The following is a 1,153,433-nucleotide window of genomic DNA, read 5'->3' as shown; positions in this document are numbered from 1 at the left end:
CACCTGTACTAGGCTAACTTGATTCTTGACATATCCAGTAAATTTTTAAAAAGATTTTATTTATTCATTTTGAGAGAGAGAGAGAGAGAGAGAGAGAGAGAGAGCTGGGTGAGGGGCAGGAGGAGAGGGAGAGAGGGAGAGAGAATCTCAAGCAGACTCCTGGAGCTTGACATGGGGCCCAATCCCATGGCCATGTGATCATGACCTGAGCCAAAAATCAAGAGTACACTTAACCAACTGAGCCAATCAGGGACTCCAATCCAGCAAAATTTTTATGTTACCTCAGTCTTAAGTTCTGTTTGATAATGTAACATTCATTGAATCTATTTTGAAACCATTATAATTGATGGAGCAATTTGGTGTGTATCACAAATACCAAGTCACTCTTCTTATCTAGGAAAGGGTGTGTTCCTTAGAAAAACCATCTGGCCTACACAACCAAATTGATAGACAAAAACTTACTCTGATTCATTATCCTGCAGGTTAGCACCATTGCAAAATTTATTAGTATTCTATAAAAATTCACTGAACTCCTATATGTCTATCACTTTGGAAACCTATTATCTAGATTCCCACTTCAAAGAAGGATTTGTTTGTTGACCTAGCTGCTAGAAGTACACCCAGTCTTCTCAGGAACTACCCAAGGTTAGGGAAAGCCCATATAATGACCTTTTTGAGGTGGTGTTATGAAAGTCTAGTAATTTTGGCCCAGTGAGGGCCATTCTAGTTATAGAGCTCCTCGTGGGGCTGGCTGAGGCTATGGGGCTCAGCCAATAGCCTCTGGCTTTTCCTCTGATCAGTTCAGATTTTGGAGGGGTTTGAAAGCTGAGCAATATTCTTTAGATTGGATAAAGTATACATTTCTATAACCTTTTACAATGTACCATTAGCAAGACATGTCTTTTTTTCCCTAAGTTGTTCAAGTTGGTTTTCTCTGAACCATCTACTCTTTTATTTCTGCCTTCTGCTTACCTTTGGGAGAGGTTCAAGAATATCTGATTTCCAAAGACAGGAAAGCTAGTCAATGCAATCTAGGTTCAAAATCATTATCCTGAGTATCATCAGATACTGAAAAGTTACCAAACCATATTGGTCTTCTTATCTAACTATCCAAGATACACACATGGACAGTGAAAAAGAGGACTGATATTTAGGGCTTAGAGTTTGAGGACCTTTGCTTTGTGTATCATCCATTTTGAGTCTGAAGAACTTTGATTAGAAGCATTCGTTAGATCTCTGGTTGTCAACCAGGAGTGACATTTCCCCAACATACTCACCCCCCTCCCCAGGGGACATTTAGCATATTCTGGGGGCATGATTTTACAAATGGAGGGATTCCTACTGACACCTAGTTGGTAGAGGCCAGGGACAATGCTAAACATCCTATAATGCACAAGACAGCCCCCCACAACAATTATCTGGCCAAAAATGTCAAAAGTGCCAAAATTGAGAAACTCTGCTTTAGTCCACTTCTCATCTTACATGAATGCTCATATCTAGAGGCATGGAATTGTACTTGCATTCATTTCAAAATGATAGCCATTCAGTATGTCCATGAATATACCTGGAACAGTTTTCAGTATAAGTTCCAGGCTTTTCTGCCCAATATAGCAGACATTGGTCATATATGATATACTTGAAATATGGCTGATCCAAAATGATATGTGCTGTAAGTGTAAAATAATACCAGATGTCAAAAATGTACTATTAAAAAGTGTAAGATATAGCATTCATAACTTTTAAATGATTATTACATATTAAAATTAAAAATATTTGAGCATCTTAGGTTAAACAAAATATCTTATTAAATCCATCTTATCAAGGTGCCTGGATAGCTCAGTTGTTTGAATGCCTCACTCTTGGTTTGGGCTCAGGTTGTGAATTTACGGATCATGAGATCAATCCCTGCATTGGGCTTCATGCTTAGCAGGGATTCTCTCCCTCTGCTCCCCCCCAAAATAAATAAATAAATCTTGAAAAAAAATCATATCTGTTTTCACTTTTTAAATGTGTCTACTCAAAAAATGTAAAATTACATATATAGCTTGTACTATATTTCTATTGGACAAAGTTGATCTATATGACTGCTCATCTTTATCAATTTCCATATAGTCTCCTAAGAAATCCAGATCCTCTTGCCAATCAATCAGTACACCTAGGTTCTACTGGGAATCCTATTCTGTTCAATCCCCTGCAGCAGCAGTTTAAAACACTCAGCATATTGATTACCTGAAGAATATGACACAGTCACATAACTTTTCTTTTCTATCCAGAATTGTCCACATCCTATGCTAGTCATCAGAACAGACTCCCAGTGTCTCAATGATGAACTGCTGTTTCCAAAGTATTCTTCTTACAAACACCATAAAAAATAGCCTGTAGGAGTTTCTCAGTGAAGAAAGCTATGATTCTACCTTGGCAAGAGAAGCATAAAACTTGGGATGTTGTTGATAGTGACAGAAGACCATGATTGAAGAGACATAAGGAAATACGAAGATTAATGAGGAAAAGAGCAAAAAATTAAAGTCTTTCTAAAGAAAGGGCTTCAAGATGACTTTCTCACTTTTCTCTGAGAAAAGAGATGCTTGGTTTGGTGAAATGGAAGCAATACTGTACTGAGAATTAGATGCTTGACTTCTAGTAATGTGGCTACTATGTACTGTGGGACCTTTTCTTTTGCTTTTTTTAAAAAAGATTTTATTTATTTATTTATTCATGAGAGACACAGATTGAGAGAGGCAGGGACACAGGCAGAGAGAGAAGCAGGCTCCATGTAGGGAGCCCGATGCAGGACTTGATTCCCGGGACTCCAGGATCACGTCCTGGGTGGAAGGCAGGTGCTCAACCGCTGAGCCACCTAGGCATCCCACTAACTGTGGGACTTTGAGTGAACTACTTCACTTCCCTGGGGATCAAATTAATGTATCTGTAAAATAAGGAGGAAAAGCCCCAAAGACTGTTGTTCAGATCATATGAGAAAGTGTATGTGAAATACTTTTGAAATGTACTTATACGTATATGAACAAGTAAGGGTTACTATTAGACTATCTCTTCTAAATGCCTTGAATAGGGACGTCTGAGTGGCTCAGCAGTTAAGCATCTGCTTTCGGCTCAGGGTGTGATCCTGGGGTCCTGGGATTGAGTCCTGCATTGGGCTCCCTACAAGGAGCCTACTTCTCCCTCTGCCTATGCCTCTGACTCTCTCTGTGTGTTTCTCATGAATAAATAAATGAAATCTTAAAAAAATAAATGCCGTGAATATACAGAGTATATTTTAAACATGTATGTCAAAGGTAATAAAATATAAAAGTAGTTCCAAAAATTTATGACTGACATCATTCTGAGGTTGTATATCCATAAATGAACTGACTTAAAAGCAGTTCTCTGTTTTAAACCAAACAATGGTTATAAACTTGTTTTCAAAATAGGTAGTTGTTTGCTTTTAATGGTATTTTAAAATGATGGAAAAACACCATTTGTGCTGAAATATTTGGCTCCCAACTGCCATCAGCTTTAACCATGTTGACAGTGTCACAATAGTAGCATTGTATTTGAAATAACTATGCTCCATGGTTGTGTTTAAAGGAGCCATGCTTTTACACTCAAAATATTTCAAGGCAAAAAGGAATCTTTGTTCAAGAGTCGAGTGTATTTATTTGTTAGAACATATCATTACATAGAAAACAAATTATAGCAGTTTAAAGACATTTAAGGATTTGTACATTTCAGTTACCCTTTGAGAAGAGTTAAAGATACATCGCCATTTAACCTATCCTCAGAGTTAAAAGTAAGCTCATTTTCAGTATTTAAACTCAATGTAAAATTTCTCTATTTATGAAACAGTGATGATAACTGGATATTAAGTCATCACATTGGACCTTTACATTTTTTTGGTGGTGGCTTACCTCTTTCATAAACAAAAGACTTATCTTTTTTGGTTATCTACTTAATTGAGACGACATAACCTTATCTGTAAGCTCTCTGCTATTGCCTCTTTAAAAAGGATTTATTTACTTATTTGAGAGAGAAAGAGAGAGGAAGCATGAGCAGCAAAAGGGGCAGAGAGAGAGGAAGAGAATCTTAAGCAGACTCCTTGATGAGCACAGAACCCTATGCAGAGCTTGATCTCCCGACCCAGATATCATGACTCAGAGATCATGACCTGAGCTGAAACCAAGAATCAGTCATTCACTATGCCTGAGCCATCCAGACACCCCTGCTATTACCTTTTTGACTCACTCAAGATTGCCTACAGTTTCCCTTGAAGGTAAAAGCAGACTTTACCAAGTAGAACTTATAAGTGAATGACAAGTATATGTGCAATGAATGAATGAATCTGCAACTACTTTGTTATTATTTCTCTCCCTTTGCTTTGCTTCTAAAATTTTTTTCATAGGTTTTGAGTTCTTTTTCTTGGGACTCTACTTTTTCCCATTCCTGTGTCTTGGTGGTATAAAGAAGAGATTGGTGGGGCACTTGGATGGCTCAGTTGGTGTAGTGTCTTGGACTCAGGTTATGATCTCAGGGTCCTGGGATTGAGTCCCAAATTACAGGGCTTCCTGATCAGTGAGGGTCTGCTTCTCCCTCTCTCCTTGCCCCTCCTCCCACTTGTGCTCTCTCTGTCTTTCTCTCTCAAATAAATAAGTAAAATCTTAAAGAAAAAGGAGATTGGTGATCATGGTCACCTGGTATATCTGCATATCAGAAGCATGAATACTTGAGAAAAATTTCTGCTCTGAAAGCAGTAATTTTCCTTGTTTGTCAGTATTCTTCTGATAGATGTTTATTGATTACATTGTATCTAATTGTTCTTAACATCTATCACTCAGAGAGCAAAGGTACTTGATACCTTGAAATCCACTGATAATTATTAAATAATTTGCAGCTACAAATTCACTCTGTATCAGAACATAATTTAAGAACACATTTAAAAAATAAGTGATTTCAAATAGCTACTTTTCAGTGATTGGTATTTTAAATTGCCTTGGACTGTCATAACAAAATATCGTAGCCTCGGTAGTTTAAACAACAGAAATCAATTTTCTTGCAGTTCTGGAGGCTGGAGGTCCAAGATCAGAGCACCAGTGTGGTTGTTTTCTAGTGAGGGATCACTTCCTGCACTGTAGACCAGTGTTTTCTCACTATGTCCTCACATGGCAGGAAGATAGTCCTGATGACTCTTTCCCCTTTTATAAGGGCACTAATCCCATCATGAGAGTCCCACCCTTAAACTTCATCCAAACCTAATCATGTCCTAAACACCTCCTCTCCAAATACTTTCAAATGGGTTGAGGGGGGAGGGTTAGGGTTTCAACATATGAACTGGGAAGGAGGAAGTCACAATTCAATCCATAGCAGTTGGTAGAAACTAAAGCTTCCCCTGATATTTTGATACTATCACAGAACATATACTGCAAACCTGTTGCTGTTTAGAAGACTAGTTACTTCAATGACTCCCTTTTGCTTAGAGTTTCAGTTTCTTATCCTCAACACACATATCTACAATCTGGTCTCCTTCATAAACTGTCAAAAAGGTATGGACTTCTCCCTGACCCCTAAATATACTTCATACCTAAACATACTTCATACACTTTGGGTAGTCCTAGTTCTATGCATTTGTTAATTCAATTCCTTTGCTTAAAATGGTCTCCCTAATCCTTCCTCCTTATGTAATCATTATCAAGAGTTCTGATACTAAATAACTGCATTGAGCAAATAGTAAGCACACAGTTGATTTTAGTTACTTAACATGGATTATCTCCTTTAACCCTTGCAACAACCCAGTGAGGCAGATACTATTATGATGCCTTTCACAGGTAAGAAACTCTAGACCAAAAAAGGTCACGTAACTTGTTCAAAGTCCTACCACTACATACTACATAATGGCAAAGCTTGAATTCACACCCAGTTTCATCCAGCTAAAAGAGCTGGGTTTTAATCCTTGTGTTACATTTCCTGGAATCAGCATTCTGAAAATTATTTTGTTTTTATAATGTAATTTATTATAGATAGTTGTGCTCGCTTCAGCAGCACATATATTATTATAGATAGTGAATAGTTTCAAACAACAATTTCCACTTATGATGACTCAGTGACCATTATTTCTTAAGAATTGGAAAATGTTAGTTATTAACTCCATGAAGAAACATATATAAAGGGAAACATCTACCAAATACAAAAATCATCCAAAAAACATTTCATGATCAAATAGGCTTCTTTTTTTAAAAAAATAGGATATCCTTGGAAATTAATGGAAGTGGTTTCTCAGACCTTCTTAAGGAAAACTGAAAGTAGTTAATATTAGCTGATTTGGAAAAAAAGAAAAGAAAAAAAAACTACATTTTCCATGATCAATTTGGTATCATTTATTCTTAGGCAATACCATATAGATGGAAGTAAAATGTCTGCATTGTCACTAACTGCTCAGGAGTCATATCTCTCATTCTCAATCAGGACCCTGAATGTACAGCAAGGAACCAAGTGCAGAGAGGATACAATGTGCATAGATTGTTTCAAGCATGATGCTATTTAAAGCCATAATACAACCCCAAATGGAATGTTTTGCACCACAATACTCATTTTTACATCGGACAGACAGACTCTTCACCAAATAATACACTTACTTAATGAATGAACATTGTGAATGCCTACCACATGCCAGTCACCACTGGGGACAAGGCAGTAAACAAGAGATGCTTATCTAGTTCAGTCTAGAGGGCTAGACAAAATGTTAAGTATATAATTAAAATTATATACATGCACCCAATTCTGTGGGTGTCTTGAATAAGAGGACCTGACAGTATGGAGGTTCATGGTTTCCTTCTCTAAGAAATGATACTTGAGGGGCACATGGAGGCATAGTCAGCTAAGTGTCCAACTCTTGGTTTTGGCTCAGATCATGATCTCATGGTGGTGAGATTGAGCCCCACATCAGCCTCCATGCTCAGCACATAGTCTGCTTGAGATTTTCTTCCTCTTCTCCCTCTGCTCTCCCTCCCAAAGTGCTCTCTCTCTCTCATAAATAATCAAATATTTAAAAAAAAAGAAGTGATACTTGAGCTGATACCTGAAGGATGAGGATTTGGTCAGATATAAGGATGAAGGGGACTCACAGAGGAAGGGAACAGTCCAAGCAGAGGAAAGAACTGGTGTTAAAGGCCCAGGAGAGGGATTTGCACATTTTAAGAACTGGCAGAAGCCCAGTATGGCTAGAGCATAAACAGCACACAGCTGAGTCAAACATGAGTGGAACTTGTTAAGTTCTATTAGTGACAGTTCCTTCAAGGATCTGTAGACCAGGTTTTGTATTTTATGCTAAGACAAAGGGGAAGCCACTGAATTATTTGTTAAGGCATGAGAGAAAACTATTATATCCATTCTTTCTTATATTTCATTCCATACATGTTCATTGAAAATTATTTAGGTCCTATATGCTTTATTGCAAATAAATATTTATGATGTGGTTGTTGTCCTCAAAATGCATGTAGTCCAGTTTTCAGGAAGAAAACAAGATCTTTGCCAAGTTTTTTTTTAAAAAACACTTTAAATCTCAGTTTATTCATCTGTAAAATAGAAATGATATGGCCTATTTCACAATAAACAGGAAAAGTGCAAGTGTTGTTATACACCAAAGATTAAGCAGTTTCTTAATAACTTGGTGTACACTATTCTTTTTGATATTGGAAGAATGAATTCACCAAGATGATATGGTAGGGGTGGGAGGGTGTGGGGTGGAATTCTAAAATGTAAGTTACCCTCTAAAGATCTTTTGACCTTTTTAAAGTTTATTTATTTATTTTAAAGAAAGAGACAATGCAAGAGCATGCATGTGGAGGGGGGCAGAGGGAGAGAGACAGTCCCCAAGCAGACTCCCCCACTGAGCGTGGAGCCCAACATGGGTCTCACTCTCACAACCCTGATATCATGTCCTGAGCTGAAATCAAGAGCCAGCTGCTCAACCAACTGAACCACCCAGGCACCCCCTGAAAGGTTTTTCTTAACACTCAGAACTGCCTTTCTGCCATCACTATACTTCTCTTATAACACAAATCACACTGCATCATTATTATATATCTGCATTTGCTACTACTGTGAAAAACTTAAGGGTAGAGTTATATCTTACTCATCTGTCTTCTAAGTCTCTCACGTGGTCTCGCATCTAGGAACAATTCAATATTAATTTATTCACTGAATGAAGATCCACGCACATGAATCCATTACTAAAGGATAGTGAATTAATACCTAAAGTGCTACACTGTATATTTTAGACTATAAGTAATAGAGGATTAGAAAAAGGAAAGTGATCATGATAAGCTACGGTAGCTAATGAAGGCCTTGTTGAGATGTTGGGATTTGAAATAATCGTTTAAATCATGTTGGGCTTTGGAGAAATTTTCATAGGCAGAGAAGGAGAAGCATGATACCTATATAAAGGCTTTTCAGAAGTTCATATAGATAAGCAACAAAAATTTGGAAAGGTCAGGTCAAGCTATATTAGGAAGAATGGGGGAATATCACTTTTAGGCATCCCATAGACTGTAACTGATATTTACATACATTTGTATCACATAATTTTGGCTGTATAACAATCTATATAAAAACCTGGAGATTTAAAAAAAAAACCTGGTGACTTAAAAATGAAAAGCATGTGTTTAGTTCATGATTTTGCAGGTTGGGAATTTGGGCCAGGCTCATCTGGACAGTTATTTTGATTATCTTGGCTAGGCTCATTCATACATCTGTAGTTAGCTTCTGGGAGTTGGCTGCTTGTCCAACCGCAGCAATATGGGTGGATTGGTTAGGTAGGCATTTCTCATCATCCAGAAGGCTAGCTCAGGCTTCTTTTACTTGGTGGCTAGGATCCAAAAGGGGAAGGAGAGGGCAAGATTCAATGTGCCAAGCACTTTACAAGCCTCCACTTGCAATATGTTTGCTAATGTTTAATTGACCAGTTTATCACATGGTTGATTTCAGATTTAAAAGTAGAGAAATTGGGTAATGGGCATTATGGAGGGTGCTTATTATAATGAGCACTGGGTATTATACGTAAGTGATGAATCACTAAATTCTACTCCTGAAACCATTATTACACTATATGTTAACTAACTAGAATTTAAATAAAAATTTAGAAGAAGAAAATAAAAAGTGGAAAAATAGACTCTACCTTTTGGTGAAAGGAGCTGCAAAGTCACATTGAAAAGTGACACACATGCAGAAATGGGAAGAACTGTTGAGGTTCTTTTAAGACAATCTACATCAAACTTATCTCTAATATTCAAAATAACCACGTAGATACTCATATTCTCACTTTAGAGAAGCAAAAAATGAAATTCAGAAAGTTTGAATGACTTGCAAATATCACACACTGACAGCATGGATTAGAACCCAGCTTTGCTCAAAAAAAAAAAAAAAGAAAAGAAAAGAAAAGAAAAAAGAACCCAGCTTTGTCTGCCTCCAAATCCTGTTATTTCTACTACATGAGGCATCTTCCTGGAGAATCCTTAGTTGCCAGTTGTTGGGAGCTATGAAGATCTTTGATTTTGATGAACACTTGGTGAAAGCTGTGTTCCACAAAGACGGCTTCATGTGGTGGAGGAGATGGAGTGAGACAAGACTACAGGGAGACTTCTCTGCATGGTAGAAACCAGAACTATGCATATGATTTCAGGCCAGACCACAAGCATCTTCTAGTAACGAGGGAATATAGCTAAATGTTCAGAACACTACATGCAGCTGTTTTCTACCTTCATAGCAGAAAAAGACTTAGTATATTTCCACAGCAAATAATTTTCTTTTGACAGCTGCTTGATGGGGTCAGGTTCAGGCAATTAAGTTCATATAATTATCAAATCCTTGTGTTGCCATAAAATAAAAACCACCATAAATAATAAAACTAGCTCTTCATTAAAAACAGTTTTTTTTTTAATTTTCAATCATCAAACCTACTCCAACATATGCTGAAGAAGAAATGTTTACTGAACCTCCTGTTTGAAATTGAACAAAATGCCAATTTCCTTCAGTGAAAAAAGGTGTCCTATCACAGAATACACTTTTATAGGAAGAATTAAGTTTATTATCTGATTGGCCCCTGATGACCCTTTTTCATTAATGAGCACACACTGCTTATTGCATCAGTACTTGGTTCTGAACAAATCATGAAGTGTAAATATCTCATAATTCCATAAAATGAATAGTAACTTCCCATGTGTATTGTTTTCAAAAAGATTTGTGGAAACTAGCCATCGATCTTCATTTCCTGCTTCTTCTGTGTAGCCAACATATTCTATTTCAGGAAATATTTTTGTTCCGAAGCATAGAACGTTTTGTTGTCAGTTTCTTTCCCACCCTGGTTCTTTGAGGTAATGGTTCAGCTCCTATCACTGTCTACCACACAGACTCTAATTATGAAACACATGCATAAGTCATAGAGGTTCCAGTTCATTTTATTTTCAGAAGAGCTAATCTCAGACTCCATCCAATGTATCTCAAAGAGTTATTCAGCCAAGGGTAGAAAATGCAAAGCACTGTAAGAGTTGGATCTGAAGTTTTGCTCCCTATTCCACAGTTTCTTAACTAGGTGGCCTTGAGGAAGATGTCACTTTTTAGGGCCCTATGTATCTATTTGTAAAGTGGGAATAATAATAAAAACAACAAGAATTAAAAATAATAATACCTGAAAAGGCTAGCCTGGATATCTCAGACACAGAGACAGAGAGATACTCTGAGTTCTTTGAATCCATTAAGACTATTAAAAAAACAAAACAAAACAAAACACCAGTGCAGTTTCCCAAGAAACAATATTGCCAGTAATATCAAACTTGGCTTTAGGAGGGAGTATTTCCGGAGTAGCAAGTAACTGAGACACATAATTTCAGAGGTGAATACACTGTAACCAGCAAATGCACCTTCAATTCTCCCTGGGATCAGGACAGCCCAGGACTTGGAACAAACACATTTTAAGGGGGGAGGTAATCGCCTTTTGGCACTTGATTTCATATTCCACTAACTGCAGAAACAGTGAATGATAGGAAGATGCTCATGTCTGGGATTCCTAAGACCTGGCTTCTAGTCCTATTTCTCTCCTTTCTGCCTAGATGATCTTGGGTGAATTTCTTCCTTCTCTGAGGCTCAGTTTTATTTATCATCTGTAAAGTTAGAAGGCAAAACTGTACGGTATAAGTGTAATATATTAAGCAGGACATTGCCTGCCATTGCAAAGCAATTGGTAGCCTAACTGCACCTGTTCAGGCTAAATTAGTTCCTAGCTTTCCTTTCTGGGGTGTTACATGATCCATATGCAGTTCAGGTTATTATAGTGTCAGCTCTCAGTGGAACTGTGAAATGGGGGTATGTCTAAGTATTGTCATTTTCACCCCCTCTTTAAGTGTCCTCCACAAACTACATAGCTCCACTCATGGTTTACTTCAGCTGTCATTTCCTCAGATGGCATTTCCTCAACATGCAGGAATAGATAAGTGAACTGGTGGTAGTGATGACTCTACCCTGGATGAAAAAAAATAACTGCAATAAGCCCATTCCCTAATCCCAAATGTGGATGACAAATTGTTGGGTAGAAAATAGATAAGAAAATGCTAACAAATGAGTAATTTAGCATGCATCTTTATTACGGTCTTGAGAGCAATAAACTATTATCACTTTTATAATCAATAATTAACCAAAATGACAAATAACTATGGTTATGAAGATGATGATGATGAGTATAATGAATTGTTATATTTAGAAAGCAAGTCCACTTAAAGTACTGGGTGTTTCAGATGTTCTGAAACTCAAATGATTTATTTCACTATAGAAAGGTTACTAAATCCATAAAATTTTGTTAAACAGATTTGACTGATAAAACTTGACACAGCAAGATGATGATGTGTGCCTTGGTTTAAAATGCTCATTTTTATTCTTCCTTTTTACTCGTCAGCAACCAAACTGAATCTCCTGCCTTCAGAGCATAAGACTTCTGGTAAGCTCTGAGTCTTCTAGAAAATTGATTTTCCTGGACACATTGCTGCTAGTGTCTCATGCTGATGAATGACCCTGCTAGTGAAACACAATTTCTACTAAATCAACAAATAGTTGTTATAAAGGCTCTAAGTCTTACTCTATTCCTATAACAAAAGCTTCTACCTCCTGCTCATTAATCCTTGTATGTGAACGTCAAACGATGGGGAAAATTCCAATAAACCCTCTTCTTTTCTTAATTCCTTTCCAGTTATTTCCTAAAATTCTGATGAGGAGACTTGATTCCAAGGAAAGAATGGTGAGAGTCAATGCTGGTAATCATATCCTGAAGGGGACAGGCTCATTCAAGTGTCAATGGAAATGTCCTTCTGTTAGGTTTATGTCATCCCTAAGCTTGTTCAATTTTATTTGATGAAGGAAGGGAAGGAAAAAATGCAGAAGGGAAGGAGCAAGGAAGAAAAGGGGGGAAGATTAATACTCAGGGAGCACACCTTGTCATTGTTGGATTTGGAGCTGTGTAATGATGAGTCATTCTTGTAGGATCCAGAGGAGAAAAGCGTTTCTTTGTAATGTATTTTTCTCTTGGTTGTGATCATACCAGTGTTTCACTGATTTGAGGTTATATTAAAGGAGAATTATCATGATCATCATCATAATTATTATATTATTATAATCAGTCCTAAGAATTAAGCTTAAGTGTGTCTACTCAACATTTACTCCCAGTACTTTTTCAGCAGTCAACCTGGTATTTCCCACTCCTGCAGTAATACTTTTGTGTAGGCAAGAAATTCTAAGTAATCTAAGGTGTCTGCTGACAGCCTTCTGTTAACAATGATGTAACACTATACTGGCAGGCTTCAGGTCTCAATTAGCAGTATATTTAGCATCTTTCTCCAAGGGGTGCTAGCTACAATAGCATTATTATCTCCATTCATTAGGATAATGAGCTTTTAAATTCTTTCTTTAAAGTAAGCTCTATGCCCAATGTGGGCCTGAAACTTATGATCCCAAGATTTAGAGTCACATGCTCTACCCAATGAGCCAGCCAGGCGCCCTCATTTTTTAATTATTATTTTTTTAGAACCATGAACTTTTAAATAGTAAAGGAGTATTGTTACCTGCCTAATGGTCTTTTTAATGAACCAATAAAACTATCTTTCTTCCTAAAATATCGGAAATTTGTTGATGGAGGCCCCACATTTACTGAACTATGATTTTTTACTTTTTTCCCAGAAGTTGTTTAACAAATAGGTAGACCCAATTTCTCTACACTTTTCTGTGCCCCCACAGTGTGTCAAAATTTAGAAGTGACTGGTGGCAGGATCCACTGCTTCTCTGTCTCCATCTTTCCCAAAGGAAAATCTTAGACCTCATTACAGAAAATCCCAAATCCCACAATATTGTTTCTTTTCTCTAGGATCTGGGATGCAAAGCTTTCATTCACGATGTACAACTCTGATATATCCAAACAAGAGATCCACCCAGGGATCTTCCCATTGGGCCCATCACCCAAGGAGAAGGATGCCTGAAGGCTCCTCAGGTGAGCAGTTGCTATTGGAATTATAATAATAAGAATAATATGCTGGAGGATAGGGAATAATCAAGAGGACACAGTGTCTACAGCTCTCCACTCTAATACTGCCTTCCTGCAGTCTTAGGACAGAAGAGGAAACAGAAGCCTAGTAAATCGTTAAGGTATGTGTTCTGTGGTGCTCCTGCTTTGGAGGGGATGCATTATCAGAAAATAGTCCAGAAACTAGTAACTCGAATCTCCCTTTCTAGAGATGGTTGATCAGAGTTAGTACTTTAGTCTGAGGTTCTATAACACAGAAAACTAATTATGTTTAGTGAATATGAATCTTGCTTCTCTTGTGCTCTTATCCACAAAAATAACCAGGCAAAGATTGGGGACAATGGATATCATTATCTGAAACAGGAACTTCTGAACAATCTTTCTCTGAAATGGCTACAGTACAATGAGAATGCCTCAGCATTTAATGACCAACATCAACCATCAGATGATGACTAAATTTCTTCTGAAACATCAAATATCAAGAAAAGAAATGCATACTCATCAAAAGTATACACACAGTATAATCTGTAGGAACACTTGGAATTTCATGCATAGTATGTTTTGCTCAAGGAACCTTTTTTTTTTTTTAAACTCATTTAAAAATCTACCTTTCACTTAGTACAGGGACAAATATTTTTTCTTCTGGCACTAAACTCACAAAATTATAGGTCCCAATGGAAATACGTGAAACAGATACACGCACACACACACACATATACACACAGACATACACGTACACACAAAGGTGGGGGGGAGACACACAAAGAGAAACACTGGAAAACAATAAAATATTTTATCAGTAGACTAGAACCCAAGGAATCATTGAAAACTGGAAAGTAGACATTAAGTCTCAGCGTGGAGACAGGATCTCAGAAGAAAGCTGTGGTCAAAATTAAGTTTGAGAAGTTTGTGCTACTAGTAGCGGAAGATGAGCACTAAAGGTGTTCCACATCTGGAAACAGAAGAACCCAGAAGCAGGCAGACACTTAAGCAAAACTAACAAAGTATTTAGATGGCTATCCCTGCACACTTTTCCAGATAGTCCAAGTCCTGTATTATAGGCATCTACTTCCCCTTTTTAGCTGAATGACAGTCGCAGTTAGAGAGAATGGGGAAATTATTGAAGTCAGAAACACAAAGAGCAAGTGTTTTAGTCTATTCAGTCTGTTGTAACAGAGTACTATAAGAGCAAGTGGCTTCTAAACAACAGAAACATATTTCCACGTAGTTCTGGAGGCCAGAAGTCTGAGATTCAGTGGCCAGCATAATCGATTTCTGGTGAGGGTGCTCTTCCACGTTGCAGACTGCTAAACCCTCACTGAATATTCACATGACTCAGAGCCAGCAGGGGGTGGGGGGGAGTGGGGTTGGTGAGTGGTGGTGGGGGTAGGCGGTCTGGTCTTCAACTCTTAAAAGAACAATAACCCCAGTCATAAAGGATCCACTCTTGTGGCCTCATCTAATGATAATTGCCTCACAAAGGCACTACCTCCTATTATCATCATAATGAGGGGTTAGGGTGATAAGGTCTCACCAGGTGAACCTTGGGGGTATAGAAACATTCAGTCCATAATAGCACACCACCATCATTTCCTGCTGGAGTTAACCTAATTGTCTCCTAATTAGGTTAGACCAATTAGACCAATTGGTCTCCTTGCTCCCATACTCTTCCCCCCAAAACTTAATCTTCACAGAGTACCATGAGAGATCCATTTATAATTCAAATCAGATTGTGCCTCTCCCCTGTTCAAAATATCCCACTGGCTGATTGTTACACATGAATAAAATCAAAAGTCCTCCTGATGACCTCAAGTACTCTATAATCTGTCCAAGTGCAAGTCCTGCACCTGCTTTTTCAGTCTCTTCTTCCTCAACAGGCTCCAGCCAACAGCGACTTCCTTATTGTTGCACATTTCTCCACAGTGCCTTTGCATCTAATCTTCCCTCAAGTACACTGTATCCACACTCTCACTTGATGGAAGCCTCTGTTTAGCTGTCACCTCCTCCAAGAGGCCTTTCTTATCTATCTAAAGTAGTACCTCCCTCACTTTCCATTCTGTAAGTATCCTTTTGTTTTTCTTTTAGCACTCATTAATAGATGATAGGCACATAGGACATAATCACATAACAATATGCATGCAATACATAGTTATTGAATATTGATCAAATGAATGGATAGTACAAAAATGAGTACAAAAAACAAAGCAGAAGAGTGAATTAGTGAAGTGGAGGGCCAACCTGCAATATCTGACCAGAATAGACTAAAAGAGTATAAATAGATAAACAGATACAATGTCAAAGACATATTAACATATAAAATAAATTTATAAGTTTCAACATCCTTAAAATCAAAGTTTCAAAGAGCATGAATAGAGGGAGTGAAGTGAGGTAATATTTTAGGGGAAATTATGAGGTAACTAGAATTCTCCACAAATGAAGAAAGACTTAAAATATGAAAATCATAAAAAAATAATAAACCCACATACAGATACATTGCCATGCTATTTCAGAAATGTTAAATACCTAGAAATAAATCTAAGCAGAAGAATGACAAACCTTTATAGAAAAAACTATAGAAATTTACTAAGTAATATCAATCTATACCTGCATAAATTGAGAGCTATACTAGTCTTGAAAAGGTATATTGGAAATTGAACTCCAATAAAAAAATAAATAAAAAAGAAAAAAAGAAAAGGTATATTCACATTTTATTTCTTTTCCTCTGCTTAATGTGGATTTGATTTTCTCTTCTTTTTCAGTTTCCTAAAGGTACAAGCTTAGATTATTGATTTTAGATTTTTCTTCCAATCTGATAGCATTCAATGGTATAAATTTCCCTCTCAGCACTGCTTTGCTGCACCCCACACATTTTGAAAAGTTATATCTTCAATCTTGTTTACTTCAAAATACTTGTTAATTTCTGGGGGCTTCTTCTTTGATCCAAGTACTATTTAGAAGCTTGTTGTTTTATTTGCAAGTGATTTGGGATTTCACATATTTCATTTTAATTTCTGGTTATTAGAGCATTTGTTATATGGTTTCTACACTTTTAACTTTGTTAAGGTGTGTTTTATGTCCCAGAATGTGTTATGTAAATGGTAATATGTTCCAGGAGAGCTGGAGAAGAATGTGTTTTCTGCTTTTGTTAGATGAAGTAGTCTATAGATATCATTTAGGTCCAATTGATTAATGGGGCTATTCAGTTTAACTATGTCCTATTTTTCTCCTTGTAGGATCTGTAAATTATTGATAGAGGGGTGTTGAAGTATCCAAATAGAATAGTGAATTCTCCTATTTCTCCATGTGGATCTCTTAGTTCTTGTCCAGCATAGTTTGCCACTATGTTGTTCGGTGTATATGCATTAAGGATTGTTATCTTCTTGAAGGAATGAGTCCTTTATCATTATCCAATGACCATCTTTATCCTTCATCATTTTCTTCCCAGCTTATTGGGGCATAATTGACACATAACATTATGTAGGTTTGAGGTATACAACTCATTGATTTCATACACTTATATATATATAATAGGATTACAACCTTAACACCTCAATCACATCACATAATTATCATTTCTTGTTTGTGGTGAGAACATTTATGATCTACTCTGTTGGCAACTTTCAACTATATAATAGAATATTGTTAACAAGAATCACAATGCTAGGCATTAGAGCCCTAGAACTTATTCATCTTCTGACTGTAAGATTGTATCCTTTGTCCAACATCTCACCCCTCAGCCCCTGACAACCATCATTCTCATCTCTGTTTCTACAAGTTTGGCTTTTATAAATTTCTCACATAAAGGATATCACACAGTATTTGTCTTTCTCTGACTTATTTCACCTAGTATATATATAGTATAGAGTATACCCTCAAGGTCCATCCATGTTGTCACAAATGGCAGGCTTTCTTTCTTTTTGTGGCTGAATAATATTCCACTCTGTATGTGCATGTGTGTACGTGTATGTGTGTGTATGACATCTTCTTTTATTTTTCTCTTTTTAAAAATTGTATTTAAATTCAAGTTTGTTAACATATAGTGTATTATTAGTTTCAGGAGTAGGATTTAGTGATTCATCAGTTGCATATAACACTCAGTACTCATTACATTAAGTGCCCTCCTTAATGTCCAACACCCACCACCCACCACCCCTCCAGCAACCGTCACTTTGTTCCCTATAGTTAAGAGTCTCTTATGCCTTACCTCCCTCTATGTTTTTATTTTATTTACCCATTCATCCACTAATAGGCAATTAGATTGTTTTCATAACTTACTTGGTTCTTGTGAATAAAGCTGTAATAAACATGAGAGTGCAGCTATTGCCTCGAAATCCTGATCTCATTTCCTTTGGATATATAACCAGAAGTGAGACTGATGGACAACATGCTAGTTCTATTTTTAATTTTTTGAGGAACTTTCATACTGTTAATAGTTGTAACAGTTTACATCACTACTAACGGTGCACAAAGTTTTCCTTTTCTCTATATCCTAACCAACACTTATTATCTCTTGTCTCTGATCATGGCCATTCTAACAAGTGTGAGATCATAGCTCATGGTAGTTTCAATTTGCATTTCCTTGATGACTAGTGAGGTGAAACATCTTTTCATGTACTTCTTGGCCATTTGTATGTATTTGGAAAAAAAAGATTATTCAGTTCTTCTGTCCATTTTTAATTGGATTTTTCTTTATTTGCTATCTTGTTATATGAGTTCTTTACATATTTTGGATTAATTTCTTATCATACGTATGCTTTGAAGTTATTTTCTCCCATCCCCTAGGTTGCTTCTCATTTTGTTAATTGTTTCTTTTGCTGTGCAGAGGCTTTTTAGTTTGATGTAGTCCCACTTATTTAGTTTTGCCTTTGTTGCTTGTGCTTTTGGTGTCCTATCCAAAAAATCATTTCCAAGACAAGGAGCATTTTCCTTATGTTTTCTTGTTGAAGTCTTACAGTTTTAGGTCTTAGGTTTGTGTTTTGATTCCATTTCAAATTAATTTTTGTGAGTGGTGTAAGATAGTTAAGGGTCTAATTTCATTTTTCTAAATGTGATTGTACAGTTTTCCAATAGCAATTATTGAAAAAACTATCCTTTCCTCATGGAGTGTTCTTAGCTCCTTGTCAAATATTAGTGGACTGTATATGCAGGGTTTATTTCTGGGCTCTTACTTTTGTTCTGTTGATCTATGTGTCTGTTTTTATGCCAGTACCATACTATTTTTATTATGATAGCTTTGTAGCATAGTTGAAAATCAGGAAGTATAATGCCTACAGGTTTGTTCTTTTTCAGGACTGCTTTGGTTATTCAGGGTCCTAGGTGGTTCCATGTAAATTTTAGGTTGCTTTTTCTTTCTGCGAAAAATGCCAGTGGAATTTTGATAGAGAGTGCATTGAATCTATAGATGGTAGAATGCGTGGATGGCTCAGTAGTTGAGTGTCTGCCTTCGGCAGGGCATGATCCCAGAGTCCTTTTCACATCGGGTTCCCTGCAAAAAGCCTGCCTCTCTCTACCTATGTCTCTTCCTCTTTCTCTCTGTGTCTCTCATGAATAATCAATTAATCAATCAATCAATCTATGGATGGCTTCGGGTAGTATGGACATGTTAACAATATTAATGCCTCTAATGGGATATTTTCCGGTGTGTGTGTGTTTTCTTCAATTTCTTTACCAGAGCCATTACGAGGTTACAGCCAAGTTGCAACTGGGCATGTAGCCGTGTGGGGAAGGAGAACCGGCTTCCAAATTCATTGACATAGTTGTTAGAAGCCCTCAGTTCCTCACTTTATAGATCTCTCCATAGGTTTCTCGGATGTTCTTATAACATGGCAACTGGCTTCCCTCAGAACATTCTTTAGTACAGATTACTTTTTAAGACTACATATTTTTTCTATAATAATATATGTGGCATGTATAAATTCCTTTGGGGAATGAATAATGGTAAAAATATATAAATAGTAAAAGAGTCGACCTCATTGAAATCAGTACAGCTCATCTCGCTAAGGCTAACATGACATATTGTGGGGGAAATATAGTTTGTTGCCTCCCCAATCCCTTTTTCCTGCTCTCCTAGCTGTGTAGCTACCATGCAGTTTGGGTAAAATTTACTTTAGGCAGGATCCATGTGTGAGCTGTAAGTGGCCAAAGCCAACCAGCATAGGCTTATTTTAGTCATAGAGATTGATTCAGAGGAAGGCACAGAATATCGTGGAAATTTGTTCAATTTTTGAGGAATAATTCTTCCACTCTCTGGAAATGGAGGAGAAAGTATATAGCCCTGGTTAATAATGGCAGTGATCTTGCAAGCATAAGGGGACCATCTAAAGAATTAATTGGATATCTCATAAGCAGAGTGTGAACTGCCTAAAAGAAATCAGGTGCTAGGTGACATCCTTCAGTTACTAGCTGAAACCAATTCTGGAGCCATCTTACCTCTGGCAATAAATTTCTTATTATTTAAGCAGGCTTGAATTGAATCTTCTTTTATTTGTCATATAAATTGTACTAAATGATAGATGTGGCAATAAGAAAAATCTCACTGGAGGATATTGGGGATTGAGAATGCACCTTCCTAAAGGACCTAGAGTTGCATATGTGGGATATAAGAAACTATTTGACTTAATGGGTTATAGTGAGAGATCCAAATCCAGGTTCTATTACTCTTTTACTCCTTTGTATATTACTCTATTCATTTAAAGGGGGTGCATTTTGAGGTGCCAAGTACATATGGGCTGTGATGAAAGAGGGGCACATGTCACACTGTGAAATTTCATCCATTCAGGCACATATTTAATTCCCTTTCTGGAGTTTTGTAGTGCAGTCTGGAGTCTGATATATACCAGTGTTTTTCAATCCTGTAAGACTGAATGTTCCTTTTTTTTCTTTACATTAAATATACAATATTTCCCTCCCTTACTATACTGAAATTAAATTCCCAGAAAATCTAAACCTCCCTACGTCTTTATTTTTTAAAATAAACATATTGCCTCAACTGTAATAAAAATAATAAATACAACATAAGTAATTTACAATGAGATAGTACATACATCAGTATACATATACTTGGACAAAAGTATGCCAGAAGCTAAGGCAAAGTTATCAGAGGCTTGTACTTAATATCTTGCATCACTATGAATATGACAGCTCTAAATACAGCCTGATTCAAGTGTGTTGTACTATCGACTCAAATAACACAAATGACATTATTATTGGTGATATCATTTTCCAGAGTGGTGATCAAGATTTGTAACTTTTTAAGCAAAACAAAGTGCACTCTTCCTTTCATTTACTTGGTAGTTTTGTTCCTCAAAAAATCAGTGTTTATTAAATGTGTGGAAAAAATGTTTTCTGTCTGTAAACAAAATAATTAAATTCCAGATTCAGATTATCTTTTTTTAAAGATTTTATTTTAAGTAATCTCTACACTCAACATGGGTCTCAAACTCAACCTTGAGACCAAGAGTCACACACTCCACTGACTGAGCCAGCCAGGTGCCCCAGATTCAGATTATTATTATTATTATTATTATTATTATTATTATGTTTTTTTCTTTTATGTTACATGAGTATGTAGGGGAAAATTGGAAAGTCATGGGACACAAGATTTATTGGTTGGGATTGTCCCACATTTTTTATAGAATATCCAGTATTCCTGATTTTTGTTCCTGAGTCACCACGAAAAAGCTGGTGATGAGACTCAGAGAAATTGAGAAGGTAACAGTTGTTTAGAAGAGACTAGAGGAACCACTCTTGAACTCTCCTACACCTAGAAACTCAGTATGAGTTGAATGATAAAAAACGTATAGAGTAAGGGGCAGTTTTCAGTTAATTTCCCCTGGACTCTGAGAGATAATAAGCATAATGTATTGTTCTCTTTCCACTCTTCAGGGTTTGGGAAAGTTTTACACATCTCCCCATTGGTTTTATATAATACATATTAATTGAGTTAATTAATTTTTCTGCTTGTACATTGTCTTGCTAAACTCCCTAAAATATGATCATAGAATACTAACTGTAACTGAACCAAGGAGGAGGAGGGCTCTATGATATGTATGAAATAAGCTTTTAAGGACTGATGTGGATAGATTTGTGATAGGAAGGTGAGGAGCCAATATTTGAATTTCATGTTTACATGAAACTTACTGGGAAAGTAACAACTTTCAGCTGTTTATTGGTGTCTTTGTACATCTACCCTGCTCATTCAGTATGAAATTAGGAAACTCATCCTCCAAAACCATAGAAAAGCAAATACTGATGGCCCTCACAGTAGGCTAAAGGAGGAAGCTAAAAATTGAGAGATCAGCCACCTACCCAAGTAATGCGTTCATATCACACTGGAGGCCTTTCTAATTTGGACATTCAGGAACATGTGCATCCTACTTCCAGATTGAAGTTACAATTTTTATAGTCAAATATTTTCCTGTTACTGTTGAGTAACTAAGAACTAACTGGCATCTAACCATCTGTTTGGCATTATTCTATCAGTATTATTCTTCTCATATCATGATTTATTAATATTTCTACTGAATTATGAAAGCATATTTGGCAAGTTATTACAGCAATAATTATGAACACTCTATCCCCTCCAAACAAAGACTCATAAGGATGAGGAAAATGTTGATTTCAAACAAACAAAAGCTTAATTTTCTAAGGATACAATGATGTTCTTTCCATTGACCAGATATAGCAATGACACCTGCCTTAAAATGATGGTTTCATAAGTACCTACACCAAGCTAGTAAGCTATCAAAAAGAGGTTGATACAAATTCCATGGGGGCAAAAGATATTTTACTGTGCTTAGTTTTGCTGTATTGAGATCTGAAGGATGTCATAGAAAACACCCCTGGACTATGATTAATTTGGTAATAGTGGAACAGTCACTGCACTGAACTACGCATTATTTTAGTATTGTTTCTTTCAACAATTCTGACTTTTAGACTCAATCTTAACCTAGGAAATACAGGTGTCTATGCCTAAATAGCATCATCTACTCTGATTTCTTACCTTACGTCATATAGAAATAGCTGCCATATAGTACAGCAGTGGGGAAGTACTAAGGATGACCATGTTACCATAAATACTTATAGAAACAGTTGGGTTACCCCCAAAGTATTCTATGAAGTAGTAAACATTTTTAAGAAGCTGTCTTAATAACTTCAGATAAACTTTTTCCACCCAGCTATTAATTACCCTAGGATGAATACCTAAAGTGATCTGCAGGGTTTAAAACCAAGAGTGAGCTGGAAACAAGAGCAAGATTTCAGCTTCAGGGTGAAAATCTGGTTAGTTCAGCTAATTAGCACTATGGTATGAACCATTTCTTTGTGTCATTCATTTCACAAACTGAACCATATAACTCTAGAGGGGTCAGTGCAACCTATTATCCCTATAAAAAAATTCCATTCGGTCATGAGAGAGACACACACTCAACAATGGTTTGTACTGGGAGAAAACTATCCAGACAGAAACACATGAAGTCTTTATTTTTCTTTCACTCCTTAACACAGAAGAATTTGTCTGATCAAAGAAAAAAATACATTGTGGTAATGGGAGAGAAAGCAGGTAAGTCTAGATAAAAGGAAAGTAGGAACATCATTTCAAATCAAGGAAGGGTATAAAACTATAATTTGTAGCATTTGCTGCTTTCCACCTTCAAGCAATGAACATGACATAACTGAGGGAGGAGTTGGGAAAAAATACACAGCAGCACACCATTATAGGTATTTCTACCACACAGATGCAAGAGATGTACATAACCTCAACAGCGTAGATAACAGTAAAATTTTTGTAGAATAATTAGGAATTTATGAGTTTTGAGTACTTGTTTTCTTTGTTTCTTTTTAAATTATTATTTTTGTTTTTTTTTTAGATAAGATCCACACCCAATGTGAGGCTTGAACTCACGACCCCGAGATCAAGAGTCGCATGCTCTATTGACTGAGCCAGCCAGGCACCCCTATTTTCTTTGCTTTTAATATAATTTATTTAGTTGTAAATTTACATAGCTTATATTTAAAAATAATGGCTATTTCATACTTGGCTTATAAAATTATTGACAGTTTAGTAGTAGCCTCTCCCAAACCTACACAAGAGAGTTCTAGCACACCACTGGTTACAGTAAATAGAGAAGTATTAAATTTGAGTATTGAAGAGATAGTAATCTTCCTTAGCAAGACCATTTCCTTCATTCACAATACTGCACAGCCCATTCACAATTACAGAAGGAAAGCTTCAGGGGAAAAAGTAAAATATAAGCTAGACTATCCAAATATGAAGTTTGTTTTGATATATCATTTGGGAATTAGTAACTCAATGTATTCTTAGAGATTAATATTTAAAATAGTGATCATGGGGTGCCTGAGTGGCTCAACCAGTTAAGCATACAACTCTTGATTTTAGTTCAGGTTGTGATTTCAGGGTTGTGAGATGGAGCCCATGGTTGGGCTCTGTGCTCAGTAGGCAGTCAGTTTCTCTTCCTCTCCCTTTGCCCCTCCCCCTGCTTGAACTCTTTCTCACATACTCTCTCTCAAATAAATAAATAAATGAATAAATAAATAAATAAATAAATAAATCTTTTTTAAAAAAGTATATTTAAACCACTGATTTAGACTCTAGTTTGTTTTCTGGTTATGTTTTGTGAATTATGCCCCAGAACCTTTCATGAGATTACTGTTTTATTTATTTATTTATGCGTTTGTTTTAAGTAAGATTTACACCCAACATGGGGCTTGAAATCCCAACCCTGAGATTGAGTCATATGCTCTACTGACTGAACCAGCCAGGCACTCCATTAGATCACTATTTTATTTTATTTTTTTTTTAAGATTTTATTTTAGAAAAAGAGAGAGTGAGTTGGGGAGGGACAAAGGGACAGGAAGAGGGAGAATCTCCAGCAGGCTCCCCACTGAGCAAGGGGCCCCATGCGGGGCTCAATCTCATAATCCTGAGATCATGACCTAAGCCAAAAATCAAGAATTGGACGCTTGACCAACTGAGCCACCCAGGTGTCTCTTGTTTTTAAACAAGTTCTGCTGCTAGAAGAACAATAATGCACTTAAAGGTTTTTCATTTAAGTTTCAAAGCACACATATTGGCATGGGTGAGGAGTTTGGAATCATACCTATTAGCCCCTGCAGTAGCCCTAGAGACACTTTCATAGAATCCCAGGGCTCCACAGAATTACTTGAATAGATGAGTAAGAAAGTTTGAAAAGTTCTATGTAAGGAGGCCTCTTGAACCTTGCTTAGCATAGCCTGTGGCTGATGTCCTGCATATCAAGTATTAATGACACAGTTATAGTTTATAATTTATTATCCACATGCACATGAACATATTGCTTTTGTAGCAAAACATTTACTTGCAGCAAGTCTAAAAGTTTAAGAGATAATGCTTAATCAGTAAGTTGATGTTGTTTTGGAAACATAAACTGCTCCCAAATTCTGACAAGTTTCACCCTTACATGTGATCCACTGCATATATCTTTCCCATATGAAGTACTTGCTATAACTAGAAGATTATAGATTTGGAATCATCAGGCTAGCGATCCCCCCACAATAGGCACTTTAATCAAGGCAGTCGTCCCCATTTACCTTGAGACACGCTAGGATCTTGCTTAACACACTTTCTCAGGCAGTTACAAACAATCAGAATAGGCACCCCAGTTAAAGTCATGTATCCTTTATGGGCCAGGAAGTCTTCAAGGTCACATTCAGCTATAATGTCTTGGGCACAGCACAACATCAATCTCATCTTCTCAATTCTTACTATTATTTTACTCTCTTTCTCTTAGCTTGCTTCACTTAAAGAAACAGGCAGATAGACACAAATATCTGAATCTTTGAATTCTTTCAGAGGAGAACTAAATTCACTAACTTCACGAACAGAACATAGAGACCACTTTACATGGTACAAAGATCTGCTCAAGATTAACAGTTGGAGGGGGCACCTGGGTGGCTCAGTGGTTGAGTGTCTGCTTTTGGCTGAAGTCGTGATCCTGGGGTCCTGGGATTGAGTCCCATATCAGGTTCCCTGCGGGAAGCCTGCTTCTCCCTCTGCTATGTCTTTGCCTCTCTCTCTGTGTCTCTCATGAATAAATAAACAAAATCTTAAAAAAAAAAAAAAGATTAATAGTTGGAGAAAAAAGTAAGAATTTCTTCCTTTACCTGCTTCCCCCAATCTGCCCAAAAGAGTACAGGACACTCAGTTCACTCATGGTGGTAGTTCCTAAACTGAATCATCATAGGACAGATGCCAAGGACGTACTGCATGCTTATAGCAAAAATTATTAGGAATGCCCTCTGCATGGGTGATTATAAATTGGCTATGGGGTTTAATTAAGGGGTTTTCATTTCATGATCTAAACAACTGGGCTTTGGGATTAGCAGTTGCTGTCTGTTCACATCAGTAACTGGCAATGATTCTTCTAATCATATGAGGACATATTAGCATATTGTGCATTGCAAGATGGTGCTCCCAATAAAAAGTGACAAAAGGTTTCTGAACTCAGCATCTGTCATGCAGAATGCATGGATATCCAGAATGCATATCCATTTTATTTATAAAATATCTTCATTCCCAAGAGATCTTATTTATTTTTGTTTGAGAAGCTACTAAAATCTAAAACAACCAACCAAACTTGATTTCTCAATATCCCAAAGGAACTTCGAAAAAAAATCATTCTTTAATTATTATATAGTATTTTTAAATACATAGCTTATGTCCAGTTAGCAACCAAAAAATGGTTTAGAAGCATAATAAAAATCACAGTCAGTATTCAGCTGAAGTAGTCTGTTAATGCAAGATTCTCATCTATTAACTTTTCTTTGAAAATTTCCCATCATCTCCAAGATTATATATAAATATATATATATATATATCTTGATACTTTGTCATTCTGTAGATGCTACAAATATGCATTTTACCAAAATGCTTTACAGATTGGATAAAAAGTATAAATATGATAGAATTAGCTAGCTGGCATTTCAATGAAAGATTTGCTTAATATATTTGATAAATGTTTTTCATGGAACATAAGCCTTTAAAATTGTTATTCATTCATTTTACAAATATTTGAAGTGTCTAATAGGTGCCAGATAAGGCACTGGATATGGGGATATAGCAATGAACAATAGATATAATCTCTGCTCTTACAGAAATTTCAAAGTCACATGGAAAACAAAAGATGTATAATATAGATCTCTTTTGTAGATCCATAATTCACATTAGCATAAGAAGCAGGCAAACTGAGGCACCCAGGTGGCTCAATCAGTTAAACTTCTGACTTTGGCTTAGGTCATGACCTCATGGTCCTGGGATGGAGTCCTGCTTCAGGCTCTACGCTCAGTGAGGAGTCGGCTTGTCCCTCTCCTTCTTCCTCTGCCCCTCCTCACACTCATGTTCTCTCTGTTTATCTCTCAAATAAATAAATAAAATCTTCCAAAAAAAAGAAGCAAGTGAATAACAACAATGACAACAACAACAAAGCCAGTTCCTTAACTGGGTATTTCCCAAGCCAATTTGAATGAAACAAATGTTCTGAAGAACTCACACTGGGGCAACTGAGTGAAAAAAAATGGAGCTAGGTAAATAGACCAAGAAATTTAATCTTGTTTTCGTGCCAAGTATAGCATTATTCTTTGAAACTTGTAATATGAGACACCTAATTCTCTAATAATCAGAATGTTTGAAATTATGGATCAGAGTTTATTCCATGTGTGTATGGACAGAAGCTAGAAAGGAAGTTACTATCAGCTATCAGCTGTGAGATCCAAGAATCCCTAGGGCCCAACTATATTATATAGCAATACAAATTCTGTGCAAAGGTCTTTAGTGGGACTGTCCTTGCTGGAGGCCTTGATAGATCCCCTCTCCCAACTGGTAGCCACACTCTTGGTATCCCTGTTTCTCAGGAGTTAATTTTATTTTTAATCCTCAAAAATAAATAGGAAGGGGTAGTAAGGGATATTTTTGTAACCCACAAATGCCCTAATGCTCTGGCTAGAAATCAACCTTATGTAAACTGGATGGCCCCAGGCCTCATGAGCATAATGGCACAAATGAAGTCACATTGACATTTATGCCCAAATTAGACTGAGTCATTGCTTCCACTTGGCTAGGTGGTAGAGCCTGTGGAGGATTTCATGAGGTTTCTAGGATGGCAGTGGGACTCTTTTTTTTTTTTTTTTTTGGCAAATCAGTCAGGGTCAATGTTCAGTCCACAACTGTTGACATTTCTGGCTCCCCTTGCTCACACACTACTTCAGCTCGCTCATGCCTCACTGCTGTCTGCAGCCACTGTTGTCTTTCTGTAGCCAAATTGAACTTCTTTCATTTCCGAGAATATGCCATGCTTCCATCAATCTTAGGCCATGTCAACTTGCTACACTTTCAATCTGAAACATATTTTGTTTAAATCTCATGTCAAGTATGACATTCTAGGAAGCATTACTTGACTATAAACTAGAGGCACCCCTCCAATGTGTCCATGTAGCACACCATAGTCATTTCCTACTGTAGTACTTATCACATTGTTTTATTTTTTATATGTTTTAAATAGATTTTATTTATTCATTCATGAGAGACAGAGAGAGAGAGAGAGAGAGAGAGAGAGAGAGAGGCAGAGACCCAGGCAGAGGGAGAAGCAGGCTCCATGAAGGGATCCCGATGTGGGACTTGATCCCGGGACTCTGGAGTCATGCCCTGGGCCGAAGGCAGGTGCTAAACCGCTAAGCCACCCAGGCATCCCCAACTTATCACATTGTTTTTATAGTCTGTCAGGAAAGAAAGAGGTAAACAGCAAAATCCTTATGGAAGGAGAGTATGTCTTTTATTAATCTGTGTGTCTTGGGCACTTCCCATGGGGCCCAGCACATAATAGAACATTTTTATAGGAGGGTTTGCAACTGTCCTTCTACAATTAAACTGATATTCTAGTTACAAGTAGGTTATAAACGAGCCAATCTTGATTAGCAGTTTTCAAACTGAAGTCACACATACCAACTATCTTTCCTTATTTCTCATATTTAAAACATCACTGTATAGCCTACCCCAGGCAATTTTGTGATAGAGAATTATCTATTGACTTATTCTGTTCCTTCAGGCACTCAGAGTCCTCATTCTCAGCTTTGACTGCCTGAAGCTTCCCAGAGTTTTACCAGGCCATCCTAGACATTGTATGCTCTGGATTCTCCTTCCTTATCAATTTTTTTTCCTGTCCTAGGTCTTATTTCCTTAGAGCTCTGCTCTCTGCTAAGTTGCTACCGACTCAATCAAAGTTCTAATAAAAGCACATTTTAATTAAATTGTGGGAGGAGGAAATTTTCAAGATTCATAATTAAGGGGGGTATCTGTTCAGCCACCCCCCCTCCCATTTTTTACAGCTAACGATAAGAAGTGAGCAGACTAGTATCATAGTCTGTAACGGGCCTTTGCTGGTCAACATATCACACCACACAGTAGCCAGCCAACTAAATAAATAGCATGTCATAGCACATGAGAAAGATCGAGCACCAGACAGGCAGAAAGTGAGGGAAGAAAGAGGAAGAGAGAGAGAGAGTGAGACAAAAAGAGAGAAAGACTGAAAACCTTGTAGTGATTAATTATATATATAGGAAACCTAAGGGCTAGCATTAAGTCAAGATCACTAACTCTGTTAAGAATTGGCAAGAAGGGGGATCCCTGGGTGGCGCAGCGGTTTGGCGCCTGCCTTTGGCCCAGGGCACGATCCTGGAGACCCGGGATCGAATCCCACGTCGGGCTCCCGGTGCATGGAGCCTGCTTCTCTGCCTCTCTCTCTCTCTCTCTCTCTCTCTAAAAAAAAAAAAAAAAGAATTGCCAAGAGGTCTTCAAATCAGAGCCTGTGAACCAAATCTGGCCACCTAAATGCTTTTTCAAATGACATTCTATTAGAACAGAGACACACTTACTTGTTTACGTATTGTTTATGGCTGATTTGGTGCTACGACAGTAAAGTTGAATAGTAGAGACAGTGGTCTTACAATCCATAGAGCTTAAAGTATTTACTGCTGCTTTAAGAAAAAGTTGGCTGAACTCAGAAATGGACAATTAGAAAGATAATATATTTTCTCCAGTGATGGGGATTGAGTCCCAGAGGCAGGCGCATGGTCTCCAGTTTGTGTATTTCACAACCTAGAAGTGAGGAATGTGGCTCCAAAAGTAGGGAAGGAGTCCCACAGCTTGAAGAAGTGCTGTGTATTAAGCCCTTGTATGCTACTTAGCAGTCTCACCTAAGTAACTATTCTGCAAATCTGTGCTAAAAAGTTTCTGGTGACAGCTCAGATACTAGTGAGTCCTCTGTTGATGAAGCCCCAGCGTGTATACTTTTTAGAAGGGAAACTCCAATTCAACCTTTCTAGAAAAGTTATGGCATATATTCTGAACTCTTCCCACTGACAAGGCCTCTTTCATTTCTGATTAACTTGAAGAGACAGACCATGGGTTGCTGAAAAAAAAGAGTTTATGGACATTTGAATTTATGTAGATGATAAAAATATCATTAACTATATCTGAGTTATACAAACGTCTGAATTCACATCATTTTAAGTATTTGCCTCCTAGTAGATACAATAGGGTTATTTGTATGTGTGTGTCCATAGACCCACAGCAGCATACTTTTATATAAAATGAAACATATAGAGTGCTGTTCTTATATGTGGCTGCTTCTATTAGACTTACTTAATAGTTAAGAGAACAAAATACGATCTAGATTTTGATAATCGAGACCAAATTAGGGAAACATTACAGTCAGGTTAGAAGAGCTAGTTGCTTGCTTCCTCTCTTTTCTTTCTTTCTTTCTTTCTTTCTTTCTTTCTTTCTTTCTTTCTTCTTTCTTTCTTTCTTCTTTCTTTCTTTCTTTCTTCTTTCTTTCTTTCTTTTTCTTTTTCTTTCTTCCTTTTTCTTCTTTTTCTTCTTCTTCTTTTTGTGGTCAGGGACGGGGTTGGTGGTTGAGATACGATTAGCTGATATACTCTGGAGAAATAGTGAACTCATTTATATCAGTTCTTTTTCAAAAAATTATTTGAGAGCTCATGGAGTGGAAGAATTAATATTGTGAAAATGTCAACGCTACCCAGAGCAATTTATACATTTAATGCAATCCCTATCAAAATACCATGGACTTACTTCAGAGAGTTGGAACAAATCATCTTAAGATTTGTGTGGAGTCAGAAAAGACCCTGAATAGACAGGGGAACATTAAAAAAGAACCAGAGCTGGGGGCATCACATTGCCAGATTTCAGGTTGTACTACAAAGCTGTGGTCATCAAGACAGTGTGGTACTGGCACAAAAACAGACATATAGATCAATGGAACAGAATAGAGAATCCAGAAGTGGACCCTCAACTTTATTGTCAACTAATATTCGATAAAGGAGGAAAGAGTGTCCTCTGGAAGAAAGACAGTCTCTTCAATAAATGGCGCTGGGCTGTTGGGGATGTACCCCAAAGATACAGATGCAATGAAATGCCGGGACACCTGCACCCCGATGTTTATAGCAGCAATGTCCACAATAGCCAAACTGTGGAAGGAGCCTCGGTGTCCACCGAAAGATGAATGGATAAAGAAGATGTGGTTTATGTATACAATGGAATATTACTCAGCCATTAGAAATTACAAATACCCACCATTTGCTTCAACATGGAAAATACTGGAGGGTATTATTCTGAGTGAAATAAGTCAATCAGAGAAGGACAAACATTATATGGTCTCATTCATTTGGGGAATATAAATAATAGTGAAAGGGAATAGAAGGGAAGGGAGAAGAAATGGGTAGGAAATATCAGAAAGGGAGACAGAACATAAAGACTCCTAACTCTGGGAAACAAACTAAGGGTGGAGGAAGGGGAGGAGGGCGGGGCATGGGGATGACTGGGTGATGGGCACTGAGGGGGGCACTTGACAGGATGAGCACTGGGTGTTATTCTGTATGTTGGCAAATTGAACACCAATAAAAAATAAATTTATTATAAAAAATAATAAAAATAAATGGTACTGGGAAAATTGGACAGCCACATTCGGAAGAATGAAACTAGATCATTCTCTTACACCATACACAAAGGTAAACTCAAAATGGATGAAAGATCTAAATGTGAGACAAGAATCCATCAAAGCCTAGAGGAGAACACAGGCAACACCTTTTTTGAACTTGGTCGCAACAACTTCTTGCAAGATACATCCATAAAGGCAAGGGAAACAAAAGCAAAAATGAACTATTGGGACTTAATCAAGATTAAAAGCTTCTGCACAGCAAAAGAAACAGTCAACAAAACTACAAGACAACCTACAGAATGGGAGAAGATATTTGCAAATGACCTATCAGATAAAGGGCTAGTATCCAAGATCTATAAAGAACTTATTCAACTCAACAGCAAAGAAACAAGAAATCCAATCATGAAATAGGAAAAAGACATGAACGGAAATCTCACAGAGGAAGACATAGGCATGGCCAACAAGCACATGAGAAAATGCTCCACATCACTGGCCATCAGGGAAATACAAATCAAAACCACAATGAGATACCACCTCACGCCTTGAGAATGGAGAAAATTAGCAAGACAGGAAACAACCAATGTTGGAGAGGATGTGGAGAAAGGGGAACCCTCTTGCACTGTTGGTGGGAATGTGAACTGGTGCAGCCCTTCTGGAAAACTGTGTGGAGGTTCCTCAAAGAGTTAAAAATAGACTTGCCCTACGACCCAGCAATTACACCACTGGGGATTTACCCCGAAGATACACATGTAATGAAACGCCAGAACACCTGCCCCTCAATGTTTATAGCAGCAATGTCCACAATAGCCAAACTGTGGAAGGAGCCTCGGTGTCCATTGAAAGATGAATGGATAAAGAAGATGTGGTTTATTTATACAATGGAATATTACTCTGCCATTAGAAATGACAAATACCCACCATTTGCTTCGACGTGGAGGGACATGGAGGGTATTATGCTGAGTGAAATAGGGTAATCGGAAAAGGACAAACATTATATGGTCTCATTCATTTGGGGACTATAAAAACTAGAGAAAGGGAATTAAGGGAAATGAGGGAAAATGAGTGAAAATATCAGTGAGGGTGACAAAACATGAGACACCTCACTGTGAGAAATGAACAAGGGGTAGTGTAGTGGAAGGGGAGGTGGATGGGGGGTTGGGGTGACTGGGTGATGGGCACTGAGGGGGGCACTTGATGTTTTGCGATATTTTGGCAAATTGAACTCCAATAAAAAATAAATTTAAAAAATTATTTGAGAGAGTGAGAGAGAGAGAGTGATAGGGAGAGAGAGCACAAGAAAGGGGAAGAGGGAGAAGCAGGCGGCGCCCCGCTGAGCAGAGAGCCCAACGTGGGGCTCAATCCCAGGACTCCTGTATCATGATCTGAGCTGAAGGGAGATGCTTAACCAGCTGAACCACCCAGGCACCCTCATTTGTATCAGTTCTAACCAACAGCTAAGAAAGAAATTGGGAGTTTATTCCCCATTTATACCTGTTTGGAGGTCACTGATGGGTTTGGATGTTTTCAGTACTTTTTGTCTTCCTTGCCAGTTTAGAATTTTTCCTCCTTGTCTATTCAGTCTTATTCTTTTAGCCAAAACTAAATTCAAGCATACTTAGAATTCAAAGATGCCACAAATGGGGGTGCCTGGCTGGCTCAGTCTGTAGAGTATCTGACTCTTGATCTTAAAGTTGTAACTTTTGAGTCCCACATTGTCTGTAGAGATCACTTAAAAAGAAAACCTTTAGGGGAAAAAAAGCCACAAATGTACAAATGAATGAAGAGAAATTTAGAAAATCAAGAAAAATCTTTACATTTAGATATCTTTTATTAGTCAACTTACCATAAAAAATTACTTTAATGATATAGCAACAACACTGTCAGTAGCCAGTCAGGGCAGGGCAGTCAGCCTTGTGCTCAGATATAAAAAGCAGAACTTCACAGAAAAACAGAAACTCAACAGAAAATTTAATTAGAATTAGCCATCTTCACAGGCTATTTGGAGCTATTCTCTCTCTCTCTCTCTCTCTCTCTCTCTCTCTTTACCATTTATGATAATTGGTAAGGATTGTGAAGTTCATGATAATAGACAGGAAACCGTTCACAGGTTTATGACCTTTCGTGAGTACCGGAGCCAAACTGCATTACCCCTGTTTTGGATCATTCCTCAATTGGGTAACCATAGCAATTCACTCTGATAGATACTTGAGAATTTTACAATGTGAGACAGTACATGCAGAATCCAAAGCTAGGTAACTTCACCAGGACTGAAAGTGGATTTAAATCCATTGAATTTTTACCTGACAAAATTAGGGAGTGGATATTCTGGTATTTTATTATCCACACCAGTGATGTTCATGCTTTTTGGTCATGGAACTATTTTGCAGAAGTTCAAAATATAAATCAGCAAAAGCAAGCCTGATCTTGTTACAACAATGGCAGATATACAACTTTTTGTCCTTATGATCCAACTTTCTCTAATCATCCCCTTGGGCTCGGGCAGAGGAAGAGGCTCCGTGCAGAGGGGGCTACACGGCTCTGGGAGCAACTTGGAGGGGCTCGGGCGGTGGCTCCGTGGAGGGGGCTGCGGGGACCTGAAGCGCGAATCCACCAGCGCAGGCATTGACATTTTCACAATATTAATTCTTCCAAAACATGAACATGAAATATTTTTCCATCACTTTGTGTCTTCCTCAATTTCTTTCAGAAGTGTTCTGTAGTTGTTAGGGTATAGATCCTTTACCTCTTTGGTTAGGTTTATTCCTAGGAATCTTATGCTTTTGGGTGCAATTGTAAATGGGATTGACTCCTTCATTTCTCTTTCTTCAGTCTCATTGTTAGTGTATAGGAATGCAACTGACTTCTGGGCATTGGTTTTGTATCCTGCCACACTGCCGAATTGCTGTATGAGTTCTAGCAATCTTGGGGTGGAGTCTTTTCGGTTTTTTACGTACAGTATCTGTCATCTGTGAAGAGGGAGAGTTTGGCTTCTTCTTTGCCAATTTGAATGCCTTTTATTTCTTTTTGTTGCCTGATTGCTGAGGCTAGGACTTCCAGTACTATGTTGAATAGCAGAGGTGAGAGTGGACATCCCTGTCTTGTTCCTGATCTTAGGGGAAAGGCTCCCAGTGCTTCCCCATTGAGAATGATATTTGCTGTGGGCTTTTGATAGATGGCTTTTAAGATGTTGAGGAATGTTCCCTCTATTCCTACACTCTGAGGAGTTTTGATCAGGAATGGATGCTGTAGTTTGTCAAATGCTTTCTCTGCATCTATTGAGAGGATCATGTGGTTGTTTTTTTTTCTCTTGCTGATATGATCAATCACATTGATTGCTTTGCGAGTGTTGAACCAGCCTTGTGTCCCGGGGATAAATCCCACTTGGTCATGGTGAATAATCTTCTTAATGTATTGTTTGATCCTATTGGCTAGTATCTTGTTGAGAATTTTTGCATCCATCTTCAGGGATATTGGTCTATAATTCTCCTTTTTGGTGGGGTCTTTGTCTGGTTTTCGAATTAAGGTGATGCTGGCCTCATAGAATGAGTTTGGAAGTACTCCATCACTTTCTATCTTTCTGAATGGCTTTAGTAGAATAGGTATGATTTCTTCTTTAAACGTTTGATAGAATTCCCCTGGGAAGCAATCTGGCCCTGAAATTTTGTGTCTTGGAGGTTTTTGATGACTGCTTCAATTTCCTCCCTGGTTATCAGCCTATTCAGGTTTTCTATTTCTTCCTGTTCCAGTTTTGGTAATTTGTGATTTTCCAGAAATGTGTCCATTTCTTCTAGATTGCCTAATTTATTGGTGTATAGCTGCTCATAATAAATTTTTAAAAACATTTGTATTTCCTTGGTATTGGTGGTGATTTCTCCTTTCTCATTCATGATTTTATTAATTTGAGTCTTTTCTTGCTTCTTTTTAATAAGGTTGGGTAATGGTTTATCTATCTTATTAATTCTTTCAAAGAACCAACTCCTGGTTTTGTTTATCTGTTCCTCAGTTCTTCTGGTCTCTATGTCATTGAGTTCTGCTCAAATCTTTATTAATTCTTTTCTTCTGCTGGGTGTAGGATCTATTTGCTGTTTTTTCTCCAGCTCCTTTAGGTGCAAGGTTAGCTTTTGTATTTTAGTTCTTTCCAGTTTTTGGATGGATGCTTGTATTGCGATGTATTTCCCCCTCAGGACTGCTTTTGCTGTATCCCAAAGATTCTGAATGGTTGTATCTTCATTCTCATTAGTTTCTATGACTCTTTTTAATTCTTATTTAATTTCCTGGTTGACCCTTTCATCTTTTAGCAGGATGGTCCTTTACCTCCACTTGTTTCAAATCCTTCCAAACTTATTCTTGTGATTTAGTTCTAGTTTCAAAGCGTTGTGGTCTGAAAATATGCAGGGGACAATCCCAATCTTTTGGTGTCAGTTAAGACCTGATTTGTGACCCAGTATGTGGTCTATTCTGGAGAAGGTTCCATGTGCACTTGAGAAGAATGTATGTTCAGTTGCGTAAAGTTCTGTAAATATCTGTGAAATCCATCTGGTCCAGTGTATCATTTAAAGCTCTTGTTTCTTTGGAGATGTTGTGCTTAGAAAATCTGTTGATTGTAGAAAGCTCTACATTGAAGTCACCAAGTATAAGTGTATTATTATCTATGTATGTCTTAACTTTGGTTATTAATTGATTGGTATACTTGGCAGCTCCCACATTCGGGGCATAAATATTCATGATTGTTAGGTCCTCTTGTTGGATCATCCTTTAAGTATGATTTAGTGTCCCTCTTCATCTCTTACTACAGTCTTTGGGATAAACTTTAATTTATCTGATATAAGGATGGCTACCCCAGCTTTCTTTTGAGGACCATTTGAATGGTAAATGGTTCTCCTACCTTTTATTTTCAGGCTGTAGGTTTCCTCACATCTAAAATGAGTCTCTTGTAGACAGCAATTAGATGGGTCTTGCTTTTTCATCCAGTCTGAAATCCTGCACCTTTTGATGGGGTCATTAAGCCCATTCACGTTCAGAGTTACTATTGAAAGATATGAATTTAGTGTCATCATAATACCTATTCAGTCCATTTTTGTGGATTGTTTCCTTGGACTTCATCTTTGTTTTACAGAGTTCCCCTTAATATTTCTTGCAGAGCTGGTTTGGTGGTCACATATTCTTTCAGTTTCTGCCTATCTTGGAAGCTCTTCACCTCTCCTTCTATTCTGAATGAGAGCCTTGATGGATAAAGTATTCTTGACTGCATGTTCTCATTTAGGACCCAGAGTATATCTTGCCAGCCCTTTCTGGCCTGCCAGGTCTCTGTGGAGAGGTCTGCTGTTAATCTAATAGTTCTCCCCATATAAGTTAGGGATTTCTTGTCTCTTGCAGCTTTAAGGATCTTCTCTTTATCTTTGGAATTTGCAAGTTTCATTATTAAATATCAAGGTGTTGAGCGTTTTTTATTGATTTTAGGGGCGGGGGGAATCTCTCTATCTCCTGGATCTGAATGCCTGTTTCCCTTCCCAAGTTAGGGAAGTTCTCAGCTATGATTTGTTCAAATATACTTTCTGGACCTCTGTCCCTTTCAGCGCCCTCTGGAACCCCAGTTAAATGTTGATTTTTCCTTTTGAGGCTGTCATTTATTTCCCTTAACCTATCCTCATGATCTTTTAATTGTTTTTCTCTTTTTTCCTCAGTTTCCTTCCTTGCCATCAACTTGTCTTCTATGTCACTCACTGGTTCTTTCATCTCATTAATCCTCATCATTAGGACCTCCAGTTTGGATTGCATCTCATTTAATTGATTTTTAATTTCGTCCTGATTAGATGTAAATTCTGCAGTCATAAAGTGTCTTGAATCCTTTATGCTTTTTTTGTAGAGCCACCAGTAGCTTTATAGTTGTGCTTCTGAATTGGCTTTCTGAGATTGAATTGTAATCCAAAGTTTGTAGCTCTGTGGGAGAGAGGACTGTTTCTGATTCTTTTGTCATGAGTTTTTCCTTCTAGTCATTTTGCTCAGTGCAGAGTGGCCAAAAACAAGTTGTACTGGTAAAAGGAGAAAAAGAAAGAATAGAAAAAAGAAAGAAAAAAAAGAAGAAGAAAAGAAAAAAAGGGGGGGGGGGAGAAGCAAACAGAAAACAAAAAACAGGGGGGAGTATCCTCTGATTCTATATATTGTAAATCTCTTGACTTCCCTGGAACTTTCCAGTGCTGCTTGGTCAATAACTTGTTCTTCCCCTGCCCTTCCAGCTGGTTTTCTGGGGGAGATGCTGCTGTGCTGATTCTCAGGTGTGTGCACCTGGGGGAGCTGCCCCGCCCCCTGCCAGGTGCACGGCTCAGTGGGAGCTGTTTTTCCTGTGAGGCCCCTGCTCCCTGGCTGAGGCACAGGGTGACACCAGGAGGGACAACCCCACTGGCGGCGGCCAGCTCTCCAGCGCTAGAGTCAGCTCCCGCAGTAACTCCCACAGCTCCCAGTATGCAGGGGCCTGGGTGCTCCGGGGGCGGGGGGCGCCGATCTGCACAGCTCGGGGGGTGCCCAGCGGCAGGAGCGTCCTCACTGTACTGGGCCCTCTTGGCTTCTGCCTGTTCCAGGGGGAGCGCAGGATCCTGGGCTATGTCCCCTGGCGCCCTGGGATCTGGAGCCTGCACCGCTGGAATCGCTCCGGGGGCCGCGCAGCCCCCTCCGGGCAGAGCCGCCCCCTGAACCTCCCCTTGAGCTCCTCCTGAGGCCCCGCGGGGCATGCGCTGCAGCCCTTTAGGGAGCTTGGCCGCAGGGTGTGGCAGCTCTTCCCCCTGGCACAGTTCCTCTGTTAGTGACCCTGGAAGCCTGAGGGCATCCCCATCCCTTCTGGGATCCTGCCCGAGCTCCCTTGGAGTGCCTTTCTGTCTGGGAAGATTGGTGAAGCTCCTGCTTCTCTGGGCCTGGGCTTTCCTGTCCTGGGGGCATTTGCGGGCAGCCCTAGTCTGCTCCTCTCGGGGCCCCTCCCCCTTGGATGCTTTTTTATCTCTTTCTTTTTTTTTCCCGTCTTCCTACCTTGATAGAAGCGCGAACTCTTCTCACTGTAGCATTCTAGCTGTTTTCTCTTTAAATCTCAGACCGAATTTGTAGGCTTTCAGGATGATTTGAAAGTTATCTAGGTAAGTTGGTGGGGACAGTTGACTTGGGGACCCTACTCTTCTGCCATCTTGCCCCGCCTCCTCTGTGATTGCTCTTCTCTGTAAACCAAAATTTATGGTGGGAAATGCAACCACTGAATTGGGAAACCTAAATACAATGGGAATAATTGGATCCTATTTGTCAGGGGTAAGGTGGTAGCACTCAATCACCACAGGCAAGGAGGGTATGATTACCATAATGAACAGCAGAGTCAAAACAGCAATCAGAATAGCCTGACTCTCTTGGACCTATGAAGTTGGCTAATTGATCCCAGTATTCCTAGAAGTGGAACAGATAGGAAGCTGAGTAATTTTTTACTTGAGCTATGTAAACAGAAAAGTTCTAGGCCCAGTGAAAGAAGTCTAAACTGAATCAGAAAAATGGAGAATTACAGATCTTCAATCAAGTCCTAGACTTGGACCATGTGATCCAGCCAATCTACTGATGCTTCAAGTATCAGTGGCAGATGAAGATGCTGTTTGGAGCTTTTAGAAGGCTCCTATAGTTGAAGTACAGGACCAGCCCTTAGGATTTTGAAGCAAAGCCCTGCCATCTTCTGCAGATAACTGCTCTCTTTTTATGAAATAGCTTTTGGCCTGCTACTGGGCCTTAGTAGAAACCAAATGCTTAATCATGGGTCATCAAGTTACCATGCAACCTGAGATATCCATTATGAACTTTGTGTGTTATCTGATCCACTAAGACACAAAGTTGGGTTTGCACAGCAGCACTCCACATTCAAGTAGAAGGGCTACATACATGTTTGAGCCCAAGTAGGCCATGGAGGCACAAGTAAGTTACATGAAGTATCCTGAATGCCCATTCCAGCTATATTGCCTTTTTTTCTCCCAGCCTGCACCAGTGGTCTCAAGGGAGTTCCCTATGATCTGTTGACAGAGGAAAATAAGTCTTTGGTTTACAGATAGTTCTATAGGATAGCAGGCACCATCCAAAAGTGGGAGCTATAGCACTACAGCTCCTTTCTGAGACATCCCTAAAGGACCACGGTAAAAGTAAATCCTCCCAAGTAGGCAGAACTTTAAACAATGTACCTTGCTTTACACTTTGCTTGTGAGGAGAAGTGGTCAAATATGGAGTTATATATCAACTCATGGGCTATGGTCAATGGTTTTGCTGGATATTCAGGAACTTAGAAGGAACATGATTGGAAAACTGATGACAAAGAAATCTGGGGAAGAGGTGTGTGGATAGACTTCTCTAAATGGGCAAAAAAAACCAAGATGATATTTGTGTCCATTGAGAATGCTCACCAAAGGGTGACCTCAGCACAGGAGAATTTTCAGCATCATGGATAGGATGACCTATTCTGTATATGCCAGTCAGTCTCTTTTCCCAATCACCCTTGTTATGTCCAATGGCCTCATGGACAAAGTCCCCATGGTGGCAGAGATGAGGGTTATACGGGGATGAAGGTTAAGATGATGAAGCTCATTAATATGCACTTTCATTCACCAAGACTAAGCTGGTTATGGTTACCACGGAGTGCCCAATCTGCCTGCAGAAGGGACTAACACTGAATTCCTGATATGGTATCATCTGCCAGAGAGATCAGCAGCTCTCTGGTGGCAGCTTGATTATATTGCACTGCTTCCATCCTGGAAGTGGCAGCCTTTTGTTCTTACTGGAATAGACACTCTAGATGTAGATTTGCCTTTCTTGCATGTCAAAACTACCATCCATGAACTTACAGAATGTCTTATGCATTATCATGGTATCCTGCGCAGCATTGCTTCTAATGAAAATATTTCATAGCAAAACTGGCAATGAGCCCATACTCACAAAATTCACTGGTCTTACCCTGTTTTCCACAATCAGCTGGCTTAACAGAATTGTAGAATAACCTTCTAAAGACTCAGTTACAGTGCCAGCCAGGTGGCAATACCTGGGAGGCCTAGGGCAAAGTTTTCCAGATGGCTGTATATGCTCTGAATGCAAGGCCGATATGTGGTACTGTTTCTCTGATAGGATTCATGAGTCCAGTAATAAAGGAGTAGAACTGGGAGTGGCACAAGTCACTATTACCCCTTGTGACCTACTGGCAACATTTTTGCTTCCTGTTTTTGCAACTATAAAGTCCAAGGGCAGGCCTCCCCAAAATGTGCCACTTTGGCATATTGATTATTTTAAATAAAAGTTCCTTATGAGACAACCTGTTTAAGAAGGAAACTTAGGCCCTCCTCTGTCCTCGTGAAAGGAAGAAATAAATCTCCCATGTGAAACTGTTGGTGGGAATGTGAACTGGTGCAGCCACTCGGGAAAACTATGTGGAGGTTCCTCAAAGAGTTAAAAATAGATCTGCCCTACGACCCAGCAATTGCACTGCGGGGGATTTACCCCAAAGATACAGATGCAATGAAACGCCGGGACACCTGCCCCCCGATGTTTATAGCAGCAATGTCCACAATAGCCAAACTGTGGAAGGAGCCTCGGTGCCATCGAAAGATGAATGGATAAAGAATATGTGGTCTATATACACAACGGAATATTACTCAGCCATTAGAAATGACAAATACCCACCATTTGCTTCAACGTGGATGGAACTGGAGGGTATTATGCTGAGTGAAATAAGTCAATCGGAGAAGGAGAAACATTATATGGTCTCATTCATTTGGGGACTATAAAAAATAGTGAAAGGGAATAAAGGGGAAAGGAGAAAAAATGAGTGGGAAATATCAGAAAGGGAGACAGAATATGAGAGACTCCTAACTCTGGGAAACGAACAAGGGGTGGTGGAAGGGGAGGTGGGTGGGGGGTGGGGGTGACTGGGTGATGGGCACTGAGGGGGGCACTTGATGGGATGAGCACTGGGTGTTATTCTATATGTTGGCAAATTGAACACCAATAAAAAATAAATTTATATAAAAAAAATCTCCCATATGAAAGATGTCTTACATGTACCGAGAAGTAGAGGCATCATCACTGGAGATAGGAAACTTAAAGCCAAGAAGGCCGTATAAGCAACCCTTGTGATTTTTATTAATTTACCACTTTAGCCCAAATTCTGTTTGAAATTCATTACTAACTGAAGCTCCCAAAGTTAAGTTTTCTTTGTCCTGTCAAGTCCTCACAGATATAGGGTCTCTTTGTCTAAAATTATAGAAACTGCCTGCCTCAGTCATTTCTTCATTTCTCAATTTCATTATTGGGACATTGTGTACACATAATAAAACCTGTTTTTTTTTTCTCCTGTTAATCTGTCTCCTGTAAATTTAATTCTTAGTTCAGCTGGAAAATCTTGAAGGGTAGAGGAAGAATTTTTCCTTACTGTCATGATCTTATATTCTGCTAGCCTAGAGGTCTTGGTTCCCAGGGAGAAATAGTTCCACCAGGAAACATAACAATGATTCTATTAAACCAGAAGTTAAGTCTACTGCCCAACTACTTGGGCTCCTCCTGCCTCTGAATCAACATGTGAGAAGAGAGTTACTGTGCTGGCTGGGGTAATTGATCCTGACTACCACGGGGAAATTAGATTACTACCACACAACGGAGGTAAGAAAGAGTGTGTCTGGAATACAGAAGATCCCTTAGACACCTTAGGGTGTCTCTTAATATCATCATGCCCAGTGGTTAAAATCAATGGAAAACTACAACAACTCAATCCAAGTAGGATCACTAATATCCTGGATCCCTCAGGAATGGTTTGGATTACACCACCAAGTAAAGAACCACAATGAGATGAGGAACTTCCTGAAGGCAAGGGAAACACAGAATGGGTAGTAGAAAAATGTTGTTACAAATACCAGCTATAACCATGTGACCAGTTATAGAAACAAGGACTACAGATGTAATGAGTATTTTGTCCTTGATTTTATTATAAATATATTTTTATGTTTAAAAATATTTTATGTGTGTATCAAATATCTTTGTTTTCTTTCCTCTTATTCCGTCTTCCTGTAACATAAGATGTATTATTGACTTTCTAGCACAATATTCAAGTATTGTTAATTTTACATCATAATATTTAAGTTATGGGACATAAAAGAGAAGAGTAATCATCTTTCAAGGACCTCACCTCATTTTAGAAGGGGTGAGTGTATTTTTGGTTGTATACCAGATAGTTGTATCACATTAGAATAATAACCTTGTTATTATCTTTCTTTGGAGATTAAGTATGGTGTAAGGAGGTGTGCATTAGTGTCAAGTTGACAGGGGAGCAATTGTGATGGTGAATTTATTGTGCCAATTTGACTAGGCCAAAAAATACTCACATAACTGATTAAAAATATTTTGGGTGTGCCTCTAGGGTGTTTTTGAAAGCAATGACTATATTTGAATTGGTAGACTGAGTAAAGCACATTGCCCCAATGTGGACGGGCATTATCTAATCCATTGAAGGAATGAATAGAACATAAAGGCAGAGGAAGGTTGAGTTATCTCTCTGCCTGACTGCAGAGCTGAGATGTAGGTCTTCTGCTCTTGTACTAGAATTTAAATATCATTGGTCCTTCTGGGCCTCAGGCCTTAGGACTCACACTGGAATCTACTTTCCTGGGTCCCTGGCTTTCAGACAGCAGATTTTGGGACTTTTTTCAGCCTCTACAATCTCATGAGCCAAATCTTTCTAATAAATCACATTGCACACACACATCACACAAATCTTTCTCAGTTTATGATAGAATTATGTCCTGATAATAATAATACACCTAACCTAGCAAACATCATAGCTTATCCTAGCCTACCTAAATGTGCTCAGAATACTTACATTAGACTACAGTTGGGCAAAATCATCTAACACAACACAAAGTATATTTTACAATAAAGTACTGAATATCTTATGTAATTTATTTAATATTGTACTGAAAGTGAAAAGCAATGGTTATATGGGTACAGAATGGTTATAAGTGTATCAGTTACATACTCAGTGCCATAAGAGAGTATCATACCATATACTGCTAACCCAAGAAAAGATTAAAAGTCAGAATTTGAAGTATGGTTTCTAATGAATTCATATTGCTTTCACACCATTGTAAAGTCACAAGATAATGAGTCGGGGACTGTCTGTATATATATATAGCAAATTATAACATATAAATATGTAATATATACAATCATATGTATATTTTACACATAGTATATAGTGTATGTAAATTATTATACTATTGTATATAAGTGTATATATAAATATCATTGATTCTATTTCTCTGGAGAACCATGACAAATATAATGTCTGCTTCTACATTTTTCTTGCATTTGAGCAAAAAGACGAGACATATACAGAATGAGAGGAGCTAAAACAATTTCAAGTTGGAAAATCATTTAAAGATTATTCAGATTACCTTCTACATTGGACAGATGAGAAAACTAAAGTCTATGTAGCTCAAAGAAGACAAGACTGGGTGTAGAACTTACATATTCTAACACAGTTCAATGGTCTTTTGCATTATATCATTTGACAAGAAAAATACTAATGCTAATGATAAGTTAGCATAAACCTGTAGTTTATTTCAAATAACATTTTTACTTGTTATCTTTTTTAAAGAAACAGAAGAAAATTGGATCCAAATTGTACATTTTGCCAATTATCTCTAAGGTGTCTAACTTTACAGAGGCTGAATATGTTATACAATTAGGGTGACTAATAGGACTTAAGAATGTATGATTCCAACACATGTTGAAGCCATGGGATCTGAATGAGTTTTAATTATAGTTGGATGGGTTTCTTATTTCCAAATCAATTGGTGAAAAATTGGATTTTAACTTCAGTCAATCTAATGTGTTGCTTTATACTACATGGCTACATGAATGACAGGAAAGAGCAGTGCCCTGGAGTCTCAGTAAATTGGACTAACTTGAGAAAAAAGCCTCTGGTTTAGTGAAAGTGTATGTTCTTCAAAATAAATGTAATTTAGGGTATATATAATACTTCAAACTACACTAATAAAGTAATGTCATGCCCCCAACTTCTAACCTAATTCTGTTTTAAAGAAGTATGTTTATATATTCAACTTTTTCTTGATAAGGTTATCTATCCATTTTTCTTTATTCCTTTTTAACTTAACTGGAACCAGGTACTCCTTCATGGACACTGATTCCCCTATAGCACCATCAATTGACATTTCCTTATCCTCCCACAGTGGACATATATTAGGTCCAGGGAAATGGGTTGGAATACCTCTGATTCTCCTTCACTATTTTTCAGATATGGTTTCATCACCTTTGTTCAATATCTCATACTCATTTGAAGCTTATAAAATTACATTCTTCCTAATCTGATTTCAATTTTAAGTCACTCTTCCACAGTCCTTGAAGATGTTGGCATCCGTTTTACAGCTAAAAAATAGATGGCACATCCATGATGACTTCCTTATGCTTCCTTGATCATCTTCCACATTCTATTTCTGACATGGGGAAACTGAAGGACTCCATAAAAATCCGCTTTTGCTCGTTTTCCTGTTTCTATTTTTGCTAGGACCTGTGCCCCCACTTTATGCATGCCTCATAATGCAGATAGTGTATGTCTTCCTTGTAAGGGACAAGGAGCTAATGATTGCCTTAGAATAAATAATATCTAAGGAAGTACCAAGTGAGAATGATCTGGCCAAGCTATCCTATGTGTATTCTAGACCACCTGCATTAGACATCTCAATGCCAAGATCCCTGGCTCCAACGAATAACACCTGGATCCTTGTCATTCTTCTATCTGCTCCCTAGATGCCTAAGAAGACACATACACCAGATCACAATCCTCAATAAAACCCCCAGGCTATGAGCAAAGATGAAGCCCTCTGTTTGTACCTGGCACTCTTTCTCTACTTTCAATAAACTCTGGTTTTACCTCCTGCCTGCTAGCATGTGATTTCTATCTTGCACACAGTAGGGTCCTATTGGCTGGTCCTGCAGGACACTCTCTGGGTTCCTGGACCTGGCTTGCTTGCATCAATTCTGCAATTCATTCACAATGAAATTACCATCATGCAGAACTATTCCATCGCTGTAATATTTAACTTTGAAATTTCTGCCATCACATTCTTCTATCCTTTAGCCTCTCCTACTCTTTCATCCTAAATAGCCTAGTTTTTTATTTCATCGAAACTTTTAAACCTCTGTTACCCCTTCTTCTCATAACTTCTTATATTATCTAAATACTCATGGATAGCTTATTAAAGTGTATTCTTACCAGCAACTCGAATTTATTTTTCTTCCTATAGTATCTGCCTAGTCAATTAATTCTAAAATCCTTGGTCTATATGTCTGGTTTCTTTTTGACTACTTCTGGGCTTCTAAACATTGCCAAAGAATGTCACAACACATGGTGATTGGCTCCAGTGAATATGTATCATTTCCAATATTTCAGCTAGAATCTCTATAGCATTAAACTATAATGTCATTCATTCTTGGTATCTCCTTTTCTAAAAAAGTTCTTTTGGTTTTAAGATAGCTCAAATTAAGTTGAAAAAAATGAGGGATACAGTTTTGAAAAAGTACAGAAACCTCATGAATATTAATATACCCAGACTCACAGTACTCACTGTCTCTTTTATTCTTTGTCTCTGGCTATCTCTAAGGCCACAAGACCTTTCTTTTTGTCATCTCTTTGTTCATTTACATTATTTTCCTCTCAGATTCCCATGACTACCTGTAATAATTTCCCAGTGTCCCAAATCTAAATTCCTAGAGAAAAGTCACCATATTTGATTAATTTGACTAAGTAGATGATCAGCAAATGATATTACAAATATGTCAATATAAGCCAACTGCTTCAACAGAAGATTTGGGTAGTTTGTTATGAGAAAAGAGCTACTTGTAGAAAAGCATCATAAAAACGTTTTCCCTGCGGTAGTTATTTCAACTTAATGGCTATCCTCAAGTCCTCCAGTCGCACTATTTTCAACTTTTTTAGCCTCTATTTTTAAAAAGTAGAAAACAAACATTTTCTGCAACTGATGTGAGCTTGATTTATGCTTTCCCTCTTTACCTCAACACTTACATCTCCATTCTTCCTTAACTTTTTTATGCCTGTTTCAGAAAATGAATACCCCAAATTGTTTCCTCTGCTAAGTTACAGAGAATTATTCATATGGAGTAATGGATCAAATTTGTAAAGAAGAAAATGGATGGAGTCAACAATAATTTCCTTTTTCCTTTTGTGTCTTCAATCTCTTTTTGGGGATTATTACTGTCATTTCCACTCACTGTGATTATCCTCCTCATTCTAAAAGAACAGAGCTGCCTTCAAAATACTGTTACATCTCTTTTTTCCTTGCATAAACATGGAGAAAGTATTCTAAAATGCATTCATTTACTTCTTTCCATTTCTCAACAAATTGCTCTTTCAAGACCACATTCTTGTCCACATGGCTTAGCTGTAAGCATTTTCTTTATTAAACAAATAATACCTAAACCCAGTTACAACTTGCCTTCGCATTGTAATAATATATTTTGGATCCAAAATTAAGAGGACATGCTTCTTCCTCATTCCTAATGTTTCCTTTTATGTGAAGAGACATCTATTAGCATAACACTCCTGGCCTCTTTCCATTTCTTTACTCATTTTGCCTTAGGGGATGAGGAATGATTTAATATGATTAGTAATTTTTGGAAAGAAAATTCTTAGGACTAGCATTTTTCTCCTTTTTGTCACTTGGGAATAAATTGTCTACAAGGAACTCATGTTCTTTTCTGCTCCTCTGGAGGCAGCCTATTACAACTGGCATATCAGTATTAGAACATCAGAAACTGATCCAGCTCTATAATCTTTTATGCTGAAATTCCCCTCCCAATCAGAATCATTTGCTCTTACATGCTAGTGAAATATAATATTTGGAACCCTACTCATAGATATAAGCCACATTCTCCAACATCAATTTTTATTTTAAAAGGTTGTATTTTAATCCATATCTTTATTTTCTGTCCTATTTCCCACTTAGTTCAGTCAGAAATATTGATAAAGAATCCTTTGGGGGACAAAATAACTTCTGCAGGCTAAGGCTTATTACATGGCCTTTATGGATTATATTAAATTTTTGTGGCATTATATTAAGTGGAGGATACATGGTTTTTGACCTTGAAGTTGACAGTGGCCTATATTGCACAAAATGGCTGGTTTTAACAGTTGTGAAGATAGCTTTTAACTGCTGTGCCCTTAGGCTATGTTGTGTTTTGAACTTGGCAGGTGAATATAGCATACACAGTCTTTATATAAACAAATGTTTCTTTAGAGGCACTGTGTATACAAGGCCTTGAGTAACATACAAACCTAGAATTTCAGATTTCATCAATGGTGTAAATGAAAATTTTTAGAACTTTGCACCTCAGCAAAGAAAAATATTATAGGGGCCATACCCATGGGCAGGCCTCAGAAAATAATGGCCACATGGGGTTTAGCAAACAAATGTTACATATACTGGCTTCAGCAAAGATATGGGTCTCAGAATCTCACACTTAGTGAACAGACTTAACCACATGGTGGGGAATTTAGGATATACACTACAACTTAAATTTAAACACCAAAGGCATTGTCCTTAGCACATGAGTATGGAGTTAAAGATGTCTCAGCAGACATACCTGGGGCACTGAAGCCTCTGTAAGGGGATACAATTGAGGCAAAAATTCAAACATGAGGAAAGGAGAATCTTTTCATAAATAGGCCTTTTAGCCACTGATAGAACATAATTTACTGCTTTTAAATGGAAAGACAGTTGAATTCCTCAGACATTACAAAGCTCTAGAGTTTTCATGTAAAAATTGTTACAACCTGGGGTGCCCAGTTAGCTCAGTCGGTTAAGCATCCCACTCTTGATTTCAGCTCAGGTCATGATCTCAGGATCGTGAGAAACCTTGATATGTTTACATCCAGGCTCTTGCCTGGCACAAAGCCTGCTTAAGATTCTTTCTCTCCCTCCTCTGCTCTTCCCCCACATACTCCCTATCTCTAAAAAAAAAAAAAAGTTACAATCTTATAAAGGCAGCACTATATACGCTTCATTCAGTGCCTAAAAAACAATGGTGAAAGAGACAATTTAGATTCATGTAGATTGTCCACAGGCTCAAAAGACCCTCAAACATGTGGTCTCAGCATGAATCTGAATTCATTAATTATAGGGGAGTAGTCTTTACAAGACGGGTTTCTGAGAACTAAGCTATTCCATAGCAAACAACAGTGAATGCTACCACTGGGACCTAGGATGGAAAATTCCTATTTATAAAATAATGCACACACTACTTTACAAAAAGGAGTTCAAATCAGTGAAAAAATAAAGGCTCAAAATGTAAATGTGAATGAAGATAAATTGAATAAGCAATAAAATGTCTCAAATAAGATCTGGTGAATAGGATTGCCAACTTTGCAGATTTATATACTTCTTAAAAAGATTATAATGTAAACATAAGTTTGAAGGAGCTACATTAATATCAGATAAATCTTCAAAACAAAGATATAAAAAGCAAGCCACTTCATAACAATAGAAGGATTAATTTGTCAGGAAGATATAAATATCATTAATGTGCATGCATCTGATAACACAGCTTCAAAATACATGAAGCAAAATTTGGCCAAAATACAGTAGAAAATAGTTAATTCCATAACAAAAGTTGGGGATTTAACACCTGTCTCTCAGCAAATAGTATAACTAGATAAAAATCAATAAAAAAACAGATAATCTGAATAACACTATTGATTGACATGACCTAATTTGATATTTATGGTACACTATAACCCAGTAGTGCAGAATATAATTATTTCCAAGTGGATATGGTACATTTACCAAGATGTGGTAGATCCTGTGCTCAGCCATAGAACTAATCTCAATAAATTTAAAGGGAGTGAAATACAGAGTGTATTCTTTTGAAGCAATTAAATTGAATTAAAAATAAATTACAATAAGATATCTAGAAAATATAAAATAATTTTAATTTTTTAAATTAAACACTCTTAGGTAATTCATGGTTCAAAGAAGAAATTATGAGAGAAATTAGAAAATATTTCTAAATGAATTATAATGAAACTGGAAAACATCAAAATTTATGAAATATAGCTAAAGCAGTGATTAGCAGAAAATCTATACCTTTATATGTTTACATGAGAAAAAAGTAGGTCTAAAATCTAAAGTTGATTCAAAATTCCACCTTCTAAAGTTAGGAAAAGAAGAGAAAGTGAAAGGAAAATGGTAATAATGGGCAATAAATAAATAAAATTTAAAATAGTCAAACAACATAAAAAGATTAACAAAGCCAAAACCTTGTCTTGGAAAACAGACACAAAACTGATAGATCCTTAGGTAAGATGACTAAGAAAATAAGAGTGAGAACTCAAATTACTAATTTCAGGACTGAAGCAATGTTTTTCTGTATAGACGCTAGAGACATTAAAATGGTTATAAAAGAATATTATATACCAGTTTATTGCAGAGAATTCAGCAACGTTGATATAAGATAAATTTCTAGAAAAATACAGTTTGCCAAGATTAATACACAATAAAACATACAGTCTACATAGCCCTACATCAATAAAATAAATAACTTACTATCAAAATTTCCTACAATGAAAAATGCAGGCACAGATGGATTCACTGACAAAGTTGTAGGGGCCAAGGATAGACTACACCAAGATGAGCCTCTTTGTCATGAAGAGTATTTTGAGTTAAAAAGCAATACAGGGATCCCTGGGTGGCGCAGCGGTTTGGCGTCTGCCTTTGGCCCAGGGCGCGATCCTGGAGACCCGGGATCGAATCCCACATCAGGCTCCCGGTGCATGGAGCCTGCTTCTCCCTCTGCCTGTGTCTCTGCCTCTCTCTCTCTCTGTGACTATCATAAATTAAAAAAAAATAAAAAATAAAAAATAAAAAATAAAAGCAATACAAATCCAGCAGATTCAGGAAAAGCTTCACCTCCTTCCTCAATTGCCTACAAAGAATTTATATGAGGATTTGCTCCAGGAAGAGAGCTATTATCGCAGATAACTACATTATGATATTAACTAGCCGTGGTAGAGAGAAAACCAGCAAGGCATGTTTGATCAAAGTCTTCTATGTCCCATTGTTTCTGAGTATCCCAACAAACATTTGTTTACTAATATTTACTCTTTTTCATCTTCCTATGAATTGCATTCCTTCTCTTTGAAGTTCAAGACCCTTACTTCCTTGGTTCAGGATGACAGATCTCATTTTGCCTGACTGTCTTAGGAATTTTTTTTTTTTTTTTTGTCTTAGGAATTTTATGTCTATGTAGAATCTTTACACATGCAAAATTAAATTTATTTTTTCCTGTTATTTGTCTCATGTCAATTTGACTCCTAGTCTCTCTAGTAGGACATTTAGCAGCAGAAGAAATTCCTCCTCCCTGACAAAGCCTATCACATATTTAAGGAAGAAATAATATCAAGAATACATAAATTCATTAGGTAAACAGAGTAGAAGAAAACACTTGTTACTCCATTTTACAATCTAGTATATTACTAACACCAAAATTTGACAGTAATACATTTAAAAATATAAATCCATATCTCTTAAAAACATATATAGAAAAATTCTTAAATTAAATATTAGGAAACAGAGTTAAACAATATATAAAAGGGAAAATATAACATGACCAAGTAGACCATTTTTATTCCAAAAATGAAAGATATGTTCAACATTCAAACATTAATTAATGCTTTTCACAGTATTAACAGAATAATAGAAAGAAACAGTATGATAACTTTAATAAAAGCAAAAAAAAGTTGACAATATTTAATATTCAATCATGATAAAAAGAAACTCTTACTATATTAGGGATAAGAAGGCAACATGTTTAATATAATAAAAAGGAGCTACAAAAAAAGTAACAACCATAGCAAATGGTGAAACACTAAATAGTTTTCCTATAAAGATGGAGAACAAAGTAAGGTTGCCTATTCTTATCATTTCCATTCAAAATTGTAGTGATTGTTCCAGCCATTGCAACAAGACAAGAAGAAATTAAAGGCATAAAAATCAGAAACACAAATCTATCTTTATTTGAAGATGACAAGATTTTTTTTAAGTAGAAAAATCTAAGGAGTCTATAAAGTACTAAAACTAATAAGTCAATTCAGCAGGGCCTCTACACTACAAGTAGAAGGTATTTCTTAAAGAAATGAAGGAAAACCAAATGAATAGAGAGATAAATTTTTGTGGATTAAAAGCATCCATTTCATTAAGAAGTCAGTTTACTCCCAAATATCAATAGATTCAATGCAGTCTCCAGAAAAATTCCAGCAGCCCCCTTTTTACCCAAATTTTACAAAGTTATGTTAAATTTATATGGAAAAATAAGGGCATAGATTATCCAATACAGTCTTGAAAAAGAACAAAGTTGGGGGAATAAAATTTTCTGATTTCAAAGATGAGTATAAATCTAGACAAATTAAGACAGTATTTTATTTTAATAATGTTTGAGAAATAGATGAATGAAACAGAGTAGAGACTGGACATATAGCAACACATGCTTGGTTATGTGACTTAGCAAAAGTGCCAAAGCAATCTAATGAAAAAGAAAAATGTTTTCTACAAAATGAGCTAAAGTAAATGTATACTGATGGAGAAAAACAAGCATAATAAAATCTACAACACAAAACACACATTAATTAATTCAAGATTAATGATAGACAAACAAAATAAAAAAATTATAAAGCTTTTAGGAAAGAGGGGAATATTGTCATGACTTCAGGATAGATAAAGATTTTCAAATGAGTTGGAGAAAAGCAATAACTATAAAGAAATGATAAATTATACTTAACCAAAATTTTAAAATTCTGCTTATCAAAAGACACAATTCAAATGAATAGGCAAACCACAGACAATGAAAGATATTATCAAAACATCTATATGTAAGAGAATTTTACCCAAGATATATGAGGAACTCTTGTATATCAAGACAAAACCTAATAAAAATGTGCAAGGGGCACCTGGGTGGCTTAGGTGGTTAAGTGTCCAATTCTTGATTTTGTCTCAGGTCATGATCTCAGGGTCATGAGACTGAGCCTCATGTCAGGATCCATGCTCAGTGGGGGTCTGCTCAAGATTCTCATTCTCCCTCTCCCTCTGCCCCACTTGATTTCTCTCTCTCAAATAAATAAACAAAATATTTTTTAAAAAAATGGGCAAAATATTTGAGCAGGTGCTTCTCAAAATAAGACCTATTACTGACCAATAAGCAAGTGAAAAGTCTTCAGTAACATTTGTCCTCAGGGAAATTCAATTTAAAATCACAATAAATTACCACGATACATATACAATCTAAAAATAAAATTGCTAAAAGCAACAAATGTAAAGCAACTTAAATGCTCATATATTGTGGATGGGAATAAAAAATGGTATAAGGATATTGACAGTTTCTTATAAAACTAACCTACCCTTACCTTATTACACAACAATTCCATCCTAGGTATTTTTCCAAGAGAAATAATTATAGATGAGGGGAGGCAAGATGGCAGAAGAGTAGGGGGTCCACGTTTCATCTAGTCCCCTAAACTTACCTAGATAACTTTCAAACCATCCTGAAACCTATGAATTCAACTTCAGAAGTAAATAGAGAACAGCTGGAAGGCTACAGGGAGAAAAGTGATTGCTTCTCCTTAGGTAGGAGGGTGGAGAAGAGGAACGGAGGGGATATATCAGAAGATAAACAGTGGGGTATGGAGCTTTGGAAACCCACTGCAGGAAAGCAGTGGAGTGGACAATCGGTAACTTTAGAGATCTGCTCCTGAGAGTGTTCCTTGACTGAAAAGTGCTCAGTGGGGAAATAGGGCAGAATCATGGGAGGGGCACTGAAGTTTCAATATTCCTGGAGACACAGTAAGAACACGGGCACCCAGGAGAAAGCGTGACTTCTGCCATAAACCACAAACTGAGGTCCGATTGGGGTAAAAGACTGGAACACAGCAACCCTCCATGGCATCTGGGAGAAGTGGGCTGGGTATGCAGTCCAGCAGCTGAGTTGTCTCTGGCCCAGAGTCCAGCAATGGACAGAAGTAGGCTATCTTCTCTTCTCTCCAGGAGAGTCAGACCCTGGCAGTGCAAGTCTAGTCGTGCAGAACTCTAGATCCCAGGGGCTGGTAACAGACAGAAGCAGGCTATCCTGTTTCCTCCAGGACAGGTGGAATTCGGGAGGGCACAAGATGGTGATAGCTCTCCTGCCACATGGCACCCTTCAATTTGTATGATCAATGCCCCCACGCGTGCCCCCAGGAGGATCTAAGCCAGTGTGGACTGAGAGATTGTACTTTTGTACAGACAGGGAGCTCTCCATGGCTGCAGATCTGGCCTTTGCCATTTTTATTCCCCTTTTATGGAGAGGTGCGACCTCTAGAGAACAAAAGTTTCACATGACAACCAACCAACCAGGAGCCTGGCCACCTGGAAAGTGGTGGGGGACAGACACCTGAGAATCAGCAAAGCAGGCCTCTCCCCCAGAACAGATGGAAGAACAAGGGAAGAGCAACTTTACTGACCAACCAGCCCTGGAAAGCTCCAGGACTGAGGGAAAATAGTATACAGATCTCGAGGTTTTTTCCTTATGAGTCATTTATTTGCCAGGTTAAAACTTTAAATACTTTTTCCTTTTATCAGCCTCAACTACAATATTTTATCAACTCTTCATTTTTAAGTTTTTTTCCTTCTTAACTTTCATATTTTTACAATTACTTGTCAAAGATATATTCTTCATTTTTGGATTCCTTTCAATGTATTCAATTTAATTTTTGTAGGTCTATGTTATGTGGGTTTCTTTGTTTCTTTGTTTGCTTGTTTGTTTCTTTTTCTTTTATTTTCTGGTCCCCGACCTCTTCAGAAATGTCTAAGGTGTATTTTACTCACCTCATGGTTGATATGTTTTACTCTACTCATTCATACAGCCATTCTGCACTGGAAAAAATGATTACAAAGAAGAATTCACCACAAAACAAAGAACCAGAATTAATACTCTCTGCCACAGATCTAATAGATATGGGTTTAAATATCATGTTAGAGTTACAACCAGAGATACAATTATAAAATTACTGGTGGTTCTGGAAAAAAAAGCATAAAGGACTCTAGAGATTCTCTTACACAGAGTTGAGATATAATCAGGCTAAAATTAAAAATACATTAACTGAAATGCAGGCTAAACTGGATGCTCTAACTGCTAGTGTTAACAACGTAGAAGAGAGAGTGAGTGACATAGAAGACAAGTTTATGAAAAGGAAGGAAGCTGAGGAAAAAAGAGATAAACAATTAAGAATCCACAAGGAGAGGCTTCGGGAAATAAATGATAGCTTGAGAAGGAATAATGTTCATCTTATTGGGATTCCAGAAGAGAGAGAGAGAGAGAACCACAAAGTATATTTGAACAAATCATAGCTGAGAACTTCCCTAATCTGGGGAAGGAAACAGGCATTCATATCCAAGAGATAAAGAGGGACCCCACCACAATATTAACAAAAAACAGTCAACACCCCAATATAAGAGTGAAGTTTGCAAATTTCAGAGATAAAGAGAAAATCATAAAGCAGCTCGAGACAAGAGATTTCTAGCATATATGGGGAAAAATATCAGATTAAGAGCAGACCTCCCCTCAGAGAACTGGCAGGCTAGAAAGGGCTGGCATGATATATTCGGGGTACTAAATGAGAAAAACATGCAGCCAAGAACATTTTATCCAGCAAAGCTGTCATTCAGAAGAGAAAGAGAAATAAAGAGCTTCCAGGATAGACAGAAACTGAAAGAATATGTGACCCACCAAACCGGCTCTGCAGGAAACATTAAGGGGGACCCTGTAAATGAAAGAGGGAGTCCAAAGAAATAATTCACAAAAACAGGGACTGTATAAGTAATACTATGACAATAAATTCATATTTTTCATGAATGGATAAAGAAGATGTGGTCTATGTATACAATGGAATATTATTCAGCCATTAGAAACGACAAATACCCACCATTTGCTTCGACGTGGATGGAACTGGAGGGTATTATGCTGAGTGAAATAAGTCAATCGGAGAAGGAGAAACATTATATGGTCTCATTCATTTGGGGACTATAAAAAATAGTGAAAGGGAATAAAGGGGAAAGGAGAAAAAATGAGTGGGAAATATCAGAAAGGGAGATAGAATATGAGAGACTCCTAACTCTGGGAAACGAACTAGGGGTGGTGGAAGGGGAGGAGGGCGGGGGGTGGGGGTGACTGGGTGATGGGCACTGAGGGGGGCACTTGATGGGATGAGCACTGGGTGTTATTCTATATGTTGGCAAATTGAACACCAACAAAAAATAAATTTATAAAAAAATTCATATCTCTCAATAGTTCCTCTGAACATAAATGGGCTAAATAATCAAATCAAAAGATACAGGGTATCAGACTGGAAAGAAAAGCAAGACCCATCTATATGCTGTCTACAAGAGACTCATTTTAGACCTAAGGATACTTCCAGACTAAAATGAGGGGATAGAAAACCATTTACCATGCAAATGGTCCTCAAAAGAAAGCTGGGGTTGCAATCCTCATTATCAGATAAATTAGAATTTAAATCAAAGACTATAGTAAGAGATGAAGAGGGACACTATATCATACTTAAAAGGTCTATCCAACAAGAAGACCTAACAATTATGAATATTTATGCCCCTAATGTGGGAGCAGCCCACATTAAGCTGGGATACATAGATGGTAATGCATTAATAGTAAGAGACTTCAACACAGTACTCTCAGGAGAGGACAGATTTTCTAAGCAGAACATCACCAAAGAAACAAAGGCCTTGAATGACACACTGGATCAAATTGATTTCACAGATATATACAGAACATTCCATCCTAATGCAGTTGAATACACATTCTTCTCAAGTGCACATGGAACCTTCTCCAGAATAGACCACATACTGGGTCACAAATCAGGTCTCAACTGATACCAAAATATTGGGATTGTCCCCTGCATATTTTCAGACCACAATGCTTTGAAATTAGAATTCAATCACAAGAAGAAATTTGGAATGAACTCAAACACATGGAGGTTAAACGGCATCCTACTAAAAGATGAATGGGACAACCAGGAAATTGGAGAAGAATTAAAAAGACTCCTGGAAACTAATGAAAATGAAAATACAACTGTTCAAAATCTTTGGGATACAGCAATAGCTGTCCTAAGAGGGAAATACATTTCAATACAAGCCTCCTTCAAAAAATTGGAAGAAACTTAAATACATGGCTAACCTTGGACCTAAAGGAATTGGAGAAATAATAGCAAATAAAGCCTAAACCTAAGTGGGAGAAGGTAAAGATTTGAGCAGAACTTAGTGAAATAGAGACCAGAAGAATGGTAGAACAGATCAATGAAACCAGGAGCTGATTCTTTGAAAGATTAATAAGATAGATAAACCCCTAGCCAGATGTATTATAAAGAAAAAAGACTCAAATTAATAAAATCATGAATGAAAGAGCAGAGATCTCAACCAATACCAAGGAAATACAAATGATTTTAAATACATATTATGAGCAACTATATGCCAACAAACTAGGCAATCGGGAAGAAATGGATGAATTCCTAGAAACCTAAAATTACCAAAAGTGAAACAAGAAGAAATAGAAAACCTGAACAGGCCAATAACCAGCAAGGAAATTGAAGTAGTCATCAAAAATCTCCCAAGACACAAAAGTCCAGGCCAGATGGTTTCCCAGTGGAATTCTACCAAACGTTTAAAGAAGAAATAATACCAATTCTACTAAAGTTGTTCCAAAGAATAGAAAGGGAAGGAATACTTCCAAATGTGTTCTATGAGACCAGCATTACCTTGATCCCAAAACCAGAAAAAGACCCCAACAAAAAGAAGATTTACAGACTTATATATCCCTGATGAACATGGATGTAAAAATTCTCACCAAGATACTAGCCAATAGGATCCAACAGTATATTAAAAGGATTATTCACCACGACTAAGTGTGATTTATCCCTGGGATGCAAGGGCAGTCCAACATTTGTAAAACAATCAATGTGATAGATCACATCAATAAAGAAAAAGACAAGAACCATATAATCTTCTTAATAGATGTAGAGAAAGCATTTGACAAAATACAGCATCCATTCGTGATTAAAGCTCTCCAACATGAAAAAAAAACTTCTCCAACATGCAAGGATAGAGGGAACATTTCTCAATATCATAAAAGCTATTTATGAAAAGCCCACAGTGCATATCATTTTCAATGGGGAAAATCTGAGAGCCTTTTCTCTAAGGTCAGAAACATGACAGGGATGTCCATTCTCACCACTGTTGTTCGACATAGTACTGGAAATCCTGGCCTCAGCCATCAGACAAGAAAAAGAAAAAAAGACATTCAAATTGACAAAGAGGTCAAATTCTCCCTCTCTGCAGATGTCATGATATTGTATATAGAAAATCCAAAAGACTCCACCCCAAGATTGCTTGAACTCATACAGCAATTCAGCAGTGTGGCAGGACACAAAATCAATGCCCAGAAATCAGTGGCATTTCTATACACTAACAATGAGACTGAAGAAAGAGAAATTAAGGAATCAATTCCATTTATCATGGCACCCCAAACCATAAGATATCTAGGAATATACCTAACCCAAAAGTTAAGAATCTATACTCTAAGAACTATAGAACATTTCTGAAAGGAATTGAGGAAGACACAAAGAGATGGAAACACATTCCATGCTCATGGATTGGAAGAATAAATATTGTGACAATGTCTATGCTACCCAGAGTAATTTACACATCCAATGCAATCCCTATCAGAATATCATGGACTTTCTTCACAGAGTTGGAACCAAAAATCTTAAGATTTGTGTAGAACCAGGGCAGTCCGGGTGGCTCAGCAGTTTAGCGCTGCATTTGGCCCAGGGCATGATCCTGGAGACCCGGGCATGAGTCCCACATTGGGCTCCCTGCATGGAGCCTGCTTCTCTCTCTGCCTGTGTCTCTGCCTCTCTCTCTCTCTCTCTCTCTCTCTCTCTCTCTGTCTCATGAATAAATAAAATTATTATAAAAAAAAAAAAAAGATTTGTGTAGAACCAGAAAAGACCCCGAATAGCCAAAGGATTGTTGAAAAATAAAACCAAAGCACGGGGCATCACAATGGCTGACTTCAAGCTGTATTACAAAGCTATGATCATCAAAACAGTATGGTATTAGAACAAATACAGACACATAGATCAATGGAACAGAATAGAGAACCCAGGAATGGACCCTCAGCTCTATGGTCAACTAATCTTCCACAAAGCAGGAAAGAATATCCACTGGAAAAAAAGTCTCTTCAATAAATGGTGCTGGGAAATTGGACAGCCACGTGCAGAAGAATAAAACTGGACCATTCTCTTACACCATACACAAAGATAAACTCAAAATGGATGAAAGATCTAAATGTGAGACAAGAAACCATCAAAATTCTAGAGGAGAACACAGGCAACATCCTTTTTGAACTTGGCCACAGCAAATTCTTGCTAGACACATCTATGAAGGCAAGAGAAACAAAAGCAAAAATGAACTATTGGGACTTCATCAAGATAAAAACCTTCTACACAGCAAAAGAAACAGTCAACAAAACTAAAAGACAACCTACAGAATGGGAAAAGGTATTTGCAAATTACCTATCAGATAAAGGGCTAGTATCCAATATCTATAAAGAATTTATCAAACTCAACACCCAAGAAACAACAATCCAGTCATGAAATGGTCAGAAAAAATGAACAGACATTTCTCCAAAGAACACTTACACATGGCCAACAGACACATGAAAAAATGCTCCACATCACTTGCCATCAGGGATGGCAAATACACAAATCAAAACCACAATGAGATACCACTTTACACTGGTGAGAATGGCTAAAATGAACAAGACAGTAAACAACAAATGTTGGAGAAAGGGGAACCCTCTTGCACTGTTGGTGGGAATGCAAACTGGTACAGCCACTCTGGAAAACAGTGTGGAGGTTCCTCAAGAAGTTAAAAATAGAGCTACCCTACAATCCAGCAATTGCACTACCTAGTATTTACCTCAAAGATACAGATGCAGTGAAATGACGGGACACCTGCACCCCAGTGTTCATAACAGCAAAGTGCATAATAGCCTTGTAAAAGGAGCCAAAATGTCCTTTGACAGATGGATGGATAAAGAAGATGTGGTCTATATACACAATGGAATATTAGCATCAGAAAAGACGAAAACTTATCATTTGCTTTGACTTGGCTGGAACTAGAGGGTTTTATGCTGAGTGAAATAAGTAATTAGCAAAAGACAGTCATCATATGATTTTATTCATATGTAGAATATAAAAATAGTGAAAGAAATATAAAGGAAAGGAAAGAAACTGAGTGAGGAAAAATTAGAGAGGAAGCCAAACCATGAGAGGCTCCTCACTCCGGAAACAGACAAAGGGTTGCAGAAGGGGAAGAGGATGGAGGGATGGGGTAACTGGGTGACAGGCACTAAGGAGGGCACTTAATGGGATAAGCACTGGGTGTTATATGTTGGGAAATTGAATTTAAGCAAAATGTTAAAAAATAATATCCAAAAAATCAGATTCTGTTAATAGTTACATTAGTGACTTGGTAAATGTTGATTTAAAAACAAAATGCAAGATGTAGAAGCTATTCCTATTCCAGTTAATAGTTTACATTAGTATATATTCATTTATCACTAAAATGTCTACAATTACTTGAAAGAGTAGTACATATCTGTGAGAATTTTATTCAATTCACAAATAAGTGTTAATGATTTTAGAAATGTATATGTGTTTAAAATAACTTCACACTCTCCACAGGTATTTTTGTTCATAGATTTGGGAAGTGTGGTGTGTGTGTGAAGCTGTGTAAAATGATGGCATAATAAGAATGACCGGTAATGAGTATATATGGATGATTTGATTTACTTCTTTACACTTGTTTGTATTCTGTAATTAAAAAAATGTCTTGCATTTATTGTTTTAAAAAATGAACACTCTACAAAAAAGAAATAATTATATATTTCACAAAAAGCTTGTCTGTGAATGTTCATAGCAGCTTTATTCATAATAGTCAAAACTGTAATCAGTTCATGTGTACATCAAAAGACGATAACAATTGTGTTATTCATATGAAGGAACTATACCCATACCACTGAGAGCCCAGGCTGAAGTTGCCAAAGGGTTAACAGGGCAGTAAAACGGAATGAATAATGGGTATACACATGCATTATCTTTAAAAACATTATGGTAAATAAAAAAGACAAGAAAGTACATATACTGTACAGTTTTATCTATACGATGTTCTAGAATAAGCAAAGCTATAGATGTTGGTTTCCTCTTAGGATGGTAGGGATGGAGATAAACTGGGAAAGGCATAAAAAAATCTTCTGGGCTGATACTAATATTCTGTACTTTCACAGAGATTTGGCTTATACCGGATGAATGCACTTGTCAAAACTTAGTGATTGTACTCAATATCTGTGTCTTTGAAAAAAAAAATCTGTGTCTTTGTATGCATATACATTTTACATCAAAAGAAAAATTACTATAAACAAATATTGATAATTCTTGTTAGTAATTGCATATGTATGTACTATAATAATGTCTGCAATTTACTTTGATATTCTATAAAAATAAAATTGATTGATGCATGGAGGAATAGAATAAATGGAAAGATATGCTATACCTCAAGTATACAAAGTATTAATGTTAGAATCTAGATGATGGCTATCTGGGTGTGCATTATAAAATTCTTTCAATTTTGCCGTATACAAATTTGTATAATAAAACCTAGGAATAAAGATGAGGATATCTCAAATGCTTCTAAGAGAGGTGTCAATTTGCATAAATAGATTCCTCTACCCCAAATAGAAGCTAAGTATTTTGGATAGTGCCAAAATTTGTTTCAAGGGAGATTTCTCCTGGTTAAGATCAAGTGTATAGGTTGTAGATTTGGGACAACTGGACTTCAGTTAATATGTTGGTGAAGCTAATATTAAGAATGCTTTTTTCCTATCCTTTTTTCTTCAGACACTACTACTGAGTCTTTGTTATGGTTTTACACAATTAAGTACGGCAGTCAAGGAAAATGATTTTGCTTGGCTTAACGGCTAATAGAATTACCTTTTAAAAAATTAAATTTGGCATGTTTGTGGCTGGCATTATGATAATTGTGTTTCCTGTGAACTCTTTGAAATATTTAAAAATCAAGGCTCATGAAAGATTTGGCAATGAAGGTACTGAGGATGTGAAGGAACTACACCCATTCCACTAAGAGCCCAGAGTGAAGTAGCCAAAATAATGATACCTCAAAATACCTCTTATCCAGTTATTTATGAGCTCTATGTCTGAGATTTAGGGGGTGAGAAACTGGAGAAAATTTTAATTTGGGCTTTTAAATAGCAAAAGTAAAATAATTTAATCTAGGGTCTTAAGTATTTTGAACTTTAATATCTTTGGACATTAACTTTCTAGGAGAACTAATTCCTGAACTTTTATTTCTCCCTGGGAATTTGATAATTGGGCAACATATTCAAATGTGGGTGATCTTATGGTTGGCATTTTATTGTTAGGATATTTTAATAATGCCCTTTATTCACACTGCGGAACCTCTGAGAGTATATGTTGAACATAATGGCCGGACATAACTTCAGCTGGAAAATAGAATAAGGAATAAATTTTGGCCTAGCTTATGATTTATTTCAGAGCTTTTTGCAGGTAAAATCTATACTGACCAACTGCAGTTCCAGAAAGATATCAAAGAATGAGTGGTTAGTATAGGAGAGTCAGCCTCAGAAAGGTGGGAACAGTACTATCTTGAAAGAATGCCAATCTCTTCCACGAGGTAAATAGCCAAACCACTGGGTAAACATGGATTTAATGGCTAAGGTTAATGGGCTGAAATTATAAAGGTCAAAAGACTAAAGAACATCTTTTTTCCAGCACTGATACTTTCTTCCATGTGGAGGGACAGGAATTCATATTACAGGTTTGTCTTTTCTCCACCTCCTTGTGGACTCGGAATAACTTATGTGTTTGGTAAATTTGGGGAGAATTAATTGGCCATATTTGGTGTGGTCCATTCAATTTCCCTTTCCCTTAAGGTTACACTGCATACAGCAAACACAAAATCTACTAGTGGAGAAAAGGGACAGTCATGTCTTAGACCAGGACTGTTAAGTCAGATAACTATTTAATTCTGCCTTACTCTTTTTACTTCTCAATTTACTCTTTTTATTTCTCAATATGTACAGAAATTATGGAGGATTGAAAACGGATATTTATTGGGTCTACTCTTAAATACTGAGAATGGGGTACTGTCAAACTTTACATGCATTTACCAATCTCAATATCATAATTTTGAATTGTAAGGGTGAACATCTCTTAATGTACTTATTGGCTATATTTATGTCTTTTGTTGTGCATTTTCATTCATATAGTTTGCTCATTTTTCTATTGCTAGTTTATATTTTTCATTTATTTATATGATCTTTCCATATTAGTGAAATGACTTGTTAATACATTGTAAATATTTTTATTCAATTTTTGTGTATCTTCTCACTTTATGGTATTTTCAGAGTTCTGATATATAAAAAAGTACTGAGCTTTTTTTCTAAATGGATTAACAGTTTCTGTGTTTTGTTTTAAAAAGTCCTATCCCGGGTAGCCTGGGTGGCTCAGCAGTCTAGCGCCGCCTTCAGCCCAGGGCGTGATCTTGGGGACCCAGAATCAAGTCCCACCTCAGGCTCCTTGCATGGAGCCTGCGTCTCCCTCTGCCTGTGTCTCTGCCTCTCTCTCTGGATCTCTCACGAATAAATAAATAAAATATATTTTTTAAAAAAGTCCTATCCCATCTGGGATTTAAAAACATATTTTTGGGGGAGATCCCTGGGTGGCTCAGCGGTTTAGTGCCTGCCTTTGGCCCAGGGCGCGATCCTGGAGTCCTGGGATTGAGTCCTACGTCGAGCTCCCAGCATGGAGCCTGCTTCTCCCTCCTCCTGTGTTTCTGCCTCTCTCTCTCTCTATGTCTATCATAAATAATAAATAAATAAATCTTTAAAAAAAACAAAACTTTTTTTTGGAATCATATAGAATCCTGATTTATATTATGGCTTCGTATTATTATTTATCAAAATGGAATTTATCTCTCCTAGAGTTTGAGATAAAAATGCAAGTTTCTAAATTTTTCTAAAAGACCTACTGAGCCAATTGTCCCAACAAAATTTATTTAATAATCCATTTTATTCCTACTTATTTAGAATATACTGAATCCCCACGAACTTGTTTCTGGATTCTCTATTCTTTTCTATTTTTTGATCTATTCTTGTAGTATTACCTAACCAAAATATAATAGACTTAGTCTTGTCTCATTATTCCACTTTTAATATCCTTTTTATTTTCACATATTTATTTTTAAGATAATTTTAGACTCATTTTGTCATGACAATAAAAATGGAAAAATCTTACTAATATAGCAATAGAATCAAATAATTTAATAAATTAAAGAGACTAAATATTTGGGGTAGAATATCTTTTCAGACAACAACAAAGTAGCTTTTCATGTAACAGAACAGAGGTTCTACATATTTTCTTATCAGTCATGGACATTCTGGATTAAATATACAGAGACATAGTTGATGCTGTGCTATTGTAAACAAAATGCTTCCTTCCATAATCTTTTGAAACTAGTTTTTATTTATTTATAAAAAGGTAATTGACTTTTGTGTATTAATTTTATAACAAGTTACTTTACTGACTTATTTTGTTTCTGAGAATTTTTAGTTGATTCACTTCCATTTTCAAAACATACAATCCTATCATTTATAAATTATAATTTTCTTCCACTGTTCATTTGCCAGTATGATTTACTTTAGTCTAATTACATTGGCTAATATTTCCCAAACCTATCAAATCGATATAATGCTAGAAAATAGACTTCATATTTCTGATTTTAATGGGAAAGCTTCTAGGACATCACTGCTGATGATAAATTTCTATTTGTTTTTAAAATCAGTGATGGATATTGAATTATATTGAATAATACTTTGTAATTCATTGGGATAACTATGTTTATCCTCCTTTGGCTTATTGATATGGTAAGTAATGATGATTTTCTAATACAGAACCATCCTTACATTTTTAAATTATTTCACTTGTTCATGGCTTAATATATACTTGGTTAACCACCTGATTCTATTTGTTAAAGTTATATTTAAGATATTTACATCAAAACTATACATAGAGAGTAGTTTGCAGGTTTTTTGAGGCCCCTTTTATAAGGGTTTGTTGTCAGCATTATGATGATTTTGTAAATTATATTTTAAATTTTTCTAGTGTTTGGTCTTAGAAAAGTTCATACAGTATTCACATTTTTCTCTTATTAAAGTTTCACAAGAATTCATCTATTTAATCATTTTGGCTATACACATTAAGGGGAAGGGCATGGCCTGGAATAGGTATGGAAAAATGCTAACATTATTAATCATCCAGGAAATGCAAATCAAAAGCACAGTATCACCTCACTCCTGTTAGAATAACTATCATCAAGAAGACAAGAAATAATAAGTGTTGATGAAGATGTGGAGAAAGGGGAAACTTTACTCACTGTTAGTGGGAATGTAAATTGGCACAGCCATTGTGGAAAACAAAAGGAGGTTACTAAAAAAGTAAAAATAGAACTATGATATGATATAGTAATTCTACTTCTGGGTATATATCCAAAAGAAATGGAAATAGGATATTGTAGAGATACTTGCATCCCCACATTTATTGCAGCATCGTTCACAATAGCCAAGATATGAAAACAAACTAAGTGCCCTTCAATGAATGAATGAATAAATGAAATGTGAATGTGATATATATACATTTACATACACATATATATGATATAGCTATATCTACACACACACACACACACACACACACTATGGAAATATTATTCAGACATGAGAAAAAAGGAAATTCTACCTTTGAGACAACATGGATGGTCCTGGAGGGCATTATGCTAAGTAAAGTAAGCTAGATGGAGAAAGACAAATATAGTATGATTTCTCTTATGTGTGAAATGTAGGAAAGCTGAACTTGTAGAAACAAAGAGGAGGATGGTGGTTACCAGAGGCTAGGGGTGGTAAATTGAATAGATGCTGGTCAGTTAGAAGATGAGTAAGTTCTGGAAATCTAACGCACAATATTGTGGTTTATAGATAAACCTGAAAGTTGCTAAGAGAGTAGATCTTAAATGTTCTTACCCCAAAAAAAGAAATGGTCATTATATGATGTGATGAAGATATTGGGGAACATTGTGATGGTAAATATATTGCAATCTATAAATGTGTCAAATCATGTCGTAAACCCTAAAGTTACACAATGTTATATGTCAATTATATCTTACTGAAGCAGAGGAAATTTAAAACAGGGATGGCCTGGAATGGAGAACAGTGAGCAGAAGGGGTAGTTTTATTTTGGATTGTTTCTTTATGTATTTTAATGCTAGGTTATTTTGTTGTATAAATATGCATGCTAGAACTCTATTGTGGAATATACCCTGCATCATAGAAAATGCTGTTAAAACTAGACTTTGCTAGTAATGTGATTTCTATACTTTCTTATACATAAGGTTTGTGTGTATTTGATTTTTTGCACTTCTGATAATTTGAAAGAATTATATCCTTGAAAATTTAAATACTTCTCAATCTCTATTGATTTGTCTACTTTAGATAATATTTATCGATACTCTGTTATTCATTCAATAAATAGTTATTGAGTACCTACTATACACCAGGCACTATTTTTTTTCCAGGCACTATTTTAAGTGCTGTTTAGGTGCTAGTGGAAAGAACAAAATACTTAACCTCTAGCTATAAAAAATGAGGTAAATTGCAATTTCAAAATTCTTCTATCTCTTCTTCAACCTCTTAATTTTTGTTAGATGCATTTCATATTTACATTGCCAATCACTGTAACTTTATGTCCTGTCCTTTTGTAATACCACAAATATTTGCCCTTAATTATATAATTGTTATCTTCAGTGATTCCTGCAGGTTCTTTCATACCCCAATCTCAACATTTTCAAGATCTGACTTTTTTTAATTTGATCCATTGACTAGTTCAAGAAAATATTTCAAAACATGCTTGTGATACTATGAATGCTCAGGTCTTTTTATGTTTATTATATCTTTTGTCAAACTTTTCATACTTGAATATTAACTTGGAGAGGTGTAAGTTTCTTGAGTCACATCTTGACACTCCATCTTCTTATTCCACTGTAGTTTTCCTTTGGTACCAGATGAAGTTCTGAAACCAGTCTGATTTTCTGTCCTTCTAGGTGACTTTTTTATTATGCCTAGATATAAATGAAGATAGTTGCCTTATACTTAAAATTTAGCAAATTAGGAAAAATATGTCTAAGTTTTAATCTTTGCATTATCAAATAGACTATTTTTTATGTCTTTTTTTTTTCATTAGAGAGAGTGTGTGTGTGTGAACGGGAGGGGTGGGAACAGAGGAAGATGGAGAGGGAGACAGAGAATCTTAACTAGACTTCATGTCCAACACAGGTCACCATGAGGGGGTTTGATCTCACAATCCTGAGATCATGACTGAGCCAAAATCAAGAGGCAGACACTTAACTGATTGAGCTACCCTGGCACCCCAAATAAACTTTATATTCAAAATAGTATTAGATTACAGAAAAATTGGGAAGACTATACAAAGAGTTTCTATGTACTCCACATAGTTTCCCCTATTACTAACAATTTGCCTTATTATGGTGTGTGTGTAAAATTAATGAGTTATATTACTTGTATTTACTTAATTACTTTTATATATAAATACATTATTATTAACTAAAGTTAATAATACTTTATTCGGATTTCCCTTTCATTTACCTAATGTTCTTTCTCTGTTTCAAAAACGTATTCAGGATGCCACATGATGTTTAGTATTCATGTATCCTTTGGCTCCTCCTGGCTGTGACAAGTTTTTGGAATTTGCTTGTTCTCGATGACCTTGAGTTTTGAGGAATATTGGTCAGGTATTTTGTGGAATGTCTCTCATTTGGAATTTGTCTGATGTTTTTCTCATGATCAGACTATGGTTGTATCCTTTTGCAAGGAGACCCACAGAGGTGCAGTGCTGATCCTCCAAAACCCTTCAGTGAGATTGTTTCAAACACTAACAATACATAGTCTGCAATCTCTCTTGGGGTCTCCCAACTTTCTAAATATATTTTTTCAATTTTCATACATTTGGGTTCATTATTCATGCTATATAGTTCTATAGGTTTTGACATATGTATAATGTCATGTATACATAATTTTAGTATCATACAGAACAGTTTTAGCATCATAAAAATCTCCTGTACTTTGCCTCTTTACTAACCCCTTCCTCCCATTCCCTCCTGGAAACCACTGATCTTTTGTACAGTCTGTTGTTTTGCTTTTTCCAGAATATCAGGTAATTGAAATCATACAATATATAGGCTGTTCAAAATGGCTTCTTTTACTTAGCAATATGCATTTGAAGTTCATTCATGCGTTTTCGTGGCTTGATACATTCTTTCTTTTTGTAGTTGAAATTTTTATTTGTTGTTGCCATAGTTGTTAATTAAATATCACTAAATATATTAGCCTTAAAAGACTTCTAAACATGGAAATGGGTTGATCTGTTTAAGTGAATGATGCACCATTAACTTTTTATCTTTAAAGTAGTAAGGTCAGGGGCGCCTGGGTGGCTCAGTCAGTTGAGTATCTGACTCTTGATTTTGGTTCAGGTCATGATCTCATGGTTTGTGGGGTAGAGCCCTTCACCTAGGGCCTTCCTCAGCAGGGAGTCTGCCTTAAGAATCTCTCCCTCTGCCTCTCCCCCCACTCATGCTCCTTTTGTCTCTCTTTCAAATAAATAAATTAATAAATACATCTTAAAAAATACCAATAAAGTAATAAGGTCAGTAAGCAGAAGTAGTCATCTAGAGTCAACAGAGGTGCTGATTGTTAATTACCAGTACAGTTGACCCTTGAACAATACAGTTTTGAACTGCACACGTTCACTTGCACATGGATTGTTTTTGATAAGCACAGTACCGTAAATATATTTTCTATTTCTTTAATCTTTATTTTTATTTATTTATTTATTTTTATTGGAGTTCAATTTGCCAATATATAGCATAACACCCAGTGCTCATCCCATCAAGTGCCCCCTCAGTGCCCGTTACCCTGTCACCCCCTCCTTCTTTACTAATCTTTAAACTGGGTTGTTTGACTTTGTTGTTTAAAGGGTTCATTCAACTTTCTGGAACTTGAATCTTAACAGATATTTGATTTGCAAGTATTTTCTCCCATTCTGTAAATTGACTTTTTACTTTTTAAATAATATCCTTTGATGCACAAAAACTTTTAATTTCAATGAAGTCTATTTCTTCTTTTGTTGCATGAGATTTTGGTGTCTCATTTAAGAATCCATTGCCAAGTAAAAGTTCATGAAAATTTGCTTACATAATATTTTTCTAAGAATTGAACTCTGCCTGTAAGGTTTCATATCTGACATTAACTTTGAAAAATTCTTAGCCATTATTACTTCAAAAATTTCTTCTGATCCATTACTTCAAAAATTTATTCTGATCCATTCTTTCTTCCTTCTTTCTCCTTCTTTTATTCAAATTATTCATGTGTAAAGCATTTTGAAATTGTGCCACTGTGATTCAATATTCTGTGATCTTTTTTTCATTATGTCTTCACTTTACATTTCATTTTGGGAAGTTTCTATTAACAAATCTTTAAGCTTACTAATTGGTTTCTCAGTTTTCTACTCATGAGCCTAACAAAAACATTTTTTATTTTTGTTACTGTGTTTTTAATTTCTAATATTCTTTTTCCATACTTTCTTACTTTTTCCCTATCTCTTCTTATCTTAACTCATCTGATCTTGCATATTGTTACCATTAGAGTCCCTAACATGTTGATTTTAACTATTTAAAATTACCTGTCTAATAATCTAAAAAAATCATTTCATGTGTGAGTCTGGTACTTAGACTTGTTCTTGTCTCTTCAAACTGTGTTTTTTTTCTTTGCATTTCACTTTTGTTGTATGGTTGTTGAAAGCAAGATGTGATGCATTAGGTAATTAGAACTGAGATAAAAGACCTTTAGTGTGAGGTTCTATATTAATCTATCTATGAGTTGGGCTGTGTTTAATGTTTTCTATAGCTATAAGTGCCAGAGGGCTCAAATTCCTCTAGAGTCCTTGTTTTTCTCTATCCTTAGTCTTCAGGTCTCCATAAGAACCTCTTCTTAAATAAAGTCTGTGTCTTTTACTCTTTTCATTATAATCCAATGTTATTATTATGAAACCCTGTAAATATGGTGGTAAGGTGTGAGTGTGGGGAATCATTCTATAATCTTATTATCAAATCTCAGTCATAGTGGGCCCAAGTCCTTGGAAGGTGACCTTTTGAAGTATTTCTTAGCTATTTCTCTCTGGCTTTATGTGAAACAGGAAGCCTCCAGAGGACTAGAGTTGGCTAACTGCCCTTTCCATGGGTTAGATAAAAATGTGGTAAAGATTTATTTCCCTCGGAGAATTGGCCTTTGTTATGGAGAACACAATTAATGTATTTCAAAATGGTTACTTTCCTCCTTCCCATGAGAGGGTATTTTTCTTGGACTTCCAGCATGAGAACTCAGTAGAACTCCTGAAGATAAAACTCATAAACTGTAGGGATATTCTTAAGACTGGGCCTCAAGAAATTTCTTAGTCTCAAACTAGATCATGGTCTTTATTTAGCTATTTCTCAAAATTACCACTTTAGTTTACCTACCAGATTATGACACCAGGTAGGCTGATCTCTGTATTTATTTGCTTATTTCTCCAGATTAGAGAATGGCAGTTTACCTTGTGACATCAATTCTGTGATGGGTCCAAGAAAAAGTTTATTGTAGGTTTGTTCAGCTTTTTTCTTGGTGTAAGGATTGCAGTAATGACTTCCAAGATCTTTACATGTCTAAGCTAAGATTGACCATTACTTTTTAACTGCGAAATATTACCTTTTGATCTAGAAATTGAAGTGTAAATTTTTTCTTCTATCACATACATAAATATGTTTTTATATTGTCTTCTTAGGAATATAACATGCATTTTGGACATTTCAAATTGCTTTGACCTTATTTTTCTCTCAAATCTGCTTGATTTTCTCAGGTCTTTTAATTCTATCAATGGTTCTGTTTGTAATAGAATATATTCTGCTTATTGATGTGTCTAATATAGATTTCATTTTTGATGGTTAATTTTTTCTTCATGTTTCCCATGAGAATTGGATAATCACTTTGTTTACATGTATTTCTGCTTCTTTACATGTCTACTGACCTTTATATATACATATATATAGTCTCACTATATATGCATAGTCTCGATGTTCTGTTTAATGACTTAAATGGATTTTTTGTCAAATATATTTTTCACATAGTCTTATTTACTGTGCTCCTTAATATCTCTCATTTCCTGCTCTTCTTTTTGCTTGAGATAAAATGAGGAAGACTAATTTTTTTAATGGGGATGAGCAAGAGGAGCAAACCACGTCAGCCACGACTTCAGTTCAAGTATGTTGTCTCAAAATGATAGATTTTCATAGTACCTATAGGTAATCATATTCTATTTGATTTTATCATTTAAGGAAAGACAATTCACATTAAAGCCACAGATATCAGAGATTCTCCATGACTACTCATCATAGACAAGAGCTTGAAGGAAATAAATATGGTACATCTATACAAATACTTGACTCCTTCAGTCATTTTAATCCCACCACCATTTGTGTAGACCTGAATTTTTATGGAGATAGACTCCATTTTCCTTGAAGAACATCCATTGCCATAGTTCTTGCCTAAAAAACTAAATAATCTTTAATTACTTGTTTTAGGATCTATAAATTAGAGAAAACATTACTTTTGTGACACCTACAAAAATATATATGTATCAAATATTAGGTTCTCAATTTGGTCTAAATTTTACTCTCTTACATTTTTTTCTTATCTCTGGTTTCAGGTTTTAGCTGTAACATAATTTTACTAAAGAGTTTTCTTCTCTACTTTGCATTATTTACTGGTTTGGGTGTGTTTTAGTGAGAATAATAGAACATGTATGTATGATATAATTTGCACAAACCATACAAATTCAATGAGTATACAGTTCATTTTTAATAAATTCATACATACATGCAAACACTACCACAATCAAGAGAGAAAATTTCCATCATCTCTAAAAGTTTTCATTGTGTCCTTCCCGGTGAATTCTATTCTCAGCCACCATCTTAAAATGATCTTCCTGTCACTATAGATTAGATATAGTCTACTTACAATTTTATATAAGTAGAACCATACAGTATGTATTCCTTTGTATCTGGCTTCTTTCATTTGTATTCTGTGCTTGAGATTTAGTTGTATCGTTACATTTATCAGCAGTATGTTCCTTTTTCCTGACCAGTATTCCATTTTAAAGATTTATCACAATTTGTTTATCAAATCTGTTGATCATTTATTTTGTTCCCAGTGTTTGACTATTATGAATAAATCTGCTATGAACATCTGTAGATAAGTCAGTGTGAATACACACTTTCATTTCTCTTAAGTAAATTACTAAGAATAGAATTCTGGGTCATATAGCAAGTATATGCCTAATTCTAACGGAAATGCCCAACTGTTTTCAAACATTGTTGTACCTTTCTACATATCTACCACTAGTGCATGAGAGCTCTAGTTGTTCCACATTCTTGCCAACACTTGGTATTTACAGTCTTTCAAATGTTTGCAGTTAGACTGGAAGTGCATTGGTATCGTATTGTGGAATTAATTTGGATTTCTTTCATTATGAATGATGGTGAGCTTCTTTTAATGGAATTATTTATCATTTATGTGACTACTTTGTGAAGTGTCTGTTCAAATTGCTTGCCAGTTTTTAATTGGGCTCTTTATCTCCTTATTGACTTATAAAAGTTCATATATTCTTGATCTGAGACTTCTGCCAAATATCTGATTTTCTGGAGTAACTCTTTTTCTGAAGTACATTTTTATATACTATTGTTCACTATGCTCTTTTTCTTACCTCATTCAATTTATATCCTGCCCTCATCTTTCCTCATGATAAAAATGGGAAGGATCAAGAACAGTAAACAAGGCTAGCAGTATTGCAGCTTAAGTATACTGTCATAGATTTTCATATGTTGTTGTATAGTTAGTTGTGTATCCATCTCCCTCACTAAATTGAGTTTCTTGAGAGTAAGTGTGATAAATAAAATATGTATCTGCAGGCAGATCCCCTGGCATCTATTTCTTGCCAGTTGGTGGAGTAAAGTAATTCAGTCAATAGGAGACATTAAACAATTAGGACTTGGACTTCACATCCCACCGTGTAAGATGATTCCTGCCATAAAAGTTCTACAGATGAGTTTATCATGGATGACAATTATGTCTGAAGAAATGTTGGGTAACAGAAATTGCCTTAAAAAGCTCTATTTTTCTGAAGATATTTGGACCACCTCTTAGGGGAAAGTTTTTAACGTAATTTGATTAGAAAATAATTATTCTAATATTCTGCATATCATTAAAGAAGATATTTAAACATTATATTGTATCCCAAGAATCTAGCAGACATTTCAATAAAAATAACAGTGATGATGGTGATAACCAGTAGTAACTGAATTGTTTATATTTATACTATCTGATTAGAAGCAAGTAATTCTAGAATTCAGTTGGATATGTTAAAGTCAATGGCAATGCTAACTATATTTACAGCATTTTTTTTACAACTCGCATGTAGTCAAGTTGCTTTTCTGAAATGTCAAAGACATTTTTTTCAATTAGCTATTAAATTTACATATACAGAAGAAAGAAATTTGCTTTTGAACTCACATCTTTGTAAAAAGTGTTGTGAAAATTGCTCTTCATTCCAATAATAACAATAATCCACTGCAAATTATGGACTCATATCACGCAAAACTGCAAAGTTAGAGAACATAATGCAACAGAAAGAGTGCTGAGATTTCTGTTTGCAACAAAAATAAATGCTTGAGCACTACAAAAGCAATTGGAACATTTCTTAAAGGCCAGTAAATATGACCAGGTTATTAATTTCTTACAATATGTCGACTAACAAAATAACATGATTTCCAGGAGAAATAGGCTGGTAGAATTGAATAGGCTCCTTGTAGGCCATTGTAACTCTGTTGCATTACAATGACTGATGCCATCTTGCCTTTCAATTATTGCTCATCTAAACAGTTACAAAGAACACAATAATCTCTCCACACCAATTTAAAGATGTACCAAGAGGGAAAATATTTAAGTTATTGCAGTTAGACTTTTTATACCCCTGTGATACTTTACCCATATCCTTCTTCCTTTCACAAAATGTTAAACATGATCAAAAACTAAATAAAATATTATTTTAGGGGCATCTGGCTGGCTCAGTTAGTGGAGCATGCCACTCTTGAGCTCAGGGTTGTGAGTTCAAGCCCTATGATTACTTAAAAAAATATTTTTAAAATAAAGAACATTATTTTAGTGTAATGGAGGCTGAATACAAGAAAGTTGATCAATTTGTTCCCCAAATCACATAATTACAAATAGTTATGTGAAACTTTGTAGACCAAACCAAGGAGAATGATTAGATTTTTAGCCCCTTCATTGAGCATATTGGCAATGTAATGACAAAGGATCAATGTAAGGATTCTCTTTGTTTTATCACACCAGAGTCTGGGATATAGTATGTAGTCAACAGATTATAGCTCTATTATTAATAAAGTAAAGTTTAAAAAGTTTATGGTTGGCATGCCTGGGTGGTACAGCCAGTAAGCCTCTGACTCTTGGTTTCATCTCAGATGGTAATCTCAGGGTTGTGGGATCTAGCCCTGCATCTGGTCCCACATCTGGCTCCATGCTCAGTGTGGAGTCTTGGGATTCTCTTTCCCTTCTCCCTCTGCCCCTTCCTACTCCCTGTCTCTCCAAAATAAGTAAATAAATCTTTTTTTCTTAAAGCTTATGGTCACTATGGGGGGGGTAGTTTATGGTCACTGTATTTATAAATCCCAAATTTTCATTTTTCCTGGGTCTCTAGCCCAGATATTAGAAAATTCTTTTAATCATTCAACAGAAATTGTCTTAATGCTTAGTATGTGCTAGAAAATGAACTGGGCACTGGGGATGAAATAGTGACATAATTTGTATACTCAAAAAAATCACAGGCTATTATCCCCCATTCACTTTTTAGTAGAATATTAGGGTTAAACATATTATGTTATGGGGATAGTAGATGAATAGTGAGAAAAAAAGGGGGATGTTTTCTAGAGGTGGCAATATAATGAGGAGTTTTAAGTAGAAGAAAATGACCATATTTATGTTTTAGAAAGGTCATTCCAGGGGACACATGGGTGGCTCAGTTGTTGAGCGTCTGTCTTCAGCTCAGGGCATGATCCCAGGATCCGGGATCGAGTCCCACATTGGGCTCCCTGCGAGGAGACTGCTTTTCCCTCTGCCTGTGTCTCTGCCTCTCTCTCTCTCTGTGTCTCTCATGAATAAATAAATAAATTGTTAAAAAAAAAAAAGGTCATTGCATTGACAATACGGGATACTAATTGGTGAGGGTTAGACTACAGGTAGAAATGGGTATTGCAAAGCTTCAATAAAGAAGGTATTGGCCTGGTGTAAAGAAGTAACTCAGGAAATGTATAAAAAAGGATAGAGATGAAAAAAGCATTAAGGAGGCAGAATTAAAAGATTTAATAGTTGACAGGATGCACAAAATTTGAGAGTGACTTCTTTGTTTCTGACAGGTGGACTTCAGAAATTTTACCCAGCTAGTCCTATACTGCAGCTAATCCAAGATTATTTCTTTAAGAGAGCACACTTGGGGGGCATGGTAAATATCAATGCTAATATGGGGAAAGCAACCAACTTCCTTTAATGACCATTTAAAGGACACTCATTCATAAATAGGTTCAAAATAAATTGAGATTATTTCCCTTCTGGATATCCTACAATATAAACTCTTCTATTTTGGTGTATTATATTGATCTCTGCTTCTTTGGACTGGTTTTTATTGGATAGAACTTACTATATTCTAACTGCTAGGAGGGTTCATTTTTCCAGTATTTTGAGATCTGATGAGCAAGTCTCTCCTCCCACCAACCACACACCTCCATATATAATTAAGAAACTTGAGGTCAGAAGGATGTGTTGATCATTTGTTAGAAAGGGGCTTTTTCACCTATTAATACCCACCTCATTTCATTTGTTTTATTTTTAGAATAATTCCAGCTCTAGTGAGGCATAATGGAGGGTAGTATGAAGAAGTACATATTGCAGAGGAGATAAATTATATTTAATAATATTAGTTACTTCCCTAGTAAAGATACGATTAATGGTACTGATGCAACTTTAGGAAAATTTTGCAAAAAATAGGATATTTTATAGTATTAAGTGTACACCAGATTCCAATCTTAATATGTGGCAAAATACATATGCACTCCTCACAACTCAATGAAAAATTATGAGGCCTATTTGTATCAGTAAAGGACAAGTCATGATTATAAGACTAAATTAGTGCTTGTTAATTAGTGGCATTTCTAAAATAAATAGTGAATGTGTTGTATGTAGGGAAAATTTGTACATAACAGCCTTGGGATGAGACTTAGTTCATGGGAGGATGGTTATATCAACCTGCTTCAATCTGGGAGAAGAATGGAATTTCCAGATGTGATAGAATGGTTATCCGGGTTCCCATTGGAATACCACAAAATATTTCTACCCCTCCAAAGGTTCATTTCATTCAGGACTTTGTGTCTCAAGTTCTAGAGAAGAGCAAGTTCTAGAAATAAAGGCATTTCAGGCCCTGTAACTATCCTATGAAATGGAAACTATCTCTATCCAAGGTCTTATACCTAATAACTATTATAATAAGGATTTAAACCTTGGTTGTTTGACTTCCAAGTCTGTGTTCTCAAATACTACATTATACTGAATAAAATGTCAGAGAGAAATTTGATATTTAGGTCAGCATTGAGGAGTGATTCTCTCATTTTTTAAACATGATATGAGGAAAAGGGGAAAGATGTGATTTCACTTTAAATTAGTTTTCAGTGGTCTAAACTGGGGCATTTGTGTATTCACTAAAACAATTGTTGGGATACCTACACTGTGCTAGTTGCATATGAAAATTGGAAAAGACAAATTTTCACAAAGCATCCCATTTATCAGGTAAGATAAGATAGGATTTTCTATCTTTTGCTACAGTTTTATGCTACCTTTCTGATGTACATAAATTAAGCACTGAGGAGGATCCGAACATGTGGAAAAGAGGTATGGTGTTCCAGCAAACACAGCCACACAAAGGTTTTTAAATGCCTGAAACAGTAAAAGTGTATAGGGTGCAATAATAAACATTTTGGTTTATAAAACCTATGGGATTTATAAATGGGATCATTAGGAGAGGGCTCAACATCAGAAAGGGCATTGAACTCTAGATTAAGGAAAATGCACTGTAATCTGGAACCAATGCAGAATGAAAATGAGTTCTGAGAAAAAGTAAAAGATTGAGAGCTTGGTGTTTAGTTGTTGTTGTTTTGTTTTATATATCATTTTGACTGTGTGTATAAGGCTGGAAGTAGGTGAGAAAAATAGGAAAACTATGAGACTATTGCAGGGGTGAAGTGATGTGAACCTGAAGCATATGGTAGCAAAAACAGAAAGATGAGATTAGATGTGAATGAATGGTAAAGATATTATAGGTCTTTTAAGATACTGCCTATTCTGATGTAGCCCATGTATTGGGAAACATGATGGATACTGCAATGTGGCAGATCCAGTTTCGTTCTCCTACCTACCAATTACCAATTACATAACCTTGTACAAGTTATCTAACTCTCATACGCCTAAAATTGAGAGGTAGGAAATTCTCAATTCATGTTAATTTCCTACTCTCTTCCCTTTGTCTTTTTCATTCCAAAGATAACAACATGAGACTGTTGAGTATTAGTATTATAGTCTATGTTTATAATGTTAGTGTGATAGGAATGTAGAGATAAGAGAGTTCCAGGGGATAGGGTAATCATTAAATGAAGCAATAGTCTATGCTGAGACATAAACAGTATTGAACCAGGGGAGGGACAAGGGAATGGGACACTAGAGCTAGAGTTTTCAAACATTTTAGTTAATATTCTGGTAAGTACAATGAAATCAGTGGGTTCTAACAAAATATCTTATACAGCTACAAGAGAAGGAAGAGTCAACATTGACAAGAAGTTTTCCAGGGATGCCTGGGTGGCTCGGTGGTTGAGCATCCATCTGTCTTTAGCTCAGGGCGTGATCCCAGATTTGGGCGATCCCAGAGTTGTGGAATCCTGCATCAGGATCCCTATGAGGAGCCTGCTTCTCCCTCTGCCTATGTCTCTGCCTCTCTCTCTGTCTCTCATGAATAAACAAATGCAATCTTTTCTTTTTTAAAAAATAAGTTTTCCAACTAGAATAATTGGATTTTCATTTGTTCTCCTGGTGAAACCAAGAAGGCTAAAAAAAGTCACCAGTTGAAAGGAAAATTGTTGAACTTGTTTTCATATACATTAAAAATGAGGTACTTGAGCATCCAAAGCAACTTGGTAACAAGTTCAACATTTTTAAAAAATATTTTATTTATTTATTCATGAGAAACACAGAAAGGCAGAGACATAGGCAGAGGGAGAAGCGGGCTCCCTACAGGGAGCCCGATGGGGGACTTGACCCCAGGACCCTGGGATCACGACCTGAGCCACCCAGGTACCCACATAAATTTATGGTAGACTTTTTACTAAGTTTTCATCAAGATAGTCAAAAAATACAAAAAGATATAAAAACTGATAACCAATAACTTTTACAAGCTAAATGTGGACCATATGGAGCAAAATAGTGGACTAGGAAGCTCTAAGGTCCCTTCTCCAACACTAACATTAAAACAAACAAGCAAATGCACAGACAAAAACAGAATCTTTCTGGAAAACAGAGATTCACTGTGTAGATCTGCTCTAAGCTATATGAGGGAATACCTGAAAGATTGATGCAAGGTGCTTGACTCTGTTTGGCCTACCTCAGAACTCAGGCAGGGAAAAGTAGTGGGCACTGACAATAAAAGCCACAAGGTGAACTATAGACCCTCCTCCCAATGCTTGGGTCAAGAGATTATTGATGAATACATAATATAGATCATTTAGGTCAGGGGGAAGATGCTGGCGTGAAACTCTGGGACATTAGATCAAAAGCAGCAATATATGGGAGAAAATTTAAAAAGTCACATACATGGTCTGATGATATACATGCCCAGAAAAGACCTCAGAAGGCCTTAAGCTTTCACCTTGGGCAGATCCGGGGCCCAGAGCAACTCTAGTTAAGTATTAAAAGAGTGTACCAGCACAGGGCTAATCTGCAAAGACTAGGAGAGGTTGTTTTTCTTCAGTTTGCTTGTCTGCTTCTTCCTTTTTTAAAAAAAAAATTTGGTGTGTTGTTTTATCTTCTGCTATTCAAAGATTCTCTGTCAAAAGGTTAGCTGAATATGAGGTAAAGGAAGAGAGACTTCAAGGATCAAATACAACAAGGAATAGTTTTGCAAAATAATTTGGAAAAATCACAAAACAAATGGGCTATTACTGATTTTAACAATCAAAAGAAAGAAAGGAAGGAAGAAAAAGAAAATAGCAAGCCCTGGGGAAGGGAGAGAATCTGATTTCCAGAGTTACCCATTAAAATAGTCAAATGTCCAATTTTTTCTCTTTTTTTTTTTTAAGATTTCTTTATTCATTTGAGAGAGAGAGAGAGAGTGGGGAAGAGGGGCAGGAGGAGAGGGAAAGAGAGTCTTAAGCAGACTCTGGGCAGAGCATGCAGCCTGAAGAGGGGCTTGATCTCACTACCTTGAGGTCAAGACCTGAGCCGAAACCAAGAGTCCATCACTTTACCAACTGTGCCACCAGGCACCCGACACAATTAAAAAAAAAAAATCTTAAGATATACTGAAAAAATAGAGACTGGTTCAATGAAAGGAACAGAATAAATTGACAGAAACCATTTCACTTCAATCAACCGTAAATGTATATTTTTTGAGTGAATAAATGACTAAAGAATGAATAAAGCAAGAAATTAAAATCCATGATAAATAATTAGCTATGATGAACATTATGCCATAAATAAGACAAATCGAAATTTTAAAACCAGAATAAAACAGATAGCTTTTATTGGAAAGTGTATCTTATCAAAACTTAACTGAAGAAGGTTTCTAAAACTTCTCAGTTGTATCTATACTAACATAATCTAAGATTTTCTGAAAGCTAACATGTCCACCACCCCATATTTTTAACTGCCAATTAATTTCATAAGTGAGTTCTATCAAACTTTCAAGGAGCAGAAAATCCCAATATAATTAAATTTTAAGAGAACAGAAAAAATAAAGTATCCAAATGATATTTTTACTTTTATCCATATCTGTAAAAAAAATAGAATACTTATGCAAAAATCATGAATAAAATTAAAATATAATTTAAAAATTGTAGTAAAATAATAATTCACCAAAACCAAGTCACTTTGTTTGCATTATAGAAACATAAAAATGGCTCAGTATTGTAAAACATATTAATATAAATCCCCATATTAAGCATAAAGCAGGAAAAAGCACTTATTTCAGTAAATTCTAAACAGCTATTCAATAACAGCTGAATGTCATGAATAGAATGAAAAAAATAAAGAAAAAAAGGAAGGAAGGAAGGAAGGAAGCATATAAGCAAGCAGATGAAAGGAAGGATATCTTTAGTAAACAATAAAATAGTAACAGATATGTTTTCATTTTATTTTTTTTAATTAATTTTTATTGGTGTTCAATTTACCGACATACAGAAAAACACCCAGTGCTCATCCCGTCAAGTGTCCACCTCCGTGCCCGTCACCCATTCCCCTCCAACACCCGCCCTCCTCCCCTTCCACCACCCCTAGTTCGTTTCCCCGAGTTAGGAGTCTTTATGTTCTGTCTCCCTTCCTGATATTTCCCAACATTTCTTTTCCCTTCCTTTATATTCCCTTTCACTATTATTTATATTCCCCAAATGAATGAGAACATACACTGTTTGTCCTTCTCCGATTGACTTATTTCACTCAGCATAATACCCTCCAGTTCCAACCACGTTGAAGCAAATGGTGGGTATTTGTCGTTTCTAATTGCTGAGTAATATTCCATTGTATACATAAACCACATCTTCTTTATCCATTCATCATACACGCACATACATATTGTGTATGTACACATAACACATGCTTACATACATATGTATATCATATCATGCTTAATGGCGAAGGACTAGAATTGCTTTGTATTAGGCAGGAGGACTATCATTATTATTATTTAAATGTTTCATGGAGCTTTAGCTAATATAATTATTCAAGAGAAGAAAAAAATGACACAAATATAATAAAAGAGGAGATCAGATATGACAGCATATACGTTTCTAATTGTGTTCTTGGACTACCCAAGTGTTAGGATCCTTGTCACCTCAAAATTCATATGTTTAAGCTGTAACTCCCAATGGGACTGTATTTGGAGATATGGCCTTTAAAGAGGTAATTACGATTAAATGAGGTCACAAGGGTGGAGCTATAACCCAATCTGACTGGTGTCTTTATAATAAAAGAAAAAGAAACCAAAGTTAGGATGTGTAAATTTATGTATTTTACCAAATTTATAGATTTACATATTTTATCAAATTTATCAAACTTTTAAAAGATTTGGCCCATTATTTCATCAAAAAATTCTTTCTGAAAAAAAAAATTCTTTCTGTCACTTGTTCTCTTTCCTGTCCTCATTGGACTCACATAATTTGAATACTGGTAGGTTTGATAATGTCCCACAGGTCTCACAGAATGGTATACTTTTTACGATTCATGAACCTACATTGAAACATGATAATCACCCAAAGTCCATAGTTTAACTTAGGGTTCTCTCTTGGTATTGTACTTTCTATAGGTTCAGACAAATACATAATTATATGTATCCACCCTTATAGCATCATCCAGAGTAGTTTCACTGCCCTAGGAATTTTGTGTGCTCCATTTATTCATCCCACACAACCCCTGAGCCTATGGTGACATTGGATCTTTTAATTGCTTCTATAGTTCCCTCTATCCCTACACTCTGAAGAGTTTTGATCAGGGATGGATGCTGTATTTTGTCAAATACTTTCTCTGCATCTATTGAGAGGATCATATGGTTCTTGTTCATGTGCTTTTTTAGATTCTGTAAGCCTCATTTGTCTTCAGGGCCTTTGGCCATTCATTCTAGCCTAAGCTACCACTGAATAGCCAACTCCAAATGTGAGCTATCTGAATATACCCTACCAAAGTTTGCGCTAGGATCCTCATTTTCTTTGCTAAGGCTTGTTGACACTGAAGCTTATATCAGCACATGCTCCATCATAGTGTTGGAATTAAAATCTCAAGGGTAAAACTTTCACCAATGAAAGATAAGAGCTGAAATATAAATTCTCATTTTCTCCCCAAGGTGGACTTCTCCAAGATACAATTATTTGGACACCTACAATAAGGTTCTATAGGATTGAGAAACTAGCTGAATTTAGGGGTGGCAGGGTAGGCATCTCACCCTAATCATGACTTCTTTTTCTCTGCCTCAGTTGTCCTCTTCTTTTTTCTTCTTCTGCTCCTGAGATATGACTCCATAATTAAAAAAAAAAAAAAAAAAAAGATAGCACTCTGCCTCACAATCTGTTTTCTTGAAAATCCAGGATAAGACATAGTCATTAAGCATGTAATTTGGCTATTCTAGGTCATGCTTTTCTGTGACTTTTTCTGCTTCTACCCACTAGTTCAATTATTAACCTTTATAAAATCTGTTCCTTAGGACAACTGTAACAGAATTTTTTCAGGTTCTTTTCATGGAGGGGTGAACACTACCTCAGGTCTTTCATTTTACTCATTGATCATTTCTCCATTTCTCTAGTCCTAGTAGCAATCCTTCCCCCCAACTCCACCACCCTGAGACAGAGGGAGAGAGAGAGAGAGCGCGCACGCGCAAGTGGTCAGAAGAGGCAGAGGGAAGGGGAGAGAAAGAATCTTCAGCAGGTTCCACTCTCAGTGTGGTGTTGATACAGGCCTTGATCTCACGACCCTGAGATCATGACCTAAGCTGAAATCAAGGGCCGGATGCTTAACTGACTGAGCCACTTGGGCTCCAGGCACCCCACTAGTAGCAATACTTTTGTCTTCCACAGTAATTGATCTCTGCAACAGTTCTACATGCTTCCAGTCTAAGTTCAGTGGGGGAATAACATTAGCCTTAGTTCATAGCTGTGTATTTCTTTTCAGTTTCTGATCCACAGGAATGGTTAGCTTGTTTATAAGCATCATTTTTGTTTAAGAAAGCACCTTTCACTGCTGAAATTACAGATCAGGAAGGGAGTCAAAGATCAACCTAAAAATGTCTATTGACTGAAAATTCCTAAACAGACATTTGTGTGAATAAAATATTGACAAAGCTTATAATTTGTTCATAATAGACAAGGTAAAGATCCTAACACATTCATCATTTTAAATGATTTTTAAGTTGCAAGTTATCTGAACAAATATTCTACAATATTTTTCTGGGTATCTACAGATAGCTGCCTATCTCTTCCTGAATTCTATACTATTTTTTCATTATGGACTTATCTTTAAGTCGAAAAGTCTTTGCTGAAGTAAATATCCCCCACTAATCACTTTATCTCCCTGAATAGTTGGCCTGAGTGATGACACAGTGTGGCTGGCTAAATGATGGCTCACAGAGGTGACTATATCCTAATCCCTAGAACCTGTGAATAAGTTATCTTATGTGGCAAAAGGAACATTACAGATGCAATTAAGTTAGATACCTTGATATTGGAAGGTTATCCTGGATTTTCTTGATGAGCTGAATATAATCATATGGATCTTTTGATAAAAGGGAGGTAGGAGAATCAAAGTCAGAGTAGAAGGTGTGACAAAACAAACGAGATTGGAGTAATGTGAGGACTATACCATGAGCCAAGGATCACCATGTAGAAGATGCAAAAGCCAAAGAGATGGATTCTTCCTTCTGAGTCTTAAAGACTCTAATCCTGGTTTGGAGAAAGAATTGGCCCTATCCACACCTCGTTAATTTCCTGGATGACCCTTTCATCTTTTACCAGGATGGTCCTTAACCTCCACGTGTTTGAAATCCTTCCAAACTTCTTGTGATTTAGTTCTAATTTCAAGGCATTATGGTCTGAGAATACGCAGGGGACGATCCCAATCTTTTGGTATCAGTTCAGACCTGATTTGTGACCCAGTATGTGGTCTATTCTGGAGAAAGTTCCATGTGCACTTGAGAAGAATGTGTATTCAGTTGCGTTTGGATGTAAAGTTCTATAGATACCTGTGAAATCCATCTGGCCCAGTGTATCATTTAAAGCTCTTGTTTCTTTGGAGATGTTGTGCTTAGAAGACCTATCGAGTGTAGAAAGTGCTAGATTGAAGTCACCAAGTATAAGTGTATTATTATCTAAGTATGTCTTAACTTTGGTTATTAATTGATATATTTGACAGCTCCCATATTCGGGGCATATATATTGATGATTGTTAAGTCCTCTTCTTGGATAGATCCTTTAAGTATGATATAGTGTCCCTCTTCATCTCTCACTACAGTCTTTGGGATAAATTTTAGTTTATCTGATATAAGGATGGCTACCCCTGCTTTCTTTTGAGGACCATTTGAAATGGTAAGTGGTTTTATTTTCAGGCTGTAGGTGTCCTTATCTCTAAAACCTATCCACACCTCGGTTTTTAATTCTAAGATTCATTTAAGATATCTGACATTTAGAGCTATAAGAGAATAAACGTGTATTGTTTTAAGATCATTAAGTTTGTACTAATGTATTTGTTACAGCAGCAAAAGGAAACTAATATATATGGCTATACCAATGCCCTATATTTTCTCTATCCAAAAATCCACAAATCTAGATATTTGTTTTTTTAAACCTAGACACACAATACCAAGGGTTGACACTCAAAAGTCATATTTAGTATGATAAATGGCAATTAACACTAAGCTTTATATTTGGAGAGACAACAGAATGTGATGAACATAGTGGAAGAATGTAAAGTACATGCCTTTCTAAAGCCCATTACTCAGTCCCATGTTGTAATATAGTAATGCAGGCTCAATGTACCAGATCCTATATATTCTTATTCAAAAGAAACAATTTATGTGGATTATTATAAGAAATTTCCTGATTTTAAATGTCTGTAACTAAATAAAAATTAAAACATTGCATAGGCCAACACAGCAGTGTGAAAACCAAGCAAAACACATTTGTAATCAGCGGTTTTGATTGCTTATGCTACAGCTACTGTGCAATCTATATATTAGACCTTGGGAACTCTGCATCATCAGAAAAATATGATACTTAACAAGGCCTGCTTTGGGGGAAGTAAACTACTCTTTATATAACTTCTTTTAAGCCAAATTTTTTTTCACTAGATTAAGGTGAATTTCAATTCTAATTATAAAAAATAATCTAATAATCAGATCAGTGACATACTTTTACTATTTTAACAAGTGACTTGTAAAATCCTCAGACTTCTTTAAAAACTACAACCATTTGGTTGCATAGATGGTATCACAGAAGACCACATAGTCTCTGTAACTAAGGAGCAACAGACATTTTAGAAAGACCATCTAATATTCTGATTCACATAATTCCCCACAGAAAACAATCATGTGAAGCTTGAGAACAGAAGTAACTGAAGAGCATGCCTCCTGTAGAGGGAGAGAGGGAGAAAGAGAAGAGCTAATTGGTGATGGCACCACAGCAGGTGTTCTCCCTCAAGGACAATGATGACACTGCTCATACATTCAGAGAGAGACTCATGTGCTCCTTGGCAAGCTTACACAGATTCCTTTGTAAACAAGTCAAGTGTCTACATCTGCGACAAACAAATCCATGCTTTAAAGAGTGCTCCACAGCCTACAGGCCCTAGTAACAAAGCCAGACTAAAAGTTTGTCAAGTTATTAACACTCATTTTGTGCCAAGTAGGCTTAAAAGCTCAGGTGTGGTCAGTTATCAAGAAAGATGGAAATAAGCCAGAGGCATTAAAATAGGAATCTTAACAGCCACTGAGTGTCATAAAAAGAAATAGAAATACCTTTGATGTTTGAATATTAATCATTGCATGGTTACTCTCTGGAAGGGTCAGAAAGTGTAAACTGCCAGTCTAGGGAATCACAGCATGTGCTCTAGCCATCTGCTGACAGTGTCTGAGAGTATGTATATACTTGGTATTTCCCTTCATCCTCAAAGAAAATTATTTCAGTTATCGATAGCTGAGGCATAGAAAAGACTAGTATTTAAAAGAGGAAGTACAAGTTTTATCTGTGTTTTGGTAAGGCCACATTCCTGCACAATTTCTTTTTTTCCTCACAAATGACTTGAGCACACAAAAGTAAATCATTTGAGTTCTCCTGGAACTACTTGCTGTGATACTGTTGGCAAGAGGCAAATCCTAGAAGTTAATGTTAAAGTCATGGAGTCCTTCATTTGCAACTTATTTCTGAACAAATGCTATGGTTGTATTTAAAATATCCTCAAAATATTATAGAAGCGCTCAACCAAAATTTACAGGGGAAGGACATTGATTAGGGGATTAATCCAGTCATTTGGCAAACTATAAGGAAACCCCATACTAGGCAATATGGGGTGAAAAAACCCAGATATGGTACTTAAGACTTTGGAGAAGACTTAGAGTCTTCCTAGACTCTTAGAGTCTAGGAAAAACAATAACAGGTATAACCATTATTATTTATAATGTAGTATTTATTAGGATTATTACAGACATAATCACATTTAGTCACTGAAGTGATCCTGTTAAGATATATATCATCATGTTTTTTATACAAATATTGAATTTGACACTCACAATGAATTAGTGATTTACCCCAGGTCATACAATATGCGAATGGCAAAACTAGATTCAAACCTACATTTATTTGCCCACAGATACCAATGGGTAGCTGTCCAGTTGTTTTATGTGGGGTAATGAGTGTGGGGAACCCCCACTCCACCTTCTTTCTGACATCACTGTGGAATTATTTTTTTAAAGCTATTCTTTCATAAGCTAAAATGGAACTATGTACTCAAGGAAAGAAACCTCTCCCATCCTTTGCGAAACCATTTACTAAAACATTACCAAGGCACATAGCTCTAAATCCAGAACATAGAGACCTTTTGATTTCTATCTTAGCCGGAAATCTTCTGCCTGATACAAAGAAGTAAACTGAAGATAATGTAGCTGGATGGGTGGTTCTGCCCTTTAGTATTCTGGCTGCAGACCCAATTCTTTGAGGAGTTAAAAGACAAGTGTCCTTTTCTTGCAGTCTTTAGAATAGAAATACAGCTCTAGAAACAATTCAAAGTCTACCTATCTTTCTTATGAATCCCCAACCCCCCCCACATGAATCGCAAAATGCTTGCAGATATTATAAAAGATCATATTAGAAACATAACCATTCTGCAAGTAAGAAAAAAATGGATAAACTTAATCACCCCAGATCTGTGATAATAGGCAAATAGGACCCCAGATTCCTTCTGGTAGAAAAGTTACCTCCTTTCTTGGCACAGTTCAGATGTGAATTTCCTTTCCTGTCTTCTCTGGGACCCAAGAGCCAACCTTTTGTAATATGAACTTCAGGGAGATGACTCACCAGAATGAGGGAAAAGAAGAGATAACTGGAAACAAACTGGGCAAATAAAAAATCTTAAAAGTCTTCTCCAAAAACATTAGTAACAAGTTTTAGCTACCTGAATGGATAAATTTAACTTATTCCATCTGTCAGAAACATAATTTGGATTCCAGCTATTCTTTTATAAACACTGAGGTTTGTTTTACTATACCTGTCATATAGCTAAAATTCTTAAATTTAAGCCATAAGACCTCTGTTTGTGTTTGTCTGTAGGGTTCATGTATGTATATGGAATATTTTTTCTACCTCCTGGTAGTATTGCCAAAATTAATTTGTAAAAGAGCTCTACTTAATTGGCATAAAGAAAAATAAACAAATTATTCTCTTAGAAAAGTGGGAACTAATCCAAATGCTTTTCAAGTTCACATGGCTTTGGTAATCTTTGGCGAATAAGAACACTAATAGTTTAATAAAACACAACATAACTCACACAAAAATGAGTATACCTTCATATTTGTCGGCATTAATCATATGCACACATATTTTAAAAAGAATTTCTGTCCCCTAAAAGGTCCATCTAGCTGGACATAGAATCAAATTGACATGAGACAGATTAACAGGAGAAAATCAGGGCCACCTGGATGGCTCAGTCAGTTAAGTGTCCAATTCTTGATTTTGGCTCAGGTAATGATCTCAGGGTCATGAGATAGAACCCTACATTGGGGATGGAGCCTCCTTAAGATTCTCTCTCTCTCCCTCTGCCCCTCTACCTCCTCAAAAAAACAAATAACAACAACAACAACAAACACAGGAGAAAATCAAATTTAATAAGCACATGTCTTGGGAATCCATGTAGATGTGAAATTACAAAAACAGTGAGACAACATGAAGTTCATGTGAGCTAAGGAGAGGGGAATGCACCTGGGGATTCAAAGGAGAGAAAGCAGTTTAGCAAGAAGCTCAAAGGTGTTTGGGAAAAACAAGGTTGCCCTATTAGGCAGAGGAGTTTCTTAGGTAAAGAGGAGTCTCTATTAATAGCACTATTCCTGCAATAGGCTCTCTTTTCCAGTGTAAATTTAGGAAGTTGAAGACCAAGAAGTGAGGCTTTTCTCCATCTGCTGGGTTTTGATTGCTTTCAACTGAAAATAATATTCATGCCCAAGAGGCCTATCTTGGGGCAGCCTGCCTTCAGCCCCTGCACATATAACATTTAATCTACCTAGGTTTACTAGAGAGATGTTATCTCTACATTTTACAAAATTTGTCAGCAAGGAAAACACCCTAAGATGATAGCTAGCTGTTTAATATTTCATGAAACTGTCATGACTAATACAAGCAAAATTGTTAAAAATGACTGAATTAAATAGACTTAAGTGTGATAAAAGTTATAAATGAACTCTTCAACAATCATGCTTTATAAGATGTTTACACCTACTTAAAATTAATTCCCAAATCTCTTTGATAACACACACCCTTAGAGTTCTGCCAAGTTTATTTAAATGATGATATATTCATTGATTATCTACATCATTTTCAAATAAGATAAAATAGTGAAGCATTAACTACTGAATATAAGTTTATGTTTATCTACTTTTTCAAATTTTTACAGAAAGACTAAAGATACTTAGGTCTATTTATTAGGTCTATTTATTAGTAGACATTTGGGTCTGTTAATAAACATGTCTGGTGCCACATTTAAAAATAGTGCTTTGAGGAAGCATACACTACAGAAATTAGTGCATCCATATATTTGCCAGCCTACAGAATGCTGGTGTAAAGAGCTCATGATCTCTTACTTCCTAATTTTCTCTAGAAATTAAGGATATTAAGGGTTAAGAATTCTATTTAATGTATGTAATTTAAATTACTAGAAATAATATTAATGAAGGACAGTTGGAATAAAGGCAGGCAGGGACAAGGGGACTCCACCCTAAGAGAAAACCACCCTTAGGAGGATTTTAGAACACCCTGGAAGGAGCTCTCCCCCCTTTCCCACTTGATAGGAAGATGACAAAAACTTGATTGGGTGACAGGTGAATGGAGGGTTAATCAGTTAAGCAGCCCACCAACAAGCCCATAGAAAAACCCAGACTTAGAAACTCTCTGGTGTCCCCTCCATCTTCAGGAGCTTTGTACTATTGTTCAATAAGCTTTACTTTGTTGCCCACCACTCTTCCTCTGGTCTACCTCTTCATTCTCCAAAGTGGCATAATGGAAACCACGGGCACCCAAGAAAAAGAAATCCAAAAACAATAAGGAACAAAACTCTATATGCAAAGTATGCAAGGAAAGGAAGAGGTGTTTGTGGTAAGGAAAACTATTAAGTAGGGAAGATTTTTTTTAAAGCCGTAAGGTATGAAAGATGTACTTTCATTGAGGGAAAAGAGTTAATTTTTGTTAGAATAGAATAACTGATTGTTTCAGAATGAAAGAAGAATAAAGAAGCACTAAATGTAAGTAGAAAGGGGGAGGGAGAGAGAGAGTGAAGGATAGAAGAGGGAAGAAGAGAGAAGTTTTCTTGTGTTATTATACAAGATTTTTTCTAGATTTATTTATTTATTTATGATAGACATAGAGAGAGATTGAAAGAGAGAGAGAGAGAGGCAGAGACACAGGAGGAGGGAGAAGCAGGCTCCATGCCGGGAGCCTGAGGTGGGACTCGATCCCGGGACTCCAGGATCGCACCCTGAGCCAAAGGCAGGCGCCAAATCGCTGAGCCACCCAGGGATCCCCTATACAAGATTTTTTTTTAACCGTTAAGTAATTCACTTAGAAAATAAAGATTTTGTGTCTTATTAAAATAATTTCCTGTGTTTCCTGTTGTCTTTACCAGGTCTTTGATTGCTTAAGAAAACTGAATCTTCCTATTAAAACAAGCTAAGGTTTCTTGGACTATGTAACTGTCCATTTGCCTTTGAAATCTTTTGTCACATTGGTTAAATGATAACTGTTTGTTCACAGTAACCTGTGATCCTATTTAATCAAATATTTTAAACTTTTTTGGCATGGCTTTAAAGATTTTTTGTATTTATTTGACAGGGAGAGAGCACAATCAAGGGGAGAGGGAGTGGGAAAGGGAGAGCAGGGAGCCTGATAAGGAGCTTGATCCCAGGACCTTGGGATCATGACCTGAGCTGAAGGCAGATACTTAAACGAATGAGCCACCCAAGTGCCCCAAACTTTTTGATATTTTAAAGAACTTCTCAAAATCAAATTCTAAATGATGTTTTTTAAGAATTTGGACTAACTAGAATTTTGAAGAGCTTCCGTGGGAAATCTCAAAGGAATCTATTCTCTCTCCTTTTAAAAAGAAGAGATGTTAATCAGGCTTATTTGTTATTCCAAATTGCATAGAAAGTATTTTCAAATAAGGAGTGATAGTTACCTTCTTTAGGTCATATTTGTATTAACATGTGTTCCAAAAATTATATAAAATTCCTAAAATATGTGTCAACATCCTTACTGTTGATATAGCTAGTCATAATTCCAAATATTATCTTAAAATGTTGTATGTCACAGAAAAAAAAAACAAGTTTCCTTGTTAGTTACAATATAAGTAACTTTCATCAGATCTTTTTTTTAATAATAAATTTATTTTTATTGGTGTTCAATTTGCCAACATACAGAATAACACCCAGTGCTCATCCCATCGAGTGCCCCCCTCAGTGCCCATCACCCATTCACTCCCACCCCCCACCCTTCTCCCCTTCCACCACCCCTAGTTCGTTTCCCGGAGTTAGGAGTCTATGTTCTGTCTCCCTTTCTGATATTTCCTACCCATTTCTTCTCCCTTCCCTTCTATTCCCTTTCACTATTATTTATATTCCCCAAATGAATGAGAACATATAATGTTTGTCCTTCTCCGATTGATTCATTTCACTCAGCATAATACCCTCCAGTGATGGAATATTACTCAGCCATTAGAAATGACAAATACCCACCATTTGCTTCAACGTGGATGGAACTTTCATCAGATCTTTACCCAAGACCATTTTAAAGTCTTTTGTCATTCACAGTTACTGTTTATTCTGATGCATTCCTGAAAGTTATTGCCAGTTGCAACTACAGACAAAAGTGCTCATCTTCAAAGAGAGATTGATGGAAAAGACTTTGACAGGTATAGGATTCCGATAACTTTAAGATGATATCATTGAACTGCGTCAGAATTTGCAATAATCTAATGGAAAAACTGACTCAAAACTGCTAGCCCAAGATCAAGAAAAACAAAATTTAGTTAAATTGGATTAAATTAATTGATAAGATGCTTACAATTTTATGAAATTTTGTTCGAAAAATTACTGGTTATTTAATAATTTGTTTTCCAAATTTGAAGAAATCCTTTTTCTCTTTCTTTAAAGTCTGCCTTGGCAAACAGAATTGAAACTTTTTCCTCACTACCTGTTCCCTCCACAATTCAGAAACTCTTATTGAGTATTCTTATTTTTATGGCAATGTTATGATTTGAACAATTTCAATAGAATCTGTTCACCTTGTAATAGGGACACAATTGGAGACATTCTTCTAGTTTCTTCAAATATCTGGCTACAAGTTGCCATACTGTAGAGGCCACTTTTTTACAATAAGTGTGAGCAATGGAAACCTGACTAAGGTAGAAGGGCTCATCTTGACCACCTGTCTGAATACAAATGGGCCCCTCAGGCAACCCACCTCAGAGTATCCATAGGTCCTAACTGACCTATGGGCTACTTACAACCAGGCACAGTTACCAAAAAAGGGGAAATTCCATACATCCCTAAACCTCCTCACTTTCCCCCTTTAAATACAGCTTCCACCCACTGTCACTTTGCAGAGTCTCTCTTTTGCTATCCTGCCCACCACTCCCTTGCAGTGTATTCAGTAAACTTCTATCATCTTGGTTCTGCCTCAGGTGAATTATTTTACCTCCTGCCCCACTGGCTTCCACCTGATCCGGTCATCCCACATTTGGGGGCCCCTATCCAGCAGAGACAGATACCACACAAACTAATGTCTAGATTTTCTTCCCCTCCTTTCAGTTGCAGTCACTAAAAACTAAAACTGCCTTTTCCCCAAAATTCTGCAAGCTGAAGCTGGATGACTTGACATAAACTTCAAGAAATCACAATAGCTCATGTGTGAACAACTTTCATGCCTGTTGCTGTATGAGCCATGCATAAAATTCACTGGAACACGATGTGGGAAATAAAGGCAGAAGAAAAATGATCAAATTTCCTTACTACTTACATCCCATAGACTAGTCCTTGAAAGAGACAGAGTGACATTCCTCTTAGGGACTCAACTGCCTGGATGTTGACTCTTTGCTAAGGGCAAAGAGCAATCTTAGCCCGACACCCAGAATCCTGTAAATCCACTCTAACATATAAAAATTCCTTTGGAAACTGCCTTTATCTCTATCCCCCAAGATACATGTTGGCAATCATCTTCCACATATATGACCTAACAATATACATCTGAGTGGTCTCATTGAGTAAGTGATGGATGGAGCTGGGTAGGGGGCTTCACACCTAGGCTCACATAGAGGGCTACATGATCAGGCTCACCAAAAATCCCAGAAATGCTGAGGCATAAGAAACCAGAGATAAAGGGATGCCTGGGTGCTCAGTGGTTGAGTGTCTGCCTTTGGCTAAGGGCATGATCCCAGAGTCCCAGGATCCAGTCCCGTATCAGGCTCTCTGCATGGAGCCTGCTTCTCCTCCCTCTTCCTATGTCTCTGCCTCTTTCTCTGTGTCTCTCATGAATAAATAAATAAAATCTTAAAAAAAAAAAAGAAAGAAAGAAATCAGAGATAAGGAAACAAACTACACCACCCAGCCCTGGGCATCAAAGGTGAGGTCTTTTTATGGCAGTTACATTGTGACCAAAAAGAATGACCAGACCCCAAAGAAAAAGTAAGTCTTAAATTAAAGATGTTATCACCAGTCCTTATTCAGACCAAGATGTCACGGAATATTAAGAACACAAGCTCCCTGGCTAGTTCTAAATAAAAGACTATTGGTAGAGGCCTATGTTGGACCCCTGTCACTCCTGAGAGCTTTTTCTGTACCCTTGCTTAATAAAATTCCATCACTTGACTCACTCTCCTTTGTCCTCGAGATTTATTCTTTGACTCCATGAGACAAGAACCTCTCTCTCTTGCTTCAACAAGATGACACCATCAAAGGCATTCAAAACACAAAAGATGTTTTGAGCTCAAATCTAGAAATCCCTACTGGCTGCTCTTCAGATTTGGAAACTAGCAGTCTACCAACTCACTTTCTGAACCATGAAACTTCTTAAGTAAGGTACAAAGCCAAGAAATAAAAAGTGGAAAAAATATGCCACTCCAGAACATGCAGCTTTAGCATAAAGATAATTTTGAGCTGAATGTTTTGGAAAACAGTGATACAGAAGAAGCTATGAAAACAGAGTAGAATTTACACTTTTTTAAAGGGGCATTTACAATTATAAAGGAAATTTCCATTTGTAAGAGTTCTAACTTTTCTGCCTGGAAGAGAACAAATAAATATCAAGATATTCTTGTCAATGGAGGAAGAATCAATTTAAATCTGTATAACAAACTTTATTTTGTTTAACATACTTTTTCTGCTTACTTTCATACCTCGAACCCTCCACATACCTTTTGTTCTTTGTTTTTTTAGCTTAAGTTGATATTCAAACCTGAATTCTAGGTATACAGATTATTACCGAATAAGAAAGTATTTGTGTACGCTTTCTATTACTTCCTTTGAAAGAACAGAAATCGCTGATTTTTTCACTTGTAGTTTCCCTTCTTAATTTGGGTATCTTAGATTAGGCTACATAGTAACATACCATATATTTTGTCCTTTATCTGCTTCTTGCCTTTTCCAAGGTCTTGCCGTAAGCAGAATCATTGCAGCAAAGGTAGCATCAAAAAGCCACTCATCTGAGAAAGTACGGACTGTACTTGTACTTGTATGTGCTGACCTAGTCAGCACAGATATAGCCAAAAATTCCCACCAAGATTCAAATAAACAGCACAAAGAGAAATGATACTAGTGTTCACATTTTTACCAACATCCTGAAGAATCTCTTTAGATCCTGATCTTTGAATGGCAAATTGCCCAGCTTTCCAGCTCCTATTTCTTATGGAAGTTATGTGGAAAACATTGTTTCTAAAAAACAAAATAGAATTTTCACCTTTATCAAGGACAGTTATCTTGATTTATTTAAATTACTTCATATACTTTAAAGAGAAGTAAACTCATTTGGGAATATAAGGCAGGAGTGGGATAGTCCCAGTAGGATCTGGGCAATCTTTTCAAGTAAACCTGCTATCTACATTCAAGAACTGACATTCATAAACTGAAAAAAAAAAAAAGGTCACATGCACCCATGGGTACAAGTATGTGTGTGCAAATACACACAACGTTAGAGAAATAAGATGTAGTACAGAGAGAAGGTGAAGGAGTTTGGTGGGTAAAATTGCAAATGTTTTCATGGAAGGGATGAATTCAATGCCAGGTTTAGGGAGACGTAAAAGATGTGAATTGTTAAGATGGCCCCTCCTGGATTCCCCTCCACTAGAGTGATACATGAAATACTTGAGACACTTCTGAAGAGATAATGAGACCCAAGTTATATCTCTGTTAGAGCATGAAGACAATGAATAGGAATGGAGATGGTCTCAATTGTAGGAGGCAGGATTAAAACTTGATATCACAAACCCAAGAAAGTATGGACCAAACTATTTAATTCAGGTAGCAATCAATATCTGAAAGGTCTGATATGAAAGAGATTGAGCTAGATTCATTAATTCAACAAATGTTTATTAAGTACTTACTATATACCAGGTAACCTTCTGGGTTCAGGGAATATGTCAGTGAAGCATACAGGCAAAAATCTCTACCCTTCCAAAGTTTATATTTCATAGTGTGGGGAGAGAGAAAATAAGCATAATGAGCATATTATAGTCTATGTTAGAAGTTAACAGAAGCTGTGGGGAAAAATAAACAGGAAGTCATCACAGAGAAAATAGCATTTTAGTAAAGCCTTGAAAGAACTGTGGGCTAGAAGCAACATTAAGTTTTTTGGCAGTGAGTGGTGCCTGGCTGGCTCAATCAGTAGAGCATGCAACTCCTGATCTCCAGGTGGTGAGTTCAAGCCCCATGTTGGGTGGAGAGATTTAAACAAAAAATTTTTTAAAATCTTTAAAAAGAAAGATTTCTGGCAGTGGATAGGCCTAGCATCTGGAGAAAAATAGGGTGCTATACAAGGGCATTTGATTTAAGAAATTGACAATGGAGAAAAGTTTCTGCAATCTCTAGGAGAGGTTTAGAGAATTGGGGATTCACTGGACAAGTAGTACCTGTTCACTTGAGGCAAAAATAAAATCAGGTGACAATATCCAAAGGCAAAAGTGAAAATAACAAACTAGCAGTTGGCATCTTCATCAAGATATTAGATTAAATAAATGACATTGTGCTTCCCAGGGCTCTGTTCACCTCAATGCCCTTGTCCAACATTTGACAGCCATCTGAGGACTATATACAGAGCCACTTGCTAAATTGGAGGAAACAGCTTGAAATGTTCTTAAATAATAGACAAATAGAGAAAAAGTTAGCTGGGTTTCTATACTCATGTCCTGGATTCTCAAGAGTTCTTTTGTAGTGATTTCTCACTTATTTGTCAAATTCAGATGGGTATATGTGAAGGAAAGAGTCTGTTCTCTTTTATGTTTTTCTTTTAAGAAGAGAACTGGACTAAGCACATGTATGTCTGAATACCAATAATCTGACAACACTTCCTCCTGTATCAAGGAAAACATTTCAAGCCTCTTCTTAGTTTTCTGAACTGTATTAATGTCACTTGTTGCATTAAAAATGTTATTTGAGATGAATTGCAAATGACATGATAATTCTTCCATTATCTTTTATTTTTTAATAATAAATTTATTTTTATTGGTGCTCAATTTGCCAACATACAGAATAACACCCAGTGCTCATCCCGTCACCCATTGACCTCCACCCCCTGCCCTCCTCGCCTTCCACCACCCCTATTTGTTTCCCAGAGTTAGGAGTCTCTCATGTTCTGTCTCCCTTTCTGATATTTCCTACCCATTTCTTCTCCCTTCCCTTCTATTCCCTTTCACTATTTTTTATATTGCCCAAATGAAGGAGACCGTATAATGTTTGTTCTTCTCCAATTGACTCATTTCACTCAGCATAATGCCCTCCAGCTCCATCCACGTTGAAGCAAATGGTGGGTATTTGTCGCTTCTAATGGCTGAGGAATATTCCATTGTATACATAAACCACATCTTCTTTATCCATTCATCTTTCGATGGACACTGAGGCTCCTTCCACAGTTTGGCTATTGTGGACATTGCTGCTAGAAACATCAGGGTGCAGGTGTCCCGGCATTTCACTGCATCTGCATCTTTGGGGTAAATCCACAACAGTGCAATTGGTGGGTCGTAGGACAGGTCTATTTTTAACTCTTTGAGGAACCTCCACACAGTTTTCCAGAGTGGCTGCACCAGCTCACATTCCCACCAACAGTGTAAGGGGGTTCCGTTTTCTCTGCATCCTCCCCAACATTTGTTGTTTCCTGCCTTGTTAATTTTCCCCATTCTCACTGGTGTGAGGGGGTATCTCATTGTGGTTTTGATTTGTATTTCCCTGATGGCCAGTGATGCAGAGCATTTTCTCATGTGCATGTTGGCCATGTCTATGTCTTCCTCTGTGAGATTTCTGTTCATGTCTTTAGCCCATTTCATGATTGGATTGTTTGTTTCTTTGGTGTTGAGTTTAATAAGTTCTTTATAGATCTTGGATACTAGTCCTTTATCTGATACGTCATTTGCAAAAATCTTCTCCCATTCTGTAGGTTGTCTTTTAGTTTTGTTGACTGTATCCTTTGCTGTGCAAAAGCTTCTTCTCTTGATGAAGTCCCAATAGTTCATTTTTGCTTTTGTTTCTTTTGCCTTCATGGATGTATCTTGCAAGAAGTTACTGTGGCTGAGTTCAAAGAGGGCGTTGCCTGTGTTCTCCTCGAGGATTTTGATGGATTCTTGTCTCACATTTAGATCTCTCATCCATTTTGAGTTTATCTTTGTGTATGGTGCAAGACAGTGGTTTAGTTTCATTCTTCTGCATGTGGATGTCCAATGTTCCCAGCACCATTTGTTGAAGAGACTGTCTTTCTTCCAATGGATAGTCTTTCCTCCTTTATCGAATATTAGATGACCATACAGTTCAGGGTCCACTTCTGGGTTCTCTATTCTGTTTCACTGATCTATGTGTCTGTTCTTGTGCCAGTACCACACTGTCTTGATGACCACAGCTTTGTAGTACAACCTGAAATCTGGCATTGTGATGCCCCCAGATATGGTTTTATTTTTTAAAATTCCCCTGGCTATTCGGGGTCTTTTCTGATTCCACACAAATCTTAAAATAATTTGTTCTAACTCTCTGAAGAAAGTCCATGGTATTTTGATAGGGATGGCATTAAATGTGTAAATTGTCCTGGGTAACATTGACATTTTCACAATATTAATTCTTCCAATCCATGAGCATGGACTATTTTTCCATCTCTTTGTGACTTCCTCAATTTCTTTCAGAAGTGTTCTATAGTTTTTAGGGTATAGATCCTTTACCTCTTTGGTTAGGTTTATTCCTACGTATCTTATGCTTTGGGGTGCAATTGTAAATGGGATTGATTCTGAATTTCTCTTTCTTCAGTCTCATTGTTAGTGTATAGAAATGCCACTGACTTCTGGGCATTGATTTTGTATCCTGCCATGCTGCCAAATTGCTGTATGAGTTCGAGCAATCTTGGGGTGGAGGCTTTTGGGTTTTCTATGTAGAATATCATGTCATCGGCGAAGAGGGAAATTTTGACTTCTTTGCCAATTTGAATGCCTTTAATGTCTTTTTGTTGTCTGATTGCTGAGGCTAGGACTTCCAGTACTATGTTGAATAGCAGTGGTGAGAGTGGACATCCCTGTCTTGCTCCTGATCTTCGGGGAAAGGCTCCCAGTGCTTTCCCACTGAGAATTATATTTGCTGTGGGCTTTTCTTTGATGACCTTTAAGATGTTGAGGAATGTTTCCTCTATCCCTACACTCTGAAGAGTTTTGATCAGGAATGGATGCTGTATTTTGTCAAATGCTTTCAGAGTTACTATGGAAAGATATGAGTTTAGTATCATCATGATATCTATTAAGTCCTAGTTTTTGTGGATTATTCCACTGAACTTCTTCTTAAAGGGGAGTTTTAAGAGTCCCCCTTAAAATTTCTTGCAGAGCTGGTTTGGAGGTCACATATTCTTTCAGTTCCTGCCTGTCTTGGAAGCTCTTTATCTCTCCTTCCATTCTGAATGAGAGCCTTGCTGGATAGAGTATTCTTGGTTGCATGTTCTTCTCATTTAGGACCTTGAATATATCCTGCCAGCCCTTTCTGGCCTGCCAGGTCTCTGTGGAGAGGTCTGCTGTTACCCTAATACTCCTCCCCATAAAAGTCAGGGATTTATTGTCTCTTACTGCTTTAAGGATCTTCTCTTTATCTTTGGAATTTGCAAGCTTCACTATTAAATGTCGAGGTGTTGAACGGTTTTTATTGATTTTAGGGGGGGATCTCTCTATTTCCTGGATCTGAATGCCTGTTTCCCTTCCCAGATTAGGAAAGTTTTCAGCTAGGATTTGTTCAAATACATATTCTGACCCTCTGTCCCTTTCGGCGCCCTCGGGAACCCCAATTAAACGTAGGTTTTTCTTCCTCAGGCTGTCGTTTATTTCCCTTAATCTATCCTCATGGTCTTTTAATTGTTTGTCTCTTTTTTCCTCAGTTTCCCTCTTTGCCATCAACTTGTCTTCTATGTCACTCACTCGTTCTTCCACGTCGTTAACCCTTGTCGTTAGGACTTCTAGTTTGGATTGCATCTCAGTCAATTGATTTTTAATTTCTGCATGATTAGATCTAAATTCTGCAGTCATGAAGTCTCTTGAGTCTTTTATGCTTTTTTCTAGAGCCACCAGTAGCTGTATAATAGTGCTTTTGAATTGGCTTTCTGACATTGAATTGTAATCCAAATTTTGTAACTCTGTGGGAGAGAGGACTGTTTCTGATTCTTTCTTTTGAGGTGAAGTTTTCCTTCTAGTCATTTTGCTCAGTGCAGAGTGGCCAAAAACAAGTTGTATTGGGAAAAGGAGAAAAAGAGAGGAGAGAAAGAAGGAAAGAAAAGAGAAAAAGAAAAAAGAAAAAAGGAAGAGAAACAAGAGAAGAAAGAGAAAGATAAAAAGGGTGGGGGAAGCAAACAGAAATCAAAAAGCAAAAAAAAAAAAAAAAAAACACGGGGGAGTATCTTCTGATTCTGTGTACTTAAATCCCTTGACTTCCCCTGGAACTTGTCTGCCTGTTGTGCTGATTTTCAGGTGTTAGCACTTGGGGGAGCTGCTCTGCCCCCTGCCTGGTGCAGGGCTCAGTGGGGGTTGTTTACCCCATGAGGCCCCAGGAGGAACAACCCCAGTGGCTGCGCCCACTCTGGAGTCCTGTAGTCAGCTCCCGCAGTAACTCCGGGGCTCTCCGTCTGCAGGGTCTGGAGGCTCCGGGGCGGGCCGCTGATCTGCTCAGCTCCAGGCAGGAGTGTCCTTGTGGTCCTGCGCCCTCCCGGCCTCTGCCTGTCCCGGGGGAAGGCCGGATCCTGGGCTGTGTCCTGGCGCCCTGTGCTCCAGGGCCTGCGCTGTTGGTTCCGCGCTCCCGGCCGTGCAGCCCCCTCCGAGGAGCCGCCGCCCGAGCCCCTACGAGCTGCTCCTGGGTCAAGCCGTGTGCAGGCTGCAGCTCTTTAGGGAGCTCGGCCGCGGGGTGTGGCACACTCTCCCGGGGCGCAGGTGCCTGTTAGTGTCCCAGCGAGCCCGAGGGCATCCCCGCCCTCCTGGGTCCTGCTCTAACTCCCTGCAAGCCCCTTTCCACCTGGGAAGGTTGGTGCAGCTCCTGCTTCTCCGGGACGGGGCTCTCCTGTCCTGGGGACACTCGCCCCAGCCTCAGCCGGGCTCCTCGCGGGGCTCCTCCCCCTTGGAGGCCTTTTGTTTCTTTGTTTTTCCCCATCTTCCTACCTTGATAGAAGCGCGAACTCTTCTCACTGTAGCGTTCCAGCTGTTCTCTCTTTAAATCTCAGGCCGAATTCATAGATTTTCAGGATGATTTGAAGGTTATCTAGGTAATTTGGTGGGGATAGGTGACTTGGGGACCCTAATCTTCTGCCATCTTGCCCCTCCCTCCTTTCATTATCTTTTAAAATATCAACAGCACACAAACATATTTTAAAGCCTTAATGTATACATGTGCTGCATTTAGCTTAATCAATAAGATTATAATAACTAATAATTTTGCATACATTTATTTTAAAAATTGAAGATATTAAATTAATTGTAAAATTAGTAAAGCATTACTTTAAGACTTGAGATGTTTCAAACTAGAGGAAAACTAAATCTTTGCCGGATATTATATTGCAAGTATTCAAATTAAACTAATCCACAAGCTTTGTAAAAGGTGTCCTATAGAATAGAATTAGGCAAAGGAAAACTAACTTGTACTCATTTCTGTTATCATATACATATCAAAGAACCATAAACTATTAAAAAGAAAAGGAGGGGGGCCTGGGTGGCTCAGTCAGTTAGGCAGTCAGTTCTTGATTTTGGCTCAGGTCATAATCTTGGGGTCCTAGGATTAGCCCTGAGCGATGGGTTCAGCTCTGAGCAGGGAGTCTGTTTCAGATTCTCCCTCTCCCTTGGCCCCTCCCCTCAATTTACACACATTTGTATGCAGGAGTGTGCATGTGCTTTCTCTCTAAAATAAACAAATCAATATTAAAACAAATAAATTGAGCATTAAAAGACATTATCCCCATATATAAATTATGTAACCTAGATCTAGGGAGGAAATAATTGGTCTAAGGTGACATAAGTGAGTTGCAGAAATAGGGCTAGAACCAAGGTTGCTTGATATCAGATTCACTTAGGTCTATCACACTACTTCTCATCAGCAGAATGGCTATTTTAAGGAGTTTGAGTGGGGTAAACATTCATCTTACTATGATATATTAGTATAGACTGGGGGAATGACTATTATTTAACAATGCTTGCATATTCAAAAACTTTGGGTAGAGTCATAAACAATCCAAAATAACAGCTAATACACCATTACATTGTTTTGGAGATGCATTATTTGATTATGTGGGTAGGTATTAGATTTAACTGTTAAATATTTTTAGATTATGTACATTTTCTGTACTGGAATGGGCATACCTGACTTTCTGATTCTTGCACTCAGCTTTTTTTTTTTAAAGATGAAACTAGTATTATATAGGACTTAAAAAAATGTAGCCAATGTGGGGTCATCATGAAATGAGACCTATTGAAATAGAATATGGATAACCATGAAAAAAAAGGACTAGCAAGGAAACATCTCTCATATGCATAACTGTGGAAAAGAGATTTAGATAACAGGATTCCCATGTGGAGACTATTAGTCTTTGTCTAGAATCTGTGATCTAGCATAATTCTTCCTTAGGAGTCATACCCTTCCCATGTTCTTTGGCCATTCTCATTCCAGAGGCATGGGAATGTAACAGAGCAGGGAACATTGTGGGAAAAGGAGACGTGTGTGTGTGTGTGTGTGTGTGTGTGTGTGTGTGTGTGTCTATGTGGTGGGAGCAAGGAGAGTGATTAAAGAAAGTGACTAGGCACCAGGCAGATTTTTCTGGTCTAGATTGACAGCAAAAATAGAGATTTGATATGAATATATTCTATTGTCTCCATTAATCCTTTCATTATAATCTTTAAAGACAGGCTATTTGTCATCAACATCAGTAAAAATATGACTGACCAAAAAGGTAAATAGCTGCTACACATCATAACCAAACCTGATGGTTTTATTCAATTTAATTTACAAGCTATTTCAACATATAGCAAAGGGGTACATTTCATGAAGAGAATGAATAAATCAAGAAAAGAATGACTCTCAGAGGCAGGGCAAGATGCCAGAGGAGAAGAGGTCCTCAACTCACCTTGTCCCACCAACTTACCTAGGTAACCTTCAAACCATCCTGAACACCTATGAACCTGAACTGAGATTTAAAGAGAGAACAGCCAGAACGCTACAGAGAGAAAGGTTTCACTTTTAAGAAGAATTATCTAGGGTGAAACTTACTTAGGTCATGGTTGGTATTCTTGACTTAGCCCACTCATACAACCACTCTGCACTGAACAAAATGACTAGAAAGAAGAACTCACCACAAAAGAATCAGAAACAGTATTCTCTGCCACAGAGTTACAGATTTTGGATTACAATTCAATGTCAGAAAGCCAATTCAGAAGCACAACTATAAAGCTACTGGTGGCTCTGGAAAAAGCATAAAGGATTCAAGAGAATTTCATGACTGCAAAATTTAGATCTAACCAGAACAAAATTAAAAATCAATTAAATGAGATGCAATCCAAACTGGAGGTCCTAATGATGAGGGTTAATGAAGTGGAAGAAAGAGTGAGCAACATAGAAGACAAGTTGATGGCAAGGAAGGAAGCTGAGGAAAAAAGAGAAAAACAAGAGACCATGAGGAAAGGTTAAGGGAAATAAATGATAGCTTCAGAGTAAAAATCTACATAAAATTGGGGTTTCAGAGAGCACTGAGATGGACAGAGGGCCAGAAAGCATATTTGAACAAAGCATATTTCTCATAGCTGAGAACTTCCATAATTTGGGGAAGGAATCAGGGATTCAGATCCAGGAGATAGAGAGGTCCCTCCCCAAAATCAATAAAAAACATTCAACACCTCGACATTTAAATGTGAAATTTGGAAATTCCAATGATAAAAAGAAATTCCTTAAAGCAGCGAGAGATAAGAAATCCCTAACTTATATGGGGAGAACTATTAGATTAACAGCAGACCTCTCCACAGACACCTGGCAGGCCAGAAAGGGTGGCAAGATATATTCCGGGTCCTAAATAAGAACATGCAGTCAAGAATACTTTATCCACCAGGCTCTCATTCAGAATAGAAGGAGGGATAAAGAGCTTCCAATATAGGCAGAAACTGAAAGAATATGTGACCACCAAACCAGCTCTGCAAGAAATATTAAGGGGAACCTGTAAAACAAAGATGAAGCCCAAATAAATAATCCACAAAAACAGGGACCGAATAGGTATTATGATGACACAAAATTCATATCTTTCAATAGTAACTCTGAACGTGAATGGGCTAAATTATCCCATCAAAAGATGCACGGTTTCAGACTGGATAAAAAAGCAACACCCATCCATTTGCTGTCTACAAAAACTCATTTTAGACCTAAGACCACCTACAGCCTGAAAATGAAAGGTTGGAGAACCATTTACTATTCAAATGGTCCTCAAAAGAAAGCAGGAGTAGCAACCTCAAATCAGATAAATTAAGGTTTATCCCAAAGACTGTAGTAAGAAATGAAGAGGGACACTGTATCATACTTAAAGGATCTATCCAACAAGAGGACCTAACAATCATGAATATTTATGCTCCAAATATGGGAGCTGCCAAGTATATCAATCAATTAATAACCATGTAAGGACATACTTAGATAATAATACACTAATACTGGGAGATTTCAAAATGGCACTTTCTGCAAATAACAGATCTTCTAAGCACAATATCACCAAAGAAACAAGGGCCTTAAATGATACACTGGACCAGAGGGATTTCATGGGTATATACAGAACTTTGCATCCGAATGCAACTGAATACACATTCTTCTCAATTGCATATGGAACTTTCTCCAGAACAGACCACCGACGGGGTCACAAATCAGGCCTCAACGGATACCAAAAGATTGGGATTGTCCCCTGCATATTGTCAGACCACAATGCTTTGAAACTAGAATTCAATCACACGAAGAAATTTGGAAGACACTCAACATGTGGAGGTTAAAGAATATCCTGCTAAAAGATGAATGGTTAATCAGGAAATTAGGGAAGAATTAAAAAGATTCATGGAAACTAATGAAAATGAAGATACCATCATTCAAAATCTTTGGGATACAGCAAAAGCAGTCCTGAGAGGGAAATACATCTCAATACAAGCATCCCTCAAAAAAAAAAAAAAAAAAGGAAAAAAACTCAAATACACAAGCTAACCTCACACCTAAAGGAACTGGAGAAAGAACAGCAAATAAAACCTACACCAAGCAGAAGAAGAGAGTTAATAAAGATTTGAGCAGAACTCAATGAAATCGAGACCAAAAGAACTGTGGAGCAGATTTACAAAACCAGGAGTTGGTTCTCTGAAAGAATTAATAAGATAGATAAACCATTACCCAGCCTTATTAAAAAGAAAGAGAAAAGACTCAAATTAATGAAATCATGAATGAAGAAGGAGAGATCACAACCAATACCTAGGAAATACAAACTGTCTTAAAAACGTATTATGAGTGGCTATACGCTAATTAATTAGGCAATCTAGAAGAAATGGATGCTTTTTGGAAAACCACAGATTGCTGAAATTGGAACAGGAAGAAATAGAAATCCTGAACAGGCTAATAACCAGGGAGAAAACTTGAAGCAGTCATCAAAAACCTCCCAAGACACAAAAGTCCAGGGCCAGATGGCTTCCCAGGGGAATTCTATCAAATGTTTAAAGAAGAAAAAAAAAAAAAAACTATTCTCTTAAAGCTGTTCCGAGAGAAAGGGATGAAATACTTCCAGACTCATTTTATGAGACAACCATCCCCTTGATTCCAAAGCAGACAAAGATCCCACCAAAAAGGATAATTATAGACCAATAACCCTAATGAACACAGCTGCAAAAATTCTCAAGATACCAGCCAATAGGACACAACAGTACATTAAGAAGATTATTCACCATGACCAAGTAGGATTTATCCCCAGGATACAAGGCAGGTTCAACACTCATAAAGCAATCAATGCGATAGATCATATCAACAAGAGAAAAAAACAAGGATCACATGATCCTCTCAATAGATGCAGGGAAAGCATTTAAGAAAACACAGCATCCATTCTTGATCAAAACTCTTCAGAGTGTAGGGATAGAGGGAACATTCCTCAGCATCTTAAAAGCCATCTATGAAAAGCCCACAGCAAATATCATTCTCAATGGGGAAGCACTGGGAGCCTTTCCCCTAAGATCAGGAACAAGACAGAGATGTCCACTCTCACCACTGCTATTCAACATAGTACTAGAAGTCCTAGCCTCAGCAATCAGGCAACAAAAAGAAAAAAAGGCATTCAAATTGGCAAAGAAGAAGTCAAACTCTCCCTCTTCACAGATGACATGATACTCTACATAGAAAACCCAAAAGCTTCCACCCCAAGATTGCTAGAACTCATACAGCAATTCAGCACTGTGGCAGGATACAAAATCAGTGTGAAGAATTCAGTGGCATTTCCATACACTAACAATGAGAGTGAAGAAAGAGAAATTAAGAATCAATTACATTTACAATTGTCCCCAAAACCATAATATATCTAGGAATAAACCTAACCAAGAGGTATGTGATCTATACCCTAAAAACTACAGAACACTTCTGAAAGAAATTAAAGAAGACACAAAGAGATGGAAAAATATTCCATGATCATGGATTGGAAGAATTAATATTGTGAAAATGCTACCCAGGGCAATTTACATGTTCAATGCAATCCTTATCAAAATACCATGGACTTTCTTCAGAGAGTTGGAACAAATAATCTTAAGATTTGTGTGGAATCAGAAAATAGCCAGGGGAATATTGAAAAAGAAAACCAGAGCCAGGGGAATCACAATGCCAAATTTCAGGTTGTACTACAAAGCTGTGGTCATCAAGACAGTGTGGTACTAGCACAAAAACAGACACCTAGATCAATGGAACAGAAGAGAGAATCCAGAAGTGGCCCCTGAACTTTATGGTGAACTAATATTTGATAAAGGATGAAAGAATATCCACTGGGAGAAAGACAGCCTCTTCAATAAATGGTGCTGGGAAAATTGGACATCCACATGCAGAAGAATGAAACTAGACCACTCTCTTTCACCATACACAAAGATAAACTCAAAATGGATGAAAGATCTAAATGTGAGACAAGATTCCATCAAAATCCTAGAGGAGAACACAGGCAACGCCCTTTTTGAACTTGGCCACAGCAACCTCTTGCAAGATACATCTATGAAGGCAAGGGAAACAAAAACAAAAATGAATAATTGGGACTTCATCAAGATTAAAAGCTTCTGCACAGCAAAAGAAACAGTCAACAAAACTAAAAGACAACCTAGAGAATGGGAGAAGATATTTGCAAATGACATATCAGATAAAGGGCTAGTATCAAGATCTATAAAGAACTTATTCAACTCAATAGCGAAGAAACAAACAACCCAATCCTGAAATGGGCAAAAGACATGAACAGACATTTCACAGAGGAAGACATAGACATGGCCAACAAGCACATGAGAAAATGCTCCGCATCACTTGTTATCAGGGAAATACAAGTCAAAACCACAATTATATACCCCCTCATACCAGTGAGAATGGGGAAAATTAACAAGACAGGAGACAACAAATGTTGGAGAGGATGTGGAGAAAGGGGAACCTTCTTGCACTGTTGGTGGGAATGTGAACTGGTGCAGCCACTGGAAAACTGTGTGGAGGTTCCTCAAAGAGTTAAAAATAGAGCTACCCTACTACCCAGCAATTGCACTCCTGGGTATTATCTCCAAATGTACTGGTGTAGTGAAATGGCAGGACATCTGCACCCCAATGTTTCTAGCAGCAATTTCCACAATCGCCAAACTGTGGAAGGAGCCTCGGTGTCCATGGAAAGATGAATGGATAAAGAAGATGTGGTCTATGTATACAATGGAATATTACTCAGCCATTAGAAAATACAAATACCCACCACTTGCTTCACCATGGATGGAACTGGAGGGTATTATGCTGAGTGAAGTAAGTCAATTTGAGAAGCACAAACAGTATATGGTCTCATTCATTTGGGGAATATAAAAAAATAGTGAAAGGGATTATAGCAGAAAGGAGAGAAAATGAGTGGGAAATATCAGTGAGGGTGAGAAAACATGAGAGACACCTAACTCTGGGAAACGAACAAAGGGTGGTGGAAGGGGGGGTGGGTGGGGGATTGGGGTGACTGAGTGATGGGCACTGAGGGGGGCACTTGATGTGATGAGCCTGGGTGTTATACTGTATGTTGGCAAATCAAACTCCAATAAAAATATACAAAAAAAAAATAGAGAAAAGAATGAATGCTTGAAAACATGGCAGGCAGGATTAATTGCTTCCCAACACGGAAGAAGATGTTCCTATAGAATAGTGGATGTTAAACATTAGAGGAGTAGCAATACTATGGTATACTCACAGTCAAAAAACAAGTTTGAAAAAATAAGTAGTTCTCTTTATGTCAACTCATTTTCTAGCTCAATGGATCTTTATATGATGGGAACTACCTGACACAGTTATCTATTAAACAATTATGTGTTGATCACGTGCTCCATTGTAAAGCACTAATGTAGGTGTTGTACATACAACAATAAGCATTATAAACACAATTCTACTTTCTAACAAGGGTGATACAAAAGAAACCAATTTTATACACACACATATACACACACGCATGCATTTTAAAAACCAGAGATGAATGAAGGATACTGATAATCATAGTGACTAGCATGTCTTGAATCCTGTATGCCAGACATTGTATGCTAAATGCTTAACATTCATCATCCCATTTGCTTAGTTCTCATAAATAACTCTCTGAGGATAGGGGTCAGATAAAGTCTTCCCTTCTTAGGCAATTTGTGTCTTTAGATACTGGGTTCTTCTACATGCCAAAAGATATTGTTGAGCAGCTTAGTTTACCTGGGCTCTAAGAAAATAGTGGTGACTTGTAGGTCAATGTTCACACAATTTTAAAAGAGCAGATGGTAGTAGTTGTGTGTTGCCATCAAAGTAAGGCTTCCTAGTCTTTAGCAAAAGGAAAACATCAATGCATGTGTAAGGTCTAATGAAAAGCCCTGGACTGGAATTCAGAGGTCTTGAGTTATAAACCTAACTTTGTAACTATATTATGGACATTATGCTCGAGGGTTTCTAAACATGCTCCATATCTCTAAAGAATTCACATTGCTTGAGATTCAGTTTCTAAACATGCTCCATATCTCTGAATTATTACTCTGAAAAATACAAAGAATAGACATCTTTTCCCCCCTTATAATCTTTTGTTTGTTAATTTTATGAGAAGTTAGATTATACCTTTGTCCCCTGCTGCAGTTAGGTTTCCTTTTAAGAAACAGCTGGTTCTTTCCCTACCTTTTTCCTTTCAGCTGATTCTGGGTATGTCACGGAAGGAAGTGGCAGTGAGGTAAGGCAATATTCAGCCATTTCTGCATGTTGATGAGGTGACAGATGGAATATACCTGGGCACGTCTTTCTTCAATTCTCATCCCAGGGAAATCCTTCTCTAGTTATACTTCTGGAAATGAGGATTTGGTGAATCTCAGGGCAGACCAAATATTGAGCCAATGGCACTTTCGTGGTGCCCCAGAACAAGGTGGGGATTTGAGGCCTGACCCATTACGCACATTTATTAGCAGACATCTGTTAAGTTGTCATTTCCTGATTGTTTCATTTTAATTCATTGACATTGTTGCTAGCCTCAACACAGGGACTCATTACAAATTAGGTAAATTCTCTGATGTAATGAATGGGAAAGCATTTAGAGCACAAATTCCAGGAATAAGGAGTAATTCTCATTATCTGTCATGTGTCTTATAAAAGAAAAACAAGCTGACATATGTCAAACAAAATGAGAGGCTGGGGAACAGAGAGGCCTCCACAGCTGACAATTAAGGAATGAGGTTGCTTAATAAAGAGGAATAACTACCTCCTGAAACAAACAAAGGGAGAAGTTATAATTTTACACCCCCAGCTCAAAGGATGGAAATCAATTTCTGTTTAGACATCAAGAGAAACAAGAGAATACTGTTTTTCCAAGAAAAGATTCTCATTACAAAAAAAAGCTACTCTACGTGGGGATTTTCACAAAGAACTTCCATATGGAATAGACAAGAGATCCATGGATCACAGAATTACAGACAGCATAAGCTATAGATAGTGCATCTAGTCAAAGCCACTGACTGCACTTCACATATAAGGAAATTATCCCTAAAAGGTGAAGGGACTTCTGAATTGCATATTCACTAAGTGGTAAAGTCAGGCCTAAAATCCAGAAAGTGATTTCTAGTTTAGTGTTCTTTCCACTCTACCACAATGCTTTGTTTTCCCCACAGAAAGGTATGAAAAAGGAAAGGGGGGGATTATGTTTTCCCATGTGGATACTTGTATGTCTGGTTTTACTCCTCTTAGAACAAATGACCTAATTCAAGTTCACCATGTTGCAAAGATGGTAAAGGAAGATGACAAAAGATCAATTGCTGAATGTGATTCATTTCATATGAAAGTATATACCTTATTCAGAGGACAGTGTTTCTTGGGGTCAGTAACTGTCATGCTTTGTTGACTTCACCTCCTTTCTTACTATGGTAATATTGAGTAGAGTAATAAACAAGTAAATTAATCAGTATCTATGTATTGTTTTAGAAATACACATTTTATAAATGTTAAATGTAAGATATATATGATTTTCAGATAAATCTTATTACAGTCTTAGTAATTCTCACATTCTTAAGGGTTAGAAATGTGTTAGAATTATAAGTACATTAATTTTTTGGCTAATATTTATTTAACATATATACTAATATGTATTCAAATAATTTATTACTATTTACCTTTATTATATTTTCCTTTTCAATTCTTATTATTTCATTAAATCCCCAAATAATGAAAGTGGATCAGAGGTGCAAAATTTGTATGTCAAAACATGAAAGTAATTGTTTAAATAGTGATATGAATACTGTAGCTTAGAACAGTCATAAATGCATAAATACACACGTAAAGTCAGATTCTGTATGTGAAAGTACTTATGGCTTTGCATGTTTAATGTTTTTTTTTAAGATTTTATTTATTTATGAGAGAGAAAGAGAGTGGAGGGAAGAGCAGAGGGAGACGGATAAGCAGACTCCATGCTGAGCACAGAGCCTGACGCAAGACTCCTTCTCACGGACACTGAGATCATGACCTGAACCAAAACCAAGAGTCGGACGTTTAACTGAGTGAACCACCCAGACACCCATACATGTATTATGATTTTAAGGAAACAAACAAAAATGATGGGGTGGGATGGAGATGAATTTCTATGATTTTAAACAACTGGCGTTCAACTGGCGTACCTCAGCAGTGATCCATTATCATGAATTTCCTATATATAACCTATCATTTCAGAGATAAGATAGCTTGCTTATTTAGATATTGAAAATAAAATAGCAGAATTGTATAAAAAGACTCAACTGTGATACAAAGAGCTTGATTACCAAGAGTTTGATTCCTTTGAATTACTTTGTAACATTCTTTACTCATGAGAGAAAGAAATCAATGACACTTCTTTGAGTATATTTTATATTTAAAAACCATATCCAAATGTTGCAAAAGATTAAGACACATTTTATAGAATTGAAAGAAATCAGAGAGTAGATTAGCAACCCATTTATATCTGTCAGGCAGTGTGAACATGTAATCATCCAGCCTTTACATATGATATGTTCATGAATTTAGCTACTGACAAAGCGCTGAAAGCATTCTTAAATTGAGAGATATCTTTTTAATAGTTTTGGGGTAGAAGCTTGATACAAATATCTACAAATATTTGATGGAGTCATGACACATAATTATATTTCATAAGACTGAAGGAAAGTTAAAATTTTTCAAACTTCACAGAAATAAAATCTAGGATGCCTCAATATAAAATCTAACCTACTGGTCAGTCTATAATTGAACAGGCTATAGATGCACCTGTGAAAGTCTGCAAACAATAAGTTAAATTGTTATTTTTTAAATTATAATTACTTTTTATACTTTCCTATAAGTAGCAGAGCCACATGTAGCAAAACCCCTCTAACTGTTGAATATGCCTAAATTTCAGCAAACATGGGGCTAGATGAACCTCTTAATTCAATCAAACTCTCTAAATTGATTCTCTTCTCTTAGTCTTTCTATCTCAGTAAGCTTTCTTTTGCCTCTATTTCTTCTATGTCAAAATCCTGCTTCTACTGAATTATTTTCCTGAATCCTTCCTTTTTTTCACTCTAAACTAGGACACCTTGAATCATCTAATGGTTTCTATTCCAGCCTCAAGCTTTCTTCAATTCATACTCATATATGCTCTATGCATATGGACACGAGGTATCTAACAGAACAGTACAAACCAAAGTATTCCATAATATAGCTACAGCTTCCATGCTTTTTTAAAAGCTCTCTACTCCTTTACCTTAGCTAATTTTGAAATCAACTTAGTGTGTGTTCAGATAATGGCGTTAGCTATCTTTTAACAAATACTGAGGGATTGCTATCACATTTAGGCAACCCTGGATTTAAAAAAAAAAAAAAAGACAAATTCAAGCTTCATGTGGGTTAATGACACAGAGGAAATCTGTTCCTCTGCTTAATATGAAGCTCTAAAGCTAGATCAGCTGTCTCAAAGGGCTCCAAACTTTACTCTGCCCTTAATCTTACTAGAGATATGAGTTTATATACCTATAAGAATAGCATCATATTAGGTAAAATGGAGTTTCACTTAACTTTCTATTCTCATACATTTTTCCTCTTACTACTCTATTTTCTCACTGTCCACTTGACTTTCAGGTCTTTTCACTGTAATCTCTAGGACAACTGTTAAGCACTAAACCAATCCTGCTATAGCTTTAACCTCTTACTGAACACTCCCTACAACTTCCTAAAGTAATTAGAATCAAGCTTTCCCCCTAAACACCTAAGGTGTATTCCAAGGATGATTTTACATCCTCATCTCTCTTTGATATTACATAGTGTTCACCAGTCCTCCTTTTTTTTTTTTTTTTGAAGATTTTTATTTATTTATTCACGAGAGACACAGAGAGGCAGAGAAACAGGCAGAGGGAGCAGAGGGAGAAACACACTCCCTGAGGGGAGCCCCATGCAGGACTCGATTCTGAGACCCTGAAATCATGCCCTGAGTGGAAGGCAGACACTTAACGACTGAGCCACCCAGGCATCTCTTCACCAGTCCTTCTTAATATTGTTGCTCTCTTGGCTTTTATAACACTTTTCTTCTAAGATTTTTAATTTATTTATTTGAGGCAGTGGGGAGATAGCACACTCAAGCAGGGGGGAGGAGCAGAGAGAAAGGGAGAAGCTGACTCCTCGCTGAGCAGAGAGACTGATGCAGGGTGATCCCAGGACCCTGGGATCATGATCCCAGCTGAAGGCAGATGCTTAGCTGAATGAGCTGCCCAGGTGCCCCTATAATAACACTTTTCTTGTAGGACACAGAGTATTTAACATAAAAGCATATACCAAGACAGTTCATGATCATAGCTATATCTTGTATTACTTTATTATTCCTCCTCCACCCTTATAATGCCTACTATTGTGTTAACATGTTGTTCGTTCATGAAAATGCCCATTGACTATGATACTTGCACTATAACCATTGCCCATCCCCAGAATTCTCTCCTTGGCTTCCCCTCTCCTTCTCACTCCTCACTCTCTTCTCTCAGCCATCTTATTCATTGCTAAGAATTCTATCATCACCTGTGCACCAATAACTCTAAGAGCTTCATTTCTAGTCCAGCCCAATTCCCAAAACTAGATTTTCACACCCTCCTATTTAACGACATTTTCACTATGTCCTATACATAATCTCAGTATGTTTAAAACTAAATTTATAATAATTTACCTCCATCCCCAGTCAGACTAAATCTGCTTCTCCTGTATTTGTGATCATGATAAATGTACCACCACACACTCAGGAATCCATATAAAAATCTAATGCTTGTCCTACACTCCTTTCTTTTATCACTGATAGTTGATCATTAACTTTAGTCATTTCAACATCATAACCTGAGTTATTGGCCCCACACATTCCACCCTCACAGCTCCCTATTTACCTCTTCTGGATTATTACAACAGCCTTCCTCTCAATTATATGGCTACAAGAATTTGCATTTTAAATCTGTATCTGTCACTGCCTTCAGAGACTGATCTTTTAGTACATATATCTGCCCCAGTGACTGCTTCACTTATAATTGTTCAATGGCTTTCTATTATCTACAGGCAATGTTCAAAGTCTTTAGCATGGCAAAGAAAGATGATATGCCACTTGCCTACATGTTCAGCTTCATCTACCACCACTCACCATACACATCCTATGCTCTATGTCTGCTTTCTTATGGCCAGAACTGTACACTTTAGAGTTGTACACTAAAACAATTAGTTTGGAACAAGCACTGATGTTGTCCTTGGGGAGAACTAGAGTGGTAGAAACTCATCATATTCTCTGACTTCTCATATCCTGGAAAATTCTATTACCACTGAGGAGTCACTTGAGACAGCTTTTCACTCCACAGCAACAATACCAAGAAAGGTGTTAATAAGTAAAAGATTTACTGAATTCACCTCTGTCTGAAGCTTTGCAAGTGGCTTGAAAGTAGGTTTATGTAGGCTCCTTAGTTTCATGGGAGCACTAGCTTATAGCTGAGCAAGATGACATTTTAGGGTCTAACCATTGGTCTGGAATCAGAAAAGGCTAGGTTACAACCTTTCTTCTGTCACCTAACTTCTTTGAGTATCCAGGTCACTAAAATGAGGATAACAACAGATAATTTGTGTGTTGTTTAGAGTACATGAGAAATGTACTGCCTGCAAAGGTGCATTTACTTAGGGCCATTATATAATAGTGTGGACAAATTGGAGATGTTACGGTTTTAGAGGACAAGATAGGCATGTAACTCCTTTTTCACATAAAAGGAAAATATATTTTTTAATAATACATGCTCTATGAATTTGCATTTATATGTGTCTCGCTCTAGACTGGGAAAGGTGGTTACAAAAATATTAAAACACAGGCATGGTGTGTTTTAGAGACCTAGGTTATGGTTTAGGGAGCAGAGACCAACACCTGAAGCAAAGCTCTCATGCATATGCATATAGGAAGGACCAATTTCAGGTTCCCAACTCAGCAATTCCTCTCCTCAGTTCTTTGCTATGCACCCAGTTCCAGGGTAGAGCCAATTGAAAGTAAAACCTTTTTCTCACTTTCTGGCTACTTGTCCCAACCAATAAGGAGTAGAAAGGCTCTGGGCAGATGACTAGGATGATTCAATACAGGCTGATAATAGATGATAACAGTCTTTTTAATTAATATCCTTCTGCTGAGAAACATGGGGATATAAAGCTGACAGAAAAAAGAAAGCACAGGGAGTTCACAAAAAATAAAGTATTTAATAAATTAAAAACACACAGAGGAATTAATTGTGAGAGTATTTCTCTTCTCTGGGACATCTTTGAAATTTCTGTAGACTCTTTCCAAACAGTGGAAGTGGTCATTGATGCTAAATGATCATAACGTGTTACTAATCATCTTGGAAGGGAATTGTCCTCACTTTTAAGCATAAAGCTTCCACATTTAGTAGAAAGGGGCCAAGCACTTTGGGAAACTAAAAAAGTATCAAAGAACAAAGCTCATGAGGTTGCTATTGCCCTCAGCCTTATAGAACATCCTCAGGAGTTGCATTTGACCATTTGTTCCCCTAACTAACCCAGCTGCTCTCACCAGGATATAGTTCTGTCCTAGGAAACTGCCTGGTGTGTATTCTATTTTGGAAGTACACTTATCATTGCTCCTGAAATGCCATTTTGCCTTCGGAAACATTCACAGGACCTAGCATTCAGAAGGTAGAAAGATTTTTGAAAGCTTGAAAATTCCCCAGTAGGAGCTCCAATTCTCAGAAAGCCATAAAATAGTGCAGGCTTGACCACAGCTAATATAACAACAACAACAAAGCTGAAAATATCACTCAAACCATAATACTGTGATAATATTATTATAGGATGAAAAAGAATAAGTATTGTCATTGTTAGCTATCCTGTATTACTTCCTACTTCCTGCTAGTACTTTACATTGATTACCTCAATTAATATTCACAGAAGCCTATATAAGTGTAGACACTGAGGCTCAGAGACGATAAGGTAATTTGTCCATGGCGACCCAATTAACGAGATGGCCAACATGGGATTTGAACTCAAAGTGTCTGCTCTTTCCATCATCCCAATGCATTTGAGTCCCATTCAGGAATGGAGTTTAACTCCTGAAACAGGTAGAAATGTGATAGATCCTTAAAGTAAGCTGAGCTCTGTATTTATATGGTGTGGAAAGCCGTTTTTTTCTGACATTTTGTATATGCTATATTTTATCTACAGACATCTTTTGCTTTCAGAGTTTCCAGAGAAAATGGTGCAAAGTTATAGAATTCTGAGAAGATATTAATAATTGATTTGCACCTGCTATATGTCAAGTACTTTATACATATTGCTTCTTATTTTTAGGACAGCCCTTCAAGTTATATAGCACCATTGCCATTTAATAGATGGGAAAACGGAAGCTCAGGAAGGTGGTTTTACAGCTAGAACCCAAGTCTCTGTATTCCAAAGAGTTTTAACGCCTACTTTGGTGGTTTAGACACTGGAGACATTTTGGTGCTGATGTTATTTTCCCCATTTCCTTTTCTGAAGCAGCTTTTGTCATAAATAATATTTATTTTGTAAAACCCTTTCCAGAATTACTAGAAAAAAGGCAGAATAATGAAATCCTGCCTTTGGTTAGGTCAAATTTAATTTTTGCCAAATGAGCTGATCAATCAATTATTGTAATAAAATCTGGCTCTCTGCTCCTCCCCGTTCGACAGACAGCCACATCTTCTGGTGCAGTGCCAGCCGCATCCCCGAGACATGATGGTGAAGATCGGAGTGAACGGATTTAGGCATATTGGGCGCCTGGTCACAAGGGCTGCTTTTAGCTCTGGCAAAGTGGATATTGTTGCCATCAATGACCGCTTCATTGACCTCAACTACATGGTGTACATGTTACAGTATGATTCTACCCATGGCAAATTCCACAGCATGGTCAAGGCTGAGAATGGGAAACTTGTCATCAATGGGAAGTCCATTTACATCTTCCAGGAGCAAGATCCCACCAATATCAAATGGGATGATGCTAATGCTGAGTATGTTGTGGAGTCCACTGGGGTCTTCACCACCATGGAGAAGGCTGGGGCTCACTTGAAGGGCAGTGCCAAGAGGGTCTTCATCTCTGCTCCTTCTGCTGATGCCCCCATGTTTGTGATGGGTGTGAACCACGAGAAGTATGACAACTCCCTCAAGATTGTCAGCAATGCCTCCTGCACCTCCAACTGCTTGACTCCTCTGGCTAAAGTCATCCATGACCACTTCAGCATTGTAGAATGCCTCATGACCACTATCCATGCCATCACTGCCACCCAGAAGACCGTGGACGACCCCTCTGGGAAGCTGTGGTGTGACGGCCGAGGAGCTGCCCAGAACATCATCCCTGCTTCCACTGGCACCACCAAGGCTGTGGGCAAGGTCATCCCTGAGCTGAATGGCATGAAGCTCACTGAATGGCATGAAGCTCACTGGCATGGCCTTCCGCGTCCCCACCCCCAAGATGTCAGTTGTGAATATGACCTGCCACCTGGAGAAAGCTGCCAAATATAACAACGTCAAGAAGGTGGTGAAGCATAGGAGGGCCCCTCAAGGGCATCCTGAGCTACACTGAGGACCAGGTTGTCTCCTGCAACTTTAACAGTGACACCCACTCTTCCACCTTCGACTCTGGGGCTGGCATTGGCCTCAATGACCACTCCGTCAAGCTCATTTTCTGGTATGACAATGAATTTGGCTACAGCAACTGGGTGGTAGACCTCATGGTCCACATGGCCTCCAAGGAGTAAGAGCCTCCTGGACCACCAGCCCCAGTGAGAACAAGAGGAAGAGAGAGGCCCTCAGCTGCTGGGGAGTCCCTGTCCCAACTTAATCCCCCAACACACTGAGAATCTCATAACCACCAATTTATATCCCAAACCCCCTGAGGAAGGGGAGGGGCTTGGGGAGCCCTACCTTGTCATGTACCATCAATAAAGTATACTGTACCCAGCCAAAAAAACATTATTGTAATAAAATCCAAGCCACAGTTTGTGTTATTTGCCAAAAGCTGAATTATTGAAATATACTGATAAAAGATATAGAAGCTCAGAAAAAAGGAGGCTTCTTCATTATCTATGGGCATCAAATGCCAAAAAATACAGATTTTTTTTTTGTTCCATCTTTCTCTTGATTATACAGTAACTGGTTTGTAACATTGCTATGATAATGCAGTGTAACAAACCACCCCCAAACTCAGGGACTTTAAGATAATAAGCCTTTATTTAAGTCAGGAGTCTGTGGTTTAGCAGTTTAAGCTGAACTCAGATAGAGGACTCCTCTGTTTTTAAAGGGGTCTATTCATATGTCTAGTGGTTGGTGGTTGATAGTTGGGTGATAGAAGCACCAAGATAACATGCAGCAGAAATCTATACTATGCATGTTCTCATGTTTAAGGGAGAGTAGCAAGAGAAGAGGAAGATTCAGGCAAGCACTTTTTAAAGCCTTTGCTTGCCTTCAGTTTCCTACTCTCCAACTAGCCTAGCCAAAGCAAGTCACAAGGCAAACCTCAAACTACAAAGAACAATGATATAGAGAAGCTTGATACATTATGGCCACTATTGCAATCCATATATCATATTCTACTCTTGTCACAATTATTCACATCCTTCCTGCACACAAAAGATGCTTTCCTCAAAAGATCTCAAAAGTCTCATTTAATCATGCCATCAGGTCCAGAATCCATTATCTTGTGATTTATAATCAGGTGCTGATATGGCTCCTCAGATGAGGATTCAAAACCCAATGAACTCAAATGACAATTTATTGGCCACTCAAATACCCAACATTCAATAATTACAGAGGAACTGGAAATTACAAAAACACTCTTTCAGAAAGGGAATCCTGAGGGAAGTCCCTAGCCCGGGTATATGTGTATAACAATTTTCACTGGACAAATGTGGCCAGGTCCTACAATGTAAGGGTAGGGAGTGATTCTTAACTATATTCCGTTATGCTTCCTAAGAATGGAACACCAGTCCATTGTTCTCCATGGTCTTAACTTTATTCAAAATATTCTTTTTCCATTATGCTTGGTCACTTTTGAAGAGGGTATTTAAAATATGTTTTCTGAGCAACTTTTTAGACAGGTTTTTGCTCATAAAATATTAAAGGCCCACTGCTTTTCTGAGTTTTATACAATTGCATTCTCCTTTAATCCAGGATGGTAGTATTTTTGCCTATACAATTCCCTTAAAACTTTCTGAGCTTCATAAAAATACAGTTTAAGTCCACTCCATTGGCAAAAGCCACAACCATAACTCCCTTTGAAGTAAGTCTCTATTTCTCTAGATTTTATCAGTGTTTCTTTGGGATTCTCAGGGTGCTATAAGACAATGCTCTTAAACTTTCTAGAAATACTTTTGTCTAGTTGAGAGGGTCTACTTAGTAACACCTTCATTCATTCAAAAGTTTTAACAGAGTCTTACAAACCTCTTTTGGTCTTTAGTACTAAGACCACATGTTTTTGGAAGTTCATTGGATTTGATATTTTACTAGCCCAAGAGGGTAAAGAGAAGAAAAAAAATATTTTCTAGTCCATTGAGTTCTGGTATTCTCTAAATTTTACTTACAAACCATCCAGTTCTTTAATGCGTCTTTTTCTACTTGCACCTTATCATATGCAGCTAGTAAAAGCCAGGTGACATTTTCAACATTCTGCCTGGAAATATCTTTACTAAAGTATAAATGTTAATTTGGTATATTTTCTATATTCTAAGCTACCATATACCATATTTTACAAAAATGCTTCACCACTAGATAACATAGTTTGCCACTTATCTAGGCTGCCATCACAGATTCCTCACTATTCTTCCAGCCTCTTCTCTTTCCCAGCCTCTCCCTATTGCCTTTCACAAAGCCAATGACACATATTTCAGATTTTTATTATAATACTTTGTTTCTAAGAACAAATTTCTGTATTTGTTATCTACCATGATAATAATGCCACATAACAAAACAACTCCAACTCAGGGATTTAATTGACTAAGCATTTATTTGATAAACAAGTCTGTGAGTTAATGATTTAGAATGGACTTATCTGGGTCATTCTTCTGGTCTTAGTTGAGCTTACTCACAGGTTTGAATGTTGGCTGGCTGTCAACCAGGGTAATAGCCATGACTGGGCCATGTGCCTCACCTTACCTGGTAGGCTGGCTGGGGAGTTTTATTATGATGAAGGCCAAGAAAAAAAGAGAAGTGGAAATATCATGTACTTTTTCAAACCACTGATTGCATCAAATTTTCTAACGTTTCATTGGCCAAAATAAGTTTCATGGTCATACAAAGAGTCAGTATGAGAAGGCACTGCCAGATGATATTGACACAGGAAGACATGAAAAATTGGGGCCAATAATTCAATTTAAAACACTTGTTATATAATTGCCTCAAATGTGTTAACATACTTTATCCCAGTAGGATGATAGACATCTCCAGGAAAAGAAATCGCTATGCCTTTTTTGATTTTGCTAAGAATGGCTAAAAACAACCCACATAGTTTTTGAAATGGAACATATGGAAAAAAGAGTAATATTCAAAGAAATGAGGGCTTAGCTGGATTTCCAGTATCCAATGCTTTTGGAAGTCAGGAAGGTGGTATAATTAATAAAGCCAGTGGGGATAGAAAACAATTGGCTGTGCTAGGGACTGTGATGAGTTGTAAAGTACCATATAAAAAAAGCAGCCACTCTTGAAATTCCAGAAGATCATTATCATAAGTAAGGTCAAAGTGTTGCCAGATTTGTTTTAAAGAACATGAAAATCCAGATTCTTATGTGAAATCTCCAGCTTTTTAATTATTGGAAACTAATTCAATTAAAAATAAAACAAAATGCTGAGAAGACCATTGCTATCTGGATTCACACACACACACAGACACACACAGACACACACACACACACACACACACACACACACACACCAATATCCATAAGTGCAAGCTGGATCTGACCCATAGGTTGCCAGTTTGTAATCTTTGCTTTAGACCTTGGTCTACAAAGGAGCTTAAGTTTTTCTACCTTTATTGGAGTATAACTGACAAATAAAACTGAGAGGTTTTGGTTTTTTTTTTTTTAAGATTTATTTATTTGAGAGAGAGAGAAAGAATCTGAACAATGGGAAGGGCAGAGGAAGAAGGAGAGAATCTCAAGCAGACTCCCTGCTGAGCATGAAGCCCAATGCAGGGCTTGATTTCACAACCATGGGATCATGACCTGAGCTGTAATCAAGAGTCAGATGCTCAACTGAGTCACCCAAGGCACCCCTAAAACTGAGATTTTTAAAGTGTGCAATGCAATTATTTGATCTATGTATACATTGTAAAAGGATTCTTGCCCATTGAGTTCGTTAACACATCGGCATCCATCACCTCACATATTTACCCATTTTTTTAAGATTTAGGAACATTTGAATTACTGTCTTAGCAAATTTTAATTATTATATAATACAATATTATAACTATACTCACCATCTTATACATTAGGTCCTCAGATCTTATTCATATTGTAACTGAAAGTCTATACCCTTTTACCAACCTCCCTATTTTCTACTATTTTTTTAAATGAGTTTGATTACTTTTTCTTCTTAAAAGAGATACTACATATAAGTGGTACAACGTAGTATTACTCTTTCTTTGTCTGGCTTATGTTGCTTACCATAATGTTCTCCAGGCTCAGTTTCTTTATAAATTGATGTGTCAAAGGACACGTAAGTTGTTTCCATAACTTAACTACTTGTGAATAATACTGCTATGAACATGGGAATACAGATGATAAATGGTTTTTAATTTCTAATTCAATATATCACAAATAACTAATATGGCAGTAAGTTGAAAATTAGTATTCAGGGTTTTCCCTAAATATGCTACCTACAATGCTGAAAAGAAATCATTAAAGAAAAGGCTAAGCTTGATCCAGAAGACAGAAATTAGGAAGTTCAGTCAAAGTAAACCCTAGCTAGCAGCAAGAACTATCAATCTAAAAATAGCCAGTATTTTGGTAAACACCTTAGTTTGATCTTTCCCAGTACTGTAGGATTTTTTAAAAGCGTGTGAAGGTATAGCAATATAAACTGGTACCAGCAGAATCCAGGGAGCCCTCCCTGGTATCTCCTGTACTACTATTCAGACTCAACTAAGCACCAAGGCTCCAGGGTTTCCAGCTGCTTCTCTGGATCCAAAGATACCTTGACCAATGCAAGAAGCTTAGTAAAAATGGCTTGAGGATGTACACCACAGCTTAGGGAATATAGTCAATAATATTGTAACAACTTTGTATGGTGACAAATGGTAACTTCTCTTATTGTGGTGACCATTTCATAATGCATATAAATATCAAATCACTATGTTGTACACCTGAAACTAATTCAATAGTATATGTGAATTGTTCGTCAATAAAAAAAATGGCTGGAATAAATATAAATTCTGTTGCCTAGATAGATTTTATTTTATTTCATTTTATTTGTTTTTTAGAGAGGGAGTGTGTCAGCAGGAGGAGCGGCATAGAGAGATGGAGAGAGAGAATCTTAAGCAAGACCTATGCCCAGCACAGAGCCCAATGAAGGGCTCAATCTCACAATATTGAGATCATGACCTGAGCCAAAAGCAAGAGTCAGACACTTTACTGACTGAGTCACTCAGGCATCCCACTTAGATAGATTTTAGTAGCTATCTTATACTGTGGTATACTTAAGAAAGATAATTTACAAATCAGCAAGTACTATTGGACTTGGACTAAAAAAAAAAAAATAAGGTTCTTTTGGGAATCCATTGTACAAATGTCGCAGATAATACTGAATTTTTTTCCATGGTGAGTTGTATTGTGTCTGCTTCTGGGTATTGCATTTGAAAAAAGTAGCACTACACTAAGAGTGTGTTCACAGCAGTGACCAAGACAGAAAACTAAAGTGACCTATGGCCCATTTGCTGGAGATTAAGGGAGTTCCCAGAATGCAGGATGTTTAGTACTAAAACCAAAATCAAACCAAAACAAGTTGGTCACCATGGGGAGAACTTGAAACCATGTTTTAGGAAGAAATGCTAAAGGGTTTTAGCACATTTATCCTAGAGAAGGTTTTGGAGAAGGCATGATAAATTCTTCTGAGTATACTTAAAGACTGCCATCATTTTCTTTTATGTAGCCCAAAGAAGTTACAAAGATCAATAAGTAACACTACAAATTTTGGTTTAAAATAGGAAAAAAACTATTTACAGTCATACCAGCTTAAAGATGAAATGGGATAGATCAAGAAGTAGACTTTGATGAAAACCCTCAAATAATGCAAAGAATTCAGTATAAAGATGTATCAGAATTGCTGCATAGAGGATTCAAATTTTTGAAGTAAAAGAAAGTGTTTGGATGTAGCCTTTAGGGTCCCTTCCAATTCTGTTTTTAAAGTCCGTGATTCTTTAGGATCATAAAATATTTTGATATAAGGAAAACAACCAATAGAAGTTTGAAAATGTTACATTCATTATCAAAAAAGTAATAGAAGAATTTTAAAATAGCAAAATAAGGGGAACCATATGGAAGAGGAGAAACCAATATTAATTTGAGGTTAGTGTAACAAGTGATGTAAGCTGTCAAGTCATTTTTGAAGCAGCCTTGGATAAGAGATCAGCCATGGATGAAGAAAGACCATTTTAGAAAAGAATGAGAAACAGTCACTGAGGATGGTAAAGTAATTCAAGCATTAAATTAATTCTTACATGTTTACCAAAAGGATGACGAAAAATATGCCTATTCTTCTGTGCCTCAAGAAAAGTGTTTAAGTCACCAGAGTGACTGAAATGCCAAGTATCCAGACAAGAACAGTGACAAGCATTAACCCTAAGTTTGCCTGCACCAAATTTCTGTATCATCCAAGAGAGAAACTTCAAGCTTGTCCTTGACTGATTGTATTTGGGTTAAGTAGCACCAGGAATGGGCAAAATGGGAATCAGAGTCATGCCCAAAATACTTCCATCTGTCTGGGATCAATCCATTTTAGTACCCACAGGGCAGAACAGCCCTTCACAAGATTGAATGAAAAAGAACTGGGTGAACTCCAGACCCTGAGGCACTAATACAAACCTAAATGTCATTCCCAAAACCTTGCTTTCTTAACAGTCTACTTATGTTTGCTAATTTATAAAATGTGCCCACTCCTATTTCCTTATCTATATTAACAATAAGTGTTATCTTTAAAATAATCAAGGCATAAGAGTACATTATAGTCTACTATGAATAAAGTTACAAAGACAGTACAGGTTACAGTTATTAATTATTAATTATTGTTAATTATTCTGGAGCTACAAGGAAAAAAATAGATGCCACTTCTGACTTCAATGAACTTGCAGTTCCTGGACCAAGGTGGTATAAAGCATTCCAATTTGTTGAGTACTCACTAAGGGATTTGGTACTTTGGCAAAGTGGAATTTCATTAATTAATTAAATCAAGCAATCAATCAATTAAGGTGGATGCTATCTACATTTTACAGGTGAAGCAATATGAATTGTCCATATGATAACAATATATATCTTTCTGCCATGGCCAGTCTGAACTTCCATTTTCTGTTTTGATATAATTTTAAACAGCATCCTTTTTCACTCCCCAAAGTTCTCCAATTTTGATTATAAATTATATGGTCACCTCAATTACCACAGTAGTTGATGACAGACCTAAGAGGAAAATTATGGTCTGTTCATTTCTTGTGCTTTTTTGAACATGATCTTAAATGAGATATTCTATAGTAAGAATATGATAGAAATTAATTGCTATCTTCTGAAAGTCCACTGCTAACATTGCCACTTCCAGACAATTACCCATTCACCTTCCTGTAAGCGCTCTTGTCCCTGTGTGGCCTAGTCTACCTGCTAGGATATCCTCCTCTGTTCTTTACTACCTGTGTAATAGCTACTGCCACACAATTCAGCTTAGGACTGTAGAACCTCAATATTTGCATTGTTCATGCATCCAAATCCATGGCTTCAGACTTTCTTGAGTCTTTAAAATCACAACCTATCCATATAAGACCTCATTCCTGTCATCATTTGTTGGATAGAAAAATGATTATCAGGATCTGTTCCACATCTTAAAAAACAAAGCTCCAATACCATCTACATACCAAAATTTCCTTCTATTGCTAATATCCTGTCATCCTTCCTACCTAATCAACTTCAATCTCATTCCTTACTTTCTGTTTCTTGACCTAAATGATTTCTGCCAGATAATCAAACTAATTTTGGCCTCACTTTCTTTTCTACTCCACCTAAACTCCATGAATCTGTTTCTATGGCTGATTATATATATATATATATATATATATATATATATATATATATATATATATATAAATTGTATATATATTTATATATACAAATACAATTTTCATGGCATTTAAATATATAAATACTTAAATATATGGTATTTAATACCGTGAATACTGAGTCATATGTTTGTAGCCAAAGCACCTCCATAAAAACCTGGGTTATAAGGGGTACTCGATACATATATGTTGAATAAAGGAATTATGACACAGGGATTACCTACTATATGTTAAATTTTCTCCTTCCAACTCCCATAATGGAATTATAAAGAGCATATATGAAAAGGGGTAGCTGGTACAGCACTGGTCTAATGAGGCTATAATAATCAGTCAAATCCTCAGGGAAACCATCTTGCTTAGAACTACTGCATGAAAATAAAATAATATCTTAATCTTTGATTAGTTATGACATATACTACTTTTATGATACATTTTATAATATTAGTAGTTGTAATCCTTGTAATATTAGTAGTTGTAATATTAGTAGTTGTAAATTCTTCCTAGGTAATTAGCAACTTATTTTAATTGTTGGCCTGTAGGTATACAGTGCCTCCAGGCTTTGGGCTAATGCTCTAAACAGCAGGATGTCCTATAGGAATAGTCAATTTATAGGACAGTTAGCATTACATGTTCCATATAAGAGGTGCTTTATAATTCACTGATGGGTAAGCATATTTTCTCACCTACACATGCACTGAAAAAAATGTGATTATGTAAAAAAGAGACAAATGGAAATATTTTTAAAAATTTGTTTTTAAAAAGTGTATAGCATTCATCAACCAGAAGTTTCAAAATATAAACACTTTCATATAATGAAATACTTATGACTAAAATGATGGTAATAAAGTAGGACTTGTGAAATTTATTTTTTACTCACCTTGAAATTTTCTTAAGGTCCAGGTTTGTTTGTAGTTCTAGAAACTCTATTCAGCTTTATGTCATTAGCCTTTGTAGACATGTTTCTGAAAATGGCAGATAAGTAACTTTCAGATCAATCCGTTCACTGAGGACACCAAGAAAATCTGGATAAAGCATAAAAATAACACTTTGATATAAGATAATATAATGAAGAATGCTTGGGTGGCTCAGTCAGTTAAGCATCTGACTCTTGATCTCAGTGACTTGAGATCTCAGTGACTTGAGATAGAGCCTTGCATTGGGTTTTGCACTGAGTGTGGAGCCTACTTAAGATTCTCTCTCTCAAAAAAAAAAAAAAAAGATTCTCTCTCTCTTCTTCCTCTGCATCTCCCCTGCTCATGCTCTTTCTCTAAAATAAATAAATAAATAAATAAATAAATAAATAAATAAATAAAGTAATAAAGTAATAAAGTAATATAATGTAATATAAGTTAAATACAGAATGCGTATTTAATCTTTGAATAAAAACTACAAATTTTATGGGCACCTGGGTGGCTCAGTTGGTTGAGCCTCTGACTCTTGATTTTGGCTCAGGTCATGATTTCAGGGTTGTGGGATCAAGCTCCACATAAGGCTCTGTGCTGAGTGAGGAGCCTTCTTGAGATTCTTTCTCTCCCTCTCCCTCTGCACCCTACCTCCACTCATGAACGTGCTCTCTCTATTTCTTGAAAAAAAATTAAAAACTGCAAATTTTAGTTCAAGATTAAGAAAAGAGATGATTCCTGATAAACATCTAAGGGTTTCAGTAGGGAATTTGATAGGCTACACTCTAGAGTAAGAATGAATGAGACTAGATAAGTCTTTACAAGGGGACTCAACCTTTCACAGATTAAGGAAATTTGGGATTGTTAGTGCCTTCCCTGAACTATTTTCCAGAATAAAAATTGAGTCATAATTGGAGGAAGATAACATCATGTAGTAGCTCAAAGTTATCTACAATTTTGTACACAATTCTCTAGCTCTAAGTAAAATATAATCAACTATGCACAAGTAGTTGGGAAATTAAAGAAAAAAATACACCCTGCTAATAGACAAACAGATTTATATATCGGAGTTATCAGAAAAGAAATATAGAATAATTATGACTACTATAGTTAATGAATTTAAAGAAATTTTTAAAAATTGGCAGAAAGCTACTTTTTTCATTTGTTTTTATTGAAGTTCAATTTGCCAACACATAGTATAACACCCAGTGCTCATCCCATCAAGTCCCCTTCTCAGTGCCCATCACCCAGGTACTTCATCCCCCCCGCCCACCTCCACTTCTGCAACCCTTTGTTCATTTCCCAGAGTTAAGAGTCTCTCATGGTTTGTCTTCCTCTCTAATTTTTCTCATTCAGTTCCTCCTCTTTCCCTTATAATCCCTTTCACTATTTCTTATATTCCCCGTATGAATGAAACCATATGATGATTGTCCTTCTCCGATTGACTTACTTCACTCAGCATAATACCCTCCAGTTCCATCCATGTCAAGGCAAATGGTGGCTATTCATCCTTTCTGATGGGTGAGTAATATTCCATTGTATATATAGACCACATCTTCTTTATCCATTCATATGTGGAAGGACATTGTGGATCCTTCCAGTTTGGCTATTGCAGACATTGCTGCTATTGAACATCGGGGTGCAGGTGTCCCAACATTGCACTACATCTGTATCTTTGGGGTAAATATCCAGTAGTGCAATTGCTGGGCCATAGAGTAGCTCTATTTTTTTTTTTTTTACTTTTTGAGGAACTTCCACACTCTTCCAGAGTGGTTGCACCAGTTCACATTCCCACCAACAGTACAAGAGGGTTCCCCCTTCTCAATATCCTCTCCAACATTTGTTGTTTCCTGTCTTAGAGAGCTACAAATTGAAAACTGAGAAACATGGAAATTCTGGAATTTAGAGATGTACTAATTCAAAGTAAGAACTCAAAAAATAGTTTTAATGATACTATACATACAAAGTCCTAAAGACGCCATCAAAAAGCTAATAGAAGTAATAAATAAATTCAGTAAAGTTCTAGCATGTAAAATTAATAGCCAGAAATCAGTAGCATTTCACTTTTTTAAAGATTTTGTTTATTTACTTGAGAAAGAGAGAGGAGAGAGAGAGAGAGAGAGAGAGAGAGAAAACGTGAATGGGGAGTAGGGCAGAGGAAGAGGGAGAAGCAGGCTCCCCTATAAGCAATGTGGGGCTCAATCCCAAGACCCTAGGATTATGACCTGAACCAAAAGCAGATGTTTAATCAACTGAGCCACCCAGGCACCCATTGGTGGCATTTCTATATACTAATAACAAAAGAGCAGAAAGAGAAATTAAGGAAACAACACCATTTACAAATGCACCAAAAAGAACGAAATACCTAGGAATAAACTTAACCAATGAGGTCAAAGACCTGTATTTTATAAAGTATAAAACACTAATGAAATAAAATTAAAGATGACACAAACAAATGGAAAGATATTACGTGTTGATGGACTGGAAGAAATAATAATTTTAAAATGCTGAGGTTACCCAAAGCAATCTATAAATTCAGTGCAATTCCTATTAAAATATCAACAGCATTTTTCACAAAACTAGAATAATACTATAATAATACTATAATGCTATAATAGTTTGTGTGGAAACCCAAAAGACCTCTTATAGATAAAGCAATCTTGAGAAAAAGAAAACAAAGCTGGAGATATCACAATTCCAGATTTCAAGATATACTACAAAGGTTCAGTAATTAAAACAATATTGTAGCGGCACAAAAGTAGACACATAGATCAATATAACAAATAGAGAGGCCAAAACAAAACCCACTATTATTTGGACATTTAAATCTGTGACAAAAAGGGCAAGAATATGCAATGGGGGAAAAGACAGTCTCTTGAATAAATGGTGCTTGGAAAACTGGACAGCTACATGTGAAATAATGAAACTTGACAACTCTTTAAAATCATACACAAAAACAAACTTAAAATGGAATAAAGACATAAATGTGAGACTTGAAAACATAAAAAAATCATACAAGAGCACAGGCAGTAATTTCTCTGACATTCGTTGTAGTGACATTTTCCTAGATGTGTCTCCTAAAGCAAGGGAAACAAAAGCAAAAATAAATTATTGGGACTACATCAAAATTAAAAGCTTTTAAAAATTAAATATATATAGGGACGCTTGGGTGGCTCAGCAGTTAAGCTCTGGCTTCAGCTCAGGGAGTGATCCTGGAGTCCTGGGATTGAGTCTCACATTGGGCTCCCTGCTTCTCCCTTTGCCTGTGTCTCTGCCAATCTCTCTGTGTGTGTCTCTCATGAATAAATAAAATATTTTTAAAAATCAAATATATAATATATATGTATATATTATATACGTATATATAATATACATGTATATATATATGTATGTATATATATATAATGAAAAGCTCTTACACAGCAAAGGAATCCATCAAGAAAAGAAAAAGACAACTTATTGAATGATCCAAGATATATGGAAACAATATATCTAATAAAAGGTTAATTCCAAAATATATAATGCACATAATTATATAACTCAACACCAAAAAAACAATACAACTAAAAAATGGGCAGAGGACTAGAATAGACATTTTTCCAAAGAAGACATACAGGTGACCAACATATGAAAAGATGTTCAACATCACTTGGCATCAGGGAAATGCAAATCAAATCAATGATGAGATATCACCTTATGTGTATTAGAATGGCTAAGATGAAAAAAGAAAAGAAATAAGTGTTTACAAGGATGTGGAAAAAAGATACCCTCATACACTGTTGGTGGGAATTCTAAATTGGTATAGCCACTGTGCAAAACAGTATGAAGGTTCCTCAAAAATTAATAATATAGGTTTAGAGGAGGCAAGATGGTGGAAGAGTAGGGGTCTTCAATTCATCTGGTCCCACAAAGTTACCTAGATAACTTTCAAAACATCCTGAACACCTACGAATTCAAACTGAAACGTAGAGGGAACAGCCAGAATGCTGCAGAGAGAAAAATGATGGCTTCTGACAAGGTAGGAAGGCAGAAAAGAAAAAGGTGGGGGAGGGGAGCTGCAGCAAGCTGGGCAAATGGGGCCTGAAAGCCAAGCCCTGGACAAGTGGAAACTTTAAAAATCAACACCTGAAAGAGTCTTCCCTGACTGAAAAGTGCTCAGGGGGAAATAGAGCAGAATTGCAGGAGGCACAGTGAAACCTCAATATTCCCAGAGACAAAATAAGAACAGGGGCACCGGGAGAAAGCTCACCACAAACCGTGGTTGGATCTCGGTAAAGGGCTGAAGAGGCATTTGGGAGAAGCCAGCCGGTTCCATGGACCAGCACCCAAGCTCCCTTTACCATAGAGCCCAGCAACGGATGGAGGAGGCTGTCCTCCATTCCCTTTGAGAGAGGCAGTCCTCAGGAGGGCACAGGCCAGTGAGAACTCTCTTACCTCTAGATGCCCTTCAATTTGTGCAGATCAATGCCCTGATGCCTTCCCCCAGAAGCATCTAGGCCAGTGTGGACTGGGAGACTGAGGATCAGTACTTTCAGGGAGATTGTGGCTCTGGAGCTGGAGATCTGGCTACTGCCATATTAAAATTTTTCTTCTTTTCGCCTCTCGCCTGGGAGAGGCATGGCATCTAGGGAACAAAGGCTTCACGGGATAAACAGCTCACACTGAGCCCCACCACCCAGCTAGAAGCAGGGCATCTCCACCCAGGCACAGACACCTGCATTCTCTGCACTGGACAAAATGACTAGAAGGAAGAATTCACCACAAAAGAAAGAAGCAGAAGTAATTTTTCTCTGCCACAGACTTGCTGGACATGGATTTAAATACCATGTCAGAGATACAGTTCAGAAGTACAATTATAAAATTACTGGTGGCTCTGGAAAAAAGCATAAAGGACTCTAGAGATTCTCTTATTGCAGAATTGGGATCTAATCAGGCTGAAATTAAAAATACTTTAACTGAGATGTAGTCTAAACTGGATGCTTTAACTGCTAAGGTTAATGAGGGGGAAGAGAGTGACAGGGAAGACAAGTTGATGGAAAGGAACGAAGCTGAGGAAAAAAAGAGATAAACAATTAAGAACCCACCAGGAAAGGCTTAGAGAAATAAAGGATAAATTTAGAATGAATAATATTTGCTTTATTGGGATTCCAGAATATGGAGAGAGAGAGAGAGAGAGAACCGGCAAGTATATTTGAACAAATCATAGATGAGAACTTCCTTAATCTGGGGAGGGAAACAGGTGTTCATATCAAAGAGATAGAGAGGACACACACACCCCCAAAAACAAAAACTATTCAACATGACATTTAATAGAGAAACTTGCAATTTTCAAAGATAAAGAGAAAATTTTTAAAGAACCTCAAGACAAGAGATTCTTAACATATATGGGGAAAACATCAGATTAACAGCAGACCTATCCTCAGAGACCTGGTAGGCCACAAAGAGCTGGCATGATATATACTGGGTACTAAATGAGAAAAACATAGAGCCAAGAATATTTTATGCAGCAAAGCTGTCATTTAGAAAAGAAGGAGAGATAAAGAGCTTTTAGGATAGACAGAAACTCAAAGAATATGTGACCTCCCAAACCGGCTCTGCAAGAAATATTAAGGGGGGCCCTGTAAAAGAAGGAGGGAGCCCAAAGAAATAATCCACAAAAACGGACTGAATAGGTAAAATGATGACACTAAATTCCTATCTTTCAATAGTTACTCTGAACATGAATGAGCTAAATGATCAAATCAAGACACAGGGTATCAGACTAGAAAGAAAAGCAAGACCCAACTATTTGCTGTCTACAAGAGACTCATTTTAGACCTAAGGACACCTCCAGCCTGAAAATGAAGGAGTGGAGAACCATTTGCCATTCAAATGGTCCTCAAAACAAAGCTGGGGTAGCAATCCTCATATAAGGTAAATTAGAATTTAAACCAAAGACTGTAGTAAGAGATGAAGAGGGACACTATATCATACTTAAAGGGTCTATCCAACAAGAAGACCTAACGATTATGAATATTGATGCCCCTAATGTGGGAGCTGCCAAGTATATCAATCAATTAGTAACCAAAGTAAAGAGATACATAGATAGTAATACATTAAAAATAGGAGACTTCAACACAGCACTCTCAGCAAAAGACAGATTTATAAGCAGAACACCACCAAAGAAACAAGGGCCTTGAATTACACATTGGACAAGATGGATTTCACAGACATATACAGAACATTCCATCCTACTGCAGTTGAATACACATTCTTCTCAAGTGCACATGGAACCTTCTCCAGAATAGACCACATACTGGGTCAAAAATCAGGTCTCAACTGATACCAAAATATTGGGATTGTCCCCTGCATATTTTCAAACCACAATGCTTTGAAATTAGAACTCAATCACAAGAAGAAATTTGGAATGAACTCAAACACATGGAGGTTAAATGGCATCCTACTAAAAGATGAATGGGAAAAACCAAGAAATTAGAGAAGAATTAAAAAGACTCATGGAAACTAATGAAAATGAAAAAAAAAAAAACAACTGTTCAAAATATTTGAGATACAGCAAAAGTGGTCCTAAGAGGGAAATACTTCACAATACAAGCCTCCCTAAAAAATTTGGAAAAAACTGAAATACACAAGCTAACCTCCCACCTAAAGGAATTTGAGAAAGAAGAGCAAATAAAGCCCAAATCAAGCAGAAGAGAGATAATAAAGATTAGAGCACAACTCAGTGAAATAGAGACAAGAAGAACTGCAGAACAGATCAACAAAACCAGGAGCTGGTTCTCTGAAAGAATTAATACGATAGATAAACCCCTAACCAGCCTTATTAAAAAGAAAAGAGAAAAAACTTAAATTAACTAAATTATGAATGGGGGTGCCTGGGTGGCTCAGTGGTTGAGGGTCTGCCTTTCACTCACATCATGATCCTGGAGTTCCAAGATCAAGTCGCACTTCAAGTTCCCCACAGGGAGCCTGCTTCTCCCTCTGCCTATGTCTCTGCCTCTCTCTCTGTGTCTCTCATGAATAAATAAACAAAATCTTCAACAACGACAACAACAAAATCATGAATGAAAGAGGAGAGATCACAACCAATACCAAGGAAATAGAAATGATTTTAAAAGTGTATTATGAGCAACTATATGACAACAAATTAGGCAATCTGAAGATATGGATGTATTTCTGGAAAGCTACAAAATACTGAAACTGGAACAGGAAGAAATAGAAAACCTGTACAGGCCAATAACCAGTGAGGAAATTGAAGGAGTCATCAAAAACCTCCCAAGACACAAAAGTCCAGGCCAGATGGCTTCCCAGTGGAATTATATCAAATGTTTAAAGAAGAAATAATACCTATTCTATGAAAGCTGTTTCAAAGGATTGAAAGGGAGGGAACACTTCCACACTTGTTATATGAGGCCAGCATTACCTTGATCTCAAAACCAGATGAAGACCCCACCAAAAAGGAGAATTATAGACCAATATTCCTGATGAACATGGATGCAAAAATTCTCATTAAGTTACTAGCCAATTCAATACAACAGTATATTAAGAGGATTATTCACCACGACCAAGTGGGATTTATCCCTGGGATGGAAGGGTGGTTCAACATTCACAGAACAATCAACATAATAGATCACATCAATAAGAGAAAGAATAAGAACCATATGATCCTCTTAATAGATGTAGAGAAAGCATTTGACAAAATACAGTATCCATTCCCGATCAAAACTCTTAACGTGCAGGAATAGAGGGAACATTTCTCAGTATCATAAAAGCATTTAGGAAAAACCCACAGTGAATATCATTCTCAATGGGGAAAATCTGAGAGCCTTTTACCAAAGGTCAGGAACGGGATAGGAATGTCCACTCTCACTGCTATTATTCAACATAATACTAGAAGTCCTAGCCTCAGCCACCAGACAACAAAAATAAATAAAAGGCATTTAAATTGGCAAAGAAGTAGTCAAACTCTCCCTCTTCACAGATGACATCATATTGTATATAGAAAATCCAAAAGACTCCACCCCAAGATTGTTAGAACTAATACAGCAATTCAGCCATGTGGCAGGATACAAAATCAATACACAGACGTCAGTGGCATTTCTGTACACTAACAATGACAACTAAGAAAGAGAAATTAAGTAATCAATTCCATTTATAATTTCACTCAAAAGCATAAGATACCTAGGAATAAACCTAACGAAAGAGGTAAAGGATCTATACTCTAAGAACTACAGAACACTTAAGAAAGAAATTGAGGAAGACACAAAGAGATGGAAAAACATTCCATGCTTATGGATTGGAAGAATAAATATTGTGAAAATGTCTACGTTACCCAGAGTAATTTACACATCAATGCAATCCCTATCAGAATACTGTGGACTTTCTTCACAGAGTTGGAACAAATAATCTTAAGATTTGTATGGAACCAGAAAAGACCCCAAATAGCCAAAGGAATGTTGAAAAAGAAAACCAAAGATGGGGGCATCACAATGGCTAACTTCAAGCTGTATTACAAAGCTATGATCATCAAAACAGTATGATATTAGAACAAAAACAGACACATTGATCAATGGAACAGAATGGAGAACCCAGGAATGGACCCTCAACTCTATGGTCAACTAATCTTCCACAAAGCAGGAAAGACTATCCACTGGAAAAAAATACAGTCTCTTCAGTAAATGGTGTTGGCAAAATTGGACAGCCACGTGCAGAAGAATGAAACTGGACCATTCTCTTACACCATACACAAAGATAAACTCAAAATGGATGAAAGATCTAAATGTGAGATAAGAATCCATCAAAGCCTAGGGGAGAACACAGGCAACACCCTTTTTGAACTTGGCCACAACAACTTCTTGCAAGATACATCCATGAAGGCAAGGGAGACAAAAGCAAAAATGAATTATTGGGACTTCATCAAGATAAAAAGCTTCTGTACAGCAAAAAAAAAAAAAAAAAAACAGTCAACAAAATTAAAAGACAACCTACAGAATGGGAGAAGATATTTGCAAATGACCTATCAGATAAAGGGCTAGTATCCAAGATCTATAAAGAACTTATCAAACTCAACACCCAAAAAACAAACAATCCAGTCATGAAATGGTCAGAAGACATGAACAGACATTATTCCAAAGAAAATTTACACATGGCCAACAAGCACATGAAAAAATGCTTCCACACCACTTGCCATCAGGGAAATACAAATTAAAACCACAATGAGATACCACTTTACATTGGTGAGAATGGCTAAAATGAACAAGACAGGAAACATCAAATGTTGGCAAGGATTTGGAGAAAGGGGAACCCTCTTGCACTGTTGGTGGGAATGCAAAATGGTACAGTCACTCTGGAAAACAGTGTGGAGGTTCCTCAAGAAGTTAAAAATAAAGCTACTCCATGACCCAGCAATTACACTACTGGGTATTTACCCCAAAGAAACAGATGCAGTGAAATGCTGGTACTCCTGCACCCCAATGTTCATTGCAGCAATATCCACAACAGTCAAACTGGAAAGATCCATGATGTACTTTGAGAGATGAATGGATAAAGAAGATGTGGTATACATATTCAAGTGAATACTACTCAGTCTTCAAAAGGATAAATACCCATCATTTGTTTTGACATGGATGGACCTGGAAGGTATTATGCTGAGTGAAATAAGTCAATTGGAGGAGGATAATCATCATATGGTTTCACACATATGGGGAATATAAGAAATAGTGAAAGGAATAAAAGGGAAAGGAGGGAAAGTGAGTAGGGAAAAGTTAGAGAGGGAGAAAAACCTAACTATGGGAAACAAACAGAGGGTTGCAGAATGCAGATGGGTGGGGGGGTGGGGTAACTGGTGACAGGGATTAAGGATGGCATTTGATGGGATGAGTACCAGATATTACACTATATGTTGGCAAATTAAATTTAAATTAAAAAAAAATTAATATTATAAATACCATGTGATCCAATAATTCCACTAGTGTGTACTTACCCAGAGAAAATGGAAACAGTAATTTTAAAAGATATTAATTACTAGCAAATATTCACTAAAAGGAAATTTTATGGGAGAGAAATGACCTATGGTAGAAAGAAGTATAGAGATGCAGGAAAGAAGGAAAATTCCAAAAAGGTAATTTTTAAAAAAGATTTTATTTATTTATTCATGAGACACAGAGAGAGAGGCAGACACATAAGCAGTCTTCTTGTAGGGAGCCTGATGCAGGACCCAATCCCTGGACCGGGGTCATGCCCTGAGCCAAAGGAGAGATGCTCAACCGCTGAGCCACCCAGGTGTCCCCTAAAAAGGTAAATTTAAATGTTTATTGACACTTTAAAGTATTAGTAATGCTGTATTATGTAGCTTTAAATATGCATAAAGTCAAAATTCTTGGCAACAGTGTCACAAAATATAAGAGGAAAATGAATAGAGGTAAAGTGAGGTAAAGTATTAAAAGGTACTTATATGTTTGGGAAGTAATAAAATAAAAACATTAATTCATATTACAGTCTAATAAAACAAGGATGCATGTTGTAATCTCTAGGGTGACCAGTAAATAATATGAAATGATTAATTACTAACAGAGTAATAAAGGAAATAATAATTTAAAAAAAAAACACTTAATTCAAAAGAATCCAAGGCAGGGGAAAGAGAGGAACATAGCCAGTATAGGCCCAAAAGAAAGTACATGGTAAACTGGTAGATATAAACCCCATACATCAGTAATGACATTAAATAAAAATGACTAGAGACTCCAAATAAAAGACAAATATTACCAGAGTAACAATGAAAATAAAACCCAAGCACATGTGCTTACCAAAGATACATCTTAAATATAAGGAAATATAAAACTTGAAAGTAAAGACTACAAAAGATACGTCATGGATACAGCTAACCCAAAGGAAGCTAATGTAGCTATATTAATATCAGAGACTTTAAGGGAAGAAGATGGAGAGGAGAGGAGGCAAACAGGCAAATTCTATAATGACAAAATGTGACTTCAACTGGAAAGAATCATTCTAAATCTGTATATAACCAATAATATAGTTTAATAATGTATAAAACATACATTGACAAAAGGGAAAAAATGTATAAACCCATAATCAGATCACTAAAGGACACACCAACCAGACAAAAATATTAGTGAGGATACAGAAGATAAAAACAAATTGTCTTAGTTTAGGGCTTTCCTGGAAGCAGATCTAGAGATAAGGATTGAAATGCTAGTAACAGATTTGGGAGGTCCAGGAAACACTGCTGGTAGACTGGGGAATTGTTGAAGGAAGGAAAAGCTGGCTACTGCCACATACTCTGGCGGACAATGGGGCTAGTTCTTATGAGTCATTTCTGAGACACAATTTAAAGAAAATTCCAGGGCACCTGGGTGGTTCAACTGGTTAAGTGTCCCACTCTTGATTTTGGTGCAGGCCATGATCTCAGGGTTGTGAGACTGAGCACTGCACCTGGCTTCACGTGCAGTGAGGACAGAGTCTGCTTGTCCCTCTCCCCCCATTTGTACTCTCTCAATTTCTAACACACACATATACAGTCCTTTAAAAAATTCCTCAGTATTATCGCAACCAAGGGGTAACAGAGCTGGAATATTTATACACCTACCACCAAGAATAATCAGTTAAGAGGTACTTTTGAGAGGTATAAATCTTTAGCACACTTGGCCTACAATGTGCACACGGGTAGCATGACCTTCCACCATTTTGGAAAAAGCCCTCAGTCACAGAGTTGCAAGTTGCTGGTCAGAACACATGATAGTGTCCCAAGAATATGTGTGAGGTACTGACAGCGTCTGCTACAATAATTAACAAAAAGTGACCGAATTGACATTTGTAGAACACTGAACTAAAAAAACTGAGTATACACATTATTTCCAAGTGCACATGAACATTTATCAAAACAGACCATATGCTGAGTCATAAAGCAAGTCTCAACAAATTTTAAATGATTAAAATCATACTGAATATATTTACTGACCACAATGAAATTAAACTAGAATTTAACAATAAAATGATAGCCAGAGAATCCACAAATGTCTGTAGGAATGGAAAACAAAAATAAAAACTGATGTTGTCCAGCATGGCAAAGAAGGCCTCCTAACGTAGAAAAATGCATGCCAAGACATGGGAATCAATCAGACAAGAAGGGTAGTAAAAAAAACCATGTTCCATACGGAGGTAATATGTGTGAAGGCTATAGACATCAGGGACGGCTTCCTGAAGGAGGTGTCTTGAAATGGGTTTTCAAAGATTGCTAAGATTTGGCTACACAGGGAAAATGAAATGAAAAGACACTGTAGGCAGAAAGAATAATGAGTAAAAATAGTAATAACCACTACATGTTGGTGCCAGTGAACCTTAAAGAAATCTAGATTCTTTGTTGGGTAGCCATGGTGAGTTAAATTGGAGAGGTGGAATGGAATGGATCAGATAATGTGTGGAGGGATCAGATTTTAGATATGATCCAACACACAACAGATGCCTGTGTATATACTCATGTAGCAAGCTTCCTTTATAAGGGAAGCTTCAGTAGAACATTATTTAAAAACCTTAATTTACCCACAGAGATATTAAAAGCCACTGAGTAAATATATCCTTTTAATAGCACATGTAAAAGAGGTCCACCTTCTGTTCCAGGGAAGGCATTCTTCTATTTAGTATATAGTGGAACAGCAGGTTGCTATCAAGTCCAATGTTATTTAGTAACAGATTGTTACAGTACAACAATCTAATTCAGCCTATTCTTGTCTTCCAGCAGTCCAGCAGTACTGGACTGTTTTGGTTAATTGAATATTCTGTATATTTGCCATGCAAACACGGAGGGTTTAGCAACATTTACAAAATACGAGCACAACTCAAGTCACTTAATACAAATGAAGAGCTCAAGACTCATGCCCTTAAATTCTTTCAGTACAATTCAGTTTATCTTTCTTTGTTGAAACGAAGAAAGCTTTTTAATGAAAGCTCTTTAGGATCTTACAGGTAAGGTCTGAGGAGCATCTAGAGAAACATTGATTCTTACTAGATTTTGTGTCCAGAAATGCAGAGCCTAGAAGTACCCAGGCAGGTGTTACCAAGGAAAATAATTCCTTATCAGGTGATACTCCAAACTAGTAAAAGAAAAAGTGTGATAGAGTATTGGGAAAATCTTGAAGAATATCATGCCACAGAATATCTCCTGTGCTGAGTCTTAGGGATATATGATACATTCCCCATTAGAACCTCTAAGGAAGATACAGCTTCAGTCTTGAGTCATAGTGGACATATTTTATAGCTCTGTTCATTTACAATGATTACCTTCTATGTCCATAGTCTACTATTTCATTCCAAGATGAGAATGTGTCAACAACCTTGGATTCTAACCCTTTAGATTCCAGGATCTCCAGAGTTTTAAAACCCAGAATACTGTAGGAGGAATTAAGGTAGGACACCATAGTAGGAATCCACAGTGACAAGAGGGCATTACAATATACTCAGGATAGTATGGAAAACTCAGAAGATGGAGACAAAATATATTTTACTGTTTAAACTATTTTGAGATAGGTGGTGGGGAAAGAACTAACATTTAATAAGGTTAAATCTTCATAGGGTGTCTAGGTGGCTCAGTCGATTGAGCATCTGCCTTCAGCTCAGGTCATGATCTCAGGGTCTTGGGATGGAGCCCCACATTGGGCTTCCTGCTTAGTGGGGAGTAGTTTTCACACTCTTACTCTGCCCTTCCCCCCCACTCATGCTCTCTCTCTCAAATAAGTAAAAAAAACTTTCACAACTATTATTATTAATATTAATATTGTATTTATGAAATTATCCCCATTTTAGAGAAGAAAACTTATGTTCAGTAAGATTAACTAAGCTAATGTGTGTAACCTATTTGGACTCCCACAGCTTCTAAGTTTTTGAATTGGTATTTAAACTGAGATTTTTCTGATTCCAAAATTGCTCCCTTTTCACTCTTCTGCACACTCTCAGTTTCATTTTGGAAACAGTTCAGAAAAGGAAAGAGGAAATAATAATCATTAAAATGTTGAGTGCTGTGTGTTAGGTAGTGAACAAAAACTTTTCAAAAATTATCTCATCTTAAAGTTATAGAAAATGAGGCCCAGGGAGCTTAGGTAACATGTCTAAGTCACACAGTAAATGGAGAGATCAGGCTCTGAATCTAGGCTCTGTGATTTCAGAGTCTACTTTCTTAAGGACTAGGCTATATTTGACTAGAGGCATACCACATATATTCCAACCTGATATTGGGCACTCAAAGTCAGAATGTCCAGCATTCTTCATCCAACTAGAATATAGATACCCATGTATTCATATTTTGAATATTTTGTATTGGTTTTGCTCTTAACACTCCATGAGAAGTTACTGCAGTACTTAGCAAAGAGAAGTAGACAGCATTTTGTTCCTGATAATGCCACTTGGCAAAGGGCTATCTCCTGCAGCTATCTCCTGCAGCACCAAGGGCCTGATTTGCAGGGGCATATGTGGCTCATAGCCCAAGGGAACACTGTGGACTCTACACCAACTTATGCCACATGGTCCCAGATAAACTCACCAGCTTCTTCTGAACTGGTGCATCTTCTGTAACCTTCCCTAGTGTGCTCTTTCATTCCTCATGGAGCTCCCTACTAAACTAACAATTCCTTATCTTTTCTTCTCCTCCTGGATTCTTCAGGAAAGAAATGCAGTAGTAAATTGCATATGTTTGTTCTCAAGCTTCTGATATGCCTGAAGGGTTTCAGCTACTGTTTGGTTCTCTAGAAATCCAATTCACAAAGGAAAAAAAAGAGAGAGAGAGAAAAGATCAAACCTCTTGCTGTATTAATGGAGTACCATGTTACCCATAATTACACTAGCTGTGGAAAGGTCAGGGTTTGAAATAGTGCAAATAGATTATCCACTCCTACTCACACACTGCTCATTTATAATACTGGTATCAAAAGGGAATAAAGGCCTGACAGCTGTGTTCTAACTGTTATATATTCCATCAGACCTTTTCTAACTGAGGAATTCTCCTCAGAGGATACCCTCTAATTTGAGGAGTATCCACATCAGGTACAAGGTGATGAGGAAAGGCACACTGCCTCTAGCTAATAGCTCCCTATACACAAGAGTGGGTAATCTATGGCCTGAGGACCAAATCCAGACTGCTATCTATTTTTGTAAATAAAGTTTTATTGTAACACAGCCACACCTATTTATTTAGATATTCTCTATGACTGCTTTGCCATTACAATAGCAGAATCTAGTAGCTGTACCAAAGAACACATAGCCCACAAGGCCAAAACTGTTTACTATGTGGTTCTTTACATCAAGTTTGTCAACACTTGGTCTATGGTATTAGTTGACTTGCAAAATGTCAATGAACACAAAATTTACCCATACAAACAAATGTCCCTCAGATGCATTCCATTCCCTTCTACTCTTTTGTTCTCCCTCCATCATCACTGGAGATCCCAGAAGGCAGATGCCCTATACAAACTAAAGTGAAGCTTTTAAGAAATGTATTTCAGTAAATGGAAAAAAGAATAAAATGGAAATTTTAAAATGCCCTCTAGAATATAAAACACATAAATGGTAAGGTTGAATTAAAAGCTAGAAAGATTTACATTAGCATGAAACCCTTAGGACCTTTGAAAAAAGGATTTTTTTGGAGCATGGCAGGTTCCCTAGTGCTTATTTATTTTGAAAGCCTTACTAGAAACTTCCTGACTCATACACAGCAAATAGGAAGTAAATAACTCTTCTCTATTACATTCATTCATTCATTCATCCATTTTGAGCCAGGTACTAGAGTGGATGTTGAGAATGCAATAGTGAATAATCAGAATTTGGTTTCTCTTCTCACAGGAACTACAGTTTAGTGGGGGAAAACAGAAATTAAAGATACACTCACAAAAAGTTATAATTCTGATAAGCACCATGAAAAAAAACTACAGGACACTATGTAAGTATATAACAAGAATTCCTAATCTAGATTGGAGGGATGGGGAGTAGTGGAATCAATACTGGCAACATAGGTAAAGGCATTTAAACTAAGACCTAAAGGGTGGATAGCAGTTTGTATGAATAGCTCTATCTCCAATTCCTATCCTTGCCTGGGGATAGGAGCTTGGCACCTTCAAAATACTGAAAGAAAAGAGATTCCTTAGCAAAAGAAATATAGAATCACTAGGCTGAATATATAGGTAGAGTCCAAATCATGCTAGACCTTGAATGCTCTAGAATTTTATTACAATAATAATTTATTTATAAGAAATTTATAAGCAATGGGGCATCATGATTTCACTTAAAGTGTTGTTCTATTGCTCCAGAAAGAAGGTAGAGAATAGATGAAAAGGGTGGGAGGCCATACTTTACATGGGCAAAGTCGTAGGGGGCTCTTGGAATAGCTTCTGTCTTCCCACTCTTTTATTCATCTTTTTTTCCTCTTCCATACTTTCTACTTTTCTGCTTGCTTTCTCTTTTTCCTTGCCTTTCTCTACTGTAAATGGTCTACTGCCCTTGAATTTCAGCCCTCAAGCTCATGCTATTAGTTTTACTACTTAGCAATCAAATTAAATTGGCTCTCGTGGACTGGCCTGGGAAGCCAGATACCACTTCAAGTGTCAGAACATAGGTTGGGTGTTAGGTTGAGGTTTATCTGTAAGGGCAGATACCTTTTGTTTGGAAGTTAGAAAACAGTTGCCTCAAGGTCAACAGATGAAGTGTGTGGTGGTGTGTTTGTACGTCTACATACTCTAGGACTCCCTTTTATTTTCAACTAAATTGTAATACTCGATCCCTTGTCCCTCAGTGAAAACCCACAGCCTGGGCCCTCTGACTTTCTCGTTTCATACTTCTTTTCTTCCTTCCTTGTTATTTCATTTCATAGAATTTCTCTCATTAAGGAACAAGATGTTCTATCACCAGCTAAAGATTATGTTATCAGCAAGCAGATGGAAAAAACATCTTTAGTTATAAGGGTCCTTCCGAGCACAGCTGCAAGCTCTTCATATTCTCAATTGACTACTTAGGCTACATGGAAGGCTGGCCTGTTGCGAACATGTACAACTACAGCCCAATGTGCTTCAATGGTAGTTGCCCATATACTCCATACATCACCATAAAGCATAGCCATTAGAGCTCTTATGTCACAGTAATCATAGCTTGAATAATATTGTGATGGAAATTTTTGTTTAACAAATATTTCTAAGCCTTAGTGATAATGGCCCACTTATTTCAAGCAATATATATTTATATGCATATAAATATATATAAATTCATTTCCTACTACCTAGAAAATAAGAGCCAGGTTAATCCTAATCTATTAGGATTGAACTCTCCATATTTCTGGGTTTCTTACTTTACCAGGCCTCCCTCCTCTTCTCTCCTCTGATGCTCCTCTGATGCTGACCATGGTGATATGTTCCATGGTCACAGTAAGAAGGAAATGAATATATAAACATAAAACAACCTCTGCCTTGTCCTAATGTTTCTGAGGGATATCCAGTTGAGGTAAGTCAGTTTCCAGCAGAGATATCTGGGTGACCCTCAAGATAACAGAGTATATATCTCAATCCTTAACCCACCTGTGTTCTGTACAGCAAGGACCTAGAGCTGCTATTGATTCTACATCCATGTTCATGGCAGAGTCATTGCCACGTTCAGAAATGAAGCCTAAACTACTTTCTTCTCCAGTGCTGCCTCAATTTCACTGTCATTTCAGCTTCTTTCTCCAACTACTAGAAGAAAGCTTCCTTCAGGTGTTGCATATTTTCACTAGCTTCTGGCACTTTTACTCTTCCACAGATTCATTTAATTCTACTGAAGACTGGTGTCTCCATTAAGGGTGAAGCAGTGTATGATAATTATTAAGAGGAGTGTTTCTCACACTTCAATATGCATAAGTATCACCGGGGGATCTTTTTTTTTCTGGGAGATCTTAAAATGAAGATTCTAATATAGAGAGCCAAGGTGGGGCCTGAGAGTCTTAATTTCTAATGTGTTCCTAGATAATGTTGATGATCCTGGTCCACGGGAAGATTAATATCTAATATACAGGTTTGTATATTAGATAAATCAATCAAGTGAAAATGCCTAGTTATAAAATGAAGAGAAACAATATATTTTTGTATCCTTACTTAGGAAACTGCTATGAGATTTTCATGTATGATCTAATATAAAGCTCACAAGGACATTATTAGGAAGCTAGTATTAGCCCCATTGTCATGATAAAGTTGCAGGGTTAATATAGTATAGGTACTTTGTCCAAGGTCCCAAAGCTATGAATGTGTCTGATACAATGTTTAATTAAGTTCTTTCTTATTTATTTATTTTTATTACCTTTTTAAAAAGTTTTCTTTTTTTAAAGATTTTATTTATTTATTCATGAGAGACACAGAGAGAGAGAGGCAGAGAGAGAAGCAAGCTCCCTGCAAGGAGCCCAGTGTGGGACTTGATCCCAGACCCTGGGTTCAGACCCTGAGCCAGACGCAGACGCTCAACCACTGAGCCACCCAAGCCTCCCTTAAAAGTTTTCATTTTAATTCCAGTATTGTTAATATACGGTGTTATGTTAGGTTTAAGTGTACAGTATACTGATTCAACAATTACATGTATTAGTGCTCATCATGATAAGTGTAGTCTTAATCCCCTTCACATATGTCAGGCATCCCCCCATTCACCTCCCCTCCTGTAACCGTCAGTTTGTTCTCTATAGGTAACAGTCTGGTTTTGGTTTGTCTCTTTTGTTCTTAACCCTTACATTACAGTATTTCTACACCTATTAAGAAAATAGGTCAAAGAAAGAAGTATTTGGCAATGTAAAACTAGTCATTTTGACCCATAGGTATATTATTGCAGGTATTCAAAAAAGGTTACTTCCTGGAGTTTGGTGCACAGGAACTTGATTATCAAAAAACTGGCTGGATGAGATTACTTTAAATGACTAAAAGTCTATAATGCTGTATTTGGTAATGGTAAAATTCCAAATAGATATTTATCACTCTTCTGAAATAAAAAATGTGCATAAGAAGTCAAATGGCATTCAAGTAATCAGCTTTATCGATAGTCTATCTAGATTTGAAAACTGGATTTGGTTCTAAAACTAAAATTAGGCTTCCTACACAGTCAATACTCCCAATCTTATGAAAATGGTCTCCACTAAAGGGCAGGCATGATTTATCAATACAGATGAATGAGTTAAAAAAAAAGAGAGCAGAAGAGTAGTGGGGAGCCATTAGAACTGATCTCTGTATCCCTTAAAGACTAGAAGCACTTAAAAAAAGGGCTAGAAGCACTAAATAAATTCACCTTGTTTGAGCATGGAGAGTCCAAGAGAGAAAACAGAAAAGAGAAAAAAGGGGAGGAAAAGAGAGTGACAGAGACAGAGGCAGAGAGAGATTGAGATAAACCTGCCTTGACTTTTCAATACATTTATTCTGTCTTCTGGTTAAAAGTCTTGGGGACTCCTTGAGGACAATGTTAAGTTTAAATGAAAAAGCAGAAATATTCTCTCCAAGATAACTCACTATATACTCCTTACCTCTCCAAAAAGAAGTAGAAGTCTCCTTATATAAAGTACTATGCAGGAATCATGGGATAAGTGAAAAAGTCTACTCTCCCCAGGTAATTAATGTACTTCCTTAACTTGGCAGCAAAATAGCACAGTATGGGCTCTACTTAAATTGCAAGGGCTTGAAATTTAGCTTTGCTAATTACTCTGTAACATTGAGAAAGTCACTTAATCTCTCTGTATGTCAACTTTCCCATATATAAAATGGTAATAACAAGAGAAGATTTTGGGGAGTGGTAGCAACAAAAACAAAGCTCTTCAATCTCCCTGAATCCTCCAATAAAAGCACACAGAAAACTAAATATCACTGTTAAAACTGGAGCAACAGGGGACCTGGCTGGCTTAGTCAGTAGAGCATACAACGCTTGATTTGGGGTCATGAATTTGAGCCCACCCTGGGGATAGAGATTACATTAAAAAAATTAAAATCTTTTAAAAACTCATGAGCAACATTTATAACAAAATAAAGTGACAAGATATCCTCACAGCCTCCAAATACCAGCAGATAAGCAGTACAAATATTAATACAGCAAGACCAGTATGATATCAGGAGGTGTGTAGAATAAAACAGAGGGAAGCAACAGATCAGATGGATCTTAGAACTTAACAATCTCAATCTAGCCTGAAAATATTTACTGGAAAATAGAGCAGACTAAATTGAGAATAGCACCTGAAACTATTCTCATGAAAGGACATAAAGGTCTTTCTCAAGAAAGGACATAAAGATGTATTATACAAAAGGTTAAGTAAAAACCCTGTAGCCCTGAATTAGAATTGGAAGTATACATATGAACTCAAGAAGTTCCTTCCTTCTTTCTTTTCTTTTTTTTTTTAATTTTATTTATTCATAGATATGCAGAGAGAGAGAGAGAGGCAGAGACACAGGCAGAGGGAGAAGCAGAGGGAGAAGCAGGCTCCATGCAGAGAGCCTGATGTGGGACTCGATCCAGGGTCCCCAGGATCACGCCCTGGGCTGCAGGCGGCGCTAAACCGCTGCGCCACCGGGGCTGCCCCCCTTCTTTCTTTTCTTCTTTCCTTCCTTCCTCACTCTCTCCTTTCTTTCCTTCCTCACCAGCTTTAAACATGGAAAAGGACTAGAAACATTAGATAAACAAGTAGTAATAAGTTGCCTAACACCCAGATTGTGGACCTAAAAATATTGTGTTCTATCAAAAGATATTTAGGCATCTAAGATTCTAGGTCAGCCTCATCTGATCATACAACAGAGTTAAAATGCTATCAAAAATTATTTGTATCATGTTAAAAGAGCTCATGTGTTAACTTGAAAAAGATCTTACTGACCAAACATGGGAAAGATTGAGATTCAAAAAGGATTTACAATATGGAAGTAATGTCAGCAAAATAGCACAGTGGGTAGCTACAAGCTGCCTCCATTAAAGAAACATCACAAAACAACCAGAAGTTGTCATAACCAACTTTGTTAGAACTGTGGAAAGCAAAGATTTAGAGCAACCAAGTAACACTGGATCAAAAAAAGGGGGGCAACTTTCACAAAATAGGAAAGCATTACGGAATTTTTTCTACCCCTTGATTCACTCCCTCCCTATAATTTTGGCAGTCTTCAAAATTCAAATCTGAATTCTTAGTGTAGGATTCTTAGTATAGTATTCTGCTCCCTTTGGGAGCAAATTATTGTGTATGTCTATTCTAACCTGTCTGGGAAAAACCTGAAAAACAAATGCAAGGCAATTATCTCAATTTCATCTAACTCAGAAGTCAGGCTAGGAAAGTGGTAGGCTTTACTCAAAAATGCTGCAAGCTAAAATAACAACCCACAGATGCCTGGAGACAAAATATACAACAGTCCACCTAAGGGCCAGTAGACAAAACTGGGGAGTTTCTTAGGAAAATTAGTAAATTTATTTTATTTTTTAAAGATTTAATTTATTTATTCATGAGAGACACAGAGGGGGGAGAGAGAGAGAGAGAGAGAGAGAGAGAGGCAGAGACACAGGCAGAGGGAGAAGCAGGCTCCATGCAGGGAGCCCAATGTGGGACTCGATCCCAGGACTCCAGGATCATGCCCTGGGCTGAAGGCAGGCTCTAAACTGCTGAGCCACCCAGGGATCCCCTGGAAAAATTAATAAATTTAAAAGTACCCATACATACATGGAAATTTAGAAAGCCACATGCATATTCAGTAGAGATCTAAGAAGACCAAACTCTCAACTAAGGCTGATCTCTTATTTCAATTCAACCCTGCTTAAGTGTAAAAGTAATGTCACTACACAGAATAAATATGCAAAGACTGGGAAAGTGTTTTGTGTTTGTGTGAGGAAGTATGTGATATGTTTTTTTGTTTATATATTTTTAGGTCCTGGAATTCAAAGAAATTTATATGAAAATATAAACTGATAAAATGGAAAAGTATTCAGCCATGAAAAAAGAATGAGACCTTGCTCTTTGAGAAAACATGGATGAACTTAGAGGATATTATGCTAAGTAAAATAAATCAGAAAGAGAAAGACAAATACCATGTGATTTCAAACACATTTAAAACAACAACAGTGAACAATTCAGAAACAGACTCATAAATAAAGAGGATAAATGTGATTGTCAGAAGACAGAGGGGTAGGGGGATGAGCAAAATGGTGAAGAGGAGTGAGGTATAGGCTTCCAGTTATGGAGTGAATAAGCTATGAAGATGAAAGATGTAGTATAGGGAATATGGTCAATGGTATTCTAATAGTGTTGTATGGTGACACTTGTGGTGAGGATAACATAGTATATAGAGAAGATAAATTACTATGCTGTACAACTGAAAATAACATAATATTGTATGTCAACTATACTTCAACAACAAAAAATTATCACCTGAACACATACTAAGGAAGAGAAACATAGTGACCACATACAGCAATGAATGTAGTTTCTACAAAAAAGAGTGTGGGAATGTCACTTAAAAAAAGAACTACTACAGCCCTCAACAACCACAACAAAAACAAAAATTTGGGAGACAGAAAAATCTTATTTCCAGAGTTACTACATTACAATACTTAAATTTCCCAATTTTAACAACAACAACAAAAATCAAAAGGCATAAAGACTCCTAACTCGGGGAAATGAACTAGGGGTGGTGGAAGGGGAGGAGGGCGGGTGTTGGAGGGGAATGGGTGATGGGCACTGAGGTGGACACTTGACGGGATGAGCACTGGGTGTTTTTCTGTATGTTGGTAAATTGAACACCAATAAAAATTAATTAAAAAAATAAATAAATAAATAAATAAATAAATCAAAAGGCATACAAACAGGGAAGTATGGCTGATTTAAACAAATAACAAAGTGACAGAAGCCATATCTGAGGAAGTCCAGATATTAGACTTATGAGAAAAAAGCCTTTAGAATTATTGCCTTAAATATGCTCAAAGAGCTAAATAAAGCATGAAAGAACTCAAGAAAAGGAGGAAGACAAAATATGAACAAAATGAGAACATCTATAAACGGATAGAAATTACAAAAATAAACCAAACAAAGATTCTGCAGTAGAAAAGTAACAACCAAAACAATAACTGAAATGAAAAATTTCATAGAAGGGCTCAACAGAATTGAGCAGACAGAAGAAAGAATCAAAGACGGGATGACAGGACAAATGAAATGATAGTATCTGAGAAGAGAATGACAAGAGAATAAAGAAAAGTGAACTAAACCTAAGGGACCTATAGAACACCATCAAACAGAACAACATATACATCAAGGGACTCCTAGGAAACTAGAGGAAAAAAAAAGGGAAAAAAGTATATGGCCAAAATGTTCCCAAATTTCATGAGAGATATAACATTACTAACTCAAGAATGTCAATGAACTTCAAGTAAAGATAAACTCAAGAGAACCATACCAATATCTTACAATCAAATTGTTGAAGGCCAAATTAAAAAAGAGAATCTTGAAAGCATCAAGAGGGAAGTGACTCATCACATATAAGGGATTCTCCATAAGAGAACAGCATATTTCTTGTGAAACCACAGAGGCTCGAAGACAGAGGCTGACATATTTAATATGTTGAGAGAAAAAAAATATCAACCAAGAATTATATATCTGGCAAAACTGTCCTTCAGAAATGAAGGAGAAATAGGGGCATATGGCTGGCTCAGTGAGTAGAGTATGTGACACTTGATCTCAGCACCATGAGTTTGAACCCCACATTGCAGGTAGAGAGATTAAATAAAAACAAAACTTAAAAAAACAAACAAACAAAAATGGAGAAAATAATAAGACATTCCAAGATAAACAAAAGCTGAAGGAATTTCCTACCAGTGTATGTGCTCTATAAGAAATGCTAAAGGGATTCTGTCAGCTTGAAAGGAAGGGACACTAGACAGTAAATCAGAAGAAATAGAACTATGGTAAATGTAAGTACAGGGGCAAATATAAAAGTCAGCATTATTGTATTTTGGGGTTGTAACTCTATTATATCTTAGGGGATTTAAAGACACAAGAATAAAAATAATATGAATCTATATATTGGGTACATAGCATATAAAGATGTCATTTGTGGGAGAAAATGGAGCTTTATAGGAGCAAAGTCTTTGCATTCTAGGTTATTTTCAATTCAAACTAGATTAAACTTGGGATGTTTGATACAATCCCATTGATAACTACAAATAAAGTATGTTAAAATATATATTCAAAAGAAAAATAGAATTACAAGGGTGAACAACAAAAATATCAACTGAATATGTGGAAAGGCAGTAAGGAAAGATATGAGTGACAAAAATGAATGAGACATACAGAAAACAAATAGTAAAATTGCAGAAGTATGTCTGTTCTTAACAGTAATAACTCAAAATGTAAATGATTTAAACTCAAAAGACAAAGAGTAGGAAATAAATAACATTATGTGCTGTCTACAAGAGATCTAAAGACATAAATATCTTGAAAGTGAAAAAATGAAAATAACTTTTCTTGCAAACAGTAGCCAAAAGAAAAAGTACAGGATGTGTATACTAACACCAGACAAATAGACATAAAGTCTAAAACTGTTACAAGAGACAAGAAGGACATCATATATTTATAAAAGGCTCAATTCATCAAGAATATATGACAATTATAAATATCTATGTACCAAGGAAGAGCACCAAAATATATGAAGCAAACATTGAGAGAATTGAGGTGAAAAATAGATATCTATACAATAATAGTGGGAGATTTTAATACATCATATACAATAATGGATAGAATTATTAGAAAGAGAAGAATAAGGAAATCAAGGACTTAAAGAACACTATAAAACAAGGACACAGGGGATCCCTGGACGACTCAGCAGTTTAGTACCTGCCTTCAGCCCAGGGCTGGTCCTGGAGTCCTGGGATTGAGTCCCACATCGCGGTCCCTGCATGGAGCCTGCTTCTCTCTCTGCCTGTGTCTCTGCCTCTCTCTCTGTGTGTCTCTCATGAATAAATAGATAAAATCTTTTAAAAAAATAAAACAAGGATACATATTAATCACATATAAAACTCACGCTATGACAGCAACAGTAGAATACACATTCTTCTTAAGTGCACATGGAACATTCTGTAAGATAGATCTTATGTTAAGCCACAAAAAAATATCTCAATAAATTTAAGATTGAAATCACAAAAAGTATCTTTTTTGACCACAATAGAATGAAGCTAAATTAGTAACAGGAGGAAAACTGGCAAATTCACAGATATGTGAAAAATAAACAATGCACTCTTAATGAGTCAAAGGAGAAATCACAAGTGGTATTAGATAATACTTAGGGACAAGTCAACATGTAAACACAATATATCAAAATTTATGGAATACAGCATAGGCAATGTTAAGAGGGAATTTTATAGCTGTAAATACAATAATTAAAATATAAGTATCTCAGATAGGTAAACTGAGGAACTAGATAAACTGAAGGAAGTAAAAAAATTAGAGCAATTTAAACTAACATTAGTAGAAGAAAAGAATAATAAATATTAAAGCAACAAAATACAGAATAGAAAAATATAGAGATTTTAAATACAAAAGTTAGTTCTTTGAAAGATCAACAAAAATGACAAACTTTTAGCTAGACTGACAAAAAAATCAAAAAAATTTAAAAAATTGACAAACTTTTAGCTAGATTGACAAACAAAAAAAGAGATGACACGCAAAATCAGAAAAGAATGTAGTCAAACTCTCCCTCTTTGCCGATGACATGATACTCTACATAGAAAACCCAAAAGCGAGACAGAACATAAAGAATCCTAACTCTGGGAAATGAACTAGGGGTGGTGGAAGGGGAGGAGGGCGGGGGGTGGGGGAAAATGGGTGATGGGCACTGAGGGGGGCACTTGACGGGATGAGCACTGGGTGTTATTCTGTATGTTGGCAAATTGAACACCAATAAAAAATAAATTTATAAAAAAAAAAGAAAACCCAAAAGCCTCCACCCCAAGATTTCTAGAACTCATACAGCAATTTGGCAGTGTGGCAGGATACAAAATCAGTGCCCAGAAATCAGTGGCATTTCTATACACTAACAATGAGACTGAAGAAAGAGAAATTAAAGAGTCAATCCCATTTACAATTGCACACAAAAGCATAAGATACCTAGGAATAAACCTAACCAAAGAGGTAAAGGATCTATACCCTAAAAACTACAGAACACTTCTGAAAGAAATTGAGGAGGACACAAAGAGATGGAAAAATATTCCATGCTCATGGATTGGCAGAATTAATATTGTGAAAATGTCACTGTTACCCAGGGCAATTTACACGTTTAATGCAATCCCTATCAAAATACCATGGACTTTCTTCAGAGAGTTAGAACAAATTATTTTAAGATTTGTGTGGAATCAGAAAAGACCCCGAAGAGCCAAGGGAATTTTAAAAAAGAAAACCATAGCTGGGGGCATCACAATGCCAGATTTCAGGTTGTACTACAAAGCTGTGGTCATCAAGACAGTGTGGTACTGGCACAAAAACAGACACATAGATCAATGGAACAGAATAGAGAATCCATAAGTGGACCCTCAACCTTATGGTCAACTAATATTCGACAAAGCAGGAAAGACTATCCACTGGAAGAAAGACAGTCTCTTCAACAAATGGTGCTGGGAAAATTGGACATCCACATGCAGAAGAATGAAACTAGACCACTCTCTTTCACCATACACAAAGATAAACTCAAAATGGATGAAAGATCTAAACGTGAGACAAGATTCCATCAAAATCCTAGAGGAGAACACAGGCAACACCCTTTTTGAACTCGGCCACAGTAACTTCTTGCAAGATACATCCACGAAGGCAAAAGAAACAAAAGCAAAAATGAACTATTGGGACTTCATCAAGATAAGAAGCTTTTGCACAGCAAAGGATACAGTCAACAAAACTAAAAGCCAACCTACAGAATGGGAGAAGATATTTGCAAATGACGTATCAGATAAAGGGCTAGTTTCCAAGATCTATAAAGAACTTATTAAACTCAACACCAAAGAAACAAACAATCCAATCATGAAATGGGCAAAAGACATGAAAAGAAATCTCACAGAGGAAGACATGGACATGGCCAACAAGCACATGCGAAAATGCTCTGCATCATTTGCCATCAGGGAAATACAAATCAAAACCACAATGAGATACCCCCTCACACCAGTGAGAATGGGGAAAATTAATAAGGCAGGAAACCACAAATGTTGGAGAGGATGCGGAGAAAAGGGAACCCTCTTCCACTGTTGGTGGGAATGTGAACTGGTGCAGCCACTCTGGAAAACTGTGTGGAGGTTCCTCAAAGAGTTAAAAATAGACCTGCCCTACGACCCAGCAATTGCACTGCTGGGGCTTTACCCCAAAGATGCAGATGCAATGAAACGCCGGGACACCTGCACCCCGATGTTTAAAGCAGCAATGTCCACAATAGCCAAACTGTGGAAGGAGCCTCGGTGTCCATCGAAAGATGAATGGATAAAGAAGATGTGGTCTATGTATACAATGGAATATTACTCAGCCATTAGAAATGACAAATACCCACCATTTGCTTCAACCTGGATGGAACTGGAGGGTATTATGCTGAGTGAAATAAGTCAATCGGAGAAGGAAAAACAGTGTATGTTCTCATTCATTTGGGGAATATGAATAATAGTGAAAGGGAATATAAAGGAAGGGAAAAGAAATGTTGGGAAATATCAGGAAGGGAGACAGAACATAAAGACTCCTAACTTTGGGAAACGAACTAGGGGTGGTGGAAGGAGAGGAGGGCAGGGGGTGGGAGTGAATGGGTCACGGGCACTGAGGGGGGCACTTGACAGGATGAGCCCTGGGTGTTATTCTGTATGTTGGCAAATTGAACACCAATAAAAAATAAATTTATTATAAAAAAAATTTAAAAACCACAAACACTTAGTGAGATAAAAAAAAGAATGTAGAAAAAATGTTATTTCCAACCCTACAAATTAAAGAGGATTATTAAGAGAATACTCTAAACAATTGTACACCAAAATTGGATACTCTGCATGAATGGCAGAGTGGCAGATGGCTTCATAAGTAATTTCCACCAAATATTTAAAGAAGAAATAACCTCATTCTCATCAAAATCTTCCAAAATATAAAAGAAATCACTTTGTAATTCATTTTATGATACTAAAGCCAGAAAAAAGGCATCACACACACACAGTATAGACCAACATTCCTGTGAATATACATGCTAAAATCCTCAACAAAATACCAGCAAACTGATTATAACAGACTACACATTACCAAATAGGATTTCTCACAGGAATTCAAGAGTGTTTCAACATAAGAAAAATCAATGTAATACACTACATTAAAGAACAAAGGGAAAAAAAACCCACGATTTTCTCAATGGATTAAAAAAAAAGCATTTGACACAATCCAACATTGTCATAATAAAACACACACACACACATAAAACTAGAAAGTAAACAATGATGATAGTTTCAGAAATTGGAATGCAATGCCACTGAACTGAATTATACACTTAAAAATGCTTAAAATTATCAATCTAATGTGATACATATAGCTGTTGGAAATCTCAAAAATTTCAAAAAGATTACACTGGTTTGAAATCTATTAAATATGTTAAATCCATGAGTACATAATGATATTAAATAATATGTAAATTGTTCACCTGTGGAAGTTCACCTTTATATTGAAATGGGTAAAGAAAAGGAAAGATATTTATCCTGCCCCTTCTATGTGAATTTTTCCCCTCACTAATCTATTGGAAGATGAGAGGTTGCATCCACTTATAAGTGAACTATGTATAAGTAAACTTAGAATCAAAACTTTTACCATGTCTAATCCCTAGTTAATTACTCAGTCTAGGCACTAAACAGGAACAGCTGCTAACATCACAAAAAAGATGTAGAAGCAAACACCTCGTGACTCACGACTAAAGAACACAGTATTATCTTGAGTTGTACTAAAGAGACCAAATGAACTTGATGCAGTCTTTAGGTCCAGCTGCCAACTCATACAAAATACTAAGGACAAAGGAACATACTTCATTAGACCAGGAGTATGCAACATGTTCTCTGATATTTTATCCAGTAAATTTTAATAAAAGGAAAGGGTAATAACGAAGGAAAATCCATAGGTTAAAAAAATTAAAAACATAGCAAGTTTCCTGAAACTAACGGAACATTGTATGTCAACTCTACTTCAATAAAAAAGTCATAAAAATGCACAAAACTGTGAATAAATACAAGGAAATGATTACTGTAAAACTAAGAAGGGAATGGAAGGAAACAAAAAGGGAATGGAAGAGGTTTTTGGGGGTGGCTGGTATCATTTTGTTTCTTGACCTGAGTTGGGTACATATCGCCTGATAGTAAGTAAATCATTATGCCATACATTTTTTCAGTGTGTTTTCATAATCTAGGCTTTATTTTATAATAAAAACATTAAAAAGTTGATTAGAGCATGAAATGCATTCATAATATTTGTTTTAAGGTTTTATTTATTTATGTGTGAGAGAGAGAGAGTGAAAGAGAGAGCATGAGAGGAGGGGAAGGCTCAGAGGGAGAGGGAGAGGGAGAAGGAAAAGCAAGCTCCTCACTGTGCAGAGAGCCCGATGCGGGGCTTGATCCCAGGATCCCGGGATCATGACCTCAGCCGAAGGCAGATACTCAACCAACTGAGCCACCCAGGCACCCCCACAATATTTTTTAAAGATTTTATTTTTATGTAATCTCTACCCCCAACATAGAACTTGAACCCACAACCCTGAGATCAAGAGTTAGCCAGGTGCCCTGCATGCACAATAGTTCTTAAACAGCAATAATAGTTATCTTACCTTAAGGGGGAGATTGTAAGGGTGAAAAGTATACATAAAGCACTTAGATATGCCTGGCATAACTAGAGTTCTATTGCTACTAGGGCACGTTTTATTTCTGATGCTAAGTCATTTCTAAGTCTACATAGTGATAATACCAACTTAAATACATTTGTTATCTCACCATTATCACAACCATAGAGGCAATATATTCATTCTTTATTTCAAGTATGTAACTAGCATTTGCCCTGAAATATAGGGGTTAAAGTATCTGTTTTGCAATAATAATGGTGAGTTGGAAAATTAATTCAATCATGAGGCAATTGATTTTTAGTAAGGTACTTTGCCATTTACAAGCTGTGCAAAATTTTGCGTGTAAAAATAAAATTCTGTTAAGTCCTGGGCTTTGGAGGAAACTTATTAATATTCTAGCTGCTGGAATTACCTTAACTAAGACATTTGGGCAAATTATTTGACATCGTTGTGCTCTTTTTTACTCCTCAGTGAAACGAGTAATAGTTATCTACCTCACAGGGTTATTGTGAAGATTAGAAGAGTTCATCTTCAGGTGCCTGACTGGCTTAGTAGGTAGAGCATGTGACTCCTGATCCCAGGGTCTTGAGTGCAAGCCCCATGTTGGGTATAGAGATATTAAAAAAAAAAAGAGTACACCTTTACAGGAGTTTTGAACAATTCCTGGCAATAAGGCTCTCACTACTATTTGTGATTTTCAGACAGCTTTTGTCAGAACTGCCTCAAAGACTGGGCACTGCTGATCCTGTTGTTGGTGGAAAATTCTCAGGACTGCAGCTGACAGGGCTTGGGGCAGGCAAAGACCAGTACACAAGGGATTTTGGTTATCTTTATTGCTTAATTTATCTGTGTGTTGACCACACATTCAAACTACCTCAAACCTTTTCCTTCCCTGCTCCACTCCTTAATCATGCGTGCTGCTTGGTAATTTATTGGCTTCTCTTTCCACCTAACCACAGGGGTCCTGTCATGTACAAAGTAGCTCCTCCTAAAGCAATTCAGAAGTTAATAATTCCAATAATATTAACCTGAGAGAATGCACTGTTTGAATGAGGCTGTGTGGCTATTCCCTTAAGTGTCACTTGCTCTTGCAATATGCTGGGAACGATGCCTTGTTATAATTTGGCCTGCTTTCTACTCTTTCTTTGTGGTCCCTCAGGTGAAATAGGTAATACTCTCAAAGTAATTAATTATGGCTAAAATGAAGAGCTGTATTTTCCTGGCCTGAACTCCTAGAGAACGGGAATATGAGGACATTGCCCTCTCTGGACAAATTTGCTTATGTTTATACATTTTTAAAACTGCTTATCCCTGAAGAAAAGAAATTAAGTCTCACAGCTATGCATTGGAGAGTCATGAGGCCTTTCCATTTTGAAAACAAACAAAGGTTACAATGGGTAGCCAGAAGTAGATGCCCAAAATTCTCTTACCATTGCAATTTTTAGAGGGTAGGACAAATATCATCATCTTAATAGCCATCTAGGGCTGAGCAGGCCCTTGCTCTATAGGGTAATGTTCCCTGGAGTTCAAAACATGACTTTTAGAATGGGTCCTGAAACTAAGTAGCTAGAAACCCCAAGTCACAGGCATAAAATGAGGGTGTTAATCCAGTCTTTTCCATTAGTAGCTGTGTATTCCTGGCCAAGTCACTCACAATTCTCCATAAATACCAGCTGTAGAAGGCATTATGCCAGGTGTTCAAGTGACAAACATAAGACATGATCCTTCTCTTTCTCTTATTACACAAGGAAATTGAAGCTTTTAGATTATGTGATCTCTAAGGCTCTTTTCAATCCGGAACGCTTTGATTCAACCAGGCCTTGTGTTCCACATATTTTAATTATTATATGTCCAAAAATTATTAATCCAGCAGTTTTGATGGGGTTCCCTATTATTCCCAATGATCTGTCACAACTGAAATATAATGAGAAAGGCAACAGCTAGCCCTTTCCCAAATTTGGGCTCTTAGACGCACCTCTCCTGACATGTACTGTTTCAGCGGAGATATAGTGAACACTGTATCTGAGTTCCAAATCTGAAAGGTCATCTTCTATCTTAAAAAGGGCACTGCCTTGATAGTACAGTTTACTACCTTCTTAAAACCTATGGGACTTCACTAGGCAAGGACTACTTGCTAAGATGACAGTTGGAGATGTGCCAGGGTAAAATAGCTTAACACGTGGTGAAATATCCCTTAACTTAGGGGCTTCGATGTGCAAAGATGTATACTATGCCAATCTGCACAGAAAAGAGAGCATTTTTCATATGCTTTGGACTATGAGAGGAGAAAAAGGAAATACAAAAATAGGCAGGTTCTACATCACTGGAGTAAGTGAACTTGACTTCTGCAAATACTTGACGGAAAGTCAAACAGTACTTGTGAAAGGAAAGAAGACACAAGGTTGGCTAATGGCTAGGTTCACTCCATCTCTCTTGACTGAGTAGGCCTCTCTCCCAGGCAAGGCCCCAAAGAGCATCCTAAACATCCGAGAGTTGATAATCACAATGAATGAACTATGAGAATGGCTGAATAACACCTCAGACATAAAAATGGAGGTAGACTGATGTCTATTAAAGAGATGACTTTAATGAATAACAATATTTACTTCATAGGATTTCTGTGAGAATGAAATGAGTTTATATATGAAAGTGTGTCTGGTAAACATGAGAGACACCTAACTCTGGGAAACGAACAAGGGGTAGTGGAAAGGGAGGTGGGCGGGGGGTGGGGGTGACTGGGTGATGGGCACTGAGGGGGGCACTTGGCGGGATGAACACTGGGTGTTATGCTATATGTTGGCAAATTTAACTCCAATAAAAAAATTAAAAAGAAAGAAAGTGTGTCTGGTATACAATAAGCACTATACTTTTGTGTGTGTCTTTGAAGCAACAACGACAAAAGAAAAAGAATCCCACTGGTTGAAGACTAAATTAGACCATTTTTTAATGGTTTTCTTCTCAGAAGTGATTTCAAACATATTTGGCACACACTTGCATAAGCATAGACACGTGTAGACTTTATGGTATGGTTGAGTTGATGAGAGTATACTATAAGTGTATGTGTGTATACATGGGCAGGGAGGGGCTAATGTCTACATACATTTATAGGAGGGCAGAGTATGTATACCTGATACAAAGTCATCTTGTACTTGGACACAATTAAGTATTACATGGTTTAGTTTAATATTCCTGCTTCAGTAAACGCCTTTTTTTTTTTTTGCAATGCCTTTACTGGTACATCCACCTGCCACCTATTCCACCTACTTGATTCCTCTTCCTAGTACCCTTCCCAGTATACTAACATCCTTATAGTACCATGTAACCCTAAAGCATTTGCTATAAGAGATACTGCCTGCTCTATTCACTACGTACTAAATTTTAAAATCTCTGAAAAGTGGCTGCTTCCTAGTTGATTTTTCTCCACTAGCACAATGTCCTGAAGATACCTCTTTCTACTGTGCTGGCTGACACATAGCAAATAGGGGCTTTTAATACCTTCTCGTGTTCTCCACAAGACTTAAAGATACTTCCTCTGTTTGTCAGGATGTCAAATGGGATCAAGATATAAATCTAATAAGCATTTCCATTGTTCTGAGATTTATACATGAAAACGTCAAAATGAAAAGTAAGGGAGCCATGATAATTATGTAAGAGTTACCTTCCTTACCCTTCCTTACCATAGCCCTCTCCATCTATACAAAGATATGGCAAAATTCCACCATTCAGGGAAGCATTCCCATAGTGCCTCAGATTATTTTTAGGAGACTAAAAATATGGTTCCAGTGTTTTTTGAGCTTGGACATTACTGAATGAATCTTCACACTTCCCTTTATAAATAATGTAGACACATTGTAACAGAGGGCATCGATGTGTTTGTTTGTTTTTTAACATCGAAGTAGTCTCTTCAAGATTTAGGACACACACAAAAAAAAGATTTAGGACACCATGATAAATTGTTGGGGTTTCTTACAACTCCCTCAGGTCATACCATTTAGGATTAGATGTGCTTAGGTGGAATGATGTTCTTACGATTCAGTGATAGAACCCCAAAGGTAAGTTTGAGGAATTTCAAGAGATTGTTTTAAAATGGAGATCTGAGTGAAATAAGTCAAATGGAGAAGGACAAACATTATATGTTCTCATTCATTTGGGGAATATAAATAATAGTGAAAGGGAATAGAGGGGAAGGGAGAAGGAATGGGTAGGAAATATCAGAAAGGGAGACAGAACATGGAAGACTCCTAACTCTGGGAAATGAACTAGGGGTGGTGGAAGGGGAGGAGGGCGGGGGTTAGAGGGTGACTGGGTGGTGGGCACTGAGGGGGGCACTTGACAGGATGAGCACTGGGTGTTATTCTGTATGTTGGCAAATTGAACACCAATAAAAAATAAATTTATTATTAAAAAAATAAAAATAAAAATAAAATGAAGATCTGTCATTCAAAGAAAAATATATCCTTGTGTACAAAAGATCGAGATAAGTTTATACTAGAAACCCTATATGAATATTTCCAGTGAGTTCATATTCACATTTATATAATTATATATGTATACTTTATAAATAAATTTGTATGAGTTTAAGTATTAAATGATTAAAATGAAATAAATTAAATATATAATATGGAAATACATATGATTATATATTAAATACATAGATTCAATTTAGATAAATATATTTTATTTAGAAATATATATTAAAAATATATTATATATTATATAAATAAATACAATGTATTTATATAAATATATTTACTTATATAATACATACATGCTGCATGTATTTATATATATTTATATAAATATAAGTAAATATATTTACTTGTCAACTATGTCAACCGTGTGTCAACACACTGCATTCAATGGTTCTGCTGTATTAAGGTCAGAATTGGCAGATATATGAATAATCTCCTTCTATATATTTCTTTCTTTTTTCTTCCTCCTTTCTTCCAGTAAATATTTCCTGAGCATTTGTTATTTGCCAGGCACTGTGCTAGCTGCTATCTATGGGGAAAACAATGAAGAGTAATTTATAATTTCTGCGCTCAAGGAGTTCATAGTCTACTGCCCACACACCTCTCACCATCTCTATTAACTGATTCTTAGGCAAGTTTATTATGGCAGTAAGGACTGGTTGGTTAAGAGGGGACAGAGAAGCAACTCATAACCCGAATTAAAAACACAACTGAAAAAGCAAAAAATATTGTAATATTTTTTCTCTATGTAAATGTCAATCCATCACTCATAGTTCAAGTAATGATTTCAGCTCAATATCGTCAAGAATTTTCTCCTGCTCAGTTTTCTGAAAATAGAATGGGCTAACTTGTATAGCTGTGATTCCATATCACTTTGAATAATCAAATATAGGTTTCTGTCTTCTTCCTTAGATCCTAAACAATGTGGAGATTCGGCTATATAATGTCTAATGCCCCATTCAGACCCTCATATAGTGACTGATGTTCAATAAAATAACACAGTCATTCTATCTCTTTCTCCCTCTTCCAGTTCAGGCAGCGCATATTGTTTTGGGTCAGAGCCCAGAGAACAAATAGCAGCATCAACCCCCCATATCAAGAAGTCTTTGATGCCGTCAGGCTATTTCTCCTCCAATGTGTTCAGTCCCAAAGCTTAAAGTATTATTAAAATCTGTCTACGATTTTTTTTTGGTGGGGGGATGGGTAATTGTTTATACACCCTGAATTTGTTATCTGCCAAGGAATCTGGAGATTTGAAATGGAATTAAACTATAATGAAAACAAGAGTTGCAGCGAAATCACTGTAAAATTTATTATTTTAGACCCGGATGTAAACCGTTTAGGGAAAATAATCTCCTTGATATGGTATTACTACTACTGCATTTGCTTCACTTGAAATGCAGGAAAAATTTCAGTAGAATCAAAACTACATTTTTCTGTTGATGCAAGCATATACTTCTGTACTCTTATCTGATGTGGTTTGTTGTTATTGTTTATTTGTTTTTGGCCGTCTCTTCTTAATGTAACCACCAGGGAAGGGAATGCTTTTACTGCAGATATTATGCCATTGCTTCCAGTAGGATAATAAAAAGGAAAAAAAGATTCTATATTCACTAAAACACACAAATATAAGCTTTCATGTCCAGACATCACAAGACTGTCACACACACACACACACACACAGAGGGAGAGAGAGAGAGGGAGAGTTAAAATCTGTCCTGAAACAGGCATTTAACATCTAGTTTTAAAATTTGGATACTGCTTCCAAGCTTTAGTCTTCATTATAACACTTTCTGCTTTATACACTTCTCTCTTTGTGATTCATCCACTTACCATTTCACCCATTACTCCCAGTAACTGACCCTGTCATTTTTAACTTCTATATCTGTCTTTTCTGCAAATCATCTCCACCTGACTTTAATACATCACCACCCATTGTTATGTCTCAGTAGCGTATGAAGCATAAATTCAAATGTATGGTTCCTCTTCTCCTCCCAGTCTCCCTTAGTTCTGTTACTCCAAAGCAAAATCATTTTCTTAACACTGAAGTTGTAAATATGTGATCTGACCCTTGCCCTTCATTGTGGCTGTACACATGTCGCCAATCATCATGTATGTTGACACTTCCTGCACAGTGGCTACCATCTTTCTTCTCTTGCCCATGACTTTTACTCTAGTTTGGAGATTTATCATCTTTAGTCTTAAGTGTGGCAATAATTTCCTAAATGGTCTCCGTCTAGTCTCTTCCTTTACAGTCTTCTTCACAGAACACTACCAGACAAAATACTCTGAAAATAACATTTGCACACATCATATTTTCTCAAAATTTTTAATGGCACTGCCAGTTATTTTAAGGACAATGTCTGAAATCTATAGCCCAGAATTCGAGTTCCCACATACTCAGGCTCAGCTATTAGCCTTTTGAATGATTCTTCCACATTAATCTGAGAGGCCTATTGGTTACTGCCCCTTACCACATTATGAGACTGAAATAGGTAGGAGAAATACATATAGGATAAATTAATAAACATAATAAAATCAAGAATACAGGATTTTCTGGCTGAGGCTATGCCTCTGTGCCTTTGCTTATATCATTATCTCCACCTGCAAAAACATCACTGATCCTTCCCTTGCCCAGCATAGGCCAACTCATCTCTTGTAGGTGCTCATGTCCAAGTGATCACTCTATTTGACCTTCTCTAGCTCTGTTGTCTGTGTGACTGACTTGCATGTAGCACCCTCTGCCTTGTGTTGAAATGATCTCTCTCTGGGTATCATTTCACTCAGATTGCCAACTAAGATCAGGACAAGGCCTGGTACTTCTTTTGTAGCCTTTGTGAACACTAGCCAAGTGCACAATACATGCTGGTGTTTGATTGTTGAATATTACTAAAATTTTGCCTTTGTCTGGTTTAGGGTAAAAATACTTGTTTGGATTCAATTCTTTATTTTATTGATGCCAATTTATGTGTCTGTTTGTAGACCTAGCCCAAATTTCCCTGCTATTCCTATAAATTATAACCTGCAGGGCCATATACCTAGATTCTCTCTGCAGACTGAGTTTCAAACTGTGACTGTTTCTTTTAGGCACATCAGTCAAAATCCTGGTTCAGAGTTATTTAAAGTGGTTTGTATTTTATGGTCCTATGAAGGCTTCGCATTGCAACTGCTGAGCTTTAAAAACACAGAAACTAGAAAGAGGGTACAAGGAACTGCCATCTGTCCCTATAAACAATTATCGGCCGGCCATCTGCCCATATACTGGGTAATGATTTTAATGCTGGTAATATCTGACTGAAATACTTTCTCTCCAAGGAACCAAAGAAAGGGAACCCATTAAAAAGTGCTGATCCTTCTAGTTGCTGTTTGTGAATGTTTTCTCCCATACAAGAGCCTATTATTTAATTTGTATCTCTATGCTTTTCACTGTGTATTGAAAAGTTATTATTCATGGTCTATCTGCAAACATCTTTATCTTTCTATCTACAAATTGCCAGAAGGAATTAAGTGCAACCATGGAATATCATTTAGACTCATTCAAAGTGGACCAAAGTGTCCAACTCATTATTAAAGAAAACTAATAGTCAACAGATTAACAATTAACCTTAGGCTCAAGCTAAGCAGAAATAGAAACTCACAGCCAAATGAAAACTAATCCTTATGGCTTTCAAAATCAACTCCGTAAGAAAGACAAACATCATATGGTTTCACTCATACAGGGAAAATATATTAAAAAAATAGTGAAAGGGATTATGGGAGAAAGGAGGGAAAATGAGTGGAAAATATCAGAGAGAGTGACAACATGAGAGACTCATAACTCTGGGAAAAGAACAAGGGGTGGTGAGAGGGGAGGTGGGCGGGGGTTTGGGGTGACTGGGTGACGGGCACCGAGGGGGTCACTTGATGGGATGAGCTCTGGGTGTTATACTCTATGTTGGCAAATCGAACTCCAATAAAAAAAAAAAAAAAGCAAAACAAAACAAAAACAAAATCAACTCCGTAAAGTTCACATCCAATATAATCCTTCTAATGGGTTCACTGCTTTATAAAAATCAAGTTTGTGATCAAACTTGAGACAAATTGGCATTAGAATAATAAATGAATTATCCTTTGGATTTAAGCAGAATCCATCCAGTCATTTAGAGCAGGGCACACCCACCTGACAATGTATAGACTTCTACAGATGTGACTTAATACATGAAATGAAGGTTTTGCTTGTGGTATTAAATTTGAGTCATGGTTTATTCAGCCCAGATTACTTTTTCACACACAGTTGTTCTAAAAGATATGATGTGGTAGTTCATAGCCTTTATCGATAAATCTCAAGGTTAGGAATATTACCAAAAATGGGCAAAGTGGATTTTCAATCAGTGCCATTTCTTGAGAGACATGCATTAACTGAGTTTCAACCCATACTGTCCTATACTTTCTTATTTGTTTTGAAATTACTTGTTATTCAAGGATAGACTCAATTTTTCATATAAGTTTCAATACCTTTGCTGTTTTATATACTTCATGTGAGATAGAGATCTTGCCAACATGTTTCACATCTAAACTAGTTTCAATAATTTATACTTAAAGAATTCAATTATGTTTATCAAATGTTCCCCATTTTTAGCTGTCTGTATTCTTTTTCTTCTTTTCTTTAAACAGCATGGCTTTTTAGAAATCTGGCGTAAGTAATGGCAATTAACTCCTGAGATATTGGCTAGCCCACTGAAACTATCTTGGAAATTTTCAGATAGCTGAGAGAAGGTACAAAAAAAGTAATCCTCAGACATTCTGCATAATAAGCTTTGGTTGTTCTAGGACGTGAGAACTTAAATTGCAAATTATGGATCTGGCTCTACAATAAGCACTGCCCACATAGAAACTTCAGGGGCCAGAGTTTTAATGGCTATTAAAACCCTAAGGAAAATGCATGCTTATCCATAAAATGGCCATCTTCCTTGGCTTGGCAAATGATGCAATACAATGTGTAAAATAAAACTGCAATTTGGAGATAAGAACTATTAACAAAGTGAAGTTTCATTAGTAATTTTAGTAAATGAAAAAAAAGGATCAACAGCAAAGCTTCTTACAGAAAAAAATTAAAATGAGAGACATTTTTGTTATTGTTGACTTAAAGTTTATATAAGAATTTATTTTTTCCCCTGCACCTGACAATTCAAAACACATGGGTAGTGCCACTTATATTGTAGTAATCATAACAATGTTGTTTAAGAATAAAAGGAGGGTAGCCCTGATGGCTCAGTGGTTTAGCACCACCTTCGGCCCAGGCCATGATCCTGGAGACCTGGGATAGAGTCCCACATGGGGCTCCCTGCATGAGCCTGCTTCTCCCTCTGCCTGTGTCTCTGCCTCTCTCTCGCTCTTGCTCTGTGTCTCTCATGAATGAATAAATTTTTTAAAATCTTTAAAAAAATAATAAAAGAAAAGTAAGGGTTCCTGGGTGACTCAGTTGGTTAGGTGTCTGACTCTTGATTTCGCTCAGGTTATGATCTCAGAGTCCTGGAATAGAGTCCCCAGCTGGGCTTTGCACTCAGTGGGGAGTCTGCTTGAGCATTTTCTCTCTCTTTCCCTCTGCCCCTCCCAGAGCTTGCACTTTTTCTTTCTCTAAAATAAATAAATAAATCGTTTTTTAAAAATCCTTAAAAAAAAAGAGTAAAAGAAAAGTATAAAATCTCCATGTCACTCAGACTTTCATTCAAGATTTTGCTTCCTATTTTTTCTAAATCTTTTCTGGGAATAACAGAAATTTATTTGTGATGAGCTTGACACTTCAGGTGTGAAAAAGACATTAATAAGGCAGATATTACTGTCACTACTGCTCTATGTATATGAAAAGATAATTAGTGAATCTGCTAAAAGAAAAAAAATGGGGAAAGAGAAAAGAAAATCTATCTGTGCAATTACTTTATTCACCAATGTCAATTGATGACTCATTCTGCAGCCTGCCAAGGAAGTTTGCTGGAGAAAGGACTCCTTCTGGGCTCAGTTACTGCAGTGCGTTTTTTGCTTGCTGGTGTTAGGTTCCTGCAGCTGCTGCTCTTTCATGCAGAGGGGCCACCTCTATAAAAGCTCTGATGCAGTAGCAATATGGATTGGATACTCAGGAAGTCCTTGATAAAACAGTGAAAAAAGTGATGGAAATGCCTGGTAATCAGGAAGACCTGAGTTTTTGTACCAGATCTTTTGCAAATGAGATGTGAGAGCCTTGTCAAGCCATTTGCCCCTTCTAAGTATCACCCTCATGCCATCTGTCAACTGAAAGACTTGGGTTCAACTACATCGTCCCTACTATTTCTCATACTTTATGATTTTAGGATCTTCTCTTTCCCTCTGGCTTGAATGCTTTCAATCTTCATCCTTTTTTAATTCACTTTTTCCTTATCTTCTGAGGGAACAAAATACAAGAGACCTCTGTATAAAGAATCCTCTACTTACAAAAAATTAAGACAAAAGGAGAACCCTAGTGTCATATAAGGCCTGTGTGGAAGAATATAAGGATTTTTAGAGGTCAAATATATATGAAGATGTTTACCATTTCTATGTAAGGCCATACTTGATAGAGCTTGTGTTGACATTTTCGAAAAAGGGAAATTTCACTTCTTCCTCCTGTAGCCTATATATTTAACATTAGAAAACAGTATTGAGTGGCTACAAAACTGTTACATAGGTAGTTTATTATTTTTTTAACGATCTGTTAGTGGTGAGAACAAGAAAAAAGAATACAGGAATAAACAGTGATACAGCACTTTTTGTCTTTTTCTGTATTTCTATTTCCAACTGCTCAAGCACAAATCATGCTCTTGACCTAATGCCAATTCTACTGCTCGCATTCAACAATTTTAACATCACACTGATTTTGTTTATACTAAAAACAAAATCAAGACAATTTTTAATCCTATTAATAAACTGCTCAATCAATCAAAAAAGGAACACAATTAAAAAAGTGCTCACTGGAACTTACTGACATTACTAAGGTTGAGTCTTATAAACCATTCCTTTTCATCATTCATCAATTTGAAATATCAGCATTTATATTCCTTAAAAAGGAGGATTCCTTTTAAGACATTTGCAGGGGTCTATTATTTTTTTCTTTGGCTTAGGTACTCTGCTTAATAACTGATGAACTAGGGCAGCCCCAGTGGCTCAACGGTTTAGTGCCGACTGCAGCCCAGGGCGTGATCCTGGAGACCCTGGATAGAGTCCCACGTTGGGCTCTCTGCATGGAGCCTGCTTCTCCCTCTGCCTGTGTCTCTGCCTCTGTGTGTGTGTGTGTGTGTGTGTGTGTGTGTGTATGAATAAATAAATAAAATCTTTAAAAAAAATAACTGACGAACTTGTGACTTAAAAGTTTTTCAGGAATGTACATGCAAATACAAATGCTATGCTGGCCCCCAGTCTTTCTTTAAAAACAGAACCAATAAGATATCCAAGTAGCTAACATAATGTGCAATTCCATGTACTACTAGTTATCCTCTGGTTCACTTATCCAACAAATATTTACTCCTTCTATCTTGTGACCCTTATCTCAATTTTGTTTGGCTATTATGGGGTCAGATATTTCAGGGATCTGCTGTCTCCAGTCTCAGGAGATAAATGGGGATGAGACTAAGCCAATCAAGGTAATCCCATTTCTCTTCCCAGAGAAATATGAGGTGGTGTCCAGGATAGATTTACTTGCTCCCCAAAAAAATTAAGAAGAAGAAAGAAGAAAGAGAAAAAGAAAGAAGAAAGAAGAAAGAAAGAAAGAAAGAAAGAAAGAAAGAAGAAGAAAGAAAGAAAGAAAGAAAGAAGAAGAAAGAAAAGAAAGAAAGAAAGAAAGAAAGAAGAAGAAAGAAAAGAAAGAAAGAAAGAAAGAAAGAAAGAAAGAAAGAAAGAAAGAAAGAAAGAAAGAAAAAGAAAGAAAGGATTTATGGAATAGAATACACGGGAATGTGATGGCTGAGTCACAAAATGCTGCAACCATTTTGCAAACATGAGTAGTCAGATTACTAAGGTTATCAGAAGAGAAGGAATGAACTTGGATCTTTAATGACATTATAGAGTCTCTTAACCAATACTTGGTATCTCACGGTTTTGCATGTTTTAAGTGAGAATAAAATGTCCATACTATTTTTGTACTTATTTTTATAATGCAGGAATAAGTATTCTGATAAACATATTTAAATAAAAGAAAAAAGACATCAGAGAAACAAATTGAATATATTGTAGAGTCTACATTCAAAATGATGTTTCTACTTGAAAGTTTGGGAATCTTGTTTCCTTTCCTATTATAACATGTAAAGGACACAAAAACTTTCTAATTTGCTTCTTTATAATGGTAGTTCCAAATAGAGACATCTGCATTATATTTGATGCTGAACCACCTGTTAATTTTTAACCAAAATTTAAGTAACAGCTTGAATGTTTTGTCTATACCATCCCACATATTCAGCATTACTGAATTTTATACACAGTTTACTCAAATGATCAGCTATTTTGGAGTTTTGTTTATTTTATCATAGAGACACAGCTCTAAAGTACTTTGTATTATCTTATATTGAATTCACAGAAACTAAAACAGTAAACATATTATGTCACCAGAGGAGAACATCATGAGTTATGAACAGAGAGTGCTAGGTTCCACAAATGACAGCTCAACCAATCTACCTAATTTCTGTCATGGGGGTTAGGTGTGGGTGTCACTCTCAATCAAGGGCTACAGATCATTATATATTCCCCACTAGGAGGCATCCTCAGAAATGATACCTAAAATGTCAACTGAATTAAAGTTATCCTGCCTCAGAACTCCAGAATCTCCCTTTGATCCTCTTTGCCATCTCTTCATTTGACAACTCTGAAATCTAATCAGTCCTCAAGTTGATATTTCTATAGATTATTTGCTAAATACCAAGTTGGATGCTGGGCTTTTGGTAGTGAACAAGATATACCAAATCTTGGTCTCCTGAAGTATCCTGTCCCTGGAATCATACTCTACCATCATTCTACTCTAGATGCTTCTTTGCCCTCCATGCAATCTCTCACTTATCCAATGTATTTGTGAGACACTATAGTTGTTCTCCCTCACTTACAGAAACAAAAACTGGAGAAGGTTTTCGACATACATCTACAGAGTAGAGTTAGGACTTTTTAAGAAGATGAATTTACCAGCAGATCTCTTACTCTCAGCTTTGAGACTTGCTAAAATTTCACCCAATTCTACGTGTCCAAATTTGTTTTTCCAACATTATCTTATGCAAGCCATGGCACCTGTCAGACTGGACTATTTGTTATTTTAAGGGTTGGCCACAGCATTTATGATATTCTAAATCGTAATTCACGTTGGCTTTAGCCATAGAAATAAATCACACTGGCAGTTAGGTATTATTGAAGTACTGCTATAAGTAGACATTTGAAGTATATTGTAGGATGAATCTTAAAAGCCTAAGCACCAAGCACTGAGAACATTAAAACTCAGAACTCATTTTGCCATAAAAATGAACCATTCTATTACAAATGAATTTTGGAGCACAAGTCATTTGTAATATAAGTATTAAATGCTTGCTTATGCAAAATGTCACCATTCTGATTTTTGGAAAGGAAGTTAAATGTCACTATTTCTAATTTGACTACATTTTTCCAAAAGCACATGTTACCGCTAAGCCTGGGCAAATGCTCAATAGTGTTCTGGTACAGTCTACTATGAGCTTGTTTTATTATGCTCTGCCTCCTTTCAAAGTTTAAAATCTCAAATTCACTTAACTAAAATTATCCTATTAATTGCAGTCTGGGTAATTAAAATTTTGCTATCTTTGCAAGACCAAGATTAAACTAATTTATTCAAAATGAAGACGGTGCTACTATCAATTAACATTACAGCCGTCTCCCACCCAGATATCTTGATGAAATGTTTCCATACTGGTTCCTTTCCTATGCTGTGTTTCTTTAGCACGGCTTAATTTCTGAACAGAGAATAATTTAGGGTATTTGAAAAAAAAGAGGAAGTATTCACCTTAGGAAACAAAATGGGGAAATGGTTTGTGTTGCAGGGAGGCCACCAGTGGCCTCTTTTTAAAAAATGAGCCTAAAAGCTCTTTCTGACCTTATTAAAGTTCAAAGACATGGAGAACTCCAAGGATATCAAACACAACTCTATTTGAACATTTAAATATAAAAGTTGTTAAATGGAAAGTGTGAATCTTCCTAGTCATCTCTATTCACTAATCCCTCAGAAAGACATAAAATCCCCAACCTGGTTTTTCTTGATAAAGGCAGCAGATTCATTCATACTGAGTAGTAGTCCCATCTGGAAACTACCTTTGCCTCCAGTCCCAATCCTTCTGCTAGCATCCTGCAGAAGTTTTTAGCTCTCATGCACTTGGAGTTTGTCCTGACATTCTTACCCCTCCCCCAAGAAAGACTCAAATAAGCACCAGGAAGCACTTATGTAAATAGCAACTCATCAGATTCCATCTTGAAACAGAATTCTTATGATTCCAAATCCATTCTCCTGCCCACCTTCTAACATATGTCTTTAAATTCACTTATCTGAGAGCACCATGAGTAAGCCTGCTGTTTCACAGATAAACTTGTGTAAGAGGATTAGGAAATCTCCACATTTTGTCTCAGACCAGTTAAAAGTCATAAGGAAGATTCACCTTAAATTTTCAAATAAATTCATTTTTTGCCCCTTTATCAACTCATTTCAACAATGGCTAAATAATATTTATTTTATTCATGCCATTTAATTTAACCCTTTTCATACGTGCAAGTTCCTTAACCGATAGCTCAGAATAAGGAAGTTTAGTAAATTCTGTCTCATTCATTAAGGGAGAGCCTGTTCATAAATTTCCAATATCTTCCTGAACCAAGAACTTTTACTGAACTCAGAGATGGATTGTTGGCTATTTTCATGTGACATTGCACTTCAGTTGGCCAAAAATAGAGAAAAAAAAAAACCAGTACATTCAATGATTACTTTATATATACAATGTCAACCAGTCAGTTGATAGAAAATAATGAGTGACATAAATCTCTGTGCTTTAGAAAACAGATACATGAAAAATGCAAGATGACTGGAAGCAGATGAGAGCTTAGAGGAATGGTTTGACACAAGCAAAAATAATACCTACATTTCCAACCAATCTGCTTAGTAACAGATTCTTTTTAAAACCTTCATTTTGGGGCACCTGGGTGGCTCAGTGTTTGAGCGTCTGCCTTTGGCTCAGGTTGTAATCCTGGGGTTCTGGGATGGAGTCGGGCACCAGGCTCCCCATAGGGAGCCTGCTTCTCCCTCTGCCTATTTCTCTGCCTCTCTCTGTGTGTCTCTCATGAAAAAATAAATTAAAACCTTAAAAAAAAAACCTTTATTTCATTGTGCTAAGAACACTTAAGATGAGGTCTAGTCTCTTAATAGATTTTTAATTGTACAATATAGGATTATTGTCTGAGATTCTTAATTGGAGAAACTTCCTACATTGAATGAGGGAAACTGTGAATATATTGTTCATCTATATTACAAGAATGGTGTGGGTATACGAATCTACGCAGAGAGTTTTATTTTTTTAAGGCTTTGTTTATTTATTCATAGAGACACAGAATGAGAGAGAGGCAGAGACATAGGCAGAGGAAGAAGCAGGCTCCACGCAGGGAGCCCCATGTGGGACTCGATCCTGCTTGGGACTCTGGGATCATGCCCTGGACTGAAGGCGGCGCTAAATCGCTGAGCCATCCAGGCTGCCCTATGCAGAGATTTTTAAATAGGTCTAGTGATTATGGTCAGGAGACATCTAAATGATGGAACTTTTTTTTTTATTTTTTATTGGGGTTCAATTTGCCAACATATAGAATAACACCCAGTGCTCATCCCGTCAAGTGCCCCCCTCAGTGCCTGTCACCCAGTCACCCCCACCCACTGCCCAACTTCCCCTCCACCACCCCTTGTTCGTTTCCCAGAGTTAGGAGTCTCTCATGTTCTGTCTCCCTTTCTGATATTTCCCATTCATTTTTTTTCTCCTTTCCCCTTTATTCCCTTTCACTATTTTTTATTTATTTTTATTTTTTTTATTTTTAATTAATTTTTATTGGTGTTCAATTTACCAACATACAGAAAAACACCCAGTGCTCATCCCGTCAAGTGTCCACCTCAGTGCCCGTCACCCATTCCCCTCCAACACCCGCCCTCTTCCCCCCTTCCACCACCCCTAGTTCGTTTCCCCGAGTTAGGAGTCTTTATGTTCTGTCTCCCTTCCTGATATTTCCCAACATTTCTTCTCCCTTCCTTTATATTCCCTTTCACTATTATTTATATTCCCCAAATGAATGAGAACATACACTGCTTGTCCTTCTCCGATTGACTTATTTCACTCAGCATAATACCCTCCAGGTCCATCCATGTCGAAGCAATTAATGGGTATTTGTCATTTCTAATGACTGAGTAATATTCCATTGTATACATAAACCACATCTTCTTTATCCATTCATCTTTCGATGGACATTGAGGCTCCTTCCACAGTTTGGCTATTGTGGACATTGCTGCTATAAACATCGAGGTGCAGGTGTCCCGGCGTTTCATTGCATCTGTATCTTTGGGGTAAGTCCCCAGCAGTGCAATTGCTGGGTCTTAGGGCAGATCTAAAATAATGAAACTTCTTAAGCTATATTCTAAGTTTCTAATTTGAATGAAAGTGATATTAGTTATGAATCTGCTACTTAAAGAAAAGGATGTTTTTCTTGTTAATGTATTAAGAAAATTATTTATTGGTAAATTGTATATTCATAATAAAAAGTGTTTGTGGAAGAACATTATATTAATCTAGCCAACAACACAGTTTCATTGTATGTTCACTGTAATTTTAATTCATCAATTCAATGTAAACCTATAATATAGTAAGTTCCTAGGGTGCCTGGGTAGCACAATTGGTTAAATGTCCAACTCTTGGTTTTGGCTCAGGTCATGATCTCAGGGTCATGAGACTGAGCCCTGCATTGGGCTCCATGCTCAGTGGAGTCTGTTTGAGATTCTCCCTCTCCCTGTACCCCTCCCACTGCACTCACATGCATGCATGCGTGCACTCTTTCTCTCTCAAATAAACAAATCTTTTAAAAAAATAATGTAGTAAGTTTCTATTATGTACAAACAAGTACCGAATACTGAAGGTAAGTGAAAGAAAACTCACATAGATTACAAGACATAGTTTTTGCCCTCTATGGACTCACAGTCTATTGAAGGAGATAGACATTTCACCATTACAGAAAAAAGTAGAATGAAAGAAGTGCTATAAAAAAAAAAGAAATGATATAAGGTAGTTATTTATGTATATCTTATTTACCCCATAAAGAAATACAGTCAGTTTACACCATTTGAGGACAGAAGATGGGTATTATACTTATTGGGATTTCCAATAGTGCCTTACATGTAGCTGGGTGTTCATACATATCCAGAGTTGTAAACTGAACTCTAATCATGGGATCTTAGGAGAAGCCCACAGAAAGATGTTTTCCTCTTTATAGTGATGCTAATATCTGTGGTGTAGTTTAATCTTCTGAATTGGTTTATTTGAGTATACAGAAAAATCAACAAGTAAACACATTGCCTTTTTAAATTTGCTTAAGAAATAAGTAGGAAGAAAAACAATAGTAAATAATAAAGTTGACTGCCACCATCCTACTTTGAGCTTGTCAAATTTTTCTAGCTACTTCCTCATTTCTCTGCTTCTCAGAAAATTTCCTCAAAACTGGATCAATACTCATTATTTTCTTAAAATAGTAGCTAATATTTCTCATCTCCCAGTCTTTTACCAATGCACGGAATCTACTCCTCCCAATATCAACAAGGACCTTCATTTAGTTAAATCCAATGGCTACCTCCCAGTCCTCATCTTCTTACCTCCCAGCAGCATTAAAGACTTTATTACTATCTCATTCTCGAAATTCAGTCTTCATTTGCTCTTCCTGACACCACAGTCTTCTGGCTTTCTTCCTAGTTGTCTGGCTTCTCCAAATACTTATTTCCTTGCCTTGCCTCTTCTAATTGAGTGCACCACAATGATTCCTGGGATGTCTACTCATTGTGTCTACAGTTTCATATTATGTGATTTCAACAAATCCAATGACTGTAAATACCACTATACACAAAAGACTCTTCCTCTCATATCTTCATTGCTGAACACCATACTTATACATAATAAAATAAAAATTCATGCTTGACATCTCTGGTCCAATGCTTACCTAGGTCACCTCAAGTAAAAACTAAAGATTAATTTAGAACAATTCTCTCAATCCTGCATTATATTTCTCCTCACTGTTCACCTCCAGAGTGTTGAAGGCCAAATTACTATTATGTTCTTCTACAAACACCAAAAGATTTGAGAATGGAATTTACCATAAAATAATTTCCTAAGCACATTGCCAAGAAACTCAAACTGTGGAATTTCCTTTTTTTTTTTCAGCTTATAATTCTCTGCTGACAACAACTATTCTCTCTCCATTCATTTTAAGAGTATTCACCTTTTTCTTATAAAGCATGGTTAAAGTGAAGGCTTTGTTTTATAATTCCATCATCTAGGTCACTTGAAGGTTAGAAACTGTTGATTTTCTTTTTCACTTGAGAACTGGCCACATTTTCCTGCCTTTTATATGACAAGAAATTTGGGACTGTATCTTGGATTTTGAATATTATGTTGTAAGAGTCTGAGTCCTGTTAAAATTCTCTTGAGAATGTTGATTTCGTTTTTTTTTTTGTTTTGTTTTGTTTTCATAGGTTATTAACCTGGTTATATGTAGATTGTAAGTTCTTCCTCATTTGATGCAGACAATAGTTCCAATGTCTGGTTTTCAAAGTCTTCACTATACTCTTCAGATTAATCCTACACACCAACAGAACATCCCAGCATTTCGTTTGAGACTTGGGTGGCATTATGTATTCCAGTTCCATTCTCAAAGCCTTTGTTTTCTTTGGGTCTGTTCCATGTATATATAGGCTGGGGATGAGACTGGGACTTAATTGATTCATACAAAGATTTTGGAGATCCCTTCTTTAAGTCTAACTTCTGACAAGATAACACCTCTCGCCTCTTCAGACCACAGGGGCTTCTTGTCCTGGTTCCTTTAGCTAATGAGAAGCAGGTTTTTTTCTCAGGACATTAGGTGCCCATATTGCCTCCTCTAATGTCACTGAAGCTGTGCAGCTTCTTCTCTGGAATTTGCCTCAGGGCAAGGCCAAGAGGAAAAGTAAGAGAGAGAGAGACAGGACAGAGAGAGAGAGAGAGGAAGGAAGGAAGGAAGGAAGGAAGGAAGGAAGGAAAAAGAAGAAATGTGGGATTTTTCACACACTCTTCTGACTTATGGGATCCCCTTTTCCTAGTCCTCTGGCTAAAAACAGATGGTTTCTCTCAAGGATTTTGCTTTGCGAACTCAAAGTGCAGTTCTGGAATTTGGTTTACCCTTGAGTTAAAACCAAGTGATAAAGAAGGGAAAAATGTAAAAGAACAAGAGCAGTGAAAAAACAACCTCTCTGCCATTATTTACTTTTTAGCATCTTTAGGCAGTTGCTTTTTGTATTCCATGCAGTAGTTTTAGTTGTAATTTACTGGGGAAATAGACTGGAGTGACTTATTCTATCTTAGCTAGCACCAGAAGTCTAACTTCTTTATTCATTCTGTTTTACTTATTATTTTGTCTCTTATTAAAATGGAACATCTAGGTGTTCTCATATTCACTGCTGAATTCACATTGCCAAGAACAGTGCTCAGCAAATAATGAGATCTCAATATGTATTTGTTGAATGCATTAATTAGCTAATTAATATATTTTTCCTTTTCTTTTTTAAATTTTTATTTATTTATGATAGTCACAGAGAGAGAGAGAGAGAGAGAGAGAGAGAGAGAGAGAGAGAGAGAGAGGCAGAGGGAGAAGCAGGCTCCATGCACCGGGAGCCCGACGTGGGATTTGATCCCGGGTCTCCAGGATCGCGCCCTGGGCCAAAGGCAGGCGCTAAACCGCTGTGCCACCCAGGGATGCCTTTTTTTCCTTTTCTTTCACTGATTTTCTTTTAGAAAGTTGCCAAGTATGGAAATATGAGTTTTAGAACCTAAAAGATCTTGGCTCATTTAATGATGCTGTTTCCCTTCTCATGACACTGAAAAGTGGTCCTTTTATGATATTCAGTTTAGGAGGATGGAGGTTAGAGTTACAGGTCTACTTGAGAATTTGTTATGGAAGGGTGCAAAGATAAAACTGAGCTGCTATCCTGTCTAGGCTTTAAATCAACCTCACCCTACTTCGATTACCGTTACCATATATTGCAAATATTTATGAAAGTAACTCAAGATTCCTAAAGAATTTCAGAGAACCTACAGAACATTAAAAAAAATTATTCTCAGAAGGCAGCATCTTAATAAAATACTCCTTAACAACTTACATATTATGTAAGTTGCTATTTACCAGTTCTGAACTTTCTTCCTTTTTGGAGATAAGGTATTAAAATGACGTGTAATTTAAAGGAAAGAACACTGTGCCTATCTTTGCCCTTGTTATGCACTGAGGCAATTGAATTGACTTTCCATAGGCACACACTGATCATTAGGCTAGCAGTAGAGCAAGAACAAAATGAACTAAATTTAATGAGTAGCTGGGCATTTGAGAAATGCAGCACTTCTAATAGCAAGTATCACAGAGACAGTATCAACAAATCTTTTCCAGTATCTGGTGGATGAACATGCCATCCAAGAAGTGCAAAAAATGCTTGAGAGTCCAGAGGCTTGTAGGATCCCAGAACACCTACCTGAAAACACAGTATAAGTTCCTTCTACCTCTACCTCTTCAGCTGTCTCTTTCAGGGTTTAATTCACATGAACTATTCTGGCATAAGAGAATTAATTATAAGATACAGAGCTAGAGCAGTGCTGCCCATAGTATAAAGTAACCATATAATTTAGAGTAAAAGTTTGGACATATTTAAGAAAGAAAAGAGGTGCTATTGATAATTATGATAGGAAAAGAGAATAAACTGGGATTTTCCTGGGCAAACCAGGATGTATAGTTTGTATGATGGAGAAGATTTGATTTGCCATCTATAATATCCAATTAGCTAAATTCACTTGAATTTACAGCAAGTATATACTAAAACTCATTAACAGTAAAAATTTTATTGGAGATATTAAAAACCATGATCTTAATGATACTCAAAAAAAAGCAAAAAGCAAAATCAGTTATTATCATAGATAGGGACCCAATGCTTTACTTTCAAGAAAGACAAAGTAAAAATAAGAATTATTCCTGACTTTTAACAGTACAAACTATCTTTCAGGTTAATCACATATAGTCCTCATTCATGACTAAAAGTTCTTCCTCTCAGTATATATCTTGCTCACATAGAAAAAATGCTAGACTTAGTAAATAATTATGTTGGAATCCTTAATGAATTAATTTATTTAAGCAGTAGTTGTCAATGAAGGAGACCATTAGATGAAAGATTCGGGGTGAATTCCATAATAGAGGTGTTATATCTGAATGCACTGAATACTTGATATTCATAAGTGTAGGAAAAAAGACATTACCTACCTCATGATGTGATGCAATATGAATTGTAAACTACAACCTATGATGTATTCTTAACAAAAAAAGTTGAATCTACAAGAAATCAAGTCTTAATAAATAACTTCTTATTACAGGAAATAAAAGTGTAGAGGAACAAGTTAAAAACATCACAGGCTAGCTAATTCAGCAGAGCATGCCACTCTTGGTCTCAGGGTCAGGAGTTTGAGCCTCATGTTGTAGGTAGAGTTTAATTACAAATTTTTTTTAAACTGTAAAAGACATTAAACTAAATACCATGTTTTGGATTCTTATTCAACAAAATAAATTCAAATAGATATTATGTTGGCCAATCGGGTACTTGAGTAATGACCAATATAAGGTAAATAAAATAGTGCTGGTATATTTTATTTATCTATCCTAATCCACTCTCTATTCATTTTTTGCACATGGAGGCAGACCTCTATGTGTGATAAAAGGGTACCATTGCTCTCAGTATCCGGTTTGTCTAGTGGGATGTGCTAGGAGACCAGAGGATTAACATGGTGGTTACATCCCTCTATCAAAGATAGTTCCTGTCTAGTGGACCTAAGGGGTCAAACCATCCCAATTTTCCTAGGACTGACTCAGTTTTAGTACCAAAAATTCCACATTTCAAGAAATTTCTCAATACTAGGAAAATAGGGATGGTTGGTCATCATGTGTAAACTCCCGCATTTAGCTAGATTCTCAAGATTCTGCCAATTGTTTCTCTCTTTGGTCTTTTGGGCCTAGTAGTAATGGGTCCCTCATGCTACCAGTACTAGAGTACCATTCTATCCCTTGTTGTTCTTCCTAACATTTCCCTTGACCTTGTAAAGCATCCCTCTATTAAAGTGTGTTTAATCCCTTTTGGAAAGTGTTATTTGTTTTCTGCCACTACCACTGGTGTAAAATAAGAAAAATTTTCAAATTTCAAACATGTGATAATGACATTTTGCTTATGTAAAGAAACATCTATGATTTTGAAGATGCACACTGAAGTACTTTGGAGTGGAATTACAAGATATCTGGGATTTTCTTTAAAATCTTTCACTAAAATAAGGGTATATGTAGATGAAGCAGGAGCATCAAAACTTGATAATTCTAGAATGTGGCTGTTTGGTATCTGAAGGCTCATTTTACTATAATCTGTATTCGTGGATGTTTGTTAGTTTATTTGTTTTTTAAGTAAATTCTACCCTTAATGGGGGTTCGAACTCACGACTCCAAGATCAAGAGTTGTATGCTCTACTGACTGTGCTAGTCAGGTGCCTCTGTGCATATTTGAATTAAAAAAAAATAAAAAGAAATAATTCATACAGTTTGGGATGCATGAAGAAAGTTATTAGATAATTTTATAGTCATACTTTAAGAAAAATATAAGCCTAAAATCATCATCAACATATGAAGTTATTTCTAGCCATCAAAAAAGATTATACTGGATTAATCCAAATTCCTCCAAGTCCTTCTTTTTTTGTTGTTGTTTAAGATTTTATTTATTTATTTATTTATTTATTTATTTATTTATTTATTTACTTGAGAGAGACAGAGCATGAGCAGGGAGCAGAGGGAGAGGGAGAAGCAGATTCCCCCCTGAGAGGGGAGCCCAACATGGGGCTCAATCCCAGGACCCTGGGGTCATGACCTGAACCAAAGGCAGACACTGAACTCACTGAGCCACCCAAGCACCCCAACTCCAAATCCTTCTTAAAAGCAGTGAAAAATATGTGCAGAAATGCTGGTGAGCAATAAAGATGTAGACCGGAGTAGAATGAAGGTCTATAGGCAATGTATCAATACCAGGTAGACAGTCTGATTGGACCTGCTTGAGTACTGTTCTCACTTCTTAAACCAATCCGTCTTCCTAAAGGAGATGAGTGTCTTTTATATTGTGGTCTCTGTTCTTAACTGCAGAAATAACTGATATTGAGTCATAGCTATTTTTTATATATATGATAAAAAGCACTTTAAAGGTAATAGATGTTCATTGTTGGAAATTTGGATATTCCAAAGTACTATAAAAAAATAAAATTCCCTTATAAGTATATTGCCATTAATATTAACTGTTAATTTGTCAGTGTAGTGCCATCTAATCTTTTTTAAAAGTCTTTTATGTGTGTACACACAACCTACTCATATGCTAAACTCACATAAGTTATCATAGTATAGTTATAGTTTTACTGTTTAAATCCAAATTTCCATGTAATATGAATAGACTTAAAATGATCAAATACAAATATGTTAAAACAGTATTTAATGGAGGCACGTGGGTGGCATAGTCAGTTGAGTATCCAACTCTTGGTTTCTGCTCAGGTCATGGGATAGAGCCCCATGTGGGACTCTGCACTCAGCAAGGAGTCTGCTTCGGATTCTTCCTCTCCCTTTTCCCCTCCCACATGTGCTTGTTCTTTCTCTCTAAAATAAATAAATAAATAAATAAATAAATAAATAAATAAATAAATAAAATCTTTAAAAAAGAATATCTGCATCTATGTTCATGAGGGAATAATGATATCTATAGTTATATTTTTAAATGTTTAATTATTATTTTTAAAGGAAGCTCTATGCAAATATAGATATAAATATTTATAAAAATGTTTTAGACCAGGAGTCATAGCTGGCTCAGTCAGAAGAGTGAGAGACTCTTCACCTCTAGGTTGTAAATCCAAGCCCTACATTGGGTGTATAGATTACTAAAAAACTAAATAAACTTAAAAAAATTTTTCCACCTATGCAACCCTACAGTATATAAAGTAAATAATCATAATCAATAGGGGGCCTTTCTGGGAATACAAGGATCATTCAACACTCAGAAATCAAACAATGTAATTTACCATATCAATAGACTAATAAAGAAAAAGCACCTGATCATCTTAATAAGTGGAGAAAAAACATTTGACAAAATGCAATATTCATTCATTGTAAAATCTCAGCAAATCAGAAATGGACATAAATTTCAACTTGATAAAGTTCATCCTCAATAAACACGTTATATCGCACTTAATAGTGACAGGCTGACAACCTGTCTTCTAAGATTGTAAAACAGGCACTATCTGCTCTCTCATATATATACTGGAGGCTCTAGTCACTGCCATAATGTAAGAAAAAGAAATAAAAGTCATATAGATTAGAAAGGAAGAAATAAAACAAAGTATTTTCACAGACTATTCTTTCTAATCCCAAAGAATCAACAAAAACAACAAAAAAACTACTAGAACTAGTATGGTCACAGAATACAAGTTAATACAGAAAATTATCTTATATCTATACAATCTTGTAATGAACAATTAGAAATCTATTTTTTAAGTACAGCTTTTAGCATCACAAAATACCCCAAAATACTCAGGTAATAATCTAACAAAATATGTGCAGGATCTGTATGCAAAAACATACAAAATAATAATTAATGAAATCCAGAAGACCTAAATAAAAAAAGAGATGTGGTCTATTTATGAATTTCAAGAATCAGTGTTCTTAAGATGCCCATTCTATCCAAATACACCTATATGTTCTATAAAATCTTAAAGAGAATTCTAAAACCTACTGCAGAAAATAGCAATATAATTGTAAAATGTTATGTGAAAATACAAAGGAAACAGAATTGCCAAAACAATTTTGAAAAAGAATAAAACGTTAGGATTTGCACTACCCAATTTCTAGACTCACCATAAAACATATTCTGCACACTGTTATAGCAAAAGGATAGGTATATATTTCAATGGGAAAAGTAGACAGTACTGAAATAGACCAACAGATACACAGTCAACTGATTTTCATTATTTTCAATTACACAATACATGAATTCATTCTTGTTGTAAAGATTCAAACAACACGGATAAATCAAAAGTTTTTCTCAAAATCTAGCCCCTAATAACCCTGACTATAGAAGATATTTCATCTGTGAGTCAGCAGTATACCAGGTTGAAAGAGCCAGACCCTACTTCTGGTTCTGGTATAAACTCAATGTTCTATTTTGAACCTTTCTGGGTCCAAAGAAAAGAGGCACACACAGATGACTATGATTCTAACTAAGAATACTGTAAGGAATACAAAAGGACAGGAAAGAATCTGAATATTACAATCAGTCTGACAAGGAACTGGAATTTTATCTGGAACACAGCTCAACAATAGTGACTCAGGCCTACATTGGGGTCCTTAACAGTAGAGATCCATTACACCCAACTCCCAGCTCTCCACTATAATGACCCAATGTTTTGTTCCTGCTTTCACTTTTTCCAAATACTTTCTTTATTCCTGACTCTTGTCTTATATATTCTGCCTACTTCCTTTTGCACCTCTTTACTCTCCTCTTCCTAATTTCCCCACAGTTCCTGCCCTTTCTATGAGAACTCTCATTTCCTTTAAAGAAAGTTTCTGATTGGCAAATATCTAGTATGAAGCCATTTTTATTTTTTATTTTTTTGGCAAAGCCCCCATGCCTGACAGTGTCATAGGCAGCTGGTCAGCCCAAAGGTAGCTATTGTGGTCAATTGAATTTTGACCAAGGCATAAAAGCAATTAAATAGATTGGATATTCTTTCCAACAAATTTTGCTAGAATAATTGGATGCTCAAACTCACAAAATAAAAGAAAAACAAATAGAAAAAAAATCCAGCAATCCCACTTCTAGTATATATCCGAAGGAAATGAAATCACTATCACAAACAGATTATCTATCTACAACCCTGTGTTTATTGCAGCATTATTCACAATACTCAAGATACGGGAACAACCTGTGTCCTTTGCTAGACGAATGGGTAAAGAAAATGTAGTATATGTACAATTCAATATTATTCAGCCACAGAAAATAAGGAAATCCTACTACTTGTTACAACATGGATGAATTTGGAGGGCATTATGCTAAGTGAAATAAGGCAGAGAGAGAAAGACAAATACTGTATGATAAAACTTAAACATGGAATCTAAAAAGATAAAATAAAAGTCAAATTCATAGAAGAAAAGCCCAGCCTCAATCCACTCATGACCCCATACATAAAAAATAACTCAAGATATATCATAGGCTTAAATGTAAAATCCAAAACAATAATAGTTGTAGAAGAAAACACAGTATAAAATTTTTGAACTTGAGTTAGGCAAATATTCCTTTAACATAGCATGAAATCATAAAATAAATTCTTATAAATCGCACTTCACCAAAATTAAGAATGGTTGCCTTTCAAAAGATGGAATGAAAAGAAAAGCAAAGATTGGGAGAATATATTTACAATTTACATATCATACAAAGGATTTATATTTTTAAAAAGGAATTAAGAACTCGGGGTGCCTGGGTGGCTCAGTTGGTTAAGTATCTGCCTTCAGCTCAGGTCATGATCCTGAAGTCTTAGGATCGAGCTCCATGTTGGGCTCTCTGCTCAGTGGAGAGCCTGATTCTCCCTCTGCCTCTGCCACTCCCTCTGCTTGTGCTCTCTCACTCTCAAATAAATTTTTAAAAAAATCTTAAAAAAAAATCAGAACTCAAAAATGAGAAAAAAAACAGCCTAATTTAAAAAAATGGCCACAAATATATCAGTGAAGAAAATATACAAATTTCAAATGGCACATGAAATGATGCTCAACATTATTAGTCATTAGGGAAATGAAAATAAACCTGTGAGATAGCACTAAACATCTATTAGATTTTTCTATTGGATTTCAATTCGCCAACATATAGCATAACACCCAGTGTTCAACCCGCCAAGTGCCCCTCTCAGTTTTTAAAATAAGCCTTTGTCAATCAATGCAATGGTTTGGTAGGGATGTAGAAGAACTAACTCTCTCACATTTCTGTCGGGAATGCAAAATGCTACAGTCACTTTGAAAAACTGTTTAATAGTTTCTTATAAAAGTGAACTTTCACTAACCATTTAACCCTGCCATATTATATATATAATATTATAATACATATAATGTATTATATATAGTATATATTATATGTACATATATTAATTAATATTTATTATATATTAATGTGTAATGTTAATTATATAATCTACTACATTGTATATATTAAATATTAATTATATTGATTAGTACTTCTAGGTATGTATATAAACAAAATAAAAACTTACATTCATACAAAATCAAGTAAGCAAATGTTTATGGCAACTTTTTCATCATCACCACAATTTGGAAACAATCGAAATAGCCTTCAATTGGTGAATGTATATCCATATAATGGGATAGTATTCAGTAATAAAAAGGAGTATACTACAAATACATATAAGAAGGATAAATCTCAAAGGCATTATGCTGAGTGAAAAGAGTAAGACTCAAAAGGATGCGCAGCTGTTTGATTTCTTTCATGTGACATTCTGGGAAAAGAACAAACTAAAGAGATCATAAGAAGATCTGTGATTGCCAAGACTAGAGCAGAGAACTGAGTAGAAAAAGAGGGGGGAAAAATAAGAAAAAGACGGGGGAACCCAAAGGGTGATGGAACTGTTCTATTGATTATGTTGTTGGTTTTTTTGACTATGTAGTTGCCAAAATCTCTAGAACTATATACTTTACAAACTGAAAATTTTACTGTTTTGAAGCACAAATTAACTAGAAATGGTAATAAACTGGTACTGCTTGCTTTGGCAATGTAGAGCAATGTAGTCTCTAAGTAAAATTTTATGAGGCTAAAAGTAAGCAAATTAAAATTATTTCCATAACCTTTCAAAATTTGAATTTAGTTTTGAGAGTATTATGATGCACTTTCTGTATTGTTACATGCATCCTTCCCTTTAGGAGATAACAAGCCACTGACTACGAGCATCTAAAATTTCCTCACATGTGGTGTCCTAGCAGTACAAGGGCATAATTCTCCTGGGCTCAGAATTTATTTAATTTTACATAATAATTGAACAATGAGCACTTTAAGACCTATCATGCATTGTAATTTGCTCAATTATTCAAAATTTGATATCTCAATTTCCATCCACCAGCAGCTTGTTCAGAAGTAGAATAAAGAGCACTGAACTATTTTCAATTCATACCTGAATCCCAATGTCAAATTTGCTCTCAACAGGGAAACTGGAGGACTCCTAAAAACCTGTTTTTTGGTTTCTTTTTCTGCTTCTATTCCTGCTAGGACCTGTACCCCCACTTTGCAATGCCTCAGAATGCAAATGATATATGTCCTCCTTGTAAGGGACAAGAAATTAAGAACTCCTTTAGAATAGATAACATCTAAGGAAGGATCAGATGAGAATAAGTGGATGAAGCTTTCATATATGTATTCCAAACCACTGGCACTAAACACCTCAACGCCAAACCCACCCACTCCACCCCTCTCCCCTCCAACCCCTGTTGCCCTGGCTCCAAGGAATAACACCTGGGTGCTTATCTTCTAACTGGTTCTTGGATGCCTGAGAGGACCTGAACACCAGGTCATGGTCCTCAATAAAAACCTTCAGATGCCAAACCAACACCAGACTCTCTCCTTTCATTTCTGAATCTCCTAGACACTCTATCTGTACCTGTACTCTCTCTATATCTTCAATAAGCTCTGCTTTCACCTCCTGTTGGCTTGTGCTTTATTTCTAGCCTGTGTACAGCCAGGGACTCTCTTGTTCCTGGGGGTCCCCCTCTGGGTCCTCAGACCTGCCTGTTGACATCAAACACAGTGGTAGGTCATAGACTAGTTTGTTTCTTAGTATTCCAATCTATAAGGATTTGTAAAATCACTATTCATGGAATTTTGAAAGCTCTGTAAAGCTTACAAATTAGGTTTATGTTAGGAAGGCAAACAGGCAGAAATCCAGACTCCTAACACTTGCTTTAAGTGTGGTAGCTGTACATTAATCTATATTCCATATTATTATTATTATTATATGAGAGAAACAGGCTACTGGTGAGATGTTTTTGAAAGCCAGCTGTGTAGATGTTCCTTTCCACCTTTATGATTCCTACTGCAAATGTTTTATAATTATATAAGTCTGCGGCTCCATTCACATACCTAATTTAGACATGAATGAAAACAAAGCAAAATGTTCCTGAAGTTGTCTTTCTCAAATAAAACAGTAAGAAATGGTTGTGTTGGAAAATCACAAACCATAATCTTGGATCTTCTCTTCTCAGGTAATATACTAAGATTATTGGGAGAGGAAAATCTGTATGGAATTACCAGGAACCTCTTCAACACAGAGAATACTATGCATTTCAGTACTGTCCTCACATAGGCTGAGCAGATAATCAGGAGAAACACTGTTGACAGAAACTTAAACTGAGTGAACCATGTTGCACAGATTTGCATTCCAGCAAAGGTGAATATACAAAGTGCATCTTGCTTCAGAATACTTAAAAGAGTTCCAATGTTTAATACTTTCTGGACTGGAACAAAGAAATTAGTGAAAGGTCAGCTGAGTCAGTATATATAAAAAATCTGGCAAAAATCTTATCTTCAGAATGGGGCAATTTGACCCATATCCTATGATCAATATTCAGATGGAACACATAGTTTGTAGAGATTTGTCACTTGCCATGTAACTATTTCAAAATAAAATCTAAAAAAAAAAAAAAAGAAAGAAAAAAAAAAAAACAAAATAAAATCTATTGGCCAATAAAGAAGGTGAGTAGAATGGTACAAAAAAACACTACTAAATCAGGTTCAATTCTTGGCTGTACTACCAAATAACTGTATGTCTCAGACAAATAATTTTCTGTGTCAGGCCACAGTTCCCTCATCTACAAAATGAAGGGGTATAAATAATTAATCTCCAAATACGTTCCCATATCTAATAACATTCTGCAATCTTAGAAAGGAGAAGGGCCCAAGTGTATGCTACTAATTCTCTCCATCTAGCTATCTCCAAACAAATACAGTGTTTGTCAAGAATCAAAGCCTGATTATAAATAATCTTTTTCATGTGTTACATTGTCTATTGCTCCCCACTGCTGCCTAAGGGAAACCACCTCACTGTGGGCACAACCACAAATCAAATTCTATGCTCTCATTACAACTCAGAGCCAATTATACAGAAGTGTTTGATGAGTAGCCAACCCTGATTCCTGCCATTTTCTCCCTGTCTTTGCTCAATATTTCCAAAACCTGCTCTACGAAAGAGAAAAGTATGCTAGTACTTCAAAAAGATCTGCACATAATACAAATCTTCGGGGATTTTGCTCAGATTTCTCTAAGCCCAGGCCCACCTCAGGATGATATTTAAGGTCAGAGAAACCTTCAGCCATCTTAAAGGTGCCAATCATCTTGGTCAATTTTTTTGCAAATGATGGTTTCATCTACATTCTATTTGCCTAAATTTTCCATTAAATTGAGAAATAGAAAAGATATAGCACTGTAACTTAGATTAACATATTATTTTGCTTTATGGAATAGCATTTTTTCCCTTACAAAACAAACCAAAAAAGTTACATTTAGGGGAAGGAGTGTTTCTGAATGCTAAATGTGTTGGAAATGATAAGGGTATTCAGAATATTGTTAGATTGACTTTCAGCTCAGTGCTAAGAAGAACAAAGGCCAGTAATTTGAATTTATTTACCAGGTCAAAAGGCACTTAAATGCATAAGAAAGGCTGGGAGACTATGCCTGCCTTAGTGAGACTACTTTCCACACTGAGGCAACATATCACCTATTCATGTGCTGCCAACAGCAGAGAAAATTAGTACAGAATCAAATTTGGGGAGATGGTGGTCACCTATATAGTTATTTCCAAGGGCGATGAAGCAAGCACACTAGTTTATAATTAATTCCTTTGATTTGAGAGCACTGGAGTATGATTTACTTATGATAACTATAAGATTGTGCACCATGGAAACTTGATAAAATCTGCTCACTGAATTTCTACAAGGGTACAGATACGGTTCATCACAGAATTATTAAGATATTTGAGGTTATAGAAAACTACTCATAAGACTCAAGGCACACTTCAAATTATAAGCTTTTGAGTTTCTGTTTGCTTTCAGTAAGGGGCTTTGAGTTGCTACTTGCTGGTCCTGTGCAGTGAGTATCAAATTACATTCCCAGGAATAATGATGGGGAGGATAGAGGGTGGAAATTGATAATCATTCTGAGAATGGGTCAAAAGGGAAGACATGTATGCCTAGCATCTATGATGATCAGGCCCCTATGTGTTTAGCTCTCAATTTTAACTGGATTCTTTTAGAGCACATGTGACTCTAAATCTCCTACAGCCCCAAGAACTTGCCAGATTGGAGCTATATATATTGGAGAGATACTAGTGTACTGGTTCAAAAAGTCCAAATTTATCCAAACTAACTTCAATCTTTCTTTTTCTCTCCCAGAAAGGAGTAGGAAGAGTGGCCCAGAGAAATTTGAACATAGATGACTTCAATTGGAATCAGCTGAGGAGAGGAAATAGGGCTTGGGAATAGATCTATCCATTGAGACATACAGGACAATGGAGAACAGGTCTGAAGATAGAATAGACACAGACACAGGGTATGAGAGCAAGCCTAATTTCACAAGCAGAACTCATTTAAATAGGAGTTAAAAATGCAGATGGTGTCCCAGGCAAGCAGTGAGCAGGAAGAGGGACAGGAATATAAGGTGACAGGAAATTCTGCCTAGGACAAGGCCAGCTACAGTTTAGGGGAAATCAAGGGAAGATGATATTTGTTCATTAAGGCAAGCAACTCAGCATACAGACAAACATATGGGAAATTTCTTTTTGGCCTGCAACATTCCAGCCACTGTGCTAGGTTTAGGATAAGACATAAGTACCAGAGAACATAAACTAGAAGAACAGAGTGTAAATACGGTTCTAGGGCAAGTGTCAGCAAATATTTTCCTCTAAAGGGCCAGACAGTAAACACTTTAGACTTTGAGGGCCATACAGTTTCCGTTGAAACTACTCAGCTCTGCTTTAGTGACACAAATGCAGCCATAGACAATACATAAATGAGTGGGGGCAGTCATGTGACAAGAATCTTTATTGACAAAAGTAGCCTAGGCCCTGTCCTAGAGGTCTTGGAAGTGCTTGATAGGTTAAACAAAAGGAACTTAAAATTAAGAAGATAAGGATCTGATAATCAAAACTGGAGAATGATGGGTATGGCCGAATGTTGGGAACAAGGCCCAGTTATCATAACTGTGGAACGAGACTAAGACTGGCACAGCAACAGGAGCAGCATGTTAGTCCCAGAATAGTAAGAGCCTGTAGCTATGAAAACCTCTTCTGTCCTGTTGTCAGATGGGTTCCAGAGATTGGGGCAATGCTGAACCTGCAGTTTTGCAAAGCCAGGAATCATAGCGGTTGGGAGGCAGGAAGCAAGCAATATGTACCAGAGACTGTTTGCTAGAAAGAGCTTCAGATAGCTCTCTGAATTCTTCAGTTTGCCTTTATCCAGAATTTGGATTTTGCCTAGTGCCAATATAGCCAAATATAGGTTTGTCCCTTACAAAAGCACAGTGTAAGGAATACTGGAACACTTAGGAATACTGATTGTAAATCCTGTGATTTACATTTTTATAATCATGCTGCACTGTAAAATGAGGATAATACTAATCCTTGAGACCAATCTTTCTCTAGTGCTCTTATGAGAATTCAACAAAATCATAGATGTGAACATTCTTTGTAAACCAAGAAGTGTTCTCCATAGCCTGGTTATGATGACCACATTTATGATAAGCAATGCTCTATTTTGGTCATGAATTGCTCTTATCTCTATATCCTTCTTAGATAACAGATGTCTAATATCTTACAAAGCTAAATTATGTAATGCAATTAGACAAGGACGTTTGATAAACTCATTTAAAGACTAAGCTGCCCTTCTTAACTAGTCCAATCTCTTGACAAATCCAAGGTAAGGGAGTAGAAGGGTCCTACTCAATATTATACCAACTACAGTTGGTTGGTCACATTCCTGGCATCTTTTTAAGTGTGTGGCAAAAGAGTATGTGTAGCAATAAATAATGTAACACAAGTAAAATTAATTGATAAAGGAAAATAAGACTGAGGAGAAAAAATTTAACCTAGACACAGGGCAGTAAAAAAATTTTGACGGAGATCTTTCTCTCTAGGAGCTATCCCATTCTGTGTATACAAATTAATCTTTGTCCTAAACATAAGCTTGGAGAAGAGTTGTTGATATTTCCTGTCTGATATCAATTCTCATGACATTTTATCCTAAGCTTGTAATGGTGGCAAAAGGGAGACTGTGGTCAGTTGTGTTGTGATGTCAAGACCTTCTCTCCTGCTCCACTAGCACCCAGCATTGCAGAAATCATGAGAAATATGTTTCTGTATCTCCTTCTTGGCATCAATTCCCATGCCCTCAGGCTTTTGAGGCAGGTGTGGAAACACAGAGGCAGTGATTTCTGCCTTGGGTGGCCAGCTCTCTCCAGGACCTGAGTAACAGTAAAGGCAGTATGGGATTAGTGAATTAAAGCCATCCATCAGGCTCCTTGCACCACGCTGATCAGCTGCTTCTGCTGACAACGGTGAGAAGTAAGCTCTCACAAGGGGAATGGAAATGCAAGAACTGGAAATTTAAAATTAGGAACCATTTCAGGAAACAGACTGTTAAGGAGGAGAACCATTATTCTATCAGATTTTGAAGCCACATTCAGGCCTTACCTGGAAACACTGCCTCATTTGTTGGGGAAGCTATTGCTTAGCCTATGAGGTTATAGGGGGACAAATACTGAGAGTTTTTCATATTTTAGGCAACCATGAAAGGACTAAACAGGCCATCTTTGTTACTTCCCAGTTCTAAGCAGGCCAGCTTTAATTACCAAAAACAGCTATCTTGTCTACATACTTGCTGTGCTGTTTAATCTACACTCCCAGGTGTCCCAGCCTCTCTATTTGTCAGCCAGCTCCACTTTTATGGAAAGGCAAAAGATGTCACTGGGAGCAAGCTTGTGATCTCTCTATTTCCCAATTCAGTCGGTCTCTGTACATTTATTATTTCATTACAAGGAGAATCAAAAATGATAATCTTGGGAAATTAATTAACACAGAGCAATGTGGATGCTTAGCCACAATGCATTGCCTTACAAGTCCTAGTTCTGCCTCAACTAGTAAATTGAATCTGATACATCTTCATACCCAGCAGGAAAAGAATGGATTATGCTTTTCCTCCTAGATGCTAAAGCAGTTGCACTTCTCCACTTCTCTACTTGTCTGTTAGACTTCCAGGAAAGCTTCATGTCTAGTATGCTTATGTCTGCAAACTCCTCCGTATGTAGGGACACTATACCTGCTCCACACTGCTGCTCCATTCCAACCCAATTCTGAAGATGCTTGTAGCAAACAAAACAGGTATAAGAAATTGTTGACAAAATATGCTGTTATTTGAGAAGCAGAAATAACAGGCTACCTTAATCAAAAATATCTCATGACATGCCCCTGCTAATGAATTCCTAGGATGCTTTGTTACCTTATTCACTCATTCACAAAAATTCACTGAGCAATTCCCCTGTAAGCTCCTTTGTGTCATCCATCCACTGTGTTAGGGATACAATATAGTAGAGTAGAAGGACAAGTAAATCAATGTTTCAACTGTGTCATAAGTGCCCCAATAGAGATAAGCACAGACTGCTGTGGGAATTCAGAAGACAGGGACATGTAGAATGAAAGCATGAGTGAGACAGCAAAGCACTAACTTGGCAGAAAATTGCAGGTTGGAGACACTAAATACCAGGTTTTCCTGCTTCAGAATTCAATGAAGGCCAGCACTGGCAGAAATTATGCTATACATAATCATTCATTTCAGGCTGCTGCATGTTTGCATAAGTTTTATAGCCTAGATGAGAGTTTTCCAATAGAACTATCTCCAAATATTGAAATAGTCTCTATCTGCACTGTCCAAGATAGTAGCCACTAGCCACATGTGACTATTTAAGCACTTGAAATATGGCTAGTACCAAGGAGGACCTGAATTTCTAATTTTTTTTGTAATTTTAATTAATTTAAAAGCAAACGTAAATTGTCACATGTGGCTATTGGTTACCATATTACATAACACAGGTCTAGATGGTGTGTCCTGTGTTAAGATGGAGTAAGTAAATGGTATATGGATCCTCACTAGGCAATTATACTGGACATTACAAAAGCTAAAGCTAAACAATTTTTTTCATGTCTTATTGCCACTACCAAATTTAGGGCCCTTGTCATGTTAAACCTCTGATTTTATGGAATAAATTGTTTTGTGATTACTGTCTCCTTCCTCCAGTCTATCATAATCACTATGAGATTACTTTCCATAATGGGAAATTATATGAAAAATGGAAGACCACTGAATGGTTATGAATGGGTAAACGGAATGATCAAAATCCAAAATCTTGATTATGTGATTCAAAATCTTAATTGGATTCCAATTTATTTTTCAACATTATCTCCCATTATACCACTCATGTATCCTGAGCTTCAAACTAATGCATCCTAGCCTTAAATCAAATGGGGGTCAAATATGTGTCAAATATGCCTAGCATTTTATTGTTCCTATACATTTGTTTAAGTTGTCTACTTTTGCTGGAATGTCCTTTATCATCTTTGACTTTTGAAATCCTCAAAACCAAACATAAATGACCCTTTCTCCAATTATGCCTTCCCAGGTTTTCCTTATTCAGCTTAAATTACTTTCTTACTAATATATATTAAATATCTGATAGAGTACAAGTACAATTAATCAATAGTTTAAGTTTCAGACCAAAAAAATATGGATACTAACATTGATCCCCTAAAGTCTATGTATGGACCCCAGGCTATAAACCTCCAAACGAGGCATTTTTAGTTCTGCTGTTAAATTTCATTGGGTTTTACAACATTTGGGGGGAAGTCTGTTCTTAAAATGCATCATGTAAATAAAATAGGATTCTGTAGTCAAATAAATTTCAGAAAACCCTTCATGGAAAACAAAACTCTCTCCTGGAAGTATCACAGTGCAGGACTACAGCATTTATCAAAACTTTAAACAAATTAATGAAATTTATTTAATCCAGACATTTTAAAACTTGAGTAGCCATGGAAATTTGTTTTTTACAGTCTACCTACTAACATTATATGGCACACTATGCCATTATGGAATACAGTTTAAGAAACACAGTCATTAAAAAATGGAGACTCCTTTGAAAATATTACTGAAGATAATATTTAGGCTTCAAGTTACTATTTTAAGCATTGCTGTTATTGTATTAAGTGATTGGAAACACTTGCAAGATGAATCAACTACTGTGTACTGTAGGAGCAGAAAAATCTTCCCTTCTTCCTTTCTAGGTGGTTTGGCTGGTCTAATAAATAAATTGGCATTAGACAGATTACAAGAAAAACAAATTTAATTTTGTACATACAAGAGCACCAAAGATATGAGACTCAAAGACAGTCAGGCAACTGATGCTTCTATACCATCCCTATGGAATAGGAGAGGGGCCTGGGGCTTCAAAGGGGAAGAATGTAATTCACTGGACAATAAGAGCAGATGTTTGATAATTAGATGTTTGCCCTGCCACATAAATAGGCCTTTCAGATAAAAAGTTTTCTCTGGTAATAGCTCTCTTTTCTGGAACAAGCCTCATATCTAAATTATTTTAGGTAGTTAAGGGAGAGGTAAAAGATTTTCTTGAGTCCTCTGGGTCTTGATTGCATTCAGCTCAAAATAATCCACATGCCTAAGTAGCACATTCTAGGGGAGCATATTTTGCTCCCCTTCAGTATTTAGCACATCCTCTGTGCTAAATGTTAGTTAGGGGAGGGATAAAACAGGATGAATTAGGAATACAGGAAAAAATGAGATATGAACAAAATATGCCAAAATTTGATCCCTCTAGATTCTGGATGTCTACAAATTTGCCATTATTTCCCCAAAACAATGAATTACTGGAAAATATCACACATACTGCAATTAAATGTTGAAAAAAAACCCCAGAAGGTTGGCTCAGTACAGTGTTGTATTGGTTTTTGTGGTGGTTGTTTTCTGACGCTGTTCTTAGTATAATTATATGGTTGAATGGACAGAATTGGGGGAAGGAAGTGAAGAATCTGTAACTTAGTACTGTGAAAAGAGAAGGGGATATTGATACAGCATGAAGAAGAGTATAGATGAGATAATCATACCCCTGAGGATTACAAAGCCTCTGTGTGTGTGTGTGTGTGTATGTGTGTGTGTGAAGCATCTAATGGCTCCAAAATGTGATTATCTTCTGGTACCCACACCACCTGGAATTGCCTAATTGCTATTCTCCACGTCTCGAAGAAAAAAAATGCGTATGCAAAGACAAACAAATTGGCAGGGCAGTTTGGAAAGCATGATGTCTCTGCTTGAACAGCAGTCAGAGCTGAGCCATGCAATTTGGAAAGGAAGCCTGTGTTGAATAAACACAATAAACACACAGTTTATTTATTGTTCCAATGTTTCATAAATATTATTTATTTTGGAAGGGGAGCATAATGGCAAAGTAATAGGGAGCAATTAGCACTGCTAGGGAAATAAAATGGAGCCTTCCAGAGAAGGGCTGGTAAGGAAGAGAGAAGCTGCATTCTTTTGTAGCATTTACATTGACATTTCAGTGCAAAAGGAGTGGGAAATCAGTCAGGTGAGAGCAACTCATCAGTAATGCCCAGCCATCTCTTGGACATTGACAGTTTAAAAAATAGGCTGAATTTATATTTCCAGAAAGTTTCCTTTGTTCCAAATTTCTCCTACTATAAAACATAAAGAAGTCTTCTTCTGTGTAGAAGTAGCAATCCAGGCAGAACTTCTATAGGCCTGAGTATGGATTAAAACTTTTCAGACAAAGCTAATGACTCAAAAATGTTTTATTGATGGCATCTTATTTTAGAAAAAAACAATCTTTGTAATTTTTTTCTCAGTAAATAAGTTAGCCAAGCAAATGAAGTAGCCTTGGGTACCATAAAACTAGAACTTCGCTTATGTCACTAAAAATGGAGCATGTAGTCTTTGAACAACTATGTATTATAATTTACCAGAGATAAATTGTCACTTAGTTATGAGTACAGCAACTTGTTTCATTTCAAAACATTTTGGGGCTTTCGATTTGGGCATTTGGGAGACTTGTGAGCAGACTGTGCTCCCTGGGACAGAGGGCAATCTGATGGGTGCTGAGACTTAAGAAATAACTTTCTAAGTGAAGATAAAAAGGATGGTGAGTGATGAACTAGATAAGGTACTCCATGGATTTGACATAAACTTAATAGATGACAATGCCTTCCTAAAATATGTACATTTTAAGGGAGAAGGAACTATTCTAATTACAATGCCCAGGTAGCTTTTTATATAATTTGTACTTATATCTCTCTAAGAATTAATAACTAATGGAACCCCAAAATATTATAAATTATAAATAAAGATTTGAGAGCCTTTAAGGTGAAATTAAGATATCATGCTTGTAGAATAACAAACTAAATGGAGTAAGTTTCAATAGTACCATTTAGATTACATCGTGAACTTCAAGAATGCTCTAAAGCCTGAGATTTTTGCAGACTTCCTTTCAGATCCCACCTTTGAAGAAAACTTTAGCAATGTCATAACTGTTCCCCAAAAGTACACTTAAAAACATGTAAGAATAAACCTGGGGGATCCCTGGGTGGCGCAGCTGTTTGGCGCCTGCCTTTGGCCCAAGGCGCGATCCTGGAGACCCGGGATCGAGTCCCACGTCGGGCTCCCGGTGCATGGAGCCTGCTTCTCTCTCTGCCTCTCTCTCTCTCTCTGTGTGTGACTATCATAAATAAATAAAAAAATTTAAAAAATTTAAAATCTGTATTACTTTTTTCCAGAAGGACTTTAGATTTCATCGTGCTATTTTATCACACTAACAAGGTATCATAATTGAATTGATCTTAAGTTTTGTACTGTTTGTTTTTTTTCTTAAGTAGGCTCCACACCCCATGTGGAGAACAACATGGGAATTGAACTCACCACCCTGAGATCAAGACCTGAGCTGATATCAAGAGTTGGATGCTTTGGGCCTCTTGAGTGGCTCAGTTGGTTAAGCCTACAACTCTTGGTTTTGGCTCAGGTCATGATCTCAAGGTCGTGAGGCTTGAGTCTGATTGAGGTTCTGTCTCTGCCTCTCCACCCTGCTTGCATTCTCTCTTTCTCTCTAATAAATAAATAATTAAACACATACATACATACATACATACATATATAAATACATAAATACATAAATAAAATCTTAAAAAAAAAAAGAGTAGAACACTTGACTGAGCTACCTAGGTGTCCCAGATTGATCTGAAGTTTTAAAACTGCTTTAAAATTGCTTATAATCACACAAGACTTCTGTAACTTCAGCCAGAAGAGACTACAGCAATAGAAGATGAGCTCCTAGTTTCCATGGAAATAACATCAAAGAAAACATATTTATCTATTTTTTTAATGGACTTCCTGATTTCAGCTCAAGTCATGATCTCAGGATCATGGAATGGAGTCCCATGATGGGCTCTACACTCATCAGGGAGTCTGCTTCAGATTCTCTTTTTCCCTTCCCCTCTGCCCCTCACCCCCATGCTTTCTCTCTCTCTCTCTCTCTCTCTCAAATCAATAAATTAATTTTAAAAAGAAAATTATAAAACTAAGATCATAAATTTAACAACTTAAAGAGAAAACAGGGCATTGTTTTCTCCAGAGCAACAGTTCTCAGGAGAGGTTATTTTACTCTCCTCCCACACAAGACTATCTGGGGACATTTTTGGTTGTCACAACTAGGAGTAGGTAAGGTTTGCCATTGGCATCTAATGGTTAGACCCAGGGAAACTGCTAAATATCTTACAGTGCACAGTATCGACCTCCCCTAATGATGCCTTTGCCACTAATTATCTAGCCCCAAATATAAAAAATGATCAGGTTGAGAAACTCTGGTTTAGAGGTTTCTGTGTTACTTTTACTTCATAACTAATGGTATATTTAAAATACTGGAATGTGGGTGGGATTGATTTTTATAATGAGGAGAATAATAGAAAAAAGTGGCAAAAATTCAGACTTAAACATCCAGATAATAGGTTCACATAATGGCTTTGCCTTTTACTAGATATGTGACCTTAATTAGGTTACAAAATCTCTCTATATCTTAGTTTCCTCTTTAAAACAGTATTTTGTGTGAATTAGGCAATGATGCATGTGAAAGGTTTTAGCATAGTACATGACAAATATAAAACATTCAGCTCATATTGCGAATGAATGAAATAAATATTAATTTATTTCTAAAACAAACACTATTTTATTTAAAGGTTATGTCAGACTAGCTGAAATAAAAAGCATGTTAGTCATTTTAATGCTAATTTCTTTGACACTGTAAAGGAGACCTTTGGAGATACATAATGGTGAAAATAGCAAAGGTCAACTGCTTTCTAAATAGTCATCAGTTGTATGAACTGTGGCATTTTTTTATTAACAATGAAGAAAATACCCCTTTTCAGAGTAAGAAGCTGCTTACACAGGCCACAATTCAAACAAAAGAGTTCAAATAGATTCTTGCCTCTATCTGTAATGCAATATGAAAGCTGAAGAACAAGACAACATTTGATAGATGGGCTCATTTGTGGCTTGAAAACTAGTTATTTAGGATCAAATCACAAGTGGAATATTCTCAGGCAGGGGTGCTTTTAGTTACATAGAGAGTGCTTGAGATTTGTCATCATATTCCACATAATTCATTGCCTTTAGAGTATAGTGGGAATTGATAACAGCTGTGGGCAAACTCATTATGATAGCACTCTCTAAACAGCATATCAAACTCTTTTTACCAGTTATATTGCTTACCCTTTTGTTCCTAGGCCTTTGTGTTATGAAATCTTCCATTTTCAGTGCAAATGTTTTGGGCTTCCTATCTATCATAAATTACAAATTCCATCAAAATTTCAATGCAAAGCATTTTAACACTAGCAAGCAGACAATACATTGGATAACTATGGACCATGTCATGTAGTTTGTTTTAAGAAATGTCCTAATATACCTGAACAAGTGGTGAAAAAAAATGATCAGCCAGGCAGTCTGTTCATTTTCATACAATACAATGATATTACTACTTAATTACTTGAGTCAAATGGTTATGTATGTTTTACTTTGAGCCTGGCTGAAAAGGAGATATGCTGTTCCAGCTTGGTTAGAGAATTATATAATGACACTAAAAAACTGTTCTAGAATGTATCTTCATGTAAAATTATTTTCTATCCCCATCTGCCCCTCGTTTCTTTGGAGATTTCTACATGATAACTCCAAAACTTAGCAGAATAAAAAGAAAAGCAATGGCAATGATTCCTTGGTCATTAAAATAGCACATGCTTTAATAAATTTTCATTCATACATGGTCAAATTCACTGTTTATACATTGGTCTCTTTGGTCTACACTCTCAAAACTATAATATAATTAGCCACTTAGTACCAAGAAATTGATGGTTTTGTTTAGTCTATGGTTAATTTTGTTTATCCTCTACAACTCCACAAGTGAAAAGAAGCATTACATTGACAACTTCACTCTTAAACAAATTTTGTTTAGGAGACTTCTGAATAGAAGCAGTTATGTGTGACTCAGGCATCTGAGCCAATGTTCAAGCTCCACTGACCCAAAATATTTTCTCTGTGTTTGTTTTTACAACCACCTGATAACATAAACTATTTATATTTTAAAAAAATTTTCAATGCATTTTGAGATGATCTTATAGACTTGGACATATTGGTCTATGGTAGCTTTGTGATCAGTCTTGTTTATTTCAAGCAATATGGAGAAGATTTTGGAAGGATTCCAGAATAAGTAATAGAAATAATACCTTCTAGCACTTTCTCTCCTTGGGCCATATGCTCTCTCATGTTTAAAAGCAAATTGCTTTACACTAAGCACGGCCTGCAATTACAGCTTGGAAAATGAAGGCATTGTATGCTCCTTTGACATGCTGCTAAAGTACCATGTATTATTATTTTCAAATCAGTGAATAAATGGAAAATTTCTATGCATCAATGATTTTTAGTTGAAAAAGAACAACATACCTAAAAATAAAGCTTGTGCCAATGGGTAAATTTGGCAAGTCTCTGAGCTAAAAGAATAGTGACAGCAATGATTGGAAAATGGAAGGGAATAATTAAAGTTATTTATAGGCATATACATATTATATAAATCTACTTATTTAGTATAAGTTTGAAATCATATGAGAATGTAAACTTGGTTCTATGATAAGTAGCTTTGCTCCTATGAAATCCTATTATTTTTTCTATTGTAATATCTAATTAACTGGGAAGCCAAAAGTAGTACATAATCAAGCTTTACATATTCAATGGATGATTGATTGCATCTGATTCAATCCCAGCTCAGGAATCATTTCTTCCTGTTATTTAACATACAGTACTAGAATGTGAGAAGTATAGGAAGGACAGATTTGCTTTTTTCCTGTAACTTGTAGAGGGAGTAATATAACAGATGGGAAGTACTTACTTTAAATCATCAAAGGACTTTATTTTTCAACCAACAATACATGTAATAAACCTATAAAAAATACCCCACTATGAGTAATTAGTATTTTGGCATGATCAGCCACCAATTTTTAAATATAGAGCAAACTTTATTAAACTTTCTTGTTGATCAAAAATTACAAAAAGTATATTTTCAGCCATTTCAGAATGGTTGATTTTAGAGGACAATATGAAAACAATGCTGTTGGATTCTAGTAAAAGTACAAAAAAATGGGAAAAAGGCCAGTCCTGTGCTCATAAGGATTGTGATTTGATTAGGGAATTAGTAATATCTAGCTAAGCTTTGCAAAAGCCATGGAATCATTTAAATTCTTATAAATGAGAGAAAAAGCCATGATTAGGAAGAGATGACAGAACCATTACACACATACACACACCACGAAGATGAGACCAGAGTCAGAATGCAATGATCAAGATAATATCGAGGATGATTTGTGACAATTTCAAAACAAAACCTAGTATCCCAGAGATTTCTCTGATTATATATATATATATACATATATACATATATATATATATGTATATATATATATATAGTGCCCTATGTTAGTAACTCTCATTAGAACAGAAATTCTCGGGGATCCCTGGGTGGCGCAACGGTTTGGTGCCTGCCTTTGGCCCAGGGCGCGATCCTGGAGACTCGGGATCGAGTCCCACGTCGGGCTCCTGGTGCATGGAGCCTGCTTCTCCCTCTGCCTCTCTCTTTCTCTCTGTGTGACTATCGTAAATAAATAAAAGAAAAAAAAAGAGTGTAGAACAGAAGTTCTCTTGAGGGGAGGGTCTTAACGGTGCTTAGCATAATGTAATTCAAAGTATAGATAATATGCCTTTAATGAGTTTAAACTCAGAGATGTGCTAGAGCTAGTTCAAATCAACTCATGATAATTGAATGGCAAATTTTCATGAAATTTGTGAACATGCTCCCATTATGAAAGATTAAAATATGTAGTAGTAATGTCAGCAAAATGGCAGGGTAGATTCCAAGCTCTCATCCCTCCAAGTAACACCAAAAAAACAAGTACTGTCCAAATCAATTTTATCATAACTCTGGAAAAGAGGGCAGCCCCTGTGGCGCAGCAGTTTACCGCCGCCTGCAGCCCAGGGCGTGATCCTGGAGACCCTGGATAGAGTCCCACGTTAGGCTCTCTGCATGGAGCCTGCTTCTCCCTCTGCCTATGTCTCTGCCTCTCATTCTCTCCCTGTGTCTCTATGAATAAATAAATAAAATCTTTAAAAAAAGACTCTGGAAAAGAAACAAAGGTTTATAGCAATGAAACAAACATTGAATCAAGAAAAAAAAAAAACTACTCATAAATGGTAGCAAATCTTTGTGGCATTTTACTTGTCCTTCCCCTATCCCCTCATCAGCCTGACAGCAGTCTTGAAGATGACAGCCTATATTCCCAGTGTGGGATCCTCTCTCAAGTTACAAAGGAAACAGAGAAGGCCTTGCAAATTATTGTGTTTGTTGGCTTTAACCAGTCCAGGGATTACCTGAAATATTGTCATAAAGCACTTGTCCCTGTTTCAACAAATTGAGAACTAACTCAGGCCAGAAAAGTGGCACTCATTTCTTAAAACTTTGCAAAGTGAACAAACAACCCTCAGAAACCTGGGTCTAAAGATTGAAGTTGAGATTTATAATAGACCACCTAATGTCTGGAAGGAAAGATAGGTGGAGTTTCTTTAAAAAAAAGTAATCAGTCATTCAAAAGCACCCACACTTATAGGAAATTTAGAAAGCTAAAAGGAAGAACAGAGTAAGATACATATATGCATTAGACCTGAAAAGATGACAGACTTATGCCTTGACCTGATCCCTAGGCTCTACAACCATGGATAATTGTTGGAAAACTCTAGTAGATTGATAATCTACAAAGAACGAGGGAGGTGTTTTCTTTAGCTCCTGACATTCAAGGAGATTGCTGTAAACACTAACTGAACATAATAAAAATGAACACAATTTGGTATTCATACACAAGGAATATAGGCTTCTCTAAAATAGTTTTGAAAAATCATTAGTCAAATAGACTACTACAATCTTCAACATTAAAGAACACAACAAACCGGAATGGAGAATTTGGTTTTCAGATTTACCATAATTTAATAAGCACATGTCCAGTTTTTAACAAAAAATAAGAAGGCAAACAAAGAATTTAGAATGCATAGATCATTGAAAGGAATAAAATTGGCAGAAACCATCCCTGAGGAGGGCCCACATGCTGGAATTACAAGGCAAAGATTGTTATAACAGATGTTTTAAGTATGCTCATACAGCCAAATCAAAATAAGGACAAAAAAAGTAAATGAAATCAAGAAAATGATGCAAAAACAAAATGAAAAAAATCAATGGAGATTCACATTATAAAAGTGACCAAATAGAAATTCTGGAGCTGAGAAGTAAAACGAATAAAATGAAAAAAAAATCAGAGACGTGTTTATAGATTTCATTAAGCAGAAAAAAAGAAACAGCAACCTCAAAGATTGGACAGTGTCTGAGGAGCAGAAAGAGAAAAAAAAATGAAGATAAGTGAAAAGGGCCTAAGGGAACTGTGGAACATCACCAAATGGAACATCATATACATTATACGTATCCCAGAACAAGAGAGAAAGAAACAGAAAGAATATTTGAATGTATAAGAGACAAAAACTTCCCAAGTTTGATGAAATACATAAATGTATATTTCTAAGAAGCTCAGAAAACTCTAAGATAAACTTAGGGATCCACAAAAGAAATATTCAATTGTCCAAAAACAGAAGCAAAATAAGCCATGTTGAAAAGACAATCTACAGAATGGGAGAAAATATTTTAAAAGCATAGCTCTTATAAAGGTTTAATATCAAGAATATATAAAGTACTATATAACTCAACAGAAAGACAAACAACAAAATTTAAAAATTGGCAAAGGATTTGAGGAGATATTTCTCCAAAGGAGATATAAAAATGGCCAGTAGAGGCGCCTGAGTTGCACAGTCAATTAAGCAGCTGACTCTTGGTTTCAGCTCAGGTCATGATCCCAGGGTCCTGGGATCCAGCACCATGTGGGGTTCCTTGCTCAGTCCAGAGTCTGCTTCAGGATTCCCTCTCTCCCTCTGCCCCTCCCTCCTCTTGCTATGCTCTCTCTCTCTCTAAAATAACTAAATCATTTAAAAAGTCAAAAATAGGGTTGCCTGGGTGGTTCAGTTGGATAAGTAAGTGTCTGCCTTTCACTCAGGTCATGATCCCAGGGTCCAAGGATTGAGCCCCACAGGAGTCTGCCTCTTTCTTTCCTTCTGTCTCCTCCCACTGCCCCCACTCTCTTTCTCCCCCCCTCAAATGAATAAGATCTTTAAAAAAATTAATTAATAATAAAAATTGTCAATAAGCATATGAAAAGATTCTTAACATCATCAGTGATTAGGTAAATACAAATCAAAATCACAAGAGGACACAACACTTAACACACACTAGGATGGCTATGTTAAAAAAACAAACACCATGAAATTGGTGTTGATAAGGATGCATAGCAATTGGAATCCTTATGTACTGAAGGTTGGAATGCAAAATGTTTCAACCACTTTGGAAAAAAATTAGGCAGTTCATCAGAAATATAAATATATATTGACCACATGACCTAACAATTCTACTTGTAGGTATATTGTACCCAAAATAATTAAAAATAAGGACTCAAATACCTGTACACCAATGCTAACTGCAGTATTATTTACAATAGCCAAAAGGTGGAAACAATCTAAGTGTTCATCAACAGATACCTGGATAAACACACACACACACACACATACACACACACACGAACATTATCCAGTCATAGAAAGGAATGAACTTTGGTATATACTATAGCATGGATGGATTTGAAAATATTAAGCTATATGAACTGAACCATATATAAAAGAAAAATATTTTATGATTCCATCTATTTGATATCTAGAACACGTAAATTCAAGAGACAGAAATTATAATAGAGATTATTAGGAGCTAGGGGAGGGGAAATGTGAAGTTACTGCTTGGTGGATACTAAAAGTTTCTCTTAGAGTTGATGGAAAAGTTTTAGAAACTCAGATAAGGGACAAATTACAGCAACATTGTAAATGAAATTAATGCCACAGAATTGGACATTTAAAGTGGTAAAGTTTATGGGACACCTGGGTCGCTCAGCAATTGAGCATCTGCCTTTGGCTCAAGGCGTGATTCCGCGGCTCCGGGATCGAGTCCGACATTTGGCTCCTGCGTGGAGCCTGCTTCTCTCTCTGCCTATGTCTCTGCCTCTCTCTGTGTGTCTCTCATGAATAAATGAATACAATCTTTAAAAAATAACGTGGTAAAGTTTATGTCATATATAATACAATAAAATGATTATAATAAAACTCATAGCAATAAAAACTATTAAATAATATAAACTTCCAATTTAATTTATAATAAAATTAAGGGTAAAACTTGATTTCAGCTCCAATATGTAAAGAGTGTGGAAGTTGCTATCCCATCCTTATATGAATAAGCTAAATATCTTAAAACCTACTTTTCTTGGACCTATCATTGAACTGAGGTGACAGGAAAAACCTCTATCCTGAAATCTGAAAGTCAGGCAAACGCAGAAAGTCACAAACAAGATATGCTTACTTGATGCAGAAGCTGCTGGAACTGTAACTGGTAGGAACACTTACATGGTAATTTTGATGAATTATTGGAGGCTGAGTATTGACTACTGTCAGAGTGAGAAACTGCTGGAAGCCACAGTCTGAGAAGGAACCCCACATTTTCCTTGTTTTTACTTCTAGTAATCCTACCATGTTGTCCTGGTGAAATTCCCCAAAGATCCACTAATGATTCTGGCAGGAATTGAGGAAGATGAATTGTTGTGAAATATATCCAGAGCCTTATTTGCAAGAAATAGTATTTTCACAAAAAAAGATTTTAACATAACCTTATGCCAGGTGAAGAAAGGACATTCCTCCTACCTCAGGCTTCTGTAGCTTTACTGTTACATAAAGGGAGAGAGCAACACCAGCAGAGAAACACTTGTGAAAGTCCTAGTCTAGAGACATGGGACAGAGGTGTACAGAACTTATCACCACATCAACAGGGCTCTGCAGTAATAGTGGACTGCAGATGAAAGAGTTGAAAGACACAGATTCTATTAGTATTAGTACTTGGGGAATTCCAAAGTAAATAAGGGAGACCAAAACAAGAGCACTAGAGAAATTTGAAGCCTTGGGCACATACACCTACAGAAAACAGTAAACATGAAACATTAAATAATCTAATAAAAAAGTCTAATAATAATGAGCCAGATGAACATGAATCTTCATTTTAAAAGACTACGTACCTCCATTCCTATTATTTGATACAAAACATCCAGTTTTAAGCAAAAAATTAAGAATTCTAAAAAGCAAGGAGAAAAACAGAATGAAAAGACAAAGCAAGCTTCAAACTACACTGAGATATGACACATATGATTAAATTATCAGATAGGAAACTTAATGATAAATATATTAAAAGCGCCAATGGAAAAAGTAGATAGCATGCAAGAGCATATGGGTAATATAGGCAAAAGATGGAAACTCTAGGAGAAAAAGAAAAGAAAATGCTAGAAATCAAATACCACATAAGCAATTAAGAATGTCTATTATGAGCTAATCGGTAGACTGGAAATGGTTGAGCATGAAATCAGTGAACTTACATATAGGTCAAAAGAAACTTCCCAAACTGAAAAAAGAGTTGACAAATAAATCCCCAGAATATCCAAGATCAGTGGGATGAATTTCAAAGTGTGTAAGATACAGGTACTTGAAAAACACAAGGAAAAGAAAGAAACAATTCAGAAGAAATACTCAAAGAACTAATAACCAATAATTTTTCTGAAATTGATGAGAAAAATCAAACCACAGATCTAGAAGATCAGAAAAGACCAAGCAGGATAAACACCCAAAAATTGAACACCTAGATATATTCAAATCATACAAAACCAAAGACAAAGACAAAAACAAAGAAATTGGAGCAGGGGTAGGAACATTACCTAAAGAGGAACAGAAAAAATTATAAGAAACTGCTCTTTAGAAACCATGTAAGTAAGAAGAAAGTGGTGTGAGAGGGGTAAAAAGAACGAAAGGAATCAGCCAAGAGTCCTGTAACCAGTGAAATTATCCTTCAAACATTAAGGAAAAATATTGTCTCAGACCAGCAGAAACCAAAAGACCTATGAAAAATAAACTTCTCTACATACATTTCTATTGCAAACTATTGTTGAACAATGGTTCATCATTTGGCATAATGTGCTGCACATAATAAATACTAATTTAATAAACTCATAGCATGCAGTTAAATTTTAAGTTCTGTATGACACTGTAATGGTAAGTATATGATGCCAATTATCACCAAAATTATAGAACTTTACATCCTAATGAATGAAACAATTAAAAAAATCATGCAATAGATTGGGAGACCTCAGTCAAAATGCAGAATGTGACAAAAGAATATAAATGTATAAAACCTCACTTAAAGAGATGGAGAATAAGGAAGTGTCCCACATAGATTTCAAAATTAATGGAATCTGAAACCAATCTACAACCCATCTAGGAGTTGAACAATAAAATTAATGAATGGTGAATGGTGGGTGTCAGGCTTTTCATTATTGGAGTGTGAGGTTACAGATAAATAATGAGAGGAGGCTAGAATCATTTATATGGTAATGGAGTAGAGTAGGAGACATTGGTATGAACTCGTGTAGTTTAATATAGAAATATAGATTTGTATATGTACACAGGTAACTAAACATACATATATTTCCTAGCTCTATTATCTGAGAGGACTTAGAATTTATAGTTGTAACAATCACACTTAGCATCCAGATTTTAATTTCTTTTTTTTTTTAATTTCATTTATTTATTTATGAGAGACACAGAGCGAGAGAGAGGTAGAAACACAGGCAGAGGGAGAATCATGCTCCCTGCAGGGTGCCTGCCGTGGGACTCGATCTCAGGTCTCCAGGACCACAACCTAGGCCGAAGGCGGTGCTAAACCGCTGAGCCACCCGGGCTGCCCCAGATTTTAATTCCTAATACCATTTCCAACAAAAGAAACCTGGACTCCTCAGAGAAATGACTGATGCTAGTACTAGGGCAGGAAATACATATGACAAATTTGGAACGTCTTGTGTGCTAGAAAGTTAGAAAGTGCTAAACAAACAAATGAACCACAGTAATGTGAAAAGGCCAGGAATCAACTGAAAAAAAACCCCGTTGATAAAGCTGGAAAAATTCAAGCAATAACAACAAAAAGAATTAGTATTGAATTACAACCAAAATGTAAGACAAATATAAATGAGTCCATACTTATGTAAACCAATAAGTGAATGAATGAATGGATAGATAGATGATAGATAGATAGATAGATAGATAGATAGATAGATAGATAGATAGGAGAGAAGAGACGAATCTAGCATGGAAAAGAATTCCGAATATTTTTTTTGTAGATACTCCATCCTTAAGGAAAAGAAGTATAATTTCTCATTCTTTTTAAGTGTGGGCAGCACACAGTGACTTGATTTCCAGAATACAGTATGGAAGAAAGGAAGAAAGCGTCACTTATGCTGAAGAAATCTGACAAACACTATTTCAGCCAGGTGATCAAGATGAACAGCAACGGTGATAAAGCATATCAATAGCATATTCCCTTGATATTATTATGTGATAAAATGGTATCTTAACCCTATGGTCCTAGCAGAAACACACACAGTCTAACCATGAGAAAAAAATGAAACAAATCCAAAATAAGGTAAATTCTTGATTGCCCTCATTTAGTAAAGTATCTTGTCATTCCCTTTGGATGTCTGTGGGATTTTTTTTATGCATGTAGCCCAACAAATTCATCAGGTTTTGACATCTAGGCATCATTCTTTGTTCATTTTTTTCCCTGGCACACAGTGAGAGAACTCAGTCTACACATTCATGTATTCTTTTATTTCAGAGGAGTTTCATTCCATCAAAAAGTTAAATATGCATATATTTTTTCTGTTTCATTTGTTCTGCTTTATTCAGAAAAACGAATCATCCAGTTTTAAGGGCTTCTGTTTTTGGCTTCCATATGAAACTTCTAATTAGTTGTTCTTGTGTGTAGGTTTTAAAGCATTGCCTATAACATTCATAGGTCTCATTCTTCATGTCTCTGACTTAGTACTCAACAATGATATCCATTGAGCTACACTTCATTGAACATAAACCGACATAGAAAAAGGAATTTTTTTTCTTTTGGTTTCATGATCCATTCAATACCACTGAAACACAATAAGCACTTTGATACTTTATGGTTCACCTGCCATTACTGACATTGCTTAACATCTGTAAAGCTGAAATTCAAGTATCTTCTTGTACCTTTTTGAATATGTTTAGCCCTGCTTCCAAGTCATTTCTCTTAGATAACAGACTGAACAGTTGAAAAATAACATACATTTAGGCATACTGATTTTTGTGCACTTAATGCATCTGTTGCCCACAAAGTGATGCTCTCTTCTTCTTGCTTTGATTTCTACACTCCCAAGTATGAGCTGTATAATTTAAGGGGCATTAACAATTAAAGGTGCTCCTTTCCAAAATTCTGCATGTCTGTATTTTACAGAAATGTGAGATTATGAAATTGTCCTTCAGTCGGTTCCTAAATTTTCAGGATCTGTGGTTTTGGCTTGTGGTCTTTCCTAATTATACTAGATATGTTGTTTCTTCTTTGCTTTTAGCTCTTTCCATGAGAATCATAATGAAATCTTTTCATGGAATCATAATGAAACTCCACTGTTTTCATGCATATTTACATGTGTGTGAAATATAAGTATACAGATGATGTATATCTGTTATTTTATATATTCATATACATATATACTTCATTAAAGATTTCTTCTTAACTCATTACTTTTTAAAGATATATTTTCTTTATTAATGACCTCAACCAAATTTCTTTAGATATAGGAGTTTCAAACTCAAATATTTAGGAGAAAACAAGTTAAGATTGCATTATCCTGCAACTCATTAGCAGTAACATATTGCCAAGGGAAACAGCTTGGAAAGGAGGGTAGAAGGGAAGGGGAGTGAGGGAAAGAAGGTAAAGAAAAGGAATAAAATTGATCAAGTGGAATTCTTTTTTTAATTCTTGAGAACAATGAAGTTCTTGCAAGCACAGTTTGTTTCTGCAAATTATTTTCCAAATGGGTAAAAAATGGAACCAAAACAGAGAATCCCTTAAGAACCTAAAGAGGTGCAACATGAAAAGCTAAGATTATCCAGCAGCTAGTATTGCAGCCTTCAGTTGCCAGCTGCCTCCTCTTACTGCTCCCAGGAGTTAGTGGGATGAAAATGTCTTCCCTGTGATTGTTTTCATTTCTTTTTTCTCAGCATCTGAGCATGCATGGTTCAGTACCTTGAGGGGGTCGGATGTTTTTGCCTCATATGTGTGTGAATATAGGCCTTAGAGTATTCGATGCGGTAAAGAAGATAATCCTGAAACATGCGGAGCAAGTTGGTGGTGTTATCCCCAGCACTGGTGTGGCAAGGGAACAGCATGAAGGTCATATAGAAAATGTTGCCCTCAGCAGCACTGATGTCTTTCAGCTCCAGATGAGATTCCTTGTGGCTAGAGGACCTGTGGGGCTGTGTGGCTGGCTCTGTGTCCTTTGAACTGCAGCATGAACACTTTTCCAATGACCACACCATCATCATCCTTAAAAATTGTGAAGACTACTGTGACTCCTTCCTGTTTACACTCACCATATATGGTCTTATCATCCCTCTTAATGGATAGTTGCCCTGTTCTCTCCTTCCTTGCCCTCTTCTTGAAATTTGAAGAATTTCTCCAAGACAGAGGAAAAAAAATTTTTTTAAAGATTTTATTTATTTATTTATTTATTTATTTACTTACTTACTTACTTACTTATTTATGAGAGACAGAGAGAGACACAGGCAGAGGGAGAAGCAGGCTCCATCCAGGGAGTCTGACGTGGGACTCCATCCTGGGTCTCCAGGATCAGGCCCTGGGCTGAAGGTGGCGCTAAACCACTGAGTCACCTGGGCTGCCTAAAAACAATTTTATTTCAACATGCCAGCCTGATACACAATGGAATCCTTGGGTGCTGGTAGATTTTCAAGGTCATATAGCAAAGAGACATGGTCTCCTCATTCAGGATTTACCAAGAAACTCCCATACACTCCCTTTAATAACTCATCAGCACCATGTGCCTGAGGTTTCTTGTAGAATTTCAAAGAAATACAGACCAACAGGATTAGGATTTGAAATATGATAGAGGACTCCATCGAAATCTGAAAATGTTACTTCTACTGCTTCTGGTTTGTTACTGGCCTCTGTGATCATGAACTTGAGTGCCAGTGGCTCCTTGATGATGCAGTTCTTCACCTCCAACAGGATCAGCACCTCAGCTACCCAGACCCCCGGAAGCCTGAAGCCACCTGCCAAACCGCTACCACTGCCTCACCAATTAGCTCGATCCCTGCCAAGCTCCCCGCTCTAGCTGGCTACTTCTGCTCTTACACCCACTTTTGCTAGCTGCCCAGTTGCGCGGCCCCATGGCGTCATTTCTGCCTCAATCTCTCGTGAACACACACACATTACATTTCTTATCATACATATGTTATCAAATGAAAGAAGCAGGCTACAAAATAGCATAGTTATATTTTGAAGTAGACTACAATAAGTTCCACTACCATTTTAATAGTTGCTTTTTCTTGGTGGTAAAACTGTTTGTGGTTACAACTTTATAATATTATCTAAAATTTCATGAAAATTTATCTACATATATATTTGTGTGTTTATAAATGTATTTTCCTTTACAGTAACTAAACAAATTCTTCTTCTTGTGGAGCTAATATAACAATGTTTTTGTAGACCAAATTGATAAACAACCAACTTTATAACATGTCATAATGCAAGTATACAAGAAAATTACAAAGATCTATCAAGGTTCAAAACAGGATTATTGCTGAAAAATTCTTTAACGAAATTTTGCAAATCTATATATAAATCAAACGAATCCTGTGGTAAATTTCGTAAAGAAAAGAGAAAACAAAATCCTCTGCATGATGATAACCACCATCATATAGAATGTTAGTAAAATTCATGATTTTGCATATTAATTGCCTTCTAATATGAAGATAGGAGCAATAACCATGACTCAAAGGTCTACATATAGCCTTAATCCCCTGCCACAGTCACCCCACGATTGCCTAGCCTCTGTTCCAGTTTGATGGACCTTAACTTTGCGTGTATCTAAGGATTGGCAAACATGTTCATAGGCATTCTTGCCTGATCCCTGAGTGAACTGAAACCGCGCCAACTGCTTCCTTATGCCCAGTTTCAACCATAGTTCTAACATAACTCTATACCTTCTGCCTAGGTACCAGCTATGGATCCTGATAGCAATCACGAATTATTCTAATCTAATTTCTGCTTAGTTGTAACCTCAATATGCTCTGACTGTTGCCACCCACATTCCACCCCAATTCTCTCCTCCACCTCATCTCTTTTACACACACATACACAAAAACCCTGTACATGTAATCACATCTAAATCTGTGCACATAACCAGTTATACTTTTTGAAAGCCATCCCAAGAATATATACGCAGAGCCTGATTCCTGATTGTGTTTTCCAGACACCTTGTCTCCTTTACTCTACCATCAAAACTTGCAGTAAGTAAACATAATTATTCTCCTGTCTCTTGAAAGCTCTAATGCTCTACCTTGGCTGATAGAGACTGGTCTTGGGATGATTTTAATCGTTTATCTCTTACTAGGTATGTATTCTCATTTAAGGATCTTTTGAACCTCAAAGTCAAGAGCCTTGTCTCTAATCCATTATTTACAATTGAATAGCCTTTCTGCAGTTTTATTTGAAGCAAGGAAATCTTAGATGATCTATATATTTGTTTGGCTTTTACTGAAAGTGTACTTTGGAAGGCAGACCTAAATGTCACTTATTTATTCTGTATTTCTACAAGTTTCTCTGCCTTTGTCGTCTGTTTTGGAAATATCTGATTTTCTCTGATTGTGTTTTATTTTCAATAAATAAGGTAATTGGAAAACAACGCTCTTGGAGAGCTATTCTTGTCATTTTATCCTTTAAGGAGATGAAGTTGTGGGTTACTTTATACGTCAAGTATATAATTATGTTATGACTTCAACTTGTCTTATTTTCTCCTCTAGTCTCTTTACATGTCTATGCAGATAAGCCAGGTTTGCTATTAAAATTTCGGATCTAAAATTCAAAGTATAGCAACTGGAGATTCAAAAGGTCAGAGCAAATTAAGATGTAGTTTTGTTTTGTAAATAAATATCATAAAAAATAACTACGCTTTGCTTTTTTTTACTAGGAGTAATTGGGATTAAAAGGCTTGCTCACCTGTTAGCAGATATTAAAATCATATATATTTTTAATGTTCTTAAATATTGTTCATTACTGGAATACTATGCCCCAGATAAAAAATTATATTGTACTTCATATAAAGTTAAACTAATGTATATAAAGCTCAACACATATTTTGTGCTCTTTCAAATTCTGCCCAAATGTGCATTTAATATAACATTGGGTCATAAATCTAATTTTTCAATCTCTTCAACAAGTCTAAGAATTAATATGAGTCCACTTCCTTGTGACAATAAGTAGCAAGGTCTGCCTGAAAATAATATATTCCTAGATTTAGGAAAATTTTTTCCTGTGTGGTTAGGGGGAAGATAAAGAAAATACATAGATTATAAGGTGAGGCATAAAATAGATGAAATTAGGTAATTCAAGAAAAAATTAACAGTGACTGACTTTACCCTTTTAAACTGCATACAAACACAACCTAGTCTCCAAATTTTCACACTTGTGTTCTATCCAACTTAGACCTTTCCTTCTAGGATTAGAAGTACTGACTACTCTCTGAGAAAGATCTTTCTTCTATTGATTTCCCCTTCATCCTATGCTTCCCTATGAATTATCCTTCCTATATATAGGTGGTTCAATTTCTTCCTCATCTTTCCTGACTGCAGTAGGACTATAGATATCGTAGCAATAAAGGGCAGGTATTATTATCCCCATTCCATGGATGAGGAAATTAAGCTCAAAGAGTTTATTACTCTAAATTAAAGAGCCATTAAAAAGAATATTCAAAATCCAACTGTGAGGCCTATTCTCATTCTCCAATAAGATATCTTTTCTAAAAAGTGAAGAATATTCTTAAAAAAGGAATTTTCTAGAAAGATATTGCTATAACAACTAAATTTGAACATTATATTATCTGTCACTTTGGCTATATTATCAAAAGTGTTCCTGGCCACACATTCTACATAGTACATTCCCTGATGCCTATTCATTCACTAATTCAAAAATTTGGAAAAATATATGTAAAAACAGTAATGAACAAGACAAGTTTGGTCCTGGCCTTCATAAAGCTTGAAGTCTTTTAGGGAAAAAGCAAAAACTGTAGTTACATGAGTGCACACCAAATGCTAATAAGCATTAAAGTAAACATTTGTCATGAGTTGCCAACACCAAAAGGAATGAGAATTACTGATTGGTATCACAGGTATTTGAATTGAGACAATAGGACATTACACAGGGGAAGTTGAATAAAATGCAAATTATCTCTTCACACTCTTATTTTTTAAAGATTTTATTTATTTATCAGAGACACAGAGAGAGAGAAAGAGAGAGAGAGAGAGAGAGAGAGGAAGAAGCAGGCTCCATGCAGGGAGCCCAACTTGGGACTCAATCACGGGTCTCCAGGATCACACCCTGGGCAGAAGATGGCGCTAAACTGCTAAGCCACCAGGGCTACCCTATTTTTCAGTTTCGATAAGGAGCCAAGAGATGGAATACAAGAGCACATGGAGAAGAAAGCATGGGGAGATATCTTCCTATATGCCATTGTTTACATCTTACAAATTGGGCTTTTGCCTTGTTTTTTTGGTTTGGTTTTTGCTTGTTATGATGCTCTTGCCCTGTAACCTATATCAAATAATCAGCATAATCATATCCTCCTGTATCAAGAACCCATCTTGGTATTCTGCACAGCATGTCAAAACAGCACCCAGCTTCAAAAGGATTAATTTTATGTGTCCTTCTAGAGACTGGAGTGTTCTTTACCCAGGAGTACAAATGCTTCCATAGTCCATTTATGAAAATAGATTGCTAATATCTTTGCCCATTACAACTTCAAGTAGAATTTGAGTTTCTTTCTCATTAACCTGAGTGGGCTAATTCTTTCTTCTTTCTTTTGAAAATCTTATTTCAAGTTTTCATTTAAATTCTAGTTAGTTAACATATATGGTAAAAACAGTTTCAGATGTAGAATTTATTGATACATCACTTACATGTAACACCCAGTGTTCATCACGTGACCTCCTTAATATCCATCACCCATTTAGCCCATCCCCCACCCACCTATCTCCATCAACCCTCAGTTGTTAAGAGTTAACAACTCTATTGTTAAGAGTCTCTTATGGTTGCTTCCCTCTCTCTCTCTCCCTTCCTCTGTTACAGTGGAATATTAGCCATCAAAAGAATGAAATCTTAACCATTTGCAGTGATGTGGATGGAGCTAGAGTGTATTCTGCTAAGCAAAAGAAATCAGTCAGAGAAAGACAAATACTGTATGATTTCACTCATATGTGGAATTTAAGAAACACGATTGAGAACATTATATTATCTGTCACTTTGGCTGTGAAAATTATTCTCCAAATTTTCACACTTGTGAAAATGCATTATCATATGCATATGCAGATCAACATAATTCTTTCTTGGTATTTCAGACAGGCTACTTCTTAGCTTGCCATACCTGGGCAGATATTTCTAGTCTCTATCTTTTAGCTCTTATGGATATAGCTTTATTGCTTAGATTATAGATATAACTTAGATTACTAAGCCTTAGGTCTAAAAACAGAGGGCACACCAGTTCCAAGGATCACAGAGATGTCAAAGATCAGGCAAAAACACAACAAAAGTTAAAAAAAAGGGGGGGAGGGGATGAGAATAAGACTTCTGCTACCAGGAGTATGGCAGATTAGATAACATGAAAGACCATCCTACTATAAAATAATTCTACTTTAGAAAGAAGATACTCAGTGAAATATCATAGAAAACATAAAAGGTAGGTTGATCTCTCAAAGCCAATAATTACCCACACTTTGAAAAAGGTAAAAATCACAAAATAAATCTGAAGTAGAAGTGATCAGATAGCAAGAAGGGAGAACCCTATTATGATGGAAAAAGGCAATGGAAGCACTGTTATTATGACACTAAGCCTTGATGTATTAAAAGGCAGAGAAGCTGAAATTAACATACATAGATTAATTCAGGAATCTCAAGAAAGAATAAAACAATTCTCTCTACCCAAAATGTGAAGTAGACACAAATCCTATTCAGAGAAAAACGTATAAAATTTAGCAACAGAAAAATTCCCCACACGTTTAGACCAAGTAAATAAAACTTCAAAATCAAAGATCCACAAGATCATAAGGAAGTCAACAACTATAACAGACAATCAGGAGCAACAACAAACAACATACTTAAATGAAGAATATGTTAGAAATGTTTTTTTTAAATAAAGATTAGGGTCACAGGGATAAGAAAGGAACAATTTATTATCAAGAATGACCAGACATATTTCACAAAGAAATAAATGGGTCTTCCAGAAACCTGGTTGAATTTATATAAAGATACATAGATATATGATATATATATATATGTACATTTGGATATTTATGAAAACATTTCAACATTTAATATTTTAAAATATTGTATATATATCTATTATATGCATATAGAATTAATTGTATGTGTATAGAATTTATTATATAATCCAATCTGTTTTAAGAGTATATTGCTTTGGGGATCCCTGGGTGGCTCAGTGGTTTGGCGCCTGCCTTTGGCCTGGGGCCCAATCCTGGAGTCCCGGGATCGAGTCCCACATGGACCTCCCTGCATGGAGCTTGCTTCTCCCTCTGCCTGTGTCTCTGCCTCTCTCTCTGTGTCTCTCATGAATAAATAAATAAAATCCTTAAAAAAAAACAGTATATTGCTTTGGGCCACCCGAGTAGCAAGTTGGTTAAGTATCTACCTTTGGTTCAGGTCCTGATCTCGGGGTCCTGGGATAAAACCCTGCGTCAGGCTCCCTCTTTTCCTTCTCCCTCTGCCCTCCCTGCCAGCACTCATACTTCCTCTCTTGTGCATTGCTGTCTCTCTCAAGTAAAAGAAATCTTTAAAAAAATAAAAAAGAATATTGATTAATTTAGGGGCGCCCAGGTGGTACAGTCGGTTAAGTGTCCTACTCTTGGTTTCAGCTTAGGTCATGTTCTTGAGTTTGTGAAATAGAGCCCTGCATTGGGCTCTGTGTCCATGATGGAATCTGCTTGAGATTCTCTCTCCTTCTCCCTCTGCCACCTCCCACTTGTGCTCTCTCTCTCTCACTCTCTCAAAATAAATATTTTTAAAAAAATAATATATTGCTTAATTTAAAAATATTTGGGGAATTTCAAAGTTTGTTTCTGATTTATTGATTTCATTTCATTCTGCTAAAATCAGGGAACTTAAGTGTCTGATTTCAATTTTTTGCAGGTTCTTCCAACTGTTGTTTCACAGAAAACTTTAATTTTGCCTTCATTTTACAAACTACACTGGGGTGTCTGGGTGGCTCAGTTGGTTAAGCATCTGATTTTTGGATTCGGCTCAGGTCATGATCTCAATGTCCTAGGATTGATCCCTGCATCAGTGAGGAATCTGTTCAAGGATTCTTTCTGCCCCTCCCTCTACTTGCTCTCTCTATTTCTATAAAATAAATAAATCTCTAAAAAATAAATAAAAATTAATAAATAAGTTTACTATTCATGGCTAACATTTTTCTTTCCATATTTTAAAGATTTCAAAGCATTGTCTTATACTTTCCAGAGTGTCTCATGATTAGTCCAGTGAATTTTTAATTTTGTTATTCTTGATTTAGTTCCTTCTCCACATCTGCCTTCTCCAAAATTTATTTTTATCTTTGTTACGGAGCAGTTTGACAATTTATGTGTTTTTTGTTTTTGTTGTTGGTGGTGGTGTTTGTGTGTTTTTGCATTTATCCCGTCTGCTCTTCTATGAGGTTTTTGGATTTGTGGTTGGTTGTCTTTCATTGCTTTTGGAATATTGTCAGCCATTATCATTTCAAATATTTATTCTCTCCTATTCTCATTCTATTTCTGGGTTTCCAATTATATTTTAAATTGTCCAATATTGTTCTACGGTTCTTTGATATTTTATTTCTTTTTTCCCTCTTTCATTCTCTTTTATCTTTATATTTAATTTTGGATAATTTCAAATGACCTATTCTCAAAGTCTATTATTTTTATCTCAGTTTTGTCCAATATGCTGTGAAGCCGAAAAAGAAAATCCTCACTGATATCATGTTTTTTCTTATTTGTAGCATCTTCATTGTTTCAATCTTCCTTTTGAAATTCCACATCTCTTCATGCATGTTGTCCATATTTACTACTAGATCTTTTTACATATAATAGCAGTTGTTTACTTTTTTAAGCTTTCTTGAGGTACAATTTACATATGGAATTATATAAAAGTAAGGTTTACAATACGATGTTTGATATATATTTACAATGTGAAAAGATGACCACATTCAAACTAATTAACATATCCATCACCTCACATAGTAGTTATTTTAAGTTCCTTGTCTGATAGTTCCAAATTCTGGTTCATCTGAGTCTGTTTCTAATTATTGCTATATTTCATAACAACGGAATGTTTTTTCCTCAATTTTCTATGTGTCCTTTAAATGAATACCAGAATTACTATCTAGAACAGCATAGACTGAGTTAAGTAGCTTTTATTGCCAGAAATTGTTACACTTCTTTTCTCCAGCCACAATTTGGGTGATTTAAGTAAGTGTAGCCAGTAGCAGAGTGGGGTTTGTTATATTACTACCCTCTTTGTAACGAGTCTTACATTTTATTTCCCATAGCGATCAGCTGTTAATCTATATTAAGTACAAGTCTGGGATACTAAAGAGTAAAATTTAGGATTCCTGCTCAGCTTCAGCAGTTCCTTCACACTTTTACCACAGAGAGGTCTTCCTTTGCTGATGCCCAGAGGCAGTCTACTTCTGCTTGTTACTTGGTGGTAGGCTTATAGAGTTGACAAAAGAGATTATTCAGTTTTCTCAAATCTTATATTTTAGGCAGGACCTGCACACTTTGCCCATGTGGATATGTCTTATCATTCCTATCTATTTCACCATATGTCAGCAAATTCTGTCTTGCATCTGGGATGTTCTTTTGTAAGAGAGGTTTTTAAGCACCTTCCCCATTGGCAAATGACTTTTGCTTGTTGCTCCTCCACCAGAAGCAGAAGGGAGTTTCCTGTACCCTTCCTCCAAAATGAGGAGTTTTGCTGAACACTGTGCCAGAATGGTTGTGCTTTAGGCCCTCATTCTGAAAGAAATGGATCTTTCTTTAAGTATTAGGGATGAGACACTTTACTCTTCCTTCCCCAGTGGCCAAAGGCAATTTCTTCATATAAGGGAAGGATTCAAGAGTATGGGATTTTATACTGGTCTGACAGTGGAGCCAGTTCCCCTGCAACAATAATCATTCTCAATCTTGTCTTCTGCCTTGCTCCCAATCTTTCTTGTATGTAACCAATGGAGACCCTGTAAAAAGACTAAGAAAATTAACATTACCCTGTGTAGGGGACTCTAATTTTTTCTAAACTGCTATGTTAGCCCACACTTTGGAATTTGTCAAAATTTTAGTTGTTTCACAATTTAGTACTTCTATGGCTGCTTCCTCTTCCTCCCATGAAATAGTTGATGTTTTTTGTCTTTCCTCAGAGAGCCCTGTCATTTTCTGAAAATAACATTTCTCATTTGCCTTGTGAGATTAGCTCTCTGGTGGTTTCAAGAAGACTTATGATTTTGCAGATTATTTGGCATTTTTTTATTATGAAAATAGTCAAAATTCTCTTCCAACAATCTATATACCAAGCAGAAACAGAAACAGCAGTTCACAATTATATAATGTAAAAATTATAACATTGTATGTTGTAGTTTAAAACAAATGAAATGTACTTATAATATTACAAGTCTTCTATGTTTTACCATGAACAGAAATAATATTAATTTTAAGTACACTATAATAAGTTAAGAATGTACATTTTAATTTTTTAAGCAGCAATTTAAAAATCAAGGCAAAGATGTATGTCTCAATGCCCACTAGAGAAATTAAAATGAAATACTGAAAAATATTTTAAAATAAAAAAAAAGATTGCAAAGAAAGACAAGAAAAACAAATTACATATAGGAAAGTCCTTTTTTTTAAAGTAGCAAAACAGTAACCTTAATGCAACCATATAGATTATTAGATCAAATGTCCAAAGTTTAAACATTCCACTTCAAAGGTAGATATTGCATGGTTGGATAACAAAGGACTAATATATATTGCATATAAGAAATTTACTTTAAATATAAAAAATGAGGAAAAAAGAAAAATTGAAAGCATTCCATTGATGTGAAAATCAAAGCTAAAGAAGTTTAAGTATTTATAATAATATCAGATAAAGAAGACTTAAAGAGAGGAGCAATACCTCAGAGTTATTTGCATTGATAAAAAGTGACACATCATGACCAAGCAAAAAATTAATCATAACTTTCAATGTAGCTAAAAACACATAAAGAAAAACTGACAAAAGTAAACCAACAATAGATAAAATCCATTACCATAACTTAAAATCATAGCACTCCTCTCTCAGTCATTGACAGTAACACTACGTATTCACTTAGCTTACATTACTTCAATACTAACCCCAAAATCAAATGATACAAATTTCTTCTCAAGTGAACACAACATGTTCACTATCACAGACCATGTAATGGGCCTTTTCTTTGTATGGATTTCATTTATTTATTCATGGGAGACACACAGAGAGAGAGGCAGAGACACAGGCAGAGGGAGAAGCAGGCTCCATGCAGGGAGCCTAATGTAGGACCCGATCCCGGGACTCCAGGATCAGGCCCTGGGCCGAAGGCAGGCGTTAAACCGCTGAGCCACCCCAGGATCCCATGTAATGGGCCTTAAAACATGTATCAATCAATTTCAAATTTTATAATCTTGCAGACTATGTTCTCTAACACAAGGAAATTAAACTGGAAACCAGTACCAAAAAGGATACCTAGAATTTCCATAATTATTTGGAAATGAAACAGCATACTTCTAAATAACCCATGAGTAAAGATAAGAGTGTTTAGATGGAAAACTTTGCTTTAAATGCTTATATATGAAAAGAACAATTACCACAAATCAATGATTTAAGCTTCTACCTTGTAAAACTATAAGAAGAACAAATTGAACTCAAAGTAGAGAAAAGAACATAAAAAATAATAATAAGAGCAGAAGTCAGAAACATAGAAAATGGGCAAACCAAAGGGACAATCAATTAAGGCAAAGTTGGTTCTTTTAAAAGATCAATAAAATTGATACACTTTTAGAAAGGCAGAGAATAGCATAATGAAGACACAAATGTATAGTATCAAGGAAAAAGGGAATTATTTCTGCAAGCCATGTAGATTTAAAAACTATGAATGAATATTAATAATTTTATGCTAATAAATCCAAACATTTAGATAAATTTGACAAAATCTAAAGACACCAATTACCAAACTTACTAAAGTGGAAAGAAAACCTGAATAACCCTTTACATGTTAAAATAATTAAATCAAATAAATAACTTCCAAAAGAGGAAACAGACCCAAATGGTTTCATGTGAATTGTACTAAACACATAATAATTCCAAAACTACAAAATTATTTTGGAAAATAGGGGAGAGAACAGTTCTCGAATTACTTTCTGCAGATGACATATTCCTGATGACAAAATCAGGAAAATACATTACAAGAATAGAAAACTACAGACAAATGCTCTTAGGAACTAAGACAAAAAATACTTAACAAAGCATTGATAAAATAAATATAGCAATATATCAAAAGGAATACACGTCATTTCTAAGTAAAGTTTATTTCAGGAATTCAAGGTTGGCTTCATATTTGAAAGTCTAATCCATGCAATTTATTACATTAACGGAATTAAGGATAAAAATGTATGATCATCTAAATATGTGTAGGAAAATTATTTAACAAAATTCAATAGTATCCATGATAGAAGCTCTTAGCAAACTAGGAATAAAATAGAAATTATTTAATCTGAAAGAAGTATCAGTGGAAAACCTATAACAAACATATTGGTAATGAAATATTGAATGTAGTACCTCAAAGATACAGAAAATGACTATGAAAAACCCACTCTAACCATGTCTAATGAGCACTGTACTGGATATCTTAGTCACAGCAATAAGAAAATAGAAATAAAACATCTAAATATTGGAAATTATAAAATAAAACTGTTCTTTAACAGCAGAGGACATGACTTTCTATGTAACAACTTCCAAAACAACTAAAAGTCACTGCTATAAGTTAATGTAGCAAGATTACAAAATGTAAGGTCAAAGCAACATCATAAATTCTATTCCTGCATAGTATCAGCAAATTAAATGAAAATATTATTTTAAATACTATTCATTAGTTAAGAGTAAAAATCAAGGTATGTCCAAAACATGTATACTAAAACCTGACTTTATATGTAGAAGTACAAAAGTCTTAAAACAACCAAAACATTCTTGAAAATAAGTACACACTTTGAGGCCTTGATCTATTTCAATTCAAGGTTACTCTCTAACTACACTAATCAAGACAATGTGATAGTAACATAAAGATAGATAAATGGATCAGTGAATCAGAATAGAGCAGATTGTTTCAAAACAATTCTTATCATAATTCCATCAGGATTATACTTTTTTTATACAGGATAAAAACTTACTAAAGAGACATGTAAAAATATCTCTCTAAAAAGAAATGTACAAGAATATTCATAAAGGCTTCATTCAAAATAGCTTAAAATGACATACAACCCAAATGTCTTCAAAGAGGAAAATGCAAAAACAAATTGTAACATATTCATACCATGAAATAGTACTGAGTAATACACTGGAAAAAATGTTGGTGCATAATTGGGGATAAATCTTACTGTTAATATGCTGAGAAAAATATACACAAAGAGTACATACTCCATACTTTTTTTATATAAAATTATAGATTGCCAAAAATTAATTCATAATTAAAAAATAAGAACACTGATTTCCTCTTGAGGATATTTACTCCAGAAGAAACTTTCTGGAGCATATGTCAATATCATCAAAATGTACTTTAAGGATTTGTGTATTTCACTGAATGTTACTTTTATCTATTAAATGTGTATAAAATACTGAATTCTAACTAAATGGATTCTATGCAGTATTACAAATTCACAAATCTGAAATTATCTGTATTCTTGCTTAAGTAAATGAATAAATAATGAAAGCCAATTTTCCAATTGTTAGGGAAATGAATTCAATATATGATTAGGAATAGACTAGAATATATTCTGCAGTATTGGAATTTCAGGTATCAATGTAAACTCAAATTTTAATTGGCTACAGAGAAAGCTAAGTGATAATGGAACAATTTCTATAGAACATAATTCAAGAATCCCATACCCAAACATTCATAGAAAGGGTAGGAAGATTTCACCTGCATCCTTCTATGCCCCATGACAGTAACAACTCAGTGCCAAAATAAGTCACCACTGCCATGATTTCCCCTGAGGAGGAAAAAAATAGAAGAAAAGAAGAGTGAAGATTCATAAAATATCAAAAGTGAAAAATGATACATTCCAATGGTTGCCTCAGAATCAAAACTTATCATAAGGAACTATTATAAACAATTATATATCAACAAATTTGATGACCTAGATAGGTGAATAAGATCTTAGAAACATACAACTTACCATAACTGAATAAAGAAGAAATAGAAAGCCTGAACAGACCAATAACACATAAGGAGACTGAATACATTAAAAAAAAAAAAAAACTAACCACAAAGAAAAACATAGCACCAGAGGACATCACAGGTGAATTCTACTAAAGACTAACCATTCTTTTTTTAAAAAACATCCTTTTTAAAGAGATTACTATTTTAAAGTAATCTCTACACTCAATGTGGGGCTCAAACTTACAACCCAAGATCACCAATCACATACTCTACTGACTGAGCGAGCCAGATGCCTCTAAATATTATTAAACTCTTTCAACAAACAGAAGAGGAAAGGTATTCAAACTAATTTACAGAGGCCACAATCTCGATGGGGAAAACCTGAAAGCTTTTCCTTTAAGATTTGGAACAATATAAAGATGCCTACTCTAACCACTTTTATACAACATAGTACTAGAAGCTCTAGCTAAGCAATCAGACAAGAAAATGAAATAAAAAGCATCTGATTCAGAAAAAAAAGACAAAAACTGTTATAACTAATAGATGAAATCAGTAAATTTTCAGGGTACATAATCAACATAGCAGTCAGTGGTGTTTATATACACAATGAACTATCCAAAAAGCAAATTAAAAAAACATTCCATTTACAAGAGTAACAGCAATCTAATACTTAGTGATAAACTTAATCAATAGGTGAAAGAATTGTATATTGAAAATTATTTTAAAAATTGATGTAGAATATTAAAGAAGGCACAGACAAATGAAAAGATATACTATATCCATGGATTGGAAGAGCTACTATTGTTAAAGTGCCCACATTACCCAAGTGATCAACATATTCAATGCAATTCCTATCAAAATCCCAATAACATTCTTTACAGAAATAGAAAAAAAATAGAAAAAAATCTTATAATCATATAATCATATGGAACCACAAAAGACCCCAAAAAACCAAAGCAAAACAATGGTGAAAAGGAAGAACAGAGCTAGACTTATCATACTTCCTGCTGTCAAACTATTTTACAAAGCTATAATAATCAAAACAGTATGGTACAGAGAGCTAAGATGGCAGAGAGCAGGGGGACCCTAAACACATCTAGGGGGCCAAACACATCTAGACAAATATCAAATCATTCTAAACACCCAAGAAATTGAACTGAGGGCTTAGTAGAAGAAAATTGCATAGCTACTAGTACAAACATGACCACCTCGTGGAAGGTAGGAACTGTGGAGAGTGGACTGGGGGAGATGAGAACTGCAGGTGCTATGGAGGGCAAGGAGTTCTGCTTATGGAGACTACTGTAAGTTATTATAAGCATCGGAATGCAAAATCTGAAGTCCTAGAAGTCCATGTCTGGCAGGTTTAGCACTGCTCCCATGAGGGAGGAAGGCAGAGTCCCAGGAGTGGGCATCTTGGTCTGAGGATAGCCTTGGGTCACATGGTGAAAAACAGTTCCCCTGCTTGGAGTGCAGTTGAGAGAGGGGACACAACAGAAGAACTAGAAGTATCAATGTGCTGCACTGTTCCCAGCACAGGAACAGGGAAGCTGACTGAAGACAGCAAGCCTCGGTGCCAGCTTTCTCCTTTGCTTTACCATAAACTCCCAACCACTGCATGGTTGTGCAGCTGCTGTTTGGGGCACAAACCAGCAAACGGGAAAAATGTGGTGAGATGCTCACCAGAGGATGAACATGGGTCCACACCACGAGTCCGTAACATTTGGAATTTTGAAACCCAGCCACAGGCCTGAGATAAAACACAGGAGCACTGGGCCTGTTGGCAGGCAGACAGTTCAGACATAGTCAGGGTGAAGACAGGGATCTGACAGAAGCTGGCAACACAAGAGGGATGATTGTTTGCTCTACTTTGAGGACTTCCTGAAGAGTGGTGGGTGGGGACTCTTACCTCATCGGGGAGAGAGCAGGGGCAAAGCAATTTGCTCGGTCCATTAGCATTGACCGACCACTGTGAGCTAAACAGTGCTACCAACTGTATTCTGGAGCCACTTATACCAAGCCCCAAACCACTGTGACATGCAAGTGCATCTCCACTAAGGCACGTCATCCTGAAAATCAGTACAACAGGCCCTGCCCCCAGAAGAGCAACACAAACCCCTTGCACTCATGAAGCCTTCTGACCCTTGAGTGCTGCAGTCTTGGTCCTAGGGGAAATTCAATCTATCTTGTTTTTTATTTTCATTTCTATTTATTTTATTTTATTTTATTTTAATTATTTATTGGATCTAGCTTCCTTTAACAAGCAGACCAAAATACACCCAGGATCTAGCTAGCTTTTCAAATTTTATTTTACTTTTTTATTTATATATATTTTTTGTTTTGTCTTATTATTTATTATTTTTATTTTCATATATTTTTAATTAGTTGGATCTAGTTTCTTTTAACAACTAGGATTTATTTTTGGGCTGCTGGGGTGGTACAATATTTCCAAATCAATCAATGTGATACACCACATTAATAAAAGAAAGAGTAAGAACCATATGGTCCTCTCAAAAGAAGGAGAAAAAGCACTTGACAAAATATAGCATCCTTTCTTGATAAAGACCCTCAACAATGTAGGGATAGATGGAATATAACTCAACAACATAAAGGCCATATACACAAGACCCACAGTAATATCCTCAATGGGGAAAAACTGAGAGCTCTTACTCTGTAGTAGGAGCACGATAGGGATGTCCGTTCCCACCACTATTATTGAACATAGTACTGGAAATCTTAGCCTCAGCAGTCAGACAACAAAAAGAAATAAAAGGCATCCAAATCAGCATGGAAGAAGTCAAACTTTCACTTTTTGCAGATGACATGATACTCTGTGTAGAAAATCCAAAAGCTCTACCAAAATCAAATACATGTACAAATACGTGAATTCAGCAATGTTGCAGGATAGAAAATCAACAAACAAAAATCTGTTACACTTATATACACCAATAATGAAGCAGCAGGAAAAAAAAAATCAAGGAATTGATCCCATTTACAATTATACCGAAAGCCATAAGATACCTAGGAATAAACCTAATCAAAGAGGTAAAAGATCTGTACTCTGAAAACTACAGAACACTTATGAAAGAAATTGAACATGACACAAAAAAATAAAAAACATTCCATGCTCATGGATTGGAAGGACAGACATGGTTAAAATGTCTAAACTACCCAAAGCAATCTACACATTTAATGCAATCCCTAACAAAATAACAATAGCACTTTTCATAGAGCTAGAATAAAAAATTCTGAAATTTGTGTGGAACTACAAAGAGCCCAAATAGCCAAAGCAATCCTGAAAAAGAAAAGCAAAGCTGTAGGCATCATGATTCCAGACTTCAAGCTTTATTACAAAGTTTTAGTAAAAAACACAGTATGGTATTAGCACAAAAACAGTCATAGATCAATAGAATAGAATAGAAAAACCCAAAATGAACCCACAACTATATGGTCAACTAACTTTTGACAAATCAGGAAAGAAAATCCAGTGGATTAAAGACAGTCTCTTTAGCCAATGGTGTTGGGAAAACTGGACAGCTACATGCAGAAGAATGAAACTGGGCCACTTTCTTACACCATACACAAAAACAAATTCCAAATGGATGAAAGACCTAAATGTGGCAGGCAACCATCAAAATTCTAGAGGAGAACATAGGCAGCAACCTCTTTGACTTCATCCATAGCCACTTATCATACATGTCACCAGAGGCAAGGGAAACAAAAGCAAAAATGAACTATTCAGACTTTCTCAAGATAAAAAGCTTCTGCATAGCAAAGGAAACAATCAATGAAACTAAAAGGCAGCCTATGAAATGGAAGAAGATATTTGCAAATTAAATGTCTGATAAAGGGTTTCAGTATCCAAAATCTATAAAGAATTTATCAAACTCAAAATCTGAAAGCAAAAAATTCAGTTAAAAAATGGGCAGAAGACACAAATAGACATTTTCCCAAAGAAAACATCCAGATGACTAATAGACACATGAAAAGATGCCCAACACCACTCATAGTCAGGGAAATACAAATCAAAACCATGATGAGATACCACCTCACAGCTGTCAGAATGGCTGAAATTAACAACACAAGAAACAATAGGTGTTGGTGAGACTGTGGAGAAAAGAGAACCCTCTTGCACTGTGGTGGAAATGCATCCTGATGCTGCCACACTCGAAAACAGTATGGAAGTTCCTCAAAAAGTTAAAAATAGAACTACCCTATGATCCAGGAATTGCACTACTAGATATTTACCCAATGTATACATAAATATATACTCAAAGAGGTACATGCACCCCCATGTCTATGAAGCATTATCAACTATAGCCAAAACATGGAAAGAGCCAAATATCCATCAACTGATGAATGGATAAAGAAGATGTTGTATATATACCCAATGGAATATTACTCAGCCATCAAAAAGAATGACTCTTACCATTTGCAATGACGTGGATAGAGCTAGAGTGTATTACACTAAGCAAAATAAATCAGTCAGAGAAAGACAAGTACCGTATGATTTCACTTATATGCGGAATTTAAAACAAAACATATACATATATGAAGGGGGAAAGAGAGAGAGAAGGAAACAAATTATAAGGGGGAAAGGATAGAGAGAGAAGGAAACAAATCATAAGAGATTCTTAACAACAGAGAACAAACCGAGGGTTAATGGAACGGGATGGGTGTGACAATGGCTAGATGGGTGATAGGTATTAAGGAGGGCACTTCTTATGATGAGCACTTGGTGTTGTGATAAATCACTGAATGCTACTCCTGAAACCAATATTGCACTCTCTGTTAACTACTTGGAATTTAAATAAAAATTTGAAGAAAAAAATAAAACTTTTTCTATTAAAAAATAGTATGGTACTGACCTAGAAATAGATACATAGAATAATAGAACAGCAATTAGTGACCAGAAATAATACACCTTTATTTGCTTCCTTTTTTCCCCTGAATCATGTCCTCCCTACCAGTGCTTCTTGGGGGCCTCTCTCAAAGGAAAAAAAAACTATGTTCCTTTCTTTGGATCATGATCTGCTTCTGAGAGAACACAACTTAAAACAATTCACTTTTTCTGCAACCCATTGAAATAAATCTCACCCCCCCCCAATGTGGTTTTGATAAGAAGAGTGTACAGATTGGTATTTGTTTCATTCAAGAAGGTAGATATGAATTAGAGCAGTGTGCTAGAAGTCCCAAAGAGCACACCCAGGTTTGAGGATTTGCTGGGAGGCTCCTCAGAACTTGGTATATAATATTACTTATGGCTTTGTTTCATTACAGTAAAAGGATATAAAGCAAAATCAGCAAAGGGAAAAAAATCACAGGGGGCAAATTCCAGAGCAAATCAGGCACAAGTCACACAGAACTTGCTTAATTCTCCTAGTAGTGAGTTGTGAAAACACAAATGAAATCTTGTCTACCAATAAGCTCATTAGAAACTTAGTGCCCGGGAATTTACTGGGGACTGATTACATTAGGCACTCTGCCTAGCACATACCAAAATTGTATACTCCCAGAAGTAAAGCAGGTGTTCACCATAATCCACATTTTCATACAAACAGTGTAGGCACAAAAAGCCACTTTTATCAGTTAGAATGATGGGAACCTTCTCCAAATTCAAGTTCTAAAATGAAAGCCCGGGGCCAACCATTTAAACAGACCTTTTAAAGGAAAACAGTCAAGCCTGCTATATTCACTTCTATACAAGCACAGAGTTTAAGATTTAATTTATGCATTTAAAAAATTATTCCACTTGTTACAATGAGTTCACATGGTTATTAAATTTAAAATATTAACATAAATAGGAAATTCAGTTTAATAATAACATAAAACATATTCATTTTAATACCCTCTGAAAATCCACTAAAATAATAGACTGTGCAACTCCAACATCATTCTAAAAAGGAAAGCATGTGTAGCAAACAGAGAAATTTAAAAGTTACAAAAAAGATTGAACAGAGTAATAGAAAAATTTAGAAATGTTAAAGAATCTTCAATCTCATAAAGAGAGAAGGCCCCCCACAAAGAATAATTGCTGCTTGCAGAATCTATATGTAAGAAAATCACAATAGGAACTGAAAGGAACACAAATACTTTTCCCATGTAATTAATGATGAAAAAATTTCATTCCCTTTTTCTTACAGTAGCTGTTATCAATACTTTGACTCCAGGATAAAAATAGAAGTAGAGCACTATAAATGTGACTATTTACAAAGGAAGAAGAATAATACTTTAATATCCTGTAAGCCAACACAAAGAACATGGATTTCTTAAATTCAGAAGACCAGGAAGCTAAACTCTAAGAAATTCTGATAACTAAAATATGCACCTCAAAAACTATCCAAACTAAGGATATCCTCTTAATTCAAGCCTGCGTTCAAGACAAAAAAAAAGGGGAATCATTTATATTTCAGTAAAGTTGCCAGTCAGATCAATCTTTTTTTTGTGAACTGTAACCCGAAAATGGGGCTCAAACTCATGATACCTTGAGATCAAGTGTTGCATGTTCAACAGACTGAGCCAGCCAGGAGTGAAGAGTCTAATCAATCTTAACCATTGTATATAAATATGAATATAAAATCAGTAATCTGGGCAGCCCCGGTGACTCAGCAGTGTAGTGCCACCTTCAGTCCAGGGCCTGATCCTGGAGACCTGGGATCCAGTCCCATGTCGGGCTCCCTGCGTGGAGCCTGCTTCTCTCTCTGCCTATGTCTCTGCCTCTCTCTCTCCGTGTGTGTCTCTCAAGAATAAATAAAAAAAAAAAAGGAAAAAAGTAATCATCAACAGTTGAAGACACACAATACCTCAAAATGAACAATGTAGGCAACTTTGTCTTTTCCTATGAATTAATACTAATATTGAAATTTAAACCTAATTGTTGACTCTGCATTGCATAATGCTGCATTTTCTCAAATCTCTGCAACAGCCATTTTTAATTTCTACAAATTTTATTGACATAAAAACTCAATATATTGGCTGAATAGCAGAATGACCCAAGCTGAAGATGAAATTAATAGCTATAAGATTAAATGTAGTATAAAAATATAAAAAGATTAGAAGAAACAAGTAAGATAAATAAAACGGATATAATTCCAATATCCTTTCAATAGAGATAAGAATAGACTAGACATTGAAGAGGAGAGAAATACATAGTGCAAAATACTCTGAATAACAAGACGAATAAGTGTCAAAATGAGAAGTCTGAGAAGAAAAATTTTTTAAAGATTTTATTTATTTTTTCATTAGAGACACAGAGCGAGAGAGAGGCAGAGACACAGGCAGAGGGAGAAGCAAGCTCTATGCAGGGAGCCCGATGCGGGATCGATCCTGTGACTCCAGGATCACACCCTGGGCTGAAGGCGGCGCTAAACCGCCTAGCCACCAGGGCTGCCCAGGAAATATTTGTTTAAGTTTCAAAATCTGAAATTTTTTTGTATATTTTTTATTGGAGTTCGATTTGCCAACATATAGCATAACACCCAGTGCTCATCCCGTCAAGTGCCCCCCTCAGCACCCATCACCCAGTCACCCCGTCCACCCTCCCACCTACTCTTCCACTTCCCCTTGTTTATCTCCCAGAGTTGGGAGTCTCTTGTTCTGTCACCCTCTCTGATATTTCACATTCATTTTCTCTCCTTTCTCCTTTAATCCCTTTCACTATTTTTTATATTCCTTGTATGAATGAAACCATATACTATTTGTCCATCTCTGATTTACTTACTTCACTCACTCAGCATAATACCCTCCAGTTCCATCCACATTGAAGCAAATGGTGGTTATTCATCAAAGCAGGAAAGACTATCCACTGGAAAAAGGACAGTCTCTTCAGTAAATGGTGCTGGGAAAATTGGACAGCCATGTGCAGAAAAATGAAACTAGACCATTCTCTTACACCATACACAAAGATAAACTCAAAATAGATGAAAGATCTAAATGTGAGACAAGATTCCATCAAAATCCTAGAGGAGAACACAGGCAACACCCTTTTTGAACTTGGCCACAGTAACTTCTTGCAAGATACATCTAGGAAGGCAAGGGAAACAAAAGCAAAAATGAACTATTGGGACTTCATCAAGATAAAAAGCTTCTGCACAGCAAAAGAAGCAGTCAACAAAACTAAAAGACAATCTACAGAATGGGAGAAGATATTTGCAAATGACCTATCAGATAAAGGGCTAGTAAGCAAGATCTATAAAGAACTTACTAAACTCAACAGCAAAAAAATATGAAACATTTGGATGAAACTTTCAAATAATTCAAAGAAGTTGTTTTTAATTCCAAAATGAACACATAAAAGCAATCCCTAAAATAAAACAAGAATCAGATTAGAAGTAGGGCAATATGTTTATAATTTTATGGGAAATTTATTTTGATTATATAAATGTCATACCCAGACATAATGAGAATTTTTTCAGTAAATGATAGAACACTATGGTCAACTAACATTTGATAAAGCGAGAAAGAATATTCAATGGAAAAAGAACAGTTCCTTCAACAAATGTATTAAGAAAATTGGACAGCAACATGTAGAATAGTGAAACTGGACAATTTCCAATTTATACCATAAACAAAGATAAACTCAAAATGCATAAAACACCTAAATGTGAGACAGGAATCCATCAAAATCGTAGAGGAGAATGCGGACAGAAACTTCGTCAACCTCGGCCACAGCAAACTCTTGCTAGACAGTCTCCAAAGGCAAGGGAAACAAAAGCAAAAATGAACTACTGGGACTTCATCAAGATAAAAAGCTTCTGCACATGAAAGGAAATAGTCAACAGAACTAAAAGGCAACCTACAGAATGGGAGAAGATATTTGCAAATGACATATCAGATAAAGGGCTAGTATCCAAGAATTTATATGCAAAGATATATTGATAAAGAATTTATCAAACTCAACATCCAAAACCAAATAATCTAGTCAAGAAATGGGCAGAAGACATAAACAGAGGCTTCTCCAGAGAAGACATACAAATAGCCAACAGAGGGACACCTGGGTGGCTCAGTGTTGAGTGTCTGCCTTTGGCTCAGGGTGTGATGCTGGGCCTGGGATCGAGTCCTGCATTGGGCTCCCTTCAAGGAGCCTGCTTCTCCCTCTGTCTATGTTTCTGCCTCTCTATGTGTGTTTCATGAATAGATAAATAAAATCTTAAAAAAACAACAACAGCAGCAATAACAAAAAAGAAATCCAAATAGCCAACAGAAACATTAAAAGAAGCTCAACATCACTTGGCATCAGGAAAATACAAATCAAAACCACAATGAGATGCCACCTCACAGCAGCAGAAGGTCTAAAATTAATAAGTCAGGAAACAACAAATGTTGGCAAGGTTGCGGAGAAAGGGGAACCCTTACACTGTTGGTGGGAATGCAAGCTGGTACAGCCATTCTGGAAAACAGTATGGAAGTTTCTCAAGAAGTTAAAAATAGACTTACCCTATGACCCAGCAACTGCACTACTAGGTATTTATCTAAAGGATACATAGGTTGTGATACAAAGGGGCACTTGTACCCCAATGTTTATGTCAGCATTGTCCACAATAGGCAAACTATGGAAAGAACCCAGATGTCCATCAACAGATAAAATGGTATATTACTCAGCCATCAGAAAGGATGAATACTTACCATTACATTGATGTGGATGGAACCAGAGGGTGTTATGCTGAGTGGAATAAGTCAATCAGATAAAGACACTTATCATATGGTTTTACTCATATGTGGAATATAAGAAACAGAGAAGAGGATCATAGGGGAAGGAAGGGAAAATTGAATGGAAAGAAATCAGAGAGGAAAACAAACCATGAGAGACTCTTCACTACAGGAAACAAACTGAGAATTGCTGGAGGGGTGATGGATGGGGAGATGTGGTAATTGGGTGATGGGCATTAAGGAGGACATGTGATGTGATGAGCACTGGGTGTTATGTTGATGAATTATTGAACTCTACATCTGAAACCAATGATGTTCTATGTGTTGGCTAATTAAATTTAAATTTTAAAAAGAGAAAAAAATGGGGACCCCTGAGTGGCTCAGTGGTTTAGCACTTGCCTTCGGCCCAGGGTGTGATCCTGGGTGTGATCCTCCCTTCATGGAGCCTGCTTCTCCCTCTGCCTGTGTCTCTGCCTCTGTGTGTGTGTGTGTGTGTGTGTGTGTGTGTGTGTGTCATGAATAAATAAATAAAATCTTTAAAAAAAAAAGAAAAACAACTGATAGAACAAGGAGAAAATAAGGATATAAAAGATTAAGGATATAAAAGACTTGAAAAAATTTAAAATCTTGAACTTATGTGCACACATAGACTATTGCGTTTAAAAGCAGAATATGCATTCTTTATAAGATTTTCATGACACATTTATAAAAATTTAGTATATACTAGATTATAAGACAAATTTCATCAAAATTTCATATGACAGACATTGCAGAACACGTTTCCTGACTGCAATGTTTTTAAGTTAAAAATCAACTTTTTTAAAGTAGGCTGCACATCCAGCATGAAGCCCAATGTGGGGCTTGAACTCAAGACCCTGAGATTAAGACCTGAGCCAAGATCAAGAGTTGGATGCTTAACTAACCAAGCTACCCAGGAGTCCCATTAAGTTAAAAGTTATTTTTTAGATGACTAGATAAGCATCACATTTAAAAATTAAGAAGCTCAGTAAATAACAGACATTAGGAAATATATTAAAATGACCAATAATGAAAACATAATATACTAAGAATGGTTGGATATATATAAAACATAAAAAGGAGGTTTTGTAATGTTGAGTGTTCATAATAGATAAAGGGAAAACTTGAAAATTAATTATGCAAATAGATTAATGTATATCAAGAAGTTTCAAAAAGAAAATTAAAATGACTTGTAGAAAGTGAAAATAAAAGTAAGAAGTATTGGAGTAAAAGTTAGTAAAAACAGAAAACAGATGCAATGTTGATATATTCAGAAAAAGTGGGTTCTTTGAAAAGATCAATAAAAATTTATCCTCTGGTAAGGTTGAGTGGGAAAATAAAAAAAGATGGAGGGCACAAATAACGAATGTCAGGAATTAAAATTAACAAAATCAAAGATGGTTCTAGACATTAATACTTTAAAAGATAATATTAACTTTATGCTAATATATTGGGAAAGTTAAATGAAATACATTCATAAGAGAACAAAAAATTGACTCACAAAAATTTGAAAATCTGAATATATTAGTACTTTGAACATGAAAAAAATGAAATTATATTAATAATAGATCTTCCAACTAAGAAAATGTGCCAAATAGTAACAAAAAACAATTATAATATTAGGGGAATTCTTCTAGAATGTAGAAGAGGGTACAAGCATCAACCCTTTTTACTAAAATAAATAATTTTAATCAAAAACCTATCAATGGTATTGTAATAAAGGACAATTTAAAGGTCAATGACTCTCCCAAGCTTAAAAATCCTAAACAAAATGCAAACCAAGTACAGTAACTCATAAAAAATATACTACATAAACTGAGTTTATCTGAGCAATATAATGTTGATTTAATATTAGATAATTAGGTACTACAATATTTACATTAGGCAATTAAAGGAGAAAATCACATGATAATTTTAAAATATGTAGAAAAACAACTGATAAAATCTAACATGAGTTCATGTTAAAACTTCATAAACTAGGAATAAAAGAAGCCACTCTTAATCTGACCAAAAATATGTATAATCCCCACAACAATAAAAACTACAACCAATGTCATACATAATAGTGAAAGTTTGAAGATTGATCTGTTACTCAACATTATAGCATAAGTAATAACAAGAATATTAAGGCAGAAAAGAAAAATAAAATGAGAACATCACAGAAAATAAGACCATTCGATGAAAGAAAGAATAGACTTTTCAAGAAATGGTGATGGGAAAATTGGATATCTGCATGCAAAAGAATGAAGTTGGACCCATCCTTTACATGATATACAAAAATTGACAAAAAAAATAGACCAAGGGCTATATACCTAAAATTATAAAACTCTTAGAAGAAAACATGGATAGATTCTCTGTTTAGGATCTCATATGGCTAAAATCAAAATACTGGCCACAGCTTCATTTCTCATCTGGGGCTCAGGCTCCTCTGTAAAGTTTACTTATCATTGAAAGAATTCACTTCCTTGTGGTTGTAGAAGTGAGGTGTTGTATGTGCTATATTTTGATGGCATGGGAATCCCTTCTTATTCAAGACAAATATGGTGTGTTGAATCTTAGGCTTTCCTTTTCCACTTTCAAGGGCTCTTGTGATTACATTTGGATCACCTGGATTCTTCAAAATAATATCATTATCCTGGGGGTCTGGTTATTAGGGTGTGGACATTTTTCAGGAAGGGAGCATATTTCTGCCTACCGCAATTGTATAGGTAAAAGAATAAAAAAGAATCAATTGATAGATATTTTATTATTAATAAGACAATTAGTTAAAAGATAAGGCAGTTAGGTAGGAGTGTTGGCTACAAAATTTACTTTAACAGCAATGTCCACAATAACCAAACTGTGGAAGGAGCCTCGGTGTCCATCGGAAGATGAATGGATAAAGAAGATGTGGTCTATGTATACAATGGAATATTCCTCAGCCATTAGAAACGACAAATACCCACCATTTGCTTCAACGTGGATGGACCTGGAGGGTATTATGCTGAGTGAAGTAAGTCAATCAGAGAAAGACAAACATTATATGGTCTCATTCATTTGGGGAATATAAAAAATAGTGACAGGGAATAAAAGGGAAAGGAGAAAAAATGAGTGGGAAATATCAGAAAGGGAGACAGAAGGTGAGAGACTCCTAACTCTGGGAAACGAACTAGGGGTGGAGGAAGGGGAGGTGGGCGGGGGGGTGGGGGTGACTGGGTGATGGGCACTGAGGGGGGCACTTGATGGGATGAGCACTGGGTGTTATTCTATATGTTAGCAAATTGAACACCAATAAAAAATAAATTTATAAAACAAAAACAAAATTTACTTTAAGTAATCAATGCCACTTCTCAAAAAAATTGAAATATGCCACTTATAATAATTTCAAAATATGAACTAAGAACAAATATATCTAAGCATTACAAGAAATCTTTGAGTACAATTGTGAAATTAAAACAAGCATTAAAGATTCCCCGAATGTACAGATGCACCATTTTTATGAATTGAAAGATTCACTATTTTAAATATGCCAACCAACACCACATCTATTTTATATTTAATATAATTCCAGTGAAAACCCAACAAATTATATTGTGGGACTTCACAACGGATTTTTTATCTTATATGGAAATAGAAAGGATCAAGAAGAGCCAAGTTACTCCAGAAAGAAAATAAAAGGGTTAAGTAAGTTGCTTTAATAGTTTGAAAAACCTATTTCTCCTAAAGTAAAATGATTTTTAAAAATCGTGACACTTGGACAGGGATGGGCCAATAAGCAATCTAGGCAGAATAAAAATACAAGAAACGGAGTAACCATATACATAAATAACTGATGTATGGAAGAGGTGGCCTTGCAGAAGAGTGGAAAAGGATGGACTTTACAAGAAATTCATATGGAGACAATTTATGAATCCTATGAAACAGGACTATCATTGCATACAATATGAAAAAGTCATCTCCAGGTCAATTTTTTAAAAAATGTCACAATAAGTAATTCAAAATTCTACCATCCACAAAATCAAGAAAAAAAAAAAAAACAGGACAAAACTATGAAATTTTTTGGAATCTGGAAATTTATCAAGATTCGTATCAACCTGGAAAATGCTTCTACTCCCCACAAAAAAAGACTTATTCTCTGTAAGAACTACCAATTTTGTGGTATTCTAACTTCCCATTCCTATCCCTGGCCCCCTTGCTGAATAGTAGCCATGAAAATAACCTTCTACTTTCCCAGTACCAAAAGAAACAGGACAAACCTCATTCAAAAATCATTGTAATTGATTATTGGATCTGACCTGTGTGGTGTATTCCTGGAAAATCGGCTTAAATGTTTGTCTTTATGTTAGCAACTATAACTGGTCTAGTGTTAAAGCTGCTTGCAGAGTAGGGAACAGAATTTGCTGAAACCATTTACAGGCTAAGACAGTCTTATGTTCCTGCCACCTGAGATAAGTGATAGACAACAGGTGAGATAAACAATAAACTAACCAAAAAGTGTGGGAAGTGTTAGAGAAGTAATTGTGCCCAATCCCGATCCCCAGATTCATTTGTGGAAGCCCTAGCAGTCAGTACCTTAGAATGTGACTGTATTTGAAGATAGGGAAACAGGGATACTGTACAGAGACAAAAGACCATCTGAAGATACAAGAAAAAACTCATCCATCTTCAAGCCAAGGAGAGATACCTTAGGAGAAATCAAACATTCCAACACCTTGATCTAGAACTCATAGCATCCAGAACTGTGAGAAAATACATTTCTCTTGTTTAAGTCAGACAGTCTATAGTATTTTATTATGGCAGACCTAGAAATTAATATGGAATGGGCTAGGGAATGAGATTTCCCTAAAGTCTTGAAAAGCTCCAAAATATTCCTGGTATCTGGAAACAAGTCTATGATATCTGTAATTTTCCAAGGTTATGTATTTTATGATAATATTTATATGAAAATTCTAGAATAGGCAAATTCAGAGAAACTGAAGTCAAATAGTAATTTTCAGGAGATGGAAGGAATGGGTTATTGGTACTAACTTCTAGTGAGTATTGGGTTCTTTATGAGGTAATGGAATTGTTCTGGAATTAGGTACTGATGAGGGTTACACAGCCTAGTGAATATAATAAAAACTGCTGAAGTACACACTTTTGAATGTTGAATCATGTTACATGAATTATATACCAAGTTTTACAAATGCTATAGAAGTAAAGTCCAGATAGAAAAATGGCCAACACATGAAATGGAAAATTATCTAGAAGATAAGTAAGATGATATATTTATGTTTTCAGGTTGACTCTTAATTAACTATAGAGAACAAACATGATTACCAGACAGGAGGTGGGTGGGAAATGGGTGAAATAAGTGATGGGATTACAAAGAACACTTGTAAGAGTAAGCAACAAGTAACATATTGAATTATTGAATCACTATATTGTACAATTATAACTAATATAACACTGGATGTTAACTATACTGGAAATAAATTCTTAAAAAATTTAGAAAAGACAGACCTAGAAATGAGCATGGGAGGATGCAGGAAGGAGATGATGATCTTTAAGCTACGGAGAGAAGTCACAGGGAAAAACAAACCTGCTGACACTTTGACCATGGACTTCTAGTTTCCAGAAATGTGACAAAATAAATTTGTATTGTTTAAGCCAAAGAATAAAAAAGAAAGTGGGGAGAGGATGTTTGCAACATACATAGTAACTAAGAGTATGTCTATTATATAAACAAACAAAAACTACAATGAATCATTAAGATAAATACCAAATATAAATTTTAAATATGACACACAAATTTTACCAGACTTCACAAAAGAGGAAATAACTATGACCAGGAAAAATATCTTTAACTTCATTAGTAACCAGACAAATTTCAATTAAAACATCAATGACACATGATTACATACACACCAGATTAGCAATTACTAAAACCTCTGATGATACCAGTGGTTGGTAAAATTGTAAAGCAATGGAGAATCTCATTCATGACAGGGCAACTATAAGTTGCTCAACTACTTTAGAAAATATCTAATCAGCATTACATATTACATTTAAAAAATACTTGGCATGGGGATCTTTGGGTGGCTCAGCGGTTTAGCGCCTGCCTTTGACCCAGGGTGTGATCCTGGAGTCCCGGGATCGAGTCCCGCGCCAGGCTCCCTGCATGGAGCCTGCTTCTCCCTCTGCCTGTGTCTCTCCCTCTCTCTCTCTATGTCTATCATGAATAAATAAAAAATCTTTTAAAAAAAAGGCCGTGAAAAATACTTGGCTTGCAATATACCAATGTCCTATCTAAGTGTATAGAGTGGAATGACTTCCATACATGTTCACCAGGCAATATATTCTACTTGTTATAGTTCCCATTTGGAAGAAAAATTTCAAAGATCTATTAATAGTGGAATGAACAAATTAGGAAACACTTATACAATGGAATAGTACACAGTAATGCAAATGAAATAACCATAGCTACACATAATGATTACTTCTCACAAACTTAATGTTAATTCTCACAAACATAATGTAATAAATAAGTAATAGAGTAGTATGGCTTGATTTGCATCAAGCCCAAAATTGAGAAAAAAAAACATATTTATAGACTTTTGTAAGTGGTAAAATTATAAAGAAAAGCAAGGTAATAATTACCATAAATGTCAAAATGAGTATATGTCACTGGTGATATTTAAAAAACCGTTGTGAGAAATAACAACTTAATGAAGCTTAAATTTGCATTCCTGTTATGCATGAAGTTGAAACTCTATTCACTTGCTTTAGGATCAACTCATTTCTATTACTGTGAAAAATCTCTTCATCCCTTTTTCTCATTTATATACTGAATTGTTGGTCTATTTTTTCATTTAATGTGGAAACGACACTTCATATGAGATCTATTCTTTTAATAATTTTGTAGTGTATACAATTGTTGATTATAAATACAAGTTTGTATAGCAGAGCTCTTGAGTTTATTTATCTTGCTTGGCTGTGCCTGATGGTTACTAACTTCCCATCTTTTCCTCTCTACAGCCTCTGGCAACCACCATTCTATACTCATTGATGCTATGAATATGACTAATTTAGAGACCTCACATAAATAGCACTTGTCTCTCTGTGACTGGTTATTTTACTGAGTATAATATTTTCAAAGTTGATTCATGTGGCAAATCTCAGAATTTCCTTTTTTTTAAAGTCTGACTAGTATTCAGTTGTATGTGCAAACCATATTTTCTCTATCCATTCATCCATACATGGACATTTATGATGCTTCTACATTTTTGGCTATTGGAAATAAAGGCATATCTCAAAAATATTGCAGTTCTGTCCCAGACTACCATGATACAGCAAATGTCACAATAAAAAAAGTCAAATTAAGTTTTTCATTTCCTCCTGCATATAAAAGTTATGTTTACACTATACTATAGTCTATTAAGTGTGTAATAACATTATGTCTAAAAAATGTACATATTACCATAATGTCAGAGACAGGAAGTGAACAAATACTACAGGAAAAATGGCACCAATAGACTTACTGTACACAGGGATGCCAGAAGCATTCAATTTGCAAAAACACAATATTTGCTAAATACAATGAAGTGAGGCACAATAAAATGAGACATGCCCATAGTGCTGCCAACCCTTATCAGATATATGACTGGGAAATATTTCTTCTATCTACACTTTGCCTTTTCATTCGATTGTTTGTTTCCATTGCTGTGTAGAAGATTTTAATTTTTAACTCAATCCCATTTATTTTTATTTATGTTGCTTTTGATTTTGGTGTCACATCCATGAAATCATTGCTAAATGCAATATCAAGCAGATTTGCCCCTCTGTTTTCTTCTAGGAGTTTTACAGTTTTGCATATTGTATTTAAGTCTTGAATCCAATTTGAGTTGATATTTGTGTATGGTGAAATGTAAGTGTCCAGTTTCATTCTTTTGCATGTGGATATCAAGTTTACACAACACCATTCATTGAAGAGACAAACCTTTCCCCATTGTGTATTCTTGGCACTCTTAAAACAATCAGCTAACTATAAATAAATAAATAAATAAATAAATAAATAAATAAATATAAATAAATAAATTATGTATATATATATATATACAATTCATATATATATATGAGTTCTCCATTCTATTCCATTGGTCTATTTGTCTGTCTTTATGCCAGCATCACATGATTTTGAGTACTGTACCTTTGTAATACAATTGGAATCAGAAAATGTGATAACTTGAGGTTTATTTTTTTTTCTCAAAATTGAGTTGGTAATTTGTGGTCTTTTGTGGTTAGAAATGAATTTTTGAATTAGTATTTCTATTTCTGTAGAGCCAAATGCCATTGGAATTTGATGGGGCTGCATTGAATCTGTGTATCACTTTGGATAATATGAACATTTGAACAATATTGTGTCCTCCCATTCATGAACATGAAATGTCTTTCCATTTGTGTCTTGTTAAATTTCTTTCATCAATGTTTTGTAGTTCTCAATGTACAAGTATCTCACCTCCTCAAGTTTATTCCTTGGTATTTTATTCTTTTTGGTGATATTGTAGATAAGATTGTTTTCTTAATTTCTTTTTCACTTTGTTGCTATATACTTAAAAACCTGATTTTTGTATGTTGAGTTTATACCTTACAACTTTATTGAATTCCTTTATTAGTTATTTTAAAAAAATACTTTGGAGTTTTCTATATAAAAGGAAATGTCACCTGCAAACAGGAACACTTGTACTTCTTCCTTTATATTTTGATGTTTTTATTTCTCTCTCTTGCCTAATTTCTCTGGCTAAGAATTCTAATACTATTTTAAATGAAGAGCAAGAGTAGGCAACCTTGCTTTGTTCCTGATCTTAGAATAAAAGCTTCTAATTTTTAACCTGAGTATGATGTTAGCTATGGGCTTTTCAATATATATGGCCTTTATTGAGTAATTTCCTTCTAATCCTAGTTTGTTGAGGGTTTTTATAATGAAAGGGTGTTGAATTTTGTCAAATAGTTTCTCTGCATCTATTGAGATGATAATGTGATTTTTATCCTTTATTCTCTTAGTGTTGTGTATCACATTAATTGAATTTCATATGTTGAACCATTTTGTGTCCCAGAAATCTCAATTGGTCATGATGTATAATTCTTTTAACGTTCCGTTGGGCTTAGTTTGCTAGTTTTTTTTTTTTTTTGAGGAGTTTTTCATTTATATGCATCAAGGATACTGGCCCTTAGTTTTCTTTTATTGTAGTGCCTTTGTCTTTAACATCAGGGTGGTACTGGATTCATAAAATGAGTTTGGAAGTATTCCATCTTTTCTTCAATATTTTTAGAAGATCTTGCAAAAGATTTGTATTAATTATTATTTAGATATTTGGTAAGAATTCAACAGTGAAGCCATTTGACCCTGTGCTTTTATCTGTTGGTAGGTGTTTGGATTCAGATTCAATCTCAACACTGGTTATAGGTCTGTTCAGACTTTACTCATGTATTATTTCTTCATAGTTTAGTCTCGGTAAGGTTGTATGCTTCCAGGATTTTTTTGTTTGTTTGTTTGTTTCCAGGAATTAATCCATTTCTTCTAAGCTATTCAGTTTGTTGGTGTATAATTATTCATAGTAGTCTTCCACAATCCTTTGTATTAATCTGGCATCAGTTGTAATGTATATTCTATTCTTTCATTTTGATTTTACTTGAGTCTTCTCTAGTTTTTTCTTAGTGTACCCAAAGGTTTTTTAATTGTTTACATTTTTTCAGAAATAAAAACAACAAAACTTCTCTGAGTTGCCTTGATTTTCATCTATTGTTTCTTTCCATTTTCTATTACGATTATTTCTGTTCTAATCTTTGTTATTTCATCACTTCTGCTAACTTTGGGCTTAGTTTTTCTTTTTCAAGGTCCTTGGTGAATAGTTAGGTTGTTTTTTGAGATTTTTCTTCTATTTTAATGTAGGTTTGAATAACCACTTCCCTCTTAGAACTGCTTTTTCTGTATCTCACATGTTTTGGTATGTAGTATTTTACTTTGATTTGTTTAGAGGTATTTTGTAATTATTTCTTTGATTCCTTTTTTGAACTGTTGTATTAAAACACAACAGTTGTTCAAGAATGTGATGTTTAATTGCCACATATTTGTAAATTTTTCAGTTTTCACTCTACCACTTGGTAGTTTTATTTCATAGTGTTTAAAAATGGTAGTTCATATGATTTCAGTCTTCTAAAAATTTTTTTAATTAAAAAAATAATCTCTATGATCAACTTGGACTTGAACTCTCAACCCTGAGATCAAGAGTGACATGTTCTATTAAATGAGCCAGCCAGGTGCCCTTTAAATGTCTAAGAACTGTTTTATGACCTAACATGTGATCTATCCTGGAGAAAGATCCATACATACTTGAGAAGAATGTGTATTGTGGTGAAGAATGGAAAGATAATATATCTATTTTTCCATTTGGTCTATAGTGTCACTAAAGTCATCTATTTCTTTATTGAACGTCTGTCTGGATGTTCTGTCAATTAATGAGGTATTGATGTCACTATTATCCTATAACTATTTCTCCCTTCAGTTCTGTGAATGTTTGCTCTGATACTGGAGTCAAATATATTTATAATTCTTATATCTTCCTAGTGGATTGACCCTTTATCATTTTGTAATGTCCATTTTGTTTCATGTGATAGTTTTGACTCTTTAGCTGACAAAATTACAGTGACTTCTACTCTCTTTTGGTTACCATTTGTCTGGAATATTATCTTTTCTCATCCCTACATTTTCAGCCTATTGTGTCTTTAAATCTAAGTGATTATCTTGTAAATAGTATATAGCTGGGTGTTGTATTTTAATCTTTTGAAATACTCAGCCATTTAAAAGAATTTTTAAAAAAAGAATTTTTACCCATTCTCTGTCTTCAAATTAGACAATTAACTCAATTTACATTTAAATGAATTATTCTTATGGAATTATTTACTACTGCCATTTTATTAGTTGTTTTCTATAGTTTTAAATTTTTTTTCTGTCCTTTCCTCCCTTGTTTTCTTGTTTTCTGGATTTTTTGTATTGATCATTCCTTTCTCTTTTTGTTTTGTGTAAATTTTTTGTTGTTTGTTTTGTGTAATTTCTATAGGTATTTTTGTGGTTACCTTGGGGCTTCTACATATATTCTTTAATGGTTACAACAATTTATTTTAAGCTGTTAACGAGTTCAATTTCATACAAATACTCTATACTTTAATTGCTTCTCTTTGTGCAGTCTATGTTATTGTTGTCATAATTTACACCTTTACATCTATTGATATTGTGTATCTTTAAACATAGTTTTAGTTTTAAGTGTTCTAAAAATGGTTTTGTCTTTTAATGTTTGTAGTAGGATCAAAAGTGATTTACCCACCACTGAAGTAAGTATATTTATGAGAGGTATTTATAATTCTGTGTCAGAAAAATAACATAATTCCACTTCATTAAGGTCAGTTTTCTGGAGATTTATCTTTTTCCCTTGTTTGGATCATCTTTATCTGATTCTTCATTTTCCTGTCCTGAATTGGTTATCTGCATATTAGACAAAGCAGGCACATCTCTCAATCTTCATGGACATATATAATATAGGAAAAGACACATGCCAATTGGCCTGACCAGGGTTTCTTGGGGCTCTACCAACTCCTTCCATTCCCAGGGAAAAACAGCTGGCTGTGGTTCTTGTTCATACCCTCTGTGCTAAGTTAAGGATGCATGATAGCTATGATAGCTACCAGCCCAAGCCACTATCTCATTTTTTCCCAGGTGGCTACACTGTGCTGAATGCATCAGCGTTTCAGGAACAACAGAGACAGATGCTGGCATCCCTGGAAAAATTGGGACACTGGATGTGCAGATGAACCCTTTGCCCTCCCAAAGGGGAGCTAAAAACTCAAATTTGGATTTCACTAACTCTGTGCTGATGAGGTGGAGAATCAATATCAACTCACAAGCTGCCACTGCCATTCTCCTCCTGAGTGGATAGACTGTGCTCACCCAATCAGAGATTAAAAATTGATGAGACAGATGCTAGTTCTTAGGGCAATCCTGGAGAAATTGAGTTGCTGGTCTTATGGATCAACTCTTTTCCTCCAAAGGACAAAGACCATAATCTAGTTCTTAGGACTAGAGTCCTGGAGAAGTTGGGTTGTTAGACTTATGGGTCAAATCTATCACTCCTAAGGACAAAGCTGAGAACTGGAATTTTTGTTTGTTTGCTCCCTTTATGCAAAGCAGGAGACAAAATCAATGGAATCTATCAGACCAATGTGTCACTTCTATTCTCACACTGGTGATTAAACTGTGCTATCCTTTTTAGAACTCCAAGACTGGCAAGATAAAAGCAATCATCTGAGAAACCCCTCAGGAAAGATGGAGCATGGGATGCATGAATCAACCCCTTCCCTCACATTTATGAAGCTTGGACAAGCATAAGAATGATGGTTGATTATGCATAAACCATAGGAGTCAGAATAAAATGGGCTGGCATATTTAAAGTGCTGAAAGGCAAGAAAAAATCATTTAAAAAATGTTCACCCAAACTAAAATTCCATAAAAAAACAGTGCAAAATAAAGGGAAAACAAAGACTTTTTTTGGAAAAAAAGCAAAGCTCAAAGAATTTATCTCAAAAAGAATTACACTGAAAGAAATGCTAAAGGAGAATAGAGAGAACAAAATATAAGTAAATACATTGTTGAATATTAAACAATTTTATTATCTTTATTATATTTACATATTTCTATTTCTTCAAAACTTTGGATTGTTAGAAACAATGTAGTGTGGGGTTTATAGCAAGAACACAAAGGGTAGGAAAATTAAGGTGTTGTACACAAGAGAGAATAAAATAATTTGTAGGCAAATGATGAGATGTTAAAGGCTCATATTGCAATCTTTAGAATAAGAATTGAAAAATACCATGTAAAGTAATAACTAAAATCTTAAGAGGTAAAAACTATGCATGTTTTAAGTGCTTGATTAATTAAAAATGATAGAAAAGGATGAAAGTAACAGAGAACATATGCTGAAAACATAAATTAACAATCAATGGGGTTAATTTTAACATGACCATCAATAACTTTATTAAATATAAACTGAGTAATTATTCTAATCTAGAGTCAGAAAATGGAAGATTGGTCAAAAAGCAAGAAATATACTTTCAGTATAAAAAATCAGTTGAATAGATCCAGAAAATACTTATAACAAGCAAGCTGGCAGGACTACACTAAAATCTGGTAAAGTAGAAGTGCCTGAGCAGCTCAGTCGGTTAAACACCTACCTTTGGCTCAAGTCACGATCTCAGGGTCCTGAGATCCAGCCCAGTGTCAGGCTCCCTGCTCAACAGAAAGTCTGCTTTTCCCTCTAACCTCTGCCCCTTTCCCTCCACTCATGCTCTCTCTCTCTCTTTTTCTCTTCTCTCTCTCTCTCTCTCTCTCTCTTTTTCAAATGAAGAAAAAAAACTGTAATAAAATCAGGTAGACTTTAAGGTAAGGTATATAGCCAAATATAAAGAAAACTTCATAGTGACAAAAGGGATAATTAATAAGAGAAAACAATCCTGAATCTATATAAAGGTAAAATAAAAAACAACGTCAAAATGTATAAAGCAAAAACTGACAGATCTAAAGGGAGAAACAACTAAATCCACATCAAAATTAGAAATTTTAAACTTCCTAACTTGTTAATTAATAGAACAAGTGGTCAAAAAAACATATATGCAAGATTAGAAAAGTTTTGAAATTTGACATTAACTATTAATAGGTATGAAGCATTATAATACAAGTGTACAATATGCCTATTTTCAGGTGCACATAGAAAGTTAAACAAGACAGACAAAATGCTAGGCCATAAAACAAATTTCAAAGCTACCAGAAAATTTAAATCCTATCACACAAATCAACCATAATTAAATTAAATTTGAAATCAATAAAAAATAAAACTAGAAAAAACCAAATATTTGGAAAGTAAGTGAGAAATTTATGAATACTACTTGGTTTATAATAATAAAGCAAAGAAAATCAGGAAAAAAATCAGACTGAATGATAATGAAATCGCAACATAGTAAGACTTACTGGATGCAGGCACAGTTAGTTATAAACAGGCACAGATAGTTGTACTGGTGGATACCATCAAATATTAAAGTAAGATATAACACTAATCTTGCACAAACAGTTTTAGAAAACAGAAGAGAACATGTCACAATTGACTGTATGAGAAATTACAATCTTAATAGAAAAGCCTAAGGAGAACATTAACAAGAAAATAGAATTGAAAATTACTTAGAAATATAAAATCAAATTTCCTTGCTAAAGCATTACAGAATTAAATCCATCAATACTGACAAAGGGGAACAGATTATAACGAAGTGTAGTTTATACCAGGAACATGAGGTTGGTTTAAAATTCTAAAATCTATTTAAATTACTGTAAACTCATTTTTTAAATAAACAAAAATAACAAGTCTCAATAAAAATAGAAAAGAATTTTTTAAAAATCAACACTGAATCCTAAGAACTATTTTCAGCATGCTATGAATAAAAGGGAACTCCCTCAGCCTGCTAAAAAGCTTCTGGCAAATACCTAAAGTTAACATGATACTATTGTAATATCAAACAGCCCCCAAAATAGGAAAAATATAAGGATATCTGCTCTCATTATTGTGAATCAACATTATAGTCAAGGTCCTAACCAGTGCAGTAAGATAAGAAAAATAAATAAAAGGAAAAATATTAGATAAGTAAAACTATTGTCACTTGCAGATAACATAATGATCTATAAGCATATTTTAAAAACATGATGTAAGTTAAAATACAAAAAAATGTTTTAGTATATACTAGAAACAAAATATTGGAATTTTTAAAGTTCAAATATGAAAATGGCTTGAAAATATTGAATAGGAATAAATTTTTAAAACATTTTTTTAAAGATTTTATTTATTTATTCATGACACAGAGAGAGAGCGTGAGAGAGGCAGAGACACAGGCAGAGGGAGAGGCAGGCTCCACGCAGGGAGCCCAAGGTGGGACTCCATCCTGGGTCTCCACAATCACGCCCTGGGCTGAAGGCGGCGCTAAACCCCTGAGCCACCCGGGCTGCCCAAAATAGGAATAAATTTTATGAACGATGCCGAAGATTTCACTACTAAAAACTGCATGACACAGATAAGGAATATTAAAGAATTATTAAATAAATAAAAACATAATTTTATATTCATGAATTCAAAGACTCAATATTGTTAAGATTGTGAAGAAACTGACAAGCTGATTCTACAATGTATACAATAGAACAGCCATCACTACTTTTCAGAAGGAGAGTGATGTTGTAAGACATTTACTACCAAATATCAAATCTCACACAAATATTTCATTACATAGGAATGGTATTAATCTAAGGACATATGAATCAATGAATGGAATTAAATTGGGAATTTAATGGATCTAATCTTATATAATCATTTGCTTTCCCACAAACATATTTCCATAATTTAATGGGGAATAGAAAGTCTTATCAATAAATGATACTGGGAGAACTCGTAGTAATATGGGGAAAAATATAAACCTAAATCGTATATCATGCCATACACAAAATTTCATTTCAGTTGTATCAGAAACACAAATTTAAAATCTGAATTTATATACCACCTACAAGAACACATAGAAGATATCTTTTAAGTTATGAATATGAAATAAAAACAAGCTATGAATTTCTCTAGGTACAAGCTGAGAGAATTTGTCCCAAGCAGATATATAGTATATTAAATTATGAAAGAAGTTCATCAAGCTGAAGAAGAATTATACATGACAGAAAACTGGACCTTTAAGAAAGACAAAGTAAATAACTACACTGGTCCAGTTAACAAATAGACTAACACTAGAATAGAAAGGCACAGATTGTCAGACTAGATATAAAATAAAGAGTAAACTCTTGGGACACTTGAGTGGCTCCAATGGTGAAGAATGTAACTCTTGATTTCGGCTGGGGTCATGATCTCATGGTCCTGGGATCAAACCCCGCATAATGCTCTGCCCTGGGCTTTGAGCATGCTTAAGATTCTCTCTCTCCATCTCCCTCTGCCCCTCCCCCCATGCATTCTCACTGTCTTTCTCTAAAATAAATAATAAATCTTTTAAAAAATGAACAAAATATGGTTTTCAGTTGAAACAACTTAATAAAAAAAGTCACAAAGTGACAGCAAAAAGGTAAGAAAAAGTATTAAAACTGAATATTAAGCATATTAAAACTGCTGTGGCTAGAATGCAAAAATTGACAGACTAAATTGAGAAATAGGAAAATCAGCATTCATAAATACAGAATTAACATCCCTCTCAGTGCTTGACAGAACATGCAGAAAATAAAATCAATGCAGTTACAAAAGATTTGATAACCACTAGCACCTTGATCTAATCAACAGTGAAAAAATGCTATAACCAACACTGCACCATTTATGTGCAAAGGCTCAGGGAATATACATGAAGATAGAAGTTAGGCTGGGCCATAAGACAAAATCCTCAACAAACTTAACATATTTGAAATCATACAAACGAGTGTATTAGTTTCCTAGGCCGGCTGTAACAAAGTACCACAAAACAGGTAACTTAAAACAACAGAAATGTATTGTCTCAGTTCTGAGGCCCTTAGTCTGAAACCAATGTGTTACCAGAGCCAGTTTGCCTCTGAAACCTGTAGGGGAACCATTCCTTGCCTTTTCTTACCTTCCTTCAATGTCCTTATAATCAATGTAAAGAAATGGTATCATGCTTCATGCATGCTACATCTTCAATTGCATATATGCACATTCAGGCATAAGACAAATTATTAAATGTTGCAAAATGGTCCTCAGCTGCATTGTGCAATGGGTAACAAAAAACATGTAGATTTGTGTATCCTTCCATAAACAAGATTTGGAACAAAAATACAGGAAAAGAATAGGATGTTTGAAACTACTAGGAAATAATACTTCCTTAAGCAAAAATCTATTGGATTCATATTGTCTTAGACAAAAGATAAAACTAGTTAATTAATTTGTGTTTTTTTTTCTTACATAGGTCATTCAAATGTTTCTCATACTCTGAAGCAGTATTTGTATCCAACACATGAAACTCCTTGGTATTTGTACACATTTCAACACACAACAAGCTGGGTTGGAAAATGGGTCTTTTCCCTGGGTCTAAATAATGTTAAGTCATAATAGATCTTATGGTTATGCTTACGGATGCAGGTCTGAGTGCAGATACTAAGTGAAAGATGTTGCAATATTATATATTCTTTAATAAATTTACCTTTTTGTGCATTTGTAATATGGGATCATCTAAAGCATGGAGCCCAGAGTCGGTACCTCTCTTGCTGCATTTTAAATGTGGTTTTGGCTACATGAATATAGTAACTAGAGTAGAGTATGTGTTGATCTTCATGGGGAAAACCCAAGAGAGGCTCTATTCTTGAAGTCAGTATGTAGAGGGAGATATATAGGTATTGTTTTGAATGACTATCAAAAAATCATGCCGGTCTCCACCATTATCAGATCCTGTGTAATTGCTCCAGAGAAATGGTAAAAAGTGAGGTTATAAGGATATTAATTTTAATGACTGTCTATTAAAAACTGACCAGTCTCTGTACTCATCCTATTCTGCCTAAATGCAAACATCCGATTAGGCTTCACAATCATGTGAACAGTTTATCAAGAAAAACATCTACCTATACAATAGCAGAGAAAACCAATTTCAACCTACCAACAATAATCAAACACTTCATTCTAAAGTATATGTACAGGTGACTAAGATTTGACATATATGAGAAAAATCAAGAGAGTAAAATAGTAAGTTTAAAAACAATGGCAGAATAAATATGTTCAGGAATGAGAAGAAACATTTAAAAATAATTTAGTTAGTATTCTCAAAGAAATATGAGAGCACCATAGACTGCTGGTGGGGATGTAAAATGGTACAATCACTTGGGAAAACAGTTTTACAGTTTTTTAAATAACTAAACGTGCAACTACCACACAAGCCATCAATTGCACTCCTGGGGATTGATATCAGAGAAATAAAAATTTATATTCACACAAATATGAATACATGAATGCTTATACTAGCTTTATTAGTAACATCCCAAACCTGGAAACAATTCAAATATCCTTTAATGGATGACTGGCCAAATACTGATACATCCATACCATGGAATATGACTACGCAATAAAAAGCAAGGAAATAATGATGGATGCAACAAACTGCATGAATCTCCAGAGAATTATGCTATAAGAACAAAGCCAAATGCATACTGTATAAACATTATATATACATAAGTCTTATATGGAATTCTTGAAATTATAAAATTATAAAAATGTAGAACAGATTAATGGTCACCAAGGGTTATGGAAGGGGTAGACTGGGAGGGAAGTAAGTATGACTATAAAAAGCTAACATGAGACATTCTTGTGATAGAAATGTTCTCTATTTTGACTGTATTAATTCCAATATCTTAGGATACTATATTATAGTTTCACAAGATATTCTCATTGGAAAAAATTGGGTAAGGAGTATATGGGATTTTTTTTTAAATATATGGGATTTTTATTACTTCTTACAACTGCATGTGAATCTATCATTTTCTCAAAAGGAAAAGCTTAATTAAAAATTAAACTGAATGCTGAAAAAAAGTATTAGAAAAAAACATGATTGTTATATGAAGGTAAACCATAGGTAGCTGGAAAAAAAACACTAAAGAAATACATGCATTAAGGTAGAGAGAAAGGAAAAAAGTAAAATAAATGGAAAGCAGTGATAACTGACAAAGAGGTTCAATCCCAGGCAATATTATATTATAAAGAATTACAAAACAGTAAAAAGAGGAAAGGGAGAGTATTAAAAAATATTAAAGAATTAATATAAAAACTTTCCAAAAGTTGGTCGAGTGGAGAGGAGGCTGGGAAGATGGCACAGTAATAGTCCCTAAGCTTACCTCATCCCATAGATACAACTACATAACATTCCCATCCTTGTAAATAACCCAGGATATGACCTGAAGATTAGCAGAAAAAACTCTACAACTAAAAGTAGAGAAGAGGCCACATCAAAGACAGTAAAAAAAGAGGGGGGCGAGTGAATAGCAGGAATCTATCTAATAAATACGCTTGCACAGGTGTGGGGGAATAAAAGCAGAAATAGGTTGGGGAGTGAAATGGACCAAGACCAGCTGAGGCAGGGAAGTAGACTCAGGAGTAGGGAGCAGAGAGAAACAGACTGTCACGCTGGGGAGCCCACAAAGAGAAAATGAATCCTTATAGTATTTGTCTTTGAAAATGAGACGGTCTACATTTCCTAAGTTCTTACAAACAGTGGGACTTAAAGTCTGAAATTTTAAAAATCAGCAGACTTGTTTCTGGGAAAGCATGGAGGGTCCCAGGAAGCTAAGTTCCCACCATTAAAGAGCCTGCACAACAGCCAGCCAGCAGAGAGACAGCATAGGAAGCAACAGTTTGAAAAAGTCCTGGGCATATGGAAGGGAGAATGATTTACTCATCTCAGAGCTTGTCAAGGAGAAACAGGGATCACAGGGAGACCCCTCCAGAAACAAAGGAGTTGGCAGGCACCATTTCCCTCCCCTGCTCCACTGAATAAATGTGCTACCATCTGCAGGAACCAGCACAGCACCGATACTATCTACCTAACTTGCTTTTACCAAGTTCTACCCTCTGAGGATTTTTTCAATCAGATAAGAAAATGAAAAGCCATCCAAATTAGTAAGGAAGAATTAAAACTTTCCTATTCTCAAATGACATGATACTATATATAGAAAACCCAAAAGAATCCACCAAAAAAAATTACTAGAAGTAATAAATGAATTCAGTAAGTTCACAGGATACAAAATCAATGTACAGGAATCCATTGCATTTCTATATACTAATAGTGAAGCAGCAGAAAGAGAAAATAAGAAATCAATTCAATTTACAATTGCACCAACTGTGGGAGGAGCCTCGGTGTACATAGAAAGATGAATGGATAAAGATGTGGTCTATGTATACAATGGAATATTACTCAGCCATTAGAAACGACAAATACCCACTATTTGCTTCGACGTGGAGGGACCTGGAGGGTATTATGCTGAGTGAAATAAGTCAATCGGAAAAGGACAAACTAATATTATATGGTCTCATTCATTTGGGGAATATAAAAATTAGTGAAAGGGAATAAAGGAAAAGGAGAGAAAGTGAGTGAAAATATCAGTGAGGGTGACAAAACATGAGAGACACCTAACTCTGGGAAATGAACAAGGGGTAGTGGAAGGGGAAGTGGGCAGGGGGTGGGGTGACTGGGTGATGGGCACTGAGGGGGGCACTTGGAGGGATGAGCACTGGGTGTTATGCTATATGTTGGCAAATTGAACTCCAATAAAAATTTTTTTTAAAAAAATTACAATTGCACCAAAAAAAAAAAACACCTACCAATAAACTTAACCAAAGAGATGAAAGACCTGTACTATGAAAATTATAAAATGTTGATAAAACAAATTGAAGACAACATACAAAAAAAAGGGACCCACTCTCATGGATCACAAAAACAAATATTGTTGAAATTTATATACTACCCAAAGCAATCCCTATCAATATACCAATAGTATTTTTCACAGAACTAGAACAAACAATTCTAAAATTTGTGTGGAACCACAAAAGACCCCAAATAGCCAGAGCAATGTTGAAAAGGAAAAATGAAACTGGAGGCATCAAACTTCCAGACTTCAAGTTATATTATAGAGCTGTAGCAATCATAATAGCATGGTACTGGCATAAAAATAGACACAGAGATCAATACAACAGAATAAAGAGGCCAGTAATAAACCCACAATTGTACAGTCAATTGATTTTGACAAAGGAGAGAAGAATATGTTACGGGCAAGACAATCGCTTCAAAAAATGGTGCTGGAAAACTGGACAGATACATGCAAAATAATGAAATTAGACCACTTTCTTACACCAGACAAAATGGTTAAAATAAAACTCAAGAAACAAGTGTTAGTGAGGATGTAGAGATAAAGGAACCCTTATGTGTTACTGGTAGGAATGAAAACGGGTGCAGCCGCCACTGTGGAAAGCAGTATGGAGGTTACACAAAAAATTAAAAATAAAACTACTCCATGATCCAGTAATTGAAATACTAGGTATTTACACAAATAATATGAAAACACTAATTCAAAGGGGTAGATGCACTCCTATGTTTACTGCAGCAATATTGACAATAGCTGAACTATGGAAGCAGCCCAACTGTCCATTGATAGATGAATGGATAAAGAAGATGTGGGGTGTGTGTGTGTTTGTATACATGAATCTCCACAATCGAATATTCAGCCATAAAAGAAAATGAAAACTTGCATTTGCAACAATATGGATGGATCTAGAGAGTATAATGTTAATTGAGATATGCCATAGAGGGACGCCTAGGTGGCTCGGTGGTTGGGCTCTGCCTTTGGCTCAGGGTGTGATCCCGGAGTCCCGGGATAGGGTCGCGCTTTGGGCTCCCTGCATGGAGCCTGCTTCTTCCTCTGCCTGTGTCTCTGCCTCTCTCTGTCTCTCTCTCTCTCTCTCTCTGTCTCTCATGAATGAATAAATAAAATCTAAAAAAAAAAAAGAAATGTGCCATAGAAAGACAAATACCATATGATTTCACATTTATATGAGACTTAAAACAAATGAACAAAGGAAAAAAAGAGAGAAACTGAAAAACAGACGGTTACCAGAGGGGAGGTTGGTAGGAAATGGGTGAAATAGGTAAAAAGGTTTAAGAGTACACAAATCTTGATGAGAACTGATTAACATATGAAACTGCTGAATCACTATATTGCACATCTGAAACTAATATTAAACACTATGTTAACTACACTAGAATTAAACATTCCAACAGTTGAAAAAATTAAGAAATCTTTAGAACTAAAGGATAATGTTTGGTCTTTCTATTTAGAACTTTATGTCTGTCAATAAGTTCTACTTTTTTTCTTCGTATAGAGGTTTCATTTATCTGGTTAAGTTTATAGCAAAATAAAATTTCTATTCTTGAACCTATTTTCATACACATCTTTATTTTCCTGGTTACAATACATTACTTGGATATTGCAGATGTACTGGAAAATTCATTCTAGTCTATTAGCAATTTTTTGACAGATCAAATCATTGGAAAGTATTCTCAGTTTTGTATCAATTTCCAATATTTATATCTCTTTATTTTTGTCTTAATGCAATGGTTAGGTATTCCACCAAAATAATAAATTATAAAAACAATTATGTTATTCTTGATTTCTAATAAATTAGTAAGTATGATTAAGTATGATTTTTGTTCTAAGTTTACAGTTTTGATACATTTATAAAATCAATGATATTCTTTCTTAATTAGTTATAAATATTTTTTAAGTTTATTTATATTTTTAGTAGTTTCCATGCCCAGCGTGGGGCTTGAACTCATGACCCCAAGATAAGAGATGTATGGTCTTCAGACTAAGCCAGTCAGGCAACTCTGCTATAAATTTTTAATAGATACCAGGATGCATATTAATTATGAATATTAAATAGCATGAAAAATTTAGATTGAAAGTTATAAAACTATTATTTTAAATTCAAAAATAAATATATAGTTAAATAAATTATAAATAAGTAAACTAAACTAAAATTAAAATAATAAAAAGGGATACTAGTACAGAAATATAAATAGATGCAAAATAACTAGACTAAACAGGATGTTCATATTAAGTCAGCCAAAATTGTTTCAGATCAGGGATGTTCCACTCCATTCCAAACCATTTTATTTGCCATTTAATAAAGTATAGGCTGCAATTAACTGACAGATGTGCAGTATTCCATCAAGGAAATTAAGAGTTTAAGAGTTCAGCATTTATTTTAAGTAATTGTGCAGAAGAAACTATGCTGTAGCCACACTGTTTTAGCACTTGGAATTCATGCAACCCATTGTTTCTCTGTTCTACAAAGATTTTTTTTCAGTATTCTTCCCCAGTATGCATGTCCCTTTTTCTTTAACTTTTAAATTAAAGTATAATTAACATACAGTGCTATATTAGTTTTAGTTGTACAATAAGATTCAACATTTCTTTTTTTTTTTACGATTTTATTTATTTATTCATGAGAGACACAGAGAGGCAGAGACATAGGCAGAGGGAAAAGCAGGCTCCCTTCAGGGAGCCTGATGCAGAACTCGATCCCAGGACCCCAGGATCACGACCTGAGCCAAAGGCAGATTCTCAACCACTAAGCCACCCAGGTGCCACAAGATTCAATATTTCTATATATTATTCAGTGCTCATCTAGGTAAGTATTCCTTAATACCTTTTATCTATTTCATTCATTGTCTCACCAACCTCTCCTCTGGCAACCACCAGTTTTTCTCTATATTATTTAAGTCTGTGGTTTCTTTTCAAAAATTTTTAAAGATTTTATTTATTTGAGAGAGAAAGCAGGAATGGGGTGAGCAAAGGGAGAGGGAGAAGGAAGACTCCCCACTGAGCAGGGAGCCCAACAAGGGGTCAATCCCAGGACCCTGAGATCAAGACCTAAACCTAAGGCAGAGGCTTAAATGACTGAACTACCCAGGCACTCCTGAGGTTTCTTTTTGTCCTTTTTTGCTCTTGGTTTGTTAATCTGTTTTATTTCTTAAATTTCACATGAGTGAAACCATTTGGTATTTGTCTTTCTATGTCTGGCTTATGAAACCGATATAAATCTCTTGATGTAATTAAAGTTGTTAACTGTCTCTGACTTCAGTCAAGTGATTTTTAAATGATAAAAAAAAAAAATAAGCTCTTCTATCTTTCCCTGGGAAGGGGAATTCAGAAACTTAAAGCAGGTGGGAAATCAGGATCAGTTCAGCTACCAGGGATTCTCATAATAGTTAAAAGCTATTTGTACTTTTAAACATTTTCACACATATGTTTTCCTTTATTTTATTAAAAAGCAAATGGTTGTTGACTATTCAGATTATGTAGAACTTCAGATAAATGGTACTTAATCAGGAGGAATGTGGATCAAGGAAGCATTCAAAATTATCAGAAATAATGATGTACACAGGCAATTCATATGAAAGTGTAGAAATTATGAGAGAAAATAAAAATTTGAGAGCATTCTGGACGAAACATTAGAATAACAATTCACTACATCAGTTTTCTCTTTTCGTGCTTTGTTATAAAGCCTAAATTTATATTTTTCTTCTGTTCCTTTCAGGAAGATGAATAAGTTATGCAAAATAAAGTACACCAATATTCAAATTATAAAGAAAAGCGTAACAATGAGATAAGCAAAAGGGTCCAGTTAAACAAACCCTTGGGCAAATTACTATTTCTTTTACCAATTCATTCATTTTCATAATTTATGTAAAAAAATCCTTGACCACCTAGGTATTTCTTAGTCTATTTTAATTAAAAAAGCAGTATTTATTAATAACACTCCATAGCTGACAATTTTAATGCTCCTATCAAACTCAGGCAAGAAATTATTAAATTCATAAATGTGCTTTTATTGCATTTTAATGGAAATGAAATTAGATCTGTCTTATCAGACATAGGACTAGTCAACATTAAAAGGAGCAGAAGTATTGCCAAATAGTCAATTTACATAAATAAATTTGCCTCCTCTACAAATCAGGAAGTCTTTTCATAAGAGCTTGAAAAGCAACATCACTCCCCAAGCTGACTCTGAATTGATGGGACTAGTGGTGACCCTGATAAGATTTAACCAAAACCTTTCCTCTTTTTTTCTCCATGCTAGGTACATTTTAAGCTTTGCTTTTCCCATGATACCTATCTAAATGTTAATACTGCACATCTTTTCCATACTATTACTGCATTTCTAGGAAGAAATGCATATCCTATGCACAGCAACTCTGTTCAATCTAGAATAATAGATATTCTGAAATATCTAGTTCTGAATTATTCATTTGTACAATCTACAAAACTATGATTGGAGAGCTTGCTTTAAAGGATTTTACTAACTTTCATTGAAAGATACTATATAAAATAACTAGATGATGTAGCAAATCTTATTGTTAAGTAATATACACAAAGGAGACTCTTTGTTTTTTTGTAAAAACCCTAACCCTCACTGAATCATATGCAAAATTGTTCAAGTTAGAATAAATTCTTAAAGGTTATCTAGGCTAAATTCCCACCAGATTAAAAACTAATTTCTTCTATAGCATATCTAACAAGAGGCTATTTATTATCCACTGGAATACCTACAGTAATAGAGTACCCTGGGTCGTGTTGGCTCCTGTCAGGTATTCACAATTGCCCATTTTTAATACTCTGCTTTGTCTTGAACAAACTTTGATAAGGTTTCTCTCTTTCCTAAAGGTCCCTGAACTATGCTAGTCCTCAAACCTGAGCAAGCACTAAAAAGCCAAAATTATCTCTTTATCAACTTACCCTGAGAATCAGCTGAGTACAGTGAAACACATTTATTTCCTGACAGACCTCTCTAATCATTTCCTCTCATTTGCCTGACTTCCCCATACTTACTGCTTGCACCTCTTTAAAACACAAAAGCCTCTTGGTTGCTTTTGAGACACTTGCAGATTGCTGAGGTCAGAAGCTCTAAACTACCGCAATAGTTTTTCTTCATAATAAAGTATCTATTTAAGTCTGGATTTCTTTGGGTATGAAATTCATTTCAAAATATGTGAAAGCCCAATACTTGGGATTTTAAATAATTTTTATACCTAGGAACCGGTTTTCTTACCCTGTGCTAATTGCTACCTTCATTCTACTTTTCCTCTTTCCTTTCCATTACACGAAGTTATGGGCTTAAATTCTAATATTCTAACATATAAAATTCTAAACCATTGGTACCTGGTCCAACCTCATGGTTATTTGTAACATTTCCACATGTAATATTGCTTTTCATATTTTACCCAACATATGCACTTCTAATGGAATCAACGCCTAGAGTATGTTTCATCAAGCAGCATTACTCTGCTGAGTAGCAACTAATATTTATTAATAGTCTATTAAAAGCCCATATTCCTTAAGTGAAATAAGTTCTTTCACAGTGAAACAGGAGCAGTCACTAATGTAACTTAAATGTGTTGATTTGGGGAACAAATCAGAAATAGTTTAGATGTGCATATATGCAAAAAATTTCCAAGACAAGACAACACAGATTGAATTACTTTGAATCTACTGATAACGCAATTTAAGGTAGATCTCCACCATATAGGTAAACTAGAACTTGTGGTTTTAGCTTATATTTAGTTAAATATCACCTAATAATTATTCATTGCTTTCCTACCACATATACAGCTCCATGCTAGTGTAGGAGCCACAAGCAGGCTGCCCCAAGAAGGGCCACATTGCCATGAAGATTATTTTAAGTTAAAAAGCAATCAAAACCCAGTAGATTCAAGAAAAGCCATCTATTTCTCCTACAACTGCCAAAAATGAACTTAGAGGACCTGTTCCAAAAAGAGGGATATCACCATAGATATACTAAGTATACTATGAACTAGGTATGGAAAATGGAAAGAACCGAGCAAGACCTGTGTGATCAAAGTCCACTATGTCCCATTATTTCTGAGCAGCAGAACAAACATTTGGCCCAGCAAACATCTGGTTACCAACATAGGAGCCCAGGACAAGACGCCTCAGGGTAGACCATTTTGGTAGAAAGATTATTTTCAGTTACAAGTAATCAAAATACAGCAGATACAGGAAAAGCATTATCAACAGAGACTCCCCTTTACCTAAGGAACTCATCTGCATAATAAGGCAAACTTATTCCAAACATTTCCTTCACTTTTTTGCTGAGGAGTTTTCTCCTCTTTGTATCCTTAGGCAACTACCCCTATCCTTAGCTCATGTAAGCTTCTTGTTGCCTCACTGATTCTGTAATTTCACTTCTATGTAGATATCCTGTGTGTATGCCTATAAAATTTATTTTCTCCTATTAATCGGTCTCATGTCAAGTTGATTCTAAGTCTAGCTAGAAGGACCACAGGTCAGAGGAAGGTCTTTCTCCCTAATACCAAACATTTACTCTTTTTCCATCTTACTATGAACTGGATTCTTTCCCTACAGAAGTCCTCGGCCAATATCTCCTTCTCCTTAGTTAAGAATGCTAAAAATACCTCCTTGGGACAGACTGACTTTGGAATTATCATTTCTGTGTAGATCCTCCTTAACTACAAAATTAAATTTGATTTGCTCCTATTAATCTATCTCATGTCAATTTGATTCTTAGTCCAGCTGGAAGGACCTTGAAAGAACAGGATATTTTTGCTCCCTGACACTATGCAATATGGGAAAAGAGAATTCTAGAGCTCACATCTTCAACTTTCACATAATATATATGATTTCAGAGTCAGAAAGATTCCTAATATAAATAAATATAAAAAATAAACATTATAAAGCTAATTTCAGGATACCTGATTTTGCCCCTGCTGAACTAGCTCAATTAGAACAACCTTACTTCCAAGTACCAACAGAAAAGCAGGATGAAATATTGTTTTAATATTTTTCTAAATTTTGGAATATTCTATATTGATTGCAAGGGTGGTTACATGGATCTACACATGCAATACAATGGCAGAGCACTATATATACATATGGTACTAATGTCAATATCCTTATTTTGATATTATACTATGGCTATGTAAAGGGTATACTGTACCTCTCTGTACCATTTTATGTAACTTCTCGTGAAACTACTATTTTAAAACAAAACCTTTTTCTTAAAAATTAAGAAAAATGATGTCCAAAGGTATCAGAAAGCTACAAATCAAAGGTAAAAGTTGAGAGGTCAAGATCCTAAAGAAAAGTGAAACACAGAGAAGTGAGCCTAACATTTGCTACTGCAAATATCTTCCATAGGTACTTACAAATTCATAACTGGTACCCCAAAAGTAAAGAATTTGAATACAATCTTCAGTATTTTCATGATTCTAAGGAGACAGAAATTGGAGTTGAGGACTAGTCAACATGGCGGGCTCTTGTAAAATAATCTAGTTTACAGATGGATCATCTTTACAACTACCAACGTAGATCTTTACAGGTCTAAAAGAAAAAACCAAAAATAGACCAGCCTACCCAAAGAGTGAAATTCAGCACAAATTGAGTTTTATTTGATTGACTTTAATCAGGCTAAACACTGATTGAATTAAAAAAGTGATCTCCACCTAGCTTACAGGTCAGATGTAAAAGCTTTAAACTAACTCTATATTTTTTCATATACAATATCTCACATTAAATTTTAAAAATTCACACACACACAAAGTCTCAAGATTAAATGATTCAAAAATAAGAAGAAAAATTAGGGGTGCCTGGGTGGCTCAGTGTTTGATGGCTCTGGTTGTGATCCCGGGATCGTGGAATTGAGTCCTGCATTGGGCTCTCCACAGAGAGCCTGCTTCTCCCTCTGCCTAGGTCTCTGCCTCTCTCTCTGTGTCTCTCATGAATAAATAAATGAAATCTTTAAAAAGTGAAGAAAAATTAAAAATATACAGTTAACCACAAGGGATCCAGATAATGGATTTGTCAGACATAGCTTTTACAATAATAAAAATCTATATAATACTTAGGGAAAATGTAATATGACATACACAAAATATACATAAGGAAACTTGCAAACATCTCCTAGAAGACAAAAATGGGATATATGCAAAACTGGAAAATATCACTTGTTTTTTATTATGATATGCCAAAATGATAAAGACTTGATGTCTTCCTGATTCCTTAGTTAATGTGTAAATTTGATGCAATCACGATAGCACGATAGTAATACCAGAAAGCCTTTTTTCTATAACTAAATAAGGAGGTTCTGAAGTTCATGTAAAAAATATTATAAACACACACATAAGACAACTAAGAGAAATATAAGCAATGAAGGGAGGGAATAGCCATATCAGATTTCAAAACACACTATGGGACAGAATAGAAATTCTGATAGACAAGAACACAGTAACATTTCTTACACAATAAAGGTAGCATCTCAAATATCCAGAACAAAAATGGGAATTTTTATGAAAGCATGTGGGATAACTAAATAGTAATGTAGATAATGATAAAACTGTATCCATATTTCACTCCTTACACAGGAATAACATCCAAATGAATCAGAATTCTAAAATAAAAAAATGTAATACAATTAGAAGAAGAAAATGTGGAAACATATGTAACCTGAGTATGAAAAAGAATGTGTAAAACAATGACTCTAATGGCAACAACTATAAAAATAAATATTGATAAATTCAACTTCAAAAAAATTATTGAAAAAAATCTGTCCATGGCAAAAACACTGTAAGCAGTATCAATAGTCAATACCTTTGGAGAATATATTTGTAACAACATAATCAAGGAGAATCATATATAAAAAGAAAGATAAATAAAAGAGAAAAAAATAGGGATCCCCGGGTGGCCCAGTGGTTTAGCGCCGCCTTCAGCGCAGGGCATGATCCTAGAGACCCAGGGTCGAGTCCTACGTCGGGCTTCCTGCACGGAGCCTGCTTCTCCCTCTGCCTGTCTGTGCCTCCCTTCCCCGGTCTATCATGAATAAATAAATAAAATCCTAAAAAAATAAAAATAAAATTAAAAAAAGAAAAAAATCAAAATTTAATAGAGAATGTGCAAAATTCATTAACAAAATATGGCAAAGTATTATAATATGATTTAAATATAAAAATGTTAAACTTTACCTGAGATAGATATGAATTAAGGGATATTCTTTCACAACTCTAAGATTGTTAAACTCCAAGATATAGACAACACAAGTTGTTGCAGTGGCTATAGGGAAACATGAACTCTCATATATTGCTGATAGGGATACAAAACATTACAAACAGGGCAGCCCTGGTGGCTCAGGGGTTTAGCGCCGCCTTCAGCCCAGGGTGCGATCCTGGAGACCTGGGATCGAGTCCCACGTGGGCTCCCTGCATGGAGCCTGCTATCCCTCTGCCTGTGTCTCTGCCTCTATCTTTCTCTGTGTCTCTTGTGAATAAATAAATAAAATCTAAAAAAAAAAATGTTACAAACCTTATGGAAAGGAACTTAGCAATACTGACTAAAACTTCACATGCATTTACATTTAGACCAAAGAATATCACTTTTAGACATTTAGCTCCAGGATATGCTACCAACAGCAAGGAAATACATGTGTATGCTGTTATAGTTTGGGATGTTATTTGTTCTAACAAATCATTGTTTTAACAATGCAATAGTCCATACATAGGCAATTGGTTGAAATATATATATATATATATATATATATATATATATATCCAGCCTTATCCACAGGGATATGTTCTTTTTTATTCTTTAAGATTTTTTAAATTTATTTATTCATGAGAGTGGCAGAGATGTAGGCAGAGGGAGAAGCAGGCTCCATGCAGGGGGCCCGACGACATGGGACTGGATCCTGGGACCATGGGATCACGCCCTGAGCCAAAGGCAGACACTCAGCCGCCGAGCCATCCATGCGTCCCTGCAGGGATATGTTCTAGGAACCCCCAGTAGATGCCTAAAACTGCAGGTAGTACCAAATCCTATATATAATACGCTTTCCTATACATACATAGCTATGATAAAGTTTAATTTATAAATTAGGCACAATGAGAGATTAAGAACTATAATTAATAAAAAAGAATAATTATAACAATATAGTTTAACAAAAGTTAGGTGAATGTGTTTCTTTCTCAAAATGTTGTACTGTACCCTTCTTGCATTTTCATGTGATGATATGAGATAATAAAAGGCCTCTCTGATGAGATGAAGTGAGGTGAATGACATAGGCATTGTGATATACCATCAGGCTACTATGGACCTTCTGATGGTATGTGAGAAGGAGTATAATCTACTTTGGGTCCTTGGTTGACTACAAATAAGTAAAACCACAGAGAGCAAGACAATAGATAAGGGGGCACAACTATATACACAATGGATTACTATGTAGCTATGAAGGAATAAGGATGATCTCTAAGGACTGATATGAAATGATTTCCAGGATAAATTTTAAGGGGAAAACAGTATACTACTTTAATATATAATCTGCTTAGTTTTGGAAAATGTCCATAGAAAGGATAACCAGGATCCAATGAAACTAGTTATCCACAGGCAAAGACTAGTTATCCAGAGGCAGGATAGAATGGAGAGGAGACTGAATGACACATATCTCACACATTTTGTATAAATTTGAAATTTATAAGGATATTGACTGATTAATAATCAAAAATAAATAAAAGCAACAAATATATAAAATCAAGTAAAACATAAAAATAATGAACTTAATGGTTATCAAATGTATAAAGACTTAAGGGGGAAAAAACCCCACACAACTAAAACTCAGACATATACCCTCAGGCTAAAGATAGAAAAGATTTAATGAAATCAACATCATTTAATAGGTATTCTTTTTGTAGTGGTAAGGGTAAAATAATTCTCTACATATTAGTTTTTGGTGTTTCATAGAAGAAAATATATTCCTTTGAAAGGGAGCAAGGTTCTCATTGTAAAGGAAGAAAGATACAAATATGCAACAAGAACACTGTTATCTTGAATACTTGAATAGAATTACAAATTTTTGCATATACTGGCTAAATCTGGTACAATAAAAGCAAAAATGAAAAATGCCTGTAATAGACAATTACAGAATTGAAAAAGAATTCAAGAACCCACATGTTGAAAATCTAAATAAAAGCAGACAAAAAGAGGAGGGGAACTAGACAGAGAGAAAGAAAAAGAAAGAGAGATATAGGGATAGTGATAAAGAGATCAGAGAAGAGAAGGGAAAAGGAAGAAAAAAAGGAGAGAAAAAAGGGAAACTAATTTACCAAAGGAAACAACTAATAAGTGTACAAGAAATGATATTATAAAAATCACCATTGTGTAAGCATTATGGAAATAAATGATCAAGGCAATAATCATCAATGGATAATAATAACATCGTTGGGTGAAAACTTGTTTGTTAACAAGATATTTACACAGGTCTTAAGTATCCCTGAACAAATTACTTATCGATTAAAAGTAGAGTAACATTTGAATAGAGAAATATGGAGGGCCCCACCTTAATCAAGTGATCCAAGTTAATATCACCAATTATAGAACAGCCTAATACCATGTGCCTCTTAATTTGAGGTACTGAGAACAAACTAAGCATCATTCGTCTAGTATTTCTTCTAAAATATAACCTGAAACTAGAAATGAGAATACAATCAGATAAACTGAGAGAGATATTCTACAAAACAATTTGACTACATTCTTACAAAAAAAAAAAAAAGTTTTGAAAAAAAGAAGAAGTAATATTTCAGATTCACGTAGCCTACAGAGATATAAAGGCAATGTGTGATTCTGGTTTGGATCTTGAAGAAAATTAAATTCGATGAATTATATTAGTGAAGCAAATGGAGAAATTAGATAATGATTATATACTAGATAATAAAGTAATAATAACGCTAAATGCTCTGATTTGATTACCGTATTGCATCTGCACAAGAATATCCTTGTTCGAGATGCCTGGGTTGCTCAGTGGTTGAGCATCTGCTTTTGGTTCAGAGTGTGATCCTGGAGTTCTGGGACCGAGTCCCAAATCGGGTTCTCCACAGAGAGCCTGCTTCTCCTCTGCCTATGTCTCTACCTCTCTTTCTGTGTCTCTCATGAATAAATACAAATCTTTTTTTTTTTTTAAAAGAATATCCTTGTTCTTTGGGATATATTTGGTGAAGTATTTAGGAGTTATATTAGTTTGATAGGGTGGCCACAACAAATCGCTACAAATTTGGTGGCCTAAAACAACACAAATTTATTCCCTTATAATTCTAGAGGCCAGAAGCCTGAAATTAGATTGTCAAGGGATCCATGTTCCCTTCCAAAGGGTTTATGACAGAAAATTTCCTTGGTTCGTCCACCTTCTGAGAGTTCCTGGTATCCCTTAGGTATTGTCATCTAAATTCCAATCTCTGCCTACATTTCCACCAGGCCTTTTCTACTGTGTCTCTTTTGTTTTCTCCTTTTCTATCTCATAAATACATCATTCATTGGATTTAGGGAGCATCCTAATCAACCATAATCTCCTCTGAAGGGTTTTGTTTATTTGCTTTTTATTTTGAGAGGGTAGGGAGGGATAGAGGAAGAGAGGTAATATTAAGCAGGCTCAAAACCTAGAGCAGAGCCCTACTCAAGGTTTGATCCCACAACCCTGAGATCATTACCTGGGCCAAAATCAAGAGCTGGATGCTTAGCTGACTGAGCCACCCAGGCACCCCTCAACTAAAAAGCTTTATTGTTTATTTTTTTGAAGAATTTTTTTTTGAAGAATTTATTTATTTATTTATTTATGAGACACAGAGAGAGAGAGACATAGGCAGAGAAGAAGGCTCCCTCCTGGGAGCCCGATGCGGAACTCCATCCCAGGACCCCAGGATCATGATCTGAGCTAAAGGGAAACCCTCAACCACTCAGCTACCTAGGAATCCCTGAAAAGCTTTATCTTAATTCCATCTGCAAAGAGCTTAATTAAAATAACATAATAATTCTGAGGCTCTCGTTTGGCATGTATTGTGGGGAGCCACTATTCAACCTAACTACAGGATTGGAGGGTCACATTTACAACACACTCCTAAAATGTTCAGAAAAATAATAAATAATAATGTACTGGCACACACATACACACATATGAATACGAGCACAGAAAGCAGTATAAAATGTGAGAGGCATTTGTGACAGGCAAATGTGACAAAGTACAAATATCTGATGAATTTATGTGAAGGATATAATAAAAGGATTCACTGTAATATTCTAATTTTTCTATATCATGGGTTTATTATAATCCATATCAACTAAATAACTGATGTAACATATTCAATAAAACAACAAAATATGAAGACTTTAAAAATAAAGTATGAATTCATAAAGAACAAAATTATAGAATTAACAAAGAAAACAACTGAAAATAGTAACTCCAAAGATGTGTAAAATAGTGGATTAAACACAGATGAAGCAAGGATTATGAAATTGGCATATAGGTTTATAAAACATACTGAGTAAGGGACAAAGAAGGAAAAAGGGTGTAAAATTTAAAGAGAATTAGGAGAAAGGTGACATAGGAAAAAGTAGAAATAATATACGAATACATCATATACAAGAGTGTATCTCAAAAATGGGGGAGATGGGAAGGCCACAGTTTCAGCAAGAACTGTAAATGAAAAGAAGAATAAGTACAAGCAAATTCACATCAAGGAAGATCATAGAAAACTTTCTGAAAACAAGAGTATTCAAAGACAAAAGGGCAGAACAAGAAAAACAACAATAAAAAACTGGCAATTGTAATTACACAGAAATTGGAAAAATGTCAAACGGATACAATGAGGAAAGGATAGCTTTTTTCAACAACTGGGTGGAAAAAGGGCTGGCTGCCTTTAGGTTTTTAGGAATGAACCCACTGACTAAACGAATATGGAATTAAGATAGATCATATTCAGGGGATCCCTGGGTGGCTCAGCAGTTTAGCACCTGCCTTTGGCCCAGGGCACAATCCTGGAGTCTCAGGATCAAGTCCCGCCTCGGGCTCCCGGCATGGAGCCTGCTTCTCCTTCCTCCTGTGTCTCTGCCTCTCTCTCTCTATCATAAATAAATAAATAAATCTTTTAAAAAAAAGGATCATATTCATTAATGTAAAAATTAAAATTATGAAACTGCTAGAAGGAAACAAAGTAGAATGGGTTCATGACTTGGGTGGTAGAAAAATGTTTATTAAATAGGACATAAAGAATAAATATCATTCAAATAAACTTTAAATTCTGTCTTATCAAAATTATTTTTTTTGCTGTTGGAAATACTTTATTATGGAAATAAAAAGAAGATAGATGTGGAGATTATATTAATCACACATAAATATGGGGATCCCTGGGTGGCTCAGCGGTTTAGCGCCGCCTTCAGCCCAGGACATGATCCTGGAGACCAGGAATCGAGTCCCGCATCGGGCTCCCTGCATGGAGCCTGTGTCTCTGCCTCTCTCTATCTCTGTCTCTCATGAATAAATTTTAAATTTTTTTAAAATCACACATAAATGTGTAAAAGAAGCTGTATTCAGAATATATAAAAAACACCTATAATCCAATATTTAAAAGATACGCATCTTGAATTTAAAAGTAAATAATACATCTTATTAGAAACTTGACAGAAGCCGCAATGGGGGCGGGCGGGGCAAGCTGGCAGAAGAGTAGGGTCCCCAAGTCACCCGGCCCCACCAACTCACCTAGATAACTTCCAGATCATCCTGGACACCTATGGATTCGACCTGAGATTTAAAGAGAGAACAGCTGGAACGCTACAGAGACAAGGGTTTTCGCTTCTAACGAGGTAGGAAGACAAGAGGTGCAGTGGAGCCCCCAGGTTCCCAGGGTCACTAACAGAGGACGGTTGCCTGGGGGAGAGCGCCCTGCACCCCGCGGGCCGAGATCCCTAAAGAGCTGGAGCCCCGGGCGGGGACCGGGAGCAGCTCAGGCAGAGGCTCCCCGCGGATCGGGCTGCACAACCCGGGAGCGCGATTCCAGCGGTGCAGGCGGTGGAGCCCAGGGCACCCCAGGGACACAGCCCAGGATCCGGCCTCCCCCTGGGACAGGCCGAGCGCAGAGGTCCCAGGACAGCGAGGACGATCCTGCCACCGGGTGCCCCAAGCTCTACAGGTCAGCGCCCCCTGCCCCCGGAGCACCCAGGCCCCTGCAGACGGGGAGCTGTGGGAGTTACTGCGGGAGCTGACTCCAGGGCTGGAGAGCTGGCCGCCGCCAGTGGGGTTGTCCCTCCTGGTGTCACCCTGTGCCTGGGACAGAGCAGGCTGCCAGGGAGCAGGGGTCTCACAGGATAAACAGCTCCCACTGAGCCTTACACCTGGCAGGGGATGGGGCAGCTCCCCTAGGTGTACACACCTGAGAATCAGCACAGCAGTGCCTCCCCCAGAAGACCAGCTGGAAGGGCAGGGGAAGAGCAAGTTCTTGACTGAGCAGTGCTGGAAAGCTCCAGGGCAAGTCGAGGGATTTACACTATGTAGAACCAGAGGGTACCCCCCTATTTTTTTCCTTCCTTTTTCCAGTACAACTTGTTTTTATGTCAGACTGGAAATTTCCGAATTTTTTTCTCTTTACCCACCTTAACTACAATATTTTACCACCTCTTCATTTTTAAGATTTTTCCTTTTTGACATTCATATTTCTACAATTATAGATCCTAGATATGTTTTCCACTTCTAGATTCCCTATAATATACTCAACTTAATTTTGTAAGATATACAAAATATTTTTTTTGTTTTGTGTTTTTTGTTTTCTCTACCTCATTTTGTTCTACAATGGCAGATGTTAATACCTTCTAAAACTTGACCAGCATGCACTCAGAACCAAGTGGTATACCCTGCTGGTTCACTCTGTGAGATTAATGTCTCTCTTCATTCCCATTCTGCCCCCCTCTTTTATCTCATTTATATTTTGCTGGTCAATGATGGCCTCTCTACAAGTATTGCTGCTTTACATAAATTTGGGACTGAGCATCTTCTAACATACAGAACTTAATACACTCACAACCAAGACCATCACCCTCTAGGACCCCTCAGACAGACTACATTCTCCCTCCACTACAACTTCTGCCAGTCATTCCCCCCCCCCCTTTTTTCTCTTTTTCTTTTTGTTCTCCTTACTTTTGCATTTTTCTCTGTTTTTTTTTTTTTTTCATTTTCTTTTTTTTCTCTTCTTCTCTGGGATTCTTGGCCTTTTGTTTTTTACTACTTTGTTTTAAAATTTATTTTTCACTTTGGTGGTCCTTTTGTTTTATTTCATTCTGATCTTTGTTTTCAATTTCTGGACTGACCTCGTCAGGATCATCTAGGGTGAAAATTACTTAGGTCATGCTTGATATTCTTGATGTGGCCTGCTCATACAGCCACTCTGCACTGAGCAAAATGACATTGAACATTCTCCAGAATAGGAGAATGGGTCACAAATCAGGTCTCAACCAATACCAAAAGATTGGGATTGTCCCTACATATTTTCAGACCACAAGGCTTTGAAATCAATAACACGAAGAAATTTAGAAGAAACTCAAACATGTGGAGGTTAAAGTGCATCCTGCTAAAAGATGAAAGGGTCAACCAGAAAATTAGAGAAGAATTAAAAAGATTCATAAAAACTAATGAAAATGAAGATACAACCATTCAAAATCTTTTAGATAGCAAAAGTGGTCCTAAAAGCAAATACATAACAATACAAGCATCCCTCAAAAAATTGGAAAAAAAGTTAAAACACAAAGTAACCTCACACCTAAAGGGACTAGAGAAAGAACAGCCAATAAAACCTACACCCAGCAGAAGAAGAGAGTTAAAAAAATTCGAGCAGAACTCAATGAAATAGAGACGAGAAAAACTATAGAACAGATTAACAAAAACAGGAGTTGGTTTTTTGAAACAATTAATAAGATAGATAAACCATTAGCCAGCCTTATTAAAAACAAAAGAGAAAAGACTCAGAGTAATAAAGTCATGAATGAAAAAGGAGAAATCACAACCAATACCAAGGAAATACAAATGATTTTAAAAACACATTATGAGCAACTATATGCTAATAAATTAGGCAATCTAGAAGAAATGGACGCATTTCTGAAAAACCACAAATTACCAAAACTGAAACAGGAAGAAATAGAACACTTGACAAGGCTAATAACCAGGGAGGAAATTGAAGCAATCATCAAAAACCTCCCAAAACTCAAAAGCCCAGGACCAGATGTTTTTCCAGGGGAATTCTATCAAACGTTTAAATAAGAAACAATACCTACTTTACTAAAGCTGTTCCGAAAGATAGAAAGGGACAAAATACATCCAAACTCGTTTTATGAGGCCAGAATCACCTTAATTCCAAAACCAAAGACCCCACCAAAAAGGAAAATTATAGACCAATATCCCTGATGAACACAGATGCAAAAATTCTCAACAAGATAGTAGCCAATAGGATCCAACAGTACATTAAGAAGATTATTCACCATGACCAAGTGGGATTTATCCCCGGGATGCAAGGCTGGTTCAACACTCGCAAAGCAATCAAGGTGATAGATCATATCAACAAGATAAAGCACAAGAAACACATGATCCTCTCAATAGATATAGAGAAAGCATTTGACAAAATACGGGATCCATTCCTGATCAAAACTCTTCAGAGTGTAGGGATACGGGGAACATTCCTCAGCATCTTAAAAGAAATGTACAAAAGCCCACAGCAAATATCATTTTCAATGGGGAATGCTGGGAGCCTTTCCCCTAAGATCAGGAACAAGACAGGGATGTCCACTCTCACCACTGCTATTCAACATAGTACTGGAAGTCCTAGCCTCAGCAATCAGGCAACAAAAAGAAATAAAAGGCAAAGAAGAAGTCAAATTCTCTGTCTTTGCAGATGACCTGATACTGTACATAGAGAACCCAAAAGACTTCACCCCAAGATTGCTAGAACTCATTCAGCAATTCAACAGTGTGGCAGGATACACAACCAATGCCCAGAAATCAGTGGCATTTCTATACACTGAGACTGAAGAAAGAGAAATGAAGGAGTCAATCCCATTTCCAATTGCACCCAAAAGCATAAGATACCTAGGAATAAATGTAACCAAAGAGGTAAAGGATCTATACCCTAAAAACTACAGAACACTTCTGAAAGAAATTGAGGAAGACACAAAGAGATGGAAAAATATTCCATGCTCATGGATTGGAAGAATTAATATTGTGAAAATATCAATGTTACCCAGGGAAATTTACACGTTTAATGAAATCCCTATCAAAATACCATGGACTTTATTCAGAGACTTGGAACAAATCATTTTAAGATTTGTGTGGAATCAGAAAAGACCCAAAATAGCCAGGGGAATATTGAAAAAGAAAACCAGAGTCAGGAGCATCAGAATGCCAGATTTCAGGTTGTACTACAAAGCTGTAATCATCAAGGCAGTGTGGTACAGTCACAAAAACAGACACCTAGATCAATGGAACAGAGAATCCAGAAATGGACCTGCAACTCTATATTCGACAAAGCAGAAAAGAATATCCACTGGAAAAAGGACAGTCTCTTCAATAAATGGTGCTGGGAAAACTGGACAGCCATGTGCAAGAATGAAACTAGACCACTCTCTTACACCATACACAAAGATAACGTCATAATGGATGAAAGATCTAAATGTGTAAGTCAATCGGAGAAGGAAAAACATTATATGTTCTCATTCATTTGGGGAATATAAATAATAGTGAAAGGGAATATAAGGGAAGGGAGAAGAAATATGTGGGAAATATCAGAAAGGGAGACAGAACATAAAGATTCCTAACTCTGGGAAACGAACTAGGGGTGGTGGAAGTGGAGGAGGGCAGGGGGTGGGGGTGAATAGGTGACGGGCACTGAGGGGGGCAGTTGACGGGATGAGCACTGGGTGTTATTCTGTATGTTGGTAAATTGAACAACAATAAAAAAAATTTATTATAAAAAAAACAAGATACATCCATGAAGGCAAAAGAAAGAAAAGCAAAAATGAATTACTGGGACTTCATCAAGATAAGAAGCTTTTGCACAGCAAAGGATACAGTCAACAAAACTAAAAGACAACCTACAGAATGGGAGAAGATATTTGCAAATGACCTATCAGATAAAGGGCTAATATTCAAGATCTATAAAGAACTTATTCACCTCAACAGCAAAGAAACAAACAATCCAATCATGAAATGGGCAAAAGACATGAACAGAAATTTCACAGAGGAAGACATAGACATGGCCAACAAGCACATGAGAAAATGCTCCGCATCACTTGCCATCAGGGAAATACAAATCAAAGCCACAATGAGATACCACCTCACACCAGTGAGAATGGGGAAAATTAACAAGGCAGGAAACAACCAATGTTGGAGAGGATGTGGAGAAAGGGGAACCCTCTTGCACTGTTGGTGGAAATGTGAACTGGTGCAGCCACTCTGGAAAACTGTGTGGAGGTTCCTCAAAGGGTTAAAAGTAGTCCTGCCCTATGACCCAGCAATTGCACTGCTGGGGATTTACCCCAAAGATTCAGATGCAATGAAACACCAAGACACCTGCACCCCGATGTTTCTAGCAGCAATGTCCACAATAGCCAAACTGTGGAAGGACCCTCAGTGTCCATCGAAAGATGAATGGATAAAGAAGATGTGGTCTATGTATACAATGGAATATTACTCAGCCATTAGAAACGACAAATATCCACCATTTGCTTCAACGTGGATGGAACTGGAGGGTATTATGCTGAGTGCAGTAAGTCAATCGGAGAAGGACAAACAGTGTATGTTCTCATTCATTTGGGGAATATAAGTAATAGTGAAAGGGAATAGAAGGGAAGGGAGAAGAAATGTGTGGGAAATATCAGAAAGGGAGACAGAACATAAAGACTCCTAACTCTGGGCAACAAACTAGGAGTGGTGGAAGGGGAGGAGGGCGGTGGGTGGGGGTGAATGGGTGATGGGCACTGAGGGGGACACTTGACGGGATGAGCACTGGGTTTTATTCTGTATGTTGGTAAATTGAACAACAATAAAAAATAAATTTATTTAAAAAAAAGAAAACACATAATATTAGGGATAAGAACATAAAAGTAACTCAAAATTCCACCAAAGATTGTTTCCCTTATAATTATCTCTATCAGTTTCAGCCTTATTCACTGTAAATATATAAAAGAAAATTTATGATAAACTGCTTACAGGTGGTACCTTATTTATTTTAAATAATGAACAGACTATTTAAAACAAAATTTAAGGATTTTATTTATTTATTTATTTGACAAAGAGAGAGAGTAATAGACCACAAGCAGAGGAGGTACAGAGGGAGAGGAAGAAGCAGGGTCCCCACTGAGCAGGGAGCGGGACATGGGGCTCAATACCAAAACCCCAATATTATGACCTGAGCAGAAGGCAGACTCTTAACTGACTGAGCCACCCAGGTGCCCCTAGACTATATTTTGAAGGTGGTTTTAGGTTTACTGAAAAATGGTTAAAAAACACACAATTCACAAAGGTTCCCCTCAACCTTTCCCTTTTAACTTTTGCCCTTATGTGGTACATTTGTTACAATTGATGAACCAATATTGATATATTATTCTGAACTAAGGTTCATAGTTTATCTTAGGGTTCACAGTGTGTTGTACATTTTATGGGTTTTGACAAATTTATAATGGCATGTATCTATCATTACATTATTACATTACAGAATGTCTTCACTGTCCTAAAAATCCCCTGTGCTCCAACTTACCATCTGTGGTTTGTTTTCAAAGTTATCATGAACTTCCTTAAACATAAGTAAGATAATTATAATAAATCACAATGTATCACCAACATTCAATAATTATTAAGAATATTCCTCAATTTCTGGGGTACCTAAGTGGCTCAGCCACTTTATCATATGCCCTCAGCTCAAGTCATGGTTGCAGGGTCCTGGGATGGAGTCCCACATCAGGCTCCCTGCTCAGTGGGGAGTCGGCTTCTCCTTTTCCCTCTCCCTTTACCCCCCTAAACCCTCCATGTGCTACTGCTCTCTTTCTCTCTAATAAATAAAATATTTTAAAAAAGAATATTCCTCAATAAAATCTTTTTTAAAAAGAATATTTTCAATTTATTTATCACCTTATTTTTTTTATTTTCTTTAGTTTAAGTATTTAAAAATAAATATTAGGTATCGTATGATTTTACCCACATATACTTTAGTATGTAGCCTCTTCTTTCCTTTACATTACGTTAATCACAAACATTTTCTTAAATCTAGTATTTTTAAGTTTGTATTTTAGCGGCTATATACTATTCCATGCAGGTATGTTGCGCCTTGCTTTGTTGAGTCATTCTTTTTTTTTTGCTTTTATTATTTTTTTAATAATAATTTTATTTTTTATTGGTGTTCAATTTGCCAACATACAGAATAACACCCAGTGCTCATCCCGTCAAGTGCCCCCCTCAGTGCCCATCACCCATTCACCCCCACCCCCCGCCCTCCTCCACTTCCACCACCCCTAGTTCGTTTCCCAGAGTTAGGAGTCTTTATGTTCTGTCTCCCTTTCTGATATTTCCTACCCATTTCTTCTCCCTTCCGTTCTATTCCCTTTGAGTCATTCTTTTATTGTGGGGCACTTGATGTGTTTCAAAGGTTTTAACTTTAATGAAAAAAATCTACAAAGGACAGTATCTAATATAAATATTTATTCCTAGGAGCCAGGGAGACATGTAGGTCAATTACTAAAGAGTACAGATGTTGTTAAGGTGTGACACATAATTGTAATTTGCTTTCCATAAAGGTGCCGATTTACATTCCTATGACAGTGTGTGAGAAAAAGTGCTTAAGTGCAGAAATTCAAACATATTTCAATCAACTCTTTAGTATATGATCCCCACTGCAACTTTGTATTAGGGCATTATCTCAGAGGAATGTACCTCATTTGATCAGAACAGCGTAATCAGAATCCTTATAAATGATGATATATCTCACTTTATATATCTGATAAACAGTCAAATACAGAGAAAGAAAAACTCAATTAATAAATGTGCTTAAAAAAATCAATATTCAGCAGTGATGACATCAGCAAGACGAAAGCATAGAAAGACCTGGAACCTTTTTCCTTGGAGGGACACACCCAGTCAACAATGATATATAGATCAATTCTTTGTCAGAAATCCAGAAACCAGTTGAGAGGCTCCTGCACCTGGGAGTTAGCAAGAAACTAGTCACACTGAAGTCCTTAGGAAAATCTAAGACATCCTCTTGCCACATTCCCACACTCTCCCTAACAGCACCATATGAGTGTAATCAGCAAGAAGACCTCATCTCTAAACTTCTCCCTGGGGACTGAAAGAAAGGAGTGGAATTTATGTGGAAAATTCTGGGGCCTGCTCCTTGGACTGGTTTCTGTCTTGCCTAAATCTGAGCACTGACAGGAAAAAAAAAAAACCTATATAGAGAGCCACTGACAACACAAATATCACTTTGGACCAGCACACAAGCACTTGCTGTAGCCCCTCCCTCAGGCTGACTACAGAGTGACCAGGTGATAAGGTATAAATCCTTGCCACTCGCTGGGGAAGAAAAGAGCTGAACCCCGTGTTCCAACTTTTAAAATATTGGGGATGCGGTGCGGGGCTGCCCAAGGGACTACCGTGGCTTGCCTATCTTGGTGAGGCTGACTGGACAGGCATACCGTAGATGCCCAAGGGCCAATGAGAGTCAAGGTTAACTTTTGGACTAGTGTATAATCACCATCCAGAGACCCTCCCCGCATCTCAGCCTGTCTCTCATCCACTGGCTAATCCCAGAGAAGAAAAGTAAGACTTATCTGGTGATCAACTCAAGGACTGGCTTTGGTCTCCCTAGTCTCAGAGCACAGATGGTACCTGGCATACTCTAGCTACCTGGGACCCAATGACAACAAACACAAGATCAAAGCCTACTGCTACACCAGAAGACCTGAGGTACAGCAGAGTGGATGTGGATGTGAAGTGGAATCTCATTTTGGTTTTGTTTTGTTTTTTTCATTTTAGTTTTGATTTGCAGCTCCCTGAGAGCCAACGTTATTCACATCTTTCAAGGTGTGTATTGTACATCTGTATGTCTTTGGAGAAATATCCATTCTGATCCTCTGCTCATTTTTTCTTTTTTTCTTTTATATATATTTTTTATTGGAGTTCGATATGCCCACATATAGTATAACAGCCAGTGCTCATCCAGTCAAGTGCCCCTCTCAGTGTCCATCATCCAGTCACCCCATCCCCCTGCCCACCTCCCCTTCCACCACCCCTTGTTCGTTTCCCGGAGTTAGGAGTCACTCATGTTCTGTCTCCCTTTCTGATATTTCCCATTCATTTTCTCTCTTTTCCCCTTTATTCCCTTTCACTACTTTTTATATTCCCCAAATGAATGAGACCATATAATGTTTGTCCTTCTACGATTGACTTATTTCACTCAGCATAATACCCTCCAGTTCCATCCACATCGAAGCAAATGGTGGGTATTTGTCCTTTCTAATGGCTGAGGAATATTCCATTGTATATATAGACCACAGCTTCTTTATCCATTCAACTTTCGATGGACACTGAGGCTCCTTCCACAGTTTGGCTATTGTGGACATGGCTGCTATAAACATTGGGGTCAGGTGTCCTGCCATTTCACTGCATTTGTACCCTTGGGGTAAATCCCCATGCTCGTTTTTTCTTTATTTAGTTGTCTCTGTACTAAGAGTTGTAGAGTTCTCTAGATACAAGACCCTTCTCAGACATATAATTTGTAAACATTTTCTCCCATTCTGTGAAACTGTCTTTGTGCTTTCTTGATTGTCTCCTTAAGCACAGGCACTTTTAAAAATGTTGATGCTAGGATGCCTGTGTGGCTCAGCAGTTAAGCATCTGCCTTCAGCTCAGGGTGTGATCCTGGAGTCCCAGGATCAAGTCCTACATCAGGCTCCCTGCATGGATCCTGCTTCTCCCTCTGCCTATGTCTCTGCCTCTCTTTGTGTGTCTCTCATGAATAAATAAAATCTTTAAAAAAATAAAAATGTTGATGCTGTGCAATATATCTATTTTTGTTGTTGTTGCTCGTGTTTGTGGTTTCTAAGAAATAGATGCCTAATTCAAGACCATGGTATCCTCTGCCTATGTTTACTTCTAAGAATTTTATACTGATTTCTCTAAAATTTATATGTGAAATAGCATAAACTGCAAATTCATTCATTTCCATGTGATATCTGGTTGTCATAGCACCATTTGTTTAAAAGATTATTCTTCCCATCATTGAATTATCTTAGCATTCTTAACAAATATAAATTGACTACAAACATGAGAGTAAATTTCCATAGGTTCGTCCTTCTTCCAGTACCACACTACCTTGTTTACTATAAATCTGTAGCAAATTTTCAAATCAGGCAGTATGAGTCCCACAACTTTGTTCTTTTCTCCCCAGGATTATTTGGCTATTCAGAGTCCTTTGAACTTCCAAATTAATTTTAGAGTCATTTTGTTAATTTCTACAAAGAAGCCAGTTGGGATTTTGATAGGGATTACATATAATCTGTAGATCACTTTTGAAGTTACCTTTATATTTTTTTATGAAAAGATTTTATTTATTAATGAGAGACACAGAGAGAAAGGCAGAGACATAGGCAGAGGGAGAGGCAGGCTCCCTGCAGGGAGCCTGATGTGAAAATCGATCCCAGGACCCTGCAATCATGATGTGAGCCAAAGGCAGACACTCAACCACTAAGTCACCCACATGCCCCAGTATTCTCATCTTAATGTTAATTCGCCTGACCTATGAACCTGGAATTTCATTCCACTTATATATGTTAAGATTTATTTCAGCAATGCTTTATAGTTTTCAGAGTATAAATTTTAATTTTTCCACTTATTCATAAGTCTCTATTTTGATGCCATTATAATTATAATTGTTAATAACAGCTTTGATTCAATTCATTGCAAATGGATTGAGAGAGGAAGCAGAAAAGTATGCAGAAGAAAATAAAAATGAAAACACGACATTCCAAAACCTATGGGATGCAGCAAAGGCAGTCCTGAGAGGGAAGGATACTGCCATATACAGGTCTACCTCAAGAAGCAAGAAAAGTCTTGCATATACAACCTAACCTTACCCCTAAAGGGCCTGGAAAAGGAACAACAAATAATGCTTAAAGCCATCAGATTAGAGCAGAAAAATTTAATAGAAACAAATAAAAAAAAAACCCACAAGAATAGATCAACGAAACTAAGAGCTGGTTCTTTAAAAGAGTTAATAAAATTGATAACCCCTAGCAACATTTATCAAAAAGAAAAAAGATCCAAATAAATAAAATCATGAATAAAAGAGGAGAGATCACAACCAACAGCACAGAAATACAAACAATAATAGGAAAATATTATGAAAAATTATATGCCAACAAACTGGGAAATCTCGAAGAAATGGACAAATTCCTAGAAACATACAAACCACCACAACTGAAATAGGAAGAAATAGAATAATTGAGCAGACCCACAACAAGCAAAGAAATTCAATCAATAATCAAAAATCTCCCAACAAACAAAAGTCCAAGGCCAGATGGAATTCTATCAGATATTTAAAGAAGAGTTAATACCTATTCTTCTCAAGTTGTTCCAAAAGATATAAATGGAAGGAAAACTTCCAGACTCCTTCTATGGGGCCAGCATTACCTTGATTCCCAAACCAGACAAAGTCCTCATTGAAAAAGAGAATTACAGGCCAATATCCCTGATGAACATGGATGTAAAAATTCTCAACAAGACACTAGCAAATTGAATCCAACAGTACATTAAAAGAATTATTCACCACAACTAAGTGGGATTTATTCCTGGGTGTCGGGGTGGTTCAATATCTTCAAGTCAATCAGTGTGATACAGCACATTAATAAAAAAAAAGGATAAGAACCATATGATCCTCTCAGTAGATGCAAAAAGAATTTGACAGAATACAGCATCCATTCCTGGTAAAAACCCTCAACAAAATAGGTATAGTGGGAACATACTTGAACATCATAAAAGCCATATATGAAATACCCACAGCTAATATCATCCTCAATGGAGAAAAACTAAGAGCTTCTCCTCTAAGATCAGGAACAAGACAGGATGTCTACTCTCACCACTATAATTGAACATACTACTGGAAGTTTTAGCCTTAGCAATCAGACAACAACAACAAAAATAAAAGGCATCTACCAAATTGGCAAGGAAGGACTCAATCTTTCACTATTTGCAGAAGACATGATACTCTGTAGAAAACCTGAAATACAAAACCAAAGAATTGCAGACCTAATACATGAATTCACTGCAAATGGATTAAAATGTTTCATTTTTATGCACTAGTCTTGTACCTTGTAATCTTGCTAAATTACTTTATTAGATCTAAATAAAAAGTTTTTTTTTCCTTTTCCAATCTGGGTAACATTAATTTCATTTTCTAATTGCCTTGCCTGATGCCTCAAATATGATGTTGAATAGAAGTGGTGACAGCAATAATCCTTGTGTATTTCTCAAAGGGAGAGCATCCATTCTTCCACTATTCAGTATGCTACCTATGAGTGTTTTTATAGATGCCCTTTATAAAGAAAATCTTCATTCCTGGTTGTTTTCAGTTTTTTATCATAAGGGCTATTGAATTTTTTCAAAAGCTTTTTCTACATTTATTATAATGATAATAAGGTTTCTATTCTTTATTATATTGACAGCATGTATTTTATTTATTATGGATTTAAACAATCTTGTATCTCTAGGATAAATGTCACTTTTTCATGATGTCACTTTTTATATATTACTGGATGCAGTTTACTAGTATTTTGTTGTTGTTTGCATCTATATTCATAAGGCATATTGGGCTATAGATTTCTCTCCTTGTGATTCTTGTTTTATTTGTTTATGTTATTAAGGTTTTTTTTTTAAGATTTTCTTTATTTATTCACAAGAGTCATGGAGAGAGGCAGAGAAACAGGCAGAGGGAGAAGCAGGCTCCATGCAATGAGCACCATGCAGGATTCAATCCCAGGACCCTGGGATCACACCCTGAGCCAAAGGCAGAAGCTCAACCACTGAGCCAACCAGGCGTCCCTCATGTTTTTAGGTTTTATTGTTTTTCTTATCTTCAAGTTTTAACTTAAATTCCAGTTAGTAAAAATACAATGTAATACTAGTTTCAGGTGTAGAAATTAGTGATTTATCATTTACATACAACAGTCAGTGCTCATCACAAGTGCCTTCTTTAATATCCATCATCCATTTAATCTGTCTCCCCTCTTCCCACATACCTCCCCTCCATCAACCTTCAGTTTGTTCTCTATAGTAGAATCTGTTTTTATGGTTTGCCTCTCTCCTTTTTTCTTATCCCCTAGGTAAATCTATTTTGTTTCTTGCATTCCACAAATGTGCAAAAATCATGATATTTATCTTTCTCTGACTGACTTATTTGGCTCAGGATGATACTCTCTAGCTCTATCCATGTGTTTTTAAACGGGAAGAATTCATTCTTTTTTATGGAATGGAACTTTATTATGTAATGGAAGAAGATACTTGCAAATGACATACCTGATAAAGGGTTAGCATCCAAAATTTATAAAGAACTTATCAAACTTAACAGAAAAAAATAATCCAGTTTAAAAACCGGCAAAAGACATGAATAAACATTTTCCAAAGAAGACATACAGATGGATAACACAAAAAGAAGAAAAGATGCTCACTATCACTCATCATCAGGAAAATACAAATCAAAACTACAATGAGATATCACCACACACCTGTCTGAATGGCTAAAATTACACAAGAAGCAACAGATGTTGGCAAGGATGTAAATAAAGGAGAACCCTCTTACACAACTGGTGGGAATGCAAATAAAATATTTTTCCCTTACATTTCTTTCTTTTTGTCATATCAGCAGTAATATCCCCATTCTTGTTACTGACTTTCATAATTTGAGTCCTCTCTTCATCCTTGGTCAGTTGAGCTAAGTGATTGTCCATTTTATTATTTTCCTGGTACCTTAGGATAGAAGGTTAGGCTGTTGATATGTGTTATTTCTTCTTTTTTAAAGCATTCTTTTTTACAGTTTAAAGCATTTACAACTGTAAGTTTCCTTCTTCTGTCTAATTTTTCTAGCCATAATTCGCTTTATATGCATGTCAAGTAACTTAATGAATACCAGAAATGGTGTATTAAAAAAAAAACCCGAGAGATTCCAAATGAATTTATCATATACTATTCATGCTCCACTCTACTAGGCAGTTAAATTTGGAGATAATGATTAATTTAATGCAGACAGGATCCATGGAAGTCAATGTTGAGTTGTAGGTTTGGTAAATCTGAGTTTACAACTGATTTATCATATGCTTATGTGGTAGTTCACTAGAAATTCCAAATTTAAGCCTGGGAGGTGTTCATGATAGTCCCTCTTGCTGATGAATAATAATCTTTTAATTTTTAACATTGCAAGATTTGGGAGCTTCTTCTTTTCACCTATCTTTTACCTTCCCTTTTAGCCCACTACCCTGCATTGGTTCAGAATATAACCAACGTTTTCAGAGGACTACAGTGTCTATCTATGGTCCTTAAAGTCTCTTGGCATTTCACTGCTTGAGATTCCCAAAATTCTTCTGGCTTCTCCGGCTTCCAATTTCTTCTCAACTTTCTATTTCTTAACATCTTCCCAAATTTAAAATTTGCAACTGCTCCTAGAGGGAAAAATGATTGAATGCAGATCTTCAGCTTACCTTTACATGTTTCCACCTTGTATAGAATCTTATCCCCTGTTCTCTGATGCATTAAGTAGATTATGGGAGAAAAAGAGTTACTGGGCATTTCCACTGGGCATTTCTCACAAGGACACAAATCACTTCATCCAATACATAAGTAGACATTAATTGGGAAGTGTTTTCATTAGGGATTCAAATTAATTACAACATCAAATTCATTAATGGATACAGAATTACTCATTTTCCATGTCCTCTTGTTTCAGTTTTTCACATGTATTTTTAAAGAGACTTTCTCCTTCCATCGGTTTAAAAAATTTATTCTTCTAAAGTTCTTCAAATTATCCTGTTAATATCTTTATAATAATCCATAGGATCTGAAGTGATGCCCCTTTTATATTCCACATATGGTTATTTCTGTCATGCCTTGTTTTTTGCTGGTTGTGATAGAGTAAAAAACAAACAAAAAAGCCCTGAAGCATACCATAAATAATGCGATGTTTGGCTTTATTTATAATCTATTTTATAGTTGCCTTATATTTTAGTATCTCTCTCTTTATTTTGATCATTTCTTTCTTTCTACTACCATTCAGCCAAAGTTGGTAATTGTGTTTTTCAATCTTGAATTATCTGATTTTATCATTTTATTGAAATTTAACCATGAAATATGTGTCAAGAATCTCCCTTTAGTTTGTTGGTGTTTCTGTATTTTGATATTTCATCAGATTTATACAAAGTTAGAATTTGCATATATTCCTGGTATTTTAGGAGTCTCCTTATGAAATAACTCTATTTCTAATGATGCTTCTATTTTTATGTTCAAATTTTGTCATATGAAGGTAGCTAGTTTTCTTTTTCCTGGTGTTTATATAGCAATCCTTTTTCATAACTTGTTCTTTAACATACTAATATCCTTTTATTTAAAAAATGTCTCTAGGGGAGCCTGGGTGGCACAGTTGGTTAGGCATCAGACTCTTGGTTTCAGCTCAGGTCATGATCTCAGGGTTGTGGGATGGAGCCCTGTGTTGGCCACCAAGCTCAGTGTGGAGTCTGCTTGGATCTTCTCTCCCTCTGCTCCTTTCCCCACATCTAAAATAAATAAATAAATAAATCTTAAATTAATAAATAAATCTTTAAAAAAATAAAATTTGTCTCTAGCAGTGTCTGGCTGGCTCATTTGATGGAGAACACTACTCTTGATCTTGGAGTTGTGGGTTCGAGCTCTATGTGGGTATAGAGATTGCTGTAAAATAAAATATTTTTAAAATTTTTTAAATTAAAAAAAATGGAGAGTATATAGTTTTTAACCAAGCTTTCTTCATCTTTAAGAAATTATGCTCACTTAGATTTAATGGAATAACGGATGTATTTGCCTTAAAATCTACCATTATCTACCATGCTTGCTTTTGGTCCCACCTTTCTTATATGTACCCTATTTTCTCTTGGGTTTTTCAATTTAATGATTTATTATACTTTTTATCACCTTATTAACTTCTTAGTAGCACATTCTCTTACTCCTATTTTAGTGTTTACCCTAAAGACTATAACATTTTCACTTTAAATACAATGCGAATTATTACTTTTACCAAATCCTAAAAGATTCAAAGACCTTAGGCTAATTTAAACTCAGCTATTTTTAAGAAGCAGGCTTACTGTGGGAAGGAAGCCTGATACAGAACTTGATCCCAAGACCTCAGGATCATAACCTAAGCCAAAGGCAGACACTCAACCACTGAGCCACCCAGGAAACCTAAGGTTTGACTTTTTCTATCTTCCATCTGTAAGCTATAATCAGGAATAAGTTTCTAGGGACACCTGGGTGGCTCAGCAGTTGAGCGTCTGCCTTCAGCTTAGGGTGTGATCCCAGGGTCCAGGATTGAGTCCCACGTTGGGCTCCTTGTGGGGACCCTGCTTCTCCCTCTGCCTCTCCCTCTGCCTATGTCTCTGCCTCTCTCTGTCTCTCATGAATGAATAAATTAAAAAATACTTTAAAAAAAGGAATAATTTTCCATCAGCCAAAATAATACTTTTTAAATGTAGTGCAGGTCTGCTGATGATAAATTCTTTCATTATGAATTCTTTTAAATGTATTCTATTCACCTTAACACATAAGAGATAAATTTGATATTCTATAGAATTTTAAATTTTCATTTACTTTATTTTTACATTAAAGATATTATTCACTGCATTCTTACTTCTTTTTTGGTGGGGTTGAGAAGTAAGATGCCAGTTATATTATTGTTCTTAATGATATTGTGTAACTCTTTTATTGAGTTTTAAAGATTTTCTCCTTGTTCACATTCAGTAGTTTTACTGAGTTTGATTTAAATTTCTTTGTATTTATCCTTTTTTCACTTTATACTGCTTTTTCTGTTTATGGATAGAGATCCGTTGAGTGTTTTGGAAAATACTCAATCATCAATCATTGTTCATTTATTCCTTCTGCTTCATTATCTTTATTGTCTTCTTATGAAACATTGATTAAACTGGCAAGAAAATACAGTGAAAGGAATATATTTCATTCGTAATAGAAATAATACCTTAGCTATTCCGAGTATGCAAAAACTCCTGATTTTTGTTTCTTTGTAAAAATATCTATCAGTTATAATAGTGAGCTTATGATTCCACAGAGTTCCAACATATACATGATCATATTACCTACATAGAATGAAAATACTTTTCTTCCAATTCATGTATTCCAGATTTATTTTTCTCATCATAATATTTGTGGCAAGATTACATGGATATGTTAAACAGTGATGGCAACCAAAAGCATTTTTGCCTTATACCTAATCTTAAAGAGAAAGTATATTAATTCTCCTCCATTAAACGATATTTGCCTTAAGCTTTCAGTAGATAACTTTATCAAATAATGTTCTCATCATTCATATTTTGATCCAGATGTTAATAATAAACATTTCTTGAACGTTTTGAAAAGTTTTATCTACTTATAAAGAGAAAATGTATAATTTTATTCTCTAGTAAAAATATGAATTATACTGTTAATTTTTATAATTAAATTACACTTACATTACTGGGACAAAACTTGTACCAAATAAAATTACCAGATATAAAAAAAACAAACTAAAATTGTCTGTATGTGTGTGTGTAATCAATCGAGAAAGAAAAAGAAAATAAAGACATAGATAATCCATATGCAACCTCATGCATTTTCTGAGAATGTAAAAATATAATTTAATTTTTGGATTCCCATTACATTCAGTCAACTAAATATATATTTGCTACTGTTTTATGGAGCATTCCAAAGAGTGCTATGTTAACTTTCAGAGAGCTACATGAATGCCATTTTCATAATTTTTCCACTGGAGATTGAATTGTCAGACAAATGTGCCCATTAGCTAGTTGTTAAGAAAAATAATGTTTCTATAGCACTCAGGAGTAGTATGGAGAGTTGGGAATATGTATATCCTAAAAGAGGGAAATTGATGTTAGTTCAACTCAGGTTTATACTTCAAAATGCTTGCCTTCTAAAAATAACACCAGTTAAGTATTTTCTTTGTATTAAGGAGGACATTTCTGATATTTATTTTTTCTATTCATATCTTTCAACTCTGTCAATGATGATACTCCATCATATCTTAGATTATTTTTAAGTAATAAAGATTGTGCAATAGAAAAAGATATAGAAATCAATGGAACAGAATAGAGAAGCCAGAAATGGGCACTCAACTCTATGGTCAACTAGTCACTGGAAAAAGGATAGTCTCTTCAATAAACAGTGCTGGGAAAACTGGACAGCCACGTGCAGAAGAATGAAACTGGACCATTCTCTTACACTATACACAAAGATAAACTCAAAATGGTTGAAAGATCTAAATGTGAGCAAGGATCTATCAAAATCCTAGAGGAGAACACAGACAACACCCTTTTTGAACTTGGCCACAGCAACTTCTTGCAAGGTACATCTATGAAGGAAAGGGAAACAAAAGCAAAAATGAACTATTGGGACCTAATCAGGATAAAAAGCTTCTGCACAGCAAAAGAAACAGTCCACAAAACTAAAAGACAACCTACAGAATGGGAGAAGATATTTGCAAATGACCTATCAGATAAAGGGCTAGTATTCAAGATCTATAAAGAACTTACTAAACTCAACTTCAAAGAAACAAACAATCCAATCCTGAAATGGGCAAAAGACATGAACAGAAATTTCACATAGGAAGACATAGACATGGCCAACAAGCACATGAGAAAATGCTCTGCATCACTGGCCATCAGGGAAATACAAATCAAAAGCACAACGAGATACTACCTCACACCAGTGAGAATGGTGAAAATTAACAAGACAGGAAACAACCAATTTTGGAGATGATGTGGAGAAAGAGGAACCCTCTTGCACTGTTGGTGGGAATGTGAACTGGTGCAGCCACTCTGGAAAACAATGTGGATATTCCTCAAAGAGTTAAAAATAGATCTGCCCTATGACCCAGCAATTACACTGCTGGGTATTTACCCCAAAGGTACAGATGTAGTGAAACACCAGGACACTTGCCCCCCAATGTTTATAGCAGCAATGTCCACAGTAGCCAAACTGTGGAAGGAGCCACAATGTCCTTAGACAGATGAATGGATAAAGAAGATGTGATATGTATATACAGTGGAATATTACTCAGCCATCAGAAAGGACGAATATCTACCATTTGCTTCACATGGATGGAACTGGAGGGTATTATGCTGAGTGAAGTAAGTCAATCGGAGGATAATCATCACATGGTTTCACTCATACGGGTAATATAAGAAATAGTGAAAGGGATTTTAAGGAAAAGGAGGGGAACTGAGTGGGAAAAATTAGAGAGGGAGACAAACCATGAGAGACTACTAACTCTGGGAAATGATCAAAGGGTTGCGGAAGGGGAGGTGGGCAAGGGGTTGGGGTAACTGGGTGATGGGCACTGAGGAGGGCATTTGATGGGAAGAGTACTGGGTGTTATACTATATGTTGGCAAATTTAACTTCAATAAAAACAAATTTCAAAAAAATAAAGATTGTGCAAAGTTACTATTGTGCCTTGTAGGTATTATAAACTACAAATTCCTAGGAGAAACAATTGTGAATATTCCCACAATCTGATGGTTGAAGCCTATGTAATATCAAACAAACTATATGTAACATCAAACTATAGCTAGCTCATTTCAAACAAAGACATTTCTAAGCCTTCTTATAACGGAGTTAAATAAGAATACTGCTTTAATCATGCAGAAGATTTAAAGACAATGCTAGGGGGAAAAAGTGAAAGCATAAAGAAAAATACCAGATATTTAATAAAATAACCATTAGAATAGATTAATTCTGATTTCCTGATATACATAAAGCACAAGAGGCAGCCACCTACCATAGAATAAATTAATAGTTCCAAAAACTTGTCTGCTTCCAAATTTTAGATAGAATGATCTGTTATTATGTTGCTTGGTTATTCCCTTCAGTTGACATTGACTTCTCAGAAAGACTCAGTTAAAAAAAAAATGTATTTTTACTTTGTGGAATGGATTAACCAGTTGGCAGTTGGTACAGGTTTGTTTCCCAGGTGGGCTATCTACTACTACTTGAGTGTTGAAGCACTATTCAGTAAAAATTGGAATTAAAATATAAAATATTATTTTATGTGCTGCATTAACCCTTCTTAGCTCTGCGATCACACCCATAAGGGCTGTCAACCTTTCTCGTAGTCAAGAAAGACTATACACCAATCAAAGATTATCTGTCATATGCTTATGCCTTCTGAACTTTACAGTGTGGGGGCCATTTTATTCCTCTACTACAATTTTTTTTTTACATTTTTTCATTTGAAGTAACTTCAGACTTGTGAGAATAGTATAAAATATCCCCATATATCCTTCACCCACATTCCTCTAATGTTAACATGGAATAAATATAATAAAAGGAGGGAGAGAAAGAAACATTTCTACCATATCATTCACTAAATCATAGATCTCATTACAATTTCATCAACTTTTCCACTAATATCCTTTTTCTGTTCTTGGAGCCTATGTAACATTTCACTTTTCATTTACTATTATTTCTCCTTAGTCTCTTCCAGTCTATAACACATCCTCAGTGTTTCTGAGTTTTAAGTGATCTGGAGATAAATGAAAAGCACTAATCACTTATTTTATAGAATGCCCTCAATTTGGGTTTCTTTGTTGCTTTCCCATGAGTAGAGTGAGGCAATGGATTTGGGGAGAAAAAAAGTAAATTTAGAGAAACAATGTCAATTTTCAGTGTGTTGTATCAAATACAGCAACCACAACTACATAATCTGCATGATTTGCTTCTTACATTTGCAATGTTCAATGCATTTAATCAAATTGAATAAAGAGATGAAACCTTTAAGCGTGAATCATTAAAAAGATACATATTTTGCTTTATTTAATTCTTTTTATTGTTTTGAAAAATTAATGTTTGAATTTCTAATAATTCTAATTCTATTCCTGTTTTGTTCTTTCACTGACCCATGTGAATGATTACATTTCTACCTCCCAGATTATCTAGAATAATCTCTTTATTTAAATGTCAACTGATTAGTAACTTTAATGATATGTCCAAATTCTTTTTGTCATGAAATGTAACATATTCACAGGAATAACACTAGGCAATACAGATCATGGGACTCACAATTCTGCCTAGAAGTGGAAGAGTCAATATTTAATAGTATCAATTTTTCCTAAATTGATCTGAGATCCAATACAACTCCAAATAAAACCCTTGTATGCTTTTCTGATTTTTTTTTTTTTAGAAATTGACAAGGTAATTCTAAACTTTACATGAAAATACAAAGGGCTCAAAATATCTATTACAATTTTGAAATAAAAGAAAAAAGTTGGAAAGCATACATGACATAACTTTAAAACTAATTATAAAGCTACAGTAAACACGATACAGTGGCACTGGCATAAACACAGACAGATATAGATTAATAGAAAAGAATGGTGAATTTAAAAATACATTTAGAGGGCAGGGTTATTGGCGGAAGAGTAGAGCCCCACAACCTGTCCCCACCAACTCACCTAGATAACTTTCAAATCATCCTGACAACCTACGAATTTGGCCTGAGATTTAAAGAGAGAAGAGCTGAGAAGAGTTTGCACTTCTATCAAGGTAGGAAGACCAAAATAAATAAAGAAATAAAAAAGCATCCAGTGGAGGAGGGGCCCCCGCGAGGAGCTAGTTAAGGTCCCATGGGGAGAGCCTCCAGGACAGGAAAGCCCAGTCCCAAAGAAGCAGGTGCTTTAACAATCTTCCCAGATGGAAAGGTGCTTGCAGGGAACTCGGGCAGAATGCCAGGAGGGGCAGTGGAGCCCCCAGGTTCCCGGGGTCACTAACAGAGGAGGGGGGCCCGGGGGAGAGCAGCCCGCGGGCCAAGCTCGGTAAAGGGCTGCAGTGAGCCAGGTGGGGCCCCGGAGCAGCTCAGGCGGGGGGGACACAGCACAGGATCCTGTGGGCCCCTCAGGAGATGTGGAGGCGGGGAGGGCCCAGGACAGCGAGGAAGATCCTGCCGGCGGGTGCCCCCGAGCTGTGCAGGTCAGCGCCCTCCGCCCCTGGAGCATCCAGGCCCCTGTGGACTGGGAGTTGCGGTAGGTACTGCGGGAGCTGACTCCAGGGCTGGAGAGCTGGCCGCCGCCACTGTTGTTGTTCCTTCTGGTGTCACCCTGTGCCTGGGACAGAGCGGACTGCCAGGGAACAGGGGCCTCACAGGATGAACAGCTCCAACTGAGCAGTGCACCTGGCAGGAGGCAGAGCAGCTCCCCCAGGTGCACACACCTGAGAATCAACACAGAAGCCCCTCCCCCAGAAGACCAGCTGGAAGGACAGGGCAAGAGCAAGTTCTTGACGGAGCAATGCTGGAAAGTTCCAGGGGAAATCTAAGGACTTACAGTATATAGAATCAGAGGATATTCCTCCTTGTTTTTTGTTTTCTGTTTTTTTCCCCCTTTTTTCTTTTCTCTCTTTTTCTCCTTCTTCCACTACAACTTGTTTTTAGCCACTCTGCACTGAGCAAAATGACTAGAAGGAAAAAATGACCACAAAAGAAAGAATCAGAAACAGTACTATCTCCCACAGAGTTAGAGATTTGGATTACAATTCGATGTCATAAAGCCAATTCAGAAGCACAATTATAAAGCGACTGGTGGCTCTGGAAAAAAGCATAAAGGATTTAAGAGACTTCATGACTGCAGAATTTAGATCGAATCAGGCCGAAAATAAAAATCAATTAAATGAGATGCAATCCAAACTGGAGGTCCTAATGAAGACGGCTAATGAGGTAGAAGAACGAGTGAGGGACAAAAGACAAGTTGATGGCAAGGAAGGAAACTGAGCAAAAAAGAGAAAAACAATTAAAAGATCATGAGGATAGGTTAAGGGAAATAAATGACAGCCTCAGAAGGAAAAATCTACGTTTGATTGGGGTTCCAGAGGACGCCGAAAGGGACAGAGGGACAGAAAGTGTATTTGAACAAATAATAGCTGAGAACTTCCCTAACTTGTGAAGGGAAACAGGCATTCAGATCCAGGAGATATAGAGATTCCCTCACCCCCTGCCAAAATCAATAAAAACTGTTCAACAACCCTGACATTTAATAGTGAAACGTGCAATTCCAAAGATAAAGAGAAGATCTTTAAAGCAGCAAGAGACAAGAGATCCCTAAACTTTATGGGGAGAAGTATTAGGTTAACAGGAGACCCCTCCACAGAGACCCAGCAGGCCAGAAAGGGCTGGCAGGCTATATTCGGGGTCCTAAATGAGAAGAACATGCAGCCAAAAATACTTTATCCAGCAAAGCTCTCATTCAGAATACAAGGAGAGATAAAGAGCTTCCAAGGTAGGCAGAAACTGAAAGAATATGTGACCACCAAACAAGCTCTGCAAGAAATATTGAGGGGGACTCTGCAAAAGAAAGAGGAAGTCCAAGGAAACAATCCACAAAAACAGGAACTGAATAGGTATCATGATGACACTAAATTCATATCTTTCAATAGTAACTCTAAACGTGAATGGCCTTAATGACCCCATCAAAAGGCGCACGGTTTCAGACTGGATAAAAAAGCAAGACCCATCTATTTGCTGTCTACAAGAGTCTCATTTTAGACCTAAGGACACCTACAGCCTGAAAATAAAAGTTTGGAGAACCATCTACCATTCAAATGGTCCTCAAAAGAAAGCAGGGGTAGCCATCCTTATATCAGATATTAAAGTTTATCCCAAAGACTGTAGTAAGAGATGAAGAGGGACACTGTATCATACTTAAAGGATCTATCCAACAGGAGGACCTAACAATCAGGAATATTTATGCCCCAAATGTGGGAGCCGCCAAATATATCAGTCAATTAATAACCAAAGTTAAGACATACTTAGATAATAATACACTTATAGTTGGAGACTTGAACACAGTGCTTTCTATAATCGATAGATCTTCTAAGCAAAACACCTCCAAAGGAACAAGAGCTTTAAATGATACACTGGACCAGATGAATTTCACGGATATCTACAGAACTTTACATCCAAACGCAACTGAATACACATTATTCTCAGGTGCACATGGAACTTTCTCCAGAATAGACCACATACTGGGTCACAAATCAGGGCTTAACCAACACCAAAAGATTGGGATCGTCCTCAGACCTAATGCTTTGAAATTAGAACTAAATCACAACAAGAAGTTTGGAAGGACTTCAAACACATGGAGGTTAAAGACCATCATGCTAAAAGATGAAAGGGTCAACCAGGAAATTAGGGAAGAATTAAAAAGATTCATGGAAACTAATGAGAATGAAGATACAACCGTTCAAAATCATTGGGATGCAGCAAAAGCAGTCCTGAGGGGGAAATACATCACAATACAAGCATCCATCCAAAAACTGGAAAGAACTCTAATACAAAATCTATCCTTGCATTTAAAGGGCTAGAGAAGGAACAACAAATGAAACCTTCACCCAGCAGAAGAAGACAATAAAGATTCGAGCAGAACTCAATGAAATAGAGACCAGAAGAAATGTGGAGCAGATTTACAAAACCAGGAGTTGGTTCTTTGAAAGAAATAATAAGATAGATAACCATTAGCCAGCCTTATTAAAAAGAAAAGAGAAAAGACTCAAATTAATAAAATCATGAATTAGAAAGGAGAGATCACCACCAAACCTAGGAAATACAAACGATTTTAAAAAATTAATATGAGCAGCTATACACCAATAAATCAGACAATCTAGAAGAAATGGACGCATTTCTAGAAAACCACAAACTACCAAAACTGGAACAGGAAGAAATAGAAAACCTAAACAGGCAGATAACCAGGGAGGAAATTGAAGCAGTCATCAAAAACCTCCCAAGACACAAAATTCCAGGGCCAGATGGCTTCCCAGGAGAATTTTATCAAACGTTTAAAGAAGAAACAATACCTATTCTACTAAAGATGTTTGGAAAGATAGAAAGAGATGGAATACTTCCAAACTCGTTCTATGAGGACAGCATCACTTTAATTCGAAAACGAAACAAAAACCCCACCAAAAAGGAGAATCATAGACCAATATCCCTGATGAACATGGATACAAAAATTCTCAACAAGATACTAGCAAAGGATAGTAACGGATAGCAAAGGATAGTAACGGATATCTACAGAATCCAACAATACATTAAGAAGATTATTCATCATGACCAAGTGGGATTTATCTCCGGGATGCAAGGCTGGTTCAACACTTGTAAAGCAATCAATGTGATTGACCATATCAACAAGATTAAAAAACAAGAACCATAAGATCCTCTCAAAGATGCATAGAAAGCATTTGACAAAATACACCATCCATTCCTGATCAAAACTCTTCAGAATGTAGGGATAGAGGGAACATTCCTCAGCATTTTAAAAGCCATCTACAAAAAGCCCACAGTAAATATCATTCTCAATGTAGAAACACTGAGAGCCTTTCCCCTAAGATCAGGAACACGACGGGGATATCTACTCTCACCATTGGTATTCAACATAGTACTAGAAGTCCTAGCCTCAGCAATCAGACAACAAAAAGAAATAAAAGGCATTCGAATTGGCAAAGAAGAAGTCAAACTCTCTTCGCATATGACATGATACTGTACATAGAGAACCCGAAAGACTCCACCCGAAGATTGCTAGAGCTCATACAGCAATTCAGCACTGTTGCAGGATACAAAATCAATGCACAGAAATCAGTGGCATTCCTATACACTAACAATGAGACTGAAGAAAGAGAAATTGAGGAGTCAATCCCATTTACAATTGCAACCAAAAGCATAAGATACCTAGGAATAAATCTACCAAAGAGGTAAAAACTACAGAACACTTCTGATAGAAATTGAGGAAGACACAAAGAGATGGAAAAACATTCCATGCTCATGGACTGAAAGAATTAATATTGTGAAAATGTCAATGTTACCGAGGGCAATTTACACGTTTAATGCAATCCCTATCAAAATATCATGGACTTTCTTCAGAGAGTTGGAACAAATCATCTTAAGATTTGTGTGGAATCAGAAGAGATCCCGAATAGCCAGGGGAATATTCAAAAAGAAAACCAGAGCTGGGGGGCACCACTATGACAGATTTCAGGTTGTACTACAAAGCTGTGGTCATCAAGACAGTGTGGTACTGGCACAAAAAGAGACACATAGATCAGTGGAATAGAAGAGAGAATCCAGAAGTGTACCCTCAACTTTATGGTCAACTAATATTTGACAAAGCAGGAAACACTATCCACTGGAAAAAAGACAGTTTCTTCAATAAATGGTGCTGGGAAAATTTGACATCCCCATGCAAAAGAATGAAACTATACCATTCTCTTACACCATATACAAAGATAAACTCAAAATGGATGAAAGATCCAAATGTGAGACAAGATTCCATCAAAATCCTAGAGGAGATCACAGGCAACACCCTTTTTGAACTTGGCCACAGCAAACTCTTGCAAGATACACCCATGAAGGCAAGAGAAACAAAAGCAAAAATGAATTATTGGGACTTTATCAAGATAAGAAGCTTCTGCACAGCAAAAGAAACAGTCAACAAAACTACAAGACAATCTACAGAATGGGAGAAGATATTTGCAAATGACATATCAGATAAAGGGCTAGTATCCAAGTCTATTAAGAACTTATTAAACTCAACAGCAAAGAAACAAAGAATCCAATCCTGAAATGGGCAAAAGACATGAACAAAAATCTCATAGGGGAAGACATAGACATGGCCAACAAGCACATGAGAAAATGCTCCGCATCACTTGCCATGAGGGAAATATAAATCAAAAGCACAATGAAATACCACGTCACACCAGTGAGAATGGTGAAAATTAACAAGACAGGAAACAACCAATGTTGGAGAGGATGTGGAGAAAGGGGAACCCTCTTGCACTGTTGGTAAGAATGTGAACTGGTGCAGCCACTCTGGAAAACAATGTGGAGCTTCCTCAAAGAGTTAAAAATAGATTTGCCCTATGACCTAGCAATTGCACTGCTGGGGATTTACCCCAAAGGTACAGTTGTAGTGGAACACCAGGACACCTGCTCCCCAATGTTTATAGCAGCAATGTCCACAATAGCCAAACTGTGGAAGGAGCCTCGGTGTCCATCGAAAGATGAATGGATAAAGAAGATGTGGTCTATGTATACAATGGAATATTACTCAGCCATTAGAAACGACGAATACCCACCTTTGGCTTTGACGTAGATGGACCTGGAGAGTATTATGCTGAGTGAAGTCAGTCAGAAAAGGACAAACATTATATGGTCTCATTCATTCAGGGAATATAAATATATAAATATATATATAAATATAAAAAATAGTGAAGGGGAATAAAGGGAAAGGAGAGAAAATGAGTGAAAATATCAGTGAGGGTGAGAAAACATGTGAGTCACCTAACTCTGGAAATAAACAAGGGGTAGTGGAAAGGGAGGTGGGCCGGGAGTTGGGGTGATTGGGTGATGGGCACTGAGGGGTCACTTGGTGGGATAAGCAGTGGGTGTTATGCTAAATGGTGGCAAATTGAACTCCAATTAAAAAAAATTAAAAAAAATAAAGATGGCAGAACATAAAGGCGCAATCCTTGAATATCTAAGCTTAAAATTAATAAATAAATAAATAATGAATAAATAAATAAAATACAATAAAAATACACACATTTATAGTTGCCTAGGTGGCTCAGGGGTTCTGCATCTGCCTTTGGCTCAGGACATAATCTCGGATTTCCGGGGTCGAGTCCCACATCAGGCTCCTGCATGGACCATGGTTCTCCTTCCCAGAGCGTGATCCTGGAGTCCCAGGATCGAGTCCCACATTGGGATCCCCGCAGGGAGCCTGCTTCTCCCTCTGCCTATGTCTCTGCCTCTCTCTCTGTGTCTCTCATGAATAAATAAAATCTTAAAAAAAATACACACATTTTTGATCACTCAAATTTTTTAAATGTTACTGAGATAACAGAAACAAAAGGACTTTTCCACAAATGGTGCTACAACAACTACTTATCCACATGCAAACACTAAAAATAAAATAAAACAGCCCTAATGTTCTTTGAAACTACCAAAAATTGATTTGAAATGTAATATAGACCCTAAGGTAAAGCTAGAATTATAAATGTTCTAAAAGTTAATAGAAGAGAAACTTTTTATGATCTTAGGCTAATAAAGAATGTAAAATGAAAAATATATAAACTGAAATACATCAAAATTAGAAAGTTCTGGCCTTTAAAAGACCTTAGAGAATAAAGAGAGAAAGAATAGATTAAAAAAAAGTTTCTGCGAAACCTTATATCTCATCAAGGTTTTGTTTATAGAATACATATAAAAAAGAACTCTTACAATCATTCAATATGAAACAGATTAATTCTTTAAAATGGGCGAGAAATTTTAGCAGAAACTTAGATAAAGAAGGTATGTTACTGATAAATAATCTCATACAAGGCATATTATTGAATTTCAAATTAAAAAATATGATACCACTGTATACACTGAAATGGCTAAGTGTAAGAATGACAAACTACAGTTAAATTTAGGTGAGGATGGGCAGCAATGGTAACTCATAGATTGGTGACGGAAACAGAATAGGACAGCTGTTTTGCCAAACAATTCAGGCATTTCTTATAAAGTCAAAATAATTATCATACAATATAGTAATCCTATTGCTAGGTATTTTTTAACACAAGCGAAATAAAAACATAAATCCATATGAAAATGTGTGCGTAACTATTGATGACAGCTATATTTATAAAAGCCAAATACTGAAACAACCCAAATGTCCATCAACTGATGAGTGTATAAACAGAATGCAACAGAACAATGCAATGGAATACTACTCAGAATGAAGGATTGTACTATTGATATACTTAATAGGATGCATGAATCTAAAAAGTATTATGCTGAATGAAAGACATCAGACACAGAAGTGTACATATTGTAAGCTTTCGTTTAAATGAAATTATGGGAAATGAAACACTATAGTGACAGATCAGTGATTGTCTAAGAGCTGTGGATGGGAAGGGATCCTGACCGAAACCATGAGGGAAATTTTTCTGGTGATATAAACACTTTATATCTTATTTTGGTGGTGGATACAGATCTGAATATTTGTCAAAGTTCACCAAGTTGTAAATGTAAAAGGCTGAATTTTTTATATGTAAACTATACTTCAACAAAGCTGATTTTAAAAATTACCGGTATAATTGAAGGAAAAAACAATAAATTTAATTGGGTTGAAAAATATCCAATCATCTACTTTGGTATTGCTATCTCTTCAACCTAAATTTACCTCTCTCTCTCTCTTTTTTTAAAGATTTTATTTATTTATTCATGAGAGACACAGAAAGAGAGGCAGAGACACAGGTAGAGAAGCAGGCTGCACACAGGGAGCCAGATGTGGGATTCAATCCCGGGACTCCAGGATCACGCCCTGGGCGGAAGGCAGATGTTCTACCGCTGAGCCACCCAGACGTCCTTAAGTTTGCCTCTCAAATAAGCACTTCGGTTTACTTGCCTTTCACTCTCTAAAGCACACATACACACTTTTGGTGTCCTTTGAGCTATGTCACTCAACTTTTCAGGAGATAAGTTTTTATTAACTAAAGTAGGAAGGTCCACTGGGACTACTACACCTTTGAGCCCACAGATGAATGTGATTTTGCATGAGTTATTGAGAAGGGAAGCTCAGATCTCAGATGAATATTCCTCTTAAAATTAAAGCATTCAAAATACAATAGTCATTTGGGTTTATTAGAATTTGGCAACTAGGCTTTTGCTTACTGGTTCTCTGCACATAGTCTTTTTTCTCTTCCAAAGGGTATAAAACCTAAAATTTGTCTACCCCACGCCACTTATTTAGGGGTATAAAAGCCCTGCAATCCTGGAAGATATGGATTTATAAACATCCAATACAAGGAGCATTTTGTCTTAAGTTTGACCAATCTCAAAAGATATGTAGTTTTAATCCAAGATGAGCCTGCTTAATCAAAAGAGAACATGAATTTTAATCCTCAATGAGGTATTTTTTACTAAGGCTAAAGTAGCCCTGTGGGAAGTATTTGAAACTTCATAATTGGACTCATTCATTATCAGGACAAATTCTGAGTTTACCATATACCCCCACCTAGAAGCTTGAGTTGTCTCTACATATGTCAATCTGAAAAGGTACATTAGAGATTGTATCTGCTGAGCCTACGTGCAAAATTCAGTGATCTGAGTTTCAGATGGTACATATAAGGCAAATAAAAATAAAAAAGTTATTCAAAAGAAGAGGAGATGTGGCTGCAAAATAATAGCAATCTCTAACATGTATACTGTAATTAAATGTGGAAACTAGTTTCCTTATTTTTTGTTGTTCCATAATTTGAACGACTCTATAAGTGAGGAAATTAGCGCTAAAAGAAGTGACTTTCGCAGATTTAAAAAACAAGCAAATGGGAGAGATAGATTTCATCACTTCAGCTGTTCAAATTAAATAGAATTTGGACTGTGGGAGTTGTTCCATAAATATGTTAACTGCTTGAGACTTAAATCTACCAACTCCCAACCCTCTATATGACCATGCCACCACTACTTCCTACTACTTCGGTATATTCGCATAAGAGCAAACTCAAAAGTTTTAGAGAAAACAAGACTGATGCGCATTAAATCAAAAAAGGAATGTAGAGAATAAACGTAATTTTAAACCAAATTGTGAATTACTAGTAAAACCTAGAAAATGTATGTCTTCTACATAAGTATGGAAAAATTTGTTACAATTCTTCTATTCATAGAGAATGTTCAGATACATGTTTACCTCTTGGTAGTTAACAATAAGAAGCATAACCAAGTCCTATTATACTATATCTGCTCAGACAATATCCAGTAGTAGATACAGTACAGCCATAATATAAAATGATGTATCACCTGTCTTGTCCTAATTTAAAGAAATGGATTGATTCTCCCAAACTATAACATGTCACATTTAGCAATGTATTTCAAATGAAAGAAAAACATTTTCATATTGGTCAGCCTCATGGTCCACTCAGTTTATGCAGAATCTCATTTCACAAAAATACCATCAGATATTTTTTAAAGATTTTATTTATTTATTTGAGAGAGAGAGAGAGAGAGCGTGCATGTGTGCATGCATGAGCAGGGGGAAAGGCAGAGGGAGAGGGACAAGCAAAGCCACCACTGAGCACAGAGCCTGAAGCGATGCAGGGATGAATCCCAGGGTCCTGAGGTCATGACTTGAGCCGAAGTCAGATGCTTAATTTACTGAGCCACCACCCAGGTGCCCCTCCACCAGGTATTTCGGGAGATATGTGACATTTGACTTCTATGACACTGTCAAAACATTTGGTAATTAATAGGTATAAAAAAATACTAGAGATGGTCCAACATATCTAATAATCAAAGAAATACAATTCCTAAGAAAAAGATGTCATGTTTTGCCTATTACATTGGCAATTTAAAAAGTTATTAAGGGGAAGCCTTAATAACTACCAAATGCTATTTTAAAATTTGGTCCAAACTGAACATTTGGAAATAGATTTATTGTAAGTGTTCAATTAGAGCGATTTCTTAAATCTGAACTAAATTGCTTTTAGAATCCTTTTTCTTTGTAAGCATTGTAAATGCTAATAAATCCTGTTAATTTTTTTTTTTTTTTTTTTTTTTACTGCATGTTATGTTGAAATAAAAACAAAGTATGGCTCAGCAATTGAGCATCTGACTTCAGCTCAGGGTGTGATCCTAGAGTCCCCCTCACATCAGGCTCTCTGCATGGAGCCCGCTTCTCCCTCTGCTTCTGTCTCTGCCCCTCTCTCTGTGTCTCTCGTGAATAAATAAATAAAAAGTCTTTTTTTAAAAAAAAAGACTTATTAATGTCAAGTATTACTAGATTGCTTATCTATCAATCTTCCTCTTTTCCCTATGGAAAGACTTCCATCAATTAATATTACTGGACAACTGCCTTACCCTTAACTTATGATGCTGAAGAATGAGGTACTTGGTTGAAGAGTAAAAGCCATTTATATGTATTTCTTGATTGTTTGGATTCAGTCTGTTAAAAAAAATAATAAGCATTTGGGGATTTATCCCATTTTTTCTTCCAAGTTTTCTCCAGACACAAGGTAGCAATGCTGTTCTGTAGACCTAAATCTTCATGTGGATAGGTTATCCCATGGTTGAGACCTGGGGAATATGTGCATAGGGAATATTAGAAAATCCATTTGGCCCTAAATACAAAATGGTGTAGATTGAGGTTTACAGCTCTGGTTGCTTGCTATTTCAAGATAAATGAATACAGCAGAAGGACCATTCTAAAAAAAATGGAAAAGAAATTCATGAAGGTGTTACTAAAGCTATACCAGCAGGTACAAAAACCTTATTCTTTTCACAAAATATTTTTTATCTCATATTGGCACACAGCTTTTATGTAGGTGCAGGATGATTAGAAGAAAGGCATACTTTTGACTCTAATATGACTCCAGAAAAAGAAAAGTCATTCTATGGCAACTTAAAGCAAAAGATGAAGGATCTAACACTGGAGAATTTTTTTTAATTTTATTTATTTAGTTTTAAGATTTTATTTATTAACTCATGAGAGACAGAGAGGGGGCAGAGACAGAAGCAGAGGGAGAAGCAGGCTCCATGCAGGGAGCCTGATGTGGGACTTGGTCCCAGGACACCAGGATCATGACCTGAGCCAAAGACAGATGCTCAACCACTGAGCCACCCAGGTGCCCATAACACTGGAGAATTTAATGCCAATAAAGTATGATTTAATAATTTTAGAAAGAAGTTTGACTTAAAAAATGTCAAAATATCAAGAGATAAGCTTCTGCCAACAAAGAGGCAATGAACAAATTTCTAGACAACGTTAAATAAAACACTGAGGACAAAAGATTACAACTTGAACAGGGTTTTAATGCAGATCAATGTGCAGTGTTCTGGGGGAAAAATGCCACAAAGGATATTTATTAGTAAGAGAGAGAACTGAGAACCAGGATTGAAGGCAGGAAAGGATAAGCAACCTCTACTGTTTCATGCAAATGTGGTCAGGCTTTTAGTTGGGATTGCTGTTTATCTACAAAGCTGCTAATACCCAAGTCCTGAAGGGGAGAAAGATGAGCATTAGCAGCCAGTCTTTGGTTGTACAAGAAATCCTGGACAATGAGAACCGTTTTTTTTTGTAGTGGTTCTATCAGTGTTTTGTCCCTGAAGTCAGGAAGTAGCTTGCCAATAAGGAATTGCCATTTGAAGTTCAAAACTACAATGCAATGTTAACCCCCTACCTGTCAGAATGACAAAAATCAACAACACAAGAAACAACAGGTGTTGATGAGGATGAAGAGAAAAAGGAACACTCCCTGCACTGTTGGAAGGAATGCAAATGGGTGCAGCCACTCTGGAAAACAGTACGGAGGTTCCTTAAAAAGTTAAAAAATAGAGTAATCTATGATCCAGCCATCACACTACTGGATATTTACCCAAAGCATACAAAAACACTAATTCAAAAGGATACATTCACCTGTATGTTATAGCAGCATAATTTATAATAGCCAAGATATGGAAGCAGCCCAAGTGTCCATCAACTAATGAATGGATAAAGATGATGTGTATACATATACAATATTATTCAGCCATAAAAAAGAATGAAATCTTGCCATTTGTAATGACATGATGGAGCTAGAGTGTATAATGCCAAGTGAAATAAGTCAGTCAGAGAAAGACAAATGCTGCTTGGTTTCACTCATATGCGGAATTTAAGAAATAAAACAAATGAGCAAGGGGAAAAAGAGAAAGAGAAAACAGTCAAGAATCAGACTCTTAGTTATTGAGAATAAACTGATGGTTACCAGAGGGGACAGAGGAGAGGGGATGGGGAAGGGTTAAAGAGGTGTTAGGAATTAAAGAGGAAACTTGTAATGAGCACTGGGTGGTGTATGGAAGTGCTGAATCACCTTATTATATGCCTGAAACTAATAAAGCACTGTATGTTAACTATACTGGTATTAAAATTAAATTATTTTTTACAAAAAATAATGTTCTTTTGATATTAGACAATGCCTCTGGTCACCCAGAACTCCATGGGTTCAACATCAAAGGTATCAATGTGGACTACTTGCTCCTTAACACAACATCTCTAATTCAGCCTCTATTTCAGGGAGTCATGAGGACCATTAAGGCTCATTAGACACGTTACTCTATTGAAAGGATTGTCAATGCTACAGAAGAGAACCATGATAGAACATCATGAAAGTCTATAAGGATTAGACCATTGAATATACCATCAGTGTTGAAAGCCACTTACCACAGAACAATAAATTCCTGGAGGAAAGTATATCTAAATGTTGTACATGACATCACAGAATTTATAAAAGAGGAAATCATGGAAAAATTTGTAAAAGAGATTGTGGATATGGCAAAAAAAAGTTGGAGAATGAAGGGGTTTAAAGATATGGATCATGGAGACATTCAATGACACAACCCAGAGGAATTAACAGACTACTTGACAGAAATGAGTAGTTTTAAAACAGTACAAATGATGAGGAAGAAGACATAGAAGAAGCAAACAGGGCATTGGTACCATGAAATATATTTATAGAGAATTGAAAAAAAAAGTCAGAAATTACAATGTATTTCAAGTTATACTAAGTGTGCCTTACCTCTCCTACCTCCCTTTCTACTTCCTCCACATTTGCCTCTTCTGCCAACAGAGCAGAAACCTCTTCTTTTTCTCCTCCTCTTTAGCTTACTTGATGTGCAGACAATGAGGATAAAGATCTCAATGATCATCCACTCCCACTAAAGAATTATAATCATTGTTCCATACACTTAATAAAATTATCTGCTGTATTTGTAAATGTGTTCATATGAAAATATAATAGCTGTTTGACAATAACTGTAAGACATTTTTGCATCAAAATCATCATCACCCAAGTATTCATTGTGTAGACATTGGAGAAACTGTGTATCAGACTATTACCACAAGTGAGTGTATTTTTTAAAGAAGTAACAATGTTTCCAACTATATTATGAATATGACTATAATAATGTATGCCATAAAAATTTTATAATGATCCATTCATCAGCATATGGGATAGGTTACTGTGAAGTAATAGTATTGACTACATGAGGCCATCATAAAGCAATTTACTGCAGGTGCTGTGTTATCAATGAATGAATCATTACATCCTAAATAAATATGAATTATGTTTTCACATCTTTTCGTTTTCAAAATATAGTGTTAGTAATATGTATAAAACCTACAGTGCTGTGCATTATATGAGACCATATTGAGGTGGTACTAACAGAGCTCATTGAGCCATTCTGTAAAGATCATACAAACTTAGGGCACCAATAAATACAGCAGTGTATTTTTATCTTCCTTATGATTTTCTTAACATTTTCTTTTCTCTACCTTACTTTATGGTAAGAATACAGTACATAATACACATAATACGTAAGATAAGTGTTCATTAACTGTTTATGTTATCAGTAACACTTCCCATTTACAGCAGGCTACTAGTATTTAAGTTTGGGCGGGACAGAAGTTATATGCAGATTTTTGACAGTGAGGGCAATTAATGCCTCACTAACATCCGTGTTGTTCAAGGGTCTACTAGAATAGAATTTGGGGAATATATTAACACATAAAGAAGTCTTTCACAGCCTCAGAGTATGGAGCAATAAAGCTAAATTGAGGATTTTATGTTTTGTTAATGTAGGTCTTTGATTTGGCTACCTTAGTTTCAATCAAAGGATACTTTTCCCTTTTTTAATATTTCATTTATTTGAGAGAGAGAGAGCATGAGCAGGGGGAGGGGCAAAGAGAGGGGGAGAAGTAGACTCCCCACTGAGCACAGAGCTCAATGTGGGGCTCTATCTCAGGACTCTGAGATTATGATCTGAGCCGAAGTCAGACATATAACCAACTGAGCAAAACAGGTGCCTCCAAAGGATACTCTTCTAAAAAGAGTGATACATATTCTTGACAGAATAGTTTCATTCCCTCTATTGTATTTCTTAGCCAGATATATAAAGCATTAGATTTTTGGTCTACAGAGTATAAATTCTGGTATTTATCAAGAGTCAAAGCTGGACTGATAATACATACTGCTTTACACCCAGAAATTTAGTGGATTTTACTAATCAACAATAAAAACACTGGTGGCCAATCTATTTATACATTGGAAAAACTCCATCTGAAATAAGAGATAAAAGCTGAAATAGAAATTATTAAAAATCCAACCATCAAATGATTATACAAGAAAGCCAGGGACAAAATATTTATGAATTGAGATTTTTCCCTTCCTATACAGACAAGGTGGCATAAATTTCTCATTGTTCATCTCCTATAAGTGTAACAATAACCTTTGTAAATAACAAGTGTCAACCAAAAGATAATATGACAGAAAGAGAAAGGCAAATTGTTTAGGGATCTCAGGACTGAAGGGAAAACACAGAAGCAGGTCAAGTTACGATACGCATCCTACAGAAGAAGGTGACTAAAGTCCAGTAACCTTCCAGCAAAAGAAGGCAAGCTAGGTAGCCTTATGCTTCCTTTATATAACAGGAATCCAGCTGACAATATATGCTCAAGGATAATAAACTCCTTCTCAAACAGGCTGGAGACTCCCCCTCATTTACTTAGAGATACTGGACAAATGGAGAATACTGGAATGAAGATCCTAACCAAGTGGCAAGATGGCACTGACAAGACGGATCTGCCACAACAAGGAACCTAAACCAGGAAGTGCTCTCTTTCCACTAAACCCTGAGTGAAACTCCCCTCCACACCAAGAAACAGCAGGCTGCAGTGTTGGCAGATAAATCAGCAAGGAGAACATTCCCAAAACAAAGTTGCCTGCCTCTTTGTTCCTGCATGCTTGCTACATCCCCCTCTACACCCCACCTTCTCAAGACATCAGGCAGCCAAGAAATATCATGGAAGGAGAATTTGATACAATAAACACATGACACTGAAAACCTCTTCATCCTCTTAAGCCAAAGAATCTCTTCTGTCACCTAGAATCACCAGGCTGTCCAGTCTAGAGAAACCCCTTCTGCCCATTCCTGTAGCACTAGCCAGGGCCAGTGGAAACCATAGCAACAACATATAAATCAAGCAGACCAAAATAGTACCACAAAGACTCTGAAAATTAAATTGTCATTGGAATCATAGCCCACAAAAATAGGCTAAGATCTGCAAGTTAAAACTAAACAGGGTGAATGCCTGATAAATAAAGAAATTTTAAATAAAATACAGAGTCTCCTAATAGCCAGAATTATGTGAGACAAAATAAAATATCAACTATCATACCAAGAACCAGAAAAATAGGACTGGTAATGAGAAAAGACAATCAACTGATACAAACACTAAGATGAATCAGATATTGAAATTATGCCACAAATATTTTAAAGCAGACATGATAAAATGCTTCAACAGGCAATGATAATTCTCTTAAAATAATCAAAAATAGAAAATCTCTGTAAAGAAATTGGTATTATAGGAAAGAAACAAATAAAATTATATTACTGAAAAATAAAGCAGCCTTACTTGAAATCACCAAACACTGGGATGCCTAGGTGGCTCAGTGGTTGAGCACCTGCCTTCAGCTCAGGGCATGATCCTGGGGTCCTGGGATCGAGTCCCACATCGGGCTCTTTGCGTGGAGCCTGCTTCTCCCTCTGCCTATGCCTCTGTCTCTCTCTCTGTGTCTCTCGTGAATAAATAAATAAAATCTTTAAAAATAAAAAAAAGAAGTCACCCAAAACTGGAAAAAACTAAAATGCCCTTCAAAAGGTGAATGGATAAACAAACTAGGATACATCCATACAATGGATTCTTATTCATCAATACAAAATCAAGTAATAAATCAACCAACCAAACAAACAAACAAAAACCCCAAAGACCATTAAGTCACGAAATGGCATGGATAAATGCAATATGCATATTGCTAAGGGAAAGAAGCAGTCTGACAAGTCTGTGTAGTGTATAAACCCAATCAAATGATATTCTGGAAAAGGCAAAAGTGTATGTGAGGAAAAAGATCAATGTTTGCCAAGAGTTCAGATAAAGGGGTGAGGATTGAGTAGGTACACCACAAGGGATTTTCTTAGTGTACTGAAACTGCTCTTCCTAATATCATAATGCTAGATATAAGATGTTAGGCATATGTCAAAGATCAATGAACATTACAGCACAAAGAGTAAACCATTGTGATTATCCAAGCAGGCGACTATATTTTTAGTGACTTTCAGTAGTTGGTGGTGAATCGAGACCTAGTTCTGTCCCAAAGAGGAGGATCTCAGTCAGGACCCAGATCCAGTCTGATTGGAAGCCAGACTTTTAGGAGCAACTTTTAAGGTATGCGAATATACATATACACAGTCCATTGGGACCACAAGTGTAAGTCCCACTAGCCTTTGTCAAACACTTTTAGTTGGATAGCTACCACAATAATAAAGATACAAAATATTTCTTTTATCTCAATTTCCCATACTACTTTCTTTTGGGGGGGGTAAATATTTATGTATTTATTTTATTTATTTTAGAGAGAAAGAGAGCAAGTGAGCACACAAGCTGGAGAAAGAGGGAGATGAAGACAGAATCTAAAGCAAACTGTGTGCTGAGCACAGAGCCCAGTGTAGGGCTTGATCCCACAACCCTGAGATTATGACCAAATTCTTCTAAATGAAAAGTCAGGAGAAGGCTGCTTAACTGACTGGACTTCAGTCACCCCTACCATACTACTTTCTAATTCAATTCCTCTGTTTTCCTCAGATTTTAGCAATCATTGATCTGTTTTCTATTCCTAAGGTTACCAAGTTTAGCAAAGAAAAATACATAATTGGGAAATACTTTCGCTATTTTTTCATTGTTTAGCTGAAAATTAAATATAACTTTACAATATAAATATTCATTTACTTGGGTCTTCAAAACTATTTCTCAATGTATCAGGTTTTCCTCTGACATTGTTGATAGTAGCACCAGGAATAGCAAGGACAATGAATTATAATATAGTTGAAGTGGTAGTCAAGCTAAAGAGAAAACTAGATGAAGAAAGTTTGTTTGTGAAATAAAATCTATAAAAAATGTTATTGGGATGCCTGGGTGGCTCAGTGGTTGAGCCTTTGGCTCAGGGCATGATCCTGGGGTCCTGGGATGGAGTCCCACATCAGGCTTTTTGCGTGGAGCCTGTTTCTCCCTCTGCCTATGTCTCTGCCTCTCTCTCTGTGTGTCTCTCATGAATAAATAAATAAAATCTTTTAAAAAGTTTTTATTATGGTACCAGGGCTCCTCTTACTGCATTGGTATCTTATCTCTACACTAGAGATATTGAAATATCAAAATGGTAAAATAAACTTAATTTAATCCTTTTTAAAATTATCAGTGTGAGTAAAGTTTCTATAAGTATCCTGGAAACTAATAGAGAAATCTAAGGAGAACCCACCCACACCACTCTTTAGGATATATATCAGGCCACATTTAAGTAAGAAAAGCAGCAAATTAACAACTGGGCCATTAAAAGATTTTTCAGAATTATTTAAAGGAACAAAAGAAATACTAAAGAGAAAATAATATTGTTTGTTAAAATGATTGCTAAAATAGAAGGAAATGTTAACTAGCATCTGCATTGTGCTCAGGGAAGGAAACAAACAGGAACTCCATAGAGGAGCTGAAAGCTGTGCTGATGAAATAAATGATTGCAATAAATGAGATACAGAGTATAATGGGAAAAGGGCAGAGGGAAATGAATATTATAACATATTGGAAAATAACACTACAAACAGATATAATTATTACTACATAAATGAGTCATCTGGAGAGTACCTAAAACAGCTTTCTCAGATTGCACAGAACAAAAAGGCAAACTATAAAGAGAATAAAATTATGAGAGGCTGATAGTTATAGAAGATGGATTATTAACAACAAATTCACAAATAACTATGTTCCAAAAGAAGAGACTTGAGATATATAAAAGAAATAATATTTAAAATTTAAAATGAAGAAAGATCTAAAATTGCAGATTGCAAGGGGGTAAGTGATACAAATAAACAGGAGCAGTGAAGAGGAGAGAGAGAAATGCAGAAAACTAATGTTATTTTGTAGATGTTTATTAAGAGATTGTTAATTTATATATTACCTCTAAAAGACTTAGAGTGATGGATTTTATGTCTAAACAAACAAAAGCAAAAAAATATAGATAAATTGATCATCCAACATAAATACAGAAAAGGGTAAAAGAATGAAAGTACAAAATAAGGTGGCAAAAATAAAGCCAACTATATCATTATTCACATAAATTTTAATTACTTAAAATGATCTAAGACAGCGATCCTCAAATTGGGTTTTTTAAAAGTCCAAGCATAACTGTTCATAAGACTGATACCTAAATAAAATCACAAAAAAGGTGGAAAATAAATGAATAAAATATTTACATCAGATGGTAAGTGTTAAAATAAACGCAGTTGTAGACAAAATAGATCTCACCTCGGAAAGCATTAAGTAGGACAAAGTAAGATATTATATGTTACTAAAAGAAAATCAACTAAAATATATAAATATATAAAATATTTAGTCAGGAACATTTATTCACATAGCCAACATATTTTTGTTAAAGAAAATATTATCAAAGAAAAATTTGAAAAATATGCAATAATAGCAAGAAATTTGAGCAGACCTTTCTCAAAAACCAGTAAATCAGATGAATTAAATAAGGTTTATAAAGGATTTCAATAACCAAATTTACCAGAAAACCAGAAAGAAAACAATCTATACAGAGAGGTAGGGTAAAGGCATATTTAGAATGTTTGCAAAAATTGACACAGGATTTCTTAACTAAAACAAAATAATTACATTGTATCAATTATGTTCACACAGCACAATTCAGCAAATTTAGAAATCATTTTTAAAAAGGTCATTCCTAGGGGTGCCTGGATAGCTCAGTTGGTTAAGTATCTGACTTCATCTTAAGTCTTGATCTCAGGGTCCTAGGATGATCCCTGCATCCAGCTTCCAGCTCAGCATGGAGTCTCCTTGTCCCTCTACCCTTACCCTAACTTGTGATTTCACACTTTCTCAAATAAATACAATCTTTTAAAAAAATTTTTAAAAATAAAATAAATAAAAAGACATTCCTAAGTTCCATAAACTAAGATACTTCAAATATATCTTTCCTTAAAGAAAAATTGAAGAAATTGTTAAAAAATATATTCAGAAATAAATGATCATAAAAACACTACTTCTGAAATGTAGCCAACATTATATTAAAAAGGTAACATATGTGACTATGGCAGATTAAAAATAAATGAATTACATTAATGAAATATAAAAGAAAGACAACTGTAAAATGAGAACAAATAAAGCTGAATGAAAGGATAAATGTAAAAGCTGAATATGAGAATATTTTCTAAAAAGCAGAAGAAAATATCCATAAAAGTAGTTATTTCAGAAAGTAATTAAAAAACATATCCATAGCAGGATTATGTATAATAGCTAAAACATAGAAATAATCTCAATGTCTGTCAAAGGATGAATGGAGGGCACCTGGGAGGCTCAGTCGGTTAAACATCTGCTTTCAGCTCAGGTCATGATCCCAGAGTCCTGGAATCAAGTCCCACCTCAGGCTCCCTGCTCAGTGGGGAGTCTGCTTCTCCCTCTAACCCTACACCCTGCTTGTGCTCTCTCTCTCTCTCTCAGTCTCTCAAATAAATTTAAATATCTTTTTTAAAAAAGGAGGAATGAATAAATAAGTTGTAAATATATGCAATGGAATATTATTGACTCTCAAAAAAGGGTAAATCCTACCATTTGCTACAACATGGATGGACCTTGGAGTCACTATGCTAAGTGGTCAGACTGAGAAAGACAAATTCTGCATGATCTCACTTATATGCAGAGTCTTTAAAAAAAGAAGTAAAAAAATAACCATGAACTCATACAAAAATTGATTAGACTTTTGGTTACCAGAGGTAGAAGGTAAGAGGAGAGGGAATTAGAGGAAGATGGTCAAAAGGTTCAAACTTGCAGTTAGAAGATGAGTAAGTACTAGGGATGTAATGTACAATATTGTGACTGCATCTAACACTGCTGTATTGTATATAGGAAAGCTGTTGTAAGACTAAATGCTAAAAGTACTTGTCATAAAGAATTTTTTCTATTACTCATTTCTTCTTTCTTTTCTTTTTACTGTATTTATATGAGAAGATAGATGTTAGCCAATCATATTATAGGTAATCATTTCACAATATATGTAAATCAAACCATCATGCTGTACACCTTAAACTCAGTGATGTATGTCAATTATTTCTCAATAAAAATGAAAAAATACAAATTTTGACACTTGAAAGAGAAGAGGTAAAATATAAAAATATCAGATGACTACTAGGACACAAGACTACTATGTAAAAATTTATGCCAATATATGTGCCCACACAGAGTAAACAATAATTTAGAAATATATATAATATATATAACATATATAATATAAAAGCATACAGAATTTTCCAAAATTATAAGTTAAAAATCTGAATAGACCAATACACTATAAAATGAATAAATCTTTGACAGTAGACCTTTTACTACCATTTCATGTGCTTCTATGAGGTATTCAAATACAAATCTCAAGGAACAAATAACTGTCTTCTTAAGCACAGTGTTCCAGAGCTTCAGAAAAATGAGTAGATCATAATTTCCATTTGGGTGGCTAGCACAAAGTTATACCAAATCTGGAAAAGGCTGTACTACATATAATAATTACTAAAACTCATGTATAGTTATAAAAGCAAAAATCCTAAGTAAAATATTAGTGAATTGAATTCAGGAAGATTCTAAAATAGTAATATAGTCAAAGCAAGTCAGATGTACCTTGGGATGTCACAAAGAATTGATAATCTATTGCTGTGGTTCACCTCTTTAGTAGATTGGGAGGAAAATATTAACATCTCAGTGATATGATAAAGTACTTAGGGAAATTCAATGTACCATCATTATAAAAATGTCTAGCAAACTAAAGATAAAGGAATACTTCCTTAAGTCGATGTAAGGTAACTACAAAAAAAGATCATATTTCTGATAAAATTTTGGAAAATACTTTTCTTAAGGTCATGAATATATTAAAGATACTATAACTGTTACTATTGAGCATTTTAATGATGGTCCTAGTCAATATAAGTAAAGACAAATAAATAGAAAGTATAATAAATGGAAAAGAATAGATAAAACTTTCCAAACTGAAAATTCTACTTGTATTTTTAGGTGACTGGGAATACATGTTATTACAAAGAGTGGTCAAATAACAGAAATAATAAAACACACTGTATAGACTCAATAATAGGATGGGGATGACAACTGATAAAATTAGTGAAACTAAAGGCAAATCCACAGAATTCACACAATCTAAATAATAGAAAATATGCTGAAAAAAGTAAACAGAAGAATCTGCGGAACAAAATTGTGTATCATTAGAACACCAGAAGGACGGGGCATGTGGATGTCTCATTTGGTTAAGTGTCTGACTCCATTTCAGCTCAGGTCAAAATCTCAGTGTTGTGAGGTTGAGCCCCAGATTGAGCTCCACACTGAGCATGGAACTTGCTTGATATTCCCTCTCTCCTTCTCCCTTTGCCCCTCCCACCTATCTAAAAAACACAAATTGATTAATTAATTAATTAATTAAATAGAATGCCAGAAGAGAAGAAATAGTGTGGGGCAAAAGGAACATTCAAATAAATAACAGCTGAAAACATCCCAAATTTTATGGAAAGCACAAACTTACAGATTCATAAAACTGAGTAAATAGCATATAGGTTATGTTCAATGACATCCAGCCTCAAACAGATCATAATATTCTGAAAACAAAAATCAAGGAAAATATTTCGAAAGCAGCAGAGAGAAACAACACATTATCTATTTTAAAGGCCACCAATTCAAATGACAGCGCATTTTTCATTTGAGACCATAGGGGCCATTTCAAGTACTAAATGAAAGGAACTGTCCAACAACTTTAGGAACACAGGGAATATAAAAACACTCCCACATGAAAGAAAACAAAAAGAATTTGTCACTATCATATCTATGCTTTTATTATCAGCTTTATTGAAGTATAATTGAAAAATAAAAATGTATATATTTAAAATAAACAAAACGATTTGATATACATATACTTGGTAAGATGATTAATTAATCAGGTTAATTAAGACACCTGTCACCTCACATAGTTATTTTGTGTGTGTGTGTGTGTGTGTGTGGTCAGAAAGCTTAATGACTGATATTTTTAGCAAATTTTAACTATACAACAGAGTATTATTAATTATAGTCACAATGTGGGCAGCCTGGGTGGCTCAGCAGTTTAGCGCCGCCTTCAGCCCAGGGTGTGACCCTGGAGACCCGGGATGGAGTCCCATGTCAGGCTCCCTGCATGGAGCCTGCCTCTCTCTCTACCTGTGTCTGTGCCTCTCTCTGTGTGTGTCTCTCATGAATAAATAAATAAAATCTTAAAAAAAATTATAGTCACAATGTTATACATTACATTCCCAGAGTTTATTCATCCTATAACTGAAAGCTTATACCTTTAACCAGCATCTCCCCATCCTCCCTACTCTCAAACCCTTGAGAGCCACCATTCTACTCTCTGTTTAGTAGATCTGTAGCTACACAGAAGGCTAAAGGAAGTTTTTTAAACAGAAAAGTAATAATGAGAAAAAACAAAAACAAAAAACTTTGGAGCATCAGGAAAAAAGAAAAAACAGAAAGTAGATATATGGATACACATAATATTTTGCTCATGAGCTTTATAAACTGTATTTAATGAATGAAACAAAAAATACAATATCATCTGACACTCAAAAAATTGTATTTTAATAAGGGGAAGGCTAAGTAATCTGAGAATGCAAGTGAATATTCCACTCTTATTTGAAGTGAGGTAAATTTTTATGTAGAAATATATAAATAAAATAGTAAGGCTGATTAAATAAAGCAATAAATGACAATGTCTGTCTCCCATGTCTGCAGTTGTATAAATTTATATGCAACAACACTGGTTTTAAATGTTAAAACCAAGCCCATTCACTTATCTCTGGAATGAGCCCTGGGAATTAAGATTTAGGGGAGTGAACAAAAGAGACTTGACCACTAGTTAAAATTTTCAACCTTGATGCCTTGAATCTGCTTATATACTAATTATATAATAAAAAGTAATCAGAGGAGACTTACAATTTCTGGTTAGCATGTAAGGAGCACAGAAGTCATGACTCCCATTCTAACAACAAGAAAAAAGTTAAATGCACTGAAAAAAAATCAACAAATCTTCTTAGATCCAACCAAGAACTGAATCACAGATCAAACAGCTGTCTGTAAAACTTGGGAAACATATAGGTGGACATAGAGAATCACAAATTAGTTGAGTAGAATACAAAGGCAGAACATGTCACGGGAACCAGAATGAAAGTAGGAAAACCTAACCTAAAAATGAAACATTACTAGAGGCATTGTACGGACAAGCTTAAGAGTTAAAAACACCAGGAGGACCCATTCTTGGGGAGGAGGTGGGATAATTCTGTGAATTTTATCTCCAGAAGCCCTACTACCAGGCTCTCATAGTGAATACCAAAGAAAAATCTCTTTGTACTTCCAGCAAGAGGATGCAAAAAGTAGCCATTTTGAAATGTGCCCAGGACATTCTGTTGTTCCTAACAATGCCCACTCTCAACAGAAACTATTTTACCAGAGTCTAACTGACCTAGGAAAAGGGAAATACCCATTACTAGGCTCTTCTAGCCTTCTTGTCCCACCTAATGGGGGCAAACATCTTGAGAAGCACTTATAAAGGTCACAACCAAATGGTACAGGCTTACTAAAAGACATAATTGCAGGACTATAGAATATTTCTTCCTTCCTAACATGTTACTACATCAGTAGGCACCTATGAAACAAGAGAGACAAAAACCAAGGACACTACAGAAAATTTACTCTGTGACACTAACAGCTAAAAAAAAAAAAAAGAAATAAAAAAACCAGTAAACTTAACTCTTACCAGATAAACATAAAACTGTAAAATACAGTTTATATTCCTGGAGCTGCTGCTAACAAAGGAAAAGGGTAGACATCTTCCTATAGCCCAGCAAAACTGCAAAATTAGGAGAAGCACAGAACTGGCATCTCATACTGGAGGGAAGAAGGAGTAGAGCATGTCTCTAACATCTCTAGATTTTTCAATGTTTCCCCAAGTAGTTGGTTCCTAGACACCTCACCCCACCCCTGCGCACTACACCAACACTGAAAAAAATCAGCCAGGCCCAGATGCTTCTAGTTTACAGGAACAGAGAAAAAGAAGCAGGAGGCTCAGTGCAGCCAGCAAGGTTCTGTAAGATGGAAAAATTACATAACTTAAGCTGCTTCTCCCTGAAGAGGGAGAGAGAGGAGTAAAGCTTGCCCCTAAAAATCCTTGGGATTTAATATGTTGCTCAAGGGCCAGCTTTATACAATACAATGATGGACACCATAAGGAGTAATAGATTAAGCCATACTCAGACAACAGAGGGAGCAAGAGATTATGGGCTGCTGATGAATTAAAAAATAAAATAAAATCTTTGAAAGAGAGTAGGTAGGAAAAAAAGTATACAATCTCTAAACAGGATGCCCAAAGTCTGAAACCAAGCTGATTGTTGAAGATCTTTCACAGTCATATTTAGCTCAGAAAGACTGGAAAAGGTGGCCATTTCTTCAAACATGTAATCACTGTGGAAAACTACAAGAAACATGAAAAAGAAAAACATGGCTGAAAAAAAAGAATGAAATAGATCTCCAGTAATTGTCCTAAAGAAAGGGAGATTTAGGAGTTGGCAGACAAAGAATTCAAAATTACCATCTTGAGGAATTTCAGAGTTGCAAGAGAACAAAGTCCAATATCCCTGATGAATTTAGATGCAAATATCCTCTACAAAACACTAGCAAAGCAAATTCAATAGTACCTTAAAAGGAAGAAACACCATGACTAAAAGGGATATATCCCTAGGATGTTACAACATACACAGATTTATGTGATACACCACTTTAACAGAATAAAGGGGGGGAGTGGGAATCAGATGATAATCTCAAATAATACCAAAAAAAAAGCATTTTGCTAATTCAAGACTCTACATGATAAAAAATTTCAACAAATTACATATAGACAGAATATAGAACATAATAAAGTGGGGATCCCTGGGTGGCTCAGCGGTTTAGCGCCTGCCTTTGGCCCAGGATCCACTTTGGAGTCCCGGGATCCAGTCTCACTCCGGCTCCCGGCATGGAGCCTACTTCTCCCTCTGCCTGTGTCTCTGCCTCTCTCTCTCTCTCTCTCTCTCTCTCTCTCTATGTCTATCATGAATAAATAAATAAAATCTTAAAAAAAAATCTTTAAAAAAAAGAACATAATAAAGACCACGTATGAGAAGTCAACATATAACATCATAATCAATGAAATAAAACTGAAAAATTCTCCTCTAAGATCAGGAACAAGGCAAGGATGCTTAATCTTGCCACTTCTATTCAACAAAATACTGTATGTTCTAGTCGGGGTAATTTAAAAAGGAAAAGAAATAAAATGTATCCACATAGGAAAGAAGAAATAAAATTATCTGTGTTCACTGATGACATACATGATCCTATATGTAGAAACTCTAAAGACTCCACAAAAAAGAACTTAAAACCAAATTCAGTATAATAGGATGAAAGAAACATCACCTATATTTCTATACACTAACAATGAACGATGTGAAAGAGAAATTAAGAAAATAATCCCATTTATAATAGTATCCAAAGGACTAAAATACTTGTGAATAAACTTACCAAGAAGATAGAAAAACTTGTATGTTGAAAAAAAAAACTTGTATGTTGAAAACTATAAATCATTAATGAAATTAAAGAAGACACAAATGTAAAGACATACTGTCTTCATGGATTGGAAGTTGTGATACTATTTAGATGACAACCAGAGTGGGATGCCTGGGTGGCTCAGAGGTTGAGCATATGACTTTAGTTCAGGATGTGATCCCGGGGTCCCAGGATTGAGTCCCACATCAGGCTTCCTGCATGGAGCCTGCTTCTCCCTCTGCCTGTGTCTCTGCTTCTCTCTCTGTGTGTCTCTCATGAATAAATAAATAAAATCTTTTTTAAAAATGATAGAGTGATCTACACATTAAATGCAATCGCTATCAAAATTCCCATGGCATTTTTTTCCCACGGCATTTTTTAAATAAATATAAAAAATAATTCTAAAATTCAGATGGAACCATGAAAGACCCCAAATATCCAAGGCAATCTTGAGAAAGAGAAATAATGCTGGAGGCATCATAATTCCTGATTTCAGAATATATTATGAAGCTATACTTATTAAAACAGAAAGATACTGGCATAAAGACATATAGACCAATGTAATGTAAAAAAGAGCCTAGAAATAAACTCATGCATATATGGACAATTGATATTTCACAAAGATACCAAGCATACAGAATGAGAAAAGGAATAGTTTTTCCAACAAATGGGGTTAGGGAAATGGCATATTCTTATGCAAAAAAATGAAATTGGACCCTTATACTATACATAAAAATCAACTAAAAATGAAATAAATTTTAAATGTTAAGATCTGAAACTATAAAATTCATAGAAGAAAACAGAGGAAAAGCTTCATTATTTGTCAATGATTTCTAAAGAACTGAAATCAAGAATTCAAAGATACATGCAATTCCATGGTCACTGTAGTATTATTCGCAGTGCCCAAGATATGTAAACAACTTAAATATCCAGCAACTTATCTATGGGTTTAAAAAGTGTGGTAAAAAAAAGAAAAATAAATAAAAAGACAAAAAGTGTGGTATACACATTTCATATATATGTGGAATATTATTTGTCCTTAAAAAGGAAGGAAATCCCACCATACGTAATGACATTGGTATACGTAAAGGACATCATGCTAAGTGAAATAAGCCAGGAACAGAAGGAAAAATAGTGCATGAATTCATTTATATAAGCTATCTACAATAGTGAAACTCATAGAAAACAAGAGTAAAATGTTTCTTAGTAGTAGTTGAGGGTAGGGGGAAATTGAGAGTTGATGTTCAGCAGGTATAAAGATTCAGTTCTACAAGACGTATAAATAAGTCTTAGAAATCTATAAAACATTATGCCTACAGGTGACTGTTCCATATTATACACTTAAAAATTTGTTAAGAGGGCATATCTCACATGAACTGCTTTGACAAAAAAAAAAAAACAAAAACACACAAACAAAAAAGGAAAAAAACCTATGTTGTGTGATAACGAATTGATGGATATGTGGCATCATATATTCATCAAAACTCATACATTGTACAACACAATGAAACTTTAGTTAATAATGATGTATCAATATTTACTCATTATTGTAACATACTTACCACACTAAAGCAAGATATTAAGAATAGGGAAAATTAGGGGTAGGGAGAGGGGAGGGATTTGCAGGGGGTACAAAAAGTAAAGTGCATTGATTTTATAAAGGAATCGATGCATACATCTAGAACAATGAAAAAACATGTTATAACAATGTATGATAAGCTGTTATGTTAGAGGAAATAAAATATACAAGGAATATATCCTAGTCTAAGAATGAGTTAAGAATTTCCCAGAGCAGTAATGTGGAAGCTATTGAGATAGTAGATTATGAATAATCCACAAGGAGAAGAATCAGCAACCTTGGCATATAAGTAAATAGATAGAAACACTATTTAGTTAAAAAGAGAGACATTTATTGTGTAATAAGTAAAATAATTCGAGAGAGATTGTAACAAGAAATGAAACTGGAGAATATTTGGACAGTAGAGGTATTTGTAAGCAATGTGTACTAGTAAATTTTCCAGAAAAATGAAACTAGCAGAATATAGAAACAGACAGACTTATTGTGAGGAATAAGCTCATAGGATTATGTAGGTTGAGAAGTACAAGCAGAAGATCTAAGAAAGCTAGTGCTATAATTCAGCCTGAATCTGGGCCTAAGAACCAAGAGATGAGATGAGATATCCCCCAGAAGCAGGCAAGCAGGAACTAAAAAAGGGCCAATTTTCCATTGTCTGCCTTTTGTTCTAGCCTGGCCCTAAATGGATTGAATGAGGCAAACCACCTTGAGGAGAACAATCTCTTTTACTAAATCCACTGATTCAGATGCTAGTCTGGAAATACTCTCACAGACATCTCCAGAACTAATGTTTCACCAGAGAAGACCTACACATGGCCAACAAGCACATGAGAAAATGCTCCCCATTACTTGCCATCAGGGAAATACAAATCAAAACCACATTGAGATACCACCTCACACCAGTGAGAATGGGGAAAATTAACAAGACAGGAAACAACAAATGTTGGAGAGGATGTGGAGAAAGGGGAACCCTCTTGCACTGTTGGTGGGAATGTGAACTGGTGCAGCCACTCTGGACAACTGTGTGGAGTTTCCTCAAAGAGTTAAAAATAGAGCTACCCTATGACCCAGCAATTGCACTGCTGGGGATTTTACCCCAAAGATACAGATGCAGTGAAAAGCTGAGACACCTGCACCCCAATGTTCATAGCAGCAATGTCCACAATAATCAAACTGTGGAAGGAGCCTCAGTGTCCAACAAAAGATGAACAGATAAAGAAGATGTGGTCTATGTATACAATGATATATTACTCAGCCATCAGAAGAGATGAATACCCACCATGTGCTTCAACGTGGATGGAACTAGTGGGTACTATGCTGAGTGAAGTAAGTCAATCAGAGGACAATCATCATATGGTTTCAGTCATACAAGGAATATAAAAAATAGTAAAAATAGTGAAAATAGATCATAGGGGAAAGGAGAGAAAAGGAGTGGGAAATATCAGAGAGGGTGAAAGAACATGAGACACCTAACCCTGGGAAACGAACAAGGGGTAGTGGAAAGGGAGGTGGGTGGGGGGTTGGGGTGACTGGGTGATGAGCACTGAGGGGGGCACTTGACGGGATGAGCACTGGGTGTTATATTCTATGTTGGCAAATCGAACTTCAGTATATATATATATTGAATATATATTTAAAAAGTTGGGCTAAAGACAAAAAAAAAGAAAGAAAGAAAGAAAGAACTAGTGTTTAATCCAGGCATCCCATGGCCAGTCAGTTTGACATGTAAAATTAACCATCACATAATGTTTAGAATTTCAGACCTCATCCTAAGGATAATGGAGAGGTAATCCAAACAAATACTCTCACAAGTAAAAATTATCTACCCTATTTTATTCAACTACAATGCAATACAATTCTGCAGGTAGGGGAATTCTTTTAAATTTTAAAGGTGAATTAAAAATATGCAAGAATAGATTATTATTATGTTAATTTATGTTTTATATTAACAGCTGTTAAAATAAGTGAAAGATGAATTGTGTGTTCTCTGGATATTTTGTTCTCCAATTTCAAAGAGCTAGTCAGACCTTAGCTCCCTTATCTCAGACACGTTTGAAGTATCACAAGTAAAAGTTACTTAAAAACAACTTAGAGAGATACAGAATAATGTTATAAATGTTCCTTATAAAAACACATGACAGAGAGAGATTGATAAAAACATATGGTAAGTGCTATGGAGGGTAAAGATTTTCCTAGACTCGGAAGAACTGAGAAGTTTGTGGTTTGTACAAATAATGGGCATGCATACATAAAGATGGCAAGATCTCTAGAATAATGTTTTTTAGCTTTGGAAAAGAATCCTTGTTTTTAAAAAGAGCACTAAATCAAGAAACCTACCAGACTGCATGGAATCATAGAGATTTAAACAATTAAGCAGTGTGGGCAAAACTCCAGAGTGCCCTCTACCAATTTCTTACTTCATATATCTCTGGCATATTTTTATAATTCTAGCTAGATTACAGAGTATTATCCCTAAGAATGACTCAAAATCTAATCTTTTCTAGACTAAACAAAATAGAGGTGATAATTTTATATTAGTTTCCTAAGACTGTCAAAACAAAGTACCACACACACACACACACAGAAAAAGTACTACAAAGGTGGGTGGCTTAAAACAACAGAAATTTATTTTTTCACATTCTAGAATCTAAAAATCTTGCAATCAAGATATCAACAGGGCAATGTTGATTATGGTACATCTTGGGACAAAATTCTGCTCTACATGTAGGCCTGTAAAATTAGAAAACAAGTTATGTTTCCAGAATATAATGGTGTGACAGGCATGAATAGACAACTCCATTTGAAAAAGGAGAAATTGGAAGGAATAAAGGGATCATAGAATTGAGGCAGGAAGGGAGACTAGGGAGACAAGTTGACCAAAGTAAAGTCATTTAGATTTTATATTGACCCTTAACAAAAGTCAGTAGGTCATAAAAAGGGTCACAAGATTGGGCTCGTGGTAGACCACAAGATCCCATTCACTCCGACAGTAAAAGCCACAAAGGCTGGACATTCGTTAACATTGGTCCCTGTGGGTAATTTCACAATACCAAGAAAATGGAAACACTAACATCCCAATGTAACTGATAAACCCAATGTTAAAAGAGTGAGCCTCTCCCTATATGGTTAGCTAATTTGAAAAAAGTTTATTAGATGTAAAGGGCAGTGTTCCCTTCCCCATCAGGGAGGAGAGACAGTTACTTGTTCATGAAGTATTTCCATTCTTACTTCTATACTTAATAAATCTAATGTCCCTTTCTCTAAATAGCTTTCTCTTGAATTATTTCTCCTAGAAGGCCAACAACCCTCTTGTCAAGCAGCCTGAGGCCCTCCCACTTGGCACATAGGCCAACCTAGAATCAAAACTTATGCAAGTTCAAAACTAGGGAGAACAAATTCGATTATGTGAATAAACCTGTGAATAAATCTCTTTAGCTTGATAGTTCACCTTCTAGGCCTGTAGATATCCCACTGGATTCTAAGAATTAGAACAATCAAGGAATCTTACTGCATTCTTACTCATTTTTCCACCTCTACTAGACAACCAATCATTGAAAATGATTTTTAATTTTTAATGTTTTAAGAAGTAATTTATTTGAGAGAAAGAGAGAGAGAACATGAGAGAGAGCACAAGCAGGGGGGCGAGGGGAGGATAGATAGAGAAGCAGACTCCTTGTGGAGCAGGGAGCCTGATGCAGGACTTGATCCCAGGAGACTGGAATCATGACCTGAGCCGAAGGCAGACACATAACCCACTGAGCCACTCAGGCTCCTTAAAATGATTTTTTATAAAGGAAAAGGAAAGATAAAGCAATCTTAATTTGACATTCAGTCCTTCTCATTCATCAATATGCCATAGGCAGAATATCTATAAAATGTGTACAGATCAAGTAGTGAAAAAAAATTGTTTTGCCAGTTTTCTGTAGCAATTTCATTACTGTCATAAGAATGAAATGCACACACATGTATGAGGTACAAAATATACATGGTGTAATTTCAGTTACGTCACATATGATTAAAATGCTGATATATTTGCATTTCAAACTGAAGTTGCACAATGTGAAGATGAACAGTAAGACTTAGGTCAGTAGCTTAAGATTTTAATTTTTTACAACAAATAGCATCAAATTACAAATTCAAATACAAGACACCCTGAAAAGTGAGAAAAAGACTTTTTTCTACATATGCACATAAGTAGGCACAAGAGGATGGAGTGAAAAGCAAAGTTACACATCTAATAATGAAATAAAATATCCGTACTGAATCTCAGGAATTCTAGGCTCCCTTTGTCACCATGCTTCAAGAATTTCAGCATCTAGTCTTAAACTTGCTAGGGAGGTAATTCAACAATTTATCTATGGAAATATATAAGGATATTACAGAAGACATTTGGAAATTCTCCTAATGAAAGAGCTGGATTACTGTACAATCACTGTAATTTAAAGTTTACTATTTGAAAGCCTTATTCACACACATAGAGCTTTTTTTTTTTCACACATAGAGCTTATAAACAATTCTTTTTTTGTCTAAGCGATTCTTTAATATTTCACTCCTCAATAAAAACTGACAGTGATCCATGAGCATAGAAGTCCAATGAACTCAAGATGTCTATGAAAGATAATAATATGTTCAGGAAATTCTTCTGAATGAGGAAAAACAACACCTCCACCCCCCCAAAAAAAAAGAAGAGAAAAGGAAGCAAGATAAAAAGCAAAAATTTTATTAAAAAAGATAAACATTCAAAAATGTCAATAATTCACATTTTCAGAAAAAAAATACTTTATCTTTGGAGTAATAATCGATTGTTACTAAAAGAGGAAGAACTAGTGAAATATAGAGTTCTTGGAATTTATTTTAAAGTTGAAACATCGGAAAGAGAAACCAAAATTTCCTAGAAACTTAAATAACACTGAAAACAACAACAAAAAATTGCAAAATAGGAGACAGAGCAATTTTTAATTTAAGGATTAATTCAAAAAGTACAGCAGTTTATTAGTAAGATAACCTAAGATTAAAAGCTAAGGAAACAGAGAAAATTATGAAAGAAATAAAATGGAAAAATTCCATTGACATAAAAAATAGGTGTTTCCTAATGGACCAAAAAAGTATCAACAAAATGCCTGGGAAAAAGCCTCCAACATAGGGCAGTACTGTGAAATTTCAGAACACTAAATATAGTAGAATTCAACCTAAAAGGATTAAGAAACAAAACAACAACAAAGTTCACAAGTGTAACCCTACATTTCCTTTCATAGAAAGGTACTGGTAAATTTGCTCCAACAAAACAGTTGAGTAAAGAGGATAATCACGAGATTCAGAATCCTTGGAGAACAACATAGGAGGTGAATGAAACTACTCCTAGGGTAAAACTTTGGTATACATAGAAAACAATCATTGTAGAATAGAGCAGAAGAATGTTAGGGTTAAAGGGAAATATCTCTAGGGAAAAAATACAAACACTAGATTAAACAATGCATTTCATTGCATAGAAAATGATTTTTTTTTAATTTTATTTATTTATGATAGTCATACAGAGAGAAAGAGAGAGAGGCAGAGACACAGGCAGAGGGAGAAGCAGGCTCCATGCACCGGGAGCCTGATGTGGGATTCGATCCCGGGTCTCCAGGATCGCGCCCTGGGCCAAAGGCAGGCGCCAAACCGCTGCGCCACCCAGGGATCCCAGAAAATGATAATTGATGGGTATTTCAGACACATGTTGGAACAATTGTTAAGAAGCAGCTAATAAAAAAACATTATTGTTATTAACTGAATGAAAATTCAAAACTATAAGACAAGAAACATTCACAGTACACTGGTTAGCTTAGAAGTTAATGATATTAACATAGTCATAATAATATAAACACTAAAATTATAACTGGAAAATGGAAGAAAAATAAGTCTGAATTATATCATAGTTAAATGTTCCTTTGCCAAAACTGGAAATCAATACATAATTTCTAATAACACTAAAGAAATAATGGCATGAGCATATAACCTTAAAACACAGAGGTGGGCAGCCCAGGTGGCTCAGCGGTTTAGCGCCGCCTTCAGCCCAGGGTGTGATCCTGGAAACCCAGGATCCAGTCCCATGTCAGGCTCCCTGCATGGAGCCGGCCTCTCCCTCTGCCTGTGTCTCTGCCTCTCTCTCTCTATGTCTCTCATGAATAAATAAATAAAATCTTAAAAAATAATAAAAATAAAATAAAACACAGAGGTAATGCCAGAAGGAAAATTTTATTTTAAAAAATGTTTTTTAGAAGAAAAGGTTTATATAGTTTAAAGTTGCTCTAACTGGGAAACAGTACCACGGAATGGGATGTTTATGTTACTAGTGTTTTCCATTATTAGCCCTTAGTACAATATGAACTTAAAAACTTATATGTATACATTACCCTAATAAAATAAATGTTGACTTATAAAATTAGAAAAGAACAATAAAAATTCTTAACTCTATTCTAATAAAAATTTAAAAACTGATATACTGGACTATTATGTATCAGAAAATGTATATAACTATATTAACTAAGAAAAAATATAAAAATATACCAGCAACCACTGGGGTGTCTGGATGGCTCAGTCAGTGAAGCATTGTACTCTTGATCTCAGAGTTGTGGGATCAAGCCCAGTGCTGGACATGGAGCATTGAGACACAGGCCGAGGGAGAAGCAGGCTGCATGCAAGGAGCCTGATGTGGGATTCGATCCCAGGACTCCAGGATCATGCCCTGAGCCAAAGGAAGATGCTCAACCGCTGAGCCATTCAGGCCTCAGATATATATTCATTCAGAGAAAATACTTTATCCATGGAGTAATACACATATGTATAATATATTTTTCTCATATATAATATATATATGAGAAAGATGGTAGAGGAATAGGGTGACTCTAAGCCTGTCTCCTCAAACACAGCTAGATAAATATCAAATAATTCTGAACACCCATGAAATTATCAGAAGTCTTAGAGAATGAAGCTGCACATCTACAAATCAGAATACAATCCCCAGGATATGGAAGAATTCAACCCAAAAGAAAGAACATGAAGAAATGACAGCCAGCAATGTCTAAACAAGAACGTAAAACAACAATTATAAGGATACTAGCTGGGCTTTAAAAAAGGATAGAAGACACCAGAAAATCCCATACTGAAGAGATAAAAGAACTAAAATCTAGCCATGCTGAAATTAAAAATGCTATAGCTGAGATGCAAACACAAATGCAATGCCATAAAAATGAGGATAGACAAATCAGAGGAATAAATCAGTGATATAGAAGATAATTATAGAGGTGCCTGGGTGGCTCAATTCGTTAAGTGTCCACCTTCAGCTCAGGTCATGATCTTAGAGTACAAGGATCAAGTACTGTATCAGGCTCCCTACTCAGTAGGGAGTCTGCTTCTCCCTCTCCCTTTGCCCCAGTTCCTGCTGTCTCTCTTGAACTCTCTCTCAAATAAATAAAATCTTAAAAAAAGAAGATAAAATTACAGAAAATAATGAAACTGAAAAGAAGAGGAAAGAAACGGTAATGGATCACCAAGGTACACTTAGGGAACTCAGCAACTTATTAAAATGTAATAATATTTGTATCATATGAGTCTTAAAAGATGAAGAGAGACAAAAGAGTGCAGGTTTATTTGAGGAAATTATAGCTGAAAACTTAGCTAATGTAGGAAAGGATACAGGTGTTAAAATCCAAGAAGCACAGAGAACTCCCATTAAAGTCAACAAAAAACAACCAATGCCAAGACATATCACAGTCAAATTCACAAAACACACATAAAAGGAAAAAGTCCTGAAAGCAGCAAGGGAAAAAAAGTCCTTAACCTACAAGGAAAGACAGATCAGATACACAGCAGATCCATCCACAGAAACTGGCAGACTAGAAGAAAGTTACATATTCAATGTGCTGAATGAGAAAAATATTCAACCAAGAATTATTTGTCCAGTAAGGATGTCATTCAGAATATGGGAGATAAAGAGTTTCCCAGACAAACAAAAACTAAAGGAGTTCATAACCATTAAACCTGCCCTGCAAGAAATATTAAGGGAGATTCTGTGATTGGGGAAAATAAACCTAAAGCAACAAGTCACAAGAAACACCAACTCTACAGATAATGACAATAAATTTCTATATTCAATAATCATGCTGAATACAAATGGACTAAATGCTCCAATCAAAAGACATATGTAGGTTCCTCAGAAAGTTAATAGAACTATCCTATGACCCAGCAATTAAACTACTAGGTATTTACCCAAAGGATACAAAAATATTGGATTTGGAAGGGATACATGCACCCCAATATTAATAACACCATTATCAATAATAGCTAAACTCTGGAGAGAGCCCAGATGTCCATCAACTGATGAATGGATAAAGAATAAGTGATATACATATATATATATTTATTATGCATGTGTATGTGTATATAATTGAATATATATAATTGAATATTACTCAGCCATGAAAAAGAGTGAAATTTTGCCATTTGCAATGATGTGGATGGAGCTAGAGTGAGTTATGCTAAGTGAAATAAGTCAGAAAAAGAAAAACATCATATGATCTCACTCATATGTAGAATTTAAGAAAGAACAACAGATGAACATTTGGGAAAGGAAGGAGAAAAGGGAAGGGAAAAGAGAGAAAAGGAAATTAACAATAGAAGATTCTTAAAGATAGAGAACAAACTGAGGGTTGATGAAGGAAGGTGGGCGGGGGGTTGGGATAGATGGATGAAGTATTAAGGAGGGCACTATATATCGATAACCATGAAAAAAGTTGAAAAGTCTCGCAATGAATTACTTCAAAGAGTGACACTATATGCCAGTGGTGTTATGCAGACAACTTTATTTATTTTTTTATAAATTTATTTTTTATTGGTGTTCAATTTGCCAACATATAGAATAACACCCAGTGCTCATCCCGTCAAGTGCCCACCTCAGTGCCCGGCACCCAGTCACCCCCACCACCCGCCCACCTCCCCTTCCACCACCCCTAGTTCGTTTCCCATAGTTAGGAGTTTTTATGTTCTGTCTCCCTTTCTGATATTTCACACTTATTTTTTCTCCTTTCCCCTTTATTCCCTTTCACTATTTTTTATATTCCCCAAATGAATGAGACCATATAATGTTTGTCCTTCTCTGAGTGACTTATTTCACTCAGCATAATACCCTCCAGTTCCATCCACATCAAAGCAAATGTGGGTATTTGTCGTTTCTAATGGCTGAGTGCAGACAACTTTAAACCTTAAAGTGAGAGAGGCCTATTTTATTCAAAAAGCTTCATAGTATAGGAAAAAAAAATAGAAAGTTTGGAATAATTTTTATCAACCTGTTATAACTGATATACATTGCCAGAGAAAGAATGAAAAGACTGATACATTTCACTAATAAATATAAGATGAGATCCCAAATACCTAACAAATCATGTCCAATCATGCATTATTAAAAAATATATATTATGACAAGTGAGATTTTATCACAAGAAATCATAGGTGAGTTTTAATTAGAAATTCTTTAACTTAGAGACACCTGGATGGCTCAGCAGTTGAACGTCTGCCTTTGGCTCAGAGTGTGATCCCAGAGTCCCCGGATGGAGTCCCACATCGGGCTCCCTGCATAGAGCCTGCTTCTCCCTCTGCCTATGTCTCTGCCTCTCTCCCTGTGTCTCATGAATAAATAAATAAAATATTTAAATATATAATAAAAGAAATTATTTAACTTATTCTGTATATTGTTTTATTAATAAAGAACTATAAAAATTTTAACAGTTGCTAAAAACCTTTTATTTGATAAATTTAAACACCAATTTCTGGGAAAAAACACATAGTAAAGTGAAAATAGAAGGAAACTTCTTCAACTTGTTAAGAATATATGTTATATAGCTATCTGTAATGTTTCGTGGTGAAAGAAAAGCAGATATGTAAAATTAGGATATTTACTACCATTCCCATTCCACATTCATAAATATAATGAATTCAACTATAAAAATCCCCTTTAGAGCTGAGTTACAAAAGACTAAAAACCTAAAAGTTAAGAGACACTTATTTTATTCAAAATGCTTCATAGCATAGGACAAAAAAAGAAAGCTTGGAATTATTTTTACCAATCTGTTATAACTGATATATACTGTCAGAGAAAGAATGAAAAGACTGATGAATTTCTCTAATACATATAAGATGAAAATCCCAAATATCTAACAAATCAAGTCTAATCATGTGCTAATAAAAACATATATATTATGACAAAATAGATTCTATCAAGAGAAATGACGAGTAACAAAAGACTAAAAACCTTCCTGTATCTAGTACCTCAGGTATCTGTGTGAACACTTGCCACAAAACATGACACCTATTTTATCTATCAGAGCACTAAAATTATTACTGTCATGGTTTGGGATAAAAAGTTGTGCCAACAACTGTTATTTAACATGGGATGAATTAACCTATACAAAATAATAAAACATAAAATTCTGGGAATTATTGAGAATAAATAAATTTCTTCAATTTGAATATGAAAAGAGATTATGGAAGGGGATGAAAATCAATTGGATAAACTAACATGCTTTTGGAAGGAAAATTTCCAAATTTGAAAAGATTACACATTACGTATTATTCAAATTTTCAAAGAGAAGGTGGAGAGTTGCAGAAGCTTTGATAAAACAATACTAATATCAATTTATAGAAAACCAGAACAATATAGCAAAAACACACTGTAAACACTAATGAAATGATGCATTGATTGACATTACTTCTAAAAGTGAAATAATGAGAACAGTATAGTACTCTTATTTCAACAGAGCTATTGGAAATGAAAAATAGTCTATGCCTCTGGCATACGACTATATTTGATAAAATAAAACTAGCACTTTAATTCAAGTATCAAAATATGAACATATGACGACAAAAGCTACAAAATTTAATACTTGGGAAGCTTCACTTTCAAAACTATATGGAAAACTGAAAACTCCAACATTACTTAAAAGCAAAATTATTATCTCTTCTACAAAAAATATTGCAAAGATTTATATTAACATAGGCGAGCTAACAAGGAAGCAAACTTACTTTCACATGGAAAAAAGAAATGATTATGAAAAGAAAAGTTAATGTAAAAAGATCTATTGAGTAAATTCTAGGTATTAAATACAGGAAAATAATAAAATTGAAAAATCAATATTTTGCAAACAATAATGAAAAATGAAATTTGGGCAACAATTATCAAGGGGAATTTTACAATGACTGACATCACCTAAACTCACTGGTAAATGTTAGCACCACCAAAAGTGAGAAATGCAGATATTATGTGCCTTTTGATATGATGCAATATATAAGATAAAGAATTGAACCAAATATAGGATATGGACTGTAATTGTATAGAATAATCTGGTTTTATGAACCAATAAATAACAAAATAAAATGCAAAGAGAATCTAATTTGGTCTAATTTGAAGGAGACCAATAAATAACAAAATAAAATGCAAAGAGAATCTAATTTGGTCTAATTTGAAGGAGACAAGACAAAATAAAAATTATCTTCAATGAATATGACTTACATGGATCCTGATGGAAAGAAATAACTATAAAACAACTAAAAAATGCATAATGAAGGAAATCTGCATATGGGCATGGACTTAGATACTATTAAGAAACCACTGTTAATTTTGCTGTCATTTTGGCATTGCTAAAGAAAAACAAAACAAAACAAAACAAAACATCCTGCGCTATTTTGTTTTATTTTGTTTGGCAATATATACTGTAGGATTGCCTGGGGGATAAATGACATCTGAGATTTGCTTAAAAATGCACTAGCAAAAAATCGCAGAGAGGAGATAGATAAAATAAATACAAAAAAATGTTCATTGTTTTGGAAGGTGTTTAATGTTACCTTGGAATTTGTTGGATATTCTGCATTTGTGTAAACGTGAAAAATCTACTAATAAAGTTATATTAAAACAAATATACAAAAGGAGAAAATGAAAGCACAAAATCCAACAACATATTTTATTTTTCAAATAGTAGATGGCTTTAAAATATAAATATTTCTGGAAAGAAAAAATATAATCAATATAGTCAGATATCAGATGATATGCAGATAAAGAGGAAAGTCATGAACTAGAAAATAAACAAGGGGAGTAAACCAAATGCAACACAGTGATAAAGTGGAATAGGATTGGGAGAGAGATGAGAAAGATTGATTGAGATGACTCAAAAGGCATTCTGAAACAGCAAAAGAAAATGAGGGAAAGAAAATAAGAAAAGTGGCATTGTGCAAACATTATGGAAAAGTAGTGAAAGTCTTACTCAGATATGTTTATTGAAATGATCCTAATTAATAATTTTTAAAAATCAAAAACTATCCTAAGCACACCAGACTAGACCTTAAGGACATAAAATTTAAAAAAAAACCATTTTTAAAACAAACAGGAATCAAAGACATATTGCCCACCAAAAAATAACAATGAAACTGACAGCAGTCTTCTCCACAGCCACAATATATCCAGTAGACAAAGACATACTATTCTTAACTTGCTGAAAAAACAGAATTGCAATCTTGAATTTTGTAACTTGTTTTTAATTTTAATTAGCCTCATGTGTACAGTAGAGATCATCACCACAACTCAAAATTTAACAAATAGCAAACAATGGGTGTCACTCAATGTTTTCTTACCAGAAATAAAATTATGTTAGCAATCAATAAAAAAAAAAGATAACTTGCAAAACCACTATATTTGAGAATGTGAAACATCTTAAAATATCAGTTGAAAGAGGAAGCAAAATGGAATTATAATCCATTTTAAAAATTAAAGATAAAAAATATATATAAAAGATTGATTTTTGACTCTTATCAAGACTGGGTGGAAAATTTATAGGTAAAGGATATTACCCCCCAAAACATAATATTTGATAATGATAAATATTAATGAGTTAAGACTGCAAGTCAATGATTTAGAAATGAGACAAGAGAGAACAATGAAAGGAAGTAGAAATAAACAGAGGTTATATGACAAATAAATGTAATAAATAAAAATGACAAAATACTGAGTATAAAAACCAATCTCTTTCTGTGTAAAAAGTAATAGACAAAACAATGTTAACAGTTATCAACAAAAAAGGAAATATGTAAATTATAATAGAAAGGAAAATAAGACATATCCATACACATCATAAAGTTTTAAAGACTTAATATATTAATCTTTTTTTATTTGAAACCTTTAACAAAATTCATAGAAAAATTGGCATATCAGATATATAATGAAGAAAAAGTAGAAAATCCAAACTTGATTATGACTATTAAAAATTGGACCCCATTGGCCATTTTGCCCACATACCCAGATAACCATTTGGCCCAACTGTATACCCCATACAGCAACTGAGCCACATGAGTCATAGATCCTGACAGCCGCTCATGTATACCACCACAAATGATCTTATAGTGAGAAAGAAAATACTAAAGACTCAGCCAACAGTTAGAATTAAACAGAGTAAAACTGTAGGATAGAAAGAGCACCATACAGAATTCAGTTATGTCTCTCTACACAAACAATAACATATCTGAAAAAGAAATACAGAAAACTATCAATTCACAATAACATGAATTAAAACACTTAGGAATACATTTAATAGGGAAGTAAAAGCTCTTGACACTGAAAATCATTTAAGACTTATGCTGGAAATCATAAGGCTATTCAATAAGCAGCAAATAAGTGGAAAGACATTCTACATTCATGGACTGAAACCATTAATATAGTTAAAATGTCTGTATTGGAACAAGAACCCTATAGATTCAATGCAAAACCTATAAAAATTCCAATGATATTTTTCACCGAATAAACAAAAAGGACTACAGTCAATGTCAAAGAGGCCTGTGTTCTCCTGGAGGATTTTAATGGTTTCCTGTCTCATGTTTAGGTCTTTCAATGATTTTGAAATTATTTTTTTTGTATGCTGTAAGAAAGTGATCCAGTTTAATTCTTTTGTACCTTGCTGTCCAATTTTCCTGACATTATTTGTTGTTTTTTTTAAAAAAAGATTTTATGTTTTTATTCATGAGAGACAAAGACAAAGAGAGAGAGGCAGAGACACAGGCAGAGGGAGAAGCAGGCTCCATGCAGGAAGCCCAACATGAGACTCAATCCCGGGACTCCAGGATCACATCTTGGGCCGAAGGCAGGTGCTAAACCACTCAGGCATCCCCTGACCTTATTTGTTGAAGAGATTGTCTCTTTGCCATTGGATATTCTTTCCTGTTTGCTGAAGATTAGTTGACCATAGAATTGAGGGTTTATTTCTGGATTTTCTGTTCTGCTCCATTGAACAATATCTGTTTCTGTATCAGTAGCATACTGTCTTGATGACAGTTTTGTAATATAGCTTAAGGTCTCAAATTGTGATGCCCCTAGCTTTGTGTTGCTTTGCATTTTCAGCATTGCTCTGGCTATATGGGGTCTTTTGTGGTACCGTACAAATGTTAGGATTGTTCCTTCTAGATCTGTGAAAAATGCTGGTGGTATTTTGACAGAGATTGCATTAAATGTGTAAATTGCTTTGGGTAGCATAGACATTTTAACGATGTTCTTTAATCCCTGAGCATGGAATGTTTTTCCATTTCTTTGTGTCCTCTTCAATATCTTTTGAAAGTGTTTTATAGTTTTCAGAGTATGAATCTTTTACTTCTTTGTTTAGATTAATTCCTAAGTATCTTGTAGTTTTTGGTGCAATTGTAATGTAATGATTCCTTCATTTCTTTCTGTTGCTTCCTTATTGCTACATAGAAATGTGACAAATTTCTATAAATCAATTTTATGTCCTGTGACTTTACTGAATTCATGGATCATTTCTAACAATTTTTTGCTAGATACTAAAAATTTGCATAGAATCATACAAAATCCTGAGAATAGCAATCCTGAAAAGGAACAAAGCTGGAAGCATCACACTTCTTCATTTCAAACTACACTAAAAAGCTGCAGTAATCAAACATCATGATATTGGCATAAGAACAGACAGATAGACCAAAGGAACAGACTCAAGAGTCAAGAAATAAACCCATTCATAGAATCAGCTAACATTTGACAAGGGAGCCAAGAATACTCAATGCAGAAAAAAATAATCTTTTCAATATACGATGCTGGGAAAACCGGATAATCACATGTAGAAAATTAAAATTGTATTCCTCTCTTACACTACTCACAAAAATTAACTCGGAATGGATTAAATATTTAAACATAATACCTGAAATGATAAAAGTCCTGGAAGAATACAAAGGGATACTTGACATTACTCTTGGTCATGATTTTTTTGGATACTACACAAAAAGCATGAGACACAAAAATCACCCAGAGAGACTACATGAACCTAAAACAAGTTTCTACACAGTAAAGGAAACAATCAAAAAATTAAAAGGCAATCAACATAATGGGAGAAAATATTTGCAAACTATATGTCTGATAAGGGGTTAATATATGAAATATATAAAGAAACCAATAACAAAATGTACTAGACAATCAGACTAAAAAATAGGCAGAAGAACCAAATGGACAATTTTTCAAGGAAGACATACAAAGGGCCAACAGTTGCATGAAAAGATTTTCAACATTACTAATCATCAGGAACATGTAAATCAAAATCACAATGAGATATAACCACATCTGTTGTTGTTGGTACAGACGTAAAAAGAAGGAAACACTTGTGCACTGTAAGTGGGAATGTAATTGCTATAGCCACTATGTATAACAGAATGCTGGATCCCACAACAATTAATAATAGAACTACCATATGATCCCAGAATTCTACTTCTGGGTATGTATCAAAAGGCAATGAAAACAGTACATGAGAATACGTACACTGTCATGTTTACATTATTCACAAGAGCCAAGATATAGAAACAAACTGTCAGGGAATGAATGGATAAAAAAGATGAGAAATATATTATTCAACCATGGGAAAAGAAATTTTACCATGTGCAACAACATTGATGGCCCTTTAGAGTATTATAATAAATGAAGTAAGTCAGAAAGAAAAAGAAAAATACTCTATGATATTACTTTTACGTGAAATCTAAACTAGCCCAATTCAAAGAAAGAAGGAACAGAAGAGTGCTTACTGGGGACTCCCGGGCAGAGGAACTGAAGAGATGTTTGTCAAAAGGTACAAACAAGCACTCAAAAAATTAGTGGTCCAGAAAAATTCTGGGGACCTAATGCACAGCATTTGATTGCAGTTTGAAACTATATATACATATAGTATATATTAGGTATGTATAAATATATATATTTATTTGATATATATAAATATATATACTATTTGAACGTTGCTGAAAACAGTAAATCTTAAATGTTCTGAACACGAGAAAAAAATAACTATGTGACACATTTGAGGTGAGAATTAACACTATAATAGTAATCATATGGCAACCCGAAGTATATCAAATCAGTATGTTGTACACCTTAAACTTACATAATGTTTTATGTCAATTATACCTTTACCTAAAAGTAGTGTATCAGTGATTGCTCAGCAGAAACCTGGCAGGCCAAAGAGAGTGGAGTGGTATATCAAAGTGCTGAAAGAAATGAACTTCAGACAAACAATACTGTAATTTGCAAAATTAACTGAAAAAGAAGGGGAGATAAAGAATTAACATCTCAAAAAAAATGAGGGAGTTCATCATTACTAGACACGGCATACAAGAAGTGCTAAAGGGAGTTCTTCAATTTGAAATAAAAGTGCTGTAAATTGCAACACAAGAACCCAGGAAAATATAAATCACACTAATAAAGGTAAATATATAGGCAGACATAGAATAATATAATATCATAATGTTGATGTATAAGTAACTTTTAACCCTGTTGTAAAAATTAAGATGAAAAAGTATTGAAGAATGACTCTAATTATAACAATCTATTAACAGATATACAAAATGAAAGGTGAAAATTGTGATATCAATAAATTGTTACAGTAGGGTCATAAACTTGTACACTTCATATAAGCAATTAAACTTAAGTTGTTATTAGCTCAAAGTAGGCTGTTATGACTATATGAGATCATTACGTTTTATATAACCTTCAAGGTAACTACAATGACAATACCTAAAGGAGATACACAAAGGTAAAGAGAAAAAAAATTAAAGTATATCAATGCACTAATACATGAAACCATAAAGGAAGATAAGAAGAAAGGAATACAAGAACTATAAAACAAAACCAAAGAAAACAACAAAATGGCAAACTCACAAACTTGCCCTTTATAATATATTTAAATGTAAATGAACTAAACTCCTCAAGCAAAAGACAAACTGGCTAAAAAGATAAAAGAACAGAATAAAACTATATGTTGTCTATAAGAAATGTATTTTAGATCTAAAAAAACATAGAATGAAAGTTAAGTGATGAGAAAGATATTCCATAGAAATGTAAACATAAAATAGCAGGGGACAGGGGAAGCTATATCAGACAAAATAGACTTTAATTGAAAATTTGTCATAAGAGACAGCAATGGTCATTATATAATGACATAAGTGTTGATTCAATTGGAAGATATAACGATTATAAATATATATACACACAATGCCAGACTACTTAAATGTTCAAACAAAATACTGACAGATTAGTAGTGGAAAATAAATAACAGTACATTGGAAGACTTCAATATTCCACTTTAAATAATGCGTAAATCATTCAGACAGAAATCAATAGGGAAATAGCACATTTGAATAACATTGAAGACCGGAGAGAAATAAGATATATAACTGAACATTACATGCAGCCAGAGAAAAATACTCTTCTCAAGCACACATCATAGAACTTTTTGCAGGATGTATCACATTTTACAACAACAACAACAACAAATAAAAAACCTTAGCAAATTTAGAAGATTGAAATCCTCACAATGCAATAAAACTAGATTCAAATAACATGGAAAATCAAAAAATTCAAAAATATATGGAAATTAAACAAGTTCTTAATAATCAGTGGATTTAAAATGACACCAAAAAGGAAACCAGAAACTATTTGGAGAAAAATGAAAACTACAATTTAACACACCAAAACTTATTAGATATAGCGAAAGTACTCCTAAAGTGGAAGCTGATGGTGATTAACTCCTACATTAAAGAAAAATCTCAAATAAATAATCAATTTTGTACCTCAAAGAAGTATAAAGATAAGAATAGAATAGGCCCAACATTGGCAGGAAAAAATTGACAAAACTAAGATTTGGATTTTTGAAGGTCATGAGAGACAGAGAGAGAGCAAGGCAGAGACAGACAGAGGAAAAGCAGGCTCCACGCAGGAAGCCTGATCCATGTGGACTCAATCCCGGGATCCCAGGATCATATCCTGAGCCAAAGGCAAACGCACAAACGCTGAGCCATCCAGGCATCCCTGACCATTGATTTTAGCTCATGTAATAATCTCAGGGTTGTGGGATGGAGGCCCGTATAGGATTCCTTGCTCGGGGGGAATCTACTAGAGACTCTCTCTCCCTCTCCCTCTGCTGCTTCCCCGGGCTCTCCGTTTCTCTTTGCCTCAACCTCAATCTCTTTCTCTCTCTCTCTCTTTCTTTCTCTCCCCCCGCCTTTCTTCCTCTCTCGATAAATTTAAAAATCTTTGAAAAAAATTTAAAAAATAAAAAGATTATAAGGGACTATTATGAACAATCTGGTGGCAAAAACTGGATGACCTAAAAGAAGTGAACAGGAGGAGGGGCAAGACGGCGGAAGAGCAGGGTCCCCAAGTCACCTGTCCCCACCAAATTACCTAGATAACCTTCCAACCATCCTGAAAATCTACGAATTCGGCCTGAGATTTAAAGAGAGACCAGCTGGAACGCTACAGTGAGAAGAGTTCGCGCTTCTATCAAGGTAGGAAGACGGGGAAAAAGAAATAAAGAAACAAAAGGCCTCCAAGGGGGAGGGGCCCCGCGAGGAGCCGGGCTGAGGCCGGGGCGAGTGTCCCCAGGACAGGAGAGCCCCGTCCTGGAGAAGCAGGAGCTGCACCAACCTTCCCGGGCGGAAAGGGGCTCGCAGGGAGAGCAGGACCCAGGAGGGCGGGGATGCCCTCGGGCTCCCTGGGACACTAACAGGCACCTGCGGCCGCGCAGGAGAGTGCGCCGAGCTCCCTAAGGGCTGCAGCGCTCGGCGGGACCCGGAGCAGCTCGGAGGGGCTCGGGCGGCGGCTCCGCGGAGGGGGCTGCGCGGCCGGAGCGCGAATCCAACAGCGCAGGCCCCGGAGCACAGGGCGCCGGGACACAGCCCGGGATGCGGCCTCCCCCGGGGCAGGCAGAGGCCGGGAGGGCCCAGGACAGCAAGGACGCTCCTGCCCCAAGCTGAGCAGATCAGCGGCCCCGCCCCGGAGCCTCCAGGCCCTGCAGATGGAGAGCCCCGGAGTTACTGCGGGAGCTGACTCCAGGGTCCCAGAGCTGCCCCCGCCACTGTGGCTGTTCCTCCTGGGGCCTCACGGGGTGAACAACCCCCACTGAGCCCTGCACCAGGCAGGGGCAGAGCAGCTCCCCCAAGTGCTAACACCTGAGAATCAGCACAACAGGCCCCTCCCCCAGAAGACCAGCGAGACGGACCAGTTCCAAGGGAAGTCAAGGGACTTAAAGCACACAGAATCGGAAGATACTCCCCCGTGTTTTTAGTTTTTTTTTCTTTTTGTTTTTGTTTTTTGTTTTTTTCTCTTTCTTTTTGATTTCTGATTGCTTCCCCACCCCTTTTGTTTTCACCTTTCTTTCTTTTTCTTTCACTTTTTCTTCTCTTTTTTCCATTTTTTTCTTCTTTCTCTTTTTTCTTTTTCTCTTTTCTTTCATTCTCTCTCTCTCTTTTTCTCCTTTTCCCAGTACAACTTGTTTTTGGCCACTCTGCACTGAGCAAAATGACTAGAAGGAAAACCTCACCTCAAAAGAAAGAATCAGAAACAGTCCTCTCTCCCACAGAGTTACAAAATCTGGATTACAATTCAATGTCAGAAAGCCAGTTCAGAAGCACTATTATACAGCTACTGGTGGCTCTAGAAAAAAGCATAAAGGACTCAAGAGACTTCATGACTGCAGAATTTAGATCCAATCAGGAAGAAATTAAAAATCAATTAAATGAGATGCAATCCAGACTAGAAGTCCTAACGACCAGGGTTAACAAGGTGGAAGAACGAGTGAGTGACATAGAAGACAAGTTGATGGCAAAGAGGGAAACTGAGGAAAAAAGAGACAGACAATTAAGAGACCATGAAGACAGATTAAGGGAAATAAACGACAGCCTGAGGAAGAAAAATCTACGTTTAATTGGGGTTCCCAAGGGCACCGAAAAGGACAGAGGGCCAGAATATGTATTTGAACAAATCCTAGCTGAAAACTTTCCTAATCTGGGAAGGGAAACAGGCATTCAGATCCAGGAAATAGAGAGATCCCCCCGCTAAAATCAATAAAAACTGTTCAACACCTCGACATCTAATAGTGAAGCTTGCAAATTCCAAAGATAAGGAGAAGATCCTTAAAGCAGCAAGAGAAAAAAAGTCCTGACTTTTCTGGGGAGGAGTATTAGGGTAACATCAGACATCTCCACAGAGACCTGGCAGGCCAGAAAGGGCTGGCAGGATATATTCAGGGTCCTAAATGAGAAGAACATGCAACCAAGAATACTTTATCCAGCAAGGCTCTCATTCAAAATGGAAGGAGAGATAAAGAGCTTCCAAGACATGCAGGAACTGAAAGAATATGTGACCTCCAAACCAGCTCTGCAAGAAATTTTAAGGGGGACTCTTAAAATTCCCCTTTAAGAAGAAGTTCAGTGGAACAATCCACAAAAACAAGGACTGAATAGATATCATGATGACACTAAACTCATATCTGTCAATAGTAACTCTGAATGTGAACGGGCCTAATGACCCCATCAAAAGGCGCAGGGTTTCAGACTGGATAAAAAAGCAGGACCCATCAATTTGCTGTCTACAAGAGACTCATTTTAGACAGAAGGACACCTACAACCTGAAAACAAAAGGTTGGAGAACCATTTACCATTCAAATGGTCCTCAAAAGAAAGCAGGGGTAGCCATCCTTATATCAGATAAACTAAAATTTACCCCGAAGACTATAGTGAGAGATGAAGAGGGACACTATCTCATACTCAAAGGATCTATCCAACCAGAGGACTTAGCAATCCTCAATATATATGCCCCGAATGTGGGAGCTGCCACATTGGACATGGCCAACATGCACATGAGAAAATTCTCTGCATCACTGGCCATCAGGGAAATACAAATCAAAGCCACAATGAGATACCACCTCACACCAGTGAGAATGAGGAAAATTAACAAGTCAGGAAACCACAAATGTTGGAGAGGATGTGGAGAAAGGGGAACCCTCTTACACTGTTGGTGGGAATGTGAACTGGTGCAGCCACTCTGGAAAACTGTGTGGAGGTTCCTCAAAGAGTTAAAAATAGACCTGCCCTACGACCCAGCAATTGCACTGTTAGGGATTTACCCCAAAGATTCAGATGCAATAAAATGCCGGGACACCTGCACCCCGATGTTTCTCGCAGCAATGTCAACAATAGCCAAACTTTGAAGGAGCCTCGGTATCCATCGAAAGATGAATGGATAAAGAAGATGTGGTCTATGTATACAATGGAATATTACTCCGCCATTAGAAATGACAAATACCCACCATTTGCTTCAACGTGGATGGAACTGGAGGGTATTATGCTGAGTGCAGTAAATCAATCGGAGAAGGACAAACTTTATATGTTCTCATTCATTTGGGGAATATAAATAATAGTGAAAGGGAGGGGAGAAGAAATGTGTGGGAAATATCAGGAAGGGAGACAGAACATAAAGACTCCTAACTCTGGGAACCGAACTAGGGGTGGTCGAAGGGGAGGAGGGCGGGGGGTGGGAGTGAATGGTGATGGGCACTGAGGGGGGCACTTGACGGGATGAGCACTGGGTGTTATTCTTTATGTTGGCAAATTGAACACCAATAAAAAATAAATTTATTATTAAAAAATATAAAAAGAATACCAAGAAAAATGATCCTAATGTAGAAATATTAAAAGTTTGACCTTTTTTTTACATTTTATTTATTTATTTTAAAGAGAAACAAAGAGAGAGAAAGAATAGAGCAAGAACATGAGTGGGAAGCCCAGAGAGAGAGGGAGAGAGAATTTCAAGCAGACTCCATGCTGAGGACAGAATCCAATGGGCAGCTCATATCTAGGACCCTGAGATTCTGAACTGAGCAAAAACCAAGAGTCAAATATCCAACCAACTGTGCCACCTAGGCATGCCAAAAATTTTACCTTTAAAATAAGGAACACACTAGGAGTGTCTGGGTGGCTCAGTAGGTTATGCATCTATCTTTGGCTTAGGCCATGATCCCAGGGACCCAGCATTGAGCCCCATATCAGCCTCCCTGCACAGTTGGGAGTCTGCTTTTCCCTCTCCCTCTGCCCCTACCTCCCTGCTAATGGTTTCTCTCTGTAAAGTGAATAAATAAATAAAATATATTTTAAGATTTTAGTTATTTATTCATGAGACACAGAGAGAGAGGCAGAGACACAGGCAGAGGGAGAAGCAGGCTCCATGCAGGGAGCCTGATGCAGGACTCGATCCAGCGACTCCAGGATCATGACCTGAGCCAAAGGCAGAAGCTCAACTGCTCAGCATACCAAATAAATAAAGTCTTAATGAAAAAATAAGCAACACGTTAGAGGATATACTTCAGTTTGCATTATATAAGAGGCTCTATTAGCATAATAATAAAAATAAATTAAATTTAAAAAAGGAAAGGAAAAACTATAATTTTCACTATACAAAGATAATATCAGTTTTTCTTTAAAAACCAGAAAGATTCTACTGGTAATTCATTTTGAATAATTGTATAATTTAATAAATGGCTGGATATAGGTCTACCTACCAAAACCAAAGGCTTGGTACACTACCACAAATAATTAGCAAAACCCACTTTAAGGTAAAATTCATATTAATAAAAAAAAACATGAAGTGCCTAAAAGTAAATTTAACAAAAGTATGCAACATCTGTGTGATTAACAAATTAAAAGTATTGCTGAGTGACATTAAAGAAGATCCAAATAAAATAAGACAGGAAATTTATCATAATAAAGATATCAATTATCTCAAATTAATTTATATGTTTACTCAAATTTCAATTATAATACAAACAGCATTGTTTGAAGAACTTGACAAGATGATTAGAAGAAATTTGTAGCATAAAAATCCAAGTCTAGTCAACTTCTTCTTATGAAGAAAAATATTCTAGAGAGAAATGTTCTACTTGATAGCAGGATATATTTTGAAGATGTAATAATAAAGCAGTGTGGGCATGGCATAAGCAAAGACAAAATAATCAGTAGAATGTAAGAGCAATCTCAGAAACAGACTCATCATGAATATTTTTGTTATATTAATAAGGAGTTATAGATCTGCTGGAACATAATTGCAATTCAATTAATGGAGGTGTGAATAGTTATCTTTAAATAAGAAATCAATTTCAATTGGATTAAACACATAAATGTCAGAAGAAAAATTATGGAAATCTTAATAGAACATGTAGGTGAAAATATTCCTGTGCTCAGAGTATAGAAGGATATCCTACACAAATTATAAAATGTATCAACTCTTGAAGAAATAATTGATGAAATTGATTATATTAAAATTAAGAATTTCTGGTCAGTAAAGAACTTAAAGAAATAAAAATGGTAAGCCTGAGGCTAGAAAGGGTATTTACAGCACATAACCAAAAGGATATTATCTTCAAGAAAATATATGATTAAGGGCAGCCTGGGTGGTTCAGCGGTTTAGTGCCTGCCTTTGGCCCAGGGCGTGATCCTAGAGACCTAATATCGAGTCCCACATCGGGCTCCCTGCATGGATCCTGCTTCTCCCTCTGCCTGTGTCTCTACCTCTCTCTCTCTCTCTCTCTGTTTCTCTCATGAATAAATAAATAAAACATTTTTTAAAAGTCATAATTTAAAAAAAAGAAAATATATGATTATTACAAACAATAAGCAAAAGACAACCAAAGATGTTTTTCTTAAAAAGCAAAAGATGTAAACAGGAATACCCTCGGTGAAACTCATACATCATTAAATATATGAAGAGATTAATGACCTTAACAATATTCATGACAATACAAATCAAAATCACAATAATAAAGAATTTTATATGCATTCAGTTTGTAAAAACCAAGATTTCTTGGTAAAACCAAGATTTGTAAAAACCAAGATTTCTTAGAATATCCACTATAGGAAAGACTACAAGATCAATCAAATCTCTTCTATGTTGCCAGTTTAGATGTAAAACTATACAATCACTTTATAAAAAAGTTTGGGGGAAAAAAGAAAGCCCAAGTAGATTATACACAACTTATCTGTATTATAATGGTCAAAAACTACTAAAACTGAACATTTTATTTAGGCACAGAAATATACAAAATCGTTTAAACAAAGGAGATTAATGAATATCATATTGAAGGCAATACTTACCATGGCAGGATGGCCAAAGGTAAGAATTGTGGAGGATCCCAAAGACAGTTGTAAGTTACTTTCAATTTTCTGATTTTCCATTTGGGTGAGTTTACAAGATTTAATTTAATTTTAAATGAATGAATAAATAATTGGATGAATAGGACCATGCATTAACACTGAAGATGGTGTTTCTTGAGATCTATTTTTAAAATGTATTGTGGGAATTGATACTGCAGTATCACAAAGTGTTTGAGTGTCAAGGCAGATCCACATGAATTATAGATATTATGCAACACCAAACTTTACTGACAGGCAAAGAACACAAACAAAGCAAGAATAAATTCAGCAATATCTGTCTCTGGAAGGGCTCCATTATGTCAAGCATAACTTCCCTGAAAATCCCTTTTTCAACAGTGAGATACATTTTTGTTTCAAGATAACAAATGTGTATGGTACAAGTTCATTCTTAATTTTTACACTCCGTTTGTTACAGAAACGGGCAACCTGTGTGACTATCTTCTATTCGTCAGTCAACAGCACCACATAAATCTATAAATTTTATATTTATTTCCAATATGCAATCTTGAAATACCATGTGTGTTCTGCTGAAAAGTTCTGAGATTAGTTTTTGTCATTATCTTTCTGCTAGTAAATTCCATAAGCTTGTTTAATATGGAGGTTTAGGAGGTCAACATTACCTTCCAGAGAAAGAAGGGCAGTGTTAGACATGCTGTTAACATTTTTCTTCCCTGATGGAAATATATCTGTAGGAGAGACTAGGATAATAATTGGGATGGGAATGAGAGACAGTGGAGAGAGGAATCAGAGAGGCATTACAGAAAACATGAGAAAATGGGGAGAAGTCACAGAGGTATGGAGGTTTATGACATGTAAATGGAATTATAATTCTTTACAACACCTTGAGAAAATAGTTGGAAATGAAAGTGAATGAGGTTTGCAATGGTTATGAATGGTCCCAAATTCTCCATGGCTCAACTCATTGTTGAGCAACATCACCAGTCAGCATGGAAACATGCCAATCTTTTGACAAATAAAAAAGCAAGCAAATTGGAGAAAACATGAAATAGGAAATGGAACTTTTGTGTGAAAGTTGTATAATGCTGCTTCCATTTATATCTCATTGGCTAAGTATGTCACATACTCCAACCTCACAATGGCGTATTACATCTGTCTCATAGGGTACCATTATACCACACAGCAATATGCCAGGATGCATAATCATTTTACAGTTGATAGGTGAACAAATGATTGGAAGCAATAATACAATCTACCACTGGGAAATGCTACAAAGAAAAGTTCGACAGAAATACAACAGCACAGTTTTTAGTGCTAGGCCATATACATGACATTATAGCATTTGAATATTATAAGTAGGCAAGTTAAAAGGACTGTATTTGATTTTTAGAAACACCCCTCTTGCAGTTGCGTAGAGGATGAATCAAAGGGGAGACGTTCTGAAGACATACTGGTTAAAAAACAATTGTATGAATATAGACTATAGTAGTGGAGATTGTTGGGCAAGCGTAGATATAAGATATATTAAGGAAGAATGGCTATAATCTGTGAGACCTAACAACCAATTAGTTCTAGGTAGGGAATGCACAATAAAATGATTTGACAGAAACTATAAGATTTCTGTGCCATACACCATGTTGGATACCAAAACCATTTGATAAGGTAAGAAATAGGTTTAGGTGGGAAAATATGACAGCAAGACAGAGAAGTTCCTGACCTTAGGAAAATGTTTGGATTGTAGATATATATTTTGAATTTAGGTATGTAGGTAGATAATTAATACTATGTGATTGAATAAGATAATCCTCTGATTTTCTCTCTTTATATACAAGCTGTACACAAAGGAGAGAACACAGAGTAACATCAATACTGAGAGATCATAAAGTAAAGAGAATCCCATAAAGGGAGCTGAGGAAAGAAAACTATTAATGAGTAGATAAACTGGGTACGGTGATATCATGGAAACCAGTGGAGGAAAATTTTCAAAGTATGCAGTGATAAGCCACATGAAATGCTGGTAAGAGGTTATACAAGATAAAAACTTACAAGTGTCCAGTAAATTGGTCATCTTTTCCTGTTTAAATGAAGTGAAAGCACAGAAAACAGGATGTGGTTGGTATGTTGAGGAATATGGGTTGGTGCTAAGGAAGTAAAAGCACCTCAGACAAAGGGCAAGAGTAAACTAGGGCAAAAGCTACAGAGAGAGCAGCATATTGTTGTTGTTAAGTTAGGAGAGACTGCAGTATATGTTATAGATTTGGTAAACTCATTATAGAAGAAAATGGTTGAAAATACAGGCAAGAGAGGATGACAAAATGGACAGAAACCAAAGAAAATGCAAGGGAATCAGATGAAGAATCCAGGTAGAAGAATTAACAGTCATTAAAAAATGAATTGACTTGGTTACTCCATGCTGTTAAAAGTATATTATTTCAGGGGTATTTAATCTTTTTTGAAAAGGGCCAGATGGTAAATACTTTCGGCTTTGGGGCCATACAGCCTCTGTTGCAACTACTCAGCTCTGCCATTGTAGCAAAAGGCAGTCATACACAAAACATAAATTAATGGGTGTGCTTTTATTTAGAGAAACAGATCTTTGGCCATAGTTTACTGGTCCCTATATTATATTACTAAATCTCTCCAAGGAATTAGAAGAAAGATTGCTCTATATTCTATAACACAGTAAATAGAGTCCAGAGATCCTGATTTCAAAAACAAATTCAAGGTAAACTTTTTTTAACATAAATTCATGGGTATGTTAAAATAACTGGTTAATTCAGGAAACTTTAATTTTATGGGTTATGTACAGGCCTATTTCTCACTGAGGCAGCTTTTTTCCGACTGACATAAGCTTGTTTGTTTCCTTTAGAATCAGTTTGTTTCCTTTAGAATCAGTAATTAAGAAGTTAAAATCCTCCCCAACAATTATTAAGCATGTCATCTTGACATAAATAAATAAAAAGGGTTTACTTGGTTATTTTTTTTTTAATCTGAACAACCCTGACTTCTAATTAAATCAGTATGCTTGCTAATTTTGAGTAGAGGACACTCACCTTAACTACAGAACTTTGGTAATGATCATTTCCCAAAAAGAGTCACAAGAAATATAAAGGACTTGCAAACATATGTGTCCATTGTCTTCCCCGAGTAGACCCTCCATACAAGTTTTTCCTTTGATATGAACCTGTCCTCCAATAGGGTATAAAAGACCAATTTTCTTCTCTTTCCACAGCTGCGACAAGGTTAATTGGAACACTCCCTATTGACACCATAAAGCCTTGAGCTTTGCTTCTGAGAGCTAGGGGACCTCTTGAGAATAGAGATACTTTTATACCTGTTGATAAAGATAAGAAACTATTTTGGGAAAAAAAAGAAACTATTTTGGACTCAGTCAAAAGGAAAAAATTATAATGTACCATGAAAGAGTATTCTCCCAAACATTAAAAAATCCAAAAAGAATTTTACTTTCCAGGTCCCACACATCAACATGTCAATGATTTCATTTACTGGGTGTGTATTAAGTGATTAAAAGTAAGTTTCTCTTTACTTAAGGAAGATTTCTGAATTCCTCTGCTCTGCTGAATAAATCCATCCCATATTGATGTTTTTACTTTGCATTTCTCTGTCAAGTCTGGACATCCTCTGGACCACACTACTGTGTGCCTCAAATTAAATAATCTCCAGCTTGTTTCCTACATCTGTTATCATGATTATGTTTTTGTATCACCAATTTTGTTTGTTTTTTTTGTACTGATAAGGAAAGTGATACTCAGAGACAGTCAACTAGTGCCATAGACTATGAACAAAATTAAGGAGTCCTTCAATCTTCGATTTATGTGGCAGAATTCGATGAGCTCAGATAATTGTTAGTTCACTGCATTTTTCTAGTCTATCACATATCCGGCACAGAATAGAGGCAAAATATAGGTATAAAATTCACTACCTGGTGTAAACAAACAAGAGTCGCAAAATCTCACAAAGACATCATACATGTTCTCTCTGACCATCAGAATAGAAATTCTGTGAAAGAAGTGACAGAAAATCAGAGATTCTATCTGAAATAGGCTTTATAAGTCATGTATAATTTATTCTCTTTATGTTACAGTTGAGATAACTGAGACCTAGGGAGGAGACATTACTTGCTAAAGGTCCTGAAGCTAAATGGTGTCAAATCCAGGATTGAGGCCCCTAACCCAGCACTCTGTTCACATGATCAGACTCCCTCTAACATGTAGGAGATACAGAAAACATAGGACATCATCTTTCCTTGCTGTTGGATTTTTGATGGCATCAAGTGTAGGGGACAGTTGTCTTCATAAAGATTGAAAATCAGTGGTTTAATTAAGGAAACAAGCAACTGATAAATGCAAACAAAAGGAATTTATGAATCACATCATAATTGGATTGCATCAATATTTTTCATTTGTAAATAGCAACCCATTAGAAACTTTCGCAATCACTTGTGTGGATAACAAGCAGATTTTTAAAAAAGATTTTATTTATTTATTCATGAGAGACACAGACAGAGAGAGAGGCAGAGACACAGGCAGAGGGAGAAGCAGGCTCCAAGCAGGAAGCCTGATGTGGGACTCGATCCCAAGTCTCCAGGATCACGCCCCGGGCTGAAGGCGGTGCTAAACCACTGAGCCACCTGGGCTGCCTGCAAGCAGATTTTTAATAAAATAGGAGAGAGACAAACCAAAAGAAACTCTTAAGGACAGAGAACAAACTGAAGGTTGATGGAGAGAGGTGACAGGAGAAGGGCTAAATGGGTGATGGGTGTTAAGGAGGGCACTTGTTATGATGAGCACTGGGTGTTGTATGCAAATGATGAATAGATAAATTTTACTCCTGAAACCAATATTATACAATATGTTAACTAACTAGAATTTACATAAAAACTTGAAACATAAAACAAACAGGAAAAAAAAGGATAGAACAAATATTATCAGAAAGATTCACATTTAGTACATTTTCATGAAATTCTTATTTCAATTATAGATAATGTTTATATATATGTATATGTTGTGATGCAAATTCTATCACTCACCTGGCATCTGAAGAAAACTATTTGAAAATCACTGGACTATACTACATCAATGGGACACAGGAATTCACCAGTACTACACAGCAACACAGTAGAAATTGCTATAAGAGCCAAGAAAGAAACTTTGATGCTGCAGTTGTCACCTCAGTAGAAGTTTTTGATCTGGATTCTACTGGGGGAAGGTTCCTTCTGGTCTTTGCCTGCCCTTCTTTGGCACAGATATAGGGATTCAAATATGGCTCAGCCATCCCCCACTTCATAAATCTAGACTCAGGGTCCTTGCAAGAATACAGAATGATATTACTACTGCTTTAATAGAAAGCTCAGCTCCACTTAACAAGTTTAGAGGAAAAAGATAACAAGAGCAAGATGCCCTCCGAACTGCAGAGAAGAAGCAGCACTCAAAAAACAGAGGCAAACATTGTGCCAAGCAATGGGGCGTAGCCTTCTGGTGATGGCAAAGAACATTAGAGGTGAGCCATTTAATCCAAGAGGAGCTGACATCCCTGGAGCACAAAAAAAACAAAAAACAAAAAAAACAAAAAACAAACAAACAAACAAAAAAACAAACAAAAAAAAACACGGAGGAAAAAAGGCAGAGATGCCATCTACTTATTTCAAATCTGCAGTGATTTATGGAAACATTTTCAGTTTTTCCCCACTGAATATATATGTGATTTTCATCTTAGTCCTCCCATTTTAAATGTATATTTTCTACACAGGACTAGATATATGGAAAAAAATAAAAGAAAGTAAGGCATACTGACTGGGAAGATACTTAAGACTATTTGTGGGGTCCCATCACAGGTATAAATCTGACAAACCAGGACACCTGAGCAGCTTAGTTGGTTAAGCATCCGACTCTTGGTTTTGGCTCAGGTCATAAACTCAGGGTTGTTGGATCCAGCCCTGCCTTAAGCTCCACACTCAAGCATGGAGTCTGCTCGTATCCTCTCACTCTGCTCCACTCACTGCTCACTCTCTCTCTCAAATAAATAAATAAATAAATTTTTCCAAAAAAAAAACCTGATAAACTAATTCTGAGTAATTTTTGGTGTAGGTGCTCACAAACTCTTCTCAATCATGCAGAGAGTTCTTCTCTGAGAGACTTTCAAAAAATTGCAGCTGACACTAGAGAAAACTGACCGCAAATTGCCGATCTTAATATTAAATTTTCATTTCTATATCATTGCTCATCAACAATTCCACAGGAGGGAAGAGGTGGGTATTGTGTCTACTAAAATTTTCCCTCCCAATCTCAACATGTAGCAAATGGAAAGGTGATTCCTTTCATGCAAAAAGCGAGAATGAGTGAGAGTCAACTGTAAATTCAGAAAGAAGCAAACACAGGAGTAAAGGATAATAATAAGCTAGACCCTTGGCCAGGACATAACCAGAATTTACCTTACTAAACTCTCACTTGGTACTGTTATGCAGGGAGAAAGGCAAAAGTTAGTATTAGGGAAAGCCCTTGATGGAGCAAACTAACACAGTCTCATTCATTTCTATATGTCATACGGCCCACCGTACTTGGCTTCCTACTGCTCTTAGTCAGCCTCTTTGCTCCCTCTCTATTTCATGGCTCTTACTCCTTCCTCTCAGGTTTCATTAACAAGTAACAGGAAACAGACTATTCCAGAGTCGTGAGATATCCATCTCTACAAAAAACTTTTGAGTTAAGGAATATTTCTACTACTGATTTAGGTGTCTTCCTTACCCACTTTGGAAAATCAGGATGTTAGAGGCATCAAAGGACATATATAAGTTTTCCCAACTCAAATGTACTTATTGTCTACTCCTGTAATACTTAGGAGGATATGTGTTAATTTTATGAATTAATTTCAGCTGAGGAAAAATAAATTGTAATACTGAAAATATGCATTCTAAAGGTTTCGTTTAAAAGTCAACTATCATACAAGTTTCTACATTATTTTAACTCAATATTGAATATTTACCACTATACCACAGTAAAAATTATACTATGTACCTTTCCTACCAAACTCTTAAAATTCATGTTCTTTGGATCCAGTGTTCCAGTACGTTGCTCTCACCATCTCTGGCAGAGCCTCTCCCTTCCCTCCTAAATCCTTTAAGGTGCCTGTTATTCCTGGCTTCCTGAAATTCAGGATGATAAAGTTCAATTCCAATAGCATAAATAGTTTGAACTTAACAGAAATTTGTCTCCACGTTCCAGAGAATTTTATTACTTCTAATAGGGATATATAATATAGCTTATGGTGGTTCAACTTGTGACGATTTTTGACAGTGATAAAAGCAAACAGTACTATGAGGTAGGTGGATAAAGAGTATCAAAATCTCAATCAGTGCATCCTCAAGCAATCTCGAAAAAATGTACAAGCTAAGTAAAATACATGTGTATCCTATGTAAATACAGTTGTAAGACAACTCCTTTACCTACCTTCCAACCAGATGGCTGAGTTTTCAGCCTCTTCTATAGAGTAAGACTGGAAAAACCATGTGTTTTGGCAGAAGTTTACTAGGTTCATAGTAGTATGAGTTTTATGGGGTAGAGAAGGACACCAGAGTAGATGGGCTAGAGGCTGGGTACATTATAAAAGAGGGATCCTCCCATCCATTCAGTCCATGATCAAGTGCTAAAGAGCTTAGCAGAAGCACATGTAATTGAGGCAAGTTTCATAACCAAATCCAGTTCAGGAGGCCAAGAGACTATGTAAATATCTGCATATATATATATATTATAAGCATCTTTCCCACACATATTTTTATTTCTGGAAGATGTCTGTAGGAAAAAGATCTCTGGAGGGGGGGCAATAATGGAACCTGATACACAAGTGATTAACTTACTTTAAAAAACTGTATTTTTTTTTAGGGACAGAGAGCACACATACAAGAGCAGGGGATTAGGGGCGAAGAAAGAGGGAGAGGCTCTTTCTTTTTTTTTAAGATTTTACTTATTTATTTTCAAAGACAGAGAGTGTGACAGCATATGTAAATGGGGGGAGGGGTAGAGGGAAAGAGAGAATATCAAGCAGACTCGAGCTCCATGTGGAGCTCGGTCCATAACCCTAAGAGATCATGACCTGAGCCAAAATCAAAAGTTGGACGCTTAACTGACTGAGCCACCCAGGTGTCCTGCAACATAATTATAATGTATTTTTAAAAATTCTATACTAAGAGAAACACCCAGGTGGCTCAGTGGTTGAGCATCTGCTTTTGGCTCAGAGCATGATCCCGAAGTCCCAGGATCGAGTGCCCTGTCGGGCTCCAAGCATGGAGCCTGTTTCTTCTCACTCTGCCTGTGTCTCTGCCTCTCTCTCTCTGTCTCATGAAAAAATAAATAAATAAATCCAAAAAAATTCTATAGTAAGCGAATTTTTTCATTTTATAGGTGCAAATTAATTAAATTCTTATACTATACTTTCTACTAAGGCAGAAACATGTTAATTTACATTAGGAGTTTGGGACCATATAATTAAATGGAAAGGTTTTCATTCCTGAAAAGAGATGTAGGAAATACTTTTTTGAGATCTCAGTGCAATACAGAATTTGAAGGCTACAGGACATATAGGACTGAAGAGGCTTTTATACTTCCCATACATTTAATGACTATATGCAAAGGGCATTCTATAAGCAAAGTATTGCACTAACAATAATAGAACCTTATGCTACCAAGTTAAGATTTCACATCAGTTGCAAAGTTAACTTTAGATGGGATAAAATTAGGATATTCTATTGTAAGAAATATGACCCCAAGTAAATGATATATTTTCTCCACATGTATCTATAGAAGTCACATTCACTCCAAACTATCCATATCATAAGTAATTTATGCACTATAATAGCACAACCACTACTCAAAAATACACTTCTAAAGCTTTCTTGATATTTTCAGGCATTTTAGCATCTATTTGAATACCCTCAATTGTAGCAAACCTTCACTCTTTGAAGATGGATTTCACTGATGGGAAAAAATATGCAGTCATATAAAACCATAATTTGATTAAAAAATGGATGATCAATCTAAATACTATGTTTTGCTCAAAATCATTTCAAATAAGACATTCTATGAGCCAGAAAATCATGATGTTGAAGAATTCAGTCACAAGATGTAAAATTGTTCCAAAATTCCTATACAAGATTGATAGGACACTTGACCTCATTAAACAAATATTGATGAAATGCCATTGACTTCAAACTAAAAGAAGTTCATATTAATCTGTTTTATATACTCATTGGTTCAGACACAAAAATCTCCTTGAATAATGTAAGACTTGGACACCATAGACACAGCGGCATTATTTTCATGTCATTCTAAAAACATGATGTTACAGAAGCTATATTCTCCCAAAATTAATTAACGTTGTCTAACTTCACTTAAAATGAGCAGAAATCACATCAAGTGTTGAATATCTATCTGTTATTTCTATGCATTCCTCTATATGTGTTCTTTGCTGCATTGAAATTTTAATAATAGTACTGACTTCTTTCATGGTGAGATTGAACTGCTTCTTTACCTGATAGTAACTCCTTGGCCATATTTTTCACAATTACATTCAAGAATAAGCTAAAACTTGATGTCTCACCAGGACTGTCTCTTCTGCTGCCTTTAAACATGGGACATTGAATCTCCATATTCAGCGACCTTAAAATATACATAAAATGTAATCTAGCAATTCTATCTTGACAATATATCCTAAGGAGTTAATCTCAAATGCAGATCATTTTTTATCCTCAAAGGTGTTCAATACAATATTTAAAACGAGTCTCATTTGTTCTAAATTTAAGAAACTCAACTAAACCTAACTTTAGGAATGAGGAGATTATTAATTCATTAATCCAAAGAAGGATTGAACAACCAAGCCTAAAAAGGACGTGGCAGCAACTTTGATCAGGAGCAAAAGCAGCAGGAATTAAAATGCTGTATCTTAAGTCTATTTTTTTATGAATATATGTTGGATTGTCTTTCTCCACAAATCAGCCCCTTCCATATGACCTTATTTGAAAATGCCAACAGCTGCCAAAATTTTTAACTTATACTTTCAGCCATAACAAAAAGAATGTTCTATTAGTTTATAAATTCAAAAGCTCAATGAAAGGAAATACTTAGCCAAGCTTGAGGTCAGGTGCTAACACCTTGATCTCTCAACTATGGCCTAGATGATAAGGCCATGCAGGAATTTAACAATGCCTTTGGTAACAAGAGAGCTAAAATAGGTAGGAGTAAATCTCAGAAAAAGGGGAAAGATACTGGACAAGACAGTAATAGGTACCTGGTAAAAGTATAAATATTACAAACACCTCTGATGGCCAAGAATTTTTGATTTGTTAAAGAAATTAGGATACAAATGTTTAATGGAATTTCTAAAACCATTAAATGTAATTTAAAAATTTTTAAACAAACTACATTAAATACTTCAAAAAACAAGTATTTTTTAATGTTTAACTAGATAGGATCAAGAAACACATATAAGGAATTATCTTAATTATACAAAACAGTTCACGGGAAAAAATGCAAAAACATTTAAAATACAAACAGATATTGACTATTGGTGACCTTTTTTTGTTTTATGCATGTTTTTACTTCATGATTTTCCAAAACTATCTAAGACTTGTTACTTTTAGAAAACAGAACAAAAACATACAATGCTGCTAAATAAACATTCTTACACCTGACATTATCCATCTCCATCTTGTAAACCAGTAAATTCACACTTTGAGATTTAACTTCACATGCAATTTGATAAAAATTGTTACTCAAAATAATGGTCATTCATTTTTTAAACTTGTCATGGAACAATATGCATTTCTAGTTTTTACAACTGACAGCACAGCATGGAGTGAATGACTTAAAAAACTGCTGTTGCATGATGGAATCTGTCAAAATAAGTACCTGCAATAAGTAAACACATTCTTCCTCTCTCCACAAGTCTTAAATTAAATTCCATAATAGTGGGTTATTCAACCTCTGTGTCTTACCACTTGCTTTTTAATTTTTTGTGAAGAACGACATGTTCTGATATATATTTCTAAGTTATTTATACTTAACATTTTTAATAAAGAGAATTACTTATAATAAAAAGCATAATCATGAAATGACACCTACATGTCAGTAGGAGAAAAGGAATAAATGAATGAGAGTGGTTTCATTATAAAATATGGTTCATAATAGGATTCCATTAAGTTATCACCATCAATATTTTTGAAAATGATGTTATTCAGGAAAAATGCACATTAAATAAGGGCATCAACTTTATAAAATGAGGTCCATCAATGAATAGGAAGTAAGATATCAAAAATTATAGTGTCACTGCCACGTAACTGAGAAGTTACAATATTCTTAGTACATTGTTATTTAGATCTCATCTATGGAAGCAAGAGTATGAGAGAGGAGAGAGATTGGAAACTTATGTTTAGTGCCAAAACTGTGCTATTGTTCATTTCATCCTCACAAGAGTTATATGAAATATATACTACTTTACTGGTTTTACAGATAAGAAAACAAACACTCATGAAAGTTGAGTAATTTTCCCAAGCTCAGGAATCTAAAATATGACAGATCTGGGATTCATACTTAGAAACTTCTAATTGACTACCCATAAGATTTTCACTGTATCAGCTCTTGATATGTGGAAACCAAATATCAGGTGTGTTTCAAACAACTTAAAATTAAGTACAGTAATAATACAATACTATTTTATAACATCCATTGATTTAGAGTTCACAAGGGCTTATGTCTATATCTCTCTACATTTCTTCCACTTGCTTGGATATGGTATACAACAGAAGCTTCATCACACCTTAAAACTAAGAAGTCCATATGAGACTTCTGATTTTCCTTCTGTTAAATCTGGCCCATGCAAAGCTACTCTATACTTAGTAATGGCACCACCAATGTACCAAGTTGCCCATGCCAGAAAGCTGTGTGTGATCTTGGATCATCACAAATATATCACCCATATCAATTCGTGAAAAGTTATACTGGATCCACCAACAAAAGAACTCTTGCATCTGTCCTTTTATTTCTATGTCCACTGCTATAACATTAGTGTAAGGTACTAATCATCATCACTTTCCAGGACTATTGCAACAGCCTACTTAGAGTGTATACCACTTCTACTTTTACCCCTTCCTGCCATAGAACAAAGAGAATCTTTTTAAAATATTAGTAATTTTGATCTATTTACTTTGAGAAAATTCCTTAAAAATATGAGAGATTTACCATGGCCATAACTGTGATAATATAGTAATATAAAAATGTTGATTTTCTTCATATTTATATATAAACAATACAATTGTAATAAAAGTTTACCAATAATGTATTAGAAAGCTGATCTTAAGATCTTAAATTTGTATAAAATGAGAAAAGTCTAAAAATAGGAAAAAATATTTTTAAAAAAATACCTAAAAGTGGGGTGGGATTATTGCCCTGATAGATACTAAGTTAAGAACCCAGGTGCCCAGTAATTGGGGCACCTGGGTGGCTCAGTGGGTTAAGCATCTGACTTATGGTTTCAACTCAGGTTGTGATTTCATGGGTCCTGGGATTGAGTCCCACATTAGGCTCCACACTCAGCAAGGAGTCTGCTTGGAGATTCTCTCCCTCTGGCCCTCCTCCCTCTCTGTCTCTCTAAAATAAATAAATCTTTATTTTAAATAGTCAATTTAGCAATATTCACCAATCAATCAATGTGATATACCACACCAACATAAGGATAAAAATCATATGATCAATGCTCTCAATAGATGAAGAAAAAGTATTTGACAAAGCACAGTATCCATTTGTGACAAAAACCCTCAATAGGCAGCCCTGGAGGCCCAGTGGTTTAGCACAACCTTCAGCCCAGGGTGTGGTCCTGGGGGCCCAAGGATCAAGTCCCACATTGGGCTCCCTGCATGGAGCCTGCTTCTCCCTCTGCCTGTGTCTCTGCCTCTCTCTCTTTCTCTCTCTCTCTCTCTCTCTTTCTCTATCTCTCCCTCACTCTCTCTGTGTCTCTCATGAATAAATAAGTAAAATCTTTAAAAAAAAAAACCTCAATAAAGTAAAGATAGAAGGAACATACCTCAACATCATAAAGGCCATATACAAAAGATTCACAGCTAATAGTGTTAATAGGAAAAAATGAGAGCTTTTCCTCTATGGACAAAAGCAAGACAGGTATTTCCCCTCTCATCACTGCTATTTAACATAGTAATGGAAGTCTAGCCTCAGCAATCAAACAACAAAAAGAAATAAAAGGCATCCAAATTGGCAAGAAAGAAGCCAAACTTTCACTATTCACAACACTCTAAGTAGAAAACCTGAAAAACTCCGGAATAAATTTCTAAATCTTATACACAAATTCAGTAACGTCAAAAAATCAATGTAAAGAAATTTGTAGCACTTCCATATACCAACAACGAAGCAGCAGAAAGAGGAAGCAAGGCAGGATCCCATTCACAGTTGCACCAAAAACCATAAGACACCTATGAGTAAACCTAACCAAAGAGATAAAAGATGTGTAGTCTGAAAACTATAGAAGACTTATGAAAGAAATTGAAGAGGACACAAAGAAATGGAAAAACATTACATGCTCATGGATTAGGAGAACAAACATTGGTAAATTGTCTATACTACCCAAGGCAATCTACACCCTTAATGCAATACATATCAAAATACCATGAACATTTTTCACAGAGCCAGATCAAATAATCCTAAAATTTGTATGGAACCACAAAAGACTCTGAATAGCCAAAGAAATCCTGAAAAATAAAAGCAAAATTGGAGGTATCATGATTCTAGACTTCAAGCTATGTTACAAAGCCAATATTGTACTGGTACAAAAACAGACATATAAATTAATGGAACAGAATTGAAAACCCAGAAATAGACCCACAGCTATATGGTCAAATAATCTTCGATGAAGCAGGAAAGAATATCCAGTGGAAAACAAAGAGTGTTGGGAAAACTGGACAACATGCAAAAGAATGAAACTGGATGACTATCTTACAATATTAACAAAAATTGATTCAAAATGGATGAAAGATCTAAATGTGAGACAGGAAACTATCAATATCCTAGAGGAGAATATAGACAACCTCTTCGACCTCAGCTGTAAAAACTTATTAGACATGTCACCAGAAGCAAGGGAAACAAAAGCAAAAATTAATTATTGGGGCCTTCATCAAGATAAAAAGCTTCTGCACAGCAAAAGAAACAATCAAGAAAACTAAAACTTAACCTTTGGAATGGGAGAAGATATTTGCAAATGACATTTCTGATGAACAGCATACAAAATCTATAAGGAAACAATCAAATTCAACGCACAAAACCCAAATAATCCAGTTAAAAAATGGGCAGAAGACATGAATAGACACAATTCCAAGGAAGGCATACAGATGTCTAACAGACCCATGAAAAGATACTCAACATCACTATTCATCAGGGAAATACAAATTAAAACTACAATGAGCTATCACTTCAAAATTGTCAAATTGGCTAAAATTAGTAATACAAAAACAACAGATGTTGGTAAGGATTCAGAGAAAGAGGAACCTTTTAACACTATTGGTGGGAGGGCAAAAAGGTGGAGCCATTCTGAAAAACAGAATGGAGTTTCATAAAAAGTTAAAAATAGAACTATCTTATGATCCAGCCATTGTACTAATATGTATTTACCCAATGGAAAGAAAAATGCTGGTTTGAAGGAACACATGCACCTCGATGTTTATAACAGCATCATAAATAATAGCCAAATTATGGAAAAAGTTCAAATGTTCATCGGCAAATAAACGGAAAAGAAATTGTATGTATACAATGGAATATTACTCAGCTATGAAAAAGAATTAAACCATGCCATTTGCAACAACATGGATGGAAATAGAGTATACTATGCTAAGCGAAATAAGTCATATAGAGAAGGAAAAATACTATGTAATTTCCACTCATATGTGGAATTTAAGAAAAAAAAACAAATGAACGTATGGGGAGAAACATGAGAGGCAAAGCATAAAACAGACTCTTAACTCTGTACAGAGAACAATGTGAGGGTTGCTGGAGGGGAGGTAGGTGGGGGGATGGGAAACATAGGTGATGCATATTACCGAGGGCACTTGTGATGAGCACTGGGTGTCATATGCAAGTGATGAATCACTAAATTCTACTGCTGAAAATAATATTACACTATATGTTAACTAACTGGAATTTAAATTAAAATTTTGAGAGAAAAAGCCAATGTAACAAAAGCAATTTATGTAAGGTACTGACAGACAAAAAGAACAGAGGTGGTCTAACAAATCTGTGAAAAAACAAATTATTTAGTAAATGTCTCGATAAAAGTTGTTTACTCTATGGAGAATAATAGAAGTTTATATCTATTTCACAAAATTTTTAAAAAGCTAAAAGTGGTTGAACTACAAAAGGATAAAATTATAATGATAATAAAATTATATGAGACTGTCTTTATGATCTTGATGGAAAAAAGAATTCTTAAACAAGATTTTTATTTCTTTTAAGATTTTATTTATTTACTTCAGAGAGAGAGCAAGCATGAGCAGGTAGGTGGAGGGGCCGAGGGAGAAGCAGACTCCCTGCTGAGCAGGGAACCTGATAGGGGCTCAATCCCAGGACACTGAGATCATGACTTGAGCTGGCGGCAGATGCTTAACTGGATAAGCCACCCAGGTGACCCCTTAAACAAGATTTTTTTTAAAAATGCAATGGAATAAAAGAGGAATGAAACTATCTCATACAAGATTTCAGTTCAAAGAAAGTGAAGTTAACATCATTCAAGGTAATAGGGAATGACACTGAAGAAAGAGAAATTAAGGAGTCAATCCCATTTACAATTGCACCCAAAAGGATAAGATACCTAGGAATAAACCTAACCAAAGAGGTAAAGGATCTATACCCTAAAAACTACAGAACACTTCTGAAAGAAATGGAGGAAGACACAAAGAGATGGAAAAATATCCCATGCTCATGGATTGCCAGAAATAATATTGTGAAAATGTCAATGTTACCCAGGGCAATTTACACGTTTAATGCAATCCCTATCAAAATACCATGGACTTTGTTCAGAGAGTTAGAACAAATTATTTTAAGATTCGTGTGGAATCAGAAAAGACCCCGAATAGCCAGGGGAATTTTAAAAAAGAAAACCATAGCTGGGGGCATCACAATGCCAGATTTCAGGTTGTACTACAAAGCTGTGGTCATCAAGACAGTGTGGTACTGGCACAAAAACAGACACATAGATCAATGGAACAGAAGAGAGAACCCAGAAGTGGACCCTGAAATGTATGGTCAACTAATATTCGATAAAGGAGGAAAGACTATCCATTGGAAGAAAGACAGTCTCTTCAATAAATGGTGCTGGGAAAATCGGACATCCACATGCAGAAGAATGAAACTAGATGAGTCTCTTGCACCATACACAAAGATAAACTCAAAATGGATGAAAGATCTAAATGTGAGACAAGATTCCATCAAAATCCTAGAGGAGAACACAGGCAACACCCTTTTTGAACTCGGCCACAGTAACTTCTTGCAAGATACAGCCACGATGGCAAGAGAAACAAAAGCAAAAATGAACTATTGGGACTTCATCAAGATCAGAAGCTTTTGCACAGCAAAGGATACAGTCAACAAAACTATAAGACAATCTAGAGAATGGGAGAAGATATTTGCAAATGACCTATCCGATAAAGGGCTAGTTTCCAAGATCTATAAAGAACTTTTTAAACTCAGCAGCAAAGAAACAAACAATCCAATCATGAAATGGGCAAAAGACATGAAGAGAAATCTCACAGAGGAAGACATAGACATGGCCAACACGCACACGGGAAAATGCTCTGCATCACTTGCCATCAGGGAAATACAAATCCAAACCACCATGAGATACCCCCTCACACCAGTGAGAATGGGGAAAATTAACAAGGCAGGAAACCACAAATGTTGGGGAGGATGCGGAGAAAAGGGAACCCTCTTACCCTGTTGGTGGGAATGTGAACTGGTGCAGCCACTCTGGAAAACTGTGTGGAGGTTCCTCAAAGAGTTAAAAATAGACCTGCCCTACGACCCAGCAATTGCACTGCTGGGGATTTACCCCAAAGATATAGATGCAGTGAAAAGCCGATACACTTGCACCCCAATGTTCATAAGCAGCAATGTCCACAATAACCAAACTGTGGAAGGAACCTCGGTGTCCATCGAAAGATGAATGGATAAAGAAGATGTGTTTTATGTATACAATGGAATATTCCTCAGCCATTAGAAACGACAAATACCCACCATTTGCAGGATCCCTGGGTGGCACAGCGGTTTGGCGCCTGCCTTTGGCTCAGGGCGCGATCCTGGAGACACGGGATCGAATCCCAGGTCGGGCTCTCGGTGCATGGAGCCTGCTTCTCCCTCTGCCTATGTCTCTGCCTCTCTCCCTCTCTCTGTATGACTAACATAAATAATAATAATAATAAAAATACCCACCATTTGCTTCAACGTGGATGGAACTGGAGGGTATTATGCTGAGTGAAATGAGTCAACTGGAGAAGGACAAACATTATATGGTCTCATTCATTTGGGGAATATAAATAATAGTGAAAGGGAATAGAAGGGAAGGGAGAGGAAATGTGTGGGAAATGTCAGAAAGGGAGACAGAACATAAAGACTCCTAACTCTGGGAAAGGAGAGTTCCAACGCGTAGTGTACCCCACCCCAGACAAGCACACAGAACATTTCTCTGGCACGAGCTGCCACCACCAGCTGTGCACACGGCACTCACGTGTGCACCACAAACGGGACCACAGGAGTCTTCCAGCCTCTGCTCTGCTGAAGGTCAAATACAAAGGCTTTGATGAGTGAATGTTCCCAGACCCCTGGTCGCTGGGACTACCCCTCAGGAGGGTCACAGGCACCTCCCCCATCCTAAGCCGTGGCAGTAGCCATCTCCCTTCAGACCAAGGCAGGCAGCTGCCGTGACCAGCAGAGCCCAGCCCTGCTTCCACTTCCTGTCTTGCCTCATCCAAAAATTGGCTAAACCGGGGGACTTCGGGACTGGATCACATTCCCCTCCTCTGATGACCCAGCAAAGCCCCGGGGACACCAAGCTCTGCTCCTGAGGCCCCCCTCATTGCCATTCCATGAGGGACGCATGTGCATCCCAGCTAAGATGAGCAGCGTAGCCTTGGTCACAATCGAGGGCAGGTTGAAATGTAATCCTGAATTTTTTTTAAGAAAAGTATTAAATGTCTCTTTCTACAAAAAAAAAAAAAAAGACCTATTGTAATAACCTGATTAGAATATGCCAGATGAGAATATTGCACAGAAAGTTGTAAAGAATTTTTTTACATAGAAAACTTTACATCTGTACCATATACATGTTATCCAACTGAAAAAATTTTCTACATCCACTTTTAATACGGAATACTTGACAATCTTTTTTTTTTTTAACCATCAGGGCACAATTCACAGTATGAATACATTTCCAGTAAATCTAACTCCCCCAACCATGCCAGGTTTGTTATTTTAACATATTCAACATTAAATTCTGTACATAGAGTAAAATCTACAACAAACCCCGACACCCAAAAGAAAAAAGTGACAGCAACCTCGATTTATTTTGCAGTGATTCAAGTTTCGGTCCATGAAGGATCAACTCTATTTTAATGGCTCATCTTTAGAAGCCCTAAGAGAAGTATATTACAGGTAGTTAGGTCAGTGGGAGGATTTTCTACCTTTGTTGTTGATCATGACAAGTGTCAGCCACAACAGCTTTCTGGGCATGTTAAACCCTCAAAATTCCACACACACACCCCCAAGGGCAAAACCAAAAACCCCACAAAATAAAAAAGACAAAAAGTTCAACCCAAATGTTTAGTGCATTTGACAAAATATTATAGGTATTTAGCAAATGAATAAGAAAATAAAGAAATTAAAATAAAACAGTGCAGGAAGAACTATATAATGTTTAAGATTTTTATATTACAGACCTGCATCTCTGTACATTTTTCACAGAAGGATGATTACCAGTATCTCAGATAGCCTGAGTGTGCAAAAATCTTCAGAATAAGAATACCATAGTTGCTAAATATCTTTTACCATGAACAATAATTTCTTCTTCTCCCCCCCACCCCCCAATTATAAACATTTTATCCTTCATAATACAGCTCTCCTGAGTTGTACTTCTTGCAGAAGTTCAAATCTTTACATCTGTAGTTCTTTGGGTAAAGTTTTACTTCCACACCTGCCAAAAATATGTGGGGCTCTCCCTACCGCCAAGGACAGGGAAGGACACATGAACACGAGCTGACACTGTGGAAACAGGCTTTCTGCTCAACATGAGCCCAACGTGACAAACAGAATCCACCAGATGACTAAACAGGGACTGGAGCGTTGCAAGTTTGAGTTACAGTTCTAAGCATCTTTACCAGTAACCCTCAAACACTGCAATTCAGAGAAACCATTTTTCAGGTAGGAAACCTCAGCTCCAGGGTCCTTTTGAAGAGCAGAGGGATGTAAACGCCAACAGAAAAATACCAAGTTGCCATCATTGTTTGTTTATTCCAAGTTCCTGTTCGGTTGTGATATCTGAAAAACTACTCCAATTCGCAGAAAAAATCTTCTAAGAACGGCACGAAGTTCAGGAATCAAGTCAAATTGCATAATTTCACATAAGAGAGGGTAGTAGAATGACGCGTGAGCTTTAAAACTATTGTCGCATAAAAAAAATAAAAAATAAAAAAAAAAATAAACCTATTGTCGCTTATCTTTAGGACTTTAGTGAGAAACAAGAGCACTAAGTTAGTCCAGGCTTCATGGTGACTTTCTGATGTTAGGGTGAGGAAGTAACTCAGGGCCTCGCTGCAGACATTTGAAAGCCTCTGCTGGACCTCCTCCCAGGCACTAACCCGGCTCTCATCCATGTACATCCGGAAGAGAATGCGCAGCCCACACGCCAGGCTGCTTGTCTCCTGCTTTAGAAGGTTAGGTTTGGATTTGCCTTTGAAGCCTGCTTTCCACAGAGCGGTCCTCTGCTCATTGTTGGAATTAAATGCTTTTGCAAATCTATGTGACTCTAATAAGCAGTCCAGTAGCTTAAAAAGTTGTTGTGATGTTAAAAAGCGGTGGTGGAAGGGGAGGAGGGCGGGGGGTGAGGGTGAATGGGTGACGGGCACTGAGGGGGGCACTTGACAGGATGAGCACTGGGTGTTATTCTGTATGCTGGTAAATTGAACACCAATAAAAAATAAATTAATTAAAAAAAAAAAAAAAACTAAAGTTAATAGGGAATCCTGGGTGGCACAGTTGGTTGAGAATCCCACTCTTGGTTTGGGCTGAGGTCATGATCTCAGGGTTGTGAGATCAAGCCCCATGTTGGGCTATGCACTCAAGACAGAGTCTGCTTTCGGGACAGAGTCTGCTTAAGTCTCCCTCTATTTCTTCCTCTGTCCCTCACTTCTGCCATCCTCTCCCCTCTAAAATAAATAAATAAACTGTAAATAAAAAATAAGAAAAAGAAAAAAGTTAAAAGGTAACAGATTATTAGAAGACATATATGAGATTTAAAACAAAAAGGGAGGGGCAGCAGGGTGGCCAGTCAGTTAAGTGTCTGACTATTGGTATCAGCTCAGGTCATGACCTCAGGGTCATGGGATCAAGCCCTGCATCAGGCTCTGCATTCAGGGCAGAGTCTGCTTGCCCCCCACGCTCTTCCCTTCTCCCCACTCTCTCAAATAAATACATAACATCTTTTTTAAAAATTAAAAAAATAAAACAAAAAAGGATTTATATATAGAATGCATAATTGCTACAAAATAACACCAAGGCACAATATTTAATTTAAAAGGGTCAAGCAATATGAATCATTTTAAGAATGAGAAAACACATACCTAATACATAAAGAAATACTTAACCCTTCTAATCAAAACAATGCATATAGAATTAGTGATACTTCTTTATTTTTTTAAGATATTTATTTATTTATTCATGAAAGACACAACGAGAGGCAGAGACATAGGCAGAAGGAGAAGCAGGCTCCATGCAGAGAGCCCAATGCAGGTCTCGATCCCGGGACTCTGGGATCCTGATCTGAGCTGAAGGCAGATGTTCAACCGCTGAGCCACCCAGGTGTCTGTGATACTTCTTTATATACAACAGATTCACTAAATCAGAAAGTGCTATAATATTAAAAGTTGATGAGGATATAGGAACTCTGATGTCCTGTTATGTTCATCTATGCTTATAAAAGCATTCTGGATTTATTTAATGAAATTAGCTATGTGTCTGTTCTATGCCACAGGAATCTGGAAGAAAATCAAATAAAGATCCAAAGGGCAACATATAAGGGAGGTAATTCACAGTGTTAATTGGAAGCAGGATCTTGGAATTAACTTAGGTAGCAAAACAAGGGAAAAGGCTATATAAAATGTAAAAGGAATATAATGAAATACTAAGAACCAATTAAAAGTGAAAAGGTTGGATTATAAAATCAAAGCATAATAGTATTTTCATAAAATTAAAACACACACATGAATCAGTACTATATGGGGTGCCTGGGTAGCATAGTTGGTTAAGCATCTGACTCTTGGTTTTAGCTCTGGTTATGATCTCAGGGTTAAGAGATTGAGCCTCTTATTGGGCTACATGCTGAGTGTGGAATCTGCTTAAAGTCTCCCTCTACCTCTCTCCCTCTCCTTCTGCCCCTCCCCATGAACATGTTCTCTCTCTCTCTCTCTAAAAAGAGAAAAGGAAAGGAAAAAGCCCCAATACTGTATAATTTGAAAAACACACACATATCCCCCCAAAATGATATGGCAGCTGGGCTGAAAGCACTTGATTTAAATACACTGCAATAGAATTAATGATGGAGGGAAGAGAAGGGGATTTTTATGTAGAACAAAGGGGAAAATAAAAAGTGATCTACAAGAAAACATCATTCTACCACAGATATGAATGTTGATGGTGGAGTAGGAAGTGAGCAATATGACAAACTGATTTTTATGTACCTGAAATCTAAATAATTTTTAAAAACCATGCTGCTATTAACTTGGATTAAAACGCCTCTTTAATGAATGCTTGTAGAAGGAATTAAAGGGCCAAAGCAAAAAGTAAAATTGTCAGGAAGAATGTAAATCAAAATGTTACCAATTATCTTGATAATAGAAATAAGTGAGGCTTATATCTCATATTAATTTATTCCTTATAAATATTCATGTTGATGGGGTTATCTGTTTAGTTAAAAACGAAAGTATGCATTTATAATAACTAAAAATAAAACTATTTCCATTTTTGCAAATAACAAACAAAAGATTCAATGACATATGGCACACACATGGAATCTTTTAGTTAAAATAAGGACTAAAGAAAATGACAAGAAAGAATATATTTTGGTTGTTTTTTTTATAAATAATTTTTATTGGTGTTCAATTTACCAATATACAGAATAACACCCAGTGCTCATCCCGTCAAGTGTCCCCCTCAGTGCCCGTCTCCCATTCACCCCCACCCCCCGCCATCCTCCCCTTCCACCACCCCTAGTTCATTTCCCAGAGTTAGTAGTCTTTATGTTCTGTCTCCCATCCTGATATTTCCCACACATTTCTTCTCCCTTCCTTTATATTCCCTTTCACTATTATTTATATTCCCCAAATGAATGAGAACATACACTGTTTGTCCTTCTCCGATTGACTTACTTCACTCAGCATAATACCCTCCAGTTCCATCCACGTTGAAGCAAATGCTGGGTATTTGTCATTTCTAATGGCTGAGGAATATTCCATTGTATACATAAACCACATCTTCTTTATCCATTCATCATTTGATGGACACCGAGGCTCCTTCCACAGTTTGGCTATTGTGGACATTGCTGCTAGAAACATCGGGGTGCAAGTGTCCCGGCGTTTTATTGCATCTGAATCTTTGGGGTAAATCCCCAACAGTGCAATTGCTGGGTCGTAGGGCAGGTCTATTTTTACCTCTTTGAGGAACCTCCACACAGTTTTCCAGAGTGGCTGCACCAGTTCACATTCCCACCAACAGTGTGAGAGGATTCCCTTTTCTCCACATCCTCTCCAACATTTGAGGTTTCCTGCCTTGTTAATTTTCCCCATTCTCACTGGTGTGAGGGGGTATCTCATGGTGGTTTGGATTTGTATTTCCCTGATGGCAAGTGATGCAGAGCATTTTCTCATGTGCTTGTTGGCCATGTCTATGTCTTCCTCTGTGAGATTTCTCTTCATATCTTTTGCCCATTTCATGATTGAATTGTTTGTTTCTTTGCTGTTGAGTTTAATAAGTTCTTTATAGATCTTGGAAACTAGCCCTTTATCGGATAGGTCATTTGCAAAAATCTTCTCCCATTCTGTAGGTTGTCTTTTAGTTTTGTTGACTGTATCCTTTGCTGTGCAAAAGCTTCTGATCTTGATGAAGTCCCAATAGTTCATTTTTGCCTCTATTTCTCTTGCCATCGTGGATGTATCCGGCAAGAAGTTACTGTGGCCAAGTTCAAAAAGGGTGTTGCCTGTGTTCTCTTCTATGATTTTGATGGACTCTTGTCTCACATTTAGATCTCTCATCCACCTTGAGTTTATCTTTGTGTATGGTGAAAGAGAGTGGTCTAGTTTCATTCTTCTGCATGTGGATGTCCAATTTTCCCAACACCATTTATTGAAGAGACTGTCTTTCTTCCAATGGATAGTCTTTCCTCCTTTATCCAATATTAGTTGACCATACAGTTGAGGGTCCACTTCTGGGTTCTCTCTTCTGTTCCACTGATCTATGTGTCTGTTTTTGTGCCAGTACCACACTGTCTTGATGACCACAGCTTTGTAGTACAACCTGAAATCTGGCATTGTGATGCCCCCAGCTATGGTTTTCTTTTTTAAAATTCCCCTGGCTATTCGGGGTCTTTTCTGATTCCACACAAATCTTAAAATAATTTGTTCTAACTCTCTGAACAAAGTCCATGGTATTTTGATAGGGATTGCATTAAACGTGTAAACTGCCCTGGGTAACATTGACATTTTCACAATATTATTTCTGGCAATCCATGAGCATGGAATATTTTTCCATCTCTTTGTGACTTCCTCAATTTCATTCAGAAGTGTTCTATAGGTTTTAGGTTATAGATCCTTTACCTCTTGGGTTAGGTTTATTCCTAGGTATCTTATGCTTTTGGGTGCAATTGTAAATGGGATTGACTCCTTAATTTCTCTTTCTTCAGTCTCATTGTTAGTGTATAGAAATGACACTGATTTCTGTGCATTGATTTTGTATCCTGCCATGCTACCAAATTGCTGTATGAGTTCTAGCAATCTTGGGGTGGAGGCTTTTGGGTTTTCTATGTAGAGTATCATGTCATCAGCGAAGAGGGAGAGTTTGACTTCTTTGCCAATTTGAATGCCTTTAATGTCCTTTTGTTGTCTGATGGCTGAGGCGAGGACTTCCAGTACTATGTTGAACAGCAGTGGTGAGAGTGGACATCCCTGTCTTGTTCCTCATCTTAGGGGAAAGGCTCCCAGTGCTTCCCCATTGAGAATGATATTTGCTGTGGGCTTTTCGTAGATGGCTTTTAAGATGTCAAGGAAAGTTCCCTCTATCCCTACACTCTGAAGAGTTTTGATCAGGAATGGATGCTGTATTTTGTCAAATGCTTTCTCTGCATCCAATGAGAGGATCATATGGTTCTTGGTTTTTCTCTTGCTGATATGATGAATCACATTGATGGTTTTACGAGTGTTGAACCAGCCTTGTGTCCCGGGGATAAATCCTACTTGGTCATGGTGAATAATTTTCTTAATGTGTTGTTGGATCCTATTGGCTAGTATCTTGTTGAGAATTTTTGCATCCATGTTCATCAGGGATATTGGTCTGTAATTCTCTTTTTTGGTGGGGTCTCTGTCTGGTTTCGGAATTAAGGTGATGCTCGCCTCATAGAACGAATTTGGAAGTACTCCATCTCCTTCTATCTTTCCAAACAGCTTTAGTAGAATCGGTATGATATCTTCTTTAAATGTTTGATAGAAATCCCCTGGGAAGCCATCTGGCCCTGGACTCTTGTGTCCTGGGAGGTTTTTGATGACTGCTTCAATTTCCTCCCTGGTTATTGGCCTGGTAAGGTTTTCTATTTCTTCCTGCTCCAGTTTTGGTAGTTTGTGGCTTTCCAGGAATGCGTCCATTTCTTCTAGATTGCCTAATTTATTGGGGTAGAGCTGTTCATAATATGATTTTAAAATCGTTTGTATTTCCTTGGTGTTGGTAGTGATCTCTCCTTTCTCATTCATGATTTTATTAATTTGAGTCTTCTCTCTCTTCTTTTTAATAAGGTTGGCTAATGGTTTATCTATCTTTTAATTCTTTCAAAGAACCAAATCCTGGTTCTGTTGATCTGTTCCACAGTTCTTTTGGTCTCGATTTCATTGAGTTCTGCTAGAATTTTAATTAACTCTCTTCTTCTGCTGGGGGTGGGGTCCATTTGTTGCTTTTTCTCTAGTTCCTTTATGTGTAAGGGGAGCTTTTGTATTTGAGTTCTTTCCAGTTTTTGAATGGATGCTTGTATTGTGATGTATTTCCCCCTCAGGACTGCTTTTGCTGCATCCCATAGATTTTGAACGGTTGTATCTTCATTCTCATTAGTTTCCATGAATCCTTTTAATTCTTCCTTGATTTCCTGGTTGACCCTTTCATCTTTTAGCAGGATGGTCCTTAACCTCCACGAGTTTGAGGTCCTTCCAAACTTCTTGTTGTGGTTTAGTTCTAATTTCAAGGCATTATGGTCTTAGAATATACAGGGGACTATCCTGATCTTTTGGTATCAGTTCAGACCCGATTTGTGACCCAGTATGTGGTCTATTCTAGAGAAAGTTCCATGTGCACTTGAGAAGAATGTGTATTCAGTTGAGTTTGGATGTAAAGTTCTGTAGATATCTGTGAAATCCATCTGGTCCAGTGTATCATTTAAGCCTCTCGTTTCTTTGGAGATGTTGTGCTTAGAAGACCTATCAAGGTTAGAAAGAGCTAGATTGAAGTCACCAAGTATGAGTGTATTATTATCTAAATATTTCTTCAGTTTGGTTATTAATTGGTTTAAATATTTGGCAGCTCCCACATTCGGGGCATATATATTGAGGATTGCTAAGTCCTCTGGTTGGATAGATCCTTTGAGTATGAGATAGTGTCCCTCTTCATCTCTCACTATAGTCTTCGGGGTAAATTTTAGTTTATCTGATATAAGGATGGCTACCCCTGCTTTCTTTTGAGGACCATTTGAATGGTAAATGGTTCTCCAACCTTTTATTTTCAGGTTGTAGGTGTCCTTCTGTCTAAAATGAGTCTCTTGTAGACAGCAAATAGATGGGTCCTGCTTTCTTATCCAGTCTGAAACCCTGCGCCTTTTGATGGGGTCATTAGGCCCGTTCACGTTCAGAGTTACTATTGACAGATATGAGTTTAGTGTCATCATGATATCTATTCAGTCCTTGTTTTTGTGGATTGTTCCACTGAACTTCTTCTTAAAGGGGAATTTTAAGAGTCCCCCTTAAAATTTCTTGCAGAGCTGGTTTGGAGGTCACATATTCTTTCAGTTCCTGCATGTCTTGGAAGCTCTTTATCTCTCCTTCCATTCTGAATGAGAGCCTTGCTGGATAAAGTATTCTTGGTTGCATGTTCTTCTCATTTAGGACCCTGAATATATCCTGCCAGCCCTTTCTGGCCTGCCAGGTCTCTGTGGAGAGGTCTGCTGTTACCCTAATACTCCTCCCCAGAAAAGTCAGGGACTTTTTTTCTCTTGCTGCTTTAAGGATCTTCTCCTTATCTTTGGAATTTGCAAGCTTCACTATTAGATGTCGAGGTGTTGAACAGTTTTTATTGATTTTAGCGGGGGGATCTCTCTATTTCCTGGATCTGAATGCCTGTTTCCCTTCCCAGATTAGGAAAGTTTTCAGCTAGGATTTGTTCAAATCCATATTCTGGCCCTCTGTCCCTTTCGGTGCCCTTGGGAACCCCAATTAAACATAAGTTTTTCTTCCTCAGGCTGTCGTTTATTTCCCTTAATCTGTCTTCATGGTCTCTTAATTGTCTGTCTCTTTTTTCCTCAGTTTCCCTCTTTGCCATCAACTTGTCTTCTATGTCACTCACTCGTTCTTCCACCTTGTTAACCCTGGTCGTTAGGACTTCTAGTCTGGATTGCATCTCATTTAATTGATTTTTAATTTCTTCCTGATTGGATCTAAATTCTGCAGTCATGAAGTCTCTTGAGTCCTTTATGCTTTTTTCTAGAGCCACCAGTAGCTGTATAATAGTGCTTCTGAACTGGCTTTCTGACATTGAATTGTAATCCAGATTTTGTAACTCTGTGGGAGAGAGGACTGTTTCTGATTCTTTCTTTTGAGGTGAGGTTTTCCTTCTAGTCATTTTGCTCAGTGCAGAGTGGCCAAAAACAAGTTGTACTGGGAAAAGGAGAAAAAGAGAGAGAGAGAATGAAAGAAAAGAGAAAAAGAAAAAAGAGAAAGAAGAAAAAAATGGAAAAAAGAGAAGAAAAAGTGAAAGAAAAAGAAAGAAAGGTGAAAACAAAAGGGGTGGGGAAGCAATCAGAAATCAAAAAGAAAGAGAAAAAAAACAAAAAAAAAAACAATAACAAAAAAAACCTAAAAACATGGGAGAGTATCTTCTGATCCTGTGTACTTTAAGTCCCTTGACTTCCCCTGAACTTGTCCTTCTAGCTGGTCTTCTGGGGGAGGGGCCCGTTGTGCTGATTTTCAGGTGTTAGCACTTGGGGGAGCTGCTCTGCCCCTGCCTGGTGCAGGGCTCAGTGGGGGTTGTTTACCCTGTGAGGCCCCAGGAGGAACAGCCACAGTGGCGGGGGCAGCTCTGGGACCCTGGATTCAGCCCCCGCAGTAACTCCGGGACTCTCCGACTGCAGGGCCTGGATGATCCAGGGCGGGGCCTCTGATCTGCTCAGCTTGGGGCAGGAGCGTCCTTGCTGTCCTGGGCCCTCCCGGTCTCTGCCTGCCCCGGGGGAGGCCGCATCCTGGGCTGTGTCCGGGCGCCCTGTGCTCCGGGGCCTGTGCTGTTGGATTCGCGCTCCGGCCGCGCAGCCCCCTCCGTGTAGCCGCCGCCCGAGCCCCTCCGAGCTGCTCCGGGTCCCGCCGTGTGCGCTGCAGCCCTTAGGGAGCTCGGCGCACTCTCCCCGGGCCCAGGTGCCTGTTAGTGTCCCAGGGAGACGGCGGGCATCCCCGCCCTCCTGGGGTCCTGCTCTATCTCCCTGCAAGCCCCTTTCCCCCGGGAAGGTTGGTGCAGCTCCTGCTCCTCCGGGACGGGGCTCTCCTGTCCTGGGGACACTCGCCCCGGCCTCAGCCCGGCTCCTCGCGGGGCCCCTCCCCCTTGGAGGCCTTTTGTTTCTTTATTTCTTTTTCCCCATCTTCCTACCTTGATAGAGGCGCGAACTCTTCTCACTGTAGCGTTCCAGCTGGTCTCTCTTTAAATGTCAGGCCGAATTCGTAGATTTTCAGGATGATTGGAAGGTTATCTAGGTAATTTGGTGGGTACAGGTGATTTGGGGACCCTACTCTTCCACCATCTTGCCCCTCCTCAAGGAAGAATATTAATTGATTTTTAAACATTGGTATCCTTGCTTTCAGGCTTCATATTAACAAAATTAAAAATAATTCTTGATCTATTTCACCATACACAAAGATAAACTAAAAATGGATGAAAGATCTAAATGTGACACAAGATTCCATCAAAATCCTAGAGGAGAACACAGGCAACACCCTTTTTGAACTCTGCCACAGTAACTTCTTCCAAGATAAATACACAAAAGCAAAAATGAAGTATTGGGACTTCATCAAGATAAGAAGCTTTTGCACAGCAAAGGATACAGTCAACAAAACTAAAAGACAACCTACAGAATGGGAGAAGATATTTGCATATGATGTATCAGATAAAAGGCTAGTTTCCAAGATCTATAAAGAACTTATTCAACTCAACACCAAAGAAACAAACAATCCAATCCTGAAATGGGCAAAATGGAAATGAACAGAAATCTCACAGAGGAAGGCATAGACATGGCCAACAAGCACATGAGAAAATGCTCTGCATCACTTGCCATCAGGGAAATACAAATCAAAACCACCATGAGATACCCCCTCACACCAGTGAGAATGGGGAAAATTAACAAGACAGGAAAACACAAATTTTGGAGAGCATGTGGAGAAAAGGGAACACTCTTACACTGTTGGTGGGAATGTGAACTGGTGCAGCCACTCTGGAAAACTGTGTGTATGTATACAATGGAATATTCCTCAGGCATTAGAAATGACAAATACCCAGCATTTGCTTCAACGTGGATGGAACTGGAGGGTATTATGCTGAGTGAAATGAGTCAGTCGGAGAAGGACAAACATTATATGGTCTCATTCATTTGGGGAATATAAATAATAGTGAAAGGGAATAGAAGGGAAGGGAGAAGAAATGGGTAGGAAATATCAGAAAGGGAGACAGAACATAAAGACTCCTAACTCTGGGAAACGAAGTAGGGGTGGTGGAAGGGGAGGAGGGTGGGGGGTGGGGGTGAATGGGTGGCGGGCACTGAGGGGGACACCTGACGGGATGAGCACTGGGGTGTTATTCTGTATGTTGGCAAATTGAGCACCAATAAAAAATAAATTTATTATAAAAAAGGAAATGTAAAAAAAAAGAAAGAAATAATTCTTGTTTTCTCAGTGCTATTAACCAAATAAGAATTATGCTTTTGAACCTGACCTACATTTTAAATATAAAGCCTTAAATATAAGTTGGTTCTGTCTCTGTCCTATTACTTTTTAAACAAATTCTTATTATAAGAAACAAATAGATCACAAACACACTGACCCAATATTTAATTTTATCCTGTGACACTTACAGTCTTGCATAAAATAAGCAAGGAGCATTGTCTGCATACAAAATTAGAAAAAAAAAAAAAGAGATCAATGACCTGTTGAGGCATTTAGGTCACACAGTGTAAATATTTTTAAGTAAGGGGAGTAAATAATATAAAAGATACCAATAAAATCCATGTCATGGGGAGAAAGAGGCAGAGACACAGGCAAAGGGAGAAACAGGCTCCCTGCAGGGAGCCTGATGTGGGACTCGATCCCAGTACCCTGGGATCACAACCTGAGCCAAGGCAGATGCTCACCCACTGAGCCACCCAGGTGCCCTACACTTTATTTTTTTTTTTAGGTTTTTATTTACTTATCTATTTTAGCAGGAGAGAGGCAGAGAAAGAGAATCCTCAGGCAGATTCATCACTGATAACAGAACCTGTTATGGGGCTTGACCCTCTGACCCATGGGATCATGACCTGAGCCAAAACCAAGAGCCTGAAGCTCAACCAACTGAGCCATATGCGTACCTCATGATGTACACTTTAAATTTGTTACCATTTTGTCAATTTTACCACCATAAAGAAGAAAAAATATAATATATGCCAAAGAAATAAGCCAAAGAGATTCAAGTTTATTCATAATCACTAGTAAGGATCTTCTAAATATGAGGATGTGGGCTGATGTGATACTTATCTGTTTTATATATCTATTTTAAAAGAATTACTTGTAGATAAGTAGTGTACTCAAAATTGTCAATGGGAATGTAGATTGGTAACATCATCATGGAAAGCAGTATGGAGGTTCGTCAAAAAATTAAAAATAGAATACTCTGATCTAAAGCTTCAACTATTTTGCCCAGGAAATTGAAAACATTAACATCAAAAGATATATGCAGCCTTACATTTATTGAAACATTATTTACAATAGTCAAGACATGGAAGCAAACTAAGTGTTCATCAACAGATGGAGGAAAATATAGTGGATAGATAGAATGTAATGTTATACAGCCATAACAAGGATGAGATCCTGCCACTTGAGACAACATGACTGGACCTAGTGAGTATTATGCTATGTGAAATAAGTTAGACTGAGAAAGACAAATATCATATTATTCTAATCATAAGTGGAATCTAAAACAATGAATAAATAAAAAGCTGAATCAGACCTACAAATCCAGAGAACAAACTCATAGTTGGAGATGGAAGGAAGTGGAGGGTTGGGCAAAATGGGTGAAGGGGAGTGGGAGATATAGGCTTCGGATTATGGAATGAGTAAGCCCGGGAATACAAAGTACAGTGTAAGGAGTACAGTTAATGATATTGTAATAGCAATGTAACAGGATAGATGGTAGGTACATTTGTGGTGAACACAACATAAAACATAAACTTGTCAAGTCACTAAATTGTACACCTGAAACTAATGTAACATTGTGTGTCAACTATACTCAAGGAAAATACTTAAAAAAAAAAAAAAGGAAAAAAATTCTTGGAAGACAAGAAAAGATATTCTTTTATTTTTTAAAAAATATTTTATTTATTTATTCCTGAGAGACACAGAGAGAGAGAGGCAGAGACACAGACAGAGGGAGAAGCAGGCTCCATTCAGGAAGCCTGATGTAGGACTTGATCCCGGGATGCAGGATCATGCCCTGTGCCAAAGGCAGGTGCTAAGCCACTGAGCCATTCAGGGATCCCGAAAAGATGTTTTTTAAAAAGCTACAGTATCCCATCCTACTACAGCAAAAATAAGGAAGATGTATTCTATATTTTAATTACTATAACTAGTTCCAGCAGCAGTTTTCCTGTACCAAATTTTCCAAATTGTGAGCAAAACAGAAAATTTTATGCTTTTCAGTAAACTGATAAAGAAAAACGAATGGAAACCATCCCTTTCTAAGGTGCAGTATATTATGTTCTGTGACAAGATTTAATAAAGGGCTAAATTAAAGAGAACTCTATTGAATACAGTTACCCACCACCCTTATATGTGGCGTATACATTCTAAGAACCCCAGGATGCCTGAAACCATGGATAATACTGAAACATACACATACTATGATTTTTTCTACACATGCATATCTCTAATAGTTTAATTTATATATTAGGCACAGTAAGTAATTAATAAAACTGATAAAGTAGAACAATTATAACAATATACTATAATAAAAGTGTTGTGAATTTTATGTCTGTCTAAATATCTTGTTGTACTGTAATTATCCTTCTTCTTGAGAAGGTATGAGATGATAAAATGCCCATGAGATGAGATGATGGGAGCTGAATGACTGTGAGGTAGAATTAGGTTAATATGGATAGTCTGAAGATTCATCAGAAAGAGGATCATCTGCTTCCTGACCAAGGTTGACCTGGGGCAACTGAAATGACACAAAGTGAAAACATAACTGCAGATAAGGAGGGACTACCATAACTTAAATCCTAAACTGCAATCATGATCAAGGTAATGACAAAATTCAAGGTGATGGCATTCTGCTAATTTCCAGAAACAACTGAAAATGTTCAGCAACTCCATATCCTGAAGAAGAAGGTGACATTTAGAATTTAGCATTTTTTTCAATACCCGCCCCCCAAAATTCAAATGTTATCTAAAATGTTCAGTATGCATAATTTGGTTCTTCCCTTCAAATCATTATTCTATGTTTGCATGCTTTGAGAGGATCAGAAAATCTGGTTCTTTCAGTTCATAATATAAGAAAAAAGGAAAAATTATGAGATAAAATGAGAAATGGAAAATATCCACTTAACTGTTTTGGAATGGGGCCTTAAGGCGAATGAAATAGAAGCAATCAAAATACATATTTAAATTCAAAGGCCAAAAGAGTTAAACCATATCTGTTGAACAAAAGAATCATTAAACAATACCTCCTCTCCTAGCAAGAAACCCTACAGCTTGAATACACTTCTTCAAAACTTAATTTTTAATATGGGCGAAATGAGTAGATAAATAAATGCATCTAACTATTAAGCCAGTTTATCTACTGGTACAAAACTAAGTTTGCTGGTCAGTGATCAAATTAGTTTATATGAAACCAAACAACTAATTTGAATGATTATTTACCTATCAGTCCAGAGAATATCCTGAACAACAAATTATTTTTCAATGTTTTGAGTAAAATATTTGATTCCTTTGATACTGTTTAGATGCACTCTTCTAGTAAATCTGTATCACTAAACTAGTGGTCTTCAAACTAAAGTATACATAAGCTTGGCATTACCTGGCTATTTTCCAAGAGATATACAAGAAGGGATTTTTTTAAAAGATTCACTCTCTAGATACTCAATTCCCATACACTCTCTTCCCTAAAATTGAAAACATACCTATAAGGTATCTTCTGCACACATTTTAAAAGCATGTTTCTCATTTACTCCTAATCTTACTATATTGTGTGGGATTTATAGAACTCTAGGCTAACAAAATAACAATTACAAATGTTACTTGTAAAGCCTCTTTTAATAAAGACACTGTTAAAACACAATTAAGTCTTACACACCTGTTTGGGATAAAAATTGAATATATTAAGGAGTGGGACACCATGAATAAATGATAACGTTTGCTTAATGAGTTCTCTTCAATTCACCAAGAATTTTCAAACAATATACTGCTTCTAAACTGGAGTTCCAGAAAAGCAAAGAAAACAGATACTTAATAAGAAATGTTAAAGGCTGCAGTTTCCTTTTTATGTCCAGGTGATACACATATGCAACAGTGTATTCACTATTTATTTTATCATTAAAATATTTAAGATCTGTAAAAGCATCATAAAAAATACCCATCTGCTATAAAGAATGCTCATCCAGCATTTTAACATTCCCAGTATTAAGAAAGAGTCTGGCAATTACTCTCATAAATCTGGTTTGAATTATGTCTCACTTGAAAATGTTGAAAGATTTCAAGGAGGGAAAAGTTTCACATTTACTCTTGAGAGAACAATGTAACATCTTTAGCAAAAGGACTATAACAGGAAAAAATGTATCATTTTACATTTTAAACACTTATTAAAACTGAGGAGAAATGAACTCAATTGGGGGAATAATTATTGAATTCTGCAATTCTGTATCTTTTTTTTGTTTGTTTGTTTGTTTTACAATGGGAACCAGTCTCATGCTTATGGCTATTCCTGAGTATTTTGCTTCTTTATTCATTCTTATCATGTACTTTAGTTATATTTAAATTAAGAAAATTTTATTGTGAATTCTCCATGAATTAAAAATACTGACAACAGGGCAGCCTGGGTGGCTCAGAGGTTTAGTGTTGCCTTCAGCCCAGGGTGTGATCCTGGAGTCCCAGGATCGAGTCCCACATTGGGCTCCCCACAGGGAGCCTGCTTCTCCCTCTGCCTATGTCTCTGCCTCTCTCTCTGTGTCTCTCATGAATAAATAAATAAAATCTTTTAAAAAAAATACTGACAATAATCAATATAATTTTTGTAAGCTCCACACTTAGTGGTTGCCCAATATCCTCTTCGTATTGTTATAAATTTCCATCGAATCCTTTCTTCCATCCAAAATATAATAAATCCATAGATATATGAGCTGATATGAGGGAATTCCCTATTATTTCATTAACAGATACATTTTTTTCTTTTTTTTAAAGATTTTATTCATTTATTCATAAGAGACAGAGAGAGAGAGAGAGAGAGAGAGAGAGGCAGAGACATAGGCAGAGGGAGAAGCAGGCTCCATGCAAGGAGCCCAATGTGGAACTCGATCCTGGGACTCAGGGATCATGCCCTGAGCCAGATGCTCAACCGCTGAGCCACCCAAGCATCGCTCTTTTCTTTTTTTAAAGATTTTATTTATTTATTTATTTGTTTGTTTGCTTATTTATTTATTTATTTATTTATTTATTTATTTATTTATGAGAGAGAGTTCACATGCAAGAGAGCACAAGCAATGGAGAGGGAGAAGCAGGCTGCCCATCTAGCAGGGAGCCTGATGCAGGGCTCAATCCCAGGACCCTGGAACCATGACTGGAGCTGAAGGTAGCCGCTTAACCAACTGAGCCACCCAGGAGCCCTAACAGATGCATTTTCAATAAAATATTACTGCATAATGCTTAATAATTACTAAGTTTTAATACATTTGATTGAGAACCAATAAAAATTATAACTGTGATAATACCTTACTCTAAACAATAGAGCACGTAGAATACAATTCTGATGGGAGTTTTAAAGATTTATTTATTTATTTTAGAAAGAGAGATCATGCATGAGATATAGAGAGTGCACACATGGGTATAGGTATAGGGTCAGAGAGAGAGGGAGTCTTAAGTAGACTCTGTACTCCGTGCAGAGCCCAACAGGGATCTCAATCTCATAAACCTGAGATCATGACCTAAGCCTAAACCAAAAGTCAGATGCTTAACTGATTGCACCACCCAGGCACCCCTACTCATGGGAGTTTTTAAAAATATTGTTTATATCCTCATTTTTTGCAGTGAACAATGAGGTGACCAATACTTTTAAAATTTAGACCTTATTTTTTTAGAGCAGTTTTAGATTCACAGCAAAAGTGACCTAAAGGTACAGAGACTTCCCATATACCCCAGTCACAACACTTAGTTCTCTCCATTATGAACATTCCCCATCACAGAGGCACATGCATTATGATGAAACTAAAATGACACATCATAATTATACAAAGTTCATAGTTCACATTATCGTTCACTCTTGGTACATTTACAGATTTGAACAAATACAGATGGCTCTCTGTAATTATGATATCCTATTTTTTCACTGCCCTAAAAATCCTCTATGCTCCACCCATTCATCATCCCTATCCACTGTGACTTCTGATCCTTGACAAAAACTGATCTTTTTTATTTTCTCTGTGTTTTGGCCTTTTCAGGAAAGTCTTATTAAAATCATACAGTATGTAGCTTTCTCAGATTGTCGTTCACTTGGTAATATGCATTTCAGTTTCTGCCATATCCTTTCATTGATTTGTAGCTCATTTCTTTTTGTGCTAAATACTATTCCATTGTCTGGATGTACCACTGATTACTGATTCATTCAACTACTGAAGAAGATCTTGGTTGGTTTTAAGTTTTGGAAATTATAAAGTATATTATTTTATGGGAACATAAGTTTTCTAATTCGTTCAGATACACAGCAAGGAGTATGAGTTCTAGATCACATTGTAAACAATATCTTGAGCTTTGTAAGAAAATTCCAAACTTTTTTTTTTTCCAAAGTGGCTGCAACATTTTACATCCTTACTATCAGTATATGAGAGTTCCTGTTGTTCCACATCGGCATCAGCATTTGGTCGTGTCAGAGTTCTTGATTTTAGTCATTCTAATAGATGCATGGTAATATCTCCCTGCTGTCTTCCCTGATGACATATAATGTGGACAATCATTTAACATGCTTATTTTCCCTTTGTGTATCTACTTTGGTGTGGTGTCTTAAAAGTCTTTGGCTCATTTTTTTGACTGGGCTGTTTTCTTAGTTCAGAATTTTAAGAATTATCTATATATTTTGGATGCTAGTCCTTTACAAATATTTATCAAGGTCTGTGGCTTCTCTTCCCATTCTTTTGATGCTGTCTTTCAAATAGCTTAAGTTTTCAATTTTAGTGAAATCCATATTGATTACTTCTTCCATGAATTGTGCATTTGGTGTTGTATCTAAAAAGTCATCACCATACTCATGGTCATCTAGGTTTTCTCGAAGGTTATCATCCAGGAGTTTTGTAATTTTGCACTTTACATTTATGTCTGTGATCCATCTTGAGTTAATTTTTATAAAGCATATAAGGTCTGTGTCTAGATTCTTCTATTTTCATTTTTTAAAAGATTTTATTTATTTACTTGAGAGAGAGCATGAGCAGGGGAGGAGCAGAGGGAGAAGTATACTCCACACTGAGCAGGGAGCCAGATGCAGAACTTGATCCCTGAATTCTGGGATCATGACCTGAGCTGAAAGTCAGACACTTAACTGACTGAACCACCCAGGAGCCCTCTTTATTTTTTTTTATGTGGGTGTTCACTTGTTCCATCACCATTTGTTGAAAACCAACAAAATAAAATTCATGCAAATATATTAGAGTAAAAACCTTTTGAATAGTTGAATGGAAATGAAGGTTTAAGGAAAAATACAGTACCCATAAGAAATTTTGGAGTAAAACTTTACTTCATTTTTAAAATGGATAATAGTAGTTATGAAATTTCTATGGTATTTAGATTTAATACATTTATTTATTTATTTATTTATTTATTTATTTATTTATTTATTTTAGAGACAGAGAGTGAGCAAGTTCAACCAGGTGGAGGGTCAGAGGGAGACAAATCCTCAAGTAGACTCCTTGCTGAGCACAGAGTCCTAGGCAGGGGTGGATCCCACAACCTTGATCATGACCTGAGCCAAAATCAAGAGTCCAATGCTTAAAAGATTGAGCCACCCAGGCACTCCTTGATTTACTTAAAAGAATGATAAAATATTCTACTTTAAAATATCAAAAATTCCAATAATTTTTTAATTGAAGCATAGCTGACAAACAAGCAATATGTCTCAAAATTATGGCTACTGCAAACTGTTTACACTACATTAAAATTTTAGCTTTTACAAGTATGTTTCCTATGGTATGGTAGTCGACATCCATTCTAGTGGGGGTTTTTTTTGTTTGTTTTTCATAATATTGGGGAAAAAGAATTCAAATATAGTTCTTCATGGTTAGGAAATTGGCATTCTGGTCTAATAAACATTCTGCAAATATCATGTGGTTGAAAAGACCTCTCTCACATTCAAATTTGTAGTTGCAATGAGAAAAACCTCTGTGTTTTCTAAATGACTAACAAATGAAGTCCATCAGATCTTATTCAATTGCCCTGAAATGACTGATATGCTACAATAAGCAAACTCCAAAAAAATCAGAAAGAGAGAGAAAGAGAAAGAGAGACTTGCTCAATCATAAAAGCCACCAAAATTTATCACTTTTCTATTATGTGTCAGGCATTATCATCGTGCAGTAGGCTTAAAAAAATCCCACCCAAAGATATATTCACTTGCTAATCTCTATAACGTGTATATATTAATTTATATGCAAAATAGAAAATATATCACAAAATATGTGATAATGTTAAGCATCTTGAGAGGAGGGGTTTATTCTGGATTTTTGTCATGTATGTATATAATGTTATGTGTCCTTATAGGAGAGAGGACGTTTTGAGGGATACATAGGAAGAGGTAACATAAAGAGGGAAGCAAAGATTAGAATTAAGACACCAGAAGCCAAGGGAAACCAAAGAATTGGTTAGACACAAGAAATAGAAAGAAGCAAGGAAAACTTCTATGTCAAGAAGTTTCAGAAAGTGTGGTCCTAGCCACATCTTGATTTCAGATTTCTGACCTCTAGACCTGTGAAAGAATAAATTTCTGTTGTTTTAAGCCACCTTGTTCCTGGTACTTTGTAATAATAGCCTCAGGAAACTAATAAAATGAAGCATAAAAGGATGGACAAGAGTCTTGACTTCACTAACTTTAGTCTCTCAATAGATAAGGTTATTAACACTAAAGTAATTTATGCTAATGTACTTGTTTACAACATAAAAACTTCTCAGAAATCAATTTTGCCACATTTTGTAGTTATATATAAGCCATTGTTAATTGTACATTCCTGTGTGTATGAGTTGAGAAGAATAATACATCAGAAATGTTCAACACTGTCACTGCCTACAACTTCAATGTTGATTGGACCTACAAAATGTTTTCTTGCCACCGTTACCACAGAATATATGGCCTGCAATTCATTTATATTTCATATGTAATTAGTAACTGGCAAGTAAACAAATTAGGTACTTGATAAACATGCACAATTATATTTTTGAAGCAGTTGTATTTATGTTCAAAAGAAGGGACAGTTTTATGAATGTGTAATCAAGGATATAAAATTGGAAAGACAACAGAATTGAGCAGAGTTAATTCGGTGGTGGCAACAAATTCACACATTACACCAAGGCCCCCACCCTCCATGTGATGCATGCACTGCCCTGATAAATGTTGTTCTTGGCAAAGCATCATACAAAAATGAGTCTGGAGATCTTTCTTCTCTTGCTGTCATCCATTATTACTCCTCTGAGGAATTAGTGGCTGTAAAATAAAGATCTGCTCCAGTACAGATAACAGACTCCCATTTCCTTCGTGCCTAAACTATTTTAAAACATATGTGGGAAGATGATTCTAAAAAGTATCCATTTCCTTTACAAATTGGCACATAGCTGTGGCATATAGCTGTGGTCACTACTATATTCATGAGCTTTTACAGAATGTATAGGCAATATGTTCATAGAAGTTATGCCATTAGTCATGGCTCCAAAAAGAACATGGCTTAGCTCCTGCAACACAATAGTATTTAACAAAATTAGGAAAGCAGGTAAAGTTTGTCATCATTATCAATCAATAAATATTTATCAAGCACCAATTATGTGGCCAGCACTGTGTTAGGTACTATGCATACAGCAGTGGCTACAAGAGACCATCTTAACTTCAGAGAAGCTTATCTTGTGTTGAATTGCAAGAGAAAATGATAAACTAAACAGGGAAAAATGATGGGAGTATCACAGGAGCAAATAACTTGCAATTTTAAATAAAGTAGTTGCATAGGCTTCATTGGGAAGGAGACTTTGAGAAAAAAAAACTGGAAAAATATGAGCAAGCAAATTCCTTAGATATTGGCAGACAGAGCCCACCATGCACTGAGAACAGAAAGTGCAGAGGTCCTGAGGTAGAAGCATGTCTGGTTAGTCTGAAGAGCAGAAAAACTGGGTGGTGTTGCTGGGGTTACACAAATGATAGGTGACTAGCTGGAGATATGGTTAGAGAAGAAATGGGATCCCCATTTGTATACAAGGGGCAACCACATAGGGTAGGGTCTTATAAAGACAATTAAAATGACTGCACTGTACTCTGAATGACACAAAAAGTCCTTGGAGCAACTGAGAGAAGCGCAACATGATTTAACCTGTATTTAAAACAATCATCCTGGCAGCTATGATTAGTGAATGCAAACAAGAACAGAAGAAGGGAGGTCTTTTAGAAAGCTACTGAATTAATTCAAATGGAAAATGATAGTATCCTAAACCAAAGTGTCCTCAGTGACCATGGTGAATCTAAGGTAAGCATGAGCGGTCTACAGCGGGTGAGTACAGGTATGTCGGGAAATTCAACTGGGACTAGCATAACAATGTACCCTAGTTATCCAGAGAGTCCCTATTAAGATCTGTTCTCAGGGGGTGCCTGGGTGGCTCAGTCAGTTAAGCATCTGCCTTCAGCTCAGGTCATGGTCTCAGAATCCTGGGATCCAATCCTGCATTGGGCTCCCTGCTCAGCAGGGAGTCTGCTTACCCCTCCCCTTCTCCCTCTGACTTACCCCCCATCTCTCCACCCCCGTTGTTAACTCTTTTGCTTTTGCTAACTCTCTCTCTCAAAAAAAAAAAAAGAAAAAAAAAGATCTATTTTCAGGGGTATAATTCTGAAGTGCCCTATTTCACTCTGAAATGTGCCTGGGATTAGATGATAAATTATATGGTCATCCAAATTATAGCTAAAGAAATGTGGAAATAAAATTGTCTGAAATCTAGGACTTGGCCTTAGATATGTTTGTATGGTGAATTGTGGGTGATTTATCTTTATTTGTTTCAATATCAAGCATATATTGCTTGTAGTAAGTTTTTGGTTTTCATCAGAATAATATGAATTCATTTTCTAAATTATGAAAAAAATAAATTAAACTGACATAATCCTATTCTCAAGGTAAAGCATTGTTAAATATTATATACATATAAACAGGATTTGCCTGCATACATACTTCTTTTAAAATATCATGTCTTAGTGAGATATACACATAAATCCTATCATTCTATAGTAACATCTAACATTTATTGTATGTTTACTCTAAAAGGGAATATTCAAAGCATTAAGCATATATTAATTCATGTAATTCCTATAAACATTTTATTCGGCAGGTATTCCTATTATCCTATTTTACTGATGAGAGAATTGAAGCACCAAGTGATTTACTCAACTTTCCAGAGATCACAAATATTATTAAAAATGGAGCTAGTATTCAAATTCATACATTTATAATACAGGCCCTGTGTTTTTGTTTTGTTTTTTAATTCATGAGAGACACAGAGAAAGAGGCAGAGACATAAGCAAAGGGAGAAGCGGGCTCCCTAGAGGACCCTGGGATCATGACCAGAGCTGAAGGCAGATGCTCAATCATTGAGCCAGGCCCTGTGTTCTTAACAGCTCTCATATGCTGGCTCTCTAGTTTGTGTCACAAGGTAAAGGAAACAATCACCCTCCTCCACTGGTATCCAGTTTGTTGTATATCCTCCCCACCTTCAATCCTCTGTCTATAAGCACACACGAAATCACATTTTCAACCTCTTTAAAAGGTGCTCACATTGTAACTGATTTATTTAACAAGCAAACAATCCCTCCGTGAGTGGTAACCACCTCCACTCTTAAGCCTTTCTCTGTAGTATTACAAACACCAAAAATTACTAACATTTAAGTTCTCTATTCTTTATGTAGACATGTAATCATCTTATATCCATTGTTCTCCAACATTTGTTTAACAGAACATATATCATGGAGACTTTCCGAGGGCAAAAAACATAGCCTTAAATTTTTATCTTTAAAATCTAGAATGACTATATTATAATTTAGTCCTCCATTCCCTAACAGAAGGGAAATAGTTACACTTCATTGTAATTAAATTAATGACACAGTATGCATCTCATATACATTTTATTTACATAGAATAGATTTCTAATGGTGGGAATTCTGGATCAAAACCTGCTTATTTTCCATTAATGTAAAAAAATTATTTAAGCAAAGCTATTATAGCAATTCACCAGCAACCTTCGTGACAAACCTGTTCCTCAGACCTTGTTAAAACTAGTTATCAGTCATTTATATTAAATTTTCTCCAACCTCAAGGGTGAAAGAGAGCCTGTAATCTTTATTTAATTTCCAATTATCTGCAGTTCAACTGTTTATGGGCTGGCTATAATGTTTCTAATATTTATTGTCTGGATGACTGCCATATCACGTTTGCTTATACCAGTCTGTAAATTCTGAATTCAAAAACCTTCACTCATTGGACAATTATTAGTGGATGGGGTGGGGGGGTTCTATAGGAGAAGGAGAAACTAGCTAGAAAGCCATTCCTATAATCCAGGACAAAAATGTTGGAGAAATGGAGTGGGAAGGGAGAAAAAGTAGAAAGCCATTCCTATAATCCAGGACAAAAATGTTGGAGAAATGGAGTGGGAAGGGAGAAAAAGTAATGTATTAAGGAGGAACCCAGGAGACAACATGTATAATAATCATGGAAGAACTATTGATCTGGTTATGGGTTGTATGATGGAAAATGATAAAAACCCAAATGACAGAATTTACAAGGGCAAAGGAAACTTGAGTAGGCTGTCCCTAAAGCTTACAAGAGAGTATACACCACTGTTGTATTTGAATGGTGAAATATCTCTTCAATTCCCTTTAATGGGAATAATTAAGAAGACAGAAACTAAATTGCAATCTCATGACTTAATATTTCAAAATCTTATCTTGCAAAAATGACGAAAAGGAACACTTCAGAAGTATTATTATTTGAATAGCACTTAATTTGTAGTTCACAAGACACAAGACTATCCAGAATGTTAACTCCAATTAACGAAACAACAAAATATTTTATCTAATGCAAGCTCATGCTTAAAATTCAGTCCAGTATATCACATGTTCTCAATAATTTCTCATACTTACAGGTGTTATTTTACTTTACCTTTCATTAAGACCTTTGTATTATTTTTAAGAACATCATGATGTTCTATGAAAAAATCATAATGTGGGCTGGGTAAATATAAAATGTTAAAATTACAGATGCCACATGAACTGAGAAGAAAACTCCCAGTTGGGTGGCTTTTCTCACAGATGTGTCTAACCTTATCTCTGCTCCTAGCAGGCAAACTGTCAGAGAAGTAAACGTTAGCTCAAAGGAAGATGCTATTTTGTGATTTTTAAAATTTATTTTTTAATTTACATCCAGTAGAATTCACTTTTCAGCTGTACAGTTCTGAAAGATTTAACAATATACATAGAGCACTTAAACATCTCCAGTACCAGGATACAAAACTTGTCCTGATCCCCAAAAGACTACTTTTTGTAATGTGTTAGTACTAAAAATAATATTTCATAAATTATTCTATTAGAAAGATGCTTTTTATTACTGTACTTAGAAGAATATCTCTGCATATCCTTAAAAATAACACAACTAATACAGGTGATAAAATGACTTCTCCTGACAGCTATCAAAATTTTTTACATACTGACACTATTTGAAACAAAATGGTATTGGGAGGAGAATAGATAGATCAATAAGAAAAGAATTGGACATTTAAATAAACCTGAAGATATATAGAACTCTATACATGCTAAATGTGTCATTTCAAATCAAAAATAAAAAAATCTATTTATTAAATACATCAAAATTTATTTAAAATTTATTCAATATATTAATACTTTATTTTATAAATGCTATTAAATCACAAAAAGAACTCCTGCACTAATAAAAAAAACACCAAACACTACTTTTATCATAATAATCAAAATGATCTCTGAGGGGTTTGATGTTTTAAACATAAATCATAAAAGCACTAGAAAAACTTTATATTATCATTTGTATAGACTTGCTTTGAGAGACTCATTTAAAAATATTAAACTCAGAAATAAAGCTGGCAGTGATTGACAAATTTAACTCAATGGAAAAGTTAAAATTATGAAATATGGAGGTAAAACAATTGATACACACACAATCACACATAAAATATAGCTAACAAATTGAGAAATCTTGCAATGTGTATGTCAAACAACAAGATTACTAATCTTTAAGATAAATATAAATATTATTTTATCAAACATGGCAATTTGCAAAAGAAGAAATGTAAATGGTGACCAAAGTAAAAAGTATGTGACACCATTTGTAATTAAAAACAAAAAAAATTTTCATATTGGAATTATAGAATTTAAAAAGTATGCCAAAACTCCTGTCAGGGAAGTATGTGTAAAAGGGGCACACTTACTGTTGGTAATTTTAAAATCTACATCCTTTTTGACCAACCTATTTTTTTTTAAGATTTCATTTATTTGTTCATGAGACACACACACACACACACACACACACACACACAGAGTTAGAGAGAGAGAGAGGCAGAGACACAGGCAGAGGAAGAAGCAGGCTCCATGCAGGGAGCCCAACGTGGGACTCGATCCAGGGACTCCAGGATCACGTCCTGGGCTCAAGGCAGGTGCTCAACCACTGAAACACCCAGGGATCCCCCTTGACGAACCTATTTTACTGACAAGGTTTCATTCTAAAGAGATAGGCCATTGTTCCACACATTACCCTAGCCATTATTTTTATCTTAGTAGAATATGGGGTACATTATGATTACTGTTCATAATAAAATTGAGCCAATGGCCCTTTCCTATTACATCAGCACTTCTGAAATTAGTGACAAGTAATGAAAAATCAAAATGCACTGGATTAGGCTCTTTCTTGAAAAATCTTGTCTCTATTAGCCACTTACATGAAATCCTGGTTTTTGAAATCAAATAAAGCAAAGGGAATTGACATGACAGAGACAAACATTATAAGTAAATATCACCATGGTCTCAACTGGGAAAAGTATATAAACAACCAAATACAGAATAAATGCCTCTCACCCCTTTCGGGAAGGACAGTCCATTTAAACCCGCGGAGATTGATCTGAGGAGAATAAAGAAGAATTAAAATCATTTGGGATCCCTGGGTGGTTCAGTGGTCTAGCGCCTGCCTTTGGCCCAGGGCCTGATCCTGGAGTCCCCGGATCGAGTCCCACATTGGGCTGCCTGCATGGAGCCTGCTTCTCCCTCTGCCTGTGTCTCTACCTTTCTCTGTGTGTGTCTTTCATGAATAAATAAATAAAATCTTAAAAAAAATAAAATCATTTGAAAATCCTGGGCGTTTTATGATCTAAAATCCTCACATGTAGCTAAAGGAATCTCTTAGCACAAAATTAGCATCATCCACCTATCCATCCATTTCCTAGTCCTCTATATTCTAATAGAATTTTGGCATGTCTTGGAAAATACTAAAAAATACGTCCTATTTTCTTAGGACAAATACCCGTAAATAAAAATGGTGATTTTAAAAAGGGCAAGGGCACCTGGTTGGCTCAGTTGGTAGAGCGTGCAACTCTTGATTTCGGGGTGTAAGGTTGAGCACCATGTTGCGTGAATTTAAAAAAATTTACAACTATTTTTCAAAATAAATATAAAGGGCATTAATTATTTGTATATTTTTAATTGGAGTTCAATTTGCCAACATATAGCATAACACCCAGTGCTCACCCCGTCAAGTGCGCCCCTCAGTGCCTGTCACTCAGTCACCCCAAACTCCGCCCACCTCCCCTTCCACTGACCCTTTGTTCGTTTCCCAGACGTGGGTGTCTCTCATGATCTGTCATCCTCTCTTATATGTTCCACTCATTTTCTCTCCTTTCCCATTTATTCCCTTTCACTATTTTTTTATATTCCCCAAATGAATGAGACCATATAATGTTTGTCCTTCTCCAACTGACTTACTTCATTCAGCATCATACCCTCCAGTCCCATCCACATTGAAGCAAATGGTGGGTATTTGTCATTTCTAATGGCTGAGTAATATTCCATTGTATACATAGACCACATCTTTATCCATTCATCTTTCGATGGACACCGAGGCTCCTTCCACAGTTTGGCTATTGTGGACATTGCTGCTAGAAACATTGGGGTGCAGCTGTCTTGCCATTTCACTGCATCTGTATCTTCGGGGTAAATCCCCAGAAGTGCAATTGCTGGGTCGTAGGGCAGGTCTATTTTTAACTCTTTGAGGAACCTCCACACAGTTTTCCAGAGTGGCTGCACCAGTTCACATTCCCACCAACAGTGCAAGAGGGTTCCCCTTTCTCCACATCCTCTCCAACATTTGTGGTTTCCTGTCTTGTTAATTTTCCCCATTATCACTGGTGTGAGGTGGTATCTCACTGTGGCTTTGATTTGTATTTCCCTGATGGCAAGTGATGCAGAGCATTTTCTCATGCGCATGTTGGCCATGTCTATGTCTTCCTCTCTGAGATCTCTGTTCATGTCTTTTCCCCATTTCATGATTGGATTGTTTGTTTCTTTGCTGTTTGGTTTAATAAGTTCTTTATAGATCTTGAATATTAGCCCTTTATCTGATAGGTCATTTGCAAATACCTTCTTCCATTCTGTAGGTTGTCTTTTAGTTTTGTTGACTGTTTCTTTTGCTGTGTAGAAGCTTTGTATCTTGATTAAGTCCCAGTAATTCATTTTTGCTTTTGTTTCCCTTGCCTTCATAGATGTATCTTGCAAGAAGTTGCTGTGGCCAAGTTCAAAAAGGGTGTTGCCTGTGTTCTCCTCTAGGACTTTGATGGATTCTTGTCTCACATTTAGATATTTCATCCATTTTGAGTTTATCTTTGTGTATAGTGTAAGAGAATGGTCCAGTTTCATTCTTCTGCATGTGGCTGTCCAATTCCCCAGCCCCATTTATTGAAGAAACTCTCAGTTTCCAGGGGATAGTCTTTTCTGCTTTGAGGAATATTAGTTGATCACAGAGTTGAGGTCCCATCCTGGGTTCTCTATTGTGTTCCACTGATCTATGTGTCTGTTTTTATGCCAGTACCACTGTCTTGACGATCACAGCTTTATAGTACAATCTGAAATCCGGCATGGTGATGCCCCGGCTATGGTTTTCTTTTCCAATATTCCCCTGGATACTCGGGGTATTTTCTGATTCCACACAAATCTTAAGATGATTTCTTCCAACTCTCTGAAGACAGTCCATGGTATTTTCATAGGAATTGCTTTGAACGTGTAAATTGCCCCGGGCAGCATAGACATTTCACAGTATTTATTCTCCCAATCCATTTATTCTGCCTGGAATGTTTTTCCATCTCTTTGTATTTTCCTCAATTTCTTTCAGAAGTGTTCTGCAGTTTTTAGGGTATAGATCCTTTACCTCTTTGGTTAGGTTTATTCCTAGGTCTCTTACACTTTTGGGTGCAATTGTAAATGGGATTGACTCCTTAATTTCTCTTTCTTTGGTTTCACTGTTAGTATATAGAAATGCCACTGATTTCTGGGCATTGAATTTGTATCCTTCCAGATTGCCGAATAGTTGTATGAGTTCTAGCAATCTTGGGGTGGAGGAGTCTTTTGGGTTTTCTATGTACAGTATCATGTCATCTGTGAAGAGGGAGAGTTTGACTTCTTCTCTGCCAGTTTGAATGTCTTTTATTTCTTTTTATTGCCTGATTGCTGAGGCTAGGACCTCTAGTACTATGTTGAATAGCAGTGGTGAGAGTGGACATCCCTGTCTTATTCCTGATCTTAGGGAAAAAGTTCTCAGTTTTTCCCCATTGTAAATTATATTTGCTGTGGGCTTTTCATAGATGGCTTTTAAGATGCTGAGGAATGTTCCCTCTATCCCTACACTCTGAAGTGTTTTGATCAGGAATGGATACTGTATTTTGTCAAATGCTTTCTCTGTATCTATTAAGAGGATCATATGGTTCTTGTTTTTTCTCTTGTTGATGTGATCTATCACATTGATTGCTTTACGAGTGTTGAACCAGCCTTGCATCCATTAAATAAATCCACTATATTTATTATCATGGTGAATAATCTTCTTAATGTACTGTTGGATCCTATTGGCTAGTATCTTGTTGAGAATTTTTGCATCTGTGTTCGTCAGGGATATTGGTCTATAATTCTCCTTTTTGGTGGGTCTTTGTCTGGTTTTGGAATTATAGTGATCCTGGCCTCATAAAACGAGTTCGGAGGTATTCCGTCCATTTATATCTTTTGGAACAGTAGAATAGGTATTGTTTCTTCTTTAAACGTTTGATAGAATTCTCCTGAGAAGGCATCTGGCCCTGGACTTTTGGGTTTTGGGAGGTTTTTGATGATTGCTTCAATTTCCTCCCTGGTTATTAGCCTGTTCAAGCTTTCTATTTCTTCCTGTTTCAATTTTGGTAATTTGTGGTTTTTGAGAAATGCATCCATTTCTTCTAGATTGCTTAATTTATTAGTGTATAGTTGCTCATAATACGTTTTTAAAATGATTTGTATTTCCTTGGTATTGGTTGTGATCTCTCCTTTATCATTCATGATTTTATTTATTTGAGTCTTTTCTCTTGTTTTTAATAAGGCTGGCTAATGGTTTATCTATTTATTAATTCTTTCAAAGAACCAACTCCTGATATTGTTGATCTGTTCTACAGTTTTTCTGGTCTCTATTTCATTGAGTTCTGCTCGAATCTTTTTTAACTCTCTTCTGCTTGGTGTAGGTTTTATTTGCTGTTCTTTCTTTAGTCCCTTTAGGTGCGAGGTTACTTTGTGTATTAATTTTTTCCAGGTTTTGGATGGATGCTTGTTCTGTTATGTATTTCCCTTTTAGGACCACTTTTGCTATTGCAAAGATTTTGAAAGGTTGTATCTTCATTTTCATTAGTTTTCATGAATATTTTTAATTCCTCTCTAATTGTATGGTTGACTCTTTCATCTTTTACCGGGATGCTCTTTAACCTCCACCTGTTTGAGTTTCTTCCAAATTTCTTCGTGTGATTGAGTTCTAGTTTCAAAGCATTGTGGTCTGAAAATATGTAGGGACAATCCCAATCTTTTGGTATTGGTTGAGACCTGATTTGTGACCCATTCTCCTATTCTGGAGAACGTTCCATGTCATTTTGCTCAGTGCAGAGTGGCTGTATGAGCAGGCTGCATCAAGAATATCAAGTATGACCTAAGTAATTTTCACCCTAGATGATCCTGATGAGGTCAGACCAGAAACTGAAAACAAAGTTCAGAATGAAATAAAACAAAAGGACCACCAAAGTGAAAAATAAATTTTAAAACAAAGTAGTAAAAAACAAAAGGCCAAGAATCCCAGAGAAGAAGAAAAAAAAGAAAATGAAAAAAAAAAAGAGAGAAAAAGGCAAAAGCAAAGAGGGAAAAAAAAGAAAAAGAGGAAAAAAAGGTGGGGGGGGAAACGACTGGCAGAAGTTGTAGTGGAGGGAGAATGTAGACTATCTGAGGGGTCCTAGATGTGATGGTCTTGGTTGTGAGTGTATTAAGTTCTGTATGTTAGAAGATGCTCAGTCCCAAATTTATGTAAAGCAGCAATACTTGTAGAGAGGCCATCATTGACCACCAAAACATAAATGAGATAAAAGAGGGGGGCAGAATGGGAATGAAGAGAGACTATAATCTCACAAAATGAACCAGCATGGTATGGCACTTGGTTCTGGGTGCATGCTGGTCAAGTTTTAGAAGGCATTAACTTCCACCATTGTAGAACAAAATGAGGTAGAGAAAACACAAAACAAAAAACAAAAAAACATACCTTGTATATCTCCCAAAATTGAGTATATTAAAGGGAATCTCGAAGTGGAAAATATATCTAAGACCTGCAATTGTAGAAATATGAAAGTCAAAGAGGAACAAACTTAAAAATGAAGAGGTGGTAAAATAATGTAGTTAAGGTGGGAAAAGAGAAAAAAATAGATATTTATAGCCTGATATAAAAATAAGTTGTAGTGAAAAAGGAAGAAAAAAACAAAACAAAACATGGAGGGTTACCCTCTGGTTCTGTATACTGTAAGTCCCTCGACTGCCCCTGGAGCTTTCCAGCACTGCTCGGTCAAGAACTTGCTCTTCCCTTGCCCTTCCAGCTGGTATCTGGGGGAGGGGCTGCTGTGCTGAATCTCAGGTGTGTGCACCTGGGGGAGCTGCCCCACGCCCTGCCAGGTGCACTGCTCAGTGGGAGCTGTTTATCCTGTGAGACCCCTGCTCCCTGGCAGCCTGCTCTGTCCCAGGCACAGGGTGACACCAGGAGGGACAACCCCACTGGTGGCAGCCAGCTCTCCAGCCCTGGAGTCAGCTCCCACAGTAACTCCTGCAGCTCCCGGTCCGCAGGGGCCTGGGTGCTCCAGCGGCGGCGGGTGCTGCCCTGCAGAGCTCCGGGCACAGATCTGCACAGCTCGGGGGCGCCTGTTGGCAGGATCGTCCTCGCTGTCCTGGGCCCTCCTGGCTTCTGCCTGTCCCGGGGGGAGCCCTGGATCCTGGGCTCTGTCCCCCAGCACCCTGTGCTCCGGGGCCTGTGCTGCTGGAATTGCGCTCCCGGGGCCGCACAGCCCCTTTCGTGCAGAGCCGCCGCCTGAGCTGCTCCCGGGACCCTGCGGGGCGCTCAAGCCCTTTACTGCGCTCGGCCCCTGGGGTGTGGGGTGCTCTCCCCCGGCACCCCTCCTCTGTTAGTGACCCCGGGAACCTGGCGGCTCCACTGCTCCTCCTGGGGTCCTGCCCAAGTTCCCCGCGAGCACCTTTCCATCCGGGAAGAAGTTAAAGTTCCCGCCTCTCCGGGGCTGGGCTCCCCTGTCCTGCAGACTCTCCCTGCCCGGCCTTAGCCCGGCTCATCGTGGGGCCCCTCCCCCACTGGATGCTTTTTATTTTATTTTATTTTATTTTATTTTATTTTATTTTATTTTATTTTATTTTTATATTTATTTATTTATTTATTTATTTATTTATTTATTTATTTATTTTCGGCTTCCTACCTTGTTAGAATCAAAAACCCTTCTTTCTGTACTGTTCCGGCTGTTCTCTCTTTAAATCTCAGGTCGAATTCATAGGTTTTCAGGATGATCTGAAAGTTCTCTAGGTGCGTTGGTGGGGCCGGGTGACTTGGGGACCCTGCTCCTCCACCAGCTTGCCCCCGAAGCTAAGGGCATTAATTTTTGAATGATACTGATGAACACATTGCCCACTATTTAAGTTTATAGAACATTTTAACTACAAAGGAATAAAAATCATGCTTTCCACAAACTCTTCTAACAATTTCATAGTAAAATAAAGGAATATCATTAGAGATGTTACTAGGAAAATTATTTTCCTAGAAACCTGTTGATCTTTATTTTCAGTTTTTTAAATAACAATTGCTATTGAAAGACTCCAACCTTAACTGAATAAAAACAGACCTTGTTTGTAGTGTTCATTATTGTACATCAAACACCCAGAATAGCATCTGGTGCATAGAAAGTGACTGGAAATATTTTTAATCTCAAAATGTTATACCAGAGTTTAATCATCTTTCATAAGTGATGACAAGTGAAAGACAAACTTAGATATCAAGATATGTGAAAACATACTCTTCATAAAATTTTTAAAAGGAAATGTTTGAAAGTACATTGCAACTGACAGAGATTAGCAAAATGGAGTCCACAATAGTATGGTCAAGATAAAATATGAAAAATGGTGAACAGTGAAATCACTTAAAATACAGACAACTCTAAATAAATTTATCAAATGTAATCATATTAATCATACTTTTAAAAATGAAGATATGTAATCATATATTTAGGTATGAGTGTATAGAGATAGGTATGATAGATGAATGGAATAGTAAATACTTAAATAGAAATGTTGATTATAGAAACAAGAGATTGAAGAAACAGAATAAAAAGTGTTCTAAATATTCTATTACAAATATGGGGCATTCACATTTTATACTGTTTTATTTTTGAATAGCATGAAGAACGCTAAGTTAAAAAATGCTTTTCAACAACATATAGGATGTCATTATGAGTATATTAAACATAATCCTCTAAGTAATTGGAAAACATAAAAATGAAGTCTTTCTACTGAAAATCAACAAACACGAAAAGCCTATTTTCTTAAACAAACAGCATATAAAACAAATTGGCAGAAGTAAATCAGTCATATAAGCTAACAAAGCACGTGAAAAATTTAAACTCCTGTACTGAGATGAGATAGATCAGCATATAGATAAATATGTATGTATGTATATATCCATGTTTATGTGTGTTATACTGAGTTGAAAAACAGTGTGTCAAAGAAAATCTTTAAAAAGGTAAACAAGGTGATATAAATGCAAATGAAAGGAAAAGGAAGGTTGCAAAATACTAAAAATAGTGAAATTCAAGACACAGAAATGGGACAGAAAGCTTATTCTATATTGATAAAGCATAAGATTCTTAGTGTATTAAATAATGCATTTGATTATTAAATTATTAAATTAAATAATTAATAATTAACCATAGAATTAATAATTTACTTATTTATCAAGTTAAGTATTCTACAATGGCTTAGAACTCTAAAACTAAAGTCTTTCCACAAACTACTGTTTATATTATATTTATATGTGTATGTTCTGGAAAAAGAAAGCAGAATATAAACATAGAGACATACAGTTACCCTAACTATTAAATAATTATCTAGTAAAATACAAGTAACTGATTTCTTCTAAACTCTGTGAGATATGAATAACAAATTTTTTTTTCCAGTCAATGCTTTCAGTGGTGCCCTGCTGAATCTGCCTTGCCAATCCATTTAATGATATTTCTAGTAGGTTACAGTTGGTCACTTTCAGTGATGATTAAACAGCACATATTATTCAAATTTAAAATTCTAAACACATTTTCCCCAGGAAAATACTCAGAAATAAATTCTATGTACTTAGTATAAGTTCCATAAATGAAAATAATGATTTGAAAGGAACTTTAATTGGGGCACTTGGCTGGCTCAGTAGGTAGAGTATGAGACTCTTGATCTCAGTTTTGAATTCAAGCCCCACCACACTAGGTATAGAGTTAACTTAAAGGGGGGGGGGATTAATTCATGAAGTATACTTATAAAGAAAAAATAGTCAAATGTCTAAGTTGATAAAAAACATTTTACCTATAAAAGAATAAAAATGAGACTGTCCTCACACTTTTCTATCACTTAATTTCATAATAAAGTGAAGAAATAGCTGTGTTTAGAAAAAAAAATTTTAACTCAAAGTTTTATACTCTAAACTCATTTCCTCCTTGCCCTCCAGATTTCCTTGACCTTTAAACCAAGGTAACAGCAGAAGAGAGGAAGTGTGGTTTTATGTCCTTTACCCCTCCATCCCTCTCTTCTGGTTCTAGCTCATCTGGGATGTAATACCTCAGAAAATGTAATAGGAAAACTAGCAGGGATTCTTATACATAATCCACTGCTTAGTTGATAATTTCTTTCCCCCCAGTGCATCACTAGTAAACATTGAAAATTAACATCTTATGTTAGACAGGTACTCAAATGCAGGCTCTCTTGCAAGATACCTTATCAGTTTTTCAGAGAGTCCCCACAGAGGATTCCTCCTAATATGAAAATGTTTAAATAGTGAACTTGGCCTCTTTCACTTTCAATCCAAAATCTAACTCCCTATATTGCTTAGACTTTACTTCTGGGGTCCTCGTATGTGGCAGCTACCACTTGATCCATAGAAATCCATTCTCTTGCCACACTAAACATGAACTTCTAAGTTTTCCATTGATACCCCCAATTCCTTAGCCAGATATTGCTTCCCTATTCACTTTTACTCTATGCTTATGAGTACAAAATCACTAAAAAAGCAAATGTCCAACTGTGAAAGAGTTACCAATATACTCTGCCTATATGTCAACGAATCTCCACAAATAATCTTTGGAAAGTCCCTTTCAGAGGCTTGGGGATGGGAGAAGCACTTCTACCTCTCTATGGAAAAGACAGGGAAAAATTATAGCATATCTCAACAGGCCAATGACTTAGATTCCCAAAAAAGTTTTCCTGAATGCAAAGGACTATTTATGTTATATTTATACATCTATATTCTGGAAAAGGAAAGCAGCAGAGTCCAGTGGTGATGACTATGGATAACAAGGTCAAATAAATTGCCTCTTAATAAGTCTTGAAGTGAATATTTGTTGCCTGACTTTTCCGGCTTTATTTAAGAATATGGAGTACTTCAGGGCACCTGGGTGGCTCGGTCCATTAAGCATCCAACTACTGATTTCAGCTCAGGTCATGATCTCAGGGTTGTGAGATTGAGTCCTATGTCAGGCTCTGCACTGATCATGGAGCCAGGTCAAGATTTCCACTGTCTCAAAAAAAAAAAAAAAAAAAAAAAAAAAAAGATTTCCACTGTCTCAAGGGGAGGTGGGTGGGGGGATGGGGTGACTGGGTGATGGGCACTGAGGGGGGCACTTGATGGGATGAGCACTTGTTGTTATACTATATGTTGATGAATCAAACCCCAATAAAAAAAATGCACACACACACACACAAAGATTTCCACTCTCCCTTTCTCTCCCTCTCCAAAAACAAGGAAAATAATGTGGAGTACTTGACAAACTTTTCTCCTCAGTTTTGGAATCTAACTCTCTACCCTCAAGAAAATATGAAATCTCATACAATATTGTGTTATATCTATAAAGGCAAAAACAATGCAGATGTAATGGTTATAAATGGAAGGAAAAATACCTAGAAAAGCAATCATGATATTTTTGGATTTTCTTAATTTTTCATTAACTGAATTGAGAAAAACTAATTTAAAATAATAAAGATTTTTTAAAAATAATAAAGATTTAATATCACAATAATGTTGATTTAAGAGTAATCTATGGACTACTGTAACAAAGACACTAAGATTGCACCTTCTTTCTGTGACCACAGATTATAAATTGATCTTATATGAAGACACAAAGAAGAGCTTAATAAATTCCACAATGCATTAATTATATGGTTCCAATAATATCTCTAGTGTAGTCAAATTAGAAATCAATAGCTAGGGAATAACGACAACAACAAAAACCAAACACATAAAACCACATGAAAATTGAAAAAAAATTACTCTAACATTTTGGTCAATATAAGAATCAAAACACCAGGCACAGAGTAGATAAAAATTAGTGATTCCAGTTTCGGTCCAAAGAGGTTACACTTCGATTAAATCTATATATATTGCTTTGTCTTTATTGCAAAACCAATAAGAATGGTGACAACTTCCTATCAGATACAATAAATGCCCAGAGAAAATGAAACAGCAAATTTAAAATGCTATAACTAAGAGAATAAAAAAAAACATCATCCCAGATATATAGATGCTGACAAAGTATTCATCAAAAATGATGGGGCAGCCACTTTGGAAAACAGGGTGGAAGTTTCTCAAAAAAAACTAAAGGTGTAGTTACCAGTGGATTCAGCAATTATGCTGTTACGTATATACTCCCCAAACTGGAAACATGTATCTACAGAAATATTAGTAAACCAATTTTCTTAGCAGAATTACACATAAAAACCAAAGGTAGGAAACAACCTAAATGTCCATTCATTGACAGCTAGATAAATAAAATGTAGGATATCCATATGCTAGAATATTTGACTATATAAAGGAGTGAAGTACTGATACATGGTACAAAAATGGATGAACCTTGAAAAGACTATGCTGAGAAAAAGAATTCAGACACAAAAAGGTCATGTATTTTATGACTCCATTTATATGAAACGTCATCCTAGAATACACAAATTTATAGAGACAGAAAATAGATGAGTGGTTGCCAGAGGGATGGGATTAGGGGGAAATGAGCAATGACTAATTATGGACATAGTGTTTCTTCTTGGGTGAGAGAAATATTCTGGGATGAGATACTGGAATGACTGCACAACTCTGAATATATAAAAAGCCACAGACTTGTACATTTTAGAAGAGTGAATTTTAGGTATGTTAGTTATATCTAAATAAAGGTTTTATCAAAAAAAATGAAGATGGATACTTCTGCTTTCATTTGGACCACAGAAAGCTAGAAAGATCTTTGCTTCCACACTAACAATTAAGAAAAGCCAAATAACCTTCAAAATCCTAAGTTTTCATGAGTGCAGAAAGATACTTGAATTTACATGGCAACCAGCCAGAAAAATAAGATTCCAAAGAATGACAAGACCCACCAAAGAGACCCACATTTGCTAGAACATGATAAAAAGAAGTAGCCAACATTCAGACAGGGTAGAAAAAAATCGGTTTTTAAAAGCCAATTAAGGACTACATTTCGGAATACTGGAATTCCTTGAAAACAAGTGTAGTTGTGGAACAGACTTCTATTAATTTTTCAAATTGTTTTTACATATTTTTACTTCGAATCTTTCATAATGAAGTTTTTTCTTTTGAATATAAAATACATACGATAAAGGTGATTAGTATGTTGTAGAGCGATATAGTGGGAATCTGCAAACGATATGAACAGGAAATTCACAGAAAAGGAACCTGAGGGCAGCCCAGGTGGCTCAGCGGTTTAGTGCCGCCTTCAGCACAAGGCCTGATTCTAGAGACCCGGGATGGAGTCCCACGTTGGGCTCCCTGCATGGAGCCTGCTTCTCCCCCTGCCTGTGTCTCTGTCTCTGTCTCTGTCTCTCTCTCATGAATAAATAAATAAAATCTTTAAAAAAAAGAAGCTGAATAGCCTGTAAAATAACTTCACTATCAGTGATGGGAATGTGAAATACAAAAAGAATGGAATACCATTTCATATCCGTATAATGACAAAATATTTTTATAGGTTCCCTGAAACTATCATTGGTAAGGATATGAGAAAATAAAGAATGGGAGGGGAAAACTTTTGAAGTTGAAATGGCAATAAACTTAGGAAGTTTCAATTTCACATCTAAAAGTATACCCTAGAGGGCAGCCCGGGTGGCTCAGCGGTTTAGCGCCGCCTTCAGCCCAGGGTGTGATCCCGGAGACCCAGGATTGAGTCCCACGTCGGTCTCCCTGCATGGAGCCTGCTTCTCCCTCTGCCTGTGTCTCTGCCTCTCTTTCTCTCTGTCTCTCATAAATAAATAAAATCTTTTAAAAAATAAAATAAAATAAAATATAAAATAATAAAATAAAAGTATACCCTAGAGAAATTCTTACACAAGTGTACACGGGGTATAAATAAGAATATACAATTCAGAAATAAGAACATCAATAAATTGAGGTATATTAATAAAAATATGCTCTATCTCCACTAAAATGAAAGAATGAGATTTACATGTATAAAAAAAGATAACTCTCAAAAACATGAGGTGCAATAAAAAAAAAAGCAAGTTGCTGAACCATATCTACAAACGATACTATTTATATAGGTATAAAAACCTACATAAGAATATTATGTATTGTAAATGGATATTTAAATATATAGCAATATATGAAAACATGCATGTGAAAGATGAACATGAAATTCATACTAAAGGAAGGCATGAAGGAAGAATAAGCTTTGAGGGAAGTAAACAGGTGGCTTTAGCTGATCTTTAAATGTTAATTATTAAAAAAAATCTATTTGAAGGAAATATAGAATGACAAGATTTTATAAAGTGTGTTTGCTACTGTACTCTCTCTGAAACTGTCCACATATTTGAAATACCTAATACAAAAATTTAAACAAAAATTATAACAAAAAATCATAACAAAAATTCTAAATTCAGAAGATTTGGTGCCAAACTGGTTACAAGTGGAAAATATATTTTTTCAATGCCTTTGTATTTATAAAATAACAAAGATGAAAATAAATTTTTCACTCAAGAAATTACAAAATAATAAAATCACCCTTTGGGGAATAGAAAAATTTATTGAAATTAATCTGAGAAATATTTAAATTATAGAATAGAAAAGTATGGCAACATTGATAAATGCAAGAATTTTTTTCTTTTCTTTTTTTTTTTTAAGAATTTTTTTCCTCTAAAAGACGCCAAAAAACCTTTAGCAAGCATAATAAAAATAGAGACAAAAAGATCACAGAAAACAACAGGAGGAGCTAGAGGAGATACAAAATATAGTAAAAGTAAAAAAGTAAATCAAAACAAAGTGCAGTAAAAAGAGATGTGCCTGCATATTCCAGGAATAGAAGACTAGGATGCTAATATACAAGTCCAGACAATAATGAGATCCTAAAATAAATCATTGGCAGATGAATCTGTTTAAAAAAATTTTTACCTCAAGTGATAAGATGGAAGTAAAAATGACAGGACTTGATAGGATTTTAAGATGGAATGAAAATGACTAGTTTGTAGAATTCCCAAGTTCGGTAAATGTTTGTACTGCCAACTGAGTGAAAGAATATAACGGAGACACAGAGCTGAGGATAAAGATGACTAAGTAGAGTCAGGATATAATTACTTTCATTGTGCCTATGAGACATCTTGGTACAGAGGTATGCTTTCTAAAGTCACATCGTTCCTTGAGAGCACATACTGTTCTGCTTTTTCCAAAACCTATTTCCATTATTTTGTTTTTCTTTGTATATAAGTCTTAACCACTGCCTTCAATTCCCCCCCCCTTTGACTTTTCCAGTTCAATCTTTCTTCAATTACAGAAGTCAGAATTTATTACCATATCTCCAGTGTGAAGGTCCCATGGCTCAGTGTAAGTAGAAACAAATCATCTGTTGTTTTCAACTATCTCTCAATTGCACCAAATTTCATTATTCTTCCTGGGATATAACACCTAGAAATACAAATATGTTCTAGGACAAAGTTTTAAAAATCCAGTAGAAAGTCCAGTAAAAAGTCAGTGAATCCAGAGATTGTAGATGTCAAAAACACAGGGTCATGTTGATCTCTGTATAAAACCATTTTTCTGAATTAAGCTATCTAATTGGTAAACTTTACTGAATAGGCTAGCTCCAGGTGATTCTGATAATGATTCAAACTCATAAGATTAATACAGCAAGGAGTTAATGAGTCACATTATTAGCTGTAGTTGCTAATCAATCCTTCATTTTTTGCCTTGCCCTGATCAAGATAAAATTTAATATCTAGCCAAACAAGTAACTTTGAAATTGTGGTCATAAATGTCTATCTTTGGAAAAGAACTGACATTTAACAAGGCATGTAAGAACAACTCCTGGTGGCTACATCTTGGTGACAAATATATAAAACCAACATACTAAACTTAGTTTCAACATAATAATTGCAACAACTCCAAACAAGAACATTCATGGAGATCAGTTATAGTATAGCTTACCATAAATGGAATTGGTTTGGTAGTCTGGTTCTTTATATCAATGTAATTGATTAGAACTTCAAGGAAATAAAAATGTGATTGCCTCCCTCATATAAAACGCACTCTACAGAACACACATACACAACCTCTAATACATAGTATCATTTGAAGCCCATTCTACTCACCTAATGACCAAAGGACTGTTCTTTCACAAAACACTGTAACTGGATTTACCCTTCTAACCATAAAATCTTTTACATAACACAAATCCTGTGGTCTTTATCATCTAGCTAATAATGATCACCACACTTCCATTTTATGAAAATCAATACTTATTGAACACTTATTTTATGCCAGGTTCCGTTCTTTGTGCTTACTACACTATTAACTCCTTTAATTTCAAAGTGATGTTATGAAGTATGTGACTACTATTTATGTCACGTTAGAGATTAGTAATGAGACAGGGAAAATGTTGAAAAAATTTTGAGAACCTTAAGCAAGTTGGTAATTATCAAAACTTGGATTCAAATACCAGGCCAATGTGATACCAAAGACAAAACCATTAGCCTCTTCGCTATTCTACTAGAAAACAGCCATGGTAGGAATCCATCCCAGCTGTCTTACTCTAGAACTATTTTTATCCCATACTCTGTATTGCCACACTGGTCTGGAATTTTGTCCCTAAAAGTGATACTAAACCATATGTTATGAAAACTTAGTAATTACCTCAAAGTTTACCATTCTATTTCAAGTGTCCCAATTTCTCTTAGATATTGAAATGAGATTTAAATTGCTTACCTCAGATCCTGCTTATGAAATAAAATAATCAATGAATAAATAAGACCTCAATGAATGTAACAAACTAAATATGTGCTTCCTGAATTTAATTTCATTATAATCAATGTAGATGCTGCTTATACCCAGAGTGTCAGCAGCTTAGGGGTTTTGACTATCCCAGGCCCTACTTGGCAACCTAAATACTCAGAGAATCAATGTTTCAGGCTCAGCTATAACTCTTTTATAAAACGTTGGTTGCCAAGCTATCATCTAAAACTTTCTGAAAGTCTTCTTATATTTTTGAGCTTTACTAACACTTAGGTAATATGCTTTTCTATTTTGATGTATACTTAAAATAGCTTTTAAAAAAAGGCATGGGGGTGGGAACTGTTGTATTGAAGATGGGGAAAATCAAGAGTGAACAAAGAGAGTATCCCCTTTCTACTTTATTATACAAAATGCTTTCCTCAATAGATATATGACAGTTCGCTCTCTATCCTGCAGGGTAAGAAACAAGGTTATAAATCTAAAACATTAATGGACTCACACTGTATTTCAAGAAGCATGTAGAGCAAAATTCCTTTCTGGGACTGACTTAGAAATGACAGAGTATGGCATGAAGGGTCATACCCACTATAGTGTTTTTCACATCCCACAAATAAAAATGCATAATGACTTGTCTTTCATGTTTGAAAAATGGTATTTTTAACTCACCATTAGGAAGGGCATGTCCCAAAAAGTTTTCTATGTAGTTTATAAATGGCAAAGTAATTTAAATATATTAGAGGAACTTACTTGAAGAAACTGTAATTTGAAACCAAGCAAATAAAACATTTCAATGCATAAAAATTAATTTACTAAATAAAAGTGAAAAAATACAAACTCATTAAAACACTAACCCTCAGGCTGACATCTGATTGAACTTCAAAAAGACAAATTGAAATAACTTTCAAAACTTTTAAACCATAATTCTCCAAATTGATAATGATCAATTGATAGCTAAATGGGCCTTTTAGAATATGCCATGTGGTTCTAGAATTAAGTATTAAATAAATATTATTTTGCAATTTTTTTGTTGATGATAAAATTCAAAGACATAAAATAGAGCGGAAACTAGTATTACAGTGTGATTATAACAATGTTAGATTAAGACAAATTAGGAAGAGAGAAGCCCAGTAATTCTGCTTACTTAGCTGTTATCTTGGAGTAGATTATTTATCTCCTTTAAATCTCTATTTCATCATTTATAAACTACATGTTAGAGACTTCCACTTTCAAGATAAAATTTCCTATTCCTACTGCTACATAAAATTAACATACTTAGACATTATAGATAGGTAGATAGATAGATAGATAGACAGAGAGATAGAACTAACAAACAAACAAAAAAAAACAAACAAACCCTGAAAGGTGGAGAGTAGAAGACCAGCTAGAAAACTCAAGACACAAGGAACAACACAATGGCAAGTTCTCTGGACTTTTTTTTTTTTTCATATATCATACACTTGGGAGATGAATAAGCCAGCAACGTGGAAATGCCAAGAATTGCAGACAAAAAAACAACACAATCTTATTCTCTCAAGCGAATAAAAACCATGAAAAATACAGCCTTGCAAAACAAGAAATGTTTAGGAAATAACAGTTCTACTATAGCTTAACACCATGGAATAAACAATGACGTAAACACTACCAATATCAGCAAAGATTAAGTCAAGAATCAATACTACTACCATTGCCAGGGTGTAATGAAACACCACAATATGCCCAGTAGATTATGTCAGAAAAGGTTGAGCAAAGATCCAGGACTTTCAACCCCTACCAGGACGTAAAAGCACTCTCCTACCTCAGTATCATCCCCTATCCATTCCAGTTGGAAAGGTGTCAGAGGAAGTCAACTAAAATACGAGATTTAAATAAAACCTTGAATATCAAAGTATACTACTCAAACTGTCAAGGACTCAATAAAAAGTTACTCATCATAGGAAGAAGGCAGTACTGATTCAAGAAATTGAGAGATTCCTAAACATGATAAAATAAAAGAAATTGACATCATAGCACATTGTAATAAAGCTTCTAAAAACTGAAGAAGAAAAAAACAAGTTTGAAAGTAAACAGATAAACAAAATGTTGTCTATAGGAGGAAGACAAAATGACAATGTATTCATGAACAAAAACCATGGAAGCCACATGGAATTTGCAATATTTTTCAAATGTTCAAATCAAAGAAATAAAAATGCAAAATTCTATATCTAGCAAAAAGTATCTTTCAGAAATGAAGAGAAGATCAAAACTTCCTCAGATAAAGGAAAATAACATTTGTCACCAGTAGACTTATCCTGGAACAACAGCTAAAGGCAGTTCACTAACAAAGGCAAAATGATAAAAGAAGTAATTTTAGAACATCGAAATGAAGTAATACAGTATGCAAAAATATTAGTAATGACAGTAAATTTGTATCCTCCTCTTAAGTTATCTAAATCACATTGGACGATTGAAACAAAAATTATAAGACTGTATAATGATTTTTAAATGTATATAGAGGAATTATTTAAGACGAATTGTCAATGGGGAGGAAGAAAGGGAGCTAAGGGTTCTAGATTTCATACCTGGTACATAAATATATTGTGAAAAGTTATGTGTATATGATATAAAATCTAGAGCAACACTAAAAAAGCTACCCAAAGAGGATTATAAAAGAGACTAGATAAATCAAAATGAAATTCTAAAAAAAGTCCAGTATACATCAAAAGAAAAAGATAAGGCTATATTAAGATCAAGTAAATATCAGAGAAAAGGAAATTATGAGAGAGAGATATAGTACACAGATATAAAATGCTCAATCCATAGGATGCCTGGGGGGTTCAGTTGGTTCAGTGGGTAACTCTTGATTTTGGTTCAGGTCATCATTTCGAGATCCTGGAATCAAGCCTGGCCTTGAGTTCCACGCTCAGAGGGGAGTCTGCTTGTCACTCTTCCTAGATCTATCCCCCTAACTCTGCTGGCACAATCTCCCTCTAAAATAAATAAAATAAAATATTTAATAAAAATCTTAAAAATTACCCATGAAACACAAAGTATACACTGTCTCTTGGTCCATAAAATAAGTCTCAACAAATTTAAAAGAATTGACATCATACATAGTGCATAAAGAATACTCTGACAACAATGGGTGTAAACTAGACAGCAAAAATGGAAACATAATAGGAAAATAATCAAAGAGTTTAAAATGAGCCAACACACTTCTGAATAATTCACAAACTAAAACGATATCTCAGGGCACCAGGTTGTCTCAGTTTGTAGAGTATGCAATTTTTGATGTCAGGGTTGTGAGTTTCTGCCCCAGAGTGGATGTAGAGATACATATAAATAAAATCTCTTTTAAAAAAAAAAACAAAGTTATCTCAAGGGGGATAAAAAATACACTGAAGAATGATAGTGAAAATGCAAAATATCAACATATGTAAGATACTTCTAAAGGAGTGCTGGGAGAAAATATTTTTATCACTAAATAATGCATCCATTAGAAAAGAGGAACCATAAGAGCAGCAATCAATGAAACTGAAAGCAGAAAAACAGATAAAACCAATGGAATAAAGAGTTGGTTCATTGAAAAGATCAATAAAATTGGTAAGTGTCTAAAAAGACTGATAAAGAAAAGAAGAAATACAAATCACCACTATCAAGAATGAAACAACAGTTACCACTACAAAATCTGCAGACATCAAAAATAATAAACACTACAAATAAATCTATGCACATAAATTCAGCCATTTGATAAAATAGATCAATTATTTGAAAAACACAAAGCTACCATAACTGACCCAATGTGTAGTAGAATGATTGATAGCCATTTAACGATTAAGTAAATTTAATTTCTAATGATATAACTCTAACAAAAAATGTGAAGTCTTAGATGGCTTCAGTAGAATATTTTACCAAGTCTTTAAGGACAAATAAACATAAATTATAGAAAATCTCTTCTAAAATGCTAGAGGAAGGTAGAATTCACAAGTCTTATGAAAAGGCCAGTATTTACCTGTTATCAAACAGGATAGAATGCTAAATAAATAAGTAAGTAAGTAAGTACAAAAACCTCCCATGAACATAGACACAAGAATCCTGACTCAAACATTAACAAATAGAATCCAACAATATATAAAAACAATTATACACACTGATAGTTGATTTGTATTCCAAGGATGCAAGATTCTCTTAATATTTGAAAATCAATCAAGGAAATCATCACCTTATTTACAGACTGAAGATGAAAAATGACATGATCATGTTAACTGCCACATACAAAAGCATGACAAAATTCAACACTGATTCATGATAAAAACAGCCATAAAAAATAACAGTAGAGTTTCCTCAATATGATAAACAATATATATACAAAATCGTCTAACATTACACTTGCTGGTTAAAGACAAATGGTTCACCAGAAGAATGGGAGCAACACAAGGATGCCTACTCTGACAATTTATTCTTAATCATCATTGTGCTAGAAATTCTAGTTGCTGATTAAGCAAGAAAAAATTAAAACCTATAGAAAAGAGAAAGAAAGAATTAAAATTATCAATATTTGCAGATGACATGCTACAAAATCCAAGTATTCTACCAAAAACCTGCCAGAAAAAGTATATTCAGCAAGATCACAGGATAGAAGATAAATATCACATATTAAATATATATAAACAGTGAATACACAGACAAATATGAAATTCTAATACAATTACAAGTGCTCAGAAAACTTCTTAAGTATAAATCTAACAACATATAATTCAGGACTTGTTTGAGGAAAAGTATAAAATGCAGATGAAAGAAATCAAAGAACATCAACATAAATTAAAAGACATACAGTGTTCACTCATAATATTGATACCGATTCCCCACAAATTGAACTATAAGCTTACCACAATTCCCATCAAAATACTGGCAAAATTTGTGTAGATACAGATAAGCTTACTATAAAACTGATACACAAATGCTCAAGCCCTAGAATAACTAAAATGACTTTGAAAAAGTAGAATCACATGTGAGATGCATCACTCTACTTGCTTTTAAGTGTTACAACACAATTACAGATATCATGGCAGGGGAACATTGGCAGAGGGATCGATGGAACAAAATTAAACAACCCGGAAATAGAAGTGCCTGGCTGGTTCAGGTGGTGGAACATGGAACTCTTGATCTTGGGGTTGTAAATTTGAGCCCCACAATGGATGTAGAGATTACTTAAAAAATAAAACCTTTAAAAAAAACAGAAATAAACCCACATGAATATGCCCATTTGATTTTTAGCAAAAATGTAAAAGCTGTTTAATGGCATTAAAATAGCCTTTTAAATAAATGGTGCTCAAGTATTTGTCCATGACAGGAAAACAAATGAACCTCAACCTAAGCTTCACAATTTATACAACAATTAACTCTAAAAGATCATGGAATTTAATGTGAAATTTAAAACTACAAAAGTCTGAAAAAATAGCAAAGGTGATATCTATGGGATGTAGGCCAAGGCAAAAAGCTCTTAGACTTCTCATCAAAAACATGATCAACGCAAGAGTGTCTGGGTGGCTCAGTTGGTTAAGCAACGGACTCTTGATTTCCACTAAGGTTCTGATTAAATCCTGCATTGGGCTCCACACTCAGTGTGGAATCTACTTAAGACTCCCTCTCCCTCTACCTCCCCACCTGCACCCCTCTTCACTCACGGGCAGGCTCATGGACACATACTGTCTCTCTAAAAGAAATAGTAAATCTGGGGATCCCTGGGTGGCTCAGTGGTTTAGCACCTGCCTTTGGCCCAGGGCGCGATCCTGGAGTCCTGGGATCAAGTCCCACATCAGGCTCCCTGCATGGAGCCTGCTTCTCCCTCCTCCTGTGTCTCTGCCTCTCTCTCTCTATGTCTATCATAAATAAATAAATCTTAAAAAAAAAAAAGAAATAGTAAATCTTTTTTAAAAACTGCATGTGAATGTATAATTTAATTACAATAAAACAGTTTAATCTAATGGAGAATTTCTCTATGACCACACCAGAAGGCTTATCGTTTAAATTTCCCAAAACAAGTATGATGGTGAAATGTAGGTCTTAAAATAAGATTCACTTTAGAAATAACAAATTCTACGTGATTTCAGTTTCACAGGCTGCCTATATTTTAAATATTATTTACCAAGTCATATGACATTCCCCACTGATGACACTGAAGCTCCCCACAAATGTAGACAACGTTGACAATCAAGAAACTTAGGGTTGGGATATATAGGGAATAACAGATAAGTCAAAGACACACTTTAAACCATTTTTGTTAAAACATGGAAAACAAATGTTTTATGTCATTTTCAGATCATAAAATTTTGACTTTAAAAATGTTTGATTTAAAAAAGGGATAATACTACCTATTTATGTATGATACAAGAAAGTTTTAAAATTTCATTTATTTATTCATGAGAGACAGAAAGAGAGGCAGAGACACGGGCAGAAGGAGAAGCAGTCTCCATGCAGGAAGCCTAATGCAGGATTTGATCCCAGGATTCCAGGATCATGCCCTGAGTCAAAGGTAGATGCCCAACAGCTGAGCCACCCAGGGATCCCTGGTACAAGACATTAAATGCAATAACACTCATTATAATTGCAAGAGTAGATCCAACTCACAGTTACAGTACTGCTTACCAGGCTAAAGGAAGAGAATTGAGGATAATGAGAATATGATTGTTCTAGGGAGAGGTGGTAAGACATAAGACACACAGGACAAAAAGGCTGTAATTCTATATAGAGAACTCTTTAAATTGTTAGTTAAAATATTACACATTATTTCAGGATTGAATTTGAAGGAATGAAATAGGCATATTAATTACACTTTCCAATTATGGGTCTATTCATTCCCTAATCTAACACAAACACACACACACAGACACACACACACACACACACACACACACACACACTTTTCCTTCTAAGCTCTAAAAGAACAGGTATTAAGTATTACATTTTTGTGCAATTATACCCTTGCATAGAATGTGGCACTTAGGAAACTCACACGTATTTGTTTGCTAAGCTACTCAAAGTGTGGTCCATCAGCATCTCTTCAGAACTTATTAGAGATGCAGAGTCTCAAGCTCTATTTTTTACCTAGTGAATTATAATCTGCATTCTGACAATATATTCAAGTGATTCATTTACATATTATAGCTGAAAAGCATTACACTAGACAATCAGCAAATGGATTGATTACTGTTGTGACAACATATTTCAAGATAGAAAATAAGAATGTAATACTTTCTCTATATAAGCATACCTTGTTTTATTGTGCTTTGCTTTATTGTTCTTTGCAGGTAATGCATTTTTCACAAATTGAAAGTTAGGGGAGTGACGCATTCAGCACGTCTACAGGTACAATTTTCCAATGGCATTTTGTTCTTCCCTTACTGCTATGTAATATTTTGGCAATTCTTGCAACGTTTAAAACTTTCTCATTATTACATTTCTTTTTTTTTTAATTTTTTTTTTAAATTTTATTTATTTATGATAGTCACAGAGAGAGAGAGAGAGGCAGAGACACAGGCAGAGGGAGAAGCAGGCTCCATGCACCGGGAGCCCGATGTGGGATTCGATCCCGGGTCTCCAGGATCGCGCCCTGGGCCAAAGGCAGGCGCCAAACCGCTGCGCCACCCAGGGATCCCTCATTATTACATTTCTTATACTGATCTGTCAACAACCAATCTTTGATGGTGCCACTGTTAATTGCCTTGGGATTCCACACACCACACGCATTTAAGATGGTGAACTTATTGGATAAATGATGTGTGTTCTGACTTCTCCATGGACTGGCATTTTCCTATCTCTCTCCCTCTCCTCTGTCCTCCCTATTCCATGAGAAAAACTAATAATGAAGAAATTAGGTCAATGAATGACTCTAAAATGGCCTTTGTGTTCAAATGAAAGGAAGAGTCACATATCTCTCGCTTTACATTAAAAGCTAGAAATGATGGGAGGCGGGGCAAGCTAGTGGAGGAGTGGGGTCCCCAAGTGACCCGGACTCACCAACTCACCTAGATAACTTCATCCTGGACACCTACGGATTCGACGTGAGATTTAAAGAGAGAACAGCTGGAACGCTACAGAGAGAAGGGTTTTCACTTCTAACGAGGTAGGAAGACAGAAAAAAAATTAAAAAGCATCCAGTGGCGGAGGGGCCCCGAGGAGCCGGGCTAAGGCCGGGGAGTGGGGGGCACAGCCGCAGGACAAGAGAGCCCAGCCCCGGAGAAGCAGGAACTCTAAAATTCCATGCCGGATTCTTCCAGATGGAAAAGCCCTTAGCAGGGAACTCAGGCAGAACTGCAGGAGGGGCAGTGGAGCCCCCAGGTTCCCGGGGTCATTAACAGAGGAGGGGTGCCTGGGGGAGAGCGCCCCGCACCCCGCGGGTGGAGCTCCCTAAAGGGCCGGAGCGCCGGGCGGGCCCGGGAGCAGCTCAGGCGGCGGCTCCGCGCAGAGGGGGCTGCGCGCCCCGGGAGCGCAATTCCAACGGCGCAGGCCCTGGAGCCCAGGGCACCCCAGGGACACAGCCCAGGATCTGGCACTCCCTCCGGGACAGGCGGAGGCAGAGAGGGCCCAGGACAGCGAGGACGATTCTGCCACCAGGCACCCCCGAGCTCTGCAGGTCAGCGACCCTGCCCCCGGAGCACCCAGGCCCCTGCGGACGGGGAGCTGCAGGAGTTACTGTGGGAGCTGACTCTAGGGCTGGAGAGCTGGCCGCGGCCAGTGGGGTTGTTCCTCCTGGTGTCACCCTGTGCCTGGGACAGAGCGGGCTGCCAGGGAGCAGGAGCCTCACAGGATAAACAGCTCCCACTGAACCCGGCAGCCGGCAGAGGGCGGGGCAGCTCCCCTAGGTGCGCACACCTGAGAATCAGCACAGCAGCCCCTCCCCCAGAGAACAGCTGGAAGGACAGGGGAAGAGCAAGCAAGAGCTTGACCGAGCAGTGCTGGAAAGCTCTAAAACTAAGGGAAGATAGCATAGACAACTAGATGGCCCTTTCTTTTCCTTTTCCTTTTTTTTTTTTCTTTTTCCATTATGACTGGTTTTTATATCTAAAAACTTCCAATATTTTTTCTCTTTTCCCACCTTAACTGCACTATTTTACCACCTCTTCATTTTTAAGTTTGTTCTTCTTTTACTTTCATATTTCTTAGATATATTTTTCACATCTGGATTCCCTTCAATGTATTCAATTTAATTTTGGTAGATATACGAGTTATGGGTATTTGTTTTTTTCTGCATCATTTTATTATTATTATTATTATTATTATTATTATTATTATTATCCACGAAAGACAGAGAGAAAGGCAGGGATGTAGGCAGAGGGAAAAGCAGGCTCCAGGCAAGAAGCCCGATGTGAGACTTGATCTTGAGACCGTGGAATCACGCCCTGAGCCAGGGGCAGGTGCTCAACCGCTGAGCCACTCAGGAGTCCCTTCGTTTTATTTTACATTGGTGGAAGTTAATACCTTCTAAAACACGGCCAACATGTCCACAATAGCCAAACTGTGAAAGGAGCCTCCGTGTCCATCGAAAGATGAATGGATAAAGAAGATGTGGTTTATGCATACAATGGAATATTATTACTCAGCCATTAGAAATGACAAATACCCACAATTTGCTTCAACGTGGATGGAACTGGAGGGTATTATGCTGAGTGAAGTAAGTCAATCAGAGAAGGACAAACAGCGCATGTTCTCATTCATTTGGGGAATATAAATAATAGTGAAAGGGAATATAAGGGAAGGGAGAAGAAATGTGTGGGAAATATCAGAAAGGGAGACAGAACATAAAGACTCCGAACTCTGAGAAACGAACTAGGGGTTATGGAAGGGGAGGAGGGCGGGGGGTGGGGGTGAATGGGTGACGGGCACTGAGGGGGGCACTTGACAGGATGAGCAATGGGTGTTATTCTGTATGTTGGTAAATTGAACACCAATAAAAAATAAATTTATTATTAAAATAAATAAATAAATAAATAAATAAATAAATAAATAAATAAAAATAAAACACGGCCAACATACACCCAGAACCAAGTAGAACACCGTGTTGGTTCATTCTATGAGATTAATTTCGCTCTTCCTTCCCAGTCTGCCCTCATCTTTTATCTTGCTTATGTTTTTTTTTTTTTTTTGGTCAATGTTGGGGCATTAAAATATTTTATTTATTTTTTCATGAGAGACACACAGAGAGAAAGGCAGACACAGGCAGAGGGAGAAGCAGGCTCCTTGCAGGGAGCCTGATGTGGGACTCAATCCCAGGACTCCAGGATCATGTACTAGGCCGAAGGCAGGTGATAAACTGCTGAGCCATCCAGGGATCCCCAATGTTGGGGCTTTCTACAATTATTGCTGGTTATATAAATTTGGGACTGAGCATCTTCTAACATACAGAGCAAAATACCCTCAGAACCAAGAGGATCACCTTCTAGAACTCCTCAGGTAGACTACATTCTCCCATGACTACAACTTCCTCACCATCACCATCCCCCTATTTTTTTTTTCTTTCTCCTCTTCTCTTCACTTTTTTTTCTTTTTCTTTTTCATCTTCTTTGTTTTTGGATTTTGGCTTTTTATTTTTACTACTTTGTTTTAAAATTCCTTTTTCACTTTAGTGGTTCTTTTGTTTTATTTTGTTCTGTTCTTCTTTTTATTTTATTTTATTTTCTGGTCTCTGACTTCATCAGAATCATCTAGGGTGAAATTTACTTAGGTCGTGGTTGATATTTTTGACTCAGCCCACTCATACAGCCACTCTACACTGAGCAAAATGACTAGAAGGAAGAATTCACCACAAAAGAAAGAACCATAAAGAGTACTCTTCAACAGAGTTACAGAATTTGGATTTTGATACGATGTCAGAATTTCAATTCAAAAGTACAATTATAAAGCTACTGGTGGCTCTGGAAAAAAGCATAAAATACTCTAGAGATTTCCTTACTGCAGAAATGAGATCTAATCAGTCCAAAATTAAAAATAGATTAAATGAGATGCAATCCAAACTGAATGCTCTAACTGCTAGGCTTAATGAGGTGGAAGAGTGAGTGACATAGAAGACAAGGTGATGGTAAGGAAGAAGCTGAGGATAAAAGAGAAAAAGATGAAGAGTAAAGGCTTAGGGAAATAAATGATAGCTTGAGAAGGAAGAATATATGTCTAACTGGGATTCCAGAAGAGGCTGAGAGAGAGAGAGAGGACCACAAAGTATATTTGAACAAGTCAGAGCTGAGAACTTCCCAAATCTGGAGAAGGAAACAGGCATTCAGATCTAGAAAATAGAGAAGACCCCCCCAAAAATCAATAAAAACCGTTCAACACCTCAACATTTAGTAGTGACTTGCAAATTTCAAACATAAAGAGAAAATTCTTAAAGCAGTGTGAATCAAGAGATTCTTAACTTCTATGGGGAGAAATATCAGATTAACAGCAGACCTCTCCACAGAGACCTGTCAGACCAGAAAGGGCTGGCATGATATATACATGGTACTAAATGAGAAGAACATGCAGCCAAGAATACTTATTCAGCAAGGCTGTCTTTCAGAAAAGAAGGAGAGATAAAGAACTTCCAAGATAGACAGAAACTAAAAGAATATGTGACCACCGAAACAGCTCTGCAAGAAATATTAAGGGCGACCCTGTAAAAGAAAGAGGGAGCCCAAAGAAACCATCCACAAAAAAGGGACTGAATAGGCGATACAATGACACTAAATTCCTATCTTTCAGTAGTTACCCTGAACATGAGTGGGCTTAAATATCCCATCAAAAGATTCAGGGTTTCAGACTGGATACAAAAGCAAGACCCATCTATTTGCTGTCTATAAGAGACTCATTTGAGACCTAAGGACACCTCCAGCCTGAAAATGAAAGGTTGGAGAACCATTTATCATTCAAATGGTCCCCAAAAGAAAGCTGGGGTAGCCATCCTTATATCAGATAAATTAAAGTTTATCCCAAAGACTGTAGTAAGAGATGAAGAGGGACACTATATCATACTTAAAGGGTCTATCCAACAAGATGACCTAACAATCATGAATATTTATGCCCCCTAATGTGGGAGCTGCCAAGTATATCAATCAATTAATAACCAAAGTAAAGACATACTTAGATAGTAATACACTAATGTTAGGAGATTTTGACATGGCACTTTCAGCAAATAATAGATCTTCTAAGCAGAGCATCACCAAGGAAACAAGGGCCTGAAATGATACACTGGACCAAATAGATTTCACAGATATATGCAGGACTTTCCTTCTGAACGCAACTGAATATACATTCTTTTCAAGTGCACATGATACTTTCTCCAGAATAGACCACATACTGGGTCACAAATCAGGTCTCAACTGATACCAAAAGATTGGGATTGTCCCCTGCATACTTTCAGACCACAATGCTTTGAAACTAGAACTCAATCACGAGAAGTTTGGAAGAAATTCAAACGCATGGAGGTTAAAGAGCATCCTACTAAAAGATGAATGGGTCAACGCAGAAATTAGAGAATTAAGAAGGCTCATGGAAATTAATGAAAATGAAGACACAATCGTTCAAAATATTTGGGATACAGCAAAAGTGGTCCTAAGAGGGAAATACTTCACAATACAAGCCTCCCTCAAAAAAGGAAAACACTAAAATACACAAGCTAACCTCACACGTAAAGGAACTGGAGAGAGAAGAGCAAGTAAAACCTACACCAAGCAGAAGAATAGAGATAATAAATATTCAAGCAGAACTCAATGAAATAGAGACTAGAAAAACTATAGAACACATCAACAAAACCAGGAGTTGGTTCCTTGAAAGAATTAATTAGAGAGACACCTAGCCAGCCTTATTAAAAAGAAAAAAGACTCCAATTAATAAAATCACAAATGAAAGAGGAGAGATCACAACCAATACCAAGTAAATACAAATGATTTTTAAAATGTATTATGAGCAACTATATGTCAACAAATGAGGCAGTCTAGAAGTAATAGATGCATTTCTGGAAAACCACAAATTACCAAAACTGGAACAGGAAGAATTAGAAAACCTGAACAAGCCAATAACCAGGGAGGAAATTGAAGCAGTCATCAAAAACCTCCCAAGACACAAAGGCCCAGGACAAGATGTCTTCCCAGTGGCATTCTGTCAAACATTTAAAGAAGAAATAATACCTATTCTACTAAAGCTGTTTCAAAGGATACAAAGGGATGGCATACTTCCAAATTCATTTTATGAGGCTGGCATCATAACCAGACAAAGACCCCACAAAAAGGAGACAAAGTTTTGAATTTAGCTCAGACTTAATAATATTAATGTGCTCATAGTCTATCTTATTTAGTAGGAAAAATCATAGATGCCATAATAATTAAATAAGTACCCTGGTGACAATTCCTCACTTGCTTTTGCCTCTAGTATGCCCTGCCCCTCTTCTCATAATTTCTCTTTCATTTCCTTTCATTTTTATTTATTTATTTTTAAAGATTTTATTTATTTATTCATGAGAGACACAGAGAGAAAGAGAGGCAGAGACACAGGCAGAGGGAGAAGCAGGCTCCATTCAAGGAGCCTGACATGGGACTTGATCCTGGGTCTCCAGGATTATGCCCTGGGCTGAAGGCGGCACTAAACTGCTGAGCCACCTGGGCTGCCCTCATTTTTATTTTAAATCTAGGTAGCTAAAAAAAGCAAGTTGTTTTTCACTGATGTACCTAAGAGTACTGAGACACAGACACCGATGAATCTCACAATCTTTTTGAAAATGAGAAAAGCATTCAATTAACTGAGCAGAGAGCATTTCCCACCAGATCAAAAATGTAATACCAATCAGCCTCCTAGATACTCCTAGATAAGCAACAAAATCAGAGTCTTAGCTAGGAAAGAAAAAGAACTTTCTGCATGCGAGATGAACACAAGGTTAGGGTTTGCTGTCGAGGTGTGAGAGCCCACATGGTGAAAAGGCAACATATATACATAATAAGTTCAGGTTGAGTAAATTGCACCAAATATCTCCCTGTTTACATTTATGTAGATCCATTTATAATGTATTATGTTACCTCCCAGATGAAATAAATAAAAAGCTCCAAGTGTGGCATTATAAGTTCTCTTCTATGCACTGCAAAGCTCTCTCAGCAGGGAACACTATTCCTCAGGAGCAGGTACTATGACACATTTTTAATCAGAGTTTTACTAATTAATCCCCCTGGAATTATATATAAGAGAGGAGCAAATGCACTCTTCCATTAAAATAGAAGTCCCTTCAATTTAAAAACAGGAGTTTTCATTTTAATTTACAAAATAAAAAAGGTTATAGTTCACAAAGTTGGTTCCTACATGATATTCAAGAGAAAAAATGTGAAGTTCATAGAACAATACAAAACTCAATCAGATGTTGAAGAGTTTGTAATTTATAAGGATAGAAACAGAGTTATTTCTTAAAAATTCCATTCAAATGAAGCAATTTAATTGAAATGAGATAAATCACTGGGTTAAGAGTTTAAATGCATCAGAATGAAGCTTAATATGTTTTATCAAAAATCAACAAATGAAAAATGTATAAAGATCAATTTTCACTACCATTGGTTAACTCATGCTATATCTTTATCCCATGATTGTAAAATCCAGGAAAAGTATGATTTATTGCTCATAGATTAGAGGTCTGATTTCAAAACAATTCAATTAATTTTATAAGCATCTAATTTATACAACAAAATGGTCACAAGAAATGCAATATGATGAAGTACAAAAGATACAGTGCAAACTATCTAAAGCAAGAAGAATCATCCTATAATAGAAAGTAAGGGAGAGACCTGGGTGGCTCAGTCAGTTGAGTATCCACTTATTGATTTTTGACTCAGGTCATGATCTCAGGGTCCTGAGATTGAGCCCCTTACGGGGTTCCTTGCTCAGCGGAGTGTCTGCTTGAGATTCTCTCTCCCTTTCCCTGTGCCCTTCCTATATTTTCTCCGTTTCTCTCTCTCTCATTCTCTCTCTCTCTCTCTCTCTCTCTCTCTCTCTTTCTCTAATTAATTAATTATTAATTAAAAAGGGAAGGAAAAGTGCCCCAATGCAAATTACATCCATTCCCATTTCCGTATTTCTCTAAAGTACTCCTCCAATGAGACCATTTTTTTTCTCAAAGTTACTTCAGGTAATGAAACAATTTACCTATATAGACTCCGCTTCTTTTTAATATTTTATTTATTTACTCATAAGAGAAACAGAAAGAGAGAGGCAGAGACATAGGCAGAGGGAGAAGCAGCACCATGCAGGGAGCCCAATGTGGGACTTGATCCCGGACTCCGGGATCACGCAGAGTCCAAGGCAGATGCTTAAACGCTGAGCCACCCAGGCATCCCTATATAGACTCAGCTTTAAGCTGATTTGAATTCAGTGAAAAGTCCACACTCATAAAGTTGTAGTATACAAACCCAACTAACTCATGCCCAAGTAAAATAATTTGTGCAACCTGAAACAAAATCAGTTAACTGAGAGAAAACTGTTAAACACATTGTCTGGCCTTTCATAGAAAAAGACTCCTACATTAATGCAAGATTGTTACTCAGCTATTAAAACTATTTATTTTATATAAAACATGATTAAGAGTTATATCACATTAAATGCAAAAGAAAAAAGCATAGAACAACATGTACAACAAATTGCAATTATGTGAAAACATGTGTGTAAGTGGATAAGGACAAGAAAGGGAATGCACAAGAATGAAAATAGCTGCGTTAGGATTATATAATTATAGAATTTTTCTCCTTTGAAAACTTCCTTAATACTGTTGATATATCAACCTCTTCCCAAAAATAAAATAAACAAAAAATTCAAACAAAAATCCAATGTAGCCAAAAAAAATCCTATCCCATGGCTTCGTAAAATTTTCATTTCTAGCAATAAAGTTTAAAATCACAAAAATGTATTACAGAATACATAGGTCAAATTCAATATTCTTATTAATAATGGGTCCTCTTGTTTCTCATCCAAGAGTTTCCTCAGAATATTTGAAAAAAGGCAGAATCAGTAGACAGTGTTTTCCATTAACAGGATTTGTATGTAGGAAAGATCTAGTTTAAAATTAGATCAATTGAAAATAATATTCAGTGTCTTATTAATCTTTATATTCCTATCTTGGGTTTGGCATATACTAGGTGCTCAAGAAATGTTTCTAAAATTAATGGATAAAGCATTATTAATTATATCTGATCATAAACTTTTCTGCTGTAATCTACAGTACAAGCTACAGATTTATCTGAAATTCCAGGATAATTATAGGTTTCATTATCAAAAACATAATATTCAGTGGTTTTTGTAAAATTTGTCTGCCAAATCAGAATGCCTAAACAATGCATTGTATGAAAATTTCCAGATATGTAAACAACAAAAAGGATTTTAAAAAATACATTATATAGATAACCAGACTTCTTAGGAATCTGAAATGAATGGAAGAGGACAATAATGTATCATGCAAACAATATACTCCAAAGATGTATGGTAATATAAAACATCATGAAAAGCAAAATAAGTTCTATTTTTACTACATTTAATTAATATTCTTTTATACACATAGGCAAAACACACATGTGAGAGTGCACAAACACACATACACACACCAGCTATAGTGTAACCATGCAGTTAATAAAGGCAATGTGCTATAAAAGCTACAGATGACAAGAGAGATCACTGGTATGAACTTTTTGTCCATGATAATTTCATAAGAAATCAACCAGGTATCCAACAAATGATGTACATCAGTCTGACCATTTTCCAATGAAACCAACTGAGCTGGAAGCACAGAAATTCTTGAACCTTTAGGAGAGAATTTATTCTAACTTGCTTGTCTAATGTTTATGTGAGAAAAACTTTTCTCACTATCTTAAATAAAATCTGTTGGTTAAAACTATGCATCATTGTTCTAACTAATTTATATATATATATATATATATAATTATAAGATTATAATTTTATAAAACTTCTAGAGCATAACATTTATTTCACATAACTCAAGATTAAAGTTTGGGAAATTTCCAGCCTGAACTACATTATGCGACACTTTACAGAGATAAAAGTAATTTACAGAATAGCCCTATTTGACTTTGTATATATGTAGAGAAACTGAAGGTGAGATAAAGTTGAGTTATTTAAAATATGGAGCCATATGTCACACATTGGCAGTGAGAGCAGAAATATGGCAGCACTTTCCATTTACCTTTCTTACTTGATAGTACCAGAGGTCAGCTGTGCCAACAAAGTGAGTGCCAATAAGGCTAGTGTTTTGAATCCTACCACTCACTAGCAGAGGAAGACTCAGGTCGAACATCTCCTAGGCAACCACCCAGCAACAAAAGGCAACCAAATTCTCATGTTGCCCTGCTCTAGATAAAGAGGAGAAGATGGTCCATACTGGTGTTTCCTATCTAACCACTCTACAGTTGAAAAAACAAAACAACAACAAAAACCCAGGCCTCATGTTTCCTTACCTCAAAGCTAGTGGCAGAGAGAAATTCAGAAACTACATTTATCAACCTCTCATGCAATGATATAAGTGGTCCAGATAGATACATTCCTCTTCCCTGCAGGAATGGCAGAGACTGACCAAGAAGCTCACTGCACGAAGCAACCTGTACAGCAGGCTAAGAGAAATGCTTTTTGTCCCAGAAACCCAGTGTTCCCCATGCCCCAAGTGAGACAACGAAGCCTAGGGAGTCACTTCTGCCCACATGGCTCTGACCAGCAGGCACAAAGACATCATAAAAATGCTTCATCAGGAAATTATAAATTATCTCTAAATAAATGAAAGAATATATAATCTGAGCAAAGATAAAGAAGCATGAAAAAAATAAATAGAAACTATACAACTGGAAAAGACAAAAAAAACTTCTGCATGATCTCAATACAGAAGTGAAAGAAGCTGAGAAAAGAATCGGCAGACTTCAGGACAGATCAGTAGAAGTCACACAATTTAAAAAGCAGAGAAAAAGAACAGGGCTTCAGAGACCTCTGGGACAAAAGCAAAAGGTCCAACATTTGTATCAAGGGAATTCCAGAAAAAGAAGGAAAAGAGTGGAATTGAAAAAAGCAAGTTAACATCTCAAAATGGCTAGAGAAAGTTCTCAAAAAGAAAAGAAATGAAGTGAAAAGTGAAGTCTTAGAACTTCAGAAAGGAAAAAAGAAAAATAAGGGTAAATACAATAAATTATTCTTATCATTTGTTTCTTTTTTGTTTTAGATTTACTTATTTGAGAAAGTGAGAGTAAGAGACTGGGGCGAGGGGCAGGGGGACAGGGGTGAGAGAGAATCCTAAGCAGGCTCCTGGCCCAGCAGAGCCCAATAACACAGTGCTCTGTCTCAGGACCACAAGATCATAACCAGAGCAGAAATCGAGTCGGATGCTTAACCAACTGAGACACTCGAGGTGCCCCTACCATTTGTTTCTTAAGTCATATCTGATGTGGTACTCAATGTTGTTATGTTTGTATTTTATTTAATACACCAACCATGAATAAAAAGTACACAAAAGTGAAAAATTTTTTAAATGATGACATTATTAACTACATGTAAATTATTCACTGAAAGAAGAGAGCAAAAAGGGGACCAGAAGCAAAGGAAAGAAACAGTAAACAAACAATAAAATGGTAGTTATGCATCACATATTAATAATTTACACATAAAAGGTATAAATACACCAAAGAAAAGGCAGAGATTAGCAGAATAGGTATAAAACAGTAACCAACTCTATTCTGCCTACACAAAATTCACTTCAAACAAGGAAAAAAGTTGAGTATAAAGAATGCAAAATAAATCTAATTCAAACATTATATTAAAAGTAAATACGAGTAGTTCTGTTAATATTAGATTATGTACACTTCAGAATAAAAAATTCAATTACATATATAGTTAAAGCTAAGAAGGAGATTTATAGCATTAAATGCACACATAAGAACATGCTTCGATAAAAACAAACTAGAACTATTATCATACTTAAAGATGAAATACTGAATGCCTTCCCAGTATAATCCAGAAAAAAGCCAAGGACAATTGCTTTCTTTAATTTTATTCATAATAATACTATAAAGCAAGGAAAAGAAACAAAAAAGATACATATTTGAGAAAAAGAAGTAAACTCTCTTTTCTGCAGATTTGATCATCCACATAGAGTCTTAAGAACTGTTTCAAAAAAAAAATAAACAAAAATAGTCCCAGAACCAGTAAGTTTTCTCATATTGGTCATAGAACAAAATATCAGTTATAACTGCTTTAAAGAAAATGAAATTCATAGGTATAAGCTCAGCAAAACATGTACAAGATATATAATTAGAAAGATTTATCATACTCAAGGACTGTAAAACTAAACATAGTAAAGATGTCAATTCTGCCTAAATTGGTATATAAATTTAACACCATTCCTATCAAACTTCCAGCAAATACTTTGGTAGATAAAGACAAAATTATTCGAAAACTTATATGGAAAGGCAAAGGACTTATAAAATCTAAAACACTTTTGATAAAAATAAGGTAGGAGGAGTCATTATTCCCAATGATAAGGATTATAGAGCAACATTAATGAAAGAGTGTGATATTTGTGAAAGCATGGATATACAGAAAAATGTAACAAAATAGAGAACCCAGAACTAGATCTACACAAATATTTTCAACTTTTGACAAAGGTGTAAAAGCAATTCAATAGAGAACGGATAGATTTTTTAAACAGTGACAGAGCAACTGGGCATCTATATCCCAAGGAAATCTACTTTTTTTTTTTTTTTTTTGGAAATCTACTTTTATATAAAACTTCACACCTGGGCAGCCCGGGGTGGCTCAGCGGTTTAGCACTGCCTTCAGCCCAGGGCCTGATCCTGGAGACCCAGGATCGAGTCCCATGTCAGGCTCCCTGCCTGGAGCATTGCTTCTCCCTCTGCCTGTGTCTCTGCCTCTCTCTCTGTGTCTGTCTTTCATGAATAAATGAAATCTTTAAAAAATATAAATAAATAAATAAATAAAACTTCGCACCTTATACAAAAAAATTCAAAATGAAAGTATTAAAACCCAGCATATATGGTCAACTAATATATGACAAGGGAGCCAAGAATACCTGTTGGGGAATGAATACTCACTTCAACAGTAATGGGAAAACTGGAAAAATACATACAAAACAATGAAACTGACACCTATCTCAAACCACTCACAAGAATTAACTTCAAATGGAACAGACTTAAACAGAAGATTTGATACCATAAAATTCCCAGGGAAAAAATAAGGAAAAAGCTTATCAATATTGTTCTTGGTAATAATATTTTGTTAATGATGCCAAAAGCACAAGCAACAAAAGCAAAAGTCAACATATTATATTAAAATCAAAAGTTTCTGCACAATGGAAAAAACAAAATGAAGATACAACCTATAGAAAAGGTAAAAATATTTGCAAACCATATACGGGATAAGGGGCTAACATCCAAAATATATAAAGAACTCCGTCAATTCAACAATAAAACCCCAAAGTATCTAATTAAAAAATGGACAGAACTAAAGAAGTATTTCTCCAAAAAGGACATTAAAATGGCCAACAGAAACATGAAAATATACTCAAAATCACCAGTCATTAGGGAAATACAAATCAAAACCACAGTGAGGTATGGCACACCTGTTAGTATGGCAATCATCAAGAAGACAAGAGAAAACAGGTGCTGGTGAGGATGTGGTGGAAGAAAACCTTATGTATTGTTGATTCAAATACAAATTGATCCAACCACTATTGAAAACAATACAGAAGTTCCTCAAAGAAATTAGTAAATCTCGTATAAGATCCAGTGATTGCACTTCTGAATATATACCCAAAGAAAATGAAAACAGAATTTCAACAACCTATCTGCATTTCCATTTTTAATGCAACACTATTTACAGTTGCCAAGATATGGAAACATACAATATGGCCAACAATGGACTGATGGGTAATAAAAAGGGATGTGCTACATATACACAATGTAATAGTATTGAACCATGAGAAAGGAAGATATCCTCTCATTTGCCACAACACAGATGGAACTTGAGCACATGAGACTAAACAAGATCAGTCAGAGAAAAAGAAGTACTGTATGACATCACTTATTTATGGAAACCAAAAAAGTTCAACCAGTAAAAAACATATAGTAAAATAACAGGGGATGGGGCAAGTAGACTAATAGTGTTTAAAGATGCAACTTATAACAAGTAGTAAATATGCCATAGAGATCTAACATAGAGTATAAATAATATAGACAATAATATTGTACTATAATTATGTAATGTGATAAATATCACTTCATAAGTAATTGGGTATCTGTATATATATATATATATATATATATATATATATATACACACACACACACCTACACGTCATCCTCATACATATAAGAAACCATCATTGTAATATGCTATATATCTTAATATTATGCAATGTTACCTGTCAGTTGTAAACATAATTTCAATGAAAATATGCTTATTGGATAATAATCACTTCAATTATCTTTGTTTCATTTTGTAGAGATAGAAAAACTAAATACCTCACCTTCGATGACTGACAACTTTAACTATATAAAAATGAAAAGAATGATACTTCAGTTTTATCTTACCAAACCAACTCATTTTTAGTAGTGTTTGGAATATTCTAAATTCCAGAGATAAGATTGCATTTTGATGAACTGCTAGAGTGTCTGCAGCAAGGTAAAGGATAAATGACACCAACATCAGAGTTCAAAATGCAGTTCTTAACTGCTTTGAAAGAATTGTAGAGCATTTTAAGTAGCCACAAACAAAAGAAAGAAATATCTTTAAACAGGAGTGTTATTTGGTTATCTAGGAGATACTTCTGTCTCTGGAGGAACACATTTCATTTTCTCTGTTTAGTTATGAGAATCTCTACTATGCATATATATGCTTTTGTTATGCCAAACACTATGGGGTGTTTTTAGTGCCCATTTCCTTCTCTCTACCTCTCTCTCTCTCTCTCGAAGTTAAAATTACATATCTAGGAAGAGTATATAATTTTGTGGCAAAATATATACCTATAGGCAAAGCAGGAGATAACATTTAAGCATTGTTGCTATGGATAGAAACTTGAGCCCAGCAATATTTTCTAATTAGAAGGTTGCTCTGAGTCATTCTTTTCAAATCCATTAAGCTTTTAATTTTTTTATTTATTTATGATAGTCAGAGAGAGAGAGAGAGAGAGACAGAAACACAGGCAGAGGGAGAAGCAGGCTCCATGCACCAGGAGCCCGACGTGGGATTAGATCCCGGGTCTCCAGGATCGCGCCCTGGGCCAAAGGCAGGTGCTAAACCGCTGCACCACCCAGGGATCCCCCATTAGGCTTTTAAATGTTAAACTGTAATTGGCTTTTCAAATATTGTTTGGATAATGGCAATGGGGAGAAAGTTTGAATCTGAAATAGCATATGAAACATAGTAATAGAAAGGAAGAAATGTCTTCTGGGCATTTCTACCTGTATTGTTGACGGACAATTCAAAACAGTAATATCTTCTATAGAACTCCATCATCTATACCACCAATAGTCCTATTTTCCCTATTCTGATAAATAGCCACAAATTTCTTGCAGATCTCAAATCAGACATCGTAGTTCATTAATTCTACACCATGTCAGCACATTAGAATAACCGAGACACTTTGTTTTCAATTAAGACTTTATTTTACAAGTTCTCCATAGATCCTCAGTCCTATGCCAAGTCTCATCTAATATTTTTTACATCTTGCATCAGTGGGGTACAATTGTTAAAACTGATAAATTAGGGCACCTGGATGTCTCAGTGGTTGAGCATCTGCCTTTTGGCTCAGGTCGAGATCCCTGAGTCCTGGGATGGAGTCCTAATCAGGGTCCCCACAGGGGAGCTTATGGCAACCACTGATCTTTCCAATGTTTCCATAGTATTGTCTTCTCCACAATGTCACATAATGGGAATCATAAAATATATAGCCTTTTCAGGATGGCATTTTTCACTTAGCAGTATGCTTTTAACCTTCCTCCATGTGTTTTCATGTCTTGATAGCTAATTTCTTTTTCTCTTGGAATAATATTCCATTGCCTAGATGTACCATATTTTGTTTTTCACCTATTGAAGAACATCTTGATTGCTTCTGTGTTTTGGTAATTACATTAAAGATGCTATAAACACATAAAACTTTATATATATATAAGTATATATATAACTTTTCAGCTTTTGGGGGTATATACCAAAGCAAAACTCCTAGATTATAAAATGAGTATGGTGAATTTATAAGAAACCACTAGACTAAAAAAAAAAAAAAAAAGAAACCACTAGACTGTCCTCCAATGGGGCTGTATCATTAAGCATTTCCATCAGCAATGAATGAGAGTTCCTGTTGACTCCCATTCTACTCACATTGTTTTCAGTGTTTTGAATTTTAGCCATTCAATAGGTGTGTACTGGTATCTTATTGTTGTTTTAATTTCCAATTAACAATGGCATGTGATGTTGAGCACTTTGTCACAGGATTATTTGCCATCTGCACATTTTTTTGATGATTTGCCTCTTCACATATGTGCCCATTATTTTTATGGATTTGTTTTCTTATTCTTTAATTTTATATGTTCTTCATATATTTTAGACATTGGTATTTTATCATATATGTAATTTGTAAAGATTTTTCTCCTACACCATGGATTAGGATTTAATTATTTTAAAAATGTTTTTCCCAGGACAGAAGTAATTAATTTCACTTAGGTCCAACTTAAAATTTTTTCTTTCATGGATCACGATTTGGTGTTGTATTTGAAAGATCATGCCAAACCCAAGGTCCATTTTCATTCTCTCCTCTCTTTTTTTAATGGTGATTCTCAAGCCACTCAAGAAAATCAATAGAAGTGGTATCTAGGCAATAATATTTTTTAAAAGATTTTTTAACTTATTTGACAGAGAGAGCAAGAGAGCACAGCAGGGGGAGCAGTAGAGGGAGAGGGAGAAGCAGGCTCCCTGCTTAGCAGGGAACCCAATGCAGAGCCCAATGCAGAGCCAGATGCCAGGCTCAATCCCAGGACCCTAAGATCATGACCTGAACAGAAGGCAGACACTTAACCAACTGAGCCACCCAGGTGTCCCAGGCAATAATATTTTTAAAGCTTGTAGGAGAAAAGGGCAGGTGTCCCCAAGATGGGCCACTTTCGCATAAAGATTATTTCAAGTTAAAAATAACCACAACCCAGCAGATGTAGAAAAAGCTCCATGCCTCCCCGTCTACTGCCTAAACTTACATTGGAAAGGAGATCCTGTACCAGGAAGAGAGCTATTAAAGAAGACTTCCCCTTATGGAAGAAACGGTGTAATAGTGTATATCCTTGTTTTTCAAAACATCTTTCCCATTCCTGTTAATGAGCCTTCTCCCTTTTGTATCCTGAGACCCCTCCCCTCTCCTTAGCTCACATAAGCTTCATGTTGCCTCATTGTCTTTGGAATTTCATGTCTATGTTTTCCCATATGTACATCTGTTAAATTGGGTTTTCTCCTGTTAATCTGTCTCATGTCAGTTTGATTCAAATTCTAGCTAGAAGGACCATAGGGCAAAGGAAGATCTTCCTTCCCAACAAGCTCATCACTGACCCTGTGGTTCTGATGTGCCCCTATGGTGAGAAACTACTACTAAGGCAGCAGCCTTGGAGTCCTCTTCAGTTAAAACACTTTCCAAAGCCTAAGATTTCCTGGTTATAAAGACCTGTCTCAATCTGTTGGTGAAGACTTCCTGTTACTCCTTTATTCTATGTGTGTGTCTGAGTTACATGAATCAATAACTCATAAAGTCTTTGATGAGACATCAATACAAGCCATTTCATATAATTGAGCATAACAACATTTCAACATAAGAATTTTGTAGTCAAATGTTAGATCTAAATCTTGATTCCATACTCATAAGAAGCTTAGTATTAAAAATTAATATATTGCCATATTCCATGGAAATATTTTGGGTCACAAATTGACTAAGAGCCATATTTCTTTCAAGAGTTTTTCTCATGGTGTCCTTTTTGCTTCATTAAAAAGCACCCTTCAAGACCATATCCTGGTACCACTATGGTCTACTTAGCATTTCTTTTAATGACTTCCACATGTTTCTCTCTCTCTCTCCAAAGCTTTTACTATCACTGCCATAATTCTGACCCTCATCATGTTTCACAAGATTTATCATCTCCTTTCATGAAATATTGCAATTGGATTCCAACTGTATAAAAATAAAGGCCAATTTATATAACAAAGCATGGAAGACTATGATTATAACACATCTAATTTACTCTAGGAGTAAAGAAAATATGTCTCAAGACACCATGTTTATTCCAGAGAAGTGATTGGAAGAATGAAAGCTAAGTTTAGCAGATCTGAGATTGCTGCACTATTCCTCAGGCTCCCTCTATTATTCCTTCCTAAAACAGGACAATCCTCTTCAATGCTCATCCTAGCCATCTTACAGAATGTTTCAACTTCAGCAGTCTTGTCCTTTTTCTCTGAAACAGAATTATACTAAGAGCCATTTTACCATACAGTTTACTGATTAGTTTCTAGTATTTTAGGAATATCAATGCATTCTCCTGAGCAAAATTGTATGCTGCTTGAGGGCAGGAATCAGTTTTTTATTGCTTGATATCCAATATAACCTGACATCAGTCTCGTTACATAGAAGGTGATCATAAATTTTACTGATTTATTTATTATTTAGAAAATTCTAGGACTCTTCACTATCCTTCAGTAGGTTTCTTTCTTTCTTTCTTTCTTTTTTTGCTTTTTATTTTTTAAGGTTTATTTATTTATTTTGGAAAGAGAGCAAGAAAGAGTGCGCATGTGCGGGCAGAGGGAGAGAACTAGACTGACCCTGAACATAGAGCACAATGCAGGGATTGATCTCATGACCCTGAGATCATGACCTGAGCTGAAATCAAAAGTGGAATAATTAACCAACTGAGCCACGCAAGAGCCCCCTGTAGGTTTTTATATATATGATTACCTTAATATTATGTATCGCTAAAATTGTCCTTGTGCCAGAAACTCTGATAGGTACTACAAATACAAAGACCAATGAGGCAGCTTCCCTGCCTCCAAATAACTTACAATCTATTGAGGAAATCATGCTTGTAAACACATTGCAATAAAGGCTGATAAGTCATCTCTTAAAGAGAATCATAGGATTTTATGGACCCAAAGAAGATGACCAATTAACGCAAATAGGGTTGGGGAGTGGAGAAGTCTTCTTAAAGGAAATGACATTGAAATTGGGTTGAGTCATAAGAATATAATTCACTCTTAAATATATAGCCAATAGAAATGAATATACATTCATCAAGAGACATATATGAGATGCTCATAACAGTTTGATTAGTAATAATATTAAACTGGAAACTACTGAAATGTCCATAAACAGTACAATGAATTTTAAAATGGTTGCAAATTGATATAGTGAAATACTAAATAGCAATGAAAATGTATGAAATACTGCTACAAGCAACAAATGGATAAATCTCACAATGTTGAGTAAAGAAGAAATATATAAAGTAATACACACATTTCATTTATATAGTTAGAAAAAACAATGAAAATAATCCATGGTGATAATGATTATATTTGGAGGAGAATGAAATACTTCGAGGGATCATGAAGAGATTTTATGTGGTCAGTATAAAGGGAATCTAATAAAGTTCTTGGTTTTTCATCTGGGAGGTAGTTACGTGATAAGAAACAAAAGCAGTTAAATTTTACTGAAACTGAGAGTTCCAAGCATGAAACTCCAAGGAGTAAAAGTGTGGGGATCATGGAGGGCCTTAAAATCATGAAACAGAGATTGAACTTTATTCAACAGACAATTCAGAAGTAATAAGCTAAATTAAACAAAACAGGGATACAGTACTTCTACTTTTTAAAGATTTGTCCAGATACTTTAGGGAAAACAGTTTGGAGAGGATGAATAACAGCAAGAAGGCAAAAGGGACAGCAATTAGAGCAGTTGAGGTGAGAAATAAAGTCAAACTGAGGTTGTAGTGAAGATGGAGAAAGAAGACATACCCTGGAAATGTTGAAGATAGTACCTCAAATGATTTACACATTATTTAAACTTAATACCTGAAGAAAAGAGAGAAATTAAGAATGATTTGAGGTTTCATAATTCATTTATGTAAATTTATTACATATAATAGATGGTGTTTTAGCCATAGGTGTTTGTTTTAGGCTTTAATTCTGAACAGTTAGACACAAGAGCTGTAAAATGCCAGCATCTGTCTTCATCAACACTGTATATTTAGGCTAATCACCTAATCACCTTCTATCCCCACACATATACCATAGTAAGTTATAAACACTTGAATATCTCATGTTTATCCACAGTACTCTCCTGCTGTTTGGTAGCTATTGCTTTTCTCCTGACTATTGACTGTCCCTCTTTCCAGCCAACAATGAGCTAAATATTTATTGGCTGACCTTTATCCCTTAACTCAAGTCTTCACATTCCTGTGGTACAGAATTTCTCCAACTACAATTTATAAGTAAGCAAAAAATAATTGTAAGAATAACTTGGTAATAATACATAATACAGATTCTGAGGCCATTTCCATTAGCGCTCCCTGAAACATAAATACAGGGTTCTGCTGGGTTTGAAATGATATTCCTATAAATGCAATTATATCCCCCGCAAATTCATAACTTGAAGCCATAGCCCACAACCTGATTGTATTTGGAAATGAGGTTTTGGAGAAAGAATTACACTTAGACAAGGTCATGGGAAGGGGCTGTCATAATGTGCTAGTACCCTCATAAGAAGAGGAAAAGACCCTGGAGACTTCTCACTTGCTCAGGCAGTAACACAGTAATAACATGGTTGTCTGCAGCCAGGAGGAGAGCTCTTACCAGAACAAGACTACACTGGCACCCTGATGTAGGAATTCTAGCATACACATTGAGAAAACCAATCTCTTGTTATTTAAGTCACCCAGTCTATTGCATTTTGTTATGGCAACCAAAGGTGACTAATAAAGGTATAGAGCTCAAAGGCAAGAAACACAGCTGCCCTACATGATGGGATGAAACCGCCAACTAGAAGGCTGGCAAGAGCTCTAATTATTTTCTTCCTATATCTACAGCTACATGAACTCTTGTTTCCATTACTCTCTGGGATATTGTTTTAGTATTATCTCTTTCTCTGAAGATTTTCTTAACATTTCCATAAACATGGTACAAACACATCTTTGCCAGAATGGCAACCTCAGTTCCTGAGTCTAGTTCATTTCAGTTCAAGGGACAAAGAGAGACTAAATAGAATTGTTATGTCCCAAAAAAAAAAAAAAAAAAAAAAAGAATTGTTGTGTCCCAATTCCAAATTCCTAACAGGAAGAATATGAATTGTTCTCCCTGGATCAAGTGTCTGTCTCTGGTTCAATGAACTGTACCCTGACGACTAAGTCAAATAACCCATTATTCAAAGAGGCTGTGCAAGGAGGCTAAGACAAAAATATAGCCCCTGGACCATATGTCATAGAAGTTGCAAGAGAAAGAAGTCCTCAGAGGTACTATAGACTCACTATTCCAGGCAGTGATCTGTATTTTTGTAGATCTGACTATTGTTATTAGTACATCTATGTGTTTGTTTCATTTGTTCCTCTTTTAAAATTTTTGCCCTTTATACTTCTATCCCCCTTTCTCTTATTATTCGTTCTTTCTCTCTCCCTCCCTGTTCCCCCATTCAGCCCTCCTTTCCTCATATTGTTTTTAGAAGCCAGTAGTGCATGGATCCTTGTAAAGTATACCTAAAACTATTATCAAGAACAGTAATTTAATGGAATATGATACTAAGAACAGACTGACATTGCCAAGGTTAATGGCCAAATCATCTGTAACAAGATGTATTTAAAGTCAAATGAACTGTGTTATTCATGCTATTTGAAAATTTAAATTACATTAAGTTCATTTTTCTAAAGTGTTCCACTGTTTCATCTTGGATAGATAATTGCCATAGAACCAAGTTCAAACTATGGCATCTTGGAGATCTTTGTCTTTGGGTTCATTCCTGGATATCTTTCCCTATGGAAGGAAAATGGGGCAGCCCGGATGGCTCAGCGGTTTAGCGCCGTCTTCAACCCAGGGCCTGATCCCGGGGATCGGGATCCGGGATCGAGTCCCACATCGGGCTCCCTGCATGGAGCCTGCTTCTCCCTCTGCCTGTCTCTCTCCTCTCTCTCTCTCTCTCTCTCTCTCTCTGTCTCTCATGAATAAATAAATAAAATCTTTTTTAAAAAAGGAGAATGCCAGGGACAATTGTAACATACAGAAAGGAAATGAACAACTATAGTGTGTAAATAATGAGTCACCTGGGATTTTCAGGGACCAGGTTACTCAAAGCCAAATGTATTCTCAGTCTGGTCACATATTAGTCTACTCTTTGGGAATGCACTCAAAGGCCAGTAGATTACCTCTATACTGCTACCCATGATGAGGTACCCTTTGACAACCGAATTTTACAAAAGACTGCACATTGGAGATTTCAAAACAGCCTTAACTCCAGTACCTTAATACCTTGGTAAGACTTCAGTTACTATGTAGTTGCCAAATAGGTAGGCATTTGGTTGCTTATAGTAATAATCACCTGTAAAGTGCTACTGTTTTCTCTTCTTTGATAAAAGTTCATTCAAATTAAAATAAAAGAAAAAAATAGTTCTGAGTAAATTTTTTAAAATATAGAATTATATTTCATCCTATCATATATCTATATATGTATATTATACTCCCCAAAATAATCCTCAAATAGGTATTTGTCAATCAAACAATTCCTGATATATTTTCCTCCATAGAAAAGAAAGGCCAGGGCAGCCTGGGTAGCTCAGCAGTTTAAGCGCAGCCTTCAGCCAGGGCATGATCTTGGAGACCCGGGATCGAGTCCCACGTCAGGCTCCCTGCATGGAGCCTCCTTCTCCCCCTGCCTGTCTCTCTCTCTCTCTACTCTCTGTGTCTCTCATGAAAAAATAAATAAAATCTTAAAAAAAAACATTAAGAAAAAAAAACAAAGGCCAATTTGCCCAAAGCAATGATCAATATTTTATTATTAAAATTTTCTGAGTTCAGCTCATTTAAATAAATATTTATAAATACCTATTCCATACAAACACTGAATTACTACACCCAAAGGGGTACAAAAGCATATATAGGGCAGCCCCGGTGGCCCAGCGGTTTAGCGCCGCCTTCGGCCTGGGGTGTGATCCTGGAGACCCAGGATTGAGTCCTACGTGGGGCTCCCTGCATGGAGCCTGCTTCTCCCTCTGCCTGTGTCTCTGCCTCTCTCCCTCTCTCTCTCTCTCTTTGTGTCTATCATGAATAAATAAATAAATAAATCTTTAAAAAGAAACTTATATAGCCTCTACATTTTAGAAGCTAAAATTTAACAAGAAAAAGCAGACAAGTAGATGAGCTTATATTGGAGAAACTTAGATGTACCAAGTGCACATGATGTAAAAGAATAGTACAGAGAAAACAGCCTTCTACCAGTAGAAGTTTGAGTGGGTCCTTGAGGGAAGCTTTAAGACATTAAAAACAATTTCAGGCATAGGTGGGAAATGAATAGATGACAATAAAATGAGAACCAAAATTGGAATGATATACTATGAAAAAGAAGATGGATGAAATATTGCAAAGAAAAATAGGTTAGACTTTGGAAATGATTGAGATGTTTGTGGAAGGGAAAAAATATGAGAAAATGGAATTAAGGAAGACTACATTTGTAATGTGTGATGACTAGACAGATGGTGAAGTCCTAACAGAAACAACATATGAGATTGAGAACACGAGTTAAGAGATGTAATGATGTATTTGATTTTATTCATGATGAGTTTGAATTCCGTAAGTTTATCCATAAAGCTTATATAAGTAGAAATCATAGTGAAATCATTGGCCAAAATTAAATATAAGGGTGATATTTAGACATCTGAGTCACTAAATAAGAAGAGTTGAATTCACCAGAATAGATACACCCTGAAGGTAGAAAGGATAGAGTACATGGGAGTTATGCAAAAAGATGTGGGGAACAAAAACCTTATGAAATATATAAAGAAAGAGTTGTCTATGAAGAACATTAATAGAAAAACCAGAGAGTTAAAAGAACCGACAGAGAATTATGCCAATCCAAAATAGATGAGCTCTTAAAAGAAGGTAGTAACAATGTCTGAAAGTGTTCTCATATTGACGGTTAACAGAACACTGACAATATCCTGACCTTGTATCTTATGAGAAGTTTGTTATCTAGCAGAGGAAATACCAATTCATCAAACTGTTAATTTCTTATCAAGTAAAAGAAATAGTCATTTACCTTACCTTTCCTTTTATTTTTAAAGATTGTATTTATTTATTCATGAGAAACACAGAGAGAGAGAGGCAGAGACACAAGCATAGGGAGAAGCAGACTCCATGCAGGAAGCTTGATGCGGAACTTGATCTCAGGACCCCAGGATCACGTGCTGAGCCAAAGGCAGACGCTCAACCGCTGAGCCACCCAGGTGTCCCATTTATCTTTCCAAATGATTGTTAAAATTTCATAATGTTGCTATACCAAAACAAAACAAAACAAAACAAAACTGTATTGTTCTTTCAAAAGATGTTACACTAGGGACACAAAAACAAGATCGATCTAAAATCCACATATATCTAAATCCAACTATATCTAGTTATAGATACATAACTAGTTAGAGGAGCTTCTACTGCCAAAGACATTTGAGAAGGTTATATTTTCCCCAATATCACAAGTTATACATTTTTTTCACCATATTGTAACATAGTATTTCTATAGTTCTGGTCACAAAGCAATATAAATTTTAGCCAAGATTTTAAAATATTCACAGAGCTTCATCTGCAAGACAGCTAGGAGATATGGGTGGGAAGAACTGTTGATAATACAACTCCATGATATGGTTCTCAATATTCATAGTGCAACAATCATTGCTATAGTCACTTGGTTATAAGTAAGGAACAGTTAAAAGACACCAATCTATTTTAGACTTCTCTCTTCCCTTGAGATAATCACTAGTAGTCTACCTTGGTCTTGGAATCAGAAAAGTGATACATTTCATAAAACAAAGAAAAAAATGCATACTATGAAGAATACATAAAAATCTTATGAGAAAGTATTGTGAAAATCCATTCATGTGCCTAAAGGATATTTCTGCTTCCAGGAAGTAAAAGCAAGTTAACAGCCTTATTGAACAAAATGAGCATTCTGGTGTTGCTTCAAAACACTCCTATTTATGGAACATATCTACCTTTCAAGGCCCAATAATTTAACTTATATGCAAACTAAATTGGCACTTTCTCAGGTTGATTTTACCATACTCAGATCACTCCTTTGCTTTGTGTGGACGCACATCTAATTTTTATAGTATATGCATTTGTACTCACTTATTTTTTAAAGATTTTTATTTATTTATTTGACAGAGAGAGCACAAGCAGAGGGAGTAGGAGAAACAGGCTTCCTGCTGAGCAGGGAGCCGGACATGGGGCTTGATCCCAAAACCCTGGGATCATGACCTGAGCTGAAGGAAGACACAACCAACTGAGCCACCCAGGTGCCCCTATACTCACTTATTAACTAAGGACTATGCCTTCTGTTTATTCACAGACAACTCACATATTTCATAATGCCTAGTTAAGTGTTCTGTATAACTTTCAGTGTGATCTGCACAGAATAGACATTCAATAAATGTTTATGCTTAATAACATATTTAACATAAATAAGGTGAGCAGTCAATAAATAATTGTTATTCTGAACATTTTTCTAAAAAAATCACTTAGAAGGGATCCCTGGGTGGCGCAGCAGTTTGGCGCCTGCCTTTGGCCCAGGGCGCAATCCTGGAGACCCGGGATCGAATCCCACGTCGGGCTCCCGGTGCATGGAGCCTGCTTCTCCCTCTGCCTGTGTCTCTGCCTCTCTCTCTCTCTCTCTCTCTCTCTCTCTCTCTCTCTCTCTGTGACTATCATAAATAAATAAAGCAAAAAAAAAAACATTAAAGAAAAAAATCACTTAGAAGAGTTATTATTCAAATAAAAGTCATTCATTTGGTACCATTCATCATGTTTATGTAATGTAGAGTAGAATGGCATACTAATTTATTTTGAAATAAGCCTCTCAGCTTATCATATTCAACAATCTCTCCCAAATGACGACTGCTGACCCTAGAAACAGGACCGTCATTTTAAGAGAACTCTGTATTGTCCAAATTCATTGAATACTCTCCTTTCAAGGCTCATGATCTTCTAAATTTTGCTTTGAGTTGAAATCGTTTAACTTCACTGCACATAAACAGTAGATATATAGGTACTGTGCAAAAAACTACTCCATGTCCTGCATGACAGGAGGTTTAATACAATAAATGAGTTTCTGTGAAAAAGAAAAGCTTTCTAGGTAAACAAAGCCAATTTTAATTTAGAAAGAATATGGCTTTAAATTAGTTAAATCAAAGAAGTGTAACCCTTTGTTATTGTTGCATACAACTATCACTGCTCTAGTGCAATATTCTGAATGAACAACTTAATAGAAAGCATGCCTAAACTGAGTAAGTCATGACTAATAGAACAAATTTCACAAAATTGTAATAAAATATCAACTATTTACTTTTACATAGTCTCTCCTTTGAAATTGGCATAATCAATTTCTCACACCGATCCTAGCTGTCATCATGCCGTCAGCATGGAGTAGCTTAAGTATTTGTAGTATACACACATGCCAAAAATTGGTTCTACAGGAAATGACCCTATTGATTAATTTTAAGATATAGTCTCTCTCGGGAAGCCTGGGTGGCTCAGCGGTTGTGCATCTGCCTTTGGCTCAGGGCATGACGCTGGGATCCGGGATCAAGTACTGTATCCGGCTCCTTGTAGGGAGCCTGCTTCTCCCTCTGCCTATGTCTCTGCTTTTCTCTGTGTGTCTCTCATGAATGAATAAATAAAATCTTTAGGGGCAGCTCTGGTGGCTCAGCAGTTTAGCGCCTACCTTTGGCCTGGGGTATGATCCTGGAGACCCAGGATCGAGTCCCACCTCAGGATCCCTGAATGGAGCCTGCTTCTCCCTCTGCCTGTGTGTCTGCCCGCCCCCCCGCCGCCCCCTGCCGCCTCTGTGTGTCTTTCATGAATGGACAAATAAAATATTTTTAAAAAATAAAATAAAATATTTTAAAAAATGGTATAGTCTCTCTAAATTAAGGTTAGCCTATCTTACCCAGGAATATTCTCTTTTCAGATATTGTCATTTCTTCCACAAAGCCATTGTCAATCTTCTAATTCTTTCCACAGCCTCCCTTAGACTGCCTCTTATAGGTCACAGAGTGAATAGGCATTCTAGAAGAGTAAGATTATCCTAGGACTTCACTGTTTTCACTTAAATGTAGTACAAAATAGTGTATTCCCCTAAAAAACACATTACAAATTTACAAGATATTGAACTTAAAAGCATCTTTTACTACCAAGACCTTTACATAATATAAATGCCATGATCCCCAAAATCCTTCTTTAAAATGAGACCAACCTTTTAAGCTAACCATGCTTCCAGTAATCCTATGTCCCAGAAAAAACCAAGATGGCATGTGATCTATCAATCATCTACACACTAAAAAGCACCTGGTAATCAGTCTACTCCAGGATAAGGTACAGCAAACATATGAGAATTTCTCCTTATGCATTTAAATTGCACTTCTAAAAGGCTTCTCCTTTTGTGACTACACATTTTCCTAATTATTTTAATTGCCTGAGCAATTATCATTTGTCAATTCAGAAATTAAAGGGAAACAATGATAAATACCAGACTTTGGGTATTTATTCTTGGCACTAATAACTTTTTGCTTATTACCTCAATTTAATTAGCAATATTTTACTTTGAGTGAGAGTTATTTTTAATTCAACAAGTTGTTAAAACCTTTTATGCTTTAACTAAAATGATGCCTCACAGATGAGGTGACCTACATGTAAGAAAGCATGCTGAAAATTTTCTTTTCATATAAAAGCATTCAGTCATAGGTGCACATCTATTTTCAGAGTTTGCATGAGATGAAAATGGTGTGGAGGGAAAATATGTCAACTAAAAAACCTCAAATACTACATGGGAGAATTCAACACTTGGTTATAATTTAGAAAGTCACAAGAGGATATCTTTCCCACTCTAAAAATGAGAATAAGTAGTAAAGGCCAGAATGATCACATTTTGAACACATTAAAAGAGCTGAGGAGGCAAGGTAAATGAAATAATCTGAATTACATAAACTCTTGTAAGAGACAAGAGACATAAAACTTCTTAATCTTCTGAGAAAAGCAGAAGGAGCTGCAGACTTGTCCCAAACTAAAGAATAAATAAACAAGCAAAAATATTTACTAACTTTTAACTACTGCATGTGGGCTGAAATGTTGGAGTAGATTCCTGTAAAGCCCTAGTCACAGGGCAATATGCATCAATGGCCTATCTTTGCGTATGGCCATTTCACAAAGTCCACAGTGGCAGTATACCTAAAGCTGGTGACAGGATAGGAGAGATAAACTTCAAAGGTGTACAAGACCATCACTGAGTTAATGACACAGACACATCAATGGTTGGGACATTAAACAAATATAAGACCTTGAGATATGGGCACCTGAGTGGCTCAGTGGATTGAGCAACTGACTCTTGTTTTGGCTCAGGTCATGATCTCAGGGTCCTGAGGTGGAGCCCCACTTCAGACTCTGCACTTAGGACAGAGTCTGGTTGAGATTCTTTCCCCCTCACTCTCCCTCTGCTCTTACTCCTGCTTGTGTGTGACCACTCTCTCTCCAAAATACATAAACAAACAAAAAAAACCCCAAATATATAAAATCTTAAAAAAAAATCTTGAGATATATCAGGCTTCAGAAGGCCTAAGAAATGCCCCACCAAAGGATAAGGGTACATTAGTAGGATGGAGAAACATAAATCTAGTCTTGCAGAAGTAGAGCTACAGAGGAAAAGAAAAGTCCTAAGACTTAAAATGCTGGTTATTTGAGATGTACAAGAAAAAAGCCTGTGTGATTTGGAAATTTGACCTCTGGGCTCAGGAATATAAAGATCACCAGAATTTCATCAGGATACTATACTAGTAAACTCTGAATAAGTAAAATATCTGGTCTACCTTCAAAACATTCAACACCAGTGATAAATTAATGAATTGACATTAACTATATGCAAAAATGTCCAGATATATAAAGTCTTCCCTGATATGAGAAAAATGAAATCAGAATTCAGGGAGGATGAGATATCCAAAAATTTGGAGGAATAATAACAAACAGAAAATAAAACCCAGGAAAAGAACTTGAGAAATCTGTATAGGAGTCCCCTTACATCTTTCAATAAATACTGAGCTGAATGAATATACTATGAAACTTTATAAGGACAGGCAAAGTACAAATATCAGGTAAAGGACAACTGCGAGAGGGAAACAGTAAGCAGCACAACTATCACTGTTCCTACAAGATTAGAGATGTTTGATTTTCCAGGAATCAGAGGACAGAGAAATTACTGAATTAACAAAGCATTCAGCATGAACACCAAGAAGGTCATAACATAGAGATAGAACTTAATGAGAACTAGGAAATACAATTCTAGAGCCACACTAAGAAAGTTTTAAAAATGCTCAAAAGGCTGCAACTTATTCACAAATATCTTCACGGCTTGCCAGAATAAAATTCATCAGTTTCAACAGAGAGACATAAATAGACACACAACAAAATAATATTCACAATATGCGTGACACAATAAAATTTAATAGACAATTGAAAAAGCAGTAAATTGGAACCAGGGACTAGAGGGAGAGGGATATGGGTAATTGTTGCTCAACATGTATAAAGATTAAGTTATACATCATGAATAATGTGCAGAGATCTACTGAACAACTTAGTACCTACAGTTAAAAATACAGTATTATAAACTTTAAAATGTTAAAAAATAAATCTCATGTCTGGTATCTGACAAAATCTAAATCTTTTCATAAATAAATAAATAAATAAATAAGTAAATAAATAAATAAATAAATAAATCAGAGCTACATAAGGAAGTTTCCTTAATCTCATAAGACATCTATGAAAAACCATAGGTAACATCATATTAAATTATGAAGCCTGTCTGTTTTCCTACTAAGACCAGGAATAAGACAAAGAAGTTTACTTTTGCCACTTATATTCAACATTGTACTGGAGGTTTTTACTAGGTCACCCTAGGCAAATAAATAAAATAAAATAAAATAAAATAAAATAAATAAAAAGGAGTGCATACTGGAAAGGAAGACTCTCTAACCATAAACGATATGATATTGTATTAGGAAAATCCTAACAAATCCACTAAAAGACTATTATAACTAAAACAAAAGTTCATCCAAGTAGCATCATATGAGATCAATACACAAAAATCAATTGTATACCTATACACTAGCAATGATAACTCTGGAAAGGAAATTAAGAAAATGACTGCATTGCCATATCATCAAAAAGAATAAAATACATACAAAAAAACAACAAAAACAAATTGAAAATGTATCTTTGAAAATTACAAGACATTGTTAGTAAATAGAGAAGACCTAAATAAATGGAAAGGCAAACTATGTTCATGGATCAGAGATTTAATATTGATAAGTACCCATAAAAATTCTACATTTCCAATTAAACACCTAGAAATAGACCTGACATTCATGCAGAAATGTACAAAATTATCATGAAATTTGTATGGAAATTTTTTAAAAAACAGAAAATACAAAACAATATTTAAAATAAAGAACAAGTTGGTAGACTCACATTTCCCCAATTTTAAAACTTATTACAAAGCTAATCAACATTGTACGAAACTGCTAAATGAATTAGATATATAGATCAAAGGAACAGAATTGAGAAAATAAAAATAAATTCATAAATGTATGGTCATGTGATTTAAATAAGGGTGCCAAGTCAATTCAACAGAGAAAAATAATTTCTATTAATAAATAGCACTGTGATAACTGGATATCATTATATGGAGAATGAAGCTGGACTTCCATCTTACACCATATGCAAAAATTAACTGAAATCTATTATATACCCACATTTAAGAGCTAAAATGAAAAAACCTCTCAGGAGAAAATGTAAGGGTAAATGTTCAGAATCTTATGTTAAGCAATACTTCGTTAAGATATGACACAAAAAGCACAAGTGATAAAAGACAGAATCGATGAATTACACTAAAAATTTTAAGCTTTTCTGCTTCATGATCTTCTTTAAGAAAATGAAAAGATAGAGATGCCTGGGTAGCTCAGTGGTTGAGTGTCTGCCTTTGGCTCAGGGCGTGATCTGGAGTCCTGGGATTCTGTCTCACATCAGGTTCCTTGTGGGGAGCCTGCTTCTCCCTCTGCCTATGTTCTCTGCTTCTCTCTCTGTGTCTCTCATAAATAAATAAATAAATAAATAAATAAATAAATAAATAAATAATTTTTTTTTTCAAAAAATAAGTTGAAAAGATAACTCAAAGAATGGGCCTAAGTTTTTTTCAAATTACGTCTCTTATAAGAAATTTGTACATACAACAGATAAAAATAATCCTATTCACTAGACAATAAAAAGTTTTTAGTGTGCAAAGGACTGGAATAGACATTACTCCAAAGATATTACAGAATGGCCAATATGCATAAGAAAAGATCTCAACAGCAGAGGTCATTAGGAAAATTCAAATGAAAATCACAATATGATATTACTTCATATCACTAGAAAGACTATAATAACAAGAAGGAGGAAGTGGAGGAAGAGGAGGAGGGAGAGGAAAGAAGGAAGGAGAAACAAGCATTGTAGGGGAGGTTGACAACTGAAAACCTCATATACTACTGGTTGAAATATCAAATGGTACACTGCCTGAGAAAAACTATTTGAATTTCAATATTGGTTTCAAAATATTGTACAATAAGATTATTTTTAAATACCTCAAGAAATCAGGGTGAAAAAATAAACAGGAGTTAAACAGTTAAGACAAACTCATGCTTATGCTTAATATACAGGTGTATGCATGAAATCTTTCATGCTTACTAGAAATCAAGCATTTAAGTGAGCTTTAGTTCTTTCTTTTCAACAGCAAATGCAAAAAGCAAAATATGATGTATTACTTAATCATAAGATACAACTTAACCTAAATAATCTTTTATGTGTTTCTATAATGGTAACATTACAATTTACCCAACAACATCCTTAAGTTGAATTTAAAAAACTACCTTCATAGAGCTCTTTTTCTTCCCCCGAGAGACAGAGAGAGGGAGAGGTAGGGAGAATCTTAAGCAGGCTTCTCACCCACCATAGAGCCCAACTCCAGGCTCCATCTCACAACCTTGAGATCATGACCTGAGCCAAAATCAAAAGTTCATACTTTCTGACTAAGCCTCCCAGGCACCTCTAGTAGAGCTGTTTCTTATGATGTATTGTTTCTAACAGCATGATAAAGTTTAATTCAGTAGAACTACATGTACCTGCAACCTACACAATGCAGCTTGGGTATGCAGCTTTCTGATGGCCTGGTTTGAGTTGAAGCCATTCTGTAGTATTTAGAAAATGGGATATATTTCAGGGATATGTTATCAAAAGTATTTTCTTTCAAACAAGTTTTAGATAATTTTAGATGATTATTAGAAGGATGGCAAACTCAAATCTCAACAAGGGCCAGGACAGTAAAATGAATGAAAGAAGTAGGATTTAAGAAAACAAATAAAAAACTACAAGTACAATGAAAAATGATGCTTAACATATGGATACCTCCATTTGAGTGGTTAAAGGCTATGGCAAACTAGAGCCTATTATTACTATGAACAAAATATGTGATATATGTTGCCAGATCTCTTACTTTTCCTTGTGTATCACTCAGAGGTGGGGTAAAAAACAAACAAAAGAACAAAACCAAAACAAAACCATAAAGCACTAACATTCTTTTATGAATAAAGTATAAAGGAATGAGAAATGAGATGAACACAAAGAAACAAAGAAATGAGATGATGGCTATTTGTTGAGGTTGGGTCTCCAAGAATGAATGAATCCCAGGAGAACAATGAAGAATTTGGGATGCCTGGGTGGCTCAGCAGTTGAGCGCCTGTCTTTGGCCCAGGGCATGATCCTGGAATCCTGGGATGGAGTCCCACGTCCGGCTCCCTGCATGGAGTCTGCTTCTCCCTCTGCCTGTGTCTCTGCCTCTCATGAATAAATAAATAAAATCTTAAAAAAAAAAAAGAATTTGACCTTAAGTAAACTGCCTACACTGAGAAATCCTGAAGCTTTTACTTAAGCTGTTGACAATATGAAAGAAGATTCCAAAGTGGAGTAAGTACTGCTAAAAGCCTCACTCAAAATAGTCAGAAATATATTGAGGAGGTAGTATCTATGCATGTCTCCTGTTTAAATTCTCTAAATAAAATGAAAATTTACTTTTCTTAGTTGCAAACTCAACCACTCAAAAAATATGCTTCTACACTAGAATGCAATAAATATAATGTAATGCCTTAGTCAAATGTTCATCATGCATTAGAGAGTCAATTTAAAGTTTACCACACAAATCATAATTCTTTCAAAATAACTTATGTAACTTTGTGATGTTTTTTACCTTTAAAAGCCTGTACTTCCTATTTTCAATTCAGAGCACACATTTGATTTCAGAACACTCTGTGTCTCCTGGATTGCAATCTCTAAGACCCCAAATGAACAATTTTGATTGTTTTACAGGCTAATCTTCTTGATTGACAAAACCAAGAACAAAAAAGTTAGGAAGCTACTGCCACTGTTATTGGTTATTTCCCGACACATGCCCATTAACATCAGGTCCACACTGGCAACAGAAATAACAACAATTAAAGAATTTTTCTTCATCCCCTGATTCTTGATTCCCACAAAGCTGGTAACAGGAATACTATTAGAGAGATACACCCAAACCTCCCTGATCACGTTTCCAATAAAAGCTGCTAAACAGGGCAGCCTGGGTGGCTGAGCAGTTTAGCGGTTTAGCGCCGCCTTCAGCCCAGGGTGTGATCCTGGACACCCGGGATTGAGTCCCACGTCAGGCTCCCTGCATGGAGCCTGCTTCTCCCTCTGCCTGTGTCTCTGACTCTCTCTCTCTTTCTGTGTCTCTCGTGAATAAATAAATAAAATCTTAAAAAAAAAAAAAGCTGCTGAACATCTGCATTTTATTTTTTTAATTTTTTAATTTATTTATTTACGATAGAGAGAGAGACAGAGACAGAGACATAGGCAGAGGGAGAAGCAGGCACCATGCACCGGGAGCCCGACGTGGGATTCGATCCTGGGTCTCCAGGATCGCGCCCTGAGCCCAAAGCAGGCGCTAAACCACTGCGCTACCCAGGGATCCCAACATCTGCATTTTAAATCTCATTTAAATTATATCCCTGATTGGTAAAAGGTAAAGCTAAATATCTGGAAGGACTCCTTAGAAATATAATATAAAAATATTTAGCTAAAAATGTATGTGAGAGAGATATGCAGAGTAACAATCCACAATATTCACATTATGTTTTTATGCAAAAATCAATAAAGTTTTAAAGTGCCAACAATTAATTCAATAAAAAAAAGTGGGCACTTTAACAGTCTGGGAGTTGATCAAGTACATATTTCAGCACATCTGGCTTTATGACAAATAATTGGATCGTGTTTTATGGCCCACTTCAGCATGGAGGAATAGAAGATCAAGCCCTGCCCACTATTCCATAAAGGGATATCAATTTGTAAATAGTTCTTTCCTTTACTGAAAGTACTTAAAATTATATTTAGATTACAAAAGAAGAAATGCTTGATAAAATAATAGTCCAACAATATACTAGCAAATATAATAAAAATGAAAATTTCTCCTTTCTCACCTCAATGCCACTCCCTCTATGTGACCACTAATAACACTGTAAAATAAATTATATATCACATAAAAGAAATAAAAAAGAGAAAAATGTGACCAGTAGTCAAGAGAAAGCAATTTCAAATAGAAGCTATCGGATAGCCCAAATGTCAGATACATATTACAAAGACTTCGTACCTTATAAAATAACAAAAAAGGAAGTACTTCTTACAGTTCTGTGGGGTGACTGGGTGATTCTTCTACTGTAATGCAGTGCTCATTTGGATCACTCATATAGTCATTCATTAAGGAGCTTAGCTGATGTGCCTTGGTTCTCCTCAATGTAGAATCTCTTTTCACATTATGTTTTTCCCTTCAGGACCTTCCACATCTGTACTTTGATTTGATTTTGATTCTCGGAAGTGCTCAGGATTTAACAAATTACATGAGGCCATTCTTTACCTTAAGAAGCATTTGCTACCTGGAAAGCTGGTGAATGAGAACAAAAGACGTATCAATTTTAACCAGTAAATCATATATTGGAAATATTGGAAATATTAATTGCATATTATTTCTAAACAGTGAATACTCCCTTTTATCTCACTTCCCAAACTTTCTTATACATAGATTGCTAAATGAACACAATTCACTGTTAAATCCTTGACAATCAGACTTCTCCAGCTCTAAAAGTTTGTCAGGTACTTTTTCTACCTTCAAAGTTATAAAAGTTAACAATCTAATCAATGTTATACTAATACATAACTCAAAACCCCCCTCTGCGGCCTCAGTTGCAGTTTACTCACTGCTCTATTAGCCTTCAACAACAACCTCCTCACCACTCTTCTAGTCACCCAGGCTCAAAGACAATAGTATACATATTGTGTTTTTGTTAAAGAAATACCCCACATCTACATGCCAATTGTATTTCAGTTATCTATCATGTTTAAAAAGTACTACAAACCCAGTAAAACAACAATGATTTATTATTTCTCCCAATTCTATAGGCTGACTCAGTAGTAATTCTCATGTAAATAATATTAGCTGGAGTCACTCAAATGATTGTGTTCACCTTGAAGTTAAGCTGGGTAACTAAGATTCCTTTATATTTTTTAATATTTTATTTATTTATTTATTTATTTATTTATTTATTTATTTGAGAGAGAGAGAGCATGAGAGGGGAGAAGGGTCAGAGGGAAATGGAGAAACAGATTCCCACTGAGCAGGAAGTCACACTCAGGGCTGGATCTCAGGACCATGATCAGTCATGACCTGAGCAGGAAGGCAGATGCTTAACCAACTGAGCCACTCTGGGTAGCTAAGATACCTACAGGGCACTTCCACACTATAGGCTGTCTCATCTTCCAGTTCTTCCCTAAATCTCCTCCAAAAATAGTATGGATTACCTTACAAAATGCCAAGTGGTTTCCAAGAAAGCAGAAAAAAAGTTCACAGGCCCAGAACAGTGGTTCCCAAAAGTGAGAAGGCATCACTTCCACTGCAATCTACTAGTCAAAAACTCACAAAGATGAGCAATTTTCAAAGAGTGAAAATAGACTCCTATTTATGGAAGAATACCAGACCATATTGGAAGGGAAAGAAATTGTTAACAACCAAATTGTCAAACTGAGTAAACTACAGAATGAAAAAACTTAGCAACCCTCAAGTTGGATACAAAGAAAACAGGATCCAGCTAGAACCATAGAATAAAACTACTGCAAACCAATTAAGAAGATAATCTTAAAATCTGCCTCAGAAAAACTAAATTCTATATAGAAAAGAACAATAGTAAGAGCTAACTTTTTTTTTAAAAAATTAAATGGAGAATAGACCATGAAATTACATATTTAAAGTGTTGGGAAGGACAACCCAGGTGGCCTAGCAGTTTATTAGCACTTCCTTCGGCCCAGGGTGTGGTCCTGGAGACCCGGGATCAAGTCCCACGTCAGGTTCCCTGCATGGAATGGAGCCTGCTTCTCCCTCTGCCTGTGTCTGTGCCTCTGTGTGTGTGTGTGTGTGTGTGTGTGTGTGTGTGTGTGTGTGTGTCTCATGAATAAATAAATAAAATCTCTTTTTTAAAAAAAAAGGTGTGTTAGAAAAAACTCAAGTTACAATGTTATGCACTATAAAATTATATTTCTTTTTTTAAAAAAGGTTTTATTTTTAAGTGATCTTCACAGACAATGTGGGGCTCAAAAGCACAATCCAAAATCAAAAGTCACATGCTCTGTTGACTTAGTCAGCCAGGCATGCCCTCAAAATTATATTTCAAAAACAGAATAAATGAATACATTTGTAGACCTACAAAAGCCAAAGAATTTGTCTCCAATAATCTTATACTACAAGAAATACTTTTAAAAAGTAGATGTTGGGATCCCTGGGTGGCGCATTGGTTTAGCGCCTGCCTTTGGCCCAGGGCACAATCCTGGAGACCCGGGATCGAATCCCACGTCAGGCTCCCGGTGCATGGAGCCTGCTTCTCCCTCTGCCTATGTCTCTGCCTCTCTCTCTCTCTCTCTGTGTGACTATCATAAATAAATAAAAATTTTAAAAAAATAATAAAATAAAATAAAAAGTAGATGTTCAGGCCAAGGGTATAAAACCCAATGAAAGCCCAGAATGTCAAGGAAAAAAGGAAGAGCACCAGAAAGGTTAACTATGTAGGTAACTATAACAACATGTATTAAAAAAAAAAAAATACCAAGACTGAAAATGGAAAATATAAACCAGCCTCTTTCTTTTAGAAAAAAAAATTGAATACAAAAATCAAAAGCATTCCCATTAAATAATCTTTAGGTCCAGGGGATTTCTCCAGTGAATTCTACCAAACATTTAAAGAAAAAATAGCAACAAATACACAAATTCCATTAAAACTTCTAGTAGGAGAGAAAGATTCCCACCTTATTTTATGAGGCCAGCATACCATTATAAGCAAAATGTGACAAAGAATGGCAAGAAAAGAAAATCAGATATGGATCTTACTAATGAATATAGAAGAAAATTATTGCATAAAATAGCAACAAATATCAGTATATCAGAAATGCATTAAAAAGATAATATAATCATGATTAAGTAGGATTTATCTTAGTAATACAAAGTTGACTTGTCATTTTATTTTAATTTTTATTTATTTATGATAGTCACACACAGAGAGAGAGAGAGAGAGAGAGGCAGAGACACAGGCAGAGGGAGAAGCAGGCTCCATGCACCAGGAGCCCGACGTGGGATTGGATCCCGGGTCTCCAGGATCGCGCCCTGGGCCAAAGGCAGGCGCCAAACCGCTGCGCCACCCAGGGATCCCTGATTTGTCATTTTAAAAGCAAATTATGAAATTCACAATGATGACAGACAAAAATTAAAACCACATTATCTATTTAATAGATGCAGAAAAAGCATTTGACATAGTTTAAAAACAATTCAGGATTAAAATTAAAACTTTCAGCATACCAGGAGTAGAAGGAAATTTCCTAAACCTGATAAAGGGAATCTATAAAAAAATATATAATCTCACTTGTCCCACATTGTTAAGTTAGAAATATTAGGGTATCCCTCACTGGAATTGAAAGTAAATGTACAGGTATGCCTGGGTGGCTCAGAGGTTGAGCATCCGCCTTCAGTTCAGGGTGTGATCCCAGGGTCCTGGGTTCAAGTGAGGCATCGGGTTCCCCACAGGGAGCCTGCTTGTCCCTCTGCCTATGTCTCTCTCTCTCTCTCTCTCTCGGTGTCTCTCATGAATAAATAAATAAAATCTTCAAAAAAAAAGTAAATGCACAAATAGAAAATGAATTAACACAAACTTAAAACATCTCCAAATTGGATTTAAGCTAAATCAGAATAAAGGGCAAGCATGCACACATACACAAACATTACTAGATACATATGTTCACAGATTTTTTTAATAAACATGATTATTGGTAATTTTTAATTATTCTTTTGAAAATATCATAACTCCAACAGAGAAATAGATAAGGTTACAATGTAAACCTAACCCAAGTGTACACTGCACAAACAATACAGCAACATTCACAAAGACAATTATGTAAAATTTAAAATATAGTGGTTCTTTATGTATCTCTCACCTCTGGCAAGGTTATATAAGGAGTTTGAATTAACCCTACAAAATTGATTCTTATCAAACTCATACTAAATACTATATTAAGAAACCAGCCAACTGCTTAACAATGAAGTAAATTCTCATATCTGCTTCCTAATTTTTTTCAGTGTTCTACAAAACTAGCTTTCGATACTCATCCACTTTACCAAAAGAAGCACCCAACTTTGCCCTTACTGAGAAGTTTTCTGATGCAATATACTTGTCTATCACATTTTCCTTTCTCAAAATAAAGCTCTTGAATTATATGTACCCAGAAGAAAATCTGCAGAATTATAGTTGAGGACCTAATAGTTGATCATTTATACTATTATCTAATATTTATTTATGCATTCCTTTTTATTGAGAGAGAGAATGGGGGGAGAGGGAAGGGGTATGCGAGAATCTTAAGTAGGCTCTACACCCAGTGTGGAGCCCAATGGGAGCTTGATCTCACAACACTCAACACACAACACTTGAGATCATGACCTGTGCCAAAATCAAGAGTCAGACACTTAACCGACTGAACCACACAGGCACCTCTATTATCTACTATTTATACTACTTAATATAGATAGCAATATCTTGCAGAGTATTTTTTCCCATAAAATACAAAAGGTTATTAAAACAGCTCTTTCTTATTAGACTACAAATGAAAGCCACAATCAAACCATTAAATAGTAATGTAAGTGAAGTATTTCCACTGGGAAAACAACTAATATTGTCCAGGTCTATTGCATTCTATGGATCAAACTTCATATGAGAATACAACTATAAGGATCTAGAAGAATTGATAGTTAATGTAGCACAGTAATTCCCTCTCATATATCAGCTGTCTCAATTGCATTTTTGTCAGGAGCTCGATAGCAGTCACTTCAAAATTGAATTCTCAGAAGTCTGTCTAGTATTCTGATAACCAAGCTTTTGATTAAAGAAAAACTTTAGATATCTGATAAGCTGGAGACCAAGTTGACATTATGTTATATGGTAATTCAGAGACCTAACTTGTATTCTTGCTGACATAAAGCTAACCCATCTATACATAGAACTGCCTGCAGGGTTGCCTTTAGGCATGTCCAAATGTTTCTTTAAAAAAAATTGAATATATTCTATTGCTTAAACAGGCATCCTCTTGCATTCTCAGAGTTCAAAATCAAAAGACACAGAAGAGATCATCTTGACCTAGAAAAAGTTAAGTAAAAACCTTACCATGAATTTAAATCATCCTAGCTTATAACTTTGTTGTAGACCATCCGATCTGAAGTAGTACTTCATTCAAATAGCAATACGAGATTCAGTATCTCCAAATAGTTGAACAAATTAACTAGCTGGGTAGAATTACTAGTATTAACTTGAAAATTTTAACATAGACCAATATGGAGTCCCTTTTTCCATGGCAGACTACATTTGATATTTTGATCACAATGAGCTGGAAATATCTAGTTAATACAATATATATACTTGTCAAAAGGCCTAAAGCTTCATTCTCAATACAATAAGATACTCACATAATATCCAAGTAAGATAAAAAAAATAGGCCATGGCACAAAAATTCAGTGGTAACATACATAAGCCTAGCACTGACACTAATCCATTAGTGATTTTGATGTAGACAAAAGTGATTTTACCTAAGGCCAGTGGCAGGGCCACTGCAGAGAATAGAGTGGATATTCCAAAAAAAGCACTGGATACTCTAACAGATTCATTCATTTCCATGGGTAGATACTATCAGCCAAAGTGAAATCAAATTACAACCTATGTCTTACCTGGGATTCAAACAGAAAACATAACTACATAAAATATTTATAGGGAAAAAAACCCTATAAAACACAAGATGCCAAGTTCAGAAGGTATTACTTTCTCTCACTGCATATCTCTGAATTCCATAGTTAATTTGGCATATCTTGATTAGGACCGATGGTCACAGTCTACTACTCTCATTTGTTCCCAAGATAAAGGACAATATACTCATCAAATCAGAATATCAATTAATGTAATATACTACATCAACAAAATAAAAGAGAAAACGCATATAATGATATCAATAAACAGAAAAACAATTTGACAAAACACAATCTCCCTTCATAATACAAACCAACAAACTACAATAAAGAAAAGTTGCAGTAGCTGATAAAGGGGATGTATAAAAATCACACAGCTAACATAATACCTAATGGTGAAAGATTGAATGATTTACTCCTTAAGAGTAACAAGAGGGGCACCTGGGTGGCACAGTCAGTTAAGCGTCCAACTCTTGGTTTTTGCTCAGGTATTGACCTCAACATCATGGGATCAAGCCCAATGCCAGGCTCCATGTTCAGGAAGGAGTCTGCTTAAGACTCTCTCTCCCTCTGCCCCTGCCCCCCACTCTCTCACATTCTCTCTCTAAAATAAACCTTAAGAAATAAAAAGACAAAAACATGGTAACAAGGATGCCTACTCTCACTAGACCTATTCAACACTCCACTGGAATTTCCACATACAGTGATTGTGCAAGAAAATGAAATATATATAAGCTTTCTATATAGGAAACAAATACAATGATCTATTTTGCAGATGACAGACCTTATATGTATTAAATTCTACAGAATTCACACACAAAACACTATTAGAACTAATGTAGCAGAATACAAAATAAATATAATCAAATTAATTTAATTTCTATACAACAGCAATGAACAATCCAAAAGCTGCAACTAAGAAAATAATTCAACTTATGATAGCATCAACAAGAATAAAATATCCAGAATAAGCTCTGAAAAGCATTAAAACTGCTGAAAGAAATGAAGATCAAAATACATGGAAAGACATCCCATGTTCATACAACAGAAGACTTACTATTGCTAAGATGACAAAACTCAAATTGAATAAAATGAATAAAAATGCAGCCTGGCCCTTTTCAGAAATTGACAAGCTAATTCTAAAATTTACATGGAAATTAAAAGGAACCAAAACAGCAAAAACAATCTTGAAAAATAAAAAAAGCTTGAAGACTTATTCTACAGATTTCAAACTTAGAGCTACAATTATCAAAAAAGAGAGACAATGGGGCACCTGGGTGGCTCAGTAGTTGAGCATCTGCCTTTGGCTCAGTTCCTGATGCCAGGATCCTGGGATCAAGTCCTGCATTAAGATCCCTGCAGGGAGCCTGCTTCTCCTTCTATCTATGTCTCTGCTTCTCTGTGTGCGTGTGTGTGTCTCTCATGAATAAATAAATAAATATCTTTTAAAAAAAAAAAGGAAGAGAGAGAATGGCTTAAAATCACACACATTAAGGAATGGAATATGGAGTCCAGAAGCAAACCCATTTGCTTATAGTCAACTAATTTTTGATTAAAGTGTCAGGACAACTCAACGGGGAAAGAATAGTTTTTAATTAACAATGGTTCTGGCAGTCATTAAAAACCTCCCAAGACACAAGAGTCCAGGGCCAGATGGCTTCCCAGGGGAATTCTATCAAATGTTTAAAGAAGAAACCATACCTATTCTACGAAAGCTGTTTGGAAAGATAGAAAGAGATGGAATACTTCCAAATTCCTTCTACGAGGCCAGCATCACCTTAATTCCGAAACCAGACAAAGACCCCACCAAAAGGGAGAATTACAGACCAATATCCCTGATGAACATGGATGCAAAAATTCTCAACAAGATACTAGGCAATAGGATCCAACAGTACATTAAGAAAATTATTCAGGAGGAGGGGCAAGACGGCGGAAGAGTAGGGTCCCCAAATCACCTGTCCCCACCAAATTACCTAGATAACCTTCCAATCATCCTGAAAATCTACGAATTCGGCCTGAGATTTAAAGAGAGACCAGCTGGAATGCTACAGTGAGAAGAGTTCGCGCTTCTATCAAGGTAGGAAGACGGGAAAAAAGAAATAAAGAAACAAAAGGCCTCCAAGGGGGAGGGGCCCCGCGAGGAGCCGGGCTGAGGCCGGGGCGAGTGTCCCCAGGACAGGAGAGCCCCGTCCCGGAGGAGCAGGAGCTGCACCAACCTTCCCGGGGGAAAGGCCTCCCGGGGAATTGGAGCAGGACCCAGAAAGGCGGGGATGCCCTCGGGCTCCCTGGGACAGTAACAGGCACCTGCGCCCCAGGAGAGTGCGCCGAGCTCCCTAAGGGCTGCAGCGCTCGGCGGGACCCGGAGCAGCTCGGAGGGGCTCGGACGGCGGCTCCGCGGAGGGGGCTGCGCGGCTCCGGGAGCAGCTCGGGGGCGGTGGCAACCGCAGAGGAAGAGGCTCCGCGGGGAGAGGGCGGCGCGGCTCCGGGAGCAGCTCAGAGGGGCTCGGCCGGGAGCACGATTCCAACAGCGCAGGCGCCAAAGCACAGGGCGCCGGGACACAGCCCAGGATCCGGCCTCCACCAGGACAGGCAGAGGCCGGGAGGGCCCAGGACAGCAAGGACGCTCCTGCCCCGAGCTGAGCAGATCAGCGGCCCCGCCCCAGAGCCCCCAGGCCCTGCAGACGGAGAACCTCGGAGTTACTGCGGGAGCTGAATCCAGGTTTCCAGAGCTGGCCTCCGCCACTCTGTTTGTTCCTCCTGGGGCCTCACGGGGTAAACAACCCCCAACTGAGCCCTGCACTAGGCAGGGGCAGAGCAGCTCCCCCAAGTGCTAACACCTGAGAATCAGCACAACAGGCCCCTCCCCCAGAAGACCAGCTAGAGGGACCAGTTCCAGGGGAAGTCAAGGGACTTAAAGTATACAGAATCGGAAGATACTCCCCCGTGTTTTTTTGGTTTTTTTTTTGTTTGTTTGTTTTGTTTTGTGTTTTTTTCTTTCTTTTTGATTTCTGATTGCTTCCCCCACCCCACCCCCCTTTTTTTCTCCTTTTTCTTTCTCTTTTTCTTCTTTTTCCCCCTTTTTTCTTCTTTCTTTTTTCTTTTTCTCTTTTCTTTCCTTCTCTCTCTTTTTCTCCTTTTCCCAATACAACTTGTTTTTGGCCACTCTGCCCTGAGCAAAATGACTAGTAGGAAAACCTCACCTCAAAAAAAAAAGAATCAGAAACAGTCCTCTCTCCCACAGAGTTACAAAATCTGGATTACAATTCAATGTCAGAAAGCCAATTCAGAAGCACTATTATACACCTACTGGTGGCTCTAGAAAAAACCATTAAGGACTCAAGAGACTTCATGACTGCAGAATTTAGATCCAATCAGGAAGAAGTTAAAAATCAATTAAATGAGATGCAATCCAAGCTAGAAGTCCTAACGACAAGGCTTAATGGGGTGGAAGAACTAGTGACTGACATGGAAGACAAGTTGATGGCAAAGAGGGAAACTGAGGAAAAAAGAGACAGGCAATTAAAAGACCATGAAGACAGACTAAGGGAAATAAACGACAGCCTGAGGAAGAAAAACCTACGTTTAATTGGGGTTCCCGAGGGCGCCGAAAGGGCCAGAGGGCCAGAATATGTATTTGAACAAATCCTAGCTGAAAACTTTCCTAATCTGGGAAGGGAAACAGGCATTCAGATCCAGGAAATAGAGAGATCCCCCCCTAAAATCAATAAAAACCGTTCAACACCTCGAGATTTAATAGTGAAGCTTGCAAATTCCAAAGATAAGGAGAAGATCCTTAAAGCAGCAAGAGAAAAAATGTCCCTGACTTTTATGGGGAGGAATATTAGAGTAACAGCAGACCTCTCCACAGAGACCTGGCAGGCCAGAAAGGGCTGGCAGGATATATTCAGGGTCCTAAATGAGAAGAACATGCAACCAAGAATACTCTATCCAGCAAGGCTCTAATTCAAAATGGAAGGAGAGATAAAGAGCTTCCAAGACAGGCAGGAACTGAAAGAATATGTGACCTCCAAACCAGCTCTGCAAGAAATTTTAAGGGGGACTCTTAAAATTCCCCTTTAAGAAGAAGTTCAGTGGAACAATCCACAAAAACAAGGACTGAATAGATATCATGATGACACTAAACTCATATCTGTCAATAGTAACTCTGAACGTGAACGGGCTTAATGACCCCATCAAAAGGCGCAGGGTTTCAGACTGGATAAAAAGCAGGACCCATCTATTTGCTGTCTACAAGGGACTCATTTTAGACAGAAGGACACCTACAACCTGAAAATAAAAGGTTGGAGAACCATTTACCATTCGAATGGTCCGCAAAAGAAAGCAGGGGTAGCCATCCTCATATCAGATAAATTAAAATTTACTCCGAAGACTATAGTGAGAGATGAAGAGGGACACTATCTCATACTCAAAGGATCTATCCAACAAGAGGATTAACAATCCTCAATATATATGACCCGAATGTGGGAGCTGCCAAATATTTAAACCAATTAATAATCAAACTGAATAAATACTTTGATAATAATACACTTATACTTGGTAACTTCAATCTAGCTCTTTCTACCCTCGATAGGTCTCCTAAGCACAACATCTCCAAAGAAACGAGAGCTTTAAATGATACACTGGACCAGATGGATTTCACAGATATCTACAGAACTTTACATCCAAACTCAACTGAATACACATTCTTCTCAAGTGCACATGGAACTTTCTCCAGAATAGACCACATATTGGGTCACAATTCGGGTCTGAACCGATACCAAAAGATAGGGATAGTCCCCTGTATATTCTCAGACCATAATACCTTGAAATTAGAACTTAATCACACCAAGAAGTTTGGAAGGACCTCAAACACGTGGAGGTTAAGGACCATCCTGCTAAAAGATGAAAAGGTCAACCAGGAAATTAAGGAAGAATTAAAAAGATTCATGGAAACTAATGAGAATGAAGATACAATTGTTCAAAATCTTTGGGATGCAGCAAAAGCAGTCCTCAGGTGGAAATACATCGCAATACAAGCATCCATTCAAAAACTGGAAAGAACTCAAATACAAAAGCTCACCTTACACATAAAGGAACTAGAGAAAAAGCAACAAATGGACCCCACCCCCAGCAGAAGAAGACAGTTAATTAAAATCGAGCAGAACTAAATGAAATTGAGACCAAAAGAACTGTGGAACAGATCAACAGAACCAGGAGTTGGTTCTTTGAAAGAATTAATAAGATAGATAAACCATTAGCCAGCCTTATTAAAAAGAAGAGAGAAAAGACTCAAATTAATAAAATCATGAATGAGAAAGGAGAGATCACTACCAACACCAAGGAAATACAAACGATTTTAAAAACATATTATGAACAGCTATACGCCAATAAATTAGGCAATCTAGAAGAAATGGACGCATTCCTGGAAAGCCACAAACTACCAAAACTGGAGCAGGAAGAAATAGAAAACCTGAACAGGCCAATAACCAGAGAGGAAATTGAAGCAGTCATCAAAAACCTCCCAAGACACAAGAGTCCAGGGCCAGATGGCTTCCCAGGGGAATTCTAACAAACGTTTAAAGAAGAAATCATACCTATTCTACTAAAGCTGTTTGGAAAGATAGAAAGAGATGGAGTACTTCCAAATTCGTTCTATGAGGCCAGCATCACCTTAATTCCAAAACCAGACAAAGACCCTACCGAAAAGGAGAATTACAGACCAATATCCCTGATGAACATGGATGCAAAAATTCTCAACAAGATACTAGCCAATAGGATCCAACAACACATTAAGAAAATTATTCACCATGACCAAGTAGGATTTATCCCCGGGACCCAAGCCTGGTTCAACACTCGTAAAACAATCAATGTGATTCATCATATCAGCAAGAGAAAAACCAAGAACCATATGATTCTCTCATCAGATGCAGAGAAAGCATTTGACAAAATACAGCATCCATTCCTGATCAAAACCCTTCAGAGTGTTGGGATAGAGGGAACTTTCCTCGACATCTTAAAAGCCATCTACGAAAAGCCCACAGCAAATATCATTCTCAATGGGGAAGCACTGGGAGCCTTTCCCCTAAGATCAGGAACAAGACAGGGATGTCCACTCTCACCACTGCTGTTCAACATAGTACTGGAAGTCCTAGCCTCAGCACAGACAACAAAAAGACATTAAAGGCATTCAAATTGGCAAAGAAGAAGTCAAACTCTCCCTCTTCGCCGATGACATGATACTCTACATAGAAAACCCAAAATCCTCCACCCCAAGATTGCTAGAACTCATACAGCAATTTGGTAGCATGGCAGGATACAAAATCAATGCCCAGAAGTCAGTGGCATTTCTATACACTAACAATGAGACTGAAGAAAGAGAAATGAAGGAGTCAATCCCATTTACAATTGCACCCAAAAGCATAAGATACCTAGGAATAAACCTAACCAAAGAGGTAAAGGATCTATACCCTAAAAACTATAGAACACTTCTGAAAGAAATTGAGGAAGACACAAAGAGATGGAAAAATATTCCATGCTCATGGATTGGCAGAATTAATATTGTGAAAATGTCAATGTTACCCAGGGCAATTTACACGTTTAATGCAATCCCTATCAAAATACCATGGACTTTCTTCAGAGAGTTAGAACAAATTATTTTAAGATTTGTGTGGAATCAGAAAAGACCCCGAAAAGCCAGGGGAATTTTAAAAAAAGAAAACCATAGCTGGGGGCATCACAATGCCAGATTTCAGGTTGTACTACAAAGCTGTGGTCATCAAGACAGTGTGGTACTGGCACAAAAACAGACACATAGATCAATGAAACAGAAGAGAGAACCCTGAAGTGGACCCTCAACTTTATGGTCAACTAATATTCGATAAAGGAGGAAGGACTATCCATTGGAAGAAAGACAGTCTCTTCAATAAATGGTGCTGGGAAAATTGGACATCCACATGCAGAAGAATGAAACTAGACCACTCTCTTTCACCATACACAAAGATAAACTCAAAATGGATGAGAGATCTAAATGTGAGACAAGATTCCATCAAAATCCTAGAGGAGAACACAGGCAACACCCTTTTTGAACTTGGCCACAGTAACTTCTTGCAAGATACATCCACGAAGGCAAAAGAAACAAAAGCAAAAATGAACTATTGGGACTTCATCAAGATCAGAAGCTTTTGCACAGCAAAGGATACAGTCAACAAAACTAAAAGACAACCTACAGAATGGGAGAAGATATTTGCAAATGACATATCAGATAAAGGGCTAGTTTCCCAAATCTATAAAGAACTTATTAAACTCAACACTAAAGAAACAAACAATCCAATCATGAAATGGGCAAAAGACATGAAGAGAAATCTCACAGAGGAAGACATAGACATGGCCAACATGCACATGAGAAAATGCTCTGCATCACTTGCCATCAGGGAAATACAAATCCAAACCACAATGAGATCCCACCTCACACCAGTGAGAATGGGGAAAATTAACAAGGCAGGAAACCACAAATGTTGGAGAGGATGCGGAGAAAAGGGAACCCTCTTATACTGTTGGTGGGAATGTGAAACGGTGCAGCCACTCTGGAAAACTGTGTGGAGGTTCCTCAAAGAGCTAAAAATAGACCTGCCCTACGACCCAGCAATTGCACTGTTGGGGATTTACCCCAATGATACAAATGCAATGAAACGCCGGGACACCTGCACCCCGATGTTTCTAGCAGCAATGGCCACAATAGCCAAACTGTGGAAGGAGCCTCGGTGTCCATCGAAAGATGAATGGATAAAGAAGATGTGGTCTATGTATACAATGGAATATTCCTCAGCCATTAGAAACGACAAATACCCACCATTTGCTTCGACGTGGATGGAACTGGAGGGTATTATGCTGAGTGAAGTAAGTCAATCGGAGAAGGACAGTGTATGTTCTCATTCATTTGGGGAATATAAATAATAGTGAAAGGGAATATAAGGGAAGGGAGAAGAAATGTGTGGGAAATATCAGAAAGGGAAACAGAACATAAAGACTCCTAACTCTGGGAAATGAACTAGGGGTGGTGGAAGGGGAGGAGGGCGGGGGGTGGGGGGGAATGGATGACGGGCACTGAGGGGGACACTTGATGGGATGAGCCCTGGGTGTTATTCTGTATGTTGCTAAATTGAACATCAATAAAAAATTAACTTATTAAAAAAATTAAAAACAATGGTTCTGGCACAAGCTCCAGCCCGAGGAGCTCCACCCGACAGCGTGGCGCCGGGCTTACCTAAGACGACACTGGATATTTATTTGTATACAGACCCTAGGGGACTGTCGCTTTGTTCCTAGATGGTCTCTGCTGTCCCCCACCCTTCCCACGTGTGTATTAGGCAATGCGGAGGAAGCTGGCCTTTGGGTTTTTTCATGAAAGGCTTGGCGCGTGCATCAGCCGGCGAACTGGGCATCTGACAGCCCGCAGGGTCCCCCCGTCACCTCCTGTCATCTGGAGCTGGCCGTACACCACGGAGGCAACCCGGGCCGAGGCACAGTCAGGATGGGGCGGGACGGTGCTCCGCAAACAATCTCTGTTACTAACCTTCTCAAAGGCTGCTGGCAGTTTTTCCTTTTTTTTTTGCCCCACCACCCTGCCCTTTTTAATAATTGTATATAATCAGTAGATTTGTTTTACTGGCTCATCTTCTAAACTGGTGGGCCCTGTAGTTCATTCCCGTTGTTAGACTTTTGCCCCTTAGAAGTGTACCCGACCTGCAATAAACCCTTCTTGAGAAAAAAAAACAAAAAAAAAAGGTTCTGGTACTAGTTGATATCCACATGCAAATGGAGGAAATTAAATGACTTCCTCATATTATTAAAAAAAAAAACTAATTGAAAAAGGTCTGTGGACCTAAATGTAAGAGCTCTAAAAAGTCTCTCTATGAATATAAGACTTTAAGATGAAAATGCAGAATTCCCACCAGGGATCCCTGGGTGGCGCAGAGGTTTGGCGCCTGCCTTTGGCCCAGGGCGCGATCCTGGAGACCTGGGATCGAATCCCACATCAGGCTCCCGGTGCATGGAGCCTGCTTCTTCCTCCACCTGTGTCTCTGCCTCTCTCTCTCTATGTGACTATCATAAATAAATAAAAAAATTTAAAAAAATAAAAAATAAAAAGGTAAAAAAAATGAAAAGATTAAAAAAAAAAAGAAAATGCAGAAGTAAATCTTACCTGTAACATCAAAAAGACAAGATCAAAAAATAAATGAGAATTAAAATTTTCATGATTTCAATGGACAACATCAAGAATTTAAAAGGCATCGTACTGGAACAGAATAAAAACCCCAGAAATTTACTCACAATTATATTGTCAATTAATCTTCAACAAAGGAGGAAAGGATATACAATGGGAAAAAGAAAATATCTTCAAAAAATAGCGTTGGGAAAATTGGACATCAACAAGCAAAAGAATGAAACTGGACCACTTTCTTTCACCATGCCCAAAAATAAACTCAAAATGGATTTATGACCTAAATGTGAGACCTGAAATGATAAAAATCTTAGAAGAAAACATAGGCACTAATTTCTTTGAAATCAGCAATAGCAACATTTTTCTAGATACATCTCTGTTGCATGGCAAATAAAAGGAAAAATGAATTATTATGACTACATCAAAATAAAAAGCTTCTGCACAGCAAAGAAAACAATTAATAAAACTAAAGGGCAACACCATGTGGGGCTGTTTAAGATTCTCTCACTCCCCTTACCCCTTCTGCCCACCCCCATTTGTGGGTACACTCTCTCTCTAGAAAGAAAAAAAAATTAGAAAAAAAAACCACAAAAACCCCTAAATGGCAATATACTGAATGGGAGAAGACAGCTGCAAATGATATATTAGATAAAGGGTTAGTACCCAAATAGAGAATCTATTGAACTCAACACCCAAAAATCAAATAAAACAGGCCTCACAAAATGAGTAGGAATAGTTCCGTGAATTGAGGGCTTGAATAGCACAAAAAGGCAGAAGGATGGAGAATTTCATCGTTCTAACTAAATGCACTGGGTCATTGGTCTTTTGACATTAGACTGGGACATATACATTTGGTTTTTGTTGTCCTCAGGCCTTCAAATGTATATTGGAAGTACACCACTGGCTTTTCTGAGTCTCCAGCAATACATACTAAATATAAATATATAAATGTAAAAATATATAAAACTGCATGAAAATAGACATATATAAATAAATATATAGATGTCTCCTAGTGATTGGACCAATTAATCTGGAAAAACTTCACTATTAAGGATTTTAGTACCAGGAGTGGTTCTAGAGGAACAGAATTTAAAGGATTTGTTTTCTAAATATTAAGTTGATCTGGGGTCTCTAGAGATCGCTCGCTAATATGATTAGATTTAAAAGCTCTAAGGACTCTACTTTCAGTAGTAAAGAAAACAAGAATACTCCAGAGCATGATTTGGCAATATGTATATGCAGGATTAGATACTCCAAATCAACTACTTTATAAAAAAGAACTGGGTGGCTGTATAGATGATACATTCAAACATTTTTAGAAAATGAACAAATATATTGAGGTTAGTTAGTTGGCTGGTTACTCTCTAATATCACTAGATAAAAGAAAAGGATGAGCTTAGGGATTTGAATTTCCGGCCCAAGTGCCACATAAATGCCGAAAAGCTTCTATGTGCGGCATGAAGGTCACATTTATTTTGTATAGCCACAGGGTTGAGAATACTAAAACTCAAATACAGAATTGCATCCTGACTGGATGAATTATAAAACAATTTGAACTGCCAGACTCAGAGGTTATCTATTGTTAAAGTGAGTAAACTGATTTGGAAAGAACAGGATACGATAAAATGGGATAGGAAAATGTGGAAAGAGTTTAATGAAGCTGGGGTCATTATGATCATAAATTCTGATGAACCATTTTTACTAATGGAAGAGGCCTCCTTCTCTGTCCCCATTGGAACAGTGATTAAACCTTCATCATGTGAAGAAATAATATTGGCCAGCCTTTAGGCGGCTGGATTGCAAGATAATACGAATTCTCCTCAGGACCCAACCACACCATCTCTGTTTGCCTTTAGACTAATAACTAAATATATGTCCCAGAAGGCCCCTAAATGTGAGATTCAAAATGTTACCTGTGGGGCACCTAGGTGGCTCAGTTGGTAAAGGGTCTGCCTTTAGGTCGTGATCCCAGAATTCTGGGATTGAGCCCAGCATAGGGCTCCTTGCTCAGCGGAGAGCCTGCTTCTCTCTCTTGTCCCTGCTCATAATCTCTGTCACTATCTCTGTCTCTATCTCTCTAAAATAAATAAATAAAGTCTTAAAAAAGCAAACAAGCAAAGTGTGACCTGCAATGAGATACACTACATTCCAAAATAATAGTTTGAGGTTTCAAATTAATACAGACAGCAATACAAGAAACACAAGTAAAAATGTGTATAGAAAAAGTGGAATAATATTGGAAGAAATATAAATTTGGACCAGGAGGAACTTATTGATATGAGTCACCTAAGCAGACTCTTCATTTGATACTGTAGCTCAGGCATTATAAAGGGTACTAACAGTTTCTTTGGTTGGTTAGTTGGAAATAGTGACTTTAAAAAGTGGCCCATAAGGACCTAAGTGGAAATGCTGGACTTTCTTTCTTTTAATGTAGAGAAAAGGATTCAAAAAGCCTTAGGGAGGTTGGAATGTTAGACTACTTTTTTTATTTAAGATTTGTACACTCACACTAGGAAAATGTGGACAATGTGTTTTTCACTAATTCTGTGAAAAATAAATTTGTGAAGGTGGTCCGGGCAACCTTAATGAACTCTGTAACCGGTTATCTAGGCAGGCCAGAACCTGGAAAGGAAATGGGAAACCTCTAAGCAATGGGAGTAAAAGGATCACAGGTTGGCACTGACCAACTGGCAGTAATCAACTGCCAATAGCAAAATGGTTATGGTTGCAGAAATGGACAGCAGAGCAAAAATCAACAGTCAGAACAGTCTGCCTGTTGGAGACTTATGGCATTAGCTACTTGATCATATTCCTAGAAGCGAAATAGATAAGAAAATTATTAAATTCTAACTTAAACTGTATAATCATAAAAGTGTTATGTCAGTTGAAGAAAAGACTAAGTACAATAATAAAAAACAGAAAGTCTAAATGTTCCTCAATCAATTCTTACATGAGCCAGATTTTGAATCCAGAATACAAAGAATGCAAATGACTGTGTGTCTCTTAAGGAAGGAACTTGGTACAATACCAAAAATTTATACTGTTAATCATTCTACCGGCCTTCTCCAAAAGAACTATGACTATGGACTGGGGTGGAAGGAAGAGGGAATAATCAGAATTTTGGGGAACTTTTGTTTAATCAGAGTCAATAGCTTTCTTACTTACCAACAGTGAACAATTGTAATTTCAATTTAAAAAATGCAATACACTTACCTTACAAGATGTAAAATGAAATACATAGGTATAAATGTAATAAAATATGTACAAGAACTGTGAGGAAAGATGCAAAAATCTTATAAAAAAAACAGAAAAACTAGAAGGAAATTCCATATTCGTGGAGAGAAAACACATTGACAAGATATTCTTCCCAAATTAATCTACAGATTTACCAAAATTTGAATCAAAATCCCATCAAATTATTTTGTGGATATCAACAAAGTGATAGCTAAGTTAATATGGACAGGCAAAACATCTAACAAAATACTAAAGAAGAAAAATGATAGAAAACTGATGTCACTCAACCTCAATAGTTAGGAGAAAACAATAATAATCAAGACAGTATGGTATTGTTTGAACAAAAACAAATTGGGGCATCTGGTTGGTTCAGTTGGTGGACTATATTACTCTTGATCTCAGGGTTGTGAATTTAAGCTGTACATTAGGTGAAAAAATCACTTAAAAATAAAATCTTAACAAAAAAGAATAAACAAAGAACAATGAAGCTAAGAAAGCCCAGAAAGAAAACCACATAAATATATTCAACTGATCTTTGACAGAAGTCCTCTGGTAAAACAGTGAAACAAATATAATCTTTTCAACAAATGGCTCAGGAAAGTTCACACATCCATCGGCAAAAAAAAAAAAAAAAAAAAAAAAATCTCTGAAAACAAAAACAAACTCATTACAAAAATCAAATTGAAGTGTATCATAGAATATGAAATACAAAGAATAAAACATAGCAGAAAACCCAGATGACCTTGGGGATAGTGATGACTTTTTAGATACAATAGCAAAAGGATAATCCATGAAAGAAATAATTGACACTTTACATCTAAAAAAAAAAAAAAAAAAACTTGTGTTCTATAAACGATACTATCAAAGGGCACCTGGGTGGCTAAATTGGTTAAGCATCTAACTTTGGCTCAAGTCATGATCCCAAGGGTCCTGGGATTGAGCCCCACAACAGGCTCCCTGCTCAGCAGGGAGTCTGCTTCTACCTCTCAATTTTAGCCCCACCCAGTGTTCTACCTCTATCTTAAAAAAAAAAAAAAAAAAAAGACAATGTAAAGAGAATGAGAAGACAAGCCACGGACAAGGATATCATTTTCAAAAGTCACTTCTGAAAGGGATCATTATTCAAAATATACAGGAACTCTGAAAATGGAACAAGAAACAATCCAATTAAAAAATGGGCCCAATAGTATCCAAGATCTATAAAGAACTTATTAAACTCAACACCAAAGAAACAAACAATCCAATCATGAAATGGGCAAAAGACGTGAATAGAAATATCACAGAGGAAGACATACACATGGCCAATAAGCACATGAGAAAATGCTCCGCATCACTGGCCATTAGGGAAATACAAATCAAAACCACAGTGAGATACCACCTCACACCAGTGAGAATGGCGAAAATTAACAAGACAGGAAACAACCAATGCTGGAGAGGATGTAGAGAAAGGGGAACCCTCCTGCACTGTTGGTGGGAATGTGAACTGGTGCAGCCACTCTGGAAACCTGTGTGGAGGTTCCTCAAAGAGCTAAAAATAGATCTACCCTATGACCCAGCAATTGCACTGCTGGGGATTTACCCCAAAGATACAGATGCAGTGAAACACCAGGACACCTGCACCCTGATGTTTCTAGCAGCAATGTCCACAATAGCCAAACTGTGGAAGGAGCCTCAGTGTCCATCGAAAGATGAACGGATAAAGAAGATGTGGTTTATGTATACAATGGAATATTCCTCAGCCATTAGAAACAACAAATACCCACCATTTGCTTCAACGTGGATGGAACTGGAGGGTATTATGCTGAGTGAAGTAAGTCAATCAGAGAAGGACAAACAGTGTATGTTCTCATTCATTTGGGGAATATAAAAAATAGTGAAAGGGAATAAAGGGGAAAGGTGAAAAAATGAGTGGGAAATATCAGAAAGGGAGACAGAACATGAGAGACTCCTAACTTTGGGAAACGAACTAGAGGTGGTGGAAGGGGAGGTGGGCGGGGGGTGGGGGTGACTGGGTGACGGGCACTGAGGGGGGCACTTGATGGAATGAGCACTGGGTATTATTTTATATGTTGGCAAATTGAACACCAATAAAAAATAAATTTATTTAAAAAATAAATAAAAAATAAATTTAAAAAAATGGGCCCAACACTTTAACAAACATCTCATTAAAAAAAAAAGAAAAAAAATCAAACCTGAAAAGATGCACCACATCATATATCATCAGAGAAATGCAAATTAAACAACCACTACAAACCTCTCAGAACCTCCAAACTCTGAAACTAATGACACCAAATGCTGATGAGGATGTACAGCTTCAGGAACTCTCATAAATTGCTGATCAGATGGGGATCCCTGGGTGGCTCAGTGGTTTAGCGCCGCCTTCAGCCCAGGGCGTGATCCTGGGGTCCCGGGATCGAGTCCCACTTCAGGCTCCCTGCATGGAGCCTGCTTCTCCCTCTGCCTGTGTCTCTGCCTCTCTCTCTCTCTCTCTCTCTCTCTCTCTCTCACGAATAAATAAATAAAATCAAAAAAAAAAGAGAAAGAAATGAATAGGCAGAGCATAGAGGATTAGGGCAATGAAAATAGTCTGGTTATTACTATAATGATCGAAATATGTCACTATACATTTGTCAAAATGCAGAGAATACGCAAAACTGAGAGTGAACTGTAATATAAACTATGGACGTTGGGGGATTATTATGTGTTGATTAAGGTTCATAAAATGTAACAAACATACTACTCTGGTGGAAAAAGCTGATAGTAGGGGAGGTTATACAAGTGTGGGGGAAAAGGATATATTAAACATCTATGTAACTTATGCTCACTTTTGCTCTGAGTTTAAAATTCCTATAAAAAAAAAGAAAGTGAAGTCAATTAAAAAGAAACAGGCTTAAGAAGAAATAGAAAACGTAGATTGGAAAGCATTTATAACAAGTAATGAGATTCAATCAGTAATCAAAAATTTCCCAACAATAAAATGTCCCAAAACCAGATAGATTGACCAGTGAATTCTATAAAATATGCTAAGAGAAATAATCCAAATAATCCAAATCTTTCAAAAACTGCCAAAAACTAGAAGCCAATTCTTCCTCCTACTTAATATAAGACCAGCATTACCCTAATACTAAAGCATCATAAAAAAACTATAGAGCAACATTCCTTATGAAAATAGATGTAAAAATCTTCAATAAAATATTAAATAGCAAATCCAGCAGATTATTAAACATATTGACATGGAACACCTGGGTGGCTCAGTGGTTGAGCACCTGCCTTCAGCCCAGGGTGTGATCCTGGAGTCCCAGGATCGAGTCCCACATTGGGCTCCCTGCATGGAGCCTGCTTCTCCCTCTGCCTGTGTCTCTGCCTCTCTCTGTGTGTCTCTCATGAAGAAATAAAAATCAAATCTGTAAAAAAATAAATAAAATTCAGATTAAAGTCAGGATTTGGAAGAACTACTTTCATTCTCATGTTCCTCACATTATTCATAAGACTCAAAAGGTAAAACCACCTAAATATCCATCAGTGGATAAATGGACAAAGAAAATGTAGTATACACATACAATGGGATGATATTTGGCCATAAAAAGGAAGAAATCCTGTCATACGCCACAACATGGATGAACTTTGAAAATATGCTAACTGAAATAAGATAGTCACAAAAGTCCAAATACTGCCTGATACCACTTGTATGAGATATCTAAAGAAGCCAAACTGATTAAAGCAGAAAGTAGAATGGTGGCTACCAAGAGCTGAGGGACAGGAGAAACTGAATTGCTGTTGAATTAAGTACAAAGTTCCAGTCATTCAAGAGGAAAAATTTCTAGATATTTGTTATATAACTTTGTGCTTACAGTTAACAAGACTGTACTGTAGAGTTAAAAATTGAAGACTGTAGAGCTCATGTTATATGCTTTTACTATAACAAAAAATTTAGAGATAATAAGCAAATTTAGGATGGCTAAAATAATAATTATTTAAAAACAAAAAATCAGAAGTGTTATAAGGATATAGAGAAATTAAAATGTGCATATATTCCTGGCATGGACAGTAAAATGGTGCTGTTGCTAAAGAAAACAGTTTTGACGTTTGTCAATAAGTTAAACATAGAATTACATATGAGATCTCTTGGTAAAGAGACAAAAATAAAAACAGGCTTTCAAGTGGGTTTCAAACAAAAACTCGCACACAAATGCTAACAGTATCACTCTTTAAAATTGCCCTAAAGTGGAAAAACCCAAATGTCCAACAAATGGTGAATGGACAAACAAAATGTGGTATATCCCCACATCAGAATATGATTTAGTCATAAAAACAAATGGAAAAATGATACTGGCAACACAGTGCATGAACCTTGCAAATAAGTGGGAAATATCAGAGAGGGTGACAGAGCATGAGAGACTCCTAAGTCTGGGAAACAAACAAGGGGTGGTGGAAAGGGAGGTCAGCGGGAGGTTGGGGTGACTGGGTGACGGGCACTGAAGGGGGCACTTGATGGGATGAGCACTGGGTGTTATGCTATATGATGGCAAATCGAACCCCAATAAAAAAAATACCAAAAAAAATTTATACTAAGTAGAAGAAGTCAGGTACTACAGTAAGTGACATATTTTATGACTCCATTTATAAGAAAAGCCCAGAATAAAAGAATTCCAGAGAGACAGAAAGTAGATTACTTACTAATTGCTGTGGGCTATGTGGAGATGAGATGGAGAATTAGCTTTTAATGGGTATAAGGTTTCCGTTGGAGTGATAAAAATGTTTTGGAACAGGATAGTGGTGATTGCTGCACAACATGATGAATTTATTAACTATATCTGCTTTGTACACTTTAAAATGTTTGAAATAGTAAATTTAACTTTTCTGAATTTTGCCACAATAGGCAAAATACCTGAAAAAAACGTTGCCCCAAAGAAGACATACAAATAGCCAATAAACACATGAATAAGAGACTCAACATCATTAGTAATTAGGGTAATGCAAATAAAAACTAAGAAATAACACTTTACACCTACTACAAAGCTTATAACCAAAAAAAGAGATCTTTTGAAGTCCTCATTTGTAGCTGGTACAATGTAAAATGGTACAGTTTGAAAAAAAAAATTGGCAGTTTCTCCAAAAGTTAAACACAGCACTACCATATGACCAAATAATTTCCACCTTAAAATCAACAGATTTTAAAAACATGTATTCAGGAGTGCCCGGGTGTCTCAGTCGCTAAAGCATCGGACTCTTGACTTTGATGCAGGTCATAATCTCAGGGTAGTGAAATCAAGCCCCACACTGGGCTCCTCAATGTGTGTGGAGCCTGCTAGGGACTCTCTCTCCCTCTGCCCCTCCCCCAATCACATTTCTGCCCACTCTGTCTTAAAAAAACAAATAAAAAATTTTAAATAACTAAATTTTAAATAACTAAATTTTAAATAACTTTATGTATATATATAAAAATTTGTACATAGATATTCAAAGCAGCATTATTCGTAATAGCAAAAAAAAATGTATTCGTCCAAATGTCCACCAACTGATGAATGAATAAACAAAATACCATGTAGCCATTCAATAAAATACGATTGAAGCAAAAAAAAGAGATAAGGAGGAATGAAGTACTGATACATACACTGTTGTGCATGAACCTCGAAAACATACTATGTTTTAATAGTTTTAAACACCAGGATGCAAAAGGAGACAAATTGTATGATTCTCTTTATATCACAAGTCCAGAATAATCAAATCTATACCGACAGAAAGTAGATTAGTGGCTGGTAGCATAGGTGGGGTTTTGTTGATTGAGTGGTAAAAATATTCTAATTTCAAGGCTAATGATGGTTGACAAACTTGTGAGTCCACTAAAATCGATTGAATTTGTACATTTTTCAAAAGTGACACTTCTGGTATATGGACTATATCTCAATAAAGCTATGGAAAATTGTGCCAAGCAGAATGGATTGTACAGATGGCAACATTTGTGGAGACTGCCCCCCAAGGATTCTGAAGATGGAGCATGTTGAGAGCCAAAGAACAGATAAGAATAAGTAAACCTAGGAAGTTCTTGAAAACAGAAGAATAATTTTTAAAATTTCCTCTGATTGTGGACCAATGGTTTCTGTGAGTTCATAGTATTTCAGTTAACTCCAAATTGTTCATATAAACTATGCCTATATATGGGGCGCCTGGGTGGCTCAGTTGGTTAAGCATCTGCCTTCGGCTCAGGTCATGATCTAAGGGTCCTTGGATGGAGCCCCTTATAGGACTCCCTGCTCTGCGAAGAGCCTGCATCTCCATCACCCTCTGCCCAACGCTCACCCTGTTTGTGTTCTCTGTCAAATAAATAAATAAAATCTTTTTTAAAAAAATTGGTTTCCAGGGTACCATACTATCTTGTTTTTCCTCCTACTTCGACAACCATTCCTAATCAATTTTTTCTAGTTCTTCTTCTTCTCTCCATCTTATTACCATTGCAGTGTAGGAGAGTTCAATCCCTGAACTTTGTCTTTCTCTACAATCACTTCTAGGAGATCACATCTATTTTCATGTTTTCAAATCCTAACTAAATGTTCTTGATTCTCAAATTCGTATCCCTTTTTGAGATTTCTCCTCTGAATCCCAGACTTAGATATGCAACACTTCTACCTCACTGTTTAACAGACATTTTAAAACCAAAACTTTCAAAATGCAATTCTTGATCTTCACTTCCACAAACCTACATCAATAGCAGACTTTCCTTTCTCATTGTATTAGTTATATACTGATCCATAAAAATGTACATAAACTTAGTAACTTAACATAACACACACTTATTAACTCACAGTGTCTTGGGGTCAGAACATAGCTTAACTGTGTCTTCTGATTTCCAGAGTCTTTAAGGTGGCTGCAAAAAAGGCATTAGGCATATCTAGGATGTCATTAAAAAGCTTGAGAGAGAAGGATGCACTCCCAAGCACTCGTGTTTGTTTAAAGGATTCAGATACTTCTTGACTATCTACTTGAAGCCATCCTTAGTTCTTTGCACATGGACATCTCTAAGATATCTGATTGTTTCATGAAAGGCAGCGACGAGTTTGCAAACAGTATGAAAATGACCATCTTAAATAGTGTAATCATGAGAGTGACATCCCATCATTTCTGACATATTCTCTTGGATAGAAGCAAGTTATTGGTGATTCACATGCTCAAGAAGTGACCACACAAAGGAGTGAATACCAGTAGTCCCCAAACTACATGCAGTTATCTTAGAATCTATCTGCCACAGTCAGTTTGTGGTAACTCCATTCAAGCCAAAAATCTCACCACTATTCCTGGTTCCTCTTTCTTTCATACCCCACCACCAATCAGTTTGCAAATCTTGCCAATTCTATGTCAAACCATAAGAATTTCACCAGGTCTCACCACTTCCACTTGTACCACTCTAGTATGAGCAACCACAATTTCTCTTAGATTACTTACTTACTAGCTCCTAACTGATTACATTACTTTCATCTTTATCATCCCTGACATGGTCTACTCTAAATACAGTAGCCATTGTGGTCCATTTAAATGATAAGTCAGCTCACGTCACTTCTTTGCTCCAATACCTTCAATGGTTTCTGATCTTTCTGACTAAAATGCAAATTTCTTACTGTGATGAATGAGGCCCTATGTTCTGCGTTCATGAACCTCTTTGACAGTGTCTCCTACATCAGTTTTCCTTGTTTATTCCACTTTAAGCACATTGAAAATTTTAGTATTTGTTTAACAAACCAGGTACACTATTGTCTCAGAGTTTTCCTGGATGTTCCCTCCATCAGAAACATACTTTCCTCGGATAGCCAGATGGACCCCTTCATCATCTTTTTTACAGTTTTGGACAAATGACACCTTTTCAAATAGACCTACTTGGATTTACTCATTACTATTATAATCTCTATTCCTCACCACATCCAACACTCCTGATCTCGTTTCATACTCATTATTTTCCATATGACTTATCACTTACTAACATATGGTAAGGTATGTATTTATTATATTTATAAGTCTGCAAGAGAAAGAGGCCACAAAAAAGGTAGTGATATTCTTCTGCCTAATGTGTTGGTATATCAATACTCCTAAGAATAGTGTCTCTTACTTAGTATATATTTAATAAATTTCTGAGAATACAATAAATGTCTATTTTGAAATTATAGGCTATTCATTTCTGGGGGTCAATTAAGTAATAAAAATGACCACCAGACTTGTAGCTAAGGCTTAACTACATTAGTTCATTTAAACCTTAAAAATTTATGTAGCAGGTCCTATCATAATGCCCATTTGATACTTAAGGAAACTTATATTGAGAGATTGTCACTAATTTGCCCAAAATTGCTAGGTAGGTGAATGATGGGACCACTTTTAACTACTTCTTCTGTGAGGAAAAACAAACAAGTTAGTCCTATGTGTTTAGCTTACTTAAAAGGATAGTAATAATAACAGCTATCTTTTGATGATACACAATATGTGCCAGGAAGCTGTGCCAAACACTATACATGCATTATTATATTTACCTCACAACAACTATGTGGAACAGTATGTCTATTAATATGTCTATTTCATAGATAAAGTACACACACATACCAAGGTCACATAGGTAATAAAGCAGAACAAGGCCTCACATTTAAGTCTGCCTTGCTTCAAAGCCTATTTACTTAATTATTAGGCTGAAGCATCTTAGCAGTATTTCTGATAGGTAAAACTGAATTAACAGTAAAGCGTTCTGGAGTTGTAGAAGTTTACTCTTATAACTGTTTATCTTCGCTCACAATACCTATTGTTCTTAATGTCCATTTGAGTTATTTTCTTGTGCATAGGTCATGGCTCTACTGGATTAATGCACACAATCCCCAAACTTTAGCCTTCCTGATTTATATATTTATAATCCATTTAGACGCATAACAAATCTTTTTCCCAATTGTTGTCCCTTCCCCTATTCTTTCAAATAACTCAGAAACAGTATAATACAATGAGCAGAAGTAGACACAAATAAGATAATTCTTCCTATCAATTATACCAGATAACCACAGAACACATAATTAGAAAAGCATCTGAAACCGATTCCCCTAGTGAGATAATCTCATTTCAAGGTGAGACTAGCAGTTTCAGGGAAAATTAATACTTGAGCCAACATTCTCTATATTATGATTTCACAAAAACCAAAAGAAAGAAACAACTCAAATCCCTCATTTGCCATTGACAGAATTTGTATAAGAGACCTCTAGGGGCTCTAGAGAAGCTGCTTAAGCAAGAACTAGCTGGAGCAATATATTTCACAGGAATCATGGAGGAACCTATTAGCTAAAAGATGGATCTGCAGCAAATTGGGCCTGTTTAATTTATGAAGGCTGCAAACTCCCGGAGGAAGAATAGTCTTGCTTTAATGACTGAACTCCTGGAGATATAGTATGGGGTATCTAGATACCCACAGACACCAATGTCTAGAAAAGCAGCAGCAGAAGAAAAAGCATCAAGGTAGTTGAATAGCATCGGAAGGCTGAAATTTGCTATAGTATGTGGGGGGTTGCTGAGTCAAACTTGAGCTTTCAGAATTGTAATTCAATATATATCCCCACTTTCTATGTAATTTCCACAGAGATAAGTGATGTCTCTCACTGTCCCTGGGTTTTAACAAGAGAGATATATCTGAAAAAGATGGGGAAATTTCTCCTGAATCAAGCCATACATTTAAAAAAAACCAAATGGAAGACATCAGACATCTTTTAGAAACTTGATAGACAATGAGAGAGAGGGTGAGCATGTGGAATTCATCAATTCACAAACCTAAGGTACAAAAAGTCTCAAGACAAATAAATTCAGTTGCTTCCTCAAAGGATATATAGTCACTATCTGTGTTCCTATTCTGAACAAATGCTCATTTAAACTGTCAATGTTTTGTTTTCAGAGTACTACAGATTCTATTAAACAACCTGAAAAAAAAAAAAGATGCACTGCTTAATTTCCCTGTTGCAGTTAGGATAACTAGTCATAACACTTACATTATTTCTAGAGAATTGCAAGTCCACAGGAAGGATGACCAATGCTTCAGTATTCACATCACACAACACCAGAAGTGGTAAATCAGACAGAGAAATCAGAATAATGTCATCCAACTTCCTACACTCAAAACCATTATCTTATTCTTCCTCCATCAGTGACACTGTTGAATCTGAGGAGAAAGGAAGACTTCTTGTGGAAGAAGAGATTTTCAAAAGGAGAGAGCAGAAGAGGCATGTTAATGGGCACACTGGTGTAGCCTGTAGCCATCACAGAGAAGTAGAAAATAGAAAATTAAATCTCTCTCCCCACTACCCCTCAGAAGCCCATTAAATGCTAGGACACTATCTAATAATGCATAATAGTCACAGAGAACAAAGCATCATGCTAATACAGATATTAATACAGATATTAAGTGTACATATAAATAACAATGATAATTACAGATTGTGATAAGCAATATAAAATCAATAAGCAAGACAATACCATAAAGGATATGATTTCAGTTCAGTGTTCAGAGAAATATTTTCTGGGAAAACGATATGAAGGAAGAAAAAGTACCATCCATGATAGAGGTAAGGTTTAGGTGGAGTACATGTGTGATATGGATAAAATTAAGGATGGACTAAAGGCATCTTTTCCTATAATATTTATCATTTTCTATGAACTTACTGCATATTTAAGTAGATCCTACTACTAGCCAGGGATGGTTTCCTGATAGGTAAAATTGAATTAATTAATTGAATTAATTAAAGTAACATCTCATGTTACTTTAACAGTGAGATGACTGCAACTCAGGGTAGTTGCTTACTCAGAGTGACATACCTAGTAATGGAAGGAGATAGCCCCTTAGCCTAGGATTATTCATGGATATTATTCTGTACCAATAAAATGGAAAATGATATAAAAGAAAGTAGTATCATTTTGTCCAGGCCAAACGATTCCTTATCACTCATTGAACTCGTAACAGAAGCTTTCTGTTTTCAGCATGATTTGGTAGATAATGTAGCTGGAAGCTGAAATTAGGTTGTTTGCATATTTCAACCCAATAATATAAGAGACTCTTAAACCAGAAATACCAAAAGAAGAAGAGCTGACCCCAGGATCTCAGGATGGAAGTGCTAAAGTATTCTTCCTTTGAAAAGGAACACTATTGGTCATAGGAAGTGCATACCTATGATATGCCAGACACTTTTTAAGTGCTTTACATGTTAGTAACTCATTGAATTCTTGTAACAACCATATGAGGTAGAATTATTATTAGTCCCGTTTCATAGATGGAACAGAAAGTTTATGTGAATTTTATTAAGTCACACAGCCAGTACACAGAAAAGTGCAAATTTGAGCCCAAAGGGACTGGCTGTTGCATTTCTATCATTAACAAGGATATTTTCTTCCTCTTATTATTAAATTCAGGATTGGCTCAAACACTGATTTAATGGCAGGGTGAAAATACAATTAGTGCTGATATTCACTGATATTCCATTGTAAAATACAAAAGTAATCCTTCAATAACTGCTGACATCAGCTGTAAGAATAGCTTTTTATCTTGTTGCCCCAGAGGAAAAATTATAATAGCTCCCACATATTGGAAGTTCTCTGGTGAAATCCTATGAGGAGCTGGCTTGGTATCTAGCTAGGGCTAAGATTCAGAGAGGACAACCAAATTCTGGGGGAAATGAGCTACAAGAATTCATCTTACTGATAACCTGAATCTCATGAGTGAAAACAGAATTATTGATATAATCTGACATGTTTTTCTTAAGTGCCAAACTGCTCTATTCACACATAAGAATACACTTGGAATTAAATAATTATCTGGCACAAATGTTGGAGATTTAATTCTTATTAGGCCAGACATGTATTAGCTTAACCCCACTCCCAGAACTCACAGCTAACATGTAACAGTTTTATCCTTCCTGTCTCTGTTTCAGTATGGAGTTGGTTTCAACTGTATGCCTATGATCACCTTATGAAAACAAACAATATTAGTGGAATTCAGAATAATTCAGAATACTGAAGCAGAATTAGGTCAGCAAGATGGCAGAACAGGAAGCTACAGGTGCTTTACCCAAGGAGACACCATGCCAACAACATAATACAAATCCGAATAACTCTGGGAAAATGCTAGAGACCAGCTGAGAAGATACAGCACTCAGAGAATTGTAAAAATGAAGAGGGAATTACAGAAAAAGAGGTAGCAAAATCCATGGTGTTTGGCACAACCATTACTGTCACACCCCTTGCATGGCATAGTGCAAAGCAACCAGGAAGAAATGGCCCATTCTGGACCCCTTACCTTGGGATGGACACAAGAGAAGACAGTGTGATAACATTCTGTCTTGTGTAGAGGATGCTAAAAGGATTGATTTATGTCTCATAGGACTTGGAGTACTAATGGGGTTAGAGACAGAATACAGAAACAGCTAAAACCAGATGAGTAACACATTAGAGCTGAAGATTTGCAGTCAGATACAAAGTGGAACAAGAGATCAGAAAAGGAATGAGAGGAACTGGAACCATCAGCGAGGCTGACTCATGGTCTCCTTGAACACAAAGCCAATACAAAAAGACTGGGAGAGGTGGTTATTTCTTCAAATGACCAAATCGTGAAAAAATTTAAAGGCATGAAAGAAACAGGGAAACATGGCCCAAACAAAGGAACAAAATAAAATGCCATAAACCAGCAGATCTAAAGCTAAACAGACCTATAACTAAATGACAAAAAATTTAAAGTAACAATGAACTAAAGGGGAACATAGATATACAACTACTGAAATCAGGAATATTATACATGAACAAAATGAAGATATCAACAGAAACAATAAAAAGAAAACCAAACAGAAATTATGAAGTTGAAAAATAAATGGACAAAAAATTCATTACAAGGATTCACCACAGAGAATTCATCAAGCAAAAAACAAAAAGAAAAATAAATAAATATACTGTCCATTTGAAGATAGATAAAATCATCAAGTCAAAACAAAAAAAGTCAACAAGTCAAAAAAAGGAAAAAAAAAATAATTAAGAAAAGTGCCGAGTGCTCTCAAGAAGACCAGTATGTGAAATATGGGCATTCCAGGAAAATGAGAAAGAAATGAAAAGTGAATGTATTTAAAGAAATTATAACCAAAACTTCCCCAATCTGTGGAAAGAAATGAATATACAGTTTCGAGAAGCACAGAGGAATCCAACTGGGATAAATGCAAAGGGAACCATAAGGAAACACATTATAATAAAAATGACTATAGTCAAAGACAGAGAATCTTGAAAGAAGCAAGGAAAAAGTAAATTGTCACATAAAAGAAAACTTCCAGAAGAATATCAGCAGGTTCCTGAGAAGAAATATTGTAGGCCAGAAGGGAGTGGGATAATATATTCAAAGTTCTGAACAACAACAAAAAAAATGTCAACCAAGAATATCATATAAGGCAAAATTTTACTTGAAAAATACAGGAGAAGGGGGATCCCTGGGTGGCTCAGCAGTTTGGCGCCTGCCTTCGGCCCAGGGCGTGATCCTGGAGTCCAGGGATCGAGTCCCACGTCGGGCTCCCTGCATGGAGCCTGCTTCTCCCTCTGCCTGTGTCTCTGCCTCTCTCTCCCTCTATGTATCTCATTAACAAATAAATTAAAAAAGAAAAAAGAAAAGAAAAATACAGGAGAGTGGTGCCTGGCTGGCTCAGTCAATAGAGCATGCAACTCTTGAACTCGGGGTTGTGAGTTCAATCCCCACATTGGACATAGAAATTAATGTTTTAAAAAAGTAGAAACTAAGACTATTTGCGATAAACAGTTTAGGGAATTCAGTACCACTAGACCTTCTCTACAAAACAAAACTACAAGGAGCCCTTCATGTTAAAGCAAAAAGAAAGGTATATAGAAAAAAAAAAAAAAAAAACAAGCTTCAGAGGGCTGGGTGGCTCAGCGGTTAAGAGCTTTCCACTCAGGGCCTGATCCTGGAGTGCCGGGATCGAGTCCCACATCGAGCTCCCTGCATTGAGCCTGCTTCTCCCTCTGCCTATATCTGTGCCTCTCTCTGTGTCTCTCATGAATAAATAAATAAAATCTTTATTAAAAAAAAATAAATTAAATTGAAAAAAAGAAAAAAGCTTTACAAAAACAAATATCTATCCAGTAAAGTAAAAGACATAGACAAATGAAACAACCTGTACTATACCAACTTTGGGTAATGATTTTTTTTTTTAGATTTTATTTATTCATGAGAGACACAGACAGAAAGGCAGAGACATAGGAGAGGGAGAAGCAAGCTACCTGTGGGGAGTCCACTGGGGGACTTGATCCCAGGACCCCGGGATCATAACCCGAGCCAAAGGCAGAGACACTCAACCACTGAGCTGCCCAGGTGCCCCTAGTTAATAAATTTAAATGATAAAAAAAGAAAAAAAAAGAACCCTATAAATCTATGTCAATGAGTAAGCAATATATAGATGTAATTTGTGAAATCAGTACCATATTATGGAAGAAGTTGAAATTTAAAGGACTACAGTTTTTGTATATTGATGGAATGTAAGTAATTATCAGTTTATAATAGTATGATACATTTTAAGATGTTTTATGTAATTGCAAGGGGAACCACAACTGAAATGAAATAAAATGAAAAGAAATATCTATAGAATATACTAAAAAGGAGATGAGCAGTGAATCATAGCATATCACAACATAGCCAATGAGTCACAAATGAAGTCAAGAAGACATGCAATAAGGACAAAAGAGATGTAAGATATACAAAAACACTTAACAAAATGGCAAAACTAATGTCTTCCCCTATCAAATTATTTTAAATATAGGTTGATTAAATTCCCAAATCAGTCCAAAGACACATTATGTAAATGATTAAGAAAGAAAATCCAGGATCCAACTAAATGCTGTTTATACAAGATATATTTTAGAACTTAGAACACACAAAGAATGAAAGGGAAAGGATGGAAAGTTATTCCATGTAAATGATAACACAAAGAAAGAAACAATCCCACTTCTGCATAATACCAAAAAGTAGAAGTATGATCTCTAATAGATGCTTGCATACTCATGTTCATAGCAATTCCAGTAGCAATTCTAATAACCAATAGGTGGAAGCAAATAAGATATGCATCAAAAATTAATTAATTAATTAATTAATTAATTTTGCATCAAAAGATGAATTAAAGAGACATCTGGGTGGCACAGTTGGTTGAGTGTCCAATTTTCAGTTTCAGCTCAGGTCCGATCTCAGGGTTGTGAAATTGAGCCCCGCATCAGTCTCTGTGTTCAGGTTCTCTCTCCCTCTGCCCCTTCTCACTGCACTATCTCTCTCTCTCACTGGAAAGAAGAAAGAAAAGAAAGAAAGAAAGAGAAAGAAGAAAGAAAGAAAGAAAGAAAGAAAGAAAGAAAGAAAGAAAGAAAGAAAGAAAGAAAGAAAGAAAGAAGAAATGAATTACACATGGAATGCCTGGGTGAATCAGTGGTTGAGCGCTGGGTTCACCTCAGGGAATGATCCGGGGGTCCTGGGATTGAGTCCCACATCGGGTTCCCTGCGAGAAGCCTGCTTCTCCCTCTGCCTACGTCTCTGCCTCTCTCTAGTATCTCTCATGAATAAATAAATAAAATCTTTTTAAAAAATGAATTAAAGAAAAAGTGATATAGGCATATAATGAAATCTTGTAATGGAAGTAAATCCTGCTACATGCTACAAGTTGTATGAGCATGACGACATTGTACTAAGTGAATCAAGCCAGTCACAAAACCACAAATACTGTATGATTCCACTTATATGAGCTACCTACAGTACTCAAATTCACAAAAACATATTGAATACTGGTTGCCAAACATTAGAGGTGACAAACTATAAATATACCTATTTAGGTATACTTAATATACCTAGAGTTTCAGATTTTCAACACAAAAATATCTGGAGATCTGTTTCATAACAATGTAAATATATTGAATATTATTTAACTAAACACCTAAAAATGATTTTGAGTATAAATTTTGATATGTAACTTTTTTGACAATAAAAAAAGACTACTCAAGCAACTCTAACCCAACAAAGACAATACAAATCCATAAATGACCAATCATCAATACTTACTTGTACTACATATGCTTCTTTGACCACCAGGACTGTGGAAATTCTCCAATGAGAGATGTAACATCTGACCAGTGGTCCAAATCAAGCCTCGTTTATTGTGGGCCACAAAATAGTTAAGATAGTAAATAGATGCAGTATGATATTGCAATTTTAGGAAGTTGAATAATATTCTCGGGCTGTTGTTTTCATCTTCACAAAGGATGGCTCTTGAAAAAAATTCACTAAAACCTGAAAAGAAAAGGAAATACTGTTTGTAAGCCTTTGAAAGCACTTTCTTTAATAACTCTTTATCTCTGTTGTTTTATGCCAGTATGAGCTCATTTAAAAATTAATGTCCTTAGAAGGATGTAAAAAAAATTACAACTAACCCGAAAACTGAAATAGCAACAAACTGACAGATAACACCCACCCCACAATTATAAATAGTTTAAAAACAAATTGTATGTCCACTTGGGTTGTTTTCTTTTTGCATGTAGTTTCCTAACAGGATCTACTAGGGAAAACTTAACCTGTTTGTTTTTGAGTTCTACTCTTCTTTCTAATTTATACCATTATTAATTGTCTTGTTTCATGAAACTGATGCCCACATTGCTCTTCTACCATGGAATACCCTTTTTTGTCACTAAAAATAGGCCCGAAGATAGATATTTGTATTTAACAAAACGTTTCTCCAAAGTATTATGAAAATTAGGAAAATGTCATGTAAATTCAGCGCTTCACATATTTCCCTTCTTATGATTTTTTTGGCACTGGTATGGAAGAGTGAAAGCCCCATGAGAGATAATAAATTTTCCTATCCACTTGATAATGAACTAAGTTGATATTCAGTCATTTGACTTTACTGTGTAAGGCTTCCCCATAATATGGGACATTTATAACACCTGCTCATTGTTAGCCTGACACGTGAAAATGTTTTTTCAAGTTTTATTCAATTGGCAAATTCATTCTCTAAGAAATATATCATTAGATTGATGTCAGATGGCATGATATTAATGTTCAGCTATTTTGGCATGTCACTCTCCTAGCAATATATTTTTTTAAAGCTGCCATAATTCAAATAACTTTAACTCCAACTCACTTTCTTTGGGGAAAGTAAAAAGTAAGGGGAATAACTATTCAAAGATAAAACTCTTCTGCTATCAACTCCTACAAATGCAGTACATTTCTCGCAAATTAGCCTAATACAGGTATGTGCATATCTCACATATCTCTAGCATTAAGAGAAAAACAAGTGGGTACCACTTTCTTATTATTCTAGAGCTAAAAATATCCATTATCATAAAGAGAGAAAGAAAATAAAATCAAACTCTTTTTTTGGAGCAGACATCAGGATATTGCTGATTTGGCTTCTCTCAAACAGACAAACGAACAAAATCGAGAGGATTATTAGCCTTGTACCCATACTAATTTGGATTACTGCCTTGGAAGAGGTAAATGACAAGAATCCTTGCTCCTTTGAAATGAAGAAGAAGGGATCCCTGGGTGGCGCAGCGGTTTGGCGCCTGCCTTTGGCCCGGGGCGCGATCCTGGAGACCCGGGATCGAATCCCACGTCAGGCTCCCGGTGCATAGAGCCTGCTTCTGTCTCTGCCTCTCTCTCTCTCTCTCTCTCTCTCTCTCTGTGACTATCATTAAAAAAAAAAAAATGAAGAAGAAGACTTTATAACTAGTTGAGAACAAGTGCAGTTATCCACAAAGCAAAGGTCTTAACTTCACCTTTTTTGGCCTCCATCCCAAATCTTAAGTAAGTTCAAAGGTATTTTCTGAATACTTAATCAATAAAGAAAAGAATTGACCTCATAACATTCTAGTAGAAGGGAAAACAGACTAGTAGAAGGGGAAAGAGTGGAGTGATGTAGTTATAAAAGTATTTTTCCCAGCCTTCCTTATCACCTAACGATCACACGATAGCCAGAATATAGGAGGGGGAAAGTGTTTTTATTTCTTTGCTCTCTAAAACTAAATTCCCAATTGAATGCTCTTTCTCCCATCTAACCCCAAACCACTTCTTTTCAGGGCAAATTGCTGCTATACTTACACAGATCATAAATTATTGATTAAAATTTAAATTCAAGGTTCCCATTCTTCAGTGATGCTGTCAGTGTCTCAACTGAGTCTTGTTTCCCTAGCAACACTCTAAGGATAATGTTTCTCGTTAATTTGCTTACAACTACTCTATACAATAAGATTTTGTAGGGCAGCCCCAGTGGTGCAGCAGTTTGGCGCCGCCTGCAGCCCGGGGTGTGATCCTGGAGACCTGGGATCGAGTCCTGCGTCGGGCTTTCTGCATGGAGCCTGCTTCTCCCTCTGCCTGTGTCTCAAGATTTTGTAAATAAAATGACATGTATCTTAATCTTCAATGTAACTTTCAATCCAGTACTCCTGTACCTTTATGTAAAAACACTGGTTCTTTCAAGACAAAAGGCATGTGACTGACCGTCTTTTCTTTCATTCTTAAAAGATTTGTTGCATCTGGATAAATAACCTCTTCTTTTAGCACAAGTACTCTTATCATTTTGGGCAACTCCAACAATTCTATGGATGACCAAACCGAATCGTTGTGCCATTGAACTCTTCATCTGAGGAATCCTCTTGTATGTTATCTCCACAACTCTGTCACATCCTGATACTTGTCATAACTAGAACTTAACAACCCTTTAAATCCAAAATTCATATATCGTATCTTCAGAGTATCATCTCCACACACTTGTTCTTTCTTCATTCTTGATGAGGAGACAATATAATATCACAGTTTACTGATTCAAATTCATTAATATCTATAGTACTCTTAAAATTGTCTACTTCTAAAATCAGTTTGGGTGATTTATACTTTCCTAGGAATTTGTGCATTTGGTCTATGTCTTTCAGTGTATAAGGTATATTGTTTCCCATAATGTTCCCATAATTTTTACATTCTTTCCTACATTTGGATTTATGATCTACTTATCATTCTTAATGACTGTCTTCTCTGGGCTTTTTAAATTAATTTTGATGAGTGTTTGCCCATGTTTTTATAATTTCTGTATGGATATTTTCATCTTATCTATTATATTTGTCTTTTTTTTTTTACTTTCTTCTCTTGCAATAGGTTTTTTTTAACATTACTTTTTAAAAAATTCTGGCTTTGAAAGGGAGACAGAACATGGGAGACTCCTAATCTGAGAAACGAACTAGAGGTGGTGGAAGGGGAGGTGGGCGGGGGGTTGGGGTGACTGGGTGATGGGCACTGAGGGGGGCACTTGATGGGATGAGCACTGGGTGTTATTCTGTATGTTGGCAAATTGAACGCCAATAAAAAATAAATTTATAAAAAATAAAAAAAAATTCTGGCTTTATATGCTTGACTCACTACTGTTCAGACCTTTTTATTTAGTAAAATAAACATTTCATACTATAACTACACTAAATACCAGTTTAGTTGCATTTCACAAATCTGATATATAGTAATTCATGGTCTTCAGTTAAAATATTTATAAATTCCATTGTACTTTCTTTGTTGACCATGAATTATTTATGTTTCCCTGTCACTTTCTAGATATATATTTTTACAAACTTATCAGTTATTGATTTCTAGTTTTTTTGTGTTTTGGTCAAAAATGTGGTCTTTATAATACTTTGAAATTTGAACTAACTTGCTTTATGATAAAATATGGTAAATTCTCAAATATGTTCCATGCAGCCTTAAAAATAATGAATTTTCCATAGTTAATATATACAGTCTATTTAATAATCACACACACAAAAATTGGTCAGTTAGATTAAGCTTCTTTATTTTGATATAAAATAAATGCAGGAATATAGAAAACCTATAATTTTACTATTTTTAAAATCTCTTTGAAATATGAAACACTGTCAGGATAATGTTAAAATCACCCCATATATGGTGAATTTTTCTACTTCCTTCCATTTAAAAAAATTTTATATCAAACTTATATTATTAGGTGAAACCAAGTTTGGAATGGCTCAATCTCCCTAAGGACCTTACCCTTTCTATCTACTCATTCCCCTTCTAAATATTTAGTAATTTCTTTTAACTAAAATTTATTATACCCAATATTAATATAGTCATGCTAGCATTATTTTGGCAAATATGCAATAAATGCCAGTCCTAAAAGTAGGATTTTACATATATTAAGTATTAAGTTCAATATTCATAAAAACTAAATGATTTAGGAAATATATTAGTATTCGTTCTTTTTACAGATAAGTAAATAGAGGCACTGAGTAGTTTGCCTATGGTCAAAAAAAAATGCAAAATGATATGGCTTGGACTTCAAATGCCAACTCCCTGAACCCTTAGTATATTTACTGTTTCTGCCAGTTATTTTGTCCATGAAGATGAAAGAGTTTATATAGCAAGGAAATCTCCAATGAATATGTAAAAATCATGGCCAAAATAACTACAATTACCTAATACAGAGCTAAGCACACAATAGATATTGAATAAATTATATCATTATGTTGCAGAGTGACTATATTATTCCCAATAAAAAAAACAAAGCTTAGATATAGATAAGGAAGCTAGGGTAGATAATGTAACTTTCAAAGAGAGACACACTAGATATAATTAGCAAAGGCATGGTGTGGAGCCCAGTCAGGCTGTTTCCATGCTCTTTCTAGTAGGATATACAAAATCTCTCTTCAGGTTGTTATTTCCACTTAAACAAGAAAGTTATTGATAGTAGCACTTAAACATCATCTGGGATTAAATAAAACTTGAATTTAAGTCTCAATTTCTCCAACATAAGAAGATAGATAATAATAGTACCTACTCTTGAGAGCTGTTGTGGAAATTAAATGAGGAATTAAAGGATATAAAGTGCCTAGTTCAATGTCTGATACATATCAATTAATTCAAAAGCTTTATATTTGTATATGTTTTCTAAATAAGTTGACTAAATACACTGGGCTTCTACAGCTTTAAATATCTACACTCAATCAAATGCTAAGTTTTGTAGTAAATGTTCTCATGAATTCGCAGGAATACTTTAGAGAAACAAAGGCTAGCAGTAGGAAAGCCTACGCCATCTGCTTCATATGTTAAAATTTAGCACTGCCTTATAGGTTAGTTTATCAAGAACTGTTTCATGAAATATAAACGTCCATTGTTTTATTAGTAGCCCACTGTTTATTGCTAGATACAAGCCCAGAATATTCACAATTAAAAAAAAAAAAAAAGACTCTCTAAATAATAGACTTACAACTGATTTTTTAAGGGATAACATCTTTTCAAAATAAAGAAAGTAAGAAAATGAATTCAATGAATCATTGAAATAGCCTACAACTTGAGAGTTGTTCTCTATATTGTAATTATGCATGTGTTACAATAAGCTCTTGAAGAGTTGACTTCAAGGTGAGAAAAAGACACAAGAAATGGGTGCTTCAGGGTGAGGGACTCTAATTGGAGTGACATTCTATGAAGTTTTACTAGTAGAAAATAAATAAAATCTATCAGTTTTTTCTTGGTATTGACATTATTGAGTAACTTCTGAAGTAGTCTTTTTGTTTTGAAAAAAAAATCCATTAAGATAATAGTACTTCAGTATAAAAGTGTTAAAAACAGAAAATATAAATGCAAACCATTTATAATTTCACCAACTGAAGATGGTCAAGATTGACATTTTGATGAATTCCCTGATATTCTACCTTTTTTTCCTTGATGCAATAATTGGTAACCTATGTGAATGCCTACCTCTGCGAGTTCTGACAATTCTAAGCAGAGACTCTTGTTTACACATGATAGAAAATGGGATGGCGGGGAGGCCAAAATTAAGGCCAAAGCTACGATCTAGATTTTATTAACACTGTACTCTAAGCCAGATTCTAAAAGTATGGTCTATGGTCCAGCAGCATCAACATCGTGGGAGAACTTCTTAGAAATACAAATTTTCCAACCTGCCTAAGCATTATTGAATCACTAAGCCTGAGTGTGGAGACCAATAATTTGTGCTTTAACATGATCTCAAAGGGATAGTGATACACACTAAAATTTTAGAACCAGTATTCTAAGAAATTTTGCTACCTGGAAATGCAAAGTTAGGTGAGAATGGTAATAGCTAACAATTAGGAGTACTCACTTTGATGCAAGTACTCTTTTTATTTTAATATGTACATATGGGGTAACTACTCTTATCTCAATTTTACAAATAAAGAAATTAAATTACCCAAGGTTACACAGATAATAAATGGTAAGATCATATTAAAAATCTAAGTAGCCTATCTCCAGGAACCCTGCCTCCAGCTAGCACAATATATTACTTTCTACAATAGAATACTAAGGCAAAATTAGCCTGAATATCCCTATTTACAATGCTACGTAGAATTAAAGAAACTTTTCTTAAAAATAGTTCTTACACCACTTGGTGTTCCCCATTAAGAACATTAATGGTGGAAGGAAATTTTTTTGTTCTTTAGTTCTCTTCTTGATCAAGGCATCTGAAAACTTACTAAATACCATGAAAATAAATTGCAATATACTAGTTAAAATTGGGGGCCAATAGTTATGCAGTTCCCAGTTCTCAGCTACCTCCTCAGAAAAAAATGTAATAACAATGGTATCTACTTAGAAATAAATATGTGAGGACTGATTTAAGCTCTGTGTGTATATGTGTGTACACTAGTACAAGCATATGTGTGCAAAAGAGAAAGAGGTAAAGTACATGCTGTAGCTTTGGTTACAGCATTTACATGTTATAGGGTAAAATCTAACATATATGACTGATATGAATTATATAAAGATGTGAAGAACTGTCAGATTGTCCATGTTCTGGAGATTTTGAGGGCCCTGGGGAGTAACAAAATTTTTTTAGGGACTCTCTTAAATTCAAAAACTAAAGGAGACCTTTGCCTGGGTATTAAAGTTACCAATACTGAAAGTTATTTTTTCCTGCATTTTGAAAAGGTTTCAGGGTTCTAGCTGTGGAAATTGTTTTGAAGGATTTTCAGATATGAACACTGCCTAAGGGAATTCAATCTCTAGCCATTCAAGTCTAGTACTCCATATTTAACTGACAGACAAGCTTGTTGCATTTTCTTGCTTAGGTTATTAGAAAATTACTTTTATTATTCTACTTGAAAAATTACAGAAGTCAGCTAATTGGAGCAGAATTTCATTACAAAATTACCTGGAAACTTTCAGTGTTGATAACTTTAATATTCAGTCAAAGGTCTCCCTTAGTTTCGAATTTAAGAGAATTCCTATAAAATTTTCGTCACTCCCCAGGGCCCTCAAAATCCCCAGAACACGGACAATTTGACAATTCTAAACGTCTTTATATAATTTTTATCAGTCATATATGTTAGATTTCACTCTCCCACCATATTAGAGATTCTTTGAGAGGATGTACATTCTCCTATATGGCATATTACTAAACATGAAAAGGCCTAATGTTCCTTTAATTCTCATACATATCCATCATTAAGCCAAGATTATACATACACAAATGAAAAAAGAGGCATATCACAGAATGTCCACCACACAACCCATTCAGAAGTTCTTTACCTCCCCCTCAATTGTCTGCTTATATTAAGAAAAATCTATTAACCCAGATTGCTCTTAACCTCACATTCTCACAAGTAGAACAAGCAACCTTTGTTTTCCAAACAACTCACATTACTGCACATAGTCTTTATCCTCCTGGTCTTTATGTTCTTTGTATCCTCTGGGCCTAACACTCATTTTAGCTCAAATAAGAGTCCTGTTGATTCACTGTCTTAACAATTTCCATGCTATGTAGATTCTTTGTATCTATGCTATTAACTTTCATTCTCTCCCATTAATCTGTGTCATCTCAAATGGATTCTCTTTCTAGTTAGAAGTACCTTGAAGGGTAGCAAAAATATTTCTATAACATAACATTTCTGAACATATTTCTATAACAAAAATATTTCTATAACATATAACGTAAATTACATGGTAAACAGTTTAAATTCAAACCAGTTGTCTTAAATATGAGCTGTTTCGGTAAATGATTTGAAGAGAAAAAATATTGAAACTAAGGATTTAAATGAAAAGGATTATATATGGATTCCAATTATCCTTATCTATTGGTTCTTCCATAATCCTTCCACATCATTTAAGTTAATTGGGCTTTTCTCTGTACACAAATTTACCCAGAATTAGGTGGTTATACTAATAAATGTGAAATCTTCAACAATATTATAAAATTCAGCTTTTCCCAAACATAGTAGTGAAAGAGTATCCAGTTATTGATTTAACTACCTCCATTTTTTTTATTTTTCTTTATTTTTTTTTTTAACTTTAAGAATTTCCTGACACTAATTTTTTTTTTATTTTTTAATTTTTTTTATGATAGTCACAGAGAGAGAGAGAGGCAGAGACATAGGCAGAGGGAGAAGCAGGCTCCATGCACCGAGAGCCTGATGTGGGATTCGATCCCGGGTCTCCAGGATCGCGCCCTGGGCCAAAGGCAAGCGCCAAACCACTGCGCCACCCAGGGATCCCCCCTCCATTTTGACCTTAGTCTATACTTTCTTTCTTTAGAATTTTTTTCAAGTAAACTCTATCCCTAATGCAGGGTTTGAAATCACAGCACCAAGAGCAGAAGTCACAAGCTCTACCAACTGAGCAAACCAGGCATCCCTGTATAATCTGACAAAGTTCTTCTTTCCAGTCTCATTTTCAACTTAAGCAAAAGACCTAGAGGCCAAAGAATACTGTGATGGTAATGGAAATTACCCATTCGAGCAATAAGAACTGCTCAGAAGCCAGCAAGAGTATGATTGATCCCATGACATTGATCAATCAACCTGACCTTTACCAGCTGCCTACATATACCCAAGGATTTTTGTTCGCCATTTTCCTTATATAAAGCTGTAAGTAGTTTCAGGACATTGGAGAAAGTCTTTGAGACATTAGTATCTTCCAAGTATTGGCCTCACCAAAATAAATTCCTTTTCTGTTTCACCAACACTAGTATTCCTGCCTTTGGATTATGTTAGCAGTGTAGCCAATCTGGGACTGTTTGGGACTGCCAAAGCCAGGTGTGCCTGCACCCTTGGACGCTTATTATAGTAGCACTTTAGGTAGGTAAATTAGAAGCCTTTCTTTATTCCAAATGATAATATATAGAATTATGCAGTGGAGTTGGAGTTAAAATTTTTCCTATAACTTTCATTTTATATTTACTGTGCTCTTTGTTATAGTAAAGAATGTAGAAAAGTGGCCTGCATGAAAAATCAAAAACTATGTATTTAAAGCCAACTTCCTTTTAAAATGGCTGAGGTATAGCTCCAAGTTAAGACTCACTGCACTTACCCATCCATAACAAGCCTTCTATTTTTTTTCTATGCCTCACACCCATTACAATGGGTTGTAATGGTTCTGCACATACAAATGCAAGTGTACCCTCTACTCCAATACATACTTATCATTCTGAAAGGTAAATTCATTACCAGTGCTATGGATTACAGTTCTATACTATACATTTACAAAAATCCTAATGAAAAGAATAAATTATATCAGAAGAAATTACCAGCTTCTAATATATTCCCCAATACCAGGGGCCCTGAAATTCTTTAACATGTGTCAAAACCACTTCCAGTGATTACAGCATCAGTGTGGAAAATGGGGAAAAAAGTGAACATGAATGGAAAATAAGCTTTCTTTTTGCTTTTGTTTATATAATAATGTGGTTATGCTGTCAATTAAGTGAATGAAGTAAATTGTTAGGTTGTAAAACACAGGTTACATACCACATACATACTGTTATCCTAAATAGGGTACATTTCACAGCTTTACTACTCAAGAGTAACAGCATAGCCACAATTACACGAAGCACTAAGATAATTCCTTTCAAGGCACTTCTCCCTTGAAAGAATTTCCTCTCCCCTTAAAGTGCCCAGAAACTACAAATAATATGTTGCTTCCCTATGATTTCATTAGTACCAAAGTCCTCCACTGCCCCAAATATTTCCCTTCAAAAGACCCAGAAATCATCACATTACTCACAAGTTTGAATAGAGATTAAATAGGCCCTGGTGATGACAATTTCTTCATCTGAATAATTGACAACTTAAATATAATGGCCTCTGAACTAGATTAGACCTGCACATGTGCTTGTTTTGAACACAAAGCAATTAAAAAATTAATCTACATTTAAAACAAAGAACTAGGGGATCCCCGGGTGGTGCAGCAGTTTGGCGCCGCCTTTGGCCGTGATCCTGGAGACCTGGGATCAAGTCCCAAGTAGGGCTCCCTGCATGGAGCCTGCTTCTCCCTCCGCCTGTGTCTCTGACTCTCTCTCTCTCTCTCTGTCTCTCATGAATGAATAAATAAAATCTTAAAAAAACAAAACAAAACAAAACAAAGAACTTTCACATACACATCTAGATTCTGCACTTCCTTTGAAGACTTGAAAACAGGTAAGATTAAGCTCACATTCCTAAACAGAAAACAATGACTTTGTATAAGTCACGACTAGGAAAATGAGAATTCCAATCCCCTTCAATGTCCTTCTAGCTGGACTGAAAATCGAATTAACATGACACAGATTTACAGAAGAAAAAAATTAATTTCATATGTATACAGAATCAACAGATACACAAAAATCAAAAAACAATCAGGCAAAATGAGGTATGCATGTCCTTGTGAACTAAGGAGAAGGAAGAATGGTTGGGGACTTCAAAAGAAAGAAATGTAATGCACAGGGCAATAAGGATAAGAACCAATGTCTAGTAATTAGATGTGGGCCCTGCCATACAGGTTAGACAAAATTTATCTATGGTAATAACCCCTATTTGAGGAAAAAACCCACCCCCCTTTTTAGATTCTCCTATATAGTTATAGGAGGGGCAAGAGTTTCTTTTGATCCCACATGTTCTTGATTGCCTTCAAATTCAAAATATTCTGTATGCCAAAGTGATCCATCTTGGAGTGGCCTGCCCTTAGCCCCTACATATTTCAACTGAGTATGAGTTTCTTCTTCTGCAAAATGAAGATAATGCTATCTGTGTAAAAGATTATGATTAAATTAGATCATAAACACTGAATATACTATGTATTAAGCACTTAATAAATGATAATAATTACAAATATCATTGATTAGTGTCTGCCCTCATTAGATAGGACATGTATCCTCCAATTTGGCATCAAAATTCTGCCCAAGATTTTTGTCCCAAAGTAGATGCTGAACAGTAGTTGTCATTTAGTCAGTATGCTTGTACTAATCATTTCCTTGTGTAGGGAAACAAATTTTGCCACCCATGATAACCCTCATAGGCATATTGAATATTTTAAGGTGGTTATTTCTGAGAGATTATAAACACAGGAGAAGCCCTGAAAATCTAGTAGAAATTACCCTCTTGCAGGAGACAGGACATATTTACATTTATTTTTTTAAAATGTTGGGTGTCTGGGTAGTTCAGTGTATTAAATCATCTGCCCTCAGCTCAGGTCATGATCCTGGGGTCCTGGTAATGAGCCCTGCATTGGGCTCACTACTTAGCAAAAGTTCTGCTTCTCCCTCTACCTCTATCTGCCACTCCCTCGGCTTGTGCTCTCTCTCTGTCAAATAAATAAATAAAATCTTAAAAAAAAAAGAAAAGAAAAGAAAATCTCATTTCTAATGGTATCAACTCAAAGTTCCAGGAAGAGGATGATGACTCAATCACTATAAACTATAATTTGAGGAGACAAGGACTTACATCTATAACACAACATAACTCTTGTTTACTGAGCTTTTATTGGTAACCTCCCATAACTGACTACCCACTCTCAATATCTTTTATCTTTATCTGAGGATGGTATCTCAGGTGACAACTTTGGCCATTTCAGGAGTTATCCAATTTTACTGGCTCTCTCCCATACATACATACTTACATTTGATTTTTTTCTTCTGTTAATAATAGTCATGTTGGGGGGCCTCAGTGGCTCAGTTGGTTAAACCTCTGCCTTGGGCTCAGGTCATGATCCCAGAGTCCATTGAATACCCTGCCCAATGGGAAGTTTGCTTCTCCCTCTCCTTCTGCCCCTCCCTCCTGCTTATGTGTTCTATCTCTCTCAAATGAATAAAGAAATCTTTTTTTAAAAAAAATGGTCATGTCAACTTGCTTCTTAGGTCAGCCAGAAGAACCTTAAAGAGTAAAGTAAATGGTTTCCTCCCCAATGCTTATAATAAGAAAACTTCAATTTTTCAAAATCTGTAATAAAAGGAAAGGACTTGTGTATTTCAAAAACAATAGGAAAGAACCCTAAAACATGCTAAATGATCATCAAATACTTTAAATATTTCCTGATTTCTAAGCAAGGAGGATCTTGCCCACAATGAAAAGTGCTAAATTAAAGTTTACCTTCATTTGGAATTATATTGTTCTCACTTTCCTTATTTCAAAATGGTCATTCTAAGTTTCAAAGTCTTAAGACATCAGAAAAGTCCCAAGATATCTGGGTAATGCATTAAAAACAAAGTTGTCATACTTTACTTTTAAAAATCTGTTTGAAGTCATGATGTGTTCAGGATAAAAAAGATGTTTCAACATCTGAAAATGTCACTTCTATTCTCTGTATGTTCCTATTCACCCTTCCCCTAAATCAATTTCTACCTTTTTCTGACTTGCTCAGTGCTCTTGGAAAACTATTTTCTTTTAATAGAATTACTGGAACTCGCTTAATGGTTATATTGATTTATTAAGTTAGTAGGCACCAGGAGAAGATTGGCAGGTGGAAAAGAAAAAGGGATAGAAGAGAGGTCATAGAGGAGAGATCCCTCTATTCATGAAATCTATCCACACTTAATGGCACTGTGTCTAACTGTGTTTCTTCTATGATCACAGTTCAGCTGGTATAGGACTTCTTACACAACTCCAAACTCTCTAAAGCCCAGCAATGCAATTCTCTTCCCGTGTCCTTTAAGGCCTAAATGTGGTTATGGCATCCCACTGTGATTGATTCCAGGGAAACTACACAATTCTTATCTAGCTCGCATATCTTGAGTATTCCCCTCTAACAGATACATTGAATCATTCAATTAGATTCTGTCTCCTGACAAGACCCTGATTGATGAAGAATCCACAACTAATTCTGCTATTTTGTTTAAAAGCTTTTATATGGCCTTAATTTTTGAAGTATGCTTCCTAAAGCAATAAAAATAAAACCCATGAAGAGTATAAAATGATGACTAAATGAAGTATATATTATTTGTAATTAAATAGTATGACTGTTTCTTTTTGCAAAGGCGAGTTTGCATAAATGTGTACCATTTTAAAATAATATATTTTACTATGGCAGAAAACACTGAATAATTACCAAATAAAGTAATCCTAGTGGCAATACTATCATTCATAATGAGAGAATGTCAATTCTCAAATTAAACTCCTGAATCAGTTGAGGAAGGTTGATGAGCACTACAATATTCTGAGTATTGGAGATACTGATAATTTAATAAAGTACTTTTTTAATGCTGGGATTGAATATGCCTTGTAAATCAAAATACCAAGAAATAATTACTTTTATTGAAACCAAATCTTTGGGATACTCAAATAAGTAATTTTGACACCTTGGCAACTACGAAAGACAAGTACCAACTATTCATGATGACAACAAGGATTCACTAAAAAACAAATGTTCCAGGCCCTATCTGAACCAAAGATAAAATTACTTCATACCATTTAACTTATAACTAAAATAGTGGACAATTATCATGGCTATGAACTATGATATGACATGTCCCTAAATTCCTAAAATATTCTAAAGAGCATATTGAATTATTAAAGGACCCAAGACATGCTGTCTAGTTTTGGTTTTCAGGACAATTAAGTGCACAATTTGATATTATTGATAATTCTTAATGTACACATATTTTAGGTTTATTTAAGGAATAGTGTTAGATAGGTATTTTATTCAAAATGTACTCAAAACTACGGATAAGGGATGCCTCAGTGGTTCAGTGGTTGAGCATCTGCCTTTGGCTCAGGGCATGATCCCGGGAACTGAGATCCAGTCCCGCATTGGGCTCCTTGCAGGGAGCCTGCTTCTCCTTCTGCCTGTATCTCTGTTTCTCTCTCTATGTGTCTCTCATGAATAAATAAATAAAATCCAAAAAAAAAACTATGGATAAAATGACAGAATAATAATGTTGTATAAATATTCTGGACAACCGAGAATAATTTTGAGTGTCAATAAATATTCTCTCTATCTCCCTATGACAGATATGATGAATTTGTTTCTTATACCCAAATATATTAAATAAAAATGTAAAATTGAGGTTAAAATATATATTAAGATTATAACATTCTTGCCAATTTATAAATTCTCTTACCTCAGTTGATACATTTATAACAATCAGCAAAATGCTAACTTATGAGTATTTTGGATAAATATTTGTATTCCTTATTTTTTTTATTTGATAATGTATTCTGTTTTAGGCTGTCTTTAGGCATCTGTGATGGTGACAAGGAAATTCCTCACTCTCAAAGATGATGCATTTAAATAATTTTGAGATTGAGTGGTTAAAGAGTAAAATGCTCAGGACACCTGGGTGGCTCAGCAGTTGAGTGTCTGCCTTTGGCTCATGGCATGATCCTGGAATCCCAGGATCAAGTCCCATATCAGGTTCCCTGCATGGGGCCTGCTTCTCTGCCTGTGTCTCTGCCTCTGTCTGTGTCTCTGCCTCTGGTGTGTGTGTGTGTGTGTGTGTGTGCGTCTCATGAATAAATAAATAAAATCTTAAAAAAAAAAAAAAAAGTAAAATGGGGATCCCTGGGTGGCTCAGCGGTTTGGCGCCTGCCTTTGGCCCAGGACGCAATCCTGGAGTCCCAGGATCGAGTCCCACGTCGGGCTCCCGGCATGGAGCCTGCTTCTCCCTCTGCCTATGTCTCTGCCTCTCTCTCTCTCTCTCTCTCTCTCTGTGTGTGTGTCTATCACGAATAAATAAATAAATAAATCTTTAAAAAAAAATTAAAAAGAGTAAAATGCTCAAAAATATAATACAAAGTAGAATGCATTTACTTATGGTCTCTCAGGTCAAATAGAATCTGCTAATGTTTCTCTAAAAAACGGGGTAGAAGTGAGAATGGTGAAAATTAACAAGGCAGGAAACCACAAATGTTGGAGAGGATGTGGAGAAAGAGGAACCCTCCTGCACTGTTGGTGGGAATGTGAACTGGTGCAGCCACTTTGGACAACTGTGTGGAGGTTCCTCAAAGAGTTAAAAATAGATTTACCCTACGACTCAGCAAATGCACTGCTGGGGATTTACCCCAAAGATACAGATGCAATGAAATGCCGGGACACCTGCACCCCGATGTTTCTAGCAGCAATGTCCACAATAGCCAAACTGTGGAAGGAGCCTCGGTGTCCATCCAAAGATGAATGGATAAAGATGTGGTCTATGTATACAATGGAATATTCCTCAGCCATTAGAAACGACAAATACCCACCATTTGCTTCAACGTGGATGGAACTGGAGGGTATTATGCTGAGTGAAGTAAGTCAATCAGAGGACAAACATTATATGGTCTCATTCATTTGGGAAATATAAAAAAATAGTGAAAGGGAATAAAGGGGAAAGGAGAAAAATGAGTGAGAAATATCAGAAAGGGAGACAGAACATGAGAGACTCCTAACTCTGGGAAACGAACGGGAGGGGGGTGGAAGGGGAGGAGGGCGGGGGTGGGGGTGACTGGGTGAAGAGCACTGAGGGGGGCACTTGATGGGATGAGCACTGGGTGTTAATCTATATGTTGGAAAATTGAGCACCAATAAAAAATAAATTTATTAAAAAAAACGGGGGGCAGCCCCGGTGGCTCAGCGGTTTAGCACTGCCTTCAGCCCGGGGCGTGATCCCGGGGACCTGGGATCGGGTCCCACATCAGGCTCCCTGCGGGGAGCCTGCTTCTCCCTCTGCCTGTGTCTCTGCCTCTCTCTCTCTGTGTCTCTCATGAATAAATAAATAAAATATTTTAAAATAAATAAATAAATAAATTTAAAAAACGGGGTGGAGGGGCAACCCAGGTGGCTCAGGGGTTTAGCGCTGCCTTCAGCCCAGGGAGTGATCCTGGAGACCCGGGATCGGGTCCGATGTCGGGCTCCCTGCATGGAGCCTGCTTCTCCCTCTGCCTGTGTCTCTGCTCTCTCTCTCTCCTCTCGGTGTTTCTCACGAATAAATAAAATCTTTTTAAAAATAAAAAATAATAAAAAATAAAAAACAGGGTGGACATCCCATTGCCAGGTATCATTTGTGTTTCTTATACAAGTGGGTAATACAGGGGACATGCCGAAATGAGTTCAATTTTTGAAAAGTAAAATTTTCAACAATGGGATTTGGGGAAGAATGTGCCAGTGGACACAATACTTCCTTCCTCTACCTCATCTTTTACCTCTAGGTCTAATCAAAACAAGTATTTTATCAATTGTGCCACTGTATCATACCAAGTCTTCCTGCGTACAATCTTTAAAGACTCAAAATTACTTTTCATGTTGCAGCATCACTGATCTTTCTAAATAAATCACATTTCTGAAGATGCCATCCAATGTATTGTCTTAGGTTTCTCAAAACTTGCAAAATTCAAATGCCTTAACAAGGTGTGTCAGGGGGGGATCCCTGGGTGGCTCAGTGGTTGAGCGCCTGCCTTCGGCCCAGGGCGTGATCCTGGAGTCCCAGGATCGAGTCCCATGTCAGGCTCCCTGCATGGAGCCTGCTTCTCCTTCTGCCTGTGTCTCTGCCTCTCTCTGTCTCTCATGAATAAATAAATAAAATCTTAAAAAAAAAAAAAAAGGTGTGTCAGTGCAAGTATCATTTCTTGTCATTAACAACCCCATCTTTATTTTAAGTATATTTCATGCTCTAATTATACTAAACTGTTTACAGCTCCACACATATTTATTTCCTCTCTCAGATTTGGAATGTTGCACATGCCTGGCACACCCTTTACCACTCCATAATCGTTTTTCATAAGGTTCACACTTATCAGCCAAAACAATCTTCCACCAGGAAAACTCCTGGGACTCTCAAAGACTATTAAATACTCATCCTTCATTTTACCAGAGCAGTCTGTAACTCCTTGTTCATAACACTTAATCTTACTATATTTTCATTGCCTGTTTGTCTACTTTTTTCACTACACAACAAACTCCAAGAAAAGTTCCATCTTGCTACTCATTAGATCCTCAACTTGTAAAATAATCATTCCAAATACTTTACTGTTTTTATTAAATGTTGTTTAAATTCAATTTGCCAACATATAATACCCAGTGCTCAGCCCATCAAGTGCCCTCCTTAGTTCCCGTCACCCAGTCACTCCATCCCCCCACTCTCCTCCCCTTCCACACTTTGTTTGTTTCCCAGAGTTAGGAGTCTCTCATGGTTTGTCTTCCTCTCTAATATTTCTCCACTAAGTTTCCCCTTTCCCTTACGGTCCCATTGACTATTTCTCACATTCCACATATGAGTGAAATCATATGATAATTGTCTTTCTCATACTGACTTATTTCCCTCAGATGAACACTCCAGTACATCCACATCAATGTAAATGGTAGGTATTCGTTCATTCTGATGGCTGAGTAATATTCCATTGGGTATACATACATTTTCTTTATTCATTCATCTGTAGAAGGCAATTGTGGCACATCCCATAGTTTGGCTATTGTGGATGTTGCTGCTATGAACATTGGGATATAGATGTGATCTGTCCTCTTTCATTCATGATTTTATAATTTTGACTCTTTTTTCTTTTGAATAAGTCTGGCTAGGGGTTTGTATATCTTATTAATCTCTCAAATAACCAGCTCTTGATTTTGATTATCTGCTCTACAGTTCTTCTGGTGTCTATTTCATTGAGTTCTGCTCTAATCTTTGTTATTTCTCTTCTCTTGCTTGTTTTAGACTTTATTGCTGTTCTTTCTCCAGTTCCTTTAGGTCTAAGGTTAACTTGTGTATTTGATATTTTTCCAAATTGGGGGGGGGGAATTGTATTGAAATCCATTTCCTCTTAGAACTGTCTTTGCTCTACCCGAAAGATTTTAAACAGTTGTGCTTTCATTTTCATTAGTTTGCACGAAACTTTTTAATTCTTATTTAATTTCCTGGTTGACCCATTCATTTTTTAGTAGGATGCTCTTTAATCTCCAAGTGTTTGAGTTCCTTCCAAATTTCTTTTTGTGATTGAGTTCTGGTTTCAAAGCACTGTGGTCTGAAAATATACAGGGAATAATCCCAATCTTTTGGTATCAAATGAGATCTGATTAGTGACCCACTATGTGGTCAATTCTGAAAAAAGTTCCATGTGCACTTGGGATAATGTGCATTCTGTTCAATTAGGATGGAATGTTCTGAATATATCCGTGAAATCCATTTGGTACTGTGTGCCATTCAAAGCCTTTCTTTCTTTGGTGATCTGTTGCTTGGAAGGTCTGTCTGTCCCTAAGAGTGCCATGTTGAAGTTTCCTACTAATAATGTATTATTATCTATGTGTGATTACTTTTATTTTTAATTGGTTGATATACTTGGCTGCTCCCACATTAGGGACATAAATATTCATAATTGTTAGGTCTTCTTGGATAGACTGTTTAAGTATGATACAGAGTCCCTCTTCATCTCTTAGTACAGTCTTTGATTTAAAATCTAATTGATCAGGATGCCTGGGTGGCCCAGCACTTAGGCATCTGCCTTTGGCTCAAGCGTGATCCCAGGTCAGGAGATCAAGTCTCTGCCTCTCTCTCTCTCTCTCTCTCTCATTAATAAATAAATAAAATCTTAAAAACAAACAAAATCTAATTTATCTGATATGAGGATTGCTAGCCCAGCTTTCTTTTGAGGTCCATTTGTATGGTAAAAGGATCTCCACCCTCTCATTTTCAGTCTGAAGGTGTCCTTAGGTTTAAATGACTCTCTTATAGATAGCATATAGATGTGCCTTGATTTTTTATCCAGCCTGATATGCTGTGTGTTTTGACTGGATCATTTAGCCCATTCATGTTCAAACTATTGAAAGATATAAGTTAAATGTCATGGTATTACCTATACAGTCCCTGTTCCTGCAGATTGTTTCTTTGGGCTCCCTCTTTGCTTACAGGGCCCCTCTTAATATTTCTTGTAGAGCTGGTTTGGAGGTCACATAATCTTTCATTTTCTGTCTATCCAGGAAACTTTTTAACTCTCTTCCTATCACAAATGACAGCCTTGCTGGATAAAGTATTCTTGGCTTCATGTTTTTGTCGTTTACTACCCTGAATGTATCATGCCAGCCTCTTCTAGCCTTCCATGGCTCTGTGGATAGGTCTACTGTTAATCTAGTATTTCTCCCCATATGAGTTAGGAATCTTGTCTCTAGCTGCTTTTAGGATTTTATCTTTATCTCTGAAAAATGCAAGCTTCACTATTCCATGTCAAGGTATTAATCAGTTTTTGTTAATTTGGGGGGGTGAAAGGTGCCCTCTATCTCTTGGATATAAATACCTGTTTCTGTCCCCAGATTAGGGAAGTTCTCAGCTATGATTTGTTCAAACATAGTTTCTGGTTCTCTGTCTCTGTCTCTCTCTCTGTCTCTCTCTCTCTCCACACCCTCTGGAATCCCAATAAGATGGATGTATCTCTTTCTCAACTATCATTTAATTCTCAGAATCTCTCCTCATGGGATCTTAGTTGTTTTTCTCTCTTTTCCTCAGTTAACTTCCTTTCCATCAACTTGTCTTCTATATCACTCACTCTCTCATCTGCCTCATTCACCGTACTTGTTAGAGCATCCACTTTAGACTGAATCTCAGTTAAAGTATTTTTAATTTTGGCCTGATTAGATCTCATTTCTGCAGTAAGAGAATCTCTAGAGTCTTTTATGCTTTTTGCAAGAGCCACCAGTAATTTTATAATTGTAATCCTGAATTACATCTCTGACATCTTACTAAATCTATATCCATTAGATATGTGGCAGAGAGTATTACTTCTGGTTCTTTCTTTTGCAGTGAATTCTTCCTGCTACTCATTTTGTCCAGTGCAGAATGGCTATATGAGTGAGCAGAGTCAAAAATGTCAAACACATCCCCCAGCAAAATACACCCTAGACAATTACAGAGATGTCAGGGAACAGGAAAATAAAATAAAAAAAGACAAGAAAGTCAAAAACTAATTTAAAAAATAGTAAAAGTTGGGACGCCTAGGTGGCTCAGCAGTTGAGTGTCTGTCTTCATCCCAGAGCATGATTCCGCGGTCCCAGGATCAAGTCCTGCATGGGGCTCCCTGCATGGACCTGCTTCTCCCTCTGCCTCTGTCTCTCTCTGTGTCTCTCATTAACAAATAAATTTTTTAAAAAAAACTTAAAAAAATAGTAAAAGTTTTCAACAGGGGAAATGGAAATAGTGCGGGAGATAGAATATAGTCTCACAGAGTGAAACAAGATGGTAATCCTCTTGGTTTTGAGAGCATTTTGGTCTATATGTTAAAAAGGTCCTAAATTCCAAATTTATATAAAAGAGCAAAACTAATATATAAAATCAACAGCAACAACAACAAAAACAAGAAGAAAAAAGAGGGGGGTGGAATAGGAAGGAAGAGAGAACATAATCTCACAGAGTGGACCAACACATTACAGTGCTCCACTTAGTTCTGAGTGTGTTTTGGTCTGTATGTTAGAATGTATTAAATTCCAAAATTATAAAACAAAACAAACCAAAGCAAACAAACAAAATCCCAAAACTTATATATATATACAAAAATTAAATTGAATAATTTATAGGAAGTCAAAAATGAAGATTATCTATGACATGTAATTGTAAAAATATGAAAGTCCAAAAGGAAAAAAGCTTAAAAATGAGGAGTTGAAAAAATATTGTAGTTAAGACAGGAAAAAAGAAAAAAAAATTTTTTTTAAGAAAAAATTTTTGAAAATTTTAACCTGAAAGATAAATCACAGGGAAATAACATCGAGTTCTATATACTATTTTCCCTCAGTCCTGGAGTTTTCCTGTGATGCTTGGTCAGTAAATTTGCTGTTCCGCTGTTCTTTCAGCTGTTCTTCTGGAGGATGGGCCTGCTGCACTTATTCTCAGGTGTCTGTGCCTGGGCAGAGATGCCCTGCCCCTTGCCAAGTGGCTAGGCTCAGTGTAAGCTGTTTGCCCTGTGAGGTCTTTGTTCCCTGGAAGCCACCTCTCTTGCAAGAAACAATCACATTTCTTTTTTTTTAAAGATTTTATTTATTCACTCATAAGAGAGAGAGAGGCAGAGACACAGGCAGAGGGAGAAGCAGGCTCCACGCAGGGAGCCTGATGTGGGACTCGATCCTGGGTCTCCAGGATCAGGCCCCGGACTGAAGGCAGCGCCAAACTGCTGAGCCACCAGGGCTGCCCAACAATCACATTTCTATTTGTAGCATTCCAGCTATTCGTTTTTTATATCTCAGGTTGAATGCATAGGTGTTCAGGGTGGTTTGAAATTTATCTAGCTAAATTTGGAAGACCAGATGAAGAGAAGACCCCTACTCTTCCACCATCTTGCCTCTGATCTCTAAATTATTATTGTTATGTGAACAGGCTTCCTAACCCATATCCACAGATTTTTCACTCTAGAGAATCAGTGGCCAAGAAGGGAATCTGCAATTGTGAGAGCATTAGAGTCTAGAGGTGGAGACGTGCCATTTTGAGTGTCTGTCATATTTGGAAATTCAATCTATATAGTGGTATGCTACATTAAGATGTCTCTCAGGATGCCTGGGTAGCTCAGCCATTGAACATCTGCCTTCGGAATCAGGGCATGAGGGATTGAGTCTCACACCTGGCTCCCACAGGGAGCCTGCTTCTCCCTCTGCCTGTGCCTCTGCCTCTCTCTGTGTGTCTCTCATGAATAAGTAAATAAAATATTTTCTTAAAAAGATATCTCTCTTGTAAGTTTTATTTATTTTTTTTAATTACAAGGTTTTTTCCCCTTTATTACCAATGATGGATGGGCACATTAAAAACATCATGTCAAGGTAGAGAACGCTCTCCATGATATATGTAATAGGAGAAAAACACTTTATTATTGAATAAGCACTAAAGCAGATTACAACGTGCATGATAGGCAATCTGCTGGGAGATCACAAGGACAGAAAAAAATTCCACCATATATATCACCAAGAAGTTATAATCCATTACATATATATTTTCATGAATAAACAAAATTCCTCTTCACAAAAGAGGACTTTACAACATGGCTTATTATACATTCTTTCTTAGTTCATCCTAAATTTACCTGTCATTGCAGAAGCCATTTGTTTTAGTTAACTGACTCTGTATTAAGGAAAAATAAAACTTCTATCACCAGAACGAGCATTTGGTTATAGGTCAGAGCAAGGCATCCCCACAGTGACAGGGAGATAGAGGCACTGTATTCCTTGATGTTTACATTTCAAAGAGATGGCTCCAGACCCTTAAGGAAAACACTCCTGAGTTGTAAAGCTCAAAAGAGGCTTACTTAGATTTTAAAAATATCAATAGAGATATCAAATGGAAAGAAGAAGGAGCCACAAACAATAGGTTTCTCACAAAAATGTACTGAAAAACGGAGGGGGATAGGTCAGTTTCCCGGTTGGCAGCAGGAAAGAAAACAGTTTTTTTAAAAAAAATTACCCTCAACACCAGGCAGCTCAAATAATTACAGCTTTAATATGCAGGCCTATCTAAAAGACAATACGTTCTTTATCACAATCCATACACTTTAAACAGTACAGAATAAATTTATTGAGAAACACATGTCCATGGCATTAAAAAACATGTATGTTTATGCGTGTGCTGATATGATACACAAATTATATCACTAATCGACATCTTTCACTTGAACTCAAGAATCATATACAGGAGGAGGAGGGGCAAGACGGCGGAAGAGTAGGGTCCCCAAATCACCTGTCCCCACCAAATTACCTAGATAACCTTCAAATCATCCTGAAAATCTACGAATTCGGCCTGAGATTTAAAGAGAGACCAGCTGGAATGCTACAGTGAGAAGAGTTCGCGCTTCTATCAAGGTAGGAAGACGGGGAAAAAGAAATAAAGAAACAAAAGGCCTCCAAGGGGGAGGGGCCCCTCGAGGAGCCGGGCTGAGGCAGGGGCGAGTGTCCCCAGGACAGGAGAGCCCCGTCCCGGAGGAGCAGGAGCTGCACCAACCTTCCCCACGGAAAGGGGCTCACAGGGAGTTGGAGCAGGACCCAGGAGGGCGGGGATGCCCTCGGGCTCCCTGGGACACTAACAGGCACCTGCGGCCGCGCAGGAGAGTGCGCCGAGCTCCCTAAGGGCTGCAGCACGCACGGCGGGACCCGGAGCAGCTCGGAGGGGCTCGGGCAGCGGCTCCGCGGAGGGGGCTGCAGGGCGGGAGCGCGAATCCAACAGAGCAGGCACCAAAGCACAGGGCGCCAGGACACAGCCCAGGATCCGGCCTCCCCTCGGGACAGGCAGAGGCCGGGAGGGCCCAGGACAGCAAGGACGCTCCTGCCCCGAGCTGAGCAGAGCAGCGGCCCCGCCCCGGAGCAGCCAGGCCCCAGACGGAGAGCCCCGGAGTTACTGCGGGGGCTGAATCCAGGGCTCCAGAGCTTCCCCCGCCACTGTGGTTGTTCCTCCTGGGGCCTCACGGGGTAAACAACCCCCACTGAGCCCTGCACCAGGCAGGGGGCAGAGTAGCTCCCCCACGTGCTAACACCTGAAAATCAGCACAGCAGGCCCCTCCCCCAGAAGACCAGCGAGACTGGCAAGTTCCCTGGAAGTCAAGGGACTTAAAGTATACAGAATCAGAAGATACTCCCCCGTGGTTTTTTTTTTTTCTTTTTGATTTCTGTTTGCTTCCCCCACCTTTTTTTTTTTCCTTTCTTTCTTTTTCTTTCTCTTTTTCTTCTTTTTTTTCTTTTTTCTTCCTTTTTTCTTTTTTCTTTTTCTCTTTTCTTTCCTTCTTTCTCTCTTCTCTTTTCTCCTTTTCCCAATACAACTTGTTTTTGGCCACTCTGCACTGAGCAAAATGACTAGAAGGAAAACCTCGCCTCAAAAGAAAGAATCAGAAACAGTCCTCTCTCCCACAGAGTTACAAAATCTGTATTACAATTCAATGTCAGAAAGCCAATTCAGAAGCACTATTATACAGCTACTGGTGGCTCTAGAAAAAAGCGTAAAGGACTCAAGAGACTTCATGACTGCAGAATTTAGATCTAATCAGGCAGAAATTAAAAATCAATTGAATGAGATGCAATCCAAACTAGAAGTCCTAATGACGAGGGTTAACGACGTGGAAGAACGAGTGAGTGACATAGAAGACAACTTGATGGCAAAGAGGGAAACTGAGTAAAAAAGAGACAAACAATTAAAAGACCATGAGGATAGATTAAGGGAAATAAACGACAGCTTGAGGAAGAAAAACCTACGTTTAATTGGGGTTCCCGAGGGCGCCAAGGGACAGAGGGCCAGAATATGTATTTGAACAAATCCTAGCTGAAAACTTTCCTAATCTGGGAAGGGAAACAGGCATTCAGATCCAGGAAATACAGAGATCCCCACCTAAAAACAATAAAAACCGTTTAACACCTCGATATTTAATAGTGAAGCTTGCAAATTCCAAAGATAAAGAGAAGATCCTTAAAGCAGCAAGAGACAAGAAATCCCTGATTTTTATGCAGAAGGTATTAGGGTAACAGCAGACCTCTCCATAGAGACCTGGCAGGCCAGAAAGGGCTGGCAGGATATATTCAGGGTCCTAAATGAGAAGAACATGCAACCAAGAATACTTTATCCAGCAAGGCTCTCATTCAAAATGGAAGGAGAGATAAAGAGCTTCCAAGACATGCAGGAACTGAAAGAATATGTGACCCCCAAACCAGCTCTGCAAGAAATTTTAAGGGGGACTCTTAAAGTTCCCATTTAAAAAGAAGTTCAGTGGAACAATCCACAAAAACAAGGACTGAATAGATATCATGATGACACTAAACTCATATCTGTCAATAGTAACTCTGAACGTGAACGGGCTTAATGACCCCATCAAAAGGCGCAGGGTTTCAGACTGGATAAAAAAGCAGGACCCATCGATTTGCTGTCTACAAGAGACTCATTTTAGACAGAAGGACACCTACAGCCTGAAAATAAAAGGTTGGAGAACCATTTACCATTCAAATGGTCCTCAAAAGAAAGCAGGGGTAGCTATCCTTATATCAGATAAACTAAAATTTACCCCGAAGACTATAGTGAGAGATGAAGAGGGACACTAAATCATACTTAAAGAATCTATCCAACAAGAGGACTTAACAATCCTCAATATATATGCCCCGAATGTGGGAGCTACCAAATATATAAATCAAATAATAATCAAAGTGAAGAAATACTAAGATAATAATACACTTATACTTGGTGACTTCAATCTAGTTCTTTCTACCCTTGATAGGTCTTCTAAGCACGACATCTCCAAAGAAACGAGAGCTTTAAATGATACACTGGACCAGATGGATTTCACAGATATCTACAGAACTTTACATCCAAGCTCAACTGAATACACATTCTTCTCAAGTGCACATGGAACTTTCTCCAGAATAGACCACATATTGGGTCACAATTCGGGTCTGAACTGATACCAAAAGATAGGGATAGTCCCCTGTATATTCTCAGACCATAATACCTTGAAATTAGAACTTAATCACACCAAGAAGTTTGGAAGGACCTCAAACACGTGGAGGTTAAGGACCATCCTGCTAAAAGATGAAAAGGTCAACCAGGAAATTAAGGAAGAATTAAAAAGATTCATGGAAACTAATGAGAATGAAGATACAATTGTTCAAAATCTTTGGGATGCAGCAAAAGCAGCCCTAAGGGGGAAATACATCGCAATACAAGCATCCATTCAAAAACTGGAAAGAACTCAAATACAAAAGCTCACCTTACACATAAAGGAACTAGAGAAAAAGCAACAAATGGACCCCACCCCCAGCAGAAGAAGACAGTTAATTAAAATCGAGCAGAACTAAATGAAATTGAGACCAAAAGAACTGTGGAACAGATCAACAGAACCAGGAGTTGGTTCTTTGAAAGAATTAATAAGATAGATAAACCATTAGCCAGCCTTATTAAAAAGAAGAGAGAGAAGACTCAAATTAATAAAATCATGAATGAGAAAGGAGAGATCACTACCAACACCAAGGAAATACAAACGATTTTAAAAACATATTATGAACAGCTGTACGCCAATAAATTAGGAAATCTAGAAGAAATGGACGCATTCCTGGAAAGCCACAAACTACCAAACCTGGAGCAGGAAGAAATAGAAAACCTGAACAGGCCAATAACCAGGGAGGAAATTGAAGCAGTCATCAAAAACCTCCCAAGACACAAGAGTCCAGGGCCAGATGGCTTCCCAGGGGAATTCTATCAAACGTTTAAAGAAGAAATCATACCCATTCTACTAAAGCTGTTTGGAAAGATAGAAAGAGATGGAGTACTTCCAAATTCGTTCTATGAGGCCAGTATCACCTTAATTCCAAAACCAGACAAAGACCCCACCAAAAAGGAGAATTACAGACCAATATCCCTGATGAACATGGATGCAAAATTTCTCAACAAGATACTAGCCAATAGGATCCAACAACACACTAAGAAAATTATTCACCATGACCAAGTAGGATTTATCCCCGGGACACAAGGCTGGTTCAACACTCGTAAAACAATCAATGTGATTCATCATATCAGCAAGAGAAAAACCAAGAACCATATGATTCTCTCATCAGATGCAGAGAAAGCATTTGACAAAATACAGCATCCATTCCTGATCAAAACCCTTCAGAGTGTTGGGATAGAGAGAACTTTCCTCGACATCTTAAAAGCCATCTATGAAAAGCCCACAGCAAATATCATTCTCAATGGGGAAGCACTGGGAGCCTTTCCCCTAAGATCAGGAACAAGACAGGGATGTCCACTCTCACCACTGCTATTCAACATAGTACTGGAAGTCCTAGCCTCCGCAATCAGACAACAAAAAGACATTAAAGGCATTCAAATTGGCAAAGAAGAAGTCAAACTCTCCCTCTTCGCTGATGACATGATACTCTACATAGAAAACCCAAAAGCCTCCACCCCAAGATTGCTAGAACTCATACAGCAATTTGGTAGCGTGGCAGGATACAAAATCAATGCCCAGAAATCAATGGCATTTCTATACCCTAACAATGAGACTGAAGAAAGAGATATTAAGGAGTCAATCCCATTTACAATTGCACCCAAAAGCATAAGATACCTTGGAATAAACCTAACCAAAGAGGTAAAGGATCTATACCCTAAAAACTATAGAACACTTCTGAAAGAAGTTGAGGAAGACACAAAGAGATGGAAAAATATTCCATGCTCATGGATTGGCAGAATTAATATTGTGAAAAAGTCAATGTTACCCAGGGCAATTTACACGTTTAATGCAATCCCTATCAAAATACCATGGACTTGGGATCCCTGAGTCGTGCAGCGGTTTGGCGCCTGCCTTTGGCCCAGAGCGTGATCCTGAAGACCCAGGATCGAATCCCACGTCAGGCTCCTGGTGCATGGAGCCTGCTTCTCCCTCTGCCTGTGTCTCTGCCTCTCTCTCTCTCTCCCTCTCTGTGACTATCATAAATAAATAAAATTTAAAAAAATACCATGGACTTTTTTCATAGAGTTAGAACAAATTATTTTAAGATTTGTGTGGAATCAGAAAAGACCCCGAATAGCCAGGGGAAATTTAAAAAAGAAAACCATAGCTGGGGGCATCACAATGCCAGATTTCAGGTTGTACTACAAAGCTGTGGTCATCAAGACAGTGTGGTACTGGCACACAAACAGACACCTAGATCAATGGAACAGAAGAGAGAACCCAGAAGTGGACCCTGAACTTTATGGTCAACTAATATTTGATAAAGGACGAAAGACTATCCACTGGAAGAAAGACAGTCTCCTCAATAAATGGTGCTGGGAAAATTGGACATCCACATGCAGAAGAATGAAACTAGACCACTCTCTTGCACCATACACAAAGATAAACTCAAAATGGATGAAAGATCTAAATGTGAGACAAGATTCCATCAAAATCCTAGAGGAGAACACAGGCAACACCCTTTTTGAACTCGGCCATAGTAACTTCTTGCAAGATACATCCACGAAGGCAAAAGAAACAAAAGCAAAAATGAACTATTGGGACTTCATCAAGATAAACAGCTTTTGCACAGCAAAGGACACAGTCAACAAAACTAAAAGCCAACCTACAGAATGGGAGAAGATATTTGCAAATGACCTATCAGATAAAGGGCTAGTTTCCAAGATCTGTAAAGAACTTATTCACCTCAACAGCAAAGAAACAAACAATCCAATCATGAAATGGGCAAAAGACATGAACAGAAATCTCACAGAGGAAGACATAGACATGGCCAACAAGCACATGAGAAAATGCTCCCCATCACTTGCCATCAGGGAAATACAAATCAAAACCACAATGAGATACCACCTCACACCAGTGAGAATGGGGGAAATTAACAAGGCAGGAAACAACAAATTTTGGAGAGGATGTGGAGAAAAGGGAAGCCTCTTACACTGTTGGTGGGAATGTGAACTGGTGCAGCCACTCTGGAAAACTGTGTGGAGGTTCCTCAAAGAGCTAAAAATAGACCTGCCCTACGACCCAGCAATTGCACTGTTGGGGATTTACCCCAAAGATACAGATGCAATGAAACGCCGGGACACCTGCACCCCAATGTTTATAGCAGCAATGTCCACAATAGCCAAACTGTGGAAGGAGCCTCGGTGTCCATTGAAAGATGAATGGATAAAGAAGATGTGGTTTATGTATACAATGGAATATTACTCAGCCATTAGAAACGACAAATACCCACCATTTGCTTCAACGTGGATGGAACTGGAGGGTATTATGCTGAGTGAAGTAAGTCAATCAGAGAAGGACAAACAGCGCACGTTCTCATTCATTTGGGTAATATAAGTAATAGTAAAAGGGAATAGAAGGGAAGAGAGAAGAAATGTGTGGGAAATATCACGAAGGGAGACAGAGCATAAAGACTCCTAACTCTGGGAAACGAACTAGGGGTGGTGAAAGGGGGAGGAGGGCTGGGGGTGGGGGTGACTGGGTGACGGGCACTGAGGGGGGCAGTTGACGGGATGAGCACTGGGTGTTATTCTGTATGTTGATAAATTGAACACCAATAAAAAATAAATTTATTATTAAAAAAATCATATACAGATGATATATTAAAATATATAAAGAGTGGTATTTCCAGGGTATTTAACTATCATAAGAGACACCAGTATGTATCCCATATAGGTTATGCTGTATATATGCAAATTTCCACTAAAATTTTGAAGAAACAATTGATGGATATGTTAAAGATAATGTGTTTGAACTTCTATCACTAAGCTGCTGGTATCACAGACTTCCTTATATTGTTAAAGTTGACTCCATTTTTCAGTTGCTTGGGCCAAAAAGGTAGGAGTCATCACTAACTTCCCTATTTCTTTTATATTCCCCACCCAGCATATCAGGAATTGTTTTCTCAAACAACAAAAATGTGTACCCAAATCTAAACATTTCTTACACCCTCCACTGTTAAGAGTAAACTACCATTTTTTAACTGGATTATTGTAAAAGCACCACTAATTACACTCCCTGCATTATATCATATGCTCCTATACTCTCTTCTCCATAGAAAAGATTCTTTAAAAACTCAAATGAGATCATATTTCTCTTCTATTTTTTTGAGGATTTTATTTATTTACTCACTTATTTGTGAGAGAGAGAGTGATAGAGAGCAGGGGGAGAAGAACAAGCCAACTCCATGCTGTACGCAGAGCTCTGCCTCATGACCCTAGCTAGAATCAAGAGTTGGATGCTTAACCCATTGAGCCACCCAGATGCCCAGATTATATTTCTCTTCTGTTAAATCTCCAATGATACTGAATTTTACTATAGCAGAAGTCAAAGTCTACAAAATGGTTTACAAGTCCCAAAGGCCCTGGTTAATTCTGACATCTTATCTCCTATACTACTACTGTCCTTATCTCCTATACTACTTGTTGATCACTTTACTACATTCATAGTAGCTCCTAAACATGCTAGGTGTGCTCTGCCTATGAAGCCTTTGAACTACCTATTTATTCTGTCTTGAATTCTGTTTCCTCACCTATTGGTATGGCTCTGCCCTTCACTTCCTTCACCATTTTTGGGATGTTCATTTTGTAAATATATTTTAGTTAAGACAAAAGTTATATGACATAATATTCACCTTGTTAAAGTGTAAAATTCAGTGTTTATTATTTTTACAGAGTTGCACAATAATCACCATTTTACAATTCCAGAAATTTTTCAACAGCTCCAAAGGATACTTCCTATTTGCCATACTTGAACTTCCCCATTGTCTCATCTTTTCAGCCCATAGCAACCACTTACTGACTTTCTGTCTCTCTGGATTTTTCTATTCTGGTCATTTCATACAAATGGAATCATATAATATGTGCCCATTTATGTCGTCTGACTTCTTTCACATAGCATGATATTTTTTGGATCATCCATATCATACCATGTAACAGTATTTCCCATTCATTGTTATACACGAAAATATTACACTGTATTGAGTAAAATTTCGTTTGTTCATCTGTTAATAGTTCAGTATTTTATAGTGTATAACTTAATACTTTTTAGCATCATCAAAAGGTGCAATCAGTACCACTGTCTACATTCAGAATATTTTCATCATTCCAGGGGTGCCTGGGTGGCTCATTCAATTAAGGCATTTGCCTTCACCTCAGGTCATGACCCCAGGGTCCTGGGATCAAGCACCACAGAGGGCTCCCTGCTCAGTAGGGAGTCTGTTTCTCCTTCTGCCTCAGCCCCTCACCTTCTCTCGTGCTCTCTCTCAAATAAATAAATACAATTTTTTTAAAAAAAAGACTATTTTCATCATTCCAAAAACTAAAACCCATTCACAAAAAACCATTCCCCACTCTCCCTCGCCAGACCCTGACAACCACTAATCTACTTTCCAACTCTTTGGATTTTCATATTCTCTACATTTCATATAAATGGAACATACAATCTGTGGCCTTTCGTGACTCCGTTCTTTAACTTAGCATGTCTTTGAAGTTCATTCATATTGTACCATATATCATAATGCATTCCTATTTATAATATACTATCATATAGATATAAACTTTTTATTTACCCATTTATCCATTGATGGGGATTTGTTTATAAACTATTTGAATTTTATGGATAATACTGCTAGATACATTGCAGTACACTGATGTACACGTAATCATATGCACATATTCCTCGCCTTTTTAAAAATTAAATATCTCCTTCACATCATAGCCTGCCATAACTATTCTATTAAAAATTATACCATCACCTCTCCCTGTGTGACATTCCCTATACCTGTTCCCTGGATACTTATCTCTATGATACTTGAAACAATTTGTTTATTGCTCATCTTTCTCCAATAGAATACAAATTGCATGATGGTAGAGGATCTTTTCTATTTTGTTCCATGCTCTATCTTCAATGTTAGAAAATTGCCTTATAGGGAGCAGATGCAAAATATGTATCTGTTGACACTTTCTGTCCCTTCTGTTCATAGCTATTACTGTCCACACTGCCCCCTGATACCCACAGTTTAAATAGTCCCAGGGGTGCCTGTGTGGCTCAGTTGTTTGAACATCTGCCTTCAGCTCAGGTGGTGATATCAGGGTCCTGGGATCAAAACCCAGGTTTGATCAGTGGGGAGTTGGCTTCACCTTCTCCCATCTCTGTTCATTCTCTCTCTCTCAAATAAATAATAAATATAATCTTTTAAGAAATAAAATAAAATAATAAAAAACAATCCTAGTAAGATCTCTACCATCCAGCTTCCTTATGAAAGGAAATGAAAGAATGTGTGCACAGCCTCCAGATACACTATTTTCTAGGCATCACCATGCTATTTACTAAGTAACACAGAGGACCTAGATAATATTGCAGGGGGAGATGGGAGGATAGTAAATATCTCCCAACTTCCTAAAGAAAATGATATGATGGAACTGTCTATGTTCTATGATAGAACTGTCAAGATTACATGAAGTAGATCTTATGGGGGGATTAAGCACAAACACTGTGGAGGCAAAAGCCTGCAATGTGAATCCCTATGCTGCTGTGCTTTAGTGGTATGATATAGAGCAAGTTACTATCTTTACTCTCCTTTTCTCATATGTAAAATGTGTGTTAATTGTACCTACCTCATGGGTTTGTCATGAGGATATATGTATTAAGATATGTAAAGCATTTAAGATAGTGTCTTGCACCTAATAATTAACTATCATCATTATTATCATCACCACCATCATATAAAATGTAAAACAACTCATAATGGCATGGAAATTATAAAATTATAAGATTTCTATCAGTGTAGAAAGCAAAGAAAAATCAGACATTTTGATATCACCCTATTGACAATGATATTTTAAGTAAAGAATATGCATAATAACATTTATATCAACTAGCATTTAATTAGAGGCAGTACAGTATAATAATTATGAACATAGTCTCTGGAACCATGTTACCTGAGCTTAGAACCTTACTATACAGCTTACTAGCTGGGTGACCTTGAACAATATACAGAATCTCTCTGTGCCTCATTGTCTATAAAATGAATATAATAGTATCTAGTTCTTTGGATTGTCATTGAGAATTAAGGGCATTTATACATATTAAGGGCTTAGTTGAGAGCCTAGAACCTCGTTAAGTGTTCACTGTATTTTAGCTAGTATTACTGGTACTGCACTATGCATGAAGACCTCTACCATGACTACCTCCATATAACCCAAAAGACTCCCAAACGCTTTAAGCTGTACCAAGAATAGAAAGATTAATGTCACAGTGAATTTCTTTTTTTTTAATTAATTAACTTATGATAGAGAGAGAGAGAGGCAGAGACACAGGCAGAGGGAGAAGCAGGCTCCATGCCGGGAGCCCGACGCGGGACTCGATCCCGCGACTCCAGGATCGCGCCCTGGGCCAAAGGCAGGCGCTAAACTGCTGCGCCACCCAGGGATCCCTCATTTCATACTTCTAACAGTGTATTAAAGGATGGCTGGATGGGCATATCTTCAGTGTGCAGTAAACTCATAAATAACTACATTAATCCTAACGTCCTACTGCACTAAGAAACAGGAGGATCTGTCTATGAAATTTTAAGATAAGTTTTTAAATTACCAGGAGATGGGATGCCTGGATGGCTCAGCAGTTGAGCGTCTGCCTTCAGCTCAGGTCCTGATCCCGGGATCTGGGATTGAGTCCCGCATCGGGCTCCTTGCAGGGAGCCTGCTTCTGTCTCTGCCTCTCTCTCTATCTCTCATGAATAAATAAATTAAATCTTTTAAAAAATAAGTAAATAAATTACCAGGAGATGGTGAATGTCTCTGAAAAAGAAGTAATGAAGTAAAACAGGTCATGTTTTAATAAACAAGGTCAACATCTGTCAAATTCATTGTAAGACAGCATGATAGGACAGGCTTAATTTTCACATGATGGACTAAAAAATATCAAATGGTGGAGATCCTAAATCCTTTATTTGTATTTATGATTTTACATTTGAAATGAGCTGTCAGTATCAATATTGGGGGGTTCTCAGTTCCACAGAAAATTGAACATCACAAGCCAGCCAAAGAAATTATTCATTATCTTCTGAAGTTTCTCTCTCAAATTTGATCCAGATTCTAATCAGCTGAAATGCCATTTCAGCTTATAGTTAATACTAAAATATATCATCCAATGAATTAAGTATCTTATTTTTCGTGAAAAAAATCATGGCTGTGACAAAATATTACTGATCAGAGAACTGTTTAAATTACAAGCTTCCAAAGAAAATTTTATTATTTTGAGGGGATGAAAAGAGCAAAATAAAGGTGATTCTCTAATGTTATCCCCATAAATGACATCCACTGGACCCCAAGCAATGCCAGGGCATCTACCTTATATATAACAAAACAAGCAAAATATAAAAACAAAAATAGGTATATTCCCATGTTTGATTATACGCCCATTAACCTTCAATGAAGTGTGAATGAAGAGTGGTCCAGTAGCTTCAGGGAAGCAAAGAATATAACTTCTGAGCTAGAGGTTACAAACTACAAATAGGAAATAATCTATATACTCACTGGATACCCTCATATATGCTGAGAACTTACTTTCTGGGCTCTCTTAAACTTCTGAATCTACCATTACTAGTATTGATTTGGGTATTCATCTACCACTCTCCTTGCCTGATTAACCCTTTTTACTGAACAAGGTCTAAATTGCTACCGATACTTGTAATTAAAAGTGGAAAGTTGTAATGCAAGGTAGAAAGTGATAAAGCTGTGAAATGGTACAAGAAAGGTATTGTGGAATTGTAAATTCTAAAAAGGACAGTTATGACAGTGTCTGCTGGGTCCCTCCACTGTAAATTTATATGCCAAAGACCCTCGGATCATCTTTCCACCCAAAGGAATATCTCTTGATAGCTCAGAGATAAGGGTTGGGCAGTGGCTAGTGGATAAAAAAAAACAAAAACTGCATCTCAACTAAAGCATGGACGCTACTCTTCTGGAGAGAGAGGTTTGGCTATTTTATGCAAACTCAAGCAAATGAAATTTCCTGATATACACAGCCATGGATATTCAGTTCAATTCCTTTCAACCCACCTATTAATCAAGTACTTAATAAGTGTTCAGCCAAGTGTCAGATGCTAATGTGGAGAAAAGTATACAATACTGCTGTGGCCTTGAGGAACTCAAAATCTCATACTGGAATTAAGTAATAACACCAGATAATAAGAGTGTAGATACCCAAGTGAGTGATACAGGTTATGTAGACCAGAACAGTTCAAAGAAGGGATGAATTGGGGTAAACCCTGATAAGCTGGACCAGTCATGAAAGACTCCAGAGAAGAGATATAATGTAAGCTGGGTCTCTATAATAAAGTTGAAATTGAATCAAGTACTACTTGAAAATATCACATTTGCGTATTAATTGGAAGTAGCAGAATGGTTAAAAATAGCCATGAACTAATATTTCTGATATCAGTTGTTTTAGAAGTTAACTATAAAAGACTTAGGCAAGTTGCTTGGATTCTTTGGACCTCAGATTTTTTATTCATTAAATAAGAGGATTTGGCAAGGTAATTTCTAAAGACCTGGAAACAATACCACATTCAAGCTGTGATTCAGTGATTGATTCCAGGCTCTGAAAAATTATGCGCTTGAAGAGAACAATTGCTTTTTTAAAAAAATATTACTGTAATTTCAATCATTCACTCAATTCAGGCTAGGTTTTATCCACAGGGCGATGTTTTTAGGACTCTTGAAAATAGTTGCTTAGAATGGCAAGAATGGTTAGATAAATACATGATGTGGACTGGGTGTTAAAAATGGAAACTGGTATCAGGAAGGGAGACAGAACATAAAGACTCCTAACTTGGGGAAACAAACTAGGGGTGGTGGAAGGGGGGAGGAGGGCGGGTGTTGGAGGGGAATGGGTGACGGGCACTGAGGTGGACACTTGACGGGATGAGCACTGGGTGTTTTTCTGTATGTTGGTAAATTGAACACCAATAAAAATTAATTCAAAAAAAAAAACAAAAAAAAAATGGAAACTGGTAGAAGTTGTAGCAATCTTTAGAGTTCCTGCCCTTCCTGATGAAGAAAAGGTACTTATTCTTAGTTCTAGTTTACTATTACCAACATGAGCAAGAAAGTACCGTGACAATATCCTCTATTAAAGGAAGTCATAAATCTGGATTTTTAAGTGAAATCTATTTCTATTCCTTTGAAGCAATATGGAAGTTGACATCCTTTTGCTCAAGCAATGTATGTGTATTTATATGCCAAAATAAACAAAAGATTCCCAGATTGAAACCTCCCTTATACTGCACCCTCTCTATTATCTATGATAAAAATACATAGTTGTATTGTCTGCAATGGTATTATCAATTCACATAGTTTAAGATAAAAACTTTCTTTCATACACAGATGACATATTCTACTGAGCAACAGAAAGGCCTTAGAAACATGGGCTTGAATTTAACCCAAGTCACAATGAGTACTTCCCTCATACTAACTCCCTTTTGAACCAATAACACATATTTGTAAAATAGTGGGCTAACATCAATATAGAAGAATACACCTCCCTTTCTCTGTGTAAATTATCCCATATTATGAGGCAGAAGTAAAAACAGCATAATGTCATTCTAAATTCTCAAGGAGATAAAATTCCATATTTCACCTCTGTTCATTTTAGACATCAGTTTCACCTTCCTGCTGTTTATAGTAGCTGTTGCTAACAAGCAGCTAATGAAGAAGGATCCATCCTGCCCAGTCTCTATTCTTTAATATTTCTCATCTCATTAATAGCTGCCTAAGTAAAACAAACTGATCATAATTTTAGGGAAGTTTGTTTATTTGTTTTTTAACCTTCAAAAGGTAATCTATGCTTAGAGGCACGTAAGCCAACACAGGTGCTAAAAACCATCATCACAGTTTCATTAACTGGATATAATCAACAGATCTCAAGGTTCCCTGAAGAAAATAGGTATACTAAAGCTAAATAAAGAACATCATATTTGAAATACTACTTCAAGTTCTAAGTTGTATTTATCTGATATGACTGAGAGACAAGAGGATCCACTTCTGTTCTTTCCTAGAAAAGAATCTGTCTCTCCATCTCACAATTTGTCTTGCATCATCCTGGGTCTCCAATTGCTGGGAGGTCAAAAAGACAGATTTCAGCTCTGGGGTTCTGGTTGCACTGGCATTTGTAAGGACTGTCACATGGAACATTCTTTAAGGGACATCCAAGGAACTTAGCTTCATGCTATCAGAGACTAGGTTATTTGGAATATAAATCTTCGTGACATTATTGTGCTTTCGCTAAAGCTAGCCCTAGCTATCTAAAATGTTGGTTTAGCTTTATTGCTCATTGCTTTTTTTTTTTTTTAGATTTTATTTATTTATTTATGAGAGACACAGAGAGAGAGAGGCAGAGACACGGGCAGAAGGAGAAGCAGGCCCTATGCAGCGAGCCTGACGTGGGACTTGATCCCGGGTCTCCAGGATCACACCCTGGGCTGAAGGCAGCACTAAACCACTGAGCCACCTGGGCTGCCCACTCATTGTTTATTAAAATTCATTTCACAAAGCACAAGGTACAACTAATAACGGAAAAGGACAATACTTGAGAGCTAATTGGAAAATAATTACAAAAAAAAAAAAAAGGAAGAACAAAAACAATGATCCAGAGGAAATGGAGATTTTCAGCTGATTCCTAGAGAGAGAGATTTACATCTGAGGTCTAATCCAGGCACCACTCTCTAAGAATTTGATAAATAAACAGCTCTTCTGTGTTAAAACCAAACGTCAGGGAAAGGTTGTACACTTTCTCCACATCAGTGAATGTGTTATCAAATTCATCTAGTATTATAGTACTTCAAGTTCTTTCGACTCTTCTCCATGCCAACTTAACACATATACAATACATGTATATTAACCTTTATACAATAAATGTTGTTCTACCCATGTGGGATGCTTTATTTGTTCGATTAAGTCATTGAGCATGGACTCCATACATTGCAATATGCTTGTCACTGAGAATTCTAGAATAAATAGGCTTTCCTGATAGAGACTCCAATCTCATATCCCTTGGTATATCTACCAAAACAGATGTGTCAATATATTTATTACTTGGTTTTTAGACTCTTGTCTGAATAAAAAGCTTTGCTCTTAACCCCAATGGCATTTTCAACACTAAGCAGTATGAATGTCATTAACTCTCTTTGTTTACCAGGTATTCTGCTGTCTGCCTCAAATACATGTAGCTCATGTAAAGCTACACTGGATGAGCTGGATGTTAAGCTCTTCAAACTTATTGATTAAAGTATATACATATAAAGGACTGAGTAAATAGCATCAAGTGGTTAAATCCATGACTACTATAGAATTACTAAGTCTCGTGCAATTATTTCTAAATTCAAATGCATACTTTGTACTGAGTAAAAAGATAATTTATATCCAAAAGAAGACAGACGGTTCAGAGGAAACAGAACTACTATGATGAAGAAAAATTCTTTTGGATACACTCTCTGGTTTACAGTGTGACTTGGGGCAAATAACTTCAAATTTGGGCACTCTAATTCCCATCTGTGTAAAATTCAATATTAATATTGGTCTTCTCTTTTTATTAGGAACTGTGAGACTAAAGTTAGCAATCATGAAGTGAATATAAATTATTATTTTTCATTAAATACTATTACTACCTTTCAAAAAAATATCGCATTTGATCAACAATTTTCCCTCAACATTTCTTCTCTGGTTTCTACTAAATAACTCATATTTTTAAAATATTTCTTCAGATGCCTTTACACTAGACACATGTCCAAAAAAACGCTAAATGAAAAATTGACAAGGGGCGCCTAGAAGGGTTCAGTGATTAAGCATCTGCCTTTGGCTCAGGTCATGATCCTTGGGTCCTAGGATCAAGTCCCATATCTGACTCTCCTGAAGGAGCCTGCTTCTCCCTCTGCCTATGTCTCTGCCTCTCTCTGTGTGTGTCTCTCATGAATAAATAAATAAAATCTTTTTAAAAAATTGATGAGATAGGCCTATAAATGTTTTTGTAATTAATCCATGATCTCACAGATTCTTTTCCAACATTTTTTTCAAAGATTTAATTTATTTATTCATGAGAGACAGAGAGAGGCAGAGACATAGGAGAGGGAGAGACATAGGAGAGGGAGAGCTCTCCTGCAGGGAGCCTAATATGGGACTTGATCCCAGGACCAGGGAATCATGACCTGAGCCAAAGGCAGACACCCAACCAGGGAGACATCCAGGCACCCCTTTTCCATTATTCTTTAATAAAATCTCCTCTCTTTAGGAAGAAAATCAAGCTAGGTATTCACATGTTCTGTCAACAAAACTATCATATGTGACACATTGAGGTGATAGTTTTTTCAAAAATATATAACATACTATATTATCTAAAAAATAATTTAATTGTTTATGATGCTGAAGGGCCTTTAGAATTCATAAAGTTATCTAAAATTCATATGGAAATGCAAGGGACTCAGAACAACCAAATCAATCTTGATGAAGACAACAGAAGTTGGAAGACATGCCAAGATTTCAATATCTGTTACACAGCTACAACAATCAAGAAAGTGTAGTACCACAAAAGGATAGACCAGTGTAGTAGAATTGGACCAAAGGAGTAAAATTGAGGTTCCCAAATTAAATCCTTGTTGATTTTCAGTAGGCATATCATGACAATTCAATGATGTTGGAATAGTTCCTTAAACAAACACTTCTGGGACAAATGGTTATCCCCATGCAGAACACTCTGGCTACAGACCAAAATGCCATATATGATTTCTCAGCCCATTCCATAAGCAATTATTAAAGGATTTAACTGGCAGGTATCATGAAGGAAAGCTGCATTCCACATACCAGACTTGTTGCACAGCCAATGCATTTCAAGCACTGAAGAGATTCAGTCAAATAGCACCAATGCCAATTTATATTCCTATCCAAAGTGCCTCAGTGGGGACTTCCTTATCAAGAGCTATAACTCAGGATGCCTGGGTGGCTCAGCAGTTGAGTGTCTGCCTTTGGTTCAGGGCGTGATCTCGGGTCTGGGGATGGAGTCCCACATCAGGCTCCCTGTGAGGTGCCTGCTTCTCCTTCTGCCTGTGTCTCTGCCTCTCTGTGTCTCTCATGAATAAATAAATAAAATCTTTAAAAAAGAGAGCTATACTTCCAGTATTTAGCACTTTTCTACTACAAGCACTTCATCCTATCATTCTCCCCAGCCCTCAGGTCCCTAAAACAGCAGAAGCCTTTTGACTGAAAGATGAGCCTCCCCACTAGCCAACAACCCACTGACAATGTTTGCTGAATGATTTGACCATGTCCTATGCCTCAGTGAGAGAAAATGGAACACTGTGAGGATGTGGCATCTCGTTTCTGGCCTCTTGCTTATTCTAACACAGTAAGTTGATAAAGTCTTCATTGTTATTTTCACTTTGCTTTGTTGTACTAATTTAACCAACTTGACACCTGCCAATTCCTGATACATGCAAAATAAATTTGAACTCCTACCACAAACCCTACACAACCATTGACTCAAAATGGATCATAGACTTAAATGTAGGAGCTAAAAACTTAAAATTCTTAGTATAAAAAAGTAGAGATCAATCACAAAGCCTTTTTAAACATGACATCAAAAGCAAAGCAACAAAGAAAAAAACAGATAAATTTGACTTTGTCAAATTAAACACCTTTGTGTTTCAAAATAAACCATATAGAAAGAGAAGACACCACATGGAATAACAGAAGACATTTTGTGATCATATATTTTATAAGGCATGTGCTTCTAGAATATATAAAAACCACAATTCAAAAATAAAAAGATAGACCAATTTGAAATGTGTAAAGGATGTGAATAGACATTTCTCCAAAGAAGATATAAAAATGGCCAAATTGCACATGAAACAATGTTCAACATCATAAGCTATGAGATAAATGAAATTGAAAAAAAGTAATAAAGGCCATAAGTTGTACAATTGTGTTTACATGAAATAACCAAAATAATTAAGTCCATAGAGATAGAAAGTAAATTAATCATTGCCAGGGGTTGGGTGGGAATGGGAAATGGGGAGTGACTATCAACTAGAAAAAAGTTACTTTTGTGGGATGATGAAAATGCTCTAAAATTAGGTAGAGTGATAATTGTATTACTCTTTGTACTGAAAACCACTGAGTTTTACAATTTAAAAGAGTGAATTTTATGGAATATGAATTATCTTGTAAAAAACTTTGATAACAATAGTAAGAAAGTCTATCATTATGACATTTAACCAAACAATAGAATGCGGGTTAAGAAAGCCTGACAAATGACAGAATTCTAGAAAATGCCTCTTATTGTTCCTATTTATTTTATAAATACACAAGCCTATTCTCCATAACCACAAATCACAAATACTTATTGCTCTGTTTCCAAAAGAGTATTGTCAAAGTAGCAAAAAAGTATAATAAATAATGAGCTTCAACTGAAAAGAACAGGATACAAGTTGCACTTCTGTTACACTGTGACTAATATATAACTAAAAAACCTTTCTCATTCCAATATAGATCAGAGAAACTGGAACTCATGCACATTGGAGGTGGGAATAAACAGCTACTGTTGAAAACAGGAATATCTGAGTAGCTCAGTGGGTTAAGCATCTCAGATCATGATCCCAGAGTCCTGGGATCAAGCTCTGCTTTGGCTCCCTGCTCAGCGGAGAGTCTCCTTCTCCCTCTGCCTCTACCCCTCCCCCTCGCTCATGCTCGCTCTCTCTCAAAATAAATAAATAAAATCTTAATTAATTAATTAATTTAAAAAGGGGGGTGCCTGGGTGCCTCAATCAGTTGAGCATCTGCCTTTGGCTTGGGTCATGATCCCAGTGTCCTGAGATCTAGCCCACTTTGGGCTTCCTACTTGGCAGAGTCTGCTCCTCCCTCTTCCTCTGCCACTGCTCCTGCTTATGCTCTCTTGCTCTCTATGTATGTACATACATTAACAGACAAATAAATAAACAAGTGGTTTTAAAGAGTTGAGCATACAATTACCATATAATACAAGAATTCCACTTCTAGGTATATAATCATAAAAATCGAAAGCAAAATAAATAAATAAATAAATAAATAAATAAATAAATAAATATCGAAAGCAGATACTAAAAAGATATAGAGTAACGTTTATAACAACATTATTCGTAATAGCTAAATGGTAAAACAACACGAATATCCATCAACAGACGAAAGGATAAACAAATTGTGGTAAACACATACAATGAAATATTATTCATCAATTATATGGATTTAAGTACTGATACATGCCAGAATGTGGATGACCTTAAAAACGTCTTGCTAAGTGAAAGAAGTCAGATACAATATGTAACATGTTATAGAATCTATTTATATGAAATATCTAGCATAGGTAAATTTCACATTCATAAAAACACCCCCACAAAAACACAGTGGGGAAATTAGTATCTAAAAGGATTATTTTGCCTTAAAGATTATCTTCAAGAACATCTTCTGTGAAGATTATCTTAAAACACATGAATCCTTAGACTAACATACCCTAGGAATGAAGCTGCATGTGCACTACTTGAAAAATTGGTATCCTAGAATAACTTCTAAAACTGCTTCTGTGAAAATTTCATCCAAAAAGAGATTGGATTTATTGATGAAGGATGTGCGAAATTGCAAATAGCCACCTCCTTTCATGTACCATCTAAATTAGTCTAAAACACCTGGAAGGTTGACTCATTCTTTCCTTTTACATCCAGACATATTTCCTTCTATAAATTCACCTTCCCTTCTTAACTCCAGTTCTATTATACCAAAGACATCTTTAGATAGTAGCTCTTATGGAAAAATTGAATTATTTTTTATTCAGTTCTTTCATGTGTACATTAATTCATTAATGCAATCTTTCCATCTCTGATCTTTCACATTTTAATATTCAACACAAAATCAGGGAAATAGAAACTCCCAGAATTTCTAGGAAATAGATGAACTCATCAGTTGGTCATAGTGAATATAAACTCATTAGAAAAATTCTTCAGTCTCATGAGAAGTATTCTCTAAGCAAACTTCCAGTTTTTCAAACAATGTAAACCCCAATTTTATCATTAAACTGGACTGGTAAACATACTGCACTACTCACATACCTATTTTTACACTGGTTGATGTAAATAATTTGCTGGTTCATATATGAAATTCAAGAATAAATATAAAAATAATCATTTTTATTATAATTATAAATAGCAATAATTGTCAGCATATTAGCCTTTGCCTTGCATACCCACCTTTCTTCTAACAGTCTCCCAAGAAGTGATAATGAGAATTCTTCAAAATCAATATGAAGCCCCAACTGTGCCATAATTATTAATATTACAGCATGTTGGACCCTATTCCCTAAATTGATTCCCTCTCCATTCACAGCAGGATGCTAACAACTTAGATCCAATGAGTCTACATAATTGAGAACAATTAATACTAATACTAGCCAGAATGCATAAATGTATATGCACATTTTCATTTATACCTATATCCACACAATCCCCGCATCCAATACCATTCAAGCTACCTACTCCTATCAAAAGATTCAGGTACTGTGAATGAAAATACACGAGACTAGTTTCAGCTCTGAGATTTGCTGGGCAAAAAGAACTGAATAAAATCTGCAGAATAACAAGCAATATGCCAAATAGTGGGTGTGAGCTCAGCTACATAGCACCTCTCTCTACAAAATCCAGTGGGAGAAAAGGCTTAAGGAAGCATTTTCCTGTCTCTACAAAGTATTTTAATGATTTAGATACAAAGGTGAAATGTTCCTTAAAAACACAGCAAGAGAGATGACATCAATCCTGAATACAAACATCCTAAGATTGCAACTATTCTAGTAGCCCATAGAAGAATTCCCATTCTAAATGGTCTCTTTTGTGAAAACATAAGGAAAGTCTTCCTATTTGGCATCACATTTTTATTTCACTTATCTTGGTACTACACTTAATGAAGAGAGATTTGGTTAAGTGTGAAATTATAGTTATCCAATTGAAGAAAAGCCTGCTGCTTGCACATATTTCTAATTCCTAAAAAATCTGACAAATGCCTAAAGAAATTCCCACTATCATTTAGATGGAAGAAATTATAAACTTCCAATAATAATTATATATGTGTGTGTATACACACATACACATACACAATACAACTTGATATATACAGTGGAAAATAAGAACTACAAAGGTTACAAATTGAAGTTTTGAGACAACTTTCTCTTTTTTAAGATTGTATTTTTTTCTATTTTATTAAGTAATCTCTACACCCAACATGGGGCTCAAATTCACAACCCAGAAATCAAGGATCACATGCTCTACCCACTGAGCCAGCCAAGTGCCCCCTTGAGATAACATTCTTTAGTTCTCACACTACCATCTTCTACTGGTCACAAGCCTACTCCTTTAGATTGTCCATTCTGGTTAATATTATGACTTCATAAAAAGAAATAGAAGGAAAGAGAAATTGTGATAATAATACACATCTGACACATATTTTTTATTGATACAATTCTATCATTTGTCAATGAATCTGAAAAGAATAATGAGGAATGAAAGAAGCCAATGCCCAAAAGGTTATATACTGTATTACTTCATTCATATAGTTATTCAAATGACAATATTATGCAAAGAGTAACAGATTCGTGGTTGCCAGGATATTACAAGGGGTGGGGTGGGAAGAACAGATGGGAATCAATGAGGCTATATAAGAGGACATCACATGTTGGATCCGTTTAAAGATGGAAATGTTGTAAACCTTGACCACAACAATGTCAAAATTGTGGTTTTGAAGTTCTAATATAATTTCTCAACACGTTACCACAAAGGAAAACTGGGTTAAGTATATATGGTATTTGTTTGTATAATTACTTATTTTTTCTAATAAATTTATTTTTTATTGGTGTTCAATTTGCCAACATACAGAATAACACCCAGTGTTCATCCCGTCAAATGACCCCCTTAGTGCCCGTCACCCATTCACCCCCACCTCCCGCCCTCCTCCCCTTCCACCACCCCTAGTTCGTTTCCCAGAGTTAGGAGTCTTTATGTTCTGTCTCCCTTTCTGATATTTCCCACACACTTCTCCCTTCCCTTATATCCCTTTCACTATTATTTATATTCCCCAAATGAATGAGAACATATAATGTTTGTCCTTCTCCGATTGACTTATTTCACTCAGCATAATACCCTCCAGTGTATAATTACTTAAAGCTCCACTTTAATATACAATGATCTCAAAATAAAAAGTTTAATAAAAATCAATTTTGTTTGTCCTGCAAATAAATGATAGAAAATTCAACTCAAATTAATACCCATTAAAAAATCATTTTAAAAAGCATGAAAAATATGAGGTACTTAGGGATAAATCTGATTTGGAAGACCTGTGCACTGAAGACAACAAAACAATGCTGAGATGAAATAAAGAAAAACTCACTAAATGAAGAGAGATCCTGTTCATGATTAAATTAAATCTTAAGATGTCAAATCTCCCCACATTCATATATACATTCAAAAAATTTCAAATAAAGATCTCTGTAGGCTTTTAGATAGAAATTAACAAGTTGAATCAAAAATACAAATGCAAAGTAACTACAATAGTCAAAACATCGATATTATAAAGCTACTACAATAATAAAAGCAGTGTATTTATTGACATAAAAATGGGCCAATTAATGGAATGCAACAGAATGTACTAAAACAGACTCACACGAAAATGGGGAACTGATTTTCAACAAAGTAAAGTAATTTCATGAAGAATAGCCTTTTCAAGAAATACTCCTGGAAAAACTGAATATGCATAAGCATAAAAATAAAAAAAATTTTGAAAACTCACACCATGAATAAAAAATGAATCAAAATGGATAATAGACTCAAGCATAAAATTAAAAAGATGAAACTTCTAGGGAAAAACACGTAAGAAAAAATTCATGGCTTTGATTTAAGCAAATACTTCCTTTAGGGTAGGAAGAATTCTGAAAGAAACCTACCACCTCCACCACCACCATTGGCCCCTGGTATACATACACCAGATATCCAATCAAACACATCCTAAAATCCCATTTACTTTCTAATCTACTCCAGTGTGGCTTCCATATTCTTCACTCTACTGAAACCACTCTTGCCCAAATCACATGCAACTTTGTTTTTGAATCTAATGGATTATTTTGTAATACTTAACCTAGAACTTTTTGGGACTCTTGAAAACCACTTCCTTTTCTAAATATTCTTCTCCCTTGCTTCCCATAAATCCACATTCTCCATACTTTTTTTCCATTCAGTCTCTTTTGATGGCTACTTTTACAAGGCCATGCCTTAAATAAGAGTGCTCACTCCTTGGGGTTCTGTGCTAAGCTCTTATACTTCATACATACATTCCATGTATGTTCTCAATTCCTATGGCTTCAATCACCACTCAAATGTTGATGACTCACAGATTTATATCTGTATCCCAAATTTTCTTTTAGATTCCACATACACAGACCCAATAGCCTCACAAATATTTCCAAATGGATGTCTCACTGGAAAAACTAAATTATAATGACTACAACTCCATAATCATTCTTCTACAGTGTTGCCTCTCAGAAAATGGTACCCACCATGTTGTCTAAGACAGAAAACAAGATTCAATATTAAATCACTGACTGAACATTTAACCCTCTGCCCTAACTGATGCATCAACAGATCTTGTGAACTGTAAAACTAACATGTCCTGAATCCATCTTCACTGCTACATCTTGAGTCATGGCTTCATTTACATGTTACAATGACTGTTTAAACACCTTTCTAAATGGATCATGTATGTTTTCTCTTGTCCTTCCACTCCATATAGCATGGCTATGTTACACACAGTAGTAATAGTGAACTTTTAAAACATGAACCTGAAAGAAATACATACATACATACATACATACATATATACATGTTTATACAATTAAAAAACAAGCATTTTTTTATTCTTCTCTTAAATCATTTTCCAGTGTATATTACTAAACATTTCATTATAATTGATTCCATAGACTTTCTTCAGATATTCAATCCAGATTATTTGTGACTTTGACTGTATTCATAGTAATGCATTCAATTCCAGAATATTCCATTTTCTTGGGAATGTGTTAAGATTACTTTTCAGAGTTCAAGCTACTGAACTGTGTCTGTATCAGACACATGAGCAACTCCAAAGGAGGCAAGGTAGTACTGAATCAACATAGTTCCCCAACAGACATCAGGAGACAGATATATTATTACTCCTTACTATATTATCACAAAATCCTACACAACCTGTATTAATTAACTGAGAGAAAAATGACAGAAGCAATACTTCCTACTTCAGGCTCTTAATATTGAAGCTGTGTATATAGGAAGTGAACTCCACATTCCTAAAATGGAGAAAAAGCCTATTAAATCACTACTTTGATGTATTAATTTATCCACAGGATGCAAATGATCAGTTTCACTGAACTCTGTAAGTGAATTGACCAACTTCTAACAGAAAGTGTAGGCAATACCACCACAGGATTTTAACCACTCTAATAAACATTTTCTGAGTAATGAAGCAATCTCCAGATAGTTGAGCTGTTTGAGCAGTCTAGACAATTCAACTCGATCCATTGTGAACACATTCTATTAGGCAGAAATGAGTAGATAGGATTTATATATCCTCTTATATCCCACCAGCTCATACAAATACACATTGGTGGTGTCTAGAGGACTTTCCACTCTTTAAGAAACAGAGTCATGGATGATTTTCCTTCTTCCCACACCCAAGCAATTATAATCACTGCTATTTTCTTGTTGTTGTTGTTGTTTTAAGATTTTATTTACTTATTCATGAGACACACAGAGAGAAAGAGAAGCAGAGACACAGGCAGAGGGAGAAGCAAGCTCCATGCAGGGAGCCCGACGTGGGACTCGATCCTGGGTCTCCAGGATCACACCCTGGGCTGAAGGCAGCGCTAAACCACTGAGATACCTGGGCTGCCCCTATTTTCTTGTTTTCAATTATATTTTTAAAATTTTCCTAAAGAGGATAATATATAAATTTAGCCATGTCAACATACTTCATTAAGAGTGCCCAAGTACGATTGGAAAATAGTAATTCTACCTATCTTATAAAATTGTAATAATTTATAAATAGGTAGCATGATGGCATAGAATTATCACAAGTGCTGGGAGTTGTACCTAACCTCAAATCTAAGATTGGTCAATTTGCAATTATAAAGTTTTGAGCAAGTTACTTAGTTTTATCAAAATTCATATTCTCCTGTTTGTCCTCATTTCTGTTTTTCTAAGTAGGCTCTACACCCAACGTGGGCTTGAACCCACATTCTCAAGATCAAGAGAAGCATGCACTACTGCCTGAATCAGTGAGGCAACCCCACATATTCCTCCTCTTTAAAATGAGAATAATAGGAGCACCAGAGTGGCTCAGTTGGTTAAGCCACTGCTGCCGGCTTGGGTCGTGATCCCAGGGTCTTGAGATCAACCCCTGCATCAGGTTCCCTGCTCAAAGGGGGTGCCTGCTTCTCCCTCTGCCCTTCCCCCTGCTTGTGCTCTCTGTCTCTCTCTCTCTTAAATAAATAAAATCTTTAAAATAAAAATAAATAAAAATAAAATGAGAATAATAATGATCTTACGGGATTGTGTTGAGAATTAAATACAAGCACATGGCATATAGAAAGTGATCAGTGACCCATGCTTCCTTCCCTGTCGGTTTTGTAAACTTCTTTAGATTTGAAGTTTTCCAAGCACTTTGGAAAGGAGCTTAAGTCTTTCACTACTCTCAAGACTATAAAGGAGGTTTCCTCACTGTATGCAACTGACATACCACCTGCATTTGATACTGAGTTGTAGCATATTGATGTATACATCCAATGTAGCTTTATTATTGGTGGAGATCCTACTATTAAAGCATTCCCCTTGCTCCTTATGGCTTCTACCGCTTCCTTTCACACTGAATGGTACTGGCAGCATTGATGTTCTCTTGCAGTCTGAATCCCCATGAATGAGCAATTTAGAAAGGCTCTGATAAATAAACATTCAGCCATGCTCCTTTAGTTTTCATTCCTCTAAATCCAGCCAGTATGGCAATGATCGAAATTTCCCAAATGCTAGAGGCAAGGGAAAAATATGAAAATATTTCTGTGGTGGCTTATACAATTCTACACTTGTCTATTTGTGAGTATAAATCTCTAATTCTCAGAGCAAACTCATCTATATATAAGGGTTTTGACTTAATTCAATGTTACAAATGCACTCAAGAAATTATAAATCCTACAGAAATCAAAAGGTATAGAACAGCCATGGGACTTGGCATCCAAGAGTAAAGATTATTGTTGGGAGATAATTCTAATTGCGTTTCCTACATGTCTATACATCTTCTAATGAGAAGCACTGAGAGCCTATTTCCAGCCTATCTTCTCAAGGGCTTTTAACAACTTTGGGAGGTGGAGATAGTGTCTTCCTCCAAGGCAGAGGGCAAATGTGTTTACTGTCCAGGATATTAAGATAACATCATCTTTTAGTGCAAATGGTTCTGGGTGGGTTAAAATTTGGGGGCTTACTAGACTTAGGTCTTCCGTGAAACACACTCACTAAATGTGCAGCAGACACTTAAGCTAACTTCACATTACTCCTATAGGAATCGAATAGCAACAAGAACAGATATGAATATAGTCATGGGGCAGCCCGGTGACGCAGCGGTTTAGCGCCGCCTGCAGCCCGAGGTGTGATCCTGGAGACCGGGAATCGAGTCCCACATCGGGTTCCCTGCATGGAACCTGCTTCTCCCTCTGCCTGTGTCTCTGACTCTCTCTCTCTCTCTCTCTCTCTCTCTCTCTCTCTCTGTGAATAAATAAAATCTTAAAAAATAAAATCTTAAAAAAAGAATATAGTCATGTTGTCTACTAAGCCATGAGTAATAATGTCCATTGTCTTTAACCCAAGAATTTCTTGGGTTTTTATCCAGCCTCCATGAAACTGTGTAAAACTGATTTGTTACGATACAAGTAGGTGAAATCTAAGACCTTTCACAATTCTTCACAGTATAAAATTGAACACTCATAGAACTTCTGCAAATTTCTATTTAACTATTTGTATAAGATAAATAATCATAATATAAACATCTAACTTATGAAGCTATTAAAAAAGTTTACATGTGACAATAGTTTTGCAAGTAATTTGTAAACTGTATGATACTGTACATATTAGATAATCATCATTGCCACCTCATTTTCACAATTATTAAGAACATTTCAGTTTCCTTGGTGATAGACTCATTCCCCAAGCTCTAATAGGCTTTGAGTAACTTAATTTGCTACTGGATGTCTCTTTTTCTTTACTCATTATTAAACTTTTTATAAGAATTCTATTTATTGATTTGACAGAAAAAGCACAGGCAGGGGGAGTGTCAGGCCAAAGTGGGCTCCCCAAGGAGCAGGGAGCCAAATGTGGGACTTGATCCCAGGACCCTGGGATCATGTACAGAGCTGAAGGCAGATGTTTAACCGACTGAGCCACCCAGGTACCCTCATTATTAAATTCTTAACTTAATTATTCCAATAACCACACTCCAAATAATCTTGCCACCTGGAGACCTGGGTGGCTCAGCGGTTGGGCACCTGCCTTTGGCTCAGAGCATGATCCCAGATTCCCAGGATCCAGTCCCGCATTGGGCTCCCCACAGGGAGCCTACTTCTCCCTCTGTGTCTCTGCCTCTCTGTGTCTTTCATGAATAAATAAATAATATCTTAAAAAATAAAAGAATCTTGCCACCTCCATTTTTAAGCCCTCAGATTGATTCTCTACAATACGGTCAGTCACATGAGCTCTAAAAATCATGGATCTAATCATGTCCCTTTATTGCTTAAACATTTAATGGTTACATATTACCTGTAGAATAAGCCTGAAAATCACACAGTGGGTCACAAGATCATATATGATTTGGTCCCTACTTCTCTCTCCAATCCCACATCTTTTATTCATGCCCGTGCATTATATGCTCCTGCTGTACTGAATTTCGTTCAGGTGTTAAAGGTGTCAAGTTCTGTTTCATCTCTGGGACACATGCACTGAACTGATTCCCATCTTCCCAGCCCTTATTCATTTATCTAACTTCTGCTATTTCTTTAGGCCTCAACGTAGGAGAAAACATGGCTAGAAAATCTACTCTTAAATAAATATCACACACACACACACACACACACACACACAATGAATTGCTCTAGATGTATGCTTGTTTTTTGCATCTTCTCTTTTGTGATGAAATTAAATACCATCACAAAAGTTTGGTTTTAAGATCATAGATATAAAGAATAGATTGGTGATTGCCATAGGCTGGGCATGGGATATGGGGATGAATGAAATGGGTGAGGTTTGTCAACTGCTATAAATGTCCAGTAAGAAAGTTAGTAATGAGGATGTATGCACAGTATGGTCACAATAGTTAATAATACTGTATTGTATATTAGAAAGTTCTAAGAGAGTAGATCTTAAAATTACTCATCACCAAAAGAATAAATTGGTAGCAATGCATAATAATGAATGGTAACAAGATTTGTTACCATTCATTTTATGATCATTTTATGACCATTTTATAATACAAACAAATATCAAATAATCATGTTAAACACCTGAAACTAATATAATGTTATGTGGCAATGATACTTTAAAAAAAGTTTGGTTTGCATCACAGCACTAGTAATCCTGCATCATTGTTACCTAATAATTTTACTATGATTCTACCGAACCAAAAGTGGTATCAGGGGTGTCTTATACGAAATCATGAATTATACCCCAACTCAGGAGCATTTGTTGCTCCTGGATAATTGAAGTAAGAAAAAGCTATTGCCCTTTTTTAAAAAAAATTTATTCATGAGAGACACAGAAAGAGAGGCAGAGACATAGGTAGAGGGAGAAGCAGGCTCCATGCAGGGAGCCTGATGTGGAACTCAATCCTGGAACTCCGGAATCATGCCCTGAGTTGAAGGCAGACACTCAGCCAGCCATTGAGCCACCCAGGCATCCCGCTATTGCCCTTTTTTAAAGCTATTTTTTAGAAGAGCAAATTCAAAAAACCTATTTAAGACAGTTTTCTACAACAATATTTGTTCTTTGCTGACTGGATACTTAGCACGTATATCAATACTGTCCTAAAGTACAACAACCATGACCTCAGCATTATCAGGATACCCAAATAAATACGATTATCTAGGAATCATGCCTAAGTCAATTCTTATGAAACTCCTGTCCCAACAGATAGGATTTAATTGCTTTCCCTCTGAGATTTACACTCAAAACTCAGTCGTTGAGAAAAGATAGAGAAACACTTCTCAAAATTTCTTCAGCTCCAGCAAACTCTCCTCCAGATAAATTCTCATTATGAGAGGTCCCATCAGTGAGTTTCATCACAAAGAATGACCAACATTTATTCAGACTGGACTTAGGGCTGAGATTACAAATTATTTAATGAAATTGAAAATTCAGAACACAACAAGGAGAAAACATTGGCTGGCAGTCACTAACATTTCCTACTGAGCAAAAGAAAAACACATCCTTCTTTCTTTTTCCAAAGAAGCACATTCTCAAATACTAAAACCACAATTGACTGCTGATGTAGTTAGAAGGAATATATATAACATGCATGACCACATGTTCTTCCAAAGTTGTTAAGGATCAAAATAATAAGGTAATGGAAAAGGAAGAATAGTATTGCACACCAAAGTATTGATTATTTCCCCAAAGAGTGGGAGGCACTGGTGCAAGAAATAAAAATATTCAGATACTCCAATAAATACATTGGCTACATCACATCTATGCTTTGCAAAAAAGTACATTAATATAAAACAACCACTCACACACTCATTTATCATCATGCAGGGTTTTGTTTTCCTTACCAAATGTTAACTAAGTACATGAATTAAATAAATTATAAGGTAAAAAACTGTGCCTGATTAATAATGGGAGAAACTAAAAATTCTGGAAAATCACAATGTAATGACCTTCATCTGTTCACTAGTCAATGTAAAAAATGCATCTCTGACTACATAGAGGTGACCTTGTTCACAGTTTGAAATTTTTGAGCATCATAGAATGCCTGTGTGGCTCACCGGTTGAGCATCTGCCTTTGGCTCAAGGCATGATCCCGATCCCAGGATCAAGTCCCACATTGGGCTCCCTGCATGGAGCCTGCTTCTCCCTCTGCCCGTGTCTTTGACTCTCTCTTTCTCTCTCTCTCTCTCTGTGTGTGTGTGTGTGTGTGTGTGTTTCTCATGAATACATAAAAAAAAAAGTAAGATATGCCTTCCTTAAACTTACAATGTTAAAGCTGAACTGTTTAGAATCCTTCCTGTGTCTCTAAATAAAAGGAAGTTCAGGCCCACATGTTAATGATTCACTTACACCAACTCATCAAAACCTATTTCTTCCTCTTGAAATACTTTATATACAAAGAATCCTTGGATAACTTTGGTGAGCCAAATTAGCATTTTCCCTTTGTATAAACAGGAAATCCCATTTCTAACAAATGAAAAATCACAGATGATATCATTGAAGGATTATCTCAGGTTTAAGGGATATAAGTAATTTCAAGAGAATGATTTGAGTGAGGTGATGCTCCCCACTGTATTCTATTACATACCTAACATCATCCAGTCTAACTCAAAGATTGCTTCACGAGTTAGACCACAATTGCAATTACTTCTGTTCCAAAAGACACTGTTTAAATGAATGACACATCTCACTATATAGAATTTGATCCTTTTTCTCTCTTAAAAGGTAAACAAATTCTAATGCATCCCTGAACTCTACAACTGAAACTAATAATACATTAAATGTTAATTAATTGAATTTAAATTAAAAATAAATAAATAAAAATTGTTCCTAAAAAGAAAAAAAAGGTAAAGTGCTACTCTTTGGCAAAAGCAAGAGAAGGGAAATTTTTTTTTCCCCTAAAATGAAATGTGAAGGTGAACATGAGTTTACAACTAAAAGGAAGTAGGAGGACTATGAAAAGTACGGCAATCTACTTGAACGAACAAAGCTTCACATAATAAGGTGGATAGATACGGTTCTAATTTTCAAATTTACTGATTATATATAGTTCGAACTATGGATTTCAAAAAAAATTGTATGTGTGCAATCATCAGGGGCTCAACTATTACTCTGATTATTCATACAGATAAATCTGAAGTTGCACCTATTATTATCTACAATTTCATAAATTTGAATATCTGTACATGGTGTTGATTTATTATAAAATAGTCAAATAGAAACTAATTTCCTTGTCTCTGAAAGAAATATCAGCAAAGCTGTCATAATTTGCATGATATTACGGTATTTAATGGGTTTGCCACTTTCGTAGTTCTACTTAGGTCACAGTTCACCTGACAAATATCTATTTAAAACTGTTTTCCTTTTTCTCAAATGACAAAGTAAAATACATACTTAAATAATAAAATTTTTTAAATGAGAATGAATAGAAATAGAAATTTCCTTGCAATTCCATCCTAGCCCAACATCAAAAGATAAATATTTCCTCCAATTTGATAAGGATAAACTTGAATGTTCATGGCCATTTACAAAATGGCAGGTTTCTACAAGTGCACTATGTCATATACATAATTTCCATAAAATCTTTCAAGCATATAATCTGCACTAGTGATAAATATTATGAGAAGTGAATATACAGCATTTTTCCATTGATTCAGTACACAATAAATATAGGTCTACATATAGCGATCATGTGAGCATATAAACAAACAGAAAATGTTTATATGTGTATACAAAGATAAACATATGCATCACTTTGATATTAATATTCTTTTAAATGAATCCAGACCCTCAGTTAATCAGACATTCTTGCAAACTGCTCCCTCGGGTGTATCATGTCTCTATATCACATAAATATTCCAACCAAAGGAAATGAGCAACTAGTCTAAATGTCATTTATATACAATATGTAAACACAATGGCTCAAAAAAATTCAACAACAATTCAAAATTAAATAAGTTTATCCCTACTTCCTGGGATCTAGAGCTCTCTTAAACAGAGCTGTGTATGTATGTGTGTGTATATAAGGTCCATGGTTACAATACAGACTGAAACATGGTACACTCTTCCAAAATATCTGTTATCAGATACATCACAATGCATATTTACTATAAATACTTAACACTGCTGGTATTTAATGGATGACAAAAAAAAATGTTTCCCCAATTCCTACAGCCACATCTATTTGGATACCCTGATTTATAAATATCCTTTGCATATACTTATTCCAAGCATTAAGGCCTCAAAATTCTGGACTTCCCTGGTCATTCTAGAATTGGTTAGATAAATGCTTCTAATCAAATTGTCATCTGCTTACTCTATATTAGTTAAATACCACAAATACAGAAATAAATAAGGCAAACTCCTTGCATTTAAAGAGTATATGGATTATTGGGAACATAAGTAGGTTCATTGACAATATAGCTTAAAATAGAAGGATAGAAAAAGTTCCTAGAAGATAACAAAGATAGTGAATAAATTCAGACTAGGAATATAAGGGCTCAACGAAGAATCATCAACAGAGGTGTAATGATGAACTAATTCTTGAATTCCAGAAGAGAATTATAGACCAAAGAATAGGCAAAAAGGTGTAGACCTAAAGAAAATACATCACATTATAACTGCACTTTGCTAGGACTGTGGTAATATCATGGCTTAGGCTACATCATGCAGGATCTTGTATATCATGCTCAAGTGGTTACACTTCATCTTGAAGACAGCTAACCTAGATGTTCACACATGATAGTACTAGGTTTTAAGAGAATGAGAGTAAAGCTGCAAGGTCTGAGGCCAAGGTTCAAAAATCACTCAATATGATTTCTACCAAAAAAATCATAAGGCCAGACCAGATTCAAAGGGTGTGGAAAATACTATGAGAAATGTGGAACTGGGGAAAAGGTAATATGTGGTATTATTATTATTATTATTATTATTATTATTATTCTCATGTTTAGCTTAAGAAGTCGAGAAAACACCCAAGTGGAAATATCCAGTAAGGAGTTAGGCATGTACATCTAGAGCTGGGAGGAGACTTCTAGAATGGAGATAAAGATTCAGCAATCATCAACATACAAGTGGTAGAGATGTAGTTGAAACAATGGGAATAAATGAACTGCACAGGCAGGGGAGATAGATTTAGAAGGGATTAAGTAGAACATGGGATTTTAGATAACACTACTGTGTTTGAAGGGTAGGTGGAAGAAGACAGATAAGAGAGAAAAGGAATACATAAAAAAGTAACAAAATCTGGAGTGTGAAAGATAGAAGCCAATTGAAAAGAACTTTTTAAGAAAGCAGGAAGAGTGAAAAGTTTCAAATCCTAGAGAGAAATCAAGGACTAAAATGTACTCATTACCATAATAACTAGGAAGAAGGAAACATGAAATTCCAGAACTCATTACTCACGATAACTCTAGGGATTTCCCAATGAGGCTATGGTCTGATTTACAGACACCAATTTCTATTATACAGAGAAGCCATGGAAATTTTAACATCATTCTGAATATGAACCAACCAGATGTTACTATAGTTGAGCACAATTCCTTACACTGTACACCATCATTTTAGCCCCATCCTTTGCATATTAAAAGCAGATATTAGAACAAAGTATTTTAATGAAGAATATTATGCACCAAGAAGATATTCCCAACACATTCTAATGGTAATATTGGTGACAAGGAAAATAGAATTCATATATACACAACTCTAACTCAGGAAAGTCTGCCTTTGTAACATTCTACAGGCTTCTATGATAAAACTATAGAGTTTAGGGGAGAGTGAAAAAACAAGGATTAAATATTTCATTTTGAGGGGATCCCTGGGTGGCTCAGCGGTTTAGCCTTTGGCCCAGGGCGTGATCCTGGAGCCCCTGGATCAAGTCCCACGTCGGGCTCCCGGCATGGAGCCTGCTTCTCTTTCCGCCTGTGTCTCTGCCCCTCTCTCTCTCTTTCTATGTCTATCATGAATAAATAAATAAAATCTTTAAAATAAATAAATAAATAAATAAATAAATAAATAAATAATTCATTTTGGATTTTATGAAAACCTAGAAAGGCCCAAAAAGTAAAAATCGTAGATAGTAAGGAGGAAGAATCATGGGGAATGGATGTCTTACTATTAAAATAAGGCAGGATAAAAGGTAAAAGAGGGAAGAAATAAAGTGTTGTGAGCACAAAATATAACATCAAGGAAAAGCTCTGATTCAAAACCTTAGCATCTGACATGGCACATCAGACAGTCCTTAGACTGTACTTGAAACAACCGTGAGGTAGGAATCGAAAGACAGAGGGGATGGGGGATAATCCGTGGATTAAAAAGTTCTGAATGGTGATTAAGAAGTTGGAAACCTGAGCAACATAAGAACATTTTAAAAGAATATTTATAATCTTAAACAAAATTATGCTACCTGACCTAAATGAGTTATATTCCAAAGAAATGAAAATAATATCAACAATAAACTATATTACATATTCCAAGAAATAACGCTAACAACAACAGAAATTTCAGTATGAACTAGGTATGTTACGTACAGCATTACTAACTTTCACAACTCTTCTTGCCAAATAGTGTTATTTACATTTCACAAAGGAAAATACTAAGGCTGACATTTTATAACTCATCTGCTAAACAACAAGTAATACTGGAGACAAAAGCTGAACACAAATCTGATTCCATGGTTACTCTCTGCTGTATGCCAGGCTGCCCTGTTTCAATATAACAATGGTGATATTTGAATAAACTTGGGAAGGATATGGGAAGACAAGAGATATATCAGTGCTTCCTAGTTTTTCATAAAGGAAAAAGATGATTGAGACATTAGTTAATCTTGATCATGTGAAAGAGGAGTTTATAAATACTTTTCTAGATTCCACATGTTTTCATAAATAATAACCTATACAAAAGTAGTATCATTTCCCTTTTCAAAAGGTAAGGTTTCTGTGGTTAGTAGATCAAGGGAAAAAAATTGTTATGCATACAACGACTTGCCACCAGCAGGGCACCTGACAAAGCCAGCCTCAATATTCTTAATGCAAAAAAGTAGCTAAACACAGATTAGGTGCTGGTAGAGTTCAATTGGTTTGTATCTGAGACATTTGTAAGAATTTGTTTATAGGCGAAGCTGTCTCAGCTTAGAACATCAGGGCATCCCGTAGTCTGACTCATTCAAAATAATTATTTGGAAGAAAGTTTTGGAGTTTGGCTTATCACCTTTGTCAATGATAAGGAACTCAACAGTGAATGAGCACTTGGATGAACAAGAGAGGGACCAACTCTATCAATGAGATGAATTATTCATATATTTATTATATAGAATGCTACTCATCAGTCTAAATAATAAAGTATTCAAATAAAAACTGGTGAAGTCATGAATCTAAAGCCACATATGTAAATAAAATCATGTTTGAGTGGACTTATTACACATTTACTATGAAGCAGGTGTATAACATATGTATTTGAACATGGGTGTGATGCTGGGACATAATCCAATAAACATAATAAAACAAAATAGATAGGCCTGTTCTACTCTATGAAAGAACAACAAACAAATGAGCTACTCGGGGCTAGGTCCTTTATGGATTCCACAGTGGCAAAGCACATATACAAAGGAGGATGAGCAGATACCACGGGAGGTAAAAATCAGAACATGTGAAGAACAGTTGAAAGAAGCAAGGAGATTGAGTCTAGACAACAAAAGGATTTTGAGTACCTTCAAATATATTGAACTGCTAATAGATAAGGAGACCAGATTTGTTCCAATTTGCCTATGATTAATAATGGAATTATGACATAGAGATTTTGAACCTACATATGGAAAATATTTTCCATTGAATAGGGAGGTCCACAATCGAAACCAGGTAATTGCCCAGATAATGAGTTTCTTCCCACCACAGGTCGACAAGTCGAGACTGATTAACAACTTAGAGTATCAAAGAGTCTAGTTTTAAGACTTAAAAGAAATCTTAGACATGATCTTCCAATACAACACTTTCACTTGACATGTACAGGGAATAGCAAAAGGGGAAGTGAACAATCTATGGTTTCACAGGTAGTACTTAAATCCAAGTTTTCTTTTTTTTTTAAGATTTTATTTATTTATTCATGAGAGACACAGAGAGAGGGAGAGAGAGAGAGAGAGGCAGAGACACAGGCAGAGGGAGAAGAAGCAGGCTCCACGCAGGGAGCCCGATGTGGGACTCGATCCTGGGACTCCAAATTCAAGTTTTCTGACTTTAAGTCAAGTGCCCGGGATCCCTGGGTGGCACAGCGGTTTGGTGCCTGCCTTTGGCCCAGGGCGCGATCCTGGAGACCCGGGATTGAATGCCACATCGGGCTTCCAGTGCATGGAGCCTGCTTCTCCCTCTGCCTATGTCTCTGCCTCTCTCTCTCTCTCTCTCTCTCTCTCTCTCTCTCTCTGTGTGTGTGACTATCATAAATAAGTTTTAAAAAATTAAAAAAAAAGTCAAGTGCTCTTTTTACTACATACATGGTAAAACATGGAGATGGCATTACCTGATGGGGGTTTATATGATAAGCTTACTCAAAATTCTTCTAGTGCAAAGACTCTTTTAGGCATAGGCAAAATATTTATTAGAGAGAGCTGGTAGGAAGAATGGTCTCCAAACAGGAGGAAACCCAGGAGAAGTCTGATTTTTATTGCCTGTGACATACTAAAAATATACTCTCTCTCCACCACTCAAATGTGCCCTATGTTGCACAAATTCCTTCAGAAATGCTCACAGAGATCATGTGTTACCTGTATCACTATCTATCACATTTATTATAACATGGTATACAGTGCAAATCACTTTTATTAAAGGGACGAAGATCTTCTTGTCCAAGTATTGCCATGAAATTTACTGAGACACTGGTAAAATCTTTTCTCTTTCTGGACTACAGTTACCTCATGTTTTAAGTGAGAAAACTGGACTAAATAATCTATAATGATTCTCCCCTCTGACACTTGATAATTCTAAATCAAATGGACTTCTTTTCTATTGAGAAAAATCAAGTCGCATAAAAACATACTGCAATTCAAAAATTACCTAATCATGTATGTGCGTGTGTATTTATCTATTTAAAAGTTCCTTAAGATTTCACTGATCTATTTATCATCAGTTGTCATTCTCTTCTCTGTAGTGTCATCCATCCCGAGGACAGATATATAATCAGTATGATAAATACCTTTTACAAAGATTGTATATAGAGGATAAAACTAATATTTATACTAATAAAGTTATAACTAGTTTAATGGATGGAGTTGTTATGATTCCTGAGACCTGATTTGACCAAAAACATATCCGGGTCTGTATGATCCTAAGCAAGATAACCCTAAGGCTCTACTGTATTTTAGATTTGATTGTGCAATAATAAATCTTTTAGAAGTAAGCATCTATGCCAAAATTAGTCATGAAATTATTCCTTTAGTGTTGTATTTGCTGAGTCTATATTCAATTTTCAGTTTTATTTCTTCCACTTTAATGTGGAAATTGTTAAAGTAAGTTATGGGTTTCAAGCAGAGCTCTCTCTCTCTACCTGTGTTAATGAAATACATGTTTGCATCATGAAATAAATCCAGTACTCTAGAACTCACCTTTTCCACACTCTAGTTTCACAGCATCAGGGTCTATGTCCCCAAAATAAGTTTTCTGACTCATTCATTTGTGTTTCCTACCAGAGCATGAAAGGCAGAGGTTTAGCATCTTCTAGTAACCAATTAATATCCACGATATCCTAAGTTAATATCCTTATTAATATGCACAATGGCTTTAGCTAGCCATCATCTCTAAACTTGCCATTGTAGCATGAAATCTGCCACAGGCAGTTAGGGAATATACAATGAAATGAGTATAGCTATCTTTCAACAAAACAGGTGATGGATCAGTTTTGGCTCATAGGCTATAGCTTTCCAAACCCTGGTATACTGGAATGATTCTGAGAGATGGAAGCACAAATAGGAGTTACATCACCCATTAGACCAGTGGCACTAGATCGTTTCCTTAGCATCTTTCAGATTTCATTTCCTCATGTATAAAATACAGTTAATATTTTGTAGGGCTAACATGAACATTAACTATGATGGCAAAGAACTGAATTGTGTCACCTCAAAATATGTCAGTTAAAGTCATAATTCTCAATATGATGTTTTTTTGTTTTGAGATACATTTTAGGAGGTAAATAATGTTAAGGGAAGTCATAAAAGAGGGACCTTTATCTGATACGGTTGTGGCCTTTTAGAAAATAAAGATCTCCCTCTCTCTCTAGTTGGTGTAAAAGCCATGTGAGAACAAAGCAAAAAGGCAGGTGTCTATAAGTCATGAAAACAGCAGCTGGCACTTCTAGCCCTCAGAAGTGCAAGAAAATAAGTTTCTGTTGTTTATACCATCCAGTTTATGTTATTTTGCTATGGCAGCTTAAGCAGACTAATACCCTGTGAATAAACAAAATGTTTAATCAGGTCTAGTCACATGGTATAGCATTTCATACATGCAAGCTCAATTTCCTTTACCGACTTTCATTTCCCCATAATCATAAAGCAAGCCTTAGATAGACAGAATGAAACTATAGAGATGATAAGTGATATCTAAATATACCTGTGCCATGAACATTTGAAGTTAATCGCCACTGAAATGCTGGCATAAATTCTATACTGAATCCATGGCCTGAGGGACATAAAGCAACCCAATGCTAAGAGAGTTCATTAAAGACAGTTCTATACTATAAAATTAAGCACTATCTTAAATCCTAATCAACCCTCAACTCTTTTTTTTTGCTAACTTCTCCAACACTTCTCAAACATATCCCAACACTTCTACCCCAAATACTTTATTCCAGGTCCTCATCCTGGTTGCCTAGAGGACCCCACCTTTACCTTCTCTTTTTTTAAGATTTTATTTATTTATTCATGAGAGACACAGAGAGAGAGGCAGAGACACAGACAGAGGGAGAAGTAGGCTCCATGCAGGGAGCCGGACCTGGGACTTGATCCCGGGACTCCAGGATCACACGGAGGGCTGAAGGGGGCGCTAAACCGCTGAGCCATGGGGGCTGCCCTACCTTCTTTTGTTTTAAAGATTTTATTTTAATTATTCGTGAGAGACACACAGAGAGGCAGAAACATAGGCAGAGTGAGATGCAGGCTCCCTGAGGGGAGCCAAGGCAGGATTCAATCCCAGGACCCCGGGATCTCGCACAGAACCAAAGGCAAACTCTCAACCACTGAACCACTGAGAGGTCCCACCACCTTTATGTTCTTTATTAGCTTTCCTGCCTCTCACCTTCCTCCCTTCTATATTAGGCCAAACTGATGTATGTAGTTTGCAAGTGTTAACTATGTTTAAATACTCCCCATTAGCCATGAGTTAGGTCTAATCTAAATACACATGCAACCATTTTAAAAGAATGAGACTGATTTGGATGTGTGCACATGATAAAATACTTGATCTATATTGTTGAAAAAGCAAGTTAAAAAAAATACAGCATATGCTCCTGTTTGTGAATGTGCGCTAGTGAGGTTATCTCTCAGATACAGCTAGACAAACAGAAAGATAGGTGGGTGCAATAAAAACATACGTATATTATATACATATATACCATCTATCTATCTATCTATCTTTGAATGAAGAACTATGATGAATGACAGATAAACTCATGGGTTAGCACATAAATTGATGCAGTCACATAATGGTGCTCTGAATGAAGCTACAGGAAATATTCAGTGGGGTATGAGAACTTTGGAAATAAATTGACTACAATATTGATTTTTCAAAAAAAAGAAAAATAAATCATCCAAACATATACATGCTCTCTTTCCAAAGAAAAGTCGTGTTGGGATTACCAATCCTGGCCAAGATAGTGACTTTATTTCTCCCATTCATTACACCTACAATCTTTGGACATAATACAAAAGTCTCCACCTAAGGGCTCTAGAAAGTAAACAATAGGAGGTAGATTGGAGATTATAGTCACAACTTAAGTAACAGTAAGCTTCACAGATTTTTTCCCTCCACTTTGTCTTGCATTTTGCTTGAAGGAATATATAAATACACTATAGTTAGCATTGTACACAAGAAATCCAGGAGTAACTCCTCATTTATAGTCAGAGGACATGTTTGGGGGGCCAGTGGAAAAGGTGAAGAATCTGGAATAACCACATCCTTTTCTAAAAAAAGTTTTAAATAAACTATCATAGGATTGTTTAGATAACAGGATTCCTCTAAAGGTAGTACAAAGAATACCCCTATACTGACACCAACTCAATTATCAACAACTTATACTACTATGTAACATTTGCCATAATAATTAACCAATATTGGTACATTATTATTAAATAAAGTCCATACTATTTAGATTTCCTCACTCTTCCCCCAATGACTTTTTCTGTTCAAGGATCTCATACATGATAGTACATTTCATTGAGATATCATGTCTCCTCAGGTACTTCTCTGTGAGTTTCTTAGACATTTCTCATTTCTGAATGCCTTGACAGACATAAGGAAGTAGTGGCAAGGTATTTTATAAAATTTCCTTCAATTGGGACTTATCTGATGTTGTAATTATGATTATTGTGATGTAACATGTTTTGAGGAAGAAGATCACAAGAGTAAGAAGCTATTCACACACCATCATATCAAGGAATCAGGCAATCAACACGTCTTACCACTGTTGATGTTAACCTTCATTACTTGGCTTGAGGTGTTCTTTTCAGGTTTCTCAATGGTGAACTAATTATTGTTTTCCTTCCCATAATGTACTCTTCAGAAAATAGTCACTAAATGCAGCCCAAACTTAATAAAAGAAGAATTATTCTCTACCTCCTTAAGGACAGACTATCACCTCTTTTGAGATAGAGTAAATAAACTATTTGGAATTTTTTTTCTCCATGAGAGATTATTCTGTTCTTGCTCATTTATTTCTTTCTTCAACCATTTGTATCATTTTTACTCATGGATATTTATTTTATACTTTAAGGTATAACGTAATGCTATTTTAGTTATTGTATTAATTTTTTTTTCAACTTTCACATTTAGAAGCTCTTCCACTTGGTTCCTGATATCCTTTGACATAACCCAACATTGCATATCAGATCTTTTAATTTTTGGAGAAGAGCACTTGTTTTTATTTTCAGGCATTACAAGATGGTCGAAGCTCATTTTTTTTTCAAGTTCATTTTATAAATTTTCTGCCCCACTACTACAGTCAATCAGTCTTTTCTCAAAGGACCACCGGTTTCTTTTATTTGAGAATGGCATTAGAAACCAAGATCTGGATGCTAGACAATGTCATTGATACTTAATTGTTCTTACTTCTTTGCTTTCTCCACTGAAAGAGGGGGAAAAAATACATGTGTGTATACTAATTCAGGTATGTAAGTCTCTCCAGAGATAGATAGATAGATAGATAGATAGATAGATAGATAGATAGATAGATAATAGATAGATAGATCCATTTATATCTATATTAAGTGAAATAGGAGTTCGAACTAATGTCTCCAACTCTAAACCATTAAAAGATGAACCAATCCCGGCTCCCTCCCTTACTTCTCTATAACCTTCCACTGCAACATTGAGAAAAATGGCTCCTACCATCTGCAACCAATTTACTTAGTTAACTGTTCCACTCCAGTATACATGTATAGTGGTTTCAAAATGGTCAACCTATCTACCATTGGAAACAATTTTATCAACTAAAGTACAATGCTTAGTCTTACAGTCGCCAACCATTTTCAAAATTACTAGGTAAACACCTTGTTCCTCCACTCTGTTCCCTTGTTTCACACATTTGTGATACATTCGAATTCTTTCGTTATACTCCAGTGCTTCCTGAGATCTCCCAGGCCTCTAAATCATTTTTAAATTTCCAACATAATGATTTTCTCTTTACTGCGAAGTTTTCTGGGTTTTGGTGAATACATACTGTCATTCAGCAATCATTACAGCATCATGTTGAATAGTTTCGTACTCTAAACAAATCTAGTATTTTGACCCTCAACCCTTCCCACGATCTTCTGCCAAACATTATCTCTCTTACCAATTCGATACTTTTGACTTTTCCAGAAAATATTATATAATTGGAATCAGTATGTATTCTTTTCAGATTGGATTCATTCACTTAACAACATGTATTTAACGTTCCTCCATACCTTTCAGACTTGATTGCTCATTTTTTCATCACTCAATTATATTATATTGTATAGTTTAGGATGACAGTTTATTTATTGACCCACCTACTGAAGGGCATTTTGGTTGCTTCCACATTTTGGTAATTATGAATAAGGCTGCTATAACATTTATGTGCAGTTTTCTATAGACATAAGTTTTCAACTCATTTGGGAAAATGCCAAGGACCATGATTGTTGGATTACATAGTAGGCTAAGTATAGTTTGAAAGAAACTGAAAAAAAAAAAAAAAAGAAATTGTCGACCTGTCTTCCACATTGTTATCATTTCGCACTCCCACTAGAAATAATGAGAGTTCTTGTTGCTCTGCATTCTCACCAGCAGTTGGTATTGTCAGTTTTTTGGATTATAGACATTCTAATAGGTGTATAGTGGTATTTCATTATTATTTCCATCCCCATCATTTTGCTACATTTTGTCTTCCTTTTCTGTCTTACCATTGATGAGGGAACAGAAGGCAAGCTGAGCACAAAGCACAAGCAGACATCCTGAAACCTCCCTCCCCCCACTCCCAGGTGGGACCTATGTGACATTCCTGAGGCACTCCTGGTTGCCCTGAAGCTAAGGGAAAGGAAAAGCAATTGGTAAACTGATAGAGATCACAGTCCAACAAGGCCTGAGTCTCCTTCAGTTACAAATGTCTTAGTGATGTTCATTTTTACAAGAAAAAAGCATTCTTATCAATAGCCTAACTTCCAGAGACCCATAAACTCAATTTCTTGGAGCCCTAACATCACCAACCCATCCATGACAATGTGAGAAACAAAAGTAGAAGTGAATGCAAATAAAATACAATTTCCTTATAACCTACAGCCCTTTGACAAGAAATTGCCATAGTAGATTGTAACATTCTTCCAGGATATTATTGTCTTAATGTTAATACTTTACTATAGGGGAAAACAACCTTACCTTGACAATGGCAAGGACTCTGATATCCTGTAGGTCCTTTACAGCATGCAAAAGTTCTTTTGAAAACCTTCCTTTTCCTTATGCCCCCAATCTCCCAAGTATATAGCAGCCACCTCTCACAACCCCAGGGCAGCAGCTCTTTTTTCTCCACAGGTCCTGTCCACGTGTTTTAATAGAACCATCATTTTGCACCAAAGACATCTCGAGAATTCTTTCTTGGCCACCAACTCCCAACCTCACCCAGCCAAACCTGACCTATATTCTAAAACTACATCACCATGACTTTGAGGATGTCCCTAAACCTTATATTGTACTGCTGTGGTAGAAGCAGTCCCACCATTTAAAATCTTATGAGACCCAGCAATTGCACTGCTGGGGATTTACCCCAAAGATACAGATGCAGTGAAAAACCGAGACACCTGCACCCCAATGTTTATAGCAGCAATGTCCACAATAGCCAAACTGTGGAAGGAGCCTCGGTGTCCATCGAAAGATGAATGGATAAAGAAGATGTGGTCTATGTGTACAATGAAGTATTACTCAGCCATCAGAAAGGACGAATACCCACCATTTGCTTCCACGTGGATGGATCTGAAGGGTATTATGCTGAGTGAAGTAAGTCAATTGGAGAAGGACAAACATTATATGGTCTCATTCATTTGGGGAATATAAAAAATAGTGAAAGGGAATAAAGGGGAAAGGAGAGAAAATGAGTGGGAATTATCAGTGAGGGTGACAGAACATGAGAGACACCTAACTCTGGGAAACGAACTAGGGGTGGTGGAAGGGGAGGTGGACGGGGGGTTGGAGTGACTGGGTGATGGGCACTGAGGGGGGCACTTGATGGGATGAGCACTGGGTGTTATGCTATATGTTGGCAAATTGAACTCCAATTTAAATAAATAAATAAATAAATAAATAAATAAATAAATAAATAAAATAAAATAAAATCTAATGAGAAGCTTTCCCCTGGCTGGCAGGGCGGAGGCCACAGGATGCCTGGAGTTACTGTAAAAGATGTGAGCCAGCAAGAGTTCATCAGAGCTCTGGCAGCCTTCCTCAAAAAGGCTAGGAAAGGACAGCCCGGGTGGTTCAGTGGGTTGGTGCCACCTTCGGCTCAGGGTGTAATCCTGGAGACCCGGGATCAAGTCCCACACCGAGCTCCCTGTGTGGAGCCTGCTTCTCCCTCTGCCTGTGTCTCTGCCTCTCTCTCTCCCTGTGTCTCTCGTGAATAAATAAATAAAATCTTTAAAAAATAAATTAATTAAATTAAAAAGTCTGGGAAGCTGAAAGTCCTTGAATGGGTGGATACAGTCAAGCTGGCCAAGCATAAAGAGCTTGCTCCCTGTGATGAGAAGTGGTTCTACACACGGCTCCTGTACCCCCAAGGCGGCGCTGGGGTCGGCTCCGAGACCAAGATCCACCGGGAGGTCAGAGGAACGGGGTCAGGCCCAGCCACGTCAGCAGAGGCTCCGAGCATGGCCTGCAGGGCCCTCCAAGCCCTAGAGGGGCTGAAAATGGTGCGAAAGGACCAAGACGTGGGCCGCAAACTGACACCTGAGGGACCGCGGAATCTGGACCAAATCGCCAGACAGGTGGCAGCTGCCAACAAGAAGCATCAGAACAAATGCTAGGTTAATAAATTGTCTCATTCATAAATAAAATAAAAAGATAAAATGAAAATAAAATAAAATCTTATGAGAAGGTCTAAAATATGAAAAGAAACCTGTCTCTCCGGCCAGGGGAATCAGGGATAAGGGTCCCCCGGGTGCTGGAGAACATGGTAAGAATCCTAAGGGAAGACAGAATAAAAAAAATCGCAACGTGGGGGCAAAGGGCAAGCTGCCTGGGAAGAGCTACTATATAATAAAGATTATTTTCAGTTCAAACTAATCAAAATCCAGCAGATGCAGGAAAAGCTCTCTGTCTTCCCCTCACCTGCCTAAATGTGCAAGGCAAAGGAGATCCTATACCAGGAAGACAGCTATTAGCAAAGACTCCCCTTTACCAAAGAGAATTATCTGGATACTAGGACAACCTTGTTTTTCAAAACATATTTCACCTTCCTGCTAATGGCCTTCTCCCCATTGCATCCTCAGACCTTACCCCTCTCCTTAGTTCATATGAGCTTCATGCTGCCTCACTATCTTTAGAATTCTAGGTCCCTGTTGATTTCCCGTAGGTAACCCTATTAGATTGGATTTTATTCTCTTAATTTGTCTTATAACAATTTGATTCTTAGTCAAGCTAGAAGAATGATAGGGCAGAAAAATTGTTCCACCCCAACAGTTGGCATAATCAGTAGCACACTTTAATTCACGAGACACCACAAGTTCTGAACAATGCTACAGCTAAGAGGTCTCTGGAATATCAAACAAGCAGTCAGCAAAAGATAAGATTTCTTACCGTGTCAACTGTACAGAGTCTCTATCTAGAGAGTCCAGTGGAGTAAGATGTCGGAAGTCCTTGTACTCTCTTTCTACACTTTGATTAGCATGAAAAATTATCTGTAGAACTACTCGCAGGAACCTAACAACACTTAGGTTAAATATGGTGAAGTACTCAGGTTACAGATCCATTTCATCTTAGATATGATCTTTGTATTATTTTCTCTGTATCTTTTCTTGTGCACATGAGGTAAAAAGGTGTTGCTAAGGGACATCTTAGAAGCCAAAGCTGCAAAATGTTAGGCAGAAGTGGAGAACTTAAATTATGTTGGAGCACTTGCCACATCAAAAAGACTACCACAATATGATCACTTGGACAAGGTAATGTTTAGATTGACACGAGGTCATCTGCCATCCTCATGAAAACTTCCATACATCAAGGGACACATAAAAAACATAATCTAGAACCCCACTGCACATTGCTCTTAGGTATCAGTGTGGCTCCAAGAGTCCCAAAACTTGGTCAGGACTATTAATGTGTACATATTTTTCCTATCCTCTTATTTTGTGTCATAAGAGCATGGCTTTATGATCAGTGAGAATATTCTTTTTGGTCTCTCCCATCAGAGGGTGCACTTCCTGGAATGTACTTTCATAGTCAAATAGACTGGGGCTCTGACTCTGACTCTCTATCTCTGTCTTTTTTTTTTAATAAATAAGTTTTATTGTTTTATTTTTTTAAGATTTTATTTATTTATTCATGACAGACTCACAGAGAGAGAGAGAGAGAGGCAGAAACACAGGCAGAGGAAGAAGCAGGCTGCATGCAGGGAGCATGATGTGGGACTCAATCCCGCGTCCCCAGGATCACGCCCTGGGCTGAAGGCGGCACTAAACCGCTGCGCCACCCGTGCTGCCCTCTATCTCTGTCTAATAATGTCAGCTCCCAAGGGTGTTTGTCATGAAAGTTTCCAGCCCGGAGAAACCCATGTCATGTCAACTTTTGTTGCTTGTTAGTGCTGTAAAATCCCATTCCAGTGTCCCCCACCCACTGTAAAAAGATGAGCGGTCTGTGCCTGGAGGCATCTATATCTTACGGATGGAGGTTTCTGTGATTTGTCCTGCATAACTGACCACTCCAATGTGCAGGGACACAGGCAAGCCAAAGAATGTTGTTTGTGAGACTTATGCTGCATAAGTGACCACAAGAGCCTAGTCAGTTGACATTAACTGGCGTGCAGGTCAGAAATGGCCCTTCCTGTCTAAAGGCCAAGAGCTGCAATTCTTGCTTACATATGCCCTCCTGCCCTAGGCTGGACTGACCACCTAAGATGGAATCCCAGAGGGGAGGCAAGCACATATAGCCCAGGCTCCTTAAAGATGTAAAGACATGATAATATAGAAATGTAGCTCGCTCCAAACATCACACAGGCAAACAAATGTTTAAGTTCAGATCCTTTCTTTTGTCCTATAAATATGGCCCTTAGGGGGATGGTCAGTTGAAAGTCTCGCCTGAGGGAAGGATGCTCCTCGCCCAGCATGGCTGTCTCCACAGGGTTTCCCCAGCTACTGAGGCTGGATATTCTAAGTACCCGATTTCATATAACCCTTTCTTATTCTCCTTTACCACTTACTATTACTCTCCTCTAGGTATACATTTCCCTTTTCATCTTTCTGTTTAATCAGATTTTTATGATGTCAATAAAGTGTTTTTCCCCTTTAAAACCAAAAACACAGCTATGGTTTATCTTTTCTTCAGAACAGCATCTCACAATTTTGTGGGACATTGAAAAACTGATTTCATGACACCATCCTTACTACTTGTGAAACGAAGGTCCATGCTTTCTTAGACTAATTTTGGGAGTAAATTTTTGGATCATAGAGAAGTATGTCACCTATGCACTCTTTGATTACACTTACATTTTGGAGTAACCCACTAGGGCTTAGTGGTTTGAGTTGATTAGATCCTACTGGTCAATGGCCAAGATGATGATCCTTCAATTTGGCTATAATGAAAAGAAAAATATTCTTTATAGAGAGCTCTCCACTATCTTTTTAGTATAATGGCTACCCTTAGAAACTACGTTGACAAGATAAAATCACAAAAATCAGACTTAAGACATATAAACAAATATTGACATGCAATGCAAATTTCCCTTAAAATCTGGCCTCATTTGCCTATTTTAATTTACCTTTTCCAATAAGATTTACAAAGAGCACTCAGGCCTAATCTCTAGGTTCAAAGTGTACATGTTGCTCATGTAGATGTTGAAAGGAATACATTTAACAAAGCACCTGAAGATGAAAATAAAGCTGGCTTTGCTCCTAACTTCTAGGGATTAGTAATCCAGCTATGCCGGTGTCCCCTACCAGTGTCCCGGTGTACCCCTTAGTAGGGTCTAGTAGTGACCCCCTACTAGAAAAGAATTCATGTCTCCCAGATAGCAGCAAAATCTTTAATAAAGCCCTTTTACCTTCACATTAAAAAGATCCTAGGAAGTTTAGAGAGAAATTCAAAAGGTTAATAACTCATTCACTACTTTCCCTATATAGAGGAAAGGGAGACCAAAATTTCTCCCAGTCCATCCTACTAATGGAACCCAAGATTGAATATGAAGATTTTAATTAAAATATTTTATACAGGTAAAAACCTTTTCAATCACAATTTCTGTTGAAGTTCACCATAATATAAAAAAGCTAATTTACTTTAAAAGGCAGGCTACGCACTTAATATTTACGCTGTAATCTAGTTCTTTGGGGAATTAAAAACATCTCTGTGTCTTAAAATCTTTACACAAGCAGAAATGCGACTCTAGAAACCAGTCAAAACCTACGACTGAAACTTTCTGGATATTGTAAGAGATCAAGATATTGGGATGTAATGTCCTGTACTTAGGAGAAAGGGAGGTGAATTTTAAATTACAACAACCTTGGGATCCCTGGGTGGTGCAGCGGTTTGGCGCCTGCCTTTGGCCCAGGGAGCGATCCGGGAGACCCTGGATCGAGTCCCACGTCGGGCTCCCGGTGCATGGAGCCTGCTTCCCCCTCTTCCTGTGTCTCTGCCTCTCTCTCTCTCTCTCTCTGTGACTATCATAAATAAATAAAAATTAAAAAAAAATTAAGTTACAATAACCTTGAAACATTCAAATAAATCGTTTTGTATTTTCTGTCCCTTGAAATTATCAATCTTATGCCTTTAAAATGAAAACATCCCACAACTGCCTGAAACCAAAAAAATAAAAAGGAAAAAGAGGTTTCTTTCTTTTAAAATTTAAACTGCTAAAATGGCTTTTGAGCCCAGACTCTAGCACCTTTCAGAACAAATAGGCGTCAAATATCCATGTTGGAGAGAAGTGCATATTTGTTCTGCCTTTGTAATGTAAATTTTCTGCCACTTCCATCTTCCCTAAGACCTAAGAACCACTCTTAAACGTATAAAGAATTAGGGAGAGGTGCCTAGTTGGCTCAGAGGGTTAACTGCCTTCTGCTCAGGTCCAGATCTCAGGTCCTGGGATCTCCCAGCATAGGGCTCTCCACTGAGCAGGGAGCCTGCTTCTCCTTCTCCCTTGGCCCTACCCACACCCCCTTGCTTGTGCTCTTTTGCTCTATCAAATAAATACATAAAATCTTAAAAAAAAAAAAAAAAAAAAAAAGGAAGCGGGCAGCCCGGGTAGCTCAGCGGTTTGGCGCCGCCTTCAGCCTGGGGTGTGATCCTGGGGACCCGGGATCAAGTCCCACGTCGGGCTCCCTGCATGGAGCCTGCTTCTCCCTCTGCCTGGGTCTCTGCCCTTCTCTCTGTGTTTCAAATGAATAAATAAAAAAAAAAAATTTAAAAATCTAAAAATAAAAAAATAATAATAAAAAATAAAAAAATAGGAAGCAAATATGTGATACTAAACCTTGATAGATTATATTTGTGTAGATTGTAATTAAGTGTTCTAAAATTGTTTAATAGGGCAGCCCAGGTGGCTCAGCGGTTTAGCGCCGCCTGCAGCCCAGGGTGTGATCCTGCAGACCTGGGATTGAGTCCCACGTCGTCGGGCTCCTTGCGTGGAGCCTGCTTCTCCCTCTGCCTGTGTCTCTGCCTGTGTCTCTCTCTGTGTGTCTCTCATGAATAAATAAATGAAATCTTTAAAAAAATAAAATAAAATAGTTTAATAGGGGGGCACCTGCGTAGCTCAGTGGTTGCGCATCTGCCTTTGGCTCTGGTCCTGATCCGGAGATCCCAGGATGGAGTCCCAATCAGGCTCCCTGCGGGGAGCCTACTTCTCCACTTCTCCATTTATTCTCATGAATAAATAAATAAAATCCTAAAAAATAGAAGGAAGAAAGAAAGAAAGAAGAAAAAGAAAGAAAGAAGAAAGAAAGAAAGAAAGAAGAAAGAAAGAAAGAAAGAAAGAAAGAAAGAAAGAAAGAAAGAAAGAAAGAAGAAAGATAGATTTGTTTAATAGCCCTAGAAATCTGACGTGGTGGTATATTTTATTATCTTGAGGTGTTATACGTCATAGAAATAACCAAATTTCCTTGCCAATTTCATCATAATGAACTCTAACCAAAATTTCAACAATGGTCATTTTTAATTCTTGTCATTTACAATTATGGTTTTACACTAATGCTATTGCAAATGTGTTTCCTCTTCAGTGAGACTCACAGAAAGAACTCTTGAGTACGGTTTCTGGTGACCACAGGATCATCAAACTGAATTAGGTAAAAATTTCAAAAACTAGCAGAAAAAAATGGATTAAGGCAAAATAAAAATTAATAACATGAAATTGAATGAACTGAGGAAGATAATAATTTTTATGACTTTCTTTAAAGATGCCTAGGTTTTTAAATGTTTTGTTTTTTCAGGTCTAAGGTAATCTTTTTTGTTAAGCTACCTAAGCAATTCCAATTTCGATAAATCATACAACCGTAAGCAGAATTAAAACATTCATCTGAACCCTCCAGAATTAAAAGGCTAAGCATTGTTATATTTTTATGGCTATATATTTACACGAGATCAATAAGAATTTGTTTTCCTTCTAACAGGATACAATTGGAATCACTGGTTATATTAATCAGGCTTTAACTGGAATGTCATATTTGAAATATGCATAGACTCAGATACGATCAGATTTAAGGAACTCAGGTAGACTTTATGGAGCCAGTAGAGCCCCTTATACATGTTGGCCTCAAACTTTCCTTACAAAGCTTCCAGTAGCCTTAGTTGGTGAGTAAAGGAGGATACATCCTAGCAGGTTCAAGAATATCAGGATATTTGGGAGACCTAGAAAAGAGAGGAAATCACCCAAATCTAGAACTATTCCAGGCAAAATCCAGTTAAGAATTTGGTACAAGTTTTGGTTTGGCTTATAGCCTAGAGAGGCTATTAAAAGTTCAATCTGGAAATTCCATATAAAAAGGTCAAGCAAAACAGATTTAAAAGAACCTTTGTGGCCAAAGACTATTCATGCTCTGTTTGTGTAAATAATTAGGAGAGACTGTTAAGACTAAATTTGTTTAATAGTGAAAGGGAATGTAAGGGAAGGGAGAAGAAATGTGTGGGAAATATCAGGAAGGGAGACAGAACATAAAGACTCCTAACTCTGGGAAATGAACTAGGGGTGGTGGAAAGGGAGGAGGGCGGGGGGTGGGGGTGAATGGGTGACGAGCACTGAGGGGGACACTTGACGGGATGAGCACTGGGTGTTATTCTGTATGTTGGTAAATTGAACACCAATAAAAATTAATTTATTTAAAAAATAAAAATTAAAATTAAAAAAGACTAAATTTGTTTTGTAAACAAATGTTAGTTTGGCTACCTTTGATAAAAAATGAGGGTGATTATACAGAACAAAAATGGTTTAAGCAACATACTTGAGTAAATGTTAGATTCTAATACTGTTTATGATAAACTAGACTAGATCCTCTAGTCCCTGACTACCACTCTGAAACATGTATTGATTTTTATCCTACCTTTCTGAGTTGGATTCATTTGAGAACAAAAACTGCCCTTTTTCCTCAAGCCCTGCAAAATAAATATGAACAACTTGAGGTAAACTTCAAAGAAATAACCACAATACCTCATATAGAGACAGTATTCATGCCTATTGCTGTGTGGGCCATTGAAAGTTCACCAGAGACATTTGAGCTACCAACTAGGAAAATCTATCATACTGCCACTGCCTGGTCTCCCTCTATCTGAAAATACTTCAATGTTGAAATCCAGACATCTTCTCCACAGGCATTCTTCAGAAATCAGAAACTGATTTATATTTTGAACCTAATCATTAACCATTGTTTGTTTCATTTGTTTCTAGAGAAATGTACCCGATATCTTGAACCACAGGCCTATCTCTGAAAATATATCTGCATAACCACTTCCTGAAATGATTTTAACTGAATTTACCCAACATGAGAACTAAGCCTGGTTCCATAAGATGGAACAGTTTGGGGCCCCTGGGGGGTTCAATTGGTTAAGCAACTTGCCTAGAGTCCTGGGATCAGCCCCATCCAGGACAGGCTCCCTGCTCTGCAGTAAAGTCAGCTTCTCCTTCTCCCTCTGCCCCTCCTCTCTGCTCATGCTCTCTCTCTCAGTCTCTCTCTCTCTCTCTCTCTCTCTCATAAATAAAATCTTTAAAAGAAAAAAAAAAGAAGAGGGACTCCTGGGTGGCTCAGTGGTTGAGTGCCTGCCTTTGGCTCAGGGCATGATCCCAGAATCCCGGGATCCAGTCCCGCATCCGACTCCCCACAGGGAAACTGCTTCTCTCTCTGCCTCTCTCTCTGTGTGTCTCTCATGAATAAATACATAAATAAATCTAAAAGAAGAAAGAAAGAAAAAGAAAGAAAGAAAAAGAAAGAAAGAAAGAAAGAAAGAAAGAAAGAAAGAAAGAAAGAAAGAAGAAAGAAAGAAAAAAAGAAAGAAAGAAAGGAAAGAAAGAAAGAAAGAAAGAAAGAAAGAAAGAAAGAAAGAAAGAAAGAACCATTTATTAGCTCCACTTTTAATGTGTGAAACTTGAAGGAAGTTTCAGAGGAAGAAAATGCAGGGGGTTCCCAGGACAGGTTTCCAGAATATTGGCCACTTTGGCATAAAGATAATTTTGAGCTAAAAGTAATAGAAACCCAACAGATGCAGGAAAAGCTCTCTGCCTTCCCCTCAACTGCCTAAGTTTAGACTGGAAAGGAGAGCCTGTACCAGGTAGGAAGAGAATTATTAACTGAGACTCCCCTCTACCTAAGAAACTTACCTACATAATAGAGCAACCTTGTTTTTCCAAACATCTCCTTTCACCTTCCTCCTAATGGCTCCCCTTTGTATCCTCAGACTCCTACCCCTCTCCTTAGTTCATATAAACTTCATGTTGTCTCGTGGTCTTTGGAATTATATGTCTGTGTAAATTCCCATACGTAGACATATGATTGATTTTCTCCTGTCAATCTGTCTCTTGACAATTTGATTCTAAGTCCACTAAGTCTACACCAATATCTTAAATATGAATAGAATAAAAACATAAAAGGCACACGCCAGTCTGTACATCCAGAACAGACAAAAAAAACATAGAGGGATGCCTGAGTGGCTCAGCAGTTGAGCGTCTGCCTTTGGCTGGGGGTGTGATCCTGGAGGCCCCTGGATCGAGTCCCACATCAGGCTTCCCTGCATGGAGCCTGCTTCTCCCTCTGCCTGTGTCTCTGCCTCTCTCTATGTGTGTTTCTCATGAATAAATAAATAAAATATTAAAAAAAGAAACATAGACAAGGGTGTGAGAACTGAAATATATAAACCACCACTCAAAAAAATTAAAAAATTGAAAATAAATAAATAAACCACCACTCAATTCCCAGAGTAACTGCTAAGTACTACATATGACATTCAAATTCAAACAGCATAGTTAAGGTTTGCACAAATAAACTGACATTGAAACTACTATGCATATGATGTGGGAAACAAAGGCAAAAAAAAAATTAAATGTCCTTACTGCCTACAGCCCATTGACAAGTCCTTGAAACAGTTAGAGTGACCTTCCACTGGGAGCTCAGCTGCCTGGATGTTGACACTTTCCTAAGGGCAAAAAGCAATCTTAGCTTGACAATACCCCTGCCAGACCGCTCCAGGATCCCATAAGTCTTCTTTAACATATAAAAATTCCTCTGAAAACTTCCTTTATCTCTACCCCCTAAGACACATGTTAGTAATCATCCTCCAAGCTAATAGCACACCAATATAGATCTGAAGTATCTCATGACTGAGTTTTTACTCAACAGTAATACATGACCTTTTTCTAACAGGAGCTAGCCCCCTCAGGATCCTGGAAATCTTGTTTCCTAAATACCTTGTAGGCTTGTACTGTCCCTAAACCCTCCCAACTTGAAGTATACAATCAGTCAAAGGACACAACCCAGTGCAGCTACTTTCTGCCCACAGGTCCTGTGCCCAGGCATTAATAAAATCAATTTTTTGCATGGGAGACATCTCAAGATTTCTTCCTTGGCCAACAGCTCCAAACCCCATCACTTCAAACCACATCACAAAAAAAGCAAGTTAGAACTTAGAGTCTGAACATAATTATGTTGATTAGATACTAAAATAACAATATCAATTATCTCAAATGGATTGTGATAAACCCACTCTCTCCTAACATAAAAATCATAACTCCCAGAATGCAATCCAAAATGACTTGACATCAAGAAATCACGGAAAATCTAACCAATTCTCAAGGGAAAGGACATTCAAAAAATGCTACATCAGAGATAAACCAGATACCTGAATTATCACAAAAATGCATTAAAACCCCTTTTCTATCTAATGACTCAACAAGAGGGAAAGGTGAAAACTCTTGAAGGAAAAAAAAAAGAACACTTCTGATTTTTTTTTTTACACTTCTGATTTTTTAAAAAAGATTTTATTTATTTATTCATGAGAGACACACAGAGAGAGGCAGAGACATAGGCAGAGGAAGAAGCAGATTCCCTGAGGGGAGGCCTATGTGGGACTCCAACCCAGGACCCCAGGATCACGACCTGAACCAAAGGCAGACGCTAAACCACTGAGCCACCAAGGTTTTGCAAAAACCAAAAGTTTTAAGCAAACAAAGGTATATATTACAATAAAGGTCCAAATAAAATTTTACAACTGAAAAACAGAGTCCAAAATAAAAATTTGGGGATGCCTGGTTGACTCAGTGGTTGAGCTTATGCCTTAGGCTCAGGACAAGGTCCCAGAGTCCCAAGATTGAGTCCCACATCCGGCTCCCCTCAAGGAGCCTGCTTCTCCCTCTGCCTGTTTCTCTGCCTCTCTCTGTGTGTCTCTCATGAATAAATAAGTAAAATCTTTAAAAAAATAAAAATTTCACTGGGTTGGGTTCAACAGCATAATGGAGATGACAGAGGAAATAATAGGTGAACATAAGCATAGATTCAGGTAAATTAAACAGAATAACAAAGAATAACAACAGAATAACAAAGAGAAACAAAAATTTTTTTTTTTTTTTTGAGAAACAAAATTTTAACAAAATGGACAGAGCCCAAAGAACATGTGGGACAATATCAAAAGGCCACAGTGTCAACGGACTCCAAGAATGACAAGAGATAAAGATTGGAACATAAAACACATTTGAATAAAATGGTAGTTATAATCTCAAATTTGATGAAAGAAATAAATTCACACAAAAAGAAATATAACATACTAAAAAAAAGATAAACCAAAAGAAAGCCATATCCAGATACATGATAATGAAATAGGTAAAAATCAAAAATAAATAAAAATACTGAAAGTATCTAGAGATGAGATATAAGAGAATCTGCAAGATTAGAGGATGGGTCATGAGAAACCATACAGGGCAAAGAAACATGAACATAAAGGAGGAAAGATAAAGAATTCTTTTTTGTTTTTTTTTAAGATTTTATTTATTCATGAGAGACACAGAGAGAGAGGCAGAGACATAGGCAGAGGGAGAAGCAGACTCCCTTTAGGGAACCCAAGGAGGGACTCAATCCTGGGACCCCAGGATCATGCCCTGGGCTGGAGGTGGCACTAAACCACTGAGCCACCGAGGCTGCCCCAAGGTAAAGAATTCTATATGTGTGTAAGGCTTCTACATTCTACTTGAAGTGGTAAAATATCAAATTTAAACAGGATGCAAAAATACAAATATATATGTGTGTGTGTATATATATGTGTAGTAATATGAGCAGTCACTATAAATTATGATTGCATATAGGAAAAAGAAAAGTAATTAAAATAGAATACTAAAAGCTATTCAAAGGTACTGGGATGGCTCAGGTGGTTGAGTGTCTGACTCTTAGTTTAGGTTCAAATCATGATTTCATGGGTAATGGGATGGAGCCCTGTTTGGGGCTCTGAGCTCAGTGTGGAGTCTGCTTGAAAGACACTCTCCCTCTGCCCTTCATCCCTCTCTCAAGTGAATGAATAAATCGTCTTTAAAAAATGAAAACATAAAAAAATGAAATGATTGCTATTCAAACAATCAAAATGAAAGCACGATACAAAGCACAGAGAAAAAAAAGAGACAAATGGAAAACAAAGAATAAAATTATAGACCCAATCAAAAAAAATATTAAAATGTAAGTGGAAGAAGATGTGGTCTATGTATACAATGGAATATTACTCAGCCATTAGAAACGACAAATACCCACCATTTGCTTCAACGTGGATGGAACTGGAGGGTATTATGCTGAGTGAAATAAGTCAATCGGAGAAGGACAAACAGTGTATGTTCTCATTCATTTGGGGAATATAAATAATAGTGAAAGGGAATATAAAGGAAGGGAAAAGAAATGTTGGGAAATATCAGGAAGGGAGACAGAACAAAAAGACTCCTAACTCGGGGAAACGAACTAGGGGTGGTGGAAGGGGAGGAGGGCGGATGTTGGAGGGGAATGGGTGACGGGCACTGAGGTGGACACTTGACGGGATGAGCACTGGGTGTTTTTCTGTATGTTGGTAAATTGAACACCAATAAAAATTAATAAAAAAATAAATAAAATAAAATAAAATGTAAGTGGTATAAAGCACAAATGAAAACACTGTCAGACTGCATTAAAAAAAAAAACAACCCTGAATGTCCTGTTTAAGACCCAACTGTATGTTCTCTCTAAGACACCTATGTTAAATAAGTAGATATACATGGATTAAAAATAAAAGCCTAGGGCAGCCTGGATGGCTCAGGGGTTTAGCGCCTGCCTTCAGCCCAGGGCATGATCCTGGAGACCCAGGATCGAGTCCCACGTAGGGCTCCCTGCATGGAGCCTGCTTCTCCCTCTGCCTGTGCCTCTGCCTCTTTCTCTCTCTCTCTGTGTCTCTCATGAATAAATAAAATCATTTAAAAAAGAATTCTATGTAGGCTGCTCAGAAAGATACCGTGAATCTAAGATTGACCACCACATGTATCATAGCCTGTACCTGAAAGTGAAGGGTAACGTGTTCAAGAACAAGCATATTCTCATGGAACACATCCACAAGCTGAAAGCAGAGAAGGCTCACAAGAAGCTTCTGGCTAACCAGGCTGAGGCCCGCATATCTAAGACCAAGGAGGCCGGCAAGCGCCGTGAAGAGCGGCTCCAGGCCAAGAAAGAGGAAATCATCAAGACTCTGTCCAAGCAGGAAGAGACCAAGAAATAAAACTCCCTCTCTCTTGTCTGTACATAGTGGACTCAGCATTAATCAGATCAGTTATTCAATAAAACAAACCTGTATCTGCCAAAAAAAAAAAAAAAGAAATAAGGAGCGACATTGATTACATAATGATTATAGGGTCACATCATCATGAAGAAACAATCGTACTCAACGTGCATGCACCTAACAACATATCTTGGTTCTGGAACAATTAAAACATTCATATGGAAAAAATAAAACCTCAACCTATTGCTTACATCTTATTCAAAAAATTAAATCAAAATGGATCATACACCCAAATGTAAGAGGAAGCATAAAACCAATAGAAGAAAACATACGAGCAAAATTATCCTGGGCTTAGACCTGGCAGAGTTCTGGATATGAAACCAAAATCACAACCAATTTAAAGTAATGATAATTTTGACTTCATCAGAATTTAAATTGTTTGCTCAAAAACAACTCCATTGGGGTTCCTGGGGGGCTCAGTGGTTGAGAGTTGGCCTTCAGCTCAGGGCGTGATCCTGGAGTCGTAGGATCGAGTCCCACATCAGGTTCCTTGCATGGAGCCTGCTTCTCCCTCTGCCTAAGTCTCTTCCTCTCTGTGTGTGTCTCTCATGAATAAATAGATAAAATCTAAAAACAAACAATCAAAAACAAAAACAAAAAAAACTCCACTACTAGGATAAAAGGACAAGCTGAGGTACATTCCTAAAGCATAAAATTTCAAGTCATGTATCTAACAAAGGATTATGTCTACAACATATAAATAACTGTCAAAAAGCAAGAATAAAGAAACAAAATTTAATTCTAAAAATGGGCTAACCACAAAGAGACATTTCATCAAAGGAAATACATGGAATGGCAAACATGCACGCAAAAAGTTGCTCAGAGGCACCTGGGTGGCTTGGTCTTTTAAGGGTCTGCCTTTGGCTGAGGTCCTGATCCCAGGGTCCAGACATCAAGCCCTGTGTCCAACTCCCTGCTCAGGGAGGAATCTGCTTCTCCATCTCCCTGGGGCCCTCTCCCCTGCCGATATGTGCTCTCTCTCTTAAATAAATAAATAAAACCTTTTTTCAAAAACGGTTGCTCAGTCTCATTACACGTCAGGGAAATAAAGACAAAATAAAGTCACAAAGTGATTCCACTACACACCTATTACAATGAGTGCCAAATCCTGGAGAGGATGCAGAGCAACTGGAAAACTCATGCATTGCAAATGAAAAGAGAAAATGGTACAGGTACTTTAGTTTCTGGTAATATTAAATATATACTTCTCACCCAGGTGCCCCTCTCAGAATGTTTTAATGCAAATCAGAACAAACAAGCCTACTCCCAGGTATTCATGGTAAGAAATATGAAATCTTATGTTCACCCAAAACGAGTATGAGAATGTTCAGAGCAGCTTTATTCATAACAACCAAAAATGGGAAACACCCCAAATGCTCATCCACAGGTGAATGTCTAAGCAAACTGTGGTAAATGCATACTATGGGATACTACCCAGCAATAAAAAGGCATAATTTGCTGACAAATGGAAAAAGCATACTAGAAAAGGCAGAACTAGAGAGAGAGAGAGGGTTTGAAAACAAAGGGGCAACATTAAGTTTTCTTAGGATGTAAGAAGTCTTCTGCATCTTGATCAATCGTGGCAACGTTTACAGAATTTCATGCACTTGTGAAAACTGGCCTAACTGTGCATCATAAAGCACATATAAAAATTTACTACAGAAAAATTTTCTTGAAAGCTGGGTGGGACGAAAGAAGACCAGAATCATGTTCAGATTTATAATGCAGAACACTTCTCAACAACTTTTAATCAAAGATAATAGGATGGGGATCCCTGGGTGGCGCAGCGGTTTGGCGCCTGCCTTTGGCCCAGGGCGCGATCCTGGAGACCCGGGATCGAATCCCACATCAGGCTCCCTGCATGGAGCCTGCTTCTCCCTCTGCCTGTGTCTCTGCCTCTCTCTCTCTCTCTCTCCTCTGTGTGTGTGACAATCATGAATAAATAAAAATTTATTTAAAAAAAAAAGATAATAGGATGTTTTGCTTTTTCTTTTTTGCTTTTATTTTCATTCTGGATATACGGCTAAACTTTCCATGCTGCAAAACCTTAGTTCTGTTGATCATTAACGGGGACATCAAAAACTAAGGCTCTGGCCTTTATATATCTGTCCTCTTGCGCTGAGTAGAGCATGCACTCCCGTGTCTGATACAGCGCAATGGGCTTCAGTTCAACCTATGAGACAAAACGTCTTCTTTAAGGTGGGTCCAAGCAGTCTAGAACAGCTTTGTAAACAGGTATTATAGTCAATACACAGCTGATTTATTAAGAATAAAAGAGTGAGTGTTAAACTCACCTGTCGATTGGCAATTCCATCTCCTACATAATAAAATGAATTTCACTCATTTCTGCTTTTATTATATGACTCTTAAAATACTTCTACCACTGCAATAACTTTCAGATGAGACTCTTAATAAGCTTTCAGGTTAAGTATGAAGGCAGACTTTTTCAGAGCCTAAGATGCTCTCAAATAAAAATTCCTTGTATTTGTATACTGCTGAGCAAATTCTAAAATACTCATACCATCTAAGATCACTGGAGTTACTAACACAACCCAAAATGTTAAGAAGAGCCAGATTTATCATACGTTTTCTATAGACAGAAACTGCAGGGCCAAGAAGTTACATGATCTGCACAAGATCAAACAATTCAGAAGTAATCCAGCTTGGATTGACATTCAGTTCATGGGACCCTAGTGGAGTTCTCAGAATGCTTTTTTTTTAAAGATTTTATTTATTCAGGGATCCCTGGGTGGCGCAGCGGTTTGGCGCCTGCCTTTGGCCCAGGGCGCGATCCTGGAGACCCGGGATCGAGTCCCACGTCGGGCTCCCGGTGCATGGAGCCTGCTTCTCCCTCCGCCTGTGTCTCTGCCTCTCTCTCTCTCTCTCTGTGACTATCATAAATAAATTTAAAAAAAAAAAGATTTTATTTATTCATGAGAGACACGGAGACATAGGCAGAGGGAGAAGAAGGCTCCCTGTGGGGAACCCAATATGGGACTCAATCCCAGGACCCCAGGATCAAGAACTGAACCAAAGGCAGAGGGTCAACCACAAAGACACCCAGGAGCCCCTCTCAGAATGTTTTAATGCAAATCAGAAATTACTTCTGGATTTATCTCATCTTGAGGGTGCTGCTTATCTGGATAGGGGAAGAATAACTTACTATAAACAATTTTAATCATTTTTGGATAATTAAAGACCTTAATGATTCAGGGTCTTCAATTCTCTAATAACTGTCATAATGATATCACTAGTTAGTTACTGTCTAGGGCAAGATCAGAGTTGGGAGTTAAAGCACAGGTCCTAGACACTGATTCGGTGGCTGGGAGACCTACTTGTCTCTCACCACAGGTGACCAAGGCTCCATAACTTTTGCCTCAAGCTACTAGGATAGAGGCCTTTTCCTTGATTCCAGGCACATCCAACTCCCTGAAGTCTACTTTACACACCATTTTCCCATTCCTTGCATAATATTCATAACTAAGGTGGAACAGCATCCACCACTCAATTATTTATTAAGGGGCTGGAACCCTTAATTGGTATCCTCTCAATCTAATACACAGCCCAATTCATAATAAGGTCAGTGTCACACAGATTAAATGTTATTGAGGTAAAATTGACATATAGAAGTATTTTAAAACCCATTATGTCTCAAGGGGTCTACTAGAATGCTGAGAATATCACACAAGTTATATATGGATTTGTTGAGTAAATAAGTGAATGAATCAATGAATAAATCAATGAAATATAAAAAGGTCTTTATCTCATAGGGCAGCAAGTTGGTACTTAAAGATGTTTTGATAATTACTGCTATTACGTAGACAGAAGAGGTGGCTATGGTATCAAGGACAGTGAGGAACATCCGTGGGTGGATCAGGTCATTGAAATCAAACAAAACTATAGCTATAATTGTGCTTTGATCCAGACTAGAAGAAAGGTCATCAATCTAGCATCACACGGTAGTAGACATTTTTTAATGAACGTAAGCCTTGAATTACTTTGTATTTTCCCTACTTTGTTTTTAAAAACTGACACGATCCGGAACACTTGGGTGGCTTAGTAGTTGAGTGTCTGCCTTCAGCTCAGGGCCTGATCCCAGAATCCGGGATCGAGTCCCACATCGGGCTCCCTGCAAGGAGCCTGTTTCTCCCTCTGCCTATGCCTCTGTCCCTCTCTCTGTGTCTCTCATGAATAAATAAATAAATCTTTAAAAAATAAAAATAAAAATAAATAAAAACTGACACAATCCAATTTTCTTTTTTAAATCCTCTTGGAAATGTAAGAAACTCACAAATGTCAACTAAACAAACATCCCTGATTGAAATTTTCCTTCCTGAACACTCATTGAGGATTATGTGTTTAAGGGTTTTTTATAACTTATTCTGCATAACCTTGAAGAGTCTCTTCATCCTTTAGCTGATTAAAAATATTTTTCACAGCCCGTAAAGCAAGATATGACTCTATGCTATGTGTGTTTAATAGAGGAAATATGCTTTATGTGCTCCATTAAGTCGTTTGTGAAATTGCATTAGTGCCATGCCATTAGTATACCTCTTCCAGATACATCTGTGGCCCTCTCTTGACAGGTAAATTAACAGTTTCATCAATCTACTCAGAGATTCATAATGACCTTATAATCCAAAGAAAAATACCCACCTTATCAGGAATTACAAAAGAAATCAAACATATTTTCCAATAGAACACGAGAGAAATGAATGTGACAATGTATCTGACTTCATGATAGATGATAATGATCTATTTCAGAAACATTATTAAGTTATATCCACTTATGAGGCTACAAAATCAAACTATAATAAGGAATAGACATAGATAATAAGAAGATTGATGTTTAAAATGTAGTGGTGTTTTTAAGATGCAAAAAAACTTATTATATGAAAATCATAACCTGTTCCATATTACTAAATATTGACGGTATGCACAAAGCAGTTGCTGTTTCTTAAAAAAATACAGCATTCTTAATTCTAATCTTTTGCTATGCTATGAAAAGATAGCATTGTAGCAAAATTGCATCATCTTTAACTCCCTTGTTCAATGTTTTTAATATGATTCATTATTTAATATTTTAGAGATAAATTTAAGATGTCACTTCCCACTTTCCTTTAGTTTTTGGTTCTTTGCTTTTTCAACATTTACTGTTAGTGTATACTTCTTTCATAACAACAACTTAAGGCAGAAGTAATATTTTCCAATTTGCCATTGCCTTAAATTCTCTGCCCTGTCTCCACTATTTTTACCAATCTCATCCTACTCCCATGTCACAATTTGTGTTTTGGTAATTCTGGATTGACTGCTGTAAAAATAAACATCATCGTCATTCCCTCTGTCCACCCTAGCCCTAAGTGCCCTCTCCTTTCTGTAAAATTGTAGCAACACTTAATGTTGATTCATTTCATAAATACCACTGGGCATTGTAAGAAATAATTTCATATATGCACCTCTTACTATCCCAACCAGAAGGTAAATTATTTGGGGACAGTAAATAAAATGGTTAATGGTTGGGCTCTAGTATCACACAGGCTTGAGGTCAAATCCTGGGTCTGTCATTTATTAGTTGTGTAACCATGAACTAGATACTTTACCTCTCCAGATCTCAGTGTCCTCATTTGTGAAATGAGGATGACATCAGTGCCTATACATGAAGGCTATGATATCTCCCGACCCATGGTATTTATCACTCCGTTGTGCATGTAGATCAAAAATTATAGAAATTTGTGGTTGGCAAAAGAAATTCTCTTCAGTGTATCCTTCAAAATATATTGATTGAAAATTTATATTCTAGGAAATAAGTTAATTCTTATTTTTAAATTGTATACAAAATTGAGTTTCCATCTCATGGGCCTTAAGACCACTAATGAATCAGGCCCCCCAGAAGACATGCTCAGAGTATTGTCTCAAGAGCCAGACTACCTGTGTTTAAATCTCACTTCTGCTGTTCACTATGTGTGAGACACAGAATAATTTGCCTAAATTCTTTCTGCCTTGGTTTTCTCATCTGTAAAACGAAGATGGTAATAATTATATGTACATCACAGGGTTATTGCAGGAAATAAATGAGTTAATGAATGGGAGTCATTGGAACAGCACCTAGCACAAATCAATTACTGCTAGATTTTTGGCACTCTTTCAAATATACTGAATTCTTAATTTTACATCATCATGAAATTTTTTAAAAGGCTAGTTTATACAGAAAAATTATTGTGGGAAATTTCATAGAAGTGGTGATACTCAAGGAATGCCATCCCCATCTGTAGCTCCAGGAAAATCACTGAGTGGCCAAACATTTAAAAGTCTATTCCTAAATTCTATTTTCAGTTAATTCCAATCTCTATACATTTTTCAGAGTGATACTAAGCAATATTTTTATCAGTTGCTGTACGAACATGAGAATTATCATACCAAATTATATTTATGGTCCATTCATTCTCTATGAGCCAAATAAAAAACCACCACTTACAAGAATCTCAATATGCCAGCTAGTGTCCTTTTAGAGATTAAAGAGAACTTTAATACCTATAACAGAGATAGGAAACCATAGTCTCTAGCTAAATCCAGCTATAGGCCTATTTTTGTACAGACTATGTGTTAAGAGTAGTTTTTATATTTTTTAAAAAGGATTTTAGGGATGCCTGGGTGGCTCAGTGGTTGGGCAACTGCCTTTGGCTCACGGTGTGATCCTAGACTCCAGAGATCGAGTCCCACATTGGGCTTCTTGCATGGAGCCTGCTTCTCCTCCCTCTGCCTGTGTCTCTGCCTCTCTCTGTGTGTCTATGAATAATAAATAACAAATAAATATTTATATATTTATTATTGAGTCACCCAGGTGCCCCAAGTAGTTTTTATATTTTTAAAGAGTTGTAAATAAGAATAATGAATTTCTGGGATACCTGAATGGCTCAGCAGTTGAGCATCTGCCCTTGGCTCAGGGCATGATACCAGAGTTCCTGGATTGAGTCCCACGTCCAGCTCCCTGAGAGGAGCATTCTTCTCCCTCTGCCTGTGTCTCTGCCTCTCTCTCTGTGTCTCTCATAAATAAATAAATAAATAAATAAATAAATAAATAAATAAAATCTTAAAAAAAAAAAAGAATAAAGAATTTGTGAAAGACATCATACATGGTCTACAAATCTAAAATATTTACTATGTATTCCTTTATAGAAAAAACTTTGCTAACCACTGATGGATCTATCATCTTGATTTGGTACTTAATCACACACTGTCTACAAACAGTAGACCAATCTGTGTTCACTATTACTGAAAACTAATAATTATATCATCATTATTACATGTTTTCAGTGTTTCAACCAATATGCTAAGTATTTAACCACATTACATTGTGTTTCATTATAGCCCTATGGGGTAGATAATATTAATTTCCTAATTTTATAGATGAGAAAACTAAGATTGATAGTAATATGTACCATGCCAAAATCAGATGGTTAGTCGGTATTTGAACTTAAATCTATCTTACTCAAAAGCTCATGCTTTTTCTTCTTTGGCCAACTGCTACTTTTTGTTCTCTTCGGTCAATTACGTTATGTGTATGTGCCTATAAGCCTAGATCATACACAATTTAAAGGCAATGACTAGGGGATCCCTGGGTGGCTCAGTGGTTTAGTGCCTGCCTTCGGCCCAGGGTGTGATTCTGGAGTCCCGGGATCAAGTCCCACATCGGGCTCCCTGCATGGAGCCTGCTTCTCCCTCAGCCTGTGTCTCTGCCTCTCTCTCTCTCTGCCTCTCATGAATAAATAAATAAATAAATAAATAAAATCTTAAAAAAAAATAAAAATAAAAATAAAGGCAATGACTATGTGTATCCCACAACAGAGAACTGTACATACACAATGACCATTGAATAAATATTCACCAAATGCAAAAATAAACGGATATAGCTTCATGTTTAACCTTTTACAGGACAACTGAGGGATGTTAAAAAATAAAATCATATATTCATAAATTAGGGATGTATCTTAAAACTTCATAGCCTCCCCCAAATATCCAAATAGATCTTTGTATTTAGACCTTTATTTTCTGTTGTTAAATGGAAGTACTTATTAGAAAGATTTTTTTTGTAAGATTTTATTTATTTATTCATGAGAGACACACAGAGAGAGGCAGAGACATAGGCAGAGGGAGAAGCAGGCTCCCCACTGAGCAGGGAGCCTGATACGGGACTTGATCCCGGGACCCCGGGTTGAGGACATGAGCCAAAGACAGACACTCAACCACTGAGCCACCCAGGCATCCCTTTTTAGAAGTTTGCTTCATTCCTTCCTTCCTTCCTTCTTTCCTTTTTTCCTTCTCCTTCCTCTGATTTTTTTTTTCTCTTTAAAAAGACACTTTATTATATCCACAGGCGGTAAAATCCCAGAGCTACTGTTAGGCACGTGAATACAGACCCTGCTAAATATTTAATGTTATCAAGCTTGTGTGACTCCAGCATGGTTTTGAGGCCAGCAACCTCAGTGTCTATCTTCCTGTCTGTCTGGGTGACAGCCCGATCTTGCTGAGCATGCAATGCCACCATTTCTGTCCTCATTTCCAGCAGCTTCCTTTCATTCAACGAGTACAATTCCTTCACTCTGCTCTTTTCTAGATTGAAGTCTAACTTGGTATCTGTTCGGATTTTGATCACTTCATCCATTATTTGTTGTTTTAATCGATGTAGTTCCACGTTTATCTTCTCATTTTCTGCTCTGAGGGCTGAAAATTCGCTCTTCTCCAAAATAATCATATCTTTTTTCACATTAGCAATCTGAGACATTATTTGCTGAACAGTGACCTCCTGCTGCATTTTGGTGACCATATCCTTGTAGACGATATCCATGTTGGCATCCGTGATCTTGACCAATGCAGAGACAGTGATTTCATCTTTACTTTTTCTTTTCTACCATATGAAAACATTTACCATGTCACTTAATATATTTAAATTATACTGGTGAACAATATATGACTCATTTTGTCATGTAAACTGTAGTCTAAGTTCTTTGGTTCCTTTTTATATTTATCTTAGATCACTTTCAAGTTTTAAAGCATATCACTTAGTTCTCATTAACATCTACATGTCAAGAACAAGTACCTCGCACTTATGGTCCAGGTAAACTTGGCTTAAAATTCCAGTTGCAACATAAGTCTAATATAATTCCCGAACAATGTCTGCATATCCTAGGAACTTTAGTTTTCACTACTCATCTCTGGCTCAGTCTTTTTAGAGAACAGATATATATATTGAAATATCATCTGTAAAATTACAAAATGGTTAAAATAAATTTCCATCATTTAAGGAACAGTTTACAAAATTGTGCTTCACCCATACAATGAAATACCCAAGCAGTTATTCAAAAAACTATGCGTATCTTGCACAGGTAGGTGAGTAGATGTGTATATATTATGAAAATAGTTTACGATACATTATTTCTGTATACCTAAAACAAAATTCTAAAAGTTATAAACTAAACTGTACTCAACAGGGGTTTCAGGAGAGTGGGATTGGGCAGAAGATAAGCAAAAAATAAGAGCCTTTCACTCTTCATAGCCACACCTATTTGTATTTAATTATTTATAATGAACAATATTTCATAATGAACACATAAATAAGAATGGACCAAAAGGCCATCTAGTTGATTTAACCTGATTGTAAAAGTATATTTCATTTATTAGATTTTCACATAGTGGTTCTTTTCTTGCACAAGGTAGTTTTATAGTTTGGGGATAGTTTTCACATATTAGAGAAATTTTAAACACTTCTACCAAATTTCATGTCAACCATTCAAAATTACAGATGTGCAACAACAAATGTTGGAGAGGATGTGGAGAAAGGGGAACCCTCTTGCACTGTTGGTGGGAATGTGAACTGGTGCAGCCACTCTGGAAAACTGTGTGGAGGTTCCTCAAAGAGTTAAAAATAGATCTGCCCTACGACCCAGCAATTGCACCGCTGGGGATTTACCCCAAAGATACTAATATAGTTAAACACCAGGACACTTGAACCCCAATGTTCATAGCAGCAATGTCCACAATAGCCAAACTGTGGAAGAAGCCACGATGTCCTTCAACAGATGAATAGATAAAGAAGATGTGATATAGTAACCACCATTTGCTTCGACGTGGATGGAACTAGAGGGTATTATGCTAAGTGAAGTAAGTCAATCAGAGGACAATAATCATATGGTTTCACTCATACAAGGAATATAAGAAATAGTGAAAGGGACTATCAAGGAAAGGAAGGAAACTGAGTGGGGAAAAATCAGAGAGGGAGACAAACCATGAGAGACTCCTAACTCTGGGAAATAAAGGGTTACAGAAGGGGAGGAGAATGGGGGGAAACGGTGGCTGGGTGATAGGCACTAAGGAGGGCACCTCACAGATGAGCCCTGGGTATTATATTGTATAATAATAATTGAATTATTATAATTGAATTAATTATATAATAATTAAATTTAAATAAAGGAATTTTTTAAAAATTAAAAAATAAATAAAAATAAAAACAAACTTTTCCGAGTCCTGAACTTGTAATGGTCAGGAACAAAACGAACTTCAAAAAAATTATTTTCAAAAAAAGAACTTCAAAAAGAACTAATAAAATGTTCAGAGCTTCTGAAGAAAACAAAACAGAAGAAAATTACAAATGTGGGAAGTTTTAGTAGCTATTTCTAGACAGCAAATTAATCCAGAAGTCAAATACTTAAAGTTAGGACAAATTCAGTTCTATGAAAGTTCTTCAAATTCCTGCATGTAAGAAACAAAGGACTATGAAAAGTAATGGTATTGACTTAAAAATGAGTTTCAATTGTTCTGTCAACAAAGGATAAGGGACTAATGGTCACTTACGTGTTCTGAAATAAGAATGCTAGTATGTAGCTCAGCTAATGTTTAGAAGAAATAGAACAAAAGGTTATAAATAGTTGAGGCCAATAAATCTTCATCACTAAAATTGTTTTTGAGTAAGGAAAGGTAATGCTGCTTTACAACACTAGGGATGATCCCTTGCTGTCCAAGAGAAGCTATTAAAATGAGTAATTGCAGAAATCAATGGAAAAGGACAGTTTGGGATCATTGCTTGAATTCTAAAAACCCAGCGAACAAACAAATAAGGGAAACATTTTGTATAATATTTTCAGCTCTCTTGTATGAAACGCCTGAAAAGTTAGAGAAAAGAAACCTCGAGAACTGGATAGTTTTAAGACTAAACTAACGCTGGATAGCAGTGTCACTTGGGGCAGCTGTCTTGTTTCATTTTCCATTTTTATTCTCTGTAAGAGCAAACAGAAATAAATTCTAACAAAACTCAGAAAATCAACACACATGCACAAAAACACACACACATGCACAAAGGTTATATTGGACAACTAAGCTGGGGCACCAAACAAACAGAAAACCCATCAAAAAATATATTTGAATACCTATTTCCTATATATCTAGAACTTTTGCTACACACGTTTGAGAATGCCTAAAAGTCAGAAATTCCTCCAAGGATTTCTTTGCCTGATGATACCATTCTTCATTTGAAGGCAGATGCCGAATATACACATCCTGACATAAGCAGCACGTGAAATTTATCATAACTTTTATCACCTGAACTACTATGATAACAGTAAAAATATAATCAGTAGTTTTAATCTTTATAAGAGATACAATTCTGGAAATATCAGGTACAGAGGAAGACAAATAGACACTTAGGAGTTTAGCTACATCTGGGAAATATAGACTATAGTACATATTATAACCCTCTTGACTGTTTTCTTTCTTTTAAACCTTCAATCATTGGTTCTCAACTAGGTGATTTCACCCCCACTCCTCAGAAAGACACGTGGCAATGCCTGGTGAAATTTTTTGTCCACAGGAACCCACACTGGAGGGCGGGGAGGAGGATGCTGCTCTAGTGGCTAGAGGCCAGAGATGCTGCTAAACATCAAACAGCTCACAGGACAGCTCACACAACAAAGAATTACCTGGTTCAAAATGACCATAGTGCTGAGGTTCACAAACATTGCTTTGAATTAAGCTCAACATGCCTGTGCCCATAGTCTTTAGAACAAAGGAAAGAATTCCTGTACTACTCTGGGCTTCATATCAGAAATCTTCAAGTGCATCTGCCTTTCACTGCTTTGCACACCTTCACTTTTCCACTCCACTTACTTCCTTTCTTATTTAACTTTACACTTCAAGTCTTCAGTTCTATAACAACATTCAGATTTGGGATCTAATTCCAAACTGCTTCTTCTGCCATGGAATATACTTACAAAGTTGTTAGTTGTTGTTGGGTTTGTTTGTTTTGTTTCCTGATACCCATCCTTGTGTTGTAGATTTCAATCTCAAGCGAGAGATATTCTACTTCCATATTCCAGGCCTCCAGATCAGTCTAGCCCTGCTCAAACTGCAAGAAACAGTAGAATATGGAATACCATCTGCAAGCCTGAAAAACATTACAAGCAACCAACATCTCCAAGGAACTCAAAAAGTTGGATTTCATTGGAGTGGACAGGAAGGATAGAACAAGAATTAAGCCATACACATTTACTCAGCATAATAAATCAATCAAACCAATAAAGCAGAAATCCGTTATGATGCTGAAATAGGGATACAGGAATAATATCTCTCTTGGCAAGGTAACCATATTATAACACGCTTTTACTACACAAAAGCATCTTATTTGGAAATAAGTCTTGGCCTATGACTTATCTATTGGTGTGTAATGCCAAACTTTTATTCTTTTACGATTTTCTTTATTTATTTGACAGAGAGAGAGAGAGAGAGAGAGAGAGAGAGAGAGCACAAGCAGCGGGAGCACCAGGCAGAGCTAGAGGGAAAGGGAGATGTAGATGCCCCACAGGGCAAAGAGCCCGATGCAGGCTAGATCCCAGGACCCTGGGATCATGACCTGGTCCAAAGCAGACACTTAACCAACTGAGCTACCCAGGCTCCCCTGTTATGACAAGCTTTTAAAATAGGTTTTCATTATGTTACTAGAACACAGGATGTACTACCACTGAGGCCCAAAAGACGATAGTCACGATTCATAAGCATGTCAGGAAAATCCCACACAAGAAAAGCAGAAAGTTGAGTCTTTTGGAAATAGGCAGAAAAAGACATTCAGTTGTCTATATTGAAGAATCTTTCATCTTTTCAGAAATGGCTTAAGTTCTGTGGGAAGATCATTGACAAAGCTGTTCTAAGGAAGATAATAGGTGTTTTAGTGGAAAAATGTGTCTCCCATTATCATGATTTTCCTAACCCCAAGTTCCTAATCAAAGTTTAATTGAGGGTTGCTATGGAGAATCCTTATAAGTAAATGTCAATTCACATTAGAACCAACAAAAATATTGATCATGCCAACGTTATAGAATGTATTACACTGTATGATGTAAACTTGACGTCAGCTTCCCAACACCTCTCAGGCTTTAAAGATTAAGTCTCTATTTCTAGCAGAAGGAAAGATTTTTGTAAAATGGCCACTCATTAATCTAACAAGTTAAAACTGTGGTTTTTGTTTTTGTTTTGAAGATTTTATTTATTCTTTCATGAGAGACACACAGAGAAAGGCAGAGATATAGGCAGAGGGAGAGGCAGGCTCTCCATGCGGAGCCTGATGCAGAACTCAATCCCTGGACTCCTGTATCAGGACTTGAACTAAAGGCAGAGGCTCAACCACTGAGCCATCCAGGCGCCCCTAAAACTGGGTTGTTTTCTATGCATTGCCCAGATTATACATCTTTACTCTGAACTCATTGTGGTCACTTGGAATTCCTTTTTTTTTTTTTTTTCACTTGGAATTCCTAAACCAATCTCCTGATTGCCCAAAAAAGCATCAGTGGAGTTGGTATAAGGTAAAAAAAAAAAAAAAAAAAAAAGCATTCCCCTCTAGATATGCATGAATTGGGACCTTTGCAACTTGAATGCACAAGATTGCACGGGTTTTTACAGAATTTACTAGAGGTTTGAGATGGGGAAATGATCAACTCAATCTTTGAGGGAGATGATGGACATTCATCTAGGACAGAAAAATACAACATTAGGGATGCCTGGATGGCTTAGTGAATGAGTGTCTGCCTTTAGTTTAGGGCGTGGTCCTGGTCTGGGAATGAAGTCCCATATCGGGTTCCCTGCGAGGAGCCTGCCTCTCCCTCTGTCTGTGTCTCTGCCTCTCTCCCTTTGTCTCTCATGAATAAGTAAATAAAATCATAAAAAAAAGAAAAATACAACATTAATTCTGACCCAGGAGTATAGATAGACTGGGAAAGTACACACTACCCTAGGGAACATAAGAGAATCTACTGGGGAAAAGCAATGTTACTTATATTAGAATGTCCCCCTATGTATGATAAAGCATAACCATCTCCCCACACATTGTAATACTGTCTTAGTCTATACTATTTTGAAAGCTTGTTTCAAGAATTTATAGAGATGCCTGAAATTGGTATTTAGGTCATATTCACTCATTCATTCATTCATTCAACAAATCTATACGGCAGACACCTTGCCAGATACTAGGCACAAGGAAATAAACAAATAGACTGGATTAAGACTTCATGGAGCTTAGAGTACACAGAGGGAGAGAGAAAATAACTCAACAGGTAAGTATTTTAGGTTAGACCATATGAAACTACCAATAATTCACTGTTTTTAGCCAACAGGAATAGCAATGTAATATGGGTCAACTTAATATAATGACATATTATGATAACCTACATTAAGAAAAATGGGGGGAGGGGCAAACAATTAGAGTCTGTACTAATGGAACCTCATCTATTATGGGTGACAGAGAAAGTTTCCTTGAGAAAATGAAGCTCAAACTAAGATCCAAATGTTAAGTGGGCTTAACTAGTTGAAGTGAGTGGGTTATGAGTGTTGAAGACCAAGTGAGGGGCAGCCCTGGTGGCACAGCGGTTTAGCACCCCCTGCAGCCCGGGGTGTGATCCTGGAGACCTGGGATCGAGTCCCACGTCGGGCTCCCTGCATGGAGCCTGCTTCTCCCTCTGCGTCTCTCTCTGTGTCTCTATGAATGGATAAATAAAATTTAAAAAAAATGAAGACCAAGTGAGGTCAGCATGATATAGGAAGAACTCTCATTCCCCAGCTCTATCTTTTCTGGTAGAAAAGAGCATGCCAGGGACACCTGGGTGGCTCAGCAGTTGAGCTTCTGCCTTTGGCTCAGGGTATGATCCTGGGGTCCTAGGATCCAGTCCCCCAACAGGCTCCCTGTAGGGAGCCTGCTTCTCCCTCTGCCTGTGTCTCTGCCTCTCTGTGTGTGTCTCTCATGAATAAATAAATAAAATCTTTAAAAAAGACAAGGAAAACAGCATGCCAGGTTGATAGGCTAAAGAACTCTGAGGACAGCATCTGGTAGCAAAGGATACCTAACAATGGCCCTAAAGAACAAGAGCAATGAGAACCTTGATTCGAAACAAGGTGTAATATCTACACACACTTACAAGCAGCAAGTAATGCCAGAACCAATAGGACTCAAAAAAAAAAAAAAAAAAGCCCCAGAATTGACAGGTCATTTCAATGGCTTTGAGAGAAGTTTCCTTCCTTTCAGTGACTATCAAAAAAATCTGATTAAACTCCAGCTAATCCAATTTACAACATGCTGTTCACATGAGAAGAGTCTGTAGATAGGTCTTGGGTTTGTGTGTGTGTGTGTGTGTGTGTGTGTGTGTGTGTTTTAAGCTCATATTACCTTCATTTGTCATCTTGACAGGATATTTTGTATTGAATATCTAACAGTAAGAGAGGGGACCAACATTTAATTGTCAAACATTCTCTGTCAAAAGATTGTTTGGGAAAGTATGCAGTGGTTCCATTTTCATGACAGAATAAACTCTTATTTTGGTGGGAGTCTTTTTTCCCTTTGATCTCCTTCTGCAGCAGAGGAATTTATTTTTCCCTGGTAAAGATAACCATTTTGTTTCTTACAAAGAAGAATTCAGTATCAGGTATGGTCAATATTGTAATTAGAGAAATCACCTAAAAGTTGAAGTACTAAAAAGATCTTGTTACAAACTAGTCTCTGCAACAGAAATACAGGGTGGTCCCAGTGCCAGTGGTGATTCCACATGAAATGGTCAAAAGAACATTCCTGAACATGCTCCCATTGACATAATTTATTACTAGCTAGTAATGACAGCCATCTAACCTCTTGACAGTTTAGAATTTCTAGTGGCACATATACTCAGATGCGAATTGTGGGATACCTGGGTGGCTCAGCAGTTGAGCATCTGCCTTTAGCTCAGGTCGTGATCCCAGGGTCCTGGGATCGAGTTCCCCATCAAGTTCCAAGTTCCTTGCATTGAGCCTGCTTGTCCCTCTGCCTGTGTCTCTGCCTCTCTCTTTCTCTCTCTCTCTCTCTCTCTCTCTCTCTCTCGCTGTATCTGTCATGAATAAGTAAATAAATCTTAAAAAAAAAAGCATTCAGATGTGAATTGTATACTACTTTGGACCACGTTTCTAGATATTTCCTTCAACCAGGAATATTTAACATCCACACACAATCAATAACAGAAACATTTTTTTTTTAATTTTTTTTTTTATTATTTATTTATGATAGTCATACAGAGAGAGAGAGAGAGAGAGGCAGAGACACAGGCAGAGGGAGAAGCAGGCTCCATGCACCAGGAGCCCGACGTGGGATTCGATCCCGGGTCTCCAGGATCGCGCCCTGGGCCAAAGGCAGGCGCCAAACCGCTGCGCAACCGCTGCGCCACCCAGGGATCCCAATAACAGAAACATTTATTATGAATGTCATACAATGGACTTTAAATTTATATTACATTTATTCCTCAAAATAACCTTATGAGGTAGATGTTTTATCCCGGTTTCACAAATGATAATGAAGGTTAGAGAAGTTCAGACAACTGACCAAGTTAAAACAAGCCAGTGTCTAACCCAGGATGTAAATCCAGATGCAGCTTTTTCTTTTTTTTTTTTTAAAGTATATATAATTACGGTATAACATTTTCATGTCTCTAGTTGGTAGTGTGTTTTGTTTGTTTTTTCTTTTTTTAAACTTTTTTTTTTTTATTATTTATTTATGATAGTCATACAGAGAGAGAGAGAGAGAGGCAGAGACACAGGCAGAGGGAGAAGCAGGCTCCATGCACCGGGAGCCCGACGTGGGATTCGATCCCGGGTCCCCAGGATCGCGCCCTGGGCCAAAGGCAGGCGCCAAACTGCTGCGCCACCCAGGGATCCTGATGCAGCTTTTTCTAATAAGCCATATAGCTCAAAGCACACTAGTCCAATATAGTGTAGTAGAGTAACTTCCATTGCTTAGACTTAGGCTTCAGAGAACAGAGATATATAAGTGATCAAAAGTCACCATCTTCTATGGCCATGAACTATCTTCAGTCAGCACATTCCTCCAGGTCTTCTTCTGGTTTATGATCAGAGACCTTAAAGGCACCACCAAACAATACAGTTATACAGAATACATATGCTAAAGCTCACTCTTGGGACACCTAGGTGGCTGAGTCATTGAGCATCTGCCTTCTGCTCAGGGCATGATCCCAGGGTCCTGGGATTGAGTCCCGCATCCGGCTCTGCACAGGGAGCCTGCTTCTCCCTCTGCCTGTGTCTCTGTCTCCCTCTGTGTGTCTCTCATGAATAAATAAATAAAATCATTAAGAACAAAAAAAGAAAGACACTGATCACATTAGTGTTTACTAACTCAAGCTCAATCTCCTCCCTAGTGAGAAGAATAATAATGCTACCACTGGAGAAATGCTATTGTTCAAAGTAGCAGAATTCAGGGATCCCTGGGTGGCTCAGCGGTTTAGCACCGCCTTCGGCCCAGAGTGTGATCCTGGAGTCCCCAGATCGAGTCCCGCGTTGGGCTTCTGCATGGAGCCTGTTTCTCCCTCTGCCTTTCTCTCTGTGTGTCTCTCATGAATAAATAAAATCTTTTTTTAAAAAAAGTAGCAGAATTCCTTCTTCAGCAAGGTGGGGGGTAAGAGGGAAGGATGGTGGGGGACAAGACCCACGTATTATTGAATGTGTGTTGAATTGATTTCTAAGAAAGTCAGATTAGGCGACTATCATGTCTTTATTTTGCTAATTAGAAAAGTACTTTTAGAAAGAACTAAATTACTCAGGCAAGAGGGAAGATTTAAGAGCCTCTGTGAGGGAAGAGGGCTAAAATGCAAAGTGAGGCAGGGGAATGCCAGGTAGAAACTTTAAAAAAAGAACTGAGAGATCTCATGGGTAACTGAATTAAATTTGGTGAGTGCTATGAGATATAGTTTTCATATTTATCAATTCAAGGAGCAGCAATAATATTCAGTAATAATAACAGCTGCTAATCTTTGAGGATTGCAAATATTGCATCTAGCTCGTAAGATGAATTATGCCATTTCATCGTTATTAGAATCCTACAAGATAAGCACTATTATTGGCCCCACGTGACTGTGAGGAAACTGAGGCCTACAGAGGTTACATAACTTCGTCCAGTCATAACTAGGAAGAAGCTGACTCAGGATGAATGCTTTAATCAGCGGGTTTTCAAAATCTATGCTACAAGGGAAAAAAAGCCAAGTAATGAAAAGCAGAAAGAGACAGGAAGGAATCAATCCCTTTCTACTTTCTCTTCTTTCCTGTAAAATCTAATTCTATCCAAGAAAATCTTGCAGTGCAGGTTATTAGAGATCAACTTGTCTTATATTTTACAAAATGCAAATAATCCCATTTCTTAAAAGTTTGCTTAGAAGCCCCTTCCCAATCATCACATCTTACGATAAATCTCCACAAATGACGCAAATTCCCTTTTAGGAAAATCATAAACACAAGGAAACAAAACTGAAATTCAAAAATAAATTCTCACTTCCATATATGGAGTTCATTGGCATATGATTTTTTTCCTCTGCACAAAAGTAACAACTAGCCTTGGAGGTCTTCTAGTTTCTGCAACACAGTTCACAAAACATGGACTCTGAAAAGGACAAGAAACAATCCTCAGCCTTTCAGAGTCTGTTAGTGTTTATATATGTCAAAGCAACAATACTTTCATTTAGCTAACAGAAAGGGAAAACTATGGAAGTCACCAGAACAAATGATCACAATTTAAGTGAAAATGGTATTGAAAATGATCATGGAAATTTATTTATTAACAAAGCTTCAAACTCTGTGGATTCTGAACTTTAAATTGAATTTTAATCTTTGATTTCAGGGTTTGTTGAAACTCTATAAATAGCTCAGTATTTTTCTGAAGCTTATAAAATTGGTGAGAGCAGACAGTTCTGATCTAAGAGAATTTAAATAATTAGTATACAAAAGAAATGCATACATACAATTTCTCCTCAAAATCGTTCTTAGTCTCAGGGTACAAAAAAGGCAAACTTAAATTTTGTTCTTCTAAGAATATAGCTTAAACTTGTATCTAGGAGCACTTATCAGGTATACATACATAAATCTAAATATATCCAAATGAAAGAGTTGACAAACAAAAAATAAGATTCACTGATTTTTCTTTTTCTTTTTTTTTTTTAAGATTTTATTTATTTACTCATGAGAGACACAGAGAGAGGCAGAGACACAGGCAGAGGGAGACGTAGGCTCCATGCAGGGAGCCCAACATGGGACTGGATCCCGGGCTCCCAGGTCAGCCCTGGGCCTAAGGGAGGCGCTCAAAGCCCTGAGCCATGGGGGGGGGGGGGGGGGGGGGTCCCAGATTCATAGATTTTTCTAAGGGTTGTGATGAAGTTTTGGAATATAGGCGAGGTTTAGTGGGGTGAGGTCTGGAGTCAATGACCAAGAAAGAATTCTTCAAATGTCTTTGCTGAAAAAATGGTGATTTTATTAAAAATGAGGACAGGATCCATCAGCAGGAAGAGCTGCTGCCCCAGGCTTCTGAGGAATGGCTGATTATAAACCTGGGAGATGGGCAGCCAGGGTGGCGCAGCGGTTTAGCGCCACCTTTGGCGCAGGGTGTGATCCTGAAGTCCTGGGATCAAGTCCTAGGTCGGGCTCCCTGCATGGAGCCTGCTTCTCCCTCTGCCTGTGTCTCTGCCTCTCTCTCTCTCTCTCTCTCTCTCTCTCTCTCTGTCTCTCTCTGTCTGTCTCTCTCTCTCTCTCTCTCTCTCTGTGTGTGTCTCTCATGAATAAATAAATAAAATCTTAAAAAAAAAAAAATAAATAAACCTGGGAGTTGTGAGGGGTTTGAGGATAGATTACTCTCTAATGAATTTTGGAAGCAAGATTTCCTGGACCTTGAAGGGGCTAACTATTGCTTGGGAAAAGGTCATTTATTACCATCTAATAAAACCTGAGTCAAGAGACCCTTCAGATGTACATCTGTAAGGCCATGTGCTTGGGGGATGATTGCCAACAGGTATCTTGGGAATTTAGAGATAAAGGACATTTCTAAAGGAATTTTTAAATGTTAAAGTAGACTTACAAGATCCTGGGGAGTCAGGCTAAGATTGCCTTTTGCCCTTAGCAAAGTATTAACATCCAGGCAGTTGAATCCTTAGAGGAATGCTCCTCTGTCTGTTTCAAGGACTTGTCAATATGCTGCCCTGGGCTCATGCTTTGTCCTCAACTAGCCCTGTTCTGAATCAGGTGAACAGGTACAAAGGGCTATTGTAATCTCCCCTCATCATTTTACACTTCAGGACACAGTGGTCAGTGAGTGGGATTCTAAAAAAGGACATACAGCCAGATAGTGTGAGATACAGGTAGGAAACTGGCAAGAGGTGTGTATGAAAAATCAGGAAAAAGTATGGGAGTGTCTGAAAAATCAGAAAAAGATTAGCTCATTTGCAGGGTTGTAGGCCACGTTAAAGACTGGATATTAACTTTACAATTTGGGGGAAATATTTTTATGGTTTTAATCCGGAAAGCAAAATTATTAGATTTATATTTTAGAAAAATTACGCTATAGGAAGTTGGAAAAGGTGCCTCAAAGGGCTTAACTCAGAGAAAGAAGATCAGTTAAAATACTATAACAATGTGCCACATGAAAAAAGAAAAAGAAAAAATATCTCATGAAGAAGTTACCAGGGATGAGTGAATGGAATGTCCATAGTGGATAGAAACCTCTAGAGGATAGAACATAGTTGCAATCTATTAATGAGGTAGAAGTTATGCTCAACAGTTTGTGACCAAGTTAAATGAAGCAGGAGGGGAGGCGTCAAAGAGGAAGAATAGTATATAACATGAAAGTATTAAGCACATAGGCAATGGGTCCAGATGACCTGTGTTCAGATGTTTAATTTCATGCTCATTGACTGTGGCACCATAAGCAAATAAATCAATCCTTCTATAATTGTTTCCTCATCTTTAAAATATGTACGTTAGTACTGGCCTCATAGGTTCTTATGAGGACTAATGAATTGAAGTATAAAAAATACTGGAAAAAAGTGTCTAGTATACTAACGTATAACATAACTATGTAAGTGTTCAATAAAATTTGAAAAGACCACGATTTCAGACATTAAGTACTGCCATCCACTGAGGTTCTTTAAAATTTAAATTCAATTAATTAACATAGAATGTATTAGGGCAGCCCTGGTGGCTCAGCGGTTTAGCGCCACCTTCAGCCCAGGGCTTGATCCTGGAGACCCAGCCCCATGACTAAAGCATGAGTAACCAGAGCTCTTACATAGAATCTGATACATGCACACTGCGATTGAGAGAAACTGTTTCCTTATGAGTTTTAAACTATAAAGATGTAGGCTTAGGTATGATGGTAGATCTCTTCCTTGCCACATGAGGAGCTTGGCCAAAAATGTTATTGATGCACAGAGAAAAATAGAGCACCAGTTACAATACTAACAGGTATCTGCCTTTAGGTTTCCCAATTATTTGACCTTATTAATTACATTTTTATTTAAACCAGCTTGAACCGCGTCATTCTTTAACCACAGAGATATGATAAGAACAATATACTGAATGTATATATCCAGGGGAAATTAAAAACAAATTATTGACTTTAATTAATTAGCAAAATTTTACAAATGACACAGATATCCATGTAATACAGAAGACAGGAAGAAACATCATAAAATAAGATGATCATTCAAAATGTTGTGGTAGCAGGAAAATTAGACAAATATCACTATATAAAAAAGCTATCCAAACATAGATATAAGAAAAAGGAAACAAACAAGAGGGGATCCAATTGAGAAAAAGGGACAGATGCATCCTAAGAGTAGAAAAGAAGTTACAGAAAGATATAATTTAACAAGTTTCTGTAAACGATCTTGTGTTAGGCATTGTTGTAACAAAAGAGAAATTTCTACATGGTTCTACAGTGCTAAGGGAATAGAGTTATCCAAGTCCTGAACGGTCCACTTAATGATGCACTAGAGTTATAATTAAAGTAGGGCTGAGAATAGTTGAGGCATCATCACAGTATGACACTGAATTACACACTATAGAAAAGAGCCAAAGAATATCTAAGATGGGCACACAGATGTGCTTTTCAGAACATAAGAAATGCCTCCTAGGATTACACGAAGTCTTATCTGCCTGTGATTCTGTAACAGAGGCTCCAAGGGGAAAGAGAGGAGCAGAAACGAGTACAGTTGACACTTCAATGACAAAGATTTAAAATGTATGGGTCCACTTATATGTAGATTTGGTTATCAAAAAAATATGTTGGAGGGACCCCTGGGTAGCTCAGCCATTGAGCAGCTGCCTTCCACTCAGGGCTTGATCCCAGGATCCAGGATCCAGTCCCACATTGGGTTCCCTGTGGGGAGCCTGTTTCTCCCTCTGCCTATGTCTCTGCCTCTCTCTCTCTCTCTCTCTCTCTCTCTCTCTTTCTCTCTCTCTCTCTCTCGTGAATAAATAAATAAATCTTTTTAAAAAATTTGTTGGAAAGTTTCTTGGACATTTGTAACAATTGGAGAAAACACAGAGACAAACCACAAGGCACAGAAATACCGAAAAAAATAAGGAAAAGTTAGATGAGTCATGAATAGATAAATATATGTAGAAACTAGCGTATCATTTACTATACCATAACATATACACAAGTCTATTATAAAAAGTTAAAATTTATCAAAACTTACAAACACAGACATGTATTATTTTTTTATTTATGATATCTACTTATAACATCCACATTGAGCTGTATCATGTAAGACAATAATGATGTTGGATAAGACAAACAGATGACTCATCCTGTAAATAGACAACACAAACTTACCGTATACATAAATACAGTACAATCCTGGAAATGCATTTTCTCTTCCTTGTTTTTCTTAATAACATTTTCTTTTCTATGGCTGACTTTATGGTCTGCACATGGCATTGTAGAGGCCCAGGGCAGGCTGCCCAAAGATAGGCCCCTTTTACAGGAAAAGCTCTCAGACTTCCCCACCACAGCCTAAATTTACATTGGAAAAGGGGAACCTAAAACAGGAAACCTACTATTAACAAATACTCACCTTTACCTAAGGAATTTATCTGCATAATAAGGCAACCTTGTTTTTCCAAACATCTCCTTTCACCTTCTTGTTAAGGACCTTCTTCCCCGCCCCCCCCCTCGCCACCTCTTTTTTGGTATTTTATTTATTTATTCATGAGAGACACAGAGAGAGAGGCAGAGACACGGGCTGAGAGAGAAGCAGGCTCCACGCAGGAAGCAGGATCATGTCCTTGGGCTAAAGACAGAAGCTTAACCGCTGAGCTACCTAGGCGTCCCAACCTTCTTCCCCTTGAAAGACTCTAGGGCAGATGAAGGAAGGACTTCCACCCCTTTACAGTATATAATAGAAATAAGAAATAAAACTTGTGATAATTAACTGTTTATGTTAACAGTAAGGATTCCAGGCAACAGTAAATTATTAATTGTAATGTTTTTATGATGCCAAAAATTATAAGCAGATTTTTCAACTGCATGTGTGGGGACAGGGAGATTGGTGTCCCTAACCCCAACAATGTTAAAGGATCAACTGCAGTAGTTGATAAAATGTCATATATAAAAAATTACAGAGCTGCAAATGCACTATGTCCTTTCACAGGCCTGTTATGGATCTAGTACTTAAAGATAATCTATTGAGGAACTGTTCACAGCATGAAGGCAGGGGGTGGAACGGGGGAGGGGGGGGTGAAGAACCCTTCAGAAAAGGTTTCTTTTTTTTTTTTAAGATTTTATTTATTTATTCATGAGAGACACAGAGAGGCAGAGACACAGGCAGAGGGAGAATCAGGTTCCATGCAGGGAGCCCGACATGGGACTTGATCCATGAGTCCCAGAGTCCCGGGATCAAGTCCCATATCAGGCTTCCTGCATGGAGCCTGCTTCTCTCTCTGCCTGTGTCTCTGTCTCTCATGAATAAATAAATAAAATCTTTTTTTTTTAAAGCAGACTTCCCTTTTCTTCTGCCTAAGACTAATGCCTTCATTTTTTTTGTATCCTATAATGTAACAGAAATCATATTAAATTGATTGTCCCCTTTTTTTCTCCCCCCCCCCTTTTTAAGATTTACTTATTCATGAGAGAGAGAGAGAGAGAGAGAGAGAGAGAGAGAGAGGCAGAGACATACACAGGTAGAGGGAAGAGAAGCAGGCTCCATGCAAGGAGCCTGTTGTGGGACTAGATACTGGGACGCCAGGATCATGCCCTGAGCCAAAGGCAAATGTTCAACTACTGAGCCACCCAGGTGTCCTCTCTTTCTCTCCTTTATAATCAACCTCCATGTACTAGGTCCTTTCCACCTGCATTTAAGTAAGTTCAATTTCTCCTCTTAAATACATAACTCCCTAAACCCGATACAGCTGCTTACTTATTTGCCTCCTCCAGGTCACAACCAAGCTTCTTAAAAGAAATATGTTCAGGGGTGCCTGGGTGACTGAGGTCATGATCCCAGGGTCCTGGGATCAAGCCCAGCATTGGGTTGCCTACTATTCTCCGTGCCCCTCCCTCCTGCTCTGCTTTCTCTTGCTCTCTCTCTCTAAAATAAATCAATAAATAACATCTATAAAAAGAAAAAAATAAATATGTTCAATTGCTAACTCCATTTCTAATCTATAATCAGTATCTATCTCAACATGATTAGGTTTCTATCTCCAGTGATACACCCAAGCATTTCTCACCATGGACCTCAAAGAGCTCCTTATATTAAACCCCAAAACAGTTCTCAGTCATTATCATATTTGAGGCACCAAAAACATTAGATATTGTTTAAAAAAATCCTTACTACTAAAAATACTCTCTTCCTTTGATATTCCTCCTACCTTTTACACCAGAGATTCCCTTCCTCTTTTACCTCCTGGTGTTCCTCAAGATTCTATACTGGTTCTTCTTTAATTTGTCCACTACATTTTTGGCTGGTGTAAAATTCTTTCCACTCTGATGGTTTCAATTGCCATGGATACACTAATGACTCCAAAATCTATATCCAAGTTCTTTCTTCTTAGTAATAAACATATTCAACTTCCTATTAGTAGGCAAGGCTATTTGAATAGGATAGGATAGGATGGGATGGGATGGGATGGGATGGGATGGGATGGGATAGGATAGGATAGGATAGGATAGGATAGGATAGGATAGGATAGGATAGGATAGGATAGGATAAGATTTAAAAAGAATGGAAAGGGCATCTCTTTCACCACGTACTAAAACCAAATGTTCTTTATCTTTATCTGCTCCCAAAAACTACTCCTTAAACTTACTTATATTTTTAACTGCTTACTCAGAACTTCCACAGATTAGAGTATCCAGCAGGCATCTCAAACACAACATATTCAAAACAGAACATGCGCTTGTTCTTCCCAAGCCTGTTACTCTCTGAGTCTTACATAGATTGGAAATTTGTTCAATATATTTAATAGCCCAACAGAAAAACATAGATTTCATCTTTAAGGCCTGGCATTCCCACATGCACTCACGGAAATCTATTTAATCTTAAGATTATTCTTTGGCACAGATTTTGTTTACAATCATACTTCTAGGGACACCTGGGTGGCTCAGCGGCTGGGCATCTGCCTTTGGCTCAGGGCAAAATCCTGGAATCCAGAGATCCAGTCCCACATCAGGCTCCCTGCATGGAGCCTGCTTCTCCCTTTGCCTCTGCCTCTGCCTCTCTCTCTCTCTCTGTGTCTCTGATGAATAAAATATTTATAAATAAATACATAAATGAATCATACTTCTATATACTTATAATTTTAAATAGCCATCTTAAACTTGCTAATCAACCGGATTACCCGAAAATCATAAACAATAACCCGACAACTTAGTGAAAAAGAAAAAGGCCTCCCAACTTCATTTAATCAAAGAAGTGGTCTTTGCAGCAAATTATCCATAATATTCTACTACTTTCTGGGATATGTGACATTGAGAGGGCTGCAATTGTTTGTAAAAAACAGTGGAGGGCACAGATGAAAGACGAACTAGCATCAGATTCATACCACTTACGCACACATATCATTGTTTATACTATTACCATACTAATAAAGAGTTTGCTTATAGACTCATGATCATGTAATTGCAACAGCTCTACTTCCAACATTGCCCAAATCTGTCCTGGCCTGTCCATACTCACAGCCAACACCTTAACCAAAAACATTAGTAATAGTAGTAGTAGTAGTAGTAGTAGTAGTAGTAGTAGTAGTATTTTGCTTGAACCACTATAAAAGTCTCTCGGTGGCGTTTTTCCCGCCTTTAATTGTTGCTCCTAACGTTTCCTCTTTATAAAATAGCGAGAGTAAATGTTACCAAAGAGGACAACAGATCACACTACTTCCCTCTTAGGAACCATATCTTATTATTTCATTTAGAAAAAATTTTAAATTCCCTGACATGGCCTAAATAGTCCCTACCTATCAAATCACATCTCTTATCATCACTGCCCTCCACCCTTTAAATATAAACTGTGAAAAAAATTAAAAATTTAAAATAATAAAATAAATAAATATAAACTGTGAAGGTAATCAAGAATTATTTAGAAATTATAACCATGGTGCTATAAGGATAACAAATGGCATGATCTCAATCTCCAAGTTTTGATACAGAAATAAAAATATATTGAATGTTACTCTAGGAGTTATAAAGTATTTCTATACATATCTTGACTTCTATGAACCTCACAGAGTATGAATTATGTGGAAGAAATTTCATTATCCCCATTATACACTTTATGAAACTGAGAAAATAGAAAAAGACTAAAATTAGTTTTCTTAACTTCCAACCAAGTCCTATATACCCCACTGCATTACAGGACCATGGAAATGTGAAAACCAGTATCCTTACAAAGCACTCTTACAGATGTCTTCTGTTAACAAATCACATGTTCTATCTTCATGCAATTTTCATTGTTTTGTAGAGTTTCAAGAATTAGAAGCATCATTAAAATTAATTAATTCATCCCTATAAGGACAATGGGTAACATGCAAACTTCTTTAGTAAAAATTGCATACCAACAGTAGAAATGTTTCCCCACCAAAAGATTTTTGCTTTATTTTACTATTTTCCTGTTATAAACAGAAAAAATGACTATAACTAAAATTCTGGGATTATCCCACAACATATATTCTCACTATACTATGACCTTCTCCAAGACACTAGCCATGTTTTATTCACCATGGCATCTACAATACATAGTATACTGCCTGATATAAAGTTCCTAATATTTAGTGTTTAATAAACATGCGCAAGTAATTCATTAAGAATAAGTAGCTATTGGGACACCTAGGTGGCAAGCAGTTGAGCATCTGTCTTTGGCTCAGGGAGTGATTAAGGGTCCCAGGATGGAGTCCCTCATCGGTCTCCCTGAATGGAGTCTGCTTCTCCTCCGCCTATGTCTCTGCCTCTTTCTATCTCTGTGTCTCTCATGAATAAATAAATACTTTTTAAAAAATCTTTAAAAAATAAGTGGCTATCAATATGAAAGAGAAGGATAAATCATACTGTCTTTCCTATTCAGTAAATATGTTTGTGCATATCTGTGTTACTCTGCTCAAAAAAATGACCAATTTTTTTCAATAGCCATTTATTGAATTGTCACTGAACTTCTTGCCTACTACATTGGACCATTGCCATAAATGCTTCCAAGGTATAAGAGAGATGGCTAAATGTCACCATAATACTCATTCTTTCCTTCTCAGAATCAGCTGGGAACACGGCAACCCAGGTAGAAACTACATTCCAAGTCTCCCTGCAGTTAGGCATATCCATGGTCCTAAGTTCTAAACAATGGAATACAGTCAGAAATGCAATGTGCAGGTCCAGGTCATCTGTTCTGTTTTTTGTTTTTTAGGATTTATTCATATATTTTAGAAAGAGAGAGCAAGCATGAGCAGGAGTGACTGAGGGAAAGAGACAGAGAACGGCAATTAGACTCCACAAATGGGGCTCAATCTCACTACCCTAAACACAACCTGGGCCAAAACACGAGCTAGAGGATTCACTGACTCTGCAACCCAGACACCCACCTAGGTCATCTTCTTAAAGACAAACCTACTTTCCCTTGACAGATTTGCACAGTTTTATGACAGAGAAGATTATTTGGCTTCTCTTAGAACCACTTTGGAGTTATTTGATTATAACAACTTAGCCGATTCCTTAACCAAGAGGCTGGATCATATTAACTGATGAGAAAAATTATAAAGTCTAACCTATTACCTTGCATAATGACTAACTTGAACTTGAAAGCCACTTTTTTTCAATTGGCTGTGAGGCAAGATTGACTGTGCAAATGTTTAATGTTTCACGACATGGATAGTCAGAGATAAAGAGCAATTATACAGCATCTAAGAGGAGTAAACTTTATTAAATTGACTGCTTGGTTTTTTATAATTCCTCTAAATAGGTTTCCCGAAGAAGAATATTTACTAAACTGCATCCCATAAAATAATTAAAATCCCACAAGAAACAAATACGTATTGTATGTTTGCCAAACACTCACACTTGGATGCACATGCATAAAGGAGGCAGGATAGTGATACTGAGAGAGGAGGGTCATGTTGTCACATTTGAGAAACTCTTGGATAAACAAGTTTATTGACTATAATAATTCTCAAAGGCTTTAATATGCTTTAATATCCCACTAGCTTGTTTTTTTCTTACCATCATGTAACAAGATGCCATGTGAGGATAGATATGATGTGAACTCCATTAAAACAGTCACACAAGCTCACTTGAATTTATCTAAAACTGGAATACAATCTCCAGTTTATAACTGACACTAACATTACTTAAAATGCCACATTTAGACTAATTACAAATTTATGTTACCTGCTTGGTTCCCAAAGGCATTTAAATGTGCAAGACATGATTTAAGCAATCTATTCTAGATTTAAATCTAGATTCCTAGACCTGACTATCTAGGAAAATTCCCATTAGAGCATATGACTTCAGCTTGCGTATGACCCTTTGAAGGTGATCTGATAAAATATAGATAACCCTAGCTCTGAGTACTAAATATTCCATTGTTTGGTCACTTCACTGACTAAAACGAAAAGGGTATACTCTGAATAAAGTTTCTTCTTATGGAAAAAGAGTAAATCTACCTTGTTCTGTTACCAAGGAATAAAGGAAAGAACTTCATGCTAAACTTTTCAACACTTCCAAATTTCCTTCAGATTGCTGTAGCTTAAAATCATAAACACCAATGAAGGAAGCTAAGTAGAATTTGCTAATACAATAAAGCTGTCTTTGGGGAATGACAGAAAGAGGCTGGAGAGAAAAAAATGCTCGGGTAGTCATCGAAGCAGCAAACATCTTAGATATTTGTGATTTCCATTGCACTTCATAAACTTTAAACAAAGATATGATGGTATTGGTTATCATTTATATTAAGCAGGCTAGAGAATTACATGTTCAAATTATATGCCTTGGAGCACAGTAATTGCTATGAATCTGTGCTCTTAGCCAATATTGATCATCAGTACTCTGCAAAAACACAAAACAAAAAACGCTCCATCAATGAGGCAGTTTCCATTGTGGAGGCCGAGAAAATTAAGGCCATTCCACCTCAAGTTCAGCATTAGCTCAAGTACAGCCATCTGAGGTCCCGGTGAATAAAAGCTGAACTTTACCTTACTTCAGTTACAGGAAAAAAACGCTTAACGCCCTTGAAAGCCCCATATCAGAATGAAAACAGAGCTTAAGAAATTCCTCCACCCCTTCCGGAAATCCCCTAGACCAGCCCATAAAAACCCAGCTGGAACCCAGCTCGGGGTCCAAGTCCCTGCTCCGCTGTGTCGGGTACACTTGGACCCAAGCTCGAGCTTGTAAATAAACCCTCGTGTACTTGCATCAGTGTCGGGTCCTTGGTGGTTTCTCGGATTCGCAATCTTGGGCACAACACCATGAGGTGGGAAAATGATACCACTTCTATCACTCTCTTTATTGTTATGGAGGCTGGTGCTACTTCCTTCGTGGATAATATCCACATTTCATGAAAGTGAAAATAAAAGGAGTTTTCACACAAATGGAGAGAAAAAAAGGCCTTTAGGTTTACAGCCCTTTAGGGCCTTTAGATTTTAAACCCTGAACTTAAAAAACAAAACAAAACAACAACAACAACAACAAAAAACCCTGAACTTATAGTTGATAATGAAATGAAAAGGCACTGTAATAAGTCCATGATCCACTGCTATGAATATCCTAGCATTCACAGAACCACAGCGTGACTATATCACCAAAGTTTCTCATTTGTTCTTTTCAAATAATCTCTATACATTGGAAATTTCATTTTGTGAAACTGAACAAAAGGTTACTTACTCCCTTTTAGGAAATGTCTAGACTTCTCCCAAGACAGTTAGTTGCAATAACAGAACAATAATTGCTTGACTTGTGTAATGCATAAATAATGTGTTTCATCATGGCAACTGTTAGTATTCCTCTTCGTGTTACGTTTAAAGAATTTATTTTATTTTATTTTATTTTTAGATTTTATTTATTTATTCATGAGAGACACAGAGAGAGGCAGAGACACAGGCAGAGGGAGAAGCAGGCTCCACGAAGGGAGCCCGACATGGGACTCAATCCCAGGTCTCCAGGATCACGCCCTGGGGCTGAAGGCAGTGCTAAACCGCTGAGCCACCTGGGCTGCCCTAAAAAAAATTGTTTTTTAATGACCACATATGAAAAACCTGCAAAAAGTTTTCATTGTCCAAACAGAACATAAACTATCCATTTGATCCACCCCTTTCAATCAAAAAGTATAAGGGAAATTGTACAAAGAATCTAGTTACTTCTCAGGTTATATTCTCAAACCTTCTGAAAAAATACTCCCAATATTGTATATGTATTTGATTTATGAAAGAATTAGTCTAGATTTGTTTCACTGGTATGATGGTATAAATGTAAAATACACTGCTGGGACGCCTGGGTGACTCAGCAGTTGAGCATCTGCATTCGTCTCAGGGTGTGATCCTGGGATCCGGGATCTAGTCCCACATTGGGCTCCTTGCAGGAAGCCTGCTTCTCCCTCTGCCTCTCTCTCCCTTTCTCTGTCTCTCATGAATAAATAAAATCTTTAAAATAAATAAATAAACAAACTGCTTACTGAAATTAATGCAATTAGAAAACTAAATGTTGTAAGCAACCAATGTTGCATATGTATATTTGTGTAAATATATATATATACATATATATGTATATACACTCAAATGAATAATCAGAACCATGAGAACTAGCTAATTCACATACCCTTGAGTTTTGTGATTTTATCATTCTACAACTTGACCTTTTTCTGTGTCATTTTGGTGTTTAAAAAAATTGCATTTGTAATCATTGGCAGTAGTTTTTAAACAGCAGGCATTAATAGGTGGTCCAAGAAGGCAGCAAATTGAGCTCAAGGCAGCCTGGTAAGAAATATTAGGCAAACATCCATGACATAGGGGGAGCAAGGTCTTACAAAAAGCAGTTACAAAACGAGGGAAGTCTATCAGCAAAAAATAGGTAAAGCTGCCTCATTGTACAGCTGCAGGGGAAACATTCACATCACAGACTTGACAATGGCATCCCCTGGAGTTGCATAGTGTTTAGCTGCATAACCTTATGTGGAAGCCAAGAGGTGGAGGCAGATAAACAGGAAATGTCAGAGAAATCAGGTAGCACTCTTCAGGGGTCAAGACAGGGGAAATTAAATTCTGAGTCTGGATTCTAGTCTCTGGAAATATATAATGAAAAAGAAAATTTAGGAACATAATTTCAAAGGAACACGAATACTGGTCAAAGGATCAAGCACAGGAGGAAAAAGCAACCTAGTTCTGGGTATTGGAGAAGGAGGCAGGGAACTACCTACCTGATCTTGGGAAGAATGAAAATGCTTAAAAGAATAAAGGCAAATAATATCAAAATGGTTGCACTAATACTTCAGTGAAGCTAGATCTAATTTTTTTTTAAAGATTCTATTTATTTATTTCAGATAGAGAGCAAGCAAGAGACAGCACGAGCAGGGGAGAGCAGCAGAGAGAGGGAGAAGCAGGTTCCCCCCTGAGCAGGGATCTATCCCAGGACCCCAGTTCATTACACCAGTGAAAGGCAGACGCTGAACTTACTGAGCCACCCAGGAACCCCTGAAGTAGATTTTAAAGTAATCTTTTTCCTCTCCCTCAAACTTTCCTTCCTCCATTGTTGGCCTTTTGTATCAGGAACCTTGCACCACCGAAAAGACAAGACAAAGGAGGCAAGTAGCACATACATGTTTCCTGTCAAATCCAGCTAGATCCTGATTTCCCTATAAAACCCCCCAACATCCTCAGCTGGGCTTGTAATTTGTGGAGGATATAGAATCCCAAAGCCTCCTTAGCCCAGAAAAGTGATAAATCAATTATCCCTTTTTATCTCAAACTCTGTCTTCATGGTATATTTTGGCTCTGAAGTATATGGTCGGTTTGACAAGAAGGCAATAAAAGGCTCAACTGTTGTACAGTCAGAAAGTCAGGATCAGCAAGTGTATGGTGTTGAGCTATTGGCAAAAATTACTTAAATTCCCTTTGCTAAAGAAAAGGACTACTGCCAGAATTTGGGGTGATTTTCAAACTACTGATATTCTTTAAGTTACCTCTATTTTGGAATTCAGATGTATTCAAGGGTAGAATTCAGTCAATCTTTTAATATAACAACCCTGGGTCCTCTGTGACTCAGTCTGTTAAGCATCTGCCTTTGGCTCAGGTCATGATCTCAGGGTCCTGGGATCAAGCCCCAAGTTGGGATCCTTGCTCAGTGCCCTGCTCAGAGCTCCCTCTCCCTCTGCCCATCCCCTCTGCTTGTGATCTCTCTTATGCGTGCTCTCATTCTCTCTAAAAAAGTAGGGTCATAGAAAATTAAATTAATATACCAATGCTGTACATCCCATTGTATGTCTTGCTACATAAGGAATATTAAAATATAAAGGTTGTCGAAGTCTACCTAATACCAAATAATCTGTACAAAAATGAAAAAGTCATATAACTACAGACATGGTTGGTCCACCCTATGCCAAAGATCCATGTGTTTCCAAGGATGGTGAGAAAAAAATATATGGGTGATTAAAATAATATTTCCCATATAAATTGCCAGTTTGTTTTCTTATCTGTATCTACTGCCCATCCTAATATTCAATCTGCTATCTAGTTCAGCCCAGAAATATTAAAACATGAAGCAGTATCCAATCATATAACATTTCATCTATAAAAAGAAGATGTTTGGGGACTTTTTCTTCATAAAAGTTACTAGAGCGTTTACATGTCTGATAAAGTTGGAAGGAGTTGCTGAAGAACAGCACAGGTAAAGACATTTTTGCCACATAATACACAGTCCAGCTAATATGTGAAATTCAAGATATTCTAGTTAACTTGCACCCATTAAAAAAAGCCCTCAGCCTTCTTTATTTTTTTTAAAGATTTTATTTATTTATTAATGAGAGACACAGACAGAGACACAGACAGAGGGAGAAGCAGGGTCCATGCAGGGAGCCTGATATGGGACTCGATCCTGGGACTCCAGGATCACTCCCTGAGCCAAAGTCAGGCACTAAACCGCTGAGCCACCCAGGGACCCCAGCCTTCTTTAAAAATTATGTGAGATTCACATTTATTTGCAGGAAAGCATTAAAATAAATGAGTACTATTTAAAAACATAAAACTATACTGTTTAAAAACCATGAAATACCTGTGTATGTTACCATATCAAACTATTCACACTCACCATAAAAAGTTCTGAAATATTTTTAAACATGGAATGTCTTTATTTTTTTATTTTTTATGTTTTTTAAAGATTTTACTTATTTATTCATGAGAGACTCGGGGGGGTGGGGGGCAGAGACACAGTCAGAGGGAGAAGCAGGCTCCATGCAGAGAGCCCAACGTGGAACTCGATCCCAGGTCTCTAGGATCACGCCCTGGGCTGAAGGTGGTGCTAAACCACTGAGCCACCTGGGCAGTCCCCCAAAATTCTGAAATTAAAAAAAAATCTCCATCACAATTTAACCCACCCCCACTCACCACCCCTCTGGTAACCATCAATTTGTTCTCTATAGATAAGAATCTGCTTCTTGGTTTCCCAATCTGTTTTTTTTTCCTCCCTTTGTTCTTTTGTTTGTTTCTTAAATTTCACATACGAGTGAAATCATGTGGTATTTGTCTTTCTCTGACTTGCTTCGCTTACATTAATACCCTGTAGCTCCATCCACATCTTTGCAGATGACAAGATTTCATCCTTTTTTATGGCTGAAAAATATTCCATTGTGTGTATACATACATACATACACACACACACACACACTTATATATGTAACTTCTTTATTTATTCATCAGTCAATAGATAACTTGTATTGTTTCCATAATTTGGCTACTGTAGATAATGCTGCTATAAACATTGGAGTACATGTATTCCTATAAATTAGTATTTTTGTGTTCTTTGGGTAAATACTTAGTAGTACAATTGCTGGATTGTGGGGTAGTGCTATTTTTAACTTTCTGTGGAACTTCGATATTGTTTTCTAGAGTGGTTGTACCAGTTTGCATTCCCATCAACAGAACAAGAGGGTTCCCCTTTCTCCACATCCTCATTTACACCTGTTGTATCAGGTGTACATCATGTTGTTGATTTTAGACATTCTGAGAGGTGTGAAGTGGTATTTCATTGTAGTTTTGATTTGCATGTCTTCTTTGGAAAAGTGTTCAAGGCTTCTGTCCATTTTTTAATTGGATTATTTGTTCTTTGGGTATTGAGTTTGGTAAGTTCTTCATATATTTTGTATACTAACCCTTTACCAGAAATGGTATTTACAAATATCTTCTCCTAGTCCATAGATTACCTTTTAGTTTTGTTGATTGTTTCCTTTGCTGTGCAGAAGCTCTTTATTTCTATGAAGTCCCAATATCTTTGTTTTTGTTTCCCTTGCCTCAGGAGACCTATCTAGAATACTGCTATGATGGGATCCCTGGGTGGTGCAGCGGTTTGGCGCCTGCCTTTGGCCCAGGGCGCGATCCTGGAGACCCAGGATCGAATCCCACATCAGGCTCCCAGTGCATGGAGCCTGCTTCTCCCTCCGCCTGTGTCTCTGCCTCTCTCTCTCTCTCTGTGACTATCATAAAAAAAAAAAAAATAGAATACTGCTATGACTAGTGTCAAAGAAACTACTGCTTATGCTCTGTTAAAGGAGCTTTATACTTTCAGGTCTTTCACTTAGGTCGTTAATCCATTTTGAATTTACTTTTGTGTTTGGAGTGAGAAAGTCATCCAGTTTCATTCTTTTGAATGTTGCTGTCCACTTTTCCCAACACTACTTTGTGAAGAGACTATTCTTCCCTGCTTTGTCAAGGATGAATTGACCATATAGTTGTGGGCAAAGTTGTAAAGTTTTTGTTTAAAATTTTCATAAACTAGTAAATCAAAATGCTGAAATCTCTTTATTTCCCATTACCACTGCTTAAAGATGATGATAAAAGGATTTGGGAAAATGGTGATTTCATTAAAGTGGAAAAGTGAAAGTTGTCACTTAACACATAGAAGTCAAAGTACCTAAGTTCAGCTCCAAGCTCTTCAGTTTCCTAGTCTGTGCGACCTTGGGGAAGTTATGAATCCTCTCCAGACTTCCTACTTTATCTTTGTAAAAAGGTTAATAGAAGTACCTACTTCATAGACTACAGAGAATCAAATGAGTTAGTACATGTAAAACATGTGAAACACGGCCTGGCAGTGCTCAATAAGTACTCTGTTATACATGATGCCTTCGCTGTTTTTGCTTTCATTATGCTATTATATTTAGGCAGAGAATCTATGAGATACTGAGAAAAACAAAAATCGACTGAGAAAGAATCTCGGACCTGAAATATAGGTTTGATGTGGCACTGATGAATGTTAGGATTATAGATTTACTACAATGGTGGGAAGAAATTACAGACTAAATGTATTTCAGTAAGGGGTCAAGGAAGGATGTATGGAGAGCAGAGAAAGTCAAATTATGAAAAGAACTTCAGTTATGAAAGGAAGGAAATAAATAAGGAGAAATCTAGAAAGGGCAGTTGGGTCAAGTGAAGATGATTTCCAGGAGAAGGGAAACCTGTGGAAGAAGCCATGACCTGTTAGGAGCTATTTCACCCAATTCCATTCACTCCCTTAACTCAGGTAACTTATTTTGTCTCTCCTTCTCTTTCCTCAGGTTATACAATCAGTCAAAATGACTCAGCAGTTTTCAAACTCAATTATTTTCCTAACTACTCCTCCTGATTTTGTGTTCCAATATCTCCCATACTTGTTTTAATGGGTTTCACTCCCCCTCAAATGTTGTAAGGAGGGGCTAGGTAATTTGAACAGAGGGCACAATTGTCCTCAAAGAGAGAACAAACAAAGGTTCTAATTTCCTCTGCATCTGGACTCAGCGTGCTCTGTTTGATGACCTACTCTCAAAAGTAAATTTTCCACTGTGGCCTCTAATTTTGTGCATAAGATTCTTCTCAAGGTTACAATCTGCTTGCAGGTGCAAAAAAAATTGCATTTGAGTGAAAATATTCTAAACCTAATCTATGGTTCATCAAGCTGTCTGCAACTTACATCCTTAAACACTGATTTTTTTTTTCTTTACAAACTAAAATACATAATAGGACAGGATTGCAGTTATAATCATGACAAGGACAAAGCAAGCTGATAGTTTCAGATGACTGGCTTGCATGGGATCAATATATTTAGTTGCATCTTTCTTGCTCCAGGGTATGACCCTAAACTCTACAGGTTATAAAACTATGATTCACCAAACTCGAGAATAATCACTTATGAATGAAGATGTGACTGTATAATGTAATAACAGAGTACATACTTCCAATGACATCCCAATCTCAGGATCAAGGGATTTTATTTTTTTATTTTTTTTAAATACAATTCTTTTTTTTTTAATTTATTTATTTATGATAGTCACAGAGAGACAGAGAGAGAGAGGCAGAGACAGGTAGAGGGAGAAGCAGGCTCCATGCACCGGGAGCCCAATGTGGGATTCGATCCCAGGTCTCCAGGATCGCGCTCTGGGCCAAAGGCAGGCGCTAAACCGCTGCGCCACCCAGGGATCCCGGATCAAGGGATTTTAATACCAAATTTGAAAATTCTAGTTAACATAGATCAAAGAAAACATAAGTCTTTTAATTTAGAGTAAGATATAAATGAATGAATTTCTCCTCTCCAGATTAGAAGGAAGCTAGTCGTAAGTGGGAAAATTTGTATATAATGATTCAGAGTCTTTACTGCACGATCTTTGGGGGTTCCATTCACATTGTAATTCATGTGAATGATGTCCCATGGAGTCGTGCAGTAACTAATCTGTGAGGCTGTAAGTACTAACTTCAGTGTTGCTATTCCTCTCTTTCTATGTGTACAGATGGTTGCCCCTGATAATCTGGGCCTTTATATTCTAAGTAAACAGAAAAGGCATTCCATATTAAGATACAGTTACTATTTTTTACATTACTATCCATTCATCACATTTTAGTACTGATAACATAAAACGGTGCCTTCCAAAAGTTACTACATAAGACAGAAAAAAAGCCCACCACTTTTTCTTTTGATTAAAAATTCAATTTGCCAACATATAAAAACATCATTAGTTTAAGACGTATTTTTCAACAATTCATCAGTTGCATATAACATCCAGTGCTCATCACATCATGTGCCCTCTTTAATGGCCATCACCCAGTTACCCCATCTGCCCACCCACTTTCCCTTCTGCCACCCTCAGTTTGTTTCCTAGAGTTCACAGAGTCTCTCATGCTTTGTCTTCCTCTCTGATTTTTCCCCATTGAATTTCCCCTTCTTCCCTTAGGCCCCTTGCACTATTTCTTATATTCCACATATGAGTGAAACGATATGATAATTGTCTTTCTCCAATTGACTTATTTCACTCAACATAATACCTTCCAGTTCCACTCATGTCAATGTAAATGGTTGGTATTCATCCTTTACGATGGCTGAGTAATATTCTGTGTGTGTGTGTGTGTGTGTGTGTATCACATCTTCTTTATCCATTCATCTGTCAAAAGGATATCTCAGCCCCTTCCACAGTTTAGCTACTGTGGTCATTGCTGCTGTGAACATTGAAAACCCAGAACTTTTAAAATGCATATTCCATATACTCATATCAAAGCACTCCATTTCATTAAGTCAAGAGTGGAGCCCAGAATTCTCCATTTCAAAAAGCATTTCTGATAGTTTTAAAACAAATGATACTTCAGGAACCCCACTAAAACACAAATTATTGTCTTCATTTGTCCTTTTCGAAAGTACTCTCCAAAAATGGAAGTACTGGTCAAGTTTTCCTTAATGAATAAATTTCATTCATGCTATATAAATTTTTCATCACTTCAGGAATAGATATGGAATACTGTCTCATCACTCAGATCTATGTCTACAATCTATGTCTACAATCTATGTGACCCTTTAACCATGGGCTACATCAACGCTTAGGAAAACAAAGTTTAAAAAAAAATTTTTCTATACAAATGTTGGAAATTCAGTGTGAATCTTTCCATTCCTTCCTTGAGAATTTCATTTAGCCTAATTCTATTCTGGTGAATGCCAAATGCTCACAGCATGGCTGATTTCCAGTCAGTACACGCCCTAGACTAAAATATCTTATTTTTGATCATTTTCCCTGCATGATTGTGTCTACATGATAGGTTAAATCTGGTGTTCTTATCTGCTTACATCCTTAACCTCTCCTGGAGAGGTTATTTGGATTCTCATAATGTTCACAAAATTTTCTCCTTTACTATCATTTCAAAATTAATTAACATATATTTAAATTCTTTTCAAAGTCATTAATAAAGACATTAGCCAAACACAGACATAACATACTTTCTCTGCAACTAAAAAATGTCATCCAGCAAACAAGATCCGTGTTTGAACTGTTTGAGCTCCATTTCAAGACTTCTAAAAGTACTGGGCCATTCACTGGTAATAAACACTTGCAGAAAAATATTTATTCAAACCAAGACTGTATATATGGAGTACATTCAACCAGTAATCAACAAGGTAAAAATTCAAAAGCCTAGCACAAAACCAAATAATTTATTTCTGTGGTGGTTTTGGAGACATGTGGTATAATTACCCAACTTACTCCTTTCCACTGCATCCTACAATTCCCATAATTACTGATGTTTGAATATAAAGGTTAAGTTTCCTCCAGGCTCTGACAAAATATTTGTTTTATGTCTTATTTCTTTAAGGAGCCCTAATTTTTTTCAATAGATTCAATATTATCTTTGTGAGACACACGCATAATTAGAGCACCATTCAACTACTCTTTTCCCTCCTGTGGTCATGCTTTATAATAACTGAAATCTGCATTGTTTCCACTTGTCCAAATCTGCAGATAACTCGATTTCAATAAGAACAGGACTCCGAATTCTTCATTCTCAATGGTCCTCAAAGGTCTTAATCATCAAACCAAATGGTCAAGCTATGATGGTAAATCTCATTGGATACTTAGTTTTTTTATATAGATAAAAATATATATGAAATTGTTCCATTTATAAGATAACACCACAATGTTTAAATTTTCTTTAGCTTTACAGAAAGTTTTAAAAATCTGGTAAGGCAATGCCCTTCATTGTATCCTCTTTTCTGAAGTTGTCTGAATATTACAATATATTTATTCATTCATACAAACATTTTCCATGATACAAAAAAGCACTGTTGAAATATAAATTCAGATTGCATTTATGTAGTAGCTGACTTACAGAGAATTGCTATATTTTTTTATTTTTTAATTTATTTATGATAGTCACACACACAGAGAGAGAGAGAGAGGCAGAGACATAGGCAGAGGGAGAAGCAGGGGCTCCATGCACCGGGAGCCCGACGTGGGATTCGATCCCCGGTCTCCAGGATCGCGTCCTGGGCCAAAGGCAGGTGCCAAACCACCACGCCACCCAGGGATCCCGAATTGCTATATTTTAAATCTGAGAAATGGACATACCCCTCCATTGTATCAAGTATTTTATTTGTCTTTCAGGTAAATGTTACAGATTATTCCTACAGGTTCTATCCATTTTTCCACATTTCACATACTATTAATGGTTTTGATGCTATTGTGAATTAGATCTCATTATGTGTGTGTGTACATGGGGAATTCTATCCTTTTAGATTTCAAGCGAACATAATACTTATATATTTAAAATTACAGATTATAACAATTTATAATCTGATTTTATCCAATAGTTTTATCAGTATTACTCCAATATACATTGGGTATTTAAGAAATATGTAATAAATTATTTCATAAATATAAAGTCATGTATGTAACATATATAAAGTATGAGGAAACAACACACAAACATTTACTTACAAGATGAGAATCCTACTAATTTTGTGTATTAAAATTGGTGGCTATATTAGCTCAGAATGTCATAACAAGTGGCAAAAACAACAGAAATTAATTACTCACAGTTCTGGACACTAGGAAGACCAAAATGAAGATGCTAGTAAAGTAGGGCTCATTCTAAGACTCCCACTCATGGCTTGCAGGATGCCATCATTCCACTGTGTAGTGACATGACTACTTATTTGTGCCCATGAGAGAAACTTAGAGTATATCAAAACTCTTTAGTGTCTCTACTAATAAATACATTTATCCTATCATATAAGAGCCCCACTGTTATAATGTTATATATAAGTCTAGTTACATCTTTTATCCTAAAATCAAAATATAGTCACATTGCAAGTTTAGGCCTTCAAAGTATACTTTTTTGAAGGTTACAACTCACACTCCAACCAGTAAACAAATATTTTAGTGAATTCTCATATTGTTCATATTAATTTTTTCAACTCCCCTTGGATGTTCTATCTACATACACAATCATCTGAAAATAATGGTAATCTTGTTGTGTTCAAAAAAATATCCCTATTGGGGCACCTAGGTGGATCAGTCAGTTAAGCATCTGACATTGGCTAGGTCATGATTCCATGATCCTGGGATTGAGCTCCACATCAGGCTCCCTGTTCAGTGGGGAGCTTGCATTTCCCTATGCCTCTCCACCAGCTCTAGTTCTCTCTGTCTCTAAAGTAAACAAGAAAAATCTTTTAAAAATATTCTTATTTTAGTAGTTTTGACAATATTAGGTCTTTCCAAGATCACTGTCTTATCCCTCATTATATTATAAACAGTTGCAGTGTTTGACTATTGAATATGATGCTCAATAATGGGCAGAGTATCTAAATAGGCCATTTTACCAAAAACAAATGAATGGTAAACAAACAAATGAAAAGATGCTCAACATCACTAAAAATCAGGGAAATTCAATTCAAAACCACAATGAGATATTACCTCATACCTGTCAGAATGGCTAGAATCTGAAAGACAAAAAACAACTAATTTTGGCAAGTTTGTGGAGAAAAAGGAAAACGCCTAAACTATTGGTGAGAATGTAAACTGGAACAGAGTGGGAAACAGGATGGGAATATAGGAAGACAGTGATGGACCAGTATGTTCTTAGGCTCACCATGTCCCATGAACACAATTGTAAAACTATCAAATCATCCTAAATACCCTAGAAATGGACCTGAAAAATGACAGAACAACTCCACAACTAAATGGAGACAAGAGGTCATATTAAAGAAGCACAAACACAGAGCCCCCTACAGTGAAGGAATGAAGCAAGTACAGTGGTTACCTAATTAGCTTACAGGAAGCCCCATCCCTACACTCTGGAAGGACTGCTCTTCCCTGTCAGGCTTGCCTGAATCTCAGCAGGGCAGGACCCTCCTCCAGTAGACCAGCAAAAAGCCCTTCCCACACTACATCACTAAAGCTTTGGATTTTAAAGGTCAGCATTCTTGGCTGAGATAGAGCCAGGAGCACACACAAGGGAGATTATACCCTATTCTAGGATCACTTCCTTGAATGCCCAGTTTCAGGAAGAAGCCTCTCCCAAAACAGCTGACTGGTGCCATTTCAGGGCCCTGCTCCTCAGCATAAATACAAATCTCCTTAGGGACTTAATCAACATGGACACTGGCTACCTAATTTGCTTACACCAAGCCCCAATCCATTGTGCTCCAGCAGGAATGCCCTTCTAAGTCAAGCTTCTTCAGTCCCAGTGAGGTGGACCCATTCCCCCAGAAACCTCTGACCACACCAGGATTCTGAAGGGCCTCAGTAATGCTGGAGTTCGTGTCAGGACTCATTTCACAAGTAGATCAAAATACATCTAGTGAAAACTCTGCACCTTCAGGTCAATGACTTAAGCACTACCCTCAGCAGGCAAGGATGGGAACTGCAGATGACTGGACTGAACATAAGAGATGCAACAACTCAATATAAGAGTGCACAAATCACACACCTGAGACACTGAGGTGCCCAGCCGTGGGCACTACGTGATAAGGAACAGGAGACATAACTGACTTTTCTAACACAACAAGAAGAAAGAAACTTAGACAAAATGCCAAAATGGAAGAATTTATCCCAAATGAAAGACCAAGATAAGGCCACAGCCAGAGATGGAAGTGAAATAGATAAAAGTAACATTCCTGATGGAGAATTTAAAGCAACAATCACAAGAATACTAATTATGCTTGAGAAAAGAAGAGAGAAAGGGAGAAACAGAGAAAAGGAGAAAGAAAAAAAAAGGAGAAAACAGAGAGTAAAAATGAATCAATCAGAAATGAAAAATGTGATAAATGAAAATGGAAACAGACTTATGTAATGAACAGCAGGCTGGAAGAAGCAGAGAAATGAATTAGTGACCTAGAAGGTAAAATAATGAAAAACAATGAAGCAGAACAAAAGAGAGAAAGAAACATGAAACAAGAGAAACGATTTAGGGCACACAATGATTCCATAAATAAAATAACATTTATATTATATGAGACCTAGAAGAACAAAAGAAAGAAAATGAGCAGAAAATTCACTTCAAGAAATAATAACAGAAAACTTCCCTAATCTGGGTAAGGAAACATACATCCAGATCTAGGAGGCACCAAAATCTCCCTCAAAATAAACAAAAGCAGTTAAATATCAAAACATTTATAAGTAAGTTTTCAAATCATACTGAGGGAAAAAGTCTTAAAAGCACCAAGACAAAACATGTACTTATCTTATTAAGAGACAAACCCATAGGGTTAAGTGGAGATTTCTCAAAAGAAACAAGGAAAGCCAGAAGAAAGTGGCATGATATATTCAAAGGGCTGAATAGAAAAAATCTGCAGCCAAGAATAATCAACAGAGTATGGGTATCATTCAGATTACAAGGTGAAATAAAGAGTTTCCCGCAGAACAAAAACTAAAAGATTCCATAACCACTAAACCAGCCTTGCAAGAAATGTTAAAGGGGACATCTTAACTGCAAAGGACAGATCAAAAGTGTCAAAGACAAGAAAGGAACAGAGAAAATCTCCAGAAAAAAAGGCCACAGAAATCATAAGATGACAAAAATACATATCAGTAACTTTGAATGTAAATGGATTAAACACTGTAATCAAAACAGATTATCAGAAAGGAAAATAAAAAAAACAAGCCATATGTATGTAAATGCTGCCTGCAAAAGACTAAGTTTAGTCCTAAACATACATTCTGATTGAAAGTGAGGGGTTGGAGAAATATTTATCAGGCAAATGGAGGTCAAAAGAAAATAGCATTACTAATATTGGACAAAATGGACTTTAAAATGAAAACTAAAAACAGAGAAAGAAGGGCATTATGTAGTCATATATAATATAATCCAACAACAAGGTATAGAAATTGTAAACAGGCATCCAACATCAGAGTACTCAAATAAATAAAATAACAAACATAAAGGCACTAATGGATAATAACACAATTATAGTAGGAGATTTAAAAACCCACTTATATAAATGAACAGATCATCTAAAAATATAAACAAGTAAACAAGGGCTTTGGATGACACATTGGAGCAAATGGACATACCCAATATATTTAGAACATTCCATCATAAAATAGCATCAGACATATTCCTTTTAAATGCACATGGGACATTATCCAGAAAATGTCACACATTAGGTCACAAAACAGGTTTGAACAAACAGAAAAAAGACTAAAATCATATGATGCATCTTTCTGAGCACAAACATTATAAAACTAGAAGTCAAACACAAGAAAAAATCTGGAAAGAAGACCACAAATACATAGAGGTTAAAAAACATACTACTATCAGGAAATTAAAGAAGAAATGAAAAGTATATGGAAACAAATAAAAATGAAAAAAATATCACTATGCCACCTTTGGGATTCAGGAAAATCTATCCTAAGAGGGAATGATATAGTAATACAGATCTACCTCAAGAAGCAAGAAAAATCACAAATAAGAAACCTAATGATATGCCTAAAAGAGCCAGAAAAAGAAGAAGAAACAAAGCTGAAAGGCAGTAGAAGAAAAGAAAGAATAAAGATTAGAACAAGAAAAAAATATAGAAATTTTTAAAATACTATATCAGATCAATGAAACCAGGAGCTGATTCTGTGAAAAAAGTAACACAATCGATAAACTTCTAGACAGACTTATCAAAAAGAAAAGAGAAAGGAAACAAATAAATAAAATCACAAGTGAGAGAGGAGAAATAACAACTGACACCACAGAAATGCAATCAATTATAAGAGAATACTAGAAAACATTATATGCCAACACTTTGGACCACCTGGAAGAAATAGTTAAGTTCATAGAAACATAGAAACTAGCAAAAATGAAGCAGGAAAAAATAAAAAACTTGAACAGACCAATAACCAGCAATAAAATTGAATCAGTTAAGAAAAAAAGTTGAATCAGTAATAAAAAAAAAAACTCCCAACATACAAGTCAAGGGCCAGATGGCTTCACAGGTATATTCTACCAAACATTTAAGGAAGAGTTAATACCTATTCTTCCCTAAACTATTCCAAACAATAGAAATAAAAGGAAAACTTTCAAATTCATTTTATGAGGCCAGCAATATGCTGATAACAAAACAGTTTAAGACTATACAAAACAAACAAACAAACAAACTGCAATGTCCCTGATGAACATGGATGCAAATACTCTCAATGAAGTACCAGCAAATCATATCCAACAGTATGTTAAAAGAATTATTCACCATGATCAAGTGGGATTTATTCTTGGGCTACAAGGCTGGTTCAATATTTGCAAATCAATCAACATGATACAGCACATTAATAAAAGAAAAGATAAGAACCATACAATCCTCTCAATAGATACAGAAAAAGCATTTCGCAAAATAAAACACCCAATAATTATAAAAACCCTCAGCAAAGTAGGGATGGAGGGAACATAACCTCAAAATCACAGAGGCCAAATATGAAAAACCCACAGCTAATATAATACTCAATGGGAAAAGACTGAGAGTTTTTCCTCCATGGTCAGGAGCAAGACAGGGATATTCACTCTTACCACTTTTATTTAACACAGCATTTGAAGTTGTAGCCTTAGCAACAACAAAAAGAAAAGACACCAAAATTATCACGAAAGAACCCTAACTTCCACTATTTAGAGATTGCATGGTACTCTATATAGAAAACCCAAAGGACTCGACCAAAAAATTGCTAGAACTGATAAATTCAGAAAAGTCACAGGATACAAAATCAATGTACAAAAATCTATTGCATTTCTATACATCACTAAAGAAGGAGTAGAAAGAGAAATTAAGAAAACAATCCCATTTAAAATTCCACCAAAAATTAACAAAGTACCTAGGAATAAACTTGAAGAGGTGAATAAAACTAAAGAGATGAAAGACCTTAAGGTATACTTTTATACTATGAAAAGTATAAAAAATTGATGGAAGAAATTTAAGCCAACACAAAGAAATGGAAAAAGACAGTCTCTTCAACAAATGGTGTTGGGAAAACTGGAAAGCCCGATACAGAAAAATGAAACTGGACCATTTTCTAACACCGTACACAAAAACAAATTCCAAATGGATGAAAGCACTAAATGTGAGACGGGAAACCATCAAATTCCTTAAGGAGAACGCAGGCCCTAACCTCCTTGATCTTGCCCAAAGCTACTTCTTACTACCTATGTCTCCTGAGGCAAGGAAAACAAAAGCTAAAAAAACAAAACAAAACACTGGGACTTTATCAAGATACAAAACCTTATTCATGACTAAGGAATCAATCAAAAAATGAAAATAAAAAGCAAACTTCAAAAAAATAAAAGCAAACTTCAGAATGAGGGAAGGTAATCGCAAATAACATATCTGATAAGGGGTTAGTATCTAAAATATATAAAGACCTCGTAAAACTAAACAAGCAAAAAAGGACACAATCCAACTAAAAATGAGGATAAGACATGAATAGACATTTTTCCAAAGAAGATATAAAGATGACTGACAGACATACAAAAATATGCTGAACATTACTCGTCTTCTGTGAAATACATATCAAAACCATTATGAGATACCATCTCACACCTATCAGAATGGCTAATTTCAACAATGCTAGGAAACTCAAGGATGTAGAGAAAGGGGAACACTTTTGCAATGCTGATGGGAATGCAAACTGGTGTAGCCACTCTGGGAAACAATATGGAGGTTCCTCAAAAAGTTAAAAATAGAACTAGCCTATAACCAAGCAACTGCACCACTAGGTGTTTACCAAAATGATACAAAATACAAATTTGAAGCGGTACATGCACACCGAGGTTAATAACACCATTATCGATAATAGCCAAACTATGGAAGTAGCCAAAATGGTCATTGACAGATGAGTGGATAAAGAAGATGTGGTATATGTATTCAGTGCATTATTACTCAGCCAGCAAAAAGAGTGAAATCTGACCATTTGCAACATGGATGGACCTAGAATACATTATGCTAAGTGAAATATGTCAGTCAGAGAAAGACAAATACCATATGATTTCATTCTTATGTGTAATCTAAAAATCACAATAGATGAATACATGGGAAGGGGAACAAACAAAAGAGAGGAAAACAAATCCTAAGGGATTGTTAACAATAGAGAACAAACAGTGGATGGAGGCATGTGGGTGGGGGAAGGACTAAGTGAGTGATGGGTATAAAGGAGGCACTTGTTAAAATGATCAATGGGTGTTACATGTAAGTGATAATCACTAAATTCTACTCCTGAAGCCAATATTACACTATATGTTAACTAACTAGAATTTAAATAAAAATTTTTAAAAAGAGGCCAGCCCGGGTGGCTCAGCGGTTTAGCGCCGCCTTCAGCCCAGGGCATGATCCTGGAGACCTGGGATTGAGTCCCATGTCGGGCTCCCTGCATGGAGCTTGCTTCTCCCTCTGCCTGCATCTCTGCCTCTCCTCAATGTGTATTCTCATGAATAAATAAATTAAAAATCTTTTAAAAAATTTTTAAAAAGAGAGAAAATACAACTATCCTATAATCCAGCAATTGCGTTGTGAGTTATTTATGCAAAAGCTATAAAAATACTGATTTGAAGGGGGTGCCCTGCATGGCACGTCCAACTCTTGGTTCCTGCTCAGGTCCTGAACTCAGGGTCATGAAATTAAGTCCCACATCAGGCTCTGCACTCAGCAAGTTGCCTGCTTAAGAGTCTCTTCCCCACTTCTTCTCCTCTTTCCTCCATGCTTACTCTCTCTAAAATAAATAAATAAATCTTTATAAAACCCCAGAAAAGTATACATGCACCCTGATATTTTTGATAGCATTACCTACAATGGCCAAATTATGGCAACGGTCCAGATGTCCATGAATGGTAAAGATGTGGTATATGTATAAAATGATATATTAGCCATCAAAAAGAATGGAATCTTGCCATTTGCAATGACATGGATGGAGCTAGAGAGTACTATGCTCAAAGAAAGACAAAAACCAGATAATTTCTCTCAAATGTAGAATTTAAGAAACAAAACAAATAAGCAAAGGAGGAAAAAAGAGGGAGGCAAACCAAGAAACAGACTAACTATAGGAAACAAAATGATGGTTACCATAGGGGAGGTGGGTGTGGGGATGGGAAAAATAGTTTATGGGTATTAAGGAGTGCAGATGGAATGATCAGCACTAGTTGTTGTATGGAGTGTTAAGTCACTATATTGTACATATGAAACTAATATTATTCTGTATGTTAACTAACAGAAATTTAAATAGAAATTTTTTTAAAAGATTTTATTTATTTATTCATGAGAGACACACAGAGAGAGAGACAGAGACACAGGCAGAGGGAGAAGCAGGCTCCATGCAGGGAGCCCGACGTGGGACTCGATCCTGGGTCTCCAGGATCAGGCCCTGGGTTGAGGGGGCACTAAACCACTGAGCCACCAGGGCTGCCCTAAATAGAAATTTAATGAAGACAAAAAGGAAGAAAACAAGATGGAGGTATCTCCAAAAAATAATTGAATCATGATATGATCCAGTAATGCCACTACTAGCAATCTATCCAATGAAAACGATAACACTAATTTGAAAAGGTATGCACACTCTTATTTATTAAACATTATTTAGAAAGGAAATGATGTGAAAGTAACCCAAGTGTCCACTCAAAAATGAATGGATAAATAAGTGATACACACACACACACACACACACACACAGAAAATGGAATAGTCCTGAGCCATAAAAGGGAATGAGATCTTGAGATAAAGACAAATACCATATGATATAACTCATATGTGGAATTTAAAAGAACAAAGTAAGTCAGAAAAAAAAGAACAGATAAAGAGGATTAAGAGTACACTCAATGAAATGAGCACTGGGCCATGAAACTAATAGAACACTGTATGTTAAATATACTTCAATTTTAAAAAATGATGCCAGCTACTACTTTAGTGAGAATTTTATTAGTATTTTGTTATATTTTTATGTATAATAGACATTGAATTTTATCATTTTTCACATCTGTCCACCAAATGATTGTATACTTTATTTTTCCTTTTGTATCTGTTATTACTATTGCAAATATCATCAAACCAAATAATATTGAACGGTCTTCAATTGCTAGAATAAAGTCTGCTTGTTCATGTTCTTTGATGAATCACTATACTCTTAAATTCTACTTATGATGAATCTACTTCAGATGTTCAAACCTGTATTCAAAATTGAAAATTGTCACTACTTTTCTACTTTTAACTATCATACTTTATTATTAAGCTAGTGCTGGCTTGAGAAAAACATTTTCCCTACTTTCTCTATTGTCTGATGCAATATAAATAACAATAACTATATTTTGTTTGAAAATGTGAAAGAATTTTCCAGGGAAACTTTATGTGGTCAATAAGTTGTACTGGCTTTCTCATTTCTACCCATAGGTAATGTTTTCCATAGTTTTCCAAGTTTTACTCTCTTATTGAGCTAATTTGGAGATTATTATTTGCATATATTTACCCTGCTTTTAAATTCAATGAGCAAAAAGATAAAGAATATACAATTTTAAAATTCTTACCTGTGGTTATTTCCTCTTATTCTATTCTTTTTTTTTTTTTTTAACAAGAAAGCCTTTCTTTTTCTTTTAAGATTTTATTTATTCATGAGAGACACAGAGAGAGAGGCAGAGACACAAGCAGAGGGAGAAGCAGGCTCCATGCAGAGAGCCCAATGTGGGTCCTGGGTCTTCAAAATCACCGCCTGAGCCAAAGGCAGACGCTCAAACTCTGAGCCACCCAGGCATCCCTGCTTCTATTCTTTTTTTTTTTTTAAGATTTTATTTATTTATTCATGAGAGACATACACACAGAGAGAGAGACTCAGAGGCACAGGCAGAGGGAGAAGCAGGCTCCATGCAGGGAGACTGAAGTGGGACTCGATCCTGGGTCTCCAGGATCAGGCCCTGAGCTGAAGGTAGCGCTAAACCACTGAGCCACCCGGGCTGCCCACCTGCTTCTATTCTTAATGTACACTTCTATTTTTTCAGTCTTACTAATTTATTGATTATAAAAAATTTAGAATTATCATTTGTATTGCTTATTTTTTAAAATGAACTTCATGTCTGTACATTTTTCTCCTTTCAAATTTATTTACTCACTTTTATTGATATTTAATCACTCTTTTATTGTCTTTCCACTTTCTTGAGTCATGATACTGATTCATTCTTTGATCCTCTCATAAAGATGATTAGGAATTTTAATATGTATTTCACTATAGATTTTTCCAATCCCAAATTTATTAGCCAGTAATATTCTCATTATCCAAAAACCTCCTTCTTCAATATTCTTAAACAAGGTTTAACTTTTCTCTTTCAATAACTTTATTTAAGGACAGTGTTTTGCATATCATTATGAACATTTTCAAGCCATTGGGTATTCTGTATCTTAATTTAAATTTATCTAAAAAATAAATAAATAAATAAATTTATCTCATGTTTTATCTTTATGTTATTTATGGTACAGAAGCTGATTTATGATGTTTTTACTCTAGAGAATTCATTGAGATTTACTTTGCGATCTATTCAATTTTGATAAAAAATATCAGGAGGCCATATTAGTCTTCTTTGAATGTGTAATAACAGATCACAAATTTAACAGCTTAAAACATCAATTCATTATCTCTCAGTTTCCATGGGTCTGGATCTAATCGAATAGGCATCAGTTAGTTGTACATTTAGGGTCACACAGTGCCAAATGAAAGCATTAAGCTTGGCTGCTACCAGGAGGACCCAGGAAAATTTTGCTTCCAACCTCATTTAGATTGTTGACTGGCAACATTTCAGTTCCTGGCATTTGTAAAACTGATGTCCTCAATTCCCTGCTGACTGTCAGCCTTGTCGAATGGAACCAACTATTGCAAAATCAGCAAAGACACTGTCAAGTCGATCTCATACATAAAATTTCCCTAAATTCTGCTATATGTCTCCAGCTCGTTAACCAAATCTTTCTTACATTACCCAGAGAATGTTGTCCTCTTTTAAGTCCTCACGTGATCAGATTACACAAACCTGGACAACCCATGATAATTTTCCTATCTTAAGGTCCATATCTTAATTACATCTGAAATCACTTTTACCATATAATGTATCATAAAGATTCCAAGAAATACAGTACAGTTATCTTTGGGAGTCAGTTCTGCATACCTCAGGTACTAACATTAAAATTAAATAAATAAAACAAGGTTTGTAAAATATAAAACTGAATACATGTGTACTATCAGAGTTATTGTGTTATTAAGAATATGCATCTACTTATTTATTATATACTTGTTCTCTCACAGACTGAGATTTATTGGGATGACTCTTTCTTGCTTTTACTTCACCTCATATTTCCATCAACATCAAACCATAGTCAGCATTGAGACCTTGTGATATTTCAGGTACCATTTACAATTCTTTACATGATAAAATTCACTTAATCCTTATAAAAACAAGATGAGGTAGGTATTTTGACTTTCCCCATTTTGAATCTGGGGAAATTCACCAATACAGATGTTAAGTAATTTCTTTAAGGTCATACAGATTACTTATCGTAAAACCAGGATTCAAATTGAAGATACTCTTTGCAAATATATGGTTTTGTCTTTGTTTTATATATTTCATATTTAACTAATAGATTATCATTAGATTATATTTTCCAGAACATCTTTTTTTAAAAGGTTTTTATTTATTTATTTTGAGAGAGAGACGGATGCCTGAGTTGCTCACCGGTTGGGCACCTGCCTTTCGCTCAGGGGATGATTCTGGATTCCTGGGTTCGAGTCCCACATTGGACTCTTTGCATGGAGTCTGCTTCTGTCTGCCTGTGTCTCTACCTCTCTCTGTGTGTCTCTTATGAATAAATAAAATCTTTTTAAAAAAAGAGAGAGAGAGAGAGAGAGAAAGTATGGACCGGAGAGGGTGGGAAAGGGAATCTCAACCAAACTACATGCTTAGCATAGAGACCAACACAGAGCTTGATCCCAAGACCCTGCAATTATGACCTGTGCTGAAAACAAGATTCAAACACTTAACCAACTCTACCACCTAGACACCCCTCCAGAACATCTTTAAAATGTTTATGAAATATACCTTTCTTAATTTCAAAGTGACTTTTCTAAACATGCTTATGTTCTTACCTTGAAAACAATTTGTCTTAAAGTAAGACCACAATCGGTACTTCCTTGCAATACGATAAACCCGTCAATAGTGGTTGAGCCTAGAAACTAGAAAGTATCTCCTTTTTACAACAGGTATACAAGATAATCATTTCTACATTAATGTTTTTTGTGAAAATACCAAATGAGAATGCACATGAATCTTTAGGTAGTAGCTGGCATGTAATAAGTATTCAACAAATATTAGTGATAATGAAGATAATAATGATATAACCATGTGGTTGGTAATAATAAAAACACAGTAAGAAAATCTGAGGCACACACACACAAAATATACAAGAATATTGAATAAAAATAAAGTTAAACACTGCAAAAGACTAAAAAATTTCCATATAAAGCATCAGATGTTCCTAATCAGGAAAGAGAATACTAAACCGATAATCTGTTGATCAAATTTAAAAAGTTGACATAGGGACGCCTGGGTGGCTCAGCGGTTGAGCATCTGCCTATAGCTCAGGGCGTGATCCCGGGATTTAGTTCCACATTGGGCTCCTTGCACGGAGCCTGCTTCTTCTTCTGCCTGTGTCTCTGTCTCTCTCTCTGTGTTTCTCATGAATAAGTAAATAAAATCTTTTAAAAATTTAAAATTGAAAAATTAAAAATTTGAAATATGTTAAAGTAAAAAAATCAGGTTACAAAAGACAAGATATCTTGTGATATAATTTCTGCAATTGAATATACATATAGAAATATAGGAAAATACATTTTTAACATTTTTAAAAAGATTTTATTTATTTATTTATTTATTTATTTATTTATTTATTTAGATTTTATTTATTTATTCATGAGAGACACACAGAGATAGAGAGGCAGAGACAAAGGCAGAGGAAGAAGCAGGCTCTTTGCAAGGAGCCCCAAGAGGGACTCAATTCCGGATCATGGGATCTTGCCCCGAGCCAAAGGCAGAAGCCCAACCACTGACCCAACCAGGAGTCTGACAGAAATACAGGAAAATATACCTGCAAATACACACCCCGATAAAATTGGAATTTAAAATAATTCAGCTTGTAGGCCAAATGAATGATGTGAGTTTTCCTGGAGGTGGAGTGGTTATTCAGTTAGTATCTTATAAGTTTCATGTAATACTTTTACAAGGCTTTTAGAATAAGAAAACATTATAAAAGATTCTTTATTTTTACAGTTATATATGAGAGGCAAACCATGTATGTCATAAGAGGTTAATATCGAAAATATATAAAGAACGCATAAAACAGAATAATAAAAAGAAACACTTAAAAATACAGAGAGGATTTACAATACATATTTTTTCCAAAACACATATACAAATGCCCAAGAGTTATGTGAAAAGGTGCTCAACAAGACTAACCAGGAGAGAAATCAAAATCAAAGTACCAGTAAGACTTCTCATCTGTTAAAATCACTATTATCCAAAAGACAAAAGATAATGAGTGTTGCTGAAGATTTCTAATAAAAGGAACCCTTGGAATATAAATTGGTACAGGAATATAGAAAACAGCATGCAATCCTCAAAAAATTAAAATTAGAACAATCATATGATCCACCAATTTTACTTTGGGCTATTTTTCAAAAAGAAATGAAATCACCATCTAGAAAACATACCTGCACCACTATGATCAATGTAACATTATAATAACAAATGAAAACAAACCAAGTATCGGAAGATGAATTAATAAATAAAGAAAATGTGGTATGCAGTATGTACAATAGTATATTAATCATAAAATGAATGAAATCCTGCAAATGGTGTCAAAGTGGATGGAACTTGAGGGCACTGACCAAAAGAAATAAGTCCGAAAAACAGAAATACCATATGACCTCACATATTTACAGTTAACAATAACAATAAAAAGCAAACTCATGGATACAGATAACAAATTGGTGGTCCCCATTGGTGTGATGGGCAAAATGGCTGAAGGTACTCAAAAGGTACAAACTTCCAGTCATAATATAGATAAGTCTGGAGCATGAAGAAAAGAAAAACAGGGCAGCCCCGGTGGCTGAGCGGTTTAGCGCCGCCTTCAGCCTAGGGTGTGATCCTGGAGACTCAGGATCGAGTCCCACATCAGGCTCCCTGCATGGTGTTGGCTTCTCTCTCTGCCTGTGTCTCTGCCTCTCTCTCTCTCTCTCATGAATGAATAAACAAGATCTTTAATAAAGAAAAGAAAAACAATTTACATCTGGGAGATCTCTGATAATAAAATCATAACATAAACAAGTATTTGATCAACAGGCCTCATACCTGTATGATACAATGTAAAATCGAACATAAAAACTATATGGGAATATCAATAATCTCACAGAAAAGAAAATTGTCATTTTATATATGGATAAATTATGCTTGGTATCTGCCTACAGAGACAGTTTCAATCTAAGTCAGTTGTTCTACAATAGGCACATTTGTTATTTTTGTTTTTAATAAAGAGACCCAGTTTGGAAAAGAAATCCATGTATCCTGTCAACAGTATCATTTCTATTGTTTATATTACATAATTCTGATTTCTTTTTTTTTAAGATTTTATTTATTTATTTATTCATGAGAGACACAGAGAGAGAGAGAGGCAGAGACACAAGCAGAGGGACAAGCAGACTCCATGCAGAGAACCCAATATGGGACTCGATCCCAGAACTCCAGGACCATGCCCTAAGCCACCCAGGTGTTCCCACATAATTCTGATTTCATGTCAGTGTTTGTCCAATAGTTTGTAAATTCAAACTTTTTCAGTACACTATTTTGCTCTGCCTAGAGCTGCTAATGTGGCCTACCTCCATGCAACGCTGGAATGAGCTTATAAGAATATGGACGTGATTTTCTTTTCCAAAAACATATGTCAATTTTATTACCAAATGTATTTTACTTAAGACATATGGATTTTTTAAATCAAAAGCAAAAATTCTGGATCTTCAAGTATTTATCTGAAAGTTTAATCAAGAACTAGGTGCATCCTTGTCTTTGCCTTAAGCTTATTGCAAAAAATTAGAAAAAAAAAGGGAAAGATATTAACTATATACTACATTCTAACTATATTCTTTTTCATACTACTGTTTAATATTAGAATACCAGAAATTAAGGTATAAGAACATACTTGAGATAAAATTTAATGTATTCCTATCATTAACATTAAATTAGTACCTATTATGAGTTCTGTGTTGAAAGATTGCAAAACTCTAGCTGATACATATCCAAACCTTAAGGAATTGAAAGGATCTCATTGACAGAAATGAGATCCTTCAGTTGTTTAGTTAAGGGACTATAAAGTAGAAAATAAGGAAATAAGGAAATGTCATGGCAATTAGAGAATGGAAAGATTGTGTTGTGAAAATCAAGAATAGCTACATAGAGTAGGTGGTATTTAACATGGATCTTGAAAAATAAGAATTTGGATACATTAAGATAGGAGATAAGAGCATTCCAAGTGGAAAGAAGACTACGTGTATGAAGGCAGGAACGAGGAATTTATGGAAAAATGTGAATAGCTCACTTTTGATGATTCTTGCAACTTATTAGGGTGATATTCGTGAGACTGAAAACCCAGATCCAAGCCTCCCTGAGATGATTGGAAGATATGATCAGAAATAGGGACATTACAAGCCACAGAGGCATTGTTGATTTCTAAGCAATAAAGAGGGAGGATCATATGAACAATCCAGCAGCAGAACATAGTACAGAGGGGACATAAGGAAATCACTATTTAGGTGTAAATTGCTATTTTATTTCTTTAGTTTTTGAAAGAGAAAGAGAGTGAGGGGGGGTGCAAAGGGAGAGGATTAGAGAGAATCTTAAGCAGTCTCCACCCTGAGTGCAGGGCCCTACAGGAGGCTCATTCCCAGCACTCTGAGATCATGACCTGAGCTGAAATCAAAAGTCAGATGCTTAACTGACTGAGCCACCCAGGCACCCCAGCTGTAATGTGCTATGAGAAAGAGGAAAGAGTGTCAGAACTAGATTAAAGGCAAAGGGATAGGAAAAAAATAAAGATATCTAAGAGATGTCACAGGGAAGCAACCAATGGGATTTGTCCACTGATAATACATTAGAAAACAGATACAGGGAAAAGTAATTATTGTGGAATTTTTTTAAATGATTTTATTTATTTATTCATGAGAGATACAGGGGAGGGGTAGAGACACAGGCAGAGGGAGAAGCAGGCTCCATGCAGGGAGCCCGACGTGGGACCCGATCCCCGGTCTCCAGGACCAGGCCCTGGGCTGAAGGTGGCGCTAAACTGCTGAGCCACCTAGGCTGCCCTGTGGAATCTTTAAATCTGATTCACAGAGAAGATACTAATGCCATTAAACAACAAGGCATTCAAAAAACAAAAAAGTTCTGGTAAAGAAAACAATGGGCCCCATTAATATCTGTCTTGTTCCTGTATTTTTTTAACTGTTGTTTGAACAATATTCATATTCATTGTTACTATTTATTGAGTGCCTATTATTGCCAAATTAAGCACTTCACAGATATCTAACATTATTTCATTTGGTCCTCATAACAAATCTGTAGAGGAAGGACATATTTCATATCAGCATAACAATGCTGAATTGAAACTTCCAGAAGAAATGTAGAAAATAAAATTGACCTCAGATACTAACGAAAAAAGAGAAATACCTAAAGGATGGGAGAGAATATACACAGTTTCCAAAAGAGGAGACTCCCAAGCCACGATGAATTTATAAACTATTGAGAAGAATGAATATACCTAGTAGATGTCTATCAATTAAAAGACAGCAAGTGGGAAGCATACAAAACAGTTTGTCATAGGAAATATTAACTTTCCAAGTCACTGAAAAATGAAAACTCCTATCCAAATGGCAAGGGGATTCCTACTATGAAATGAATACTTTAATCTATCCTTTCTTGACACGTTGAATGTTGCAGTTTAATTAAATTTCCTCATGATCATTCCGTACTGACCAAGCAATGTTTTGCCTATGACTTTATTGTAATTAACACATATAATTTTTATTTCTTGTGTTTGACATCTCAACGACTGATGAAGGACATTCTCCACCACACTTCACCCCATACTACCCCCCCATTCTAAATGCATGTAGTTTGGAGACAGTAATTCTAGACTCTTCTTCATGGATAGACCCTTGACTCATACCTGCCTAACTAAAAACATTCCATTAAGCAGGCTGCAGTGATTTATGCAGATATTGCAATATAATACAAATTTGCCCAACATCAAAATATTCAGGATATTGGCTGGACTCTAGGGATGAAGTCATCTATTCTGCTATCATTGACTATATAGTGAATGTGAGCCAATGGGAACTTTCCCAGGGAATGAAGCCAATTCAAAAGGGAAAAGAAAGGGTGATGGCTAAGGATATTATCGGAAACTCTGGATGCATTTCTAAACTTTTAATTCATGTATATCAATACATGCCCCCACCTTAAACAATAGTATTACTACCTATATATTGATCCTCATATCTTTGATTCCTAAATAATTATTCCCAATTTGCGGATGAGAAAACTTAAATGAGGAACATTATCTATATATTCTAAGAAATAATTTTGAATAAATTTCCATTGAGTAATATTACCAACAGCCCTTTGTAGAAGAATCCAAGCAATTTCTTGTGCAATTTTAATTTTAGGGTTAGAAAAGTTTCTTTTACAAGACAAAGTTTTGTATTTCATTTTATGTAACAATGAGATAAAATGTAACCCAATTTATTTTACTTTTCCCCTTGGCTTCCAGGATTCTCAGAACCCAATTTTATATTCAAATTGTGGTACTGGCTCACCAAAGAGTTCTGAAACATGTATCTCTCTCTCATCTAATGGTTTGTTTTCCTATTTAAAATTTTATTTCTCATAATTTAAAGATATCACATTTTACAAACATCTTTGAATATTTTTTAAAGATTTTATTTATTCATTCATGAGAGACACAGAGAAAGAGAGAGGCAGAGAAACAGGCAGAGGGAGAAGCAGCCTCCATGCAGGAAGCCCAGTGTGGGACTCGATCCTGGGACTCCAGGATCACACTCTGAGCCGAAAGTGGACGCTCAACCGATGAGCCACCCAGACTTCCCAAGAATATTTTTTAAAGTAAATAATACACTTCTTAAAGGTAAACTCCAGGGTACTTTCTAGCTCTGGAGTTCTCAATAATATATCACAAATACGTATAGACTTTCATTTTGACCCATAGGTATTTGATGAAAATAGAACTACAAAATGTACAGGAAAAAGGGACTTAGAAGCAATCTATGATAGATAAATCCCCTTATTTTGCATATAAAGATTAAACTATTTGCTTAAATTTATATACCTAGTTACAAACAAATCAGAGATTAGCAACCAGATAATCTGAATCCCCAGTTTTAACCCACTATTCTTTTTATTGACTCTATATATCCAAAATAATGTAGAAAAATTTAATAGAAAATCCTGGTCAGGAAACCTGCTTCCTCTCTTATTTTCGTATCAGTAAATACTACTGTCCATAGCAATCTGTATAAATAGAGTCAATAAAATTCAAATATTTAGGCCATTGTATTATTCCAGTCTCCACTTTAAATAACAAGGCTACTTCTTTTGTTTACGTAGATCCCTTCACATTTCAGGGATAAAATTAATTCTGTTTTTTTTCTCCCCTTATCTTTCTACTGCAAGCATGCAATGAATCAGAGAATCTTGTCAAGTGTATTAGTATGCCCTTACCTTAGAGAACGCTGACGACTGCTCAGCATAATGAGGAGTGGGGTGTCTGGTTCTTGAGAGTTAATTGGAGTTGGGCTGACCTAAATTTTGAAGCTTTTATGTCTGACCTTTTCTTAAATGAGCATGAATCTCCAAACTAAGGAGGAAAAGCAGAGGATGACAAAAGGGAGTACAACAACCTCCTACCAGGCTAATGGCTACTCTCCCTGCATATAAATCCATGAATTCGGTCATGCCTCTCTTTATACTGGACTTCTGAGGCTCAGCTGGGCACTGTATCCTCACTACATTCTATAAACCTACAACAAAATGATTGGCTCCATATATTGATGATAAACTGAGGCACGGAGGTCACAAAGAAAAAAGGTACAGGAAAAAATAATAATTAAAAAAATTTTTTAAAAAGGTACAGGGACAAAAAGGTGAAAGGCTTTTAAGTCCATGTGTTTGGTAAAGAGCTCTTATAGGCCATTACCAATAGCTGAAATGTGGGTGGGGCACTCAATAATACAACAATCTCTTATTTCTGGGCTAATTATGCTCTATCAGCGATGAGCACACTTCCCTCAGCCATCTTTTCATAGAATGAATGAAAAGAAATACTGGCTTTTATTGAGCACTTAGTATAGACTCCCACTTTCAGATACATCATTTAATCATGCTTTCATTTGCATCTCAAGGATAGAAAAACTGACACTTCTCAGAGTAAATATATAAATTGCCAAAAATTACACAATATGTGGCACTACTAGTGTAAAAAACCCAGGTAGTCTGAACTTCATTCACTTACTTTTTGCATTTGACCATGTTAACTCTCAAAAGGCATTGACATGTTAAGTCATATCAGGGACTCAAGTGTCACGATATGAAAGAAAAATGATGGGAAAAGAAAAAAAAGTACAAAATTGAATTTTCATGTACTACATTAATTTAGTAGAATAGATAACTCTGGAAAAGGGATTATTCTTCCCCTCTTCAAATCACAAAGCCTGATCTTCAACTCACACAAAAAATTAATCTGCTTATGCATAAAAACAGATATTCTTGCTGAGCCTTTGAAATAGCAACAAACAAGGGATCCCTGGATGGCTCAATGGTTTGGCACATGCCTTCGGCCCAGGATGTGATCCTGGAGTCCCGGGATCGATTCCCACATGGGGATTCTGCATGGAGCCTGCTTCTCCCTCTGCCTGTGTCTCTGCCTCTCTCTCTGTGTCTCTCGCGAATAAATAAAATCTTTTTAAAAAAAAAAGAAATAGCAACAAATAAACAAGGATACATGGCTAATATTTTTGTTCCTTATTGGACTTGGAATAATAAATTATATGAGAGTGACAGTTTGAGTATTTCAAGCACATCTGATTCAAGCCTGTCTTACATCCTTTAAAATGTAGACACATGAATGAATGTGCATGGGCACACACACACACACACAAACACACACACTATGATCATATATACTTTGAAGGTCTGTTAATGTCCAAAAATCAAACATGGGGTCTTACTTCTATAGCACAAGCTCTTCAGAGGTCTGGCTTTAATTGATATGTCAAGAGAGTTCAAGATTGTAGAAGATCAAAGCAAGAGTGTGCTGCATAAATAAGCTGCCAGGAAAGGAGCTATTGGCATGCTGGCAGGTTTTCCAAACCCCTAATCCTCCACCTACACTTTCTATTGCCTACTTAGCTAATTCTTAATATTTTGACATAAATTCCAGTAAATTCTACCTCTGAACGTAATTGATTTCATATCTGCCCTTTGGGAAAAAAAAAGAGATGCACAAACTTGAACACATAACACAAACAAACAAGGCCTGAATAATCATTTCCATTCCATTGTCCTGTAATAGTCAAATGAATCAGGTCCACCTGTTTGACAGATAATCACAGAAATGAACATTTTTTTTCTTTTAAGATTTCATTTATTTATTCATGAGAGACACAGAGAGAGTGGTAGAGACACAAGCAGAGGGAGAAGCAGGCTCCACGCAGGGAGCCCGACGTGGGACTCGATCCCAGGTCTCCAGGATCACACCCTGGGCCCAAGACAGTGCTAAACCGCTGAGCCACCCGGGCTGCCCAAATGAACATTTTTAAGAAAGCAAGACTTGTGCTTTTTAACTCTAGATCTCCATAATGCTGCAAAACACATAATAGGAGCACAGTTAACATTTATAAAGAGATAATTCATGTATTGGGAAGCATGGGATATTTCATGTATCAGATAACACATACAGTGAAATCTTTTCTTGAGAAACAGTTTGACCCAAATAGAATCATGGTTTAGAGCACTAGATTTAAAATTCTGCAACAAATGCCTCTGGTGCCCCATGTCACAGCTGCTTGGAACACCTCTGATTTCAACGACAGTTGTGATGAACAGTTCCAGGAGAGTTCAGACAAATCCCATCTGACAGCTCTGCCACCTTCACCCTGCGTAGTTTGAAGACTTTCTGCTTTCTAAACTAAGGCCTTTCTTATGACACTTAGGCCTGGAACAAATGCAACCCAGAGGTATACTTGAATTAACTCTTGCAGGGACAACCTTCAACCATTGGAGGATGGGAGTCAGTGAATAAACCATTCAGCTATCTTTTTAGAGAGATTATTCTGGGAAGTACTTTGTACAATTTTCAGGAGGTGTCAGTAAAAATGAGTCCCTACTACTGACATTAGTGACTTAAAAATACACTGTTTTAGTGACTTTGATTTCCTGTCTTATTCTCCACACACTCTCACTTTGCTTTCTGGGATCACATCCCAAAAATCTACCTTGATCCAAGTCTTTACCAAATGCTTTCCTTTCAGAAGAAACTAAATTAAGACAAGTATTTCAAGATTACAACTGAAATGTTTGTGCTGCCACTTATTAGCTGTGTGGTCTTCGACAACTTACTAAATGTCTCTGAGTATTGGTTTCTTAAATTGTCAGTCGACATAATAATAGCGTTTAACTCACATGGTTATTGAAAAATATTACAAACAATATTATATGTAAGATGCTTACCATGATGCCTAGCCTATGGTAAGTGATCAATAACATGATTATAAATATCATTATGCATTTAGATAGCATGCCCATTTACAGATTAAATCGGTGAGTCTCATAACACTCACATAACCACATAATTCACGTAACTAGACTGGATGATATTCACATTCCCCCACATTCCTCTAACACTTCCTCACAAAGGATGCCTAGATCAAAGGAAAGTTTGGTACATATTCAAGTGCTTCTTAAAACTCTGACAAGGATGCCTGACAGAGTCAACATCAAAGAATGACATATTGAACTCTGACTGACAAGATGCCACTGCAATGATTATGGTAGCATCCATGAGCGGAATCATATTAGCTTGGAAAACTGGACTATAGCAATTCCCTACATTCCACTAATTAGGAAGGCTCCTCAAGTGGTGAGATTAGTATTTCAGCAAAGGAGCAGTGAGTCACAAGCAAGTCTTTCATTCAGAGGCACTCACTGAACATACAAGTAACTGGCATCAGAGTCTCAAGAATGAGCACTTAGGAGAGACTTTTGTCAGTCTGCAATATGAGTTAAAAAAAATGGTTCTGTGTTATCCTCATGAGCTACTTATGCAGATTTTGATCCAAGATAATAGCAATAAAAGAAAAATAACAAGATATCCATTAAATGAACAAACTATGTCCAAGATGGTAATACAAAATGTAAAAATCAGAAAGAATGAGCAAAGCAAATGAGATAGCATTTGAACAATATCAAGAATACCACAGATCCTCAGAGGGCATAGTGGTTTTTCAGTCTGTGATGCATGGAACCATATGTGGATTAAGCCCGTACATCCCACCATCTTCGTATGATGCAACAAGGAAAATGTTAACATTTGTACAGAGTACTGGGGGTAGTGAATGAGATTGACCTTTACTTCATCTTACCCAGAAGATCCCCTATTAAAAAAACATCAAACGACAGCAAATCAGCAATTAAAATCTGCTAAATACTCAAACATGTTCCCCTATTCTAAATATACTTGCTTAAACGGGATCTTTTAGTTTTTTATTTATCAATACTTCATCAGAACACCAGAATACTAAACACACTCAGAAATTTTTTCCCATTGGAGTAGAGCTTTTACACCTTTCTCATATAAGCATAAACAGGGGTCAAATAGAGGTTTTTCTCCAATCTCTGAGAGAACAAGTCAACATCGATATATATGGTAGGCAGAATAATGTCCTTCCAATGATTTCTATGCTTTAATTGGCAGAACCTATGAATGTTAAATTTCATGGAAAAGAGAAATGAAGGGAGTAGTTAGAATTAAGGTCACTAATAAGGAGCTAACCTTAAAATAAAATGATTATACTGAAATATCTGGAAGGGCCCCATGTGATTACAAGACTTCTTAAAAGTTAAAGAAGAAGGAAGAAGAGTCAGTTTCAGGATGAAATGTCAAAAAGGCTTAAACAAAAATTGCTGAATGAGAAACAAAAGGGGGGGGGGGGAACCATATTGCTAAAGAATGTGGGAAGCCTTTAGAAACTGGAAAACACAAGAGAAGATGCTTCACTAAAAGCTCCGAGAAAAAACATAGGCCATTTTGACAGCTTCATTTTAGCTTAGTGAGAGCCAATTCAGACTTCTGACCATCAGAACTCTAAGATAACACATTTAAGTTGGGTTAAGCTCTAAGGTTGTGGTAAATTTGTTATAGCAGCTATAGATAATACACCTGACTAAAAAAGGTACAGTCACAAAATAATTCACTCCTTGAGACTGAAAGAAAGGACATATCTTACAGTTACTTTCTAGTTATTTCCAACAGAAAATATACATATTTTGAAGTGCAGGTCTTCCGAGGGCACTATAATGATACTTACTTACATAGTGCTATCACCATAATGATACTTATGTAGTGCTATCCCAGAAACATAAAAAGGCCCTCTTACAGAAAAATATTTTTTTAACACATTGACACATTTCTTAATGTTAACTGTACAAGGTTTTTAGATGAAGAAGTCCTGTACTCTAATAGAAACAAGTCGACTGAGGAAATGGGAACTAACTCCACACTTTTTGAAAGGGAATATACACATTCCAATAATTCCAAATGTTAAGAAAATCACAAACATAATGAAAGATCCTGAATATCAATTTTACTTCAAGAATACGGAACAAGTGAACACATGCTTTTTATACTAAACTGCTTAAAAATGTTTAAAAATTAAACAGATGTTTTATATTTTAAGACAAAACAAGAAATATCTCACATGTAAAGATATATACTTTTATGAAATCCCAGACTCCCTGATATATCAGATGACTTTTCCTTTCATTTAGACAACTTTCAGAAATACTGTATTAAAGGGGCGCCTGGGTGGTTCAGTTGATTAAGCATCTGCTTTTGGCTCAGATCATGATCCCAGGATCCTGGGATGGAGCACTGCATTGGTCTCTCTGCTCAGCAGGAGTCGGCTTCTCCCTCTCACTCTGCCTGTGTGCTTTCCCCCCCACCAAATAAATAAATAAAATCTTTAAGAAAAAAATACTATATTAAATCATTATTTCCTTTCAGTTTTTCTCGTGTATGCATACTTGAAGTGATCAAATAGATTGCAAACTCCTAAGGTCAAGGACTGTGTCTTCTATTTCTTTGGCACAATAGTCCTTATGGAAAAGCTTCAGGTCAAAGTTGCTTTGTAAAATTTTAATTCTTCTCCATAGATAGAGCTTTTAAAGGTGATACCTATTCCAAATGAATAAGTGATGAGACACAAACAGATTTAAAAATGTTTATATCATAAATAGTGAAAGGGACATACTGAAAGAATGCATGGATATTTATGCCTTGTCATTTCATTATGTAAAATCTGCTTAGAGCAGATCTTAGCTAGCCAATTGGGCTGACAAAAAAAATGAGACAGGAAAGCATACATCAAGACAAGATGTTCCACAAAGCTGTATGAGAATTTTCCAAAGAACAGGAAATGCTGTTCTTTGCTTCTCCTGTTGCCTCCGGTCTGTCCTCATTCAAGACTGATCTCAGAATTCAACGGTAAAAGCAAAAATAATCAGGAAGTGTTTGGAAGACTATTGAAACACACTAATTTGTTAGGAGTGGAAGATTTTCGACTTGTTAACACTGTAAATTTCAGATCCTGGACCTTTCCTTGTATTTTTACTGAATGTTTCTAACATGTCCTATTAGCAGAAGGAAATATAATTATTTTCTCAGATACCTAGTCAACAGCCCTTCCCTTTTCCAGGGTTTAAAACAAAACAACTGGTACAAGTAATAACAATCAAAAGGCTTTTCTGAAAACATGCAAGCACATATTTATGTGTTTATATAAATACACACTAAACTGTATATACGCATTATTTGGGGACAGTTTTTGCATCATGGGGACAAAGTGGTTCACTCTCAAAGCATGGAGTTTTTGCATCATGGGGACAAAGTGGTTCACTCTCAAAAAAGATATGAAATACTCAATTTATCCTCCTGTGTCACATCAATGTCTTAGTGCTTAAGTAACTATTTCTGCCCTCTATATCCACCTCCTTCCCCTCCCAGGGTCCTTCTTCACATTACCCATTCTATCTCATGCCATATCAAGTAGCAGCTCTGCTTTCAGTTGTAAATCAGGTACTCTGCCCAATAATCTCTAATATTAGCATGCTAGAAGTATATCAGAGGACACTCTTCCAATCAATATGTGTGAAAGGGAAGGGAATGAAGGAAGCAGAATTAGACAGATGGAGAAGTTGAGGTGCCATGCAGGGCCAACAAGGATCTCAGGGAAATCCTTGAATACTATTCTTGCCTGCCACTGAAATCAATTCATTGGCAGGCAAAACTAGTAGGGCAAGAGTCTTTATGCCCCCTTGTAGAACAATCTTTGATATGAACAGCCCCTTGGGTGAGGAACATTTCTTCCCTTCCCCGAGAAGCTAAGAGAATAAGTCCTTCATTCCTGAGGGGATTCTGATTAGCATAGCATAGTGTCTATGATCCTCTCCACACAGGGACCACATTATTGAAAAACTTTTCTTTCTTTTTTTTTTTTTTTTTGTGAAAAACTTGTTGAAAGAGACTCCTGCTAAATATACAACAGCATTACAAAAAAAGTTGAAAACACAAGAGTCCTTGACATGACTCATAGGCAATATTAGGACTTTTAAACTCCATGGCAAACTAGCAGAAGAGATAACTTGAAAGACTAATAGTGTTGAGTGGATCTTGGAACAAGAATGTCCACTGCGCCATATCTAGGGTTCTGGATCAAGGTCATATGGCATTCAATAGAGAAATAGACAATTTTAGAGAAACAGATCCTAGTGTATTATAGCACTTTGGTAGGGATAGAGTAACTGAAAGTAGAGTATCAAGTAACTATGCAACCAGAACTGCCTTTCTAGCATATCCATGTTTTCAAAAAGGTAGGATGAGACGGGGTGACTGTCTGGCTCACAAGGCAGAGCATGTGACTCTTGATCAGGAGATCATGAGTTTGAGACCCATATTGGGTGTATAGAAGAGAACAATTAATAGAAGAAACGACCTTGGGATAGGTTTACTGGCAGCAGCTCTATTTCCATCCAAATTATATGGATCTTATATGATTTCTTTAGGAAAAGAGGTCATTTGGAATGCAAGAGTTCGATGGTGCCATATGGTATAAGAGAGTGAACTGTAACTATATCCTGACTGACCCCACTGACCCGGGAAATTCTCTTACTGACTCCCAGGAAAGCTAAAATATTCATTATCCCAGCCACTCAGAGTGATCTCAGCTATGTACTTGTACAGAATTGCCCTTGACTGAAGACAGCCATCCCACTTGAGGTTGTATTCTGTTCCCATGGAAGCCTACATACAGTCACTGGTTGTTATGGTAAAGAGAACTCTTGCCCCTTGCCCAATGGAAGGTATCTGTGAAAGGGCATTTCCACCTCCAGAGACCACCATACAATCAGACGAAGCCTTTTTTTTTAAAACACATCACAACTCAACTTCACCAATGGTCTGATACTAAATCTTTCACTCTCAAACTGGTTTGGCAGTAACAGTACTACTCAATTAGTTTTCTGCAAGGAGCTCTCCATCTTACACGCTAATTTCTATGCAATACTACCTGTCATAGCCATAAGGTGATAGGAACGTAATGTAGTCAGATGAGTACAAGCAAGACTTTGACTCAGAAGCGAATGACGGGAGAACACCAACTTCTAGTGTGCTGTCCATTTTGTATGCATAGGTGATATCAGAGTTTGCAGGAGTTGCACCTATAAGCTCATTCAGTGAGGTCAGTGGTATAGTTCTACAAAGTAATTGTAAAAACTTAACCTCAAGAATCTATCAGTAACTAGCAGTTCCAATAATTTTTAAAACGGCCTAATAGACTTTTAAAAATTCCTTTTCTTCTTATACTAAGTAGGGTAGATTCTTTTGTTTGCAAGAGAAAACTCCTTATACACTACTTAGTACCATAAATGGTTATAGGCAACAGACTATTAGGGAAATGGGCTTTAGGGATAGGTTGTTTTTTTTATCTGTCTGCCTTTTAATAAAAAGATATTCTCTTGCGATTAGACAATGAGGCTTTATTAGTCCATTTCAAGATGCAAAATGGAAGTTAAATTACAATTTATATTAAGTGGTAGTTAAGTATCTACTGAAGGCAAGGTTTTTTTGTTTGTTTTTAAAAGATTTTATTTATTTATTCATGAGAGACACAGGAGAGAGAGGCAGAGACACAGGCAGAAGGAGAAGCAGGCTCCATGGAGGGGCACGATGAGGGACTCCATCCCACGACTCCGACTCCGGGATCACACACTGAGCTGAAGGCAGACCCTTAACTGCTGAGCCACCAGGCATCCCTGAAGGCAAGGTTTAGAAGGATTGAACAGCATCTTCCACAGAACAGGAGGATGGGCATAAATATCACGAGAATTCTGGGATAGCCTGTTTGAATATAACATCATGATATAAGATTTAAAAAGGAAGTAACATGGCCAAAATTGTATATTACCATTTCAGGTCATCATTGTATGAATTTCTATAATGAAATTTATAAAATCTGTTATCTTCTGCAGCCTTGGGATGATATAAACAAAAATTACGTTTACAGTATGATCCCTTGGCTCATTTATTTCAGCGTCCATTGAAACTTCTCATGTCTCTCATGAAAAAATTAACGTATTTGCTAGGAAACAATGTAACTCCCAAGAATTAGAATTGGGAATGTGGCAGAGACAATGCTTTATTCATCAAATCATTTCCTCTGCCTTCTACTCATACAGGAAGACTACATTCCAAACTCCCTTGGAATTATGCATGGCCATTTGATCCTTGTGGCCAATGGAATGAGGGTAAAATTATGCATTCCACTTCCACTTCTAGGCCTGACCTCTAAAACCTTCTGTGCAGTCTTTCCTTCCTTCTCCCTTTCCTTCCTTCCTATTTTCATTACTTCTTTCTCTAGCAATTTCATAACCACTTAGAAAGAAACAAACCTGAAGCCACTAGATGAATGGAGAAAAATATCCCTGAATTGCCACTTGGGTAAAATTAGGTCAAAGGGCTACCCATCAGAAATTAGACTACAAAAGGAATAAGAAAATATAAAACTTTAAAAATATTTTTTACTTCTTTATTTGAGAAAGAGAGGGCAAAATCATAAGCAGGGGGAGCAGCAGAGGAAGAGGGAGAATCCCTGCTGAGCAAGGAGCTCATCCCAGGATCTGGGATTATGACCTGAGCCAAAGGCAGACACTTAACCAACTGAGCCACCCCGGTGCCCCAATGTAAAATTTTTGACTTGGCTAAGCCATGGAAATATGGGGGTTACTTTATTTTTTTTAAGATTTTTTATTTATTTATTCATTAGAGACACAGAGAGAGGCAGAGACACAGGCAGAGGGAGAAACAGGCTCCATGCAGGGAACCCAATGTGGGTCCTGGGACTCCAGGATCACGCCCTGAGCCAAAGGCAGATGTTCAACCGCTGAGCCACCCAAGTGTCCCTGGGGTTGCTTTATAAAAAGGTTCAGAATAATGGCCCTAAATAATACAATATGAGCCTTCAACAGTCTGCATAGCAAGATTTAAGAGTACTTAAACTTGACTACTTTGTATCCTCTATTCTTCCCTTTTCCTAATAAAAGCATTTCCTGATGTTATTACATATATTCCCACAAAAAGATATAGCGTATGAAGGAGTGGGCAGATAATCTGCATTTTGTTCAGGGGACACTAAGAAAGTGACATCAGTACCTACTACAGAATAATGTTTATTATTCAGACATCTTGGATTTTGATTTAGATACATTGCATGAACTACATTTGCAAACACTAGATGAGGGGTATGGAAAAGCAGACTATGGCAAGACTATCATAAATTTTTATGAGTCTTATTTGGTCTGTTGGAGGCCCAGACTCATTTATATTATACTGAAATCACGTGACTAATCCTGGCTGATAGAATGTGGATTTAACTGGTATATATAAATTTAAGGATTAATCCCTAAACTCTCTGAAGATTCATCTCTCTGTCTTTCTCTCTTCTCTCTCTCTCTTCCATATGAGTGGATGTGAAGAACTTTCTAGATGGCAGAACTCAATTATGCAATGAGTCCAGACCCTTGTATCATCACTTAGAGAAGAATTACCCAGGAATATGATTTTTTTAAACTAAAACTTTTGTATTTTATTAAGCCACTGAGATTAAATAATTTACTTGTCCCAGGGCATAGTATAAATCATAATAAAAAATACAGGAACAAATGAGAGGATTCAGATGATTCATAAAACCCTATACCTCAAAAACTCACTAAAGAGCATGAACAAGGATTGAAATTACCTTTGGTATCCAAATACCAGTAAGACTCCCTTGCCAGAAGAAGAAACCCCTCTGCCAATCAACCTTGCTTAAAGAATCTTAAAAGAACATTTCCTGAGGCAGTCACATTGCACATGGATGACAATTATCCTTATATCCCACTGTGAAGAGCCTACATTTTCACTAAAATTTACCTAGAGTCAACTCCTAGGCTGTGCAATGTGATAAATTTTGAAGACAAATCTTGGATCAAAAACATTATCTATCAAAATAATCTCAGTAGTCTATTTTAACTAATTCCTGGGGCATAAGTGTGGAAATGTATTCTGAGATGAGGGATGAGAGAGGAATGCAATTTTCTTCAAGGTAAATTTATTGTAAAAAAAAAAAGATAAATTTAATTCTATGGATTAATTTATCAGAAATTTTAGATTAAATTACAAGGACTTATGCCATTATCAACAAACCTGAGCCTTGGAGAAAAGAAATTACTCATGTCTTTCAGGTTACATTGGACACTAGCTCTAAGATAAAATTAGTATCTGAGAACTAAGAACACCATTGTACTCTCTTGGTCAAAGAGGGGATCTGTAACACCAGTTAAAAAATAGAGCTTTGGAGAGCAGTAGATCTCTAAATGGTCTAGCTGTATCTATTTCACTTCCTTGTATGTAGATGGCACTGACATACTCAGAAATGAGCAGAATACTCATATGGGCACCTTCATTCACGGGGAGATGGCACACGGGAAAATTCTTGAGATTCAGACTCCTACCAAAATAAAAATGAAACTGCCTAGGGGAATCAAAGTGATTAATACAACCATCAAATTACTGAACTAACAACATCTTTTCCTATCTTTACTTAAATCACCTCTTTGAGCTGTGCATAAGACAAAGTCATCCTGATAAAGAATAAAATATTTTAAGCTTAATCAGTTGGTAACTCCAATTGCAGCTGCAAATTAGACAAGTCAATTTTCTAGAACAAATCATTATAATCTCTAGCACCCAGTTTACAGCTATAAGGCTGACAAAAACTATTTTTATCATATCAATAAAGAGAGAAGAAAAAATAAGTTACACATTTCACTTGGTAGGTATAGAACCAAACATTTACCATCTTGCCCAAGGGTATATTAACCCTACAGATTTCTGCTATAATTTAGTCCACAGGAACATGATCATTTTGCATGTTATATGATATCACACTTGTCTAAGCTATGATAACAGTATGATAACAGGACAAGGTGAACAGAAAGTATCAGTTACCTTAGGATGGACTTTCCAAAGAGAAGAAAAGTATCTCCACCTTACTCCACAATTCTTTTTTAAAAAGGTACAATATATAATGGCACTATTTACATATATCAAATATATCAAGTAACCTCTATGGCTTTCAATAGAGATTAAAGAAAAAAATATTGGAGGATCATCAGATGCTCCAGACTACAGTACTGTGCAAGCATATTTCCCTCTTGGCTACTACATCCAAGACCATCCAATTTTTAAAATTAATTTATCTATTTGATAAAGAGAACATGAGCAGGCGGAAAGGCAGAAAGAAAGGGAGAAGCACACTCCCTACTGAGAAGGGATCCTGACACGGGGCTGGATCCCAGGACCCTGAGATCATGACCTGAGCCAAAGGCAAACACTTAACCAAATGAGCCATTCAGGTGCCCCAAGACCATTCAATTTTTAAGTGTATTTCATTATATAAAACTTGCACAAAATCCATGCTGATCCCTAATAAGACCCACACAGCAGTGACTACTAGAGCTTTTAAAAAAAAAATTCTTCCTCTGGTAAATATCTATTTTTATTTATGGAAAGCACTTTTGACTTAATGGTAGGCCAGGCTAAAGAATACCACTCAATGAAATACCTTCTTTTTTTTTTTTTTTTGAAATACCTTCTTAATATAACAGTCATCACAAATCATATATGCCAAGGAGGATCATATTATAAAGTGGACAAGGTCTTAAGGGATTACACTTGGAAACCCACGTGAGTTGCTGAGCAGCAACAGGTATCTTAGAAGGCCTCTTTCCATAACACTGACATCAATTCTTATAACTGCACCTGTGGACTCAATTCAGAATCATTAGGAAAGAAGGGGGAAAAGATAAATACTCAAATAAACATGGGAATGCAAATAAACTGGCACCTTACTAATGTGTATTTCCTCAAAATGTCAGACCCACCCAGTTGTGGCCCAAAAGTACACTGGAGAAAGAATCTCCTCTCCATTGTCAAACTTGAACAATAATATCAATATCCACACTGTTTGTAAGAAGAGATGAACAGAAAGATGGAACTACACTAATTAATGGGTTGTAAATAATGCTTTGGTCATACTGGAACACCCTCCCCCCCCACCCCCCGTGAGTAGGACCAGCCCTAATTCAGAGGCAGCCCATCCAGGCGCCTTCCTGGAATTTAAGCAACAAAAAACATTCTGTTTGTCGGAGATAAGAAAACCATTCCCCCCCACGCCCTGACTGAAATGTCCCTGAACAGGTTCATGTTGACCTTCTGAGAAATCAATAACCTGGATGCTATGCTACTCCCGCGTTTTTTTTGCCTTTAAAAGATGCCTGTAATTGCTAATCGGGGCTCTCTGCCACCTCTGAGGCGGAGAGCCCGTTTGCGCAAACGTTCAATAAACCCTCTTGCTAATTGCATCTGCCTGTCTGGGGTCTGAGTCTCTGGGGCGTCCACCGGGACACGTTGGCACCCGTGAGCCAGGGTCCAACACTGTCTGCAAGTTCGCCATATTGTCAGGGATTAGAATATTAGTAAAAAAAATTCTCTAGCAAAAGTATCTAAGTTGGCATTTTATAATTTGCAAAACTGTGAATATATCTGTGTCCTTTATGATTACCGACCAAAAAATAGATCTTTAAATAAAAAGGTATCAATAAATCAGTGGACAAGATTATAATAGACACAGATGATGGTCTCTTTCCCTACTCACCTCAATGTTTTGTATAGGAGATAAAGAATAAAATGGTCAGGGGCACCTGGGTGGCTCAGTAGTTGAGTGTCTGCCTTTGGCTCAGGTCGTGATCCTCGGGTACTGGGATCGGGTCTTGTATCAGGCTCCCAGTAAGGAGCCGGCTTCTCCCTCTGGCTATGCCTCTGCCTTTCTCTCTGTACCTCTCATGAATAAATAAATAAAATATTTTTAAAAAACAAAAATAAAATGGTCATAACAGCAGATATGAAAAATCACCTAATCTCACCTTTGAGTTAAATACAGTTTTTATTTAGATTTTAATGAAATTATCTATAGCTGCATAAAAATTCACACTATAACATAGTGAATTAAATTAAAACTGATTCAGCTCACAAATTTGCAATTTGGGCATGGATTTGGTCAGAAGCTTCCTCTTTGTTTGAATCAGTATCAGCTAAGGAAACTCAAACAAGAATTGGTAGATTCAATTCCAATATGCCATATGCATGACTGGCAATTACAAATGACTGTTAACTAGAAGCTCAGCTGAGCTGAACTTTAATGGCTTTGATTCCATGGACTGCTTGGCTTCTTCATACCATGATTACTAGGTCACAAAAGTGAACATTCAGAGAAACCCCTCTTTATGAGATAGTCTTGGAATAGACATAGTACTATTTATACAATACTCTACTAATATAATCAATCAAGTAGTCACCCAAAATCAAGAAGAAGGAACACATACTCCATTTCTTGATGGAGGAGTAAGAAGTTCTAATAAAGAGCACATAGAATGAAAGATATTATTATGGAGATTGTTGAAGAAATACACTCCAGTGCAAAAACTGGCAATGGTAGAAAACAACTCTGAGTACCAAACACAGTGCTATTACACAAAATAAGCAGGAATGATTGTGCTGCAAAGTGGAGAAGAATATTATATATCTTCTGTCATAAAGACCATAGCAGTATATTCTCACTGGACTAGATAATCTGGATATGATTTTTTTTTTTTACATCCACACTATGCTTCTATCCAATGCCATCTATGAACTCAGTGAGAACCTTATGTAACATGAAGAAACATGATCTGTCTCATCAAAAGAAATAAGACCATGAAGGAAAAATTCTGGGAAATTAGTGGTTGTACAATGAACATCATTTCACAGAGGTAGCTGCGTAAATAAAATTCTGAAGTGATCTAAAGGGAACCTTAGTATGGAACCAACTGGGTAGCGAAAAACATAATACCCAATATATAGTACTCTTTCTCCTGTTATCAGATTTATGATTACCTATGCCTGGTTTATCTCCCTCAATTCTGTGTCAATGCATTAGATCAACAAATAAGGAAATGACCTCAAATGAAGATACATACTGATTCACGGAAATAGATAATTGTTTGGTCAGATGGTTAGACATTTGGAGGGAACCTGACTTGGGTGTGGTGAAATCTGGAGAACTCTAAAATATCTTTCTAGCAGTCTTCTCAGAATCTAATTTGAAATTGAAGAATCTCACATTTGCCCTTAGCAATTCTTTCTATCCTGCTTATTTTCTTTAGTTCTGCTCAAAGTCTTTTGTCACCAAACAAAATATTATGTAGTAGTTTATTCTACTTACTGCCTAAGCTGTCACACTAGAATGTTTCTTTTCCTGTATTGTTCACTGATATACTCTTAGCACCTAGCAATGGTATCTGCATATAGAAAATATTCAGTAAATATCTGCTATTTGAATTATCAAGGAGAAATAGAATTTCACCCATTAACTGCTGTAACAGGGAATAATATTGCAAAAGAAGTAATGAAAGATCAGAAAACTCCTCATAGATAGATGATAGACATGTCATCTATCATGATAGATACTAATGATAGATATCTCATGAGTGAACATTTGATCTACCCTGGAGCTGCGGTACAAGTATCTACCCAAAATTCAAATGCTGTATCCTAACCACTAAAGGTAGTTGTATTAGGAGGTGAGGACATTCAGAGGTGATTTGGTCATGAGACCCCAAACTCAAGAGAGATTCTATTCTCCTTCCTCTATGTAAGGATATGAGAAGTCTACAACCAAAAGAGAGCCCTCACTGGACAGTGCTCACACCCTGACCTCAGACAACCAACCTCCACAACAGTAATAGATAACCTCTGTTGTTTATGAGGTACAAATTCTGTGGTACTGTTTTATTTATTTTCTTAATTTATTTATTCCTGAGAGACAGAAGGGGGGTGCAGAGACACAGGCCACAGGCAGAGGGAGAAGCAGGCCCCATGCAGGGAGCCCATCCTGGGACTTCATCCCAGATCTCTAGGACCACACCCTGGGCCAGAGGCAGTGCTAAACCAATGAGCCACCTGGGCTGCCCCTATGGTACTTTGTTATATGAACCCAAACAGATTAAGATATCAGTTAAGAATTAACCAGCTATTTTGCCAGGCAAAGACAGAGAAAATGGAGAGTTTAGAGAGGAAAGGCAGCCATAATAAATGTCATCTTAAATAGATCTGGAAATGATATAGTATATCTGTGCTTCTAAACTTTATATTTTAGCCCAAAATTTACAGAACTTTATTTTTTTTAATGTGTCTGACCTAGAAAATAAATGAGAAGCATCCAAACATCCTGAACTTAAAAACATAAGGATACTAGGTCTCTCCCTTTAGGGAAAGGGTAAAAATGTACTCACTTCCTTGTGGGTTACTTGCATCATATTAAATAGAATCATATCACTGTAGCTTAAAACAAGAAAAATGTTGAAATGTTATATGGTGTTTCCAGAAATACTCCAGTCAGGTAGACTATGACAGGGTATAGTAAACATACGCCATGCAGTGCTGCCCAATACCCTCTTAGATACAGTTTTCCACAGAAGTACCATCATGCCGTGATAATTAATATGTAGGAAATTCTCCCGTTTCCTATCTTAAATAGCCACAGTACAGGCTGTATGATCAAAGGTCTACTAATCAGACACAGCGATGTAAGACTATAAATAATGTGTGGACACAGGTTTTAAGTAGGCATCTGCTTTTTTGACTTGTATTGAGCAAGAGTGGTAACACTAATAGTTCCTTTATGAGACAAGTTTTGCAATGGGAGTTTCCACCTTGCTTTCACAGTTCTCCACGAAATTTTGTGAAATGCAGACAAAATAGATTCTAATTTTTACAATGTAAATTGTGCTATATATGTTATCCCATAATGATTTGGGGATTGTTTGCTTATATCGATTGATCCTAAAAATACTTACACTCTGTAATGGTAGTGCTTAAGTTTCCTAGCTATACCTACATAGTAGCTTATACCTTTTAGCAATTTACATCAATATATCATTAAATTCAATCTATTTTTGACTGAAATTAATTTCAGATGAACATGTTATCCTTGGCATATTTTATATTCTAGTATTTCAACATACAATATCATTTTGTCTTAGACATTTAATTATTATACCTTATTTTTCAAAATCATATGTGAGTATATTGCTATTTCTGAAGCAATTTAAATCTTCCATGTATATTATGATCTATACCAAATTTGGACATATTCCTGCCATTCATATATTTTTCCTAGGTACACTGAATTCTTGTTTAAACACTGTTGGTAATATTGTTTCATCATACACTAATGTGTCTTTCTGTTTGGTTGGTTGGTTTGCCCATCTAATGTGAAAAGAATATTCACTCAAATGTTTTAAGTTTTCAGATTAATGTAACTATCATTCCTTAGGGTAGTGGCAAGATATACTCTGTGGGTTAAATTAAACTCTAGATCATCATTATTCTTTTTTTTTTTTAACATCGTTCTTTTTGGAACACCCATGAATTAAGAGTGCTTTAACATTTTTAAATGTTGTCATATAAATATTGTATATAATTGCCTATAATATCCTTGATTGACCTTTGGCTTCCCAAGAAAAAAAAATAATCACTATCATTTTCTTTAAAAATTTGCTCACCAGGACACCTGGGTGGAACAGTGGCTGAGCATTTGCCTTTGGCTCAGGTCATGACCCCAGAGTCCTGGGACCTAGTCCGCCATCAGGCTCCCTGCAGGGGAGACTCTGTGTCTCACTTTCTCTGTGTCACTCATGAATATATAAATAAAATCTTTTTTTTTTTTTTAAAGAAAAGCTTGCTCACCATTTTTCTAGAGTTAATGTAAACTTCATTCTAAAGAAAACAACATCTTTGGTTCACTTTCTCTTCCTTCTTTCTCCTAAATCATCCAACAAATGTATGTATAAAAAGCACCAACTATGTATCAGCAAACATTCTAGATACTGGTAGCAGTACATTTGTAAATCTGTGACTTTTATTCTTGATAGCTATGGATTGTAATTTACTTTATGAACTGACCCCATATTTAGAGCAAATAACTTCATTCACTTGTAGCACTGATAATTTCTAGTTCGTGTAACCTATGTCATCTTTTATATATGTATTTTTTATCTTACCAGAATGAAAATCTGGACATTTTTCAAGGGAGTACGTAAGAAGAAAATTTTCTCATTCCTTGCCTGCTTCAATCATGTTTGGAAAACTATGTCCTTAAATGATCATGTTCCTATGTATGATTATCTTTCTTTTTTGACCGTTGTAATTACCTTTCTTCAGGCGGTCGGGCGGCGGCTGTCGACATGGCGGTCGCCCTGAGCCTCTTGCTGGGCGCGCGCGTCCGCGCTGCCGTCGCTCCGTGTGGGTTCGCGACTCGGGGGGTGGCGGACCCCGGCGCTCCAGGCCGCGAGCCGGATCCTGATTCCAACTGGGAGCCGGAGGAGCGGGAGCTGCAGGGGGTGGAGAGGTACCAGCTCCTTCCCGGACCCTCAGCATGAGGGACGGCTTCGCGCCCCGGCGCTCCAGGCCGCGGCGCCCCCTCGGAGCCGGGCGTCGCGCCGCCGCAGCCCTTGTCTGTCGCCCGCTGTGAGAGGGCGCGGAGGCGGCTGGGCGGCTGCCTAGGGACCACAGGTTTCTTCCCTAGGGACGTATTTCATCACCTGTTTAGGAAGTTTGGCCTCCTCACGGGCTGTGTGAGGGTTTAGATTCTGGGGAGTGTACGGAGCGGGTGTCAGCCAACACACGTGGCTCGGCGGCCCCTGCGAACAGAGAGGAGAGGGCTGTGGGCTCCTTAGGATTTAGTCCGAGGCGCTGCAGCAGCTCGTTTTGCCCCCAAGCATGGCTTCTGCCGTTGGTTCTCTCCCCCAGCACCTTGAAACGACAGAAAAAGGCCGCCCGGTTCCAGAAAATTCGGAGGCAGATGGAGGCGCCTGGGGCCCCGCCCAGGACCCTGACGTGGGAAGCGATGGAGCAGATCCGGTAATTACATAAAGAATTTGCAGAGTCCTGGTCAGTGCCTAGGTTAGCTGAAGGCTTTGGTGTCGGCACTGATGTGATCCGAAAAGTTTTAAAAAGCAAGTTTGTGCCCACATTGGAGCAGAAACTGAAGCAGGATCAAAAAGTCCTTAAGAAAGCTGGGTTTTCCCATTCACTGCAGCAGCTCCCCGGGTCCGAGGATACCTTGAAGTCGCTATCCGCAAGCCGCTCTACATCAGGCTCTTTGTTGATGCCAAGGGGTGAATCTTCATTCAAAGGCCGGGGTCACAGCAGAGCTTTGACAGTGACAGAATCAAACACTCACAGGAAAAATACACCAAGGAGGCAGAAGGGAGGGAATAAAGGAATCCAGACCCTGGAGCAGGAGCGCTCCGTGGCTGTTCCTGCAGCCCTAAGTCATCAGCGAGAGCCGCAGAACTACTCTACCAGTGATGGTGTGGGCGAAAGAGGGACTCATGGTGATGGATTGCCAAGTGACAGGCTGCAAGATTTGAAGACTCAGGAGCTGGATAACCAGAACTTCAGCAGCAAAGTAGTCCAAACGGGGCGAGAGTTCTTCGATAGCAGTGGGAACTTCCTGTACAGAATGTGAGCTGGAGCTTGGCTTGTGGAGATGCCAAGTGACATACCGTTGGGAGAATATATTTGGAGCTGCCTGGACTTCTGTGTGTGGAATATCCACTTTGGGATAGGAGGAAATGAGCCTGGAATGTGGGAGAAAAGAGCTGCTCAGATTGGAATCTGACAGAGAGCAGTGCACAGGGCAAAAGTGTATGGTAGCGCAGGGCTAATGACCCGCTGCGTAGATTCTAGTGTTCGGCAGCACTGCTCACGGTCTGACTCACATGGATCCTTAGTACTCACCCTTGCTTGGGCTCTCTGTATGTTGAAACTGTATGTTGAAACTAGCCCATGTTGCATGTGTTGTTAGGACTTTCTGTGATACTTGCAATATATGTTTGGAGAAAAAATGAAAAGTTTGCCTTCTGACTTCATTTATTTCTGGATTAATGAACACTAGTAATTCTGGAACTGCTTAGTCGATTGTTTTCATTATGCGTAAAAAAAAGGAAAATGTAGCAAAAAAAAAAACTTTCTTTTTTTTTTTTTTTTTTTAAAAAAAAAAAACTTTCTTCAAAGATTGTAGGATTTCTTTTCATTGCTGCACTTAACAATATTTGCCAACATATATTTAAATGAGTACATGTTCAAGCAATTATCCCTTAAAACGACCCTCTATAATGTGAATATTTGGTATTTTTGATGAACAATGATTTAATTTAAAAGACTCATAATTTCATAATATTATAAATTCCATTTTTTCTTTTATCCCATTTTATTGCCGACTTCCTTTCTGAAACTATTAAAAACACATTAGAAATTCTGCATAACGGGACGCCTGGGTGGCTCAGCGGTTTGGCACCTGCCTTCAGCCCAGGGCGTGATCCTGGGGTCCCGGGATGGAGTCCCACATTGGGCTCCCTGCATGGAGCCTGCTTGTCCTTCCACCTGTGTCTCTGCCTCTCTCTTTCTCTCTGTGTCTCTAATAAATAAATAAATAAAATCTTTTTTTAAAAAAAAGAAATTCTGTGTAACTTTCTAAATGCCTATAAAATTTTCAATTTTGTTGTCTATCTCTTTTCATTGGAATAAAATAAAAAAATAGGGCAGATATGATCCCTGTCCACACAGAGCTTTTATCCAGTTGCTATAAAGAAAGGAAACTTATAACACAATGTTCTTTACAACAAAATATATCTCTTCATCTTTTATATGGTGTGTTCTTAAAAAGATGAGATAGAGAATCAATTGTGGAAAAATATTAAAATGAACAAAGGACTGACACAAAGTCTGATCATTTGATAATTAAAGGAAGAACTGAAGAACGAACCGTCAGCCAACTAAGCAATGGAGCACGGGAAAAGATAATTACTTGGTATGCACAAGACAACATGGGAAGGATACTATGGCTGGAAGATGAAGAGCAAAGAAGAGATGAGGCCAAGATAAGGCTGGAATTTTAGGCAGGAGATAGATTTTTTTCAGCCTTAAACAATTCAGAATTAAGTGCAACTGGTAGCCAAAAAAGGGCTAAACAATTTCAAAAGTCACTTATGCTTTTGGCATTTAAGGGTTTGGACTACTAAAGGTCAGAAAAAAAATAAAGGTGGCTGAGATCATAAAACATAATAAAATAACACACACAAAAAAAGAACTTACAAAATTTTGGGGATTTGTAATTAGAGAAGAAATTAAATCTTAATATTTTAAGATGTATTATTGTATAAGAAAGAAAGGATATTAGCAAAGCCATCATTAACCACAAATAATGAGAAAAAAATCAGAATAAACATAAGAACAGTAGAAGAGAAAAAAATATCAAAGTCAATAAAGTAAATAGAAAAGTAGCCTAACAAGTAGGGACGCCTGGGTGGCTCAGCAGTTGAGCATCTGCCTTCAGCTCAGGGCATGATCCTGGAGTTCCAGGATCGAGTCCCACATCGGGCTCCCTGCGAGGAGCCTGCTTCTCCCCCTGCCTGTGTCTCTCATGAATAAATAAATGAAATCTAAAAAAAAAAAAAAAAAAAAGCCTAACACGTAACATAAGAATTGTACTTTATAACAAATGAAAATTACAAGCAATATTTTAATTTTTAATAGATTTTTTTTTATTTTTCAGTAATCCCTACACCCAACATAGGACTCAAATCCATAATCCTGAAATCAAGAATTACATGCTCTACTGCCTGAGCCAGCCAGCTACACCCAAACTCATAATTTTCCTATCAGTTGCTTCACAGACCACCAGAATGGTTTTGTCAATTTATACACTTATCAATCTCTATCAGCCTTGTTATGTCCACATGTTATCAGCAGTCAGTGACAAAAAAGTTTTTTTGCCATAATAGAAAAAAAAATCCCATGCTGTTCTTTTAATATGAATTTATACATTAAAAACAATAAACATGTTTTCCATCTATATTGGTCCTTCTAAATTCTTCTTTGTTTATTATTTTTTAATATTTTATTTATTTATTCATGAGAGACACAGAGAGAGAGGCAGAGACACACACAGGCAGAGGGAGAAGCCGGCTCCACGCAGCGAGCCCGATGTAGGACTCGATCCTGAGACTCCAGGATCAGGTCCTGGGCTGAAGGCGGCACTAAACTGCTGAACCACCTGGGCTGCCCCTCTTCTTTGTTTAGATGACAATTTGTATTCCTTGTTTTTGTGAATGTTTGATGTTCCTACTGGTTTACTACACTTTTTTTTTAAGATTTTATTTATTCATGAGAGACACTGAGAGAGAGAGAGAAGCAGAGACACAGGCAGAGGGAGAAGCAGGTTCCATGCAGGGAGCCCGACGTGGGACTCGATCCCAGAACCTTGGGATCACACCCTGGGCCGAAGGCAGGCGCTAAACCGCCGAGCCACCCAGGGATCCCCCAGTTTACTACACTTTTTAATATTAAAGATATTACTCCCTTAACTGAGTAAATAAAAGAAATATTTTCCAGTGTTTTAAAACTTCATTTTACTTGCATTTGAAATAAGAGGGACTTTTCTTATTGTCATTGGAATCTCTTCGTTTTTTTTTTCAATGTGGAGAACTCTTTCAAATTTTTCCATTATAATATCCAGATTAGAGAAATACTCACAAACTATCTCCTCATAAAAATTTTACATAGCTACCTCAGGGTTCACCTACATCACTGCTTTTGTTTACATTTAATTCACATTGGATTTATTTCGTGGTAGACTTAGGTAGAGGACCATTTTACTTCTCTCAAAATGGCTAACTAGTTCTTTCCAAAACCTATCATTATATGCTTTCTGCACGATGTGACAAAAGAAATACTTCTAGAGCATGTATTTTCCACTATGTTATGAGAAATATGATAGGGAAAAACATCAATACATATTTTGACAGATGTGATCAGTTAAATAATTCTAAAAAGCTTAAGTAACTAAATAAATTAATTTATTTTATCTTCAAAGGGGTAGACTGGCCAGAGCACATTTTTCCTAGATATGACTCCTGGGACAATAGAAATAAAATCTAAACAAAACTGATCAGACCATATCAAAATAAAAAGCATCTACAAGGCAAAGAAAACAATCACTGAAATTGAAAGGCAACATATGGAATGGGAAAAGATATTTCGAAGTGATATATCTGATAAAACAACAAAAAGAGCTTCTACAATTCAACACTGAAAAAGGAAATAATCCAATTTGAAAAATGGCCAAGGACAGGAACAAACAATTCACCAAAGAAGGTATTCAGATAGCCAGAGGACATATGAAGAGATATTTATCATCACTTATCAAGAGGTAAATGCAAATCAAAACTACGAGAAATCACATTACACTTGTCAGAATGGCTAAAATTAACATTACAAGAAACCATAGGTATTGGTGAAAATATGGAGAAAAAGAAACATTCATATACTGTTGATTACAACGAAAACTGGTAGAGGCATTATGGAAAACAGTATGGAGGTTCCTCAAAAGGTTAAAAATAGAACCACACTAAGACCCAGCAATTACACTACTGGGTATTTACCCAAAGAATACAAAATCATAAATTCAAAGGGATACATGCATGCCTATGTTTATAGCAGCATTATTTACAATAATCAAGATATGGAAGAAGCACAAGATTCAAACAATTGATGAAAGGATTAAGAAGAATGGAATATATAATGGAATATGACTCAGCCATACAAAAGAATGAAATCTTGTCATTTGCAACAACATGGATGGAGCTAGAGAGTATTTGTTTTTTAAAGATTTTATTTATTCATGAGAGGCACAGAGAGAGAGGCAGAGACATAAGCAAAGGGAGGAAAAACTCCATGCAAGGAGACCAATGTGGGACTCGATCCTGGGACTCCAGGACCACGCCCTGAACCTAAGGCAGACGCTCAACCACCGAGCAACCCAGGGATACCAGGAGCTAGAGGGTATTATCCTAAGCCAAATAATTCAGAGAGTGACGACATGTGATTTCACTCATAGGTGGAATTTTGGAAAGAAAACAAAGGGGAAAACAGAGAGAGAGAAAGAGACAAAACAAGAAGTAGCCTCTTAACTATAGAGAAGAATCTGATGGTCACCAGAGGGGAGAAGGGCTAGGGGATGGATTAAATAGGAGATGGGAAATGAGATGAGGAGTGCACTTGTCATGAAGATGTAGGGAAAGGTTGAATCGCTATATTGTAAACCTAAAACTAATATAACACTGTATGTTAACTAATTGGAATGAAAATTAAAACTTGAAAAAAGGGTGGACAAAGCAGTATTAAAGAACTCTATTTAAAAGGGCAGTCAATCCATACAGAATATTTTAAAGAACACTGCTTTACATGAATTTATTTTACATCTCATACATTTCTGTTGTTGTTGGAAATCTATAGCTATATTTTGACAGAAAAAATATTTTTATTTCATTGACTTTTAAACAGGAACTAATGCTTTATTTTTATTATTCATTGAAACAAAGATGACTTCATTCTTTTTAACATATTAATATGATGAAACAGGTTAACAAGTTTTCCAACACGGCACTATCCGTGCTTCTCTTCACTGAATTATACTGCATTACTGTGCATTAATTTCTCAGAACAGGTGAGATATACTAAATGAAATATATATATATATATATATATATATATATATATATATATATATTGTGTGTGTGTGTGTGTGTGGGTGGGTGGGTGTGTGTGTGTGTAAGAGACAGAAATATAGTAAGAGCATTTCCTAGCAAGAATTTGGTATCAGGAATATGGATAAAAAATAATTAGGAAGTTTTCCTCCACTATCTTTAGAAGTATTTAAATAATGTAGGAATTGCATATTTACAGGTTGTTTGAAATAATTTCTAAAAAATTAATGGAATTCTGCATTTCCTCTTATATTTCATTTTAAACCAGATATTAACAATGCCTAAAACAAAAGATAAAATCATTGATAACCAAGATCTTTGTTTCATAACACACACTTTTTTGAACTCTATCAAGAGCTAATAGTCATCAACAACTTCACCTTTCTACTCTGCTATTCCTCACGCAGCAAGAAGTAAACAGAGCTAAATGATAGGATAAATATGTCCAGATATTTTCTATATCCGTATGTGGTAGCTAGTCTACAAATATTCTCCCATCAACAAACCTTATCTCCCCAGTATTCAAAACCTTTGTGCAAATCCCATTTCTTGAATCTGTGTTGGTCCCATGACTTGCTTTTGACTTATATAATATATTAAAATGAGGATAAATGACATTTTAAACTCAGTTCAGAAGACCTAGGACTTGCACATGAATTTCACGTGTTTGCTCCTGTGAAACTCCATTCCGGTACTCAGCCACCACGCATTGGAGAAGCTCAGCACTCAGAATTGCCATATGTACGTGCTATATTTAACAATCCCAACTGAGTCAACATCAACTCTCAGGCATATAATTACACCATATTGGATTTCAAAGACCAAGACTTGCCTTCAAATGACTCTAATTTTAGTCACCATTGACTACAAATACACGTGAGAAGGTCAGGTACATACCCAGTGAATGAACAATGTTGAAAAATAGATCAGTTAAATAAAATGATTTTTATGGGTTAGCTATGAGCTATTATATTATATAGATATAGATATTTATATAGGTATATCTATATAGATATTTTACTTTTTATTTTTTAAAGATTATATTTATTTATTTAACAGACAAAGAATCAGAGAACAAGCAGGGGGAACGGCAGGCAGAGGGAGAGGGAAAAGTAGACTCCTAGCCGAACAAGGGAGCCTGATGCGGAGCTCCATCCCAGGACTCCAGGATGGCGACCTGAGCAGAAGGCAGATGCCCAACCAACTTAGTCAACCAAGTGCCCCTATATATTTTACTTTTTAGAAGAATCATATTAATAGTATTAATAACCAAGCAAAAAGTAATGTCAGTGTTATTTTAACATTTGTAAAAAAGACATGCACTTCATACATTTTTTTAAGAATTTTGTTTAGTTATGAGTTGAAAAATGATTCACACATCATGATATTTTCGTATGATACCCCACTTCCTTCCTAAAAGGAAATATATTTACCTTTAGTAGCTGCTGATGCTTCTGTCTACATATCTTTAACTATGAAGATATAGCAGGTCCTAGCATTCTACTAGCATTCTTTCCAAAATATCACAGATGAAAATCATTCTGTAATCACCACTGGACTTTGAGGCCCTCTACATGCTGTAGTTATGCCCATTTCGAACAAAACCGATAAACTACAATTACAATCTCTATACTGCATAAATCATAAAGAATTACTGGTCTTTAGTTTCCCTGTGAACAAGAATCTTCTAATTAATGTCATAAAAAAGGGTACTCTAAAGCACAGCTGCTTTTTCCACTTTATATTCTCACATTTAGTCTCACTCAGACTGGTAGTAGCAGGTGACATTTAAAAATTCAAGAACCAGAAATAGGCAACTTACCATACCCGTCTCCTACTTCTAGGACCAATATTTGCTCAAAAAACCTAAAACATTTATAATTAGTTTTTGTTTGCTTATACTTCTCTTCCTCTGCATTGCGTACCAAAAATTGAAAACAACATTTCTGTTGCACACTGAGTAAAATTCAATAGATGCACAAATGGTGAAGTCAAAAATCAAGAGTCATAGATGAGGAATTTTGATATAATTGAATGTGAAACATCTCATCTCAGGCAAATGGCTTTCCTTTAACATACACAAATTTAATAGCAGAGGGTATTCTGAATTGCAAAATGCAATCTTTGCAAGTATGTGCAAAATTAGATACATTTTGTCAACGTACTGTAACTTTCATTCAAGAGGGAAATTTCTTCTATTTTTGACTGGTCTGTGTGATATAATTTACATCGAAGAAGTTTATCCCAATACACAAACACTAAGTTAATAGGCTTAGCTATGTAACAACCACCTTTCAAATAAAAGTGCAGTGTTCAAAAAGCTAGCAAAATAAATTTATAAAACAAAGGGAAAACCAAATAAAGAAATAAAATAGGTCACATGTTGTAGAAAGGGGGGTGGTAAAAACAAACAAAAAACAGAAACAAGGAAAAATGAAACCAGAACACTATCAACTACTGGCAGGTAGCTTCAACAAAGCAGTCTGACACAATTTCTAAGAATTTGGGGCAATAGATGGAAAGCTGAGTTTCCACACAAGAGTTGAGACTCAATATTTTCCCACATTTTGGAATCACCATTCAATCCCCCGGCAGCTGTCTAATTTAGTTCACAGTAAGTCCAAATACAGTTAAGACTTTTTATCTATATAACATTAAACATGTTAATAGTTTATACCTTCATCACTAAAAACATTTTCAATAATAAGCAATTTCATACTCTTGTCATACAGTACTGATCACAAGAGATACAAAAGAAATTGAAATCCGATGCCCAAATATATTCATGACCAATATAACTTCCTCTCACCTGAATTCTAAAACAGAAATTTTGTTTGAAGACCAAAACTTATTCTCAATTTTAATATAACTAAATATTAATGAAAACAAAGATTTTCTTTTTTATAATAACTCGTTCCTCAATATAGGATAAAGAAGTTTGGATTCTAAAATCACATAACTCTGACTACCAGCATATATTGCCCAAGGTTGGAACTCCATTTCAAATTGAACTTATCACTGGTTATAACTTAAGCCACTCACTCTCGATATGACTCTGACATCTATTAATTTCAAGTTACAGAAATGATAAGGGCAATTGTGACCAAGTAGTAGAAGTGACTGTACATGTGATTTTGGGGTTTTTTGGTTAGTTTTATTTGTGAAATGCCCTCGAAAATGGAAATGAAACAAAGGAGTTATCAAGGGCATGTGAGAGAGGCAGGAACTCTGGAAAACAGGCCACAGCAAAAAATAAATATTAAAAAACATTTGTTTGGGGCACCTGGGTGGCTCAGCAGTTGAGTGTCTGCCTTTGGCTCGGGTCATGATCTCAGGGTCCTGGGATACAGTCCCGCATCAGGCTCCCTGCTTCTCTCTATCTGCCTATGTCTCTGCCTCTCTCTTTGTGTCTCCCATGAATAAATAAGTAAAATTTTTAAATGAATAAATAACTGAAATAAAAAACATTTGGTCCAAATACCAGTTAGTCGTTTGGGTAGGACTATAACTTTGTGTGTGCATAATTTTCAAAATACACTTACATACGTTGTATAATGGACCTCTCCAACAAATTTTGCAATAGATAGGAGGCAACAAAAAGACCTAAGAAGACTCCTGTAAGTTTCCAAGCACAAGGGCATATTCCATTCTTCCAATTATAATTCAGTCATATACATTACTGTCATGATTACACAATTATAAAACATACTGAAATATATTATCTTTTTTTTAAAGATTTTATTTATTTATTCATGAGAGACACAGAGTGAGAGCGAGAGAGGCAGAGACACAGGCAGAGGGAGAAGCAGGCCCCATGCAGGGAGCACAACGCGGGACTCGATCCTGGGTCTCCAGGATCACAACCTGGGCTGAAGGCGGTGCTAAACCGCCCAGCCACCCGGGCTGCCCTTAACTATATTATCTTGATAGAGGGTGCATCTATATGGTTTCCCAACTCATTCCACAAGATCTATGCAACCGAGTCAGGCCATAAATATAAATACCTGAATTCCCCTGGAGTGGCTGTTATGACCAGAGGTAGCAAAATAATGTTAAAACATTTTTCCCCTTTCAAGTCTGTCTCAGTAGAGCTCAATTTGAAACATGAGGAGAAGATATTGATTAGGCTCCTGGGAGAATAACACTGATTCTGCACAGTTTAGGTGTACAAATAACAGAATTCATTTTACCATATCCCAAACTCCAAAGGCCAATTTCATCATTATTATGTTCCAAACAATTCATATTTCTCTGTCAAAGCAGTCCCAGAGAACATTTAGTCAGTTACAACTATCCCTTATAAGGACAGCCAGACTATAGAACTCCAAGAAAATGGTCAGACAGAAGGACTGAATTCAAATGTTTAGAAGGACTGACCCCTTACTGAGGAATGGGGCCCACAGAAATCCTTTCCCACTCCCTGGAACGTAGATTTCAGCTGACATGACACATGCTTTTCTTCTTGGGTAGCCATTCCAGACCTTATTACATTCTGGCACCCAGGGACCTCGCGAAAGATTTTCGAAGTTCTACACAAAAACAGCTATGTTTGTTTTATTCACCATAGTATCAGTATTTAACAAAAGAATAAATAAATGAACGACTGAATGTGTCTGATATCCAATACATTTCAGAAGTTAGCCTCAAAATGTGTCCATCTAAGAGTCATGTTTAATGCAAAACGAGGACCTGGAAAATGAAGCACTGGTTAGGGATGAGTAGGGAATTGAATTAGCATGTACTGCATACAAGCGATGTGCTGAGCATTGTGTATGTCAATTTACTGGGGAATTTAAATTAATCCTCACAACACCTCTATGAGGTAATTAATAGTATTATGTGAAGATGGTAAAATAAACAAAAATTGCGGGAAAGTTTGTGCATTTTATGCGATTCTGCAATTCACTTCGTTTTTTTTCTCCCACTGCAATGACAATAGAAATAACTAGGCCGGGTTAACTTTCGAAAATGAGGGGAGACACATTTGGAAATGAATACATCAACATAATAAAAATGTTGCAGGCATCTTGTTAAGCCCCTCAAAATGTCCATGAGAAAATACTAGCCTCATTTCACAGATGAACAAAGGAAGGCTCAGAGAATTTCAGTAACTTCTCTAGAATACTTCAGTTCTAAGTGGTGAATCTAAAATTCAAATACAGGTCATTCTGACTCCACATCTTACCTCAAATTTGCACTGTAATCTGCATCCTCTTTATCATCAGTAGTTCTACTATCTATTCAAAATACATACTCTAAAAGCAGCTTTCTTAAGATTTAATTCATGTACCATAAAATTTGCCCATTTAGGGTGTGCAATTCAATGGTATTTTAAAAGGGTTGACCAATCACAAATCACAATCTAATTTTAAAACATGTTTGTTCCCCGAAAAGGAAACTCCATATCCATTGGCAATCTCAAGCATGTTTTAATTCTACTCTAAGAAAATCATCATTCCATGATCGACTCTGCAATCAAACAACATTGTAATTATTTACAGTGGAGGATGAATAGAGTAACGTTGGGATAATTATCTTTTTTCCCTTATTACTCTCGTGTCACCTGCTCTGGGTATGCATCATAAGCCTCTTATTAATCTACAGAGCTGAAAAATAGTCATAGGATAGTTTTTTAAAGAATTCTAATATGACAAATATCGCTGGACCAACAAGGCTGATATAGAATAACACATTAGAGGAAGATTGAGAAACGTTTTAACTATCTGCAAACCATGGTCCACCTTCTCTCAGAGCACAGCCTTCCTAGTTTACTTAGAAACCATAGAACACCAAGAAGGTTTTGATGGTGAAACTACGGAGTAGGAGGATTGCAGAGGGGATGGGTTTAATCCACCCAAAACTCAGAGCATTGCATGAAAACAAAAAGGAACTTTGGACAGCTGAGGAGGAGATCAAGGGCACTGGGCACGAAAAAAAGTGAAAATACCAAGAGCAGTAAGAGAATAACGCCAAAAAGAAACTTTGGTAACCAAACAATTATCCTTTTCAATGGCACTGGACACAACTACCAATGAGAAAATGAAACTCCCCTTCACTCTACTAACAAATGTGGTCCACAAACTTAATTTTTGGAAACACCGACTTAGCGGTCTCATCTAGGGGAAGAGGCTTTCTTATTTTTTTCCTTCTTTTTAAAAATATTTTATTTATTTAATCATGAGAGACACAGAAAGAGAGGTAGAGATACAGGCAGAGGGAGAAGCCTACAGGCAGCCTTATGTGGAATTCGATCCCAGGACCCTGGCATCACAACCTGAGCCAAAGGTAGACGCTAAACTACTGAGCCACCCTGGTGCCCCCATTTCTTTCTTTCTTCCACTTAATTGGGGTAAACAAGATTGATACTGTGGTATAATTAAATAAGTAGCACTTATAGCTTATTACACACTTGTAAGCTGCAAAACCAAACAAATATTAGAACCTGTTGGGGAACTGCTTATTCATCACATGGAGTCTGCTTTCTCAGTTATTACTGCCACCTCTGCTCAATTTATAAGCAGTCCCTCAGACAAAACTGATAAATTTGCTTCAATATTTTCACTGTCACATTGTATGCTTCCCCAAACCCTCAAAGTACAGACAATATTCATAAAAAACATAGACCTATAGTTATAGCCCATTAAAAGAAGAGAGTAACAAGTTTTTCATTAACTAAAATCAATAACATGCACCACTGCAATTTGCCGTCACTGCAAAACCATACTGCATTACAATCAGAAATTATAAAATATTGTAACTTCTACAGTCACAGAGGTAACCAAAATTAGAGCAGTAAACTAGTGTGTGGTATGAAATCAATGGAATCATTGAGCTTCAAATCCCATGTACATTTTTTATATCAAAGAGATACGATTTACACAGAGAATACTTAACACCAATAAGTGATGACCACTTCTTAACCTGACAATGGAAACTGTGAAATATTCTATTTCCTATTTGACCCCAATCGAAATTAGGAAATTTATGAACATATTTATTTTATTATTTTTTTTAAAGATTTTATTTATTTATTCATGAGAGACAGAGAGAGAGAGAGAGAGGCAAAGACACAGGCAGAGGAAGAGGTAGGCTCCATGAAGGGAGCCCGACATAGGACTCGATCCCAGATCTCCAGGATCAGGCCCTGGGCTGAAGGTGGCGCTAAATTGCTGAGCTACCCAGGCTTCCTGAACATATTTATTTTAGAAAAAATAATTCCAAGTGTTTTTCCTTTACTAGCAGAGAAATCTCCTAGAAGACCAACAGAAAAGATGAAAGATCTCTCCCCAAAACCTACTATAGCTATGTAATCCCAATCACAAAAGGTCTCCCTCATTGGAATAATAAAAGCTGAAAGTAATCTTGAGGGAACAATTTGCAAAAGGGCTGTTGAAAATGATACAACATATCAGCACCTGGCTGGCTAAGGTGGTACAACATGTAACTCTTGATTTAGACTTTGTGAGTTCAAGCCCAACATTGGGCCTACAGATTATTAAATAAAAAATATATATTTGGGTATATGTGAAAAACTCCTAATCAATTACTATTGTCCAAATGCCCAGTAGTGCTTCTGGGGAAAAAAAAAAGTCTAGTTTCAGGGATCTCACCTCATTGTGACATGCCCTATTATGTATCTCAGTTATAATTAGCATCTTCTATTATAACACATAAAATATTCTCAGGGATTACCAAGTATGACAGCTATTCTAGTTGCTTAATATTTGTTATTTCATTAATCTGCCACTCCTATGTTTAGCAAATAACTTACTTTCCAGATGAGGATAACAAACATTACATATACGCATATATATATACAAAGACCTAATATATATATAATTTTATCTATAAACATAGAACTATCGCCAAGGGCAACCTCTAACATACACCTTCCAGATACTAGGGTGCAGAAAGACGTGAGTTTTGTTGTAGGACAATCTACTGATTCTAGATAAAGCAATTAATAGAACAGAATGATACTTTCCATGATACAACATATTGAAAACATGCAGGCCTCAAACTAAAGTGGGAGCATGACTGATTTTCCTTTTCATTTAAATAAAATTCTTACACATGGACACTTTCTAATTCCATTAGTATTCAAAAACATGTATGTCTGGTAACATAGCCATACAATAGAGATTTTTCTTTATTTTTTGCTTTGCTTTACAAATTGCTTTAAATTTTTATAGGATGGTAAATTAGAACAGTATTTCAAAACATTTTACTGATCCATAGTTGACATTAAACCTAAACAATAGGGCACCCCAGGTGGCTCAGCTGTTTAGCGCCTGCCTTCGGCCCAGGGCCTGATCCTAGAGTCCCATGATCAAGTCCTGCATCGGGCTCCCTGCATGGAGCCTGCTTCTCCCTCTGTCTGTGTCTCTGCCTCTCTCTGTGTGTCTCTTATTAATAAATAAATAAAGTCTTTAAAAAAAATAAACCTAAACAATATTATCCTTTTTATAGACTTTTGGCAATAGTATATAACCAGGATTGTGCTTATTCTTTTAAAAATAAGTTCATAAGTGGGCAACTTAGAAATGTCAAGGGTGCTTTATAATAGTATCTCCCGATTTCATTTTCTAAAATTGATTTCTGCCAGTAATTCTGATACGTAATCATGAAAGTAAAAAACTGAATTTGAACAATATTCAAAGAGTCACAGCCATAAGAATGAGCCCCGCCTTAAATTCTGTACCTCAACTCACACTACTCCTGTCCCTGCAAGAAGGTAATTACACTGTAAAATTCTTGGAGACTTTTGGTGTTTAATAAAGAGAAGTAATCCTAACTGTTTTTCTACTATCGAATAAGCATCATACCTGTAGATATTTCCATTATTTCATCAAAAGTAAAAATATGCTTTGAATACTGAAGTAGGAAAACATGAGTTTTATGGAGGCATTAATAGCCTATTCATTTAGTCTCCAAATCTGAGAGAAAGCTGGTAATAGAACTCTGGTAATCGTTCAGCTTATCTTTGGAACAAGTAATTTTTTTCCTTCACATGACAATGAATAAATGTATGTTGAAAAAAACCACAAATCATTAACATCATGAACAATTAATCCCATGCCTCCACCAAATGAAGAAAGTAATTCAAACTAGTTTGAGGTCTCTCCCAGAAGATGAACAGTCTTGAACATAGAAACATTGGCAAAATTTGAACATTGGCAAGCAATTTCTGCTTACCAGAGCAGAATTTCATCACCAGGTAACTGAATTAGTGAGTTCTTAACTCTATACAAAAAATGTCCCCATATGATTATAGTCAAGGTCAGCAGTGATATGTTAAAGGTACCGACAATTCATTACCTAGGGAATCTAGTTTTGAATTCAGTTTTTTACTTTCATGATTACGTATCAGAATTACTGGCAGAAATCAATTTTAGAAAATGAAATCGGGAGATACTATTATAAAGCACCCTTGACATTTCTAAGTTGCCCACTTATGAACTTATTTTTAAAAGAATAAGCAAAAGGAAAAAAAGAGTCCTTGAAATATATATAACCAGTTAATAGAAATAATGCTAGTAAATGGGGCAGCCTTGGTGGCTCATTGGTTTAGTGCCGCCTTTGGCCCAGGGTGTGATCCTGGAGACCCAGGATCGAGTCCCACATCAGGCTCCCTGCATGGAGCCTGCTTCTCCCTCTGCCTGTGTCTCTGCCTCTCTCTCTCTCATTAATAAATAAATAAAATTTAAAAAATAATAATGCTAGTAAATAAAAAACCTAGGTCATTAATTTTTTTAAAATTTTATTTATTTATTCATGAGAGACACAAAGGCAGAAGGAGAAGCAAGCTCCTTGAGGCAGCCTGATGTGGGACTTGATCCTGGGAATCTGGGACCACGCCCTGAGCCAAAGGCAGATGCTCAACTGCTCAGCCACCCAGGCGAACGCATATGTGATTAAAACTAATAAACACAAATATGCATCTTTTTGCACTTGAGCATATACTGAGACGTAATACAGAAATGATATGCCTGAGAATGTGTTCCAATGTCAAACCAGAATAAAAAAAACTAAACATTCATGTCAAGAATCACGCTACAAGAGTCATTGAAGAGATTCATATGTTAGGATAAATATTATGATAAAAAATGTCCAGGTAACTTCAGGTAGTACGGAATGCCATTTTAAATACAAAACCTATTCATTTAATATTACATGCGAAAAATGTGCTTCAAATATCCTTCTGCCTTATTTTTTTTCCTTCTGCCTTATTAAGTGGAAGCAAGTGAATATAACTATTAAATTTTCAAGCCTTTTCTAAATTTAAAGATCATGTGGAAGTCATTTTGTCCATTACCCAGGATGATATGTGGAAACAGATAATATGATGTTTTGTAGTAAATATGTACCTGCCTGCAAAATACAATATATTTGATTTTATTTTATTACAGCTCTCCAATTAGTTTTTCCTGTATTTTGTTTCTGCTAAAACTAAAGGCAATGTCAAAATAAAAGGTGATTCAGGGTCCTAGTTAGTCAAGTTCTCATTAAAGTTGTTATAAAAGTAATTTAATTTAGTATATTTAGGAAATCTTTTTTTTTGTTACCAGGAAATCTTATGTAAAAACACCACAAATCTTATGTAAAAATGTATTTAAAATACGTTTCTTAGGTACTTCCTTAGGAGATCAGAAAGAATTATTTTACAGACAATACAGTATCAAAATTACCAATTTTAAAACATGAGAACATTAGGATTTGAAAAGCTCCTGAAGATTGTATAGCCTAACTACCCCTTGTACAGAGGAAACATGGAGCCAGAGAGAAATGAATAATTGAAAAAATATCTAGGACAAAACTCAGCCGAAGTGAGGGGCACCTGGGTGGCTCAGTCCCTTAAGCATTCTACCCTTGATTCTTCTTCTTTTTTTTTTAAGATTTTATTTATTTATTCATGAGAGACACACAGAGAGAGAGGCAGAGACACAGGCAGAGGGAGAAGCAGGCTCCATGCAGGAAGCCCGATGCGGGACTTGATCCCAGGACCCCGGGATCATTCCCTGAGCCCAAGGCACACGCTCAACTGCTGAGACACCCAGGAGTCGCTCCCAGGCGCCCTTCTCGATGGGTTTACTAAAGACCATAGTTCTTCTACAGTTGTAAAGCGTGGCTAATAGCTTCCCTTGGCCATGATAGTCACTGTGTCATGTCATTTTCTAGTCTCCTACATGTTTGGTCCATGACCTCAGTGAAGTTTGCTGGTTGCAGAATTCCCTGCAGCAGCCGGTGCACATCCCTATATGTGGGGCTACAAACTGAAAATGCTGTGGAGCACTTCTGCGAGTCTTTCTGGGCACGGAAAAAGAAGTCTTTAAATGACTAATAGTGGGGTGCCTGGCTGGCTCAGTTGCTGGAGGATATGACTCTTGATCTTGGGGTTGTGAGTTTGAGCCCCATGTTAGGTGTAGAGATTACTTAAAAATAAAATCTTTTTTTTTTTTTTTTGAGAGAGAGAGTGAGACAGAGCGTGCTGGGGTTGGGTGGTGTGCAGAGAGGGAGGGAGAGAGACAGAGAGAGAGAATCTTAAGCAGCCTATATGCCCAGCGTGGAGCCTGGGGTGGGCCTCAATCTCATGACCCTGAGATAATGGACCTTAGCCGAAATCAAGAGTTGGATGCTTAACCAACTGAGCCACCTAGGTGCCCCAAAAGTAAAATCTTAAAAAAAAAAAAAAGACTAATATCATCTAGTGAGAAAGGCAAGTGGATTACCTGGGAGGCCCGAATAGCTTCTCTATGGCATCAGCTTCACAGGTCATCTGAATAGGAAGAGCAGGTTTTCCTTACACAGAATACCTTGGCCATATCGTGGGTTTGGTTCAGACCACTGCATAAAATAAATATCACAAGAAAGTTAGTCAAGTAAGTTTTTTGATTTCCTGGTGCATATAAAAGTTATGTTTATAATATACTGTGGTCTACTAAGCACACAATAGCAGGGTGTTTAAAAAACAATGTACATATCTTAATTTTAAAATACTTTATTGCTAAAAAAAAAAAGCTCACTGAGCTTTCAGTTGAGTTGAAATCTCTGATCACAGATCACCATAAAAATACAGTATTTAAAAATTTTCATCATTATGAGAATTACCAAATGTGACACGGAGACACAAAGTAAGCAAATGCTCTGGTAAAATGGTGTCAATAGATTTATTCAATGCAGGGTTGCCACAAACCTTCAATTTTTAAAATATGCAGTATCTGTGAAACACAATAAAGTATCTGTAAAGCACAAAAACAGCAGGTATGCCCATTGAGACAAAAATGTTCGATTATATAAAGCACTTTGCTTTCTTTTCTCATGTTGATGTTTATCAGGCCTAACATTATTTTTGTCTTTTTCAACATGGCCAATGCAGCCTCTCTATCCTGTTGCCTTTATACAGAGACATGATCTTTTATCCAAATTCCCAATTCTGTATTTTTTATTTTTAATATTTTATTTATTTCTTCATGAGAGACGTAGAAAGAGAGAGGCAGAGACATAGGCAGGGGGAGAAGCAGGCTCCATGCAGGGAACACGATGTGGGACTTGATCCTGGGACTCCAGGATCACACCCTGAGCTGAAAGCAGATGCTCAACCACTGAGCCACCCAGAAGCCCCCTACTTTTGATTTTGGCTCAGGTCATGATCTCATGAGTCAAGGGATGGAGGCTGCATCAAGCTGTGCATGCACTCTGCAGGGAGTCTGTGTGAAAAATTCTCTCCCTTTACCCCTCCTGGCATTCCTTCTCCATCTTGCTCTCAGCGCTCTCTAGATCTATAAAATAAATAAATAAATAATCAATTGAATTGAAACTGACAACCTGGCATGTCACTATCGAGATCATGTCCTATCACAACCCACATCCAAAAAAAAGAAAATACTTAGAACACTGAGACAGTCAAAAAATAAGGTGGTAACTCTAACAAGATCGGGACTTCAATATTCTCTAAGTCACTGGTACCTTTACAAAATCAACTCTCCTGTCACATTTCAATGGTGATATCTGATGTTCTGTCATGATTTTCTGGACATGGCAGGCACATGAAAAAGTTTCGCTTTATCCATCACATCCAGAAACACTGTAACATGAGTAACCTTGGGATCCCTGGGTGGCACAGCGGTTTAGCGCCTGCCTTTGGCCCAGGGCGCGATCCTGGAGACCCAGGATCGAATCCCACGTCGGGCTCCTCCCGGTGCATGGAGCCTGCTTCTCCCTCTGCCTGTGTCTCTGCCTCTCTCCCTCTCTCTCCCTCTGTGACTATCATAAATAAATAAAAATTTAAAAAAATCTTTAAAAAATGGTATTTAAAAAAAAACATTAGTAACCTTAAACAAACTTGTCTGTGTTTTCCCATAAAATACCATACAGTTTTTAAAGTATACTACAAAATAAATAAGCAAATAATACAAAGTTCTCATTAATTGTACCTTACAATTTCCCAAACTATTTACATCTTACATTAGTGTGTTACATTTACTATAATTAAGGAACCACTACTTACAGATTATTAACTAAGAACACAATTTGCATTTACATTAAATTTAACTCTCTGTTGTATGGTTCTATGAGTTGTGACAAAAGCAAAAATGAACTGTCCACCATTTCGATATCTTACAGGGTAATTTCAGAACCCCCCAAATTCCTCCGTGCTGCATCTAATCCAACCTCTCCTTGTTCCCTCTGGAATGCTGTAGTTTTGCATCTTCCAGAACGTCATATTAGCTGGAACCATACAACATATATGTTACATTTGCACAATTATTTCTTTAGCTAAGTAGTATGCATTTAAGATCCACCCATATCTTTTCACAGCTGAATGGATCAGTTCTTCGTATCACTGAATAATATTCCACCTTAGGAATATACCATTGTTCATTTATCTATGCACATATTGAGGGGTATCTGTATTGATTTTACTTTTTGCAAATAATGAATAAAAAGACTGTGACTATTGAAACTCAGGTGTTTTGTGGGGTTTTCTTTTTTTGTATATGAAAATTTATTGTCACGTTTCACCATCAAAACTTCTGATCTTGGTCTTTCCTTCTTGCCTTTGTAGAAGCCAAAAGAGAGACATTGGCTACTTTGACAACCTTAAAGAGAACTCCAGGAATATCACCGACAGCATCACCTTTGGGACCAAATCCAGTAACCAGAACCTCATCATTTCCAACAATAAAATTCAAACAACCATCATTGGGTACAAAGGTTGTGATTTTTTTAGTTTTTTTATTTTTTACTTTTTGCCATTCTTATCAGCTGGACCCTGACACACTTCCTGAAGGCAGAATTTGGTTGTTTGGATTCAACCCCTACTTTTTCCCATGCAATTCCTTTGCATGAGAAGCGCCTCCAAAAGGGTTGGGCTTCAGGACTGTGCCCAAATCAGCTTTCTTGTACTGTTTATCATGCCACTTCTGATCTCGACAGTGGCTGTGGATCTTCCTGGGTGTATGGAGACCATGATACTTGCCCATCCTGCCGGAGCCAAGGGCCTGAGCAAAAGAGAGAAGCAGGGCAGGAAGGAGCCACCAACACACAGGTTTTTGAACAGACATAAGTTTTTAGGTAAACAGGGTAAATATCTAGAAGTACAAATGACAGATCATATGGTCAGATTGACAGCAGTTTGTATGAAACTGAGAAATTCACTTCCTCTATGGCTGGACATGTTGTGTTCTGACCAGTAATGAGAGTCCCTGTTGCTTAGTATGCTAAATGATATTTAGTATCGCAAATTTTTATATTGTTGCCATTCTAACAAGGATGTAATGGTTCCACATTGTTACTTTCATTTGCACTACCCTAATTATATATGATAATGACCATAATTTCATATGATGTTTGTTTCTAGATATTTTCTTTCGTGAAATATCTGTTCAGAATGACCACCTATTTTCGACCTAGAGTATCTGATTTCTCATTCTTGAGTTTTAAGGAATCTTTTTATATTTTAGATTCATGTCCTTTAGCAGGTATGTGTTTTCCAGATTTTTAATCTTCATTCTCTTAATCTCTGACAAAATACAAATTCGTGGGGCACCTGAGTGGTTCAGTCAGTTACTCGTGTGCTTTCACCTCAGGACAAGATCCCAGGGTCATGGAATCCAGCCACTGCAGGGAACCTGCTTCTCCTTCTCCCTCTGCAGAACCCCTGCTTCTATTCTCTGACTCTCTCTTAAATAAATAAATAAAACCTTTAAAACATATATATGTATTTATATGTATTAAAGATTTTATATATATGTATATATATTCTTAATTCTCATAAAGTCCAAAATGCCATTTTTTCCCTTACATACATTTTTTTTTTCCTTACCTACATTTTGATTTTGGTGGTGTACTGAAAACTCACTGCCAAATCTAAGGGCACATAATTTTTCCTCTTCTAGGAAACTTGTAGATTTCCATTTTACATTAAAGTCTATGATCCAATAAAATAAAATAAAGTCTATGATCCATTCAGAGTTAATTGTTTTTAAGTGTGAGGTCTGTGTAAACATTTTTTTAATTGGCATACACATTTCCTATTTTTCCAATAAAATTAGTCAAATGATTATCCTTTCAACACTGTAAAGCCTTTGCTCTTTTCTTAAAGAGCACTTGGCATTATTTGGATGGGTCCATTCTTGACCTAAAAACTCTTAATTCATGCCTTTGTCAATCTTCAATATTGTGTTGGCTGGTCTAGTTTCTATTTTCCATATAAACTATAAAATCAGGTTGTTGATATCCACAGAATAACTAGATGGGATTTAGGTTTTTGATTACAGTGGAACTGTAGATCAGGTTGAGAAGAATTGAAACCTTAATAATATTCTCTTCTGATTTGTGGATATCGAATATCTCTGTATTTATTTAGATGTAGTATGAAATCATTCAGGAGGGTTTTATAGATTTCCCCTAAAAGATCCTATAAATTCTCTTAGATTTATAACTAAGTATTTCTTTTAAAAATTTTTTTCAAAGATTTTATTTATTTATTCATCAGAGACACCAGGAGAGAGGCAGAGACATAGGCAGAGGGAGAAGCAGGCTCCCTGCAAGGAGCCCAATGTGGAACCTGATCCCAGGACCCCAGAAAAAGGCAGACACTCAACCACTAGGCCACCCAGGTACCCCGCTAATTAATTTTTGATTTGATAATGTAAATATTACTATGTTTTTAATTTCAAATTCCATTTGTACATTTCTTTTTTTCTTAAAGATTTTATTTATTTATTCATGAGAGATACAGAGAGAGACACAGAGAGAGAAACAGAGACACTGGCAGAGGGAGAAGCAGGCTCCATTCAGGAAGCCTGACGTGGGACTTGATCCTGAGACCCCAGGATCACGCCCTGAGCCAAACGCAGACACTCAAACATTGAGCCACCCAGGCTTCGCATTTGTACATTTCTGACATACTGTGTACCTCCAGTTGAATTTTGGACATTTACTTTGTACCCGCAACCTTTATTATACTTGTTTACTGGTCCCAGGAAATTCGGTTGTTCCTGTTTCTTTGAGATTTGATGCACAATCATATCATCATGAACAAAGAGTTTTATTTTGTCATTCTCAACCTGTATATTTTTGATGTCCTTTTCTCAGTGCATTACCACGGTCTTTTTTTTTTTTTTAGATTTTATTTATTTATTCATGTGAGACACACAGAAAGAGAGAGAGAAGGCAGAGACATAGGCAGAGGGAGAAGCAGGCTCCATGCAGGGAGCCAAATGTGGGGTTCGATCCTGGAACTCCAGGATTACGTCCTGAGCCCAAGGTAGAAGCCCAAACTCTGAGCCACCCAGGCGTCCCACATTACCTCGGTCTTACAGCATGATGTGAAATAGGACTGAAAAGAGAGAACATGCATATCTTGTTCCCAGACTTAAGCGGAAAGGATCTAATTTCTTAATATACACGCATTAATAGAAAAATTACAAAGGTATCTTATAAATACTTCACACTGTTATAAAAGATGACGATCTGACATTGCTGCAATACATTTCTCAAAATTTCAAAGGCAATATTATTATGACAGAAACTCCAGGCTTTATTTGAATTTCATGAGTTATTCTATTAACATCCTTTTCTGTCCCAGTATCCCATTGAAGCTAACACATTGCACTTAGTTGCCTTAACTCTTCCTAACTGTAGACCATTGTCTCTTTCCTAGTTTTAATGAAGTTTACATTTTTGAGGTATACAGTTATGAATTGTCCAACACAGGACTGGATGGTACATTTGGTATTTGGAAAGTATCGTAAAATCAAGAGGTATATAATATTCAAATGACTTATCGCTAGCGATGATGACCTTCATTGATGACTAAGGTAAGAGTAACCAAGTTTCTCACTTAAAATTTACCATTTTTCCCATTCCATACTATAATCTTTGGGAAAGAGTCACTAAATCCAGACCACATTCAGGGAAATTTAGTTCCACCTTCTGGAATGAAAAGAATCAACATATAATATTTACATAGTGTCTACAAGAAAGATTTGTCTCTACTTCCTCATTTATTTACTATCTTCCTTATGTCAGTACAGACTGATGTATTTTTATATTATGCTTTAAATTATAATCTAATACCATGCTATTTATTTTGTTACTCAACATAGTCCAGTTTTGACCACAGGTAAAATTTTCAGGTTAGCTCATATACACTTTTGACAGACTCATACTTTTTCTTTGTGAGGCTCTCTGTTTCAAGCCTAGATTCACTCATCTCAACAAGGAGCCTCAATACTTGAAAAGAATGTTGGTATTTAGAAGCCAATATCTGGGCACTGGCTGCCATAAGTTTTAACTAGGGAAATAATAAAACGATATTTCTGATTTTCAGAGCACTGTAATATTTCATTGTGGAGAAAATATTTAGAAGGGATAAAAGTGGACATTGGGTTTACTCAATGGGGGAAAAATGAAGTGCAAGTTCAGATGTCTCATTTCCCTGAATTAAATTCATCTAAAAATTACACTTCATGAGTCTGTGGTCTATTTCACTGGTCTCCCTGTCCATTCTGAAGCCACTATCACAATATTTTAATTAATGAATATTTACTATATTATTAATTACCTGATATGACACACTTCTGCTAACTGTTCCTGTTCCAAAATTTCCTTGGGTACTTCTGCATGGTTTTCTTACACTTGAACTTAAAAATGCATTTTATGTCCCCTAACTTCCAAATTACAATTGTATTGAGAGAAAATTAGTAAATTGGCACGATTTATTTATTTATTTAAAAAGATCTTATTTATTTAGTCATGAGAGACAAACAGAGAAAGGCAGAGACATAGGCAGAGAGAAGCAGGCTCCCTGCGGGGAACCTGATGTGGGACTCGATCCCAGGATCCAAGATCATGATCTGAGCCAAAAGCAGATGCTCAACCGCTGAGCCATCCAGGCGTCCCTAAATTGGCACAATTTAGTCTGGGGACATAGATTTATTTTGACAGACCATGTGACTCCAAGTAACAATATAAGAGGCGAGTTGGGGAAGAAAACACACATGCAAACCATCAAGGCAGGATCCAATTTCCCCATCGTATTTAGTTGAGGACATTTCTAGAATTATGAAGAGCCACAGAATCCCCTAATCACTGTGGAGAAATAAAAGCTAAAAAAATTCTCTCTCAAACTTGGTATGAGGAACATCACAACAAAATAGAAATTTCTGCTTACTCAGAAAATAAACTTTAACCATTGTCCACAAAATTTACTTTCAAATAACTATAAAAAATGCCTCAATTTAAAGTTAAGTAATAAAAGTAAGGAAACAGAAAAAGATATTGTGTTTAACAATAAAACAAGGAAAACCAGTAGCAGGAAAGGCAAATACACAAGAAAATTATTCCTATAAAACTGATAACATAATTAACTGAAAAATCTTAATGGAAAACACTGATATTTTTTCCAGGCATTGATTTATTCATTTCTTAAGTAAATTTTTACTTGAGAATAGGATTTGGTTTACAGAAAATTTGCAAGGATATTTCAGATTTCCCATATACCTGCTACCAGTTTCCCAGATTTGTAACATTACACAGTAGTAGGATGAATTTGTCATATTAAAGAACAAATACTGATACATTATTATATCTAAAGTCCATATTTTGGACAGTATGTGGTTATTATTTAACTAATAAATAGTACCTATAGTATAGGTTACCTATAGTAACCGCTACCGATAGTATATTTTGACAGAAAGTCACATGTACATTTCTCACTTAAGGGATAAGAATTTATGTTCCAACTGTTTGAGAAGGAAAAATCTATATAAATTATCGGGATGGCAGATTTGATGATTCTCCTCAATTATTTTCTAATTAAGTCATTTATAATGTTATGTGCTCATGAACATTTCTTTTATATTTGAGGTCAAAATCTAACACTCATTTTAAATTTTTATCTAATACTTTGTTGCTCAAATTATTCTACATTCAACATTGGAAAACCTTTCATTAAGATCCAGTATCATATTAACATACAGTGACCAAATGTATTTGGAGACCTTCCTTATTCATTTTCAGTCTAAGATGCTCCAGTATCCATAGATATATTCTATTGCAAAGCTCTATGATCAACCAATTAGTCAATTATTTCTCTTTTTATTGAAGAATATTAGAAAACAAAAGCTTGGAAACAAATGTATTTATCCTTGCAGAATTATGTTTCCTTTTAGGCCCTATCAGTGGGCAGAGCTATGAAATACATGTATACTAACCCATGAATACTATAAATACTATTATAGGTACCCATATATATTCATATTAAGCTAAATGAATTCATCATGATGTTACCATCTCTAGTGCAGTAAGGCATAAATTATCCTAACTTTCTGTTCCTTCCTTATGTGCAGCCACTCTGAAAAATCTATCTCTTACTGTGTATAATCCCATAACTTAATCAAACCTCATTTACAAAGATAATGATTTCTGAATTGTTGATACAAAAAAGACCATGGGAAAAATTACCAACAAGAATACAGTGCTTAAGGTATACTTCCTTTTACCTTTAGTCCTCGAATTCATATTCACTGCCAAAGAAACGTAGATTAGCAGTTATCACCAGCTCGATTTAGCACAATTACATAATGAATATATAAAACCTTCATTTACTCATAGTGTCCAATCCAGCATGGGATCCACTGACTTCCTTAAATGATATTTCAATTTCCCTAAAGTTAAATCTCTGTGTGATAAATTTCTATCCATTTTAAGAAATGCATACTGTGAGGTAGTTACCAATAAAATATCATACGGAAAAATTTAACTGTTCTAAATGCTATCCTGGACTACATCTATTTGAATTCCTCCCACCTTAAACACATAGCAGCTACCAATCTATAACTGTAAAATTCTTGCTTTTAGAAAAATGTCAAATGAATGGAATGGCAAAGTATATATCCTTTTCAGATGGTGTTCTTTCCCTAAGGAAATATTCATGTATAATTTATCCATGTCTTTGCATGGCTTTATAGCTCATTCCTTCCTACCGCTGAATAGTATTCCATTGTATTGATACACCACAGTTTACTTATATATTCATCTATTAAAGAATTTCTTGGTTGCTTCTATTATTTTCCTTTTATGAATAAACAAAGTAGAACTATTTATCTACAGGTTTTATATGAACCTAGGTTTTAAAATCTATTAAGGAAATACCTAGGAGCATGACTGCTATATAACAAGGCAAGACTTTGCTTAGTTATGTAAGAAACGAACAAATTATTTTCCAGTTGTGTTACGATTTTTCATTCCCACCAGCAGTGAATGATGCTCCATATCCTCACCTGGCATAGTAGGCTTATTATATTTTAGCCAATCCAATACGTGTATAGCTGGAGCACATTGCTCTTTTAGTTTTCATTTCACAATTGAGTTACGATGCTAAACATCTTTTTAAATTGTTACTTGCCATTTCTATATCTTCTTTGGCGAGCACTCTGGTAAGGTCTTTCATTCATCTTTAAAATTGAGTTTTCTTTTCCTTGCAAATGAGATGATCATTTCAAATGTATATAAATACTGAATCATTATGTTGTATACATATAATTAGTATTTATGTCAATAATACCCAAATAAAAAAGTTCATTGTATATTGTTGAGAAGTCTATTATTAGTTGTGTGTTTTATACACATTTTCCTCTCCTTAGTGGCTCGTCATCTCATTCTATAAACATTTTCACTTACATAGCAGAAATTTTTCCTGTTAATGAGAGCCAAGTGAAACATTTTTTTTGTTCCCGGATGATGCAGTTGGTATTGTATTCAAATCTAGTCACAAACTCAAGGTTATATAGATTTTCCCATATGGTATCTTCTAGAAATATTATAGTTTTAGATTCTATTTTAAAGTCTATGAACCAGGACGCCTGGGTGGTTCAGGGGTTGAACTGAGCCTTTAGCTCAGGGAGTGATCCTGGTTCCGGGTATCAAGTCCCACTTCAGGTTCCCCAGGAGGAGCCTGCTTCTCCCTCTGCCTATGTCTCTGTCTCTCTCTGTGTCTCTCATGAATAAATAAATAAAATCTTTTTTAAAAAGTCTATGAAACATTTGGAGTTAATTTTTGTCAAAAGGATAAGATCTATGTTTAGTTTAATTTTTTTACTATACTGATGTCACACTGTTCCAACATGTGTTGAAAAATCTACTTTCTCCATTAAATAACCTTTGTCAAATATCACTTCATTCTATTTGCTTACACCCATTTTTAGAATTTCAACATAATTATGCTTGCATAAATATATTATTTTTCCAAAAATATACTGTCTTGATTACATAAATCTTGAAATTAAGTTGTGCTATTTTTCTGATTTTGTTCCTGTTATATTGAATATTTATTTTCCTTTTATATATCTTTCAGAATCAATTTTTCACTATCTTCAAAAGAGCTTACTGAAATTTCATTTGGCACTGTATTAAAATTATAAATTTGGGAAGAACTAACATTAACAATAGTAAGTGAATTGTAATATTTTAATCTCCTGTTTTTCTATCATCACTGTTTCTTAGATTTCTGCATACAAATCCTATATATCTTTTTTTTTCAAGATTTTATTTATTTATTTGAGAGAGAGACAGACAGACAGACACAGGCAGAGACAGAAGCAGGCTCCACTCAGGGAGCCTGATGCTGGACTGGATCCTGGGACTCCAGGATCAGGCCCTGGGCTGAAGGCGGCCCTAAACCGCTGAACCACCCGGGGTGCCCAGATTCACATTTTTTAGATGTTACTCATCAAGATGAAAATTTTCTCTTATTCCTAGTTTGCTGAGAGTTTTAACATGAATGAGTGAAATAGTTTTCCTATATGAATTGATATGATTTTTCTTCTTTAGTCACTTGCTATAATAGATTATATAGATTGAATTTTTTTTAAAGATTGATTGATTGATTGATGATTGATTCAGAGAGAGAGAGAGAGGCAGAGACGCAGGCAGAGGGAGAAGCAGGCTCCATGCAGGCAGCCCGACGTGGGACTCGATTCCGTGTCTCCAGGATCACACTCCGGGCTGCAGGCAGCGATAAACCGCTGCGCCACAGCGGCTGCCCTATAGATTGAATTTTTAATGTTGAATGAGCCTTACATATCCGAAACATATTTGTTTATATATAATAATTTTTTTAATTTTTGGATTCAGTTTAAAGTTTTGTTGAGAATTTGCACAACTCTGTACATAATAAATGCTAGTTTATAGTTTTCCTGTTCTGCAATATCATTATTGGCTTTTATTAATCCTGGTTTCACAGACGGTGTTAGGAGGTGCTCTCTCTACTTACATTTCCTGTATAGAGCATTCATAATTGCTGTAAGTTCTTCCTTAAAAATTGACCAAACAAACAAAAAAAATTAACCAAACATACAATCTATTACTTCTTTTCTGAAAGGTTGTTAATTATTGACTTAATTGCTGTATATATATTATATATATTATATATATTATATATATATTAATTGCTTATATATTAATTGCTATATATATATAATATATATATATTCAGTTTAGCAATTCCTCATCTTGAGAATTATGGTCCTTGGTCTATTATACAACTGATCCACTCCAAAAACATATCAAATTTGTGAGTTTTCCCCCAACCCTGAGAATCTCTGTCGTCCATTGGTGGATTTAGATCATTCACATTTAAAATCACTATGGAAAATAATTACATTAATATTTATATTAATATTTAAAAGCAGCTTTCTACTGATTTTTAAAATTTATTTTTCCTTCTCTTTTTCAGCCCTTTATATTTCCATTAATCATTTTCTCTATTTTCACTTCATACTGTCCTTTTTAAGAATGGTTTTCATGGTTGCCTGAGAGACTAAAATATAGATTATGACATAATATAAATTCACTTTAAAATAACATCATATCTGAACCGATACCAAAAGATCGGGATAGTCCCCTGTATATTCTCAGACCATAATGCCTTGAAATTAGAACTTAATCACAACAAGAAGTTTGGAAGGACCACAAACATGTGGAGGTTAAGGACCATCCTGCTAAAAGATGAAAAGGTCAACCAGGAAATTAAGGAAGAATTAAAAAGATTCATGGAAACTAATGAGAATGAAGATACAACCGTTCAAAATCTTTGGGAGGCAGCAAAAGCAGTCCTGAGGGGGACATACATTGCAATACAAGCATCCATTCAAAAACTGGAAAGACCTCAAATTCAAAAGCTCACCTTACACATTAAGGAACTAGAGAAAAAGCAACAAATAGACCCCATCCCCAGCAGAAGAAGACAGTTAATTAAAATTCGAACAGAACTCAATGATATCGAGACCAAAAGAACTGTGGAACAGATCAACAGAACCAGGAGTTGGTTCTTTGAAAGAATTAATAAGATAGATAAACCATTAGCCAACCTTATTAAAAAGAAGAGAGAGAAGACTCAAATTAATAAAATCATGAATGAGAAAGGAGAGATCACTACCAACACCAAGGAAATACAAACGATTTTAAAAGCATATTATGAACAGCTGTACGCCAATAAATTAGGAAATCTAGAAGAAATGGACGCATTCCTGGAAAGCCACAAACTACCAAAACTGGAGCAGGAAGAAATAGAAAACCTGAACAGGCCAATAACCAGAGAGGAAATTGAAGCAGTCATCCAAAACCTCCCAAGACACAAGAGTCCAGGGCCAGATGGCTTCCCAGGGGAATTCTATCAAACGTTTAAAGAAGAAATCACACCTATTCTACTAAAGCTGTTTGGAAAGATAGAAAGAGATGGAGTACTTCCAAATTCGTTCTATGAGGCCAGCATCACCTTAATTCCGAAACCAGACAAAGACCCCACCAAAAAGGAGAATTACAGACCAATATCCCTGATGAACATGGATGCAAAAATTCTCAACAAGATACTAGCCAATAGGATCCAACAACACATTAAGAAAATTATTCACCATGACCAAGTAGGATTTATCCCTGGGACACAAGGCTGGTTCAACACTCGTAAAACCATCAATGTGATTCATCATATCAGCAAGAGAAAAACCAAGAACCATATGATACTCTCATTAGATGCAGAGAAAGCATTTGACAAAATACAGCATCCATTCCTGATCAAAACCCTTCAGAGTGTTGGGATAGAGGGAACTTTCCTCGACATCTTAAAAGCCATCTACGAAAAGCCCACAGCAAATATCATTCTCAATGGGGAAGCACTGGGAGCCTTTCCCCTAAGATCAGGAACAAGACAGGGATGTCCACTCTCACCACTGCTGTTCAACATAGTTCTGGAAGTCCTCGCCTCAGCAATCAGACAACAAAAAGACATTAAAGGCATTCAAATTGGCAAAGAAGAAGTCAAACTCTCCCTCTTCGCCGATGACATGATACTCTACATAGAAAACCCAAAAGCCTCCACCCCAAGATTGCTAGAACTCATACAGCAATTTGGTAGCGTGGCAGGATACAAAATCAATGCCCAGAAATCAATGGCATTTCTATACACTAACAATGAGACTGAAGAAAGAGAAATTAAGGAGTCAATCCCATTTACAATTGCACCCAAAAGCATAAGATACCTAGGAACAAACCTAACCAAAGAGGTAAAAGATCTATACCCTAAAAACTATAGAACACTTCTGAAAGAAATGGAGGAAGACACAAAGAGATGGAAAAATATTCCATGCTCATGGATTGGAAGAATTAATATTGTAAAAATGTCAATGTTACCCAGGGCAATTTACACGTTTAATGCAATCCCTATCAAAATACCATGGACTTTCTTCAGAGAGTGAGAACAAATTATTTTAAGATTTGTGTGGAATCAGAAAAGACCCCGAATAGCCAGGGGAATTTTAAAAAAGAAAACCATAGCTGGGGGCATCACAATGCCAGATTTCAGGTTGTACTACAAAGCTGTGGTCATCAAGACAGTGTGGTACTGGCACAAAAACAGACACATAGATCAATGGAACAGAATAGAGAACCCAGAAGTGGACCCTGAAATGTATGGTCATCTAATATTCGATAAAGGAGGAAAGACTATCCATTGGAAGAAAGACAGTCTCTTCAATAAATGGTGCTGGGAAAATTGGACATCCACATGCAGAAGAATGAAACTGGACCACTCTCTTTCACCATACACAAAGATAAACTCAAAATGGATGAGAGATCTAAATGTGAGACAAGAGTCCATCAAAATCATAGAAGAGAACACAGGCAACACCCTTTTTGAACTCGGCCACAGTAACTTCTTGCAAGATACATCCACAAAGGCAAAAGAAGCAAAAGCAAAAATGAACTATTGGGACTTCATTAAGATAAGAAGCTTTTGCACAGCAAAGGATACAGTCAACAAAACTAAAAAACAAAACTAAAAGACAACCTACAGAATGGGAGAGGATATTTGCAAATGACCTATCAGATAAAGGGCTAGTTTCCAAAATCTATAAAGAACTTATTAAACTCAACACCAAAGAAACAAACAATCCAATCATGAAATGGGCAAAAGACATGAAGAGAAATCTCACAGAGGAAGACATGGACATGGCCAACATGCACATGAGAAAATGCTCTGCATCACTTGCCATCAGGGAAATACAAATCAAAACCACAATGAGATACCACCTCACACCAGTGAGAATGGGGAAAATTAACAAGGCAGGAAACAACAAATGTTGGAGAGGATGCGGAGAAAAGGGAACCCTCTTACACTGTTGGTGGGAATGTGAACTGGTGCAGCCACTCTGGAAAACTGTGTGGAGGTTCCTCAAAGAGTTAAAAATAGACCTGCCCTACGACCCAGCAATTGCACTGTTGGGGATTTACCCCAAAGATTCAGATGCAATGAAACGTCGGGACACCTGCACCCCGATGTTTCTATCAGCAATGGCCACAATAGCCAAACTGTGGAAGGAGCCTCGGTGTCCATCGAAAGATGAATGGATAAAGAAGATGTGGTTTATGTATACAATGGAACATTACTCAGCAATTAGAAACAACAAATACCCACCATTTGCTTCAACGTGGATGGAACTGGAGGGTATTATGCTGAGTGAAATAAGTCAATCGGAGAAGGACAAACAGTGTATGTTCTCATTCATTTGGGGAATATGAATAATAGTGAAAGGGAATATAAAGGACGGGAAAAGAAATGTTGGGAAATATCAGGAAGGGAGACAGAACATAAAGACTCCTAACTCGGGGAAACGAACTAGGGGTGGTGGAAGGGGAGGAGGGCGGGTGTTGGAGGGGAATGGGTGACGGGCACTGAGGTGGACACTTGACGGGATGAGCACTGGGTGTTTTTCTGTATGTTGGTAAATTGAACACCAATAAAAATTAATTTAAAAAAATAAAATAATAAAAATAAAAAATAAAATAATAAAATAAATAAAATAAAATAAAATAACATCATACCACTTCTTATGTCAGTTTTCTGATTCCTCCTGTCTTTTGTTATATTGCTGTCATTCATTTTACGTGTACGTGTTATAATGACCCAATACATATTTGCTACATTAAGTAAAGAGTCATCATTTAGGTCAATTAAGAAACATTTTAACTTCATTTATCCTTTGCTGATGCTCTTCCTTAGGAGATGCCAATCTAAACATATAATGAATATGATTTTCTTTCTGCATAAGGAATTTCTTTAAACACTTCCATCAGGAGAGATCATGAATATTCTCAGATTTTACCTGCTAATTTCTTGTTCTGTTTCAAATTAATTTCTCTGAATGTATATTGCTACATGTTTTTTTTTTCTGTCAAGTTTTTACAACACCATTCTGTAATTTCCTGCTTGCATACTTTCCAATGATAAACCCACTGTACTTCTACTAGCTTTCTTATATTTGAGATTTTTGGTGTATAATTTTGATTTTTGTACATTAATTAACACATTTAATATAGGTTAGCAATGTTTGAAATGATGGAGCTTCTACTGCTATTTCACCTCCTACAGACTTCTTACAACACAGTATACTATGACAGCAAAAGTAATGTGTAGGTCCATGCACCATGGGCTACCATTTTCATGCATGAAACACAATGCCAGATGCTCATAACTCATCTTTTCATCTTGATTTTTCCACAGAAGAAACATGAGTACACAGTGTGCTTTTAAGCCTCTTAAGCCAATGTATTTTAAGCATCTTCACCATTTTCCTTAGAGAGGCACCAGAACAGGACATGTAAATACATGCATTCATCCATGTCGCCCCAGACTAAGTCTGAGCCCAGGCAGAAAGAAACATGCTGCACCTGGTGTGTCATTTTTAGATTTTCTTTTTTGTGATTTTTTTTACGCCTTTGGACCATATGCTCAGTTGAAGGTATGTTTTTTTAAAATAATACTTTAAAAATTTAAAAAAATAAAATAAAATAATAGTATATGTAAGTATGGTGAACTTGTGATTCATTGCCATCATATTCGGAAAGTTCTTATACATTACTACTTCAAATATTTATTGGGCTCCATTATTTCTCCTCCCAGTATGCCAAATATGTTCATCTTATACCTCTTTATATTATCCCTCAATTGTTAGATAACCTGTCCTTTATAATCACTATTTTCTGTCAATGTGTTTCAGTTTGGAATGATTATGTGAACTCATCTTGAAAGTCAATGGTTCTCTCTTTGACCATGTTGAGTCTAAAGGTGAGGCTATCAATTGCATTCTGAATTTTTAAATTTACAGTGCTTATTTCTAAATACACTTTTCTTTTGACTCTTAAGAGTTTTTATCTCTATGATTTTATTTCCATCTTTTCATGTATGTTATCTACTTTTTCTTTTTTTTAATTTTTTTTTTATTTATTCATGAGAGACACAGAGAGAGGCAGAAACACAGGCAGAGCAAGAGGCAGGCTCCCTGCAAGGAGCGCGATGTGGGACTCGATCCTGGTTCCCAGGATCATGCCCTGAGCCAAAGTCAGACGCCCAACTGCTGAGCCACCCAGGCGTCCCTTATCTACTTTTTCTGTTTCAAGACATAGCATAATCATATTGATTTTGAATTACCAGCCTGATAATTACATCTGTATCAACTTTGAATCTAGAGGCTACTTACTCAACACATAAGATTCATACTGTGTTTTCTTATGTTTATAACAGCTCTTGTAAATTTTGGTTGAAAGCTAGAAATGTATCATAAATAAGAACAGAGACCTATTGCACTTTATTGTTGGGCTTTATTTTACTTGGGTTAGGGATTCTGTTGTGTTTTATCTTTTCTCTTCCTATAGGAGACAAATGCTTCAAATTATTTAATGTCCACATTTATTTCCCAATGACACTGGATGCCTTAAGTATTACAGTCAGAAAGAATCTGATTTTTGTAGCAATTTCGGGTTGAATACACTTTTATTATTCTAGTGGTCTAATGTTATGGTAGTAAATTATAAAGTTGAGGGAGAGAGTGTAAAGTTAGGGAGACTTATCAAATCATAAGACTGAATCGACATCTTTTAATGGGCGTATACTGAACTGCTTTGACAACCAAAACCATTTCACCATTTGTGTAGCATTTTTACTCCACTCATTTCTTCCTCACTACTTGGATCCAGCATTTAAGTCAATTTCCTTGAATCCTTAAGCCCTTTTGACTACATTTTTTTGTCCACAGGTAAGATAGAAAGACTAAAGTGAGGTGGAATCAAAGGAATACCTTCATAAAAATGGGTTAAATTGCTGAAGGTCTTTAACCCTGGAGTATAATTTTATAATGGAGAAAGCTCTTGATGTACTTCACAATTATCACTCTTCCCTCCATTTTCCATAGACACAGATGACATTCCTTTCATACACACTATGAAAACATGGTAAGGTTCCTTTATATAGACCCATGAAAGTATGTGAAGCTTCGCAAAAGCTGAAACGTTCAGGAAGTTTTTGCCATGATAATAGTTAAAAAATCAATGTTAGAAATTCATCAAAATGATCGTTTTAGCATTCCTAATAATTTTATGGAATTAGTGGCTTCTGAACCAAATAAATGAACCTTTATAGTAATGTTCTAAAAGCACACATGTCTAGATTTGGAGATGTTTGTTTGCTCTGTAACCTAAGTTATAAAATTAGTCCAAACGGGCACCTGGGTGGCTAAGTGGTTGAGTCGTGATCCTGGGGTCCTGGGATCATGTCCAGCATTGAGCTTCAAGCATGGAGCCTGCTTCTCCCTCTGCCTATGTCTCTGCCTCTCTCTCTCTCTCTGTGTCTCTCGTGAATAAATAAATTAAATAATTAAAAATAAATAAATAAAACAAAAATAAAATTAGCCAAGAGAAAAACAAAGATTTTCAGTTTGTGTCATTTTCTTATACTAAATTTGGAAATGTGAGGTTTTAAAATCTATGGAGTTGAAAATGGAATTCCAAATTGGCATTAAAGCAAAATTCCAAAATACAGATATAACAGAGATAAAACGAAGCAATAGAAAAATATGAAAAATGTTTTCAGAAAACAAGCTTAAAATAGAAAAGTGATACTGTCATATTCAAACGGGGAAAAAAAAAGAAAAACAGGAAATATAGTACTGAATATCAGCCAAAAATATAGAGGCAAGATTGAGCTAAGTATGCAAAATCAAATGAAAAAGAGAAGAGATAAAGTGTATCTAATCTATGCAAAATAATTGTTCCTGAAAAATAAGGTGAAAGAAGTGGAAGGGAAGAGAATTATAAACATTTTATACAGAACATCATTGAGACCAAAAGGAGATTGATCATTAAGATTGAAAATTTCCCTTCATCAACTCACAGGAAGAACTGGCACAAAAAAAAGTGTAAAAAATTATTAGACTTCAGAGATAAAGGACACTGTGTAGTAAAGCAAAAGATTAAACTTACACCCATAAAAAGAAAATATCAATCTGACCTCAAAAATCTTGACTGCAATAGTCTGTGATAGAAGACGGGAGAAATGTTTACAAAAGAAAATAACCTAACCATTTTACACCCAGTCACAGTGTCATCTAATTATACAGCAACAGACAAAAAATTTCAACTATGCAAAAGTTTACCACATCCATTTCGTTTTTTAAAAGATTTATTTATTTATTTGATGGGTGAGCAGGGCAGAGAGAGAGGGGGAGGATCTTCAGGATACTCACTGATGAACAGGGAGCCCAAATCAGGGCTCAATCTCATCCCTGAGTTCAGGACCTAAGCCGAAACCAAGAGATAGACACTTAAATGACTATACCACCTATGCAACCCTACCTCATTTATTTCTAATGAGCCTTTATTGCACAATGGTGAACTTGGTGCATTTAAGGACTACCACTGAATACTTTTGACACAGATCAAAGGTATAAGAATTATTGTTACGGAAAAGAATCCAAGTGATTTTTCACTACACCTACATATAAATAACATAAATAAAAGATAAAGAGATAAAATGCTACAAGGTAGTATAAAAGCATTTTCTAAATTTCTCAGGAATCAAAAGTTAACCTTTAACATTCTCAAGTCAAGTAAAGGAATGTTACATATGTAAATCTGTAATAAGAAACACAAATGATTCTAAAAATAGTATCATAAATTGAACAATGTAGGGGAGATTTCTGAGAAGGATCTAAGTAGATGAGAAGTAATTTCATAATATCTCAAGTGCAGTATTAATAGCTTATAAACTCCCCCATCCCCCTTCAACATTCTGAGAAAACCATTGGCCAAAGCAGTGTCGGATTCATGACCTCCAAACACCATTATTTTCTAACTCAAAGGTACTATTAAGTGAGTATTTTGACACTTCATAGGATTTATATTTGCTTACAATGTAGAATGGATGATAACAATGCCAACATGAGTTGAACTAACAGTGATTACTTCCTCTGCCTTATTATGAAGTGTCACTAACACTCCACCATAAAAATACGATCTTCCCATCTGGGTGCTGGCAATCCAAACACTAATACGAAGCTGCCCTTCACCTTCCACTACTCCATACAAACAGGAGTTTTTCATCCTTTGACATTGGTTAATGTGTTATGCTGGGAAATTTGATTTCAATACTCATTCCTCACCTTGCCTTTTCCCAAATATAATTCCTGTACACCTAACAACTTAACCCCTAATGATAAAAGTCATCACCACCTACCTTTTGTCAGACAGGTTTCTTACTTTCTCACTTCATTTTCCAACATCAGAGAACTCAGAGATATGTAAATTACCTTGTGGGATGATAAGCTCTTCCACCTTATTGCATTTAATCATCACCATCAATTTTCCAAGTTGGAGCCAAAGCACCTGGTACAGCTAAATTAAACTTGGGTTCCTAGTAACAGTGGGTGGTAATGGACAAAACATGCTGCCCTTCCTCCTGTGTTTTGCTGTCTTGAAGTATGTGCATTTTGCTGAAGAGATATATTAACTCAAGTGAAGCAGTCATTTCCTTTTCTTTCTTGTCTGCTACAATTAGGACAAGAGGGTGAACTTAGAAGGGCATTTGGTTAGGGAAAAAGAATACTTCTGTGAAAGGGGATTTAATAAGAATGGGTTAAGGATGAAGAGAATATTTGTGCCAGTCAAGGACAGGGAGGAATCTGGGATGGAAGGATGGCAGTGAAGAAGAGAAGATAGATAGGATCATCTGACATTGCCACTGCCTCTGTAGATACCACTCCCCGGAATCCCAAAGACTACTTCTTTTAAATATAGTTGAGTCATCAACACTCATTCCACAGGCAATGGCAGAAAGGGGAGACTAACACTTCAAATACTTCACAAATCACCATTCTGACACCACCCTGGAAGGAGAGAATGCTAAAGGGGACAATGTGGTATGGTTTAAAATAGGAGATATTTCCTTAGGACCCCGAAAAACCCCTCCTATTTGGCCTATCACTCTTTCTAGTTGTCACAAATCCACTTCTACTGGTACATGAGTAAAGAAAGGATGTTTTCAGGGCACCTGGGTGGCTCAGTGGTTCAGCATCTACCTTTGGCTCTGGTCCTGATCCTAGAATCCTGGGATCGAGTCCCACATCGGGCTCCCTGGGGAAAGCCTACTTCTCCCTCTGTCAGGGTCTCTGCCTCTCTCTGTGTCTCTCATGAATAAATAAATAAAATATTTAAAAAAAAAAAAGAAAGGATGTTTCCTCCAAGGTATTCCTCATGGCCAAACCCAACTCCCTAGTCAATTCTCTCTTTGATCCTTCACCATCAAGTACTATTTGGAATAAAACCTCATTGGATGTATGGATCATCTCGCTTCTTTCCAACAAATTCTTCTCATATATTTTGAAGGCTGTTCATTTGCTGAATACTGCCAGACAACTTTCCCATTGTACTCTTTTCTGAGTGTCCACAAGGTCGTGACAGTTTTCTGTTTTCAAGTCTGAACTCACTTCCCCAGTCTATCAAGAATCTGACAGCCTAACAAATCTTGCTGTATGGATATTGTGGTCTCACTTCAAATCTAGGGGTTCTTGTTCATGTCAATTGGTATAGTAGCCAGATGTGTTTTGTGCCAGTGTAGGAATAGGGACAAATATTTATACGGTGAAAGGTATTCTGGGTCTCTGTATGCAGGAAACTACAACATACGGATGATGAATACTCCCAGTGAAAGGGTTAGATTAACCAGGTGTGCAATATATGAAAAACGTAAATATACGTCAGCATTTAACAGTCACTTTTATAAACTTATTTTATAGCTGGTAATTTTAACGTCCTATTTACTTCAATCTTCTGAAGAAATGGAGCTTATCTTACAGGAAGGACACTGGTAGCATTCATTTTTATGAACAGTGATAACAAGTGTCCAGCATCTTAGAGGAAGCTAGTCCTCCAGGATGGAAGTTCTCTCCATTTATCTCCCAAGTTAGGGACACTTCACTCAGAATTTGGGCTCCAAAGGAAAAAATACAATGAGCTTCTACAGGTTTCTGAACCAAAATTAACTATAATCATCTAGCTTGTAGCCTTAACAATCTTTTGACCAAGCAGGTCTTTCCTGGGTATCCTCCTGGGAAATCAATTCCTGGGCCACTAAAAACATTCATGACCTAATGCCCATGTAATGTAAAGTTGGATGGTGACTCAGATGGAAGCCTACAAAAGAAATTAGGGCTGCTAATCAACTGTTATTAAAATACAGTGATTATTCTGAATTGTCTCCTTTGGTCCATAAAAGCACAAGAGGGGAACAAAAAGAAGTAAAAGAAAAAGGGACAGTGAAATATGTGCAACATAAGACTCAACTCATATTTACTAGCTTTGAATATGAAAACAGGGCTATATAAAAAATGTATATATCTGCTAGAAGGTAAGACAAAGCAAGAAAATGGATTATATCCTAGAACCTCCGGAATGCGGTCATAAGGACACCTTGCCTTCAACCCTGGGAGACCCATATTGGACTTACTCTTCAAAAACCTCATAAAAAATGTATGTATTTTAAATTGACAAGTTTGTGGTATAGTGTTAAAGCCGCAGCATAAAAATAACGTATATCAAAAAGTACATTCACTCAATAAACAATTTATTGATGACTGATTCAGCATAAACCACTTTTAGGGGCATAGAATGACAGACTACTTAAAAAGACACGATCCCTAAACTCAAACAGGTTCTAGCTCAAAAGGAAAGAAGAAGGCTTAAAAGAACATTTCAGGATTATGAGTCAGTTTTTGGTGACCCTATCCTGCAGACTACTCTTCCTATTATTGTTCTCTGGTCTCTGGATCTCAGGCCCTATTACTTAATGACTCAACCCCCCTGGGGCAGCACCACTTCTACTAAGGGCTAAATCACTGCTTCTTCTGTTGTTTCCTATGAGATTCTCTCCCAAGTTGGTAAACACTGTCACTGACATAATCCCTTAGTAGCAGAATCTTAGATTCTACGACTGTCTCCAACTGGAAAGTAACTCATTTATCAATAAGATGTAGTCCTTTCTCCGCATGTCTCTGTTCTCTGTCAAGGATAATACTTCCTCACTATATATGCTTAATGAATCTTAATATTCAACTTTCAAATAGCACTACTGTTATCATTATACTCAGAAGATGGGTTCCCAGGACACCATGGTCACCTTGGCTTTCAGGTCAGAGAAGCCTGGATAGGTTTGAGACACTTAAACCAAAGCATAATAATGACTTCAAATCTCCAAAGCTCGAGGCTTGCTACATTTGTTGATGGAGATATGAATGTTTGATGGGCTTCAGAGGTTATCTGAAGGGACACTGATAGCATTCAGAAGGAAACAGATTTAACTTGAGCTGTGGATCATCAGCTAATTTTGTGAAGGTAAGTCACAGATTATTGAACACAAAATACACAAATTTATTAAACTACCACTCCAGTAGACTCACTGATATGGGGTGAATCATATCCAATTCCTTGCTTTAGAAAAAAGTCAGGGGTTAACACATATGTCTAAGTAAGAGTGACAAATGACAGGGCTCTGACCATGGGAATAAAAGAGGACACTGATCAATTTTGTGCCATAAAGAGTCAAAAAGTGAATGCCATCCAGTGTGCAAAGAGGAGTTTTATAAAAATACAAATTTTACTGTCACTTCTAATAAAGTTTATATACTTACTTCTGAGTATTCATCCAACAAAAATATCTGTATACTACATAAGAGCAAACATAAAAAGCTAATCTTTAAAACAATTCTGCAAAAGTAAGTATTTGCAAACTTGGTGTTAATCTGTGGTTAATTCTAAATTAACCACATGACATTATTTACCCACTCTGAAATACTGCCCAGTAGTTTAAATTAATGAAACTACAGAATGTGTCACATAGCAGCATGGATGTCGCACTGGCAGACACTGAATAATGAAAGTCATAGATGAAATAATATGGTGGTTGAATTTGCTTTACAAAGACACCAACAAAAATATAGAAATAGGGGATCCCTGGGTGGCGCAGCGGTTTGGCAACTGCCTTTTGGCCCAGGGCGCGATCCTGGAGACCCGGGATCGAATCCCATGTCGGGCTCCCAGTGCATGGAGCCTACTTCTCCCTCTGCCTATGTCTCTGCCTCTCTCTCTGTGTGTGACTATCATAAAAAAAAAAAAAAAAAAGAAGTTTTCCCAAAGAAGACATACAATAGGCCAACAGATACATGAAAAGATGCTCAATATCACTGATCATCAGGGAAATGCAATTCAAAACTACACTGAGATATCACCTCATACCTGTCAGGATGGCTAAAATCAACAACACAAGAAACAAGAGGTGATGGCAAGACTGTAGAGAACAGGGAACTTTCTTACACTGTTGGTAGGAATGCAAACTAGTATAGCCACTTGGGAAAACAGTATGGAGTTTCTTCAAAAAGTTAAAAATAGAACTGCCCTATAATCCAACAATAGCACTACTGGGTATTTACACAAAGGATCCAAAAGCCATATTCAAAGTATACATGTACCCAAGTGTTCATAGCAGCATTATTTACAATAGCCAAGATATGGAAGCACTCCAAGTGTCCATTGATTGATGAATGGATAAAAAAGAAGTGGGTGTATATATATTACAATAGAACATTACTGAGCAAAAAGTGGATGAAATCTTCCCATTTGGAAGGACATGGATGAAGCAAGAGAGAATTATGCTAAGCAAAATAAGTCAGCGAAAGGCAAGTGCTGTATGATTTCACTCATATATGGAATGTAAGAAACAAAACAAATAAGCAAATGGGAAAAAGAAGAGAGACACAGCAAGAAAAAGACTATTAACCATAGAGAACAAATTGAGGATTACCAGAGGTGAAGTTGCTGGCAGGGTAGGTTAAATAGGGAAAGCAATTAAGGGATTATATTTGTTGTGACAAGCACTGGGTGTCCAATAGAAGTGCTGAATGACTATACTGAACAACTAAAACTAATATTACACTATATGTTAGCTAACTGGAATTTAAATAAAAACCTAAAAAGAAATATAAAGATTGAGGAACATAAAACATGTAAAATATGTGGGAAATTATCCAATGAAAAATAAGTGCACAATACATAATATAAATCTCTAAGTGAAGTGACTTCCATATAAAAAGTGATAATTGTAGAATTATGGTGAAATCTTACATACTGGCACGCCTGGGTAGCTCAGCGGTTTAGTGTCTGCCTTTAGCCCAGAGCGTGATCCTGGGACCCGGGATCGAGTCCCACATCGGGCTACTGGTGGGGAACCTACTTCTCCCTCTGCCTATATCTCTGCTTCTCTCTCGCTCTGTCTCTCAAGAATAAATAAATAAAATCTTAAAAAAAAAAAATCCCAGATACCTTTGCCAGCAGTTGAACTATTCTCCTCGCTTAGAAGAAATGACTTGCATAAGCCATAAAAACAATGAGTATTTTTTAAAAATTAATATCTTGGGGAGCCTGCCTAACTCAGTGGAACACACAATGCTAGATCTTAGGGTTTCCAGTTTAAGCCCAAATTGTAAGTAGAGATTACTTAAAAAATAAAAACTTAAAAAAAATTCATGTCCTGGGCAAGTGACAAATGAAGTGAAAATTAGAAATTAAACAGAAAGGAACGTGTATCATGCTAGATACACTCGAATATACATAATATTTTAATATACGGCGTTAATTGAAATCTTATACTAACCGTTAAAGGCAAATTTCTTTGCTACGGTACATTCTGCATTATACTACTTCAATTATGCAGTTGAGGAAACTGAGGTTCTAAGAACTTAAGTATTTTCACCAAAGTCACACAGAAAATTGCAAAAGCGGATTTAAATAAATTTGAAATTTTTATTTCATTATCAACCTAAAAGAAGAAATGCTCAATAATTTCATCAGCTTCAAATGCTTCACTAACCTTTCCATGAAGTACAATCCTGCTAGACCTGCTGGCTTCGCTGTATGAGAAGCACACATAGATTTCCATTCTTAACGCTGGAGGGGCACTTTGTAACTCAGCCATAATGAATCTAATTTGGATGAAGGGTTGTCATTAAAGGTCATGACTAAATAGCAACTTTAAACTGAAAAAAAAAAACAACTCCATTTAGTCAAACCAAATAGGAGCAGGGCACATGAACAGAGGCTGAAGTTCCAACTGATTAGAATTCACAGCCAGGTGTCAGATGTAAGTATTTGCTTTATGCTTTCCAGAAGATTGTTGCTGTTTAGTTGCACCTGCACAAAAATAATCAAGCAGCAGGAGAAAATAATTACAGGGACAGCTAACTCAGCCAATGCCCTTATCCAAAGGTACGATGAACATTCACTTACATTTTGAAAAGCTTTATCATAATAAAATCCCAAAACAAGGAACATTGCAGATACCAATCTAAGAAAATGAAGGTGAGAACATAGGACTAAAATAAGTAAATATTGTGACCCTGAAATTGCACCTAACAACTTGACTGTGACTTGAGAAATGCAAGAATTCCACATCTGTCTAAGGACAAAATTGTATGAATACCATTGAAATGAAGTACTGGAAAAAAAGTCTAAATTGCAATGCACCCTGTAAGACGGCTCAGTCATCTAGATGCCTTCTAATAAAGACATTAGGATAATTACATGGATTCAAGCAAGTTAGCCATGATAAGTTGTGTATTTGTAAAATAACACTATAAAAATATGCCCTTTATTTATATTTACTAATTTCTGTAATAGAAATACCAAATACACTAATTGGAAGGTATAAATGTGAAGTCACTGAATTGAGGGTTGGAAACAGATGTTTACAACTGGCTCCATTAACCAGATGCTAGGCACCTATGTCACACAGACAGCTCAAACAAATAATCTAATCTCCTGCCGTAGATAAGCATAATAAGAGCAAATTAAATCTAAAACATAAAGGGATGCCTTGTTGGCTCCGTGGCTGATCATCTGCCTTTGGCTCAGGTCAGGATCCCAGGGTCCTGGGATCAAGTCCACCATAGGGTACACCCTGCAGGGAGCCTGCTTCTCCCTCTGCCTGTCTCTGCCTCTCTCTGTGTCTCTGATAAAAAAAAACAAAAGCAAAAACAAAAACAAAAAACTTAAAAAAAATCTAAAACATAGAGAAGTAAGAAATGAATAAGGATTAGAGAAGAAATATACACAATAGTGAATAAAAATAATATAGATCAATGCAAGCAAAGGTTGATTCGTTAAAAAAATCAACAAAATTGACAAGCAGTTGGCTGAATTAAAGTTGGAAAAAGGAGAAGAGAAATCTTATCAAAATAATAAGTATTATATGGAAATATTATGAGTAACTATTTGCCAACAAATTAAATAAGTTTCTGGAAAGACATCGAATAAGTAATTTTGTTAAAATTCCATAATAAAGAAAAGTTCAAATACAAGTTCCTGGAAAGACATCAATAAGTCATTTGGTAAAAATTCCATACTAAAGAAAATTTCAGGATCAGAAGTCTTCACTGGATAAATTTTCCAAACATTTAAAGAAGAATAAATACTAATCCTTCACAAAATCTTCCAAAAAAAATAAGAAAAGGGAACATTCCCAAAACATTCCATGAGGTTAACACTGCCAGTATACAAAAGAGATAAATACATATGAAAAAAATATTTATGAATATTGACACATAAATTTTCAACAATATATTAGCAAACCAAACCCAGCAATATATAAAAGGGATTACACACCATAATATGTGGAATTTATTACAGGATTGCAAGAAAAGTTCAAAATAAAATGTCAATGTAATACACTTAATTCTATTTTAGAATTCTATTTTAGAATTAAGAACAAAACCCATATCATCATCTCACTAAGGGGAAAAAAGAAGCATTTGAAAAGATCTCCCACCATTCATAATAAAAACACTAAAAAAAGACTACAATTGAACTTATCCAGCCTGATAAAGGGCATATATGAAAATCAGCTACTAAAATCATAATTCATGATGTAACACAGAAACTATTCCCCTTAAATTCAGAAACAAGAAAAATCTGCCTTCACTACTTTAACTAAATATTCTAATGGAAACTCTAGCTAAGGCAAGTAGGCAAGAAAAAAATAAAGAAATTTAAACTGGAAGAGAAGAAATAAAACTCTCTTCTTTGCAGATGATAGGATCTTGCATGTAGGAAATCATAATGAAACCACTAAAAAAACTACCAGAATAAATGAGTTCAGTAAGGTTGCAGGATACAAAATTATTGTACACTAATAAAATGTGTCTATATGTTAGTAATGATCAAAAAAGAAATGATGAAAATTTCTTTTACATTACCACAAAAATACTTACATATATTTGTCTATAGAAGTGCAAAGTTTATACATTAAAAACTTCAAAATAGGGGGATCCCTGGGTGGCTCAGCGGTTTAGTGCCTGTCTTTGGTCCAGAGCGTGATCCTGGAGACCCTGGAGACCCGGGATCAAGTCCCACATCGGGCTCCCTGCGTGGAGCCTGCTTCTCCCTCTGCCTGTGTCTCTGCCTCTCTCTCTCTGTCTCTCATGAATAAATAAATAAAATCTTTTTAAAAAACTTCAAAATATCTCTTAGATATTAAGAAAATACTACACAAATGGGAACACATCTGTGATCCTGAGTTAATAGACTTAGTATCTTGTTAAAATTACAATACCACAAAAACTAATATACAGATTCAATGTAATCTCTATCAAAATATCATCTAGCCTTTAAAAAAAAACCAGATTATCCAAAAATTCTTTTCTTTCTTGAAGATTCCATTTATTAGTTCATGAGAGACACAAAGAGAGAGGTGGAGACATAGGCAGTGTTGGAGAAGCAGGCTCCATGCCAGGTGCCCAATGCAGAACTCGATCCCAGGACTCCCGGATCATGCGCTGGACGGAAGACAGATGCTCAACCACTGAGCTGCCTAGGCATCCCAGATTGTACAAAATTTCATGTGAAAATGCAAGAGACCCAGAATAGCCAATGCAATTCTCAAAAAGAACAAACTTGGAAGAGACATATTCCTCTATTCCAAAATTTAGTATAAAACTAAAGCAATCAAGAAGACTGTGGTACATGCCTATAGACAGACATACAGATCAATGGAATGAAAATGAAATACAGACATAAAGCCCATACATTTAAAACCTATTGAATTTTGAAAAGGGTATCTTGATGATACATTGAGAAACAATAATCTCTTGAAGAAATGATTCTAGAACAAATGAGTGAGTATCCACTTCCAGCAGCATAAATTTGGACCACTACATCACACCATTTTAAAGAAGTAACATAAAATACACCATAAGCCAACATGTAAAATCGAAAACTATAAAATTGTTTGGAGGAAATCAAGGAATGAATACCCATGAACTTGGATTGAACAATCATTTGTTAGGGCTTCAAAAGCATAAATGACAGAAATAAAATAGATACAATGGACAACATGAAAATTAAATCTTTTCTCCATAAAAAACTACCATATGAAAGTTAAAAGGCAACGTACAGAAACAAAATTAATCCAACTCCTGTCTCTATAACAGAGTTCTATGGAACAGAGTTCTATGGAAAATTTATAAAGAATGCTTATAAGCAAAACCAGAAGACAAATAACCCAACAGATAAATGGTAAGTAAATTTTAAGGAAAATCTTTTTCTAGCCTAAACACTTCTCACACCAAATCTCAGGCTTTTTCCCTTGACAACAACTGATTTTCCAACTCCCTGAACACCAATAGGGTGTTATGTAATGAAATTCATCATCTCTCCAGTTCGTAGTGTCAGATTCTAAAGGTTTAATAGCTCAGTTTCACAAGACTACCGTCACTTCATATGCTACTCATATGTAATGTTCCCCAGGATATTCAAATTTCTCTATAACTTGCCCATAAACTTGAAGGTTCCCATAACCTCCCGATTTCAAATCTAGTAATTTATTAGAATGGCTCACAAAGCTCAAGACACGGGTACTTATGTTAAGCAATTTATTATAAAAGGTATTATACAATATACAGATGAACAGTAAAATGAAGTACATAGGGAAAGGTCTGGAAATGTCTGGAGTACAGGAGCTTGAGGTGTGTCATGTACCAAACACATACATGCATTCGCCATCCTGGAATTTCTCTAAGCTTCATACTGCCAAAATTTACGTACAGTATTTGTGACACAGGCATGAACACGTATTCGCTACATTAATCTACACCACTCTTCCCACTCCTTCCTATAGGATGTGGATAGTGCCGAACATTCCAAGCTTCTAATCGTGGCTTGATATTTCTGATAATCAGCTTATGGGCTGGAGCTACTCGGGATCCCACCAATAGTTGCCAGATTCGAGCAAAAGACACTCTTAACACCCAGGAAATTCTAAGGGATTTTGGAGCCCTGTGTCAAAAACCAGGGAGAGATATCAAATATATATTTCTTATTATGTCGCAAGATGAGAAGCAATTTTTAAAAAGATTCCATGCATTTGAAAGAGAGTGGGGAGGGGGAAAAGGGGCAGAGGGAGAAGGAGAACCAGACTCCCCACTGAGCAGGGAGCCCCCACAGAGGACTAGATCCCAGGACCCAGAGATCATGACCCGAAACGAAGGCAGACACTTAATCTACTGAGCCATCAAGGCACCACTACAAACAATGATGTATTATACACATTAAAAATATGCTCAAAATCATTAGTCCTTCAGGAAATGTAAATCGAAAGTACAATGAAATAACACTTCATACCTGCTAGATAAGGTAAAATTAAAAAACAAACAACACAAGTGTTAGGAAGCAGACATTTGTTGGTGGGAATATAAAATGCTACAGCTACTTTGGATAACAGTTTTGGCATTTCCTTAAAATCTTCAACATTGAGTTACCATATGATTCAGTAGATATATATACCCACTCTCAGTATATGCATTATATACTGAAGAAAACTGAACATGTAAGTTCATAAAAACTTGTACATAAAATGTACCTAGTAACATTATTAATAATAGCCACATAGTGGAAAAAAACAAAGGTTTATCAAATAATGAATATACAGATAACATGCAATATACTGCTATAATGGAATATTACTCAACAATAAAAGGAATTGCTGAGATGTGCTATAACATGGATGGACCTCAAAATTATTATTCAATACGGTATGATTCCATTTATCTAAATGTCTAGAATAGCAGAATGTGAAATACCATTTCCATCTTCGACGGCTGGATGTGAGAGAGAGGGGGAGTTAGTGCCAATTGCAACTTGTTTATTTCCTGCAGAACAAAAAATATTTTCCAAATATGCTGATGGTTATACATGAGCTTACCAAAAAACCCCACTAAATTCTAAATATTAAATGGGTCCTTTAATGGCAGTGCATTATAATATGTCAAAAAAGTTTTATAAACAAGAGTAAAATCAACTAAAGTTTACTGCATACTTAAGTTCCCAAAAAAGTGGTATTTATTTGTTTATCTAGCATTAGAGAGTGAGACAGAGAGAGAGAGAGGAGGCAAAGAATCTTAAGCAGGCTCCATGCCCAGCAAGGAGCCCAACTCGGGGCTCCATCTTAAAACCCTGGGATCCTGGGATCCCTGGGTGGCGCAGCGGTTTAGCACCTGCCTTTGGCCCAGGGTGCGATCCTGGAGGCCCAGGATCGAATCCCACGTCAGGCTCCCGGTGCATGGAGCCTGCTTCTCCCTCTGCCTGTGTCTCTGCCTCTCTCTCTGTGTGACTATCATAAATAAATTAAAAAAAAAAAACCTGGGATCCTGACCTCAGCCAAAATCGAGGCAGACACTTAACTGACTGAGTCACACAGGTTCCCCTATGCTATTTATATTATACTTCTCATTTGCCCAAATTCACATGATAACACCATGAGTTCAGTAGTATCATTAAACTCTTTTATCAGAAGGACAACCTAAGAATCAAAGAAGTGCTCCTAGTCATTAGGTCTGATAGCCGGTAAGTGGTAAAATCTGAATTTCACCCCAGATTTGTTTGATTTCAAAGGCCATGCCGACAAATTAACTTACCGCCCTACACTCTGGTCATTGGGAAACAGGATCACTGAACAGTGGACAGACACAGTGACAGTGTGGACAAAGGGACTTGGATAGGAAGTAAGGAACTATGGATGAAAAATTGGGAACCTATCAGTTGAAGGGCCAAGCAGAGGAAACAAAACAGAGAATGAAAACAATTCATAAAAAAGTGAGAGAAGTGTAACCGGATCGAAGGATATTAATTATAGAGCAGGCACTTATCATATATTAGCACACAGCTGCTGAGAATACAGCAATAAATAAGCCACAATTTTTGTCCCAAAAAGATACCAGAGAAAATAGAGGAGGAATTTTTTACAACTCAGAACCGAAATTGAGCTTCAACATACTGCTTGTTGGCTTCAGCTAGATGCTTATTCAAGGATGTATTCACTTGGACTTCAGGAAAGGCAGCAAAGGCAAAGGTTCAGTTTAGACAGCTGTCTTCCTCATTCCATGTGAGGAAGTGATCCATTTTCCATTAGCCCATCTCCCAGAATATACAATCCCCTAAGTTTCCTTACCTTTCTGATGCTTAGCAATCCATTTTAACTTCTTCCCCTTGTTGTCTGCAAATAACCAGCTATCAGTGACTTAAACCACAGTGTGAATGAGTAAGTATTATGTGAAACATCGGTAGAAATGATGTGACATAAATCACAGGTCTCACAAGAACTTTCCAAAATGTAAAGGGCTCAGAATAATATATTATTTAGTCTGTTCCATTTATTGCTATATATATATATATATATACACATATATATGTTTTCAGATTATTCTATAAATACCTTGAGAGCAAGAGCCATATTTTCTATATATCCTAGACATATACTTTGCAGAAAGCTGATACAGTAATAAATATATGCTCAGTGCTTGGCTGACTGATTAGGAACTCTGTTAATTTTATCCTAATTATATTTCATATTTTCCAGGGAGTCAGAAATAGCTTTGATTTATTTATGCCCTTTACCAAAACCCAGAAAAAATTATGATAATTCCCTTCCCATCACAGTAACGATTTCTAAATTCAGATTTTAATAATTGTAGCCCTTTCCTTTTTATTATATCAATATTTTAAGCCTAGTAGAGTAACAATAATGGAATTTCAACCACACTACATCATTCCTTCTTCACAAAGAAGGGCTTCTTATATTTTTAAAATTCTAGGCTGTTGAACGAGACCAAATGAGTGATTTGTCCCTTAGAATATGGAGATGTCTGGATGTATGTTGTTTAAGAAACCCCTTGGAGCAGGGTGGAAGGAACCTATACTTACTTCAAACCTAGGTATCTTCAAACCTCTCCTGAATAAAGAATATCTATACACAGTAGGCCAAGGCCAACAGCTCATTCTTAGGACAAATTCCCTTTGTACTCAGTAGGAGCTTTCTCTGCATGAGGATTCCTAGCTCAGAAGAGCATGAACTGAAAATAAAACACCCTTCACCCCTGCAGGCAAATCCTCAGATTGAAGTATATATAGAAAATTGGAAACAAGGACTTTTTGATGAAATATCCCCAAACTCTAGTTTGGAAGCTACAGAAACATACACCTTATATTTGTATACAAAGAAAAGTACATAATTCAAAGTTTTCCAGGAAAATCAAAGGTCAATGAACAAAAATCATCTCTCAGAAGGGCAGAATAGGTAACTACCTTTATTGTATAATTTGAAGATCATCAATTGGAATCCTCCCCTCCATAACTTTTCTTCCCTGTTATCTCTGGTTCTGAAATGCTGGCAGCACTGGAGCCACAGAAAGGAGATACTGATGAAGAAAGGAGTGTGACTAATATTAAATACATATTGGTGCCTGGGTGTCAGTAGGTTAAGCGACTGCCTTCGGCTCAGGCCATGATCCCAGGGTCCTGGGATGGAGCCCACCACCTGGCTCCCAGCTCAGCGGGAGTCTGCTTGACCCTCTCCCTCTGCTCCTCCACTCCTTCTCTCTCTTTCCCTAGCACTTGCTTAATCTTTCTCTCAAACAAATAAAATGGTTAAAACATATATTAATTCACACTTACCATATTCAAAGCATCAGCACCTCAGTCCTTCTGACAACCTAATAAGCCAAGGATTATTATCTCTATTTTTTAAATGTGTAAACTGAGGTACAACACAAGTTCAACAACTAGTCCAAAGCCACACAATGAGTAAGTAGCAGGGACAACATTTAAAGCAAGGTATCACAATCCAGGGATCCTATAATCACAATGAAGACACCCAGCTTCCATAAACCTACTAATAAGGGTCAAAGAGGTGAAACGGTGAATTTTCCAGTAAGTTTAAAAGAGCTGATATGGCAGGTGAGAATGGGAAAATGAAATACCTAACAGAGACTTTAAAAATTTTTTTTTCCATTTGGGTGCCTGAGTCTTAAAAATAATTTTATGTAACCTACTCTACAGAGATCTTTCTCTACCGCAGAAAGTATTTCTTCATGTAACATCATGTGAATTTGTGCCTTTTACAAAAACTATAACCCCTACTGGCATGTGAAGGAAATATTTATCTGATTTCCAACCTCCAATAAATATTGCTGTTAGAATCTTCTGGAGTGTTCTTTGAAAATAACTCCGCAGCTAATACTAATTTTCCCTTCAAGTTCTATAAACTCATTGTAAAAAAGCCATTTTCAGGAAATTTGCTTGCTCCTACTTGAGTAAATCTACAAGGCAGGTATTACTTCATATCCCATAAAATATAATATTAACTCAAGGCAGACAAATAACATTTATCATCCATCAGTCAAGTGCTTTCATTTTGCAGTTTTATCTGCTATCCAAAAGCTACTTGTTTACTGGGCACTCTTATCTTTCCTCTGCATGAACTGCCCCTGCAATAAAGCAAGCCCAGGATTTTGACAGTGCATGGAGATTTGGTTTTGATTTGAAACCATGTCAAGATTTCACTTTGATTCCATTCTCTTAGATGCTTGTATTTTATACAAAGCCATAATACCAAACCTGGCCTAAACTGTGAGCATCTCTCTCTATTATGGGAAGAAGGAGAAATATCTCCTGAGTAGCTCACCAACAACAAATTAATCTCTAGGTTTGTCAAGGGATTTTCTCAGAGTAATAAATGATCTGATACGATTGGAATTGCTGACATCTAGTCAAAGCAATATAAAAAGGGAAGAGTCTATTGACTCTTCTAAGCATTTCACTTTAGAAATAACACTCAATAGATGTCAAAGGCTAAAATGAAAGAATCATCTTTTTCAATTGCCAAATGACAAAGATGCTCTATTTAGGAGGAACTGAAGGGCCCATCTTCCCACAAATCTCTCCCCCACTGGCATATCAGGTATCTTGAACATTCTGCCATAACCATTTCTCCTCAGAGAACTGCTGGAACAAGACATAGCCATTTCACTCATTTAAGAGATTGTATTAACAAAGAATGCTAAGTATCTCTCTTCTATATCACCATTATATACTGTGCCAACCTCCCTCATGACATTCATCAACCTGTATCATGATTGCTTCTATTCAGCATCTCATATAATCTCTTAGATCCTTAATGAAAGGAATCTATTAGATTGAATTTCCAATGCCCAAAAGAATAACCAAAGTCTCCTAAGTCATATTTCCATGGGCCAGTATTTAAGAATGCATAACTGAATAGAGGGAAGGAGATGTACTGAAGAAATGAATTGCAAATTGCAATGACAAGTTTATATCATTAAGCCAATATCAACCAGAGCACAAAGCAAGCCCCTAAAAAAGAGGGTGCAACCTGGGGGCATTTCAAGTTACATGAAGCCTATAGATAAGCTTTATATGATCCACCCAGTATAATCAAGCAGTGTTTAAAGAAAAATTGTTTTCAGCATTGAAAACCTAGGAGATTTCATATTATTTTAAAAAATCAATTCTGTCTGGTTCTTCATGGGAAGTTGGAAGATAGCTCGATCAATCCATATAAGGGTCAATATTCCTGCAGGGTAATCATCTGCTGTCCCCATTAGATGGGGTTCGGGCTTTTCATTTGTTTATGGTCTCTATATGACCCACTTTCTTTCCTTAGGATAACTGCCTAGCTAATATAACTACGTGACATTGTGCACTAAGGGAAAAGTATATACAAAGCAAGTATGTTATTATCCATAAAGGTTAGGAAAGAAGAGGTCAACGAATTTGAAGGCAATGAGTAAATAGGAAACAAACTGAAAAATACTACCACATCCTGCATAAACTGACATCATGGGCAAAGGAGCATTAGCATTAAACAAAACCTTTGCCTTGATACCTCATTTTTTGAGTCAATGCTGTACACAGGAACAAGCATAGATCAAGGGTTATGGCACTTTCATCCTTTATAGATCATAATGTAATATTGAGACTAACTTAAAACTTCAGAGAACAAACACTGTTTTCACTGAAGAGAATATTTCAGTTTATGTTGAGACTAAAAAAAAAATGGAGAAAGTGGTTCAGATGGTGTTTGCTCAATTAAAGAGCCAATCAATAATTTCTTTTCATGAACCTTGGAATATAAATTGGCTTTCCTCCATTCACATGCAAATTTATTATTTCAAGGGAACAAAAGAGGCACAAAGAAAAAAATTCAAACGTTATGTATCCCAATAACTAGGGGTATAACATGCCAAGTCAATTTTTTTAGAAAGCATTTTTTTTTCAGCTTTTGTATATAATAGGGCAGCTGTTTCTATTCATTCAGGGTTTCTTTCTTTCTGTCCTGTCTTTCGTTCATTTTCTTTTAGGGAAACTGCTGAATGTGATTAAGGCAGAATGTCTTCCCAAATCATATTCATAACAACAAAATTTCCGTTGAAGTATCATCAACAAATGTAAAGTGTTTCCATAACAAAGGCAAGTTACAAACACCCAAACCTTTGTTAGAAGCAAGAGTCACTATGGAAACCAATTCAACGTCTTAGGGATTTTTGTGCCTTTTGGGTAGAAAATTTCAAAAAACATGGTAAACTACAAATGTTAGGAAGAAAGTATTAACGTGTCCCACCATCAGATTTTGTGATAATTCCCTCTACTATCAAAACCACTAATATTTTTATTTAAGAACTAAACACACTACTTCCAGTATGAAATAATTTGAAAAATTTTCTCATTACTATCAGTGGCTTTAAAAAACACATAAGGAGAGGAAGGGTAATAAAAACACTTGAAAAGCTACATATTATAATACAGAGAAAACTTCAACAGAAGAAATATATATAAATGTGTTCTGAAATTACTATTTTGCTTCTGTCAAAAAAATTAATAAGCTTTCCCTACATCACTGAATGAAAAGCTAGACTCTACAACTGTATTATTATGACTTGAATGAAGAAACAGGAACACCCTTTTGACAATGTTATTGTCATTTTCGGTTTTAATTTATAATGAATAATGGATGTCAGTGAACGACATTCTACTTGTCATTGTTGAATGAAGGTTCTTTTAAAATATCAGACGTTTATATTCCATAAACATGAGAAGTAGTATTTACTAAGAACTTACTAGGTATCTAACTTTTTTCACAAACTTTTATGTAAATGAAAAAAATATGACAGATTGAGTTACATTACAGATATTTTCTCACTATATACAAGATATAGATATATGATATCATATTTACCTCATAATGTGGTTACATACATATTATATAATTCCATATTGATACATACCTCAACAAACACAGTCCCATTTCATAAATGCAAAATGAGTATAAGAATGTCTATTTCAGGAGCACCTAGCTGGCTCAGTCCATAGAGACGGCCACCCTTGACTTCAGGGTCATTAGTTTGCACCCAACAAGTGGAGAAGATATACTCAAAGAAATATAATATTTCATAACATAACTATATATACAACATATATATCTAACAAAAATACACAATATGATTTAGATATGATTTTCCTCATTTTACATACAAAAAAACATGAGGAATGGTAAAGTAGCTAACTCAAGATCATGTGATTAATCAAAGGTAAAAATAGTATTCTGATCCATCTTTCTTTGATTCCAAAGCTCATCAATACTGCATTTGGCTACACAAATTCACATTGTGGTTGCTGACTACCTTATTTTAAATATGAAAATGCTCTTTTCCAGGGAGGAGACTGAATTTTCAGTAAGTTAAGCACTTTTCTATTTGATTTACATTGTGACGGAGAATACCAGAATTTCTATGGAACAGAAATAAAAATGAGCCAAAATCCACTACTAGATTAAGCCAGATGACCTGGATGTAAATCGTTAACAGTATCTTTACTATGCAAGGCAAAAAGAAAAGGATTAATACATGGCCTTCCAGGAGACAGAAACTCTTGACACCAAACGTCAACTGCCAATAATCTGGCCAAACCCCAAAATCTAAGGTTCAGTTCAAGAAATGTGATATGGCTCAATTATAACTTGTAAAGAAAATATACCAAACTCTGCATTATCATGTTGAAGTTGACTTCTTCTTAGGAAGGTAGGGCCTAAGATATAATCTCCTTTATCAATTGAAGAAACACATGGATGGTGACCACTGGGAAAAAGGAAGTAAACTTACTTCAGATTTATCCACAAAGAAATATTTGATAAACATGATAATTCAGCTATAAAAGAAGTTTTTCTTTGTTTCTTATCTTTTTTTGAGAATATCAATATCATCCCTCAATTATATTCTGTAATCTAAAACAACTCATTTCTAATTCAATACAGTTTTATCAAGGGATAATTTAGATAGTGTAAAATAGTATAAAATGTGTCCATTGTAAATTGACAATTCTATAATGTTTAGTAAATTTATACATTAGTGCAATTTTCACTACAATCCAGCTTCAGAACATTTCCATAACTTCAAAAAGTTCCTTTCTGTCTCTTTGCACTTAATTTCTGTTCTCAACCCAGTACTAAGCAACTAGTAATTTGCTTTCTTTGTAAATGTATCTGTTCTGTGATTTCATATAAATAGAATTATACAATATGTAGGCTTTATGAGTGACTTCGTTCACATTATGTGTTACTGAGGTAAATTCATCCTGAAGCATTTTCTAAGAGTTTCTCCCTTTTTTATTTGATTATAGATAACACACAACTAACTTGTCTCAGGTATACAACTTAGTGCATTGACAAGTTTATACATTATGGGGTTTCTGTACTTTTATCTTTTATTCCCTTTTTTAAATATTTTGTTTAAACTCAATTTGCCAACATATACTCTGACACCCAGTGCTCACCAGATCAAGTGCCCTCCTTAGCGCCTAGCACGCAGTTACTCCACCCCCAACATCCCTCCCCTTCTACAACCCTTTGTTTGTTTCCCAGAGTTAGGACTCTCTCATGGTTTGTGTTCCTCTCTAATTTTTCTCCACTGTTTTCCAACTTTTCCCTTATTCTCCCTTTCAATATTTCTTATATACCACATATAAGTGAAACCATATGACACTTGTATTTCTTTTTTTTTAAGTTTTTTATTTATTATTTATTCATAGACAGAGAGAGAGAGAGAGAGAGAGAGAGAGGCAGAGACATAGGCAGAGGGAGAAGCAGGCTCCATGCAGGGAGCCCAATGCAGGACTCGATCCAGGGACTCCAGGATGGCACCCTGGGCCAAAGGCAGGCGCTAAACCGCGGAGCCACCCAGGGATCCCTGACACTTGTATTTCTTGATTGACTTATTTCACTCAGCATTATACCCAGAGTTCCAACCATGTCAAAGTAAACAGTACGTATTCATCCTTTCGGATGGCTAAGTAATATTCCATTATATATATATATATATATATATATATATATATATATATATATCCTCTTTATACATTCATCTGTTGAAGGACACCATGGCTCCTTCCAGTTAGGCTATTGTGGACATTGCTGCTATGATCATTGGGGTGCAGGTGTCCTGTTGTTTCACTACATATGTATCTTTGAGGTAAAAGCCCAGTAGTACAATTGCTGGGTCATAAAGTAACTCTATTTTTAACTTATTGAGGAACCACCACACTGTTTTCCAGAGTGGCCCCACCAGTTTGCATTCTCAGCAACAGTGCAAAAGTGTTCCCCATTCTCCACATCCTCGCCAAATTTGTTGTTTCCTGTCTTAATTTTAGCCATTCTCACCAGTATAAAGAGGTATCTCATTGTGGTTTAGATTTGTATTTCCCTGATGGCAAGTGATGTGAACCATACTTTCATGTGCTTGTTAGCCATGTGTAGGTCTTCTTTGGAGAAGTGTCTATTCATGTATTCTGCCCATTTCATAACTAGAGTGTTTATTGCTTGGGTATTGAGTGTGATAAGTTCTTTATAGATCTTGGATACTAGCCCTTTATCAGATGTGTCATTTTCAAATATCTTTTCCCATTCCGTAGGTTGTCTTTAATTTTGTTGACTGTCTGTTTATGCATTATGTTCTATTCACCAAAAACATAGCTAGTATCTGTAATGGTACACTGAGTTAAACTTTGGTTCACTGTATTCCTTATGTAGTTCCTTTTATTCCCATGACTTATTTATTCCAAACCTGGAAGCCTGTATCTAACTCTTTTATTCACCAGTATACTACACACAAACAAACAAATGCACACAAATACAAGAAGGAATATTAGAAACCCATGAAAAAGAATGACATTGTGTCATTTGGTTCAAAATGGATACATATGGAGGGTATTAAGCTAAGCGAAATAAGATAACTCCTTGAAGGTTTCTCTAAACTGCATTTCATTGGGGCACCTCGCTGTCTCAGTCCATAAAGTGTGAAACTCTTGATCTTGAGGACATGAGTTTGAGCTTCACTTTGGTTATTGAGATAACTTAAAAAAAAAATGCATTCCCTCAATCTGGCAAAGTGATATGATGAACGAACACATCCTGTAGAGTCTACCAAAATGTGTTCAAATTTGGTCTACTGTTTGAGACTCAAAGTCATAGCTCACAATTTCATCATCTCAAAAATAAACGTTATACTAACTTCATGGGGGAAGTTATGGGAAATAAGACAAGCAGTGATTTGGAAGTATTTCTAAAAGGCCTCAGAAACTTTTATTCAAATTAAACCTTATGGAGAAGTCCATAATATACAACACATAAATGCACAGCTACTAATGAAGTGCCTGGGTAGAAAAGGAATTCAAAAAGAAATTTGGAAAACATTATGACTAGGTATACAATGTTTTTAGTGCTTGCCATAAAAGAGCAGAAAATAAATGGCAGCAATTAATATTACATAACCACTGTTCATTAAATCAGCACTTGAAAAAAACTTTAGTCATGGACCACTGGGAATAAGGTTGGAAGCAAAAGATCTTTTGGCCCATTTATTTCACTATAACAAGTTTGTTATGGGTAATGTTGACTTCAAACTTAACATATTCAAATCAAATTGTAATTTAGATGCCCTAAACCAGTTGATCATGTAACAGATTTATGTCATGATTTAGCATCAACACAAATAATTCTTTCTAACATAATTTCTGTGTTGATGAAACCATCAAGCACATTAGCATACACTGGACCTAGGATTAACAGACTTGATTTCTAGTTTGTAATATAATACTAAATACACACAAAAAAATTGTATAACCTCGAAGTGTACTATTTTTCTTTCAGTAGAGAGGTCAGAACCCTTATTCTATAAAAGACTAGATACTACATATTTGATGTTTTCTGAGCCGTAGAATATCTATTTTAATGACTCAACTTAGCTGCTAAATTCCAGAATCTAGGCAGCCCTGGAGGCCCAGCAGTTTTGAGCTGCCTTCAGCCCAGGGCTTGTTCCTGGAGACCCAGGATCCAGTCCCACATCGGGCTCCCCACAGGGAGCCTGCTTCTCCCTCTGCCTGTGTCTCTGCCTCCTTTACTCTCTCTGTGTCTCTCATTAATAAATAAATAATATCTTTTAAAAAACGCAAAAATAAATTCCAGAATCCTTCATAGTCAATATAAACAAATAGTTACAGCTGAGATTCAATGAAATTTTATTTACAAAAACAGACGGGGGACAGGATTTGGTCTACTAGCCACAGATTTTCAAACTCTGTCAAAGAAATACCAGAGTTGGACCAGATTATTAATTTCTAACCTGGCAAGGCATCATCATGATAAGTTTGAATAGCTTTCATAAAATACAGATTTTTGGCCACAATCCAACGACATCACAACCCAATGAATAAAAATACCAAGAGAAACACCCAACAATCTCTCAAACTGGGGCTCCTTAAGTAATTTAAATGCAGGTTCACAGACAATACTTAACAGTCATTGAACTACATGATTTCTAAGGCATCTTCCAACCCTAACATTCTTTGATGCATATGTATTCTTACCAGTTGCTTTCAACAATATTGAACATACTTGAAAATACAAAAGATATTGAAATAATTTCGTAACTTTTGATAAAAGAAACTGCGGAAATAATTTGTAATCATGTAGAATATATCCATAAATTATTTTATATTACAAATATGTATGTGTATAAAACATGGATGTTATACTCTTAAAAAAAACAGAAGTCCTTGGATTTCAGATACTAAAGGATTTTTCTTAGAACAATAATTCTCAAACTTTCTGATCTTTAATAAGCCTTCACATTGTTTAAAATTATTGGGGACCTTTTAACAATATTTGTTCTTCCAATCCATGAGCCAGGAATGCTTTTCCATTTCTTTTTTTTTTAAGATTTTATTTATTTATTCATGAGAGACACAGAGAGAGAGAGGCAGAGACACAGGCAGAGGGAGAAGCAGGCTCCATGTTGGGAGCCTGAAGTGGGACTCGATCCCGGGACTACAGGATGACGCCCTGGGACAAAGGCAGGCACTAAATAAACCACGAGCCACCCAGGGATCTCCCTGTTTTTCCATTTCTTTGTGTGTTCTTCAATTTCGTTCATGAGTGTTCTAGTTTTATGAGTACAGATATTTTATCTCTTTGGTCAAGTTTATTCCTAGGTATCTTGTAGTTTTTGGTGCAATTTAAAATGGTATACATTGCTTGATTTCTCATTCTGCTGTCTCATCATTAGTGTATAGAAATGCCACTGATTCCTGGGCATTGATTTTATATCCTACCATTTTGCTGAATTCCTGTATGAGTTTTAGCAATATTGGGGTAGAGTCTTTAGTTTTCCACATAGAGTATCGTGTCATCTAGAGAGAGTGAGTTTCATTTCTTTGCTGATTCAGATGCCTTTTATTTCTTTTTGTTTTCTGATTCCTGAGGCTAGGACTTCTAGTACAATGTTGAACAGCAGTGTTGAGAATGGACATCCCTGTCGTGTTACTGACCTTAGGGGAAAACCCCTCAGTGTTTCCCCGTTGTGAACGTTATTGACTGTGGGCTTTTCATATATGGCTTTTATGATATTGAAGTATGCCCCCTCTATCCCTATACTGTGAAGAGTTTTAATCAAAAAAGGATATTGTATTGTATCAAATGTTTTCTCTGCATCTATTGAGAGGATCATATGGTTCTTGTCCATTCTTTTTATTTATGTATTGATTACTTTGCCAATGTTGAACCCGACATGCGGTCCAGGAATAACTCGCACTTGTTCTTGGTGAATAATCCTTTTATGTACTGATGTATCCTGTTGCTTGGTATCTTGGTAAGAATTTTGGCATCCATATTCATCAGGGATATTGATCTATAACTCTCCTTTTTTGAGGGGTGTTTGGTTTTGGGATCAAGGTAATGCTGGCCTCATAGAACAAGTTTGAAAATATTCCTTCCATTATTAGCCTTTGAAACAGCTTTAGTAGAAGAGATATTATTTCTTCTTTAAATGTTTGGTACACGGATGCCTGAATGGCTCAGTTGTTGAGCATCTGTCTTTGGCTCAGAGTGTGATCCCGGGGCTCCAGGATTGAGTTCCACATCAGGCTCCCTTTGAGGAGCCTGCTTCTCCCTCTGCCTATGTCTCTGCCTTTCTCTATGTCTCTCATAAATAAATAAATAAAATCTTTTTTTAAAAATAAATATTTGGTAGAATTCCCCTGGGAAGCCACCCAGCCATGAACTCTTATTTGTTGGGAGATTCTTTATTACTACTTCAATTTCCTTTCGGGTTATGCATATGTTCAGGTTTTCTATTTCTCCCTGTTCCAGTTTTGGTAGTTTATATGTCTCTATGAATGCATCCCTTTCTTCCATATTGCCAATTTGTTGACATACAGGTGCTCATAATATGTCCTTATAATTGTTTCTTTTTCTTCCATGTTGGTTGTGATCTCTCTTTCATTCCTGATTTTCATTTATCTGGGTCCTTTCTCTTTTCTTTTTGATAAGTCTGGCCAGGGGTTTATCAATCTTATTCATTCTTTCAAAGAACGAGCTCCGAGTTGCATTGATCCGTTCTACTGTTCTTTTGATTTTTATTTGTCTATGCTACCTAGAGCAAACTATGCATTCAATGTAATCCATAATAAAATGCCATCAACTTTTTTCACAAAACCAAGATACCAAATAATCCAAAACAAATAATCCTAAAATTTCTATGTAAACAGAAAAGACCCCAAATAGCCACAGGAATGATGGAAAAGAAAACCAAAACCGGTGGCATCACAATCATGGACTTCAAGCTATATTACAAAGTTGTAATCATCAAGAAAGTATGGTACAGAGACAAAAACAGACACATAGATTAAAGGAACAGAATAGAGAACCCAGAAATGAGCCCTCAACTCTATGGTCAACTCATCTTTGACAAAGCATACCCAATCGAGGGGGATCCCTGGGTGGCTCAGTGGTTTAGCACCAGCCATCAGCCCAGGGCGTGATCCTGGAGACCCAGGATCAAGTCCCACGCAATGCTCCCTGCATGGAGCCTGCTTCTCCCTCTGCCTGTGTCTCTGCCTCTCTCTCTCTCTCTCTCTCTCTCACTGTGTCTCTCATGAATAAATAAAATCTTTAAAAAGAAAAAAAAACATGCCCAATCGAAAAAGGACAGTCTTCAATAAATGGTGTTGGGAAAATTGGACAGGCACGTGGATAAGAATGAAACTGGACCATTTCCTTATATCATACACAAAAACAAACTCAAAATGGATAAAAGATCTAAATGTGAGACAAGAATCCATTAAAATCCTAGAGGAGAATACAGACAGCAACCTCTTTGACCACAGATGCAGCAACTGTTTCCTAGACATATCTCCACAGGCAAGGAAAACAAAACAAAATTGAATATTGGGGCTTCATAGAAATAAAAAGCTTTTGGGACACCTGGCTAGCTCAGTGGTTGATTGTCTGCCTTTGGCTCAGGACATGATCCCAGACTCCTGGGATTGAGTCCCACATTGGGCTCCCTGCAAGGCGCCTGCTTCTGTCTCTCCTTCTGCCTATGTTTTTGCCTCTCTCTGTGTGTCTCTCATGAATAAATAAATAAAATCTTTGAAAATAAATAAATAAATAAAAAGCTTTTGCAGAGCAAAAAAGAAAAAAAAGTTGATAAAAAAAACCCCAACAGAATGAAAGAAGACATTTGCAAATGACATATTAGATAAAGAGCTAGTATCCAAAATCTATAAAGAACTTATCAAACTCAACACCCAAAGAACAAATAATCCAATCAATAAATGGGCAGAAAATATGAACAGACATTTCCCCAAGAAGACATACAAGTGGCCAACAGACACATGAAGAAATTCTCAACATCACCTGGCATCAGGGAAATACAAATGAAAAACACAATAAGATACCACCTCATACCAGTGAGAATGGCTAAAATGAATAAGTCAGGAAATGACAGATGTTGGTGAGGATGCGAGTAAAGGGGAACTTTCTTCATTATTGGTGGGAATGCAAGCTGGTGCAGCCAATCTAGAAAACAGTATGGAAGTTCCTTAAAAAGATGAAAATAGAGCTACCCTACAACTCAGGATTGCACTCTTGGGTATTTATCCAAAAGATACAAAACATAGTGATCCAAAGGGGTAACTGCACCCCAATGTTTATAGCAGCAATGTCCAAAATAGCTAAACTATGAACAGAGCCCAGATGTCAAACAACAGATGAATGGATAATGAAGATGTGGTATATAATAAAAATGGAATATGACTCAGCCATCAAAAAATAAAATCTTAAAAAAAATAAAATAAAATCTTGTTATTTGCAACAAAATGCATGGAACTAGAGGATATTATGTTAAGTGAAATAAGTCAATCAGAGAAAGACAATTATCATATACTCTCACTCTCATGTGGAATTTAAGAAACATAACAGAGGATCAAAGGGGAAGAGAGGAAAAATGTAAAACAAGACAAAATTGGAGAGGCAGGTAAACAATAAGAAACTCTTACACATAGAAAACAAACTGAGGATTGGCTGGAGAGGGGTGGGTGGACAGGATAACTGGGTCATGGACATTAAGGAGGGCATGTGATGTAATTAGCACTGGGTTTTATATAAGACTGATAAATCGGGAAGTGTGGGTAGCTCAGTGGTTGAGCGACTGCTTTCGGCTCAGGGCATGGTCCTGAAGTCCTGGGATCCAGTCCCACATCCGGCTCCCTGCATGTAGCCCACTCTCCCTATGCCTATGTCTCTGCCTCTCTCTCTCTGTATCTCTTATGAATAAATAAATAAAATCTTAAAAAAAAACAAGACTGGTGAATCACTGACTTATACCTCTAAAACCAATAATACATTATACGTTAATTATTTTAAAATTAAATTAATTTTAAAAATAAAATAAAATTAATGAGAACCTTAAAGAGCTTTTCCTTATAGGGATATAGGCAAAGTTTGCACATACCTCTTTATATTCACCATTCTAGAAAACTGAAACTGATAAAAATTTTAAGTTAGCTATGATTGTAAAAAGCGATAAACCTTTATATGATAATGTAATACTTAAAACTATACTTTAAAATTTCTTTTAAAAAGTAGCATTGTTTTCCAATTTTTCATATCTCTAAGATCTGATATAATAGATGACAGTTACATTTCCCTATCTGCCTCCACAGACTGACACCATATACCGTATTGGCAGAAGTATATGATGAAAATTCAGCCTAAAATAGATATGTATTTGGGAAAATAGGTACTTTCATAGCATTTTCAGATACTTACAGATATTATTTGATACTAAACCAAAATTGAACAACTATCATTTCAAAGTTAATTGAAATGTAAAAAGTAAAAAAAAAAAAAAAGTTTTTCTGGAAAGTAAAATTTTTATTATTTATTTATTTATTCATGAGAGACCCAGAGAGAGAGAGGGAGAGAGAGGGAGGGAGGCAGAGACACAGGCAGAGGGAGAAGCAGGCTCCATGCAGGGAGCTGAACGTGGGACTTGATCCTGGGTCTCCAGGATTACGCCCTGGGCTGAAGGCAGGCGCTAAACCACTGAGCCACTCAGGGACCCCCGAGGAAAGTAAAAATTTTAACAATATACATTTTACTCTGTTACATTCAAATCCCTAGGTCCATCTTGAATTCTGAATGCACATTTTACATGCTTCCTTTTGTAATATTAAACATTGCTCATCTGAAAACTACTAGTTAACTGATTTATGCAGATTTTCCAAATGGTAACACCTTTCATTATAAAATATCCAAAAATAATATGTATTAATATAACCACCAATCTCATAAGAAAAGTTATTAATTAGTTGGTAATAGTCACAACTTTGCAAGATATTGATTTTTAACTAAAATCACAAATTTTTTTTTTAAAGATTTTATTTATTTATTCTTGAGAGATAGAATGAGAGACAGAGACAGAGACACAGGCAGAGGGAGAAGCAGGCTCCATGCACCGGGAGCCCGACGTGGGATTCGATCCCGGGTCTCCAGGATCACGCCCTGGGCCAAAGGCAGGCGCCAAACCGCTGCGCCACCCAGGGATCCCCTAAAATCACAAATTTTATCATTGGCAACAAATACCTGTTGTTTTCCTTGAAGTGACAAGCTTGCTTGATCAATTAAAAAAAATCTGCAAACACTTAAATGTGATTCACCATACTTTGTAGGTCTTTGAAGTACAAATGTTGTTATATAGAAAATTGGTCACATCACCTACCAATATGGACAATAACACAAATGAATTTTGAAAAATCAAACTTGGAAAATAAAAAAAAGACTTTAATTACCCCAAACTGGGATTAGATAGAAAGCATTCAAAGATAAACACTCTGGTCCAATCATCAAAAAGTGCCTGCTCAATGTCCACAATAGCCAAACTGCGGAAGGAGCCTCAGTGTCCATCGAAAGATGAATGGATAAAGATGTGGTCTATGTATACAATGGAGTGTATTACTCAGCTATTAGAAACAACAAATACCCACCATTTGCTTCAATGTGGATGGAACTGGAGGGTATTATGCTGAGTGAAATAAGTCAATTGGAGAAGGACAAACATTATATGGTCTCATTCATTTGGGGAATACAAAAAATAGTGAAAGGGAATAAAGGGGAAAGGAGAGAAAATGAGTGGGAAATATCAGAAAGGGAGAGAGAACATGAGAGACTCCTAACTCTGGGAAACGAACTAGGGGTGGTGGAAGGGGAGGTGGGTGAGGGGTGGGGGTGACTGGGTGACAGGCACTGAGGGGGGCACTTGATGGGATGAGCACTGGGTGTTATGCTATATGTTGGCAAATTGAACTCCAATAAAATATATATATATATATATATATATATATACACATACATATATATATATATATATATATATATTCAAAAAAAACCACAAAACAAAACAAAAAGTGCCTGCTGACTAAAAACTGAAATTAATTCAGGATGAATTGATAAAAGAAAATAAAAGGTTAATTTTTAAATTTACTGATTCATACTATAGTCATATGGCTCTTTGTAAAAGAAAACAGCTACATGTACTAGTAACACAATGGCTTACAGTATCTTCATGTATAACTCATTAATAGGCTATATTTCAACCAACAATGGTTGGAAATTCAAGGAATTGAACAAAGTTTCTGTCATACCTATAGGAAAGCAACACTGGTGCAGCCCTAAATACCTGAACGGCCTACAAGAGTATCAAAGTCTTTCTTTAAAAAAAAAAAAAGTAAAGATTTTATTTCTTTATTTATTAGAGAGGGATAGTGAGAGAGAGTGAGAATGAGAGATCACAAGCATGGAAACAGCAGAGGCAGAGAGAGAAGCCGACTCCCCACTGAGCAGGGAGCCCCATGTGGGGATCAATCCTAGGACACAGTGATCAAGACCTCAGTCAAAGGTAGATGTTCAACCAACTGAGCCACCCAGGCAATCCCTCAAAGTTTCTTTCTTTTAGGAAGAAATTATTTTATTTTCAATGAAAATTGAAAAACGAACACTGACTTTATTGTGTTCAAGGCATTATATGAAGTACTATTTTAAAATAAAGGTATATAAATTCTGCATCAGAAGTAAACTACATGCCTTTCCCATTGCTCAAAAAGCTGTTCCATGCTTCTCTGGTCCATTCTTAGTATTCTGCCTACAATGTTCTCTGCCCAAATGTGCATGTCAAACAAAATGCCCATGCCCCAAAATAATACTTTCAACTCTTTCTCTCTCCAGAAATAACAATTGTCCTGTATTTTCACTGAGTGTCATATGCATTTGTAGTGGGCAATCTACAAGATGGCCCAATGAGTCCTATTTCCTGGTACTGATAGCCTACAATAATCTTTCCCCTTTATTATTAAATGGAGATAAGCATCTAACAAGTAGAATATGGCAAAAGTGATGAGAAGTCACATTTAAGGCCAAGATACAAAATTATTCTGGCTTTCATCCTGAGCACTCACTCTCATTGATTGTTGACTTGCCCTTGGGAAGCCAGCTGTGACACTATAAGCACCTCCAAGGAAAGGTCCCCATTTCTTGGTAAAGACCTGAATTCCTAAGACATTAAAGGCCTGTGTAAAACTAAAGTTTCCTAATAACCACTTGAATCCAGTTAGAAGTACATCTTTTGCCCCAAAAGGGTTTTGCAATGAATGGAAATCCTGCTTACAACTTGACAACAACCACAAAAAAAATCCATAAAATAGAGGCTAAAAGCTGAGTTGCACATGAATTCCTGAACAACACAAAGTATAAGATAAATGCTTGTGATTTTAAGTATCTGAACTTCAGTGCAAGTTGTTATACAGTGAGACATGCCTAATACATCAACTATGTTTACTTTTTCTATTTTTTGTAAGATTTTTAATTTATTCATTCATGAGAGACACAGAAAGAGAGGCAGAGACATAGGCAGAGGGAGAAGTGGGCTACCTGTGGTGAGCCTGATGTGGCACTCAATCCCTGGACCCCCAGATCATGCCCAGAGCCAAAGTCAGATGCTCAACTGCTGGGCCATCAAGGCTTCCAAAGCCACCCAGGCATCCCTGTTTTCATAATCTTTACTATATTTCTATGTGTACATTAACAATACATAGTTTTGTTTTATGGGTTTTAAAACATGCCATACCAAATCATTTGGTACTTTTTTATTTCACAGCATTTTTTTGAACTTCACCCATGGTCTCATACATACAGGTATATATTACTCAGCATTTTAACTGCTGATTGGTATTATATACCATAATGAAATCATTTATTTTTTCAACCCCTCATTGAGGAAAAGATGGATTGTTTATATACCACCATCATAATAAACATTACTGCAAGGAGCACCAGTAAACATGAATCCCTCTGCCCAGGCTTAAAATTTTCTCCTTGAAATACTATTTCTGTGTTATAGGATACATACATTGCAACTTTATAGGTATTACCAAATTGTTCTCACAAAGAATTTTATCAACACTATTTTTACCACTGATGAAAGACTTCCCATTTCTCCACATGTCTATAAATATTATCAGAAGAATCAGTGCCCTAAAAACAGATGGGCAGTCAAATTATGATAAAAAAAGAGGATGGTTTAAGAAAAGAATATAAAATGGTGTGAACAAATTATTGGGAAAAGACACGGGATACTGTGGCAGCTGAGAACATGGTTCATAAGCGATGAGAGCAGGGGGCCTATACTCAAGCAAGGAAAGGAGGAAGTCTCATATGATAAATGCCTTCAGAGGAGCTAGGAACTTCAGTCAAAGGTCAAAATTCAGCATCAATCATGCAAGGAGTGAGTTTGGGAAATCAATGCTTATATGCTATTGTCTTAATTGCTCTGATTTCTTCTCAAGGCTGCTTACTGGTCCCAACTGAAAAGAATTGAAGGGAATGGAAGCCCATTGATATACTCCATACACACAGCCACCTGGAGCAGAATAGAGAGCATATCTGGAGGGGAAAATAGAAATATGAGGAAATTCTGTTTTTTCCCCTCTCAGCAGTATCTATTCTTGTCCTTTGTCTAGATGAAAAATGGGTGTCTCCAAACACAGGGAACACATAAAATCCATCATATAGATTAACAATCATGGTGTGCCATTAATGTGGTTATATTCTGACTTAAACTAAAAAATTGTACCTACTGTCTATGCTTGTCATGTAAGATACAGAAAGTAATTGGCATACCTGTGATGCCACTAAATACCAATGATGATACAGGTAATACTTCTTAGCAATGAAATTTTTGCTCCATTTGATTAATATGGGAATATTTCAATTCTGATACATATTTTGGGACTCTGTCTTAGATTCGCTTCTAGTATTAATTATCGTCTCAGTCAAGGATACATCACAAAGGAAATGGCACATAAAAGTTAGAATTTAAAATAATGAAAGGAATTATTTACAAATATTAGCCTGGAGGACTGTAAACAAAGGGATAATGCAGTTACCAGGACTGTTAGGGCCACAACATCACAAAGGGATGAGGTAGAGAAAGTAATAACAGGAAAACATAGAAAGCTGTCTTGAAAAGATGTTTAGACTTTTTTCAAGGTATGAGAAGACCCAGAAACAAGTCCACAGGAAGGGAATGAGGAGAATAATTTCCTTGACATCATTCTCCTTCCCCTCTGATATACTGCTGAATCCAACCAGATGAAGGAGGAAAAGAAAACTCAATGAAGTACTCCTTACAGGTCAGCTTCCTGAACCAAGAAATAGAGTGCATTAAGAGGGGACAAACTGAAATTTGGCTCAGACTTTTTAAGATTTGGCAATCAATAAAGTCTGACATAATATTGTTGCTTTAAGCATTAACCTTATTGCACAGTAAATCATACAAAGGATTATCATATGTTTACACTCATCCAAGTTTGCTCTTCTGGTATTTTCCCTATTTATTGATTTTCCCAAAGTTTTCTTTTTCCTTATTAATATCCTACTTTCACGACTCAGATTATGTATACCTTTTTAAATCTTTCTTTTCTACCCCAGAAGCACCCCCCTGCATGATTTGTAGTCTACTGAGACATATTAACAAAAACAATTACTACCAGGATGACTGGAGTGAACATGCTGGGGAAATCTCTGCCTCTGGAAACAATGACTTACACAGTACCTATAACTTAATAGATGGTCAATAAATGTTTCAATAAATGAAGAGCGCACAAATACTCTCAGGGTATTTGTACTTCTGGGTCCCTGGGGCTCAGAACTGAGGTTAGACCTAAGATTTTGGTGTCCAGCAGAGGTTTAGGTCATAGTTAAGGTTGTAAAGATTAAACAAACTACAGAGAGTCAAGGTGAAAAATGGGGAAATCCCTAGACCACAGGAATGAACAAAAGGAAGAAAAAAGATGACAGGAAAAGAAGAAAAGCAGAAGAAGGTACAATCATGAAATCTATATGACAAAGGAATATAAGAAGGAAAAGAAGAATGAGTGGGGAGTGGTATAAATCATGAGAAAGACATCCTAAGATTAAGGAGGAGGAAATTAAGGTGAAATATTATATACTATCCATGGGCCCTTCAGATGAAGCTAATTTTGGATACATTTACATGCTTTATGATTTGTAAAACTGAATTTCGAATGTAGAGGGATGTGATGAAATCCCCTACCATAATTGTGAACATCTTTTGTAAGTTGTGGTTCTCTAAATTTTTGCTTTATGTATTTTGAGTGGACTTAATCAGTTATTATAGAATACTCTATCATAACTTCCTAAGTGAAAGCAAGGATGTAACAGGGCACCTGGGTGGCTCAATCAGTTAAGCATCTGCCTTCGGCTCAGGTCATGATCTCAGGGTCCTGAGATGGAGCCCAACACTGGGCTCCCCTGAGCAAGGAGGCCGCTTCTCCCTCTCCCTCTGCCTTTCCCCAGTGATTGTGATCTCTCTCTCTTTTTCTCTTTCTCTCTCTCTCTTTCATATAAATTTTTAAAAATATCTTTAATAAAAAAGAAATCTAGCTCGAGATAATTTTTATCCCTGTATAGATTATTTACAATATTAATATCTAATGATATTAAGTATCCATTAATATTTCTTTTTTTAAAGGATTTTATTTATCTATTCATAAGAGACACACAGAGAGAGGCAAAGACACAGGCAGAGGGAGAAGCAGGCTCCCTGTAGGGAGCCCGATGCGAGATCCGATCCCAGGACCCCGGGATCAGGCCCTGAGCCAAAGGCAGATGTTCAACCACTGAGCCACCCAGTTGTTCCCCATTAATATTTCTATGGTTTAAAACACTCCATCCTTATACTTCAATCTTTTCATATACGTAGGTTTTAGGATTGTACCTGTTATTAACTACATATTGTTGAACTTTTTCTTTTTAAACACCACACAAGCTTTATTCACACAATCTGTCTATGAGATTTCTGAATCTGCTACAATGAAAGAGGAAGAGGACTTTCTTTAATGCCAGTTACTAAAATGTAAATTAATATGATTGCCCATCAAACTTACACACTGTTTACAAGGGAATTTTATTTTTTATTTGTTTTTTAAAAGATTTTATTTATTCATAAGAGACATAGAGAGAGTGAGGCAGAGACACAGGCAGAAAGAGAAGCAGGCTCCATGCAGGGAGCCCGACGAGGAACTCAATACCGGGTCCCGGGGAATACTCCCTGAGCCAAAGGCAGACACTCAACCACTGAGCCACCCGGGCATCCCTATAAGGGAATTTTAGCTCCTATTTTAGTTATTAGGATTATCAGGGGAAAAAACCTTTTCCCAAGACTCTCAGCTAGAGAGGGCAGGCACTGTTGGAATCTCCTACAGGGATATTGTACCACTCTGGAAAATATGCCTTAGGCTCTGGCACCACAAGAAGCAGAAATCCTTCCTGATGCCTCCATTTACCAAATCAGCCAATGATTTAAGTCTTAGGTTCATAGATGGCTAGATCTGCAAATACTTTCCTGTTGAGTTGCATGTGGCACTTAATGAAATTGACAATGAATGCTGGGTAGTTCAGGCTATATTCCTAGGAGGGAACTGTCATTCTATTAATCCACAGTGTCTCAGGGTTCCTCATCTTCAGTCTTTGTGCTTTTCAGCATTTCACAAATGCACTGGTCACACTGCTGACCACCAGCCTGTAGCACTGACTGTTCCTTCCCTGAGAATGTCCTAGAATTGCAGCACCTCCTGTTGATGAGGCTGCTTGGCAGCCAAAGCTGTGCATTGACGAAGACCATAGTGGGTATGGACTCGCACTTTTGACCTTTTTTAATCCATTCTAAGAAATTTGGTCATTCGGGTGCCTGGGTGGCTCAGAGGTTGAGCATCTGCCTTTGGCTCAGATCATGATCCCGGGGACCTGAGATCGACTTCCGCATCAGGCTCCCCCACAGGAGCCTGCATCTTCCTCTGCCTGTGTCTCTATCTTTATCTTTATGTCTCTCATGAATAAATAAATAAAATCTTTAAAAAAAGATATTTGGTCATTCAACATACATTCAATGTATATTTAATTTGTATCATTAAATAGAACTTATATTTAATGTATATTTAATTTTTATTATTGCCTAGAGGATTTATTGATGTCATTTATTTTCTCCTTCCTAAAATTATCTTTGATTCATTTATCCTTCCTTTGAAACTGATTTTTCATTCTTAATGCATTACTCTTTCAATTACATTCCATTTCTATTCTTTCAGTGCTTTCTCTATAAATTCATGTATGCATATTTAAGTGATTCATTTCTAAAGTGGACCAAGACATTTTCCTTCCTTCTAGATCATACACATATTGTGGAACACGTTAATTCTTTTACCATATACTCAGTTTTAGATCCTCCTTCAGTTGTGAATAACATTTTCATTGAATGCATTATCCTACGCTGTGCTTTAGGGTTTTTTGGCAAATTGAGAATAATATTCTGCTGGCCTTTGGCTTTCATCATTGCTGTTGAAAATTCACCAGTTGCTCATCTCTTAAATATGTCTTTTCTTCGAAGATATCCTACATGTTCTTACTTTAACATATCTATAAATTCATTAAAATGAGCCTAGTGTACAACTAATTTTTATTTCTCTTCCTCAGGATGTTTGAGGTTTCTTAAATCTTTCAATTAGTATCTTTAATTAGTTTTTTTTTAAATTTAAAGTGCCAAACAGGGGGGCTCAATTTCATCACACCAAGACTGAATCACACGCTCTAAGGACTAAGGCACCCTCCCTTAATTACTTTTATTTTTTTAAAAATGTTATTAATTTACTTCGGAGAGAGAAAGAACAAGCTAGAAAGAAAGCAACAGTGGTGGGTAAGGGACAGAGGAGAAGGAAACTCCCCAACCCCCAGCAGGGAGCCTGATGGAGGCCTCCATCCCAGGTCCAAGGATTCATGACCTGAGCTGATGGCAGAAGCTTAATTAACTGAGCTACATGGGTGCCCCTCCTTTAATTACTTTTAAAGAACTCTCAGGTATAAAAGGACATAAGTACTTTTATTCTCTCTGCACATTCACTTCCTACTCTGTTAGCTTAATTAAAGAATAACACTCCTATACCTAGGAAGGGAAGAACAGCATTATTTCTGTTATCTCTTAATAAATAGGCCTTAAAATGTAGAAAAACTAAACTTATTATTTAAGAGTAAAGTAAAATAGTTATGTTGACATGTGACTGTCCAACCTTCATTTAGTTTTGATGAAAGGAAAAGATCCCTTTAAGAAAGGGGGGCGGGGCGGAGCCAAAGCTTCATTCAACTCTACTCCATTCTGGAGAATGCCAATGGTGGAGAAAATTGGTAATCATTTTTGCAGCTACTTAAGAGTGTGGTTAGAAACAGTCACGCAGTGCCTGGGTGGCTCAGTCAGTTGGATGTCTGCCTTCAGCTCAGGTCATGATACCAGAGTACTCGGATCAAGCCCCATGTCCAGCTCCCAGCTCAGTGGGAAACATGTTTCTTTCTCTCCCTCTGACTTCCACACCACCCGATACCCTCTGCACTCCTGCTCGCTCTATCTTGCTCCCATATACATACAGACATACACACACACACACATACATACATACATACATACATACATAGAATCTGAAAGGGAAAGGAAAGGAAAAAGGAAAGGAAAGGAAAGGAAAGGAAAGGAAAGGAAAGGAAAGGAAAGGAAAGGAAGAAAGGAAGAGAAGAAAGAAAGAAAGAAAGAAAGAAAGAAAGAAAGAAGAAAGAAGAAAGAAAGATAGAAGAAAGAAAGATAGATTAGAGTTACAGGTTGTCTAATCAAAGGAGGAACAGCACTAAAATCAGGTGTTCTTATTAACACCAGAAGTATGCACTGCATTTGTGGGGGGGCACATGTATTCCTGGCCATTGGCATTTAGGGTGAGGATTTCCTATCAAAGATTATGAAATGTTCTGCATAAATACAATCCTATTTTTATATTTCAAATATCATTCTTGTAATTACATAAAATGGCTGCATTATAATAATGTTATGCCAGACTCTGTTATATTTAAGATCTAAAGCATCAGCTAATTTAGGAAACCATCTGATGTCAAAAGGAGAAATCTCATCCTAAAGTAACAGATGTAAGGGTATATTACAGGTTTCAAAATTAAATTTTCCCTCTAAACACAAAATAATTTTAGAGACATGTAGCAATCAAAGTTTACTAGCAGCAGAAAACACTAATAATTTATGTAAGTTTAGGGACACCTGGGTGGCTCAGCGGTTGAGCATCTGCCTTCTGCCCAGGACGTGATCCTGGAGTTCCGGGATCAAGTTCCACATCGGGCTCCCTTGGAGCATGCTTCTGCCTCTGCCTATGTCTCTGCCTTCTGTCTGTGTCTCTCATGAATAAATAGATAATATCTTTAAAAATAATAATAATAGTAATTTATGTAAGTTTATTATAGAGAAATAAAAACGAGTCCAAGAAATAGAAGAAATGCTGATGAGCAAAGAATTCTGTGAAACTTACTGCTAGGGTTAATTTATTTCGGTATTTAATGTATTAAAAAATTAATCAAAAACAGGGAACCATGAACTAAATTGCATATAATTACAAATAGGAGGAGTTATGTTTCTATGTGTCTGTATATTGTCTGTGTCTATCATGGTGTGGATGTTGCTTTCAGGTAAAGCAGCATTCCAATCTCTTAACTAATTTCTGGAATTCAGTCTGCAGATTATTAAATTTGGTAAAATAAGATTCTACGTCTATTTTTATGGTTTCTTCCTTATCTTTCCTAGTAATGAATTTTATTAATTGATTTAAAAAGTGAATCCAACAGTCCATTTATGAGATAATCTATACCTAAAAACGTATAGAGCAAAAAATTTTAAGATACAGTGTTTCACCAGAGAAATTCATCTAAACACTTATTGAGAAATAATGAAATAATTATGGGACAAAAAATAGTCCAGATATTAGAAAATGCGGGATATTTCCAATTCATTCTATGAAAACAGCAAAATGTTGATTCTGAATGTAAATTTCTTTACAAGGAAAGAAAATTACACAAAGACAAAAACCCTACACTTAAGTAAAAAGTCCATACTTTTTGGACTGGATTTGGACTGGATTCAGTATGGACTGAATTTTATGGGGAGATTTATATCAATTATGTAAGTTATCATATACTTTTTCTTCTTCAATCAATTGATTCGTTTTTTCTGCAAATGGAATCGTTTAGTAAACTCAATTTCCCTATGAAAATTATCCATTTTATCTATGTTTCCAAATGTATTAAACAGAATTCTGAAAAGTAATCACCTGTGACTCCTTTACATTTGTCTTTTCAATGCTTCTTGCATGCATTACCTTTTTCCATATTTATTATCCTAGACTTTTATTTTGGATAACATTAGCTACTAGTTTATCTATTTTGGAAATTATTTTTCAAAATTAAGGTTTTCATTTATTACTCATTTCTACTGTTTTTCTCGTCACTATCTCATTAATTTCTTTTTTTTTATCTTTTTTTATCTCATAATTTCTGCACTTCTTTTTTCCTTTTAGGATTTTATTTACTTATTCATGAGAGACAGAGAGAGAGAGAGGCAGAGACACAGGCAGAGGGAGAATCAGGCTCCCTGCAGGAAGCCCATTGCAAGCCTGGATCCCAGGACCTGATTTATAATAAAAAACAAAAAGCCATTTATACATCAAAAAGAAAAGAATTCCAACAAATAAACTTAAATGAGTGAAAGACCTGTACACTGAAAGCTCTGAAACACAGATAAAAGAAATTGAACACACACAAAACAGACAAAAACAGAAATCTCATCTTCATTAAATAGAAGACTCAATATTGTTAAAATATCCATATTTCCCAACGCAATGTACAGATTCAGTGCTGTACTCTCAAAATTCCAGCGGTCCTTTTCTTTTCTTTCTTTTTTTTTTTTTTAAAGATTTTATTTATTTATTTATTTATTTATTTATTTATTTATGCATGAGAGACAGAGAGAGCAAGGCAGAGACATAGAGAGAGAAGCAGGCTCCACTTGGGGAGTCCCATGTGGGACTGGATCCTGGAACTCCAGGGATCATGCCCTGGGCTGAAGGCAGATGCTTAAAGGCTGAGCCACCTAGTCGTCCTGGTCCTTTCTATAAAAACATCAAAAATGATCTTAAAACCCAAATGGAAAACAAAGAAACTCAACCAAAATAATATTGAGATATAAGAACAAAACTAAAAGCCTCATCTTTCCTGATTTGAAGATTTATTACACAGCTAGAGTAACGAAAATATTATACTCATATAAAAACAGTATATACATTTTTTTTTCTACAGGGCATATATTACAAACATAACATCTGAAGTATGAGAAGCTGACCTGGAACCCACAGCTGCTGGGGCTATAATGGGGCAGACTCATCTCACCCCACACCAGGCCCTCCGCACTATGAATCCAAAGCATCCTGCCAAGGGCAGGACCCCCACACACTGAGGTAGCTGCATCTTAAGCCCACACAAGTACAACTCCCCAGTCTTGCCTAACTCCAACAAAGATCCAGGCCTGAGGGGAGCAGAGGGCAGAACCCCAATAAACACTGTGGCTTCTGAGGAAAGGCACCTTCCTGCCCACGCATTCAGGGGCAGCCCAGCTGGCAGTGTGGTGAAAGGGCCCTGGAACAGAATAAAGAGCCCAGAAATAAACCCAAGCACATACAAACAAATAACTAATAAAGGTGCCAAGAATGTACAATGTGGGAAGGAAAGTCCCCTCAACAAATCTTCTAGAAAATTGGTCATTCACATGCAAAAGAATATAACTGGACCTTTATCCTATACTATACACATAAATTGACCCAAATTGAATAAAATCTTAAATATAAAACCTGAAATGGTACAACTCCTAGAAAAAATATAGGTGCAAGCTTCATGACATTGGTTTTAAGCATCATTCCTTCCAGATGACACAAAAAACACAAGCAACAATAACAAAAAAGCACGAGTGGGACTCCATCTATCTAAAAAATGTCTGCACCAGAAACAGAATGATCAGGAGAATGGAAAGGAAACCCAGGGAATGGAAGAAAATTTATATATATCAGAATGGGATGGTACCAACACTGTTAAAGGAATTCCTGTATCTCAGTAGTAAAACATAAATAATCCGATTGCAAAATGGGTACATAATTTAGATGAACCTTTTAGAAAAAAAAAAGTCCAACAGAGAGGGGCACCTGGGTGGCTGACTCAGTAAAGCAACTGAATATTCATTTGGTTCAGGTCATGATCTCAGGGTCCTGGGATGGAGCCCCAGTTAAAGCTCCAAGCTCAATGCAGTCTCCCTTTCCCTCTGCCCATCCCCCCACTCCCATTCTCTACCTCATTCTAAAATAAGGTAAAAAAGAAAAATGTACAAAATATGTTTCTTAGAGTGCTCGTCACTCATTTAATCACAACAGTGTTATTTCACTGACTGAATGTATTCCCCTCATTGGGCTGCATATAATACACTCAGAAAGCAGATATATATTGCATACTTTGAAAGAGTGGTAAACTTTCATTACATCCAGGTACTCTTATTTTTATGAATGAATTTATCATTATACTATAGTGTGTATTATACATATGAAAATACACATTGATAAAAGATATTTCTGAAAATGCTAGCCATTGCTTGCATCAAAATAATGTAATTTCAGTGTATGTGTTTACCACACTGTACAATACATAATATACTATCTAACAAAATACGCATACAGATTTTCCTAAGAAAACTACCTATGTACAGAAATCAGGACACTTAAGTGTATGGAATAAACTAAGTAAATACATATGTATAAATATGACATTTGCAGCAAATAGAAATAGAAACAAGAAAAAACAATGGTTTAAACATACCAGTTTTAAAAAAAAGTTTATCACTTTACACCGAAAAAACCCAACACAAGCCACCTATCCAATATGTAGTTATTTACAGTAGAAAATTTTGAAATCTAGATGTGCCTCTATAAATAAAGTGGATAAATATATTACTGTATACACTATCAAGTGAGGAATGAAACCGAACTCATGAGTAACATGAAAAACTCAGCACGTAATAAAAGCATAATAAAGAACAACCAACCATAAGTGTGTGTATGCCCATGATTACAAATGTAAAAATTCATGAAAAAACAGTTGAAAGATAAATTTCTATGAAGACAAAAAGGAAATTTAAAAGTCTCAGGTTGGGGCAGCCCAGGTGGCTCAGCGGTTTAGCGCCACCTTCAGCCCAGGGTGTGATCCTGGAGACCCAGGATCGAGTCCCAGGTCGGGCTCCCTGTGTGGAGTCTGTTTCTCCCTCTGCCTGTGTGTGTCTCTCGTGAATAAATAAATAAAATCTTTAAAAAAATTAAAGAGTCTCGGGTTGATCAGACTTCCCTGTTCTACTCTAATTTTTCTACATTTACTTTTTATAAAAAACATATATATACATATATATATACACATACACGGGACGCCCGGGTAGCTCAGTGGTTGAGCGTTTGCCTTAGGCTCAGAGCAAGGACTCCAGGATGGAGAACCACATCGAGGTCCCTGCAGGAAGCCTGCCTCTCCCTCTGCCTATGTCTCTGCCTCTCTTTCATGAATAAATAAATACAATATTTAAAAATATATATATGTTGGGCTAGCTGAGAGACAGGGGCACCCAAATTGGGAGACATCTCAAATGGGGTCAAAATGGCTGATTTTCCTGCCAAAGCAGCCATGACCACCACCACATCATCTCCAGTAAATCGAAGCCTAGACAGGAAACCGAAACTTTCCATCCAGGACTTTCCAGCCAGAGACCACCCCCCATCGTCTGTACTATCCCCACCCCCAGCCAATCACCTAGGGACAGGGTGTTCCCTTGCCTAATTTGGCAAGGGACCCACCCAGATCCGGATCGGAACCAATAAGGCTTAAAAACTCCCACTCTCCCCAACCCCAGGGCGACTTCCTTGACTCTCTGAGTCACGGAACCTGGCCCAGGAGCACTCCCCATTAAAGCACTCTCGAAGCTACTGCCTGGCTCTGCCGTTTTTTATTTCTCCGCTGTTCATTTGGAAAAAAAAAAAAAAAATTAAAAAGAAAACAATTCATAAAGTAATGTCTCACTCTCATCCTTTTAGGATTTTATAGAATTCAATTTTTTTCTCATTTCAGACTTTTTTCTTTTGGACTAAATAATCCTTACCTTACAACTCTGCTTTCACACTTGAGCCTGTGGACCACTCATACTCTTTTTTCATAGCAAACTCTCTGTTCCCCCACCACCACCAAAAAACCCCTCTCTGTTTCCCAAGAAGATTATGAACCATATATAAATCTTTTAAAAACAAATCATGAAAGGCTCTTAACTATAGAAACAAACTAAGGTTTATAGGAGGGGAGGTGGGTTGAGGGATGGGGGTAACTGGGTGATGGGCATTAAGGAGGGCACTTGATGTGATGAGCACTGGGTGTTGAATGCAATTGATGAATCGTTAAACTCTACCCCTGAAACTAATACTATAGTATATGTCAATTAAATTAAATTTAAATAATTTTTTTGAAAAAAGAAAGTGACAGATTATTACTGGGAATAGCAGAGTAAGGACCCAACAAAATCATCACCTTAATAAAATGAAAAAGAACACTGGCAGAATTGTCACAGTAAATTTGTTGGGAAATACAGAAATATAACAAAGACTTGCAGCAATTCAAGGGAACATAACGAAAAGTCTGAGTCTCAGTAATAACGGGGAGATTTTTGGCACTGTAACTTGCTCTGTTCTCATCTCTCCTTCCCAAAACGAGTGTTAACCTTGAAAATAACAAACCTTTCACTAAGAAAACAAGTAGCTTGGTAAACGACTGAATGGGAACTTGAAGGGAGCTGATTCACAAATGCATTACAAGAGAATGATCATTATTTAATCAATCTGCTCAGTTCCTGGAAGACCTCATTCCAAGGCCTCACTTTCTTTGAACTGAGTCATATCTTCCCAAGTGAAAACAACTTTTACCTAAGATCATTTGTAAAATATAATGAGGAGCAATGTTTTGACACTATTGCTGCCTCAGGCAGAGGATAAGAATTGATATAAACAGGCTAAACACAAAGCTTAAAATGAAGCCCAAGGGAAAGAGATGTCCATAGGGGACTTATTGTTAGGAATATAAGAAATTTGCTAACAACAAAGCTAGCTGAATAAAACTAAGGGGGAAAGAAGACAGAAGAAAAATAAACATTACAGAACTAGGAAAATTCTGAAAACAGCAACAACAAACAAAAATAACAAACCTTGGAAACAAAAAATAATGTGACCGCTAGACTTGCTAAATTATATAAAATTTCCACTTTAGAACAATAAATCTAATATGTAAATGATTAACATAGTACGGGGTATAAAAAAATTAAGAGAAACTGTCCCTGAGGAAGAAGACAAGACATCAGGATTACGAGGCAAACGCTAAATCAGCTACTTTAAATTAATTGAAAGAACTATTGGAAAGCATAATTAAAGAAATAATGAAAAATATGAAGCTTTTGTCTCACCAAACAGAGAACATCAATAAAATATGCACATTATAATTTTCCATAGACTCAAAAAGAAATTCTGGAGTTGAAATGAACAATAACAACTGAAAAATCTCTACAGGTTCTTGACAACAGAATTCAGCAGGGAAGAAAAAGAAAAGGTGAATTTGAGGATGGGTCACTAGAGATCACTGTATCTTACAAAAAAAGACAACCGATTTTTTTTTTAACGTTTTATTTATTTGAAAAACACAGCACAGTACAGGGAGTTGGGGGGTGTAGTAGGAGAGGGAGAAGCAGGCTCCCCGCTGATCAGGAAGCCTGACAAGAGGCTCCCAGGACCCTGAGATCACAACCAAAACCAAAGGAAACCACTCCACTGAGCCACCCAGGCCTCCCTCACCCACCAAAACCATCCTGAATAGCTTAAAAAACACATGGCAAAAACAAGCATTCCAAAATAGCTACAATTGGAGACACGGGGGGGTAGAACAAGACAATTGGGGAAAAAATGTATATTTGGAGAAAAGATAACTGGAATCATTCTGAATTTGATAAAATACATGCATTTAGTAATCTAAGAAGCTCAACAAAATACAAGTAGAATGAATTGAAACACTCACAGTCACACATTACAATCAAACTGATGAAGGAAGAATAGACAATCTTGAAATCAGCATGAAAAGAGTGACTCATCATCTGCAAGGGATACTCCATTAGATTTATCATCAGAAATCATAAGGACCAGAATGTAAGGATATGACAGTTACAAAGTTTTAAAGGAAAAAAAATTAGCACCACAATTTGTATGCAATAAAACTATCCTAAAGCAATGAAGAAAAATAAAATATTTGCAAATAAAACAACTTGCCACTAAGAGCCTTTCCCTACAAAGAATACTAAAAGGAGTCCATCAGGCTGAAGTAAGTAGACATTAGACAGTGATTTGAATGCAAATGAATAATTAAGAGCAATAGTTAAAGGTACAAACAGGCATACCTCTTAAATCTTGTGGTTTAATTCTAAAAGATCTCAATAAAGCTAGCATCACTATAAACCAAGTCCAATGAATTTTTTCCTCGTGCATATAAAAGCTATTTCCAAACCTCACCATACCTTATTAAGAATGCAATAGTAGGGATCCCTGGGTGGCGCAGCGGTTTAGTGCCTCCTGCAGCCTGGGGTATGATCCTGGCGACCTGGGATCGAGTCCCACGTCAGGCTCCCTACATGGAGCCTGCTTCTCCCTCTGCCTGTGTCTCTGCCTCTGTCTCTCATGAATAAATAAATAAAATCTTAAAAAAAAAAAAAGAATGCAAAAGTATTACATCTAAATATACAATATATGGATACTCCCATGAACAATGTGAATTCGAAATGCTTGTTCCTACTACTATGGAGATGATTTTCAATAAATACAGTAATGTAAGTATTTTGCATTATTTTCCTAATAGTATTTTCTTTTCTATAACTTACTTTATACAAAGAATAGAGTATATTAAACATATATCATAAAAAATATGTGTTAACTATTAATGTAAAAGACTTCTAATAAACACTATGTGTATATGTATATATCAATTTATATCGTATATTTGGGGAGTCAAAAGTTATACATAGGGTTTTATTATTATTAAATGATTTTATTTATTACACAGAGAAATAGAGCTAGACAGCACAAGTAGAGGAATGGCAGAGAGAGAGGGAAAAGCAATCATAACCTGAGCTGAAGGCAGCCGATTAACCAACTGAGCCACCCAGGATCCCTATACATCGGTTTTTTAATGTGCAGGAGGTCAGTGACCCTAAACACAGTGTTGATCAAATGTGCATTGTACATTCTTTGATTGAAAAATAATTTACTACTAGAAGTGCCTAAGTGGCTCAGTCAGTTGCCACTGACTCAAGTCATGATCTCAGAGTCCTGGGATAAAGCCCCAAGACAGGTTCCCTACAAAACAAGGAGTCTGCTTCTCCCTCTGCCTCTGTCCCATCCTGTTGTTCAGGCTCTTTCTCTCCCAAAAAATAAATAAAATCGTTAAATTAAAAAAAATAATAATTTACTACTAAAAATAATAATAAAAATTTTAATTTACTTAGAAAGGTGCTAACCATAATATGAGTTTCCAGAAAGTTGTTACCACAGATTACAGGTCACCATAACAAATATAATAATGAAATAGATTAAAATATTTCAAAATGCACAAACTGTGACAAAAAATACACTGCTAATGGTGTTGGAAAATTGTGCCAATAGACTTGCTCAACATATGCTTGCCACAAACATTAAAACTTGAACAAAATACATCTTCAAAGTAGAAAAAAAAACAGCATATGCCTCTACATAGATAAATATGAGACCTTATAAATGTAGTTTTTAGCTTATTACTATTATCATCCATATAATTTGAAAGAAAACAAATTAAAGTAGTAATTATACATCTGTGTTTGTGAGCATACAAAGTATTTAATATAGTAATTTGTATGACAATAAAATAAAGTGGGGAAAAATTGGAAATCTATTAACCTGAAGCATTCTATACAATTAATATTGTACCATTACTGTCATCTGAAATAGATTATTATAAATTATGATACTTGTGAACCCAGAGACCACTAAGAAAATAACTAAAAAACGCAGAAAAATAAATGACAAATGATGTGATGGTTAATTTTAAGTTCAACTTCAGTGGGCCACACAGTGTTCAGATTATTTGTTCAAACATTATTTTGGGGTTTTATGTTAATGAGGGTATTTCTTGAGGAGATTAGCATTTAAATTAGACTATATAAAGTAGATTTACCTACTTATTATGAGTTGGCCTCATCCAACCAGGTGAAAGCATAAATAAAACTTAAGGACTGATACTTTCTTGAGTAAGAGACAATTCATCCTACATGACACATTTTAGACTCCAAATGAAACATTAAACCTTCCTGGGTCTAATGTTTATTGACCTTTGGACTGTAAACTCACAATGGGATTTTTGAGGTCTCTACATTGCCAATTCAATTACCGTAACAACTTGGGACACGGCAAATTCCATAATATTATGAGTAAAGTCATTATAATAAATCTCTGGATGACTTTAACTAAAATAAATTAAAATGGTATATTAGAAAATATCTATTTAACCAAAGAAGCAGTAAAGGAATGATAGAGAATAAAAAAGGAGATAAGACATATAAACAAAAGAAGAAATCAGCAGATATAATTTCTACCGTATCAGTAATACATTAACTGTATAAGTGGATTAAAAACAATGTAGATTCAGAGTGCCCCAATGGCTCAGCTGGTTAAGCGGCCAATTCTTATTTCAGCTGAGGTCCTGCTTTCAGGGTCCTGGGATAGAGCCCCATTTCCAGCTCCATACTCACTGGCAAGTCAGCTTGAGGATTTTCTCTCCCTTTCCCCCTGAACTTCCTCCAGCTCCCATGCTTTTTCCCTCTCTCTTTCTCTCAAATAACTAAATAAATTTTTAAAAAGTAGATTCAGAGACACAAACATGTTAAGTATAAACTACAGAAACAGATACACTATGAAAACAGTAACCAAACTTCGGCTTGAGTAGCTAATACTAATATGAAACTGAATAGATATTAAGGCCGAAACAAAACTGTTACTAGGGATAAGGAATATTTTTTAAGAATAAAAGTGTCAAGGGGCTCAGCTGGTAAAGCATGTGACTAGTCATCTTGGGGTCATGAGATAAACCTCCAGAATGGATGGAAAGGTTACATAAAAAATAAAACACAATAAATAAAAAGTATGGCTTTGTAAATGTCAGATTTGATGCAAAAAAGAATAAACAATGAATTAAAAAATAATAAGTGTCAATACATAATGAATATATAAAAAATATGTCTAAAAAAAGTTCAAAAAATTAGAAGCCTAATTCACCTAACAAATTTCAAAAATGCATGATGCAAAAATTGATAAAATTGAAGAGGGAAATACACAAATCAACAATACCAATTTGTTGGGCAAGAAGGTTTTGCAGGTGACTGTGGATGTCTGGATTGAGGTTATAAATATATATTTTATGTATAATATATATTAATCAACACAATAAAAACAAAGATACCGACAGTTTTTTAAAATTATATTCAGTTTTATTTCAAAAATATAGGATTCCTTTTCTTCATTTTTTTGGAATTTATTTTCCTGGCCCTTTTCACTTAATGTGTTATTTTAAAATTTAATGTTAATGAAAAAAAACACATTTACAAATTGTTTGATTTTTAAGAGACAAAAACAGTAATGACTGGAGACTTAGATACAACTCTTTAATACTATATACAACTAAGTGAAAGAATAAGAAAATGGAAAAATCGAACAACACTATCAAGAAACTAACACTAACACACATTTAATGAATATCACAACAGAAAGGTACAAATTATTTTATGACCTAGCAAGTGTTGATTATGGAAGTTGTTCCATGTATGGATGATAAAACAAAATCATCTATATTAAAAAAGAAAGTAACCTTGCAACATAAACAAGTAGGAAAATAAAAGCATACTATATTCAAAACTACAACAAAAAAGGAAATGATAGAAATTAGAGTGGAGATTAGTGAAATAAAGAAGTTGATATTTGAAAAAAATTTAAAATATTAACCAACCTTTAGCTAAACGAGAAAATGGAAAACTCAAATTCCAAAATTGAGAAATGAAAGGAGACAGTATTACCTATCTAAAAAAAGAAAAAAATATTAAAAAAGAACTATGAGCAATTTTACAGTAACAAATTATATAACCTGTATAAAATTGATGGATTGCCCAAAGGGCAACAATGGCTTAAACTTACTCAAAAAGAAATAGAAAATCTTCACAGATCTAGAAATTAAAAAAATTGAATATGTAACTGAAAAGCATCCCACAATGTAAATTCCAAGACCAGATGACTGACCTGGTGAATTCAATAAATATTTAAAGAATTAGTCGCAATCATTCTTCACAAATATTTCCAAATGAGAAAGCATACATTTCCCAATTCACCTGTGAGGACTGTATTAGCGTAATAAAAACATGAGACAAAGAAATAAGAAGAAAAAAATTAATGACCAAAACTCCTTCGAAAAAAGATAAGAAAATCCTCATCAATGTATCAGCAAACTTAATCCCATAGTTTAGTAAAAGGATAATACTCCCTATCCAAATGGGACTGACCTAAGACTACAAGACTGTATCAATATACAAAATTAATCAATGCATTAAGCTGTATTAATGGAATAAAGGAAAAAATCCACATGATATTTCCATAGATGAAAAAAAAGAATTATACAAAATAACACCATTTCACAGTTCCAAAACACTCAAAAAACTCAGGGTAGAAGGAATTTTCTCCCTCTGATAAAGGGTATCTATTAAAAAAACAGAGTTATCAAAATAAAGGATAACACTTTTCCTGACAATAACAGACACAAGATAAGGATATACACTTTTGCTTCTTCTATTCAACATTGTAGAAGAGATCCTAATTACCAGGGAAATTATGTACGGAAAAAGAAGTAAAATAAAAGGCATCCAAATTGAAAAAGAAGAAATGAAATTATCTGTATTTGCAAATGACATCATCTTTTAAACAGAAAATCGTAGGGAATCTGAAAACTATTAGAAACAGTATTAAATGATTTCAGCAAAGATGCAGGATATAATAGCAATCTAAAACAATTTCATTTATATACACTAGCAATGAACACTATGAAAAGAAAATTAAGGAAACAATTGCACTTTCAATATTATAAAAAGGAATAAAATAGAGGAAAAAAAGATTTAATTTACTTATTTGAGAGAGAACAGGCATAAGCAAGATTAGTGGCAGAGGGAGATGGAGAATCAGGCTCCCTGTTATGCAAGCGGGTGGACTCTGGGCTCTATCCAAGGACCTTAGGATCAAGACCTGAGCCAAAGGCAGACACTTAACTGACAGAGTGCTCCAGGCATCCCTAAAAGGAAAAATTAACAAAAGCAGAGGAAGATATTTACAGAGAAAATTACAAAACATGGTAAAAAGACATTAAGGAAGACTTAAACAAATAAAAAGATACACAGTGTTCAGGGAATGAAAGATTAATATTGGTAAGATAGCAATATTCCAAAATTGATCTATATATTTAAATAGATCCCTGCCAGCCACATGGAGGAAAGGTGAATGAAGGAGACTGGTAATGTGTAGAAAATTTCATTTCAGGGAAGATGAAATGTTCTGGACTAAGAGAGTGGATGTGGTTGCACAACTTTGTGATTATACTAAACATCACTGAATGATACACGTTAAAAGGGTGAATATTATGATATGTGTACTAGATCTTATGAATAATAAACTTTATTTATATTTGACACACATAAATATAGTAAATAAATACTTAAACTATTTTAAAAACAATGAAATAATATTTTACTCTAGCCATATTTTTTTTATCAGTAGTTCACGTGTCCTTTGAGGTTAACTTAGAAAACACTTGCCATCAAGTCCACAATCATCTCTGCCACTGCCATCACTAGGAGTACCACAACAGATCTATGTACCTAGATCAGGGCAATTTGGTTATTCAATGTTAAGATACTTGTGTGAAACTGACAACATAGAAAAAAAATAAAATAAAAAAAATAAAAAACACCAAAACAAACAAACAAAAACCTTCCTTGTTATGATGAGTAGGCAACTAGACAAATGAATCAGAAACCAAAGTGAGAATTTATATTGGGAAGACAGATTAACATTTGTGGCAAAAATTCCAAACACTCTGAATCTAAGTGGAGCCATTTGACTATGGCTTGCCATTAAAAAGTAGGTAAAAATAATATAGAACATGCTGAAGGCCTGTTTCTTAACCTATTCTCTATGATCCTCCAAGTTCTTTCATTATGTTCATTGACGGAAAAATGTACAGGATCCAGCTGAATACACTAAGGCTCTGAGAATGGTGAGCTAGTGGATGGCTCTGGCTCCCAAAATCCATACTAAAGTCTTATACCATAATGTAATGGTATTACGAGCACTTCCTTTAGAAGGTGACTAGCTCTGAATGTGATGCTCTTAGGAATGGGATTAAGGACATTATTTATTTAAAAACATTTTATTTATTTATTCATGACAGACACAGAGAGACACAGAGAGAGAGGCAGAAACAGGAGAAGCAGGCTTCATGCAGGGAGCCCTTTGTGGGACTGGATCCTGGGACCCCGGGTTCATGCCCTAAGCCGAAGGCAGACACTCAACCACTGAGCCACCCAGATGTCCCAATTAATGACCTTATAAAAAAAGATCTCAAAAAAAAAAAATAAAATAAAATAAAAAATAAAAAATAAATAAAAAAAATTAAAAAAGATCTCCAAGAGTTCTCTTCTTTCCTAGACCATGTGAGAATATGGTAGATTAGTCGTCCTCAACGGGGAAGAGGTTCTCACAAGAATCCTAACATTTGGGCACTCTAATCACCAATTTCTAACCTCCAGAAATATAAGAAATAAACTTGTTTATAAGTAACACAGTCTATGGTGTTCTATTATGGCATTGCAAATGAATGGAGAAAGTAAGTTATCATTAATAGAGAGACATAGATGAGACTCACGAAAACTAAAATTTCTACATCTCACTCCTCATGAATAAGATATAAATTTTTATTGTGTTCAAGCACTGAAGTTTGATCATGACAGTTATTAGTGTAAATTGCCTTGATTAAATACATCATTTCCTGGAAAAATTGTATGAGGAAGCTATGGACTTTTCAAAATTCACCTAATTAGCCAGCATGAAGCTTCTAACTGCAAAAGTAAGAAATAAATGTATGTTTATACCTATGAAACATTTCTGGCCCTGTCAAACCTTCCAAAATTATTCATGAAACTGTTTTCTACTTAAACTAGAGAAATAAGCCAATGTTGGATTCAATGGTGACAAAAAGGGAGAAATGGTAAAGCTTATTGAGAAAGATAACTTCTATCTAAGTATTTATTGCTTTAAAAATATAATAAAGAGTGGGTCAAGTGTGTAGCTCAATCTGTTGAGAGTCAGGCTCTTGTTTTCATCTCATGGAGATCTCATGGGTTGTCAAGCCCTGAGCCAGGCTCTGTGGGCAGCATGGAATCTGCTTGGGATTCTGTCTCCCACTCCATCTGTCCCTCCACCCTCGTCTCTGTCTGTCTATCTCTCAATAAATAAATAAATCTTTAAAAATATATGAAGAAGGCTTAATATCTTAATAACCAATTTTATTAAAAAATCAAGGTCAAACAGAAAACTAAACCACAATTTCTCCTCAAGTATTCTCACATATGGAAAAAAACATAGCAGCTAATACACAGAAAGCCATAACTAGACATAACTAGACATCTCAATTCACCCTGTGGCTCTTTTTTACTCTTCAGGTATGATTCTTAAAGGATAAAAAGCCTGGACTGATAGGCAAAATGGTATATAAAGAGAACTGGGATTTTGCTAGATTGGTGGAGGCACAGCATTCAGAGAAACCAATTACAAGATTTCATAATAATCAAGATAGGTGGCTGGTCCTAAATTGGAAACGTAGCAGGGAATACCGAATAGGGTGGACAGAATGTAATCATGTCCTAGATGAATATTGTGAAAGAATAATCTAATTTATCTCCAGTAGATTCACAGTGAGATTGGAGAAATGAGACATAGAAAACAAGCATTTGGAAATAAGAAAGGGAAGACACAGTAGTGAGAGCCATGATAATGTATCTGGAAACCATTCACATAGAAATGATATTTAAAGTTATGAGCATCAGTGAGCTTTTTAAGAAACTCAAAATTCAGAGCTGGACATACAGCTACCCACAGGAAGCTGGAAAGCAAAATGTCAGTAAGGAATACCCAAAAATATCAATAGGAGGAAAAGATGAATCAAGAAAATGTGTCTAGGGACGCCTGGGTGGTTCAGTGGTTGAGCATCAGCCTTTGGCTCACGTCGTGATCCTGGGGTCTGGGGTCAAGTCCCACATTGGGCTCCCTGCAGAGAGCCTGCTTCTCACTCTGCCTGTGTCTCTGCCTCTCTCTCTCTCTGTGTCTCTCATGAATAAATGAATAAAATCTTTTAAAAAAAGAAGTGTCTAGGTAGCAAAGAGAAAAGTATTAGGTAACTAAAGTAAGAGGTGGTTTAAGTTGTCAGAGATACTAGCAGCAACTCAATACACATGCTTAATCTATCAATTTTCCTTTTAACAATAAAATAGAGGATAGGAGATTAAAGACTGTCAACGTTCTAAGAATGAGAAAGCGCCAATACCAGTCTACCATAAGTGGCTGCTAACTGATGGTTACAGGAAGTTAGACTTATGAAAAAAGGTAAGCATTCATTCAGGATTTTTCAGTAGTAAATAGAAAGTCTGAAAATGCATAGTCAGCCTGGGGGAATCACCTGGAAATTGAATTAATTTCTTAGTACTAAAAAGAATAAAGTATGCAAGCTATTGTAATCTGGTACTATACTATGTCATGATTCTATCAAATGATAACTTAATTGATAACAGATTTGAAAATAGCATCCTATCTTACTACTTCAGGTTTGTTGTAATACGTATATTCATAAAACAGAGAAAGCACACCAAAGCCATGTTTCTCAAGAACAGGTTAAATAGATAATGACACTTAATCACTATCTAATCCTTTTAATTGCTGCATTATATTAATAACAGCAACAATAGTAATTGTAAGTGAAAACTATGAGGGAGAGCAAAGTGCCTGGAAAACGAAGTTAAGGCTGTTTTTCAAGAAATAAATGAAGATATATTCACATAAAATGAATGAAATTAGCCTTCTGTATTTATTGTATCAATATATTGTTTTCAGGAAACTAATTTGAGCCACTACCTAATTTCTATCTTTCCGTATCGGTGACACTCGTGAATTTCGGGAGATTGGTAGAGAAAGAATAAGGGAAGGCAATGTCAGAGCCTCACCAGTTCCAAGGTAGGTGAACACCCTAGTAAACGACATTCTGTTTAGCAGAATACATTAATGAGTTTTTGAATATATAAAGACATCCATAAGCTAATAGAAAACAAACTTATTTATTATTCTCCATAGTACGGTAAGGAAAATGGCGTTAGTTTTCTTTTTCTTAGGTGTGGGTCATGTTAAGATAAATCAAAGCAGATTGATACAATATGATCATGGACAAGTCAAGAGACTGAGGGATTAAGCAAGAAGACAGAAGGATTGTACCTGAGAAATAATATGCAAGGTGAGATAACAGCAGACTGTGGTATAGACTTCTAGAAAGAAGGAAACTTGATATTCAAATCTAAGTTATTACCATTGCAACAAAGAAAACTTACTGTTCAGTAAATGAAAACTTTCAAACAATCTGCAACTCATTCAAAAAGGGTGTGAGTATATGTGTTTGAATACGCCTAAGTTTGACATTTAGGTGAGCACAGCATTAAGATGTCCATGATGGTGAAATGTCACTAAGAGGGGAATTTCAGTCAAAAAAGGAAAACAGTGGCAGAAGTGAACATGAGAACATATGACCAAGGAATTCTCAATAGTATTGTGAAAGATACATTTCTTTGTAAGACATGAAATTGATCTCTCAAACAGAAAGATTTCCTCAAATAAAAAAAAGACATTAGTCAATTGAACCCAGGGAACATCCAAATTCAGTGTTAGTTTTTCACCTGGATTTAGTTATTAAAGAATGAAACTACTTTAACCCATCTAAAGCAATAACCTGGTAATTTGAACTGTGTAAATCCACACATACGTATATGTATATATACATACATTTATCTAATTTCACTAAAAAGATCATTTTTTTAAAGATCATGTTTTTAATCTTCTTTGTTTACTAAAGAGCATGTCATGGGTATTTTGTAATTTAAAACCTAGTTCAAAAGTACTTTTCTCTATTCTCTATTCTCTATTATCAATTCATAGGATATTGTATGATGGATTCTAGTACTACACCATCATTGCACTTTTAATTCAGTCAGTCAAAAACCTTTGTCCAATGCCTGCACTATGTTAGATGATGCTAGATCTATGAGAAACAGATTATCTCAGGAAGTTTACAAATCAAAGCAATAATTTTCTTTTTTTAAATTTTATTTATTTCTATATGAAAGACACACAGAGAGAGGCAGAGACACAGACAGAGGGAGAGGCAGGTTCCATGCAGTAAGCCCAATGTGGGACTCGATCTGCCTCTACCTGGAACACGTCCTGAGCCAAAGGCAGATGCTCAATAGCTGAGCCACCCAGGCGTTCCCAGAGCAATAATTTTCAACGTCAGGATCATAAGCAAATCAATCTCCATTCTCACACCTCCTAAAAACACTGTTGTAAACTTCAGGTTGGGGACGCATGGGTGGCTCAGCAGGTTGGGCGCCTGCCTTAGGCTCAAGTCATGATCCTGGGATCCGGGATCAGGTCCCGCATCAGCCTCCCTGCAAGGAGCCTGCTTCTCCCTCTGCCCAAGTCTTTGCCTCTCTCTCACATCGCTCATGAATAAATAAATCTTTAAAAAATAATAATAATAAACTTTAGTTTGTCTTTGAGTAGTCTCCAGAAAATACAAGGTAACCATAAAATCCAAGTTAAAGAAAATTCAATTAACAGGGTTTTTTTTAAAAAAGATGAATATATTTTTGGGAGGGAAAGAGTGCATGCAAGTGGGGGGAGAGGTAGACTGAAAGGAAGAAAATCCCAAGAAGGCTCCACCCCCAGCACAGAGCCCAAAGCAAGGCTCAATACCAGGACCAGAGATCATGACCTGATTCCAAAATCAAATCTAAGAGGTGGCCACTTAACCAAGTGAGCCACCCAGGTGCATAAGAAAACTCAATTAACTTTTAAAATTCAAGCCCAACATATTGTGAAACAATGCAGTAACAAAAAAGAAAAATGCTTGTCAGCAAATGTTTATATAGAAGCTTGAAATTCTCAAGAATCTTGAATAAGTTCAAAGTTCAATCAATTCCCTGCAATGTTGTAACACTATGAGATGCCTCAGTCACAAGTAAGAAGATAGAATGTGGGAAAATGTTGCATTACTAATAAGTAGAAATAATTACATTTGAAAGAAACAATGGAAGGAAACGGATTCTAAGTTATTAACTCTTAGAATTGAAGTTTTATTTAAAAAAAAAAAAAAAGAAGAACAGAAGTCTTTATAACAGAAATTTTAATCGTCCCAACAGTCAGATGGATCCTCAGCTACAATAACCAAAATCTGCAGCGGACCTCGGTCTGTGAAGGTAATTAGTTCCTAAATGACTGCGTAATTAAGGCTAGTGTTAATCCCTCTTATAAACAATAGAATACATTCCATTTAACTCATGACAAAATAAATAATTTCTAAAGAAATTTAAAGATAATACAAAGTGAAAAAGTGGGGAGAGATGTTGATTTGTTGCATTCTCAATCATATTTATAACTTAGGACAGTATTTCCAAATATCAATTTTTTTCAGACATTTCAGTCACATTATATTATACATTTAGGAGAACTTATGTTCAAACTTCAAATATTTACAAGTTATTTATCACATGCAATAAATCATAGTCTTTGCCTTCAACCTGTTTGAGGACACTAGACAAACTGTACATACCTTAAAGAAATACAATATAGCATATAATTAATTTCTAAGTCGTATGACACAGGTTTAAATGCTCCAGTTGTTCAGAAAACTCAAAGAAAAAAAAGTCGGGAAAGATTTACAGAAAAGGCAAAACACAGCTCCTGAAATATGAATAGAATTCAGAATTGGCAGAATGTTGACTCAAAACCTTCTAGTCCGCTCAAAAAATTATCTCGTACCTAAAATTACTATTGACTTTCCTGTGATATTAGTAGATGTTTGACCATGATTCTGATCCATAAAATGATTTTGGTTGATCATACTCTATTGTTCTGTTTTTGTTGGCCTCATGTTCTACAACTGAACTCTGAACTGCCTCCACTTACTTGCTCCTTCACCATGCATATTCACAGCTCAGTTCCCCATATATAAAAAGAAAAACCCCATGAGCCAATTCAGGTTAATGCGATACTTGGACGGCACACTAATTGTGTGTGCAAACTAATGCCAAATGGAAAGATATAAACATACATTCTGTGTTATCACGGACATTATAATTTTATCGAGGGTAGGAGATAGGTAGATCAAACAATGGTGTTTCAAATTTAAACCATGGCACGGATACCCTTAGGGGTATATGAAAAACTTCTGAAAGGGTCTGTGCAAAAATGGAGGTATTTAAAATAATTTCAGATTTGCAACTTTTCTATAAATTCTTGCCTGATAGTTATTTACCTGAGCATATTTGCAATCTGCAGATCCTCTTTTCCCAGCTTTTCATCATAGTCCTATTTGTCCATGTCACCAAAAGAAAAAAAAAAAAGGCAGCAAACATTTTAGGCATCAGTAATTTTACTATATAGTGCATTGCCACAGGATGGAAAAATCTACGGTTTGCCAAACAAAGAGACAATTTCAAATTATGTTAATGACATTGATAAAATGAATGACTAATGGTTGAGTAATAACCTTGTGTAATTTAGGTAATTTTTAATTCTTTGCTTTTAACAAAATTGAAGAAAATCTAATTGAATTGTCAGCTGACAAATCATTAAAAATAATTTTCAATGAAAAATTAGTATGTGATTTTTGGCATATAACTCAAAACAAGTGCAAAGCATTAAGAGCCATCACTATAACAAAATTTTTTCCAATTACATCTAATTGTATGAAAACTTTCCCTGTGCTTACATATTCTAAATATCAGAGAAAAGATTTTTTTTTCAAAGAAAAAATTTTAAATCACAGTAAGTAACTCATGTGTATGAAAAGCATAGCATAGGAAATTAGGTCAATAATATTGTGATAGTACTGTATAGTGAACATGGGGAGCACTGCACAAAATACAGAATTCTCAAATCAGTATGCTATATGCCTCAAACTAAGACAATGCTGAATGACATCTATGCTTCATTTTTTAAAAAGGTAAATGGGGGATCCCTGGGTGGCGCAGCAGTTTAGCGCCTGCCTTTGGCCCAGGGTGCAATCCTGGAGACCCAGGATCGAATCACACGTCAGGCTCCCGGTGCATGGAGCCTGCTTCTCCCTCTGCCTATGTCTCTGCCTCTCTCTCTCTCTCTGTGACTGTCATAAATAAATAAAAATTTAAAAATAAATAAATAAATAAAAAGGTAAAAATGGTAAAACCTTTCTTTCCGTTAAGAACACATATCATCTACAAATTTTAAAAACAAATTGCAAAAACAGTTTGAGTCATTTTGATGGGAGATGCATTTTGAACAACATTTGATTTTTTAATCATCAGTTAAAATGTTGATACACTTCAGTTGTTTTGATCACTTGTGTACTAAAATTTTTAAAGATAGCTCACTCCAGTAGAAAAATTTCAAGACTGTGCTCATTATAAACATACAGAAAAAACAGAATTTTCTTTTTAAAGATTTTATTTATTTACTCATGAGAGACACAGAGAGAGAGGCAGAGACACAGGCAGAGGGAGAAGCAGGCTCCATGCAGGGAGCCTGATGTAGGACTTGATCCCAGGACCCCAGTATCATGCCCAAAGCCAAAGGCAGGCGCTCAACCACTGCCACCGGCGACCCCAGATTTTCTTTATTTTACCAGAAAAATATATTGGATGACCAACATACTTTTTAAAACACAAAGTCACATAAATTAAGAAAAAATATTGTAGGAAGTAAATAAATATAATGTATAAGGAGAGAAAAAGGAAGAATGCAAATATTCCATAGGGAGCAAGTATAGTCACCCAAGATAGGCCTCCAGCATACTGATTATTTTAAGCTATTTATTTTTAAGAAACTACGGGCACAAGACTGAGAATTTACCTTTGTAAAAGATTACATTACATTCATGAGGGAAATCTCCCTTAGTAAGGATGCCTAACTCACTGTCCCGGAAAGAGGATGGATGAACCCATTTCAGGAAACTCTTACCAGTTTTTAGGCAAAACATAAATCTGCATAACAAGCTTACCCTTTCTGATTGTGCTTTTCCTGGTAAAATCCTCTAAGTGACTACTCACCCACAAAATCTTTTGCCTTGAGCTGAAAGTGATATTTAATGAAATGTCATTGTCAATTGAGGACGGTTACTCATTTTTCATTGGTCTCTCCCTGATATATATAGTAAGTTTATATATTATTAAACTTTTCTTTCATTTTCTCTTCTTAATTTCTCATCTCGCTTTAATATTTAGACCAACGAAAACAAGTTTGAAGATTGTATTAAAATATTTCCTCTCCAAAACTTCCAAGTATTAATATATTTTGAACTTCTTAATATACTCTTTGATTAGATGAGTAGGAATCAAATCACTATGATAATTAGATTCAATTAGAAACTTATAAAAGTGGGATACAACTATTTTTAATATCAACATTTACACTATAATAAATCAATTACTGTGCAACTATTTAACGCTACACTTTATAGTGTTAACCTAGGTACATTCCCACTGCCCGCTCACATCCATTCACTACTCTTTTCTATCAATCTACACATAGAACATCCCACGATATAGATGTTTCATTCATAAAGATCTATATCTGCACTACCATAAAAAGGCAATACACACACACACACACACACACACACACACTAACTCACTCCAACCTACCGATAATGAAATATGAGGAAAAAATAATGAAATACTGTTCTATTATCTTAAAGTAGTCATTACCTCAATTTTTAAAAAGTAGTATCCAGTTTTGTATATGTGCTGCTGAAGCGAGCACAGTAGTATCCAGTTTCGATAAAGACACGGAAAAACTGGAGCTCATATACTACCAGTGAGAATGTAATTTAGTAATTACACCAGAAAAATTATTTGAAAAATCAGTATCTTAAGAATATCCATTCACGAGGTGCCTGGGTGGTTCAGTCAATTATGTGTCTGACTTTGGCTCTAGTTATGATCTCATGGTCTTGGGATGGAGGCCTTCCTCAAGCTCTATGTTCCGTGGGGAGCCTGCTTCTCCCTCTCCCTCTGTACTCCCCACTCCTGCTCCTGGCAATATCTCTCTCCAATAAATAAATAAAATCTTAAAAATAAAATATCCATTCTAGTTGACCCATAAATTTTACATCTGAGATTGAGCCTAAAGAAATCACCATGGAAAATCAAATGTTTAAATATAAATATTTTTATCAGAACTAGATAAACATATCTATATCTCACACGATATGGGCCAAAAAACAACAGGGAGAGATGATGCCACTTTTGTAGAATGTGTTCAGGTGTATTTCTGCACAGGCACATGCACAAAAAATAATCTAGAATGAAAATCATCAAGACATTAACATTGCCTAATTTGACCTTAATTTCTACTTGGATTCCTTCTGTTGAAATGCATTTTTCCTCTACAATTAGCATATAATATTTGTTTATTAAGAAATTTTTAAATTATAGAGGCAACTGGGTGGTTCAATCAGTCGATTTGCTTTTATTGCATTTATTTGTATTTTGTAAAATTACTGTGTGTTATTTACAAATTGAAAATATTATGAACTATAAAATTGAAATTTATGAATGTATTACTTAATATTATTTAGAACTCATTTAATTCTGTTAAAACAGACTTAAAGGTACCCACCCCAAAATTTTGTTGTGGTGGTGAAGGTGGTGGCTTACGGTTTATTTCTGGACCAAGAAAAGGTACATTTTACATCAGAATTTGAAATTTTTAAAAAAGATTTTATTGTTTATTCACGAGAGACACAGAGAGAGACAGAGGTAAAGACTAGGAAGACGGAGGAGAAGCAAGCTCCATGCAGGGAGCCCAATGTGGGACTCGATCCCAGGACCCCAGGGACCATGTCCTAAACTGAAGTCAGATGCTAAACCACTGAACCACCCAGCCCAAGAATTTGAAATTGTTTATGTGAGATATTTTTCACATTCAGCACATGTATTAGGCCATCTTGCCATAATAATTACAAAACACAAATTCAGTTCCAGAATCCCACAAGTAAAATGCTGGTCCAGACAAGGACAAAGGCTAAGATTATTAAGGTGAAGGAAAGAAGTGTTTTGTTCTCCACAATAGGTATGAAGATATGGGGCAATGTATTCACATGCACTTTTTTCATTTATAAACTTTGACAGGCATTAAATAAGACAGAAAATGATCATAAAAACTTTTATAATTGCTGTTTTGTAATATAGAGGATACAATCAAATCAAATCAATTATTTTTGAAAACAGATGAGAGGTTACCACATGGTAGAGTATTAATGGTCTAACATTCGCTTAAGAACCAAATTTTCGGGCAGCCCGGGTGGCTCAGTGGTTTAGCGTCGCCTTCAGCGAGAGTGTAATTCTGGAGTCCCAGGATCGAGTCCCACATCAGGCTCCCTGCATGGAGCCTGTTTCTGCCTCTGCCTGTGTCTCTGCCTCTCACTCTCTGTATCTCTCATGAATAAATAAATAAAATCTTAAAAAAAATTTCTTGGTAAAAATCGTACTCATGTTTATTAGCTAAATAATCTTGGGTAAGTTATTTAACTTCTCCTACCCTCAATTTCCCAATTTATCAAATGGGAGATAATAATAGTAGCTGATTTTTAAGACATTCAAAAGAATTAGATTCAATAATCTCTCAATAAATGCTAGCTAATAATAATGAGTTTTGTAGAGAAGAAATACAGAATATTCATGAGTGCACACTTGAGTTTATAACTGGTGTATACCAGGATAAAAACTCATTATACTTCAACTTCTCATCAGTAAAATGAGTGTAAGAAAATATTCCCCTTTTGAGTTACTACAAAAATTAAATAATATATATATAAGGAGTCCTGCACACCATATATTTTATTTTAAAATAAAAGATTATATTTATTCATTCATGAGAGACACAGAGAGAGAGAAGCAGAGACACAGGCAGAGGGAGAAGCAGGCTCCATGCAGGGAGCCTGACTGGGACTCGATCCTGGGTCTCTAGGATCATGCCCTGGGCCGAAGGTGGAGCGAAACCACTGAGCTACATGGGCTGCCCCCACACCATATATTTTAAATAAATATATTTGCAGGCCCAAATTTAAAGTCTATTCTGTATCTGCTTTCACCAGTAAATATGAACAGCAGAAGAACAGAGATAAAAAGGAGAAAAAAGTCAGGTTATTTATGACTCTGGTTACCATATTATGAGATTTTACTCAAGCTAGCTGTAACTCTAAAAAGAAAGTCATTCTTCTTAATGCAGCCCGCTTTATGTGAATTCTGAGGATTAGGGATGGTAACCATGTCAACTTCGGTTGGTTCTCACACTACCTCTTGTGATTCCTATATGCTATGACCACACATTGGTAAAATGGCCCTTTGTAAATAAATGTCACTCAAATTATTATATGAATTTTCCGTTTGTTTCCTGTTGAGGTCCTGACTGACCCAGAGATCATGCTTATAATGTCATTATCTGATAATCTGAAGATTTCATGTCAATAATGACATTTAGGCATTTAACAGGACTTACAAATCACTTTGAGTATTTTTCCTAAATGAGAAAAACAAAAAACAGATGCTAATGTACCTCAAAACAGAAACAGTTCAGATTGGAGAAGTGATGAAGAGTGTGGATAACCTGAAGTTAATGGGCCAGTTATCCCATGGATTTGAGGGTTTCACGAAGCTCTTGCTGAGACCTGCCATAGTAAAACATCCCCACCGCAAGGATTACTGATCATACCTGGGCTAGCCTCATCATAAATATCTGAGAACTATGGCTTTATAGGTAATCAAAGACATTTCAGGATGCTCCATTATAAAAAGAAGAAAAAGCAGTTTGATTTTATATGTCCTAGTTTACTACAATTTTATTACCCTTCCATGGGAACTCTTTCATTATTATCATTCTTGATGAAGTAACACTAGAGTACAGAGTTAAAGTGGCTTCCTTAGAAAGGATCTAAAAGTTCAAATATACTCAGTGCAACCTTCAAGGAAAACTTCTCAAACTGTGTCCTTGAGGTGGTATGCAGAGAAGAAAGCTCCTTTCAGAACCATAATTTTAATAATTTGCTGAGTTCGTTGATGATTTTAAATGTAGTAATAATTAGCAAACTTGAGCTTATCAAACTATCTTCTTTATATAAAGAGTTTGTGTGGCAACCTTCTGCATGTAGTATATAAACTCCCCAAATATACTTAACGAGGGATCATTCTAAAGAGTGTTCCTAGGATACTTGCAATATTCTGTGCAGGCAAGTAGCCTTAATACTGGATAAAAAGCCTCCCATCCACTGACTCCTAATGAAGGTAAATGAAATCATCACCAGCTTTTGTGTGTAGAGAACAATTTTGTGATTTTTCCCTGATTGATGCATTTCTGGACTTTACTAAAAACCAGGAACTGCTATAAGTAGATGGCTAAGGAAAATTTGACAGAAACTGTTCATGCCAGGAAAAATGAATGAACACAAAGTGTGCCCAGGGAATGACTAAAAGGCAATATTAAAGAGAAGCAAAAAGTTGAAGTCCTCTGACTTTTGTGCACGCTGAATTAATATTAATGAGACATACTTTGGGCAAATTGCCTTTCATAACAACTGCCAAGTGGAATCATAAATGCAATCCTAAACCTAAACAAAGAACAGTACAGTGTATGATACAGTGCACTGAACCCATAGTTAATACAATTCTCTTTAATGAATGACTAGTGACACCATATTAAGAATCATTACATTAAGGTACAGTTCAATGTTCTTTTACAGAAAATTTCACTGCTGGATGGCTTTTTTTTTTTTTTTTTTTTGGCTGTCAAGATATCTGAATACCTCCAAAGTCAATAAAACAAGCACAAAACTATCCATTATTAAGACTGAGAATTCTGAAGTACACAAATGACACCTTTACTTGTGATGTAGCAGACAAATTTTTTAGTGATTTTTAAGGGGGGAACTCTATATATTTCTACAAATGTATGTTCAATTTCATTATCCAAATGCTTCAATGGTTCCCTGACACTTCTTAACTGTAATTAAACTGTGTCCCAAATCACACTATACCTGGAAATTGAACTATTCATGCTGTAAATTGAATTCCTCAAAGTGAATCCTTTATAAATAATGCACATTAACATAAAAAACTATCTAAATTAAATGAGGTCATTTCAATTTCTCAAAGGAAGCTTGATTTGCAACTCCATCAACTCCAATAAGACATATCAGAATAAGCAAATGGCAAGATGAACTTCAATCTTATGAAAATTAAAATTCTACTCCTTCTTAAAGTGAAACAGTACTGCACAACTACTGTTTACTAAATGTTAAATGGAAAAAGGACTATAAAAGATATACAGATGGCATCTTCCCCCATTTTACATATCAAAAGACTTGAGGACAGAATAAACCAGGGAATAAAGAATTGTATAACAGCTCCTGAGTCATATCCACAAACACAAACAAATAGAGAGACTAACAATATGAATATAAGATAAAGTGGAGAAACTATACTACCTCATGACAAAAATGGAAGGAGAAAAAATAAGATCTAGACCTACCGAAGAAAGGCAACTGAAAAGAGATGCAAAAATCCCATGCTCACAACCACACCAACCTGGGCACCCAAACAGTTGGAGCTAGCTCTGAAAAACATTAACTGCAATAAAAGAAGAAAGTATAATGAGAGGGAAGCAACAAATCAAACACTGAGCTAACATGGAAACCCTATCCAATGGAAGCTTCAGCTGAAGCTTTTGCTCAGGATTTAACTGCTGCTGTTAAAGGTTCTAAGACGTAGGGTTGTAATTTGTATTGGCCGAGGGACAAAACATCACCCAAGGACCATGGCACAAAGATGAGAACATTGTATCACTAACCTCTGAGTTAAACTAGAAAAGCTCCAGTCATTCGCTGTAGGAAGGCAAACTGAAATATTGATTGATCTGGCTTCAGGGAGAAGAAAAACTATGCCATAAAAGAATCAAAGTCCCCACATATGTACTACACAAATGTCAAATCTAAATTTTTTTTAAATGTTTTATTTATTTATTCATGAGAGACACAGAGAGAGAGAGGCAGAGACACAGGCAGAGGGAAAAGCAGGCTCCATGCAGGGAGCCCGATGTGGGACTCCATCCCAGGATCCAAGGTCACGCCCCGAGCCAAAGGCAGAGACCCAACCACTGAGTGACCCAGGAGCCCCAAGTTTTTTTAATTTTTAACTAAAACCTACACCCAATGTGGAGCTTGAACTCATGACCCCAAGTTCAAGAGTTACATGCTCTACCTACTAAGCCAGCCAGGTGCCCCGACATGAATTGGGTATAAAAATGGAGAAACTGGGGCACCAAATGTGGCTTAGTCAGTTAAACATCCGACTCTTGATCTCAGCTGAGTTCTTGATCATAGTATCGATGAGTTCAAACCCCACATTGGACTCCACACTGAGAATAGAGCCTACTTAAAAAATAAAAACTAAAAAGATTTTTTTTTTAATTTTAAAAATGGAAAAACTACTAGAATTCTGGGCAGAAACAAATGTAAAACTACTCTGATTTAACACAGCTACAAAGAAGGACACAGGGAACCTCATGCATCCCACCCCAAGCCAATAAACCAAACATCAGCTCTGATTAAAACAATTAGAAACCACATGAAAAAAATATTAGGAAAGACGAATCAGCTAAAGCACAAAAAAAGACCAGTACCTCTAAGAATTTCGAATGGAATAATCTGAGATAAACCATAAATTATGTATGTTTAAAGTGATTTTTAAAATAAATAAATAAATAAATAAATAAATAAATAAATAAATAAAGTGATTAAAGAAGTAAAAGAAAGAACAGAAACTAAAGGATTAAACAATATTAGCAATAGATCAATCAGGTGGAAAAATGACGGAGAATTCTAAAAATAAAAAAAAGTCACTGCAAATGAAAACTGCATGAGCAGGATGAACAACAAATGAGACACAGGTTGTGAAATAATTTGTAATCTGAAAGGTAGATGTGAGAAAATTATCCAAAATACAACAAACACACAGAAATAAAAATATAGAGTATTATGAGAAACAACATAAAAGCAGCAATAGTTGAAGAGATAATGCTTATGGATTTTTGAAAATTGAACAATATATTTTAAGTGAACAGAGATGATGGAACTTGAGGAATAAATATAAATCCTGACCTAGACATTAAAAGAACTGACAGACACAGAACTCTTAATTTTACTACTATGGACCCTTCCTGGAAAAACTGCAAAAGAATACAATTCAGTAAGAATGGAAATATGATACAGAAAGAAGGAGTACACCACAAAAGGCAATTGTTAAACAAAGACGGTGGTGTAAAAGAAGAGTAAATGTAAAATATGATCCACTACAAATAATACACATGTGAATGATCAAATAGTGTTAAAGATAAAGAGAAGCTAAAACACCAGATAACTGTTAGATGGGCAATGGAATAAGGTGATTGAAATGAAAAGGATATGAAGTCATGAAATTATTTAGGAGAGTAAGTATGTTGCTTCAATAATAATAGACTGATATCGTACCACATTCATTGATGGAAATATTCAATACTATGAAGTTTTATCTCATTCCGAAGTTGATCTGCAATATTAAAGCCAGCCTAATCAAAATCATAAGCTAAAAATAAACCATATTACCTCCTTTATGTAAGGAGCACTTACTGAATGCTTCTCGTGTATCAAATACTATGCTAAGAACTTCTTGTTTGTCGTATTGTTCCTATAATCCTTCTCATTCCTGTCACTGGTGGCAATTTCATTATATATTTCTCTTGCAGTCTATCCCATTTTATAGAACACCTAACACTACAAGTACTGAGTACCGAAAGAAGCAATATAACATCTTGGAGAATAATCACCATAATAAGACATATCTATCATATTGACGGGGAATCACAAAATAAGTATTAATTTCATCAGAGAAGACAATTATGTTATATATAATAATATATTATTTGTTTATTCATTCCTTTGGTTTTTACTCAAATTCTCTAAATGCTCACAACAAAGGAAATCTTTGCTCTCTGTACCATCATTCTGAATAATATTAGAAAAGTACATTTTGTAAAATAACCATTCCTCATCCAGAATACTAACACAAGTGACACCTGGAACAGTTGGCTGAAAAAGCAGGGACTCCAAACGTAAATTTGGTAAATAAACAAAATATCACGTTCTTCCTGGGGAAATCAGCAGAACACCATGACAAGAGCTTCCAGAGTCTAAATGTTTGATGCAAGTAAAAAGAATGTGAAATTCCTGAGGTAACTAATTAGCAGAGCAAGCAATGAAATTTGCAATGATTTCAAAGCAAGAACATCTTTAATTTACGTATCTCAATAAACAGGGACACAGCAAAAACTTGACTATCAACAGATTTACTGGTAAAATTTCCTGTCATACAATTATAGCAGCAATATTTCCTGATGCAGCACTATAGCAGATATGGGCATTATGTGCCTATCTAACCCTTCTAGATCTCTATCCTACTACGTATGATGATCAATGTTTGCTGTTTTAGAAGAGAATGAGAATTACACCGAAATACATTCTACACCGTTATTCCAAAAGGTACTTCTAAAATCTGTACCTGCTGGTCATCAGATTGGGCACCATGTAACACAGACTGAAGACAATCTGATATGATGCTTATGACCCCTCTAATATGCCAATGAACTTACACATGGGGTAGATCTGCGTAAAATACTACACATGCTATGGGCCTGCCTTGAATTGCATTTCCATAATATTCTAAAGCATTAAAAATAACAACAAACAAAACATGACCTGACAATACTTTGAAAACTTCCCTGTGACATGGACTCAGTAATCTCAGTTATCCCTTCCAAATCAGACTAAGCACTCCAAATTAGAGGCAGATATTTTTAGGGAGAACCTTGGCATTTTGACAACACTGAGAATTTCATGTGGCATAAAACCACAGAGACCCTCCAAAAGCTACAAAAATCCTCCTACATTATATCAAGAGGAAGAATATTATTTTAAAACCATCCTTTGAGCGCAGGAGGTTCTTTCAACAAGAATAACCCAGGGCCAAATTTATGTCCTATTATTTGCCAGAGAGCTTTTAATATCCTAGTTATTCATAGACAGAAATTAGAAATGTAAATGAAGTTGTGGGTTCACTTCCCTGTCCAAAACACTAACAAAGGGGAAAGGCAAGCTCTAAGAAGAAAACGAGGTGATGAAAAGATAAACTTTCACTTTCTCTGCTACTATTTTCAGCTCTTTGTCAGCAAGAGAGGCAAAACAGGAATTCCTCCAAAGACTACTGCCCCCAGGATTAACCATGTGCAGGAGAAACAGAGGTAAATGGAAGCATTAACAGGAAGGAAATGGTCATGGAATAAAGACAGGCAAAAAGACAAGAAAGGGCAGCCCAGGTGGCTCAGCGGTTTAGCGCTGCCTTCAGCCCAGGGTGTGATCCTGGAGACCCAGGATGGAGTCCCAGGTCAGGCTCCCTGCATGGAGCCTACTTCTCCCTCTGTCTCTCTCTCTCTGTATCTCTAATAAATAAATAAATAATCTATAAAAACAAAACAAAGACTCGAAAGTCTGAAAAAGAACTCTCAAGTTTTTTTTTTTCTTTTATCTCTCTCCGGAGGTCTCAATTTACCACATACTCTATGATAAGGACACTTGGACAACACGTTATTATCAATTGGTGAATGTGGATTAACACTTATTTACAGAAACACTAAACAGTATAACTTCAAAGCTAAGCAAAATGCTATTTGTTGTGCATATAACAAATACAATACCCTATTAAACTACAGATTACTTTTAGGAACTTCTACATATTCATTCATTCATTCATCAAACATTTATTGAATGCCTCCTAAGATCCAAGCACTATTCTAGATGCTGGGGATGTGGCAGCAAAAAAAAAAAAAAAAAAAAAAATCCTGCAAAGTGGAGCTTACATTCTGGTTGAGAGGGATAGACAATAAAAATTAAAGTGAATACAGGTAAATTATAGAGAACATTAGAAGGTGATAATATTAACATGGAAAAATAAAATGCAGGTAAAGGGAATTAAGAGAGTGGAGAGCAGGTTACTTGTGATCATGACTGGGGTGAAAAAGGTAGGCCTCACTGAGATATATTTCTGAAGCGTATGAACTATATTTTTAAGGCATGCTTTCCCAAAGAAGAACAGCGTAATGCCAACAACATAGTGCACAATAAACATTAATAATAAAAATAATCATTTCTGATATTTATGGAGCAATTCTGTTTAGATATTCTTCTATTTACAACATTAGATGTATCTCCTTTAATCCTTTTTTTTTAAAAGATTTTGTTTATTTATTCATGAGACACAGAGAGAGGGAGAGAGGCAGAGACAGGCAGAGGGAGAAGCAGGCTTCATGCAGGGAGCCCGATGTGGGACTCGATCTCAAGATTCCAGGATCATGCCCTGAAATGAAGGCAGATGCTTAACCACTGAGTGACCCAGGCTTCTCTCTCCTTTGATCCTGACCACAACCTAAAGAAGTAGTTATTCTTTTCCCATAATAGGATTTAAATGACATATAACAGAACTAAACAAGTATTCATCATTATCATAATTGATCCCAAACTTGATGATAAAACAGATGCAGATAAGGAACCTAACTTGCCAGGAGTCACAGAGATAACAAAGTGACAGAACTAGGACTTGAATCCTAGTATATTAGTTGCAATACTCAGGTAATGAACTATGCACACATACTACACGTTTATGAACAAATTAATAGTGCCAATGGAAATGCTTATGCAGACGTCTTCAAGGTTTGGCAACTCCAAAGTTAATGAAGTTATAGTCAGAGACAGGGCTTTAGCCGTTATTAATAGAAACAATGAAAAAATTATTTAGGCTTGGCAAGGTGAAAAACAGCAAAACATTATAGAGAGTAAACAGGGGGGATCCCTGGGTGGCTCAGTAGTATGGCACCTGCCTTCGGCCCAGGGCGTGATCCTGGAGTCCCGGGATCGAGTCCCACGTTGAGCTTCCTGCATGGAGCCTGATTCTCCTCTGTGTCTGTCTGTCTGTCTGTCTGTGTCTCTCTCTGTGTGTCTCTCATGAATAAATAAAAAAAATCTTTAAAAAAATGAGATTATAGAGAGTAAACAATAGACATGAGATTTACCACAACAGTATCAATTGAAATATAATTCTGCAACCATTTGCAAAAGAATCAAACAACAGGTCAGGAAGGAAATGGATAATCAATTGCTGGATTTCAGAGGACGGTGAAATATATACATGCTTTCATTATGCCTGTTTAAGATTTGAAGCATGCTCCCAAGTTCATCCATAAGGTTGGGCAGCAGCTGCCTCTTACAGTGGAGCAGATTGACAATCACGAGAAGAAAAAGCAAATTCAACGGTGGAAACATTGAGTTATCACTAAGCATTGCGCTTTAGACCTTGCTGGGCTCTGTGCTTGTACAGGAACAGCAGAGTTACCTTTATAAATAAGTAATACCAGGCTATAAATGCATATGTCTGTGACATACACACAAGGGAGGGGGTGTGATAATAGTCACATGTGGTATTTGCAGGTTGCAGTGGTTCTCAAACTGTCTTCATCTGAGTTATACATGTTCTCTAAAAAACCCTCAAAGCCTGTCCAACTAGGGGTGGGGTGAGGGTGCAGAGCTTCAGCCTAACTACTTCCATATTAACCAAATCATAACTACCTTAATTTTCTTATGCGTTGGGCTTCTGCAAGGCATGTCAGTTGACCAGAAAAATTTCCCTATGATTAAGCTTACTTGGAAAATCATTTTGCTTCAGGTTCTAGGTATTTTCAAATACTTTCCCAGAAGTTGTCTTAACTATCCCATTTTATAGTTGAGAAAGAATATCAGAGAATTAAGGCATTTCACCTAGGATCACAATGTAGTAAATTGCCAAGATAGTTAACCCTTTCATTTTGCTTGAGAATGCTTAATAATTCTCTTACCAAATATCATACAATACGGTACTATCAACAATAATCACCATGCCACAAATAATACCCTCAAAATTTTTTCTTTTATAATGAGGACTTTTTTTACTCTCGTACCAACCTCTCCTATTTCCCCCACCCCTCAATTTGACCATCCTACTTTGAGTTTAACTATTTCTTTATTTTTATGTAAAACATAAAAGTGGAATAACATACTCTGTGTTCAGACATTCATGATCTACTCTCTTAGCAACTTTCAAGTATATAGTATATATTGGTAACTATAGTCAACCTGATTGTATATTAGATCTCTAGAACTTACTCATATTATGATTGGAAATTTGTATACTTTAACCAAAATCTCTCTCTCTCTCTACACACACACACACACGCGCGCACACACACACACACACACACCAATACCACCACTCCACACTCCATGCCATACACCCTCCTACTCACGGGTTCTATGGATTAGGCTTTTTCAGATTTCACATATATGTGAGACTATACGTTATTTCTCTTCCTTTTTCTGACTTATTTCCCTTAGCATTATGTCATCAAAGACTACACATGTTGTAAAACATAGGGTGATTTTCTATTTATAAGTGAATGATATATCACTGTACGTGTGGGAGGGGGAGTCTATGTGTATCTCACATGTTCCTTCCCTATTCCTTTAGGGATATACATAGGGATTCCATGTCTTGGCTAATGTGAATCTAACAATGTCTTCAAGATAATGATTCCATATATTTAAATATATAATCAAAAGTGGGATTACCAGACAATATGGTACTTTTATTTTTAATGTTTAGAGGAACCTCTATACTGTTTTCCGCAGTGACTGTACCAGTTTATATTCCATTACACTGGAAGAGGGTTCCCTATTCTCCACACCCTCATCAACAATTGATATTGTCTTTTTGATACTAGCCATTCTAAAAGGTATGAGGTGATATCTCACTGTGGTTTTGACTTGCATTTCACTAATGATGAGTAATGTTCTTTATTTAATTTATACCTAATGAACATTTGAAGGACATCTGTGGAAATAATTTCTACTTAATTTCTTTGTCCTTTTTTTGACGGGATTATTTCTGGGGAATTTGTTTTCCTAATGAATTATATGAGTTCCTTACTTATTATGCTTACTAAGCACTAGACAGGTGTGTGCTTTGCAAATATATTCATACATTCTATATTTTTACTTTTTATTCTATTATTTCTCTTTTTCTTTTTTTTTAAGATTTATTTATTTATTTATGAGAAACACACACACACAGGCAGAGAGAGAAGCAGGCTCCATGCAGGGAGCCTGATGTGGGACTTGATCCAGGGTCTCCAGGATCATACCCAGGGCTGCAGGCGGCGCTAAACCGCTGGGCCACCGGGGCTGCCCTATTTCTCTTTTTCTAATGAACATTTTAGTTTGATATAATCCCGGTTGTTTATTTTTATTTTATCCCTTATTTTTTAGTGTCATTTGTGAAACCTCATTGCCAAGACCAAAGTCAAGAATTTTTCCCCCAGGTTTTCTTCTAGGACTTTTATGGTTCAGGGCTTACGTATAAGTCCATTACATTGCAACTTAATTTTTGTAAGTAGTCTAACACAAGTGTCTAATTTAATTATTTTACAAGTGAATATGCCATTTTCACAACACCATTTATTGAAGAAATGATCCTTTCTTCAGTGAGTATTCTGGGCTCCCTTGTCAATTATTACTTAATTTCTTATGTATGAGTTTATTTTTTTTTCCTCTCAATTCTCTTCCATTGTGCTATGTTTACCTTCTTTTTTTTTTTTTAAGATTTTATTTATTCATGAGAGACGCACAGAGAGGCAGAGACACAGGCAGAGGGAGAAGCAGGCTCCACACAGGGAGCCTGACATAGGACTCCATCCCAGGTCTCCAGGATCAGGCTCCGGGCTGAAGGTGGCGCTAAACCACTGAGCCACCTGGGCTGCCTGGGCTGCCCCATGTTTACCTTCTTTTACCAGTACCATACTATTTTGATTACTATAGCTTTGTAATGTAGTTTGAAATCAGGAAGTGTGATGGATTCAGTTTTATTCATAATGGATAGGAAATCTATTATCTATCAGGGCTTTCTTGCAGGGTTTTGTAGAAGAGATACTGTTTGAACTGGCCTTTCCTGCATGATTTGATGACCTTCAAGAAAATAAGGGCATTCCCAACAAAACAAAAACTATGTACACAGGGAAAAAATACTATTTAAGTGAAGGTAGTTACGAAAAATGTTTATTATGCCAGTATAATTGAAGGGTAGAGTCTAAGGAGGGAAGTGGGAGAGGAGAAGGGGATATTAGAGATATTATGCATTATATAGCAATAGTTCCAAAAAATGTCAAGTGTCAGAAGCCCCTTATTTCTTAAGGACTTCAAAAATCTTTTGTTTATATGAGCAATATTTACTGAAATGTATTATATTAAAATTATAACTAAGAAATTTTGCAAACTCTAAAATATTAGAACACAAAACCACACTTTCTGTTGCCTGACAAAACAATGATGCCATCACACATTATATACTCCTGCAAAAACTTTACTGTATAATTTTGAAATAAATAACATGGAAAAGATATTGCCCATTGCATGAAAAAGTGACATTTCAAGCAGGCAGAAGTAAAAGGTAACAACACTGTAGTATAAATATAAAAATCAAGCATCTGTTTGATAAATTGTGTTTATAAAACACAATCTCAATATGGTGCCTTCAACTATAATCACGTTGAAGATAACATCTATATTTCTATCTCTGCCATGGAATAATAACCAAAGATTTATCCCAATCTACCCTTACTAGACATTTTCCAGTGGATATACTAACCCTAACCTGAGTACTGGGACACAAGGGTCAATTAGAATTCATTCAGAAAATGATCATTGAGAACCTCCTATGTGTCAGTCATTATTTCAGGGGTTGAGGGATCAGCTACAAATTTCACAGACAAAACTGTAATCTCATGGAACTGGTATTCTAGTGAGGATAACAGACACAAATTAATTAAAATTTGCCAAACACTGGAATGTGATAACTGCCAAGAAGAAAAGTACCATGCTTTTTAGTTGAGCCAAGTATAATACACAGTCCCATTAACATGTAAATTAAACTTCTTCCATGTCTATCCTTGTAGAACACATTGATTTTCACTCCTATGACAGAAAAAGGACAGATAGAAGAAACTAGACTATCGAGAGTCTATGCTTAGTTTAGCTAGTAAATTTTACTTGGACATATTATTCTTAAATTTCTGACATGACAACAAACTACATTTTAACTCCAGAATGCCATCTGAAAAATAGGTTTCCTTGATTAAAAGGAATACATTGTAAGAGACTGTGAAAATACATAGAAAGAACTCATCATCAAATCTGAAGTTACAATTATAAGGTCGTAAACCTTAACTGAAAACAGATCAAAACTGGTATTTTCACTCGGTACCTACAGAAAAAACAAAGAGATGATGTACACATAAATATAGTACATTGGAGACAGCACATATTCTATATTAAATCCATCCAAAGTGGAAAACAAACCAAATTTAGTTTATGCACATAAGGACAGCCACTTTTATCCCAAAGAGATGCTTTGAAGTAAAATGTTTAGGAATGACCACTAAAACAGGGATATCAGAATGGCATATTTGACTGCTTATTTGAACATTTAGTGAAAGGTGACAAATATGAAATACAGGATCCAGGACAAATGCTGAATCCCTTGGTAGCAGTCTATAAGCAATTTACTTTTCCAAAATAGCTATTTGTAAAAATGAAATAAACTTTGCTGAAAAGGACATACAGGTATGTCACTGCAACAGAAGGACTTCTATAAAGAATCACTGAATTTAAATTTGTTTTTTTTTAATTTTTATTTATTTATGATAGTCACACACAGAGAGAGAGAGAGGCAGAGACACAGGCAGAGGGAGAAGCAGGCTCCATGCACCAGGAGCCCGATGTGGGATTCGATCCCGGGTCTCCAGGATCGCGCCCTGGGCCAAAGGCAGGCGCCAAACCGCTGCGCCACCCAGGGATCCCCTGAATTTAAATTTGTAAACTGCATTCATGAATAAAGGAGGTTGGTCTAATAGAGTAGGTTTCAATCAACTGAGGAAGAATAAAGTATTTCTTCAAATAACATTACTATTATGTAAGATTTTAAATGTAAAATCAATTAGTAATCAGGCTTGATAGGTGGCTCATAGACATTCCTCAAAATGCAGTTGAAGTTAAAAATCACCTAACACCATGAATAATATGTAAAGTACTGTGCTTAGCATTTTAGATATCATATCATTTAATCTTTACAACGTGCCCAAGGAAGCTTGATGGTAATAGATTACAGACACTTTATAATAGATTTTTAAAAAACTGAACCTCCCAAAGATATCTTGATTAATAAAACATTTGAGCACCTGTTACAAGTTTTGTGTTAAGAAATCTACTATTGTTGACATCTGCCTATTTCTCCTGATCTGGACTTGTCTTTCGACAATAGCACTTCTATTGTTCTATGAAGGAGTACTATTCTTCACTCTCTGATCACGTATCTCTGGTAGACTGACACCACTCCACCAGCAGGTAACCTAACCTTGGCAAATTGACATATTTCATCTGTCTAGTCTCAGAGACAGGTTCAGGGATGGGCAGTTGATCCAATGAAAGTCAATAACAGGAAATTTTTTTTTTAATAACAGGAAATTTTATGAAAATGTTGACAATCACAACTCTTTTTCACTGACAATGCTAACTCTGAGATTATAAGCAGTGAGGATTAAAACTGGCAACCACAAGGAGATTGTCATCTGGATAATTAAGTCCTCCAAAAGTGTAATAGTCATTTTATTGGGCTGGGACTCTAGACTTCCTCATTTGAACTTCTAGATCAGACTATGCCTGAATCCAATAATACTACTGGATTTGTCACATAAATAAAGAAATACATTCCCTTTTTACCTAAATATTTTTGAACTTGGTTTCTTTCACTGAAGCTAAATGAATCCTAATGGATTAAATCTATTCTAGGTATAAAGCTATCAAATAACCATGAGTGGATTTAAACCAAAGTAACTGGCTTTAAAATCTGTAGTTTTCTCCATTTTCCAATAGTGACTCCTTAACATATTTATCAGCATGTATCAATTCAATTACTAGTGAACTCCAAGAAATATCTGAGTTCATCACCTGACTTTCACACTTTCATTTACTTTTTTTTTTAGATTTTATTTATTTATTCATGAGAGGCAGGGAGAGAGAGAGAGAGAGAGAGAGAGAGGCAGAGACACAGGTAGAGGGAGAAGCAGGCTCCATAAAGGAAGCCCAATGTAGGACACGATCCTGGGACTCCAGGATCACACCCTGGGCGGAAGGCAGATGCTAAATCGCTGAACCATCCAGGGATCCACACACTTTCATTTATTGAGCATGGATATTACCGGTTAAGGAAACAGCATACTTGTATTATATCTCATAAGGCTTACAAAAACAATACTATAGATGAACTGAATATATGTGTTACTGATACATAAAGTAGTGTTAGAATTCATGAAGATAAATTTTCCAAAAATCTAAAATATTTCAAAGCAACACATGTAATAGATGGAACAGGTGACAAACAAGGACTAGAAGACACAGAATAATAGAGGAGTATAAATATTGAGCATGGAAATTCTTTTAAGAGAATCAAATGCTAAGAGAGCCACCAGTTAATCCCTCAAAATTCAAATCCAAAAATATGCAATATATGGGTATTTCCTGCTATATGTGATCCAATGTGAAATAATACGATAGCAAAATGTCTAAGTCAAGTGATGCTATTTTCTGTAAAATCTTCCCTGAAATCAATGTGCTTCTGTTATTGTTCTACCATAAGCCCCACTTGTCACCCATTTTATTAGAAATAAAACTATTACCATAAATTCTCAAGAATAAATTGTAATTGTGCACTTGCTCTTATTAGCCTCTTTTTATAGCCCATTATACATCCTCCATTTTTTCCTTTTTTTATTAAAAGAAATAATTTCCATCACTTGGGAGCTTATAAAGCAATAAACTGTTCATGATTACTCAGCACTTTTACATAAACCATTTCCTGGTAATTACGGGGTACTCAAAAATAAGTAAGTGAAACTATCACCATTAAATGAAATGTAACCTAAAACACTCATTTCTCTCTGTATTTTGTTAAAACTTGAATTATCAAGGAAGTTTAGTAAGAAACACTTAGCTGATTGTTATCTCCATCAATTACTCCTATAGTATTAAAACTAAATTTACTAGAAAGAAAAGCTATAGATGAATTTAGGAAGGAAAAGTGTCATACATCTGTGAACAAATAAAAGAAACTGATTTTAATAATCTTTAAATCACAGTGGACTTTTGCACTTGCTTTCCCTATGTGGCATCCTCTTTCCCTAGATAGTCACATTCCTTACTCCTTTAATTTATGTAAGCCTATGATCAAACATTATCCCCTCATAAGGACCTACTTGGACTAACTAACTAAAATAGATTTCATGACCATTTATCTTCTAACATGTCTTATTTTCCCTCATTAATTTTAGCATAGGACTGGCAGGAAATATGTCATCCAAAGTACCTAGAAAAGTGCCTGCCAAATAGAATCTAATAAATAAATATGTATTGAATAAATACATAAATTCAGGTACCTACTTTATGGATTATTCAGTACCATATCTTCTACTAATCCTTTAGTCTCTTCACTTAGTATTAGAATCCATATTTGAGAGCTAAGTAAAGGAACTAAAGAAAAAATAAAATAAGCTCTTAACCAGGATGAAGGGATTTTAAAAACAAAAACACAAAATGACAAGATTTTCAAATATCTCATCTCAATAGACATCATATGAATGAAAAATTTTTATGACTTACAATTTTTCATTTAAGATGTAACTAAACCCTTTTTGGGGTATTATTAAAATTCCTAGTGTCCTTGAATATATGAGAAAATGGACAATCATAGATACTAGTGTGAAATACAATGTAATCTTTCTTGAAGGCAGTCTGGCAATAGGTATCAAAGCATTAAATGCATGCTAGCTAATATATCACCTATATTATCTTACAGAGGTTTTCCTAAGGAAATTACTTTTGATTTGTTCAAAGATCATGCTACATGAATATTTCTTCCAGTATTATTTATAATAGTAAAAAAAAGAGAAGCCAACTAAGTATCAGAAACCTAGGGGGCAGCCTGATGCGGGACTGGATGCCAGGACCTAGAAACCTAGGACTGCTTAGAAAAATTTATAACACATTATTGAAAAACATTTTATACAACCACTAAAGATTATATTTGTGAGGGACGCATGAGTGACTCAGCAGTGCAGCTTCAGCCTTGAGCTCAGGGCATGATACTAGGATCCTGGGATTGGGATTAAGTCCCCTGCATTAGGCTGCGCTCCAGGAGCCTGCCTCTGCCACCGCCTCTATATCCGCCTGTCTCTGTGCGTCTCTCATGAATAAATAAATAAAATCTTTAAAAAAAAAATTATATTTGTGGGACGCCAGGGTGGCTCAGTGGTTGAGCATCGGCCTCCAGCTCAGGGTTTGATCCCGGGGTCCTGGGATCCAATCCCGCATCAGGCTCCCCCCAAGGAAGCCTGCTTCTCCCTCTGCTTACATCTCTGCCTCTCTCTTTGTGTCTCTCAAGAATATATGAATAAATAAAATATTTAAAACAAAAGTGATTATATTATGAACAAATATAAGTGTTAAGTGTCATGGAAAGATGTTCACAATATACATTGTAAAACAAGTTCTTAAACAATATCTATAGTACTATTTAATTTTTAAATACTCCCTAAAAGGTACAATAGGACTCTATAGTATATATTAATATAATAATATATACTAATGTAATATCATTCTTCTTTGTCATTCTTCTATGAACTAAAAGCTACAAATCACAGTGCAAATGATAGATGCATTTGAGTTCATAAAGATATAAAGCTTCTTAATGTTATATAATAAAGATGATAATAAAATATAATAAAGAAATTAAAATACAAGGGCAACATGGGAAATAATTTTTTTTTTTTAATTTATGATAGTCACACAGAGAGAGAGAGAGAGAGAGAGGCAAAGACACAGGCAGAGGGAGAAGCAGGCCCCATGCACCGGGAGCCTGACGTGGGATTCGATCCCGGGTCTCTAGGATCGCGCCCTGGGCCAAAGGCAGGCGCTAAACCGCTGCGCCACCCAGGGATCCTGGGAAATAATTTTTAATGTTAAAAATGTATAAGAGGAGGGATCCCTGGGTGGCGCAGCGGTTTAGCGCCACCTTTGGCCCAGGACAAGATCCTGGAGTCCCGGGATCCAGTCTTACATCAGGCTCCCTGCGTGGAGCCTGCTTCTACCTCTGCCTCTCTCTCTTTCTGCGTCTCTCATGAATACATAAATAAAATCTGTTAAAAAAATGTGTAAGGGGACTATGTGTAGCTGTATAAATATTTTTAAACAACTATACAAAGGATATAAACCAAAATGCTCTCATTGATTATCCATGTATATAACACATTACAAACTAATTTTATTTTTCATTTTGCTTTTTTCTTACCTTTATAATTTAAAAACTACCACTATGTTTGAACTGTAATTTTTATTTCTTTAAGGATGTTACTCATTTATTTGAGAGAGAGAGGAAAACATGTGTTGGGGGAGACTGGGCAACAGATACAGAGAAGGAGAAACAGACTCCCCAGTAAGCAGGGAGCCTGAAGGGGGGATAACTCACATGACATCATTACCTGAGCCAAAGGCATATGCTTACCCAACGAAGCCACCTAGGTGTCCCAGAACTGGTATTTTTATTTATTTTTTAAGGATTTTATTTATTTATTCATGAGAGACACACAGAGAGAGGCAGAGACATAGGCAGAGGGAGAAGCAGACACCCCATGGGGTGCATGATACTGGAATCGATCCCAGGACCCCAGGATCACGACCTGAGCCAAAGGCATATGCTCAACCGTTGAGCCACCCAGGTGCCCCTGAATTGATATTTTTAAATTAACATTACCTCTGTTTCCTTAAAGACAGGTTAGTCATTGTGGAAATTTGAAGTAAGCACACACTCATTGAGAAGGATTCTCAAAATATCTGGTAAATTTAAAAATATCTATAGAAACCACTTTCTCCTTATTAAGGATAAAAAATTTGTCTTTTTTGATAATATATCCATTCCCCTTTACTAAGAGGTAAATAGATAAAACAATATGGATTTTCTAAATTATTTTTCATATCTAGCTCCAGATTTAATGAAATGTACACATAAACATACACATATTAAAAAGAAGACACTCATTTCGAAAATAATGTCACAGAAGTCTTTTAGCTATGCCAGTAAAGTATACAAAAATTAATACAAAGTAAACAAGAACAAAAGAACTGTATGCTCTCTCTGGCCTTTAGGAAAAACAAGAAGATATTATTTCCAAATGTTTCATGAGGCATATGTGACTGTTTGACTTTATGTGTTTATAATAAAGTAGCACATTAGAACCAGAGAGTGATAATATGTTTAAGATACCAAATACTCTATAAGATGGAGGCCACCTCATTTCTGACTATTTAAATCTTTTAAAAACTATTTCTTCCAAGAAGTCATTTGACTTTTTCAACCCACAACAAAATTACTCTTAGCAGCTAAAGCCAAACTCAATATAGAATATTGAAGTGTGGGCAGCCCGGGTGGCTCAGCCATTTAGTGCCGCCTTCAGCCCAGGGCGTGATCCTGGAGATCCCAGGATCCAGTCCCAGGTACGGTCCCTGCGTGGAGCCTGCTTCTTCCTCTGTGTGAGTCTCTGCCTCTCTCTCTCTCTCTCTCTCTCTCTCTGTGTGTGTGTGTGTCTCATTAATAAATAAACAAAATCTTAAAAAAATAATATTGAAGTGCATAACTACTTAAGAATATTCTATAATTATATTTAATTCCATCCCATATGGATTGGAAAACTCCATAAGGAAAGAAGATATTGATCCTCATTTCACATTCATCATAGAGTAAATGCTTATACATTTGACAATATTGCCTTGTATGTAAATTTATAAAAGGCTACTATATATTCTTAAAAATCTTCTCTCCAAACAACAACCAAAAGTGCTGATTCCAAGTACATATGTTTCCATGAACAGTACAGAATTTAAAGGAATCCTCACAGGCCTTATTAAAGAGGTAAATAAGAGAACACTGAAGTCCCAACCAGGATGAAGGCACATAATTCTTGAAGATCCTGACCCAATTTTGAGGGCAAACATCAGGGTAAACAATTAAAGGTGCTCAAAGGCAGTCTGGTAATTGATTCTTTAACAAAGCAAAGACTGCAAAGAATTACATCTTCTGAGAAAGGTTGAACTAGAGAAAAAACCATCCGAGGAAAGCCCATTGTAAGGACACTGTTCTATCTGGATCTTTTTTTTTTTTTTTCTATCTGGATCTTAATGAAGGACAGTTAGAAAAGCATGTCCCCTGAAAATCTAACAACAAAGATCTCATCTGGAGATTCACTCTGAATTTTGACTATCTCTTGCCTGGAAATCTGAAACTTGAAAAATTCTTATAAATTGTACTAGATTAACAGAAAGCCCAAGTGTTTGATAAAAGCAAAAGAAAGTCCTCTCTGAAGGAAAGCTCTTTGAACATAGGTATCTGCAAATTCCCACAGCCACAGTTCCATTTAATATAACATAGACTCACAACAAAAAATTATAAAAGCAGAAGAAAGCAAGACACTAGGATAAAATGCCAGTATGCACAGACACATGCACAAACACTGCAAAATCAGAGTTCACAAGTAGGCTTATCAGATACATAACACATAATAAGTAGATTTAACTTTTTAACTGGGTATCAAAAGTATTAGTAAAACAAAAGACTTATAAAATGACCAGAAAGAGGGGTACCTGAGTGGCTCAGTCAGTTAAGGGGCTGCCTTCAGTTCATAGGATTATGAACTATAGGGTCCTGGGATCCTATCCTGGAGAGGTGGGCTCCCTGCTCAGCAGGAGGTCGGCTTCTCCCTCTGCCCCTTCCCCCAATCATGCATGAACTTGAGCATTCTTTCACTCTCTCTAATAAGTAAAATCTTTAAAAAATAAAAATAAAATGACCAGAAAGTAGCAAATAGAATATCTAAAAATAACAATAATTAAAACATTTAAAAATCTTTTTTAAAGATTTTATTTATTTATTCACGAGAGACACAGAGACAGAAAGAGAGAGACATATGCAGAGGGAGAAGCAGGCTCTAAATCTCTGGACTCTGGGACCACACTTTGAGCCAAAGGCAGTTGTTTAACAGCTAAGCCACCCAGGAGTCCCTAATTAAATTTTCAACACTATAAACACAGAAAAGGTAAAGCTAAAGATAAAATTAGTAAACTAGAAAATAATTTATTTGACAGGCTATAGCTGAAACAAAAGGTAAGAAATATGAAAGGTTAAAAAACATGAAAGAAAGAAAAGAGATATTGAATATATATCTATTGTATTAAGGAAAAGAAAAAATCTGGGAGAAGCAAAATTCAGAGACAATAGCAGCTGTCATACTCTACAATTGTTATGTAAATGTATCATCAGATAAAAGAAAAATTAATTTCAAACAAGATGAAGAAATGTAAATATACACCATAATTAAAGTTAAACTATAGAAGAGCTAAGACAATTTGAAGAAAGAAAAAAAAGACCTTAAAAGCAGCAAGAGAAAAAAGAATATACGAGCAACAAAATTTAAAATGAGAGGAACAGTAAAAAAATATAACAATAATAATAAAAGCTAGAAAATAGTTCAAAAATATCTTAAAAGTGCTGAGGTGAAATAAATGTTAACTAAGAAAGACCTCTTTATCCAGAAAACCATCTTTAAACAGACAAACTGAAGATTTTCAAACAAATCAACCTGAAGGGTTCATGATCAACACATATTTATTAACGAAAACATTAAAGAAGATAATCCAGGTAAAAAGAAAATTACCTTGGTTGGGAGTCAAAAACTAATCATGCTTAATCTGAACACATGAATTCTAGAAACAGGCAAACATGGATTCATACTAAATAAAAGAATGTTTACAAAGAAAAAGTAAACATTGAAGAAAACTAGTACTCAGCTAAATCAACCTAAAAGAGAAACTTCATTACAAAAGGAGGACGAGGGGATCCCTGAGTGGCTCAGCGGTTTGGTGCCTGCCTTTGGCCCAGGGCGTGATCCTGGGGTCCCGGGATCGATCTCCTACAACTTAGGCATGTGCTTGCTCCTCCAAAGTCAACAGAAACCAGCCTCAAAAACTGACGCACATGAGTAGCCCAGGTGGCTCAGCGGCTCAGCGGTTTAGTGACGCCTTCAGCCCAGGGCCTGATCCTGGAGACCTGAGATCAAGTCCAACGTCAGGCTCCCTGCATGGAGCCTGCTTCTCCCTCTGCCTGTGTCTCTGCCTCTCTCTCTCTCTCTCTCTCTCTCTCTGTGACTATCATAAATAAATTTTAAAAAATAAATAAATAAATAAAAGGAGGAGGAAACCAAAAATATAAAAACAAGGGCATGACATTTTAAACTATGTAGCTAATTCATGATGACGTATTAAGGATTACTCATCCAATACTCAGCATTTTGTTAGAATATGTTGTCTCTTTATAACTAATGACATCCAAGTCTACCAATGCTAAAATGTGCTCTGTGAGTCATTTGACAGGGAAGGGTTACAGTTTGGACTGAGAAAACCTTATTTTTTTATTCAGTAGACCCTGGTAACAAAGTGACCCAGATTTCCAAGGACTATGACTAGTGCAAATGAGAGCTGCAGTGCCCACCTGAGCAACAAATACAAACTAAATGAGCATTATCTTAAAAGGAATGCTCCTTCAATTACATTCCCAATTAGGTGGGAATGTAAATTGGTGCAGCCACTGGGGAAAATAGTATGGAAGTTCCTCAAAAAATTAAAAATAGAAATACCATATGATCCAGTAATTCCACTATTGAGAAAACAAAAACTAATTTGAAAATATATATTCACCCCTATGTTCAGTGCACCATTGATTAATAGCCAAAATATGGAAACAACTTAAGTGTCCATCCATAGATGACAGGATAAAGAAGCTGCAGTAAATACAAACGGGAATAATACTTATACGTAAAAAAGACTGCGATCTTGCTGTTTGTGACAACATGGATGGACCTAGAGTGTATAATGCTAAATGAAATAAGTCAGAAAAAGAAAGACAAATATCATATAATTAAATTTATATGGGGAATCAAAGAGCAAAACAGACAAAAACCAAAATTGAACCCATAAATGTATAACTGAGGTTGCACGTGTACACATGCGGGTGTGAGACAGTGGGAAAAATAGATGATGGGGAGCAGGAGATACAGTCGTCCAGTAATGGAATTAACAAATCACGAGGATAAAAGGTACTGCATAGTGAATACAGTCAGTAATATTGTAATAGGATTGTAAGGTAACAGATGGGAGCAACATTTGTTGCAGGCATAGCATAGCACATAGACTTGTTTGTTTGTTTGTTTTTTAATTTATTTATTCATGAGAGACAGGCAGAGGGAGAAGCAGGCTCCATGCGGGGAGCCCGAGGTGAGACTGGATCCCGGGTCTCCAGGATCATGCCCTGGACTGAAGGTGGCGCTAAACCGCTGAGCCACCGGGGCTGCCCCACATAGATTTGTTGAATCACTATTTTGCACATTTGAAATTAAGGTATCATTGTGTGTCAAATATACAGTAAATTTTTAAGAGATAAAATAAAAATAAACAACTGAGCATTCTCATAGAATAACTGAATTAAATATGTAAAATTCCAATAGCTCCACTATGGCTTCAGATAGCCTTTATCAGAGAGAGTGCATTGAACTACAGACTGGTAACCAAAAAGACCTGGTACACATTGAAAATGACTCCATCAGACTAAAATTATGAGCAAAAAAGCAATCACATACAAGACATCTTTTCCCCGATCCATAGATAATGAGTTGGCTCAATTAATGCAATCACTTGCAAATGCCAAGCAACCCAGTATTGCAAAAGAACAGATTACTAATTGTCAATAAGTGTGGACAACTTATGACCCAATTAGCTGCATACAAGGAAAATGAGAAGCTTGGGACCTATTAAAAATCGAGAGGTCAAAGAAAGCTACTCTTAAGGAAATCTCAAAGGGAAGAGGAATGTTGTTAGGTTCACAAAACAAACAGCATTTGCCTTGTATGTCATGTACAATCTTCAATTGGCTGACTTGAACCCACAAGGAAAGCAAAGGATTTCTTACCTACTTATTCAAGAATAGGATTGGAGGGGGAGGGGGCGGCAAACTTAGGAGAAACTCAATATTCCCATTTCATCAAATTCAAATACCTGTTCTTCCTTGCTTTAAAGCAGGATATGTCAAATACATCATGATAATATCACAATGCCTTATTTTGTAAATTAGCTTTCAGTCATAGCCTCATTTTATTCCCCAAATTCTAAAGACAAGGAAACTAAGGAACCAAAAGATAAACATTGGTCTGGAGGCAGAGGATCCTCCTGAGTCATGCTGAAAAGATCAACAGTAGCCTAACACTGTATGACAATGCCTATGACATTCACATCACTTCATCTCACAAAGTAGACATTTTATCATCTCACATCATCACAAGAAGGGTAAGTACAGTAACATATTCTGAGAGAGGGAACACACATAACTTTTATTACAGTATGTTATTATAATTCTATTATTGCCAATTGTTCTTCATCTCTTACTATACTTAATTTATAAATTTAACATATATATATATATATATATATATGAATGAAAAAACAGTATATATAGGGTTTGGTACTATCAGTAGTTTCAGGAATCCACTAGGGTCCTTGGAATGTATCACTCAAGGACCAGGAGGCACAGCCAACCATATTAGCAACTGTGATTCCAAACTACATGCTACACATTTCACATTTCAATAAAAATCAAGATGAAAAAATTCCCTCAGGGTTCATTATGTGATGAAGGAAGCAACTGAGATAACCACTTGCCCCCAAATATGTTTTATATCTTTTATTTGGTATAGCTTCAATCCAATAAAGTTTCAAATATTACATTTGACTTTTATAGGTCTTTCCCTTTTTAATCTATTTCTTCTATGATTTTTTTATGACACTGACTTTTTCAGAGTACAGGCCACTGTACTGTAGAATATCCCCATTCTGGATTTCTCTAAACGCTTCCTTGTGGTATTATTTGACTTAAAACTTCATTTCTGCCACATTAAGACTTAGAGACTCAATTATTTAAAGATAGAACATTTAGGGGCAAGACTATTTGAGACATGATTTTGTGAAACTCATTTTGGCCACATCCAAGCACCAAGGCACAAAATCCCTAGCTATTCTACTATTAGTGATAGGAAGTTTGATTGTTTTATTAGGTCCTGATCACCAAATCTCTCCTTTGTAAAGACACATTTTTCTCTTTAAATATTTTAAGTTTATTGTGGTGTAAAATTTGTCATCTTTGGGATAAAATGTTGACACCCTAAAATGTTTTTCCAAAAGTCCTTTTCCCTTTCGTTTTTAGCAGTCAGTGGTGATCTTTACCTTAGTCAATTATTACATAGGGGTTACAAAGTAGTACTTTTAAATTCTATAATTTCTTCTACATTTATTAGCTGGCATTCTTCCTTTCCTTTGATTTCCCTGGGAATGTTTTTATGAGTGAAGAAAATAACAGTATCTTTCTGCTGATGAGAAATATCCCATTGAGTGGAAAAGTAATGTAGGAGAAGGAGGGAACAATATTTGGAGGAATATTCCTGAGTAAGAAAGTCAGTATTTAGGGATGCCTGGGTGGCTCAGTGATTGGGCGTCTGCTTTCGTCTCAGGTCATGATCCCGGAGTCCTGGGATCGAGTCCCACATGAGGCTCCCTGTAAGGAGCCTGCTTCTCCCTCTGCCTCTGTGTGTGTGTGTCTAATAAATTAACAAATAAAATCTTTAAAAAAAAAGTCCGTCTGTGTTTACTGCACAGTCTAGAGGATGGTCTGCGATATAAGCAAGAACATTTTTTCCATAGCAACAAAGGAGAATTTCATTTAAGTCTGAGTAAGTGGATAGATGCACTATAAATGGTTCATGGTTAATCATGTATATTTTAGAAAACAAGGTAACCAGTTGAATGTTAGACTAGGGAAATAGGATTTCTGGGGAGTCAAGTGATATGAATAATCATGAATTTGAAATGAGACCAGTTGAAATAGTTATGTATTTTACTCCATTTTCAGATGGATAGGTGTTCATATGGAGTTGGTTAAGAGTTGGATTTAATTGGCACCATACTTCTGCCAAGTAAGTACAATGAAATGAGAAAGAAGTGATGAGAGAATTGAAGGTATGATCCAGTAATAAAGTATGATTATCCACTTAAGCCAGATTAAGAAGTAAAGTGGGGATGGGAAGATGGACAGTAAAATGGTGGAAGGATCAATGGTAGTAGGCACTGGTGAGGTTAAGATATTGCTCGAGTTAGGGTTCTAGAGAATATGAGTTAGAAAGGGACAAGTTGGCATTAAGAAAGTGGGATGGTTAAAACCGGGATTACTGATGGTTTCCTCTATTAATAACAAGGTTTAGATTAGGACCATAGAAGTGTGTGAGGTAGGATAAAGGACAGACATTCAGAGAAATGGAGATCAAAGAAATAAAAGTCAATGGTATTAGAAGGATCATCTTTTTTTTTTTAAGATTTTAGTTATTCATGAGAGACACAGAGAGAGAGAGAGGCAGAGACACAGGCAGAGGGAGAAGCAGGCTCCATGCAGGGAGCCTGATGTGGGACTCGATCCCAGGACTCCAGGATCACGCCCTGGGCCAAAGGCAGACGCTCAACCGCTGAGCCACCCAGGCGTCCCTAGAAGGATCATCTTTACTAATAATGAAATCATCAAAACCTATGACAAGAGTAGCTTAGGAGAGTTTGATAGTGAGCCAGGAACTAAATTCTTCAAAGAATGGGAAACAGTGATATATAGGTCAATTAATAATAAAAGTATCAAGAAGATAAGGTCTAATGACTGAAGATTCCATGCTGGGCACTTTTAAGATAGGGGAAAAAAGGACTGTAAAGAGCATTGAGGAGAAAGCAAGACATCTACCACACTTCTAGGCTAGTCATACGAAGGATGTAAGAAAGTAAACAGCCATGACATTAAATGAATTGAGCAAAAGCAAATCTCTCAAGAGAGATCAAGCTTTCAATAAAAGCAAAAACAGAATAGGACTTTCAAAGAAGTGATTGAAGGGAAAGCAGATTTTGCTTATGACTGACCATGAAATCTAAAGGACTCAGACAACATTAGTAGGGGAGGGATAGAATATAGGATCAAAACAAGTATGTGGAAGGAGATACAGATTAGAATTGTGGGGATAAGGGATAACCTGGCCTTCTTGGGATGGCTAAAATATTCAAGTAAAGAACTTAATTACATCAGTGTCAGTGTTCTCAATGCAAGTAATGGGGGAATGGTGGCACAGAGATTAGGTAAACTAGGATTTTATACCTTGAAGAAGAAAAACAAGTTTCTTACCAGAAATATGCAGTATTTACGGCCACACAAAGGGATCCTGCTCTGGAAGGTATCTAGTTCCACTGAGGAACAGACTTAATCTATGCAGTCAGAAGGCAGCTAGGCTCCCTATTGACTCCACCAAAAATAGAACAAATACAAGACAGGAAATGGTATTACCTCAAGCATTTAAGGTTCCTTTTTCATTTTAACCAATGTAGATTAAAGGAAGGACTGACCAAATCAAAGGACACAGGGCTCATACTGACACCTGTTACTATACTAGTCTCAAAGTGAGTTAACTGAGCATGGAGGGATGCTCTAAACTCCTAACAATTATTTAATGTGATTTCAAGTACTACACATGTCTAAACTTCTAACAATCGAAGAAAACTGATGTGCAGTACAAGATACAAAATTGTTTCCCTACAGCAACTTCCAATTTAAGCAATCCAATCATATTTCAGTATCATGTCCATGTAAAAACAAAGGAAGGACCCTTTTTCAATACCCAGTATACCACATCTTACTTTAGAGCTACATATTTGAATATGTAAGCTATTTCACATTAGATTATGAGGGGACTGATATTCAGTTTGAAAACACTAGGTAATTCTGATGAATTTCCAACTGTAAATTGTAAATCCTATAAACATAGTCACATCATTTGCAGGACTGAAAGCCCCAAATATTTTCTATTGGCTTCAAATGAAAATTTGGTAGAAATATCCATTTCTACTTAGAAAAGGGGGCCCTTCTATATTATTGCAAAAACCTAGAGTTCAAATTAGTTTAAAATTATGTCCAAAGAAGGATATACAAATAACATAGAAATTGATTCCTTTGGAATGATAATTTCCATAAACTGAATTATAAAACTTTCAAATTTATGACTAAAATACAGAAGTATAATGAATTCACAATAAGAGGAGGGGCACTTTGGACCAGACCTCAGCATTAGAAAAGTAGTTCTATGTTCTTGCACCATTCTGTACTAAATCTCATTGTCTACTAAATTATATAATTTTAAATTTTTAAAAAATAATGACTTAAAAGTATTTAGAAAACAGAATGTACCATTCCTTAGCCAATTTTTATGAGGACTATATACCTAAATATAACTGAGTTCTCTAAGACTGTTTTAGTAACTGATGTTGACAGTCAACCAAAAATATTTACAAAACATTTACTATATAAAACAAGTTATCTAAGATAGATAGGTGGACTCAAAAGAGATTTAAGATGGCCTCTACTTCAACAACTATAGGACATCATTGGAGCACTGAGAGGTGATGAGGGCAAACACATACCAGGTCAATAAATAGGAAGACAATCTGTGCATACCACTTTTGAAATGACAGGCACAGAGAGGAAGTTTTTAGTTGCTAAGAAGAAGGCAAGATTAGTGAGGTATATCACGGGACACTTCCTTAAGGTGATGAAATCAGTGTATTCTTCAAGAATAGGTAAGATTTGGAGAAGGAAAAAGGAGGAAAATAGTAGCCAAATAGGGGAAGTTAGAGAACTCACAGGAGCATTAATATGTTGGACATTCTTGAGGCACGGAAGAATATGAATACAGCAAACAGAAAAATTTTGATAATTCAGTTATGATATTAAAAATCCTAAGTGTAGGGATGCCTGGGTGGCTCAGCTGTTGAACATCTGCCTTTGGCTCAGGGTGTGGTCCCAGAGTCGCGGGAACTAGTCCCACATTGGGCTCGCTGCATGGAGCCTGCTTCTCTCTCTCTATCTCTCTCATGAATAAGTAAATAAAAATCTTAAAAAAAAAAAAAAAAAAAAAAAAAAGGAGGGCAGCCCGGGTGGCTCAGGGGTTTAGCGCTACCTTCAGTCCAGGGCGTGATCCCGGAGACCAGGGATCAAGTCCCATGTTGGCCTCCCTGCATGGGGCCTGCTTCTCCCTTGGCCTGTGCCTCTGCCTCTGTGTGTGTGTGTCTCATGAATAAATAAATAAAATCTTAAAAATAAATAAATAAATAAGTAAATAAATAGCGATTGTATGTTATATTAAAATGCTAAATCACTGTACTGTACATCTAAAACCTATAATACACTGTGCGTTAACTGGAATTTAAATAAAAACTTAAAAAAAAAAAAGAGCGATTCTAGTTGAAAATCAGTAGTTTTCATAAACCAAAACTCAATAAGTACCATCTATAAGCTTTCCATTGAGTCCTGTAATTAATTTATTATACTAATAGGAACTTTTGTTTATGGTAGTTTATAACATGATGTAGAATTAGTATGAATTTTAATTTTTTCATTAAATTACCTCATTCTGTTTATTAGCACCCATATATATCAATCTTTAATAATTGCTATATTTAAACCTTAATCATCATTTTAAAATTTCCATTAGGTCAAACTGGCCTTTCCCCAGGATTCCGAAGTAGGGCAATTTGTCTCTATCTCAAACTCTACAACTATAAAATAAAGAAATTACAATTGATCCATGGTTTTTATTTTTGCTTTTTGTTTGTTTGTTTGCTTTGGTTTGGTTTTTTTTGATCCATGGTTTTTAAACAATTTTTTTAAATCAATGGAATACCTGTTTACAATAATAAGTTATTCAAGAAGATAATAGAGAAAAACAGATGGAAATACATCTGAATTACCTGAGTCAAAGGCAAGAGAGTCAGACCTCTATCTATTATTCAGTCTCTTTGAATTATAGTGGGCCCAAGATATTTTTTCAGAGTGATAAGGTTCCAGGGAACACAATTTGAAAACCACAGTCCTGGATGCTCTGCAAGGACCCTTGCAGTTCTAAATTTCTCATATTCTAAGGAAGTATCTTCAGAAGAGTCACTCAGTGTTTATCAATATGTGATGTACATTTTGAGAACAACCTTTGGACTAGAACTTAGCTTCTAAATCTATACAGAGTTGGGCAAAATCCATTACACATATACTGCCATGCTTCCTCGGGAATTACACAAAGGGATGCTTGTATAGTAGAAAAAGTCTTTGACAGTCATCACCTTCCTTTTAGGCATACTTTAATATGGCAGCAGGAACACAAGAGCCCCCCTCACCTCCCTTGTCATCCCAACAAAGATGGCTCTCTTGAGCCTATCTACACTAAAAGAACAATCTATTCTCCAGACTTTTCTTTTATCCCAAAATAACCCTTTCATGGACCATATTTATTCTAGGAATTACTCTCAGTATGACAAAAATTAATGTTGCTTGATTAACACTTGCCTACTAATATGAAAATGGAGGTTATTGAATACCTCACTCCACTCAACAAATGTTTATACACTAAATACATACAATACTGACATTGTGAGAATTTTGAGAACTATTGATAGTGGAGAAAATGGTTTTAGAGAAATGATTCATTGAACATCCCAGAAAACACAATAAGTAGGTAGCACTCTGCTTTTCCTGTGCATTGAGGACCCCGTTTAATAACTAAAGTGACTACAACTTTTGTCAAAAATTGTGACACCTGTATTGGTCTTAGTTATTTTCACTGTCCATATTTATTTTTGAAAATCGATGCATATGAAGACATGATATCATCCATAGATAGCTCTTTTTTTTTAAGATTTTATTTATTTATTCATGAGAGACACAGAGAGAGAGAGAGAGAGGCAGAGACAGGCAGAGGGAGAAGCAGGCTCCATGCAGGGAGCCCGACATGGGACTCAATCCCAGGTCTCCAGGATCACACTTGGGGCTGCAGGTGGCACTAAACCGCTGAGCCACCAGGGCTGTCCTAGATAGCTCTTTTTAATCAAAATGTTTGCACTACCTGCTTCAGTTACTATTTCAAAAATCTACTTTTCCTTTCAAAAATTACTTCTGTATAAAATCCATGTAATGTGTAGACAGGAAGTGTGTAGAAAAGACCACAGAACACCCTAACCAGGTAGATGATGTCAAAATGGTTTATAATAAAGAATCTGATAAATCGAGATCAGATTACAAAAACAACTTCTGAAATCTACATAAGCTTCTATTCTTACCTGGTTGGACTAAAGTTAAGAATCATACTCCTTCATTGTACATAAAATCTAAATGAGGTTGGATGAAGGTGGTAAAGGGGAAACCTGGAAATGAAAGGAATCCCTCCTCGATCTTCACTTTGTAGTAGGACTAATCTACACAAAGATGGCTAAGATAATAATACTAACTAGAATTTTGATTCCCTCCTAACCCACAATCTTTGCCAGAGATGGATTTAATGCATTTGCATTTTTTCATCACACATCTTCTACATTTACAAGTACAAAGTACACATTTTACCTAACTACAGCTTTTTTTGGTAGCTAATCATTATTTTATTATGCGATAAACCAATGTCCTAGATTACTGGCTGTGTTAGAATAATTTCTTCCAAAACGTGCTACTGAGGTCATCTTTATAAGGAAATTAATTTATCAAGCTATCACATACGCAAGCACCTTGTCATTCCACAGAAACCACAATACAGCAAAAGCAACATAACAGCGACTCTGATACCAAGGGCAAATTCTGAAAGGAAACCAAGCAAAGCCCAAGGGAGAACTGAAAAACATTTTAAAACCAGGTCCAAGGAATCAAGGCTTTAAGAATATCACAAGTACCTCAGGTACTATTCATTTTGAAAATACTGCCACCTCACAAATGAAGTGCTTTCTTTTTTTTTTTTTTTAATGAAGTGCTTTCTTAGAAATGATGAGACATCAATATATGTTTTGTATTCATGTTGCTTCTGAGAACTCTTGCCAAAATGCCATTTCCTCAGAAATATTTAATGACAGAAAAGTCTCAGTGAAAACACATGCTCAATAGTTGTGTTTTTGTGTTCAATTTGATACCAAATGAATTTAGGAGATGTGTCACGAGTAGAGCAATGAAATGTTATTGCTTAAAAACAAGATGGTTGGGAAAAAAAACAACAACAAGATGGTTGGAAAGAAAGAGACAGACTAGTACCTGACCAGTCTCAGGGCAGAGAGTTTTAAATATAGAATATGTAAATCTTGTCAAGGACTTGTTGGCATTCGGAAGAATGCTCTTATGGATCAGCTGCCTCGCGAGGGACCTAGGCAAGCTGTTATACACAGTGTGACACAGTTGCATAGCAAGTCTACATGAATGCAAAAAAAGCTTTCTGCGGTAGCAAACTTCTAAGTAAGGGAAATAATAGGTAAGTACGCTGTCTCTTTATAAATCCAGTAGTTTCATCAAAACAAATACACTTGTCCAGGAACAAGAGGAGAGTCGCTGTCCACAACTGAGTAAGCTCACACACACAAACACACACACACGTAGGGATTTTTAAAATCCCAGATAACAAGTAATCAGCCTGACTCACTCTATTACCATAGGTGTCCAGTCCAGAAACCGAAAATGTAGCTATGATGGCCCACAAAATATAAAAGAGATTTCACAAACACAAAAACCAATCCTCAGAGTGTATCTGTTAATAATCTTGCAAGGATTTCCCATTTTGTCTTTTTTTATATGGACATGACAGATTATTAATATTTAATTGGGAAACTAGTTCATAGAGAGTAATATAGATACCTAGGAGGGGAACTATTACTATTATACCCCTATTACTACCCCTATTACTATTATACCCCTCCACACACACACACACAGAAAAGGACAGTGTTAATTTTAATCAAGTAAAACTTACAGTGATGGATCTCTTATACATCTCCAGGTCCCCTACATTTGATTTCTTCTGACTCTGATCTTAGCTTATCTAAATCTTCCAGATCCACAGGGACTAAAGTAGAAAAGGGTGGTGTTTGAAGTTAAGGGACAAGAAAGAATACATAAGACATCTTCAGTATAAACTGGTGGTTTTATTAAAGCACGAGAATAGGATCCATGAACAGAAAGAGCTGCACTGGGGTTGTGACTGATGATGATATTTTTTCAAAATGGGAGGAAGGTAGGGAGAGTATAAGTCTCTAAGGAATTTTGGAAGCAAGGCTTCCAGGACCTGGAGGGGGCTAGCTATAGTTAGGAAAAGGTCATTTATTAATGTTTAATAAAACCCTAGTCACGAGATCCTTCAGACTGTGTATCAGTGGGCCATATGCTTGGAGGATGATTGCTAACATGTGTGTTGGGGGGTAGAGATAAAGGAAGTTTCCAAAAGAATTCTTTTGTTTTTTCTTTTGCCTTTGTTTCTCACATTAGGGACCTTGTCCAGCCTTGCCTCCTCCACAATTCATTCACTCTACCTCCTAAGTGTGGGGTGTCCTGATCAGGTAGGGGAAGCCACCAATTGTGGGGGTGCTCCGATCAGATGGAGTCCAATAGCAAGGATACTGAAAGAATTCACCCAAGGCAGAGCAAAAGAGACAGAAGTTTACTGAATACACACTGCAAGGGAGAAGCTAGCAGAAGAGCAAAGGAGACTGTCTGCAACAAGGAGGTAGTAAGGGGCCACAGTTATAGGGCAGAGTGAGACAGGATAGGGACACATAGATTTTTCCCTTTTTTGGCAATCTCCGAAGATGTGCCTGGTTGTAATTGGTCAGTTTAGGGCCTATTTCAAGGTGGGTCACTTACTGAGCCTGTTTGCATTGAGCTCAGTGGTCACTGTGGGCCCTTTTACCGTACTCTGGTTTCCAGGGCTCAAGACTGCTGCTGAAAAGTAGTCTCTACAATAAGGATTAAAAAAAGCTTTCTACAAACTGCTATAAAACAGAAATAACATACCACATTTTACTTGCTTGTTCTCTGTTTCCAGTGTGATTTTAGCCTCTCTAGTCAAGTAGACCTCATGGTCCTTCAGGACAAGAACAATCTCTTATATTTTAACATGGCTAACAGTACTGTTTAGTAAAACCCACCAAACAATCTTGAACTGATTGACATAGAGTAACTCACAACTGGACCTTAAGGTATAAGGTTAACCTATATGAGATGGGGAACAAAAAAGCCAAAATGAGAATAATGCCAAACTAAAGTTAGTTTGTAATCAGAATATGGAAGGGTGCACAAAATCATTACGTCTTATTGCCAGTAGGGAAAACAGTTATTTGGCCCAGCACACTGTCTTCAGGCAAGTGGGTATTGCAGGGGAAAAACATTATCCTATGCCTTTCAAGATTCTTCTGGCTGACTTAAGACTCAAAACGTACATAAAATAGATTAAACAATAGAAAATCAAACAACAGTTTAGAACAAACAGTAGAAAATCGACAACAGTTTAATAACATGTATATCTCCAGTGGACAAGGGAGGGACGCAAAAAACCTGAGTAATTCCCCAAAATGGCCAAAGCCATCATATTAAATAACATCTTCAGCTAAAGACACACACACACACAAAAAATGGTTGGAAAAGGGGCACCACTTAAGGGAGGTTACCGGGGAAGGGAAAAGTAAATAAGAATAAGGTTGTTATGCAGATAGAAGTTATTTTTTTTTTTAAGAAGTTGTTGTATTACCCAAATACCCTTAAAGCTTCTACACATAAATTTTTCTTTTTTTTTTCATATAAATTTTTCTTACAAAGGTAAGTTCCACTTCATTTTCAGAGCTTCTCCTATGTTTGTGGTTTCTTAAAAATAACCAACTTGAAATAATCAATATGTCAAAGAGGTGAATCTTGGGGTAGCAAAATTGACTAGCCTTCCATAATTAATTTGACCTCTTATTGAAGAACACAGAGAAAAAAACATCCAAATTTCACCTAAAATAGCTATCCCAATACCTTCCCCTTATAATCACTTGAAAGTCTAACCTTTTAAGAATGAAATCCCATATACTGATTTATACGATCTCAAACACACAATGATTCTTCTGTTTATTTGTTCTTCATTTAAATACAGTTTAGTATCACACTGCCAAAGTTATTACAAACTGGTTCATGCTACTCAGTGCTTCAAAAGAGAACAAAATCCTTTCTCTTCATGCATAACCTCTAATGCTGACCAGAATAGGTCAAGTGCTAAACATATCCACAAAGAAAATGAAACTCATAATAAATCCTCTCAAGCTTCATATAGATTGGTTGTATAAACTGCAACAAATTGTTAACATAAAATTCAAATATCTTATACGTCAGGCCATGAAAACACTTTTTAATCTGTTTTAATCTTGGGCTCTAACAAGAGCAGGCCAAGGTGGTTAGATCAAAAATGATTCCTCAGGATAGGCTCTTCAATACCAGGGCTCGGGGCATGTCAATATTACATCTGAATAGAAGCTAAATGATTAATGGCAGGCATTTAATCCCCAAGGTCCCAAATATATTTTATAAAACCATTTTGGAAAGTAAAAATGTCTATACTCCATCCAAGTTTGGAGAATTACTTTCACTATGGCTCATCACCTACAAAGAGAGAGAGAGACAAATCATCTTTGCTGAGTCTTGCCTTTGAAAATGTTACAAATTACCTAGAAATTAGAAATTTTATTTTTATTTTTTAAAGATTTTATTTATTCATAGAGACGCAGAGAGAGAGAGAGGCAGAGACACAGGCAGAGGCAGAAGCCGGGTCTCCAGGATCACGCCCCGGGCTGCAGGCAGCGCTAAACCGCTGCGCCACTGGGGCTGCCCGAAATTAGAAATTTTAAAAATACTTAGCAAGGAAGCACTTTCCACCCCAAATACCTGACATGAGATGAATAATAGACAAAATAGGTTTGCCTTCTTTTCAATTACTTTGATTGAATACAAGTTTACTAATCTCTTGCATATATACCCAGCAGTGTGTTATAAACGTAGGTAATCAAAAAAGGAAGATATTGCCTTTAACAAAAATGAGATCCAAATATTGTAAAGGAAATGATGATTTTGCACAAAACAATTACAGAACTAATGTATTCCTAGAATCTGGGTATAAGCACAAAATCTCCTACTTCTTTTTTTTTTTTTTTTTTTTTTTTTAAATGATGGCCTTTTTATTTTATTTTATGATAGTCACAGAGAGAGAGAGAGAGAGGCAGAGACACAGGCAGAGGGAGAAGCAGGCTCCATGCACTGGGAGCCCGATGTGGGATTCGATCCCAGGTCTCCAGGATCGCGCCCTGGGCCAAAGGCAGGCGCCAAACCGCTGCGCCACCCAGGGATCCCAAAATCTCCTACTTCTTGACTAAGAACATAAACATAATGTTCAAGTACTCTACGGTGCCTTCAATGAGAAAGCTATATTCACATTACAAATTGTATTCATGAACTCAATCATTTCATGAATTTGAAGGATAAGAAAATGCTGCAAAAGAGCACTTTATATCTTTTAAGATGCATTATACTATTGCAGTCATACCAGATATAACAACGTTGCTGCACCACGCTCAAAAAGTTATGTTTCAGCACCTTCCTTAAAGATATCATGAAGAAACGATTCTAGACAATTATCTCGAAACAGTCATCACTTTAACAAAGAAATGTCAATTAAGCAAAAATTTAGATGCCATTTTTGCTAATGAAATGGTCGAAGATTATTTAAATTTATATTATAAGATTTAAGAGGTAACCTGTAGGGATATTTCCTACAACACTAATGGTTTAAACATAAGATGGTATAATCGTCCAGGAGAGGCATTTTAAAATAAGTAATACAAACATTTACTATAGGTGCATGCTCAAATACTGATTTCAGCATTTCACTCAGCACTTAACTATTACTGAGACAGTATCTGGTTCTCCTCTAATACTGGGAAAATGTGAGCTCTAAATTTCCCCACTTTGATGACGTTTAAATGCATCCACATGATTAACTTGGCCTAGTGAAAGGTGAGCATCTATGTTTCACTTCTAGGAAAATGCATTTTAGAGCCAGTAAGCGATTTTCTATACTTTCATTCCCTGCCAAGGAGTTCATAAGAGCACATCTAAAGAGGGCACTGACAGAAAACGATGACGCCTCACTAATTTTGGGTTTCTACTTAAGAATCAGGACTCTGTCAACTTGCAATGTAGTTATGTTGAGACCAAGAAATAAACCATTGTAGCTTTAAGCTATACTTACTTCCTGGTGTTTCCTATTGATGGGGGAACAGAGGGTTGGAACAGAGGGCTAGCTGAGGACAAAGCAAGAGCCCTGGGCAGCACATTGACCAGTCCTTGAAACAGACAGAGGGACATTCCACTACCCACTCAACTGCTTTGATGTTAATATTTTGCTAAGGAAAAAAGGCAATCTTAGCCCGACACCCAGGATCCTATAAGTTGACTTTAACAAAAACTCCTTTAGAAATTTCCTTTATCTCTAAACCCCCATGATACATGTTGGCAACCATTCCCCAAGCACATGGGGGTATCATGACTAAGGCATTATTAGACGGTAATAAGTGACCCTTTCCCAACAATAGCTAGCCCCCTCAAGGTCCTGGAAACCTTGCTTCCAAAATTCCTTAGAGAGTATGCTATCCTCAACCCCTCCCAACTTCCAGGTATATAATCAGCCACTCCTCACCAACCCGGGACAGCAGCTCTTCCTGCCCATGGGTCCTTGTCTCTGTGCTTTAATAAAACCACCATTTTGCATCAAAGATGTCGCAAGAATTCTTTCTTGGTCATCAACTCCGGACCTCACCTATATTCCAAAACTTCATGACTATTATAATATAACCTAATCCTTTATTTTTTTAGGATAAACTACACATGAGTTCCAAGCGAAAATACACATAAGTAGATGTTTTAAAATAATACTAGAATTGGAAACAACTTAAAAGCCCCAAAATGTAGGAGTTAAAAATTACATACAATTAATACTATGTAGCCATTAAAAGGAATATTGTATACATATATTTATCGACAAGGAAAGGTACTTCTCATATAACATTGAGTGAATAAATCATGGTATAATAAACACATATAGTATAGTCTCCACTTTTTGTTACAGATACAAGCACACACACCATACACACACACACACACAAATGTTAATACTGGTTTTCACCAACTGATCATGTTATCGTGATTTTTTTCCTATTTCTGATTGTCTGAATTGTTTGTCTAAAATGGACATGCAGGGACACCTGGGTAGCTTAGTGATTGAGTTTCAGCCTTCGGCTCAGGGTGTGATCCTGGGGTCCCAGGATTCAGTCCCATATTGGGCTCCCTTCATGAAGCCTGATTCTTCTCCCTCTGCCTATGTCTCCGCCTCTCTCTCTCTGTGTCTTGTGAATAAATAAATAAAATCTTAAAAAATAAAATGGATATGCATAACTTGTATAATAAAAACAAAATAAAAATTAATTTCAAAACTAAGCCAAGATATAAGTTTCAGTTATACAGGATGCCCAGTCCTTGACACCTACTAAACAACATCTTGCCAATAGTTAACAATACTGTCAGGTATACTTAAAAATTTGCTAAAGGGGTAGGCCTTATATTAGAGTTCTTATAACCCAAAAAATCATAATTATTAAGTAAGAGGACAATTTGGGAGGTGATGGAGAGCTTATGGCATACATTTTAGTGATGGCTTCATGGATGGATACTTTCTACAAACTTGACAAGTTGTATATATTAATTATGTATGTCATTCTCAATGGGGAAAAACTGAGAGCCTTTCCCCTAAGATCAGGAACACGACAGGGATATCTACTCTCACCACTGCTATTCAACATAGTACTAGAAGTCCTAGCCTCAGCAATCAGGCAACAAAAAGAAATAAAAGGCATTCAAATTGGCAAAGAAGAAGTCAACCTCTTCCTCTTTGCAGATGACATGATACTGTACATAGAAAACCCAAAAGACTCCACCCCAAGATTGCTAGAACTCAGACAGCAATTCCGCAGTGTGGCAGGATACAAAATCAATGCCCAGAAATCAGTGGCATTTCAATACACTAACAATGAGACTGAAGAAAGAGAAATTAAGGAGTCAATTATACAATTGCACTGAAAGGCATAAGATACCTAGGAATAAATCTAACAAAAGAGGTAAAGGATCCATACCCTAAAAACTACAGAACACTTCTGAAGGAATTGAGAAAGACACAAAGAGATGGAAAAATATTCCATGCTCATGGATTGGAAGAATTAATATTGTGAAAATGTCAATGCCACTCACGGCAATTTACATGTTCCATGCAGTCCCTATCAAAATACCATGGACTTGGGCAGCCCCGGTGGTGCAGCAGTTTGGCGCCGCCTGCAGCCTGGGGTGTGATCCTGGGGAACTGGGATGGAGTCCCATGTCGGGCTCCCTGCATGGAGCCTGCTTCTCCCTCTGCCTGTGTCTCTGCCTCTCAGTCTCTCTCTCTGAATAAAATAAATAAATCTTTTTAAAAAATAATTTAAAAAAATACCATGGACTTTCTTCAGAGAGTTGGAACAAATAATCTTAAGATCTGTGTGGAATCAGAAAAGACCCCAAATAGCAGGGGAATATTGAAAAAGAAAACCAGGGCACCCCCGGTGGCGCAGCGGTTTAGCGCTGCCTGCAGCCCGGGGTCTGATCCTGGAGACCCAGGATCGAGTCCCGCGTCAGGCTCCCTGCATGGAGCCCGCTTCTCCCTCTGCCTATGTCTCTGCCTCTCAGTCTCTCTCTCTCTCTCTGAATAAATAAATTAAAAAAAAAAAAAAAACTTAAAAGAAAACCAGAGCTGGGGGCATCACAATTCCAGATTTCAAGTTGTACTACAAAGCTGTGGTCATCAAGACAGTGTGGTACTGGCACAAAAACAGACACATAGATCAATGGAACAGAATAGAAAACCCACAATGGACCCTCAACTCCATGTTCAACTAATATTCAACAAAGCAGGAAAGACTATCCACTGCAAAAAGGACAGTCTCTTCAATCAATGGTGCTAGGAAAATTGGACAGCTACGTGCAGAAGAATGAAACTAGCCCATTCTCTATACCATACACAAAGATAAACTCAAAATGGATGAAAGATCTAAATGTGAGACAAGAATCCATCAAAATCCTAGAAGAGAACACAGGCAACACCCTTTTTGAACTTGGCCACAGCAACTTCTTGCAAGATACATCCATGAAGGCAAGGGAAACAAAAGCAAAAATGAATTACTGGGACTTCATCAAGATAAGAAGCTTTTGCACAGCAAAGGACACAGTCCACAAAACTAAAAGACAACCTACAGAATGGGAGAAGATATTTCCCTTGGTTTATGAAACGGCAAAAAGAATTTCTAGAAAAGCCACCTCAGATAATATGGATCTTCAGGATAAAACAGATCAGTCTGATTCATTTCCTTTCATTTTCCTAGCAGATGGGCAGCTGTTCTTTTACTCAAAAACCTCCTATTACTAGTAGGAGAGTCCAGCCAAGTCCCTGAAGGGTGATTTTTAATCATCTATGGTGAGCTCTGGGGAGAAAGAGGTGATTGGTATGCAACTCAGAAAAGCACTCAGCCTTGCCTTTCAAATTCATTTTGGTTTGACCACTTCAAGTTTCACACACTAGCTGCATTTTGAAAGGTGATTCTAACATAATAGGTATATTTTAATAGGTATAAAAAAAGTCCTTCTACTTAAGAGAGTTATATCAACGAATCCCCATCTTAAGATGACAATTTCGGCCTCCTCTTATTTGCCACAATGCTTCACTACTGATTACCATGAAGCAGAGGGATTCCACATTCAAAATAAAGGGCATGTTATTATAATTTGAGGTGATGTGTACTCATGGGCACTTTACTGGATGTTTATATTTACCCCTGCTGCCCTACACCAGCCGAGTCAATAAAAAAAACAAAACAGAAATGCCAAGAAATTGATACACTATAAGGAAGTACACAGACTGTGAATGAACATAGGGAACAAAGGCCACACTTGGGAATATTCAGTTTTAAGAAAAAAAAATCATCTAAATTCCATACACCTCCTTTTTTTTTAGAGAGGGAAGAGGCAAGGGGCAGAGGGATAGGTAGAGCAAGAATTTTTTTTCGTTTTAGGATTTTATTTATTTATTCATGAGAGACACAGAGACAGAGGCAGAGACATAGGCAGAGGGAGAAGCAGGCTCCCTATGGAAAGCTGGATGTGGGACTCGATCCCAGGACTATGGGATCACACCCTGAGCCTAAGGCAGATGATCAAATACTGAGCCACCCAGGTGCCCGGAGCCACCAGGTGCCAGGAGAGTGAGAATCTTAAGTAGGCTCCACACCCAGTTTACAGTCCAAGGCAGGGCTCAATCTCACAACCCTGAGATGATGACCTGAGCTAAAATCAAGAGTTGGACACTTAACCCACTGAGCCACCAAGGCACCTGTAAACTTAAACACCCTGCTAGAAGTTGAGACGGGTAGGGTAAAAGGGGGATGTCATAACAGTCATCTATTCAACAAGCATTTACAAAGCATATGCTATGTCTGGCACCGTGCAAGTTTGCCAGGATACAGTGGAGAACCAGAAGGGACACATGATCCCACCATTCTGGGACTTAAAAGAAATAATACAAGGTCATAATAACTACAAATAAAAATATATACAAAGTGTGATTGGTTTTTGTTGATGGATAATATGGAGGAGATTGGAAATGTATGGAGATCACTTTGTTGGCACTACAGAGAATGGGGGCAAGAAATAATATAATCAGAATTAGAAAGCTATTGCAATATTTAAGGCAATAAACAAGGAATGCCTATGATTAAAAAGCAGTGAATGTGACAATGGGGGGCAGTGGGGGATGTGGAAGATACACAAAACATTGATTCCAATATACCTGGGAGGTCATTTGCAGACTAAAAGATTTGGGAGTGACAAAAATCTAGTATGTAACACAGACTTTGGCAACTAGGTGGACACCAGTGTCCTTAAACACACACGAGAGCAAGTACTGGGGGGCCGGGAGGGAAAGGGTTATGAAGGAAGAGGGGAAATATAATGAGTAAAACATATATTTATACTAGTTAACCAATCATGAATCTAAATGTTGAGACTATAACTTGTCCTCCTCCAAATATGCTATCTCCACATCACATTATTTCCTTTCCAGCATTTAACATATTTGGTTAACTGTCCTATTTCATTGAGTCAAAGACATCTCCAATCATAGTAAACAGAAATATTTTACGCATAAATATAAAGAAAAACTGCTTCCTCGTTACATTGATTCTAAGACACCTCTAAACTACATACAGGATTTTAAAATGTGGAAAAGGGGGAATTTCAAAATCAATGAAATGAAGTATTTTACTAATATATTTGTTTCCTTGTTTAATTGGTTGTTAGGGTCAACTAAAAATTAAGCTTCCTCAAGTAATAGACTCTGTCTTTTGCTGATCATTGTATTCCTAGCAATTGGCACAGGGCCTGGCACAACAGCATCTGCTCACTATTTGTTAGTTTTGAAGAAGGAAGGGGGGCGGTGGGAGAGAAGAGCAAGAAAACATAGGTATGGTCTCTGATCTCATGCTGTATCTATTGAGCCAATCTGATAAACAGGTATGACCAAGTAATTTTGATGCAGAAATACAGGATGCTGTGGGGAATATACCTGAAAAGGAAACAAGCATTAGTAGAAGGGAATCGGGATGACTGCGTCGCTCAGCAGTTGGGTGTCTGCCTTCGGCTCAGGGTGTGACATGATCCTGGGGTCCTGGGATCCAGTCCCACATCGGGCTCCCTGCAGGGAGCCTGCTTCTTCCTCTGCCTGTGTCTCTGCCTCTCTGTGTCTCTCATGAATAAATAATAATAATAATAAAGAAGGGAATCAAGGATGGCTAACTGAAGGAATGTTTCTTGAATAATGAACAAAAGTGAGTAAAGAAAGGAAGATAGGAAATGAGTTTTTTAACACAGAAGAATATATGCCAAACCCTTGGATAAGAGAGAATGCAGTGTATTTGAGGTGGTAAGAGAAGCTATTGTCCCTAGAGTATATCTTGATTTTTTAAAAGATTTTATTTATTTAATTGATAGAGAGCACAGAGTGAGTGGCAGCGGGAGTGGGAGAACCAGACTCCCCACTGAGGAGGGAGCCCAAAGTGGGCCTTGATCCCAGGACCTTGGGATCATGACCTGAGCCAAAGGCAGATGCTAAACTGATTAAGCCCCAGGTGCCCTTATAGCTTGATTTTAAAGTAACTTTTTTCCTCTCTTCTACAAACCTCCCCTCCTCCCATCCTGCAGTTTGTTTCAAGAACCCTGCACCACTCTGAAAATGACTAAGGAGGCTGGCAGCACATATACAATTCCAGTTCAAAACCAGCTAGATCTGGTATTTTCCTATAAACCCCCCAGCCCTTTCCTCTGGGCTTGCAGTTTTTGTTGTTGTTGTTGTTTTGTTTTTTGTTTTAAGATTTTATTTATTCATTCATGAGAGACACACACACACAGAGGCAGAGACACAGGCAGAGGGAGAAGCAGGTTCCACGCAGGGAGCCCAATGTGGGACTGGATCCCGGGTCTCCAGGATCAGGCCCCAGGCTGAAGGTGGCACTAAACCCCTGAGCCACCCAGGCTGCCCCAAGGGCTTGCAGTTTTTGAAGGCCACATCCTGCTGCTGCTTCTTTGGCCCAGCAGAAAAATCTTTGGTTCCTCTTTATCTCAAACTCTGCCTTCCCATTATATTTTGTCTCTGAAGCAAGGTCGGATTTCAACAACAGAACTGTTAAGTCAAATGGTAAGACTACTTAACTTTTGAAGTAATTAAGGAGTCAAATTTTCTTTTCTGTTTTTTAAAGATTTTATTTATTTATTCATGAGAGACACAGAGACAGAGACAGAGACAGAGACACAAGCATAGGAAGAAGCAGGCTCCATGCAGGGAGCCCGACGTGGGACTGGATCCTGAGACTCCTAGATCACGAGCTGCTGGGTTACCCAGGCATCCCAAGGGGTCAGATTTTCAGCTTCATGTAGACTATCAGACAATTCTACATTTAACTCTGTAGGGCAAGTGGGGGCTAGGAAAGCGTGACATTATTTGATACATATTTTTGAAGCTTCTGGTTTCTCTGTGGAGAACGAGGTGAAGAAGACAAAAATGGATAAAGGAAAATTACAGATCTATTATAACAATCAGGAAACAAATGATGGCTAGGACGAGATTACATACTGGCAAGATATCTGGGAGGACACAGATGGATGTGAAAGATACTTGGCAGTACAATTAACCTTACGTCATCATTCATTACATATTATGAATAAGAGAGAGAAAGGTGTGAAAGATGGTTCACAGGTTTGCAATTACTACTGACTCTGCCAGAGCAATTTGACTAGACTGGTAGGTAGGAAAGAAAGTCAGATTACAGTGTGTTCACAAAACAAATATTAGAGTACCCACTATGTGCTAAGCACAGAGGATATATGGCAAGAAGGAGAAGAGATAAAAATCCCCATCGTCTTACAAGCTATAATTTAGCAGAAGAAAGGTAATGAAAAAAAAAGCTAAATGAATCAATCAGTAAATGATACAGTATTTTGGGAAGTGATAATTGCTAGAGACAAAAATAAACTGTAGTAAACCTTATCTGGAAAGGAATGGCAATAAATATTTAAGGAAACTTTTGAGTGCCCCATCCTGTTCTATGTGCTTTACCTATATTTACTCATGTAATTTTTACAACACCATGAGGTAGGTCCAATTATTATCCCTGCTTTACAAAGGGGGAAAGTGAAGCCAGAGGTTTTATTGTTTCTTTTCATGAGTAACTTGCCAAAGCTCACAGTGGTGGTAATTAGAATGGCTTGAATCCAAACTACCATATAGGTCTTCAAGGTTCCACTATTAAGCATTATACTGTGTGGAAAAAGAAGGAATACGGTCTATGTGAAAATGCAGTACCAAGGAAAGAGTTTATTTTTCAGCTGAGCTATGTATGTATGTATGTTTATGAGAGAAGACAAGGTGGTAATGGAGATTGGCATGTTCCTAAGCATGATGTTGTACTTGTCTTCTAATATTTGAGTATTTAGGACTAACGTACAGCCTCATGGACAACCTCACCCCAGCACACAGGTTGTAGGTTTTTGACCTAAATTCTCAAACCTCTTCAAAAAGCCAAATGGTAAAAAAATACATATAACAGTATAAGAATGAAGAAAAAATTTAAGAACAGTTCTGAAGGTGACACCCAAAGAGTATAGTCAAAGGTGAGCTACAGTGAGATGCCCCAAAGACAGGGAAAACAATGGGCACAGAACTCCCTTCTCCTTCATGAGGTCTTCTGGAAAACCCTTGCACATGCCTCCCATTTGGTAGTCAATATTACAACTAAGCCTGAATATTACCGAGATAACTTCGAACTCCTCACAATTCAGGCCAGCTGCTTGATTCAGTTGTTGAATGTTGACACCTCCTTGCCCTTTATATATTGATCTGGATGTACAAGGGGGGCAAAGGTGAATAACTCTGGTCAGATTAGAGGCAGAAAACCACAAAAACTCAAGAAAAAGTAAAATTCTAAAATGACAATATTGAACTACATTAAATATTAAAATCCGACTGCAGTAACTGAAGGTTTACTAGATGCCACTCACAAATAGGCATCTGTGTTCCCAAGTAAGCGAAAAATGCTGAGTCACAAATGTGCCCTTTTTACTCCCTCAAAGCTCTACCTACCATCTGCATGGGAACACATTCTATAAAAATTCTGGATATTAGTGCTCCCTATTTTTGTTCTTGACCTGACATGAGTCAGCCTCCAAGCACCAAAGGAACATGCTGCAAATCTGTCTATTTAAATTAATCACATCAAGATTGGAAAATTCAAAATAAGTTTGGAAGGAGTTGACTTTTATTGCTGATGTATAGGTGAAGGGGGTGCGTAAGGATAGCTATAAGTTAAGTCACTTACTCATAAGTCTGGCTTCTATGTCCATCTCAATCTCAGGCTCTGTGGTGTTAATCTCTAAGAATAATCTCCATCTCCATGAGCCCAAGCAATTTAGGGAGGGAAACAGGAGCAGCTGTCACTATGACACAGAGCGAGCAGGCTTAATTTAATTTAACCTGAGATAAACAATTCATGGATAAGGATGGGCCCTGACTTGGAAATAATATCATATGTGGAATGATAAAGGGAACGAACACTGTTGCCAAAGTGAAATGCTTGCTACGTGAAAATACAACTAGGGTCTGAAAGGCTCTATACTGTTGGGAAGCCATAATATTCTCTAACGAAGACAATAAGAATCTTGAAACCTACAAATACTAGAGCATATTTTTAAGTAAGTAGGACCCTGAGATCAAGACCTGAGCTGACACCAAGAGTCAAATGCTTAAGCTACTGAGCCACCCAGGCGCCTTTAGAGCATATTTTTTATAAATAAGTCTTTTCTCTCTTCTCTTTTCCACACAACTTCTGGATGAAATCTAAAAAAAAAAAAAAAAGAAAAAAAATAGAGATTCTAACTTTCTGTTTTCTGATGATATAAAGGGTGATTAGTTGTAATTTCAGTATATATACAGACTGTACACAAAGACACACACACAAGAATATAAGAAACAATAGAAAATTTAATAAGAGGTCTGAAGCTGACACCCAAGCAGGAAAGACAAAGCTGAGTTACAGTAGGGGGCCCCAAAGCCAGGGAAACATTGGGCACAGAGCTGTGTGTGTGTGCACACATTCGCAAACATGTGCAGAGATAATTTTAGCATATATGTTGTACATATAACAAGAATACCCAATTGTCATAAATAATGAAAAAATTCATATCCCCAGCATTTTTGCCAGTTAACAAATTTACTAAATTCAAAGGTTTACCAGTTCAACCTGTTGGCCTGTGAAGCCAAATAGGTAAGTTAAGAATGAATGAACATTTTCTTGAGGTCCTTAATTCAAAGACGAGATGGTTTCTGTTCAAAATGAGGAAATCTAAGTAAATAACCAAACTTCCTTTAGAACACTGAGGTTCATGTTAACAGCAAAAGAGCCTGAACAAAGGTATGCTTTGTTCAATAGGAGACAAAGTATTGACTCTCTTCCTGTCTGATAAAGCAGTGCCTAAAAAGCCTACAATATCAGCAGGTCTAGTGTCATTGAGCAGCCAATAGGAAGGACAAAGTGAAGAGATCATGAAGGTCTAGGAGCCTCCTTCTTTGTGGAAATCACTGCTCCCATTGCTAAATGAGTTTCTCTACCATATACACAACAATACATGTACACAGACACTTGAATAAAGCAAACTGGAACCATTTTCAGTTACAGATTAAAAGGATTAATCTAAACACTCAAAACTCCCCTATCATTAAATTGTATTTTCCTACATCTCTTACCTTTATGAACACATTGCTACTAAAATCCATTCAAAAACATATATAAATACATCAAGAAGAATTTGAACTTGATTTAGATGACAGAGGAGCTAAAGGCTCAGTAAAAAATAGATATTTCTAAAAGTTCAAACAAGCACTTAATTATAACATTAGATTACAAAATTCCTTGTTCCTAAAATGTGGCTGCACTGAATTCTTTTCACATGCAAAAAATAATACATGCACAAGCTAACCTAACAGCTCATTTTGGCTGTCCTCACATGTAGGGAAATCACCGGATAGTAAAGAAAAATTCAAGTATATCTGTCACAGAAAATAAGAAAAATCAGAGGATGTTGAAACTGGCATTCTCCCTAAAGCTAGCACCATCATTAACATTATGAGACGAAAACAAGATATGTTGCATGAGAGTACTACTTTAATAATAATAAGACAGACCCAAGGTCAAAGCTAATGTCATCACAGACTAAAACATGTGACATCTGCCCACTGCTCTTAGATAGAATTCCTTTGTTGTCAATTCACATTGGATGCCTTTCCAAGATTAAAAGCCAAATGGAACAAAATCAACTATCCACCTAAAATTTAAAAATAGACAAACTAAGTGTCTTAGGACTCCAGTTGGGCTGTATGGGGAAAGGATGGTCAAGGAGTAGGAAAATTATGTCCATTTTATTCTCAAATAATAGAACAACAGTAGCCCAAAAGCAGCCCAATATTTGGGCATCTAAATCTTCCTCTTGAATTCTCACAGCAGACTAACAATACTCCTCTAACAAAGACAGAATTATACTAAATAAAGCAATACTGCAAACACAGTTTGGAAACATATAAAAAAGAAAAAGAATGACAATTCTGGTAGTGTTCTTGTTTTCTTCTTTTCACTCAGACCTCAGATCCATATTCTCCAGGGTGCATTCACACTTTTGTATTTCACATTGCATATTTTTCCCTATAACATAAATGTAAATGGAATTTCATAATTGAAATCATGAAAACTGAAAAGAGAATGGGGTCATAAATTCACTAATTTCTTACCACTTCCGAGGCAAATCACATTGCTTCTCAGCATTCCGAATTTGTTACCTACAAATTTCTTAAAATGACACCTTATTAAGATAAATTACCTTTTACTATGAAGGACAAGCAAAAGTAATAAAAAAATACTGGAAGCAGTAAGTAAGGGTTGTGAGGCAACAAATATAATGTCTAGTCATTGAAAATAAAAACATGGCATAATACTAAAAGTGAAAAAAAATACTAAAAGTGGAGGGGCTGCCTCTGGTAGTAGTGAGTCCCCAGTCCCTAGGGGTATCCAAAGACAGGCATATTAACACATAGCAGGAATTTAATAAGGCAATTCAATCACTGGAGGTAGGAGGTAGTAACTTTTAAGGTCCTTTCATGTCCTTTTATGATGTTTTGATTCTATTAATGCTGGTATGAATTACTTTCTAAAGTGATTAATAATATTGCAAAGCAAGTACTCATTAAATTTATAAATATGCCTTTTCACAAGTTGGGTCTATTTAAAGATGGCAGACAAAACTATATCTGATGTCTTTATTCTGTTTTATAAGATGGATATGAACATACACATTTGATTAAAACCAGGCTTATCTTGGGGTGCCTGGGTGACTTAGTTGAGCACTGGCCTTCAGATCAGGTCATGTCAGGGTTCTGGGATGTAGCCCTGCCTTGGGCTCCGTGTTCAAGGGGGAATCTGCTCCTCCCTCTCCCCCTCTGACCTGTCCCCTGCTCATGCTCTCTCTCTCTCTCTCTCTCTCTCTCTCTCTCTCTGAATCAAGTCAATAAAATCCTTTAAAAAAAAAAAAAGGGATCCCTGGGTGGCGCAGCGGTTTGGTGCCTGCCTTTGGCCCAGGGCGCGATCCTGGAGACCCGGGATCGAATCCCATGTCGGGCTCCCGGTGCATGGAGCCTGCTTCTCCCTCTGCCTATGTCTCTGCCTCTCTCTGTGTGTGTGTGACTATTATAAATAAATAAAAATTAAAAAAATAAATAAAAAAATAAAAAAACAGTGCCTTATCTTTTAAAAATGCATTCTCCTAAGAATTGAAATCAAGATTAAAATAACCAATGAGAAGGCAAGTGGCATGGTAAGGTTTAGGGAATAACTGGGAAGGAGTTTGCAAAAAACTAATGAGAAGATTCAAATAATGGTATAGAGAAGAACCAGAATTTATTTAAAGATTTTATCCATTTATTTGACAGTGAGAGAGAGCACAAGCAGGGGGAGCAGCAGGCAGTGGCAGAGGGAAAAGCAGGATCCCCACTGAGCCAGGAGCCCAATGCAGGGCTTGAGCACAGGGCCCTGGGATCAAGACCTGAGACAAAGGAGACACTCAATATACTGAGCCACCACCCAGGTGCCCAGAGAACCACTAGAATTTAAAAGACAGGAAAAAAAGAAAGGAAGGGAGAAAGGATTGGGGAGAAGGGAGAAAAGAAACCAACCAACCCTGGTTTCTCAAACCTTTACAAAGTGGCTAAATCAGAGTATCAATAAAATTGTTCACCAAAGGGCCCTGGTGTGTTTTAAACTGAAAGAACAGAATTTACTTGAAAAAAGTCCTGGATACTTACTTGCCGATCTCTTAAATATCATTGAATACCCCACTGTGCCAAGATATTCAAACCTTAGTTGTCAACTAGAAGGTATTTATCACTGAACAATAAGATTTCATGCCGTATGATCGAAATGCATTCACAACAAAGCATCGCTAATTGCCATTTCAAGAAAGAACTAAACCCAAGATAGCTAACATCTGACTCCTTTCTTATGCTTCAAGTATTATTGATTAGAGATGCAAAGAATCAAAATCTCATTAATACACATTTTGCTTGTGATCAATCACTAAATCCAATAAAATTGTTTTTCATACAAAAATAACCATGTTCCAAATCCTGTGATTAAGCAAAGAGGGGGGAAAATTAATCTTGAAAGGACCTGCTTTGGAGCACCCTGCCAAGCAATCTGACTAGCAAATGATTATTTCATTTTAGGAAGCCTACAATCAAGATAATATCTTCTATTACTCAGAGCACAATTTTTCCTTCCTAGTCTCTTAGTCTCAAAGACACAAGAGGAAAATAAAATGCCATATGTATTTTTAAAGCAATCAAAAGGCTAATCAGGCCAAATTCCAAGCTGTACCCCAGCAAGAAAATCTATCAATATTTGTAGGAGTCTCAAATTCTCAATAAACTTTGGAAGGCAGGACTTCTCCCTAGGATTACAGCAGGATTGAAAAAAAGATGCTGAAAATGGTGGGTTTCTTTTTTTTTATTTTTTAATTTTCAAGAACTATTAATCAAAACAACAACATGAAGAATATGCAGAATTTATCCCTAAATATAAATGGCTGTTAGGGTTACCAAAATCACAGGAAAGTGCCTCAAGTTACTTATTGGTAGCTCAACAAAGACACCTGTGTGAGTTTGATACCCCATATTTTTTAGGGCCTCCTTCTAATTCAGCCACAAGACCATCTGCTTCCCTGCATCAGTTGCTTATTGTAAAACTCCATGGGTCTTGCCACCCCGGGGAACACCCAGCTAACCCATCCTTCAAAGGGCACGCATATTCTCATGTGTATTTCCTTACCCTCTACCCTGACCAATTTTCTTCAGAGTTGCCACTCCTTTCAAACCCCCTCTTCACTTCTGCCTCTCTTTGCTTTTTACCAACCCCAAACCTTATCACTGCTCTTTTCTGCAAAACCCTTCAGGTACCCAAATTCCAAACCCTTGGTATTCTAAGACCAAGTCAAAGAACACACACACTAGGAGGATAAAACGGTGAAGACTGTTCGGGTCATTCAGATTCGATCTCTGCACAGATAGCACAGCAGCAAGACGTGTGCAGTGCTTTTCTGGTAGGAGCGTGGCTCTGTACTAAGTCACTTTTGTATCCCTTCAACCTGACCTTCGTGGGTGGAAAGGTGTATATATATTATTGGGACTTCTGTCTCGGTTTTGAAATCAAGGAAACAAACCCATAAATGCTGGCTTTGCCTCCTCGCTCTAACAACTGAAATACTATGGAAATAGGCAAAGCACTACCATCTGCACAACCTTCATAAAGACCTGGCTTCGGTCATTCAGCAATTCTTTATGAAGGGTCCACGCGCTAGGCACTGGAGGTGGGAGTTACTGATTCAAAATGCCCAATACGTGAGCTGCATTAGTCACGTTTCTGCTGCAATAATGCCTCAGCAAAAACAAGTGCAAAATTGGAGTGGCTTTTAACAAATTTTTGTTTTTCACATTCATCGGTCAGTGGGGTTAGCTGCATTTGGCTGATGTTGGCTACGCTAAATTCTAGACTGGATTCTACAGGTCTTGATAAATCCAGATCCACTGCATTCTTCATCCTAGGACTTAGTATGAAGGTGCCCTGAGGGGTACGAAGATACACATGATGCCTCTGTAGTCATTGCCCCATACATGGTAGGCTGTTATATCTACTCATTTTCTTTTGGCTAAAATCACATGACCAAGGCCCAAAATGGGAGGGATAGGGAAATATATTGTGCCAACGCTGAGTCACAGGATGGTAAAGATGAAAGGAAGCACTGTGAGCAAATAATAGTCTATTCAGGAGCTCTCTATTGTGAACAATTCCCAGCTGGGTAAGGGAGATGCATAGGTTAAAAAAAAAAAAAACAGCTAAAACTCACTTTACCATCTCATACATTTCTCTGACTCCATGGGCATCTCCTTCGTACAACTCAAGATAGGACTCTCTTTTCCCTAAAGTTCCACTCAAAGAGTTTCAGATGTTTCATGGCTATTTCAAACGACTCTTCAGTCTGGTATTCTCAACATTGCTATGGCCTCTAACGTTTTCTTCTGTCGGACTTCAGCTAGGCAACACAATGCCTGATGCCCCCAAAAGATACCTCTCATCATCATTAAGGTCTGTGCCAAAGGCGTGACAGGAATATCTATACCCTGGACAGCTATACTCAATGCCAAACATAGTTGAAAGGACTATTGCATGGGGTTCCCGGGTGGCTCAGCTGGTTAAGCATCCCACTCTTGGTTTCGGGCTCAGGTCATGATCTCCGGGTCCTGGGATTGAGGCCAAAAAGAGGCTTCAGGCCCAGCAGGGAGTCAGCTGGAGACTGTATCCTTCTGCCCCTCCGCCCACTGACCTACCCAAAAATTCTTTCCCTCTCTGTCTAAAATAAATAAATAGGGATGCCTGGGTGGCTCAGTGGTTGAATGTCTGCCTTTGGCTCAGGGCGAGATCCTAGGGTCCTGGGATCTAGTCCGGCATCGGACTCCCTGCTCAGTGGGGAGCCTGCGTCTCCCTCTGCCTATGTCTCTGCCTCTCTCCCTGTGTGTCTCTCATGAATAAATAAATAAAATCTTTTAAAAATAAATAAATAAATCTTTTTGTTAAGGCTCTATTGCCACCAATGCTATTTATGTTTTAAACCCTCAAGAGCTTATTTCATTACCATAGTGGAGAACAAAAAAGAAAAACAGTTCTTCAGAATTTTAGTCACACTTGTTTCAAGGATATAATAAAAGGATATCTGAATAAAAAGTGTACTGAACCCATAAATTACCCCCTATGTTATTAGAGTTGAGAAATTCACTTTCTCACCTAGGTTCTCTTGACTTCTATGATAAACAATTTCTCAGAAGCTCTTAATCACACATGGAATAGATCTTTAGTGGGCGAAAACTTTTCTGAATGCTTTGTTGAACACAACATAAGGCTAGGATCTGAACTCCATAACTTTAATTACATGATGATGAATTTCACAAGAGGTGTGGGTTTTCAAAAGCTATGGAATAAAAGAGGGAGTTATTAATTTGGCTACAATGGTCAGTGAAAGCTTTATACATGAGATGAAACTGAGTGTTGGTTTACCAGGAACACAAAGGAGAAAAGGCATTGTTGACAAAGGGAGGGATGCAATTAACTTGTGATAATCAGTAGAAAATCCTCAACTCTTCCTCACCTGCCTGAGGATCCAATGGCAGGGGAGATAAACAAATGTAAGCTCATTCCTGCGATTTGTCTGCCTACTGGGTAAATTGATGTTTGCAGAATGAAGTCATGCCAGAGCACTATACATTACCAAGAAAAAGTAAATATAAAAAGCATTAGTTACTCAAGATGGAAAATTTCTGATTTATCACTACATGTGTTCTGTCTGGACATCCTTACCAGAATATCTAGATGTATTAGTCAAAATTCTGGAAAAGAGAAAAAGGTGCTTTTGAAAAGCACAACAAAATTGAAAGTTCCATTTCATGAGAAAAGACCAAATATCAAGAACTAAATCTCATTGGATACTTCCATGTTCGAAAATGGTCCCTGGCTACACTGCTGGAGAAAAAATACCTCGATCTCCTTTCATTTACACTGCCATAACCACTCTGTTAAAACAGAAAAGGCACAGAATAGCAGTATTCAATCTTTCTGTTAGGTGTGGTTGATGTTCATCAATGCTTGCCTTTCTCTGAACCACCAAATCCAGCTTAAAATCATAATGCCAACTTCTCCGTGCAATTTCTGTCACATTGGAGGTAATGCCTGATTACGACTTATGTTCTCTTTGTTTCTTTTTCCTGTATAATAATGTTTTCAGGCCCTTACTACTTCATGCTGGAATTTCCTTAGTAACTTCCTAACAAATGCCAGCATATTCATTCTCTCCCATCTCCAGAATCCTGAAAGTATGCAGATGCCCATCAAGAACAAATGGATAAATTGCAGCATATTCACATAATGGAATGCTAAATAGCTAAAAGAATGAAGAAACTACAAATAAAAACAAAAATATAGATGATGCTTAGAAACATAATATTAAGTAAAAGAAGCCAGAGTCCATATTGAATGATTTCATTCGAATGAAGTACAAAAACGGGCAAAAAGAAACGGTTGTTCCATGTCAAGACAACAGATTCCACTTTTTTGGTTTTAAATATTTCATTTTTAAGTAATCTCTACAGCCAACATGGGACTTGAACCCACAACCCTGAGATTCAGAGTCCCATGCTCTACCCAGTGAGCCAGCCTAGTTTCTACTCTAAATATACAAAGCAGGCAATGGCATTGTAAGAACCAAACAAGAATTTCTATCACATTCTGTAAAGTTGCTCCCACCGACGGTGGTAAGAATAGAGGCTACAAGGCAAGTGGATCCGAGAGATGAACTTTATTGCAAGCACCCTCGGGCGAGGTTCCACGACTCACGCGGGAGAAGAGAAAGAGAGTGTGAGTCGTGGAAGTCGCGCTGGGAGGGAGTTGGCAGGGTCCTTTTATCGGGTTGAGGCATGACATAGGCTTGTGTCCATATTAGGTAAGGTATGGAGGTCATGGGGTGGAGAAGCCCGTGATGGACAGTTCCCAGTTGGGAAGTTCCTGGGTGGAAAACTTCAGTTTCTTTTTTTTTTTTTTAATATTTTTTTTTAATTTTTATTTATTTATGATAGTCACAGAGAGAGAGAGAGAGAGAGAGAGAGAGAGAGAGAGAGGCAGAGACACAGGCAGAGGGAGAAGCAGGCTCCATGCACCGGGAGCCCGACGTGGGATTCGATCCCGGGTCTCCAGGATGGCGCCCTGGGCCAAAGGCAAGCGCCAAACCACTGCGCCACCCAGGGATCCCAAAACTTCAGTTTCCTGGTGGTGACCTGGAGGCCGCAGTGAAGGTGGCGGGGAAGTCCGCCATCTTGGATAGGGTTGGCGGGGGTGATCCGCCATCTTGGAACCCTGTTTCCCAGCCAGCCCACCACATTCTTTCTTCTTCGTGCTACTTCCACATGTTTGTTTGTTTGTTTGTTTTTTAGGATTTTATTTATTTATTTATTCCTGAGAGAGAGAGAGACAGAGACACTGGCAGGGGGAGAAGCAGGCTCCATGCAGGGAGCCCGATGTGGGACTCGATCCCAGGTCTCCAGGATCACGCCCCGGGCTGAAGGCGGCGCTAAACCGCTGAGCCACCCGGGCTGCCCTCCTTCCACATGTTAACCAATGTTTGTATTAAAAATGATCATAGAGAAAGAAAGGAAAACATAGGGCACACCATAGTTTCTTTTCAAAACTTACTCATCAGGAAGCTAATAGTCGACCGTCTTGATAGAATATGTATATATCAAGAAATAAAATAAAAAGTAGTTGAGTTAGTTCTGTCCAAGTGTTCAGTGTTCTAGTAAGAGTGAAATACATATGCATGCATCAGCAATAAAATATCAACTGTGTAATTTTGATGATACTGCATAAATACTTGTCTATTCGCTTGAATGGGATCGAACAATGCAAAGCTAAGTGGTAAAATCCATGCTAATGGGTTAAAATTTTCATTGATCTTTACTTAGATGGTGTTAAATAGCAAATAAAAACACTGTGATGAGATGGAGAGGGATAGAAACAAACACAGAGACTTACAGACAAGGAACAAAAAAAAGGGAACAGTGTTATGATATAGTACTTTGTAAAGGCACTTATTTCTTGTATTTTGAACAAGAGTTCCAAAATTTTAAATTTGTACTGGATCCCTAAAAATAAGCAGAGAATCTTCATCTGTAAAGCAATCCCTGCGGATGACCCACAGAAATAGTGCAAGTTATAAGTAAACTCCCTCCTTCCCTTTCTTTATTCCAAAACGCAAAATGTCTCCTTCCACAAACCAGACCACTGCAAAGACACCATTGATCACAAGTAGGTCATATAGATTGTGAATGTAGCAGCTTATTCTCCCTTTTGATAAAATTTTCAAGAGCTACGTACACTGCTATAATGAATAAACTTAGTGAATAATAATTTCCTTCATGGGAAAATATACAAAATTGAAGAATACATTCCTTTTTTTTTTTTAAGAATACATTCCTTTTAATATATCTATGGTACTGGTATGTACAAATTACCAGAGTAGAGATAAAAGATTTAGCTTCCCCCTCTAACAGGCAAAACTCATAAATTATCACAGGAGAAAAAAAAAAGTTAAAAATAGTTTTTACTGGAGATATAAAGTTTTTTTTTTTTTGAGACATAAAGTATTAAAGAATGGGTAGGACTGGGAAGATGCCAGGCAGAGTCTACTGGGCTTCTTCTACCATAGTTGTCAACTGACTTGTTCCATTACCCATAAAAGCAAGCCTGAGGAGAGAGCAATACAAAAGAAACCGAGTTTGTACTTCCTACACACATTGCTTCCTAGAGAAACTATAGACTATTAAAGGTAGAGAGCAACCACCATCATATAATTCATGCTTCTGATTTTAGACGGAGTAATGATGGTTTATGAAGGGAAATAACTAAAAATGGACTTGTCCTTAAGGGTCTTGTTCCCTAATTCTCCATCAGAATATCTGAATTCATTCCATAAAAATCTTTCCATAGGTGCCTAGCTGACTCAGTAAGTTGAGCATACAGCTCCTAATCCTGGGGTCCTGGATTCCAGTACCACACTGGGAATAGAGTTTACTTAAACACACACACACACACACACACACACACACACACACAATCTTTCCAGGTACTTAAAAATCTCAGTTATGGGGAGCTCCTTGACAGGTGTATTTATTTCCTTTTTTAATATTGCCTTTGCATATTAAATCAAAATCTGTATTTGCTGGGACGCCTGAGTGGCTCAGTGGTTGAGTGCCTGCCTTTGGCTAAGGGCGTGATCCCGGATTTCCGGGTTCGAGTCCCACATCGGGCTCCCGGCATGGAGCCTGCTTCTCCTTCTGCCTGTGTCTTTGCCTTTCTCTCTGTGTGTCTCAAATGAATAGGTAAAATCTTTTAAAAAAAAAAAAAAATCTTTATTTGCTGTACCTTCTATCAGTTGGTCCTAGCTTTTAGAACTTGAGACCACTTACCAAAAGTTACATGTTGAAATTAACCTATCATTTGCTAACTGAATCTTCCTGTTCTCTAGACCTAACATCCCCAATTATTCCTGAATGCCAAACCTAAAATCATATAAACTCATCACTGAGAAATAAATAATGAGAATTCAATTCTCTTAATTTCTTTTATTGTTCTCATTGATTCCATCCCATGACGTTAAATCTCCATGGTTAGAAATGTGCCATCAACTAGAATTTGCCTAATCAAGAAAACTTAGTTTTCCACCTAAACAGAAACTATGTAAAAGCACCTATAAAACTTGAATGAGACAAACCACTACCCATCCCTACTTCCCATCCCTGCATCTCATTGAAATCATATACCAAAAACCAGGTATCACCAAAGACTTCCTGGGACACTAAGCTTTTCTTAGGATGCTACTTAACTTATCTGAACAACTCAGTACCTGCATCATTTTGTATCAAGATAGACATAATAGGATAAAAGAAACCCAAGCTAACTCCAAATGACTCATCATAAGATAAAGGGATGTGGAGCCTAGAAAATCGAGAAGTTGGTGCTAAACAGGAGAAAGGATCAAAGGGAAGGCTGACTGCATCAATTGGCTAGTGTAGTACCCCATGCTGTCTGAATATGTCAAGGCTTAAAATCATTAACTCCTTCTATTATATATTCATTATCATAACAGGCAACATTGGTAAAGCACTATATATTAGGCATCTTACTTGCAAAGTAACATCAAAATTCCTCACAAATTCCCTCTAACAGGATTGATGTTTTCCTCATTTTACTGATGAGTAAACTAAAGCTCACAAAGATTAACTTGCTCAAGGGCATACCCCCAGTAAAGTGACACTGCCAATATTTATGTGTTTCCAGAGTCCAGGATTTTACCATCCCCTAGAAAGACTGACTATCTGAACCATAGGGAGGGGAATGAAGGTAAATAATGCGCACTCTGAAAGGAAACTGGCAGAATAAGGAGGCAATCCTGGATTCTGATTCCACAACACATCAGTATCAGGCCTTCAGGAACAAAGTAGGAAGAAAATGAGAGCACAGGAAGTCCTGTAGAACAAGACTGAAGCAATGACGTCAGTAAGAAGGCAAAGGGAAGGGGCACCTCTGTGGCACAGTCAGTTAGGCATCTGCCTTCAGGTGAGGTCATGATCCCATGGTCCTAGGATGGAGCCCTGCATCTGGCTCCCTGCTCAGCAGAGGATCTGCTTCTCCCTTGCCCTCTAGCTGCCTCTCCCCCTGCTTATGCTCTCTTGCTGTCTCTGTCAAATAAATTTTAAAAATCTTAAAAGAAAAGAAGACAAAAGTAGGCATGAAGCTGTCTGTGATACCTGGAGCAGGGAAAAAGATTCTTACTATTTCCTTTGCTGGTTTTATCCTAGAACAGTGCCTGGCACATAGTACTTGCTATGTAGCACAAAGTAGGCCTCCTTGTTGGATGAATGAATGATAATCACGTACTTCCAACTCGTGAATATTTCAAAGCAATGTAAGGGATGAAATAGCTCAGACCCAAGGAATGATTTGATGGACAAAACTAATTCCAGGAAAAAAAAAAAAAACAACTAATTCCAGGAATGCCCCCTTGAGAATAGTAATAAAATGCTAGGCACAACTTATATAAGGTGTTATCGGAGACTAGATCTTTTCACAACGAAGCACTTCCAAGTTGCCGTGAGAAGGTTTAGATTTATTTACTTTTCTCTGTTCCTTTTTAAGGATGAATGCCTTTATCAACTGTGAAATATGAGTAACCACAAATCCAATGATATCACATCACACTCAATGGAAACAATAAGCCTGCACAGCTCAAGCAAAGCTTACATGTGCATAATTCCTCCTTGATTTCTTAGAACTCAGCAAAGAATATTTTCTGACGTCAGTATACTAGGTCCAAATGATATGTAGAGAAAATGATACTACTTGAAATAAACAGCACACTATTTGAGGAAATAGGAACTTTATTTTATTCTATTTCTTTAGCAGAAACTTTAATTTACCACCATGATTCTCCACATTCGCACTAATTTCTAAGAGTTAATGATTGGAACTGGGATGCCTTGTCATTTATTTTCATTCACTTCTCAGAGATGTTTTTATTTTATTATTTTATTTTTTTAAAGATTTTATTTATTTATTCATGACAGACACAGAGAGAGAGAGAGAGGCAGAGACACAGGCAGAGGGAGAATCAGGCTCCATGCAGGGAGCCTGATGTGGGACTCGATCCCAGGTCTCCAGGATCAGGCCCTGGGCAGAAGGCGGCGCTAAACTGCTGAGCCACCGGAGCTGCCCCTCAGAGATGTTTTTAACAGATAATAAATAATGTAGTGCCAGGATGACTGTTACATTATCATACACAAATACCATAAAATATCAATTAATTGGAATCCAACCAACAGACCTTTCAACTAACTGCTTCCCCTCTGTGTTCACATTTTAGTAGAAGGATTATTGTTAAAAGATACAATCCGGTCAGATGTTTATTAAACACAGCAGCAGCAACAAGCCAAAGACCAGGAAAAGCCCTCAGGTCAGTACAGATTCAGATTGAGACCAATCTCCTGCTTGTAAATTCAGCAGTGCTGAATTTCAGTTTTGCTTTCCCTGGTCTCAGTTACCCTTCTTCTGACGGTCAGGACAACAGTAGCCTAACATAATGTCACAATGTCTGAGTCACAATGCCCATGTCAATCACCTCACTTCAGCACATCACATAGGCATTTTATTATTCCACAGCCACACTACTATAAAATATTTTGAAAGAGACTAACCACAGTCACATAATTTTTGTTAGATAATAGATAATAGATTTTGTTAGATAATTTTGTTATATAACATAATATTCTTATAGTTGTTATATTTCACTATTATTGATAATCCCCTATTATATCTAATTTATAAATTAAATTTTACAATGGATATGTATGTATAGAAAAAACATAGTATATATGTCTCTGGCTCTATCTGTAGTTTAAAGGATACACTGACTGTCTTGGACTATACCCCTCAAGACTAAGAGGGGCCCACTATACTGGACCATGGTCCCTGATTTCCACCATGATAATCCAGAAGGCCTAGGACTGGGCTTTGAGTTAGAAAATTACAGGAGACAATTAGAATCCCTGTGTCCTGGAATTATGGGACAAGAAAAGCCAAACATTTCAACTTAGAGAACAATCTCAGGTTTTACTACATTTGACGAACAGGCAGAATGAGATGCAAAACCCACTATTTCTGTGAGGAAGGATTGTTAGAGCAGTGAAAAGTAACGAAATCCCAAGACTCAATGAAGCATAAGGCCAAACAGGCAGTTGGCACAGTGGAGATCCTAAAGCAAATATACTGTGTAGCAGAACAACTGGGTTTCAAGAAGTAAAAAAATTCAGTCACAAAGGGAGCTGATTTTACAGATTCATTCATCAAGAAATATATTATATATTTGCATCTATCTATGCAAAGCAAAAACTCAAGGGAAATAAGACAGGATCCCAGTGTTCATAAATAGAGGTTTTAGGGCCAGTATATAAAAGGATTCACATCACACTTTTACTACATACTTCTAGTGATGGTTAATTTTGGTTCCATCTGGTTGGGCAATATACTCATCTACTCGACTAACCTAGGTGTTACTCTGCAGCTCTTTTGTAGGTGTAATTAATATTTACAATCTACTGACTTTAAGTGGCACATATTATCACTGACAACATAGCTGGGTTGTAACCAATCATTTAAAGTACTTAAGAGCCAAAACTGAGGTTTCCCAAAGAGGAAGAAATTCTGTCCTCAAGACTAAAGTATCAACTCCTGCCTGACGGTCAACCTTGCCGGTCTATTCTACATATTTCAGACTTGTCGTCCCCCCCTCCAATCTAATGAAACAATTCCTTAAAAGATAATTAATGAATTCATTGGTATCCATATCACTTATTGGGTCTGTTTTAAGGCAAATACTGAATGATACACAATATTTATGTGACCTTAGGCAACTTATTCACCCACACTGAGCCTCAGTTGCCTCCTGTATAAAGTGGGGTAATAGCAACCTCATAGAGGTGATGAGAATACTAAAATAACGGTCAAATACCTTGTACACCCTCTTCCATGCAGTGTCAATAAATGCTGTTTTTCTTATTCTTGAGATAAAGCCAAGAGCAAAGTTTTCACCCTATGCTTGTTCTGACTTTGGACAACTTACTAATCCATCCAGGTATTTCAAAGGAAGAATGATTTATTCTACATATGTGAAAAACCTTAGAATGCTTTGGGAAATGGCCCAAATAGAAATGGAGACTAAAAATTTGTTGTATGTGATACATGAAGCAGAAGGCAAACACAGGTATAAGGATGGAGGACCCAGGTATTAGGAGAGAAGATGCTGGGAAAGAACAGGAGAAAAAAAGAACAAACATCCTACATATTCTTGAATGTCACATACCAAAAACTTAAGAAAATAATTAACCTACCTAATGTCACATATACACATGTGCATCCACAAGCATATGTACACTTACATATTCCAAACACATTAAAGCCTTAAAAGTTAAAAAGAAAACAAATCAACAATGAAAAGTCTAGTAAAATACTAGAAATAAAATTTTTATGAGCTTGAGATAAAGGTTTGAGATGTTGTTTTAAAATAATTCACACAAAAAAATGCCTAAGGTTAGAAAAGCGATTAATTTGATTATACCAAAATATAAAAATGGTATGGAAAAAATTACCCAAAGTTAAAAGCAAGTAACTGACTGGGAGAAAATATTTGCAACATGTTAAAGCAACCAAGAATAATCAAAAGACTTCAACAAATCCGTAACATAAAAGACAACCCAGAAGAAAAGTAGGCAAATAATTTGCACAAGGCAAATTACAGAAACACAAATGATGAAAAAAAGATGTGAAGAAGTAGTCAGTCCACTAACTACTTATCAGTGAGATAAGCTATTACTTATCACGTTTTATTTGCAAAAATTAAAAACATTGCTCTTACTGAGGTTTGATTCAGATGTAGAGAAAAATGCCACAAAGAGTTTTGAAGGGTAATTTGATTATATGTAGTTGTTAAGATTGCTTGTACCCAAAGACACGGTAAGTTTAATCGTCTCCATTTTCCCGGCAGAAATACTTGCACCTATACACACAGGACCATATAATGAATTGTTCATGTTAGCCCCTTTTCTTACTAGTGATAATTTTGAAATGACCTAAATATCCATCAGTAAGATAATAGCTAAGAATAATACTAATTATGAGATCGTGCATGCAGGCGTACACTGGCACCTACACACAAACACACGATAGGAACATACATAATATATGAATATGAAAATGCCTGATGAAATTTAAGAAGGATTAAAAAACAAACTCATAGTAGTAGTTCCTCATAAGAAGAAAGAGTGGACAGTAATAGGGATAGGAGTTCAATGCCTGAGTTTAAAAAAAAGAAGAATGTAATTAAGATATTACTTAAAATTAGAGGGAAAAGAAACCCTGAAGTTCTGGAATGAGAAGGCATAAAATGCTGAGGAATTATCCCTGGCATGAAATAATTCTCTTTATTCACATCCACCAACTATGTGGCCGTATACATCTACAATGTCTTGCACCAGGCCACAAATCCCTCCAACATGGACAACTTATTCCTGGGGTTCACAGGCTCTAAACTTTATCCAAAACTGAAACTGGCCTTAGATAAGACCTATTGGAAATCAAAGTCCATCCAAAATTGCCAAAGTGTCCAAAGTCCTCCATGTTCTAATGGGTTGCACGGCAGAAAGCCAAAACAAAGAGAAAAAGGTCAAGAGACGCATATTTAGAGAGCTCACACTTCGCTGCTAGTGACACTGTGCCCATCTGGCTTTTCTTCAGCTCTTTCAATAGGGACTTTCCCATTTGAGATTTAAATTTGTGAATAGCAAAATGTCCTGCCTGCCCATCAGTGAGTTAGCTAGAATCTGCTTCTCAGTTACCGAAGTGCAAATACACATAGCTTATTTTTTTTAAATTTTTTTAAAGATTGTATTAATTTATTCATGAGAGACAGCGGCAGGGGGGAGAGAGAGAGAGGGAGGGAGGGAGAGAAACAGGCAGAGGGAGAAGCAGGCTCGATGCAGGGAGCCAGATGCGGGACTCGGACTCGATCCCGTGACCCTGGGATCACACCCTGAGCCAAAGGCAGATGCGCAACCACTGGGCCACCCAGGCGTCCCATAACTTTTTTTTTTTTTAATGGAGTGATCTCTGAGGTTTTGCTCCTGAATTCTGGCACATGGTTAGGCGTTTGTGCACATGCACGCATCCTGTGCTGCCTCTAAAGTAAGGAAGCCCTAACAATGGTAAAATGACTAGAACTTGATTAATAAAATAAACAATTACATTTAATGCAGGTTGCATTTTGCAAGAAATGAATCAGTTCTTGGTTATACAAGGCAAGTAAACTACAACAATGCTACAAAGTGTCAGAGAAGGTCATGGAGGAGATGGTACCACAAATTAATCCAAGAGCTGCACCAAGCAAGCTGGCTCCTCAAGGCTTCCTCTGTCCTTGGAATGTCTACTCAGGTCACTGTTGCCAAAGGGAGAGCCATGTTCAAGGACCTAACCTTGAGAGAATAAGGTGTTGAGAACAACATGGACTGAATGGGCGATGACGGAACAAATTATTGTTCCGAGCAAGAGGAAAATGAAATGAATCCCACCATGGCCTCTATATAAACTACTGAGATTCTGGTTTGGTGGATCTGGTGATCTACTTGACTTTCAGCCACCCAAGACAAGACACCTACGTTAAATTTCCTTGCTTATTAAACCTGCCACCTACCAATGTGGAATGGACTGCTTCCCTCTCTGGTTTCTCACTGTGCTCCACACACATAGGGGCTGGTTGCATTTATTATCACCAGCGGAAGCTTGTAAACCAACACAATACTAGAGTATTTATATATGCCTCATATCTTTACTACTAGATTACAAAGTATAAATGTCACAGAAATGATTTTTTAAAGGTACCAATTCTGAGCACTCACTGTGTCAGGCAACCACTTTACATACATTATTGCATTTACATTGTACTCCTTATAGTAGTATAAAGCAAGTATTATTTAGCCATTTTCTAGATGGAGGAAGTGATGCTCACAGAGTTTAAGCAAATTGCTCTCAAGGTCACAATATCTAGAAGCAGAAGAGCCAGGGTTTGAATGTGGGTTTGCTACATTTCAAAGACAGCACTGGATGCACACATTAGGACAACCTTTTATATATTAAATGGAAAAATTAGACCTGGGAGATTGACAGAGTGACCCAACAGGATTTTGCTTGGTATCAGGGACTATATGTCATTCATCTTTATTTTTTTTTTGAAAGAGAACCTTTTATTACTTTTATGTACAGAAAATTCAACAGCATCCACTCAGCCCAGCTTGGTGGCCAATTTTTTAGCCTTTGCTTTTTCCTCCTTGGCGATGCGAGCCACTAACTTCGAACCCAGGACATTGCCTCCCCAGTGGCGGCAGACCTCATCATATCTGTCATTGTAATTGGTCCTGATGGCTTCGACCAGCTTAGCCAGAGCTCCCTTGTCTTCCGAGTTTATCTGTGTGAAGGTGACAGTGGTGCAGGTCTGCCTGTGGACCAGACGCCCCAGCCTGGCCTTCCCCTTGATAATGCAGTAGGGAACCCCCATCTTACAACTCAGGGCAGGCAGGAAGACAACCAGCTCAATGGGATCCACATCATGGGCTCTCACTAACAGCTGAGCCTTCTTGTTTTCCACCAAGGTGGTGACAGTGTTAACCCCAGCTCGAAGGACAGGTAGCCACTTAGTGGAGACATGGCCTTTGCCCTCAGCTTTCTTCTTGGCCTGGGCCAACAGCCTCTGCTTCTTCTCTTGCTTGGCCTCTGGTTTGTACTTGTGGGCCAGCTTAAGCAGCTGCATAGCTCTTTGGTGGTCCCAGGCCTAGGTGCACTGGTTAATGGCAGGAGGCACTTTGAGATGTTTATACAGAATGGCCCTCTGCCGCTGCAGCGGATGTAGCATGGCCACTTGACAAAGGGGGTGCGGTCCCTCTTGGGCTGGATGTCCTGTCCGATGCCAAAGTTCTTAGGCCTTTTCTCGAACAGGGGATTGACCACCTTCTTGGCCTCCTGCTTCTTCACCACGACAAGGGCCAGGGCCACCTTCTTCTTCTTCGCCTTCTTCCCTTTCGGGATCTTGGCTTGCTGGAGGAGAGAGGCGTCATTCATCTTTATATTTCCCACCATACACTGCATCATTACTTGCACATAGGAGGGGCTAAAAAAAATGTTCCAGATAAAAAAATAAATGTACATCTAAACTTAGAGGAAAATGAAATGAAAGGCTTTCAATATGCTATTCCACACTGAAATAACCCGTTTTCTAATTCTAATTCATTCTCAATGTACCATAACTTCCTAAAGGACAATACTCGAAGCATAATAGTAGTTTAGATCTCATCACTTACCAGAAGCAGGATGAACCCAAAACAAAACTGTTAGATTAAAATGAAATCAATTAATGGGTTTGGCATTTTATGAAACCAAAATGAAAATCCGGCCTTTCCCATTGTTTAGATTTTGTTTTGAAAATTATAGCTAACTAAAAAAAAAAAGAAAAAAGAAAATTATAGCTAACTTTAAATATTAAACCATATCTTTTCTTTCCTCTGAAAATCTTTCAATGTCCTTTGGCCAAGAGCCATAAAGTCATGGAGAAAAATATGTGTGGCATATAAAAAGAGAAATATAATCAGATAAATCTCCTAGGTGGGAAGTAAAATGATTCAGCCACTTTGGAAAACAGTTTGGCAGTTTAGTATAAAAAACATATACTTGCAGGGTACCTGGGTAGCTCAGTGTGTTAAGCATCTGCCTTCGGCTCAGGTCATGATCTCAGGATCCTGGGATGGAGACCTCCATCAGGCTTCCTGCTCAGCAAGGAGCCTGCTTCTTTCTCTCCCCACCCCCCCTTCACCCTGTTCTTTCTCTTTCTCCCTCCCTCTGCCCCTCCCCTCCACTCCCCAGTGCTCCCCTTCATTCCCAAATACATAATTAAAACTATATATATATATATATATATATATATATATATATATATACTTTTCATATTGCTCACAGACTATACTCCTAGGCATTTTTTAAAATTTTCTTTATTTCAGAGAGAGAGAGAGCTAGAGAGAACATTAGCAGAAGGAGGGGCAGAGGCAGAGGGAGAAGCTGACTGCCTGCTGAGCAGGCAGCAGGACTCAGGACTCCAGGACCCTCAGATCATGACTTGAACTTAAGGCAGACACATAAGCAACTGAGCTACTCAGGCACTCCACTCCCAGGTATTTCAATAAATGAAACTTACGTTCTCTCAGAAATATGCAAGTGAGTATAGAGGATTTATTCTTCATCATCAAAACCCGGGGGAAAAAAAAAAACAATTGACCTATCAGCTAATGTATAAATAAATTGTAGTGCATGGTATAATGCCATCTCAGTGTTTACTTCGCAATTAAAAGGAATGGACCGCAGATATGTAACAACAAGGTTGAATGTCAAATTCATTATGGTAACTGAGAAAGGCCAATGAAAAAGGTGACATGTTGTATGATTCCATTTACATGGCTTTCTGGAAAAGGGGGAAAAATAGGTGAGGAAAACAGATCAGTCAGAGGCAGGGAGGTAGGACTGAATACAAAAGGTATGGGAGATCTTTATTTGGTTGGTATACACTTATCAAAACTCTCAAAACTGTGCACTAAATAGGAAGAGTTGTACTGAAGGCAATTTCTACCTTACTTGTTTTTTAATTAAATAAAAGCATCACCTAAAACACTTGTAACTATTTGCATTTCTGTATTTCATTTTATTTTCAAGAGTAGGAGCTGCAGCTACAAATTTAGGTAGTGCAAAAGATAATAATTAAATATTGTAATCATTTATAAAACAAGTGTAATCATTTAAAATAACAATATAATAAATTGTGATGATTAAAACTCTCCAAAGACAGTGAAGAAATCAATGCAAGGAAAACACATGGGTAGTGAAATTAAGATTAAACTTGAGGGGAGGGATCCCTGGGTGGCGCAGGGGTTTGGCGCCTGCCTTTGGCCCAGGGCGCGATCCTGGAGACCCGGGATCAAATCCCACGTCGGGCTCCCGGTGCATGGAGCCTGCTTCTCCCTCTGCCTGTGTCTCTGCCTCTCTCTCTCTCTCTCTCTCTGTGTGTGTGACTATCATAAATAAATAAAAAATTAAAAAAAAAAAACTTGAGGGGAGGTTAATTAAAAAACACACGTCATTAGGTCCTTTCGCATTCACTAAGTGATGGTCACAAATTTAGTCCAGGGTTTCCGAGCAAGAGAGACAAATAAAGCGAACCACTGAGTTACATGATTGCTCTTGCTCGCTGAAGAAACAACAATACAACTGCTTAAGAATAGAAAGATAAGCATTATATGCTCCCCCCTCAAAGGGAAGAAAATAGCAAAAGGACAGTGGGAAGACTAAGATAAGACAATCTGGAGAAAGAAAAATGTATCGGAGTTAATAAATTAAGCTGCTGACTGTACACACAGGAAAAATACAACAACTAAAAATAAAATATTATACCAGCAAAAATGCAAACACAGGTATACCATACTCTATCTCAACCCAGGGTCCTGGCTCTTACTCTACTCCCTGCCCCTGGCCTTCTGAGAATGCTCCTCCCTCAACCCTTTAGCCCAGGGGCTCTTCTCTTCTGCAGGTCTCACCTTAAAAGCAGCCTCCCCAGAGAGGCCTTAGCTAAGGACTCCCCAATCTAAACTAGACCACCCGACTCCCATGACCAAGCACTTTTTATTACACCTGTTTTATTTCCTTCATAGCAGTTATGACAATATTTATTTGCTTAACGCTTTTAGGTCTCTCTCATGGATTAGACTACAAGCTCTATAAATAAGGATAAAGACTTTTCATGTAGCATTTTTACTGCTTAATGCTTAGTGTCCACATCAGTGCTTAAGTGGACACTAAGTGCTCAACAAAAGTAGATTAAAATACACTTTTTAATTAGCATGAAAAGAAAAATTAAATTCTACGGAGTATTTTCAAATAAATTTGGCACTATCTTAAAAAAAATACAATGAATTGTAATTCAAACACAATAAAAATCAGTACCACAAGAAAAAGAGAAGGCATATACTCCAACAATAGAAAAATAAATTTCTGAAGACAAATTTCTGAAGTCACCTGGAACTGATGGATTCAGTAGAAATTCATTCAATCCTTTATGGAGTACATATTCTTTTCTTTTGAATGGCATTTAAACATAGAAAAAAGTGCGCTGGGGTGCCTGGTTGGCTCAGAAGTTTAATATCTGCCTTCTGCTCAGGTCATGATGGGATGGAGACCCAATATGACTCGCTGGCTCAGCGGAGAGCCTGCTTCTCCCTCTCCCTCTGCTTGTGCACTCTCTCTCTCTGTGTCTCAAATAAATAAATGAAATCTTTCAAAAGAAAAGAAAAAGGTGTGCCACCTAGGTCATGGTATAAAGTGAATATGGTTTCATTCCAAAAAGTCAAAAGGAAAATATCAAAAACGGGAGTTCTAGGCTGATCTCACTTCTGAAAAAACGCTGTGCATTTGTATATACATTTGTAAGACATTCATATGTATTGCATTATTGAAAGTATACGTGTGCCCGTGTGTTCCCCTGTGTGTGTGCATGTGCGTTTGTGTGTACAGCCTGAATAAAATCTTAGTATTTTAAGAAATGGAACACCAGAACATAATTTTTTAATGTATCAACTATGACTTATTTATTGCATCAATACAGGCTAGAATAATGTGTTAATTGGAAAATATTTTTAAATTATTGTTTCAATAGATGCCAAGAAATACGGATAGCATTCAACATTTTCTTGATTAATAAAATAAATGTTTTCATCTCTAAAATGAAAAGGGGACATTTAAAAAAATAGCAACAAAAATATAGTTAATGGAGAACTATGACTGGAATTAGCCTAAAATCAAATGCAGGAAAAAAGAGAACTCTACAAAAGCTAGTTCTATTTGTATTCAATGCCACTCTCTTTTAATGGAATAGTGACTATGGTTATCTGAAGTTGGGGGGGTGGAGGGTGAAGGAGAATTGAAGGTATATTTAGGAAAGAAAGACTCTAAAAATCATTTTTTATGACATGAATATATACTCAGAAAATCCAAAGAAGTCAACCAAAAAATTACCAGAGGTAATAAATGAGTTCATCAGAGTTGTGGAGTGAAGCAATCCACAAAAATAAATTAAATGCTTCCCTATACACTAATAATAGGGAAAACACAATGTATAACTCAAAGAAATGAGATAGCATTCACAACAGTTATTAGAAACATTAAATGCCTTTGCATTAATTTTGTGACACAAAAGAAAATTGAGACCCTAAATGAGTAAAAAAATGGAAAATTTAAATATATGTTGAAATATACCTTTCTTATTGTTAGATTGAATAAAGATGAGCATATACAAACCTACATAGTTGTCAAAATTATGTGATCTTTCAACTAAATGAGGAACAGAGTAGCCAGAAATAGCTTCAAATTATCAGTATAAGAACTAAAATTAATGTAAAGAATGTAAGTAATGTGGTCATGAAAAATAGATTCTTTAATGAATGTTGGGCCATCTGGTTATGTATATGGTAAAATAAAAAACAGACCCAGGCCTTACAATACATGTTTGCAACAAATTTCAGATACTAGTCAAGCTTTCATTACTGCATATGTTGTTAAATTATAAAATTAAAGTATATGTGAAAACTTGAAATTAATGGCCAGGAGGAGTAAGACAGAACAAACTAGTGTCAGGTGAAAAAAAGGCACTCACTACACTGGGTAGACCTGCAGCTGAAGGCAATGAGGAAGAAATCCTGCCAGGCAGGCCAATGCCTTGAGAACTTGGGGATATCGGATGGCACTCCAGGTAAAGCATTAGGGAAGGCTGGGGCAAGGATAAGCTACTGGTGATCTGGTGGACAGGTCCAGAAGAGAAATGTGGGAACACCTGGGTGGCTCAGTTGGTTGAAAGTCTGCCTTTGGCTCAGGGCGTGATCCCAGGGTCCTGGGATCCTGTCCTGTATAAGGCTCCAGGTGGGAAGCCTGCTTCTCCCTCTGCCTTATCTCTGCCTCTCTCTGTGTTTCTCATGAATAAATAAATAAAATCTTGGAGGTAAAAAAAAAAAAAAAAGAAGAAGAGAAATGTGAGTGACAATGGAGTCAGGCATCATGTCCTGAATTCTGGAAGCAGGTTCTGTAACCCCCATTGCTAGTCTGGGACTTAGAATCAGAAGCCAAATTCCTGAAAGACAGAAGAGGGAAATGCGAAGTCCCAGTCCTAGAAAACTCAGAATACTAGGTAGATTGTCAAAGCACAGAACTGCTGTGCAAGGTACAAGCGTAAAAATGGGAATGAAGCAGAAACTAAGTTAGTAGAAAACGGATTTATTCAGTTCAGGCTTAGCATACCAGCGGAGGTTGATTCCAACTGTGAGGATTTAAAGAGCTTGGGGATAGTGAACCAGGTAGCTCACTATGAAATGGCTTTTGATTCCAGGTGTGGGAAAGGAGATCTATTTCTGACATTTAAGAAATAGGATACACCATTAAATACCAGATAAATGTATTCAAATGCCTTAAAAATAAAAAGGCTGTTTAACGCCGGGACACCTGTACCCCGATGTTTCTAGCAGCAATGTCCACAATAGCCAAACTGTGGAAGGAGCCTCGGTGTCCATCGAAAGATGAATGGATAAAGATGTGGTCTATATATACAATGGAATATTACTCAGCCGTTAGAAACGACAAATACCCACCATTTGCTTCAACGTGGATGGAACTGGAGGGTATTACGCTGAGTGAAGTAAGTCAATCGGACAAGGACAAACATTGTATGTTCTCATTCATTTGGGGAATATAAATAATAGGGAAAGGGAATATAAGGGAAGGGAGAAGAAATGTGTGGGAAATATCAGGAAGGGAGACAGAACATAAAGACTCCTAACTCTGGGAAACGAACTAGGGGTGGTGGAAGGGGAGGAGGGCGGGGGTGGGGGTGAATGGGTGACGGGCACTGAGGGGGGCACTTGACGGGATGAGCACTGGGTGTTATTCTGTATGTTGGTAAATTTAACACCAATAAAAAATAAATTTGTTATTAACAAAAGGCTGTTTAAGCTAGAAAATGTAATAAAGTGAACATCAAAAGAAAGCATCATAATGGAAAAAATTCATGAGAAAAATGTAACTGATAAAGGCTCACTATCCAACTTGAATTAAAAAAAAATCAATGCACATATATCAAGCTACTACATAGATTCTACTTGATAAGTTAACAAAAAAGATAAACAGGCAGTTTATGTAAAAAGAAATTGAAATAGGATATCATCATGTGGAAAAGGATAAAGTCTCAATAGCAATTAAATGAATACAAATTAAAACTACTTAAAAGTTCCACTGCTCATCTATTAAACTAACATAAACACACATAGTTTATAAAGTCAGCTGCTAACGGGAATTTGGGGAAATGGGTGTGCTTATACTTTGCTGTTGGCTGTGTAAATTGATTCAGTTTTGAAGGAGGGTAATTTGCCTATATGTGAAAAGAATAAAGAAACCATTCATAATTTTTCTCCTAATAATTCCATCATAGGGAATATACCCCCAAGGAAATAACCAAAGGGAAAAACAGATTTATACTATGATTCTCATGGCAGTGCTCTGCACAACTATAAAAATTAGGAAAGAGTCCAAATGGCCTTTATAACTAATAATGGTAACAAACAGGTTTTTTAATAGGCTTTAAAAGTGACAAATGTGAGGAATTTGTTGTTATTTATAATCGTATATGTGTTATGTGAAAAAAATCAGAGTACAAAATAATAAGTACACAACAAAACAACCAAGTTCATGTTGTAAGACAATTTATAATTTTCTATTTCTTCTGTCAGCACTGACAACTTGTATTTTCCAATGAATTTGCCTATAACGTCTAAAGTTTTAAATTTACAACCATAAAGTTGTACATATCTTTTTTTACACTTAAAAATCTATGGGGGGGTTGGGGGGCACCTGGCTGGCTCATTTGGAGTAGCATGCAACCCCTGATCTTGGGGTTGTGGGTTCGAGCTCCACATTGAGTGCAGAGATTACTTGAAAAAAAATCTTTTGAAACAATAACTAAATAAATAAAAATTAAAAACAAAAAATAAAGATTAGGATGTTCCCTTTTAACAAATAATGTTGGATATTGGTGCACTCTCTGGCTTTTTGTTGGACAATGTTGGTAGAAGTTTATGCATCTTATTTGTCTTTTCAAATAAACAAATGTTGGCATTCTTTAGTTTGCCTGCTGTATATTTGATTTCTACTTCATTTCCACTCTTATTCTTATTTTCTTCCATATTGCTTGAGTTTAATATGCTGCTCTTTTTCCACCTTCATGAAATGGATGTTTATCTCATTGCTTTTCAGCCTGTGTTCTTTCTAGTGTATTTATGGGTACAAACATCCCTCCAACCACAGCTATATCGCATAAGTGTTGATATGTATTTTCATTGTAATTAAATTCAAAATATTTTGTAATTCACATTATAATTACTTTCATTGACTTATGGATTGTACAGAAGTATATTGCTAATTTTGCAAATATGTCATGAATAACTGGTTACAACTTTGATATTGATGTCTAGCTTGATTCCATTATGGTCAAACAATATAATTTATATAATATGAATTCACGGAAATTTACTCAGACTTGTTTTATGTCCCAGGTACTGATTGATTTGGGAAAGCTATCCATATGTAATTGAAAAGAACGTATAGTCTGCAAACTTTAGATGCAGTATTCTATACATGCAGTAGTATATTGGTCACTGTCAAAATGGCTCTCAAAAAACAGATACCCAGACGTATACTCTTGGCCAATTTCCATTGAGTAAATATTCATACCATGGCCACTTATAAACTAACAACATGATTACTGAATGAGGAAATGGAAAGAGATACATACATCTGACACTCACAAGTCACTATGGGCTCTCTGCAGTAATGCACAACATATATCTGTCTTATTTGGTCAAATTATTAATTGCATGGTTCAATATTCTGTATCTTCCAAGTATTAATTGCTAGGGATTAAATAGCAACTCACATGTTGAAATTTAATACCCAATGTTATAGTATTACAAGTATTACACAGTGGTGGCTTTGGGAGGTGCCTAGATCATGAGTCTTCAGAAATGGAATTAGTGGTCTTAAAAAGAAGATCCCAAAGAAATCCCTAGTCCGCTTCTACCAAGTGAGGTTACAGAAAAAAGGTGCTGATCTATGAGAATGTGGGCACCACAAAACACTGAATATCCCAGTGCCCTGATCTTTGCTTTCAAGATTTTAAGAACTAAAATGTTTGCTATTCATATACCACCAAGTTTATTGTATATTCTTAAAGAATCCAAAAAGGACTCTAAGACATTTATTTTCATATCATTGAATATTTCATATTCACATTTCATCAAGAAAGGTATGTAAAACTTTTCACTATGATCATGGATTTATGAAATTTTCCTTATATTTCTGTTAACTTTTGCTTAATATATTTTAAGGCTGTGTTATTACTTGAATACAAACTTAGAGTTATTGTATCTTCACAAGTGGTTGACAATTTAATCACTATATTTATCTGGTTTACACTCTAGTAATGCTACTCACCTTTAAGTCTACTTTGCTAAAGGGGGAGGAGATATTAGAAGAGGGCAAAGGTTGCTACATTTCCTAAATACAACCATACAACCAAGAATTGATGTGACCATGTTTCTCATTGTCCTTACATGCTCCAACAGATATTTGTACAAATGAAAAACATTTTTATAATTATCTGATCCAAGAGCACAGCTTATTTATATCAAATACTGTTGCATGGTTCTAAAATACAGTGAATTTTCCAGGAAAATGACTACTATATAAATAAAAGACTTCACTTTATTTTGTTTAAAACTTAAGCAAGAATTGTTTAACGTTTAAGAAAATTAAGTCACCAATGGCAATAAAACTCACTGTACTTCAGTCATCAGTATTACACACTACATGTTGTGTCTATAGATGGTATATTCACATTGCTTCTAAACAGGGGTAGAAATGTTTATATTATTATAACTCCTAGTATACTAATACTTGAAAATCTATATATCCAAATACATATTTTATAAAAAAAGCTATTTCATTTCCTTTATCCTTTATATTATACCTAGGAATGTATACATATACCTAAGTAAAGAAAGGCTATATTATCTGTACATTTCATCATAACATATTTAAAGGATAATCATAAAGTATTTATGATAATTTAAAGTACTTTAGCTGAATATTTAGGAGAAAGGGGACTTTTTTTTTGGGACTTTTTGAATATAGGCATTTTTATGGACATAGCAAATAACTCTGAGGACAAATGGCTCTGGAAATTTAGAAATTGTATTCACAAAAGAGATAGCAGATAACCAGTATAATTTTGTTTTTCAGTTGTAAACACTAAGTATTTCTCATTCCTGTGAAACTCAGAGAATCCAGGTAAACAAGTAGCAGTAAGCCAAGTCCAAGGATGTTCCAGCCATTTGAAAATATTCACAAGGTGAAAGGTCAGCTGACTCCTGCAGGGCCAAAAGCTTTGGCCTTTGCTGACCACTAACCCAACAAGTCTGGCCAAATAATAGGGTCGAATAAAAAATAGATATCAATTTATCTTATTATGTGCACCTCTCTCAGGCAGACTTCTCAGATTATTCTAGCCCTTGCGACCATCTTCTCTAATGCATATAGCCATTACAATCTCTACCTGACAACCTAATCCTGATGCTGTCAAAACAATATTATATAAGTGACGAACAGTAAACTAGATGGCCCAGACAAAAATCTCACTTATTCTACTTCTTAGATGGGTGACATTGCACAACTTACTTAACTTCAGTGTGCTCCAATTTCCTGGTTTGGAAAGAAGACAATAAATAGCATGCATTTCACAGAAGTTGTTGTAAAACACAAGGTAACATGCACAAAAGAGCTACTTTTCATTACGTAGCATTTATTAGTTCTTTTAACCTATTTGTAGCACGGAACAGAGGATACAGTGTCTCCTTACAGCATACCAGTTAACATGACTATGTGGTATAGACTCCGATTATAGAACTGAAGAAAATCACCTACCCAGAAACCTTGAACCCATTACCATGAGTACTAACTGAAAGCTTTCTAAGATGCATTCAAAAGAGAGTTCACGATACATCACTGAGGATCTAGTATGTGACAAGCACTATACTAAATCTCAAAGATACAGTAATGAATACATGTGTGGTGCCTTCCCCCCTTACCCTCAAAGACAAAAACAAGAAAGCAAATCATCTGAATTTAAACATTTGTAAAGGGATCCCTGGGTGGCATAGCGGTTTAGCGCCTGCCTTTGGCCCAGGGCGCGATCCTGGAGACCCGGGATCGAATCCCACGTCGGGCTCCCAGTGCATGGAGCCTGCTTCTCCTTCTGCCTGTGTCTCTGCCTCTCTCTCTCTCTGTGACTATCATAAATAAAAATAATAAAAAAAAAAAGAGACATTTAAACGTTTGTAAAAGCTATATGATCAAGGTTGTAAGAAATTAAGAAACACTATTTCCCTAAAATCTAGAGGAGTTGAGAAAAGCACATAGGCCTTAAAGGACTACTCTTCATAAAAGAAGTGTTCATGGTGCTGGAAAGGTTGTACATAGATGATAACTTAACATTCTTCACAGAGCTAAAGTATGCCTGGAGGATCACAGGTTAGAGAGGCAGGTTTCAGAAGGAAGGTGAGCATGAGGAAGGTAGCTAGCACTATGGAACACTGCTGCTGTATGGTCCTGTATCATTCTGCTCAACCTCCCTCCAAATATTTTAGTCAAACTTAAACATTGATCAATTACTTGGGGTGAATAGCTTTTTGTAGGAGTGTTCAGTTTTCTTGTTCAGCTTCGAGGAAAACTCAGGAATCTCTATGGACCCAAAAACAGATAAAAAAGCAGTCCCAAAGAAGAAACGTTGAGAATTTACAAAGACCATAAATAGGGCACTAAACTGACCAGAGCTGTAAAACCGGGGATTTGAGCCACATTTAAATTTCGGAAAGAGAGCTACCAGATATGGCTGTAAGATGCTGTGGGAACACAAAGGGAGACAATGTAACTCAATGTGTAGAAATGCAGGATCAAGAAAAAGTGCCTAGAGGAACTGATAATCGAAATACATCTGAAGAAATGGCTTAATCAGAAAAAGCTATAGCACAAGAACATTAGAAGCACAAAGAACAGTGTAAGGTAAGGCTCAGAAACCTGAAACCACATGATGTATTAGAGGAACTGTAAGTAGTTTAGTCTTGATGGAGCTTAAAATATGAGACAGAGTTTGGGGTTTTGTAAAGTGAGGTTGGAAAGTCGTGAGCATCAGGCCACACAGAGTGTCTCAACCAAGACACAAACTTTAGCCTGATGGAAACAGAAATGAGTTGAGTGCACGATAAGGAAAACAAAGCTAAGGACCTGTATTAGCCAAGCACATGGTTGCCTGGAAAAGGTGGAGCTCCACTATCCTGAGATTCACCAGCAATTTACAATTTGGACTGTCCAACATAGAATTCTGACCAGGTTACAAAAGACTAAAGAGCCCATGAACGTCGATCTCACAGTAGTTGAAAACCCCGAAACATAGACATGGGTGCAGTGTCCACTCCCCTTGTACCAGGTTTTGGAGAGATGTTATTTTAAACACAGTAATCTCTGAACATTTTACATCATTTCAGTCCTCCATATTCTTCCTTAGCAAGAATATCACGTTTAACTGCAAAATTAAAGTCCTGAAATCCCTCTGTGAACTTAACATTCGCTTACTGGAACACACAGTTTCTGACAGCTTTTTCTGGCAATTTTGGATATTTTTTTTCTTCCCGAGATTCCTATGACAATGTGAGAACTCCCAGACCTAAAGACTTTTGAGAGCTTTAGGATTTACTTCTGGGATCAGAGCTTTAGAAAGTGACAACGGTTATCTCTCAGATTCTCTCCGAAAGAGATTAAAGATCATTTTAACAAATCCGGTTAAAACAAACACTAATATGTGTGTGCTCCCAAACTGAATGTGCATTGTCATCTTTAAACCTGGTATTACATGTATTGCTGTAGACGTGTGTCCTATTACATTCAAAGATTTCTAAGAGCAACAGACCTTGTCTTTATCATCTTGATAATCCACAGCAACTAACACAGGACCTAAAGGTCCTAACAAATATTTACTGATTTGCTGGTTGATTGATTAAATAAATGAATAAAAGTTTTGGTGAAGCAACTTCCCATCTGTATTTGAAAAACCGCATGAATTTCTATTTAAATATGGTTCTTAAAATGCTTTGTTTTGAAAGAGGCTGTAGCCCATTTAGAAAGCCATTTTGCTAATAAAAGAAGATTGGGTAACTACAAGGTATTTCAAAAGAGGAACTGATTCTGAAAGCAGATGTATTTGATTATGTGTGATGGTTGCTAAGGAAACAACTGAATGTAAATTTCATTTTACATAAGACTCAGCTAAAATATTGATCAGAAGAAAGGGAAGAAGCTTCAAACCAAGTAATAAAGTGACTGAAAAACTGCGTTCTGATTGGAAGGAAAAAAAAAAAGATTATGTTTAATGTAATCAATCTCTCTATTTCAGCCATTGTGCACAGAAACAGAGGAAAGCTGGTGACAAGGAAGCAGAGAGGAAATACTGCCCTGCTCTCACTCCTTCACAGCTTTTGTCTCAGGCCATGATTCAGAACGATTCAAAATGGGAGAAAATGCAAAATAGCTAAATGCTAGAAACTTCATTCGTTCAGCACTTAGTGATGTAGCTTTCAACTGAAATCTCACACCTTCCTGTCAGCTTTGCATGTCTTCGGGAGGGTGAAGTGCCATAATATGTGTTCTTGTGTATATGGCACCTCTCCAGGCAAAGTGCTCATTCTACTGTATTATCCTTTATTATTTCTCGGTCTTCTCCTCATTAATATAAATTCTGGAAGAACCGGGCTCTCTCATTCATGCTTATATCCCTAGGACCTGGCCTCTAATCCTCTCAGTCCCCCCTTTGCACTCTACGCTCCAAATGCAACTAGAACACTGCATTTCTAGGACAGGGCACTCTATCTCACCTTGGACCTTTTCACATACTGTTCTCTCTGTCTTGAGTTCCTAAGCCCCAACATTCACTGGCAAAAACTTTGACTTCTCTGCTTAGAAATCACTTCCCTCCAGATGCCCCCTAGCTTTCCAAGTCTGAGTTAGGGGGCTCCCTAAATGTGTTCCGGGGCGATGCTAACAACGCACTCATATCAAGGTATCATAATGATTTTATTCATGGCAAGGAGTTCCTCATCTCAACCAGGGTGCCTGCCACCTCACAGGAGCTTAATAAACAGTTGATGACTGCCTTAAAAAATGAATGCCGGCTGCAGACAAAAGAATCTGACAGGTGTGGGGTGATACAGGGATGCGTGTGACACAATTCTCGCTCGCATCAGGAAGGAAACAAATACATAATTAACGCCAACACAGGCAGATGTAATGAATGCTACAATTAAGGCAAACATGCACTCTGAAATTTCTAGAACCATCATGATTTCAAATAATCTATCACATTGTTCTTATAAGTATACTTATAGTTGTCAAAGCATGTGTCCTGATTTTAGAGTTCAACAAATGCACTTGCTGTACTTATAACTACGAGGAGATGGAAGATGGAAAGAGGAGTTCTGAGGGAGACTTATTAGAGGAAGTGTGATTTGCATGGGGCTTTGAATAGGGAGAGTGAAAGGGAGAAATGAGCAGAGGGAAGAAGAATTTCAGGCAATGGCAATCAGCCTAAGCAAAAGCTCTGAAGCAGGAAGGTGCAGGATGGCAGGAGTAATGAGTAAACCGTTATGACCGGAGAAGGGAACATGAGGTCATCTTAAAGCAAAAGGAACATTAGACAGGGCAAAGGAATTCCTGACCTTTCATTAGTTGTAAGCAGCTACAGATTGTCATACAGATTGTCACAAGGGAGCTAAATCGATTATCAACATAAAGAAAGTTGCAAAGGCTGCAACACCTGGTTTAGGGTCCAGAGGAGCCAGAGCCATGAAAACTTCTTGAGGATGGAGAGCAATTTTAAATCTAAGAAGTGCTGTTTAAAAAAAAAAAAAAAAAAAAAAGCCTAGTAGGGCAAAAGGATGGGAAGAGTAAGAACCCTGCACTTATTTTTTATTTTTTCAATTTACTTTAATGGTAGGTCTTTAATGGTGATGGAAAACTATTTGTTAAGGAAGGGGTGCCTGGGTGGCTCATCAGTCGGTTGGGTATCCAACTCTGGATCTCAGCTCAAGTCTTGATCTCAGGGTCATGAGTTCAAGCCTCTTACAAAAAAGAGGGAAAAAAAAACTATTCATTTAAAGAAGTCTATTTAAGAGTGGAATACAATCGAGTAAAAGAATGAGCTGGGACGCCTGGGTGGCTCAGCAGTTTGGCCTCTGCCTTCCTGCTCAGGGCGTGATGCTGGAGTCCTGGGGATCGAGTCCCACATCGGGCTCCCTGTGTGGAGCCTGCTTCTCCCTCTGCCTATGTCTCTGTTTCTCTCTCTGTGTCTCTCATGAATAAATAAATAAAATCTTTAAAAAACAAAAAGAACATGCTAATTGATTTTTCAATAAAGCTTACCAATAGAAAACATCATTTAACTGAATTCGACCCAAGTATCTAGGAGGGAACGCTTGCGGAGTCCTAAGAGATACTCCAGTACCTCAATTTATCTGTAGAAGTTTGGTTTATCCACATATATCTGTATATATGTGTTATTTATCCAAATTCACATCATCACAGAAATTATGTCTTTAATTTACTGATGGGTAGCACACAAAATAATTGCTTAATTAATTGCTTCATTAAAATGAGTTTTGGTAAACAACACCTAATTTGCTTGAATATCTGCTTTTCAATCTGTGGAGCTAGTCACACTACATTTTCGTGCACATTACATCACAGCAAAGAAAGACTTCAAATCCACTCGCTTAACCATATCCTAACTTGGAGGGATATTTGAGAAAGGGCCATTTTGCTCATGCTGTTCAATGTAGGAGTTGCAGTTATGAACGGATTCTTGAGCACATGGACAAACAAACCAGGGCAGCATAATGGCAAGACTAGGCAGCTCCAGCTCTTCCCACTGCCATGTCTTCTTTAGTTTATTCAATGAATTTAGTTCCTCAAAGAAGCACAAAATCAAATATATGTTTAAAACTGTCCAAAACCAAATTGGAATTATTTTGTACTTATTTACACTATTTGTATTTATTTATTTTTTATTTTTTTTAAATTTTTATTTAATTATGATAGTCACACAGAGAGAGAGAGAGAGAGGCAGAGACACAGGCAGAGGGAGAACCAGGCTCCATGCACCGGGAGCCCGACGTGGGATTCGATCCCGGGTCTCCAGGATCGCGCCCTGGGCCAAAGGCAGGCGCCAAACCGCTGTGCCACCCAGGGATCCCCACTATTTGTATTTATTACACACATTTACACTAGACCTTCACTAGATTCCACTAGAAGAGGCCCAGTGACCACAGACTTTACATTTTTTCTATTAGGAACAATGAAAATAAAACTCAGGTTAATGAACTTCCTAGGACCACTCATAGGATCATGCACAGCATTCACTGCATAGAGCCAACATGAGAAGAACACATCTAGGGTTGTATAGTGTGTAACCTGACCAACCATGAGCACTATGTATGTACTATCTAGGTCATTGAGCTAGCTAACTACAGAACCAGGAAGGTAGTATGATCTCATGGTTAACTGTAGTCTCTGGAGTCAAGTTGCACAAGTTCAAATGCCAAGTATACCCACGGCTAGGTGTGTTACCTTATGCAAGGAGCCAAATGTTTGTAAACATCAGTTCACCCATATTTAAGACAGAAGACAATGACATTACCTACCTGGGATTGTTGTAATGATTAAACAAACAGAAAAGGCCTAGTAAATATTAACTTTTTATTGCTGTTGTCATTATTCTTACTAATCAGACCAAAGACCACATTAGACAAGTCTCCAAAATTCCACTCGTAATTCCTTTCATAGCTTCCTTCCTATAAGTAGGTAGAAAGTCACCAGATGACAAAGTATTTACTAACTATGCAATGTTTTCTAGGAGATTTTCACTCAGGATCCACACTAATAATAAAAATGATAAACATGTAGAATACTTTCACCAGGTCCACTGATAAGCACACTTTACCACACCTCATTCAATCTGCACAACAGCCTCATCAGGAAGTAATTTTATTATCACCATTTTACAAATGAGGAAAGCTAAGGTCAATAGAAATAAATAACCTTATTAAGATTGCTCAGCCAGTAACTGGCAGTACCAGAATTCAAAACCAAGCCAATTTGATCCCAGAGTGCGTAACCCTAGTCACTGTGCTCCCTCACTCTTTGGAGTCTCTTCCATATTTCATTAAAGTGGGGCTTTGACCTGGCCCATTCAATCCCTAAAACTCTGCTTACTTGCTCACCGAGACAGCATGCAGACCAGCTCTGAAAAGGATGTACAATAACCTGCTTCATTTGCTGTATTATTCCATAACAAGTGGCAAAATCTCAATATGCAATGTTATACAAGGGCTACCGTGAAGGGTAAATATTTCTTAGGTGCTAATTTCCTATTCCTCTCATCTTTCTTCTAGTGCTCCTTTGCTGTTTAATGTTTTGAAAAATTAATAGTTTAATTTCCAGTGTTGATTTATTAAAGCAACTCTGACAGGAACATCTTAACCGAATATCTTGGAGCTCATCATTTACTGCATAGCAGGTAACGTTACTGCTGGGGGAAGAAAAGCCCAGGGAGGAGGGCAGGAGAGAAACTCTTCCTTCTCTTTGCTTGAGAGAGAAAAGTAGGGCTACAGTTTTCAGCCAGATGTATAATTAAAAAACACATAGCAAAAAGTAAATCCTATCTTAACTTTTTTTCTTTAGTCTAATTGTATTCCTTTTATTTTTTTTTTTGTATAATTTTCCCTTTTTTTTTTGAATTGGAGTTCGATTTGCCCACATGTAGCATAACACCCAGTGCTCATCCCATCAAGTGCCCCCCTCAGTGCCCATCACCCAGTCACCCACACCCCCCACCCACCTCCCTTTCCACCACCCCTTGTTCGTTTCCCAGAGTTAGGAGTCTCTCATGTTCTGTCACCCTCACTGATATTTCCCACTCATTTTCTCTCCTTTCCCCTTTATTCCCTTTCACTATTTTTTATATTCCCCAAATGAATGAGACCATATAATGTTTGTCCTTCTCCAATTGACTTATTTCACTCAGCATAATACCCTCCAGTCCCATCCACGACTAAGCAAATGGTGGGTATTTGTCGTTTCTAATGGCTGAGGAATATTCCATTGTATACATAGACCACATCTTCTTTATCCATTCATCTTTCGATGGACACCGAGGCTCCTTCCACAGTTTGACTATTGTGGACACTGCTACTAGAAACATCGGGGTGCAGGTGTTCCAGCCTTTCACTGCATCTGTATCTTTGGGGTAAATCCCCAGCAGTGCAATTGCTGGGTCGTAGGGCAGATCTATTTTTAACTCTTTGAGGAACCTCCACACAGTTTTCCAGAGTGGCTGCACCAGTTCACATTCCCACCAACAGTGCAAGAGGGTTCCTTCCCCTTGCTCCACATTTGTGGTTTCCTGTCTTGTTAATTTTCCCCATTCTCACTGGTGTGAGGTGGTATCTCATTGTGGTTTTGATTTGTATTTCCCTGATGGCAAGTGATGCGGAGCATTTTTTCATGTGCTTTTCATTTGACTCAGTGGCTTCTCCGGGGTTTACATCAATCATAGTGAAGCCTGAGTGCCAACTCTAATGAAAAGAGTCTGATAAAAATGTATACATCATATACATGTATTATTGATATAATGTAGGTCATAATATTTACATTGTAAATATATATTATAGATACTATACAGGCAAATGTCAGCTAAAATATGAGACTTTTTTTTAAGGATTTTATTTATTTATTCATGAGAATACACAGAGAGGAGAGAGAGAGGCAGAGACACAGGCAGAGGCTAGAAGCAGGCTCCATGCAGGGAGCCTGACGTGGGACTCGATCCCGGGTCTCCAGGAGCAGGCCCTGGGCTGAAGGCGGCGCTAAACCACTGAGCCACCCGGGATGCCCTAAAATATGAGTCTTAACATAAATGTTTGTAGCTTCTAAATATCAGTGATCAATGGCTATTAATCACAGTCATGATAAAGAGAAGGTTTTAAAAATATCTAGAAAAACTATGATTAGAGACATAATGTAAAGCTTTGTGGAACTTTTAAAGATTCTCTATGACTTGCAATTACTGAATCAAATATAGCACCCATGAGTTATTTTTCCCATTAATGGTGGGCTTTCCCATGTCAATGCTCTATATACTAGAGTAGCTGCTTTCTCTAGGGCAGAGGTCAGCATCTTTCTTTTCTTAAAGGATCAAATAATAAATGTGGGGCCACACAGTCTCTGTAGCAACTACACAGCTCTGGCTACTGCATAAGGACCATAACCATAAGTCATATATATGAAGATATGAGCATAGTTGTGTTCCATTAAGACTGTCTTTATGGGGGCAGCCCGGGTGCCCTGGAGACCCGGGATCGAATCCCACGTTGGGCTCCCTGCATGGAGCCTGCTTCTCCCTCTGCCTGTGTCTCTGCCTCTTTCTGTCTATGTCTCTCATGCTTAAATAAATAAAATATTTTTTTAAAAAAAGACTTTATGGACACGGAAATCAGTTTTCTATAATTTTCACATGTCACAAAATATTATTCTTTGTTTTTTCACCAGTTAAAAGTGTGAAAACTATTCTCAGCTCACAGACTGTACAGAAATGGCAGCAGTAGACTGGCTTTGGAATTAAGACCATCAGTTCTAACCCCTCACCTGGGTGTGGACCAAGCACATCCTAAAAGGAGACAATAGTATTTTAACACTGCTATTGGTCCTGTTGAGTCAGAAAGAGATAATGATAATCATCAGGATCACTTCATGTGTTATGTCTTACGATCCTCTAAGACTCATGTATGGGGAGGCACAAACCCCTCCATAACTGCTCTAAATCTGAGTAAATCTTAACTATGGCAGTTACTGATGAAAAGGAGGGAAAGGACTTGGAACTGGCAGGAGATCCACGTTAATAGATATTTTTCGGCTCCAAAGAAACACCATGAATAAATGTGTTTCAATCATTTCCTATGTGTTTGACACATAATAGGAAATTGATTTGAGAACAATCACCTTCACTTTCCTATTTCATCAGCAGCTGCTCATCTTGGCACCCTTAACTTAGCTTCCTAAAACAAGGGCCTCATCCCTCTAGGACTAGTCAATAGCTGGTATGCTCCCTTCCTCTAATTGCTTAGACATGAACATCAAAATAACACATCTCTCTCCCTCTCTCACTCATACAATCACTCACCCCAGAATTCTGGGTCACGTTATTAAGATAGTGGTGGCATTCATGCAAACATAATGGTTCTAAAACGAAAGAATCCAATTCTCATCATGGTCATTCTCACATAGATTGAAGCTCCATGAGAGTAAAAATCATATGTGCTTTGCTCACTTCTCTATCACAGAGCCCATAACACAATGCCTAGAATATAGGAATTTCTCAAAAAATATGGCAATATCATAGAGGGGATAAGTTGTGCACTTCAGAGTTAGACATGGGTTTGAAACCAGGCTAAACTTGACGTCACAAGTCACAGAGGCTCATGGAGCGTCAATGTTCTCATCCATAAAATGAGGGCAGTAATACTGTACTGAATTAGGTGTTATCTATAAAAGAACAGCATGGGCTATGGCATATAGAAAACATTACATAAATACAAGCTGTGATTCCTTTTCCTCTTCCTCCTTATCAGCTTGTTCTTTATCCTCTTCATCATTGATATTGTTTCTCCTCCAACTGGTGTGTTCCAGCTTTTTCACAGAGCCCCAAGAACTTTGTTTCACTGTGAACGAGGGGATCTGTTGATATGAAAACACCTCAGGTCAGACTGGTTTCTCCATGGTTTCTCAATGGAGACAAAACCCGTGGTTTCCAGAATAATGGTTCCTCATAGGCTCAGAAAGAGTGTTGATCCTGGTTTGCCCAGAACTGAGGGGGGTTCCTGGGACTTTAGGAGTTAAAACTAGAATGGACAACCCGGGATGAATCTGTCATCATACCCTTAATTTTCCATTCCTTACCATCCTAACATGAAGGTGCCATCAATAGGAAGAAAAAAAAACATTTGCATATGGGAATGGATGGGTGTATAAGAGAAAATGGAAGATGAGACTCCACACCTCTGGTGGGGTGAGGAAACACAATACCCAAAGGGAGTACCTGTTATTCCTCCTTTCTCCAACAGAAGATTTTAGCACTTCATACAATGGTTAATCAACTGGCTCCAGCCTATAGCAGAATTGGTATTTACAAGCAGCCCCCTCAAAAATGCTAACTGAAATTATTCACAGCTAAGGAAAGTTTGAAAACCCCTTTCCTTATATAAGCAAAGGCTGGGAGGGTATTTCTCTCTAGTTTATTTTCTTAAGAGCTCCCATACCACAGATCAATGAGCACACCCAGGCCTTTTGCAGCTGGCTACTCTATTCATATGAAAATCAAGACATAAGCTTCAGGGTTGGGTGCTGGGAGGCCAGAATCACCTCTTTAACAAGTTTCTTCCATGCAGCTGGAGCTGGAAAAACTGCCAAGGACTGCATTTCTGCTACGAACAGTACCTCCTGACTTGCTTTAGGATGGGGATGGCCTCAGAGAATGATGCCTCTTACTGAAAGAGAGATTACCTCTTTTCCTTTTCCCAAGCACAAATCCTCCAGAATTTAAAATGGAGACTGTAAGCTCCTCCTGTCAGGTGAATTGTGAAAACCTGTTGCAACCAAAGTAACCCAGCATCTCAGGCACTAGTTAATGATAACAAAATATTACATAATATATCATTAGTATGTGATAAAATATAGTAAAAAGAGCTGATATTTATTCATTCTTTATATCACGTCAGTAAGACTGCTAATGATAGTTCATTTAATCTTTACGATAAACCTGTGAGATAAAGGGCATTATTACCCACAATTTACTGTGAAGAAAACTAAGATTCTAAGAAGTCATCTGTCCAAAAATCATACCTCTACTGAGAAGCTGAGCTTAAATCCCTCCTCTAAATTATACACCAAATAGAACCTGCAATCATAAACAGAGAATGATGACAATTGTTCCTATTTCTTTTCCTATTGAAGAAAATGAAACTGGAGGGACAGGTGGTTGCAAGATGATGGAGGGTGAGGAACATAATAGAATCACAAAGAGCCTTCAAAATGTGTTTTCTTCAGGCACTACTTAAAGGTTAAAAATGACACCTGGGCAATCTGTAGCCTACAAGACACTCTTTGAGACAGAAGTAAAGCTAACAAGATTGTATTTTCAATGGCAATGCAAATAATTCTGCAGAAAAATTAAAGATATACTAGGATTGGAATGGATTCTGTAAATCTTCTAATAAAACCTCGCAATTTATGCTTGAATCTCTGTATGACACGGATTGTCATTTAGTCTAAATTTGAACAACTCTGGGATGGGAAATGCGCTACTACATAAGATCATTTTTTATTATGTCTATGAGACAAATTATCTTTACACTTAAGGAAAATCTATGTGTTAGAGCTTTCATCAACTGAACTAGATGTAACTGCTTCAGGACACACAGAGCCATTCAAATTTCTCTACCGTGCCCCTCCTCACTCATATAAATCATATGACATTTACTATGTACCAAGCACTGTTTTAATTGCTTTGAATATTAAATTAATTCCCATAGCAAGCCTATGAGCTAGATGCTGATTATTATGCTCAATTTTATAAATGAGGGAATTGAAGCAAAAAGAAGTTGAGAAAGTGAACCATGGAAACTTCATTGAAAATGGAGTCTGGAGGACTAAAGGCAGAGCTCTCACGACCTACCACTTCTAGCAGCTCTTTGCAGACCCAACAGCAAGAGATGTCCCTAACATTCTCAACAGGAAGGAGCCTACTTCACAACCCGGACAGGAGGAAGTAAGATTTCTTCCTCACCCTTAAAAAGCTCAGATACTGAGAGACTGCCATAACTCAGCCAATGAAAAATCCACTGGACTTGGAATGCCCAGATTCCTCCAATGGAACTATTATAAACAAACAAACAAAGCCCCTCCCACATCACTCCCCACATTCCTCTATGAGACTGGTCCTCCCTCTCCATTGTTCTTCAGTGAGTCCAAGGCTTCTGTGATAGCTTGCCCTTTCCTGAGTGGCCATTTCTTTGCTATTCCAAAATAAATCCATTTTACAGGTAAAAATAACTAGCTGTTTTGCTTTTATGGTCAATGAAGTGGTTTGCTCAGCATCATGCTGTTAATGAACTTAAAGCTGACTCAAGTCTGTACTCTTAAGTGTAACATTTTGTTGACTCTCAAAACTTTTTTTCTTTATTTATGAGAGACACAGAGAGGCAGAGACATAGACAGAAGGAGAGACAGGATCCCCTTGGGGAGCCTGATGTGGGACTCAATCCTAGGACCCCAAGATCACCACTTGAGCCACTCAGGTGTCCCAAAACTTTGTTTTTCTATAAGTAGCATTCCTACTTCTTATAAATAGTTTTACATGGGATACTTTTGATTCCTCTCACTGTATTGGCTTTCTTTCATGGAACATATTTTCCTGACACTAGCCCTGTGGATTCAGAACAAATTACAGCACTCTAGACATGCTATGATGGAGTTACAGGAGAAAGGAGACATCTTCTCCATGCTGAATATCTTCTACTTACCTTTGCTAATCTATCTACTGTGTAACCTACAAGGCTGAGCTCTACATACTACTGAATTTTCGAGTCCTATGGTGTTCAATGGTTGTGGCCTGTGGAAATCATTGGAAAGATAATGAAGGAGTAACTTGATGAGCATAAGAGTATTTGAATCCCCTAGTCCTGGCCCTTCCTGAGTCTCAGGCTGGCTGGAGTTGTGTTTCTCTAGTCAAGACCACAGTTCCTACTGGTAGATCTCTCTAAGACAACCTTTTGAAGTTACAGAAACTGCTCTCCACTCTGCTCCTTTAGGTCTAGGAAAGATATGGGTTCTAAAGAGGAGAATATACCTTCCCCCTAAAAATATCTTTCTTAGCATAAAGATCATTTCAGGCTGATTATTTGTAAGAAACATCAGAAATGGGAAAAGCTCTAAAAACTGAATAGTAGTTATCTTTTTTGTAAGAAACATTGATGTTTATGGAAAAAAAAATCTCAATTTGTAAGGTTGTCTACTTCTATGTAGCAAGAAGAGGAGGATGATTCTGAAACTCTAGGAACTCTTACCCAAGGACAAGGCAAGGACTTGAATGGGTATAACAATCTTACCCTTGTTTACTAGGCTTATCCTAATAAGTTCCCATAACATGCCTTTTATCCATATAAATTGCCAACATCTTCTTTGGTCCTTAGCAGGAGATGTTATATAAAGGTGGCAGCTTGGCCCGCCCATTTCAGGGAGTTACTCAGGTTTCCTGAATCTCTCCCAAGTACACAGAAGGTATATACTATGAAGCTGAAGAAAGGAAACCTCATTTAAAATGGAGACAGGATGGGGCATCTGGGTCACCCAGACAGTTAAGCATCTGACTCTTGCTTGATTTGGGCTCAGAGGTCATGGTCTCGGGGTCATGGGATGAAGCTGTGAATGAGGCTTTAGCTGGACTGAGGGAAGGCTTGAGATTGTCTCCACTTTCCCTGACCCTGCCCCATGCTTGAGCGCTCTTGTGCTCTCTAAAAGAAAGAAAGAAAGAAAGGGATCCCTGGGTGGCGCAGCGGTTTAGCGCCTGCCTTTGGCCCAGGGCGCGATCCCGGAGACCCGGGATCAAATCCCACGTCGGGCTCCCGGTGCATGGAGCCTGCTTCTCCCTCTGCCTATGTCTCTGCCTCTCTCTCTCTCTCTCTCTCTCTCTCTCTCTCTATCATAAATAAATAAAAATTTAAAAAATAAATGAAAGAATTTTAAAAATAAAATGGAGATAGGAGGCAAGAAGGGAGAGCTCTCATGCCCTACCCTATATGCAAGACTTACTTTGCATGCCCACCAGGAAGAAGCCTATTTTACTATTCCAGAAGGAGCAAAGAATTTCTCCTCAGCAACAAGAACAGCCAATAAGAAAATACCACAATATAGCCAACCATAAAGCATCACCACCCTGACCTCTCACTTTCCTGCCACAAACTTTCCTTGAAAGTACTCCCCTCAGCTTCCTCCTTTTGTCTATAAAGTAATATTCCTCTCCGTTAAAAGCCAAACTTACCTAAGGTTTGCCAGAGCTTGCAAGTCAAAATGTAATCTCTCTGCTATTACAGAATAAACCCATTTTCCTGATAAAATAACTAGTTGTTTTACTTTTAAGGTTAACAATATTTTATAAATTTTGTGTCTGTTTTTCTCCAGTTTATCTGTCTTTTTATTGAGAGGGATGGGGTGACGGCCAAGTACATAGTTTGCTTCCCCCAGAGTTCCCTATTACTGCTAGCCTCAACGTACTTCATCATTTCTTCATCTTACCTATATCTGTCCCCATGTCTCAGTAAATACCCCTTAATTAAACTTCTGAAATTTGTCTTCAAAGGATATCATCCATTTCCTGCCAGGTATCTTAATGATTCAACCTCATTCCCTCCACATTTTATGCTTGATTTAACCCAACTTAAATTTGAATTAGCTTGCTAGGGCTATTGTACAGGAGACTGATCTAAGCCTAACATAAGAGATTAAAACATATACCTTGAGGGTTTTCTCCAACCCTGAAATGCAATAATGCTATGGCTTAAAATTTATTCTTAAATATTCAATAGAGGACCCATTAATTACCTAAGTCCGGTGTACATTGAAACTGAAATGAAAAAAAAAAAAAAAAAAGAAACTGAAATGAGTAAGCAGCAATCAATAAAACACAATACAACTGAACACTCTTATTACATGATTGTGAACATATATAGGTCAAATTAAGCCCTTTGAAATTTCACAACATTTTACATTAAAAGACCTTTAAGAGAAGTTGCCTTAACAATAATATTGTAAGTGGGCTTCACTAAAACAGAAATAAATTAACATCCAAAAAAACCAAGGGGGTAAAATTTTACTCTGAAAACTACTACTAGGCAGTCTGTATTTGTAGTTACACGTTCTGAAACACTAGAATCTAATGATCTGTTACCAAAAGTGAAGTGTGGAGATGGTATTGATTTAGCTTTAGTTACTTAGAAACAATATCGATCCTTAAGAGATACATTTCAACATTTTGCATTCAGAGCATAAAATAGTTCCATCCAATTGATTAATAGACATTGTATATCATTTTTGTTTTTAATGAGATCTTTTTCTCCTGGCCAAGAGAGTACTACTACAGTGAAAGAATAAAAGTGGATATTATAGCTGAAAAGTTAACATAAATGAATTCCCATTCCATCTTATAAAAAGGGTGGGGGAAAAACATGGCAGATTCATTTTTAGAAAATGAGTGGTAAAAAATTGATAAGATGGCTTAAAGCCCATGGGGAAATAGCTACCTCTGTTCCCCCTGACAGTCATACCAGTTTCCATGCACATTTCAAAATTCACAGATGAAGTGAGAGATCCAAAATGTGCTTCCCAAAATTTTGAGTGTACAGCAGAAAACATTGAAAGCATTATGAGAATTCCAGGGTTTCTACATTAAACAAGTCTTAAAATGGGGTTTAGTGTCCACTTATAACAGTTATGGTTACATTCTAACATTGCTAACTAATAAAGAGATTCTGGGTCACATCTCCATTAATTGAAACACAGGGAATGGACATATGCTCCAAAACCTTTAGAGAAATCATGGAGCCAGATAAAAGGGACAAAGGGGCACCAAAAATGGAAAAGCACTAAAAAAAATAAAAAATAAAATAAAATAATGGAAAAGCACTGGCATGTACTGGAAATCCCTGGCTTTGAATCCCAGCACATCACTGGACGTGGTGTGACCTTGCACATGTTTGCTTAACCTCTCAACACTTCATCTATAAAACACAGTGATAAAAATTCCATGTCACGTGAATGTTCTGAAAGTCAGTGAGATAATGTTTGTGAAAGAGACTCGGAAAATAAGCATCACATAGGACTTGCCTCCGTAAATGACAGTCTCATTTTATAAAAAAAAGATTCGGTTTTACTTCATATAATCTAGTTAGAGCAATAAACCACATGTCCTGAAAAGAAATGGAGAACGTTATGAGACAATGTGGATTGAGGTGTCACATGGAATGATCTCGGGCCACCAACAGAGTATTCTAAATGAGAAGTAATCCACTCCATAGATCAGTCCAAGGTGTATTTAATTCCTAAACTATCATTTCTCCATACCTATGTACGTGTACTCAGAGACAGACAACTGGTAATTCCATTGGTTTCAAGACAACACAACAGTAAATGTGTAAATCCCTGACTCAAGTATCAAGGATGTCTAAATTATCTGCTGCTCTTAGATTAATTATGCCAATGGTGTCCTCCAGTGAGTACAGATAATAGGAAATTTTCTCTATTGTCTCCTCACTTGGCTCAAGCCTGCTAATGAAGAATTTTCAGGGACTATCCAATGTATTTCGGTATTTGTTGGCATCTTTGATTTATAAAGTAGTTTACAGTTTTCCAAGTGATCTGACGTGCATCTGAGTTTCCTAATGAGTACAGCAAGGACTTACAGATTTGGTTGTTGCTAGACTATTTAAAACTACAGAGAAACATTTGCACAAGCTGGCCCCCACGCGCACAGGCACACACACCAACTATAACAACTGAGTAAAAATATAGATCTTCTTCCAACACACACATCTTGGGGTCATTCAGAGCAGATAGCACGTTCATTGACCTTAAATCCAAAGACTCTAACTTAAGAATGGCCACAGAGCTGGAACAGGGAGCATCAAAAATTACACGAAGCCATAGAAGCACCTCTTCTCCCCACAGGTGCCTGCAATTATTAGAAGTGATAACAGTAACTTGAATTCAGGAAGAGAAATGCAATAAACATGCTGTGCACAAGCAAAAAAGCAAGTAAAGAACTAGGTTCTCTAAACACTCAAGAGAAGGCCAGGTTAGGGGAGGATGTGCATCTTCCCTCCCCACCTAACTGTAGGAACTTTAGGAATACTCTGAACCAATCTTCATCCTCCTCCTCCTCCTCCTCCTCGTCGTCTACTTTTTCCTGCTGATAGAAAACATTCATATTCACAAACTTTTCTATGGCTTTCACTTCCTTTAAGATACATTTTATTCACATAATGACCAACTTGCAAGGGATCAGAGATCGGACCATGATTCCTTTGGATAAGAGTCAGCTGTCAACAGGACATGGACAAAGGTAAAGTGTACCTTCATTGTCTCTGTCAGCAACTCTCCCGGGCACCCACAGCTTCCCTGCACCCAGAGTCACCCAGATCTGCTACTAGAGCGCGGAAAAACCTTCCCTTTTTTTCCCGAAACATCGCTCAGGCTCCAACTTATCAATTTCCAAAGTGGTAATTGGAAAACCTAATTCATTTGTGCTAAATGACCACCACAGGAGAGTGAAGAGGGTATATATATATCCTGTGGATACAGGGATTTTTCAGAGGAGTTTATTTCTGGTATGCATTATGTCTTGAGCACAACTAAAGACCTCTACTAATAGGCAATTGAGCTGCTTGTGACAAGTCAGTGGGAGAAAGGCTTTGGATGACATCTTCAACCAACTCTGACCCCTTCGGCACTTACCCTGCGCAATGTGGCCCTGCCATTCGAGCACAGGCATTCCCTTACTAACTGTGGCTGTGCCCAGTGCTCGGATACTAACTGCGCCCCTTCTCCAGCACTAGTCTCTCAAATCCCACTTCCACCCCAACACCTGGTTGCGTCCGCCCATCCTGCCCACCGCAAGGTGGGAATGAGACAAACAAAAAACTGAACATAGAAGAAACAGTCCTCTTTCCGAGGAAAACAGTTCAGTGGGGGGAAATAGATGCATTCTCGTTTGCACCCTGAATGTGACAAGTTCTTTCGGAGCTAGCAATTTCAGAAGGCTTTATGTGGGGAGAAACGTTTACTCTATCTTTAATGGTAAATGAGGAGTTTGCGAATGAGGGAGGAGAAGGACATTTCAGACAATGCACTGAAGAAAGCCTGGTGTGTGGAGAAAAAAAACAAGAAGTCTGATGATACCAGAGGAAGCATGATACTCAGTAAGAACTCGATAAAATGTTTTTGTATCATTGGGGTAAAAGATGCATAATATAAAAACACTCCCATTACTGTGCAATGACCAACATCCATGGACTCTTTTAAAAGAATGAATGTCTAAATAAATAAATAAATAAATAAATAAATAAATAAATAATAAAATAAAATAAAATAATAAAATAAAATAAAATAATCAATGCAGGACGCCTGGGTGGCTCAACAGTTCAGCGCCTGCTTTTGGCCAGGATGTGCTCCTGGAGTCCCGGGATTGAGTCCCACATCAGGCTCCCTGCATGGAGCCTGCTTCTCCCTGCCTGTGTCTGTGCCTCTGTCTCTCTGTGTCTCTCATGAATAAATAAATAAAATCTTTTAAAAAAATAAAATAAAAGAATGAATGCATATAATGAGACTGTATAGGACCTCGTAAGCCACATTAAGGAGTATGTCCTATATTCAGTATGCAGTAAGAAAACATTGATGGGGTGTAGGGCAAATGACCCCAGAATGTGCTACTTTGGCATGTGAATTATTTCAAGGTAAAAACAATCAAGGCCAAACAGACTCAAGAAGAGCTTTTTAGCTTCCCCCAAATGGCCTAAAAAATTTTAAGGAGGGCTGTCAGGAAAAAAATAACCGGGGGATCCCTGGATGGCTCAGCGGTTTAGTGCCCGCCTTCGGCACAGGGCGTGATCCTGGAGCCCTGGGATCGAGTCCCACGTCAGGCTCCCTGCATGGAGCCTGCTTCTCCCTCTGCCTGTGTCTCTGCCTCTCTGTGTGTGTGTGTCTCTCATGAATAAATAAATAAAATCATTTTTAAAAAAAAGGAAAAAATAACGTTTTTTTAAACACCAGAAGGACATTTCCAAAAGGAATGGCAAACATCTGTTTACCAAACGTTAAGTCTTCCATCTCCTCATAAGTTGTCTTACTCCCCTCATAAGCCCAACCACCTACCCTCTTCTCAAAGCTCAGGACTTCACAGAAGTCTCAAGATCCTGTCGGTGGGTCTCATATCTTTGATGCTCCCATACATAGAAAACTAATTTTACTTTTCTCCTAACCTGCCCTGTTACTCTGATTACTACAAAAGCCAAAGAATCAAAAGGGAGGAGAAGGAAACATTACCATCTCCAACAATATTTAAAAATAACAGCCATGAAAGGAAAAAGAAATCACAAGTTATCTGGGAGACACAATTTATAATAATTCTCATATCGGATTACACATTAAGAGATTTTAAAAGTCACAACTGTTGCTGTTTAATTTTTTTAAATTGCCACTGACTACCCCGACCATCAGTAACCAACACCTCCATCAGGCAGCTTCCATCAACATTAAGGCAAGACCCTCTCCTGGCAAAAGATTACCGCTCAACTGAAAACTCAGATCATGGTGAATTTGTAGCAACTAAGCCTCTTTTAACTGACGCACATACTTTTTTTTTTTTTTCAGATATAATGCTGGTATACATATAACACACTACAATATAATGTAAAAATAACTCTTATGTGCACTTGGAAACCAAAAAGTTCATTTCAATCACTTTATTGGGAAATCCACTTTGTTGTGGTGGCATGCAACAGAACTTGCAAAATCTGAGTAATGCCTCTATTATTAAACACCAAGACTGAATGTTCATCTGATTTCATCAATGGTATGCAGAAATGCTATATTTACTAGAACTTACTGCTTTCAAAGAGCAGTTCACCACTCCCTGGGGGTTCAGTCTTAAATTACTTCACCAGAGATTTAACACCAAGGCTTCAGACAAACTTGCTGCTTGAAGTGTACTTCAATACCTGTATGCTGTAATCAATCAAACTGACTGACAAAGGTATTTGCAATCAGTTTACCCATAAAAGCGTCAATAGTTCTTTGGTCTGGGAAATTCCTGTTGCCCCTGTGATTTGCTTCAACAAACCACAATACTTATTAATAATGTCCTCTTTTCAAGCACAAAACTGACAACTTTGATTTTTGCCACATGAGTGTTGGAATCTCCTCTTAATAAGTTAATGTAAGCTCCATGGAAATTGGTCAATCTGATATGAACAAAATGAATTCAACAACTCTGAAGTGAGCATATACCATAAGTCCAGCTTCAAGCCAGATTTCAGGACACTGGTGCTCATATATAACTACACAGTGGAATCACCTGGGAAGTTTAATACATGACTAATCTGGGACGCCTGGGTGGCTCAGTGGTTGAGCATCTGCCTTTGGCTCTGATGCTGGGGTCCTAGGATAGAATCCCGCATAGGGCTCCCCATGGGGAGCCTGCTTCTCCCTCTGCCTATGTCTCTGCCTCTCTCTGTGTGTCTCTCATGAAAAAATAAAGTCTTTAAAAAACAAACATACATGGCTAATCCCAGCGCCCCACCCCTAGAGATTCTGATAGAATCTGCTAAGTGGGCATAGAAATTTTTATAAAGTCCCTAGGCCATTCTAACATATAGCCAAAGTTTAAAACCACTTTCTAATAGAATTTTTTTAATTGATTCACAGATACCCAGGTAGAGCAATACAAGGTAGCTTAGCAAAAAGTCTATTTGAAGATGAAAAGATGGCAAAATGTAGGGTCCATTAAAGCACCACCTAGGTTCTCAAATAGGACAGACACATGATGGAAACAGTTTTAGGAAAGGTAGTCTAGCACTGCTACTTGAGATGGACTGAAAAGGAGAATGAGTGAAAATGAAAGTAGAGAGACAAGTGAGGAAGCTTTAAAAGGATTTTAAAAAGCTCAATAATTACCCCATTACTTATACAATGAATTTGAGTCCTCTTAGCATAGTATGAAACTGTAGTATGTTTCACATCTATGTTTGTTTTTAAAAGATTCTATTTATTTATTCATGAGAGACACACAGAGAGAGGCAGAGACATAGGCAGAGGGAGAAGCAGGCTCCCTGCGGGGAGCCCAACGTGGGACTCAATCCCAGGACCCCAGGATCACGACCTGAGCCAAGGCAGACATACAACCACTGAACCACCGAGGTGCCCCCCAATCTATGTCTCTAATCTTGTCTCTCTTCCTACCTCCTTAGGCAAACTATAGTCTACCCCAGTGTTGCCTACAAGGGAGCCGGTATGCTAAGAGGTGTTCTGTGTAGAAAAGGGTCCATGACCACTAAAGTTCAGGAAAGCCAATTTTTGAAAAGCGGCTTTTTTGGTTTTTAACACCAAGATTTCTCAGAAGCTTTAATAACTACCTCTTTTACACCTGATGCTTTATAATCCAGGTTTTCTAACTGGACCTCATTTCTGGGATGGTTCTGTCCTTAGCAATACTGTTCTATTTGAATTTGTTCATGAAGAAAAGGTAATGAATAATAGTGCTATGGTCCATGCTGCTCTGGTTTTTTTTTTTTATTTAAATGAGCAACATATACCTCCAGAGGCCATGTGAAATAATGAGTAAGACCTGTATGCTCTAAAGATAGCATATATCTTCTGTTCTAACAATATACCATGAAATTGTACTGAAAGCCATCTCCACATGACTCACCCTGAAACTCTCACACATCATTATTTGTTTTCAAAAGACGAATTCAATCAGCCATTGCACAGAAACGAAAACAGTACATGGAAACATAGATGATACTTTAAAAACCAGACCCTGTCTTGTCTTGCTTGACGATGTGGCGACTGCCTAACAAAGGGATACATCCCTTTCTAGCTCAAAATATTCCGTGAGAAGCTAGGTCATGTCAGCAATCTGGTTCGAAGACATGATTTTCAGAACTTTGTAATTTGTCTAGATACATTTTTTTCTAATGGAGTTAGCAAAGTTTTGCCCCAAGGATGACTTTGTTTTTTAAATGCTGAGGTAGAAATCGATGGCTTGAGCCACATAACCAGTGTCTCCGCTGGCAGAAGGTTCAAAGAGGTAAGTGTTGTCAAAGGCAAGATCTGATCTGCACTCTTGGAGAGGCACAAGGGAACAATATACTGCCAATCCTTATGTGAGTGAGTTCAAATGGGAAGGTTGGCTCCAGACTCCAGGGGCTTGCTTTTGTTAGGCTTTTTCAGAAGATTCAGGTCTATTACAAGACCAGCTACTTTTTTTTTTTTAATCATTTCTGCCTGGAATCACCAATTTCCACCTGGATTTGTCCTATAAATCTAGAGATAATCATCAGGTATCTAGTAAGTGCCAAGCACTAGGCACAGGAACCAGAAGACTCAGGTTTTTAATGGGACTCTCTCTCTACTTAGCTGTTTAACTTCAGGCAAGGCTCTTTCCCACTTGCAGGCTTAGTTTCTCCAGCTTTCAAAGCAATTATCATTCCCACCCTATTTCTGACAAGGTTGTTATAGGGAACAAGGAGGATACTAAACATGAAAGCTTTTTGGAAATAGACTATAAACTTTTGTGTACCAAGTTCAACTTAATCCTAACTACAAACTGTAAATTTCAAGGCCAGAGATCCACTAAAATTACATTTATTTAAGAAAAGAAATCAAGAAAAAGGAGGGGGGTGACTGGGAGGCTCAGTTGGTTGAGTAGCTAACTCTTTATCTGGCTTGGGTCAGGATGTCAGTGTCCTGAGATAGAGCCCCATGTTGGACTACCCAGTGGGCTAGGCACCTGCTTAAGATTCCCTCTCATTCCTTTTAACCCTGCCCTGCCTGCACTCTAACTCTTTCTATTTAAAAAAATAAAAAAATAAAAAGGATGAAGAACAACAAAAAGAATAGATTTATTTTATGACTGTAGGACGTACTCATAAAATCCTATTGCAAAAAACTAATATACCTGATATGACCCAGAATGTCAAAAGACAGCTAGTGACTCTTGTCTTCCTCTCACCTCTCTCTGGACCATGTGGTCTCTCATCTCCATTTCTCTATCTATCTAATTTATTAGATTCCTGCATGTTCAATTTCTGCATGTTCCTCACTCAAAACTCTGACTCACTCTGTAATCCCAAATCCACAGTTGCTGGAGAACCTGATGTTCATCCAAAGATTGTCAGCCACAGCAAGGAGGTCAGGATTGCAGGAGAGAAAGGCAGCCTGTGCCTTCTCAGTAATCAAGTTCACTAAGATGATAATGGTGATAGTGAAGAAAATGCTTGGCACTTTAGTACAGACTGTGATGAGCATAAAATTACATAAATAACCTATCGCCTCATTAGAGTCTCATTAAAAAGAGAATTACTCTTCCCAAAAGCTCAGATTAGGTTGTCTACTTGTAACAAGCAGAGAGATGCCTCTGCATCTCAGGCAGAGGACAGGCATGGTCCCTTACCTGGATATAGCTAGTGCTAATGGGATAAGCTTAAACAAAATCAATGCCTTTGTATTTATCTGATTTTTTGTGATTCACAGTTTAAGAAGGAGAACCCTGGGAGGCCTGGGTGGATCAATGGCTGGAACAGCTGACTTCGGCTCAGGTCATGATCCCAGGGTTCTGGGATCGAGTCACACATCGGGCTCCCCTGGAGGAGCATGCTTCTCTCTCTGCCTGTGTCTCTGCCTCTCTCTCTCATGAATAAATAAAATCTAAAAGAAGAAGAAGAAGGAGGAGGAGGAGGAGGAGGAGGAGGAGGAGGAGGAGGAGAACCCCTCTTTGATCCATTTACCTTACCTGTCCCCATTTGCTAACGAAAAACCTATAAAGTTACTTAAAGGATAGAAAAATTGTTCTCTACCACTTAAGGGTCTTCTAACTGATCTAATAATTAAGTTGACAAGAGATAAAGTAACACGAGAAAATAGAAATTAATCGCAGATTTAAGGTGAATCCACATAAACAGGAGAGATTTTCGAAGACAAGCAGAATGAGGTATATATCATTCTAAACTAAGGAAAGGGGGTTAGGGGTCTGGGACTTCAAAAGGAAGGAAAGTAATTAACAGGAAGATGAAATAGAGTAAATGTTTCATAAACAACTATCTGTTGGGCCACAAAAAAACAATGGAAGGGACATCAAGAGGAATTTTAACTAATATGCCTTGCAAAGGTGCTCCCTGTCTACTAACCCACATTCATATTCATATCATGATGTGGTTATTTATGGTAATACCGCTCTTCTGGGAGCTAGTCCTCCATGAAAATTCTTTTAAGCAAATAGAAGGCAGGTCTTTTTAAGCCTTTTTGCCTTTGATTGTTTGCAGCTAGAAATAATCTGCATGCAAATCTTGGGGTGATTAGTTCTGAACCCCTACATTACCAAAGATGATGCTTTCAGATGTTTGTAAAAATTAACTTAATTGGGAATTTATGCTTTTTAAACTCAATGGGTAAGATGAATAAAACATTATGACTTGATTTTTAATGTGACATTTTTAAACTTTAAATGTTTATCTGTGAATAAGTAGGTGAGTGAATTTGCCCCAAGAACCAATCAGTTTGAAAATGGGTCAGCCTGCTCAGGCTGAGCTTTACTAATGAGCACTTATTACCACTTGTTCTCCTACATCAAGCAGGACAATCACCAGTTTCACTCCTTTGGTCAAAATCAGTATTACGATAGGAGTTAATCTAGGATCCTAGTAAATCTTCCCAGTAGAAAGATCTAAAGGCTTTATGAAACACATGTATTTAGGGTGATACATTCTTAAAATATCAAAATTGACCATCTACGTTGATAGGTAAGGAAAAAGCATGCCCCAGTGTTACAAATGCTGTGCAACAGGGAAAGGGTGTTAATCCCCTGTCACTGATTACCCTTGCCCAGGCCACTGAAGGGTCACAGAGCAGCTCTGCAGTTTACATGGTGAAAAGACTCCTTACATAGTCTATCAGTAATCGGAAAGTCTATCTATCCACTGTGTGAACATGAAATTCAATAGATAATTTATGAGAGCAATTCCGAGAACAAGCAAGTAATAGCCCCATGGCTTTAAGGTAGCATCTGAGTCCTATTTTCATTTACTATGTATCTCTTCATTGAATCCAGATTACCCAAGTTTTAAAACATCTGTCCACGTGAAAAAATTACACGGGAGCCCAAGGGAGAAACAGCTTAATAATCTATTCTTAGTTTCTTCTTTTTCCTATCTCACTTTCCAGGACACCCATGAAGTATGAATCTCCCCAGAAAGAAGAACAAGACTATAAGATACAAAATAAAATATAGTGTTCTTTGAAAACTTCCCCATTTACCTACCAATCTCCCTTTCTTTCATGTCAGAGCTGCTTTCAAATCATAGAGGAAAGAATTGGGTTCCCTTGTTACAGTGAAACAGAATGCCTTCTCCAAAGTGAAACATGGTTGTATATTCAAAAGGTATTTCTCAAACATAGTGTATGTCACGCACTATAGCTAGACAATTAAATCAGAATGTTTTCCAGACAAAAAAATCACAGTTCGGTATATACATTCAGCATACAAGAGAAGAAACCCAAGATTTTTGGGAAGACAAACTCAGGCTCAGATATAGATTCCAGTCCATGGTATGAATAAAGGGCCAGGGGGTGAGGGGGAGTGGTGAGGAAAACAATGCCACATTAAATGTAATTTTAAAGGCAAAAAACCATAAGCAGACCAACAATAACCCATGCTACCTGCTAACATGTTTACACACCTGCAGAAAACACTACCATAGGAATGTAATTCTCAACTTTTGTATGTTTTCGAACAACCTAAGAGCTTGATTGCCATGTAGATTCTCAGGTCCCAACTTGCGAAGTTTCTAATTTACAAATCCATGGTAAGTCCTAGTAAGGATCATATTTTTATCAATCGTTCTGAGTGGTTCAGCTGTCTTCTGTTAAGCTGTTTCTGCCAGTATCCAATTTTTAAAAACACATAAGATGAACATACAAACCCATGAGCTCCTATTGGCTCCATTAACAAGGGTAGACTTAGTAGATAAGTTGACTCTTAGGTAGAATTTTAATTAGAATGGAAGGAAGAAGAAGACGGGAACTTAAGGTAATACTGGGATAGAAGGATAGGGGACCTCAGTCAGCCCAGGGGTAGCCTGAGGCAATTATGTACAGGATGAGAGCAGTGGTGATGACACAGATGAAAAGGGAAAGAAATGGGAGCAAGTGGTAAAGAATGGAAATTCAATTTGACTTCCTTTTTATCAAGTATGTCCCACAAGAGAAGAAATAAGTGTCAGGGGAGTATGGCCACACAGTCAACAAATCATCCTTGCTACGATCTCTGCTGTCATCTCTCTTGGTTGCCTGCTATGTACTGGGGGTGGCACTGCCACAAGAGAAAAGATATTGAAAACTACTGTGGCACCATCAGAAACATTCAAAGAATGTTCCCAGCAGAATGGTGCCACAAAATGAGCCGTAGACTGGAATCAGTGGACCAAGGTTCTGAAACAGGCTCACTGGTTTTACTTCACCTCTTTGAGGCTCCTTTGTGGCTCCTTTAGCTAGAATCCATTAAGTTAGTCCTAGCAGGTGAGCAACTGAGGAAGCCAAGGGCTGATGCAAGAAGAGAGCTCAGGAGATGGCAGCCAAATCATGTAAGAACAGAAGAGCCCTCTCTGCCACTCAGCCAGAGGACCCACTTCTGTTTCAAAATTTAAAATGGAAAAGAAAAATGGAAAAAGAAACACAGATTATTTAATGCTGCATGTAACACAAAAAGTACAGCCAAATTCATCAACGTCGAGCTTTTAGAGAGAAGTATGCAGAAACCACATCACCAATAAAGCTTTGTACAGAAGCCTCCAACAGCAAAAACACAAACTAGAGAAAAACATGAGAGGCAGAGCTGCCCCTGAGAGGGCACTTCCAAGCCTAGATCTGTGCCCAACCGGGACAAAAGGGTGCAGATTCTGGCCATATGGACAGTCACGCACTGGGCAAAAGCCTGAAATTGCTAATTAAATCATGTGTGTCCTTTAGCAATCCAGTTGCTCCTCTGGGCTTCTACGACCTGCCAGAGTATTCACTGTCCTTCTGCTCCCTGTCCCAATGCTGCACAAGAAGCCCTCTGGCTTCAACAACTGCTCTCTGGTAGGTGACTGCAGGTCAGAATCAGATAAACAGACACCTCTAACCAATGAAAATGCACATGTTTGTAAACACCTTCTCACAGTAATTCTACTAGGCAGAAATTTCATGTTCTGCAGACATGTGGTAGAGGGCAGAGTTGATGCAAAGCCTGCCTGCCAAGTAGAGAAAAGTTCTACGGTCTCAAACTCTTACCCCTTTTGGTACTTCCATCCTTCCTACTTGCCCACCCCCTACAATAAATCTTGCCTCTAAACAAGGAACCAAACTCTTCATTATCTCCCCTGCCTTTTATCAAAATTTGCTCCCATGAAAGAAACTAGAAATTAGTGCATTGTCACTATTACCTCCAGTAGGGTACCATATCATTTTCTTTTCCCAATGGTGAGTCAATTTCAAAGTGTCTCCCTCCTTGAGAAATAACAGAATTTGTCATCTCCTATTGAAGACATTTCTGGATTTAGAGAGCAACAGGCAGAGGTGGGGTGGGATGTGTACTGGAACCCTTCTCAGGAAGCCTGAAGTCAGAGACTCAATCTCAAACTAGGACTGATGCCAAGTACAGATCTGAAATATCAGGTCCATCTTGGTATTACTCATGAATGTTAGAATCACTAAAAGCACTAAACCCTAAATCACTGATCCAACTTCTTATTTTCATGTAATTTCTAATTACTAATAGAACTGGTCTATGAAACAATGACCCTTAAAGCTGGCAATTATGTGCAAAGCACCCTGAAGTGGTAAAACAGAGGAAATATTTCTCCAGAGTGATTCCTGATTGTATGAGGCATTCGTGAAACGGAATTTCATGTTTCCTTCATGGACAAGATGGAGGAATGCAGAATGCCTAGTGATATGTAAAGTGATACACAACTTTAACAGATTGGCTCAGTGTCACTCTGGGAGGAGGTCTACAGTAATATTCAAGGTTGCTGCCCTTCACCTAATCATGTACAATGTAGTAATCAGTAACTTGAATGAAGATATAGACAACCTGTAGGTCAAAATTCCAGGTGGATTGGTGGATTTAAAGAATACCTAATACATGGGATTAAAAAAAAATCGAAATAGAAAACATTGCAGTAGACTAGAAATAACTTAACACACCTGTATTCCAAAAACCAAACATACAGGTACGAAACGTAAAAAATGTTTTACAATTTTCTGTTAACAACAAATTCAGCTGAGTCAATAATACACTGTGGCTCCTCAAAACTGCCAATATTAACTGCTCAAGACAAATGCGGTATAAGTAATTACAAAGCCAATAAGTAGGGTACATTAAGAAAGTGAACCAAAAAGTAGAGTGGTTCTTCTTCATAAGATTCAGTGTTCAGATCTGATTATTTTCATCTAGAGGCAATACTGTCCCCAGTGAGCATATGGAAATGTGTTGAGGGTATTTGGGGTTATCACAGGGACCAAGGAGAGCTATCAGCAGCCACTGGGTAACTAAACACCTTGCAATATGCAAGAGAATCCTACAAGTATGCAGAATTTCCTTGTCTGAAATATATAAAGAGCATAAATCTGCAATGAAAATCATTTATGAAGCTAACCACAGAAACTAGGATTGGAAAGAATCAAGGAACCATGTTACAAGAAGCACAGCTGAAGGGACTAAGAACATGTAACCTACAGAAAAAAATGGGGGCTCGGTAATAATAACTCTTTCATGATATATGAATTTCTGGTTAACTTAATTGCTGAAGGTCTCAAAATTAACTGTGAAAGAGACTGGCCAGGCACTCAATAGCTGGAGGCAGTTTATTTGAGTGGTGGGTGGGAGGGAATGTAGCATTTCGAACATGCCAAATATGGCTTCCAGGTCTTACTGCCAACTTGTATTGTGTAACAAAATAGCAAAGCTCTGATAAAGATTAAATGAAATAATGAAAATGATGGCCTTACTCCATGTCCATCATATCAGGATAGTTCAATAAGTACTAGCTGCCAGTACTCAGAGGCAGCTGCTATAGAGTCTTGACTCTGATTATGTAACTATTATACAAGAAGCAGCATGCAAGGTGGTTCAGCAGGGTGATTCTGAAACCAGACAGCCTGTGTTTAAACTCTGGGTCTGGGGACCCCTGGGTGGCACAGCGGTTTGGCGCCTGCCTTTGGCCCAGGGCGCGATCCTGGAGACCCGGGATCGAATCCCACGTCGGGCTCCCGGTGCATGGAGCCTGCTTCTCCCTCTGCCTGTGTCTCTGCCTCTCTCTCTGTGTGTGACTATCATAAAAAAAAAAAAAAAAAAAAAAAACTCTGGGTCTGTTATATTTTAGCTATGATCCAGGACAAGTAATAGGACAAGTCTATGCCTTAGTTTCTACATCTTTCAAACAGTAATAATAATAGTACTTCCAAAGAGCTTTTGTGATGTTGAAATAATTATGTGAATCGTATTTTGCAAAGCACAGGTCACACAAGGAACATGGTATAAGGTATTTCCTGAAATTTCTGCAGTGAGCGACCTTTGTACCCTTGACCAAGTTACTGAACCTGGCTTCAAGTGCCTTCTCTGTAGAAGGGTCTTTGTGAGGATTAAGAAAAGTGCTACCTATAAAGCATCTAGTATTGCACCTGCTGGGCATTAAACAAGTCTGAGGAATGTTAACTACCATTATTATCATTGGTGAAAGGGACCAGGTGCAGAAAGCTAATCAATCCCTCCATCACTCTTATAAACAGATAGTTAACATGTGATATCAATTTTCCTGGACATTATTTGTAAACAATAAGAATCTCTGGATGTAAGGCTCAGGCCTCTGTAGTTTTCAAAACTGTCTAGGCTGGGTACGCCTGGGTGGCTCAGCAGTTGAGGAGCCTTTGGCTCAGGGCGTGATCCTGGGTCCCGGGATCGAATCCCACATCAGGCTCCCCAGAGGGAGCATGCTTCTACCTCTGCTTGTGTCTCTGCCTATCAATCTGTGTCTCTCAAAAATAAACCAATAAAATCTTTTGTTAAAAAAATCAATCAAAACTGTCCAGGCTGATTCTAATATGCAGCCAAGGTTGTAGACCCACCGCCCTGGGCACCATATTATCCCAACCTGTTTTATCAAATCACATAGAAAGCAAGGTGACACAGATGACCTGCTAACATGTTCCAGAAGAAGCAGACACTGGGGAATGTATAGAAAATGAATAATCCTGAACCATGAGCTTTTCAAGATAAATCTTTTTTTCTATGATCTAAGAATCATTCCAGTCGAGTCATCAAAAATTTGGGAGACAGTATAGTCAAAGTGATAGCGACAAACCTAAGACAACTTTGGAATTTCATGTTTATATTTAATTTGAGTCTGTGTGAATTTTGCCTTCTCTTTATCTTGTACCTGAATTTTGACTTTGAGTTGCATTGGCCACATAGTGAAACTACCTTGCCAAGAAGATGCATCATGTTTATCCTGGGGCAACCTCATCCAGGTGGTACCCACTATACCACCTAACTGAGGTAGGTCCCTTTCCAAGGTGCACGCCCATGATCCCTGCTTCCTGGCAGTCCTGCCTTTTTATAGCCTCTTTCCTACAAACTAGCTTTTAATGAGCCAAATACAGCAAAGGTGACGGAGAGTCACCTCCATCATTAGGTTACAAAAGATTATGATTTTGATCTTTGCTAGCCATATTATGCGCTGCCCCATGGAGAAGCACAAAGAATGTCCAGATACCTTGGGCCAATAGTCAGCAAGGAGCTGAGGCCTGCTAACAGTCCCGTGATCTCAGAAGCAGATCATCCCCCTCAATAGAGCCTCATTAGAGGATCAAGTTAAGCTGTGAGCAGATGCTTGGCCCACAGAAACAGTGAGAAAAGAAATGTGTGTTGTTCTCAGCCCCAACGTTTTGAGATCATTTGACATGCAATGGATAACTAAGACAATACTGGATTCACACCATATTTATATCTCAATTTAATGCTGCTGCTGTTACTCGCACTAGAGCTACTATTACTACTAATTGCTACTATTTGTGGAGCTCTTCAACTTCCAACGTATTTTGCTAAGCACTGAACACATGAGGTCTTTCTAAATCCTTCCAGTAATCCTAGAAGGTAGGTATTGTTTCTATCACATACATTCCAACATTTCAGGGCTCAAGAAACTTGAGCACTAAAACAAATGTGAATAACTCACAAAAAAACAAAAAGCTAGGCAGGGATAGAAGCGTTATTCTGACTCAAGCAGTCTGGATCCAAAGCTGCTTTTTCAATATTTTAGTTATTCATGAGAGACACACACACAGAGAGGCAGAGACACACAGAGAGGGACAAGCAGGGGAGCCTGATGTGGGGCTTGATCCCAGGACCCCGGGGTCACAACCTGAGCGCAAGGCAGATGCCCAACCACTGAGCAGCCAGGTACCCCTGGATCCAAAGCTTCTTACATGCATTCAGATAGACTAAGGTTTGAGTTTCAACATCAGTTCTGCAGTTACTCGTTCTTAGTCCTTGGATAACTCATTTCGATTCACTAAACCTCAGTTTCCTTATCTGTCCAACAGAGACACTTACAGTGCCAAACTCACAGAGTTCTTATATGGATCAAATAAAATTTGGGATCTAAAGCATATATGACTGGACCTTACTTGGTAGTCTGATGCCATGACTAAGGGCCCTCCACCAGTATTTGTGGCACCTGGGAAAAGAACACAGCTTGAGACCCATATACCAGATGTCGTATATTTTAGAAATATAAATCAAAATTTTAAAACAGTTAAATGCAGTATGTACTTTCCTCCTACCTTGAAAAGTATAATTCATAACAACACTGCAGGCCAGGTTCAGCTTTTGAATACTCAGATACCCTAAAGTTCCTCACCAGTATCTAGGACAATAGGGATTGTCAGCCCAAGGTCTATGGCCTGTTGGCTGCTCTTCCCACTCCAAGAACTGTCCTCCAGGATGAAGGGCCTCACTCACAAGCATGCCAACATTACAGCCCACAAATCCACGTTCTGATTATATTAGGGTTGCCAGCTGCAGCAAAGAGAAGCCCAACATTTTATCTGGCAACCCTAGACTATACTCCCTTGCGCACAGTTTCCCACCAGCCAGGGGTGCACGCTGGTAGCACTAAGTCCTCCCCCTATGGAAAAGAGTGGCCAAAGGAGGGCCAGCATAGGGCTGATTGGAGCATAGGGCCCAGCCAGGGGAGAAGCACAGCTTCCCCAGGAATCAGATTGGCCAGGCTCTAAGTAATTAAATGAGCTTTACTTCTGGGTCAGCTTTCTAACCGCCATTTATCTCTTCTGTGCTGCTTTATCTCACACAAGTGTACTCAGACAGCTACTACCTTCCAATTCCCTACTTCCTATGCTTGGGATTGAAGGCTCAAACAGAAACACTAACATAAAGGCCATCCATAGAGTTCTATTTATTTGTATACTCTATATAAGTCACAGCTCAGATCATTCCTCCTCTACCCAAACGCACTCATGATTCCTCACCCTCTGATATTGCCAAACATTTCTGGACAGCAGTGAGGGAAGGGGAAGAACTAAAACGTGTGTTTGTGTGTGCATCCAAAAAATAAAATCAGAAGTAGCTGTCCAGGCAAAGTCCTAACACAAAATGTTGGAGCAGGCAAAAGGCAGCCAAGGCATCATTAAATACATCACATTAAGAAATGGGATTAATTTTGTCTAACAACCATCTTGTAAAGGCCTATGCATCAAAGACTTACTCAATGTAATAAAGGAAGGCACAAATAGAATGGGCAACACTTTCACCCTATTGCTTTGAGTGTTATATTTATAATCTGTTCATCTATTGAAATGATTCTAAAGTTAAGGGAGGCCACACACCACATTTCCATATTCACAGCAAACCTAGAGATAAAGAAAAGTCAAGTCAAGGACATCGATCCTGGCACTGAAATTACATCAATCTCTCAGGAAGATGACATACAAGCCAGTCAAACAGACAGATTTGGTCAAAAGTGTCTCAAAGAGGTTGATGGAAGTTTGACATCATAGCATAGCTCTGGAAAATAGAAGTAATTTCCCAGGAAGACAGAAAATGACTTGAGGGTTTAGGTTGATTTCATATTTCAGGAGGCAATAGCAGTGGAATGTATCTGCCAAAAATGCTAATGCCATCTTGGGCTGTTTAATAAATATGAATAAAATAAAATTTTTTTCTTTATCAGGCACTTTTATGCCAGGTACTGAGCTAAGTGCTTTCTATGTACATTATCTTGCTATATCCTCCCAACAGCCAAACAAATGCTATTAATATTCCCATTTGACAGAATAGGAAATAGGAGCCCAGAGAGGCTCAATGCAACAGAGCAAGAAATAAACCTACTATTTGAACCTCGATATCTCAACCATTGATGAAATCACTCCTGATTCAGGACCCACACACCTGGATGGAAGGTGATGACACGGCCAGGGGAAGAAGAACAAGGCTATGAGGGAACCTCAAGCCATTCCAAGTGTAGTAAACTAAACAAGGAAACCTTGGTTGGCACAGGTAGTTAAGCCTCTGACTCTTGCTTTCCACTCAGGTCATGATCTCATGGTGATGAGCCTTGTAATGAGGTCCATGCTCAGCATGGAGTCTGCTTGAGAGGCTCTCTCCCTCTCCTTGGACCCCCCTCCTGCTCGTGCTCTCTCTCAATCTCAATCTCTAAAATAAATAAATAAATCTTTAGAAAAGGGGGGGGGGGAAGCAAAGAATATTCTGCATTGAAAAAAAAAAAAAAGGTTCAGGTGGACATAAGATCCATAAACTCAGAGACTGTCTTTTACCCACTCATATATACTCAATTTGTACCACAATGCTTAAAACATAGTAGGTTGTCAATAAATGTTTATTGAATAAGTGGATGAGTGAATTAATGGAGAGTAAGATGAATGACTTCAGTACTGTCTTAAGAAGTACAATGCGTCATAATGTAGAAGTGATATTTGATTATAGAGGCAGAAGGTACTGGGTAGTAGATATTAACAATAAATAATAAAGAGATCTCTAAAAGTTATTATAGTCCAGCAAGCTGGGGTTGTCCTGGGAAGTCACCCACATCCTCCTATGCAAATTATTTTCTTTCATTGACAAGCAGCTGATAAGACAGTGGTGTGTTTTCATTTGCCTTTTACAAATAAAGAGTAGAAAAGCAGAAAGGTTTACTGTTTTTGCTAAAAGTAATCACATCAACCATTTAGATACAGGCAATCATCATTACCTTTTGAGTTTAAACTACAACTTTGACTTTAAATACCAAAAGATAGGTATATATTTGCAAAGTATATGTATATAGCTAGAGTGGCCAAATGTGATTTGAATTTCACTATTCCAACTCTTATCTTTAATCCTTACTAACATGTCTCTAGAACTACTAAGAAATTGCTAATTAATACATATGAAAACCCAATAGATCATTGCCATTTGAGGAAGTATGCTCACCCCAGTCAGTTGCCTGGAACCGAAAACTCATGTCCGGATTAAATTGAGCACTGCCCAGTTCATGAGTTCGTCTTACCATAACGGAGGCATTTGGGTAAGACTAAGAATTCAAGTAGTTATAGCTAATGCTGTGGGCCTATTGTGAGACATATGTGGTCGATCCTCAATATTCAAAAATTGCACATTTCCAAAATTGCCTACTCACTAAAATCTATCTGTAACACCCAAATTAAAACTCATAAGGCTATCATGGTAATTCACAGATGTGCACATGTGCATTGTGGCAAAAGATTTGAGTCACCTCAATGTGTGTGTTCCCAGTTGAAATGGAACAAGTAAATACTCTGCCTTCTAGTTTCAGTTCTCCTACTGTAAAAACTGACCTTTTCATAGTCTATTTACTGCTGCTATTTTAACATTTTTGTGTTTTTTTCTTGGTGATTTCATTATTTTAAATGATCTTCAGGCAGCCCAGGTGGCTTAGCGGTTTAGCGCTGCCTTCAGCCCAGGGCGTGATCCTGGAGTCCCGGGATAGAGTCCCATGTTGGGCTCCCTGTATGGAGCCTGCTTCTCCCTCTGCCTGTGTCTCTGCCTCTCTCTGTCTCTCTCTCTCTCTCTCTCTCTGTGTGTGTGTGTGTGTGTGTGTGTGTCTCTTATGAATAAATAAATAAAATCTTTTTATAAATAAATAAATAAATAAATAAATAAATAAATAAACCTCCAGCATAATGCTGATGGGCTATCTGGTGTTTCTAAGTAGAAGAAGTGGTGATGTGCCTTATAGAGAAAATAATGTGTTAGATAAGCTTTGTTCAGGCTGAGTTATATATGGTGCTGTTGCCTATGAGTTCAATATTAATAAATAATCAATATATATTAAATAAGGCATCTTTAAACAAAAACATATATAAAGCAAGGTCATGTGTTGGTGGGTTAACAAATTGGCTCACAAGAACCTAACCTGACCTAACTGAGTGTTCCAGGAATAAAAACAATCAACTGTATATACTTCTAGAATCAATCTGCTACTCCTATCTGACATGAAATAGGTTTGTACTCAACACCTACTATCTCATCCTGGCTTCCTGCACATCATGTGCACACAATGACAAGCATCTGGGCAGCAGCATGAGAGACAAGGAACAGAGCCAGTCAAACAGAGACTCCAAGGTCTCAAGCCCAGCATTAAGATGTAGTATCTAGAATTCTGAAACTAAGAGACCAGCAAATCTTAGCCCTACCTTAGGCTTATCATCAATCCCAGCCAAGCAACCACAATGAGGTCAGGATGACCTATCTGTGGACTGGTTAAGATGTACTTTCTTCTTCCTGCCCAGACTCATGCTAGAGGGTAGACAACTTCCTAAAAACCCAAACTTTTCAAAGATTTCTGCTGGTGTTGAGAAATAAGGCATTCAGGTCAAGGGATTTGCAGTGGGCAATGAGGTGAAGAGTTTAGGATTTGACTATACTCAGTTGAACAGGGTACATGGTGGCATCACACTCCCAGCTTGTCCAGACCAGGTAAGCTATTCCCTGAAGGTCGAATGGGCGAGCCAGGGTGACACACAGGGTCTCAGAAGCCTGCCTCCCTGATACAGAAACCAGTCAGCTCTGGGATCTCAGGAAATGTTCCCCACTGATAAAGTCGGTGAAATATCCAGCACACCGATGAGTAAAGAACTCTCCCTGCTACAGCTGGGTAACAGAAGTCCAGCCTACCTGGCAAGATGTCCAACTAAGAGCAATTAGCCACCAAGGGCCCTAAAGGTTCAGATCACAGTACTTGCCACAAACACAGGCTGCCCAATACCAAGAGAAGTTTCTAAAGAAATGAAGTGGTTTTTTCCCCCCTGGAAAAAAGAGAATTTGACAAAAGGCACTAAAATACTCAGAATAAAATCTCAAGTTGGAGCTGTCAAAGACATCAGGATAAAGCAGTGCAAATACACGCAGGAATTTGCAGTGCTTCTTCAAGCCAGACCACACTGCCACCTACTGAACAAGAATGACCTTTTCCTTGGCCTCTTTCCAGAATGCTTTCTGAATATTCATTCTGGAAAACGTGGCCATGCTGTCCCCCGCTGCCTCCTTCTCAGGACAGTTTGACAACTGGACAGGAAGCCCCCTTCAAGAGCCAGTAGCGCTGTCTTCCCACCAAAGGAGACTTGAAGTAACTGGATGGCGATCCGGCACCATTAGACACTGACTCATCTGTTCCATGACAGAAGGTGAGGGAGGCAGAGGCCAAATGAATGTGAGGAGATGTGCACCACACAGAAAACTGAATCACAAGGCAACCACAGGGAAGAGGCTGCTGACAAGCCTTTGAAGCGAAGCACCCGTAACCATGAATCACGCAGCCTAACAGCTGGGTACCAAATGATTTGTAAATCTAGAAGAGTCAGAAATAACTCTGCAGAGACGATCCACATAAGATCCAATTCCTAGCACACATCCCCTGGACCAAGGGGGATGCTGGTGAGAAACACCAGTGGGGTTGAGATTAACTGCTTCCCACACTGTTCATTGCTATCAAGCACCCAGAGGTAGTACCCTGAATCAAGCCGGTAATTCCAAATTACAGGAGCAGAATCCAGGACAAAACTGGATGCCCAGGCTCAAAGGTAATTACAATTGCCCTTTGCCCTGTAAGGTCTTTTTCTAAATTGGCAAAGATCATTTCTCACCTGAAGACAGAAGCTGGAGGCAGGGTGAGTGAAAAATAAAATGAGAAAGAAATAAAAAGGAGAGAATAGCAGTGATGACTGCTTTTACTGAATCTATGTTATGTGCCTGGTACTTCTCTCGGCATTTTAACATGTCACTATTTATAACAATAAATATTCTCAACAATACCACTGCTTTTACTGAAGAGGAAACTGAGAATCCAAACACTAAAAGTACTTGCCCAAGATCATACAGAACACAAGACACAAAATCTGGATTGTAAGGAGTTTTTAGAAACTAAGAAAAGGAAAGAAATAATTTAGTTGGAACTGCTTCCTGTTGTCAAATGAGCAAGAAGTATTTTCCACACCAAATTTAGACAGAGGAAAGTAGCCACATGAAATATGATCGATCTTGCTAGGCACAGACTTGGTATTAATGTGTCCAAGAAAGACGAAACCACGCCTGTGAGAAGTCATTTTCCTCTATTCCCCTCTAAGTAAATGATTCCCATTGTTAGAGAGATAGTAATACTTTCAAATCCTGAGAATCTGTGCATCAGGAGGGGAGTTAAAGCCCTATGCCTCAAGATAGATAATGCGCAAATCACAAACTACCAGCCCAAAGAATCTGTGATGTACCTTTAACTTTGCACTCAAAACAAAAGAACTCAGAATACATCTGAATGTTTTCCCCTATTTTCTGTGATTCATAATACTCTTGGAAATGGATAAACCGGGATCCCTGGGTGGCTCAGCAGTTTAGTGCCTGCCTTTGGCCCAGGGTGTGATCCTGGAGTCCAGGGATCAAGTCCCGCATCAGGCTCCCTGCATGGAGCCTGCTTCTCCCTCTGCCTTTGTGTGTGTTTTGTGTCTCTCATGAATACATAAATATAATCTTAAAAAAAAATGAAATGGATAAACCAAGTTCAAATGCATGACCAAGAACCATACTAAGAAGAACTGGCCTCAAAATAAAAGAGGAGGAGGAGGAGGAGGAGGAGGAGACGAAGACGAAGACGAAGACGAAGACGAAGACGAAGACGAAGACGAAGACGAAGACGAAGACGAAGAGCTGGCCTCTTCAAGACACTCCCTAGTGCCAAGGAACCAGCAAAGCATTTGAATTATGTCCAAGTACACATCAACCTAAGATGCTACAGTCAGAAAGGAACTGAGACATCACCAAGTCTGATGCTTTTATTTGACAAAGGACTGGGACAAAGAAAAAAAATGTTCCCATCCAACTTCTTCCCTTTATCATTCATTCAAGAGCTTTAAAGTTCAGTCTTAATATTGTGGTAGCACTGAAGGGGAACAAATTTTACCACCCCAAGTTATGCCTTTGGGGCATATTGATTATTTTAAACTGTTTATTTTTATGAAACAGCAGACCCAAAGGAAGCTCTGAAAAAGCTGAATTAAAGTTACCCTTTACTACAAGACATTTAATTTATAAGAAAATTCTTCATTTATAAGTGTGTCTACCTCCCTGTACCAAGAAGAAGGGGGATGACTCAATCTGTGGAAACTCATTGATGGAAAAGGAAAGGATTTAAATCTCCATAATCAACCATATCCTCTTTTACTGTAGTTTGCCTGATACCCTCCCAAAACCAGCTGCACAGGCTCCCTACCCTCAACATCTTTTGTCTATAGGGGAAAATGGTATTTAAGATGATGGCTTTACCAATTTCTAAGAATTACTAAGCTTTTCTGGATCTCTCCCAGGTATATACAGGATGTATACATGTTACTAAACATGTATTTGTTTTTCTAGTATTAACCTGTCTTACATCAATTTGATTATCGACTGAGCCAAAAGAGAAGCTAAAAGAGAAAGGGGAAACTTCTTCCCCTCTATATCATGTTCAGTGAAATGTCAACAAAGTGGGAGACAGTCTGTGCCCTCCAAGGGTTTCTGACAGAGCTCTACCTGTAGGTTCTTTATAAACAAAGGATCTTTATAACAATATTTTGTGGATGTGGCCATGAATCCAATTATACTTAGTGTTCACTGATTATGGAAATTAAAAGAGAGAAAAATAAAAAACAATGACCAAAAGCTAGTATATGAATACATTTGTATTTAAAGTCCATACATGAATCTGAAAAATGGTATGAATTTCTGAAAAACTATTTGTTCATTGACCAGATAGTTCTTACTAAGTGCACTTAGGCAATACCTCGTACTACAAGTCATAGACTGGGAACCACTGTTACAGAGGAAAACCCTGCAGAAACTGTAGCCATATCCAACTTTATACTCTGGCAGAATTGGAAGTGACCTACATACTATGTGTTAATAGCTTGTAGGAATAGTTACCTATCCCAATATATTCCTTTCCCCACTCACAGAGATCTTTACTTCCCTCAGCCACACTATATCCTTTTAACTTTCTAAACTTGGAACAAACAAAGCAGATAGTATTTCACAAGCTATACTGCTCTGATGCAACCTTCTCCGAAAAATGAACAATCACATACACCCTTACATATTAAGTTCCCTATTCCTATCTAATGGAAGTAATAATAAATGGTATTATGGGAAGTAGATGAATAAAAGGTTATTTCTAGTTGGGAAGACCTAATAAGGACTCTGGGCAGATTGTGCCAGCAGATTGTGGCAGCAGTTTGGTAGGGATAAGGGAATAGAAACTGAACAAAGAGCATAAAATACTCAATGCAGAAGAATGGTAAGGAGCAACCCAAGTGTCCACTGATAGCTAAATGTTTAAAGAAGACGTGGTATATATAGATACAAAAGAATATGACTCAAAAATAAAAAAGGAGATATTGCCATTTGTGACAACATATAACAATATAGAAGGTATTATGCTATAAAATAAGCCAGACAGAAAAAAAAACAAATATCCTATGATTAAACATATGTGAAATTTAAAAAAACAAAAGAAATGAATAAATGACCAAAAAACTGAAACACATCCATAAAACAGAGAATAGAATGAGAGTTGTAAGACAAGAGGGGGTTTGGAGTGACAGACAAAATGGATGAAGGGGAGTTATAGAGACAACTTGTGGAGAAAATTAAGGCCATTCCACCTTAAGTTCAGCGTTAGCACGAGTACAGCCATTTCAGGCCCCTGTGAATAAGAGCTGAACTTTATACCTTACTTCGGTTACAGGAAAAAACAGCTTAACGCCCTAGAAAACCCCATATTAGAATGAGAACAGCTCAACCCCAGTGGCAGAAAGTCCCATATCAGAATGAGAACAGAGCTTAACGCCCTTGAAAGCCCCATATCAGAATGTAAACAGAACTTGAGAAATTCCTCCACCCCTTCTGGAGGTCTCCTAGACCAGCCCATAAAACTAAGCTGGAACCCAGCTCGGGGTCCAAGTCCCTGCTCAGCTGTGTCCAGTATACTTGGACCCAAGTTCGAGCTTGTTAATAAACCCTGTGTACTTGGATCCGTGTCAGCTCCTCGGTGGTTTCTCAGATTCGCAATCTTGGGCACAACAAACCTTCCAGTTATAGAATGAGTAAGTCACAGAGATGAAAGCCAAAGCACAGGAAATATAATCAGTGGTATGGTAATAACATTATATGGTGACAGATGGTAGCCATACTTGTGGTAAGGACAATGTAACATACAGACTTCTTGAATCACTATATTGTACACCTGAAACTAATGTAATATTTTGTGTCAACTATAACTCAATAAAAGACTTTCATAAAAAAATTTTTTAATGAAAAGTTTCTGGGCAGCACCGGGTGGCTCAGAGGTTGAGCACCGCCTTCGGCCCAGGGTGTGACCCCGGGGTCCTGGGATGGATTCCCAAGTCGGGCTCCCTGCATGGAGCCTGCTTCTCCCTCTGCCTGTGTCTCTGCCTTTCTCTCTCTCTCTCTCTCTCTTTCTCTCTCTCTCTGTCTCTCATGAATAAATAAATAAAATCTTAAAAAAAAAAAAGTTCCTGACAATAAAAGCAAATGAACAAACAAAATAAAAACGGACTCGTAAACACACAGAGCAAATTCCTACTTCAAGACAGGGGCTTGGGGGAATGGGCCAAATAGATAAAGGGGGTTAAGAGGTCTGTACTTCCTGTTATGAAACAAATCACAGGGATGAAAATTACAGCACAGGGAACACAGTCAATAATACTGTAATAACTATATATGGTGCCACATGGTAACTAGACTTATCGTGGTGTTCATTTCTTAATATATATAAATGTTGAATCATTAAGTTGTACAACTGAAACTAATATAATATTGAATGTCGACAACACATCTATTAAAAAATGTTCCCTTGAATTATCTCATATTACAGAGTATCACAAAAGTACATCATGGAGTGGGAAGTCTCACAGTACACAAACTAATTGGCAGAAGAGCTTAAAAAAAAAAAAAATCTCTTTTCATGCTGGACTATTTTGAGAAGGCTTCCTGAAGCGGTGGGATACAAACTGGACCTTAGAGTACAGGCAGGATTTGAAGATAAGACAACAATGTCCCAAAGCTAGAGGAAATCCTTGAGGAAGTGAGTATTGGGAAGGAAGTGGAAAACAATGATCAAGTCAGCCTGGATTGAGCAATGGGTAGATCAAGAATCATGAGAAAGAAGACTGGAAAGATGTGATCAAGGTCAAGGAAGGCCTTAGAATCAGATAAAGGATCTCATTCCCAGTAGTCGCTGGAAATTGCCACATGCTGAGAAGGTGAGGGAGCACAGTGAAAAGGATACTGTAGTCTGGCACTGCTATGCAAAAGGTATTTTGCTCCGTACGCATGGCCTTCAAAGTTAAAATGCGACTTTTTTCATCTTATTACATACGAGGCCATGGGCAAGATATATAACCTCTCTGCACCACAGACTTTTAAATATCTAAAACGTGTATGGTAATACACACCTCATCAGGTTCTGAGAATCAACTGAGACAATCTACACGAAGGGCATTAGTACACTGCCTACCAGCTGCTAAACAATGAGTACTAGCAATTTCTGCTAATAACCATCATCATCTTTACCAACAACAAAATGACTACAGAAAGTAATTAGGAAGATGATGCACTATCTAGAACTATCATTTAGTCCTAAATCAAGTCCAACACCAGGTGACCTGCTGAGCTCACCGAAAGGAGGGATGGAATCTCAAACACCTTCCAAGGAGAGAAATAGGATTTGGGGATAGATACCACAGAAAAGGAATGAGAAAGAAGATTGGAGGGCCTAGAAGCCTTGGTGACAGAACTACACACAAACAAGAATGGAGAAGGAAAGAAGGAAAGAAGAAAGAGGAAGTTGTTTGGGTAATGGAAAAAATAATGAATTTCTTTTGTACGATAGTAATTTTGAGATGACAGAAAATATATACGCAAGTGATTATATTCCAACCATTCTGATGACACTGTACTAAGGCCATAGGACAGGATTGGAAAGGTAGATTTGGAAAGTAACTACAATGAGATCATAGTTGAAGCCAAATAGTAGATAAACTTGCCAACAACAAATATTTAAGAAGGAGACTAAAAGGGTAAATAACAGTGTCAAGTAAGAACCAAGATTATGGAATAAGGTAAAGTGTAGGAAATCAGAACCCATAGGGAGAGAGAAAAAGCAGTATCTCCCTTTAAGAATAGTTATACTACTGTGCAAGGAAAAGGCTTCAAATTAATCACGGAAGTGAATGCCCAAGTTAACGCTGGAATGGTCTTTAAAAAAGATAGGCTTATCCATCTGCAATAATTTATGGTTCGCTGGCAATTTAAAATGGAATTATCACTTAATACATTCATTTATTCAAAAAGAAACTAACAGAGTTCTATGAAGAATGACACTAAGTGATTCAGGAAACCCAATAAAATATATACAGTCTGTCCCCAAGGAGAGGGGGTTAAGAGATACATTAACACATGTATTTACAAATATTTAAATCATAATACCAGAGTAAATTAGCAATTTGAGACAAGAGTTGTCACAGGGAAGGGAGTTAACTATGTGCCAGATAACTGCTAATAGTTCAGAAAGGAAACAAATTTGATCTAGAGTGATCAGGAAAGGCTCCCGGGATGTGTGAACTTCAACTGGAATTTTTAACCACTGTTTATAAACAAAAATTGGAAAAATGGGCAGCCCTGGTCTTAGCGGTTTGGTGCCACCTTCGGCCCAGGCTGTGATCCTGGAGTCCCAGGATCAAGTCCCACATCGGGCTCCCAATAGGGAGCCTGCTTCTCCCTCTGCCTGTGTCTCTGCGCCTCTCTCTCTCTCTCTCTCTCTCTCTCTCTTTCTCTCTGTGTGTGTCTCTCATGAATAAGTAAATAAAAAATCTTTAAAAAAAAAAAATTGGAACAAAAGTCTGATACTGTAAACTATCAATCTTTGCCAGCAAATGTATCTTAAAAGGTCTGTCTTGGATATTGATCACATGTGAGTCTAATGAAACAAGAAGCCTCTCTAAACTGTTCTTAGAAATTTCTCAGTATGGTCAATATCAGCCGTGCCTTCTGTCCTCAACTCTACCTGACAAGACTCTTCCCAGGCAGTTTAGGAACTCTAAACACAACCTTACAACTTTTATGAATGCAATGTCCCAATCCTAGAAAACACACTAGGAAGAAAATCCTCATAAATAGAAGATGGGCCTCACCCTTTTCCTCCTATTTCCTGAGTTTCGTGTTTATATACACAAGGCCAAGCTGGAAATCATTAAATGTCAAAGGGTAAGCAGGGAAATCAAATCATCACAGCTGAGGAAACTTGCATTCAGGGAATAGAAACACAAACTGCAAAAATTACACAGTAATGTAATTTTTAAAATCCTGATCCTCCAGAACTGAGAAAGGGAGAAAAGAGGCAGAAAGAAAAGGACTGGGTTCATTTGGCCTGAAGGGAGTATTGGCTTTGAATGTGCTTTCCTGGAAAGGTCTGATATTATGATGCAGGAAATGGTTTTTAAATTATACATGGATCTCATTCTATACAGCACAGAGATGCTGACTGTGTCTGAAGTATAAAGGAAAAGTGGCCATGTCCCCAAGAAGGCACTGCCCTTTGAGAAGATTATGAGGTTGTTGTCCTTTTCCATTTCCTAAAGACAACCCACTGAAATTTCCCATAGCAATAACGGAAGGACTGCTCTGCAGAAAAAAGAACAGCAAGAAAGTCTGTGCTAACAAGAACCACTTCATATTAAGGAAAGGGATAATGTGACTTTCTTTCTTTATGAGAGATCAATTGGAGCAATTATTAGATTTGAAAAAGCATTCCCTGTTGCAAATAAAAAATAACAAAAAATAATAACGGAAAGAATGAATTTCTTAAAAGCAAAAGACCAAATGTTCCATGTCAAATTAGCCACGTGGAATTCACGTGGGGTAATTATAGAAAGTGAAATCTGGAGGTATAGACAAAAAGGGATAGTGATAGGCTTTATATCTTTGGGTAAATATCACAAACTGTAAAGTAGGTAAAGAAGGCCATTCCTTAGGCGAACGGTTCAGAAGGAAACTCTGCTAACAGCAAAGTCAGGTGGACTGAGGGAAAGGAAAGGTCACGGCAAAGACAGAATAAAGGAAAAAATGAAGCCAACACAAAATTGGCGAAGGGCATCAGGAGAGCCAAAATGAATTTCCTAAGTATTGTTATGAATCCCCCATTCCTCCTTGCTTCCCTTTGAAGGTTTCTGGGACAGGTATTTTGTGACATCTAAAATAACACCTAACAAAAAATCTGGTAAGTTACAAGGGATATATTCAGGAAATGTTTCTGATTTTTATTAAAGATTTTATTTATTTGAGAGTGAGAGAAAGAGAGAGAGATAAAACATAAGCAGGGGAGCAGCAGAGAGAGAAGCAGGCTCCCCATTGAGCATGGAGACTGACTCCAGGCTCAGTCCCAGGAACCTGGGATCATGACCTGAACCTAAGGAACCGACTGAGCCACCCAGGCACCCCCACCCTGCAGTATTTCTGATTTTGAACAGTGTTCCTGCAGAGCCAATGTCCTGATCTTTATATGCAAACTGCAATTAGTGGTGGGAATTTCAAATTAGATAATAAAGGCCAAAAGCACCAAAACTAAATTAGAATAATATAGGTTTCTCACACCATGGACAAGGAATTGGTTGTTTCTGGGCATCACTGGGGGGGTTCTACAGTCCCAGATTAAAAATCTCTGTCTCTAGGTCAGCCAATTGATGAATTTTAGCTACCTGGCCCAAAGTTTCTTTCCATATCCAGACTATTATAATCTTGTAGAATTCCTTGTCAAAGGTTAGAAGGGCTTTAGTATTTGAAAATTAGCTTCTGCTGGAATTTATACATTTTACACAGCTGTCTGCCTGTCAATATGTGAGCATCCAAACAAGAGTTTAGGGCAACTCAACTCCTTTATTCACAGAACAAGCAAGTTTGAACTAGCATCTTCTATGTTCACAGTACTGTGAAGGAATAGAAGTGAAACTGAAACCAGAGACAGAATGGGAATAAGAATCCTAGCATAGGGGTGCCTAGGTGATACAGTCAGTTAAGCATCAGAATTTTGGTTTCTGCTCAGGTTGTGGTCTCAGGGTCAAGGGATGGAGCCCCACGTAGTGCTCCATGCTCAGCAGGAAGTCTGCTTGAGATTCTCTCCCCTTTTCCCTCTGCCCTTCCTGCTCATGTACTCTCTCTCAAAATAAATACGCTTCAATTTTTTAAAAGGATCATAATGTACTGTGTTATCATTCAGTAAGAAAAGCTCCTCCCATCTGAATTTGACCACCCAAAGCCTTTTCACCCTTCAAGATAACTATAGACTCATACACACAGCCTGAAAAGTTCCCCAATCCAGATTGGGACAATGGATATAAGTGCAAATGATATAATTAGACAACTCATTCTCAACCAGGGGTGGTGAAACAGTGCTACAGAGATGGGAAGCAGGGAAGAATCATCACATGGAGCATAAAATCTTCTGGGGAAAGTGTTACGTGGGTAGTTTTAAAAACAGAAACTCTCAACTGGTAATTGCTTTGATGTGTTTTTAGTCACACTAATTTACTTGGAAATTTAAAACAACAATAAAGCCATGACATTTTCATGTTTATCAAAGAGGAGCATGGGACAGAAAATAAAAATATTTCCTTGGATAGAAGAGACCATGTTTAATTCTACATTTTTTGAACAAACTTGAATCCTTGTTTTCTGACAACTACTAAGATATATCATTTATGACTAATACCATTGAGAAGAGAAAATCTAAAAAAAAAAAAAAAAAAAAAAAATAGAGAAGAGAAAATCTAAGAGGCTGGGGAGCACCAAACCCTGCCATCAAATAACAAGTGGCATCAGTGACACCAGAGGAAGACTTCAGAAAGAATGCTTATATTGACTTCATCTTGGAATTTAGCTCTATAAACTCGATATCAGAGAGGAATTAACAATGGTCGAGACCCTAGAAAGACTATCCACTGCAAACTTGATAAATGATTCCTCCCTTGTAGAACAGAGACCTCAAAGAAGTAGGAGCAATTTTGTTAACCTCGTCAAAATGATTCGTTTTCCCCTATTCCAGGCACATAGTTGTACTTCCTGGCCTCCTCGTGGTTCCCGGTGCTTCTAAATGACCATTTCCGTCACAGAGCAAAATCCCAAAGACTTGAAATGGATGTGTAGCATGGAGAGCCAGATAGTAAACTTGTCATGTTTGAAGCCACTAAGATTTCAGAGTTCTTTCTTCCTGCAGCATAATCTAGCCTATCCTGACTAACACAGCTTGGTTTACTATAATCAAAGTAGTTTACATTTCCCTTAAATTGTTATTAGGTTAGAATTTAATAGCAACTCACAATTAACATCTGCCAAAAATAAAATAATAGAGAAAACAAACTTGTGTTTAATCATTGACACTTGGAACAGAAAAAGAGAAAGTACTGAAAAAGGGTATATACGCTACTAAATACAGTAGCTCTAATATAAAGCAGGGAGACAAATTTTAAAACACTTGCAGGTGGTAAACCAGACTCTCACTATCCATTCCTGTAATGGAGACCCATTAAATACAAAGGGAAAGGTCTTGAGAAACTAAAACAGGAGGCCACATAGAAGATGGCCCACTCAAAATAGACTATCCTTACAACAGTACTGGGAATTCTTCAGAGGGGAAAACGAGAGGGAAAGAGAATTCAATACAAACACATACATAAGTCATTCTAAAGTGAACACAATTACACTTCTCATATGAATAGCACTTTACATTACATGAAGCTCCTCCGTGTGTATGTCCTCATTTAAGGTTCACAACTACCCAATGAGATGAGAAGGGCACGGATTATTATCTATATTTCACTGGTGAAAAATTAATGGGCCCAGATAAGTTGCAAAATGTTAAGATAAAATAGCTAACACATGACAAAGGTGGGATTAGAGGCTATGTGTCCTAAACTCTAGTTGACCCTTTTTGAATATCACATGTATTGCTAATAAAACCCATGCAGTCACTTACTTTATAAACCACTCTGCGAGAATTAAAATCATAATGTTAGCTTCCTGAAATCACTTGTGATCTCAGTGTAAGCTTTATTTGATTAATTACCCTCTGAGCAATAGATGTAATAGCCAAGTTTATCTTCTGTTTGAAGATGAGACACTTACAACTCAGATTCTGTATACTATGCATTAAACACGCCATCCTGTAAATTCATTTCTCAGCTGATGACGGTTCTGGAAGTAAATCAGCATCGTGCTTTTTCAGATACAACAAATGTTTCTGGGTTTTTCTTTTTTTTGTTCCTCACTTGAGATATTATATGGAGCAAGCTGGCACAGTATATATGGATAAACAACTCTCCTTCAGTATGATATAGAGATTAGTACCAAGAGTCCTACAAACTGGGCTCTCCAGAGTTTGGGAATATAATTATTAATTTTCTTTCTTTATTCTTTGAAGGGGCTTCATGCTGCTATTGGTACCTAGATACTAAGAATATTAGACATAAAGATGGGTCTTCTATGCTATACTTGGGGTCAGGTACTACTTCCAGAGGTCCCTATTTTTAGCACTCTGTTAATCTTTATCATAGTGATTGCTACAGAAACTAGTTGCAAGAATGTAAACGGATTCCAAGATAGTTCTCACAAGGAGGAAGCATTGCTGACTTGGCCAACCATTAGGTACAAAAATTAAACACATAGTGAAGATGAAACCAGTCACCCTACACTTAGATGCACAAAGTGTAGCTTATTCATTTACTCCATAAAATATGTGATACTTTTCATAAGCTCTCACCCATAAAACAGAAGAGAAAAATTTATCGAGCTTGTTTGTTCATTTTAGTATAATCTAATAATTTAACCTCTTTAAATTACACAGTCTCTTTATGTAAAGGATGGACTATGGTTTAGGACACAATGGCTCTAATCCCACCTTGGTCATGCATTAGCTATTTTATCTTCAACAATTCGCAACTTATCTTTATGTAAATTCACTGTTTAAAAAAAAAAACTACCTCTCCAAGGGCAACTGGGTGGTTCAGTCCAAAAAAGCTGCTTTTGGCTCAGGTCAGGATCTCCAAGTCCTGGGCTGGAGGCCTCCAGCCCCCACACCCCCATCACTGGGCTCCCAGATCAGCAGGGAGTCGGCTTCACTTCTCTCTATCTCTCTTCCTCCCTCTGCCCCTTCCCACCACTCCTTCTCTATCAAACAAATAAATAAACATATCTTTTTTTGTTTGTTTAAAGTGCTCTTCATCCCTTTGCTCACCCCCAAGATGGCATCTGGACTTTAAGAGAGGGCTTTCATCAATATAAGAAGTTCCTAAAATGGGGGGCATTTAACCTGTATAATGTGACACCTCAAAAGATCAAGAATAAAATTATTTCCCGGTATGCTTACATTCCAAACTGAGGCCTTTGAATAACCAGTGCAAGGATTTCAAAGGAAGTGTCCAAATTCTCTTGCACAACACTCAGTGCGATATCCGCCTCTGGCATCACTGAATTACGGCTAAAGATGGATTGGAAAATGGAAAGTAACCAACTATTTCAGAAATATCATTGGGGCGCCTGGATGGCTCAGTCAGTTATGCATCGTGAGAGGGTCCTCAGGAAGAATGTTCAGAGAACTTACCTTGTGTGCGCTGCCAATAAGGGGCCACAGGAACGTGGTGTCTACTTGGAAATCTAAACGGTAACCACTGAAGTTGGTTAGCTGCTCTAAGAAGAGAGTGAAGACAAGATGGTGCGCTGACACTGGCCTACAGTCTTAGAATCTGTCCACATAAATGATGCATTAGTATCTTTTAGATACGTAGTTCTTTCCTGTTGCTCCTATAACAAATTGCCATAGACTGAGTGGTCTAAACCAAAGTCAGAAATCTAAAATGCGTTTTACAGGGCAAAACAAGGTATTTGCAAAAACTGGTTCATTTGAAGGGCTCAAGGTGAAAATCCTTTTCATACCTGCTCCTAGAGACAGTGGCTATCCCTTGGCCACATCTCCTGAATGTCTACTGCCACCTTCCCAATGCCTTCTCCCCCTTCTTACCTCCTGCCTCCCTACTATAAGAGACCTTGTGATTACACAATGAACTCCCTGATAACCCAGGATAATCTCCTCATCAAAAAATCCTTAATCACATCAACAAAGTCTCTTTTATCAAATAAGGTGCCATATTCACAGGTTCCAGAGATTCAGACATTGCAATCTCCGAGAAACGTTACTCAACTTACGACAATCCAGAAAGGAGCTTCCTTAAATATTCCATCCCCAAAAGCCTTAAAGCCTGGAGCAATGGGACTTCAGTAGAAAGTGAATGGAGAGGGGGATCCTGGGTGGCTCAGTCGATTAAGGGTCTGCCATTGGCTCAGTTGTGATCCTGAGATGGAACTCCAGGTCAGGCTCCCTGATCAACACAGAGCCTGCTTATCCCTCTGCTCCTCACCCTGCTCAATGCACTCTCTCTCTCTCTCTCTCAAATAAAATCTTTAAAGAAAAAAGTAGTGAATGGAGGTTCGTTTGTTTTTTTAACCAGAATTTAGAGTTGGTGGAATTGGAGGGATTTCTTGAATAGCAATCCAGAGGACAGACATTAACACTGTTAAGGAATCTAGAAGTAGAGATCATGAAATAACTCAAAAAACAAATGAGAATTAAGGCTTAAACATCTGCCAAATAGGTACATCAAAGTCGTTACAGCAAGCCCTTTCATACAAGGTCTTCTTATTCTTTATGTACATCCTTCTACCCACCATGACCTAAAGGGTCCAGAAAAAAATGACTATTAAATTGGGAGGAGATGCACAATGAGAAGGAGAAGTGAAGGTGAAAATATGTTCCCTTCTCCACTAGAAACTGACCATTCTCAGAAATGGAGTAAGTTGTAACTACAAATGAAGTTCAAAATATTGACTATTACACAAGACTTGACATTTTAATTACTGAAATGAGACAATTCTTGTAGTCAAATGTGACCAGGGGATTTTTAATTATCCCAGAACTAGCGAACCTGCCAGGACCTCACTCAGTGGCAAAGAAAGAACCAAACCATCAAATAGGTTTGAATAAGCACAGAGGGAGATGGAAAAAATGCAATTGCTTTATGAGTTCCAGTCACTAACTTCTACTTTTTCCCTGTAACCATTACATAAGTGTAGAGCAGAAGAAAATGAGAGGGAAAGACAATCACTCACAGGTACTCCTAACTATCCTCTGACTCTGATTCCTTTGGTCTGTGAGGCAGTTGTCTTGCCCACCTGGTGACTGCTTAATCTGCTGGCATTTGCTGAGATTAGGGAATTCAAGGTTGTTTTCATAGAGCACGGTCAGGGCCTGATGGCCCTTGCTGGTGAGGCTCCACCATGGCACATGTTTGTAAAATGGACACCCAGATGGTTGGCTCTAACATTTGGTCCTTAATCGAAACTGACCACCCCACAATGTTCATCAAGGTAGCTGCTTAATTATGGGCCATAAAACCTGCTCTGGCAAACTCCCCAACCACACTCCCAGTCAACTTCCATCTGATCTTCCCAGTGGGCAAGACAGGAGGTGTGGGGCCATAAAGGAACTTCTGGTTCCTCTCCACAGAGGAACAACGAGCAACCCTGGGGCAGGACTAGCTATGTAATGAGTACAAATGACCAACATGGAACACTTTGTTCCAAAATTAAGAATTCCAAGGTAATGAGAGGCAGTCCATTAGGGCAAGTGCAGGACCCTCCTAAACAGCGGGCCCCCTTTGTCACTGTCCAGGGGAACTAAATTATTTCTGTCTAATCATTCTATGCCACCAATTTTACACAAGTGTGGCCTTTACCAAACAAAGAAATGAAAGGTGATACAATATCAGGGAAGAACAGGGAGAAGAGAGTTATAAACATCAGCTACATGTTCCTAAATTGTTATCCCATGTTAAAAAAATATATCAGCTTTCTGTAGTACTTTATTATAGCTTTTGTGTTTGCAAAGCACTTTTATCTCCATTACTTCATTTGTTCTTTGTGGCATCTTTGGGAAATTGGTATGCATGAATTTCATTTTACATTTTGAGGAATTCAAAGCTAGAGAGGGTAAAGGATTCATCCAAGAATATACAGTAAGGAAGTCAGAATGATAAAGCAGATCACACTGACCTGGCTGTAAATGTAGCTTACTAAATTATCCACCTTTATGATAGTCAACACAGTCCTAAGATCCATATTATATAAACTAGAAACTATGCTTATGTTTACACCTTTCCACAGCATACAGCCCTGTTTCAAGCCCAGAGTGAATGTAAATGTAACTGCCTGGCTTGCTTCCCCTCTAACCACCAGAAGAGTCTCCGCTTTGTAATGCCATTTCCCTTCCACGCCACCAGCCTCCTCCCCTCAAACATACACATAGAGACCAGGGATCAAGTCAGAACTTGCTCAGCTATAGTTCAACTGCCATTCAGCGTGGATAAAGACAGGATCAGATTTATTTAAAAGAAAGATTAGGGAAATGCTTTTTGCATATTGGCTGCGGAGGTTGGGGGAACAAGGAAGTACAGAAAGATATTACTGATTAATAAAATACCCTTTCCACTGAAGAACTGTTATCTGAAAATCTCCAGTTAGAAGCTTTCTTTGGGGCTTCGTCACCACCTTTTTCAAATGCAGATGCCTTAACAGGTTAAGCCATTAAGTTATTCAGACTCTACTGTGAACGTTTGGAATTCCTTAATAAAAACAAGATATGTGAGGAAACGGACAGCATGTCCTGTCTCCAAATAAGTTAAGGAGATCGACCACCCAGTGAGAAAATTCTGAGAAACTAGAGGACATACTAATTCTATTCCCCAATTATCCCTGTTGCCCTTCTTTCCCACATAAATACAGTTGGACCTTTTAAAATGGTGGGCTTAGCAGCTCAAATCCCTGAGCAGTCAAAATTCCATACAGAACTTCAAATCCTCAAAAACATAAATACTTACAGCTTTTTGTTGAACAGAAGTCTTACCAATAACATATGCAACTGAATAACATATTTTGTATATGTATTATATACTGTATTCTTAGAAAAAAATAAGCTAGAGAAAAGAAAATGTTATTAAGAAAATCATAAAGAAAACACATTTATAGTACTGTTTAAAAACCCACATGTAAGTGGACGCACACAGTTCAAACTCAATGTTGTTCAAAGGTCACCATTCATCTCAAGCAATAGGAAGACAGAGATTTAAGAAAGCAGTCTCTCCTGCTGGGAAAATGTGGCTGAACATGCTTTTTCCTCACAATTAATTCCCTTTCTACCTTATGAAACAGAATGCCTGTAACTTTGATACCCCGAAGTCATTAGGGCAATTATAAGAGCTCTCTCTAGAAGTTCAATTTAGATGTACTCATATTTGTTAAAAGGCATAAAACTCTGAAAAGGAATCCTGCTTCTGTAGAGATGCAAAAAATCAATACAGGATTACAAAATATAAAGTCAAAATTGCACATAAAAAGCTCTCTCCAGAACCAAGATTTTTAGGATAAATATATACTTGACAAGAAGAGCATTCAGATATTTCGCAAGTAATAGTTGCAGTTTGCTCAGATGCTTGGAAAATTAAAACAGTATGGGCCAAGAACGTAAAACTTCTGATTCACGATGCTGTATCACTGAATTAATAAAGTCTTGATATCCTTAGTATGCCAGAAGACTCAACAAAAACGTGATACACAACTAAAACAGGTGAGGAAATTTTTTTAGAGGCTCTAACATTTCAAACACTTTTCCCTAGAATAACAGAGTACAAAGCACATCAGTACAGAACTCTGAAAAAGAAGTTAAAAGCCTTTCTCATTTCTGTCTGGCACCCATATTTGACTAAATACCACTCTAGCCTCCCATTTTTTAAACAACTACTGCCTACACAATTCTTTTCCCCAGAAACAATTACCCTTTCTCCTCTCCTGGCACTAATCTCAAGTGTCTGCAGTATATAGTTCAGGGATAAAAGCAATCCAGCTCTGCAGGTAAATTCAGTATCTCTCCAGAAAGAGGCACCTAGGGACAAGCAGATAAGACAAGTCAGTGTCCTTATCTACAGCAGGAAGTCATGTAAAGCCACAGATTTCAGAAAACTGCCTGAGCCACACAGTTCCATCCTTTGAGGCCACAGCCCAAGAGCACCTAGTACAAAAATAGACACATTCATCCATCCCCACAGTTACAGGCCAAACATCCCCAAAGAATGACTGACTCATAATTACCGGTGAAACTTGAAAAAGGCAATTTGAAAGCTAAGAGTTAAGATGTTTGCTTTGGAAGTTGAGGTCATGAATAATAACTCCTACTTCTACTACATTCTTTATCCTCCACTAGAACATCATCTGTCTGATAACTCAAAATACATTTTATTCATTTTGTAGAATCTGACACCAAATAGGTAATCAGTATATCAACAAATGATTGTGAAATCCAGCTTCTGTCCCTTTGAATCTCATAGTTGACCACATCCCACAACCCTTTCACCCAATGAAATAAAGAGATGTTTACTAGTAGCAGTTTCATGATAACTTCAAAGTACTTGCCATTACACTTTCGCCTTTGCTTCTATGAATGAAGAAAAAATTCTAAAAGACTAAAGAGGGAACCATGTTTGGATGCTCTGTCCCTCAAAGCACCCAGTGATGGTGTCAAGACCTCAAAGGAAAGTGCGTACACAGTGGTATACAAAGAGGCTACATCCTAGGTACTCTAAGACTCAGCAAAATCCATGGAAGTCACAGAGGAACTTACCTTCAAAGATCAAGCAGGCGTGGATGAGGAGCAGGTCAGCTTATCTAGGAGGAGTATGTCAGTACGAACAAAAGATCAACGTCCCCCCAGCATGTCCTGTTCAATGCTAGGCTCACAGGACCACAACACAATATAGAAAGGTAGGGGGACGACAAAAAGGACCAATAATAAATGAGACTGAATTTCCACCCACCTGATAAACTGGATGCTCAGAGCAGATTAAGTTTGACTTAGAGGAAATACATAATACGTATCTTATACAACGGAGTTTAGGAAATTAAATTCATGCTGACTACACTACCTTGGCTACTTTCCCCACCCCTGCCAGAGATTCAGACCCATGGAGTCCCTAAAAGATAGAGGCTCCATACCCAGAGGAGTTGCCTAAAATGCCTTATTCATCTCTGGCAAATTCACAGGAAAAAATACTGAGCTCCTATAGAGCAATCACTTCAGACAGGTGAAATCACCATGCTGAATCGGCAGTTACAATGTGGGACCTTCTTAATCATCACCAGTGTGGCTTATGCTTTAGGGTTATATATATAGATAGATAGATATTCACAGTTGTCTCAATCAGGTACTAAGGCAGGGAGAAGTGACTACACGGGATTCCCCAGCTGAGTACTAGACGAAAACAGCTAGATTAACTGAGATACTCCTGAGGCAGAACTGATTATAAAACACCCAAGTGGGGGGACTGTGCAGACTTTATAAAATCACCTGGATGTTTGCTGCACTCCTGGGTCTGCTGCAGAAATCAAAGGCAATCAAATTAACACATGTTTGACAATGTACACCAGTGAATTCCCAAGCTTCCAGCACAGCCTGATTAGTATTAACAACAAATCAAGGGAAAGAAGGATTAAGGGATAAACTATTTAGCCACCATGGTATGAATTAAATAGATTCAGTAGTGACTAAGCCTTAGCTTATGTGGTTCCATACAAGCAATCCCATCACCCTCTCTCTGCTGATCACAATCTTTCGAACCCTAGCTCCAGGTGAACCTTCTGTGTGAATTCTGAACTACTATGTAAGAGGACAACCCACCCAATCAAAGCCTAGCATAAAGCATTCTACAGGGGTGCCTGGCTATCTCGTTCAGTAGAGCAGGCTCTCTTGATTGAAGTTTCAGGCCCCACGTTGAGTGTAGAGATTACATTAAAAAATAATAATAATAATAACTAACTAACTAAATAAATAAATAAATAAAAATTTTTAAGATAATAATAATATTAAGGGCACCTGGGTGGCTCAGTGGTTGAGAAACTACCTTTGGCTCAGGGTGTGATCCCAGAGTCCCAGGATCGAGGTCCGCATCGGGCTCCCTGTGAGGTGCCTGCTTCCTACCTCTGTCTATGCCTCTGCTCCCTCTCTGTGTATCTCATAAATAAATAAATAAAGTCTTTAAAAACTATATTAAAAAACAGCATACTACAAATCACTAATTACTTCACCATAGGAAATATGACTTACTAATTTTTTAAAAATCTCCTTAATCAGAAGGACAGGAGCCTATATTTCTTTTGCATCACCTAATCAGTGGCTATTAAAATTATGAATTTCATGGGTAAGTAAAATCTCCACAAAAAGACTGAGGATCTGATAAAAGATTCCCAAAAAAAATTTTTGGCCAAATAAGGACATTTAAAAAACAAATAGCATATTTCTGCTTTGTATAAAGGTAACAAGATATTAAGGATAATATTTTCCCTGAAACAACTGGGAAACCTGGCATAAATATTTGAAAAGTCATCTCTAAGTTGGAGAACTAGAAGGATGATAAAAACCTATAGAGCAATGATACAAAAGGAGAAGGAAAAGAAGAGAGGTGAACTGGATCTTTCATTCTAGAACTGAATAAATAAGTAATAAATTTGAAAATCTGAAGAGGTCGTGGGACCAAAAAAAAACAAAAAACAAAAAAAAAAACTAAATTCCAGAATCTCCTGTGGACAAGGGAGTGCATGCTGGTAAATGCTTTCGGTTGGGGTCACAAAGGTTTATGTGTTAGAAATAAGGATGATTTATAAATAGACCAACTCACTCAGGAACTATGCCTAGTAGTCACTGAAATTGGATTAAGATGATCCAGGACTGTGAGTTCCAATAGCCATCTGTTAGCTAAAAAGAGTGGGGGTGTGAGGTGGGGTGCTTCAGAAAGATACTGTCATATCAGAGCTCAAATGCTTTCTATACTTTTTTATGAACAATATCCATCACTAAATCAAAGAATAGTACATACACCAGATAACTAGATAAAAATGATAGAAAAACCAAAAGAAACACCAGAAAATACAATTAATGGATCTACCAGACATGGATTGTTTTAATAATCATGGTGAAAATATGCAAGGAAATGAGAGAAAAATGCCAAGAATGTGTGGAGAAAACCAGAAACTATATTAAAAAAAAAATTCTAAAGTTAAAACTACAGTAACCACAATTAGGAATTCATTTGATGAATTTAACAGTAAATTAAAAATATATATGAAAAGAAATTCGTGAGCTAGAAAATAGGTCATTAAAAAATAGACTGAAAGAACCCTAAAGAGACAAAAGAGTACAAAAAAATAAGTCTCAAGAGGGGAAGAGAGAAAAAGAATAGAGAAACAATATTGGAGGAGATAATGACTGAATACATTTTAAAAGTAGAGAAAGAGATCAACTAAATTATTCAAAATGCCATATAAATTTGAAAAGGTTAATATACATCAATTTTATATAAATTTATAATATGTAACTATATAAAATATATAATTATATAATTTATATTTATGTAAATATAAATAATTAAAATCACACATAGACACATCATACTAAAACTGATGAAAAAAACATTTTAATAGAAATCATAATACTAAAAACTACTAAACTGTACACATCAAAAGGTTAAAAGGGGGATCCCTGGGTGGCGCAACGGTTTGGCGCCTGCCTTTGGCCCAGGGCGCGATCCTGGAGACCCAGGATCGAATCCCATGTCGGGCTCCCTGCGTGGAGCCTGCTTCTCCCTCTGCCTGTGTCTCTGCCTCTCTCCTCTTGCTCTCTGTGACTATCATGAATAAATAAATAAAATCTTAAAAAAACAAAAACAAAAAAACAAAACAAAACAAAACAAAAAAAACCCAAAAAGGTTAAAAGAGTAAACTTTACCTGGAGAAGTAAATAAAGAATAAAGATTGATGATGCTCAAAGTATTGATAATTAGACTTGGACTTAACAGAGACAACAGAATTCACAAGAAAAGTATATGGTAATCTCAAAACGCCAAAAGAAAATAATTATAAAAGAAAAATAATAATAATTTCTCACCATCCAGACTTACAATGAGAGAAATAATAAAAGGGTGATCTTAAGGAAGAACTAATACAATTCCAGATAGAAATAGAGAAATATAGGAAGAAAGTAAGAGACTGGAAAGCATAAATTTGGGGGTAAATCCAGAGCACTACTGAACATAAACAACAACAATGATAACGTCTTGAGGACTTTCAAATATTTCTAGATTTAAAATAGACAATTAAAACAGCACATGGTTTCAGATATAAAAAATGGAGTTACTGTGTATGAAATTTGGAAGAAGCCACAGATAAATGCTATAATACCTAGAGTATCCACTAAAATAATAATTTAAAAGTATACAGTTACCATGTGAATACACAGTGAAAAAATAAAAACCAGTAAATCAAAAAGAAGGCAAGATAAGAAAGAAGCCCAGCTTAAAATGGATGGAAGATGTCAGATGGCATTAGCAATATAGATTTATTTTTTTTTTAGCAATATAGATTTAAATGAAAACATATGTACTAATTATAGTGAATATAAATGAAAAGATACAATTACAAATATACATGCTTCTTAAAGGAAACATATCTAAACTATAAGAAGACAAAGCTAAAAGTAAAAAGATGAGAAGATATGTCATGCACACTCTGAACAAAAGGAAGCTGATATAGCTAGACTACTATTAAAGAGAATAAACTTTAAAGAAAGAAGCACTACTCAAGACACAGAGGGACCCTTCATTACAATAACAGAGCCAATCCATTATGAAGATAACACAATTCTAAATTCCTATGAACCTAGGGACAACTAGGTAGCCCAGGTCGAGATCCCAGGGTCCTGGGATTCAAGCCTGCACAGAGCACCCTGCTCAGCAGGAAGTCTGCTTCTGACCTCTCCCTTTGGCCCTCCCCCCTGCTCAAGCTCTCTCTCAAATTAATTAATGAATTCATTTGAAAACTCTTTTAATTTATATGAACATAATAATATAGCTACCAAATACATAAGGAAAACTTAAACTTTTTACACAGGACTGAAAAATGGAAACGGGGTGGTCAAAATGCCAAAACTCAAGTTATAAGATCAATAACAGGGACAAGGGGTGCCTGAGTGGCTGAGTCAGTTAAGCATTCAACTCTTGGTTTTGGCTCAGGGAAGGATCTCAGGGTCCTGAGTTGGGCTCTGTGCTTAGCATGGAGTCTACTTAAGATACTCTCTCCCTCTGCCCCGACCCTCCACAAGTTCTCTCTCTCTCTCTCTCTCAAATAAATAAATCTTTATAAATAAATAAATAACAGAGATAGAAGGTATACATTATGGCTATAGTTAACACTATTGAATGGTATATTTTAAATAACAAAATGTGGAGTGCCTGGGTGGCTCAGGCGGTTGAGCATCCAACTCACAGTTTCAGCTCAGGTGCGTAGTCTCTGGGCTCTGTGCTCATCTGCTCATCTGCTTGAGTAATATGTTCTTTTACCTCTGCTCCTCCCCACCCCCATCTCTCTCTCAGATAGATAGATGATAGATAGATAGATATAGATAGATAGATGATAGATAGATAGATAGATAGATAGATAGATGATAGATAAAAAATAACAAAATGCAACCTTAAAAATTCTTATGTGTTTTGAAACTAAGCTATACACTTCCAATAACCATGGGGTGAAAAATAAATCACAATGAAATCTTTAAAATCTTTTGAACTAAGTAATCATGAAAATATGCTTTATTAAAACTGGAGGTTTAGGGATCCCTGGGTGGCGCAGCGGTTTGGCGCCTTTGGCCCAGGGCGCGATCCTGGAGACCTGGGATCAAATCCCACGTAGGGCTCCCGGTGCATGGAGCCTGCTTCTCCCTCTGCCTGTGTCTCTGCCTCTCTCTCTCTCTCTCTCTCTCTCTCTCTCTGTGACTATTATAAATAAATAAAAATTTAAAAAAATAAAATAAAAAAACTGGAGGTTTAGAGAAAATTTTATAATATAAATGCATCACTTTGAAGAAAAGTAAGCTGAAAATCAATGATGGAGGTAAAGAGTCACCAAACTATGGCCTACAGGCCTGTTCCCTGCTTTTCAAAATAGTCTTATGAAAATACAGGCAAGCTTAAGTATTGCCTATGGGTGCTTTTGAGATACAATAGAAGAGATGAGTAATTATGAAAAAAACTGTATTGGTCACAAGTCTAAAATATCTATTTGGAGCTTTAAAAAGAAGGTGATCTGATCTAGTCGTTTCTCTCAAGAAATTTAAAAAAACCATCACGAACATATTAAACACAGAGAATGTAGCTGAAATTGAAGGGAAGCAAAATACACGACTTTAAAATATGCCAAATTAGCATGTGCATTATTTGGGGCTGACAGCAATCTGGACCATCTACACTCAAAAGCTTTTCCCTCTCCCTTAATTACCTTAAATAATTTAGATAGGGACATTGCCCTAGAAAGAGGGCTCTTACAAGTAGAGATAACTTTGATCTGAATGATAGATCTCTACATGAAGACAAACATCTAATGACTAAACATATGCACTTCTTATGCTCCTGTGAATTATCTTCCTCCGTTTTCCCATTGCTTAATTCAGGAAGGTATATAAGGTATAACTGCTCAATTGCCATTGGAAATCTTTATGAGGCACCCTTATGTACAAAATTAATTTAGTATTTCTCCTGTAAAATCGGTCTTATTCTTACTTATGAGCCAAAAAACCTAGAAGGGTAGAGGAAAAAATTTTCCTAACCTACAAAATAAACAAAATTCCTACCTAATCTTAAAACTATTAAAGGAATTAAATTTGTGATTATGTTCCCACAAACAAAATTCCAGGCTCAGGAACCTTTCATGGGGGATTTTACCAAATGTTCAAGGATTCATAAATATATCACCAATCTTTAACTCCTTACACAGCTTAAACTTAAAAAGAGGGAGCTCTTTTTCTACCTGGGTGCTTGAAGCTCTGCCACCATCGTGAATACACTAACTATCCGGACCAGGAAGTTCATGACCGACTACTTCAGCAGAAACAGATCATCAGGGATCCCTGGGTGGCGCAGCGGTTTAGCGCCTGCCTTTGGCCCAGGGCACGATCCTGGAGACCCGGGATCGAATCCCACGTCAGGCTCCCGGTGCATGGAGCCTGCTTCTCCCTCTGCCTGTGTCTCTGCCTCTCTCTCTCTCTCTCTGTGACTATCATAAATAAATAAAAAATTAAAAAAAAAAAAAAAAAAAAAAGAAACAGATCATCATTGATGTTCTTCACCCCAGAAAAGCAACAGTACCTAAGACAGAAACTTCGGAAAAACTAGCCAAAATTTATGAGACCACACCATATGTCATCTTTCTATCTGGATTCAGAACCCATTTTACTGGTAGCAAGTCAACTGGCTTTGGCATGATTTATGATTCCTTGGATAATGCAGAGAAAAAGAAATCCAAATATAGACTTACAAGACATTCACTAAGTAATTTTGATTAAAAAAAAAAAAAAATGGGCAGCCCAGGTGGCTCAGCGGTTTAGTACCGCCTTCGGTCCAGGGCATGATCCTGGGGACCCAGGATCCAGTCCCACGTCAGGCTCCCTGCCTGGAGCCTGCTTCTCCCTCTGCCTGTGTCTGTTTCTCTCTCTCTCTCTCTCTCTCTCTCTCTCTCTCTGTGTGTGTGTGTCTCATAAATAAATAAATAAAGTCTTTTTAAAAAAATAAATCTTGGCAAATTAGGAACAAAGGTAAAATTTTTTGATTTGATAAATGGCTTCCCAAAGAAAGTCATATGTAATGGTGAAATGGTCCATTTGGTCCCTAAACATAAAATCAGATAAACATTTCACTCTCATCATTTCTGTTCAATGTTGTGCCCAAGATTGCGAATCCGAGAAACCACCAAGGAGCGGACACCGATGCAAGTACAGGAAGGTTTATTTACAAGCTCGAGCTTGAGTCCAAGTGTACCCGACACAGCAGAGCAGGGACTTGGACCCCCAGCTGGGTTTTAGCTTAGTTTTTTACAGGCTGGTCTAGGGGATTTTCAGAAAGGGTGGAGGAATTTCTCAAGTTCTGTTTACATTTTGATATGGGGCTTTCAAGGGCATTGAGCTCTGTTCTTATTCTAATAGAGGCTTCCTGCCCTTGGTTTGGGCTCTGTTCTTATTCTAATTGGGGCTTTCTAGGACGTTAAGCTGTAAGCTGTTTTCTTCCTGTAACTGAAGTAATGTAAATTTCAACTCTTATTCACAGAGGCCTGGGATGGCTGTACTAGTGCTAACGCTATACTTGAAGTGCAATGGCCTTGATTTTTCTCGGCCTCCACATTCAACATTGCCCTAGAAGCCTAATGAGTGCAGTGATAATGGGAGAAAAAAAAAAAAAGCATAAATATTAGAAAGGAACATAAATAAAACTTGTCATAGATGACACAACTGTATACATAGAAAATTCTAAGGTACCCACAAAAAACCTTGAAATATTATCAACTAAATTATTGCTAATTTACAAGAATTGTATTTTATTCTAGGAACAAGCAAATTGGAAAAGCAAATTTATATTGCTTATAAATAACATCAGCATAATAATATTGAAGACCAAATTTAATAAATTATGTAAAGTCTTTATACCCATAAACTAAAATAAATTGATAACAGAAATTAAAAATACATAGAGATGAGAGATCTATTATGTTCATGGATTCAAAGACATCAAAATATCAATTCTACAAATCCAAAGGCAGAAGATATATTTTCTAATTTAAAGACTTACTCTATTTAAAGATACAATTTTTAAGATATATGGTTATTGGAACAATATATAAATCAAGAGACAGAATAAAAATCCCAGATATAGACCCGCACATATATGGTCAATTGATTTTCAAAAAGGTACCAAAACAATTCAACTAGAGGGGGGAAAAGGCTTCTCAACATGTAAGAATTACAGGACAATTATATTTTTAGCATGAACCCTTCACCAAATAGTACTTCAATGACTGGACATCCACAGCCAACTCACCTCCCTGCAAAGAGAAACCAGACATAGATACCACACCCTTCACAAAAATTAACTCAAATTGCATCACAGCAATAAATGCAAAATACAAAACTATTAAATTTGTACAACATTACAGTTGAAATCTAGATGATCTTTACCTTGGTGGTGCTATTTATTTATTTTTTATTTTTATTTTTTTATATTTTATTTATTTATTCTTGAGAGACAGAGAGAGAGAGAGAGAGGCAGAGTCACAGGCAGAGGGAGGAGAAGGCTCCACGCAGGGAGCCCCACGTGGGACTGGATCCCAGGTCTCCAGGATCACACCCTGGGCCAAAGGCAGGCGCTAAAACCACTGAGCCACCCGGGCTGCCCTGTTTTTTAAATGTAACACCAAAGGCACAATCCATGAAAGAAATAACTGATAGGCTGAATTTCAGTAAAAACTTCTGCTCTGTGAAAGACCATGTCGAGTGAAAGAGGAGACAAGCCATAAACTGGGAAAAAATATTTGCAAAAACAATATCAGATTAAGAACTGTTATCCAAAATATTCCAAAATCATCTCCTCAAACTCAGAGAAAACAATCTGATTTAAAAACTGGCCCGGGGGGTTGGGGGGTGCGGCCTTGCTGAAGACTTTATAGACATTCTACCGAAGATAATATACAGTTGGCAAACAAGCATATGAACAGCTGCTCAATGCCATATGCCATCTGGGAATTACAAATTAAAACACTGAGATTCCAATACACACCTATTATAATGGCCAATACCTAGAACGTTGACAACACCAAATGTTGGCAAAGATATGGAGCAACGTTAATTCTCATTCATTGCTGGTAGCAATGCAAAATGGTATGCCCACATTGTAACATAGCTTGCACTTTCTTAGAAGACTAAACATACCATATAATCCATCAACTGCATTCCTTGGTTTTTGCCCAAAAGAACTGGAAACTTATGTCCACCCAAACACTGCATACAGATGTTAATAGCAGCTTTGTTGATAACTGATGAAATGTAAAAGCAACTAAGTTACCCTTCAGTAGGTGAATGAATATATAAAATGTGATGCATCCAGACAATGGACTATTACTCAACACTAAAACTAAACTAGCTATTATGCTATGAAAAGACATGGAGGAACTTTAAATGCATATTACTGAGGGAAAGAAGTCTATCTGAAAAGGCTATATACACTGTGATTCCAACTATGTATGACATTCTAAAGATGACAAAACTTTGAACACAGTAGAAAGATGAGTATTTCCCAGGTAAGGGATGAGGCAGTGAGGATTATACAAATTATACAGAGAATTTTGGGCACAGTGAAACCACTTAATATATTAAAATAGCAAATTTGTGTCATTATAAATTTATCAAAATTCATAGAATATACAACACCAAGAATGAAATCTAATGTAAACTATGTATGTTGGGTGATAATGACTTATTACTGTGGGTTCATTAATTATAACAAATGTGCCCCCCTGGTGTAGGTTGTTTTTGATAGTGTGGGGGGTGGTGCGTGTGACGGGGCAGGAAGTACTTTCCACTCGATTTTGATGTAAATCTAAACCTGGTTGCAAAAATAAAATCTATTATACTGGGGGTAGAGGGAGAAGCTTGCCCTGTACACAAAATTTGGAGTTTTATACTAGTGGGAAGGGCAGTCAGGGAATAAGCAGTACTTTCTGCTCAATTTTTCTATGAATCTAAAACTTCTCTAAGAAAAAAACTACTAAACAAAACAAATGAACAAAACAAAAAAAAAATGAAAGAAAAATTCTTAATTATAGAGAACTGGTGGTTGCCACAGGGAAGATGGGTTGGGGTGGGTGAAATAGATGAAGAGGATCAATCATATTGTATACCTGAAACTAATATAACACAGCATTTTAATTATAATCAAATAAAAAAAGTTTTGCGAAATACTTAAATTTTTAAAAAATGAACATTGATTTCTACATCACAATATATGGAAAATTTAATTGATGACGGATATTAGATCTAAGCATGAACACTAAAGCTCTAAAGCTTTTAGAGTTAAGCATAGGTGAGTATCTTCATTATTTTGGGTAGACAAATTTTCATAGATGGAACACAGGAATACTAAACAGAAAAGAAAACTGGGTGAGTTATTCTTTATTAAAATTAACTTCTCCGGGATCCCTGGGTGGCGCCTGCCTTCGGCCCAGGGCATGATCCTGGAGTCCCGGGATCGAGTCCCACATTGGGCTCCTTGCATGGAGCCCGCTTCTCTACCTGTGTCTCTGCCTCTCTCTCTCTCTCTCTCTCTGTCTCTCATAAATAAATGAATAAAATCTTCAAAAAAAATTAACTTCTTTATGAAAATATATCTTTCTTTAAAAGATTTTATTTATGTATTCATGAGACAAACAGAGAGAGAAAAAAATAATAAAAATAAAATAAAAAAGACTTGTGTATCCAAAACATAAAACTCCTGCCTACAATTTCTTTTTTTCTTTTTTTTAAGAGTTTATTCACAGATCTGAGAGAGAGAACACATGCAAATGTGAGAAGGGTAGGGGCACCAAGAAGCAGAGTCCCCGCTGAGCAGGGAGACCAACGTGGGGCTCGATCCCAGGACCCCGTGATCATGACCTGAGCCAAAGGCAGACACTTAATGGACTGAGCGACCTACATGTCCCTACAATTTCAAAAAGATAAATGATCCACTAAAAACTATCCAAAGAGCAAGCCACTTCACAAAATGAGGTAGATTAACAGCCAATGAGCACAGGACAAGGAACTCAATACCACTAATCATCAGAGAAATACAAATTAAAATTAAAATGAGAAAACTTCACAGCCATCAAAATGATTAATAGAATAAGACTAACACTAAATATGGGTGAGGCTGTTAAGATTCTTAAGGAAAGGACATGAACTTCACCCACCATGTTACCCCTAGTGATTACTCTTGTACTGCTGAATAGGACAGTATTAAATAAATATTTAATGGATACATGGATTGATGAGGAAGAAAAGGTGGCAAGAGAGAGCAAAAGAGAAGAATGAAACAGCAGGAGATGTGGAGAAAATGGGAGGTACAATAATTAGAATAAGATAGTTTCTGACTCAAGTGAAAGTCATCTGGCCTTTAAACTGTATATTTTAAAAGCAAAATACATTTGAAAAATTGTATGAATATTAAATCAATCCCTATTTAACAAAATTCAAAAATTACCGAAAAAAAAAAAAAAAAAAGGCAAGTGGTCCTGTTATACAACCAACTTAGCAGGATCTGAAATACAAAAAAAAAATTCTCCATTTCACAAAGAACCAAGACCAACAAAAAAGCTGAATTACCAATTCAGTCCTGCTCCAAAAATGTATTAGTATACCTCACTATTTTGATGTGTTCTTCTTATGAAGTTTTCTGTTTATTAAACATGTTGAGGCATCATTATTAATACCCAAGGCCCGAGTAAATTCAATTCTGTGCTTACCCAATGCTCCTTAAATGTGCCCTATTACACATTTAGGTTCTAAACTATACACGTAGGTTCTCTCTCCCTCTGCTCTCCCCACTGCTCATTAGTGCACGCACTTGCTTCTAAAATAAATAAGTCTTTAAAAAATATACAAGCTATTGGACTCTAAAGTATTTTTTTTACATGAAACTGCTTATGCTATAATGAAAAGTAACTTCTTGAAGTGGTTATGTCAAAAATACAGTAGGGCACGGGCCCCGGGGTGGCTCAGTTGGTTAAGCATCTACCTTGGGCTCAGGTCATGATCATAGGGTCCTGGGATCCAGCCCCACATTGAGTTCGCTGCTCAGTGGGGAATCTGCTTCCCCCTCTCCCACTGCCCCTTATACCCCTGTTTGTGTTCTCTCTTACTATCTCTCTCTCAAATAAATAAAATGTTTTGTTTTTTTTTTAAGAAATTTATGAAGAGGCAAGAATAGGTAACCACGTTCTATTTCTCCTTACAGGAAATATTTACCACTGTCACAGGGGCCTCTAGAGACAACCAGAGCACACAAAAGTCTAAAGGTACTAACTCTTAAACAAATCCAGTCTCTAGTATTGGCCTCCGCAAAGCTAGTTAGTCCACCCACCCACTCACCTCCACTGAGCATTCGTACACCATAGAAGAGGCCCCTTCAAGGAAAGGCAATGTTGTCTGCTTCCCTTCAATATTTTGGGGACAAAGAAACCATACTGCCTTGACGCTTTTAACAAAGAAATAATTCAACGTTAAGAATTGTATGAAAAGCCTCTGTACTTGGCACCATGACCATACACTAAAGAGTTAACTCAGCAGGTCTACGTTATCCAAATGTTCCACAATCCAAAGGCCATTGGGTTGACCCTTGATAGGCTTCTGAAAGATTACCTCTAAACCACTGGAATATACTTACTGACAGGGCATATTTGTAAACGTGGGGCCTTGTTCCACACCAGATAGAATATGCTAACATTGTGATTTAACTTCTTTTTGTCATCTTGGGCCTTAGACCAGCTGTATGCGTTAGATCTGGGAGGTAGGGGTGGTGGTGCTGGACAATGAGTAGAGCTAAGGTCAGTCGTGTGGAGTTCAGTGCTTCTATGACTACATCCTAATAAAATCTTGGCCACCAGGATTCCAAGAAGCTCTCCTGTTTGGCAACACTTTTCAAATGTCAAAACACACTGTTGAAGGGAGAATTAAATGCTGTCTGTACGACTCCAGTGGGAGAGGACAACTGGAAGTTGGTGCCCAGTTTTTCCTGGACACTGCCCTAAAAATCTTTTTTCCTTTGCTAATTTTAATCTGTATCCCTTCACTGTAATGAAACATAGTGCCAAGTACAGCTTTTCTAAGTTCTATGAGGCCCTTTCGCAAAGCACCCAATCTAAGGGTGGTCTGTGGGCCCCCAAGACAATATGTTTTCTTGTTTTCATATAACAGATAAAAGAATCTCTTGTTGAGAAATTGTGCACAAGCTCACTTGCACTTGCGTGCTCTCTCTCTCTCTCTCTCTCTCTCTATATATATATATATATATATATATATGCTCTCCAGATATGAAATTAATTTACCGCTATAAGCAACCATTTTGACAAATTGCAAGAAAAGACAAGTGTGAAAATGAGAGTTATTTATATTCAGACAAATGGCAGACAAGTCTACACAACAGCCCAAAGGCAAAATATCGGTGGCTCTGGGAGGGAGACAAATTAGCCTGGCATTTTTAATTAAAATTGGGATGCTTCCTGGAATGCATAGGTTTTTTTTTTTTTCCAACTTCTCTCTCACCAAAGACAAGAACCACACATTTTTAAATATGTTTCTAAAATAAAAAATGAATACATTAAATCTGAGCACATATTAAAGCGCACTAGTTTACCTTTATTTGGTTTTCCCTGACATCCATACTGTAATTTGAATTTTCAGAACTAAAATATCTACTCATAAAATGAAAATTTGGAGGCAGGAAGGTAAATTGTGAACTGAGTTTTGACTTCCTGGCATTTTTTTTTTAACACTTACAGCCTATTTTCATCATTCAAAGCTATTACAAAATGTTCTGGTCTATACAAAGGGGAATAGAGAAAAGATAGAATAAAATCCAAGAAGTGAGAAGAGAAAGTAGAAACAAACCTAATGTCATATCCTGAAACTCCTACCCTTTCTATAGCTCATGAGTCTAAGAATATCTGCCAGTCATGGTCAAGTGACACAGAAGTAGTCTTATCCTTCAGTTCCCTTCCACCTCCTTCCTCTTAAGCTGCACTAACTTTTCTCCTTTCTAGTGAGAGCACTACTCAGGATGATCTCCTGACTCCTGGCCAAGATGGTACCACAGGAGCCCAATTTCTTTTCTCTTTATCAAACATTGCTCAACGTCTTATCTTTTCACAATCTTATACTCTGCTATGTGGAGATGCTAGAGTGATTTTCCTTTAAGTAGAGTACACCAGAAGTAGATAAGAAAACTCTTGATCTAAAGCTCCCACCAGGGATACCTGGGTGGCGCAGCGGTTTAACGCCTGCCTTTGGCCTAGGGCGCGATCCTGGAAACCCGGGATCAAATCCCACGTCAGGCTCCCGGTGCATGGAGCCTGCTTCTCCCTCTGCCTATGTCTCTGCCTCTCTCTCTCTCTCTCTCTCTCTCTCTATGTGTGTGTGACTATCATAAATAAATAAAAATTAAAAAAAATAAAATAAATAAAAAAATAAAGCTCCCACCATAGATTAAAGTCAACTATGGAACAGGCTTGTCACCCCACTCAAAACACTATTGTCTCAAAAGCCTTAGAATTATGAGAATTGTCTTGTTGACCCTGGCTATAAATTTAGCCCAATCTAGAAAACTTGGTATCTCTTCTTAAAGATATCTAGTTCTTGTTTAATCATCCTAGGAGTGATGTTCAACTCAGGTTAGATTAAAGAATTTAATCTCCAATCCAAGTGACTTTTGCAAAAAAGTCATAACACACTTTTTTCTCACCTACTCTATCTGGGATAGTCATCATTCCATAAGCTGCGATCAATGAACACTCCAGAAACTGAGACCAGCAGAGGAGCCATTATCTCTATATGATGTTCTTCTGTACTACTTTCTAAGCCACTTCCATTCAAGCTGTGTGAACGTTTGCTCAACATTCAATTAACATATTCGTTATCCTTCAGCTTTTATATACCAGGCACTGTGTTATTTGCTGCGTTCTATTTCTCATTCAAATTCAGGTGTTTTTGGATGTTGGTAGTTCATTGTGCTTCCCTTCCCAGATAACACTTTCTCATTTCCACAGGGACCTATGTAATAACTACATCCAGAAAGAGATTTGAATGGTTAATTTATCTATCACTGAACTAGAAGGTAAGAAAAATCTCTGGAGAGATACTTTTGATGTATCTTCTCATACACTGCAACTCATAATCTATAGGCAATCCACTAGTCTGCATAATAGTAACAAAAGCTAAACCTAAGGCCACAACTTTGTTTCAAATCACCTATTCAAATAAATAAAACCATCCGGGAGATGGAAGCATTCTTTCAAAATACCCTACTGACATGAAATATGAAGAGCATTTCTGCAGGGGACAGTACATAGGTGGTTCACAACAATCACTGAACATGTGTATATGCGTATACTTGCTCTACTGTGGTACTGATTTCATTGAATCTTGAGCTCTCTGTAGATACAAGGTAGCTTCTCAGCTGTCTCTCCTAGACATCCAAAAGGAACACTTCATATAGCAAACTTAGGCTAAAAAAAGAAAATAACTAATGTTTATAATCCTGATTTTAAGTAATCATGATGCAATTAAATAATAATTAGCATAGTATACTTAAAATGAAGGAAAGCTGGAAACAGAATAAGCTGTTTTTATAGCCTTATAGGGGCACCCAGCTGGCTCAGATGGTTGAGCATCTAACTTCAGCTCAAGTCATGATCTCTGGGTCCTGGGATCGAGTCTCATGTGAGGCTCCCTACTCTGCAGGGAGTTGCTTTTCCCTCTCCCTCTCCTGCCACGCCCACTCTCATTCTCACTCTCTCTAAATGAATAAAGAACATCTTTTTTTCTTAAAAAAAAAAGAACTATATCCTTATAAAATGGAAGCGTATTCATAGAAATAGGCTTGCAAAGATATTCACCTGGATGATGCAATGGTTATTTCTGGGCAACAGAATTAATATTGATTTTCAGAAAAATTTTGTTTCACGGAGTTTTCTAATTTTCTACAATAAATATATTTTGTGACTACTAAGCTATTTAAAATAAAAACAATTAAGGGTGTTTGGGGGACTCACTCGGTTAAGTATCTGCCCTTGGGTCAGGTCATTATCCCAGAGTCCTGGGATTAAGCTCCACATGGGACTCCCTGCTCACCAGGGAGCCTGCTTCTCCCTCTCCTCCCTGTTCATGCTCTCTATAACTATCTCTGTCTCTCTCTCTCTCAAATAAATAAATAAATAAAACCTTAAATAAAATCTATATGAATACTGAAAATTCAATAAAGTAGCTTTTAAAATCATAGACATTTGTAAGTAGTATCTTAAGACAGTGTAAAGCATCTCATACAGTGCCTAACTCATAGAAAGTGAGTAATAAATGCTCATAGAATTGGAGGAAAATGTATCTTCCTTTCTACACAAGAAATGATCTTAGCATTTCAGCTGTATTTAAACAGCTGAAATATCTGTATTTTTTATTTGTAAGCTTTGAAATTGACTTGTATTTCTGGTATTACTTAAAAACTCTGTTTCTTCCCAATTTATTCCATTTGTCAACTTCGGAAACTACACTGGGCTGCAATGGAAAAAATCCTCTATTTGATTACATTAGCTTTGGTTTAGCAATATGGTTGCAAGTTCAATCCATGAGCATTAGGCTAAATCACTCAAATCTGACCCTAAACTCTCAAACCTTACCATAAAAAAAGTTAAGACTCAGAATATTACTGAAATAACCTCTGTGAAACCACTAGAAATTCTCTAATGTACGCTTTTCTATAAATTCCAGCATTACCAACACTCAATCACTAGGTAATAAAAGGTTTGATCTCAGCAATGGGGGTGAGTTTTCTTTGTGGCCATGCATTTAGAAAATATATCCAGATGGAAGTGTGGCTTTGCAAAGCTGCCTAACTTTGACAAAAAGCTATTTCTTTTGGCCATATTATCATATTAATATGCTGACAGAATCCATAAAGGAAATAATAATAATGTGAGGCAAAAATCCAAAAAGGGAAAGCAGTAGTAGTTGAGGCTTTGGGTACTGACAGGCATTCTTTAAGCTAGAAATGTAAAAATGTATTTTAAAACCACAGCATGTGATAGTTCCTACTGGTTAATTCACCATCTTGAACCATATATTTTTTAATAAGAAAAATCAGATTCAAGTCAGAACTTATCTTGGTTGATGACTGACATCTTGAGGAAGGTACAGTAGGTACTACAAAACCAAATGCATCTTCTCCATCAAAGGGAGCAAAGCATGAACCTCAACTATTGCCACTACTGTGGCTAAGAAATCCCTGAACAAATCTGGTAGAAAAGGCTTAAGGGATAAAGAGGCATCTCTGAGAAAACTCATCCCATGGAAAGAGACACATGTATGAGAAAGGACAAAACATTTTGCTGTACAACAAAGCCCGAGTGATTTGAATGGAGTAGCCATTTCACATTTGACACAGGACTATCACTCATATCTGTCCTTGGCCTAGCCCCGTGGATACAGAGGTTCCAAGAAGAGAGAAAATTGTGTGTCAAAGTCTCAAAATGTTGTTTCAGCAAAAAGCTCTAGCCCACTGGGAGATGAGCACATTGTTCTGGAACCCCTCTTATCATGCAGGATAAAGTATGAAAGAAAGTATGAAAGAAGGGTGCCTTTGCCACAAAGAACTGCTCGCCTGTGCCAACATCAGTGCTTTGAATTACCAGAGAGGGCACCCAGACAAGTAGCAAGAGTGTCCAAGGGAAGAGTGGCAACACCCAGCAGGAGACTGCCATTTGCCCTGAAGGGTGATGGAGCCCAGCTGCGAGTCTGTAGAGTACAATGACCAAGGACCACCTGCCACCAAATGTGCAGAACACTACAATGCCTAACAGAGTAACAGCAATGCTGAGGCGGGGGGGGGGGGGGGGGGGGTTGGACAAATAGTGCCAGGTGGAAGAATTGTCGAGCAGAAACACACAACATAAACCGTGTGGGTTCGCAAGTTGTATCTGGATACTGAGAAATAACAGGCACAAATAAAGAAGAGCAAAGATGGGGTTCTAGGCTTTGCAAGGAGCTGGAGGTCTGGTATGTGTTAAGTAAGAAGCAAGAGTCCATGAAATGTGAGTTGGTACTATTAATGTTTCTCAGTTTCCTCACCTATAAAATGGAGCTAGTCAGTCATACATCAAAGGAACATTAAGTGAGATGCTCTATCTAAAGTATGTAGAGGGATCCCTGGGTGGCGCAGCGGTTTGGCGCCTGCCTTTGGCCCAGGGCGCGATCCTGGAGACCCAGGATCGAATCCCACGTGGGGCTACCGGTGCATGGAGCCTGCTTCTCCCTCTGCCTATGTCTCTGCCTCTCTCTCTTTCTCTCTGTGACTATCATAAATAAATAAAATTAAAAAAAAATAAATAAAAATAAAGTATGTAGAATACTACCCATCACAGATACTATTGACGATGTTGATCTTGTTGCTGTTGATATAAAATCAAGTTGCAGTGTATCTGCTTTTGTTATGTGCATAGATCGATCGATCAATAGATAGATAGGGATTTTTAAATTTTATTTTATTTAAATTCAATTAATTGTTTAAATAAAAATAAATAGATAAATGCAATTAATGAACAGAAACTGTATTATTAGTTTCAGAGGTACAGTTCAGTGATTCATCAGTTGTATATAACACCCAGTGCTCATTACACGTGTATATATATATATAGTTAGTCAAAGGCTGGACATTAATTTTAAAATATAGGTATTACCCAGTGTAGACTATTTTTTTAAGATTTTATTTATTTATTCATAAGAGACACACAGAAAGAGAGGCAAAGACATAGACAGAGGAGGCAGGCTCCTCACAGGGAGCCTAATGCAGGACTCGATTCCCGGACCGGGATCACACCCTGAGTCAAAGGCAGATGCTCAACGGCTGAGCCACCCAAGCATCCCCCCAGTGTGAATTTCTAGCAGCATAGATATAATCTACAACTCCCAATTCATCTTCAAAAATCCCAGAGATGTCAAAAAAAAAAAAAATCCCAGAGAAAACTACGGCTATGTAAATATGAATAGAACATAATTTATATCTTATACAAATTGCATTCACAGATAATTCATTGACATTTTATTTTTTTTTAATTTTTTTTTTAATTTTTATTTATTTATGATAGTCACACGGAGAGAGAGGCAGAGATACAGACAGAGGGAGAAGCAGGCTCCATGCACCGAGAGCCCGACGCGGGATTCGATCCCGGGTCTCCAGGATCGCGCCCTGGGCCAAAGGCAGGCGCCAAACCACTGCGCCACCCAGGGATCCCATTCATTGACATTTTAGAAGTATTGTTCTTTATAGCAAGTAAATTCCCCTATAGGTGTCATGACTTTCTCTAAAATTCAGTGTCTACGGGTTGGACTTTCACAAGCTATTCGTTTATTATTTAGCACTACACTTACAATGTGGGTCATTGCCATCAGATATACTTTGGTGCCAGGTTTATGTTGACTTGATGAATAAGCGAATCTCACATTAAGCATGGAAAACTAATTCAAAGTTCCTGTGGTATATGTATTCTCTACCATTCTTTTTTTCTTCAAAAGATCACTTCCTTAAAGTAAAACAAGGCATGTATTCAAAAAAAAAGGTACAATCTTAGAAAAAGACTTAAAGAAATAAAAATGTTTTGATTCCTAAACTCTCCATTGTTATTGATCATTTCTGACACCCTGTGAGAGAGAAGTGAAAAATGATCCTCTGGATACCCTGAATCTCTTTCTCAGAATCACAAACTGTTGGGAGTTCATGACTGTATATAAGGTTTACTGCAGTAATATGGAGCTGTAGGACCACCCTCTTAAGGGATCTTCTTCACTCCAGCATTTTCTCAAATGCAAGATTGACTTCTAGCTTCTCATTACATTATTTTTTTTAAGATTTTATTTTATTTATTCATGAGAGATGAGAGACAGAGACACAGGCAGAGGGAGAAGCAGGCTCCATGCAGGGAGCCCGACGTGGGACTTGATCCTGGGACTCCAGCATCATGTCCTGGGCCGAAGGCAGGTGCTAAACCACTGAGCTGCCCAGGGATCCCCTCATTACATTATTTTAAAAGAGAGACTGTACCTGTGTGCAGCTATGCCCTAAGCTTCCAGTAGGTGTTTCCTCTCCTCCATGGCAAACAGAGTAGAGCAACAGAAACAGAAGGCTCCAGTCTATACCTTCCACCAGGTTCCCAGTTTGTCTAAGCAGATGAATGAAGCTGCCATTCACTGCAATAGGTAACACTGGAAAACCACCATGGGGGGGGGGGGGGGGGGGGGGGCGCGACAAAAGAACAACAACAACAAAAAAAACCCCACACCTGTTCAGGCAAAGTTCTAAGTATTCCATTGGTCGTTCAGCACTCCTCAGCATCAAGTACTCAGAAAATTCATGCAGTCATCTGCCTATACAGGCCAAGACCCTTTTCCTAGGTTGCCATTCCAGACTATTCCTGACCCATTTTTTCTTTTTTCACAACAAACTGACAGGAGAACCTCCCAACTCTGTGTCCTATTTCCTCAGAAACTTTCTCTTCATGCTTTATTTCAGAAATAAATCCAAACCAAGAAATTAATGAAGGAGAATGATTACGGATGTTCTTCCATTCATTTAAGCACAATTGGGCTATAATATAAACTTCCAAAAAAGGGGGAATTTGAGGTCCTAGAACAAGGTCAGGGAAGGATACATTTTTGTGCAGGGAGACATTTCATGCTCATCAAATTATAATATGCAAGCTCCCAGTTTCAATTTAATAAAATATCAAAGAAAAGATAAAACCCAGGTATCCTCCTGCATGAAATTTTCTGTCATTAGGTGGAAATACCAATTCCCTGCCTGACCTTCACTCACATAGAAATTTTTTTTAAAAAATTTTTACAGGAAACATATCATTTTAATATTTTTATGTTATTTATCTGAGCATATATATTCAACCATATTGAGAACTGACTCAACTCACACAATTTCTTCTTTCCCACAGTCATTTCTTCCATTCTCTTGCCCTCTATCACACACACATACACACACTCCTCTTGCCTTAACAAACAGTGCCGGTTCCATCGATTCCTATGGAATAAATTACTAGATTTTAGAAGAAAGATTTTAGAATTCTATTTATACATGGAGGGAGGCATTCTCTTCTGCCCTAGAATTAAAAGGCCACATGAGTGGGCTGCCTGGCTGTAGAGCATGCACCTCTTGATTTCAGGATGCTGAGTTTAAGCCCTATGTTGGACATGGAGACTGTATTTCTTTAAAAAAAAAAAAAAGGCAATGTAAACAATAAATTTTTATCTCTTGTGATCACAGCCAAAATATGCATCTTCCAAAGCATTGTCTACCCGACATTTGCTTTTATTTTTATTTCTTTAGCAAACTGAAGAAACTATCTTATATGCTTTAATACTATTGGTATTTCATCTAATGCCAAGTTCAAGAGTTAAGATTTCACCTTAAAATACCATGAGGCAAAAGACAAATATAAATCTACAGATTAGTCTATATGAGAACTTCATTAATTTAGACCACACTAATACAAAATTTGTGATCATCTAGAAAAAAAGTTTAGTATGCTAAATAATAATATAGACAAAATTTCAAGGAACATATTTATAGTTTTACCCAACAATTTCAATCATTTTAGAAGTAGTCCCTTGTTTATAAATAACAGATATGAAAATTATACATCATTAGCTACTCAGTAAGACAGCCCCACCAAGGAGTCCTATTGCACTACATTGTTTAGTATTTCTAATTCTCATTATATTGTAATTGATTCTTTCTTTGCCCCCTGTCTGTTTTGTTCATTGCTACATTCCCAGCACTTTAAACCATGCCTGGCATGTACATGTTTAATAAATAGTTGCTAAATGATAAAATAAATCCTATCAGTAAGTGTACTCAATAGTAACAGAGTTTCAGTGTTTTAAATATATCCTATTATTCAAACTTTTTTTTTTATTATTCAAACTTTTAAACTAACACAATAATCCCCAAGGTGTTCCAATCAGTGTCACTTATTATCTTTACATCCAAAGCTTTGCCATTTTGAAAATCATCAATACAGATTAGCAGAGAAACATTCTGTCTTCTTCAAAGCTGTAAAGGTGGAATCACTTTTACAATTGCAATATAAATTCAAACACACGTAAAGAATTTCATTTCCTTGGTTTGACAGTTTTCAGCTATTCCTATCAATTCATTGGCCAAAATAATACATAGTTGAACTATAAAGTAGATATACCACCAAATGCTATGTGTTGGAGAAATGCAATGCAAATTTCTTTTAAGCAATGCAAATTTCCTTTAAGACTGAATTGTTCATAAAGCCTTAAACAACATCTTTCTTCCCCTCTGCCATCTTCCCTCCTACACCACCCATCATCTACTGCAAGCATTTTTGAGAATTAGTGTTCAATTTCCATGTACTTCTCCAAAGCAAATAGGCTGAAAAAACTTGTGGTGTTTAAAGAATATCATTTTTAAAGAACAAAACAATTATATCTAATCTCGTCTTCAAACGCAAAGAGGTTTCAATGTTGAAAGCATGTGTTCCATCTCCATTAGCACATAAACTTTAATGCTCCTATTGTCATTTGTTTGTGTTCTTTGACCATTTCTGACACCACTATTATCAAATTTCCCTCTATTAATGCTAGTTTATAACTTCTGAGTAATATAGCAGAAGTAGAGATAAACAGCAAGCAAATCGAATGGCTTGGCTTTCACAAATGTACCTATCTTACTACTGGTTTTTGCCTAACCTAACACTTCCACTCCATACTAGCTCAGGATACTTGTAAAAGCCATGCATAATTTCCAAATGCTTAAAATATTTGTCTAAGGGCCATCGAGGAAACAGAAGGAAGATGGTGAGACCTATAAGCTTGAGAGCCTGTGAGGTCAGGCCTAAGCTACCAGAATAGCAGCCCAAAAGGCAAAGCAATAAACGGCCAAGGAATCAGGCAAAAAATTAGGGCAACAATGGTTACAAGACAGGCATGGCTAGGCTGTGGTGACAGAGATAGAGAAAGAACAAGAAAGAAGGTATAATCCAGAGCCAGAGTGTGAATCTAGGGCTGCTGGCTGACTTCTCAAACTGCTATCTCCGAGACCCCACACTCAGACCAACCTTGTTGAGCAAAATGGTACCTACTCTCCTCTTCGTGTAGTGGCACACTCAGGAATGGTGACTACCTCCTACAAGGATGAGGCAGCTCTGTGGGACCAATGCCCAGCAGTGTGCCAGCTGCTTAAATTCACATGTCCCCGGGAGAAAGCAATCTGCCTTCCTTCATCGCCAAAGCTAGCACTGAGGGGCTATCGGCAAGCTGGTGTGAACACTGTATAGTCCTTCCAAGTACAGGAATGGATTGACATATATTCATTCATTCTAATTGGGTCCAACGGAAGGCTTTTTTAAAAACGATGTCTGAGACCCTGGAACAGACTCAAACTACCTAGTCGCCAATGAGTACTGAGCCACAATTAGGGCTGTCCTGTGCTAAGAAAGGTTTGCTCCAATCTACTGAGAGAGGTAGCTTCAGATTACCCTAGGGTAAGGACTGCAACTCCTAACATGTAGCAGACTGAGCCACAGTACAGACAATACCCAACAACAGCCATAAAAAATTGCAAAATATGGTTTTCTCATCCTTGAAGAATAGTATTAAAAATCAATTAAAGGATAAAGAGAAGGAAATGTGTGTTTGACTGTGTGTGTGTATATATAGGAGTGGGAATGGGAGGGTCCTTGGCACACATTATGTTCTGCCTCTTAGAATATGAGAAAAGTCTATCTGCCCCTAGCTTGTTGTGGAACTTTGACCAGGTCTTTTCCCCTTTCTGGGCCTGAAGTACCACAAATGAAAAATGTAAAATGCTGGCTTATTAGTTTGAAGGGTCAGTGAGGTCTCTTGCAGCTCTCATAGTCTCTGGTTCTAAAACTCCTTTTGACACCCTGGATTTCAGCTCTAGGTGTAAAGACCACAGCCAGAGAGGAACTGCAGTCTTCTTCCCTTATAACATTCCTTCATCTTCTAATTATATTTTCATTTTCCATTTGTCATAAAGAGCACGTTATGTACCCCTCCCCGCCCCAACCAGGCAATCTTTGCCTTGTCTTTTGAAATAAAGAATAATTTCTTTTCTTCTAATTTAAAGGCCAAGGGAAGCTCTGAATCCATCCCTCCTGCCCCATTTTCTTACTTATAAGGACCTTTCTAGGAAGACTCAGGGATATCTGTTCAGTGTAATGAGGCATACCATCCCAAACACCTGCTGGTTATCCTCACAGCAGCTTTCAGGACTCTTGGATAAGGAGCAAGATAACACCATATGAACATACAGGAGATAACTTGGATATAACAATAAATGATGGTGGAGTAAGCAGAGAAGAGAGGACAAAGCTCTGTACCAAATCACTCCTTCTCTCTGGATCTCAAAACTTTGCAGTCAATCCTGAGCAGTGATACACCAAAAGTGGGGGATCCTGTCAGAGAGCTCTGCCCAGTTGGGAAGAATATTGGTTTCCAATTTTGGTATACGCTGCTAAAATGCAGGTCGATTTTCGTTTCATTATTATGTCTAAATCCTCTATAGACAGCGGCTTTGGGAAGTTCAAAATGAGGAAGTGAAATGTAAAGGAAACATCCTTATATTGCCAAGACATGGGTTTTAATAATAGTCACTAAGCAATTGGTTAGCTATAACGGCCTTCCCAAGATACGCAGGAGCTAATCCATGGAACCTATCTATGTTGTCTTTATGACAAAAGGGACACTGTAGATGTGATTAACTTATGGATCATAAAATGAGATTATCCTGAATAATCCAGTTGGGCCTTAAATGCTTTCACACATACCCTTAGAAAAGGAACCCTTAGAAAAGAGGGAGACAGTACCACAGAGAGGAGGAGAAAGCAATGTGACTACTGAAGCAGAGATTACAGTGATGTGGCTACAAGCCAAAGAAGGGAGACAGCTACTGGAAGCAAAAAGAGACAAGGAATGAATTCTTCCCTGGACCTTCCACAGAGAAACAGCTATGCTGACACTTCGATTTTAGCCCCGTATGACTCACTTCAGACTACTGACTTCTAGAACCATAAAATATTAAATGTGTGCCCCTTAAGCTATTAACTCAGTGATAACTTGTTACAACAGCAACAGATGTACCAGACATTACATTAGATACTTAACACAGAGGATTTCATTTCAGATCCACAACAGTCCTGTGAAATACTGACATCCTCATTTCGCAGATCAGGACAGTGAGGCTCAAAGAGATCACATAAGCAATTACTGGAAAGGCTGAATTGGAAATCAGGTATATGTCACTTCAGAATCTGTTTTTTCCCCATACAATGTGTAGAAAAACATAACTAATACTCACAGCTTACACTCAACTGAAAGCTGTGCTAAGAAATTCACATTTATGACTTCATTTAATCCTCCTTAAGACTGAGATTTTAAAAAATATTTACTAGTTGGATAACAATGAGAAAGTGATTATTCTCTGTATTCAGTTTCTTATCTGTAAAATAGAGCTGCAAATAGTATTTCTTGCCTCAGAAGTTGTTATAAAGATGAAATAACTTAATATTTGTAAAAAAAAAAAATTAGAGGCACATGGGTGGCTCAGTTGGTTTCAGCTCAGGTCATGATCTCAGGATCATAAGATGAAGAAGCCCAGTGTAGGGCACTGTGCTCAGCATGGATTCAGTTTGAGATTCTCTCTCCCTCTCCCCTCTTGCTCTCTAAATAGTTCTCTCTCTTTTTTTTAAGATTTTATTTATTTATTCATGAGATACACGGGGGTGGGGGTGGCCAGTGGGGGCGGGGGGGTGGAGAGCAGAGACACAGGCAGAGGGAGAAGCAGGCTCAATGCAGGGAACCTGATATGGGACTCGATCCCGGGTCTCCAGGATCATGCCCTGGGCCAAAGTCAGATGCCAAACCGCTGAGCCACCCAGGGATCCCTTGCTCATGCTCTCTAAATTAAACAAATAAATCTTCTTTTTTAAAAAAGCTTATAACATTGCTTAGAACATAGTCAATACTTTAAAAGTAACAAGGATGATACATTCTCTCAGGAATGTAGTCCTGTCTCATCTAGTAGCTAACAAGTAACCCTGAGCTATTTCTTTGACTAGATTACAAGGCCTTCAAACATTGATATTTTGTGATTCGAGGCCTCTCTTGAGCTCAGTTTCCCCAAGTATGAAATGAGGGCTTTGGACAATAAGAGTTCTATCATTACATGATCACATAGGAATTCTGGTGGTGGCTAAGCACATACATCAAAGATTTCACAAATATTGTTCTTTCCAAAACTAAAACTTTATTGTGTTCATACCCAGGGAATTTGAGAGCTCAAGGCAACCAGATCATTGCATGTCACAAAGCAGTTTATTTGTAGATGACAATTTATTCCTTGCCAAGTCCTTTTAATTAGATGCTTTTGCTTCCTAAAATGAGAAAGATCATTAAACTGCTTTTGAAAAATGTAACAGCTCTTATATTTCAAAACAATGAGCACTGTGACACCCAACATCATTTTTACCAATATATAACTTTTTGTCATTTCTCTCCTGCCTCCTTATAATGGTTGGGAGATGGGCCTAATAGTCATGGATGCCAGGTAACCTCATTTAGCATGACAGAAAATTGGTAGGAAAGGAGCACAAAAGCCCAAGCTGAAATGACTCATCTGCAGATTCTCTGGCAACAAGATCACAGTCCACCATGTGATGGGGGTAGCGGGCACTGCTTGGTGCCAGAGGTAAGAAGCTTATGGGAAAGCAAGCAGCAACAGAAGACAGAGTCCCAGGGTAGTGATTTGAGGAGGGGGAGGAACAAACTGCTTCTACTCCCATCAAGGCCAAGCCCAGTGTTACTGGGATTTATCTTTTACAGCAGGAGAACTTCAGATAGCAACAGGTAACTACCCCACAATGAGTGACTTTCTTATCAGGAGACTTTCTCAAACTGTTTGTATGCATTCTTACCTCATCAGTAGGTCTTGGGGTCTTGTCCCCCACAAGTTGGATATGTTGAATGACTAACTGACAATGTGATGGTTTTAGAAGGATCTTTGCGGGAGGTGATTAGCTCCTGAGGATAGAGTTCTCTCACCCCTCCACTGTGTAAGGACACTGCAATAAGACAGGCATCTGCAAACCTGAGAGCAGGGCCTCAACCAAGAACCCAGCCATGTTGGCACCTTAATCTTAGATGGTGAAGAATAAATCTCTGTTTATAAGCCACCCAGCCTAGGGTATTCTGTTACCACAGCCTGAATGACTCAAATGCGAGGTTAATCGTTTCTAGCTATTTTCACAAAATATGAGAACCTCTCTTTACCATCAAACATGTTCTCACACCTCCATGTGACAACAGCTGTACTTCACAACTGATGGGTGAGAAAACAGCGACAAATAGTAACCGACACCCAGGATACATACATTCAAGAAATGCTATATACATGTGCAAGTAATGGATTTAATAAGTTTCCTGCAAGTATTTTGTGAAGTTCTTAAAATAATTGTATCCCTCCCCACTCTTGAGGCTGCTGTCAAGTGGGCATTTTGTCTCTTATCCTCCTACTTCCTTGTCCTGATATGGCCACCAAACCTCCTCCTCAAACAGGGTTGCTATGGAAGTCGAATTTAATGTTCTGACCAATCAGGGTCGCTGTTACTTTCTCAGTGCTTTATCCAGCTTCTCTCCAATGCAGGGGTACATTCACATGCAAAACCTGGGGCAAATCTCCCTATAAAACTCAAGAGTCAGCCTCCAATTCTGTCTATGCCTATCTCATTTCAGTTCTACTGACAATTCCTTGCATCCCTGTTCTCATATCCCTAAGTGCCTCCTCCCATAGCCAACTTCTCTACTGGGAATGAGAAGGGTATATAGAGGTAGCTTCCATGAGGAGATATCCTTTGATCTGGGCCTGGGAAAATGGGCAGGAGATTCAAAGGCAAGAATAAGGGAAAAAGCATTCCAAGTGTTGGGCATTGGTTATCAGAACAGGATCTCCTGTTACATATGCAGATATCTGGAGCCCAGGCCTAGAGGTTCAGACTCTTTAAAACTGGGGTAGGGCCCAGAAACCTGCAGGCTCAAAAAAATGCCCCACACAGTTCTGCTAGTGGTGTTTATAGAACACACTTTAAGAAACACATCTAGAAACAGACTTAGCCTGTCAAATACAGTTTGTTTGTTCATCTATAGAACTGTGCAGGAAAACCCCATTGAGTATCTAGGGCTCATCCGAAGAAACTGGCCATGTATATGCTGAAAGACAATCCTGATCCCTAGGTATTGCTGAATAATGGCATCCTAAGCAAATCCTGCGTAAGAATGACCTACTTATTTCTTTCTTTCTAACTTCATAAAAGCTCAATTTTCCAAGGATACCATGTGCATTATTTTTTTGTCCTACAAATCACAAAACAAGATACTCCTTTTGTATACCTAAACAGCTTTATCGCAAAATGCTATATGACTTCACATATTAAGGTGGCACACTTGGTGATTTTTGGCCTCTTCAGAGTTCTTGGCACCTGCATCAAGGTAGTTTTTGCACAAGAACCAAAATGCACTTAAAAATTCGAGATGGAGGGATCCCTGGGTGGCGCGGCGGTTTAGCGCCTGCCTTTGGCCCAGGGCGCGATCCTGGTCGAATCCCACGTCGGGCTCCTAGTACATGGAGCCTGCTTCTCCCTCTGCCTATGTCTCTGCCTCTCTCTCTCTCTCTCTCTCTGTGTGACTATCATAAATAAATAAAAAATAAATAAAATCTTTAAAAAAAAAAAAATTCGAGATGGAGGAGAGGAGTGAAAAGAATGTATTTGTACATAAGCAAGTGTGTAAACCTGATGGTAAACTCAGTAAATTAAGGCATCATGCCAAGATTATGAATTTAATCCACATACGAACTAGAAAGCTATTCTCCCTCACTTATTATTACCTGCCCCCTCCTTTGCCCCAGCCCTGTCACCATGAACAAACATAAATGGTCTGGGCATAAGAGTATGGCTACCTCCATGCATGACATTCCAGATATGTGTAAGTAGTGAAAAGATGAACAGCACATATATTTTTTTAAATTTTATTTATTCATGAGAGACACAGAAGGAGAGAGGTAGAGACACAGGCAGAGGGAGAAACAGGCTCCATGCAGGGAGCCTGACGTGGGACTCGATCCCAGGACCAGGATCACGCCCTGAGCGGAAAGGTAGTCGCTCAACCGCTGAGCCACACAGGGGTCCCAACAGCACATATTTTTTAAAAGAATGGGTTAGGAGCACTACCTTTTTATTATAAAGTAAAATCATATATTTTACCTCAATCAAATAAATGGTTTTATGTGCCTTCATGTAAGTATATTAAAGCATCCTTTTGCAAGTCAAGCTGAGGAGGGAAATATGCTTAGTGATATTTTGTAGATGGATGTAAAATGGAGGAGAGCACTCTACCAAGGTAATTTCAAAATGCAATATTTGGACATATAATTTTGGCAATCATACCTCAATAAAAAAAAAATTAAATGCAACAGTCTAAAGGGAAATGTAAGTTTCACATGATTCACTGGGCTTCTGAATCTTTCTCTGAATTCCACTAAAGAGTGTATAAGAAATTTAAAACCCCATTTAAAAAGTCTGAGTTGTTGTCTTACGCTTGAATAGCCATTGTCATACTTCAAGGAGACTTAGGCCCAGTGCATGCTGGGACCTTGCCAAGAAGGCACCTCTGTTAATTGGAAAGATGACGGGACTAGTCTAGATAGAAACTGAAAAACTAATTCCACAGGCTAGCTTAGAAAGGGCAGCTCAGTCTCCCAAAGGGCATGAGAATTTCTGTTCAAAACAAAAAACATTCAGTATTGGTCTATTGCCCAATAAAGTCAGTGACTAAATCAGTTAGGAATCCAAGTAACCAAATATATGAAAGACAGTTAGGCTGTAACCAATTCTTCCATATAGAACAAGTCCCTAAACCAGCAACTGACCAAAAGGGAATACAATCTAATGCCCTAGGAAGGTTCTGGCAAGAATTTATAGGGTATCAGAGCCCTGTTTAGCTGAGTCAATGTTCGTAATGGGATCCTATCCTAGATGTTGCTGGGTAATGTGGATGACAAGATGGGGATCTAGACTGGACCTCTGAAACTACTGTCTCTGGTTGAGTTAATACAAATAATGGACACAGGGGATCCCTGGGTGGCTTGCGGTTTAGCACCGCCTTCAGCCGAAGGTGTGATCCTGGAGTCCTGGGATCGAGTCCCACATTGGGCTCCCTGCATGGAGCCTGCTTCTCCCTCTGCCTCAGTCTCTGCCTCTCTCCCAATCTATCTCTGTGTGTCTCTCATGAATAAATAAACTCTTTAAAAAAAATAATGGACACAGAATGGTGCTGGGCACAGAATAAGCCCTCAATAAGTAACAGCTGTTACTATAACAGTTACTTAGAAAACTTTAACACAACTGCTTTGTTACCCTTGCCTTTCATTAGGCCAATTCTAAGGAGCATTTGTCTTGCTCAGCCTCTGTTCCTCTCATGCTGTGACTTAAAGACCATGAAGGGGTTCAGAGTTCTCTAGAGCTGGAGATAACTAATGGTCAGATTGTGGCTGACAAGTGGAGTACTGCAAGGCAGCTAGGACTATGGGCTCTGAGATCAAACCATCTGAATGAAAATTCCAGCTTGTTCATGCTGTGTAACCTTAGGCAAGTTGCTGAACTTCTCTGTACCTCTGTTTGATGCTCCACAAAAGCAGCAGGACAAAAATATCTCATTGTCTTTGTTAGAAAAATTAAGTTGACACACTATATATAAAATACCTAATATGACATTCAACATACAGGAAGCACTCATTAAATGTTCGTAATTGTGATCATTATTTCTTTTCTCATTCAGGACTCGCTTGGAAGCATGATGCAATCTGTAGCTTTGGATATCTGTGGGCTCACCTGGGAAGTGCTGAAGAGGATGGACAACAAAGGAAACAGAGCAAGAGCTAATAAATGAAATTGGCAACAGTTGATAGAGACTTGAAGGGGCCCCTCTTGGAGGATAGATTTAAACTTTAATAAGGGCCTAAGGTGGGGCGCCTGGGTGGCTCAGTTGGTTGAGCGTCAGATTCTTGATTTCCCCTCAGGTCCTGATCTTGGGGTTGTGAGATGGAGCCACGCTCAGCAGGGAGTCTGCTTCTCTCCTTCTCCCCCTGCCCACCCACCCCACCACCACTCACACTCGCTCTCTCTCTCAAATGAATAGGTAAATAAATAAATAAATCTCTTTAGGATTTTATTTATTTATTCATGTGAGACACAGAAAGAGGCAGAGACACAGGCAGAGAGAGAACAGACTCTCCGTGGGGAGCCCAATGCGGGACTCAATCCCAGGACCCTGGGATCACGACCTGAGTCGAAGGCAGCTGCTCAACCACTGAGCCACACAGGAGCCCTCTTTTTTTTAAAGAGAGAAAAAATAGAGGCCTTGGGTGTCTTAAGCTGAAGCAATGTTTTTAATGCAGGTTTCAAATGCTGTGGCATATCTAAGATGGGAGAACTGAAGATTATCAAGGACTGTTAAACACACCCTCCACTTCACAGCATGTAGGCAGCTACCTACTTTCCCTAAGGATGGGGCCAAGGAGAGCTTTGGTCCAACAGCCGGTGGAAAGTCAGGTACCAGATACTGCCAAGGATTCTCCTCGCTTTATAAGACTGTCCCAAGCTTGACTGGTTAGGGAAGATGGTTTTTTTCTCATTTATGCTACTAATTTTTTCATTGTAGTGCTTTATTCAACCCTATACCCACATCAGCTAAAATGGCAGTTATTACATTTGGCTTAATGAAAAGGAAACTAATGAGTATAACTAAGGTGATTAGCCAAAATGAATCACCAATTTAGGGAGGAGTGCTGGCTCAGCAGGGGCACTGCTCACTTCCAGGTGTGGGCTCCAAATTGCAGCTTCCAGCAACCACTAGAAAGGGGTTTATGAGAAGAAATCACCCCAGCAGACAAATACCCAGCACTTCCCTTATGAAGTCTCCTGTCTCCTTTGCTCACTGAGGTCCTCCCTGCCTGTTTCACTCTCAGGGCAACTGCCACAAAAGAGTCTAAGGACTGCACTGGGGAAGGCAGAAAAACACCGCAGAGCCTGGGCTCTGAAGGCAGCCCAACCTGGGACGGAAGCCTAGAGCTTCTACTACTTAGTGCACAGGCTTGAGTATGCTATTTAGCAACCCTGAGGAGCGGCAGTCCCCTTGTCTTTAAAATGCAAGTCAGATAGGTACCCAGAAGGCTGTTATAACAATTTCATGACATCATTGTTTCATTCCACAAACGTTTATGGAACGTCTGTTCTATGGCCTGAGACAGAAAAGGTTTTCTCTGCCCCTATGGAACTTACAATCACAAGGAAGAGGAAACAGTGTCCCCCACCAAACTGCAAACTGACTCCATGCTTACTGCGGGGCCACAGCAATTGGTGGTTGGATGTTAGTAAAACTAGAAACTAGAGGGTGCCTGGGTGGCTCAGTCCGTTGAGCATCTGCCTTAGGCTTGGGTCAGGATCCCAGGGTCCTGGGATTGAGTCCAGCATCGGGCTCCCTGCTTGACAGGGAGCCTGCTTCTCCCTCTCCCCTTGCATTTCCCCTCCGTCCATTCTCTCTCTATCAATAAATAAATAAAATCTTTTTTAAAAAAACTAGAAACTAGGTCTGCTGCCCACCACCTTTAACACTAACAATACTACCTGCCTGAGACTATATTTCTGAAGCAGTATCCCTTCCCCAGGCTGCCTCATTGTTGTGCACTGCTGACCTATTTAAAATTTTTTAACTTACTTTTTTTTTTAAGATTTTATTTATTTATTCATGAGAGACACACAGAGAGAGAGAGGCAGAGACACAGGCAGAGGGAGAAGCAGGCTCCATGCAGGGAGCCTGATGTGGGACTCGATCCCAGAACTCCAGGATCACGTCCTGGGCTGAAGGCAGGTGCTCAGTAGCTGAGCCACCCCGGGCTGCCCCTATTTAAATTTTCATTCACTCATTCAACATCCAATACAGGGAGAAATGGAAAATCGGCAAGTGTGGCTTGTTCATCAGTGTGGTTTGTTCATCGTAAGGGGAATGGAATGGAGGAGGAAGAAAGTGGAAAGTCTGGGAGAAGCAATCTTAAGCTTCTTAGGACATATTAAAGATTTTATATTTTATATCAAGTACCACTGGAAGTCACTGAAGACGTTTAGGTAATACGAGATCATTTTGTGTTTTCCAAAGATCACTTTTTTCAACATTTTGTAATGACAATTTTGTGACTTACAGAAAGTTTTAAGGAACTAACTGTACAGTGAATACCTGCATCCCACCAGTAAGAGTCTATGATTTGCATTTATTAGACTTGCTCCATGACATTGTATCCATCTAGGCATCCTATGCACCTAATCTTCATCTGCATTTCGGATTAAGTTGCAGTCATTAATATACTTCCCACTAAATATTTCCTCATTAACTAGTTAAGTATTTGGTTGTTTTATGTTTTCTTACCCCCAAAAAAATCACATTTAAAAACCTGACTACAGAAAGCAGTTGCCACGGAGAGAGTCCTTAGAGAAGCCTTCTGGGGTACTGGAAATATTCTACATCTTGATCTGAGGAATAGTTACAGGAGTATATACACATACGGAAAAATTCACCCAGCTATACACTTAAGACTGGTGCACTTTGTACATATCACTATATATATGTACGTCACACTTCAATATAAAAAGTAGAAAGTATCTGGGCACAGTGAAGACAAAAATTGGAAGGGTCAAATACGTTAAGAGGTGACACCAGTGAGAAAGCTATTATAATCTGCAGAAAAAAATGATAGCTTCCACTATGGTGGTTGTATTGAGAAGGAAAGAAATAGATTGAATATATTATTTCAGAAGATGAACTATGAGAATTTGTTGGGCTTCTCGATGTGAATCAAGTGCAAGACATTGGTTAGTTGGTGGGTGCCATGCATATTGACAGAATACACAGAAGAAAACCTGGAATGGTGTTGAGGTAGGGAAAACTCTAGAGATGGTCCAGTTTTGAAAACTGTTAGTTTCAGTTGCCTTCTAGAATATCCAGGTGCCAATGTCAAGTTTTTAGTTACATATATGGGTCTAGAGCTCAGAAAAGGTCTAGAATATAGATAACGAATGTGGTAGTCATCAGGACATATATCGTATCTGATGCTAAGGTAACGGCTGAGATCCTTCAAGGAGAGAATGTAGCAGGAGAGGAAATACAACTGGAGATAATTTTTGTGAAGAATTTAGCACTGACACTGCACATAGTTAGAAAACAAATGGTAGCTGTTCATCATCATCATCATCATCATCATCATCATCATGGGCCCTAACATAACTAAAAGGGACAGCTTGATAGGCAGAAAAGACCCCGGGGTTAACTTTAAGAGCTCAAAGACCTAGTTCTTGTTTTCTGCTCACTCTGTCGCTGAATAATGCAAAAGACAGATGCCTGACAAAGCAGAATATTTTCCTTCCAGACCATTTAGCAAACATGTAATGAGAGTTTAATCTGGGCCTAGGAACAAAGAATACTAAAAAATGTAACAATAGCACTTCTTCTGTATCTGGTACCCTGTAAGCATTATCTAGTTCATCCTCATCTAGAATCTGCGTAGGTTGGTATAATTCTACTCATACTACAGTAAAAACCAATACCCATACAGGTTAAGGAACTTCTCCAAGATCAGAAAGCTAGTAAGTGGCAGACCTAGGACTCAAACTCAGGCAGTCTGTGTCCAAAACCCATACTTTCTCCATTACACTATCCCAAGTTCACTTAAGGACATAAAATGCTGCAGAAATGCACCATAAAAACCCAATTAAAAAAAAAAAAAGTGTATGTTTGGAGCCACATAGAAAGTATCAAGAAAAGTATCTAATCATCATTGAGTAGGCACTGTGCTTTGCACCAGGCACAATTCACTGTCTTAAACACATATACCCATATAGTCCTCACAACAGCCAATTTGATGAAGTAGACACAACTATCATTCTCACTTGACAGGTGAGGAAACTGAGTCACAGAGGGGTTAAGTAACTTGTCCAAGGTCAAGGGTGACCTGGAATTCAAATCCAGTCAGTTAGGTTCAGAGATGAAAACAAGTAGAAACTTGGGAGAAATCACAGAAGGCTTCACAGAAACAGTAGGATTGGAGTTAAATCTTAAAAAACAGTCGGGTTTAGGGAAGTTAGGAAGAAGACACTCAATTTAGAAACACTTGCATGAGCAGCAGCAGCGGCGGCGGCCACGACGGCAGTAGAGGCGGCAGCGTCAGACTCCCAGAGCAGGGCAGGACAGGGTAAGGAAGCAGCAAAGCATCTCCCTCACCATCCCCCACACAAAGCTGCTCTCAACAAGTTGGACAGGCCTTTAAAGGGCACAAAAACAGGAGAAACCAAAAGTAAACTGTATAGAGCTACAGGTTTAGAGATGGATCACAGGACCTGCTGTCTGTCAAAGAACTATTATTTGTTTGGCTTCAATTCCTGTGTCCCTGGGGCTGATCAGCGCAGCTTCACACTCCCAAGATAGAACCCCTAGTCCCTGCTTACTTCCTTTTGTTTTTGCTGTTATTTCCCTACTTCCTACTGAATAGCTCAAATACAATGCAACAACTCAAAGAGTAACCCCATAACTGAAAGGGGCAAACAGGAGATGATATGAAAAGAACATAAAAAAAGAAAGAATTATAATATGCTAAAACTACGAAAAATGGGCAGTCGGTAGGTAGCTGCCAGGAGATCACTTCACAGATTGAATTCAGAATTCTGTAGCCATGGCAACCCACTTGCTGTCCTTGTGTTGCCCTTGGTAAAGTACCCCTAACCCTGCCTTCAGGAACCTCAACCTCTAGATGTTTCTTTCTCTAGCTCAAGGAACTCCACTAAATAAGAAAGTCTCCCAGGGAATGAACCATCCAAAGAAATTCAATAGCATCCCACTCCCCCAGCACATGTGTGAATCACATTCTGGGTCAACATTCAAATGCCTTGAAGTCTCGGCCCAAAGGATGGTGCAGTTGTAGGCTCTGATGCAAGGATGGAAGATCATCTTCAGAGTTAGTTCACACCAGGTGAGGACGTAACTGGATGAGCATAAGCCCCACTTAAAATGCCTTTCTTAACATTTCAAGTTTAAAGGTACGAAACATCTAGATCATTTCAAATACATTATGTACACGTAGAGGAATACTTGAAAAGTGTGTGCACACTTACGTGTATGCACAGAAAAGGAAAAAAAAACAAGCATATCATAGTTACACTCTTCATTCTTTCACTCAATAAATATTTACTGAGCACCTCCTAGAAGAGGCAGAGCAGAATTCCTCTCATCTCCCCTACCTTCATTCTTATCGGCATCGATAGTGGTTGTTGGTAATTTTAGCAAAATAACAAGCAAGCGATATTAATGAGAAAAATATCTGTCATACAGAAGCACCATTCAGAAGTAACTGTAAGATTTAAGCCGGTTCCCAAAGAAGACTAAGTAATCAACTGTTCAGAGAAGTTAAGTCATCCTTAGTCCTCTTTAAAAAACAAAAAGTCTCAAATCAAAGTCCAAGGCATTGATCCCTAGAGAGAGAGAGAGAGAGCCAGAACACTGGGGAAGAGCAAAAGCAATGAAAATGGAAGCTAGAGGGTCATTAGGGGAAGAATGGACTACTGGAGCACTCATTTCACTTAGAACTGATAAGTTGGACAACTGGAAAAAGTACAAAACTGGTTTTTGCACCATCCTAAAGATTCAATACCTGTTCCTAATTGGCAACTCACAAGATTGTGTTCTTTCTGGTGAGCTTCATCTTGAAGCCCTTCCAGACAATTTAAGACATAAATGGCAGGATTCGCAAAAGCCAGATGCAGGCGATGCACCACTGAACAAGAATAAACACAGTCCCTAAATTCCCAAAAGTGTAGAGTCTATTTGCCAGAGAAAACAAATAAGAATGTTCAAAACTGGGGTTCCTGGGTGACTCAATCGGTTAAGTGTCAGCCTTCAGCTCAGGTCAGAATCTCAGAGTCCTGAGATCAAGGCCCATGTCGGCTCCCTGCTGCTGGAGAGCCTGCTTCTCCCTCTCCTCCACACTCGTGCTCTCTTCTCTCACTCTCTCTCAAATAAATAAAATCTTTAAAAAAAAAAAACAAAAAACAATGTTCAAAACTTTAGGGTGAGTGGTATAATCAGGAAAGCACGGAGGGCTGTGAGAGCCACACAGGGGGATAGAGGAGGGGTAAAGATGAGAGTTTCCAGGAGGAAATGACATCCAGACTGAAACTTTAAAAATGAGTAGAGGTTAGGAAGAAATATTCCTTCAAGAAGAAATTGAAGAACTAAATTATTTTATAGAATGGTTTTAATATATGAACTTAATGTAATTAAGAATAGAACTGCTTACTCGGTAAATAAAAAGAAACTGAAAAAAAAATAAAACAATATTCTCTAAATAATACAAGAATCAATACTGATGAAAACCCAGTAAGAACTATATGCTACAGGGGACTTTAAAAAGGTATTTAAAAATGGAAATGAACAGCGTTTAACGGCATTCAGAATGACACTATGGATATAAAAGAAGTAGACAAAGGAGATCCAATGCAAAAATTGAGACAAATAATACAGCAAAACACGAATTAAAAAATATTTAGGGGCAGCCCGGGTGGCTCAGCGGTTTGGCGCCACCTTCAGTCCAGGGCCTGATCCTGGAGACCCGGGATGGAGTCCCACATCGGGCTCCCTGCATGGAGCCTGCTTCTCCCTCTGCCTGTGTCTCTGCCTCTCTCTCTGTGTCTGTCATGAATACATCATAAATAAATCATAATCATAATCATAAATAAAATCTTTAAAAAAAATTTAAACCTTCCCAGAAATAAACAACAAAAGAAACCCATAATCATAATCATAAATCATAAATAAAATCTTAAAAAAAAAATTTAAACCTTCCCATAAATAAACAACAAAAGAAACCCAAATGAATAGCATTTTTTAAAAACCATGTAACAACTCCAGAAAGGTTGATACAGAACAATTAACACTAAAACATAACTTCATAAAATGATTAGATTTTAATAGTAAAGAATCTTTGGACATTCAGAAGAAAACATAAAGTCATCATTAAGAGAAATTTTCAGGCTGGCCAGAAAGCTCTCCAGTGTAACATTCAATACTAGAAAAAAGTGAGGCAATGTCTGTCCAAATATCTTCAGGAAAAAAAAAATTTTAAGCCATATCCTGCTACGCAGTCTTTCCTGAAGAGAAGCAGCAAATGTTTTGGTTCATACAAGAACTTCGCAAATACCATTCCAATGAGCACATCTTGAAAACCCTACTGGAGGACAAATGTCAGCCTACTCAAGAGATGGATGTAGAATCTCTGACAAGAGGATGAACACTAAGCACAGAAACCGTCTAATACTTAAAATAACCCTGGAAATTATGGTTACAGAATAAGATATAAATCTTATAAATAAAAATGTGTAACTAAAAACTATATAAAATTATGTGTAAAAGTATATAACTAAGAAAAAAATAAAGATAGGTAGGGAGATAGAAGGCCAGACTTAGGGACACTTGGGTGGCCCAGTAGGTTGAGTGTCTGACTCTTGATTTTGGCTCAGGTCATTATCTCAGGGTCTTGAGAATGAGCCCCTCATGGAGCTCCAAGCTCAGTGAGGAGTCTGCTCAAGATTCTCTCTCTCTCTCTCTCTCTCTCTCTCTCTCCCTCTCTCCCACTCCCTCTCCCTCTCCCCTTCTCCCTGCTCACATGCTCATGCTGCTCTCTTTCTCTCTCAAATAAGCAAATCATTTTTAAAAAGGCAGGGGTTATTTAATGCACGTGTATTGATTTCTTCATATTTTAGAGCTGGGGATCAAAGGATATCATTTAAGGCAGATAAATCAAGCCAGATCTATAAGCATATTTAAAAGTATAAACATAAACAAACTAAGAAAATAATATGACCAACTCAATGGGGAATGAAGGAAAAGGAGGTAGCAGTAAAATAAAGCAGATTTATTTTGCCTTGGCTTATGCAGAGTCAACAGACATCATTTTTTTTTAAACCAAGGATTAAGAGTAAGTATAGTTACAAAAGTAAACACGACAAGACCTAGGAGAATAAAAACGATTCAAACTATTGGCAAGAATAATATTTCTCAGGGCACCTATCTGCCTTTGGCTCAGGACGTGATCCCGGGGTCCTGGGATCGAGTCCTGCATCGGGTTCCCTGCGAGGAGCCTGCTCCTCCCCTTGCCTGTGTCGCTGCCTCTCTCTGTATGTCTCTCATGAATAAATAATTTTTTAATAAAAAGTGAATAATATTTCTCTCTCCCTCCGTCCCTCTATACACACACACACACACACACACACACACACACACACTAAAGCCTTATACAAGCTCTATGAGGAGTTAGTGCAGGGGTCAATTTTATGTAGTTCTTCCTGATCTCCGAAGCCATGGCAATGATCTTTGGTCAAATTCTGAGAAGTAAACTATATGAATGTTCACATACTTACTGATTAGGAATGTTATATTCTATATCCCAAGGCAACGGGTCATGACAAACTGGGCTTTCAACATGTTTAAAGTAAACATAAAGATACATAAAGTACACTTGCTACCTGGTTTCGGGTCCACACTATGTCTGGAAATGTGACAATTATAGGTCCACAACAACAAGAAGAACAAATGAGACTGAATCTTCAGTAATCATTGATTACAAAAAGAACAGAAATAGACTCTAAGCTAATAATTACAAATTTTCTCATTAGCATCACTAGTATTACATTTGGCCCTACCAGAATATGTAGTCTTCAGAATCATTTTAAAAACTACTGAGGCTTTTCAACAATTCTATTACGGTTAGATAATTTACATACAACCATAAAGAAAAAAATTAGTTTTATTTTTCCAGTTTTATTGAGATATAACTGACATATAACATTGCATAAGTTTCAAGTGTGCAACATGATTTCATATATGTAAATGCTGCAAAATAATTGTCATAGGTAACTTAACATCCATCATTTCCTACAGTTAAAAAAAATTTTCTTATGTTGAGAATTTTTACGGTCTAGTCTCTTAGCACTGTATTGTTAATCATAGTCACCATGACGTACATCACATTCCCAGGACTTCTATATTGTATTACTGGAAGATTATACCTTTTGACGAATTCCCAATTCCCCAACCCCTAACCCCGCCTCTGACAACCATTAATTTGTTCTCGATTTCTGAGTTTGTTCATTTTACATTCCACATATAAGTGAGATAATACAATATTTGTCTTTGTCAGACTTAGTATAAAGCTTTTTTTAAAAAAAAGAAAGGAAAAAAAGCCTTCAAGGTCCATCCACGTTGTCACAAATGGGAGGATGTCCTTACTTTTATGGTTGAATAATATTCCATTGTGTAAATATACCACATTTTCATTATCCATTCATCCACTGATGGATATTTAGGTTGTTTCCATGCCTCGGCTATTTTAAATTAACTATGGAACACAGGGGTGCAGACAGATCTTCATAATAGTACTTCCGTTTAAAAAAAAAATAGTACTTCCGTTTTCTTAAAATAAATAGCAAGAAGTGAAATGGCTGGATCATATGATTTTTTATTTTTTGAGCAAGCTCCATGCTGCTTTTCCTGTAATAATGAAAAATCTTAACTTTACCTATATCAAATCTTTTCTTCTAGTTCAGGGTAGGCACTTTAATGTAGGAATTCCATTTGCTAGTCTTTTCTCACCCTGATCCCCAACTCCCTTATTTTACATGCTCCAGGCCAAAGAAGTTGGGGAATAAAGGGATAGAATAATCCTTACTGGACTCAGCGTTTTCGGGGTCTGGGTCTGGGGACAGGCAATAGCTAAAGCGGACAGGGTTTCCTAAGTTGTTTCAAAGGCCAATCTCTTCTGTTTTTCTTCTGCACCAACAGGTGCAGATCCCATGCCTCTAAAGCCAGAAGTTTAGATTGTTAATTGGAACTCTTCCCACAGCCCTTGGGCATCCTGCAGTGGACGTTCTGCATATTTCTACTTAGGTTTCCACACCTCTCTACTGTACTAGATCCAAGGTGATGCCATGGCAACTCTCCCTTGTGATGGCTCACATTCATCTGCAATGCTTTCTCTAACAATTTTTGGAAGTATAGATCAATGTGGAAACCAAGAGACAGGAGGAGGGAATTTATTTTGCATTGTATATAAACATTGCCTTTTGCCTTTTGTATTGAGTTTATGTGATATCTATTTTTAAATAAATTAAATAAATAAATAAATCAATAAATAAATAAATCAATAAATAAAGTCTATTTTAAAACCAAGCTGGAGCACCTGAGTGGCTCAGTCAGTTAAGTATCTGCCTCCAGCTCAGGTCATGATCCCAGGATTTTGGGATCGAGCCTCATGTTGGGCTCCATGCTCAGTGGGGAGTCTGCTTCTCCCTCTGGCTCTCTGGCTCATGCTTGTTTGCTCTCTCTCCTTCTCTCTCTAAAAAAATAAAATAAAATCTTGAATGAGAAAAAGAAAGAATGGCAACATTGAGATGAAGAAGATGTGGAATGACTAAAACTTAAATGTTGATGTAAATATATATATTTTTTTATACTGCTTTGGAATACAGCGTAGAAGTTTTGTAAAATATTAAATGTCTACCATATAACACATCTACTCCACTCCTAGGTATTTACCCAAGAAGAGTTAAAACTTACACCCAAAGACTTGTGCATGAATGATCATAACACCTTTAGCCAGAATACTTCAAAACCATAAACATCTCAACCTTTAGGGAGCCAGGAAGGAAGGGTTTGGCCCTGGTAAATGCAGTGTAATGTGGTTCGAGATTCTTCCCGGGATTGACATCATGGCTGTCTGCTTGGTCATCCCTGGCATAGCCAGGACACATATCCACAGGTTCAGTAAAGGGGACAAGTAAAAAGGGTTGCCCAATATTCAAATCAGCGTAATTTGATGGAAAGGAATAGGCACATCTCTGGAGTTAATATGAGTCAAAGGGTTTGGAGAATATCGATTAAGGAAGCACTTTTCTGATTAATGAAAAATAACTTGGTTATGTCCATCTACCCTTTCTAGGTTATTCAGTGTTTTAATTTAGTATATAATAAAAACAAAACAAGACAAAAAACTGAAAATATCCCAAAGGTAGAAAAACAGGTAAAGGGAAAAATAAAATGTTCCACAGCCATTTAATTAAATAATACTCAGCAATACAATGAAGTAAGTACTGATATGTGCAACACGAATGAATCTCAAGATCATTATGCTAAGTAAAGGAAGCCTGATTTTTGTTCTCAGTTTTCTGAGAACATATCTTAAGATTAGATTCACTTAAGACTCAAAAACAGCAAACTAACCAGAAATGATAAAAAGGTAACAAATGGTTACCGGGAGACAAGGGTAAAGGAAGAGATAAATTGCAAAGAGGCAGAAGGAAACTCTGTGGGGTTTTAGGAACATTACACATCCAGAATTCACAGGTACATGAACAGGTCAAAACTCATCACACTGGAGAAATTAAATATGTGCAGTTTATTCTTTATAAATTACAGCTCAACAAATATTTTGTTGAGTAAAAGGCAAAAAAAATTCTCTTTGGGGAAAAAATCGATTGGATAACTTACATTTTAAGAGAAATTTACTATTTATCAAATACATATATATTTGAGAGAGAGGGAGGGAGAGAGAGAATCCCAAGCAGACCCCATACTGTGCGCGGAGCCTTGACTTGGAGCTGGATCCACCACCCTGACTGAGATCATGACCTGAGCAGAAACCAATAGTCCAACATTTAACTGACTGAGCGACCAAGGTGTCCCTATAAAATACACTTTAACATACGGTCATAGGCTCTACCTTACCAAGTTGAAAAAATGAATTGAGTAGGTTCTGCCTCACTTTTTTTTAATATGAAAAATTTAAGGCTTGGGGAAGTAAGAGATCTTCCCACTATACATATAAACCAAGTGGCTGAGATGTGGTTTGAATTCAGTTCACTGTTCTTTCCATTTCACAATGCTCCCTAATGAAGTAGGTCTTTATTAAGCAATAGATGAAAAGATTCTACTTCCCAACATGATTCTAATTAGTACCTGTACAAATTTTACCTACATCACAATGTGGGAAAATCCTTATCTACATTACTAGGATCCCAGGTCTGTCTACTTAGTTGAAACATGTTCTTCTTGATTTCCAGCATTCTAAAATGTCAAAACTGGCAAAAACACATATATATTCTGCAAATCTTTAATTATTGATAATATATGCTCTCCTGATCAACTTATTCTCCTGCATATATCAAAAAACAAATTGTAGAACAGTGCACATTATAAAATATTATTTTTGTAAATAAAGTGTGTGAAAAAAATTTAAAAGCCACCCAAGTGTCCCATTCATGGGTAAACAGAAAAACAAAATGTGGTATGTACTACATACAATGGAATATTATTCAGCCTTAAAAAGTAAAGAAATCATACCACATGATACAACTTGGATGAACCTGGAGAATATTATACAAAGGGAAATAAGCCCATTACTAAAAGACAAATACTGCATGATTTCACTTAAATAAGTATCTGAAGTAGTCTAATTCATAAAAACAGGAAAAATGGTATTTAGGAGGGCATTGGGGAGGTGTAGAAGGGGAAGCTACTGTCTCATGGATATAGAGTTTGAATATTGAAAAAGTTCTGGCAATTGTTTGCACAAAAATGTAAATGAACTTAGTACTGAACTGTACATTTGGAAACTGTTAAGATTGAAATTTTATTTTATGCTTTTACACACAATAAAAATAAATGTGAAATTCATGTTAAAAATTAATGTTCAAGATAAAAATGAAAAGTTAGAACACATTCTGTGAAGGTATACCCATGAGTACTACCTCTTTCTCCTCTGTAAAGCTTTCTACTTCTTTAACAATTTTAGTAATTCGTGTTTTGAGTAATTAATGTCCGTGAAGACTTCAGATTAAAAGCATGGACTTATACATGACTTCTATATAACTCTGAAAATCTCCTCAATATTTATGGTTATATTCCCTTTATCATTTTTTACTTTATGGATTTTCCTCCTTTCTTACTTTTATTAGGCTAGGATTTTCTCCCCCCCACACACACTCACCTTTTTTTTTTTGTCTTTTTAAAGAAAATGTATTTAGGGATTAGTAGAATTCACTGGTTCTCTGTTTCCTAGCTCGTTTCCTAGTGCAAATCTGTTCTTAATCTTCTGTTTCGTCATGTTTTGCTTATATGGAAAACTGTTGTTGTAACTGGAAGCTGAAGATTTACTGAAACAAACTTTGTAAAGCTATGAAGTTTCCTCTGATTAAAGCTCAGCTATACAACTTAGATAAAGGCACAATATATTCTTATGATGGTTATTTTTTCAAGTATTGTGAACTGTGGCTTTTGATTTCCTCTTCAGACCAAGAATTGTTAGAGGTTTATATTTTCTAAGTATGTGGAAATAAGAAAGGTTTCCATTTGCTAGGTCTATTATTAATTGCACATATTACAGAATGGCATACCACAAATGCTTTATAGAACTGAGGTTTACATCGTGGCCAATATGATTCTATTTCTTTAATGTTCCATGGGCACTACAAAATAAGATACAGTTCTTTCAAATAAAGAATTTTATATGAATTATCTTTAATAAGAAAAATAATCAGACCCTCTATATTGCTTCATACATTGTGTATTTTTACAAGATGTTAAACTCCCCCTTTCCCATGGGCATACTGTCAGTTTCTCCTTCTATCTGACAGTATTCAATTATCATTTTCAAATGGATCTTATTTTGTGCATAAAGGTTTACAAATATTATACTTTTATTATATTTTCTTTTTTTAATTCCTTACCAGGACTGTCAAAGCAAAGAGAAATGGTGGACATGTTCTAGGCCAGCGATGTCCAATATGCTGGCTATTAAACACTTGAGCAGATGTGGCTACTAAGCACTTGAAATGTAGCTATTATTACTGAGGAATAGAGTTTTTAAATTAAACTTTATTTTCATTAGATTAAATTTAAATTCAAACAGCCATATGTAGCTAGTAACTACACTATTAGACCAAGGCTAAATTAATAATACATGAATGGCCTTATCTTAGGAAGGAGTTCTCATTAGATTCTACTTTGTTGATTAATAATATGCTTTCGTTGTGCTTTGCTTTCATTTCCTGATATGTCATCCCTCTTTCACCTTTTTGTTTTAAAAAAAGATTTTATTTATTTATTCATGAGAGACACAGAGAGAGATGCAGAGACATGGCAGAGGGAGAAGCAGGCTCCACGCAGGGAGCCCAACATGGGACTCGATCCCGGGTCTCCAAGATCACACCCCGTACTGAAGGCAGCGCTAAACCGCTAACAGGGCTGCCCCCTTTCACCTTTTAGAATTACTTTTACACGTGTCTTTCAGAAACTACAGATGTATTTTTTTTCCTAATTCACTCTGGGAATTTGTCTTGTAATAGAAATGTTCAACTCAAACATTCATTGGCATTGCTTGGTCTTACTTATGTTGTTGTATTTGAATTATGCTTTCTTCCTATTTCTTTTTTGTTTTTTTTTTTGAAATATGGCTTATCTTTGATTTTTTCCTACTTTAGTAATTTGGAAAGTATACTTTCTGCTTTTAATTCTCCATGTGGTTACCCTTAAATTTAAAATACATGAATCTAGGGCCCCTGGGTGGCTCAGCAGTTGAGCGTCTGCCTTTGGCTCAGGGCGTGATCCCAGAGTCCTGGGATCAAGTCCCACGGCATGGAGCCTGCTTCTCCTTCTGCCTATGTTTCTGTCTCGGTCTCTCTCTCTCTCTCTCTCTCTCTCTCATGAATAAATAAAATCTTTAAAAATTAATTAATTAATTAATTAATCTATTAATTAAAATAAAATAAAATACATCAATCTATGGGGTGCCTGGGTGGTCAGTCAGTTAAGTGTCCGACTCTTGATTTCAGCTCAGGTCATGATCTCAAGGCTGTGAGGTGGTGCCCCCACTGTACTGGGTGTAGTGCCTGATAGCGTTCTCTCTCTCCCTCTGCCCCTTCCTCCCTCAAAAAAATCAATAATCTATGGATCTCCTGGAAACAGTATCTAATAATTCCTCCTGCACTTTCCTACCCTATCCCGATCTCCCAGGTAATGGGGGCATAGTATAATATTGTAGATGAAATTTTTTATTTTCAATGTTTGAAACAAAATTATCTATTTTTTTATCTATTCTTTTAAAGATCATTATTATCTGTTTTTTATAAACTCATCTATAACATCATTTAAATAATTATATGTTTAAGTGAACTCATGTATACATGCATGCATCAATTTATACTGAAGTCCACATTCTTAAGACCTTTATTTTTCGGATCCCTGGGTGGTGCAGCGGTTTAGCACCTGCCTTTGGCCCAGGGCGCGATCCTGAAGATGCGGGATCGAATCCCACATCGGGCTCCCGGTGCATGGAGCCTGCTTCTCCCTCTGCCTATGTCTCTGCCTCTCTCTCTCTCTCTCTCTCTCTCTCTGTGACTATCATAAATAAATTTAAAAAATAAAATTAAATTAAAAAAGACCTTTATTTTTTCATTATTTTCCAGCTGCTTTGCTTATCTCAGTTGCCCCCGCTCCTTTCCCACAAATTCTACATGGGGTATGTTTTTTGAGCTATCATATTTCTTAAGGTATCTTTTTGTTATATTGTCTGGGTAGAGAACGCCTTGGACAAAATATTTTTCTATCGAATTGTATATGATGCTCTATTGCCTTATTGCATTTAATATTATACCAAAATGCCGAAATTTTATAATTTTTTTAAATTTTGAGGTAACTTGTTTATTTCTGGTTTTTTGTTTCTCTTTTTTGACTGGGTGTTTGAATTTTTTTTCTTACAATTCAGAACATTCGTCAATTTTTTTTTTTAATTTTACTTATCTTTGAGAGAGCGAGAGTGCTAGTGAGTAGGGAAGGAGCAGAGGGAGAAGAACAAGCAGACACCTCCCCTGAATACATAGCCTGAGGTGGGACTGGATCCTAGGACCCTGAGATCTAGACCTGAGCAAGACCAAGAGTCTGACACTTAACTGACTGAGCCACCCAGACGCCCCTACCAGGACTATTTAGAGGTCAGTCACATTTTAGTTTGACTGGTACCTGGTGATCCATTCCAGCCTGCAGTCTCAGCTATTTCTCCAATGCAGAAATGTTTTCTTATATTATTACTTCTAATGCACTTATTCTTGCCTCCTAAGATACATAAATTAGCCACACAGTGGCTCTTCATACAATGACCCATTATATTATTGATTTTCTCATTCTTTGTATCTCCTTGGTCTTTTTCTCTGCATCCTAGGAAAGCTTAGGTTTGAACCCCAAAGTGATTTTATTTTCCACATTCTCAAACCTGAACACTATTGCGGATTTATTTATTATAAGCTAGTATAATTTGGTCTTTGGTGGTTGGCTGTTTTGATCTACTAAACGAGTAATTTCTTATGGTTTAAAGCAATACAAGAATAGTAACTGCAACATAAATGGTGATGGCAAAAAAAACTGGAAATACAACGAATGTCCATTAATATGGAAATGACCGAATCAAGTTTGATACACTCATATCATAAGCTACTAGAGAACTGTGGAAATCTTACCAACTTCACCAGGTATTAATTAATGAATAAAAGATAAAGAAAAATATATAACATGATAATTAATTTTTATAAAATATTGACCAAACAAAACCTGTGTGTCTGAATCAGAGGAAGTAAATGTAGAGAAATGTACACAATGATATACACCAGGCTATTAATTTTGGGTATATGGGGGATTGTAATGAGAAGAGAAGAGGGGAGACCAAAGTCCCTCAAAAAGTACCCTGAACAATAATGCAAGCATTTAGACTCTGATGCCGTCTATGGAAAGGAACATACATATATACACATAATGAACCACACAAAAGTATGATCATCCTAAAGTGGTTATCTCAAGGGGGGTAGGAGGGTTAGATGCTTTAACTTTCTTCCTCCATCACACACACACACACACACACACACACACACACACACACACACATATTTACTCTCTAAGGAACTTTGACTTTGGGACGCCTGGGTCGCTCAGCAGTTGAGCATCTGCCTTGTGCCCAGGGTGTGATCCTGGAGTATCAGGATCAAGTCCCACATCAGGCTCCCTGCATGAAGCTTCCTTCTCCCTGTGCCTGTGTCTCTACCTCTCTCTTTCTCTGTGTCTCTCGTGAATAAATAAATAAAATCTTTTTTAAAAAAAAAAATAAAAGGAACTCTGACTTTGCTTCCTCTATTTTGTGAAACTTGCTCAGATAGCCAGACTCAGACAAGCACCCCCTAAGAAGAATGGTCTCTACATCAGAGAGTCTTGCTAATAAGTTCCCTTTTAGACCTGGCTCTTCTAAATTCGGGACAGATTATGAGATCTAGGATTTTTACCATTTCTTGTGAGGTTGAGATTCTACCTTTATTTTAAATTTTAAATCAGTCCTTCCAAAATATCCCTATTTCTTAAACTCAGTGTCGTTTACTTCTTTATTTCTAAGGTTCATTTATTTCAAGTCCACCTTACCTATCTAGAATCCTAGCATCCATTTTGCCTTTCTAGGCAGTAATTCTTGGGATTCTGGCTGCAAAGATGTTGAGTATTCCATTTTACAGGACCAGAAACAACCAAACCAATCTCAATACCCTGAGATTGCCAAGACCCTTGAACCACATTGAAACTAGTAACAATGCTTTAAAAGCCTCTACTCATTTTTAATACAGGCCCGCCCTTGAGCCCTTAGCCATCACACCCTCCCACCCCCCATCAGTGTTTTATGGAAGCTAAATTAAATGCTGTTTTCAAACTCTTAATTGTAAAGCATTACTTTCAATTTTCATAATGACTGAGACCAAATTTAGCTTCTGGGCATTGCTTAGGCTGTCCCTAGTTGGAGAGAGGCGAGGACTGTTTAAACCTATAATCTTAGTTTCAATCCACTCTCTATAATTTTGTAGAATGATGGCTCTGACAAGAAAATGCCTAGAAAGACACCAACCTCAGGGTCTCACAACTCTGCAAAAGCCTCATGTTGACAGATTTTGAAAAAAGGGCCCCTAGGGGTAAGTTTCCATATGAATCAGACACCCTCCGGTTTGGCCCCAGCTTTTTCAAATGTGGGCTAACTTGCACTATTTAACCCTTACCTTTCACCTCACTGGCATTGGTCTCCCAAACACAGGACACCCGACAAGCAAAGGAACACTTTGTCCAAGTTCAACTTCACCTGCACAGTACAGCTCTGTTGTCTAATGAGCTCCAAAATGGGAGTGTTAGAGTGAGAATCTTTCCGGAAGTAAACCACAGGAACTCTACATAGTTAGGATCACTTCAGATCACTTCAAGCCAAATTGACCATCAAAAGATACTGCTTGAACAATATTCTTGCCTCAGCAGAGGTAGGAATTACAAAGGAAGAACAAAGAGGTAAGGTGAACCACATTGCAAAGAAAGGAAGTGAATAGCAAAGAACTAAAAACCTCTCCTTCTCCCAACCCCACATAAAAATCTGTCCTCACGGACCTGCCAGGATTCTTAACATTCTCATAATAGGAATTACACTTTTAGGTTAAAGATAATTGAATATACTTGTTAAATTTTAACTGGGTTACCCAGAAAAGGTAACTCAAAACCATTACAAAAACCCTTCGGCTTCTAAAGGAACTTGTTTGCTATATTAAGTAAATTTCTAGAAAAACCTAGTAACAAAACATAATTTGTAAAATGTTTTATAACGTACACATTGATATTTTATATGTTTATAACACACAAATGACATAAGAAGGAAATATTATCCTTTTTTGTTAAGAAAATTGAGACTCAAAGAGGTAAGGTGACTCCATCCAGCTAGCAATTGACATCTGCACTAAGAGTGGGTCAAAGGACAGAGAAAATTTGAGAGAAGGGATCTGGAAAGATCTTGAACACTGAGGTGCAGGCTAGGGTGAGGCCCCAGGTTGGGGGCACCAGAGTAACCAGAGAACACAGAATGGATGAGCTTCAACTCAGGTTGAAAGGGAGGTGAATATGTAGACAAAGACGACAATCTTTTCCCACTCCAGAACTTTGCAAGAAGGTTGGTTCTATCAGTGGCCTTAGAGCATGCAGACCCACATTTGAGGATCTTTCTAAACCACAGCATAGCATTGGGTCTGCCAGAATCCAAATATAAAATAAAGTAATACAAATCTACTGAGAAGTAAACAACCGGGTTCTGGTACAGGCTCCACTAATTACTAGCTGCATGACCATTTGTGTATTTTTCCATCAATTTCTTTGAACACTGGCAAAAAAAGAGTGGCCATAGAGAATTAAAAACAGGACTTGTGACAGGAAGACTGAGTCTTCAAGATTCAACAAAGCATTCACTATATGCCATGCACTGATCTAGCCTCTGGGGATATTGACATGAACATGACAGGTAAGACCCCTGCGTTAATATTTAATTTGCATTCTAGTGGCAGTGAAGAAAGATGATAATTAAGCAAATAAGCAAACAATATGAATGATACGAAGTAATGACATGTGCTATGCAGAAAATAGATTGAGTTCTAAATACAAAAATGTGCAGGAAGTGTCTTTTCTTCTGCCATTCCATCTCCTGTCCTTTAAAAAAAAAAAGTGCTAATACCTCAGGCCAAGACTACAGCACAGATTTGTTGTAGGGATCAAATGAAAGAATGGATTCAAAAGCTCATTGTGTATTGCAAACTGTTTACATAATCCTTACCAGAAAGGAAGGAAAATCTTCTGACCACTTCACTGCTGGGAGCAAGCAAAGAAATTCTGTTGTTTCCAAAGACAAGATATAAAGGGGTATGCTCAACAACCACGTATAAAAGAATACCAATCAATACAGACCACAGCATTGTCCTCAGTGGTAACCAGAAATGAGGGTTAGAGGAAAATGAATCAAGACTCAAGCTAAATCAGACAAAATTCTCATTTCATATATTTGGGTGTTTTTTTAATTGTTCATAATATGCATTTATTCCTCAACTTACAAACAGCATGTGATTTGTCCTTCAAAAGTTAATTACAATTGGCAAAAGCTTTTCTCAGATACTTCTCTCAGGTCCAACAGAGGGGTAGATGTTAGCTCTAGATTAAAACATGCACTCAAAACGAGGAGGGGATGACCTTAACTTGCCATAACATTCCACTGTTACATTATTGTATAAACTTCCAAGCTGGCTGTTTTTCCAGATGCTGTAGCCTGAAGGATGTAACAGCTCAAAGCTTTATATTTACACATTCTCGGAAAAAAGTTTACGTTTCATTCATAGATTCTCTGGGCCCCTGCAACACCATAGCACCTTCAGTCATGGCCCCTGGAGTCGTGTCCTGGAGTCGGAGGCTGCCTCCTGAGGCCTGGGTTGGTAGACCATGAAGCGGATTCCTGCCTTTAAGCATCATTTTGCCAGTACCCGCCCTTTACTCTCATAGGCCACCACATTTTTGGTCCCGTAAAGGTGCTGAAACCACAATCTAGCCACTGCAATGCTTAACAAGCACCTCTACACGATGCTGAGTCTCACAACTCAGGGGAGGGCCATATTGTCCCCCAAAGCTGCTCTTTCCTGGCTACAGCTAAGGGCTCCAGATTGAGGGGGTTCTGGTCGGTGAGCTTCTTTTTCCAGAGGGTCCACTTCAGGTTTCACCACTGGCTTGGAACTGATTGAAAAACACTATGACCCCACACCTGGGATTCCTGTGAACTGCCACTCCCAGAACCATGCTTGCCAGCTACAGCCAGATGAACCCCACCAATTTAGGCTTTTTGCTGGACTTCGTGGGACATGAAGTGGACTCAAAGCCAACAAATCAAGAGGCCAAAACCCTCTTGATTTCATTAAAGCAAATTCATATTATGCAAACACTAAAACTGAGTACTGTATACCATTGGTGGGAACACAGAACTGAGCATAGGTAAAAGGACACCCACTCAAGAGAGTCTAGGTGTATGAGGGAAGTTGGCATTAAAGGCACATGCTCTGGAAGTAAAGTTATAACCCACAGTTCAGGAGAGAGGGAGGGAGGGAGGGAACATCAAAAACAAACTCTCAGGCCTACTTTGCCAGGACAATACTAGTCAGCAGCTTAGCAACCTACTAGAAGACTAGTTATTTAAGTTTTACTTCTCTCATTTCTACAAGTAACCTCCTATAACAGTGGTTCTCAACTTTGGTTGCATGTTACAGTCACCTGGTATATTTTTAAAGAAGTTGATGCCAACATCCACTCTCAGAGACTTGAATTTCATTAGCCTGTAGCATGATCAAGGTGATATTTTTATAGGCTACCCAGGGGATTCTAATGTGCAACCAGACTGAGAACAAATGAGTCTACAACTGATTTGAATGCCCACCAAAAAGATAGGAATAGCATTTCTCACTACTTGCATTCGATCAGCCCTTCCAAGTACTAGTGGAATCCAACAGATCAAAAGTCAGAAGATATAAAACCAGGAGCATTTAGTATACACACATCACAGAAGGCCCTCAACCTCTGTCGTCTGCTCCTCTGTGACTCACTCCACCCCACAGAGTTTATAGCTTTCTCAAAATGTGCATCCCATGTGTCACAAGTGTCTAGGAGACAAATATAGTATTTCTCCACCCAAGAGCAGAGAATGTGGCTTACCTGCCCTATCTCTCACTAAATCCAACAGAGATCCCATGCAGGAAGCACTTTCAGAGTCTGTGTTCACTGAATCATTCCCATCCCCACTGGAGCCAAATAATGCCTTGTGGATGAGGGGGTGGACCAAGGGGAAAAGATGGAAGGAGAGAGAAATAATGTGATCAAAGAAAGTGGGAGAGGGATGGAAAATGAAGGCATATAAATTGGTTTGTTACAAAACAAAGGTAGAGCCACCAGAAAGAAGCTGGAAAAGGGGGATCCCTGGGTGGCTCAGCAGTTTAGCGCCTGCCTTTGGCCCAGGGCGCGATCCTGAAGTCCTGGGATCGAGTCCTGCATCGGGCTCCCGGCATGGAGCCTGCTTCTCCCTCCTCCTGTGTCTCTGCCTTTCTCTCTCTCTCTCTCTCTCTATGTCTATCATAAATAAATAAATCTTTAAAAAAAAATAAAGCTGGAAAAGACCACAGAAATCATCTAATTTAGTTTATCAAAGAATGATCCTTAAACTATATAGAATTTACATTGAGTTACTTCTTAATACCAAGATTCCTAGGCCTCATCTAAACTTACTGACTCAAAGGATAAAGAAATGAAGGACAATTTAAAAATCTGCATTTTTAAACAGACTCCTTTGCACAGTTCTTAGACATCTTCAAGTTTGATAATTCCGTATCTAAATTCATTCATTTTTCAAAAAAGGAAACCATGGCCCTAGAGAAACAAAGAGATTTGCTTGAGGTCATAATGCTAATAAGTAACAGAAATGGAGCATGAAAACACAGTTTTCCAACACCCAGTTCTACTATTTTCTGCAGGTGCTGCCAGTGCTAAGCAATAGGAACACTAAGACATATTCTTGTTCCAGAACAAGTCCCTATTCAGTGTCACATTTCCTCAGACATCCTATACCTGTTTGTCAAAACACATGTCTAATTAAAAACAACAGCAACAAAAACCTCCATGCAAAGGCGGCCATAAGTGATAATGTTGCTTAGTGTTGCCTTTCCCAGAACTATATACGTAATCAACTAAATTCCCCAAATCAGCAGTTACTCAATCACCAAAGTCATGACTCAAAACTGACAACAATGCAGGCATCCAATGAACCACAGTGGAGAGGTTTGGGGAGCAGTAAGTTTTCTTTCATAGTTTCCATTAACTTCCATTATGCATAAAGTCACTACTGATTACCAATAATTTTACAGATGCTAGTTTAAAGATATCAATTTTACTGTCATTATTATCTCCTGGGGATTCTATGGATCACATACTAACATCTTCTTCAGAAGGACTGTGGATTGCTCTCTGATCATCACAGAAGGAGTTTCTCCACTGTCTTTCCAGAAGTGGCCATCTGGTACTAAGAAGGCATTTCTAACTAGATTTATGGCTCTGGAACTTGGATTGATCCATCCAACTGATTACAATTTTATATTATGCAAGATTGGATGCCTTTAGGGCCCAGTTGGCCCAGGAATTTCTAATTGGCATCTGCTGAGATTGACACTCCATTACCTGCTAGAGCACATGTATATGAATGACCTTCATGCATTGACATAAACTAGGAATCAAGGACAGGCTGTGGCATTTGGATACCTTAAAAAACATGCAGTACTTGAGATTTTGTTCAGAGACCATAGCAAAGAGTCAGCAAGTTCAAAAGCACATCTCCATCTCTACTCAACATGTGCACATTGCAGTGAAACACTCCAACAACCTAAAGAAACACAGTTTGTAACCATCCAAAAGATTAAAATATGTGAAATAAAATATTATATAAATCAGCTAATATAATTGAGAAACAACTTCTACTTCTATATGTTCTTTATATAAACATCACAAAATTTTTGTTAGGATTCAAATTCAAAAGAAAAAAAATGATGAGTATCACATTATGGAAAACTCTAATACCATGATAGAACATACACCCAAAGTGTTTCGGAAAGTACAACCTCTGTTCAAAGACGTTCTGTCCTCTAGCTGGCAAAAGGGATTTATTAAACACTTAGTATATGAAGAAGTAAAAGTCTGGGCACTTAACCAAGAGCTAATATAAATTACTTTGGAAGATACAACATATAGAATAAAATTATATGAGAGAAAGCACTCAGCAAAACAGGGTGACATTTAGCAAGACTCAACTGTATATTTATTATTATGTTTCATTTATCTATGAGTCTGTTTCTGTTTTGTTCATTTCTTTGGATTTTAGATTCCACATACTAAGTGAAATCATACCATATTTGTGTTTCTCTATCTGACTTACTTCACTTAGCATAGTACTCTCTAGGTTTATTCATCTTGTCACAAGTGGCAAGGTTTCATTCTTCTTTATGCCTCAGTAATATTCCTGTGTGTGTACACACATACACAACATATCTTCTTTATCTATGCATCTACAGATGGATGCTAACATTGCTTTCATATATTGGCTATTATAAATTGTCCTGCAATGAACATAGGGGTGCATATCTCTTTGAGTTAGTATTTTCATTTTCTTGAGATACCCAATACTGAATTCTCAGGAGCATATGATAGTTCTATTTTGAATTTTTTGAGGAACCTCCATTTTGTCTGCCACAGTGACTGTACCAGTTTACGCTTCCACTAACAGTGTGCAAAGCTTCCCTTTACTCTACATATCCTCACCAACACTTGTTATTTCTTGTCTTTGACACTAGCCATTCTGGCAGGCATGATATCTCATTGTGATTTTGATTTGCATTATCCTAATGATTGGTGATATTGAGCATCATTTCACATCTCTTGTTCATCTGTAGGTCTTCTTTTTAAAAAAATGTCAACTATAGGCCTCTACTAATTTTCTAATTGAGTTGTTTATTCGTTTGATATTAAGTTGTGTAAGTTCTTAATATATTTGGATACTAACCTCATATGCAAATATCTTCTCCCATCTACTAAGTTGCCTTTTCATTTTCTTGATGATTTCCTTTACTGTGCAAAATCTTTTTAGTTTGATGTAATCTCATTTGCTTATATTAGCTTTTGTTGCCCTTGCCTGCAGAAACTGGTCTAAGAAATTATTGCTAAGAAAAATGTCATAAGAGCTTACTGCCTATGTTTTGTTCTAGGAGTTTTATAGTTTCAGGACTTATATTCAAGATTGTAATCCATGCAGAATTTACTTTATGGTCTCAGATCTTACCCTCAAGACTTTAATCAATTTTTAATTAATTTTTATAAGATATAAGATAGTGGTCTATTTTCCTTCTTTTGCACATAGCTATCTACTTCCCAACACCATTTACTGAAAAGCATCTTTTCCTCATTATATATCCTTGCCTCTTTGTCATACATTAATTGACCAGATATGCGTGGGTTTGTTTTTAGGCTTTCTATTCTATTCCACAGATCTATGTGTCTGTTTTCCAACCAGCACCATATCTTTTTGATTAACGTAGCTTTGTAGTATTATTTGAATTCAAGAAAAATGGTAACTCCATGCTTTGTTCTTCTTTCTCAAGATGGCTTTGGCTATTTGGGATCTTTGGTGGTGCTACACAAATTGTAAGATACTTTGTCCTACTTCTATGAAAAATGTTATTGGTACTTTTTTTTTTTTGCTATTGGTACTAGCAATAAGTGAAGAAATGCATTGCATCTGGATAGTAAGGACATTTTAACAATATTAATTCTTCCAATTAATTCCTTCCAATCTTTCAATCCAATCATATATATATATATATATATATATGCATTTGCTATATATATAATAAAAATAAATGGAAAAATGGAAATAATCATATATATATATATATATATATTCCCATGTATTTGTGTTGTCTCCAGTATTTTTAATCAGTACCTTATAATTTTCAGAGTACAAATCCTTCACCTCCTTGGTTAAACTTATCCCTGGATATTTATCCCTTTTGATGTATTCATAAATGGGATAATTTTCTTAATTTCTCTTTCTGATAGCTCATTACTATAGTATATAGAAATACAAACAATTTCCATATGCTAATTTTGTATCCTGTGACTTAACTGTATTAATGTATTAGTTCTAATAGTTTTTTGGTGGAATCTTTAGTTTTCTATATATAATACCATGTCATCTGTCATTCTTTTCACTTCAGATACCTTTTATTTCTTTTTCATGCCTAATTAAAGTGGATAGGACTTCCAAAACTATGCTGAATAAAAATTAAGTGGGCATCCTTGTTCCTGCTCTTATAGGAAAAGCATTTGGCTCTCCACCACTGAGCATTATGTTAGCTGTGGGTCACACAAGCTTTTTAATGATGGCTGAGGTTTCCGACATTACTAAAACATTAAGACAATGACTCTCATCTTATTTGAGGACAATGGACATAGTAAAATCTTTAGGAAGAAAGAGCCTGACATAACCTGTTGAAAAAAAAAAAAAATACACCTGGTAATGATTAAGAGCATGCGCTCTGGAACATGGCTGCCTGAGTTCATACCTATGAATCTATCACTTCTTATCTCAGTGTATTCCTAAAATCTTCTCCAGGCAAGTTGCTGCCCTCATCAATTCACAACACCATCCCTGTCAAGGTCAGGAATAATCCTTATGTTGCTAATCCAATGGTAAACTATCAGTCCTCCCTTCTTTGACTATCAGTAGTACTTAACATTTTATCTCTCAAACTTGAAATGCCTTCTTTACCTGGATTTCAGGGCAACATATTCTTATGATTTTTCCTCCTTCCTCATTGATTCATCCTTCTTAGTTTCCCATTTTGACTCTCCTTCCTCTTCCCAATTTCTAGATGCCTAAATGCCCAGGATTCACTATTGAACTTTCTTCTCCTCTTCTATATATACTCACCCTTGCTGAACTCCTTCAGTCTCATTGCTTTGAATCACTTATACATTCCAAATTTCTAATCCTACCCAGCGTACCTCCCTGGAAATATATATATATATATATATATATATATATATATGATATATATGCAATCACCTCCCTATTACCTCCCACTTCTCTGTCCAATAGGCCTCTAAGATCTAACACACCCAAAAGCAAACTCTGGCTCTTCTTTCTCAAACTTGATCATCCCACCTTCACTTCCATTTCAGTTGTTGGAAATTCCCAATTGTTGAGGCCAAAAACACGGAGGTCACTTTTGACTTCTATTTGTCTTTCATATCCCAATTGCCTTAGATAGCAAATTCCACTCATATACCTTAATAATATCTCCAAAATTCAACCACTTTTCAAGTTCTATATCATCATCACTCTGGTCTAAGTCACCATCAGTTCTTAGAAGAATTAGGATAGCCTCTAACTGACCTATCTGCACTTGTCACTGACTCTCTATAGTTGATTCTCAACACAGCAGTTAGGGGTCTTAATCAAATGTACACCAGACCATATCCTTCCTCAGCTCAAAACCCTCCTATGACTTTCTCATGCAGGTAAAAACTAAAATGCTAAAAAAATAAAAATAAAAAATAAAAAATAAAAAATAAAAACTAAAATGCTTACAATAGCCTATGAAGGGCCCTATTAGCTCACTGCTATCCCTCTGTCCTGATCTCCCACTAAACGCGCTCTCTCCATGCGCTCTCTCCATGCGAACTATGGTGGTCTCCTTGCTTTTCCTTCAATAAACTAAGCAAGATTCTACCTCAGCTTCTTTGGGCTTTTTGTTAACTCTACCTGGAAAACTCTTACTATCCTACATAACCACCTACCTCCTCCCATGACTTGTACAAGTATTGATCAGATATAATGACCAAGGAGGCCTAGCCTGCCCCTATTAAATATTGTAAACACAGGCTCCATCCCAAGCTGTAATATGCCTTCTCTCAATTATTTTCCTCCAAATTACAATAATGACTTTTCTGTTTATTGCCTATCTCCGGATGTATACATCGGAATATAAGCGAAATTAGGACATGGACTATCATCTGCTTTGTTCACTATCACATCCCCACTATCCAGAATTGTTCCTGGAAGGTAGCAAGGGCTCAGAGCACATTTGGTGAATGAATAAATGGTCTTAGATAAGTTAACTCTCTCTGTCATCGTCATAGTTGACTCATCTATAAAATGAGATCACTACTACCTACTTCATTTAAGTGATAGGGAGGATTAAATGAATAAATACAAGTAAGGTGCTGCGAAGTAATTAAACATAATATGCACTCAATATTTGTAGTTACTACTCTTATTCATTAAGAGGATATAAATAAGTATAGGAAAGGAGGAAGGAAAGACATGGGCCAGGAACTTTGAAATCCAGGCCACTGGCATCCAATGATGGCAGTGGGGTAGGATGGGGGACACAGTTCAACCAAGTCCTCATTGGAAACTTTAGAAAATGTATGGGATTTCAAACAAAAAAAGTACATGTGATATAGGATGTGATACAATCTGCCTTAAGGTGGCCCTGAGCCTGTCCATGGGCCCACTATTCTTTTGGCTACTGGCTGCAAAAAGTTGCTGATTACCCGTGGTTGTTCCTATGGATTGTATGACACTGGCACCCAGAAAACAAGGAAAGAACTTATTCGAGCTCCCTAGACATCACAGAGAAAGATGCAACACGATAATTTCCAAGTAGAAATGGGGAAAATTTCTATAAGAAAAAAAGACGTAATTTTTCAAATAGCAAAAAGCTACTAGAGGCCACAAGCAGCAAATTTTTAAGAATCTAGAAACATGTGAGTGATAGCCTTTATGAGGTATTCTGACTTCCTTAAGGTCAGAGTTTAAATAAAGTCTCAAATTAAGCTTTGCAGATTTTGTCAGTGCTAGTTTATTTAGACTTTGGATATTTTCTTCCTGCCTTATTTTGCTGGGAAAGGGGCCATGGGCAGTTCTCTTTCAGCACCTGAAAACATTTCTATAAAAAATTCATCAACCATTAATTTGTTTCAGTGACACATTTAGATTTTCAATTCCAAGGCTGCACCTGCTACCATAGTGTGAAGAAAACACTTTCGGGTGATTTTACTCGCCTGCTAACAGGCAAACATGACCTTACCTAACCACTGAGACACTTCATCACAATTTTAAAAGGAGTACAGTGTTTAGAGAGAATATACAGGGGTGAACACGTTTAAATATCACCAAAGACCCCTGAGGGGAGAGGATATGGGTCCTGAGGTAAGCAACCAAGAACACTAGAGATACTGAGCTTCAAGGAAATCTAGAACTGACCTTAGAGGAGGGAAATTATGAGCATCAGTAAAAGCCCTGAGACCATCTGCAGTGTAGGAGCTGTAATTTTTACCAATAACCTTCGCTTTCTAAGTTCCCTCCAGGAAAAGTGGGCTATAGAATCCTGAAAGAAAATCTGCATCCAAAACATATTTGGAAAAGTGGATCTAAGACAACAAGGGCTAAATATTGTGATGTAGTCCAATGAAATATCTAATGTTTTAGTTGCAGAAGCAGCTTTGCAGACAGCTTAGTCCCTTCAAAGATTACCTCAACTGCAAAGAGCCATCTTGCCCAAAGTCATAATCCTTCTTGGGGAAACCTGTATCCAATACTGATTGACAAAAGGTAAGGACCAGGCCATTCTGACCCAACTTGGGAAAATTCTGAAGGACCTATTTGCTCCAGATTTCCCTGTGGGATTACCTGAGGCTACTGTAGGTCAATTCTCCCTCTGTCCATTCCTACTTCCTTCCTTTCCCTTCTATAGGTTTTGATCCAAAGAGTATTCCTATATAAACAAACTGTAGTCTAAATGCCATATCAGAGTCTGCATCCAAGGTAACCCAAGCCATGACAACATAGGCAATATTATAAGAAATGTCTGATGCATTCTAATTTATTAAACACCCATCTGATTAATATCCATCAAAGACCTACTGTATACCAAATACCTTTTCTAGGTATCAGGGATACATCACTGAACAAGAAAGATAAAGCTCTTGATCTCGTGGAGCCTATTTTTAGTAGACGGACACAGGTAATGGACAAATGGATAAACAGCATTTCAAATAATGATAAATACTGTGAGAAAAAAGATAAAGTGACATGACGGAAATTGAATTGGAGGTGTGGCTAATTTAGATTGTGTGGTCACAAATGGATTCAGAGAGAAAATGACTTAAGAGCAGGCCTGACATACACACATATACAGTAAGAGCAAGCATTTCAGGCAGAGGAAAGCACAAGTACAAAGGTGTTACTGTGCAAATGAACTAGGCATGTTCTTGAAACCGAAAGGTCACCGTAGCTGGAGATGAGGGTAAAGTAGTAAAAGATGATGGTGGAGAGGTGCCAAGGGGCCAAATTATGGTACGGAGTTACTGTTTCATTCTTGTATATTTGGAAATTACCAGAGTATTTTCAAACAGGGCAGTAACATTACTGGATTTATGTGTTTAGAATAGAACTCTAGCTACTGTGAAAAAAATAAATTTTTTATAATTTATTTTTTAAAAACCATAACAAAAAAATAAAAAATAAATTTAAAAAAGCATAAAAATGGGAAAATCAATTAGAAGGCTACTGCAGAAGCCCAATGTTACAGTAAATGGTGGCTTAGTGTGAGTGACAGAAACAAAGGTGAAGAAAGGTACCTGAATTCTAGATATATTTTAGAGCTACAATTAAACTCTATGTTGTGGGCACATGGTGACTCAGTTGGCTGAGCATCCGACTGGGCTCAAGTCAAGAACACATGGGTCTTGGGATTAAGCCACTCAAGGGGCTTCATGCTCAGTGGGGGCCTGCTTGAAGATTCTATTCCTCTGCCCCTCCCCTACCCATGCTCGAATGCCTTCTCTCTAAAATAAAAAAAAAAAGGTCTTAGAAAAAAACACCATGTTGAATACCGAAGATGTAAAACTGATGAATCATGTGTGGCCCCAAAATCCAAATAGTCCAGAGACAAGATACAGGATACATAGATATATATGGTTAACAAAGTGGTGACAGTGTTTGGCAAAGGTCAAAAAAATAAAATTTTTTATTGTTTTCCACTTGCTTCATGCATATTAATCTTGTTCCTCTAACACATATGTGCGCTTGCAATGGTGCCAGGCAATTATTTGTTGCTAAAGAAATACGTGTTGGCTGCTGATTAATCCGGCAACTCTCCCCAGGATATTTATGGATGCCCTACTCTTTGAAGAATTAAAGTAATTAACTGTTTTATACTTGCCATGAAATGCTTTAAGAATCTTAGTTCCAAATTTATGTTCTATCTAAAAGTGGGAGAAATGGATTGCTTTGTCTTATTTGACTGATAAGAGTCTAGTCAGAAAAGAAAAATGACACTAGTTCAAACACTGTATTATTGACCATGGCAGAGACTAGTTTTTCCCCAATATTCTTTCTCTACCCCTTGGTAAAAATAGAACCTCTACTTTGGAGCTAGTAACATGGTCATCATGAAAAAAAGAGTATTTTCCATACTGCCCTGCCTCCAGGTTTGGCCTCATGACTAAGTTATGTCCAACAAGATGAAAATAGAAATGTCCTCTAACCACTTCCTCTTTCCAGCTGGCAACAACGTATCCATGATGTCTATAGCTGGAACAACCCTTTTGGACTATGATGTAGAAATGTCGAGAATTCAGATGCAAAACAGAGAATGAGACTATTTCCTGGTTGATCACAGGGCTGTCAGAATGCTTATCCAATCATGTAATTTACATAAGAAAAAATAAAAATTTTGTCATGTTTAAGCCAATATTATTTTAGGTTTTCTGTGTCTACCAGCAAATCCCAATCCCAATATAATGAACATGCACCAATTCAGTTAAAACAAATTAAGTGGTTTGTGCATTAGAATAGCTTAAGACTGAAACTAGACATATGTACACAGAACAAAAAAAATTTTGAAAATGAATATTCCTTTAATATTTCTATTAGAATCAGAATTCCCATGTTTTTTTTCTCCCCAGAAATCCTGAACATGCCAAAAGTTATTCCATCTGCTAATTCTTATTAAGAGAAAAGAAGAAAATCCCTATTGCCTCCTCCAGAAGGCAGCAGAGTATATAGTTAAAAGGACAGGTGATGGGAAAGGGACCATATGGAGCTACAATGACCTTCTCTCTAGAGAAATAACCATAACTGGTAAAAATTATAAAGGACAATCATTTGATGACATTAGAAGTTATCCTCTAAGGCTATTCTGTAAAAAGGCAAACATGTGCTCAAGAAAAAACTACTAAAACAGCAAGAATGCAGCATTCATGCCCTGATGTGCTCTCCCATCCCTCTCCCACACTCAACACAATGGAAACTCTACTGGTGAATCCAGCAAAGAACACAGAACTCTCTCTCCCTGAGCTTCCAATCTAGAGCTACAGTTTCTCGGTAAGAATTCCATTCACCAGGACGCCTGGGTGGCTCAGACGTTGAGTGTCTGCCTTTGGCTCAGGGCCTGATCCCAGATTCCCAGGATGGAGTCCCCACATGAGGCTCCTTGGATGGAGCCTGCTTCTCCTCCCTCTGCCTGTGTCTCTGCCTCTCTTGATGTGTTTTTCATGAATAAATAAATAAAATCTTTTTAAAAAAAGAGAGAGAAAGAGAGAATTCCATTCACCCACAACTCCATGCTGCAGAAAGGCGATTCTAGGCCAGGGCACCTGGGAAGTCTGGGACTCCCTTTCTCCATTCAGCCCACAGCCAGAGAATGGTAGCTCTACTGCAGGCTCAACAGGAGAGGGACATTGAACTTCAATTACCTTCAAACCAGATTGCTCATAGGACCATGCCAGGAGAAGCAATTTGGGATGACTAGAAGCTACCACTCTTGCCCCGTGCCAGACTTAAAACCTGGAGGGTCGGGCAGCGAGGGTGGCTTAGTGGTTTCAGCCCAGGGCATGATCCTGAAGACCTGGAATCAAGTCCCAGGTCAGGCTCCCTGCATGGAGCCTGCTTCTTCCTCTTCCTGTGTCTCTACCTCTCCGTCTCTCTACTCTCTGTGTCTCTCATGAATAAATAAATAAAATCTTAAAAAAGAAAAAAACCTGGAGAGTCACTCCAAGAGAAGTGGACTACTCTCCCACCTTCAGCCTCAGAACATGGACACAACCTTGTGATGGGGGAAGGGGGCGCTTAAGAGAGGACTATATAGCTCTTCCCAGGGGGAGCTCTATTTGGATTAAAACACAGAGAACTAAGCCTGCTATCAACTAAGCCTAAGCCTGCTATCAAAAACAAGGGATATTATTGCCATACAAAATTAAGAGGAGGTTGGTAGTTCCATAAGAGCAACAACTCAAATCGTACACACATAATATTTTAATAGAATGAATAAGGAAGAGAGCTGAGAGTCCTACTGGGGTCAAAATTCACTTCAAAAATGCCTCCAAGACTATTTCTACAAATGGGCCCACATTTAATAGGATCAGATTTAGCAATATATGATGTTATTTATCCACATACACATTTATCAAAAACAATACTGCAGTCAGCTGAGGGTAACAGGGTGAAACCAACAGAGGAAGGAGTTAATCATATATCAAGGAACACAAAACACCAAAACATAGGATACAGAGAAAGCAATAATAGGAAAATTAACAGCTGTAAATGTTTACATTAAAAAAGAAGTAAATCCCAAATCAATACCCTAACTTTAGAACTTAAGGAACTAGAAAGTTAAGAACACACTACACTCAAATATAGAAAAAGGAATAATAAAGTGTAGAACAGAAATAAAACAGAGAATAAAAAAAATACAATAGAAAAATATTGATGGGGAAAAAAAAGAAAAATATTGATGGGGCTCCTGGGTGACTCAGTCAATTAGGCATCCACCTTCAGCTCAGGTCATGATCCCAGGGTCCTAGGATCAACCCCCACATGGGACTCCTTACTCAGTGTAGAACCTGCTTCTCCTATTCCATCTGCTGCTCCCCCAGTTTGTGCTCTCTCTGTCAAATAAATTCATAAAAATCATTAAGAAAAAAAAATTGATGGAACCAAAAGATGATTCTTTGAAAAGGTAAACAAAATTGACAAACTTTTAGCTAGACTTATAGAGAAAAACAAAGAGAAAACACAAATAACTAAAACCAGAAATAAAAATAGAGACGTTAACTACTGATCTTACAAACATAAAAGGGATTATAAAAGAATATTATGAACAATGTACAGCAACAAATTATATAACCTAGAAAATACAGGAAAATTCCATAAAACATACAAATTACCTAAGCTGACTCAAGAAGAAATACAAAATCTCAACAGACCTATAACAGAGAGATTGAATCAATAATCAAAAACCTCCAGAAAGAAAAGTCCTGGACTTGATGGATTCAGAGGTGAAATCTACCAAACATTTAAATACGAATACAAAGGGCACCTGGGTGGCTCAGTTGGTTAAGCATCTGACTCTTGATTTCAGCTGAGATCTTGATCTCTGGGTCATAGGCTCAAGTCCCCTGTTGGGCTCCATGCTAGGTATGGAAAGTACTTTTTAAAAAAAGAATTAACACCAATCTTTCTTAAAACTTTTCAACTCTTTCAAAAACTGAACAGAAGAAAAGAGAGTATTTCAGAATTCATCTATGAAGCCAACATTATTGTGATACCAAAGACACATCACAAAGACAAGGAATCAAAGATTGATATACCATACATAGATCCAAACATCCCCAACAAAACATCAGTATATCAAATCCATTATTCATTATGACCAAGTGAGATTTATCCCAGGAATGAAAGAATAGTTCAACATAAAAAAAAAAAAATCAAACATTGTAAAACATCACATTAATGGAATAACAGAAAACAAACACATGATCATTTCAATGCAGAAAAGCCATTTGATAAAATCTAACACTGTTTCATGTAAAGGCATCCACCTTTAAAAGAAAGAGATAATGTCTGTATTTATACTTGACATGATTTTATATATAGAAGCCCTCAAAGAATCTATAAGAAACCTATTGGGGCTAAGAAAGGAATTCAGCATAGTTGTAGGACACATTATCAACATGCAAAAATCAGCTGTGTTTCTATACTATTGACGCTTGAACAACATGGGTTTGAAATGTGAATGGCCACATACATATGTACTTTTTCAGTAAATACAATACTAGTACCATAATTTTATTTTTTCTTCCTTATAATTTTCTTAACATTTTCTTTCTTCTGGCTTACTTTAAGAATACAGAATAACATGTAACACACAAAATATGTTAATCAACTGTTTATGTTATTGGCAAGACTTCTAGTCAACAGTAGGTAATTAATAAAATTTTTGGAGGGGTCAAAAGCTATACAGTTATATATAACTGCCCATGTTGTTCAGGTAAAATGTCCACCAACAAAGAACAACTCAAAATTGCTATTAGGAAAGCATGTCCACTTAGAATAATATGTAAAAGAATTAAACACTCAGGAAAAATGTAACCAAGTATTTGAAAGTCTTATATACATAAAACTACAAAAAGTGAAAGAAATTAAAGAAGACTTAAATAAATGGAAAGGCATCCCATCTTATGGGTAGAAGTTTTAACATTGCTAAATAATTAGATATTATGATACTAGCATCAGGACAAATAGATCAATAGAATAGAATAGGGAGGCTAGGAATAAACTCTCGTGTATGGTTAATTGCTTTTAAAAAGGGGTGTTAGACTATTCATTGGGGAAAGAACGGTCTATTCAAGACATATTGCTGGGAAAGCCAGATATTCATAAGCAAAAGAATGAAAATGGAGCTTATTATTATAAACAAAGATTAATTCAAAATGGATCAAAGATCACTCTTGGAAGAAAACATTGAAGAAAATATTCCTGACATTGGGTTTGGCAATAACTTTAAGGATATAATACAGAAAGAACAAGCAACTACTGAAAAAAAATAAATTGGACTTCATCAAAATTAAAACCTTTATCTATGAAAGAACACTATGAACAGAATGAAAATTCAAACAATTAAATGGGAGAAAATATGTATAAATTTAATACTTTATAATAATGTCCAGAATATACAGAACTCCTAAAACTAAAAACCTGATTCAAAAATGGGCAAAGAGGGATCCCTGGGTGGCTCAGCGGTTTAGTGCCTGCCGTCAGCCCAGGCTGTGATCCTGGAGTCCCGGGGTCGAGTCCCACATCGGGCTCCCTGCATGGAGCCTGCTTTTGTCTCTGCCTCTCTTTCTCTCTCTCTCTCTCTCTCTCTCTCTCTCTGTGTGTGTGTGTGTGTGTCTCATGAATAAATAAATAAAATCTTTTAAAAAATGGGCAAAGAATTTTAATAGTCATTTCTCCAAAAATAAAAATACACAACTGATTAATAAGCACATGAAAAGATACTATATACCATTACTCCTTAAGAAAATGGAAATTAAAACCAAAAGATACCACATTAACCCTCCTAGGATAGCGCTAATTTTTAAAAATGGAAAATCAGTTTTGGAAATGATGTATGGAAATTGCAACCCTACTATAAGAATAGTGCTGAGGGGAATGTTAATTGGTACAGCCACTGTGAAAAACACTTTGTCCGATTCTCAAATGATTAAACATAAAACTATCATATGACCCAATAATTCTACTCCTAGATATATATCCAAAATTATTTTTTAAGATTTTATTTATTTATTCATTCATGAGAGACACACAGAGAGAGAGAGAGAGAGAGAGAGGCAGAGACATAGGCAGAGGGAGAAGCAGGCTCCATGCAGGGAGCCCGATGCGGGACTCGATCCCAGGACTCCAGGATCACCCCCTGGGCTGAAGGTAGGTGCTAAACTGCTGAGCCACCCAGGGATCCCCTATCTAAAATTATTTAAAGTAGGGAATTAAACATATTTATATACCAATGTTCATAGAACCATTATTCACCATAACCAAAATGTGGCAATAATCCATGTTGTCTCCTGTTTAACTTTTTCTCTTCAAAATTTAACTGCTAATAGCCAAGAGTTGACTGGAAGCCTTACCAGTAACAGAAAAGGTCAAAATATATATATCATGTTGTTTCTTACAATAAAGTAAAAGCTAGAGAAAAGAAACTGCTATTAAGAAAATCATAAGGAAAAGAAAATACATTTATAGTAGTGCACTGTATTTACTGAAAGAAATTCACATAATGAACCCACGTGGTTCGAACTGATTTTTCAAGGGTCTTTCATATTGTAAACAAATATAATTTCTTACTCTAAGAAATAAGGCAGTCATAATTACAAGGGTGAGCAAATGAATGCTGTCTCAGCACAGATCCTTCTGTGAAGTACTAGACAGCAGGGATCAATGAAGGTTTTCTATAAAGAGTCAGAGAGTGACTATAAATATTAAAAATTATAGGTTATAATATATCCATTTAAACTACTTGAATATGCTGTTATAGCATGAAAACAGCCATAGATAATACATTTTTTAAAATGGTGTGATCATTTCAAAAAAACATTACTCACAAAAACATGTGGTAGCCATATTTGCCTCACATTATAATCTGTAGACTCAGTGATAGACACTTGGCTTACATAAACTACTAATACATTTCAATAAATTGGATATATTTTTGTTTCTTTCTTAAGGAACAGCTTTGAAGAATACTGATCCTCTATTTCCCTTAAACAAACAGTTAACTTTGGCTAGGGAATTACTGGTTGCTTTTTCCTTGTTAAACAACATTAGCTAATGCTGATGTTTTGCCAGATATGCCCAAAGGCGCAAACACCAATTGTGAAACATACATCTAGATCCCTTCATGACATTTTGCCATGTTAATGCCTATCTATGAAAATACTTTACTTAGCTTTTTTTTTTTTTACTTATTTACTTACCACGTCCACAGTGGAAATTAATGGAAATTGATATCTACAAATTACTCGGAAGTTATTAGAGTATTATTATATGGTTCTGCATCCAGGACCCCTTTTATTTTTTTATTTTTTTTTATTTTTTTTTCAGGACCCCTTTTATTAATTACGTATTGTTCTCAGTGCATAATTAGGTAAACCACAGCAAATTTAATCTGACGTATTTATCTTTTATCAGTGCATTCATATATAATATGGCCATGAGTAACAAAATGAAAACCTGAATTCCTTTACAATTATACAGACAGCTGATTATAGGTTTGGTCTTGGCACACAATTACCAAAGATAGCCACCAAAATTGCACGACTCCAAAGAAGAAACTGCCTACAGTTTCACTAAAAGATTCTCCTTGAGATTTTCCCTCTAAACCGCGTCTCAAACACTCTCCCTCCTCCAACACACTGTCCTCAGGCACTCTGCACTGTATTTTTAAACATAAAATGCTTCACAGGGCTGACCTAATTGAATTACGGTCAGAATCCCCATGGTATTTATCAGAAATCCAGCATACCAGAAGTTACTTCACCTGCCATTTCTCATTAAGAAGAAAACAGACAAGCTGTTCTGTTCACATTGCTGAGGAAAGACAGCCTCTCCCAGAAACTAGCTCTTCTTTCCTCCACAATCCCCTTGGCATTTAACTGTAGTTTGAAATAAAGTTAAAATCCCATTACAATAAATTGAAGAACTGCCCACAGTTTCTGTGTGTTGATCCACTCCACCTTATGTTGTTCAATAGACAAAAATTCAAACTTATGAAAACAACTCAATTGGGGGGTTATTTGCTTTATTTTCAAAAGGATGAATCACAGGATTTTGATAATGGCTTCACAAGTACCAGTTAACAATAATTCGATGGGAAAACGTACTTAGGCTCTCCAAATTCCAGATTTATCCTCTGCATAATCAGGATAGATATTTACCACTTACCTCCCAAGGTAGTTTTAAGATAAGCACTGACCAAGTTGAGCCCCAATTAATAGGAGCTATTCTTATTCAAATGTTTTAGAAATAGTTTCAACCAAAAGAGAAAGAGAAACAGAATTTAAAAGTAATCCTGAAAAATCTCACTAATCATAACCTTCCATGCTTTGCTTCTTCTTACACGCCAGCATTCGGGTTAATAGAGGTTTCCTTATCACAGGTGCAGGAAAAAGTGAAAGTAGTCCTGAAGAAGCTGGCTTCTCTCTCCTGATTCATGGAAAAAAATGGAATACCACTTCTAGCCACTATAACTCCACCAAACCTCAGTTTGCAACCAGTGAAGAAAGAAAGAAAGAAAGAAAGAAAGAAAGAAAGAAAGAAAGAAAGAAAGAAAGAAAGAAAGAAACAAAGAAAGAAACAAAGAAACAAAGAAAGAAACAAAGAAAGAAACAAAGAAAGAAAGAAAGAAAGAAAGCCACCTCTCCCTGAAAGCAGTCTCTGGATTCTTCAGTTATTTTTCATGCACTGAGGAGTGACTGAGCCAGTCGTATATTAAGACATTAACATCGAGCAGCCTGGGTGGCTCAGCAGTTTAGAGCCTGCCTTCGGCCCAGGGCGTGATCCTGGAGACCCAGGATCGAGTCCCGCACTGGGCTCACTGCATGGAGCCTGCTTCTCCCTCTGTCTGTGTCTCTGCCTCTCTCTCTCTCTGTGTGTCTCATGAATAAACAAATATAATCTTTAACAAAAAAGATATTAATACCTTTTAAGTCAGATACCGGGCTCTAGGCTACTTCTTCCCTAACCTGCTCCTGGTTCCCATAGCTTCCAGACTAGGGAAACAAAAAAGATGAATTCCAAATATAAGAGATTAGATGGATACTTCACAGCTCCATGTAAAGGTTTATAGTGAGGGTGAAGCCTCAATAAAAATGGAGACTGCTTTGAAAGATTAATTTGTCTTTATTATCCATGACTCATTAGTGTGGTTAGTTTAAAAAAAAATGATACATCTCCTCCTCTTTCCTAATATAAGTCTGGAGGGACATAATATTTAGCCCATGCATATGAGATAAGAAGAAAATATTTAACAGAAAGCTGAGGGTGGGTTGGGGAAAGACCTGGTTTGATTTTTAATAAAATAGAATTATTGAAGGGTTTTCAACCAATAAACTAGTGCATACTTCCAAGAGTGATTTCTAAATTGTTTAAAATCTTACTATATGTAAGACACACAGGATACCATCTATTCCTCAGCATTTCATCAAAGTGGGCTTCTATCTGTCATGGGATACTGAAATTTGATAAATTATAAATGGAGGGAATATTTGATATTACCAGGACAGATTACAGATGAAATAGCATCCTTAACCTCAACTCTGTCTCAGAATGTTCTTGAACAACATATTTCAAGAGCTCTTACAGGAGTTTGCTCTCTGAAAAGAAACCGAAGTTCTTTTTTAACAAAACTATCCTTCCCAAGACAAATGATAAAACCTTTTCCCTGAATCTGAAGGATGAAAAAGGGAAAATACCTTGAAGTTATCATGGGCTACTCCAAGGTCCACCTGTGACTTTAAAATTTTCAGATTCTGGGGAATCCCTGGGTGGCTCAGTGGTTTAGGGCCTGCCTCCGGCCCAGGGCGTGATCCTGGAGTCCAGGGATCGAGTACCCACACCGGGCTCCTTGCATGGAGCCTGCTTCTCCCTCTGCCTCTCTCTCCCTGTGTCTCTCATGAATAAATAAATAAAATATTTTTAAAAATTCAGATTCTGGACATGAATATACATTTTTCCAAAGATATACAGATGGCCAAGAGACACATGAAAAGATACTCAACACCATTCATCAGGGAAATGCAAATCAAAATCAAAAGATATCACCTCACACCTGTCAGAACATCTAAAATTAACAACACAAAAAACAGCAGGTATTGGTGAGGATGTGGAGAAAAAGGAGCCCTTACACACTATTGGTGAGAATGCAAACTGGTGCAGCCACTCTGGAAAACAGTATGGAGGCTTCTCAAAACGTTAAAAATAGAGCTACCCTATGATTCCGCAATCACATTACCAGGTATTTACCCAAAGAATAGGAAAAAACTCATTCAAATGGATACAACAATCACCCTGATGTTTATAGCAGTATTGTCTACAATAGCCAAATATGGAAACAGCCCAAATGTCCATCAACTTATGAATCGATAAAGATTTGGTATATACACAATGGAATTATTACTCAGCCATCAAAAAGAATGAAATCTTGCCATTTGCAAGGAAATGGATGGAGCTAGAATATTATGCTAAGCGAAATACGTCAGTCAGAGAAAGACAAATACCTATAATTTCACTCATATGTGGAATTTAAGAAACAAAACAAATGAGCAAAGGGGGGAAAAATAGAGAGACAAACCAAGAAACAGACTCTTACCTATAGAGAACAAACTGATGGTTACCAGAAGGAAGGCGGGGTGGGATGGATCAAACAACCGATGACATAAGGAGTACATCTATTATGATGAACACTGAGTGACATATGGAAGTGCTGAATCGCTATATTATACACTTAAAACTAATATAATGCTGTATGTTACCTGGAATTGAAGTAAAACCTTAAATTTTTTTCATATTCTATTCCACTTTGATTTACAAGATTTTGTCATTTTATCATCCCATCTCCCTCCACTCTAGGGGAATTGCTCAGGAAAAATGTTAGGATGCCAGGAAGCTCTAGATGAATTAGAGAATTCAATGCTCTCCCTCCTCCTGGTGGTGGTATGTGGGATTTCTAGTGTTTTTACAAGTCTAAAGATCAAGTCTCTTGGGTTTTCCAAGTCAGAAGGCAGAGGGTAGAAAACAAATGAGAGACCACCTAAAAGGAGAGTAGGAGCCATCAACCACAAATAGTTTTCTGAGTAGTGAGCCAAAGCTCAAAAAAAAAAAAAGATCTGAGACTTAAGAAGAAGAATCCCATAAATGCTGCATGTGTAAGAAGCCACTGTCTTTTAGGACCATATTTTAACTAAATGAAAGATTACACTTAATAGCTAAGAAAAGCGGGATCCTTGGGTGGCTCAGCGGTTTGGCGCTGACTTCCGCCCGGGGCATGATCCTGGAGTCCTGGGATCAAGTCCCGCATCGGGCTCCCTGCGTGGAGCCTGCTGCTCCCTCTGCCTGGCTCTCTGCCTCCCTCTCTGTCTGTCTCTCATGAATAAATAAATAAAATCTTTTAAAAAATAGCTAAGAAAAGATACCTATCAAGTGTTCTCTAATAAGCATCTCAGAAAGTCTTATTTCCCCAAGTATATGGAAGTCGTAATATAGCAGTCATTAGCAAGTTTGCTTTGTTAAATAAGAGCTATTTATTAAAAACCTCCCTTACACTGAGCAAAAATCTACTTTCCCTATAATTTTTATGTATTACCTCTAGCTCAGCCCTTAAGTACAAAAGAGAGCAATCCAAGTCCCACTTCCGTGACAGTCATGTGATGCTCACATTTTTTAAGATACTTCTCATCTCCATTAAGTCTCCTCTCTGTGGGTGAAATCTTAATTCTTTGGGCCGTTTTTTTGGGGGGGGGCGGGGTATAATATGGATGGTCTATAGACGCTATATGTCATTGTGATTCTGTCCCATAAGGAATTCTTTAAAAATTAAGACCCGAGGGACACCTGGGTGGCTCAGCGGTCGAGCGTCTGCCTTTGGCTCAGGGCGTGATCCCAGAGTCCCGGGTCCGAGTCCCAGGATCGAGAGGCCACTCGGGCTCCCTGCATGGAGCCTGCTTCTCCCTCTGCCTGTATCTCTGCCTCTGTCTCTGTGTGTGTGTGTTTCTCACAAATAAATAAATAAAATCTTTGAAAAGAAGTATTAAGACTTGGGGCCCCTGGATGGCTCAGTGGTTGAACAACTGCCTTTGGCTCAGGTTGTGACCCCGGGGTCCCAGGATCGAGTCCCATATCAGATTCCCTGTGGAGAGCCTCCTTCTCCCTCTGCCTATGTCTCTGCCTCTCTCTCTCTCTGTATCTCACGTAAATAAATAGATAAAACCTTAAAAAAAAGAAAAAAGAAAAATTAAGACTCGTGTTAAAAGTTTTTCTGCTAGTATTTTAATTTAAAAAGGACACATGGACATTTTGATTTGTGCCTCAAGCTTTATGAATCATATGACTTATAACTCTCTTCTACTACTTGGTTGCAGATTACTGCTTGAAAATGACAGGGTGCAGGGCGCCTGGGTGGCTCAGTCAGCCTAGGATCAGACTTTTGATTTTGGCTCAGGTCATGATCTCAGGGTCATGAGATGGAGCCCCATGATGGGGTAGTATAAAAACACTGCAATACTGAAACAAAAACTACAGTCTCAAAGTGACAGCTTTCTGATGTCACCTAACCTTCTCACCACAAATCAATGCCCTAAACGTTCATTATTAAAGATCAGTTGGTTCTCAAACTTATTAAAAAAAAAAAAAAGCTAACCTTTTCTTCAAACAGAAACAATACAGTACGGTAGCAAAGAGTACAGCCTGGGCTTAAATGCCAATTCAACCACTTACTCATTATTTAGTCTTGAGCAAGGTACTTGTCTGTGCCCTAACTTCTGTAAAATGAGGATAATGTCTACTTCACAGGTTATCTTGAGGCTTAAATGAAATAATATTTAGTGTTGAGAACAATGTCAGGCACAAAGTACTTACTATGTAAGTGTCTGCTATTTTTATAATTCCAACAAATTTTTACCAGGAAGTTAAATGTATGCATCAAAGATATAAAAGTGGCCCTGCTCTATTTGAATAAAACATGCTCTAGTCCTAACTATACCACAAACCACCCCACGCCTTATTCCATTCAGGTTCAGAGCACCACAAATTAAAACCTACACTAAGTGATTTTACCTCTTGGAGTTCAAGAACGGTGTTCACCAGAAACTTCATGTCCAACGTAAAATATCTACTACTAATACCCCAGAATGAGTTAATTCATCTTGGAAGGATCAGTCACCTTGGAAAGTACAGAGTAATAAGACTCTGAAAAGATGACAGAGAACAAAGAGTTTTGTTCGTTTCCTTGTTTAATAAGGGAGAAAACATCTGGGGCATGGCCAACCAGCCACACAGAACAAGTCTGGGGAGAATCACTATGGGGAAATAATGCTGTGGCTGATGGTGGTGACAGCTATGATCACTGAGGGTTGACAACATGTCAAGCAAAAGTACTGTACATATATTAACTTGTTAAGCCCCACAACAAACCTGGGAGGTAGAAGCTGTTATCCCCGTTTCACAGACACAAGAGGCACAAGGCACAAGGAGGTTAAATAACGGGCCCAAATTGAGATAGTTAGTTAATGGCTGAGCTAAAATTCAAACTCAGACAATCCTAGTCATGCATCAACCCCAGGTTAGTGGCTTCTTAACGGAAAACAAGGCAAGAGGGGACACAAATCCTTGAGAACACCCAACCACTCCCACTAACACCCTGAGCTCACATAACAAAATCCTAAGAATGTAAACCCTGGAGACAGAACTATGTTCAAATCTTTGTTCCATCTCTTATAAGCTGTGTGGTCTTGAGCAAGAAACTGATTATCTCTGAGCATCAAATTATTCAACGTTGTCTTGAGGTGTAGAGATCATGCCTACAAACAACCTGCCACCCTTGCACATAGCAAGAAGCTTTCAGCAAGTGGTAGCACTATTGTTGAAGTTCTTTTTATTTTCAAAATATGGTATCCATTGTTCCTGTCCCCCATCCCAGCTTAGAAATTCACATCGTTCCCAGAGGACAGAAGAGGACAAGGATAGAGTAAGTAATTCGCACAGAACTGACAGCAGGTCAGCCCAAGGCAGGAACTCAAATCCAAAATTTCCCAGCGTCCAGCTCGATCATTGGCAACTGTGAGCCTCCTCTGCCAAATTCTTCGGTTGTTCCTCCTCTTCTTAAGTCTGCCTTCCTCAACCAAGGAAGAAAGCAAGCACTTGTAACCAATGTCAGATGAAAATCAGACAGATTTCCTGAGTGACAGGATGATCCTCTCGCATTTTCTGGGGGAGAATGGTTCCTGACAACCAACTGGCAGAGAAAAAGGTGACAGCAAGCCACTTAAGTGCAAGTATCAGTGGGCGGGGAAATGTCAGAAACAAAGAAAACTCTTTAAAATATTAAATGCAAACTCATTTACTGGTGGCCGCAGATAAGATGGAATAGTTTACCATCGACAGGAACTGTGACAGTGATGAATGAAACCATTCTGGAACTGTGAAGGAAAGTAGCCACGGAGAAGGGGGGCAGGCATCTGAGGGGGAGCGGGAGGATGCTGTGGGTGGGGGGAACCAGAAGAGAACGAGAACTAGTTATGTGTGGGCTGAGGCATTTTCAGTGGCAGAACAAAAAATATAGAAATAATGTTGCTGCTGGTACTTAAAAAGCCCAAGCAGGCATCAACTCCCACCCACCCCTAGTCCCCCACACTCTAGAATCAAGAAAGCTGTGGTTTCACAGGAACGCAGAGGGGGAAGGGGGAGACGGATCAGATGCACTTTGACAAATGAAATCAAACAGGGTCAGTCATCAAACCCCAAAAGGAGGAAAGAAGATCCCATGGCAGGGCCAGTATAACGGATGATGTAATCAGCGATTGCACCACCAGCTATCATCCCTCAGCACTTAGGAAGGACTATTATCCAGGGACTAGGGAAGTTTGAAAGTCATTGTTCCAAGTTCTTTTCACTCCCCAGTTAAAGACAACATGCTGCCAGAAATAAAGCAAGCCTGAGTCAGAGTTGGAATTGAAAGAAAGTGTTGGAAATGGAAGGCGAGTTATGGAAATGGGTTTCTCATAAATGAAAATAAAGAATTTGGACTTGCTGCAATTCTCTAAAAGCTACCGAGAAGACGGAGAACTTTGCACACTTCATTTTTAAGGACTTGACTATTTTAGTGAATATGAGCGTGTGTTTTAGGTTCACTTTTCCCTTCATTCCTCAACATAGCTTTGGCATTTGTGTTTCTCAAGCAAAGCTACATCATGTCCTCTGAAATCGTTCCATTCACCCTGCAAGCATTTATCATGCTCCTACTGGATGACAAGCATTGCGTCAGATGCTAGAGGAGCGGTATGTAAAGAATAACCTGCAGCCTCTGCCCTAAGGACTTTAGAGACTAGTTGAGGACACAACATCAACAGGCATGAAGCAGGTAAATCTCAAATCCAAATTCAAGGGCAAAGTCATCACCAATTCAAGGGCAAGCTGACACACAAAAGGCCCCACGACTAAAAGGGAAAAGGAAGGAACAACCAGAAAAGGAAGGCAAACTCTGAAAACCAAGAAAGTCTTCACTGACTGCAAGGGTCCTGGAACATATATGAGGAGAGGAGAGCCTTGAGGAATGATCAGATTTGTACCGGGACAAAGAAGAAAGACCATTCCAGAATTAGGAAGATCCTTCTACCAAAGTTACTCTTCTTCAACCCAAAAATTTGACAAACTAAAAGAAAAAAATCCAAAAGGCCAAGTTTTCTAGACTTTTCAAAACTCCTTTTAATAGCCTTGATCTACCTTTGTGCTACCTTATGACCTCCCTTTTAAATTCAAAACTCAATTCCTTAGCTTTTAATCTTTACTTATTTGAGTAGTCCTCAAGCCTGAGCATTCACCCGAAGCACCTAGGGAGCTGATTCAACAAGTAGATACCTGGTCTCTGATTCAGGCAATCTAGGGCAGGGCCCTACACCTGCATTTTTAACCAGATTCCTCCTTTGGTGAATTCTATTACAGGTTGGTCAAAGAAAGCCACTCTTTGATAAACACTAGGGCTACTCCAACCAGAAACATACCCCATAACGTAAGCCTTATAATTGCACCAGGCCAGAAGGAACTCAGGAGAATAAAAATACAGATATTTCATGTGATCCCACATCCTTCTCACCACCACCCCGAACCTCCAGCTGTTCTATTGCATGGGATACAAAAAAACTGAGTCAAAAAAGTGGGGGGAAAAAATCAAAACAACACACACACATACACACTCACAAAATAAAAAAGGGTATCAAACTGACTTGTCCCAGGTTTAACTCAAAATCTATCAAGTTCAAATAGGTCCAATGTCCAACAGAAAAATGTACCCACCCATGCCACCTAGGCTAGCTGTCTTACCCTGAGCAGTGACCTCAGGGCTATCAATCTAGTAACAACTAATAAAATAAAAATATCGTCCTAAGTCTCTAAAATCTAATGTAGCACACACATCTTGATTAGCAGAAACCATGAATCCATTTCTACCTCCCGTGAGGTTAGAGAAACTAGCTCAGTACTTAACCCATACTCCCTAAGCTGCCCAAATAATCCTTGCACACAGCTCTGAACAAGGTATCGATGACTATAAAACCTGCCACTGACAACCCATTGTCTACAGAATAAAATGCCAACCTCTTAACTGGCAGTCAAACGACTCCTTCATCTTATCCCCATCTACTTCCATTTCCACATCCTCTATTCCTATATTACCAGACTATCCCCATTGTACAGACCTATGCTGGACTTTTACACCTCAATTGTGATTCAACCTGCAAGTCCTCCTAGCACATTGCCCACGATTCCTGCCCTCTCTCCCCACCTTCAGATGCCTCCATCGAAATATCCCCAGCCCCTAGCCAAAAGTAATCACCCTCTCACAAGTGCCTCCACCACATTTGGCAACTTCTTATTGCACTTAGTACATTCGGCCTACTTTATACATAATCCTCTAGCTCTTGCCTCTCTTCATTTTTGAGCTCCTTGAAGTCAAGTGCCATGTCTTATCCCCCATGACACCCAATGCAGAGAGACTTACTAGAGTCGTGAATTCTTTTCTGCTGGTACAGAAGGGGTTAAACACAGACTGCTATAACTGACAGATGGTCTGAGAAAGTCTTTTCCATCAGTAGAACTGGCATTTCTCCAATATGGACAGACTGGATCTTGCTACTTAAAGCGCATGTTCCTACAGATACTATAAGATAGGATTCCTTCATTTTTTTTAATTGTTCGGTATGAATCATTTAAAATTTCTGAGAAATGATAATGTGATGAGAGCAGCCAAGTTTGATGGTCCATCCATCTACCCTTCAACTTCTCTTGCACTAGCTCCTATTTAAGACTTAGTAAAGATAGCACCCTGGGATTTGAAGCACAAGACAACCAATCTTGGTTGAACTTATCAAAGCGTTGCCTCCATGCTGATTTAGGCATAATGCAAAAAGAGGAAACCCACGTAAATCAGCAGGATTGGCCAGAAGCCTCTCAGAGCCTTTCCCGTATTAGAGCCCTCTGAGGAAGCCCACACAAGTTGAGGACAGTCTTTCTCCTCAAGGACCTCACACTCTAGCTAGAGCCCCAGAATCAAGATGCCCATATTTTGTTCTTCTGAAAGACAAATTGAGTATTCACAGATCACTATGGTGATCAGAGTTCACTGAATTGAGGGTTGACCCTAAACCTGGGTGAAAGGGATAGCTACCTACACTATGTGCTCCACAGGCTAAGGCAAATATCTCTACATCAGCCTGCCTTACGACCTGAAATTCCATTGTTCCCTAAAGGGAAGGCATGAAAAATACCCATTTAAATTGCCAACACTTCAACATTTCATATCCATAGCCAGGAGTCCAATGGATAATTGCGTGGACAGTTTTTCACAAGTATTTAAGCCAGTGAGAAAGCAGGCATCTGCTGAACAGGAAGGAAGCCCGAACCATGGCTACCTCTGACGGGTACATAAGACCACTGCCTTGGCCCTCTCTGTATCGCTCACCGCCATCTGAAATACTGAATGCCTTTAGTTCCATTTTCCAAGAAGCTCTTGGTCTAGTGGGGAAAACAGACACGTAAATAAATAATTTCTTTATTTTTAAAGGGTTTATTTATTTATTTGACACAGAGAGAGAGCACGAGCAGGGAAGCAGCAGACGGAGAGGGAGAAGCAGGTTCCCCGTTGAACAGAGAGCCCGATGCAGGGCTCAATCCCAGGACCCCGGATTCATGACCTGAGCAGAAAGCAGATACGTAACCAACTGAGCCACTCAGGCGCCCCCAAGTAATTTCAATATAATGGACTAAGTGCTAAGACAGAAGTATACACAGGAGCCATGGAACTCAGAGCAGAAACATAAACCCACAGGAAGGGTTTGGCAAATGCTTCTTAGAGGAGGTGATTATCTGAGCTGTGTCTTGGAAGTAGGAACAGGAATTAGCAAAGAAAGGAGGAAACTGGGGCAGCCCAGGTGGCTCAGCAGTTTAGGGCCTGCCTTTGCCCCAGGGCGTGATCCTGGAGTCCCAGGATTGAGTACCACATCGGGCTCCCTGCGTGGAGCCTGCTTCTCCCTCTGCCTCCCTCTCTCTCTCTCTCTCTCTCTCTCTCTCTCTCTCTGTCTCTTGTGAATAAATAAATAAAATCTTTTTTTAAAAAAGAAAAAAAAAAAAAGAAAGGAGGAAACTGTGTCCCATGCAGAAGGATGTGTATAGGCAAGGACATGGGGCAGCCTCTTGTGTGTATAAGAGTGTGGCAGGGGAGAAGAGGCAGAAAGATCAATATTACTGTAGGATTGAGTGTGACACAGAAAGTAGGTAGAGGTGAGAGATGGTGGTAAGAATCAGATTGTGAAGCGCCTTGTACCTCATGTCAGGGAGCTTGAGCTTGATGTTCAGCTTAATAGGCAACACTGAAGGATTTTAAGAAAAGGAATGAGACAATCAGATTCATGCTTAGGAAAATCAGTGGTGGCTGTGTGAAGAATGGATTAAAGAGAGGCAGGACCAGTGGGAGCAAACACAATAAACAAGACTGGCTCAGTTTAAGCTCAGATACTGGCCCATCCGCCTCTCTCCTCTTCATCTCCCTTTGCACACACTTCCCTTCTTCCTCTCCTCTCCTCTGTCTTTAAACCAGGGTCTCGAGCCTGCCCTTGGTCCTTGGTAGAAATGCAGGTGGCTCTGCAGGCTGGAGGGAGAACTTCCCAATACAGTATCTTTCTTCATGAAAAATATTCAACCAACTTGGCATCTAGATGCCAACCAAAGTGACAGGGAGAGCTAAAGAGGGGAACAACAAAATTACCCACTCCCTAGGATGCTGCTCTTACTTGAAAATCTCCCAAAGACCCTCCTTGGATTCCTCCTTCATTCAGTGTGTCAAAAATAATTCAAGTTTGAATAACCTCCACTATTTGACTAGAGTAACAGAAAAGTTTAGAAGTGAGGCAAATCAAGCTCTTTGTTCGTTTAGCAAAGAAGCTCTATTTTCATTTCCCCCTGTATCTTGCAAAGCCCTGATAATGATTTGATTTTTCCCTTAATTATGCCTTACTGTGTCCCTTTTTGCCCCAACAGGCTACCTACGAGCCACTCACCATTTAACCTGAGCACTGTCTCATAACTGATATATGACTTTTAACTGCAAAATATCTGAGAAAAGTAGCCCGGGCTGAAGGTTAACTTCAGTCTGAGCGATACCACCACCCAATGGTGATTGATAAGAGAATCTTAAAGTGAACTTGATCTTAGCCTAGGTCAGCTCTGCTTGGCTGGAGGCATTGCCAGTTCACATCCAGTAAGAAGGCCCAGTAGCTTTCCTTGAGGATGACCAAACTTAATACAGTGTTATCCCAAATAAAATGAGCCATCGGCACAGGGCCGCCGCTACACGCAGAGAAACATTAGGTTTGTTTAAGAACATTCTTTCATCTTCATCAGTCCTTAGAGATGGAATCTATTACATTGGGCACACTAGATATATTTTACCAGGATTGTATTAGTAGTGGGAACAGCAAAAGCTATGAAGCAGAGTGGTTACCTGGACTCCAGTGAAGATAAAAAGTCAATTCCAAACGATCTATGGATAAGTTGCTGAAGCCCAAAGCCCGGTCTTTACTCCCACTAGTTTTACTTTAAAGATTTTATTTATTCGACAGAGAGAGAGAGCATAAGCAGGGGGAGCAACAGGCAGAAGGAGAGGGAGAAGCAAGCTCTCCACTGAGAAAGGAACCCAATGCAGGGCTCAAAAGCAGGACTCTGAGATCAGAACCTGAGCTGAGGGAATCCCTGGGTGGCGCAGTGGTTTGGCGCTTGCCTTTGGCCCAGGGTGCGATCTTGGAGACCCGGGATCGAATCCCACATCAGGCTCCCGGTGCATGGAGCCTGCTTCTCCCTCTGCCTATGTCTCTGACTCTCTCTCTCTCTCTCTCTCTCTGTGACTATCATAAATAAATAAAAATTTAAAAAAAAAAAAAAAAAAAGAACCTGAGCTGAAGGCAGGCACTTAACCGACTGAGCCACCCTGGCACCCCCCCCCCCATGAGTATTTAATTAGTATTTCCTGGGTACCCAGCTTTGTGTCAGGCAAAAGCCCACTTGTGCCCTCAGGTGATTACAATCTAGCTGATTGAGAGCCACACCATAAAAAAAACTAGAACTCACCTGGTAACCACCTCAAAAGTGCTAAGCAGGGGCGCCTGGGTGGCTCAGTCAGTTAAGCATCTGCCTCCAACCCAGGTCATGATCCCAGGGCCCTGGGATGGAAACCCCCTCCCCGTGTAGGGCTTCTTGCCAAATTGGGAGTCTGCTTCTCTCCGCCCCTCTCTCTGGCTCCTGCTCACTGGCTTGCTTGCTCTCTCAAATAAAGAAATAAAATCTTTAAAAAAAAGAAGAAAAGGAAAGAGAAAGAAAGAAAGAAAGAAAGAAAGAAAGAAAGAAAGAAAGAAAGAAAGAAAGAAAAAGGAAGGAAGAAGAAAGAAAGAAAGAAAGAAAGAAAAAGGAAGGAAGAAGAAAGAAAGAAAGAAAGAAAGAAAGAAAGAAAAAGGAAGGAAGAAGAAAGAAAGAAAACAACAAATCCAGGCAATTTTTTTAAAAGTGCCAAGTAATGTGACATCAAAGCAGGCGACATGAGAGATGTTCAAGAAAAGGTCTTCAAAGGTATGATGGATTAAGAAAGATTGGCGAGGTTTCAGGGGAGGACAAGTAACTTATCCAAAACCTACCATTTATTGAATGTTTACCATGTTTCAGGCACTATGCCTTCACATTATTTCTACTGTGCAGGTATCAGTTTTATCCTCCTTTTTTTTTTAAAGATTTTATTTATTTATTCATGTGAGACACAGAGAGAGAGAGAGAGAGGCAGAGACACAGGCAGAGGGAGAAGCAGGCTCCATGCAGGGAGCCCGATCCTGGACTCAATCCTGGGTCTCCAGGATCACACCCTGGGCCGAAGGCAGACGCTCAACCACTGAGCCACCCAGGCGTCCCTATCCTTCATTTTACAGATGAAGATCTGAGGATCAGAGGGCTTCCATTACTTGCCCAAGCTCACATAAGGTGCAATGTAGTGGGACCAAAAGTCAAAAAACCAAATTAGCCTGAATCTAGAGCCCATGCTCTTAACTACACTCTTTTTTTTTTAAGATTTTATTTAGGGGATCCCTGGGTGGCTTAGCGGTTTAGTGCCTGCCTTTGGCCCAGGGCATGATCCTGGAGTCCTGGGATCCAGTCCCACATGGGGATCCCTGCATGGAGCCTGCTTCTCCCTCTGCCTGTATCTCTGCCTCTCTCTCTGAGTGTGTGTCTCTCATGAATAAATAAAATCTTTAAAAATATATAAAAATAAAAAAAATTTTTTAAGATTTTATTTATTTGAGACAGCCTGAGCAGAGATGGGTGGTGAGGAGAGGGAGAGGGACAAGTAGACTCTGCCCTGAGCACAGGGAAACCAACGTGGATCTCGATCCCATGACCCTGAGATCATGACTTGAGCCGAAACCAAGAGTCAGACACCTCACCGACTGAGTCCTCCAGGACTCATTCTTGCCTAAACTACATTCTTAACTGTAGCCTTAACTACATTCTTGCCTCCAACATGACCCTATAGCCTGTGGCAAGATGGCTGAGCTAAATGGAAAGATTGAGTTGGAAAAGACCTGGAAGGGGAGTCACACACTGGGTGTCTCTCTCTCCACTGATATTAAGGGTTCATGCAAATTGGACTCTAAAGAGTCCTTGGGGGAATCCCTGGGTGGTGCAGCGGTTTAGCACCTGCCTTTGGCCCAGGGTGCAATCCTGGAGACCGGGGATCGAATCCCACGTCGGGCTCCCGGTGCATGGAGCCTGCTTCTCCCTCTGCCTATCTCTGCCTCTCTCTCTCACTGTGTGCCTATCATAAAAAAATAAAAATAAAATAAATAAAAAAATAAAGAGTCCTTGGGCCTTTTTTCCCCTCCGAGCACATAGATTCCACTATTTGCCAGTAGAATGGAAAGCCAGGAATCTCCCAATTTTGATAGTTAGTACAAGTTTCAAACAAATCTAAGTTCAAAACAAATCTAAGAATTTTTAGTTCAAGCAACAATTCTGTTTCTATGGAAACATGTAAGGGCATCTGTAGGAACTACAGCACAGGCAGGCTTCACCTCCACCCTATGAGCTGCAAAGCTCTTTTTCCCTTTAAAATAAAGGAACCCTGTGTAAACAAGCCCTTCTGGCAGGGCAGCTTGTGGGTTGTTGGGAAGGAAGGGATTTAATAATAATGGAATTATAAGAACAGCTTGAATTCAACAGAGTTCCAGGCCCTTTGAGCTATTTAACTCAGGCCACTCCTTTGACATATCAGGTTTCTGTGGTGCATAAATATTAGACCCCTCAATCTCTAGAAAAACCATGAGATGTAATTATTTGGTGGACAGTAAAGGGCTAATTCTTTGCCTGAGCTGAATCATCTGCAAACTTGTATGACAGAGCCAAACCTCGGGACACCTGGGTGGCTCAGCGGTTAAGCGCCTGCCTTCAGCTCAGGCTGTGATCCTGGGGTCCTGGGATCAAGTCCCTCATCGGGCTCCCCACAGGGAGCCTGCTTCTCCCTCTGCCTGTGTCTCTGCCTTTCTCTGTGTCTCTCATGAATAAATAGTCTTAAAAAAAAAAAAAAGAGCCAAACCTCAATCAACCAGAATCTAATTAAGCAGAATCCTCAGCTCACTGTACCCACCTTTTGCAGAGAAACAGTGCCCATGATAAGAAACAAAACTACCACATAAACTGAGTACAAAATGGGTGTGTCGGGAGGGGTAATCTGTATAGGTGTGTGATTTAGGGCAACTTCTTTACACTCTCTGGTCCTCTAGTTCTTCAGTCTAGGTAGTGGTGTTAGCAGGGTTGACATAACCGATATAGGGTACTTCACACAGCACCTGAACTTAGTAAGAACTCAAATCTTAGCATATATTTCTACTCTATAAAGTCATCCAAAACCATCTTCCAGAGAACATTTTGGGGTGAGTCCCCATCCATCCCTCTCCTATTTCATCCCCATTTCCCAGAATAGACAATGATCGCTGATAGTGCGAACAAAAAGAATCTGTGATGTTACTTTCTGAAGCAGGGAAGAGAACCTAAAAATTTCTTCATACCTGGTAAGAAGTAAAGACAATATTCAGGTTCCATTTGCCTTCATACTTTTAATCTCACTGCCCCTCATTCCTCGAAAATGAACTGATCTTTAGCCCATGTGTGATGCAGACCCCACATTTAGCATCAACTGACCTCATATTACCATTGAATAACCCAGTCTCTATAACGGTGTGTTTGTCTCAGGCACAATGCAGAAATGGATAGGTCTGTGAAGTTCTCTAAGTACAGCATCATGCCCAATTAGGCACTTAATTGAGCACCACTTGCTGATGATGATAATGATCATTATTATCCCCACTACCAGCCTGAGGCAAAATTGTTGAAAAGACAAGTTGTTTTCCTAGCCTCAAACACCCAAGGGGCACTTTTTTTCCCTAGTGTTTCCTCCATTCCTTTTTCTCCCTCAGGTGGCCAGTGCCCAAAACCTTCTCCCACACCCATTACGCTGAGTTAGAGAGGACCAGTGACAGTTAAGAGGATTCAAAGAGATGGAATGAAGAGTCTTCAGATGAGTTTACAACATCACTAAAAGTATTACAGGAGACAGTAAAAAGACAAAAAGATCTAGGGGAACCTAGGATCTCCTACAACTTAGGCATGTGCTTGCTCCTCCAAAGTCAACAGAAACCAGCCTCAAAAACTGACGCACATGGGTAGCCCAGGTGGCTCAGCGGCTCAGCGGTTTAGTGCCACCTTCAGCCCAGGGCCTGATCCTGGAGACCTGAGATCAAGTCCCACGTCAGGCTCCCTGAGTGGAGCCTGCTTCTCCCTCTGCCTATGTTTCTGCCTCTGTGTGTGTGTGTGTGTGTGTGTGTGTGTCTCATGAGTTAAAAAAAACACCAACCTGAAGCACAGAGCTACAGAATAGACTCAGATTTTCTCAATGAGTCGATGTTACCAAGAAAGTCTGGGAAAATTAAACCAATATGTAGATGATGGCAACTGTTTACCTGATGTCATATAAGGAATGCCAAAATATCTATCCCAGTGGTCATTGAGGACAATCTCAAATGATAAATTATATAAGTAATATGTTAAATCATTCAGAGCCATGAAAACCACAGTTCCGATTTTTCGATGGGCTCCCAAGCAAACAAAATACCCCACAAGTGAAGGGTTATCAGAATGGTCTGAAGTTAAGATCACAATTTGTGGGGGAGGTCCTAGGCTTGCTTGCCTTCCTTTTTCCTTCCTACTCCTTGTAGCCATGGGGAGAACAGGGCGAGACAACCACAAAAGAGGACTACTTCCTTTTGCTTCGGACCAACCGTGCCCTGGACTCAGGTCTCCTTTCTCAAATTAATGGTCTGCCCACATGCTTTCATTCTTTACAAATGCCCCAAATCCACTTAACACAGTTAAAAATCTCCAGCTGAGTTTCCATCAGCACTCTCTGTGGAAAGAAGATACCAAATGAAAGTGAAACTGTGCATGTCTGGCCCCATGAAGGGTGAAATATTTGGATAATATATTGGACACTTCAAATACCTTCCATTTTCTGCTGAGCCAGCTGACTTGCTGGGAACTTGTTCTTTGAGAAGTAAAAAGTTAAGTGCTCTATTCCAAATCCTCAGTAGGGCAGTGAGCCTGACAGAGCATCAACTAGAGGAACCCAATTAGCGTAGTTTTTACCATGACAACGAGTGCATCTTCCTAAGAAATCAGTGGGGTTCACACCGTGAAGGGAAGGAAGGGAGACTGTCAGGAGAATGTGCTGACTTTGAAAGACCCCTTTTTGAAATGAGCCAAAATTATTCAGTTCCTCAAAATGCCTAGAAATGGAGATTATTCCTGTCAATGCTATGACATTTGTTTAGCTCACATATGCATAGTTTCTGGATGGTGGAAAGCATCAGCAAGAGCAAGAGTCTGAGAAAGTGCCCCACATACATGCATGGTTTATAAACCACCTGGAGTGGTGGCATTACAGCAGGAAAGATCCAAACACAGCTTTCTGCAAGTATCACTCAGTTGAAGAGATGCAGACATCACTGAAATTTTAAAACATGAATTAGAAGGTATTTTCATTCATTCATGAACTACCAGCACTGCTAAATAAATTTCCCCATCTCAAATGCTCTCCTCTCCCCTCGCCTACATCAATCCAAAACTCAAATTCCTATGCCATGAAGCTTTCTCCAATATCATCCCAGGCTCCACTAATCTTTTCTTTCAGAACCTATTTTAGATAAGGAGTCCACACCCCATACCTGAATATTAGAGTCTACATTATTTTATAATACTATTTAGTGTATTTATGTCATATTCCCCATTGTGACCAGTTTCTTCAAGGGCATGCTACTTCTGTACCCTCAAAGCACCACATAATATTAGGTGAGAGAAATGCCTAATAAGAATGTACGTGGTGCTTGATTACTAAGAGAACTCATGCACCTGAGTCTAATTTAAGGCTGACTACATGACCTTGAACTTAGTGCCTCTAGTGCTGCAGCAGAAAATAAGACTGCCCTTCGATGTGCTCCACAGAAAATGAAGGGGATGGAACACTAGTGGGTAAGAATCTGCTACCACTGTGGATTTCCTTACTGCACATTGCTTGGATTAAGAAGAAGAAAAGGATGACTCATCACTTGCAGTCCAGTCTCAGTAGGTATTTATAGCCAACTCTAGAAATAATGTTCTCACAACTGCATGCCTTAATTCTATCCTTCCTTCAAGGCTCAGCTTGGCTGTTACTTCCTCCATGATTCCTTCCTTGTTTCTTCATCCAGGACTCTTACACTCTTCCGAAGTTACCAGAGGATTTTATCTTTCCTCCCTTCATGACATCGGACGTTCTGCCTCATGTTGTTGCTATCTATATTCTTGTTTCCTCTCCCTAGTAGACAGACACATGACATGATACGTACATGATACTAGTAATAGCTAACACTTACTGCATATATACTATTAGCTAAGTGTCGGTGAAGTACTTTATGTACATCATTTGATTTAATACTCCTACAATCGTGTTGAAGTAAATATTATTCACATTATCTCAATTTTACAAAGGAGAAACTAGGCTTGAAAATATTAATTTGTCCCAGATCATACAACTAGTAGGTGTCATAGGTAGAATCTGATTTCAGTCAGCAGTGTTTAAAAAATATACTATCATGACTCTTAATAAATGGTGAGTGAGACCTTCCCCTAGGGGTGCCTGGGTGGATGAGTTGGTTAAGGGTTGGCCTTTGGCTCAGGTCAAGATCCCAGGGTCCTGGGATCAAGCCACAGCATCGGACTCCTTGCTCAGCAGGGAGTTTGCTTCTCCCTCTCCCTCTGCCCTTCCCCACTCCTACTAGTGCTCTCCCTCTTGCTCACTCTCTCTCTCTCTCAAATAAATAAATAATCTTTTTTAAAAAATGGTGAAGGAACAGTGCTCACTTCAGCAGCACATATACTAAAAAAAATGGTGAAAGAACAAAGAAATGTAATGAATTAAAATATAGAACTGTCTTACCTAAAACAGGCTTTCCAGCTATGTACTCTCCTTTAGGCTAAGACTGATCAAGGGTCTGGTACCACCTACTAGTAAAAGAATAATCAGGCCCAAAGTAAAAGCAAGAGATCAAATAATAGTGTTTTAATGTCACCTGTTAATCACCCAAGGAGACACTGGGTTATGTTTTCAGCAGCTCCTTAATCCACATACTACCCAAAGTTCCCATCTGAAAATTTTGTATAACTGCCCACCAAGAATACATTGGAATTTTCGAACTACCCTCACTCTTCAGGCTGGGTAGTCAAGTTCTGGGCAAAGTGAGTCCACAAAGATCAGCTAAAATTTCATCATTTTTCATAAAACTACAGAATACAATCCTACCAGCAGTGTTTAACTCTAGAGTCAGCATAAGATGAGCCCTGCTTGTACATATGCCATACTCAGTCTTGATATCAAATAGTAGCATTTTCATTGACTCAATCAAAAGTAGTTAGTGAGCAAAAGCATAGACCTACAAATGTTTGGTATAAAAAACAAGTAGAGGGGTATGTGTCTGGCTTAGTAGGAAGAACATGCAACTCTTGATCTCAGGGTCATGAGTTTGAGTCCCAGGTTAGGTGTAGAAATTAGTCAAATAAATTTTTTTTTTAAAGTTGATTTAAACTTTTTTTTTTTCATTTTTCTAACTATAGGGGTGCCTGGCTGGCTCAGTCAGTAGAGAATGAGACTCTTGATCTCAGGGTTGTGAATTCAAGCCCCACATTGGATGTAAAGATTACTTAGAAATAAAATCATTATAAAAATAAAATATCAAAAAAATTTTAACTATGCTACTTTAGCCTTTATCTGAAGTCCCTCACAGTGGCAGGCCCACAACTGACCACACACAACATCCCTCTGGATGGGCAATGTGGATAACTAGGAAAGAGCACAAATATTGTTTCTCCAGAAAAAAATTATGTTATCTTGCAACTCCATTGTAAAGATAGTCCAGTGTTTCAGAGGTTAGATGCTGATGCCACTCACCCTGAATTCAAATTCAGGCACTACAACTATCTTTAACTACTTAACCACTCTGTGCCTCCATTACCCTATCTCTAAAGTGGGAAAATGGGGCACCTGGGTGGCTCAGTCAGTTAACCATCCATCTCTAGATATAAACTCAAGTCTCAAATCCCAGGGTCATGAGTTCAAGCCCTGCACTGGGCTCCACACTGGGCCTGGAATGTACTTAATTAAAAAAAAAAAAAAAAGCTAAATGGGATAATAATAGAATCTCCTTTACAGAACTATAAGGATTAAATAAGTTATATATACAAAACACTGGTGACAAATAAGTGTTATAGAAGTACTGCTATAATTATTCCAATATATAAGTATTTCCTAATATTCAAGGTCTACATAGTATAGTAGTTTTCAACCGGGGACTATTTTATCTCAGGGACATTTAGCAATCTCTGGAAACATTTTTGTCACCAAAAAAGGGGGTGAGAGGATGCTACTGGCTTCTAGGGGGTAGAGCCCAGGGACAACGCTAAACATCCTACAATGAATCCTCCCATCCAAAACAGACCTCTACCACAAAGAATTATCTGGTCCAAACTATTAATAAAATCAAGGTTGAAAAAACCTGCATATAGGCAATCACCACTTTATTGAAAACTCAATGAAGTAAAACTCCAAGGGACAAATGCCAACGAGTAACAGATGATAATTTCATTTCAAAAAGCCTTTACCAAAGGATCCTTTCTTTTTTTTTTTTTTTTTAAAGATTTATTTGTTTATTCAAGAGAGAGAGAGGCAGAGACATAGGCAGAGAAGCAGGCTCCCTGCAGGGAACCTGATGTGGGACTCAGTCCCGGGTCCGGGATCACGCCCTGAGCCAAAGGCTCAACTGCTGAGCCACCCAGGCATCCCAAAGGATCCTTTCAATATCAGAACTCAATATACTTATGGGTGACTGATTAACTATAGCTTCCTTCATAGAATAGACTTGATTATAAATATAGACATATATATATATGGGAAAATTTTATAAATTTAATCCTACTTAAAAATTTGAAGAAAAAAATTTAAGGCAAACTGTACATAGAAATCTTGTCAATGAGAGCAGCCCAGGTGGCTCAGCGGTTTAGCGCCGCCTTCAGTCCAGGGCCTAATCCTGGAGACGCGGGATCCAGTCCCACGTAGGGCTCCCGGCATGGAGCCTGCTTCTCCCTCTGCCTGTGTCTCTGCCTCTGTGTGTATGTGTGTGTGTGTGTCTCATGAATAAATAAATAAAATCTTAAAAAAAAAAGAAATCTTGTCAATGATTTCAAAATGCAAGTAGTTATTCCCTCGCTACAATATTTTGTGGAGTTAGCTCCTTAAAGAAGTCAACTGTAATTGACAGGGAAGGGAGTCAGAGAAAAAGTTAACATCTTTTTTGTTTTTTAAGATTTTATTTATTTATCTGAGACAGAGAGAAAGTGAGAGAGAGCATGCGCAGGGGGTGGGGAGAAGCAGAAGATGAGGAGAAGCAGGGGGTGGGGAGAGGGAGAAGCAGGCTCGTGGAGCCTGAAGTGGGGCCCAATCCCAGGACACTGGGATCATGACCTGAGCAGAAGGCAAATATTTAACCTACTGAGCCACCCAGGCTAGTGGCTAAAGCTAAATATCTTATGCGTTTTATACATTTTAGGGCTATATCCCCTAAAGCTAGTATCTTATACATCATTGTCAGTCGAAGACAAAGCATATCTGAAACAATAACCAAAGTTAAAGAGCAAAGAGAGGGTTTGCATCAACATCTACTTCACAGGATCAACTTGTAGAATGTGGCTCCTCTATAAAGCCAACTTTAATTATCTAGATATTGTCTCATCTATCTCATGATTGGTTACTGACTGGAGGATTCAACCAACATAGTCAAAACACTGTGTCTGAGATGGCGCTAAAACATCAACTGGTCAATTGACGAAGAAAAATATATCAACCAAATTACCTTCTTGCAGTGTTTCACCCTAATTCTTCCCAAACAAACCAATTCCCAACATTTAATTGGATTGGTTTTAGGTCTTATCCAGTTGTTTGGACTTTAAGTAACAAAGACTCCTTGTTCCTGGAATCTCTATTTTCAGAACCACAACTTTCCCTCTTCTTCAAGGTGAATTGTATGTCCAATGTACCTATTATATGCTCAGCATTGTATGCAAAAGACAGTTAAGTCTAGAGGCAAAGGGGATCCCTGGGTGGTGCAGCAGTTTAGCGCCTGCCTTTGGCCCAGGGCGCGATCCTGGAGACCTGGGATCGAATCCCACATCGGGCTCCCGAATCCCACATCGGGCTCCCGGTGCATGGAGCCTGCTTCTCCCTCTGCCTATGTCTCTGCCTCTCTCTCTCTCTCTCTCTCTCTCTCTCTCTCTGTGACTATCATAAATAAATAAAAAATTTAAAAAGAAAAAGTCTAGAGGTAAAAATCAAGCTTATTCACATGAAACAAAGGATAACTTTTGAGAGTGTATATTCCAGTTCTAGATTTGATAGTTAAGACTGTGATTATGAGGGGGGGGGGAAGAAAAAGAAAAAAAAAAAGACTGTGATTATGAGTACAGGTTGTTAACCAACTTACAGAGCTAGAGTTCTCAAAGTGGACTTTCATGAGCTGGATCTTGAGAACTAGAAGGCAGAATGTGAATTGGTCTTTGGAATAATACTGACATGAGTTCAAATCCCAACTCCATTATTCCTTAGCTACTTAACTTTGAGCTAGTTATTTAACCTTTCTGAACTTCAGTGTCACCATCTGTTTTAGAATAAAGATAATGCTATCTTTCCAATTGGGTAGTTGTGAGGATTAATCACTATAATGAAGATTAAGGACGTCTGGGTGGCTCTGGTCGAGCACCTGCCTTCGGCTCAGGTCATGATCTCGGGGTCCTGGGATTGAGTCCCACGTCATGCTCCCCACAGGGAGCCCACTTCTCCCTCTGTCTATGTCCCTGCCTCTCTCTCTGTGTCTGTCATAAATAAATAAATAAAATCTTTTTAAAAAAATAATGAAGATTAAATAAAATAGCACAGTTTAGATCACATTATATAGGGTGGCCACAAGTCCCTATGCATACCAGTGACATATTATTTGTATGTTCCCCTTCACCGCACAAATTTTTCTTCATTTTTCTGGATGATTCTTTCCTGTTAATGGTTGGAAATCATTTATCCAGTATCTGAGAGCTATTTTGGTTCTTAAACTATTGTTCTACACACTCCATATGCATAAGATTATAAAAGAAAAAATTTTCTCAAAAGAGAGAGCACTCAGGTAACTTCTATTTAGTGTGTATAGGGACTATGTGACAATTCTTTTAAGTAATCATTAAGTGCAAGCCACCGTTTTTATTTTCCTTGGTGTTTTGTCATTATTCAGAAGAGGAGTTGGAGAAAAAAATGGAAAGAGAAAGAGGAGGCGGAGGAGAAAAAAAAGAGAAAAAGGAGAAAATCGAGAAAGATGAAGAGTTACATACATAGACAGAAGGTAATCCAGGCAAAGATCAGCATAAACAGCTACAAAGGCAAGAATGAGTCAGCTAAGCATAAACTGACCCATCTGATTGGATCACAAGGAGTATTTCTGGTATAACGAGGCATCTTTTTTTGTTTTTTTTTAACTAGAATCTCAGAATACAAGAAGCACAATCCAATCCCACGATGGTGGAGAAGGGAAACTGGCAAGAACCTATCAGGGTTTTCTGAAACTCAGAAGTTAGCAGGAAAGCAGAGACTCCTTAAGCACCCGGATGTTCTCAGGTGTGGCCTGTGTGCCCTCTCTCTCGGCCCTCTCATTACCAGACTTGGGAATCAAAACAAATTAGAGCTCCAATTGGCGATACAGAACCCGCAGTGGCCAGTTTTGATACTGGGCTAGGCTGTGCAGGTTGAACCCTGGAGGTTTAATGTACCTCGGTTCTAATGAGGATGAAAACCAAGGTCTGCCAACATGTTAATAAACAAATGATGTTCAATGATACAAGGCCCATAAATATGTACAAAGTAAATATGAGCACAGAATCATTTAGTCAACAAATACTATTGAATACCTATTATAAATCAGGAGCTACAGTGGGTGCTGAGTAAACCAAAAGAGACAGATCTTTGCCTTCATGGAGCTCACAGCACAGTGTGGGAGACAGACGCCAGACACATGGACAGATAAATAATTACAGACAAGGAAAAATCTACCTACCACACCTCCCTCATTGCAACCCGAACTTACCCGTTCCATATACTATATATCCCATTCCCAGCAAAATCCAAGTAGGCAGAGGGAAAAGTGATCTTTAGAGAGCGACTTCTCTCAGATAATCTATGTATGATTTTAGGAGTGGCCATTTGGCGACAGTATTCATCCCAAAGGAATGGCTGTGATGGTGGCATTCAAAGCAGTGTGGCACACCAGGGGAAGTTGTATAGTTTGGCTCTCATTTAGCACACCTCACTGCACAGTGAAGCCATCTGTTCCTGCCCTAATGTTCCCTAAACGATGGACAGGGGAGAGAGCTGACTCATGTATGTCAAGTGTCAAGCATGAACATATTCCATGTTCTATTCCCTTGACAAAAGATAACAGTTCTCTGATATGGGCAAAAATTTTTATTTTGCTAGTCCTTGCGTATATTTATGCATTCACATATTCAACAAATATTTACTGAGTGCTTACAACATGCCAAGCACTGCCAGGCACCAGACGAAAAGAAAGACATGGTCCCTACCCTCAGGGAGCTCATAGTCTATCAGGAAGATGAAACACTAAACACACAGTTATAAGAGAGTATAATAGGGTGCCTGGGTAGCTCAGTGGTTGAGCATCTGCCTTTGGCTAAGGTCATGATCCCTGGGTCCTGGGATCAAGTCCTGCATCAGGCTCCCCATGGGGAGCCTGCTTCTCCCTCTGCCTATGTCTCTACCTCTCTCTGTGTCTCTCATGAATAAATAAATAAAATCTTTAAAAAAGAGAGAGAGAGAGTGAGAGTATGATAAATCCTAGAATGGAATAATCACAAAGTGCTGCAGACACGTTAGAACACTTGATTGAGTCTAAGGGGAAAGGAAGAGACTGAGCAGGAAGGCTTCAAAAAGCAGGAAGCACTTGAAAGATTAGTAAGAGTAAGCTAGACAAAGAAGGAAACATTTCAGGCAGGGAACAAGGGCAAAGAAATGGATACAAGAGCCATAACATATCATGTTATGTATGGGTAGGAAAACCATTGAGCCTAGTACCCAACATAGTCCCAATTTACTTCTGTTACCCAGGCAGAATTATAAATAGCAGCCTTTTTCATTTTCAAAAATGTCCCAGTTTGGACAATATATTATGCAGTCACCCTGCATATATGAGGAACTCCAAGTAGTTTGAGAGGCAGCATGATAAAGCAGAAGTTGCACAGACTCTGGAGGCATAAGTCTGAACCAAAACAAGGCAAGATAGTTACTGGATGATTTGATTTGCCATTTTAAAAATTCTAACCACAAAAAAATAATAAAATAAAGAAAATAAAATTCTAACCACAAAGTCAAGTTTCCAGCCCATGCATGCTACCTTCTTTCCTTCTCCAAGTCTAGGCCATTAGATTCAACTTATATATTCCCAGGATCAGCTCTGCCATTTACTAACTGTATGGCCCAGGGCAAGTTGATTCAACACTCTGATCCTCAGCTCCCCACCTAGAACATGAGTATTTCTTCAAACATTCAGCAAATAATTATATATTGATTTTAATGTACATGTACTGTGCTAGGATTATCTCTACATGGTTCTTTACCTCATGGAGCTTACAGTCCAATAGGAGACACAGATATATAAGAAGCAATTTTAAGTTTACCAATTTATTTCATGAGGGTAGCACAACTCTTATATCCAAAATGATAAAGACAACATTCATACACATGTCCATGCACACTCATACATATATAAGGTATTGACCCATCTCAGTTATGAATAGATCTAAAAATGCTAAGTAAAATATTAGTCAATCAAATATAGCAGTATATTAAGATTAAAATCTTATGACACAAGCAAGATTAATTCCTCAAATTCCTTTAATATCAGCAATCTACAATCATAATATATCCCACATTAATACAGCAATGAAAAGTTTCTATATAACCCTCTTAACAGATATCAAAAGATATTTATTGAATTCCAAGTTGTGTTCCTCATAAAATCTTAGTAAATTGCAAATAGAAGGATAATCACTTAACATTATAAAGAATATTTTTATTTCAAACCAAAAGCCAGCATCAGCATCCCAATTAATACTAAACCTAGAGCAGTGGTTCTATTATACCTAAATAGAGTATTTTCAGAATTAGAGATATTTAAAGAGCTGGTGCATTAAATATGGTTAAAACCTATAACTGCAAAAAAAACTGGTAACTGCTATTACTATTGGGGATTATTGTTATTGTTATAATTGTTTTTTTTTAAAGATTGTATTTATTTATTAACGAGAAGCACAGAGAGAGAGAGAGAGGCAGAGACACAGGCAGAGGGAGAAGCAGGCTCCATGCAGGGAGCCCAATGTGGGACTCATTCCCAGGCATCCAGGATCACGCCCTGGGCTGAAGGCGGCGCTAAGCCGCTGAGCCACCCAGGCTGCCCTATAATTGTTGTTAAAGCTACAACACAAGGCAAATGAACACTGGGGCATGGCTGAAAATTATAGGGATAAAAGCCAGATCATAGAGCTCCCTATGTGCTCTACTAAAAAGATGGTTGTTTTACGTTCTAGATGAATGGAATGAAAAAAACAGAGCAGTGACACGAACATATCTATGTTTAAAAGATTGCTGTGAGACAGATATAGATATAGATAAATGATTACTGTGACAGGAGTGTGCATTTGCATTGTAAGAAGATAAGGGCAGGATCAGGAAACCAGTTGGTCACCCAAAAAATGAACATGAGGTAAAGAAAAGAATGCTTGAAATAGAGGCGCTAGAAAAATGTTGGCACTAGGGACAGAGATACATAGGTATGTTCAGAATATATCTAGACGGCAAAGTTTCCATGACTGTCAGTGGACAAGACATGGGAAAGAAGAAAAAGGAGAGGAAGTATAGAGGTAGACAGACTAGTCAGGTTTTTCAGGGCATGTTCAAATGATTTATATTTACAAATGATTTATATTCCAACAGCAATGTGAGGCCACTAAAGAGATGTAAGCACGAATTTGATGTGATAAGATTTGTGTTTTCTGTAGCTCTTTCAACTGCTGGGTAGAGAATAGTTTGGAGAAGAACTGAGGTAGAAGCAAAAAGGCCAGTTAGGAGGCTGTTACAAGGAAATGACTGAAACCGATAAGTGCCTTTCTGGACGTGGGTGATCATTTTCCAAAAGAAGAAATTCTGGAAGGAAGGTAGGTTTCAGAGAAAGGATTAGGAGTTTTATTTGGAAGCATCCAGAAGATGTCACATAGGTAGCTGTACACAAGGGCCATACGTTGGAGATGGAGACAAGGGAGTCAAAATCACACTGGCTATAGTGAAGAGCATGACTGGAAGGGTGCAATGACTGGGGCCAAAAAGATCAGTTTGCTTTCTGTTAATAGAAAAATAAAAGTGTTCCACCCTAGACATACTTAAAAATATTTTTAAAGATTTTAGTTTAAGTTCTCTTAAAACGACAGGAAAGGGACACCTGGATGGCTCAGTCGGTTGTGCATCTGATTCTTGGTTTCAGCTCAGGTCATGAGATCCTGCATCGTGGGATCGAGCCCCTCATCGGGCTCCACACTGCATAGAGCCTGCTTAAGATTCTCTCTCTCCAGGACACCTGGGTGGCTCAGTAGTTGAGTGTCTGCCTTCGACTCGGGGCATGATCCTGGGGTCCTGGGATCGAGTCCTGCATTGGGCTCCCCACAGGAATCCTGCTTCTCCTTCTGCCTATGTCTCTGCACCCCCCGCCATAAATAAATAAATAAATAAATAATCTTTAAACTAAAAAAAAAGATTCCCTATGCACCCCCCCCCCCACTCTGCTCATGTGCATTCTCTCTCTAAAATAAATAAAAGACAGGAAATATACAAGAAATCCCAACAGATGATCAGCCACGGAAGTAAATTATATAGGAAATTTAAAAGGAATACTCTGTGGTGACACTATACACACTACCTATTCCTTAGGGCTCCCAGTCAAATTACAATAGTCTCTGTACTCTCCTTCTTAGGAACAAAGGGTAAAATTGGGTTGCTGATACTCTTAGAAATTTCTAAGGGTAAAAGACTGAAATGCAACATGCTGGATTACAGAGCTGGTAATATGATAATTACAAATTTCTATCCTCTCCAGAGTAGCAGCCACAGAGCACTTCTAATTGATTAGGCTGAAAGAACTGAGGCTTTGGCAAAAGCCACTCTCTCCTTCGTCCAAAATTCCCATTGGAAATCACACCACAGTGTCCAGGAAAGTACTAGAATCACAATAAGTAGAAAAATTGGGAGCACTTGTGGCACTCATGAAAATCATATAGGGAAAGAAGTTTCTACTGATAATGAGAAACTGAATGAATAAAGGGGAGATATGTCAAAAGTTCAAGAGCAAGGTCATCATCTGTTAAAACATAATATATAGTTCAATAATTAAAACTATTTGCTAATAAAAAAACTATTTGCTAATAAGAAAAACTAGACACATAGATCACTGAAAGAGACTAAACAGAAAAATAGACCTAAACAAAATATAGAAATTGTTTCAGATAAAAGTGGCACTCCAAGTTGGTAAGAAGGAATTATTCAGTAAATTGTTTGCATCAAGTGGCTAGTTATTTGAAATATGAGAAAGGCTGCAGCCCTAGCCCCATTCCTTAAATCAAAATAAATTCAATTAGATTGAAATACCTACAATACTAAAAATAAGAGAGATTAGGTGTTGTGGAAAGAAGATGATTTCAGCTTTGAGGTGCCTTACACTGTCCAAGGTAAGCTACCGGGGAGGTCCTTAAGATGAGTACGGCACTCAGGGAAGAGGAAGGAGCTGAAGACAGAGATTTCAAAATCATCTGTATATACAGAGTAATTTAAGCCATCAGGACCGATGAGATTGAGAAATTATGTGGAGTGAGAAGGGGGTCTACAATGTAACCCCCAAAACACCTACATTTATGAGATGGACAGAAGAAGCAACAACAAGGACAGAGTTCCCAGAAATAGACAAGATGTTTCACCAAAGTCCTGGGAAAAGAGGTTTGAGAAGGGAGTGGCCAGCAATGTGAAATGTGACTAGGAAGACAAGACAAAGTAGGGGCAAGTAGGGGCAAGTAGGGGCACCTGGGTGGCTCAGTCAGTTAAGCATCCAACTAGTGATTGCAGCAGAGGTCATATTCTCACGCGTCATGAAGTCGAGCTCCCTATTGGGCCTCCACGCTCAGCAGAGTCTGCTTGAGATTTCCTCTCTCTCTCTCTCTCTCTCTGTCGAGCTCTCTGCCCCTCCCCCCACTGAGTGCTTGTTTGCTCTCTCTCTAAAATAAATATCATTTTATTTTTTTAAAGATTTATTTATTTATTTATTCATGAGAGACAGAGAGAGCAGAGACATAGGCAGAGGGAGGAGCAGGCTCCATGCAGAGAGCCTGACAAGGGAGCCCGATGTGAGACTCCATCCTGGGACTCCAGGATCACACCCTGGGCTGAAGGCAGGCGCTAAACCACTGAACCACCCAAGGATCCCCCAAATATAATTTTCAAAAAAGAGAGAAAAGTACCCACTGGACATTGTACAAGGGAGATAGGAAAAGTACATTTTGATGAGTGTTGACACTAACAGTTTAAGTGTATTGAGGACTGAAAAGTATAGACAGTGAGTACCGAGAAATCATTCCCCAAGTGTGGAATTAAGGGAAGATGAATGAAGTAATCTCATTATATATTACAATATACAAAATTATATATTACAATAATATTGTAATAACTTTGTATGGTGACAGATGATAACTACGCTTGTAGGGAAAAGAAGGGAATTATACAGGGCAATTAAAGATGGTGTTGTAGGTTGACTTGTGTTCCCCAAAAAGATATTGGGGAAGTCCTACTCCTGAGTACCTCAAAAGGTGACCTTATTTGGAAAGAGTCACTGCAAATATAATTAGTTAAGAATAGGTCATGGAGGGGATCCCTGGGTGGCTCAGCGGTTTAGCACCTACCTTTGGCCCAGGGCCTGATCCTGGAGTCCCAGGATGGAGTCTCACATCGGGCTCCCAGCATGGAGCCTGCTTCTCCCTCCTCCTGTGTCTCTGCCTCTGTGTGTGTGTGTGTGTGTGTGTGTGTGTGTAATAAATAAATAAATAAATAAATAAATAAATAAATCTTAAAAAAAAAAAAAAGAATAGGTCATGGAGTAGGGTAAGGCCTTAATCCAAAATGATAGGTGTCCTTATAAGAAAAAGAGAATGCCATGTGAAAAAAGACACACACAGGTAGAATGCCATGAGAAAGGAGGAGAGATCAGATGCCAAGGACAAAAACGGCCATGACCAGAAACTAGGAGGAGGTAAAAAATTCTCGCTTGAATAGAGTTTCAGAAGGAGCATGGCCGTGTCAACATCCTGATTTCAGAGTTCCATCCTCCAGAAGAGCGAGAGAATCAATTTCTGTTGTTGTAAGCTACCAGGTTTGTGGTACTTCGTTACAACAGCCCTAGGAAAGGAATACATAGGGGGATGCAAGGAAAGTGTTGTTTTTTTTTCTTAAAAAATTGGAAGAAACTTAATCATGCTTTCAAAATCTGATGGAATGAGCCAATCTAGAAGGTGAAGGTAAAAGCACAGCAAATAAAACAAAATAGGATGAGAGAGACTAGCTCAATGTTTGCCATTTCCTTTCTTGTCGGGCAAGCAAAAAGAATTCACTTCTCAGACTCTTGTATGGTTAAAAGTGGCCATGTGTCTGGGTTCCGGTCCATTTCCAGATCTGACCCATACAAGCTTTCAAGCATTATCTTCTCTCCCTTCCCTCATCTGCTGGCTGGCCATCTCTACACCCAGGCAAACACTGGATACCGCAGGCTGAAGAGGAAAGAGCCTACATTAGTCTGAGCCGACAAGGAACACAGCAACGTTCACTCCCACCCCATGTTGCCCACTGGACTTGCTCTGAATGAGACATAAATATCTTTTATTAATCCAATAAGCTTTCCAGATTTATCTGTTACAGAAAGTATACCATTATCTTAACGACTATAACAGAAGTCCCTGAAATGACAGGAAATGAGGGGATACAAAACAAAAATTGGAGGACTTGGTCTTAGGAAATGGACACTTCTATTAAAACAGTAGAGAAATAAGAAAAGAGGAAAGTGAATAAAAGTTCGTGCGTTGGAGAGAGAGGTTGAGGAAATTCCCATCTGATGCCTTCTATTTTTTCTGCAATGTAGGAGATGGCATGTTTTCCCGCAACAATTGGAGGTTCAAGAGAGTGGAGAAGTAGAGAAGAAAAAATAACTTGTGTGGTGAACAAGCAAAAGAACCGAGCAGGGAAACAGACTGACAAGAATCACTGTAGGCCTGCAGTGTTTATGTTCACTGAACAAACATTTACTGGCCTCTTCTATGCAGAGCACCTGTTCTAGGAGTTAGTGTTACTGCAGCACACAAAACAAACAAGATCCATACTGTCATGAAAAGATGAACAAAAAGGAAAATATCTAGAGAAATGACTTATTGTATTGCAGAATTCCACTCAAGCCAAATATCAATGGGCACAAATATTATTGAATCTAGAAGCAGCATGGCCAATACTAATAAATGACAATTCTGTCCTATATACGTCCCTACAATGCACTGACCTGTACAGGACAGGACTCTTACCTACATGCCTATCACAACCCCCAGATGAACAAATGAACAAAGAGTTCTTATAGGTTACACATGTCTCAAAGATCGTGATGATTTAAAATCTATCACTCTAAAATTAGCCGACCGGGCCTTTGGAAGTGTGTCTAACATAAAGTCGGCTGTTGCTAACTGGCTTACAGGGGAGCTTGGCATAAATGCAACTTCAGCTTTATCATCTATTTAAATTCCATGTTTGAACCTCAAGGTAAGAGGGTCTAGTTGTCCTTGGTCGAAATGTTAAGGGGGGATGTCTGGGTGGCTCAGCGGTTCATTGTCTGCCTTTGGCTCAGGGCATGATCCTGGGATCCGGGATCGAATCCCTCATCGGGCTCCTTGCAGGGAGCCTGCTTCTGTCTCTGCCTCTCTCTCGTTCTCTCATGAATAAATAAATAAAATCTTTTTTAAAAATGAACTGTTAAAGAAAGCTTTGATATCCTTGGTTTCTCTTATTTTTTTTTAAGATTTTTTTTATTTATTTATTCATGATAGTCACAGAGAGAAAGAGAGAGGCAGAGACAGGCAGAGGGAGAAGCAGGCTCCATGCACCGGGAGCCCGACGTGGGATTCGATCCCGGGTCTCCAGGATCGCGCCCTGGGCCAAAGGCAGGCGCCAAACCGTTGTGCCACCCAGGGATCCCCTTGGTTTCTCTTAATAACTCCATCTACTAAGACTTCACCTAAGGTCTCTTTGAACCTATAGAGGTACAGTAAAATGAGCACAGGTTTGAGGGTCTCATAGATTTGGACTTAAATCTAAATTTGCATTTAGCCATGCGGTCTTAGGCCCATTGACAAATTTCTATCTGACCTTATTATTTCCTCTATAAAATAGGGACTCTCCATAGCAGTTTCTGAGGATTAAATCAGACTACAGAAGTTAAATACTCATTAGGATAGTTCATTCAGGGGCACCTGGGTGGTTTAGTTGGTTAAGTGTCTGCCTTTGGCTCAGGTCATGATCTCAGGGTCCTGGGATTGAGCCTCGTCAGGCTCCCTACTCAGTGGGAGCTTTTCCCTCTCCTTCTGCCTCTACCTGTTTGTTCTCTCTCTCAGAAATACATTTAAAAATCCTTAAAAAAAAAAAAAAGGATCATTCATTCCATTTCCTCCTTATATTTGCACTCTCTCTGGAGGTAATGGAAGTCTAAAGCATACTCCCCATTCAGGAGAATCTCACTGCCTTTGGTCCTGAAAAGACCACCTTTATTTTTTTAAAAGGTTTTATTTATTCATGAGAGACACACAGAGAGAGAGGCAGAGACATAGACAGAGAGAGAAGGAGGTCCCCCACGAGAAGCAGGACTCAATCCCAGGACTCTGGGATCACTCCCTAAATCTAAGGCAGATGCTCAACCACTGAGCCACCCAGGCGTCCCAAAAGACCACCTTTAATTACCAATATATGTAATCCTAGCCTCCTTGGACTTGACAACCAGACCACTTGGTAATTTTACAATCTTAGATCCCAGATTTCTCTAAGCCTTCATCTTTATAGATAGAATTCTTAATTTTAGGGACGCCTGGGTGTCTCAGTGGTTCAGCGTCTGCCTTTGACTCGGCATGATCCCAGAGTCCCGGGATCAAGTCCCACATCGGGCTCCCTGCATGGAGCCTGCTTCTCCCTCTGCCTCTGTCTCTGCCTCTGTGTGTGTGTGTGTGTGTCTCCCATGAATAAATAAATAAAATCTTAAAAAAAAGAATTCTTAATTTAAAAATAAGTGAAAATTCTTCAGTTAAAACAAAGTTTCAAAAGTGGCTTCTTGGAACAAAATTCAACCTCAGTTACTTAAAGCTACACATAATTTCCTATAAAGAGACCGCAGGTCCTTGGGGGAACCCTTCTTTTCTTTATGAGGACATTTGCATTTGAAATATTTGCTGGTTTACCAGAGGAAAAAATGGGTTGAAAAATAAAAGGTCATTTTATAAACTATATTTTAATGCTCTGAAAATTGGAATTTACCAAATAAACTACATTGAGAAGCTGGGGAATACCCAACTCTCCAGGAGTTAAAAGAAAGCCTTTGTCCCTTCTGGAATGATCTGCTAAATAAATACTTCCTACTGTATAACTTTAGGAGACACGTTACGGTTAAAGGAACCCAATACCTGCATAGAACTGATAACACACATCTCTGTAACTCAGGGAATAAAGTAATAAGTATGGCTGTGGAGCACTATTTCCGCCGTCTCTTCTGGGAAAGATAACTTTTTACACAAACTCATTTTTCATTTCTACCACATTGTCTTCCTTTTCCAAACAGGATATAAAGTGATTTCACAGGCACCTCTCGAAATGAGCACTGAGAAAAGCTTCCCCTCACACAAAAGCCTACCCACCTCTTAAAAGACTCTAAAATTAGAAAGGCATTCTCTTTCACAAAAATGGAAGCAATGCTGCTAACCTACTTTGCACAATTCTTCAAGGCAGGCCTAACTACCTTTCCTCAGCTTCCTTGAGCTCTGACATTCTGTGAAATACTTCAGGCTACCAAGCCACTAATTGGCCCCTTGGAAAGACCATTTTCTCACCACTAATGTTAGGCCTTAGAATGATTCCATCCTTTCCAGAGTTCCTCATCAGAAAGGTCGTAGATTCTTTTCCCTTGACTTGTTTGCATGCACAATGCCAGCTGTGTCTTGGGAAATTGAAAACTATCTTTTCCTCTTTCAAATGGGTAATTTTTTATTTCTCCTAGCTGCATTTAAGTTACACCCGAGAATGTAACTAAAGAGGCAGCACTGTGCAGTGGGAAGAAGGCTAACCTAAGAGTTATAGACTAGAGTTCTAGCCCCAAGTCCTCTGTTTAGTAACCACATAATCATGGAGAATAGTTTGATGCTTCTGAGCTTCCTCCACTATCAATAAAGACAATGAAAACAACAGTAACACACACTGATTGGGTCTATCTCACAGGGTAATTGCGAAGATCAAATGAGATCATGTGACAATAGTAACTGCTTACCATTTACAGAAAGCTCTCTCATATGCCTTAGTTCATTTAATTCTGTAGAAGCACTTTGAAAATTATAAATGGCTGTGTTAAGCATTGCAATAATCACATGCATGAAATCAGCCACACCCAAAAGCCATAACAAACCTCTTTAAATGTTTATGGCATTCATTCCAATTTATATATAGCCCCATTAGTTGTACTTTCGTTCCTTCTAATGTCATTTTTTTCTTCTAATGTATGCCAGGGTAAAAACCTTAACCTTCTAGGACAAGAAAACCACATTAAAATATATCAGTTAAACAGCTCAGATCCTTATTCATTTATTGCATTATTTTATTTACATATCATTCTATATTTTTAATTATAAATTGCAGCACATGCACAGACTTTATGTATGATTTGTATGTATAAAAGAGACTGTTCTAAGAAATGTGAACATAAATCTACCTCACTGCTTCTTAAGAATAATATTCAGTCAAAATAACACCTCACTGCTTCTTACGTAGGAACAGTATTCATAGTCATAATAATAACAGTGTTATATCAATAAACACATTTGAAAAATATGGTAATCATAAGTGCTGCTCACCAAACATTTATATTTCTCCTCCTTCCCAGATACTGGGACTGCTTTCCCTACAGAAATACACACATTAGGTATGGCCATGTGACTAACTTTGGTCAACAATGCCCAAGTGGAAGTGAAACGTGTCACTTCTGGGTGGAAGCTTTAAGAGCCAGTGCATAATACATCACACAGTCTTTGTCAAGGAAAGGGAGCCCGCAATGTTAGAGATGGCAGTTACTCTGTCAACCTGAGTCCTGGAATGATGATGACCTGAGTCAGACCCTCAAGCAACCAAAACTATATAGCCAAAACAAGATATTAAGTTTTGTTACTTTAATCCCCAAGAGTCACAGTTTGTTCCTGAAACACAATGTCCTATCCTGCGTAATATAGATTTCATGATTACAAATTTGGACTCTGAATTCAAAAAGCTCAAATTTAACTTCCATTTCAGATGTCTATAAAATGTATTATGGAACCTCCCTGAGCTTAACTTTTCATATGTAAAGGGGGCAAGAACAATATCTATGTCATAGGGTAGTTTTGAGGGATTAAATGAAAGAGTATAAGTCTATGAAAAGTGTCTAGCATATATTAGCTGGTCAGTCAATGTTGATCATGTGAGCCTCATAATCCTGCAAGGTGAAAGGCATCCACATAGAAGATGAGAAAATAGAAGCCAGTAAAAAATATATTTGTCTTGAACAAGGTCATAGAATTTGTTACCGGCACAACTAAACCTAAACTGAAAATCTCTTAATGCCTAGCCTAGCCCATTGTTGAATTTTAAAATATAAATCATACCCGGAATTTAGAATAATTGTTTTAAAGTTATGATTCATAACCTAAGGGCTCCTAACACCCAGGAGTCCATAAGAGTAGTAATAAAAAGTCTGGAATCTCTTCTACTACCTTCAACAACTTAATATATATTATACATTTCCCCTACAGAGAAGACTAAACAATCTACAAAAATATCAAGCTTCTTGTCTTTAACAGCAAACAAAGAAGCTCCACTTGGAAATACTGGTTATCTAATGATGAACAAAAATACTTATTGATAATACCTATGCCTGTGATTTTTAAAAAATGAGACAGTAATTAATGAGTGAATAAATGCCACTTGTAATATGAAAAAATGGTCACACAATGATAACCATGGGGGAAAAGTGAAGCAGGTAGTGATGGGTAACAAGAAAAGGCATGCTTGCTAGTGAAAGGGCTGTGGACCACGGTTTTTTAAGCACCTTTGAGATGTAACTCATATACCACACAATTATTCTTTTAAAGTATACAATGTAATGATTTTTACTATATACAGAGGTGTACATCAATCACCACTATCTAATTGTGAAATATTCTATCACCCCAAAAACAAACCCCAGGTCCTGGCAAACACTGATCAACTTTCTATCTCTATAGATTTTCCTATTCTGGATATTTCACATAAATGGAATCATACAATACCGTGACCTTTTGTGTCAGGTTTCTTTCACTTGCCATAATATATCCAAAGTTCACCATGCTGTAGCATGTATCAATACTTCATTTTGTTTTATGGCCAAATAATATCCTATTATATGAATATAGATTTTGTCTCTCCATTTACCACTTGATGGGCATCTGGTTCATTATTACTTATTGGCTACGCTGCTCTAAATATGCTTGTACAATTTTTTTATGTGGACATGTTTTCATTTCTCTTGGCTATATATCTAGTAGTGAAATTGCCTGATTATATGTTAACTCTATGCTTAACTATTTGAAGAACTGCCAGGCTGTTTTCTAAAGCAGCTGTGCCATTTTACATTTCCAACAGCAATGTATAAGAGTCCTAATTTCTCCACATCCTCACCAACACTTGTCTATCTTTTCTTTTATAGCCATCCTACTAGATGTGAAGTCCTATTTCACTGTGATTTTGATTTGCATGTGTGGAACACAATCTCAAAACTAATCTGTTTTAGTATAAACTGAATGCTAGAACCTAAGGTACCTTTCAGAACCAAACACAGAAAAAGGCAAAAACAAGTTACTTTACAGAAAAGTCAACTGCCCTTCTTCCAAGGGGGGAAAAAAAAGTTAACAGTGAATAGGTTTACATAGCTCCAATAAATAAATAATTATCTATATATCTACTTGTGGGGTGCCTGCCTGGGTGGTTCAGTCAGTTAAGTGTCTGCCTTTGGCTCAGGTCATGATCTCAGGGTCCTGGGATGGAGCCCAGCAGCAAGCTCCCTGCTCAGCAGGGGAGGCTGCTTCTCCCTCTCCCTCTGCCCCTGCTCATGCTCCTGCTGTCTCTCTCTCTCTCTCCCCCTCTCTCTCACACACACTCTCAATCTCAAATAAATAAATAAAATCTTTTTAAAAATAAATAAATATCTACTTGTTTGTTCACATATTTTAATTTATGGCCAACCTCATTCAAAAGAAGTAAAAGCAACTAAAAAATAGACAATTAGGGGACAATAAGTGAAAAGATTAAAGAGAAGGAAAAAATCCAAAGCAAAATGAAGGCAAAGGTAACACAAAATTTTTACAAACACAAAAATATAAAACAGAAATTCTATTCAACTAAAAAAAAAAAAAGAAAAGAAATTCTATACAACTGTCAAAAGTAGGTCACAAATGCAGTTTTGTAAGTTAAAGTAATTAACATGTACTTTTTGCAAGTACATGTTAATTTATATACTATTCATATGGTTAACTGCATATCAGTTACCCAAATGAAATAAAGCTTTTCCTGATACTAAAGCTTGAAGAAATAAAATCCCTGCAGATTCTAAGGAAGAGACAAGAGATGCTGCAAAACTTCCCAAACTACTACTGGGTAGGCCTATTTCACCAAAATCACCATGACCCCTTGCTATAATAATACTTATTCCCAGGTGGTAGCTCAGATCCGAGTTTACAAACACCTAGGATGATTCTTTTGTACAATCTGGCCTTGGAGCCACCTGTGTAGTGTTATAATAGTCTCCGTAGTATCTGTCAATAAATACAATGAATTTCAACAGCTGCTTTTCATAGTGCTCTTCAGTGCAAGTAAATGAAATACAAAACGAAAGCATGCCCTATGAAACAGCCAAAATTTGGGGACTACACAGCTTTCCAATGGTCTCACCTGATCCAAGAGTAAAACATATAGTAGTATGTCCTAGAAAATGATCCATGCACACAAACTCAAAATTTTACATAAAATATCATGAAGTGTATAGACTTCCTGAAGCCCAGTGTATAGGCTTCCTGAGGCCCTTCAGGTAAGGAGCTCTGCTTTAAACTAACTGCTTCCCCAACATTAATGTGCATACAAAACCCCTAAAGAAATCCAGTTAAAATGCAGCTTCTGATACAGTACTCCTGGAACAGGTTCTGAGAGCCTCCATTCCCTCCAAGTTCTCAACTGACGCTGATATTTCTGGACCTACCAAATCTTTTTAGAAGGACTGATCCTGAGGAACTATATGTCCCTGAGACAATGCTCTATGAATATATGTTCTTATCATTAAGCTTCCACAGAAAAAGCAAAATTCTATTGTCAGGGAAAAACCTGGAGCTGCAGCTACACTGTTTCCACGCCAAATTAAATGCTTGGGTTAATTTTTTTGTTCCTATCTAATTGACAGAAAAGGTTTTCTGAGAATTTATATATTTATTTATCTGTGGTTTCCCCTTCCCTGAGACATAGCAGCTATGGGGCATTTGAGTCCTTAATACGACCACTGTAATTACATACCTAGCCATTCCATTGCAAAAATTGGCCCAGTGGGGTTCTTAGAGTACTTACATTGTATACCTGTTATCTTGTCTATTTTAGCCACTATCTAATCAAATAACAGTGTAGACATTAACTCTATTACATAGTAGTTACAATGATTGTAAGTAATTTTAGTAGTTGTCAACATATTTTTTTCAAAATTAAGTAAAATATGTAGAGAATAATTAATTCCACATATTTTCACCAATAAACAACCTAGTGGAAATCTTCTACAATGTACTTACAGCTTAATCCCACTAATCTAAGGTTCATTTGTTTGGAGCACCTAAGATGCACAGAACTGGGTCCTTAATCAAAACTTGCTATCATGATAGCATGATAGACCCACGCAGGCACTGTCTTATTTATTGACTTATGAATTCATTATTTTAATAATATTATAAACCCATGATCCCATTAGCTCAATCTAAGAACTAAAACATTAGCAATAACCTACACCTATCTGCTTCTCCCCATCCTAGTCTCCTCTCTCTTGCTGATAACAATCATCCTGAATTTCATGATTATATTTAACATTTCTTACTTTTTCTTTAATCTTATCTCATAAGTGTATGTGTGCATGCATACATGCTTATGCAAGTAAGCAATGTAAACAATATATTTGATTTTTCTTGGATTGCACTTTATATAAAGGGGATGATACTGTAAAGAGTAACTCGTAAGACTTAAATCTTTTACTTTATAAGATTATCCAGGCTATTACATAATATAGTTCATTCACTTTTCATACTTTATAATATTCCACTCTGTCAATATATCACAATTTACCCATTCTCCTGTTGATGAGGATTTGGGTTCCTTCTGGTTTTTTTCTGTTATAATAGAGGCTGCTATGAATAGCAGATATGCAGAATAGTAGAATAGATAGCAGAATAGTAGATATGACTCCTAGTTTACAGTTACTAACATTTCTCTTGAGAATATACCTAGGATTAGAATTGCTAGGTCACAGTGAATGTGAATATTCAACTTTACAAGATAATACCAGTATGTTTTCTGAAATAATTATACTAATATATAATTCCAGCATCAACATACAAATAATATTGTTTATCCTCCTCTTCCTCAGGACTTGGCAATGTCAAACTTCTTAATCATTTTCAAACGAATATTTAAAAATATTCTTTCAGGGATCTCTGGTGGCTCAGTGGTTTAGTGCCTGCCTTCAGCCGAGGGCGTGATCCTGGAGTTCCGGGATCGAGTCCCGCATTGGGCTCCCTGCATGGAGCCTGCTTCTCCCTCTGCCTGCATCTCTGCCTCTCTCTTTCTCTGTGTCTCTCATGAATAAATAAATAAAATCTTTAAAAAATATTCTTTCAAAAAAAATATTCTTTCATGCCTTGATTTTAATTTTTCTAATAATCAGTGATGTTGACTAGCTTATGTATTATCATCCTTATTTATTTCCTCAGCTACAAAATTTATGTCTTTTGTCCATTCTTCTATTAGGTTATCCCTTTTAGTGATTTAAGATTTTATTTATTTATTTATTCATGAAAGACACAGACATAGGCAGAGAGAGAAGCAGGCTCCATGCAGGGAGCCTGATGTGGGACCCAATCCTGTAACTCCAGGATCACTTCTGGGCCGAAGGCAGATGCTCAACCACTGAACCATCCAGGCGTCCCATCCTTTTTAATGATTTTTACAAGTTCTTTACATATTCGTGATACCAACGTTTTGATTTTATCTGTTGCAAATAATTTCTCAGAGTCTAGATTATCTTTTCACTTACAACAAGTTGTCTTTCCAGTAACAAAAATTTGTAATTGAATGTGATTTATTTTATCAGGCTTATTAGGTTTTTGATTGTGCTTTATGTCACATTTAAAAAATAGTTTGCTATCCCAAAACTCAAGATGTTTACCGAAGGTTTTTTACTAAAAAAGGTAGTTTTGGGGATCCCTGGGTGGCGCAGCGGTTTGGCACCTGCCTTTGGCCCAGGGCGCGATCCTGGAGACCCGGGATCGAATCCCACATCAGGCTCCCGGTGCATGGAGCCTGCTTCTCCCTCCGCCTGTGTCTCTGCCTCTCTCTCTCTCTCTCTCTCTCTGTGACTATCATAAATAAAAAAATAAATAAAAAGGTAGTTTTGCTTTTCACACTTAATTCTTCTGAAGTTCACATTCATATACCACATGAGGGATAGAAATCCATATTGTCTCCATTTTGAATAATCAAGTTTTCTACTTCATTTATTTAATAGTCTCCCCATAACAGAGTGATCTCCACTCCAAATAAGTCATATGTCAAAGTTCCATATATATGTGAGTTTGTTTCTGGACTGTTTTCACTTTCATAGGCTCGTATCTATTAGACAAGAATCTCAAAGACACATAGACTCATGTTTTCTGTTCTACTTCTCTATTCTTGACCAATACCACATTGTTTTACTGGATACCCTAAAACTTTATAAACTTAGATATTTGCTGGTGTATGAACATTCTTGCACTGTTCTTCAAGATTTTTTTTTTTTAACTACGTTAGGGTATTTCTATTTCCATATAAATTTAAGAAACAGCTTACCAATTTCAATTTTTAAAAAAAGAACTGGGATCATAATCAGCATTTTCTTCAATCTATAGATCAACTTAAAAAAAACTGACTCTTTAAAACAGACTTCTGGGGGCATCTGCGTAGTTAAGTGGTGTCTGCCTTCGGCTAGGGTAGTGATCCCGGGGTTCTAGGATCCAGTCCCCACGTCGGACTCCCCACAGGGAGCCTGCTTCTCCTTCTGCCCATGTCTCTGCCCTTCTCTCTCTCTCTCCTCTCTCTCTCTGTCGCTCATGAATGAATAAATAAAATCTTTTTTAAAATAAATAAATAAATAAATAAATAACAATCCTCTTTCATTAGGTTAGTTAACTTTATGTGCTTTGTCCTAGGTCTTGATGTTTTTGGATGATTCTGTAAGAACCGTAAAATTGACAAACTTCTAGCACAACAGAAAAAAGAGAAAAAAATAAACATTAATATCAGGAATGAAAGAGAGGAATGCCTAGGTGGCTCAGCGGTTGAGTGTCTGCCTTTGGCTCATGGTGTGATCCTGGAGGCCCTGAATCAAGTCTCACATCGGGCTCCCTGCACGGAGCCTGCTTCTCTCTCTGCTTGTGTCTTTGCCTCTCTCTCTCTGTCTCTCTCTCTCTCATGAATAAATAAATAAAATCTTTTTTAAAAAAAGAGAGAGATATTACAAGTCTCACAAACGTTAAAAGTGTAACAAAACTATACTATCAACAACTCTATGTACCTAAATCTTAGATAAAACAGTCAATTCCTCAGAAATCACACTGTCGCACTTTTTTTTTTTTTTTTTTTTTTTTTTATTTATGATAGAGAGAGAGAGAGGCAGAGACACAGGCAGAGGGAGAAGCAGGCTCCATGCACCGGGAGCCCGACGTGGGATTCGATCCCGCGTCTCCAGGATCGCGCCCTGGGCCAAAGGCAGGCGCCAAAGCGCTGCGCCACCCAGGGCTCCCACATTGCCGCATTTTAAATCCAGCTCCATACAACGCTCCGCCGCCGCTGCTGCCGCGACCCGGCCTGCGCGCCAGCACCCCCGGCCGACAGCTCCGCCACCATCGAGGACATGAACGAGTACAGCAACATAGAGGAATTCGCAGAGGGATCCGAGGGATCCGAGGGATCCAAGATCAACGCGAGCAAGAATCAGCAGGATGACGGTAAAATGTTTATTGGAGGCTTGAGCTGGGATACAAGCAAGAAAGATCTGACTGAATATTTGTCTCGATTTGGGGAAGTTGTAGACTGTACAATTAAAACAGATCCAGTGACTGGAAGATCAAGAGGATTTGGATTTGTGCTTTTCAAAGACGCTGCTAGTGTTGATAAGGTTTTGGAACTGAAAGAACACAAACTGGATGGCAAGTTGATAGACCCCAAAAGGGCCAAAGCTTTAAAAGGGAAAGAACCCCCAAAAAAGGTTTTTGTGGGTGGATTGAGCCCAGATACTTCTGAAGAACAAATTAAAGAATATTTTGGAGCCTTTGGAGAGATTGAAAATATTGAACTTCCCATGGATACAAAAACAAACGAAAGAAGAGGATTTTGTTTTATTACCTATACAGACGAAGAGCCAGTAAAGAAATTGTTAGAAAGCAGATATCATCAAATTGGTTCTGGGAAGTGTGAAATCAAAGTTGCACAACCCAAAGAGGTATATAGGCAGCAACAGCAACAACAAAAAGGAGGAAGAGGTGCTGCAGCTGGTGGACGAGGTGGTACTAGGGGTCGTGGACGAGGTCAGGGCCAAAACTGGAACCAAGGATTTAATAACTATTATGATCAAGGATATGGAAATTACGATAGTGCCTATGGTGGTGATCAAAACTATAGTGGCTATGGCGGCTATGATTATACTGGGTATAACTATGGGAACTATGGATATGGACAGGGATATGCAGACTACAGTGGCCAACAGAGCACTTACGGCAAGGCGTCTAGAGGGGGTGGCAATCACCAAAACAATTACCAGCCATACTAAAGGAGGACATTGGAGAAAACAGGAGGAGATTGCTTAAAGTTAACCCATCTTGCAGGACGACATTGAAGATTGGTCTTCTGTTGATCTAAGATGATTATTTTGTAAAAGACTTTCTAGTGTACAAGACACAACCGTGTCCAACTGTATATAGCCGCCAATTAGTTTCCTTTGTTTTTACTTTGTCTTTTGCTATCTGTGTTACGACTCGATGTGGATTTGTGTTTATACAAATTTTATTTGTATGATTTCATGTTAAACCTCAAATAAATGCTTCCTTATGTGATTGTTAAAAAAAAAAAAAAAGAAATCACACACTGTCAAAACTCAACTCAAGATGAAGAGGTAATATACACAGTCCTTAAGTATTGAAAAAACTTGGGCAGCCCGGGTGGCTCAGCGGTTTAGTGCCGCTTTCAGCCTGGGGTACGATCCTGGGGACCTGAGATCGAGTCCCACATCGGGCTCCCTGCATGGAGCCTGCTTCTCCCTCTGCCTGTGTCTCTGCCTGTGTCTCTCTCTGTGTGTCTCTCATGAATAAATAAATGAAATCTTTAAAAAGCAATAAAATAAAGAAACTGAGAATGTAATTTTGAAACGTGTCCAAAAATGGTATCTCCGGGGCATGCCTGGGTGGCTCAGTCAGTTAAGTACCCATTCTTGATTTCAGCGCCAGTTATGAGTAATATCCAGCTCCCTTGGGCTCTGCACGGAGTGTGGAGGCTGCTTAAAATTCTCTCTCCCTCAGCTCCCGCCACTCACCTCCGCTCATGCACACATTCTTTAAATGTTTTAAAAAATGTTTAAATGTTTAAATGTTTAAAATGTTTAAATGTTTAAAAAACAAACAAAAAAAAAGTATCTCCAGGCCCAGAAAGTTTCACTAGCAATTCCTACCAAACGTTTTAAAAAATAATGCCAATCTACACAATCTCCTCTAGAAAATAGAGGAAGGAATACTTCTCAACTCATTTTATGAGGTCGACATTATCCTGATACCAAAACCAGTCAATAATACAAAAAAACTACAGATCAATATGCCTCATGAATACAAATGTAAAAATCCTCCACAACATATCAGAAAATTCAATCAGGTAACAACATATAAAAATAATATCTTATAACCAAATAGGGTTTGTACCAGGAATACAAGTCTGGTTCAAGGTTCTAAAATTAATCAACATAATCCAACATATTAAATGGCTTAATGTAGAAAATCACATTATCATATCAATGGATGTACAAAAGGCATTTGACAAAATTCAATATTAAAATGTGATTTTTTTTAAACACACCAAACTAGGAATAGAAGGGAATTTCTTCAACCTAATAAAAGGCATCTATGAAATCTATAGCTAACATTGCACCTAATGGAGATTAAGTGGGTTTCCTTCTTATGGTCCGGAATAAGGCAAGGATGCAGTACAAAAAGGGAATGAAAAAACATGCATACCAACTGGAAATTAAGAAGAAATTAAATGATCCCTATATGTTATTTGTTTGTTTGTTTTTAAGATTTTATTTATTTATTCATGAGAGACACACAGAGAGAGGCAGGGACACAGGCAGAGGGAGAAGCAGGCTCCATGCAGGGAACCCAATGTGGGACTCGATCCTGGGACCCCAAGATCATGCCCTGGGCCAAAGGCAGGTGTTAAACTGCTGAGCCACCCAGGGATCCCCCTGATCCCTATATGTTAATAACATACTTTCTAAGTACAAAATTCCAAACAATCTAAAAGCAAACAACACCAAAAAAAAAAAAAACTCCTAGTAAGTTTAATAAGATTGTAAAACAGAAAGTCAGTCAAAAAAAAAAAAATCAATCACATTTCTATATATTAACAATGTACAGTTGGAAACTGAACTTTTTTTAAGTTTCCTTTTATTTATTTATTCATATTTTTAAGTTTCCTTTTATTAACCATGTATAACACTTCCATCCAGATCACTACAGCTTAAAGTAGATCACTACCCTTATCAGCTATTTAGTAGCCAAGAGCAATGGATAAGATCCATTCGACAGTTCTGAAAAGTTCGCACGTGCTCCATGGATAATTCCATTTAAAATAGCTTTAAAACATGACCTACTTAAGTATAAACCCAACAAAAAATGTACAGGATATAAATGCAGAAAACTTCAAAAACTAAATGAAAGATATCAACAAAAACCTAAATAAATGTTGAGACAGTGTTTTCATGGATTTAAAGATTCAATATAGTTTAGATGTCACTTCTCCCCTAAATGATAAGTTTAATTCAATACCATTAGCAATTTTTTTAAAAGATTTTATTTATTTATTCATGAGAGATACAGAGAGATTGGCAGAGACACAGGCAGAGGGAGAAGCAGGATCCTTGCAGGGAGCCCGATGTGGGACTCAGTCCCGGGATCGAGTCCCAAGACCATGCCCTGAGGTGAAGGCAGCAGCCCAACCACTGAACCACCCAAGCATCCCAAATTTTTCTTTTGTTTTGTTTTGTAGATACAGACAAGCTGATCCTAAAACTACATGGAAAGGTTAAAAAATAAACACCTAGAGTAACCAAAAATATTTTGAAAAAAGAACTAAGTTGAAAGATTCACACGATCCAAATTTAAAACATATTATTATAAAACTACAATAGTCAAGATTGCTCGGTATTATACCAAAAGGATAAACAGAGCAATGGAATAAGCAGCCTAAAATTCGATCTACACACATATGGCAAACTTATGTTTATAAAAGGTTAAAATGCTATTTTGTGTGGAAAGTAGTCTTCTCAAGACAAATGATGCTGCTGTTCTCAAAGAGAAATTTATAATTATATGCCCGTGTTCACAGCATTAGTCAAAGTCTCCAAAATGTGGACAAAGCCAAAGTGTCCATCAATACATAAATGGAGAAACAAAATGTGATACATACATATATGCAATATTATGTGGCCTTAAAAAGGAAGTAAATTCGGACACATGCTATAATACAGATAAATCTCGAAGATACTATGCTAAGTGAAATAAGTCACAAAAAAGACATATACTATAAAATTCCACTTATATAAGGTATCTATGTAGTCAAATTCAGAGAAACAAAAAGTAGAATGGGGAGGGAGGAAATGGGGAGTTGCTTAATGGATATAGGGTTTCAGATCTGCAAGATAAATTTCTGGTGATTGGACAAAAAACAATGTGAATATACTTAACACTGTTGAATTGTACACAAAAATGGTAAGATGGTACACTTTGTTTTTTACAATTTTTTACATTGTTAAGTTAAAAATGGGTGCTGGGAGCACCTGGCTGGCTCAGTCAATAGAGCATGTGATTCTTGATCTTAAGGTCCTGAGATCAAGCCCCATGTTAGGCACAGAGCTTACTTAAAAACAAACAAAAACAAAAAACTAAGAAATTTTAAAAATGAAAATAAAAAATAAAAATGGGTGCTGGAAAAAATTATCGAAAATCTACCAAAGTTTCCTGGAAAAGGGTTAGAGATTAATGGAGATAAATAGTAAATATGCATCAGGGATCTTCTGAGGTGATTAAAACATTCTAAAACTATTCATGGTGATGGTTGTAGAACTTAAAAAATTTTTTTGATTACTGAATTGTATACTTTAAAATGATGAATTATGAAAGGGTAAAATATGCCTCCATAATGGAATTATTTTTTTAAATGATGCAAGACCACTATTTCTAAGGAATCTCCTGTCTGCTTTCTGTTGTTATAAATTGTACTTAGATATGATGCCAAAAGCATGATCCATAAAAGAAAAAAACTGATAAAGTACACTTCACAAAATTTAAAATGAAAAAGGTTTTCTTTTCTTTGCAAAAGACTCTGTGAAGAGCATAAAAAGATAGTTACAGACAAGGAGAAAATACATGCAAATCACAGAACTGACAAAAGACTTATATCCAGAATGTATAAAGAAATCTCAAAGCTCAACAGTAAGAAAACAAATAATTCAATTTTTAAATGTGCATAAGACTTGACTGGACACTTCACCAAAGAAGATACTCAAGTGGCAAAAAAATTAATAAAGGAATTAGGTTCAACATCATTAGCCACTGGGAAAATGCAAATTGAAACCATGAGATGATATATCACTACAGAGCAATTAAGAATGACTAAAATTAAAAAATATTGGCAATACCAAAAGTTGGTGAGGATGCAATCAACTATAACTCCCATGTCTCCTTGTAGGAATGCACAATTGTATAGCCTCTCTGAAAAATGATTTGACCATTTCTTATAAAATTAAACACACACTGGACTGTATGACCCAGCAAACCCACTCCTAGGTATTTACCCTCAAGAAAACAGGTGTTCACAGCAAAACCTCTAATGAGTATTTAGAGTTTCTGTTCATAACTGCCCCAAATCAGAAGCAACGCACATGGCTATTAACAGATGAATGTATAAACAAGCTGTGGTATATCCATACAATGGAATACTACTCAGTGATAGAAAGGGATGAGCATGCAACCAAGTGAATGAATTTCCAGATAATTTTGCTGAGTGACGTTCTGTAAAAGACAAAACTATGGTGAAGAAAAGTTGATCACTGCTTTCTAGGGGCTAGAAGGGGGTAGACAGTATGTAAAAAAAATAGCAGAAGTTTTCAGGGGAGATGGAATTGTTCTGTATCCTCATCACAGTGAGAGCTTCATGAATTTGTATACGTGTTAAAACTCATAGAAATCCACACCAAAAAAGAGCACCTTCACTGAACTATAATTTTAAAAATAAAATTAAAAATAAATCCTGGGTCGGGGCACCTGGGTGGCTCAATCAGTGAAAGCATCTGCCTTTGGCTCAGGTCATGATCCCAGGGTCCTGGGATTGAGCCCCAAATTGGACTCTGCTCAGCAAGGAGCCTCCTTCTCCCTCTCCTTCTGCACCCCCCACCTCCCCTTGCTTGTGCTCTCTCTCTCACTCTTGCTCTCTCTCTCAAATAAATAAATCTTTAAAAAATAAAAAAAATAAAATAAATTTGGTTCAAAATGGTTAAGATGGTAAGTTTTATGTTATATAATTTTGCCACAATAAAAAAAAAGTCAATCAATCATTCCTAGTTCAATCATTAACCAACTCTGAGTCCTTGGGCAATTTTATCTCATTTTACTAGTATTTAAAATGTAAATAATAGGGGCACCAGAGTGGTGAAGTCAGTGAAGCATTCAAACTCTTGGTTTTGGCTCAGGTCGTGCTCTCAGGGTCATGAGATAGAGCTCCATGTAGGGCTCCACACAAAGTATGAAGTCTGCTTGAGATTCTCTTTCCCTCTCCCTCTGTCCCCAGTTCCCTCTCTCTCTCTAAAATAAATAACTCTAAAAATGATTTTTTAATGTGAATAATAAAGCTACTTACCTCATAGGCTTATGAGAATTAAATGAAAACTTTATATAAAATGCTCAGCATAGAGTAAGGTCTCAATAAGTACTAGCAGTTATTTTTTACCCTGTAGATACTAATATCACCCCCACTGAATCCATCCTAAATGAACTCCCTGAGATCATTTTTCTTAATCTCCACTTTCATTATTTTCCTATCCTTTCAAAATATGTCTGCACCTTGTCCATTCAGCAGAGCAGATGGGCCCTCAGGAGGAGCACAAATTCCTGCTAATGAGTAAGTCCCTTAATTCATATCCTTGGGCATACACAACAGCCCATAATGAACAAGAATTTGCTACATCCTCAGGATATCATGCTTAGGCTGCTGCCTACTGTTCTTGAGACAGAGCCACCATCCCTGCGTCCCAGGAATACTCCCCTCTCCCTACAAGTTATTATCAACGTCTCAGTACAGACTTAATAGAGGAGAATTCTAGATTGCATGGGGGAGAAGACCAAGAGGGAAGAGGGAAAACCAATAGGAAAGTGGGAAAATAACAGACATATTTTGCCGAGTTCAAAGTTGGCCAAGGGCCAACCGTCTCAGCCCATTTTTATTTAACAGTCCCCTCCCCTATATTGAGAAATGGAATCTTACCTCAATTCACCCTAGCATCTAGGAAAATCTTTGGAAAAGTAGAACAAAGAGTGAGGCAAATGGGTTTGACACTGGATGCAACACTTCTGCAGGCCACAGCTCCATAATCTGTATTATCCAATAAATTATTTCCCCTGATAGGCTATCATGCCCTCTGTCCCCCTTGCAAAACCATGTTTCTGGTACTGTTTGCTCCATTATGTTCCACTGAAAAACGAGGCATACATCATGCCCCCAACAATAGCTCCCAGAACTTAAGAGTTGCCTGCATCAGAAACCATCATAGAGAAGAGAAAGAAATTTCCATCTCCCGCCCCCTCATGATCAAACTGGGGCTTCAGCCCACACAGATCTGTCACTCTGAGAAGGCTCCCCAGTCACAGCATCATCTTTGCCAAGGAAGAACAGAGAAAATTGCATCTCACAGCTACACAAAGTTAACTTTTCTATTCTAGCCTGTATTTTAGCAGCACTGCCTCCTTCAACAATTATCTCAAAAGTACAAATTCAGTTTTCACCTGGAGTGGAAATCTGACTTGGGAAAGGAGTCTCCTGAGCTAAGTTCACATCAGAGCCTAAAATCATGCTGCAAAAGAACCAAACTATTGAACTGGGCAAGATTTGACGTGGCTTAAAAAGCCTACTTTGATAAGCCCCCTCTTGAATTTGTGACCTGAGATGGAGAGAAACACTCATTGAAAAAGAATTAAATATGGGGTTTCTATCATGCCCTACTGCCATCCCAGAATAGCAGCACTAATATTGACTCACACACACTCTGTGATTGAAATCTTACCCATTCTCTACAACTCCATTCAAATGTCATCTTTTAGGAAGCTTCCTTAAGTGGCCAGGCCTATAGCCCATTTTCTATCCCAAACTTCTTAGCATATATTTATAATTGTGTTGTGTGCTACTCAGTCATGGCAGAAAAAAGGTTAGGCTTCTCTTCCCAACTATACAGTAGGCTCAAGTGTAAGGAGTCTGTACAAAACATCCCTGGTATGTGGTAGGAGTTGTTGATCAACTACAAAACACTGAAGTGCTAAGGAAGCTTAAGCAACCCTGGCCCCCACTGGGTCCACAGAAACTCATGTAGACAGGGCCACCCATTATCAGTATTGAGAAGAAGACACCTTCCAATAATTTATATACTCCTGAAAGCTCTTTTGCTACCATATAAATGAAAATTCGTTCAAAATGGTCAGTCCGAACATTTGAGTTCAGAAGATTCATGCACCCACAGGGAGACAAAGGCTCAGGCAATGTAGCCCATTGAGAACCTTAATTGAGAAAGGTGTCAGAAAAAAAAAAAAAGAGAGAGAGAGAGAGAAACGTGTCAGATAAGACACAGGCTGTAGGCTAGAAAATGTGCCTTGCTCATCATGTCTTCTTTCACTGCCCATATCCACAAATTAAATATTTGGCAAGTAACAAAGCCCAAAAGGCCAATATTTCCTCAGGTCAGGTTTCCTTCCAACAGACTGACAGTGGGCGTTCCTTTATGTTCTTCGGAAGAAAAGTTCTAGCGCCACAAATCCATCTGCAAGTCCTGCTGTGTCACTGCCAGGACTATGGGTACACAAGGATTACAGAGACAAGGCAAGATGCCCAGACTGAGAAAGCCAAAAGAGAGATGAATATACAGGGCAGAGTATAGGTCTAAGCAAGAGAGGTAACTGAAATCAGAAGGTCACCGTGGACTGGAGACACAAGTAAGCACAGGAGATAGGAGTGTGGCAGGGGACAGAAACCAGGCCATGAGGTAGCCTGGAAGCACATGGGTATCAAAGAGCAAGGCATGGATTAGGACTGCATTATTAAAGTACAACGGGTATGGGGGCAACCCAGAGTCTCGGTTCTACCACTTACTAGAGCTATGATCTTTGACATATCCTATCACCGCTGCCTAAATTCCTTTTCTACAAAATGCAAACTTAAACTTATTTCAGGGCAGCCCGGGTGGCTCAGCGGTTTAACGCCGCCTTTAGCCCAGGGCGTGATCCTGGAGACCCGGGATAGAGTCCCGGGTCAGGCTCTCTACATGCTTCTCTCTCTGCCTGTGTCTCTGCCTCTCTCCCCCCCCCCCCCCCCCCCATCTCTCATGAATAAATAAAATCTTTAAAAAAAACAACACATATTTCACTGCCTACGCATCACAGTTTGGTAATAGGGATCAAAGCAGATAAAGGATATTAGAACATGCCTTATCAACTCCAAATCACTGTTCAAATGTGAGTGATTATTATTAAATCATATGTATGGACAAGGATCAGAGAGACAAAGCACTACAAGAAAGGCAAGCTGGATGTGAGTAGTGAGTCCAGAACCTGCACCAGAGACAGAGAAATGCAAAACTAGATCATAGCAACAGAGAAAAGGGTCATAAAGTAGGATCAACAAAGAGGCCAAGAAACTTAAACTTAGGTCCTTTGCACTGCAGAAAATTATCTTCTGTAAGCTAAGGCAGGACACAAAGAAAAGGTTAGACCTTCTCCTCTCCCTCTTAACAGAATAAAATTGAATAAATGTTCAGCATTTCTGAGCATCTACTGTGCACCCACACGGCATTGCAGTGGGGAGTGGAAGACAGCCATGAGAGAGTGGGCTTACTTCTCTGTTTTCTGCCTCAGTGAATGGCACTCCCACACACCCAGCGATCCAAACCAGAAACCTGACAGGCATTCTAGACTTCCCCCTGTCTTTGGCTCTGCGTCTCCGATCGATCACTAAACTCTATCTATTTGGCTGTATACCACCTTTAAAACCTGTGCTTCCTCTCAATTCCTATTGCCATAGATACTCACTCTAACAGTCCCTCATCGTGTCAACCTCCAACCTAATCAGCCCCCATGCCATCATCTATCAGAATAAATGTTTTCAATCACTAATCAGACAATGTAACTCCTCCATACAAAATTCCACAGTGGCTCACCATTGCCTGTAGCCTAAAGTTCAATGTCCTTAATGTGACAAGACTCTCCATATTCTGGCCTTTAATACTTCTCCAGATCTACCTCTCACTAGTTGTTCTACCCACCTCCAGACCCAACTGCCTTCTAGTCATGCCAAACCACTTACATTTCTCTAATGTTTTGTACTTTTGCAAGCCTCTGCAACTTTTCTTCTGATGCTCTTACTGTTTGGAATATTCTTCTTTTCTCCCAAGTAAAAACAGACCAAGTGTGGAAAACTAAGCTGAATCAATCACTTCTATTATGAAGCTTTTCCTACTTTGAGTAGAACTGGCCCCTACTCCTTCCTTTATGCTTCCCCTATACTCTATTTTGATTTCTATCGCAGTACCTAGAATACGTTACTGTACTTCTATGGTTATTTATCTCCCCTACTAGACTGGGCACTCCTTGAAGACAGGAACTATGTATCAGTAATTATCTTCAAAGCTCCTGTACCTAGCACAGGACCTAATATATCAAGTAGTCAATAAATGTTCGTTGAATAGATGAGTGAATAAAGTCATCACCAGGAGAATTATAAGATATGGACTGAGTCCACTAAGAGGACAGTACAAGACAGTATAATAAGGCAAGTATTAAATTGTGTATTGCAGGGATCCCTGGGTGGCTCAGCGGTTTGGGCCTGCCTTCGGCCCAGGGTGTAATCCTGGAGACCCGGGATCGATTCCCACGTCAGGCTCCCTGCATGGAGCCTGCTTCTCCCTCTGCCTGTGTTTCCGCCTCTCTCTCTCTCTGTGTCTCTCATGAATAAATAAATAAATAATCTTTAAAAATAAAAATAAATTACAAATAAATAATAAATAGTGAATTGCAGACACTATGTACCAGAGGAGAGTAGAAAATACACCGTAGGTTCCCTAATTGGAAAAAAGTCCATGGAGAGGAAAAGCCTTAAAGGAGCCTCAGAGAACTACCAGAAGTATGTATGTATGTTTGTGTCTGAGGATGTGTGTGGGGGTCAGGGTGGGAGAGTTGCAGAGAGATTTTAAGGAGAATTAAACCTCAAGAACAAGATGAGCTTCCTCAGATTCAGAGGGATAATGTCAGCCCCCACGCAGCACCAAATAAGCACATCTCTAGTTAATAAGGTGGCTTGCTCTTTGCTTTCTGAAAATGGAGAAATTAAATTATCTGCTTTGGAAATGCTGCCTCAGAAGTACTTGGCACACAGACTGAATATGGAGCCACCATCCTGGTAGAAGATAAATCAAATACAGAATGGCTCTGACAAAGTTCAGAACACGCAATGAAAACTGAGAGAGACAGGACCTGGATTCCAGCCATAACCAGTGAGTCAAGGTCTCTGAGGGGCAGCTGCAAGCAGGATGCTGAAAAGAGAAGAAGGAAGAGGAAGAAGCAGTACTTTTTAAAGAGACTAGCATCTCCAGAAGCAACTCCCCTCCCCCTTGCCCCCAGGAAAAACAGTAGCAATGAGATGCACTTAAAAAGCACTTCAATATGCAAGTGAGACAAACGGCAGGCAGATGTGCAGAAGCTGACATAGTTGTTTCTGGGATTTAAAAACTGGGAAGCATTTGGAGAACTGAGTCATTCCAATTCCCAGTACTGCGACATCCACATGGTACCAATGTAACTGGCAGAGAGTTGACAAGTTCATGCCACCATCCAGACTTTTTGCCCATTTCTATGATACCCAAGAGGTAGTTTTTATTGGCAGTTTTTACTGACATGACTATCAGTCAAGTCAAATTCATCTTCTGGAGGCTCTGTTGTCTCTCTCTGCAAAGTAAATATGAAATATTCCTAGCTCATGATGCTGACAGTGGAAAAACAGCGGGCCTTCCCACACCTTGTTCCATGGTGCTCTGGTCAGAGAAAGAATCTGAGCCTGAGTGAACACAAAGAAAGGAAAGATCTGGGGATTGTACAGCATTGGAAATCCTGCCTAGAACTTCCGGAAAACAGATCTAGATAGATAATAGATGATAAAGGGTGATAGAAATAGATGACAGATCTAAATGATGAGACAGAGATCGATGACAATATGGGACTCACATTTCATTCTAATTAACTTAAAGATATACCGACTTGCCACACAGGTTGTATCTTGGCTGGCGGATGAACTAGAACTGCACTTCCTGCCTGTAGATTCATGAGTACATAAATACCTCTTACCTCTGCAGTGCAGGCTTCTTCTTAAGAAGCTCAAGGAGCACACGCACCCAGCTACAAACACCTTTCTCCCCTGCTCAGCCTTTTTCTCTGACTTTGCCCAGAATATCCTGAATCGTATCACGGCTTTATCAAACTTAATCCTGGTGCCTAAGCTTGGATCTCCCCAAAATATTTCAAAGAAAGATACAGAACTGCTTCACAGGGCATGAAGAATGAATGCAGTTCCTCACTTGCAGGGACTCATGGCCTCGGGTTCTACTGTCCTGACTCTAACAGGCACAGATATGAGACAGCTCTGCACCTTCCGCTAGTTTATTCTCTCTTGCTTAGCCAAGGTTGGGTCTACTGAAGGAAGAAGGAGGGTATCTTTATACCCTGACAAGTTGCACAAATCCACCTCACTGCTTTAATTCTATGAGAGTTATTTTACCTCATATCAGGGAGCAATTGTGGAAGAATCATGGCCTAGGACTATTGGCTTACCCATTTCTGACAGAAAGCTCAGCTCAAATATCGCTTTCCTCAGGAAAGCCTCTCCGACTAGCTCACTCATTAAATAATTTAACGCATGGGGCACCTTGGCTCAGTCAGTTGACCTCTTGATTTAGGCTCAGGTTCAGTTCAGATCATGATCTCAGGGTCATGAGATCAAGCCCCATATCAGGTGCCATGCTCACCAGAGTCCGCTTGAGATTCTTTCCCTTTCTCTCTCCCCAAGAGCCTCCCCCGGATTGCTTGCACACCCCCTCTCTCTCAAAATCTTTTTAAAAAATCAACTAATAATAATAACAACACATCGTCTCAACATATAACACATTCACTCAAAACAATTGTTATTAATTATCTAAGTACTGTCCAATAGAACTTTCTACGATAATGGAAATATTCTTTGTTGTCCAGTACATTGGCCACTAGCTGCAGGGGCTGTCACTGTGGACAGCACCAGCAATTAGATTCTGTGTTTCATGAGGGCAAGGATTATTCTGGCATTTTTGTAACATGGTATCCCCAGAGCCTGCACAATTAACAATTCAATGAGTACTTAATTACTTCATTAGTTAATCAGTCTACTGCCATCTGTTTATTTACTTAGCGCCATGGAATTAATTCTCTTTGAAGTTATTTCGCAAATGATTTCATAAGATAATCACTAAATATTGATATTCAGGCTGAGTGAGAACGATGTAAGCAGAGTAGATAAAGGGGAAGGAACAAGGAGAGGACTATCCAAGTTCACAATCTAGTTCAGATACTTACTAGCCACATGACCTTGGGAAAGTCACTGAACCTCACTGAGCTTCACATTCCTCATCTGTACAATTTGGACAATAATATCGATCTACCTACCTTGTATCTATCTAGTGTTGTGATGGTGAAATGAAATAATGCATATAAAGCACAGTTAATATAAGTGGTATCTATATCATTGGCTTTTTTCTTTTTTGGAAGAAGAGGATTAGCCAGACAAGGATGACAAAACCCAAGTAATTGAATTCTCTACAATAAAGCACAACTCCTAGCATCTCTCCTAAGAAATTCCTTTTCTTCCTCTTTCAACCAAATCCAAATCGGATTCTGTATACCACCCTTCAATCTCTTCCTCTTCACTTGGCCAATATCTAGCCACCAAACTCATGAATCAACGGCATCTTATACAGTGACATTTTTTCACCACGTAGAGGATTCCTAAAGCTCTACAATCTCCTCTACATTGGCAACTGTGGTGATGCAGCCTGGTCTGAGCATTTATCATGACAATAAGTGTCTTTGTCTTTGGTCTTCCCTACCTTACCAACAAGCCATCAGAAAAGATAGCAGCAGGGCAGCCGGGGTGGCTCAGCGGTTTAGCGCTGCCTTGGGTCCAGGGCATGATCCTGGAGACCGAGGATCGAGTCCCACGTCGGGCTCCCAGCATGGAGCCTGCTTCTCCTTCTGCCTGTGTCTCTGCCTCTCTCTCTCTCTCTCTCTCTCTCTCTCTGTCTCCATGAATAAACAAATTTTTATAAATAAATAAATAAATAAATAAATAAATAAATAAAAAGATGGCAGCATTTCAGGCCTTGATGCTTAGTATGAGAAACAACCTTCACAGTTAAGGACTGATAGCTATAGACTTGCTGATTCGAACATCCACTATACTGCTTCTTACAACCAAGGGCAAGGTCGCCATATAATTCACAGCATTGTAAAGACCATCCAGCCTTCCCATTTGAGGGTAAAGTTGAAAAATATTTCAAAATTTGGAAAATAAAATTCGAAGTAAATAATCCCACTTTTTAAAAGATTCTGGGGCCTAAAATATAAAGTAAAAATAAAAAAATAAAAAATTCTGGACCTTATGAATCTAAACCCAGTCAATCTCCAATATGGAAAAAAGCAAATTATACATAAGTCACCTACCTCAGGTGCAGGACAATAAAACCCAGGATCCAGATCTTTTTTTTTTTTTTCAGGATCCAGATATTAATGAGGTCCTGCCTTAACTAAGGCATACTACACCTTCCAGTTTTGTCAAATGATGTGCAGAGAGGTGAGAGAACATCATACTGTCTGTGCTCAAAGGGCCTTCAGAAACCATTTAATCAAAAAAAAAAGGGGGGGGGGCGGGGAAGCCCAGGTAGCTCAGTGGTTTAGCGCCACCTTTAGCCCAGGGTGTGATCCTGGAAACCCAGGATCGAGTCCCGCGTCGGGCTCCCTGCATGGAGCCTGCTTCTCCCTCTGCCTGTGTCTCTGCCTCTCTGTGTGTGTGTGTCTCTCATGAATAAATAAATAAAATCATTTAAAAAAAAAAAAAGAAAGAAAGAAAGAAACCATTTAATCCAGGGGCACTTGGGTGGCTCAGTGGTTGAGCGTCTGCCTTCGGCTCAGGTCTTGATCCCTGGATTCTGGGATCAAGTCCCGCACTGGACTCCCTGCAGGGAGCCTGCTTCTCTATCTTTCTCTGTCTGAGTCTAATGAGTAAATAAATAAAATCTTAAAAAAAAAAAAAGAAATAATTTAATCCAGTCTCTGTTTCATAGATAAGGAACTAAAACTCAGAGGGAACATGACTTTTCTACCAGCACACAAACTATTAGTAGAACTTTTGACCCAAGACTCCAGATTCAGAGGCATATGGTGGTATAGTGGAAATTACATGAAGACTGAGACCTAAATTTTCCTTTCATTAGCTGAAGTCACTTAACCTCTCTGATTCTTAATCTTTCTCATCCATAAAGTAGAACTAATAATAATAATCTACTTCACATTATAAGGACTGAAAAAAACCTAAAACACGTACCTTGTGCTGAAAGTAAAGGACAAATTCAGTTAAAATTAGTTTTCTTCTATTTTAGTTTAATATTCTTTTCATGGGATGCCGGAGTGGCTCAGGGGTTGGGTGCCTGTCTTTGGCTCACAGCGTGATCCTGGAGACCCGGGATCCAGTCCCACATCGGGCTCCCTGCATGGAGCCTGCTTCTCCCTCTTCCTGTGTCTCTGCTTCTCTGTCTGTGTCTCTCATGAATAAATAAATAAATCTTTAAAAAATTTTCTTTTCATTTATTTATGCCATATCTTTATATGCTCCATGGCAATAACAATAGTAAATATACTTTTGTGAAAAATGAGATGGAGACAAATTTGATCACTAGAGTTTCTCTCAAGAAATAGCACAGTCTTGGGGCACCTGAGTGCCTTAGCCAGCAACTCTTGATTTCAGCTCAAGTCATGATCTCGAGGTCCTGAGGGCTCCATGCTCAGCAGAGAATCTGCTTGAAGATTCCCCTCTCTCCCTCTCCCTCTGCCCTTCCCCCTAGCTTGCACTCCGGCATGTACTCTCTCTCAATAAATAAATAAAATCTTAAAAAAAAAAAAAAAAAAAAAAGAATAGCACAGTCTTGAATTGGAAGACTGCCTTGCTAAGTGCTTAGGGCAAAAAGATAGAAAGTGACCCTTCTCACCACCATCCCCACTCCAAACCAAAACAGCAACAAGCAACAACCCTGGATAGCCAGGTAGCACCAAGGCTTAGGGTAGGGAAGCAGTTGCTCTGAATGAAATGGGGAAGAAACTTGGTTGTTATCTTAAAATATAAACGAATATGCAAGGAAGTGTCAAAGAAAGAAGAAACTGGGTTCAGATGACAGGGCTAGTGAAACTCCACAGGGTTGTGGTAACAATGGATAGTTAAGAACTGCCTACAGTACCCATTAAAGTCATTTACACTGCTACATAAATTATTTTCTGTATCCTCTACAAACTTTCACTGAAATCTATACTGCTTAAAAATGCTTTGTTCAAGTTATTTGGAGAGAAATTGGAATTTCTACTGATCCAGGGGAGGCTTTCAACTTCTACAAGCCATGGAACGGGCAGAGATTCATGCTAATTACAACGAGGTCTGACATTAAGGTTGTAACCTAACTTCTGAGGCATGAACAGCTCAAGCTTTAGAGAATAGAATGTTTATCAAATTGAATCCATTTCTCTTACCTGCCTTGTCACTAATCTAGCCTCCTCTGAGATGGGATTTAATACCTGGGGGCTAACTGCTTCTACTAGAGGTAGGTTGGTTGAGAGACAAAGACCTGAAAGCCAAAGCTTCTTAAGGGCCCCCGCCCCTCACCCCCCACCCCCGTCCCCAGGAAGGGGACAAAGCAGTAGGTCCAAGTGTTATTTATTAGCTCCAAAGAGGGAAGAAGGGAAAAGGTGATCAGTGGTCAAATACAGCTTCAACGGCTTTCCCAATGCTGTTTTAGAAGAGCTAATTTTAGGTTCGTTTTGATACTTCAGCTCCCTAAAATGCTATATTCCTCTCTTCCTTGATTCATCTTTTATATGTAGTCCCCACAGCCTCCAGGCTTTCTGCAATCTTCACTCATACCTCCAAATATCCCAAAGATATCCAGTTGGAATATTCAATCTCTGTTATTTTCTGCTAACACCCAGGTAGAAAGTCCCTGAAGAGAGAACAAAAACCTAACATGAAATAGATTTGTGAAAAAAGCCCCCTTCTAGTGCCCTGAGGTCCCTGTTTCAGTGGTTCTCAAATTTATGTGTATAAGAATTACCTGAGGAAAACATAAAGCTTCCCTGAGCCTCAACCAGAGAGATTCTGATTAAATGTGAAATAGCACTCAGGAAACTGCATTTTTTTTTTAAAGATTTTATTTATTTATTTATAAGAGAAACAGAGAGAGAGAGAGAGAGAGAGAGAGAGAGGCAGAGACACAGGCAGAGGGAGAAGTAGGCTCCATGCAGGGAGCCTGATGTAGGACTCTCTCCCAGGACTCCAGGATCACACCCTGGGCCGAAGGCAGGTGCTAAACCGCTGAGCCACCAAGGGATCCCCTGGAAACTGCATTTTTAACAAGACCTTTAACTGCTTCTTATGTAGATGATATATTAGTCTGTTAGGGCTAACACAACAAATGACCACAGACTGGCTTAAACAACAGAAATTTATTTCTCACAGTTTTGGATGCTGGAAATCTAATATCAAGGTGTTGGCAGGTTTAGTTTCTCCTGAGGCCTCTCTCCTTGGCTTGCAGGTGTCCTCACATGCCCTTTTCACTGTGCATGTACCTCTCATGTCTCTCTCTCTTCCTATAATACCAGTACTACTGGATTAGGAAACCCCCCTACCTCGTGACTTCATTTAATGTTAATTACCTCCTTAAAGGCTCTATCTCCTAAATAGAGTCAAATTATTGATTAGGGCTTCAACATATAAATTTGGCAAAAGATGCAATTCAGTTCATAATAGTCAATAAGCTGTACTTGGAAAAATAATGATGACTGAAATATAAAATATGGAATAGCTTGTCAGTCAGAAATAGCTACCCAGAAGCCATACAGATTCTAGGCTAATTAGAGGAGAAACTACAAAAGGAATTAAAATGTCCCTGGGTTCATTGAAAATCCAAGGTAGAAGAATTTTATAAATGCACTGACAACACTGACGGTGGCAAATAAATACAGTGATTATATCATTTATCATTAACAGATATAAACTGAGAATATCCTGAGGTAAACCAGGCTTTCTGGTCATCCTATAAATACCTTCTTAAATGTTCAGGGACAAAGCCAGCTTTAAAAAGTAGTTAGCAGGGATGCCTGGGTGGTTCAGCAGTTGAGCATCTGCCTTCGGCCCAGGGCGTGATCCTGGAGACCCAGGATCAAGTCCCAAGTCGGGCTCCCTGCATGGAGCCTGCTTCTCCCTCTGCCTATGTCTCTGCCTGCCTCTCTCTGTGTGTCTCTTATGAATAAATAAATAAAATCTTAAAAAAAAAAGTAGTTAGCAGCCTAATCCATTTACTTTTAATGCAAGGACTTCCTTCCCAGTGAATCCATCTTATGAAACATAAATAGTATTTGAGAGGGTATATGTGTATTGGGATTGGAGGGAAGGGAGTGGCAATGCATGAAATCATTACCACTTAATGTCTTAGCTTGGATTAGTTTTCCTGCTAGAAACGATTTGGAATAGGCATGCCTTGATAAAGGAAGAGGAAAAAGGGCATGCATGAGGAAGCCGAGGCTCCAAGATTTGCCCAAGATTACACAACCCATCAGTGGAGAGGCTGTTTGACAACCCAAACCTCTGCGGCCTCTTCCGGTGTTCCTATCTATAAATTACACTCCAAGATCTATAGGAAGTAACAATCCAACTTGAGTGTCAGGAATTCTGAGCAGCCAATGCATAGAATAAAAGCCTGGAGTAGTGGACATGTATGGTAACAGAATAATGCACGCCCCCACCCACACACCTGCCCACCGCTACAAAGATATCCACATCCTAACCCTCAGAATCTAGGAACGCGTTAGGCTATGTGGCAAAAGGGAACTAAGGCTGCAGATGGAATTAAGGTTGCTAATCAGTTGACTTTGTAAATTAGAGATTATCCTGGATTAGCTGGGTGGGTACAATATAATAAAAGGATTCTTAACAGCAGAGGAGGGAGGCAGGAGAATAGTTCAGAGTGATGCCACAGAAGAAAGTCATTGCTGGCTTTGAATATGGAGGATGGAGCCGCAAGCCAAGGAATGAAGCCTCTAGAAGCTGGGAAAGGAAAGGAAACAGATTCTCCCCTAGAGAGCCACTAAGGAAGGAATTCAGCCCTGCTGATACCTTGATTTTTAACCCAATGAGACCCATTTTGGACTTCTGACCTCCAGAACTGTAAGATAATAAATTTGGATTGTTTAAGCCACTAAGTTTATGATAACTTGTTAGAGCAGCAATGGAAAACTAATACAACACAGCAAGAGTAATAGGGTGAGACAGTAAGTATAAGGTGGGGTATTTGTGAGAGAGAGAAAGAAAAAGTACCACACACACGCACACACCACATAGAGACCCAACAGAGCTGAGGTAATTTACCTGCTAAGGCAAACTTTGTCTACTCTGCTATTCTGCCCAACAGGTAAAATTAGTAGGCTCTCTAGAAAATAGTTTAGTTTTAATATGCTCTTCTCTCTTTTGATGTAAGTAAACTTGGAGGAGTTTTCTAGTATTCAGAATCTGTGCGAATGAAGCACTCATTTGGTAACTGTTCATCTGATCTCCAGGACAGGTGCAAAGTATCCACCTTCCCAATACATCTCTCTGCAAAGAATCAGCATTTTAAAACCAGAATTTCAAATAGAGTATATAAGAGAAAGGAGATTGAAATAAAATGTTTCCCTCCTAGACAATTTTCCTCTGCACAGAACATCTCCTCCTGCATGACCCAAGGATGATTTTGCCAGTGACTTGCACAAGTATGAAATCCTATTTACTCTGCATTTATTTTTCTATTACTTGATTCCATGGAGAAAAAAGAGTGTTAACCAATTACAGAGGAAGTGAACTCTAAAAGTGCTTTTCCCAATTGACAATCAGATTTTCAGGGCCAGGGCTTCCACTGTGAATATACTGCATGGTCTCAGAGAGGGGACCCTGAACTAGGCTCTCACATAGTACCAATTCTGACAATATCAGAATTCTAACAGCTCTGCAAATTTCACTACCTTGAGCACTGTAGCGAGAGCAATGCCTTATCAATCTGTAAACAACCTAAAAAGGGATTTCTCCCCAACTGAATGTTAAGCAGTTGGATTACTTGCTCATGGGGCTTAAGATTTTCATCAAACAGGGGGATCCCTGGGTGGCTCAGCCGTTTGGCGCCTGCCTTTGGCCCAGGGCGCGATCCTGGAGTCCCGGGATCGAGTCCCGCGTCCGGCTCCCGGCATGGAGCCTGCTTCTCCTTCTGGCTGTGTCTCTGCCTCTCTCTCTCTCTCTCTCTCTCTATGTTTATCATGAATAAATAAAAAAATAAAATTAAAAAAAGATTTTCATCAAACATAGTCTCTGACCAGAAAGAATTGAGTTCTTTCTAAAATCTCAGTAGTTAATATCCACAGCAGGGAAGAAAATGTAGACAATTCATAAAGTAAGATTCAGCTGACACTTCCATTGGAAAAGGAAATAGTTTTTGACTTATGTAAAAATCTATAACTTGATTTCAGGCAAGACTAACCTTATAGAGGGTCTTCACGCCTAGATATTCCTTTTGTCTTAGTGCATTGTGACTCCATGAATATTCCAACCAGTGCCATTAGCACCAATCAAAACAGGAGTAAATTCGTAAAGTTCACTTTAGTACTGGATTGTGGTATCATCTAGCTAGCATAATATTCATTCTCCCTTTCTTCTTATAACCAAACATCCCTTCCTATGGGAAACTCTTTCCATAAAGTTTAAGTGAGACCATCATCTCATAATCCCCACCCTCCAGTCCAGCTGAGTTGGCATGTGACCCATCCCACTTCATCTATCTGGCCATGTGATTAGTTCAGACATAGGTACTGAAGTAGGCTAGAATAATGAAAGCCTCTCCTAAGAGTTGATATGCAACAGGTTTTTTTTTTTTACTTTCTCCAAGACTACAAACTATAAGGATCATATAAATCCAAAGCTGGTAGAGAAAGCTTACTGAAGAATGTAACCATAAAAAGGAAAAAAGAGTCAAGAGATGTAAAGAGAGAATGATATCCATGAGGCACTACTTAAGACCCTAAATCTAGACATGTCGGAAATCAGACAACCCCTGGACATCCTAGGTAAACCCATAAATTTCTCTTTGCTTAAAAGCTAGCTTGGGAAAAAAAAAAAAAAAAGCAAGCTTGAGTTTGTATAACTTGAAACCAAAATATACTAATACAACTTCAAAGAGCCTTTTTATACCCTCCACCACATCAGGAGCTCTCAACCTTGGCTGCATGTTATATTCACCTAGGGAGCTTTAAAATCCCAAAGCCAGGGCACCTGGGGGGCTCAGTAGTTGAGTGTCTACCTCTGACTCAGGGCATGATCCTGGGGTCCTAGGATAGAGTACCGCATCAGGCTCCAAGCAGGGAGCCTGCTTCTCCCTCTGTCTATGTCTCTGCCTCTCTCTGTGTCTCTCATGAAGAAATAAAATCTTTAAAAAAAAAAAAAAGCATCCTACTCTTGATTTCAGCTCAGTCACAATCTCAGGGTTGTAAGATCAAGCCTCATGTCCAGCTCCACACTCAGTGTGGAGTCTTCTTGTCCCTCTCCCTCACCCTCTGCTTCTCCTCTCTCTCTCTCTCTCAAGTAAATAAATAAATAAATAAATAAATAAATAAATAAATAAAATCTTTTTAAAAATAGTGATGTCTACTAATGACACATTCTTTTAAAAAAAAAAAAGCCAAGATAGTAACAGATTTTTTAAATTTTATTTAAATTCAATTTGCCAACATAAAGTATAACACACAGTGCTCATTTCATCGTAACAGATTTTTTTTTAATTTTTTTTTTTTTTATTTTATGATAGTCACAGAGAGAGAGAGAGGCAGAGACACAGGCAGAGGGAGAAGCAGGCTCCATGCACCGGGAGCCCGATGTGGGATTCGATCCCGGGTCTCCAGGATCGCGCCCTGGGCCAAAGGCAGGTGCCAAACCGCTGCGCCACCCAGGGATCCCCATAACAGATTTTTTAAAAATATAAAAAAATTAAAATTAAAATTAAATAAATAAATAAAAAGAAATATAGTAATAGATTAAATTAAGGTTTTAAAAAATAGTATCTATGGTATCATGTGGTACCCTTTGATTTTTAACTGGAAATAAACTGCATCCCTACTGGTTTACTTTATGTCCTCTTGAAAAACATTCTAATTGGGACGCCTGGGTGGCTCAGCAGTTGAGCGTCTTCCTTTGGCCCAGAGCATGATCCTGGAGTCCTGGGATAGAATCCCACACCGGGCTCCCTGCCTGCATGGAGCCTGCTTCTCTCTCTGCCTATGTCTCTGCCTCTCTTTGTGTCCCTCATGAATAAATAAATAAAATTTTCTTTTTAAAAAGAAACATTTGAATTATCTTCTCTCTCAGGAAACTTTTAAATTTTTTTCCTAAAATCCTGATTGTGACCTGTTCACAACCATTTGCAAACTGCCTGCCATAGAAAAGGTATTAAAGTCCATTGGGGCTTTGATTTTTCCACTTTTATTGTCTTCCCTGTAGCATGATGGGAGATAGTGCTCTCTAATTACATAGTCCCATCATATCCCAATCTTGACGCACAATGAACAGAAAATATTATAACAAAACTCTACATTTTCTATAATCCTTACCTGCTTCTTACAGCAATTTCTTTAAAGGTATCAACTCTTGGGGTTCCTGGGTAGCCCAGTCAGTTGAGCCTCTAATTCTTGGTTTCAGCTTGGGGTGAATCAAGCCCCTAATCGGGCTCCCAGCTCAGCACAGAGTCTGCTTGGGATTCTCTCTTTTTCTCTGCTCCTCCCTCTGCTCCCGCCCCTACTCACAGGTGCAAGCACTCTCCCAAATATATAAATACATAAATACATAAATAAATATCAACTCCTTTTCCAACTAAAAAGTCTAAACAGGGCAGTCTAGGTGGCCCAGTGGTTTAGTGCCGCCTTCAGCCCTGGGTATGATCCTGGAGACCCGGGATCGAGTTCCACGTCAGGCTCCCTGCATGGAGCCTGCTTCTCCCTCTGCCTGTGTCTCTGCCTCTCTCTCTGTGTGTCTGTCATGAATAAATAAATAAAATCTTTAAAAAAATAAAATAAATAAAAATAAAAAGTCTAAACACTGCCATGTCTTAGAGGCAATGTTTTCTACACTGTCTTCAAGAGAGCCCTATTAAAAATAAAAAGTAAATGCCCTTGAGACAAATAAGACATTAATAACTTAATAAGGAAGAGTTAAGAGTTTGAAAATAAATCAAACGATTTTTCAAAATGCCAGCTAGCTGTAATCTGGTCCCAAAAGTTGGAGACTCAGAGTAAATAAATTCTGACAGGAGGGTCAGGATAGGGAATGATCTAGACCCACGAGTATAGAGCAATGGGTCTCACATCTAGCTCTGCTTAAGTGTCACCAAACACCATGTCAAATCCCGAGTCCCACTCCCAGAGATTCCAACTCAGTGGTTCTGAGATAGAACCCAGGAAACACATTTTTTTTTTTAAATTTCAAACTCCCCCAGATGGAGGCACCTAGGTGGCTCAGTCGGTTAAGCATCCAATTCTTGGGTGCGTCTCAGGTCATGAACTCAGAGTCATGAGATGGAGCTGTCCCTCAGGCTCTGTGCTCAGCAGGGAGTCTGCTTGTCCCTCTCCCTGTATTCCTCTCCCTACTCTCACTCATGCTCTCGCTCTCAAATAAATCTAAAACAAATAAATAAAAATAAAATTAAAATTAAAAAACTCCCCCAGATAAATCAGGGACATAATTAGATTTGAAGCTACTCTCAGAAGGTATTGCCCAGAGAAGGTAGACATTCAGAGGACAAAATAAACGTTCTGGGTACAGGCTGGTCACCCCAAGAGACCAGAGTCCTCATAGAGCCATTAGACAAATTATTTACTTGCAATTTCACTGAGCTCACACCAAACTATAGATGTCAGTAAATGAAAGTATTATTGATTTATTTTTATGTGCTAAATTTTCCAAATTTAGCAAATTTCAATTCAATAAATATTTATTCAGAACATACTAGTTATAAGGCCCTGGGGTAGATGCTATGATGAATATGAAGAGAAATAAAGCAGTACTTGCACTCCAGGGACTCACAGTCCACTGAGGGAGACAGGCATTTATTCAAGTAAACCAAATCAGAGTCTGATAAGTGCTTTAATACAGGTGCGACCAACATTCCTTGGAAAAATAAGGGACAAAGGAATTTATTCCAATTGAAGGCCTCAGAGGAGGCCTTATGAAGTAGTTATTATTTGAGAAATGTCTCCAAAGGCAGGCAAAATGGGATATTTCTGAAAAAGAACATAGCATAAGCAGAGGCACCAAGATGGGGCAGATCTGGATTTGTAAAATAAAGGCAGAGCTGTCTCACTTGGTTTGAGTTTAGAGCACCTTACAATACTGTCATTTGAGGATTATAATTTTGTGGACGGTAGAAATTGTGTTACATAGAATAAAGTGAGAAACAAAAGCAGCGATCAAATTGTGAGCACACAAAAAAGGCTGGACATTCTATATTTAAAGGGGGCACCATTCTGAGGGGCAAAGGGACATTGTCAAATCTATTGTTTTTGTTTCTTTCAGAAAGTTACTCTGGCCTTCACGGGAAGGACAGAGAAAGGAAAAGACTAGTTAGGTAGGAGTAGGGTATGATAATATAGACCAAAGGAAGTAAGAACCTCAGCCTCAATCATGGCACTGACAGTAAGATGAGAGACGCCAAAAAGGAAAGAGTCATAAAATGTCTAGTAAAATAACTGTGGTGTTGGGAAAGAGTGGACGATGGTAAAAATATAACCCTATTTTATTTCCACAGCTTTAACTCCTCCATAGGTTACAGTGTCCAGGAAATTAGGAGAGGGAAGACTAGAATAAGCCCACTTAAAACTCCTCTTTCTAAAAATAATACTAAACCATAGAAAGAAAAGTAGGTTGGTTACTTTACTACCACACCTTTTTTTGAAGGACAGGGTTGCAAGAAATTAGCCAGTTTGATGACCAACCTTATTCATTGAGTTATTATCCCTTTCATTGAGTTGTTTCTAAATATCAGATCCACTTTCGAAAGGCAATGATTCAATTTCCACTCAAGGCCAAGAGAGAATAACAGGGACTTATTATCCCCTCACCTGAAACAACCCAAAAAACAGACACAATGTAAAGCAAGTTTCCAAGACACAGGACACCAAGCAACAAAGAACAGCAATCCCGAAAACAAATGACTGTGCCAGTTTACTGCCTGGAAAGAGTTTTTAGGATGCATACGGGATGCAGAAGGGGAAAACTGAAGAGATCCCTAATGGATTCCCTGAGTTAGAGGGGGAAGAAACTAAGAGTACAAGAAGAACAAGACTAGGGATGCCTGGGTGGCTCAGCAGTTGAGCGGCTGCCTTCGGCTCAGGGCATGATCTTGGGATCTGGGATCAAGTCCCACATCAGGTTCCTTGCAGGAAGCCTGCTTCTCCCTCTGCCTGTGTCTCTTTCACTCTTTCTCTCTCTCTCTCTCTCTCTCATGAATGAATAAATAAAATCTTAAAAAAAAAAAAAAAGAATCATGAAGGTTTGGGATTTTGCCCTATTTATAACCTAAAAACATAAAACAGGGCTGCCTGGGTAGCTCAGTCAGTTCACCATCTGCCTTCGGCTCAGGTTATGATGTCCTGGGATCTAGCCCCATGCCAGGCTCCCTGCTCAGTGGGGAGTCTGCTTCTCCCTTTGCCTCTGCCCCTCCCCCTGCTCATGCTCTCTATCTCGTTCTCTCTCTCTCCCTCTCTCAGATAAATATTTTTTTAATTTTTTTAAAATATTTTTAATAAAATAAAATAAATAAAAAGATAAAACATACTGATTCATAGACACTGACAGAAAATGAAAGACTCCTCGGTCAAAGACAGAGGACTTTATTGCTCATAGCACAGCAAGCAACATGATCATCTGCATATTTATTTGTGTTGTTTCTCTGTTACAGATTGAATGTTTGTATCCTCCCAAAATTCCTATTATGAAGCCTTAACCTCCAATATGATGGTACTAGGAGGTGGGGCCTTAAGGAGATAACCAGGTTTAGATGAAGTAATGAGAGTGGGCCCACAAGATGAGATTAGTGCCCTTAGAAGAAGTGACAACACGGAGGTTGTTTCCTCTTCTCTCTGTCATGCAAGGATACACTGAAAAGGCAAATGAGCAAGAGAACTCTCACCAGAACTCAATCATGCCAGCACCCTGATCTTGGACTTCCCAGCCTCCAGAAGTGTGGGAAATAAATTTCTGGTCTTTAAGCCACTTATTATCTATCTCATTATAGCAGCCTGAGCAGATTAATCTAGTTCCCCTTGCCATGAGTTCCATGGAGGTGATCTGAGACAGGCCCAGGTAATGTTACACATGCTGTAAATTTACACCAGAGCTGAGGAACACCAAGCGTGGGGGCAACACATACTCTTTCAGTGACTAGTAAGCCTGTGGGTCCCTCAGGGAGTGCTAACAAGCCAGAAAAGCAACATAGTAAGTCATTAGCCTGTGGAGCATGTAGGAACAAGATGATGGAATCACCTGGAACACGCAACTGTAAAGTTAGAATGAGGATGGGGAAGGGTCAGAGCATGGCTGAAAGGTATCTAGCCAGGACAAGAGGTCACTCTTAAAAAGAGTAAGGAGGGGATCCCTGGGTGGGCTCAGCAGTTTAGCGCCGCCTTCTGTCCAGGACATGATCCTGGAGTCCTGGGATCGAGTCCCATGTCGGGCTCCCTACATGGGGCCTGCTTCTCCCTCTGCCTGTGTCTCTGCCTCTGTCTCTCTCTGAGTCTCTCATGAATAAATAAAACCTTAAAAAAAAAAAAAGAGTAAGGAGAGACAGGGGCAAAATGGAAAATCATCTCATTTACAAAACAAGGATATCAATATTTACCTCACAAAGCTACTGTGAGTCTTAATATATGGCTGTCACAGTGTGTAGCATAGGGCAGATGTTCAAACAATAAGGTATTTGAAAATAAGGAACAGAAAACCAGCATATATGGTAGCAGTAACAAACTAGAATCCTTGAAAAGTACTGAGGCACAGTGAGGAGAGAGATGGCTCTGCATTCAGGGAGACCTGGGCTTGAACCATTTGCTGTATAACCTGAGGCAAGTTATTGCTCTTCTCTATTCCTCAGTTTCCTCCTATATATAGGGGAAATAAAAATACCAATTTTGCAATATTTAGAAATAGTGTACAAAAGGTAACTGTCACCTGGTATGTCCTGATAACTAATAGCTATTATTATTTTTATTATTATTAATACCATTATTAAATTTGCCTTGAACTAGCCTCAAGCAAAGTGCCACAGTATGGAAGATTGCTCCAAAAATTCTTTAGCTCTTTGACCCTTTGGATGAAAGTACAAAAAGAGAACTACTACTGATACCTATTTGTTGACAGAAGGAATAACAAGAAGCCAGGAAGCTCCATCCAGAGTTACAAGGTGCTCAAATGAATTACAAGAAGGAGGTGTCACAGGCCACATTCATAACAAACTAGAATATTCTCCTATATAAGATTCTTTCTCAGCCCTCATAGCACATAGTAGCAGAATTTCTACACCAGGGCATCCCTGGGTGGCTCAGTTATTGAGTGTCTGCCTTCAGCCCAGGGCACAATCCTGGAGTTCCAGGATCGAGTCCCGCATCAGGCTCCCTGCATGGAGCCTGCATCTCCCTCTGCCTAGGTCTCTGCCTCCCTCTCTGTGTCTCTCATTAAGAAATAAATTTAAAAAAAGAAAGAAAGAATATCTTTAAAAATAATAACAATAATAACAATAATAATAACTACCTGAGCTTTCATTCCTATTTTTTTTTTTTGCTATTACTTTTTCATTAAAAACACTCAAATCAGTTCCTCATTAAAGGCACCAAGAAAATGAAATCTCTGTCTCTCACACGCACACACACGGTCATCAGAAACTATATCCAGGGGCAGCCCCGGTGGCGCAGCAGTTTGGCGCCGCCTGCAGCCTGGGGTGTGATCCTGGAGACCCGGGATTGGGCTCCCTACATGGAGCCTGCTTCTCCCTCTGCCTGTGTCTCTGCCTCTCTCCCTCTGTGTCTATGAATAAATAAATAAAATCTTAAAAAAAAAAAGAAAAGAAACTATATCCAATCTACCTCTTTCCATTAAGGCTAAGTCAGTTCTTTGCCAAATTCCCCCAATAAATCAAAGAAATAAATAACAAGAAAGAGCACACTAAACATTAGCTCTCATCAGAGGTCCATGAGGAAAAAATAAACTAACACAGAGAGTCCCATGTGAATTATTCAATGAGGTGATCCATACATATCAAATTTTTATAAATTAATAGGACATACAGCCTGTTAAGTATGAGCATACTTATGGGGGCAAAGAGTAGAATATCTAAAACCACTCTTATCTATTCACTTTCTACCTAGACCTTGGACAAGTCAATGGCCCTAGACTAAGAGAATATTTTAATTGATCCCTGGATACTGATTTTACACAGTATAGAAGTACTTGGGCTATGGGGAAGTAAACAAAATGTAGTTTCTACCAAAAGGGGAAAAAAAAAAAACACTAGAGATTCTGTAGGAGAGAACCTTAGTTGGAATAATGCCTCAGGAGAGGACAGGAAACTGTGTACAAGCCCAAAATGAATGCCTGGGCATTCTCATCAGTCACTGAGAGAAAAAATAATATTCTTTATAAAGCAACAATCCAGAAGGAAAGAGTGAGGGGCAAAAAGAATTTTGCTACCAATGAAACCAAATAGACCAGCTTCATGATGAAAAAAAAAAAGTGGCCTCACAGCCTTGTAATATCAATTGTTTAGGATAAGGATAAGTGGTAGGATGGATTGGGGCTACTTCGGGACAGCTCTCTGGAAAATAAGGCACCAAAGAAATTTATGTACTAATAATCTGAAATTAAAATATAGATAATTTCTCCAACCTATACAGAACCTTTCTAGCTGGCCACGAGAATAATTTAATGTAGTGGAAAAAGCCTTCCACTAGCAGTTAGATTACTTGATTTTTGATCCTTCCTGTATATTGACTAGTACTCTATGGCTTAGTGTAATATGGCCTATGCCCAGATACAACTCAGCCCCCTTGAGGGGTGCCTGTGTCGCTTAGTAAGTTAGGTGTCCTGACTCTTAATTTCAGCTCAGGTCATCATCTCAGAGTTGTGAGATCAAGTCCTGTGTCAGGCTCCATGTCAGGCTCTGCTCAGGGAAGTCTACTTGAGATTCTCTCTCCTCTCTCTCTCTGCCCCTTCCCCACCTCCCACCTTCCCCACTCTACCCCACCACCACCACCACCCATGCTCTGGCTCTCACACTCTCCATCTAAAATAATGTATTTCTGGGATCCCTGGGTGGCGCAGCAGTTTAGCCCCTGCCTTTGGCTCAGGGCGTGATCCTGGAGACCCAGGATCAAATCCCACATCGGGCTCCCGGTGCATGGAGCCTGCTTCTCCCTCTGCTTATGTCTCTGCCTCTCTCTCTCTCTCTGTGTGACTATCATAAATAAATAAATAAATAATTTTTTAAAAAAATAAAAAATAATGTATTTCTTTTTAAAGATTTTATTTATTTATTTATTTATTTATTTATTTATTTATTTATTTGAGAGTAAGAGAGAGACAATCAGGCAGGAAGGGCAGAGAGAGAGAAGGAGGGAGAGGGAGAGGCAGACTGCCCGCTGAGCAGGGAGCCCAATGCATGGCTCAATCCCAGGACCCTGGGATCATGACCTGAGCTGAAGGTAGATGCTTAACTCACTGAGCCACCCAGGCACCCTAAATAAATAAATTTTAAAAAGAAAAAAGAATTCAGCAACCTTGAGGTTATGACCTTTTTGCTCATTACAATTAAAAAGATATTAATTACAATAACATAGTGAGAGTGACATCAGTGAAAATGGTGGAGTAGGGGGATCCCAAGGGCCCATCCCTCTACAATAACACCCAAAAAGTGGACAAAAAATTATCAGAATTAACTTTATCAGAACTCAAGAAAACAAAATTTATAGCAACCAAGCAAATGCTTCAACAAGAATAAGGTAAAAAAAAAAAAAAAAAAAAACCCCAAGAATAAGGTGACTAAAACCTTCACGGAATTTTACATTTCAGATGCTGCATCCACACCTTCTAAGCTTATTGGAGGTCTTGAATATGTCAGTCTACACTCCAAGAATGAGTTCCTGGTGCCTACAGAGTGGACCCTGTTCTCAAAGAATTGTGATTATTGGTTTTGACCTGGCTGGTGGTTTCCTGAAGGACTCACATTAAAAAACTACCTACCCAGGGAGGGAGGGATGGAGGAGGGGCAGAGGGAGACAGAAAGTCTCTTAAGCAGGATCCAAGCACAGCACGGAACCTGATGAGGGGCTGCATCTCACAACCCTGAGATCATAACCTGAGCCAAAATCTAGAGTCAGAGCCATCCAGATGCCCCCAAAAAACTTGCCTATATTTTGCCTTTTCCTGGACTGTCTCAGGATAGAGAAGTTAGTAGTACAAAGAAGGCAGCATCTGTCAAAAATATTTTAAAGGCAATAAACAGACAACCGTCACCTGAGATAATGGCTACTAGTTGGGGGAAACAACAAACAGACTGAAAAACCAGGCGGGAAAGACTGAGTAATATACTTTGGAAATGAAAGCGTCCACAAAATCCCACCAATTTAAAAGGCCATGCAAATGTCCAAGGTGAGATGCTTATGCCCAAAGTGAGATCCATACTTAGGGAAAACCTAGGAAGTCCCTAAGCTCTTCCCTCTGGCTGACTTTCAAGCTCTGCATGAGCAAAAAATGAAGGCAAAGGCAAAGCTGTAAACTGTCTGAATTGTAGAAGGCCTACACCAATGCATGCAGAGTCCAGCTGCAAAGATTGAGATGGGTTTTTTTGAGTCCAGACTTTCTTCAAAAATTGTAAAAATCACTAGCTAAACACTAAGCTAACATAACAGAGACCTCAGTGACCTCACATGACAAATATACTGTCTTTAGTAATTTTTCCAACATATTTTGTAAATAAAACACTACAAATCATAAGAGAAACAATCAAACCCTATGAGGAGAGGGAAGAAATCTGCTACTCAGTGTTACCACACTGTAATGGTCAAAATGTCCTCTTCTCAACAAGATGAAATTATGAAGCATGCAAAGACATGAGAATATATGGCCCATTTACAGGAAAAAGAAATTAAAAGCAACCATCATTGAGAAAGCCCAGACATTGGACTTACTAGATAAAAACTTTATTGTATTTTTCTTTAGATTTTATTTTTTTTTTTTTTTTTTTTTGAGAGAAAGATAGCATAAGTGGGGGAAGAGATGGAGAGGGAAGAGATTCCACACTGAACAAGGAGCCCAATATGGGGCTCAATCCCAGGACCTAGAGACAATGACCTGAACCAGTCAGACACCTAACCAATGGAGCCACCCAGGCGCCCCACTAGACAAAACCTTTAAATCAACTGTCTTGGGGAGCCTGGTTGGCTCATTCAGCAGAGCATGTGACTCTTGATCTTGAGGTTGTGAGTTCGAGCCCCATGCTGTGTCTAGAGATTACTTAAAAATAAAGTATTTCTAAAAATAAAAATAGGAGCAGCCTGGGTGGCTCAGCGGTTTAGCGCCGCCTTCGACCCAGGACATGATCCTGGAGACCTCGGATCGGTCCCGCATCGGGCTCTCTGCATAGAGCCTGCTTCTCCCTTTGCCTGTGTTGTCTCTGCCTCTGTGTGTGTGTGTGTCTCTCATGAATAAATAAATAAAATCTTATAAATAAATAAAATCTTATAAATAAATAAATAAATATTAAAATAAAAATAGAGGAATAGAAGCACCTGGGTGGCTTAGTTGAGTAGTGTCCAACTCAGCTTCAGCTCATGATCTGAAGCCCCACATGGTCTAAGCTCAGCAAGGAATCTCTTTGAGGATTTCCTCCCTCTTCCTCTCCCCCTCCCCCACCATGTGCATGTGCACTCTTTTTAAAATAAATAAGTCTCTTTAAAAATAAATAAATAGGGATCCCTGGGTGGCGCAGCGGTTCGGCATGTGCCTTTGGCCCAGGGCGCGATCCTGGAGACCTGGGATCGAATCCCACATCGGGCTCCCGGGGCATGGAGCCTGCTTCTCCCTCTGCCTGTGTCTCTGCCTCTCTCTCTCTCTCTCTCTCTGTGACTATCATAAATAAATAATAATTTAAAAAAATTAAAAATAAATGAATAGGGCAGTCCTGGTGGCTCAGCGGTTTAGCACCGCCTTCAGCCCAGGGCCTGATCCTGGAGACCTGGGATCGAGTCCCAAGTCAGGCTCCCTGCGTGGAGCCTGCTTCTCCCTCTGCCTGTGTCTCTGCCTCTCTCTCTGTGTGTGTGTGTCTCTCCTGAATAAATAAATAAAATCTTTTAAAAATAATAAAACTAGGGGATCCCTGGGTGGTGCAGCGGTTCGGCGCCTGCCTTTGGCCCAGGGCGCGATCCTGGAGACCCGGGATCGAATCCCACATCAGGCTCTCGGGCAAGCAGCCTGCTTCTCCCTCTGCCTGTGTCTCTGCCTCTCTCTCTCTCTCTCTGTGACTATCATAAATAAATAATAATAAAAAAAATTAAAAAAAATAATAATAAAACTAAATTTAAAAAAAGAAAGGAAACAATGGAAAAGAACTACAGAAACCCAGAAGAACTTTGTCTTACCAAATAGAGCACATCAATAAAAAATAAAAATTATAAAAAGGAACCAAAAAAAATGCTGGAGTTGAAAAGTACAATAATTGAATCAAAATATTCATAAGAAAGGTTTAACAGAAGACTTCATTAGTCAGAAGAAATCATCAGTGAACTTGAAGGTGGGATAATTAAATTCATCCAGTCTGAAGAGCAAAAAGCAGAATGAAGAAAAATTAAGAGGACCAAAGATACCTGTGAAACACCATCAAGTATACCAATATGCATATTAAAAGGCTCAGAGGAAAGGAGAAAGGGGCAGAAAGAATATTTAAAAGAAAAATGTCTCTGAAAACTTCCAAAATTTAATGAAATATGTGAATTTACACATCCAAGAAGCTCAATAAACTCCAAGTAAGATATATTTATTTTTCCTTAAGTAATCTTAATCTCTATGCTGGGCAGCCCCGGTGGCCCAGAAGTTTAGCGCTGCCCTCATCCCAGGGCATGATCTTGGAGACCCAGGATTGAGTCCCATGTCGGGCTCCCTGCATGGAGCCTGCTTCTCCCTCTGCCAGTGTCTCTGCCTCTCTCTCTCTCTCTCTCTCTATCTCTATCTCTATCTCTGTGTCTCTCATGAATAAATAAATAAATAAAATCTTTTAAAAAAAAAAAGTAATCTCTATGCCTACCTCGGGGCTCAAACTCACAATCCCAAGACCAAGAGTTGCACATTCCATCAACTGAACCAGTGACGCACCCCCTTTTTTTCTCGATTGGGATAAATTCAAAGAGATCCACACCAACATACATCATAAAAAACTGTCAAAAGACAAAAAGAACACATCCAAAGCACCAAGAGGAGTGACTCATTATATACAAGGGAACATCAATTGATTAACAATCACTTTCTCATCAGAAATGGTAGATACGGGATCCCTGGGTGGCGCAGCGGGGATCCCTGGGTGGCGCAGCGGTTTGGCGCCTGCCTTTGGCCCAGGGCGCGATCCTGGAGATCCGGGATCGAATCCCACGTCGGGCTCCCGGTGCATGGAGCTTGCTTCTCCCTCTGCCTGTGTCTCTGCCTCTCTCTCTCACTGTGTTCCTATCATAAATAAATAAAAATTTAAAAAAAAAAAAAAAAAAAAAAAAGAAATGGTAGATACAAGGGTGCCTGGGGTAGCTCAGTCAGTTACACATCTGCCTTCTGCTCAGGTCAAGACCCCAGGGTTCTGTGATCAAGTCCTGAATCCAGGCTTCCAGTTCAGCAGGGAGTCTGCTTCTTCCTTATCCCTAACCCCTGCTGGTGCTCTCTTTCTCACATTCACACCCTCTCTCAAATAAATAAATATAATTTCAAAATCTTAAAAAAATAAAAAGAAATCATAGAGACAAGAGAAAGTGAGAGAATATACATAAGGGAAGGAATAGGGTTGCCTGGCTGGCTCAGTCCACAGAGAATGTGACTATTGGTCTTGGGGTCATGAGTTTTAGCCCCATGTTGGGGATAGAGATTAATATATATTATATATGAGATAAATAAGGGATGCTGGGTGACTCAGTAGTTGAGCATCTGCCTTCAGCTCAGGGAGTGATCCCGGGGTCCTGGGACCCAGTCCTGCATTGGGGTCCCAACAAGGAGCCTGCTTCTCCCTCTGCCTATGTCTTTGCCTCTCTCTGTCTCTCATGAGTAAATAAATAAAATCTCTAAAACTATATAAATAAATACAGCAAGGAAGGATGGAATGAAAAAAATTGCCAACCAAGAATTCTTTATCTTCCTTAATTATTCTTCCAAAATGAAAAAACAAATTAAACATTCTCAGATAAAAACTGAGAGGCTATAGCTCATAGACCAGCCACAGAAGAAAAGCTAAAGCAAGTCTTTCAAAGAGAAGTGAACAATAACTTAAAGTAATATGAGGAGAGCAACTTAAAGAACAATATCTTTTACGAATATACACCCAAAATCCTCAATAAAACACTAGTAAACTGAATTCAGTAGCATATTAAAATCAAAAACTTATCATTAGGGATCCCTGGGTGGCGCAGCGGTTCGGCGCCTGCCTTTGGCCCAGGGCGCGATCCTGGAGACCCGGGATCGAATCCCACATCGGGCTCCCGGTGCATGGAGCCTGCTTCTCCCTCTGCCTGTGTCTCTGCCTCTCTCTCTCTCTCTCTCTCTCTCTCTCTCTCTCTCTCTCTCTGTGACTATCATAAATAAAAATAGTAATAAAAAAAATAAATAAAATAAAAACTTATCATTATATACAATGACCAAGTGGGATTTATCTCAGGAATGCAAGAATGGTTCAACATAAAATATTAATCAGGAACACCCTGCTGGCTCAGTCAGTAGACCATGCACCTCTTGATCTCAGGGTTTTGAGTTCAAGCACCACGATGGGCATGGAGCCTACTTTTAAAAAACTTAACCAATAATATACCATATTAACAGAATTAAGGGAAAAGAACATAATCATCTTAACTCAAATTATCCCTCTTCACAGATGGCATTATCTTATGTGTAGAAAACCTTAACTAGGGTGCCTGGGTGGCTCAGAGGTTAAGAAAGCCTCTCCCTTCAGCTCAGGTCATGATCCCAGGGCCCTGGGATTGAGTCCTGCATCAGGCTTCCCACAGGGAACCTGCTTCTCCCTCTGCCTTTGTCTCTGCCTCTCATGAATAAATAAATAAAATCTTTTAAAAAGGGGGTGGGGGGGCAGCCTGAGTGGCTCACGCGTTTAGCACCGCCTTCAGCCCTGGGTGTGATCCTGGAGACCCAGGGTGGGTCCTGCGTCTGGCTCCCTGCATGGAGCCTGCTTCTCCCTCTGCTTTGTGTCTCTGCCTCTCTCTCTCTGTGTCTCTCATGAATAAATAAATAAAATCTTAAAAAAAAAAAAACTACTCCACAAAACTCTCTTAAGGCTAATAAATTCACCAAAGTAGATCAATACAAAATCTATATGCAAAATTCAGTTGCATATCTATACACTATCAATGAAACATCAGAAAAGGAAATTAAGGAAACAACTCCATTTAAAATGGCATCAAAAAGAATAAAACACTTAGGAATAAATTTAACATAGGTGGCAAAAAATTTGTACACTGAAAACTACAAAACATTGCTGAAGAAATAAAGCAAACAGAGAACTAGAAAATTCCTCCTGTGTTAATAGACTGAAGATTTAATATAGTTATAACAATTCTACCCAAAGTGACCTACAAATTGAATGCAATCTCTGAACATCTCAATGCCTTTTTTGCAGAAGTGGAAAAACCCATGCTAAAATTAATACGGAATTTCAAGGGATCAACAATAGCCGAAATGATTTTGAAAAAGAAGCACCACATGGAAGACTCACACTTCCTGATTTCAAAACTTATCACAAAACTACAGTACTCAAAACGTGTGGTATCAGCATAAGGATAGATATATGGACCAATGAAATTGAACTGACAGCCTGGAAATAAACCCTCACATGTATATTTGATTTTCTTTTTTTTTCTTTTTTAATTTACATTTTGTTAGTTAACATACAGTGCGTTATTGGTTTCTGGAGTAGAATTCAGTGAGTCATCACTTACATACAATACCCAGTGCTCAACGCAAGTGTTGATTTTCAACAAGGGTGCTGAGAAAGAATAGTATCTTCAACAAACACTGCTGGGGAAACTACTTACACACATGCCAAAGAATGAAGCTGGACCTTTATCTTAACACTGTATACAAAAATTAATTCAAATGAATAAAAGACCAAAATATAAGACCTAAAACCATAAAACTCTTAGAAGAAAACAATCTAGCGAGTCTGTATGACCTTGGAGTAGGCAATGGTTTATTTTTTTTATTAAAGATTTTACTTATTTATCCATGAGAAACACAGAGACAGAGGCAGAGACAGACACAGAGGGAGAAGCAGGGTCCCTGCAGGGAGCCCAATGTGGGACTCGATCCCGGGACTCCAGGATCACACCCTAAGGTGGAGGCAGGAGTGCTTAACCGCTGAGCCACCCAGGCGTCCCTTCTGCCTTTAGGTTTCTTAAATATAACGAAAACACACACAACAAAAGAAAAACTAGGGGCAGCTCCGGTGGTGCAGCGGTTTAGCGCTGCCTGCAGCCCCTCATCCTGGAGACCCTGGATCGAGTCCCACATCGGGCTCCCTGCATGGTGCCTGTTTCTCCCTCTGCCTGTGTCTCTGCCTCTCTCTCTCTCTCTCTCTCTGTGTCTCTATGAATAAATAAATAAATAAATCTTTAAAAAAAAAAAAGAAAAACTAGACTTCCTTAAAATTAAAATTCTTGTGCAAAGGACAGTATCAAGAGAGTGAAAAAAAAACAATCCACAAAATGGGAGAATGTATTTGCAAGTCATATAGCTGACAATAGTTTAATACCCAGAATATATAAATAACCCTTAAAACTCAACAACAAAAAGACCAAAAAAACTTAATGGACAAAGAACTTTAAGAAACATATATCCAAAGAAGATATACATGATCAAAAAGCATATATCATTAGTCAGTAGAGAAATACAAATCAAAACCATTTCACTGGAGTTTACTTCATTCACTGGGATGGCTATAGTTTTTAAGTAAAGGAAAATTAACAAGCATTGGTGAAGATACAGAGAAATTGGAACCTTCATTCTGGCGAGAATGTAAAATGGTGAAGCCACTGTGGAAAACATTTTAGTGGTTCCTCAAAAAGTTAAACACAGAATTTTCATATGCCTCAGGAATTCCACTGCTAGGTATACAACCAAAAGAACCAAAAAGAGGACCTCAGATACTTGTACACCATTGTTCATAGCATCATTATTCACAACAGTCAAAAGGTAGCAACAATCCATGAGCCATACAGTGTGAGATTCTGAAAGAGAATAGGAAATGAGAATTTAAAGAGGTTTCACTCTGGATTATGATTTTCATCCTTTTTCAAAAAATAATACTGCCAAAGCTTTTCTTAGAGGGTAGACTAGCCATATCCCAATTACATTAAACAATGCCTAGAAAAGTTGCTTAACTCAGAAATTATAAAATGAGGCAGCCTGGGTGGCTCAGTGGTTTAGCGCCGCCTTTGGCCCAGGGCGTGATCCTGGAGACCCGGGTATGGAGTCCCCATGTCAGGCTCCCTGCATGGAGCCTGCTTCTCCCTCTGCCTGTCTCTCTCTCTCTCTCTCTCTCTCTCTCTCTCTCTCTCTCTGTGTGTGTGTGTGTGTGTGTGTCTCATGAATAAATAAATAAAAGATTTCTTTAAAAAAGAAAAAGAAATTATAAAATGAATAGAATATGTTAGGAATATACCAAATATTATGAGATTATACCCTTACCACTCACCCCTAGATACTGAACTACAAATATAAATGATTCGGATTCCTGTTGTCATTCTTTCTCACATGGTAACAACCATGTGTGGTTATCAGTTTGCTTCATAACAAACTACTCTCAAACTTTGGGACTTAAAACAATAGGTTCATTGTATCTCATGACTTTATGCATTAGGAATTCCAGGAAATCTTGACAGGGTGGTTCTTCTAAACCATGTGACATGAACTGGTGTCACTTAGTGGTATGCAATTGGTAGCTTTACTCACATTCCTGGTGGCTGGTCAAGGACTGGTCTCAATGGGACACCATGCTCTCTGTATAAAGAAGTCTCAAGGCTACTCTACATACTCTCTCACCAGGGTACTGAAATGTCTTACATGGTGCCTCAGTCCTCCATAAAATCAAAGTGGACACTGCCAGGACTTACTGGCTAGACCCAGAACTGGCATAGCATTACTTGCACCGCACTTCATTAGCCAGAACAGGGACTATCCAGCCCAGATTCAAGTGGAGGGGAAATAGACACCAACCCTTGCTGGAGAAATGGCCAAAAATTTGAAAGCCATCTATAATCCTCTATAAACACTTAACCAAAATGGCTACGGGGTGATCTATTCCAATTCACATCATCTCCTTTCCCACAGCGTATTCCACATTCAATCTTGCCCCTGGGGTGCTTCTTTTATACTCTAGGACCTGTGTTACTAATGGACATCAAACGCATGGCCTAAAACTCAAGCGTTAAGATATTTTTTGAAATCTTTGATGAATAAAAGAGGTGGATGGAAGTTTCAGTCACTTCCAAGGGTTCCAAGAAGTTCTCTCTAGAGATAAAGATTTCGGTTCAACCTTTAGACAGACTATTTCCATCATTTTATTCCTGGGGGAAAATGTGTAGTCATTATTAACTTGCATACAGAGACTACAGACTAAAATTTCAACTACACTGCTTAATAAATTGGGTGTATCTTTAGCTGGACGACGCAGAATTTAAAATATTTTAATATAAATTTATATTGGATTCTCTCCAAAAATTATCTTTGGATTCTAAGTAGGTATTTTTGTCCAAATATTTTCATCCAGACAATTGGGAGAACAAAACGATGCCAAGAAGAGTATGTAGATCTGATCATTTCTTCACCTCATACTAGAGTAAAGGCTATAAAAAGCAAATGTACACATTAAGTATTTTGGTTTTGAAGTATAAATTGTTGTCTTGGTTGAACAAGGACTTGGTTTCTGACGTTTTATGCAACCTAAGTTTGACTAGAAAATGCTGCTAGACTATGTATGACAGCATTCACATTATACCTGAATAATTATGAATATAGAAATGAACATGGACTTTGATTTTTGTTTTAGTTTTGTTTTTTTATTGAGAGGTTATGAGACTTCTTGTGCAGCAATACGTCTTTGGTGCCCAGGGAACTAAGTGTGCTATATATGGCTGGGAAGACAACACATTCTCCCTATTTCCACAAAGAGCCCAGCATCTCTCTGACACTCCAAGGAAAGGTACTTTTAGAAGACGGACCCTTAAAAAAAAAAAAGAAGAAGAAAAGAAGACAGACCCTTAGACACAGATGCTGATAATCTTCTAATCTTCTGAAGGATGACTCCAATATAAGCTATAGTGAGGTGCTACTAAATTGCCCGAAGGGCCATGGCTATTGGCTATAGAGGGGAGATGGGTGGTAAAGAAGAAAAAATATCATGGCAGTTGCAATGTGATAACTGTAAAGGGCAGACAGATCTTTGAAAACATTCACTGCTGACTGTCAAGAACTCCCAGATATGTAAGGAGGGGAAGGGTTGCTAAGGTCAAGATAGGCCAATGGGAGCTGAAAAAATGGTAATTTGAGCATTGCATGTTAGTGCCAGGAAAGGATTTTTTTTCTTTCATTTTTTTTTTCTTAAGATTGCATTTATTTATTAGACAGAAAGAGAATGCACAGAGGGAGAAGGAGAGAAACAGAGTCCCTGCTGAGCAGGGAGCTGGACTCAGGGCTCGATCCCAGGATCCTAGGATCATGACCTGAGCCAAAGGCAGATGCTTAACCAACTGAGCCACCCAGGTACCCCTCTTTTTTTTAAGTAAACTCTACCTCCAACATGGGGCTCAAACTCACAACCCCAAGATCAAGAGTCATACACTCTACTGACTGAACCAGCCAGGTGTCCCAGATTTGTAAAACAAGACTCGAAAAGCTTAAACCATACAGAAGATTGACAAATATGAACACATTAAATCCTGATGATCAAAGATCACCATAAAGTAAGTAAAACAAGCTACAAACTGGAAAAAGATGTCTGTAACATAGATAGATAATCAACAAAGAATTAGTACAAGACTATATTTAGAACTCCTAAAAATAAACTAAAAAGCAATATCCAATATAAAAAGGTGAAACCTGAATGGCCAATAAACATATGAAAAAGTGCTTGAATTTGTTAGTAACCAAAGAACTGAAAAGTAGAATCACAATGAGTTAATGTGATATACTTACCAAATCAAAGGAAAAATAAGAGTTTTACAATATCAAGTGTTAACAAGAATGCAGTAAAACCAAAACTTTCATACATTCCTGGAAATATAAATATGTTAAATAATTTTGGAATACAAAAAATTTTTAGGAACACCTGGGTGGCTCAGCGGTTGAGCATCTGCCTTTGGCTCAGATCATGATTCTGGAGTCCTGGGATGGAGCCCCGCATAGGGCTCCCTGCTCAGCGTGGAGTCTGAGTCGGAGTCTGATTCTCCCTCTCCCTCTCCACACTCCCCCATGCTCTCATGCTCTCTCGCTCACTCTCTCTCAAATAAATAAATTAAAATCTTTTTGAAAAAAACAAAAAGAAGTAAAGTAAAAAGCAATTTCCAGAAATCTAGACTCAACTTCCTGGAGCCCTACCATACGCTTCCCCTCCACTGAATAGAAAATCTTATATTATAAGCCACTCTTCATAACCCCAGTGCAGCCCTTTCTGCCCACGGGTCCTGTCCCTGTGCTTTAATATCACCTTTTTGCACCAAAGACATCTCAAGAATTCTTTCTTGGGACGCCTGGTTGGCTCAGCAGTTGAGCATCTGCCTTCAGCTAAGGGTATGATCCCAGAGTCCTGGGATCAAGTCCCGCATCAGGTTCCCTGCATGGAGCCTGCTTCTCTCTCAGTGTAGGTCTCTGCCCTTCTCTGTGTTTCTCATAAATAAATAAAAAATCCTAAGAAAGAAAAAAGAATTCTTTCTTGGCCACCAGCTCTGAACCCCAACACTCCAAAACTACATCAGCCTGACACAATTTTTATGAAGCTCAAAACTTAGCAAGAAATAAGCAATACATTTTTATAGATATCTACATGTATGGTAAAGCTCTAAAGAAATTTAAGGGAGGGAAGCCCGGGTGGCTCAGTGGTTTAGCGCTGACTTCTGCCCAGGGCGTGATCCTGGAGACGCAGGATCGGATCGAGTCCCATAGGCTCCGTGCATGGAGCCTGCTTCTCCCTCTGCCTCTCTCTGTCTCTCATGAATAAATAAATAAAATATTTTTTTAAAAAAAAAGAAATTTAAGGGAAATACTAAATACAGAATTCAGGATAGTAGTTCCTTCTGAGACATGAACAGTGATAAGCTATCAGGGAAGAACACACAGGAATTTCAACAGTATTTCTGACTTGATAGTTCCGTGGTAAGGTGGTGGTTTAGGGTTGTTTTATTATGATGATTAATAACATGCCTGTGGGATCCCTGGGTGGCGCAGCGGTTTAGCGCCTGTCTTTGGCCCAGGGCGCGATCCTGGAGACCCGGGATCGAATCCCACGTCGGGCTCCCGGTGCATGGAGCCTGCTTCTCCCTCTGCCTGTGTCTCTGCCTCTCTCTCTCTCTCTCTCTCTCTCTCTCTCTGTGTGTGTGTGACTATCATAAATGAATAAAAATTAAAAAAAAATATTTTAATAACATGCCTGTGTCTTACATATATTCTTTTGTGTGAATTATATACTTCATAGAAAAAAAAAATTGAAAAAAGATAATGTGATCACATTTTACCACAAGCTTGTGATAAAGCCTAAACACATTCTAGTTAGACAAACCTTGGCTGAGAGACTATTTAGAAGCCCTATTATTTTATAAAAGAAAAACGTGCTCACTTTCAGCTACTTAGCTTGTCATTTTTCAAACAAAGCCTACAGGCTGGCTCCCAAGAGGCCTCACAGGAGGGCAATTATTACTTCTGTGAATTAACCATGGTCCCGAGTTTGGCCCTCTACCTTGCAAGCTCTGAAGTCAAATATGGCAAGCTCACCAAGGGCAAATCTACCTCTCAGCAATGCATGCGCACCAATTAAGCTTCCCAGACTAAGACAAACAGCAAAATGCCAATTCATTTATTGACAATGCAAAATATGATCCTCCCGTGGATTGGAATAATCAAAGTCAGCATGACGAGTGAATAGTCTCCCTGTAGACACACTACATGGAAGGCCAAATCCTAATAAAAAGGTCTTTTTTTTTTTTTTAACTTTATACTGACAATAACCATTACAGACACCGGATTATTCCATTTATACGAGCAGTGTATTTTTCTCCCTGTAGTTATGGTACACGGAAATTCATTCATACTCAGAATGTTATCTGAGGACCTTGATATTATAAAAAGGATTAATTATCAAATTGATCAAATTCTTGAAATCCCAGGGTATCTTGATGTATCCATCTCATTCATATGTTCTCAATAGCTCAAAGTACTAGAAGTAAATTAGCTCAGGCTTTCTTGCCTTGAACACGCTTGACTGGACACAGCTAACATGTGCCTCCCTGAGTCCTTTTTCTAAGCTTACTGAATTGAATAGACCCTCCTAATTGATATGGTCTTTATTTAGATATATCAATACAATATATCACTAATTCTGGTCTTGAAGCCATCTTAGTAATTACTTGAGTTGGCTTTTTGTCCTCTTTATTTTTTTTTTTTTTAAAGAATGTTCATCCTGCTGTTTTGGCATGGAATATTCTTTTTTTTTAAAAAAAAGATTTTATTTATTTATTCATGATAGTCACAGAGAGAGAGAGAGAGAGAGAGAGGCAGAGACACAGGCATAGGGAGAAGCAGGCTCCATGCACCGGGAGCCCGACGTGGGATTCGATCCCGGGACTCCAGGATCGCGCCCTGGGCCAAAGGCAGGCGCCAAACCGCTGCGCCACCCAGGGATCCCTTTGTCCTCTTTATAAACAGTATTACTGCCCTTCCTAAAAAAGAGGACACAATTGACCCAAGATCAGTAGATTGAACTAGTTTGCTGCTTGATCAGAGCCAGCCATCTTACCTTAACTGACCCTCAAAATACTCATTGGACCAAGGTTGTTAAGTACCATCTAAAGCTTTCGAAGACAAGTTAACTGTCCCCAACAAAACAAAATTTTGGCCATGGCTTCCTTCCCCCAGGCTGAGCAAACCACTGAGTTGCATGGCCTTATAGTACCTAAGCCCTGAAGCAGTGAATCTTGGGTGTATATAGCACACAGCCAACTCCATAATTCTTAGGAGCCCACAGACAGTAACAGGTAAGAAAACTTCAGAGATAAAAATTTAAGAGGCAATGGATAGTTAAATACCAATGCCACAGTCTCATTCACATAACAAACATGCCTGAGGAAACAACATACTCATACTTCTTCCAGGAACTATTTTCCAAAGACAGAAACACATTTCAATAATGGCGTAATTTTTTTTTTGCGGGGGGGGGGGGTAGTGTTTTTAATACTTATCAGGGTCTCTCCTTCAGGAAAGAGATGGCACACTCAAAGGGCAATTTAATAAAAGGACTATTTCTAATGTTGTAGGAAAAATTAAGGAAAATCAACAAAGGAAAGTGAAGCATCCCAGGGCCAGGAAGAGAGACCAGGAGCCTAATTTAACAGCACACTTACCTGAAGGGGGGGAAGGAAGGAGTAACCAGAACCTGCAGAGACTTTCAGGGGAAAGCTCCCAGACAGGAACTGCCGTATTCAGTAGAAGAAAAAAGCCAGTTCCAAACCACAATGGGCAGAAGGTCAGGAAGAGGAATCCCATTCTCTTTTCTCCCACTCTCCGCCTATCTGTTGGTACCACCCATTGGCTAAAACCAATCAGAAGCCAAAGGGAAGAGGAGCCCGTTAATTCAGTCCACAAAGACCTGCCTCAAGGGCATGAAGCAGGTGAAGAGGAGGAAAAATAATTTTCCCTTTACCCTTCTAGGTTTCAGTCTAAAACGCCCTCAACTCCCTGTAATAAAAGACAAAGTAAGAGGAGAAAAAGAAACAGAGGTTTAATAGCAAATAAACTTCTCGAACACAGTGGAAAGGCCCAGGAAAACCGAATAACACCCCAAAGTGGCCCAAGCCATTAGCCACCTTAAATTAAGTACCATCTCCAGTTAAAGAGGAAAGAAGATGTGTAGGGGGTGGGGAGCCGGTGAGGCTAGGCCACCAGGCAAATCACAGTAAAACTCAGGGTATGGTTGTTATGCAGATTTGAGTCCTTGCCTCCACCATTAATAAGAGTTTCTAGAGAGGGAGATACCCTTACAAATGGTGATTTCCCTTGTAGATGTAAATGCACCTAAAAGGTAACTTCTACTTAGGTTGAAGAGATTCTCCAGTGACAATTCTTTTTAAAAAAAATAAGCAGCTCAGGACGGCTCCTGGCTAGCTCAGTTGGTAGAGTGCAGGACAAGACTCTTGATCTCAAGGGTTGTGAGTTTGAACCCCATGTTGGGGATAGAGTTTACTTTACACAAAGATGTAAAAAAATAATCAGGTCAAAGTCATCCTCGTGCCAAAGACGCATATTTGGAGGTGACATAGCCTGTTCCCCCCCTCACAGATACGGAAATGATGCCTCAGAGAGATGAGTGGCCTAAGGTCACACAGGTACTAAATAGCAGAGGCAAAACTTGACTTCAAGATCTCTGATTCCAAAACCCAGTTCTACCATGAAACGCCAAATGCTGGAAATCGTACTCGATGGATCTCAGGTTTTCTTTCTCTCTCTTAAAGTATAACTCCCAGAAGTTAATACAGTATTCCAGAAGTGATTTATTTAATTTTTTCCAAAACTGCTATTGCACAATAGTTTCATAGGTTATACCTCCCAGATAATATTACTACATTTCAAAGGAATCTGGAATGCCTTAACCCAGCGTTTTTCCAAATTGTGCCTTGTGGAGATGCTTCGACCAGACTAGCTTTGCTTTCATCTAGCCTCTAAATTTTATATTAGGATTTCATATAAGTTATCATGTGACAAATCAGTTTATCTACTTTAAAACAGGTTTGGAAACTACTGCCCAAAGCAAAGGAACAATTAAAAACTGGTATTTTATCCACCAATTTATTTATTGCTCAGAGGCCCACAGAGCAAATATTTCACTCTTTCTATGACCATTAAATCCTAGCTTTTTCTCCCTTTTCCCATTGGCTTGTTTCTGCTGCGTCAGCATGCCCCTTGGCTCACCTTAGGAGTTAGGGGTAAGACTATGACCCAGAAGAAAAAACCTTATGAGGTGCCCATTTACAATGTAAGCATGGCTTCTGTTTGCCTCTCACAATTTCTCAGAGAAGTTGGTTGTGCTAAAATAGGACTAAAGAGGGGCGCCTGGGTGGCTCAGTGGTTGAGCATCTGCCTTTGGTTCAGGTCCTGATCCCAGGGTCCTGGGATCAAATATGACATCAGGCTTCTGCAGGGAGCCTGCTTATCTCTCTGCCTCTGCCTCTGCCTCTCTCTCTGTGTCTCTCATGAATAAATACATAAAATCTTTTAAAATAATAATAAAAATTAAAAATAGGAGTAAAGAAATCAATCTGACTGAAGTCTTTATTCATACGTTGCTTTTTCAGCACCTGTGCTTCCATTTACTGATTGTTTCTACAGGACAAGAGTCTGTGCCTGTCCAGCTTTGAGAGTGGTAGGGCACTTCCTCACTGGGTCCTCTACTCACTTTTTGGTACTTTCCGGGTGCTTAAAATAGGACTTACTTTTCCACTCTGCTGAAGCATGGCTTATGTGGTTTGATCTCAAAACTAGGAACAAGGTGGAGATGAAAAAGTAATTGTCACTAAGGAGAGAAGGGATGGCAGGGTTTGGAAGGAGGAGAATGAAATTCTGGACAGCTCTGCCCAAGTTCCCTACCCCCTTTGCCACTTTATGCAAAGAGGAAATAAAAGAGCAAAACAGCAGGAGAAACGAAGCAAAAAGAACTAGCAGAACAGGGGTTCTCAGGGACTCATAAACCTGCAATCCGTATCCAGACCAACTTATAATGCAAAACATATTTATATTGACAAGGCACTATAACCAAAGGTTTACACACATGAATAAGCATATGTAACATATTGGGACATTTTCTCAAACATGTGAAGATTTAGGAAGCCTGGCAACCATCCTTTTGCTTTGTCTTATAACAGCTGCTAATTCCCTCTGTGACTTCTAACAGCCCAATTTTCTGAAAGTTGGACAGTGTAAACGTAGGAGATACTTTATTCCAAGAAATAAAGTTCAAAAATGGAGTTCTCCCTAGGTTAAATCTGCTCAGGCCAGAATCCTGTCCTTCTGCTTCTGTTCCTTCTGCAATCCCTCTAGAAACACAGAATCGCCAATGCACTCTAGGTTTTAGCCTCAGCTCTAAAATAACTTGCTGTCTGAACTAGGGCAAGCTACTTCCCCTTTCTAACTCATGATTCCTCCTGTGTAAAGTGGGTCCACAGGACAAGATGATTTCTAAAGTTCAACCTGATGCTGCCTTATTTGTTCCACAGTTCTAATGTTTAATAATTACCTAGAGTTATGAATTGTTTTTAAGATTTTTTTAAAGACTTTATTTATTCATGAGAGACAGAGAGAGAGAGAGACCGAGGGAGAAGCAGGCTCCACACAGGGAGCCCGATGTGGGACTCGATCCTGGGACCTCCAGGATCATGTCCTGGACCAAAGGCAGGCGCTCAACCACTAAGCCACCCAGGCTTCGCAAGATTTTTTTTTAAAGATTGTATTTATTTGGGCAGCCAGGGTGGCTCAGCGGTTTAGCGCTGCCTTCAGTCCAGGGCCTGATCCTGGAGACCTGGGATCGAGTCCCACATCAGGCTCCTTGCGGGGAGCCTGCTTCTCCCTCTGCCTGTGTCTCTGCCTCTCTCTCTCTGTGTGTCTCTCATGAAAAAAAATAAATAAAATCCTAAAAAATAAATAAAATAAAATAAAAAATTTAAAAAGGATTGTATTTATTTATGAAAGACACATAGAGAGAGGCAGAGACATAGGCAGAGGGAGAAGCAGGCTCCCCACGGGGATCCAGGGATTATGCCCTGAGCTGAAAACAAACTCTCAACCACTGAGCCACCCAGGCATCCCTAGGGCTATTAATTTACACAATTCTTCATAATAAATCAAAAAGAGTCAAACTGCCAGTTTTATTTCCTAATGGACCTCTAGTTAGAAAGAATTTAAATGATATTTTAATAGAAACAAATATTCCCCCTCTCCCACTGTCAGTCTGAAAGAATTTTTTAAAGGAATAAACTTTTATCAAGACTGTAAACCAAGAAAAGGCACCAGTGACAATCTTTAAAGAATTCCTGTAAAGCGAAAGCAGATGGGGGGCTGCCTGGGTAGCTTAGTCAGTCAAGCCAGACTCTTGGTCTCCTGTCTTTATCTCAGAGCTGTGAGTTCAAACCCTGCATTTGGGCTCCATGCTGGGCTTGCAAATGGAAGGAAGTAGTGAATAACCAGAGATGAAACCCCATCCCAGGACAGCAAAAGTAAATCCAATTCCTCTAAAAAGAGCCACAAGTGAAAATTTAAACAGGAGCAAATGAAACCAAAAGCAGAGATTGGGCCAAGGAGCATTCATCACTTTATTTCATTTAATAAATTGCATTCAAAACACCTAGACCAGGGAGATTCCACCCCCCCGCCCCCCCCCCCCCCCCCCCCAGACATAAAAAGAACAACTGACAACAACAGCTTTTGCTCCTTGTCAGGACGATGGTTCTCAAACTTGTGTGTTCATCAGAATCACCTGTTAAAGTTGTTAAAACAAAAGTTTCTGGGATTCATCTCCCCAAATTCATTATTCAGTATGTCTAGGATGGGGCCTGAGAATCTGTATTTCCACCAACTTTTCATGTGATGCTGAAGATACTGGTCTGGGGACCACACTATGAGAACCAGTGTCTCAGAAAAAAGCCTAAAGATCTTATCTTTTAAAAAGTAGTCAATGGGGCACCTGGGTGGCTCAGTGGTTGAGCATCTGCCTTTGGCCCAGGGCACGATCCTGGGGTCCTGGGATGGAGTCCCGCATTGGACTCCCCAGAGGGAACCTGCTTCTCCCTCTACCTATGTCTCTGCCTCTCTCCCTCTGTGTCTCTCATGTATAAATAAATAAAATCTTAAAAAAAAAAAAAGTAATCAAGGTAGGGATCACTTCTAATATGGGTGTTAGAACCTATCAGCAAAACACCTCAGAGCTTGTAGTAATACAGTTGATGAAGGAAAGGTGAATAAAGGAAAACTTTCCACTCAAGAATAAGATACATTAAATCACTTCAACCACACTTCCAATAAGTCTCCTCTTTAGCAAATGTGGGTAGTCATTGTGAATATTCCTACCTGGTCTCTGATCCCATATACTATAGAAAGATCTGCCTGTCAATACACCATGCACACTTACACAGAATCAAGTTAGCCATCCCTTTCAAAATGTTTATTGATAAAACAAATCTATATAACAAAGGGGAAAAACTTACCTATACTAATCATACAATCCTTTACCCACAGATCTGAAAGGACAACTGACAGCCTGACATCTGAGGAAAATAGTATCAAAGAAAAGAATCAAGATCAACAAAAAGGTGCAAACAACAAAAAGGGAAAGAAATAGGAGAGAGGAAAACTGGGACAAAGAAGTAATTCAGTGATAAAGACAAATTTTTAAAAATTAATATCCTCTCCTTCCCCATATGGTTTCCAAGAAACATAAACAACAACAACAACAACAAAACACAGAATGCAGAGGCAGCCAGGCAAGTCTGTTCACACAGAGCCTACCAAGGAAGGCAGCCGCTCTGGGAAGCCTTTTAGGAACCGGGAGTGCTCAGACCCTGAAAACAGACCACCAGACCTTGCACTCAGCAAGCAGTGGTCATGGACCCAGGACAAGCCAGAAAAAAATATTTAATATCCTCATAGCATTTTTTAAAATATGGCATCCATTAAAAAGCACATTCTAATATATAAAAAGATACAAAAATGAGTATTTGTATATAAAAACTATCATGGCCCCAGAAATATTTTTAAAAATCTATGCATATGATGAATAATAAGGTCATGGTTGAAACGATCAATCTACCAAATGAAGTTGAGGAAATCTCCAAGAATATAGAGGAAAAAAAATAGATGGAAATTATGAGGAATGAGCTAAGAGAATTAAAAGATTGGAGATATCCAACATGTATTTAAAATGAGTTCCAGGGGCACCTGGGTGGTACAGTGGTTGAGCCGCTGCCTTTAACTCAGGGCATGGTCCCAGGGTCCTGGGATCAGGTCCCCGCAGGGAGCCTGCTTCTCCCTCTGCCTATGCCTCTGCCTCTCTCTGTGTGTCTCTCATGAATAAATAAAATCTTTTCAAAAACTTAAAAATTAAAAAATTAAATAAAATATAATACGATGAGTTCCAGGGGGCACCTGGCAGGCTCAGTTGGTGGAACACGTGGCTCTTGATCTTGGGGTTGTAAGTTCAAGCTGGGTGGAGAAATTATTTAACTAAATAAAAATTTTAAAAAGGAAATAAATAAAATGAGTTCCAGAATAAAAGAATAGAGGCAATGAGACAAAGATAATAGAAGGAAACTTCCCTCAACTTTTTAAAAAAAAACACTTTATCTTGAAAGATGTCACCATGTACTATGTAAAGTGGGAAAAATAGAGACAGCCTCTTGAAATTTCGGAAAGTCAAAATGAAAGAGAAGAAACAATATGAAAAGAAAGAAAAAGTTATCACCAGAGAACTAAGATTCAGATCTCTGTAGACAGAGGTCTTGTGTTCTTTTATATCCTGACCAGAGGTATAATTTTTCACGTACTTAGGAAATTTTAAAGATCAAAACCAATACTTAATGTCATATAGATCAATTTTCCTCAAACTGATCTATAGCGTCGATGCAGTTTCAGTACAAAACCCAACTGTTTGTTGAGTGGGAGTGGGAGAGTATGTGTCTATAGAATTTAAAATTCTAATTCCAGGGGCACCTGCTGGATCAGTCGGGAAAGCATACAACTCTTAATCTTGGAAACATGAGTTCCAGCCCCAAGTTGGGTATAGAAATTACTTAAAAATAAATAAATAAAATTCTGCTTCTAGAATGTATTTATTTTTTTAAAGCTTTTATTTTTATTTATTTATCATGAGAGACACAGAGAGAGGCAGAGATACAGGCAGAGGGAGAAGCAGGCTCCATGCAGGAAGCCCGATGCGGGACTCGATCCTGGGACTCCAGAATCACGCCCTGGGCCAAAGGCAGGCGCTAAACCACTGAGCCACCCAGGGATTCCCTGGAATGTATTTATTAATATAACAATCAATATTATATAATAATATTGTATTAATATTATAATTATTATAATATATAATCGTGGCATATAATTATGTTAATAACTTATTCACATATTGGTATTTACAATAAATACTGATGTGATATATTTGTATATCAATAGTATATAACATTAGTATATGATTAGATAATGTTAATAAGTAAGATTAACATATTAAAGATAAAGAGAGGAAAAAAAATAAAATAAAGATGAAGAGAAAGATCAATAGGTCAATGGAACACACTAGAGACCCCAGAAATAAGGACCAGGCAAATCCAGACACTTGCTATTTTATAAAGGAAGAATAGCAGAGGAGAAATAAGGAAAAGAGGATCTCCTCCATAAATGGTGCTGGAACAAATGAATGTCCCTAGGGGGGAAAAAATGACAACATTGAATCTAATGCATACCAGATAGAGAAATCAGTTCAATTATATAATATTTTTATGTTCAAGTTAAGAAAAGATACCTTACAACACAAAAAGTACTTAATCATAAATTTGGGGGCAGTGGAACGAAATTGGAGGAAGGTGGACAAACGGCTGTAGTCTTAAGATAAATAGTAGGGGTATCATGTTCAATGTGATGACTATAGTTAACACGCTGCTGTATGATATATGAAAGAGATGCTGAGAAAGTAGGTCCTAAGACTTCTCATTACACACACAAAAAAATTCTTTTATTTTTATTGTATCTACATGAGCTGATGGATGTTAACTAAACCTACTGCGGTAATCATTTCACAATATATGTAAATCAAACCATCATGCTGTACACCTCTTAGGCTTAAAAAAAAATCATTGGCCTAACTCAAGCACCAAAATGTCATTAAACTTAGAATTATATTGAGAGGCCAATTAAAAACTTGTGATAAGGGATGCCTGGGTGGCTCGGTGTCTCTGCCTGTGCCTGTGTCTCTGCCTCTCTCTGTGTGTCTCTTGTGAAAAAATAAATAAAATCTTTTTAAAAATGATAATACTAAATTGTTTTCTAAAGCAGATTTTTAATTTTTCATTTCCATTGCAGTAGATGAAATTTCCTATTCAGCTGCATCTTTGCCAACATGTGGAGCTGTCAGACTTCTAAATTTTTGCTTATTTTGAGTGTTTAAAATAGAATCTCATTGTGGTTTTAATTTACATTTCCTTGCTTCCTAATGGAGTTAAGAACCTTTTCTGTTTACTAAAAACTTATGTTTCCTCTTCTCTGAAATGCTTGTTCATGAGCTTTCATATTGATTTGTAGGAGTTGTATACATTTTATGTATACTATATATCTTTATGTAATATAAGATGCACACATATTCTTCCATTTCCTTATAGTGTTTTTTAATGAATAGAAATTCTTAATTTTATTTTATTTATTTTTAAAGATTTTATTTATTTATTCATGAAAGACACAGAGAGAGAGAGGCAGAGACACAGGCAGAGGGAGAAGCAGGCTCCATGCAGGGAGCCCAATGTGGGACTCAATCCCAGGACTCCAGGATCATGCCCTGGGCTGAAGGCTGGCACTAAACTGCTGAGCCACCCAGGGATTCCCTAATTTAATTTTAATATCCAACTTATGAGACTTTCTTTTATGATTACCACTTTTTTCCTAATTTTATCACAGGTGTCCCTGGTATTATCATTATTGAAGTTTATATTTATTTAAGCTTTACACCCAACATGGGGCTCAAACTCACAATCCTGAGATCAAGAGTCACGTGCTCTTCCTACTGAGCCAGCCAGGCACCCCCAACTTGGAATTATCTTTTTTTAAAAAAAAATATTTTATTTATTTATCCATGAGAGACAGAGAGAGAGAGAGGCAGAGACACACACAGAGGGAGAAGCAGGCTCCATGCAGGGAGCCTGATGTGGGACTCGGTCCCGGGTCTTCAGGATCACACCTGGGCTGAAGGTGACACTAAACGGCTGAGCCAACCTGGGCTGCCTAGAATTATCTTTTAAAACTGAAAATCTGTGGGATGCCTGCCAGGCTTAGTCAGTAGAGCATGTGGCTCTTGATCTGGGGGTTGTGAGTTGGAGTCCCACACTGGGTATAAAAATTGCTTAAAAATAGAATCTTTTAAAAAAATCGAAAATTTGCTTACCCTTAAACACTCCACTCAACAAACACAACACTGTTCATGAAACATTCATCAAAATAAGCTATAATCTGGTTCAAAAAATAATCCTCCACTTTTTAAAACTGAAATCTATAGTTTCTGACTGAAAAGTTACTAAAGTAGAATAACAAAAAAAAAATAAGGAAAATCCTCAAACACTTGAAAACTCATAAAACAAAAACATAAAACAGAAATCAAAATTTGTGGGATGCAGCTAAAGCAGTGTTTGGAATGAAATTTATAGCACTGATTGACTATAATTAGAAGAAAAGTCTTAAACCAACAATGTATATTTCACCTAAAACAAGAAAAAGACAAATGCAAGCAGAAGAAAGAAAATGAAGAACACACAAATGTCAAGGGAAACAGAAAAACAATAAAAAGAATCAACCAAAAACCAGTTCTTTGAAAAGGTCAATAATCCTGACTTTTAAAAACATAAATGAGGGACGCCTGGGTGGCTCAGCAGTTGAGCACCTGCCCCTGGCTCAGAGCGTGATCCCACAGTCTCAGGATCAAGTCCCACATCAGGCTCCCTGCATGGAGCTTGCTTCTCCCTCTGCCTATGTCTCTGCCTTTCTCTCTCTGTCATTCATGAATAAATAATTAAAATCTTAAAAAAAAAAAACATAAAAGAAGGGCAGCTGGGTGGCTCAGTCAGTTGGGCATCTGCCTTCAACTTGGGTTGTAATCCTGGGATCCTGGGATGGAGCCCCACATCTGGCTCCCTGCTTAGTGGGGAGTCTGCTTTTCCCTCTCCCTCTGTTCCTCCCCCAGCTCATGCTTGCTCTCTCTTTCAAGTAAATAAATAAAATCTAAAAAAAGAACCATAAAAAAAAAAAAAATAAATAAAAAAAAAAATAAAAAAAATAAAAAAAGAACCATAAATGAAAGGAAACAAAACCTTAAGTATCAAAAAAATCATCACTAGCATCCTTCCTCACTTTTCATATAAAAAAAGAATTAATAAAAAATCAAGTTCCCAGTCGTAGAGGTCTCTCCATCTTTGTGATCACCCCCTCTACCCAAGAAAAGAAAGTAATAGAAATACCCTATTGTATACCCAGACTAGCCTTCACATCCTTTAGTGGATACTTATTTAATAGTCAAATCTATAGAAAAGTATGACTTTTACACTATTAATCCCTCAACACTTTCCCTTAGCACAGCGACTCTGAATTCATGGTAAGAATGGTTAAAATTAGAATTTCTGGATAAGACAGAAATAAGTGATGACTATGATGTTTATTAAATATTTTAAATTTTGGGGCAGCCCGGGTGGCTCACTGGTTTGGCGCTGCCTTCAGCCTGGGGCCTGGTCCTGGGGACCTGGGATTGAGTTCCACGTCAGGTTCCCTGCATGGAGCCTGCTTCTCCCTCTGCCTGTGTCTCTGCCTCTCTCTCTCTCTCTCTCTCTCTCTCTCTCATGAATAAATAAAATCTTTTTAAAAATAAATAAATAAATATTTTAATTTTTTAGTGTCTTTTTAAGTAGGCTCCATATCCAGTATGCGGGCCAAAGCGGGGCTTGAATTCAAGACCTTGAGATTAAGACCTGAGCTGAGATCAAGAGTCGGAAGCTTAACCAACTGAGCTACTGAGGTGCCCCATAAATATTTTAGATTATTTATCTATGACAGATGCAGAAGTATATGGGTAGGAATATTACAAACATTCACGTTATACAGGAACAACCCACAGACCACCTGGAACAGGATTAACACCAGGCAAAATTATAAAATTGGCAAAATCTTTCATGAGTGCCACTACTCACAGTACTTTCATGCATTTCTCACCTCCTCCCATTAAAACCTGTTCTTATTAGGAAAAAATCAGAGGTATACAGAACTAAGAACAGCTTAAAAGTGTTACCTCATGCACAGAAGGAGAAATGAGGAAGGAAAACATTTGCTGGGTCAGGCACTTTACCTGTATTATCCTCCTTTTGTGTGTGTGTGTGTGTATATATTATCCCATTTAATCCTCAGAAAAGCCATGTGAATTAGGAACCATTATCACCATTTTACAGAGAGGAGAACTGAGGCCCAGAGAGATGAAATGATTTGTCCAAAATCACATTCACACGGTTGAAAAAAAATGCAGAATTGGGATTTATACTTAAGCTTGTCTGGTTCCAAAGCCCATGTTCTTTCTGTCACAATGTACCACCTCTCCAAAGCAGTAAAGTTTGTATTGCAATAGGGATGAAAGCCATAAATTAAAAAAAACAATCTAGAGATTAAATGACATAGAACTACACACACACACACACACACACACACACGTATGTAAAAATTAGCAAAATTTGAATAAGGCTTAGAGTCTAGTTAGCACTATTGTACCAATGCCAAGTTCCTGGTTTTGATGTTGTACTATAATTTATGTAAGCTATTAACTGCAGAGAAAGAGTGAAGGGTACATGGGATTTTACAACTTTTTAAAAATTTTTTCATGAGACACACAGAGAGAAGCAGAGACATAGGCAGAGGGAGAAGCAGGCTCCTCACGGGGATCCCAGGACCCCAGGATCATGCCCTGAGCCAAAGGCAGATGCTCAACCATTGAACCGCCCAAGTGCCCCAACTCTATGACTTTTATAGTTTCCTGTGGTCTAGAGTTTTATTTAAAAATAAGAGGTTGGGAGAAAAATAAAATAAAATAAATAAAATTAAAATAAAATAAAATAAAATAAAAATAAGAGGCTGGGGATCCCCTGGGTGGCTCAACTGTTTAGGGCATAGTCCTAGAGTCCCCGATCGAGCCCTGCGTCGGACTCCCTGCATGGAGCCTGCTTCTCCCTCTGCCTGTGTCTCTGCTTCTCTTTGTGTGTCTCTCATGAATAAATAAATAAAATCTTTAAAAAAAAATAAAAGGTTAAAAAAAATATCAGTAGAAATAAAATTAAATCAAGAATAAGCCTCTACTGCTGTTGATGAGAAGCCAGCCTCCCTAATCTCCTTAAACTCACACACATCACAAGAGTGGTCAACTCTGCTTCCATAAAAGGTCAGCCTTAGCTGCCAGGAATCCACTATGGTTGTATACAATAGAACATTCAATAGAAAACAGGGGCCTAAAATTTTCCCCTGGTATTCATGTGTAGTTGACAGGAAGCTCCAACTTTAACCAAATTCTTTCCTAGTGAGCACAAAATATACATAGGGACATCTACAACAACCATCATCAATCCCCTGTCTTTTTTTTTTTAATCCCCTGTCTTGATACGTATGTCTGTCACTATCCATGAAGCCCATTTGCATACAGAAGCAAATAAAGATGGATAAGTTTTTCTGAGTTCTTGTTATACATAACATAATGTTATAGGAGAAGCATTGACCATGGAATCAGAAAGCCTAATTCTACAACTTCATGGCTTCATGACCTTAAGCAATTTAACATGGTTTGACCTCAATTTTCTCATCTATAAAATCAGGACACAAGTTTACACAATCACATGAGATAGTGGCTCAATCACAATCAAATTTGACAGGTCTAGTCCTCCTATAATTAAACACTGATTGATTTAAAAAGAAAGTTTACTGTCCTGGATACTGCACACTATATGTGCAACTAAGCAAGTGACAACTCAAAAGGCTTATGAGGTTATTTCTCCAGTGCACATTCACAAATCTTCATGCAGAAATGCGTTCAGGTATCCTCCATGGTCTGGATTTGTATGTGGATGTATTTTAGCTCCCAGACCAAGCTCTGTGTGATAAAATTAATCCTTGGAGCTGCTGAATTATAAGGCTGGAGGTTTCCATTGGAGGTCCCAGTGTTAGTCACAGCTCTGGATTTATGAACTCATAAAACATTAACTGCATTTCTCTGTGATTTGTGTCTGATTCTGTTTTTCATACATGATGCATAAGTGAAGGACGTTATCCCCAGATGACATCGGTGCCCTAATAAACCTATAAAATTGCTCTTGTGTTTAACTGTCTTTACACCCTAGAGATATAAAATCTGAGTGATATGAAGGAGAATAGGAAATCTATAGATTTCATAATACTATTGATTTCACTTGAAGAGTATGAGCAGGCCAAAGCCTGACATTAGCTAGCTGAGCTTTATCAAGAGCAGTTCAGGTAGGATGATTAGGCCTTCCTAATGTTCTCCAATAATTTTTTGTTTTTGTTTTTGTTTTTCTCCATTTCCTTCAGGGAACACATTTTTTTGAGAAAAATTGCTATCAGTATTTGCCATACTGAAGGTTAACCACCTCTCAGGCCAGGACCATGGTGGAGGGTGGGCAGTACTAAATTTCACAAAGCCTTGATTTGAGAAACATCATGTAACTGATGTGCAAGACTAACTCCCCAAGGGAACAGAGAGGTGATTCCTCATGTCTGTACATTTGTCATCAAATTCAAAAATGGCAAGAGGACAAAAACGGACCAAGCACTAGGGCCACCGCAGCTTGATACAAAGACAGACTCAGGCTATGTAGTCCCCAAGATCAATAAAGAACCACAAGCAGAATTTCCCAAGAGCCCAGGATGAGAAAAGGGAGGAGGATAAAGGAGCAGATGGAGGAAAAAGAAGAAAGACCTAACAGAAGGAGAGAAGAGATTTCTGGAGGCCCCAGGAAAATTGCCAGTAATTGCCAGTTGAAGGGCAATTGTCAGTTGCTGGGCCAGTCAGGAGAGCAGGACAGGAATTCAAAAGGACAAAACAACTTTGCCCCAGCTTCTTGCCATATAATTTACCATTCAAACTGGAAGAACTGGGATCCCTGGGTGGCGCAGCGGTTTAGCGCCTGCCTTTGGCCTAGGGCGCGATCCTGGAGACCCGGGATCGAATCCCACGTCGGGCTCCCGGTGCATGGAGCCTGCTTCTCCCTCTGCCTATGTCTCTGCCTCTCTCTCTCTCTCTCTGTGTGACTATCATAAAACAAAACAAAAAAAAAACAAAAAAAAACAAAAAAAACAAAAACTGGAAGAACTTGGGGAGTTACAAAAGAAAGTGTTCTTAATAATTATCCCAGAACTACAGGTGCATATTGAGTTTATCCCTAGCAGACTGTGATGTATGGTCAACCTTTCTATACGCACCTCTCTGATCAGGTTAACACCTACTTGCCTCCTCATACTCATGCTACTCTCTGAAGCAGAGGCCCGTCCTCACCTACTTCAGTTATCCTAAGAGCAATAGCCAACTTCTTTGCCACAAGGAATCTCCTGCCCGTGTGGCATATGCCACACTCAGGACCCCCTGCTGATTAGGTCAAGTTCCCAGCTCTACCACATAACAAGACTAAAGTAAAATTGCCAGACCTCACCACCACATTCTCCTAGGTCATTCTGATTCGAGGCCCTCAGCTCTCAGCCTGTGGACCAATCCAGTGAGTTCCTTGCCCACATGTGTGCTTCTACAAAGAACACAGTGTGGGGTGGGGAGGCTGACAGAGCCCCAATAAAGGGTTGGAAATGGGGGGGGGTGGAGAACACAAGGGGCACCTGGCTGGCATAGTCACAAGAGTGTGGGACTCTTAATCTCAGGGTTATAGGTTTGAGCCCCAAGTTGGGTGTAGAAATTATTAAAAATAAATAAAAAACATTTTTTTAAAAAGATGCTCTAAGAAACTAAATAGGGCACCTGGGTGGCTCAGTTCTTTGAGTGCCTGCCTCTGGCTCAGGTCATGATCCTGGGGTCCTGGGATCAATCCCCATGTTGAGCTTCCCGCTTGGTGGGGAGCCTGCTTCTCCCTCTCCAGCTCCCCCTGCTTGTGCTTTCTCTCTCTCTGTCAAATAAATAAATAAAATCTCTCTCTCTCTCTCTGAATAAATAAATTAAAAAAAAATCTTAAAAAAAAAAACAAGGGGAAGCCCCGGTGGCACAGCAGTTTAGCACTGCCTGCAGCCCGGGGTGTGATCCTGGAGACATGGAATCGAGTCCCACGTCGGGCTTCCTGCATGGAGCCTGCTTCTCCTTCTGCCTGTGTCTCTGCCTCCTTCCCTCTCTCTCTCTCTCTCTGAATAAATAAATTTTTTAAAAAGTCTTTAGAAAAATAAGTAAAATCTTTAAAAAAATAAAAATAAATTTAAAAATAAAAAATAGATAAAAATAAAATGAACACAGTGTAGAGGAGAGCAAAATACAAGTGGAATCCCTGTTGGCTCCATTTCTTCCTACTCCATAACCAGTGAGGCCCGACTGGCCAGTCCCCACCATTCTGTCCCTACACTCTGAACACAACCTCTGAGAAAAGAGTGAACTAACAGAAACCCATTTATTTATTTTTAAAGATTTTATTTACTTATTCATGAGAGACAGAGAGAGAGAGGCAGAGACACAGGCAGAGGGAGAAGCAGGCTCCATGCAGGGAGCCCAATGCGGGACTGGATCCCGGGACTCTAGGATCACGCCCTGGGCCAAAGGCAGGCGCTCAACCGTTGAGCCACCCAGGCATCCTGAGAAACCCATTTACCTTAGGAACTTGTACACATCTCAGTTTCTTTTGACTAAATCTTATGTGTATTAAGATATCTGAATTACCATCAATATATTGAAAAATAAGTGGGAAACCAGGGTACCATCCATAACTAGGACTAAACCTCATAGTTCAGGAACAGGTTACAGACCCTGCCTCATTCCTGATCATTAGAAGGAACCTGGAGCTCAGTGATCTAGCGCCTGTCATTTTCTCTTGTCATGGCTCTTTGCTCATTCTTCCTAAAAGTAATGTTCATTCCCTTCACTTCCATAAACTTCCAATATACACTGTTCTGATCTGCTCCTTAGACTCAAGTGATCCAACTATCATTTTGCTTTGGATCTGATTATCAAGACACTGCTATTTCTTCTACCGTGGCTTCCTAGCACTACTCCCGTGGGAAGTTCATGTGCCTAAATCTTTTTTGGCTTAGTTGCCTTCTGAGAGACCCTGTGGTCCTTTATAGCAACTCACTCCCGGCAAATCTCATAGTCCTTCCAGATGTGCCCAGACATACCCAATTAGTCAGGTAATATGACATTACACTCAACCTGGGGTCATTAGGGACACTTACAATAACTCTGTGAATAGGGAAGGTCAAGTGGTATCTACATTTTACACTTGAGTTAACTGAAACTGAAAGGGTGAGACTTACCCAAAGGCACACTGTCAAATACAGAGGCAGAACCACAGTCTAAGTACTTCGTACTCACCAATAGAGAAACCAACAACGATGATGACAAATACAACAGTAAATTTCATGGAAGAAACAATAATGTAGAGTAACAGAAAGAGTCACCTTCAGAAGTGCCACTCTGGCACGCAGATTATTTTGAGCTGAAAACAATCAAGGCCTAAAAGACTCAGGGAGAAACTGTGACCTCCCCTCAGACTAACAGACCTCCCCTAACAGACTCCGGATGGAGGACCTGCTCCAGGAAGACAGCAATCACCATAAATTATAACATGAACCAGGGCCTGGAGAGAGGGAAGCACCTAACAAATCCTGTTTGTTAAAATTCTTCCCTTATGTCCCATTTTTTCTGCGTGGTCCGACACGTGTTTGTTTACCAAATATTTTTTGCTTTCCTTCCCTTTGAAGCTCAGGCCCCTACCCCTACTAACTGCCTTAGGAATCACCTGTTACAAAATTACATCCGATTTGCTTCGTTAATCTGTCTCATGTCAACTTGATTCTTAGACCAGCCAGTAGACTCTTGAGAGAATAGAGGAAATTTTTCTTCCCCAACATAACAAAGTCAGTAAACCAGTTGTATACAGACCTGATCTAGATGTTCAGCATCTTGGTATCTTGGCTTTTACCCCACCATGTCTAACACTTGGACGTGCAATACATACCTGTCAGTTGTCTCATGAGTACGTTGACTGTAGCAGGGCCTTATCTCTTGTGAAATACTTCAACCAAAGACACGGCAGGCTTTGTCAGACTATCTATCTTCCTTTGGCTTCGAACAACTCACGCTGAAGGCCAGCAATGCATTTCATGATTAAAATGAACCTAGAAGTGCAGCATTTAAAAGGTCCATTAGAAACACAGCAGAGCTTGAAACCTCCAGAGTAAGGAAGGGAAGAAATATACATATTCATCTCCATACCAGACAAAGCCTCACAGCCCAAACCTTAGAAGAAATGGGATAAAACGGCAACAACTATCAGTCCTGTGTTAAGGTAATGAAAACACCACCTTTCCCCAAGTAAGCTGTGGAAATCCACATATCCACCAATCCGTGCCCATGGAAACCATTCTGCCTGCAGAAATTGTCCCTGCCAGAGAATGAGTTAGCACAGCTCCCAGTTGCACCTCCAAGCAGTGTGAGGTCAGAATGACAGACCTCTAGCCCTGCGACTCACTAGTGGCCCTTAATTTGACCATCTGCTTCCCGCCATCACTCCCTTATCCCCCAAGAAGAGAAAAAAAATTAAACTCTGGACCCTCAAAGCAAATCAAACAATGGGTCAGTCTAACTGAACAAACAAGAGATGATTCATTGTCTGATTTGTCCCCTCAAAGTGGCAGAGGGGCCGAATTTATTGCTTGTCTCAGGCATCCTTCAAACTGACCTGCAAAGCAAGCAGATTTAAAGTAACCTTAGCCTGGTACTCAAGAGTTTTGGGCCCAATTCCAAAGCCACTTCCATTATTTGCATTTTACACACACACACATGCACAGAGACAAGTGTCTTTGCCATACCAAGGTCATTCAATATCAAGACCATTAAATTAAATTCTCTCTAAAATGAAGCCCCATTATCAAGACTAATTAAATAATGACTAAATGCACTGAGCAGAGCCTCCGCTTCAGAAGTGCTTATTCACTGTTCTGGCGCTCCTTAGCAAAAAGCTGGCTATCAATAAGGAAAAGTTATTTGTATCTTTAGGTTAAAATAAAACCCTTCCTCTCCTCCCTTAACTCCACTGTCACTTACACACCACCCACTAGTACCATAAACTCAGGTCTAGACGAGTCTGGAAAAGAGTTAGACTTGAAGGTCTAGCCTTTGGTTTTTTGTAGTCATTAGCATGTGAGCTTTAAAATGCCTCTCATTTTCCAGCACTCTCTCCGAGCCAAAGTCAGCTCCCATTCCATAATTCCACAGGCTGCATCATTATGCATGGCTTATAACGCTTTAGGGGAAAGGGTGGAATGTAAACAGTTCCATCCAAGCACACATTATCAAACAGAGCAGGCAGTGTGGGCGGGTGATGTACAACCTTGGCCGTGACATCAGTATTTAAGGTGGAAACTTCTCCTACAAAATATGGGAAGAAGGGAGAAAGAAGATAAGGAATTCCACTCAGTATCTCAGAAAGCCAGGACAGGTTAAATTCTCACTGCTGATGTGGCCCTGCTAGTGTCAGATTTTGACAAGATAAAAGTAACTCCCTTCAAATTTTTGAAGTCCAGGAAGGAGGCTTCTTTGTCTACTTGACACAAATATAAGAAGGACCAGACTATTCTCCTCTCATGACTTGATGCACTTAATATTCTATGGCTATACTACACACAGGTTGATCCCAAAGTATATTGCCTACAATGAAGAATACCAATATTGCATGCTATTGTTCAGGTTTTCAACGAGTTCAGGAGAAATGAGAACAACCGGACAAAAAATAAAAACTCAGTCTCAGCCACTGACTCTCTCCTACCCTAAGACCCATGCAATTATGATCCTTTACTATTTTGTGAGTCACAATTACCCAATGACTCATAAATAACATCTATTCCTGCCTCTGTGCCTTCATTCATTCTGGTTCATAAGTCTTCTTTTCAAAAGTCCACCTGGTTCCCATATATAGTTCATCTCATCTTCCCTGTAAAGTCGTCCTTTCTGTTCTAAACTTCGAGGGGAGTTTTTCAAACTTTAGCCAGCAAAAGAGTCTCCTGCAGGGCACGTTAAAACAAACGTTACTTGGTGCCACCCACAGACATACCCAGCCAGTAAATCCTGGGCAAGGGGCTAAAAATGTGCATTTCTGTTAAGTTCTCCAGTAACACTAATGCTGCTGGTGGTTTGTCTTCAGTATACCTAGTACTTGATTACACATGGTTATTTATTGTTTTTCCATTGATTTATGAACATGTTAGGTAAGACTTTATGCTGGAAAAAAATCCAGAAAACCCAATGCAAACTGGCTTCAAAAAAAAAAGAGGATTTATTTTCTCACTTAACTAAATCGTCCAGATGTATAGTTGATCCGGTAATTCAGTGAATCCCTTCAAGGACTCAATTCCCTCATATCTTTCTCCTTTACCATCTTCCGCATCAACTTTATCCTAAAACTGGATTTTATTCTAGCAATAATATAGCTGCCAGCTACAATCAAGACCAGATTTTTCTGACTAATATCCAGAGGGATACACAGAACTTCCTACCAGCATTCCAAAGAAGAGCACAAAAATTGACCCTAATTAGGCAGCCTGAAGCTAGTGACCTGTGACAGGGAAGGATGGCTACCAGTAGGCAGATGTGAATATGGTTAGGAAGAGAATGGATCCCAGAAGGCACCCAGCAAGCGTCTGCTACACAACCCAGCAGGAGTATAAAATCAACCAGGGCAGTGATGGCATCATCTACATCTCATATCATACGTGGAGCACTCGATAAACACTGGAGGACTCGGTGCCTTTAAAAAACAAACTTCTATCAAATGATTTAAATATAGTCTTATAGACTAGATAGTCACTTGACTAAATTTTGCTCCTGATCAACCAACTTCATGCAGAAAACACTGGTAAGAGCCTTCTTCTTTTTTTAAGATTTTATTTATTTATTTAGGAGAGAGAAAGAGCACACACAAGCAGGGAATGTGTGGGGAAAGGGAGAAGCAGGCTTCCCCCTGAGCAAAAGGCCTGATGTGGGGCTCCCAGAACCCTGGGATCATGACCTGAGCTGAAGGCAGACGTTTAACTGACTACATCACCCAGGCACCCCTTAGATGTATGTCTTATATACATCTAAGTAAGCAAGGAACCAGTTAGACTTTTCTGTTACAATGTTAAAAATTATTCTTCCTGGCTTACCATGACAATATCTAACTCTCTTTAATTTTTTTTAAGGATTTTATTTACTTATTTGGCAGAGAATGAGAGAGAGAGAGAGCACACCAGCAGGCAGAGCATCAGGCAGAGGGAGAGGGAGTGGAGCAAGGAGCCTTAAGTGGAACTGGATCCTAGGACCCTGGGGTCATGACCTGAGCAGAAGGCAGACCCTTAAAAGAAGTCACCCCGGTGCCTCCTAACTCGCTTTAAAATGAATTTTTATCTTTTTTTCTTTTTTTTTTTTAATTTTTTTTTTTTTTTATTTATGATAGTCACAGAGAGAGAGAGAGAGAGAGAGAGAGGCAGAGACACAGGCAGAGGGAGAAGCAGGCTCCATGCACCGGGAGCCCGATGTGGGATTCGATCCCGGGTCTCCAGGATCGCGCCCTGGGCCAAAGACAGGCGCCAAACCGCTGCTCCACCCAGGGATCCCATGAATTTTTATCTTAAACATTCATTAAAAAATTGTTCTACTTCAACCAAAGGTCTAGGACAGCTCTCACTGCCATGCACTATTTTTTTTTTAAGATTTTATTTATTTATTCATGAGAGACACAGAGAGAGCGAGAGAGGCAGATATAGGCAGAGGGAGAAGCAGGCTCCATGCAAGGAGCCAGATGCAGGACCCGATCCTGGGACTCCAGGATCACACCCCCGGCCAAAGGCAGACGCTAAACTGCTGAGCCACCCAGGGATCCCTGCCATGCACTATTGTAATCATTCAAAGCTCTATTTTAGGGACACCTAGGCAGCTCTGTTGGTTAGTCATTTGACTTGATTTCAGCTCAGGTCTTGATCTCAGGGTCGTGAGTTTAAGCCCTGGGTTGGCTCTGTGCGGGGCATGGAGCCTATATTTTAAAAAAGGCTCTATTTTATATATTGAACTAAAAATCAGTTTCCTTATAACTTTTACTAAATGATCTTAGTTCTATTAAGGGCTACACCAAATGAGTCTTAGGGTACTGCTGGTATCTTGGGACATATATTTGAATGTAGGTGTCTTTTTTTTTAAAGATTTTATTTATTCATGAGAGACACACAGAAAGAGAGGCAGAGACACAGGCAGAGGGAGAAGCAGGCTCCACGCAGGGAGTCCAATGTGGGACTTGATCCTGGGACTCCAGAATCACTCCCTGAGCCAAAGGCAGACACTCAACCGTTGAGCCACCCAGGCATCCCGAATTTAGATGTCTTATATGCTGAAAATAAACAAGACCATGTTTAATATGCTACTTCAAATAAAAAACAATTTAGGAAAACATGGTAAGCTGCTGGATTAGTTTCTTAAGCTGCCATAAAAAAATACTACAAACTCGGTGGCTTAAAACAACAGAAATACATTCTCTCACAGTTTGAGAGGCTGGACATTCAAAATCAGGTCCATGCTCCTTCTGAAGGTTCTAGAGAAGGATTTTTCCTTGCCTCTCCCTAGCTTCTGGTGGTTGCCAGCAATCCTTGGCAACCCTTGGCTGCATCACTCCATTCTCTGCATGTATTATCATATGGCCTTTCTCCCTTGTGTTTCTCTTCTGTGACTTTGTGTCAAAATCCTCCTCTTCTTTCTCTTATAAAGATAACAGCCACTGGATGTGAGGCCGACCCTAATGCACTAGGACCTTAGCCTAACTGCATAATACCTATCAAGCCCCTATTCTGAATAAGGTCACACTCACAGGCACCAGGAAATAGGACTTGACCTCTTTTTTGTGGGAGCACAATTCAACCCACTACAGCTGTGTAGGGTACCAGTCATCTCAAAAATTGTATAAGGCTGTATGCTTGAAATATTTTGTAGCCTTTTCTAAAGAAATTATGTGAGGGGAACCTGAGTGCCTGAGTTAGTTGGCTAAACATCCAATTCTTGGTTTCAGCTCAGGCTGTAATCTCAGGATCATGAGATGAAGTCCTACATCAGGCTCCACACTCAGCACGGAGTCTGCTTGTTCATTTCCCTTCGGTCCTCCCCCAGCTTGTGCTTGCCCACTCTCTCCCTCTCGCTGTCTCTTTCTCTCTCTCTCTCAAATAATCTTAAAAAAAAAAAGAAATTAAAAAAAAAAGAAATTATGTGAGTAGACAATAAAATTAGGTGACATAAATATAACAAAAAGCAGAAAACAGAGGGGAAAACCCATTTTTCCAGTAATAGTTCAAATATGAATGAACACTTATTGAGTGTTTACTACATATCACATCTATGTCGAGCTCTTTACATACATTAGTTCATGCATTTCTCATAAGAATCATATAAGGTAGGGGATCCCTGGGTGGCTCAGCGGTTCAGTGCCTGCCTTTGGCCCAGGGCATGATCCTGGAGTCCCGGGATCAAGTCCCATGTCAGGCTCCTGGCATGGAGCCTGCTTCTCCCTCTGCCTGTGTCTCTGCCTCTCTCTCTTTCTCTCTCTATCACGAATAAAAAAAAAAAATCTTAAAAAAAATCATATAAGGTAGATGTAATAGACCGAATAGTATAATGATGCAATCTTCCCTCTCACCAAACAGATGTCCACATTGAATCCTCAGGACCTGCTTCTCCCTCTGCCTATGTCTCTGCCTCTCTCTCTCTCTGTGACTATCATAAATAAAAATAAATAAATAAATAAATAAATGAATAAATAAATAAAATTAAAAAAAAAGGGGGGGGATCCCTGGGTGGCGCAGCAGTTCGGCACCTGCCTTTGGCCCAGGGCGCAATCCTGGAGACCTGGGATCGAATCCCACATCGGGCTCCCAGTGCATGGAGCCTGCTTCTCCCTCTGCCTATGTCTCTGCCTCTCTCTCTCTCTGTGACTATCATAAATAAAAAAAATAAAATAAAATAAAATAAAAATAAAAAAAAATTTAAAAAAAAGATATTGAATCCTCAGGACCTGTGAATATGTTACTTTGCATGGCAAAGAGACAGGCATAGAAGTGATTAAAATTAGGGGCCTGAAAATGGGGGGATTATCCTGGATCATCTGAGTGGGCTAAATCTAATTACAAGAGCCCATAAAAGTAGAAAACTTTTTGAACCTGAAGTAAGAGAGAAAAGAGGAAGACAAAGGCAAAGACAAAGAATGATGTGATGGACAAAGAGGCAAGAAAGATTTGAAGAGTGAGAAGGAGTCAACCCACTGTTGTTGGCTCTGGAGATGGAAGAAGGAAGTTATAAGCCAAACCACACAGGTGACCTCTACATGCTGGGATTTGCCCTCAGGCAACAGCCAATGAGAAAACAGGGATCTCAGGCCAACAACTGCAAGGAAGTAAATTCTGCCAGCAACCTGAAAGAGCAAGGAAATGAATTCTCCTCTAGAGCCTCCAGAAAGGAGCAGAGCCCTGGTGAAAACTTGATTTTAGTCCAGTGAGAGCCTTGTCAGACTTCTGACCTACAAAACTGTATAATAAATTTGTGTTGTTTTAAGGCACTAATTTTGTGGCAATTTGTTATGGCAGTGATAAAAAACTAACACTAATTATTATTATTACTAACCATTTAAAGATCGAAAAGAAAATAACAAGTCTCAGAAAGATTAGGTAATATGCCAAAGTCATACAGGTAATAAGAGGAAGAGAAAGAATTAAATCATAAGTATGCTTGTCAGGGGCACCTGGGTGGCACAGTCAGTTGACCATCCGGCTCTTGGTTTCCACTCAGGTCATGATCTCAGGGTCATGAGATCGAACCCTGTGTCAGGCCCCATGTGCAGCCTGCTTAAGATTCTTTCTCTCCCTCTCCCCCTGCACTCCCCCATTCATGCTTTCTCTCTCTCTCAAATTATCTAAGTAAATCTTTAAAAAAAAAATACATATGCCTGTCAGCAGAGGCCATGCTTTTTATCACAAGGCTATACTGCCCATCCCAAGAAATGGTAAGAAACCAAAGTGTTACATTTATTATTTTTTTTAGGAAGTTAGTTTTAAAAGTAAAGGAAACAAAAATTATGTTAACCCTGTACTTCACCTCATGGAGTACCAACAGTGATGCCAGTAAATTTAGGCAGGCAGCTTTTCTGGTCTTTGACTTCAAAGCAGGGTTGACTTTTAGAAAAACTGTGATGTGAACAAATGTGTATTCGTATACCTTATTCTCTCCCCTTCTTTCTCCTCAAAACTCCTTCTCCCTCTAATATCTTACCAACCTAAAATATCTTGACAAAGCAAATGGCCAAGAATAGGCCAAGATTGATCCTGAAAAATAATTTGGAGAGACTTGCTCCCATCTCCAAAACCTTAAAACTTTATAAAGCCACGGTAATTAAGATGGGATAGGAAAAAAATACAACAGAATAGAAGAATCCAGAAACAGACTTAAATATATATGAAAATCTGACATATGACAAATTAACCATTGAGGATCAGAAGGAAAAGAATGTGTTATTTAATAAGTAGTTCTAGGGTAATTGACTCTTAAAACATAAAACTTTTATTTTACCAGGAATAGCAGAGAATTGCAATTTGGGATACACAAGCTAAGACAAAACCACAGGCAAGTCCAGAGAACAAAGGAAAAAAATGATCTTTTATTAAAAACGTTTTTTTAAATTTTATTTATTTATTCACGAGAGAGACACACACACACACAGAGAAGCACACACACAGGCAGAGGGAGAAGCAGGCTCCATGCAGGGAGCCTGACGTGGGACTCGATCCTGGGTCTCCAGGACCACACCTGGGACTGAAGGTGGCACTAAGCCACTGAGCCACCCGGGCTGCCTTTTTTTTTTTTTAATTTTTTTTAAATGTTCTTAAAAAATAATCTCTACCCCCAACATAGGGCTCAAACTCATGACCCCAAGATCAAGAGCTTCACACTTCACTGACTGAGCTTGTCAGGTGCCCCAAAGAAGAGCAATATTCTTCTAGGGGGGAGTTGGGAGTGGCTGTTATAAACAGAAAGTCTATTGGGGTACACTGGGAGTTTGAAATATAATGGTTTTTCATTGGCTAAGTTGTAAATTTCTCATTGGCTGGGTCATTGCCAGGCCAGGAGAAAATCTTTCATCCTCCTGCTAGAGTAGTTAAGTACTATACAGGATTCTTCCTGTCAGGAATGTAAGGAATATCTCTTCCTGTTGAGTCTGCAAAGGGCCATGAAGTGTTACATTTTGAGAGTTCCACCTCCTGGCCTCCCAACTCCATTTTTTTTTTAAGATTTTATTTATTCATGAGAGACAGAGAGAGGCAGAGACACAGGCAGAGGGAGAAGCAGGCTCCATGCCGGAAGCCCGACATGGGACTTGATCCTGGGACTCCGGATCATGCCCTTGGCCGAAGGCAGACACTAAACCGCTGAGCCACCCAGGGATCCCCACCCAACTCCATTTTAACTCAGTTTCACATGACTATTTATATGGAGGGGAAAAAACATATCCTGACATTACAATATACAAAATCAATTGCAATTCAATTAAAGATGACTCCAAGTTCATTGGAGCCATTGGACCACTGAGCCACCCAGGCGTCCCAATAAAAACTTTTTTAAAAATTGAGAACTTTTATTTACCACAAGACATCATAAAGAAATTAAAAGGGTGGGGTGCCTGGGTGGCACAGTCGGTTAAGCATCTGCCTTCAGCTCAGGTCATGATCCCAGGGTCCTGGGATGGAGCCCCGTGTTGATTCTCTGCTCAGCAGGGAGCCTGCTTCTCCCTCTCCCTCTGCTGCTCTCTTGCTCAAATAAGTAAATAAAATCTTAAAAAAAAAAAAAAGAAATTAAAAGGCTTAGAAAGCTAGAGAAGACAATTACAAGTCATATAACTGGCAAAGATTCAGTATTCCAGAAATCACTAAAGAAAAATATAAATTGTTCAATAATGGCCTAATGATATAAACAGATATTTGACAAAAGAAGAATTATAAGTGTTAAAAAAAAAAAACATGATAACCTGTTCAACCTTACTTGTAATTAGAGAAACACAACATACAAACATAAATTAGGGGTCACCTGGCTGGCTCAGTTGGTGGAGCATGCAACTTTGATCTTGGGGTTGTGAGTTCAAGCCCCATATTGGATGTAGAGATCACTAAAAAAATAAAATCTTTATTTTTTAAAAAATAAAATCTTTACGGATCCCTGGGTGGCTCAGCGGTTTAGCACCTGCCTTCGGCCCAGGGCGTGATCCTGGAATCCTGGGATCGAGTTCCACATCGGGCTCCCTGTGTGGAGCCTGCTTCTCCTTCTGCCTGTGTCTCTGCCTCTCTCTCTCTCTGTGTCTCTCATGAATAAATAATAAAATTTAATAAAATAAAATAAAATATTTAAAATAAATAAATAAATAATTTAAATTCTTTAAAAAAAAAACATAAATCTTAACAACCACCAAATTTGTAGTAAATTAAGTCTGTTAATAACAAGTATTGGTGAAGAGCAACAACAAAAAAAGTTATAAACCACTGACAAATTAGTATAAACACTTTGGAAGAGTTGAATATGCTCACTCTCTTATGATCCAGTACTTCAGTCCTATACACATCCCCTAGAGAAATTCTCGAACATATACATGAGGCACGTACAAGAATATTTCTTTTTTTTTTAAAGATTTATTTATTTATTCATGGGAGACACAGAGAGAGGCAGAGACATAGCAGACGGAGAAGCAGGCTCCCCACAGGGAGCCCGATGTGGGACTGAATCCCGGATCCCAGGATCATGCCCTGAGCCAAAGGCAGACACTCAACCACTGAGCCACCCAGGCATCCCTACAAGAATATTTCAAAGTAGCACTTAAAGTTACAAAACATAAGAACAAAGTGAATATTCATCAATAGGGGAATATTTAAATTATAATACAGTCGTACAATGAAATACAGACTGATAATTAATAAAATATATGCATTACCATGAAAGTATCTCAGAAATATAATGTTAAGAGAATAAAGAAAGTCATTGTGTTATTCCATACCTACAAAGTGTAACACACGCAAAATTAATATATATATTTTTTAAATTTATGATAGCCACAGAGAGAGAGAGAGAGAGAGAGGCAGAGACACAGGCAGAGGGAGAAGCAGGCTCCATGCACCGGGAGCCTGACATGGGATTAGATCCCAGGTCTCCAGGATCACGCCCTGGGCCAAAGGCAGGCGCTAAACCGCTGCGCCACCCAGGGATCCCAAAACTAATATTTTGTATAAAGATATATACATGTATGATTTTTTAAGTGAAAATAACAAGAGAACAATGAATACACAATTCAGTATAGCTTTCCTCCTGTGAGGGTGAGTAGTAAGGAGTACAGCAGGTTTTCAAATGCACTGATAGTGCTCTACATCTTAATCTAGGTGGTAAATATATGAATGTTCATCTATATTATATATCAGCTTAGAAAATATATGTTTGAGGCGTAGTATTCAAAATGTGTTCCATTGAGTTGTTGAAAAGGGATACCAGAGCTGGACAGTGTTAAGGAGGTAAGACTCTGAGCTCCCCAACTCTGACTTCTCTCAGAGCAGCTGCACCCTTCTGATGACAGAGGTTTGAAAACCACTTCATTTCAAGCAGGGTTATTTTGCAGAAAGAAGGGTGCATCCTGAGTCACAAGGTCCCCTTGTACACTTATGTATTTGTATGTCATTAGCTATTTAGCAGAAGGCCAAAGAAATAAAAAGCTTAAGTATCAATAACATTGCCCACAGGTGACAAATTCAAAATAAAGACAAAAGAGTCATGAAATGATATCATACGTCAAGAGAAGAAAACTAGTACCTACTTTCATGCAACTTTTCAGGAATTCATCAATAATGAAATGGGTAAAGAGGGATCCTTCTTTCAACCACCTGTAAGCTTCATAAAAATTTCTAACATTAAAAGGAGGGCTTATCACTTGATCTTTTTAACCCTACCTCTGTTGCTCATTCACTCTTTTGCTCACCCTCTCTGATAAAATGCCCCGCATGGCTATATATTTTTTCTTTTATAAAGTGTGTCAGCAAATTTGAAAATTTGTCAACTCCCTGTTATTTCAGATCTTCTCCAAATCCCCAGCATAATCTCCATAACCATGGAGTATAATTGCATAAAATATTCTGATCTAGCTATGTTTCCCCAATTCCAGTATCTAAATGGAGACCATCAAAAAATGTTCTTATGGCTTTTATTTTCCTTTTCTCTATAGCATTTTCAACCTGGTGCAACATCCCTGCTGACTCTAATACGGTAAAGCTAGGTTCCTGTCTCATGGAATCAAAGAATGAATCTCACAGACATAGGAGAATGAGTAAAGGGATAGAAGTTTATTAAGTAAAGATACAGAGAAAGCTCTCAGAAGTGAGAGGGGTCCCGACAGGGTTGCCACTGAGGGCTTAGGGTTGGTCTTTTATTGGAAGCCAAATCAGGGAACCTAAATCCTTTTAACATCTCCATTGATATACCATTGAGTAAGGACTGTTTTTTTTTTTTTTTTAAGATTTTATTTATTTATTCATGAGAGACACAGAGAGAGGGGGAGAGAGAGAGAGAGAGAGAGAGAGAGAGAGAGAGAGGCAGAGACACAGGCCGAGGGAGAAGCAGGCTCCATGCAGGGAGCCCGATGCAGGACTCGATCCCGGGTCTCCAGGATCACGCCCTGAGCTGAAGGCAGATGCTCAACTGCTAAGCCGCCCAAGCGGAGTAAGGACTATTGATAACATCTTTAATGGCTTAAATCTTCTTTGGGGTCTGGTTATTCTTCGTTGGTCACAAGAAACTGCTATAACAAGATACCCTCCCCACCCATACATTAGCATGGGGTGGTCTGGCTTGTTGCTTTATCTCTGGTTTCCTTACACCTCCACATTTTTGGGACAAACTGGGCTAGGCAGAGCTAGGTGGGGGGCCACAGAAGCAGGCTCAATCACTGAGCCACCCAGGCACCCCTCCTCCAAGTTGTTAATGTTATGTAAATGTACATCGAATATGGCAGGAGGATGTAAAATTTAAAGGACTAAAATTAGAAATTTGAAGATATAGGAAGATATTTTAAAATATGACTAATCATCTTCATAATTTGTTGGGCTTTGAACTTTGAACTTTTACTCACAGATAAATACTCTTATATACTAATTCTATTATATAGGATTCTGCATAAAAAGGATTTCTAGGGATGCCTGGGTGGCTCAGTGGTTGAGCTTCTGCCTTTGGCTCAGGGAGTGATCCTGGGGTCCTGGGATCAAGTCCCACACTGGGCTCCCTACAGCGAGCCTGCCTCTCTCTCTGCCTATGTCTCTGTCTCTGTGTGTCTCTCATGAATAAATAAATAAAATCTGGGGAAAAAAAAGGATTTCTAACTCCTACTGGATGATCTTGTACTCAGTAAAGAAGCTTTTCTGTGCAGTGCATCACAAACTAGTGTACCAACACTGAGGGGAAAATATACCAATGTGCTACATATGGCATTTGGCACAGCTTCCTGGGGTATCACTATTACTCAAAGTCTTTAGGGGGCAGGGAGAAATTCAAGCAATTTAACAAAGCAATTAAAAGCGATATTTTTTTATTAAAATGAACCAACATTCTAAAATAAAATAAACCAACATTCTAAAATGAATTATCTTCATATAATTTTAAGGTAAAGTACAACTATTCAAAGAAATAATTTGATTTCAGAGGTACTCAAAACTTTGCTCCCTCACCCTCACAGTTAAATTTACTTTTCTCTACAATTAAGGGTACTTTGGCAGAGAAGTTCGAGAAGCCAGAGCTATAGCATCTTGACAAGAAGCTAGCCAGTCTCTATTTGAACACTTTATATAATGCATGGGCTTTCACCCAAAAAAAGGAAAGCACTTAACAATCATTCAAAATACCTTTAAGGGGATCCCTGGGTGGCTCAGCGGTTTAGCGCCTACCTTCGGCCGAGGGCATGATCTGGAGTCACGGGATCGAGTCCCACGTCGGGCTCCCTGCATGGAGCCTGCTTCTCCCTCTGCCTGTGCCTCTGCCTCTCTCTGTCTGTGTCTCTCATGAATAAATAAATAAAATACTTTAAAAAAAAAATACCTTTAAGGGTGAGCTGGCTGGCTCATTTGCCTCAAGTCTGCCTTCAGGTATTACTGTGCCTGTGTGCTCGCTTCTCCGCCCCTCCCCCCACCCCATTCCAGGTTAGTCTCTTTTTCCAGGTAAAGGCTACTTTTTCTTTTTCTTTTTCTTTTTTTTTTAATAATTTGAATTTTTTCTGATTTTATTTATTTATTCATGAGAGACACAGAGAGATAGAGAGCCAGAGACACTGAGGGAGAAGCAGGCCCCCCACAGGGAGCCCGACGTGGGACTTGAACCCGGAACTCTAGGATTGTGCCCCGGGCCCAAGGCGCCACTAAACTGCTGGGCCACCCAGGCCTCCCAAGGCTACTTTTTCTTAAAGCATAAAAAAAGCAGTCTAACCTAACTCAGCTCTGAAACACTTCCTCTCTTTCCTCCTCTACTCCATCACCGGAAGGGGAAGTGGGTGAGAAGGGGTCAAAGCTGGGAGCCCGTTGCACTTCCCCCCCACTGGCGCGAGAGGGCAGGGCGCAAGCGCCGCCAGGCTCAGGGAGCGTGACTTCCGTTTCCGTTGTGCCCCGCAAGCGGAATCATGGAGCGGGCTGGCGGAGGAGGTCTTAGTGAGGAAGAACGGTATGACTTTAGTGGGGGCGAATCGTTTAGAAATGAGCAAAGTTCTAATGAAGAGATTGTCTGGGACTTTCAGATAAACATCTTAGGACAAAAGGATAACACCTCAGTTCATTTGTGTGAAAAATGCGAATTACCTATTAAAATCTATGGGCGGATGATTCCATGTAAGCATGCTTTTTGCTATGCCTGTGCAATTTTACATGGAAAAGAAGGTGATAAGATGTGTCCAGGCTGCAGTCAACTGGTGGAGCGAATTGAGGAGCATAAACAAGGTTCTTTATTCATTTGCAGCGGTGTTCAAGGATGCAAGACAACATTTTTGTCTCAAAGACATTTAGAGGCTCATACCAACCTCTGCCATATGAGAGCTGGAAACCCTGTGGCCCGGCCTTAATTTGAAAATGTTCATCTGACATATTGCCCCAGCAACAAACGAAATCTCTGATTGTTTTATAAGGCTGCAAGACAAGCATCATATGAACCATATTCCAACAAGGCAGCATCCTATACCACCACCTCCTTTTCCAATGTGTACTGTACAAGCCATACAATCAGCCATAAGAAGATATTTGTGCTCCTCCAACGGAATTCATTGTATACAGCTTCACCTCAACCTCCTTCAGTGACTCAGGGAACCTTTGTAAACAAGAAAACAAAGCAACCTACTAACTGTCCCTATTCAGAATGATTCAAATTTAGGTGCTTGAGAACCACTACCCACTGTCTCCACAGCTGAGCTCAGCATCATCCTGCATGTCAGAGTCAACTAGTGATATTGAACTCTCATCATATACCTCCAGAGCAACATTCTGTACCATAATCTCACCTCCACCACCAAGAAGTCAACGCATCAAAAGGCACATCCTTCCCAGGTTGCAGGTACTTCTCTCTTGATTCACAGCCAAGCTTCAGGTCTATAAACAACTGCTCTCTCGCCTTCTCCATAGACGTATTATTGCTCAGATGCTACCTTATATGAAGTATTTTCCTCCAGGACCTGTACAACCTCAACAGTGTAGTTCACTTGTAAGTACACACCCTTCTCACCACTGTAATTCACAATTTTTACCCCAATTCACATATAATCAAGGAACTTGGAGTCCTCTGTTTATAAAACTAGGGGAAGTGAAAGCCACAGTCACTCCTTCCTCCATGAGTGTAGGATCTATTTTCTCGAACCCTACTTTTTGGACTGTATCATCCAGATCAGACAAGATACAAACCATATTAACAATGATAATAGCATTTTGAACAGAAGATATGATGAGGAAAAAACTTTAGTATTGCCCACCTTCTAATTAAGCTTTGACCATTTGGGGCAGGAAAGTACCTCTTACAGAGGTGGCTCTGAAACTCTTAAAGTCTTGTCTCTTAAAATGGTTTTAAATTTTGATCTTAGGAATGATTTCAAGTACTTTACAATTGTGCAGAAAAGTGCCTCAGGTGAGCATAGCTATGCTTTACAACTTTGCTCCTCTATTGCAGTAAATTGACCCAGAGGTAACCATTTGCAGTATTATTTCCTGAAAAGAAAATTGTGTTCTACTTTCAAAAGTGTCATTTTTGTTAAACATGCTTAGTCATTTTTAAATATTTTATTCATTTATTTATTTCAGAGACAGTGAGTGAGAGAGAGAGGAACACCAGCAGGAGCAGAGAGAGAAGCAGACTCCCTTGCTAAGCAGAAAGCCCGATGTGGGGCTCCATCTCATGACCTGAGCCAAAGGGAAATGCTTAACCGACTGAGCCACCCAGGTGCCCCAAACATGCTTAGTTTTTCTTGCAATATATTTTGTTAACTGGAGTAAAGGTAGTAAATTTCAATATGGCTATAAAAAATAATTCCTTTGTACACAAATCTATTTCTCTATAACTTCTAATCTTGTTTCTAGGCCCAAATTATGCTTTCTTTCTTCTTCTTCTTCTTCGTCTTTTTTTTTTTTTTTTAAAGAAGCCTCCACCCAACCTGGAGTATGAATTCTTGACCCTGATATCAAGACCTGAGCTGAGATCAAAAGTCCGACACTCAACCAACTGAGCCGTCCCAGGGGCCCCCCAAATTGCTTTCTCTTTAATGCAGCTGAGGCTCTATAACCCAAACTATCTACAGGCTGAGCCCTGCCCTGGATTCTAGAAGCCATACAAACCAAAAGTATGTAACAGCTCTAGCCCTAATCTATCAAATCAGCATCAGATCCCTCTTCCTACTCCAACCCTGACCTTATGTACTATTTTTAACGGGGAATTTCCCCTTTGCTGCATTAAAAGATAAACTGAGGAGGTGTGTCATACTGGCTCAGTGGGAAGAGCATGTGACTCTTGATCTTGGGGTCATGATTTTGAACCCCACATTGGATACAGAGATTACTAAAACAAAAAATAAACTTAAAAAAATATAAACAGCCATATTAAACATTTTAAGAGTTTTTTTTGAGCAAAAATCAATTTGAATCACACAGTATCCAATTTTGCAGTTAGAAATTGCTCTGATGAGTTATAAAATGAAAGACTTAAATAGGTAGAAAGGAAAAGGAACAAGGAAATTAGGCAAAAAAGCAGACTCGTTATTGCAAGGTTACTTTTTTGAGGGGATGGCAGGGCTCTATTAAACAGATTACTTAATTAGTGCTGGTTAGGTGATTCCTGATTGACTGGTTTAAGATTGCACTTCTGGAAGAACTGAAACTGTAATTAAGTTATGTCTTGGTTTAGTGATATGGGTTTTAACATACGTGACTCCATTTTGTTGTCTTGTTTTTAACACCTGAAAGCCAGAGATCACCTCATACTCTAGATCCAGCTACTAAGGCCTTTTCTTCTTCCTGTGTATGAGACCCTACCTGGGTAATTTATTAGGTATCATAGACTCTCTAGGACTGTGACCTTGATTATTCTTTGCCAGCATAAGGGTAAATCTAAAAATATTACTTTAAAAATTTCCCTAGTGCAAAAAATAGAGAACTTTCCTCCCATAGCTCTACTTTTCTTTTTAAATTTCCTTCAGAAAATGAGATTATAATTGCTAGCTCAGCCTCTTTAAAATTCATGTAAATGTTTTTCAAAGCTAAATAAGCCTCTTACGGTTTTGCATACCAGATATGTCATTGCTGGGGGCCAAGGAGCCATCTCTTTGAATATGAACACCAACATGGGTTAACATGTATACAAAAGGGTAAGAGGTTTTTTTGGTCTATACAGTCTCTTTAGCAGATTGCCTGTGATGCACATTGCAGTCCTATTTAATGCTTATTCAATAATAAAACTATTTCATTCTTATCTACATTTCATGAAGAAGTTTTATTGGCCTGGCAGGAAATATTTAATTACATTTTCCCAACGATTTGGCAATAAGGATTTACATGGCAATTCCTGGATTGGGTGATCAGCTGAAAGTCTTGTGGACACACAACAGTCAGGTAAGAAATCCTGAATTAAGAAAAGTCACCTTTCTTGCTCTCCACTATTTTGGAATGCTAGCCAGATGAACTACCCTCTCCGAATTCAAGATTTTATTATTGAGTAAGCATAGGTGATACCAGCTCTAAAATCCCCATCAGGATCACTATTGGCTTTGATGGTAGAAAAGTTGTAGAAAGCCAGAAATGTCTGCAGGGCTTTTTTTTTTTTTAAATATTTTATTTATTTATTCATGAGAGAGACTGAGACATAGGCAGAGGGAGGAGCAGGCCCCCTATGGGGAGCCTAATGCGGGACTTGATACCCCGGATCACTGGATCACGACCTGAATTGAAGGCAGACGCTCAACCACTGAGCCGCCCAGGTATCCCCATGTTGTTTCATAAGGAACTCTGAGAAGTGGATTTTTTTTGTTTTTTGAGAAGTGGATTTTAGGGCTGAGACATGAAGTGAAATCGGGTTAGGACACCAGGCATACAAGCATGTGCCCTCAAACAGGGCGGGTAATTAGTTATCAGCTGGAGAAGTTGTGCCCTTGTCTTTTCTTGCAGGGAAATCTACTACGAAAGGGAACCACCATCTAAAAGATTGTTGCTTCCTTCTTTTCAGGAGTCAATTTGATGTAGGGAAAGATTAAGAGATGCAGAGAGAACTGGTATAGCGAAGAAAAGAGGGTGCTTCTATGAAAGAGAAAGTGCTTTAATTTTTCCATTTGCTCTTCCATTATTTCTCAGTCTTTCTGTACCAAATAACTTTTTACATTCTCCTTAGAATGATAGTCATCCAAAATGAGTGGGAAATATCAGAGAGGGAGACAGAACATGAGAGACTCCTAACTCTGGGAAACGAACAAGGGGTGGTGGAAAGGGAGGTGGGCGGGGGGTGGAGTGACTGGGTGACAGGCATTGAGGGGGGCACTTAATGGGATGAGCACTGGGTATTATGCTATATGTTGGCAAATTGAACTCCAATAAAAAAAGTTAAAATTAAAAAAAGAAACATGGGGGAAAAAGAAAAGAATGATAGTTATCCAGGAAATACCACTAATTCATATGCTTCAAATGAGGTACTTCTTTTTTTTTTTTTTTAGGATTTTATTTATTTATCCATGAGAGACACACAGAGAGGCAGAGACACAGGCAGAGGGAGAAGCAGGCTCCATGCAGGGAGCCCGATATGGGACTCGATCCAGGGACTCCAGGATCACACCCTGGGCCGAAGGCAGGCGCCAAACTGCCTAGCCACCCAGGTGTCCCGAAATGAGGTACTTCTAAGAACCTCCGCAAATATGTTCGTTTGTCCAAATCAAAGAAACAGGCGTTACTACCATAAGACTGGATTCCTATGTGTATGCCCATTCCAGATGGGACAGAGAGATATTAACAATTTAAGAAAAAGCCCTGCAGGGCAGCCCGGGTGGCTCAGCGTCTGCTTTCAACTCAGGAGTGATCCTCAAGTCCCACATCGGGCTTCTGCGTGGAGCCTGCTTTTCCCTCTGCCTATTCTCTGCCTCTCTCTTTCTGCATGTCTCATGAATAAATAAATAAAATCTTTAACAAAAAGAAAGAAAAAATTGGGAATTTGGATAAAAGATCATGTCTTTGTATAAAGGCAACAGGATAGAGGGTCTGCATTGGTCACGTTGAAAAAGACAAAAATAATGTTAGGCCTGATAAATATCAACATGAGAAAAGAAACCAAAGTGCAGGGATGCCTGAGTGGCTCATCGGTTGAGCGTCTGCCTTCAGCTCAGGTCGTGATCCCAGGTCAGGGGATTGAGTCCCACATCAGGCTTCCTGTGAGGAGCCTGCTTCTCTGTTTTTCTATGTTTCTGCCTCTTTCTGTGTCTCTCATGAATAAATAAATATATTTTTTTAAAAATCAAAGTGCTTTATATAATCATACATTTTTGTCTCAATGGGCATACCTGCTGTTTTTGTGCTTTACAGATACTTTGTGTTTCACAGATACTGCATATTTTACAAATTGAAGGTTTGTGGCAACCCTGCATTGAACAAGTCTATTGGCACCATTTTTCCAGAGCATTTGCTTACTTTGTTTCTCTGTGTCACATTTTGGTAATTCTCATAATAATGAAAAATTTTAAATACTATATTTTTATGGTGATCTGTGATCAGAGATTTCAACTCAACTGAAAGCTCAGTGAGCTTTTTTTAGCAATAAAGTATTTTAAAATTAAGATATGTACATTGTTTTTTAAATGCACTGCTATTGTGCGCTTAATAGACCACAGTATATTATAAACATAACTTTTATATGCACAGAAATCAAAAAACTTATTTGACTCACTTTCTTGTGATATTAATTTTATGCAGTGGTCTGAACCAAACCCATGATATAGCCAAGGTATTCTGTATAAAGAAAACCTGCTCTTCCTATTCAGATCATCTGTGAAGCTGATGCCATAGAGAAGCTATTCAGGCCTCCCAGGTAATCCACTTGCCTTTCTCACTAGATGATATTAGTCTTTTTTTTTTTTTTTAAGATTTTACTTTTGGGGCACTGAGGTGGCTCAGTTGGTTAAGCATCCAACTCTTGATTTTGGCTAAGGTCCATTATCTCAGGGTCATGAGATTGAGGCCCACTCCAGGCTCCACACTGGGCATGTAGGCTGCTTAAGATTCTCTCTCTCTCTCTCTCTCCCTCTGCACACCACCCAACCCCAGCAAGCTCTGTCTCACTCTCTCTCTCAAAAAAAAAAAGATTTTATTTTTAAGTAATTTCTACACCCAACATGGGGCTCAAACTCACAACCCCAAGATCAAGAGTCACATGCTTCAGCAACTGAGCCAGCCAGGCACCCCACTATTAGTCATTTAAAGACTTCTTTTTCTGTGCCCAGAAAGACTCGCAGAAGTGCTCCACAGCATTTTCAGTTTGTAGCCCCACATATCGGGATGTGCACTGCCTGCTACAGGGAATTCTGGAACCAACAAACTTCACTGAGGTCATGGACCAAACATATAGGAGACTAGAAAATGACATGACACAGTGAGTATCATGGCCAAGGGAAGCTATTAGCCACGCTTTACAACTGTAGAAGAACTAAGGACTTTAGAAACCCATCGAGAATGGTGCCTGGGAGGGACTCCTGGGTGGCTCAGCAGTTGAGCATGTGCCTTCGGCTCAGGGTGTGATCCTGAGGTCCTAGGATTGAGTCCCACATCAGGCTCCCTCTGCCTGTGTCTCTGCCTCTCTCTCTGTGTCTTTCTCTAATAAATAAATAAAATCTTTAAAAAAAGAAACCCATTGAGAAGGGTTACTTAATGCCTTTCTGCTAATGATGGGCTAGGAGACACTACCAAGGAGTACCCAGAAGTAAGTGAATTCCCAATTGATTTTCATTAGCAATCTGTTGCTTTTCAACACTCACTGGTATGGAAGCAAGGGCAGATTAAAATCACCCTCTACTACTATTCACCTTTGTCTTGACTATCTTGCCAACTATCCAAACTCAAGTTAGGGAAAGGCAGTCAGATAGACTGAAAAGGCAAAAGGACACACTGTTACTCAAAGCTTAGCAGCAGCTACTCAATTTTGTGGCCGTCTACAGAAAGACAAAGAAGAGAAAAAATGAGAAGGAAAAAAAAAAGAGAAAAAATGAAAAACCACAGTAGTAGCTACTAAACACTTTACTAAAGGGAATAACCCTACTCTGGTCAACCTAGGAAGGGAGCAAAGGAAGAAGGGAAAATTGTATATCATTATTGCAAAGAGCTAAGACATTAGAAAAGAGATTTTTTTTTAAAGATTTTATTTATTCATGAGAGACACAGAGAGAGAGAGAGGCAGAGACATAGGCAGAGGGAGAAGCAGCAGGATCCATGCAGGGAGCCCGATGCAGGACTCTATCGGGGAATCCGGGATCATGCCCTGAGCCAAAGGCAGACGCCCAACCACTGAGCTACGCAGGTGTCCCTGGAAAAGAGATTGTAAGAAGTGACCCAAGAGGGTGCAAAAATTATAACAAGAGAATCAAGAAAACCCAGAAAAAATATTCAGCTAGAAAATAATTGGCAAAATGCTCAAAAATTGATAGATTGAGGGAATCTTAGGGGTAAGAACTGGAGAATGATATGTTTCAATACCTTTCTCTGAGGTTAACCTATCCTTCCCTTTTCTGGTAGATATGGGTGCTACTTAGTGTGCAGTTAACTTGGAAATTTCTCATTTTGTATCTGGGTGATACAGCAATATTGGTTATTGGTATTTCATGTCAGCCTTCTCCCACTCTTCTTTTCCCTCGGTGGTTCCCATTCAGATTTTTCATGTGACTCAGGAACATTTTCTTACTTTCTCCTAATTCTCTTATAAACCTATCAGGGAGCGACTTGTGCTGTGCAAATAAAGGCCTACCATAATATATACGCCAGATGAAGTGTTTGCTGAGCTCCCTTGGAAAAAGTCACCTGATTTGGTCACTATGTGTCAGGGCTGAAACAAATTGATGCGTCACTTTAGGCCATTAGTTAGCAATAATCATACTAGTTTAATTTGAGATAGAAAACCAGTAAAAATATATTATCAAAAGGATAAGCCATGGCCACGTATAAAACAATACCCTTTGTTTAGAGCTCAATTTGAAGGAATAAAACTTGTTATATTTTAAAATAGGGGGAAAAATAAAATATCTTTTAAAAATAAATAAGTAAAAAAAAATAAAATAAATAAATAAGTAAAATTAGGGTGAAAAAGGAGGCATAATTTTGAAAGGGCATTCACCTTGTAATAGTCCCATACTTCTAGTAAAGAAGGAAGATAAATTTGATACAGATGGTTGACTGCTGTGTAGATTTGTACAGTATCTTAAACAAGTAAATAAATTTTCTATTCTTTAACCTATGTAGTTCCTAACCCTGCAACTATTCTGACTTCAGTACCATTGTCTGCAAAGTTTTTCCACTGTAACTTATTTGTATTATCTTTTTCTCTTGCTTTTTGCTTTTATTTTAGTGGATGACTCTATTCTTGTTTGCTTTTACTTATGAAAAAGTCATAAGTAAGTCTTATGAAGTTAGAGAATTCCAGAAGAGTTTGGGGATTCCCTTACTATTTTCTCTAGCCATTGATAAGAAAACAGAGAAATCTGTCCCAGCAGGAAGATCTATAATTATTCAATATGTAGATACCTTTCTGGTAATTTCAGTAATGTAAAACTGATACTTTGTCTTCAAAGGGGCTTAAGGCCACACTAAACAAAATGCAATATTACCAACCTGAAAGAAATATTTCAGGCATCTGTTGTTACCTAAAGGCTACAAAGTGTTATAATATAGGAGTCAGCAAATTATGCAAATGAAATGACTTACTACAAAAAAAAAACTTAGGGATCCCTGGGTGGCGCAGCGGTTTGGTGCCTGCCTTTGGCCCAGGGCGCGATCCTGGAGACCCAGGATCGAATCCCACATCGGGCTCCCCGTGCATGGAGCCTGCTTCTCCCTCTGCCTGTGTCTCTGCCTCTCTCTCTCTCTCTCTCTCTCTCTCTCTGTGTGACTATCATAAATAAATTAAAAAAAAAAAACTTAGACAATTTTGGGGTGTAATAGGATAGTGTCAACAATGAATTCCAGCTTTTGCAGATCAAGGAAAATCTCTGATGATAGACTTGCATAATATTTGCTCCAGCTCTTCTGGTTTGATCCCTAGAATCTAAACAGGAATTTGAACAATTAAAATTGGCTATAATCTCTCTTCCAGCTTTAGGGATTCCAAATTTTGAAAAACCCTTCCATTTGTTTTGTACTAAAAATAAAGGTATACTAGAATTTTGACTCTAAAGTTGGGATTGGATTATAGACCATGGATATAATCTGGATGCCGTGGCACTCTGAAAATGCCTAAATGTTTCTGAGCTGTAGTGGCAGCCACCACATTTACTGAAAAGGCTCAAGCCCTTCCATTGGATTACTTGATTTACGGGTTTTATCCCGCATGTGCTGATACTAATCTCAGAAGTATGTAAGACCCTACATTTGTTGGTACACTGTTGAGACTGGCTAGGAACAAGCATTATTATGCAATCCTAACACTGTGATTGGAAGCTGCAACTTTCTAAACCTGGTAGTTTTTTTGCCAGATTAGGAAATCAAATAAATGATCATGATTGTACAATTGTAGGGACGCCTGGGTGGCTCAGCAGTTGAGCGTCTGCCTTTGGCACAGGAAGTGATCCTGGAGTCCCAGGATTGAGTCCCACATTGGGCTCCCGCAGGGAGCCTGCTTCTCTCTCTGCCTGTGTCTCTGCGTCTCTCTCTCTTTTATGAATAAATAAATAAATAAAAGCTTTTAAAAAATGATTGTATAACTGTAATAGAAGAAAACATTAAGCCCCAATCTGATTTATGTGATAATCCTTTTCAAAATGCAGATCCCATAATGTTTCCTGGTGGGTCATATACTTGGGACAAAGGTGACCAACTCAAGGCTTTTTATATTGTGGTGACTTATAAATCTTGGAAGCTTGTATTTTGTCTGAAATTAAGTTGGGTAAAGCAGATGAGTTAGTAGCAGTTACTAGAGTTGAGATTCTTGGCTCTGGACAGAAAGCAAATATATATACTGATGATAAATATGTGTTTGGTGTCTGTCATGCAACAGGAAAAATTTAGAAAAATAGGGAATTGTTGACTTCAGTGAAGACTAAAACATCTCATGAAGAACTAAAGGCTGATTTGTTAGAGGCTTTACAACTGCCTACTCAGATTATCAGTATCCATTATAGAACTCACACAGGGCAATATGACAAAATTTCTAAAGGCAGTGATTTTGCTGAAAGAGCTACAAAAGCTGCTGTTAAACATGACAGACTCCAAACTTAGAAGCTTCACTTTTAATACTAGAAACCTTTGTTCATTTTCAAAACTAAGTTTCACAAAGAGAAATGAACAAATGGACTGAAAGGAGGGCTAAAAGAAATTCAACTGGACTATAAAAATTACCTAACAAAATAATTCCTATACCTTAGTCTTTATTTCCTTGATTAGTTTATTGTTATGCTGTCAACATCATCTAAGAGGGATTTTTAAAGGCAGTAAACTCTTACTACACCTATCAAATAGAGGAAATTATTCAAAACATATTAAAGAGTTTTATTATTTGTCAGAATTCTTTACAGACCACTTCCAAGGTAGGTGCAAGAAAGTTTATCAGGAACCTGATATCAATTAGCTTTACAGAGAATTAGTGCCTATGGAAGGTCAGAGATTTTTGTGTAGTTGTGATGTGTATGATGTCTGAATGGCCTCGTCTTTCCATCTTCAAAAGCAGATGCTCAGACAGGGATAAAGGCTCTCTTAATGCACATAATCCCCACTTTTGGGGCCCCAGAGAAATCAGAGGAAATCATTTTATGTCCATTGTTATCCAAGAATTATGCAAATGTTTATAATTTCCTAAAAGCTGTCATACTCCAAGTAGAATGGATGACTCAAACTCAAACTCACTGGCTAAGATTCACCAATCTACTGGGTTAAAGTGGCATAGAGAGTTACCACCTAAAAATTAGAGCCATTCTTGCAAACAGTAGCCTTATCTCTTTCTTTGAATTTTTTTTTTCTTTCTTTGAATTTATGTTTGGCAGTACAGGGGCAAAGGGCAGGTTGCCCTAAAATATGCCACTTCGTCACAGTGATCATTTTAAATAAAAGTTACTTAAGAGACAGCCAATGCAGAAAGAACTCTCTGATCCCTCCTTTGTTTCCACAAAACAAGAAATAAATGTGAAAGTTACCCTCTCTGTACCAGGAGGTAAAGAGACATCAATATTACCACAGATAAGAAATCTAGAGCCAAGAAGTCTATATAAACAACCCTTGGTACTTTTTACTAATTTACTACCACAGCCCAGATTCTGTTTTGAATTTCTTACTAATCGAAGCTTCCAAAGTTAAGCTTTCTTTGTCCTGTCAATTCCTCACAGATTTTTTTGTCTTTTTACCTAAAAAGTATAAAAACTTCACTCCTTGGTGATTTCTTTGGGTCTCAATTTCATTATTGGGTCTCCATGCACATGTAACTAAACTTTGATTTTTTTTCTCCTTTTCTCCTGTTAATCTGTCTCATGTCAGTTTAATTCTTAGACCAGTTGGAAGAATATCGAAGGTAGAAGTAAATTTTCCTCTGCTACATTGGAACTGTGAATTCGTGTCTGAAATTACTTCCTCTGCCCGTTTAACTGAATCCTCTGATCATCATGTTCAATACTTTTTTTTTGTTAAGATTTTGTTTATTCATTCATGAGAGACAGAGAGAGAGGCAGAGGCACAGGCAGAGGGAGAAGCAGGCTCCATGCAGGGAGCCTGACATGGGACTCGATCCAGGGTCTCCAGGATCACGCCCTGGGCTGGAGGTGGCGCTAAACCGCTGAACAACCTGGGCTGCCCCATGTTCAATACTTAAAAATGGTGTTTCTCTCTTTCCTTAGAAACCCTGAGACATAAAGTCAGAAGTGCCTAGAGGGACCTGCTGGAAGAAGTCTCCCCTCCACCCCCATCAAACTAAGCAATTTATCTTATACAGAAGTGTTCTAGAGAGAGGATAAGGAGTCCCCACATAGAGGGACAACTTGAAGCACTGTTGATCACCCATATGGCTGTCAAAGTAAAAGATAACCCAGATAGATTCATGCTTCCCATGTGAAGCCAGCTCCTCAGGAGGACTAGACTGGCTGCCACAAAAGCTTTGAAACTTAAATTTTCCTGAGTGACTGATATTGGTACTGAACTCAGCTGAAAGGAGGAATTCTAGTGAACTTAATACAATTCTCAGACTGCCTTGTTGTTTTATTCACAGTAGTAGGTATTTCAGTTACTATAAGAAATACATTTTACTAGAAAACAAACATGTTATTTGTTACATTACTTTTTCTTTCTGTACTCCCAATGATGGTTCCTAAAGCTCTAAATTTTACTCCCAGTATGGATACAGCCTGGGCTTGTAAATCCAACAATCCGATTGTTGGCAGAATAAAAAAAAGACCATCTTTATTACTAAGTTGTTTTTATAATATTAAATTAAACTAATATGCATCATACTTGGGCCCCAAATTTGACACAACAAAATGTTTTGTTGACTTGTTTGATTAGAAGGGTGGTATAGAAAGGGATCTGATTAATAGAAAAACAGAAATCTGGCATTCATGGATAGAAACTACAGAATGTTGTGCCCAAGATTGCAAATCCAAGAAACCACCAAGGAGCCGACACCGATGTAATCACACGAGGGTTTAATCACAAGCTCGAGCTTGGGTCCAAGTATACCCGACACAGCGGAGCAGAGACTTGGACCCCGAGACTAAGAAGTATAGTAGTGTTATAGGGGTCCATGGCCAATGAGACTGTAACATACATAGAAAGTTGCACAGTCATGTTGGTCCACACACAGGTGGCCAATTGAATTACGATTCACCCTATAGTGACCATTTGAACTAGCCTGTTATTCTGGTTAGAATTGGCACACCAGGTTTGGTGGGCAAAAGAGGGGTTTTCATTCCTTGGCGGTTAAAGGTCAGAGGTCCTGCATTCCTGTGTGCGCTAGTTTCTGATAAGGGTGTGCTTAATAGCTAAACTAGGGTGAGGGAGTGCCTTAAACAATAGGCAGGTCGTGTGGGGGGTTTTACATGAGATGGCGGGGTGTAGCACAAAACGGAGTTAGTCCTGCTCTGCTTGTCCAGGGGTAGAGGATTTTTGTTAGATTTCCTGGGTCCCACACAGAAGATAGGTCTAATGTCACTGTTAACCACTTTGGGATACAAGTTTTTTCCAGTCCTAGAAAGATAAACTTGCCTGTTGGATTACAGTAATTACTTAAATATTCAGAGATGACTACAGATTTGGATGGAGGTGAAAAATGGCCCATAAAAAAAAAAAAAGAAAAGAAAAAGAAAAATGGCCCATAGATTGGATTTGTCCTCAGACTTAAAATGATGAGAGCCATGTACACTAAATTCTGGAAGCTGAAGGGGAGCAGAATCTGCTAACCCAAAATATGCCTCTTTCATAGAAGGATTGTCTTTAACTAGTTAGTTTTAAGAAATAACAGACATAGGAGAAGCTCCAAAAACCAGAAGTTACTGTTTTGTACAAAACGCTTAAATATATAAGGGAAATCTCCATTTGTAAGGCTGTCTGCCTCTTCGTACCAGGAGGAAGATGATGACTAAATCTCTAAAAACCTTGTATCAGGGGAGAAGGTAGTGACTGAAATCTGCATAACAACCATACTCTCATTTGCTTTTCCATGATAACCTCTCGCAACTGGTTCCTCCCCCCTCACCCCACAGCATTTTCTTTTGCCTTTAGCTGGAGATAGTATATAAGATGATGGCGTGGGCCATTTCAGAGTTACTCAGTTCTGGGTATCTCCCATGTGTATAGGAGGTATATGTATTATTAAACTTCTGTTTGTTTTTCTCTTGTTAATCTGTCTTTTATTACAGGAAGGTCTTAGCCAAGAACCTATAAAGGTAAAGGAAAAAGTATTTTTTCCTTCTATACACACTTCAATCTGTACCCCTGCAATGAGTGCCTTATAGTAGGACTTTGATACTAGATAACGGCCATGAATGTCTTTGTTTTACATCTGGGAGAATTATTTGGGCAGAAGGAATTGTTACTGAAGGGTCTAGTTTATCCTTTAATTGTAATGTTACTTCTATGACTGATGAAAAGGCAGGAGAAATTTATTTTAACAAAAAATTTAGTTAAAAACTTAGATTATCAAGCTCCAGAGTTAAACTACTCATTAGGCTTGGATTGGATGTGATATCGTAAAAAATCACAAATTAAGACTTTAGTTAGTTTTTTTCAAGTAGTTAATTATTTGAAAGTACAAACAAGACGTCACAGCAGTTTGTAAAAATTAATGACAAAGGAGAACATTTGTGCACTTTTGTATTAACCAAGAATCTGCTTTAATCATTCACCAATGGTATAATATACTGAAACGTTTTTCCCAAGGCAAATACTATACTAATTTTTAAAACTCATCCTACTGTAATTCTGATAACTGCTTTGTTCTGCATTTTACTATGGACTGGCTAGATATTTAGACTGTTGTTAGAGAAAGGTAGAAATAGCTATGTAGATAATTACAAAACTGTAGATTTACTAAAAAATAGTAACAGAAAGAGGAAATTATAAGATTAAATACACATGTAAAAAATTTAAAATTTTTCCTAATGTAAAAAAAGAACTTTTCTCCCTCTTCTTTAAGCATTTCCTTCAAAAAACTCGAAATTATAAATGCCATCTCTGCCTCTTTGAGATATATGTAAATCAATTTAAATAGTAAATAAGCTTCCTGCCAGTTATGTATCCCAGAAATACGATTCTTGGGGGCCAAGGAGCCATCTTTTTGAAAAATGAACTTCAAGAAGGGCAGTGCCCTGTTTCTCTGTGGCAATTCAACTCCAAGATGTAACTTCCTGCATGTCAAAAGATATGAGAAATTTTATTTTTATTTTGGTTAAAGACAATTAACATGTATATAAGGGATTGTATCTGCCCTGGTTATGTAAACAAGGTAAGATTTCTTTTTTGTCTCTGTAATCTCTTTAGGAGATTACCTGTGATGCATCACAGTCTTTTTAATCCTTATTTAATAATAACACTGTTTCATTATTTCTACATTTTGTGGAGAGATTTCACTGCATTGGCAGGAGATTTTATGTTTAATTATATTTCCTCAACATGAGTCACCTATCTTGGGACCAAAGTCCTTCCTTGAATCTCTAGCCCAGGGGCAAACACCTTGCAAAACTGATCTCTAGGACTCCTCTATTGTAGACTGCTCCATGGCTGCCTAGATTTGCTGCAGTATTCACTCATACATTGAGTTTCTACTAGTTGAATCATATGCTGAAGAGTCAACTACTTTAGTTCCTGAATCTGTTGTATACCACTTGTACTTATCATATGTATTCTTTGGTGTCTGGTTTCCTTTGTTCAATGTAATGTTTTGAACTTAACTCATGCTGTTGCATGTATCAGTTTGTTCCTTTTATTATGAGAGTTCCATTTTATTAATATACCACAATTTTTTTCCATTTAAATGTTGATATACATTTTGGTTGATTTCCAGTATGGGACTTTATTTTATTTTATTTTTTTTAATTTAGAAATTTATTCTGTTTAATCCACAAGCTTTATATAACTTTAGTTTAAAAACAAACAAACAAAAAAAAACCAAAAAGACAAAAACAGTGAAAACAAGACACTATTTCAAAGTCTGGGCCCTTCCAGCCTTCCAAATACGAGAGCTCTGAAAGTTGTATATACCATTTGGAAGAACAAGACAGAATTATGAATGGAGCCATGACTTTTCATAAAACAAACTTTTATATAACTGAAGGATCCTTCCTGGGACTAGTTAATTGCCTTTACAAAAAAAACACAACAGAATAGAATGAATTAGTATGGGACTTTAATAAATAAAACTACTACAAACATTCATGTGTAAGTTATTTGGTGGACATAGGTTTGGTTTTATTTAGAATATACAAGTATGTACAGGTCCAAAATGCTGGTTAACATGGTAAAAGTATGTTGACTTTTTTAAATTCTGGGTTTTATTAATTTTTTTCAAGTAAACTCTATGCCCAATGTGGGGCTCAAACTTAAAACCCTGAGATCAAGAGTCATACACGCCACCAACTGAACCAGCCAGGTACCATAGACTATGTTGACTTTTATAAAAAAGTGCCCAACTAGTTTTGAAGGTAGCTTTACCATTTTATAGAACCCTCAGCAATGTGTAAAATAGCAGTGGTTCCACATCCTCCCCTAAAACTTGGGATTGTCAGCTTTTTGAATTTCAGCCATTCTAGTATGTGTAGAGTGGTATCTCATTATATTTTTTGTTTATATCTTTCTGTTGACTAATGATGTTAAACATCTTTTAATGTACTTACCAGCTACTCATATATGCCTTTGTAAAGTGTATGTTTAAATCCTTTTTTCCCATTTATATTGTATCACTTGTCTTAATTATTGAGATGTAAGAGTTGGGACGCCTGGGTGGCTCAGCTGTTGAGCGTCTGCCTTCGGCTCAAGCTGTGATCCCGGAGTTCCGGGATCAAGTCCCACATTGGGCTCCTGCATGGAGCCTGCTTCTTCTCCCTCTGCCTATGTCTCAGCCTCTTTCTATGTCTCTCATGAATAAATAAATAAAATCTTTAAAAAAAAAGAGAGATGTAAGAGTCTTTCGTATGTTATGGATAAAAGTCCTTTATCAGATGTACGTATTGCACATATTTTCTCTCTGCCTGTGACTTGCCTTCCAATTTTCTTCTTGAGGAAAAGTTTTTTTCTTTTATATTTAGTGCGAAGCTGCAAAAATTTCCTCCCACAGATTCTTTTAGAAATGTTACAGTTTTAGTTATTTTATGTTTAGTTCCATAATCAATTTAAAGTAGGTTTTGTGTGTGATATGAGGTAATGGCCAACATTCTTTCTTTTTTTTCCATATGGTTATCCAGTTGTTCTGATACCATTTACTGCAATAACTATCCTTTCTTCAGTTAATTACCTTGGCAAAGGTAATTTTGATAATTACCTTATCAAAAACTGATTGAACATGGGGTACATGGCTGGCTCAATTGGTAGAGCATATGACTCTGGATCCTAGGGTTGTGAGTTCAAGCCCCACACTGAGTGCAGAGCTTACTTAAAAAAGAGAAAAAAAATTATTGAAAAAATATATGTAGGTCTATTTCTGGACTCTATTCTGTCCCATTTCACTAAGTCAAAGTATACTTATGGACAAGGGATATTGCCAGTGGCATGCTGGTGACATTCACCACTAGGCACTTTGGAGGCATGGGTATAAACAACAAAAACCACGTTGATTTGTAGCATATGCTGATGGCCAGCACATACATTTTCCAACCATGGTCAATTTCAAAGTACCCTGCACTGTAAATTCCAGCTGCCTCAGACTCCTCAAACTATAGTCTTTAGCTCCTCAACTCAGTGAGACTTCCATGTTTTGCTTGGGTACCCTCTCCGTGTGCTGAGGTTAGGAAAGTCCCTCTAGACAGAAAGCTGAGATGATCATCAATATTACTTTGTTTCCCTTCTGTCAAAGATCACAGACCTGTATTGCTTCTAGTCCAAAGTCTGAAGAACAGTCATTTCATATATTTTGTACAATTTTCTAGTTGTCTATAGGAAGGAGTCTGTATCAGTTATTCCATCATGGTCAGAAGTACTTCCCAATCAGCTTTAAATGCTTCACTCTTAAATATGAATAGTCATGAACCACCATATATTTGAGGACAGCCTCTAATGAAACACAGATCAAAATAAACAAAAGGAGGCACCTTGTAAGGGGACACCTGGGTGTCACATCTTGGTTTTGGCTCAGGTTGTGATCTCAGGGTAATGAGATCAAGCCCCATATCGGGCTCCACCCTCAGTGGGGAGTCTGCTTGAGAGTCTCTTCCCTTCTCCCTCTGCTCCTCCTGCTCGTGCTCACTCCCTAAATAAATAAATAAATAAATAAATAAATAAATAAATAAATACATCTTTTGTAAAGAAGAACTTTGTAAGAAGCAGATAATACAGATATTTTAGAACTATAATATTTTTAGAGACTTAAGATATTGCATCTATAAAACAAGAAAAAGGATGCTGTAATAAAAGGAAAATTCAGACAATAAGAAGTTTTAGAAGTAAATATATAAATATGTGTATGTAAATATGTACATGTGTGTATGTATACATATATATGACATAAGAAGTATAGGCTGATAGAAAGTTGGAAATTTTTCCTAAAAAGTAGAACAAATGGACAAAGATACAGTAGGAGAGAAATAATAAAATATGGACCAGTACAAGACATTAAATTAGAGGATCCCTGGGTGGCTCAGCAGTTTGGCACCTGCCTTTAGCTCAGGGTGTGATCCTGGAGTCCCGGGATCGAGTCCTACAGCGGGCTCCCTGCATGGAGCCTGCTTCTCCCTCTGCCTGTGTCTCTGCCTCTCTCCCTCTGTCTCTCATGAATAAATAAATAAAATATTTTTTTTTTAAAGATTTATTTATTTATTATTTATGATAGTCAGAGAGAGAGAGGCAGAGACATAGGCAGAGGGAGAAGCAGGCTCCATGCACCGGGAGCCCGACGTGGGATTCGATCCCGGGTCTCCAGGATCGTGCCCTGGGCCAAAGGCAGGCGCCAAACCGCTGCGCCACCCAGGGATCCCTAAAATATTTTTTAAAAAGACATTAAAGTAATAGTACTTTCAGGGAAGATAGGAAATAAAAAGGATATTAAATCAAGAAAATTTCTACATTTAAGGGTCTTCATAGATTTATTTTTTTTAAAGAGTTTATTTATTCATGGGAGAGACACAGATTAATACAACAGAGCACATCATCATGAAACTTTGGAATACCTAGAATGAAGAGAAGATTCTAAAACCTGTCAGATGGGATGCCTGGGTGGCTCAGTAATTGAGCGTGTCTGCCTTTGGCTCAGGTTGTGATCCTGGGGTCATCGGATGGAGTCCTGCATCAGGCTCCCTGCTTCTCCCTCTGCCTATTTATCTGCCTCTGCCTCTTTCTCTGTGTGTCTCTCATGAATAAATAAAATCTTTTAAAAAATAAAATAAAAAATAAAACCTGTCAGAGAGTAAGATCATGAACTATACAATGGATTACAAAAGAGAATAACATGGAGCTTCTCAACAGCAACACTAGATGTAAAAGAAGACAAACACCTTCAAAATTCTAGGGAAAGTGATTTTTTTACCTCAAATGCCATAGCTCATATCAATCAAATATAAAGAAAGACCAAAGGTATTTGAGACATGTAACATCTAAAAAAAAAACTAAAGGATGAGCTCCAGCAGAAAGGAGTAAACCAAGAAAGATGGCACTGTATAATCCAGAAAACAGACCCAGTACAGAAATCAAGTTGTTGTTTTTTTATAATCGTGAGGGAAACTCTAGGATGACAGCTGTACAGCTAAACTAAAAAGCAAGCAACCAGTCCAGACTGAAAAGGCATGATGGGGAACTTTAGGAGAGTGGTCCCCAAGGAAAAAAAAAATAGAATTGACAAATTAACTCCTGTGCCTTCTTGAGTTTAAAATTCTACTTAGATTATGATAGTTATTTAGAAAACATGAGTCCATTTTCAATTCCAAAGAAAAATAGAATTTGTAAGAAACTGTCTTAGTCCATTCAAGATGCTATAAGAAAATACCACAGACTGGATAGCTTTTATTTTATTTTATTTTATAAATTTTTTTTAACTTTTTATTTATTTATGATAGTCACAGAGAGAGAGAGAGAGAGAGAGAGAGAGAGAGAGAGGCAGAGACACAGGCAGAGGGAGAAGCAGGCTCCATGCACTGGGAGCCCGATGTGGGATTTGATCCTGGGTCTCCAGGATCGCGCCCTGGGCCAAAGGCAGGCGCCAAACCGCTGCGCCACCCAGGGATCCCTGGATAGCTTTTAAACCATAGAAATTTATTTAACACATTTCTGGAGGCTAGAAGTCTAAGATCAGACTGCCAGCAAGGTCAGGTGAGAGTCTTCTGCATTGCAGATTCTCATTATAACCTCATATGACAAAAGGGAGGAGGAAACCTTGTGAGATATGAGAACACTAGCCCATTCATGAAGGGTCCACTCTCATGCTCTTATCACCTCCCAAAGGTTCCACCTCCAAATATCATCATTTTGGGGGGATTAAGATTTCAACATATGAATTTTAGGGGGACACAGACATTCAGACCATGACAGAAAGAAAATCTTACTACATAGTTCAGTTGGCTGTCCACCATTTTTATATAGCTGTAAATAGTAAATAATGATTTATCCATATATTGGGAGAATAGAAGGAAAAAATGTGTCAGTGAGGAGAGGGAGATTTTTGTATCTAATCTTCATAATCAATAGTATAAAATCAACAGATAATGCTAAAAGTTATAAAGTTTAAACACAATAAAACATGTTATTTTTAAAACATAAAGATAATAACAGAAGAAACAACTCAGTGGAACAGGAATCAAAAGTAATGAGGGCAGGTAGGAAGACTACCGCTTTTATATATGTGCCTAATAGCATAAGGTGACCTTTTAAACTGTGAGTACACGGGACGCCTGGGTGCCTAGTGGTTGAGCATCTGCCTTTGGCTCAGGGCATGATCCCAGTCCCCGGATTGAGTCCCACATCTTGTTCCCTATGTGGAGCCTGCTTCTCCCTCTGCCTATGTCTCTTCCTCTCTCTCTGTACCTCTCATGAATAAATAAATAAAATCTTTAAAAAAATAAAATAAACTGTGAGTACACAATACTTTGAAAAAAATGTAAATTAGAAAAATAATATCTTCCTGGCACTATTTCTAATTTTGCCTTAAATGCAATACCTCAAAAATAGAAAGGTCAAAGCATGATTAGAAGGAAAGAAGGGATCCCTGGGTGGCGCAGCGGTTTGGCGCCTGCCTTTTGCCCAGGGCGCGATCCTGGAAACCCGGGATCGAATCCCACATCGGGCTCCCGGTGCATGGAGCCTGCTTCTCCCTCTGCCTGTGTCTCTGCCTCTCTCTCAATCTGTGACTATCATAAATAAATAAAAATTAAAAAAAAAAAAGAAGAAGGAAAGAAAAAAAAAGAAGGAAAGAGATGAGATTTAATATACCTAGACTGAATTATTACTCAGTTATCTACTCACAACATTCATGCCTTTTTAATTCCTTCCAATGCTAGATCTTCAATCCAGACTCACTGGGTTCTGACATCAACAAAGATATGAGTTCAAATCCTGTATTATGAAAAATCCAAATGTTCTTTTCCCAAAAAGAGAGGCTACTAATAAATTATAACTATTGTTTTTGACAAGGTAGGCCAAGGTCACTGAGCTCTGCTCATAGACTTACATATCTTTGTTAAGGGAAAATGAGTAACATTTGGTGGTTTCCTAATTAAATTCCCTTAATTTTATTTTTTTAAGGTTTTTATTTTAATTTTAAAGAATTTATTTATTCATGAGAGACACAGACAGAGACATAGGCAGAGGGAGAAGCAGGCTCCATGCAGGAAGCCTGATGTGGGACTTGATCCTGGGTCAAAGGCAGATGCTCAACCACTGAGCCACCCAGGTGTCTCAAGGTTTTTATTTTAATTCCAGTTGGTTAGCATACAGTGTTATATTAGTTTCAGGTATACAATATAGTGATTCAGTACTTCTATACAACACCTGGTACTCATCACAAGTGTACTCCTTAATCCCCATCACCTAATTACCCATCCCCACACCTCCCTCCCCTATGGTGGCCATCCATCTGCTCTCTATAATTGTCTGTTTCTTGATTTCTCTCTCTCTGTCTTTTTCTCTTTGTTTGGTTTCTTAAATTCCACATATGAGTGAAATCATACAGTATTTGTCTCTCTCTGACTTATTTTGCTTAGCATAATACTATCTAGCTCCATCCATATCATTGCAAATGGTAAGATTCCATTCTTTTTTATGGCTGAATAATATTCCATTATATATATACCACTTCTTCTTTATCCATTCATCAGTCAGTGGACACTTGGGCTGCTCCAATATCATCTTGACTATTATAAATAATGCAGCTATAAACATAAGGGTGCATGTATCCCTTTGAATTAATGTTTCTGTGTCCTTTGGGTAAATACCCAATAGTGCAATTGCTTAAACATAGAGTAGTTTTAACTTTTTGAGGAACCTCCATACTGTTTTCCACAGAGGCTGCACCAGATTGCATTCACCAACAGCACACAAACATTCCTTTTTCTCCATATCCGTGCTAACACCTGTTGTTTCTTGTATTGTTGATTTTAGCCATTCGGAAAGGTATGAGGTCATATCTCATTGTAGTTTTGATTTGCATTGCCATGATGATAAGGGATGATGAACATATTTTCATTTGTCTGTTGGTCATCTGGATGTTTTATTTAGAGAAATGTCTGTTCATGTCTTCTGCCCATTTGTTAATTGGATTATTTGTTTTTTGGGTGTTGAGTTGTATCAGTTCTTTATATATTTTGGATACAAACCCTTTATCAGATGTGTCATTTGCAAATATCTTCTCCCATTCCATAGGCTGCCTTTTCATTTTGTTGATTGTTTCCTTCACTGTGCAGAAGTTATTTATCGGACGTAGTTCCAATAATTTATTTTTGCTTCTGTTTGCCTTGCCTCAGGAGACATATCTAGAAAAAAGTTGCTATGGCTGATGTCAAAGAGGTTACTGCCTATGTTTTCTTCCAGGATTTCTATGGTTTCAGGTCTCACACTTAGGTCTTTAATCCATTTTGAATTTATTTTTGTATATAGAGTAAGAAAGTGGTCCAGTTTCTTTCTCTTGCATGTTGTCATCCTATTTCCCAAACACCACTTGTTGAAGAGACTGTCCTTTACCAATTGGATATTTTTTCCTGCTTCGTCAAAGATTAATTGGCCTTGGAGCTGCAGGCTTAGTTCTGGGTTTCACTCACAGTAAATTACAGGCCTAGACTCTCACATGCTGTCTGTTTCCATATTTGGGGGTAACCTAGCCTGCCTGTTGCACTGTGTTGACTCTGCATGTGAGTGTGTGCCTGCCTCACCCCAGTTACACCAGAGTCTACTTGCACACGTCAGTCTTTCCAAGTCAATCCCTTCTTTTTTTTTTTTTAAGATTTTATTTATTTATTCATGAGAGACACAGAGAGAGAGAGGCAGAGACATAGGTAGAGGGAGAAGCAGGCTTCCTGCGGGGAACCTGATGCAGGACTCGATCCCAGGAATCCAGGATCACGACCTTCGCCAAAGGCAAACGCTCAACCACTAAGCCTCCCAGGCGTCCCAAGTCAACCCCTTCTTGTTTTAAGATGTGACACTAGTTCTGAGCTCTGGGGCATCACTGAGTCTGGCCACCAGCTTTTCAAGCTCTTAAACACAGTAAAGCTCTGAATGGGGTTCAGAACAAGACTCTCCAAAATGTGCTACTTTATGGCACTATTTGAGCTCAAGGTAATCAAGACCCAGAAGACCCAAGAAAAATTTTTGCTTCTCCTCAAACTACCTAAATGAATTTGTATAAGGGGACTGGCTCAGGAAGAGAGCTTATTTTTAAGAGATAACTTTTGTATCTGAATGACCTATCGGTCGGACAGGACAAACATCTAATTACCAAATATCTGCTCTTCTTATCAACCTGTGAATCATCCTCCTCCTCTTTGAAGCCCCAGGCCCCTGTCCCATTCCTTAGCTCAAGATGGTACATAAGCCTCAATTACGCAGCTTGTCCTTGGGCCTCACTGTCTTCCTGGGGTCCTCATACATAAATAAATTTGTTTTTCTCTTGTTAAACTGCTCTATGTTAATTTTTTCAAAGATTTATTTATTTATGAGAGAGAGTAAGCATGATGAGGGGGAGGGGCAAAGGGAGAGGGAGAGAGAGAATCTCAAGCAGACTCCTTGTTGAGCACAGAGCCCGGCACAGGGTCCAGTCTCATGACCCCAAAATTATGACCTGAGCCAAAACCAAGAGTTGGATGCTTAACCAACTGAGACACTGAGGTGCCTTGCCCCAAAATTGCCCTATGTTAATTTGATTTTTATATTAGTGAAAAATCCAAGAAGGATAGAGGAAAAAATCTTCTTCCCCAACAGCTCCTATCCACAGATTTTTTTCGGCTCTTTTTTATACATGAATTCACTACAGAAAAGCTACATTTAACTTGGCTTTCTTTCAAGGAATATAGTTACTGGATTCAGTTTAGCCAAGTGTCATTATAGCAAAAATATTCTAACTTGGATTATTATGGTGTTTGTACTTCCATTGCAGTGGTTTTCAGACTTGAGTATGTATAAGAATCTCCGGAGGGGTCGCTAAACTGCATTTTCCCAGGTCTAATCCCCTTCCCAAAAGATTTTAAGTCAGTGGGTCTAGGATGGAGTCCAGAAATCTGTAGTATATATAAGCACACAGGTCATTCTGATGTCAGAGGTGCTGTGGTCCACACTTTGAAATACTATACTTACTAGTTTTCAATAAAGCCCACATGGATCCACTCACATAATAGGAACGCAAATTCTACTTTCAGTGCTTTAAAGAATATGCATCTAGAAGTCTGTTTTTCTCCTCTGATGGCATTAAATGCAAAAAAGAAGGAAATCAAGAGCTAAACTGCTGGTACTGTCCCTTTAAAGATCATCATTATTCTGAAAATGAAATGTTTGCTTCCTTCCTTCACAAAGAAAAAGTTCTGCTTGCCGTGGGAGTAAAAGGTGTTATGATTGCAAAATTTTTGTTCACCAGACAAATTCCAGTCCTTTCATATGGCTTTAGACAATGCTCTCTCTTAACTGTTTGTACAGCACTTCAAAATCCTGAGGAGGTGGTTGCAGTGTGGGCTAATGCCAGTGTTATTTAGAGAACATGCAAACAGAATCAAGACTTAGCGCTGCTCAAGGGGACAGAACAGTGGCCTCCCAAGCAATAGAGCCATTGAGTCATGTTCATCTCTCTTAAAAGGGTGGTAAGTGAATTACTTTGTGGGTTCAAAGACCAGAATCTGGCACAAACACTTCTTGGGATGCTCTCCCTACCCCTGGTCTTAGGCTCTTATAAGATCCAAGGTAATGAAAGAAATATGAGAATTCAGTTGCAGCTCTGACACTTTATTGACTATAAGACCTTGAGCAAATCATTTTACTGGTCTAAGCTTATATAATTATGATGACAATATTTACCTCACAGGATGGTTGTGAAAATTAAGTTTCATTTATGATAATATATAGCAGAGTACTTGGCAGTAAACTGCTGCAACATTCATTTTTGATTCCTTCCTCATAATTTGGTTTGAAGTCATTGCTATACCAATCTCTCAAGGGCAGTGAGCTTCTATAGCCACTGTTTAGCTCAGAGCAACACCCTTTCCAATGGACAGTGTATGCCATTTAATAAGGCCGACTTTATGGGCTGGCAGTTAGGAAGAGTTGCATTGTAATCATCAGTTACCAGTATAGAATGCCAGAGTAGCAAGCAAGTTATGGGTTTTAATGCTGAGGATACTTTTCTTTTTCTTAAAAATTTTAACCCACCTATTTTCACATGTTTTAAATCATGTTCAAAAATTAGATAAAACAAAACTTGGATTTACTTAACAGATCAATTAAAGCAAAGGCTCTCAGTGGTACAAGAGAGGCCATGCAGTTTTTCTGAAAACCTAATAAATGGGGATCCCTGGGTGGTGCAGCGGTTTGGCGCCTGCCTTTGGCCCAGGGCGTGATCCTGGAGACCCGGGATTGAATCCCACGTCGGGCTCCAGGTGCATGGAGCCTGCTTCTCCCTCTGCCTGTGTCTCTGCCCACCCCCTCTCTCTCTGTGACTATCATAAATAAATAAATAAATAAATAAATAAATAAATAAATATTTAAAAAAAACCTAATAAATGCTCAAATCCTTTCACCTCTGGAGAAAAATACACATACACACTAAATTATTCATTCAGATGATGGAGGTTTACAGAATCCCCACAGACCATCGATAAAACCCAGGCTAAGAAGCCCTAGTATGTGCACCATCACTCACTTACCATACTTTCCCTAGTAAAGTAGGAGCCTAAGCCCTTCCTAACCCTAAGAGCAACCTGGAAGGCTGTTAAAACCCCATAGAAGACTTGTGTGGGCTCCTTTAACAGACACTTAGGTTCTCACAATGACTACATGCAGCATATGTCTAGGCAATGATGGGGTTGCCATGGTGAGGTGATTAGGAACTCAGTTTTGTAGTTTAGCCAATATGTTTTCCAGCTTCTGTAAACCAGGCCAAATGGAACACAGGTTGGGGAGAAGAGTTCAAAGAAAATGAAGTTTTCTTGAAGGGTCTCATTCAAAGTTTAGGGGTCATTTTCTCCACATTGCTTGCAATATGACAAGTATACTGGAAAATGCTTCTACTCCATTGTCAAGAACTGCTCCCCACCTTCCTAGTTCTGCTTTTTGCTAATGGGGATTTCAGAATAGCAACCTGTCCACGCTCTGATTCTCAGATATCAAGAGTCAAACAGTGAGAGATCTGTTTTCCAGGTGACAAACGCTGGGGGAGGCAAAGATAAAATAGGCTGCATACAGCAAATAACAAGAATCAGACATCAGACAAAAAGCAAGTGGTAAACTATGTTCAATTAACTTCTATTATTACATATTTTTTAAACTTTCAGTGTAGGCATGGCATGGTTATTCTTAACCCATCTCCCTCCTACAGAGAGCTATGTTTTAAGGGTCGGAACACAGTATCATTCAGATATAAAGATAACAATCCTGGCCTTCCCCAAGAAAATGTGAATGCAGAGTTTCTCCTCCTTAAGAATCATTCCTAGTCCTTCAACCCTTGTGATTAAAGATATGCTTTTGAGGTATGCCTGGCTGGCTCAGTCAGTAAAATATGTGACTCTTGATCTTGGGGTTGTACGTTCAAGCCCCGCGTTGGGTATGGAGATTACTTTAAAAAATTAAAATCTTAAAAAAACAATGCTTTTGAGAGAGTGATGGTCAGGTCAAGTCAGGAGTGCAAGCTGTGGCTGAAGAACAAAACATATGTAGTTCTAGGTGGGGATGATATCCAAAGAGAACATTAAGGTCAATGGTAGCTCTGAAAAGAAAATTAGCTTGAGTGATTTTGCATGACTTTCAAAATGATTCTGAAATTAATTCATAAAGAATACATTGAAATGTGACAGAAAAAGGAGAAATTGAAAGAGAACCTTAGAACTGCAAAAATAGGATTCATCTTGTTATAATATTCAGCCAACACAGGAAAGCACCTCTTATCTTAATGTCTTCAGAAATGAGGCCCACTGAGATATACAAACAACAGTTATGCCACCTATTCATGGGACTTAAAGGATGAAAACAAATATATCCACCAATAGGGAAAATAGGCTTTCAACTTTTCAAGGGTTGGTCCTGCATTTTCTGTTCTACTCTGGCTATATTTCCTTCCTAAAAGACCTTATCTAGTCCCAGGCTTTAAACACCATCTATACACCAATTATTCTCAAATTTATTTCTCCAGCCCTGACTTCCTCCAGATTTATATACTCAACTGTCTACTTCATTGCAATTCTCAGGGTAACCAATAAAAAATAACTAAAATATATAGAGAAAATAAAATGAGAAGGGAATCAAAATGGTACCCAAAAAACCCACAAAAGGCAATACTGAAGAAAATGAGGAACAAAAATAATATAAGCAATATAGAAAATAGCAAAATGGCAAAATTAAGTCTTTCCTTTAAAAAAATCTTAAAATACACATTTATTTATGTAGTTTTTCCTTTCTTTCTTATTATTTTTTTAAGATTTTATTTAATTATTCATGAGAGACACAGAGAGAGAGACAGAGACATAGGCAGAGGGAGAAGCAGGCTCCCTGCGGGGCGCACAATGTGGGACTCGATCCCAGGACCCTGAGATCACAACCTGAGCCAAAAGCATAGGCTCAACCACTGAGCACCCCTGGTGCCCAATTTTTATTTATTTTTTTAGAATTAAGTTTTTCCTTATCAATACACAGATTAAATGTAAATGAGTTAAACTCACCTCTTAAAAGACAGATTGGCAGTATGTATTTAAAAAATGATTCATCTATATCTTATCTACAACAGACTCACTTTAGAACTAAAGACAGAAATATGTTGAAAATAAAAGAATGGAAAAAATATATTCCATGCAAAAAGTAAACAAAAGAGAGCTTGAGTGACTATACTAATAGCAGGCAAAATAGACTTTAAGTCAAAAGTTGTTATGAGACTAAAAAATGACATCATATATTGATAAAAGGTCAATTCATCCAGAAGATAAAACAATTATAGACATACACACAAATAAAAGAGTCCCAAAATACGTGAAACAATCATTGACAACATTGAAGAGAAAAATAGGCAGTTCTATAATAATAGTTGGAGACTTCAATTCTCTACTTTCAATAATCAATAGACATCTAGACCAAAATTCAATAGGGAAATAGAAGATTTAAGATTTTTTTATTTTAGGGATCCCTGGGTGGCGCAGCGGTTTGGCACCTGCCTTTGGCCCAGGGCGCGATCCTGGAGACCCGGGATCGAATCCCACATTAGGCTCCCGGTGCATGGAGCCTGCTTCTCCCTCCGCCTGTGTCTCGCCCTCTCTCTCTCTCTCTCTCTCTGTGTCTGTGAATAAATATTCACATAAATATAAATATTTATTCACAGACACAGAGAGAGAGAGGCCGAGACACAGGGAGAAGGAGAAGCAGGCTCCATGCAGGGAGCCTGACGTGGGACTCGATCCTGGGTCTCCAGGATCACACCCCAGGCTGCAGGCGGCGCCAAACCGCTGCGCCACCAGGGCTGCCCAGAAATAGAGGATTTAAACAATAGTATAAACCAAATACACCTAACAAACATAGAGAACACTTCACCTGTCAACAGAATACATATCCTTCTCAAGTGCACATGGAATATTCTTCAGGATAGACCATATTTTAGGCTGCAAGTCTCAATAAATTTAAAAAGACAGAAATTATACAAAATATCTTCTCTGACCAAAATGAAATGACTCTAGAAATCAAGAACAAGGAAAACTTGAAAATTCACAAATGTGTGGAAATTAACATACTCTTAACGAATGGGTAAAAGAAAGCAAATTACAAGGGAACTCAGAAAATACTTTGATACAAATAAAAATGAAAACACAGCATACCAAAACTTATAGGAGGCAGTGAAAGCAGTGCTCAGAAAAAAATGCATACCCCTAAATGCATACATTAAAACAAGAACAATTTCTCAAAGTAATAACCGAACTTTATGCCTTAAGGAATTAGAAAAAAGAAAAGTAAACTAAACTCAAAGCTAGCAGAAGAAATAATGAAAAGTAGAGATCAGTGAAATACAGAATAGAAAATCAAAGAGTCATAAAACAAAAAGTTGGTTTATTTAAAAGATCATCAAAATTGATAAAGCTTTACCTAGACTAAGAAAAAAATCTAAATAATGAAAATCAGAAATACTGATTTCTTTTTTTTTTTTTTAGAAATACTGATTTCTGAGGCAATATTATTCCAAACTTTAGAGAAATTTAAAAAATTATAAATGAATATTTTGAATAATTTTACACCAGTAAATCACCAAACTACTAAATTGACTTAAGATGAAATAGAAAATCTATGGAGCAACTGGGTGGCTCAGTCAGTTAAGCATTGGACTCTTGATTTTGGCTCAGATCATGACCTGATCTCAGGGTCATGAGATGGAGCTGGTGCCAGGGTTCTGAGCTCACTGGGGAGTCCACTTGAGATTCTTTCTCTCCCTTTCTCTTTGCCCCCCTCCTTGCATGCTTGCACTCTCTCTCTCTCTCAAATAAATAAGCAAATAAATAAATAAAATTTTAAAAAATAGATAAAATAGAAAATCTGAACATACCTGTGATAAGTAAGAAGATCAAACCAATAATCCAAAACCTCTCAACAAAAAAAGTCCAGGACCAGATGGCTTCACTAGTAAATTCTACCAAACATTTAAAGAAAAATTAACATTATCTGCATCCTCTTTTCTCAAGTATTATTGATCTCTCAGGTGTAAGAATATACAAAGTTCCTTCTTGTCATGCATTTCAGTTCCTAGAACCCTTTTCTCTCAAATCTTTTATTCTTTTTAAGATTTGATTTATTTACTCATGAGAGACACAGAGAGAGAGGCAGGGACACAGGCAGAGGGAGAAGCAGGCTCCACGCAGGGAGCCCAACATGGGACTCGATCCCGGGTCTCCAGGATCACACCCTGGGCCAAAGGTGGCACTAAATTGCTGAGCTACCGGGGCTTCCCCCATTTTTTTTAGAACCCTTTTCTGTCAAATCTTTAAATAATTGGCTTATTCTTATCCTCAGATCTCAGTTTGTTTCTCCTTCATGGAGGCCTTCCTAAATCATGCTAACAGGTTCTTTAATAGACAGCACACTGTAAAAAAATAATAATAAAATAAAATAAACAGCACACTGTTTATTTCAGAACCCTTACCCTGAAATTAACCTTCCTCATTTACTTGTTTGCCATTTAATCTTGTTTGTCTTCTCTCTAAATTGAAGTGCTACAAAGGCAGAAGCCTGGTCCATCTTATTCTCAGTTGTGTAGCCAGAGCCTAGCAAAATATCTGACACATAGTAGGCATTCAGTGAATTTTAGTTAATTAATAAGTAAAAGGAAACATATTATACAATTCTTAGACATTAGGGGTGCCTGGCTGGCTCAGTTGGAAGAGCATGTGACTCTTGATCTCAGGGGAGGGGGTGTCATGAGTTCAATCCCCATACTGGGTGTAGAGATTACTTAAATAATTTTTTTAAAGCCCTTAGATATTAATCAGTGACTAAAAATTTGACATAAGAAATAACTAGGTTTCAACTTCATATTTAGCAAACTAAAATACATTTGTCTCTGATCTATTCCATTTCTCCCCCCTCCAACCTTTTAAACATATCAATTATTAAATATTCTCCTAGAAATTTAAGGTGAAGAATGATTTTTTTCTCACTGTAGCTAAATATTATTTTGGCATTACTAAATATCCTTTGGCATTACTCTTCAGACAACCAAATATCATAGTCCCTTTAAGGAGGCTACTAAAAACGGCCAAATTACTAATGCTTTATTTGGCCATAAACTTAAAATAATAAACAAAAGTCATTATAGATACTATTAATAAGTAACAGTAAATATATCAGTATTCCCTAAAGGGAGATCCTGACTAGTAAGATACTGCCTGAGTGTTAAGCATATCAGCCTAAGACACAGAGTTTATTCTCAGCCTACATTCTCACAAGACTCTCCGACCACGCTGAAATGAGAGGAGAAATGACAGCTTCATTTCAGCCACATTTTCTCTTTTTTAAAATATTTTATTTATTTATTCATGAGAGACACAGAGAGAGAAAGGCAGAGACATAGGCAGAGGGAGAAGCAGGCTCCATGCAGGGAGCCTGATGCAGGACTCGATCCCTGACTCCAGGATCACACCCTGAGCCAAAGGCAGATGCTCAACCTCTGAGCCACCCAGGTGTCCCTCAGCCACATTTTCAAAAGGCAATTTGCCTGATTTTTTTTTTGAGAGAGAGAGAGAGCACAAGCAGGGGGTGAGGAGGGACAGAGGGGGAGAGAGAATCCCAAGCAGGCTCCATGCCTAGCGCAAGGCAAGGCGCAAGGTGCAAAGCTTGATCTAGCGACCCTGAAATCATGACCCAAACTGAAATCAAGAGATGAACACTTAACCAACTGAGCCATCCAGTTACCCCTTGCCTGATTTTTTTGTTGTTGTTAAAGATTTTATTTATCCATTTGCCACACAGAGAGAGAGCACAAGCAGGGGGAGCAGCAGGCAGAGGGAGAGGGAAAAGCAGGCTCCAGGTGAAGCAGGGAGCCTGATAACAGTGCTCAATCACAGGACCTCAGGATCATGACTTAAGCCAATGGCAGATGCTCAACCAGCTAAGCCACCCAAGTGCCCTGCCTGATTTTTTAAAATGATGGTTTAGATTTCTAAAACTATTACCCACAATTGTCAAATGGCCAGAAATTCCGAACAAATATCTTATAATCCTGTGAGTTCTCACAATAAAAATGACCCCAAAATTTAGTTGAGGCACTTGTACTACTATGAAGTCCCTAAACACTAAAAGATTACCCAGCTCCACACTTTAGTTAGAGGTCAGAAAGGGAAAAAACAAATTAAATATTTTCAGCATTTAGGACCCATCCACATAACTAGAAATACTCTCCCTAAAAATGTTCATCACTTTAGCTAACACGTATTGAATGCTTACAATGGACCAGGGTTTTCTAAGGGTTTATAATTTTTATTGCATATAAATCAACAATAATTCAAAAAGGCAAGTACTACCATGATGCTCACTTTACTACTGAAGAAACCAAGGCTCTGAAAGGTTAGATAACTTGCCAGAGGCTAACAAGTAGTTAACAGAAAAGCTAGCAGTAGAAGCCATGTAGTCTATTCCTTTGACAGTATTATCTAAAGGTGTTATAGATTGAGGCACTGGCTGGCACAGTTGGTAGAGCATGTGACTCTTGATCTTGGGATTGTAAGTTCAAGCCCAAGGTGGGTGTAGAGTTTACTTAAATAAAAATAAACAAAATAAAGAGGATATGGATTCTACATCTTAATACATCAACATTCACTCAATAGACTCAGTTAATATGTACAACTCTAGTAGTCTTACCCTTACTTTTCTGTCCCTTTTCCAACTGAAAATCCTGAGCAACAGCAGTTAAGATGCTTATAGCAAAAGCTATCATTTCATGTTGAAAAAGAAGGGGAGAAAATTCTATGAACTATAAAAAAGTGATTGCATTTCCAGGATAGTAGCAAACCATATACCCCTAGGTTACCTTGTTGTGGTCATAAAGTCTGCCAGTTACAACACTATTTCTGTAACTTTTGTAGCCTTGGACTACAGTTTACTATTATTGACCTCAAAGCTAATCACTGTATCTATCTCCACTCTAACAAAAACCACTTTAGGATAAGTACAAGAGCTAAGTCTTCATTTGGTGCAAGGATAACACAGGCTTCCAATTTCTGTTTCTATTTCCACCTTGGTATAAGTGCCATATCTTTCAGCAGACATAATCATATAAGCCATTAATGGGTATCACCTCAGGAGGAGTCAGAGGATGAGATCCAACACAAAGCCTCTTCTGCAATCTCCCACCAGCATTAGAGAGCCCATTAATCCTAGGCAGTTCTGCGTTCCTTCAAAGAGATAAAGGAGCTCCTATTTCCAAGGAGATCAGGGATAGATGAGGTAAGAGGCAGCAATGACTTTTATAGTGACAAGAATATTTATTACCTAGTAATAAAAGTATTCTTGTGTTTTAACATAATTATTCTGATGCCATATCAAAATAGCTACATCAAAATAACTCCAGTTTCTAAAATGGCTATATCTAATTATTCCCTAGACTTCTGATTCTGTGATAAGATGGAGGAGGAAATGTACTTCTCCGTATTCCTTTTACTAAGTATAATTACCAACCATAAACATTATATATAAAAACATAAGATGACTCTGAGAGGTGGAGAGAAGAAAGACCAGGTAGGGACCTTGAGACTTATGGAATGGCATGATGTTAAATTCCCTTGGTTTTCCTTTTGCCCTAGTATATCCTGGATTGGATGCAGTAGAATCTTGTAACCAGGACACACCCATGAATGTAGACTAAAAATGCTCCAAGTAAAACCTGTTGTCTCTAGCCAAAGGACCAGGATAAAGGCAGCCTAGTAAGACAGAAAACTTTTAGACAATAATCACCTTAATTCTAGCCAAGTATCATGGGATAAAAATTGTGGTTGAAAAAAAAAAGGGGGGGGGGCATGAAAAAAAAATTGTGGTTACACACTACCCATGACAGAATAAGCCAGGTAGGAAACATAGACTTTACAAAGCTATAACTAGTCATCTCTTCCCCTATACTAGGTTGGTGACAAAAAAGGCAGAGTAGACAGCCAGAATTTTCATTCTGACCGGTGGTAAAGAGGCCATCCCCCCTTCCATGGTGATGGTAGAGACCATGTCAGGAGCAGTAATGAGACACCCTTTCTCCTCTCAGCCAAGGTAATGTTAGCCGACTTGAAATTTTATCCCTGTCCAAAAATAAGGCTCTTACTCATAGAATGTTAAAGGAGGCCTAGTAGGAAATATGCACTTCCATCCCTAATTGGCAGTAATGAGGCAACATACCATTTCCCACACTTGTGTGGTAACTGAGGAGTCCTATAAAAGTTTAATAAGATCCAGAGTCTCATAACATAATAGCCCCAATTACCGGGATACACAAATATAATCATTTATCATACTAAGAATCAGGAAAATCTGAATGAGGAAAAGAAAACCATCAGATTAAAACAAGAAGACACAAAGAATAGAATTATGTGACAAGGATGACAGTCATCATAGTGTTTCAATGAAAAATTGTGTAAAAGGTTGACAAAAATGAAAAGTTAGAAAGTCCCAAAGTTCCCATCAAATATAGTGTCCCAGTAAAAAAAAATAGAAGACATAAAGAAAAATCAAATTTCAGAACTGGAAATATAATTACCAAAATGAAAAATTGAAAAAAAAATTGCTAGAAGGAGCCAACAGCAGAACAGTGTTGATAGGGAAAAGAATGGGTGGATATAAAGATAGGATAGTAGAAATTACCCATTCTGAGAAATATGAGCAGGAACTCAGGAAGACAGCTTATCAAACCTGCCATAGTGACAAAAACAAGCTCTGTTTGAAGACCCAGTGTCAGTAAATTCACCAACATGATGATGAAAGAAGGAAACAAAGTACTAGCCAAATCCCTAATGATGCAGACTCTAGAAGCTGTGAAAAAGGAGTTTGAGAAGTACCATGCTGCTTCTGCATAGGAATAGGCAACCATCCAACGCAACACCTACACCATCTTCCGCCAAGCACTGAAAAACTATGAGCCTGTGATTGGGCTGGTACCCATCTTCAGAGATGGCCATTTCTACCAAGTCCCTGTGCCACTAACTGATCAGCATCATTGCTTCCTGGTCATGAAGCAGATGATTACTGAGTTCAGAGAGAAGAAACACTGGTGGATGCTGATGCCAGAGAAGTTGTCAAATAAGCTGCTGGAGGCTTTTCACAGACAGGGCCCTGTGAGCAAGAAGAAGCTTGACATGCACAAAATGGCCAAGGCCAACCATTCCCTGGCTCACTACTGCTAGTGATAGATGGAGGGTACAGGTTCAAGGAAGAGCCCAGGGCCCTCTGCTGCAAGAAACTACAGGACCCACTATCATGGTGAAAAACACTTATGGGTTAAGGATATAGTTCCTTTTTAAAGGCAGGCCTCATAAGAATGGAGTAAAATATTTATTGCTTGTAAGTCCTTTCTTTGGGGGCTAGAACTTGCTCTTCTTGCCCCATATCCTTACAAAGAGGGAACATATAATTTTGTATTTCCCCTAGGAAACTTATGGGGCATCCAGCCACTCTTCCCTCAATTCAGGATAGAACTTAGGATAATACTAAAGGAAGCAGGGTTGTTTTTATTTTTGTTTTTGTTTTTAAGATTTATTTATTTATTTATTTGAGAGAGAGAGAGAGAGAGAGAAGGAGAGAGTGTATGGGGAGAGGAGCAAAGAGAGAGGGGATAGAGAATCCCAAGCAGACTCTACACTGAGTGCAAGCCTGATGCAGGGCTCCAGCCCCTGAGATCATGAATTTATCTGAAACCAAGAGTCTGATGTTCAACTGACTATACCACCCAGGCACCCCAAGAAGCAGTTTTAATATTAGAAAAGGCTTATTAGAAAATTCTCACCCTGGACTGGTATGGCATGTGATGTGGCTCTGACATGTACTAAAACCAACTGGAAATTTATTTTATTTTTTAAGACTTTATTTATTTATTCATGAGAGACACACAGAGAGAGGGAGAGACGTAGGCAGAGGGAGAGGAAGGCTCCTCACAGGGAGCCTGATGTGGGACTCTATCCCCGGACTCTGGGATCACGACCTGAGCCAAAGGCAGACATTCAACCACTGAGGCACCCAGGTGCCCCACAACTGGAAATTTTTTTTTTAAGTAAAAAGAAATGACCAATTCTAAACAACAGAAAAAAATAGATGGGAAAAAAATACTTAGGGACCTATGGCTCTATAACAAAAGATCTAACATTCATACCATCAGATTCCTATAAAGTGGTAAGAAAGAGTGGCACTAAAGTAGTATTAAAAGAAACAATGCCTGAGGAGTACTTGGATGGCTCAACTGGTAGAGTGTGTGACTCTTGATCTCAGGGCCCTGAATTCAAGCCACACCACTGAGTATAGAGGTTACTTTAAAACAAACAAACAAATAAATAAACGAAAAGAAATAATGCCTCTCTCTGATAAATAAATAAATAAAATTTTAAAAAAATAAAAATAAAAGATTTATTCATTCATGAGAGACACAGAGAGAGAGAGGCAGAGACACAGGCAGAGGGAGAAGCAGGCTCCATGCAGGAAGCCCGACGCGGGACTCGATCCCGGGACTCTAGGATCACACCCTGGGCCCAAGGCAGGCGCCAAACCGCTGAGCCACCCAGGATCCCCTGGGTGCTTCCTTCTCTACACAACTTCCATTTGTGGCTTTACCTTGAGGCCAAAAGGGAGTGGTACACTATTTTTAAATGCTAAGCAAAGAAATATCAACCCAGAATTCCATATCCAGTGAAAATATTCTTCATGACAAAGGACAAACCAAGACTATCTCAGATGAAAGGAAATTAAGAGAATATTTCACCAGTGACCCACCCTAAAAGAATAGCTAAAGGAAATTAATGAAGCAGGAAGGAAATAATAAAAGAAGGACTCTTAGAGATGCCTGAGTGGCTCAGTGGTTGAGCACCTGCCTTTAGCTCAGGGCATGATCCTGGAATCCCTGGATTGAGTCCCACATTGGGCTCCCTGCATGGAGCCTGCTTTTCCCTTTGCCTATGTCTCTGCCTCTGTGTGTATGTGTCTTTCATGAATAAATAAATAAATAAATAAATAAATAAATAAATAAATAAATTCTTTAAAAATAAGTAAATAAAAGAAGGAATCTTGAAACATTAGGAAGGAAGAAAGTATAATTAAGAGTAAAAAATTGGGTAATAAAATAGACCTCCCTTTTCCTCAAGTTTCTACACACTCAAAATGAACTATTTGAAAAAGAAATCTTAAAAAAAAAAAAGTCTTAAAAAAGCACATGTACAATATCATCAAAAAACTCCAAAATACTTAGGATAAATTTAGCCAAGGAGTGAAGCTCTCTACTGTGAAAACTGAAGAAAATGCAAATAAATGGAAAGATATCCCATGTTCATAGGTTGGAAGAATATTGTTAAAATTTCCATACTACCCAGTGCCATTTGTAGATTCAATGTAATCTCTACCAAAATTCCAATGCCGTTTTTCACAGAAATAGAACAAAAAAATCCTAAAACTTACAAAATACCCTGAATAGTCAAAGCAATCTTGAGAAAGAACAAAGCTAGAGACATCACATTTCTGATTTCAAACTATATTACAAAGTGATAGTAACCCAAACAGTATGGTACTGGCATAAAAACAGGCACGTAGACCAAAGGAACACAGTTAAAAGCCCAGAAATAAGCCCACACATATATGGTCAACTAATATATGACAAGGGAGCCAAGAAAAGGCAATTGGGAAATGATAGTCTCTTTAATAAATGGTGTTTGGAAAACTGGATAAGCACATGCAAAAGAATGAGCCCTGATTTTTTTAAAGGTTTTGTTTATTTGAGAGAGAAAGTGAGAGAGAAAGAGAGAGAAAGAGAGACAGTACAAGCAGGGGGAGGAGCAGAGGGAGAGGGAGAAGCAGACTCCTCTCCAAGCAGGGAGCCCAACATAGACCCTGAGATCATGACCTGAGCCAAAGGCAGATGCTTAACTGACTGAGCCTACCAGTTGCCCCAGAATGAGCATTGATCTTATACTACTAACAAAAATTAGCTCAAAATATTTTAAGGACATAAATATCAATAACATAGCTCCTAGATAAAGACATAGGAACAAAGCTCTTTGACATTGGTCTTGGCAATGATTTTTTGGATACAATGCCAAAACCACAGGCAAAAAAAGCAAAAATAAATCATCAAGGGGGGGTTACTCAAACTAAAAACCTTCTCCACTGCAAAAGAATCGATAAATAAAATGAAAAGACAACCTATGGAATGGGAGAAAATATCTGCTAACCATCTATCTGATAAGAAGTTAATACACAACTCATACAACCCAATAGCAAAAAGAAAGAAAAAAAGAAAAAAACCTAAAAAAATCCAATTTAAAAATGACCAGAAGAACTGAATAGACATTTTTCAAGAGAGATATACAAATGGACAATAGGTACATAAAAAGGGGCTCAACATCACTAATCATCAGGGAAATTCAAATAAAAACCACCTGTTAGTATGGCTGTTATAAAAAAGACAAGAGATAACAATGTTGGTAAGGATGTGGAGAAAAGAAGACCTTTGTGCACTGGTGGTGGGAATGTAAATTGGTACAACCATCATGGAAAAAAGTATAGAGGTTTTTCAAAAAAATTAAAACTAGAACTACCATATGATCCAGCAATCTCACTTCTGGGTATACATCCAAAGCAAATTAGGATCTCAAAGAGATATCTGGACTCCCATGTTCATTGCAGCATTATTCACACTAACCAAGACACTGAAACAGCCTAAGTGTCTAAGGATGAATGCAATAAGATGTGACACACACAGACATACACACACAATGGAATATTTAGCTATGAGACAGCAGAAAGGCCTGCCATTTGCAACATTTGGACCTTGAAAGTTTTTTTTTTAAGATTTTATTATTTATTCATGAGAGACACAGAGAGAGAGAGAGAGAGAGAGAGAGAGGCAGAGACACAGGCAGAGGGAGAAGCAGGCTCCATGCAGGAAGCCCAATGTGGGACTTGATCCGGGAAGGTGGCGCTAAACCGCTGAGCCACCTGGGCTGCCCTGGACCTTGAAAGTTTTATGCTAATTTAATAAGTCAGAGAAAGACAAATATTATATGATATCACTTATATGTGAAATCTTACAAAGCCAAACCTGGGGTACCTGGGTGGCTCACTCAGTTGTGTCCAAACTCATTTTGGCTCAGGTCATGATCCCAGGGTCATGAGATTAAGCCCCGCATCAGACTCTGTGCTGGTAATGGAGTCTGCTTAAGATTCTCTCTCTCCTCTCCCTTTGCCCCTATTCTGCCTCACCACACCGTCTAAAAATAAATTAAAAATAAAATAAAAATAAATAAAAATCCAAACTCACAGAAGAGAGAGTAGAATGGTTCTTGCCAGGGTTCTAGGGGTAGGAGAAATGGGAATGCGTTGGTCAAGGGTACAAACTTCTGATTATAAGAGACTAAGTTCTGGAGATCTAATGTATAGCATGATGACTTAGTGAACACTACATTACATATTTGAAAGTTGCTAAGGGAGTACATTTTAAATGTTCTCATCACACCAAAAAAATGATAATTATGTGAAGTGATGGAAGGGCTAACTAACCTTACTGTCGTTATCATTTTATTTATTTATTTATTTATTTATTTATTTATTTATTTAAAAAATATTTTCTTTATTTATTCATGAGAGACACAGAGAGAGTGGCAGAGACACAGGCAGAGGGAGAAGCAGGCTCCATGCAGGGAGCCTGACGTGGGACTCGATCCGGGTCTCCAGCATCAGGGCCTGGGCTGAAGGCGGCACTAAGCCACTAAGCCACTGAGCCACCCGGGCTGCCCTCATTATCATTTTATAATATAAACATATACCAAATCATCATGTTTTATACCTTAAACTTAAACAGTGTTATATATCAATTATATCTCAGTAAAGCTGGAGGAAAAATTAGAAGTAGGAAGGGGGGCATAAAGGGAGGGAAGAAAGAAAAAGAAAAAGGGATAAGACTATAGAAAAAAAGTTTAAAAAAAAAAACTGTCCTCACAAAGGATCTGATTTCAATTGAATCATTCTGTGGAGCAATTTATTTTCCAGGACATTGTTGAAAATAATAGAACAATTAGCCAGCAATTAGTGGAGCTTGATAGCTGGGCGTTCTCAGGGAAAGAGACAAAAACAACTATCATTCTAAGGAGACTGTATATGCCCAATGCTGTGTCCTCTGAGAAGTATCAGAAGCTCATAATATACAGAGGAAATGCATTTCATTAAATATGATCCAGTTTAAAAAAAAAACTATCCAGTTAGCCAGAAACAAATAAACAAATAAGTATAACAAGCATCCCCACAAACACAGGTGGGGTGGAATGCGGACCTGTAACCAAAGTTGCTACAATATGTTACATAAAATGTCCCATTTCCAGCAAAGAAAATTAGAAGACATGCAAAGAAACAGTAAAGTCTGACCCATATATGGGGGGAAGGAAGCAACAGAAATTGCCTGAGAGTGAATGGACGTCAGATTTAATGAACAAAGATCTCAAAGTAGCCAGTAAAAAACATATTCAAAGCAGTAAAGAATGTCATGCTTACACAAGTAAAGGTATGATACCAATGTCTCATCAAAGAGACAGTCAATAAGAAAATATAAACTGTAAAAAAGAACCAAATGGAAACTCTGAAGCTTAAAGTATGATAACTTAAAAGAAAAATTTACCAGAAGGGCTCAACAGATGATTTGAACAGCCAAAAGAAAGAATTAGCAAAAAAGAAAGGAAGGAAGGATTTTTAAAAAGATTTTATTTATTTTATTCATGAGAGACACAGAAAGAAAGAGGCAGCAACACAGGCAGAGGGAGAAGCAGGGTCCTTGCAGGAAGCCGGATGTGGGATTCGATTCCTGGACTCCAGGATCACGCCCTGAGCTGAAGGCAGATGCTCAACCACTGGGCCACCTAGGCGTCCTGAAAAGAAGGATTTGTAAGCATGAATGCAGACCTATGGATACTATGTAATTAAAATAATACAGAGGAAATGGGACATCTGGTGGCTCAGAGGTTGAGTGTCTGCCTTTGCAAAGCTCAGGGCATGATCCTAGGATCAAGTCCCACATCAGGCTCCCCTGGAGGAGCCTGCTTCTCCCTCTGCCTATTCTTTGTCTCTCTCTGTGTGTCTCTCATGAATAAATAAATAAAATCTTTAAAAAAATAATACAGAGGAAAAAAAGAAAATAAAAAGAGCTTCAGAGTTGGGGCATCTGGCTGACTAAGTCGGTGAAGCATGTGACTCAGTCTCAGGGTGCGAGTGGGAGCCCCATGATGGGTGTAGAGATTACATTAAAAAAAAGAGCTTCAGAGAATATGGGACCCTGCAAAGTATATAACGTATGTGACAGAAGTGCCAAAGGGAGGAGAGAAAGGAGCAGAAAAAATATTCAAAGAAATAATGACTGAATATTTTCAAATTTGATCAAATACTTTAATCTACATATCTAAGAAGCTCAACAAATTTCAAATATAATAAAAAGCAACCAGATCCACAAAAAGATACATCATAGTAAAAATGGTGAAAGCCAAAAGATATGGAGAAAATCATGAAAGGAACAAGGAAAAAAAGGGTTATTTATAAGGAAATCCCAGTAAAATTAATAGCTGACTTGTCATCAGAACAATGGAGGCCAGAAGGCAGGATAAAAACATATTCCAAGTGCCAAAATAAGAACAAAAAACCATCAACCAAGAATCCTATATCTTTCAAAGCTATTTCTGAATAATAAATGTGGTATAAAGACATTCCTTGATCAACACAATCTGAGAGAATTTGTTGCTAGTAGACCCACCTTACAACAAATAATGGGCTGAAAGCCAGTGCCCCAGACAGTATTTCAAATCACACAAAAAAACCAAAAAAGCACTTGTAATTATGTCATTACAAAAGACAGTATAAATGCTTATTTCTTTGCTTTCTTCTCTTAACCACTTTTAAAAAACAACTAAATATATATATATAATTGCTCTGTTGGACCTATAACATATAGAAATGTAATATGTTTGCCAATAACATAGGAAAGTAGTAAGGAGCAGAACTGCACTAGATTAAGGAAATGACTGTAGATGGTACCATGGATCAACAGGAATAAATGAAAAAATCAGAAATGGGAATGAGGTTGATATAACAAAAGCTATACATACATACATGTTCTTCTTCTTGTTCTTTCAAAAGATATAAAATTGTATGAAATAATAATTACAGCACGTGTTATTGTGCCTTTAACATATAGAATACATATAACAATAATATCACAAAAAGAGGAAAAAGGGAATAGAGCTACACAGGAGTAACATTTCTATGTCTCATTGGAACTTAATTAGTATAAATCTGAAGCAGATTCTGATTAGATCTATATGGTAAGCCTAAGGAATGACAAAAGAAATAATTCAAAACTATAATGGAAAAATTAATGAAGTTAAAAGTTTACTTTAGAAAATATCCACTTAATGCAAAAGAAAACATGTACATGAAAAATAGAGTAATGAAAAGGCATGGGACATGTAGAAAACAAAAAAGGAAAAATAGCACAAACAAAATTATAACAATATAATTAAAAGGCAAAGCTTGTCAGAATGGATACAAATCAAGATCTACCTAAATGCTGTCTACAAGAGACACACTTGACATTCAAAGATATAAATGGATTGAAAGGATGAAAAAAGATTTATCATGCACATAGCAATAGTAAGAAAGTTGGAGTGGCTATACTAATATCAAACAAAATATACTTTAAAACAAAAAGTGGGGACGCCTAGGTGGCTCAGCAGTTGAGCATCTGCCTTTGGCTCAGGTTGTGATTCTGGAGTTCCTGGATTGAGTCCCCCATCAGGCTTCCTGCACGGAGCCGGCTTCTCCCTCTGTACATCTCTGCCTCTCTGTGTTTCATGAATAAATAAATAAAATTTTTACAAAAAAAGAAAAATCAATGAAACTAAAATTTGGTTCTCTGGAAAGATCAACAAAATTGACAAACCTTTAGCTAGACTGATCAAGAAAAAAAAAAAGATAGATAAGACTACTCGAGTTATAAGAATCCAAAATAAAAAAAGGTAGCTGCTATAGATTAAATATTTGTGTCACCTCAAAATTCCTAGTTTGAAACCTGATCCCCAACATGATGGTATTTTGAGGTTGGGTCTCTGGGAGCCCTCAAGAATGGCATTAGAAATGTGTGGGAAATATCAGAAAGGGAGACAGAACATAAAGACTCCTAACTCTGGGAAACGAACTAGGGGTGGTGGAAGGGGAGGAGGGCGGGGGGTGGGGATTAATGGGTGATGGGCACTGAGGGGGGCACTTGACGGGAAGAGCACTGGGTGTTATTCTGTATGTTGGTAAATTGAACATCAATGAAAAATTAATTTATTTAAAAAAAAAGGGAAGAAAAAAAAAAAGAATGACATTAGTTTCCCTATAAAAGAAACCCCAGAGAGCTCCTCTGCCCACTTCGGCCATGTGAGGTCACAGTGATAAGACAAGAGTCCATAACTAAGAAGGCTTCTCCAGAATTCAACTATGCTTGGCATCTTTATCTCAAACTTCTAGCCTTCAAAATTGTGAGAAATAAATGTCTGTTGTTTATAAGCCACCCAATCTATAGTACTTTCTATAATAGCCCAAGCTGACTAAGAGACATTACAGAAATAAAAACAATTTTGAAAGAATAGTATAAAAAACTGCATGCCAATAAATTAGATAACAAATTAAATGGATAAATCTCTAGGAAACACAAATGACTGAAACTGATTCAATAACAAATAAAAATATGAGTAGACTTTTAGCAATTAAAGAAATTGAATCACTAAAAAAAAAAAAGAAAAGAAAAGAAATTGAATCACTAATCAAACACTTCCCAACAAAGAAAAGCCCAGGACCAGGTGACTTTACATGTGAATTCTGCTAAAGATTTAAAGAATTAAAGTCAATTCTTTTTAAAAAGATTTATTTATTTATTTGAGAGAGAGAGAGACAGTGGGAGGTACAGAGAGAGAAGGAGAGAGAATCTCAAGCAAACTCTGAGCTCAGTGCAGAGCACTGATATTAATTCTTGAAAAATTTTCCCAAAAAATAGAAGAGGGAGGGGCACCTGAGTGGCTCAGTCAGTTAAGCATCTGCCTTCAACTCAGGTCATGATCTCAGGATCCTGGGATCAAGCTCCACATCAGGCTTCCTGCTCAGCAGGAAGTCTCCTTCTCCCTCTCCTTCTGTCTCCCACCCCCACTCGTGCTCTCTCTCTATCTCAAATAAAGTCTTAAAAAAAAATAGAAGAGGGAACATTTCCCAACTCATTCTATGAGTCCCTTATTACACTGATAGTCAAATCAGATGACACTATGACATGAGAAAATATCTACAGGGAAACCTGGGTGGCTCAGCGGTTGAGCGCCTGCCCCCAGCCCAGGGCATGATCCTGGAGTCCTGGGATCGAGTCCCACATCAGGCTCCCTGCATGGAGCCTGCTTCTCCCTCTGCCTATGCCTCTGCCTCTCTCTGTGTGTCTCTCATGAATAAATAAATAAAATCTTTAAATAAAAATATCTACATACCAATATCTCTTAGGAATATAGACACAAAAATCTTCAACAAAATACTAGTAAACCAAATCCATCAACATATAGAATTATACACCATGACTAGTGATTTATCCCACAAACACGAGGGTATATGAAATTGAAAAAAAATCAATGAATATATAATACACCACTTGAACAGAATTTAAAAACAAAAAACACATGGATCATCTCAAAAGATGGAGATAAAACATTTGACAACCTCCAGTGCCTTTTCATATCAGTAACATTCAAACTAGGAATAGAAGGAAAACTCTAGTCTGATAAAAAGTATCTACAAAACACAGCCAACATCCTACTTAATGGTGAGAAACGGATGTTTTCCCTCTAAGACTGGTAACAAGACAAGAATGTCTGCTATCACCACTTTTTTTTTTTCTCTCACCATTTCCATTCAAAATTTTTTAATTTTTTTTTTTTTTTTAATTTATGATAGCCATACAGAGAGAGAGAGAGAGAGGCAGAGACACAGGCAGAGGGAGAAGCAGGCTCCATGCACTGGGAGCCTGATGTGGGATTCGATCCCGGGTCTCCAGGATCGCGCCCTGGGCCAAAGGCAGGCGCCAAACCGCTGCGCCACCCAGGGATCCCTCCATTCAAAATTTTTACTGGAGGTTCTAACCAAGACACTTAGGAAAATTCAATAAAAGGCATTTAGATTGGAAAGGATAAGCTGAAACTATCTCTATTCACACATTATATGACCTGGTATGTAGAAAATCCTAAAGAACACATTTTTCAGTAGGCTCCACACCCAACATGGGTGCAGCTTGAACTCACAACCCTGAGATCAAGAGTCACATGCTCCATTGACTGAGCCAGCCAGGCACCCTTAAAGAATCCATTTTTTAAAAAAAACTATAAGGATAAATAAGCAAGGTTGCAAAATACAAGAAAAATATGCAAAAATTGTATTTCTATGCATTTGCAATCAACAATATGAAAATGAAATTAAGAAAATAATTCCTTTTATAATAGTATCAAAAAGAACACAATATTTAGACATATTTTATTTTTTTAAAAGATTTTTAAAATTTACTTATTCATGAGAGATACAGAGAGAGAGAGAGGCAGAGACACAGGCAGAGGGAGAAGCAGGCTCCATGCAGGGAGCCTGACATGGGACTTGATCCCGGGTCTCCAGGATCACACCTGGGCTGCAGGTGGCGCTAAACCGCTGCGCCACCGGGGCTGCCCTATTTAGACATATTTTAATAAAAGAAGTGCAAATCAGGCTGGGCACCCAGGGAAGAGTTGATGCTTAAGTCTGAAAGCAATCTGCAGACAAAATTCCTTCTTTTGGGAGGTCTGTCTTTTTTCTCTTAAAGCTTCCAACCCATTAAATTAAGTCTATAAACATTATGAAGGGCAAGTTGCTTGATTTGGTCTATTGATTTAAATGTTAATCTCATCTAAAAAATATTTTCCCAGCAACATCCATACTAATATTTGACCAAATATCTGGGTACTGTGGCCTAGCCAAATTGATGCATAAAATTAACCATCACAGATTGGAAGACTTAATATTGTTAACATGGCAATACTCCCTAAATTAACCTAAATATTCCATTTAATCTATATCAAAATACCAACTGGCTATTTTGTAGAAATTAACAAACTGATCCTAAAATTCCTATGGAAACCCAAGGAACCCAGAATAGACAAAATAATTCTAGAAAAGAACTAAGTTGAATTTAAAATTTCCAGAATTGGGATCCCTGGGTGGCGCAGCAGTTTGGCGCCTGCCTTTGGCCCAGGGCGCGATCCTGGAGACCCGGGATCGAATCCCACGTCAGGCTCCCGGTGCATGGAGCCTGCTTCTCCCTCTGCCTGTGTCTCTGCCTCTCTCTCTCTCTCTCTGTGACTATCATAAATAAATAAAAAAATTTTTTTTAAAAAGAACTATTAAAAAAAATAATAATAAAATAAAATAAAATTTCCTGAATTCGGGGATCCCTGGGTGGTGCAGCGGTTTAGCGCCTGCCTTTGGCCCAGGGTGTGATCCTGGAGACCCCGGGATCGAATCCCACGTCGGGCTCCTGGTGCATGGAGCCTGCTTCTCCCTCTGCCTCTCTCTCTCTCTCTGTGTGACTATCATAAAAAAACAAAAAAACAAAAAAACAAAAAAAACACAACAACATAAAATTTCCTGAATTCAAAATCTATTACAAAACAACAGTAATCAAGACAGCATGGTACTGTCATAAGAATAGACATATTTTGGGCAGCCCTGGTGGTGCAGCGGTTTAGCGCCGCCTGCAGCCCAGGGCATGATCCTGGAGACCCGGAATCGAGTCCCACCTCAGGCTCTCTGTATGGTGCCTGCTTCTCCCTCTGCCTGTGTCTCTGCCTCTCTCTCTGTCTCTATGAATAAATAAAATAAAATCTTAAAAAAAAGAATAGACATATTTCAATGGAATATAATCGAGAATCTAGAAATAATCCCAGGTATCTATGGTCAATTGATTTTCGGCAAAGGCACCAATACAATTCAATAAGGAAACAACAGTCTTTTCAATGAATGGTGCTTGGACAAATTGGTAGCCACATATAAAAGAATGCAGTTGGATCTATATGTCACACAATATACAAAAATTCAAAATAAATCAAAAACCTAAATATAAGAGTCAAAACTAAAACTCTCAGAAAATAGGAGTAAATACTCATGACCCTGGATTTGTCAATGAAATCTTAGATATGACACCAAAAATAGTGACTTAGGGAGCCTGAGTGGCTGAGTGGTTGAGCATCTGCCTTTCGCTCAGGGTGTGATCCCGGACTTCTGGAATTGAGTCCCACATGGGGCTCCCTGCATGGAGCCTTCTTCTCCCTCTGCCTATGTCTCTGCCTCTCTCTCTCTGTGTCTCATGAATAGATAAAATCTTTAAAAAAAATAGTAACTTAGATTTCATTAAAAAATTTAAGAAGCTTTTGTGTTTCTTAGGACTCTACCAAGAAAGTGGAGACAACTGACAGAAAGGGAGAAACTTTTTGCAAATCATATACCTAATAAGAGATTCATATCTAGAATACATGAAGGAATAATAATAACAACCTAATTTTTAAAATCAGCAGTCTAAACAAACATTTCTCCAAAGATATAGCCAATAAGCACATGAAACAATGTTCAATGGCATTTATTATCAGGGAGATATAAATCAAAACTATAATGAGACAACACTTCATACCTACTGGGATGGCTATACTAAAAGGAGAAGGATAATTAGAGTTAGTTTGGTGAGGATATAAAGTCATAACCATCATACACTGCCAGTGGGAATATAAAGCTATGTAGCCACCTTTGAAAACAGTCTGGAAATTCCTCAAAAAGTTAAGCATAGAGTTACCACTTGACCAAGCAATTCTACTTCTAGGTATATGTCCAAGAGAAATGAAAATATGTCCACACAAAAACCTGCATGCAGAAGTTCATAGCAGAATTATTCATAATAGCCAAATGGTGGAATCAACCCAAATGTCCATTAACTGATGAATGAATAAACAAATACAGTATATCTATCTAAAGGAATATTAGTCAACCATAAAAAGAATGAAGTACTGATACATGGTATAACATGGGTAAACCTTGAAAACATGCTAAGATAGTCACAAAAGACCATGTATTACACAATTCCATTCATGAAATGTCCAAAATAGGCATATATATTTAGAGGGAAAGTTAGTGATTGCTTAGAGGGTTATAGGGTTTCTTTTGGGGGTGATAAAGGTTGTGGTGATGATTGCACAACACCATATACTAAAAACCATTGAATTATGTACTTTAAGTGGCTGAATTGTTTATTATGTGAAATATGTCTCAATAAAACTGGAAAAAATTCAGATAAAGCAAAATAAAATTCTAAAGAAGGTATGGTAAATCAGAAGAATGAAGGAAAAATAAACTGAAGAAGAGAGAGAAAAGAAAATGAAAAATTTTACTTAACCCCTAACATATTAAGAATTTCATCAAATGTATACAGTCTAAATACACAAATAAAAAGATAGTAGCAGAATAGTTTCAAAATGTGACGCAATGATATACTTATAAAAGAAACTTCAAATAACAGAATATATGCAGGTTGGAAGTAGAAAGATAGAAAAAGTTATATCATGAGAGTATTAAACAAAGGAAAGCAAGAGTGGCTATATTAATACCAAATAAAGTAGACCAGAGAAATGAAAATTACCAGATAACAAGGGAGGGGACATTACATAATGAAAAACTGTCAGTCCACCAAGATGCCATAACACAATCCCAATGTTTATGCCCCAAACAACAGAGCTGCAAAATATATGGAGCAAATGCTGATAGAATGAAAGGAGAAATAGACAAAAAAAAATTGTAATTGAAGACTTCGACACACTTAGTTGTCTCAAAAAGGGACAGAACTAAACAGGAAATCAGCAAGGATATAGATTTCAACAGCACCATCAACCAACAGGATCTAATTGGCATTTACAGAACACGCCAGTCAACAATGGCAGAATATACATTCTTTTCACATGTACATGGAACATATACCAAGATAAACCAAATCAATAATAGGAAGATAACAGGAAAATCTCCAAACAGTTGGAAACAAAATCAAAATCTAAACAATCCTTAAGGCAAATAATAAGTCTCAAAGAAAATAAAATAAACATTGAATTAAATGAAAATAAAAATAAACACATCAAACTTTGAGGGATATAGCTAAAGAAGTGCTGAGAGGAAACTTATAGCATTAAATGCTTATATTGGAAAAGAGAAAAAGTCTCAAATAAATAGCCTAAAGTTCTGACTTAAGAAAGTAGAAACAAATAAACCCAAAGCAAGCAAAGGGAAGGAAATAAAGAATGGAAGTCTATGACACTGAAAATAGAAATGATAGAAGTTGAGTCTATGAGCATTGGGATGCCTTGGCTGGCTCAGTTGGTAAGGTGTGTGACTTTTTATCTTGGGGTTTGTGAGTTCGAGCCCCATGCTGGGTGTAGAGTTCACTTATTTAAAAAAAAAAAAAAGGTTGAGTTTATGAGTGTAATTCACAGAATCTACCTTCTTTCATTTTGAAAATCAGTACAATATCTGTTCCTCTCCCAGTTTCTTTATGGACCTAGTCCTTTTTCATGATCTCTTAAAGATTCCTAAACAGTAGTGCTATAATTCTATCTGTGATCAGTCCCCTGGGATATAAACTGTGCCAAGAGACTGAGGTCACAAGCTCAACTTTTATCTTGATGCTGGATTCATTCTTACTTTTTGTGATGCAGGCAGAAGCCAAATCAAATTTGAATACTCTCTCTCTCTCTCTTTTTTTTTTTTTACTCTCTCTCTTATAACAATATCAGCCTTAACCAACAGACCCTTGCTCTCCGTGGCCATCAGAGTAACTCTGTAGAACCCTAAGACTCTGGAAAACAATTTGAAAATCACTTCACTAAACTATTGTGCCTCTCCCATAGAAATAGAAAAACCAAATCTCCATAAACTCAATTTTCAGCAAGATTACAGTCTCATTGCCTGACCTTGGCTTCTTAACCTGTGCCTAAGATTTGCACTCCTTTAAAAAATGTAGATATCATACTCATTATTGCATAAACATGTTAATGAGAGAGTGACTCTGGAACCAGCATTTTATCTTAAACTTTGATAAGTATAATGTCATGATCATTAGGAAACCTCAATGCAACCTTTAGGTATATTTTGGTGATTGGGTTTCTTTTCCAGTAGCCTAGGCTTATATTTCAGCATACAGATAAATTCCTTCAAGAGCAACAAAACATGAACTACAACCTTGGATAAAAATTTGAAAATCATAGCACTGAATAAATTGATTCCTGAAATATTTACTAAAATAGCAGCTGGTATCCAGTAGTATATCACCGAATACCTTCCTGCGACAAGAGAATCTGAGCCAAAGAGGTTTTTATCTTCAGTGTATTTTTGGAACCTGTATTTATGAACCAAATCTGAGTCGTTCATTGAAAAGTAGTTGTTTGGGAATTTGTTATGCTCTACTAAATGAGAATATAAAAACACAAGGAATATGCTCCATTATGAGTATAAACACTCTTTCCTGCCTCCTCCTTTTGTTTTTTCTGCCTGCTTGGTACTGGCAAGGCCCTTGGGAGATACAAAAAGGTAAAGGAATGGACCTTTTCCTGAGGGAGTTTATGGCCTGGTTGAGATAACATACAGGTCTAAGAGGTAAAATAATGCAATAAACATGACAAAGTGGCTGATGAGTACTCTGGGAATGTGAAGGCTAAGGGCTGTTGGGTCAGAGAAGGCACCAAGAAAGAGACTAAACTTGAATTAGAACTCAAGGAATGGGGCAGTCCCAGTGGCTCAGCGGTTGAGTGCCTGCCTTCAGTCCAGAGCATGATCCCGAGGTCCTGGAATCGAGTCCCACATCAGGCTCTTTGCATGGAGCCTGCTTCTCCCTCTGCCTGTGTTTCTGCCTCTCTCTCTCCCTCTCTCTCTCTCTGTGTCTCTCATGAATAAATAAATAAAATCTTAAAAAAAAAAAAAAAAGAACTCAAGGAATGGCTAAGATTTGGAGGGACAGTAAGGAGACAAAGGGCATTTCAGCCAGATGGAGCAAACATGCTTAGGGAACAATGGCTAGAATGGAGGGTCTATGTTGAAGAGTAAGAAGGATGCAAGTAGGTCAAGATTATGGACAATATCCTTATATTAAGAAGCTTTGGCCTTAGCATGTTGGCCACTACTAAAGTGTAGCCATCTGCATCAGAATTGCCTGGAGACACTTTAAAATGAATTACAGGCCCCAAGTCCAATGACTCTGATTCAGTAAGTTTAGGGCCGGGGCCAGGGAATCTTCATTTTGAAAAGTAATCTACCGCCCCTCCCCAGCACACACACACACCATCAACTGATTCTGATTTGCCTTCAGGCAATGGAAAGACAATGAGAGGCTTTTAAAAGAGGAGTACCATAGTAATACAGTAGTGATTCAGGAAAATAAATCTTCAGTTGTAGGTTAGATTGAAGAAAAGGATATAAGTGAAGCCGGAGAGAAGGCTTTCCAATAGTCCAGGTATTCAGTCTAATCACTGTGAGTTATCCATCCCTTCGTTCCCAGGGCCTGGCATAGAGTCTGGTACATAGTAATTCACTCAGAGGCTGACATACTTGTGAAGCTAATGAAACTTATGCTTCAGAGTCCCAGACTTGCATAAACCCTCTCCCAATCCCTTCTTTTCTTTTAAATTAAAGAAGTTCACATATATACCTATTTTTAAATTATTTCACTTAAAAGGGACCCCCAAAATTGTATAATACAGACTCCATAAATGCTAGATCCAGCCCTGTATTCAGTGTTTATTGAGTTGAACTCAAAGATTTTATCTGTGGACAAATCACTTTTTTAAGTTAAAAAAAAATTTTTTTAAGATTTTATTTATTTAGTCATTAGAGACAGAGAGAAAGAGAGGCAGAGACATAGACAGAGGGAGAAGCAGGCTCCTCACAGGGAGTCTGATGAGGGACCAGATCCCCCGACCTGGGATCACACGCTGAGCTAAAGGCAGACACTTAACCGTTGAGCCACCCACCCAGGTGTCCCTGTGGACAAATCACTTAATGTGTTCTTCCTCCTTGCTAGACCCCATAACCCAAATTTATTCTCAATATAATAGATTGATCCTATTAAAACAAAAGTCATATCATATATCACTCCTCTGCCTAAATTCTCCAGTCTCAGAGAAGCCAAATCTTTACAATGGTCTAACGTCCTATACAACCTGGATCCTTATTATCGCTCTTATCTCATCTCCTACTTTCCCTTCTGCTCACTCTGCTCCAGTTACATTAACCTCCTTGTTATTCCTTAACCATGCTAGGAATATTCCTGCATCAGGGCCTTTGATATTTCTGTTCCCTTTGCCTGAAATGCTCTTCCCTGAAGAACTATCATGGCTCACTCTCTTACTTCTCTCAGAGCTCTCTCTGCTCGAATGTCACCTTCTCAGTGATAACTTTTCTGATCACCTTCTCTAAACTGCAATCTTACATACATACTCCCTAAATCACTTCTCTGCTTTATATTTCTCCTTAGCACATATCACTATGTAACATATATTTCAGTTTTTGTTTTTACCACTAGATATGTAAGCTCCATGATGTCAGGGATATTTGTCGCTCTCATTTTCTGGTATATCCCGATCACTTGGAATAGTTCTCTTGGCATAAAAATTACTCAAAAAAACCCCCCAAAACTCACTGAGTGAATGAATGCCACATTTTAGCTGCATAACTTTGGATAAATCACTTAACAGAAGTCTCAGTTTTCTAATCTATAAGATTAGATGCTAATAGCACCGACTTCGTAGTCTTCTGAGGTTTGGAAGGAGATAATTTCTTAACATTTAGTACAGAATCTTGCATAAAGTGGTCAATAAATGTTAACACAAGTCCTTAATAACTTTAAAAAAAATTTTTTTTAAGATTTTATTTATTTATTCATGAGAGACAGAGAGAGAGAGAGGCAGGCTCCATGCAAGAAGCCCCATGTGGGACTTGATCCCAGAACTCCGGGATCACACCCTGAGCCAAAGGCAGATGCTCAACCGTTGAGCCACCCAGGTGTCCCAAGCCTTTAATAACTTAATCCAAAAATACCACTTACTCTACTTCCGTGGAAGACCAGCCTGAACCAAGCATAACCTACTTAGCCAAGCCTGGCCAAATTCATCAACAGACCTGCAACTGTAGAAGATATTTCCCTTTACTGATGAATGTCACTGACAAGCACAGAGGCAAACAGATACACTCAGAGAGGCAGATGTGACACACCAGAAGCTCAGCCAGGACACGATCTCAGGCAAGAACTAGAATCTGTCTTGCTTTATAGAGACATGAAAAGGGAGCCAAGATACATGCACATTTTATATTTTTGTGAGGAGTCGATCACAGCAGGAGCCCAGCTAAAAGACACTCACCACCACACAACACATACATATATCCTTGTGTACGCATATCACACAAGCCCTCTCCTTATTCCTTAGGCATCATGGGAAGCTGAATTAAGAATAAACCTACTTACAGAGACAGCAGTAGGGATCATAACATTGGCATCATATGATCATTATCTAATTTTGAGTCACTATTATTTAAGTGAGAACCCAGCCCCTCTCACACGTAAGCATGCTGAGCTCATCAGGACCTAATAGGACCAGTGCTGCTTCCAACATCTGCTCCTGGACTCCATCCTGACTCTTCATTGTAGCCTATAGCCTATAGATGTGAGTCTTCCTGAAAGGAAAGGGGGCTAGGGAGAGAAAAAGTCTTTCATACTGTCATGCTACCACCTGCTCTTAAATGTATGGGTCCAACCTCAAGATCACAACTCTTGTTGCCTCTACATCAGCTTGGAGAGTGATTTTCTGTAGACACGGAATAATAAGAACAGTTAGTAGCTGCCATTTAGCCACTAATATGTATGAGGCACCATATTATGACCTTTGCACTCACTGTTCTTAAACCTTCAGTAACATGTTAGGTAAATACCATTGTCCCCATTTTACAAAGGGGAAATCTGAACCAACTCAAAAAGACTAATTTATTTACAGAAAGTCATATAACTAGTCAGTGAAAAAGTCAGAATTCAAACAGATCTGCCTTGTTCCAAATCCATACTTGCCACTATATAACACTCATTCTCGAAAAAGATAATTTAACCATATGCACAAAAGTAAGTTGAAGATATAAAGTCTCCATCAATTAGGCAATGTGAAATTGAGAGAGAATGAGAACAGTTTCATCCAACTCAGAAAATAAAAGCAACAGCATTTGGCTTTGGATTATAAATCTGCTCCTGATTCAGTCCTTCTGGAACTGTCAGAAAGGTCAATATTCATTTTCCAATTTTAGCTGGCCCCTTCTTGGTTGCTTAAGAAGAGTCTGTCTCCTTGGTCCCCAGATATCCGAAGCAGCCAGGTTCAGTATGCTGGTGTATCAGTCTGGGTCCAATCAGGATAAATAAATGACATGGTAATTTCAACAGGGAAAGTTTAATATAAAAAATTATTCATGAGAACAGAAAACTAGAGTAACAGGGTATTGGCTAGGAAGAAGACCATTCCAAATACATAAGTAGCATATTTAAGGATCGATCACTATCCCTAAGGCTGAGACTGAATGCCTAAGGAAGAGTTCCACCTCAGTCCCACAGCCTTCCTCTGATAGGGCTGACATTGGTGGAAAGGACATAGCCATGGCTAACTGGATGTCAGAGAAGTTGCTGTGGTGCCACACCAGTAGAACTTGCTAGAAATCTGCTCTTTAGAACTTGTCAGAAACTCATTCTCAAGGGAGTTCATGGGAGGTGTTTAAGCAGATGCACTCTACCATAAAATCACCTAAGAGGAGGTTACCAAGGAAAGCCTTGGGCAGCAAGGAGCTGCTAGATCTCATGCACCAGAAAAGCCAGGCACTGGAGAAGCTACCTACACTAAAGGAGCTGGACAATGGGGAAGCCACTTGCCCTGCAGAGTCAGAATGCAAAATTGTTTTTCTCCTTCTAATGTCTCCTTAAAATCTGCTGACAAAATTTAGTATCGTAACTAGAAAAGGAAAACCACTTAAAAGGCCCAGATTCATCTTCACAGATCAGTCAGTAAGAATACATATGGAGCTAAAAAATCAAAAACTCATACCGTCAGATCTGTTAAACCTTGGGGTGCTTCTCAGTGGCCTCTCTCCTGGTTCTAGCTTCCACCCAATGCATGCCTTTTCCCCATTTCTGTGCCTCCACATAGAAAAAAATGATAAATTTGTTTTTATAAATTATTCTGATTCCAATTAGTGATAAATATGCATTACAGAAAAATTAGAAAAGTCTTCCCTTCTATTTTTTAAGTACTTTATTTATTTATTTGAGAGAGAGAAAGATAGTGAGAGAGACAGATCACAAGCAGGGGGTAGAAGGAAAGGGAGAAGCAGGCCCTCCACTGAGCTGGGAGCCTGAGGCGGGGCTCTATCCCAGGACCCTGGGAACATGACCTGAGCCAAAGGCAGACCTTTAGCAACTGAGCCACCCAGGAGCCCCAGGTCATCCATTTTACAGAAGAAAATTCAAAACATTCCCTGGTCCAGAGATAACCACAATTAACATTTTAATATGTTGACATATATATAAAATATAGTAAGATGTGTGTATTCATGTGTGTATACATCCCAAATATACGCACACATATGCACACATACCTGTGTGACCTGTATGTCTATGTATATGTACACCAGCAATCCACATATATACATTTATATAAATAGATGTATATATAGATATAGATATGGAAATATTTTATAAACAAAAGGATATAATATTAAGTATCCTTTTGACTTTTTATTCTGTAAGAGTAAGAGCATTGTGTATTTCCCATAGAAGAACAAGGAAAACACCTCTGTTACTCGTGAATCATTAATCCTTAACAATGTGGCAATATTTCATAGTGGTTAAGATCAGAGTTCAACAAATAATAGTTCATAGGCTTCATCTCCCCACCTGTTTTTGTAAAAAAAAATTTATTGGAACACAGCCACATCCATTAATTTATATATTATTTATGGCTGCTTTTATGCTACAACAGCAGAGTTGAGTAGTTGCAACAGAGACCATATGGCCTGCAAAGCCTAAAATCATTTACTACCTAGTCCTTTACAGAAAAATTTGCCAATTCCTGATTAAGAGTATGTAACCTATTGTTTGTCAGCCTGTGCTAAAATTCCAGCTCCAACATTGACTGTGTGCCTTGGGCAAGTCATTTCAACTCTCTGAGGTTCAGTTTCCTCATCTTTATAAAACAGAAATAATAACAGCTACTTCATAGGGCTATTGGAAAGATTTAAAATGAAATGTATGGTACTTGCAACTCTTAAACATTAAAACCTAATGAATTCTTACTATTGTTATTTTCTATAATCACACCAAATATCAACAAAAGCAATCACACACAGTGTATCTTTGGCCCAGTACCAGACCCTGGGGGGGATTGACCTAATCAGCTGTATCTTTCTTTTGTTTTTCTTCAGCACACAAAATGGAGGCTTAGAGAAACAGAAAATCAGCCTACTTACATAAAAATGGAAATATGCCATCTAATTCCCCTAGGAGAAGCCCTTACATGGGAGGCTGAATCCCTTTCCCATTCAATTGGCAGACCCAATGAGAGAGCAGCAAAAAAGGTTTGAAACAAACCTAGATCTGGACATAAATATATAATGTGCTACAGGAATATATACAAGCTGCAGGAATTTCCCTAATCTCATATCACAGTTCCATTTCAGCATCAGTGAGGAAGAATTGTGTACATTAAGAGGACTCCTCCCCAGCAATATCTTTATACCAAAGGTGTGGTAACCTACTCTCTTCACCTACCAACTAATTTAAAAGCATAAAAAAAAAAGTAATGTCAGGTGATAAAGTTGTTTGATTTTGATTTAAACAAGAAATTATTACACCATAATCTATTTTCTTAAGCCTTTTTCTTAGAGGCTTTAAAATATTCTTTTCTTTTAGATAGTGTGTGTGTTTGTGCATGGACACACACACTTATGGTGGTGGGGGGTAGAGGTGGGTGGAGAGAGAGAATCTTAAGCAGATTTATCTTCTGTATGGAGCCTAACCAGGGCTCAATCCCATGACCCTGAAATGATGACCTGAACTGAAATCAAGAGTCAGATGCATAACCAATTGAGCCATCCAGGCACACCTAAAATATTATTCTCTTGGGGATCCCTGGGTAGCTCAGAGGTTTAGCGCCTGCCTTCAGCCCAGGGTGTGATCCTGGAGTCCCGGGATTGAGTCCCGGGATCGAGTCCCACATTGGGCTTCCTGCATGGAGCCTGCTTCTCTCTCTGCCTGTGTCTCTGCCTCTCTCTCCTCTCTCTCTCTCTCTCTCTCTCTCTGTCTCTCATGAATAAATAAATAAAATCTTTAAAAATATATTATTTTCTTAAAACCTAGCATCTTTTCTGATGGTATTATCAAACACTACAGAAGCAGAAGGAAAGATTATTTAAATAAATTGCTTCAGATGAACAAAGTAAATCTAGGAAAGCTAGAAACTGATTTTTTCCATCCTCTGAAGATTTGGGGTTTTTTGAGCAGCTAAGAAGAAATGAACAGGAGTTTTCTTTTAACTTTAGTATTCATCCCCCTCCAACCCTTGACTGTTTTTGCTAACAGAATAGATAGGCAGATGGATGGAGGTGGCATGGAAAAGAATGGGACACAATATGATACTGTAGTAATTAGTCTCTCCACAAAGTTTGACACACAGTTTTCCTTGGTTTTTGGTTTCTAGTCCAGATAAAACCACGTACAACATTTTACACTATAACAAAACAAAAAGGACAATGGCTTATTATTTGTATTCTGGAATTATTCTTCTCTGGAATATGGTGATATTCCTTTGGGCCACATGCAGGCAGATGAAAATGTGAGGAAACAGGATATGATATAATAAGCTCATATTCCCAAACACTACACTTAGATAACAAGTATGGTCTGTTTCACCAGCATGGGGTAAAAATATCACCCCAAGTCTGAGCATAGTTCCATTTCTGCATCAGTGAATTCTCTGGGTACCTAAATGATACACTCAAACATTATTATATTGCTAGAGGAGCAACCATACCTCTTCCAATGTTGACTATCTTTTATTCTTAGTCATGGATTTTTCTGGAATTTCTTGTCCAATCATTTCTGCCTATGGCAATCTTTTTTTTTTTTTAAAGTAAGTTCTACACCCAGCATGGGGCTTGGACTCATGATCCAGAGATCAAGAGGCAAATGCTTTACTGGCTGAGCCAGCCACGTACCCGTTACCTATGGAAACGTTGACTATCTTTCAGTTACCAGCTCCAGTAAAATTACTGCTTTGAAACCTTCCCTGAGTCAAGAACATACTCCTAGGAGCACCCGGGTAGCTCAGTTGGTTAAAGATCTGACTCTTGATTTCTTCTCAGGCCATGATATTTGAGTCCTGGGTTCCAGCCCCACACTGGGCTCCATGCTCAGTGGGGAGTCTGCTTGAGATTCTCTCTCCTTCTTCCTCTGCCCCTCCCCCAGCTCATGCACACATTCTCTCTCAAATAAATAAAATCTTAACACACACACACACACACACACACACACACACACACACTCCTAAAACATAACTACTACTGCTGTTATGAGATGGAGGATATGAGGAGGCAAAATAATTAGAATTTAGGGGTGCCTGGCTGGCTCAGTTGGTAGAGCATGTAACTCTTGATCTCCATGTTGTGAATTTGAGCCCCATGTTGTATGTAGAGATTACTTAAAAATAAAATCATTAAAAATAAAAATAATTAGAATTCATACGAGTGTAGGGAATACTGAGATGGATTTGCTGGGATAGAGGTGGAATAAGGACTTTGAATTTTACATTGAGTTTTTTCACCTGAGTGTGTTGATTTGCATTCAAGTTGTTACAAAAGCTGTAAACTGAGTCTGCTTAAGACTAGACTATATTAGAACAACAGAGAATTGCTCTCAAACTCTCACAATTAGCACTGCAAAATTAATAAGCAATAGTATTTTAACATCATGGGAGGGGAAAGAACATGAAGAGAGACCCCTCTCTTTTGTGCAGGCATCCAGGGATGACTGACTTAAACACTGAGAAAAACTATCTGGCAATCCAGCCACGACTCTAAGTATAAGATAATAGCACCCATTTCTAGAAGAATTTCAAGACTGATGTCTTGAAGGCAAAAATAAACATGAAAAAAAATCCAAATTCACTCCTGACTACACTGACTCAAACATACGTTAAAGGCTTGCCAGAAAAGAGGAAGTCCATTCCCAGACATAAATATCTACTTCAGTCTCTCCTCTTCTAAGCATTCAATAAAAAATTATGAAACATACAGACATAAAAACAAGTCATTGTCAATAGGCAAAGCAATCAATAGAGATGGCTCAGATGTTGGAACTACCAGGGAGGGACTTAAAAGAACTATGATTATTTTGTTATGTTAAAGAGCACATTATATCAAATGAATTATGATATATATGAAAGGAGCTAGTGAAAAAGGTAGACAGCAAGCATGAATAGATAGGGAATTTCAGTAGAGATATGGGAAATTGAAAAAGTCAAGTAAAGATCCTTTTTAAAAAATTTTTTAAATTTTATTTTTTAAAAAAAGATTTTTATTTATTCATGAGAGACACACAGAGAGAAGCAGAGACATAGGCAGAGAGAGAAGCAGGCTCCCTGGAGCCTCCCAGAACCCTAGGATCACAACCTGAGGTGAAGGCAGACACTCAACCACTCAGCCACCCAGGCGCTTCCCCCCTTTTTAAGATTTTTATTTATTTATTTATAAGAGACACAGAGATAGAAGCAGAGACACGAGCCTGATGCGGGACTCGATCCTCAGACCTGGGATCAGGCCCCGAGCCAAAGGCAGATGCCCAACTGCTGAGCCACCCACGTGTCCCTTTATTTAGGTTTCTTGTTAAGAAAAAAAAAGAAAAGTAAACACTACATCTGAAACTAATGATGTATTATATGTTTTTAAAACTGTGGGGGTGGGATGCCTGGGTGGCTCAGGGGTTGAGTGTCTGCCTTTGGCCCAGGGCGTGATCCCGGAGTTCCATGATCAGTCCCACATCAGGCTCTCTGCAAGGAGCGTGCTTCTCCCTCTGCCTGTGTCTCTGCCTCTCTCTGTGTGTGTCTCTGATGAATAAATAAATAAATATTTAAAAAGAAAAGAAAAGAAACCTAAATAAGGACAGCAGTCATATTGGAATAGGTCCTACCCTAATGCCCTCATTTTAACTCGATCACCTCTGTAAAAATTCTATTTCAGACTTCTGGGTTTTGGTTTCACATGTACGAAGCTTGGGAGCTACCACTCTATTCTAACAAGTAAAAAGCTGAACAGACTGAAAAATCAGCAACTCTTCTTGGATCTCTAGAGAGGGAAGGACACAAAGTAAATCTCAGCCCCCAATACAAAAGACAAGCAAATACGGAGTCATGGTTTACCCTAGACTCTGCTCTAGAGCAGAAACCACCATGGGAACCACAGCCAGGATAGGAAAACCTGAACTATAATTGAGGAATCGCTGGAGGCTCATTGTGGGCAATTCTGTGAGCTAAAAACTCCAGGAGGCCTCAGTCATAAAAAGGGGTCCCAGCAATATTGTGAGACTTACTTGCAAGAGTTCAACCAGGTTCCCACAGTAAATACCAGAAAAAAAACTCGCTTGGACTTCTGACAGGAGAAACAGAACCATCTTGAAATACCCAGAGAACTCAGTTCTTAACAATGCCCGTCCTCAGGGGAAACTAACAAGAGCCTAACCTGTTGGGGTAATATCAGAGATTAACTGGCCTGTGGAAGGACAATACCCAACTCCAGCCCACTCTAGCCATCTTGACCCACCTAAAGAGGAAAGAAAAAACAGAGGAACACTTTCTATTTCCCTCAACCCCCAGCCATTGGAAAACAATAGGGCATAATATTTTTAAAGTACATTTTCATTAAAGATATATTTTCTACACCCTAGAACAACCACTAGAAAATCTAAAAAGAATAATTGACAAAAAAAAGAATAATTGACAAATTAATAGAGGAAATAAATTAGGATCACAAACTAACATCAAAAAAATACACTAATATATAAGTATATACTTATATACTATATAATATATATAGTATATATACTATATAATACTATATATACTATATATAATATATACCTATATACTTATATACTAATATAATAATATATACTAAGATATAATTGGTCAGAACAGCGAATCCAACCTCACAGCAACCATAAGTAGGCAAGAAAATTGGAACCCATTTCACAACTGGGAATTAGGAAAGAAAAAAGACAGGACGACTTCCAACCAGATAATTGCACATATAGGGAAGTGGAGTTAAGTGGTGCTAACTGCCTCTGAAAGAATTTTTCTCTGCTTCTACAAAGAATAAATCATTATCAAATTGTACAGTTAAGAGAGAGTAACAGAGGGTGGCATAAATGGCCAACATAGGTGGTGAGGGGATGAAGCAGAGTTGGAAGTACCATGTGGTATGAGTTGGAACCATTAAAAGAGGGAATAAATAACATAGCTGATATTTTGGGCTCTTTTGCTGCATGACCTAAAGCCCGTGCCCTTAATCACTAAACTATTAATACCTGTCACATGTAGATGTCAAATCATTTCCTACTGTTGCCTCTTTCTGGAATGCTCCTCCCCTTCTTTTTTTAAAGATTTTATTTATTAGAGAAAAGAGAGAAAACACAAGTGGGGAGAGGGAGAAGCAGGCTTCCTGTTGAGCAGGGAGCCTGACACAGGGCTCCATCCCAGAACCCCGGGATCATGACCTGAGCTGAAGGCAGATGCTTAACTAACTGAGCCATCCAGGTGCCCTGCTCTTTCCCTTCTATTACCATCTATAAAAATCCTATTTTTCAGAGACCAGCTCAAATGCAGTCTCCTTCATGACGCCATCCTTGATCTACTCTTCCCTCCCTCCAAGAGTCGGTTACAATAATACTAAATACTAATACTAATATAAATACTAATAATAGCAATAGTAGCCCAGTACTTAATGAGTGCTTACTGTATACCAGGCAATATACCAGATATACCATGTAAGAGTTTACATGGATTATCTTATAAAATCCCATCAATAATCTTATTAAAAATATACTATTATTATCCACATTATGCAGATGAACACTTTCAGAGAGGTTTACAAATGGCTTACTCAAGGGTACACAGTGGAAAATCAATATTCTAACACAAGTTTTTGCCTCTAAATCACATAGTACTAACCACTAAGCCATTTGGTTTCCCCTAAATTGGGGGCTGTGTCAGACACTAATTGTCCCCTAGGATTTATCCTTTCCTTATTTCAACAACAGGAACACCAAGTTTTATCTGGGCCCTTGAATGACCTGATAGAGACTATATTCCCCAGCTTCCTTAGTTGTGACTATGTGACTTAGTTGAGCCAATAGGATGAGAGTAGAAGTGAAGGGTGTAATTTCCACATTATCTCTTAGAAAATGAAATTACTTGCTCTGTACTGTTTTTTTCCCCTTTCCTAAAATCAAGAACATGAACTTGGAGGTGAACCAGTTTCAACCATGAAAACAAGGAGTATGTTCTAGAAGATACCAAAGCAACAAGATGGAAGAAACCTGATTCCATGAATGACTGTGTGAAGTAAAGCCACCCTGCCAGACCTGATTCACTCATCTCTGGACTATCACATAAATGAAAAATAAACTTCTATCTTATTTAAGCTGATGAAGTTTTTTTTTTTTTGCTATGGTATATCATCCTTTACACTAATACAAATATTTTCCCCTACACTAGGAAGAAGAAACTAGACACCTACCTAATTAAGCATATGCATTGAGAGATGATTATCACACAAGATAGTATGTAAGTGAAAGAATATGATAACATAAGAAGGATTGGATTATAAATACAGTTAATATGTGTCAAAGCTTGAATTTGAATTGAGATTCACCTGACTCTAAAGACCATGATCTTAAATTCTAACCAATAGTTCTTACACTCTTTATGCATCAAAGTGACCTGCACCACTTGTTTGGCTTTTTTTGTTTGTTTTTGAATTTTTAAAATTTTATTTAAATTGTTAATTAACGTTAAATGTATTATTGGTCTCAGAAGTAGAGGTCAGTGATTCATCAATTTCATATAACACCCAGTGCTCATTACATCATGTGCCCTCCTAATGTTCATCACCCAGCTACCCCACCTCCCCAACCCTCCAGCACTCTTCAGTTTGCTTGCTAGGATTACGAGTCTCCTGTGGTTTGTCTCCCTCTCCAATTGCATCTTGTCTTATTTTTTCCTCTCTTCCCCTATGGTCCTATTTTTTTTCTAAAATTCCACATATGAGTGAGATCATATGATAATTATCTTTCTCTGATTGACTTATTTCACTTAGCATAATATCCTCTAGTTTCATCTGTGTCATTGCAAATGGCAAGATTTTGTCCTTTTTGATAGCTGAGTAATATTCCATTATATATGTATCACATCTTCTTTATCCATTCATCTGTCTATGGACTTACGGGCTCTTTCCATAGTTTGGCTATTGTGGACATTGCTGCTATAAACATTGGGGTGCAGGTGCCCCTTCGGATCACTGTATTTGTATCTTTGGGGTAAATATCCAGTAGTGCAATTGCTAGGTTGTAGGAGCTGTATTTTCAGCTTTTTGAGCAATCTCTGTACTCTTTTCCAGAATGGCTGCACCAGCTTGCATTCCCACCAATGGTGTACAAGGGTTTCCCTTTTTCTGCATCCTCACCAACATCTATCATTTCCTGACTTGTTCATTTTAGCCATTCTGACTGGTGTGAGGTGATATCTCATCATGGTTTCGATTGTATTTCTCTGATGCCAAGTGATGTTGAGTATTTTTTCATGTGTTGGTTGGCCATGTGTATATCTTCTTTGGTGAAATGTCTGTTTATGTCTTCTGCCCATTTCTTGGTTGGATTATTTATTCTTTGAGTGTTGAGTTTAGTAAGTGCTTTATAGATTTTGGATACTAGCCTTGTATCTGATATGTTATTTGCAAATATCTTCTCCCATTCTGTCAGTTGTCTTTTGGTTTTGTCAACTGTTTCCCTTGCTGACCTGTACCACTTGTTAAAATATAGATTCTCAGGACTTATCTCCAGTGATTCTGTACTAGAAATCTGTATTTTTAACAAGTACTGGGATCTCTGGGTGGCACAGCAGTTTGGCGCCTGCCTTTGGCCCAGGGCGCGATCCTGGAGACCCTGGATCGAATCCCACGTCAGGCTCCCGGAGCATGGAGCCTGCTTCTCCCTCTGCCTGTGTCTCTGCCTCTCTCTCTCTCTCTCTCTCTCTCTGTATGACTATCATAAATTAAAATAAAAACAAAACAAAAAAAACCCAAGTACCTCCAGTTCATTCTAATCCACAGCCATGTCAGAAAACAGTGGCCTATGGAAATGTTTCTCTTTCTAGATCACCCAAACTCTCAGATACGTACAAGTGTTGAATGACTACTGGTCACCCCAGAAAGGAAGAAGAAAAAGACAGCAAGAGCTTCACTCCTTCCTCTGGCAACCTGTGCTTTGCTTTTTTCCTCACAGGCCTGAAATTTGCCTAACAGTATGGGAGTCCCAAAAGAGTATCTTTCAATATACAACAGCAGGAAACTCACCCACACTCAAACTGTGCAGACCAAAACCCTTAGCCTCAAAGACTTCTCCTTAGTCTAAAGAGCACTCTCTTTCAAGGTGAATAGATAAAGGCAAGACCTGGTTAAAAAAAAAAAAAATTTAAAGGGCAACATCACTCCATTATTTTGCCAAAGCTAATAAGAGCCAGGAAACTCAAATTCCAAATATTATCTGCTCTATGTGATTTACTCTTACAAATTATATAGGGTTCATACTTGCAGAAATAAAAAGATATGTCAGCTATAAGTTTGATCTTTTGATGGAGACTTTGGGATTATCATGTTTGGCAAAAATCCATATTTCTTCCTATTTTATCAGAATTACTGTTAGTGATTTCATTACTGACTTTTCAGAATTAAAAAGACAGACTTATGTGTTTGTATGTATATTTACATTTATTAGATAACTTGACCTAGACCTCTACATTAACTTCAAACACTCAAGAATTGTGGACTCTACTATAATGCAAATTTTGACCCAACTTAGGCAAAATCAGGTCTTAAAGAAAAGTTCAATGCAAAACAACCTTTATCACAAAGTATTATCTCGGCGCCAGAGTGATTCAGTCAGTTAAGTATCTGACTCTTGATTTAAGCTCAGGTCATGATCTGAGGGTTGTGAGATTGAGCCCTGCATGGGGCTCCACAATGGATGCATGGAGCCTGCTTAAGATTCTCTCTCCCTCTCCCTCTGCCCCCTCCCCTCTAAAAGAAAAAAAAAGTATTATCTCCCAATACCAACCTTAAAATGGAGACAATTTGTGAAAGTACAAGGTAAATTTTTAAGCACTATACAAAAGGGATCAATTGTGATGACTACATTAAGGGTAGGGCATTTGGAGGAATCATTTATACTATTTCATACCACCCTATTTTTTCTTTTAATTAATTAATTAATTAATTAATTAATTAATTTGAGAGAGAGAGAGATAGCAAGAGAGCATGAGCACGGGGGAGAGGGAGAAGCAGGTTCCTCACTGAGCAAGGAGTCTGATGCAGGGTTCAAGCCCAGAACCCTGGGATCATGACCTGAGCCAAAGGCAGGTGCTTAACTGATTGAGCCACACAGGTGCCCCTACCTCTTTTTTGAATGGTGGGATCTCACTTTCTGGGTGAGAGTAAGCCAAAGTCTCTCTGGCCCTAAAGTCTTAAGGCTACCAAGTGATGAAGCATAGTAAAAAAAGAATTCTCAAAAAGAGTTAGTCATTCCAAGATCAAGTTGAAGCTCTGCTAGAAACACTGTTTAACCTTGGACAAGACATTTAATTATCAATGTTTGATTTCTCATATAGTAAATGTAGATATTGACACTTCTTCAAAGAGGCCATAGTAATCTAATAAAATGAGAGGATATCTTTTTTAAAGATTTTATTTATTTATTTGAGAGTGAGTGTGAGCATGAGCAGGGGGAGGGGCAGAGGGAGAGGCAGAGAGAATCTCAAGGAGATTTTGCACTGAGAGCAGAGCCCAATGTGGAGCTTGATCCCATGACCTTGAGATCATGAGCTAAGCTGAAACTAAGAATCAGACGTTCAACCAACTGAGTCAGCCAGGTGCCCTGAGATGATATCTTTTTTTTTTTTAAATGAGATGGTATCTTGTCCTCCTGGTCCTCAACATATAATAAAGTAAATAGCACATAGTAGGTATCCAAAAATGCATGTTTCCTGAAGTGAATAAGCAAGTGAACACAGAAAAAAGAATGACAAAAGTAAAGAATGATAAAGGTGAAAGTTCAAGGAAAAGCAAAAATGCATCATAAAAGCATAAGTGAGTTCTACATTCAATAATAGCAACTAGGTAACTTGTATTAACCCATTGAGAATAAAGAGAAAAGTTATGTAAACTTTTTTTCAATCTGTTAAGGCACTGAAGAACTACCCAAGACAACAAGAACTTAGAAGGTTAGGATTTGACAACAGAAAACCTAAAAAAGGGAACCCAGTTTAGGAACCACATTTTCCCTAGAAATATCTTCAATTCAAGAAGCAGTCATCTGAGAGGATAAGAGGATAAGCAGAGTATTCAAAAGACTCCCAAGGCTGGGAGAATAAAACAGGGAGTTCAGGTCCCACAAAGAAGAGGAACCCCAGTAAACCTTCCAGAAAAAGTGATATGTTCTAAGAGTAAGAATGAACTAGAAATGGACCAGAGATTGTTAGTGCTCCTAGACTAGGCACTTACCTGAAACAAATATAGAAACATCACCTTGAACTTAACAATATTTCTACTACCCCCACCTTCCAATGTTGGGTCTGCAATCAAAATAGCAAAATATGAGAAGACAAGACAACATATCACAGAGACAGGAAGATACAGAGAGAAAATAAAATATATAAAAAATACATACAAATGCAGTTTTAGACATAAAATTTTAAGTAACTCTACTTAAAATGTTCAAGGAAATTAAAACATTGAAAATTTTGGCAAATAGGTGGAAACTATATAAAATAAACAACTGGAAATTCTAAAAATGAAAAATATAAGAACTGGAATTAAGAATTCAATGTAGGGGATCCCTGGGTGGCTCAGTGGTTTAGCGCCCACCTTTGGCCCAGGGCATGATCCTGCAGTCCCAGGATGGAGTCCCACACCAGGCTCCCTGCATGGAGCCTGCTTCTCTCTCTGCCTCTCTCTCTCTCTGTGTCTCTCATGAATAAATAAAATAAAATCTTTAAGACAAAAAGAATTCAATGTATGAATATGACAGTAGAATATATGGCTATAATATCGTGAGATATTATAGAGAAGGGTAGAAAGAAAATATAGAGGTATATAAACATGAGATAAAGTAATCAAACTTTACCACTGTAGAAAATCACCAGTTCAAAAGGAAGACAGTACAAAAGGAACAAAAAAAACTAAAAAACAGCCAGAAAACAATTCATAAATGGCAATAGAGTCCTTACCTAACATTAATTACTTTAAATGTAAATGGATTAAATTTTCCAATCAAAGGCATAGAAGGTATATAAAAACAAGCTCCAACTATTTGCTACCTACAAGAGATTCATTTCAGCTTCACCCAGGCTGTCCAAGTGTTATTCTTATATCAAATAAAATAGAATTTAAATAAAAAGCCATAGAGGCACCTGGCTAGCTCAGTCAGAAGAGTGTGTGACTCTTGATCTTGGAGTCATGAGTACAAGATCCATGTTGGGTGTAGAGATTACTTAAATAAAAACTTTAAAAAAAATAAAAATAAAAAACTGTGGGCAGCCCCAGTGGCTCAGTGGTTTAGCGCCACCTTCAGCCCAGGGCCTGATCCTGGAGACCCAGGATCCAGTCCTTTGTCAGACTCCCTGCATGGAGCCTGCTTCTCCCTCTGCCTGTGTCTCTGCCTCTCTCTCTCTCTCTCCCTCTCTATGTCCCTCATGAATAAATAAATAAAATCTTTTTTAAAAAAACTGTTATAATAGACAAGGCCATTATTTAATGATAAATGGGATAATTCATCAAGAGGATATAACAATTATATATGCACCCAATATTAGAGAACCTAAATATAGTAACAAATATTAACAGATCTGAAGGGAGTAATAGACAACAATACAATGATAATAAGGAACTTCAACACCTTCCTTTCAATAATGCATAGATCTCCAGACAGAAAATTAACAAGGTAACACTGGATGTGAACTATTCTTTAGACTAAATGGACCTGACAGACATTTACAGAACATTCTAGTGAACAGTAACAGAATACATATTCCTTCTCAAGTGCATATGGAACATTTTCCATGATAGGTCATATGTTAGATCACAAAACAAGTCTTAGCATATGTAAAAATATTGAAAGATACTTTTTTCCAACCACAATGGTATGAAACTAGAAATCAATAACAGGAGGAAACTGGAAAATTCACAAATGTGTGGAAATTAAATAAGATCCTGAAAACCAATAAATCAAAGATGAAATAAAAAGAAAAATTTAAAAAATATCTTGAAACAAATGAAAATGGAAACAACACAACAAATGTCAAAATTTATAAAATAATAATTGACAGGACTAAAAGGAAAATAGAAAATTCCATAATTGTACAGAGAGCTTTCAGCATATTTCTCTCAGCAACTTACCAGACAAAAACTCAATAAAGTGGGGTACCTGTGTGGCTCAGTGGTTGAGTGTCTGCCTTTGGCTCAGGTCATGATCCCAGGGCCCCGGGATTGAGTCCCACATCAGGCTCCCCATGGGGAGCCTGCTTCTCCCTCTGCCTAGGTCTCTACCTCTCTCTGTGTGTCTCTCATGAATAAATAAATAAAAGCTTTTAAAAAAAAAACTCAATAAAGTTATGGAAGATTATAAAGAATACAACTGACAAACTGGACTTAACATATATAAAACACTGCACCCAATTTGGCAGAATAAATTCATTTCAAGTGCTCAGAGAACATTTACTAAAATTGACCACATGCATTACAAAGCAACAAGTTTTAAAGGACTGAAATCTCAATAGACTGACGATAATCTAGGAATAATAATAATAACACACTACTAGAAAGACTCCCCACACGTTTGAAAGATAAGAAATTCATTTCTAAATATTCCATGGGTAAAAGAGAAAAAAAATCACAGTGAAATTTTAAAAAATATTTTGAGAGAATTATAGTGAAAATATGATCCAACTTTTGGGATGCCAAGCTTGGAAAGACATTTAAGCAGGGCTGTCTACATAATTTGCTAGGCCCATTGCAAAATAAAATGGCATGGTCCTTTGTTCAAATAACTGGGCTGTGAGGGGAAGTCCCATTAAAGATAATATATAAAGCTTTCTGCTTTTACCTATATTCTTTCTCTCAACTTGTGGTCTTTTCTATTTGCTATTTAAGTGTAATTTTAAGAAAGAAAAATTTTAATTTTAACCTTTCAGCAGGAATTTTCAATGCCCATCTTTGTATCCTGCAATGCTGGAATCCTGTGAACAAGGACCATCACAAACACCATCTGCAAATAGATTAGCAAGGAACTTCAGACATGCATATTGCACATATCTCCCCTACTAATGTGCATTTCCGTTGTCCCATAAATTTCATTGCAGAAACAATACAAAAATAAAATAAAAAATTTTAAGATGGCAACATCATGATTCACACTGGGGGGCTTCTGAGTATGGGACCCTGTGTGACTGCATAGATGACACACCATGAAGGTGGCCTTTGCCTTAAGTGCAAATCTTAAGAAAGATAAAATGCTGATAAATCAATGCAAATCTAATATCCAACTCAAGAAATTAGGAAAAGGACACAAAATTAAGTTCAAAGAATGTCGAAGGAAAGAAATAAGAAGAGCAGCAATGAAATAGAAATCAAATATAAACATCAACAAAGCCAGAAGTTAGTTCTTTGAAGAGAGAAAATTTTAAAAAACCCTAGCAATGTAATTCCTACATTAAAAGAACAATCTATTATCTTAATACATGTAGAAAAAGTGTTCAATAAACCTCAAAGAAAACTTTCCTAATCTGATGAAGAGAATCTCACCTGTGGGTCCAAGACTCTCCTGCCTCACCCAGAGACACCTTTATAAACTGTAAACAAATAAGTAAAACATAGAGTAGCGTAGCAAGTGATATGATGTGGTAAGAAAAATAAAGCAGGAAAAGGTAAGTAAGAGTATTGAGGGAGGGTTTCGAGTTAAAATAAAACAATCAGAAGAAAGGAAGACCTTTGAAGAAGAAAAAAAGGTGAGGGAATTGGACATACAGATCATTGGAGAAAGAGGAATGCAGGCTGAGGAAACAAGTGCAAAAGTCCTGCGGAAGAAAATGCCCGTCAGAGGCACAGCCACTGTGGCTGGAACAGTAATGGAACAGTAATGGGGAGGCAAGTGGGATATAACATCAGAGAAGTAATGAGGGTCCAGATCATGGAGGGCTCTATGAGGCTACTGGAATTACTTGGGTTTTACCTAACCTGATATGCGAGTATTTGAAAGAGGGTTTTGTACATGACCAGATTTATGAATTAACAGGATCACTCTGACTGCTGTATTAAGAGACTGAAATGGAATGGAAGCAGGGAGACCAGTTATAGGGATATTGCAATAATCAAGGCGAGGGTTCCTAAAGTTTGAACTAAAGAAGGAATAGAGTTGAGAAGATTAGGTTTTCTTCTCCACCTCATCATCAAATGCTGTACTATTTCTGAAAGGCATAACCAAGGAAAACGATTTTACAGTAACCTTTATCTTCCAAAACAAAAGTCACACACTGCTTAAATGTGTGATCTTTTTATCCTCCCCATTATAAAATCTCTTAGTCCTCCCTCAGGTAGCATTTCCCTAATTAAACAGTGCATCAATGGCCCAATGTCTGAATATCAGTAGCACATTTGTCGGCCAAGAGTAATTCAGGCAAGAAGTCAGGGATTCAAAATATTTTTACAAAAGTGATATAGGTAAGGATGAAGATTGCAAGCTCTGCTGGGGCTGTTTCTGAGTTAAGATAAGGTTAAATGAAAGGATGAGTCACTAGTATGCAATTACTACCCTGATTTCCCTTAAAATCCAGCACACTTGAATCTCTTTCATCTCACTAAATCAATTATGGGCCTTGAATTTTCATCACTCCAGGAACCATAATGAAGGGTAACCTGTCATGTATTAGTTTAACCCTACATTACAATTCAAGTCAGTAAATTCAGAGAACTATCAGAAATGGTATTAATGCCATTAACTAATTCAGATAATCAAATTCAACTGGTCTCTTACAAGAACAGTAATTCAAATTGCTCTGCTGGGTTATCTGAAGAAGAAAGAGAAAGAAAAAAAAATAAGGGAATGCTTCTCTTTTGATACTAGCTAGATGATCCATGTTTGGGATAGCTAGAACAGAAGTCAGGCTACAAATCCCATGCCAGTGCTAAAAGTACTTTTTGAAAATGGTCAAAAGTTAGCAACCCATGGTCACATGTGGGCTGGGAGCACACTGTGTTTGTGTAATTTAAAATTCAGGGGGATCCCTGGGTGGCTCAGCGGTTTAGCAGCTGCCTTTGGCCTGGGGCGTGATCCTGGAGTCCCGGGATTGAGTCCTACAGCGGGCTCCCTGCATGGAGCCTGCTTCTCCCTCTGCCTGTGTCTCTGTCTCTCTCTCTCTGTCTCTGGGTCTCTCATGAGTAAATAAATAAAATCTTAAAAAAAAAAACTAAAATTCAGGAGATTTCTTATTAAAAATATAGCTGTTAGCATCTCTTGAAATAATAGAAGATCAAATAATACAAGTTATATTTCCATATGACAAAATAATAAAGAAACATGAGTCCATTTTCTCCACTAAATTTGGATAGACAAGAAGCAGATCCACCTCAAATTCACATTAGACCTCAGTAATCTTGGTTTTAGTCATGGCTTCTCCATTAACTAGCATACCCTTAAGATAACCAGTTAGCTGCTCTTGGCCTCAATTTCCCCATTTAAAAAGATGGCCTTCAGGCATCTGGCTAGCTCAGTTGGAAGAACATGCAGCTCTTGATCTCAGGGTTGTGAGTCTGTGCCCACTTTGGGTATAGAGATAACCCAAATAAATCAAACTTTAAAAAAACAAAAATTTAAAAAATGGGCTTGGGGTGGCGCCTGGGTGGCTCATTCGGTTAAGTGTCCAACTCTTGCTTTCTGCTCAGGGCCTGATCTCATGGGTTATGAGATGGAGCCCTGCATCCAGTTCCGTGCTCAGCAGGAAGTCTGCTTGAGATTCTCTTCTCCCTCTACCCCTCCCCCTAGTCTCTCTCTCTCAAATAAATATATTTTTAAAAATGGACTTGTATACAAATCTCTCCCCCACCTTTGCTATATTCCTACCAAAAACTAATAATCCACAGACACGTGTCAAGGGAGAGGAAAGGGATTACTCAACAAATGATGCCAGAAGGTTAGCTGCTTAGGGAAAAAGGACCTTCATTTCATGTCCCAAAATAACTCCAGGTGGATAAGGGTATACATAGTAAAAAATCACAGCACAAAAATGAGAAGAAAATATATGCTTCAATGGTCTTGTCATCAGATGGTAAAGAATTTTATAAATTTAAAGAAAATGTAAGAAATAGAAAAGGAAAATATTGGGAGCCTCCTATAAAAAAAAGAGACCAATATAATTAGAAGTATTAACAAACATAAGAGGCAAATGCAAAATGAGAAAAATACAACAAAAAGAACTAATGGTTTATGTCCCCCCCCCCCCCCCCCCCATCTAATAGCATCTGCTTCTCTAGGTCTTTGACAAAAGGGCAAGAAGGGTGTAAACTCTTAGTAGCTAGCGGGGGAAATGTTTAAATTCATAGATCTAATAACCACACGAATGCTACACAACCGAATTAGAAGGCTGTTCTTGAATGCCTGATTAACTACCCAATAGCAACCACCCTGTACATTAGACAACATGGGATAGGCAGGACAGAGGTTGTTACTCTTTTGTAGATGAAAAACTGAGGCACAGAGAAGCTAAATGAGATCACAAAGTCATACCAACTGATAAATGTTAAAACCAACATTGGAACCCAACTGGGTTCTGCCTCAGTTGACTCACTCATCTGTGAAATGAGGAAGTTGGATTAGAACCCTTGTTCTTTTAACTCTTTGAGGAACCTCCACACAGTTTTCCAGAGTGGCTGCACCAGTTCACATTCCCACCAACAGGGTAAGAGGATTCCCTTTTCTCCACATCCTCTCCAACATTTGTGGTTTCCTGCCTTGTTAATTTTCCCCATTCTCACTGGTGTGAGGTGGTATCTCATTGTGGTTTTGATTTGTATTTCCCTGATGGCAAGTGACGCAGAGCATTTTCTCATGTGCATGTTGGCCATGTCTATGTCTTCCTCTGTGAGATTTCTCTTCATGTCTTTTGCCCATTTCATGATTGGATTGTGTGTTTCTTTGCTGCTGAGTTTCATAAGTTCTTTATAGATCTTGGATACTAGCCCTTTATCTGATAGGTCATTTGCAAATATCTTCTCCCATTCTGTAGGTTGTCTTTTAGTTTTGTTGACTGTATCCTTTGCTGTGCAAAAGTTTCTTATCTTGATGAAGTCCCAATAGTTCATTTTTGCTTTTGTTTCTTTTGCCTTTGTGGATGTATCTTGCAAGAAGTTACTGTGGCTGAGTTCAAAAAGGGTGTTGCCTGTGTTCTCCTCTAGGATTTTGATGGACTCTTGTCTCACATTTAGATCTTTCATCCATTTTGAGTTTATCTTTGTGTATGGTGCAAGAGAGTGGTCTAGTTTCATTCTTCTGCATGTGGATGTCCAATTTTCCCAGCACCATTTATTGAAGAGACTGTCTCTCTCCCAATGGATAGTCTTTCCTCCTTTATCGAATATTAGTTGACCATAAAGTTCAGGGTCCACTTCTGGGTTCTCTATTCTGTTCCATTGATCTACGTGTCTGTTTTTGTGCCAGTACCACACTGTCTTGATGACCACAGCTTTGTAGTACAACCTGAAATCTGGCATTGTGATGCCCCAGATATGGTTTTCTTTTTTAAAATTCCCCTGGCTATTCGGGGTCTTTTCTGATTCCACACAAATCTTAAAATAATTTGTTCTAAGATACAGATGCAATGAAATGCCAGGACACCTGCACCCCGATGTTTCTAGTAGCAATGTCCACAATAGACAAACTGTGGAAGGAGCCTCGGTGTTCATCGAAAGATGAATGGATAAAGAAGATGTGGTTTATGTATACAATGGAATATTACTCAGCCATTAGAAATGACAAATACCCACCATTTGCTTCAATGTGGATGGAACTGGAGGGTATTATGCTGAGTGAAATAAGTCAATTGGAGAAGGACAAACATTATATGTTCTCATTCATTTGGGGAATATAAATAATAGTGAAAGGGAATATAAGGGAAGGGAGAAGAAATGTGTGGGAAACATCAGAAAGGGAGACAGAACATAAAGACTCCTAACTCTGGAAAACGAACTAGGGGTGGTGGAAGGGGAGGAGGGCGGGGGGTGGGGGTGAATGGGTGATGGGCACTGAGGGAGGCACTGATGGGATGAGCACTGGGTGTTATTCTGTATGTTGGCAAATTGAACACCAATAAAAAATAAATTTATTATTAAAAAAAAAGAACCCTTGTTCTTAAAGTGCAGCGCTTTGACCAATAGCAGCAGCCTCCCATGGGAACTTGGCTGGAAACGCAAATTCTCAGATCACCCCAGACCCTGGAACCTGACCTCCGCAGTGGGGCCCAGCAATCTGTGGTCTAATAAGCCCTTCTGGTGATTCCTCTGCACTCTCAAGTTTGGAAAACCACTGGATTCCATGATTTCTAAGGTCTCTTCCAACCTAAAACATTTTCATTAATATCTGACCATTAAGCTCCAGGGCATTTTGCACAAAACTATGCTGTCTTCTTGATCTGGAGCCAAAAGGTTAAAAAAAAAAAAAAAGAAAAAGAAAAAGAAAGAAGCAGCAGCAGCAGCAGCAGCTTGATTGGAGTTTGTGTTAGTGGGAGGAAACACTCCTTCCCCTTGGTGGAATTTGTTTGCCAAAGTCCCCTATCTTATTTGGGGCACCTGGCTGGCTCACCTGGTAGAGCATGCAACTCTTGATCCTGGGGTTGTGAGTTTGCGTCCCACATGGGGAGAAGAGTTTACCTTTAAAAAAATAAAACTGCATTTAAAAAGAGCTACCTATCTTAAATCATTTGCATATGACATATTGGTGACCATAAAATAGCCTTTCTTCCTGGAGAGGGGAGCAATGAGCCCCTCCTCACAAAGCAAACATGGTGGGTGGGGCGAGAAAGAGGCGGCCTGTCAATCACCCCTTCTCAGCAAAGGAGCTTAGACCTAGAGGCCTCCAGGACCAGCAGGACAAACTTGCTGGAGGGAACAGCAGGTTGACCTTTCCTGAGCTCTTCCTCAACTTACCCTGACCTTGGCCAGATTTAAATACCAGCTGGAGGCTGGCAGGGAATCTGCTAGGCAAGGTTCTCCAGCAGTAGTGGCCATCATGCTGACCACAGCCCATGGTCCTCAGCCCAGTAGCACTGCTGGAGCCACCCACCTCGTTTGCTCTCACCTGTGTCCTCGCTTCCCAGCCATAGCTAGTGAGGAGGCACCTGGGTTCCCCCAACATGTCTGATGAAAGCGACACAAAACCAGCTCCATTTGCCCACCCAAAGGCAGCTGCTGTGAAGGAGGCAGGCGCAGTAGGGGAAGGTGGTGATGTCCGGGGACTGTTGAAGACATGAACCCTCACGCTTTGGAGGCAGCTCAGCAAGGTCAAGAGGAGGGATCTGGCCACATGACACCAGAAATACAGAATATGGTGCTGAGGGACTGCCATCATCTTTCCCCATCTCTGCCTTCCTGAGCCTCCTGTCTTAATTAGGGCATGGAGGACACTTGACCTGTTTAGCCTCAACATAATGATGAGGAAGAAAAAGGCACTGAGATGGGAAAGCAAAGGGCCCTCAGGCTCTGCTCAGGAGGCTCTTTTCTGCCAGGCTCTCACATTACAAGGTGCAACAAAAGTGGCCAGCCACCTCATTTTTGAGGTCTGGAAGGAAGAAATCAACTGTAAAGAGGAGGAAATTCCTCAAGCCAAGGTACCTTTCCAAGAAAAATGTGATAGATTCTGTTGGAGCATGTGTAAACTTCTTTCATGATTTGCCTAATGTTGTTAAGCAGTGACTTATTACCATCAGAAAACTCAAGACAGAACAGTCAAAAAATGAAATCTAAATATCATAAAGCAATTTATGGTACTGAGAGAAAATATGCCTGTCCCTATCAACCTCTGTTTGATAAAAGATACAAATCATATTATAAGCCTACAGAAGATGAAAATAAGTGGAAACCAGATATTGAGGAGACAAGTTAAGGAAATAAAAAAGAACACAAAACTTGAGAAAACTTCTGAAAGTAAAGTCTACCCTAAAAAATTCTTTATTTTGGTGTGAAAGTTTTGAAGAATGCAGAGTTGCTCAGAAACGTAGTTCAGAAACCCAATGATCCTATTTTATTTTTTTAATTAATTAATTAATTTGAGAGAGAGAGCAGAGCAAGAGAGAGAGAACATGAGTGGGTCGGAGGGGCAGAGGGAGAGGGAGAAGCAGACTCTCTGAGTAGCAGGGAGTTCAACATGGGTCTTGATCCCAGGACCCTATGATCATGACCTGAGCCAAAGGCAGACACTTAACTGACTGAGCCACCCAGGTACCCCCCACCAATGATCCTATTTTAGAGCATCTGAAAAATATTTTTGCTCAAGTTCTCCAATGCTGGTGAGTCTATGAGTGAATTCTGTGAACAAAATTTCTTTGAGCCCAGTGAATATTTCTCAAATGAAGTGTTGACTAAAACATAATAATGAGGTCATATCCAAAGGATTCTGATCCTTTTTTTTAAGGATTTTATGTATATGTGTATGTATGTATGTGTGTATTTTAGAGAGACAAAACAACAAAACAACTTCCGAAGACTCATTCTTCAATTACTTTTGGAGCCCTGAAATGCCCAGTTTGGAATGCTAAGTAGGGTTAGTACAGCTATCATTCTTGATGATCTTCAACTGGGCTTCTTTTTCCATGAGTATCCAGTCCCAAGTTCAGTATTATACTTGGCAGGACAATGCACATGGAATGATAATGAGTATGACAAAGGGGAAGAAGCTGATGAGAAGAAGAAGAGGAGGAAGAGAAAGAGTAACCAGATGTAGAAGGAGTACCCTAAAGCAAACTTTACTTTGCAGGGTGTAAGTAGCAGCGAGCCGAGTAGGCTATATATCTTTGCAGAATAGCCTAAACGTACTCTGAAATGCTCAGAGCTTCATTTAAAAAACTTTTCTGGGGGATCCCTGGGTGGCACAGTGGTTTGGCGCCTGCCTTTGGCCCAGGGCGCAATCCTGGAGACCCGGGATCGAATCCCACATCGGGCTCCTGGTGCATGGAGCCTGCTTCTCCCTCTGCCTGTGTCTCTGCTTCTCTCTCTCTCTGTAACTATCATAAATAAATAAATTTTAAAAAATTAAAAAAAAAACAAAACTTTTCTGGGTAGCTAAATAAGAAGCTTTATAAAGGTTTTAAAACCAGCGTTTTCTTCTTAGAATTTCAATTGTTCCTCACTTTTGTGCCAGGTACAGAATTCACTGTACCCTATGTACTTCCATAGTTTGGCTCTTGTGAAGTACTATTGTCATAGCTATAAGAAGACAGCTGTAAACCATCAGAATACTTAATGTAGACCAAGAGTGGTTTAGAAAACCTTCCTGAGAAACCAACTGAAACAGTTTTCAAGCCAGCTTCCATGGCTTGTGCCTTCCTCCTTACATAGTGGAAATGTCGTCTCTTGTACTAACTAGTAAATGATGCCCTTTTAACCTGACCATGGGTGTGGTAAAGGGTTCCAGTCAGACCATATTCAATAACTATTAGCTTGTTTGAGGATTTTTTAAAGAGATATATTTAATTTTTTAAGTAGCTCCACACTGGGCACTTGAACTCTCCATCCTGAGATCAAGACCTAAGCTGAGATCAAGAATCAGATACTTAACTAACTGAGCCACCCAGGTGCCCCTTGTTTGAGGATTTTTATATGACTGTTAAATTAAAAGAAACTGGGCAGCCCCGGTGGCGCAGCGGCTTGGCGCCGCCTGCAGCCCAGGGCATGATCCCGGAGAACTTGGACCAAGTCCCACGTCAGGCTCTCTGCATGGAGCCTGCTTCTCCCTCTGCCTGTGTCTCTGCCTCTCTCTCTCTCTGTGTCTCTATGAATAAATAAATTAAAAGAAACTTAGTCACAGTCAGGTGATTAATCACTAAGGTGTTAATAAAGTCTTCTTTTCATTTTATACTTTATCATGAAGTACATTTAAATTGTTAATAAAACAATTTTTGAATCACTCTACCTACTAAGAATGCTATCTTTCACTTTTTGGTAAGTTTGTGTCAGACTATTTTGTTGAAGGGAGGCTAAAATATCAAGGGAAAAAAGATGCTCTAGAGCAATGGTTTTCAAAATGTGGCTCCCAAGGTGATGATCTAGGACTGTCCGGAGACCACATGGTTCAGCTGAGCAGAGCCGAGGTCTTTATTTTGGCATAAGACAACAGGAGAAGGTGACCTTCACCTGAGGTAAAACCAAGTTCACTGGCTCAAAAATGCTGCAGGTAAACTGAATAGGTCAGCAAGGACTGGGCTGGGGAGGAGACTGGAGCTCACTAGGTCCTGAACACATACCACTCTTAGGGTAATGATTAGGTAGTGGTAGCGGAGAAAAGAGTAAGGCACAATGCTAGTTGCAGAAGAATACAAATACTGTGATGCCACTTACATAAAATTTTATGCAAAAAATACTACCTACTTTGGGATAAAAGTATGTATTTAACAACACATGTTTCATTCCAATAAACGAAGGCAAAGTAAAAATGGGCACAGGAATGAAACAACAAATTCATGATACTAATTACTACCTCAAAAAAAGATATGCAGAGCTTCAACTCCATTTCTACTGCTTTATTTCTAAAGCTAAAGAGGGGTTACATGGGCCCCGAGAAAGTTCATATTGGTATTGCTATAGTTTTCTGTGCAACTTTAAGTAGTAAATGGGCTTAATCTCTAGAATCTAGATGAGAAAGCAGGTGAAAGGGTAGTTGATCAGAAAAAGGAAGGTGGCCCATGAGTTTGGTGAGAAGGTCCTGTTTCTACATTCAGCTGAGGTTACTTAGGTACCTTATCTGGATGGCATTAATAACTTTCTCTCCCATATGTTATGATAGCATTCTTCACCATCTGCTTGCTGTCAGCATCCCTAAATTGCAAACTCCCCCTGGTTGGAACCTCAAAGGGTCTTATTCATTTTCTGTCTTAAAATACTAAGTACCTCCAGAGAGAAGTTAGCCTTAAGGAAAGCTGTAAAAATGGGACATTTACTTCTCTAGTTCCTTTGCCTCTTTTTCCAATGTCCTTCATTCTCAGGCAGTGACCTCTGTCCTCTCCAACCTCACCACTATCTTCAGGCACCTAAAATCAGGATTACCCACTGTTATTCTCCATACAGACCTCCCTTACCTGGGAGCACCCCCATGCTCCAGATGTTTTCTTCATTCCTCTACTCCTTACCTTCTCTCAGATATTCTATTCTACTTCCTCCAGACCCTGCCTTGAATAATGTTTGGTTAATGGTACTTGCAGATATGTTGTGATACCATTTTAACTCACAATGTACTTGTCTCTGAAAGGGCCTATAAAAAGATGCCCAGATGGGGAATTTCAAACCCTGTGACAAGGCAGAGGAAGAAAATTTTGGAAGACTTTAATTTAAACAATGTAAAGAGACAGCAAGTTGACTTACATGTGACCTCTCTGACCTCCAAAAGTTGTAATTTAGTGTGAGGTAACCACAAGACAAACTTTAACACTGGTATAATCCCCTGCAATCTTACATATGCTTTTAACTGTTCGATTAAGACATTTTCCCTAGGAAAGGAAATATAAAGATAGTTATACCCTCTGGTGATATGAGATATATTGGCATCTAGGGAAATTACCAAAACTTTACAGAAATTCAAGGCCCAATTTTAATCTTGCTAACCTATTGGGGGCTCACCCAATTCATAAATGTAATCCTACAACCCAGTAACATTTGTACTTTGTATAATTATCCAATATAGAGAAAGCAAGTTGCTGGGACACCTGGGTGGCTCAGCGGTTGAGCATCTGCCTTCTGCTCAGGGCATGATCCCGGGGTTCCGGAATCGAGTCCCATATCTGGCTTCCTGCATGGAGCCTGCTTCTCTGTCTGCCTGTGTCTCTGCCTCTTTTTGTGTGTTTTTCATGAATAAATAAAATCTTAAAAAAGAGAGAAAGCAAGTTGCTTATACAATAGTACTTCAACTGTGTAGGAAGCATTCCAAGGCCTCCAGTGGATGTCTGAAAACACAGATAGTACAAACCCCTACATATATGATGTTTTCCTATGTATACACATCTATGATAAAGTTTAATTTATAAATTAGGCAAAGTAAGAGATTAGAAATATAGCTAATAATAAAACAGAACAATTATAAGAATACTGTAATAGTTAAAAAAAAAAGAATACTGTAATAGTTATGTGAATGTTGTCTCTCTCTCTCTCAAAATATCTTAACATCCTATACTCATCCTTCTTGTAATGATGAGAGATAATAACCTGATGAAATGAAATGAGGAGAATGGCATAGGCCTTGCAACATAGCATTAGGCTACTATTGACCTTCTGACAATTCCAGAAGGAGGATCATCTGCTTTTGGGCTGCAGTTGACCATGGGTAGCTGAAACTGTGGACAAGTGGGGACTAGCGTCATTTAATAAATGTTTGAGTATTTACTATGTTCCAGGCATTGTCCTAGGTGCTTGGCAAACATAGTGAAGAAAACAGCCCTGCCTCTGTGGTGGGGGTACAATAGAGGGTAATGGGGATAGGGATTATAACAACAAAGATAAAAAGTAATTAAATGGGAAAAATACTAAGCTATGAAAAAATAGAACAGGTAGGGATATGACAGTGTCTGGGGTGGCAGCTGGTGACAGCTTTACTTAAGGGATCAGGGGGGATTCCTAGTGAAGGCTCTTGACCAAAACTTGAATTCTAAGAAGGAGGCAGCCATGGGATAACCTGGGAGGAAACTTCCTACGAAAATGACTCAGGTGGGGACACCTGGGTGGCTCAGCAGTTGAGCGTCTCCGTTTCGCTTAGGGAGTGATCCTGGAGACCCAGGATCAAGTCCCACGTCAGGCTTCCTGCATGGAGCCTGCTTCTCCCTCTGCCTGTGTCTCTGCCTCTCTCTCTCTGTGCCTCTCATGAATAAAAAATAAAAATCTTTAAAAAAAAAAAAAAGAAAAGAAAAAATAAACAAGCATGCTGTTTAAAAAGAAAAAGAAAATGACTGAGATTATAAAAAATGGAGGGGGAAGGGATCTGCAGACATGTATTTCTAGTAATTTCTTCACTCCAGAGAGCAAGCATTTACTGGTTGAAGGTGAACAAGAGGGCTAAATTAGTATTCTGCTTCCTCTGAAATAACTACATGCTTAGAAAGTGAGGAAACCTTGGCAAACTTCACTAATAACCCTTAATTCTGATAATGCTCATTGTTTATTATCACATTGAACATTCACAAAAATCCTGTGGGATGGTAACTATTACTTTCAAGAAATGAAACTGAGGACCAGAGAGACAATTTACGCTAAGCTACACAGCTGTTAATAATAGAGGAACAGGAAACCTTCTAAACACGATAAAGAATAATTACAATCAACAGCCAACTTCCTGTTTAAGGGTAGGGTAAGGGTAGGAGAGCGGAAATCTCTAGTCAAAGAGGAGAGTTAAGAATTATAGTTTCTTACCAACCTGAAAAAATTAAACTGAACTCTATACCAAATATCAGAGTGCTTATTTTTAGGTATGGAGTTTAAGGATTTTTTTTATTTTTTTAAATTCAGGCTCTGCACCTTACTACTTGTGTATCCTTGGGAAAGTGGCTAAGCCTCTGTTATGTTTTGGTTTCCTAATTTGCAAAAGATGGATAATAACAGTAGTCACATCATAGGTTTGTTGCAAGGAGTAAATAAGATAATCTCTGCCAGTGCTTAAAATAGTGCCCAACCTATAATGAGCACTTAATAAATGCTAGTGATTATCATTACCTCAATATAATTTTAATTTGGATTGAGTTTTGAGCATATGTCCATATGCTCAAAAGTCATTTGTCCATATGTTTAAAATCATTTGTATTTATCTATGATTTATCTATCCATGTCCTTTGTCATTTATCTATGGTCTTATTATCCTATTATTTATATGAGCAAGATATGTGTGATTTTTCTTTAAGATTTTATTTATTTCTTTTAGAGAGAGTGTGCACAAATGGGTGTGCAAGGGGGAAAGGCAGAGGGGGAGGGAGAGGGAGAGGGAAAGGAAGAAAATCCCAAGCAGATTCCACACTGAGTGGGGAGCCTGGTACAGGGCTGATCTCATGCTCCTGATGAGATCATGTCCTGAGCTGAAACCAAGAGTTAGACACTCAACCAACTGAGCCACCCAGATGCCCCAAGATATGCATGATTTTCACGTTCTTGTTTTGGTTTATCTATTTTTAAATCTACTATAAAAAGAATATGTATTATTTTTATAAAGAGGAAAACTGTGGACACTAAAACTTGCTGAAAAAGCTTTAAGGGCCTTAGCAGACCTTTTTTTTTTTTTGACTCTACTTGTTCCTAAATGCATCACAAATTATTCTAATTCTGCTACCATCTCAGTGATTGAGAAGCAGAAGACCTACTTTTCAGGAAGAAGGGGAAACTCCTTACTGAAGCATCCATGGCCCCAATAGATTTTTTTTTTAATGTAGAGATAGAGGGGCACCTGGGTGGCTCAGTGGTTGAGCTTCTGTCTTTGGCTCAGGTCATGATCCCGGGGTCCAGGGATTGAGTCCCACATTCAGCTCCTCGCAGGTAACCTGCTTCTCCCTCTGTCTGTGTCTCTGCCTCTCTCTGTGTGTCTCTCATGAATAAATAAATAAATCTTTAAAAAAAATTTTAGAGAGAGAGTGTGTGAACAGGGGAAAGGCAGAAGGAGAGGGAGAATCTCAAGCAGACTATGGTCTCAGCTTGGAAGCCCAGTGTGGGGCTTAATCCCATGACCTGAATATCATGACTTGGAAAACCAAGAGTCAGAGGCTCAGCTGACTGAGCTCCCCAGCTCCCCTCCCCACCGCCATCCCATCTTAGCTTTAAAGGTCCATCTGCCACTCTGCAATGCTCCAGCCATTTCAGTCCCTGGATAGGTACACACCCACATATGTAGCCATGTCTAATACTGCTCGTGCTGTTTCCTTTACCTTCACTAAGCTCCCTCCCACCCACCTTTAGAGCCAGTTGAACTCCTAGTTTTAGGATCCACCTGAAACGCCTCCTCTTGGGCACTTTTCCAGGCACCAACCTACTTCCTTCATCTCTCCTCCCCTGCCAGCTAATCATTCTCTCTTTCTTGCTCCTACTTCATGCCCATCCCTGTGATAGCACTTGACACCCTGTGTCATCATTATTCAAGTATCTGTCTAATCCTCTAGACCATGAACTAGGACAAGCCATGGGTTTCAGGTACCTGCGAGTTTCCAACCCCTAACATAATTCCAGGTAGATAGTAGGTATTTAATACTCATTCAGTGAAGGATTGAATGACTAGGGTCCGGAGTGTTTGTCCTGTAGCTTAAGTGGACAACCCAGCTTTTCATGACCCAGGAAGACACTTTGTACAGTTTTTATTTTGTGTTGTTTTTGGTTTTGGTAACATACTATTCTCCTCTAAAGTGACTAGTGTTGATCCTGTTGAAAGTTTTGAAAAAGGAATGGATGGAGACAAGAAGGAGGTAAAGAAAGCAGGAATATGCTGTTTTCATATGAAAAACCATCTACCTGGGAGCTTTGTTTCTACTAAGGAAGAGTGGGGGTGGCCCTAGTCAGAGCATGTTGTAGGAAATGGGAGTGTCCTGTTTGGCACCTTCCTCACCCAGGTCCCATGGCAGGTCATTCATCACATGGAAGGTCATCTAGGTCTGCCCTCTGGCCAGGAGCAACATCTGCTTCCTTTCTGTACCCCATGGCTCAGGCTTTTCTTACAGCCAAGGACCCTGCAAGGTTGTGAGGGCATTTTAACAAGAACCACGTGGATACCATGTCCTACCTTTTCTGCCCTTCTCCCTCAGGGACTGATGCCCATGTTTTGAACCCAGATCTTTCCTCTGGGAAGCCTTTTCTCTGAAAAGCCCACTAATCGTGAGGCCTCCTGACTCACTTGGCTGAGTCAAAATATTACAGTGTAATGATGGAAATAGGGATGCCTGCGTAGCTCAGCAGTTGAGCATCTGCCTTTGGCCCAGGGCGTGATCCCGGGGTCTGGGATTGAGTCTTGCACTGGGCTCCCTGTGAAGAGCCTCTCCTCTGCCTGTGTCTCTGCCTCTATGTGCATCTCTCATGAATAAATAAATAAACTCTTAAAAAAAGATGAAAATGTTTTACATTGTCAATAAACGCTAGCTTGAGACCAAAGGAACATACTGGTAATTGAATAAGTTGGGTTTATTACGTATTGCAGTGAGGAAGAATACACCCCAGGGTGAACCATGTGGTGACTCTGTAAGAGGTATAGAACCTATCATAAGAATTGGGTTTGGGGCAGACCTGATGGCCCAGCGGTTTGGTGCAGCCTTCAGCCCGGGGTATGACCCTGGAGACCCGGGATCAAGTCCCACATCAGACTCCCTGCATGGATCCTGCTTCTCTCTCTGCCTATGTCTCTGCCTCTCTCTCTCTCTCTCTCTGTGTCTGTCATGAATAAATAAATAAAATCTTTTTTTTTTTAAAGAATTGGGTTTGTCCTGGATTATTTTAGAAAGTTTTGAAGGAAACAGGGGTTTTCTCTAGATCAGATGCTATTACAAAGTAGGGACAGTTCTATAATTGGTATTTCAAAAAATCTTATCTACAGGGAGGGGAAACTAGAATCAGGATAAAATTATAATTAGTAAAGAAGTGGTAGACACTCATTTTAGCCAAAAGAGAGGATGTTTAATATTTTGTGACCTCGTTTTTGTCTCTGCTTAAGTAAAATTACAAAGTGGTCTTGTTTTGTCTCCTTTCATCGTGGTCTCTGAGTGATCTTGTCTGATGTTGGTGTTCTATGACATTGTGTCCAAAAGGAAAATAAAACGGCTTAGTATGAGTTCCAGTCCAGCTCTGAAGGTCAGGGTCTGCTTCTTTTTTTTTTTTTTTTTCATTTTTAACTTGTAACCCTTTCTCCCAGCTAGATTGTGATATGCCACCAGAGGTGATGGCCCTTGCTTCTCCATCCTTGGCACAGTCTTGCATGAGACATTATATGTAGGTGTTTAGAAAATACTTGCTGATTGACTAGAGATCAGGAGTGCTGGTCTGGAACTTTCAGAGAGCCTCAACTCAGCCATTTACTTTGGGTCTGGTTAATTAACCTTCTGCTGTCAAGTTTCTCCTGAAGCTGCATATATAAAAAGTAGGCCTGTTTCAACTTCAGATTAAAGGTCAGGGATCTAGTTCTAGTCCTGGCTCCTCCGTTAAGTTGCACGACCTTGGGGAAGCTAGTTAGCTGCTCTAGGCCTAAGTTTCTCCATTTAAAAAAGAATGGACTTAGCTTCAATATCTAAAGGCCTTTCCAGCTCTGAAATTTTGGACAAATACGCATTTTCGGGATGCCTGGGTAGCTCAGTGGTTGAGCACTGCCTTCAGCTCAGGACATGATCCCGGTTCAGAGATTGAGTCCTGCATTGGGCTCCCTGGGAGGAGCCTGCTTCTCCTCTGTCTATCTCTCTGCCTCTCTCTGCGTGTCTGTCATGATTAAATAAATGAATAAATAAATAAATAAATAAATAAATAAATAAATAAATAAAATCTTTAAAAAAAAGAACATGCATTTTCTCTGGCATCTCTTCTACCTTTATGGAAAGTGCTAAAGGATACATGGCCACACATCATTATAGAGAGGAGTAATTCACTCAACAAATGGTGCTGTGGGTGAGCTGTTTAAAATGAAAAATAACTGATATTTTAATCTTATACTATGTGTCAGTATTAATTCCAAATGGATTAAGGAGTTAAATATAAACACTAAGAAGACCTCCAAAAAAAAAGAAAATATAAAATTTATCTCTGGATGAGAAAAGATTTGCAAAATTATAATGATGTTAAAACCATGAAAATAGTATCAGATTTTATAATATCAAAATGAAAACCTACATATTTAGAAATATTAGCCAACTTAGAAGACAAAATAAAACTAAGAACATATTTTCAACAAATGGCTAATCTCCTAAATATAATCCCATCTCATTCCATCTACCTATTTCACTTAAATCTTGACTAAAGTCAGGGTATGAACTGCCAGGGAGGAAGTGTGTGATTCCATTACCTGGGAACAATGGATTCCTCCAAAAACAAATTAAATGATTCTCTCTGAAGGTCGGAAAGACTAGTCAATAGCTTCTCTCCAATAGTTCAAGAATGGAAAGATGATTATTGATATAATAATACCTTAATGTATATAAAATATCATAGTATGAAAAAGGACATTTGCTTCTTAGAGCAACACTGTAAGATAGGTAATCATTACCCTAACTTCACAAATGATAAACTGAGGCATAGAAATGATAAGTAACTTTCCTAAGGTCACATCAGTGGCTAAATGTTAAAACCAACTCTAGACCTGAGATTGGGATTCTACCTCAGTTTTGCTCTCTTTATAGTGAAGATTACAAATTAGAGATTTTCTACGTTGCCTTCCAGATTTAAAGAGTTTGTTTATTGATTCATGAGAGACACAGGCAGTGGGAGAAGCAGGCTCCTGGTGGGGAGCCCGATTTGGGACTGGATCCCAGGGCTCTGGGATCACACCCTGAGCCAAAGGCAGAGGCTCAATCGCTGAGCCACCCAGGCGTCCCTGCCTTCCAGATTTAAACCAATGACTTACGATAGCACCATGCTTTATTATTGAAGTGAGACAGATGAAAAATAAAAACATTGAAATTTCTTTGGGTGGATAAAAGGAAAAAATCCCTCCTAACCTTGATAGGATTTATTGGTATTAAATGTCCAAATATTATTTCCTTTTTTTTTTCAAAAGACGTTTTTGGTAGTATAAAACTTTTTTTTAACAAAATGAGTATATAAAATAGCAGCTAATTTCTCTATAGTTTTCAGAATTACTTACACTTGAGTTCTTGATTAAGTGGATTTTGAAATCAATAAAAAGGGACTGTTGCCTCAGAAACATCCTATGAAGCCTGCCCTTTTAAAGTCGATCAGGCTCTTTTTTTTTTTTTTAAGATTTTATTTATTTATTCATGAGAGACAGAGAGAGAGAGAGAGAGGCAGAGGGAGAAGCAGGCTCCATGCAGGGAGCCCGATGTGGGACTCGATCCCGGGTCTCCAGGATCACACCCTGGGCTGAAGGCAGCAGCGGTAAACTGCCGAGCCACCCGGGCTGCCCCAAAGTCTGTCAGGCTTATCAGCTCTTATGAGATGACCTGGTCCTTTAACAGTATCTCGTGTTCATTCTTTGAGGGCTCGAAGTGAATTTGTCAGGGTTCGTTACATACTTTCTAACTCCTGTCACTAACCACTTCTTCAACACTCAGTTCTGACTGCATCCATGTCAATTTTGTCTAGTCTTTTCCAAGTAGCTTTAACCACGTTAAATTGTCCAACCTCTCTCTCCTTCGGAGGTTTTTACTACTGCTTAAGTCTGAGCTATACACCATTTTGATGACCCTGTCCCTACATGCATTAGCCATTACCAGGTGGAAATCGGGAAACACCTTGCAATGCTTGTGGCCCAAGGTGTCTCCAACCTGGATCGCTATGCTTTCTCAGACGCTTGTAAAAATAAAAGGACTGTATTTGCGTGGCCCCCAAAGCCGTGGAGGCCCTAAGGCCTCGAAGCACAAGATGGCGACCGGGAGCAGCCCCGGAGGCCAAGGGCCTAGGCCCTTCATTGGCGGCTGAGCACGTCAGTCCCCGCTTGTCGACGAGTGAGCGCGCGCCCATTGTTGACGCGCCAGGCCCCGCCCCCCGCCGCAGCCTCGCAGAATCCTGGCGGCGGCGTCCACTGTCCCCCGAGGGGAGGCCTGGGCGGGCCGCTCCTGACCTCCGCTCCCTTCCTTTCCCGTCGCGGACCTCCCCGGGCTCTGCCACAGACTGTCGTCCCCTCGGTGGGCAGCTCCTCGGCCGCCCGGCCCGCCCCACTTCGGGCCCCGCTGCCCAGGGCCTCGGGTCGGCGGCGGCCCACCCGACGGCCACCGTCTTCGCCCTTGGCGTCGCCTCCGCCCGGCCGACGCCCCAGCGAGGCGCTGCCCGGTGCCATGTCCGCCTCCGAAGACCCAGGCCAGGCCCCAGGAGGGCAGGATAGCCCCGTGGGCGCCGTGGGGGCGTGGGCCCCAGTGGCCGCTGGCGGCAGCGGCCGCGGCGGCGGCGGCGGCGGCGGTGGCGGCGGCGGCGGCAACGGGGTGGTCCTCGGGTCCGGGCCCCAGCAGGTGCAGGCGGCCGAGGTCGCCGGGTCCGCGGGAGGCCTCGGCATGGAGGTCGTGGGTCTCAATCTGGCCATCGACCCTGAGGGCGGCAGCGCCCACGCCGAGGAGGCCGAGGACGACTCGGACTTCGGGCCGGCGGACGAGGACGGGGAGGAGGCGCCGGCGGACGGCCTGGACATCCTGGTGGACGCCCATCAGTTCCCCATGGTCAGTTTCCGTTTCATGTTCCTGGACTTGGTGCACTCGCTGCTGCACCGCATCAACTGCAACAACCATATCCTCGTGCGGCCCCGCGGCGGCGGCATGGTGCTGCCACCCCAGCCTCAGCTACGCGACGGCCTGGGCCAGCACCCCGTGCCCCTGGCTGAGCTGCCAACACCTGCAGCGGCCGCCGTGGTCCACGAGTCCGAGGCCTCGTCCGAGGAGGAGACCGACTGGGAGACGGCGGAGGAGCCGGATGAGGAGCCGCAGATGGGGCCGGCGGCCGCCGATGGTGAGGGGGGACCGGCGCGCTTCCTCCCGGCTGCGGGCGGCCCTGCGGGAGGAGGGGCGGTCGGGGCCCCCCCAACCCAAGCCCAGGGCGCCAACCGGAGCCCCCTTCCCTAGCGACCTAAGGTTTGGAGAACGAAACCTGCGGCCCTCTGGCAGCCTCGGCCAAGAGAGCCGAGGGCCGCAGGGGCAGCGCGCAAGCACTCAGGTCAACGTTGGCTCAGAGGGGAGGGGCGGGGGCGGGGCCAGGTGGAGGGCGGGGCCAGGCGGAGGGAGGGGCGGGGCCAAGTGGGGCCGGGGCGGGGCCAGGCGGAGGGCGGGGCGGGGAGAGGGGCGGGGCCAGGCGGAGGGCGGGGCTGGTGAGAGGGGGCGGGGCCAGGCGGAGGGCAGGGCTGGGGAGAGGGAGGGGCGGGCCATGCGGGGCGGGGCCTCGAGGGAAGGAGCCAGCCAATGGCGGAGAGAGGGGGGGGGGGGGCCGGGGAGAGGGGGCGGGGCCAGGCGGAGGGCAGGGCTGGGGAGAGGGAGGGGCGGGCCATGCGGGGCGGGGCCTCGAGGGAAGGAGCCAGCCAATGGCGGAGGGAGGGGCCGGGGAGAGGGCGGGGCCAGGCGGAGGGCGGGGCCTCGAGGGAAAGAGCCAGCCAATGGCACACCTCGCTTTTGTGCGTGGCTTTTAAAAATGTCAAGTCTTAGTTCGTCCCCATCATAGAATGTGTCGTGGGGGCAAAACATTTCTGACAAAAACTTAGAGAATGGGGCAGACCCTGATGATTCCAATCCCTTCTCCGAAGGGGCCAAAAATAGCAGCACAGGGTGGCAGGTGGACTGGAAAGACTGTCACTGCGAAAGTAAGTGATCCAGCGGCACAACAGTGAGGGCCATGGAGAGGCTGCATCAATGAGTAGGAAGCTTCCCAGCTATTATTTTCAGAGTTACTTCTATCCTCCTGCTTCTCCTGCGGGTAGAGTACGGGATGTCACTATTCATTATGCATCGGGTTGGTTTTTCCTGTGAATGTCTGCTCCAAAGTCTGTATTATTCTTCACCAAAGGGACAACTCAATACCAGTATGAAAACTCTGACAAAGAGGCCCAAGGCTCTGATAGGGGGGAAGAAAAAGAGAAATTTAACAATAAACAAGATGGACCTAACTAGAAGGGATCCGGCCCAACAGAGAACAGGGCCAGCAAATCCAGGTATGGGTATAGCTTTGCACATCACCAGACCATTCCCGGCATTTACCTGTTACTGACAGTCTTATTCTTTTTCAATTCTCCTAGTAAATTAAGAAGTTTGTTTAAGATCAGTTTAAAAATTCAGTTTTAGCTGCTCAGAACATTAATAGAATACTAATGTATCTAGTAACAGAAATCACAGTATATTCTGAAATATATTTCCATGGCTGCTCATTCGTTCTCGTGAGGTCTTTTGTCCTCTACCTGTGAGACTACTAACGAGCGGTAGATGTATCAGTAGCTGAGACCAGTATTTGTTTAGAGAACAGTTACTGGAAGCAGCAGCACAAGTGGCTGGGCTGTGCACTAATTGGGCATTCGTTACTTGACCATGGAAATGTACTGCCTTGTGCTAACTAGGAGACGATGCCTTTGCCAATGTGATTACATACAAATAGCAAAAAGTCGAGAATTTCAAAGTAGGACCACATTTAATGATTAATACCTGATATTCAGGTGTAGATTTTTGTATTTTACGTGAAAGTCTAAAGCAAGTTAGTCATAGTATGGTGATTACTTATCACGGAATTGATAACGAAGTCTTGAGGTGTATCTTGTCTTTGAATTTATTTAAATGATTAACTTTTTTTTTTTTTTTTTGCATTTCCACAGCTGTGTATTTCATTATCACAGCTTCTTTTTCATATGGTAGATATGGAAACCGAGGGTCTGGGAGAATAAGGGAGTAGCATTTGTGGAATGAGCATAGGCTTTTAAGGTGAAGAGATTTCCTTAAATCTCCGAATGGCCTCTCAAGGGTGGAGGGAAGCATTTATGGTGTTAGGCAAGAGGGAGACAAGGTTGGTAGGCTCACAAAATTGAAGCCATGGGTTGCACGAGCACCCTATACACAAGGGTACAGGTTACAAGAGGAAAATGTGTGGTACTCAACTTGAGATACAGCACACAAATGCGGCATGTACATAGGGCTATTTTCATAGGTTTAGAAAGTCACTGGTGCTGGTTAATGCTGTGGAACTGCTAATTTTCTCTCATTTCACCCTGCAGTTGGAAGAAATAGAAAGAAAATGAAGAAGCAAGAACCTGCTGTTCATTATTTTTAAGATTTTCTTTTCTTTTTTTTAGAAGCCCATGGGAATTTTATTAACACCAATTCAGCGTTCCAAACTGCATGAAAAGTGCTCTCTGATGAAATCTGACTCCTCTCTTACTTGTGACTGGTATATTTGACAGCATTTGTTCTGGTTAAAAATAAATTTGTTTTAAATTAATAAGATGGAACATAAGCAGATTTTATTTAGATAAATTATCCTGACTCAAATCTTTTTCCTCTGTGTTTTGATCCACTTCACCTTCACTGACACGTATCGCCCTCCACCATGCGGTGTGCCTACTTTAAATGATTTTATTACAGTCCAAAATAAATTAAAATGTTAAGTGTAAAACAATTTTTGTAAGGAGAGAGATGTAGGTCAAGCCTTTAGAGCTACACTGTCTACTACGTTAGTGATTAGCCATACGTGGCTACTGAAATATGGCTAGTCTAATTTGAAGTGTGCTGTTAAGTATAAAATATTACATTAAGTCACTGATGATTTTATACTGATTACATGTTAAAACAATAGTATAGGGCAGCCCCGGTGGCGCAGCGGTTTAGCACCACCTGCAGCCCAGGGTGTGATCCTGGAGACCCTGGGTCGAGTCCCACGTCAGGCTCTCTGCATGGAGCCTGCTTCTCCCTCTGCCTGTGTCTCTGCCTCTCTCTCTGTGTGTGTCTCTATGAATAAATAGATAAAATCTTTAAAAAAATAAAACAATAGTATATTGAGTTAAAATATACTATTCAAATTCATTTTGCTGGGCAGCCCCCGTGGCGCAGCAGTTTAGCGCCGCCTGCAGCCTGGGGTCTGATCCTGGAGACCCGGGATCGAGTCCCACATCGGGCTCCCTGCATGGAGCCTGCTTCTCCTTCTGCCTGTGTCTCTGCCTCTCTGACTCTCATGAATGAATGAATAAAATAAATAAATAAAATCTTAAAAAAAAATTCATTTTTCCTGTTTCTTCTTACTTTTGAATGTGGCCATTAGAAAATTTTAAATTACACATGTGACTTGCATTATATGTCTGTTAGACAGCACTGCTCTAGAGCAGGGTTTTGAAGGAAACCTCATGGATGGCTGAGCCAGCCCAGAGGCCAGATGGGGCGGCTGCACCTGGGCCCAGATGCTGATTAGAGCAGTGGTTCTGGAAGTTCAGTTCCCACAGCAGCAGCAGCAGCAGCAGCAGCAGCACCCAGGAATTCTTAGGCTCTACCCAAGACTTACTGAATCAGAAACTCAGAGGGGAGGCCCAGCACTGTGTTTTAACCAGCCCTTCAGGGGATTCAGATGCAGCTAAGGGTCTCAGAAGCACTGGTTAAGAGCCACAGGGAAAGAAGCCAAGACTCACCAACGGTAGAACCAGCCTTGATTTACTAGCTTGGGGGTCGCAGGTAAAGTGAAGAGGATGGCAAAGCCTGGGCTGGGGTGGGGGTGGGGAGAGGCCCAAGGGCTGAGACACAGAAGGGGCTCAGATCAGCAGAAAGCTGCACAAGGGGAAAAGCTGGTGCCACATGATCACCATGTGTTGATTGTGGATACAGATGTCTGGAGTAAAAAGCACGCATAGGAGAGTCGCTTACACATGTAGCATGTGTGACAGTATGCGTGGAAAAGGTAAATAACTCCTTTAGGATGGTGGTTACTTCTTGGGGAAGCGAAGGGAGGGGAATCCTCTTGGAGAAGACTCCACAGTGGCTCAACTATATTTGTAATGTTACATTTCTTAAGCTGGGTGGTGGGTACGTAGATGTTGATAGGGTATTCTAATTCTGTGTAGATCTGAAATATTTCCTGATAAAAAAATGAAAAAAAATAGAGGAAAGAGAGAGAATGGGCTTAATTTCTAGACTCTAAGGGGGAAAGAAGGTACAGTTGTACCTGAGCAGTGGATCAGAGAAGAGGAAGGGCCAGAGGGGAAGGGGCTTGAGAAGAGAGGGTCTCATTTCTGCATTTAGTTAAGGCTCCCCTGGGGGTCCCCCTGGCACTGTCTTCTCTCATACTCTGTGCTAGCACATTTCAGATGCTCACTCACATTAGCATTATTGTTGAATTGATGTGAAATTCACTTAAAACCAACCACTTAAGGGCACCTGGGTGGCTCAGTGGTTGAGAGGCTGCCTTCAGCTCAGGTCGTGATCCCCAATCCTGGGATGGAGTCCCCGCATTGGGCTCCCCACAAGGAGCCTGCTTCTCCCTCTGCCATGTCTCTGCCTCTCTCTCTGAGTCTCTCATGAATAAATAAATAAAATCTTCTAAAAAAACCAACCATTTAAGAGTGAGCGATTCACTGACATCACAATGTTGTGCAACCACCACCTCTTTAATTCCAAAACGTTTTCATCAGCCCCAAACTCTGTACCCATTAAGCAGCCACTCCCCATTTCCCCCTCTTCCAGCCCCTGGAAACCAGCAGTTTGTTTTCCAACTCTATGAATTTCCCTATTCGAAGGGCATCTGGGTGGCTCAGTAGGTTAAGCCTCTGCCTTCAGCTCAGGTCATGATCCCGGGGTCCTAGGATTGGTCCTAGGATCGAGCCCTGCATCGGGCTCACAACTTAGCAGGGAGCCTGCTTCTCCCTCTCCCACTGCTGCTCCCCCTGCTTGTGCTCTCTCATGCTCTCTCTCACTGTCAAGTAAGTAAAATCTTAAAAAAAAAGTTTCCCTATTCTGGACATTTCATAGAAGTGAAATCATACAAATGTGAACTTTTGAGTCTGGCTTCTTTCACTTGGCATCATGTTTTTGAGATGCATCCATGTTGTAGCAGGTATCGGTACTTCATTCCTTTTTATGACTGAATAATATCTTAGTGTGTGTATGCACCACAATTTGTTTATCCTTCTGTTCGTAGACATTTACTTTGTCTCCGCCATCTGGCTGTGGTGAATAGTCTCGCTATGAACATGCCTGTTTGAGGATCTGTGCATTATTTATACATGTGTGTGGATCCCTCCTCCCCTCTTCCCTCACCCCCCAGGACGGTGGACTTCTGAATGATTGGGACTGTAAAACGTGTGATCTTTTTTCCCCCCAAACCTTAGGCACTGAGTTTTTCAGTTAGTAGATACTCCACACTCAGGCCTCTTAAAGTGAAGTAAACCAAACACTTTGACGATCTTTTTTTTTTTTCTTTATCACTAGTGTTGATGTTTTACAATGTATTATGTGCTCCTTAAGGCTCCACCCATGTGGTGACACAGAGGCACAGACACCTGGTTATCATCACCTAAACTGAAAGGCCAGGTCAACGAGAGTTTTCCATACAGTGCGATTTGAGGGCCTTCAAACTGGTTCTGGTTGGTGTGTGTTGATGCTGTGCTCGTTGTACTATACTAGTGTTTTCAGACCCAAGCAAGAGGGACCCGCGTCCTGAGCTCCATGCTACAGAGGCCCCGCTTTGGTCCTCTTCCAGCCACCCCCTCCCTACAGGACCAGGATTCCAGCCCAGGGGAAGGAGGGGTGTGCCCCTGCTAGCCTGTGCTCCTGGTACGTGGCGCCCCAGAATAGTCCCAAGCCCCTGGCCAGGGCCTGCGTGCTCCTCTTGGTGCTGTCCTCCGCAGGGCTGGCTGCACTGTTGGAGGGGGGGGTGTGCGCTCCCAGGCCTAAGGGGGAGGGGGTTTTGTGCCTGAAACATGGAACAGGGCTGGTCTAGGACACGGAGTGAGGGGGCAGCTCTTCCTACACCATCGGAGCAGGACATAGAAGAGTCTGAGAATTCTAAATCCTTTCAGGTCATTATGAACATACATACACTTGTCGTGGAAGGAGATAAACCATTCAATAAAACATGCTGTATTTGGTGATTTAAACATTTGAAATATTTAGACATAGGGTATGTAGATCCTCAACCAAACTCTCCTTCTGACCCCTCCAAGTTTTACAAATGTTACAGGCAAATCAGGCTAAATAGCGAATCTATCACTCCTTTCCCTACTTCACTCCATGTTACACTTTGCTACCTGCACACAATGGGGCCCTTTCCTTTTTTTTTTTTTTTAAGATTTTATTTATTTATTCATGAGAGACACAGAGAGAGAGGCCAAGATACAGGCAGAGGGAGAAGCAGGCTCCATGCAGGGAGCCCGATGCAGGACTCGATCCCAGGAGCCCCGCCCGGGTCATGCCCTGAGCCAAAGGCAGACGCTCAACCACTGAGCCACCCAGGCATCCCCAGGGCCCTTTCCTTTTGATAATGGTGTGTTCCAGCAGCCCATCTTGTTATAGGACTCGGATTTAGTCAGCCTGGGCCAGGCTGGAGTACAACTACCATCTTGCCCCCTCTATTCACCCCCATCTGCATTCTCTCTCCATTTATCTCTTTGCTCTCTGGGTATTTATATACATAAAAACCTCCTCTTCAAAACCACTTTCTCCCCCATACAAATCCCCACCTGGAAGCCATCAGCTAGGTTAGGCACACCTATGTGGAGGCTCTTTCTGCCCTGTATAATCTTTTTTTTTTAAGTTTACTTTTTTTTTTAGATTTTATTTATTTATTCATGAGAGACACTGACAGAGGCAGAGACATAGGCAGAGGGAAAAGCAGGCTCCCGGTGGGGAGCCCGATGTGGGACTCGATCCCTGGACCCCAGGATCATGCCCTGAGCTGAAGGTAGATGCTCAACTGCTGAGCCACTTAGGCGACCCTAAAGTTTACTTTTTTTTTTTTTTTTTTTTTTTTTAGTAATCTCTATACCCAACATGGAGCTTGAACTGACAACCCCACGATCAAACTTTGCATGCTCTTCTGACTGAGCCAGCCAGGCACCCCTGCCCTGCACAATCTCTTAAGATTATTTTGCTCCTCTGACAACCCCCCGGTCTCAGTTGTCAAACCCTGTTTGATTTCCCTCCCTATGTGACAGACCAGACTACAAAACAGGTTCTGTTGTATTTGTTTTTCATATAGCAAAGATCAAAGAAGCTGAATACTTGTAAGAATGTGCCTCTGAGCATTAAAAAATAACCTCTTCATTTAAAAACAGAGCTGTTAGCTGTGTGAAAAAATTATTAATGGAGAGCCCTCAGAGTAAGAATAACCTAAGAGAAGTCCATACTGAGAAAAGAGAGAAGGGAGGTATAACAGCTAATCTACCAGGATCACCCGGGGAAAGGGCATCTACCTAAATAAACTATTCACTGTTGGAATAAAAAGGAAATATATTCCATGCAATCAAAAACCTAGCATTATCAAAAAGACAAAGATACAATATCAAGAACAATAGATGTTTTTGCTTTTAAGATTTTATTTATTTATTTGACACAGAGAGAGCACAGGCAGGGGTAGCAGGAGAAGGAGAGGGAGAAGTAGCCTCCCCACTGAGCAGAGAGCCTGATGCAGGACTCTATCCCAGGACCCTAAGATTACAACCTGAGCTGAAGGCAGATGTTTAATCAACTGAGCCACCCAGGCGCCCCAGAATAATAGATGTTTTATAGAGAAAATGCAAAATCCAGCATATGGTTGTATAATGTCACAGTATACCATCACCAACACAACCAAGTAGCCACTGATTTTTTTTTCAGTCAAACCACTCAGAACTTAAAAGGCACAGTTATGTTTAGGCCTCCATTTCTGTTTAAGCAAAGTAGCCCCGAGGTGACAGAGGCAGACACAATGCAAGTGTGAAGACACTTCTGGGTCTCCTAAGAAAACGAGCTAGATACTGTCCAGGCATCCAAAGGAAGCTCTCAATGTTTGGTGGTGTTTGGGGTATAGAATAAAGGGAACAACTTAAAGAAGAAAATTTAAGTTCTAGTGAATCTAGGCAAAATTCTAGGGTGCTTTCTGCCCCAGAGAGCCAGACTATTAACTGACTCTTTATTTTTTAAGGATTTTATTTATTTATTCATGAGAGACAGAGAGAGAGGGGCAGAGACATAAGCAGAGGGAGAAGCAGGCTCCCCACGGGGAGCCTGATATGGGACTCAATCAGAGGACCCCGGGATCACCACCTGAGCCAATGGCAGATGCTCAACCACTGAGCCACCCAGGTGCCCCTAACCAACTAACTCTTAAAGATGTCTCCATCTCTACTCCTCTGCCTGGAAGTTCTTAATGGAGGCAACGCTACGAAAGAAAAAAACTGCGTGACAGGATGGGAAGGAAGGAGTCAAAAATAGCTTAGCTACAAGCTCCTTCCCCTCACAGCTGACCATCCCTCTCATCCTGACTATTTTTCTCCCATTCACACTTTTGGTCTCCTCTTTTCTCTGTGGCTAGGGGTGAGTGGTTTGGTCAGGAGGTGAGGGCTGTCCAGCCTAGTAACTTGTTTTTTAAAAGTTTTTATTCAAATTCTAGTTAGTTAACATGCAGTGTAATTTTAATTTCAGATGCACAGTATAGTGATTCAACACTTCCATATAATACCAGCACTCATCATAACAAATGAACTCCTTAATCCCCATCATCTATTTAACCCATCTCCCACCCACCTTCCCTCTGGTGCCCATCAGTTCATTCTCTATAGTTAAGAGTCCATCAGTTTGCCTCTCTCTCTCTTTTTCCCTTTGCTCATTTGTTTTGTTTCTTAAATTCCACATATGAGTGAAATCATATGGCATTTGTCTCAGACTGATTTTACTAAGTATAATACTCTCTAGCTCCATCCATGTCATTGCAAATGGCAAGATTTCATTCTTTTTCATGGCTGAATAACATTCCTGTGTGTGTGTGTGTACACATATATATACACCACATTTTCTTTATCCATTCATTAGTCAATGGACACTTGGGATGTTTCTTTTTTTGGGGGGGGGGGATGTTTCCATAATTTCAGCCTAGTAACTTTTGAGGTGTGTACCTCTGCAAATAAGGGCAAGGAGATATTGATTTAATCACTTAAAGCTTCCAGTTAGCAGAAAGCTAATTGTTCTATGGCTTTGGGATTTCAGTTCTGCTTTTGCCTAAAGCCTTGTGAAGCCAAGGCTACTAAGGGGAAAGAACTAGAAGCTTGGCTGCATGGAGTTGTCTACCTTTAGGCTGGAGCCTGGGGCTAAGACAGATCTCCAGTGGCCAGACTTCCTTCATGGTGCTGACCTTGCTGTCTACCTCATTGAAAGTACAGTTTTTGGCATCTTTAAAATATTGAATTTCATCAGGTCTTAGGTGCTTCACCAATAGGATATGTATGACACACAGTACATTTCTGGGCCAATGGAAAGGATCAACGTGGCATTGAGGCAAGAGGCCAAACACTAGTGGATTAATTAATTATCAGAACACAATAATGTCCAAGAAAGATTACGCTTCATAGGAAGGTGCTCACTGCTGCTAGACCTGGAACAGGTTAACATGGAGCAAGTGCAGATAGCTCTGTATCATTGCTCTATGTGTTGCTATTACCCAAGTGGGAAGCACTGGGAGACCCTAGGGATATGAGTAAGGTGTTTCAATGGGTAAGTGGGCTACTGGGGAACCGGTTTTACAAAGCTTGGAGTAGCAACCAAAGAGTAAAATATTTAACTAAGCTCATAAAACCTAAAGGATAATCCTGATGCCAAAGCTTCAGGACTTTTCCATCAAAAATACTTTATTTAGTCAAGGAAAATGACAACCTCTTAGTAACTGCAAGACAACATTTTTGCTTTCCTCTCTTCTAAAGCATGCTGTCCAAAGATCAAGATTTTGTAGGTAAGTCTACAATGGTGCATCCAGTATCATGTCCCATCCCTGAGAGCAGAGACCTCATAGGCCATGAGGACAATTCAAATAAAAATAAGATGTGAAGGCATATATGTAGGCAGTCAAGACCTAAGCAGGTTTTTAAAAAAATAAACATTAATGGTGATGGTTATTCCAGAAAGACCAAACAAGTCTTAACAAAGTCAAGACTGAAATTATATCAAGTATCTTTTCTGACAAAAACTAGAATCAATAATAGGAGAACAATTGGAAAATTCACAAATACATGGAAATTTAACAATGCCTTCCTGACCACTTAATGAATAAAAGAAGAAATCAAAGAAAAATGAAATAATTTTTTGAGCAAATAAAGTAGAAACACAACATACTACAACTTATACAACGCAGAAAAAACAATTTTAAGAGGAGAGTTACAGTGATAAGTGCCTACATTAATAAAAAAGAAATATCTCAAACATCCTTACATTACACCTCAAGGAACTAAAAAAAGAACAAATTAAGCCCAAAGTTAGCAGAAGGAAGGCATAAAACCAGACACATAGACCAATAGAACAGAATTGAGGCCCCAGAAATAAGCCCACGTATATATGGTCAAATATTTTTTAAGATTTTATTTATTCATGAGAAACACAGAGAGGCAGAGACACAGGCAGAGGGAAAAGCAGGCTCCCTGGGGGGAGCCTGACTTGGGACCCAATCCCAGGATCCCAGGATCACAACCTGAGCCAAAGGCAGACACTCAACCACTGAGCAACCCAGGCACCCCAGGTCAACTAATATTTGACAAGGGAGCCAAGAATACTCAAAGGGGAAAAAATAATCTCTTTAATAAATGATGTTGGGGAAACTAGTTAGCCACATGCAGAAGAATGAAATTGGACCCCTACCTTATACCCCTCACAAAAATTAACTTAAAGGAATTAAAGACTTAAATGTAAAACCTGAAACCGTGGAACTCCTAGAAGAAAAGTTTCTCTATGTTGAGCTCCTCGACATGGGTCTTGACAAAGATATTTTTAATATGATGCCAAAAACACAGGCAACAAAAGCAAAAGTGGACAAGTGGGACTACATCAAGCAAAAAAGCTTCTGCACAGCCAAAGAAATAATCAACAAAATTAAAAGTCAACCTATGGAATGGTAGAAAATATTTGCAAATCATATACCTGATAAGGGTTAATATCCAAAATATATAAGGAACTCATAAAACTTGATTTCCCCAAAATACAAATAATCCAATTAAAAAGTGGGCAAAGGACCAGAATAGACATTTTTCCAATAGGTATAGAAAAAGGTGCTCAACATCTTTAATCATTAGGAAAATGCAACTCAAAACCACATTGAGATATCTCCTCATACCTGTTCAGGTGGCTATTATCAAAAAGTCAAGAGATTTTTTTTTTTTTAAGTCAAGAGATTTTGTTTTAAAAAGTCAAGGGAAAAAAAAGTCAAGAGATAAGTGTTGGTAAGGATATGGAGAAAAGAGAATGCTATGCACTGCTGGTGAGACTATAAATTGGCATAGCTACCATGGAAAACAATGGAGGTTCCTTAAAAAAATTAAAAATAGAACTGCCATATGACCCAGAAATCCTGCTTCTGGATATATAGGCAAAGGAAATGAAATCAGGATGTCAAAGAGATATCTGGACTCCCATGTTCATTGCAGCATTACTCACAGTAGCCAAGACATGTAAACAATCCGTCTGTGGACGGATGAATGGATAATATACATATAAATGGAATATTATTCAGCCATAAAAGAGGAGGAAATCCTAACTTTTGTGACAATATGGATGGATCATGAGGCCATTATGCTGACTGAAATAAGTCAGACAAATACCTTACAATATCATTTATATGTAGAATCTAAAAAAGCCAAACTCACAGAAATGGAGAAGAGAATGGCAGTTGCCAGGGGCTGTGGGGGAAATGGAGAGATACTCGTCAAAGGGTACAAATTTCCAGTGATAAGCTGAGAAGATTCTGGGGATCTAATGTACAACATGGTGACTACAGCTATTAACAATACTATTCTGTTTCCTTCTGAGTTGCTAAGAGAATAAATCTTAAATGTTCCTATAACAACAACAACAAAAATGATAACTATGGATATTAACTAACTTTATTATGGTAATAATTTCATTATATATATCAAATCATCACATTGTGTACCTTAAACTTATACAATGTTATATGTCACTTATATCTCAATAAAGATGGGGGAAAATATTAATGAGCTACCAAGTCATGAAAAGACATGGAAGAACCTTAAGTCATAGCACCAAGTGAAATTCCAAACTATATGACATTCTAAAAAATAGAAACCTATGGAGACTAAAATCATCAGTGGTTGCCAGCAGTTGAGGAGAGAAAAAGATGAGTATGTGAAGCACTAAGGCACTGAACCTATTCTGTATGATATATCATGGTGGATACATGTCAGACATTTCTCAAAATCTATAGAAGGTACTACACCAAAAGTGAAGCCTACCGTAAACTATGAACTTTATGTGATAATGACCTGTCAATGAAGGTTAATTGACTGAAACAAACGTACCACTCTGGTGTGGGATGTTGATAGGGAGACTGTATATATGTGGGAGTAGGGAGTATATGAAAAATCTCTGCACCTTCTGCTCAGTTTTGCTGTGAACCTAAACTGCTCTAAAAAATAAAGTCTATTAAAAAATCCTTGGACTCCCATATGCCAACGTATAAATCCATGAGCTTATTCTATTTTTCCCTTCCTTCTCTTCCACAATTTTTTCAGATTTTATTTTTTAAGTAAACTTACATTCAGTGTGGGGCTTGAACTTAAAGCTTCGAGATCAAGAGTCACATGCTTGGGATGCCTGGGTGGCTCAGCAGTTGAGCGTCTGCCTTTGGCTCAGGGCATGATCCCGGGGTCCTGGGATTGAGTCTCACATCGGGCTCCCTATGGGGAGCCTGCTTCTCCCTCTGCCTATGTCTTGTCCTCTCTCTGTGTGTCTGTCATAAATAAATAAATAAAATGTTTACAAATAAAAAGAGTCGCATGCTCTAATGACTGAGCCAGCCAGGCACCTCTCATTTTAATTATGTTATTTATAACTTGTCAATATATATTTCAGTTATGAATTATCATCTTTGTCCCAAACTTTTCGTCTTTGATCTATAATTATATTCAATGTAAAAAAATTTAAAAAGGATGGATAGAGACAAGAAGTAGGTGAAGAAATGAGTTCTTCCTCTTTTGCATATATATATTAAACAATCTACCTAGGAGTAGTTGTTTTTGCTAAGGAAAGGTAGAAGCAGCTTTGGTCATAGCATGCAATAGGAAATGGGGGTGTCCTACTAAGAACCTTCCTCAGCAAAGGACTTCCATCACATACTCATTTTTTTCTCTCCTCAACCCCTGTCAATAGCCCTTTGGGTGATTCCTGGCTAGAGGCAATATCTCTTTCCTATCGCCACACCTTGGGTCAGGCTTTACAAACCAAGGATCTTCTTAAGGTCTCTGTAAATTTTAACACAGGCCTTGTGGAGACAATTTATTGCCTTTACTGCCCTACCAAGGTAGAGGATGCTGCCATCTTTTGAGTTCAAGTCCCCTCTTTAGGAAAACTTTCCTGAGAAAAGCTCACACACTGTAGGTCTTCCTGTCTTGCTCTGCTGCAGTTGAGTGAGTCAATATATGAGAGTGTAAAGATGGAAACATTTCACATGCAGTGTTTATCCCATTGAGACTTGAGCTCTTGTCACCAGAGACCGTGACCTACTTCTCTGTCCCCAGCAATGTCCCATACAAGTGATTGAACATACCTGTGCAATAAATATTTACTGATTTACCTGACATGGGTGAGGCAGGTTGGTCTGTACCTTTCAGAGATCTTAAGTCATGCTCATTTACTTTGTGGCTGGTTAGTAAAACTTCTGTTGTCAAAAGTCCCTGGAGCTGGAATAAACAAGAAACAGACTCATGGCAAATTCAGATAAGAAATCAGAGATACTAAAAAAAAAAAAAAAAAAAAAAGAAATCAGAGATACTGGTTTTAGTTGTGGCTTCTCCATCTACTAACAGGACCTTAGGGAAACCAGTTAGTTACTCTGGGCCTCCGTGTCTCCACTTGAAGAAGAATGGGCTTCGACTCAACTCTCCATTTATTCTACCATCCTAGAAGTGTTAACAATTGCAAAGCCCACATGAAGGAAGAGGAAAAAGATTACTCAACAAATGATGCCAGAGATTAGCTGTTTAGAAAAAAACAAAACAAAACAAACCCCAGATCTGAACTTCATATCATGTGGCAACATAACTCTAGATAGATAAGGGTATAGATAGTAAAAGTTCATACCAAAAAATGAAAAGAAAGTACAGACGGCTCACAACATATGATGGTTTGATTTATGATTTAAGGAAGGCTAGGCGAACCTACAAAGTATGGTACTGACACTATTTTCTGATGGGTTTATAGGGACATAACCCCATTGTGAGTCCAGAAATATATATATATATATATATATATATATATATATATATATATATATATATCTGACTGGTCTTATCAGATGGTAAAGAATTTTGTAAATTTAAACAATATGGAAGAAATAGAAAAGGAAAATATTGGGAATTTTTCTACATAAAAAAGAAAACTACTTAGAATTATTAATGAAGGTAAGAGGCAAGCAAAAATCGAAAAAATTACAACAAAAATAATAAATGATTTATGTCCTACCCTCAATTTGACAACATCTCCCTCTCTAGGTCTTTGACAAAAAGGAAAGGAAGGGTAAACTGATGCAGTAGACAGGGGGAACTGTTTAAGTAATTAGAAGGCTGTTCCTGAATGCCTGAGTAACTACCCAATAGCAGCCACCCTGTACATTAGACAACATGAGATAGGCAGGACAGAGGTTGTTACTCCTTTGTAGATGAGAAAACTGAGGCACAGGGAAGCTAAATGAGATCACAAAGTCATACCAACTGATAAATGTTAAAACCAACATTGGAACCCAGCTGGGTTCTGCCTCAGTTGACTCACTCATCTGTGAAATGAGGAAGTTGGATTAGAACCCTTGTTCTTGGGGATCCTTGGGTGGCTTAGCGATTTAGCGCCTGCCTTTGGCCCAGGGCGCGATCCTGAAGACCCCGGATGGAGTCCCGCGTTGGCTCCTGGCATGGAGCCTGCTTCTCTCTCTGCCTGTGTCTCTGCCTCTCTCTCTCTCTCTCTCTCTCTCTCTCTCTCCCTCTCCCTCTCTCTCATGAATAAATAAATAAAATCTTTAAAAAAAAACACACAACCCTTGTTCTTAAAGTGCAGCGCTTTGACCAATAGCAGCAGCCTCCCATGGGAACTTGGCTGGAAACGCAAATTCTCAGATCACCCCAGACCCTGGAACCTGACCTCCGCAGTGGGGCCCAGCAATCTGTGGTCTAATAAACCCTTCCGGTGATTCCTCTGCACTCTCAAGTTTGGAAAACCACTGGATTCCATGATTTCTAAGGTCTCTTCCAACCTAAAACATTTTCATTAATATCTGACCATTAAGCTCCAGGGCATTTTGCACAAAACCATGCTGTCTTCTTGATCTGGAGCCAAAAGGTTAAAAAAAAAAGAAAAAGAAAAAAAGCAGCAGCAGCAGCAGCAGCAGCAGCTTGATTGGAGTTTGTGTTAGTGGGAGGAAACACTCCTTCCCCTTGGTGGAATTTGCCCCTACCCTGTTTGCCAAAGTCCCCTATCTTATTTGGGGCACCTGGCTGGCTCACCTGGTAGAGCATGCAACTCTTGATCCTGAGGTTGTGAGTTTGCGTCCCACATGGGGAGAAGAGTTTACCTTTAAAAAAATAAAACTGCATTTAAAAAGAGCTACCTATCTTAAATCATCTGCATATGACATATTGGTGACCATAAACTAGCCTTTCTTCCTGGAGAGGGGAGCAATGAGCCCCTCCTCACAAAGCAAACATGGTGGGTGGGGCGAGAAAGAGGCGGCCTGTCAATCACCCCTTCTCAGCAAAGGAGCTTAGACCTAGAGGCCTCCAGGACCAGCAGGACAAACTTGCTGGAGGGACCTTGCAGGTTGACCTTTCCTGAGCTCTTCCTCAACTTACCCTGACCTTGGCCAGATTTAAATACCAGCTGGAGGCTGGCAGGGAATCTGCTAGGCAAGGTTCTCCAGCAGTAGTGGCCATCATGCTGACCACAGCCCATGGTCCTCAGCCCAGTAGCACTGCTGGAGCCACCCACCTCGTTTGCTCTCACCTGTGTCCTCGCTTCCCAGCCATAGCTAGTGAGGAGGCACCTGGGTTCCCCCAACATGTCTGATGAAAGCGACACAAAACCAGCTCCATTTGCCCACCCAAAGGCAGCTGCTGTGAAGGAGGCAGGCGCAGTAGGGGAAGGTGGTGATGTCCGGGGACTGTTGAAGACATGAACCCTCACGCTTTGGAGGCAGTTCAGCAAGGTCAAGAGGAGGGATCTGGCCACATGACACCAGAAATACAGAATATGGTGCTGAGGGACTGCCATCATCTTTCCCCATCTCTGCCTTCCTGAGCCTCC

At 37.4% G+C, this 1,153,433-nt stretch overlaps 2 protein-coding genes, 1 long non-coding RNA gene and 7 pseudogenes across 3 annotated transcripts; 5 read left to right on the top strand and 5 right to left on the bottom strand.

Annotated features, from left to right (window-relative positions):
- Window positions 1-112,283: 112,283 nt before the first annotated feature.
- LOC140596054 (glyceraldehyde-3-phosphate dehydrogenase-like) lies at window positions 112,284-117,310 on the top strand (annotated as a pseudogene).
- A 90,920-nt stretch (window positions 117,311-208,230) lies between these two features.
- On the bottom strand, window positions 208,231-209,470 carry LOC112934446 (actin-related protein 2/3 complex subunit 2 pseudogene; annotated as a pseudogene).
- Window positions 209,471-441,627: 232,157 nt separating this feature from the next.
- Window positions 441,628-1,065,529, bottom strand: LOC140596200 (uncharacterized). Its single transcript, XR_011998225.1, has 5 exons — window positions 1,065,372-1,065,529; window positions 1,033,842-1,034,001; window positions 651,190-651,304; window positions 475,836-476,063; window positions 441,628-441,918 (listed from the first exon to the last, which is right to left on the bottom strand). It is a non-coding gene; the product is annotated as an uncharacterized lncRNA (long non-coding RNA).
- On the bottom strand, window positions 563,943-567,597 carry LOC112934445 (mitochondrial calcium uniporter regulator 1-like). The gene is made up of 2 exons (XM_072744858.1): window positions 567,580-567,597; window positions 563,943-564,515 (listed from the first exon to the last, which is right to left on the bottom strand). The coding sequence occupies exons 1-2, from the start codon at window positions 567,595-567,597 to the stop codon at window positions 563,973-563,975; spliced, it is 561 nt and encodes a 186-aa protein (XP_072600959.1). The 3' UTR covers window positions 563,943-563,972.
- Window positions 633,095-634,380, top strand: NGRN (neugrin, neurite outgrowth associated). The gene is given in 2 exon segments (XM_026017892.2): window positions 633,095-633,258; window positions 633,660-634,380. Coding segments are annotated over 2 exon segments (885 nt in total).
- LOC112934444 (small ribosomal subunit protein uS12-like) lies at window positions 653,339-654,029 on the bottom strand (annotated as a pseudogene).
- Window positions 795,971-796,857, bottom strand: LOC112934439 (large ribosomal subunit protein eL8 pseudogene; annotated as a pseudogene).
- LOC112934429 (NADH dehydrogenase [ubiquinone] 1 alpha subcomplex subunit 1 pseudogene) lies at window positions 903,139-903,343 on the top strand (annotated as a pseudogene).
- On the top strand, window positions 973,313-974,525 carry LOC112934443 (heterogeneous nuclear ribonucleoprotein D-like pseudogene; annotated as a pseudogene).
- Window positions 1,065,530-1,082,227: 16,698 nt separating the features above from the next.
- Window positions 1,082,228-1,082,801, top strand: LOC112934441 (small ribosomal subunit protein uS7m pseudogene; annotated as a pseudogene).
- The last annotated feature ends 70,632 nt before the right edge of the window (window positions 1,082,802-1,153,433 follow it).

The sequence above is a fragment of the Vulpes vulpes genome, chromosome X (assembly GCF_048418805.1).
Source record: "Vulpes vulpes isolate BD-2025 chromosome X, VulVul3, whole genome shotgun sequence".
NCBI classification, from domain to species: Eukaryota; Metazoa; Chordata; class Mammalia; order Carnivora; family Canidae; genus Vulpes; species Vulpes vulpes.
The sequence above is the reverse complement of the archived record's forward strand: the minus strand, read 5'-3'. Positions and strand labels throughout refer to the sequence as shown.